The sequence below is a fragment of the Marasmius oreades genome, chromosome 6, assembly GCF_018924745.1.
Source record: "Marasmius oreades isolate 03SP1 chromosome 6, whole genome shotgun sequence".
NCBI classification, from domain to species: domain Eukaryota; kingdom Fungi; phylum Basidiomycota; class Agaricomycetes; order Agaricales; family Marasmiaceae; genus Marasmius; species Marasmius oreades.
The window spans coordinates 2,276,033-3,282,988 of record NC_057328.1 but is presented as its reverse complement, the minus strand read 5'-3'; the positions used below and the strand labels follow the sequence as shown (position 1 = coordinate 3,282,988).

At 47.4% G+C, this 1,006,956-nt stretch overlaps 349 protein-coding genes and 4 non-coding genes across 383 annotated transcripts in view; 178 read left to right on the top strand and 175 right to left on the bottom strand.

The window, feature by feature from the left end:
• Positions 1-454, top strand: part of E1B28_010534 (uncharacterized protein) — a 1,383-nt gene extending 929 nt beyond the window's left edge. For both annotated transcript variants that reach the window (XM_043155506.1, XM_043155507.1), the window contains one exon: positions 1-454. This exon is cut by the window's left edge. The gene's annotated coding sequence lies outside the window, so the exon portion shown is untranslated.
• A 222-nt stretch (positions 455-676) lies between these two features.
• E1B28_010533 (uncharacterized protein) lies at positions 677-2,115 on the bottom strand. The gene is made up of 4 exons (XM_043155505.1): positions 1,861-2,115; positions 1,598-1,790; positions 1,386-1,527; positions 677-1,325 (listed from the first exon to the last, which is right to left on the bottom strand). Exons 1-4 carry the CDS (start codon positions 1,967-1,969, stop codon positions 1,128-1,130), a joined length of 642 nt encoding a protein of 213 aa, XP_043007974.1. The 5' UTR covers positions 1,970-2,115; the 3' UTR covers positions 677-1,127.
• A 97-nt stretch (positions 2,116-2,212) lies between these two features.
• Positions 2,213-3,494, bottom strand: E1B28_010532 (uncharacterized protein; the record flags this gene model as incomplete). Of its 2 annotated transcripts, XM_043155503.1 has the most annotated exons (5): positions 2,213-2,637; positions 2,695-2,884; positions 2,947-3,088; positions 3,141-3,306; positions 3,389-3,494. In XM_043155503.1, the coding sequence occupies 4 exons, from the start codon at positions 3,492-3,494 to the stop codon at positions 2,714-2,716; spliced, it is 585 nt and encodes a 194-aa protein (XP_043007972.1). In that variant the 3' UTR covers positions 2,213-2,637; positions 2,695-2,713. The 2 variants fall into 2 exon arrangements, with proteins under 2 accessions (XP_043007972.1, XP_043007973.1); XM_043155504.1 differs by having other exon boundaries at positions 2,695-3,088.
• A 910-nt stretch (positions 3,495-4,404) lies between these two features.
• Positions 4,405-6,780, bottom strand: E1B28_010531 (uncharacterized protein; the record flags this gene model as incomplete). Its single annotated transcript, XM_043155502.1, has 11 exons — positions 4,405-4,520; positions 4,612-4,677; positions 4,735-5,100; positions 5,154-5,312; positions 5,359-5,731; positions 5,782-5,838; positions 5,889-5,965; positions 6,015-6,082; positions 6,134-6,171; positions 6,221-6,472; positions 6,526-6,780. The coding sequence occupies 11 exons, from the start codon at positions 6,778-6,780 to the stop codon at positions 4,405-4,407; spliced, it is 1,827 nt and encodes a 608-aa protein (XP_043007971.1).
• Positions 6,781-6,965: 185 nt separating this feature from the next.
• On the bottom strand, positions 6,966-7,656 carry E1B28_010530 (uncharacterized protein; the record flags this gene model as incomplete). The annotated part of the gene is made up of 4 exons (XM_043155501.1): positions 6,966-7,025; positions 7,085-7,365; positions 7,431-7,481; positions 7,545-7,656. The coding sequence occupies 4 exons, from the start codon at positions 7,654-7,656 to the stop codon at positions 6,966-6,968; spliced, it is 504 nt and encodes a 167-aa protein (XP_043007970.1).
• A 1,086-nt stretch (positions 7,657-8,742) lies between these two features.
• On the top strand, positions 8,743-11,084 carry E1B28_010529 (uncharacterized protein). Its single transcript, XM_043155500.1, has 14 exons — positions 8,743-8,862; positions 8,922-9,406; positions 9,455-9,502; positions 9,558-9,572; positions 9,622-9,762; positions 9,814-9,925; positions 9,981-10,003; positions 10,061-10,082; positions 10,135-10,311; positions 10,374-10,480; positions 10,540-10,589; positions 10,635-10,744; positions 10,803-10,824; positions 10,879-11,084. Exons 2-14 carry the CDS (start codon positions 9,385-9,387, stop codon positions 10,915-10,917), a joined length of 888 nt encoding a protein of 295 aa, XP_043007969.1. The 5' UTR covers positions 8,743-8,862; positions 8,922-9,384; the 3' UTR covers positions 10,918-11,084.
• An 882-nt stretch (positions 11,085-11,966) lies between these two features.
• Positions 11,967-12,550, bottom strand: E1B28_010528 (uncharacterized protein; the record flags this gene model as incomplete). The annotated part of the gene is made up of 3 exons (XM_043155499.1): positions 11,967-12,104; positions 12,171-12,312; positions 12,369-12,550. The coding sequence occupies 3 exons, from the start codon at positions 12,548-12,550 to the stop codon at positions 11,967-11,969; spliced, it is 462 nt and encodes a 153-aa protein (XP_043007968.1).
• A 2,451-nt stretch (positions 12,551-15,001) lies between these two features.
• Positions 15,002-16,543, top strand: E1B28_010527 (uncharacterized protein; the record flags this gene model as incomplete). The annotated part of the gene is made up of 13 exons (XM_043155498.1): positions 15,002-15,023; positions 15,073-15,120; positions 15,176-15,190; positions 15,249-15,389; positions 15,440-15,551; positions 15,607-15,629; positions 15,687-15,708; positions 15,763-15,939; positions 16,002-16,108; positions 16,167-16,216; positions 16,261-16,370; positions 16,429-16,450; positions 16,505-16,543. The coding sequence occupies 13 exons, from the start codon at positions 15,002-15,004 to the stop codon at positions 16,541-16,543; spliced, it is 888 nt and encodes a 295-aa protein (XP_043007967.1).
• A 1,625-nt stretch (positions 16,544-18,168) lies between these two features.
• Positions 18,169-18,634, top strand: E1B28_010526 (uncharacterized protein; the record flags this gene model as incomplete). Its single annotated transcript, XM_043155497.1, has 3 exons — positions 18,169-18,222; positions 18,302-18,562; positions 18,629-18,634. The coding sequence occupies 3 exons, from the start codon at positions 18,169-18,171 to the stop codon at positions 18,632-18,634; spliced, it is 321 nt and encodes a 106-aa protein (XP_043007966.1).
• Positions 18,635-19,259: 625 nt separating this feature from the next.
• Positions 19,260-19,913, top strand: E1B28_010525 (uncharacterized protein; the record flags this gene model as incomplete). The annotated part of the gene is made up of 4 exons (XM_043155496.1): positions 19,260-19,631; positions 19,687-19,710; positions 19,769-19,816; positions 19,878-19,913. The coding sequence occupies 4 exons, from the start codon at positions 19,260-19,262 to the stop codon at positions 19,911-19,913; spliced, it is 480 nt and encodes a 159-aa protein (XP_043007965.1).
• A 772-nt stretch (positions 19,914-20,685) lies between these two features.
• On the top strand, positions 20,686-23,271 carry E1B28_010524 (uncharacterized protein). 2 transcript variants are annotated; one of them, XM_043155494.1, is made up of 11 exons: positions 20,686-21,036; positions 21,095-21,346; positions 21,396-21,433; positions 21,482-21,549; positions 21,599-21,675; positions 21,731-21,787; positions 21,836-22,205; positions 22,254-22,409; positions 22,465-22,830; positions 22,888-22,962; positions 23,027-23,271. In XM_043155494.1, exons 1-11 carry the CDS (start codon positions 20,866-20,868, stop codon positions 23,068-23,070), a joined length of 1,674 nt encoding a protein of 557 aa, XP_043007963.1. In that variant the 5' UTR covers positions 20,686-20,865; the 3' UTR covers positions 23,071-23,271. The 2 variants fall into 2 exon arrangements, with proteins under 2 accessions (XP_043007963.1, XP_043007964.1); XM_043155495.1 differs by having other exon boundaries at positions 22,888-23,271.
• A 1,455-nt stretch (positions 23,272-24,726) lies between these two features.
• E1B28_010523 (uncharacterized protein) lies at positions 24,727-25,508 on the top strand (the record flags this gene model as incomplete). The annotated part of the gene is made up of 4 exons (XM_043155493.1): positions 24,727-24,808; positions 24,916-25,078; positions 25,135-25,276; positions 25,329-25,508. 4 exons carry the CDS (start codon positions 24,727-24,729, stop codon positions 25,506-25,508), a joined length of 567 nt encoding a protein of 188 aa, XP_043007962.1.
• Positions 25,509-28,048: 2,540 nt separating this feature from the next.
• E1B28_010522 (uncharacterized protein) lies at positions 28,049-29,080 on the top strand (the record flags this gene model as incomplete). Its single annotated transcript, XM_043155492.1, has 4 exons — positions 28,049-28,053; positions 28,185-28,501; positions 28,764-28,986; positions 29,041-29,080. 4 exons carry the CDS (start codon positions 28,049-28,051, stop codon positions 29,078-29,080), a joined length of 585 nt encoding a protein of 194 aa, XP_043007961.1.
• A 375-nt stretch (positions 29,081-29,455) lies between these two features.
• E1B28_010521 (uncharacterized protein) lies at positions 29,456-32,959 on the bottom strand. The gene is made up of 11 exons (XM_043155491.1): positions 32,675-32,959; positions 32,168-32,615; positions 31,984-32,106; positions 31,592-31,917; positions 31,412-31,528; positions 31,286-31,354; positions 30,937-31,225; positions 30,493-30,876; positions 30,235-30,432; positions 29,829-30,181; positions 29,456-29,762 (listed from the first exon to the last, which is right to left on the bottom strand). The coding sequence occupies exons 2-11, from the start codon at positions 32,338-32,340 to the stop codon at positions 29,524-29,526; spliced, it is 2,271 nt and encodes a 756-aa protein (XP_043007960.1). The 5' UTR covers positions 32,341-32,615; positions 32,675-32,959; the 3' UTR covers positions 29,456-29,523.
• A 346-nt stretch (positions 32,960-33,305) lies between these two features.
• On the bottom strand, positions 33,306-36,712 carry E1B28_010520 (uncharacterized protein). The gene is made up of 11 exons (XM_043155490.1): positions 36,473-36,712; positions 35,977-36,412; positions 35,801-35,923; positions 35,411-35,736; positions 35,240-35,356; positions 35,114-35,182; positions 34,755-35,043; positions 34,315-34,689; positions 34,063-34,260; positions 33,659-34,008; positions 33,306-33,604 (listed from the first exon to the last, which is right to left on the bottom strand). Exons 2-11 carry the CDS (start codon positions 36,150-36,152, stop codon positions 33,366-33,368), a joined length of 2,262 nt encoding a protein of 753 aa, XP_043007959.1. The 5' UTR covers positions 36,153-36,412; positions 36,473-36,712; the 3' UTR covers positions 33,306-33,365.
• A 59-nt stretch (positions 36,713-36,771) lies between these two features.
• Positions 36,772-40,200, top strand: E1B28_010519 (uncharacterized protein). The gene is made up of 10 exons (XM_043155489.1): positions 36,772-37,412; positions 37,465-37,587; positions 37,648-37,979; positions 38,034-38,150; positions 38,202-38,270; positions 38,332-38,620; positions 38,680-39,093; positions 39,156-39,353; positions 39,409-39,785; positions 39,856-40,200. Exons 1-10 carry the CDS (start codon positions 37,231-37,233, stop codon positions 40,092-40,094), a joined length of 2,340 nt encoding a protein of 779 aa, XP_043007958.1. The 5' UTR covers positions 36,772-37,230; the 3' UTR covers positions 40,095-40,200.
• A 561-nt stretch (positions 40,201-40,761) lies between these two features.
• On the bottom strand, positions 40,762-49,416 carry E1B28_010518 (uncharacterized protein). Its single transcript, XM_043155488.1, has 13 exons — positions 49,276-49,416; positions 49,137-49,220; positions 48,881-49,080; positions 48,447-48,825; positions 47,664-48,395; positions 47,316-47,608; positions 46,962-47,254; positions 46,609-46,913; positions 43,182-46,549; positions 41,564-43,127; positions 41,357-41,510; positions 41,058-41,292; positions 40,762-41,006 (listed from the first exon to the last, which is right to left on the bottom strand). Exons 1-13 carry the CDS (start codon positions 49,393-49,395, stop codon positions 40,967-40,969), a joined length of 7,767 nt encoding a protein of 2,588 aa, XP_043007957.1. The 5' UTR covers positions 49,396-49,416; the 3' UTR covers positions 40,762-40,966.
• Positions 49,417-50,878: 1,462 nt separating this feature from the next.
• E1B28_010517 (uncharacterized protein) lies at positions 50,879-52,148 on the top strand. Its single transcript, XM_043155487.1, has 5 exons — positions 50,879-51,413; positions 51,480-51,544; positions 51,608-51,736; positions 51,796-51,862; positions 51,928-52,148. Exons 1-5 carry the CDS (start codon positions 51,075-51,077, stop codon positions 51,988-51,990), a joined length of 663 nt encoding a protein of 220 aa, XP_043007956.1. The 5' UTR covers positions 50,879-51,074; the 3' UTR covers positions 51,991-52,148.
• A 925-nt stretch (positions 52,149-53,073) lies between these two features.
• Positions 53,074-54,551, bottom strand: E1B28_010516 (uncharacterized protein). Its single transcript, XM_043155486.1, has 5 exons — positions 54,306-54,551; positions 54,126-54,244; positions 53,788-54,068; positions 53,294-53,718; positions 53,074-53,212 (listed from the first exon to the last, which is right to left on the bottom strand). Exons 1-4 carry the CDS (start codon positions 54,443-54,445, stop codon positions 53,605-53,607), a joined length of 654 nt encoding a protein of 217 aa, XP_043007955.1. The 5' UTR covers positions 54,446-54,551; the 3' UTR covers positions 53,074-53,212; positions 53,294-53,604.
• Positions 54,552-55,139: 588 nt separating this feature from the next.
• Positions 55,140-57,489, bottom strand: E1B28_010515 (uncharacterized protein; the record flags this gene model as incomplete). The annotated part of the gene is made up of 11 exons (XM_043155485.1): positions 55,140-55,246; positions 55,320-55,409; positions 55,468-55,833; positions 55,891-56,061; positions 56,117-56,513; positions 56,570-56,626; positions 56,681-56,757; positions 56,807-56,874; positions 56,929-56,966; positions 57,019-57,285; positions 57,349-57,489. The coding sequence occupies 11 exons, from the start codon at positions 57,487-57,489 to the stop codon at positions 55,140-55,142; spliced, it is 1,779 nt and encodes a 592-aa protein (XP_043007954.1).
• Positions 57,490-58,090: 601 nt separating this feature from the next.
• Positions 58,091-58,660, bottom strand: E1B28_010514 (uncharacterized protein; the record flags this gene model as incomplete). Its single annotated transcript, XM_043155484.1, has 3 exons — positions 58,091-58,455; positions 58,523-58,549; positions 58,609-58,660. The coding sequence occupies 3 exons, from the start codon at positions 58,658-58,660 to the stop codon at positions 58,091-58,093; spliced, it is 444 nt and encodes a 147-aa protein (XP_043007953.1).
• Positions 58,661-58,925: 265 nt separating this feature from the next.
• E1B28_010513 (uncharacterized protein) lies at positions 58,926-60,246 on the bottom strand (the record flags this gene model as incomplete). Its single annotated transcript, XM_043155483.1, has 7 exons — positions 58,926-58,996; positions 59,052-59,197; positions 59,247-59,434; positions 59,487-59,687; positions 59,743-59,886; positions 59,947-60,172; positions 60,233-60,246. 7 exons carry the CDS (start codon positions 60,244-60,246, stop codon positions 58,926-58,928), a joined length of 990 nt encoding a protein of 329 aa, XP_043007952.1.
• A 112-nt stretch (positions 60,247-60,358) lies between these two features.
• On the top strand, positions 60,359-61,516 carry E1B28_010512 (uncharacterized protein; the record flags this gene model as incomplete). Its single annotated transcript, XM_043155482.1, has 4 exons — positions 60,359-60,554; positions 60,608-60,855; positions 60,922-60,990; positions 61,043-61,516. The coding sequence occupies 4 exons, from the start codon at positions 60,359-60,361 to the stop codon at positions 61,514-61,516; spliced, it is 987 nt and encodes a 328-aa protein (XP_043007951.1).
• Positions 61,517-62,420: 904 nt separating this feature from the next.
• Positions 62,421-64,295, top strand: E1B28_010511 (uncharacterized protein; the record flags this gene model as incomplete). Its single annotated transcript, XM_043155481.1, has 9 exons — positions 62,421-62,615; positions 62,669-62,989; positions 63,052-63,180; positions 63,242-63,247; positions 63,304-63,451; positions 63,504-63,668; positions 63,730-63,899; positions 63,957-64,172; positions 64,236-64,295. The coding sequence occupies 9 exons, from the start codon at positions 62,421-62,423 to the stop codon at positions 64,293-64,295; spliced, it is 1,410 nt and encodes a 469-aa protein (XP_043007950.1).
• Positions 64,296-65,308: 1,013 nt separating this feature from the next.
• On the top strand, positions 65,309-67,242 carry E1B28_010510 (uncharacterized protein). The gene is made up of 9 exons (XM_043155480.1): positions 65,309-65,458; positions 65,512-65,832; positions 65,903-66,031; positions 66,085-66,090; positions 66,152-66,299; positions 66,355-66,519; positions 66,580-66,749; positions 66,836-67,027; positions 67,093-67,242. Exons 1-9 carry the CDS (start codon positions 65,345-65,347, stop codon positions 67,102-67,104), a joined length of 1,257 nt encoding a protein of 418 aa, XP_043007949.1. The 5' UTR covers positions 65,309-65,344; the 3' UTR covers positions 67,105-67,242.
• A 63-nt stretch (positions 67,243-67,305) lies between these two features.
• Positions 67,306-69,620, bottom strand: E1B28_010509 (uncharacterized protein). Its single transcript, XM_043155479.1, has 13 exons — positions 69,529-69,620; positions 69,395-69,456; positions 69,225-69,336; positions 69,123-69,160; positions 68,965-69,069; positions 68,893-68,902; positions 68,645-68,829; positions 68,574-68,579; positions 68,372-68,519; positions 68,100-68,264; positions 67,861-68,027; positions 67,511-67,771; positions 67,306-67,451 (listed from the first exon to the last, which is right to left on the bottom strand). The coding sequence occupies exons 1-13, from the start codon at positions 69,584-69,586 to the stop codon at positions 67,440-67,442; spliced, it is 1,329 nt and encodes a 442-aa protein (XP_043007948.1). The 5' UTR covers positions 69,587-69,620; the 3' UTR covers positions 67,306-67,439.
• A 1,047-nt stretch (positions 69,621-70,667) lies between these two features.
• On the bottom strand, positions 70,668-71,041 carry E1B28_010508 (uncharacterized protein; the record flags this gene model as incomplete). The annotated part of the gene is made up of 2 exons (XM_043155478.1): positions 70,668-70,741; positions 70,795-71,041. 2 exons carry the CDS (start codon positions 71,039-71,041, stop codon positions 70,668-70,670), a joined length of 321 nt encoding a protein of 106 aa, XP_043007947.1.
• Positions 71,042-71,599: 558 nt separating this feature from the next.
• Positions 71,600-72,775, bottom strand: E1B28_010507 (uncharacterized protein; the record flags this gene model as incomplete). The annotated part of the gene is made up of 7 exons (XM_043155477.1): positions 71,600-71,797; positions 71,845-71,901; positions 71,954-72,030; positions 72,082-72,149; positions 72,205-72,242; positions 72,298-72,546; positions 72,605-72,775. The coding sequence occupies 7 exons, from the start codon at positions 72,773-72,775 to the stop codon at positions 71,600-71,602; spliced, it is 858 nt and encodes a 285-aa protein (XP_043007946.1).
• Positions 72,776-74,024: 1,249 nt separating this feature from the next.
• Positions 74,025-74,336, bottom strand: E1B28_010506 (uncharacterized protein; the record flags this gene model as incomplete). The annotated part of the gene is made up of 1 exon (XM_043155476.1): positions 74,025-74,336. One exon carries the CDS (start codon positions 74,334-74,336, stop codon positions 74,025-74,027), a length of 312 nt encoding a protein of 103 aa, XP_043007945.1.
• Positions 74,337-74,347: 11 nt separating this feature from the next.
• Positions 74,348-74,770, bottom strand: E1B28_010505 (uncharacterized protein; the record flags this gene model as incomplete). The annotated part of the gene is made up of 1 exon (XM_043155475.1): positions 74,348-74,770. One exon carries the CDS (start codon positions 74,768-74,770, stop codon positions 74,348-74,350), a length of 423 nt encoding a protein of 140 aa, XP_043007944.1.
• A 1,041-nt stretch (positions 74,771-75,811) lies between these two features.
• Positions 75,812-78,369, bottom strand: E1B28_010504 (uncharacterized protein). Its single transcript, XM_043155474.1, has 11 exons — positions 78,082-78,369; positions 77,775-78,023; positions 77,682-77,719; positions 77,559-77,626; positions 77,431-77,507; positions 77,319-77,375; positions 76,896-77,268; positions 76,688-76,846; positions 76,268-76,630; positions 76,139-76,214; positions 75,812-76,082 (listed from the first exon to the last, which is right to left on the bottom strand). The coding sequence occupies exons 1-10, from the start codon at positions 78,250-78,252 to the stop codon at positions 76,141-76,143; spliced, it is 1,629 nt and encodes a 542-aa protein (XP_043007943.1). The 5' UTR covers positions 78,253-78,369; the 3' UTR covers positions 75,812-76,082; positions 76,139-76,140.
• Positions 78,370-78,685: 316 nt separating this feature from the next.
• On the bottom strand, positions 78,686-82,061 carry E1B28_010503 (uncharacterized protein). Its single transcript, XM_043155473.1, has 15 exons — positions 81,859-82,061; positions 81,624-81,760; positions 81,493-81,575; positions 81,210-81,442; positions 81,068-81,155; positions 80,915-81,012; positions 80,720-80,866; positions 80,555-80,663; positions 80,391-80,504; positions 80,237-80,339; positions 79,952-80,182; positions 79,467-79,902; positions 79,388-79,411; positions 79,282-79,329; positions 78,686-79,230 (listed from the first exon to the last, which is right to left on the bottom strand). The coding sequence occupies exons 2-15, from the start codon at positions 81,713-81,715 to the stop codon at positions 79,195-79,197; spliced, it is 1,842 nt and encodes a 613-aa protein (XP_043007942.1). The 5' UTR covers positions 81,716-81,760; positions 81,859-82,061; the 3' UTR covers positions 78,686-79,194.
• Positions 82,062-82,395: 334 nt separating this feature from the next.
• E1B28_010502 (uncharacterized protein) lies at positions 82,396-84,581 on the bottom strand (the record flags this gene model as incomplete). Its single annotated transcript, XM_043155472.1, has 7 exons — positions 82,396-83,106; positions 83,163-83,399; positions 83,456-83,925; positions 83,977-84,036; positions 84,091-84,099; positions 84,150-84,333; positions 84,393-84,581. The coding sequence occupies 7 exons, from the start codon at positions 84,579-84,581 to the stop codon at positions 82,396-82,398; spliced, it is 1,860 nt and encodes a 619-aa protein (XP_043007941.1).
• Positions 84,582-85,329: 748 nt separating this feature from the next.
• E1B28_010501 (uncharacterized protein) lies at positions 85,330-89,841 on the bottom strand. Its single transcript, XM_043160779.1, has 5 exons — positions 88,200-89,841; positions 87,953-88,138; positions 86,150-87,903; positions 85,800-86,094; positions 85,330-85,739 (listed from the first exon to the last, which is right to left on the bottom strand). The coding sequence occupies exons 1-5, from the start codon at positions 89,738-89,740 to the stop codon at positions 85,358-85,360; spliced, it is 4,158 nt and encodes a 1,385-aa protein (XP_043007940.1). The 5' UTR covers positions 89,741-89,841; the 3' UTR covers positions 85,330-85,357.
• A 5,256-nt stretch (positions 89,842-95,097) lies between these two features.
• E1B28_010500 (uncharacterized protein) lies at positions 95,098-97,671 on the top strand. Its single transcript, XM_043155471.1, has 4 exons — positions 95,098-95,314; positions 95,364-95,640; positions 95,909-96,847; positions 96,907-97,671. The coding sequence occupies exons 2-4, from the start codon at positions 95,638-95,640 to the stop codon at positions 97,339-97,341; spliced, it is 1,377 nt and encodes a 458-aa protein (XP_043007939.1). The 5' UTR covers positions 95,098-95,314; positions 95,364-95,637; the 3' UTR covers positions 97,342-97,671.
• A 2,838-nt stretch (positions 97,672-100,509) lies between these two features.
• E1B28_010499 lies at positions 100,510-100,610 on the top strand. The gene has a single exon. It is a non-coding gene; the product is annotated as a tRNA-Pro (tRNA).
• Positions 100,611-102,753: 2,143 nt separating this feature from the next.
• On the bottom strand, positions 102,754-105,358 carry E1B28_010498 (uncharacterized protein). 2 transcript variants are annotated; one of them, XM_043155469.1, is made up of 13 exons: positions 105,210-105,358; positions 104,946-105,147; positions 104,808-104,892; positions 104,649-104,742; positions 104,521-104,597; positions 104,246-104,470; positions 104,083-104,193; positions 103,977-104,030; positions 103,664-103,911; positions 103,551-103,609; positions 103,343-103,489; positions 103,078-103,280; positions 102,754-103,022 (listed from the first exon to the last, which is right to left on the bottom strand). In XM_043155469.1, exons 2-13 carry the CDS (start codon positions 105,078-105,080, stop codon positions 102,907-102,909), a joined length of 1,554 nt encoding a protein of 517 aa, XP_043007937.1. In that variant the 5' UTR covers positions 105,081-105,147; positions 105,210-105,358; the 3' UTR covers positions 102,754-102,906. The 2 variants fall into 2 exon arrangements, with proteins under 2 accessions (XP_043007937.1, XP_043007938.1); XM_043155470.1 differs by having other exon boundaries at positions 103,343-103,609.
• Positions 105,359-105,427: 69 nt separating this feature from the next.
• Positions 105,428-107,882, top strand: E1B28_010497 (uncharacterized protein). Its single transcript, XM_043155468.1, has 12 exons — positions 105,428-105,900; positions 105,954-106,058; positions 106,115-106,181; positions 106,237-106,417; positions 106,465-106,482; positions 106,538-106,612; positions 106,667-106,850; positions 106,908-106,971; positions 107,028-107,092; positions 107,151-107,533; positions 107,596-107,762; positions 107,816-107,882. The coding sequence occupies exons 1-12, from the start codon at positions 105,629-105,631 to the stop codon at positions 107,846-107,848; spliced, it is 1,614 nt and encodes a 537-aa protein (XP_043007936.1). The 5' UTR covers positions 105,428-105,628; the 3' UTR covers positions 107,849-107,882.
• On the bottom strand, positions 107,883-111,183 carry E1B28_010496 (uncharacterized protein). The gene is made up of 4 exons (XM_043155467.1): positions 111,009-111,183; positions 110,775-110,938; positions 109,211-110,724; positions 107,883-109,156 (listed from the first exon to the last, which is right to left on the bottom strand). The coding sequence occupies exons 1-4, from the start codon at positions 111,083-111,085 to the stop codon at positions 108,164-108,166; spliced, it is 2,748 nt and encodes a 915-aa protein (XP_043007935.1). The 5' UTR covers positions 111,086-111,183; the 3' UTR covers positions 107,883-108,163.
• Positions 111,184-112,817: 1,634 nt separating this feature from the next.
• E1B28_010495 (uncharacterized protein) lies at positions 112,818-113,009 on the top strand (the record flags this gene model as incomplete). The annotated part of the gene is made up of 1 exon (XM_043155466.1): positions 112,818-113,009. The coding sequence occupies one exon, from the start codon at positions 112,818-112,820 to the stop codon at positions 113,007-113,009; it is 192 nt and encodes a 63-aa protein (XP_043007934.1).
• A 511-nt stretch (positions 113,010-113,520) lies between these two features.
• E1B28_010494 (uncharacterized protein) lies at positions 113,521-114,507 on the bottom strand. Its single transcript, XM_043155465.1, has 3 exons — positions 114,241-114,507; positions 114,104-114,179; positions 113,521-114,040 (listed from the first exon to the last, which is right to left on the bottom strand). Exons 1-3 carry the CDS (start codon positions 114,488-114,490, stop codon positions 113,719-113,721), a joined length of 648 nt encoding a protein of 215 aa, XP_043007933.1. The 5' UTR covers positions 114,491-114,507; the 3' UTR covers positions 113,521-113,718.
• A 50-nt stretch (positions 114,508-114,557) lies between these two features.
• E1B28_010493 (uncharacterized protein) lies at positions 114,558-117,223 on the top strand. Of its 2 annotated transcripts, XM_043155463.1 has the most exons (13): positions 114,558-115,183; positions 115,241-115,284; positions 115,346-115,385; positions 115,442-115,620; positions 115,673-115,789; positions 115,844-115,853; positions 115,911-115,933; positions 115,988-116,070; positions 116,129-116,301; positions 116,364-116,428; positions 116,481-116,489; positions 116,549-116,743; positions 116,820-117,223. In XM_043155463.1, exons 1-13 carry the CDS (start codon positions 114,710-114,712, stop codon positions 116,995-116,997), a joined length of 1,590 nt encoding a protein of 529 aa, XP_043007931.1. In that variant the 5' UTR covers positions 114,558-114,709; the 3' UTR covers positions 116,998-117,223. The 2 variants fall into 2 exon arrangements, with proteins under 2 accessions (XP_043007931.1, XP_043007932.1); XM_043155464.1 differs by having other exon boundaries at positions 116,549-117,223.
• A 530-nt stretch (positions 117,224-117,753) lies between these two features.
• Positions 117,754-120,397, top strand: E1B28_010492 (uncharacterized protein). Of its 3 annotated transcripts, XM_043155460.1 has the most exons (13): positions 117,754-118,084; positions 118,143-118,197; positions 118,265-118,394; positions 118,444-118,481; positions 118,529-118,596; positions 118,648-118,724; positions 118,781-118,837; positions 118,893-119,286; positions 119,336-119,494; positions 119,550-119,912; positions 119,965-120,036; positions 120,097-120,215; positions 120,267-120,397. In XM_043155460.1, the coding sequence occupies exons 1-12, from the start codon at positions 118,072-118,074 to the stop codon at positions 120,201-120,203; spliced, it is 1,533 nt and encodes a 510-aa protein (XP_043007928.1). In that variant the 5' UTR covers positions 117,754-118,071; the 3' UTR covers positions 120,204-120,215; positions 120,267-120,397. The 3 variants fall into 3 exon arrangements, with proteins under 3 accessions (XP_043007928.1, XP_043007930.1, XP_043007929.1); XM_043155462.1 differs by having other exon boundaries at positions 119,965-120,215; XM_043155461.1 differs by having other exon boundaries at positions 118,143-118,394.
• Positions 120,398-122,758: 2,361 nt separating this feature from the next.
• Positions 122,759-123,502, top strand: E1B28_010491 (uncharacterized protein; the record flags this gene model as incomplete). Its single annotated transcript, XM_043155459.1, has 5 exons — positions 122,759-122,773; positions 122,836-123,044; positions 123,095-123,122; positions 123,177-123,310; positions 123,370-123,502. The coding sequence occupies 5 exons, from the start codon at positions 122,759-122,761 to the stop codon at positions 123,500-123,502; spliced, it is 519 nt and encodes a 172-aa protein (XP_043007927.1).
• A 680-nt stretch (positions 123,503-124,182) lies between these two features.
• E1B28_010490 (uncharacterized protein) lies at positions 124,183-126,413 on the top strand (the record flags this gene model as incomplete). Its single annotated transcript, XM_043155458.1, has 11 exons — positions 124,183-124,314; positions 124,373-124,624; positions 124,674-124,711; positions 124,759-124,826; positions 124,878-124,954; positions 125,006-125,062; positions 125,111-125,483; positions 125,533-125,691; positions 125,749-126,114; positions 126,172-126,246; positions 126,310-126,413. The coding sequence occupies 11 exons, from the start codon at positions 124,183-124,185 to the stop codon at positions 126,411-126,413; spliced, it is 1,701 nt and encodes a 566-aa protein (XP_043007926.1).
• A 2,209-nt stretch (positions 126,414-128,622) lies between these two features.
• On the top strand, positions 128,623-129,393 carry E1B28_010489 (uncharacterized protein; the record flags this gene model as incomplete). The annotated part of the gene is made up of 4 exons (XM_043155457.1): positions 128,623-128,631; positions 128,686-128,963; positions 129,020-129,194; positions 129,256-129,393. 4 exons carry the CDS (start codon positions 128,623-128,625, stop codon positions 129,391-129,393), a joined length of 600 nt encoding a protein of 199 aa, XP_043007925.1.
• Positions 129,394-130,573: 1,180 nt separating this feature from the next.
• Positions 130,574-132,770, top strand: E1B28_010488 (uncharacterized protein; the record flags this gene model as incomplete). Its single annotated transcript, XM_043155456.1, has 11 exons — positions 130,574-130,705; positions 130,757-131,005; positions 131,055-131,092; positions 131,140-131,207; positions 131,259-131,335; positions 131,391-131,447; positions 131,496-131,865; positions 131,915-132,073; positions 132,129-132,491; positions 132,546-132,617; positions 132,682-132,770. 11 exons carry the CDS (start codon positions 130,574-130,576, stop codon positions 132,768-132,770), a joined length of 1,674 nt encoding a protein of 557 aa, XP_043007924.1.
• A 749-nt stretch (positions 132,771-133,519) lies between these two features.
• On the bottom strand, positions 133,520-134,056 carry E1B28_010487 (uncharacterized protein). The gene is made up of 3 exons (XM_043155455.1): positions 133,898-134,056; positions 133,733-133,840; positions 133,520-133,679 (listed from the first exon to the last, which is right to left on the bottom strand). The coding sequence occupies exons 1-3, from the start codon at positions 134,021-134,023 to the stop codon at positions 133,626-133,628; spliced, it is 288 nt and encodes a 95-aa protein (XP_043007923.1). The 5' UTR covers positions 134,024-134,056; the 3' UTR covers positions 133,520-133,625.
• Positions 134,057-134,095: 39 nt separating this feature from the next.
• E1B28_010486 (uncharacterized protein) lies at positions 134,096-134,692 on the top strand (the record flags this gene model as incomplete). The annotated part of the gene is made up of 5 exons (XM_043155454.1): positions 134,096-134,179; positions 134,233-134,348; positions 134,411-134,496; positions 134,555-134,572; positions 134,625-134,692. 5 exons carry the CDS (start codon positions 134,096-134,098, stop codon positions 134,690-134,692), a joined length of 372 nt encoding a protein of 123 aa, XP_043007922.1.
• Positions 134,693-135,561: 869 nt separating this feature from the next.
• Positions 135,562-137,109, top strand: E1B28_010485 (uncharacterized protein; the record flags this gene model as incomplete). Its single annotated transcript, XM_043155453.1, has 9 exons — positions 135,562-135,601; positions 135,660-135,755; positions 135,808-135,876; positions 135,936-135,984; positions 136,042-136,074; positions 136,132-136,349; positions 136,411-136,492; positions 136,558-136,672; positions 136,753-137,109. The coding sequence occupies 9 exons, from the start codon at positions 135,562-135,564 to the stop codon at positions 137,107-137,109; spliced, it is 1,059 nt and encodes a 352-aa protein (XP_043007921.1).
• A 42-nt stretch (positions 137,110-137,151) lies between these two features.
• On the bottom strand, positions 137,152-140,274 carry E1B28_010484 (uncharacterized protein). Its single transcript, XM_043155452.1, has 17 exons — positions 140,205-140,274; positions 139,642-140,134; positions 139,461-139,580; positions 139,275-139,409; positions 139,198-139,215; positions 139,078-139,143; positions 138,919-139,023; positions 138,807-138,860; positions 138,585-138,742; positions 138,424-138,532; positions 138,204-138,368; positions 137,932-138,144; positions 137,745-137,867; positions 137,647-137,680; positions 137,536-137,587; positions 137,432-137,466; positions 137,152-137,377 (listed from the first exon to the last, which is right to left on the bottom strand). The coding sequence occupies exons 2-17, from the start codon at positions 139,954-139,956 to the stop codon at positions 137,319-137,321; spliced, it is 1,761 nt and encodes a 586-aa protein (XP_043007920.1). The 5' UTR covers positions 139,957-140,134; positions 140,205-140,274; the 3' UTR covers positions 137,152-137,318.
• Positions 140,275-140,303: 29 nt separating this feature from the next.
• On the top strand, positions 140,304-141,436 carry E1B28_010483 (uncharacterized protein). The gene is made up of 3 exons (XM_043155451.1): positions 140,304-140,653; positions 140,706-141,233; positions 141,290-141,436. Exons 1-2 carry the CDS (start codon positions 140,560-140,562, stop codon positions 140,906-140,908), a joined length of 297 nt encoding a protein of 98 aa, XP_043007919.1. The 5' UTR covers positions 140,304-140,559; the 3' UTR covers positions 140,909-141,233; positions 141,290-141,436.
• Positions 141,437-147,041: 5,605 nt separating this feature from the next.
• On the bottom strand, positions 147,042-148,682 carry E1B28_010482 (uncharacterized protein; the record flags this gene model as incomplete). The annotated part of the gene is made up of 9 exons (XM_043155450.1): positions 148,544-148,682; positions 148,392-148,487; positions 148,274-148,342; positions 148,169-148,217; positions 148,078-148,110; positions 147,803-148,020; positions 147,668-147,749; positions 147,490-147,604; positions 147,042-147,422 (listed from the first exon to the last, which is right to left on the bottom strand). Exons 1-9 carry the CDS (start codon positions 148,581-148,583, stop codon positions 147,042-147,044), a joined length of 1,083 nt encoding a protein of 360 aa, XP_043007918.1. The 5' UTR covers positions 148,584-148,682.
• Positions 148,683-150,204: 1,522 nt separating this feature from the next.
• E1B28_010481 (uncharacterized protein) lies at positions 150,205-152,080 on the bottom strand. Of its 2 annotated transcripts, XM_043155449.1 has the most exons (10): positions 151,971-152,080; positions 151,810-151,923; positions 151,657-151,752; positions 151,535-151,603; positions 151,428-151,476; positions 151,342-151,374; positions 151,067-151,284; positions 150,930-151,011; positions 150,754-150,868; positions 150,205-150,669 (listed from the first exon to the last, which is right to left on the bottom strand). In XM_043155449.1, the coding sequence occupies exons 2-10, from the start codon at positions 151,847-151,849 to the stop codon at positions 150,298-150,300; spliced, it is 1,074 nt and encodes a 357-aa protein (XP_043007917.1). In that variant the 5' UTR covers positions 151,850-151,923; positions 151,971-152,080; the 3' UTR covers positions 150,205-150,297. The 2 variants fall into 2 exon arrangements, with proteins under 2 accessions (XP_043007917.1, XP_043007916.1); XM_043155448.1 differs by having other exon boundaries at positions 150,205-150,868; positions 151,810-152,080.
• A 443-nt stretch (positions 152,081-152,523) lies between these two features.
• E1B28_010480 (uncharacterized protein) lies at positions 152,524-155,682 on the bottom strand. Of its 2 annotated transcripts, XM_043155446.1 has the most exons (18): positions 155,597-155,682; positions 155,500-155,545; positions 154,963-155,428; positions 154,780-154,899; positions 154,595-154,729; positions 154,518-154,535; positions 154,398-154,463; positions 154,234-154,338; positions 154,123-154,176; positions 153,901-154,058; positions 153,740-153,848; positions 153,521-153,685; positions 153,245-153,457; positions 153,062-153,184; positions 152,963-152,996; positions 152,851-152,902; positions 152,750-152,784; positions 152,524-152,695 (listed from the first exon to the last, which is right to left on the bottom strand). In XM_043155446.1, the coding sequence occupies exons 3-18, from the start codon at positions 155,227-155,229 to the stop codon at positions 152,640-152,642; spliced, it is 1,710 nt and encodes a 569-aa protein (XP_043007914.1). In that variant the 5' UTR covers positions 155,230-155,428; positions 155,500-155,545; positions 155,597-155,682; the 3' UTR covers positions 152,524-152,639. The 2 variants fall into 2 exon arrangements, with proteins under 2 accessions (XP_043007914.1, XP_043007915.1); XM_043155447.1 differs by having other exon boundaries at positions 155,500-155,682.
• A 1,907-nt stretch (positions 155,683-157,589) lies between these two features.
• On the top strand, positions 157,590-158,054 carry E1B28_010479 (uncharacterized protein; the record flags this gene model as incomplete). The annotated part of the gene is made up of 3 exons (XM_043155445.1): positions 157,590-157,713; positions 157,800-157,876; positions 157,935-158,054. 3 exons carry the CDS (start codon positions 157,590-157,592, stop codon positions 158,052-158,054), a joined length of 321 nt encoding a protein of 106 aa, XP_043007913.1.
• Positions 158,055-158,105: 51 nt separating this feature from the next.
• E1B28_010478 (uncharacterized protein) lies at positions 158,106-158,392 on the top strand (the record flags this gene model as incomplete). The annotated part of the gene is made up of 2 exons (XM_043155444.1): positions 158,106-158,193; positions 158,253-158,392. The coding sequence occupies 2 exons, from the start codon at positions 158,106-158,108 to the stop codon at positions 158,390-158,392; spliced, it is 228 nt and encodes a 75-aa protein (XP_043007912.1).
• Positions 158,393-158,770: 378 nt separating this feature from the next.
• E1B28_010477 (uncharacterized protein) lies at positions 158,771-162,005 on the bottom strand. Its single transcript, XM_043155443.1, has 14 exons — positions 161,789-162,005; positions 161,176-161,732; positions 160,809-161,105; positions 160,720-160,753; positions 160,533-160,662; positions 160,330-160,475; positions 160,242-160,263; positions 160,156-160,188; positions 159,979-160,092; positions 159,876-159,921; positions 159,796-159,824; positions 159,587-159,737; positions 159,339-159,497; positions 158,771-159,275 (listed from the first exon to the last, which is right to left on the bottom strand). The coding sequence occupies exons 3-14, from the start codon at positions 160,950-160,952 to the stop codon at positions 159,018-159,020; spliced, it is 1,266 nt and encodes a 421-aa protein (XP_043007911.1). The 5' UTR covers positions 160,953-161,105; positions 161,176-161,732; positions 161,789-162,005; the 3' UTR covers positions 158,771-159,017.
• A 1,548-nt stretch (positions 162,006-163,553) lies between these two features.
• Positions 163,554-164,684, top strand: E1B28_010476 (uncharacterized protein; the record flags this gene model as incomplete). The annotated part of the gene is made up of 7 exons (XM_043155442.1): positions 163,554-163,635; positions 163,692-163,734; positions 163,797-163,822; positions 163,873-163,990; positions 164,076-164,450; positions 164,508-164,556; positions 164,670-164,684. The coding sequence occupies 7 exons, from the start codon at positions 163,554-163,556 to the stop codon at positions 164,682-164,684; spliced, it is 708 nt and encodes a 235-aa protein (XP_043007910.1).
• A 100-nt stretch (positions 164,685-164,784) lies between these two features.
• E1B28_010475 (uncharacterized protein) lies at positions 164,785-165,159 on the top strand (the record flags this gene model as incomplete). Its single annotated transcript, XM_043155441.1, has 2 exons — positions 164,785-165,028; positions 165,098-165,159. 2 exons carry the CDS (start codon positions 164,785-164,787, stop codon positions 165,157-165,159), a joined length of 306 nt encoding a protein of 101 aa, XP_043007909.1.
• Positions 165,160-165,675: 516 nt separating this feature from the next.
• On the top strand, positions 165,676-166,152 carry E1B28_010474 (uncharacterized protein; the record flags this gene model as incomplete). The annotated part of the gene is made up of 1 exon (XM_043155440.1): positions 165,676-166,152. The coding sequence occupies one exon, from the start codon at positions 165,676-165,678 to the stop codon at positions 166,150-166,152; it is 477 nt and encodes a 158-aa protein (XP_043007908.1).
• Positions 166,153-166,391: 239 nt separating this feature from the next.
• E1B28_010473 (uncharacterized protein) lies at positions 166,392-168,512 on the top strand. Its single transcript, XM_043155439.1, has 8 exons — positions 166,392-166,853; positions 166,912-166,977; positions 167,034-167,150; positions 167,207-167,311; positions 167,374-167,475; positions 167,525-167,681; positions 167,739-167,914; positions 167,965-168,512. Exons 1-8 carry the CDS (start codon positions 166,455-166,457, stop codon positions 168,250-168,252), a joined length of 1,410 nt encoding a protein of 469 aa, XP_043007907.1. The 5' UTR covers positions 166,392-166,454; the 3' UTR covers positions 168,253-168,512.
• Positions 168,513-168,605: 93 nt separating this feature from the next.
• Positions 168,606-170,912, top strand: E1B28_010472 (uncharacterized protein). Its single transcript, XM_043155438.1, has 6 exons — positions 168,606-169,057; positions 169,112-169,326; positions 169,387-169,541; positions 169,607-169,754; positions 169,823-169,919; positions 170,397-170,912. Exons 1-6 carry the CDS (start codon positions 168,778-168,780, stop codon positions 170,423-170,425), a joined length of 924 nt encoding a protein of 307 aa, XP_043007906.1. The 5' UTR covers positions 168,606-168,777; the 3' UTR covers positions 170,426-170,912.
• A 2,793-nt stretch (positions 170,913-173,705) lies between these two features.
• On the top strand, positions 173,706-176,019 carry E1B28_010471 (uncharacterized protein). The gene is made up of 3 exons (XM_043155437.1): positions 173,706-174,264; positions 174,325-175,447; positions 175,502-176,019. Exons 1-3 carry the CDS (start codon positions 173,999-174,001, stop codon positions 175,772-175,774), a joined length of 1,662 nt encoding a protein of 553 aa, XP_043007905.1. The 5' UTR covers positions 173,706-173,998; the 3' UTR covers positions 175,775-176,019.
• A 629-nt stretch (positions 176,020-176,648) lies between these two features.
• On the bottom strand, positions 176,649-177,363 carry E1B28_010470 (uncharacterized protein; the record flags this gene model as incomplete). Its single annotated transcript, XM_043155436.1, has 6 exons — positions 176,649-176,771; positions 176,858-176,896; positions 176,951-177,089; positions 177,144-177,200; positions 177,262-177,272; positions 177,328-177,363. 6 exons carry the CDS (start codon positions 177,361-177,363, stop codon positions 176,649-176,651), a joined length of 405 nt encoding a protein of 134 aa, XP_043007904.1.
• An 855-nt stretch (positions 177,364-178,218) lies between these two features.
• E1B28_010469 (uncharacterized protein) lies at positions 178,219-180,782 on the top strand (the record flags this gene model as incomplete). Its single annotated transcript, XM_043155435.1, has 5 exons — positions 178,219-178,876; positions 178,924-179,046; positions 179,097-179,849; positions 179,905-180,057; positions 180,118-180,782. 5 exons carry the CDS (start codon positions 178,219-178,221, stop codon positions 180,780-180,782), a joined length of 2,352 nt encoding a protein of 783 aa, XP_043007903.1.
• A 338-nt stretch (positions 180,783-181,120) lies between these two features.
• Positions 181,121-182,110, bottom strand: E1B28_010468 (uncharacterized protein; the record flags this gene model as incomplete). The annotated part of the gene is made up of 2 exons (XM_043155434.1): positions 181,121-182,002; positions 182,057-182,110. 2 exons carry the CDS (start codon positions 182,108-182,110, stop codon positions 181,121-181,123), a joined length of 936 nt encoding a protein of 311 aa, XP_043007902.1.
• Positions 182,111-182,839: 729 nt separating this feature from the next.
• Positions 182,840-183,244, top strand: E1B28_010467 (uncharacterized protein; the record flags this gene model as incomplete). The annotated part of the gene is made up of 1 exon (XM_043155433.1): positions 182,840-183,244. The coding sequence occupies one exon, from the start codon at positions 182,840-182,842 to the stop codon at positions 183,242-183,244; it is 405 nt and encodes a 134-aa protein (XP_043007901.1).
• A 2,793-nt stretch (positions 183,245-186,037) lies between these two features.
• On the top strand, positions 186,038-187,163 carry E1B28_010466 (uncharacterized protein; the record flags this gene model as incomplete). The annotated part of the gene is made up of 4 exons (XM_043155432.1): positions 186,038-186,223; positions 186,279-186,663; positions 186,721-187,046; positions 187,101-187,163. The coding sequence occupies 4 exons, from the start codon at positions 186,038-186,040 to the stop codon at positions 187,161-187,163; spliced, it is 960 nt and encodes a 319-aa protein (XP_043007900.1).
• A 2,324-nt stretch (positions 187,164-189,487) lies between these two features.
• Positions 189,488-192,899, top strand: E1B28_010465 (uncharacterized protein; the record flags this gene model as incomplete). The annotated part of the gene is made up of 4 exons (XM_043155431.1): positions 189,488-189,775; positions 189,827-190,347; positions 190,399-190,678; positions 190,746-192,899. 4 exons carry the CDS (start codon positions 189,488-189,490, stop codon positions 192,897-192,899), a joined length of 3,243 nt encoding a protein of 1,080 aa, XP_043007899.1.
• Positions 192,900-193,072: 173 nt separating this feature from the next.
• On the bottom strand, positions 193,073-194,518 carry E1B28_010464 (uncharacterized protein). The gene is made up of 3 exons (XM_043155430.1): positions 194,399-194,518; positions 193,453-194,316; positions 193,073-193,387 (listed from the first exon to the last, which is right to left on the bottom strand). The coding sequence occupies exons 2-3, from the start codon at positions 194,306-194,308 to the stop codon at positions 193,086-193,088; spliced, it is 1,158 nt and encodes a 385-aa protein (XP_043007898.1). The 5' UTR covers positions 194,309-194,316; positions 194,399-194,518; the 3' UTR covers positions 193,073-193,085.
• A 178-nt stretch (positions 194,519-194,696) lies between these two features.
• On the bottom strand, positions 194,697-195,460 carry E1B28_010463 (uncharacterized protein; the record flags this gene model as incomplete). Its single annotated transcript, XM_043155429.1, has 3 exons — positions 194,697-194,828; positions 194,883-195,095; positions 195,152-195,460. The coding sequence occupies 3 exons, from the start codon at positions 195,458-195,460 to the stop codon at positions 194,697-194,699; spliced, it is 654 nt and encodes a 217-aa protein (XP_043007897.1).
• Positions 195,461-196,246: 786 nt separating this feature from the next.
• E1B28_010462 (uncharacterized protein) lies at positions 196,247-197,819 on the bottom strand. 2 transcript variants are annotated; one of them, XM_043155428.1, is made up of 5 exons: positions 197,539-197,819; positions 197,325-197,473; positions 197,082-197,257; positions 196,732-197,011; positions 196,247-196,670 (listed from the first exon to the last, which is right to left on the bottom strand). In XM_043155428.1, exons 1-4 carry the CDS (start codon positions 197,610-197,612, stop codon positions 196,826-196,828), a joined length of 585 nt encoding a protein of 194 aa, XP_043007896.1. In that variant the 5' UTR covers positions 197,613-197,819; the 3' UTR covers positions 196,247-196,670; positions 196,732-196,825. The 2 variants fall into 2 exon arrangements, with proteins under 2 accessions (XP_043007896.1, XP_043007895.1); XM_043155427.1 differs by having other exon boundaries at positions 196,435-196,670; positions 197,325-197,819.
• A 7,055-nt stretch (positions 197,820-204,874) lies between these two features.
• E1B28_010461 (uncharacterized protein) lies at positions 204,875-206,509 on the bottom strand (the record flags this gene model as incomplete). Its single annotated transcript, XM_043155426.1, has 1 exon — positions 204,875-206,509. One exon carries the CDS (start codon positions 206,507-206,509, stop codon positions 204,875-204,877), a length of 1,635 nt encoding a protein of 544 aa, XP_043007894.1.
• An 8,139-nt stretch (positions 206,510-214,648) lies between these two features.
• Positions 214,649-216,179, top strand: E1B28_010460 (uncharacterized protein). Its single transcript, XM_043155425.1, has 4 exons — positions 214,649-215,368; positions 215,434-215,582; positions 215,644-215,819; positions 215,886-216,179. The coding sequence occupies exons 1-4, from the start codon at positions 215,169-215,171 to the stop codon at positions 216,075-216,077; spliced, it is 717 nt and encodes a 238-aa protein (XP_043007893.1). The 5' UTR covers positions 214,649-215,168; the 3' UTR covers positions 216,078-216,179.
• Positions 216,180-216,239: 60 nt separating this feature from the next.
• On the top strand, positions 216,240-216,332 carry E1B28_010459. Its single transcript has one exon. It is a non-coding gene; the product is annotated as a tRNA-Gln (tRNA).
• Positions 216,333-216,476: 144 nt separating this feature from the next.
• E1B28_010458 (uncharacterized protein) lies at positions 216,477-217,439 on the bottom strand (the record flags this gene model as incomplete). The annotated part of the gene is made up of 1 exon (XM_043155424.1): positions 216,477-217,439. The coding sequence occupies one exon, from the start codon at positions 217,437-217,439 to the stop codon at positions 216,477-216,479; it is 963 nt and encodes a 320-aa protein (XP_043007892.1).
• A 966-nt stretch (positions 217,440-218,405) lies between these two features.
• Positions 218,406-219,644, top strand: E1B28_010457 (uncharacterized protein; the record flags this gene model as incomplete). Its single annotated transcript, XM_043155423.1, has 1 exon — positions 218,406-219,644. One exon carries the CDS (start codon positions 218,406-218,408, stop codon positions 219,642-219,644), a length of 1,239 nt encoding a protein of 412 aa, XP_043007891.1.
• A 256-nt stretch (positions 219,645-219,900) lies between these two features.
• On the bottom strand, positions 219,901-220,685 carry ADI11 (1,2-dihydroxy-3-keto-5-methylthiopentene dioxygenase 1; the record flags this gene model as incomplete). Its single annotated transcript, XM_043155422.1, has 5 exons — positions 219,901-219,996; positions 220,060-220,187; positions 220,245-220,309; positions 220,368-220,402; positions 220,464-220,685. 5 exons carry the CDS (start codon positions 220,683-220,685, stop codon positions 219,901-219,903), a joined length of 546 nt encoding a protein of 181 aa, XP_043007890.1.
• Positions 220,686-222,474: 1,789 nt separating this feature from the next.
• E1B28_010455 (uncharacterized protein) lies at positions 222,475-222,876 on the bottom strand (the record flags this gene model as incomplete). The annotated part of the gene is made up of 1 exon (XM_043155421.1): positions 222,475-222,876. One exon carries the CDS (start codon positions 222,874-222,876, stop codon positions 222,475-222,477), a length of 402 nt encoding a protein of 133 aa, XP_043007889.1.
• Positions 222,877-225,845: 2,969 nt separating this feature from the next.
• E1B28_010454 (uncharacterized protein) lies at positions 225,846-226,660 on the top strand (the record flags this gene model as incomplete). Its single annotated transcript, XM_043155420.1, has 2 exons — positions 225,846-226,161; positions 226,242-226,660. 2 exons carry the CDS (start codon positions 225,846-225,848, stop codon positions 226,658-226,660), a joined length of 735 nt encoding a protein of 244 aa, XP_043007888.1.
• A 13,521-nt stretch (positions 226,661-240,181) lies between these two features.
• Positions 240,182-243,396, bottom strand: E1B28_010453 (uncharacterized protein; the record flags this gene model as incomplete). The annotated part of the gene is made up of 16 exons (XM_043155419.1): positions 240,182-240,499; positions 240,558-240,669; positions 240,724-240,919; positions 240,978-241,074; positions 241,132-241,312; positions 241,393-241,532; positions 241,583-241,693; positions 241,751-241,823; positions 241,882-241,913; positions 241,967-242,005; positions 242,051-242,080; positions 242,131-242,713; positions 242,764-242,818; positions 242,871-242,939; positions 242,998-243,121; positions 243,181-243,396. The coding sequence occupies 16 exons, from the start codon at positions 243,394-243,396 to the stop codon at positions 240,182-240,184; spliced, it is 2,376 nt and encodes a 791-aa protein (XP_043007887.1).
• Positions 243,397-243,612: 216 nt separating this feature from the next.
• On the bottom strand, positions 243,613-246,288 carry E1B28_010452 (uncharacterized protein). Its single transcript, XM_043155418.1, has 13 exons — positions 246,181-246,288; positions 246,063-246,123; positions 245,992-246,006; positions 245,799-245,936; positions 245,563-245,737; positions 245,340-245,510; positions 245,251-245,284; positions 245,036-245,193; positions 244,191-244,973; positions 244,071-244,139; positions 243,997-244,014; positions 243,900-243,941; positions 243,613-243,847 (listed from the first exon to the last, which is right to left on the bottom strand). The coding sequence occupies exons 2-13, from the start codon at positions 246,120-246,122 to the stop codon at positions 243,813-243,815; spliced, it is 1,698 nt and encodes a 565-aa protein (XP_043007886.1). The 5' UTR covers position 246,123; positions 246,181-246,288; the 3' UTR covers positions 243,613-243,812.
• A 207-nt stretch (positions 246,289-246,495) lies between these two features.
• E1B28_010451 (uncharacterized protein) lies at positions 246,496-248,110 on the bottom strand. 2 transcript variants are annotated; one of them, XM_043160777.1, is made up of 6 exons: positions 248,032-248,110; positions 247,740-247,978; positions 247,476-247,669; positions 247,332-247,420; positions 247,124-247,273; positions 246,496-247,062 (listed from the first exon to the last, which is right to left on the bottom strand). In XM_043160777.1, exons 1-6 carry the CDS (start codon positions 248,089-248,091, stop codon positions 246,631-246,633), a joined length of 1,164 nt encoding a protein of 387 aa, XP_043007884.1. In that variant the 5' UTR covers positions 248,092-248,110; the 3' UTR covers positions 246,496-246,630. The 2 variants fall into 2 exon arrangements, with proteins under 2 accessions (XP_043007884.1, XP_043007885.1); XM_043160778.1 differs by having other exon boundaries at positions 246,496-247,273; positions 248,032-248,100.
• A 181-nt stretch (positions 248,111-248,291) lies between these two features.
• On the bottom strand, positions 248,292-249,487 carry E1B28_010450 (uncharacterized protein; the record flags this gene model as incomplete). Its single annotated transcript, XM_043155417.1, has 3 exons — positions 248,292-248,755; positions 248,822-249,391; positions 249,451-249,487. The coding sequence occupies 3 exons, from the start codon at positions 249,485-249,487 to the stop codon at positions 248,292-248,294; spliced, it is 1,071 nt and encodes a 356-aa protein (XP_043007883.1).
• Positions 249,488-249,749: 262 nt separating this feature from the next.
• E1B28_010449 (uncharacterized protein) lies at positions 249,750-252,216 on the top strand (the record flags this gene model as incomplete). The annotated part of the gene is made up of 13 exons (XM_043155416.1): positions 249,750-249,853; positions 249,900-249,944; positions 249,996-250,148; positions 250,209-250,593; positions 250,646-250,769; positions 250,831-250,884; positions 250,947-251,121; positions 251,171-251,270; positions 251,322-251,434; positions 251,493-251,697; positions 251,767-251,914; positions 251,972-252,135; positions 252,199-252,216. 13 exons carry the CDS (start codon positions 249,750-249,752, stop codon positions 252,214-252,216), a joined length of 1,788 nt encoding a protein of 595 aa, XP_043007882.1.
• Positions 252,113-254,276, bottom strand: E1B28_010448 (uncharacterized protein; the record flags this gene model as incomplete). The annotated part of the gene is made up of 7 exons (XM_043155415.1): positions 252,113-252,417; positions 252,475-252,750; positions 252,806-252,898; positions 252,947-253,523; positions 253,576-253,773; positions 253,836-253,900; positions 253,958-254,276. 6 exons carry the CDS (start codon positions 254,274-254,276, stop codon positions 252,575-252,577), a joined length of 1,428 nt encoding a protein of 475 aa, XP_043007881.1. The 3' UTR covers positions 252,113-252,417; positions 252,475-252,574.
• Positions 254,277-254,574: 298 nt separating this feature from the next.
• On the bottom strand, positions 254,575-258,294 carry E1B28_010447 (uncharacterized protein; the record flags this gene model as incomplete). The annotated part of the gene is made up of 9 exons (XM_043155414.1): positions 254,575-255,326; positions 255,387-257,202; positions 257,259-257,409; positions 257,465-257,474; positions 257,533-257,555; positions 257,607-257,688; positions 257,745-257,825; positions 257,897-257,944; positions 258,024-258,294. 9 exons carry the CDS (start codon positions 258,292-258,294, stop codon positions 254,575-254,577), a joined length of 3,234 nt encoding a protein of 1,077 aa, XP_043007880.1.
• A 693-nt stretch (positions 258,295-258,987) lies between these two features.
• Positions 258,988-262,023, top strand: E1B28_010446 (uncharacterized protein; the record flags this gene model as incomplete). The annotated part of the gene is made up of 18 exons (XM_043155413.1): positions 258,988-259,234; positions 259,292-259,389; positions 259,476-259,547; positions 259,616-259,703; positions 259,761-259,807; positions 259,858-260,388; positions 260,446-260,455; positions 260,514-260,690; positions 260,749-260,805; positions 260,867-260,899; positions 260,951-261,082; positions 261,140-261,247; positions 261,303-261,341; positions 261,401-261,448; positions 261,511-261,537; positions 261,595-261,635; positions 261,702-261,727; positions 261,783-262,023. Exons 6-18 carry the CDS (start codon positions 260,326-260,328, stop codon positions 262,021-262,023), a joined length of 1,002 nt encoding a protein of 333 aa, XP_043007879.1. The 5' UTR covers positions 258,988-259,234; positions 259,292-259,389; positions 259,476-259,547; positions 259,616-259,703; positions 259,761-259,807; positions 259,858-260,325.
• Positions 262,024-262,908: 885 nt separating this feature from the next.
• E1B28_010445 (uncharacterized protein) lies at positions 262,909-263,466 on the top strand (the record flags this gene model as incomplete). Its single annotated transcript, XM_043155412.1, has 1 exon — positions 262,909-263,466. One exon carries the CDS (start codon positions 262,909-262,911, stop codon positions 263,464-263,466), a length of 558 nt encoding a protein of 185 aa, XP_043007878.1.
• Positions 263,467-265,993: 2,527 nt separating this feature from the next.
• On the bottom strand, positions 265,994-266,660 carry E1B28_010444 (uncharacterized protein; the record flags this gene model as incomplete). The annotated part of the gene is made up of 4 exons (XM_043155411.1): positions 265,994-266,044; positions 266,097-266,202; positions 266,256-266,474; positions 266,524-266,660. 4 exons carry the CDS (start codon positions 266,658-266,660, stop codon positions 265,994-265,996), a joined length of 513 nt encoding a protein of 170 aa, XP_043007877.1.
• Positions 266,661-284,758: 18,098 nt separating this feature from the next.
• E1B28_010443 (uncharacterized protein) lies at positions 284,759-285,565 on the bottom strand (the record flags this gene model as incomplete). The annotated part of the gene is made up of 3 exons (XM_043155410.1): positions 284,759-285,202; positions 285,257-285,334; positions 285,386-285,565. The coding sequence occupies 3 exons, from the start codon at positions 285,563-285,565 to the stop codon at positions 284,759-284,761; spliced, it is 702 nt and encodes a 233-aa protein (XP_043007876.1).
• A 732-nt stretch (positions 285,566-286,297) lies between these two features.
• E1B28_010442 (uncharacterized protein) lies at positions 286,298-286,759 on the top strand (the record flags this gene model as incomplete). Its single annotated transcript, XM_043155409.1, has 2 exons — positions 286,298-286,546; positions 286,595-286,759. 2 exons carry the CDS (start codon positions 286,298-286,300, stop codon positions 286,757-286,759), a joined length of 414 nt encoding a protein of 137 aa, XP_043007875.1.
• Positions 286,760-292,192: 5,433 nt separating this feature from the next.
• E1B28_010441 (uncharacterized protein) lies at positions 292,193-293,319 on the top strand (the record flags this gene model as incomplete). Its single annotated transcript, XM_043155408.1, has 1 exon — positions 292,193-293,319. The coding sequence occupies one exon, from the start codon at positions 292,193-292,195 to the stop codon at positions 293,216-293,218; it is 1,026 nt and encodes a 341-aa protein (XP_043007874.1). The 3' UTR covers positions 293,219-293,319.
• Positions 293,320-293,602: 283 nt separating this feature from the next.
• On the bottom strand, positions 293,603-297,997 carry E1B28_010440 (uncharacterized protein). Its single transcript, XM_043155407.1, has 11 exons — positions 297,935-297,997; positions 297,800-297,883; positions 297,660-297,743; positions 297,526-297,592; positions 297,346-297,476; positions 296,774-297,297; positions 295,612-296,717; positions 295,441-295,556; positions 295,169-295,386; positions 294,978-295,118; positions 293,603-294,922 (listed from the first exon to the last, which is right to left on the bottom strand). Exons 1-11 carry the CDS (start codon positions 297,938-297,940, stop codon positions 293,866-293,868), a joined length of 3,534 nt encoding a protein of 1,177 aa, XP_043007873.1. The 5' UTR covers positions 297,941-297,997; the 3' UTR covers positions 293,603-293,865.
• Positions 297,998-298,050: 53 nt separating this feature from the next.
• E1B28_010439 (uncharacterized protein) lies at positions 298,051-299,852 on the bottom strand. The gene is made up of 5 exons (XM_043155406.1): positions 299,761-299,852; positions 299,683-299,710; positions 299,397-299,627; positions 299,166-299,344; positions 298,051-299,107 (listed from the first exon to the last, which is right to left on the bottom strand). The coding sequence occupies exons 1-5, from the start codon at positions 299,782-299,784 to the stop codon at positions 298,559-298,561; spliced, it is 1,011 nt and encodes a 336-aa protein (XP_043007872.1). The 5' UTR covers positions 299,785-299,852; the 3' UTR covers positions 298,051-298,558.
• A 481-nt stretch (positions 299,853-300,333) lies between these two features.
• Positions 300,334-304,284, top strand: E1B28_010438 (uncharacterized protein). The gene is made up of 13 exons (XM_043155405.1): positions 300,334-301,328; positions 301,378-301,431; positions 301,489-301,561; positions 301,616-301,898; positions 301,950-301,974; positions 302,037-302,125; positions 302,178-302,261; positions 302,325-302,360; positions 302,423-302,443; positions 302,497-302,750; positions 302,805-302,999; positions 303,049-303,140; positions 303,199-304,284. The coding sequence occupies exons 1-13, from the start codon at positions 300,412-300,414 to the stop codon at positions 303,638-303,640; spliced, it is 2,565 nt and encodes an 854-aa protein (XP_043007871.1). The 5' UTR covers positions 300,334-300,411; the 3' UTR covers positions 303,641-304,284.
• Positions 304,285-304,864: 580 nt separating this feature from the next.
• Positions 304,865-308,462, bottom strand: E1B28_010437 (uncharacterized protein). Its single transcript, XM_043155404.1, has 13 exons — positions 308,396-308,462; positions 307,126-308,344; positions 307,021-307,074; positions 306,892-306,964; positions 306,555-306,837; positions 306,479-306,503; positions 306,328-306,416; positions 306,192-306,275; positions 306,109-306,138; positions 306,038-306,058; positions 305,727-305,980; positions 305,331-305,657; positions 304,865-305,276 (listed from the first exon to the last, which is right to left on the bottom strand). The coding sequence occupies exons 2-12, from the start codon at positions 307,941-307,943 to the stop codon at positions 305,415-305,417; spliced, it is 1,974 nt and encodes a 657-aa protein (XP_043007870.1). The 5' UTR covers positions 307,944-308,344; positions 308,396-308,462; the 3' UTR covers positions 304,865-305,276; positions 305,331-305,414.
• Positions 308,463-308,563: 101 nt separating this feature from the next.
• NOP1 (Small subunit processome complex component) lies at positions 308,564-310,012 on the top strand. Its single transcript, XM_043155403.1, has 7 exons — positions 308,564-308,676; positions 308,741-308,845; positions 308,900-309,318; positions 309,370-309,454; positions 309,511-309,807; positions 309,859-309,930; positions 309,988-310,012. Exons 1-6 carry the CDS (start codon positions 308,667-308,669, stop codon positions 309,891-309,893), a joined length of 951 nt encoding a protein of 316 aa, XP_043007869.1. The 5' UTR covers positions 308,564-308,666; the 3' UTR covers positions 309,894-309,930; positions 309,988-310,012.
• Positions 310,013-310,177: 165 nt separating this feature from the next.
• On the bottom strand, positions 310,178-311,404 carry E1B28_010435 (uncharacterized protein; the record flags this gene model as incomplete). Its single annotated transcript, XM_043155402.1, has 10 exons — positions 310,178-310,350; positions 310,414-310,460; positions 310,515-310,603; positions 310,670-310,696; positions 310,755-310,790; positions 310,851-310,891; positions 310,954-310,983; positions 311,048-311,112; positions 311,165-311,340; positions 311,393-311,404. The coding sequence occupies 10 exons, from the start codon at positions 311,402-311,404 to the stop codon at positions 310,178-310,180; spliced, it is 696 nt and encodes a 231-aa protein (XP_043007868.1).
• Positions 311,405-311,887: 483 nt separating this feature from the next.
• E1B28_010434 (uncharacterized protein) lies at positions 311,888-313,917 on the bottom strand (the record flags this gene model as incomplete). Its single annotated transcript, XM_043155401.1, has 5 exons — positions 311,888-312,409; positions 312,477-312,764; positions 312,818-313,134; positions 313,186-313,624; positions 313,684-313,917. The coding sequence occupies 5 exons, from the start codon at positions 313,915-313,917 to the stop codon at positions 311,888-311,890; spliced, it is 1,800 nt and encodes a 599-aa protein (XP_043007867.1).
• A 252-nt stretch (positions 313,918-314,169) lies between these two features.
• On the bottom strand, positions 314,170-316,229 carry E1B28_010433 (uncharacterized protein). Its single transcript, XM_043155400.1, has 9 exons — positions 316,114-316,229; positions 315,947-316,063; positions 315,466-315,855; positions 315,341-315,415; positions 314,975-315,276; positions 314,790-314,916; positions 314,714-314,716; positions 314,487-314,654; positions 314,170-314,426 (listed from the first exon to the last, which is right to left on the bottom strand). Exons 3-9 carry the CDS (start codon positions 315,682-315,684, stop codon positions 314,295-314,297), a joined length of 1,026 nt encoding a protein of 341 aa, XP_043007866.1. The 5' UTR covers positions 315,685-315,855; positions 315,947-316,063; positions 316,114-316,229; the 3' UTR covers positions 314,170-314,294.
• Positions 316,230-316,349: 120 nt separating this feature from the next.
• E1B28_010432 (uncharacterized protein) lies at positions 316,350-317,689 on the bottom strand. Of its 2 annotated transcripts, XM_043155398.1 has the most exons (4): positions 317,527-317,689; positions 316,766-317,477; positions 316,574-316,698; positions 316,350-316,512 (listed from the first exon to the last, which is right to left on the bottom strand). In XM_043155398.1, the coding sequence occupies exons 1-4, from the start codon at positions 317,686-317,688 to the stop codon at positions 316,501-316,503; spliced, it is 1,011 nt and encodes a 336-aa protein (XP_043007864.1). In that variant the 5' UTR covers position 317,689; the 3' UTR covers positions 316,350-316,500. The 2 variants fall into 2 exon arrangements, with proteins under 2 accessions (XP_043007864.1, XP_043007865.1); XM_043155399.1 differs by having other exon boundaries at positions 316,574-317,477.
• A 2,125-nt stretch (positions 317,690-319,814) lies between these two features.
• Positions 319,815-327,558, top strand: E1B28_010431 (uncharacterized protein). Its single transcript, XM_043155397.1, has 13 exons — positions 319,815-319,913; positions 319,970-320,382; positions 320,580-323,183; positions 323,242-324,055; positions 324,115-324,603; positions 324,660-325,318; positions 325,378-326,174; positions 326,223-326,357; positions 326,408-326,464; positions 326,531-326,656; positions 326,708-326,813; positions 326,863-327,016; positions 327,067-327,558. Exons 2-13 carry the CDS (start codon positions 320,078-320,080, stop codon positions 327,247-327,249), a joined length of 6,429 nt encoding a protein of 2,142 aa, XP_043007863.1. The 5' UTR covers positions 319,815-319,913; positions 319,970-320,077; the 3' UTR covers positions 327,250-327,558.
• Positions 327,559-327,816: 258 nt separating this feature from the next.
• E1B28_010430 (uncharacterized protein) lies at positions 327,817-332,146 on the bottom strand. The gene is made up of 15 exons (XM_043155396.1): positions 331,901-332,146; positions 331,389-331,836; positions 331,327-331,332; positions 331,254-331,267; positions 331,123-331,202; positions 330,870-331,071; positions 330,468-330,818; positions 330,102-330,239; positions 329,285-330,052; positions 329,177-329,226; positions 329,095-329,122; positions 328,988-329,046; positions 328,296-328,938; positions 328,163-328,241; positions 327,817-328,107 (listed from the first exon to the last, which is right to left on the bottom strand). The coding sequence occupies exons 1-15, from the start codon at positions 332,013-332,015 to the stop codon at positions 328,035-328,037; spliced, it is 3,054 nt and encodes a 1,017-aa protein (XP_043007862.1). The 5' UTR covers positions 332,016-332,146; the 3' UTR covers positions 327,817-328,034.
• Positions 332,147-332,546: 400 nt separating this feature from the next.
• Positions 332,547-333,930, bottom strand: E1B28_010429 (uncharacterized protein; the record flags this gene model as incomplete). The annotated part of the gene is made up of 2 exons (XM_043155395.1): positions 332,547-333,058; positions 333,105-333,930. The coding sequence occupies 2 exons, from the start codon at positions 333,928-333,930 to the stop codon at positions 332,547-332,549; spliced, it is 1,338 nt and encodes a 445-aa protein (XP_043007861.1).
• Positions 333,931-334,633: 703 nt separating this feature from the next.
• On the top strand, positions 334,634-337,099 carry E1B28_010428 (uncharacterized protein; the record flags this gene model as incomplete). Its single annotated transcript, XM_043155394.1, has 13 exons — positions 334,634-334,767; positions 334,822-334,974; positions 335,043-335,418; positions 335,474-335,582; positions 335,636-335,689; positions 335,752-335,932; positions 335,995-336,085; positions 336,142-336,248; positions 336,303-336,507; positions 336,562-336,706; positions 336,762-336,931; positions 336,989-337,002; positions 337,054-337,099. The coding sequence occupies 13 exons, from the start codon at positions 334,634-334,636 to the stop codon at positions 337,097-337,099; spliced, it is 1,785 nt and encodes a 594-aa protein (XP_043007860.1).
• A 294-nt stretch (positions 337,100-337,393) lies between these two features.
• E1B28_010427 (uncharacterized protein) lies at positions 337,394-340,478 on the top strand. Its single transcript, XM_043155393.1, has 5 exons — positions 337,394-337,528; positions 337,583-338,092; positions 338,155-339,104; positions 339,156-339,662; positions 339,707-340,478. The coding sequence occupies exons 2-3, from the start codon at positions 337,714-337,716 to the stop codon at positions 339,000-339,002; spliced, it is 1,227 nt and encodes a 408-aa protein (XP_043007859.1). The 5' UTR covers positions 337,394-337,528; positions 337,583-337,713; the 3' UTR covers positions 339,003-339,104; positions 339,156-339,662; positions 339,707-340,478.
• Positions 339,165-341,536, bottom strand: E1B28_010426 (uncharacterized protein; the record flags this gene model as incomplete). The annotated part of the gene is made up of 2 exons (XM_043155392.1): positions 339,684-341,536; positions 339,165-339,634 (listed from the first exon to the last, which is right to left on the bottom strand). The coding sequence occupies exons 1-2, from the start codon at positions 341,260-341,262 to the stop codon at positions 339,165-339,167; spliced, it is 2,049 nt and encodes a 682-aa protein (XP_043007858.1). The 5' UTR covers positions 341,263-341,536.
• A 596-nt stretch (positions 341,537-342,132) lies between these two features.
• Positions 342,133-342,534, bottom strand: E1B28_010425 (uncharacterized protein; the record flags this gene model as incomplete). Its single annotated transcript, XM_043155391.1, has 1 exon — positions 342,133-342,534. One exon carries the CDS (start codon positions 342,532-342,534, stop codon positions 342,133-342,135), a length of 402 nt encoding a protein of 133 aa, XP_043007857.1.
• Positions 342,535-343,221: 687 nt separating this feature from the next.
• On the top strand, positions 343,222-344,429 carry E1B28_010424 (uncharacterized protein; the record flags this gene model as incomplete). The annotated part of the gene is made up of 10 exons (XM_043155390.1): positions 343,222-343,230; positions 343,299-343,429; positions 343,488-343,552; positions 343,615-343,644; positions 343,701-343,741; positions 343,794-343,829; positions 343,888-343,914; positions 343,973-344,061; positions 344,129-344,175; positions 344,239-344,429. 10 exons carry the CDS (start codon positions 343,222-343,224, stop codon positions 344,427-344,429), a joined length of 666 nt encoding a protein of 221 aa, XP_043007856.1.
• A 666-nt stretch (positions 344,430-345,095) lies between these two features.
• E1B28_010423 (uncharacterized protein) lies at positions 345,096-346,073 on the top strand (the record flags this gene model as incomplete). The annotated part of the gene is made up of 4 exons (XM_043155389.1): positions 345,096-345,267; positions 345,324-345,454; positions 345,508-345,717; positions 345,780-346,073. The coding sequence occupies 4 exons, from the start codon at positions 345,096-345,098 to the stop codon at positions 346,071-346,073; spliced, it is 807 nt and encodes a 268-aa protein (XP_043007855.1).
• A 294-nt stretch (positions 346,074-346,367) lies between these two features.
• E1B28_010422 (uncharacterized protein) lies at positions 346,368-347,605 on the bottom strand (the record flags this gene model as incomplete). Its single annotated transcript, XM_043155388.1, has 10 exons — positions 346,368-346,572; positions 346,628-346,653; positions 346,719-346,759; positions 346,819-346,845; positions 346,894-346,941; positions 346,999-347,037; positions 347,088-347,195; positions 347,252-347,383; positions 347,435-347,467; positions 347,527-347,605. The coding sequence occupies 10 exons, from the start codon at positions 347,603-347,605 to the stop codon at positions 346,368-346,370; spliced, it is 738 nt and encodes a 245-aa protein (XP_043007854.1).
• Positions 347,606-348,645: 1,040 nt separating this feature from the next.
• Positions 348,646-349,920, top strand: E1B28_010421 (uncharacterized protein; the record flags this gene model as incomplete). Its single annotated transcript, XM_043155387.1, has 2 exons — positions 348,646-348,648; positions 348,718-349,920. 2 exons carry the CDS (start codon positions 348,646-348,648, stop codon positions 349,918-349,920), a joined length of 1,206 nt encoding a protein of 401 aa, XP_043007853.1.
• Positions 349,921-350,576: 656 nt separating this feature from the next.
• Positions 350,577-351,327, bottom strand: E1B28_010420 (uncharacterized protein; the record flags this gene model as incomplete). The annotated part of the gene is made up of 5 exons (XM_043155386.1): positions 350,577-350,755; positions 350,804-350,841; positions 350,891-351,072; positions 351,122-351,238; positions 351,289-351,327. 5 exons carry the CDS (start codon positions 351,325-351,327, stop codon positions 350,577-350,579), a joined length of 555 nt encoding a protein of 184 aa, XP_043007852.1.
• A 261-nt stretch (positions 351,328-351,588) lies between these two features.
• E1B28_010419 (uncharacterized protein) lies at positions 351,589-352,553 on the top strand (the record flags this gene model as incomplete). Its single annotated transcript, XM_043155385.1, has 6 exons — positions 351,589-351,612; positions 351,665-351,848; positions 351,911-351,997; positions 352,054-352,117; positions 352,177-352,402; positions 352,458-352,553. The coding sequence occupies 6 exons, from the start codon at positions 351,589-351,591 to the stop codon at positions 352,551-352,553; spliced, it is 681 nt and encodes a 226-aa protein (XP_043007851.1).
• Positions 352,554-355,646: 3,093 nt separating this feature from the next.
• On the top strand, positions 355,647-358,706 carry E1B28_010418 (uncharacterized protein). Of its 2 annotated transcripts, XM_043155383.1 has the most exons (14): positions 355,647-355,951; positions 356,008-356,108; positions 356,168-356,396; positions 356,450-356,547; positions 356,610-356,812; positions 356,869-357,016; positions 357,074-357,279; positions 357,338-357,402; positions 357,466-357,612; positions 357,669-357,707; positions 357,771-357,956; positions 358,021-358,090; positions 358,152-358,425; positions 358,481-358,706. In XM_043155383.1, the coding sequence occupies exons 1-14, from the start codon at positions 355,834-355,836 to the stop codon at positions 358,646-358,648; spliced, it is 2,052 nt and encodes a 683-aa protein (XP_043007849.1). In that variant the 5' UTR covers positions 355,647-355,833; the 3' UTR covers positions 358,649-358,706. The 2 variants fall into 2 exon arrangements, with proteins under 2 accessions (XP_043007849.1, XP_043007850.1); XM_043155384.1 differs by having other exon boundaries at positions 355,647-356,108.
• Positions 358,707-359,389: 683 nt separating this feature from the next.
• Positions 359,390-361,591, bottom strand: E1B28_010417 (uncharacterized protein). Of its 2 annotated transcripts, XM_043155381.1 has the most exons (5): positions 360,888-361,591; positions 360,627-360,831; positions 360,436-360,566; positions 360,164-360,370; positions 359,390-360,099 (listed from the first exon to the last, which is right to left on the bottom strand). In XM_043155381.1, the coding sequence occupies exons 1-5, from the start codon at positions 360,975-360,977 to the stop codon at positions 359,809-359,811; spliced, it is 924 nt and encodes a 307-aa protein (XP_043007847.1). In that variant the 5' UTR covers positions 360,978-361,591; the 3' UTR covers positions 359,390-359,808. The 2 variants fall into 2 exon arrangements, with proteins under 2 accessions (XP_043007847.1, XP_043007848.1); XM_043155382.1 differs by having other exon boundaries at positions 360,627-361,591.
• A 1,335-nt stretch (positions 361,592-362,926) lies between these two features.
• E1B28_010416 (uncharacterized protein) lies at positions 362,927-365,004 on the bottom strand. Its single transcript, XM_043155380.1, has 6 exons — positions 364,815-365,004; positions 364,225-364,761; positions 363,884-364,166; positions 363,690-363,820; positions 363,419-363,625; positions 362,927-363,354 (listed from the first exon to the last, which is right to left on the bottom strand). Exons 2-6 carry the CDS (start codon positions 364,309-364,311, stop codon positions 363,064-363,066), a joined length of 999 nt encoding a protein of 332 aa, XP_043007846.1. The 5' UTR covers positions 364,312-364,761; positions 364,815-365,004; the 3' UTR covers positions 362,927-363,063.
• A 42-nt stretch (positions 365,005-365,046) lies between these two features.
• Positions 365,047-366,485, top strand: E1B28_010415 (uncharacterized protein; the record flags this gene model as incomplete). Its single annotated transcript, XM_043155379.1, has 3 exons — positions 365,047-365,235; positions 365,294-365,911; positions 365,971-366,485. Exons 2-3 carry the CDS (start codon positions 365,332-365,334, stop codon positions 366,483-366,485), a joined length of 1,095 nt encoding a protein of 364 aa, XP_043007845.1. The 5' UTR covers positions 365,047-365,235; positions 365,294-365,331.
• A 99-nt stretch (positions 366,486-366,584) lies between these two features.
• Positions 366,585-368,030, bottom strand: E1B28_010414 (uncharacterized protein). The gene is made up of 6 exons (XM_043155378.1): positions 367,970-368,030; positions 367,455-367,614; positions 367,280-367,391; positions 367,069-367,218; positions 366,946-367,015; positions 366,585-366,891 (listed from the first exon to the last, which is right to left on the bottom strand). Exons 1-6 carry the CDS (start codon positions 367,977-367,979, stop codon positions 366,629-366,631), a joined length of 765 nt encoding a protein of 254 aa, XP_043007844.1. The 5' UTR covers positions 367,980-368,030; the 3' UTR covers positions 366,585-366,628.
• Positions 368,031-368,143: 113 nt separating this feature from the next.
• Positions 368,144-368,869, top strand: E1B28_010413 (uncharacterized protein; the record flags this gene model as incomplete). The annotated part of the gene is made up of 1 exon (XM_043155377.1): positions 368,144-368,869. One exon carries the CDS (start codon positions 368,144-368,146, stop codon positions 368,867-368,869), a length of 726 nt encoding a protein of 241 aa, XP_043007843.1.
• Positions 368,870-369,872: 1,003 nt separating this feature from the next.
• On the top strand, positions 369,873-372,156 carry E1B28_010412 (uncharacterized protein; the record flags this gene model as incomplete). The annotated part of the gene is made up of 10 exons (XM_043155376.1): positions 369,873-369,987; positions 370,045-370,126; positions 370,179-370,336; positions 370,393-370,499; positions 370,564-370,774; positions 370,839-371,027; positions 371,082-371,479; positions 371,538-371,613; positions 371,664-372,004; positions 372,070-372,156. 10 exons carry the CDS (start codon positions 369,873-369,875, stop codon positions 372,154-372,156), a joined length of 1,764 nt encoding a protein of 587 aa, XP_043007842.1.
• A 137-nt stretch (positions 372,157-372,293) lies between these two features.
• Positions 372,294-374,298, bottom strand: E1B28_010411 (uncharacterized protein). The gene is made up of 3 exons (XM_043155375.1): positions 373,793-374,298; positions 372,556-373,738; positions 372,294-372,495 (listed from the first exon to the last, which is right to left on the bottom strand). Exons 1-2 carry the CDS (start codon positions 373,895-373,897, stop codon positions 372,566-372,568), a joined length of 1,278 nt encoding a protein of 425 aa, XP_043007841.1. The 5' UTR covers positions 373,898-374,298; the 3' UTR covers positions 372,294-372,495; positions 372,556-372,565.
• Positions 374,299-374,366: 68 nt separating this feature from the next.
• E1B28_010410 (uncharacterized protein) lies at positions 374,367-376,276 on the bottom strand. The gene is made up of 7 exons (XM_043155374.1): positions 376,067-376,276; positions 375,965-376,018; positions 375,638-375,911; positions 375,416-375,588; positions 375,209-375,350; positions 374,654-375,155; positions 374,367-374,582 (listed from the first exon to the last, which is right to left on the bottom strand). Exons 1-6 carry the CDS (start codon positions 376,190-376,192, stop codon positions 374,659-374,661), a joined length of 1,266 nt encoding a protein of 421 aa, XP_043007840.1. The 5' UTR covers positions 376,193-376,276; the 3' UTR covers positions 374,367-374,582; positions 374,654-374,658.
• Positions 376,277-376,349: 73 nt separating this feature from the next.
• On the top strand, positions 376,350-380,583 carry E1B28_010409 (uncharacterized protein; the record flags this gene model as incomplete). The annotated part of the gene is made up of 16 exons (XM_043155373.1): positions 376,350-376,714; positions 376,790-377,178; positions 377,239-377,458; positions 377,539-378,014; positions 378,071-378,335; positions 378,388-378,555; positions 378,611-378,698; positions 378,765-379,012; positions 379,064-379,182; positions 379,243-379,545; positions 379,605-379,650; positions 379,709-379,860; positions 379,922-380,079; positions 380,134-380,144; positions 380,217-380,221; positions 380,280-380,583. The coding sequence occupies exons 5-16, from the start codon at positions 378,168-378,170 to the stop codon at positions 380,581-380,583; spliced, it is 1,770 nt and encodes a 589-aa protein (XP_043007839.1). The 5' UTR covers positions 376,350-376,714; positions 376,790-377,178; positions 377,239-377,458; positions 377,539-378,014; positions 378,071-378,167.
• Positions 380,584-381,349: 766 nt separating this feature from the next.
• Positions 381,350-381,662, top strand: E1B28_010408 (uncharacterized protein; the record flags this gene model as incomplete). The annotated part of the gene is made up of 2 exons (XM_043155372.1): positions 381,350-381,421; positions 381,477-381,662. The coding sequence occupies 2 exons, from the start codon at positions 381,350-381,352 to the stop codon at positions 381,660-381,662; spliced, it is 258 nt and encodes an 85-aa protein (XP_043007838.1).
• An 858-nt stretch (positions 381,663-382,520) lies between these two features.
• Positions 382,521-384,680, top strand: E1B28_010407 (uncharacterized protein; the record flags this gene model as incomplete). The annotated part of the gene is made up of 14 exons (XM_043155371.1): positions 382,521-382,754; positions 382,808-382,863; positions 382,925-382,971; positions 383,027-383,084; positions 383,142-383,161; positions 383,212-383,356; positions 383,412-383,549; positions 383,602-383,815; positions 383,876-384,076; positions 384,130-384,195; positions 384,250-384,269; positions 384,329-384,472; positions 384,526-384,553; positions 384,606-384,680. The coding sequence occupies 14 exons, from the start codon at positions 382,521-382,523 to the stop codon at positions 384,678-384,680; spliced, it is 1,446 nt and encodes a 481-aa protein (XP_043007837.1).
• Positions 384,681-385,202: 522 nt separating this feature from the next.
• Positions 385,203-386,645, top strand: E1B28_010406 (uncharacterized protein). Of its 2 annotated transcripts, none has more exons than XM_043155370.1 (5): positions 385,203-385,372; positions 385,486-385,632; positions 385,694-385,844; positions 385,909-386,026; positions 386,082-386,645. In XM_043155370.1, the coding sequence occupies exons 3-5, from the start codon at positions 385,761-385,763 to the stop codon at positions 386,492-386,494; spliced, it is 615 nt and encodes a 204-aa protein (XP_043007836.1). In that variant the 5' UTR covers positions 385,203-385,372; positions 385,486-385,632; positions 385,694-385,760; the 3' UTR covers positions 386,495-386,645. The 2 variants fall into 2 exon arrangements, with proteins under 2 accessions (XP_043007836.1, XP_043007835.1); XM_043155369.1 differs by having other exon boundaries at positions 385,422-385,632.
• Positions 386,646-386,680: 35 nt separating this feature from the next.
• Positions 386,681-389,004, bottom strand: E1B28_010405 (uncharacterized protein). The gene is made up of 4 exons (XM_043155368.1): positions 388,469-389,004; positions 387,954-388,411; positions 387,303-387,896; positions 386,681-387,244 (listed from the first exon to the last, which is right to left on the bottom strand). Exons 1-4 carry the CDS (start codon positions 388,836-388,838, stop codon positions 386,951-386,953), a joined length of 1,716 nt encoding a protein of 571 aa, XP_043007834.1. The 5' UTR covers positions 388,839-389,004; the 3' UTR covers positions 386,681-386,950.
• Positions 389,005-389,111: 107 nt separating this feature from the next.
• Positions 389,112-390,593, top strand: E1B28_010404 (uncharacterized protein). 2 transcript variants are annotated; one of them, XM_043155366.1, is made up of 3 exons: positions 389,112-389,244; positions 389,315-390,211; positions 390,270-390,593. In XM_043155366.1, exons 1-3 carry the CDS (start codon positions 389,155-389,157, stop codon positions 390,501-390,503), a joined length of 1,221 nt encoding a protein of 406 aa, XP_043007832.1. In that variant the 5' UTR covers positions 389,112-389,154; the 3' UTR covers positions 390,504-390,593. The 2 variants fall into 2 exon arrangements, with proteins under 2 accessions (XP_043007832.1, XP_043007833.1); XM_043155367.1 differs by having other exon boundaries at positions 389,296-390,211.
• Positions 390,594-390,860: 267 nt separating this feature from the next.
• On the bottom strand, positions 390,861-393,157 carry E1B28_010403 (uncharacterized protein). Its single transcript, XM_043155365.1, has 5 exons — positions 392,993-393,157; positions 392,472-392,941; positions 392,179-392,415; positions 391,362-392,122; positions 390,861-391,305 (listed from the first exon to the last, which is right to left on the bottom strand). The coding sequence occupies exons 2-4, from the start codon at positions 392,835-392,837 to the stop codon at positions 391,412-391,414; spliced, it is 1,314 nt and encodes a 437-aa protein (XP_043007831.1). The 5' UTR covers positions 392,838-392,941; positions 392,993-393,157; the 3' UTR covers positions 390,861-391,305; positions 391,362-391,411.
• A 15,330-nt stretch (positions 393,158-408,487) lies between these two features.
• Positions 408,488-409,093, top strand: E1B28_010402 (uncharacterized protein; the record flags this gene model as incomplete). Its single annotated transcript, XM_043155364.1, has 2 exons — positions 408,488-408,521; positions 408,587-409,093. 2 exons carry the CDS (start codon positions 408,488-408,490, stop codon positions 408,820-408,822), a joined length of 270 nt encoding a protein of 89 aa, XP_043007830.1. The 3' UTR covers positions 408,823-409,093.
• A 134-nt stretch (positions 409,094-409,227) lies between these two features.
• On the top strand, positions 409,228-409,448 carry E1B28_010401 (uncharacterized protein; the record flags this gene model as incomplete). Its single annotated transcript, XM_043155363.1, has 2 exons — positions 409,228-409,259; positions 409,316-409,448. The coding sequence occupies 2 exons, from the start codon at positions 409,228-409,230 to the stop codon at positions 409,446-409,448; spliced, it is 165 nt and encodes a 54-aa protein (XP_043007829.1).
• A 31-nt stretch (positions 409,449-409,479) lies between these two features.
• E1B28_010400 (uncharacterized protein) lies at positions 409,480-414,836 on the bottom strand. The gene is made up of 10 exons (XM_043155362.1): positions 414,539-414,836; positions 414,344-414,478; positions 414,079-414,292; positions 413,816-414,024; positions 413,605-413,738; positions 413,377-413,548; positions 413,288-413,323; positions 413,198-413,234; positions 411,600-413,128; positions 409,480-411,547 (listed from the first exon to the last, which is right to left on the bottom strand). The coding sequence occupies exons 3-10, from the start codon at positions 414,155-414,157 to the stop codon at positions 409,595-409,597; spliced, it is 4,149 nt and encodes a 1,382-aa protein (XP_043007828.1). The 5' UTR covers positions 414,158-414,292; positions 414,344-414,478; positions 414,539-414,836; the 3' UTR covers positions 409,480-409,594.
• A 70-nt stretch (positions 414,837-414,906) lies between these two features.
• Positions 414,907-416,600, top strand: E1B28_010399 (uncharacterized protein). Its single transcript, XM_043155361.1, has 2 exons — positions 414,907-415,091; positions 415,152-416,600. Exon 2 carries the CDS (start codon positions 415,295-415,297, stop codon positions 416,474-416,476), a length of 1,182 nt encoding a protein of 393 aa, XP_043007827.1. The 5' UTR covers positions 414,907-415,091; positions 415,152-415,294; the 3' UTR covers positions 416,477-416,600.
• Positions 416,601-416,727: 127 nt separating this feature from the next.
• On the top strand, positions 416,728-418,494 carry E1B28_010398 (uncharacterized protein; the record flags this gene model as incomplete). The annotated part of the gene is made up of 4 exons (XM_043155360.1): positions 416,728-417,441; positions 417,501-417,764; positions 417,823-418,283; positions 418,365-418,494. The coding sequence occupies exons 1-4, from the start codon at positions 416,773-416,775 to the stop codon at positions 418,492-418,494; spliced, it is 1,524 nt and encodes a 507-aa protein (XP_043007826.1). The 5' UTR covers positions 416,728-416,772.
• A 2,717-nt stretch (positions 418,495-421,211) lies between these two features.
• Positions 421,212-423,767, bottom strand: E1B28_010397 (uncharacterized protein; the record flags this gene model as incomplete). The annotated part of the gene is made up of 7 exons (XM_043155359.1): positions 421,212-421,244; positions 421,311-421,410; positions 421,462-422,442; positions 422,502-422,515; positions 422,584-422,954; positions 423,039-423,391; positions 423,439-423,767. 7 exons carry the CDS (start codon positions 423,765-423,767, stop codon positions 421,212-421,214), a joined length of 2,181 nt encoding a protein of 726 aa, XP_043007825.1.
• A 249-nt stretch (positions 423,768-424,016) lies between these two features.
• On the bottom strand, positions 424,017-428,865 carry E1B28_010396 (uncharacterized protein; the record flags this gene model as incomplete). The annotated part of the gene is made up of 14 exons (XM_043155358.1): positions 424,017-424,867; positions 424,920-425,825; positions 425,874-425,951; positions 426,004-426,077; positions 426,127-426,203; positions 426,259-426,725; positions 426,779-426,783; positions 426,849-427,074; positions 427,123-427,402; positions 427,465-427,844; positions 427,899-428,067; positions 428,114-428,389; positions 428,442-428,542; positions 428,598-428,865. The coding sequence occupies 14 exons, from the start codon at positions 428,863-428,865 to the stop codon at positions 424,017-424,019; spliced, it is 4,158 nt and encodes a 1,385-aa protein (XP_043007824.1).
• Positions 428,866-429,278: 413 nt separating this feature from the next.
• On the bottom strand, positions 429,279-430,154 carry E1B28_010395 (uncharacterized protein; the record flags this gene model as incomplete). Its single annotated transcript, XM_043155357.1, has 1 exon — positions 429,279-430,154. One exon carries the CDS (start codon positions 430,152-430,154, stop codon positions 429,279-429,281), a length of 876 nt encoding a protein of 291 aa, XP_043007823.1.
• Positions 430,155-430,579: 425 nt separating this feature from the next.
• On the bottom strand, positions 430,580-431,674 carry E1B28_010394 (uncharacterized protein; the record flags this gene model as incomplete). The annotated part of the gene is made up of 4 exons (XM_043155356.1): positions 430,580-430,647; positions 430,706-431,091; positions 431,140-431,360; positions 431,435-431,674. 4 exons carry the CDS (start codon positions 431,672-431,674, stop codon positions 430,580-430,582), a joined length of 915 nt encoding a protein of 304 aa, XP_043007822.1.
• Positions 431,675-431,713: 39 nt separating this feature from the next.
• E1B28_010393 (uncharacterized protein) lies at positions 431,714-432,124 on the bottom strand (the record flags this gene model as incomplete). The annotated part of the gene is made up of 1 exon (XM_043155355.1): positions 431,714-432,124. One exon carries the CDS (start codon positions 432,122-432,124, stop codon positions 431,714-431,716), a length of 411 nt encoding a protein of 136 aa, XP_043007821.1.
• A 133-nt stretch (positions 432,125-432,257) lies between these two features.
• E1B28_010392 (uncharacterized protein) lies at positions 432,258-433,556 on the bottom strand (the record flags this gene model as incomplete). The annotated part of the gene is made up of 2 exons (XM_043155354.1): positions 432,258-432,770; positions 433,356-433,556. 2 exons carry the CDS (start codon positions 433,554-433,556, stop codon positions 432,258-432,260), a joined length of 714 nt encoding a protein of 237 aa, XP_043007820.1.
• A 6,654-nt stretch (positions 433,557-440,210) lies between these two features.
• Positions 440,211-440,898, top strand: E1B28_010391 (uncharacterized protein; the record flags this gene model as incomplete). Its single annotated transcript, XM_043155353.1, has 4 exons — positions 440,211-440,259; positions 440,372-440,491; positions 440,552-440,757; positions 440,809-440,898. 4 exons carry the CDS (start codon positions 440,211-440,213, stop codon positions 440,896-440,898), a joined length of 465 nt encoding a protein of 154 aa, XP_043007819.1.
• A 761-nt stretch (positions 440,899-441,659) lies between these two features.
• Positions 441,660-443,532, top strand: E1B28_010390 (uncharacterized protein; the record flags this gene model as incomplete). The annotated part of the gene is made up of 6 exons (XM_043155352.1): positions 441,660-441,731; positions 441,784-441,920; positions 441,987-442,134; positions 442,199-442,360; positions 442,408-442,497; positions 442,558-443,532. The coding sequence occupies 6 exons, from the start codon at positions 441,660-441,662 to the stop codon at positions 443,530-443,532; spliced, it is 1,584 nt and encodes a 527-aa protein (XP_043007818.1).
• A 2,003-nt stretch (positions 443,533-445,535) lies between these two features.
• E1B28_010389 (uncharacterized protein) lies at positions 445,536-447,881 on the top strand (the record flags this gene model as incomplete). Its single annotated transcript, XM_043155351.1, has 1 exon — positions 445,536-447,881. One exon carries the CDS (start codon positions 445,536-445,538, stop codon positions 447,879-447,881), a length of 2,346 nt encoding a protein of 781 aa, XP_043007817.1.
• An 859-nt stretch (positions 447,882-448,740) lies between these two features.
• E1B28_010388 (uncharacterized protein) lies at positions 448,741-450,507 on the bottom strand (the record flags this gene model as incomplete). Its single annotated transcript, XM_043155350.1, has 5 exons — positions 448,741-448,775; positions 448,831-448,984; positions 449,045-449,518; positions 449,570-449,747; positions 449,804-450,507. The coding sequence occupies 5 exons, from the start codon at positions 450,505-450,507 to the stop codon at positions 448,741-448,743; spliced, it is 1,545 nt and encodes a 514-aa protein (XP_043007816.1).
• Positions 450,508-450,686: 179 nt separating this feature from the next.
• Positions 450,687-451,523, bottom strand: E1B28_010387 (uncharacterized protein; the record flags this gene model as incomplete). Its single annotated transcript, XM_043155349.1, has 2 exons — positions 450,687-451,351; positions 451,400-451,523. 2 exons carry the CDS (start codon positions 451,521-451,523, stop codon positions 450,687-450,689), a joined length of 789 nt encoding a protein of 262 aa, XP_043007815.1.
• A 111-nt stretch (positions 451,524-451,634) lies between these two features.
• Positions 451,635-455,012, top strand: E1B28_010386 (uncharacterized protein). 2 transcript variants are annotated; one of them, XM_043155348.1, is made up of 15 exons: positions 451,635-451,719; positions 451,773-452,039; positions 452,101-452,173; positions 452,220-452,315; positions 452,367-452,466; positions 452,522-452,652; positions 452,704-452,888; positions 452,940-453,117; positions 453,172-453,327; positions 453,377-453,444; positions 453,499-453,557; positions 453,606-453,742; positions 453,799-453,844; positions 453,896-454,046; positions 454,101-455,012. In XM_043155348.1, exons 1-15 carry the CDS (start codon positions 451,717-451,719, stop codon positions 454,161-454,163), a joined length of 1,713 nt encoding a protein of 570 aa, XP_043007814.1. In that variant the 5' UTR covers positions 451,635-451,716; the 3' UTR covers positions 454,164-455,012. The 2 variants fall into 2 exon arrangements, with proteins under 2 accessions (XP_043007814.1, XP_043007813.1); XM_043155347.1 differs by having other exon boundaries at positions 451,664-451,719; positions 452,092-452,173; positions 454,101-454,293.
• On the bottom strand, positions 455,013-456,913 carry E1B28_010385 (uncharacterized protein). Its single transcript, XM_043155346.1, has 5 exons — positions 456,680-456,913; positions 455,739-456,603; positions 455,480-455,681; positions 455,300-455,426; positions 455,013-455,241 (listed from the first exon to the last, which is right to left on the bottom strand). The coding sequence occupies exons 2-5, from the start codon at positions 456,485-456,487 to the stop codon at positions 455,198-455,200; spliced, it is 1,122 nt and encodes a 373-aa protein (XP_043007812.1). The 5' UTR covers positions 456,488-456,603; positions 456,680-456,913; the 3' UTR covers positions 455,013-455,197.
• Positions 456,914-458,043: 1,130 nt separating this feature from the next.
• On the top strand, positions 458,044-459,136 carry E1B28_010384 (uncharacterized protein; the record flags this gene model as incomplete). The annotated part of the gene is made up of 5 exons (XM_043155345.1): positions 458,044-458,161; positions 458,213-458,566; positions 458,629-458,722; positions 458,778-458,979; positions 459,038-459,136. The coding sequence occupies 5 exons, from the start codon at positions 458,044-458,046 to the stop codon at positions 459,134-459,136; spliced, it is 867 nt and encodes a 288-aa protein (XP_043007811.1).
• Positions 459,137-459,895: 759 nt separating this feature from the next.
• E1B28_010383 (uncharacterized protein) lies at positions 459,896-460,424 on the top strand (the record flags this gene model as incomplete). The annotated part of the gene is made up of 2 exons (XM_043155344.1): positions 459,896-459,907; positions 459,975-460,424. The coding sequence occupies 2 exons, from the start codon at positions 459,896-459,898 to the stop codon at positions 460,422-460,424; spliced, it is 462 nt and encodes a 153-aa protein (XP_043007810.1).
• Positions 460,425-461,997: 1,573 nt separating this feature from the next.
• Positions 461,998-462,641, bottom strand: E1B28_010382 (uncharacterized protein). Its single transcript, XM_043155343.1, has 3 exons — positions 462,406-462,641; positions 462,200-462,349; positions 461,998-462,147 (listed from the first exon to the last, which is right to left on the bottom strand). Exons 1-3 carry the CDS (start codon positions 462,457-462,459, stop codon positions 462,094-462,096), a joined length of 258 nt encoding a protein of 85 aa, XP_043007809.1. The 5' UTR covers positions 462,460-462,641; the 3' UTR covers positions 461,998-462,093.
• Positions 462,642-463,021: 380 nt separating this feature from the next.
• E1B28_010381 (uncharacterized protein) lies at positions 463,022-463,686 on the top strand (the record flags this gene model as incomplete). Its single annotated transcript, XM_043155342.1, has 4 exons — positions 463,022-463,034; positions 463,097-463,183; positions 463,256-463,433; positions 463,491-463,686. 4 exons carry the CDS (start codon positions 463,022-463,024, stop codon positions 463,684-463,686), a joined length of 474 nt encoding a protein of 157 aa, XP_043007808.1.
• A 1,054-nt stretch (positions 463,687-464,740) lies between these two features.
• E1B28_010380 (uncharacterized protein) lies at positions 464,741-468,356 on the top strand. Its single transcript, XM_043155341.1, has 7 exons — positions 464,741-465,151; positions 465,204-465,629; positions 465,688-466,320; positions 466,368-466,721; positions 466,774-466,948; positions 467,005-467,101; positions 467,165-468,356. The coding sequence occupies exons 1-7, from the start codon at positions 465,071-465,073 to the stop codon at positions 467,478-467,480; spliced, it is 2,082 nt and encodes a 693-aa protein (XP_043007807.1). The 5' UTR covers positions 464,741-465,070; the 3' UTR covers positions 467,481-468,356.
• Positions 468,357-468,426: 70 nt separating this feature from the next.
• Positions 468,427-472,026, bottom strand: E1B28_010379 (uncharacterized protein). The gene is made up of 21 exons (XM_043155340.1): positions 471,391-472,026; positions 471,287-471,335; positions 471,176-471,230; positions 471,077-471,125; positions 470,969-471,018; positions 470,858-470,907; positions 470,769-470,804; positions 470,608-470,711; positions 470,512-470,539; positions 470,357-470,456; positions 470,248-470,294; positions 470,164-470,189; positions 470,038-470,100; positions 469,957-469,980; positions 469,847-469,903; positions 469,784-469,792; positions 469,654-469,733; positions 469,458-469,594; positions 469,355-469,403; positions 468,881-469,291; positions 468,427-468,810 (listed from the first exon to the last, which is right to left on the bottom strand). Exons 1-21 carry the CDS (start codon positions 471,575-471,577, stop codon positions 468,544-468,546), a joined length of 1,878 nt encoding a protein of 625 aa, XP_043007806.1. The 5' UTR covers positions 471,578-472,026; the 3' UTR covers positions 468,427-468,543.
• A 40,009-nt stretch (positions 472,027-512,035) lies between these two features.
• On the bottom strand, positions 512,036-515,080 carry E1B28_010378 (uncharacterized protein). 2 transcript variants are annotated; one of them, XM_043155338.1, is made up of 5 exons: positions 514,763-515,080; positions 513,150-514,695; positions 512,885-513,098; positions 512,370-512,834; positions 512,036-512,304 (listed from the first exon to the last, which is right to left on the bottom strand). In XM_043155338.1, the coding sequence occupies exons 1-5, from the start codon at positions 514,878-514,880 to the stop codon at positions 512,128-512,130; spliced, it is 2,520 nt and encodes an 839-aa protein (XP_043007804.1). In that variant the 5' UTR covers positions 514,881-515,080; the 3' UTR covers positions 512,036-512,127. The 2 variants fall into 2 exon arrangements, with proteins under 2 accessions (XP_043007804.1, XP_043007805.1); XM_043155339.1 differs by having other exon boundaries at positions 512,063-512,304; positions 512,370-512,799; positions 513,150-514,716.
• A 320-nt stretch (positions 515,081-515,400) lies between these two features.
• On the bottom strand, positions 515,401-517,393 carry E1B28_010377 (uncharacterized protein). Its single transcript, XM_043155337.1, has 10 exons — positions 517,020-517,393; positions 516,933-516,960; positions 516,726-516,865; positions 516,613-516,668; positions 516,534-516,553; positions 516,435-516,467; positions 516,124-516,372; positions 515,880-516,049; positions 515,625-515,828; positions 515,401-515,559 (listed from the first exon to the last, which is right to left on the bottom strand). The coding sequence occupies exons 1-10, from the start codon at positions 517,246-517,248 to the stop codon at positions 515,471-515,473; spliced, it is 1,218 nt and encodes a 405-aa protein (XP_043007803.1). The 5' UTR covers positions 517,249-517,393; the 3' UTR covers positions 515,401-515,470.
• Positions 517,394-517,568: 175 nt separating this feature from the next.
• Positions 517,569-518,313, bottom strand: E1B28_010376 (uncharacterized protein; the record flags this gene model as incomplete). The annotated part of the gene is made up of 2 exons (XM_043155336.1): positions 517,569-517,730; positions 517,828-518,313. The coding sequence occupies 2 exons, from the start codon at positions 518,311-518,313 to the stop codon at positions 517,569-517,571; spliced, it is 648 nt and encodes a 215-aa protein (XP_043007802.1).
• A 358-nt stretch (positions 518,314-518,671) lies between these two features.
• On the bottom strand, positions 518,672-519,820 carry E1B28_010375 (uncharacterized protein; the record flags this gene model as incomplete). The annotated part of the gene is made up of 1 exon (XM_043155335.1): positions 518,672-519,820. The coding sequence occupies one exon, from the start codon at positions 519,818-519,820 to the stop codon at positions 518,672-518,674; it is 1,149 nt and encodes a 382-aa protein (XP_043007801.1).
• A 795-nt stretch (positions 519,821-520,615) lies between these two features.
• Positions 520,616-523,532, top strand: E1B28_010374 (uncharacterized protein; the record flags this gene model as incomplete). Its single annotated transcript, XM_043155334.1, has 20 exons — positions 520,616-520,775; positions 520,833-520,881; positions 520,933-520,987; positions 521,040-521,088; positions 521,136-521,185; positions 521,257-521,306; positions 521,368-521,403; positions 521,465-521,568; positions 521,625-521,652; positions 521,702-521,804; positions 521,861-521,907; positions 521,961-521,986; positions 522,040-522,102; positions 522,155-522,178; positions 522,236-522,292; positions 522,403-522,488; positions 522,541-522,677; positions 522,735-522,783; positions 522,838-523,206; positions 523,269-523,532. 20 exons carry the CDS (start codon positions 520,616-520,618, stop codon positions 523,530-523,532), a joined length of 1,806 nt encoding a protein of 601 aa, XP_043007800.1.
• A 1,016-nt stretch (positions 523,533-524,548) lies between these two features.
• E1B28_010373 (uncharacterized protein) lies at positions 524,549-525,688 on the top strand. Its single transcript, XM_043155333.1, has 4 exons — positions 524,549-524,785; positions 524,842-524,915; positions 524,966-525,065; positions 525,124-525,688. The coding sequence occupies exons 1-4, from the start codon at positions 524,610-524,612 to the stop codon at positions 525,620-525,622; spliced, it is 849 nt and encodes a 282-aa protein (XP_043007799.1). The 5' UTR covers positions 524,549-524,609; the 3' UTR covers positions 525,623-525,688.
• An 823-nt stretch (positions 525,689-526,511) lies between these two features.
• On the bottom strand, positions 526,512-528,848 carry E1B28_010372 (uncharacterized protein; the record flags this gene model as incomplete). Its single annotated transcript, XM_043155332.1, has 1 exon — positions 526,512-528,848. The coding sequence occupies one exon, from the start codon at positions 528,846-528,848 to the stop codon at positions 526,512-526,514; it is 2,337 nt and encodes a 778-aa protein (XP_043007798.1).
• Positions 528,849-531,575: 2,727 nt separating this feature from the next.
• Positions 531,576-534,115, bottom strand: E1B28_010371 (uncharacterized protein). Its single transcript, XM_043155331.1, has 2 exons — positions 531,661-534,115; positions 531,576-531,609 (listed from the first exon to the last, which is right to left on the bottom strand). The coding sequence occupies exon 1, from the start codon at positions 534,060-534,062 to the stop codon at positions 531,708-531,710; it is 2,355 nt and encodes a 784-aa protein (XP_043007797.1). The 5' UTR covers positions 534,063-534,115; the 3' UTR covers positions 531,576-531,609; positions 531,661-531,707.
• A 1,773-nt stretch (positions 534,116-535,888) lies between these two features.
• E1B28_010370 (uncharacterized protein) lies at positions 535,889-538,258 on the top strand. The gene is made up of 9 exons (XM_043155330.1): positions 535,889-536,063; positions 536,128-536,322; positions 536,385-536,759; positions 536,817-536,840; positions 536,901-537,109; positions 537,168-537,320; positions 537,372-537,434; positions 537,485-537,623; positions 537,679-538,258. Exons 2-9 carry the CDS (start codon positions 536,212-536,214, stop codon positions 537,835-537,837), a joined length of 1,233 nt encoding a protein of 410 aa, XP_043007796.1. The 5' UTR covers positions 535,889-536,063; positions 536,128-536,211; the 3' UTR covers positions 537,838-538,258.
• A 1,097-nt stretch (positions 538,259-539,355) lies between these two features.
• On the bottom strand, positions 539,356-540,255 carry E1B28_010369 (uncharacterized protein). Its single transcript, XM_043155329.1, has 2 exons — positions 539,928-540,255; positions 539,356-539,860 (listed from the first exon to the last, which is right to left on the bottom strand). Exons 1-2 carry the CDS (start codon positions 540,244-540,246, stop codon positions 539,565-539,567), a joined length of 615 nt encoding a protein of 204 aa, XP_043007795.1. The 5' UTR covers positions 540,247-540,255; the 3' UTR covers positions 539,356-539,564.
• A 2,558-nt stretch (positions 540,256-542,813) lies between these two features.
• On the bottom strand, positions 542,814-543,449 carry E1B28_010368 (uncharacterized protein; the record flags this gene model as incomplete). Its single annotated transcript, XM_043155328.1, has 3 exons — positions 542,814-542,846; positions 542,914-543,074; positions 543,125-543,449. The coding sequence occupies 3 exons, from the start codon at positions 543,447-543,449 to the stop codon at positions 542,814-542,816; spliced, it is 519 nt and encodes a 172-aa protein (XP_043007794.1).
• A 467-nt stretch (positions 543,450-543,916) lies between these two features.
• Positions 543,917-547,340, bottom strand: E1B28_010367 (uncharacterized protein; the record flags this gene model as incomplete). Its single annotated transcript, XM_043155327.1, has 6 exons — positions 543,917-543,940; positions 544,029-544,192; positions 544,254-546,336; positions 546,395-546,914; positions 547,038-547,112; positions 547,177-547,340. The coding sequence occupies 6 exons, from the start codon at positions 547,338-547,340 to the stop codon at positions 543,917-543,919; spliced, it is 3,030 nt and encodes a 1,009-aa protein (XP_043007793.1).
• Positions 547,341-547,504: 164 nt separating this feature from the next.
• Positions 547,505-548,272, top strand: E1B28_010366 (uncharacterized protein). The gene is made up of 3 exons (XM_043155326.1): positions 547,505-547,604; positions 547,730-548,050; positions 548,102-548,272. The coding sequence occupies exons 1-2, from the start codon at positions 547,566-547,568 to the stop codon at positions 547,958-547,960; spliced, it is 270 nt and encodes an 89-aa protein (XP_043007792.1). The 5' UTR covers positions 547,505-547,565; the 3' UTR covers positions 547,961-548,050; positions 548,102-548,272.
• A 292-nt stretch (positions 548,273-548,564) lies between these two features.
• Positions 548,565-549,301, top strand: E1B28_010365 (uncharacterized protein). Its single transcript, XM_043155325.1, has 2 exons — positions 548,565-548,898; positions 549,071-549,301. The coding sequence occupies exons 1-2, from the start codon at positions 548,717-548,719 to the stop codon at positions 549,090-549,092; spliced, it is 204 nt and encodes a 67-aa protein (XP_043007791.1). The 5' UTR covers positions 548,565-548,716; the 3' UTR covers positions 549,093-549,301.
• Positions 549,302-549,400: 99 nt separating this feature from the next.
• On the bottom strand, positions 549,401-550,832 carry E1B28_010364 (uncharacterized protein). Its single transcript, XM_043155324.1, has 5 exons — positions 550,657-550,832; positions 550,447-550,592; positions 550,134-550,392; positions 549,690-550,082; positions 549,401-549,631 (listed from the first exon to the last, which is right to left on the bottom strand). The coding sequence occupies exons 1-3, from the start codon at positions 550,799-550,801 to the stop codon at positions 550,339-550,341; spliced, it is 345 nt and encodes a 114-aa protein (XP_043007790.1). The 5' UTR covers positions 550,802-550,832; the 3' UTR covers positions 549,401-549,631; positions 549,690-550,082; positions 550,134-550,338.
• A 22-nt stretch (positions 550,833-550,854) lies between these two features.
• On the top strand, positions 550,855-551,813 carry E1B28_010363 (uncharacterized protein). Its single transcript, XM_043155323.1, has 4 exons — positions 550,855-550,882; positions 550,960-551,168; positions 551,224-551,449; positions 551,525-551,813. The coding sequence occupies exons 2-4, from the start codon at positions 550,988-550,990 to the stop codon at positions 551,673-551,675; spliced, it is 558 nt and encodes a 185-aa protein (XP_043007789.1). The 5' UTR covers positions 550,855-550,882; positions 550,960-550,987; the 3' UTR covers positions 551,676-551,813.
• A 440-nt stretch (positions 551,814-552,253) lies between these two features.
• On the bottom strand, positions 552,254-553,447 carry E1B28_010362 (uncharacterized protein; the record flags this gene model as incomplete). Its single annotated transcript, XM_043155322.1, has 2 exons — positions 553,121-553,447; positions 552,254-553,056 (listed from the first exon to the last, which is right to left on the bottom strand). The coding sequence occupies exons 1-2, from the start codon at positions 553,440-553,442 to the stop codon at positions 552,254-552,256; spliced, it is 1,125 nt and encodes a 374-aa protein (XP_043007788.1). The 5' UTR covers positions 553,443-553,447.
• A 111-nt stretch (positions 553,448-553,558) lies between these two features.
• Positions 553,559-555,955, bottom strand: E1B28_010361 (uncharacterized protein). The gene is made up of 14 exons (XM_043155321.1): positions 555,716-555,955; positions 555,604-555,659; positions 555,495-555,543; positions 555,335-555,434; positions 555,189-555,282; positions 555,114-555,130; positions 554,902-555,053; positions 554,772-554,842; positions 554,692-554,722; positions 554,568-554,627; positions 554,410-554,515; positions 554,293-554,351; positions 553,812-554,241; positions 553,559-553,745 (listed from the first exon to the last, which is right to left on the bottom strand). The coding sequence occupies exons 1-14, from the start codon at positions 555,767-555,769 to the stop codon at positions 553,681-553,683; spliced, it is 1,344 nt and encodes a 447-aa protein (XP_043007787.1). The 5' UTR covers positions 555,770-555,955; the 3' UTR covers positions 553,559-553,680.
• A 392-nt stretch (positions 555,956-556,347) lies between these two features.
• E1B28_010360 (uncharacterized protein) lies at positions 556,348-559,199 on the bottom strand. Of its 2 annotated transcripts, XM_043155319.1 has the most exons (12): positions 559,137-559,199; positions 558,859-559,034; positions 558,761-558,791; positions 558,634-558,693; positions 558,278-558,547; positions 558,002-558,203; positions 557,814-557,943; positions 557,543-557,744; positions 557,318-557,487; positions 557,129-557,262; positions 556,782-557,078; positions 556,348-556,714 (listed from the first exon to the last, which is right to left on the bottom strand). In XM_043155319.1, the coding sequence occupies exons 1-11, from the start codon at positions 559,137-559,139 to the stop codon at positions 556,807-556,809; spliced, it is 1,650 nt and encodes a 549-aa protein (XP_043007785.1). In that variant the 5' UTR covers positions 559,140-559,199; the 3' UTR covers positions 556,348-556,714; positions 556,782-556,806. The 2 variants fall into 2 exon arrangements, with proteins under 2 accessions (XP_043007785.1, XP_043007786.1); XM_043155320.1 differs by having other exon boundaries at positions 556,348-557,078; positions 558,859-559,043.
• Positions 559,200-560,385: 1,186 nt separating this feature from the next.
• E1B28_010359 (uncharacterized protein) lies at positions 560,386-561,789 on the top strand (the record flags this gene model as incomplete). The annotated part of the gene is made up of 1 exon (XM_043155318.1): positions 560,386-561,789. One exon carries the CDS (start codon positions 560,386-560,388, stop codon positions 561,787-561,789), a length of 1,404 nt encoding a protein of 467 aa, XP_043007784.1.
• A 350-nt stretch (positions 561,790-562,139) lies between these two features.
• E1B28_010358 (uncharacterized protein) lies at positions 562,140-563,941 on the top strand (the record flags this gene model as incomplete). Its single annotated transcript, XM_043155317.1, has 5 exons — positions 562,140-562,348; positions 562,453-562,527; positions 562,611-563,127; positions 563,183-563,702; positions 563,763-563,941. 5 exons carry the CDS (start codon positions 562,140-562,142, stop codon positions 563,939-563,941), a joined length of 1,500 nt encoding a protein of 499 aa, XP_043007783.1.
• Positions 563,942-564,252: 311 nt separating this feature from the next.
• Positions 564,253-566,366, top strand: E1B28_010357 (uncharacterized protein). Its single transcript, XM_043155316.1, has 4 exons — positions 564,253-565,524; positions 565,596-565,774; positions 565,830-565,956; positions 566,022-566,366. The coding sequence occupies exons 1-4, from the start codon at positions 564,580-564,582 to the stop codon at positions 566,157-566,159; spliced, it is 1,389 nt and encodes a 462-aa protein (XP_043007782.1). The 5' UTR covers positions 564,253-564,579; the 3' UTR covers positions 566,160-566,366.
• An 83-nt stretch (positions 566,367-566,449) lies between these two features.
• E1B28_010356 (uncharacterized protein) lies at positions 566,450-569,680 on the bottom strand. The gene is made up of 12 exons (XM_043155315.1): positions 569,123-569,680; positions 568,882-569,069; positions 568,650-568,829; positions 568,521-568,601; positions 568,236-568,466; positions 568,120-568,186; positions 567,586-568,049; positions 567,417-567,531; positions 567,148-567,363; positions 567,039-567,095; positions 566,853-566,971; positions 566,450-566,794 (listed from the first exon to the last, which is right to left on the bottom strand). The coding sequence occupies exons 1-12, from the start codon at positions 569,649-569,651 to the stop codon at positions 566,585-566,587; spliced, it is 2,457 nt and encodes an 818-aa protein (XP_043007781.1). The 5' UTR covers positions 569,652-569,680; the 3' UTR covers positions 566,450-566,584.
• A 969-nt stretch (positions 569,681-570,649) lies between these two features.
• On the bottom strand, positions 570,650-574,220 carry E1B28_010355 (uncharacterized protein; the record flags this gene model as incomplete). Its single annotated transcript, XM_043155314.1, has 9 exons — positions 574,172-574,220; positions 573,992-574,092; positions 573,633-573,933; positions 572,364-573,531; positions 572,112-572,292; positions 571,779-572,058; positions 571,349-571,729; positions 571,049-571,300; positions 570,650-570,988 (listed from the first exon to the last, which is right to left on the bottom strand). Exons 4-9 carry the CDS (start codon positions 572,686-572,688, stop codon positions 570,650-570,652), a joined length of 1,758 nt encoding a protein of 585 aa, XP_043007780.1. The 5' UTR covers positions 572,689-573,531; positions 573,633-573,933; positions 573,992-574,092; positions 574,172-574,220.
• Positions 574,221-574,271: 51 nt separating this feature from the next.
• On the top strand, positions 574,272-575,782 carry E1B28_010354 (uncharacterized protein). Of its 2 annotated transcripts, XM_043155312.1 has the most exons (7): positions 574,272-574,644; positions 574,697-574,727; positions 574,778-574,889; positions 574,957-575,000; positions 575,062-575,216; positions 575,288-575,509; positions 575,564-575,782. In XM_043155312.1, exons 1-6 carry the CDS (start codon positions 574,298-574,300, stop codon positions 575,424-575,426), a joined length of 828 nt encoding a protein of 275 aa, XP_043007778.1. In that variant the 5' UTR covers positions 574,272-574,297; the 3' UTR covers positions 575,427-575,509; positions 575,564-575,782. The 2 variants fall into 2 exon arrangements, with proteins under 2 accessions (XP_043007778.1, XP_043007779.1); XM_043155313.1 differs by having other exon boundaries at positions 574,778-575,000; positions 575,288-575,682.
• A 381-nt stretch (positions 575,783-576,163) lies between these two features.
• On the top strand, positions 576,164-577,947 carry E1B28_010353 (uncharacterized protein). Its single transcript, XM_043155311.1, has 4 exons — positions 576,164-576,437; positions 576,492-576,598; positions 576,646-577,249; positions 577,304-577,947. Exons 1-4 carry the CDS (start codon positions 576,204-576,206, stop codon positions 577,694-577,696), a joined length of 1,338 nt encoding a protein of 445 aa, XP_043007777.1. The 5' UTR covers positions 576,164-576,203; the 3' UTR covers positions 577,697-577,947.
• Positions 577,948-578,237: 290 nt separating this feature from the next.
• On the top strand, positions 578,238-580,962 carry E1B28_010352 (uncharacterized protein). The gene is made up of 12 exons (XM_043155310.1): positions 578,238-578,454; positions 578,521-578,761; positions 578,820-578,893; positions 578,944-579,189; positions 579,242-579,269; positions 579,323-579,653; positions 579,710-579,844; positions 579,896-580,116; positions 580,169-580,201; positions 580,259-580,349; positions 580,413-580,425; positions 580,483-580,962. The coding sequence occupies exons 1-12, from the start codon at positions 578,279-578,281 to the stop codon at positions 580,823-580,825; spliced, it is 1,932 nt and encodes a 643-aa protein (XP_043007776.1). The 5' UTR covers positions 578,238-578,278; the 3' UTR covers positions 580,826-580,962.
• A 645-nt stretch (positions 580,963-581,607) lies between these two features.
• E1B28_010351 (uncharacterized protein) lies at positions 581,608-583,398 on the top strand. Its single transcript, XM_043155309.1, has 6 exons — positions 581,608-582,048; positions 582,100-582,141; positions 582,203-582,435; positions 582,487-582,565; positions 582,635-582,936; positions 582,996-583,398. The coding sequence occupies exons 1-6, from the start codon at positions 581,967-581,969 to the stop codon at positions 583,281-583,283; spliced, it is 1,026 nt and encodes a 341-aa protein (XP_043007775.1). The 5' UTR covers positions 581,608-581,966; the 3' UTR covers positions 583,284-583,398.
• Positions 583,399-589,524: 6,126 nt separating this feature from the next.
• Positions 589,525-592,008, top strand: E1B28_010350 (uncharacterized protein; the record flags this gene model as incomplete). The annotated part of the gene is made up of 11 exons (XM_043155308.1): positions 589,525-589,871; positions 589,927-590,012; positions 590,069-590,174; positions 590,236-590,317; positions 590,374-590,515; positions 590,574-590,649; positions 590,704-590,767; positions 590,824-590,844; positions 590,903-590,982; positions 591,041-591,283; positions 591,343-592,008. Exons 1-11 carry the CDS (start codon positions 589,698-589,700, stop codon positions 592,006-592,008), a joined length of 1,740 nt encoding a protein of 579 aa, XP_043007774.1. The 5' UTR covers positions 589,525-589,697.
• On the bottom strand, positions 591,700-593,312 carry E1B28_010349 (uncharacterized protein). Its single transcript, XM_043155307.1, has 7 exons — positions 593,163-593,312; positions 592,819-593,112; positions 592,510-592,763; positions 592,365-592,452; positions 592,285-592,309; positions 592,073-592,232; positions 591,700-591,942 (listed from the first exon to the last, which is right to left on the bottom strand). The coding sequence occupies exons 1-6, from the start codon at positions 593,273-593,275 to the stop codon at positions 592,230-592,232; spliced, it is 777 nt and encodes a 258-aa protein (XP_043007773.1). The 5' UTR covers positions 593,276-593,312; the 3' UTR covers positions 591,700-591,942; positions 592,073-592,229.
• An 86-nt stretch (positions 593,313-593,398) lies between these two features.
• On the top strand, positions 593,399-595,308 carry E1B28_010348 (uncharacterized protein). The gene is made up of 4 exons (XM_043155306.1): positions 593,399-593,439; positions 593,491-594,358; positions 594,416-594,766; positions 594,829-595,308. Exons 2-4 carry the CDS (start codon positions 593,771-593,773, stop codon positions 594,904-594,906), a joined length of 1,017 nt encoding a protein of 338 aa, XP_043007772.1. The 5' UTR covers positions 593,399-593,439; positions 593,491-593,770; the 3' UTR covers positions 594,907-595,308.
• An 89-nt stretch (positions 595,309-595,397) lies between these two features.
• Positions 595,398-597,555, top strand: E1B28_010347 (uncharacterized protein). The gene is made up of 9 exons (XM_043155305.1): positions 595,398-595,496; positions 595,554-595,605; positions 595,660-595,699; positions 595,750-595,897; positions 595,953-596,033; positions 596,085-596,624; positions 596,680-596,960; positions 597,014-597,086; positions 597,145-597,555. The coding sequence occupies exons 1-9, from the start codon at positions 595,418-595,420 to the stop codon at positions 597,165-597,167; spliced, it is 1,317 nt and encodes a 438-aa protein (XP_043007771.1). The 5' UTR covers positions 595,398-595,417; the 3' UTR covers positions 597,168-597,555.
• A 33-nt stretch (positions 597,556-597,588) lies between these two features.
• E1B28_010346 (uncharacterized protein) lies at positions 597,589-600,463 on the bottom strand. Its single transcript, XM_043155304.1, has 5 exons — positions 600,245-600,463; positions 598,635-600,180; positions 598,361-598,586; positions 597,820-598,308; positions 597,589-597,749 (listed from the first exon to the last, which is right to left on the bottom strand). Exons 1-5 carry the CDS (start codon positions 600,417-600,419, stop codon positions 597,603-597,605), a joined length of 2,583 nt encoding a protein of 860 aa, XP_043007770.1. The 5' UTR covers positions 600,420-600,463; the 3' UTR covers positions 597,589-597,602.
• Positions 600,464-600,544: 81 nt separating this feature from the next.
• E1B28_010345 (uncharacterized protein) lies at positions 600,545-601,610 on the top strand. Its single transcript, XM_043155303.1, has 3 exons — positions 600,545-600,904; positions 600,968-601,155; positions 601,220-601,610. The coding sequence occupies exons 1-3, from the start codon at positions 600,827-600,829 to the stop codon at positions 601,581-601,583; spliced, it is 630 nt and encodes a 209-aa protein (XP_043007769.1). The 5' UTR covers positions 600,545-600,826; the 3' UTR covers positions 601,584-601,610.
• Positions 601,611-601,672: 62 nt separating this feature from the next.
• E1B28_010344 (uncharacterized protein) lies at positions 601,673-603,149 on the bottom strand. The gene is made up of 2 exons (XM_043155302.1): positions 602,585-603,149; positions 601,673-602,535 (listed from the first exon to the last, which is right to left on the bottom strand). The coding sequence occupies exons 1-2, from the start codon at positions 602,678-602,680 to the stop codon at positions 601,924-601,926; spliced, it is 708 nt and encodes a 235-aa protein (XP_043007768.1). The 5' UTR covers positions 602,681-603,149; the 3' UTR covers positions 601,673-601,923.
• Positions 603,150-604,108: 959 nt separating this feature from the next.
• E1B28_010343 (uncharacterized protein) lies at positions 604,109-605,514 on the top strand (the record flags this gene model as incomplete). The annotated part of the gene is made up of 5 exons (XM_043155301.1): positions 604,109-604,204; positions 604,262-604,372; positions 604,432-604,542; positions 604,601-604,738; positions 604,798-605,514. 5 exons carry the CDS (start codon positions 604,109-604,111, stop codon positions 605,512-605,514), a joined length of 1,173 nt encoding a protein of 390 aa, XP_043007767.1.
• Positions 605,515-605,690: 176 nt separating this feature from the next.
• On the bottom strand, positions 605,691-606,931 carry E1B28_010342 (uncharacterized protein). The gene is made up of 5 exons (XM_043155300.1): positions 606,751-606,931; positions 606,568-606,700; positions 606,383-606,507; positions 605,952-606,312; positions 605,691-605,899 (listed from the first exon to the last, which is right to left on the bottom strand). The coding sequence occupies exons 1-4, from the start codon at positions 606,904-606,906 to the stop codon at positions 605,977-605,979; spliced, it is 750 nt and encodes a 249-aa protein (XP_043007766.1). The 5' UTR covers positions 606,907-606,931; the 3' UTR covers positions 605,691-605,899; positions 605,952-605,976.
• Positions 606,932-606,990: 59 nt separating this feature from the next.
• Positions 606,991-612,628, top strand: E1B28_010341 (uncharacterized protein). Of its 2 annotated transcripts, XM_043155298.1 has the most exons (22): positions 606,991-607,214; positions 607,268-607,432; positions 607,486-607,567; positions 607,619-607,699; positions 607,760-608,305; positions 608,365-608,395; positions 608,450-608,553; positions 608,611-608,703; positions 608,756-609,253; positions 609,311-609,770; positions 609,820-609,978; positions 610,047-610,213; positions 610,277-610,410; positions 610,473-610,596; positions 610,649-610,743; positions 610,795-610,858; positions 610,909-611,046; positions 611,102-611,226; positions 611,318-611,480; positions 611,542-611,665; positions 611,724-611,851; positions 611,955-612,628. In XM_043155298.1, exons 1-22 carry the CDS (start codon positions 607,050-607,052, stop codon positions 612,284-612,286), a joined length of 3,978 nt encoding a protein of 1,325 aa, XP_043007764.1. In that variant the 5' UTR covers positions 606,991-607,049; the 3' UTR covers positions 612,287-612,628. The 2 variants fall into 2 exon arrangements, with proteins under 2 accessions (XP_043007764.1, XP_043007765.1); XM_043155299.1 differs by having other exon boundaries at positions 606,991-607,432.
• Positions 612,629-614,225: 1,597 nt separating this feature from the next.
• E1B28_010340 (uncharacterized protein) lies at positions 614,226-615,134 on the top strand (the record flags this gene model as incomplete). Its single annotated transcript, XM_043155297.1, has 3 exons — positions 614,226-614,273; positions 614,333-614,998; positions 615,057-615,134. The coding sequence occupies 3 exons, from the start codon at positions 614,226-614,228 to the stop codon at positions 615,132-615,134; spliced, it is 792 nt and encodes a 263-aa protein (XP_043007763.1).
• A 332-nt stretch (positions 615,135-615,466) lies between these two features.
• Positions 615,467-616,829, bottom strand: E1B28_010339 (uncharacterized protein). Its single transcript, XM_043155296.1, has 5 exons — positions 616,219-616,829; positions 616,101-616,162; positions 615,927-616,051; positions 615,647-615,870; positions 615,467-615,582 (listed from the first exon to the last, which is right to left on the bottom strand). Exons 1-5 carry the CDS (start codon positions 616,780-616,782, stop codon positions 615,502-615,504), a joined length of 1,056 nt encoding a protein of 351 aa, XP_043007762.1. The 5' UTR covers positions 616,783-616,829; the 3' UTR covers positions 615,467-615,501.
• Positions 616,830-618,332: 1,503 nt separating this feature from the next.
• E1B28_010338 (uncharacterized protein) lies at positions 618,333-621,578 on the top strand. The gene is made up of 13 exons (XM_043160776.1): positions 618,333-618,395; positions 618,462-618,787; positions 618,836-618,925; positions 618,980-619,370; positions 619,427-619,884; positions 619,937-620,088; positions 620,135-620,240; positions 620,302-620,585; positions 620,650-620,671; positions 620,734-620,813; positions 620,871-621,022; positions 621,105-621,155; positions 621,244-621,578. Exons 2-13 carry the CDS (start codon positions 618,606-618,608, stop codon positions 621,466-621,468), a joined length of 2,193 nt encoding a protein of 730 aa, XP_043007761.1. The 5' UTR covers positions 618,333-618,395; positions 618,462-618,605; the 3' UTR covers positions 621,469-621,578.
• Positions 621,579-625,653, bottom strand: E1B28_010337 (uncharacterized protein). Of its 2 annotated transcripts, XM_043155295.1 has the most exons (5): positions 625,553-625,653; positions 625,404-625,493; positions 624,642-625,343; positions 624,322-624,587; positions 621,579-624,251 (listed from the first exon to the last, which is right to left on the bottom strand). In XM_043155295.1, exons 3-5 carry the CDS (start codon positions 625,267-625,269, stop codon positions 621,930-621,932), a joined length of 3,216 nt encoding a protein of 1,071 aa, XP_043007760.1. In that variant the 5' UTR covers positions 625,270-625,343; positions 625,404-625,493; positions 625,553-625,653; the 3' UTR covers positions 621,579-621,929. The 2 variants fall into 2 exon arrangements, with proteins under 2 accessions (XP_043007760.1, XP_043007759.1); XM_043155294.1 differs by having other exon boundaries at positions 624,322-625,343; positions 625,404-625,653.
• Positions 625,654-628,268: 2,615 nt separating this feature from the next.
• E1B28_010336 (uncharacterized protein) lies at positions 628,269-629,346 on the bottom strand (the record flags this gene model as incomplete). Its single annotated transcript, XM_043155293.1, has 4 exons — positions 628,269-628,552; positions 628,619-629,017; positions 629,075-629,173; positions 629,235-629,346. 4 exons carry the CDS (start codon positions 629,344-629,346, stop codon positions 628,269-628,271), a joined length of 894 nt encoding a protein of 297 aa, XP_043007758.1.
• Positions 629,347-630,172: 826 nt separating this feature from the next.
• Positions 630,173-632,032, top strand: E1B28_010335 (uncharacterized protein). The gene is made up of 9 exons (XM_043155292.1): positions 630,173-630,242; positions 630,299-630,554; positions 630,610-630,684; positions 630,745-631,007; positions 631,071-631,363; positions 631,427-631,482; positions 631,546-631,676; positions 631,730-631,951; positions 632,008-632,032. The coding sequence occupies exons 1-8, from the start codon at positions 630,203-630,205 to the stop codon at positions 631,909-631,911; spliced, it is 1,296 nt and encodes a 431-aa protein (XP_043007757.1). The 5' UTR covers positions 630,173-630,202; the 3' UTR covers positions 631,912-631,951; positions 632,008-632,032.
• On the bottom strand, positions 632,007-633,507 carry E1B28_010334 (uncharacterized protein). Its single transcript, XM_043155291.1, has 7 exons — positions 633,368-633,507; positions 633,060-633,288; positions 632,861-633,000; positions 632,730-632,804; positions 632,567-632,675; positions 632,283-632,508; positions 632,007-632,228 (listed from the first exon to the last, which is right to left on the bottom strand). The coding sequence occupies exons 1-7, from the start codon at positions 633,464-633,466 to the stop codon at positions 632,129-632,131; spliced, it is 978 nt and encodes a 325-aa protein (XP_043007756.1). The 5' UTR covers positions 633,467-633,507; the 3' UTR covers positions 632,007-632,128.
• Positions 633,508-633,847: 340 nt separating this feature from the next.
• Positions 633,848-635,577, bottom strand: E1B28_010333 (uncharacterized protein; the record flags this gene model as incomplete). Its single annotated transcript, XM_043155290.1, has 3 exons — positions 633,848-634,217; positions 634,271-634,470; positions 634,525-635,577. The coding sequence occupies 3 exons, from the start codon at positions 635,575-635,577 to the stop codon at positions 633,848-633,850; spliced, it is 1,623 nt and encodes a 540-aa protein (XP_043007755.1).
• A 579-nt stretch (positions 635,578-636,156) lies between these two features.
• E1B28_010332 (uncharacterized protein) lies at positions 636,157-637,438 on the bottom strand (the record flags this gene model as incomplete). The annotated part of the gene is made up of 5 exons (XM_043155289.1): positions 636,157-636,258; positions 636,314-636,424; positions 636,478-636,986; positions 637,038-637,147; positions 637,200-637,438. 5 exons carry the CDS (start codon positions 637,436-637,438, stop codon positions 636,157-636,159), a joined length of 1,071 nt encoding a protein of 356 aa, XP_043007754.1.
• Positions 637,439-637,559: 121 nt separating this feature from the next.
• On the top strand, positions 637,560-639,332 carry E1B28_010331 (uncharacterized protein). The gene is made up of 9 exons (XM_043155288.1): positions 637,560-637,736; positions 637,789-638,017; positions 638,072-638,278; positions 638,333-638,370; positions 638,433-638,514; positions 638,567-638,611; positions 638,668-638,775; positions 638,833-638,995; positions 639,054-639,332. The coding sequence occupies exons 1-9, from the start codon at positions 637,575-637,577 to the stop codon at positions 639,268-639,270; spliced, it is 1,251 nt and encodes a 416-aa protein (XP_043007753.1). The 5' UTR covers positions 637,560-637,574; the 3' UTR covers positions 639,271-639,332.
• A 52-nt stretch (positions 639,333-639,384) lies between these two features.
• On the bottom strand, positions 639,385-641,382 carry E1B28_010330 (uncharacterized protein; the record flags this gene model as incomplete). Its single annotated transcript, XM_043155287.1, has 6 exons — positions 639,385-639,914; positions 639,969-640,072; positions 640,121-640,263; positions 640,320-640,860; positions 640,926-640,976; positions 641,033-641,382. 6 exons carry the CDS (start codon positions 641,380-641,382, stop codon positions 639,385-639,387), a joined length of 1,719 nt encoding a protein of 572 aa, XP_043007752.1.
• Positions 641,383-642,117: 735 nt separating this feature from the next.
• Positions 642,118-648,494, bottom strand: E1B28_010329 (uncharacterized protein). Of its 2 annotated transcripts, XM_043155285.1 has the most exons (36): positions 648,475-648,494; positions 648,327-648,403; positions 648,133-648,258; positions 648,004-648,080; positions 647,682-647,948; positions 647,442-647,615; positions 647,374-647,387; positions 647,292-647,313; positions 647,205-647,239; positions 647,018-647,151; positions 646,910-646,964; positions 646,717-646,854; positions 646,554-646,660; positions 646,438-646,504; positions 646,319-646,387; positions 645,809-646,264; positions 645,600-645,751; positions 645,444-645,544; positions 645,147-645,394; positions 644,814-645,093; positions 644,673-644,762; positions 644,570-644,615; positions 644,418-644,512; positions 644,298-644,368; positions 644,048-644,237; positions 643,956-643,999; positions 643,698-643,902; positions 643,623-643,637; positions 643,335-643,561; positions 643,255-643,282; positions 643,170-643,200; positions 642,970-643,107; positions 642,772-642,905; positions 642,637-642,716; positions 642,463-642,577; positions 642,118-642,414 (listed from the first exon to the last, which is right to left on the bottom strand). In XM_043155285.1, exons 3-36 carry the CDS (start codon positions 648,207-648,209, stop codon positions 642,233-642,235), a joined length of 4,164 nt encoding a protein of 1,387 aa, XP_043007750.1. In that variant the 5' UTR covers positions 648,210-648,258; positions 648,327-648,403; positions 648,475-648,494; the 3' UTR covers positions 642,118-642,232. The 2 variants fall into 2 exon arrangements, with proteins under 2 accessions (XP_043007750.1, XP_043007751.1); XM_043155286.1 differs by lacking the exons at positions 642,118-642,414; positions 642,463-642,577; positions 642,637-642,716; ... (1 more) ...; positions 642,970-643,107; positions 643,170-643,200 and having other exon boundaries at positions 643,254-643,282; positions 643,335-643,637.
• A 249-nt stretch (positions 648,495-648,743) lies between these two features.
• Positions 648,744-650,724, bottom strand: E1B28_010328 (uncharacterized protein; the record flags this gene model as incomplete). Its single annotated transcript, XM_043155284.1, has 9 exons — positions 648,744-648,969; positions 649,021-649,190; positions 649,249-649,370; positions 649,430-649,658; positions 649,715-649,808; positions 649,870-650,022; positions 650,092-650,217; positions 650,273-650,506; positions 650,564-650,724. 9 exons carry the CDS (start codon positions 650,722-650,724, stop codon positions 648,744-648,746), a joined length of 1,515 nt encoding a protein of 504 aa, XP_043007749.1.
• Positions 650,725-651,578: 854 nt separating this feature from the next.
• On the bottom strand, positions 651,579-654,515 carry E1B28_010327 (uncharacterized protein). The gene is made up of 11 exons (XM_043155283.1): positions 654,095-654,515; positions 653,772-654,039; positions 653,674-653,723; positions 653,603-653,615; positions 653,282-653,548; positions 653,199-653,227; positions 652,574-653,144; positions 652,368-652,518; positions 652,014-652,315; positions 651,815-651,956; positions 651,579-651,762 (listed from the first exon to the last, which is right to left on the bottom strand). Exons 3-11 carry the CDS (start codon positions 653,703-653,705, stop codon positions 651,713-651,715), a joined length of 1,557 nt encoding a protein of 518 aa, XP_043007748.1. The 5' UTR covers positions 653,706-653,723; positions 653,772-654,039; positions 654,095-654,515; the 3' UTR covers positions 651,579-651,712.
• A 1,099-nt stretch (positions 654,516-655,614) lies between these two features.
• Positions 655,615-659,176, top strand: E1B28_010326 (uncharacterized protein). Its single transcript, XM_043155282.1, has 11 exons — positions 655,615-655,867; positions 655,921-656,041; positions 656,101-656,800; positions 656,855-657,186; positions 657,241-657,332; positions 657,382-657,757; positions 657,810-657,891; positions 657,941-657,996; positions 658,046-658,132; positions 658,182-658,379; positions 658,437-659,176. Exons 1-11 carry the CDS (start codon positions 655,677-655,679, stop codon positions 659,115-659,117), a joined length of 2,916 nt encoding a protein of 971 aa, XP_043007747.1. The 5' UTR covers positions 655,615-655,676; the 3' UTR covers positions 659,118-659,176.
• Positions 659,177-659,665: 489 nt separating this feature from the next.
• On the top strand, positions 659,666-660,469 carry E1B28_010325 (uncharacterized protein; the record flags this gene model as incomplete). The annotated part of the gene is made up of 1 exon (XM_043155281.1): positions 659,666-660,469. One exon carries the CDS (start codon positions 659,666-659,668, stop codon positions 660,467-660,469), a length of 804 nt encoding a protein of 267 aa, XP_043007746.1.
• Positions 660,470-660,670: 201 nt separating this feature from the next.
• Positions 660,671-661,217, bottom strand: E1B28_010324 (uncharacterized protein; the record flags this gene model as incomplete). The annotated part of the gene is made up of 2 exons (XM_043155280.1): positions 660,671-661,014; positions 661,076-661,217. 2 exons carry the CDS (start codon positions 661,215-661,217, stop codon positions 660,671-660,673), a joined length of 486 nt encoding a protein of 161 aa, XP_043007745.1.
• Positions 661,218-661,624: 407 nt separating this feature from the next.
• On the top strand, positions 661,625-663,655 carry E1B28_010323 (uncharacterized protein; the record flags this gene model as incomplete). Of its 2 annotated transcripts, XM_043155278.1 has the most annotated exons (4): positions 661,625-661,955; positions 662,013-662,606; positions 662,692-663,100; positions 663,153-663,655. In XM_043155278.1, the coding sequence occupies exons 1-4, from the start codon at positions 661,797-661,799 to the stop codon at positions 663,653-663,655; spliced, it is 1,665 nt and encodes a 554-aa protein (XP_043007743.1). In that variant the 5' UTR covers positions 661,625-661,796. The 2 variants fall into 2 exon arrangements, with proteins under 2 accessions (XP_043007743.1, XP_043007744.1); XM_043155279.1 differs by having other exon boundaries at positions 661,625-662,606.
• A 134-nt stretch (positions 663,656-663,789) lies between these two features.
• Positions 663,790-665,771, top strand: E1B28_010322 (uncharacterized protein). The gene is made up of 4 exons (XM_043155277.1): positions 663,790-664,011; positions 664,062-664,664; positions 664,725-665,124; positions 665,181-665,771. Exons 1-4 carry the CDS (start codon positions 663,856-663,858, stop codon positions 665,660-665,662), a joined length of 1,641 nt encoding a protein of 546 aa, XP_043007742.1. The 5' UTR covers positions 663,790-663,855; the 3' UTR covers positions 665,663-665,771.
• A 766-nt stretch (positions 665,772-666,537) lies between these two features.
• Positions 666,538-669,864, bottom strand: E1B28_010321 (uncharacterized protein; the record flags this gene model as incomplete). The annotated part of the gene is made up of 8 exons (XM_043155276.1): positions 666,538-667,158; positions 667,211-667,352; positions 667,407-667,650; positions 667,708-667,906; positions 667,961-668,062; positions 668,112-668,375; positions 668,429-669,057; positions 669,114-669,864. The coding sequence occupies 8 exons, from the start codon at positions 669,862-669,864 to the stop codon at positions 666,538-666,540; spliced, it is 2,952 nt and encodes a 983-aa protein (XP_043007741.1).
• A 249-nt stretch (positions 669,865-670,113) lies between these two features.
• On the bottom strand, positions 670,114-670,942 carry E1B28_010320 (uncharacterized protein; the record flags this gene model as incomplete). Its single annotated transcript, XM_043155275.1, has 3 exons — positions 670,114-670,593; positions 670,646-670,879; positions 670,934-670,942. The coding sequence occupies 3 exons, from the start codon at positions 670,940-670,942 to the stop codon at positions 670,114-670,116; spliced, it is 723 nt and encodes a 240-aa protein (XP_043007740.1).
• A 2,413-nt stretch (positions 670,943-673,355) lies between these two features.
• On the bottom strand, positions 673,356-674,455 carry E1B28_010319 (uncharacterized protein; the record flags this gene model as incomplete). Its single annotated transcript, XM_043155274.1, has 4 exons — positions 674,165-674,455; positions 673,981-674,108; positions 673,714-673,932; positions 673,356-673,658 (listed from the first exon to the last, which is right to left on the bottom strand). The coding sequence occupies exons 1-4, from the start codon at positions 674,307-674,309 to the stop codon at positions 673,356-673,358; spliced, it is 795 nt and encodes a 264-aa protein (XP_043007739.1). The 5' UTR covers positions 674,310-674,455.
• Positions 674,456-678,736: 4,281 nt separating this feature from the next.
• E1B28_010318 (uncharacterized protein) lies at positions 678,737-679,631 on the bottom strand (the record flags this gene model as incomplete). The annotated part of the gene is made up of 4 exons (XM_043155273.1): positions 678,737-678,916; positions 678,977-679,079; positions 679,122-679,262; positions 679,324-679,631. 4 exons carry the CDS (start codon positions 679,629-679,631, stop codon positions 678,737-678,739), a joined length of 732 nt encoding a protein of 243 aa, XP_043007738.1.
• Positions 679,632-681,195: 1,564 nt separating this feature from the next.
• E1B28_010317 (uncharacterized protein) lies at positions 681,196-682,559 on the top strand (the record flags this gene model as incomplete). Its single annotated transcript, XM_043155272.1, has 5 exons — positions 681,196-681,283; positions 681,336-681,682; positions 681,733-681,750; positions 681,808-682,391; positions 682,454-682,559. 5 exons carry the CDS (start codon positions 681,196-681,198, stop codon positions 682,557-682,559), a joined length of 1,143 nt encoding a protein of 380 aa, XP_043007737.1.
• Positions 682,560-683,902: 1,343 nt separating this feature from the next.
• On the top strand, positions 683,903-684,850 carry E1B28_010316 (uncharacterized protein; the record flags this gene model as incomplete). The annotated part of the gene is made up of 5 exons (XM_043155271.1): positions 683,903-683,950; positions 684,029-684,058; positions 684,117-684,189; positions 684,248-684,666; positions 684,716-684,850. The coding sequence occupies 5 exons, from the start codon at positions 683,903-683,905 to the stop codon at positions 684,848-684,850; spliced, it is 705 nt and encodes a 234-aa protein (XP_043007736.1).
• Positions 684,851-687,902: 3,052 nt separating this feature from the next.
• E1B28_010315 (uncharacterized protein) lies at positions 687,903-689,804 on the top strand (the record flags this gene model as incomplete). The annotated part of the gene is made up of 9 exons (XM_043155270.1): positions 687,903-687,986; positions 688,042-688,117; positions 688,184-688,605; positions 688,667-689,065; positions 689,122-689,147; positions 689,205-689,345; positions 689,408-689,510; positions 689,563-689,612; positions 689,678-689,804. 9 exons carry the CDS (start codon positions 687,903-687,905, stop codon positions 689,802-689,804), a joined length of 1,428 nt encoding a protein of 475 aa, XP_043007735.1.
• A 1,476-nt stretch (positions 689,805-691,280) lies between these two features.
• On the top strand, positions 691,281-692,602 carry E1B28_010314 (uncharacterized protein). Its single transcript, XM_043155269.1, has 6 exons — positions 691,281-691,852; positions 691,904-691,988; positions 692,038-692,105; positions 692,166-692,186; positions 692,236-692,318; positions 692,374-692,602. The coding sequence occupies exons 1-6, from the start codon at positions 691,343-691,345 to the stop codon at positions 692,522-692,524; spliced, it is 918 nt and encodes a 305-aa protein (XP_043007734.1). The 5' UTR covers positions 691,281-691,342; the 3' UTR covers positions 692,525-692,602.
• Positions 692,603-693,719: 1,117 nt separating this feature from the next.
• On the bottom strand, positions 693,720-693,806 carry E1B28_010313. Its single transcript has one exon. It is a non-coding gene; the product is annotated as a tRNA-Tyr (tRNA).
• Positions 693,807-693,910: 104 nt separating this feature from the next.
• Positions 693,911-695,022, top strand: E1B28_010312 (uncharacterized protein). Its single transcript, XM_043155268.1, has 4 exons — positions 693,911-694,005; positions 694,148-694,334; positions 694,429-694,437; positions 694,493-695,022. Exons 1-4 carry the CDS (start codon positions 693,934-693,936, stop codon positions 694,516-694,518), a joined length of 294 nt encoding a protein of 97 aa, XP_043007733.1. The 5' UTR covers positions 693,911-693,933; the 3' UTR covers positions 694,519-695,022.
• A 610-nt stretch (positions 695,023-695,632) lies between these two features.
• E1B28_010311 (uncharacterized protein) lies at positions 695,633-698,335 on the top strand (the record flags this gene model as incomplete). The annotated part of the gene is made up of 17 exons (XM_043155267.1): positions 695,633-695,812; positions 695,868-695,936; positions 696,012-696,156; positions 696,215-696,301; positions 696,359-696,431; positions 696,486-696,587; positions 696,641-696,709; positions 696,762-696,829; positions 696,889-696,908; positions 696,967-696,997; positions 697,052-697,215; positions 697,270-697,347; positions 697,418-697,603; positions 697,668-697,688; positions 697,764-697,936; positions 697,999-698,060; positions 698,125-698,335. 17 exons carry the CDS (start codon positions 695,633-695,635, stop codon positions 698,187-698,189), a joined length of 1,593 nt encoding a protein of 530 aa, XP_043007732.1. The 3' UTR covers positions 698,190-698,335.
• A 606-nt stretch (positions 698,336-698,941) lies between these two features.
• Positions 698,942-701,185, bottom strand: E1B28_010310 (uncharacterized protein). The gene is made up of 3 exons (XM_043155266.1): positions 699,872-701,185; positions 699,532-699,812; positions 698,942-699,449 (listed from the first exon to the last, which is right to left on the bottom strand). The coding sequence occupies exons 1-3, from the start codon at positions 701,167-701,169 to the stop codon at positions 699,079-699,081; spliced, it is 1,950 nt and encodes a 649-aa protein (XP_043007731.1). The 5' UTR covers positions 701,170-701,185; the 3' UTR covers positions 698,942-699,078.
• A 239-nt stretch (positions 701,186-701,424) lies between these two features.
• E1B28_010309 (uncharacterized protein) lies at positions 701,425-703,815 on the bottom strand (the record flags this gene model as incomplete). The annotated part of the gene is made up of 5 exons (XM_043155265.1): positions 701,425-702,555; positions 702,612-703,204; positions 703,258-703,467; positions 703,523-703,731; positions 703,805-703,815. 5 exons carry the CDS (start codon positions 703,813-703,815, stop codon positions 701,425-701,427), a joined length of 2,154 nt encoding a protein of 717 aa, XP_043007730.1.
• A 693-nt stretch (positions 703,816-704,508) lies between these two features.
• E1B28_010308 (uncharacterized protein) lies at positions 704,509-704,808 on the bottom strand (the record flags this gene model as incomplete). The annotated part of the gene is made up of 1 exon (XM_043155264.1): positions 704,509-704,808. The coding sequence occupies one exon, from the start codon at positions 704,806-704,808 to the stop codon at positions 704,509-704,511; it is 300 nt and encodes a 99-aa protein (XP_043007729.1).
• Positions 704,809-705,258: 450 nt separating this feature from the next.
• On the top strand, positions 705,259-706,458 carry E1B28_010307 (uncharacterized protein; the record flags this gene model as incomplete). The annotated part of the gene is made up of 1 exon (XM_043155263.1): positions 705,259-706,458. The coding sequence occupies one exon, from the start codon at positions 705,259-705,261 to the stop codon at positions 706,456-706,458; it is 1,200 nt and encodes a 399-aa protein (XP_043007728.1).
• A 976-nt stretch (positions 706,459-707,434) lies between these two features.
• On the top strand, positions 707,435-708,710 carry E1B28_010306 (uncharacterized protein). The gene is made up of 2 exons (XM_043155262.1): positions 707,435-707,739; positions 707,826-708,710. Exons 1-2 carry the CDS (start codon positions 707,549-707,551, stop codon positions 708,559-708,561), a joined length of 927 nt encoding a protein of 308 aa, XP_043007727.1. The 5' UTR covers positions 707,435-707,548; the 3' UTR covers positions 708,562-708,710.
• Positions 708,711-710,095: 1,385 nt separating this feature from the next.
• On the top strand, positions 710,096-711,873 carry E1B28_010305 (uncharacterized protein). The gene is made up of 3 exons (XM_043155261.1): positions 710,096-710,207; positions 710,263-710,318; positions 710,370-711,873. Exon 3 carries the CDS (start codon positions 710,635-710,637, stop codon positions 711,643-711,645), a length of 1,011 nt encoding a protein of 336 aa, XP_043007726.1. The 5' UTR covers positions 710,096-710,207; positions 710,263-710,318; positions 710,370-710,634; the 3' UTR covers positions 711,646-711,873.
• Positions 711,874-714,435: 2,562 nt separating this feature from the next.
• On the top strand, positions 714,436-715,160 carry E1B28_010304 (uncharacterized protein). The gene is made up of 5 exons (XM_043155260.1): positions 714,436-714,604; positions 714,665-714,666; positions 714,718-714,756; positions 714,827-714,925; positions 714,979-715,160. The coding sequence occupies exons 1-4, from the start codon at positions 714,481-714,483 to the stop codon at positions 714,884-714,886; spliced, it is 225 nt and encodes a 74-aa protein (XP_043007725.1). The 5' UTR covers positions 714,436-714,480; the 3' UTR covers positions 714,887-714,925; positions 714,979-715,160.
• Positions 715,161-715,685: 525 nt separating this feature from the next.
• On the top strand, positions 715,686-717,386 carry TPK2 (cAMP-dependent protein kinase catalytic subunit). The gene is made up of 5 exons (XM_043155259.1): positions 715,686-716,107; positions 716,163-716,392; positions 716,450-716,665; positions 716,721-717,085; positions 717,141-717,386. Exons 1-5 carry the CDS (start codon positions 715,810-715,812, stop codon positions 717,238-717,240), a joined length of 1,209 nt encoding a protein of 402 aa, XP_043007724.1. The 5' UTR covers positions 715,686-715,809; the 3' UTR covers positions 717,241-717,386.
• A 99-nt stretch (positions 717,387-717,485) lies between these two features.
• E1B28_010302 (uncharacterized protein) lies at positions 717,486-718,916 on the bottom strand. The gene is made up of 5 exons (XM_043155258.1): positions 718,643-718,916; positions 718,276-718,586; positions 718,053-718,217; positions 717,788-718,001; positions 717,486-717,731 (listed from the first exon to the last, which is right to left on the bottom strand). The coding sequence occupies exons 1-5, from the start codon at positions 718,900-718,902 to the stop codon at positions 717,680-717,682; spliced, it is 1,002 nt and encodes a 333-aa protein (XP_043007723.1). The 5' UTR covers positions 718,903-718,916; the 3' UTR covers positions 717,486-717,679.
• Positions 718,917-719,700: 784 nt separating this feature from the next.
• Positions 719,701-725,264, bottom strand: E1B28_010301 (uncharacterized protein). Its single transcript, XM_043155257.1, has 10 exons — positions 724,799-725,264; positions 724,696-724,752; positions 724,596-724,631; positions 723,498-724,544; positions 722,371-723,440; positions 722,246-722,318; positions 721,781-722,192; positions 720,466-721,726; positions 720,342-720,416; positions 719,701-720,281 (listed from the first exon to the last, which is right to left on the bottom strand). Exons 1-10 carry the CDS (start codon positions 724,988-724,990, stop codon positions 719,801-719,803), a joined length of 4,704 nt encoding a protein of 1,567 aa, XP_043007722.1. The 5' UTR covers positions 724,991-725,264; the 3' UTR covers positions 719,701-719,800.
• Positions 725,265-725,478: 214 nt separating this feature from the next.
• On the bottom strand, positions 725,479-726,471 carry E1B28_010300 (uncharacterized protein). 2 transcript variants are annotated; one of them, XM_043155256.1, is made up of 2 exons: positions 725,693-726,471; positions 725,479-725,630 (listed from the first exon to the last, which is right to left on the bottom strand). In XM_043155256.1, the coding sequence occupies exons 1-2, from the start codon at positions 726,368-726,370 to the stop codon at positions 725,592-725,594; spliced, it is 717 nt and encodes a 238-aa protein (XP_043007721.1). In that variant the 5' UTR covers positions 726,371-726,471; the 3' UTR covers positions 725,479-725,591. The 2 variants fall into 2 exon arrangements, with proteins under 2 accessions (XP_043007721.1, XP_043007720.1); XM_043155255.1 differs by having other exon boundaries at positions 725,479-726,471.
• A 25-nt stretch (positions 726,472-726,496) lies between these two features.
• E1B28_010299 (uncharacterized protein) lies at positions 726,497-730,370 on the top strand. Its single transcript, XM_043155254.1, has 7 exons — positions 726,497-726,608; positions 726,670-726,773; positions 726,853-727,114; positions 727,162-728,488; positions 728,537-728,786; positions 728,844-729,392; positions 729,451-730,370. The coding sequence occupies exons 3-7, from the start codon at positions 726,985-726,987 to the stop codon at positions 729,553-729,555; spliced, it is 2,361 nt and encodes a 786-aa protein (XP_043007719.1). The 5' UTR covers positions 726,497-726,608; positions 726,670-726,773; positions 726,853-726,984; the 3' UTR covers positions 729,556-730,370.
• A 79-nt stretch (positions 730,371-730,449) lies between these two features.
• On the top strand, positions 730,450-734,247 carry E1B28_010297 (uncharacterized protein). 2 transcript variants are annotated; one of them, XM_043155252.1, is made up of 6 exons: positions 730,450-731,026; positions 731,083-731,593; positions 731,646-731,780; positions 731,837-732,555; positions 732,633-733,129; positions 733,184-733,894. In XM_043155252.1, exons 1-4 carry the CDS (start codon positions 730,583-730,585, stop codon positions 732,247-732,249), a joined length of 1,503 nt encoding a protein of 500 aa, XP_043007716.1. In that variant the 5' UTR covers positions 730,450-730,582; the 3' UTR covers positions 732,250-732,555; positions 732,633-733,129; positions 733,184-733,894. The 2 variants fall into 2 exon arrangements, with proteins under 2 accessions (XP_043007716.1, XP_043007717.1); XM_043155253.1 differs by adding an exon at positions 734,021-734,247 and having other exon boundaries at positions 730,569-731,026; positions 731,837-733,966.
• On the bottom strand, positions 732,561-733,727 carry E1B28_010298 (uncharacterized protein; the record flags this gene model as incomplete). Its single annotated transcript, XM_043155251.1, has 1 exon — positions 732,561-733,727. One exon carries the CDS (start codon positions 733,725-733,727, stop codon positions 732,561-732,563), a length of 1,167 nt encoding a protein of 388 aa, XP_043007718.1.
• Positions 734,248-734,569: 322 nt separating the features above from the next.
• On the bottom strand, positions 734,570-735,836 carry E1B28_010296 (uncharacterized protein; the record flags this gene model as incomplete). Its single annotated transcript, XM_043155250.1, has 5 exons — positions 734,570-734,740; positions 734,794-735,138; positions 735,200-735,288; positions 735,348-735,743; positions 735,791-735,836. 5 exons carry the CDS (start codon positions 735,834-735,836, stop codon positions 734,570-734,572), a joined length of 1,047 nt encoding a protein of 348 aa, XP_043007715.1.
• Positions 735,837-736,795: 959 nt separating this feature from the next.
• E1B28_010295 (uncharacterized protein) lies at positions 736,796-741,103 on the top strand (the record flags this gene model as incomplete). Its single annotated transcript, XM_043155249.1, has 16 exons — positions 736,796-736,942; positions 736,994-737,024; positions 737,094-737,448; positions 737,505-737,736; positions 737,787-738,245; positions 738,298-738,416; positions 738,482-738,712; positions 738,761-739,106; positions 739,163-739,578; positions 739,634-739,813; positions 739,865-740,098; positions 740,151-740,414; positions 740,465-740,692; positions 740,754-740,794; positions 740,863-740,937; positions 740,994-741,103. The coding sequence occupies 16 exons, from the start codon at positions 736,796-736,798 to the stop codon at positions 741,101-741,103; spliced, it is 3,468 nt and encodes a 1,155-aa protein (XP_043007714.1).
• Positions 741,104-741,219: 116 nt separating this feature from the next.
• E1B28_010294 (uncharacterized protein) lies at positions 741,220-741,450 on the top strand (the record flags this gene model as incomplete). Its single annotated transcript, XM_043155248.1, has 2 exons — positions 741,220-741,246; positions 741,307-741,450. 2 exons carry the CDS (start codon positions 741,220-741,222, stop codon positions 741,448-741,450), a joined length of 171 nt encoding a protein of 56 aa, XP_043007713.1.
• A 337-nt stretch (positions 741,451-741,787) lies between these two features.
• Positions 741,788-743,319, bottom strand: E1B28_010293 (uncharacterized protein). The gene is made up of 4 exons (XM_043155247.1): positions 743,070-743,319; positions 742,846-743,019; positions 742,565-742,785; positions 741,788-742,514 (listed from the first exon to the last, which is right to left on the bottom strand). The coding sequence occupies exons 1-4, from the start codon at positions 743,221-743,223 to the stop codon at positions 741,927-741,929; spliced, it is 1,137 nt and encodes a 378-aa protein (XP_043007712.1). The 5' UTR covers positions 743,224-743,319; the 3' UTR covers positions 741,788-741,926.
• A 216-nt stretch (positions 743,320-743,535) lies between these two features.
• On the top strand, positions 743,536-745,612 carry E1B28_010292 (uncharacterized protein). Its single transcript, XM_043155246.1, has 10 exons — positions 743,536-743,613; positions 743,669-743,713; positions 743,765-743,982; positions 744,040-744,207; positions 744,267-744,362; positions 744,419-744,481; positions 744,535-744,739; positions 744,804-744,980; positions 745,034-745,171; positions 745,239-745,612. Exons 3-8 carry the CDS (start codon positions 743,778-743,780, stop codon positions 744,958-744,960), a joined length of 894 nt encoding a protein of 297 aa, XP_043007711.1. The 5' UTR covers positions 743,536-743,613; positions 743,669-743,713; positions 743,765-743,777; the 3' UTR covers positions 744,961-744,980; positions 745,034-745,171; positions 745,239-745,612.
• Positions 745,600-747,481, top strand: E1B28_010291 (uncharacterized protein). The gene is made up of 12 exons (XM_043155245.1): positions 745,600-745,840; positions 745,905-745,966; positions 746,022-746,052; positions 746,118-746,165; positions 746,224-746,286; positions 746,345-746,435; positions 746,493-746,526; positions 746,582-746,699; positions 746,753-746,821; positions 746,885-746,906; positions 746,959-747,061; positions 747,127-747,481. The coding sequence occupies exons 1-12, from the start codon at positions 745,754-745,756 to the stop codon at positions 747,377-747,379; spliced, it is 981 nt and encodes a 326-aa protein (XP_043007710.1). The 5' UTR covers positions 745,600-745,753; the 3' UTR covers positions 747,380-747,481.
• Positions 747,482-747,633: 152 nt separating this feature from the next.
• On the bottom strand, positions 747,634-751,368 carry E1B28_010290 (uncharacterized protein). The gene is made up of 8 exons (XM_043155244.1): positions 751,127-751,368; positions 750,738-751,067; positions 749,778-750,681; positions 749,540-749,724; positions 749,173-749,484; positions 748,638-749,112; positions 748,311-748,585; positions 747,634-748,247 (listed from the first exon to the last, which is right to left on the bottom strand). The coding sequence occupies exons 1-8, from the start codon at positions 751,226-751,228 to the stop codon at positions 748,068-748,070; spliced, it is 2,763 nt and encodes a 920-aa protein (XP_043007709.1). The 5' UTR covers positions 751,229-751,368; the 3' UTR covers positions 747,634-748,067.
• Positions 751,369-751,928: 560 nt separating this feature from the next.
• E1B28_010289 (uncharacterized protein) lies at positions 751,929-753,387 on the bottom strand. The gene is made up of 7 exons (XM_043155243.1): positions 753,226-753,387; positions 753,106-753,174; positions 752,854-753,052; positions 752,579-752,800; positions 752,367-752,522; positions 752,024-752,309; positions 751,929-751,961 (listed from the first exon to the last, which is right to left on the bottom strand). The coding sequence occupies exons 1-6, from the start codon at positions 753,304-753,306 to the stop codon at positions 752,080-752,082; spliced, it is 957 nt and encodes a 318-aa protein (XP_043007708.1). The 5' UTR covers positions 753,307-753,387; the 3' UTR covers positions 751,929-751,961; positions 752,024-752,079.
• Positions 753,388-753,646: 259 nt separating this feature from the next.
• Positions 753,647-754,850, top strand: E1B28_010288 (uncharacterized protein; the record flags this gene model as incomplete). Its single annotated transcript, XM_043155242.1, has 4 exons — positions 753,647-753,794; positions 753,845-753,915; positions 753,968-754,067; positions 754,120-754,850. The coding sequence occupies 4 exons, from the start codon at positions 753,647-753,649 to the stop codon at positions 754,848-754,850; spliced, it is 1,050 nt and encodes a 349-aa protein (XP_043007707.1).
• A 171-nt stretch (positions 754,851-755,021) lies between these two features.
• Positions 755,022-757,752, bottom strand: E1B28_010287 (uncharacterized protein). Its single transcript, XM_043155241.1, has 18 exons — positions 757,570-757,752; positions 757,476-757,514; positions 757,372-757,407; positions 757,295-757,316; positions 757,180-757,237; positions 757,091-757,119; positions 756,927-757,039; positions 756,801-756,863; positions 756,689-756,746; positions 756,416-756,639; positions 756,219-756,363; positions 756,007-756,168; positions 755,876-755,951; positions 755,750-755,821; positions 755,614-755,690; positions 755,515-755,560; positions 755,381-755,454; positions 755,022-755,326 (listed from the first exon to the last, which is right to left on the bottom strand). The coding sequence occupies exons 1-18, from the start codon at positions 757,727-757,729 to the stop codon at positions 755,155-755,157; spliced, it is 1,626 nt and encodes a 541-aa protein (XP_043007706.1). The 5' UTR covers positions 757,730-757,752; the 3' UTR covers positions 755,022-755,154.
• Positions 757,753-759,515: 1,763 nt separating this feature from the next.
• On the top strand, positions 759,516-761,352 carry E1B28_010286 (uncharacterized protein; the record flags this gene model as incomplete). The annotated part of the gene is made up of 12 exons (XM_043155240.1): positions 759,516-759,624; positions 759,682-759,968; positions 760,021-760,068; positions 760,120-760,209; positions 760,265-760,335; positions 760,387-760,499; positions 760,557-760,620; positions 760,676-760,695; positions 760,753-760,899; positions 760,957-760,984; positions 761,035-761,183; positions 761,243-761,352. The coding sequence occupies 12 exons, from the start codon at positions 759,516-759,518 to the stop codon at positions 761,350-761,352; spliced, it is 1,236 nt and encodes a 411-aa protein (XP_043007705.1).
• A 161-nt stretch (positions 761,353-761,513) lies between these two features.
• Positions 761,514-762,917, top strand: E1B28_010285 (uncharacterized protein; the record flags this gene model as incomplete). The annotated part of the gene is made up of 3 exons (XM_043155239.1): positions 761,514-761,900; positions 761,975-762,079; positions 762,135-762,917. The coding sequence occupies 3 exons, from the start codon at positions 761,514-761,516 to the stop codon at positions 762,915-762,917; spliced, it is 1,275 nt and encodes a 424-aa protein (XP_043007704.1).
• A 177-nt stretch (positions 762,918-763,094) lies between these two features.
• On the bottom strand, positions 763,095-764,371 carry E1B28_010284 (uncharacterized protein; the record flags this gene model as incomplete). The annotated part of the gene is made up of 5 exons (XM_043155238.1): positions 763,095-763,114; positions 763,164-763,823; positions 763,888-764,035; positions 764,091-764,158; positions 764,218-764,371. The coding sequence occupies 5 exons, from the start codon at positions 764,369-764,371 to the stop codon at positions 763,095-763,097; spliced, it is 1,050 nt and encodes a 349-aa protein (XP_043007703.1).
• A 214-nt stretch (positions 764,372-764,585) lies between these two features.
• On the bottom strand, positions 764,586-766,945 carry E1B28_010283 (uncharacterized protein). The gene is made up of 5 exons (XM_043155237.1): positions 766,931-766,945; positions 765,510-766,354; positions 765,153-765,451; positions 764,968-765,093; positions 764,586-764,909 (listed from the first exon to the last, which is right to left on the bottom strand). The coding sequence occupies exons 2-5, from the start codon at positions 765,868-765,870 to the stop codon at positions 764,682-764,684; spliced, it is 1,014 nt and encodes a 337-aa protein (XP_043007702.1). The 5' UTR covers positions 765,871-766,354; positions 766,931-766,945; the 3' UTR covers positions 764,586-764,681.
• A 28-nt stretch (positions 766,946-766,973) lies between these two features.
• Positions 766,974-768,389, top strand: E1B28_010282 (uncharacterized protein). The gene is made up of 6 exons (XM_043155236.1): positions 766,974-767,047; positions 767,099-767,167; positions 767,274-767,430; positions 767,485-767,742; positions 767,805-767,900; positions 767,964-768,389. The coding sequence occupies exons 1-6, from the start codon at positions 767,026-767,028 to the stop codon at positions 767,998-768,000; spliced, it is 639 nt and encodes a 212-aa protein (XP_043007701.1). The 5' UTR covers positions 766,974-767,025; the 3' UTR covers positions 768,001-768,389.
• On the bottom strand, positions 768,369-769,760 carry E1B28_010281 (uncharacterized protein). Its single transcript, XM_043155235.1, has 5 exons — positions 769,607-769,760; positions 769,515-769,546; positions 769,299-769,443; positions 769,088-769,236; positions 768,369-769,029 (listed from the first exon to the last, which is right to left on the bottom strand). The coding sequence occupies exons 1-5, from the start codon at positions 769,699-769,701 to the stop codon at positions 768,626-768,628; spliced, it is 825 nt and encodes a 274-aa protein (XP_043007700.1). The 5' UTR covers positions 769,702-769,760; the 3' UTR covers positions 768,369-768,625.
• Positions 769,761-770,990: 1,230 nt separating this feature from the next.
• On the top strand, positions 770,991-772,502 carry E1B28_010280 (uncharacterized protein; the record flags this gene model as incomplete). The annotated part of the gene is made up of 5 exons (XM_043155234.1): positions 770,991-771,406; positions 771,465-771,612; positions 771,668-771,959; positions 772,029-772,414; positions 772,476-772,502. 5 exons carry the CDS (start codon positions 770,991-770,993, stop codon positions 772,500-772,502), a joined length of 1,269 nt encoding a protein of 422 aa, XP_043007699.1.
• Positions 772,503-772,732: 230 nt separating this feature from the next.
• E1B28_010279 (uncharacterized protein) lies at positions 772,733-773,998 on the top strand (the record flags this gene model as incomplete). The annotated part of the gene is made up of 5 exons (XM_043155233.1): positions 772,733-772,811; positions 772,866-773,041; positions 773,122-773,425; positions 773,500-773,852; positions 773,918-773,998. 5 exons carry the CDS (start codon positions 772,733-772,735, stop codon positions 773,996-773,998), a joined length of 993 nt encoding a protein of 330 aa, XP_043007698.1.
• Positions 773,999-774,151: 153 nt separating this feature from the next.
• E1B28_010278 (uncharacterized protein) lies at positions 774,152-775,302 on the bottom strand (the record flags this gene model as incomplete). Its single annotated transcript, XM_043155232.1, has 10 exons — positions 774,152-774,291; positions 774,345-774,353; positions 774,418-774,466; positions 774,525-774,587; positions 774,642-774,665; positions 774,729-774,822; positions 774,900-774,924; positions 774,988-775,014; positions 775,067-775,132; positions 775,200-775,302. 10 exons carry the CDS (start codon positions 775,300-775,302, stop codon positions 774,152-774,154), a joined length of 600 nt encoding a protein of 199 aa, XP_043007697.1.
• A 1,023-nt stretch (positions 775,303-776,325) lies between these two features.
• Positions 776,326-777,345, top strand: E1B28_010277 (uncharacterized protein; the record flags this gene model as incomplete). The annotated part of the gene is made up of 3 exons (XM_043155231.1): positions 776,326-776,391; positions 776,451-776,647; positions 776,708-777,345. 3 exons carry the CDS (start codon positions 776,326-776,328, stop codon positions 777,255-777,257), a joined length of 813 nt encoding a protein of 270 aa, XP_043007696.1. The 3' UTR covers positions 777,258-777,345.
• Positions 777,346-778,049: 704 nt separating this feature from the next.
• Positions 778,050-781,933, top strand: E1B28_010276 (uncharacterized protein; the record flags this gene model as incomplete). Its single annotated transcript, XM_043155230.1, has 12 exons — positions 778,050-778,892; positions 778,942-779,007; positions 779,063-779,485; positions 779,539-779,582; positions 779,634-779,733; positions 779,790-779,963; positions 780,019-780,270; positions 780,331-780,507; positions 780,568-780,636; positions 780,696-780,911; positions 780,965-781,174; positions 781,229-781,933. The coding sequence occupies 12 exons, from the start codon at positions 778,050-778,052 to the stop codon at positions 781,931-781,933; spliced, it is 3,279 nt and encodes a 1,092-aa protein (XP_043007695.1).
• A 763-nt stretch (positions 781,934-782,696) lies between these two features.
• E1B28_010275 (uncharacterized protein) lies at positions 782,697-783,199 on the top strand (the record flags this gene model as incomplete). Its single annotated transcript, XM_043155229.1, has 2 exons — positions 782,697-782,704; positions 782,767-783,199. The coding sequence occupies 2 exons, from the start codon at positions 782,697-782,699 to the stop codon at positions 783,197-783,199; spliced, it is 441 nt and encodes a 146-aa protein (XP_043007694.1).
• Positions 783,200-783,658: 459 nt separating this feature from the next.
• Positions 783,659-784,510, bottom strand: E1B28_010274 (uncharacterized protein; the record flags this gene model as incomplete). The annotated part of the gene is made up of 2 exons (XM_043155228.1): positions 783,659-784,246; positions 784,307-784,510. The coding sequence occupies 2 exons, from the start codon at positions 784,508-784,510 to the stop codon at positions 783,659-783,661; spliced, it is 792 nt and encodes a 263-aa protein (XP_043007693.1).
• A 919-nt stretch (positions 784,511-785,429) lies between these two features.
• Positions 785,430-788,909, bottom strand: E1B28_010273 (uncharacterized protein). Its single transcript, XM_043155227.1, has 7 exons — positions 788,107-788,909; positions 787,064-788,048; positions 786,533-787,006; positions 786,298-786,472; positions 786,092-786,242; positions 785,678-786,026; positions 785,430-785,617 (listed from the first exon to the last, which is right to left on the bottom strand). The coding sequence occupies exons 1-7, from the start codon at positions 788,829-788,831 to the stop codon at positions 785,486-785,488; spliced, it is 2,991 nt and encodes a 996-aa protein (XP_043007692.1). The 5' UTR covers positions 788,832-788,909; the 3' UTR covers positions 785,430-785,485.
• Positions 788,910-791,311: 2,402 nt separating this feature from the next.
• On the top strand, positions 791,312-793,153 carry E1B28_010272 (uncharacterized protein). The gene is made up of 10 exons (XM_043155226.1): positions 791,312-791,622; positions 791,676-791,703; positions 791,758-791,823; positions 791,876-792,020; positions 792,070-792,280; positions 792,334-792,428; positions 792,489-792,523; positions 792,579-792,644; positions 792,698-792,799; positions 792,851-793,153. The coding sequence occupies exons 1-10, from the start codon at positions 791,482-791,484 to the stop codon at positions 792,985-792,987; spliced, it is 1,026 nt and encodes a 341-aa protein (XP_043007691.1). The 5' UTR covers positions 791,312-791,481; the 3' UTR covers positions 792,988-793,153.
• Positions 793,154-793,229: 76 nt separating this feature from the next.
• Positions 793,230-796,943, top strand: E1B28_010271 (uncharacterized protein; the record flags this gene model as incomplete). The annotated part of the gene is made up of 23 exons (XM_043155225.1): positions 793,230-793,323; positions 793,378-793,681; positions 793,747-793,831; positions 793,881-794,073; positions 794,126-794,203; positions 794,251-794,254; positions 794,307-794,422; positions 794,478-794,515; positions 794,570-794,590; positions 794,642-794,683; positions 794,734-794,789; positions 794,835-794,930; positions 794,990-795,082; positions 795,134-795,233; positions 795,282-795,310; positions 795,367-795,551; positions 795,607-795,636; positions 795,686-795,865; positions 795,918-796,120; positions 796,179-796,255; positions 796,314-796,461; positions 796,519-796,611; positions 796,667-796,943. Exons 1-23 carry the CDS (start codon positions 793,291-793,293, stop codon positions 796,941-796,943), a joined length of 2,481 nt encoding a protein of 826 aa, XP_043007690.1. The 5' UTR covers positions 793,230-793,290.
• A 168-nt stretch (positions 796,944-797,111) lies between these two features.
• E1B28_010270 (uncharacterized protein) lies at positions 797,112-798,777 on the bottom strand (the record flags this gene model as incomplete). The annotated part of the gene is made up of 6 exons (XM_043155224.1): positions 797,112-797,690; positions 797,759-797,971; positions 798,030-798,258; positions 798,323-798,435; positions 798,484-798,524; positions 798,579-798,777. The coding sequence occupies 6 exons, from the start codon at positions 798,775-798,777 to the stop codon at positions 797,112-797,114; spliced, it is 1,374 nt and encodes a 457-aa protein (XP_043007689.1).
• Positions 798,778-798,943: 166 nt separating this feature from the next.
• Positions 798,944-800,216, bottom strand: E1B28_010269 (uncharacterized protein; the record flags this gene model as incomplete). The annotated part of the gene is made up of 4 exons (XM_043155223.1): positions 798,944-799,231; positions 799,294-799,779; positions 799,829-800,013; positions 800,072-800,216. 4 exons carry the CDS (start codon positions 800,214-800,216, stop codon positions 798,944-798,946), a joined length of 1,104 nt encoding a protein of 367 aa, XP_043007688.1.
• Positions 800,217-801,944: 1,728 nt separating this feature from the next.
• Positions 801,945-804,068, top strand: E1B28_010268 (uncharacterized protein). The gene is made up of 7 exons (XM_043155222.1): positions 801,945-802,427; positions 802,502-802,612; positions 802,670-802,733; positions 802,813-803,176; positions 803,231-803,626; positions 803,692-803,745; positions 803,799-804,068. The coding sequence occupies exons 1-7, from the start codon at positions 802,146-802,148 to the stop codon at positions 803,953-803,955; spliced, it is 1,428 nt and encodes a 475-aa protein (XP_043007687.1). The 5' UTR covers positions 801,945-802,145; the 3' UTR covers positions 803,956-804,068.
• A 97-nt stretch (positions 804,069-804,165) lies between these two features.
• On the top strand, positions 804,166-806,150 carry E1B28_010267 (uncharacterized protein). The gene is made up of 6 exons (XM_043155221.1): positions 804,166-804,592; positions 804,667-804,990; positions 805,049-805,264; positions 805,317-805,373; positions 805,440-805,612; positions 805,662-806,150. The coding sequence occupies exons 1-6, from the start codon at positions 804,248-804,250 to the stop codon at positions 806,071-806,073; spliced, it is 1,527 nt and encodes a 508-aa protein (XP_043007686.1). The 5' UTR covers positions 804,166-804,247; the 3' UTR covers positions 806,074-806,150.
• E1B28_010266 (uncharacterized protein) lies at positions 806,143-807,081 on the bottom strand (the record flags this gene model as incomplete). The annotated part of the gene is made up of 3 exons (XM_043155220.1): positions 806,143-806,707; positions 806,764-806,960; positions 807,016-807,081. The coding sequence occupies 3 exons, from the start codon at positions 807,079-807,081 to the stop codon at positions 806,143-806,145; spliced, it is 828 nt and encodes a 275-aa protein (XP_043007685.1).
• A 171-nt stretch (positions 807,082-807,252) lies between these two features.
• On the bottom strand, positions 807,253-808,482 carry E1B28_010265 (uncharacterized protein; the record flags this gene model as incomplete). The annotated part of the gene is made up of 3 exons (XM_043155219.1): positions 807,253-807,847; positions 807,908-808,110; positions 808,165-808,482. The coding sequence occupies 3 exons, from the start codon at positions 808,480-808,482 to the stop codon at positions 807,253-807,255; spliced, it is 1,116 nt and encodes a 371-aa protein (XP_043007684.1).
• A 112-nt stretch (positions 808,483-808,594) lies between these two features.
• On the top strand, positions 808,595-811,083 carry E1B28_010264 (uncharacterized protein). Of its 2 annotated transcripts, XM_043155217.1 has the most exons (15): positions 808,595-808,913; positions 808,972-809,115; positions 809,167-809,181; positions 809,240-809,292; positions 809,345-809,365; positions 809,422-809,548; positions 809,600-809,806; positions 809,867-809,925; positions 809,977-810,085; positions 810,142-810,162; positions 810,213-810,351; positions 810,403-810,514; positions 810,570-810,712; positions 810,765-810,779; positions 810,837-811,083. In XM_043155217.1, exons 1-15 carry the CDS (start codon positions 808,688-808,690, stop codon positions 810,988-810,990), a joined length of 1,545 nt encoding a protein of 514 aa, XP_043007682.1. In that variant the 5' UTR covers positions 808,595-808,687; the 3' UTR covers positions 810,991-811,083. The 2 variants fall into 2 exon arrangements, with proteins under 2 accessions (XP_043007682.1, XP_043007683.1); XM_043155218.1 differs by having other exon boundaries at positions 809,167-809,292; positions 810,837-811,040.
• A 48-nt stretch (positions 811,084-811,131) lies between these two features.
• E1B28_010263 (uncharacterized protein) lies at positions 811,132-811,871 on the bottom strand (the record flags this gene model as incomplete). The annotated part of the gene is made up of 2 exons (XM_043155216.1): positions 811,132-811,761; positions 811,812-811,871. 2 exons carry the CDS (start codon positions 811,869-811,871, stop codon positions 811,132-811,134), a joined length of 690 nt encoding a protein of 229 aa, XP_043007681.1.
• A 1,632-nt stretch (positions 811,872-813,503) lies between these two features.
• On the bottom strand, positions 813,504-814,483 carry E1B28_010262 (uncharacterized protein; the record flags this gene model as incomplete). Its single annotated transcript, XM_043155215.1, has 3 exons — positions 813,504-814,095; positions 814,160-814,350; positions 814,415-814,483. The coding sequence occupies 3 exons, from the start codon at positions 814,481-814,483 to the stop codon at positions 813,564-813,566; spliced, it is 792 nt and encodes a 263-aa protein (XP_043007680.1). The 3' UTR covers positions 813,504-813,563.
• Positions 814,484-814,972: 489 nt separating this feature from the next.
• On the bottom strand, positions 814,973-815,882 carry E1B28_010261 (uncharacterized protein; the record flags this gene model as incomplete). The annotated part of the gene is made up of 3 exons (XM_043155214.1): positions 814,973-815,516; positions 815,573-815,763; positions 815,826-815,882. The coding sequence occupies 3 exons, from the start codon at positions 815,880-815,882 to the stop codon at positions 814,973-814,975; spliced, it is 792 nt and encodes a 263-aa protein (XP_043007679.1).
• A 795-nt stretch (positions 815,883-816,677) lies between these two features.
• On the bottom strand, positions 816,678-817,737 carry E1B28_010260 (uncharacterized protein; the record flags this gene model as incomplete). The annotated part of the gene is made up of 3 exons (XM_043155213.1): positions 816,678-817,365; positions 817,422-817,624; positions 817,681-817,737. 3 exons carry the CDS (start codon positions 817,735-817,737, stop codon positions 816,678-816,680), a joined length of 948 nt encoding a protein of 315 aa, XP_043007678.1.
• A 340-nt stretch (positions 817,738-818,077) lies between these two features.
• On the bottom strand, positions 818,078-819,161 carry E1B28_010259 (uncharacterized protein; the record flags this gene model as incomplete). Its single annotated transcript, XM_043155212.1, has 3 exons — positions 818,078-818,780; positions 818,830-819,032; positions 819,087-819,161. The coding sequence occupies 3 exons, from the start codon at positions 819,159-819,161 to the stop codon at positions 818,078-818,080; spliced, it is 981 nt and encodes a 326-aa protein (XP_043007677.1).
• Positions 819,162-819,548: 387 nt separating this feature from the next.
• Positions 819,549-821,741, bottom strand: E1B28_010258 (uncharacterized protein). Its single transcript, XM_043155211.1, has 8 exons — positions 821,326-821,741; positions 821,249-821,275; positions 821,165-821,194; positions 821,054-821,104; positions 820,665-821,000; positions 820,422-820,607; positions 820,192-820,364; positions 819,549-820,134 (listed from the first exon to the last, which is right to left on the bottom strand). Exons 1-8 carry the CDS (start codon positions 821,662-821,664, stop codon positions 819,744-819,746), a joined length of 1,533 nt encoding a protein of 510 aa, XP_043007676.1. The 5' UTR covers positions 821,665-821,741; the 3' UTR covers positions 819,549-819,743.
• A 79-nt stretch (positions 821,742-821,820) lies between these two features.
• On the top strand, positions 821,821-824,609 carry E1B28_010257 (uncharacterized protein). The gene is made up of 8 exons (XM_043155210.1): positions 821,821-821,959; positions 822,017-822,205; positions 822,253-822,308; positions 822,360-822,781; positions 822,831-823,052; positions 823,114-823,340; positions 823,390-823,757; positions 823,808-824,609. Exons 1-8 carry the CDS (start codon positions 821,848-821,850, stop codon positions 824,306-824,308), a joined length of 2,097 nt encoding a protein of 698 aa, XP_043007675.1. The 5' UTR covers positions 821,821-821,847; the 3' UTR covers positions 824,309-824,609.
• Positions 824,610-826,932: 2,323 nt separating this feature from the next.
• On the top strand, positions 826,933-828,331 carry E1B28_010256 (uncharacterized protein). The gene is made up of 3 exons (XM_043155209.1): positions 826,933-827,223; positions 827,284-827,942; positions 828,006-828,331. The coding sequence occupies exons 1-3, from the start codon at positions 827,118-827,120 to the stop codon at positions 828,222-828,224; spliced, it is 984 nt and encodes a 327-aa protein (XP_043007674.1). The 5' UTR covers positions 826,933-827,117; the 3' UTR covers positions 828,225-828,331.
• A 2,179-nt stretch (positions 828,332-830,510) lies between these two features.
• On the top strand, positions 830,511-832,647 carry E1B28_010255 (uncharacterized protein). The gene is made up of 5 exons (XM_043155208.1): positions 830,511-830,807; positions 830,868-831,205; positions 831,285-831,869; positions 831,940-832,585; positions 832,635-832,647. Exons 1-4 carry the CDS (start codon positions 830,567-830,569, stop codon positions 832,207-832,209), a joined length of 1,434 nt encoding a protein of 477 aa, XP_043007673.1. The 5' UTR covers positions 830,511-830,566; the 3' UTR covers positions 832,210-832,585; positions 832,635-832,647.
• Positions 832,648-832,720: 73 nt separating this feature from the next.
• On the top strand, positions 832,721-833,807 carry E1B28_010254 (uncharacterized protein; the record flags this gene model as incomplete). The annotated part of the gene is made up of 6 exons (XM_043155207.1): positions 832,721-832,783; positions 832,840-832,911; positions 832,963-833,087; positions 833,142-833,411; positions 833,459-833,670; positions 833,722-833,807. The coding sequence occupies 6 exons, from the start codon at positions 832,721-832,723 to the stop codon at positions 833,805-833,807; spliced, it is 828 nt and encodes a 275-aa protein (XP_043007672.1).
• Positions 833,808-836,156: 2,349 nt separating this feature from the next.
• On the top strand, positions 836,157-836,243 carry E1B28_010253. Its single transcript has one exon. It is a non-coding gene; the product is annotated as a tRNA-Asp (tRNA).
• A 122-nt stretch (positions 836,244-836,365) lies between these two features.
• On the bottom strand, positions 836,366-837,147 carry LSM4 (RNA processing protein; the record flags this gene model as incomplete). Its single annotated transcript, XM_043155206.1, has 6 exons — positions 836,366-836,427; positions 836,481-836,501; positions 836,556-836,667; positions 836,729-836,878; positions 837,047-837,088; positions 837,145-837,147. 6 exons carry the CDS (start codon positions 837,145-837,147, stop codon positions 836,366-836,368), a joined length of 390 nt encoding a protein of 129 aa, XP_043007671.1.
• Positions 837,148-837,190: 43 nt separating this feature from the next.
• Positions 837,191-839,556, bottom strand: E1B28_010251 (uncharacterized protein). Its single transcript, XM_043155205.1, has 9 exons — positions 839,148-839,556; positions 838,948-839,094; positions 838,712-838,891; positions 838,353-838,663; positions 838,210-838,303; positions 837,746-838,150; positions 837,543-837,636; positions 837,428-837,486; positions 837,191-837,375 (listed from the first exon to the last, which is right to left on the bottom strand). Exons 1-9 carry the CDS (start codon positions 839,496-839,498, stop codon positions 837,346-837,348), a joined length of 1,671 nt encoding a protein of 556 aa, XP_043007670.1. The 5' UTR covers positions 839,499-839,556; the 3' UTR covers positions 837,191-837,345.
• A 90-nt stretch (positions 839,557-839,646) lies between these two features.
• Positions 839,647-840,679, top strand: E1B28_010250 (uncharacterized protein; the record flags this gene model as incomplete). Its single annotated transcript, XM_043155204.1, has 7 exons — positions 839,647-839,736; positions 839,794-840,002; positions 840,052-840,084; positions 840,145-840,172; positions 840,229-840,348; positions 840,404-840,432; positions 840,496-840,679. Exons 1-7 carry the CDS (start codon positions 839,689-839,691, stop codon positions 840,677-840,679), a joined length of 651 nt encoding a protein of 216 aa, XP_043007669.1. The 5' UTR covers positions 839,647-839,688.
• A 250-nt stretch (positions 840,680-840,929) lies between these two features.
• Positions 840,930-841,770, bottom strand: E1B28_010249 (uncharacterized protein; the record flags this gene model as incomplete). Its single annotated transcript, XM_043155203.1, has 3 exons — positions 841,633-841,770; positions 841,047-841,579; positions 840,930-840,992 (listed from the first exon to the last, which is right to left on the bottom strand). The coding sequence occupies exons 2-3, from the start codon at positions 841,512-841,514 to the stop codon at positions 840,930-840,932; spliced, it is 531 nt and encodes a 176-aa protein (XP_043007668.1). The 5' UTR covers positions 841,515-841,579; positions 841,633-841,770.
• Positions 841,771-841,821: 51 nt separating this feature from the next.
• Positions 841,822-843,118, top strand: E1B28_010248 (uncharacterized protein). The gene is made up of 5 exons (XM_043155202.1): positions 841,822-841,981; positions 842,041-842,103; positions 842,158-842,292; positions 842,351-842,962; positions 843,013-843,118. Exons 1-5 carry the CDS (start codon positions 841,922-841,924, stop codon positions 843,019-843,021), a joined length of 879 nt encoding a protein of 292 aa, XP_043007667.1. The 5' UTR covers positions 841,822-841,921; the 3' UTR covers positions 843,022-843,118.
• A 1,102-nt stretch (positions 843,119-844,220) lies between these two features.
• Positions 844,221-844,952, bottom strand: E1B28_010247 (uncharacterized protein; the record flags this gene model as incomplete). The annotated part of the gene is made up of 2 exons (XM_043155201.1): positions 844,221-844,430; positions 844,497-844,952. The coding sequence occupies 2 exons, from the start codon at positions 844,950-844,952 to the stop codon at positions 844,221-844,223; spliced, it is 666 nt and encodes a 221-aa protein (XP_043007666.1).
• Positions 844,953-845,459: 507 nt separating this feature from the next.
• On the bottom strand, positions 845,460-846,406 carry E1B28_010246 (uncharacterized protein; the record flags this gene model as incomplete). Its single annotated transcript, XM_043155200.1, has 4 exons — positions 845,460-845,912; positions 845,971-846,054; positions 846,108-846,299; positions 846,356-846,406. 4 exons carry the CDS (start codon positions 846,404-846,406, stop codon positions 845,460-845,462), a joined length of 780 nt encoding a protein of 259 aa, XP_043007665.1.
• Positions 846,407-847,011: 605 nt separating this feature from the next.
• On the bottom strand, positions 847,012-847,874 carry E1B28_010245 (uncharacterized protein). Its single transcript, XM_043155199.1, has 3 exons — positions 847,676-847,874; positions 847,446-847,619; positions 847,012-847,385 (listed from the first exon to the last, which is right to left on the bottom strand). Exons 1-3 carry the CDS (start codon positions 847,727-847,729, stop codon positions 847,299-847,301), a joined length of 315 nt encoding a protein of 104 aa, XP_043007664.1. The 5' UTR covers positions 847,730-847,874; the 3' UTR covers positions 847,012-847,298.
• Positions 847,875-848,741: 867 nt separating this feature from the next.
• E1B28_010244 (uncharacterized protein) lies at positions 848,742-849,967 on the top strand. The gene is made up of 3 exons (XM_043155198.1): positions 848,742-849,013; positions 849,066-849,253; positions 849,304-849,967. The coding sequence occupies exons 1-3, from the start codon at positions 848,936-848,938 to the stop codon at positions 849,779-849,781; spliced, it is 744 nt and encodes a 247-aa protein (XP_043007663.1). The 5' UTR covers positions 848,742-848,935; the 3' UTR covers positions 849,782-849,967.
• Positions 849,968-861,286: 11,319 nt separating this feature from the next.
• E1B28_010243 (uncharacterized protein) lies at positions 861,287-863,205 on the top strand. Its single transcript, XM_043155197.1, has 6 exons — positions 861,287-861,381; positions 861,457-861,685; positions 861,742-861,929; positions 861,994-862,932; positions 863,006-863,069; positions 863,128-863,205. The coding sequence occupies exons 2-4, from the start codon at positions 861,632-861,634 to the stop codon at positions 862,472-862,474; spliced, it is 723 nt and encodes a 240-aa protein (XP_043007662.1). The 5' UTR covers positions 861,287-861,381; positions 861,457-861,631; the 3' UTR covers positions 862,475-862,932; positions 863,006-863,069; positions 863,128-863,205.
• Positions 863,206-863,248: 43 nt separating this feature from the next.
• E1B28_010242 (uncharacterized protein) lies at positions 863,249-865,126 on the bottom strand (the record flags this gene model as incomplete). Its single annotated transcript, XM_043155196.1, has 1 exon — positions 863,249-865,126. The coding sequence occupies one exon, from the start codon at positions 865,124-865,126 to the stop codon at positions 863,249-863,251; it is 1,878 nt and encodes a 625-aa protein (XP_043007661.1).
• A 188-nt stretch (positions 865,127-865,314) lies between these two features.
• Positions 865,315-866,769, bottom strand: E1B28_010241 (uncharacterized protein; the record flags this gene model as incomplete). Its single annotated transcript, XM_043155195.1, has 4 exons — positions 865,315-865,652; positions 865,732-866,375; positions 866,442-866,629; positions 866,677-866,769. The coding sequence occupies 4 exons, from the start codon at positions 866,767-866,769 to the stop codon at positions 865,315-865,317; spliced, it is 1,263 nt and encodes a 420-aa protein (XP_043007660.1).
• A 406-nt stretch (positions 866,770-867,175) lies between these two features.
• On the bottom strand, positions 867,176-868,880 carry E1B28_010240 (uncharacterized protein). Its single transcript, XM_043155194.1, has 5 exons — positions 868,740-868,880; positions 868,515-868,690; positions 868,271-868,455; positions 867,538-868,214; positions 867,176-867,473 (listed from the first exon to the last, which is right to left on the bottom strand). The coding sequence occupies exons 2-5, from the start codon at positions 868,590-868,592 to the stop codon at positions 867,391-867,393; spliced, it is 1,023 nt and encodes a 340-aa protein (XP_043007659.1). The 5' UTR covers positions 868,593-868,690; positions 868,740-868,880; the 3' UTR covers positions 867,176-867,390.
• A 423-nt stretch (positions 868,881-869,303) lies between these two features.
• On the bottom strand, positions 869,304-870,204 carry E1B28_010239 (uncharacterized protein; the record flags this gene model as incomplete). Its single annotated transcript, XM_043155193.1, has 4 exons — positions 869,304-869,323; positions 869,384-869,823; positions 869,879-870,057; positions 870,106-870,204. 4 exons carry the CDS (start codon positions 870,202-870,204, stop codon positions 869,304-869,306), a joined length of 738 nt encoding a protein of 245 aa, XP_043007658.1.
• A 1,048-nt stretch (positions 870,205-871,252) lies between these two features.
• On the bottom strand, positions 871,253-872,191 carry E1B28_010238 (uncharacterized protein; the record flags this gene model as incomplete). The annotated part of the gene is made up of 1 exon (XM_043155192.1): positions 871,253-872,191. One exon carries the CDS (start codon positions 872,189-872,191, stop codon positions 871,253-871,255), a length of 939 nt encoding a protein of 312 aa, XP_043007657.1.
• A 186-nt stretch (positions 872,192-872,377) lies between these two features.
• E1B28_010237 (uncharacterized protein) lies at positions 872,378-878,471 on the top strand (the record flags this gene model as incomplete). Its single annotated transcript, XM_043155191.1, has 4 exons — positions 872,378-873,822; positions 873,875-874,434; positions 874,497-877,348; positions 877,404-878,471. The coding sequence occupies 4 exons, from the start codon at positions 872,378-872,380 to the stop codon at positions 878,469-878,471; spliced, it is 5,925 nt and encodes a 1,974-aa protein (XP_043007656.1).
• Positions 878,472-878,668: 197 nt separating this feature from the next.
• E1B28_010236 (uncharacterized protein) lies at positions 878,669-879,323 on the bottom strand (the record flags this gene model as incomplete). Its single annotated transcript, XM_043155190.1, has 2 exons — positions 878,669-879,263; positions 879,319-879,323. The coding sequence occupies 2 exons, from the start codon at positions 879,321-879,323 to the stop codon at positions 878,669-878,671; spliced, it is 600 nt and encodes a 199-aa protein (XP_043007655.1).
• A 245-nt stretch (positions 879,324-879,568) lies between these two features.
• Positions 879,569-880,543, top strand: E1B28_010235 (uncharacterized protein; the record flags this gene model as incomplete). The annotated part of the gene is made up of 5 exons (XM_043155189.1): positions 879,569-879,587; positions 879,640-879,872; positions 879,929-880,062; positions 880,117-880,269; positions 880,330-880,543. 5 exons carry the CDS (start codon positions 879,569-879,571, stop codon positions 880,541-880,543), a joined length of 753 nt encoding a protein of 250 aa, XP_043007654.1.
• A 16-nt stretch (positions 880,544-880,559) lies between these two features.
• E1B28_010234 (uncharacterized protein) lies at positions 880,560-881,939 on the bottom strand. 2 transcript variants are annotated; one of them, XM_043155187.1, is made up of 7 exons: positions 881,518-881,899; positions 881,272-881,463; positions 881,117-881,215; positions 881,012-881,065; positions 880,851-880,955; positions 880,633-880,797; positions 880,560-880,584 (listed from the first exon to the last, which is right to left on the bottom strand). In XM_043155187.1, the coding sequence occupies exons 1-6, from the start codon at positions 881,875-881,877 to the stop codon at positions 880,684-880,686; spliced, it is 924 nt and encodes a 307-aa protein (XP_043007652.1). In that variant the 5' UTR covers positions 881,878-881,899; the 3' UTR covers positions 880,560-880,584; positions 880,633-880,683. The 2 variants fall into 2 exon arrangements, with proteins under 2 accessions (XP_043007652.1, XP_043007653.1); XM_043155188.1 differs by lacking the exons at positions 880,560-880,584; positions 880,633-880,797 and having other exon boundaries at positions 880,933-881,065; positions 881,518-881,939.
• Positions 881,940-881,983: 44 nt separating this feature from the next.
• On the top strand, positions 881,984-883,436 carry E1B28_010233 (uncharacterized protein). The gene is made up of 9 exons (XM_043155186.1): positions 881,984-882,149; positions 882,205-882,366; positions 882,417-882,502; positions 882,559-882,615; positions 882,674-882,724; positions 882,774-882,799; positions 882,855-882,970; positions 883,028-883,202; positions 883,259-883,436. The coding sequence occupies exons 1-9, from the start codon at positions 882,012-882,014 to the stop codon at positions 883,387-883,389; spliced, it is 942 nt and encodes a 313-aa protein (XP_043007651.1). The 5' UTR covers positions 881,984-882,011; the 3' UTR covers positions 883,390-883,436.
• A 443-nt stretch (positions 883,437-883,879) lies between these two features.
• Positions 883,880-885,373, top strand: E1B28_010232 (uncharacterized protein; the record flags this gene model as incomplete). Its single annotated transcript, XM_043155185.1, has 3 exons — positions 883,880-884,320; positions 884,377-885,213; positions 885,272-885,373. 3 exons carry the CDS (start codon positions 883,880-883,882, stop codon positions 885,371-885,373), a joined length of 1,380 nt encoding a protein of 459 aa, XP_043007650.1.
• A 155-nt stretch (positions 885,374-885,528) lies between these two features.
• Positions 885,529-886,803, bottom strand: TMS1 (Membrane protein tms1). Its single transcript, XM_043160775.1, has 2 exons — positions 886,198-886,803; positions 885,529-886,134 (listed from the first exon to the last, which is right to left on the bottom strand). Exons 1-2 carry the CDS (start codon positions 886,715-886,717, stop codon positions 885,722-885,724), a joined length of 933 nt encoding a protein of 310 aa, XP_043007649.1. The 5' UTR covers positions 886,718-886,803; the 3' UTR covers positions 885,529-885,721.
• A 598-nt stretch (positions 886,804-887,401) lies between these two features.
• On the top strand, positions 887,402-887,854 carry E1B28_010230 (uncharacterized protein; the record flags this gene model as incomplete). Its single annotated transcript, XM_043155184.1, has 1 exon — positions 887,402-887,854. The coding sequence occupies one exon, from the start codon at positions 887,402-887,404 to the stop codon at positions 887,852-887,854; it is 453 nt and encodes a 150-aa protein (XP_043007648.1).
• Positions 887,855-888,062: 208 nt separating this feature from the next.
• Positions 888,063-888,788, top strand: E1B28_010229 (uncharacterized protein; the record flags this gene model as incomplete). Its single annotated transcript, XM_043155183.1, has 3 exons — positions 888,063-888,131; positions 888,181-888,262; positions 888,316-888,788. 3 exons carry the CDS (start codon positions 888,063-888,065, stop codon positions 888,786-888,788), a joined length of 624 nt encoding a protein of 207 aa, XP_043007647.1.
• A 738-nt stretch (positions 888,789-889,526) lies between these two features.
• On the bottom strand, positions 889,527-891,099 carry ACT2 (Actin-2; the record flags this gene model as incomplete). Its single annotated transcript, XM_043155182.1, has 9 exons — positions 889,527-889,537; positions 889,593-889,731; positions 889,790-889,934; positions 889,994-890,065; positions 890,122-890,718; positions 890,775-890,843; positions 890,896-890,929; positions 890,987-891,023; positions 891,076-891,099. 9 exons carry the CDS (start codon positions 891,097-891,099, stop codon positions 889,527-889,529), a joined length of 1,128 nt encoding a protein of 375 aa, XP_043007646.1.
• A 782-nt stretch (positions 891,100-891,881) lies between these two features.
• Positions 891,882-893,952, bottom strand: E1B28_010227 (uncharacterized protein; the record flags this gene model as incomplete). The annotated part of the gene is made up of 13 exons (XM_043155181.1): positions 891,882-892,104; positions 892,168-892,312; positions 892,378-892,479; positions 892,533-892,628; positions 892,682-892,769; positions 892,826-892,901; positions 892,956-893,024; positions 893,081-893,129; positions 893,191-893,446; positions 893,499-893,521; positions 893,571-893,624; positions 893,674-893,730; positions 893,781-893,952. The coding sequence occupies 13 exons, from the start codon at positions 893,950-893,952 to the stop codon at positions 891,882-891,884; spliced, it is 1,410 nt and encodes a 469-aa protein (XP_043007645.1).
• A 1,626-nt stretch (positions 893,953-895,578) lies between these two features.
• Positions 895,579-898,589, top strand: E1B28_010226 (uncharacterized protein). Its single transcript, XM_043155180.1, has 15 exons — positions 895,579-896,058; positions 896,109-896,217; positions 896,277-896,409; positions 896,465-896,520; positions 896,572-896,648; positions 896,708-896,969; positions 897,021-897,117; positions 897,171-897,180; positions 897,229-897,446; positions 897,508-897,599; positions 897,655-897,852; positions 897,913-898,040; positions 898,101-898,209; positions 898,262-898,299; positions 898,352-898,589. Exons 1-15 carry the CDS (start codon positions 895,642-895,644, stop codon positions 898,478-898,480), a joined length of 2,073 nt encoding a protein of 690 aa, XP_043007644.1. The 5' UTR covers positions 895,579-895,641; the 3' UTR covers positions 898,481-898,589.
• A 163-nt stretch (positions 898,590-898,752) lies between these two features.
• On the top strand, positions 898,753-900,288 carry E1B28_010225 (uncharacterized protein; the record flags this gene model as incomplete). Its single annotated transcript, XM_043155179.1, has 8 exons — positions 898,753-899,193; positions 899,243-899,322; positions 899,390-899,451; positions 899,508-899,561; positions 899,614-899,764; positions 899,820-899,956; positions 900,009-900,121; positions 900,166-900,288. 8 exons carry the CDS (start codon positions 898,753-898,755, stop codon positions 900,286-900,288), a joined length of 1,161 nt encoding a protein of 386 aa, XP_043007643.1.
• A 112-nt stretch (positions 900,289-900,400) lies between these two features.
• Positions 900,401-903,764, bottom strand: E1B28_010224 (uncharacterized protein; the record flags this gene model as incomplete). Its single annotated transcript, XM_043155178.1, has 11 exons — positions 900,401-901,081; positions 901,143-901,762; positions 901,817-901,941; positions 901,993-902,650; positions 902,710-902,775; positions 902,828-902,874; positions 902,935-902,968; positions 903,030-903,196; positions 903,247-903,444; positions 903,498-903,520; positions 903,582-903,764. The coding sequence occupies 11 exons, from the start codon at positions 903,762-903,764 to the stop codon at positions 900,401-900,403; spliced, it is 2,802 nt and encodes a 933-aa protein (XP_043007642.1).
• A 450-nt stretch (positions 903,765-904,214) lies between these two features.
• On the bottom strand, positions 904,215-906,086 carry E1B28_010223 (uncharacterized protein; the record flags this gene model as incomplete). The annotated part of the gene is made up of 18 exons (XM_043155177.1): positions 904,215-904,241; positions 904,305-904,388; positions 904,449-904,475; positions 904,528-904,579; positions 904,632-904,681; positions 904,731-904,770; positions 904,822-904,887; positions 904,949-905,074; positions 905,129-905,182; positions 905,235-905,258; positions 905,311-905,345; positions 905,403-905,432; positions 905,498-905,603; positions 905,661-905,701; positions 905,756-905,817; positions 905,867-905,881; positions 905,935-905,969; positions 906,022-906,086. 18 exons carry the CDS (start codon positions 906,084-906,086, stop codon positions 904,215-904,217), a joined length of 939 nt encoding a protein of 312 aa, XP_043007641.1.
• An 875-nt stretch (positions 906,087-906,961) lies between these two features.
• On the top strand, positions 906,962-909,262 carry E1B28_010222 (uncharacterized protein; the record flags this gene model as incomplete). The annotated part of the gene is made up of 16 exons (XM_043155176.1): positions 906,962-907,005; positions 907,067-907,121; positions 907,175-907,435; positions 907,493-907,562; positions 907,622-907,783; positions 907,848-908,245; positions 908,301-908,349; positions 908,406-908,422; positions 908,476-908,533; positions 908,588-908,603; positions 908,656-908,726; positions 908,782-908,793; positions 908,846-908,866; positions 908,925-908,995; positions 909,046-909,156; positions 909,218-909,262. 16 exons carry the CDS (start codon positions 906,962-906,964, stop codon positions 909,260-909,262), a joined length of 1,461 nt encoding a protein of 486 aa, XP_043007640.1.
• A 74-nt stretch (positions 909,263-909,336) lies between these two features.
• On the top strand, positions 909,337-910,327 carry E1B28_010221 (uncharacterized protein; the record flags this gene model as incomplete). Its single annotated transcript, XM_043155175.1, has 3 exons — positions 909,337-909,725; positions 909,782-910,252; positions 910,306-910,327. 3 exons carry the CDS (start codon positions 909,337-909,339, stop codon positions 910,325-910,327), a joined length of 882 nt encoding a protein of 293 aa, XP_043007639.1.
• Positions 910,328-910,587: 260 nt separating this feature from the next.
• E1B28_010220 (uncharacterized protein) lies at positions 910,588-912,395 on the top strand. Its single transcript, XM_043155174.1, has 7 exons — positions 910,588-910,791; positions 910,846-910,854; positions 910,913-910,944; positions 910,998-911,276; positions 911,336-911,690; positions 911,746-911,961; positions 912,024-912,395. The coding sequence occupies exons 1-7, from the start codon at positions 910,660-910,662 to the stop codon at positions 912,183-912,185; spliced, it is 1,185 nt and encodes a 394-aa protein (XP_043007638.1). The 5' UTR covers positions 910,588-910,659; the 3' UTR covers positions 912,186-912,395.
• Positions 912,396-912,480: 85 nt separating this feature from the next.
• On the top strand, positions 912,481-914,787 carry E1B28_010219 (uncharacterized protein). The gene is made up of 3 exons (XM_043155173.1): positions 912,481-913,455; positions 913,511-914,303; positions 914,355-914,787. The coding sequence occupies exons 1-2, from the start codon at positions 912,642-912,644 to the stop codon at positions 913,705-913,707; spliced, it is 1,011 nt and encodes a 336-aa protein (XP_043007637.1). The 5' UTR covers positions 912,481-912,641; the 3' UTR covers positions 913,708-914,303; positions 914,355-914,787.
• A 66-nt stretch (positions 914,788-914,853) lies between these two features.
• On the top strand, positions 914,854-915,787 carry E1B28_010218 (uncharacterized protein). 2 transcript variants are annotated; one of them, XM_043155172.1, is made up of 4 exons: positions 914,854-915,052; positions 915,247-915,303; positions 915,356-915,482; positions 915,547-915,787. In XM_043155172.1, the coding sequence occupies exons 3-4, from the start codon at positions 915,413-915,415 to the stop codon at positions 915,687-915,689; spliced, it is 213 nt and encodes a 70-aa protein (XP_043007636.1). In that variant the 5' UTR covers positions 914,854-915,052; positions 915,247-915,303; positions 915,356-915,412; the 3' UTR covers positions 915,690-915,787. The 2 variants fall into 2 exon arrangements, with proteins under 2 accessions (XP_043007636.1, XP_043007635.1); XM_043155171.1 differs by having other exon boundaries at positions 915,247-915,787.
• A 1,251-nt stretch (positions 915,788-917,038) lies between these two features.
• On the top strand, positions 917,039-919,782 carry E1B28_010217 (uncharacterized protein). Its single transcript, XM_043155170.1, has 3 exons — positions 917,039-917,323; positions 917,385-917,405; positions 917,461-919,782. The coding sequence occupies exons 1-3, from the start codon at positions 917,200-917,202 to the stop codon at positions 919,500-919,502; spliced, it is 2,187 nt and encodes a 728-aa protein (XP_043007634.1). The 5' UTR covers positions 917,039-917,199; the 3' UTR covers positions 919,503-919,782.
• Positions 919,783-919,848: 66 nt separating this feature from the next.
• Positions 919,849-921,773, bottom strand: E1B28_010216 (uncharacterized protein). Its single transcript, XM_043155169.1, has 7 exons — positions 921,659-921,773; positions 920,988-921,603; positions 920,814-920,932; positions 920,660-920,756; positions 920,453-920,596; positions 920,314-920,401; positions 919,849-920,245 (listed from the first exon to the last, which is right to left on the bottom strand). The coding sequence occupies exons 1-7, from the start codon at positions 921,667-921,669 to the stop codon at positions 919,875-919,877; spliced, it is 1,446 nt and encodes a 481-aa protein (XP_043007633.1). The 5' UTR covers positions 921,670-921,773; the 3' UTR covers positions 919,849-919,874.
• Positions 921,774-922,003: 230 nt separating this feature from the next.
• On the top strand, positions 922,004-924,373 carry E1B28_010215 (uncharacterized protein). The gene is made up of 6 exons (XM_043155168.1): positions 922,004-922,120; positions 922,174-922,233; positions 922,283-922,757; positions 922,821-923,905; positions 923,961-924,052; positions 924,110-924,373. The coding sequence occupies exons 3-6, from the start codon at positions 922,286-922,288 to the stop codon at positions 924,228-924,230; spliced, it is 1,770 nt and encodes a 589-aa protein (XP_043007632.1). The 5' UTR covers positions 922,004-922,120; positions 922,174-922,233; positions 922,283-922,285; the 3' UTR covers positions 924,231-924,373.
• A 129-nt stretch (positions 924,374-924,502) lies between these two features.
• E1B28_010214 (uncharacterized protein) lies at positions 924,503-925,423 on the top strand (the record flags this gene model as incomplete). Its single annotated transcript, XM_043155167.1, has 6 exons — positions 924,503-924,628; positions 924,689-924,724; positions 924,786-924,852; positions 924,908-925,125; positions 925,187-925,266; positions 925,318-925,423. The coding sequence occupies 6 exons, from the start codon at positions 924,503-924,505 to the stop codon at positions 925,421-925,423; spliced, it is 633 nt and encodes a 210-aa protein (XP_043007631.1).
• A 407-nt stretch (positions 925,424-925,830) lies between these two features.
• Positions 925,831-927,581, top strand: E1B28_010213 (uncharacterized protein; the record flags this gene model as incomplete). The annotated part of the gene is made up of 7 exons (XM_043155166.1): positions 925,831-925,850; positions 925,915-926,569; positions 926,630-926,742; positions 926,804-926,900; positions 926,957-927,100; positions 927,165-927,252; positions 927,304-927,581. 7 exons carry the CDS (start codon positions 925,831-925,833, stop codon positions 927,579-927,581), a joined length of 1,395 nt encoding a protein of 464 aa, XP_043007630.1.
• A 91-nt stretch (positions 927,582-927,672) lies between these two features.
• Positions 927,673-929,056, bottom strand: E1B28_010212 (uncharacterized protein). The gene is made up of 8 exons (XM_043155165.1): positions 928,676-929,056; positions 928,519-928,626; positions 928,431-928,468; positions 928,234-928,379; positions 928,151-928,177; positions 927,942-928,099; positions 927,850-927,887; positions 927,673-927,800 (listed from the first exon to the last, which is right to left on the bottom strand). Exons 1-8 carry the CDS (start codon positions 928,794-928,796, stop codon positions 927,708-927,710), a joined length of 729 nt encoding a protein of 242 aa, XP_043007629.1. The 5' UTR covers positions 928,797-929,056; the 3' UTR covers positions 927,673-927,707.
• A 360-nt stretch (positions 929,057-929,416) lies between these two features.
• Positions 929,417-932,759, top strand: E1B28_010211 (uncharacterized protein). Its single transcript, XM_043155164.1, has 5 exons — positions 929,417-929,718; positions 929,775-929,856; positions 929,922-930,302; positions 930,356-930,388; positions 930,438-932,759. Exons 1-5 carry the CDS (start codon positions 929,600-929,602, stop codon positions 932,667-932,669), a joined length of 2,847 nt encoding a protein of 948 aa, XP_043007628.1. The 5' UTR covers positions 929,417-929,599; the 3' UTR covers positions 932,670-932,759.
• A 709-nt stretch (positions 932,760-933,468) lies between these two features.
• On the bottom strand, positions 933,469-935,325 carry E1B28_010210 (uncharacterized protein; the record flags this gene model as incomplete). The annotated part of the gene is made up of 4 exons (XM_043155163.1): positions 933,469-934,008; positions 934,067-934,954; positions 935,008-935,170; positions 935,222-935,325. The coding sequence occupies 4 exons, from the start codon at positions 935,323-935,325 to the stop codon at positions 933,469-933,471; spliced, it is 1,695 nt and encodes a 564-aa protein (XP_043007627.1).
• A 9-nt stretch (positions 935,326-935,334) lies between these two features.
• E1B28_010209 (uncharacterized protein) lies at positions 935,335-936,561 on the top strand (the record flags this gene model as incomplete). The annotated part of the gene is made up of 1 exon (XM_043155162.1): positions 935,335-936,561. The coding sequence occupies one exon, from the start codon at positions 935,335-935,337 to the stop codon at positions 936,559-936,561; it is 1,227 nt and encodes a 408-aa protein (XP_043007626.1).
• Positions 936,562-936,767: 206 nt separating this feature from the next.
• E1B28_010208 (uncharacterized protein) lies at positions 936,768-937,104 on the bottom strand (the record flags this gene model as incomplete). The annotated part of the gene is made up of 2 exons (XM_043155161.1): positions 936,768-936,912; positions 936,977-937,104. 2 exons carry the CDS (start codon positions 937,102-937,104, stop codon positions 936,768-936,770), a joined length of 273 nt encoding a protein of 90 aa, XP_043007625.1.
• A 347-nt stretch (positions 937,105-937,451) lies between these two features.
• E1B28_010207 (uncharacterized protein) lies at positions 937,452-937,768 on the bottom strand (the record flags this gene model as incomplete). Its single annotated transcript, XM_043155160.1, has 2 exons — positions 937,452-937,588; positions 937,651-937,768. The coding sequence occupies 2 exons, from the start codon at positions 937,766-937,768 to the stop codon at positions 937,452-937,454; spliced, it is 255 nt and encodes an 84-aa protein (XP_043007624.1).
• Positions 937,769-938,080: 312 nt separating this feature from the next.
• E1B28_010206 (uncharacterized protein) lies at positions 938,081-938,972 on the top strand (the record flags this gene model as incomplete). The annotated part of the gene is made up of 2 exons (XM_043155159.1): positions 938,081-938,533; positions 938,592-938,972. The coding sequence occupies 2 exons, from the start codon at positions 938,081-938,083 to the stop codon at positions 938,970-938,972; spliced, it is 834 nt and encodes a 277-aa protein (XP_043007623.1).
• A 1,146-nt stretch (positions 938,973-940,118) lies between these two features.
• On the top strand, positions 940,119-941,202 carry E1B28_010205 (uncharacterized protein). Its single transcript, XM_043155158.1, has 2 exons — positions 940,119-940,634; positions 940,696-941,202. Exons 1-2 carry the CDS (start codon positions 940,367-940,369, stop codon positions 940,989-940,991), a joined length of 564 nt encoding a protein of 187 aa, XP_043007622.1. The 5' UTR covers positions 940,119-940,366; the 3' UTR covers positions 940,992-941,202.
• Positions 941,203-942,470: 1,268 nt separating this feature from the next.
• Positions 942,471-942,963, top strand: E1B28_010204 (uncharacterized protein; the record flags this gene model as incomplete). Its single annotated transcript, XM_043155157.1, has 4 exons — positions 942,471-942,535; positions 942,587-942,697; positions 942,751-942,853; positions 942,910-942,963. 4 exons carry the CDS (start codon positions 942,471-942,473, stop codon positions 942,961-942,963), a joined length of 333 nt encoding a protein of 110 aa, XP_043007621.1.
• A 377-nt stretch (positions 942,964-943,340) lies between these two features.
• E1B28_010203 (uncharacterized protein) lies at positions 943,341-948,505 on the top strand. 2 transcript variants are annotated; one of them, XM_043155156.1, is made up of 16 exons: positions 943,341-944,256; positions 944,377-944,610; positions 944,669-944,786; positions 944,868-945,010; positions 945,074-945,446; positions 945,530-945,684; positions 945,758-945,903; positions 945,990-946,054; positions 946,107-946,167; positions 946,230-946,570; positions 946,619-946,785; positions 946,834-946,997; positions 947,054-947,520; positions 947,574-947,640; positions 947,701-947,824; positions 947,879-948,505. In XM_043155156.1, the coding sequence occupies exons 2-16, from the start codon at positions 944,564-944,566 to the stop codon at positions 948,435-948,437; spliced, it is 2,997 nt and encodes a 998-aa protein (XP_043007620.1). In that variant the 5' UTR covers positions 943,341-944,256; positions 944,377-944,563; the 3' UTR covers positions 948,438-948,505. The 2 variants fall into 2 exon arrangements, with proteins under 2 accessions (XP_043007620.1, XP_043007619.1); XM_043155155.1 differs by having other exon boundaries at positions 943,341-944,317.
• Positions 948,506-948,681: 176 nt separating this feature from the next.
• E1B28_010202 (uncharacterized protein) lies at positions 948,682-951,596 on the top strand. The gene is made up of 10 exons (XM_043155154.1): positions 948,682-948,764; positions 948,821-948,869; positions 948,918-949,179; positions 949,234-949,309; positions 949,369-949,445; positions 949,503-950,278; positions 950,333-950,575; positions 950,631-950,834; positions 950,890-951,068; positions 951,127-951,596. Exons 1-10 carry the CDS (start codon positions 948,708-948,710, stop codon positions 951,202-951,204), a joined length of 2,001 nt encoding a protein of 666 aa, XP_043007618.1. The 5' UTR covers positions 948,682-948,707; the 3' UTR covers positions 951,205-951,596.
• E1B28_010201 (uncharacterized protein) lies at positions 951,584-952,628 on the bottom strand. Its single transcript, XM_043155153.1, has 6 exons — positions 952,566-952,628; positions 952,327-952,511; positions 952,127-952,265; positions 951,904-952,068; positions 951,775-951,852; positions 951,584-951,720 (listed from the first exon to the last, which is right to left on the bottom strand). Exons 1-5 carry the CDS (start codon positions 952,608-952,610, stop codon positions 951,808-951,810), a joined length of 579 nt encoding a protein of 192 aa, XP_043007617.1. The 5' UTR covers positions 952,611-952,628; the 3' UTR covers positions 951,584-951,720; positions 951,775-951,807.
• A 20-nt stretch (positions 952,629-952,648) lies between these two features.
• Positions 952,649-953,503, top strand: E1B28_010200 (uncharacterized protein; the record flags this gene model as incomplete). The annotated part of the gene is made up of 3 exons (XM_043155152.1): positions 952,649-953,137; positions 953,188-953,417; positions 953,470-953,503. 3 exons carry the CDS (start codon positions 952,649-952,651, stop codon positions 953,501-953,503), a joined length of 753 nt encoding a protein of 250 aa, XP_043007616.1.
• A 377-nt stretch (positions 953,504-953,880) lies between these two features.
• Positions 953,881-954,842, top strand: E1B28_010199 (uncharacterized protein; the record flags this gene model as incomplete). Its single annotated transcript, XM_043155151.1, has 2 exons — positions 953,881-954,315; positions 954,369-954,842. 2 exons carry the CDS (start codon positions 953,881-953,883, stop codon positions 954,840-954,842), a joined length of 909 nt encoding a protein of 302 aa, XP_043007615.1.
• An 8-nt stretch (positions 954,843-954,850) lies between these two features.
• E1B28_010198 (uncharacterized protein) lies at positions 954,851-957,452 on the bottom strand. The gene is made up of 17 exons (XM_043155150.1): positions 957,266-957,452; positions 957,177-957,209; positions 957,115-957,123; positions 957,018-957,060; positions 956,904-956,966; positions 956,723-956,852; positions 956,573-956,673; positions 956,424-956,517; positions 956,283-956,369; positions 956,156-956,232; positions 955,888-956,101; positions 955,778-955,838; positions 955,689-955,723; positions 955,409-955,640; positions 955,277-955,356; positions 955,081-955,213; positions 954,851-955,027 (listed from the first exon to the last, which is right to left on the bottom strand). Exons 1-17 carry the CDS (start codon positions 957,348-957,350, stop codon positions 954,978-954,980), a joined length of 1,527 nt encoding a protein of 508 aa, XP_043007614.1. The 5' UTR covers positions 957,351-957,452; the 3' UTR covers positions 954,851-954,977.
• A 730-nt stretch (positions 957,453-958,182) lies between these two features.
• E1B28_010197 (uncharacterized protein) lies at positions 958,183-959,485 on the top strand (the record flags this gene model as incomplete). The annotated part of the gene is made up of 5 exons (XM_043155149.1): positions 958,183-958,497; positions 958,559-958,688; positions 958,739-959,058; positions 959,118-959,266; positions 959,317-959,485. Exons 1-5 carry the CDS (start codon positions 958,192-958,194, stop codon positions 959,483-959,485), a joined length of 1,074 nt encoding a protein of 357 aa, XP_043007613.1. The 5' UTR covers positions 958,183-958,191.
• Positions 959,468-960,845, bottom strand: E1B28_010196 (uncharacterized protein). Its single transcript, XM_043155148.1, has 8 exons — positions 960,591-960,845; positions 960,350-960,539; positions 960,263-960,296; positions 960,127-960,202; positions 960,032-960,070; positions 959,691-959,960; positions 959,566-959,630; positions 959,468-959,509 (listed from the first exon to the last, which is right to left on the bottom strand). Exons 1-7 carry the CDS (start codon positions 960,654-960,656, stop codon positions 959,628-959,630), a joined length of 678 nt encoding a protein of 225 aa, XP_043007612.1. The 5' UTR covers positions 960,657-960,845; the 3' UTR covers positions 959,468-959,509; positions 959,566-959,627.
• Positions 960,846-963,394: 2,549 nt separating this feature from the next.
• On the bottom strand, positions 963,395-965,216 carry E1B28_010195 (uncharacterized protein; the record flags this gene model as incomplete). Its single annotated transcript, XM_043155147.1, has 10 exons — positions 963,395-963,424; positions 963,483-963,740; positions 963,796-963,912; positions 963,963-964,094; positions 964,151-964,247; positions 964,302-964,479; positions 964,537-964,849; positions 964,904-964,987; positions 965,044-965,125; positions 965,185-965,216. The coding sequence occupies 10 exons, from the start codon at positions 965,214-965,216 to the stop codon at positions 963,395-963,397; spliced, it is 1,323 nt and encodes a 440-aa protein (XP_043007611.1).
• A 201-nt stretch (positions 965,217-965,417) lies between these two features.
• E1B28_010194 (uncharacterized protein) lies at positions 965,418-970,106 on the bottom strand (the record flags this gene model as incomplete). Its single annotated transcript, XM_043155146.1, has 8 exons — positions 965,418-965,683; positions 965,747-966,357; positions 966,414-966,772; positions 966,826-967,115; positions 967,174-967,945; positions 967,993-968,925; positions 968,975-969,580; positions 969,642-970,106. 8 exons carry the CDS (start codon positions 970,104-970,106, stop codon positions 965,418-965,420), a joined length of 4,302 nt encoding a protein of 1,433 aa, XP_043007610.1.
• A 443-nt stretch (positions 970,107-970,549) lies between these two features.
• Positions 970,550-971,038, bottom strand: E1B28_010193 (uncharacterized protein; the record flags this gene model as incomplete). Its single annotated transcript, XM_043155145.1, has 2 exons — positions 970,550-970,929; positions 970,978-971,038. Coding segments are annotated over 2 exons (441 nt in total), but the record flags the coding sequence as incomplete, so codon positions are not given.
• Positions 971,039-972,881: 1,843 nt separating this feature from the next.
• On the top strand, positions 972,882-975,011 carry E1B28_010192 (uncharacterized protein). The gene is made up of 8 exons (XM_043155144.1): positions 972,882-973,269; positions 973,325-973,398; positions 973,452-973,524; positions 973,586-973,647; positions 973,702-973,903; positions 973,966-974,453; positions 974,507-974,689; positions 974,741-975,011. The coding sequence occupies exons 1-6, from the start codon at positions 973,156-973,158 to the stop codon at positions 974,167-974,169; spliced, it is 729 nt and encodes a 242-aa protein (XP_043007608.1). The 5' UTR covers positions 972,882-973,155; the 3' UTR covers positions 974,170-974,453; positions 974,507-974,689; positions 974,741-975,011.
• A 31-nt stretch (positions 975,012-975,042) lies between these two features.
• On the top strand, positions 975,043-976,811 carry E1B28_010191 (uncharacterized protein; the record flags this gene model as incomplete). The annotated part of the gene is made up of 10 exons (XM_043155143.1): positions 975,043-975,188; positions 975,265-975,271; positions 975,328-975,555; positions 975,611-975,684; positions 975,739-975,873; positions 975,929-976,130; positions 976,191-976,225; positions 976,289-976,497; positions 976,555-976,683; positions 976,750-976,811. The coding sequence occupies exons 3-10, from the start codon at positions 975,358-975,360 to the stop codon at positions 976,809-976,811; spliced, it is 1,044 nt and encodes a 347-aa protein (XP_043007607.1). The 5' UTR covers positions 975,043-975,188; positions 975,265-975,271; positions 975,328-975,357.
• Positions 976,812-979,450: 2,639 nt separating this feature from the next.
• E1B28_010190 (uncharacterized protein) lies at positions 979,451-981,873 on the bottom strand. The gene is made up of 3 exons (XM_043155142.1): positions 981,257-981,873; positions 980,883-981,201; positions 979,451-980,825 (listed from the first exon to the last, which is right to left on the bottom strand). Exons 1-3 carry the CDS (start codon positions 981,829-981,831, stop codon positions 980,058-980,060), a joined length of 1,662 nt encoding a protein of 553 aa, XP_043007606.1. The 5' UTR covers positions 981,832-981,873; the 3' UTR covers positions 979,451-980,057.
• A 3,028-nt stretch (positions 981,874-984,901) lies between these two features.
• Positions 984,902-987,370, top strand: E1B28_010189 (uncharacterized protein). The gene is made up of 10 exons (XM_043155141.1): positions 984,902-985,274; positions 985,333-985,400; positions 985,456-985,827; positions 985,882-985,998; positions 986,057-986,203; positions 986,250-986,447; positions 986,503-986,651; positions 986,705-986,879; positions 986,931-987,145; positions 987,202-987,370. Exons 1-10 carry the CDS (start codon positions 984,992-984,994, stop codon positions 987,239-987,241), a joined length of 1,764 nt encoding a protein of 587 aa, XP_043007605.1. The 5' UTR covers positions 984,902-984,991; the 3' UTR covers positions 987,242-987,370.
• A 189-nt stretch (positions 987,371-987,559) lies between these two features.
• E1B28_010188 (uncharacterized protein) lies at positions 987,560-989,752 on the bottom strand (the record flags this gene model as incomplete). The annotated part of the gene is made up of 14 exons (XM_043155140.1): positions 987,560-987,708; positions 987,771-987,900; positions 987,956-988,011; positions 988,067-988,205; positions 988,263-988,286; positions 988,346-988,449; positions 988,503-988,710; positions 988,760-988,874; positions 988,936-988,962; positions 989,025-989,065; positions 989,132-989,285; positions 989,347-989,411; positions 989,464-989,575; positions 989,628-989,752. The coding sequence occupies 14 exons, from the start codon at positions 989,750-989,752 to the stop codon at positions 987,560-987,562; spliced, it is 1,449 nt and encodes a 482-aa protein (XP_043007604.1).
• A 380-nt stretch (positions 989,753-990,132) lies between these two features.
• E1B28_010187 (uncharacterized protein) lies at positions 990,133-993,038 on the bottom strand. The gene is made up of 16 exons (XM_043155139.1): positions 992,608-993,038; positions 992,429-992,540; positions 992,307-992,371; positions 992,101-992,254; positions 991,992-992,032; positions 991,913-991,939; positions 991,739-991,853; positions 991,473-991,680; positions 991,368-991,410; positions 991,255-991,315; positions 991,174-991,197; positions 990,975-991,113; positions 990,856-990,911; positions 990,318-990,795; positions 990,205-990,258; positions 990,133-990,156 (listed from the first exon to the last, which is right to left on the bottom strand). The coding sequence occupies exons 1-14, from the start codon at positions 992,754-992,756 to the stop codon at positions 990,532-990,534; spliced, it is 1,458 nt and encodes a 485-aa protein (XP_043007603.1). The 5' UTR covers positions 992,757-993,038; the 3' UTR covers positions 990,133-990,156; positions 990,205-990,258; positions 990,318-990,531.
• A 144-nt stretch (positions 993,039-993,182) lies between these two features.
• Positions 993,183-993,910, top strand: E1B28_010186 (uncharacterized protein). The gene is made up of 4 exons (XM_043155138.1): positions 993,183-993,241; positions 993,292-993,390; positions 993,450-993,553; positions 993,608-993,910. The coding sequence occupies exons 1-4, from the start codon at positions 993,226-993,228 to the stop codon at positions 993,629-993,631; spliced, it is 243 nt and encodes an 80-aa protein (XP_043007602.1). The 5' UTR covers positions 993,183-993,225; the 3' UTR covers positions 993,632-993,910.
• A 107-nt stretch (positions 993,911-994,017) lies between these two features.
• Positions 994,018-994,765, top strand: E1B28_010185 (uncharacterized protein). Its single transcript, XM_043155137.1, has one exon. The coding sequence runs from the start codon at positions 994,038-994,040 to the stop codon at positions 994,635-994,637; it is 600 nt and encodes a 199-aa protein (XP_043007601.1). The 5' UTR covers positions 994,018-994,037; the 3' UTR covers positions 994,638-994,765.
• Positions 994,766-994,951: 186 nt separating this feature from the next.
• On the top strand, positions 994,952-996,709 carry E1B28_010184 (uncharacterized protein; the record flags this gene model as incomplete). Its single annotated transcript, XM_043155136.1, has 1 exon — positions 994,952-996,709. The coding sequence occupies one exon, from the start codon at positions 994,952-994,954 to the stop codon at positions 996,707-996,709; it is 1,758 nt and encodes a 585-aa protein (XP_043007600.1).
• A 373-nt stretch (positions 996,710-997,082) lies between these two features.
• Positions 997,083-999,163, bottom strand: E1B28_010183 (uncharacterized protein; the record flags this gene model as incomplete). Its single annotated transcript, XM_043155135.1, has 9 exons — positions 997,083-997,182; positions 997,257-997,512; positions 997,571-997,695; positions 997,747-998,104; positions 998,157-998,196; positions 998,249-998,328; positions 998,381-998,390; positions 998,446-998,820; positions 998,867-999,163. 9 exons carry the CDS (start codon positions 999,161-999,163, stop codon positions 997,083-997,085), a joined length of 1,641 nt encoding a protein of 546 aa, XP_043007599.1.
• A 450-nt stretch (positions 999,164-999,613) lies between these two features.
• E1B28_010182 (uncharacterized protein) lies at positions 999,614-1,001,127 on the top strand. Its single transcript, XM_043155134.1, has 5 exons — positions 999,614-999,978; positions 1,000,186-1,000,423; positions 1,000,491-1,000,637; positions 1,000,697-1,000,913; positions 1,000,975-1,001,127. Exons 1-4 carry the CDS (start codon positions 999,704-999,706, stop codon positions 1,000,865-1,000,867), a joined length of 831 nt encoding a protein of 276 aa, XP_043007598.1. The 5' UTR covers positions 999,614-999,703; the 3' UTR covers positions 1,000,868-1,000,913; positions 1,000,975-1,001,127.
• The last annotated feature ends 5,829 nt before the right edge of the window (positions 1,001,128-1,006,956 follow it).

Sequence of the window (1,006,956 nt, the reverse complement as noted above, 5' to 3'; positions counted from 1 at the left end):
CCGCGTTCTTACAGTGCACAAAGTTGGAGTTGAATCTCGTATCGATATCGATATCGAAACCGTTGGTACGTTGCTGTCATGACATGATTTTTTTTTCTCCTGCATAGCATCCTTGTCTCGTGAATGGTTGTAAAAAACACCCAGCCTATACCTCCCAATATCCCCCCTCAACATCGCTATCTGTTTGTATGTTTTTTGTTTAAAAATCTGTTTTCGGTGCTTCTTGCTACTCGTCACGCTTCGCTATCTGGAATTCGCACTCTATGTATCTATCTATCCTCGACGCCTCGTCTTCACGTCCCCTTGGCACTTTTTCGTGTTGTTGAACATAATCACTTACTTGCTACCGTTTCCTTCCCCCTCCTTGTGGCCTTATATTGTACGTAGGCAAACTTGCGCGATCGAAAAAAAAACATATTTAATATACTGATTGAAGTACTTAATACTTCCCGTCTCCCTCCTATCGTGGTTCTTCAGTTGTGTTCACTGTTGGTCCTTTTCGCGCAAATGAAGAAAGGTTAACAAGCCCGCTCTTGTCCTCTTCAATCCCAGTCTAGTCGTTGGAATAGAAGTATGCGGATAACTTGTGAAGGATCTTGACGCTGAGTATGGAACCCATAAGAAATAAAATCCCGGATGTTTGGGTATACGATACGTACTGGGCAACCCAGAGGGAACACTTTCAACGACATTTTTATTCCAAACGATACTTCAAAACCGGTTACAATACATATATAATACAACGCTGTGAAGAAAACCTTTTTTTTGTTTTGTTGCGGCTTGGGTTACTAAGTATACGTATAGCGATGTGTTAAAGAGGTAAAAGAGGGTGGGCAAAAGAGAAACTAGAGTCCAGCGGAGGAAGAATGCCATAGATGCCTGAAAGCCAGGATATGTATGCGAGTCATTTAAAACGACAAGATTTTTTTGTAAACCATCGAAGAAAGCAACGAACAGAAAAAAAAGTATATACGAACGATAGCGACATAACAGATAACAATGCTGTAGGGAAAGGGAGGATATAGACAGATAGACTTTGCTGCTGAGAAAGAAGAAAAACAAGAATATAATGAGCAACGGAACCAACAGACGATAACACTGGTCGGTATCAACCGACAAAGGATGGTTCATTCCTCAGGAGTTGCATTATAAGGACGTGGAGCGTAGTCCTCAGACTGAGAACGGAACGGGCTTTCATAAGCCGAGGTGAAGGTGGGAGTTTGGCCCCGAGATGATGATGACGACGACGACAATCTCGTCGTCAATTTTTGCCGTCGATACTGTTCTGCTCCGAGATGACTCTGTAAGTCTTTCTCGCGGGCGGTCTGAAAAAAGTAGAATTGAGTTACTTATACCGCCTGGCGGAGCGGAAGGGGGAAACGCACGAGAATCCGACACTTGAGTTCTTCATACTTTGAATAACAACTGGCGATATCCAACATTAATCGAGGATGAAACCCCAAGTATGTCTTCCATAACGATAGCTGAAGACTCTTTTCACGGATCTGGGAAGCCTCGATTTTCAGGCTATAAAATTCAAGAGAAAGACGGATTCGTCGATTTCAACCCTCATCGTGAATGGACAGTAGACACTCACCTGAGATAATCACTCGCAAACTTGTAATTCCAATCCGGTACATCAGCCTCCGCTGATCCAGCCAACACATTTCTTGCCGTTCGATAGACATCCTCGACAGTTGTTGAAGCTCGTTCCAACTCGAACGGAGTCAGGCAAGGGTAAATGAAAGCCCGAAGGTAGCGATAGACTCCGAAGAGTAGTCCTGCGAGCACTGTTTTATATAAAAACCCCAGTGTCAGCAGGGTAAGCGGAAGTCGGTTAGAGACAGTGTTCACACACACCTAGTGTTACTACGAATGCGGTCGTGTGATTGTTATCGTACGAAGCAATCCCGACCCAACGTCCAATGCCGTCCTCACCAACGATTACTTCTAGTTCTCTGGGCGCCATCAGAGGGGGTTCGAGGAGCAGACAGAGGAAGAGTTTGTTGGTGGGAAGGGGGCGCAGAAGATGGGATTATGTTGTTGCAAAGGACGTGTTGTTGGAGTGCAAAAGACATGGAGCTGGTACCAGTGAGGGTGGTGGTGAAAGAGCGTACTGGGGGGAAGAGTGTACATATAAGTATATTGCTCAACCCCGATTATTTAGTCAAACACGAACAAACCTGTCGAATTTTGGCTTCTGGAATCTGACGAGAACACAGATTGGGGACCGCCTCCTCACGCGCTTTTCCGGTAAAGTATAGATAAGCCCCAATCGTTTGTAATATACCGCATCGTACGTCCTGACATGATGCGAAATTCTGTTTGACCGCAGCCCGGCCAGAGTTCGGAGGGGAACGAGGTTCGACAGTCATGCTTGCCTCGCCCCGGTCACAGTAAAGGAAATCAAGAAAGAGTTAAGAATGATATCGGAAGACAGGAAGTCGTGTTCGACGGAGGTGATTATGAATTCTTCAAACAGGAAAGAAGATAACGGCGACGTAGTTGGTACAACAGATGGATGCTAGCCGATAGATATTCAAAGAACACAGCACAGCGAAGACAACATGAACATGAGAATCTTCCAAAACATAAACGAGGGAAAGCTGGGTATTACACGGTTCACAAGACTAAATGCTGTTGAATTGCTGTTAAGAAGATGATCTGATGATGAGCGACCAAGTCGGGACGTACCAATTGATTGATATCGATATCAAAGGGACGAGCCACAAGGGCGTGAAGAACAGTCTTCAGTGCGAAACGAGCTTCCAGATGCGCAGGCAAGGGTGATATTTTGGATATGCGCTGACGACGTTCTTGATGCGAGTCGGCGTCGGTATTGTTCTGCCCCAAAGTGACTTTGTAAGTCCCTCTCGCGAGCGGTCTGAAAAAGAATGCCATATTGAAGAAAAGCTCAAGCTCTAGCACAGGTAAACAAGAACGTACGAGGATCCTACGCCTCAGTTCCTCATATTTGGTATAACAACGGGCGATATCGAACATCAACTTGGGATGAAAGCCAACATATGTGTTCCACAGAGATAATTGGAGGCCCTTTTCGCGAATGCGGGACGCTTCGATATTCAGGCTTTGCAGATGGATTGATCAGCGTCGTTGAGGGTAGCGAAATTGAGACTCACCTCAGATAATCATTCGCGATTCCGTACCATTCCGGAGCATCAGGAATTGACGGATTTCTTGCAGTTCTGTAAGCGTTGTCGACGATTTTTGTAGCATTGTGCAACTCGAAGAGAGTGAGGCAAGGGTAGACGAAAGCCCTGAGGTAGCGGTAGAGTGCAAAGAGACCTGTAAACGCAATCAGCACTGCTCTGTGGAGCACTCTCGTGGCTTTGTGCCTGGGTGCCTGAACGTGCCTGAACGGTCTTACCCAGTACGATCACCATTATTCCGTTGCCATGGTCGGCTAGTCCCGTCCAACGACTGATATCCTCTCCATTGTCGAGAACTGCTGCCTCAACTTCTCTGCCTGACATTGAAAAAATTGTGTGAAGCGCCTGTCTGAAAGTGGGCGGAAAGGGAAGAATGACTTATTACGCCGGGGCCCCGGTTTACGGATCAAACCCATTCTCGCCGACTCCGTTGACTGCGGCGCCTTCGTCTTGCCTCCTATCACCGTCCCTCCCTCTGATTTATGGCGCCTATTGCAGGATCTACGCGTACATTATCTCGGTAATCATGAGAAGATTCAAATCTGGTCTCCGAACGCTTTTACAGTCACAGGCAATTCATTGGAACACGTACTATACAAGAGAGATGACGGTTAAAGAGGGCAACAGGATGGTACGAGTCATGGTCACCTTCTCAGTATATCATCCAAAAGGACTCAAATCTTCGATTCTATCGTAGGTACACGACTCGATGAAAACAAACAAACCTTCTTTCCTACTGCTATTCTTTCATCGAGACAGAACACCTCGCGGCCCCAACAGAAATCATCGCATTCTCTCGGTCTCTGATCGCTCATCGATCATCCTGCAGTGCTAGACACAGTTAGTAGGCTGTCTAGCGCGAAACGTCCGGAGTCACTGCACAAAGGTCGACATGTCTCGACCTCACCAGGTATCAGATGGGTTCTCCCTGTTTCACAAGTTGGTCCGGACTCTGAGCACTTGAGCAGTCGGAGATTGACTTGGCAGATATTTCAGAGTACGGAAAGATTTATGTATGTTCGTCGATTTCTACCCTAATAGTCACAGTCATTTAGTAAGAATCTCGAAGATCGGCGGTTGAGACCGCCACAGTACGCAACACCTTTGCCATATTCAAGTCGGAAGTCCAAACGACTTGACGGGATTATGATACTAATGTTTCCCTGTGGGTTGCGGCGACAGGGTGCCATCCATAGAATAAATAATTACGGGCTCCGATACAACATATGTAATATCAATCCGAAATCTCGACTATGGCCCGTACGCGTGCTTCTCCGATACGACCCACTTGCACATCGATCTGCGAGTTGGGTTCGTGGACATTTGATTGTTTGCCCTTCCCTTTCTTTCCTGTAGCGGTAAAGAAAAATTTGAGTGGTACCAAGAAGAACATAGTGGGAGAAGGTAATGCCTGGATAGCGAAGGCGGCTGCATCACTGACTTAAAATCGACTTGTACATGTTCTTTTCCGTATGCATGTTTGGCTTTGCCTGGATATGAGGATCACCTGGGATAAATATTGTGAGAGAATCTTGATCAATTATCAAGGATTCGAGTCTCTTACCTACGACTAGAGTTGGATACCCATGATCATTGGCAAACTGTCGGCCATGCAAGTCATACTTGTTAAGATAAAGATACTCCTGAGCTGCCTCATACTCCTCCTTAAACCATATTGACCCGAAATATGGCACCACTTTCAGCTTTGGAATCCCATACTTCTCCCAGTCCTCTTCTGCAATCTCCGTCCTGCCACTATGGTCAAAGGACCAGTAAAACAGTCGGGCATCTGGTGGCCAGTGAAGGCAGGGCATATCGTTGATCAATTCGGGGAAAAGAGGCGGGACATGTAGGTATTTTGGTGGATCGCAACTTGACGGATCAGACGTGCAAGCCCCCCGGAGTTCAAAGCCAAGGTCATCGATAAACACTAAAATACGATGCATGTTAATAGCGAAGACTGGATAGATATAAATCGTATACCCAAATCACTGGAAACGCCGGACGAGCTGTAAAAAGGGAATGACTGCACGAGGTAGGCAGTCCAAAGCTGCTCCTGTAATGGTAGTCGTAATGAGAACCGAACAACCATTTTACATTTGTCCTTATCCTTCACAAAAGTGAGATCCACTAGCGAAGGGACTATGAAATGGTTAGAATTAGGAAACGACTCTCAGCAGAAGGTTACCTGATTTAGAATACTTGGCAACAATCCCGGAAGTACCAACAGAAGGTTGACAGGACCACACAGGAGACGAGATGGAAGGAAAGTACGCGAGGATTCCGGGTCTTGTGAGATCAATAACCGTGCCAAATGTTAGGACGTCATGATGGACAAAAAATCCTCCAGGATGATCCCCTCCAAATGACGAAACCATCTCCAGGAAGTCTGGAAGAGCGCGGATGATCTCCTTGGAATCGAGCAGGGGATTGCAGTCGCGTAGAAGTGGGGGTGGTCGATCGAAGTAGTCCTCGTCTTTGCCTTCTTCGGAGGTTCCCGAGGTTAGGATATCATACTGGAATGATCGAGTCCTGAGATTGAACATCCACCCGGTTGAAATCTGAATGAAGCTCTTTCTAGACTGCATGGAATGTTACCGAGAGAGCCTACCAGAATCGACAACTTCTGTAAAGTTCCATCACCTTGCACGTCGAAAACTGAATTCCACTAACAAAAGATGAGCGGAGATAGACGATTATCGGGGTGGATATCCGCACATATCTGTAGTTCAGGTAGGTCAATACAATCGGTGTTTCCGAGTATCGCCTTATAACAGTCTCCGCATCGACAATCTCTAGATGCAAGTCAGTGTTTACCAATGCAGAGAAAGCAGCACAACACGCCATCATGGTATATCAGCGTTGTTATCGTTGACCGAGCCACTCCAAAGAGTTGTGTAAACCAAACTCGACTTGACAAATAGTAAGGAACGCGGCAACCGACGATAGAGACTAGAGCTCACTGTCGAGAAAGAGCAGTTTCATAAACTCGCTCCAACACCTGGCCCAATATCTCAATCTCATCATCTCAGTCAACCACCGAGTCTTACCCTCTGTATCTTCTCGACATCTCCATCGTCCTCGAATTCAAGTGACACGATTGAAAATCGTCGATGTCCAAACTCAACAATTTCCGCGCCTTGAACCCTTTTCTTAAATTTCACAACTCCAACTCCTCCCATCCTGTTTCGAAATGGATTCGTGGATTTCAATTCAAACGACACACGATGCATCTCTGAGGACAATTCGCGCAGAATGAGTATATCGCACATGTCTATCCGTCTGAGCCTTTGTCCGTCACGCTGGTATTACAGGTGAGCCACAAACGAGCTTTTAATGATACATGACTACGCACCAAAGTCAGCCATTTGTCGTCGTCCCTCCGAGAACTTGACGATTCAGATTCGAGTTCCGTGCATGCTGGATAGTTGTTATTGTTGATGATTTTATTTGCATTCGTAAATGACTGCCCGCCAAAGAATTGCATATGGGATGCACCCTCGAAAAAGCTCGAAGCTAAAGACATTGTTGGGCAGGGAAAGAGAAGAGTGGGAAGCCGACGAGAGCAGTGGTAGATTGTGATGGAAACATGATGATGTTGACGCATCATGCTGTAGTTACGGTTGAACGTTGACAGCGGAGAACGCGCCGACGCTAGTTATAGTTAGCACCATAATGGGCCCCTGGGATTCCAGAACACACTCGGGCCACTCTTCCTCCTTATAAAACAGTGGGCAACAGATATTTTTTGGACAACCAAACCCAAACTGCAACGTGGGTCCGCAGGAGGGCAAACTACTGTAACCAGTATGCAGAAAGCAATAGCCATGGAGCAAACCGACCAAATCCTGCTTGCTGTTCTTTCGTCTTTCCAGAACGCTCAAATATCAATTGAATAGTTGAATTCCACGTACATGTAACCCCTCATCTACTCTCATTGCCTCGAACAACAGCGTTTCCTGTGCTTCCCTCGTGCCTCTGTTCTCTGAAATCATCTGCATACTCGAAATGACAAACATCGGGCCTTCCATGGCCGCAAACCGTGTCGCCGCCACTTGGAAATCACTGGGCAAATCGCGTAGGTGCCCATTGACCGCAATGTCGGATTCGGGCTCAAGTTGAATGGCCAAGAAGCGACATGGACTCGGACGCCATGGGAGTAATGGTGGAAGCAGGTGGGGGCTGGAGGTGTTGCCTGAAAGTGCGCGTGAGGTTAGAGAAACGACAACGACAAGGAGAGAGTTTGGAGAAAGCACCAACAGTTCAGGCATCCGTTAATTGCGCCTTCGGGACCTGGTACTGTCGAATCATCTGTCAGATTGATCATCGTCAGTCATGAACTTGTAAAAAACGAATCAATTTCGAAGAACATACCTGGTCCGTCACCACCAGAACGTACGTTCATCACTTGTCGCCTTTGAGTTTCCTTCGGTGTAAAACAACCTTGCCTATCGGATCGATGATACACCGTATAGGCTCTCTCCATCTCGTTCGACGAAGCCTAACGCTACCATCAAATGATGACCAAAACCGCGGGAGTAAAGGAAGACAAACATACCGAATCAACAGCTCTCAAGATCTGATCCTCCTAACTCTTGACATCCAAACACGCCTTCAAAAAAAAACACTCCCAAAACAATCGCATTGAATCTGGAATGTAGGCTTCTTGGAACCCAATCAATTGAGCGCCGTTTAGATGGCTGCTAGTACTACTCTGAAAGAAGAGTGAGGTCTGGTGTAACGAAGGATTGAATTATAACGTACTTCATGGTGGTTGACTCTCAACAATCAGCGGGATGAGAGACTTTGCTATCCGTTAGATGTGGAGAGTGCTGAGTAGGCTGGAAGATCTCGTAAAGGGAGGGTAATAAAGAAACTTAGCGTAGGGCGGTTAAGTAAAGCGCGGCGCCTTCTTCTTGCCTCCTACTAGTACATTCATCTTCTCTCTCGTTGATACACATCGGTGGCTTATTGCAAGGAGGAACAAAGGATAAAAATAAACAATTCGACTCTCAAAACCTGACTCCGAACTAGCTTTCGTTACAGCCGAAGCACCGTTGGAATACGCGGAGACCGGAGAAGATTGGCATTGAGAATTGGGTGGTTTGCAAAATAGCAAGGATGAGGGTAAGAGGGCGACAGGATGGTACTATGCGAGTCCCACCTTCTCAGAATATCAAACATCTAAACCCACTCGAAGTCTCGATTCTATCGTATGCACACCATTCGAAAGCAATCAACGCCATTCTCATTGTTCAAGGCATTCTTTCCTGCTGCTATCCTTTTATCGAGGCGGAACTTCAAGACTCGATTCGAAAACCTCCCATCGACATCCCTCGCACAGAAAACGCCGAATTATTTCTGTCTCGGACCGCAGACGGCACACAATTTACCACTAGTGAAGTGCTAGACCATCCTTTATGCGGGCTGTTGTTATGCGGTCACTGCAGAAGACCGAGGGCGACGTGGTCGACTCGACATATGGCTGAGCGTTTAATTCGGTGCCCCGCTCTTGCCGAGGATGCAACAAACAATCGCCACACAAGTAAAACCCTAGTTCCGCCACCTCAGGTTGTCCTTCACATCCAAACGGGCGGCCATCCGAGGCTTCACTTCGTGAGGTATTTTCATTGTTCATCTCATATGACACGAGCATGCCGGGTCGCAAGATGTCTTTCGCTGTCCTCTCGATGTATGTCGTTCAGAGCTTCTCCCGCGTCAGGAGCTACGCTCCTCACGTTATACCTGAAGATCTCCGGCTTCGCGAGGTTTATCCAAGGTTCCCCAGCCATTGATTGCTCTCAGTGATCCCGAGGATTGTGTATCTTTTCAAGTTCCGGATGCGTTCAAACTTTTCAGTTGTTTGATGTCTATCTGTGGAAGCCCCTGGAAACCCTCGATAGTACAAGATCAGCAGTACATTGCATCTTTAATGGAACCCACAGCCTGAGGTCGTCTGGCAGCTGGCTTTGGTTTTTTTGGAAGACAAGGTCTGATATTTGCCAGCATGGCAACCACCACTTAAAATGAGCGACATCTGGAAGGGTTGGCACCACGAATCTCCAAAATTCCCTTCTGGTTCTAATCTGGCAAGCTTAACCAAACTATTTAGTTCCGTACCTATAAAGTTATTACTTTCTGCCCCAACGTCTCAAAGTCCCCGGGCCCTTAACAACTCTCAGCTCCAAGCCTCCACTACTTGCAATAACTGACAATGTCTCTGCAACGCGGAATTTGTTAGTGAATTCTCTCCTTTTCTTGTCACTGTTTCATCGTTGGCATAGACCGCATCGAGAATGCTAGGGCTCCCACTGCCATTGATCTCAAAGATGGTACATTTTCATTCTATTCGACCTGATAATATCCGACTGTATCTGCCATTTCTAGGCAGCTCCGATGACGGTCAGCACCTCCATCTCTTGTACCATCTTGTAGCTCATGTAGTCGGCAGGTACACCTATCAATGGGTGGTCTTTTTCACCAGACACGATCAACGGGCATCAGCTCTGGCTTGCTGAACCAATTCCCAAAATGGATGATACCTTTACCCTTTGTAACCTGTCCAGCGGTACCTACATGGATCTCTACAACGGCACGTAGCTTTTGTATCTTGCACATATAGTTCAGGCTCACGGTTGGCCAGGTTCTGCCGAAAGGGCCACCCCCGTCAATGGTTGGGGGGGAGCCGGCGCCATCACGACCAATCCCCACCAGCTCTGGATCATCAAAAAGGCGTGCGATGGTAAGAACTACAGGTAAGAAACACGCGTAGCTGTTCTGGCTTCCCTCCGGTATTCACTGCCCTCACAGGATCCAGAATTACGGAAGTAAAAGTAAAGCTTCATTGTAGACCTCCCGTTATTTATTGCGCTGACAACCTTTTACTACAGCCTTCGTCGATCTCTACAATGGGTGTGTAGCTTACCTTGATGCTCTTACACCCCTCATCACGTCCTTTTAACAGTGGCAGCTCGGATGGGACCAAAATCACTGGATGGCCCGGTAATTGGACCGAAAACAACACTCACCAGGAATGGCACTTCAATAGGATGAGCGTCTCCAGTGCGGAGGCCAAATCGGCTGTCGAGAGGAACCCTCACATTAAATGCGGGACTTACAGAGGATACAACCTCGATGGAGAGTATGTTACTCGTACTTCAATGCATTCTACGACCGACTGACCCGATACGGCAATACTCACAGATATCTTGTCCTCCCTAACTTTACTTTTACTCAGATTTGGAAAGCCTCCGGTCTTCCTGGTCGCAAGTGGCGTGAGGAAATCTATGATTCCGATGACTTCGCTATAGGTGAAAATGCTTCAAACGTACACACAAAGCACCGGCAGTCTTACCCTCCTGTTTTTTAGCCATGAAGGCCGCCGTTGGGAACTGGGGCCCCGACGCCACTAAGGCTAATGTAAGTCACTCCCAATCAGCATGGCTAGTATCTAAATGCGCGCAGGGCTTCGGAATCTTCTGTGGAGTTATGCTTGGTATCAACAAGGCTGGAGATAAGGCCCATGCTTACAACTTCACGCTCACCAAGGACCATTGCGACATTGTCTTCTTTGAGTAAGCTCCACCGGTTCGGTTTCGAGGTGCAGTTGCTGATCCATCACCTCTCCTACAGGCCTCAAGACGGTGAATACCTGGTAGGAGATTGAGTCGCGTATTTATCCCCCATTAACTAACTTGACGGTATTCAGAATGACATTGGCTATGACGGTTACATGGCGTTCTACTGAAGGGACGGGTGAAAAGACTTGTTATGGGTTCCGGGATACGAAATTTACAGTCCAAGAGAAAAGAGGCGGGAAAAGAGGCGATAAAAAAAACAATGATCCGTGTGTGCCAAATATCCGATGAACAGTCATACGTATAATCCAGACAGTTGAATTACTTCTCACTGCGCTATGCCTTATGTTCCTCCGAGCTCTTTGAGAGAGCACTGGCGAAGACCATCTTCTGTCGAGAGTCTGCAAAAGACCGACAGACGCTGGTGCCATGGCCAACTCAATCGTTTTTCCCTGAAATGACTCTGACTACCTGGGTTCATATCGACATACACAATCAACTTGGTGGGCTTCGTGGAAAGTACCAGTCGTTGACCGAACGGATTTGATCGATTTTGATCGTTGGCACCGCTGTAGCTTCCGAGAGCATCCAGTGGGACGTTTCTCTTAGGTTCCCCGACAGTTGCTATCCCATCAAATGCCTCCCGTACTCCGACAGACCTTCGGAGATGTGGATGTGCCAGGTTCTTGTATCGTCACTTTACATACAATCGCCAGTGATTAGCTTTCAGACCAAGCGAAGAAGGAAGAGTCACACCCACCGATACGTCAAGAAACATAAAACATATTCACTAGGTCTCAAAATCGCCATCATGAACGTTTAACGTTTAACCCCGACAGCCTCATGGAACTAGCCTCGACAACGTACAACCAGATTACAACCAAATGAGGGGAGACCCCGGATTATAGATATACCATATACAAACGAAACAACAAAGCATAGTCATAGCGAATAACATAGTAAAGTAGAAGATAAGTAGCAAGGAGAAGTGACGTACGAAACATAAACGAAAATAACAGATAGCAGTGTTGGAGACAGACAGCAGATAGATAGAGTTTAGGCCGGGCATTGCACGTTGCATCATGAATGCTGTCGAGGTGCTGTTAAGAAAAAGGGAATTTGGAGCGATCAAGTCGGGCAACGTACCGACCGACCCATGATTGATATCGATAAGAGATTGAATCTCTGCACTGTAAGGACGTGGAGAATAGTCCTCAGACTATACAAGTGAACGAAACGGGCTTTCATAAGCAGATGCGAAGAATGCAGTTTGAGGTGACAACCTCGTCGCGGTCGAGAACTGCCGTCGATATTGTTCTGCCCCAAGGTGACTTCGGAGGTTTCGTTCGTGGGCGGTCTTGGAGAAGTAGGTTACTTAGCAAAAAAAAACCAATAACAGTAGGACACCTGGAGGAGAACGTACGAGGATCCTACACTTCAGTTCCTCACATCTGGTATAACAACAAGTAATATCGAACATCAGTGCTGGGTGGAAACCGAGACATGTCTTCCAAGACGAGCCTTGGAGACTTTTCTCGCGGATCTGAGAGGCCTCGATTTTCAGACTGACAAGAATCGTCAGTTATCAAGCAGTCGTTGTGTACAGTGAATGGGGACCAACCTGAGATAGACACTCGCAATATCATCCCATTCTGGCACGTCGCGCTCTGCAGCTTGATCGGTATCATCGAGGATTCTCGAAGCCTGGTACAATTCAAATGGAGTGATGCAAGGGTAGATGACGGATCTGAGGTAGCGGTAGAGTCCAAAGAGTCGTGTACAGACTTTTTTCAATCTCAGCATGGGTCAAAGCGCTTAGCGTCGACCCACTCGCTTACCGAGCACGACCAGGCCATTGTTAGCGAGCCCCGCCCAATTTTTGATCTCGTCCTTGTCGTTGACGACCACCATTGGTTTCTCTTCTTCTTTCTTTCTTTTTTTGAAAGTGGTGCGCAAAGTGGAGGGAGGAGGAATGGGTAAGAAAGGACTCGGGCGCTTTTTCAGCGATACCTCTGACCCGCACGTTTTTTGGCCCCTGCATCAAGTGATCAATCGATCACCCGCAGGTGACGCTTGAAGCTTGAACTTCGGCGTAGAACTTAGACTTCAGAAGAAGCCCTCTCGCATCACTTCCCACCATTCCATGAATCACAAGCAACCACTTCAAATTATCTCTACCACCTCTCAGAACGAATCTCATAATGCGAATTGTGCAAGAGGCGCCAAGATGACTGGAGACGAAGGAAGCCAAACGCCAACTCAAAAGGAGGTCTGTTTGCTCGCTTTCGAGTCGTGTCATTGATGTTTATGCGTTTTATAGACGCTTTAATTCGATTCATGCTCGTACATGAAAATTTGAAGACCTACTGATCCTTACCCGGATAAGAAGTACAACCACAACCCTCCAATTCTCAGACTACGGCATCGGAAATACCGCGAAAAACATAGAACAAACATAGAAGTATATGGCCGTAGGACTGGAGATGGGTGGAGACGAAGGAAGTCAGAATAATGCTAACTTGAACTCGAAAGGAGGTTAACAGGGTATGTTTAAGTACTCATGTTCGAGTCGCGTCGTTGAGGTTTATTGTCATTTTCTAGATACTTCACTTTGATTCATGCTCAAGTATATGAAGACTTACCGATCCAGTATTACCCGGATAAGAAGTGCAACCATCAACCTCCAATCTTTGTCTACAGCATCAGAATGACCGCGAAAATCGAATCATATGGTCATAGAATCGGCAGAGCACCTGTCAACCAGAGAAAGCCTCTTTAATGGGTGAACTGTCAGGCGTAACCCTGAAGAGATTCAACGATAATGTATGGGCTGGGGCTACCAGGAGCAAAACCCGGCATTGACATACCGATCACGAAGGAGGATAACGTCGAGATGGGTGTCATATCCCAGCAGCTAAGGTGGATGGGCTTATCTAAGACGCGCCATTCCAGAAGTTGCGAAATGGTGTTCAGCAGTAGGAACGAATCGTTCTGTGATGACTATATTCTATCCAGTTTCCTTGTAGTGAGTTTCTCCTTGAATCGTCTGGATGGCTGCCGCTTTTTTACCGACCATATGCCTTTCATCTCCAGAACCCAAAAAGGCTGCAAAGTTGGAAAAAATAGTGGAAAGGGGGAAGAAGGTATGGATTACATGGCTCTTCTCTTGCCCAAAAACACTAAAATGTTTCTCGATCATAGTGCCAACCTTGTCGAGAATCGTCTCATATGCTTCCTTGCGGAACCTCTGTGCATGGTCGTCCCATCGTGCGATGATTTCAGAGACGAAAGATTCCTTCAACAACTTACGGATGGTTTCCGGGTAGTTCTCTCGTACGACCGGTGAAAGGAGAAATCAGCATTACGAAATCCAAAGTAACTGAGAGACAGAGCTTACTCGTTCGTCCTTGGCAGACTCTAGGCGGTTTCTGTTATCCGGTCACTGCAAAACAGATGCTGGGTGACGTGGCCGATTTCACTTCACTCGATTGCCGTGGCACGCTATCAGCATATGGCTGAGCGTTTAATTCAGCGGAGTATGCAACATAACAATCGCCGCGGCGTGTTCACGAGCAAAACCCTAGTTCCGCCACCTCAGGCTGTCCTTCACATCCAAACGGGGGCGGCCATCCGAGGCCTCACTTCGTGAGGTGTTTTCACTGTTCATCTCATAGATAAATGACGCGAGCATGAACGGTTATGGTAGTGCCGACACTAAGATGTCTTTCACTGTCCTCTCAATGCATGTCAGAGACGTCTTGTTTGACTTCTCCCGCGTATAACGTTGAGGAGCGTAACTCCTGATCTGAAGATCCCCGGCTTCACGAGGCTTATCCAAGGTCCCCCAGCCATCGATTGCTCTCAGTGATCCCGAGGATTGTGTATCTTTTCAAATTCCGGATACGTTCATTGAAGTTCCTTGAATTTTCCAGTTGTATGATGTCTATCTGCGGAAGCGGCCCTCGGTAAAAGGTTAGCAGTGCCTTGCATCTTTAATGGAACCCACGGCCTGAGGGAGTCGTCTGGCAGCTGGCTTTGGCTTTTTGGGAATACAAGGTCTAATATTGGCCAGCATGCCGACCACTACTCAACATGAGCGACATCTGGAAGAGTTGGCGCTCCAAAACTCCCTTTTGGTTTTAATCTGGCAAGCTTTACCAAACCATTTCGATACCTATAAAGCTGTTGCTTTTCGCCCCAACATCTCAAAGTCATATCTTAACAACTCTCAGCTCCAAGCCTCCAAAACTGACAATGACTCTGCAACGCGGAATTTGTTAGTGAATCCTCTCCTTCCCTTGTCACTGTTTCATCGTTGTCTATAGACCACATCGAGAACGCTGGGGCTCCCAGTGCCATCGATCTCTATAATGGTACATTTCCCTTCTATTCGACTTGACAATACTCGACTGTGTCTGTCATTTCTAGGCGGCTCCAGTGACGGTCAGCACCTCCATCCCTTGTACGGTGTACCGTCGTATATATCTCATGTGGTCTGCAGGTACACCTATCGCTGGCTGGTGTTTTACACCAGACACGATCGGCGGGCATCAGCTCTGGCTTGCGGAACCAATCCCCAACATGAACGATACGTTTACCCTTTGCAACCTAACCAGCGGTACCTACATGGATCTTTACAACGGCACGTAGCTTCATATCTTTCACATACTTATGGTTCTCACGATTGGCCAGGTGGTTCCGAAAGCGGCACCGCAATCAATGGTTGGGCGGGAGCCGGCGCCATCACGACCAATACCCACCAGCTCTGGATCATCAAAAAGGCGTGCGACGGTAAGAACTACAGGTAAGAAACACGCGTAGCTGTTCTGGTTTCCCTCTGGTATTCACTGCCCTCACAGGATCCAGAATTATGGAAGTAAAAGTAGAGCTTCATCGTAGACCTCCCGTTATTTATTGCGCTGACAACCTTTTACTATAGCCTTCGTTGATCTCTACAATGGGTGTGTAGCTTACCTTATTGCTCCTTACGCCCCCTCATCACGTCCTTTTAACAGTGGCAGCTCTAATGGGACCAAAATCACTGGATGGCCTGGAAATTGGACCGAACACAACACTCACCAGGAATGGCACTTCAATAGGATGAGCGTCTCCAGTGCGGAGGCCAAATCGGCTGTCGAGAGGAACCCTCACATTAAATGCGGGACTTACAGAGGATACAACCTCGATGGAGAGTATGTTACTCGTACTTCAATGCATTCTACGACCGACTGACCCGATACGGCAATACTCACAGATATCTTGTCCTCCCTAACTCTTTTTTCACTCAGATTTGGAAAGACTCCGGTCTTCCTAGTCGCAAATGGCGTAAGGAAATCTACGATTCCGATGACTTTGCTATAGGTGCAAATGCTTCAAACGTACATACAGAGCACCGGAAATCTGACCTCCTGTTTTTTAGCCATGAAGGCCGCCGTTGGGAAGTGGAACGCCGACAGCTGGAAGGCTAATGTAAGTCACTCCCAATCAGCATGTTAGTGGCTAAATGCGTGCAGGGCTTCGGTATCTTCTGTGGAGTTATGCTTGGTATCAACAAGGCTGGAGATAAGGCCCATGCTTACAACTTCACGCTCACCAAGGACCATTGCGACATTGTCTTCTTTGAGTAAGCTCCACCGGTTCGGCTTCGAGGTGCAGTTGCTGATCCATCACCTCCCTTACAGGCCTCAAGACGGTGAATACCTGGTAGGAGATTGAGTCGCGTATTTATCCCTCATTGACTAACTTGATTGTATTCAGAATGACATTGGCTATGACGGTTACATGGCGTTCTACTGAAGGGACGGGTGAAAAGACTTGTTATGGATTCCGGGATACGAAATTTACAGTCCAAGAGAAAAGAGGCGGGAAAAGAGGCGGTAAAAAAAACAATGATCCGTGTGTGCCAAATATCCGATGAACAGTCATACGTATAATCCAGACAATTGAATTACTTCTCACTGCGCTGTGCCTTATGTTCCTCCGAGCTCTTTGAGAGAGTATTGGCGAAGACCATCTTCTGTCGGGACACAATATCGTTGTCGTCATCCTCGGTCCCACTTCCCACTACGATTGGTAGCTTGACCTGGATCGTGGACTGAGTCCCGTCAACAACAACTCTGTTCAAATAGCGGTGCCAGAATAACCAGCAACTGATCCGCGAGTCAAAGAAGTCGATACTTACAGTAGCGAACTGGAAAGACGGCGAGGATGTAACCACAGAACGATCATAGCAAAAGACACAACACCTAGACGGATTCTCTGGCGACGACCATGCGAGAACATCGGTGGATATCCGTTGTGAGGAGGTTAGATTCGCGATTGGTTGCCATTGCTAGGATCTGGGGTCCTCCAAGTAGACGCCCTAAGTACATCTCGTCACGACAAATCCTCCAGAAGCAATTTTGTATCCGGCACTAAGAGTGGGCACGCCTTTGAGACTGGTTCAATGAGACTAGGCGAAGACGCGAGATGATACCCGTAACCCAACGGCGGGTGAAACGAAAACAACTTGGAATTATGCTCCAGTTATGAACTTCAGGAAAGACGAATGTTCTCCCGCCGGTGAAGAGGAACAAAGAAATATGTAAGGGAATCCAGCCGTGGTGGCGAAGGTATGATGGTAAGTTCAAGCGGACTCAGGCTCCTTCCTTTTTCGGAAGATTTTCGGTTGGCCCAAATTTGAGTAAATTCCACTGGCACGATTTTGTTTCAGGACAGCCAATCCCATTTCTACGAAGCTGTCGTCCACTGGCAGCAACTCAACCTTTCTCTGGCATGTTACATTACATTCGCGAGGGAAGCCACCCCCCGGCAGAATTATGGGGTAGATCTATGAGACATTGGGATCCTCAGACGATGAAGGGCTAAAAGCTCTTTTGGAGTGCGTTACATTGGGTTTTTAAAATTCTTCAACCATGCTAATTTCATAAATCATAGTCGGATTCAAAAGATCGTGCAGGATTTACGCTCCACAATTACACCGGTGTATCCTTCGATATCAAAGGTTTTGCTACGACATCCAATTCGAACGATACCGACCGCGGCGGTTCTCGGCTTCATGCAATCAAGCTATGCCGTTTGATCAATCGTGAAGAACCTGAACAGCATCGCAAACGACACGGATCCGTTGAAATTTGTCTATTACGCTACGGCATACAAGCCATTCCTATCTCTGTTCAACATGACGGGCGTGGCACAGATGAATCCAGACCTCGCGGGCATTGGTGAGTTTCGATATGTCGATCTTCTTAAATCCAGTTTATTGAACGTTCTCCCTGGGCTTTTTTCATTATTTTCTCTTTCTGAACAGTTAATTACGCTGGCACTGTTCTCTAGAGGTTCGGCAGCTTGCCGATAGTTCCAAAGTCGTTCGGTTCAACTTCAAGAACGGAACTGAGGATGCGTACAAGACGTATCCGTTCATGGGTAGCAGCTCAGGGGAAGTTCCACTCCAACAGTTCATTCAGCATCTTCAGGTCCGTACCGTGACCCTCGTCCTTTGCTTTCATGCCTTACCTTACATTACTTATTGACTCGATGATATCTCGTTTCTAGCCCGCTGCCATTAACAGTACAGCAGATTGGTGTACAGTCTGTGGCAACGACAAGGACAGAGGATGCGGCGCTTTGGCTCTGGCAGCATCTGAAGCCCAAGAATCTATCCACCAGAAGATCGGTCCAGTCGGGGCTGGAGTCCTTGGGGCCGGCTTGACACTGTTTGTCGCGATTGTTATGTTGTTAGTGTTATCCTTCCTGGGATTGGTCGCTTTTGGAAAGAAGGGCAAGCGTCGCAGTATTGGAAGTGTTACCTCTTATGTGAGTGGTGCTGGCTGATATCTAACATTCGAGTCCTTGTGCTAAAACAAAAGACACTCGGAAAAGGCCTGAATAACACTTGTCCAAGGATTGTCCGACTCTCAAAGCTCGTATAGGTCCTATCGCCGTCTTTTTCCTGCCATATGTGTCTCCAATTCCACACCCAGATCTTAGACAGTCTGGGGACGCTCGAACTGCCACGAAAAACGAGATTGTCAGCCTGCAAACGGTTTCTTATCCGGCGTCGCTCATCGTCATCCAGAATGCCGGTAGGAATGTCGGCTCGTTTCTTATCTCCTCCTTGGTGGATCCTGTCACGGCGACCCGATCATATCCTTCCGCCTACCGGGCCTAATACTGATATTTCCGTAGCAAGCAAAAGAAGGGCATAATGGCCGGGATGCTCTCTTCCTGTTTTGCATTCCTGCCCGGAAATCATATTGGTGACTTGGCGGCCGTGAAGAAATGGAAGGGCCTATCCAATGTAGATGGGTCTGCTCCTGAGGTGTTACGCATCCAGATGCACTTCGGGGCATCAAGAAACAGTCAAGATTCTCGAAACCTACATTGGCGACTCCAAACATCCCTTTGCACAGTAAGCCGTGTTTTGTGTCACTCTCTCGGTTGATCTTAATCATCTCCAGGTTACGGACACTTCCCGGTGGTTGGCTAGATTCCTGATAACTCGAAGTGGTACATGACTCTCATCGTTGCCTACACCCACCCCTTCTCCCGCGGCTCCATTCATATCACATCACCCGATCCCCGAGTTCCCCCAGCTATTCAGCCCGACTATCTGTCCAATTCTGCCGACTTGGATATACTCTCAAGGGCGGTTGATTTTACACTTCGGCTTTATGAAACTCCACCGCTCAAGGACATAATCATAGCGCCCGTGGCACCACCATTCTCGAAGTCGGACAGTGATTCTGAGAAACTGAACAAGTTTTCTTGCGAGGTGATATCAACAGTGCATCACCCCGTGGGGACGGCTTCTATGCTACCGAGGGAAGACGGCGGAGTAGTGGATCACGACCTCCTGGTCTATGGAACTGCTAACCTGCGTGTCGTGAGTGGGTCTCCGTGTTCGACTATGAGCATTGAAATCTGACTTTCAGGAATAGATCGATTGCTCCATCATGCCATTGGTAGGTCTTTGCGCCGTGAAATTAGCGGCATGTGGTATTGATGTTGCGAAAACTATAGCTCATCTCGTGCAATATTGTTACGCTCGCATATGCTATTGGAGAGAAGGTCAATTAACTTTTTCTTTTGCACAATTCATGGCATTCTCACCAAGGACGCCATTCAACAGGGCTCTGATATTATCAAGAAAGCTAACGGCGATTGAGTACATTGTATTTTATGTGTCAATAATGGAACATTTTACTGCGGTTTTCGCACCAAGGGTGTCGGTTCGACCAGAGATATACACAAGTCTGTACTTGCGAGAGTCGACTGTTGTTTTCAGAAACCATTTGGAGAAGGCCTGATTTATCGACTGTAACATTACTCCCGAGGTGCACTCCAGGATCCAGCGACGTTCTGATTTCGATGGAGCTGACCTAGATGGAAAATCAAGATGAGGACACGTCTGGATCTCAGGGCCGTTCCGCCGGTTGAACTTGAAGAGAAACTGATGCTGAACCACTCCAAAACCAAAAGGAACCAGGATTGAATGCACGATATTTATACCGTCGAAGCCTTTCGTTTGCCTTTCGTGGTAGCAATTCCTGACTCAAAGAGCGTAAGGAATGCAGATTTGGACTCCGTCGAGGCGGATGGTTCATTCAATAGAAGACGGAGACAGGCGACGCACTGTAGTTAATGCTGTAGTGGGTGGGCAGTCATGCTCGACTTATGTTGCACAGGCAGATCGAGGTGCGCGGAAATCTGTAACCATGAGAGCTTAAGAAAGGGGAAACAACAGATCTGGCTGTTACCTCTTGCTTTGGGCAGAGTCCCGGACTGTCAGTTAGGTTTGCCTTCTCAACTTGGTGTGCTGGCAATCTGGGTTTGGGTGTTTTCTGGGACTCAGGCGTCCTCTCAAATGCTGTCTCTCACTGGTTTTGACGGAGGATGAGTCGCGTTAATGTGGAGTTCAATAATTATCACAGGATTTTGCGAGTGGTGGTACGGGTGCTGACACAGGTGTTCATCTTGCCGCTCAAAGCCCCTGGAGTGCTAGCACTGTTCAAAATTCCCATGGTTGACAGCATGCATGCACGCCGAGCACAGGCAATCGATGAACATGCAGTTTCCTCATCCTTTCCCTCTCGCCATCACCTTGAACTGGCCCAACGATGTCTTCAGGTCACTTTTTTGAGGGTTCATCCAAGATACATTTCTCTGGCAATCCGTTATTTACGAATGCAAAGAAGGTCACAATCAACAACTATTCAGCGCCAGCACGCACGGCACCCGAACTTGGAATATTGAGCACTCGGAGGGACGACGACCAATGGTTGACTTTGGTGCGTAGACGTACAGTCATGGATCATGATTCTCGTTGTGGCTTACATGAAGCACTAGCGTGGCAGCGGACAAAGGCTCAGACGGATCGACATGTGCGATGTACTCATCCTGCGCGAGGTGTCCTCAGAGACGCATCGTCTATCGGTCAAATTGAAGCCCACGAACCCATTCCGAAACAGAGTGAAAAGTTTTGTGAAGATCCGGAAAAGGAGACAAAGTGCGGAAATTGTTCCTGGGTTTGGAGATCGACGGTTTACGGTCGTTTCACTTGAGCCCGAGGACAATGGAGATGTTGAGAGGATACAGAGGGTAAGCATTGTGGGTTCACAGAGACGCTGAGGTTGACATACTGGGCTAGGTATTGGAGCCACTTTATGAAATCGGTCTCTCTCAACGGTGAGTGCTGATATCTATCTTTGGCTACATTTCTTATTTTTATGCAAGTCGAGTTTGCCTTACACAACTGTTTGGAGTGGGTCGGTCAATGACACCAACACCAATATACCACGATGGTGTGTTTTGCGAATGTCCTTACATTAGTCAATACTGATTTGCGTCTAGAGGTCATCGATGGGTGGACTTTCATGGAACAATACTGGAAGACACCAATTGTGGGGACCTACCTGGTTTACAGATTTGTGCGGATGTCCACCTCAAAAATTGTTTATCTTTTGAAGCTCATCTCGTGTTTAGGTCAATTCATTTTTCGACGTACTAGATGACGGAATGTTACAGAAATTGTCAATTCCGGTAAGCGCTCTGTAACGTCTGCTGAAGTCTAAAAACAACTTCATTCAGGTTGAAACTGGGTGGACGTTCAATCTGAGGACTCGTTCATTCCAGTATGACGTCATAACAGCGGCACTCTCCGACGAAGACGAAGAGCCCTATATGCATCGACTGCCCCCACTTCCGCACAAGTGCAATCCACTGCTCGATTCCAACGAGATCGTCCGCGCTGTTCCGGATCTCTTACAGCTGGTTTCGTCATTTGCAGATCTTACGTCATGGAACCCCCGCCATCATAACATCCTAACATTTGGCACTGTTATTGATCGCAGAAAACCTGGAATCCTCGCGTACTTTCCGTCCATCCCATCTCCTGTGTGGTCCTGTCGGTTTCCTACTATTGGCACTCCCGACATCAGTGCCAAGTATTCGAAATCAGGTGATTCGACCTTTTCAGAGTCATTTCCCAATGCTAACCATTTTACAGTCCCTTCGCTAGTTGATCTCACTTTCGCGAAGAATCACAATAAATGGAATTTGCATGTTCATTTCTCATTACGACTACCAGAGGATTCCCGGCGATTCCGGACTGCCTTCCTTACGCACTCACTTACTCATCGTCCTCGTGTTCCCGGTGACTTGGGTATGAAATTGGCATAGCTTTATAGTCTTCACTACTAACACGCATTATATTTCAGTGTTCATTGATGAGCTTTGCTTTTTCCTCAACGGCACCTTCACATCTGATCCGTCAAGTTGCAATCCACCGAAATACCTACATGTCCCGCCTCTTTCCCCCAAATGGATCGACAACATGCCCTGCCTTCGCTGGCCACCAAACGCCCGAATCTTTTACTGGTCCTTTGACCGTCGTGGGAGGATGGAGATACCAGAAGAGGACTGGGAGAAGTATGAAATCCCAAACCTGGAAGTGCAGACATTTGTCGGGTCAACGTGGCATAATGACAAGTATCAGGCAGTTGCGGAGTATTTTCATCTTACCAAGTATGACCTTGGTGGTCAACAGTTTGCTGACGATCATGGGTATCCGATTCTCGTCCAAGGTAAGAGACTTGAATCCTCGATAATTGATCAAAATTACTCACAAGATTTATCCCCAGGTGACCCTCACGCTGCCGAAATCCAAGCTTCACGAAACACCATCACGTCCGGGAAATCGGAAATGGCAATTAAAGGTCAAGAAGTCATTCTAAGTACATGCTTCTCCATGACCACTCAGATTCTTCTCTACCACCACAGACTCACCGGCGGGTTCTCCTTTCTTCGCTTGGCCGGAGAGCTGAAGATCTTTCAGAGTCCGGAAGGTGGCATTTAATCGGATAGCTGAGAAAACATATTGGAGAAACGGCACATGTTATACTGGATGCTCTCGGAAGAGCGAGGCCAACACTGGCCAAATCCGCGCAGTCAACAACTTGGCATAGTTTGGCCTGGTAGTAATACGTTGTGATAATCATTTCCCAATAAAATAACAAATTACAGCGTTTTCGTGCCGGTGCCTCAGACGGGCTAGCTTCAGATGCTGTCGAGGCGTTGCTCTCTACGTTGACCTCGATCTTCAAGTATCGGGACACCATCTACGAGCCCGGATATCCTCGAATTGACATGCTTATCTCTTCGCGAAACTCTTCCCAAATGTTTACCAGAGATTCAACGGACCATGCATGGCAGAAGTTTGGGGTTCGGTTCTCAGGAAGGTGAAGGCGAGCTTGAGAGAGAAGGTCGTTCTGTTGATAGTAGAGGACTTGAGAGACATTGAGGATGCTGTTGGGCGGCGTTTCGTGTCTGCTTGAAAGGTTGGTCTGTTCTCCGCGTTGTGGTTTTTCTTTGATTAACATTCTCGCAGGCTGTATCTCAAACGCTTCATACAGTTACACCATCGTCAATGAGCCACTACCTCTCTTGTGGAGAAAACGTGGTTTCGCTTTACACCCTTCTTCATTCACCACGTAAAAGGAGCAGACTAATTCAGCGCGATAACTGACATTGTCCTAAAGGAATTTGCCAACGCCTCGTCCCACGACTCCGAACGTTTATGACGTGTAATGGAAGTCGCCGCAGCCTTCATCGCGTCGGTCCGTAATGGGTCTCGAGTCTCGACTTGCCAACCAAAATATTACACAGCTAGTATACGGCGTATTGCCAGCGTCCGTTCCAGCAGAGTTACAACCCTCTCTCCTGAAATCATCGTCAGCGCTGCTGACGGCAGGTGATAAGAGTTTCTTGGATGTCATCTGGTCGTGGTTATTTGGCTCGACTGTAGGAGGATGAAGAGATGGACAGCTTCACGCTCAAGCTTCACGGAGTTTTGAGTGAACTTGGATGGGGAGGATGGAAGATGATTGCTCAACCTGTGTTGGTCAAGAAGACGAATAGAGTGTTGGAGACGGAGACAGAGACTTCAACCAAGGGTAAAGAGTCGATTAGATTGCTTGCTACGCTTTGTCGCAGGTGAAGTCGATCTGGTGTGGAGGAGAAAGGTTGAGGAGTGGTCATATAGTAAGAGATTGAAGGAGTTTGCTGGTCGAGCTGGGTCTCTTGCACTAATTCCGCATTAATAGATTCATTCTGAGAGGTGGTAGAGATAGTTTGAAGTGGTTGCTTGGTCATGAATCAGGGAACGGTGGAAAGTGATGTCGAGAGTGAGTCGTCCAAGCTCTTTCCGAATCTTCCGACGAGTCGTTCATTGTCGTCTAATTATAGAGTCAAGTTCTACGACGAAGCGTCGACTACGGGGTCGAGAGCTAGCCGGGGGTCGACCAAGATCTAAATGCTGTACATACTTGATTGTGAATAAACAGGGTCAAAAAAAATTAGTTCAAAAATATACCGCCGCACTTACCATAAATTGAGGTAGCGCTGAAAAAGCGCCCGAGTCCTTCCCTTTCCTCCTTCCAGTGGTACCCTCTCAAAAAAAAGAAGGAGAAGAACGGAAAGCAATGGCAGTCATCAACGACAGAGACGAGATCCAAAATTGGGCGGGGCTCGCCAACAATGGCCAGTTGACTGTGGTCGTACTCGGTAAGCGCTCTCTCTTCCTCAGCGCCTCGGCTCAGCAAGCGCCCTGAGGGCGGCGCCTGGGTCGACGCTTATTAGCGCTTTGGCCCAAGTTGCTAACATTGAAAAAGTCTGTACAGGACTCTTTGGACTCTACCGCTACCTCAGATCCGTCATCTGCCCTTGCATCACCCCATTCGAATTAGACCTAGCTTCGAGGATCCTCGACGATACCTATCAAGCTGCAGAGCGCGACGTGCCAGATTGGGATGATATTGCGAATGACTATCTCAGGTTCCTCCCCATTCACTGTACACAACGACTGCTTGATAACTGACGATTTTTGTCAGTCTTAGAATTGAGGCTACCCATATCCGCGAGAAAAGTCTCCAAGGCTCGTCTTGGAAGACATGTCTCGGTTTCCACCCCGCATTGATGTTCGATATTGCCTATTATCATACCAAATGTGAGGAACTGAAGTGTAGGATCCTCGTACGTTCTCCTCCAGGTGATCTACTTTTTTCTGCTGATATACTTTTTCAAGACCGCCCACGAACGAAACCTCCGAAGTCACCTTGGGGCAGAACAATATCGACGGCAGTTCTCGACAACGACGAGGTTGCCACCTCAAACTGCATTCTTTGCATCTGCCTATGAAAGCCCGTTCCGTTCACTTGCACAGTATGAGGACTATTCTCCACGTCCTTACAACGCAGAGATTTAATCTCTTATCGATATCAATCATGGATCGGACGTTGCCCGGCTTGTTCGCTCCAACCCCATGATCGCTTTCTCAACAGCACCTAAACTGTAAACAGCATTCCTAACATGGTGCAGTGCCCGGACGTAAAGGAACCCGCACTGTCCCCAACACTTCTATCGCTATCTTCGGTTATGTTCCGCACTTGCTATCTTTTGCTATTCATTATCTGCTATGCTTTGTCGTTTTGAGTTCGTATATGGTACATATATAATATGGGTCTCCCCCATGCTGTCAGAGTTTATGATTACGATTCTGAGAATGCATTTCCTTGACCTCACCACGAATCGGATGGGTTCTCCTTTCTTCGCTTGGCCTGGGCATTTAATGGGATAGCTGAGAAAATAAGACAAACGGCACATCCCACTGGATGCTCTCAGAAGAGCGATACCAACGACCAAATCCGCATGGTAAACGACGGATACTTTCCAGCAAGTTGGTTGTTTATGACTGCAGACTTGAGATCGATATATGTATGTCGATTTGTAACCTGGTCAGCATAAGGGCCCGACACGGATCCGAGGGGCACCATTCCTCCAACCGGCGAGGATATCGAAAGGATCAATGAGTATTGACATATTGACGCGCGACGCGCGATCTGCCATTGTGCAGCCGGTGAAGGGAGGCAAGCATGGCCGAAGGAGTGTTATGCCAGAGGTTCGTGAGTAGTCGGAATGAAGGTTCAAGTTATAGAGCAACCTCTGTTAAGGCAAGTAGACGGTTGGCTGACTGGAATTGCTTAAAACAAGCTAATCGAGGGCGAGGTGTATGAGTTGCTGATAGTGATACCACGGCAGAATGAGGAATGAGAGGGAGGTTGATGAAAGTGAGGGGACAGAGAACACTTCGAGCAGCGAGGTCGATGTTGGCGATAGATAGCAGTTGCAGTAGCTTCAGCACCGGAGTACTGCATGGGGGTCTAGAGACTCGGGAGCGAGGTTTGATGGAAAGCCTTCGACTCTGACCACCGAATACGATTCGTTCAGCTACATGCATGCCCTTCCATCCCAACAAGACACGGGCCCCGCCGGTTCTGGGTCGACATGTGTCGGAAGGGATGGGGTGGATTTGTGGATTTGATCAGGGTAGCTGTTGTACAAGGGGGGGAGGTGGACAGGAGGTATGGGTATGAAGAGAACGGGCTGAGGGAAGGTAAATTAGGGAGGGATAACAAGTATGCATATGAGCTTGAGCTTGTGTGGAGGGGAGGCTGGGAAGCAGTGAGGACAAGGAAGAGGCGACACGCCATAACACCGAACTTATGGATCTAGGTTTGAGAACGTGGGCCAGATTTTGGAGACCTTGCCAGTGGGAGACAATGTAAAACCGTCCGAGACGTGTAAATGTCATTGACTGCGTTGTTCTGGTCGATTCCTAGCCATGCAGCCCACTTTCCCCCAATCCAATCCTCCTTTGATGTCTTGTTGCTTTTTCCCATTTCATTCGCATCCAGCTCTGCGCTGAGATCTTCGATCCGGTATTTGTATATCTAATTGGGTTTACAAATGCTTTCTATGCGGTAGAAGAGAAAAGAGGATGGCAACATCCGAACGTTGGGCCGGCCATGTTTGCTCCACCCACATCGAGGCTACTCAAAAGCTACCCCGCTCTTTTATTGTCTGGTCAGTCGGATATTGTCGTTGTTGCCTACGGAATGATGACTGAAATTAGGTTGTGGGAGAGATTTAGAGAGGAAGGTGGTTCACTAAGCGCCCACAACTTGAACTTGTCCTCCATCATCGCACCGAGGTTTGTCCGCTGAACAAAGAGGTCGCACAGAACACTTTCGAACCCTGTAACTACAGTGAGTAGGAGCTACAAGCTGGTCTGTTGTTCATATGGTGTCGGTCGCCAGCAGACTATGAGTGGTGGTTGGACGTGTTCCATGCAACTTGAAATATCCCTGTCATCTTGAGGAACCTCTGGTGAGTCGTGTCTTTGTAATCTAAGCTCTTTGAAGACTAATCATTCAACGTATTCCTAACAGATATCCATCCCGCCGGATGTACCTCGACGCCAGCCCTCCCACCGATTCCCTATTCTCAACACATCGTTTTCGACCTTCGTCACTCAAGCTGCCTTCACCTCGATGCCCAAGGCTCTCGGGTCCAGAAGCCTCTGTTTATTCACGGCTACCAGAGACCGCGAATACGAATTCTCATCACACATGAAACGGAATTCGCACTGCTTGATGTTGATGGGATAAGTTCGGCGTCCAGGACGAGAGAAGACCAAACGCCAACCAAATGCCGTTGCTGACCAGCTTGTTGAACCCACCAGTAACTGGATGTTGGGCAGAGGACACATCTAGTCACTGGTCAGCCGTATCGTCCCCGTCACGGAAATACACCACTTTTGTGTTACTTTGGCACTTCAAGTTCTCAAGTTCTCCCCCTTCCGAGCTACAACTTCTACTATCCTACTATATCATATTATACCGCAGCACATGACACCAAGCGCTCACTCATGCAGCGAATCCGCAGTATCATTCATCCCCCAACATAATGAAGTTCTCTATAACGCTAAACCAACCCGCAGAACCTCCACCATCGCCAAACATCGGTCCCTGATTAGATGCATATAGTTCTCGGGAAACTATATTCCCCACTCGTATCATGCCTTCTGAAAACGAAGGTTTAGATTGGAAAGTCGTCGTCAAACTTCTGCTTCAGACTCGATATTCTCGCCACTTCCATATGATGGCACGAAAACGGCTGCTCGCGGTCTCTCGTTGCAGTTGAAAAGTGAACATCTGGATGATGCACTTGATCTACAAGTAGTGAAGAATCTATTCTTCATCGGCAAATGTTTTGCCGCTATTCCCCTGGAAGCCAACGAGGCTGCAGAGACTGAAGAGGATGACGAGGCGACTTCCGATCAGCAATCGAATGGGAATCCATTACTATCGTACCAAATGCGATCTGCGATCATTGCGAGGGAACAAGGCATCGATGCCAGTAAGTCAACATCTCTAGTTTGGTATCAGACACGATTATCTGACGTCGTTCAGAGTAACTGGGTCAATCGACCCATGGCAGTGTTACGCTGGTTTGCAGTGATGGCATCGTATCTTGAAAGCGGCGTACTTTAACGATTCCTCGTTCATATTCTCTCTCCGGTGTACCGTATCACTGAAGACGACACGATACACGATCCGAAGATGTGTGAGTAGTTACGAATGGCATGAGCCTCGCCATTATCTAATGCAATCCCATGTAGCCGAGCCCAAGGATGTCTCTGTCGAATTGCGGGACCTTGTCCAATCCAAAGTTGGTGCTACCAAGTTCTCAGGCGTCTATAATCAGATAAGACAAGGAGTTCTGTATGTTCAAAAGGAAAGGAAAGAAGCCAAAATCCTTCCCCTGGCAAGCTGTGGCGAGTCGCAAAGTGCACCGGAACGCGGTGAAAAAGGATGGCCGCAAGAGAAAGTCCAGATGTTCAGGTGCGTCGTTCTTATTTTGCCTGTCGATGTCTTCCTTAACTTATACTACTCCAGCGACGGGAAAGGAAAGCTCAAAAGGAGAAGAGAAGCTTGAAGAGTTTGCGATATGGTTAGATCATCTATTTGCAGAGGGATTCTTTGTTGACATGTATCGAAAGCTGTTCTGTATGGTAGACGTTAGGAAGGATCGGAGCGCGTTGAATTAACGCTACAGAACAAAAAGGTCATGCAGCTAACTGAAGGAAAGGCTTGGGCTCCGATCGACGTAGATCTTTGCATTCGAGACCGGGTAGGGAAGGTAACTACAGCGAGGAAAGGGATAAGGGCGTCTGAAATTGAATGTACCTCTTCGTGTATAATTCGACTGTAGTCTGTCAAATGTGCATATATAGAGTTCGTTCATGATTTATTCAGTACTATTGGCAACGGTTGTTTTGGTGACATGCGACGATAGCCATTCGGAAACACATTTGGCAAGAATCATAGCACATACTGACAGTTCTACACACAGTAACAAGATGTCTCTAACAATGGTAACTAGAGTTTCGTCAACTCTTGGCTAGCAACTTGCAACCTCTCCAGCTTCTTTGACAACGCTTCTCGATTATCCGCAATCATGGAATTTTCCTCCGCAAACTCGCGACAAATCTCTGGACCATTGGCGCCGTGAATGCCCAACTTTGCAAACAAAGTCGGTAGCAAATCTCTTTCCAGACCTTGAATCAGTTCGTAGTCGATGACAAGGGGTACATTGTCCGCAAATCGCTTGTAAGCCACTGAAACAAAGTTTCGAGGGATTAAATTAGTATCTATCGTTAATCAGCTTGCACGAGGACGGTCACCTTGGAAATACGCCCTAACTTCCGCCATGATCTTGAGTGCGGGGTCCATCTCATCCCCAGGCAACAATTTTTGAAGATCAGATTGTTTGACTGAATCAAATCCCAAGGAAGTAAGAGATGCCAGTGCTTCTCGTAGATAAATCGACTGTTTTGGGTTCTTCAAGCAGTCCTTAAAGAGCTCGGGGTTCTTGTCTTGTTGACGCAGTCCCTTGTAAAACCCAAAGAACTTGTCCCGATAGTCAGCGAAGTAATGCATGTTCGAAGTACATGGTCGATTTTCAAGTTTGACCAACCACTCAAGACGATCTCTCGTCTGTTCGTACCGTTGGCGCAAATGATCCTGGACGATATTGCTGAGGAACACTCAGAATCGGTCCTCATGAAATGAATGGTAAATCATTCTTACCTCATCTGACGCTCGAGTTGACCTTGACCGAACTCGCTGAAATAGCTTTTGACGAGATCAACGACTTGTCGGAGAACCGCTTCGTATGTTTCCCTGCAGAAAGTTTGCGTAGGGGTGGCCCACTGCGCGGTGATTTCGGAAACAAAAGCCTCTTCAACGAGATAGGGATGGTTCCCTGGTAATTCCCGAGTGCGCGAGCTGTAAAACAAGGCCGGTTAGTTACTGAAACATAACGCAAGGGCACAAGTATTGACTTACTCATTCGCCCTGCGCAGTACCTCTTCGAGGTATATCGCTTCAAATTCACTCCCAACCAAGCTGTCCTCAATCTTCTCTTCCTCGTGTTTGATGAAAGGCGGTGGAGGCATGGCGCGTAGACCATCGCGACATTCGTATGGTTTGAAGTTGGGCGCCGTCATACGGATTTTCGACCTGAATGCCTCTTGAAACGGTCGGATAGTCTGATGCAGACCACCGCGATTCGGAACACCATCTACATGCCGGTTGACATCGGCCATGAAGGTGAATATCATGGAGGAAATTTCGTTGAGTGGATCGGCTGAAGGTGCTTTTGGAAGCTTTAGGACGGCATTCTTGGCATTCTGAATCGCGGTATCCAATTCGCGGCGTATCTCTGGGAGCCTATTGGTAAGAAGTGGAGTCAGATTCCCGAACAAACGTTATTCCAAGTGTTACCTTTACCTTTTCGCGATCAAATCAGAGAGTATCGTGCTCAGTCGTCCAACTAGATTGGGAGTTCGAAGGTGCTTTTGCAGCATCAATTCCAAGTCGCGCCAGGGAGCTGTCGTCGAGAAAAAATCGTTCTCCTTCACTCTCGCCTCTGTCCACGTTATGCCCTTCAGCAGGTCCGATGTGCTTGGTTGTTTGACGCAGAACCAGCCATTGAGCAACGGCTGAGTCTCTCCACGAATGAACCCAAGCCAGTCATTTTCGTCGCCAGTCTCAATCCTGTCTGGCTTTGTCAAGACCCCTTTTCAAGGCGAAAAAAATCAATAAGGAGCGATAGCACAAAGATCGGTGATCATCTCACCGACTGTGCGTTCTCCTTTCGGATCGAACTTCTTGGCAAGATGTAGAGCACCTTGATTCATGAAATCGGCTAGAGAGGATGAAGTCAGGACCAGTGTAGAAGTGAATGAAGTAGATGATCCCCTACTCTCGCACGAAACCGTCAACAAGATAATGCAGCTAGGCTTTTGGATGTAGGATTCCACCATTCCTTCAATCAACTCGATATCCCTAGAATTCCCATCATTCGTGGATCGTATGAGACCTGCGAGAGATCAACAGTTAACTCGAGACGAACAAATTGAAACAAATCAAAGTAAAACCTCACCTGGAAGATCACAGAAAGCCAAATCCGCAACGTTGGGACCACTGATCTCCAAAGCAACACAGTTGGCGGAGAAGGAACTGCCTTTCACGTTGTCCACGTATCCGTCTCCCTCCAAGATCTCCTGACGAGGAATGTTGGGGTTCAAGATCGCGAGTTGTGCCCTACGAACACGCTCCTCAACTTCGGCCTTGTTGTAAATCGGAGCTCCGAAGGGTTCGTTTCTCGCTTGTCCAAGAACTTGCCCGTTACTGTCGGTGAGTATCCGAAGTGACACGACGCATTTCCAAGGCTCGGAGGAGTACATTAAACGACATTCGGTTGGACATCTGAGAGAGAAGGGGTAATGATCAGTGGAGGGTGTTCGAAAGCGAGGTGCACGTCCGGATCCATACCTTGTACACGTTCCAGATGCTCGCGGAAGGGTGGTTCCAGAGATCGCTTCGATCAGGGAGGACTTTCCTGAGCTTTGATTACCTATAACGGCAATGCGAGGTATATCGATGTCAAGTTGAACACTGGTTCAGAGGATCAAATAAGTGAGGAGATGATACGGAGAAGCCCAAAGGCTAGCCTTACCCTGTATTGAGCAACCTATTGATCAAGTCAAGCATTTTTCGGCGGCCTTGCGAGAGCTGAGCGTTAGACAAGCCAACGGCAGCCTGCTCAGAGGCCACATTGTCTGAAGCAGTATTGGCGGACGCAGCGCCGGCAGAGTCAGAGTCAACGGTCGTGTTAGATGCAGTGGTCATGGATTGACAAGGACGAGTATGTGGGTGGTCGGGTGTATGATTTGAAGCGAACCAAGTTCGAGTTTTTAAGGCTACTTGTGGGCGTCTGGTGATTCGATATGCTTTCCTCCTCCCGCACTATGGGTGTATCCGCAGCGAGCGGCCAAAAAGCATATCCTTATCTTCCCAAGTTCATCACCACTCTCTTCGTCATGGTTGTTACTAGAATGCAACCAACGAGAAAAAGTATAAAGGTTATTGGATTCACTGTAAATAGAGTATTACGATGCGGATGCCTTTTTTAAGCACTAAGATATTTCGATTCTCGGATCTCCATAACGAAATGAACACCCACATGTCAGTCCCAGCCTCTGAACTTTCGTTTCAGTCCTAGGTGCGCAGCAGAGGTAAATTTCAATACGAATTATCGTTTTCCGTGTAGAAAAAGCGCCAACGCTTGGCCGTATCACTGAAATTGCGTGAAATTCGATTTCTGATTCGCAGGCCTTTGGTGAGAGTCACAAGCCGTATTGAGGCGGACAGAATGAATCTAGCCAGAGATGGAAAGAATAGTCTTGGAGGCTAAGAAGTATAGTCATAGACACCGAGATCAGAGTAGAAAGGAAAAGTTAAGGTAGGCTTCAAGCGGATCCGGGAACATCATGTGATGTGACTAGCCCTGATAAGGCGCGTCTACCAGACGTCGGATTGTAACGCGCGCGGTCAGACAGAATTGATATCAACTCAGTGAAAACTCAAAAATAGCAAAATCGGGCTCCGTCACGCCATCGGGAAACTATTTTCTGAGACCTTGACGGAGTCCAATTTGGAATATCTGTCTATCTACAGTAGTTGATATAGAAATACTATTTTTCACGCTTGTTTGTCACGCTTTGACACGTGATGTTCCCGGATCCGCTTGAAGCCTACCTTAAAGCTCGACAGTTGTTACACGACACAAGCCTTCGCAGTTCAAAAGATCAGTAGTTGAGAAGAGCAAGCCAAAAAGAGCTACATTGGTAGCGCCAGTATATAATCCTAAAAATTTACATCTTCGTCAATTCCTGACTAGCGATTCGCAACCGCTCCAGCTTCGTGGAAAGCTCTTCGCGACGATCCGCAATCACGGAACTTTCTTCAGCAAACTCCCGACATATCTCAGGTCCATCTGCTGTATGAATCTTCAGCTTCTCAAACAAAACTTCGAGAAGGTTCCTCTCCAAACCCCAAATCAACTCGTGATCAATCACGAGGGGAACGTTGTCCGCGAATCGTTTGTAGGCAACTGGGAACAGGGAAAGGAGAATCAGCGACATTGCAGAAATGGGAAAGGTTTTACCTTGGAAATAAGCCCTGATTTCGGCCATGATCTTGAGAGCCGGCTCCATCTCGTCCCGAGGCAACAAACGTTGAAGGTCTTTGGGTTTTAGCTCGGAGATCCCCAAGCCTGCAAGCTGAGAAAGCGCATTCCGAACCTCCAAGCTCTGTCCATTCCCCAAACACATCTCAATCAACTGAGGATTTCTGTCCCGTTGCCTCAATCCGTGGTAGAAATCAAGGAATTTGTCACGGTAATCCGTGAAATAGTGGGTGTTCGAGGTGGATGGCCGAGCCTCTAGTTTGACGAGCCATTGTAAACGGTCCTTCGTCTCTTCGTATCGCTTTCGCATGTGTTCTTGGACGATGTTACTTTGAACACAAAGACCATCAGTCAATAGAATCATGAACACCTCTCCGACCCACCTGATGCGCCTCTCAAGCTGTCCTTGCCCAAAATCACCAAAATGTTTCTCAATAACAACGACAACCTTGTCGAGAATCGTCTCATACGCTTCCTTGCAGAACCTCTGTGTAGGGTCGTCCCATCGTGCGGTAATTTCAGAGACGAAAGATTCCTCGACAACGTACGGATGGTTTCCGGGTAGTTCTCTGGTACGACCGCTGAAAGGAGAATTCAGCATTGCGAATCCAAAGTAGTTGAGAGACAGAGCTTACTCGTTCGCCCTTTGCAGAACCTCCTCGAGGTAGATCGATCCCTCCTCGTCCTCTCCTTCAGCCTCTTGCTCCTCATGCTCGATGAAAGAAGGCCGAGGGATAGAACGTCCACCACATCGTAGTTCGTACGGTATAAAATGAGGTCGGGTGTGTTGGATCGTAAGCCTGAAGTGCTCTTGGAATGGTCGAATAGTCTGATGTAGCCCCTTGGGATTCGGAACGCCCTCGACGAACTTGCGAATATCTGCACTGAATTCATACAGCATAGTAGAAATCTCATTGAGGGGATCGTTTGATGGAGCTTTCGGAAGCTTTCGGAGAGTATCCTTGGTCTCTTGTATTGCGTTTTCAAGTTCACGGCGAATTTCGGGTAGCCTACACTCGATACGTATCGTCAACTTTTGCCGAGTCGCTGAACAATGAAATTGAAGGCCACTCACCGTTTCGCAATGAGATCAGAAAGGATAATACTAAGACGATCCACAAGGTTAGACGTCCGGAGGTACTTCTGATACATCGCATCCAAGTCACACCAAGGTGCTGTCATCGAAAAGAAATCACTCTCCCGCTTCCTAGCTTCGGCCCAAGTTACGCCTTTGTTTAGTTCGGAGGTGCTAGGCTGCTTCACGCAGAACCAATGGTTATGCAAACACTGCTCTTCGCCACGAATGAAACCAAGCCACGCGTTCTCATCCCCTTGATCAATTCTATCGGGTTTGGTGAGGACACCTGAATGGAAAAAAACCCGTGCATCAATTGCATGGCATCCACGCAGTAAGGGTAGGAGGTACAATCTTACCGACAGTACGTTCACCGTTGGGGTCAAATTTCTTAGCAAGATGAAGCGCTCCTTGATTCATGTGGTCGGCTGAGGAAGAAAGGAAAAAATTTAACAAGATGAAGTAAAGTTACTATCGGTACTCACTCTCGCACGAAACAGTGAGCAAGATGATACAGCTGGGCTTTTTGATATAGGACTCCACCATTCGTTCGACCAACTCGATATCCCTCGAGTTGCCATCACGCGTCGATCGAATGAGACCTGCGAGGAGTGTTATCCTCAGTTGACACAAACATGGTATGCACAAAAACTTACCAGGAAGATCGCAAAAAGACAGATCAGCTACATCTGGTCCGCTGATCTCCAGAGCAACGCAATTAGCAGAGAATGTATTGCTGCCAACATAAGAATCGACATCTCCTTCCAAAATTTCTGCGTGGGAAATCTTGGGGTTGAGAATCGCAACTTGTGCCCTGCGGATACGGTCCTCAACCTCTGCCTTGTTATAAATTGGACTTCCGAAGGCCTCGTTCTTCGCTTGGCGTAGCAATTGACCAGACGCGTCGTACAGAGTGCGAAGGAAGACTACACACTTCCAAGGACCATTCTGAGAGTTCATTAAACGGCATTCGGTGGGGCACCTTGTAGTAACCACAAGTCAGCCGACTTGAATGATATGGAAAGAAGGAAATGTAAAATAGGTACCGAGTACAGGTCCCAGAGGCTCTTGGAAGAGTGATACCAGAAATAGCCTCAATCAAGGATGATTTTCCTGCACTTTGATTGCCTATGACTGCAATACGAGGAATGTCGATATCGAGTTGCACCCTGTCAACGGTCTCGGTGAGAATTCAAAGAGAGACATCCAGCAGGCGACGTACCCTGTATTCAAGAGCCTGTTTGTCAGCTCGAGCAATTTGCGTCGTCCTTGCGAAAGCGTAGCACTGGACAAGCCGACAGCGGGTGTTGATGCCGTCTTAGTAGGAGGTTCATTCGAGGATGAAGTCATTGCGGAGACTACGCTAGACGAGTCGTCGTCGGAGGGAGAGCTTGGCATTGTGAGTTTGGAGACGACAGCCAGACAAAGCGTGGGGGCTTTGACTTTGTTGGTGAAAAAGGAGTCAAAAGTCGACCTTTTGTAAGGTATTTTTGGGCGTCTCCTACAATGATTCTCGAACTGATTCTCCAAGCTGTCCTCCCTTCGATTTAGAAGAACTTCGATTGAACTACTGAGCGCCAGGGCATACGGTCGTCAGGCGTTTAATGGGACAGTGGTATTCTTCTCCCCAAAAAAAGGTTATAACACGAGGCTTGTCCCTGGGGATAAAGGTCAAACTTCTAGGCAATTTGGTTAAAGATGAAGAAAGAAGAGCTCACCTCGCTCTCGGTTTACAGTCAATTACAGATGTGCTTCGCCACCAGGTTCTCAAAACGCCGCCTTTATGCATGAGCGCTAGAGCTCCTGCTCTCCACAAGGCTTCTAAATTGCCATAGACCTGTAAGCTTTTGTTTACCCCAAAAGGGCCCGATGCGTAAACATGCAGGAGACCATTACACTTGTTCAAAGGAATACAAAGAGAACGGCAAAGTCGCTGAGGAGGATAAAAGGGAGTGAATGTTCTGCCACCCACGTGGCAAACAGGTGGCCTGAAAAGAATTGATCCCGCGGGTGGAGGTTTCCACTTCCCTCCGACGGTCACCTTCACTTCTCTTTACTGATATGTCGGTGGCTTCCACAACATGAAAGGAACCTAAGTCAGAAGAATGAAATTTCATACGTCTAGGCAATCACAATCACCACACGTTTCCATCCGAACAACCATCTTTACACGTTCAGGACAAAGGGAAGGGTGGAAAGATGCGGAATCACTGGGTAGCGACGGCATTCAGTCCAAGATAGCGGGACATTGACGGCTTGAAAGGCACGAGCTGCCCTCAGCAGAGTAGTTATTCAAAAGGACCCTACATTTACATTTTTGTGTTTCGACTCTCGGCATTTGACATCGACCCTACAGTTGCGACCTGACAATGCGTCCACTCATCAAAGCACCCAAAATCTCCATAAATACTCCACTCGAACCTTCCCGTTTTCAACACCACTCCCCCATTTTTCCACTCCATCTTTTGTGTTCTCCATGCCCAGCTCTAGTTCCAATTCGTCCACTGACAGCACAGCCTTTTCAAACACCACGTCTCCGGCAGACGTTGGTGCGGGCGCCACTGCCACTGCTGAAGCCTCCGTTGGGTTGGCTAACTCGAAACTTTCACAGCGACGTCGTCAAATGCTCGAATTAACCAACAGGCTCCTTAACACTGGGTACGCGTTCCATCACTCATCGTCAACTTGCTCACCAAAATGGCTATTATAGGGTACAAATCGACATTGATATACCTCGCATTGCCGTCATAGGCAACCAAAGCGCTGGGAAGTCTTCATTGATTGAAGCCATCTCTGGTATCACTCTTCCGAGAGCATCTGGGACCTGTACTCGGTATTGTTTTCCTTACATTATTTCTTTGTTAGCAGAACAACTTACGGATATTCTCCCTAGTTGCCCCATCGAATGCCGCCTCATGAACTCCAAAGCACGCTGGAAGTGTATAGTCTCACTTCGCACTCTCTACGACCCCCAGACTGGTCAACTCCTGGGTCAAGCAAAGAACGAAGTTTTCGGAGAGCCCATCTACAACAAATTCAAAGTCGAAGAGCGTATCCGCAAAGCTCAAATCGCCATCTTGAACCCAATGATCGACCGCGCGAAGATTCTAGTGGCGGAGGACGTTGGTGGTAATACTGTGAGCAGCAAGCCATTTTCGGCTAACTGTGTCGCTCTGGAGATTAGCGGCCCTGATGTGGCTGATTTATCGTTTTGTGATCTTCCTGGTAAGCTGTCCTTTGTTCGTCATTGTCTGCAATGATCGCCGAGGACCATTATAGGGCTCATTCGATCAACTCGCGATGGAAATTCAAGGGACATCGAATTAGTAGAACGAATGGTTGAATCCTATGTCAAGAAACCAAGTTGTATCATTCTACTCACTGTTTCATGCGAAAGTCAGTTATTATCTCTCTTATTCGTGCCACAATTAAAGTCTGTCCATCCAGCCGACCACATGAACCAAGGGGCTCTGCATCTCGCCAAGAAGTTTGACCCCACAGGCGAACGTACAGTGGGTAAGGCAATTACATCTTTCATTCCAAATCTGCAACTCATCAAGGCGGATCCATCAACTAGGTGTCCTCACCAAACCTGACAGAATCGACTTCGGAGACGAAGATTCATGGCTTGGTTTCATTCGCGGCGAAGAACAGCCTTTGCGTAATCACTGGTTCTGTGTGAAGCAGCCGAGCACCTCAGAGCTGCAGAAATGCGTAACGTGGTCTGAAGCCCGGCAACGTGAGGACGACTTTTTCTCGATGACACCACCCTGGAGCGACCTAGAGCCGATGTATCAAAAGTACCTCCGAACATCCAATCTCGTTGAGCGTCTAAGTGTTATCCTTTCCGATCTCATTTCTCAACGGTGAGTGTCTCTTTCTAACTGCACAAATAGCCAATGCTAATAAATCACTTACAATAAAGCCTTCCCGAAATTCGCCGAGAACTAAAAGTCGGGATTCAGAAGGCCACAGTTGCCCTCGGTCAACTTCCCAGACCCCCCTCAAATGATCCGCTTAACGAAATCTCTTCAATGTTGTTTTCATTCAAGTCGGATGTCGAGAAGTATGTGGAGGGAGTACCAGATAGGACTGGTTTACATCAAACAATTCGGCCATATCAAGAGGCGTTTAGGAAGAAGATTAGAAAAACTGCTCCCAACTTCAAACCATATGAGCGTCGCCAGGGTCCCCGTGTCGTGCCTCGAGCAACGTTTCTTGACCACGAGGAAGATGAGGAAAAGGTGTTTGATGATGAGAAGGAAGAGGAGGTTGCCATCAATGCTGAAGATGAGAATGAATCCATATACATTGAAGAGGTGTTACAGAGGGCGAACGAGTAAGTGGTTATCATTCTATCTTTATCTTTCCCCGGTTGAAAGCCTTTTCTTTCTTTCTTAGTTCCCGTACACGAGAACTCCCAGGAAACCACCCATACATTGTCGAAGAATCTTTTGTATCCGAAATCACCGAACGATGGACTGAACCTGCCCAGGAATTTTGCCAGGAGGTGTATGACACAATAATCGAACAGGTGGCCAATGTTGTCAAGAAGCATTTCAAGGATTTCGGCCAAGGACATCTGGAGCGTCAAGTCAGGTAGGTGTTTTCTCATCATTTAGCAATATTCCAGCCATAACATCACTTTCTCCAGCGACATCGTTCAAGACCACCTCCGCCAACAATACGAACAAACCCGTGATCGACTAGACTGGCTAGTCAAATTAGAACATCGTCCCTTGAGCTCCAATACGCAGTATTTCAACGACTACAGGGATAAGTTCTTCGCGTTTTACAAGCAACTCCGTCAAGAGGACAAGGACCCCGTCATGATGAAGCGGTGTTCTTCCAAGACCCCTCCCGCGTTCAGTTTTGCCAACAACGATTCGGCGTACATGCACAACGCGCTGGCAGCTCTTGCTCAGCTGGGGTTTAACTCCCTTACTCCTACCGACATACAGAAGCTGTTACCGGGGGACGAGATGGAGCCTGCCCTGAAGATTATGGCAGAGGTCCGGGCTTATTTCCAAGGTTAAACTTTTTCTTCCCCTTGAATCGAACGTTCGCGCTTAAGAATGTTTCCTTTTTACTCCGTTTTCAGTTGCTTACAAGCGGTTCGCTGACAACGTCCTACTCGTCGTTGACTATGAGCTCGTTTTGGGTCTGGAGAGGAATATTTTGCAGGTGTTGCTTGAGAAACTTCGGATCCACACTGCAGATGGGCCTGAGATTTGTCGAGAGTTCGCGCAGGAGAGTTTGGTGGTTGCTGATGCTCGTGAGGAGCTTTCTACGAGGCTCGAGAGGTTGAGAAGTGCTAGCCGGGAGTTGTCGAAGATGTAGTTTTTGTTTTGTACGTGACGTGACGTTGCTTTGCTTGCTCTCGATGTTTTTCAGACAAACTATGTATGACTGTTAGTTCAATAACGACGGTCGATCTGAGCTTCGTATGAAGATTGGAGAGTTGTGATTGTACACCTTATCCGGGTAATACTGGACCGGTAGTTCTTCAAACGTTTCATGCTCGAGTACTGATCAAAGTGAAGCGTCTACAGAACGCACATAAACCTTCACAACGCGACGCGAACACGGGTAAACAGACCTTGTTAATCTCCTTTCGAGTTAACATTCTTCTGGCTCCCTTTGTCTCCAGTCATCAAGTTGGCGTCTTTTGCACGAAATCCGCATTATGAGATTCGTTCTAAGAGGTGGTAGAGATAATTTGAAGTGGTTACTTAGTCGTGATTCAGGGAATGGTGGAAGTGATCTCGAGAGTGACTCGGAGTCGTCCAAGCTGAGTCTTTCTAAATCTTCCGAGTCGTTCATTGTCGTCTAAGTTCTACGCCGAAGTTGAAGCGTCAACTGCGCGGTAGAGATCTAGCTCGCAAGGTGTAACTGCTGTACATACTGGATTGCGAATAAACAGGTCGAAGGACGTGCATTAGTTCAAAAATATCATATACATAATAACACACGAAGACAGACGTCCTTGACCGTTTCCTCACTTTATCTTCCCCTAGCCAGTTTCAAATGTTAAGAACATCGATCGGAACCCAAGCCTTTCCTTCAGTGACTCGCTGCATGACCTTCTTGTTCTGTAGCGTTAATTCAACGCGCTGTGATCCTTGCTAACGTCTATTATACAGAATAGCTATCGATACATGTCAACAAAGAATTCCTCTGCAAATAGATGATTTAACCATATCACAAACTCTTCAAACTTCTCTTCTCCTTTTGAGCTTTCCTTTCCCGTCGCTGGAGTAGTATGAGTTAGGGAAGACATCGACAGGCAAAAGAACAACGTACCTGAACATCTGGTTCTTTCTCTTGCGGCCGTCCTTTTTCAAAGCGTTCCGGTGCACTCTGCGACTCGCTGCAGCTTGGGGGTTGATTGCTAGCTGAAGGATTTTGGCTTCTTTCCTTTCCTTTTGGACAGACAGAACTCCTTGTCTTATCTGATTATAGACGCCCGAGAACTTGGTAGCACCAACTTTAGATTGGACAAGGTCCCGTAATTCGACAGAGACATCCTTGAGCTCGGCTACATGGAATTGCGTTAATTGCGTTAGATTACAATGAGGCTCATGTCATTCGTAACTACTCACACATCTTCGGATCATGTATCGTGTCGTCTTCAGTGATACGGTATACCGGAGAGAGGATATGAACGAGGAATCGTTCAAGTACGTCGCTTTCAAGATACGACGTCATCACTGCAAACCAGCGTAACACTGACATGGGTCGATTGACCCAGTTACTCTGAATAACGTCAGATAATCGTGTCCGATACCAAATTGAAGATAACGACATACCGGCATCGATGCCTTGTTCCTCCTCGCAATGATTGCAGATCGTATTTGGTACGATAATGTAGAGAATAGCCACGGTAACGGGTTCCCACTCGCTTGCTGATCGGAAGACTCCTCGTCATCCTCTTCAGTCTCTGCAGCCTCGTTGGCTTCCAGGGGAATAGCGGCAAAACATTTGCCGATGAAGAATAGATTCTTCACTACCTGCAGACCAAGTGCATCATCCAGATGTTCGCTTTTCAGCTGCAACGAGAGACTCCGAGCAGTCATTTTCATGCCATCATATGAAAGTGGCGAGAATATCGTGTCTATACCAGGTGGCGTGATTGGTGAGAGACCGTAGAGAGATCCGAGCAAGCGACAAGCTGCTGTGCGGACCCATGCATGCGGGAAAAGCAGAAGGTTGATGACGACTTTCCAATCTACACCTTCGTTTTCAGAAGGCGTGATAAGAGTGGGGAATAGGCTTCCTAGTTTCCCGAGGACTATGAGAGAATAATAAGGCGTTTGCCATTCCAGATCAACATCCATCGGTTCCCCTTCGTTCGACTCCAGCGTAAGTAGCTGTTCAGCACTGTGCGTCAGTGACCGCTTTGCATCTTCCAGAATGGTAGCGGTATGTGCAGAGACATCTTTCCCTAGAGAATCAATGACGATACCGTAAACCTGTGAGGACACTCGAACAAGCTGGATCTGTGATTCCTTCGTCGCCCACACATGAAGGTAAGACATCATAATTTGCTTTCGTTCGTCGTCAAATCTCTCGACCAATGACTTGATGAGGTGAGCTGCCATTTCACGACATTTCGCAGAGTCGTCGTTCGCAATAACCATAACTAAGGAAACGAACAGGATGTCCGCGTATTCCCGTATAAGGTTGACTTGGAACTTCGTAACGATCGCGCTAAGGAGTTCCAAAACTGACTTCCGACCACTCTCATACACATACGAGAGGTTCTTTGCAAAGAACGTCATATGGTTGCGCAGCCTGCCTTTACCCTGCGGGTAGTCAAGGAGGAACTGGAGCAGGACACTTCTGCATAACTCCTGCACCTGGGGAGACTGGTTGGTGACCATGATCTCAGAAACCCGGTCCATGAGGTCGTATATTTCTGGAACAACGAATTTTCGAGCAATAATAGCCCTCAGCATCTGGAAGACCGACGCCTGCCGTGAAGGTTCCTCTAGGTCAGGACCTATCAGCTCCAGTAGAAAGGCGAGGTCCTTCTCTTTGACATTTACTGCGGGGCCATCTCGTAAGATAACAGCGAGAGTTTTAAGCGCATTTTGAGCGACATCAGACTCTGTATTCCCTAGACGCTTGATGATCTCCAGTATTTGCCGAATGAAGATAGGAAGAGAGCGTTCGAGTGAGTCCAGAGGGCATTTGATCAATCCAGCTACCGCCTTCAGGCTGGAGGTCAAGACAGACGAGTTCGTGGAGTATAGCGTGTTTCCCGCGGCGATCACCATAGATTGAAGACGGGAGATGATATTCGAATCGTGGAAATCAAATCGACTGCGGCGAAGTGCTGTTTGGAGTAGATCTAACCCAAAAGTAATAAACCTACGCGGACAAAGTCAGTGGTTGATCGCACAGTAATAAACAAGAATGACACACCGAAAAGAGTTGTTGGCATAATGGTCTGTCTCGACCGCCTCCTGGCGTTTAGTTTGAATGATAACGTGATTCTTTACCTGTTTCTGACGGCGAGGAGCGTCTGTCTTCAAAAAGCGGGAGTTCTGCGTGATCAATGAATGACAGAGGGAAAGTAGATCAGCAGGCTGGATACGGGTATTGGAGTTGAGGCCGTTCGTGATGTACTTCAGGACATCGTCTACACGTTGCATGACTTTTGACGTTTCGGTCTCCTGCATGATAGAACGGAGGGGTAACAAAAGGGAGCTGACGCTGCTCAGGGTTATATGTTTCGCCATGATAGCAAAAGAGTCGAAACCTTTAGAGCTGGAGGACTTGACTTCGCGTAACTTGGTTTTGAAGCCCTCGGTCAATACGTCTTGCCCTGAATCACCGAATATCACTTCGGCAGAGACATGTGCGACGTCGGATACGCAATCATCGAGAATATCAAATTGCGCTTCGTTATCGCCGGTCGTGATATGGACCAGGATGTGATGGACGGTGGTGGCCAGGATATGGAGGTGCGGCCCACGCAACAAGGCACCTCGGAGCTCTCGGAAGATGGTAGGAAGGTAAGAGGGGCCCAGGACGACAGCGATACGACAAAGAGTATCTCGAGTCAGATCCCTAGTATCCTGGGATTTACTTCGCATGATTTGACTGGTCGTAGTCAATAGCCGAGTTATTTGGAGTGTCGCCGAGGCTTGGGGTAGATGCTTAGCAACCTTAACCACTCCAACAGCGATGGGTATCCGTGTTGTATCTTCTGTAGTCGCATCTCTAGATTCGAGGTATTGCAGAAGACTGGGGATCAATTTGGCGTTGACCGCATCTGCTATCTTCGCCATGCTTTGACCTTTCGGCGAAGGAGGATTATCTGGGAAATCTCCTTCGTCTTCGTCACCACGAGGCTCATGTGCCTCTTCTACAACTTCTTCCTCCATCACAAAATGAAAGTTCTCCAAAACAGCCACCAAAGTCCGCACGTACACTCTTTCCGCCTCATCCTTCGCCTTCGATAGTCGCAAGTACTTCTGTATGAGAGCGTAATACGAGGTCCACGACAGGTGTTTCGCCAAACGCCCGGTGGTATTGATAGCATCCGTTACAAGGTGGTGATCCAAAGAAGATGCGGGAGCGATGTAATTGGCGATGAGCGGAAGGAAAATATCAGAAATAGTCCCGTTCTTCATTGGATTCTCATCACATTGGTCCGCGAGGCGCCTCAATGCCCTCGACCTCCTATGGATCTGTACGTGAACGATATTGTTGAAGAAATTTGCCTCCTCGTCCCCTCCAGCAAGTAGACGTCGCATCTCCTGTAGTGACGGTATGTGCTCACATTTCGCGACAGCATGGGATATTACTCCAAGGATCTCGGCTCGGACCATTTCGTTTTTCGAGCGTAAACCGTTTTTCAATCCCGGGAAGAGTACTCGGGAGAACTCTGTCTCATACTCTGGTGCGACTTGATTTGCTACTAATTCGATGAACTGGCGCATACAAGAAGACGCATTGTTTCGGATAGCCAGCTCGGCGGGGTCATGAACGAAATAGAGCATATTGTGAATGATCGGAAGCCAGTCGGAAGGAGAAAAGGACGTATGAAGAGTAACACTGATTTGATTAAAGGCATCTAAACGGCGTTCAAAGTCGGGTTCGTCAAGCCGCTTCGTGGAGTACGCGTTCAAGGACTCTAATACCTCTGCTAGACCTTGCAGGGAACCCTGTACTTTCGCAAGCTCGTTGAAAGTAGTCACAAGCCCAAGTCGAGCAGCTCGTGTCCGGAGTGATTGGAAAAGGGAAGATAACAACTGATACAGTGTGGTGCTGGTATCCGAATCTTTATCGCTGAGATCTGGTATTAACCGCATGAGGTGCCCAATGATATTGAGAAGATCAGTTTTAACTTTCTCCTGAACAACCTTCGACGGTTTCCGGAGCCAGGGGGAGAAAAGCTTCAGAAGTGTGGAGGCTTCTGCGGCACTGGAGGAGTACTGAGCAATTTCTGCTAGCGTTCCAATCTGTCGCTGACCCAAGGGCGTCGAAAGGAACGAAGAACCTTTCGAACGTTCGATTTGAATGGATAAGTTGGTAAGGAGGAGGGGCATGCATGGCTTCAGAATCTGCTCCAAGACAGCAGCATCTTCGGAAGAATAGACAAGTAACCGGTCAACGATATCCAATATCCGTGATAGGACTGTTGGTTTCACGTTCGGTGCGATGAGGCAGTCCAGAACCTTTGGAAGAACACGATCATCATAGTTGACGAGGTAGAAGACCGTATTCCTATCTGTGGCCCACACGAAGAACAGCTCTAACAGCGTAGATGGAGCTTGGGTATTTTCCTTGTCGAGAGAGGACACCCGAGGGGAAATAAAAACGGGGAATGAGGCTTCAATGTAAGGTGTAAAGTCGAACGAGACAGGGCAACGGAAGAAATCTGCGAGACGCTTCAGGCCGAGTTGGCGGATAGTTCGGGTAGACTTGAGAGAAGAAACGGTTTCCTCGACGTTTTCACCGCTTTCTTCTGTATCATCCTCCTTCTCCTGCTCAGTGTCGACCTCCATTGCAGCACCGATTTTCGCTTGCGCAGTAGCAATGCTATTGATTGTGGTACCAATAAGCTGAGGCCAATATGCAACAAGCTTCGGGCCGAGATTCTTGAGCACGTCACCGAGCAAGGTTAGATAACCGTTGACCTGTTTATCCGAGACTTCGTGGGATAATGGTTTTACTTCGAACTGTCCCTCTGCGCTCCCCCGACTGATTCCCTTCAACATGAGCTCGACCAGTAACCCTAGCTCCTCTTCGAAACATCCACCAAGTGCAGTGAGAACTGCTGAACGACGATCTGCACCTCGAGACCGACCTTTCCTCTCCAGCATAACGCCAAACAAGAGTCTAATAACCACATGCACCACTTCCGACCGATCATGTTCCTCTATACCGGCGATATCCAGCATGGTCAACTCATCTCTCCAGCGGGTATCATCCAGTAAAGCCCTGCATTTCTGCTCGTATAATAAAAGCGAGCGTTGCTTGTACGTCAATAGGCATGACAGTGCCGAAGATTGGACCGAACGATCAGGGTTGGATAGGAGTGAAGTGTATAGCGAACGAAGGGTGTCGGTAGAATGTAAGGCTTTCGGATTGTGAAACTTGGCGAAAACGGTGAGCCAGGCAATCAGTTTCGGTCGTGGAAGCTTATGTTCAGCGTTGATGGATAAGAAGAAAGGGATTAGGTCTCGATTGTGTTTTTCTGCGAGGGCCGAGCATTCGCCTAAAACCGAGAGGAGCTGGAGTTCGTATGAGCGTTGGTCGAAGCGTTCGAAGTTTGATGGGTCCTAGATGATAAGTGGTGAGATGTTAGGAAAGGTTTAAGGATAGTTAAGCCCTGACGCACTTTGGAGATACGAACGAGATGGGAACGATTATCGAGCCATTGGATGACAGATAATCGTAACTTGTGAGCACTAGGGTCTCTCCACGACCTTTCATCTTCCCAAGGATCAGCCTCTAACTTGCAACGGATATCTTCTTGTGAGTCCGAATCCGAACCTCCCACGCTTGGACGCGAGCTTTCTTCCGCGACTTTCCTCAATTCCGAAAATAGTAGAGCCCATACTACATCACCGAAACGCTGAGAAAGTGACTCCAGCGCCTTTGCGGCAGGAAGCCACAAGGGTCTCAGGTTTACTTTCAGTTGCGCTATAAACTGTCAGCAAAACATCCTGGCGCATATATGCGATAACATACCCATGAACCACCGAGCGCATAGGTCTGCACCAGTGTTACCACCGTCCTTCAGCATCGGCACAACCTTTCCTATCCTCAACACACGTTCACGTACTCCTTGAACGTCGATTGAAACTTTCTCTCCTTGTAGACATCGACTCAAGGCTTCCTGGGTGTTCTCAGGGACCTTGAAACGCCGCGAAGAAATCAGCTTGAGGGTACTGGAGCGTAATGACTGAGAGTGGGAGAGAATTGAGTCTTTGACGCAAGAATAGACCTCGTCAAAGGCGATTGCTTCGAGTTCTTGTTGATTGCTGCAAAGAAAGACAATGGTCATGGTCGATTTGAAGCAGGCGGAGATGAATGGTTACGAACCAGGCATTCGAGAGTTCGACAATCCCCGTCATGACGTCCTTAGACCATGCCCAGTTTCGTATGATTATTCGAGTCCAGCTCAAGAGATCCACTTTTTCAGTCCATTGTGATTCGTCTTGACCCGCAAGGCTTTTCATGCAACTGCCAAGTACCCACGCTGGAGAGGGAAAATCATCTGAATGATCGGTGTCGAATGCTATCTGGAGAGAGGCGTCAATTATTTCGACCAGAACATCTATTATCTTCGGTGTGAAGTACGCAGAGAGAGCTAAAATGTCGTCCAACTCGGATGCCTACAAATAACATTAAGCCTTTGATGATGGGAAAAACCAACAATCTGCAGCAGACCTCAGTGACACCCAATTCCCCAGCTCGACCAGCAAACTCCTTCAATCTCTTATATGACCACTCCTCAACCTTCCTCCTCCACACCAGATCGACTTCACCTAGTTTCCCTCTGCGACAAAGCGCAGCAAGCAATATAATCGTCTCTTTACCCTTGATTGCCATCTCCGTCTCTGTCTCCAACTTTCTACTCGTCTTCTTCACCAACACAGGTTGAGCAATCATCTTCCATCCTCCCCATCCAAGTTCACTCAAAACTCCGTGAAGTTTGAGCGTGAAGCTGTCCATCTCTTCGTCCTCCCACAGTCGAGCCAAATAACCACGACCAGATGACATCCAAGAACTCATATCACCTGCCGTCAGCAGCGCTGACGATAATTTCAGGAGAGAGGGTTGTGACTCTGCTGGAACGGACACCGGCAATACACCGTATAGCTGTGTAATGTTTTGGTTGGTAAGTCGAGACCCATTACGGACCGACGCGATGACTGCGGCGACTTCCATTACACGTCGTAAACGTTCCGAGTCGTGGGACGGGGCGTTGGCAAATTCTTTTAGGACGATGCCAGTTATCGCGGTGAATTGGTCTGCTCCTTTTACGTGGTGAGTGAGAGCAGTCAACACTCGGCGAAGAAGGGTGTAAAGTGAAACCACGTCTTCTCCGCAAGAGAGGTAGTAAGTGAGCAGTGGGCTCATTAACGATGGTGTAACCGTATGAAGCGTTTGAGATACAGACTGCGAAAAGTTTAATCAAAAGAAAAACCACAACGTGAAGAACAAACCAACCTTGCAAGCAGACACGAAACACCACGCAGCAGCATCCTCAATATCTCTCAAATCCTCTACTATCAACAGAACGACCTTCTCTCTCAAGCTCGCCTTCACCTTCCTGAGAACCGAACCCCAAACTTCTGCCATGGTCCGTTGAATCTCTGGTAAATATTTGGGAAGAGTTTCGCGAAGAGATAACCATGTCAATTCGAAGATATCTGGGCTCGTAGATGGCGTCACGATGTACTTGAAGATAGAGGACAGCGTAGAGAGTAACACCTCGAGGGCATCCGAAGCTATCGTTCGAACTGGAAGTCGTAGCAAAGCCTTCAATATCGAAGGATACGCTGGTGTAATCGTGGAGCGTAAATCCTGCACGATCTTTTGAATTAGACTATGATTTATGAAATTAACGTGGTTGAAGATTCAAAAAAACCAATGTAACGCACTCTAAAAGAGCTTTTAGCCCCTCATCATCTGAAGAACCCAACGCCTCTAACCATAGATCTACCACATCCGTCCAGTTGTGAAGCAAGAGAGGTAATGAAGCCGAAATCGGGGCAGCTTTCCTTGAGAATGTAATGTAACTTGGAGAAAGGTTGAGTTGCTGCCAGTGGACGAGAGCTTCGTAGAAATGGGATTGGTTATCCTAGAAACAAAATCGTTAGAGTGATTTTAAGCGGCTTCAATCAAAAACGGACGTACCTCGAGCTCTTGGTCTAGTTTGGATTGATTCTGGAGTGCAGAAGGGAGGTGGACATCTTTGAGCTCGTCCTGATACGACTTGTACTATAGATGCACGGTCAGAGAGTGTGAATCCTTCACGTTTGAGAGATTGCAATACCTTGAAGCGTTTCTGAATCACGTCTACCGCCCCCTCTTGCTCGACGTCCATAAGTTGCAAAAAAAATGGAGCGTGGGAGTTTATTTCGGCGGGATTTTGAATTCTCTCCATCTTGGACATGCTACATGATACTATAGTGCGCCAACCCACGGTCGCGGCACTTGGTTTGGCGCGCGCGACCCCCCAAAAAAACTTTTGTATCTCCTCCCACATAAAAAATAGTTAACTCTCAATAACATTATATTTTAATAGCTATCATATATAGGTATCCAGGGTGCACAGGAATAAGCCATAGGATGTGGTCTACTGTTGGCCACCCCGAAAAAGTGAAACACATGTTACATAACCATCCCAAAAAGGAAATATTCCCTAATTAGGAAGGAGCCCCTGTTCCACTCTGACTGCCAGTCTTGCAACTGATAACCCCTAACTGGGATCAGCATGTTCCTTGCATGTTCCTCTCGTGCAGTCTGGAGTGTGAGTTTGATGACTCTTTTTCTTTTGTCGTGTGCTTTCTTAGCGCTACCTGGTTTGGCACTTTTTTTTGACATGGGATTGACTGGGAGGACTCGAGTTGACCATGGGGAGGTGAAAAAAATACAATGGGTTCCATATAACTCGGGTCCTAGCCTCAAAAAGTGAAACACCGTGGGAAAAAAACTTTTGACACCGTAAATCGCATTTTTTTGGCCGGTTTCCTTCCAAAACTGCGAGAATTGTAAGAAAATCTGCTCTAGATCTCGTAAAAATCGACTATCGGTGAACTGGGTTGTTGCACCGTAGTAGTACATCGATGTGAGCCCCGATATTCAATGAAATTTTACCTGATGTGCAGCTCAACATCTGGCAGAGTCACATTCCGATCGTCCTTGACAGCACTGGTACTTGTCGTTTATGCGTGTTATTGATCGCACAGAACCAGGAATTCGCACTTGCCTTCCATTCTCGCGTTTTAGCGGCACTCTGTTACAATTACTCTATTTGCTTCTAAGCACTCGCAGGGTGTTCGTTTGTTCTCGTACGCTAGAGTCGATGGAACCCCTCGCAAAGCTCGGCATTGAAACTTTCGTTTTGGACGTTGAAAATTAAAGACTTGAAGACTACTGTCGCAGAAAAGACTGGAGGTTGGCTCGACACTGTTGTACAAGTACTCGCTCTACTTAATCCTACAACCACTTTTCCAGCACTTTCACCACCGACTCTAAGCAGTTCCCTTCCTGCCTTCGAGTGTATGCACGACAGCCGCCGTTCTAAAGAATCACTCAGTGATCACCAAAGGAGTACACGTACGCCTCCACAGGTTTCCTTCTACATTATGTGTTGCATTTGGGCTGGGGTCCCGTCACCATAGGCGGTAAAACGATTCCTACTTGTGTTGATCAGGAGAAGATCGTCGAGTTGGAAGCCGATAACGGCGTACCTACATATCACACCGACATTGAATTCACTCAGAGAGGTCGTGACAGTGTAGTACTGCCAAGGGGAGACTAGAATTAACCCCGTTCAAACGTTCAACGTTCAACGTTGACGCTCGGGGAATGAAGGGGTTACCCCGGAGGTCATTACATTGTTTGAGATTCGTCTGATAAATCCTTCGTCAGCAGCTCCGTCAGCAGCGAGCTGAGTAAGTTCGAGTTTCCTTTTACCCGGTTTTGGAAGCTAATGCTCCCTTTTCAGGTGTCTACATGAACTTCCGAGGATGCCGCCTTTCACCCTAGCCAAACTCCTTAAAAGGATCAGTTCAGACTAACTGTTCAATCGCTATAATCCGCTTCACGCCTATTCTCGCTACCATCACCATGTCTCCTCAACTAACTCTATACACCGCTGCTACACCCAACGGCAAGCCCATCTCAGTTTTCCTCGAAGAGCTTGGAATTCCCTACGAAGTCGTCAAAATGTCTCTTTCCGAGTCTGACATCGGCAAAGTTCACAACCAAGTCAAGTCTCCATGGTATTTGGAGATCAATCCCAACGGTCGTATTCCCGCAATTACCCATAATGGGTTCAACGTCTTTGAAACGAGCGCAATTCTGGCGTACCTGCAGGCGGAGTTTGATAAGGAGAACAGATTTGGGTTTAGTCCTGTCGAGAACCCGAAGGAATATAGTGAGGTGTTACAGTGGTTGTTCTTTGCGGTGTGTCGCCTTCAGCTTTTCACTTGGAGCTCATTCGAGGCCACTGACGTGTGCTTGGTTTCTTAGCACGGAGGTGTTGGCCCGATGCAAGGACAGCTCAGTCATTTCAAGTGGTCCGCACCGGAACAGATGTGCGCGCCGCTTTTTTTGATTCAGTGCCCTCGACTTGTTCTTGACCCCCCTTCCTTTAACAGCCCGTATGCGCAGAACCGTTATCTGAACGAATTGAAGAGGCTTTACTCAGTCCTCAATTTGCGATTGGCGAAACACAAGTATCTCGCTGGCGATAAGTACACGATCGCTGATATCAAAACACATTTATGGTCAGATCGTTTTCCTCTATCTGTGTTCGATTCGACCAAAATTTTTACTGTCCATATAGGGTCCGAGCTGGATTCTTGAACGCCGAAAAACTCGGTTTGGATACAACGGAGTGGCCAAACCTGAAGGTAAGTTCCTATAAATGATTACTTTCGATCTGAAGGCCTCCAAAACTGAGTTCATCTCCACATAGGATTGGGTGGATAGAATTGAAAGTAGAGCTGCTTTCCAGAAAGGTGTGAATGTACCTACCTAATCAGAGTTGTGAAGGATGGGTGCGAATCCGAGACACTACTTACATTATCCTCAATTAAATAAGATTCCCTCTGACATGGCAGACATCGAGATCTTGGAGCCTAATTATAACCAAGCTCTCGAGGAAGATTTGGGTGAAGTAATGTGATCAAGAAATAATGGGCCCACAAGCGTTCATTTCGGTTCAAGGATTTGCCGAAGTCACATCCCGTGATCTGTGACGTTCGTGTCAAGTCCGCTTTCGGATATTCTTTATAATCGATCCGCCCTTGCAGCCAGAACCATCCGTAAACGAATCCTGATTCTGGAATGCTGTCAAGTTTCAAGTTTACCGTATTGGACTCTCCTTCTGGCGCTGTCCCGATCTCAATCATTTGGCGTCTGCTATATGGTCATGCTGGCGAAAAACACAAACAGTGAACTTTGCAGGTCAATAATCCCCTCTTCAACTCTTTTTTGGGCGGCAAGGACTTTGGCGCTGCGTTTCGGATGACCAGAGGCGCATGCAGCCTCAAATCTACGTACCTCAGCCACTTCTGAAGCGGCTTGAGGCGATCTGTGGTAAACCACCGTCTGGCTTTCATTTTGTCTTTCTTATCCCGAGGGACAAGAAAATCCAGATCCGTATACCAGATACGGCTGTTACTCGGATGTTCAGGTACTATACACTGCCCCTGGACTCTAAGTCACCGGGACTTGAAAACCCCGATGAGTCGGTGTTGAAGGAGAATGGCATGGGTGGTATGATAGGTGAGGTGGAGCCTGAGGTTGATGAATATGTCGAGGATGGCGAAACAGTGGATGATGGGGACATAGTCATAGATTGGATATGACCTCGGGAGGATGAATGTCTTTCTTTTCTTTTCTCCCAGAGACTTCCATCCCCTGTATCTTAATTGACCCGTAGTAATCTGTAACTTTATTTGGGCGACACACGCGTCGTTGGATGCGAGAAGGAGGGAGGAAAAGACGTGGACCATCTCCAAAGCGCCGAAGAAGTTGACATCGTACAATTGGCGAACACGGGCCATATCCAGGTCGGAAACAGAATAAGGACAAGTGTAACGTGGGTGAGCGTAGCCCAGACCTACTGTGGTGCCTCTAATGAGTTTTCAGCCCTCCTCAGGCTCAAATTCCGGGGGAATTGCTTGCCCAGTAATGAGGATGGCTGCCGAGTCATCATGGCCTTCGAGAAGCGAGGATAGAGCGTGGCGAAAAGCTCACTGACAGCGGCGAAATTGCAATGGCGGCGTCTTATGGATGATTATTTTTAAGTAATTCCAAAAACGTATTAGCATACATACGTAGCTTCGGTGTGGCATGCAATTTATTGATGTACACTGAATTCATCCGTTATTGCCACATCTCCAGTCGAGTCAATCCAAGGAATCCCACTCTTTCTTCTTCCTACTATCCTCCTGCTCCCGCACGCGAGGGAAATTTAATCGAGTCGAGTCGATTAAACCGTGAGGTGTCCTGTACGAGTTGTCCGATACCGCATAAAATCCTGTTAAACCGAAGGCGAGCCCTGAACCGACGATTTAGCCCTGAGCGTCACGCAGTAGGCAGATTAATTAGCTCGGGTCAAAGAAAATGTGTTCGTCTCTGAGTGGTACTACGCGGTCTGTCCATGCACCATAAGAGGTCCATATGACCAAATCCCATCAGCAGGTGCATCTTTTGGTGCCTTGTAGTTGACCGTAATGTGACTGGTTTTCGAAAAGTCGAGCTGAAGGTAACGCGGGGAGGCATTTTCAGCTAAAACAGTTGAAATTAACTGTGAAAGGGTGCCGCTTACCCGCATGCAGTTGGTGATCCGGGCGTGTGAGATCATCGTGTTAGTCTCGAGGTTCTGTTCGAACCAGATCAAGAGCTTTCTAGCTGGTAGACAAACGATGTCTCCACGCAAAATCGCTTCCTCAGTGACGTAGATGGAGCTATATTCGCCACCGAAAAGTGCGTCAATACCGAGGTGGATGGGTTCGGTGTAATGATTATGAACGATGAATGGTTTTGCAGAATCCATCGTCCCAGATGCAGGACCGAGCACGCCCTCAGGGCTCAATGTGATCTCTTGGCCTGTATTATCGATTCAGGGAGCTGCGACTAGGAGATGAAAAAGCATGCAGTGCTTACCCAGCAAGATTGGGACCTTCCTCGTGGATGCCTCTACCAACGCGCCATCTTTGAACGTGTTCGTGCCAAAGACTCGGTAACGATCTTCGAACTCAAACTCGTTGTGGATCAGAAGTTTGCTAATGAGAGGGTGTCAGCTACATAGCGCAAATTTTCAAAAGTGAGTGAACGCGTTCTTACCTTACAGTTTGAAAAACAACAGTGGATTTGCCATTTACTTCCACTGCCATGCAAAGTTTGTATTTTTTTTCCTTGAGTGCAATCAGGGTTTCTGGGGAGACGTAGACCGTCAGTGTGAGTCTGTCCTTGTTTTCAGGCATGATCAGAGATGTTGTGAGAAGAGTTGATGCGGCTGAGTATGTCCTCCTCTAGAGCTTCAAGTTAGGGCTTATATACCTGGATGCATGTGAGTGAACGTCGAACGACGACAACCTCACGTGGCCTAATAAGTTCTAACAGCGGTACCGGCGTTGAAACAACGCCGGGTCTAATCAGTTCACTGAGCCGAAATTCTCAGTGGCCCGGTTTCCGGAAGGACATCTCGAATGCACGTCCTTGTCAGGATAGTATATCGCCGCCATACTGGCTTTGATTCGCATTCACGCTAATAATGATTGTATAATTCGGATCCATCGACTATTGACGTTTAATAGAATAAAAAACGCCCTCAGTATAAGATCTACGATTTACGTTCGTCCACAGATAGATAGATATTAGTTGTATCTCCTTCGGACCCAGTGGATACCGGGGACCTAATGTAACTTACACTTACGACGTACCTACATACGTACGCCAATATCACCGTGTCGCCTTTTCCGACGACTCCCCAAATTCCAGCGCAAGCGCGGGCCGCTATTAGTATCAGCCCATTAGCAGTCGAGGAAAATCAAAGTCCTTCCAGCCCGAATCTCAGAATCTATAATTCTTGGGGTCACTTATTCTCCATTTTTTTGGGGGGGCTAATATCGTCGTCGTCGGCCATCCCAACTCCCTGTCCAACATCTCCGGAAACACCTAGTCCGAAATCTCAACGATAGATGCTTGTCCAACAATATCGACCCGTGACTTTAGTACATGGGCCTGCTCTTTACGCTTTCCTTTATCTCCACAGGCAGATGAACCTGTAACGGTGGTGTGCAATGGCTTAAGGTGTGTCCGAAAATAAAAAAGATAGCCGTAAAATCGGATCCTGACCTTTCAGCTTAATCTTCTTCTCAATCCACGACAGCACTCTTTGGGATTTCGATTTCGACCGGTCTTCAACCTCAGGGAAATGAGGGTCACCTGTAAATGAACATTTATGTATTGTTTCTCAAACACGTACAGTCGCAAAGTCGCTCACCTCTAATCAGAATTGGATAACCCCATTCATTCGCCAACTCTTCACCACTCTGATGATAATTTTTGAACCGAAGGTAGTCCCACACCGTTCTATGTGCCGGCGACCACCAGTTTGACCCAATATATGTCTGTGATCTCAGCTCTGGGATTTCGTACAAAGGCCAATCTTCCTTTGAAATCCGATTCTTGCCTTCGCGGTCAAAGGACCAGTAGAAAAATAGGGAATCTGGTGGTGTACGAAGGCAGGGCGCGCCGTTGATCGTTTCAGAGGATAGAGGTGGGACATGTAGATATCTTGGTGGATGACAACTTGACGGATGGGATGTAAAGGTCCCTGCTAAGGAAAAGGCCAATTCATCAACAAAAACTGGAATATGATGCTCGTTAGCAAGGAAGACCAGGTAGTTAAATCGAAGTTCGATACCCAAATCTTTCCAGGTAGCAGCATCACGGTAAAAGGGTTGCGACTGAATAAGGTACGCAGACCGGAGTCGCTGGCGGTCCTCTGATGGTAGATGCAGTGAAAAGTGGGTATTCAATTTTAGGGTTTGCACGTTGGCAGTATTCAGGAAGATTAGTTTGACAAGTGAAGGAACTATGTCATGCGAGTTAGAGATGGGAAATAGTGCCGCTAAAAAGCCAAGAATTACCTGATTGTGATTCGAAACTGACATCAATATCAGAATCAACCGGATGGTAGTACCACTGTGGAGATTGTATGGAAGGCAAGTGCCAGAGAATTCCTGGTTTTGTGCGATCAATAACAGCCCCAAACGTGAGAACACCATGGCGGACAAAATCCTTCAAGTGTTCTACACGCATCAAAGAGCCGAGTGCTGAAAGTAACTCGACGAAATTGGGGACGATCCGGATGATCTCCACGCAGTCGAGCGGAGGATCGCAGTGATTAGGAAGTGGGAGCACATAATCGAAGACCAAGTCCACCTCAGAGTCATCCTCTGCATAGGATAGGGTAGTGTATGTAACATCATACTGCCATGTACGAGTTCTGCGGTTATACGTCCAGTCCTTAGGTTCCCCCAAAAGCTGTATCATGAAGCCATTTTTAGACGAGAAAACTCGCCACGAAAGAGCGTTCTCACCGGAAGCGATAACTTCTGCAGAGTCCTATCCCTTTGTAAAGCACATACTGTAGCGGCCTACATGAGGTGAGCTGCATTTATCATAAGAGCGTCGAGAACGGTACACCTCACATGTCTATGGAATAGATAAAAATATACAATGCGTGTCTTCCAGTACTGCCTGAGGATATCCTCTCCATTGACGAGCTCTAGATCCAAATCAGTATCTTGAAAAATGTGAGGCAGCAGTAATTGTACCATCCAGATATATCAGAGTTGGGGTTGTTAACCGACCCATTCCGAAAAGCTGCGGAAGCCACGCTAGGCTTTAATCAAATAAGGAGCATCCTAAAAGGTAGCAGATAGAGCCCAAGGTTCACCGTGGGGACAGCGCGATTTCCAAAAACGGTTGCAACACCTAGTCAATAAGTCAATCTGAAGCATTTTAAATACTAACTACGGAGACTTACCGTCCGTACCCTCTCAGCGTCTCCCTCACCCTCAGGCTCAAAAGAAACAACCGTGAACCGTTGATCTCCAAACTGAACTATCTCAGCGCTTTGAACTCTCCTCCGAATCTTCACGGTCGCTCGTCGACTCTCGAGCCGGCCTCGAAATGGATTTGTGGACTTCAGCATGCGAGATTTGACCGGCACATGGACTATCGCCGAGGAGATTTCTTGCAGCATGTTGATATCGCACATCTCTATTAATCTGAACCTTCCTCGTCCACCGGACTGTCGTGAAACAGGGTAAGTGAGCTATAGCGAGACTGACAGAGGAATGGAATGCGTACGCACTAAGATGAACCATTGGCCATCACCCCTCGAGCTCGAGACCCCCTCTGGATAATTGAAATTGTTGATGACCGTATTCGCACTCGTAAAGGACGTGTTACCAGAGAAATCCACGTTGCATGCGCCCTCGAAGAAGGAAGCCATCTTCGACTGAAAAGGGTGGGAAGGCCTGAGCAGTGTGGTTGTGCATGATTATTGAATGCTGTATTCTACCGTGTTATCGAGTGACATGGGAACAACATATAGGTTTTAAGGGGCGTTGACTGGGTGGTAAGTGGGAAAGTATCAAGGTTAGAGGTTACCGAAGGATGCCGGACTGAACGAACCTTGGAAATAATACAACTATGAAATCATCATGAATCTCCCCGTGAATAAAGCCACAATACCTGTGCCCTGAGTTACACGTTCGCGCTTGGGTTATTCTTCAATCCCAATGTAGCTCGGATCCAGCCCACTTCAAGTACCCGATACTCATAGCTTTCCTCCAAATATAACAGGGTATTCTTGAGCTCTTGAATGGACCTGTAGGCTGTAGGTTGATTAGAAGGATGGGTGTTCCAGTCACAGAATTCTTGTCACGCTCTCAATCCTTCCCTCCACAATTCCGCTCTCAGTTACGATGTAGTCTGGTATACTGTTCGATGCGACCAAGTGTAAAATATCTATCTATCTTTGCTCAACCTTCCCTTTAAGAATTCCCTGCCTACCAATGCAGAGATTGCGGCGGCAAGGCTGACACTCCCGTCTAGTACTGCGGCGGTGCCGATGCCGGCAGATTATGTTCCCGCCCCTGTACTGCATTGGCGGCGACGCCAGGCCGCAAAGCTGCTGGCAAGTCATTCTTTGTTTCGAGGGGTCTGCTCCTATAGTTCGAGTATCGGTCGCCACTCTGGGCATTTCTTGAGTTTTCCATAGAGTCCGAAGGTGTAAGATTCTTCTGCTCTCCTGTCGTCCCCTCTCGCGGTCTTTCTATTGACATGCGGTAGGTCCCCGGTGGTGGTGTGTCCACCGTCGATTGCACCGCGTGGGTGTCATGTTTGAATAAATCGGCTTCCCTCGTGGACATCATATCGTCATCGTCTTCCGTACGTTTTTTACACCGACAACAGACTACGCGGCGGACAGATTGCAAAATCGATGAGACTAGGTTTGATTGAACAGGAGCGGATATACACACATGGGAAGTAGCTGTTTCCACACCATACTGAACACGTTGTCATCAGTACATCATGGTGGTTGTAGGAAGGATGGTTGAAGACTTACAAAAACAAGAACAGCAGCAGAACAAGAGCTGACAACAGTCAGCATCACGCATGGCTCTCGGAGCGTATTATTCAAACGATCGACGTTTGGAATGAGTGGGATCACAGTCCAATGGAAGAGAGTGATGGGGGAGGTTGAATAACAGACGGCAAGTTGCAGCAAACACTTTATATTGAAGCTCGCCCAATTGGAAGAAAGCAGTGTAATTTATTTTGAATGCCGTATTCCAGAAGTGTATTGTTAGCACGTATTAGAAACTACTCAACACTAGAACAACAGATTGGAAAACTTGCAACCGCGATGGATGGTTTCCATGATCACGGATGGGAGAGGGAAGGACAAAAAGTCAAAAGCTCACAGAAAAACGAATGAACGTACGAAAGCAGTACTGCAGGCACGACGTCAGTAAGCTTGATAAAATCCAGAGAGAAAGTATCGCTCACTTGAACCAAAAGAAAGGAGAGAGCAGACAATACTAATACTCGACAGCATCATCATCATCCGCCTGCACTGCTGCAGAAGATGGGGGCGCAGACTCCTCCTTTGCCCTGTCTTTCGACCGCTCCGCCTCGGTGTCCTTTGCTGATGACTGCGGGCCATCATCAACATCCATAGATTCAGCATCGGCATGTGTTGACCTTTCGTTCGCAAGACCGTCTTTGCTGGCAGATTCTGATGTCTCCATCTGATGGTCCTCATTGCCCACAGCTTTCTTGCGTGCCTCGTCCTCGTCAGCAACGCGTTGACGTAGTTGTTGAATTTCCACGACACCAGTGGTACGTTCTTCACGGAATAATTTCCATTCTTTCTCTGACGCTTCGCTGACCTATCGTAACAGATCAGCACAAGATAGTGGAAAAGAAACGTTTCATGCAAACCTCTTCTCTTCTCTTCGCGATAAACGCTTCTTGCGAAGGGGTCAGGATGGCGGGTAAGTAGTACAGAGGAGGTGGATGTGAACGTGGTGGAGGAGCAAGAGGGTTATCCCCAGTCTTTTCGGTATCATCAATGTCGGGGATGACGTCGGAAGTAAGGAGAAAGTTCGCCAACTGAGGTAACCGTTTCCGTCGTAATTTGTACTGTGACCATGGTTAATAATTTTATCTATAGAAGAAAGATCGATGAAGTGCCTACGATGGAGTCTTTTAGCTGAAGGTCTTCCTCTTTCCGGTTCGCCAGAGTCTTGTCCTTTTTCGCTTCTTCTGCTCGTCGCACAGAGTCAGTTTCTTTCCGTAGCTTATTCTGTAACCGTTGTTCTATCAGCTGCCGTTTTTTCGCCTGTATACGGTCGGATCCTTTGTCAGTGTATAAACCCTTCATTTTGTACGCATCACCCACCGCTTCGCTTGCATTTCGCTCTTTATCTTCTATTTTGGCTTTGTTGAGTGTTCCTACCACCAACCCGAACATGGATTTTCCGCGTTTCCGTTCTCGTCCGCCACCTTCCGCTGTAAGGTTGAGACGAGGCCGCTTCCTAGTTGTGTCAGTGTTCATCGTCGTAGGTCCTGAAGTTGTTTCCTTCTCTTTTTCTCCAGAGTCCATCGGTGCTACATCTTGCGTAGTTCTAAATGGGAAGTCATGAATGCCAATTTGAAGGATGAATAGAAGGAGAGAAAAAACTTACTCGTCGGTCGCCATCTCGGTGCAACGGTGAATATGGTCCGGAAAAGAGCAGCAACCCGTGGGAATTTCACCAGTCCGTGCTTGCGTCGACACCCGCTTCAGCCCTAGCCCTAGCCCATCGTCTACCATGTCGACGAGGACCAAGAGCAAGCCCGCAGTATCAGGAAAATCACTGCAGAAGCCTGGAGATACCCATAAAGGTCGCAAATCCACTCCAAAGCAGCCCATACCAGTCCCCGATCGATTGAAGCGGTTATTCAACTCGCTGTGCGCTCAGATTGACGGTGGTCATTTCACGAATGCCATCAAAACATGCGACAAGAGTTCGTACTCATTAATTAATATTTGATAGGACAGTCCTTACAACGTGTTATAGTTCTCAGACTGTCTCCTGACGATCCCGACGCGTTGCGGACCAAGTTGTCCCTGTTTCTGCATACAGAACAGTATACGTCTGCTCTGGAGTTGATTGAGAAAGATGAAGATGATTCAAATCATGGATTCGAGAAAGCTTATGTTCATTATCGAATGCAAAATGAGGAGCAGGCGAGAAACATTTTAGATGCTCTGAAAGACGGTAGCGGTGATGATGACAGAAGCGCCATGCATCTAGAAGCTCAGTTGGTGAGTATCTTCTGCGTTCTGCGCATGATCCCTATTTTTATCTTTCGTTGCTGACAGCTTGAGTAGTGCTACCGAGAAGGCTCATACCGGAATGCTGTTGATTTGTATAACCAGCTGCTGGATACATGCGATCCTGTATGTGAATGTCCTTCGCCCCGATAACGGTTACTAATATTGACCGAACCAGCACTCAGAAGAGCATTCGGACATTCTAACGAACCTTCAAGCGGCTCAACAGCATCTCGATTTCATCGAGACTGGATTTCTGAGATCGCTCGACAGCTTGCCAGCTTCTTTACGGAACAGTATTGACACATTACCACCACCGCCCCAACAAAATACCTCCGCAGTGGCGGCTGCTCTCGCCGCTTCTTCTAATGATACTGGAGCAAGTAAAACTCAGGCTCCAGTTACCCAAAAGAAAGTACGAATGTCGAGGGTGCCGAAGGGGGTCGTGCCGGGTGTTACTCCACCGCCCGATCCCGAACGTTGGCTGAAGAAGAGCGAAAGATCGACGGTGCAGCAAGGAAGGAATAAGAAGAAGGGTGGTGGTGGTGGTGGAGCTACACAAGGGAGCACAGGAGTGGACTATAATGCGGGTGGCGGTGGAACAAGCACTCCGTCGGGGGGTAAAGGGGGTAAGGGCAAGAAGAAAAAGTAGATGAAGAGTGGTCTGTGAGATAGGTAAGAACTCGGTGTTCCATGTCCGCGAACTTCAAACGTCACTCATGTTTTACCAGCACGTGTATAGGTAATACTGTACGATGTTCGGAGCGTGTTTCGAGTGTTGATTAATTAATACCACGGAACCTCTCCAACCTTTCGGCCTGGATCACACCATGCTAAGTACTTGAAATCTCGGTCACCGAGGGAAGAAAGCCACTTTCCGTGAGGCTCGAATATCCGATTAGTGGATCGTTACGACCGAAGTTATGAGGGAACTTCTTGTCTCGTGCTTTCTTGTTTTGTGGATCTTTGACCATCTTTGACCTCGTGTGTTCCGCCTGGCACGTTCCCCTCAACTTCGGACATTGTTCGCCGGGACTTGCCAAACAGACATGGATGCATGACCGTTCATGCAAGTTCTATTGTGGTACCTGTAGGCATGTTAGAAGGATAAGATTATCGTTGCCATGAGGTCAGAAGGGTCAAATTTCACTATCAAGTAAGTTGTTATTCGTGCCCATCACCACCACCACCACTAACCAGTTAATATCAGGTGTCCTATATTTGACCTCCTTGTTAATGCTCGTCTATTCTTTTTACCTTTCTTCATGATCTTGGATGGTTCTTCTCGAATGTCACAGAAATTCCATTGGTTGATCAGTTGGCTTTCAGGGTCGTGGCTCTACCACTGCTTGTGACGCAGAATTCATATCATGATCTATGCGACCTCGCTCCATCCTGCCCACATTCTGACCCCCTTTCCGGTTTCCGGACGAATGTTGGCCTCGCGCATACCTCCCAACCACACTGAGCCCGTAGTTTGGCATATCCCTTAAGAACGTCTCTGTTCGCCAAACCTCGCTCCTCATTCACCTCCAGTTCTCTCTTTTCAACCTAAAATGTCCTGGGGAACCTCCTTACCCTCTCTATGCTTGATTTCTCACCTTCTCCTCCTGGTGTCGCTCTACCCTACACCCAATATGGCGAAGGTTATCGGCGCGGTCGTCATTGCACGCAATGGTGGTAGAAATCACTACTACCAAGATCCGAAGACCTACAAGGGTACTTTCACTGAAACTACTGCTCTCGGAGAGGTAAACGGATTACTTCACGTTCTCGTTACACAAGAAATGACACCCTCCACCAGGCGGAATCTTTCCAACTTGGTGACACAATTCGCCAATTGTACCTCAACCCTTCCTCCTCTTCTTACATTGAAGGCATGCGCCCCGATGTTGTGAACAACAAACAAATCAAGGTTCGCGTCAAGGCCGGTGGTGAAGGCACTGTCGTTTTCGATTCGGCCATCGCATTTTTGCAGGGAGTGTTCCCACCAAACCCCAATAACAAGATCGAGTTGGCCAATGATACCACCGTTACCGCACCCCTTAATGGATACCAATACGTCCCAGTCGAGACTGTTGAACCGGTGAACGACAGGTCGTTGGAGAGTTGGACTGATTGCCCGGTCAGAGAATTTTATTCATATTTTTTTTTGAGCCTCCTCTTGACGTTGGTTGTTTCTTCTAGAACTTCTCTAAACACGTCGCAGAATTCTACTCTTCAGAGGAGTTCAAGAAGAAGGACAGGGATGCACAACCATTTTTCGGTGCTATCAAAGACTTCGTCTTCGGACGCCCGACTACCCTCGAAAATGCTGTGAGTGATATTTCAACCAAACCTACATTGCATTCAACTGACGGATCCTTGCCTGTTCCAGTACAATGTGAGCTTTTTGCCCCCACCCCCCGTTTTCTGAGAGTTAACCGTAGAATCACGCAGATTTTCGATTACATGAACACTGAACTTACCTACAACAAGACATACGCCCACCGCCTTCCCCCAAGGATGACTGAGCAAGCTCGTGCCTATGCTGATTTCCACGAGAACGGTGTCTTCTCTGACAGCGAACCATCCGGTATTGGCAACAGTGAGTATCTCGTTCACTCTTACAATCTCATCCGGTACTGATTTCGACACAGTTGCTGGTCGTACCATGCTCCACACCATTCTCAGCTCTCTCGAGCGCATTTCCTTCAGCGATGATCCTCTGAAATTCACCCTCGTCGAGACCAGCTACCAACCTTTCATTTCCTTCTTCCACGAGGTCGAAGTCGTCAAGGAACACCCTGAACTCAAAGCCATTCGTAAGTTGTCATCTGGATCGTGATTTTAAACTTATCATCGTTAAACTCCGACTGCTTATAGCCGACTTTGGATCTGCTCTTGTCATCGAACTCCGCCGAGGCAATCCTCCCGATCTTCGGGACTTCTTGAGATTCAGGTTCAAGAATGGAACTCATTCGGAATTCCAGACTCTCCACGTCTATGGTTCTCGTTCGGACATTGCTCTTACTGAATTCATCTACAAGTCTAAGGTATCTATCAGTTGTTTTCGACAAGACTGAATTATACTCAACCGTCAAACAATTTAGAATGGCGCCATCACTAGCAACAGGCAGTGGTCTCAGGTTTGCGGCCGACGCCGCTTGCTTGGTATCGAGATGGTTGAAGGCTCTGCCGAATCGACCTCGGTCAACGTTGTTCTCGCTATTGTGGCTTTCCTCGGTCTCTTCGTGATTTCGAAGCTTGGCAGGAGGGCTTATCAGAAGTTCAAAGCCTCCCGTCGTGTGCGTCTTGAGGGACAAGAGGTAAGGCAACTTTGTTTCGATATTTTTTGCGATACGGTGATGCGAGCGTGCTCTCAATTTCAGAACGAAATCAATCCTCAAATGGTCAACCCTGTTGAGAAACAAGTTGTCGCTACAGTTTGAAGGGCGAGAAGGGCGACGTGAGGACAACGCTAAATCTTATTTTTGCTCTTTTACACGATGTAAGGCTTTCGATACACGCTTTCGGTACGCGCTTTCTATATTGCTTTCTGGATGTATTTATCGTGGATTCTTGCTAAGTACTTCGCAAGGACAACCGTAGTACGTAAAGTAATTGACATTGCCTGAATTGGATTTTTACACAATCAGCGTACCTTTCTCTCGATCCATATCCTTCCCCAAAGTGCGAAGGGTTCTAGCCTACATCTCTGACTCCCGAAATAACTTCATCTGCCTTTCAGAGCCGGTTGATCACTGACTGACCGATGCCAGTGACGGGACACCTGCAGCAAAACCTGGGCATTGCTAGAATCTAGTAATGTATGGCGCGGCAAGCTACATATGACAGCTGAATGCGAAATTGTAGCGCAATTATAAACCAATATTCGACCCCGCCTTTGTTTGTTTGTTGTTGTATTAATATCCAAATCTGGTAACGGTGAGGTAATTTCCCGACGCCAGTACTCCATCCCACTCCACCAATATTGAATCAAAAAGGACTTGTAGACAGCTTTCAGAGAGCTTTAAGTAGATACTCACAGTTTTTTAGCCTTAGAAGTGACAGCCTGCATCTGCACTGGACGTTGAGTGGAAAGAGACGGCGGGGTCAATGTTTCAACCTTCACGTGAGCGTCGGGCAATTACCTCAGTTACCAAATTTGGATTTTGTTTACAAAGAACAAATAAACAAAGGCGGGGTCGAATATTGGTTCATAATTGCGCTACAATTTCGCATTCAGCTGGAATGGAATGGAATGGGGTTTTTACCGCTAATCGGTATGCTCCTTGATCCACGTTTTCACATCGTGCATCCAACGTTTTGGCGCAGGCCTACACGATTTCCGACGGCAGGGTCAATCCCTTTCGTCCGAAATTACGGCCTCATGAAGCATGATTATCCTCCGTGTTGATCTAGCCCTTGAATTTGGTATATAATAACCTCCCAGTCGAAAATATCGCCCCCCCACCTCTCACACGGGTTCTTTCAAGATATGTCGACAGTCCTCGGTACGGTCGTCATTGCTCGTCATGGTGATAGGCTTCTCTTTCCTGAGGACCCATACACCTATAAGGGTCCGTCTACCGAAAGCACCCCTTTTGGACAGGTGGGTATGCCTCATGCCGACCTTCAAGCCCACAACTGACAGATCTCTCAAAGAGTGAATCGCATCAACTGGGCTCAACACTTCGTTCGCTCTACCTGAACCCAGCTTCCGCGTCTCACATTTCCGGAATTAGCCATGACCTGGTGAACACCAAACAGATACGAGTCTACGCCAAGAACGGTGGTGAAGGCAACGTTGTTTTCGACTCGGTGATAGCACTTCTTCAAGGCATGTTTCCGCCCACCGAAAGGAACGTATTGACACTTGCCGATGGAACTACCGTCATGGCACCTTTGGGCGGGTACCAGTACGTTCCAGTCGAGACGGTAGAACCAGAGAATGATAGGTCATTGGAGAGTTGGATTGATTGCCCCGTACGTCGTTTCTCATTACGTGTTACGAGTGACTGTCGTGCTTTGTCTGAACGGTTCATATGTCCCATAGGCGTTCAAGCAACATATACAGAAATTCTACAAATCTGACGAGTTCAAGCGCAAAGCGGAAGAATCGAAGCCTATCTTGGATACATTCAAAGATTACGTCTTTGGCCGTTCGTTAACGCTCGAGAATGCTGTGAGTAGCTTGTATACTTCCCAATTGGTTCATGCATTAATTTACTCTTTTAGTGGAATGTAAGAGTCGTTAAACCATGCACCCGTATCAAGGACATTATCTAACGCTCCTGAACACCAGCTCTACGATTACATCAACACTCAACTCACGTACAATCAGACGTACGCCTTTCGCTTACCTCCACACATAGTCGACAACGCTCGGAGTTTAGCCAACTATCATGAGAATGGCATTTTCTCAGATAAGGAATCTTCAGGCATTGGCAATAGTGCGTCTCTTGAATTCTCACCAGGGTTCGCAACGACTCATTTACTATTTCTCAGTCGCGGGTAGAACCATGCTACACCTCGTTCTCGATGCCCTCGAGCGTATGGGTTTCGAGGAGAATCCTCTAAAGTTCTCTCTCATCGAGACAACCTATCAGCCATTCATCTCGTTTTTCCACGAAGTCGAAGCGGTACAAGAAAATCCGGCTTTGAAGGCCATTCGTCAGTTTGCGTTCTTCAACCTCTTCATTTTTTCCCCCCCCTCATCTATTCATCCTACAGCCAACTTTGCATCTGCGATTGCAATTGAGCTTCGAAAGACAACACCTCCTGATATTCGCCCGATGATCAGATTACGGTTCAAGAACGGTACCCAAGCCGAATGGGAGACGTTACATGCCTATGGTCACCGTGGTGATATCCCGCTGACGGAGTTTATCTATCGGGCGAAGGTGAGGCAATTGGAAAAAAGTCGAAAAGCTCTTAGTTTGTACTTAACGTCCCTTTTCTTTTCTTTTCTTTTCTTTTAATTCACAAGGGAGGTGCTGTATTCAACAACAAACACTGGGCGCAAGTGTGTGGTGTGTCTGGCAACGGAAAGGGTGCACATACATATGTTGCCCATTGCGGATTCGGCACGCTGGCTGTCTTTCTGTTGTGTTGCATGGTTTGGTTTGTCAAGCGGAGGAGTTCTCGACAGAGGGCTGCAGCGGTTCAGGTTGATGAGAAGGTAAGGTTTTCCGTTATTTTCGGTCCTTCATTTTTCTAACCTGTCTTTCGTATTCTGTTGTACAGGCCTATTTCTAAGGGCGTTGCGCCACAGTGGAACGCAGAGCCGATGCAGTGGTTAATTTTTCATCGGCAATTTCTTCATGAATGTTAGGGTCGTTTGAACATTGTATTTAGTGCGATGAAAGAAAACATTTAACATTTCCATTCCCAATACACGATCTCGATTAGATTCAAGACGTACAACAGTATCAATAGGATCATAACATGCGCAGATACTGACCCTGAAGGCATCTCTGGCTCTGGCAATAGACATATATTGCCTGGAAGCTCGCGGCAGAAGTTACAAACAGCATTAGCATAAAAGTACATCAACACTTGCATAACTACAATCTTATGGTAGACCCAATTATTCAGGCTTTTTCCTAGTGTTTTGTTTTAGCACAAGGACTCGGATGTATATAAATCAGCCGGCACCACTCACATAAGAGGTAACACTTCCGATACTTCGACGCTTGCCCTTCTTTCCAAAAGCGACCAATCCCAGGAAAGATAACACTAACAACATAACAATCGCGACAAACAGTGTCAAGCCGGCCCCAAGGACTCCAGCCCCGACTGGGCTGATCTTCTGGTGGATAGATTCTTGAGCCTGAGATGCTGCCAGAGCCAAAGCGCCACATCCTCTGTCCTTGTCGTTGCCACAGACTGTACACCAATCTGCTGTACTGTTGATGGCAGCGGGCTAGAAACGAGAGATATCATCGAGGTCAGTAAGTAATGTAGGGTAGGGCATGAAAAAGCGAAAACGAAAACGAGGGTTATGGTACGAACCTGAAGATGCTGAATGAACTGTTCAAGTGGAACTTCCCCTGAGCTGCTACCCATGAACGGATACCTCTTGTACGTATCCTCAGTTCCGTTCTTAAAGTTGAACCGAACCACTTTGGAACTATCGGCAAGCTGCCGAACCTCTAGAGCAACAGTGCCAGCGTAATTAACTGTAGTAAAAAGAAGCCCAGGGAGAACGTTCAATAAACTGAATTACAGAAGATCGACATATCGAAACTCACCAATGCCCGCGAGGTCTGGATTCATCTGTGCCACGCCCGTCATGTTGAACAGAGATAGGAATGGCTTGTATGCCGTAGCGTAATAGACAAATTTCAACGGATCCGTGTCGTTTGCAATGCTGTTTAGGTTCTTGACGACTGAGGGAATCGTCGTGCGGAAGGCAACTGGATTGGTCCAAAGTTGATATTAGATCAAGGGCAGAAAGGAAGGTGGAAAAGCGATTAAATCAGTCAATGAAGAAAGAGAGAAGAAACGAGACGGGAAGACGAACTGTTTCCAATGCCGTTGAGCTCCTTATCAGAAAACACGCCATATTCATGGTAGTTTGCGAGATGCCTCGCCTGCTGCAGGAAGGTAGGAGGAAGATTGTTGTGGAATTCCTGGTCATGGATGTTTCGAACGTTCATGAAATCGAAGATCTGAAGAATCATCGGCGTTCTGATTCACCATCGACGTTCCGGAAAGCCACTCACATTCCACTGAATAACGAATTGAGGATGAGTTATTCTCTATCAACATGCAATTGTCCAACTTGGGTGCTTACCATGTTATCCAGCGTGACGGGCCTTCCATCAAGAAAACGAGCCAGTTGGCTCAAGAACGATTGGCTTTCAGTCGCCTTTTGCTTGAACTCGGGAGACTGGTAAAACTCTTGCGTTGATTTATCAAAAGCACTGCAGCTGGTCCAACCTTCCAGAGAGATATCGTTGTTGGGCTCGACGGATTCGACTGACGAGTGATTTACTTCTTGAGCACCATCTCAAAGAAAACGAAGAAGTCCAAAAAGCTCACTGGAGACATACTGCACAAGTCGCAATGTCGTGATGAGCACAGCTCAATTGGCATAATGGATGTTTTACCTACTTGATAACCATCGAGAGGGCCTTGAACGGTCGTGCCATTCGCCAACGTGGTGTTATAATCGGCGTCGGCTGGGAAGAGTCCTTGCGTGAGAGACATGGCCGATTGCTACATTTGGATTCAGAATGAAAAGCTGAAAGAAAACACGAGCTCGAACTCACCAAAATAACACCTCCTTCGCCACCAGCATCAGCGCGAACTGTAAAAAGTAAAGCAAAGCATCATGTAAGGAAGAGGTAGGAGACCTGGAAAAGGACGCGTACCGAGGACTTGATTCGGATCAACGATGGAGGCATTCACGTTAGAGATGAACGTTGGTGAAGAAGCGTTCAAGTAGCGCGCCCGGAGGTACTGTCCTAGCAAAAACTCTTCTCGCTAACGCGGCTGAAGTCAAATTCTGCCCTACTCAGCCTGATATGACAGCTTCACTAACATTTCCTAGAGGAGTGATCTTGGTTGCCGTGGGCGTGTAGCTCGTAGGACTCTGGTAGAAACCTAAGTATCAACGTTTCCCATTAGATCCGCTGCAAAAAAAAAAACAACCAAGTATGTGTTTCGCGAGCGCACCTTGTCGATCTCCATGCCTCGCGAGAATCAAGACCCCCAGTACTTTGCTGTCAGACATTCCAGAGGTAATTGGCGGGTACCCAGAAGAGAGGGGGGCATGTGAACTCGGATACGGTTCTCTTTATAATCCGGAGCTTCGCGCACATGGTCCCACATCAATAGGTACAAATTCTTGAGAGATGATCGACGATAGGCCTCGGACAGGGGTATGGGCCCGTCTAGATGAAAATAAAGCTGATGGTGTGCGTCGCGTTGAAGAGAAGTACAACACAACGGATACTAAATTTTATTTTGACAGCTGTTGATCATGCCATGTCAACGTCACGGCCTTTACGACTTAGTTTTAAGCTTTCACCGTGACGGAACGTGTCTTTCTGCTCGGTCAGAGCTATAATTCAAGTTCGCCGATGGACGATTGATCAAGCGGCATAGATGGAGCCGAGAACCGCCGCGGTAAATGGCGTCTTTCTGAGGCACCGGCACGAAAACGCTGTAATTTGTTATCTTAGTACTACTATGCCAAGTTGTTGACTGCGCGGATTTGGCTGTTGGCCTCGCTCTTCCGAGAGCAACATGTGCCATTTCTCCAATATGTTTTCTCCGCTATCCGATTAAATGTCACCCCTCCGTACTGAAAAATCTTCGCAGATGTGCCCTGTCAATCTCTGACCACTCAGCGCTAGCTCTCCGGCCAAGCGAAGAGAGGAGAACCCGCCGGTACATGGTAAGGTCGAGGAAATGCATCCACCGGGACTTAGAATCGCAATCGTGATTTGAAGGACGACATGCAATCTATCCATGCATCCTCCTTCCAGCGCTGTTACTGTCATCCTCCCAACCCTTGTCATATATTGAGTCCAAGCAATTGTCTCACTGGGTGGGGAGTTATGTAGATCAAACAATTACGAGCTCCAATTTTTCTTAGGAGCGTGTAAGATGCTGAAGGACCCGACGTACAGGTTCGACACCTGATCTTGTGTACTATCAATCTGGTACCTCGACTATGGATGCTTGTTCGATACGACCCGCTTGGAAATCAGGAGCTTTCGATTATTTGCCCTTTCCGGATGAGTTTGTGGTGGTAGAGAAGAATTTGAGTGGTCATGGAGAAGAATGGACTTATATTGACTTCTTAACCTTTAAATTGCCTTTTCCGATTTCCCGGATGTGATAGCGTTTCGCAGAGTTTGGATTTCGGCAGCATGAGGATCACCTGGGGATAAATCTTGTGAGTAATTTTGATTAATTATCGATCAAGTCTCTTACCTTTGACTAGAATCGGATACCCATGATCATTGGCAAATTGTTGACCACCGAGGTCATACTTGGTAAGCTGAAGATACTCCACAACTGTCTCATAATCCTCATTATCCCTCTTTGACCCGACAAATGTCGCTACTTTCAAGTTTGGGATTCCATACTTCTCCCAGTTTTCTTCTGGTATCTCCATCCTCCCACAACGGTCAAAGGACCAGTAAAAGATTCGGGGTGGTGGCCAGCGAAGGCAGGGCATGTTGTCGATCCATTCGGGGGAAAGAGGCGGGACATGTAGGTATTTCGGCGGATTGCAACTTGACAGATCAGATGTGAAGGTGCCCTTGAGTTCAAAGCCAGTTTCATTAACGAAGACTATAAATATGATGCGTGTTTAGTAGTGACGACTATATAGCTATGCTGATTTCATACCCAAGTCTTCGGGATCACCTGTACGATGAGTAAGTGACTGCGCAAGGAAGGCAGTCCGGAATCGCCGGGAATCCCCTGGTGATAGTCGTAATGAGAACTGAACATTCAATTTCCATTTATTGTTATTCTTCACGAAAGTGAGATCAACTAGCGAAGGGACTGTAAAATGGTTAGAACGGGGAAATGACTCTGAAAAAGGTGGGATCACCTGATTTCGAATACTTGGCAACAATATCGTGAGTACCAATAGGAAGCCGACAGGACCACACAGGGGATGGGATGTTAGGAAAGTATGCGAGGATTCCGGGTTTTGTGCAATCAATAACAGTGCCAAATGTTAGGATGTTATGATGGCGGAAGATCTGCGACGTATAACTTGCAAATGTCAGAAAGGCTGTAAGAAGTCCGGAACAGCGCGGACGATCTCGGTGGAATCGAGCGGTGGATTGCAATTGTGCGGAAGTGCGGGCGGTTGATGCAAGTAGTCTGGAGGGCCGTCGTCGTCGGAGAGTGCCAAGTTTATGACGTCATACTGGAATGAACGAGTCCTCAGATTGAACGTCCACCCAGATTCGGTCGGAAACTGAATAAAGTTGTTTTTAGACTTCAGTGGACTCAGAGAAAGCTTACCGGAATTGACAACTTCTGTAAAGTTGCGTCATATAGTACGTCGGTAAATGATTTGGCCTAAACACGAGATGGGCTTCAAAAGATAAACAATTGAGGTGGACATCCGCACAAATCTGTAGAGCAGGTAGGTCCCCACAATTAGTGTCTTCTCGTATTGGTCCAAGAGAGTCTCCCCATCGACGACCTCTAGATGACGCAAATCAGTATTTACAATGTAAAGACAGTAACAAAACACACCGTCGTGGTATATCAACGTTGGTGTCCTTGACCGACCCACTCCAAACAGTTGTGTAAGCCATACTCGCCTTGCATACAATCAGAAATGTAGCCCAATGTAGAGATCAGAGCTCAAGCGGTCACCGTTGAGAAAGAGCAGTTTCATAAAGTGGCTCCAATACCTGGCCCAACATGTCAATATCAGCACTGGCATCTCTGTCAACCACCGACTCTTACCCTCTGTATCCTCTCGACATCTCCATCATCCTCGGGCTCAAGTGAAACGACCGTAAACCGTCGATCTCCAAACCCAGGAACAATTTCCGCGCTTTGTGTCCTTTTCCGGATCTTCACAATACTTTTCACTCTGTTTCGGAATGGGTTCGTGGACTTCAATTTGACCGAAACATAAAGTGTCTCCGAGGACACCTCACCCAGAACGAATACATCGCACATGTCTATCCGTCTGAGCCTTTGTCCGCCACGCTAGTGCTACATGTAAGCCACAACGAGAATCATGATCCATGACTGTACGTCTACGCACCAAAGTCAACCATTGGTCGTCGTCCCTCCGAGAGCTCAATATTCCAGGTTCGGGTGCCGTGCGTGCTGGTGCCGAATAGTTGTTGATTGTGACCGTATTTGCATGCGTAAATAACGAGTTGCCAGAGAGATTGACATTAGATGAACGCTCAAAAAAGCTACTTGAAGACATCGTTGGGCGAGCTCAAGGTGATAGCGAGAGGGAAAGGATGAAGAAACAACGAGTCCTGTGCATGTTCATCGATTGCCTGTGCTCGGTGTGCATGCATGCTGTCAACCATGGGAATTTTGAACAGCACTCCAGGGGCTTCAGTGAGCGGCAAGTGTCAGTGTCAGATGCGCACAGAACTATCAAAATCCCCTGTGATAATTATTGAACTCCACGTTACATTGGGAGTAATCTTCCAAACATTTCAATCACTGACCAGGCCGCTCTGCAAATGGTTTCTGAACACAACAGTCGACTCTCGCAAGTACAGACTTGTGTGTATCTCTGGTCGAACCGACACCCTTGGTGCGAAAGCCGCAGTACCATCGTTTTCACTGCGCCGAAGGAGATACCATGTTGCATTGTTGACACAGAAAATACTATGTAGTACTCAATTGCCGTTAGCTTTCTTGATAATATCAGCGCCCTGTTGCTTGGTGAGAATGTCACGAATTGTGCAAAAGAAAAAGCTACTGACCTTCTCTCCAATAGCATATGCGAGCGTAACAATATTGCACGAGATGAGCTATAACATCAACATCAATACCACATGCCGCTAATTTCACGACGCAAAGACCTACCAATGGCATGATGGAGTAATCGATCTATTCCTGGAAGTCAGATTTCAATGCTCATAGTCGACCGATGGTCCAGAAAGACGTCGAAAGGAGAACGATGACGAGGGTCAGGATGTTCACAATAAACCGGTCCACTTACTCTCAGGCAAGTTGATGTCTCTATGCACGATGCCCTTCGAATGCAAGTAAGCTAGCCCCTCCAACATCTGCATGGTATACATCTGTATAATCCTCTCATCTCGATCCTTCCGTGCTCCAACAACGCAGCGAGACTTCCCCCTGGTAGTACTCCTCAAAGATATACTCGACGATTTGGGTGATCCAGAAGTTCCATAATCTCAAGTCCATCCCGAATCTGCTCAACCCGGTTGGGTAAAGTCGAAACTTCATGGAATAGATTGATCTCCTTCACAGCCATAACTTCATAAGTGTCCCCGAATCGAGATTCACCGCTTGGTAAACCGACCCAAACATTCCTACACCAATCAACCCGTCCTTGTTGCCAACGAATGGCAAGAGAAGACGTCGAAGGGACGCCAACGAGACGAGAGAACGATCAGCCTAGGGACGTTCAGTACCCAAAACACGACCCAGCGCACGAGATCCAGGCTGCCCGACAGCAGCTCTATGTTCATCTACTTCATTGGCCCACTCTCTCCACCGCAATGATCGTCATCGTCGTCGTCAGTTTCACCCGCTTCAACAATCGCAGGATGATTGTCCAAATCAAGCCCTTGCTGCTCTTCCTGCAACCGCTGTCTCTCCTTTTCCCTCATAGCTTCCAACGACGACCTCGCCCCAAGGATATCAAAATGTCCCATCAACAGTGCAACACATATCCCCACTTTATGCCTCAACATCTGGAACTGCTCATCCGGAAGATGCAATATATCCCTCTTTGTCCTCTGGAACGCAAACTCCAACGCATTAACCGCCCATTTAAACATCTTCTGTTCATTCAGCGGACAGTCGTCGCATATGAACGTAACCCATGATATAGCAAGTTTATTAACCGATTTGAATTCGGCTGGTTGTCCACAGAGGAGGTTGAAAGATTGAAAAACTTCTGCTGCGCGTGTTGTCCATGATCAGCCGCGAACTGGTACCAATTCTCCATCAGGTCTTGACATTTCATAGAAGTCGTCATGGACATGGACATTCGAACGTGGTGAACTGAATCCACTATGGATTCCGCTAACCGTGCTGTAGCTCGAGTGATCTTGCGTAACTCGCGGTTGGCGGATGGTAGATGGGCTTGTTGAGGGTGTAGACATGTTAAAGATCCTCTATTGTGATCCACTGTTCCAACGTTCTCGTCAATAGCTACGAAAATTGCGGAGAACACCTGTTTCGCGAAGGGCCAGTTGATTCTCTGGACCATCGGCGATCAGACGTACTCGATCATCTCTAGGCCCTAAGAACCCGTCGAATATCGTCTGGGCAATCGTAGAGGGAGCAGGGAACCAGAAGCAACGTTGTACACGCCCTCTTCTTCGAAGGTGTGGGTGTAGACGAGGAAGTGATTGGTGGCGACAAGACTTTCGATGAACTGTTCGAGGCTGATGCCTTCCAGGCTGTACTCTGCCGAGTACTGAATCGATGAGTGAGGACCCTGCCGAGGATATTAGTGGTATATATATGACCCTACAACACCGGACTCACCTAACGAAACGTTAAAGCTTACGATACCGCAGACGGACGCTATCGAGAATCTTCCCGTACCACGCTGCCTTTTGCTCATCCGTCATTTTAATCATTGCCCGAGAAGTGTTGTTGATTGAGAGTCTCCGGGTAGTGGTACTCGTACTTGAGTCTCAAAATAATTAATGACTCGAACCATTAAACGGTTGGTGAGCGAGCTATGTATGAAGATATTCGATCAGAGCATGTACAATAATGAAAAACGAAACACGCACTCACCACAACAGCTCAGCGCTCAGCAACCAAACGAGACCCTCCGGCCACAGTCAGACTGACATCGTTTAGAGTGGCCATCTGAGCTTCCAACACTTCAGTTTCTTTGAACTAACTCCCTTTCGCACCACCCTTCAATTTCCAGTGGCCTAATCGGAAGAAGGTCGCAACAGACGTCAAGATGGTTGAGTCGTAATTCTCGTTGATGCACCGAGGGAGGTTCCACTTGCTATTAGGATCCGGCGAAAGGAACGACTCATATTGGCGTTTGATAGTAAGTACCAGCAAGGCCAATATTGAGCTTGAGATCCTCTATCGTCTGATCTATGATCAAAAAATCAGGATCCTTCAACTTCTGGACACGGTAGTCGTGCGCGCCCAAGTTTTACAATCTGCTGTAAGCTTTGGTACGGTTGATCGAACGGCATCGCTTGATTGCATGAAAGCCGAGAACCGCCGCGGTAAACGGCGGTAGACCGTCTTTCGTGAGAGGTGTATCTGTGGAAATGAAGACCGTCACGAAAACGCTGTAATAATTTGTTATTTTATTGGGAAATGATATCGCAATATATGACTACCAGGCCAAATCCATCGACCTCAAATCTGCAATCATACACCACCAAGTCGTTGACCGCGCGCATTTGGTTGTTGGCCCACCTAATTTGTGTACGCCGGTATACTATCAATCTGAAATTTCGATTATGGATGCTTGTTCGATACGACCCGCTTGGAAATCAGGAGCTTTCGATTGTTTGCCCTTTCCGGATGAGTTTGTGGTGCTAGAGAAGAATTTGAGTGGTCATGGAGAAGAATGTACTTAGATTGACTTCTTGACCTTTAAATTGCCTTTTCCGATTTCCCGGACATGATAGCGTTTCGCAGAGTTTGGATTGCGGCAGCATGAGGGTCACCTGGGGATAAATCTTGTGAGTAATTTTGATTAATTATCGATCAAGTCTCTTACCTTTGACTAGAATCGGATACCCATGATCGTCAGCAAACTGTTGACCACCGAGGTCATACTTGGTAAGCTGAAGATACTCCACAACTGTCTCATAATCCTCATTATCCCACTTTGACCCGACAAATGTCGCTACTTTCAGGTTTGGGATTCCATACTTGTCCCAGTTTTCTTCTGGTATCTCCATCCTCCCACAACGGTCAAAGGACCGGTAAAAGATTCGGGGTGATGGCCAGCGAAGGCAGGGCATGTTGTCGATCCATTTGGGGGAAAGAGGCGGGACATGTAGGTATTTCGGCGGATTGCAACTTGACAGATCAGATGTGAAGGTGCCCTTGAGTTCAAAGCCAGTTTCATTAACGAAGACTATAAATATGATGCGTGTTTAGTAGTGACGACTATATAGCTATGCTGATTTCATACCCAAGTCTTCGGGATCACCTGTACGATGAGTAAACGACTGCGCAAGGAAGGCAGTCCGGAATCGCTGGGAATCCCCTGGTGATAGTCGTAATGAGAACTGAACATTCAATTTCCATTTATTGTTATTCTTCACGAAAGTGAGATCAACTAGCGAAGGGACTGTAAAATGGTTAGCATTGGGAAATGACTCTGAAAAAGGTGGGATCACCTGATTTCGAATACTTGGCAACAATATCGTGAGTACCAATAGGAAGCCGACAGAACCACACAGGAGATGGGATGGACGGAAAGTATGCGAGGATTCCAGGTTCCTCGAGGTCAACAACAGTGCCAAATGTGAGGACGTCATGGTGGCGGAAGATCTGCGACATATAACTTGCAAACGTCAAAAACAGCTGTAAGAAGTCCGGAACAGCGCGGATGATCTCGTTGGAATCGAGCAGTGGATTGCAATTGCGTGGAAGCGGGGGCGGTTGATGCAAGTAGTCTGGAGGGCCGTCGTCGGAGAGTGCCAAGTTTATGACGTCATACTGGAATGAACGAGTCCTCAGATTGAACGTCCACCCAGATTCGGTCGGAAACTGAATAAAGCTGTTTTTAGACTTCAGCGGACGTTACAGAGAAAGCTTACCGGAATCGACAATTTCTGTAAAGTTGCGTCATCTAGTACGTCGGTAAATGATTTGGCCTAAACACGAGATGAGCTTCAAAAGATAAACAATTTTTGAGGTGGACATCCGCACAAATCTGTAGAGCAGGTAGGTCCCCACAATTAGTGTCTTCTCGTATTGGTCCAAGAGAGTCTCCCCATCGACGACCTCTAGATGACGCAAATCAGTATTTACAATGGAAAGACAGTAACAAAACACACCGTCGTGGTATATCAATGTTGGTGTCCTTGACCGACCCACTCCAAACAGTTGTGTGAGCCATACTCGCCTTGCATACAATCAGAAATGTAGCCCAATGTAGAGATCAGAGCTCAAGCGGTCACCGTTGAGAAAGAGCAGTTTCATAAAGTGGCTCCAATACCTGGCCCAACATGTCAATATCAGCACTGGCATCTCTGTCAACCACCGACTCTTACCCTCTGTATCCTCTCGACATCTCCATCATCCTCGGGCTCAAGTGAAACGACCGTAAACCGTCGATCTCCAAACCCAGGAACAATTTCCGCGCTTTGTGTCCTTTTCCGGATCTTCACAATACTTTTCACTCTGTTTCGGAATGGGTTCGTGGACTTCAATTTGACCGAAACATAAAGTGTCTCTGAGGACACCTCACCCAGAACGAGTACATCGCACATGTCTATCCGTCTGAGCCTTTGTCCGCCACGCTAGTGCTACATGTAAGCCACAACGAGAATCATGATCCATGACTGTACGTCTACGCACCAAAGTAAGCCATTGGTCGTCGTCCCTCCGAGAGCTCGTAATTCCAAGTTCGGGTGCCGTGCGTGCTGGCGCTGAATAGTTGTTGATTGTGACCGTATTTGCATGCGTAAATAACGGATTGCCAGAGAAATGTATCTTAGATGAACCCTCAAAAAAGTGACTTGAAGACATCGTTTCCCAAGTTCAAGGTGATGGCGAGAGGGAAAGGACGAGAAACTGTATATGTTCATCGATTGCCTGTGCTCGGCGTATGCATGCTGTCAACCATGGGAATTTTGAACAGCACGCCAGGCGCTTTGAGCGGCGAGTCTCAGACGCGCACAGAACTATTGTCACTGTGTCAGCACCCTCAGTCTAATAAGTACCACCACTGGCACTCGCAAAATCGCGATAATTGAACTCCACGTTAACGCGACTCATCCTCCTTCAAATTAAAACCAGTGGACGCCTGAGTCCCAGAAAACACCCAAACCCAAGACTGCCAGTACACCAAAATTCAAATTGAGAAGGCAAAACCTAACTGACAGTCCGGGACTCTGCCAAAAGTAAGAGGTAACAGCCAGATCTGTTGTTTCCCCTTTCTTAATAAGCTCTCATGGTTACAGATTTTCGCACACCTCGATCTGCCTGTGCAACATAAGTCGAGCATGACTGCCCACCCACTACAGCATTAAGTACAGCATTTCGCCTGTCTCCGTCTTCTATTGAATGAACCATCCGCCTCGACGGAGTCCAAATCTGCGTTCCTGACGTTCTTTGAGTCGGGAACTGCTACCACGAAAGGTCTCGACGGTATACATGTCGTGCATTCAATCCTGGTTCCTTTGGTTTTGAAGTGGTTCCTTCAAGTTCAACCGGCGGAACGGCCCTGAGATCCAGACGTGTCCTCATCTTGATTTTCCATCTAGGTAAGCCCTCCATCAAAATCAGAACGTCGCTGGATCCTGGAGTGCACCTCGGGAGTAATGTTCCAGTCGCTCATCAGGCCGTTTTTCAAATGGATTCTGAAAACAACAGTCGACCTCAACTACAGACTTGCGTGTATCTGTGGTCGAACCGACACCGCAGAAGGAGATACCATGTTCCATTATTGACACATGAAATACAATGTACTCAATCGCCGTTAGCTTTCTTGATAATTTCAGCGCCCTGTTGCTTAGTGAGAATGTCACGAATTGTGCAAAAGAAAAAGCCACTGACCTTCTCTCCAATAGCATATGCGAGCGTGACAATATTGCACGAGATGAGCTATAGTTTTCGCAACATCAATACCACATGCCGCTAATTTCACGGTACAAAGACCTACCAATGGCATGATGGAGCAATCGATCTATTCCTGAAAGTCAGATTTCAATGCTCATAGTCGAACACGGAGACCCACTCACGACACGCAGGTTAGCAGTTCCATAGACCAGGAGGTCGTGATCCACTACTCCGCCGTCTTCCCTCGGTAGCATAGAAGCCGTCCCCACAGGGTGATGCACTGTTGATATAACCTCGCGAGAAAACTTGTTCAGTTTCTCAGAATCACTGTCCGACTTCGAGAATGGTGGTGCCACGGGCGCGATAATTATGTCCTTGAGCGGTGGAGTTTCATAAAGCCGAAGTGTAAAATCAACTGCCTTTGAGAGTATATCCAAGTCGGCCGGATTGGACAGGTAGTTGGGCTGAATAGCTGGGGGAACTCGGGGATCGGGTGATGTGATATGAATGGAGCCGCGGGAGAAGGGGTGGGTGTAGGCAACGATGAGAGTCATGTACCGCTTCGAGTTGTCAGGAATATAGCCAACCACCGGGAAGTGTCCGTTCACATTGAGTAACCTGGAGATGATTAAGATCAACCGAGAGAGTGCCACAAAACATGGCTTACTGTGCAAGGGGATGTTTAGAGTCGTCAATGTAGGTTTCGAGAATCTTGTATTGTTTCTTGATGCCCCGAAGTACATCTGGATGCGTATTTTGGAACACCTCAGGAGCAGACCCATCTACATTGGATAGGTCCTTCCATTTCTTCACGGCCTCCAAGTCACCAATAAGGTTTCCGGGCAGGAATGCAAAACAGGAAGAGAGCATCCCGGCCATTATGCCCTTCTTTTGCTTACTACAGAAATATCAGTATCAAACTCTCAACGCATACAAGCTGGGCGTCACTCACTAGAGCTCCTGCTGAAGCTTAAGTTCCTCGGGATCATGGAGAATCTCCAGGGTCTGGAGGTCTTGCTTGACTTGAACGACGGTCGGGGCTTTCATATGATCCTCTGTACACGCATGTCAGACCGTATTCAAGTAAACGAAAATCGGATACTCACGAAGATTCTCCCCGACACCAGGCAGATTCACAACACAAGGGATTCCAAGGGGCTCTAGCACGCGAGGGTCGCCGATACCAGAGGTTTCGAGGAGCTGGGGCGTCTGGAATGTTCCTAATCGAGAGAGGTCAGCGAGCAGAATGCATGGACAGAAGTATTCTTACCGGCAGACAGGATTACCTCTTTGGCTATTCTGATAGTGTGACTCTGGTCATTGTGAATGAAGTCTACTGCATTCGCTCGTGGAAGATCAGGGTTGCCTTCAAAGTGAATCTGGTAGGGAGTAGCTAAACGAATAGGTTCATTTGGGGGCACTGACTTGATCATACCTTGGTTGCAAATGCTTCGGTGACCACAAGTAGGTTCTTCCTGTCCAAGTGAGGTTGGAGATAGGCAGAGGCAGAATATGATCGGGTCGCCGTGACAGGATCCACCGAGGAGGAGATAAGAAACGAGCCGACATTCCTACCGGCATTCTGGACGACGATGAGCGATGCGAGATAAGAAACCGTTTGCAGTCTTACAATCTCGTTGTTTCGTGGCAGTCCGAGTGTCTCCAGACTGTCTAAGATCTGGGTGTGGATTGGAGACACATATGGCGGGAAAGAGACGGCGATAGGGCCTATATGAGCTTTGAGAGTCGGATAATCCTTGGACAAGTGAGTTAACCGGCGCACCATCGGTTCCGTGGAACGCTGGATCCGGATCGACTGCAAGGGCTTTCTTCTCCTCGGGCGACAATGAAGGCACACAAAGGTGCTCACTCTGGAGTGCTATGTTAGCAAGCAAGAACAACAGGGTGGACTAGCAGGTTATGACCTTCTTCATATAACCGAGTAGGTTGTCCCAATTCCAACCAGGATTTCCGAGTTTCTCAAATGCGTCAAGCTCCTCGCTGACAGGACGAACAAAGGCGAGATTGTTCAATCCGGAGGATCCACCTAGGCCTTTCCCGCGAGAGCTTTGAATTTTCCGGTCAAGAGCGTACTTTTGAGGTTCGGTGAAGAACGTCCAATCGTATCTTGGGTTAGTTGCGTTCCGAACCATGAAGCCTACTTTCCATTGTTACATTGCTCGTTGAACGTGTAGCGACGGCACGCACCTGGTGTATCAACACTTGGGTCTCCTGCATGACTAACTCCGGCTTCAAGAACGACCACGACCGCGTTAGGGTTCTCGCTCAACCTGCGGCACAACGTCAGTGACAGTCCCTATCGGCGCCTGAATACTTGCCTCGTAGCAACGACAAGTCCCGCTGTGCCACCTCCAACGACCAGGTAGTCAACTTGAACAGCTTCTAATTCGACGGGAGAAACGATAGGCATGATGATACCCTTGAGGGATCGTGTGAAGGTAATCTTGCTACTTATCTGTAGAGGCTCAACATCAGAGAATAACAGGGCGGTTCAATTCCTACCCTACCCTACACTAAAATTAAATCATCGCCCTTATTCGAAATGTAACTTACCCCGATTTGTCCGAGTTAACCTCCCGCAGTCGTTTTTTTCATATTTTTGCACATCGCCGCGTGTTCGTCACTTCCTATGCCCTCTAGGGCCTCTCTGACCATTGCTGAAATAGAAGCTATGGAGTTGTTCATTATTGCCGGTGCCATTGAGGAAGAAACTACCGAATTAGACCCAGAGGATGATGATGGATATGGAATGGATGTGGAAAATTTTCTCTAGACTCGTAAGCGAGTTTCGAGTGATGCGACCGGCTTCCGTTGTTCGGCCCGATCGGATCCTCACAAGCACTCCTGTTCCAAAACGGGTTTTCTTCCTCCCTCCCTCCCTCCCTCTCTCTAAAAGTGCTCTGAGATTGTGATCATCGAGACACTAAACTTGATACATCGATTATTGAGGTTTTTAAACAGGTAAGAGAGGATAAACGGACTGTTGCACGACATTGAAACGGAAGCCACAAAGAACCACAAAAAAAGTTGACCGGGCCCCGGACAACAGATTACAAGTATGTACAATAAAGAATTGGTGTAAATGAGAACCTAGGCTGCATCGAAAAGGTCTGTCAGACGCTCCAATAACTCTCTGTCATGGTACATGTGCATTTTCCCATATGCATGCATTCCAGTTTCCTCGTAGACCTTGAGGTTAGACATCGTTATTGGGTATCGGGCCTCTCCGTCGGCACCGCACCAATCAAAGTCAATGAGGTATCCTCGTACACGATCCACACGTTTCTTGTCCGCTGCCACCATGATATTTTGAACGCGAACATCACCGAATACGATGTTCTTCTCATGCAGCTTCTTGAGTGCGGTTTTGACGTCATCGTAAACTGAATGTGGAAGCGATAGTGTTGGGCTGTTGAGAAGATAGGTATATGCATTCTGGGCTTGATCCAAGTACTCCATCACGATCATCCACCGATCGTTAACGATCTTCGTGCAATGCAGAAGTTTCGGTGCGAGCCCCTCGGCCGCCAACAACTCATGAGCGTCCGGATTGTAGGTTGGCGTGAATTTAATGATGACGACAGTTTTATCGGGCATCATAGCACGGAAGAGGCGCATCGAGTACTTGAACTGATCAGCGGTGCTCTGCTTCTGTACGACGTCGGGGCGTATGGCATCAGGAACAGCGAAGATGTCCGACGGAGAGAGCCTCTCCAAGAATGTCAATGGCCCATAGGTTGGCGGTTTGAGGGTGTCTTGGCATATAGGAGAGGGGAAAAGGTAATCGGCACGCTTGTCACCCTGTGAAAAGCATGAATCGACAACGAAGATACTAGAGCAGGCGATGATAATCGTACCTGGATTTGAACATCGTTGTAATATTTCTCCAAGTCTTGAAGGCCATCAGCCAGAATTGTCAAAGCACGAGCGACCATGAGGATATCCTTGTCCAAGTGCGGACCACCGCGGATGTCCATTTTGAAGACATCGTCAACTAGAAGTGCATGGGTCATCACTGTGAGGCAAACCTCGAAAGATGTACTCGAGATGCTAATGTTGATACAGGGGAAATTGGAGGCGAGGTACATTCCTTCCTATATACACGGATTATGCGAGTAGTCATATAGTCGATGATGTCAATATCACTGACCCGTTTAGAGTCTTGAATAATGTGCAGACGGGAGACAAGTCCCTGCAGTTGCGCATTTCCTTTCAACCCCTTCTCATTCTTGCCCTCATAAACCATGGACAAGCCCCAAACGGCGCCAGGATATGCACGCTTTCCATTGACCCCCTTCTGCCACTCTGCGCGCCCAAAAATATCCTCCAAGGGTTCCTTCAGATCAATTTCTCGACCCTTTTCATCGTGATAGAGCTTGGTGCCAATGTAAACTAGTTCTTTAGCTTGCCGGACAATTTCTTCTGTCACTTCAATTCTCTCAATGTTCCTAAACTTCTCTGTGATTCTAGCGAGTTGTGGGCTATATAGCGTCGTAGGGAGACCGTAATGGTCCATTGGGCGACCCGCTATAATTCTGGAGTCATCGAAGTACTTCTGTGGATTGTCTGCTGCTTGAGACGGCGAGACACCGATAGGACCATCCAAGATCTTGGAGCGAGCTGGCATTATAATGAGTGAACGGTCACTGATGTGTAGCAATACAGACAGACCTTTTATCGCATTGCGGCGTGGATGAAGATCGTTAGGAAGATCGGCAATTGGCTTGATATCTAGTGCAGAAATAATGAGTTTGCTGTTTCAGACTTGCTCGTGAATGACAGCACCTTCGAGGTCTGTGGAATATTCAATGATTTGAACCAGTGCGGATATGATGAGAAATCACCTTGTATGCTGATCAATAAGATGTCGATATAGATCACCCCCGGTTCCTCCTCCGGTTGCAGCTTGGGACTCCAAATCGTTTCTACGCGAGTCGTTGTGCCTGTTAACTCCTGGACAGAACCACTGATGAATAAACTCTCGACCCGCTCGGAGACAGTGTCTGAAGGATCCGCATGAGTGGGTGCCTGCAACAGTGACGAGACTCAGGTCATAAATACATCCCAAAAAAAACTATTCTGCGCACCGTCGGCTTGTATAGAAAGAAGGACGTTTTAGGAAGTGGACGTCCAGTGTCGGCTGCGAGTTGAGTCCTGATGTGCCCCAAAGTGTTTTCTGGGTCATAGGGAATAAGATAGATACGGTCTTTGGGAGGAATCTTTTCGGAATCTGAGATAAAGTAGGCCCAGAGGGAGCTGCGTTGTGTCTTGGTCATGATGGTATATCTCGTCCTTCTCGTCCTTGTCTCGTGCCCGCCGGCGAGGCGTGCCGAATCCGGCATGTGAGCATTTTACGTTGGTTATGGAGTCACCGGACTCCACCGCTCGCCGCTCGGTCTGGACTCTTACCTGTTATATTATTTATTATGGACATACGGACAGCTTTTACTGTGTTGACTCCGATGGACTCGTTTTCCTATGTAGCTAAGTAATTGTCGCAAAGTTGCCGAAACTGGTTAAAAGCGCTTATAAGGGATTTTAAGGTAAAATCAGGCAATTGGGGTTTATAATAAAACGTTGTAGCAAGGTACCAATTAAGGGAGGTTTTAAGGGTAAAAAATTGAATTCATGTCGTAAAATGCCGCTTTTCGGGAGGGATAACTCGCCGGATGAGACGTAAAAAGCCTATAAAAGAAAGATATCAAAAACGTTCCGCTTACAAGGCCGCCGATAACTTTGCGACAATTATTTCTTCTCGTAAAGTAGGTCTCAGAACTCCAAGTGGGGAAGATTAGATACGAGTGAAGGAAGGGAAAGGAGTGTATGTCTGGGCTCAGTCTTCCACGTATTTTTTAGACAGTAAATACGACGAATACACTAGAATTCTCTTGCTCGATTTCCTATCTGACCGGCCTTCATAGGGCAATACCTCACTATCACTAAGCCACACGAAACTTCGGATATGTAGATCTCACACCTCTCGTACTAGAGACTCTAAATTCAAGATGAAGCATAAATCACATAGCGTAAGATATCTGTACATATCAAAAATCTATTGCAGTTCCATCGATGGAACTTCGGACTCCGAGTCTTCGAAGGGAGTTTCAGTCGAAGTGAGCGAAGGCGACGATTTCGTAACTTCCTCAACTTCCTTCTCCTTGATAAGAGCCGCTTGATATGCAACACTCGCATTCTCAAAATTCTCCTCTGGAGGTAGATGCACTACTTCGTGTCCCTCCTCTTCCTCATAACTCTGCAACGCCGCTCGAAGATCGTCCATCCATGGGTGTTCCTTAAGCTCTGCCGCGGTCGGTCGTCTGTTTGCATCTATCTGTAAACATTGCTTGATAAAGTCGCTTCCCATACTGCTCAATTGACCCGGTTCAGGTAGTGGTGGAGGTTGGGTAGCCACACCGATATGGAACATTATCGCCCTACACAGAGAATGTAACCCAGCGTCAGGAAACGAAAAAGAGTAGAGAGTTGATACGTACCACTCGTTGTCCAGGTGACTCCACGGCGTCTTCCCCGTGGCAAATTCTAGAGTGACGCATCCGACGGACCAAATATCCATAGCCCCGTGCTTCCCTCTCTTATCATTCTTTATCACCTCAGGAGACATATACATCGGGGTTCCAGTAAGACTGTTCATCCCCAATGGACCATCGCTGGGATTCGGCGATTCTCCACCCCGACGAGATTTCGCCATAGTTCGTTGGTTTTTGGCAAGGATCTTTGCAGCACCGAAATCAGCAAACTTTATCACTCCAAGATGGTCCAGAAGGATATCTAGGGGAGACCGTCAGCGAGGGTCGGGATGTTCACAATAAACCGGTCCACTTACTCTCAGGCTTGATGTCTCTATGGACAATGCCCTTCGAATGCAAGTAAGCTAGCCCCTCCAACATCTGCATCGTATACACCTGTATAATCCTCTCATCTTCGATCCTTCCGTGCTCCAACAACGCAGCGAGACTTCCCCCCTGGCAGTACTCCTCGAAGATATACACCTTATCTCGATGCACCTCAATCCCATAATACTCCACGATATTTGGGTGATCCAGAAGTTCCATAACCCTAAGCTCGTCCCGAATCTGTTCAACCAGATTGGGTAAAGTCGAAACTTCATGGAACAGATTGATCTCTTTCACGGCCATAAGCGTCCCCGAATCGAGATTCACCGCTTGATAAACCGACCCAAACGTTCCTACACCAATCAACCGTCCTTGTTGCCAGCGAATGGCAAGAGAAGACGTGGAGGACGCCAATGAGACGAGAGAACGATCCGCCTCCGAGCGTTCAGTATCCAAAACACGACCCAACGCACGAAATTCCTGTCCGATAGCAGCTCTATGTCCATCTACTTCTCCCAAAGACTTTGACACCCTCTCCCAAAACTTCTTACCTGCAACGTCCGGAAGAATATTAATACCTTCCATTGGCCCATTCTCCCCACCGCAATGATCGTCATCGTCATCATCAGCTTCATCCGCTTCAACAATCGCAGGATGATTGTCCAAATCAAGCCCTTGCTGCTCTTCCTGCAACCGCTGTCTCTCCTTTTCCCTCATAGCTTCCAACGACGACCTCGCACCCAGAATATCAAAATGTCCCATCAACAGTGCAACACAAATCCCCACTTTATGCCTCAACATCTGGAACTGCTCATCCGGAAGATGCAATATATCCCTCTTCGTCCTCTGGAACGCAAACTCCAACGCATTCACCGCCCATTTAAACGTCTTCTGTTCATTCGGCGGACAGTCATCGCATATGAACGTAACCCATGATATAGCAAGTTTATTGAGCATCCGATTAAACCGTATCGTCGAAGACCGATTTGAATTCAGCTGGTTGTCCACAGAGGAGGAGGAGGTTGAAAGATTGAAAAACTTCTGCTGCGCGTGTTGCCCATGATCAGCCGCGAACTGGTACCAATTCTCCATCAGGTCTTGACATTCCATAGAAGTCGTCATGGACATGGACGTTCGAACGTGGTGAACTGAATCCACTATGGATTCCGCTAACCGTGCTGTAGCTCGAGTGATCTTGCGCAACTCGCGGTTGACGGATGGTAGATGGGCTTGTTGGGGATGTAGACATGTTAAAGGTCCTCCATTGTGATCCACTGTTCCAACGTTCTCGTCAATAGCTACGAAAATTCCCGAGAACACCTGTTTTGCAAAGGCGAGTTGATTCTCTGGACCATCGGCGATCAGACGTACTCGATCGTCTTTAGGCTCCAAGTTGAGCTTGGGAAGATCGAGTAACATCATTCGACCGGTCTGGAGTGGCCAGAGGAAGTGAGTTCGAGGAGATAGGACGAGAAGGTATCTTGTCTCATCGTAATCTAAAAGGTATTCAGTTGGGAGCCTTGTATCGTCAGGGTTCACTTGGTAGACTTCCGTAAGAATTCGTCGAATATCGTCTGGACAATCGTAGAGGGAGCCCGAGGCAACGATGTACACACCCTCTTCTTCGTAGGTGTGGGTGTAGACGAGGAAATGATTGGTGGCAACAAGACATTCAATGAACTGTTCGAGACTGATGCCTTCCAAGCTGTACTCTGCCGAGTTACTGAATCGATGAGTGAGGACCCTGCCGAGGATATTAGTGGCATATAATGACCCTACAACTCCGGACTCACCTAGCGAAACGTTGAAGCTTACGATACCGCAGACGAACGCTATCGAGAATCTTCCCGTACCACGCTGCCTTTTGCTCATCTGTCATTGCCCGGGTGTTGTTGATTTGAGAGTCTCCGGGTAGTGGTACTCGTACTTGAGTCTCAAAATAATTAATGACTCGAACCATTAAACGGTTGGTGAGCGAGCTATGTATGAAGATATTCGATCAGTGCATGTACAATGATGGAAGATGAAATACGCACTCACCACAGCAGCTCAGCAACCAAACGAGACCCTCCAGCCACAGTCAAACTGACATCGTTTAGAGTGGCCATCTGAGCTTCCAAAACTTCAGTTTCTTTGAAATAACTCCCTTTCGCACCACCCTTCAATTTCCAATGGACTAATCGGAAGAAGGTCGCAACAGACGTCAAGATGGTCGAGTCGTAATCCTCGTTGATGCACCGAGGGAGGTTCCACTTGCTTTCGGGATCCGGCGAAAGAAACGACTCATATTGGCGTTTGATAGTACAAGCAAGGCCAATATTGAGCTTGAGATCCTCTATCGTCTGATCTATGATCAACAAATCAGGATCCTTCAACTTCTGGACGTAGTTCAGCCGTAGATGCAGGCATGCCTGAGCGAGGTTCGTTGGGAACGAAATGAGAGGAACGAGTTCGTTGTCGAAGGTGGGGAGGTTCATCTCTTCGAAAAGAGGTGCGAGATTGACTTGAGCGTCCCGGGCAGCTGCAACCAAGGCATGTGCAGTCAATAAAGAACCTTTCTCAAACATTCTCTGCATCGACTCCTCTTTTATTATCCTCTCCACGAAACTTGGTCCATCCGCATTTGAGCGTCCGGTAGAACCGGTCGCACTAACGAGTAAGTCTCCCGATGTATTTGGTTGTGTAACGTCCAGGGTTTCGCTACCAGTCCATCGTCGTAACACGTCAATCTGATGCCGTAGGGTCGTCAACACGTTTGACCACGTATTGAGAGTATCCACTCGGACTTGGAAACCGTTTTCGTTCAGAGCCGGTCTGTCCAGGTAAAACGCTCTGAGAGTCGGGTACAACAACAGAACGTTATCCAGACGACGCAGAACACCTGAAACACATTGAAATGCCTGTGTTGTATCCACTCCGTCTTCAACCCTAAACTGCAGGATCTCTTCCACAACTCGGTCGACATAACGTGCTCGTTTCTCCTCTGATATCCGTTTCTCCTCCTCAACGCCACACCCATGAATCCTAGCACGTATTCCAAGCCAGAAATTGAGACGATTGTTTGGGTCATCAGTTGATGACTCCATAGCATCAGCTATTCGGGTCTTCTCTGAACGTAGCACATCTCCACGTAGCACTGAAGCAAAATACATTTGCCAATTAAGCCTGTCTTTTTCCTCCTCTGACGCAGGTTCGATAGACTCTGAAACCAAAATGTGAGAGAAATCGAGGGCATCTGGAGCAGAATGAGGTTGTCTGGAATGATCTTCATCGTCGCTCTCGCCTCCATCAGCCAACTGCCCGAGACCTCGACGGAGATAGTGGGTATCTGGGTCACTTCGAGCGTCCTCCCATTCGCCACTACTTGACGATCTGTAACGTTTTATGAACTGAGAGTAGACATCAGGGTGTAACGGTACGGATGAAGGTGGTTGTTGTTGTTGGGAAAATGAGGACGAGCTACCGAATGGTGGCCCTGATGCGTGAGATTTGTGACGGGTGCGCCATTCCGAGCTCTCAGTGTCGTAGACCAAGACGTCCTGCTCAGGATGAGAATACAGAGTCGGCGTATGGCGAGGCATCAAATCGGGTAGCAAAGACGTCTCGTGGACATCAGCTAACGGTATAACCGCATTGCGACAAAAAAAGTTGAGAGTTCAATTGGCCGTCACGCGATGCTGTGAGATAGTTTGTGGAGGCACCAATCATTCCCTTGAGGCATTTTATGGAGGCACCAACCATTTCCATCCATCTCACATCAGCTGCCCTGGCTAGTCATTTTTTTTTGGATAAATCATCGATAAGCAAAACCATCATGAGGTGTGCTGCAAGGGAACAGTAACACAAATACGGAAAAAGCACGAGGTGCAACACAAACGGGCGAGAGATATAAAAGAGGCCAGGAAAGACAGGCGAGTCTCAGTAAAAAGAAAGCAATCCTAACAACTAAATCAGCAATCACCTCTACATCATGCTCACTGTACGTCCACTATTGCGTCCGCCCTACTTCTGGTGATCACTGATTGATTCCCTTGATCTACTACAGGCCACCCAAGTACCTGTTTCCCAAGCCGGCTGTAGCGCCCCAAGCTGCCAATGTGGTGCTTCGTGAGTGTCGACTATTGCCCTCGATACTGTTGACATTCGTACTGACATGTATAATCGTCTATAGCTGCCAATGCAAACCCGGTGAATGCAAATGCTGAGGGTTACGATTCCCCACAATCCTGATCACGGATGGAATGTCTTACTGTACTATTCCGTTGTATGTCGTAAATATCCTGGACAGTAGGCGGAAACAAGCACCTGCCTCTTTCGGATGACAGCTTCTTGACAGCTGTGCCTCAATAATTACATCACCAAACTATGGGATGAGCGAAAATTTCTAAGTCCATCAATACTGTACAAGAGTGTAGTATGCACTAATATATTCAATGCATTATACATACCAAGTACATATATGTTCTCTATGTTTTTTAGCAAAAAGAGTAGGAGAGCCATCTAGCATTTTGATAGGAGAGGTGACATGTGTTGTCCCGACTCCTCTCAGCATGTACACGGTAGGCAAATGGTAGGTCCCAGAAGACTGAAGTAGAAGGAGATTTATTGTGTCTCCTGCAGTGGGTGGGCCAACATTTTTGTCCATTAGTAAAAGAGTTCATGCCAAAGTTAAAAGAGCACAGCTAAAGAAAATCGACATAAGTGAATCAGAGTTGGACTTAGGCGAGACTTCTTTTTTTTTCCAGATGCCATGTTTTTTTTGTGCATGCATTATATGAGAAACTTGACATGGTTGAGGCTGGCCCAGGTGGAGAAGACAGAAAATCATAATAATTCACTATATCTAGAGTACCGTACATACACTCAGACTGAAGGATACAAGGATTTCGGCTGTTAAGCGTCGGCATAATCGTCGGAAGCTGAGGCAGGCACGCAGCTGTCAAGAAGCTGTCATCCGAAAGAGGCAGGTGCTTGTTTCCACCTACCGTCCAAATATCCTGCTATAAAGTCCATGTCAATAAAGGGAATGTCGTGAATTACCGGACAGCTGCAGGCAGTCGTTTCGAATGGCGGCCCTGCCGGTTCAGTAGTCTCGAGCCAGACCTTCTAGTAGAGTGGCAGTGTAGTTTCCTTTTATGGTGAATTAAGCTTGTTTATCTGTTGTTTGTATTATCTGTCAGGACGCACACTCTTCTAGAAGGTCTGGTGCAATTTAGGCGGGCGACCCTCCCTCGGTGACATTCGTCACAACCTCCCATCCGCCAATGCTCTTGGTTTGCACTTAGTCGTACCTTTCATCAGTTCTGAATGCCCGGGAATGCTGTCATAATGACCAACTACTCATAGATGTTTCAGCTGGACACAGTTTTTGCATGGAAGGCTGAGGACAATGTGACGAATGTCACCGAGGGAGGGTCGCCCGCCTAAATTGCACCAGACCTTCTAGAGTGTGCGTCCTGACAGATAATACAAACAACAGATAAACAAGCTTAATTCACCGTAAAAGGAAACTACACTGCCACTCTACTAGAAGGTCTGGCTCGAGACTACCAGTTCAGAGTGTATGATTCTATCTTCCGAGTGCTCTGAGCTTCTGGTATTCTTTACACCAGACGGAGACCGCAGACTGAAACCAAGGAGATCGAGAGATCGAGAGAGGGCTTTGCCACTTTGGCCGGGTCCAGGTTTAATATCCCGAGTAGCCCGAATACCTTCGCCGAGGGGCCCGATAAATTCATGATAATAATGGATGACTTCCCGTAAGGATTATTTGTAAATATCGTTGCAAATAACGCTGAAAATCATCGGAGATATGTTAAGCGAGTGATACCTGGCAACAAATACCAGAATCTGAACATCAGGGCATGTTCTAAATTCTTGAATTTAGAAAGGCCTACTATCACTGTGTAGGTGTTTTCAAATTTTTAGAGATACACTTCGGACTTGTATTTTCTATGGATATATCTTCTTCGGCTTAAGAATATCAGACTCTCAGTATCTCTACTAGCTAATTCTGAAATTTGGAGTGTTTTTATTGAGTGGACGTGGTAGAAGAGAGGTGCCGGAGAGGGAGCTCTGAAAAACGGGGTGTTTTCAAATATCAGTCACATAATGTCACATTGCCGAAGAGCAGCCGATAGCCATTCCTGCGTCCAGGTGTATACGACCAAATTGTAACTCCAACTGATTGATAGCAGATGTGTCACGCTTCACTCGATATCTTCTTTCGACATCTTCCTCCACCTGCGTACATGAGCGGTATCATCTTAAATCGAAGTTTTGATATCCTAGTATCACGCCAAGGTGAAATATCTGGTACCGAGAAGATATTCATGGTGTGCGCCTGGGAAATAACCTCATTTGTGAGGTTTTTACGTGATTCACCGAAAACATTGACCTTTTTAAAGATAAAAACACTGTATTGAAAAAATAGTAGCTATGTAGATCTATAGAAAAATACCATAGGAACTCATTCCGTCGAAGACCGAGACCATGCAAAGTGTGGAGGAAGGGAGGAAAGTGGATTTGAAAACACCTACCCACTTGAAAACACAGGGTCAACGATAGTAGCGACCCCTTTCTAAACTGTTTTTGCTGCAATATTTCGTTAAGCGAGGTGAGTCCACATGATTTCCAGCCCAGATATGGAAGTTTGTCCGCGCTTACGCCCTTGGCGAGCTACCACACGTGTGATAAATCCGAGCACTTCATGCAAATTTCCAGCATTGCGGGAGGCATCTGCAAATAATTCGACAATTTCCCAATTTCCAATTTACATCAAAACTTTTATTTGAAAGGAGATTATTTGCACATCCTTACGGGAAGTCATCCAATCAGTACTACTTTGCGACTGACAAAACCGTCTGAAATTTCGAGGTGGAGCGAATGGAGACTGGGGAGCAGCGGGGAGCACCACCCGAATAGTGATGTGCGGGCTCGGGCTTGGCCTGAAGCCCGGGCTTGGGCTCGGCTTGAGAGGGCTTGGGCCTGTAAATTCTCAAGCCCGAGCCCTGAGCCCAAGCTCCGGGCACTAAGCCCACGGCTTGGGCCTGGGCCCAGGCTTACTGTACAAAATTTTAAAAGAAGTATGGCTGTAAAAATATCAAATTTTTAGTACATTCTATGAACCCAGAGCCACCTTCCTTTGTGTCTGTTGAACTTAGTGCCAGAATTTGGCAAAGAAAGCTGTTTGGAAGTAATCGGCAACAGTGGGGGCCAGCAGCCGGCATATATTTACGGCAAATTTACGGTCATGTGAATTATTTATATTAAATTCAGAGCCGGCCATTAATACTTCGGTGTAATGGACCATTTTGGTAACCTGCCAGTCCCGAAAAAGATGTACATTGATTACATATTAGAAGCCCGGGCTCAGGCCCAAGGCTTGGGCTTTCCAAACTGCAAGCCCGAGCCTTGAGCCCTTCAAAGCCTTATCCCGGGCTTGGCTTGGCTTGCAAAGCCCAGGGCTCGGCTCGGGCCGGCCTAGGGCCTGAGCCCGAGCCCGCACAACACTACACCCGAAGCACCACCCGAGTCGAACGGAAACGGACTTACCTATTTTGGCTGTTTACAGAACTGGTCCCTGAAATAAGGGGGAGCACACAACTACAAATTGAGCTCATTTATGGAGGCACCAATCATCGATCGAACGGGATAGGGGCTTGTTCCGAGGCATTTTGTGGAGGACTCCAAATTATGAATCATCATTGGCCTCATAACCGAGTCGACTACTCATCGGATGATTAAAGGATGATTAAATGTTCACGAAAAGGGGATGAGGCTCAATACCAACAAACACGAGGGATGAGTATAAAAGAGGGTCCGAAATCTAGCCAGTATCAGTATCAAAAAATCCCCGCAAGCAATCTCAATAACTCTTAACACTCACCTCTACATCATGTTCACTGTATGTCCACTGTTGTGCCTGACTCGCCCTTATTTTACTCACTGGTCCTTGACTGTAGGCCACCCAAGTCCCTGTTTCCCAACACTGTGGTTCCAGCACCTGCAACTGCGGCGCTAAGTGAGTCGCCTATTACGCTCGACGCTGTCGCTATACCTTACTCACATGAATTGTGTACAGTTGCCAATGCAAACCCGGTGAATGCAAGTGCTAGATGCCTACCCATGATTATGGACTGTCCATGCTCACATGGATGGGATGCCTCGCTATAATATGCCGTTCTTACCTTGTAGTATCTCCCCTATGAAATCCGCATCAATAAAGTCCTTGAATTGAATCATACGCGTCTGGATATTAGACTGCAGTCAATCCGTTCCGGCCATCCTCAGCTCCAAATTTGAGGTAGTCAATCGAAAAATTAACACTGAGTACTAATTATCGCCAATAAGTACTGGCCCGTATTGATAAACGGATTTTAAGAACGTCACATAGAAAAATCGACGTGTCAACACTCACCTATGAACATTGTAATGGCGATTCATTGAACATTGAACGTAGACCCTCGTCTAGTCTTCTGCTTCAGGCACTTGATAGAATCTAATTTCCTACTTCTAGGCTGACTCGTGCCGAACGCGCCTCTACTACTCCGACGGGTGCCTCGTGGTTCCGAACAGTCTCTCTCTCCCTTGGTCGTTCTAATGGAAAAAGGAAGGACGAGATGGATTTAGAAAGAGAAAGTATATATGAGCCTCACCTGTAAACAACCCATTACTACCTCACGGTATGGTGGCGTTGAGGAATCTCGTGAATATCTTCTTCCAGATTCCTTAGTGATCGTTGGCAAGAGACGTGGCAGCAGAAAATGCTTGCTTTTTCCCTTCAGAAGAAATGGCCGTCGTGCTCGATTGCATGTAATATGCCTATGCCCAGTATACTGTGAAGATAGTGCTGTGAGCGCTTGACTGTTAACGTCTCTGTCACATGTGACTTCGTCGTAAGTCACGACTCACCAACCTCACGAGCCAAATGGGCATGATTTTCTGTCAAAAAATAACCAGAAAACTCCAGCCATTTTCAAGGGCCTTAGCCGTGGAGCATATGGATGTTTGGCAGTCTGACTCTGAGCCTGCCCAAGTCTGCTCCTTTCAATTGTCTATGGTCACCATTATCGGAATCCTCAATCACTGATAACAGCATCAAGATCGTTTTGGCATCTCCGAGAAACCTTTTTATCTCGGTGCTGAGGCATGAGGTGCGTCCAGTTGTCTCTGCGTTCAACTTATTAATTAAGCAATTGCAAGAGTCTACTGTTTTAGTCGCTGGTCATCATGCATCGTGACCGTTGGATTTTGAGCTTTGATTCAACCCGCCCGAATATTCGGGCAGCTCCTTCCATATTAATCGAACAATGGAAAATGATTACCGAGGTAAAGAGGAGGCACTTGCTCAAACGCGAACGCGAAACCCAATCGTTGTATATTCGTTCTTCTCTGGCTGCTCATGCCATGAAACACGTCCAAGACGTGTATTTCTCCCTGATACTTCTAAATCTTGAATGAAGAAGGCGGAGGTACTATGGTATGGTCTAATCATTCATACTCATCCCTGATATCCTTTCATATTATTCTTTCATGGTTTCATTTTCATTCCGACCGTCTTTCATGGTCGATCCACACAACGTGGATCAATACGCCACGTTAGCTCGCTCGGAAACAAAGAACTCCTTTTTATTCGCTTAACGGGCATGTTTGATTCTCATCCTGTTTATAAATCACTCCCGTTTCTTTCTTGTCTTCCACCTTCACCAACCTCTATCATCATGGACACTAAATCTCTCCCGCCACAGCCACCAGAAGTTGCTCAAGACCCATCCTTCTCCGTCTTCTGTGATTCGCCTTCAACGAATCTTCCTCTCGTAGAATCTCCATTCACCGGGAAAGGTGCCGTCCAATCGTCCCTCCCCTTCCCCGACCCAACGACTCTCAGCTCTTGCACCGTCTCAAAGTCTGAGTTTCCACCAAAAAAATCACACGCCCGTCGTCAACCCCCGGGTCACATTCCACGACCACGCAACGGTTTCATTCTTTTCCGTTGTGACTTTGTCAAGCAGAAAAAGATCCCAGAAAGTGTCGAAGGTAACCATAGGAATATATCCAGGATTGCCGGCATTCTTTGGAGACAGATGAGCAAGGACCAGAGGAGGCCCTGGATGGATATGGCGGAAGTTGAGAAGAAGATGCACGAAAAGAAGTTTCCCGGATATCGATATCAGCCTACGCTTAACAGGAATGCGGTTGAAAGCGATCGCAGAGGTAGAGAAAAAGGCAAAGAACCCTTTAAGGAACGTACTAAATTCCGGCGTGCCCGTAATCGCTCTTTCATCGCCACTGGTGAGGATCGCGAGTTTCACTCGCCAGTCGCCAATCCCGCGCCACTCCCCACCCATAACCCTCCTTCGGCGAGTGGATTCCCAAGACGCACATCTTCGTGTCCACCCTCCGGCGCTGTTCCGATCCAGAACTCAAATACGAATGTTCACGCCACTTCGGACGATACCCAAGTGTCACGTCGTCCCAGTAGGGTCACGTTCTATCAATCCGTCTCTTTGTCTCAGTTCCCATTTCCCTCTTCCAACGATGGTCCTCCGACGTATTGGAATCTACCGATGCACCACGTCATGCCTACTTGTCCTCCTGGATGGGTTACAAATCTATCCAGCAGCGAGAGATGGACCGAGTGGTCGGAAGATGTGGAGACCGAATTCAATAGACACGCTCTTCTGAGGGTATGCTTTTTCTTTTCCTTCTTTGATCGGTAGTTGTTTAACGACGTTTCACAATCCAGAACCTCGACTACGACAACTCATTCCGAAACGGCGTGCCTCAATGGACGAATGGGCTGTTTCAGTCTCATCCTCCCCGTCAGGACGAGTCGACGCCTGTGTTTACCAACCCATTCCATTTTTCAGAGTCATATCAGAATGCAAAACCCGAGGAGATATCTCCCCTTGAAACCGGATCCCCAGCTTCCGAAACACAAAACCAAAGTGGATGTCTTGTGTCTCAGCCTTCCGAATCGACTGCTCCTTTCTATGATCATGGATGCTTGTACTCGTACGCAGCTCAACGGTTGGAGCCACTGCAGTTGGAGGCCGAAGAACATTTGGGACGTCTATCGCTTGAAGACCAACCGCGAGTGTTTACCACTAGAACCAGCGAAGAGGAGTGGGATAGCCGTCCCATCCCGATGATATCGACCTCGAGACGGAAGTTGATCTGAATCCCGGAGGACGATTTCCCACCCATCCCCCTTCATGGCTTTTCATAGAACGAAATTTCTTTTTTCCTTCTGTACACTAGCGATTTCTTTTGGAATCTTCTTTTCGTTTTTCGTTTTTCTTTTTTTGTTCTATCCTTTTTTTTTCCATCCTTCACATCTCATGCATGTACCCTCAGATCTTCATTTCTCCAACTTGTACCGTACCTTGTCACATCCACACCACTCGCCCCCTATATCTTTCTACACTCATATACCTTCCATCCCGTTGGACATGACACTAGCAATGCGTTGTATCGTACATTTACCGTAATACAGATTATCTCACCTCCGTCGGGCAAGCTCATAATGGGTTGAAGCTGTTAAGAGGGCAGGCTCAAATTGAAATAGGGCCCCTATTTTGACTGTGGTCCCTCGATCAACGTCGATTCATATCCATTTCCAGTCCACCAGTAGTGGCCGAAGCGTCCTCTGAGGACGAACAGAAGATCTTCATCAACACCCCACGAAAAAGAGTCATCTCGCTGGTCTCTTTTGTGGCGATTCACCTTTTCATCCATTTCCATTACTACCAACCTATCTACTATGATCTATTAGAGAGGCGGGAGGGCTTTGAGTTGGCGATAGGACTCGTAGGACTCGGTTTGATGGAGTATGGCTACATCGGCTGGGGCTTCCTCGGTGCGCTCTTTAAGGATGATCTACAAGCTGCGTGGGGGGTCTTCATGACAACATTCATGATTTATAGTGCGTTTTTCTTTCCGTTGTTTTTTTTTTTTTTTGGCTGGCCGCGCTTGCTCATCATTATCTACTACATACTACGACAGTCTCATTGCCTTTCGACGAGGTTGCTCGACATCCGGTTCTAGAGCTCATTCTGGTTCCTTTCGCTGCATCGCTGGCCACGAATATTTTACCATTCCATTTTCTTATTGGAAGCTATAGATTGGAGAGACTTGCCCCTGTCTCTGTGTCTCGCCGTATGCGCAGGGCCGCCATTGTAGACAAAGGGAGAGAGTCGGTCACGGTTGTAGGATAAGTTGCAGGTGGTTTTTGGGACTGATAGTAATACCTCCCCCCTTTATATTTCTCTGTTTGTCTTCTCAAGTATCCCCTAATGGACCCTCCAGTCATTTCCTCTAGTTTTCATTGTCGATTTGAAAGTGTTTTCCCCCTCCAACATGCCTGTTCTGAGAGGAATGTGTCAGCGTTGTGGGGGTGAGCGATATGTCGGGGTCATCGTTTGAAGCCGAGGACACTAGAATGACCGTTGAGGGTCATATTCATCAAGCCGTCCTGTTATCTTCGCCGTTGTTCTAATATAAATACTCCATTATTCGCGTAGCACTGACCAGCGGGAAGAAGTGGATCTTTATCCCCCTGAAAGCGATACCTGATGTTGACGGGGCCGAATATTGGGACAAGCTATTCGGTAAGTAGTCAATTTGACGACTCTATTTCGTTTTCCCCAGTTCAATGAACACATTTCGCACCTTTTGACCGTCCGACACCTCAGAAGACCACTGGTCCACGCTCAATTCCACCAATACTCTAGCTAGTACTTGGGGCATCCCGATCCCTGATCTGTAATGTCGCCGTACTCCTTGACGAACATCGTCATCACTTTCAAGTAAATTATTGACTTGTTGATTTGAGCTTGAACGCCGATCCTTACCCTCCAGGGTGTCTGCTCCCAGGTCTTATATTTCGTTGACTTTTACTTGCTCAGGTCGTGAACGGGAGTCCGAACTTGAACATATTCCGCGGGGCAGTACTCGAAGCCTGAGCTTGGTAAAATGGGAAGATAATGGTGGCGGGTGGCCCTGAACTTGCTGAGCTTGGACTATCACCATTTGACATCGCTGTCGTGGTGTTTAAGTAGATACTTTGGGATTGATTATTCATCTTCATTCTCATCCGACCCATCTAATAGTAACGCATGATCCAACGAACTCCCTCGATAGCAACTCAAAAGTGGCACCTGGTGGTCCCCGTATCCTGAAAATGATGCTGAAACGGCCGAGGATCTAGTGCTGTGCGTTTCAAACTGAACCAAACGTTAGCCGTATGGGAAGGGAGTCGCCGGAATTTTGAAGAATATCTCACCGGGAAGAGTCCACCACATGAGGTGGAGAATCAGATTCTTCAACTGAAGAGGAGTAGAGGTCGAGGAAGGATTGTAGCAGTGGTACTGTCACCGGAAATGTATGGCAAGCCAGCATTGATTCTATGGTTTCGGAGACGGGGGAGGCAAGGAGGTAGTTTCGTGATCTTGGAATCGTATCTCAGGTCTAGAGGATTGTCGCCTATACCCCTTCCCATGCTGTCGTTGTGCAGATCGAGGGCCTCCAGGACACTGAATTTCCCGACGAGGTCCAGAATTGCTCCTGCTTGGATGCATACTTCTGGGCCCCGGCCGCCAAGGCTGTCGCTGAGCTGAGGGAGGAAGAGAGGCCCGTGAATCGGGAGAGAATCGTCGGACCCGGCCCAAAAGCTCTCAGAGACGTGAGGTTGGTGTATTTGTTGATGAGAGACTGTGAGGTCGTCAATCTGGGAAGTAGTACTAGGAACCAATGGGAAGCCTGTAGCGTGTGACGTCCAAATGAACTGTTGTGATGAAAAGCCCCAGTATGCATTTGAGTTCTTGAGAAGAGATAAAAGTTCTCAGCTTCCCAGGATGATTTTTGAATAGAAGTTGGCGTGATTTTGCCGTCCAAGTCTTTGCAAACCAGGCTGCAGACAGCAAGACAGAGCCGATCCGTCTCGCATTCTACGATAATAATAATTGTCGCTGAGATGACCGCAGTGGTTCTAGCGAAGCGTGCCTCGAATATGATGTGCCCGGATCCATAAAAAACAATCCGGATTCCGATGGGGAGGGGAGCCGCAGCTTTGACCGCTAAAAGACGTTGTGAGGTTGAGGGAGGAGAGGACGCGAGAAACGTACGTGGCTCGCAACCTGCACCACACCAAGTTGTGCCAGAAAACCTTGACCCAGAATGAGCGAAATGTCTCAGTAACCCGTCCCAATCACCAATCTAAACGAGAACTAGGGACCACACTGAATCATGCAACGAGTTGGCGGAGAATTTCCAAAAAAAGTTGGCGATCGCGAGGAACAATGGGTCGATGTTTTACTGGCCATGGGCTACCTTCTAGAAGCTCTAGAACGGCCTGATGGTCTAGTAGTATGATTCTCCCTTCGGGTTGTTGTAATCCCCACGAAAGTGGAAAAATGGGAGAGGTCCCGGGTTCAATTCCCGGTCAGGCCCATCGGCTGGATGGACATTATGAATTTTTTCTGACGACTTCTAGTTGAAGAGCCTGTTCGGGTGGAATATTATTATTGACCTCCCACAACGCGAAAATACTACGCGATCCCGAAAAAAGCTGATGCGCTGATAGGTTCACTGATCCATCGTTGAAGCTTTGAAGGTCGGGAGGCTGCCGGTAAAAACTTGAGTTTCCACGATCATACTACACAGGAAAAAGCAGGCTTTTGAAATCATCCCTCGCCAGCTACATCCCCCGAAGAAAAAACCATCAGTGGACCCAATCGCCAGGCTATGGCTAGCCATCGCCGCTGAAACCACGTGAAAAAACGATAAGCAACGCATGACCACGTGCTATAATCTTGACCAAGACGCTCGTCAAGAGTGTAGGTCTCTCGCTTGCTTCTGCCATCCAACCGTAAAACTGGATAAAATCCGACTCACTTCTGAAGAACCTGGTCCAAATTTCAATTCAAGGCCAAAGTTTCTCTTCCACATCGGACAACGATTATTCGCTAAGATCTTGGCTTGCCCCATCCGTCTCCCCAATCAAGCCAGGCCAATGAAACCTTTGCGTGATCCTCAGATAATCTCGAGGTGATGCGACAGAGAAGGTCGTTTATCTTCTCGGAACGGACAACCCCGCCGTCCTCACTGCGTCCGATCAGACTCAGAGTGCGACTCGGACGGATGTTACTTATTACAGATGACTTTTGCTCAGGAGAAAGGCACATAATATCTCGGACCTGGGTGCGAGGTATTAGTACCTTTGGCTACTCAGTCATTGTCGTAAAACGGAGAGACTTCCCTCAGAATTGTGTTTCCCACTCATGAAGTCTTCTCGCACTGTTTTGGTTCACTCAGGACCACACTGCTCATGATCAGGTTCTTTTCGGCTACGTCAAGTGTGACTTTCTTGCGTCGAGCCCTGCCATGATCTTCGTTGTACTATTTTCATCATGATAGTGACCGACCGCAAATGCAGTATTCTCGGGCGTTTTCCAGGCTTTCAATGGTACAATACCTCGGAAAGGAGCAAGGCATCGTTATCGGCATTGCGTTCTTGGGAGCGCTATTCGTGAGTCTAATGGGATAGAAAGATTCAACGGTAAATTGATATTTGATGCCCGTCCAGGTCAAGGCAAGACCGCGATGTTTAATTTTCTTCCAACGTCCCACATATCCTCCTCTGCACAAGTTGATATTCGAGCTGGTCCACGTCGCCTCGCGCTATAAGGAAGATACAATGTAGCTCTAGAAGCTAAGCCGTCTGAATCAACATACCGCTTAACGGTCTTGTGAAGTCCCTACGACGACGAATATACCATTCAAGCAGATCGAAGGACACTTCTTCGCAAGTCATTACCATCTTTGGGCAACCACACCTTGACGGGCAAACCTCACGTTCCCTTGTCGATCGATGGAAAACACCATCCTCGTGTTATCGGTCTTGATGGTGACCGTCATGCCATTGTCCCCCTACTTCGTTCCGCCTACGGACAGATCTCGGTCATCCAATGGAATCTCATCTCGGGACGTTCGCACTGTAAAGGATCTAAGCTAGTTAATACATCTCCGCGGGCCACCCTCCGATCAAGCTGCTAGCTATAAATCATGACGCCTATTTCTACTGGCCCTGGGTCAGCTAGGAGGGGTTGATACGGGTCATCAGTATTGTGTCTTTGTTCTTTCTTCTCCGGCGCAGCGCGCCCTTCCTTTTCTATTTCCTTGAGAATACTTTGATCCTAGTTGGTTTTTGTTACGCAGCCCAGTGCCATTCGAACGACGTTGTCGAGCCTGCACGACTATGACATGACAATTCCTTCGAATTACAGCTCGCGAAATTGACACGATCGGTAAGTGAACCCACTGTTCAATTTTGGAAACTAACATCTGATGTTATAGGAACCGATGGAATAATTAAAAAACTCCGGAACGCCACAAACAGGAGGCTGGACCACTCGTCTCTTCGAGGCCGCGATGGTCTTCATATCGTCTTCATATAGTCTCGGCTGGCATAGTAGAGGTAACACCTGCATACGATACGAACCCTGAATAAACCGCTGGCAGGCTCTTTCCAAGCCTTGACGGTCATGGCAAACGCCCCGCTAGGTAGTACGGTTCGAGACTGAAACTTCGAGTACAGATCATTTCTTCTATATATATTTTTCACCATCTACTCGGGTACATAACTCGTGATTGAGGGGGTACTACTTTTGAATGCCAAAAATTAATTCCGAATATCGGGGACGCGACGATTAATGATAAGGCTAATGCAGCCTGCTGCTCGTCCTTGTCAGATATCGATTTTTTGCACGGTTTTGACGGGTCCGTCGAACCACTTCCGTGCGGATAGCACCCACGAGGCACTCGCAAACACAACAACACCCCCAACAATAACTATCGCATAATCTGTTTCCGGACGCAGTTCAGAAAGGTTCCGAAGAAAGACAAGAAACACACTCACTCATATTATCGGCCACCGGATTCTGGCTTGACGGGAACAGCAACAGCACAACAATGAAAGAAACCCATGAGACCGCAATCGTTCCAATGGGCTTAGACCATTTGCCAAGGCTGAAAGGGCCTGAGACCAGGCGGTTTCGCCCTCCGATCACAGACAGAAATATGGGAACGGTATATGAGGTGTACAGTCCCATTATTGAAGCTCTAAATATTTTTTAATTCAGTGGTAGTCGTTATCTAGCAACATAAAAAAAGAATGGACTTACCCAGCAAGAGAAGTGAATGCAGCTTCTGAGAATCCGACTACCCCACAAATCCCCGAGGCGACCATGACAAACCACACAGCATTCACGGGAGTCAGTGAATCCTGGTCAATTTTCTTCCACCATCGTGAGCCAGGCAATGCATTGTCCCTGTAAAGTAGGTTAGATTGAGAGATAGCGCAAATCATAGAGAAAAATCGTGTGGGACAACCTTGAGAAGGCAAAAACAGTTCGAGATGCGTCCACGCCCTGTGCTGCACCCGATACGTACTATAAGTGATATCAGGAGTTGCATTTCGTGTCCAAAGAACTTTCTGAACGAGCCTGAACGATGATAATGAACGGCCAGATGGCCAACATCCCAGGTTTCCCAAGGACATCCAAAAGCACTTGTCCCATTGGTAAAGGCAGATCCGACGCTAGAACATCATTTATGGATGGGATGACGAAGGACACTGCAATCAAGAGCAGCCATCCAAGGCTTGCGGTAGCTGAAACACCAACTAATATGGCGATCGGTGCAACACGAGCGGCCCCAGCCACTTCTTCTGATATGTGTGCTGCAGAGTCATCTAAATGGGTATAGACTCGTATCAGAACTTTCCCAGTAATTGTTCAATGGTCGATTGTTGCGTACACCCCGTCAATGTCCACATTGGGGCCGTGAACGAGAGTAAGAACGCCCATCCGTCTAAGTAGCAACCTGAGGTTGGGCGATAATCGGAAGACAACGTAATGCCTACTGTTCATCCAACCAGAGCTATTCTGGTATCCCAGAAAAGCTTCTCTTGTAGACACTTTTTTATTCCCCGAAAGAACCAGAAGCGCGATAATGGCAGCAACCGTGGTACCGACTGCTAGAAATGTAAGTGCGAGTCTGCGTCGGCTAATTAACAACAGCCTTGCCATTAATTGTAGCATAAATGAGATTGAGACGAGCGAGTGTCTTGGTTGCTGCAGAGCAAACTATGCCATGCGTGAATAGGATGGCCAGGAGGATGCCGTAGGTTGCGCCTGAAGACAGTACGACAGTGCCATCTGAGCCAACGGAGATAGCAGTACTGATCATTTCAGCGCAGGTGAAGTCGATTGAACACACGAGGGCGATTTGCCCCGTAATATTTGCCCAACCTCAATGAATATTAAAAAGGACGTTATCCAATGGGATAGAGCGTACGCACCAGTAATCCAGCTGGCAAGTGGACCATATCCAGGAGGAGCAAGCTTTGCGGCAAAGTAATAGAGACCTGCGCTCGTTCTGCAATTTCGGGTAAGGACTGAATGAAGCCAATGAAAATGATAGTCGTACGGCATCGAAGAAGTCAGCTCGGCCATAGATAAGGCTATCGTAGAGACAAAAAGACATGGTATGAGCCACCCAAGCACCAGTCCAACATGACCTCCTGCGTCAAGAAATGGTCGTCGTCAGACAGAGCGGCAAAGAAGCACAATCGCAAGAAATATTCACCACCGACCAATCCGAAAGACAATGTCGAAGAAACCGCAGCAACAACGCCCATTATGGAGAATGCGAATGCTACAGTTTCAATAAGCTAACCATTGCTTAGCGTTTCATGGTCCGGATACTCTAAAACTAAGTACATACCGAAAATTCACGCTTGAATTGGCTCTTGTATCCCAATGTCGCTAGTAGTACGTCGTCGTCGGCACGTTTGAGATCATTCAAGTGCACGGGATCCTGCAAAGTTGTCTCTTCCGATTCTTTGTTTTTGTCCTCCATGTTCGTTGAATAAGAGCAAAGTAATGAGGAATAAAGAAGTGCGAAAAACTGAGACTGGACATCAAAACTAGTATGAGCATATATATATGTGTATGAATGATATAAGGAACCCATTGAATAAGCACTTACTTGAAGGATTAATGAATTTTCCGATATGGACCGTAGCCAAAAAGAAGTAAGGACCCCAAATCCTCATCTACAACCTCTCTTCCCGCCTCCGCATTGGGTTCGGGTGCAACGACATAGATATTGCCAACTGGTGAGGGTGCGCTAGTCAGTAACGCGTATATAAGCGTACACAACGCGGTCCGGTGCTTGGCCTTATTTGACATACCGGAAGCCTTCCACTGCCTTCCCACCATCTGAGACTGCGTCTACGGTAGAGGAAGAGTTAGCCCCGTCTCAATAAAAGCGCGAACGATACACCGTGAATATCAGGAAAGGACACAACACTATTTTTGAAGCTTGAACCCGAAATCATTCCGACTCAATTCCATCCATGAACCACGTTATCAGGCTACCCATTCTTGCCTCATTCCCTTTCCTTCATGGTTCTCAAATCGCTCATCTGTATTTATCTTGGACTCTGTGGTCTGGAACTTGCATTTGGTGGGCTCATCGTGTCTACGACTTCTGGGAAAATCGCAGGCTATGTGGACAGATCGGTTCCTGGAGTCAATGTCCCTTTGAAAAAGTGGTTGGGGATTCGATATGCAGCTGACACGTCGTTCGAGAATCGATGGAGGCCACCACAACCGGTCTTGGAAATTGACAAAGTTTATAATGCAACAGCATATGGGCCAGCATGTCTTCAGGGAAGGTGCGTACTGATCCTCGATTGGATACCGTCTAATCTTACGCTCAATATTATAGGATTGATGGTGGAAATGGAACATCAGTTCAGAGCGAGGACTGCTTGAGAATAAATATCATTGCACCGCCTGATGCTCATAAGTTGCCCGTTTACATCTATTCCCAGTAATTTCCTTTCCATACTGATGCGTGAACGCATCTACTTAATAATCTTCTCCAAGCGGCGGAGGATTTGACAGTGGTGCCTCATCGGACCCAAAGATTGACGGGTCGTATCAGGCTGCGAAGGTTGGTCATCTTGCTCAAAAAAAATCGTTGTCAAGCATCTTACACATAGCTTAAGGGTATCATCTTCGCAAGCTATAACTATCGACTTTCCCTGTTCGGATATCCTCATGCACTCGAGATAGCGGAAGCTGGGACGACACAGAACTTCGGTCTTCTGGACACTCGTGCAGCTGTGGAATGGGTGCGCGATAACATCGAAAAATTTGGCGGTGATCCTGCAAAGATAGTTTTGGGAGGTAAGGATGCTCTCAACTGGAAGCTCAAAACTCATTCAATCTCGCAGGGGAGTCTGTTGGGGCCGGTATGTCAATCGTCAAACTTTGCAATTCCAATCCTATACAAGCTTTTCTGTCAAGAAATGACCAACCAGTACCTATCTGCATTCCCAAACGATCCCATAATTCGGGGTGCCATTATGCAAAGTGCTGATAGTAAGTGTCTCTTCTACCCAAACGCGGTCTCGAATTGCATCTCAACCCGAATAGCTTCACAGCCTATGTGGGCTCCGAATAACCAGCTATCTACTATCGCGAGTAATTTGAGCTGTCCCATTGGCCAGGGGGAGCTAAGCTGCCTGCGTAAAATTTCTGGGGGGGAACTGCAGCGAGTTTTGTTGGCTACGGGAACGCAGTTCCAACCTGTTATAGACAACATCACGATCTTTAAAGAGTGAGATAGGTCATCTTCCGATATCTTACCGCTCACCGAAGGATACTCTTCGCTTAGCTATGTCAAACAAACCCGGGAACGACGAACTGCTCAAGTCCCTGTTCTGATTGGTACCAACAAGGTATGTACAGCTCCCTGCTACCTAAAGCCGAGTACTGCAGCAGAAATGTCCATCAGGATGAAGGAACCCTCATCGTAGAAGGAGAACCAACAGCGTATCTATCCGATATCACCCAATACAGGTACGTACCATTTCTACACCCTCTGAGTCCATGTTTACTGTACTTACTCTCGAATCAGCAAAAGCAACAATATCAATTTCCCATTTGCCAACCTTTCCGCCCTTCAATTCCTCTACCCCGTCCCCTCAACTGCATTCCCAACCGCCTACAACGCTTCAGCAGCCATGTGGCGGGATGCTCACATGCTCTGTCTCGCAAGCAATCTAGCCCATTGGAGGACGACAGCCTTACATCTCCCTGTCTGGCGATACCGATTCGATCTCGTTGCTAGCAACCTCAACTCTAGAGGAATTCGAATCGGGACATTTCATGGATCTGATATTCGTTTTGTGATGGGTACTTGGAGGACAATTGTCTTGTCGCCCCCATTTATGGAAGCTACTCCCGAGGAAATTGGAATATCTGATTTGATGATGGAGGCTTGGGTCAATTTTATCAAGGGTATGTTGGCTCCTGGTGTCTCCCACCACGAAAATGATGAAGGTTAATGCTTGGACGTATAGATCCTAACATTGGGCCTCGTATTCCGGGATGGCAAAAGTACGATCCTAACGATACCAAAACGCTGGCGATATTGGGCAAGTCGACTTCTATGGCAGAAGCAGGAGATCATTTTGTTATCGACGCACCTTGCGCGTACTGGAACACGATATTGCCTATATATCCTCAGGTGCGTGAGGCCCTCGGGAATGTTTAGCTCGAGGTCCACTCACCGTTTCCCAGACTTTCCCTAACTGCGGGTCCTGGACGTGTTGATCCACCTCAAGCATAGCTTTAGTTTAGTACAATATATACATATACAGCAGTACAAAAAGCAAGTTGAACAGTAAGACGAAATTAATCCTTTTCGATTATCATGGTCAATCTAGGAAATGGGTCACGGAAGCATTGGGACATCAGAACATGAGAAAAAGTCAACATTAATTCTTCTTTTTGCAAACACTTGTGAATTCTTGAAACCAAGGCGAACGAAAGCAGAACTTGAAGAAAGAAATTAGATTTCGCGTCGGTTCATGACCCATTCTCGTCTAATCATTAAATAACCGACCACATTGTTCAACCAAGACGTAGTCATCCTCGACCAGGGAGAGGCGTTATTGTTCTCTTGGTGAGCTCTACGGGCGGTGTAGCGATTCCACCGCCCTTGCTCGAAGCTGTACCTCTAGGGATCGCGTCGGCCGTAACACCAATGCCCGTTGCACCAACAACGCGTATAGTGTTGTCATCCTCACTCTCCTCCGCGCCTACTGACGTCGACGTGGTCGATCGCGGTGGTGGCGAGTCCCCACTTCCACTTTCCTCCTCTCTATCTTCAGACACTTTCAACCTTTTGCTGACATAATCGGCACCATCCATCTCTTGAGAACCTCTTTTTTTCATCTTTCCAGGTGAGAGGGTCGAGGGTCGAAGCTGGTGTGATATTTTTGGTACAGGCAACGACATAACAGGCCCGTCTCGTCTAGGACGTTTAGGGGGTGTCCCAGGTTCACCATGATGGTATTGACTAAGATCCAGAGGGAAAGAAGTATTCAAACCAGAATCCACATCGTCGCAAGATCGTTTTCTTGGTCGAGAGGGCGAAGCATCGAAATCATTTCTAATGGAGGGGCTCGGCGTCCGGTATGGTTGTTTCAAGGTGTGTGCTGTCAATTGAGCAGGAGGAACCTCCGGAGAGTGCGTACGAGATCTTGACACTCGTTTTCGGTTGAGAGCGTAATGGCGTTTTCGAGCGCTAGACAATGCATCATCGTCATCATCCAGGTCGGAAAGAACATCAGATAGGTCCGAGATGTCCTCTTCATCATCATATTCAGCTTCGTTGCTTCTCTCGTATGCTACTTCCTCTTCTTCCTCAGCATCGACGTCAATTACTTCGTGCAGCTGTATTTGAGTGGGCGGTGCAGTCCTCGTTTGGTTGTGGTCTTGAGCAGGTGGTGTGCGACCATTATTGGCGTTAGCTCGCTGATTGGCGCCGGCGCCAGCCTGCGCGGCTTGATTGGCCTGTGCACGTTCACAGAGCTTGCATCGACAGTGATAAAGGGGAGAGCAAGCTTCCCGCCAAATCTATATCATAGATGCTGTCAGCTAAAAGCAACAGACAAGGGTAAAGAAACTCACTTGTTTGAGAGTATCAGTACTATATACAGGAAGATGAGAAGCAGTAATGGGAACATATGGGATCGGGTGAATAAGCCGAGGAGGATCCAGCACTGGAGCAACTGCGATTGTGACCGGGCGCCTTACTCGCCGCGCCAACGACTCATCTCGTTTTGCGTGGTCTTTGCCTTCGGTAAGGGGTGGCGGCGATGGCGTTGTCTGGAATGTAGAGGTGGATAACACGGGACTCGTAATGTTGGATTCATCCGATGATGATTTGCCCGAGCTAGAATCTGTAGACGACGCATGATCATCACTTCCATCGTATCTGGTACGACTGGATTCGTCAGGACGAGTATTCCTCCTTCTTTCAAGCCAATCAACCCCGTCGAGCCACATAGATGCATCGCGGAGCTCCCGCATCACGTCTTCCATAGACATCCTCGATGCACGCATTACTGGATCACATCCGTCTTCAGCACACTCGATGACGATTTTGCGCACAAAGTTCTTCATTGCGGGCAGGAGCACAAGACGTAGTTGTTTTCGGTGTGCGTGATACGCGAGTTCACAGAGCGGGAATGTCGGGGGGATATCTTCACGAAGTATAGTACGGCTTGGGTGATCTTCCTCTTCTGTAACAACGTTCTCCGCGTTATGTTCGTGCCCCGTCTCGATTGCCCAGGGACAGGGATGTATCGCTCTGACTGAGTATGACTTGTTCCCATACCACTGATCAGCGGGACTGAGCCAGTGGCCATCGAGAATCCTGTGACGCGCCCAATCGCCCAATGCCAGGTCTTTTACACCGCCTTCTTCTGTCAATTGGAGCAACTCCATGTCGTCTTCGTCTTCCTCGTCAATTTCACTGTTAAGCTCCATCTCCATTTCTTCCTCGTTCTCAGCGTGAGCGAATCTAGTGGCAGCCAAGGCTTGTGACATCATGTCCGGCAGGCGGGTATGTGTCTGTAGCCAGAACTTTTCCAGACAAAGCGCGATCACTTCTTGGATAGTGCTCTCTCCGAGATCGAGGAAACACTCGACTGCTGTCCTCGCTTCCCAGTCTTGTATATGAAACCTTCTTCCACCCACTGCGTCTTTATGTTTTGCCTGCTGAGAGGCGGTTTTCCACAACCACTCTGATCGACATGCCCGACATGTAGCATCGACTCCGGGCCAAATTTCATCGTCTTCGTTCGCCATGCAAAACACGGCTAATGCGCGATCTATGCCAGCTTCCAATTCGTAGGGCTGCCCTTCTCGGAGACATAAACCACAAAATGCCGTGCGATGACTTCTGTGGTCGCGACAAATTCCACAATTCCCCAAATGAAAGGTGTTGATAAGGCGGTCCGCTAGTAACACTCCTTTTGAGTTTTGCGGAGAATTGATTCTGCATATGAGGCAAGAGTGATAGGCAATGTGGCGGTAGAGGTTGTATGGGTTCTGTTGTGTAGTCCCATGATGACGACGAACAAAGATATCCTGAGGATCCAGGATGTGCGTTACATGATTCCAAAATGTATGGGTCTCCACTGTGGTGAATAAGAACTTACTTTCTTGGATATAAAAATGTAATACTCACGGGCAACGGTCCACTGAGGGCAGATGTTCATCAACATATCCATCGTCTTTGCGTCGCGTATAGCGGTGTACACTACTCTGTTATACCAGAACAGACGTGCTTCCCATTGCTCTGGAATGTAGGTCGTACGGGACATCATGAATAGATAATCCGTTGCTATCATGCTGCAGAAAGTATACGTATTTGAGTCACCGCTACGCGTCTGCCTCCAAGAAGGAAAATTGAAAAACTCACCGAACGATCTCCTCCGGAAGCTCTGCCCATGATCTATTCGTCACTTTTCCTTTGTATATGGTTCCAATTTCGGCCATTGTGAGGAACAGTGCTTGGTCGCCGTCGCTGACGGTGATTGCGACGCCAAAGTGGTCAATGCGCAGGCGTTTGTCGAGGGCTGCGTGAGGTCACTCCCAAGACGATTTCCACAAATTCACACGCCTCTTCACAAACAAAGGCACGTGCGTGGCTTCCACAGCTTTGCTGTCACGCGACGGCCGCTCGAGACTCAGTGGAGGCAACACCGTCGTACTTGATCAGAGTCACTGGTCAAGACAACGAGCTGATGGGAATTTAAGTTCGCTATAGAAGCGCGTCTTCAACATTCGGAGGACAGTATGTCTTCTCAATACCACCTTTCACTTTACAATTGACTGTTGTATTCAAGGGACATATTTAACTTGAGAATTGACACCTCGATTCCCTGGGCTGGGTGGCTTTAGGCTTCAATTCAAGGCGGCAGGAAGATTTGACACTACTTAATCATTCACATGCAACTCCGATTACCCGTCATCATTCGCAAACCCACCTCTATAGAAGGCTTCTCGTTTAGGTTTTTCCCAGATATTTCTGCCTTCATGAACAAACGTTAGTGTAGGATGTACCATGAATGCATCCTCAACGTCTCATCTTCATGCTACTGCTGCTGGGCCAGTACGTTTCGCAGTATGCTCGTGGTGCAACCTGTCAAATAGCCGCAGGTCGGAGCGGAAAGGTCACTCGGTCACTCGCGCGATCCTTCTTCCCCAGAATCAGTACCTAGTAGTCGCAAGAGCTTGCTGATAAATCCATGGATGGATAACAGCAAACCCTTACATGCGGATTTCGGGATCAGATCCCACTGCCAGGCCTGGCCAGGGACCAAGGTTTCCCCATCCTTATTGTTGTCTCCTGCCCAGAACAACCCGCGATCGATCTAAATTTCATTCCCCTGCTGAACTTCGCTCTTCCTCCCAAAATCCGTGTAGGTTGGATATTGCGACCCCTACTTATGCTATCTATAGACTATCTCCTTCACTCCATGCGCTTCCTTTCCTTCTTCGCTACGATTCGCGCCACGACTAGGCCGTCAAAGATGACCTTGGTAGTGAACTCGGATATCAATTATCAAGCTGAAACACGCATTTAATTGTCTTGTTGTCTGGGAACCGGGGGGTGCCTGTTCGGGGAGTGCACAGCCACCTACTCCGACTTGTTGTGCTTTGTGCAGGTGCTAGTTCGCTGTTCATCTCCATTCCACCATCGACCATCACGAATCCATTCTCATATTGTACGCGTTGTGCAGGCTATAGACCAAGTAAATTGCACCTTGAAGGTGTAAACCCACGTGGATCCGCTTTCTGATCACTCTTATTGTCTTTCCACCCTCTGCGAAGCCTTTACAACCAAGTTCCTGCTTTCTGTCGCGCATCACAATAAGCAGTAACGTGTTACCAATTCGTTTGACATCGGAGATCCTACGTAGACGCGCTTTCGGATCACCCTTATTGTCTTTCAACCTTTCCGACAAACTGCCCTCGCTGCCACGCATTACAATAAGCGTTCACGGGTACAAATTCACATTCATTCCCTCTTTTTGTGTCTTGTACCGCTAGCACCGCCCGCCCATGCCGCAAAACTAAGACACTTATTGTCTTTCCACAGACCGGCCTAAGCCAGCTATAAAAGAACTCAAGTGTAAGGTTTGCTCCCCAGAAACTTTGTCTCTACCCACAGATCCTGCAAACAGAACCTCCATCTTACTCTTCCGATATCTACCTAGCGAGACAAATGGACGCTTTCTCCACCCTCAGCTTCTCTTCTCTCTTCTCGATCGGCTCCTCCGAGTACGATGTCACCTCTACTCTCCCCGACGCCCCCACCGTCGCAAAGTCACAATCCTCGTCACTGGAGGATCTTCCGCCTCTTGTAGACGAGGAGGACACCACCAGTGGTGGAAGTAATTACTGCGTCATCGCATGATAGCATCTGCAATGGTCTGTGAATGATTCTTTCTCTCTTTACCTTGGGAACAAGAAGTTAATGACGATCTTCAGCCTCGTCGCGCACACACACGTTTTGAAATTCATAAATCAATCAAATCTCATGCGAGATACCACATCTTCGCATAATCATCTGCCGACGGTTACCCTTTCCATAATTCCCGGTTGAGGTCTCAACTAATGTCCACCGGAGAAAATCATTTGAACTTCTTTTACTATTTACGTTTGGGCCATTCGTTGTATTCTGATTCATCATTCTCCTATAAGAACACGCTTTAAAGCTGGACTTCACCACCATGGACGCACACTATCCTTAATTTCTTTTTTTCTCTTCTTGCTTCCATCTATCGTCATTGTACAGTAATTGGCACATACAAATTTTTATTTCTTATTTTCCTCTTCGTTCTTCTTTGTTTTTGATTCGGGTTCTGGATTAATGTCACAGCCTGTTGTAGTCATAGACGACCGAAATGCACATTATCGTTAATGGAGTCGAACGAGACCGTTTTCAGTTGCAAACCGTGGTATTATCTGGCCAAAGTACATTGAGAAATGAGTTATAATTATATAAAGGAAAAGCCCATTATATAAGTATGCTGTAAGAAACTATGTGCTCCGGGAGTTAAAGCGCTTGTACCAAGTCCGTTAGAAGCGAACAGGCACATGTAGTTCGGGTGGAGAAAAGGAGTTCAAACGTAGAAGGAACCGAGCATCGCCGTGAAAACTGCGGTCACCAGTCCAAGGACGGCGTCAGGATTGAAAAGGGAGTGGACACCATTGTTTCCGGTAGTGGATGAAGATGTGGGGGGTGGTTGGGATGTAGGCTGATTGGAGGAAGGAGATGTAGGTTGGGTGGAGGAAGGAGATGTGCTTGTGGGAAGAGTAGAAATCGGGAATGAGAGAGATGTACTAGCGACGGCGCAGAATCTCTGAACTAATCCCTCGGCGGTAGCCAGTTCATTTGGACATCCTTCGGAGATGCGCTTAATGAGTGCATTCGGGAATGAAAGGCTACATTTTGAGAGGACCAAAATTCGTCAACGATTCAGAAAGGTAATGACCCTAATGACTCACTTTTGGCAATAACAGGTCGGTTGCGCTACGCTCGAGCAATTCAGGTCCGACACCGAGAGTTGGAAGGCATTCGACACTGGCGGTAAAAAGCACAAGAGTTGAAACTTGGCTCGCAGTTATTCATTGATAAAACGTACCACATGATGAGACTCCGCTCAAGCTGGGTAAATCGGCACTTCTGGTCGGGGTTGCGTTGGAGGACATGGAACTCGAGGAGAGGACACTGCTTGATCCTGAGATTGCGGTTCCAGTAACACTTCCAGTGATGCTATCGCTTCCAAAGGACGTAGGAGGAGCCTGCGAAGCCTGTCCCCATGCTAATGACGCTGTTTGCAAGAGGAATATGATGGAGAGAGGGATATTCTTGAGCCGAAGAAACCTGGACATGGGCGTTTGGTGTTTAGTGCAGGTGTATATATTACCTAAGTTTTGTGTCGCGGCGACATTACGCACCCAGGATTTTGCATCGCCCACGGCTCGAATTTCACAGGACAGCACCGACTGTGAGAAACGCGACTGTTCAACTCAATACACCGACAGGTCGACATGAACTGTTGATATGTATTCATTCATCTTGTCACTCACCCGTCATCACGCTCCAGTCCGATGAGTGTCCTGCCGTTGGTCTCGAAGAGACCAGTTAGGAGAGATTGGTACCGACGGATTATCGGTATTCTTATACTGGGAGTTGTCCTCGGCTTTGTTCTTTACCACGGCGGATCCGAGCTGCAACGATACCGCGTTGTCTCCTTTAATCCTCCTGAGACTGACACGAGCTACGTTGATCCTTCCTCATCACCTGCGCTGAACTTCTCCTTGGAAAGCTCGCATTCCGTATCAACAGCCGACCCGACTACTACTAGTTCTCCCCCGAAACCTACCACTGTCGACAATAACCACGTTACATATGCAATACTTCCCCCTCTAGACCAGGAGGAAATTGAAACCACGCGCGAAAGTCACCTCGGGAGAATCGATGAGGTGATTGCTGGGGAGATTGAGAACTTTCGCAATTGGAATGTGAAGCAGCTTGAGGCACTGAAGAAATACTGGCTGGAAGTCGAGAACGCGCAACCCAAGGTGTGTTATCACTACTCTTTGAAATTTAGTATCTTCAATCTTACGCAGTATCCGTAGGTCGTCCTATCCACGTACGGATACGTCCCATGTGCAATGACAGTGTGGGTTATCCTCTCAAACCCGTTGACTTGATCTGATTCCCACCATCCTGGTGATTTGCAGCTGTTCTACGACAGGCGAGGTCATTTGGCTAGAGTCTTTGGTGATTGTCATTGTTTCTTGCTTCAAATAAGCAAATTTCATTGAAACAGCATCCAGATCAATTCATTCCGAGAGAACAATCAGTTTTTGCTCTATACCGAATACGAAAACCTCGGCAAAATGTACAAGAAATACGGGGATGTCGTTACCCACGTATGGTCGACCGATAACCATGTCATTTGGTGTTTCAACGATACTATCTCATGCATACAAAGCACCGAGAATCCGGATGGGATGTAGGTTTCATGTTCTATGTTCCAATCATCCACACCCTCATGCCACAGATAGACCACCTTGGAAACTGTTCACTTTCACGTTTTGGGGAAGCCCTCGAGGATGGCAAAATTTCCTTGCACCTCCGGAACCTTGGTCGTTCAATCCCTTGGGGGGTGAATGGAATCTTGTGTGAGTACCGTGTAACATCATCCACACATTTCGAGAACTCTAAACTCCGGATAGTCCCTATAGGGTATGTTGTCTTGAAGTCTTTAACGTGTTACATAGAAATCAAATGATCTGCCCAAAGATGCCCGACCAGCATTTCTATCTGTACGTTCCTTCGGTTGATTAACGTTGGCACCGCTCACTCAGTGACCTCAAAAGAGGTTACCATTATACTGGGTGTCAAGACCTCCCTTTCATTCCCCATTCTGAACGAAAAGATCAAGTCCTGATACTGGCGAAACGTACGTTGTATAATCTCACTTTCCTAATCCCTCTCCGAAATTCAATCCCGTTCTGCAGGTTCAGAATATTTCCATCGCTGGACTTTTCTCGAACCCTCTGTCTGGCCTGTCATCAAGAATAAAACAGGATACAATCTGATATCCGTTTCCAATTCTGAGGAGGGATATCCTGTTCCCGAGGCCCTCACTCTGATTGGACCGATGGAAAGACATGCCTATGATGTGTTATTGGTATGGGCCCGCTTCTCAAAACTTAGATACGATTTCATGCCTATGGTGCGTAATGCAAACAGGGATCTGCGAAAGCACTTCTAGGTATCGGGCGGCCGAGAGTGTCTCCCAGCCCATTTGCAAGCCTGTGAGTACTGCATACTATCAAAGCTACACAGCCTGATCGCCTTCTTGAATAGCTGCCGCGGGTAAAGCCACTTTTTTTTTGATTCAACCTGCGATTCTGATTTACAAACGAGCTGTTCAGAGTCCCTGTTATACTCCCTTACAAAGGAACGAAATGCCCAGCCCAACCTGGAGACTCGACTTGGTGCGGTGATCATCAACATGGACCAGCGGCAGATATTGGTCCTCCGTATGTTTACACAGTTAACTCTGAAGGTCCGATAGACGATATTGTCGAAACCATCATGACGGCTGTGAATACTCCCATAGAACCTTAGTTCGTTTCAAACCTTTTTTTTCTGTCTCGGCGGGAACTACCATCGGATGTCTGACGTGCATATTTGACTTTACAGTACACCACCGGATATGACGAAGGAAGCACTCACGCAACGCATTCAGGATTATTTCTCGGTTGACTGGAAGGCCTACTCGGAGCAGAAGATGCGGTCGAGCGATTGGTCCGGATTCAAGACACAAACGTTCTTGTACCGGTGGTTGGAAAAGTATCCTGTGATGCCGCAGAAGCCATGAAGGGTGGAGCACTAGGCACGATTGGCTGGGGTATACACGATATGTACGACCACTTCTCGTTGAGATTTGGCTACTTTACTATGACGGATTGCGGGTCTATTACGGACATCTAGACAGGTGATTTTTTTGGAGTAGAAAAGATGACTATCCCCGACGAATACCCTGTAATATCGACATCGCTTCCCATACGAAATCCCTATGAACCTCCTCTTTGAATCAGCGTCATATTTACCATCCGGAGGAAGGGTTCCGAGAAGGACATGAGCAAGTTCATACATCGTAGGGGGCAATTTGGTTGTTTCTAAGCTTCGCTGAAGCCAATCTGGTCACTCGAGCTGGCCCCCAGATAAGTTTAGAAGCGCAAGACATGATAAAAAGAACTCTGTTGGTTCTGGACAATGCATATGATCATGAGAGCACAGGCAGATCGAAGTGTGTGGAAATTGGAAATCCGTAACCATGAGAGCTTAAGAAGGGGAGACAACAGAGTTAGACGAACTCTGAATACAGCCTCCTTTAAAACCAGTGAGACACAGTATTTGAGAGGACGGCAGAGTCCCAGAAGACACGCAAACCCAGACTGTCAGTGCAGTTGAGAAGGCAAACCTAAGTGACAGTCCGGGACAATCTGCCCAAAGCAAGAGGTACAGGGCTGCTCGACTGAATCGTCAGAGGTCTGAGGTGCCTTTGGATGATGAGTCGCGTTAATGTGGATTTCAATTATCACAGGGGATTTTGATAGTTCTGCGCGCGTCTGAGAGTTTGTTCATCTTGCCGCTCAAAGCCCCTGGAGTGCTAGCGCTGTTCAAAGTTCCCATGGTTGACAGCATGCATGCACGCCGAGCACAGGCAATCGATGAACATGCACAGTTTTCTCATCCTTTCCCTCTCGCCATCACCTTGAACTCGCCCAACGATGTCTTCAGGTCACTTTTTTGAGGGTTCATCCAAGATACATTTCTCTGGCAATCCGTTATTTGCGAATGCAAATATGGTCACAATCAACAACTATTCAGCGCCAGCACGCACGGTACCCGAACTTGGAATTTCGAGCTCTCGGAGGGAGGACGACCAATGGCTTACTTTGGTGCGTAGACGTACAGTCATGGATCATGATTCTCGTTGTGGCTTACATGTAGCACTAGCGTGGCAGCGGACAAAGGCTCAGACGGATAGACATGTGCGATGTACTCGTTCTGCGTGAGGTGTCCTCGGAGACAGTTTATGTTTCGGTCAAACTGAAGTCCACGAACCCATTTCGAAACAGAGTGAAAAGTTTTGTGAAGATCCGGAAAAGGACACAAAGTGCGGAAATTATTCCTGGCTTTGGAGATCGACGGTTTACGGTCGTTTCACTTGAGCCCGAGGACAATGGAGATGTTGAGAAGATACAGAGGGTAAGAATTGTTGGTTCATGGAGATGCTGAGGTTGACATATCGGGCTAGGTATTGGAGCCACTTTATGAAACTGCTCTTTCTCAACGGTGAGCTTTGGTATCTATCTTTGGCTACATTTCTTATTCGATTCAAGGCGAGTTTGCCTCACACAACTGTTTGGAGTGGGTCGGTCACCGATACCAACATTGATATACCACGACGGTGTGTTTTGTTACTGTCTTTACATTGTAAATACTGATTTGCATCATCTAGCGGTCGTCGATGGGTGGATTTTCATGGAACAATACAAGAAGACACCAATTGTATATTCCTACCTGTTCTGCAAATTTGTGCGGATGTCCACCCTCAATAATTGTTTATCTTTTGAAGCTCATCCCGTGTTTAGTGGAATTCAATTATCGACATACTAGAAGACGCAGCTTTCCAGAAATTGTCAATTCCGGTAAGCTCTCTGTAACGCCCCCTGCAGTCTAAAGTCTGGATATAGCTTCAATCAGGTCTCGGATGACGCTTCGTATTGGACATTCAATTCGAGGACTGGTTCATTCCAGTATGACGTCATAAGCTTGACACTCTCCGACGAAGACGAACCTGGACTCTACTTAGTTCAACCGCCCCCACTTTCACGCAATTGCAATCCACTGCTCGATTCCAACGGGATCGATTCCAACAAGGTCATCCGCGCTGTTCCAGACTTCTTACAGCTGCTTTCGTCATGTGCAAGTAATACACCACGGAAGCTCCGCCATCATAACATCCTAACATTTGGCACTGTTGTTGACCTCGAGGAACCTGGAATCCTCGCATACTTTCCGTCCATCCCATCTCCTGTGTGGTCCTGTGAAGCTCCTATCGGTACTCACGATGTCGTTGCCAAGTATTCGAAATCAGGTCATCCCACCTTTTTCAGAGTCATTTCCCCGTTCTAACCATTTTACAGTCCCTTCGCTAGTTGATCTCACTTTCGTGAAGAATAACAATAAATGGAAATTGAATGTTCATTTCTCATTACGACTATCAGAGGATTATTGCCAGCGACTCCAGACTGCCTTCCTTGCGCAGTCATTTAATCTTCATCCCGGTGATCCCGAAGACTTGTGTATGAAATTGGTATAGCTATATAGTCTTCACTACTAACACGCATTATATTTCAGTATTCATTGATGAGCTTGACTTTGTACTCGCCGGCACCTTCACATCTGATCTGTCAAGTTGCAATCCACCGAAATACCTACATGTCCCGCCTCTTTCCCCCGATTGGATCGACAACATGCCCTGCCTTTGCTGGCCACCAAACGCCCGATTGTTTTACTGGTCCTTTGACTGTCGTGGGAGGATGGAGATACCAGAAGAGGACTGGGAGAAGTATGGAATCCCAAACCTGGAAGTAAAGACATTTGTCGGGTCATATTGGACAAAGTTGGTGTATGAGGCAGCTGAGGAGTATCTTCATACCAAGTATGACCTTGGCGGTCAACAGTTTGCCAATGAGCATGGGTATCCGATTCTAGTCAAAGGTAAGAGATTTGAATTCTTGATATTGAAACTGCTCCTAACATCTACCCCCAGGTGACCCTCATGCTGCCAAAATCCAAACTTCGCTAAACACTATCATGTCTGGGAAAGAAAAGGCAATTAAAGGTCAAGAAGTCATTGTGCATCCTTCTCCATGACCACTCAGATTCTTCTCTACCACCACAGACTTGTCCGGAGAGGGCAAACAATCGAAAGCTCCTGAACCAAATTCACACATTGAATTCCAAGCGGGTCGTATCGAACAAGCATCCATAGTCGAAATTTCAGATTGACAGTATACCTACGTACGTGTATTGGAACTCGTAACTGTTTGATCTACATAACTCTCTACCCAGTGATGCAAATCATAATCCCGTTGAATGACGAATTGCTCGGACTCGGATACTTCAATTACATGTGAATATGAATATGTCCCCACTCCGAAGTAGTATGTAACCGTAGTTGAAACATGCATTTTTGCGGTAAATGTTCGGATTCCACCGTGATCCCCAGGCAAATCAAGGCAGATAATGGATTTGGTCTGGATAGTAGGTACTAGAGGGGAGTAGTGCCAGTGTAAGATGACCTGCTCTATGCTCGTACGTTGTCGCTATGTTCCATGGGACTGCCAAGATTCAAACGTTCACGATTGCGATTATTTCTGGAAGGCCAACTCGGAGCAAAAGACGCGGTTGAGCGGTTGGTCCAGTTTCAAGACACAAACGTTCTTGTACCGGTGGTTGGAAAACCATCCTGTGATACCGCAGAAGCCATGAAAGATGAGGCACAAAATCTAGGCTCGATCGCCTGGGCCCAGGGGACATACACGATATGTATGACCACTTCTCGTTGAGATTTGGCTACTTTATTATGTTGGAACGGACGGATTGCGGGCCTATTATGGACATCTGAACAGGAGATTGTTTGGAGTAGAAAAGGTTGACCATCCCCGACGAATACCCTGTACTCGTAGTATCGACATAACTTCCCATACAAAATCCCCGTGAACCTCCTCTTTGATTCAGCGTCATTTTTGCCATCCGGAGCCGGCGTTGGGTGTGGACCTATAACCAAAATGAGGGAAAGGTTCTGAGAAGGACATAAACAAGTTCATACATCGTGGGGGCAGTACGGTTGTTTCTTAAGCTTCGCTGAAGCCGATCTGGTGTCCGCTCTACATCAGAGGTATGTGAGTAAGACAGTGATTGTAGACAAAAGGCGGCCCCACATGCAGACAGCTGCAGTATTTCCTTCAGCGCGGTGAAACCGGTTACTACAGCATTCGCACCAAGGGCGTCGGTTCGGCCAGAGATTTCCACCGGTCTGTACGAGAGTCGACTGTTGTTTTGAGAATCCATTTGGAGAACAGCTTGATCAGTGATTGACGTGATTTTGACTTGAAAGTTTGCTCCAGGCTCCAGCCATTGATAGACGGTGCGCAGCGGTATGTCACAACTGTGATATTCTGATTTTGACGGAGAGCTGACCTAGAAAACCAATAGAAAACAGAGATGAGGACACGTCAAGGTGTCAAGAATGCCGAACGCTTGGCGTGTAATGTCTGGATCTCAGGAGTACTGAGTTCCACCATTTGAAGACAAACCGATTCTGAATCAACACCCTACGTGATAGCATTTTTGACTCGAAGACCTGGACAGTTGAGACGGGTGGGTTGTTCAAATAGAAAACGGGCGACGCACTGTTCTGAATACGGTAATGGGCAGTCGAATTCGACTCAAAGCAGGAAAAAAGGCCTTGAAAGAGTGTTTGTACAACGGTCCAAAGTGGTGTAATTGATTATTTTCTTCGTGTGTACACAAATAAAGAGAATCTGAGTCCTGGCGATCGATGGTTGATATAACGTACCATCCTGTTGCCCTCTGTACCTCATCCCTGCTACCTTGCATATTCCCAACCAATCTCAACGTCAACCTTCCCCAGCCTCTCCGCGCGTTCCATCGGTGCTTCGAAAGCGTTCGAAGGCGCGTTTATGAGAATCGGATTTTTCGGTTCCACTGAGGTCACCTACACAGAGCCACTTATTCCCCCCGTGTAAAGCATAATGAGCAACCGATGTGTATTGAAGAGAGAAGGTGAGTGTAGGAGGTGAACTGAGCCGGTGAGAAACATGCATTTGATCCGTAAACCGGGTCCGGGGGGCGCACTTACTGGTAGGGAAAGTGATTCTTCCCTTTCCCCCCACCTTCAGGCAGCAGTTCTCGACTCGGAAAATGGAGAGAGGATATCATTCGTTAGATGGGACTGGCTGGCAATGGCAACGTTAGCAGCGCCGACCCAAAAAAAAGTGTTTTACATTTACCGCTACCTCAGGGCTTCCGTCTACCCTTATAACCTCACTCGAGTTGGACAATGCTAAAATTGTCGACGACGCTTACAGGACCGCAAGAAATCCGTTAAGAATGGTACAGAATCGTTGCGATTGTTTTGGAACCTTGGAATCCTGCGTTTTTCAAAGATTTTTGAAGGCGTGTTTGGATGTCAAGAGTCAGGAGGGATCAGAGGATCTTGAGAGCTGTTAGGGATGCTGGGATTGGGTGAGTTCGTCCTCTATTCCCGCGGTTTTGGTCAGTTTTTGATGGTAGTGTTAGGCTTCGTCGAATGAGATGGAGAGAGCATGTGTAGTGTGGCGTATCATTGATCCAACACACAAGGTTGTGTTACACCGAAGGAAACTCAAAGGTGACAAGTCATGAACGTACGATCTGGGGCAATGGACCACGTACGTTCGTCAAAACTGATTCCTCTTTACTTCATGACTGATAACGATCAACCTAATAGCTGATTCGCTGAAAACGGCAGTACCAGGTCCAGAGGGTGTAATTATTAGATGATTGAGCTGCTGGTGCGCCATCCAAACCCTCTCCTTGCCGTTGTCGTTTCTTGTAACCTCACCCGTGCTTTCAGGGAACACCTCCAACACCTCCGCTTCCCAAATTCACCATAACCTCTTGGCCATTCGACTTTGTCGCCTTATCTATCGCGGTCAATGGGGCACCTACGCAATTTGCCACTGATTTCCAAGTGACGGTGACGAGGTTTGAGGTTATGAAAGGTCCGATGCTTGTCATTTCGAGTACGCGGATGATTAGGCCGGAGAATGCGGGTCTGTGTGGGTGAGGTTGCCTCTTTGTTCGAAGGCGAGAAGTACTGACAAAGGTTGTAGAATTCAAGGAACACCGTTCAACCCGATAGTCAGTCCACGGGGTTCCCATCCTACGTATCGTGCTCATTATTAGGCATCTTAGAAAGACGGCGGTTTCGCAGCGATATGTGGACCTGACGGGAGGCAGCTAACTCCCCAAATCGAACTGGGAGAGGAGAGGATTTTGTACCCTGATATCGACCTCGCCGATCTGGGTGTCGATCCTGTGGGGCATTAGTACGTCACCGCTCTTCCGTTCGTTTCCTTCGTTTCTTTCCATCTGACGAAAAAAACAGCTCCCGACCGGATTTACTAGCGCTTCATCTTCCCACCCCAGCTGCAAATCTGAATCCGTTGGCGAAAGAGGGTGAGAAGAAGAATGAAGAGTATGCGTTACCGGCGAAGATTCTACAGTTGGCGGAAGATTGAAGGTTCACCAGGAGATGTTCTCGGGCCTCGTTGCACTTTGACCTATTCACGATAATCACTCGCTGACAATACAACAAAGCCATACCCATATGTTGCTCCCGAACACATGTACAGGGACTCGAACAATACGAGAATGAGGTTTAGTCGAGATATGGATTTGGAAGTTTCACGGCCTACGGATGGAGACATGTGTCCGTTCCCCTTCAAATCCATTGCAATTGGCACTCATCTGATATTGAGGAAAACAGTAAACGTACATTTCAGGTTCACATATGCTGTGGAAGCGTATCCGGAACTTCCAAACAAAACTTTCACATGGATGCCCGCAACCATAGCAAGCTACATCATATACCAAGCCGGCGTAGCGTAGTAGGATGGTTGGTGTCTCTCATTGGTTTTGAAGGAGGATGAGTCGCGTTAATGTGGAGTTCAATTCTTATCTCAGGAGATTTGCGTCGAGCGCTTGAGTACTTGAGTAATAGACCAAGGATGCTGGCATATTAGTTCTGTGCCGCTCAAAGCCCCTGGAGTGCTGTTCAAAATTCCCATGGTTGACAGCATGCACAACCGAGCACAGGCAATCGATGAACATGCACAGGACTTATTTCCTTTCCCTCTCGCCATCACCTTGAACTTGGGAAACGATGTCTTCAGCTCGCTTTTTCGAGAGAGCGTCCCACATGCAATTCTACGGAGGCCAGTCATTTATGAACGCAAATAACATCATCAACAATAACAACTATTCAGCACGCACGGAACTCGAACCTGGATCGTCGAGTTCTCAGAGGGACGACGACGAATGGTTGACTTTGGTGCGTAGACGTACAGTCATGGATCATGATTCTCGTTGTGGCTTACATGAAGCACTAGCGTGGCAGTGGACAAAGGCTCAGACGGATAGACATGTGCGATGTACTCGTTCTGCGTGAGGTGTCCTCAGAGACGCATCGTGTGTCGGTCAAACTGAAGTCGACGAACCCATTCCGAAACAGAGTGAAAAGTATTGTGAAGATCCGGAAAAGGACACAAAGTGCGGAAATTGTTCCTGGGTTTGGAGATCGACGGTTTACGGTCGTTTCACTCGAGCCCGAGGATGATGGAGACGTCGAGAGGATACAGAGGGTAAGAGTCGGTGGTTGACAGGGATGCTGACATTGACGTATTGGGCCAGGTATTGGAGCCACTTTATGAAACTGCTCTTTCTCAACGGTGAGCTTTGATCTCTATCTTTGGCTACATTTCTTAGTTTATTCAAGTCGAGTTTGCCTTACACAACTGTTTGGAGTGGGTCGGTCAATGACACCAACATTGATATACCACGATGGTGTGTTTTGTTACTGTCTTTACATTGTAAATACTGATTTGCATTATCTAGAGGTCGTCGATGGATGGACTTTCATAGGCCAATACGAGAAGACACCGATTGTGGGGACCTACCTGCTCTACAGATTTGTGCGGATGTCCACCTCGATGATCGACTCTCTCAGCTCATCTCGTGTTTAGGTCAATTCATTTATCGACGTACTAGATGACGGAACGTTACAGAAATTGTCAACTCCGGTAAGCTCTCTGTAACGTCCGCTGAAGTCTAAAAACAACTTCATTCAGGTCTCGACCGAAACTGGGTGGACGTTCAATCTGAGGACTCGTTCATTCCAGTATGACATCATAAGCTCGGCACTCTCTGACGAAGACGAAGAGCTCTGCTTTGATCGACTGCTCCCACTTCCACGCAATTGCAATCCACTGCTCGATTCCAACGAGATCGTCCGCGCTCTTCCAGACTTTTTACAGCTGCTTTCGTCATGTGCAAGTAATACGTCACGGAACCCCCCCCATCATAACATCCTAACATTTGGCACTGTTGTTGATCACACAAACCCCGGAATCCTCGCATACTTTCCTTCCGTCCCATCTCCTGTGTGGTCCTGTGAAGCTCCTATTGGTACTCACAATGTCGTTGCCAAGTATTCGAAATCAGGTGATCTGACCTTTTTCCGAGTCATTTCCCCGTTCTAACCATTTTACAGTCCCTTCGCTAGTTGATCTCACTTTCGTGAAGAATGACAATAAATGGAATTTAAATGTTCAGTTCTCATTACGACTACCAGAGGATTATTGCCAGCGATTCCGGACTGCCTTCCTTGCGCAGTTGTTTACTCATCGTACAGGTGATCCCGAAGACTTGAGTATGAAATCAGCATAGCTATATACTCATCACTACTAAACACGCATTATATTTATAGTCTTCGTTAATGAAACTGCCTTTGAACTCCAGGGCACCTTCACATCTGATCTGTCAAGTTGCAATCCACCGAAATACCTACATGTCCCGTCTCTTTCCCCCGAATGGATCGACAACATGCCCTGCCTTCGCTGGCCACCAAATCCCCGAATCTTTTACTGGTCCTTTGACCGTCGTGGGAGGATGGTGATACCAGAAGAGGACTGGGAGAAGTATGGAATCCCAAACCTGGAAGTAGAGACATTTGTCGGGTCAATGTGGTATAATGACAAGTATCAGGCAGTTGCGGAGTATTTTCATCTTACCAAGTATGACCTTGGTGGTCAACAGTTTGCTGACGATCATGGGTATCCGATTCTAGTCAAAGGTAAGAGACTTGAATCCTTGATAATTAATCAAAATTACTCACAAGATTCATCCCCAGGTGACCCTCATGCTGCCGAGATCCAAACTCCGCGAAACACCATCACGTCCGGGAAATTGGAAAAGGCAATTAAAGGTCAGAAGTCATTCCAAGTGCATTCTTCTCCATGACCACTCAAATTCTTCTCTATCACCACAGAGTTCGGAAAGGGAAAACAATCGAAAGCTCCTGAACCGAATTCACACATTGAATTCCAAGCGGGTCGTATCGAACAAGCATCCATAATCGAAATTTCAGATTGATAGTACACCGGCGTACACAGATTAGGTGTCGAACCCGTACGTCGGGTCCTTCAGCATCCTACGCACGTGTATTGGAACTCGTAACTGTTTGATCTACATAACTCTCTACCCAGTGATGCAAATCATAATCCTGTTGAATGACGAATTGCTCGGACTCGGATACCTCAATTACATGTGAATGTGAATATGTCCCCACTCCGAAGTAGTATGTAGTTGAAACATGCTTTCATGCTGTAAATGCTCGGATTCCACGGTGATCCTCAGGCAAATCAAGGTAGATAATGGATTTGGTCTGGATAATAGGTACTAGAGGGGAGTCGTGTAAGACGACTCTATGCTCGTACGTTGTTGCTATGTTCCATGGGATGTCCAGGGTTCAAAGGTTCAGAATTACGATTATTTCTGGGAGGCCTACTCGGAGCAAAAGATGCGGTTGAGCGGTTGGTCCGGAATAAAGACACCAACGTTCTTGTACCGGTGGTTGGAAAACCATCCTGTGATACCGCAGAAGCCATGAAAGGTGAGGCATAAAATCTAGGCCCGATCGCCTGGGCCCTGGGGACATACACGATATGTACGACCACTTCTCGTTGAGATTTGCCTACTTTATTATGTTGGAACTGACGGATTGTGGGTCTATTGCGGACATCTAGACAGGAGATTGTTTGAAGTAGAAAAGGTTGACCATCCCCGACGAATACCCTGTACTCGTAGTATCGACATAACTTCCCATACAAAATCCCCGTGAACCTCCTCTTTGATTCAGCGTCATTTTTGCCATCCGGAGCCGGCGTTGGGTGTGGACCTATAACCAAAATGAGAAAGGTTCCGAGAAGGACATGAACAAGTTCATACATCGTAGGGGCCAGTTTCCTTCAGCGCGGTGAAAGCGGTAGTACTGAAGCATTCGCACCAAGGGCGTCGGTTCGGCCAGAGATTTCCACAGGTCTGTACGAGAGTCGACTGTTGTTTTGAGAATCCATTTGGAGAACAGCTTGATCAGTGATTGACGTGATTTTGACTTGAAAGTTTGCTCCAGGCTCCAGCCATTGATAGACATGCGCAGCGGTATGTCACAACTGTGATATTCTGATTTTGACGGAGAGCTGACCTAGAAAACCAATAGAAAACAGAGATGAGGACACGTCAAGGTGTCAAGAATGCCGAACGCTTGGCGTGTAATGTCTGGATCTCAGGAGTACTGAGTTCCACCATTTGAAGACAAACCGATTCTGAATCAACACCCTACGTGATAGCATTTTTGACTCGAAGACCTGGACAGTTGAGACGGGTGGGTTGTTCAAATAGAAAACGGGCGACGCACTGTTCTGAATACGGTAATGGGCAGTCGAATTCGACTCAAAGCAGGAAAAAAGGCCTTGAAAGAGTGTTTGTACAACGGTCCAAAGTGGTGTAATTGATTATTTTCTTCGTGTGTACACAAATAAAGAGAATCTGAGTCCTGGCGATCGATGGTTGATATAACGTACCATCCTGTTGCCCTCTGTACCTCATCCCTGCTACCTTGCATATTCCCAACCAATCTCAACGTCAACCTTCCCCAGCCTCTCCGCGCGTTCCATCGGTGCTTCGAAAGCGTTCGAAGGCGCGTTTATGAGAATCGGATTTTTCGGTTCCACTGAGGTCACCTACACAGAGCCACTTATTCCCCCCGTGTAAAGCATAATGAGCAACCGATGTGTATTGAAGAGAGAAGGTGAGTGTAGGACTCGGAGGTGAACTGAGCCGGTGAGAAACGTGCATGTGACCTATAAATCGGGCCGGGGCACACTTGGAAGAGTGATTCTTCCCTTTCCCCCACCTTCAGGCAGCAGTTCTCGACTCGGACACGGAGAGAGGATATCAGATGCTGGACGGGACTTGCCGGCAATGGCAACGGTAGCCGTGCTGATTCCAATAAAAAGTGTTTTACATCTACCGTTACCTCAGGGCTTTCGTCCACTCTCTTCGAGTTGGACAATGCTACAAATATCGTTGACAACGCTTACAGGACCGCAAGGAATCCATTAATTCCCGACGCCCCGGAATGATGCGGAATCGCGAATGATTGTCTGAGGTGAGTCTCAAGTTCGCTACCCTCAACGATGCTGATCAATCCATCTGCAAAGTCTCGTATTCGCGAGTATCTTCATAGATACATATTGGTTTTCATCCCCAGTATACCCGATATCGCCCGTTGTTATACAAAATGAGGCTCGTACGTTCTTATTTGCCTACGCCAGACCTTTTCTTTAACATGGCATACTTCCAGAGCGCTCGTGAGAGGGACTTACAAAGTCAGGACAATATCGACGTCGAATCGCCTCAAGCTCATCATCAGCTCATATCCAAACCATCACCCTCACCTCCGCAAACAAAAGCTCGCTTCGTACTGAAGACCCTTCTTCACGTCCTTGTGGCTTGTTTCTTTAGATTCAGCGCGATTGTTTTCGGAACCTTGGAATCCTGCGTTTTTGGAAGGCGTGTTTGGATGTCAAGAGTCAGGAGGGATCAGAGCATCTTGAGAGCCATTAGGGATGCTGGGATTGGGTGAGTTCGTCTTCCTCTACTCCCGCGGTTTTGGTCAGTTTTGATGGTAGTGTTAGGCTTCGTCGAATGAGATGGAGAGAAAGTGTGCGGTGTACGGTGTATCATCAATCCGATATGCAACGTTATTTTACACCAAAGGGAACTCAAAGGCGACAAGTCATAAACGTACGGTCTGTGGACCAGGTACGTTCGTCGAAACTGATTTCTCTTTACTTGATGACTGAATTGCTGGTGCGCCATCCAAACCTCTCCTTGTCGTTATCGTTTCTTCTAACCTCACCCGTGCTTTCAGGGAACACCTCCAACACCTCCGCTTCCCAAATTCACCATAACCTCTTGGCCATTCGACTTTGTCGCCTTATCTGTCGCGGTCGATGAGACACCTACGCAATCTGCCGCTGATTTCCAAGCGACGGTAACGAGGTTATGAAAGGTCCGATGTTTGTCATTTCGAGTACGCAGATAATTAGGCCGGAGAATGCGGGTCTGTGTGGGTGAGGTTGCCTCTTTGTTCGAAGGCGAGAAGTACTGACAGTTGTTATAGAATGGAGGGAACGCCGTTCAACCCGATAGTCAGTCCACGGGGTTCCCATCCTACGTATCGTGCTCATTATTAGGCATCTTAGAAGGACGGCGGTTTCGCAGCGATATGTGGACCTGACGGGAGGCAGCTAACTCCCCAAATCGAACCGGGAGAGGAGAGGATTTTGTACCCTGATATCGACCTCGCCGATCTGGGTGTCGATCCTGTGGGGCATTAGTACATCACCGCTCTTCCGTTCGTTTCCTTCGTTTCTTTCCATCTGACGAAAAAAACAGCTCCCGACCGGATTTACTAGCGCTTCATCTTCCCACCCCAGCTGCAAATCTGAATCCGTTGGTGAAAGAGGGTGAGAAGAAGAATGAAGAGTATGCGTTACCGGCGAAGATTCTACAGTTGGCGGAAGATTGAAGGTTCACCAGGAGATGTTCTCGGGCCTCGTTGCATTTTGACCTATTCACGATAATCACTTACTGACAATACAACAAAGCCATACCCATATCGAACACATGTACAGGGACTCGAACAATACGAGAATGAGCTGCAGTCGATATATGGATTTGGAAGTTTCACAGCCTACCGACGGAGACATGTGTCCGTTCCTTCAAATCCATTGCAATTGGCACTCGTCTGATATTGAGGAAAATGGTAAACGTGCATTTCAGGTTTGCATATGCTGTGGAAGCGTATCCGGAACTTCCAAATAAAACTTTCACATGGATGCCCGCAACCATAGCAAGCTACATCATATACCAAGCCAACGTAGCGTAGTAGGATGGTTGGTGTCTCTCATTGGTTTTGAAGGAGGATGAGTCGCGTTAATGTGGAGTTCAATTATTATCTCAGGGGATTTGCGAACGGTGGTACTTGAGTACTAGACCAAGACACAGGCATCGTTCTGTGCCGCTCAAAGCCCAAATTCCCATGGTTGACAGCATGCATGCACACCGAGCACAGGCAATCGATGAACATGCACAGGACTCGTTATTTCTTCATCCTTTCCCTCTCGCCATCACCTTGAACCTGGGAAACGATGTCTTCAGCTCGCTTTTTCGAGAGAGCGTCCCACATGCAATTCTACGGAGGCCAGTCATTTACGAACGCAAATAACATCATCAACAATAACAACTGTTCAGCACGCACGGAACTCGAACCTGGATCGTCGAGTTCTCAGAGGGACGACGACCAATGGTTGACTTTGGTGCGCAGACACACGGTCATGGTTCTCGTTGTGGCTTACATGTAGCACTAGCGTGGCGGACAAAGGCTCAGACGGATAGACATGTGCGATGTACTCGTTCTGCGTGAGGTGTCCTCGGAGACACTTTGTGTGTCAATGAAATTGAAGTCGACGAACCCATTCCGAAACAGAGTGAAAAGATTTGTGAAGATCCGGAAAAGGACACAAAGTGCGGAAATTGTTCCTGGGTTTGGAGATCGACGGTTTACGGTCGTTTCACTTGAGCCCGAGGATGATGGAGACGTCGAGAGGATACAGAGGGTAAGAATAATTGGTTCACGGAGACGCTGAGGTTGACATATTGGGCTAGGTATTGGAGCCACTTTATGAAACTGCTCTCTCTCAACGGTGAGCTTTGATCTCTATGTTTGGCTACATTTCTTATTTTATTCAAGTCGAGTTTGCCTTACACAGCTGTTTGGAGTGGGTCGGTCAATGACACCCACATTGATATACCACGATGGTGTGTTTTGTTACTGTCTTTACATTGTAAATACTGATTTGCATTATCTAGAGGTCGTCGATGGATGGACTTTCATAGACCAATACGAGAAGACAGTGATTGTAGCTAACTACCTGAACTACAGACTCGTGCGGATGTCCACCTCAAAAATTGTATATCTTTTGAAGCTCATCTCGTGTTTAGGTCAATTCAATTATCGACGTGGCAGATGACGCAACTTTACAGAAATTTTCAATTCTGGTAAGCTCTCTGTAACGTCCGCTGAAATCTAAAAACAACTTCATTCAGGTTGAAACTGGGTGGACGTTCAATCTGAGGACTCGTTCATTCCAGTATGACATCATAAGCTTGGCACTCTCCGACGAAGACGATTCTCAATTCTTCTTTGATCGACCGCCCCCACTTCCACGCAATTGCAATCCACTGCTCGATTCCAACGAGATTGTCCGCGCTGTTCCGGACTTCTTACAGCTGCTTTCGTCATTTGCAGATCAAACGTCATGGCACCCCTACCATCATAACATCCTAACATTTGGCACTGTTGTTGATCACACAAACCCCGGAATCCTCGCATACTTTCCTTCCGTCCCATCTCCTGTGTGGTCCTGTGAAGCTCCTATTGGTACTCACAATGTCGTTGCCAAGTATTCGAAATCAGGTGATCTGACCTTTTTCCGAGTCATTTCCCCGTTCTAACCATTTTACAGTCCCTTCGCTTGTTGATCTCACTTTCGTGAAGAATGACAATAAATGGAAATTCAATGTTCAGTTCTCATTACGACTACCAGAGGATTATTGCCAGCGATTCCGGACTGCCTTCCTTGCGCAGTCGTTTACTCATCGTACAGGTGATCCCGAAGACTTGAGTATGAAATCAGCATAGCTTTATAGTCTTCACTACTAACACGCATTATATTTCAGTGTTCATTGATGAGCTTGACTTTGCACTCAGCGGCACCTTCACATCTGATCTGTCAAGTTGCAATCCACCGAAATACCTACATGTCCCGCCTCTTTCCCCCGATTGGATCGACAACATGCCCTGCCTTTGCTGGCCACCAAACGCCCAATTGTTTTACTGGTCCTTTGACCGTCGTGGGAGGATGGAGATACCAGAAGAGGACTGGGAGAAGTATGGAATCCCAAACCTGAAAGTAGAGACATTTGTCGGGTCATATTGGACAGAGTCGGCGTATGAGGCAGTTGAGGAGTATCTTCATACCAAGTACAACCTTGGTGGTCAACAGTTTGCCAACGATCACGGGTACCCGATTCTAGTCAAAGGTAAGAGATTTGAATACTCGATATTGAAACTGCTCCTGACATTTACCCCCCCAGGTGATCCTCATGCTGCCGAAATCCAAACTCTGCAAAACACTATCACGTCTGGGAAAGAAAAGGAAATTAAAGGTCGAGAAGTCATTCTAAGTGCATTCTTCTCCATGACCACTCAAATTCTTCTCTACCACCACAGACTCATTCGGAATAGGCAAACAATCAAAAGCTCCTGATTTCCAAGCGGGTCGTATCGAACAAGCATCCATAGTCGAAATTTCAGATTGAGAGTACACCGGCGTACATAGATTAGGCACATTGAACTTGTATTACGTCGAGTCCTTCAGCTTCAGCATTCCTACGGGATCCTGAGAAGGATTAAAAACCAATAATAACAATAGGTGTATCGGAGCTCGTGATCGTTGAATGTACACGTCTCTCTCGCCACAACCCGGACTTGATATATGACAAGGGTGACTTGGAAGGATGGTAGTGGCAGCGCTGGAAGATGCGTGAATGTATCGAGTGCAGTGCCGATATGTTGGTCCATGTGAATGCGAACATGTCCACACTCCATGTACCTTACTTCAAAAACGTCCTTTTTTGCTGTAAATTTTCGGATTCCACCGTGATCGCCAGGCGAATCAAGGCAGATAATGGATTCGACCTGGATAGATCATAGTAGGCACTAGAGGAAGTCGACATTGGGCGAAGGAAGAAATGTATTGCGATGAATCATCACTGGGTGGACTGTAGATGTGTATCGCCATGTTCCATGGGACTTCCAGGGTTCAAACGTTCACGACTGCGATTCTGAGACCTGGTGGATACATTTCCTTGACCTTACCATGTACCGGTCTCCTTTCTTCGCGGTCAGAGATTGACATGGCACATCTGCGAAGATCTTTCAGAGTACGGAGGGTGGCATTTGATCGGATAGCTGAGAAAACATATCGGAGAAACAGCACAGGTTACACTGGATGCTCTAAGAAGAGCGAGGCGAACAACCAGATCCGCGCGGTCAACGACTTGGTGGTGTATGGTCGCGGGTTTGGGATCCGTGTATGTATGTCGATTTGGACCCTGGTATGCGATGATCATTTCCTAAGAAAATAACAAATTACAGCGTTTTCGTGATAGTCTTCAATCCACAGATACACCTTTCCCCCGAAGGTCGTTCTTAGCCTCAGAAATTTCCTGTAAGAAAGCATCTGGTTCAGTTCTCCCTGTGAAGATGTAAGGACACGTACACTCAAGAGTTCGTGATATGCTTCCGGGCAATCTCTGAAAGTAAATAACCCCCATCCTAACGACCACAGGGAATAAGAGCCAAATAATACTAATAGCCACCAAGGTATCTAAAAGTAGAGGTGTTCATCAGGAAAGCATCTCGGGCAATTATGCACGACACGTACGACTGGAAGAACTTCATCCACGGTGTTTCTTTCGATAAAGGGAACTTGAAGGGTTTGCAAGAAAACGAGAGTGTAAAGTGTTATAAATAATGCAGCGACTCCAGCAACACGATGAGCGCGAGCCATTCTGCAACCGTGGTGAACGTTCGTTGTTGATGTGCAAATTTACGTGACGCGTCGTCGGCGAACGGAGTCACCATGTCCCTGTTCAACCACATCTACCGTTTCTTTTCTAGTTCCTCATCATCGACATCACTTGCTGCAACTAAGGAAGTAGTGGAGGTAACAGTTTATCCCTTATTTCCCTCATTGCGCGTTGGCTGATGGTTCCTCAGACTATAATTCAAGACAACAGAGTCGCCGTGTTTTCCAAGAGCTGGTGCTCATTCTGCCATTCCACGAAGGATTTGTTCAATACCAACTTTCCTAATACTTCAATAAAGGTTGTCGAGTGCGTAGAGAGCTTGATATCTTTACGAGTGAATTAAAGAGCTGAAGTGGGTTGTAAACCAGATTAGACGAACACGAAGATGGATCAGCAATTCAAGCGTATTTGTTAGAGAAGACCGGTCAAAGAACAGTGCCCAACATTTTCGTTAGTGCGTGCGATTATTTTGTGTCCTCTTTCTGTGTCGCTTACATTTCTTGCTCGAGTAGACAGGCAACATGTCGGGGGTATATATGTTCATAAGATTGTTTTCGGAACGCTCACTGACGATTTGTTTAGGCAACGACGACGTTCATTCGATGTTCAGGAAGGGGCAACTTGCCAAACTAGTCAACTCGGAAGCATAGATTTTTCCGAGCCGTAGAACCCTTTGGAAGAAGACATAGAACCCAAGAACCTGCGGATACCTCAATGCGCATCATTATGATTAAGTGGTGATGTCTACGAATCTATCTGTCATCCAAATCTATTTGCTGTGGAGACAAATTAAACGTCAAGGTCTCCGGATATGTTGTAGGTTGAAATTCGCAATTGTTCAGTTTTCTTTGGATCTGCGCGTGTTTTTTTTAGAAATGAATGCCTACACCACACCAGTATGCGAGCTATATTCACGCTAAATAACTCGGAACTGCCCAAACCTTTTGGACACCTTTGAGATTCCGCATCATCACGCTCGGGGCTGCCCAAGTGCCACTTCCCGCCTTGTTGTGGTAACTTAATCTTAATCTTAATCTCTTTCGAGCGACAACCGGATCTTTTCATAGAGAATAACCGTGGTTTTCAAGCCCTCGGTTTCGTGCCATACTAGGACATCAACACCATGCATATGGCGCAAGCGAAGCGAGTACATATAGCTGCGGTATGCCCTTTCAAATTCTACCTACGAAGTCCGGGCACCGTTCAAGTGCGCCAACGCCTTTCCTGAAACCCAGGTCCATCTTCAAATAGCTGTTGAACATTGAAGGTTTGCAGGACTACCTCACTGATGAGATTATAATATGAATATGGCTCGTGTGGCGGGTGCGGGCATGGCTTCCATCGCGGGATCATCCGTGTAAGGCAAGTACTTGATGGCAATAATCCGTATCATTTTCTCCGGTTTGTTGACTTTATTTAAAACGAAACGAGCATTAACTTCTTCACCCTTTGAGTCTATTACCCCGCAACTCCAATTTGACCCCTCTAACGCTGATCCAGACACAAAATCTCAAAGGCTATGGTGCATTGGGTGCAACCAACCACCACCACGAATCGGGGTATGTGATGTGTTTAATAACTCTCGTTGCAAAAAACCATCTGCTGACAAGGATTTAGTGGTAAGCACCCTCCTGCTCGGAATAGGTCAGCTCTTGACTATTGCGCGTTTGGTGGTGAGGTACCGTTCGAGACGTATGTGGCTAGATGATGCATGTGAGCAAATTATTGGCTCTTAGCCGCAGTCGAGGACTGACCAGACTTGTAGGGGCGTTCGTCGCCTTAGTATGCGCTTTCATGCTTCTCATTGGAATGTGGATAAGAACCGACGTTCCGGGTGCGTGCCCATGTATCCGCGTCATCTCCGCATTGATTAACATTTCAAATATCTTGAAGGAACGGGGCCTTTGAATCAGCCCCGAGATGCTCGGGTAGTTGCTTATTGGTAGGTGAATTTGTCTATCACCAACTATCGAGCTCTTGATTTTAACTTCTCCCGCAGGATGGTGGCATTGAGTTTCACCAATACTCTTTGGTATGACAAAAATGCTTTCGAAGAATCAAGGGCCGTGGCTTAACAAGACTCTTAAAGGGCTTCACGCATGAGTATCATATTCGCCGTGATACGACTAATACCCCCGATGATGAGATTACGAAGGATATCCAACATTTCTGCTGTGCTTTTCATCCTCATGTGGATCGGTTTAATCATCCAGAAGTCCTACATCTGCGTCTCTGACAAGTCATGGTATCAACACGCTGTTCCCCAGTGTCGCCTGGGACATGGGGTGGCTATCAATGAACTTATCAGTGAGTACTAGTACCGGCTCTCGCCCAATCCGCATTCACACAGTCTGAACGGAATTCGCAGCCGATGCCATATCCGATCTCTTACTGGCAGCGATACCAATACGTCTGCTGCAAGGCGTTAGTCTACAAAGTGATCAAAGAAAGTCAGTCTTTCTTTGATATATTAATATTGTTGCACCTCTACCTGGATTGATCCTTCTCCTTCCAGAATGCTGTATGTCATATTCGGATCAAGTCTCCTCATCACCCTCGTCTCTATAGTCCACGCCGTATTCGTTCTTGGTCCCTCTGGACTCCTTGAAGCAGTGACAGCTCAGGCTCAGGTAAGTGTGGTAAATTCGCTACATACCAAGTTATTGTCGGCGCGGGTTTCCGACCGTTTATTTATTTATTTTCCGATTAGGCCGCCACTGCTCTCATAGTTGCCGATATTGGCGTCCTCGGCTCCCTTGCCTACCGTCGTGTTCGTCAAGGGTTCCGAGACTTCGACTCAAAACCATACACCTATGAGCTAAGCATTCACACCAATGCCTCGATCCATCTGCATCGGGTCCCTCGAGGGACCACCCATTCGACGCGGCTGCAATTCGCAGGGGACCCCGAGCTTTACAGCTGGAGCAATCAAGACGACCATGATACAATTACTGAACGTACACGGTTGCCGTCAGTTGGTCAGGTGAAGACGTTGGATTTGAAGGAAAGCAGTATAAGCTCTAAACCCGACTTGGACAATGTTACCGCGAAGAACCTCATGACCTGAACAAACCTCTTATAAAAAGATAGGACCACAGTATCTCCGACTATTTTGTTTTGTACGAATGTGTGTATTAATACCCATGTCCTTTTTACCGGGCGCAGTAGAATCGTCGAGCTAGGGTAAGTATACCGGTTACGCAAATATAATCTCCCAACACAACTCCAGCAATTAAGTATGTATTCAATACTGCCAGGCTTCTTCTTCCCCCCCCATCAATTATACGGTGGTATATAGCACGAAAAGCGCTTGTCGGCAGGGCCGTTCCACCCCACTGCATGATGCATCGTGAATTTATCAGGTTACAAGTTTGACAAGAAAGACTTACCGCACTGCCAGCAGTCCAATAGTCGGTCCGGGTCACTTGCGTAGAAGGTGAGGATTAGTATCGTTCATCAGGCGCAGCGCGCAACAAAGAAGAAATCGACTCACTACTTTTTCTTTATCTTCAACAACCTGGGATAGTTATCTCCCCAGAAGGCCACTAATGTGAATCACCAGCTATAGATCTGCAACGAGTGAAACGGTAAAGACCAAACTTACCCTCATGATTTGGTTCGTATGTATCGCCTTCGTTCTGTCCCGGAAAAACATTCATCAATTACACTTTTTTAAATAACCCCACAAGAAAAAAAACTCACAAAGTACGCGCCAGAGTTGGGCGTGATATTCCTTGCAAGCTGCGTCACCTCAGTAACTGTCCGATAGGTCCGTTCGATATCTCCAACAGTCGAGTTCCAGTTCCATTTGCGGTTGAATCCAATCTTGGAACAAAAAAGGAAACAGCTCATATAGATAACTCCCAGAGGATGCGAGCCGAAACATTACCTGCCAAAGCGAATTTCTCCATGCAGAAGTAACGCTCGTGGTGCCCTCGGTGTAGTTATACCGGAAAGGTGGACCGACAACGATATACGGGTTGATGCCGTACTTCGTGAGCATGGTATAAGTGACATTGTGAACCTGGTCTTTCCCGATATCGTTCGTGAACAACGCAGCAGGGATCAACCGGCTCCCGAGGATTGTGGGTTGACCAACAACCTATCTCGGTGTGGGCCTCCTCAGTTTTCGGAGGTAACAAAGAAGGGGTAATTACTTACCGCTTGAGCTGATAGAACATACTTTGTGAAGAACGCCTGCCATGACGGTAGTTCCTCGACAACGGACGTTCCATTATTGGCGAGTGCGAAGTCCGTAATGGGCTTCACCGACTTCTGGGCTTCTTCCAGAGTCAAAAGCGGGTTGACATTGATTATCGAGTTTCCCTGGGAGGAAAAAGAAAGTTCGTCAGATATGAACATGGTTGAGGTTGACACTTACAGTCATGTGTCCACCCCAGCCCTCTTCACCCCATTTGTATGTTTCGTTGATGATAAGACTCAGGAACTTGTGAGCATTTTCTGGGTTTAAAGGGACAGAAATCGATGCCCTGAAACAGTCGATTAGCCGGGAGCGTCGGACTAGAGGGGATAAGCACGAACACCCTAATGCTCATCGCCGGCTCCACGGACATTGTTGATTCAAGGACGACACCAAATGTACCACCTCCTCCACCACGCAATGCCCAGTACAGGTCTTGGTTCTGGAACTCATTGGCAGTTCGGTATTTGCCATCAGGAGTAACAACCTTGAATTCCAACTTGAGAAGACCCCAATTCAGTAAGTTGTAATCGACCAGGCAAAATCATGCAAAATCAACTCACAACACGGTCAACACCTAAGCCATAGACAGGAGAAAGAACGCTGTGGCCTCCACCCTAGGAGATAAACAATCATTACATGTCTTCAACCACAGAGCAGAACGCATGTTATTACCTGGCCCCAGCCGCCGGTGGCAGAAATAGTCTGAGCGTATCCTCCAATGAACGTGAACTTGTTCTCGTCCGCGAACTTGTAGATCTCCTCAAAGTTAGCACCAGCCTGTTTTTGGTGCCTCAGTAGACGTCATAACGTGGAGTTGATCGAAAAACACACCCCAAGTGTTACAGCTGCATGGGTCTTATTGCCGCCTTCGGGAGTGAATGTTTTCGAGTACGACATCTAGTTATTTGTCGTAAGCACAAGTTTATTCATGTTCAATGATTGGGTGCGTACGGATTTCAAATTTGCAGTCTTGAAGGAGATCAATGCGTGAGACGGGGAAGGTATAGACATGACATTTCAGAACTGACCCAGAGAGAGAGGGATCCTGGCAAACTGGAACGACCTTTATAATCATGACCAGAAGCTTTTATAGACAAGTACGTTCCAGTCTTTTTTGCGAAATCGAAGGCTTTCTGTACGTCTTCCGGACCAGTTACCTCAATCTGTAAGGATTGGCTCAGTATCATCATCAATAGTAATAGATGGATACGCACAAAGTACGGTGATACGCTTCCTTGTTTACAGTCCTTTCCCACCCATGCAGCTGAGTTGTCGGGGTTGAGCGAATCAAGTAAACACGTCTCCAAAGTTCTCTGACATGTTTCCGATTGTGGCTAAAACGATCCATCCAACGAGTCAGTTACATCTAGAGAATCCTCGGGAAGCCCCGCTCACAAACATCCAAGCGTTCGCTCTGGGAAAACGAAAATCAGGGTTCGTGTAACCTTGCTGAACCTCTCTGCACGCTGACTCGTTACGTCGAACCTGCTGCCCATTCACGACGGAGAAACAGGGTGCGGATATTGGCGTAGCAGGGTGTAACCGGCCTTGGAGCGATTCTCCGAGATGCTTCCATTGCTCCTGGGTAGCAACCCCGTAGACGGTTTGGAAAGAGGACCCAAGTGCCGCAGAAAACCCTAGCAATGTAGGAACGGTCTTCATGAGGAAGGCTTGGTAATGGGTTGAGAAGTCCCAGGAAGTTAAATTCATTTGGCGGCAGTCTCCAAATTTATAGTGTTCCTGACAGTGGCACACTGCAGGCACACTCCGGTTGTCCCAATGTCCGAACCGCCAAATGCCAATGGTTCAAATGGGTTTTCAAAATCTCGCGCTAACTGTCGATAACAAGTTGTCGACAGTCGACACCACGTACGATGCTGGCAAGCCGCTGTTCCCGTAAGAGTTCGTAATAAGAGTGTGAGAGCTAATTGTAAAATTGTAAAAGTGCAGCCACGAACCTGAAAGGTCATGGTGGAATCAGGTGGAGTGGAGTTTATATGAGGGAAAAAGAAAAACCGGGCTACCAACGTTACATAAGATAACTCGGTACACCTGGCTCATGAACAGTGCATCTTTTCAATTCACTCTATCGAACTCGTTGAACGGTGTAATGTAAACGACGGTCAAGGGCTCGACACTGCCTGCTCATTAAACCAAAGGCGACTCGCCACACTCTACCAGTAAGTGATGTCCTGTCTACCAGATGTAAATAATTTGTTATAGGACCTACCGAGTCGAAGGAACCGCGAACTCGACCACACTCTCAATCGAAACCTACTATTCTAAATCTCCAGCACTTCCTCTCGCCTTAAGATGCAATCCTTATTCAACACGATACGCTGTCGCTACTCTTGTATTGTCATGTCTCTGTCCGCAGCTGAATCAACCCTCTGGCAGAAACTTTTAGGTCCGTATATTAGCAGTTCATGATGTCTTACTTTCCTGACCTTACAATGCAGGGCTCAAGGATTTCAATGAGTTCACAGTTATTAATGCTGGGACTCAAATTGTTGAACGATCACTACGGCCCGGGTTAATTGAAGCCTTGAAAGGGCTTGGCCAACAACTGCGGGATCAGCAGCGGTACAGCACCACTTTCAATGGCATGAAGATGAAATACAGCCCTTCATATATCATACGCCGCGAAGAAGGAGGCTTCTAATACTACATCCACCGGCGGAGAATCAATTTAAGTCGAGCACGATCATATGTGTTTTTTGTTTTAGTTCCCAGTCTTATGTCTGAAGCATAGTGGACATACGACCTTCATACACCAAACGTTTCCAGTGCCCTGAAGAATCTGTCCGATAACTCAAGAAGGTCAAATCTTCTGCCAAGGCCAAGATGGGAAACTAGCCCTTCGTCGTGAAGTCGCAGTCCATGATCATTCCGCAAGGGCTACTCGGGAATATGTAGCATGGAAGAACAAGCGTTCATTCAATGCTACATTGTCATTGCTACTGTTCATGCGCATTCCATTCCTATGAGTAAGCCTTCTGCTGAATTCCATTTTGTCCGCGCTTTGATATGTACTTCATAACAGTTCTGATGTTTGCTGAAACAAAAACAATGGTTCTGGTGCGGCCCGCTACGAAACGTGGTACGGAAGAGTTTTGGAATGCCCATTCGACAAGTATACATATGACAGCAAGCCGTCTGTATTGATCCCACCTTCCCTCACTGTCGGTTGCGAAGATTATACCAAACGATTTCGAAGGTTTGGAACCATCTACCTTCGCGTTGAGCATATTCTGACCGCTCTCATATGTTGACTGGATATCGTTGACTTGCCTTCGGGAAAGCCAACGTGACCGGTGCCAATACGAAGGTACGTTTCTCTCTTCTTCATCGTCGAGTACAACACTACGAGAATTAATGGACCTGATTCTCGGTTCCACGACTTTGAAACCATCGCCGCTTAGGCTTGACACAACCTCTGTGGAGAGACAGCATAAGGGAGCTTGCAAAGACCGCAGCCCAGTCGAACGGCACGAGTAACTTTGCTAACGATTCTAATTGTTGGAATAAACGAACGTACAGTAGTGGAGTAACAGTCATTATGTAAAACATCGTAGCATATTACCTGACACGAGCGTCAAGACTTCTCCAGTCTTGACCCTCGTGTTCTAGGTGTGTTGGTATCACTCCAAATACTATCCAGTCTTGACCCTCGTGTTCTAGGCTCAATAGGTTATGGGCCCCGCAGCTTAAAACTACACTTCACACTCGCACTCGAATTTTTACCGCGCGTCGTCTCGACATTCTCCTACAGCTAGTACTCATTTTGTCACTCTTCGACATCTTGACATTTCTATTCAAATACCCTACACACATGTCTGAAGTTAAAACCACACCTACGGTTATTCTCACCGCAATAAATTTCCAAAAATGGTTACCCGCAACAGAAGACCTTCTGAAATTCCACGGTCTTTTTGGCTACGTTACAGGGGAAAAGAGGAAGCCACGCCCTCGTGATCCTGACAACCCAACTGCAGACGAAGAGGATAGGATAGATAGATATGACACCGGATTAAACAAGGCATCTGCTCTCATTTCTATGGCAGTCGACGAGTCTCAAAAACCCCATATTGCGGACCATCGTAACGACCCGAAGAAAATGATGGAGGCCCTAAAAGACGTCCACATGCAACAGAAGGCTGGAAACCGCTTTAATGCCCTCAACGATCTCCTCTCCATTCAAAAGGATGATGACGAGACGCTCTCCACACTAATTGGCCGTGTCAGCGCCGCCATCCGCCTCCTCCGCGACCTCACGCCTAATACTATCAAAACCGAATCATTGCTTGGCACGATGCCGTACACTCTCCAAAATCTCTACAACGATCTCGAATCTATGGCCCTTGTCCGTTCCCTCCCACCCGAATATGACACTCTCACCCGCCAACTCCTGATTAACGACCGTCTTTCTGTTGAAGAAATCAGAACAGCTTTTCATGCCGAAGAATCCCAAAACCGAGCAAGAGAATCTGCCGCTACCGCTATGGGAGTTAAGCCGAGACCACAGAAAGAATGTACCTGGTGCACTCGTCTGGGTCACAACGAAAAGGACTGTCGTCGGAAGAATGAAGATAGGAAGCGGACACAAGAGTACGTCAAATCGGTATTGTCTGGTCAGTTCAGGCAACAGAAGAAGCCAAGCTCATCTGACAAGACTACCGGAAATACGGCTCAGGCCGAGACTGCCACTAAAGCGAGTACCAACTCTCTCTCTCCATCACTTCACCACTGGAACCCTGATACAGGAGCAACTTCACACATGACCCCACACCGTCATTGGTTCTCAAGCTACACCCGTCATATTGTACCGATTCGACTAGCAGACGATCGGGTTATCTACTCCGAAGGAAAAGGGGTAGTCATATTTAGACCGAAAGGGAGCGACAAGAATATTCATTTTCATGACGTACTTCATGTACCGCAGCTACACAACAATTTACTTTCTCCATTTCATCTTACACGCCACAAGGGCTACTCTATTCGGATTGACGGAACCAACATGTACTTCTACCATGGCCGTGAACTACAATTTACGGCCACTGTCCTTTCCAATAATGCGGGACGTCTCAATGGTATCACCTTATCGCATCCCGAGTATGCTGCTACTACATCTACATCAACATGTCCCCTAGATACCACTCTTGTTCATCGTCGATCAGCACATGTCAATCATCGAGCCTGTGATCATATGATTCGTGAAGGAATAGTTGAAGGATTAATGAAATTCTCCATTGCACCTGTTGATCCCATTTGCGTACCATGCCTCCATGGTAAACAGCATCGCCACAACATTCCACGTATTGCAACGCCCCGCACCCGCCGAATCATTGCATACATCCACACCGACTTGAAGGGACCTCTACACACACAAAGCCTGGAAGGTTACCGTTATTGGATTCTCTTCATTGACGACGCCACTGACTGGTGGGAAATTGATTTCCTCAAACGCAAAAGTGATGCTTTCGGAGCGATCAAGACATTTGTAGCCAGAGTCGAAAATCAACACGGTGTAACCATACAGGCATTCCGAGATGATAGTGGAGGAGAGTATATGGGAAAAGATTTTGATTTGTTCTGCAAAGAAAAAGGCATAAAACGCGATCATACCGAACCTGGAGAACCTCACCAAAATGGACGGGCTGAGCGCGCTAACCGTACCGTGGCAGAAGGTGCCGCATCTATCCTTGCAGAATCAAAACTCCCTCCTAGCTTTTGGCCAAAAGCAGTAAATTTCTTCATACATGCACGAAATCGATGCCCCACCTCAAACTGTCCTGACTCCACGCCATTTACACTTTGGAACAACCGCAAACCTGACCACAGCTACTTCCGTGTATTCGGCTGCAGAGCCTGGGTATTGTGGAAGAAGAATAAGGGACGGCGAGGTCTTGACTCCCACACCATTCCATGCATTTTTGTCAGCTACCCTCCAGGTACAAAAGCATGGCTCTTCTGGAATCCTAAAACCCGCAAATTCCTCCAATCCAGCCATGCTACATTTGATGAACGAGAATTTCCTGGAAATCACATATCCTCTACCCTGTTCTATGGACCATCTGAACCAAATGAAGTGCCAGATCAAGGGGGAGAACCGTTAGTTAATCTGCCCCTCCCTTCCGATGATTTTCCAGACTATCAAACTCCACTACCACCTCTTCCTCCGGTCCCGGCTCCTGAACCTCAATCACCACCTCTTCCTGATGTACGAACGCCACCTGGCTCTCCCATTCCCGACAATCTAGCCGACTTGTCACCACTCACTACTCCACCCGATACACCTCCCCCATCACCACCACTACTTCCACAACGTGCTCGATTAGAGCCCGAATTTGATGCCCGTGGCAATATCATCCCAGAACCTAACACAGGTAGAGGATTCCGCCTTCACCAACCACGAGATCCATGGAATTATGGTGCAGGTAACATGGCCAATGTTGTATCGGATGCAAACATCCTTGCTGGTGCCACGTTCGCTGACGAAGATGTCGAGTCCATCGATTTTCCCACCGCATTCGAAATTGCGTTCAATTGCGCACTTCAAACCACTGCTCATGGCAACGAACCAAAATCATACCGCGAATCTCAACAACGGCCCACAGAAGAAGCTACCAAATGGCATTTAGCAGCTCTCGAGGAACTTGAGGCACTGCTAAATCATGGAGTTTTCGAGTTAGTTCGCAAACCTGATGGACGGAAACCTATCGGCAGTCGCTGGGTACTCAAAGTAAAGAGGAATGGAGATGGTTCTATTGAAAGGTATAAGGCCCGGCTAGTTGCGAAGGGATTTTCACAGCGACCAGGTTTTGACTTCACGGAAACTTTTTCACCAACACCAAAATGGGCAGCGCTACGTGCTATTCTTGCCCTTGGTGCATTGGAGGATCTCGAACTATGGGGTGTCGACATTTCTAGTGCTTTTCTGAATGGGGATTTAGAGGAGGAAGTTTTCATGGATCAACCCGAAGGATTTCAAGAAAAAGGACCGGGATGGGTTTGGAAATTGAAGAAGTCACTCTATGGTCTGAAGCAAGCTGGACGCCAATGGCACATAAAGCTCAACGAAGTGCTCACCACCAAGATGGGATTTACACGTGTACGCTGCGATCATAGTGTGTGGGTCTATCGCCGAAACGAAACACGCATCATCATTCCAGTTTTCGTAGACGATGTCACCATTGCAACAAAGTCCATAGCAGACGTCAAAAAGACCATCTCCGAATTGCGCACACACTTCAAGCTACGAGATCTAGGGCCACAGACATTCCTGCTAGGTGTCAACATCATCCGGGACCGAAAAAGGCGCACTCTAGCACTCTCACAACGCCAATATATCCTTGACCTCCTAGAAAAAGTTGGCATGTCCGACTGTAACACCGTTTCCACTCCTCTCGACTCACACATCCGACTCTCAGATGAACAATCTCCAAAAACCCCCGACGAGATCAATCAGATGGAAGGTGTTCCCTACCTAAATACTCTTGGTGCGCTGTCCTATCTCGCTATTGCCACTCGACCCGACATCGCCTATGCAATCAGTGTCCTTGCCCGCTTCCAAAGAAACCCGGGCCAAGCTCATTGGATAGCGCTAAAACGAGTTCTACGTTACCTCAAAGGCACCGTAGACCATTCCATTCAATACGGCTCTAACAAAAACTGGGAAAACGGAGAACTATTCACGTCATACAGCGACGCAGACCACGGAGGAAATCCGGACAACGGCAGGTCTACTAGCGGATTCATCATCAAGATGGGCACAGGCGCGATAAGTTGGGCAAGTCGCTTACAATCTTTCGTCACTCTCTCTACGACGGAAGCAGAATATGTCAGTGCGGTAACTGCTGGCCAGGAGATGCTTTGGTTGCGAAATCTACTCAACGAATTCGGCTATACATTTCCAAATCCCTCACCCCTCCATGTCGACAATCAATCTGCTATATCAGTAGCACGCAATCCTGATCATCACGGACGTGTCAAGCACCTCGACCTCCGATTCTATTGGCTTCGAGACGAAGTATCTACATTCAAAAACATTTCGATCTCTCACATCCCTTCTGCTGAAATGCCCGCCGATATTCTAACAAAACCGCTTCCTCGTGATAGATTCCATACTTTATTACCATTATTCGGACTTACAGACTTGTCCGTTCGGGGGGGAGTGTTGGAATAAACGAACGTACAGTAGTGGAGTAACAGTCATTATGTAAAACATCGTAGCATATTACCTGACACGAGCGTCAAGACTTCTCCAGTCTTGACCCTCGTGTTCTAGGTGTGTTGGTATCACTCCAAATACTATCCAGTCTTGACCCTCGTGTTCTAGGCTCAATACTAATTCTACGCAGGTCGATACTTGATGATTGTACGCGATGTCAATATTTAATGATGGGACTCCAACTACAGCATTTAAATACGCCTGCCTTCCCCTCAGTGCTACTAGTACACGTCGTACACAGCTTTCGAAAAGGGATGGCCTGTGAAGCCCAAATTCCTCGCCGACAAGATTTTCGTGATCCATTCCCTAGACTTACCACGTACCAAGAGCACGCTACGGGAACAGTGCGGATCAAGGTCGTACCTCCCCCCGTCGTCGACATTGGTTCGCTGACTATAATCACCAACAGTCGGCTGTCATTGGGACCAAATCCATAATATGGAGAATAATGCTTTCCTCGCGCATTTTTTGGAGAATACATTGGGGAGTTACTTACACCTTTCGTGAGACCCGCAGAAGGACCCCAACGTACATGACCAGATGTATCTATTGTAGGGGCCACCGACTATATAGTACCCGACGTTTGGTTTGTGGTGAGTTGCTTCGCCATGGCGATATCGTCCAAATCGGGTGTAGAGCTAATTTCCTTCAGATCCAACGTCTTCACTTGAGTTGACGGGAACCGTGTACGTTCAGCGCTCGAGTTGCAATCACCGCGGTCACCTTCATTAATGCAGCTATAAAGCTCGGGGTCGCGGGCGAATTGCGGTTGGGTCGAACGAGCGGTCCCTTGAAGGACTCGGTGCATATGGATCGATGTATTGGTGTGAAGGCTGAATTCGTAGCTGTACGGTTTTGAGTCGAAGTCTCGGAGCCCTTTACGAATACGACGATAGGCAAGGGATCCGAGAACGCCCACGTCGGCGACTATGATAGCAGTGGCAGCCTAATCAGGAAGAATAACCAAAAGTCGGAAACTTGTCGAACGTAGATTGAAGGTGGATTGATCGCACCTGAGCCTGGGCTGTAATTGCTTCAAGGCGTCCAGATGGCCCGAAAACGAATATGGCATGGACTGCAGAGACGAGGGTGATGAGGAGACTTGAACCAAATATGATATACAGCATTCTGCGCCAGTAAAATGATCAATTCAGATAGAAGTAGTAACAAAATCAAGGAGTAAATACCGACTTTCGTTGATCACTCTGTAAACTAACGCCATGCAGCAGACGTATTGGTATCACGGCCAGCAGAATATCGGATATGGAATCGGCTGCGAATCCCGTTCAGATTGCCGATTATAATTGGAGAGAGCATAGTACTCACTGATAATTTCATTGGTAGCCACCCCATGTCCCAAGCGACACATGGGATCAGCGCGCTGATACCAATACTTGTTAGAGGCGCAAATGTACGTCTTCTGGATGAGTAAACCGATCCACATGAGGATGAAAAGCACAGCAGAAATGTTGGATATCCTTCGTAATCTCATCATCGGGGGTATTAGTCGTATCACGGAGAATATGATGCTCATCCGTGAAGCCCTTCCAAGAGTCTTTGAGTCACGGCACTTGACTCTTCGAAAGCATTTTGTGACATACCAAAGAGTATTAGTGAAACTCAATGCCCCCATCCTGCGGGAGAAGGTTAAGTTCAATAACCTGATAGTTGGTGACAGACAGATTCACTTGCCAATAAGCAACTATCCTAACTTCCCGAGGCTGATTCAAAGGCCCGACTCCTTTAAGATGTTCGGGATATTAATCGATGCGATGACGAAGATACACGGGCACGCACCAGGCATGTCGGTTCTTATCCACATTGCAGTGAGAAGCATGAAGGAGCATACCAAGGCCAAGGCCGCCCCTACAAGGTCTGATCAGTCCTCGACTGTGGCTGAGGATATTCTGCTCACATGCATCATCCAGCCACATACGCTTCGAACGATACCTCACCACCAAACGCGTGATAGTCAAGAGCTGACCTATTCCGAGTATGGGGGTCATTACCGCTATCATTATCCTTGTCAGCAGATGATTGTTGGCAGCGACAATTATTAACACGTACCCCGATTCACGGTCGTGCTTGGTTGAACCCAATGCACCATAGCCTTTGAGATTTTGTGTCTGGGTCGGCGTTAGAGAGGTGAAACTGGAGTCGCGGGGTAACAGACTCAAAGAGCGAAGAAGTTGATGCTCGTTTAGTTACTTCACCGGATTTTAAATAATAAGGCAACAAACCAGAAACTACTAAAAATGTTACGGAGTGACTGTCCTGATAGTACCAGGTAAGTCTGATCGTGACCATGTAGGTCCCGGTGGGATTGAACCCCTGAAGATTACCAGAGGCACCAGATTTGACAGAAATGTTTGGACCATTGGGTCAGCACATTTCATCATTCGTGTGCGAGAATAGTTTGAGAATAGTTGTCGTCGTTAATGATGAGCAGGCTCGCTCGCGTATACCCACTACCACCAGCCTAAATACGACCAAACATGCCCTTAAAATTTCACGCCCGGCAACGGCTCCCGCCTCGCCTATCAACTTGCCTCTTGTACAGATCTGTTAAATCTGATTGAAATCTGGCCTTGCTCCTTTGCATGAATGACCCTGAAATCGCCTTGTCGATGGAACGAAGAAACCTCATGGATTTATTCACGACTCGCAGTCCTGCAAGCCTTCAACTTCTTGGACAGGTTTAGATCGATGTGAGCTTGGATTCAGGAAAGGCGACGCACTTGAAGGTGAATGGATTGGAAGGTTATCTCCGACATTGATCAAGAGATCAAGATTTGTGTTCGATCAACCAATACGGCTGTTCGGAGTCCCTACTCTCATTATAAAATTCAATAAAGAATAAGACTAATTATGAACTGTGGCTATCATAGCACAGAACCCAAGTTCACACCACCAGACCTTGAGAAACTAGGGTCGACTGAGCGAGGGGCTTTTGGGACTTCGACGTTTCACGCTGGCAGAGGGTGCGCGTGGCTACATGTAATAAGGTTTTGTTTGGCCCACTGACCACACCGTCCAATTCTACCTCAGGTCGATGCTTGATGATTGGACCAAGTAACGTTTTTGCCTATACTACCTTATTAGTACAGGTCGTACACAGCCTTCAAAAAAGGTCTGTGCTCTTCGGAAGACTCTGTCTCGCTAGATTTTCAAATCTACCAGGTACCTAACAGGAGCACGCTACGGGATCAAAGGGAACAGTGGGGTGACTACCCGTAAGGATTATTTGTCAAAATCCTTGCAATTAATGCTCTAAATCACCGGAGATATCTTAAGCGAGTGATACCTGTCAACAAAAAAGCAGAATCTGAACATCAGGACATGCTCTAGATTCTTGAGTTTAGAAAGGCCTGGCGACCCCTTTCTAAACCGTCGTTGCTGCAACATTTCGTTAAGCGAGATGAGTTCACATGGTTTCCAGCCCAAATATGGAAGTCTCGTCCGCGGTTACACCTTGGCGAGCTACCACGTGTTGTGATAAATCCGAGCACTTCATGGGTTGCGGGGAGGCATCTGCAAATAATTCGACAATTTCCCAATTTGCAATTTACATCAAAACTTTTATTTGAAAGGAAATTATTTGCAAATCCTTACGGGTAGTCACCCAGTGCTTTGTCGATGTCGTACCCGTCTTCGACGACAGTTTGCCGATTATAATGACCAACAGGAGTCGGTTCAAATCATACCAAGTGCCCTATTATAAGAGGTCGGGATGTTTTGTGTTATTTCAAGTCGTCTCGCGCAAAGGCAGAATTTTACACATTTTAGGGAGTATAAATGGTCAGATGTATTTTATGTAGGGGCTATATAGCAGTACCCAATGTTTGGCCCTTTGTCTTCGCCGTAGTAACAGGATCCGAATCGGGTATAGAGCTAATTTCCTTCAGGTCTAACGTTTTCACCTGATTTGACGGAAACCGTGTACGTTCAGCGCTCGAATCCCGATCAGCTTCATTGCCCCAGTTGTAAAGTTCGGGATCTTGTGCGAATCGGAGCTGCGTCGAACGAGTAGTCGTCCCTCGAAGAACCCGATGCATATGGATCGATGCATTGGTGTGAACGCTGAATTCGTAGGTGTACGGTTTTGAGTCGAAGTCTCGGAGCCCTTTACGAATACGACGGTAGACAATAGATCCGAGAACACCGAAGTCGGCGACCATGAGAGCGGTGGCAGCCTAATCAGGAAGAAAAACGAAAAAAGACAAAAAAGTCGGTCGGAATCTCGTGTCGAACGTAAATTGGTGGTATATTGACCGCACCTGAGCCTCAGCTGTTATTGCTTCAAGGCGTCCAGATGGCCCGAAAACGAATATGGCGTGGACTGCGGAGACGAGGGTGATGAGGAGACTTGAACCAAATATGATATACAGCATTCTGCGCCAGGAAAATGATCAATTCAGATAGACAATATCAAAGACAAGAAAGAATGACCGACTTTCGTTGATCACTTTGTAGACTAACGCCTCGCAGCAGATGTATGGGTATCACGGCCAGTAGGAGATCGGATATAGCATCGGCTGTTAATTACGTTCAGGCTGTTTTGTTATGATTTGGCGACAGGATAGTACTCACTGATAATTTCATTAGTAGCCACCCCATGTCCCAGACGACACATGGGATCAGCGTGTTGAAACCACGACGTGTTAGAGGCGCAGATGTACGTCTTCTGTATGAGTAAACCGATCCACATGAGCATGAACAGCACAGCAGAAATGTTGGATATCCTTCGTAATCTCATCATTGGGGGTATTAGTCGTATCACGGAGAATATGATGCTCATGCGTGAAGCCCTTTAAGAGTCTTGTTAAGCCACGGCCCTTAATTCTTCGAAAGCATTTTTGTCATACCAAAGAGTATTAGTGAAACTCAATGCCACCATCCTGCGGGGGAAGTTCAAGAACTTGATAGTTGGTGATAGACATATTCCACTTGCCAATAAGCAACTACCCGAACTTCCCGGGGCTGATTCAGAGGCCCAATTCCTTCAAGATATTTGGAATGTTAATCGTGTGGAGATGACGCGGGTACACGGGCACGCACCAGGTATGTCGGTCCTTATCCACATTCCAACGAGAAGCAGGAAGGCGCATACCATGGCGAAGGCCGCCCCTACAAGGTCTGGTCAGTCCTCGACTGCGGCTAAGAGCCGGTAATCTGCTCACATGCATCATCCAGCCACATACGCTTCGAACGATACCTCACCACTAAACGGGCTACAGTCAAGAGTATGGTTAGCCCGAGTATGGGGGTCATTACCGCTATCATTATCCTTGTCAGCAGATGATTTTTTGGGACTGAGAATGATTAACACGTACCCCGATTCACGGTCGTGGTTGGTTGCACCCAATGCACCATTATGTCCTTTGACTCGAGGATTTGTGTCTGGATCAGCCGTTAGGATGGGCAAACGGGAGCTTCCGGTTCATACACTAGGAACAGGTCAAAGGGCGAAGAATTGAAATGGTGGTTTCGTTACTTCACCGGATTTTAAATAATAAGCCAACAAAAAAAATGTTACGGAGTGACTTTCCTCGCAGCAAGCTGTTTTCTTCTGATCGTGATGATGTAGGTCGCGGTGGGATCGATTATTGAATACTGACCCTCGCCCAGGCCTTTGTACTTACCGTACTCGCCTTGATGAATGATTAACGCCGAAATCGCCTTTTCGATAGAAAGATTGAAAGAACCACATGGACACACCAAATGCTCTTTCTTGCATCCTGCTTCGAAAAAGATAGTGTCAAAGATCATGGATCCGCCTTAACTTTATCCGGATGGGCTCAGGCATAGGCGGGGCCCCATGTTTTTATCCGGAAAACTGGCTCAGGGATTGGCGAAATTTTGGCCTGATTTATCCGGATGGGGCTCAGGGATCCCAAAAATTTCCCCCATTCCTATCCGGATAGGGCTCAGGCATCTGGCCCTATTGCCAGGGGTCCTGTATCATATCGCTCAGGACCTTTGCAGGCCATAGCAACGACACCGATTCCTCCACTCTTCCCCACAAGTGAAAAATGTAAATATACTTTTTGGGTAATTGGAGGTGTGGGTTATCTCCGACTATCTGGATCGATCTCTTTTTGCATTCAGCATCTCACGTGAAGCCCATGTGATATCATGCATGAGTTACTACACTTATCGACTACTAAAGCAGTGGTAAATAGCACGAGAAGCGCGGGTCGGTCAAGCCCCTAGATCCCACTGCATGATGCATCGTGAGTTTATCAGGTTACAACTATGACAAGAGAGACTTACCGCACTGCCAGCAGTCCAATATTCCTTCCGGGTCACTTGCGTAGGTGAGGATAAGTATCGTTCATCAGGCGCAACGCACAACAAAGAAGAAATCGACTCACTACTTTTTCTTGATCTTCAACAACCTGGGATAGTTATCGCCCCAGAAGGCCACTAATATAAATCACCAGCTATAGATCTGCAACGAACGAAACGGTAAAAGACCAAACTTACCCTCATGATTTGGTTCGTATAAATCGCCTTCGTTCTGTCCCGGAAAAACATTAATCAATTACACTTTTTTAAACAACCCCACAAGACAAGAAAACTCACAAAGTAAGCCCCAGAATGGGGCGCGATAGCCCTCGCAAGCTGCGTCCGCTCAGTGACTTCCCGATAGATCTGTACAATATCGCTAACAGTCGAGTTCCAACTATACCTCACACTACCTCCGAGCTTGAGAAGAAAAATAAATTCGCATGGGTAACTCGGATTAATGGTGAGCTGAGCCAATACCTGAAAGGACGCCTTTCTCCATGCAGGAGTGATACTCGTGGACCCCTCGGTGTATTTATACACGGTAGGCATACCGAGAATGATATACGGGTCGGTCTTGTACTGCGTAAGCTCGGTAAACGTGATGTTGAGAAGTTGGGCTCTCCCTTGGTCGGTCTTGAACAACTCGGTAGGCATCAACCGCGAGCCCATAATCGTGGGTTGACCAATAACCTGTCGCGGGGTGGCACTCATCAGTTTTTTGAAGGTAACAGAGAAGAAGGGTTAATTACTTACCGCTTGAGCTGATAGAACATATTTTGTAAAAAACGCCTGCCATGATGGTAGTTCCTCGACCACCGACGTTCCATTATTGACGAGTGCGAAGTCCGTAATAGGCTTCATCGACTTCTGGGCTTCTTTCAGAGTTAAAAGCGGGTTGACATTGATGAGTGAGACGCTCTGCGAGGGGAAAAAAGGTCGTCAAATATGAATATAGCCGACGGCGACACTTACAGTCATGTGTCCACCCCAACCCTCTTGATTCCATTTGTATGTTTCGTTGATGATCAGACTAAGGAACTGGTGGGCATTGTCTGGGTTTTGAGGAACAGAAATCGATGCCCTAGAACAACTAATTAGCCAGGGGCGTCGGTCTAGAGGGGAAAGATACGAACACCCTAAGGCTCATCACCGGCTCCACCAACATTGTTGATTCAAGGACGACACCAAATGTACCACCTCCTCCCCCACGCAATGCCCAGAAGAGGTCTTGGTTCTGAAACTCATTGGCAGTTCGGTATTTGCCATCGGGAGTCACAACCTTGAATTCCAACTTGAGAAGACCCCAATTCAGTAAGTTGTAATCGACCAGGCAAAATCATGCAAAATCAACTCACAACACGGTCAACACCTAAGCCATAGACAGGAGAAAGAACGCTGTGGCCTCCACCCTAGGAGATAAACAATCATTAAACGTCTTCTACAGAAGGCAGAACGCATGTTATTACCGCAACCCAGCCGCCGCTGGCAGCAATAGTTTGAGCGTATCCTCCAACAAACGTGAACTTGTTCTCGTCCGCGAACTTGTAGATATCCTCAGTAGTCGCACCAGCCTGTTTGTTGGCGCCTCAGTATAACGTCAACACAACGTGGAGTTGATCGAAAAACACACCCCAAGTGTTACAGCTGCATGAGTCTTATTGCCGCCTTCAGGAGTGAATGTTTTCGAGTACGACATCTAGTTATATATCGTGGGCACAAGTTTGTTCATGTTCAATGATTGGGCACGTACGGATTTCAAATTTGCAGTCTTGAAAGGGATCAATGCGTGAGACGGGGAAGGTATAGACATGACATTTCAGAACTGACCCAGAGAGAGAGGGATCCTGGCAAACTGGAACGACCTTTATAATCATGACCAGAAGCTTTTATAGACAAGTACGTTCCAGTCTTTTTTGCGAAATCGAAGGCTTTCTGTACGTCTTCCGGACCAGCGACCTCAATCTGTAAGGATTGGCTCAGTATCATCCTCAATGGCGGTAACGGATACGCACAAAGTACGGTGGTATGCTTCCCTGTTTACAGTCCTTTCCCACCCATGCAGCTGAGTTGTCGGGGTTGAGCGAATCAAGTAAACAACCCTCCGAGGTTCTCATGCATGTTTCCCATTGTAGCTAAAATGTGATCCGTTCAACGACAGTTACCTTTAGTGAGAGCACTGCAAGAAAACCACTCACGATCATGCGAGCATTCGCTCTGGGAAAACGAAAATCAGGATTTGTGTAACCTTGCTGAACCTCTCTGCACGCCGACTCGTTACGCGGAACCTGCTTCCCATTCACGACGGAGAAACAGGGTGCGGATAGTGGCGTAGCAGGGTGTAACCGGCCTTGAAGCGATTCTCCGAGACGCTTCCATTGCTCCTGGGTAGCGGCCCCGTAGACGGTTTGGAAAGAGGACCCAAGTACCGCAGAAAACCCTAGCAATGTAGGCACAATCTTCATGAGGGAAGCTTGGGAACGGGTTGGAGAAGAAGTCCCAGGAGGTTGAATTCAGTTGGCGGGAGTCTCCAAATTTATAGTGTTTTCTAACAGTGGCAGGCACAATTCGGTTGTCCAAATGTTGTCCGAACCGCTAGATAAAATGGTTCAGATGGGGTTTCGAGTTTCGCACTGTCTATTAAGCGAACGACGGCAAGCCGCTCTTCTCGTAAGTGATTCGTATCAGGACATGAGGCTTCTGGCGATTTGTAAGTGTTAAGTGTAGCGACGAACCTGAATTGACGAAGGGTGTTGGGTGGAGTCCGGAAGAAGGTGTGACCTGTGACCGTTTGTTTATACCAATTTGTGCCTTCGGAAGGACGGCCATTACTTAGGGTATGTTCATTTGAAGTTTTTCGTAAGCGCGAGTGGAAAATAGGTCGAGCGAGAAGGTTGTCCACACCAACTTGCGGTGAACAGACCAGATAGTTAAACACAGCGCAGACCCTCATCGGGACGAGTGACCATCGGAAAATCTTCGGATAGGCGAAGCGCCGTGACCCGTGACTTTCCGAGTTCGACATAGTCGCTGTAGTCGATGATTAACCTAAGGATAAATTAAGGGCAAGCAGCAAGCTAGGGGCAAACAGGAAGTGCTTAATTACTGCACAAAAATAACAAGCGAAGGACCAAACGGAATTATACTTGAGAATATAGCCAAGCGACGCATGAGCGGTTCAGGACAGGCTGGGATGATACACCTACTTACAGCCTAGTATGATGCTTATTTATGAAGCCGCCAGCGGTATACGAACGTTTGTACTTGGAGATTCGAGAAACTGTGATGTATCTCATGTTTTGCTCGTCTTCTGCACTCAGCAAGGCAAATGATGGACTTTTTTTGAGAATGCCTCTAGATCTTCGGTCTCTATCTACTTCTCGATCATTCCGATTAAGTCAACGACTTCAGCCGAGTGTGAAGCACAGCTATTCAGGTAGAAGAAACAAAATTCAACCGCACCTCCATGTTCTACTTGATGAGATCACCTGGACAGATGGGACACGAGCTTCTCAAGCGGTTGTTCAAGTTGCTGTTCGTCTGCGACAGCACTACTTCGTGCATGATTTGAACGCTATCAACCGTGGCTCCGAGTCGGGGTATCGACGACACCTGATAGGCGTTTTGTAAGCCCAAAAAACTGGAACCTACACCCTTTTGAAAGACAGTCGGTAAGAAGTTGACAGACGTTTGGAGGTTTCCGTGAGAGGATGCAGCATACCGACTCCCGAGTATGATGTACAAATTTTCCAATTCCAGAATGTCGGTTACTAGCGTAGGTACTAACTCCAACCTTGCAACAACCCACAACCCAGGTTGTTGAAACATCCGTTGATACCGTTTTCTGGTGAATTACAAATCCATCCTGCTGCACGGTATTTTTTGCGGTCAAGGAAAATAGTAAGCTGGAGGGAGGACACCACCAATTATTCACAAGCGCGGCTGATCAGGCCCGTAAGACTGACGTCACATGTAGACCTATCGGGGCCGATAGTGATACGGTGGCTTATCGGATCTGAATTCAAACTATACAGTAGGCTGTTCGGGTACGCCGGCTTGCTATCTCTGTCGTGCTCTTCTCACGTATCACCTCGCGGACTGTCGCAGTTTGTGGTAAGTACAGTGGGACACCTCGGGACTTGTTGGCAAGAAAGCAAGGTTCAGGAACGAGCTCTCAGATGACCGTACAAATCCCCAGGTTCACGAAAAGGGTGTGAAATAAAAATACTCTCAGGAACAGACGAACGTGTACCAAAGCGACCAGAAGCTACGCTAACACACCCCTTTGTTCCAGGAAACTTCAGGCTGAATGCAGGTTCAAGATGATCACGAATACGTCTAAGGTTTGCCTGGTCCTGGTAAAACTGCCTGTATCATGGGCTGGTTTAGAAGAAGTTCCAGTGATACGTCTTCTTTCTTCTTTCAACATCTCCAATCTATCTCCCTCATCTCCCTTGTATACGGTCAGTAAATATGGATTTTCTTATGTTCTTTCTGCTTTCTTAGGCTCAAGAACTTTTGAACTTTAGGTGCCACATCCAAAACTGGGTTAGAGCCCCCCTTGTGCCCGGACTGCCCGAGTGATACCCTCGGTCTAATCTTGCAGTTGCAAGGTTCGCGGAAGGAACGGTCGAGGATCACCAGATGCCCAGATGATTTAACGCCGGTGCCTACGGATAATGATTGAAAGTTCAATACAGGATTCATGAATACGAACGGAACACCCACAAGTATAGAGTCAGCGACGAGACTTTGACGCGAAACCTGCAATCGAATATAGCTTACTTCGTTAGAATCAATAAGGACGAGAGACATCCACTAGCAGATGAGAAGTCAATACGAAGAACCCGCAAGCAGGAGGATTCAGGTTTTGCACATCCAACCGAGTACAGAACCCGATCGCTCCAATTTCTTCTGGGCCAGTCTCGACCGCCGTACCATTCTCTTCGGTGCGTTGAATCATTTTGTTTCACAACCAGACCTTCACCCACCTATTCGTTAATGAAACGCTGGGTCCTCGATACTTTGTTTACAGTACTCTGCAGTGTGCACTCCGTCTCCTTCTTGCGACGGGACCACAACTCCAAGGAACCGACTGTCACTTCTGCCATAGTGAATCGTCCGTGACCTACCCCTTTGATTCTCAGACTGACAGGCCCATTGAAATCAGCGGAAGCTTTGTCAAAATGTTGTAAACCTTCGTCTACGGCATATTCCGAGTCCAGATTTGTTCCCTGCTGCACCTTGGTTGTTCTACATTCCACCCCCGGTCAGGCTCAATCCAACCTGATGTCGTTCGCTCGTAGCGGTCGCCGGTAAAAGCTCACTCTCCAACTTTGGGATGTTGCTACGATTGCTCATCGACATCGCAGGCTCAGAAGTGCAGCTAGTAATGCATGCGCAATCCGAATTACAATGCAAATGGCCAGGTGCGTCTTTCATTTCCGTGACTGTTCTAGCCCGAGTCTCTCACTCTTGATGAGTATAGCTTACTACATCTGCAACTTCTTGGTCTTATTGTGGATCGGTTCAAGGACTCTCAGTGACCCGGATGCCAATCCGTTAGCGGAGGTATTGGTTTCTCCTTCAATGGGCAGTGGTATATGCGGTATTCCGGGCGTGATTTAGGCAGCGGCGGTGCCAGCATAACCGTGAATCTTGCTAGCTTTGAATGTCGAGGCAAGCCCCAACCTTTAGTAATACTAGCCTCCTCGTTTCGAATGTCTTTTGCCTGCTACAAATGGAGAGAACCAGCCCAAAATTTACCGGGATACAGGGCACGATTGGCCAGTGTGTTTTGTTCTGTTCCCACTTTTGTCGCTAGTCCCAAGGTACTACAATACGAGAACAGCTGTAAGGTGACTGGAACAACGAAAAGCTTTGGTATAGCTCGCATTATAACATTGGTCGTTAGCGTCCAACTTCTTCACCTAAAATCTCGCTGCGAATTAGGGTATAAAACACCGTCTTTGTCTTGATAGACATAAAGTTCTCTCACGAAAGTCTGAAGGTATCAATCCAAATCATCCATATGGATAACGAAAAGTCGATAGTAAATTACTTATGAACTCCCAGGAATAGTCGTGACAACTTCGTAACAGGAGAAAAGACCGTGTGTAGAGATGCTTGGTATAAAAGATAAAACAAAAAAGAGAACGCGAATATAAATGTTGGGTGTGAATACAGGGGCTCATGTCAAGCCCTTGCGAATGGTCCGTGGAAAAAAGGTACGGATCTCCACCCTTTCATTCGTTCAGCCACAAATGAAAGGGAATTGGCGTTCAGTAGGGTCCTGAGGAATCCATCCATTCCGCAGACCCGCTTGGTACGACCACTCATCGGCATTTTCAGCTTTCCAAGTCCACTGAATCCATCCCTCACCCATTTCGTAGGTCGTGACTTGGGCCTCCCAATGTTGACGAAGAAATGTCTTGAAGTCGTTGCTGAAGGAGGAGGCACGGCCGGTGAACCCGCTGCAGCTTCCTACCCGCGAAGAACCTGGGAAGGTACCCTAAAGCAACCGCAAATCAGTAAAAAAAGATAACCATTGCGCCTGTCGGCCAAAGTTGCGCACGTCAAAACGAGCGCCGACTCCACGACCGTTGAGGTATCTTGCACAATCATTTGCAGCGGGCGTCCATTCACCAACAATAAGCCATAAATCAAAGGTGGAAACATCATTAGCACGAGCACATGCCGCGTTGATGTGGTCTTGGAAGCTCCTCCGATTACCCTGCAAAAGGGAAAGAGTACGAACGCGTGGACGGGAGTAGAACGCTAAGTTTAGCAACAAAAATGTGGAGAATGAGATAAACCACGTACATCATCCGAGAACATCTCGTAAACGTGCGTGTCCATCGCCACACCTTGAAAGTCGGGAGGCGTCATGAAGCCTTGCCAGGTGCTCAAAGGTTGGAAAGCATCGTGAATCAGTTCAACGGTGTCACTTTGTTGAGCGCTGCCAAAGGGGAACCTGCCGAAGAGAGATATATCAGACTTGATGCCCCGAGACCGTTCTGAAGGTGACGTACCGAATGTTTCCAAAACTGTCCAACCAGTACTAAAGGAGATTTAGAAAATATCCGGGGACAAGAAAAAAAATAAGTTATACCTGTCGGGTGACGCTGATGACGTCTGGTGACACAAAGCCCGCCGGTCTTAACGGAAGTAGAAGTGGTCAGGAGACCCGATCGCCCAAAAAAGTAACTTCGTACTCATTCAAAGGGGCGATGATGGGAACGGTAGCTGGGTTGTCCTTGAACATGTCTGCGATGCGTTTGATGATGGCATTGGTGCGTGCTACATTGTCAGGATTGGAGTGCCATTCACTAGCGTCATGGGTGGGGTGTTAGATCATCGTGTGACCTGGTGGAGGAACTGAAATAACTTACGGAACAGGTTTCTTCTGTCCCGAATTATCAAAGCTTGTCATTGTCAACGTCAGCTTGAGGGGCAGAGAAGCGAGGAAAGTACAAACCCATTCTGGCTTCCCGGAGCTCCTGAGAAAACGAAAGCACAAGGGTTGAGGCACGGCACAACACTCGAAACAGTTGATGCAGACCCACCATGAAGATCAACGATGACTTTCAGGCCATGGTTTTGAGCCCAACCAACGGCTTTCTGGAGATAGGGAAGCTGTCCATCGATAAACGGTTCACCAGGAGCAGTTTCGAATGCCCAGTAACCGATAGGGATGCGAATATGATTCAGACTGTTCGACGCATGGTGTGAGCGACTGGGAATCAAAGAGTGGTCACAATGACATTACCCAGCGTCAGCGATGGCAGCGATGTCGGACTCAGTAATCCATGTATCCCAGTGTTGCGTGAGCACATTAAGGGCTTGGCCACGATCCTGGAACTGACCAAAGGTCCATTCATCGATGATTTGGTCGTTGCCTTCCGGTAAGACGTGTTAGAGGCGTGTGCGATTGAGCGAGCTGACTGTATGCATACCTGTGTTGTCGAACAGAGACGGCGTGATCCACGGCTAGAATACGATTCTCATTAACTTATTGGCTAGACAACAGAGCGCGTTTACGCACCTCGAGCACGAGCCACCCACCAAGATTCACGCCTCGGACCTTCTGGTCACCGTAAGGAAAGCCGGGGTTGATGGCGAGGGTTGACGAAGCGAGCGACAGGCTTAAGAGAGCGGCGGTGAGGGTACGAAAGAGAAAGCGAGTCATGGCGAGGGGTGGTGGTCGTATGGGGAAGAAAACCAGTCGAACGACTGGGCTTTAAATAAGTCCATCAATTTGGTGCCCTTCACGTGTCGTTAAGAGTGGTAGTTCGGAACCATCATTGCCCATGTCCGAATTTGCCTGATTTGTTATGTTATCCTGTTATGATCAAAGGAATATATTCCATTGTTTGTGAAAGCTCATCAGCAGCATGTAGCGCGGCACTCACTGTACCACGATTCTTGGATTCTTGGTTACAATCTCTACTCGTTCTGCGCCATCGCATCGAAAACAGCCTCATTGGTTTGAGCAAGGGAACCGGGCAGTGCTGACGACGTTGGTCAGTCCTAGAGGCGAATGATCGTTGAGAGTGTCACAGAAGGACTCGCCTTGGACCGGCAGGCTACCAACACCCCCGCCAGTAGCTCCGAGCTGTCCCATATAGTTTATGTAGATATCTAGCACATTGAAAATCCAAAAAAGTCTAACCCTTACACTGACCTCTTCCTTTGCTCTACCCTGTATCTATTGCCTCCAGGTCTACCACGACTTAAATCGGGTCTTGACCGGTGACCATGGCGAGGTCACCCCCGAACGAAGCTCAAGTGCATGTACCGTCTTCCGAGAGCTCTCGAATTGTGGCCTCAACTGCTGAGGTTGTGTGAGGTCGTGGTATACCAGCGGGGGCCGCTGGCGAGTCCGAGGGCATGAGGACTTGACAATGAAAGTTTATTCTTCATGAGGTATCGAGAACATTAGAGTCGATTTGAGCATCAATACAGCAAACTACAAAGGCGAGCTGTTAGTTTAGTAAATCATAGACGCGTTTGAGAAGAATGTACCTGGCATTTGGATTGTCAGGGTGTTGACCCCAATCCCCGCCGTTTCGAACCAAATATTGTTTGTTCATCTGCAAATGCCACCAGCATGCACCTCTCCTCAGAATTCCCTCAGCCCCGAACTTGAAGCGTTGAATTTGGGATCAGCTTGATGGATACGACCTTCAACTCCGACAACAGCTCTGGCACCAACCTGGCACTGACTTTGGGAGTAGGGAACATATATACCCAGTGGGGCTGCTCGTGCTCGTTCCCACGAGCTGCTATTGAAACTCCGTTTTACATGCCTCGCTCATGATCATGACAACGGAACTTGTGCAGTTCGCTAGCATCCAAATCGAACCTCGAACAAGAATTTACATGATGGTTCTATTACCCAACCGTCTCCATCGAAAAGTAGAAAACCAATTTGCAAGCTCTCCCGATTTGAAAGCGTCCCCGCGGGCACCAACTAGTCCATCCCCCTGACCTCCTGACCTCTTCAGGTCCAATCCGGTCTTCTTCAATCCAAACAACTCAGCCTCATGAATGAAAGGATCCCCACAACCTTCCGAGTTCTTTCCCATCTAAATCCAACTGTCAATCAAAAAAGACGTTCGCAACACTTCCGATAACTCGTCGTCCTGTTGTATCAGGTGTATTCGGGGCTTTGACAGCCAGAGAAGTTGTGATCTAAGTATTGGATGTGTTCGAAGAACAACAGATTCTGGATTCCTGTGCAGCAAGCGGATGATCAGTAACGATGCATGCTGGTGAAGGTTCGAAAGAGGAGATCACATACCCAGGCGTATCAGCGGTACTGGACCTTATAGGAACCGTTAATTCGATAGCAGAAGTTGGAACCGGCAAAGCGGTTACAGTAGCACTGGTCAATGCCAGTACTATCAAGAGCCGGTTAATAGAGCGCATCGTATTGTCGTGGGAGGGGTCGTAAAGGACCGTAAATGAGGGCTTAGGAGGCTGCTCAAATAAAGCCACCCAGAGTTTTAGACAGGGTTTGTCTCGAGTTGTCGACCTATATTTACGCTTGGCTGGCCAGTCCGAACAGGCGGCAAGACCCGGGGGGTCCCTGTTTGACTTTGAAACCTGGCGGAAAGCGATCAGTCGAAAAACAGTTATGTGGAAATCAGTCCGGACGTCATGATTGCTCGATTGTTGCGATTGTGGACGTAGATGCTTTTCATGGATGCAATCTTACTCTGCAAAGTACGCACTGCTATCGTTGACCGTCTTATGGTGTAGAGCTTTCGCGGGCTTAACATCGCCGGCACCGTCATCCCCGAATCAGGGGCTTGAATGTGATTTTACCAATGCCGCTGCTGTTACCGGTCCTTGACATCACATATCACTCAAAAGTTCTTTCAACATCAAGATGAAGAGCTCGAGAAGACTCTGACTTCTATCCTCGGGTGGTTACCAGGCTTCAAGGTAGAATTTCGGTTCTCACTCGGTCGGTAGGTCGTTTGGAAATAAACTGTCTGTTTTCTTATTGATTATCGCCTCCCTTCATCGAAACCTTCTAGGTCGATATCGTCCATGAAGATGAGGTGCATAGAAGAATCATCAAAATCCCGTCCCTTCAACGACGCATGATTGTAAACAGAAACAGGTAGAAAAAGGTTTCAACTTCTAAATCTCGGTCAAAAATCGGGGTTGAATACAAACCACCCGGACCGCTCCATACGTTGATTTACATTTTAAAGCTCGTGATACCTTTGGCGCCATGTATAAAGGACCAGTACTCATGGATGTGCGATGGTAGTTCGCCATGTTCAAGTCGGCAAGTTATCTCGTCGTTCTTACCAACTTGGTTATTCTGGTCTTCGCACAGGCGCCTCAGTGGGGTCAATGTATGACTTTCCTTACCAAGTCTTTTTGATCGTTCTCTAAAGACTCCGACCCTCAGGTGGTGGAAGTGGATGGACTGGGGCCACGACTTGTGTAGCCGGGTGAGCTCCAGACAGTGCACTATTTTATAGACTCAGGTCATACTGAATACGTTTTTTTCAAGTTCTATTTGCACAAAACAGAACGACTGTGAGGCTGGTCAACCCATCCTACATGGAATATCCGCTCACAATCTCCAGATTATTCCCAGTGCCTCCCCAGTTCTAACCAACCGACCTCGACGACCACAAGCAGCGGAGGAACCTCCACACCAAAACCTCCTGTCGTCACCGCGAACGCAAACTATTGGTTCAGCTTGTACGTTCCGAATATCCGAATTGTTCTGACACGCCCTCATCAGCTGATAATGTTCTTTCCAAACCCAACCCTCCCCCCTCTCCAGCGGCGATTCATACACACAAACAGGTTTCGATGTCACCGGTACCCCACCCGCTATCGGTAACCCACTCGGTAATCCCCCTTATCCTGGTTGGACTGCAACCGGAGGCGAAAACTGGATCGACTACGACACGAAGACTTATAACAGGTCTCTCATCCTTACTTACAACTTTGCTTACGGGGGCGCTACGATTGATGCCAAGCTCGTTCCTCCTTACACTCCCACTGTCCTATCGTTGACGGACCAGGTCAACCAGTTTTTGAGCTGGAACGGTGGGGTTGGAAAGGGAGTGTGGCAGTCGGGGAATACGCTGTTTTCTATCTGGATTGGGATCAACGATATTGGGAACAGCTATTACCAGAGTGGAGATAGGGCAGCGTATGAGTTTTCTCTTGACCTTGTTTTACTGTCTCGTGTTGCTGATGAGAGATATAGGTTCTCGGATACGTTGTTGAACGCAGAGTTTGCGCTCGTTCAGAAACTTGTGAGTCTCGGCTTCCTCTCAAGCGTCTCAGTATTCCGACCCTTATTTATTGAACTGTAGTAGTATGCCCGCTACATCACTCGCATTCAAAGTTGCTGACGTGCAATTTATAGCGATGCTGGGGCTAGGAACTTTTTGTTTGTCAACGTTCCACCCGTCCAACGTTCGCCCACGGTAAATCGACCGGGAACATCTTTACACAAACGTCTTTGCTCACTCCCTCCTCAGATGGTTGCCCAAGGTACATCCGCTACCACACTCGAAGGAAACGTTATCGCAGGTTTCAACAGCAAACTGAACGCAAAGAGAACGTCGTTCCAGACTTCTCATAGCGGTGTCGAGACCTATCTGTATGACAGTTATTCTGGGTTCTCAAAGATCCTGGATAACCCCACGGCTTATGGATTCCGAGACAACAGCACGTATGGTGACGGGGCGGATATATTCTGGGGAAATAATTATCACCCGTCAAGTGAGTTCTTTAATGATTGGTTTGAACTGCTTGTGCATGCATGGTTGACCTCGTCTCCTTTTTATGCAGGTTACGCACATAAGTACTTTGCGCAAGACGTTGCGAAGGTGTTGGCGAATACTGTGTGGTAAGGTGTTAAGCCGGGGACAATGTATTGAGAGGTTATATGCTGTGTTATTCCATCGAGCGGGTCCTGGTGAAGGCAATACCAATTTCAAGTCTTCAGACAGTGCCAATGTACTATTAAAGTCAATTATAACATGTCTACAACGACTTACATACTATCAGTGCTGTGTGGCGAGGCATCTCGGGAGTCACAAGTAAGCCTCCCGCTCAAATGGCTAGCTATGCCCGTTGTATAGAAGTAATGCTCCGAGTCAAAAAGATATCGCTTTGCTTCCCCGCAGTAGTGAAGTAAAGAGAACCCGGGAGCTTTGACACGCATCGCCCTTCAGGGTCTCCTGGGTACAAAAGGCAGGTATGTTTCTTAGAGTGACAGAACATCTCTTTGCGTATTCCACCCCCAAGAACCCATATCTTTCGCTCCGCCTCATTTATCCCCATCCCTTTTTGACAGGTAAGTGCAGTGCAGTCGTAACAAGGAAGCCTGTCGCTCCGACTCACGATTCCCATTCCCACCATCAGACATGTACCGTGCTTCAAGGAAAGTGGATGTCACTGTAGCGGACGTGGTCCTAGAAGTCGTAAAACAGGGTGTTCATAAGAAGGTGGCAGAAGACACAGAGGAGCCCAAAACAGACCTTATTCCAGTTGCAGCACCATCCGCAATCAGCTCTCCAGATATATCGATTGCAGACATTGTGCTGAATACGAAAACGTACACGGCACTTCATGAGGCCTCCCAGGGACATCCTGACATGCCTTCCTCTGACAATCGAAGTCATACCGTTGGCAGCAGAGCGGCCCACACACCAGTGAGAACTTCTCCACCGGGAAAGTCTCGATCCATTTCCCCGGATATCTCTGCCACCAAATCGAAACCTTCGAATAAGACGAAGAAGGGCGACCACATGTCTGGTTTCATGAATATGATTCGAACTTTAACCAAGGGTTTTGACTCCAAGCTTCGCAAAAGTCTGTTTCCTTGGAGAAAACAGTCTTGACGTTGCCTAGGTCATGTCAGCCCACTTTGGGTCGTCCACCGGGAAGGATCGGAGAAAACCTGAAGTTGTTATAACAGGCTGAGGACATGTAATTAGTGTATTCACCTTGATTCCCCATGTATTCTAGCACCTATACCATGCGATTTTGATCAAGACGCTAAAGCAGCTCGAGAGGGGAAAGAAAGTCTGAGTGAAGGCTTTGAGCGAGGCGGCAATACTTAATGACGTAAAGGCCTCTAGAATAAACGACTGCAAATTGTAGAACTTTTCAAGAACGCTCTACAATTGGGCACACCTTCGCTATGTTCTCCGTCATTACGAGGGCTGCTGTTGGCCGTGCGGTGACAGGCTCAACAAGATGCATGACCTCAATACCTCCACGTAACCCGACACCATCCTCCGCGTCGTCCTCAACACCTGCACCTGATGAACCGTCGGGGGCTTCGGAACAGCAAGTACCTGTACAAGAGCCAGTAACCAGGCAGTCGAGCGTTCCGAGTTTGGATTTCTCGCCAACAGATCCGAGCGAAGGACAAGGAAGAACTGGAGCGCGGTCCTCAAAAGATACGTTGTCCTCAGCGGACCAACAAAGACGGAATTTCGGACGTGTCACAGCAGTCTTGTTTTTGCTGGGACTGGGGCTCAATACGGTTTATATGGGCAGAGAATGGAGTGAGGAGGAACTCAAGGCAAAGAAACTCGTGCGTTCAGTATTTCAATTTCACGAAATAATTTCCATCATCTTAACGTTCGTTACAGACGATTAAAAACGCGCCCTCTACTCGCTGGGGACGTACCAGGCAACGTTTCTCTGATTTCTTCAGCGTACGTATCCTCGGAATCTCATGTAAATACGTCCGCGATGCTAATATCCTCATTAGTATTTCAGCGAACCTGCATGGGATGAGCTATTACCTCCACCTTACCCACCACCCCACGGAAAACCCTACACTCTTTTACTTTCAGTTGATGACCTTTTAGTAACGTCAACGTGGGATGTAAGTGACATCCGCCTTTCGAAAGTTGTGTAGCATCTCATAAACCCTTCTTTCAGCGCCAACACGGGTGGAGAACTGCAAAACGTCCAGGGGTGGATTATTTCTTGGCTTACTTGTCCCAATTTTATGAAGTTGTTATCTTCACGACGCAATACTTTTATGTGAGGACCTCTCACGCGGTACCGATCCTTTTCAAAGGTCGCTCACATGTTTTCTATGGCAGACAGCTCAACCGATCCTAGATCAACTTGATCGTTATAATTTCTATATTACTCACCGACTGTATCGAGAGGCAACGCGCTCCCAAAACGGTCAAATTGTCAAAGTACAGCAGTCTGCTACTTCTTTATTGGTTCTTTCTCAAGATTGAATAGGATCTATCGTTTCTCAATCGTGACCTATCAAAAGTGATTCTACTCGATACCGAGGCCTCTCATGTATCCACCCATCCTGAAAACGCTATTATCATTCCGAAGTGGAAGGGCGATCCCAAGGACCATGGTCTGGTCGATATGGTCCCTTTCTTGGAATGTGCGTTTCTTGCGGCCAGCCCTCGTCTTTCATTTCTCTGACAGTATTCGCCTACAGCTATTGCGATCTACAAACCTCAAGACGTACGACCTATATTAACGGCGTATCAAGGGAAGAATATTCCTGTCGAATACGCAAAGAAAGAAGCGGAAGGAAAAGCCAGACACATTGAGGAGTGGAAACAAAACAAGGGAACGAAGAGCAACTCAGTCGGTAGTTTCTTCGGACTTTCGGTGAGGCTTGATTCTCTTTTTAAGTTACCTTTTCTAACGTTCTAAACTAGAGTACTCGCTCGGATGCCAACGCTCCCCCTAGTTATCTCGAGCAAAAGAGGAAAGAATACCAGCTGACGTATAAGGAAGAGCAGGCCTATCTTGCCAAAAATAAGGACTACCTCGAGAAGCTGTTGAAACAAGAACAAGAGATGATGGCCGCTCAAGTTCCTAAAAACCTGTGGGAAGCGATTGATCAGATGAGAGGTAATGCGCCTCCAGGGGCGAATCCTCATTCTCCTGACGCGTTTCCTCCTCCACCACCTCCATCATCTTCCTCTGGTGCATCACGGACATGAGGCGAGTGTTCGGGATGGAGGTGATGTTGTAGATGTTGTAGATGACCTCGGGTTGCCACATATCTCCTTAGGATATAGTAATAAGGAACACATATTTACACGTGTGTTGCTGTTAATCTCTCACCCCACTCTTTTACTTAGAATGGCTGAGATTAACACGAGGATATGGCCTTATGGACACTGGACGCAGCAACCCACGGTCTGCTATCAGTATCACTTAAGTACTTACCACACAACGTATAGGAGCGTCCTGAAACAGCCCCCCGACGAACCTTTCAGTCAAAGCGCGTTCATGGTACATAATATGAAGAACGAGTCGGTCTCCTCCTTCAGGACTGTCATCGACGAGTTCTGGAAAACTGGATCATCTACCCATGCATTGTTGTAGTCTGTTTGTTCTGATACCCCTTGATTTGCTCGAGTGCACAACATCGGTCAGCCTCACGACTTTGCGGCTTTCATTTTTACCTCCTCGAACTCAATCGCGCTCCTTGTCGACGACCAGCAAGTTCAGAAGAGCTCGCCATGAGGTTCGGCGATTACCAAGAGCTCTGTTCACAAGTTCCTTCATACACATGGTGTAACCTTTTTTACCGTCAAATACAAGATTTCCAACCGTCTCTGCTCACTGGCACATCAGCGGATCCTGCCTCAGCACCGGTAGGAGTTAACCCTACCTGTGGAACTTTAAGAGTCGGGAACGACGGGAGTTTGGGAAACATCTCGAATGTGGTTGTCTGTGCGGTTAGCATGTTGGTGGTTCTTGGGCTGATTTATCTAGTTGGAAGGCGGAAAGCAGCAGTCGGTGTGTTTTTTTCGTTCTCTTTTTGGGGAAGGTTCACTCAAAAGCGTTTCACAGGCCGAGTAGAATTTCGTTTTCTACTCATCGTTTACTTTTTAACGCTACCGTTCCAACTTTTAACAAATGGATCCTTGCTCGAACAAGGAACTACAGCTCTAGTAGTTCTAACAGCGATTCATGCTGGTCTCGTTGTTACTCTTTTCTTGGGTCTTCTGGCCAATGCTATCGTCGCAACGCAAGTGGTCGAAGATGGTACCATGGCCTCAGTGATTGTACGTTCCGCCACGATTCCGTGGTGAACCCGATTAACTCTCTTCTTCTTTGTTCTATAGCCGTACCTATTATTCACGATCATCTTTTTCGGCGGAACAGTTTACGTATCACTCGACATTGCACTAGGCATCACCAAAACTCTAGGACCTACCGAGAACCCTAGCGAACTACGGAGCATCGCTCTCTTCGTTTTGACAAGTATTTGGCCCGCTGCGTATGTCCCTAGTCATACCTCAAATCCAGTTACGAGGCCCGCCACGCTAATTCATTGACTTTTAGATCCGCGCTGATCTATTTCGTACTTATGATATACATCATTCTTGGAGTGCTTAATGAAATCCGACCTGTATGGTTCTTCATTTTAGCTGCGGGTGTGTTTGTCTTGGCCCAGCTTGCATGGTTCTTGTTAGGGAAGGTCATTTGTCGGGTGCGGTTCTCTCTGTACTTTCTTTACTTCTGCCCCACCTGACTTGATCCGATTTTCGTTTTTCTCAGAGAACCAATGCAAAAATTGACGGCTCATTCATTGCCACCTTCCTTGAGACTGTTTGTGTTCTTTTGTTGTATCTCGGTTGGAGGAATATAACAGAAGGTGAGTGACGCGTCTTTTTCATGGATTCTTTATTCCACTTTTGCGTTGCTCGTGTGCTTCCTTTCCTCAATCAGCCCAGCTTGTTCCCGCCGACGCTTCTCGCTTTTTCGTCTCCTCCGTCGCCTTGGTCTAGTCTTCGCCTTTAGTGTGTATGCGACATGACGTGGCCGCCTGTCCGCGCAACGTTGTACCTTCTCGAGTCTTAGTCTGGGTCGTCTATTCGTCGACGCCGTGCACGTCGTTCGCTTTCTTTCTCGTTTTGGCGAGCATTACCAACGAAGATCTCGGTTATTTCTCTCGTACTCAAGCTTTCTCCCTATTTCATCTCCCTTTTTCACACTCGTAACACGTGTTTTCAATTCGGGCTCTTCTCGACTCCCGATCATTTCCTTCGATCCTCTTTGAAGCGGTTTTATTTTTATTCCCCTTTCTGAATCTTTCTAAGTTTACCGTCCCGCTAATGTCATTCTTCTACAGAATCCTGGGAAGACACTGCCTATAATTGAGCCCGAAATAACGAAAATACAAAAAATACAAAAATCACTAACCTATGACGATACCCTGCCTCATCGCGATTTTGGTTTGATGTACAACATAATGAAAAGACGGAAACCTTGCTGGTGGACGTTGTCATGATATGAAGGGGAGGAGGAATGGAGGTGCAGGACTGGACGACCTTGTACTGGTATTCTGCTTCTTGGTGGGAGGTTGGCGCCTATTCCATCTTTATTTTTCTTTGTGTGTTGCTCGATCTTTTTTACCTCGACAGTCTGTTTATCTGATGACTTACCTCGTTATACCCTTCTGTCGATTTCCTTTTTGTTTTGTTCGAGCCCGTGGACTCCCTACACCCACCTAGATTCTTCGTTCGTGTTTTTGCCCCCTCACAAATAGGTGTTGGTGTTAGTTTCGTATTATATACCGTGCATGTACCTACGTCCTGTTGAACCATTTTCCCTTCGCAGTTCAGCTTGTGTCACGACACGCCGTCGCTTCCCGATCCAACCAATGTCAATGTAGGCTGCACGTTGTATACATGTGTTCTTCAACGTTCTTGAAATGTCCACGACGGCGTTCAGCTTGTGCATGCTCGGTGGACTCTCCGTCACCGAACTCCCTCCACCACTTCGTAAGTCAATGCATCAGCTCTTGTTAATTTGAAGATAGCCTTTGGAATCGTGACCGGCCCATACTTACCTTTCTGTGTCCATTTCTGGGATCCACTTTGAAGGACTGCGGATCATGCGTGAGGCCATATGACTTTGCCTTCCACCTTTTGGTAGCTACCGTAGACCTCAGCGACCGACGTTACCGTTGAAAATCCTTGGACGACGCCTCCCCGTCCCCCCCCCCCCCCCCAAGTTCCAAGCTTCTCGATCCGCGATTCAGTAGAGCTGGCTGCTGCCTGCGTATATAGTATATACCCCACGATTGACGTAGAAGGATGCCAAACACCGATCGATATAGGTCTCGAACGATAAACAGCGTCTTGTCAGTGGGCTAACACTGAGGACATCAGATTCTTTCGCTCAAGAATGTCTACCGATTCAGACTCAGGAAACTCGAGAAGCTGTTCCGATAATGCTGCCCTTGATCTACTTTTGAGAACATTATCGCGCTCGACTTGGAAGACACGGGTCATGATGTCGATCTCGACACCCTTGCTTTCTCTGCGCCTACAGAACCGTAACTGTTTGGACGTTGAGTCGCTGCGTCGGAGGAATGGCAGGGGAGGGTTTTGAAGTGGGTCAAACTTGCGTTTTTGTACACCGACAGTTCTATTTCCTCCGAAATGCCATCGGGTTTTCAAGATGTCGATGAGCCCCGCCGATGAGCTGTTCAAAGCGCTTCAGCGCCCGTTGCCATACGAATTTACAACGAGATCAAGGACCCGTGCTCATTTCATCGCAGTCTCGGTACCATCAAGCAGATTGTATTGATTGGGGCAAAAAAATACCATACGAGCTCGGAGTCGATGCATACGCAGAACAAGAATAAACGTCGATGTCCTCAGCTCAAAGCCTGTGCGATTCAAACGTCAAGAAAAGACGTGAAGCGCCATCCGGAAGCTATCGTTAGTTGAGGTTATCCGCGCGCCAAATCCCAGTGTAACCCCGGTGGGAAGAACTTTTACAACTTTAAGTAACTCTTGAAGATGTTACGTTGTAAGTAAGGCATTGACTATGTTGTAGTCTACGAAGTTGACTTAAACCCGATAATAGGTCACCGTTGACTTGTCGGACATTGAAAGTAAATGCTACTCAGTGATATTGGGCGGTTTGCTCTCATTCAATACTAGATAAGGCTTCGATCGCGTTCTTGTATGGCGAATTCGCATCAAGCTCGCGCTCATGGAAGTTTAACGGGTAAGGTACCTTACTTGCAATGTCTTTATCAAGAGGTCGGGAGAAGGTGATGTTCCCCAGAGTAGCCTTAGAATCCTCATTCTAATGAGGACTTGAGTAGAGAGAAGATTGGTCGCGATTTGGTGAAGGCGTTATAATCAAAAGATCCTCGGAGTTAAACGTTGACTCGTGGCTGGAACACATGCTACGACGTTCACGTAGTTACAGTCAGCCGCAGGTCATGAAAGGGTTTACGCGCACACGTCGGTCAATCCCTAAAACTTGGGATTGAATGGTCCTCCATCGTCTATATCAATCCGTTTTTGCCCCGAATGATGTGATGAAATACTCGGGGTTCTAAATGACCCTAAGTGTTTAGTGATCTGGCGAGAAGATGAGGTGGACGAGTCTCACTTGGGAGAAGTCATGGTGTTATGAGACAGAACTGTTCAGAGGTCAGTAAAGCCTTCAAGGGGAGGTTTTATTGCGATCGATGTCTCAAGTGGAAGGTAGTGTTGAATGTTCCCATTCCATTCAGTCGTACCTTGGCCCGCGACTGGGTACTGAGTAATGTGTAGTACCGATCATCGAGTAAGTTTAGGTGGTACTCGAGGCCAGAGACTTCCTGAATGAGCTCCGCCTCCCCTGATGTCCTGACTCCCAGAGTAGTAAGATGATGAAGAATAAAGCTTTGAGGGATTGTAATGTCTGGATTCCAAACAAGTTCAAAGCAGGTATATTCCAGAGCGTATTCAACAGACTTCAGTTCGAAGCTCTTTTTGATCCTCAGGAGGTTGAGGTTTTCCCCGCCTTGATTTCGAATCGAGGGTATCAGAAGCCCATACCGAAAGTCAGATACCTGAGTACACCTTTATCCATCAGAATAGCAAACCCCATAAAAGAGTAAATGATTGACTGCTGCACGAGGTTATATGCATGATAGTCTCCGATAGCCTTCTTTTCGCCACCGTTAACAAATGTTGAGTAGCTGTAGAGAAAGCACGCCTTTCTCCGAGGAATAAGTACGAAGTGTACTCGTTTAGTCAGATTGATAGACGGAATAACGGCCTGGAAATTACACACGTTTGTTCGCCGTTGCATATAGTACCCCGTAACATGAAGGAAAGTTTGGGGGTAAACTTGATGATATTACCCATCTTGAGCTTTGGCCGGGCAACCCTAGATCAGTGAAAACCCTGACGAGAATAAGTCGAACTTGGGGCACCAATTTACGTCCATCTCGAACGATAGAGTCCATATGTAAAAAGAAAAGCAGCACGCAGCACGCAGTAACCGATATCATGAATTACGTTCTACGTTCGTTATTGGTGCCATCCTGACCTGCCCTAAAGTTGAATCGGGGGGTGGCACCGAGACCGCCGCTCGGCCCGCCGCGTAAATTTTGCAGCACCCCCAAAAAATTTTATCTTGAAACTCGTACCACTACCATCCCTGAAAAGGTATTTCCATCCTTCTGAGATATATAAACTCCCTCATCTTTCCTAGGTCTCTTAGCGGACACCCTTGTTCAGCTCCCTCTAGTTCATCGTATCTCGAAACCACCAACTTTTACTCTTCATAGGGGTCATCCTCCCCAACTGTTGTATGTTCTCAAACCAACTTTGCAGCTCACACAACTCGCATCGTGGTTCCAAGCACTCTTGTGCTGATTTTCTCCGAGTATATTAATCATCTACTCGCCGCACAACCTCTCAATCGCTTCTAATTCACATCATGGCTCCTAACACTTCCTATGACTCTTCTGGCTACAACACGCCTGACTCTCAGCTTGAAGGTGTTCTTCCGGTGCACCCCACAGCTGTCCGTCGACCCTACAATATCGTGGTGCAGTCCGAAAACACTCTCTACACTGACGAACATATCACTGCCAAGTTTGAAAACCGCGGGGCTAACGTTACTGTCACCGATGGAACGTTCATCGTCAACCCTACCTCTGAATCTTTCGAGTTCCAAACCAACAGAAACGTCTCGAAGACTGGGTGAGTGTTCTTATCTTTCCTGGCCTCATTATGTACCTGACGCATTCTGCTCGCTTTCAGATTGATGATGATTGGTATCGGAGGCAATAATGGTTCCACTTTGACCGCTACCATCCTTGCCAACCGCCATAACATTGTTTGGCACACCAAGGAAGGTGCTCAACAACCCAACTATATCGGCTCTCTTCTACGTGCTTCCACGGTTCGCATTGGTACTGACCCTTCAACTGGGAAAGAAGTACATGTTCCCGTCTCCGACGTTCTTCCCATGGTCCACCCCAATGATCTAGTTATCGGCGGATGGGACATTTCTGGGTTGGCGATGGATAAGGCCATGCAGCGCGCTCAAGTTCTCGACTACGATTTGCAACGCCAGGTTGCACCTCACATGGCTCTCATGGGCAAACCCCTCCCTTCCATTTACTACCCAGACTTCATCGCTGCCAACCAAGAGGCTCGTGCCGATAATCTCATTTCAGGGACAGATAAGCAGGAACACCTCGACCACATCAGGGCCGACATCCGCAAATTCAAAGAAGATAACGGTCTTGACCGTGTGGTCGTGTTCTGGACAGCCAACACTGAACGTTATAGTGACATCATCACCGGTGTCAATGATACTGCCGATAACCTCCTCGACTCTATCAAATCTTCGCATTCTGAGGTTTCCCCGTCTACCCTGTTCGCTGTCGCAGCTATTCTAGAGGGTGAGCCCTTTGTCAACGGCGCTCCTCAGAACACCTTTGTTCCAGGTGTCATCGCGCTCGCTCAACGTCACCAATCGTTTATCGGGGGTGACGATCTCAAGTCGGGCCAGACCAAGTTAAAATCTGTCCTTGCCGAGTTCCTCGTGAATGCGGGCATCAAGCCGCTTTCCATTGCTTCTTACAACCACTTGGGGAACAACGATGGTCACAATTTGTCTGCTGAAAAGCAGTTCAAGAGCAAGGAAATCAGCAAGAGCAGTGTCGTGGACGACATGGTAGATGCCAATCGGTTGTTGTACAAAGCACCTGAGGTTGGGCCTAAAGGAGTTCCTGTCGGAAAGGGCGAACATCCCGACCATATTGTCGTCATCAAGTATGTCCCAGCTGTTGGCGACTCTAAAAGAGCCATCGACGAGTACTATTCGGAGATCTTCTGCGGTGGGAGGTCGACCATCAACATCTTCAACGAGTGCGAGGTATGATTCGCGTTTCCTCAGGCGTTGGAATTTAGACTGACGTGCCTCCCTAAGGACTCCTTACTTGCAACGCCTCTAATACTCGATCTCACCATTCTCACTGAGCTTCTCACTCGTGTGAAGTACCGAAAGGGCGCTGGAGACTTTGCACCTCTCTACCCCGTGTTGTCGCTGTTGTCGTACATGTTGAAAGCACCTTTGGTGAAGCCAGGTCATGACGTCGTGAACAGCCTCAACCGTCAGCGAAATGCCCTCGAGACTTTCTTGAAGGCTTGCATTGGCTTGGAGGGAAACAGCGACTTGCTGCTTGAGAGCAGGATTTGGTAAAGAGGGTCCAACCCCTTCGTAGCCGATGATTCTGAGATGAGAAACGTTCAACCGTTTCGCCGTCGTTTGGACACCAATATACGTTGTTTCTTGTTTTTTCTATCTCTTTCTTTTCTGCTCCCTCCCTTCTCCCTCGGTAAAACTCTTTTCGGACCTTGATGAATTATTCACCTACGTAGTTTCTGTTTGCCGCAAAATACACGATATTATCTATCTATCTGCTCATCTCGGAGTTGGCGTGAGCCTGAGATTGATCATAAAGTGCGGACAGCTCTTTACCCTTGCTCACTCACCGGAGTGCGGGTCCCAAGACTACCTAAGACTACTTATTTCAAGACGAAAGTACAAGTTTGCGTGGTGACGGGAATAAAACGCGTGGAAGTGGAATTTGCTCGGGGAAGTGTTGAATCCGAATCATGATAGGGTGTGGACTGGGACATTACAGCTGCGAAGTTTGATTGAAATATCATATACCTAGCATGAATTATGGTGGATGAGTCGGTAGTTAACCAATCTGGTCGACGGGCCACTCTTCTTCAAACTCAAGGATGATAATAACGGAAGGTAAGTGATACCTAAACTCGCAGAGCTGGTAATGATTGTTTCGCATCACGAACGGCAACTCTGTGTTTCCCCGACTACAGCTATGTACGATCACAGTGTGGCCAGCAGCATGTCGAGCCTTCTCCGGAGTGTTCTTTTGGCTTGGTATAAATTTTATTTGAATTAACAAGGTATATACACGACAAAGCACATACGAATAGTTTACGCGTTTTCACGCCTTTGATACTGAAGTGGAGGCGAAAGTTGGCTATAATTATTGTCAGACTGTTTCAGTCCACCCGCCCCGGGTGGTACAAGATAACAGCCTGATTCATCCGGATGAATGACACTTAGAGCCGGCACAGGTGTCATCATCGATTCCCGTTTCAAAGTCGCCGAATGTTCTGGGAAGCGAGTAGTGACTACTGGTAAAAGGAGCTTTGTGTGAATGTATCTGCATTTGTAGCGAGCAAAAAAAAACAAAAAATCATCGTATCAACAACCCACAGATTGAACTTTAATTTTTTGATCTCGGCTTACCGCTGTCAGTGGAAGCCCAATAGATACAGGCACATCGTCCTAAGTAAGTTGGAGCTTGAATCAAATCACGTCGGGAGGGAAAATTTCACTAACCCAAGCTCGCGTCGACGGTTGACCCGCTCCTGTGCTAGTGTTCACTTTGCTGTTACTGGAGTTCCCGATCGTGGAATCATCAATGAAGAGAGCCGGTCGGGCTTGTTCCTCCCGGTTATGAACTGCACGCGCGTTTAGGCTAGAACAAAATGTACATCAGTGGTGAACTTCTCCATCCAGATGTAGCACTCACGAAGCGATCAAGGAATTCGTGTAGAGTTTCGAAAAAGAAAGGTCCCAGATAAGGAAGCTGTTTGAATTACTATTGGTTTCTTCTTGATTGTTTCCAGCATGTCTAACGGAAGGCGTACTAAGGACCCTTCTGTATAGGGAGCAAGGGTCAGTACGTAGTCAGTTTCCGAGAACGAATTGCTCACATTCACAGTAAGGAAAACAATCAGAGCCACGATCATCGAAAACGATGTCAATACGCCTGACTGAACAGCAACTAAAAAACAGAGATAGTATCAGCCCTTTGATGCTTTGCCCCCAAGAAATCCAGTTGTGAGGGTAGACGCGATTGTACCTGTTTCAACTGTCGGCGTGTTTTCAATATAACCCGAAGTGTAAAATGACCAGCCGTTCACGGTATCCTTTGGCCTCCAACTAGCAGCAGTCTAAATTACTCATAAGCCGTGACCTTTACCAGGCAGAGCGTCGATCACCTAGTGGTCATGACGAGAAAGGTCAGCCAGGGCTATAAATGTGAGATTCAATGACGCACAGGTGCGGTTTTCATATGCTTTCATTTCTGCCGCGTTCGACTGCGGAGGAGGAGCACGTAAAGCATGTTATTGAACGAGCCTAACCATAGAATCATGGATTTTGCTTGGTTGCTCTGATAAAAAGATTCAATGTCTCCTTTCCGACGCGAATTTGTGCAAGGGTCTGAGTTGGATGTCAAGCGTGGGAATCGTAACTCAACACTGAAGCCGACTCCTGCTAGTGACAGCCAGGTCTCCAAACAGCTCATTGCAGTTCAAGGTCTACTGAACATTGGTATTTGCAGAACGACTTATGCGAAAGATGGAACTTAACTAGGTAGCTGGCTTCTCTGTGGTCGGTGAGCACCTTTAACGCCTCGAGCTGTAACCTGAAATTACTTAGTATTCATAGTCTGGTTAAGCTGCCTTGGAGGAGCACGCAATGATCTACGTACCGAAATACTGAAAGGCTGAATTACGAGAACCGGAGACTGATTTGTTGTGATCGAAAATGCGCGTGGTTCACGCCCTAGTCTATAGACCAGATCCTTCCTCTCCACCAACATGCTATTCCCCCGCCGAGGCTCTAAAGCAGAGTCCGATCCCTACACACCACTACCCGTTGCAACTGCAAGAGCTAGACGAGCAAGCCTGGCTCAGGAAGGTCCACCGACAATGGCGTTCTTGAAACCTCACCAAGGACACGGACATGATACCCGAGCTCGCTCTGCATCGATGCCAGGACCACGCCCAATAATCACTGTAGCGACTCCGAACAATACCATATCAGCGCTATCTGTCACCAATAGCTCTGTTTCACCGTCGCGATTACCACGATACCAACAAACACCTCGCCGTTTTCACCAACAATCTATATCGCTCCAAATACCCAAATCGTCCGTCCATAGAGTATTACCGATTCCGAACTCTTCAACTATGGTCACATTATCTAATGCAAATAATGTAACAACTCATTCCGTCCGCAAGGGAATGTCGGCGCCGCTGACGCGCCGGTTTCGCAAGGACGATCCTCTCGGTGTTATCCAACACTTGAGGAATATACTTGTTCCACGCTGCTTGGAGCTCGGGGAGTACCTACTTACCGATGACCTGGTCGCCCTGCACGATCGGGAGATTATGGAACGTGCTCACAGGTTGAAGCAGATACAGAGTCGACGGGGACAACAGGGAAGGGGAGAGCCCACACTAGATGACACGCTCAGTACGTCTCGCTTCTAGAGATTCTCGCTCTAACCTAATGCGCGTTAGATGTCTTCGGCGTCACGCTTAGGCAAGCATCGCTTTATGCCTCAACAACCGCCATTTTTGGCGGATATGGCCACGATCTCCCTATTATCGTGTTTTCCTGTGTAGAAGAACTGCATCGCAAAGGTTAGCATTCCTCTCTTTCCACGATATGTTATCCTTAACCGGTCGATAAGGTCTATCGGTTATCCATCGAGTTCCCAATCTCATTGAACCCTCTCATCGCCTTCGGCAGCTCGTTCAGATATTCGACTCTCCCAATTCAAATTTCGGTCTTAGCACATCTCTCGCGGACGAGCATCTCAATGACATTTACGACCTTCTGGTTACATACCTTACCCGCCTACCTGAACCCGTCTTCGCTCCATCAGAAATCGTCCATGGACTCGAGAGTGCAGTTTTCGAGTGGTGCATTATGCCAGAACCAGACTCGCAAAGTCCGAGCCCGAGCCCGGATCAGATTAAGATATTGCAACTTTTACTCCGTCTTTTGCCCTCGCCGCATCTCTCGCTGTTCATTTATCTCATGGCATTCGTATGCCAGATAACGGCCAGAGGGAATCTCAACGAGATGGAAATTATAGGAACAACCTTTGGGAAGTGGATGTTTAATGGCGGTTTTTCTGGTTCTGGTGGCCAGAACAAAGCGGTTGCTATGATGATATGGTTCACTAGGAACTGGGGTACCATCATCAATGGCTTCTTTGATGACCTATCTCCGCTGTCGGCATCTGCTTGGAAGAGTAACATCAGAGTGGATACACAACCAAAGCCTAAAAAAACCTTGAATGGCGATGCATCATCTCCATCGGCTATATTCACTCTTCTCAACACTTTGCCAGATACTGGAAGGGAGGGCGAGAACGAGGTTACGCCATCTGGCAGTGCTATCAAGCTGGGATTGGTTCGAGAAAAGTCATACCAGTACCGTGAGTTTTGTTTTCATGAATCTAGTGGACCTCAGGACTGAATGTGTGATTGAAGTAACGGCCAACTCTCCTGGTTCTAGCTGTGCTGCGAGCCTCATCAATCATGAAATCCTCTCATCCACAGCGTCAAACTTGAAACAAAGCAATCAAGTGCTCCATCAACCAGATGAAGACGATGATATGAGCAGATGTAGTTCCGGCTCAGCACGTAAGCAAATGCTCTGTTTATACTCCACTATTGTCACGAATGCTAACAACGCATTGAAAGTAAACGAACGTCTCTTGGAACACGACGGTGGTGCACATCTTCCGTCCCTGGAGCTGCCAGATATCTCACCTCCGTCCACCCCGGTCGTTTTTCCAACTCCACGGCGCTTGCGCTTATTCCCTCCCGAGTCTGTAATACCAAAATCGGAACTTGATCAAACATCCCGATTCCGAACTCCGTCGTCCTGTTACTCTTACTCTTCTCGAGAGGCGTACAGCCCGGAATTGAAATTGGACGAAACCTACAAACGACCATTGACGGTCATTAATCGGGGTCCCTCCAACGACTCCCTGTTATCCACAGAAGGAGATGGAGGCGATGACGAACGTGTAATATGTAAGCCGGAGCGGTATGGAAATGGAAATCGATACGTGTTTTCCGGGTATGCTACTTCATCGTCATCGGATTCGACTTCCGATTGCGAGGTGGATGGTATGCCATATGATGGTTTATCTCCAGGTCGCGCTGCGAGTCAATTCAAAGAGCCTGTGAACCCGAAACATCGCCGAGCTCGTGATCACATTTTCGATACGGAACGCGACATATTCTGTCAGTGTGACGTTGATTGTAAAGCTCATGCGATGGTGAAGGATTTGCAGGAGAGGCTGGCCTTAGTGACGAGAGAGAGGGATGATGCAGTTAGGAGGGTTAATCTGATGGCCTGAAGGACCTGTACATAGCTACCTGCGCCCAAGCATCGACTTGTTTGCGCTAGGCGCGTTAACTCAACGCTCTTCCCATCAATTTACTCTATGTCCACCCTTCATGATTCTATTTCCCTCCTTGACATTCTTCTGAGCAGGGGATGAGATACAACAATGATGGTACAATTTATATTCGCGGATCGAAAACATGTATGGCAGAAGATATCACAATCGAAGAAAGAGGACTTGAAAGCCGATACATACAATTTCACGACGGTTCATAAAAGTACAGAAGTAAGGAGATGAAGTCACAGTAGGTAAGGATCAAATACAAATAACGAATCATAAATCAACAAAATTTATTTATCCAGAAGCAACCGCAGAAGCAGCCTCTGTTCATCAGGGTGGCGTTTCATCTGTCCTTTTTTGGGAAAAGAAAGTATGTCGGATGGATTAAAAGTGGTGGGCATGTATTGGGAATATCGCGACCGTGCTGACGGTGACTTGGTTGGTCTCCCCTCCATCATCGGTGCGTCTACTTCGTATTTTACCACCGAACGACGCTGCAACTGTTTTCGTTTTGTACGGTTCAGCTCAACCTGGGGAATTCGACGTCCTAAACGATCCAGATCCCTAAAGTTGCAGGAAGGCATAACCTCCGTGGAAGGTTGATCCTCGTTGTCCATAATCTTCAGAAGTTCGGCATGGGGCGCATCAGGTTCGCTATCGACGTCGAAGGCCGAGGGTAAATGAAAGATGGCTTCCTCGTCATCTTCTATGGGAATGGGAACGTTTACCGCATTACCCTGAACGTGTAGTTGATCCTCGAACGGGTCAAACGCACCGACAGCCATGGTTGACGCTGTCTTGAGCATGAACTCGACATAGTCTTGTTCGTCTGAGAAAGGGTTGAAGAGCGGTCTGTCGGTCATACGAGCAACGCGCATGACAGGACTTCTGCCCTCGGTGGGAGTCGAAGGCGGAGTGGAATCGTCTGAAGATGAAGATGAAGATGAAGGACGTGTAGGAAGTTCATTTAGAACGAGCTTTCTATAGGCTTCACGGAGATGTTGATCCATTCTTTGGAGGCACTCGATCGGTATACCCTTACAGCCTTCCATCGTCGAGTTCTCGTCGACCACCACACTGTTCTCAACTGCCCTCTGTATCGATGAGAGTGTCTGATTTGCGCTATAACATTTCCAAACTGTACGACCTTTGCATTTGAGGGCACCGTTTTCCTAAATGGAAAAGGTCAGTCGAAGCGATTCTTGTTCTTTGACGTTGGAGCTTACATTTTCCTTGAAGTAACGTTCCAAGTTGTCCATCACTATCTCGTTCATTGCCATTGTCATTGTCGCGTCTCTCTCTCTCAGGATGAATAAATCAGTGGCCAGCCGTTCAGAATTGGGATCTCGGCTTGTGATGTGACGGGCGTAGTAAAGAGAGGGAAGTAGAGGAAGAAGACTAAAGGAGGCCTGGAAGTGGGAAAGAGGTGGGCTCCGAATAAGTCTTTATCTTTATTTTATATCATTTCATTCCTTTCAAAAACTCGCGTGGGGGCGCGTCTTGACGCGTGACGTATTACACGTGATTCAGGGACATCCTCCTTTGTCCGATTGTCATGCTCAGGACAAAGGAAGTTGGCCTTTTATGGGTTATCGCTGCATGGTGCCCAGCACAACGTGCTGCCTCATGGAATAACTCGTGGGTCTTGAGGCTTTCGATATCTGATGTGATGCTCATCAATGTTCTGGCAGGACCTTCAAGGAATTCCCGTCGTCCGAATAACACTGTCACATGAGTCTTTAAAAGAATGTTCACCAGTGGTAGCCGTTATTCTCAACTTTTTCGACTGAACTTTCTCTTAAAGCTGAAGATAGTGAACATCACTTACATGGATGGCCCATTGTTAGCCCACGCGCTCTTAGTAACCTATTTCCGGCGCTCCATGCTTCATGTTCTTTTCAAGGCCGATTTTGGGTGACTGCTTTCTCCCATTGTTGTAAATTGGTATAAAGCCATGGCCAGGGACTCCTCATTTGGCAACTAAAGTCCTTGCTCGTGGATGTCCAACCATGGACTCGGACCCCTCCCCCGCCTACTCGAATGCTGCACTTCGCCATGTCGTTGACTTTGAGTCATCCCCCTCCGAGAGCAGCAGTTCTATCAAGTCTACTGATTCGACTCCATTGAACGCTTCCCTATCTCAGACTATAACCCAGGTTTATACCAGCCAACCCATTCCGCGAGGGTCAATTGTACCGAACCCTCCCGACGGTCGCGTTCCCCTCCGTCACAACTTTGGGTCATTCGGCGAGCGACGGGGATACGGACTCTCCATCTCGATCCCCCCTACACATGTCCTTGCCTTGTCCTCTTCCGAGTGGTTACCTCAGACCCTGGCAGTAAAGTTACCCCGAAGGAAGAAAAAGACGCGGAAATCGCAGGGGATTACGATTGTGATCGAACGAACGGAGTAGTTCCGATTGGATTCCGATTATAGTTTCAGGTTTTCAGGTTTCGGCGAAGCAAGCGGTCGTGGCTATGAAGGAGAAAAGTTTGAACGCCGGAGTGATAACGGATAACGTGCTTTCGGCTGTTGACGTAGCTTGCTGTTTATCCGTGTACTGTTGTTACTAATCCAAATCGACCTCAGCAACAACTCCTTCCAGTTCGGCATCTTCACCGATTCAATTGACAATATTGATCAGCCAGGGACAACCTCATCAACGCCGAAACGGTGATGGATCACACACGGCTCAGACGGTTGCGCCACGGTTTGGTGAGTTGCGGCTTTAACGACAATTCATGCCACATGCTGAGGATCGTCTTGCACATGCATAACGGGCTGAAAGAGCCCAAAACGCCGTCGGGGACGCACCGAATTTGTAAAAAGGGTCCAACTTCCGACGACGGAGGGCCGCCCCGCCGTTAACTGCGTTAGAGTTTTACCGTGACGGTCCGCTCCTGGAACATAGTTGTTGGATATCCTTTGCCATTGAGTTACTTAGCGTCGAGGCTGCATGTGCTTGAAAGCCAAATATTGGAATTGAGGCGCGGGAAATTTTGTACAGCCCAACTCGGAGTCCACTGGATCGGTGGTAGGCTGTGTTTGCCAGCGCGTTACAGAGTCTCAGAGTAGAACCCTTTAGTGGTGAAGGAAATGTCGAGTCAGAGACATATACGGGATTTCTCGGTACCTACAGTTAGGAAGAATTGGAGTCAGAGGCACTGGTAGTACACGGAGCCCCAGTGAAGTTGCGGGTAGAGTGCAGTGCTTAGTTGCCACTGAGACGCGTCCCGAGCTCGCCTCCCGTACACCAGAAAACAATGACCGGAACATTATCCTCAAAGATATCTGAATCACTCGAGAAAAATGCTGCAGATGCCAATCGTTCTGGTTAATTATAATCGGAACGGACAGCCATAGCATTTGGCAGTTGGACGTTCAATACGTCTACACTGTCTCTCAAACTGAAAGGTTGCTCCCAAAGAGAGTGAAGATCGTACTGTGTCAAAGTGATTTTAATTTCCTATAATTTTTGAACACTCCATAGCCAACTCTTAGCACTCCATAAGCGAGCGCTCGCTAAGTATAGCTCGTCCGCGGGTGTTGAAACACTGAAAGAAGTCGACCATCAATCCATAACATAATCATAAGTAAATACATACATTTTTTTGACCCGCTATATCCGCCATTATGCTATGCTGACATTTCCGTTGAGATGAAGGTCCATGTTTGCCCAGGTATTGTGAACAGGAACTAGAATCATGAATGATGAATGAGATCCTCAGTTCGAGTCAAGCAACTTACTTTCTAAGCATTCCCGTCAAAGAATGATGAGTAAGTTCCAGTGCTTATGCCGATTCTTGTTCTTCGTTCGTTGAAGGGACTGGGTTTGTCATCTCGGTATCTTTACTTTTCCTCAAACGAGGCCGGAAAAGTCGCAGGGTTTCAGTTCACGTTCACTCAGCACGCGCTACCCATTCCGTTCGTAAGATCATTTTGTAGATGGGATCCAGCCACCAACCGCAACAAACGTGAGCCTTCGGAGACCGGGCGAGAATGTAAACCCACCAGAAACGACAGACCTCTCGATTCGATCATTAGGAGGACCCGGACCCAGATCATAACTAACCCCATCATTCTGCGACTCAGACGCAGTCAAACTGTGCTCCGTAGCAGGCAGGTATACTGTGAGACTAATGGGTCGCAGTTACCCATCAGCGGATCTACAAATGGTTCAAAGACTTTGATATTCTCCGTTTCCCGTCTCTTGTCGATAAATGGAGCCTGTGAATAATCACGATATTACGCATCCATTCAATAGCGAACGTCTTTTCAGGTACGTTTCAAGATTATTATTACCCCATGTTGACGTTGCCTATTTATCATCTCAGGTGATGTTAATCCGAGTTCTGTGATAGACGGTAAGATCTCCCGAGTCGCCCTTTCGAGCGTTAGGAAATATAGCCGGGAGACGGAAGGGTGTGACCGACGCTGTTGTGGTTGTAATGGATCCAACGAGAGCATCCTGTTATTTAGTCGGAATTAGCGGAGTGCGACGGAACTTGTTAGAGCTGATGTCGGGGGTCGGTCAAGTCCGGAGTACTAGTCAATGGCATTATCCAACAAAATTCGGGACCGTTACAACTTGACTCGAGCCAGAAATAATTTCTGGGAAATCTGGCGTGAGTAGCTGTACAAGTACAAATTTAACAGCTTGAGCTGATGGGAATCACTGAGGCGCTTGTTTGAAACTGCGGTCTGAAGGAGAAATGCCGTTGTGTCAGAAGGGTCCAACTGCAGCGAAGGATGGTTCAGGTTCAGACAAATTCAAAAGTAACCGACCAGGCCTTGGTTAGGGTCACACATTTCAATTTGTTGGCCATATTCGGGGAGGGTACACGGCCACTCAAAACCAAAACCACTATCAAGACATTCGGTCGTTGGCACAGCCCGGCAGAGTCATCATGACCGACAGCGCGCGTTAAGTTTATGATTACTTGACGGCTATCTTACCGTCGGGGGCGGTATGGCTATTATCATCGCTGTGAACTATGCGGGGAACGACAGCTGTAGAGTGTAACAACCGATTGATCTAATGCAACAACCAAACATTATCCCTTTGAGAGAGCGTTGTTTCAACTACACTGCTTACCGATAGAGCTGACTCGGTACAGTACTTCTGAGATTGGGAGTATAAATGCTAGGATTGCGGACGCTATCAAAGTACTTACCTCTCACTTTCACATCTTTCCTTCCATCGAAGATGTCCTCCTTTAAATCGATACACGACAAGCAGTTGGCCCCTTCAAAGGTCGCAACTTCAGTCCTCAGGGCATGGAAACACCTCAAAGAAGTAACTGTAGTCCAACTTCAAAGAGATGCAGTTTATTTCCTCCACACATTATTCCTCTTTACGCGATCGGACTGGAAAACGATGATGTTCCCTGTGGTAAGTACTTCCGCGGATTTCGTTATTGAGGCGAGCGCTTACTTGGCTTTTACAGTCGACATTCGCGGTTGTCGCCGGACCTATATCGTCGTTTGAACGTTATCTGACGCTATTGCTTTGGATCTGGACAACACTCCTTCAGTTCAACTGTGCCAACCAGGCATACAGTGGACATGAGGATCGCATAAACAAACCTTGGAGACCAGTCCCTGCAGGACGCATAACTTCAGAGAACACAATGAGGCTACGTTGGATAATGTTCGCCATAAACGTCGCGTTTTCGTATTCCATGGGGCAGAGCGTACTCTACACCACACTATTCTTGACAATCGCCGAATATCTTTACAATGATATGAAATTCAGCGAAAATCCTTTCCTCAAGAACATGTGTAATGTGTTCGGCTATGGTGGATTCGAGCTTGGAGCGACACTCATTGCTTGTGAGTGTGACCTTCTAATTGAATGCGAGTGGAGTCCTGATATGGTTTTGTTATTAGCACCACACTTTGAATTGGATGATATTGCAATTCACGCACTCATCCTCAGCTGCGCACTTATATTCACCACCATCCATGCACAAGACTTCCCCGACTGCGAAGGAGACCGTCAAGCGGGAAGGAAGACTCTGCCAATCCTGTTCCCTGAAGGAGCTCGGGTTTACATCTCCGCAATTCTTGTTGCCTGGTCAATAGCACTAGCTTGGTACTGGAACATTGGATTGGTGTGTAGCGGAGCTTTCACTGCTGCGGGTACATTCATCGCATGGCGGTTCTTCGTGAAACGGGATTTGGCGTCCGACGAAAGCACATATTTGATCTATAATGTGGGTATTCTCCATCAACCTCAAACGTTACCGTGACTTACCAATTGGATTTAGGGATGGCTTTTGACCGCCGTAACGCTACCAATAAACCAACGTCTCAGCATTCTCTCCTTCTAATTTATCCGAAAATTCATCCAAAGCAAGCCACGATAACGCATGGCCCATATTTATCTGCACATGCACTTTACATTATTTCTGTATTAGTATTCGCAAACCACACAGCTGTAGCCATACCTTTCGACAAGTACAATATCTCCATATATTTAGTATCCATACATTGAAATGATTATTTGAACACTTCAACAGGAGAGCACTGTAAAACATCTTAGTGGGACCTCGGCTGGAAGATGAAGATGTACCTGATACGGCCGGAAAACAGCATCCGTGGGTACACCATACATCATTGCGGTCGACTTTGCAGCGAGATCACCTCAGATGCGGTATGTAGCGAATTGTCAAATCTGAACTTCCGAGTAACACCTCCGCATTATGTTGTTTAACCAGGATAGGTTGATTGCTCGAATATCCATGATAGAGCCATTGGAACTGCAAAATTGGTCCTTGTTGGCGTTGCTTGATAGTACCGCAAAGCTGTGTGAAATCATCGTCAAAATTTTTGATATGAGTGAGAGAGGGTTTCATGCTTGAACAAAATGTTAACACACCCGTTCTAGCCTAATAATGTTCCGTGTCATCATGCATCACCGTATCCGAGACTGCAGTATCCAGATTTCCTGCATTTTTCCCGGCAAGATGGGACCTCAGGTGTCAAGGGCATGTTGAGGCCATCAACCTGTGTCCCTTGTCGATGCCAGGTATTATAGCTGTTTGAGAGGGGTTGGCACACCAGGGTACATCTCTTGATTACAAAATCATTGCTCGACATGTAACCTTGTCGCAGCCGTGCAGGTCCTCGGAATCCGTCCCACAGCGTCGAACTGCATGACTATCAGAAAAAGTTCGTAGCTTTCCGTAGAGACGAAGGACGTACCGTAGACTGAGGGAAGATGATTTTGACGAGCAAATCAAGTTGGACACCCTTTATACCGGAGAAAAATTTGCTGCGCAGTCGATGGGACATGTTTCTGTCGACGGGGATTCGATTTCAACGAGGGGAGCACTGGTACTGACTGATAGTTCGTGGCACTGGTTTGAGCTGCCCTGCTTACCAATCGTTCCTCGCTTCGAGTTGCCGGTACTGGCCCGGTGAACATTCATTCCAGTTTAGCTTGTAGTAAGTAAGGGAAATGGAGACTTGAAAATGTGATACAGAGCTGGAATACAGAGCCCAGACCGTTAGGTAAACCTTTACTACAACGACGCCATCCAAGATTGAAAAGGTCGAAGTTCGGTTTTACCTAGAGGCCACTTGGTGGTAACAGGCCGCACTGGCACACCATCTCTCAGATACAGTAACAGTGGACTGAATTGAGCTCGGGGGCGAGTCAGGACACGGAGATGGTGTTACAGTTCGCGTCCCGCCCTAAATTTCAATGCCGTGAGCAGATTATAGTGAATGGGACTCCCATTCAGATATCTAGTTCCATAGATATATTTGCTGAATCACTCAAAGGTGAAGGAAAGTTCCAGGCCCTAACGTTACGCGACGAACAGTCGTACATCGAATTCCGAAAGAAAACTTACCTGGGAGCGGTGGTGAAATAATCCCCATTGAGATGCTTAGAAACCGTAGCTCTTACTGTTTCTACCTGAATTCTCACTGCAACGGACAGACTAAACCACTGAGGAAGCTCCCTGAATACGAAAGTCAACTGGCCTTTTGGGATACAGTTGGGTGTGCAAGCTGCTTAAGTGCTTGCCCGCTATTCCGATGGGCTATCTGCCTCAGTCCTTAGTGCGCATGGTCGCTGAATTTTTGCCGATTTGAACCGTCGTCAGAGTCCCAAGTAAAAGGGAAAACGTTATGAGCACCCCTGGGTAATATATGGATGGACTCGGAACGAATGTTGATTGATGACATCCGCGGCCGGCAGGATCTTTCAAGTTCGAGGTTCGTGCTGGGTTTTATGGTCAGGCTGCTGCCACATAACCTGAGAAGCCTTAGGAACACATGTTGATGGAGGAGGGTCATCTTAAAAGTCGGCCACGTACGTTGAGCAGGAATCAGAAGAGAGATCGAGCACAGTCGCAAACGAGAGCCTACAGAACTGAACGCCCAGAGTTGCTACGAAAACCGTCCCTTGCCGTACCGTAAACAGCTTACTTATGCTTGCCATCGGGACTCGGAAACCGAACTCCTGGAAACGAAAAATAAGCGAACAAAACGAGGCGCCGCCTCAGTAAGGCTGACGAATTGCCTAGAGGACGACGCTTACCTCCAGCATCGATCCCAATCCCGGACTCTGGAGTGAAGCTTAGACTTGTTCAGGGAAAGAAAACAACTCCGAGGGACAGAGGACAACAAAGCGCCTGACCTGCAAATGGCCCGAATGACCGTGGGTGAGAGGCCGGATTCACCACTTAACCTCCTACCACCATCTTCACTTGACCTGTCCTCACCATTTACTGGTAATCCTCGTGGACAACAAAATTTCTATTCACCTGGTGTTGGAATAATACAGGATCTTACTGCATCTACCGCAGAACAGCTTGCACTACAAGACGAGCAAGAAATGTGGACAGGACGAACTTTATACACACTTCCATACGATTTATTGCTGAATATAACCAGTTATCTCGACTTTGATGATATCCATGCTCTACATCTGGTGTGTTGATTGACTTTTCTACTCTGTCCTCGCCTAATGCTCTTCGAATAGACCTGCAAGTCACTCTACTATTCTACAACAACTCGACCTGTATACCGCAAGCTTGCTGCAGATCTGTTGCGAAGATGTAGACCGTTACCACTCAAGGGCTTCCAGCGTCTTATGGATCTCCCTTCGGCACAGCTTATAATGTCTGTCAACAAAGCCCACCATTATGAACGTGCTTGGCGCAACCGTGGTCCTCATCCGGCCACAGGAAGACGAAATACAGGGATTAGAAATAGCAACAATCATTATCTCGACAACATGGAAAAAGATGACTCGGCACGGCGACCCTCGTGGTACCGGATTCTTCAATCCCCACCGTATGAAGAGGTGGACTGGTTAAGTCCTATCACATCAAGCTACATCCTCTGCGCTACGAAAACGGGAAAGGTTGTGTGCTGGGACGTTCAGACAGACAGGTGTTTGGCAGAGTGGGTACCTGGCGAGAAATGGGAACTTTGGAAATGTCGAGTTGAGTTTGATGAGAAGGTGGTGTACTTTACCATGGCGAAGGTGTTGAATGGAAGGTGTGCGACCTGGTTGTTTTATTGGACTAGGTCTGACGCGTCATTTTTCAGTTACGACGATACCCGATTGATGCATTTTTCGTTAATGCGCCTCTCCTTCATTGATTCTGAACGAAGTAATGATCCTTCATCTTCGAATCCCCCACCGTCATTCTCGCATGTCACATCGTTCAGAACCACGGGCGTAGTCATGAACATCTTCCTATTGGATCCCAGTGCTCGCCTTCTGAGTGCGTTCATCTGGGTTTCTGAATCCAATACAATTGGACTCTACGTTCTCCTAGACTGGGAGAGGGAGGAATATGTCTTCGTTGATACCGGAATCGAGTGTGTAAGTGCACCAACTTGAAATCAGTATTTTTTCTGTCTGTTTACGCAGCATATGGTTTTCGAATCAGGTCATATCATCCAACTGGTCATGCATACTCTACGCCAACAACATTGTTATACATTGCGAAGATTCGGACTCCGCCTTCCAGCACTTCTACCCACTCTCTCATCTCGAGGGGCATGTTCAAAAGATTAAGCGCGGCCGCGGATCCATCCCATCGACGTCGGGAACCCCACACGACGTAGGCGACAGCATGCCGGTGATCAGTGGCCGTCTTCGTCCATGGGAGAGCATCGTGAAGCGTTTCAAATTCTCCCAACCTCCGAACTTGGACAAAACAGCTCTAGTTAGGTCGCACCACACGGCAGCACCTACCTCCGATTCCATGCAAGAAGTTATATTCGTCAATGAGAGTGAGGTGGTCGGGTCTGCCGTCGAACCCGGGGTCGACACCCAATCCGAGACAATTCCTCCAGACTCTGCGTCTTCATCGACATCGGTTGAAGCAGGACATCATTTTACAAATTCATCGCCTTCAGCGCTGTCGGCCCCCACAGTCCTCGAAAGTTTATCACACCTATTCTGGGGTTCAACTTACAACCAAACCACCACGCCTCCACCTCCTACTTCCTCGGTAGACACCTCAACCATCAACCCGTTCCCGTTCCCTCCGTGGTACCCTGAATCTGCGCACTTCGTTCGTCAATGGTGGCCATCACTTCCTGCGTTTGTCAACTCGCACGCCCATTACAAGCGTCGAGACCGAGACGACGACGGCAGCGATGACGACTCATATACACGATACTCTTCGCCACACTCTATCTCGCGATCCCATAGCTCCTTTGGTGTAAACGCCGGAAGCAGCAGTGGTGATATGTCAGGTTTATCCGGGGCGCTCTCTCCCACATTCGGTCCAGGTGGAGTGCCACGGGTGTCGTGTACGGTCGTTCTACTGGCTTCTCACGATCAGTTGACCCACCGAACGAAGTTTATCCTTATGCAACACTATTTCCGTGTTCCGATGCGTGGTGTAGATTGGGTCGAGCTTCGTCAACGCGGACGAAGATTACCGGGTTTGGCGGCGGCGGCGGCAGCGGCAGCAGCAACAGCAGCAATGGGAACGGGGGCACCGACGACGAGTGTTGATTTAGGTTTGGGAGATGGGATATTTAGTGTCAACAATAACAACAACACCAACACGGGCACCAACGGTGGGCCTGTCAATGGACATACGACTAACGGAGTCGCGGATGCGAATGATGATGGTTCGCCTAGTGCAAGTGGGGGTAACACCCCTGTTGTTCCTCCTCCCGTGCCAGCTACTACCACTACTACCGGTGGAGGCCTTGGGTTTGCCGGAAATGATGCAGATTTCAGAAATGTCCCACTGGAGCTGTATATGATCGACGAGCCTCCAGACGGGTCGGTGGTTATGGAGGCTTATAATCGTGATCGGTTATTGGCAGGGCTTGATACTCCGCCGAGTTCAGCAGTACCGACAGCTGAAGATGAGCCTGGGCACTCGAGTAGTAGGAGGCGGAAGCGGAGGGGATCGGCGAAAGGGAAGGAAAAAGAAGTGGAGGAGGAGGAAGATCCGATGAATATATGGTATGTCGCAGAACCTTTTGAAGTTGTGTGCGTTCTCGACTCTCCAACTTCCGACGATGAGGAAGATAACGATGTGCCCGATGGTGATGGTCCAGGTTCGGACGACGACGGCGACGACAATGGTGTAGGTCCTGGTGGTCCTGGTGGTTTTGGTGCCGGTGTCGGTGGTGCGTTGGGTGAAAATGAAGGTGGACATGAGCGACCAAGACCTCTTGTTGCCGTTGATTTCGGACACGCAGTATGGATCGAGTACGTCCCGGATGAAGAGCAGCCGCACCACGAAGGGAAGAGAGCAGGGCATGAACATGAAGTTGGAAATGAAGAAAATGAGCCCGTCTTCAATTGGACTACTGTTCGACATGAACGTGCGTCGAATGGAATCGGATCGGAATCGGACCCCAAACGCCTTCGATTTGTCACCTTCCCACCTTACGTCGATATCTACGACCATGACAGGGAAATAATCCAACAGACGATGGGAGAAGTGAGAACGCTAGAAGTCCCTCCGGAGCTCGACTTGAATAATGTTGAGACGATCAACATTGACCAGAGTCAGGGGGCAGTGATTCTGAGTGTGAAAAGCGGTCAAATCTTCATTCTTTGTTATGAATGAGCAACCGATGTTACCTTAATATCATGGTTATATAGAAATGAAAGGCAATTCAATTCATGGGACATTTCATGCACCAGGACTTGTGTATTGTTTTACATTACATGTAATCGCGCTTGGTTAAGTATGAATAATCATCCACCTATATCATTCCTCTGTATACATATATACATCGTCTCGACAATTTTTTCATACAGTCTGTAGTGAAACTGATGTATCACTGAATCTCCGATCGTTCAAACCTTCCCTCAATCCATCAAGATCCAGCCACTCTATATCTTGAGGCAAACCCTCAGGCGGCGCGAATGGAAATTGTGTTCCAAAAGATATCTGAGTCACACTCCGATCTACACCACGCAATCGTGATAGAATAACAGAGACACCATCCACGATGACCGCGTTCCTCAAATGCCGATTGTCCTGAAAAACAGTCACTTCTCCGATCTCGAACATAATAGATCGAAGATGTTTGAGCTTGACAAGATTGATAGCTGGGACAAACAGGCTGATGAGTATTATTATACTTTTGGGTGGGATGTAAACAAATGAAACGCACTAGGAAAGAATATTTCCAACGTTGTGAACCTGTATCTGATGGAAATCTCCAGTACTTGGACGGAAGGAGCGCATACAATGTCGAAGAAACTTTGGAGAAGCCTATCCTCGATAGACATTGGTAGTCGTAGGTGGATTTGTGTCAGAGAGGGAGCATCAATGAAACCGGGTTTGGAGAACAAGGGTAGAAAAACTTTGAACGCAGAGTCCAAAGCAATACGACGGACATTTGGTAAGCGTAATCTAGAGCCAATAATGTTTGGGGATGGAGGGAGGAAAGAAATGACGCGACCGGCTGAATAGTATTCCAGCGTGAGTTCCTCTAAGGCTTCAAAATTGTTCAAAAATTCGCACATGCGAAGAACGATGTTAGTAGATGATGTGCGGCCAATCCCATCACAGCAATGGAGAGAAAGGGATGTTAAGGAAGTTTTCGAGTTTATTGGGATGAGTTTAGGAAGTAAGTCGATAGAAACGTCCTCGAGGGAGAAAGACTGGAGCTTCAGACTAGGGAGGGAGTTGCAGGTCTTCCACAACTCCTCTATCCAGGTGGGGCAAGGTTCGGAGGTGGACTGGCCTCTGAGCTGTAGGGAGATTATGTGCGGGATGATGGTGCAATGAGGAGATCTGAGGATGTCCGTAAAGGTTGCTGCACCGTTCGCATCGATGAAACGATTCTGGATTTGTGACTTGTTGAAGAGCTGATGCCTGGATCGAAACAACCACGACCTGCAAACAAGACTACAGGTAATCAATGAAGGCGTATCATCACGACAATAGTCTATGATAATATCATTGAGCTCCCCTGGAATGACCGGTGCTGCGAAATTTGGCTGAGCTTCGGTCGAGTTATCCATGGTATCTACTAAGGGTTATTCAAGTCAGGGCTGCCATTGCATTGAATAACGGGAATCCATAATTCTACGGACCAGAACTGCCATACTTACCGATGTACTTATTTTACTGACTCAACAGACCTAGTGCCTCTTCAATAGCTTTCCATGACAACCTCTTGGTGTTGTTTAAATTGAGAAGTGAGTGACAGACAGTAAGCGGGAGTCATAAGCGGTGGGGAAGAGATGTATGTCGTGGGAATTGGTAGCGTCGAATACATTACAGCACCGAATGGGCCTAGTGCCAACGCACACCGTAAACGGTGCTGTTTCAAGAGAACCTTCTCTGGTGAATTTCAAGGTCTTTGAATGATCGACAAACGGCCTATCTAGGCCTGACAGCTACTACAACTCATCTCCCTTGAATAGACTCCTTTGTTGTTTCTAGGTGTCCAGCCTCCTTCAACCTCTCCCTGTACTCCTTCTCTTTGCGGAACTGCCTCGGTAGGAGAACCATTCCAATGAGATAAAGGGCCCAGAACGCCTGGGAAGCGCTGTGAAATTCAAATGTTCAACAGGTTGGCTCAGTATGACTTACTACAATGATCCCGAGCCAGGCCCTCTTGGCGGCCAACGGTACATCCTCGAACTCCGATTCTCCTTCATTCCCATCGTTCCCTGTTCCTGTTCCCTCGTTTTCTCCTGATCCATCTGGACCTTTCTTCAGCACTTGAAACGCAAACTCCTTGGTTTCACCCGTCGCCGCATCGTCAAACGCATACTCCCACTCAATGAAGAGGCCGTAGTACACCTAGATGACCAACCTTGTCAGCTCAAACCCGATTCTTAATATGAACAATGCTTTACCTGAGCAGCCGCCAGCACGAAGATAACCAGCCCCAAAAAGACATGGAAATAATTCTGTAATCTTCTCGTTCCCGGTCCGAACGGTCCTCCGCTTTTTGGTATCTTCACCCAGTGGATAAACATCCCCAGCAAGACCTGGAATATGTACAAAGTGAGCAACGTCAAGCCTAATCTTTGGTGCGGGTCGACGAAATGTCCTCGTCCGATCTCCTCTGAGGTGGCCCAGCCATAATACCAGCCGACGAAGATTATGGGTCCAGTTACAAGGGATTGCAAGATAGCGTGTGTGCGGAACCAACTGTAAAACATGTCTAGGTGAAAATACATCGCCTTGCAATAAGACAACGACCCACTGATGAGTGAAAGTTCTAGCGAAGCGTGCTATCAACGCTCCGACTGGAAGAAGAATTAGAAACCCCGTAGTACATAGTATAGCGTGACTTTTAGCTTGTTTTTCGAGCGCTGAAATGGAATCAACGTTTTGCGCCATTGAGCTTGAGGAAATGCGCAGTTCTGCCCATTACCTCTTATAACCTCACCTTCCTGAGAGAAAATGTTCCTCATCCGGAAGGTCTGGTGGATAGACGTTGTAACTTCCTGTCTTGGCTTCCCATGAGAGCTGCGTACTCCGACGTTGTTGGGTAGTGAATCCCACGGAACGATCGCCAAGACTTCCTTTCAACAATCTTGATGTCGAGGTTGACTGTTATCTGTGTCCCAAATTTCTCCTGGTTCAAGGATGATGAGAAGATTCGGACCCGGAGAAGATCACGATAACTCGATGGAGTTCTTCATAATGGTAAATCGTAACCTCCGAGATATCCGTGAAAGAGGTCGCGGGAGAGATTCCCATTGGCTCAAGATGTCCATGAAAAAAGTCCGCGGCGAGTTGCGAGCATCGTTGATTAAAGAGGTGCAGCTCGAGAGAGCCGCTCAGAATGCCATGCACCGTGCTCGTGGCTTCAAGATGGATCCTCGTTAAAGTGGAGAAACTGGGCCTCAGATCAAAGCCGTTGCAATTCCGTTGTCAAGTTTTGGATAATATCGTTCAAGGCGTCGGTGGTGTGAGTGCCATATATATATAGACAGGAAGTTCGAGGATAATGATGGCGGGGCGGGTGGCGGGTGGCGGGCCATCCACCAGCACAGAGAGCGGAAAGGGTTCTCCGATCTGCATTTGTGGAGGTAGCTCTCGAGGATATCATATTCTAGAGAGGTGCTTGATTTAACTGAATATCCTTCGCGCGACTTGGGATAGGTGGGAGATGAATATCTTGCTTTGGGGAACATGCTGGAAGAAGTGTGGAACAGGTGAGGGATCAGCGCTCAGCAACGCGACCTTAGGTACCTTCCGTATTAAAGATCAGGGCGAGGGGCACGGTGGTCGTCGTACGTTGGAAGGCCTGGTCATCCTCATCCGGAGGTGGCGGAACCTCGGATGACTTTGACTTGCCCTGCCAGCGGCAACATGCCAGTATGCACGATGATCGAGAAGAGAAAAGCAACGAAAACGAAACTGCTTAATATCGGGATCTTCGTATGAGCTGTTGAATGGGAAAGAAAACAGTCGAATTGCGCACAAGAACCTAATACCAAAAGATAGAGCAGGACAGTGATACACCAACAGATCCACAGGATAAAAAATCTTTGCAACCTACGCCGGCCCTCTCAACCCTAGAGCTCAGGATGTGCGTACTTGACATCGACAAACTTCCTCCCGGCAAGCGTCTCGGAAAGCTTATCATGAATTTTAGCGTGTACTCCAATAGCCTGCTGAACGATTCCACCTGTCTGAGGAACATCAGGATGAGCACGAGTAGGGACGAGCATTCGAGCTTTGAGGAATTCCCTTGCGATGGCCTAGTAGCGAGAGCGTGAATCGATATGTAGTTATAACTCGGACGAAGTTGTATAATAATTAATGACTCACATCGCTCTGTTCCCTAGTGATTTGAGCGGCCATCTGAGGCAACTGTTCGTTCTCCTCTTCTTCGGAGTGCTCAAGGAAAGTCGTCACGGCGATGGTCATTTTGTCGTCGAAGTTGGGATCGTCGATAGATGCATTATCGGCTTCATAGACGAGTTTCTTTACTTCAGAGTGTTCCTCTAAAAAATATCGCGTCAATTCAGTAGCTGCGTCTCGTCCAGAAGTGATGATAGATTCATGGCGAACCTTTATTATGTTCGGCAGTTTCAGCCAACCCGAGAACTGCGAATTCGTTGTAAAGGCTGACTTCCTCTGCATCACTGTGGACCGCCATCTCGCGAATGAGCGTGTTGACGATAGGGAGCTTTTCTTCCTTCGAAGTCGCTGATTTGAATCTCGGGGGCATCATAAACACTGTATCAGCATTCGGCTTGCAGCGAATTCGTGTCCGAAGGCTAACCTTTGAAATAGATCACGAACGTTTTCGTGGTCGAGTTTGATCATGGTAGTAATGTCGAGCAGTGTGGTGGCCATGGTAAATGCAAAGCTAACAGTTGAAACGAGAGGTGAGATGTTTCAAAAGCGCGTAAAGCTTTATAGAGCCCATGAACCGTTATTGGAAGGAACAAACGTAGTTGAGGGCGTCATGAATGTGGCAATAGGGTAATTGAAGATGATCATATCGTGGTCATAGCAGTAGGGGATGTTCATTTCTGAAATCCGTTAGATTGAGGAGAAAGAAACTCCGGCCGCCAGGCGAGGCATTTAAATTGAATTCTCTAATTGGTCCATGAATTTCTCGTAATTTGATTGGTGAATTTTGCCCATATAGTAAACGGTGAAGATAATTACACTTCCTTGCAAATCCTTGATACTATCCAAATACAAAAGTTGAAAAACTTGACAAGTGCGAGGAACAAAAGAAATTGAGTATATCGATTTATACGAGCCCTTCCCCCTGTCAGAACTCAGAACATATCCCGAAGACAACGAATACCACCTTCAGTATGTTGGTTGCGAGACTTAAGTTCAATGAGAATCTTCTGCCCAGCTTTGTTCATCGCCATCGGTAATTCCTTCGTAGATGCAGTCAGAAAGGGTGTGAGGTCCGCCGGTAGTACTAAGGTTGCAAAGGTGCAACAAGGAAATTCATCCCAAGTGCGCATATCCCGAAAGACAAAATCCGAACCAGTTGAATCCAATCCAATTCACCTATAGCGGCCATTGGCGTACGGTTGGAAGCGCGACCAGCTTAGATCGTGAAGGAGGTTTGCTGAGTATAAAGGGAGTTGGAAGAAAAACCGTTAGAAATATTGTAGTGCGAGGAGGATTTGCTAAAAGACAGACCAACACCGGTACCGATAGATATCGACAATTTGGAGAAACGTGGGTTTGCGCCGAATGGAATTCTGCATCCCGGGTTCGCACTTCTTTTTCGATACAGCCCAGCTTTGCGGTCGGGATCTGGCAATGGGCTTGCTAGAATGACTTCACGAATTGAATCACTGTTGATGCAGATGAGTGCTGTTGATGAGTGCATGCTAATGTGGCGTCGTGTGAGTAAAACATACGTCGGTTGGCCAATCAAATCATTAGAGTTTCACTGACCAATGACACTCCCAGCGTTTTTTTTTTTTTTTTTTTTTTTTTTTTTTTTTTTGTGGAGCGTTTCGGGGTGGATGTCGGTCGACACATTCACGAAGCTCTCCAGATTTCAGGGGAATCGGAGACCCCAGGCTCGTGAATATTTGTGTCAACTGGTTGAACAGAACCGACACAGCCGGGACCTTCATCTTACGCATGAGGGGCGAGGACAGAGACCTCACACATGTTATATGGGATATTGTAGCCACCTGGAGGAACGCGTTACGCGCATACACCTTTTCGGTGCTTTCGTGTGGGGCTCAGATAGATACCTCCGGGATCCGAAGAACCCTTCATCAGTACTACCTGTTACCCACTAAACCCCCAGTCTCCATAGCCCCTTCGGCGCGGAGATCATCCCAATTCTCCAAGCCTCTCCAAGTGCTTTGGACAGAGGCTGTAGATAGGGATTTCTTCCCATATCTCTTTCGGTTTGTAAGGAGAATGTCGGTCTTTTGCCTGGTTTTCATCATATATAACCATTTATTCACAATTTCTTGTTTTGAGAATGACCCTGATTCGTTTATCACTCTCTGGTTCCTTAATTTCCAGATGAGGTGCGCCGATTCTGAAATCAGTATTTGGAAGATTCTTGAGTCGCCTGAATTAAAAGTGGCCTCTTCCATCTCGTTACTCATTCCGTCGTTGAACATCGGTATTCCACACGCTAGGATTGTCCCCATACCGATTTTCGGCCATGTTCCCCCTCGTTTGGTCCACGCATTCTCTGCCAGTTCCCATATTTCTTTTTGGCCCTTTTCCTTACATTTGAGGAGGATATGTCGTATTGAGTCTATCTTTCCACATGTGTGACACATGGTACGGTGGTCATGGTTTGGTATGTGTTTCCAGTATTTCCCTGTCATATATCCGCCATGCATAGTCATGAAGAGGAAATGTCGGGCGTTTCGCGATAGGTTTTTGTTTGATTTTAGTGATTTCCATATTTGTTTCCTAGATGCTTTGGTGCCAGTCATGTGTTCGGTCGCTTTGAGTGCCTTCCTCATGTTCCTATTTGTTTTTCTCCTGTCCCGAGCTTTGATGTAGTTAAAGGACTCTCCTTTTATCTCCTTTATTTTTCTATAGGCTAGTGCCTGCGTCAGGGACTTAAGCTTCGCTCCCGATACTACAAGGTTGCGTGGGATTGTCATGTCTATTAGGTCCGGTTGGCTTTTTAGTCGTCCCTCATTTGCCAGTTCGTCGGCCATGTCGTTCCCGGCGATGCCTGAGTGACCCTTCACCCATTCGAAGTGTGTGGGTACTTTCCTGTTTCGTAGTCTGGCAGCCGTCACTTGGAATAAGTGTGAGTTCGCAACTCCAATGTAGCCTTTGTCCTCCCATTTTGGTAGGTATTTTGTCAGTCCATCCATTGCGTATTTGGAGTCAGTTTTGATGTGTAAATTTAGTGGTGGGAAACGTTCTGCAGTTTCCTTAATGGCAAGTACTTCTCCAACTTGGTTTGTTTGTCCCAATTCATTCGGGACGCGTATAGCCCGACGTTGAATGCGATGGTCTTCTTCCTCAACAAAGATTCCAGCTCCAGCTCTTGCTTTCGAGCTTCCATTCTTATCACACGATCCATCTGTGTACACTTGGGTATGGGTTGAGCCATTTTCTGGGTATAATTCCGTGTCTGGTAGCTCTTCGTTTCCTATCTCTTGTGCGAAGATCCGGAAGGCATCAGATAGAGTACCTTCAATCGTAACTCTGGGGTTAAATAGTACGCTCTTATTGTTTGGGGCTGTAGCCACCGTTAATTTCTCATAGTCTTCTGGAAGATACCTTGTCATTGGGTTCCATTTTTCGGGTAGCGCATCAAGAAGTTTCTTTGCCCTCCTGTAGCATAGGTAGGGGGATTTACATCGTGGTGTTCTTTGGCGGGTAGCCGTACATGCCGGGCATTTGCAGTCTTTTCGATCCTTATGGTGAGTCGATCTGGCATATCTTGCCAATTTTTCTGCTTCTCCTACTGTTTTGATTCGGTGGTTGTGCTTGAGACACTTTGTTTCTTTTCCTAGATTATAGAGGGACCGGGTTGCCTCCGACTTAGCATGATACCAGATTGGCATTTGCCGAAGAATATCCCTGGAGAACGCTGGACCACATATTTGCAGCTCGTATTTTTTGGCCGCATCGAACATTCGTTTAATATCCTTGGGTAGTTCCCTGTTGCTTACTTTCCATTCCTGCAGGAAGGGGTTTACCTTGGGGTCTACATTGTCTTCCGAGGTAGGCGTTGTTTCTGAGACTAAGTAGTCAACTGCATATGCCCAGAGTGGGCGCTCCTTGTCAAATTTGAGGTACTGTTGTAGCCATATTATATCGATGGCTTCATTGCGCGCTGAGAGGTCTAGTAAGTTTTTCCCTCCATCTTCGTGTGGTGCAAAGATTGTTTCTTTATTTATTGTCCGGGATGTCTTCCCGGACCACATGAATTGTTGTATACGCCGTTCCAGGCGCTTCTCAACTTCTTCTGGCATTCCTTGTACTTTTGCGAGGTATTGTGACATTCCTCCCACGACCATCTGTATTATTAGTCGTCGGCCTTCCATAGTTGGGTGTCCTTTCTCCCACTGGTCCAGGGATTTATCAATTTTTTCTAGGGTCCATGACCATATATTGGTTTGGTCGACATTATTTCCCATCCAGGCGCCTAAGATCCTCATTGGTTCACCGTCATCTTTCAATTTGGCGTGGTCTGGTAGTGGAGTTCCGGTGTTTTCCCCACTCGCTGTTCTGTTACGGAGGACATTCCTGCGGTACGCCTCTTCTCCGTATGGTAGTGCTTCTGTTTTATGGATGTTGAATAGAGCGCCTGAGGCTATGCACCATTCATTTAAGATTTCCTCTAGATCGTTCCAGTCATCATCACTTGATAAGTATACGGTAGTATCATCTGCAAATAATGTGGCAATTATTCTCTCCTTGAGGCCAGGTATTTTGAAACCAGAGAGGTCTGATTGTCTCAGTGCTTCTGCTAAAGGTTCAATGGCGAGGTCAAACAGGAGGCAGGATAGGGGGTCACCCTGCCACACTCCTCGTGTCACCTTGAAAGGTGTTGAGCTCTTCATGCCGTTGATCATGACGTAGGTGTATGCGTTCTCGTATAGGGACTTAATAGTGTTAATAAAGGATTTTGGGAGGTTGAATTTGTTCAGAGTTTCCCATAGGTAGTCATGTTCCATCCTATCATATGCTTTTTCTTGGTCAAGGGCCACTACCAGGCCATTTTGTTCAGTCACCTCTGCAATCTCCATTATTCGTTTAGTCAACCATATATGGTCATATATTTGTCGCCCTGGTACAAAGCCGGCCTGGTTAGGATGGATGAGTGACGGTGCAAACTTGGCCAGACGGATGGTGAGCGCTTTGGTCATAATCTTATAGTCCGTATTTAATAGCGATATTGGTCGGTAGTTAACAATGTCTGCTCGTTCTCCCTTTTTATATAGTGGGCACATCCAGCTCTCTGCAAAGGTGGATTCGGGTCCTATGCCATGTTGCATTATATCATTAAAGACGCATGTGAGTGTTCCGATGACATCGAAAGCGGGACGGTCTGCTTTGACATCAGTACGGTATCTGTCATGTAGGGTTTTCCATAGCTCATACGGAATACCATTCAGCCCTGTTGCTTTACGGTTCGCAGATAGCCGTAGGGCTTCTTCAATTTCGTCGTTTGAAAAGGGTTGTCCTAGTTCAGCGGCTTCCTCATCTGTCATTTTAATTTTAACTTTTGATAGAACGTTAAGAATTGTTTGTGTCCGCTCTGATACGGCAGGTTCGTCGTTGCTTCTACCTTTGGACTGTATTCCATCATGATAGTCTCGGGCCATATTGGCCATATTCTGCGAGTTTTTTTCATATCTGTTGTTGGTTCCATAGTCATCTGTATTCACCGTTTCTTTGATCAGGCGGTTGATTATTTCACGTGGGGCTTTAATCTTATTCAGGCCGCACCAGTAGCGGGATATCACCTCACCTTCAAGTTTATTTTTTGCAGTAGCGTGTTCACGACGCATTCTATGTCGTCGCAGTTCTAGTTCCGCTAGTTTTTCAGTAAGGATTGTCATGGCGAACAGACGTTCCTCCTCGGTCATCGACGGATCGTCTGCAGTGATAGATAGTCTATTCGATATTTTATTTATTTCTTGGTCGAGACGGGGGGTGACGATCTTGGAACGGTTCCGCGCCTCTGTCGATATTTTCCTCGTGAATTCTTCGAAAAGTGCAAGGGGGTTCTGGGCGGGCGTGCGTGTCACAGGGGTGTTATATTTAGTGATTTCTTCTTGAAGTTTCATGCCTTCCGTTTTTATATATTCCTTGAGCTTTTTGTCTTCAGTGATGTATTCCGGCCAGGTCCACCGTCCTCTGCCTATTTCCGGTGCGTTTTCATTTGACATCTTTACCGACACCAGACGATGGTCTGTCCTTATCCCGACAGATTTGATTTCCCATTCAAACGTTCGTTGGAATTGTCGGTCTTTGACATAAATTCGGTCAATACGGCTTTGGGAGCCGGTTGTCTTCTGCGCATAGGTGTATGCCAGTTTCGTCGGGTTTGTTGCCCTCCAGCCATCAATTAGTTTCAGTTGTGATTTCAGTCGATCTAGAGCATCAACGGGGTCAGTTTGGTCGCTCCGTGCTGGGAGGCGGTCAATCGAGTCTTCAACAACATTTGTATCACCCATAACAAAATCGGGTTTTCGGATTCGTGGGTTTTGTTCGAAAAAATCACCTATTTTCTCCCATAGTAGTTTATTTTCTTGGGGGTCGTTTGGTGCGTACACTCCCAGTACTGATAGTTTCTCCGTCTTGTGCCATTGATACTCCACCAATAAGGCATGTCCCTGAACTATTTCCCAGGTTCCTCTTTCCTGTAGGTTGTTTTCGGAGTGGTGTTTGACAATGGCGACTCCTTTCGCGTTTGGATTGTCTGGAAGTTGTGTAAATGAAACCGATAGTTTGTCGCCGAAAACGTTGTTCAGGTCTGTCAGACGGTCGTCGCTAAGGTGGGCCTCCCCTACTACGAGAATCTTGATCCTGTGGTCTTTCATCAGCTGGTTGATATGTAGCCACTTGTTTTCTGGATTATAGAAGTTTGTACTTCCTAGGCCCCGGATGTTGAGTGCTCCAATTTTCATGTGCGCTTTGTTAGTCCTTATTCTATTGGTTCTGGTTTGTTCCAGTGGGGGGTCTATCATTATTGGGTCTATGTCTTCTCCACTTGGAGGCTGTGTATCCTCATGTTCGAGGGGCGCGTCAATTTGGGCCTGGGTATCCACTATAGATACTTCAAAATCATTCCCATTTGGGGTTTCTTGTGCGGTTCGCACATCCTCAATAGGTGGATCGCCCAGTGGGAGGTTGGGCTCGTTTAGAGTCCATGGATCTTCTCCTAAGTCCCCAGCTGTTCCGTTTCGATGTGATTGTCTTGGGATTCGGATGGTCAGCCTGGGGAACCCCGATTCTGCTGGGGTTGGGGGGGTTGGCGTAATTCCCTGGATTCGTAGAGGGGGAATACGTATTGTAAAGGCACCCCCTGGGCCCTCGTCTCCTGTTTGTCTAACACCTTCATCAGTAAGACGGTTGCCGGTGACAGAGCCTCCGCCACTTCCGGTGTTGACATCTGAGAGTTGTCCGGCGTCCGATAAACCTGTATCCAATAAACCGTCAGTGTCGTCCGTGTGAAAAGTTGTTACCTGTGGTGAGAATTTAATGGGTGGACAGGTCCTATGGTGGTGCGGTCACCATAGGCTTACTGTCCGGGGTTGTGCTGTTCACTCCTTTCCTGCATGGGTCTGGGGTACCATACATCCGGAGATGGAACATTCCAGGACTGCTGGAAGGCGGGCACCACCTAAATAGGTCCACCTTAGAGGGAGGGCTCCACTCGCGTCCTGTCCTAGAGCGTCGCACGCCGCACTAGTCAGTAAATTAAGCGAATGAAGTTCGCGTATCCGTCTTAATACGACTTTACCTATTCCCAGTATAGGTATTGTAGTTCCCGTAGTGTTTAAAGAAAGTTGTTGTAGCGCTTTAAAGGATGTTTTTTGACATCAGTGCTAAGAGAACATACAGGACTACAGTTATGAGGTGATACGTCGTGCTAGACTGAAAATGTAGTGTATTAAGAGTGGGGGGTCACAAAGTTAGGTGCCACGGCCACCACGGCCGCGCCCTCGTCCTCGGCTGCGGGTGCCACGACGAAGGTCGCGTCCAGCTCCTCGAGTTGGCTTACGGCCAACCCTGCTTACCCCTCTGGCCTCTTTCGCTTTTTCCACGACTCCTTCCCAGGCTTTGTCCGTGGCAGCCTTCCCAATGACTTGTTCGAGGGTTGCGTATATGCCAGCTGTGGGGCCGTTCCAGTTGGGGATGCCGTTAAAGCGGCACTTGTGGCCTACATGGTCGTCGAGGGTACATCTTGTACAGTACAGTGGTCGCCTGTCAGGCAGGTAGTGATGACTGAGGGTGAAGGCCTCATGAGTGGAGTAGAAGGTGAGGCCGCGGATGTAGTGGGTGATGGCTATCCATTCTTCCTTCCCACCCATGGGTTTCATGGTCATAATGAGCTCGCGGTTGCTGGAGTCGTCGGCGTCTTCACGGGTTACCATTCGAATGGTGAGTACGTATTCGTCCACACGGACATCTAGTGGTCGGGGATCGCCTTGGGAGACATGGGATACAAAGGCTCTGAAACGGGCGTCAGCGCGGAGGAGGGTGCATGCTTGGAACCTAAAAGCCTTAGTTACCCGGTCATCACTACGGATGGACTGAGTTTCGTAGACCCCAACTGTCCAGGAGAGGTGGCCCGGGGAGTACTTCAGAACATGGAATGTGTTGAGTGGGGAGAAAGCAAAGGTCTGGTGTTCTATGAGGAAGGCTCGTTCCTGAAGGTGTCCTTCGAAGCGGATAACGATACCCTGATTCCCTGCATTTTTGGAACCATCGAGGATTGCAGTCGACTCGGGCTGGGGGGTGATGACGTCGATCCATTTCGGGTTGATTGCCAGTTCTTCAATGAGGCGATCACGGATAGAGATTGTTAACTCTCTCGCCTTGGTCACATTCATGAGGGTACCGCCATTGGCAAATAGAAAGAAAAGGCAGTTGTCTAGGGCTTCCATAATCATCGCTTTCTGATCTTCGCGCATGTTAGTTAGGAGGAAGTCGAGGTCATGAGCAATGAGCGGAACGGTGTTAGGTTGGTCAAGGCGGGTAGCTGCTCCCATAACTTTGACATATTTGGGGTCAGGAAGGTTGTTGTAATCGGTGGGAGGGATGCAGCGATAGGTGTTACCTCTTTGATGAGTAGGTTCAAGGATTGCGAGGGCGTCTTCGTTGCTCGGGAACAGCGTAGTGTTTCCTTCGTTCTCCGTGCGGCGGACAGTCGCCGGCGTCGACACTCTACTTGGCTGTTCAGTAGGTTCTTGTCGCCAGTGGTGGTTATCCTGTACGCCAGCCTGTTTTTGTTGGGTCTGTTGGGTGGCGTTAAAAATTGCGGCTTGGGATGGGTCCTCGAAGACGAAGTCATGAGGTTGGCCTGTAAAGTTTGCCGGTCCCGCGGCTTGACCTAGGCCAATGATACGAACTGTACGGTCGTCGTCTATTCCTTCCATCCCATCGTCCTCGCTGTCATCGAGTAGGTCTGCGTTTGGTGTGTCGGGCGGGGCCTGGCCTTCGTCATCAGTAGACGTAGGGATGAGGGTACGTCTCGTAGTTGGAGACTCAGGTTCCTTCGGGGGTTGAGAAGAGTGGCGACGGTTCTGCGGGGTGGCCGGATCCATATATAGTTTATTCCCAGCATTGTCACTGAGGCTGAGCCTTCGTTCATCAGAAAAAACCTACTTTACTAATTAGTATGAATTAGTACTAATTAGTAGTAATTCATACTAATGTAAAACTAATTGGAACTAATTGGAACTAATTGAATACTAATTGCTACTAATTACTACTAATCACTAATTGGCACTAATTGGCACTAATTGATGTTAATTGATGTTAATTCCTGCGAAACTTATCACACAGAAATGAAGGGGGAAAAACATAATCATATTAGAATATAGTGTAGTAACCATTTCTATCACTGAAAGCATTTACAAAGAAAGTAGAACACTGATCTAAAACAGTACTCGAGGTCCATTCCGGTGGTACAACTGGGCCAAATCTAGGATATAAGTGAACACTACGTCTAAATGACCAGACCGGAACAATGCTGGCATCACGATAACCACTGACACCGTCAACAGAAGGGGAGATTTTGTAAAGTCCATGAGATGGTTCAGGTCTGCGAGGGAAAGTAGTAAACCACTCAACGTATGCGAGATGGTCTGCTACATTTTCCTGCTCATCAGCCTGGAAGAGCAGGTTCTTATGGTTATCAGATAGAGTAAACAGGACGCGAACACGGCCAACACGATAACCTGTACAAAAAGTCAGTTCACGGCACTGGGCAGAAACAACGAAACAAACCTTTGATACCTAGTGCTTGTCCTTCTTTAACATTTACCAGAACCGTATCAAACTGTCCTGGTACATCCATTGTGCGATCAAGACAAGATCATGGCTTGTACAGACTTCGTAAGTATGAAAACACGCTACATAGCAACTGTAAAAGCTGATATGTACCCACCGTAGATTTCCACCCAGCCTAACATCACACTGCACGAGCCTTCTACGCGTGTGTACGGCAAGCACACTCACTTGGTCGCGAATGGACGCCTGTTCACCGTCATCAGCCGCTTTCGTAAAACATCCCCTTCTCATTTACCTTCGCACAATGCCCTCCATTTCTCCAACCCAACCCACCGCGCCCTTGTCCACCTCAAGGAGTTCAACTGGATTCACAAATCCCATCCCTTCCTGCCACTTGTACCTCAGTGGAATGTCTTCAAAGGCTCGCTTTTCAGCTGCCTTGACCACAAAGATGATAGTTTTCCTTATGTTCGCCAGGCTGCTGGTGGACGTAGGTTTTTTCTTGCTAGAGATGTCATGCATGCATGGGACCAGCTAGAGAAACATCTTCGAAAGCTGGTGCTCGCTTTGCTGGCAGAGGGAAAGCCGGATGCGTCCTTGATCGACCCGACTATCTCTCTATGGACATATCCAGCGTCATATGGATATCACCATGGTCATGAATCGCTCGTGTTACTTCAAAAAGCCGCACAGAATTCCAGGGATGCCTTCTTACCGTTAATTGCCGCAGGAACACTCGGTCTGCAGTGGATAAAGCGCAAAGAAAGGCTTCATCTAGATTACAGTTGGCGAGAACGTTTACAAACTAACAACGGCATACATCCTGAGTGGTTTGGGGCGTTTGAGAGATCGTACGCCAACGACAAGGACGTTCTGCGAACAGGTGGTATAATCGAGGCCACACATCCCACCACGCCTTTGTTGTTGTCCTTTTACCGGCAGCTGAACGTGCCACTGTGTGTTCACTGGGGTGAAATTTCGGACTTGAACGCAGTTAGCAAGGGTAAATACAACGAGACAGGAACGAGTATCTTGAAAGATGGTGTATGGTCTGTTTACCGCCACAAATTTGAGAGTCTGGTAGATGTTTTCCCTTCAAACGATGAGTTCTGGAGACTGTTCAAGGGCCAAAACGATGTCCCCTCGTCGGTACTTGAAGAAACACGTTCCGTCGAGCATACGGCGTTCACAGACCCTGCTGGACACGAATATGCACCTTATCAGAGCTACTTCAACGTACCCGATTTAGAGTCGCCTAATGTTGAGAAAAACTCCGGTCAGCGGCCTGGCGAGACTTGGCGTGCGTTCTTTGCGAGCCGAGAGGCGAGAAATCGGGAACGAATGGCGTTGGAAACGCCCAGTCAGCGACAGGCCCGCGAGAATCGTGAACGAGAGGCTGCCAAATTTCACGCACCTGGTCGCAAAGGTGCTGTATGTTGGTATTGGGATAATTGGAGCGGGTTCAGAGTGAGGACATGTCTCACTCGCGGGCAAGTAGAGAGCGAGTGGGATCGTCTTTCGAATGAGCAAAAGAGGTACGACGGGTTCTCGAACACCTGGGATCTCTGTAGCGATTTTGGGGATTTCGATCCCGACTCGGACGAAGATTGGGAGGTCGATGCAATGCAGAACGATGGGGAACTTCCTGTGGACTTAGCGCCGAGTGCGGGAGGTCAGGAGCAAGGAGATGATGAGGAAGGCGAAATCGCAGATGAGCCTCCAACCATTGAATTGCCAGAACTCAGTTCAGGCGAGGCGCTCGAAACCATTGGGGGTCATACAGGAACAGAAGAGGAGGTCCCGCCCTTCTTTGTTCCTATGACAATGGAAGAGATCGCCTACGAACAATATGGTTTCACTGGCGACGAATGGGACAGGGAAAACGTCGGGATGGAAGACATTGACACCACCCGACGTCTGTTGGGCAACGGTCGCTGGCAAAGCAACCCAGCAAACGCCTTATTCTCCGAACCTGACCCTAGAGCTGAAGTCATGGAGAAACTGCGTCAATTCTTCCACCTGATATCGCAGGAACAGACACCATCGTTCCATCTGCCGAGCCATGACCTCTCCGACCCTTCCTCATATATTTGGGATATGGAAAACTGGGAGTTCTCTGTCATCCCGATTACCGTCGATGGCGAGAACTGGTACGTTGTACGCAGGAATTCTGACGGTAGTGCCCCGGACAAGGTTTTGCTCCTCAAGTGTCCCGTATCCATTCTTCACATCGTTCGCTGTGCTTGGGGCCCACAACTTCACGTCATAGCATCTCAATTGCTAAAGTTCAGCATCAGATTCCACACCCTTGTTCGCGGGTTTCCACCACCTCTGCCCCGATCGACTCGCGAAGCTAGGGATGAGAAGGTACCGACCTGCCATCTCGGCTATCGTCATGCAGGCTATAAGCCGGATATCCACGATTGGCGAGGCTATGAAAGAGAACGAGATCTCTTCTTCCGTTCAGACAGAGGCCGCGCAGCGGTGTTAGCTGGTGGATTAATAGCGAGGATGGCGACAACAACGGTACCAGAGGAGAATGTCATATTTGGTGGGGACCCCGACCGGCTGTACAGGCAAGGTCGATGTTTTTGGGAGAGTAAGGGAGCGGGGTACTGGGACGACTTCCTGACACCTGTGGAGGTTGACATGATCTGCGGCGTATATATGGTGGAGAAAGGTAAGTCTCCAGCTTTTATGATTATTCTAACAGTATTTAATTGCGTACTACCAGATCAAGCCAATCCGAACCCGTCAGAAGCCTCTCATATGTCTTGGTGGCCACGCCCTTCTCCTTTCCAGGCCGGCGGACTCAACATTGACTTTTGGTCAAAAGATTGTGAAAAATGGTTCCTTAATCGCCTGCGAGAGTGTTCCTCCGGCCAGGGCTCTCTTATGAACGCGACTAGGTGGCGAAAAGCCGTTGCATTCACGTACACCATTCCAAAGATTGTAGAGAAGAACCGCCAGATGGCGCGCTTGTTTTTGGAGCGTATCATATAGATTGTGATACTCGAACGCTGTATTTCTTGTATATCTTGGACACGATCTATGTAGCCACTAGTGAAGCAAGTGTATTTTTTTATATCTGTCTAGAAATCTCAAATTTTGGCTACCTGTGTTACTGTGTTACTGTGTTACTGTGTTACTATGTGTGAGGGAACTCCGAGAAACCCGCGGACCTGCGCCCCATATGTGACGAGTGTTACATACCATGTGCAAACTCTTTCCCGTACCACGACAATCCCCACCATTCGCCAGCTGTCGGCGTTTGGGCATGGGATACAAGAGTTCTAGGATTTATTACTTACCAGATCGTTTCTGTTACACCCCTACTGAGACTGGAAGCATTCAAAACAATACTATTACAACCTTCATTCCCTGCTGTTGCGTGGAGTTGCTACGACAAAAAAAATTCGCTTATTTACAGGCATATCTGTTAACCCCCCCTACGTTCTCTACAGTACGGCAGTCTGTCCCCTTTCCTAGCTGTAGGAAGGAGATAACTACGCCTGGCTAACCCGACCCTGATTCGCCAGTTTGCAAATCGCGTAGTTCACCTGTCGGTGTTTTTCTCATTGGATTACTTCACTGTCAGGCTCGCGAAAAGTTTTATCGATGAGTAACGAAACAACTCACCAATTATGGTCTGGCCATGTAGGTGACCCGTGGAGCAGGCTTCGTTGGTTTCTGCCTTTGCACCATCATCATGCCCAAAACTACCAAGGGTGAGATCTATCTTCGTACTCCAGCCATGTCTGTCTTTTTGCTAATGACTTAGAAGGTAAGAAGCCTACCAATAAGCAAGAAAAGAATAAGAAGAAAATTACACCCATAAACGGTGGGTTGTATACTTATTACTCTAAGTCTCTGCACTAACTGCACCCTACAGATGATGCCGGGCTCAATAATATGGATGTTGACATAGATCCAAACGATGACAGCCGCGACGTTGAAGTGGCACCTCCTCGTGCTCGTAGAGGTCGCAAGAAGATGCTTCTTACCGAAACTGACGAGGTCGAAGGTGAAGACAACTCGGTGCCCAAGAACAAAAAGAACAAAAAACAGAAGAACAGCGAGACAGATCCCAATGAATCTGCTCCTACGCGCACTCTCCCTACTCATCAGAGTAAAAGCAAAGCTCAAGAGGAAGGCGGTTCGTCGTTCTCTTTGGTTCCTCCCTTCTTAGCCACCCTCATGTTTCATAGTTTGGATGACTGCCGTTCGTAACAAAGGATTGGGTGCGAGTGCAGCATTTGAGAATCGGAAACGCGAACGTGCCCTTTCAAGTGCTATTCAAGAAGCCGAGGCGAAACGTCTAAAAGCTTCAGGTCTGTTCGTGGGTTTTCATGTGATAAATCTCGCTCACTTTTCCTACAACGGCGTAGGCGATAGCATCGCCCGACCGCCTAGTTTCGATAAATCGGATACAGATATTCCGATGATAGAGGTGCTGGATACCTCAGGCCAGGCGGTTTCTATGCTTGTTGATATGACAATGTAACTGATGCACTTGCTATTCTCCAGCTGTGAAGAATAGCAAAGTTGCCTCTAAGTCACCCAAGCCTGCAGCAAGTAACATGCAGGCAAAGGTTACAAAGGTGGTGGCCCCCAACAATAAGCCAAAGAAGGTTCCGGAGAAGGTGTCCGGTACCACGAAAGTCACCGCAGTGCAACCGTCCAACAGTAGAAAGGGAGGAGAACCCCAGCCGCAAACACAAGGTACCTCTACGATACTTCGTCGTATTGCAGAGGTTCCTCTATCTCTTTCCACAGGGCATCCCCCAAGACTTGACGATAGTTCTTCATCTGAAGAGCTCGGACGTCAAACTGGCAAAGGAAAGGACGGCAGTTCGCAGTCGGAGGAAGAAGATGAGCTCAGTGATGATGAGGACGACACGCCTCTTAACGCCAAACAGTTCAGTTACGAGGTATGTCTTAATGGTTTGTTACCTTCACTGCTTCCCTATACTTTTTTTTTAGCAGGCGACAGTCATCAAGGCGTCCACAACAGTTCTCCCTACTTTAGATAATACTGATACCCTTTTCGACTCAGACGTCGATGATGTGGGTGCAGTGGTTGACCGCTCGTCCCCTCCACCGGCGTCCGATATCTCCTCAGAGGAAAGCGAGTCCCCCCCATCAGCTGAAAAGATTCAAAAAAAGGTAATAACTACAAGAAAAGCGGTTCAAAAGGTTACGGCGGAGTCTTCACGCAACACCCCAACGATCAATACTAATGTATGTATAACAACCTATATCATGTACAGCGGGCCTCACTACTGACTATCCCTGAGTCTAAGCAGCTATCAAAGCGCCATCAGGATCACGCCAAAGAAGTAAGTTTTAACTAATTCTGTGACATCCTGTCTAACTACGGAATCAGCGCCCGGTGATCCAGGGGATCTCTCGAGGAATTGCTGAACACAACAAAGTCGTTTGGAGTGAAGGGGCCACAGCTGTCATAGGCAATGGCAAGTGTGCTTTAAAGCATCAACCGCCAACCCTCAAGAAGATTATCAAACATACGATCAGGGATGTACTCGAATACGCCGTGTTCACAGACATGCTTCCAAAATATGCGGCTCCCGGCGCGTTCGTGAAGAACCTGTTCCTGAAGAACGCGCGCAAAGTTGGACAGCAGAAAGGGGTGGACCAGCAGACTACTGACGAAGCCCGTGAAATATTCGAACAGTTTGACAAGGACCCCACTTTCCTTCGTAATCTGGCTAGTTTGGTGACGTATCCGGCTTTGGATTTCCACAGTTCTACCATCTAACGACTGCGTTTACTCCAGCCGATGACACGCTTCTTTCAATTCCGTGCCCGCAGCAAGACCATCGCAACGTCCATTGTTACTTCACACTATAACGTGCATGGTACCAACTTTCGTGCCATCGCCGATGTCGAGAGCAGGAACGACCTATACATATACCCCTCCAAGACCGAGGGAAAAGCCAAATCCGGGAAAAAGGTGCGTCGTAAGTTGTGTTGGTTGGCGACGACGGAATCTGATTTGTTCATACTTTGTAGACCTCTTATAGCCGACGCCCACTCAAGAGCAAGCCTTTCCTCCACGAAGCGGTGATGAACCATTGTCATCAATGGCTCAACCACGGAGGATCGGGTTCTATCATGACATTGTTCGAGAAGCAATTTACTGAGCGGGGTGGTGAAGTTTCGATTCCTCTTCTAGCGGCTTCTGCTGCAGCGGTATGTTGTGGTACTCGTCGTTGGTGTTACTGGTACTTGAAAGGTTCTTTTTTTTAAGATACATAATGCACTCAAGGATACAAACATAACGGCTAAAGTCAAACCTCCTTTCAACGAGGAACTCATAAGGGAAGAATATGAAAGGAAGGTACAGTTGTTGACTCAGATGAAAGATGGGAAGGACGAAGAACATTTCCATAGCATCATGAAGCAAATATATGCATATGCTCAGTAACGTCTCCTGTTGTTGTTTTTCGACCGCCCGCTAACCATTCATTTATACAACTGCAGGGGTGGACCATTCATAGGCCACGTCGAAAAGACTTATAATTTCAGTGATGACTCCGACTCGGATGGAGAGGACGGAGACAACGATGACGTTGAAGAAGGGGCAGGGGCAGGGGAAGGTAGTAATCAGCATTCCCGCCGTGACGATGAACCTCTCCAGACCGTTTTTGCTAAGGGTGGTAGTGAGGAAGTGGAAGTTGATGTGGATGAGGTGGATGACGATTCTGGGTCTGATCAGCTAAGTGATGACTGAATGTGGGTTTGGCGTAGGACTTGGACTAGTATAGATTTATCGTTTGTCGTTAGTATACTTGACTGTCAATGACCATTGCCGTTTACTCGAATTGAAAGAACCCCAAGCCTGAACCTACTAATCAATACTAATTGGTATTATTTCTCTACTAATTGGTATTAATCTTGTGCTATTTCTCCACTAATCGGTACTAATTTGTATGTTAATCTGTGCTAATCGCTGTGTTAATTCATACTAATTACATGCTAATTAGTATGAATTAGTAGTAATTAGTACGAATTAATTTGATAACCTAGCGAATTCATAATAATTCATACTAATTCATACTAATTGAATTAGTGCCAATTAGTATCGATTATTATTAATTAGTACTAATTCATACTAATTCATACTAATTAATAAATCTGCATTTTCCTGATGTTGCTGGTTTCGACCATTACTGGGATCAAGTTGCCTTATCTGGCTTGACACCTGTCAGATTCATATCAGTGAACGTCAGTTGACACCGGGAGAGGATAATCGTGCCTCCTGGTTTCCGTGTAGATCTTCTGGAATGTCCATCCGGTTTGGGTAGTAGTTGTGTTTTGCGTTGGCAGTGGTTTATATTATTTGTGGGGTTTTCGTCTGATTGTGTTTATAAATTTGTGTGTGGCTTGGTACTGCGTAGTTTTCGGATGCTTCCGAAACTTTAATCCAGTTGGGCAGGGGGGTGTCAGTGGTGCACACATCTAGTTCTACTAGTGGGTCTGGGATGGAGGTATCCTTTTCTTATTTTAGGATTTAATAGACAGTGATTCGTATAGAGTCTTCCTCAAAGCTCCAGTTTCGTTCCACGTTCATTCTCTCTCTTTCGGGGTGCCAACCATTGGGCAATGATCTCCGTTATGGGTCGGAGACGTCTGACTCGACGGTTTGCCCTTCTAAGGGTACCCATGGTGACACTCGTTATCGGGTAGGCAGCGCGTATGGGCTACGTCTGTGGATATCGTTGACTGAGGCTATCAGGAGGGGGACACTAACACGACTGACATGCCCGGGGTGGACATGGGTGGTGGTTAGTGGTCACGTTCCCCCCCTTCCACTCCCAGCGTTTTTGATGTCAGGGCTTGACCGAAAGCATCATCCGTTCTCGCATTCATGACGCTCAGACTACGTTCTCATCCATTCTTCTGTTATAATGGAACTTTTAAAAAGGGACGAAAAGGCATATCAGACCCATGAGTCTTACAGCTACTCTTCTCACTCGAAGAACACCCATCGTTGCACGAGCTACTACTTCACATTTACGAGCACGTCTTTCATACCCTCCAACACCTACGTTTCCATTACGAACTATGGCCAGCCAAACCACCGGAATGCTGAACATCGCCAGCGAGATCAAACTCGACCACGATAACGTTCGTGACTTGTTCGAGAGGTCAGTTTTTCCTTTGAACTCACCCCTACCCCTGTTGTCCCTTTTATTGACACCCGGTGGTACAGATTCAAAGCTGCGACGACCAAGGACGAGAAGGGCATCATTGCCAATACCCTGATTCGCGAGATGGCAGTCCACAGCGATGCCGAGGAAGTCACCCTTTATAACCACTTTGAAAAGTTTGGGATGGGCGATACCGCCCATCATAACAAAGGTTAGTTTCGCAACCGTTTGATAAAACCAGGAGAATTGACTGGACGTTTCTTTTTGTCTAGAGGAACACGCAGAAGTGAAAAAACTCGTCTACGAAGCTGACAGCGCGTCCCTCGACGACCCTAATTACGACCAGACTATGTCTAAAGCCGTTTCCAATTTCCTCAAACATGCTGAAGAAGAAGAAACCAGCCAGCTTCCTTTGATGACGTCCAAACTTACCCCGGATCAGAGTAACGTGCGTTTTTCCTTTTCTTGACTCCTCACCGCTTCTACATTACTGACTTTGGTATACGTTTACTAGGACATCGCAAGAGAGTTTATTAAAGCCCGTGGAATGGTTCCCTCCCGTCCGCACCCTGCAGCGCCGCAGACAGGTGGCGTCGTTCAAAAGGCTGCCGGGATGCAGGGGAAGGTCCATGATAAGATCATTGAGACTATGGGGAGGAGGAAGTTTAAGTTTACGGATGTCAAGTATGCGCATCCTGCGCTTTAAGAGAGGTGTGGGACTTATTGCAGACCATCAAATGTACTACTACTGCTATCTGCGATTCTAATCTACAGTCTTAAGAATTTTTGACAAAAGCTCGAGGTTGACCTCAAAACTTCAAGTTGCTTTGGGAACACACGAAGGCGGGTTTTAGAACATGTATTAAGAGGTTCTGTAGTGTAGTGGTTATCACAGTGGATTCTGATCAATCACTTTACGGTTTGTGTTCCACTAACCCAGGTTCGAGTCCTGGCAGGACCTATGTTTTTCAGACAACCTCGTCGCAATATTTTGCTGCCCAGCTACCCGAGAGAAACAGGAACTGACAGCGAACATACAAGTTGATGATTTTCCAAAAGTGCCAATCATTCGAACTGCTTCATACTTTATATCATTATTATCATTTTAACAAACCTCTTGAATATACTCCACCCCCACTCGCGAAATACACCCCTGCCATACATTTTCAACCCCCTGCAACCGATCGATACTGTTTACCACATCCGCAAGGGGGCTTTTGTAAGTAGAAGCAAGGACACAGGCGACGATAGACATAACATCCGTCCTGAAGTCTCGAGGGCCTGTTACCAATACCCGCGACGTACTCGTACTTCTGCTTATAAACTCCCTTGCCGCTGCCATCTGTCTAGACCCCAACCTCGTAACCCCATTATCCGTCAACGTGAACCTCTTCTCGGGGTAGAAGTAACTCGAGTCGAGACACATCTCTGCCTGTTCAGCAGTCAACCCTGTAAGCTCGGGATCAAACTGCAGAATCCACATGTGATGCTCGTATTGGTCGTGCGGACGTGGAAGAATTGAGAGATGCAGGTGTTTTGTGGAGTGACGGTCGGTTGAATACGAGATAATAGGTGATGAGAATAAATTTATTGTACGACTGATCTGAATGATATGTGTGAATCTGCGGCCGTCCTCTGCTCTAAGTTCTTCCTCGACCGCTTTTCCTTCGAAGGAGCGAGCGTCGTCTTCGAAAGCGACGTATATGCCGCTGGAAATGTTTTGTAGGCATCGCGATTCGTGCTTCATGAGACGATAGTATGGAGCAGAGGGTGTTGAAATCCGTGTGGTAAGGGTTGGATGAGGTGCGGGTTTAGCGAAGGGAAGTCTTCGTAGGTGAGGCATCCTGATAGAGGCTCGACGAACATTGGCGGCAGGAAGGGGACTGATAGAAGAAGGGTGTAAACTGTTTGCATTGACTCTGAACAGCTGGTGCAAAGTCTTTGGAATGATAAGCTTTGATTTCGGGATAGAAGACTTCCCGAGAGTAGTTGGTGGAGTAATGGTCAACGATGAGTTGCGAAAGAATGACGAGGATCCGGAAGATGAGGATGGCTTTGAGAAAGGCATAATGGGGTCTGAACCACGAACTCCTGTCGAGATCGAGTATTTATTGATTATTCGCCGTCGACGGTTCTGATCGGTCGTAGACATCGACGAAAACGGTTTGTTCCCGCCTAATGAATTTACTATTCGTAGCCTAAGCGCTAGGACGATCTAAGACGTTGAGGTGCCCTGGATGATGATGCGATCCACTGCCCTCAGTAAGCACTCGCAAAATGTCTATTAAACACAGGCTCACCTTTACCGAGGATGGTCTTTGAGCCATCGTTTCACTACATTTGGCATTGGGCAAGCCGTGGACTCTCCCTTTCCATCACTTTCCTCATACATTTTTTGACAGCACAAGTAGAGTTCCCGCAGGTACCGGTCGCACCGTTCAGGTTGATATGTGTTTTTGTTCAGACAAGTCTGAAGACTGCATGCTAGGGATCTGGGATGAGTAGTTGGTTCTCAGCCATGGTTGGACTGACTGCACCTTGAGCTTGACACGGAGGTTCATTCTACTTACAATCCTCTCAGTCTCGAGCTAAGACCAAAAAGCTTTTTACGAGCTCACCTCTGCCATCTTGAACTTTCTGAGCGGAGTAAGTACGGAATGGATTTTGATGCAGATTAAGGTCACAGTCTGTAACAGCTGTCACACTACTGCGCAGTAGAACGCCTATCCTCCTGCATACTGTAATTGCTCCATAATTCAAACAGCGCAAAACGCCGAACACAGAACTCTAAGACATCAAGCTTCAAGGTTAACGAACGACGATCAGCATAAACTCAATCGAAAGCTCGTAGACACCCATGTTCCGGACTTTTACAAATTAAATTTTGCTACTGCACACCTTGGGCATATCGGGGAATGAACCCCTCACATAGCATCTGTAGGGTCGGCCAGAGAACACCGAGTTATGCATCCCTTATTTCATCGCCAAAAATTTAGAGTTATTTCGCCTAACTTTTCCACCCCACGTTCAGGAAATGGCACCTGTCGTCCATGCAGAAAGCTCAGCCTCAAGAAACGAACCAAACGTTGGCCTCATCATCGGTCTGGTAGTAGCTGGGATTGCCATTCTCGTGTGCGCCGTCGGTGTCATAATATTCATCCGACGACGACGAAAATCGAAAGCAACCCGCCAGCCTTCATTTGCCGATTATGTCGTGGATCAGGAAATCGAGAAGTTAATTGGTGCCCCAGCTTCGAAGAGACAAACTCCATCATTTTTGCCTTTGCCTGTCCCAATAATGGCATACCACGACATTCACTCACAGGACCCTTTCGACCCTTATGACACCCCGGCTCCAAGTCTCTATATTTCCATGACAGAATATCGTGGCATTTCTGATTCTGAAGGCACGGGAATACCTCATAAACAGTCGACAACCACTTTCACCCCATCTATTCCCGTCATTGCCTCTGCAAAGCTTTCTTCATTCTTTCAGCCATTGAAAGAAGAACGACGAGCACCTCGAGCATCATTGTCTCCCCGAGACCTTCCACCGTTGGTGATACCACTCTCACCCAAGCTCAGAAGGATCCCAACATCCCCAACACTATCGACATCAGCCGCGATTACTCAGAGGAGTTCCCCAGTTCAACCTCTCGTGCATTCGAAATCTCCAAGCAGCGACACAGGGTCTGCTTATTCACAAGCGTCTGCGTGTACCCAAATTTATCAAGGTTTTGACCACAAGGAGATTCTCCCCCCCGTCCCTCCTTTACCGGCCGGTATCAGTCAACGACCAATTCAAGGTGAGGAGAGGGCAGATGATGATAATGATGAAACGCTCCACCGCGACAGAGCGCCAACGCCGGTCATCGTCGGCTTACTCAAAACGCGGGCTAGAAATTCAGCGATGTTGCGCCAGCTGAGCCGAGTGTCACGTATAGAACGTTCGGGCTCCATAGTTTCTTACGATGGTCAAAGCGACGAGGCGATCGTTCTGCCTTCTCGTGGCCGAAGCACAAAGAGAAGGAGAAGGTTTGAACGGTCAGAGAAAGAATTCCAGGCGGAGGATAGTGTCCTTCCGATAGTTTTTATCCCCAATCCGTTCGAAAGCGCCGTTTCGCCACCGCCTGATTCACCGAGTAGTGCGGTGTCTTCGTTACCCTGCGAGCATTTTATTCCCTCTTACAGGATAGAAGTGACGAAATCGCAACCGTTTGTATTGCAGCAGGTCCAACCCTTGAAGTTTTCTCGTGGTACTCCGAGGAAATAGCATACCGCGCTTCACTCCAAGTTATACAAATACGTGTTTAACTGTTCTAGGGTCTAGGTTTCTCTGGGTTTTTATCGTCATTTTCAGCACTCCACTCTACATACCACATCCTTTTAGTCATCTACTCATGGACTCCTTCAGAGCATCTGTATCTCTGGTCATATAACTTATGTATATGTATGAATATCATGGAAACGACTGAAGACGGTAGCATATATACTGTCATCTCAACTGCATGTCACTTGAACGGCATTCTTCAAGCAACTTGAGCAATACTCTTCAGATACTCGACTCGGTGAACATTGTGATCTGTATCAGGGCTGCGGTTCAAAGCAGCCCACTTGGGTTCGTCCTGATTTTGCGTATCATCAGAGCGGAGGGATGTGACATCACCGCAATAAGTTTTCGAGCTCACCTTGAAAAGGCGCATCGCTTCTACCTTGTTACCCTCGTCCAACGTGAACCGGTGATAAATACCAGCTGGCAGGACAAGTAAATCACCCGAACACATCGCAATGCGGATCCAAGAGTCAGTGGGAGTTTCTGGAATATAGAGGATGTGAGGCTCTTCTTCGGGGTTTGATTTGAATCCACCTTCACCTCGAATGTCGAAATATCCACTGCCATCTACGAGGAATCGAATCTCTTCATCTTCATGGAGATGTCTGGGCGGCATCCGTTTCAGGATTGGTTTTTTTCTGTATCTTGAATGAAGACACTTGCTCATCGAAAAACATCTTGATCTTGTCTTCGTACGCCTGTAGCTCAAATCCATCAGATCGAAATAGAATCGAAACAAGTTATGTTTCGGTAATTCACATCACCCAACCCGTCCTTGGAAATGTTAATAACATCCCTATTCTTGTACCCCCTCTCCTTCGCTATAGCATCGATCTTGTCTTGATACCCGTCGGTCAGTGGGATATGGAACGTTTCGACTTTCAGTTTCTTCAGAAGTTCGGTCGTCACAGGTCGTGAGGGATTGGAGTCGTGTGGTAGACGTTGGTCGCCTGGAAGGTTATCGAAGTAGTATGCTCGCATACTTGATGGCTAGAACTGGATTCGAGGAGGGTGGGAGTCCGGCTTCCTTCGTCACGGACCAAGCATTTATTGAGACAGTCTGGGAGAAAAGATCGAGAAAGAACCCGGGCCGACTGGACCCGTAAACGCCAACGTTCGCCTCCTCGGCTTGAGATTTAGGGTCACCACCAAATGCAGCAATATTCTTCTTGATCCATTCCAGTGCAGTTATTTGATCCTTCAGTCCGAGATTCAGAGCGTTGTTCCGTTCAGCCTCAGCGCTCAGCCTCCGCAGGGAACCCAAGTGGACCAAGGCGATAATTTAGGCTTGCATAGATGACTGGGGTACCCTATAGGTAGTCCAATGCGAAAGCGGGTTTTAAATTCAACGAGTAAGTAGTATGCTCGCTAGAGCGAGGGTGGGAGTCCGGCTTCCTTCGTCACAGACCAAGCAGTCGTCGGCTCGATAGGAAGCGAATTGGCTGGAAAATGGCTGGAAAAGGAACAGCAGATGAATACATAGTGATAAGCACATTAATTGGGGAGTCATAGCAACTAGCAAGGAGTCGGAAAGGAATTACTTCTGGTATCGAAGTTAGAAATTGCAAAGACGTTTATATATATGTATGTTATAGCATGTATGTACCATGGGTGGAGTAATCAGTAACGATAAGAGCAAGGCCTGGGGAGTAAAAAAACGAGAACTCTGTGAAACGCACATGCAAAGTGAGTCGCGGCTTCACAATCAAACCACCACCGCCATTTCAGACAGTACAAGGGGGATTCCTCCGAACCCCCTCCAAAATACATTCCCAGTGGCTTCTCGCAAGTGTCTTGAAAGCGAGAAAGTGTTTCAGAGCAAGCTTTCTGTATCCAGTATCTGCCATCCCTATGTCGTTTGGTAAAGTGGCACACCGCAAAACCTGAGTTTGAGTAGCTGGATACAGGCCACTGGTGACAGCTTTACTCAGCTCTGTGGTGACAGGGACGAGATAGAAGGAAGGGCAAGTGCCGGTCATCGTTATGCAAGGGATCGTCATGGTATCCAAAGGCTGGAGGGTGTGGCCTCTGCAGTTTCGATTGTTGAACTGAAAGGCCGCTATGGCCGCCGCAATGACCTGGGCCTCTGAATCATCCCGGAGGGTGAGGAAGCTGTCCTCAACGAGCACCAAGAGAACAAAGTTTGAGTTATGGATAAGGCACACGTCCGCTGGAGCAAAAGATTTGCCATCGCCAGCAATGGTGAGTGGAATTTTGTAGTGTGTACTATTCTGGTTTCCGATGTGCAAATGACAAGGATATGCAAAATTGGATAAAACTTGGTCTTCCCGTTTATTTGTGGGCTCGGCAATTTTTTGTAGGATCCGTAGACTACACATGAGCTTGTATGTACAGTTGTAGCCACTGAAAGACAAAGGATATGAAATGAAATTTAAAATATAGCTCAGATCTGGTCGTGATTACAGCGTGACAGCCCAGGAACGGTAAATTCCGGAATATATCTCAAAATTTTAGATACGTAGTTAAGTGTAAACGAAAACACTAGCATTAAATACAAGGTTTCAGAGGCAGGGGAGTGAACGGTAGTGTGGAATAAGCCAAACGATACAGCAGAGGTCCTAAATCGACCTGTAAGCGAGACGGCAGTGAGCTGGCCTGGCGCGAGCTTTGCTACTTGCCGAAGTCTTGCCGGATGTGACGATACGTGACAAAACGCTTTGCACTTCTCGAATCACCCTCGGACACTCTCCGAGGCTTCTTACAGCTATCCTAAAATCCTCATAAATTCAGGTTAACATTTTGAGCACTATTAAAATACTCTAGTCAAATTTTTGATACGGTAAGTGGTGTGTGGAAGTGGTACTTGAAAATGTTGCATATCCCTAAACAGAATAGTAGATACTGTGGTACAACGCTCATTGTAACCTAGAAGCTTCAGTGTCTCGGCAGCGAAGTCAATGACGAAACTGTCTTGCATGCATCTGGTAAGACGAAGGTAGCTGAGGTATTCGGCTGCGACGTCGGAAAGGGCGGGATTGTTGATGTCATGAGAAGGAGAGGTGAGGATTGCCGGATCGACGAGGTCGAGGGACGGGTCTGGGGTAGGGAAGAACTTGTCCGGTGTACGAAATGCAACTGTTATGTTATACGCCTCAAGCTCGTAGCTGGACCAGTCCCTGACCGGCCTTGCAAATCGTTTATAATTAGCCATAGTGATTTGAACGCTGAGCACTGAAACCTGAAGATTAGAATATGTACATCGCCAAAGACGGGCCAAGGCACTTACAATCGAAATGGTGGTGATTAACATTAGCCTGGCAAGCGCGGCTCTATAAAAAGGTGTCAATACTAAATAGGGTGAGTGTGCGAAATACCCGAGAGCTGTCGTCGGCAACTGGTCGGACATCGAATATTGTTGATACTAATAGTGGGGCAGCCACCTCCACGTGATATCTTCACACCTCCCGCTTAATAGATGTAGGTCCGCGATCGCGATATAGGTTGCGATATACGGCAGGCCATACAGGAGTTGAGGGATGCTTAGGCCGAGTCGATGAATATCGTGTAAAACAACAAGAGAGCCAGCTTTGCAAGAAAGGGTATCGGTGAGGAACAAAAAGAATGATAGGTGTGACAGACCAATTAGCGCAACCCCCAAAAAATTGCGGATCTCCCCAACTTGTCCTCAACCACTCTTTATCAATAACCAACATCTCTACTAGCTAGGGTTCCGGGCTTACACACGAACGCTCGCTGCGCTCGGATGTGTTCCTGCCCTTCACCCAGCTAGGCGGGGCTTCGCCCCTGCACCCCATCCCCTTTTTTTTTCTTGAGAAATATGCACCGCATGCGGCCCGGTACATAGCTCGCTTTGAATCTCAGTAGCGATAGAAAGTAAAATTTCATTGTCGCCATGTTTTCTAAATCTTTTTCGTTCAAATACCACTGTGTTGACTGGGACGATTACAACTCCACGTTGTCATACAGTTTCTTGAAGGTGAGCGGGAATGAAATGTCGAAATTTCAGAATCTTATGACAGCGTGTACGTTTTTGCTTTTGCCGACATTTCTTACAGCGATCAGAAAAGGTGTGTTGAGTGCGTGGGGGTATGAGCGCTCTGATTTCAGCTCCTTACAGAGCGAGCTCCTCCAATTTGTCTTAGCACGATGACAAGTCTTGCATTGGTCGTGACTGTGTGTATTGCTGAATGCGTGAAGCAGTTGAACTACGTTGCAGGACGGGCATCTTTTCCGGGCTGGTAGGTGAACTGTGAGGGATTCTTCAGTATTGCTATCTCAAGGAACACTGGGGACAATGGGCATGATGGTTTATGAGATTGTACAGTCGTTCTCAAAAACCTTGCGCCGCGTCTTTCGCGCGTGCGAAAAATTAAAAAATTAAAAAAAATTAAAAAAATGCCTGTAAATTATTTTAATTCGCTCTATGTCTCAATTCACATCTTTTACTGCTGGAACTGCATCAGAATATCAAGTGCTACAACATACGTCCAGAAACAAGTCCGGAAATAAGTCAAAGAAATGAACAACGCTACTGAATCCGACCATGTCAGCGACGACGGTGTGCAGGCCCAACGACACTTCAGCTTGGTGAAAAGGTACTGAGATTCATATGATCAGTATAGACTGACATTCCTATATCATCCTGAGGATTTTATAGAGGATGGCGGCAAGGAAAAGCTATTTTTACAGGGCACTCTTCCGCTGAGGTACGACGTGGTAACCACAGCCCCTCGGAAACATCAATTCTGGGTTGGGATTCTGGAAAATAGGATTTAGGTCGATGGCAACAAGGGGTTCCAGAGTGATTGAGAAGATGTGTTTATTGAAAAAGAGGGAAATGGCATGAGTGAAGACTGAAGAGGAAAAACCTGTTTGACATTGAAATTTCTTAGCCCAGCTTGCAACCAGCTTGACAACAGCATAAACAGGCTACGGGTATGATATTAAGCAGCTGGAAGGGAAGTCTACGAAGCTACACAGCCGAAGCCTTAGAATAGGGAGTGATTGAGGACCTTCGCTCTCGTCTCGTCTCTGTTGAAATCTTCTGGAATTTCCCTATGTTGTGCTCATACTGCCCTGCAATTGGACGACCATACTTCGAAGATTCACTGTCAACAAATATAATCTGTTCAGCCATGTAGTTTTGAATGATGTGATCCAACCATGCACTGTCAGTGTGAAGAGCTTCATAATGCTGCAAGGCAATTTTTCCTAAGTACTTCTGATGGAGTCCAAGCTCAACAAGCTTTTGTTGGATTGTTGGTATCGATATTGACTGGCCGCCGTGCATGATTGCCAGGTAGTCCAGATTTCGTGAAGCGAAAACTGAGGGTGTCTTGCACACCAGCTGATTCAACTCGACGGATACAGCGGTTTCGAGAAATCTTGGATGTCCTTGGGGTAGTGTGAGTGCTCTGACAGCCCTATGTTTCTCTTTACTCCATCTCCACTGCTGTACACTGTCATCTGAAACACCCAGAGCATCCAACACGACATCGAGAGCCTTCTTCTAGGAGGTAGTACGATGCATGTTTCTTCATATCTGTGTTGATGTGACGGTAGACCATGACATTTCCGGGCGTTTGCGACTGAAAAAGGAATGCATATAGAGTGGAATAGAGCTACACTGAATTTACAGAGTTTTTTGAATTTCTGTGAATTTCTTTGAATTTTTTAATTTTTCGCACATGCAAAAGACGCGGCGCAAGGTTTTTGAGAACGACTGTAACACAATACAGAAGATTGAAGATACCTGGCGCGCGGCTATGTCCTCTACGACTGAACGCCCTGTATGTATTACCTTCCCTATCCGACATATCTTACTGGCGGTGAAAAAAAAACACGTCGTAAAAGTGGTGAAAAAGTATCGATTTCTGTCATTGAACTTGATAAATGGGTAATAATAGGTCTTCTCTTTTGATTTTCGAGGTTTTGGAACAGGTAGAATGGAGGATGAAAGGGCTGCTCGTCGCCCAAGGCGACGAGCAAACAGGTCGCGTAACGTTGAAACGGAAACGACAAACAATTACAAACAAAAGTGGACCGCCCCCCCACCCGACGATAATAATTGCGAGCGAAGCGAGCAATTACTCATGTAAGTGCCCTCGCCCATCTTCGGCGATGCAGTATTCTAATCATCCCCAGATCCTAAAGTAAACCATGGCGAGCATAATATGGTCTGCTAAGTCGGGTAGCGACTGGTCCGATAGCGACCTTGATGCATACAACATCACTGTTGTGCCTGTTCAGCCGAGCGAGTTCTTTCCTAACCCAGATCCGTCCCTCGACCATATCGATCCTGAAATCCTCAGCTCTCCTTTTGACGCCACACCCCTTTCGCTCGACGCTGCCCGATACCTCCGCCACCTTAGACTCGCTATCGACGCCCACCAGGAATCCTTCGTGGACGACTTTGCTGCCGGGACCCTGAGGCTTCTAGGTTTCGACCAGGATATTGATCCTCAGTCTCTACTCGGTACATTATCCCGCTGACTGTATGCGGCGACATACATCGTGCGGCAGAAACAGACGTCTGTTTACTACATGGCTTCTTAGACACAACCTTCGTTCTACTGGTCCTCGTTGAGGATAAAACCCTCGCTAACCAAACCCATGACGTGGAAGCGCAAGTCATCGCGGAAGCCATAGCTGCCTTCCAGTCTAACAATGATAAGCGAACCAGGCGATGGCTTGATCCACTACAGTCCATGACCATTCCATGCATAACTATGATCGGCACCCTCCCTACCTTCTATCTTGTCCCCGTCACCCGAGAACTGAGTGCGGCGGTCATCAGTGGAGAGTATCCCGCTACTCCGACTCAGGTGTTGCAATGTCGGACGGAGTTAGACTCCGACCTCGACTCGGAGGCTGGTATGGAAGATATTGAATATCGGCAACTTGCCTTTAAACGCTTCCTTGCTTTCAAGACACTTGCAAGAACCCACTGGGAGCCTGTATTGCAGGGGTTTTAGAATGACAACATGTGTAGCGTACATACTATACTATTCCCCAGTTTTGTAATATAAATTGTATGCGAACATTGAAAGTTGGGTCTCAAGTAACGAACAGGAACAATATAGACAGGGCAGCTCAAATTCCGCAAGCCAGGAAGTTAAGTGTGTGAAAATATAGTGAATGCATGTCGAGCAAACAATCACACTTCTCCCTGCAGCTTACGACGAGGAAAACCCTAGAAAAGATCGAGAAAGAACCCGGGCCAGCTGTGCCCGTTTCTCACAAAGTGGGAAAGCCCACCATCTCCTTTGTGAGCATCACAACCCACTGGCAACTTAGAAACCATATTTGGCACCGTCACTGAGAGAACCAAGAGAGAACGTTGGCCTCGGCTTGAGATTCCGAGCATCAGAAAAAACCTCCTTTGTTAATTAACAGTAATTAACAGTAATTAACAGTAATTGGATGTTAATTGATACTAATGAATTTTAATTGATGTTAATTGATAATTGGTGATAATTCGCACTAATTGGTAGTTGAGTTTCTGCATAAGTTATCACACAAATGAAGGGGAAAGGGTTTAATCATATTAGAACACAGTGTAGTAGGAATTTCTATCACTGAATGCATTTACAAAGAAACAAGAACACTGATCTAAAACAGTGCTAGAAGTCCATTCAGAAGGTACGACAGGACCGAACTTAGGATATAAGTGAACACTTCGTCTGAACGACCAGACCGGAACAATGCTAGCATCTCGGTAACCGCTGTCTGCATCAGCCGAAGGGGTTATTTTGTAGAGGCCATGAGCCATTTCAGGTCTGCGAGGGAACGTAGTAAACCATTCAACGTAAGCAAGGTGGTCTGCTACATATTCCTGCTCGTCCGCCTGGAAGAGCATGTCCTTCTGGCTCTCTGAAAGTGAAAACAGTACGCGAACGCGGCCCACCCGATACCCTGTATAATGAGTCAGTCCACGAAACTTGGATGAAGGTAGAACCAAGTGAACAAACCTTTAACTCCGAGCGCCTGCCCATCTTTGACATTAACCAAAACAGTATCGAAACGACCAGGAACGATGTGTCCACGCTTATTCTTACGGGAAGGGTTGACGTGGGCGCTGTCTACCACAACAGAACCGTGTGTCTTTGTATTGTATATGTCAGGGGTTGTCCACTTGACGCGGTGCCAAACAGGAACACGTGCAAAAGGGATGTATAGATTTTGAGACTCCCGAATGAGGACTCGTGTCGAGAGGGTGGGAGCACGAATGCTAGTAACATAACGTGCCAATGCCTCCTTGAAGTGGATGGCACCATAGGCAGTTGCAAGCACCTCGAAGCTAACAGCCTTTCTGGTAGGATGTCGCGTCATCTTCAGAGTGCGTTCGAAAGTCACTCCAGGTGTTATATCGTATAAAATAGGGGGTTTGTGGTGCCCAACAACTTGTGTTGGATGTACTTGATATGGCGGTGCAGTTTTTCGCGTCGGTCCAACCAAAGCACCATCTGAGGGAGTTCGTCACGATGGTTAGTTGCACGGTAGGCATTTTTGGCGAGGTCGATGTGTAGTCGCTCCGTATATTCGGTGTTGTAATTGTCTGCAGTACCGAAATTCTGGATATGGACGTCATAGTGCTGGCATCCATGCAGCTTGGGGATCTTGAAGCTGGTGGATACTCCGAGCTCAACGAAGATGTCCTTATTGATGTGGAAACGGGAAAGGGCCTGTTTGAGAAGTTTGAGCGAGTCGGTAGTATGAAGAGGGTACTGGGCAAGGTAGACGAAATCTAACATGCCCCGAACAGCCCCACATAGGCGAGACGAAGAAGAGGCACCAGGAAGTCGAACATCGATAATAAGGCCTAAAAGTAGTCGGCCGATCATCTGGTGCTCTGTTCCAGTGACGCGAGAAAGACCGGAGATCCCTCGCATGAAAAGCCGTATGTTGTGATTGGGGGGAAACCGTCGACATCGAGCATCTATCTCTGCAGCGCCGACAATCTTTATCAACCAAGCGACCAGATGCTTGATGAGTCCTTGATAGAGTTGGTGGAGGATATCTGGAGTGATTGACTGGAAGATGTTGGTATAGGGTAACTCTTTCCAGAACGGTTCCGCAATAGGCTTCATGCCATGTGCTTTACATTGTTTATGGAACTCGGTCGGGCCGTCAGCAATGGTTTCGAGGACATTGAGAGCATCTTGAAGTCCTAGGAAAGGCCCATCCATGCCGTCTTCACCCAGCTGTTCGGGTTCCGTTGGGCAGAGTGCAGGACAGCGGTTGCTTTTGGCTATCGTGGCCAGAGTTTGCTCTGGATAATCGGCGACGTAGACTGCTAGAATAGGGTGACCCCGCCGACATACACCCATCCCATCCGTTACTTCTATACCGTCGAGGCCAGCATCTTTTAAAGGGGATAGGATATGACCCATACAGGTATGGAAAAGATTAGCCAGAGCGCGACGACGAGCCGACTTGTTGCTGATATGGCTGAGCTTGGAGGTAGGGAGATAGGCAAGAAGAACATATGCCCCGCGAGAAGGTTTACGTCGGATTTCCTTTGGTATGTTTCCGATGCTCATGTAAACGGGATAGGCTGTCTTATTCCCAAAGACGGTGAGTTGGGTTTTGTCGGAGGATATGATGAGGGGAATAATCGTAGCGCCTGGATGGGTTTTCTCAACCTCCTTCTACACAGAACAAATGTAAGTCTTTATACTTGAGATACAGGTAGATATATTCAAGAACTCACCTGCGTAGCCCACCACCACCGACCTGTATGCATACTATGGTATAATCTTGTCTGGCATGTACTGTCTGTATAGTGACGTTCGGGGCATACAATAAGATACTGGCTCAGATCAGGGTCCCTCCACAGTGCTTGGATGCATTCTAAGATGTCGCGGTAATAAAATTCGTACGCCTCGCCAGCAACGACAACCTCTTCGCGTTTGAAGGGAGGGCGGCCAGGTAGGTGAGAATCAATGATTTTATTCAGTTCTTGGGTTGTCTTAAACGATAGTCCAAGAGCATCTACAACCTACACAGAAGTATCAATAAAACAGCATTATTAGTAGTAGATAAATGATCGTACCCCAGGGATTTTCAATAATTCGTTGAAAGCATTGGAACTAGGCCCACGTAGCTTCGCCCACCTCCCGACCTCCCAGTCAATTTGTGAGACGAACGGTTGCCAGAATGAGGATCCTGGACCCAGTTCGCGCCTATAACGAATGTCTGCGTTCTCACTGTTTCTATCGGCCAAAGGGCGTCCAGCAGGGCCCGGAAATTGAACTACGAATGGTGGATGGCGTAGTCGATCTTCAATCTTGAATCGTTGCGTTGTTTCAGGGATCGGTGTTCCTTCAAAGTGTGTGCCAGGAAGCCGTTCCTCGACATTCACAACCTCAACCTCTTCGTCGCTCTCTCCCTCTCGGTTTGGTTCCCAATCGTGCTCATACATTGCGTTAACTTCATCCTCATCAAAGTCTTCCAGACCATCTTCTCCTTCTCCATCTTCGATGTCACTGCTATTATCGTTGTCATAATTGTGTGCATGCCAATAAGTATTGTCTTCGTCGTGAGCGTCCTCGCCGGTCAAAGGTTCAGTTACTTGTCCTAAGTCATGCATAGTGTATTCGTTTCCGAAGAAGTCGCCATCAAATGTTGCTGGGTCACTGTCGAAGTCCAAATAACGAAAGTCTTCGAAGTCGTGTATTTCTATATCTGCGGGGGGTTCGATGTCGTCGGAAAAAGGTGGGGGGGCGGGAAATCCACTCAGAGAATTTGCATAGCGGATGCACTCGGAGTTCGTCGTTTGATTGAAGTGGTGGTGTAGCCCAGCAGAGGTGAATTCCCCTCCACAACCATCGCAAAAGTCGGGCATTTGGACAGGTCTTTATGTGAAGGCCAGTGTTTGGATATGAAGCCAGCTGACGTCTAGGCGCCTCCCTCCACAGACAGAGGAAGATACCCTAACAACCGACCTCCTAACAGCAGATGTAGGGAGGAAGGTGTTCAACATCGTGGTGGGAGTGAGTTAAGTCAAATAGTAGTAAGTCACGTTGTAACTCACTGTCACGTTGTAACTCACTGTCACTTAGTAACTCACAGTCACAATGTGTCGCAATCGTCACACCTGTTCTCCTCCCACCACCATCATCGATAACAAACCTCCAACCCTCCCTTCCTAGCTGTAGGATGGGGGGGTCATGGGAGCGTTCTAACTGCATTCCTAGCTGTAGGATGGAGTTTCATGGGAGCGTTCTATCTGCATACCTAGCTGTAGGATGGAGATAGACGACGATCGCAGTTGACTCTACGCCTTGCTGTCCCTGGATGGCCAGTTTCCAATCGCTTACTCCTCTGCGATTATTATTCTCCTTACGCTACTCGACTTTCAGGTTCGGCAAATCAGTGATTGTGAAGATCTTGAGTACCCGGGACAGTACCAGCCGCTACAACTACCTTTCAGATCCCAACACACTATCCAATCGCCCCAATATGCCCGTACCTGATAGTCCTCCTCTGTCCGACGAGGTCGACCAGCAGATAGCTTATTGGGATTCAAACGACGTAGTAAGTTCGATTGTGCGCAGTCCTAAGAACAAGTACTAATCATTACCATCGTGCCATAGCCCACATCGCCTGCAATCTTCATCTCCAGTGATGGGGTTCTATTCTCAGTACCTGTTCCGATCGTACACCGAGGCTTTCCACATAGCTACATGTGTAGCTCCAATCCGGAAGCAAGTCTTGTGCTCGCCGAAATGACAGCTCCGAACGATGATGAAAATCAGCGAGTAGGATACAACCTCTTTTTCTTCCGTCAAGAACCGAACAATCCCTTCCCGCCAAATCCTTACATCGAACGATTTCTGCGAGAATTTGCAGAGAGGGAAGCACCGTATCAGGTGTTAACGATACCGGCTTATGCATACGAGCGTCGTCCTTGGCGTGGACCCATTTTTGCGCGATGGGAGGATGCCAATGATGAAAATTGGGTGTGGGGGGGTTAGAGTGAGTGAATTGATAAGGTGTGTCTCCTTATTGACATCGTCAATATAACGTTATATTCATGGCTACGTATTAGTGACATTCACCAACACTATGAACTGCTGATCAACGTATAATCGCTCAGGAACGGGTTAGGGGACGTATTATTTCATGAAGTTTTGTCTAGGGTATATCACAACGAGAAAGGGACTCGCCAAGTAGCTGCCTATATATGAACTGTCGAATTGATCTACGGAACATACCAGTCTGTCTACACAATACACCTCCCTCCACTAGAACATCCCACCAGTACGATACATCGACATCGGGTCGCATTCGTAATCTTGTGGGTCATTCACACCTCCAAACTGCCGAGTGTCGTATGTTTTACGTTTTGTAGGCGTCCGTGGCTGTTGAGATCCAAACGAATGTCGCTTGTTCGGAGTTGAAGGTTCTGGAAACGTGTCAGTCAGGGTTACGCCAAGTTTGCATCATTCACGTACCGTTATGTGCCCCGTGCTGGCCTGAAGGAGTGTGCAGGAAATTCCAAGGGGTTGGAAATTCGTACGACTCATCTGGGACATCGAGGGCCGCAATTTGGCTTTCCGTAACTTGGGTGAGCGGGATGCCATCCTCAAGAGGCGAACACATAGGGGTTGGGAATTCGTACGACTCGTCTGGGACATCGAGGGCCGCAATTTGGCTTTCCGTAACTTGGGTGAGCGGGATGCCATCCTCAAGAGGCGAATACATAGGGGTTTCTTCCATGACATGTTCACCGACCGCGTCCATGTGTACCATCCAGTTGCCCTCATTGTCAGAGTCAACGATGGGATCACTGTCAGGCTCGATAACGCCCTCGAAACCAATGATGGGATCACTGTCAGGCTCAGTGATGCTCTCGAAGTCGGCAGGAGTGTTCTCTGTTAGGGGTGGGGTCTGCATCGACGGTAGCAACAGTCTGACGATCTAGATAGAAAGTAGTATCATGTACATCGTACGTCGCAATCGGTTATCACTTACGAAGGGCTGGTCGAAACGGGCTGCGTCTATCCCCATCGTTATGAGTGGCTGAGGGTCTCCGTCGCGAGTGGTGCAATTAGGGGGGGGCAGACTTTTATGTCGATATGTGTATCCGTCGCTCTGCGGAGTACGGTATACAGAGTTCCCTGGGTTGGAGGCATACTGTATAGAAAAGTGGCGAGGCCGGCACTGCCTTATATGGGCGACGCGTCAAAGGTCACATGTCTTATCGTTGGTCTGTCCTCTACCACCACTCCGTCTCTCAAAGTTCTAGTCTGCCATCTACCACCACCACTCTACGTCTCTCAAAATTCCAATTTTTTCCATTCTTCTTTTCAACCGTATTCTTCACCTAGCTGTGGGTGTGAGGATTAGCGTTACCTGATCAACTTGCGAACATCTGTCACTGCAGGCTATCTTGCGCACTCAAGATGATGAGATATACCAACTTCGTACGTATAAAATCACGCTAGCATCGTTTTGCATCGATATTTATGAATCTGACGCGTAATTTGCTTAGAATTCTACCCAATCCAATGTTTCTCTGCATGAGCCAACAGCACGCGTCTACGGCAAGCACACACACTTTGTCGCGAATGGAAGAATGTTCACTGTCATAAGCCGCTTTGCGAAAACCAACCCTTCTCACGTACCAACGTACAACGCCCTTCATTTCTCCGATACGGCGCATCGCTCCTTGGTACACCTCAAGGAGTTCAACTGGATACATCATGCCCATCCGTTCTTACCTCTTGTACCTCAGTGGAATGTGTTCAAAGGCTCGCTTTTTAGCTGCCTTGACCACAAAAACGAATGTTTCCCTTATGTTCGTCAGGCCGCTGGCGGACGTAAGTATTTTCTAGCTAGAGATGTTACGATTGCATGGGACCAGCTGGAGAAACACCTTCGAAAACTGGTCCTCGCTATGCTGGAGGAGGGAAAGCCCGATACGTCCTTGATGGACCCGACAATCTCTCTGTGGTCATACCCAGCATCGTATGGGTACCAGCATGGTTATGAATCGATTGCTGCACTCCAGCAGGCTGCCCAGTGTTCTAGGGATGCCTTCCTACCATTGATTGCAGCAGGAACACTCAGTCTGCTGTGGTTGAGGCGTAAAGAAAGGTTGCATCTCGACTACACTTGGCGAGAACGCTTACAAACCAAAAACGGTATACATCCTGAATGGTTTGGGGCATTTGAGAGATCGTACGCCAATGACAAGGACGTTCTGCGTACAGGTGGTATAATCGATGCTACTCACCGCACCACACCATTGTTGCTGTCGTTTTACCGCCAGCTGAACGTGCCGGTGTGTGTTCACTGGGGAGAGTTGAAGGACTTAGGCACCGTTACCAAGGGGCAGTACAATGAGACTGGAACGACTATTTTGAAAGATGGTGCATGGACGGTTTACCGCCACATATTTGAGAGTTTGGCAGATGTGTTCCCTACCAATGAAGAGTTCTGGAAACTGTTCGCGCGTCTACGATAACCCGCATCCCAACCCTGAAGATTCCCTCTCTGTAGTGCCTGTGGCCTCCTCATCTCATCCTCGACAACAGTATGCTCCTTATCAGAGTTACTTCAATGTTCCCAATTCCGATTCGCCCATTGTTGAGAAGAACTCTGGTCAGCGTCCTGGCCAGACTTGGCAGGAATTCTTTGCTCGCCGGGACGGGAGAAATCAGGAGCGACTGGCGTTAGAAACACCTGTACAGAGGCGGTCTCGTGAGAATCGAGAACGAGAGGCTAGCAAATACCACGCACCGGGTCGGAAAGGGGCAGTGTGTTGGTATTGGGATAATCGGAGCGGTTTCCGAGTCAGGACGTGTCTCACTCGAGGGCAAGTAGAGAGTGAGTGGGAACGTCTTCGGATGCGCAAAAGAGGTACGACGGTTTCTCCAACACCTGGGATCTCTGTAGTGAATTCGGTGAATTTGATCCCGACTCGGACGACGACTGGGAGGAAGATGCACCCCAGGATACGGACGTTGGAGTTGATCCAGAACAGGTGGAGGGAGGTAATGAGCAAGAAGAGGATGAGGATGGGGAGATCGCAGATGGCCCACCCATCATCACAGACACAGAGACCACTTCAGGGAAGCTCTCAAAGCAATTGGGGGCTATCCAGAAGCAGAAGATGAAGTCACGGCCGACTTCGTACCCATCAGGATGGAAGAGGTCGCTTTTGAGCGTTACGGATTCAGTGACTGTGAATGGGAGAGGGAAGGCGTCGACCTCATCGACCTTGACACCACCCGAAATCTGTTGGGGAATGGGCGCTGGCGGAACAACCCTAATAATGCCATGTTCTCTGAACCTGACCCACCTTCAGAAACCATGGACAAACTGCGTCAATTCTTCCACATCCTATCGCTAACCCACACATCCCCCCTCTCTCTTCCGAGCCACGATCTCTCCGACCCTTCATCGTACATATCAGATGCATTGAACTGGGAGATACTCGTCATCAAAGTTACTGTCGACAACGAGGTCTGGCACCTGGTCCGCAAGAAATCCGATCTTCTCGCCCCAAAAATGGTGCTACTTATAAAGTGCCCCGTATCGGTTCTGCACATTGTACGCTGTGCTTGGGGCCCTGATCTCCACATTGTTGCCTCTCAGCTAATAAGACACGGTATCCGGTTCCACATTCTCGTCCGTGGCGACCCACCCCTCAAGCGGCGGCTCTGTGGCGAGAAGCCGCTCATGCGTCAACTCTTTGTTTCCTTGGCTTCCGGCGTGCTGGTTACACACCGGATATTCATGACTGGAGGGCGTATGAAACAGAACGTGATCAGTTCTTACGATCAGCCAGGGGGCGCGCTGCGGTGCTAGCGGGTGGTTTGCTGTTGAGGATGGCGACGACGACAGTGTCAGAAGAGAACGTAATTTTTGGCGGTGACCCCGAACGGCTTCAAAGGCAAGGACGATGCTTCTGGGAGCATGAGGGAGCGGGATACTGGGACGATTTCCTCACGCCTGTGGAAGTAGACCTGCTCTGCGGAGTTTATATGGTGGAGAGAGGTAAGTGTGTAGCAGTTAAAAATTTACTGTTAGATTTTGACAGCCCTACTAGATCAGGTAAATACGAACGCAGCTGAAGCATCGCACATGTCTTGGTGGCCTCGCCCTGCTCCTTTCATGGCCGGCGGCCTCAACCTCGATTTTTGGTCGAAAGATTGCGAAAAGTGGTATCTGAATCGACTCCGCGAATGTTCAAGTGGCCGGGGGTACCTTATGAACGCGACTAGGTGGAGAAAAGCTGTATCTTTCACTTACTCTATTCCGAAGATCCAGGAAAAGAACCGGCAGCTGGCTAGCCATTTCTTACAGACATTTGCGGGTATTTGAGAATTTTGTAGTCAACAACTCAAATGTTGTATTTCTTGTTTAGTTTCTTGTATTTTTTGGACACTATGTAGCTAGTAGGAACCCCCCCATGTATTTTGGTAGTATCAGCTTGTTTGATATCATTTTTTAATACAACGAGTGACCCCCGCTATATGTGACGAGTGTGATAGTGTGACAATTTTTAACTCTCTTCTGTACCACGACATGTCCCACTTCCATATGCCAGCTGTCGGTGTATGGTTTGGGCAGCAACCATCTAGCGGTCATTACTTAGGAATCCTATTGTTTTTAACCCCCTACTGAGACTGCCAACATTTGAAAGTGTCCTTTATTGTACCTTCATTCCTAGCTGTAGGGTGAAGTTACCTCAGAAATCGCTTACTTCCCTGCGATCTGGGTAACCGTCGACGATATCTACAGTACTTTCTGCCGATACTTGTATATCTACATTCCTAGCTGTAGGATGCAGATATATACCCGTGTATGTCCTGACCCTGGATTGCCTGTGTGCAAATCGCCTACTTCCACCGATAGTCTTTTATCCTTGCATTACTTCACACTCAGGCTCGCCAAAACGACGTTTATCGACGAGGAATCAAACAAGTCAGCAATGTGGTCCTCCGTTGTAGGTACCCCGGACCACACATCGTTGCTTTCTCTTGCTTTTGCCCCAGCAACATGCCCAAGGGTAAGTTATGTCCTCCCTCACCGTGTCCCGCATTCTTACACCTCCTGATTTTGAAGGAAACTCCAAAAAAAGTAACAAGAAGAATGACAAGACTAAGAAAAAAAAAGCACCCGTTCCAGGTAGCTTTTTACCTCACTGATCATTTTACTGCTAACAGTTCTGGTTGCAGATGACGCCAGTCGTGAAGATATGGATGTCGACGTAGAACAAACCGAACAAAATGACGACAGCCGCGACGTAGAAGTTGCCCCCCCCCCGTGCTCGTAGAGGTCGCAAGAACATGGTTATTCCCAACACCGAAAGTGACGCTGAAACCTCTGCACCTACGCGAGCTCTGCCTGTTCGTCAGAGCAAAAGCAAGGCTCAAGAGGATGGTGGTACGTCGTTTGGTTTTCACCCATGTACTGAATGCTCATTAGTTCTACAGTGTGGATGACAGCAGTTCGTAATAAGGGTCCGGGTGCGACTGCTGCGTTTGAAAGTCGCAAACGTGAACGCGCCCTATCCAGTGCCATTCAAGAAGCGGAGGCGAAGCGACTCAAAGCAACAAAAGGTGTCGTTAACATTTTTCTTGTCTGTAAAGTAGCTCACATGTATATAGACGGCAATGTCCCACGACCGCCTGGTTTCGATGACTCAGATGAAGACATAACGATGGAGGTGTTGGAACAACTAGGCCAGACTGTTTCTGCGTAGCACCGGTGACTGTGTATCTGATGTTCTACTATTCTCCAGCTGTGAAGAATAGTAAAGCTAAACCCTCTAAGCCACCCAAGTCTGGTTCGAGTGTCACGCAGGCGAATGTTAAGACGGGCCGTCCCAACAACGCATCAAATATGGTACAGGAGAAGGTCCCCGACGCCATACGTTCCAGTGAGAAACCGTCCAACAGCAGAAAAGTGGGACGGGTAACTCAGTCGCATATACATGGTACGCATGTGGCTTATATTAGTTCAATGTACTCACCTTTGCACAGGGCGACCCCCGAAACTTGATAAAGAATCTTCATCTGAGGAGCTCGAACATGATATAGGCGTGGCAAAGGGTGACAGTTCGCTGTCGGAGGAAGAGGATGAGCTCAGCGATGATGAGGATGACACACCTCTTACAGCTAAACAGTACAGATATGAGGTGAGTCTTGTCTCGTGCATAACGTGCTGCCTGATACTCGTTTTAGCAGGCCAAGATTATCAAGCTGTCCACAACAGTTCTCCCGACCATCGATGATTTGTCTGGCAACCTTTTCGACTCGGACGTCGAACTCGGGTCGAGCGTGCAGCTGTCGTACACTCGTCCCCTCCACCGGCATCTGACATATCTTCAGCGGACAGCGAGAGTCAACCAGCACCTGAAAAAACCCACAAGAAGGCTATTTCTACTAGAACCCTTGTTCGTAAGGTCTCGGCATCCACCCCTCCCACAACGATTGACGCCAAAGTATGTTCCTACATGATATCCAACTCTCTTATCTTACTAACGGCCCTATGTCCGTGCAGTCGAAGCGCGTTCAAGAACACGTTAAAGAGGTAAGTTAACCCAAACTCTCAATGCGTTATAGCGGTCTAACCCCTCCAAGCGCCCGGAGATCAAGGGTATATCTCGGGGCGTCACTGAAAGCAAGCCAGTAGTATGGAGCGAAGCAGCGACAGCTGTCATCTCTGCCGGTGGCGTGTGCCTTTTGAAGAATCAGCCGCAAACACTCAGAAGGATTCTAAAACTAACCATTACCACTGTAATGGAGTATGCTGCATTCACCAATATGTTTCCGAAATATGCAACTCCCACCGAGTTCATGAAGAACATGATGCTTACCAGCGCGCGCAATTTCGGACGACGAAAATCCCTTGATGCACGGACTACCGAAGAAGCCCGTGAAATATTCAAACGATTCGACACTGATCCCGTTTTCCTTCGTCTTCTTTCCAAGCTGGTGAATTTTCCCTTCTTTACGCCTGTTTCAATAGTGTTAACTGGTTGGTCACTTTCCCGCAGCCAATGACGCGATTCTTTCAGTTCCGATCCAGCAGCAAGACAGTCGCGTCCGGCATTGTCGAAACAGACTACAAACTGCGTGGTTCGAATCGCCTTGATATTGCCTACGCGGAGACCAGAAATGACCTCTACATATATCCTTCCAAGACGGAAAACGCGGGTACATCTGGGAAAAAGGTGGGTCTTTTTCTGTGGTTGCACTGGTTGGAATCTGACTATTGTATATAATGCTCAAGTCTTACAGCCGTCGCCCACTCAAGAGCAAGCCGTTCCTTCATGATGCAGTGTTGAACCATTGCCGCCTATGGCTTTCTCGTGGAGGTTCCGGTTCTATCCTCCGGTTGTTCGAGAAGCAGTTCCAGGTGCTCGGTGGCGAAGTATCTATCCCTCTTCTAGCGACTTCGGCCGCAGCGGTACGTCGGGTCGTAACTCGACATTTTCTTTTGCTGAGTTTTCGTAGATCCATTGTGCACTCAAGGATACATTAACGTCGGGCAAAGTCAAGGCACCCTTTAGCGAGGAACTCGCCAGGGAGGAATACCAGAAGAAAGTAGTCATGTTGACAGATATGAAAGATGGGAAGGATGGCGAGTTTTTCCACAAGATCATGCGGGAACTATATGGTTTTGCTTGGTGACATCTCCTGCCGTCGTTCTCTACTTGTTACTGACTATGTCTGCTCAGTGGTATTCCTGACATCGGCGTTGTCGAAAAGACATACGATTTCAACGATCGTGACTCGGATGAAGAGGCTAATGAAGACAAAGACAATGTAGTACACAGCCAATGGATGCCGAACGCTACAGGAAACACGGAGCTGGATGAGCTGGATGAGCTGGATGAGGAGCTGGATGAGGAGCTGGATGAGGACCCGGGGGCTGATCAATTGGCTGATGTTTGAAGGATGCTCTGGCCTGTAAAAAACGGGGCTATATAGATTTTTCTTTTTTGTCATTAACGTACCCGCCTGCTAATCAAGCACCATATTGCTTTACATGAATCGAAAGAAACCTAAGCCTGAGCTAATCCATAGTAATTGGTATTAATTTATCTTATATTCATACTAATTGGTATTAATTTGTATTATATTCATACTAATTTCTACTAATTATCTTGCTAATGTGTACTATTATTCGTACTAATCCCTGGTAATTACTTACTGATTACTGTTAATTACTGTTAATTACTATTAATTAAATTTATAACCTAGCGAATTAACGTTAATTACCATTAATTCGATTAATTTTCAATTAACATTAAATACCCTTAATTCATGTTAATTAACGTTAATTAACGTTAATTAACAAATCTGCATTTTCCTGATGGAATTTAGATACAGATGCACTCCAAGTATCAAATGATGAGAAAGCGCACGGAGTGTTCGACCTCAGTCAACGCTCATGTATGCTTATACTCTTTTTTACTAGGGAGAACAAAACAAATAGTAAGGACCAAGACCACAGGAGAATCAACAAGTTTGTTATGCGTCAAGTTCAAAGTTCACTTGGAACGCCCATCCAAACTGCACTTGTCTTATCGCACTAGCACTCCCCGTCACATCGACAGTCACCTTACCCGTCGATGCATCCATCGTCCATGGTAAGGGATTCCCAGGCGTGGTACTGAGGAACCTGATCTCATCTCCAGGAAGAAGCGGAAGTCGTTTGTTAACAACAAGTTGGCCATCACTTGGTGGATCAAAGACGACGATGCAGAATGTGTCTGGAGTCGTAGTGAAACGAGCAGCATTAGCTCCTGGTACTACATCGGTATCTTGGGAGCCTTGGAACCAGTAGTGCTAGTGGGTAGAGGAAGATTATGATAATAATCCAAAGGATCTGTACTTTCAAGCTCACGGTATCGTATATGCATCCTCCAGAGTGTTGAAGCCAACCGCCTGTATCGAGTAAGTTATTGGCCATCGGGGCGATGATTTCTCCTTCCGCAGTGGGCCCTACATCGATGAGGCTAGAAGAAATCATCAGACGAATAATCTAAATCAGGAGGAGATTCTAGTCGTACAAGTTTCCACCCTTTGACACAATATCCACCAGCGTCCGTACTAGGGTGGTACCATTCTTGTACTGGCTTGCATTGGTAGCAGAGTTGAATCCGTAACTGAACGGATCCATTCCCGCATTAGATTCCCAACTGGTGGCTTGAATGGCATTGAATGATGTGTACTCTGGCGTAGAATAGTCGGGCACTGCTCCGCATCCTGAAGAAAACCAACACGTCAGTTGAGGACCGTAGAAAGTCTTACAAAGGTTCATTACGATTGTTTATGGTGACCTGTCGCCCCTTCGCAAACGCTTCAGTGTAGAATTGAGCCGCAAAATCGAGTGTCTTGTTGGGTCCTCCAATGTCACACCACTGAGGAGACCAGTAGTAAGCATGAATAGCACGGGATCATGTTCACGCAAGGCGTACCATGATCTCTGTCTCGTATTGATTCGCTAATTGAAGCATATGCGGCAGCTGAATATCGGTAAGATAATCGGAAATGTCCAGTTCTCCTGTGTAGGGTTCCAGCTCGGAAATGTTGAACACATTGTGAGCCAAGCCCCCAGGCCAACTGCTAAAGCCGTATTTGGCATAATCGGGGCTGAACCTAAGAATTGAAACCAATTAACTCTCGGGAGGAATACGTGCTGAAGGACAGATACTCGCCATTCTGGAAGTGAGTAGTACGTTCCTCTATGGATATGAGGTTTTTCTCTTGCAGCCGTTTCAAAAAGTTCAGCTACGAAATCGCGTTTCGGACCGGTATAGACACTGCTTCGGTGAGTGGAGTTGCCTGAGTCGAAGAGAGTATAGCCATCATGATGTTTCTGTTCTGAGGATAAGCATTATTATCCATGAAAGGGCAAGAAAGACGTACGGTGACTAGAACAAAATACTTCGCTCCGGCCCGATCGAACAGGTCGAGCCATTCGCTCGCATTCCATTTGGCCGCAGTGAAGTTGGCAATGAAATCGTCATAAACCACGTTCTGTGATTGTGGGAGGTCAAAACATTATCCTAGACCGCGAGAGATGACCGCTCATACCTCTCCATAAGTTTCCAAGTGATGTTTGAACGTTGGATTGTCCGTGTCATGAGGGTCCTCGTGTAACCACCAACTAAGACAGTAACCATGAGCAAAAGTTGTTCAGGGCGTGGAAGGGAGAACGGACTGACTTGTACCATTCCGCGTATGAGTTCGGAGGTGACTATCAACCCAAGAGTCAATGAGGATAGAAGCGCGTCGATGGAATAGCCTTACCCAGGCCGGAACACTATAAACACCCCAGTGAATACTGTCCTTGGAATGTAAATATCAGGACGTATTTCAAGGAGAAGAATCGACTTGCAAGATCCCGTATTTCGCGTTGTTCCACTATTGAAAATCCATAAGATACAGGTCGATAAAAATATATCAAAACTCACCCATGTCGGGGTTTCATGTTTCGTAAGAACATTGGTATCCGGCGTCCAATTCTGAATCAAAGCACTTGCTGCCCATCCGTCTGAAACCCCCAAACTTTGACCATTCTGGTCTTTCACCTCAACGGAAGCATTTGTTCCATCTTGAACGCCAGAGACCAGGACATCCACTCGAACTTGGTCACCGGGAACCAACCGATTGACTATTCCAGGCGTCAGAGTCTTGATACCAGATCCAGAGATCTCAATGGTATGCTTTGCATTGAGGGAGTTGTTGGCTGAGAGCGCATTACTCGGTAGCAAATTTGCGATAGTGACCTCCACCACCTGTGCACGCGTATCACCTACATTCTCCCATCGATTTGTGAATCTCGTTCTACGAATGGCAAGAGCAGGTCCCGAAGGGTTCGATGGGTTCGAGGCAGGAGAGTAAGCGATCCCGAAGAAGTGCAACCGCCGATCAGGATTTAGGTCAGGTAGAGTTAGGCTTTCGAGTTGCTTTTCGGATGTGACTGAAGTAGACCATTGGTAGATGTGAGTGCCGTTCCAATTCTTATCCGCTCCGTTATTGATGAAGTTGTAAGGTCTAGACGATGTTTGAAAGCTTGGTGGGATGAACCAAAGCCGCCAACTCACGTTTGAATAGCTCCAAGGTTGATGATTGGCCATGACCACCAATTTCTGGCTTGCACTGTAATACGTTTGGTCAATATGTCGTTTCTATGGATTTCAGGTTCACTCACGTTGGAGAACCTCAGAAGTGTTGTCTGGGAAATTAAGTGTCGAGTCGGAGGAAAAGACACCGTCTCCATCTGTAGGATATTCATGATCATGAGGACATTTTGATGCAAGGGGATCGTCAAGGCGTACTGGAATCGGTAACGAATAAGAAGTGAATCTCATGTATGAAGGTGGGTTTATCGAGGGGTATCACTTGGGTCATCGCAATAACGTTGTCGTTCTTGCCAGAACCCCAGCTTGAGGGCAAGTTGTACTACAAAAATATGGGTGTGAGCTATAGGGACGATGGATTGTAACCTAGGAGGTACTCACCGTGATGCCATCGTATGTGAAAGGCCCTGTCGGAAGGAACCGACTATCGTAACTGCCACCATGGTCGTCAAAATTGGCGGAGCCGTCGGGAGATGCAGCGTTGTTATTGAGGAACGGGTCAAGGACTATCCCGGTAAAGGGGAAAGGTTGTAGAGTTGCTGCTGCTGCAAAAGTGGCAGAAGCACCTGCGAGCACCCCGAGAAGTAGAGGTAACATGAGTGACGGCACATTTGGCTGTAAGGAAGAGGTAAGTATATAAGACACCAAGAAGGTGTGGGAGGATTTCGACTATTCCACCGTTCATCGAAGCCTAGAAGCCAGATAAATCAGTGTAGATGACGTATAGTAGTTCATTTTTGGGAAACATATGAGTTTGGGTACTGATATATCCTTGCGCGGGGTGACGTTCAGAATTCTTGTCCATCCATCTCAGCGCGATACCACGGGATACGCTGGCCTTGTGCAACTTCCGTAATATTCGACGCCCCGAGTCATGAGTGTCGGGATCATGACCTTCGGCATACATATCAGTGACGGTCCGAGGGCATCACCGGCAGCGTTGAGAGATAGAAATCAACTTCGAATTGCACACAAATACACGAGGTTCAAGTTGCGAACAATATTACGATTCTTTAGAATTCTCGCTTTCTTCTCTTCCCGGTTCCGTCTAGCCATTTCGTTAACTATAGAAATTCAAGGGGCAATCTTCGAACGCTCACCTTCCCTGTCCTTGTCAGACCACAGTTGTGTAGAATTACATCCTGAGATGTCTTCGTTGTCAGAGGGTAACTTGATGACGGGAGCAGTTATACTAACCTCGGTCGCGTGAATAGTCTATTGGTGGTGGAGTGAGAAAGGGGGAAAGGTGAGTGATAGAGAAAGCTGCTTACCGTCATACTCGCGCTTCATACAACGGGTAGAAGAAGTGGCATTGTCGGATTGAGCATAAGAGTTGGCAGCTACAATGTCTATTCAGCAAGACAGTTACGGGTAGATTGGAAGCCGCGTACGTTGGTGAGATTCCTCGATCAGAAGGCTTTCGGATGGTTCGGACACACTCCCAAATACTGCAACCACATTTCGTTCCCTTTTCATCCTCCATGAGGGTAGTGAGGTCTTCTCGAAAGGTCCATTTATGTCCGCCTTCCGCTCTTCTTCCTTAACCGTGATTGACAAGTCTCGTGGCGATGAAGGCTCGTGCTTTACATGAGATCCATGATGTTGAGGCTCGTTGGTCCACAGCCGATCATCGTGATTTTCCAACTTGACTTGCAGAGTGGAATCGCAAATTCTCGACCCTTCTTCTTCTTCTTTCTTTTCCACTTTGACTTTTCTAGGTCGAGAATGACTTGTGGAAGGCCGATCCCGTCGTTCCACCCTTTCCCGCGAGATATCGCCAACAAACTTCCGCTCCTCAGCATCTTCTTCCCCCTTGATTTCCGTCGCACCGGTCCCTGGAACAACGTCGTCACGCGGTTCAGGCTTGATGTGTCTGTCGACCTCGACACGTCGCGACTGTAGAATCTGTGAACGCCGTTCATCGTGCCCGGGTTCCATCTTGACTGACTGATGCTTCCCGTATGCCGAGCGTAACTCCATAGATATCATGCCACCTTCACTGGGTTTTTCTTTGACATGCAACGTAGACGCGTTCCTTCTACTCTCTCGAGCCCGCTGGAAATCATCTTCTGACTTGACATCGACATCCTTCACGAAGTATTTCTGCTCTACATCAGGTTCAGTCTTGACTTCAGCATCCAGTGTAGAGCGAAAAAGTGCATTAGCATTTTCCTCTGGAGCGCAGGATCGGGTTTAGGAGCTATATGTTGTTTTGATGATCGTGGAGCACACACACCTTCTTCATACGGGTCTAATTTCCCGACTTTCCAGATAGCTGGTTGAGTTGGAGCTTCGACCTTGATTTGAGTTTTTGTCTGTTCATGTGGCTTGTCGGCAGACCGCTTCGGAATAGGCTGTGGATTGCTTTGGAGGGAGGCATCTGAGGATCGAAAGCTGCACAAAACGTCACGTTACTCGGCTGGAAAACATTGAACTTCAAATTTCTCTCACTGTTGATCGTGAGGCGTCGCAGGAGGGTCCAAAGCTGTCCGCCGAAAGACATTAGAGAAAGATAGCGGCAATAACAGAAGGATTCTAACGAGGTTCGAGTGTCTTTAGAAGATCTCTTGGCAACGGCAAGGCGCAACACCCGCTGACAGCGGACAAGAAAGTATCTGGTAACCTTGGAGGTGGATAATCTGCACCCCACTTAAAGGGCGAAAGGGAGGAAAATGGGTCAGGCCAAGTATTTAGTTTGTTATCGAATTTGACTGCAAATATGGTTTCAATCTTGATAGTATGACGGATAAGAGAAACACTCACTCGATGGATCCTTGTGAACGGGGTAATTGTACTCATAGATTACAGAGGCGTGGGTCTTGACGGCTTTGTGAAACTCCAACCATGCGACATCCTTGATGAACTCGCATGGGTGGTGTGCGCCTAGTCTTGACCTAACGTCTACATTAGAAGAGAATTCAACAATGATATATTCCGCCTGCAGAGGAAGATTGTCAACATTTTAATTGCCAGAGATAGTACTCGATGTGAGGGCATGCCTGATTTCCATTGTGATATATAGCAAGCGGCGGTGAACCAAAAGCGCATTGAAGCCAACCTCCCATCATTGTAAAGAAGTTTGGAGAAGAAAGGTAAAGCCAAAGATTGGTAACCACGATGTACTTTTCCGGTGGTGGCTTGATTACTTAGAATTGAGCTTCATATGCGAAATTTTTCAAGAAAGGGATTGACCTTTGCGAGCTTGATCTGCATGTCGAGTACTCAGTCAATCATGCCAGTTATACCAAATGATTGAACTTCACCTTCAGTGGCTTTGGTAGTTTGATAGGTTTCGCAGAGGGTATTCTTGAGGGTTTCCACATCCTTGAATCTCAGGTATAAGAGAGCACAAACGGGGTAGCACGAAGGGAATATAACAACAGAAATGAAGCTTTAATACAGCGAAAATAGAGCCACAGAGTCTCCTCATTTCTAAAGACCGGAGAGGTATAGCCACAGTGCGTACCTGCACATATGGAGAAATGAAAGTTTGAAACGTGATTCGTGTTACTGAAAATGGTAAGTCTTACATACCTAACCACGTCGGCAAATCCCTAAAATGCATTTTACTTCCGTTTTACATTTACCACAGGCCTACATTCCATTGCCCTGTTCCACCGTGCTACTCGATACGTAACAGGCTACTGAGTAGGAAAAGAAATAACAGTCCGAGGACTTGAATCGGTCTCCGTTCAATATCGCCCCCATCTTTGAGTCATTGTCTAGATTTATTACTTATTGCTTGAACACAGAACGGTCAGATATTTGACATCCGGAGATCGTCGAAGGAACTCAAGAAGCACTAGGATATAGTAGGTACCACAGCGATGACTATAAGGCTTTCCACCATTGTTCTGAACTTTCCCCACTTCGAGTTCCACCCCGACCAGTACTACCCGGCTTCACCCGCCGTCCATTCCGCACAATCGTCGAAAGGCCAGAGCTGACGCCTTTTCTGCCTCCTCCTGAATACGCCTTCGTCGTTTTATGCAATCTCGCCGCTCTTTTCGACGTTGTGGTTTTTGGGGATTTGGCAGCCTCCTTGTTATGCGGGGATGAGTTAGGCTCATCATCCGAGTCGCCAAGTTCGGAAGAAGCCTCGCGATCTTCATCAACAGCCTTCCGTTTTCCCTGAGCCTTACCCTCGACAGTTTTCTTTAACTTGGTCTTCAAAAACATGGCGGTCGCAACGCCTATGACACCCGTTTCCCATTCTTTCCTGTGTAAGCGATACACGGCCATAGTTGCTCGTGCATCTGTCAACTAAATGGCACGCTATAAATCGAAGTTTGCTCGTGAAAGAGAAAGAATCCCCGAAACATACGCTGGAATGTTCCCCACTTTGTATCGTTACATCTAATTCCTGTTTAACCAAATTTCGTAAAGCGACATATCTGCTTCGCACAAGCTTATGTTTTCCGGAAAGATATTGAGTATCTCGCGTCAGAGGTCGTGGGTGAGAGAGCAACAACGCCTGAATGTAAGGGAACGATTAACATGTGGACAAAGCGATATGGCTTGAAAGGACGCGCCTTGAGGTCATTATGGATAGCGTGCCCAACTAAAATCTTGTCCTTCAATAATTCCGCAACTTTCTTTTGTATAAAATCGAATGGTTTTGCTGAAATCGTCTGTATCTCAATTTGCTCTCTGAACACAAAGCAAATGCGACACACCTTTGACCATATCCGACTCTCTTACTCCACTGTACTGCGTTCGATAATCCACCACTCTCTCCCTCTGCCTGACAAACTCGTCTAGCTGAATAGCTCCATAGTAGTTCACGATGGTCACCCTGGCAAGTGACGACTCAGTTCCGTCAAGACCGACCCCAACCATTTCACAATCGATTGCGAGGTACTTTCCTGGCCTGTAGTCAAATATTAGGTGTCAGATAAAGGAAATTTTAGATTGGGATAAAACAAGACATACACACTCACAATTTTTGGGCCTCGGTACAGGTGACTTCGCCTGCAATCATTCGCCGCAGAGCAGACAAACTCTCTCCATTTTTGATATCGTCTGCACCACCAGGATTCGCAACTTTCGAAGGGCCTGCTTCAGCTGTGGTAACGATGATAGACGCCTCCTGAGTAGCCGTCGCCGTAGTGCTCGTACTCAATGTTAACTTTCTCCTTTTCCGTGGGTGATCATCCTTCGTTTTAGACGGCGGGAGCGTCTGTGGCTACTATAAGCCTCGACAGCACCGAAATGAAGAAAAGAGTTACATACTTTCTGCAGATTCCGCCAATTGGCAGACGGACCAGCCTGAGTGGTGAAAGTCTTCAACATCGAGTGTGGGAACTTCAGTATACAACTCAGTTGATGTCTGTACTTAGACTACGACTGCTCCGACCGCCTTCAGTAATAATGAGCTTTCATGCATCAGCTCAATTGGAATTCGCCAGGAAACAATAGGACCTTCAAGGATCGTATGTTACGTGTGCGTACTCTCTTCACCTTCAAGCTTTGATTCACATGCGCCGGTCACATTATCCTCTGACCAAAGCCTTCGCCTTTAGGATGATTTGCCAATGAACCCGGGGATTCGTGCCTTCCATCTTTACTGAACCGGACGGGACAGAAGACACGTTAGTGAAATTTGCTCTACGCAGTCCTAGATCTGTTGGACAAAGAACGAGACCTTGACTGACAGACATCTCGCCGTCGGGTATCGGTTCGGTCGTTTCGGTGTCAAACTTGCTGTCCGGAAGAGCATAGAATACCTCCCAATCATCATCTGTAGGGTCTTCGCTCAAAACCACATCCAGTCTCATCGCGGCCTGGCAAACATCCCGAATACCCTGTTTGATTCTGGGCTGAAGTTGGTCACGCCACCTTCCAGGAATTGCGAGAATTTGTTTGACCACCCGTTCGAGGCATTTTGAAAGGTCGTTCTCGACATTCTCGTGCAACGACAACTTGACGGCCTTCTTCGTCATGGCTCTCCAGTAACCTGATAGCACTTTTTTTGGCTAAAATGTGAGAGAGACGAAACGCCGGTTACTTCTAAATCACTGACCATTTTGCTGAATTTTGTGTTTATAGAGGTTGTATAGTTTCTCCGACTCCGTTTTATCCTTGGACCACGCGGCCAACATCTCACAGCATGCGACCACCATTACCCCCTCGAGCCCTTTTTGCAGAAGCCCTTTCTGCAACCCTCCCTTCGCGTGGTATATACGATTAAACATGCTCGACTTGATAAATTGCTTCGCCGTGTTATTCGGACGCTTCCCTTCTTCCACCTCAGAGTATTCGAAACTCGCGTCCGTAACCGTTGCTGCGGTTTGTCTGATTACGTCGTTGAGTGCTCTGACCATTTCACAGAGTTCAGCTCCGGAATACAGGGGCGCGTTCATCATCACGCTGGGAATGTAGTTTGTTGGAATCGCGGGCCGACGCGCCAGCACAATCGAGGATGGCGTTGTTGTCTTTACTGCTTGGTTGGACGTTCTGGCTTCCTCCGAGAGATCGGGAATCGCGGCCTCATCCACTGGGCCAAAGAGACTCATATTCGCTGATTCGTCCCCATCGGACAGAACGAGATGGTCTCCTCTAGTGGCAGTTTTCTTTCTTGGGTTTTTTTGACCTACACCTCATGAGAAATGTCAGTCTGTAGTGTGTTCGACCTCAGTTGCGCGTATTTACCTTTGCCAGTGATTCTTTTCGCATTCTTGCCGGCCATCGCTACAAGGAGAGTGTCTTTGCGACAGAAAATTTGGAGAAGGAACAGGCCTATGGCGAAAGCCTTTGTATAACACTGCAACGTGTATCGACCCTGTACTTCTTAAGTCCCAGGCTGTTCGAAGTTGGTCCATCTTTTCTATATCTGGCCGTGTGTCTGATGGAGATGACTCGAATTTACAGGAATTTTCGGCCAATTCCTTAATGTTCTGTCGCAAATAAAGAGTCATAAAGGTCGGCCTGCGTTCCCAGTGAAAACCACCATGAAGACGAACATGCCCCTTAGTCGTATACCGTTTCAAGGCCCTTCCCGGAAGTTGATCCTTGGTTTTGACCTTGGGACGACTTTTAGCGGTGTTTCGTACAGGTATGGCATGTCTTTCTTACTGTTTGACGCCGCTCAGCGGTTTTAGCGTTTTGGAACCAGGCCTGACCCCCGAAGTGAGGGCTGTCACAAGGCAAGCTAGTTGAATACATCAACGCACACAAAGCTGAAGTCAGGATGATAGGTATCCCGATCAAGAACACACCGGGGGCGACGCGAAAGTGCCCACCCTCGTATATTATGATCAGATTGGTAAGACGAAGGCAATTGGGGCTACAGTCTTGGACCCAAACATCAGGGAGGAGGCCAAGAGGTGCGGTTGGATCCTTTGCGAAAGGTACATTTTATATATTTCGGCCTCCTCGACGGTTCACCATCAACCCGAGATTACCTTCAGATTTAAGTTGCATTTAATGCCGCAAGGTACTTTGACCCCGAACGAAAATGGCGATGATCTAGCGTGCCCCTTACCTACAGGCAAGGAGGTCGAAGATGTTGTTGCCGATTTTTATCGGTTCCTTTTCGAATGTTCCAAGCAGTATATCACGGAAACAGTCCCCGATCAGTCTTTTTGGTCCTCTGTGGAAAGCGACGTGATTTTTGTTCTCTCTCATCCCAACGGATGGGAGGGACGACAGCAGAACTGCTTACACACGGCGGCAGTCAAGGCTGGACTTATTCCCGACACACCCTCAGGAAATGACCGTCTACATCTCGTCACTGAAGGAGAGGCATGCTTCCATTTTTGTGTGAACGACGTCCTTTCGAAAATCGTTATTCCGGTCAGCAGTCTGTGATGAACGATCTGTGTTTCATCACTCATCGTTTTTGTAGAATGTCGATTGCGTAATCATCGTAGATGCTGGAGGAGGCACTGTTGACATTAGCACCTATGTCACCCCCGATGGAAGTACTGTATCCGAAACCAAGGATATAGAGGAAGTGACGACCCCTCAATGTGAGCTCCCCTCCACCTTCTCTTAAAGTAATCCTCCAATACGAGATCTGATTCTTTCTAGCCATATGTGCAGGATCAATCACTGTTACCGCCCGTGCCAAGTGTTTTTCACAAAGTACTGTGGACTTTCCTTCTTCTGATCCGGGCCCTTCTGACTAATCTGGATCCGATACACAGAACAATTTCAAGCTGAAACTCAATATCAAATCGACCGTATCGTCGACCAGTTTGACAAAAATACTAAACTACGGTTTACAGCTGCAGATCGTTCACTTTATCTACAGATAGCAAGTTTTTCAGGTGCTGATCATCCAGATCTAGGTATCAGAAATGGACAAATGAAACTGGAAGGGTGAGTAGCACCGGCATGGACTTCACTGTTACCTGACACTTAATGGCAGTTATGAGGTGGAAAAGTTTTTTATCCCCTCCTTGAAGGCCATCGAGGGGGCCTTGCGTAAACAAATGAAGGACGCCAAGATGCAAAAACATGTAGTGAAGGTCCGTGTCTCGTCCCAGTCTCTTTCCCAACCGACTCGAAGGCTTCTATAGGCTGTCTTTCTTGTGGGCGGTTTCGCTGCAAATGAGTGGCTTTACTCCAAACTCACCGAGTCGCTAAAGTCTCTCAATCCGGCTATTGCACTTTGTCGACCTCAGAGTAGCGCGTTGGTATCTGTTGGTGTCTTTTCTTTCTTCTCCTACTCACTCCCCTGAGTCATCCAGAAACAAGGCAACAGCGGATGGTGCAATCTCTTCCTATCTTGACGACCTCGTTTCTCTACGAGTGGCAAAATCTACATACGGGACCATTTGTGACATCGAATACGACAAAGGCAACCCTGAACACGTTGCTAGGGCTGATAGAGTTGTTCGACGTTACAATGGTAAAAATTATCTCTCCGATCGTTTCGATATTATCCTCCTCAAGGTGTGTCATAGGCTATTCACCTCGCTCTCCGTAGCCATGTTGACCTTTTTGATTTTTTGCGCTTAACAGGGCACAAAAGTCCACAAAACCGAGCCGTACAAAACAACCCTCCTCGACGACAGTCTGAAAAAAGATGAACTCAACTCCACAAATGCGAAGATTGTCGCGTACCGCGGAGACTTGGTACCCGTGCCTCGATTCATTGATGAAGACCCCGGTAGAATTTTTACGAGAAATCTCTTCTCTGCAACGCTGAAAAGGTCCCGTTTTCCAGATCACTTTGAGGACGTTTGCGAAGTTGAAGCAGATACCACTAAACTGGCCAAATCACTCAAGGCTCGTATAACCCGCGGACAGAAGCGCTTCGAGCTCACATACAATGTTGAACTATCCTTTGGATTAACTGAACTTGCAGCTCAGATATCGTGGGTAGAAAACGTGCGTACATATACCATTACCCTCGTGCCGCTCGATAAAGAAGTCCTAAATATCTTTCTCCAGCGGAAGAAAAAGCGGTAAATTCAGTACGCGACTTGATATATTGCAGCTAACGTTCCATATCCCTAGATGCCCTGCGAAGCTGATCTATACAGAGCCAGGGGTCGGGGAACATGGCTCCAAGCGCAGAAGGGTACACTGATAGGAAAGGGGTTTGATGTGGCGGAACAAAGTGGGACCACGGCCCTCGAGTCACTCCATTGAATGAACACTTCATATCCTCTCATATGTCACTAAGATTGGATATATATCTTGATTTAGTTGAACTTCTGTACTTACCAGGACCGATGTATGTAGGGCTCAGGAGCACGAAGTACGACAATGCGCGAGGAACATCACATAGGCCGATCATATCGTTACAACTTTTCCTTTTGATGGATTACAAGTGCGTGACACCCTTTGTATGGTGGCACCACACTTCCTCAACAGTCGTTTTGGATGCAGCCAATCTCTCTGGAGTGGGCTGGAAACATTCGGGAAGTTTTGTTGACTCCCAGCTCTCTCCACGAATCAATGCGGCAATTCCTCTCGAACAAGTGAATGCTCTAGCCATGCCTGGAATGAAATTCAACAATTCGGCTTCAAAGACCAGAACCCAAGGGAGTCGTACCGTGGCCGCAATGACCTGCTGTGATGAAAGCTCCAGGTTTTTCGTGGAGGGCGCCAACATATGGAACTTCCTCTGGGGTGAATCCCATTATGCCTGAAGGTAGAGTTCTTTAAACTGTATTTCGATCATACAATTACACACCTGTCCAATCATGTAGCAAACCTTCGCCTAGAGCTTCTTCCCTCCAGCCAGTCATGTAATTCTTCATCGCTCCGCCCAAGTACTCTGTAATGGCCTCCCACTTGCTGCTATCGTCCGTATTGCCAATCATCTGCTCAATCGGAACCTTGAATTTGTCACCTCCGATGATGACAATCCCATCCTTCGGCCTTTGGATCATGTAATCGAAACTATTCGTTCCGTAACGATGCGAATATGTATGGTCGAGCATATTTTCTCCAGAGTATGCATGTGTAGGGACGACAGCAGAACATTGGCCTTTGAAGGGCGCGATCTTACCGAGGAATTCGGGGAGGAGGGTAGCAGTGAATGCGTTAGTTGCGAAAACTACTTTACTGGCTTTGAGGGTGCCACGGTCGGTATTTAGCAACCACTCTCCCACCTCGTCAGTGCTGACAGATTTGACAGGGGTGGTGGTCTGCAGGTTAAGGCCATGACTGCTAATACAAAGTTTCAGGAGGTGCATGACGAGTTTGTAGGGCCAAAGAGAACTGGCAGGAAATTCTGCTGCTGCCAAGGCATGGGCTGTACGTGTGCGCTGGGACCGAAAGTGAGTACTTGTAGTGACCGAAACGACGGCTGCGATCGACCTTTTGAGCTTCATTAGGGTTCCCGATCCACTCGACGATACCCTCAGTGAGACCCCCGTCCGCCCTGAACTCATTATAGTTGGATTCGAAGAACACCGCAGCTTCTTCGTCCATGGCTATATCGAAAGTCAATCCTCTCCAGAAATCGCAATCAACTCCCTCCTTCTTAATTACCTCAGTGACGAGGTTCAGCGTGTCCTGTTCATGCACAGCGAGTCAGCAAGTCAGCAAGTCTCGCACGGTGCATCATGTTGACCGACCATTTCATTCTGGAGGACCTTGAACGCTTGCTCCTTTCCAAAATGTGCCTTGTATGCCTTGTATCCTATCGTTTAACTCTTTTCGACTGCAGTCAAATAAGAGATCGGATAAATCCACTGACCTCGATAACAATCGGGCCTACAGTGACCACCGTTTCTCCCGGTCGCACCATGGCACGCTTCTCTAGCCTCCAACATGACTACGTTCTTGGGTGGGTTGTGCCCAGTGAGGAGGAAGTATGCCACAGCAGCTCCGCTGATGCCTGAACCAATGATAGCGACATCTGTGGTCGATGGCAGGATGGATGTGGTTCGATGCCCGAGGAGAGAGGAACTTCGCGTTCCCTGCAGCCAGAATGAAAGACATGGGTTGGGAACTGGGTAGCCTGGGGCAGCAGGATAAGCAGGCCCATTAGCAATTGTGGAAAACGAAGAAGCCATGTGTGACAGAGGGTGAGAGTCGATCGGCGATATTTCACTTACTGGCGTCCGAGTCCCTTGAGTTTTCCGTTAAGAATGAATCCGGACTGTGGCAGTAAGGAGATACTATACAAAGTGGAATACTTCTACGTATAAGATTGTTAATTGAGATACTATGGTAAATCGCGGAAAAATGTAGGGTAAACTAAAAAATCATTACACATGTCGTATACTACCAAGATAATAGAACCAACTTAAAGAGCCAGCTCGCCCTCACTTCACCGAATAACCTGGCAGACAATACGCATCGTAGTCATACTCATCCTGAGCCTAGGGAAGGAACGCCAACAATCGTATGCGATCCCAACATTGGCACCTCATTGTCACGCTCCCGGTGGGGGGAGGAATTACTACCCCCACGTCGACAGATCTCGTCCACTTCTCCCGAGCCACAGATACCCCCACTTTGTCTTGGAGAGGCCTTATAATAGGGCCTGTAATCTCGTGGAAGGCGAGAGTGATGTCGTGGTGCTAGCGGGGGAGAGTAATGATCGTATTCTCGAGGAGGTCGCGGGTTATCCTGCCAAGGACGAGGAGCATCGTAGCCTCTTCTACCACCCCGTCGAGGAGGCGAATCAACACGCGCTCGAGAAGGTCTACCTCTTGGATGAGGAACATAATCATAATCTCGTTGCCGAGAGGAAGGCCCAGGCCTAGAGGGACGTTCAGCTTCCGCCATCGTACGATCCACAACTGGCGAATCATCACGCCTTTGAAAAGATCTAGTTCTTGGAAGGGGAACATAGCGTTCACGTTGCTGGAGGGAAGTCTCAGACCTAGGGACACGATCTTCCGACACCGTCCCCCTCTGACCTGGCGGTCGCACAGATAACTCTGTGTTGGACAGTCCAGGTGGTGATGTATTGTATGTCTTAGCTATAGCTGTAGTAGCCGTTGAAACCTCAGTAATCGTGGGATTTGCGGGAGAGGAAGAGGAAGGGACAGAAATAGGAATAGGGATAGGAAGAGGAGGCAGTGTTGGTGTGCTTAATGGGGATGGAAGACCTAGATCTGTGGACTCCGCAAGATAAGCACATAGTCTTTGACAAGATTGCAAGAATCAATTCTGACCTGGATGGACCGGTCTCTGCTCTCGTTGACTTGGGACTTGCGAAGGCTGGGTTATGCTCCCGTAGGAGCTCTGGTGGTTTGATCCTGGTAAGGTAGCAGCCGTGCCTGTTGGCAAGGGTACTGCAGGACAGGGAGAGGGCCCGGAAACACTCTTTCTTGGTCGAGAATCACGTGGAATAGTAGGAACAACCTGAGACCCAGAAGCACTCGGAGAAAAGCTAGATCGTCCACCATTTGCAACTGCATCTTTCTCAATCCACTGTTTAGCTTCACGTAGAGAACTTAAGCGTTCAACTGAAGTAGGCCGAGCAGTTGAATTCTGTAGCTGTGCACCAGCCACAGGAAGAAATGAGGGAGGCCCGACGGTCGACGTATTGTGCTGCGAAGGAACCTGTGAGGGCGGTTGGGACGGAGGACTGGTATTTGATGGGCTGGCTAACTCCGAAGACGGAAACGTTCCACCTTCTTTGCGAGACAATGCTGTGCTAGAGGGAAGGATGGAATGATTGGGATGGGTACGGGGAGTCATGGGGGAAATCCCTGTTTTCATAGCCAACTGAGATTGAGGACCCTTCCGGGTAGGTATGTCAAGACGCGGCTTTTTCTTAAGTAATATACTCGAAGAAGAGGCAGATGTACCGGACGTTACAGCAGATGACGACGGAGCTGCACAGGGCACCGCGCCTTTGACAACATTCTGGGGGGGATTTGTGGCGAAAACCGTAGCCGCCTTCATCTTCTTTGTTCCTGCTAAAATTGTGGACTTTGCAGCGGTTGACGGACCGGTTTCAGATACTGGGACTATTTTGCGCTTCTTAGGTGGTTTGTCGTCCACATAGTCAACGTAACCCGAATTCACGCGCTTCTTAGTCGCTTTCTCAGTCTTCACCGCTGCGGGAGACGAGGTAGAGGTAGATGAGACGGGTTCCAAGGTCGCCTTGTGCTTTGTCTTCGGGGGCTTTGAGTCGTGTGCTGCACCAACGGCCTGCTTGAGAAGCTTCTTCCGAGATGGCACATCACTATCCTCCACACCCATTTCTAGATCAGTCTCCTTATCCACCACCTTGGCCTTCCCTTTCCTCTTAGCCGAAGTCGACGTCGACGGAGGTAGCGTAGATGTACCTTCCGACTTGATCATGGTTTTCATCTTTTCAACCTCCTCCTGGAGCCTAGTCTTGTTGGCCTCTGACCATTTGAAAGCCGAAAATCCGTGGTCATCCACGGAAGCGTCTTTCGTGATCGCAACCTTCACCTCCTTCCGAACATATTTGACTAGGTCCTTGTACGTGGTCGAATTGAATCGAAGTTCCTCGTTCTGGGAGCGAGCGTAGTTGCGTAAGTGTCTCACACCAGCGCTTAGCTGCGAAATTGTGAGGTCGTTGCCATGAAGGAAGATCATATATGCCGACAAGACGAATTCGATAGGGCTGAATTTGTGTGGTCCTAATTTGAACGGCTCGTCCCAACCCATTCCGTCTATATCTAACACGAGCACGCAGAGCAATAAAAACACGGTACGGGCGGAGCGTTCGATCTTTTCAGGTATGGAAGTCTTGTTGACGTTCGAATTGAGCCAGGTCTCGACTTTGGCTGTCGACGGCTCAGGAGGGCATTTTGTGGAAGTGGATGAGTACTCGATGAGGTAAAGGATCTGGGCGATGGATTGGAAGTCTCTTCCGCGAAGCTTGCCCCAGTTCAACTGGTCACCGAAACACTTGGTGACTTCTTTGCCGACTTTGCGAACGAGTTCAGCATATGGACCATTGAACGCTTGCATACGCTCGGCAGGTGTGAGGGCAATACCATTCTGGACGCGCTGAGTATTCCGCAAGCTGAGCCGGTGTCGGAGAAAACGAGGGCAAAAGAACGAACCGAAAATAATTCTCGTTCCTCCTTGTCCTCAAGATCGTCGTACTCGACGCAAACCACCTGAAGGTTCTCGAAATAGCCTTTGCTCGCCTCTGTCATCTCCTTTCGTCCTCTGATGTTCTTTGTGTTGAACCAAGATTTCTTGCCGGTAACACTGAACAATACCATCATGACCAAATAGAAGCTTCGTGGGTAATGATAGGACTTACGCGTCTTTGTCTGAGTTGAAGTATTGGGGTAAGTGAATCTGCGTAGATCGACGAGAAGTCGGACTTACGACATAGGTCACCATCCATGAATCTCGAGAAAAAAAATTAGAGCCCAAGTCCATTCCGAATAGAACATTTGTACCTTTGTATCGAGGTGAGACGCTGCTTTCCATCGATGCATATCCGCTGCATTGGGATGCGAGTATGCGGATCATGTTTGACACCTGGACAGAAAAGCTTTATCAGAGAGCAGAAAACGGATATCGGAGAATAAACGAACAAAATATGATGGGTGGCATATAATAATTGTTCATGATGGAGTCAATAAGCATGGACATCTTTTGTTCTGACCAGACAACATCTATTGAGAGCGAAGTTGAGACGCTCAACGCGTTACACACCAACACGAAAAAGAATTTCTTAACAACACACCGCGTTGGTATTCAGCTTCCAAGTAGATCATACCATCGTGAATCCATTCTACAGTTTTTTTTTGTCCAAGAAAAGCGTCAGTACAAGGCGAAACGTTGTCACGATACAATAGACAAATTCGACTTACTCAGAAACGTTTGTGTGGGATAAGTAGTTGTTCTCCAATTGGGTAAAGCACGCCGTGCTTTGGACTGCGGCTGGGTTTCAACAGCTGTCCTCGTTCTTGGCGATCTTCTTGTCAGCGTTGTTGACAAAGGGGGTGGAAGGTGACTGTGAAGTGGCGGAACAGCCTGCTGCTCTTCTTCCTCGAGTTCATCGTCACCGTCAGAGAGGTCCGTAAGATCGGATTCAATGTCGCCTTCGTATACTGGGTGATGTTGTCCTGTTGCTGCCTTCATGGGAGGGAGTGAACGTGGAAGTTACAGCGAAAGCAAGGGGTCGAAAATCAAATGGATAAGCGGGTCACGGTCATCCCCATTATATATATACTCACGACCCCCCTCGCCATCGGGAATTGGCTTTAATAACCCCCTTTGTCAGAAATCCTCTTCTTTGTGTCGTAGAACTCCGAAAAGATCTGTTCATCAACGTACCAGGGAATGTAGTACGTGAAGCACGTCGTACTAGTGCATGTGGACTAATTTCCCGTCACCTGAAAATTTTCCCGCACCTTCAAAGAACTTGCAAAGAGAAACGTACCTCGGACTTGAGCGGTCGAAAAATGAAAACCCAGGTAGATATTCTGTTGAATGGAAGCAGTCATCTTCGTGTGATGGACGGTCCAGACTAAATCGATAAAGAACTTGAACATCGATGTCCAAGCGGACATGTGAACACCGTCACTATCGAGACTACACGTTCATAAAACAAGAATGGTAAATTCTACCCAGATCTCGGGCCCTCTTAAGCTTGCATCTCGAAAGAAGCACCAGTATGTACTATAGCAACTTTGCTTCTCCTAATACATAAGTATCACAAAGTTGAACATGACTACGACATCACTCATATCACCTTGTGATCGCCATCCTACTGTATGTACAATGATGCCAATTGGGCTGGGGAGGAGAAAAAGAAAAAGTTTATACTTCACGGCCCCGAACTTCACTGTCATGCGATGCCCCCTGTAGGGAGACTCTACATCTACATCCTCAAGCCATCTTACCAGGACTAATTGGACACCACTTCTCCGACGTCCAAGCGTTGACAGCGTTCCCACACGCTTCCACGCGCCTTGACACTTCAAAGCGTCAACATTCCAACCTCCTTGAGCTTCTCATTGGCTTCTTACCGTTCTCGCAGTTACGAGTGGCGAACGAGATAGGTCAAAAAGGACGAGAGGTAAGCGCGTTCTTTCTTCCCTTTCCCATGCACTACTAACGAGTTCGATTACACCAGTTCTTCACTCAGGGCACCGTGTCTGGTTTCCGTCGAACATCGAAACGAAGTTGCGTCGCGTCATGGAGGGAACGGCCCCAGAGCGGTTGGTTGGTGTGGTAAGTCAAACCTGGCTTTCTGTCTTTTCCCTCCTTTCATTCTGATTTAACTTTCTGCCTTTTTCTTCTCCCTCGCTACTCGTAAGGAACCCTGAAACGGATCATGGACAAATTCTCATCCAAATGACGGTTATCCTCTCATTCGACGGTGGAGGTCGGTGCGTTCGGTAGCGTCGGCCCGTATTCCTTATTTTCTTCTGTTACTAACCTGCCTGTCACATTGAAGTCACACCTTTCTTCCACACATTCAACTCGGAGTCAATGTACAGGGATATCGCGCCAGTATGAACTCAAGAGGGTCCGGGCGAACATCGGTCAGCACTCACTTCAAGTTCTCTGTTCTTTTGTTCTTCTAATAAAGAATGTTTCAGCTTTATTTATCCACCGCCGTTCAGTCGAATGATGATTTACAGTGCACGTCGGTTTGCGCACACGACTGAATAATTCCTTGACTAATTATACGACCAGCGCGCACATGCTCTCGCGGGTATCGGGTGTTTTTAATCGAGGGTGCATTGATCGCCGGTGTGTGTAAAAAGCTCGATTATTGGTATCGTATTCGTGTAATTTGCGTCTACTATCCTGACCCTAGTCCCATTATATTAGCGCTGTTTGGGCATGAAAACCCTCCAACATCGATATCAGTGATGTGATGCGGGTCGTCGTCCTTGAATCCTTTCGATGGTGTATCCATGCGATTCGTTGGAGGTCAGCCAAAGTAGCATGAGAACGGCCAGTCAGAATCAGCCAGACGGTCGAACAAGTTACTGACTGATTGATTGGTGGAACTGACAGCTGTGTGTAACCTGCCAGACAAATTAAGAGTCTAGCTCCCAATTGGCCTGGATATCAGCTCGCTCGCATAGTCTTGTTTCGACCTTCTACCTTCAAAGTCCCACTACCTTTTATCTTCCGTCATATAGTCGAAAAACCTCAATGGCTGAGATACCGCCAGGCGTGGACCTTTTGGAGACACTTGAGCACGAGACGCTTGTTTATGTAAGTACTGGATGATCCCAACGGTTTTTGCGGCTCTAACCTTTTGTTGATTGCCAGTACGTCGTTGGTACGGTACTCTCAGATTTCAACTCTGCGTCACGAACCCTCACGATTTATACGTTTAGTTGCTGGGGGAGTACTCTTTGTCTACGATATTCTTATCAATCTAGATATCGAGATCGAATGCATATGGGGAACCCTCGATCTTCGAAAACGCAAGAGAGGATTCGTGATATTCAACCTGTTGTATCTTGCACAACGGTATCTGCCATTATTGGATCAAGTTATTTTGGACCAGTATAGTCTGTCTATTACCTCTCCTACTTCCCTCGATCTAAATGCTTTCGCGGTGCAAAATAGTTTTGTTGGGCGCGACCAACTCGCGAAAGTGTGAGATTGGTTTTACGTTGAGTGCATGTAGGGATTCTCAGGGTTTTAATCTGTAGTAGAATTACTGACTTTTAATACATGTATCTAGGGTGTTCGGTTGTGGGGGTCCTGCTTTCTGAACGTACGTCTATTGGTCTCGGCACTCCCGTTGTCTTCTCACCTCCATAAACAGTCATACTTGTACTTCGAATATGGGGCGTTTGGGCAATGAAGCCCTCCATAGCTGTCATACTGGTGGCGTTAGCGTTGGGCTGCTCGGTTCCTACGGTGATCTTTTTCGAAAGATTCTTGAAAGGACTTCAATGTCAGTTTTCCACCGTACAAAAGACTTTCTGTGTACTCACACTGTAGATCTTGTCAGATCCTGAACTCGATATGCCTGGCCTGGTTCAACTTCGAAGATGTTTGATTTTGGTGAGGAACAAGGACGTCTATGTGTGCTGGATCTTGTTGATGATCATTGATGGCGGTTGGTGGCTACTTTTCCGAAGGATTTCAGGAGACTGAGTTCTTGTTCTTTCAAGCTGGTTTCATACTGATGGCGATCCCTGGGGTTAAGGCCTGTAAGGCGCTCGGGGGCTTTTAAGTTGCGCCTTCCTCTTAGCTAACCTTTCTCGAATAGATCGGTCAGGAGGAAACTCGAACCTCATAAGGGCTGTTTATCGGGATGGTGAGTGAAGACTCATATTCTGTTCGACCGAATGCCAAGGCGTCGGCGTATCTCATATTCAGGTGTCATCTACTATGCGTTGATCTTCAGTGAGAATCCACTCCTTCGATTAAGGGGGTACCTCGAACTCACTTTCCCTTGAACAGTGGTATCGTTGGTAAACGTTATCATCATTCTCCTTTTGCCGGCGAGCCTCCTTGCTATTGGAGTGTCATGCTGTATGCGCTGATTCTGTTCCCCCTCTATTCGTCAGCCTGAGCTCGTAATAATCATCTCGCCGTAAGTATCTCAATATCCGCTGAAATCTCATCTGAAGATTGCCTATACTTCGTAGGTTTGAACGCGTCCTTCACTCCATTCTCGCCAGCCGTGTAATTCTTCATATACGAAGAGTGGCTCTTCAAGATAATATCCAGAGGGATGACACGTTCGGCGGAATGATGACGACGATAGAGTTCATTTCTCAAGACACCGAGATGTCTATCACCTCGAACGTCCTTCAATCTACCGCTGAGCCCGAAGACCAGAACTACGGATCCTTAACGAAAGAGGATGGTTGGGTCACCCGCGCATAGACGAGGGGAAGTACTCGATCTGCTCCGTGGTGTTCAAGACTAGAACGTTCGAACGAGAGTCGGCATGCTCTTCGTAAACACGGCTTTTCTATCTGAACGAACAGCATGCTGGTTTGTACTTCGCAAAGTCACCATCCAAGGAATGGGATACTGGGATTTGGAAGACGCATGAAACGACTCGGACGGTCCTGAATCGTTGTTGAAATATTTAATTATTAAGATATCGCTCCCTGATAGCTGGACTACGTTCTCGTGTACTGAGTCTACTCTTTTTCTCTCGAACACGAGAATACAACTTGAACGCGGAATCCTGGACACCATTCTTTGCGACATTTTACTCAGTATTATCGACAGCTCCAGCATCATTGATTCCATTCTTCCATACTCACTTGCTTCCTGGTTTGTGTCTTTCGAGATTGTTATTTTTCCTTGCTTGACTATCTCTAGACGCTACTTTCAATGTTTGTACTTGTAGAAAGCGGACTCCATCGGAAAAGGGCCCGGGGAAGATACGCCATAAAAAAAAGAGCCCCTATTTTCGGGTTCCACCACATCAGCAAAATGACATAACGCTTTTCGCCTTTTTTAGGCTTTTTTCGGCTTTTTTGATGGAAGGCAAGTCACAAGACGCTTTTCGTTACGTTTTTATCTATATATAGATAAGAAAAGCCGTAATTACTCTTTCCAAGCCTCATGTAATTCTATTTACTTCTATTTACACGTGCACACTCGGAACCGACTTGTCCCAAAAGGGACATAGATTGCGGCTTGTCGGCTTTTCCGTATTTTTGGTGGGGAAAAAGCCGAATGAAGCCGGACAAGCCGGTACTGTATGTTTACTGATGCACCATTCTAATCTTCAGTTTCAGCGTTCAAAAAATCACCATGGCTAATTATAAACGACTTGCAAGGTCGGGCAGGGACTGGTCCAACTACGAGCTTAAAGCGTATAACATAACATTTGCATTTCATGCGCCGGACAAGTTCTTCCCTACCCCAGACCCGTCCCTCGACCTCGTTGATCCGGCCATCCTCATCTCTCCTTCTCATGTCATCAACAATCCCGCCCTTTCCGACGTCGCAGTCGAATACCTCAGCTACCTTCGTCGTACCAGACTCATGGAAGACAGTTTTGTTATTGACTTCACTGCCAAGACACTGAAGCTTCTAGGTTACAATGAGCGTTGTACCACGATAGCTACACACTACAACATTCCACTCACCATTGCTGGCGACGGCAAATGTGCTGCTCCAGCGGACGTGTGCCTTATCCATAACTCAAACTTTGTTCTCTTGGTGCTCATTGAGGACAGCTTCCTCACCCTCCGGAATGATTCAGCGGCCCAGGTCATTGCGGCGGCCATAGCGGCCTTCCAGCTCAACAGCGGAAAGCGTGAAGACCATACCCTCCAGCCTTTGGATACCATGACGATCCTTGCATAACGATGACCGGCACTTGCCCTTCCTTCTATCTCGTCCCTGTCACCACAGAGCTGAGTGAAGCTGTCATCACTGGCCAGTATCCAGCTACTCAAACTCAGGTTTTGCGGTGTGCCACTTTAGCAAACCACATAGGTGGGATGTCAAGCCCTGAATACAGAAAGCTTGCTCTGAAACACATTCTCGCTTTCAAGACACTTGCGAGAAGCCACTGGGAACGTATTTTGGAGGGGATGGTGGTGGTTTGATTGTGAAGCCGTGACTCAATGTGTGTTTCACAGAGTTGTCGTTTTTTTACCCCCATGCCTTGCTCTTATCGTTACAGATTACTCAACCCATATACTATAACGTACATATAAACGTTTCAATCTCTAACTTGAATATCATAAGTAATTTCTTTCCGACTCCTTGCTAGTTGCTATGACTCCCCAATTAATGTGCTCTTGGCCTGAAAAATCGCTGTCATTCTGTACCCATCTGTTCCTCTTCCAGCCATTTTTCTGCTAATTTGAACTATGTTTTGCGCTTCCTATCGAGCCGACGATCCATTATGGACATGAAATTGTTTGGGATAAGCGTCCGCTGTCGAGGTGACATTGACTTCAATCCCAACCCCTCACCCAAAAGGCTCTGACGTTGATATTTTGATCGTAAAGTGTAGCCTCGTCGCTCAGCGGATCGGCCCGGGCTCGACGTTGGGCACCCCACACGACATACAGTAATGGCATAAATTGATGCTACTTATTACCGAATTGGGCAATGGCTCTGACGGGGTGTGACTTCTTCATGTTGCTTCCTCACCTCTCACCTAAATGCCTTCACCAGGCCCAACAAGAGGATCGATGCTACAACAAATCCAACCCACGAACACAATTTTTTTTCGTTGGGGATGAAGGTTTTCGGAGCTATTACCCTAATTTGGTAGTAGCATCAATTTATGCCGTTACTGTAGGCGGCAGCATGCCGGTGATCAGTCCCAATGAGAAATGCGTTGATTCTATCCGATTACCCGATTTAGGTTGATTGAGGCTGACTGAGGCTGATTTAGTGAGAAGAAAATCAACAACTGTTGATTTCCTTCGACTTTCTTCAAAAACATCACCATATCCCGGGTGCCATGCATCCAACAGCAAATATATAGACATTGAATTGAATCTCTCTAAGAAAGCTTCTGCACTGCCATGCACGTCTTACCCCAACCCTTTGCCCTGATATCGATCTGATATCGATTCCCTCTCTTTCTCTTACCACCACCATCGCCCTTCCTCTTCCCACTTCCGCCTCTCCCACCTCTCCACCATCTCATTGCCTGCGATTCTTCTAAATATCCAAGAACAGATCCTCAAGTTGAGAAATATCGAAGGCTGACGGTCAGGCCATGGGGAGGATTTGAATTAGTAGGTCCTAGGTGAGGTCCCTTCTCTGTGACAATGGCAAGTATGTATTTGTGCAAATACGTGCTTGTCATTGTTACAGAGTGTGTGGTACACGTCTACTACTTTGACAGGTCGTGTTTGAGATGGCTGTCTGGGTGGTTTGTTTGATACAGGCAAGTTGTGTCGTTGTTGTTGTTATATCAATATTTCATGCAATTTGATTAGTGAGTTGACAGGTGTTTCCAGCAGTAAGACTATTTAGAACAGCTTAGGCAAGTTTAATTCAATTTCCTTGTCCCGCCGTATCAACGCTAATATCTATTTTTTCCTTTACCGAACCCTAGTACACAATGTTGAAGTACATGAACGATGGATGCGAATGGGAGGACGTAAAGATACAGGAGGGTTGGTAGAGATACACCAGTGCGCTGTAGAGCAATTGCGGCTCGGGTATGTACTTACTAGGTGCATTGTATGATGTATTCTCATTGTCGTAGCAAGAAATATTATTTATTTTGATTATTGACTACTTATTATCTGGAATTGGATGGAGCCAATATGAATCAGATATTCCGATGCATGTGTACACTACCAGCACTAATCGATTAAAGTTGTCTTAAGTCAGCGGATTCTCCAGACTTCCGCTTATAGTCGACTCCAGTTGATTGTTCACAAATCAGTCGGCAGGAATCGGGTTCAGTTGACCGGAATCAACGCATTTCTCATTGGGGATCAGTCCCAATGAGAAATGATCCGATTCCAACTGATTCACGCTGACGTCCATTGAGACAATCAGTGGCAGTTGACTGCAATCGCTAACTTGGAGGTTTTCCCGATGGAGGCTGACTATATCTGATTCATGGTAAACCTACAATAAATCTGTCGACGTCAGGATATCTGATTCTTACTGACTATAGAGCTGACAGTATTACTCAATAGAAATCAGATGTATTTACTATAACTGACGTTACATGTCAATACATCCGATTTCTCCCGATTTCTATCGACTTGCCCATATCCAATTTCCATTGATTCCCACTGATTTGCCTCACATCTGTGACCTTCACCGCTAAGTTCAAGTGCGTCGGCCTAGTGAGGTTTACTGTTAGTTAGATTCAATATAAAAAACACAACTTACCATGTACATAACAAGACTATTTCTTCTCGGTGGCTTCACGACGAACAGAGGCACGTTTCTGATACATCTAGAACAAGGTGTTAGCTACGCTGTCACAGGAGGGGAAATTTTTCACATACCGGTAATTGTACCTGGTCTTTCGAGATGACATTGCTCCACGCTGCCTCGTACTCCTTCAAAGTCCCAGTGGGGTTGACTAGCTTCCAATCTGCGGCAGCCTCCCATCTAGACAGAAGTTGAGTGGTATGGTAAGGGACTACGGGAAAATTGTAACTTGCTTTGGCAATATCATGCTGGGAATCTTCCATGATCCCCTGGCCTTAGAACCTCCCCTCATACCGCCTCTCTTTGGCTTGCTGGCAGCCAGCTCCAATCTACAAGTACTATTGTCAGTGCCGACAACAGTTTGAGAGGGAGGAGATGTTGACTGTGGTTCTTCCGGTGTGGGCGCCGACTCAGAGGCATTGTTGTCTTTATCGAGGAGATTGGTGCAGACCCTGTCAGGACTAATTTCAGTAACATTCTAAAAAACTGAAGATAACTTACTTGTTGATGGCTTGAAGAAGCCGTTTTACCTTCCCTTCCAGAAGGAATTCCCCAACTCCTCGATCCCGAACCAAATGCTCCAAAACTCGAACAATCCCAATGAGCCTGTATTCACCACGTACCACAAGCGGATACATGTCGGAGATGCTTTGTGGTAATGGGCGAAGTATACCACTCAAGAGTCAACCTGATATCAGAGCTACAGGAGTAGCACCAACACCAAATCAACCCAAAAACTAGTAAACCTCCGTGTAAAGTCTATCAATAACTCTACACACCAGGAAAGATTGCAAGGGTGGACTGCTTGGCAAAGGTTACGCACAAGATCACAGTCTCAATATCGTATGAAGGTTTTTATGAAATCAATGTGTAACTGCAAGTGTAAAAAACACCACAGCTACGGGATTCTAAGGTTTGTAGGGGCTCTGTTTATTGTCCAGTGGACTAAGTGGGACTATGAATTTCGTCTACGGTAAGACTAATTCGAACGATTGGAGACTATTGCCCTCGACGGACACGAAAACTAAGTCCTCGGCGGACACAAACGCTAAGACCCTCGACGGATCACGAAACAGTAATCAAGACCTCGGCGGCCTACAGACGGATAGTTCTCTAGTTTTGACCTCGACGGTCTCGTATAGTTCAAATCAAATCTTATCGTTTCACTGCACAAAGACAGGGCAAATCTCTCTATTGGTGTCAAGAGCAGTTACTCACGGGCAACCCACTCAGGACTTTTCTACGCACGGGTAGTACTCTTTTATCTACGGATACATGAGCTGCTTTTATACTACTTCTACGCTAGCTTTGTAATCCTATCTCTACTTGTTTCATCTCTAAAAATAATGCACCGTAGCTACGAATCCATGTGGAATCTTATCGCTAGGGACTGCTACATGTGCAGAATCTTGTCTACGGAGCTTTTCCGTATTCGAATCATATGTTTTGGACCAATCTGGACCGATCTTCATTTTTGTTTCAGCCTGTAGAATGGACCTACATAGGCGTACCATATGGTATTTCCTGCCTACGGACCTTATCCTGTATTTCGACGTTATCAAATCATATGGACTTTGTGTGTCCAAGTAGTTCCAGCTTATGGATCCAGAGTTCCGAATCGCCATAGCACATGAACAGCGCGGACTCCAAGATCCGTTGTTCATTCCTGCCTGGTTCCTGGGTACTCTATCTGTGATCTGGGATCTGTATCATGTCTCTTTGTCTTTTCTTCAGATCGGGACTCGATCTACGGTCATATCAAATTTCTCCTAGTCTATGTGGTCCAATGTCCGATTTCTTGTCAACTAAATCCCCCGTAGAAGTAGGTACTCCTAGTATGAAGGTCTTTTGACTTTGTTAAGTTCTGCTACGAACGGTTCTGTGAAGACTACAAGTCTTCTAATAGTACAATCCCTTGATATGCCAGTGCATAGTAGAATGTAGAGAGTAGAACTCGGTGAATTACCGCTTAAGTCCTCTGCTCATAGTGTTCTACAGGTTTCGAACGGTCATACAGTTTTCTGACACAATCTACGGCTCTCTCTAACTGGTCTAGCTGTGCCTACGGCACATTCTACTAGCGGCACTAGCTTTAACTAGCAATTCGGGCTCACTCTAGTTCTTAATACGATAAATATTGCTCCGTGGCACTGTTTTAAGGTGCAAAAAGAACCGTGTAGCATAGTCAACTAAGTCGCATTATCTCCCCCAAACAAAAGAGGACTGTCCCCAGTCCATCTACGGACTGAGCACAACATCATCTTCTATCGTTTGAATTGATCTACGGCTTTTTCATTTGGTAGTTCTACTAAAAGCCTTCAAAATGGCCCGTAGATCTACTTAATCTTATCTACAGTGTACACTCTAGTGTACAACCGTCAAGTCTCTGACTTAGAGAAATTTTGAGCTCAAGCTCTACGCTGACCAGCGCTAATGTTCCCAAAAAGGAAATGTTCCGACATCAAAATGATTTTCCCACGCCAGAACTCCTACGATGCAATGTTCCGTCGTTAATTACTTCCATCATTTCTTAATTATGGCCTCATCATTCCGTAGATGATTTCAACAGCCTCGAGGCTTTAATTTCCGTAGATCTGGAATATTCTACAACATTCTGCGATGTTCTATGGTCATGTGCTGGTTCATATATTGGATTTGGCTATAAAAAAAACCGCAGCAGTTGGACTTAGCAGAAAATTTCTTTCCTCCCTTCTCCCACCTGCTCTACGGTCGCTCTTCGCCGCCGCTCTTCAAATCGTCTTCACCACCGCTCTCAACGTCCTCGAGGTGAGTGGGGACAATCTACGGAGGCTTCGGAGTCTGCTCCGAGGCCCGTAGATTGTTTTCGCTTTTCTTATTGTTTTTGCGGTGTCGCATACTAATGCGACGCCGTAGATCACATCCAATGCCGTCGAAACAAGATAAAGGCAAAGGAAAGGCCCCAGCACCAGCACCATACGTTCCATCGCCGATAATTCTGGAAGCTCTGGAGGCTAACCTCCTTTATGTGCATACTTGGATCGGAAGTCTCAACAATCGCCTTATTGCTAAAGTAACAGAAGATCCCCAGATGTTTGAAGAATTTAGAAAGAATGCGTCCTTTTTGGTGCGTCCCCTTTCTTTTTCTCATAATTCTTCTCCTTATTTTGCCGTAGAACGACCTACACCGTCAAATCGTGCGCTTCCGCGACCAACTTTGGATTTCCCCAGCTCTGCAGATCATGGCTACTCTCTCCTTTCTAGCTGATGATTGGAAGGTGCCAGGAGAAGAGTGGATGTATGGGGATACTGAGTTCACCCATCTACTTGAGGTTCTTGGTGTAAGTCCCCATTCCCATAGCCTCTCTCTAGCTTATCTTTTTCATAGCGGTTCGATTTCGATTCCGAACCTCCTGAATTTTATCTTTCGGAGGCTCCGAGACCGGTTCTCCCATCTACGGTAAGATTCATGTTCATTTCATTTTATTTTGGACACTCAACTTTCGCCGTAGCTTCCTCGTTCCGCTCCTCCCGCTTCTCCTGTGGTAGCTTCAGGCTCCCAGGATGTTGTCATGGGTTCGCCCCAGACGGCAAATGTTCAACCTGCTTTCGGTTCGTCCGAAGCCGGTCCTTCCACACTTCCAGTTGCTGGTCCTTCAAAACCAGTTCAAAAACGAAAGGTGCGTTTCTGCTGAATTATCTCATTTACTTTTCTTATCACGTTCTAGGCTCCAAGTTCGCCTACGGCGGGCCCTTTGCAACCAACACGGCCTAAGAAAAGCCGAACTTTTGTCAAGAAAGTCGCCTTTGCTGAAACTTCCGACGATGCGGGGTCTCCCCCTCCTTCTGTAAGTGACTTCATTTCTTATCAAGTTTTTGAGTCCTCTAACCATCTTTCTTAGCGTTACAAGACTCGATCTCGGACCAAGAACCCATCTGCAGCAGCCGTAGCTTCCGAATCCGAGACTGTGGGGAAGATCCTTCTTCCAATCCATCGCCTTCAAAAGGCTCCAACTCAAAGGGGAAGAAGAAGGGTACCACTACTCGAACTGGAGTATCCGTAGACGAGCTGTGGACTTCTTCTGCTCCCTCCCATGTGTTCCCGGAGGAATGGATCGGAGCCGCACGAAGTAAGTTCCTTTTTTTTATTTAAGTTCCATGCTAACATTGTAGCATAGATATGGACCTCCAGTTTGAATTAGGCGAAGCTAAGCTAAGCCTTGAATCTATTTTGAAAGCGGTATCGTGGATATAATCTACTAGTACCTAAATAAACGCATTTTTAACATTTTTATATATAATATAATCAAAATGGGAACATAATATGAGGATTAGAGCAAGCCCAAGCTGCTAGTCAAAGCACGGGTCTATTTGCGGGTTATCCGAAGTACAGAAAGTACGAAACACCCTATAGATGAGAGTCTTCGACGTTCCGAAACCTGTAGGAACTGATGAAGCAGCCTTTAAAAACCTTCGTTCATTTGGATAGGCCTCGTCTCACTCGCAATTACCTGTAGCAAACATGGGGACACTTGATTTTACTATCAATTTATTGATTTCTTCGATATTGGTTGAAAAGACGGAAACAACTCTTAGAAGTACATCTGGAAGTAACAATCGGACGGATGTAACTATCTAAAGTCCACTTCGGACTTAAGGAACAGAAACAATGCCGGTGGCTGTAACTTACAGCTGGAAACAAGAAAAGGGGCGGATGTCGACGATGTCCGGTCAGAAAGGACATTCTACCAGGAAAGAACCATAGGAACGATCCCTGGAATGTAGATCGAGCAGTTTTGGACTATTCCAGATCGGATAGAACAAGAGAGAACAAGGGAGCACATGGGGACTCGCCTTGGAAACAAAAAGGGGTCAGGATGTATCCACATGCAAATGTCAAAGATATCCGACTCGGAACAGGAATAAAGAAAATATGAGGAAAAGGAATAAGGAATACTATATTCTGGACAGTTTTATATCTAATTGACATGTACTATACCTGATTAAGGGTACTTTGGTATCTCTGAAAGGGATTTCTCTATATTTTCGACTTTTTAACATATCTTCGACGTTTGATTATTATTTATTCGAAAAGGCGTATATAAGGGAGGATGGTAGCAGCAGTATTTTCCCCAGTAACCTACGACAGAAGCCTAAGTGCTTTCACTAGGGGACTCTGGCTCATACTTTGCCCCACTTCTTCGAAGTTGGTGTTTGTATTTGGAAAAGATTGGATTTGAACTTTGAATTTGATTTGAATTTGTTGCCACTTTGGTACTTGGAAACCTTGAACTTGTAGAGTCGCTTTGACTCGAATTTGAATTGAATTTGATAGTTCTATTTGAACTTAGAAAGAATTGAACACCTCCTCGAAGTAGTGAACTTCGTAGAAAGCCTTTGTCATTTTGACTTGTGAACACAGAATTTGAATTTGTTTTGAACCATATAAAGCCCCACCCTTGAAGTCTTATCTTAGAGTTCTCAGTGAACCTTGCTGAGAGCGTCCATTGATACCGACCTCCACAAATCAACTACGCTAATTGCTAGTGTTGGGTTTGGTTTTGCGCACTTCGTGCTTGGAGTGTGTTTTGCTGCACCTAGTAGTAGTTTTTAGTGCTGTTAGCGGGTCGATCCGTAGCTTTCGTAAGTCCTCTCATTCTCTATTCGTAGCCTTTCTCTGACCAAACTTATTCAGTTCAATCGTTTCTCTCCCTGTGGCCGCTGCACCTATTTCGGCTACGCAGATTGCAAGCCAATCTGGGCTGCTAGCGGAAAGGCTGGCCATCGACCAACTTGTGCGTGCTGTTTCGCCGGGAAACAGAAGTGCTCTTACTTCGACCCGGACAACTCGCAAGCTGGCCTCAAGAAACTCGAGGCTGCATCGAGCAACAACCTTCGTAAGTTCTTCTCGTTCACCTTCTTATCGTCCCATTCTCACTCTCTGCCTCAAGTTCTGGCTCAGATTGTCCTACGGCTCCATCGTGAGCTACAGGCATTCGAAGACCTCCAGATCACACAAATGGCCGCTTACAAGTCCGCTTTGTCCGTCTGGGACAATATTCAAGACAGTCAACGCATGCTACGGGCTGCAGGGAGAGACCCAATCGAGGTCTTCAAGGGTCTTCAAGAGGATGAAGCCTTCAAAGTGACACCTTCCCAGGTCAAGGCTCTCGGCCAATCGCTCGGATGGTCTTTTTCTGGCACAGCCGTAGATGGTGTTGAAGGGACCACACTTTCCCCAGACCCCTCGGTACGTTTTTCTTTCATCTACAAGGTCTTTCTCAATCATATCTGGATCCCATTTTCTAGCCCTCTACTTCCGTCGATCCACCCGCTCCCGTAGCTACAACTGGGGGCTCTGAACAGGCCAGTGAGGCTGTTGAGAAGGGAGAAGAATTAGTAGGATCTGATGATTCTTCGTCGGGTTCTTCTTCCTCCGCTTCAGCTTCTCCGTCCGCCGTAGCTGGGCCTATAGCCATCTTAGAAGAAGCAAAAAAGGTCGAGGGAGAAGAGGATTTGGGAGTCCCTTTCACTCCTAGACTCGTAAGTCTTTGTTATCTTTTCTTATTCTTTCATCTATTCATATTATCATTCTAGGAAGAGAAGATTACTGCTAAGGACCTAATCGACGATGAGGCCAAAGAAGCAGTGAGTCATTTCCCCATTTTTCCGTAGGTCTGTTTCAACCTTCAACTCTAGAGCACTGACGATTCAAGTACGGAAGAAGAGGAGGGGGACAGTGAGGACAAGGGAGAATCTTCGGATTCTTCCTCCCCTCCTGTCCGCCGCTCTCTCGATCCAGTTTCCAAGGCAGTCATTGCCAAGCTGGATCAAGACAGGCGAGCCGTCGAGAGGGCGTTTGGCCTTCAGCCGCGACACAAAAGGTAAGCTCGATATTTCTATCTTATAAATTCAAGGTTACTAACTCTTTGTTAGAGCTTAGTAGTCTTTCTTCCCTTGAACTTTTAATATCAAATCTGTAATCATCATTTTCATGTCTTCTTGGTTGTATCAATAGCCTACTTTTATTGTAGCTTCTTGATTCTTGTATTGGGCATCTGCCCTCATCTTTTGTATTCTTGGTATGCGCTACGGCGCCTAAGTTCTCTTTTTGTATTTTTAGTTTCATATCTTGTAGTAGAATCAAGACTTGTTTGATTCATATACTGTGTGAACTAAGTTCAAATGTGTCCAACTTAAAACTCTAATTGCTAAGTTAAAGCCTCATCGGCCGTAGCTCGCGTATCTCTATGCTCGGAGCTAGATGAATCTATCCGTAGCATATTGTTCAATCATTCTTATCACTATGCATCTCTCGCGTAGCTTCTCGCTTATACGTTTTTCTTAAGCGATGGTTATCTTTTCAGGATCCGTAGGTACACCCATATGTTCATGTAGGTGTCCAAATCACAAAACTTGAATCTACGGTCAAATTTTCAGGAACCTAAGGTACCTCTCCCCCAAACAAATGAGCAGTCAACTCCTGTTGACTAGATGTTGGATCCGGGAGTCCTTTAGGACCATAAGGTAGAGAAAGTTATCTACGGCTGGATAGTAGAGTGCAAAAGGTATAAAAGGTTGACCGTAGGTAGTCAATTCTTCACTACCCAGCTCTACCAGCATTCGTAGTAACCAATTCTCAACTCTTACATTCTCATATCAGTTTAAACATGTCCACTCGTAGCAAATTTGTTCCCACCAAAATCTGGGTCGAACGCGCTGCTCCAATCGTTGAACAAGTCAGCCAGTTGCGTCCCTACGCTAACAAGCTGTCTGCCGAGCTGTTCACCAAACAGCTTCTCGACGTTGTGGTACGTTCAGCACCACTCTTTCATCTCTGTTTCATTGTAATGCTTCTGCTGTAGGTTCAGACCAAGCTCCAAAGCTACCAGTCTGCCAAAGACGATGTCGCATTCGATCTTTATCGCAACGTCGTCGAGATGGTCACCGCCGACATTGAGCAGTTCTCTCTCGATAAGAGTGTTGACTTCGCAAAGGCCAAGTCCTTCTACGTCGAGATGTGCGCTGTGCGCAACAAGGCATCTGCTATCAAGCGCAAGAATGTAAGCTCTTATTCTATTAATCTTTCTAATTTTTTATATTGACTTCGCCGTAGGGAGCTAGCTCTTCTCGCAACGAAGCTACTATCGAAATCTCTGACACTGAGGAAGCAAACACTAAAGTAAGCCCTCCAGTTCGTTCTAAACCTATCTACGGCTCAATCCTTTTGCCAGAATGACGACTTCAAGATGAAGGACGCCACTAAAGGGAAGGATCCTATGAAAATTCGCATTTCCAAGAAGAAAGAGGTCCATAGATCGCATTATCCGTTTCACATAAATCATTTCTAATCTTTCCGTAGATCGAAGTAAAGCCTGCTAAGAAGGCTCGTATCGATAAGGCAGGCGTAGACCTTACGCCCGAATCTGAGGGTGAGTGTCCACCTTGGGACCGTCCTCTCTTTATTCGTGGCCGTAGCATCACTTATGACAACTTGTTGGACAGAGGAGAAGAAATGCAGAGAGTCTACACATCTGTCTGTACTCAAGGTCATAGCCAGCATGCTGGCCCATTTTGGTATGGACTCCCTTTCTGCGTCCGACCTCGCCGCCATTCAGACCCTCCTCTGTACGGAGGTCAATGCATCGGCCTTTTCGATCCTTCACCAAGGAGCAGCATACCGGGCAGCCTACGAAAAACTCGTCGAGGCAAATCAGCTAGTCCTTTCCCGCCTCGCCCTTTCCGTCGAACAGTCAGCTACGTCGACTTCAGCACAGGAGAGGTCTACAAACCAGCCTACTGAGGTGGATGCAGGTGCTCCTATGGAGTCTATTCAGTAGTGTATCTTTCCGTAGATCACTCTTTTAACAATGGCTGGCTGTAGTGATAAACGGTGTCCGCTCCTTTCATATTACTGTCATTTCGTATACTTGTGCACTAGTTAGATTTTATTAGAATCTAACTGGATTTTTCAGTTTCATATGTTCAGTCAGATCTGAGAGAATCTAACTTTCTTCTTAGCAGACCTAGTAACTCTTACTGGATCATCCATTGGATCCTCGGATTCGCTAGGTAGCTCAATTTCATTATCATTTTCTGCCGTAGCTGGGGCATTACCATTCAGCCTCAGGTTTTGAGCTTTGTCAAAGATGTAATCCACTCCAAGTTCGTACTCAGTTGGTTCATCTTCATTAGCCATGGCTTCTAACTCATCTTTAGATAGCTGAATTAAATCTTTTATTTCCGTAGGAAGGTCAATGTGGTATCGCACCGCGTGAGGTAGGATGCGAAAGGCTCCATATTTTCCCCGTAGCAACGTTCCATCCATTTCCGCTAAGATATAAGAGCCACCTTTAGTACGTCGAATGACTACACAAGGCCCAAAGTATCTAGGGAACATTTTCCTATCCAAGTTCTTTTCAATAGCGGTATTCCGTACTTGAACCAAGTCTCCGGGTTCAAAGTTTAAGGGTTTTATAGTATGTATATATTCCCGTTCGTACTTGATCAAGCGTCTATGCTTTTCTTCTGTAATTCTATCTCGCATAGCTGTTACATGCGTTCTGTGTTTAGCCAGAGCTTGCGCTCAAAAGCCAATTAACTCTCCTCGTGATAGAAACCTATTGGGTAGTTTCACTAGCCACGTAGATTCCACAATATCAAGCGGTAGTATAGGTTCTGCACCGGTAACAAAGAAGTAGGGGGAGCAACCTAGGTCTTTCCTAGTTGTTACTCTATCCGCCCACAAAATATGCTTCAAAAACCAGTACCATTTCGCAAGGTCTCCAGCTACGGCTTTCGAAAGCGCGCTCCGTAGATCGAAATGTGCTCTCTCAATCTTTCCGTTTGCTTGAGAATTGTACGGTGAAATCTTAATGCTACGGACACCATATTTGTCCGTAAGCCACCTTGCCATAGCAATCATTTGTGGTGCATTATCCGTAACAACCTCCTCAGGACAACCCCATCTACTAATGATATCGTCAAAGAACCACTCTGCGAGTATTCTGGCTGTATCACTTTGAATAGCCCTTGCTTCGGACCATCTCGATAGTGCGCATCGTCCGTGAACAATCAGTTTACAACTGTTGCTAGCGGGAGTCATACTTAAAACATCTACATGGATCACTTGGAACAGCGACGGTGTGTGAGTAACCACTGGTGGTATTCTCAAAAGATCAAGCCTTCGATCCTGGCATTCTTGACAGCTATGGACAAACCAATCTATGTCCTTGTCCATATGCGGCCACCAAAATCGTTTCTCCATGATCGACTTAGTCGCAAACATTCCTTTATGTCCTAGATGATCGTGACTTGCTACGAGCATCCACATTCTCTTATCAGGAACTACATACAACCTATGTTGTGTAGAACCATCCGTAGATCGTTTGTAAAGTCTCCCATCGGGGTCTAGAAAGAATTTCGATCCCAATGTAATGAAACTGTTCATTTCGTTTTTAGATAACTCGCTTACAAAATCTGCTTCGGGATCTAGAAGCCACTCTTCAATTTGTGGAACTTTCTCATCGAACCTTTTAATCTCATTCGTATATTCATGTATAGGCTTATATGGATGAGAATCATTCCAACTGTCATCTACGGCGGGCAGAACCACTGGTACTTGCTTCAAAAATGTTGAAACATAGTCTGGAGGTTTCCGTAGCGCCCAATTTCTTATCTTATCTACAAAGTTTGCTTCATCTACGGCAGACCGTAAGTCTTCTAAATAGCAAAAGACAGATGTAGCCAACTTTGGTTCTTTCTCAGCTAATGAAACCAAATAACCTGACCGCGGATCTATATCATCCTTGAACGTATCAATGTCAAAAGGTTCATCCTTGATTCCATCTCCCATTCGAAACTTTACTGGCTGACCATCGTTGTCAACCAGGAATTCTTCCCATCCTTCTGGTCTAGGTGTAGATATCCCACCAGGAGGAGGTCTCGAAAGTCCATCTGGACCATGTACAAGTCCTTTAATATGAACTAGTTCAAAATGATAGAGTCTGATCTCTTCAATCCATCGGTTAATGCTAGCATTCGGAGCACTATCCGGATTGTTCAACATTCCTTTGATATAGCTGGCGTCCGTTTCTACGGTCAACGGTCTACATCCAAAAGTTTGATACTTCGACACTCGTAGCGCCATAAGTAACCTGTAGAGCTCTCTTTTAGGTTGTGAGAAGCGAGCTTCTCTCTCATTGAACGTTATAGACCCAAAGTAATTGTAGAACTTCATTTTTGGATTTTCGGGGTCTACTTGGTACAAGTAATAGCCTACACCGTGCCAAGACGAATCTACGGCCAAAGTGATACCCGTCGGATTCTTATAGTCAATGGGCCGTAGCGCGGGTGCATCATGGATTCCATCTTGAACCTCTCGGACAGCTTCACAAGCTTCCTCGTTCATTTCAAACGGTACAAAAGCTCCAGTGAGCTTATTCAACGGCCTTGTCTTCTTAGCGTAGTCCTTAATGAACATGCGCATTTGTCCGGCAATCCCCAGAAATGATCGAATATCAGTTTTGTTTCTGAAGTTTTTCGGATCCCAAGAGAGAATGATCTCTGCAAACTTCTCTACAGGTTTTTCACCATCGTAGGACACTCTATGGCCTACTACCATTCCTTCAGTGCAACAAATGAAAGCCTTCGGACCTGAAAAGGTACCTCCCGCATACTTCATTTGCTGAACTATTCGATTCACGTTCTGTAAATGCTCCCAAACGAATCTACGGACGCCTGGATTCTCAGGAATCACCTCGTAGCCTCCGTCGGGCAACTCATATCTAGTACTGGGTCCTCGTATAGGTACGTCGTCAATGTATGGTCTAGTAACATGAGGAATTTCTTCCCGTAGGATGTACGTTACATCCTCATGAAACAAAGGGACTGAATTAGTCCATCCCATAGGTAGTTTTACTAATCTATAGGGGCCAAAGGGCATTTGGAACGTAGTAAAGTCTCTCGATTCCTCGTCGATAAGCCTTTCATCGTAGCCAACCCAAATGTCTAACATTCCTATACACGCCCTTCCGGAAAAGCTACTAGCAATCTCAGCTGTTCCAGGTGGAATTCCAGAATGCTGAATCGTGACTGCATTCAATGGTTCTAACGAATGAACCAGCCGTAGACTCTTTCCATCTTTCTTTAGTACCATGAACCACTTCGATCGATACGACGATGTAGTAGGTTCGTATACTCCTGCTGCGATTTTGTCCTTCAAAATCTGGCAGACTTCTTCGTAAATCCCAGGTGGAATAGGGATATTACGCTCAACCCAGGGCTTGTGAGGCAACACTGGAAACTTAATTGGCGGGAAGAAATCTGTACAAAATGTCCCACCTTCGTCTGCACTCCAAGCGAATCCTTTCTCTTGGATTTTCATCAGATGGTGTACCAACTTCATTTCTTCGGGCCATAGAAAGCCTTCATTATGATTCTTTTCTATGATTTCCTTACGTTCTGCTGTATACCGTTCTCCTGGACTGAATTCAGGAGGGTGCGGCGATAGTACTGGCATCCCTTCAAGCGGATCCCCAGTAATATTCCTAAGAACTCAGAATTCTTCTGGCATCTTAGCCAATTGTGGTCGGACTTTAAGTGCTACTGGCTTGTATTTTCCATAGACCGACTGAACTGTATGTTTTCCAAGCGCCGTAGCACCCTGGGAAACATAGTTCTCACGCTTTATAGACTGTGAGCTACTCAAGAATGTGCTATATGAATTCGTAGGAAGACTTTCTCTCGAAAGCTTTCCTTCTAAGTTGCGTAGAGCAAGCTCCATCTCTTGTACACACGCATCAAGTTCGATAACGTAGGCATTCAGAGAGTCCGTAGACGATAGAATCTCATCTATCGGGGTTTCGCCCATATAAAGGTCCTTAGGAAAGTTGTCTATAGTCCCGTAGACTTGCAACCATCTTTCCTTATGAAAAGCTAGTTCATTGAACAAAGTCTTTCCACGTTTCACAGGATCCTTAGCTAACCTATCCGAATCCAAAGCTATACATTCGTCGGTTTGGTAGTGATTTTCATACATCCTCTGATGATAGTCTACTAGCGTAGATGCTTCATTTAGCATTGCATCAAATGCATCTTGATTTTCAACTGCACCCCCTACAAAACTTCGTAGTCGGAGCAACGGGGGTATTAATCTATTTGGATTTTCTTCGATTTTCGACGCATCAGCGAGATCCTTGAAATTCGTACTAAGCGAATCAACAAGTTCACATAGACTATGGGTATCTTGAGCCTTCAAGAGTAAAGCTCTGCCGTCTACGGCGACCTCACTAAGCTCATCTATCTTATCTTGTTGAGAAGAGTCCGATTGATGTGCCAATTTTTGGCTGTTGAAGCCTTTGAGGGTTGAACCTCTTCTAGTAGTACAAAGCAACCGTTCTCGTTCCATAGATTCACCGTGTATAGAATCTAGGGAATTCGAAACTGGTGCTGATGAATAATAAGAAAGAAAACTGTCCGTAACACAAGGAGAAATAGAAGCACTGTTTTTGTGTTTTGTATCTTCTGTGTGTTTTTGGTCTTTTTCGTTTATATCAATGTTTTTCATCACTCTCGAATCAGACTGACTAGTAGTCCTTTCACTATTTGAAGCTTCTATGAAGGCTCCAGCCAGCTCCGTAGGAGAGAATTTTGTATTTATCAAATTTTTATATTTTTCAATTCGTGGAACACCGTGAGCATCTACGGATATTTGTAGAGCCACCTCTCCTTGATCCTCTATCAATTCATCAAGGTGGACTGAAAATTTGAAGATTCAGTCCCTCGTTGTTCTCTTTCTTTCTGCGCTTCCTCTGAACTCTGCGTCCGTAGGGTTGGTTCCTGCTTAGGTTCTATCTTAATGCCTTCCCCTCTCATGTATGTAGGGATGACACTTTGAATTCCTTTGTTTGGGCATGAAACCGTAACCCACTGGTCTCCATCCTTGAAGTTTTGCACTTTCGATTCTGTTAGGACATCGAAAGGTCTACCCAAGAGAATCTGAAAGGGGGCTTTCTCCACCACATGAAGTTGCAAGTATACCGTTACTTCACCAAACTTGAAAGGTACATTTCTGCATACTCCCAGTGTTGGTTTCAGTTGTCCATTGGCAGACTGCATGTGAATCACTGAATTCGGATCCCATTGCAAGCCTAATCCTTGAGCAACCCATGCGTCAATCGTGATTATTTGCGATCCACCATCGATCACCACTTCTACTCTTTCCGTAGAACCGTTAACCTCAGGAAATACACATCTGAGTCCCTCGGACAATCCAGCTACTATCACGACCTTCTGTTTTTCTTCAGAATCTAACTCAGTGCGATAAACTTCTACAACATCTCGGTGAACTACTGAACCCGCTTCCAATCTGTCTTCTTCCTCTTCTAAGGTTTTGAATGAATCTATGGTCTCAATATTATCTACTTTCACAAACTCCGCTTCTTCATCAAAAGGTTCCTCAGCCGCCGTAGAGTCTTTTATCGGATAGTCTAACGTTTGAAGGAACGCTTTATAGTTCTTCGTTCGAACGTGCTTATTCCTAACTCGCCGTAGCAATGCCTTTCGGAACTCTTCTGAAGCTGTGAGCTTGTTCAAGCAGACACTAGCCGGATTGGCCATCATTTGGTCAATTAGGTCTTGTATCACCCGTTGCTTATATCTTTTCGTTTCAACATTTTGAAGATTTTCCGTAGATGCTTTCTTCACGTTTTCGGAATGAACCTTCTTAGATTTTGAAGCACCCTTGTCTTCAGGAATTATGCTTCGGGGCAATACCAAATCCCTTGGTTGTGGGACACGTTCTACGGGCTGAATTTTATCAAATACCCTAGGTGGCGGAGTAGAAGGACGTCTATCGACCTGCGACAGAGGTTTTTCTTCATCCAATTCTGCTTCATCTTCTTCTTCAGAGACCTCTTCTTCAAAAGGCTTTCTCTGGGGTATCACATACGGTTGTTTTCTTAAGAATGACGGCGTAGATATCACTACTTGGGGTTTTGGTGGTAATTTTATTTTTTTGGGGTCCTCCGGTCTCCTCTGGGTATCTCTAGATCTATCTCTCTTATCTGAGGAGTCCATCATTGGACCTTTTAGTTTTTTGAGCTGTCGCCCGACTGGTGACGAGTCTCTACCTCCAAAGCAGCAATTCTCTGTAGCAAAACTTCTATCGTTGGGACAAATTGACGGTCTGGGAGATCATCATCAAGATCCAAGTCTCCTTGTAAGAAGAAACTGGTCTTTTCAGCACCTGGCCATCCCTTCTCTCTAGCAATAGCTCTAATTCTGTCTGCTCATGATTCTTTCTTCACTGGATCAGGCAGTGGGAGGTTATTCCCATCGTACATCTCCAATCTATTCGTATGTTCATTCTTAACTATCCACTTCTTCTGGGATAGCTCTTGTGCTTGCCTGCATTCTCTCCAGAAATGCCCGGGTTCATCACAAATAATGCAATTTTTGTCCGTAGGCGCCCTATACGGCTGCCCTGCGGCCGTAGAGTTGGATGTGATCTGGTTTGAAGGCCTAGATCCACCGCTACTCTGCCCTTGACTTCCATTATGATACGCCATAGCTTGCATGTTTTTGTAGAAGTTAGGCTAACTGAAGTCAGGCATCTTCTTCGAAAGCTCAGAAACTGCACGCGCGAAGTCGTTCATTCGAGTATTCTGTGCGTCTACGGAGGCCAAGAGTTTCATTGTCAACTCGTCAGAAGCTATTTCCTTCTTGTACGAAGACAATGGAGCTATCGTAGGCTCGATTTTTGCACGAGTGATCAAAGGGGTTCCTACAGGAGCCGCCGCTTTCACTCCTAGAGTATAGCTAACAGGATCTAAGCCCTGAGGTGCGTAGCAATCGCCTACTAACTCATTACTTATGGTCAAAGCCATATCCCTAACTTGGGAGAAAGCAAAAGGGTCTAGCTGGGAAGCCACCCACCCACTATCTACTTCTACGGGCTTTTCTGCCTGCAGGTTTCGAACGTAGTGAGGGTCCCGTAGCCTCTTTCTGATCTCTCGCCAGAATGTCAGGTCTAGACATTCCGCAAACTTCTGTACTTTCTCTCGATTTGACAAACTTCCTGCAAGTTTGTCTGCTTCAAACTCAAACTCCATATTAAACGAAGTAAGCTTTTGTAGCTGTTCTTCTCCTATACCAGAGAACCTAGCCTTCAACAGATCTAAATTCTCCAGTGCTCCTATTTCTAAATCCCTAATCGACGGGAACGAATCAAACATCTCTTTCTCAAAGGCAGCCCAACTATAGCCTCTCGTAGATGGCAAATGATGTGCCAGGAGTCGAGAGGTCTCGAACTCCATTTGAATCATTGCTAGAATGATAAAAGATTCATCTAACTTCCAGCCCTTGACTTTCCCATATTGTAGGATAGCCGCCATCCACTCCCGTAGATTTCCAGGATCTAGTTGGTTGAACGTGGGGAGCCTTCGTTTCGACATATCTTTGTCTAATTCTTTCAAAGCCCCTTTAGAGAACTCCGTCCAGGACTTCTTTATCGGTCTTTCTTCATCTGGCACACCTGCCGCTACTGGGTCATTCGATATATGGGACATACTTGTTAATGGTCTTTCAAGAAATAAACTCGGGTTTAGTTCAAAAGAATAAAACTCTTCTTCCTGTAGGTCGAAGTCTGAATTGTATTTGGAGGGTAGAGATGATAACGGTGAAGAAAACGGTTCAATGTCTTCAGTTAAAATCTCTGGGGTTTCATATGGGGTTTCTAACGCTTGGTTTCTAGGACCTTGCGTAGATCTTGTATCTCGGAATGCTTCCCTCGGACTTCTGTCAAAAGAGAAACCGGGGTTTCTTAAATCGTTTGTGATAACTTGGGTAGCTTCTCTTCCTTGCGTAGAATTGCGCATAGATCGAGAAGACTGACCAGCTCTCGGTACTTGAGCTGGGGTACTAGATGCTAAAGCCGTAAGACTATGTGTCTGTAAGACTTGTTTGCCAGCCGCTAGTGAAGTGTGAGTATTACGTCACTGTGAACTAATCTTTCTGAGAGAAGTTCTTTTGGTTTTTGTTGTTTTTGTAGTTCTCGCTGTAGGGCTAAAACTACCAGAATTTCACAATATTTCGTTTGATACTGAATGTAATCTTATTTCCACCCCCTGCGGTGGTCACCAGATAATGGGCGAAGAATACCACTCAAGAGTCAACCTAATATCAGAGCTACGGGAGTAGCACCAACACCAAATCAACCCAAAAACTAGTAAACCTCCGTGTAAAGTCTATCAATAACTCTCCACACCAGGAAAGATTGCAAGGGTGGACTGCTTGGCAAAGGTTATGCACAAGATCACAGTCTCAATATCGTATGAAGTTCTTGTGAAATCAATGTGTAACTGCAAGTGTAAAAACACCACAGCTACGGGGATTCTAAGGTCTGTAGGGGCTCTGTTTATTGTCCAGTGGACTAAGTGGGGCTATGAATTTCGTCTACGGTAAGACTAATTCGAACGATTGGAGACTATTGCCCTCGATGGACATGAAAACTAAGTCCTCGGCGGACACGAACGCTAAGACCCTCGACGGATCACGAAACAGTAATCAAGACCTCGGCGGCCTACAGACGGATAGTTCTCTAGTTTCGACCTCGATGGTCTCGTATGTTCAAATCAAATCTTATCGTATCACTGCACAAAGACAGGGCAAATCTCTCTATTGGTGTCAAGAGCAGTTACTCACAGGCAACCCACTCAGGACTTTCCTACGCACGGGTAGTACTTTTTATCTACGGATACATGAGCTGCTTTTATACTACTTCTACGCTAGCTTTGTAATCCTATCTCTACTTGTTTTATCTCTAAAATAATGCACCGTAGCTACGAATCCATGTGGAATCTTATCGCTAAGGACTGCTACATGTGCAGAATCTTGTCTACGGAGCTTTTCCATATTCGAATCATATGTTTTGGACCAATCTGGACCGTTCTTCATTCTTGTTTCAGCATGTAGAATGGACCTACATAGGCGTACCATATGGTATTTCCTGCCTACGGACCTTATCCTGTATTTCGACGTTATCAAATCATATGGACTTTGTGTGTCCAAGTAGTTCCAGCATATGGATCCAGAGTTCCGAATTGCCCTAGCACATGAACTGCGTGGACTCTGAGATCCGTTGTTCATTCCTGCCTGGTTCCTAGGTACTCTATCTGTGATCTGGGATCTGTATCATGTCTTTTTGTCTTTTCCTCAGATCGGGACTCAATCTACAGTCATATCAAATTTCTCCTAGTCTGTGTGGTCCAATGTCCGATTTCTTGTCAACTAAATCCCCCGTAGAAGTAGGTCCTCCTAGTATGAAGGTCTTTTGACTTTGTTAAGTTCTGCTACGAACGGTTCTGTGAAGACTACAAGTCTTCTAATAGTACAATCCCTTGATATGCCAGTGCATAGTAGAATGTAGAGAGTAGAACTCGGTGAATCACCGCTTAAGTCCTCCGCTCATAGTGTTCTACAGGTTTCGAACGGTCATACAGTTTTCTGACACAATCTACGGCTCTCTCTAACTGGTCTAGCTGTGCCTACAGCACATTCTACTAGCGGCACTAGCTTTAACTAGCAATTTGGGCTCACTCTAGTTCTTAATACGACAAATATCGCTCTGTAGCACTGTTTAAAGTGCAAAAAGAACCTTGTAGCATAGTCAACTAAGTCGCATTAGCGGGTTTACACCAGTAAACAATCTAAAATGGCTTCGAACCTGATCATACGACAGAATGGTGGAGTCAGGATGTCATATCTTCCAGATTTTGTAGGTATTTCGATATGTGGCTTCTGAGCAGGTGGAGGAAAGAGCAAGGTAAAGCCGGAAAGACATTGTGATATCGGGGTCGTCTAGATTGAAACCCTCGGTAGACGGATTTTGGAAAGCGAAGAATTCGTCTTCAGTCCATTGGAGTTTTTCTGCCTCGAAGCCATACATCCGAATTGCGTTGATTGTATCTTCAACTTGTTTGAGGTCGTCCAGATGAGCTATTGGCAAGAGATTTTCGGTGTATTCTACCCTTGCTCCCTCTTCTTCATTGTTGAGTGAGCGAGTGTCGTCGTCCAAAAGTATGTTGTCAAAAGGCATGATTTGATCGTCAGTGTTGTTGATCAAATTGCCGTCTTCCTGTCTTTGGGTGGGTTCGAGCTCGTCTGATTCATTATTGTTCGCCTCCACAGGAGAAAACCATAGCTATGTATAAAGTAAAGGGCCTCGTATCAAAATGCAATATAACTCGGTACTCACCTGTTTTCTAACATTGTTACTGCCCTCACCAACTCCATCCTCTTCTTCAAAAGACACCTCACTGCCATCAGAGCGTTTCTAGTGAGAGAGAGTATAAGTATTTGCGCAGCTTAAATCCCAGTAACATACCCGTTTGCGAACACGGCTCTTCTGCTTCTCTAGTTCTTCTGTAGACATCAGTTTCTCTGTGTCTTGAGTCTTCTTATGGCCGTAATATGTGGACGCCGCTACAGCTCGACATGGTCCATCAGCTGGAGCCTTGCAGTACTTCTGACATTTGCAGAAATATATCTTGTTTCTTGAGGGCATTGACAGTGGTCGGAATGAAGTCACAGTATGGAAATATCAAGTGATAAAGATGTTTCATTGTGGTGTTAACTACAACAGTGACCGAGAGCGACGGAAAGGATTTGAAAGTAGGAGTAAGACCGAGAGCGACGGGAAAGAACATGTTCGAGGGAGTAAGACGGATAAAATCGGTATGCGTCAGACGCCGTTCTCACGAATCAACCTGGGTCAGCCTAAATCGGACTAATCGGATGGAATCAGATCATTTCTCATTGGGGATCAGTGGTCGTCTTCGTCCATGGGAGAGCATCGTAAAGCGTTTCAAATTCTCCCAACCTCCGAACTTGGATAAAGTAGCACCACATGGCAGCACCTACCTCAGATCCCATGCAAGAAGTTATATTCGTCAATGAATTATGAGGGTGAGGAGGTCGGGTCTGGACACCAGACTCTGCGTCTTCGCCAACATCAGTTGAAGCAGGACATTTCACAAATTCATCGCCTTCAGCGCCAGTCCTCGAAAGTTTATCACACCTATTATGGGGCTCAACTTACAACCAAACCACCACGCCTCCACCTCCTACTTTCTCGATAGACACCTCAACCATCAACCCCTTCCCGTTCCCTCCGTGGTACCCTGAATCTGCGCACTCCATTCAGATGAGCCTGGGCACTCGAGTATTATAGTAGGAGGTGGAAGTGGAGGGATCGGCGAAAGGGAAGGAAAAAGAAGTGGAGGAGGAGGAAGATCCGATGAATATATGGTATGTCACAGAACCTTTCGAAGTTGCGTGCGTTCAAGTTCTTGATTCTCCAACTTCTGACGACGAGGAAGATAACGATGTACCCAATGGTGATGGTCCAGGTTCAGACGACGACGGCGACGACGGCGACGACAATGGTGTGGGTCCTGGTGGTCCTGGTGGTTTTGGTGCCGGTGCCGGTGGTGCCCACCTAAAGGGGCGGCCCTGTCTCTCTTTGTTAATCACCACCATTTCGATTGTAAGTGCCTTGGCCCATCTTTGGCGATGCACGTATTCTAATCTTCAGGTTTCAGCATTCAAAAAATCACTATGGCTAATTATAAACGACTTGCAAGGCCGGTCAGGGACTGGTCCAGCTAGTGATGCCGATGTTCGGTTCGGTCCAGTTCACCCACCACTTTTCCCGAACCCCGAACCCGAACCCCCTACCAAGTCCCCGAACCTGGATTAAACTCCGACTGCACCGTCCGAACAGGTTCGAGAACGGTTCGAACCTGTTCGAACCTCAGTATATATAAAGTGTTTTTCTGTCAATAATTTCAATGATTTTGGTCAAAAAATAATACTTCTCACCTTGTTCAAGCCTCTGTGAGCCTTATGATACAGCAATCACGGTGCAATAGCCGTTCTGGAGGTCGCACTTGGTGAAGGAGATGACTGTCACATTTAGTCACACCTTCCTAATCCTGCTGATGAACTGATCGGCAACTGATAAGAGCCGTCCGAGAGCCCGTTGATGCTCCCAAATAGGGTCATTGTATATTTACCTTCCCAGGAGAAGTTGTTCAGGCCCTACCAACCCCAAAGTCAACTTTTTTTCATCAAATTCTGACCCCTTGTACTTTCAAGGTTCGAACCAGGTTCGGACCACCTCCAGACACCTGAACCTCAAACCCGAACCTCCTCCAACTCGCCGAACCTGAACAAGAACCGGACCCGAACCTTATGTTCGGTTCGGCGGTTCGGTGTTCGCACCATGGTTCAGAACCGAACATCGGCATCACTAGGTCCAGCTACGAGCTTGAGGCGTATAACATAACAGTCGCATTTCGTATGCCGGACAAGTTTTTTTTTTTTTAATTTATTTTCAGCAGATTTACGTGTTACAAGCCGTCTAGTGCTAAGACACACGGGCGCGCTCGTTAGAGCGCTGCCAGTCCTTCTCCTTCTATTCTACTTTGCCCAAACTGTAGGTGGGCTCCTGGTCTCTTTGTTGTGTAGCTGTTGGTATTGATTTTGTGTGTAGGTGATGTGTCACTATAGGTGGCGTGCCTAACGCGGTCATTGATAAGGTATAAGGCATGAAATTAGAACATGAGAAAGTGGGGCATATGGTGAGGTTAGATCTGGGGATGCGGGTGCGTCGCTGTTGGTGACCGGTTCGAGGTTTTGGTGGTGGAGATCATGGCAATCAATGTGTCCGTGTCAGCCCTCTCCCCGTGGTTCGTCTGTGTGTGTGTCGATGAAGTTTTCCAGTTGGGGTGTGCCTGGTGTATGTCGTGGATGACCGGTTGGTGTGAATGCCCCGGATGCTTCCACAAACTTCCCAAGGGCTGCTATCCCTTTTGGCGTGCCTAAAATTTCCGGAAGTGATATGTCGCGGGATACGTCGCGTAGTAGGTCCCGGTGCGACTCGTATAGTGGGCATACTCGTAGTATGTGTTCACGGGTTTGCCTCGGTTCCTCTCCACATGGGCAATCAGTGTCCTTATTAGGGTGGAACTGTTCTCGGTACTCACCTGTGAATGCATGTCCTGATCTGCACTGCAGCACTCTCCCGAAGACCTCTCATCCCAATACCAGAAACCTCTTGGTTGGTTTGAGGCTTGGCTGGAATCAGTTCGCAATGGTGAATCGTCCTGTCTTCGCTTCGTTCTTCCATTCTCTGCCCCAGTCCTGCTGTGTCCGTGCTCTCGCCCTACGAAGAGCATTTGATCGTGTGACCCCAAATGGTGCTGTTCTCGCCAGTTCTGTTGCTTTCTTGGCCAGCTCGTCTGCCCTCTCGTTCCCTCTAATGCCTTTGTGTGCGGGGCACCAGGCTATTGTGACCTCATTTTCTTTTCTCCCATCCATGAATGTCGACATGTCTTTATAGAATTGGTTGGCGTAGTATTGACCCGGTTGTGGTCATTGGCTGAAAATTGAGCGCCCGGCAGCTACGTTATCTACGAAAAAGTGAATGTGAGTTATCTCAGGGAGATGTTGGCAGATGCTCCCTGCTATTTTTGCCCCAAGGCTCAAGGCCGCCATCTCCGCGTCGTAGACTTCGGCTCTTCTTCCCAGGCCCAGAAGTCTTGAGTCTATCTCATGTCCTTTGTGGTATATGACGACTGCGGCGCCAACTGCTGGGAAGCCGCCTTTTTTCATCAGTGATCCGTCTGTGTATACCATCAGCGAGCGGTGGTCTAATGTTAACCTTGTGGCCATAGTTCGGTGGGCGTTCACTAAGTGGTCCTTCTCATCTTCGTCCTTTGGTATTGTAAGTGCAAGGTGTAGTTTCCCAGCAAAGTCATGTGGCGTACGTCCCCAAGGTGCTGCCAGGAAGGGGTTGAGTCATTCGTGGTCTGCTGCTGTTCGGGTGGCGAGGATTGTCAGGGGGGTGGATTTCTTTTTGTGGGATTCTGTGCTGGATTTCCTTGCTTGCAGTGGTGGTGGCTCAAGTCTGGCCTCTGGCTGATTGCTGAAGCTCAACTCCCTCCAGTGTGGTGGTAAACGTTGTAGAAGTGGGTGTGACTGTGGTAGTTTGTTGAGTCGGATTGCGGATTTTTTCAGTCGTAGCTCAACTAGGTGCTTGATTGGGGGAATGGATGCCTCAATCTCGAGGGCGGATGTGGGGGTGGTCCTGAATGCAGCGCAGATTAAACGTAGGGCCCGCCGCTGTGCCTTTTCCAGTGGGTTTATCTGGTACTGGCACCCTTTCCACCATGCAGCAACTGCGTACAAACATTTTGGCTGTATGCATGCTATGTAGAGTTGTCACATTTTCGTCTGGTGGAGGCCTCGGATTGTGTTGGCTAGCATGGTTAGGCCTGATATTGCTGCATCACATGATGCAGCGATGAGTTTAACGTGTTTGTCAAATCTAAGTTTTCGGTCAAAGAATACCCCTAGCCATCGGACGTAGCCGGTTGCGGCTACCATGCGTGTTTCTCCATCTGCGTCTTGGTTGAATGTTATTGTTGGCGAGATGTTGTTGTCCTGCCTTCTGCGGGTATAATGCATTAGTTCCCGTTTTTCCACATCAGGTGCCAGACCTGATTCCGTGAGCCAGTTTTCCACTTTGTAGTATGTGGTCTTGAGGATTTGGCAGTTTAGCTCTAGCGATTCCGAGGCGATAAAGATTTTGCCATCATCTACGTACATGAAGAGGGTGAGGTCAGTGGGTTTGTGAGCGCTATTCAATGGAATGCTATCCGACTCCCTTGAGAGTAGGTCCAGAAGGTCTGCCGTGTAGAACGCTGCGAGGATGGGTGATGTCGGCGATCCTTGGGGGATCCCGTTTTCCACTGGTTTCATGAGCCCTCTCTTTCCATCAATGCACACTGCCGCTTCCCGATCAGATAGAAAGCTGGCAACCCATTGTACTTCTTCCAGTGGTATGTGTTGGCGGCGGAGCTCACAGAGTAGCCGGTTGTGGTTTACGAAGTCGAAGTATCCTTTGATATCAAATGTGAGTGCTGAAACAACTTTGTTGTGGTTCCAGGCAGCATGAACATCGTTTACGAAGGCGAGGACTGCATCCTCTGACGAGCTGTGGGATCTACCTCCGAACTGTCTGTCAGGTATCAGACCTAGTTGGCCTGCTCGAAATGTTAGTCGCCTTGCAACAATCTTCTCTAGAAGTTTCCCTAAGCATTCGAGGAGTGTGATGAGCCGGTATGAGCGGGGTTTGGAGAAGTCCTGTTTTCCCGGTTTCCGTAGCGCTACTGCTATTGCTTTCCTCCAGTTCCTGGGATGGTAGCCAGCCTGGAGACATTTCTTGATCAGTGCAGAGATGTACTTTTTGGCAAGGGGAATGCCCCATGCCCACTTTACCACTTGGTACGAGACTTGTGAGTATCCTGGAGATGAGGTGTTACTTGTTTCCCGTAGTGCGTTGTCAATCTCGTTGTCCGTAACTGGTATGAAGGCGAGGTCGAGCGGTTCTGCTGAGGTGAGATCTGCCACCTCTTGGTTTGGAAGGTCTTGTGGGGCTTGGTAAAGTTCGGCGCGTATCGCTTCGCATTTCTCGTGGTGTGTTGTTGCCTTGGGTGTGTCAGCGCCTCGGAAGATTGGTGGGGTTGGATAGTTGTGGTTGCCGGCTGACCATTCTGTGAATTCGAAGATCTGGTGCCCTTTGGCAGCGTTGAGCTTTTCTTCTGCCCAGGCTTTTACCTTATATTTGGCGAGTTTCTTCAGCCATCTTCGGAGTCGTTTGATCTTCGTTTGTACTTCCTCGACATCTGGGCTTTCTGTTTCCTCTGCTGCTGCCTGATCCATTCTTGCATCTGCAATCTTCTTCCTGACTTCTTCCAGGTCTTGGTCCCACCACGGTTTCGCTTGTGGGTTGTTGGACTTGGGTTTTGCGACTTGGTCCAGTGTTACCTGAAGGGCGTTCGTTAGCGCTTTTTCACTCTCGTCAAGTTCTAGTGGAGAAAGGTTATTGTTATTGAGGAGTGCTGCCAGCACTTCCTCGCGTTCTTCAAGTGCCTTTAAAAGCACGTTCGTAAATTCCTCCATGTCGATGTCCTTGAGGTTGTACTTGATTCCAGATATATTCTCTACTTCTGTTGCCCCCTGGTCCAATGTGAAGGAGATTCCGTAGTGGTCTGACGAGCCTGCTAGGCTGGGGTCCACGAACCAGTCGCGCAGGACCTCATGTCTTGTGGCAAGGCCATTTACAAATGTCACATCTATTACCGAGGGACGTTTGCCGCCGTGACGTGCAGGGTGGGTGATCTGTCCTTTGTTGTTCATCAGAGACCAGCTGTTCTCTTGGAACCACTCTCCCACCGATGTGGTGAGGGGGTCACCGTCTCCTAGGCCTTTCGCCCACAGTGGGTGGTGGAGGTTGTAGTCGCCGGTGATGATGGTCGGGTTTGTGAAGTTGCTTTCGAGGCGTTGGAGTCGGCGGATTATACACTGCTCTCCCTGCTCACGTATGTTGTATATGTTTATGATTGTAACGGTGTGGAGTCCTGGTTGGTGGACATCTAGCCATTGGATGTGGGGGTCTTCGATGATATCTGTGCGCAGCTCTACTGTGAAGTCGTTGCGTTGCCTGACATAAGCCATGGTAGGTGGGCGTGGGTCGTCAGGATTCCTTGATGGTACGGGAAGGATGGGGGTCCATCCGGCCATGCTCGGGGGACCATCTTTTCTGGTACCAGACTTTCTGTCAGTGCCGATGAAGCCCCATGGTGGTTCCTGTAAGATGATGATGTCAGCTGGGTTCTCGATCTGGTTCATCAGCATCTTGACAATTTACTGGTGAGAACTTTTTGACGACTTTTTGGACTTGCACAAGCCAACAAGTCAACCAGTCACCAGCTATGTCTGATTTCCGGCAAGCTCAGTTTTGCTCGGGTCCGCCTGCCAAAAATTTCCAGTCACCTCAACTTTTCACAAAAACCTCCACTGTTGGAGGCTGTCTGAGAGCAGCTATCATGTTATAGAACATATGCCAGCTATTTGGACCTCATTGGCTGGCGTGTGGTTGCGATATGTGAAGGAGCTGGTGAACTTGCGAGGGGGTGGACTGGTCGAACCGGCCGAAAAGCCCAGAAAAGCCGGGAAAGTTCACCGGCAAATTGTGTAAGTTGCTGATGTTGAAAATGAGAAGAAGATTGTGTTTGTTTTTCTGGGTGTTGAGCTGAGCCACTCGAATGGGCTTTGTGAGGACAATATGTGGTCCTCTATTCATTGGGAGGGTATCGGGGTGGTCGGGTGGTCGCTGTATGTTTCCATGTTGACGTCTCCCAGGGCGGCGAAACGGTTTGTGCCGCTAACGTTGATGGTGCTGGCAGCCTTGGCAGTGTCGGGTTTGTTGGTTTTTGTTCTTGGTTTGCGGCTCCTCTTCTGTGTTGCCACTTGGTACGGGGTTCCCCTTTTGATTGCTACTTTCTCGTTCGTTCGTGCTGTGCCGAATGCTTCTAGTCTGATTGGGCATCTTCTGCTGTTGGCGGCGTGGTCGGTGTCTACGCCGGACAAGTTCTTCCCTACCCCAGACCCGTCCCTCGACCTCGTAGATCCGGCAATCCTCACCGCTCCTTCGAGTCATGTCATCAATAATCCCGCCCTTTCCGACGTCGCAGCCGAATACCTCAGCTACCTTCGTCTTACCAGACGCATGCAAGACAGTTTCGTCATTGACTTCGCTGCCGAGACACTGAAGCTTCTAGGTTACAATGAGCGTTGTACCACGGTATCTACACACTACAACATTCCATTCACCATTGCTGGCGACGGCAAATCTGTTGCTCCAGCGGACGTGTGCCTTATCCATAATTCAAACTTTGTTCTCTTGGTGCTCGTTGAGGACAGCTTCCTCACCCTCCGGAATGATTCAGAGGCCCAGGTCATTGCGGCGGCTATAGCGGCCTTTCAGTTCAACAATCGAAACCGCAGAGGCCGCACCCTCCAGCCTTTGGATACCATGACGATCCCTTGCATAACCATGACCGGCACTTGCCCTTCCTTCTATCTCGTCCCTGTCACTACAGAGCTGAGTAAAGCTGTCACCAGTGGCCTGCATCCAGCTACTCAAACTCAGGTTTTGCGGTGTGCCACTTTAGCAAAAGACTTAGGGATGGCAGATACTGAATACAGAAAGCTTGCTCTGAAACACATTCTCGCTTTCAAGACACTTGCGAGAAGCCACTGGGAATGTATTTTGGAGGGGGTTCGGAGGAATCCCTCTTGTACTGTCTGAAATGGCGGTGGTGGTTTGATTGTGAAGCCGCGACTCACCTTGCATGTGCGTTTCACAGAGTTGTCGTTTTTACCCTCCAGGCCTTGCTCTTATCGTTACTCATTATTCCACCCATGGGACATACATGCTATAACGTACATATATATAAACGTCTTTGCCTTCGATATCATGAGTAATTCCTTTCCGACTCCTTGCTAGTTGCTACAACTCCCCAATTAGTTCCGGAAGGAGGTGAGGACGAGCCTAAGGGATTCGACCTGATAACGGAAGTCATCGCAGAGTCGGGTGTGGACGTTGGAGAGGAAAGACTTGTAGGTATGCGACGAAAGGCCGCAGACAGCACACGATTTCAAGGGACTCAGCGCCAATGGACCTACAACTATTCAAAATGGGAAATATGCATTTTCCAGTGATATATCAAAAAATAAACCAAAATGCATTAACCTCAAGTGAGCAACTTGCAATGGACGACACAGTGGGGGGATGGGATGGGATGGGAAGGGGTTGATGTTACATATCCAACGAATCATGATTGTGGGTACTTGAGGGGAGGGAGCAGACGAAAGATGATGATAATGCGAGTGTAGTGAGTCAAAAATAGTGTAATGATAAGTAACATTTAACGACACCAATATCCTTCTCAGAGCCTAGGCGCTAGCAGTCACAACCGGCGTATAAGTCGGAGGTGGTGGAGGCGGTCCCTGCCCCCCACCCGGACCTTGATTCTCTTGCGGCTGCGGTTGTCCTTGATGTACCTGTACTTGCATCTGCGCCTGTGATTGCGCAGCAGCAGCCCCCAGTATCTTCTTCTTTCTTCCGTTCCCAGTCCCAACGCCAGTAGCACCTTTCTTCTTCTTCGGCGTACCACCAGGATCACCAGGAACGGGCGAAGGGGTTGGATGAATGCCATTAGACAGTGGGGTGGTCGCAGTCAATGAGTTGCTCCCAGTACCAACCCCAGCTGATCCAGGATCAGCGACCGTGGTATTATTGACGACCTGATCGTGTATTGGCTCGTTCTTGACTTCAACCTTGTTAGCAGCTTTGGCAGCTTTCTTCTTCGCACCAGGATTGGCACTAGCACCCGTCTTCAAGATTTGACCTAACGGACCCATCTTGGCTTGCGCTGGCAGAGGTGAGTCGTCTGGCAATGTTAATGTAGGCGGTGGTGGGGGTGGTGGCTGTTGAGGTTGAGCCGTAGGCATTGCGAGAGCCATATACGACACTCCGTACGCCGGGTATGCTTGAGGATATGGATGTAAAGTTGGTCCAGGTAGGGGTTGTGTAGTTTGAGGGGTTTGCGCAGTAGTAGGTAGTTGTTGCGAGGAAGATGTCGGAGTGGATACCGCTGGCGGTTGTGGTGGAAGTGTGGTAGGCGTCGACGGATTGGAAGGTGAAGCAGCCAATAATGGCTGAGGTGTTGAGGGTTGCGCAGGAGATTGCGTCGAGGAAGTTGGTGCTTGCATGTAGATCTGAGGAAAATTGGGAGTGAGAGTTGGGCCTGCTAACATCGGGATTGAAGGATATGCAGATATCGGGGGCTGGGGTTGTGATGAAACCATAGGAGTAGGAGGTATGAGCGCCGTGATACGTTGGTTGTAGTATGGTTGTAAAAGCCCAATCTGTTTGGGTATTTGTGCAGCAGTAAGGGGGATGAGGGGACGTGGTAAGGGATATGGTAAGGGAGGCTCGGTAGGCTTGGAACTGGAGTAAAAGCCCATGAATTTCCGGAGATAACCGGAACAAACAATGAACGTACCTGGCGGAAGCCACATTCTGCTTCTTCTTTCCCTTGAGCAGCCTCTTGGGAATAGACAAACTTGACATGCCGAATTCTTCTGCAATGCCAAGTTCCTTCAGACCGAAGTAATCCATTCCCAGCGAATCCGCAAAGCCGCCGCTGTTAGATAAATCAGCCAAATATAGTGAAGGGAGTGAAGAATTACGCACAGAGCCAAGGTACTATCTTCATCCTCTGAATCCTCAGCGAAAATGCCATCCTCATCGATAACTGTGTCAACAGCAGTAGCTTCTCTATATGCACCGACGAGTTTCTTCTCGAGGTCTCCCAACCGTGAGCCATAACGTTCCACGTCGTCTGTGATGTACCTCTCAAGATCCTGGACCTTGGAGTTCCCGCTTTCAAATAGAGTGTGTAAGATTATTTCCTTGACGGGTTCATTTCAGCAATGCACCGAAGAATAACAAATAAATAGATCAACCTCCGCACTCATTGTGTTCCCGAATTTGTCACTCAAAAATTTGATCGTCCGTCCAACGTTCTGAAGATATTCAGAGGTAACACCCGCCATGACGTTTAGTGCCACCCTAGATGTCCCTGAAATAAGGAGGCATAATCAATTGCGAGATTCACGTAAAAAACGAAGATCTACCTTGAAAACCTGCGTGTTCCAACACCCTCTCTCCCATCCACTTCAAACACGCATCTGCATTCTCCGAGCCCATTTCAACCCCACCCACAACATGAGCCGGTTTAGCTCTCCGTCTTTTACCAGGTTTAGGTAAGGTTGCTGGTGATATCCCGGCAGAAGTCGGTACCGGACGAGTTTCACGGGCAGCATCAACGGCAGGTGCGGGTGGTATTGTACTGACCATTGGCAAATCAGTCTTTCCGACACCCTCACTATCGTCGAAATAAACTGCTGTCTCTTTCATCCTCACCATCCAAGGTCTGTCATCAATCTTGTCGCTCTCGTCGATTCCAACACCGCCAAGAACCACACCAGCATCGTCCACATCCATCATGGCACCCGATTCCCCAACACCGACACCAGCACCGTCACCTTCTTCACCCCCTACAGGATTACCATCTTTCCCTAGTCCGAGGGCCGCGAACTTTCCATGTGTCATTCGAATACGTTTCATCGTCCTGAGGTTATTATTCATCAACGATAAAAGAGACTTCGAGAGGGGCTCTTCGCCGTCAACCGCCTTCGTTTCTCCTTTTCCGTCCGTTTCCCCATTACCCACAGGACTTGGCTCCTTTTTGCGCCTTTTCTTACGCTTCGCCGTAGGCGTTGGTATTGACGGCGCAGGAGGCAATTTCAACACGGTCGTTGAAGAGGACAGTGTTCCCAGAAACAAAGGGATAGGGCCTAGGGTTTGATTTCGCCTTCGTTTCCGTTGATAGGGCAGAGGAGAAGATGAGCGACATGGGATCTCTGGCAATCCATTCGCAAGTAGGGTATCAGAGTGAGAAGCAGACCACCATAATGGTGTCGTGTCTTGCTCGATTAACGTAGAGACTGAAAGTGACGGGGTAGCGGAGATAGTGGCTGGTGATGTAGGGGCTGTGGAGGTGGTTGCAAGGGTAGTAGATGTAACAGATGAGGGGGTGGATATGTACGGAGATTGGCCATATGCCGTCGAAGATGATTGTTGAGATTGAGATGAGGGTTGTTGTGCGAGGGTTTGGGAAGAGGAGAAAGAGTCGATGCGCGGCCGTTTGAGCGGCCGTAAATCGTCTGTGATGCCATTCCTGTGAAGTGTGGGTGATCAGAGGAAATGAAGCGTAGAATGTTATAGAATACTCACAATTTACGTTTTTCACCAAGTACAGGGGAGACTTCGTCATTCTCCGATACCTCTCTGCCCTCTGTTGACGACACGACCAGCGCCGGTATAGAAAATTCGTAACCTGTCGTCGCCAACTGACGAAGACGGTCCGCAAGGTCTGTCTTAGTTGCATCATCCTTCTGAACTGCCTCTTCCAAACCACGATCTAATTCTCTAAATAACGCCATGCCTCTGCCTGTCCTTACCAATGCAGGCATATCAGCAAACGGTATATCTTTCCGAAAACCCTTGACCAAGGATGCCGTGCTTTTCAATGGCAGAACAAGCTTGTTCGGAGGTGTGGACTTCGATGAAGTTGGTGTATATGAAACGGCATGCCCAATTCCGTTGATGTGACCATTCAGTTTCGTATGGACACCCGATGAAGAGGCAAGTTCAAGTGGAATGTGGGGGTCTGTCCGCTCTTTTCGATCGGTGATGTTCTGAAGGAGCCGCTCTGCTTTCTGCTTGAGACGCATAGCACATTTCCGAAGCGGGTGGCTCTGCAAAGATGTCAATAACGGACCGGGTTGAGCTAAGTTGGGACGTACGGGGTTGGCATTGTACGTCAAGCAATTCGACCAAATGAGATCCAAATCATCCTTAAACTCTCTCTTTGACTTGTACTGCTTCTGTTTGACCTTCTTGAGCATAGTTTGAAAGTCCATCGGAGTATGGATGACTGCATAAAAATGAGTGCTGAAGTCACGGAAATCCCAAATGGAGCGAACCATCGTAGTAATCTGGTGCTTCCGCCTTCAGAACTGGCTTCAAGAACGCCTCTGCATCGTGGTTGTCCTGCAAGCAAACGCGGTCAGTAACCTACAGCTTGGATGCGTTACATCATCAACCGGGCGTGACTTACTATTGAAACCGTTCTCAAGTCTAGCAAGAGTCCTTCCAGGGAATCGTAGAAAGGATCTGTAAGCTTGCTATCATGGCCCTGTCGCTATGAGAAATGGGCTGAATTCCCTCGAATTTCAGCATGAAATAGTGCTGGCTTACTCGGGCCTCCTTGACGGTTGTTAAGAGTAGCTTGAGGTCTGAATTCGACTTGACCTGGTTCTGGGTCAAGGTCCGCAGAAGGTTCTGAGAGCAGAAATATGAGATAAAACAAAGAAGTAGGGAAGAAATACTCACATTCATGCTCGCCTCCCCGGCGATGCTGCCACTGTAAGAGTTGGTGCTATCCGCCTTTCAAGCTCCGCTTCAAATATGATATAAAGACAAACCCCAATAATTATTTCCCCGCGCCCCCGCGTCTGCCTGCCTTGTTCCCTTTCCTTTGTTTTTATTGCCGTTGACTTGGACAATGCCCATTTTTTACACTAGTAATCTTGAACCAGGTAACCGTACATTGGAACAGTCTGCGGATATAAAGAAGACCTCAAGACCAGACGAATAGCTTCCTCCCCGCGTGCAGTTGAAGCACCGCGACCTGCATAGATCCTTCAAAACACTCGAAGCCCTCGAACGCAAGTAACACTACTCGACAAGCATACCGTCAGAGTGACCTAATACGCAATATTAATATTTGACTGGACCATTCTCAGTTTTTACTCCGGACCCGACGCATATGCTCAGGATCTTTTTACTGCTTGTAAACTCTGTCATGAATACGCAATAAATCCATTGAACTCCAGCTAGCGAAAAGCTACTGACTGACTTAAACCTTCTGAGCGATGGGAGTACTCAACTGCACGCCAGTTGTCTGTCAACAAGTGTGGATGGCAAAATAAAGATCGCTACTCTACTACTATCGTGCTAGAGCCCCTTCGAATCATTCTCCTTTTTCTCCTTTTCTTCCTTGTCCTTTCCCTCTGACTTTGCGTCACCCTTCTTCGCCTCGGCCTTGGTTGACTTATCCTCCTTTTCCTTGTCATCCCCCCCTAATTCTGCTCTCCCGATAGATGCTTTGTTATCAACCAGTCCATGCAGCGCAATGACCGCCCTTAACAGACTACTCAAATAAACCACCAACAGCTCATCGTTCGTACTTGTCACGAACCCCTGCTTCGTCTCGTGGTCTGAAAGGTCGGGTAGAAGGTTTAATGCGTCTTGAAGGTGGTACACTATTTGATGGCTGACGAGCGTAGACCCAGCTGCGACTTCTGCAAGATATTTTTGTATATCACTCAATCGAGATTGTAGGCCGCGTAGTGAGGAGAGTTGTTCGGTGACACGGGTTGCGAGGGTGGTGGTAGTGGAGTCTTTTATATCTCGTAGAAGGTGCTCGACACCGATTTCTTCTGCTTCTTCCGCTTCGATAGCCGAGGGGCAGTGCAGGAAGGTTTTGCGAGTTTCTGTACCGTCCTGAAATGGGCTTGAGCTTTGAGGAAACTATGCTCTATCGAGGAAGAGAAAGACGCACGTCCTTGATCTCCTCAACAGCGAAGTAGGCGTCGGTTGGTATACCCACTGTTTCCGGCCGTACATCTACGATAACCATGACCGGTCGAGCAATATATCTCTTGAACAAATCGTTAATCTCCTGATCTGATGCTCGAAGTTTGGGCCCAGTATGATACCACCCAATCATCCTTTCCTTCGCTGAGAAAGCGATGAGTACTGCTATTAGTAGAGCTATCAAATGTAGATTCACCGTTGACCTTCTTGAACATTTCGTACATCCCTTCTATATAATTGTGATCGAGGAACCATGTCTTCGAATCTTTCTCGTCTTCCTCGAACGGTATTCCAAACGAATTGGCAACATTGATGGTCTTGCCATTATCCTGACCAAGAAGCACCCCGATTACTCTTTTGTTCGAGTTCCTCGACCCAGCACGAGCATGGTGGTCTGCAACCGAGAGCAAAACGAGGGGATGGACGACTGAAATGATATAGTTTTCATTCCTGGTCAAGACTTGAAGGGACGACAGACGTACTGACGGTTGTGCTGGCTAACGCTGTAAGCTGATCAATAAATTAGTGAGATATCAGACAATAGAGAGCAAAAAACTGACTTGTTCTGTTGTTGTGGCCACCATCGCGAGGGAAATTATTCTGAACGACGTCTGAACGCGTTCTCGTAGGACGCGCGTTTGTTTGAAACTATTTGTCTAGAACGTTTCGGCCCCACATAGGAGGGCATGTAGGACTGTCCTATCCGGGATGTACCAAAAAGGGGTCTCATTTTGGCCGACACTCCGATCCTAATGTATATAAAATCACCCAAATTGAGCACCAGCTACGATCCCTGGTGTGCGTAAGTGGCCTCGTCGGTAGCCAGGTCCGATCCGTATGTACATAATAATGGGTCGCTAGTGTTGTCCTGGCCGAGGGTAAGTACCGGACCGTTTTAATTTTTTCTACTATGTTGTATACCCAAAAATTTGTAAAATAATCAGTGGTGTAGATGTGAGGCTGTATCAGTAATGGTACATAAAAATGGTCCAAATTTCCCACCCCAATCCAAATGTACCAAAGATCTGCCCAAATTGACCCAAAACTATGTACCAAAAATGGCCCAAATTGGGGGTCAGCGGATCGGACATGCTACCCAATATGCCCCCCTCCTCCCCACATTCGGTCCACTAAACGCGCGCTCGCCGCTTGGGTCAGAATGCCTCATGTTTCCTGATCCTAAATGACATTCAGGTCTTCTCTGTTCCTCGATGAGCGTCCCGCTCCTTCAGCATTTCCTGGAAATCCTGCGAAGGATTTTCCCACATCGTTTACTTCGCATCACTCGTCGGTATCTTTGGTTCATCTGGTGTCTTTTAACGCGTCGAGATGCTTCAAAAGAATTGAAGCGGGCGGAATCGAAGGGGAACGGAATTGTAGAGCAGACTGGTTGTGGATGTGGTTCAAGCTCAGAGGAACTTTCGGTTCGCATTGGGAAGCAGGACGTGTTCTTCAAAAGCGAAGATCTTTTCAGCCGCAACTGTCAATGGGTACCGCCCAACAATTCTGCTATAGTCTGTGCGAGCGAAATCCCATCGAGTCTTCACCCTTACTCTTTCGATAATCCCAGAGCGACAATCTCATCTCAAGAATTGCAAAGAACGAATTTACAGGAGGACTTCGGCAAAAAGAACTTGTCATATCCTCGTATTTCACACCCTACGACATCCGGCCAACTACATGGCTCTGTAACCAAGTTGACTGCTAGTCCGGCTGCCTCAATTTCGCGCGTCTCAATGAACGGCCCTTGTGGAGAAACTGCGTCGCGTGTTTCCATCAACATACAACAGCCTGACGAAGAAGCTTTACGAGTGGCAGACAGCCCTTTACCCTCGACCTCGCGCGCTGATCAGCCTATCAATGTTCCGCAGCTCGACACAGACCCTGACCGGGTGTCAGTGCTAGCTCCGGAACTGACTACAGAGCCAGGTCCTATGGAGGGGGAAGAGGGAATTGTCGGAGGTTACAACCTCGCGCCTATAACTACGTCTCCGGTTGAGGAGTCAGGACATACAACTCTAGAGGCTGAAGTGGCCGGTTTCCGAAACAAGACTCTTAGCGAAATGTGCGACGATTTTCATCCTATGGCCCCAGAGATCTATTACAGATATTACAAGGAGGATTATATGTGTGTGCTCTATCTTTGTGACCTTCATTGGCTAACATCTATCTGGAAGTGAACCTTTGGTAACGACATACGAACTTGCACCCATGACAATGAGATTCCAGACGTAAGTGCAAGCTCGCATATCACTTATGAAAGTTCCTCACTGACTTATTTGTTGAAGGCGACGTTTACCGCACGGATGGAAAGAATTCCTTCACCACGAAGGTGCCCGGTACTTTCTCTACGAATCCAAGGTCCGTCATTGTAACTTCTGGGTGGTGACGGATGGATGACTGACCTTGGTGCAGAGAATTTACACCGACGCAGACATCTACAATCCCTCGGTACAACAACACGCCAGAAGATTGATCAATGAATTCGACGAGTACACACGTCTACGAAATATCGTTTTAACGCCGAACATGAATGTCGTGTTCGACATGTTCTACGATTCTGAAGATGACACCTGTCCATGCCGGTACTATATAGTTGACCATACTACGAGGTCTGTGTTCTGGCTAGACAAATTTGATGCAGATCAGTTACAAGTATGGGAAGAAGTCAAGGGGGTGACGGAGTTGACTCACATACGTAAGTTGTGCATCGTTGTAGCCGATTCGAGTCCTCTGATCTTGTTCATAGGTCATGCCATTGAATCGCAGTATTGGTGAAATTTCCTTTCCTTTTTTTGCACCGTTACGTATGAAGAGGCTTATCCTGTCTCCTAAGGTACCATTGTCATCTGTTCCCTGATTCATTTTGTATGGGTGAAGCGGAAGTGGACGAGTTGAAGGATATTATAACCTATTGGATTTGCGGTCCGTGTTTTCTACGATATTCCTATGGTTGACATCTGATTCACTCTCGCAGACGTTTTGACATCGCAAGGTAGCACGCTTCCTTATACGTTAGAGGAGCTGCAGCCTATGTTATCTCTCACCAATAATCTCCGAAGTTCGTTACGTCGACGACTCCCTCTAATTTCCTTTCATGAAATGACTTACCGTTCGGTTTTAGAGAACCTTAGGTCAAAGCGAGGAGTTTCTGCCTATGGTGAGTGGTGTTATCTTTATATGCCAAGGATGGGAAACGTTGAATTTTTACACTTCTGACAGCTAGACTAATGCATCTCTTCGGCAAGTCAAGACTATATTTTGATTGAGTTTACTTTTACTGATATTGACAACAGCTCGTCAACGCTTCTTGGATTTTCACGGACAACCGGCAGTCCGTCTCGATCGAAACAAATCCATCCATCAACCAGCCAATTACGTGCAACCTCATTCATGGCTGTTAGGCTGTCTATCTCCACTCATGTTCTCCGCGCCCGATACACATTGTCGAGAGATAAATAAGATATGGGTTGATCGATGCGTACACAAAGCCGCGTGGAACAAGTTCATCACCAACATGAATACCGAGTGGCAGGAGCTGATTTTGTTTGTGAGTCATCTCTCTTTTTCTGCCAGGTGCTCATTGCTGACGTCGTTTTGACAGGGTACTGTGCTTCTCAACGCAAACGTAGCATTTTTGGCCATCCAGTCTGTGGATGAAGCAACTGCAGTACCAAGTAGATCCCCCGGTCAGATTCTCAGTTTTCTTTCTGTAGTAGCGAGTATTGGGAGCGTCATTGTTGGTTTGATGCTTGCGAGAAAGAACAAGGTTAAACAAAAAGAGGCCGCTACTGAAGCTGTATGTCACTACTCATGAAGACCGGCAAGGGTTAACGTCAAATTTTCAGGCTATCTTCTTGAATTCATTCGAAGCGGAACGATTAGGATTGGAAACACTTGCAATACTGTATTCGGTCCCTTACGCGTTGCTGATGTGGGGGTATGTCGTTGTCGTTATCTCCCATGGCTCTCTCACATCCTGCTAAACTTGTTCGCAGTGTAATATTCTTTCTTGCCGCGTTCTCCTACTATTGCTTCAACGGTTCTATACTATACGTTCGGTTGATCGTGGCTGGTGCCTGGATTATCGTTTCGTTCCTCTCATTATGGTGTATCTTCACACTCGCATCATGGGATAGCCGTTTCAACGCCCAGAAGACCGCGTGGGACGAGGTCATAACCGCCATCAAAGATACCTTCTACAAAACCATGAAGATGACGAAACAAAAACTGATCGACTGGGGGCTCAGACAGCCTGAGCAAGAGACACCGGTGTTGAGGTTGAGGTCACCTGCGAGGAGGTTGAGTGAGATGTGGAGGAAGGCTTCGAGGAAGGCGACTATATTCAGTGCGCTTAGTGCATTTGGGAGTGGGAGCGGGAGTAGACGGATGACGGAGGAAACTGAGGCTCGGAATGAGGCACGGGCTACGTCGGTGTGATGGAAGGGAGGCAGGGAACCCGGAAGCGGTCAGGGTTCATGTAGCAGGATTCGGAGGAAGAAGAGACCCATACGGATTTCAAGCCGTTTGCAGCCCTTAGGTCTCTTCATTTCGATCAGGTGCGGTGGGTTCACCGGAGCACCCATGCAGAAGCACGCACGTCATCGGTTTGCTTCGAGCCTCAAGACCGTCTGAAGTTCCCTGCAGATATACCAACCTTTTCCCGCAACGTCGTAGCGTATTCAACGTAGCGTGGCCGTTACTATGGCAATCCGAGTCTTCGTTGCTCTTCAATACCGCCGGACCTTCCCAGTCTTTCATTTCGTCACTCCTCTCCTATACCGCCTGCTACCGTTACCTAGACGGTATACCTCGAAGAATTGTAAACAGCAATTACACAACCTTCCTTCTTTTCGAGGCATGCAGCAGACGTTGGCCGTCAATTGTTTACGTGGGACTCCGACTTGGGAGTGTATTGACGCATCTGAGAGTTTACAAAGTACGCTTTCTATGTATAACGAATAGCCAGGCCTCAATGAGCCTCCCGTTTATTCTGCAATTTCCTGCAATTCTAACGAAGGGTTTTTGTGCACAACATTCACTTTGCGTTCCTGGTCGATCACTGAGCCTTGTGGTGCTTTTTTACGCGTCGAAATGCTAGGGGAAATTTTGAGAAGATAGTGGCAGTGAGAGAAACGCGATCAAGGCGCAATCCGAGTAGGAGCGTCAGAATATATACCTCCAGGCTCCTAGTCACTGGCCAGGGCCGCTCACCTCACCGCTCACTCGCTGAAGATTCTGTTGCCCCTCCCTCCATCCTAAGACAGGTCCTGTCTTTGCCTTAGCCCACTTGGTCACGCCTCGAGTCCTCAGGCTGGCCTTGTTGCATTTATGGGCATTTCCGAACGTGCCCCTTTTTTGCGCGCCCAAGCTCAGCCTACAAAACTCATTTAGCACACCATACTGGCTAGTACATACCAACTCATTGATCAGTTCATCTATATATACGCGTCTCTTTCTCTTATATGCTAAGAAAGGATATCGCCTAAAGTGCCATGTCCGCTGTCCAATTGCTCAAAAGAGAATATAGTTGATGTTAGTAACAACAGAATCATTTGGTCATACCAACATCAATAATGTAGACGTCTTGTTCATCTGCAAATCTTGCTAAGAATGAACCTTGAACGTTTGAGCCTGAATTCCCTCCCTCACTCCCTTCCATCACACCGACGTAGCATGTGCCTCATTTCGAGCCTCGGCTTCCACCGTCACCCGTTTTCTCCCGCTCCCACTCCCAAGCGCACTGAATATAGCCGCCTTCTTCACAGCCTGCCTCCACATCCCGCCCAACCTCCTCAACCTCAACACCAGGGTCTCTTGCCCAGGCTGTCTGAGCCTCCAATCGTTCAATTTTCGTTTCATCGCCTCAGCGGTTTTGTTGAAGGTATGTTCGATAGCAATCACGATCCCAAGCCGTGTAGGAGTCTTGCCAGACTGATCGCATCGTGCCATGGTGAAGATACACCAGAGGGAGAGGGAGAAGACAATGATCCACGAGCACGCCACGATCAACCGGACATATAACGTGGAACCGTTGAAACAGTAGAAGGAAAAGGCAGCGGGGAATAAAATTACACTGGGTGGCTGAAATGAGGGAGGAAGATAAAAAACAAAGGCAGCAGTAACATACCTCCACATCAGCAACATATAAGGAATGGAATATATTAACGCTAAGGTCCCAACTCCGAACTCATGCGAGTTTAGATATATGGCCTCAAAGGAATGTTGAGCGTCTCGAGACGTTAAGCTTTTTCAATGAATAGGACAGTACCATTGACCCGGGATTGATTGATTTGTTCTTTCTAACGAGCAGCAAACCGGTGACAATGCAACCGATGCTTGCAGCTACGGAGACAAAACTCAAAATCTGAGCGGGGGATCTGTTTGGTGTGATCGCCGCTGAGTCAACAGATTGAATCGCAAGGAAGGCTACATTCGCGGTCAGGATTACAGAGCCCTACAAGAGATTGAGGGAAATGGGAATCAGAAACTCTCGAGCAAGGCAGGGCAGGGTGTTGTGACTCACCGTCAGGATCGACTCCCCCCACTCGTTGACCATACGGGAGATCATGCTTTGCCATTCGGAGAAGTGTACACATCTATCTATATACACTTCCTTAATCCTTCCATAATAGACATTTGGGGCAGAGAACATGAGTGGTGATATATAGCCTAATAGCCAGGGTTGAGATGAAGTTGAATCGCCTGGGAGGTGGATGGATCTCTGTCGATCGAGACGGACTGTCGGTTGACCATAAAAGTCGAGAAATCGTTGACGAGCTGTTGCAGCTATTAGTAAATAAAAAAACGAAACTCAGTCAAAAGAGTTCGACTTGCCAAAAAGGTGCATCAGTCTAGCTGTGCGTGAAACTTCAGTAACTCCTTTTCCATGAGATGACATCATTCACCATAGGCAGCAGCGCCTCCCTGAAGATTTTCTAGATAGAATATAACATTGAAGGAAAGTAGAGAGTATCATAACCGGACGAACTTGAGAGATTGTTGGTGAGAGATAGTATATTTTGTAGTTTCTCTGGTTCGTAAGGGCTGGTGCTACCTTGCGATGTCAAAACGTCTGCGAAAGTGAATCAGATGTCGACCATGGGAATATCGTAGAAAACACGGACCGCAAATCCAATAGGTTATGATATCCTTCAACTCGTCCACTTCCGCTTCACCCATACAAAATGAATCAGGGAACAGATGACAATGGTACCTTAGGAGACAGGATAAGCCTCTTCATACGTAACGGTGCAAAAAAAGGAAAGGAAATTTCACCAATACTGCGATTCAATGGCATGACCTATGAACAAGATCAGACGACTCGAATCGGCTACAACGATGCACAACGTACGTATGTGAGTCAACTCCGTCACCCCCTTGACTTCTTCCCATACTTGTAACTGATCTGCATCAAATTTGTCTAGCCAGAACACAGACCTCGTAGTATGGTCAACTATATAGTACCGGCATGGACAGGTGCCATCTTCAGAATCGTAGAACATGTCGAACACGACATTCATGTTCGGCGTTAAAACGATATTTCGTATACGTGTGTACTTGTCGAATTCATTGATCAATCTTCTGGCGTGTTGTTGTACCGAGGGATTGTAGATGTCTGCGTCGGTGTAAATTCTCTGCACCAAGGTCAGTCATCCATCCATCACCAAACATAAGTTACAATGACAGACCTTGGATTCGTAGAGAAAGTACCGGGCACCTTCGTGGTGAATGAATTCTTTCCACCCGGGCGGTAAACATCGTCTTCAACAAATAAGTCAGTGAGGAACTTTCATAGTGATATGTAAGCTAGCACTCACGTCTGGAATCTCATGGTCATGGGTGCAAGTTCGTATGTCGTTACCAAAGGTTCACTTCCAAATAGGTGTCACCCAATGAAGGTCACGAAGATGGAGAGCACACACATATAATCCTCCTTGTAATATCTGTAATAGATCTCTGGGGCCATAGGATGAAAATCGTCGCACATTTCGCTAAGAGTCTTGTTTCGGAAACCGGCCACTTCAGCCTCTAGAGTTGTATGTCCTGACTCCTCAACCGGAGACGTAGTTATAGGCGCAAGGTTGTAGCCTCCGACAATTCCCTCCTCCCCCTCCATAAGACCTGGCCCTGTAGTCAGTTCCTGAGCTGGCCCTGACACCCGGTCAGGGTCTGTGTCGAGCTGCGGAACATTGACAGGCTGATCAAGGCGCGAGGTCGAGGGTAAAGGGCTATCTGCCGCCCATTGAGTGTCTTCGTCCTTGAGAAGATATGTCATGCTTTCGAAGCTGAAATCCTCCCGTATATTCGTTGTTTGCAATTCGTAGGATGGGATTATTGCCCTACGGCTGTTACACGGGGATGAATGAAGGTTCGATGGAACTTCGCTGGCGCACGCAAACACAGAATCTTTGGGCGATATCGACTGTGATCCACAGTTGAAAGTAGTATCACTTTCAAGGTATCCATCCTCCTTCCCAAAGCGAACTGAACATGAATCCAATACACGGCAAGTCTCTTCTTCAGTACCACTCTTTTTATTCGATTTAGACCACGTAGAAATGTTCCTGGCATCTTGTCGCGCAAAAAAGCACCAGATAGCCCAGAGGTATCGGCCAGGAGCGCGATGTGCAACGAAAACCCTTCGTAAGCATTTCAGGAAGTGATGAATGAACGGGACTCTCATCGCGGGATGGAACAGACCTGAATATCCGTGAGCAATGGGGCATTGCTCGAACATCATTATGCTGTTGAAGTTATTTTTGATCGGACAACAGCTTCTGTCAAACGCTCCCACGAAGCTAATTAGAGGGGGAAATGACTGCAGCTCTTCAAGACAAACAGTGTGGAAACGAAAGTCTCGAATTACGCGTTAAACCTTTCTCTTGATACCGTCGATGGGTGGATTACGGACAGCTGTATTTCTTGGGCGGTGTGTGAGGTGACTCGGAGGATCTAGTTCATCACGTACACACGATCGCAACATCAATAAGTATACTGGATTATGGCGTAACGAATTCTGAGCCTTCCATTTTTTCTTGTTTGTTCAGCAATTCCTGCAATTCTTACGAAAAGTTTTCTCTGCACGATATTCACTTCGCGTTCAAGGTCGATATTTATCCGAATCCCTATTATCTATGGTACCTGCTTTTGTACGCGTTAGAATGCTAGGGAAGGATATTGAAGCGGGTGCACCTGAAGGTTATCGCTGAAGGTTATCGAAGGAGAGACTTGTGATCGATTGAATTAAGGGGTCTTCGATTCCAGTTGGCATGGGTTCTCGGAAAGGGCAATACACAGTATAATACAGTATGTAAGATTCAATTTGTTGTTATCTGTTTGATTCCGATATCCATCCTTTCCCACAAAAAAATTGTTTCGTCCTCAACGTCGACGCGAAAACCCCGTCCCGCACCTTCTATAGGTCTACCTTCTCTTTCCTTCATTACTTTACGGGCGTAATAACATGGCATTTGGTACGTTGTTGAACTTATTATATTCACTTGGAACTACGCCCGAACCGAACTTTCTGTCTTCAAGGTGCATCCGGCGGTCGCGGTGGATTTGGCGGAGGACGTGGTAGGGGTGGAGGTGGCGATAGAGGTGGCCGAGGCGGTGGAAGGGGTGGTGGACGTGGAGGTCGAGGTGCGCTTTTCTAGCTCCAGACATGGATAATTCAACTCTAAACTATTTTCTTAGGTGGAGGCGTCCGAGGCGGAGGCGTTCAAGGCCGTGGTCGAGGTGGTGGTGGTGGACGTGGTGCAGGCGGTCGTGGCGGGGGTCGTGGAGGAAGAGGTGGCGCAAAGGGCGGTTTTAATGTCGTTGTCGAACCTCATAGGCATCCAGGCATCTTCATTGCCAAAGGAAAGGAACAAATGCTTGTTACGAAGAACCTCGCCCCCGGAGATTCTGTTTACGGTGAAAAACGGATAAGTGTTGAGGGTGGTGTCGATGGAACGAAGGTCGAATACAGAGTGTGGAATCCTTTCCGGAGTAAGTTGGCTGCTGGGGTTCTTGGAGGACTGGACGACATTTTCATTGCGCCCGGAAAGAAGGTCCTGTATCTTGGTGCTGCTAGTGGTACTAGTGTCAGCCATGTTGCTGATATTGTTGGTCCGGTGCGTTGTATCTCTGATATCGCGACTTTTTGTAGTATTGACTCTTTGTAGGAAGGAATAGTTTACGCAGTCGAATTCTCTCTACGGTCAGGTCGTGACCTTATAAACATGGCCAAGAAACGGACGAATGTCATTCGTATGTTCGTTTTTCCTCGTTTTCGTAAAAATCGTCTCAACGATCTGCTTCTCTAGCTATCGTGGAAGACGCTCGTCTCCCTCAAAAGTACCGAATGCTCCTCTCACAAGTCGATGTTATTTTTGCAGACGTTGCACAACCCGACCAAGCACGTATCATCATTCTTAACGCCGAACACTTCCTCAAAGACGGTGGCCACATCGTTATATCAATAAAAGCTAGCTGTATCGACTCAACATCCGCACCCGAGGTTATCTTTGCCAGCGAGGTGCAGAAGTTATCGGATAACAGATTCAAGCCCCTCGAACAGGTTCCTCTGGAGCCTTATGAGAGAGATCACGCTATGGTTTCAGGTATGGTGCTTGAAATCATATCGAAGGCCGCCGACTAACAATTTTATACAGCGCAATACATAAGAAGTAAACCAAAGAAGGCATAGTGGGGTTGAGGGTGATTTCTCCTGTGATTTGCCTGTTGTATGTTTGTGCTTTCCTCCCTTTTCTTGTTATTCTAATCAACGTACATGTGAAAAGTAGCCCGTAGCCCGTCGATCTGTTCTACATACTGATCTAATCCATCTACCAGAACGGTGGTCATTGGTTCATACGAAAAGTACAGACCATACATAATTCATGGACTCCTCGCAGTTAAAGAAGTACATTGGATGAAGATGCTACAGAATGTACTGGCGTACAGGTAAACTGTTCATACAGAAAAGTGTGGTCAAGGAAGACTGAGTACAGCTTGCATGAAACCGTCATAGTTGATTTGAATCCATCCATCCCGGTCTGTGTCCAGTCTTCCGAAGGTTTCACCGATTTGCTTAATCCCAACACAAGCGCGAACGAATCGGTCGAAAGAGATTCCACCAGCATGATGATTGCCTGTGTTGCTGGCTGTACATGATTTGATTCTTTTTCAGGTCGTTGCAAGGAAAACAAGATTAGGGTGAATCGCACCATATTTCTTCACTACAAGGTCAAGCAATTGGGGACTTATATTGTAGCTGAAACCTAGTCAGATGGAACAGTATAAGATTGAGAAAATCAACGCCAGTTACCCGAACTGAGTGAGGGCCTGTTGCAATTCGTTACCCTCGATAGAGCCAGATCGATCCCGATCAAAGTGTCTGAAAACATTTTGCCAGTCCTATACAAAGATTCGACGGAGCGCAGAGTTAGTCGTGTTCGAATGTGTTATAGTAGCGGATGCAACCTTGATATATTTCCAGAGTCCTGAGAACTGGGAACAACAGGGCATTCAGAACAAAAGTGTCCATACCACAAAAGATAGGATATACCTCATTAAAACCTATCGTCCCACTGCGATCCACGTCCTAAAAAAAAGATATGTCAACGCTCAAAATACGGTCGCACGAGCTACCACGATGACTCACAAAGATCGCCATCAAGTACTTGACAGTATCGAGGTCGAATGCTACCGGAGGGGAAACAGTGTTAAACGCCTTCCAAAATGTTGCAATCCCGATAACGACATACGCGTCCAATCGCCATTAATGAGTGCTCTTTCTGTAAGTGAAGGTTCCCTTTCAGTTGCTACAAGCTTTCATTGAACGTAACTAAAAAAACGCACGTAATTCGTCTGCTGTAATAGCTCCTGAGTTGTCTACATCCACAGCTGTGAACCAACTCCATAACCTATGAACGGTTGAGATCTGGAAAGAGATGAAATGGTTTTGAGTAAACGCACTGAGGATCAGCACCTGCAGGAGGTCCTGGTGGTCCACGGGGAGCAGCGAATCCTCCTCCTCCTGGAGGCGGTCCTCCGTATCCTCCTGGCCCACCATACCCTCCTCCGCCATACCCCCCACTATATCCCCCACCATATTGACCTCCAGGAGGTGGTCCAGGTGGTCCTTGTTGGTACTGGTTTTGGTAGTTAATAGAATGAAGAACACGGATGTAAAGATTGGCGTACACCATAAGACATTGCAAAAGTTGAGGGAGAAGAGAAGAAAGGGAAAGCGAGTAGGATCTCGCAGTATAAATGGTGATAGACGACGCGTGACGCGCCGGCCAACACCGCCTTCTGGTCTCACCAGGTCTCACCGCCACAACAATTGCACTGCCGGTAGTTTGTATTCGAGGATTCCCTGACATTTAGTACAGCCTTATGTCACACACAAGACAACAAGATCTGAACGAATTGCTGATATTGATTTTTGCCTGAAAAGTGAGGCGTTGAGTTCATTGTCTTGCCTCAGCGGCACTGGACAACTCAAAAGGTCTTTTAGCTGGAGCACAGTGAGTGGTAAGTATATCCAAAGGAATTCGGTCTTGATGTTGCATCTTCCGAGCATTGAAAACAAAGAAACTTGAATTCTATGAAGTAAAGCACTCTGACAGGACTGGATCCAAACTTGTGAGCTGTCTTCACTACCTTTTGCAGAAAACAGGTCGCGTACCGTGGCTGTCACACAACCTCTTTCCCCTCACCCTCAATCAATCTAAACCTTCGTAAACCGTCCTCATCTCCCCAAGGCATCTCCCCGTCCCAGTGAGTAATGACCACGACAGCCTGATCGTCACCTACGCCGTCTCCCCGAAGATAACTCCTCGCAGCTTCAACCATCTCTTCGTCCATCCCGCTCCACACTTCATCCAACAACACCAACTTCGGCCGGGCCACCAACGCACGCATCAGCAAAACCATCCTTTGTTCGCCAACAGACAAATCGACGAAGGCCTTTTGGGAAAACCTCTCCTGCTCGCCCTCGCGTCCCCAAGAACGCGGTCCTAAAGCCTCTAATACCTCGGCCATACGTTGAAATCGCCACTTTTCTTCTTCTGATCCTCCCTCAACAAATTCTCGGATCTCAGCAGGGCCATATCTCTTGCTTTCACCTCTCACACCAAGGCCAACTCCCACAGTGCCTCGAGGAACGTAACCTCCATCGAACCCGGTACTGATGACGTTCCAAACCTTCATGTTTGCCTTTGGAGCAATCAGGGTTAATGATATTACTTTAGGAAATTTTTTAAAAAAGACAACGAATACCCACCCTCCGCGGAAAGGCGTCAAAGATTTCGGGGCTAAGAACTCCGATCAACGAACCACACTGCAGATGAGGCGTTGGGATGAGACGACGCGGTTGGGAGAATAGGTGTAGGTGACGTTCAGTGACGGAGGATGAAGAATCAGGTGCAACGTAGCAATTAGGTGTTTGAGTGTACGACTGTGGATGGTCGCCCATGAGCATGGAGAGCAATGTGGTTTTCCCAGAGCCGTTGGTGCCCTGGAGGTGCCATCGTTCACCTTGTCGGATTTTCCAGGTAATATCTTTGAGTACCTATTGGTTTTAGGTGCGATTTAGAAAGAAAAAATGAAGTGAAGGAAACTTACCTGCCTACCGGAGTATTCGACCCGCACATTTTTCATGTCTACAATGACCTCTCCCACTTTCTTCTCTTTCGTACGACGTACGTGGGTTTCTGGGTGGCCTGCCACGTAATTATGCGAGTCGATCGCCAGTGAACCCTTTAGATAACATTCCCGGGTTCCAACACGAACTCTTCGGTTTCCTACCACCGCGACGTTTGTTACCCACTCCGGAATCTGGTCGTGGGTACGAAGACCAAGTATGATGCGTGGCCTTCCAGACTGGTGGAGCTGATGTAAAAGGGATAAAAGTTTAGGTCGAGTTTGAATGTCCAAGCCAGCTGCACAAGCCTATTAGTAAGTGAAGGAAGGCAGCCAACATTCATGCTCACTCAACGGTTCATCCAATAATAGTAGCTCTACTCTCGGCTTCCTCAAAACTGCCTTCAGAATCCTAGCACGCCGGGTTTGACCATTACTCAACGCGATAATAGGTAGATCCATGAAGGGTGACAAGCCCATCTTGTCCGCGAGTTCATGAAAGATTGCTTCATCTTGCTCGGAAAGCGTCAAATGCTGCTCAGTTGATGCAAATGGATCCCCGACGACCCCTAGGCTGGCATAAAGGCTTTCTCTAAGCGTGACCTTGTCTTCTTCATGAACCGCTCCATATCGTGCAGAATAGTCATAGAATCCCGTGTTACCCCCAGATCGCGGTCGGTGGGTGAAAGAAACGATGGAGACGGCCGAAAGGGGATCTTGGTGAGACTGAAGAAACGGAAACAGTCCCTCCGACGGATATGGAGATATCCGTAAGTGTCCTAGAAGAGTCTGCGAGCAGACCTAGTCAGTCCATTGAAGAGAATTGTGAAGAAGGTAAGCATTCGCGCCTGGAACAGGAGATTCTTTTCTCCAGAATTACCACCTACAACTGCCCAGCTCTCGCCCTTTTTAACTTGCCATTCCACGTCGGTGAATATTGGGCTAGTTTTGCTTGTTGCTGCGCCGAAAGAATATATGTCGGCCTTTGGAATGTCGATTACGGTGGTAGAAAGGAATTTTATGCCCGTTATGAGTCTTTTCTGTATTCCATAGCCCTTCCTGAACGAGCTCAAAACCTGCATCAATGGTGGGTGCGCCAATGATGGACGAACAAGTCAGAGATTCAACGATGCCGTGAACTATGGATTCAGCGACGCGCCCGCCATAATTCCATAGTAAATGCTGCCATTTTTGGCGGCTTCAAAGTTGAGGACGTCTTCTTCAGTCTGAGAGGGCTAAATCATGAAACGACTCAGGAATTAACGTCCACTTGCAGACGCGACCGGTATTGACCGGGTATTTTCCCACCACGAACTTGATCTATAGTACGTATTCATGCTCATGTCGATGAATTGCTTGAACAGAGGGAAAATTGGTAGATAATTGACAAACTATGTATAATATTTTATTTGATTCGTATCTAAACGACGGGATCTCTACTTGGGAACATGTTTAACAATTAGACCTTGAGGGGTATCTGCACTTTGAGGAGCGGCACCTTGGGACCAGGAGTGGCCCCCCCAATGATAACCGAGTTGTCGCAAGTAACTTGAGAGAACTCTAAATCCACGAAAGACTGCTTGTTGGGGATCTGAGTAAATGAACAAGATTAATGAGCAACTATTTCGTGAATCGCGAACAAGCAACTCACGAATGTAAGAGCAGAGTTAGTCTGGTCACCACGCATAGCGAGACCACTTGCAGCTCCTGTCAAAGAGACAACGCATTTGCATGCCGAGCAAGAGGTCTGACCCTTGAATTGGCCAGCTGTAGCAACGGCGTTGACGGCAGAAATCAAAGCAGGGGCCGCAGCATTGTCCTGTGTTGAAGCATGCAGGTTAATCAAAAAGAAAAAAGAATGAACCAGGATTAACGCACAAGCTAGGTAATCATATATTTTTGGGTAGAGATGTGTGTCAATAACGCAGGAATTAGTAAATTGAAAGGTTCGTACCCAGGCCACCGCTGCTGTACCGTCGCCGGCAAGACCAATTTGGTCTTGAATATAGAAAGTATCGGTAGCTTGAACAGCTCCAGTACCACAGTCTGCAGTGGTTTTGCAGACCTTGAATGGAATGTTTCTGCATTGCGCCAACTCTTCAGTACAAGGTTATTATTGATAGTAATAAAACCACTGACTGAATGTGCCCTCCCATCTTGTACTGATTAACTGCAGCATCGGTGCCACGACCAAGCTGAGGACCTTGTTCTATAGGGAATGTTATTTGGTAGCAGCTACCGTATTGAAGTCCATTCGCAGCAGCAGTCCCACACGCTTTCTTTAATTTGCAGACATTATTGGGTTGAGATGGGCAGCCCTCTGGGGGCCCTTGTGGTATTGTGGGTGGGTCTGCACATTTTCCATCCTGTAAGATCTGACCGGGAGTGCAACATTGGCCGTTTGGAGCAGTACCGAGATAGACCAAGCCTGCGGCGCAACACTATAATAGAGACAATCTGAATCAGACGAGTGGCTTTCGTTAGATCCAAATGTTCCAAACGTACAACACCAACTCGAGAAGCTTGATCATAGATGACGAGCTGACGAGTGGTCGGACAACACCTGAATACTGTGTCAGTCTGGAAATGAATGTTAGGCTCGATCAATGAGTTACAGGGAAAGTACGTACCACGGAATTGTAGTAGTTACGCTTAGCATCGGCAGTGTCGCCGGGGCAGGCGAGACTCTTACACTCCCATTCCCATTCGCCCGAACCTACGGGATTTTCGACGAGATGCCAAGTTCCGTTGGGGCATTGATCGGCAGGAGGAGGATCACCAGCCGGGGGCTGAGCTTTGGCGAGAAGCACAGAGAGCAGTAAAGAGGCAGAAAGAAGAAGTCCCTTCATAATGGTGAGGATACGGTTCTGCTAAAAATCCCAATGAGGGAGAGCCATATATATAGGATTGAGACTCCACAACGAGAAAGCTATCTGCCATTGTCGTTGCAAGCGGTCTACCTCACTGTCATTTGGAATGTATCGCTTGATCTGGGAATGGCGCCTCACTCGTAGCGAAACCTGAACACGAATTACAGTGATAGCTCAGTTGATTTTTCGATTGAAGGAATTAACGGGCACGAGCGCACTATGACAGACAGCCGCGACTCACCTTGTTGTTTTACCGCTAGCTCAATAATGACCTATTTTACCCTTCACATGGTTTCGCGTTGGCACCAATTGAACGCCAAGTGAAGGAGAAATGCGAGGCGTTTTTTTGGGATCCTGACTATGACGGGAGATGTTGTTAGCGACCATCTGAAAAAAAAAAATACGTGCCTTGCATACAAGCTATCTGGTCGTTTCTTCATTTTCGACTTCATTTTCAACGAATTCTAAATTTCGCGATGAACGTGTGGTCTTGAAGGGTCGGACCAGTGCCGGACGCTCCGGGCTCGCGGGCCGGGTGGAGAAAGGGTGGAGAAACTACATAATAAAGGTCGACCACCTCTCCAAAAAAAAAACCAGCAGAAGAGAGAGAGGAGAAGCCCGAGAGCTCGCTCAACGCAAAAATGTTTGCAAATTATTATGATTGCTGTTTAGTGTGGTGAGTTTGTGTTTCATGTTCATTACCTACAGGATTGGAGATGGAGGATCGCGTCAAGGATTACATGACAGAATCGACAACGGTTACAAGCACAAGAATTAGAACGAGAGGAATCATAATCATATTGTGCGCTAAGGCGAAAAGGGTCTATTAGTTCCACTGCGAAACGGAAATCTTATGACTGCTACCCACGCTAGCCGCAGCCCAATAACGGAGTATCGAATCGAGACGTTCGTCCCGAACTTTCAGGCAATCCGGACATCCAAGGTCGGATGTGTGCGCGACTATGGTATCTCTGATGATTGCCGTCGTTGTATCTTCAGTGGGGGGAAAAAACGCTCTTGCATTAGAGAACAAGGGTTGATAGTCCTAGGTTAAGCCCACCGGGTTTGACTGCGTACAACAGCGCAGCCACAGCGAGGATCCACTTCTGCTTCAGTAGCCTTTGCCCGTCGAACCCACATCGGGCGGTTGGAGTGTGCAATCCAAGCTGAGTTGCCAACAGATTCTTCAGGGTTTGGGTTCGTGTCAGATGGAGCTGGAATAAACGCATCAAGTACCTCGAACCCATTCGGTTGGCGAGATCGTCAGTGATTTCTGAAAGGTCGCGAACGAGAGTATGACTTGAGACGGCTACTGCTAGATCATCCATGTCATGATGAGCCGCTAAAGCGTAGATGTGCAGGGGATATATTGGTGCGCAGGATAATAGGTACTGGAACAAGCGGGACTTGGACGTGATGCACTTCCTAGGCTGAATCCCAAATGAGGGGAATTTGTCGATGACGCCTGTAACGTTACGAACATCGGTATTGGCAGGGGGTGCAACGTCACTGGAGATATTGTAGATCGCTCGAAGAATGAGATCGAGTTCGGAGGAAGTAGTGTCCGAAAGGAAGAGTAGTCGCTCGAATTTTCCCTTTGTCTCGCGCGGAAGCATATTGTTGAAAGAGTTAGTAGAGGCTTTAAGAAGGGTGGACTCGTTCACGTAGAAAACAATCAAGTCGCTGGAAAGAAGGATCATGTTGATTGGAGAACGACTATCTTTCGGACCGAAAGTCGAGGATATGGACAGCGGTGAGTCGTTCATAAACAACTAGAATGAATCAAAATCTCGGTCGAGAGTCATAGAAGAGTTGGCTTACGCTCAATTCATCCATCGTGGGTAGCCCGCCATTCGTGTCCAACATTGTGGTTGGATATCTGCTCAATGGCAAATGAGCGAAGGAACATGAACATATATAGAGAAAGACACGAGCGTTTATGTGGTCTATGAAGTCGTGCGCAACGTCATAGCCTAATGTCATAAAACATGTCTGATCTGCTGACCCCGATTTGGGCCATACTTTTGGGTTAATTTGGGCAGGTTTTGGGGAAATATTATGTCACATCTATCAAGTTCGGACGTACAGCCAGGACAACCCTGGCAACTTGTATACAGTACAGTTGGCCGCTGACTAGGCCACTGCGTTACGCACACGCGGGATCGTAGGAAGGTGCTCAATATGGTGGTTCTACTTATGTACACTCTGTCGGCCAAAGTGCTGCGGTAATTTGGCGGTAAGTAATCCCCTTTTTCGCCAGCACACTACCGTTACGTTTACCCTCCTCAGGAGTCTTGGCTGGCCGCCCTCTCGACAACACTTCGCGCTTTTAAAACAATTTCTCCCCATTCTGGCTTTCGGACCAATAACTAGGAGCAACTAGAAGAGACGGCCCACCGTCATATGGTGAAGTTGAGAGGCGGGCTGGAGGTGCGATCTTTCGATCATCCTGCAAGTCAGTTGACGCGAAACTACTTGTGAGGTTTGAATTTGAGAGTTGGACACACAAAGGTCGGTATAGAGCCTTTAAAAGTAGCTTGTTCCAGATTCTCTACGCATAATATTATCTACTGGGGGTCGAGCCAGCCTTGCGAGAGAGCATCCAATTCGGTCTTCCAGGTATGAACCTGTCTAACCGTTCCGGTTCAAAACATCGATTATGTCCTTCGTCACAGCCGTTGTCGAGAGTGGAAGCTCGGTGGAGACTGTAAGATCTACATCTACAGATATTCTATATCGGTAAAATAGGTGACAAGCCGTACATGTCAAAGCATCAAAGCCCTTTCAGAAACTATATAGGCTGTTTTGGCGGGAATGTAACAGACCAAATACTTTCCCATTGCTGTATCTACGCGGGTCTGCCGTTTCTCATACGGACGGACGCGTATGCAAGTAATAAGATGCGAATTTCATTCGATTATGACCCAGACAGTAGTGCTGGCGACTTTTGATTTGAAACCAGATTGATATTGGTGTGGTAGGTTAAGAGCTCTGATGATGCAGTTCATGATCTGTTTCAACTGGTAAGATAGACAGACACACAGAGTGGGGGATATACCGGAATCACGGATACTACAGGCACGATGATGATCCCCATTCACGCGGAGACGTTCGCACACAGAGCCTCTCGTTATCTTCACCCTGTACATATCGCAAAGAATCTCCTGTCATCCACTTCGTACTCCATGATGAAAGCTTGATTGTGAGAGCTATATCCGATGCGTAATCCTGCGACCCGTCTGTCTTAGTCTCGAGAGTTGTGGTGCTGTGTTCATGTAAACCACCAACTCAACAAGGTCGTTAGCGTTGTCGACCGAGTGAGGCGAGGAGGTACCTTTTTCTACACTTCATTCTTCTCCACATCGCACAAAGACCATTTCGACTCGCCTGCGATCGACGTGTTGATGGATGGGTGTGCAAATCCATGCCGCAGGAGGCCTCAGGATGACTCCGAAATGCGACGAACGCAGACATCTGCAACTAGGTTATCTGATTAGTCGGGAACCTATTAGGATGGGAAGTTTCTTACCACGACGGCGATAGAGTCTTTCGAATCAGACGGGTAACGCCACACTGATATTTAACTCTTCCCTAGTTACTACTCGCTCGAGGTGGGCAACCATCATGAGATACATATGTACTTAGTGTCGTTTGAACGTATCGCGTTTCATCTTAGTATCGCGAAAAACCTGTACGTGCTGTTCCGCAATCCGTGAGCCAATTACTACGAAAAGACGAAATGGCATGCTCACGACAACATTGCGTGGACTCCGAGTAACTTGATCCCATCCCCAGGTGTAAGATTCCGCCTCAGCAACAATCTTTACAATGATCAACCTCGAGTAAATGTGATTGTTAGGCCGAAATGATCTACAACCTCTCGGTGACCATAATTGGGTTTCTGAGATACAGTGGTTGGGATTGCGGCTGCTTCGAAGTTCCATGTTCTCTGCCTTCATATCCTGCGCCAAAATTCCAGGTAGACTAAGCCTTTGGGGATCCAGTACGTGAGGAAATCAAGCTGAGAAACCACGTCGTCGTGGAAGAGTGATGAGAATAGAGAGACTGTTCGGGACAAACAATGGCCTCAGGTCATTTACTGCTGTTATACTGTATTGACGCGTTATACCGTCCTCCTTTCGACGTCCATGTTCCCCACTTTCCTATCTTTTATTCCTTAAATTAAATCCAACGAAATCATTTGACTGGTATGTATGAATTATTTTTTCCCCTTTTTCTTGCTTCCGTGACTAAAATCTTCAAGTTGGAAGCACGACTCGAAACGACCTGCATCGTCACGGACGGAAACAGCATTATTTCCTCACCAAAACTTCATCTTACACCGGAATAATCTCGAAAATAATTTCGAAACATGGCCTTGCGACGGGGTGGTCCGTCTTCCAGCTCACTGACCCCTCAGGATCAATCTTCACCATCGGGTGGCTCATCTGCCGCCAACTTTGGTCTCCCTCGATCCACCTCTCCCTCGGGAGGCTTCCTCACTTCATTAACAAGACCTTCCAAATGGTTCGGTCGAAGTGCCTCGAACCCAAAGATGACTGCCACTACATCTGTAGAGCCTAGGGCCAGTAGCTCATCTGGAAGGAAACACAAAATCTCGCGTCCAACAGACCCACGCCCGATTTTAGATTCATATGGGGGTTCGAATGGGGCCAGGTGAGTGTTTTAAGCTCTTGCGAGGGATGAGAAAGGGTATCGAGTATATGGTTGATGGACGATTACGAGGAGTTGATTATAGTCTTGCGTGGAATGACTAGCCCGGCAGAAATCCACAACTCGTGTTTCACCCAATCTCGTTCACGATTCTTCTTGCGATGCCGTCGATATGTTTGCTTATCATTGGTTGCTTCTAGGTCTGTGTTGGATTTGTCTGTTCGACCTCCAAATTCCCTAGACCTTTCCTCTTCCTTGAATGCTCCTCCTAGTCAAACTAATAGCCCATCGACATCTCAACCTTCTATGGGTGGCTTGGGCGATTTGAGAAACATTTCCAAACGTGCATGGTCGCGATCGGCCGACGACTTGGGCAAATTGGATTCGCCTACCTTGCAAGGGCATAGGTCATCTTTTGAAGAGAAGGTTGCCAAGTATCGCAGTAGAAGTAACAGCAACACTGGTGCACTGTCTCCTTCTGGTCCTCTAGTTTCTGCCGCTGCATTTTCCGGTGGCGCTCAACCATTTCCCACATTCAAATCAGCAACAACTCCTCCTTCAACGTCCCCACCAAAGGCGTCCCACATGCCTTCGGTCGTATCAATCTCAGTCTCAGCTCCTGCTGTGGATGAAGCAACAGCAATCGCCAGGAACTCACCTCCCGCAAATCATGTCCATACACGTTCGCACTCTTTCACTCCTAAGCTTGCCGCCAAATTGTCTGCCCCTCGTTTTCCTTCCAGCCCCAAACGAAAAGATTCCGCTGGTTCGGAAGTGGAACAACTGCCTACACCTACTCGTGCCAATTTCTTTGCCTCTGCTAGCAAGGCGATGGAGTTGAGTAAAGCTACTCCCCAACAAGTTCATCGTCAGACAACGTTGTTGTCTCCTCCTACGATCGTCGAACCAGAGGGTAGCGAAGACGCTACTGGCACGGTCGATACTAAGCGGTCATCACAGATTGTTTACAACAGTGGCTTCCTCAATCGTCTTGCCGATGTGCCCGCAAATCCTCACCACGCCAATCTCTCGAATACCAAGGGTTGGAAGCCTTTCAAGGTCGAACTAAAGGGATCCAAGTTGTTTTTCTACAAGCCGCCTAGCGATCGGAGTGCTGCTGCAAAGGATTTATTCCCTGTTGAATTGGTTCCTCCAAGCCCGGACGATGCTGATGAAGACACAGACAAGGAAAAGGATGAGCCTTTTGCAAACATAGGGGGTGGTGCACGGCTACGAGTTGGTGGCAGGAAAGATGACAGTTTAGCGATGCGCAAGAAGCGGGCATTTTGGGGAAGGCGAACTCACCCTGACCTGATGAGAAACCAAAGCGGAAGGATCGAAAAAGGGACTTTTGAAGCTATGACCCACGAGGCCGTCTTTGGGACGACTTTCCTGAATGAAGAGTCACAAGAAGAACAAAAGGAAGGGAAGAGCAGCGTTCAGTTGGAATCATGGAAAGACTTTGCTTCGTCTATTCTGCTTTCCATGCCATATCTCGTTGATCACACAAAATTCGAAACGGAATTCAAGAGATGTTGCGAATACCTGGTCAGCGGCGCCGACGGCGATGAGAAGAAGTCAGATCAAGCCAGGGTGGCTTGGTTGGCCGGAGAATACCTCAGGTTCCACGGTCGACCTATCGATTTTCCAGACTGGGAAGATTGGAAGGTTGAGACGACCCTAACATCCGTGTTTGCACCACCCACTCTGCCTAACTCAGCATCGGTACAAGGATTATTCAATCCCACTCCGAATGCATCGCCCGATCTCGGCGCTTTTTCACCCAGACCCGAGGATTCGAAGCTGGCGTCATTGATGGACACGCTTGGTGTTCATAATTCGCCTGGGTCACCGATACCGAGGAACTACTTCGATGTTAAGCAAGTGGATGCGTGCCATCGCGGTCAATCTCCTCTTCAATCCCCTTTCACATCCTCTCATATTCCACCATGGTTAAATGCCCTCGACCGCGAAGGTCTTTCCAGAAACCTGTTACTTTCTATTGATACCCAAGTCTTGGCACAAAGCCTTCGTTTTTTCCACTCTCATGTTTTCCACCAAATTCCGGACAATTTCACGGCCGATTTCTTGCTAAGTTCTCCCCTACCTTCAAACAACCCATCATCACAACCACAGCCATCTCCAGTATCCTCTGCCCTCTTCGGCTCTGCTGAACATCCTCACTGGTTGACCAAGCTTGTGTTAATGCAGATCTTGGTGACGGAGTCTCAGTACAATGCTTCTCCATCTAACAACACCATCCCAATGTCCTCACCTGGCCGCTCCGAAGATAGAGCTGCTCAGTCTTCCAGGACCCATTCACGATCCGAAGTCATATCGACCTGGGTCAGAGTCGGTGAATATTGTCGTGTCAGTGGAGATGAGTGCTCCTGGCGCGCCATCATGAGCGCGATCTGTTCACCCCCCGTTGCTCGATTAGAGAAAGCTTGGAAAAGAGTTGATCCAGATGCGACATCGACAGTGGAGTCTTGGACTCAGGTGACCAGTGATGGGGAGACTGTCGGCGTTATCGAACCCAAAGTTACTCCTTGGGGCGGTGACATCAAGAATGTGATACAGGAAGAGCTCACCAAAGCTTCTGGCAAGACTGGAGAAATATTCAGTGCGGATTCAATCTTCAAGATTCGAGCTCATTTCGAACAATATCGAACGTCATTTTCTCTGTGCCGCCGGAAGGTTTTACTTGACGAGGAAGTAGGAGAAGATATTCGGAATCTCGTGGCCTATTGGGGGGATATGTTCGGGGACGTGCGCACTACTGGCCTTGCAGTCAAATTCCACCGGTGTGTCAAATATCATCTGTAATGACCTAGTCTTCGTATCTAATCAATCCATCTCCAGTGTGGATCAGTTCATGTCGCTATCGCTCGCTGCTGAACCTCGTCGCAAAGGACTATATGAAGCCTTCTTTTGGTCGAGATCCTCTTCACACCCTCAATCCACCTCCTCTCTCCTTCCATTGCTATTTCCCGAACCATTACCCACCATCACTCTTATCGATAGGTCTCAACTATTGAGAGGTCGCGTTGACAGTGACGCTCCAGATATTCAGCACCTCCGTGCAGTCGATGGGCATCTCCGTCCAGAAGATCGCTCACTTTCCGACCGTAGCGATGCCTCCAGTCCATTCTCCATGCTCAGCAGAGGTGGAACTGTCATACCGGTATTCAATGGCGAACTCCTCTTGGTGGTTCATAATTCTGTTGTAGAGTCTACTTCAGATTCTCGTCCTTCATCTCTCGTGCGTTCGAGACCTCCATCGGGGGTTTTCGAGCAACCAGGTACTTCGGAAAGACCTTCCATCGGGCGTACACCATCCATTCGCGTGAAGCCAGGTTCCTCGCACGGTCTGGATCGAAAGGCGAGCCTTGCGCGTCGGAACTCTCTCCCCTCCCTATCTCAAAGACAACCTATGGTTGTCTCAGAAACATCGGCGGATCCACCTCTACGTGTACTCGTCCAGTCCGGAACGCTCGATCGATTGGTCGATATTCTTATTCACGGTCTTAATAACGTCTCGGTTTCTGTTGCAGATGATAATGGCGAGATGTCTCTTCGCGAGGGTAGCCGTGAGTTGATGCTTGACCACAAGGAGTTTTCTCGAATATGGTGGAATGTTTTCCGTAGCTTCGTGACCCCATTGATATTCTTTGAGGTGAGAGGTTATTCCTCAAGTAACATGATGCAAGTTTACTGACGCTTCTTTTTCTGCAGTTACTCAGGAAGGCTTACCTCAAAGCCCAATCCGTTGGCTCAGAACCGTCTGTTGAAGATTACTTGGAAGTGCTGAACGCAAGACTCAGAGTAATCGAGACCTTGAAAACATGGTTGAACAAGGGTAATGGCGCTCAAGACCTATTGGACGATGGTCAATTACTCTCAGCTTTGCGGTCGTTTATGCAAAGCCCTACAGATCACCTAATCTACTTTTCTTCCGTCTTCGAGGATCCTACTGTACAGCAAGCCCGAGACAGCCTGATCGAAAGTAGGATGGCTCTAAAACGCCTCATACATTCTCAAATCCTTCGGCCGCATTACCAGAGACCTCAGCATCTCATTAGGACAAGATTGACGGCCAACGATCCGCGGCTGCGAAATCTGAGTACTCGGGAGCCTCCCGATATCGATAAAATGAGTCCCGAAGAGCTTGTAGACAACCTGGATGGCATGGCGTTCGCCACCTTCAGCAATGTAACAGAAGAGGTAGGTTTTTTCCATCTTCTCGTCAGCCGAGCATGCCCTGATTTGGCTTGCAAAAGGACCTTTACATCACCGCGGATCTTCTTGAAACTCAGAGCGCTGATAGAACTGGCTGGTTCTTATCAAAAGAGGAAACGTCTACCGAGGATACGGTCGAGATACAAAACATTGGGATGTACCTCCAAGAGGTCGAAACATCTTCTTTGATCTCTGAAATATCCACAGATTACATATATCGCTTACTTCCTCCCGGAATACGGAACTGTATGCGGGCCTTCCACGTCATCAAAAAGTGGATCATATCCAAAATCGTTGCCCCCAAGATTGGCCTTCGGACAAGGCAAGCCCGTATGGAGACCCTACTTCGAGCTCTGGAGGTTACGAGGATTCGTAATTTGGACGGTCCTATCCCTCGGGTGTTTGAGCAGCCATGTGTGCGCTCATTCGTCGAGGCCGTCATAACAGCTGCCATCGTCACTCCTTATAGCCGTCTGCACCAAAAGGCTTGGCATAACGTAGCTTTGAACCGCAATTCTCAATGCGATTCACTCACCTCGCTTCTTTCGAAACCCAGAATAAGGTCGCTTTCGTCCATGGAACCTTTGACTGTCGATATGGGCTGGTTAATCGAGCGAATATTGGATGTTATTGCAATGCCAGATACGGTCGAGGCTGTGAGCTTGGAGGGTCAAAATCTTATCAATTTCGACAAGCGGCGGTATGTCCACTCTCCGGTGACACCTTAGTGGAAGTAACGACAGCTAACCAACTACCTAGGCATTTGTCCAACTTTGTTGCTAATGCACCCTCTCTGATGTCTAGGAGATTCACCCAACAAGGCGACATCAATAGGCGTGGCATCGATCGACTAATGAATATCGAACGAGAAGTTACACCTTTATCTTTCGATCTTCGCAACATCAAAGAGGAGGCATATAGAGAAGGCTTGACGTCTAGTACGAGCACAACTAGTTCAAGTAAGAAACCCACGCGTCCTTTCCAGAGATTAGTGTTACTGCAGTTGGAGAAGAGCCGGAGGGACAAAAATCTTCGAATACGCCTTCAGAAGGAGAAGATCCAAGAACAAAGTCGCCAGGAAAAGCGGGATGAGCTCATCAACAAGGCTATGCGCGGGCGAAGGGCATCCGCCGTGGCTCAAAAGCAGCATCGTAACAAAAAGAGCATGTCAGCCCTCTTCCACTTTATTCGCCCGATATCGAGTGCTTTCGGAGGCGCTGAAATCCCACACGTCCCCGCACTCAAGAGAACTGTATCGGAACTCGATTTTGTACCGGGTGGGAAACCATCTTTGGTGCTCAGTTTGATGGATTCTCGTGTCGCTCAGTTCATCAACAACGAACGGTCTTTCACTTTCCAACTCGACACGGAGGACGGCGGACATTACATACTCCAGGCCATCAACAGACGAGATATGACAAAATGGATCGATGTCATTACTCGCATATCTAACATTGCTGCCAAACGCCGGCTCACATACATAGGTTCTCCGAAGCCTCAAGTTGCGGACCATATCCAAACGCAATCTTCAACGTCAACGAGGGATCCTCTTGCCGGTAAGCCATTGCTATTGTTGTATGTATTCTTGTGTTGACGGTGACCAGTATTCGGGGTCGACCTGAATTTCTTGCTTGAGCGAGAGGCTAATGGAGGGTCAGTGGCTCCTGGGACCATACCTTCAGTCGTTCAGAGGTGTCTGGTGGAAGTAGAATCTCGAGGTTTGACGGAAGTCGGGATCTGTGGGTACCACTTGCACGATCAGCTTCGATTCGCTCTCATTGACATTTAGATCGTATGGCGGGTGCTACTTTGGAGATTGCGGCCTTGAAAGAGGCTCTCAATCGAGGTCAATATTGTTATCCTGAACTGAATAGCAGGAAATTTTTGGACTGACTGTGCTGTTCCTTACTAGGTGAATGTCCAATCCTACCAACAACAGATATTCACGCGATATGTGACCTTATCAAATCGTGGTTCCGTGTACTACCCGACCCCATATTCCCTGCCTCCTCATATCACGATGTTATCACTGCTATGCGTGCGTTTGTGTGTCTACACTTTGTTTACATGTTATTGATAAATGTCTAAGAACTGGAGAACTTGGATGACAGGCTGTCAAGAACGCGCGCTATTGTACAGACTCTGCCTCAAGCCAACTTTGACCTACTCAAACGAATATCGGAGCACCTAGATACGTGAGCAACTTGCCTCTTTCTTATTCGAACTTTTATTGACAAGATTCAGCGTGACCGACTTTGAGGAACATAATCAAATGACCGCCGAAGCACTGTCGATTGTTTTCAGCCCGAACCTCCTCAGGGCCCCTCTGAACGATTTTGTTATGGCATTGACGAATATGGCCCACACACATAAGTTTGTGAAAACATTGATAACTCACGTAGGTTTCCCTCCCACGACTAAAAGCATGGGATCTAACCTCTCTCTCAGTGTCATGTTATTTTTGATGATTCAGAAGGAGAGGGTGACGTTGATCAAGATGACGACCTGGAAACCCCAATTGCCGAGGAGGACGAAGGCGATGATGACACGTTCTCGATCCCCGTCACCGAAACTGAATCACCGCAATACCACTCAGATCTTGGGCGTAACAACCACGCCGTCGCTCAATGATACCTTCGCTTACCCGATCCTCCATTCAGAACACTCTTGCATTACATCTGTGGACTAGTGTCAAACTCGATGTCGCTCTCTTACGGGATTTTAGACTATGATACATTAATCTTCCCCTACTTTCATGATTTCATGCAATGTTTTATTAGTTCACCTTATGTCAAAACTATGCCATTTGCGGGGTCCATCAGATCCAATCACACTCTGCAGTCTTGTAAATTACGTTACCACACTACGCATAAATTATTCGAGTACACGGTTCAACTTGAAAGTGTATATAGAAGTCGGATGGATTTTCTGATACGGTGCTCGCCGACTTTGGCAAGGGGTAATTCGGTATTGGCGTGCATGGATTCAGCGGCTGGTTCTAGCTACGCAGTTCAAGGAGTCCTCCACTTGTCGCGAAAAAATCACGCAAGCACCGAATTGCGATAGAGTACAGTTGTAGTTTATGATTGGGCAATGTGGTTTATCAAATTACCCAGTGTATATACTAGTTTCGCCCCATCGACAATTGCTTTAAATTTGTCGCATTCAGTGGATTCCCTCAACAGTGCACCGTCGCAATTATGTACCAACAGCATGCGTGAATTTTGCTTGAAAGCACTATGGGTAGCCGTAGATATGGATATGTTACACGTGCGTAGATATATAGACCATGAAACCGAGTACAAACACAACTCCCGCGACCCGTGAATAAGCATATTAGGTAGAACCTCTAAAACGTGAAACGAGAACAATGCAAATCAAGAACGATGAACCAAAACAATTAGGAGCCAAGGCAATTAGTAGATATCAGAGTTTCCATTACGTTCCACTCGTCTTCTTCTTGCACTTTGTAATATCTGTTCCATCATCCTAATGGAGAGCATTAGCCACCAGTAATCCAACTGAGAAACTAGAGGCAACGCACTTGAAATCGATAGGTTTTGTCAAGACGCGGTTCGCACCAGCAGCCAAGTAGCTCTTTTGGTCATCGGTTAGAGCATTCCCTAGAGGACGAACATCAACATTCTGTAAGATCGAAGGCTCATAGTTCAACTCACCTGTGCAACCAACAACAAAGATGTCATCCCTCCCCGCGTTTCTAATCTCCTTGACAGCTTCCTCTCCTGTCATACCAGGCATGAAGTTGTCCAGGGAAACGAAGTCATAGTTTGGTGCTTCAGGTGACAGTAATATCTCGAGACACTCCATCCCATCTTTAGCCGTATGCACCACACACCCTCTCAGCGATAACCACCGGGACATCATTTTCCGGGTTATAGCATCGTCATCCACGACTAGAACTAAGAGTCTTTCGTTACTTTCGGTCCCGAGTGGGGAGTCATGGATATCAATCCCGTTTTGAGGCGTTATGGTAGCACTCGCAGTAAGCTGTTCGGGAGGACAGGATTTCACGGCGTCATATGGATTAACGACTGTCGTTTCAGAAATTTCGGTCAGTGGAGTGAATGCGGGCGGTGGTTGTAAAGGTATTTCTGTACCACCTGCAAGCATGGGATTCTTCAAATCTTCTGAGAATGTTCCCGTCGGCCAATGGTAGGTGTTATCGGCGGTAATGGCTCGGGGGAAGGAGGACGGAGAGGGGCAGGACTTCAGCCCCTCCTCGACATCTTGCATTCTCGCGATCGGGTAGGAGAGCTCAACCCAAAATGTAGCTCCCCTTCCTCTCTGAGATTGAACACCCTATGCGTACAATCAGCGAAAGGTATCAGACCCACGACAAGTAGCATACCAATTTGCCTCCACTTAGACTGACTATCTGACGAACTATCGCCAGACCAAGACCTGTACCTGCTACATGTGAATCTTCGGATAACAAGAAAAGTAGCAAGCACGTACTATTTTTACTCAGTTTCCCCACTCTAGTCTATCGCCGAGCATCATGAGTAGAAGATCTAACCACATTCTGAATACCACTTACCTGAGCGAAAGGCTGGAACAGCTGGTTGTCAACGAGCTCCGATGGTTTAACTACGGTTCTTAGCATTAACAAAGGGCGCAACAGACGGAATGATAACAGGGTGCTCACTCCCAGGCCCACTATCAACAATCTCCATCCGCAATACTAGGATGTCTTGCGAGAGCCCTGATTTCCCATCCTTCTCACGACCTTCCCTTGAAGCTCTTCCCTCTCTCGATACCGATATTTCCTTTTCCTCAGGCATGTCCAAGTTCCCGTCGTTTGCGTCGTTCGACATAGAAGCAGGAACAGACGCAACCAGCGAAGTACTGAACGTGATACCGTCCCCAGCACCGTCCGGCGTGAACTTGACTGCGTTCGACACCAGGTTCGTCAATACCTGTCGAAGGCGTACCTCATCCCCAACAACCCACAGTTCTCCCGCTCCCCGCGAATCCGAGCCTGCTAGAAAGTTCTGCCCTGAGGATATGTATGGTTCAGGTCGAGGATATTTGAAGTTCGCAGGTCGTGCTTTTGGTGAATGCATTGATGATGAAGAACGCGTCCTTTCCATCTTCTGGACCCCACCAGCATAATCTGTTGCTTCAAATGGCCTTGACCGATTTGAATTGGGCGAGGGCGGCGTGCTATAGCTCGGTAAGGGACTATCCAAAGAGCGAGATTGGCGATTGGAATCCTTTTCTCCATGCCAATCCTTGTGTCCATTTTCTTCGACGTTCATTCGATACGCAAGTTTATCAATTCGTTCGTCCAGACTAATCCTCAAGTCTAACTTCTTCGCTGCTGCAGAAACTATAAGGGGTGCAAGTGTCGAGCGAATAACGCTGTGGAGTGGGAAAGGATGTGGGTTGATATCAAAGTGGCCTGCATCCATTTCTAATGGCAAATAAGTACAACCATATTGGAGTTTTTGTGTTTGACGCACTTTCGAGGTCCAACGAGTCGTTCAAGACTTGTTGTACTGTGGCAAGGCTCACTTCGAGCGCGATAACATCCTCTGCATGGGGCTTGAAAACGCGATCAGAGAATGCATTGTTTGTCGTCAAGTTATGGAATGCGATGGCTTGAGTGAAGGACGTCAGTATAAGGAATTAGAATTGGTTAAAAAGAAGCCTGGAAGTGGAAGAAAGGTGGGACTACACGGTATTGTAAATGCAGAATATAGCTGGCGCACATGACGATCGGGAACAGCGGATTGTCAGCGGCCACGACTGAACGTCAAAACCTGGGGTTGGCAGAGAGTAGAATACCGAGACTCCGGAGAGGACGGTACATATAAACCCTAACTTACCAGCATTATTCAACGGAACCCGCACTTCGTGGAAAATGTAGCTCGCGAATCGACGTTTGGCCTGGCTTGCTCGCGATTGTGCCATCTGAGCTTTTTGCTGAGCCTTGTAAGCAACTTTGAGTTGGTTATTGAGAAGATAAAGCCTGCGTTCCGTAATATCTTTGTTGTAATGCAAGACTTGCAGAAAGGTCGAAAAGAGGATGTAGCTGATAAGATTCCGAGCGAAAAGTCCTTCTTCGGGCATGATGCAAGTTGATATAAGAATCAAGACTGCGACCATCATAATGAATGAGGGGAGTCGGTGCGGAATCACGAACATCATCATGGCCGGGACGGCTGTAATGTAGTACACTTTTGAGAAGATTAATGCTTTGCATTTCAATAAGAAGTTCTGCAACGTACTCATCGCCAAAAAATCCTTCCTAAAACAAGTATTGGGAGCTCCGCCAAAAAAATCACACAATTTCATCTGAATTAGTTCTGTGACTCCACACCACCAAACCGCGAAAGTGAACCAGACTTGGAATTGAACTGGGTATCTTAACGGCACGTCTGCAGCTATGAGGAACGGGAGAGGCACCGTGAGCAATGTTAGACCACCGTACTAGATAAAAAAGTGGTGAGTACATCATTAAAGGCTCTAAGCAATGCGTACATAAAAACATTGAGCATAGACTGTCCTTTCTGTGCTCTCCTTATTGAGTGCTAAATAGAGCACCCAGTTAAGGACCAGATCTGTACATTGTGTGAGCTTGAGCATCCACACACACCATCCGGTCAACTCACAAAGAGAAGCGTAGCTGCAGAATCAGATTCATAAATCAGAGCGCATATTCGGAATAATGTTTGTCGCACTTACAACGCGCTAATTAATGCTTTGCTTTCAGTGACAATTCAACTCGTTCAAGGGATAAAACCTACATTGCCTTTGTAGAATACCAGTTCTGCTTTTTGAAGTCTGCCTCGGCATGTTCGTCTTCGAATGTCGGGTTGAAAAAGTTCTCCACGAAAGACCAAATGTGCTTTGCCTTTGTCCTCAAGCTCGGAGGCTGGTAAACGTTTCCACCTTGACTCGAAGGGCTATTTCTGGTCCTATTATTTCGAATAGATCCGCTGTCAGATTGCCCAGGAGTGCCGCCTGTAGTTGTGTCCTTTTCACTGCCAAGCCGCTTCCACCGGTCAACATCTTCACCAGTTACGACGACCTCGTCGACTCTCCAATCCTCTCCGTCCTTTTCAGCCGATATCTGCTTCTGCGCAGCTATGAATGCAGAGGTTGAAGTAGTGCTTTCTGTTCCATCGCCACCCAATCCATCGGAGGGTGAACCAGTAGGAGCATGAATGGCGATATATGCAAGTTTTCCGATGGCTACATTCCGTAAAAAGACCGGAATCAGTGTCCTTGTCGTCACATTAGAGTCCACAACACGTACACTCCCGAATTTTCGTCCAGACTGAAGGATCCTCCTGTTCAAAACCGACCCTCCGGGATAAACTTGAATGTTCCCGGTCATGGTGGAGAGGTAATGATGCGGATGTGAACAACATGATAAGCTAGCCCTCCAGGCTGCTCGATGTTCCTGCACGCCGACGAAGAGCGCTAGCAGAACAGAGTAAAAAATTGTAGTGCAGCGCTGAACTGGTGGAATATTGTGGTCACAAATGACGGAGAGGCCTCCGACGCACGAGCACGATGTCCCGGGTCCCTGAGAAAAAGTGCCTGGAATCACCTCTTTCTTCCGCAACAACGGTCACCTCCCTCCAAATGAATGTAGCAGACTGGAAATCGAGAAAATCAAGCGGCCGTCGCATCGTCGATTCGTCGAATGCCGCGTGAAATGCTCTGACCATGCTGTGCGCAGGTTAACCGTCGTGGACATCGATGGATCGCGAATCATGAGCTTATACACATGTGTTCTCTGAAGAACCCTTGCTAGAGAAGTTCGAGTTCATGGAATTTCAAAGTGTTATCTACAAGACATATGTTACGACTATAAACAAGGTATGTGTAATAATTACAGGTGCAGAAAATAAACTAATGATGTTTATGGACAGGAATGAAGTGAACGGTGAGGAGTGTTAATGGTCGGATACTGGTGAGACAGTTCGGAAGGCGGATTGCAACACTACTTTTGGTTTGAGCAATATTAGGTGCGTCCACTCCCCTTCTTTTCCATGAACTTTTTCTGACCGTAACAATCCAAGCTCCGTCGTGCAAAGTATATTCTCTTCGGTGAAAGAGTTGCTCCAGGAGGGAGGGTCAAACGTATTCTCCATCGAGTCTTCGTCGAAAAGGATGCCAGTCTCGCAGTTGATAGGGACCAACTCGCAAGAAGTTATGTCGTCGCCAATCACGTTATTCAGCTTGATAGCACGGTTTATGATGTCGGCGATGTGGCTGGCAAAATGGGTCTTGAGCTGATCCGTCAACTCCCCCAACGTCCCACTGTTTTGCAGTCCAGCAGTGACCAATATATTTGCAAAGGCGTCGAAGAAATAATCAGATAGGTCGACTTGTGGGGTGTGTCTGAAAACCTGTCGGACATATTTCCGCGTAAGGACACGCCAACGCGAAGAAATTGGCTGTTCCTCTAGGTGTCCTGTCAGAGGGGAAGAATCAAGGATAACACAACGTACCTCTTTCCCTCAGTCGGTCATAAATCTCTTGGATCATTTGCTCGTCATCCCTATCACGATAGACCCAAGAGGTCGTGATCCACTCACTATAAGCGCATATCGAGGCTTGGAACGCAATCTGTAGTAGAACAACTTCTCGATGGTTGAACCCGCTCAACATATCCGTCATTCTATCCCCAAGAATCTCCTTTGTAAAGTCTATCGCTCCTTCCAGCAAGGCATCCTCGCCCAACCCCTGCATTCGGTCTCGCGATTCAGACTCAAAAAATTCCGTCAAAAGCTGAGCAGTCCTTAGGATATCTCCATTTAAACCGGCTACCATGAAGGTGACGTCCGTGTCACTGATGCGGTTTGTTCCTGCCGGGAACGTCTGCTCCCTCATTGCTGACGTGCTGGTCTCCAACTCTTCCTTCAACGACCTCAGCCTCGCTACTTCCTCCTTTGCCAGCTGTACCTCCTGTGTGTAGGCTTGGAGTGATTCTGCTAGCACCGTGTTTTGTTCGGACGCCTCTTGCCGCCGCCTCTCTAAATCCTTACACTCCTCCTCGATTTCTTTCCTATCTTTCTCCCAAGTCTTCTCCCTCTGTCTCATGGCCTCTGCTGCCGCTGCGAGATCTCCCCTCAGCTGATTCATTTCTGCCTCCCTCCGCTCCAGTGCCTGGTTGAGCGTGTCAATATGCCTCTGCATGCGGTCCACGCTGTTTTCTCTCCCATTTGCGAACCGTTCCCATAGTTTGGCTATGCTGAAATAAGATGCAATAGAGAAGATGCCTAGGAAACCGACGCCGTAATATGTGACGGAGCTAGAAGTAGTTGCTGAGGACATCCAGAGGGAAGTGATGATGGTGAAGTTGAAACCAAAAAGATCGTACGCGACTCGCGAGCCTTCGCAACTAGCAGTTTTACTTTGGAGACACGAGGTACAAACGTGTAGTAAAAAGTAAAAAGTTGACTCGGTACATATGTTTTTTCTCTCCCAAAGCCCTTCGTATGCTTTGCGGGAATAGGCTGTGAACACACACATGTCACCGGCACGATCAAGGCGTGTACGTAGCTGATGTCCTGCTCCTGGAGCCTCGAGCCTCAGGGCGCTGACACGCGGTTTGTGTATGATAATTTGACTTGCCTCGTTTTTTTCTTCAATGATTTTCGGGAGGAACCCTTCACCAGGTAGTCGATGTGGTAGTGACTCGTTGGAAAATGGAGGGTACGTCACCCTGAACACGCTTTGCATATTTCACTGTTATAGTGTGCGAATTTTAGCTTCATGAAAGAGTCGCAGTTGTAGGACCCACAGGTCGATCAAGATGAGACCATAATCCAAGACTCCCAGATTCTTTCACGTACCCGCACGATCGCCCGAACGGAACCACCCGTTGATACATGAAAGAAATGCCGAATTCTTTCAGTTCCGAAAGAACAGTGATGAAACCTTCTGGAAGACAATGACTGCGCTGCTGATGATGTATAAAAGGCCCAGCAGCTAGGACCACCACAGAATCACCGCACTCGCTACCGTGACTCGGACAATGTCTTCTCGTAAAAACTACCAAGGATTGTTCCGGAAAACGGTCATCGCGTTCGATGTTGGAACCACATACAGTGGTGCCTCGTATGCCGTTCTTGACCCCGGATCTCCACCGATCATCGAAGGTGTCACCAAGTAAGTTCGGCTTTTATCGACACCCTGACGAATTTAAATCCGACTGATGTACAGGTTCCCTGGCCAGGGAAGCGTTGGTGGCGATTCGAAAATTCCATCCATCATCTATTACGACTGGGAGGGCAATGTTCAGGCCGTAGGTACCGAGGCCACTGAAGCATCGTTTCTGGAACTAGCGGATGAGCAAGAATACCAAAAGGTCGAATGGTGAGCCATTCTTTGTTCCAGGGACTGTCCGGGGTCCAAGCGATGGAGTCTTACCAAATTTACGAAAGGTTCAAGCTCCATCTCCGCCCAAAGGGCCTTGAAACGTCCCAAGTTCACGATTCCGACTTGCCTCCTCTTCCTGGGAACAAAGCCCCAATCGATGTTTTCGCGGATTTCCTTCGCTATTTGTACCAGTGCACCATCGATTACATCAAGAAAAACCGTGGCGCAGATTTCTTCTCCTCCCTTGAACACAATATCGACTATGTTCTCACTCATCCTAATGGTTGGGAAGGTCCTCAACAGGCTCAGATGCGACAAGCAGCTGTCCGCGCGGGTCTCGTCTCAGCAGAGAATGCGGAATCCAGACTCCAATTTGTTACTGAGGGAGAAGCTAGTCTCCATTATTGTATCAACAAGGGTGTCATGCGGGATGAAGATATTGTATGTCAATCACCCTTCGTTTTCTTTTATATGATCTCAGGACAACATTTCACAGGAACCTGAGAAAGGCCTCATCATCGTCGACGCCGGAGGTGGTACCATCGATTTGAGCGCTTACAAGAAAACGGCATCCGGTTTGTTTGAAGAGACCGCCCGTACTCAATGTCAGCCACCTAGGTTGTCTACCTTCGAAGCAACTCACTCCTATTCGATCTAGGTAGACTCCAAGGTTCCGTTTATGTGACGCGTCGAGCGACCGCGTATCTCAAGGGTGAGCAACTAATACTCATTCCTGAGGTATTCTATCCTTGGCTCAGATTCGGCGCATTACAGATAAATTGAAGGCCTCAAAATATGGTACTCGTCAAGATATCGAACAAATAGCCGACGTTTTCGATAAGGTCACGAAACTTTCTTTCAGGAATGAGGCCGATACAGGATACATTCCCTTCGGCTCTCCCAGGGATAAAGATCTCAGTGTAGGAATCTCTCGAGGGCAGATGAAGATTCCGGGGTAACTATCGATTTCCCTCTCTACATTGAAACGACTGACTGACTTTTGGTCGACTCGGACAGGGAAATCATGAAGTTGTTCTTCGCCCCCTCCCTCGGGGAGATCATCAATGCGATTCAAGAGCAGATGAGGGAGGCACAAGTACCCATCACTGTCGGTATCTAGCTCCTCATCTTGCACAGTAGAATTACTGACATGAATTAATTCAGTCCGTGTTTTTAGTCGGGGGGTTCGCCGCAAGCGATTGGATGTTTGACAGGTTGAAGAACGTTCTGGAGCAGCTTAACCTGAGCCTTTCGAGACCGGATGGATTCGTGTAAGTAATATTGAACTTCGCATCCCTCAAGCTTTCGTCAACTTCTCCCCACAGAAATAAAGCTGTCGCGGATGGGGCTGTCTCATTCTTCCTTGACCATATGGTGTCTGCCAGAGTTTCCCGTTTCACATACGGTATAGAATGCAACGTGCCGTACCAACCCTCTAAGGCTGATCATAAAAAACGTTCTCACACCATTTTTGTCAAACCTTCGGGCAAAACTGCGCTGCCGGGCCACTTCTCCACGATACTCCCTAAGGTGAGCCATAATCCGCGTTCTGCCAGTGGTCGTAATCATTAACGAAAGAAACAGGGATCCCGGGTTCAAGAGGAAACTGAGTTTCGCAGGCCGTATTACCAAGAGTCCGCTTATTCGATGTCCTTGATGAATATTTCCGCCGAAATACTGTGCTACAAGGGCCACGATGATGCTCCAGAATGGCTGGATATCAATCCTAGTACGTCTGACTTTCCGGTCCGTTGTGACGTTCTGATACGAGTACCCAACGAAAGAGAGGTTCCCCATTCTTTGCAATATCGAGGCCACTGTCTCCGAAAAAGATGATTTGATCAAAGAGTGTCATGATGCCAGCAGTGGTAGGACCTGGTTCGAAGCCCACTACGAAGTAGTTCTCTTGTTCGGCCTGACAGAACTCAAGGCCCAAATCTGTTGGAAATCTGGTGTACGTTTCAGCTTGTCTTTAGTGTTCAATTTTCATAATCATCAATTTTGACTATAGGATGGGGAGAAAAGGTGAGATTCCTGTTCTTACTTGAGAGACTTTTGCCGATTTCCAGCTTCCAGGAGTCCAGCAAGTGTGGTGTACGACCAGAACAACGAAATGCGTTGATTCAATATTGATCATGACCCTGGAGAAAGGAGGAGATTTGCTTTTAGCGTAGTATAACGATTTGCGGAGGTCTCAACAGATGTCTTTGTTACTCCCTCTTACGATGCCCTGTACCTGAAAGTACGTGAGTTTTGAGGGTGGAACGATGATGGGAATACATGGGCCTGTGACTGACCTACCAATATATCCCTGACGAGTTTGCAAACTGAGTGGTAAAGTGAAAGTGCCCGTCGAAGTCGGAATTCGGAATTCCCATTTTGGGCAAGTCTTATCTGCTTAAAATTGAAACTCACACGATTACTACAATGTACTGTAAAGCGACGTGTGTGCTGGATTTTTCGAGAGGTGCAGAACGCTCTAAGCCAGTCTCGAAGTCAATCCGTTGGATACACTGAGTGGTGGATATAGCTTTGGAAGGGAAGGGTACCGGTGAGTGTCATTATTATTATTCTTCAATACAAGAAGGAATGAATAGAAGATAAGGATCAATGTTAATTCTAGGCGCAGGCGTTAAGCTTAATACTCTGTGGTTGACAGGCACTGCCTGGAAAGGCTACATGACTGCGTACGCGTAACCACGACTCTCCTCCAACCAGCACAGACGAACGCAGACCATGTCTTCCGGAACATTGGGGTGCCTCATCACACCTAATCCAGACATTGCCGGGATCGGCGTTCGCGTCTCGATCTACATTCAGGCCCTTTTGAGCTTGGTCCACCCAGCTATATCTGCCTGGAACGGTGAACTCGACTTGAAAGACATCGAATCTTTGCGAGCACTCTATCAAGGTACTCTAATCACTGCATGTGCACTCCTCTTCTCTGCATTCATTCAGGCCAAAAGCACTTTTGGTTTGTCCGTGTATCACGCCTTAATTGTTCTCAACCTGAGCTGGCTGAACAACGCCAACGCGATCATATACACGTTGTACATCCTCTTGTGGTGGATAGTGGAGTTTTTCAAACTTGAGGAGGCTACAGAATCAAGTACAGGTGAGTATCTTTATCTTACCACTCTGTTATCTCGTCGTACGAACGCACAACGTCCCTTTCAGGAGATGACGACAGCTATACAACCTCGGAACAAGACGGCGCAATATCCGAGTCGCAACGCGAAATCCTCACTTTCAGGCTCCATCCAACGCTATACCCAGAACTAGCCAACATCCGTCGCAGAGCCAAGCGAGGACTAATCGTCGTTGGTGGACTGACCAGTGTTCACCTCATTATTGCCGGCGTCTTAGGTCTGTGGGTCTGGTTCAATATTACCAGCTCGACTTTCAGAGGTTCGGAGTGTCTCTCCGAAGCGACCTTTCCTGTATTTAATTTTGACGTCCCCATCACCTCAACAACCCTTCGCCGCGTCTCTCTTGCAGTATACTTTATGATGATTGTCCCGATCATCAATGTTTACATTTTTCTTTCGATAATTGGTCTCGCTATTGGTATCATCCTCCTCATACCGATTTTCGCGATTCTCTGCTCCTTTACCCTCTGGTTGGACAAATTACCTGATGATCCCATTGCGTATGCTCGAGTAATGCATCGGTGTTCGGCCGTTCTCGTGCTCATAGCATCACTTGCGAGCCAGCTGTATTTCATCGTAAACACCGAACAATTCATCTCCAGGAACACGTCTTTAGTAGACTCTAGCGAGGGCACAGAGACGGACTGGACGTTTGGTCAGACTCTCGCGATTGGCATAATCGCGTTACCGATCGTCGAGGTGTATAAAGCGATCCGTGACCAGATTAAACGGGATATGCAGAATCGGAACCCCCAAGACCGGACCTTGAGCCGTGAGGGAACTGGAGGAGACTTTGAGATGCAGAGGTTGCTTCATTCGGATGTGAAGGAGCTGCCTACAAGTAGAAAAAGGGTCGCGAGGAGGAATTCGGTCTGAAGGTATATCACTCGGCTCATGCCTCTCCTTCTTGTGTCCTATGTGATTCAAGTAAACGAATTTATTTTATTTTAGTGACTGGAATCGGTCGCCTCGCCGCGGGTGAGATCCGTAGTCAAAGTCGAAGACGATTTAGCTAACAAAGATACATAGGTTTCTACATCATTTCTTAAACGCCGAATCGAGAAGGGTCTTCCCCTTCAGCATCACCTGCCATCCTTCGCTCTCGCCATTGGGCGTATCTTCCGTTCGTCGCAATCCAAGGCCGGTGGGGCATAGAACGAGGCCTTCTGTCTCTCCAGAGTCGTGAGGGTTACGAAAAACATCGTCCATGATCTCCTGCTCAAATGCCATTCCGGGCCTCGCATAGAATACCTCCCAGTCCTCCATTACCACGTCCACTCCAATTATTCTGTCAATCGCCATTGCCATGTTCAACACAGTACGGAGTTTCTGTTCAATTATCTTGATGAGATGCGCCTCATGCTCTTTATCTCGAATCCATTCCGCGATCATCAACCGGATGGAGTCGAACATAAACTCTCCCGTCCTGTTTTCTAGCATGTCGTATTGTGCATATTTGCTCTGCGCCTTGGTCATGAATCGCCACCTTCCGGCGACAGAAGGCCGTTCTAAATGGTTATTCAGTGCACAGTTCAAGTAAGTTGCATGATGATTTACCTTTACTTCTAATCCGCCCATAGATGTATGCTAGGTACTCGGACCCTTCAAGACTCCAAGAATTTATCAAGGTGTGGCAATGATGAACCATAAGGTATTGTAAACCGCTTTGGATAATGGTGTCCAAATCGTCCGCGCCTGGGTGATGTGCAAGTGCCGCCATTATTTCTTCTCCAATGAACAGCCTAAGCTCCTTGTCCACTATCCCATTCAATCCACCGTTTGTCGTCATCGACACTGCCTCGTCGAGAGAGAGAGCGTCTGTAATAGAAGCGGCGGCTTGGAGAATCTCCGCATTCAACGACTCGACCTTACGAATGATATCAGCCCCAGAGGCCGTACGAGTGGAAGTCAAGTATGTTTGCGCCTCCTGCAGCTCTTTCGTCCGTTGCAGAAGGAGAACTTGGTCCGCCTCGCGTTTCTCCTTGACCTGTTGAAGTTCCATATTCTGATTCTCATAATGAAGCTTCAAACGTTTCACTTCTGATTTCAAAGAGTCGTTGTCCTTCATCGCCCGATCGAGCTGTCCCACCTGATTTTGGAGTGTTTTTATGGTCGATTTCGACTCGCGTTGGTCCTTTTGGAGGGTGTCTATATCGAGAATCTTCTGCCTCAGCTCAGTTTGGAGTGCTGTTGTGGTTATTTTCGACTCGCGTTGTTCTTTTCGGAGGGCGTCGACCTCGTGGGACTTCTGCTCCAGCTGGCTTTGGAGTGATGTGATGGTCGATTTCGATTCGCATTGCTCCTTTCGGAGGGCGTCTAGATCGAGGCCCTTCTGCTCTATCTGGCCTTGGAGTGATGTAATGGTCGATTTCGATTCGTACTGCTCTTTTCGGAGGGCGTCTAGATCGAGGCTCTTCTGCTTCAGCTCGTTTTGGAGTGAACCGCCAGGCGTCGCCTGCTCTTCTTGCGCCTCGCTTAACTCGCTGTGCAGCTGCTCCGGTGGTCTCTGGGTGTCCTGAGGTCGCGGCAGGGACTGTTTGGAATCCTGGTCGGCCGCGCCGTTGCGGGTCAGGATGTCCTTCAAACTCGACTCTGCAACGCTCCGCTGCTTCTCCGGAGATCGGTTCTCCTGAGGTTCTTTGGTCATGACGCTTGCATCCCCGGCCGGGGGTGCACCATGTGGATACGACTCTCCTTTCTTCATCTCCATCGATGCCTGTGTTTTAACCTGATGTTCCCTGGGGATGGTACTTTCCTCAGGTATCTTCGTACCAGCGGTAGTGCTGCCCGACCCTCCTTTCCTCATTCCCATCATAGCCTTTGTTACGCCCCCCTCCGCTGCCACACCAGCGGTACCTTCCACCTCCACGGCAGTAGGTCTACGTCCGCTTCTCCTTCTACCGGTCTCACTCGACTCGAGAGAAACCTGCTCTCTCATTGTTCCCTGTGAGCCACCCCAGCTTGTCCTTTTATTAGTCCCTTTCCTATGTGCCATTTCGTCGAATAACTCTGTGAACTCGGAATTGGATTCGGGAGCAGCAGAAAAAGGGATTTCTCGATGTTCGAGGTGGTCGCTGTCGTGTGTTTTATGTTTGAATGGGTTGGGAAACCGGGATAAGACATTCAACCTGAGCATGGTCGTAGGTACAACCAGTACCAAGTTGGGTGGAAGACTCAACTGTGGTGGGATTATGAAGGGTGGCACAGTGGAATGTCAGTAAGGCTGCGACGTGACTACGCGCCGCAGCGAATCGAACGTGTCCTCCTCGTGTTTGCTTAATTGTTTCCATTCCACGGTTTTTGTTTAGCATTTATCATGGCTTCGTAGCTATATAATGGAAGTTCGAAGCACGTAACCCTTTGTGACATCGGTGTAGGAAATGCCTAATGCTTGATACTCGTGGGTGAGGTGACGACAGCATCTGCAGCAGACCTAAGTACCGATGTGCCTTTTTTCGACTCACAATCAAAAAATGCTGCTGCGACCAGTACTACGTACTGCGTGCAACTCCGAACTCGGGAAGTCCGTATTTCATTAATTTTGCCTTGGCGATCATCACACCTTTCCCCCATCAATAGCCCAGCTGCACGCGTGTCTAAGTGGGTATCCTCGCGTTTGCTTTGCGTGGTCTTTCAAAGATTTGCGAAACATTTATATTTCGGCTCCAAACGTGCGTACTTCATGTTAAATAAGCAGTCTGACCGAAAGAATCCATTGCTTACACCGCAACGGGTTGATTGAGTGAAAAAAAGTTTGGATGTTTATTGACGAAACCCTACATGCAGTAGTTATTGGCAGCAGAAAATATTCGCGTACGAAAACGAGCGCATACTGCTTCCAGGGACTTTCTAGCATGGGGATGGGCGTATGAGTGTTCACCCAAGTAAATGGAATGACTGTCGTCCGGGTGCTGGTACTGAGGAGTAGTTCGGTTGTGATGACGAAAGGCGTCGTGCACGATCATAGTGGTATCCTCTCATCCCATTCTCTCCCACCACTCAATGACTATTCCCCCGCATTGCTGTTGCTCTCAGCTTCGACGAACAAATCGAAAGATTTCGACTCCTGAATTTCGGCAGGGGCAAGCATAACCTGAGGCTGAGCTTTCCTTCGTGGTCTACGAGGCAATGTGCCTGCTCGTGGCTCCAAGTGGCCCTTTGCCACGGCGACCTCTCCGATAGGCTTCGAAGAGTCGATTTGGATGGAGAAATTATGACCGCGTTGCTCACTGAAGGAGCCTGAGCGAACTCGACGAGGGCCCGGTAATGGTAAAGCGGCCCCAGAGGGTGGTAATGAGAAGTCGCTCAATGGGTACATCGCAAGGATAGCCTCAGGGGTAGACGATGCGGATGATTCGAAGCTATCGAGCGAAGAGGTAGAAGAGGGTGTGAGGTTGTAGAACGACATTGTTTGAGTGAAGGTTTGGTTGGTTGTGTGATAGAACAAATTGGGTCTGAGCGACTGGTGTTCAAGAGATGGATGTAGTTCAGATGGAAGCACTGATGAGGAAACGCTGGAGGGAAAAGGTCGGTCTTTATAGATTTTTGAAGGCCCCTTTTTTTAGGGGGCGTTTTTTGGTTTGGCTGAGAGGGTAAACGCCCCAAAAACGTTGTAAAGGCTCTCGTTGAGATTAGCGTTCGAGATTGTCCGTCGGAGTGAAGACCATCTTCGTTTCAGGATGAAGCGACCAGAGTGTAGTTTTTTCTAGACTTGTACCTCGACCTGATCAAAGTCAATCATTTTCGCAATCAATACCCTTTTGTACCCCATTTCTTAGCTTCTAGTACTTAGCCGTAGCAGCGAATGCCCGAATTTTAGTTTGACTGACTTGAGGAGCAAATCCGTCGTACGAGGTTATGTGGAAATTGCAGGGGCGCTTTGTTCAGTTCGTTGTGTGCTAGAGACTGATGGAGAGTATCAAGTAGCGATGAAGCAAGGGTTGGTGTCCCTACGTACGTTGCCAGTGAGGGCGAGAGGGCATCAGTGTTGCATCACGAAGGCTGTGTAGCGACCACAACAAAGCAGGGCAATCTGGCTCGATTTTCAACCTTTCCCAACGACCATCAACATCATATACGAGTTCCGATAATTATAATGTCCCATGTCTGTATTCTCCTCAAATGTTTCCTTTGTGTTTGAAGTCATAGAGGCTCTGACCCTTTTTCTCGTAGTACGGCAGTGCTCCCGGCGGATATGCGCCACCTCCAGGCGGTGGTGGATATGGTGGGCCTCCTGGATATGGCGGTGGTCAAAGTCAAGGCTACGGTGCTCCTGCAGGACCACCACCTGGTGCTGACCCCCAGTTCGTTTTTCATACTAATAGTGATATTGAGATCGTGTGACTGATATCGGGCGATTAGATTATGGAACTGGTTCAGTGCCGTTGATGTTGACCGCTCTGGGCATATCACTGCTGATGAATTGCGTGAGTCTCCGAGGTTTACGACTGAGAGACAGCTCGCTCATTGACACTGCAACAACTTATAGAACGTGCTTTAATCAATGGCGATTGGACTCGTAAGTACGGATAGTCACTTCCATCACGAACGAGCTATTGACAGGAAGCACTTAAGCTTTCGATATTGACACTGTGAAGCTATTGATGACGATCTTTGTGCGTGTTCGTCCAAAGTTGTGCACCACCATAGTCACTTAAGAGAATTCAGGATGCGGATCGTAGTGGGACAATTGGCTTCAACGAAGTTCGCCCAATTTCTCTCAATACGAACTCTCAAGGTTGACCATGTTTTTGTTATGCAGTTTGTTGGTCTTTGGAAATACATCAAGGTACATCTTGTGCTCATACGAATTCTCTCTCTCATTCTGAAAACGCCTAACGGGACAGGACTGGCAAAACGTCTTCAGACACTTTGACCGTGACCGGTCTGGCTCAATCGACGGTGCAGAATTAACCAGTGCATTTCAACAATTCGGGTTTGTCTACGGTCCTGTCCTTATAGGAGCCTCTTTCTCAACCTTGTTTTGTTTTGACCTGTCTCAGCTACAACCTCTCTCCCCAACTTCTGGATCTCGTTCAACGGAAATACGGTAAGCCTGTGCACATTTGGGATTCTCCAACATTTAACCTCCGAGAATGTCAATGACACAAAGATCCCAAAGGAATGAGTGGACGCACAGCTATCGTGGCTCCCACAGCGGGGATCTCTTTCGACCGCTTTGTACGCGCTTGCGTCGTTATCAAACAGTTGAGTGAAGCGTTTGGGGGCCTAGATAATGATCGGGATGGATGGATTACGGTCAACTACGATCAATTCATGCGCACGGTATTGACCTTGCCTTGAGCATTGATTGGTGGTAGACGCTGTTATTCTGTATGAGCTTCAGAAGCAACTGGTGGAATCCTGTAATGTAAGTACTATGTATGGTATCAGTACGAATTCAGCAAGCGAGGCTCGTGTCTAATGGGCGCTTGTTATTCCGATGTATTAATCATCCCTTCTGGCCACGTACGTACCATCGTCTCCGTTTCCTTCACCACCTACTACGGACTCTACTGAAGCGGCGCCGACTACGGCAAGACCATGGCCAGGGCCTGTTCCATTCGAACTTCTCGTCCGAGGAAGGGTCAGTTTGAACTCGCAATGACCAAACCAGTGTATTATACCACGCCGCTCAGCGAAGCGTCCATACCTTCAAAGGCCGTTCAAGAATTGACATTGTCTCTCCGTCCTCGCAACTACTCTTGGAGACTTGGAATTTACTCATGTCTTGAAGATTGAATGCGCCCATCCTCCGCGCTATTCGCTACTTACCACTAAATCAATGGGATATCTCTGACACCAAGTTTATCTTCAAGGTCCAGTCGATGGAATATTCTTCCTGTCGCTGTCAACTCTGAAAAATGCTCCCTTATTGCTGTGACACTAGTGGCCCTGGTCTCAAAATAGTATAAAGGGATTGCCAACTCTGTCGTGCTGCCTGTGGAACTTTTCCTTCCCTCAACATCAATGTACTCTACGCGCTTCAAATTCATCGCATCCTCCCTCTTCGTCGTCTGTTTAATTTGGGGTATCCGACTTGCCAATAACAATAACTTCAGCTTGAGGTCCCAGACCTTAAAGTTTGCAGTTGATCCTGCCGAACAAGGTTGCGTCAAACAAAATACGTGCAACAAGTGCAGTGAGTATCCGATACTCAGAGTGGTCAAAAGTTGTGAAGTTCATTCTGTGGTTTAGTAACCGTCAAGGGTAACGGCGGCAAACCGGTTTGTGGGTTTAACAAATCCAGCCAGTGTGTCGGTCAATCTACTGCCTCTCCTGCCTCTTTGGCCAAGACACCCGCTGAATGCAAGATCTTTGAAGACGAAGTATGTTCTGTTCTTCCGTGTACTTCCTCTTAATCCTGACCGACTTCCAATAGCAAAAGCAGGAACACGAAAAAGACGCTGAATTTACCAAAAATGCCCAAAAGGAATGGGAAAAGATTAAACCCCATGTGTTTGGCACCGAGAAGGGGTTGAAGAACACGTCTGGCAGACATCTGGCATCCTCATTGCTTAGTGTTCCTGCCAACAAGAAGAACCTGAAAAGGACCGAGTACGAAAACGCCGGCCTTTCCATGTTCGTCAGTGTACGTGCTCTATAATTCAGGTTAGAAGGGCATCGCTTTCATGATACGTTAAACGTTTTCAGCCGAGCAAGAAAATCAAGACAACCTGGGACGACGATTTGGGAAGGTATACTCCCACCCAGGTAGAAGTCATGTGTGTGGCCGCAATTAAGGCAGTACTGAAGATGAATGATTCGAAAACGTTACCGAGCGGGATGAACGTTATTTCCATTTCCGTTCCCTCTCCTCGCGGCATGAACCTCTGCATCAGTGTGCAGGGAAATACAAGTGTGTTTCCTGGATCTACTGGTGCGACCAATGTTGCTATAGGTCAAGCTTGCGTACCCGATGCTGGCGCTGTCGACGACATCGAGTAAATATTGTAAAGAATGTTGCCCGGTTGTATTCTCGTACTCGATACATGCGAACGTAGTCCTTTCAATTAAATAATTCAGTGACTCAGGAAGGTCCGAGTTGTCTCGTGCTATCCTTATAAATCCCAGCATCTGTTCCCTGGATGGTGACTCTATGAAGTGCAAGCCAATTATGTTCGTCCAGGTGGAAGCCGAGTGGCCGAGTGACGAAGAGCTCGCCGACTCTCGCTCGAACCGGTCTAGTTAACCCAGAAAGTAGATCGAGTGGTTCCCCTCCTCTATGCGCGAAAGACATAATCATTTTTGGTTCTGGTCGTCGGGCTCAGCGGTAGATCGAAGGACGCTCGAGGCGATAGACATCTCGGCGTCTTGAGAAGTGAAATCTATCGTCGTCATCATTCCGCCGAACGTGACATCCGTCTGAATGTTATCTCGAAGAGCCACTTTTCGTATGTGAAGAATTGCACGGCTGGCAAGAACGGAGTGAAGGACACGTTCAAAACTACGAAATATAGGCAATATTCGTAAGCGAGTTCGACGGACGGGGAGGTGCTTACGGCGAGATGATTATTACGAGGTCAGCCTAACGAATAGAGGGGAACAGAATCAGCGCGTACAGCAGAACAATCTATCAGCAAAGAAGTTCACCGGTAAAAGGAGAATGATGATAACGTTTATCAACGATACCACTGTTCAAGGCAAGGGTGAGCTCGAGGTAACCCCCCCGACGGAAGGAGTGGAGTCTCACTGAATATCAATGCATAGTAAATGACGCCTATTATGCCTTGGCATTCTGTCAAACGATAGTTGAGTATTCACTCACCATCCCGATAAACAACCTTAACTAAGTTCGAGCTTCCCCCTGTCCGATCTACTCGAGAAGTTCAGGTTAGCTAAAGGGAAGACACAGACGCCTCGAGCGTCTCACAGGCCTGGAACCCAGGAATCGCCATCAGTATGAAGCTAGCTTGAGAGAACCTCAGTCTCCCGAAACCCTTCAAAAAGATGGCCACGAACTGCTGTCATAGATCATCAACAAGATCCAACACACATAGACCTCCTTGTTCCTCATCAAAGTTAAACATCTTCGAAGCTGATCCGGGCCAGCTATATTCAGCTCAGGATCTGACAAGAATTCTGGTGTGAGTACGCAGAAGATTTTTATGTGCGGTAGAACTGACATTGAATTCCTTTCAGGAATCTTTCGAAGAAGATGACTGCAGGAATTGAGCAGCCTAACGAGATAACCACCAGTATGGCCGCTATGGAGGGCTTTCTTCCCCAAACACCCCATATCCGAAGTCCAAGGATGACTGTTCGTGGGGGTGAGAAGGCAAATGAGAGTACTGAGACAACCGACATACGTTCAGAAAGCAGGATCCCCATAACCGAACTCCCTACGCGTATCCAAAGGGTCAGTGTTTCTACCATCGATTAAGAACTCGAAAAATCTCACATCCGCTCAACGAATAACCGATCGCACACTCTCGCGGGTTGTTAGCGCCCAACAGAACTAGTTCCCACCGCAAAAGCATTAAGATCGAGGGGAGCAGGGAAAGTTGATAGACAGACTGTACTCATCCAAAATGATCTGATCCAGCAACGGTAGATACCGTTGTGCAAGATACAACAAGTTGAATATCACCAATCCTCTCTTGACGGGCCGTTTTCGAAGATCGAGGGTTCCCCATATGCACCCGAACTCGATATCTAGATTGATAAGAACATCGTAGACAAAGAGTACTCCCCCAGCGGCTAGACGCGTAAATCGTGAGGGTTCGCTGCACGACGGTGGGATTTGAGAGTACCGTACCAACGAAGTACTGGTGATCAATGACAGGTCAGAGCTGGAGACACCGTTGAGATCAGGGCACTTACACGAACAAGCGTCTCGTGCTCAAGTGTCTCCAAAAGGTTCACGTCTGGGGGTATCTCAGCCATTGGGGTTTTCGAAGAAATACTGAACTTGGAGCTAGTAGAAGGGTCAAAACGGACTGTGCGAGCGAGCTGGTATCAAGCCCACCTGGGAGTTATATTTATGTTGATGGGGTGCCTGTGATCATGACAGATTCCAACAATCATTCAGTCTAGTACTTGAGTTCCCCGTCTGCAATTCAAATGATTCCGTCTCGCTGATTTCAACCAGCTGCTCTCATGCTATGGTGGCCCTTCGACGATTCGCACGAAATACACCATTGAAGGGACACAAACGCCAACTCTGAGAACACCCGTGCAACCCGCATGGTACCACTGATATCCATGTGAGAGGGTTTCCATGCCAAACAGCGCTACTACAATGGGATTAGGTCGGTATAGACGCAGATTGCAGGAGGTTTTACACGCACTATACGCAAATCGACATGTACTGTAAATCATCAGCTGACCCGATGGATAATTAAGTATAAAAAGTTGTTCATGAGAGGGGATTTGAGCGCTGACCGATGTCCTACTGGATACTGGTGGAAGAAAGATGTGAATTTCAATGTGACTTGGTGCGGCCGACGGGCCGAATATTTGTGCAGAAGAGTAATTACGTGAAATTTCCACACTCTTGAAGAACGCGCATCTGGGGGCGATGGTAATTGTTTTTGCTTTAGAAAATCTTTACAACTCTATTGACAAGATGTGAACGTTTGAACATTCGTAGCCGAGTCAAGATGTTCCTGATTTCGACAAGATACCAGATCTAGAGCCAACCATTGTCGATGGATGGGCTACGTGCACTGAGTGTGGTGGAAGAGTTCACGTTGGAACTGGTGGCCTCGCAAATTGGAGGCAGCATATAAAAGGAGAAAAGTGTAGGAGACAGAAGATGCAAGAAAAGTCTATAGTTGGAGAGCAGACAGATGGCGCAATTGATGCTATGTTGTTCGATGCTCTATTGTCCTTTGTCATACAAAAGGTCACAGCTGTACACGACGACTCATCCACATGTCCGGAACTTCATTCCAACGTGCAAGTGGTATCTCCCTTCCAAACCATCATTGACGCTCCATCACAACCCCCGATCAATGTCGACAGGCCTTCATCGCGATCTCCGAGGCCAGAAATTCATTCCTTGCCTTCACGTAGTACTTCTATCAATGTCGACTCTTTGCCAACATGCAGTATGACAACTGATAAACCTAAAGATGACATTAGTTCCATTACAAGTCTTTTCCGTTCGCATACTTACCAAAACCGCAAGGTCAACGGTCCTTGTCAAGGATTTCGACCAAAACTACCTTCCGGAAAGGCACCCGAGGACATCTATCCCTTTTTCCTTCACCGGACCACTTCACTTCCTTGGGATTACGCTGTCAAAAGGGGCGTACTCGTTCTACATCATCATCAGTGTGAAGTAACCTGGATAGAAACCTGCGACTCCGACGAATCCGATCCGGCTATCAGGCGTTCATGTCGATATTGCTCTAATCTCCCTGAAGACAACACTCTTGCGGGAATTCTTCGTCGTTTCGAGACTGGTGTCCCACTCTGTACAGAGTATAAGTACCATGGGTTCGAAGGCATTCTGGAAATCGCGCGGCGCTGGCACGAGAAAGCCCAAACAAAATGGCTAGGAGAGCTGAACATGGCCCGAAACATCATACCCCCGGTGGCGGCTGCAACAGATGACCCAATCTCGTCTACTACTTCAAATCTTGAACAACCATCACCACCAGCACTGAAGGAGCCTCCCAGACCTCTCGAACAAGAGCCAGATAGCCAGATAGCGCGTCGGAAAAGAAAGGTTACTGAAATTTGTGAGGGCTTGTGCGAGGGCTTATGTGGTAGCGTGGTCACGGAGGACAAGCAGAATGGAGGTGGAGAGCCAAGTATCAAACGTAAGCGTAACGGCGATACTGTATAGGTGAGTATATCACCGAAGGTCACAACGACTCATCTCGGAATACTAGTTGAGATGTGTCAATCTTGATTTTCAATGCAACACTCGTGTTGAGTCTCGTAGGATGATAAGGAGATATTTAATCCATTTCGTCAGAGGTGAACAATATCCAAAACGGCAATGTACGAGGGAAGTAATAAAGAGGTTTGGGACGAGAGTGTTTACTTACCGAGAAACTAAGGCGTTAGTTCCGATTAAGATTTGATTCGCAATCTCAATGCACATGTTCCGCGAAGAGGAACCATCGCTACCTATGACTGAGCTCTTGGTTCTATCCACCGATGCAGGAGGCTTTTCAGTGAAAGTTGAATATGGCTTGATATGGACGAAACCATGTTTTGGCCGAGCTAGTCCCTTGACATGAGAAGTACGCCAGGATCGAGATCGAGGTAATTCGATAATGCGGGTACGTATGCCAGAAATTGCCCTAAATGAACCAGGAACTCGATTTCTTCAGGAAAAGGGGCAGTCGACCTTGAATCACCTCTGTTGCGATACATTATTCGATACAAAATGTCTATGGCTGAGATAATGGCGATAAATCAAGGTCATTGGATACTATAGCAACCGATGGATATCCGTGAACGTACTTTAATTCCACGTTTATCCAACCCAAGCCTTTACCCAGCGTCAACACCACCAACAACGACACCGATTCGGATCGGAAAGGGTGATATCCCAGTCGCGTTTGTGATCAATGGAACAGCCTTCCTTCCTCGTTCTGAAGAGGTATGTGTGAGCATCGTTTGAACTGATTTCGTGAGGGTCGCCGCCAAGTTCGTGTCGAACTGTTGTCGATCTAGGTAGCGACATCAGCAAGACAGGAGCGCCAATCCAAGGTACAGACCTCTGTCTCTAGGTTGCCTGACTTCTGCATTTATCACCCTTGTGGACATTAGGTATTTGGTAGAAGGAGAAGGATCGAAGTGCACACCATTGTTCCCAAGGAACTTCTTCGTCTCCAGCGTAGACCTGAAACCAGCCTTTCTTCGGTTTCTTCTCTGCAAAGGTAACTGTTATCTGGCCTCGTTTTCCCATCCCACGTTCTACACCTTTCCAAAATGCGTCCACCTTCTCCGTGATGAGGTCTTCCATTTCGGTGTCCGACACTCCTGGCTTTGGCACCTGGTCAATCATCAGGATAAAGACAAAAGCCACTACCCACCATGGTAACATCGAGAACTTCTAAAGTTTTGGGTTTGACAGTTCCAAAGAGACGGTGGAAAAGGATAGAATGAAGAATTGCGGTCAAGACCTCTTTTGCCGTGAATCGGTCAAGAACCTAGTACAAAAGCAGTTAAAACACGCCTCCAATAATGAAAATTAACTTACCAAATCGATTGTTATCGTCGGATAGTTCTTCATAGACATTTGAAGCTCGAGTAAAGACGGACGGTTTCCCAATGGACTAGGTTTTCAAAATAACAAGGATGTCGTAGTAGGGTCGTAGTAGATCGTAATAGGGTCGGGAAACGGTGAACCTAAATTTGTGAATACCCAACTCTTCTAAGATGGGCAGATGCCGGAGATAATGTGAAGGAGGAGGATGATGAGCGTTTTTGTTAGAGCTATGTCATGAATCGTGACTCGTACCACAACCACCACCTCACCCGATGCTCTCGAGCTAAGAAAATGTTCAATTTAGCCATTCTGAAGGTACGCTCTATAGATTTTTTTCTCTGCGAATTGTCATGTGAATATTCTCTAGGATACCGTAGCGATACATCCGTCAGATTTTGGTTTACCACCTGAACAAGCTCTAATAGCAGAGTTGAACAAAAAATACGCGAACCGCGTTCTTCACGATGTAGGACTGTGCATCTGTACTTTCGATTTGACAGAAACTGGTGGGGGAAAAGTACGATATGGCGACGGGTGTTTATGGTATAAAGGTATGTAACGCAGCGCTAGCTTCCGCCCTCTGTTAAGACTGAATGTGCCAGCTTCCATCTAGTTGTATTCAGGATGGTGGTTTTCAGGCCGTTCACTTCTGAAGTTATTGTCGGGAAAGTCAAGTCTTCAGACCAGGATTCTATACGAGGTACATTTCCCTCACTTGCTCGAAATCGAGCTCTGATCGACTTTAATTCCTATCAGTCACTCTGGGATTTTTTGACGACATATATATCCCCGCAATATACCTTCCCCAACCATGCGCCTTGTCGGTCTCTTGTTGACGCGTCAGTCTAGACATTCCTGACCCTCCATTTTGTTTTGTAGTGATCCGAACGAGCGTTCATTTTTCTGGCTCCCGGACTCCGAATTAACAAAACCCCAAGAAATGCTGGACACACCTCTCGTTGAAAGGATGTACATCGACCAAGGGGAGATTATCCGAATTCGCGTCGAGTCTGACGAGTTTTATGATGACGAACCAGGTCCGCCGAAAGTTCTTGAAGGTGTTCCGGTAGACATCCAGAGGCGAAGGGCACCGTTCAGTATTGTGGTAAGTCTGAATTCATTGAGTCGTGGCAATGTCCTAACATGTCGACCTCACACAGTGCTCCATTGCCGAGCAAGGGCTTGGTCCCGTCTCATGGTGGGGTGGTCAAGGAGGACAAGATGGTGATGTTGTCGAAGTTGAGGGTGAGATGTAAGTTTTTTATGAACTTTGTCATGAATAACGGGGAGGTCACATACAAAAGATGTAACCTGCTAATCCAAACTAAACACGCAATAATGGTTGTTACAACTCACCTTATCCTAGATCTCTGGAATACCAGTCTCAACATGAAAAAGTTAAGAAGGCAGTTCTGAGACCGTATGATAAGTTTAGGTTTAGATCTGGGGCATGCGATCCAAAGCAATTTGTGCTACTCCTTGTCAGACTGGAGTAATCATCCATGACATGAACAACTTTCTTGTACTCTTTGAGAACAATAGCATAATAGAGTCCTCTAATTACTCTATGATCTTTTGTGTGCATGACAGCCAGGATATATAGTGAGGATGCAAAGAGGTTAAGAGGTGAGTCTATGTACAAAGTTTAATGTGCAAGGCTTAATAAGTATCACAAATTAGAGGGATACTATCTGAATTATGAATAGTGTCCAACAATGAATGGGGTATCAAGAAATCCATGACAGCTGCTTTGAACTTGAATGCAGCATGATATTGACATGTCGCCTGTAAACAGCAGAAGGCAAGATCAGCTTAATATCACTGTCAGGAACCAAGTCAACAAGCCTTATTTGAACACTCTATTGTCCTGTATGGAACATGATATATGTGTGCAACTGCTATATTCTTATAGGTATGAGGCTATTCAGAAACAGAGATGGATATAAGAAAGACAAACAATTGAAATTTCAAGCATTCAACTGTAGAAGAGCTTGAATAGTGTTGATGTGGAGCAACAACCGTAGAAGCAAATGCTAATTTCAAGGATTTGATTCATCATTCCAGAACACTTAATGAAAGTCTTTAGTCTGCTTACAACAATCAGAAGGCCAATCATCACATTAACATGGTTAGCATTATCATCTTCCAATTCATTATTATTGTCCAAAGCAGGTTCAGGTTGCAGGTGTGCAGCCTCATGCTGGTGAGCTTGATCAATCTAACAGATGGAGTTAAGCTTATATGATTGTTTATGAACAGCTACAGGCAACTCACTTCAGTCATTATACAAATCAAATATTCATTGTTGTGGCAGTGTGGATTGTACTGATTAACAACAGGAGTTATGAGAAGTGGGAAGAAAAACATTAAATGACAACCCTACCAGCTGATCCTCCTTTTCATCAAAAATTGGGGGTCTTGGATAGGGATGATGCCTAAAATGCTTGTAGAAGCGTGTTGTTGGGCATCGTAGTTGACTAGTGTTGAGGGAGTTCATAGTGTAAATGTAAATGTAGCAGTGATATGAAGCTGAAGAATAGAGCTTCTTGTTATTACCATTCTTGACAGGCGACAGATGCTGTTGAATAGCAGTGGTTATTGTTCTATCAAGCAATTTTAATTTTAAAATCCAGTATTGTTGTATGCCAATTCAAAGTCTGTAAAACAGTACCAAACAAGTGTCATCTGATTGTACAGTTTTATTCATACTAATTGAGTACTAAGATGTATAAACCCCTAATGCACTGACCCTGGCAGGTAAGAACAATTTTGCTAATGTTTTTTATCTTATTTTTGTTATCACTTTAGCAAACTCTTAACAACCTTTTATACTTAAATTATTGTAGTAGCCTCTATTGTTATTCAGCCCACCCTGGATATTTTAATACCCTGTTACCTGGTTATACAGTTTGTACATAGTTCCTATGGATTATCAAGTCTCTGACAATCCCTGAGGTTACTGTAATATACTATAACCCTTGTTTTCCGATGGTATGCAAGTCACGAGATGAGCAGCTTTTTGTGATTTATGACTAAATTTTAACAACATTAGCTAAAAAGCAGCCACTTTATGTCATCCCTAAAACTGGATAACCCTGAGCTAGTGTTCTCGACAGTTTGGTTTTACCATTCAGATTGCATTATATAGCATCAGCAACCCAAGTCTGTTTACACAATCAATTGAGGGACCTGTCTGACTACTCAAAAACCTTACTATTGACCCTCAAAAACTTTACCACTAACCATGACAGTATTCTAAAATTGCAACAACTCCTTGAATTCATGCTTTTGGCAGGCCTTGGACTGATGTATAGATTAAATTATTGATTAATATACAATTTATATATGTGGATTGTGAGGTTGTGTGGAATTGTTGGGTGTGGTTGTGTGACCATTGAAAACCCAACAAAACTGGTTTTTTTTGGGTTGCCACAACCAGGAAAACTCATGGCAATCAAAGTGACAAATGTTGATTTATAACAATACAAATAGAAAGAATACTTCAGAGAACATTCACTGAGATAGTCTAAAAAGCCAAATAGTCCTATGTCATTTTGCTGTAGCTAGCACTGCCCTGCCTTGGACTTACAGTTGTCAGATCTCATGGAAAATGCTACAGTAGTGGATAGTATCAACTGTACCAAAGTTGCAGCAATTGATTGTGAAGGGACCACGCCGTGTACTCTATCTATCTATCCCCCTGAATGGTGTGGTAATTTGTTTCGCTGATAACCCTTATAGTAGCAGTTTTCATCAATGGCCATAAAAGGCAATACATATATGGTTTCGCCAGTGCAAATCTTGAGCAAATCGCTTGCTTTAGCTCGTCATATACGGGCTGGTTACACCGGGACGGTCCAAATGCCAATTCGAGCTGCCAACCTTCTCTGAGCAACCCTAGTTTAAACGTTTAGGGTCAAGCTCCACATATCGATAAACAATAGAGAGATCCGGCAGTAGATCCCCTAGAATTGAAAAAAAGTTCCTTTATGTTTGTGTATTTTAACTATTTACAGGCCTGTCACTTTTCCCGTGTCGGCAAATGAGATATGTGTTCTCGATGGACGAGAGACGGAAGAGGGTGAGAAGTGTACGGGGAAAGGGTTTGCCGGAGGCTGGCCGGGAGGGCACGGGTGGGGCAGGAAAAATAATACAAATCCGTGGTTCCAGGCCAGACCTGAACGCCAAAGAATAGGTAGAACTTATCTGTAAGACTTTACGAACCTTTAGCGCCGTAGGGGTGTGGAGAGGGAAAAAAGAAGAGAATAATCGCGAGAGAAAGGCTTTGACGACGTTGAGCGAACAGGACGCGTGTGGAGAAGTGTGAGCGCGTCCATCACGTTGTCATCCTCTGATAGGCTCTCACATCTCGGAGCAATCCCTCCCACGATTGCCATTATACTACTTTCACGCATAAGAATACTCATCGTTTGATTGGTGAAATGAACTTTAGCATGGGAAGCATGACGACTACACGGATTGACGGAAACCGAATTCGCTTAGGACTTGCAGACCAGTCTTTACTTCCCTCTTTCAATGGCACCGACATCCTATTTCGAAAACTCGCGTCTACTATGGAAGCCAGAGCATACACAGTATACAAACGTAGAAAGATTCCGCAAGATGGTCAATCAGGACAGAGGTTTAAATCTCAGTGCGTTTCCTAGAAACTTCACATCCATATCCTTACTGGTGTTCGCTGCAATTCAGAGGACTGGCATGATCTTTACAACTATTCTATCGAGAACTACGATTTTTGGGTAGATCTATGGAAATTTTTGCGGATAATATACTCAGTGCCGCCTGAGAAGGTGTGTGTCAGGATTATCCCTTTCGCTGATACTTTCTAAACCATACTTGAACTTAACAGATCTTCACTCCTAATCCCCTCATCCCTGAAGTGCCAATATGGTTTCCCGGTGCACGGTTGAACTACGCTGAAAATATCCTGTGGAGGAATGACGATGGAGTGGCTCTGATAGCGAGCGGTGAACAAGGTCGGATAGAAAGGTGTTCTTTTCGCGAGCTGAGACGAAGAGTTCGTGGTATGGCAGCGGCAATGAGAGCTTGTGGGGTTAGAGTCGGCGACAGAGTTGCAGGTCAGTTTGAACTCTTGATACTTGCCAAGTGGTTGAATGTACTTCGCCAACAGCTATCATAACGAATTCAATCATCGCTGTCACCATAGCTCTAGCAACCGCCAGTATAGGTGGCATATTCTCGGGAACTGCAACCGATATGGGACAAGACGTACGTTCAATTCACTCTCAGCTCTGATCGCCTCTGTTGAACGGTTGTTTCAACCTCTATAGGGAATACTGGATCGGTATCGACAGATCCGACCCAAACTCATCTTCTCCGAAATAGAAGCTCAGTATGCTGGAAAGAAGATTGGCCTCATACCCAAAGCCACCGCAGTGATAAGAGCCTTGAGTGGAATCGGACTCAAATATGCTGTCCTTCTCCCCAGTTCAATCACCGGAGAGCATATCAGTTTGGGTCAGCCCGACGATTTGTATGCCCGTCTCTGCTGTACAGGCCCTATTCGAACTCACAAAGATTGACCTGTAGGCCTACGCTCACGCTACCCGAGTTCCTTGGTCTTGGCGATCGTAACTGGGAACTCAGATTCGAACAGCTTCCTTTCAATCATCCCGTTTACATTTTATACAGTTCCGGGACATCGGGTCCTCCGAAATGTATAGTTCATTCTGCTGGCGTTGGTACTTCACTTTTTCATTGACTGTCACCAGCTTAAAGCGTCATCACGATTTAGGGTGCTCTTTTGCAATCAAAGAAGGACACAATGCTCGCAAAAGACATTCGGGACGAAGATGTCCACTTCCAGTATACAACAACCGGATGGCTTCTCTGGATGTACATGCTCACGGCGCTGTCTGTAGGCGCGACGGTTGTTTTGTACGACGGGTCGCCATTCTATCCGGATATCAAGACGTACCTCAAGTTGGTCAGTGATCTGGAGTACGTACGCGCACCCCTCTATCAGGCACGTCTCTTTGGGTAACCTTCAATGCCTCAGCGTAAACATCTTTGGTACCAGTCCCCGGTTCATGTCGGAAATTCAAGGTCGAGGTGTCAATCCTTGTAAGTTGACTTACTCTCTTCAAAACCAAACGCCGTCTTATCCTTCTAAACCCACACCCACAGTAGAAGTCGGACCGTTCACATCGCTTCGAGTCGTGAGCGTTACTGGCGCAGTCCTGACAGCGCCCATGTTCGAGTTTACGTTCAACGCTTTTGGAGGCAGAGTATACTTGTTATCGACTTCTGGAGGGACAGATATTTTTTGCTCCCGTGTGTATCTCAGCCTACAAACAAAGACTATAATGCTAATAAAACTATCCTTATAGTGGTTTCAGGAGCTCCGACGTTGCCTATCTATGTAGGAGGTAAGATCGAACCATCAGCTCTATCTGCCTCAATCATCCCAATCATCCCTCTTTGCTTCTCAGAAACACAATACAAAGCTCTTGGTATGAAAGTCGAAGTTTTCGATGATGCCGGCAACAACGTGGAAGATAAGGGTGAACCTGGAGAGCTGGTGGTAACAAGGCCACACCCGTCGCTCCCAATCATGCTTTGGGGTGATACATCAGATGGGAAAAAATTGAGAGAGACGTATTTCAGCCATTACCCTGGTAAGATGTCTACTTCATATTAGACTGTCTCGTTGGAAGTCCTGATTTTCTGGTTTCCTTTTAGGGATATATAGGCACGGCGATTTTATGGTGGTCAATCGTGAGACTAAGGGCTTAATGATACTCGGGCGAAGGTAAGCACACCATTAGCATGCCTCTACGTCTATGATATCAGCTCATCTCTCACTTCAATAGCGACGGCGTTCTTAACCCAAGTGGTGTCCGTTTCGGATCCGGAGAGATATATTCTGTGCTTGAGAGGTTCACAGGAGCTGCGGGAATTGACGATACCTTGTGTATCGGTCAGAGACGAACTGAAGACAAGCATGAACGCGTTCTTCTTTTCGTGAAAATGCGGCCAGGATGTTCTCTGACCAAGAAGCTTGAAGGTGAAATTCGGAGCGCTATCAAGAATGTGTTGAGTACACGCCATGTACCTGAATACATATTTGAAGTGGAAGATATTCCGGTGAGCCTCTTCTGTATTCAAGTGCCAGTGATGCTCACTCATAAACACTTTCTAGTACACGGTGAATGGGAAGAAAATCGAGATTGCGGTCAAACAAATCGTGTCAGGTTCTACCATGAAGCCGAGCGGGACGGTTGCGAATCCTGAATCTCTGAAGCTATACTACAAATATAAGGATATCGAGAAGGTGGTAGGGTCGTCATCCCGAAATGCAAAACTGTAGTTTGCTTCCCTGTATGTCGTTCACTACCACAGTATGCATATTTTGAACGGATGTATTGATATTTTGGACCCTTCCCTAACGCGTTTACATGTTCCTGTACAGTTGTCCTTTTACGGGCTCATACCGCCAATTCGTTAGTCCTTGGGGCTTAGCAACCAGTTATCCAAGTTACGCAAACAGGGTTGCAAGATACACCAAGGAATTCAGTGGCCTCCCTCTGGTTGCCCAGAATCATGTCTCGATTGGCCGACTTGAGGTACTGGAAGGATGGACATGAGACTTTCCGGGCAATACAAACACTAACCCTGAATACGAACACCGGTTCCTCCGAGTTCATTCGCCCTTCAGGCCCAGTGAAAATCAACACTAAGTATTACTACTATTTTGGGTTTCGATGTGTAAAGCACCGGGATATGTAACATATCATAAAACAGAGTGTTCCCGTCGTTTTGTGGGCTCAAAGATTTTTTACAAGCTTCTTAGAGTACATACGAGCTTGTATGTACAATTGTGGCCACCGGAATACACAGGATCCAACAAGACAATTAAAATACAGTGAAGTGTCTGTGGTGATCATGGCGTGACAAGCCAGGAACAGTGTAATTCTCGTTGTAGAGTAGAAATATTAAGACATAGCAAGATGTAAACAACACTGATAAGGCTAAATACAAGTTTGTAGAGACGGGGGAGTGAAAGGTAGTGTAAAATAAGCAAAACGAGTCCCAAAAGTCCCCAATCGACCGGTAGGCGACGGCGAGGCTTGGCTGTGCAGAATGTCTTGCCGATGTCTTGCCGGACGTGACGATACGTGACAAAAAGTTTTGCACTTCTCGTTCCACCCTCGGACACTCTCCGAGACTTCGTACAAGTCTCCTAAAATTCAGCTAAATTCAGGTTAACAATTTGAGCACTAATAAACTGTTCTGGTCAAATTTTTAAGACGGTATGTGGTGTGTGTAAATGGATCTCAGACATGTTGCATATCCCTACCCAGAATAGTAGTAGGTGGCAATGGTCTGGCAATAGCAAAAATAGGTAGTACATTATGTACGTCGCTACAAACATTTCAAGGTGTACGTGAGCGATGTCGTAATGAATTCAAAAAATGAAAGCTCATCAAGTATTCGATAGTACGCTACTCGAATCTCTACCCTATTTGGTCAATTGTCTGAAACCCCAGCATCTGGTGTACAAGTGTCACCCGGAGCAATGGTGGTGGCACTCGTAGATCCAGGAAAAACACTTATGTTACCCTGCACACTAATACACAAGTTGCCACCAAGGGGAGACTTGACCGACACCGAGGTGATCGCCGTTCCTTTGGGCAATTTCTTCGCGTTCTTCAGCTTCAACACCGATTTGATAGCGTCCTCGCACATTGCTTGTACTTGAGCTTGAGTGAACTTTCCTTTATCATCATCCCAGGTTGTCTTGATCTTTCTTCGCGGAGGCTGGCGTGGGATTGAAACGGTATGGTTCAAGATAAAGGATGTCAGACGAAAGAGTGTAACTCACGTTGGTAAACTTCGAGAGACCGGTTGCAGCATTTTCAGCTCTCTTCAAGTTCTTGTTTACCGGAATGCTGAGCAATGCAGAGGCCAGATGTCTTCCGGAGGTATTCTTCAAATCCTTCTCCGTTCCGAAGACGTGGGGTTTCATTTTTGCAAACTCGCTTTTGGCGGCCTTGACAAGATCTGCCTCCGCAGCGGCAGCAGCAATAGTCTAATACGTCCAAATATGATCACACTCAGTTTGTTGACCGCCGGGTTACGACGGGAACTACGTACCTGAGCCTTCAAACTCCTGCAGTCAGCAGTTGTCCGGAACAATTTGCCATCTGGGGTAGTGGACAAACCAACACACTTGCTAGCTTCCGTGAAGACACACACCGGTTTTTCATCACCACCTTGGACAGCGACTAGAAAGAAAGAAACCGGGTCACAAAACAGCTGACACTTCCAAATCCGATAATGCTCACTGCAAGTGTCGCACGTGGTCTTTTTTTCACAACCACCCTCATCAGCAACTGGGCTTGCTGGTCTGCCACTCGGAGCTGGGCTGCCTGGTCTGCTACCCGGGGGTGGGTTTACTGGTTTGCTACCCGGAGGTGTCGTAGGTGCGGATGACTGTTTTGCCTCTGCAGGTGCCTTGTTCGCCGGCTTCTTCTTCACGGCAGTGGTTTTCTGCATCGAAATTTTATCGATGAATACGAACAGGTTGATTCTGTAAAGATAATCACCTTCCCCGTCGGGGCAGAGAATGTTGTTTCAGCCAGGCAGAGGACCAATAGCAACAGAGCAAAGAAGCGGAAGTAACGGGAGTGGTGCATGATGAAAAAGGAACCTGTTCTCAGAACAGAGAGCCTGGACGAACGAAGAAGTAGAAGAAGAGCGAAAATGGGAGTGAGACTCAGTCTGAGGAGCCATCGTGATTTGGGACCCTTCTTATAGGGAGAACGGGAGAAACTTCACGATGTCGAGACTGTCGGCGAATGTTTCAATCCGTGAACACCGCGTTCCACACTCAGTAGTCTGGTCGCGCTCAACAATATTGAAACTCCGCTGATAGCCACAAACTTGGTAGTTCGCTCAATACGCTTTACTTGGTCTCCTACTGGCATGGATGTGCTGTCTTTTCCAAATACTCGTTCATTCAGCTCAGGTTTAGCAGCGCATCCATCCTCATATTAATCTGTATCAACTTTAGGCTCGCCTACGAATAGGAGTCGGAGTTGAAATTGTCAATCATTTTCCATCTGTGCCATCCCCCAAGAGCGTTTGCTTAGCCGACCATCACCGCAGAGTTCGCATATTCATGGAATTAATCAAAGGGCAGTAAGCAAGGGGAAGCAAATGGCGCGGTGACAACGGGTGTCATTCGGGTGTCATGAGATTTTGTATTGTTATCTAGTAATTTCGGGAGATCTATCTATCTATCTATCTGGATCAACTGTTGGCGATGGTGACCCAGGCGGGCTTGAAACTTGCTTGAAACTTGACTCTCCCCTGAGGCAATAGGATGTAGTGCAACCTCGGATGTGGTGGGTTCTGTCATCTTGGAGAAGCTTGACCAGTCTGGATATATTATATAAAGAACATGGTTTCAGGCCTCAAATAAGAGACAGATTTAACACCTACTGCCGCCTGTGGGATCGTCCGAACGTCCGTGTTCCGGGGAGTCCGAACGGGAGGGTGTTCGGGTGTCCACGCGAGATATGTTGATGCCAAGTTGATGCTACTATCAGCGGAGTGTGAAATGAACATGATTCCCTACCGACTTGCTACCGACTGGTACTACTCGTATATTAGCCAAATTTCGTTGATTGATCATTGAGCAAAGAGGCTCGGTACGCACAATTCCCGAACTGCTCGAAAAGAACGGATGGTCACGAGCCTAGGGACACACGATAAGATTCTGAGGCTCGCTTAATCCGGTAACCTGAGAGTAACCGGCCAAAACCCACGCCAAATTCCGATCGTTCTGACTCTCTGGGAGGCCCACCCAGGTTCGCTTCGCTCGACATCCCACTGGAGTATATCAGCTTTGATTTTAATCTTTCTAAAATTTATGTAAGTGACTATTACATTCCATTTTACATCAAGTCAATTGTGGATACTTGAACTCGTTACTCGGTTGTATGTGCTCAGAAGAGTCCCGAGGGCTTCAGAATTCATCAAGTTGTATCAGAGTTGGCAAAAAAAGTGAGAAGATTAACAGCACTGAGCACAGAGAAGGTGCATGCCATTTTTTCCAAATTTGTCAGTCTGAGTGAACTTTGAAGGAGATTCAACAATCAACATGAGGTCGTTCTATTCGCAGTTTTGGCAGAAATATCATTATCAGACTAATTTAACAGTACTGTAGAGTTTTACATAGGAAGAAAGTTAGGAGGAGAAGCGCAAAATCCCCTCCAAATGCGGTATTTCTTCGAGGTGGAACTGAACTTGCGAACCGGATGTAAGTTGGTACGCGCAACTGTATAATTGCTCACTCCGCTCGCAACTACCATAAGTATACCATACACTACGGAACTAATGTACGATAGGGAGAGATTATATACAAACTAAATTGTACGACATACTGCCCTCTCACGAGCTCTGGCCATCACTACAGTATATGTACATGTTCCTGCCAGTGTATACTAGTACAGTTATCCATGGGCTCATACCGCTGGCAATTCGGTAGTTCTTGGGGCTTAGCAATCAGTTCTTCAAGTTGCGCAAACGGGGTGCTAAGATACACCAACTAATGTGGAACAAAGCGATCAAGATCGAAATTCGTCAGCTTACTATGGATTGAGAATGAATACCAACGGCGGGCCTTACGAGTACTACTCGCCTTCTCCGCGTCCGATAGATTATTTGCAACATAATAGTGTATTAGTGGACTCATATCAAGTACACCACTCGATCTGATCATACATCGTCTGAAACCCCACTATCTGTTGTACAAGGTTGACCCGGAGCAGTGGTGGTGGCACTCGTAGATCCAGGGAAAACACTTGTGTTACCCTGCACACTAATACACAAGTTACCGCCAAGGGGAGACTTGACCGACACCGAGGTGATCGCCGTTCCTTTGGGCAATGTTTTCGCGTTCTTCAGCTTCAACACCGATTTGATAGCGTCCTCGCACATTGCTTGTACTTGAGCTTGAGTGAACTTTCCTTTATCATCATCCCAGGTTGTCTTGATCTTTCCTTGTTTCTGGCGGGGCATTGAAACGGTATGGTTCAAGATACAGGATGCCAGACGAAAGAGTGTAACTCACGCTGGTAAACTTCGAGAGACCGGTTGCAGCATTTTCAGCTCTCTCCAAGTTCTTGTTTGCCGGAACGCTGAGCAATGCAGAGGCCAGATGTCTTCCGGAGGTATTCTTCAAACCCTTCTCCGTTCCGAAGACGTGGGGTTTGATCTTTGCAAACTCGCTTTTGGCGGCCTTGACAAGATCTGCATCCGCAGCGGCAGTATCGGCAGCCTAATACGTCCGAATATGAAACACACTCAGTTTACTGACGGCCGTTACGATGGGAACTATGTACCTGAGCGTTGAAACTCTTGCACTCAGCAGCGGTCCGGAACAATTTGCCAGCTGGGGTAGTGGACGAACCAACACACTTGCTAGCTTCCGTGAAGACACACACCGCTTTACCGCCAGCACCTTTGACAGCGACTAGAATGAAAGAAGCCGGGTCACAAAACAGCCGACACCTCCAAACCAACCGATGATACTCACCACACTTGTCGCACGTAGTCTGTTTGCTACAACCTCCCTCAGCAGGGTCAGCTTTTGTAACCGGAGCTGGGCTTCCTGGTCTGCTACCCGGAGGTGTCGTAGGTGCGGATGATGGTTTTGCGGGGGCTTTAGGGGGCGCTGCAGGAGGCTTTGCAGGCGTTTTCGGTGCTGGAGGGGGTTTTGCGGGAGCCTTTGGCACTGCTGGAGGCTTCACAGGAGCTTTGGGTGGTACCGGTGCCTTCGCAGGAGCCTTCGTCGCAGGCTTCTTCGCAGCAGTGGTTTTCTGTATCAAGAGTATCGATGAATACAAACAATGGGTTGCTTCTGGGTAAGATGATCACCTTCACCGGGGCAGAGAACGTCGTTTCAGCCAGGCAGAGGACAAATAGCAACAGAGCAAAGAAGCGGAAGTAACGAGAGTAGTGCATGATGAAAAAGGAACCTGTTCTCAGAACAGAGGGGATGAAACAAAGAAGTAGATGAAGGGTGAAAACGGGAGTGAGACTCGGTCTGAGGAGCCATTGTGATTGGGATCCCTTCTTATAGGTAGAACGGGAGAAACTTCACTGTAATCATGCATCATGATGTCGGGATGTCTGCAAATATGAGGACGATGTTTCAAGATTGAATCAAGCAAGGGGACGGCAACCCGCAAATAAACAAACGGCGACCGTAACCAACGGATGTCATGGTGTTTTGTATTTGTTGTCTAGTAATTTCGGGAGATCGCTGGACCCAACTGTTGACGATGGCAGTGACCCAGGCGGGCTTGAATTCTTTCGAGATCTCCAGAGAGACCATATTAGGCCATAGATGTACTAGTCGCAATCTTGGATGTGATGGGTTCTGTCATTAGAGAGAACCTTGACCAGCCTAGTCTGGATATGAAGAACATGTAAGATTTATAATGCATTATAATGGACAGATTTACCACCGAGCGTCCGTGTTGCACAGGAAAAGTTGGAGATCTTTGACAGTTGGTTGATGGTAACGTTTTCTTTCATGTTGGATCAGGACAGATTCCATCTTTTTCCCGTGTTTGGAGGCACCCTGAAGGCGAGGGAATATCAAAGAATAGGCTCGCCATGTAAAGTTCGATTGGCAGGGCCCTGGGAGGAAGCCAATCCCAGGCTGGTCCGGCCCGGAATTCAACCTACTTCCATCCATCACCTCGATGTGCTTGTTCCTTCTCTTTTCGTACATGCGGACCCATAAATCGATAACAAATCGCCGTTCTATTGACTCGTGGCCTGCCTGCTGGCAAGACGGTCTACGTCTCGTCTCTTCAGTCAACCAATAACGAGGACAATAGCGGGCAACTTGAAAAGGGCTTTTAGTACAAGGTTTCCAACGTGGGTGAAAATCAACTCAGATTCGAAAGGCTGACTTATATCCTTCTAATTTTTACAGTTTGCACCGTTAATCTTGTCCGCACGTTTATTTCATCCATGTACGGTCGAAATACGGGGCATGACAGATACCCGTATTCTCAGAACTCCGCAGCTTTCTATCATCGCTGGGACTATCCTTGGGGCTTTAATCCGGATCAGGTAGCCTACATAAATCGCCGCTGGGTGGATAGACAATGGAGAAACCAACGGGCTGCGTTTGATGCGAATAGGAATCAGAACGCGTATATTCCAGTAAATCAAGTCCGGGATACCTCAATCTTTGTCTATAGACCGCCAGGAGATGAACGGCCAGTGGTATTGAGCCACCCTACGTCAGCTTCACAAGCTCCCATTCTTTACCACTGTACCCCGTGCGGACGCGAATGCTGGCCTCCTGGACCTCCACCTCCACTCTTACCGCCACGACCACCTCCAGTCGATTTCAATGCTCCGATTGAGCCGCCTCCATACCCCTTTGCCTTCCAACCCAACTTTCTAAATACTTCACGACATCTCAAAAGACGACGATTTCCAACCCACGCTGTACAATTTCCGCCACCTCTACCTCCATCATTCAGAGGTAACTTCAAACAAACTCCCCGTTGGACACCATTTGAAAGGGTCAGATCATGGATTGGTGAGTCCATACGCCCAATTCACCCAAAGGATCACTCGACAAAACGGTTTACCTGCCAGACAAACGCCTCTCCCAGCCAAGACTTAACCCTTTGATCGCGTATACCTCTCAACGATCCTATCCAATAAGCTGCGACCTTCGCTGTAATCGCCCTTATATGGCAGCAAAAAGCCACCGACGGCACCGTGTCCTAACGTTTACCGAATCTTTCGAGCCCGCGACTGTTCCTCCTGTAAACATGATGCGACTCTATCACCCTCTCCTTCCTTGGTATATTGAGATCAAAGCAAGAGAAGTTACCGGGATTACGATCTATGAGTTGCTATCTGTGCTCATGCAGGAACTAAGCTGTAGAGTCACAGACCAAGAGTTTGACAGTCAGTGGGTTACTGGGGACGAAAGAGAAGCGATCTTGCACGCTGCTCTGGAAAGGGATGGGACCAGTGTAATTCGAAGAGTTGATTTTCTGATGAATCAAACAGTCTTCAATGGTTTGGAAAAGGGCGAGAGTGGGAAGTGGAAATTTCATACTTCGGGGAACTATACCGGAACGCACAATAACATAGATACCTAGCACTGAGTATTGTCTCACTTGAATTCCTCATAATAATATGGGATAGGTATGTGTAGCAATATGTAAAGGAAAAGGAGATGTACTTATAGCAAAGAAAACGGGGTTTTGACGAGTGGGATACCTTCAGTATGCACGTAGTTTAATCAGTACCTGCGGTCGCGGTCATCATAGCGCCTCTCCCTGTCGTCATGTCGCCTCTCTCTATCGTCGTAACGCTTCTCTCGGTCATCATACCGTCCCCTATCATCACGACGGTAATCCTTGTCCTTGTCATAATCTCTGTGGCGGTCACGGTCACGATCATCATATCCTCCTCTCCTCCCTTCATAACGACCTCCCCGGCGTTTCTCGTCGTAGTCTCGCGCGTAACGAGAGTCGTACGGCCGAGGGTCGTAAGGTCGGTCGACTGAAAAACACATTCAATACTTGGTCGCATTGAAAAGGAAGAAAAACGACGTACAGTTGGAGGCACGTTTGCTTGGTCCATGGTATCTTCCCGGTGTCGGGGTTCTTGCCCTGCCACGGCGAGCCTACAAATAAAGAAGGTTAAGTACTGAAACAGTGATCATGGAGTTGAACGTACCTTTTGCACGGTTATTACCTTACCCATGAACTCTGAAGCATTGAGAGCAGTAACGGCAGCCTCAGCTTCCTCAGCTGTCTCCATTGTCACGAAGCCAAAAAGACGAGATTCACGTGTGTGAGGGTCGTACACAACTGAAGCTTTCGAGACCTGCATGGAAATGAAGTAGAGTATGTGATACTTTATCAGTTTCTAAGGTGTTGGAACGCACCCGTCCAATTTTGGCGAATGCTGACTCAAGATCACGGGAGTCAACTTTATTGCTTAATCCCGAAACGTGAAGATTATTTCCGGGATTGTTTGCTTCTTCAGGCGAACCACGACTGAAACAAAGGGGGTAAAAGCATGTAGGACAAATGAACCAAGACAGAGGAAAGCTAGCTTACCCTCTGTCACCTGGACTTCTGCTCCTCGACCTTCTAGGTGCAGGGGCACCATTGGAAAAGGAAGACTCGTCCTGGCTTCCACCTCCATTAGAAATGTCCTGAGCAGGAATGCTAATGCTATTGCCGGAAGCAGATGGTGCAATGTCTTGAGATTGCCAGGCTGAGTAAAACAGAAGACGAGGGGTGTCAGGTTGGAGTTTTGTCGACAACATCAGGGCGAGGAGGTACAGCTTCTTTTTTTTTCGACATTTCCAGATGGTGAACCATTGCAAATATTTGGTTGCCCCATAGCGAAAAACCGAATAGTATGAAGAAGGCGAAAGGCGAAGAGCTTAAATGCAGGTCGACGGTGCGAATGAGAACGAGAACGGGGATGATGTGAATGTCGCGGCCGTGAGCCGACATTGACTATCGTTAAGAGGTTGATTCAGAAGAAACTGAGGCCGGAAATGTCGAAAAAGATGTCGAGCCTGTCGCCGTTGAGGTGGCCGATGTTCATCGTTGATAGCACGTACCGTTGTCCATCTTGCAGGTCGGCTTTTTGTTTTGGTTGGTGGTTGTTGTTGGAAGGAATGGGGGTAACCGGAATGCCAGCGCACCTAAGCTTTGACAATTTGTTCTTGTTTGGCTGCTTTGCCTGGGGTCACTGTTCAAACGTTCAGTGGCGAGCGTCACGCTGCACCACTACCATGTCTCAATCTCCTTGCTCCTCCTCCCCAAGTCGAGATGCAGAGACCCAATCATCGAAAAGGACTAACTCTCTTGCTATTACACCTCTGCCCAAAGAATTTTTTTACCCTCAGATTCTCGTTCACTTACATCATCACTTCGAAACCTTCGGGACGATCAATCAGTGGATACCATTACAAGGCTTCAGTCGTATTCTCATTGTTTACGAAGATGAAGATGCTGCAGAACGGGCAAAAACCGTGTCTGACCCGATTGTTGTCGAAATCGGGGATTCGGACAGGGAAAAGGATATCGTACTTAGGGTTTATCGTGCCGATCCAAATCCTCTCATATCGACCATCGAGTCCGAGAACTATCATCTACAGCCTCCTACAATTGATCGAAACTTTCTCATTTCTCCCCCTGGATCACCCCCCATTGGCTGGGAACCTATACAGGAAGACCCACCAAACTCAACGCCACTTGCGGATGACCTCATCACTGCACTGAAGAGCTTACAGCTTCACGACACTCGCGAGGCAAATACAGGTGTAGAGATTGTACTGGAAGCAACGGAATCTGGTGTTTCGGTCGTCGTGGAGGATTGTGATTTCAGGCCTGGCGAGACGATCAATGAGGAAGAGGAAAATTGGGTTTACGGTGTCACGATGCCTTCAAGAACGAAATGGCAACCTTCCCCTACTGCTATGCCTCCCTTGTCTTCGTCGTCTGCGCCTGCGTTCTGATGTCACCCGAGTCACGATGTCCAATAGCTGTACTTCTAGATCTTGCTTAAGTGAGTCGATCGGTCTTCTATTTGTTGCATATCATACCACAACGAAAATCATCAGACTGTTCTGAGCTCTGTAGAGTTTGGAGGACACCCACATTGCCTAATATCTCTGACCGCCTGTTTTTTTTCTCTTTACCATCTCCCAATCACGGTTTAGCTCTGACATGTTCTATTCCACAGATCTTTCTTGAGTTTTCATTCTTTCGGAGTCAATTGTCATGCCATCAGTTCTCCGCGCAGTATGTTCTCAACTTCTCTGTGGTCTTGTATTACCTGATCGAGATTCTGACAGACCGTCTTTCGTCGTCTGAAACTAGCGTGATTAATGTCCTCTTTCTAATTCAAGATTGTAGACCCTAGTGTTTATGATGTTTTAACCTACACATGGATTCGAAGGGACGGAATGGTGTTTTGGGTTTGTCGCTTCGGAGGCGGGAAAATTGGATAGGATGCAGTATATGAACGGCAAGTCTTTTCGGGAATCTTAAGAACGTTCATTCATCTGCTTCGTTTACCAGTGAAAAGATGTCTTATAGCGGACAGCGCGGGCATAGAAATGTATACTGCCATGATTCATCCTTCTAGCTTGGTGGGAATCGATCTGAATCACCGCGATTTCAGGGATACGACTGGAACTTATTTCCCATGTTCATGGGACCTGTGCAAACTGCGATGAACATTTATTACCTTTCACTGGGCTATACAAATCCGCTGTCAGGATATGTTATCCTGTAAGGAAAGATTGGGAGAGGCTCCGGCCTCGATGGCGTGCCTGGTGTGGTCTAACCCATTGCATCGGTCCTGGTGACTTAACATCTTCCGAACCGTTGAGTGATTACTTACGATGTCTGAACAAGAACATAAAGACAAATACATTCAGTGTAATGGACACACTCGGTTATATAACGGGGATGCCAAAATAAAAATCTCCTTAGTTTCCTGGCGACTACTCCAAGATGAAACACGTTACTTTAATCCTCCTACTTGGATTGGCTGGTGTATCCTTTGCCGCCATTTATGAGGGGCTCGCTGACCTGCCCACCAGGCAATTCGACTTTGTCGTAATCGGAGGTACGTTCTGGATTGTTCTTGATCCTGACTTTGTCTCACTACATCCCACGTCGAAAGGCGGGACAGCAGGAAATGTTGTAGCCAATCGTTTGACAGAGAACCCGAACTTCTCCGTTCTCGTTTTGGAGGCTGGTGATTCGTACGTCCTTCGACTTGGGTTTGTTCTTCATGAGCTAATGCCGCCCGGACAGGCATGAAGGACTTTTAATTCCTCAGATCCCTGCTCTCGCTCTTTCTCTAGCAGGTTCACCCTTGGACTGGAATTTTACCGCTAATGTGGGAGATAGAAGTGGAAACCGTACGACAATCTACAACCGCGGATTCGCGCTTGGAGGAAGCAGTACGATCAGTACGAGATTTCTCTTTGTTATCTTTGCCCTTGTACTTCTTAACCATCTGGAAAAGATTGGATGGCATATACCCGTGGAAGTGCGGATGATTGGGATCGTTATGCTGCTGTTACAGGAGACCTTGGATGGTCGTGGAACAGCATGCAGCCTTATATCCGCAAGGTACCTTTCGCACTCTACGCTGAAGAAGCACTTGAGTCACCCTGGTTCCGTTTTCAACGAACAGAATGAACACATCGCGCTACCAGCAGACCACCATGATACCGCTGGGCAATGGAATCCTGCTGCTCATGGGAAATCGGGGATCAATGCCGTCAGTCTATCGGGATTTACGCATGAAATGCAGAAACGAACGATTGAGGTCAGCAAGTCTCTCGGGCCTACTAGTGAATTCAAGTTCAACTTGGATATGAATGCTGGCGACCAACTGGGCGTCGGTGAGCACTTGCTTAGCCCTTCAATCATGTGATCGAAAATGATTTTTGTATCTCGTGCGTTTAGGCTGGGCGCAATCTACCATACTGCACGGCTCGAGGAGTAGCTCCGCGACATCGTATCTGGGACCAAAATATATCGGTCGGCCGAATCTACACGTTTTACTGCATGCGCACGTAACACGAATTCTTCCAACTGGTCCAAAGGATGGACAGCTGGCGTTTCACGATGTAGAGTTTACGCAAGACAATGGCGGTACGTATCTTTATTTGGGCAATGCCACCCAATCACATTGAACTTCCTAAACAGCCACGTTCCAAAGTGTAAAGGCCTCCAAAGAAGTCGTTCTCTCTGCTGGTACTGTGGGCACACCTCATATCTTGCTCAATTCCGGCATAGGAGATTCTGCCTCGCTCACCGGCGTTGGTATCAAATCTCTCCACCACCTTCCTTCAGTCGGGCGCAACCTAACAGAACAGCCTGCAGCAGCACTCGCGTATATCGTAAATACGACCGACACGAACGAGACAAATCTGGGAAATCCAGCTTTGTTGAAACAATGGAATGATACTCGAACAGGGCCTTTGGTTGATCCTATCATCCTCGCATTTGGATGGCTGCGTGTACCTGAAGACGCGCCAATTTTCAAGGAAGTAACTGACCCTGCTGCGGGCTCCAGAACAGCTCATTACGAGCTAGCCATGATTGTAGGTCGACGGTTGTCAGGCCAGGTTTGGTATCAAGTTGACTCACCCCTTCTCTTAGAATGGGAACCTTGGAGTTCCTGAGCCAGGAAATAATTACGTCACACCAGGAACTATCGTCGTATCTCCAGCCTCTCGTGAGTTCTGTACCCTATCTTTTGAGCCATCGATGACTGAAGCCTTGTAGGTGGATCCATATCACTCTCATCCTCCAATCCCCTCGTGAAACCTACGATCGACCTCAACCTTTTTGACTCCGAGTTTGATTTGTATGCGATGCGCGCTGCGGTTCGTAGTGCACAGAAATTCATGTCGCATGAACTATGGCATGGATTTGTCATTAAACCTGCGTTCGACCTTGACACCGATGATGAGGTGGACGCCTTCATTCTGAATACCTCGGTAGGTGCAGCACATCCGGTTGGAACTGCATCTATGTCTGCGAAAGGGGCGAAATGGGGGGTGGTTGATCCTGACCTGTTAGTTAAGGGTATCTCAGGTGTGAGGGTTGTCGACGCTTCTGTTTTGGTAAGTTCGAAACCGCCGTTCAGTCGTTTACAAAGCTTTCACATTGACCTGGTTTTGTACGATAGCCTTTCGTGCCGGCGGGTCACACGCAAGCGCCGGCATATATGGTTGGGGAAAGAGGCGCTGATTTGATCAAATGCAACTGGCAGTGAAAACTACAGAATATTGTGTGCTTCGAGTCGTGTTGTGCGCCTAGTATGAAGCGTCAGTTCGTAACGTCCTGGCAGCATTCGTGAAATTTTCAATCTTCAGGCTATCAGCGATTACCGGCGAACTTTTTGCTGCTTATGGATCGGTCTCGCGCCAACAAAGGCCATTTCTCATCGCATTTTGCTGAGGTCAAAATGCGAGATTCGAGAAAAAAAACACATTTTTAAAATGAGATGTGCGTTTTTGACTCAGACGTACAGTACTGTACAATACAAGACTTCTTTACAATACAGGTTACACTAATCCCCCAAATCTTCCGCTTGAAGGAAGTTATCCAGAAGCTGTTTAAGCTGATCGTAAGCCCGAAGACTGAAGATAACACTCAAGGAAACGTAGCATACCTGTGGGCATTTAATGTTGTGCCAGTGTACCGTTTGAGATACTGCTACTAGTGAGGACCGGGTTGTTCCATGGGTCCCATTGTCCTTTGGTGTAAGTGTAGCCGCCTGCCGTCTCCTGAATGTTAGTGTTCGTCGACTGACCAAGCAAGAATTTATTAATGAAAGCGCTAAGCTGGCTCTGCTGAGACGATGGGAATGAACAGTGGGTATGTGCAGCAGATTGCGAGAAACCAAATTGATCGGAGGCACCGAGCGAGTCCCAGATCCTGTGTGCAGCCTTCATTGCACCGAATGAACTGGGGGCGCCTAACCAATCAATTCCGACTTGGTCGATAACAAAGAGGCCTCGAGGTGCGACCAAGCCCATAAGCGAATGGTGGTCGAACGGCAAGACGTTTACGGTGCTTTGGGCGAAGGTGTTGAATGCCGTCGAGAACCAAACGTTCTCGCCTACGATTTCGCTGGCGGTTTGAGTTTGAATCCCCCTCTTCATCATATCGTCTGAGAGACGCCAGCTATCACTTCCTCCTGAACCGGACTCCTGAGGTATTGTGAGTGCGATACGGGGCTCGAAAGCTCCAGCGACGAGGGCACCCTTGCCGTCTCGAGAGCACCCGGTGACAGCGACTCTCTTGGGGTCGATATTCAAGCTTGGAGTGGTTTCAATAACATCCATGATATGACTAATAGCCCAAGCCCAAGCGATCATCGCACCGGCACTGTGATTAGCACCGTACAACTGGTAGAATTTGCCCTTTCCTCGACTGGTGGCACTGTTCTGCTCGGCTATATCGCCGGTGTTCAGTGAGATCAATGCAATATTGCTGGGACGGGGGATGCTACCGCCATCCAAACCGATAATAGCAGGGAAAGGACCAGTTCCGGATGGTAAAGTGACGGTAGGTGTGAATGAAATGGATGTGCCACCATTGGAAACGTTGATGGTCAATCTGCCTCCAGAGTATGTCGCTGTGACAGAGGTGGGCTTCGGTGGTTTAGTACCCAACTCGTAGGTCTGGAGCAGTTGGCTAACTTCGGCTTGGCGACAGGCCCAGTCATCGAGGGTCACAACAGGAGAGCCATTGGCGAAGGTGAACGGATCCGGAAGCGTTGCAACGTTCGTTCCGACTGGATTACTTGGAAGAGCGGGGCACGCATTCGCACCGGGAGTAATGTTGGAAGCCTGTTATGGATTGATTCAGGCCTAGCGGAAGTCGGTAATTCTTCCGAGACTCACCGGTGCAGCTCTGGCAACAACTGAAAGCAAGAGTAAGGCGAAGGAGCTCGAGAGTACTACCATAGCTGGGATACGCTTTGCACAGGATTGGAGAGCGTGGGGCATCCACAACACGGCTAGCTATATATACATGTCCAGGGATATTTCTTTGCGTTGTTAACATTATGCGTGAAAGGTGAATGGAGAAACATTGGATGCAGGGACTCGGAGGAAATACTTGGATGATGGTGTCCGTACGTTCACCTTCATTGAACGGAACTTGACCTCGGACGTCTATAAAATCTGTTGAAGGAGGTCGTCATTTCGCGGCGGCCTGCTATGCATTCCTATCCCCCAAAGCCTTGTGGATAACACCTGATTCGAGGAACGAACTTGCCTCATCGTCCCCATGTCGGTCCGGCGGACGGTCGTCAGCGCGCCGGCTGCTGCTTCAGGGCGGCCCTATTGCTTCCTACCGAGATAGTGCCCGTTAAAGCTTCGTTTGATCATATGAACGACGCCTGAGGAAAAACGGAGAAGAAAAGACTGCTCTAATCAGAGGTTCTTCCGTGAAAAGGTGCACGTCACCTCCCTGTTTCCCATGCATTGAAATCTCAAGGTCGGGACCTAGAACATCGAAATGACCGCTCGACAAAAATTCTCGACCGACGACTCAATGATCTATGCAATATCAGGTGTCGAAGATTTAGGTTCTCGTGTGAATCAGTCAATACATACTTATGTGATTATTCCGTCGATCAAACCTCAAGGTAAAGGAAAGTCGTACATTAGTAGCAACTAGTCTATCCACCTGTATTCCATCGAAAGAATAAGAATTTGTTGTAAGTGATTTTGCTAGGCAAATAAAATAGTGCACCCTACTCCATCTAGTACCAGATACTCCGCGTTCGATGGGCAGGAAGTAGATCAGATGTCTCTATTCCCTCTATCCTTTCCTCCCCCCGCTCCAACCTCTTCGCCATATCCCACAAGAAGAAATCGATAAGGACGCTGCTGACCTCCCCGGCAGTTTCCTTCTCGGCAGCTTCAACGCCGCTGTTGTTTGTGTCAACAATCCTGATAATCTCTTCCCTCACTTTCTCTACTGCAACGATGCTAGTCGCCCTGAGACTTACTTCTTCTCTAGAACCAGGCTCCAGCGTTGTACCTTTACGAAGAGCCTTCACCAATGATGGAGGATAGGAGAGTATCCGGAGATGATGAAGGATTTGCGGGACGCGGTAATCAGCGAACATCGTCAGGTCACAGATGGCGGGTCCTTGCTCGCCTGGGAAAAGGGGATGTTTCGATGTAATGGATGGATCGGGATAAAACGCGGCCCAGGTGTCCGCGACAAGGATTTGGGCACGCTTCCAGAGACATACTGTGGAATAGAGGTCAGATTCGCGTGAATTTTAAAATAATTTATTTTCTGACTTTTTCTACCCTCGAGGTAAACTTCATCTCTGAATGATGGAAAGGTGTCTATCACGAATTTCACAAGGTCGAGGGCCGTGCCCTGACCATGATGTTCACGCTGGAATTCATTCAAAAGACCTTGGTAGGATCCGCCGAAAGCCTAGTCAGGAAATAAGAACTAAATCTCTAGGTTCTCCATTCAGTCCGGGAAATAAAAGAACCTACGGTCGTTAATATATAGCCCACTTCTCTCATAATGGCGGTTCGTTGCTGGAGGAGTGGTATTGTCTCAGAACACTGCTCGGCCGATGCAAAGATTGATTCAATCAAGGAGTCGGGGCACAGCGTCTCCGAGGAATAAAAGGTTGGATCTGTGATTGGTATACCGTTCTGAAGCGCTATTGCAGAAGTGTTTAGCAAGTGCGAGGAGAAGCGACCTCAACTGACCTTTGTTCAGAGCTGCAACTAAACTCCAATAACCTGTCCACACTTTCTTCTCGTCGTTCTCCCAGGAGACCTGCCACTCGACACCGTATTGATCCGACCTTCCCTCCTTTTCTGACCAGAAACTGAAGTTCAAAGACGATATTAAAAATATCCAATCGAGTATGGTTTTGTTCCATGGATCAGAAGGAGAGTGAGGTTCGTGAGGCAGAATGTGAATGCCATGAGTTCGCCATATTCTGGGGGTATATGACTCTGATCGGAGTTTTTCAGATATCTTGACAAACAAATTCCTGAACATCTGAGTGCGATAATTCACAGACTGCTCACATATTTCGCAGCTACTGATACACCTTCCTGGTTTATTTCTACGACGTTCGTTTTCTATCACTGTGATGAATGCCTTGTAAACCATAGAATTTTAAACCATACCAAATACGCGAATTGCGCTGATTCCCTCACTGGATTTGTACTAGATAGCTGAACCTCTCCTATGAAAATCTCCAGAGTGTCCTTTTCATCGAGAATGGCTGAAGTTGTTCGACTCAATATCTTCATGCTTAAATAAAGTCAGAGGAAAAGAGGTGAAATGAGAGATCAGGACGACGAGAATAGGGAGTCTATGGACGAAAGACAGAAAATTTCTCTCTGCAGTGCAGTCCGGGCCGGCTGGGATCTTATTTTAGTTAATCTATGTAATAGAGTATATTTGCCTAAAGCTTGTCCTTCATCCCGACTACTGAGTTGCATCTACTGTATCTACGGGTTCTGAAAGTATTGATGTCTGGAAGATCCTGACCATTCATCTCTTCGTCCGACACCTCTCGCAAAACTCTCACGGTTCCTTTCGTCGGGAATTATACTTACTGGACAGTGGACACAGATCCTTTCAATGTAGGGGGATCTGACTCAAGATTTCATCTCGATCCGATCATTGGCGTCGGAAAGAAAATATCGGGGAGGAACCAGGCAGGTTTTCCTCCTTATAAGGATTATATATGTCTATGCGTTACATTTGGACCACAATTTAATGAAGTCTCTTCAATCAAGGAGCACGCGGGAGTTGGTAAATTTGGCCGGGTAAGTAGCACTCGGTTCTCGTAACTGTACAACGTCATCTAATTGTTCCCATTCGCACAAATGTTCTTCTGCAAGGCAGCTGCCTGTTCAAGCGTGCGTCATACTCGTTGGCTTGACTTTCAGAGCACAAGTACATGGGATGGGCCATTCAAATGATCGCAACCGCCGCAGTGTTACCACTATGCTCAGGAAATAGACACAGAACACATGGGCATGAGCTTCAAAGGATGCACGTTGTCGTTTCGATCAGGTGTTTTGCAAGTACTATGATCTGTCTCTCTTACCGCCCTTCTGTCTCTATAGGTTATGTGAAAATTCGTCGAAAAATGATGCGAATCACTTTCCATCTCATCGGTCCCAAGTAAACCCAATCTTGAACGAAAAAATAACTCAAAAGATCCCCTTATTTCGCCTAAATACCATGAAGACTCAAGGCACTGTACAGTATGGGCTCGACGAAGGAAGTAAGTCGTTTCAAGGATCGAGTCCTCGATTTCCAATAACAGTGTGCTCCTTGTTCATAGTATGCGACCAAAAACCTGTTTGGAGATGCCAGAGCTCGGCTGAATAAGACAACGAGCAATTTCATGCGCAAGTTCCAGCTGCAGACTCTAACCATCTGTCATCCCTCGATTTTTCCCCGTGATTGATGGGATTTTTGGTCAGACGGGTGCGGCGCACATGAAGTCGTCCTGTTGCGAGAAATGTGCATCCAAAGCAATGAGATCCTCCATGATTTGCTGTGTACGCGATTGTTCAAGGTTTTGAGGATAGTGCACTGATTTTATAGGGATTTCCGCCTTTTTCTTCTTATCTTCTCACAGCCGGGTGAGGACCAGATGTTTTCGGTATCACCAGCAAATCATATCAACGATATTCTTGGACGTGTGCAAAAACTGGCTTGTGGCCGCAAGGTCAGATTACCAGCTCGTATCATCACGACCCTCGCAGGATGGAAGGAACATCAAGCACGAAGTGATGCTACCCTGAGCTTCTAAATTTCAAATGCACCCTGGCCATAAATAATTTCGCAATCTCTACTCATTCTCACGTCGTACTGGCTATCGTCGGCCTTTCAACCTTCGCATGTGCGAGCGTGTGGTGAATGCTCGATCGTTCTTTGTAAGGCCTTGCAAGACAACTATGGGAACGTTTCTCACAGGATCATGCGTCCATTACAACTTCCTTCAGCACGAAAGGGCTGGGACGACCCGGTGCCAAAAAAAGGCTTTGTTGTTCATCTCGGAATCACATTGAAGTAACAGTCTTGAAGACCTCTACTTGTGGTGAATTGTATCAGGTGAGAAACGATACATGCGGCTCACGATACCGATTTTTAAATAGGTTCAATCAAAGATAAAAAGAGAATGGATGCTAGTTACAAATTTTCAGGATACTCAGCGTCCCTGCTTGTCCCCTTTGTAGTCGGATATCACCCCAGGCCTTGGACATCATGGTTTCCTTCAACAAGTTCTTCTCCACTGTCCTCCTCGCTGTCTTGTACGCGACGCACGCGACCGCCGCTCCCTGGCCCCTGTCCTCAAAACACAGCACGCATCGCATCAGACACATTGGCCGTGATTTAAAGGTCGAAGCCTTCCATCCCCAATCCGACTTCAAGGTATGATCACTGCCATTCGTCTATCGGAATGAGGTCTAACGAGCGTGTATAGACCTTCGGAGATGGGATTGACCTGCCCGCATCATTTGGGTCAGCCACCATTGGCGACAAAACTGTTTCGTTCGTCTCGTCGCAGTTGAACATTGACGCCTCGAAAGTATCCTTCAAATCCGGTTATGAAAATGGAGTCGGGGAAGTCGCATATGCTAGGCAAACCCATGTGATTTTTTTTCGTCGCATCGTCTGACGCCCATTGTCTGACAACGTTACCATAGGATGATATTCCCTTCGTCAACGCCGTCGCCAATGTGGCCTTCAAGGACAACAAGGCTGTTGCTTTCGGAAATTCTTTCGTTGACACTAGTAAGTTGACGCGCTCTGTCCTTAGTCTGTTGCTGGGCAATTTATTGATGAAACGCGTCATTCTAGGCAAGATTGCTAGTTCATCCCCGAGCATCGACGTTAACACCGTTATCCCCAAGGTCGAAGAGGCGCTTGAGGGCAAAATCAACGACATCAAGCCCACTGTAGAGTATCTTGCCCTTCAAGATGGAACGGTTGCTCTCGTTCACGTCTTCCAAGTCCAGAACGAGGAAGTCGGAACGTTCTACGAGGCCTACGTCGATGCTCACTCTGGCAATCTACTCTCTGTTACCGACTTTGTTGCTGAGGCCACGGTAAGCGTCTCCATTTTCAATCCCTGATTCACGTGATTGATGTAACTCCAGTACAAAGTCCTTCCCGTTTGGAAGGAGATCATCACTGAGGGCCTCGAAGTACTAGCAGACCCGCAGAACACTGCCTCTTCCCCACAGGGATGGCACAGTGGCAGCACCGTGGTGACTGCGTGCGTTTCTTATTCTTTAAATGCGAGTGCTGGTCCTCGCAACTGATTCTCAAAATTCAGAGGCAACAATGTGGTCGCTTTCAAAGGCACACAATCGGCGACTACTGCCCAGGCCAACTTCCAATCCACTTACAGTCCAACTGTCGGTCCTACAGCTGGCCAGAACCTGGATGCCGCCCGTACGAACGCATTCTACCTTATCAACTCGCACCACGATGTTCTTTACCAATACGGATTTACGGAAAGTGCATTCAACTTCCAAACCGACAACTTCGGAAAGGGAGGAGCTGGGAATGACCGAGTCCTCATGAGTGTGCAAGATAGCTCTGGAACCAACAACGCCAACTTTGCTACCCCACCTGAGTGAGTTACATTGAAAAAAATGGGGTGAATTTATCTTCTGAATTTGTCCCCCTTGACAGTGGTCAATCCGGAACTTGCAGGATGTTCATCTGGACTCTGACCAATGTGGGTTTCTACTAATTTCCTGTAAACTTGCGTTCTGACTGATTTTTACGGCCATTAGCCTAACCGTGATGGTGCCATGGAGAACGATATTCCTCTGCATGAAATGACACACGGTCTCAGCAACCGATTGACCGGCGGAGGTACTGCACGATGCTTGCAGACCTTGGAAGCCGGTGGTATGGGTGAAGGATGGTCCGACGCTCTTGCTGAGTACGTTCTAGTTCTTTTACCCTTGAATTTGCTCTAAACTCATAACCCAATTACATTCTAGTTGGTTTTCGCATTCCGATACTTCCGCTGTTAGCGACTTTACGATGGGTCAATGGGTCACGAATGACCCGGCTGGTATCCGATCACACCCTTATTCCACGTCTGCAACGACCAACCCTCTCAGGTACTCTTCGATTGCTCAACTCGACGAGGTCCATGGTAAGTACGTCATTTGGGCGCGTGTTCCAGAGCGCTAACATCTTTCGATTTCAGACATCGGAGAGGTAAGATTGCCACCGTACCACTAGAAGTTTCTAACATCCTTTCCCCTCCTATCCCTGTTGGAAATTCTATAGGTCTGGTGAGTAACGGAATTACCACTGGCAAAAAATTCAGCCCTTGACTTCGAATCTGATTAGGGCGAACATACTTCACAACGTCTACGCTGCCCTTGTCGGCGCACACGGATGGTCCGCTAACGCTCGCACCAACGCCAACACTGGCGAAGGCAACGTTGTTTTCCTTCGTTTGTTGGTTGATGCTCTCGCCATCCAACCATGCAACCCCACTCTCCCCACCGCTCGAGATGCCTGGATCCAGGCTGATGTGAACAGATTTGGTGGTGCGAACAAGTGCACTTTGTGGAGGGCCTTTGCCAGCCGTGGTCTTGGTGTTGGTGCTGCCAACCATGTTGATTCTACGGCTGTTCCTTCTGGATGCTGATGATAGGTCTTGGAAGTCGGGGAGTTTGGGTCATCTTTCTCTCTCAAAGAAAATCGTAATTTGAGCAGATGTATCATATAAGTTATAATCCGCAATAAACACCAGCGCGTACGATACTGATTTTCAGCATCTATGGTCTTCTCCGCCCGTTTGATAAGGGACCCTATGGCATTGAAGTTTGCGTTTTCTAGTACGATAGATCGATAGTAGGCCCGATATGGCTATGCGAAGGTCTATTCACCAGCCGTAGCTAAGCGAGGTCTGCTGCGATAGTGCAACGTATAAGTTCATGATCACCCGACCGTTACACCGTGACCTATTGCGTCTGATATCAGAGATAACGGTTTTCTTCTTCCACACAGCTTAATCCGTGCCCACGCACATAGTTCGAACGTTATCTGGGCTCTCGTTCGGTCGGAGGGTTCCTTGAAATCTTGTGTCGAGTACACTCAGGAAGGCAGAGGCCACATGTATACCAGCGGCTTTTGTTAACTCCAATGCCGAAGACACGGGACTTGACCTTCGTACTGGTGTACCTGGCTGCCGCGATCAAACACCTCTGCGTCCAAGATAGAAGGTCATTAGATAGGCCTACTTCAGCTCCCATAGTTAGCTTTGGACCTGGCTATCAATAACGAAGCGAGTGCACGCCGATACACTTTCCGTTCTTGGTGAACCCACGGAGTGACGCGTTCTTTGATTTGAAGGGAAACTTGGGCAAGCACAGTGAGTTTACAGGCCAGGAAAACTCGTTGAAACACTTACGATGTCTAGCGTAATACCTTTCTGTTGGAGCCCAATGGTGTTGGTGGCGCCGAGGTTGCTGGTTTCTGGGCAGGTGAGTTACTCGTTTTTGTTCCGGCGCCTTTGCTGATTTTCGTGTCCTGGAAAAGGACTCAATCTCGGATTTGTCTGCGTCTACCGAATTCGATGAAGTCCAAGGGTTATGCCCAGAGGAGATGGGGTTCCCATGCCAGAAGTTCTCTGAGTTCGTGACTGCATACCTATCTCCATCCTTTGCGGCAGAAATCGTATCCACTATGTTGCGATACAAGATCAAGTTGGGTGGAGGGGTATGAGGCAACCGACCGACGGGTGTCCGAGAGACAAGCTGTTCGCGGATATCCTGGTGTCTGAAACCTACTCGGAGGCAGCCCATCATCGTTGCTTCCTAAAAAACGCGGTTCATACGGTATACCACTCGCCGCTGAAGTTGAACGTTGACCTTATCACGCTTTCGTCCGTGGTCGTACCGTCGTGGTCAAGCAAAACGTCACGGACGACCGGGCCGGTTTATCAAACCGAGCTTGAGCGAACAACGATCAGCTCCATGGGCAGTTCATAATCATAATGCACACCACTATTGGCCATGGGTTCCAGTGTTCATCATTGTTGTACATTCAACTTCGAATTCCTGAATTGCTATCGCGCATGCTATCCGTATATATTCGAGGATGCGGCAGATGGACGCGGCGCGGGTACTCCTCACGTCCATCGCCGCTCTCAACAGCGACTAAACCCTTTTGTCTCTCAACTGTTCTTCATACTTATATACCTATCTCTCACCTTCAGGCCTCAGGTCTGGTCTGGAACAGCGCTTTTATTCACCCAGCCCCTGCTCTCCCGGCAACCCCAATCCACTCACTGGCATAATATGTCCTTTTCGTCTCTTTCCTTTTCTCTCTCGTCCATCGTGAGTACATCTCGTCATTGTTCGAGCTTCTCATCAAATCACTCTACATTCGATTCATCGACTTCTATCGCGCTATCCGTATGCCCTCGAGGTCCATTCTCGAGCCTCCACATGGTTGAAGAATACAAAAGTTCATTACGTTCTCATGGGTTTTCTGGCATGCGGTCCTTACGGTAACACGAGAGTATAAAAGATGACACCGAGAACCCACATATAACGCCGCATCTTTGGTTGGTTTCACAACATGAAGGCGACGGCTTTTTTCTCCGCCATTGGTTTGGCAATCCTTGGTTATGGGTTCAGTGGTGCGCACGGGAAACCCATTGTCGAGACTCGAGCCGTACAGAAGAAGTCCTTCATATCCCAGCTGATGCCCAACGTCGGCTTGCGGTTTATCAAGAACTCTGGTGTATGCGAGACGACTCCTGGGGTTGAACAGGTATCTGGATATATCGATATTGGGACGAATATGTCAACGGTGTTGTTCCATCCTTCATTTTCCGCTTCCTGTCACTGATTCCTTTTTTCCAGTGGTTTTGGTTTTTCGAGGCTCGACACGAACCTGAGACAGCGCCTTTCACTCTTTGGTGCGAAAAATTCCGTCTCTACACGGCACTTGATAAGCTGAACTGCGCACGCATATCAAAGGATTAATGGTGGACCAGGTTGCTCTTCTATGATCGGACTATTTCAAGGTGCGCTTTTTCTATTATTGTTGGCGGCACGAGAACTCATGAGACCAAAATATAGAACACGGGCCGTGCAATGTAAATCCAGACGGCAAGACTACAACCCTCAACCCCTTCAGGTATCGTCGTTCCTTTGCAATATTTTCTGCATGCACTCATTTCATTTTTATGTACAGTTGGAACAATCTCAGCAACGGTATGTCCACTTCAGCCATATTGACTTTCCGCTCATGCCCTGTGCATCAGTGATATACATCGACCAGCCGATTGGTACAGGCTTCTCTCACGGGACAACAACGGTGAACAGTACAGAAGCTGCCGCCCCGTTTTTCTGGCAAGCCTTCCAGATTCTATTTGAAAGTGGCGAATTCTCAAAGTTCCAAAAACGAGAGTACGTAGGTGGTCCATTGATCCGCCAGGCACCTCTCACATATTTGCGTTCTTAGATTTTTATTCACTACGGAGAGCTACGGAGGTCATTATGGACCTGCTTTTGTCACCTATTTCAATCAACAAAACGAGAAAATCCGAAGTGGTGAAATCCAAGGTGAAATCATTAATGTTAGTGCTCTGATGATCAACAAGTATGTGGACTCTTCTCGCTCTCATCTCCCTTTCATTTATACTTGTCACTAGTGGCTGGTACGATCCTCTCATCCAATACAGGGCTTACGTCGACTTTGCAACCGATGCCCCCGGCTATGGACAACTACAAAACGACTCAGTCATCAAGGAGTTGAACGATGCTTGGTTCACTTCCGGCGGATGCAGAGATCTATTACAAACATGCGCTGCCGCTGGTAATTCAACTAAGTCGAACAAACTCTGCAGGGATGCCGACAACTTCTGTGTGAGTCTGACATTCAAACCTGCTTCTCAGAAGTTCTTCATACTCATCGTGCTCTAACAGGGTCCAAACGTCGAGTCTCCTGCTATCGGTGACCGGGACGTCAATGATCTTCGGCAGAAAGCTGACAGCCCCAATCCTTTCCCGCCATCCTTCTATGTGAACTTCCTTCATAATGAGACTATCAAGCAGAGGATAGGTGCAGAGGGCAACTACGAAGAATGTTCGAATGCGGTCGGTAATAACTTTTTCAAAACAGGCGATGTAAGGTTCTATTCTGAGATTCACCATGGGTTCTCTCTTATCATATACTACAGGATGCAAGAAGCCTTCTTCCCGAGTTGGCTGCTCTCGTGGACGAAAAGATGAAAATACTTATCTGGGTACGCTGACGTTCATTCTCTTTGGTTTATCTTTTCTAACATCTCCACTTACAGGCCGGTGATGCTGACATCAAGTGAGTAGGCTTACTATTGCAATCGAAACAAAACAGGAAGTTGACTAACCTCGTACTAGCTGTAACTGGCTAGGAGGACATGCCTCAGTCTTGGCGATGGATTGGTATGGAAAACAGAGATTCGCGAAGATTCCTTTCACGAACATGACCATCGATGGAAAGCCTATTGCGGCCATTCAGAATCTCGATAACTTCTCTTTTGCGTGAGTCTTTCCTCCGTTGCTTGCGTAGACTTCGGGACTAAATACATGTCTAGGCGAGTCTATGAAGCCGGTCACGAGGTGGTGAGTTTATCTCTTTCTCTATTTGTTTCGAGGTTGTTGATCCTGTGAACAGCCTGCCTTCCAACCTGCAGCCTCATTCGAGATCTTCCGTCAAATAATCGCCGGAGAGCAGTTGCATTCGGTCTAAGCATATGTACTAGTTACGAGATGACAATGGGAGACAATTTTACAGAGTTTATCGACTCGCAAAGCCATCTATTGACCGTGATTCACTGTCGTGGGGAAACCACATCAGACATTGGAAGAAGTCTTTGGTCATCCCAGCCATAGCCTATGTACGGCAACTAGTAGGCTACAGAACGAACACACTAGGTCATCACAAGGGCTCATTCGTTTCCGCCAACTTGATCTTCACTATCGGGCGAAACATATTCTCGCTGGGCCTCATGATTAGTCTGTAGGAGCTTTACAAGGAACTATAGTCTCGCTTGCCAGCTGGCTACAAAACAATCTAGAAATCTCACCATCAAATATGTCGAACTACAAAAACTTTTGCTATCGTCGGCAACCATCGCAGTCGGCATACTTTCCGTCATCTTTGACGCGAAAGTCTTCCACTGACTATCAGCGTTTCTGCGTGCTACTAGTACCCGTCACCAGTGTAGGAACTTGAAGTACAATGGTGTCATTTCCCACGCCATGAACGCGCTTCTTCTTTATCAACTTTATACCAAAATAGGTTTCTCGCACCAGGATTGACCAACGTATCTTGCAACTTTATACTTCACCATACGACAAGAACCCTTGTATTTCCGTGAAATGTGTTACCAGGAAGAATGATATTTCTGCCCTCGTCCTACGGGAATTATAAAGATCATGGCAAGTCCAATACAATCACCATGGACCTTCGCTTGACCTCCTAGCCCAGTCAAACGTTTTTTCTCCGCAACTCTCCTTCATCCTGTTCAAAACTGACTTACGGATATGTACAGAGCTCGCGGCTTGAAGGACCCATTTCCCGTCCCGTTCAGCACACCCACACCAAAGGAACGAGCGGCCGAAGCAGAGAAGAAGAGGGATGCAAGTCCTTGGGATACACCTAGAGTCCCTTTATTTCCCTTACAGATCATCGCAAACGAGTAACTATTGGAATTCTGATGACCTGTTTCTTCGGTGACATTCTGACGGACGCCAAAACAGTAGGTCTACAGTGCAAGTCGAGTTTTACACCCACATCACAAAGATCCAACGACGAACACTTCCAGATATGCAGGGTTCGGTCACACTTGAGCCCGATGGATCTTTGGATACGGGGAAATTGATGTTACTTTGGGGGTTGGAACACTGTGTTGTGCGTTTCTTGAACCCCGATTGGACGAATAAGCCTGTTTACTGACTGTAGGATTCTATAAAAGCCGGTCAATCCAGGGACGTTAATCCCGATGCACACATACGAACTGAGGCGGACGGATATCATTCCAAAGCAAGCAGTAATGAAGTTGATTGGGAAGAGAAGAAGCATTGCGTTCCTCGGTACGTCAAATCCGTGATGCTCCCTGCAAACTTGCCAACCACTTTTGTTCTGTAGAGTGGGAAGACGTAACCCAATCCACTGCAAGTAAACGTGAAGTAAGGGAGATGCATTGGACCTTCACGACTTCTCTCTCCATCTTGTACAACGTTTTCGCCGGCTTCTTACATGACATATCCCCCCCTCTGTCTTCTATGTTCCCTTCTTTCGCCTCGCTCACTCAGGTGTTAGGAGAGTTGTACGGACGCTTGGCAAACGTCGCTCAGCTAATGTTAACGCGCGTGTATACGACTTCCTTGCTACATGTCGAACGATATCATCGCTTGCTGCGTTGCCTGTATCTCGAGACCGGAATAGCGGAGGCGGTCAGAGAAATCGCCCAGATAACGAACTCCGAGGGAACTTTAACCGTGATAGCGTTGGTCGGGGTGATATTATTTGGATTTTGGGCATCAGGGTACGGCTTTTGAGGTAGTAAGGGCGGCACAAGATATGCGTATGCGTTCTTTTTATTTGGTAATAAGCTCTATGAATTATGTGTTCTTTTTCTATGCTCTTACATACTTGATGTACTTATTCGGTCGGTTTGCCGTCGATATATCCACGAGATAGTGTTTCCCCTCCGAAAATATCCCAAAGGCCGCAAAGGTCATCAAAGAGAAATGAAATGAAATTGAAGCGACTGTAAAAATAGTATGGTTGTAAATAATGAGCACTATCTAGGTGAGGTTGTTATACCAGTACAGTTTTGTAAATTACTATGTACTTGGACAGGAGACGAGTTAGAGAGCAAAGGTACATAACATGGCATATGCAATTTAGGAGAGCTACAAAGATAAATCCGCATAACAGAAGACGATAAAAAGGAAAGAGTAGGGATGAAAGATCGAAGAGGACGAATGGTGGTAGTTCAAAGCCGAAGTCATTTATCGTATCAGCTTATCAAAGTTTAAAACACTATCTTCATCTTTACTAGGTGGCGTCCGTCCAGGAAATACGTGCCAGAACCGCAAGGTTTGATCACCGCCTCCCGTAACGATAGTGTCTCCCTCTTGGTTCAATGCGACGTATTGTACACACTGAGTATGTCCGACCAGCGACGATACCATCGTCATCGTTGGGTACTTCCAGACACATATTTGGTTGGGCACGGTAAAGGTAGAGTAACCGTGAGTTGAAACGAGCTCATTCGAGTTGATAGACCAGAGCAGGTTGCAAACCTGACAAGGAACGCGATACTGAGCGACTAAATATGGGAAATTCGTCTGAATGACAAACCTGACTGCCTGTGTCTACTTCATGAATCATAGTCCCGTTCGCCGTATTCCAGAACCTGATGCAGCGGTCTCTCTGCCCGCCTCCGGATGCCAGAACACCAGATAGATGTGGGTTCCACGCGAGGCCCTTCACGGCGGCCTTGTGTTGATGAAACTTGTACAATGGCAGATCTCCAGACATCTGTTTCACCGAACCAGCGATTGAAGGTGAGGAGCCAACAGATGTTTCGGGAGGTGTTTGAACTCCAAGTGTCTGCGCTCGTTTGGATCCTCTAAGGTCCCATACGCATATTTTGTTATCGTTCCCACCGCTGGCCAGCAGAGAGACGTTGGGTCCACCGTCCCCGCTCCACTTCAAACCACAAACCTCTTGCTTATGCCCAATAGATGTCTTGAACGGCGTAGAGGATGGATCTCGCATATCACGATGCTGGACAGCACGATCACGTGAGCCGGAAGAAAGAACGTTTGAAGTCCATGTGAGGGAACCGATACGTTTGCTGTGGGCGTTTCGAAAGACGCGTATTGGTTGACTGGTGGTGGCATCGTAGACGGTGAGATGGCCGTCGTACGTACCTACTGCAAGCGTGTTGTCCTGCAACAGAGAGATTGAGTAATGCGATCGCTGAGCCAGTGATGCTTTGATAGTTACCGTTTTCATCCATGCAATCGAGCTGTACTCGTCTTTGAATTCCGAAACCTCACAAAGTCGGGCAACAGTTAGATTGTCAGCTCTCCAGAGAAACACCGTTCTCCCCAAGCCAACTCCTAAAATGCCTGAAGTGGACCAGTCCACAAGGTTCGTGTAGAAATCGTCAGATAGATCAGGCGCATCTAGGCATCTGTACGGTACTCTATCCACTTTACGTATTTGCTGCCTCGGTTGATTCATGATGAAACGTGTCTCGTTCTGGATTGGGCTGGTCTGGTAAGTCATGTCGAAAGGGTTATCGAGACGTTCCGGTGAACGCTGGGGTTGAAGAGGGGAAGAAACAGCTGTTTTGTAGGCGAAAATTCGGCCTGGTGAGGGCGAGGGCGTCGGGGGGAAAGATGAAGAGCAAGTAGAGAGTTCTGCTCGTAGAATAGATCTGTAGAGATCGTTTGCTTGATCTACATTTACTTGAGCTTGAGAGCGTATGGCCGAAAAACAAACTGTATGAAACGCACTTTTTACTGGATCTGGGGGGAAGAGGTGGCTTGTCGTCGAATTTACGGCAATGGGTGATCCAGTCTCCTCGTGTAGACTGTACGACGCTCGAATGCAGGTGGTATTTCGCGACGGCACGAACCGGTCGCCACATTCACCAAGGCCACCATGGGGAATCTTCTGCCTACGCACTGGAGTATTCGTAATATCTGTGGCGGCCGTGATCAGAGCCGTGGTCGACGACGATGATGATGCCTTCTTCGAAGGGGATGGTGGTACACTCTGATTGAGGCCGATGCGCCGTCGTTTCCGTCTAGGAGATTTTTCGTGGCCGTATTCATGGGAAGCACGAAGACGCTTCCCGAAGCTTGAATTCTTCAAAGATGACATGAGTAGGAGTTACTGAGGAGCGATAGCATGCTGCGTGTAGGAGCGTCGAGCGATGGTGGTGGTTGGCAGACAACTTACTTGTGGCACTTTCGGCTATGCACAGTACATATACTACTCAGACTAAGTACTCGGGTTCAAGTTCCATTATCTGTCACTGCATTTCCACCTAGAATCATTACTATTCCACCCTTAGTATTATTGAATCATTGTACATGCATGCAAGAAGACTTTCAGGACTGTCGGAGGCGGCCTGCTTGACGTCACGTGTACCCATTAAGTACTTAGTGAGTGACAGCAAGCTCGCACGTCATGCATCATGGCTCCCCTCATCCCCAACAACACAGACAGAAAGCACGCTGGGAGCGAGCCTAATTGCATAATTAACGTCCTCGTTACCGGTTTTGGCGTACGTTACTAATTGTCGATATCTATTACTTTACCTTTCTCACCTCTTCAGGGAATCGACCCTTGTGTAGCCATTCAGAAATTTCACGGAAAACCCATCGTGGCTGGCTGTGAAGCCTTTGCATAACACGTTAATACCTCTGGACCCGTATGACCCGATAAAACTCCCTGATGGACAAGTCGTGATGACCCATGATGGGCATCTGGAGCCGAGAAGGTGTAGTGCTTATGTTAGTGGATCACAGTCAACCCACAAAAAGGAAGACTCTGATGACAGCATCGAGGTGGAGGCAGAGGGCAATAGCAGCGCCCCTGTCAATGAGGAGCACCAATATGCAAAGATAACAACCATCCAAGTACCCGTCGTTTACTCAGAGGTACTCGATATCGTCCCAGGTCTACATCGAAAACCACCTGTATTTCCTGACCTCACTTCTGACCTTTTACATTCAAACCCCCCATCACAAGGCTACGATTTGATTCTCCATGTTGGCGTAGCTGGCCGTGGTCCCATGCGTGTGGAGAAGATGGCACATAAATTTGGCTACTATATGAAGGACGCGACTGGAGAACTCGCTCCTATCGTTCTTCCTGGTAGCGACGGTATCATCACTCATGACGATAATTCGATGGAAAGCAAGCTAGGAAGCATCAGTGTTAGCTTAAGCACGGGCCTCGATATTTTCCCCCATCCACAAGGTCAGCAGTCCGGTCCACACCATCAGGATACTTCATTCCAAACACAAAGCCGCGGTCCCGGAGTAGTCAGTGCAGTTTCGGTTGCCGAGGCTGCTGAAAGAGAACGACTGGGTGCAAATATGGTTGAGGAGAGTGCGGGTGCAAATATGGGTTTTGGTGGAAGGCCTCAGAGAGGGTTTGGTAAAGGCTATAGGAGATTCCCTGACGAGCTCTATTCAGATATCGATGTCTTGGAGCTGGTAAGGACTTTGAAGCGCTCTGGGGTCGAGGTCAGCTTCCTATCCTCTTCTGATGTCTTTCGGTACTGGCTAACCTTTTTTCCTTTAGCCTGTCAACTCGTCGCTGGATGCCGGTCATTACCTTTGCGACTTCATCTACTATTGCTCACTTGCTGAAGCACAGAGGAACGGAAAGCCCTATGAGAAAGACAAGACTACCAAAGTCCTATTCTTACATTGTCCGCCAGTCGACCAGCCCTGTAGTACGGAGGAAGTCACTGAGGCGATAAAAAGGATCGTGGTATGGGTTTGCCGCGGCCCTACAGGTAATCCGATCGAATAGTGGTAATTGACGATAAGAGGAAATAGGTCAGAACATTTATAGGCCCTTGTAATATCTACTGATCAAATTGGATGTACTGATGTAACTTAATCGGGGAGCTCGTTCAGAGTCGCTGCTCAGGATACGTGGGCATCTGGAATTCGTTGTCTGGTCGGGGACTCATCCGTGTTCCAATTTTCGTGTTTTTCTGGTCTCTCTTAGATTACGGATCATCCAGACTTCCTTCATGTGGGCCCGACCAAGGCAATCCCGTTCTCGATGACACGACCGTCGAGCACCACAAAAGAACGACTCGGAGCACCAACCAACCCGTCATTTCAGAACATTGAACAGGATGATTCAAACTTCAATTACAAGGACCCAAACTCGCCTCGCTTCCACTATATTTAGCCCGCCCGCCCTCTTTCTCTCCAACTTAAGCGGACCCTAGTTAATTCAAGTGGCGTAAAATTCTGTAGCTAGTATTCGCTGTTACATAAATATATACACACTAGTAATTTACAAGACATCCGTTCCATGGGAATGTCGCAGAGTGGATTCGGTACAAGCCTCTGTCAGTAACTGCCGCATGATGCATGAGGTTTGAGTTTGCTTATCTGTTGTTGAGGGCAAGTCTTGTTCCAAAAACGGGACCATTACGAGTTTTTTCCTTCCTCCCTTCTCTCTGAAAGTGCTCCGAAGATTGTGCCGTTAAGCATGTCATCCTTGTGCAGGGGCCATGCTAATCTTGATAGATGGGTAGTGTAACATCTTTTCCGTCGATTTTAGAGGGTTTTAAACAGGTAAGATACAGGATAGACGGCTGTTGCGTGACATTGAAATGGAAACCACAAAAAAAAAGAAGTTGACCGTGCTCACCCACAACAGATTACAAGAAAGTACAATAAGGAATTGGTGCAAATGAGGGCCTAGGCTGCGTCGAAAAGGTGCGTCAAACCCTCCAATAACTCTGTGTCATGGTACATGAGCATTTTCCCATATGCGTGCATCCCAGTTTCCCGATAGACCTTGAGGTCAGACATCGTTATTGGGTATCGGGCCTCTCCTTCGACGCCGCACCAATCAAATTCAACGAGGTATCCTCGTACACGATCCGCACGTTTCTTGTCCGCTGCCACCATGATATTTTGAAGGCGAACATCACCGAATACAATGTCCTTCTCATGCAGCTTCCTGAGTGCGGTTTTGACGTCATCATAAACTGAATGTGGAAGCGATAGTGTTAGGCTGTTGAGAAGATAGGTATATGCATTCTGGGCTTGATCCAAATACTCCATCACGATCATCCACCAATCGCCAACGACCTTCGTGTAATACAGAAGTTTCGGTGCGAGGTCCTCGGCCGCCAACAACTCATGAGCGTCCGGATTGTAGGTCGGTGTGGATTTAACGATGACAACAGTTTTATCGGGCATCATAGCACGGAAGAGGCGCATCGAGTACTTGAACCGATCAGCGGTGCTCTGCTTCTGTACGACGTCGGGGCGTATAACATCAGGAACAGTGAAGATGTCCGACGGAGAGAGCCTTTCCAAGAATGACAATGGCCCATAGGTTGGCAGTTTGAGGGTGTCTTGACATATAGGAGAGGGGAAAGGGTAATCGGCACGCTTGTCACCCTGTGAAAAGCATGAATCGACAAAAAAGATACTAGAGCAGGCGATGATAATCGTACCTGGATTTGAACATCATTGTAATATTTCTTCAAGTCTTGAAGACCGTCGGCCAGAATTGTCAAAGCACGAGCGACCATGAGGATATCCTTGTCCAAGTGCAAACCACCTCGAATGTCCATTTTAAAGTCATTGTCCACTAGAAGTGCATGGGTCATCACCGTGAGGCAAACCTCGAAAGATGTGCTTGAGATGCTAATATTGATACAGGGAAGATTGGAGGCGAGGTACTTTCCTTCCTATATGCACGGATTATGAGAGTAGCCACACAGTCGATGATGTCAATATTACTGACCCGTTTAGAGTCTTGAATGATGTGCAGACGGGAGACAAGTCCCTGCAGTTGCGCATTTCCTTTCAACCCCTTCTCATTCTTGCCCTCATAAACCATGGACAAGTCCCAAACAGCGCCTGGATATGCACGCTTTCCATTGACCGCCTTCTGCCACTCTGCGTGCCCAAAAATCTCCTCCAAGGGTTCCTTCAGATCAATTTCTCGATCCCCTTCATTGCCATAGAGCTTGGTGCCAATGTAAACTAGCTTTTTAGCTTGCCGGACAATCTCTTCTGTTACTTCGACTGTCTCGATGTTCCTAAACTTCTCTGTCATTCTAGCGACTTGCGGACTATATATCGTCGTGGGGAGACCGTAATGGTCCATTGGGCGACCCGCTATAATTCTGGAGATAACGAAGTACTTCTGTGGATTGTCTGCTGCTTGAGACGGCGAGACACCGATATCATCATCCAAGATCTTGGAGCGAGCTGGCATTGTAATGAGTGAACGGTCGCTGACGTGTAGCAATCCAGACAGACCTTTTATCGCATCGTGGCGTGGACGAAGATCATTAGGAAGATCGGCAATGGCTTGATATCTAATGTGGAAACAATGAGTTTGCTGTTTCGACTTGCTCGTGAATGACAGCACTTTGGAGGTCTGGGGAGGTTATGATCGAGAAAACGCCTGGTCCGACTTTATCCGTTCCCAATAAGGTGACTGCCATATTGGGAGTGAGCGCTTGGAGAGGTTGGATCAGTTATCCATATGATTATTCTGTTTCTTTTGACCATTGTACCCTGTATATAGCTCTATTAATGTGATTAACATTCAAGTCAACTCAAACTCCCCCAGCCTACCCCTTGGTGAACTGATGGCTCCCATTCAACAGCCAAATCAGAAGTGTACTGGGAAAGAATGAACTAAATAGCAACTAAATAGTGTCAAAAAAAGAGCAGAGAAACCAAGATTACTTAGAAAACTGTATCGTGCGGTCGACTCCGTCTGTATTTCCAGGATACATCCAGGAAGTCGAAGCAAACGCGAGATGCGCTGCGTTGCGCGTTTGCGCTGTCTCCAAATATGGCAGTCGCCATATTGGGAAGGTATGACAGGAGGGGGCGTAGCATGTCCGATCCGTTGACCCCCAATTCGGGCCATTTTTGGTACATACTTTTGGGTCAATTTTGGCAGGTTTTTGGTATACATTTGGATCAGGTAAGGAAATTTGGACCATTTCTATGTACATTACCAATACAGCCTCACATCTATTCTGCCTGATTATTTTACTAATTTTTAGGGTATAACGACTTGTAAAAATTCGAAACAGTACGGTACCTGCCGCCAGTCAGGATAACCCTGGCGACCTAATTTTATGTACATAATGGATCGGACCTGGCTACTGACTAGGCCATTTCAGCACACTAAAGGATCGTACACCGCCAATAGCTGAATAGATAGCTGACATATGTGCTACTTTATATAATCACCATCTGTCTCCAGATATGTTCATGATATGTAGAGTCACATGACAATGCCCTAATTACTTAGCACAAATGTTTCCAGTGGTCCTCCTGCCCTACTCTTGTATACATTGACCTTTGGTAGGTAAAATATCTCATTTGGACCTATTTCCATTGTGGGAGGAACAAGGGATGCCAGAATTCCCTTTGCTGGATTGCGTTACGGCATCAAGAGGTGTGCAATAGGTCAGCCCAGGACACAACCTTGGGGGGGGTGGGGGGTTTTGGGCCCTTAAAGTTATAAAATGCAGCAGCATATACTGCCTCTAAAATGTCAGCAGTAAGCTTCAAACTAAGCTTTAGCTGTGTGCTTTGTGCTTTCAGACCAAAATTGATGGTTTTGGGTGTCTTAAGGGTGTAATTACTGAAGATGTCATACATACTTGCCATATATGGTTCATGGGGATGTCACATGGGCTGCCCTCGCTGCACAGAACTGTGTGCTGGTTTGTAATATAATTGTGATGCCTATATATATAACACTTACCAGTTATTGAAGGTATTGAATTGCAACTAAGCTATACTGGTACATGTAGAGCAATGATGAATGGCAGTGTTTGGTGGACTGGCACCATTGATGAGCTGGCAAAATATATGAAATACCAAGTGGGCCAGGTTGGGTTGAAGCATGTGATGGGAACAACCTTCCTTTTTTGGTAGGTGGAAGGGGGGGGGGGGGGGATTACTATTCTGGTTTCCGATGTGCAAATGACAAGGATATGCAAAATTGGATAAAACTTGGTCTTCCCATTTATTTGTGGGCTCGGCAATTTTTTGTAGGATCTGTAGACTACACATGAGCTTGTATGTACAGTTGTAGCCACTGAAAGACAAAGGATATGAAATGAAATTTAAAATATAGCTCAGATCTGGTTGTGATTACAGCGTGACAGCCCAGGAATGGTACATTCCGGAATATATCTCAAAATTTTAGATACGTAGTTAAGTGTAAATGAAAACACTAGCATTAAATACAAGGTTTCAGAGGCAGGGGAGTGAACGGTAGTGTGGAATAAGCCAAACGATACAGCAGAGGTCCCAAATCGACCTGTAAGCGAGACGGCAGTGAGCTGGCCTGGCGCGAGCTTTGCTACTTGCCGAAGTCTTGCCGGACGTGACGATATGTGACAAAACGCTTTGCACTTCTCGAATCACCCTCGGACACTCTCCGAGGCTTCTTACAGCTATCCTAAAATCCTTATAAATTCAGGTTAACGTTTTGAGCACTATTAAAATACTCTAGTCAAATTTTTGATACGGTAAGTGGTGTGTGGAAGTGGTACTCGAAAATGTTGCATATCCCTAAACAGAATAGTAGGAGACCTTACAGCTATAAAACAACGTCATGTACAGCTTTAGTGAACTGAACACCCCTTGTACGGCATGGTTACGGCATGGTCAATATATGTTCACGATATATTGAGTTTATGGGATATATATAAAGTAGCACATATCTGTACGACATGGGCCGGTTTTGGTGGTGTAGGTGGTGCTCAATTTGGGTGGTTTTATGTACACACCAGCGAACGTCGACGTACCTGGTAGGTAGCTGAGCTACCTGATAGCCGTAGTTATTCTAAACTTGTATGATATTCTGGTGATCATAGAGCTATAGTACTTACTTTGTCTGAGGGTTACTGGCCAAGGGTTGGCAAGTTGTCATCATAATGAGGATATCTGGGAGGGGACTAGGCATCTGCCATTGGTCTAATGAGGCCTTATGGATATCTGGTAGGCGACTGAACAGAGACCATCCTCCTGAGATGATCTGAGTGTGAGCTGAGCAATTGCCATTGGTCTAATGAGGCCTGATCGGTATCTGCTAAGCAACTTATCAGGTAGGTTAAGAATAATACATTAGGGTTAGTCATGTTCGCTATATTTTTCATACCTCATACCAACCTCATACATTGTCTGTCCCAGCATGGTTTCTGAGGTCTGTTCGTACTATCATAGACGCCATCATAATTTGATACAACTAGGACAACAAAGACTAGTAACTAATCGAGTCCTTTTCAAATTGAAGCGAGTAGCTATCATGTCCAACGCTAGATCCAAGCAGGCCTACGACGAAGTGCAATAGGAAGAGTAACGAAAATAGGAGAAGCGTAGGAGTTGGCGTGCTCTCCTTCGCCTTCTTAAAGTCCTCCAACGCATCCCGGCCACATCTCGCACCCATCTAAGCCAACAGAACCAGGTGCCCGTTCGCGAGCACGAAACCCGCGTTTCGTGCCTATCAAGGGCCCCAAATCGAGGTTTAGATTGATTGTGGGGCGTTTTTGACGTGCTGAGAGACGAGTCTTGGGGCCCATATCTGCTTGTCTTCTCGGGGCACAAGTGAATGTGATTGAACGGGATGGTGGAGATGAGGAAGCGACGACAGCGTCGGAGTCATGAATGGAGGCTCGCGAAGTCTAGATGGCCCTGCACCGTTGCCTTCGGTGTCTTCGTCCATAGCCATACTCGAAAGAGTAGGCATACCGAGCGGTGGGGGAAATATTGGGTATGGTGCCATCGTCATCCTCCGCTTCACCATTCTTTCCTTCTTTCTCCTTCTTCTTGTCTTTGCCTTCCTCTCCCTCTTTCGGCTTCCCGTTCTCGGCTTCCTTCCTCACCTAGAACCAAACAGCCCTACTATTGCGGTTCAACCGCTTAGCATCCCTTTTCATCCTCTGCATCTGATATCTTTTCGCCTTCGCGTTGTCCATATGGTCGTGGTCGTGGTCCGGATGGGGTTCGTGTCGATCCTATGTGGAGTTAGTTAAAGGTATTAGTATGAAAATCAATGATAAAGTAAATGTAATATACGTACCTGGCAACAGAGCACCGAACGCCATCGACGAACAACGACGCGCGTATGATGGTGGAGGTCAAGGAACGCTGCTTTGTGTGGCTGCGCTGGCCAAAGTCAGTTTTGCAGCAAAGCCAAACGCAGCAAAGCCAAACCACATACCTACACCATGAACAACGACAACGCCCTCCAAGCAGTATATGAGGCCAAGGTCGATAGACGAATCTTGGATAGCGATGGGGAAGGATGGTTATACGTTTTAGTAGGGAAGAGGGAATTTGTGAAGGCCGGAAGAACGAATAATCCGGAGCGAAGACTCGAAGAACATCGAAGGAAGTGCAAAATGGATGCGGGGAAGCTGGTGGAGGTGTACAAAACGAAAGTTCGTTGGTGCCATCGTACAGGTGAGTTTGCGTTTTCTCGACCATCGGCCCATCGTTTTATTCGCTGTTTAGAGTCTTTGCTACATACTAGACTCAAAATGGCTGGGTTTCGTGTGTCAACGGTTGATTGCGATTGTGAGTATTGTTCTATTCTTTGACCGGCTGTTGTTGCTGACATTCGAGGCGTCGCAGGCAGGGTAAAGCACAGGGAACGCTATGAATGTTCTCCGGATACCGTCGATCAAGCTGTGAGTGAAGTCAAAGCGTTGATCGAGGATGTTAGGGATATTTGAGACGATGAAATACTTGCTTGTAAACGGAAATCGATTGTAATTTCTTGTAAAACGATGTGCTGGTTTTTGGACGCCCTCCCGCATGAGTAGAATTAGCTGTAGTAGCTAATCGTCGTAATCGTCGTCGTCGTCGTCGTCATCGTCTTCATCCTCATCCTCATCGTCAAGCTCAAGCTCAAGTATCATCTCAAGCTTTTCCAACAGATAACGCTCTTCGTCCAGTTCGTCTATCTCGTCGCCATCTTCTTCGTCCTCTTCCTCGTCATCCTCTTCATCTTCTTTGCCATCTACTCCGGCTTCTTGATCGATACATTCTCCCCGTTCGTTATAGACTGGTAGAGGGCCGTCGTTACGGGTTGCTTCTTCCTCTGCCTTTCGAGTGAACACGTCCGTCTTCTGGTGGCCTATGCCTCCACCTCGATATCGCATGAACATGTCGCGATCCGGAAACCTACAGCATTCATATCAAGAGTGGATCGCGTAGTAAGAATGAAAACAACTTACATGTTGACGTAGTAGTACCTCCAATCCTCCTTCTCTTTCACATATTTCTGTCCGTTGAACTCCTCAAACACTCTGACAAGAGAACCTGAAGGAAGGTAATCTTTCGTTTTTCCGTCTTTGAAAGCTGGTATGAGATGTGATGCCCTGAGGATGACCGCTGGATCCACGAAGCCAAAAGCGTCAGGATCATCGGCCTTGTAAAAGTGGAGTCGAGGTAACCGTTTGGCCTTCCACCCGCTACGGTAAGTTGTATCAAACTGGAACCACCTCACAAAGAGGAATTCCATCTTTTGCGTTTTGTAGGGTGGCCGCCCGTTGATGTACATGAAGCGTACATGGTATATACCAAGTACACGCGCGTACTGGTAAGGATGCACGCCCCCAGGTTCATTAGCGAGTAGCATGATGTGCGGTCGACGCCGGGGAGTGATCGTTTCGTCCTCGCGGCGAAGGTCGTAAGTTGTATAGTGAATCTGAATTTGTCGATGCTTAAACATGCGCTGGCTTACGATTGAAATCTTGTGGAGATCTTCTTCGGTAAATTCGGTCCCTACATCTGCGTTCAGGATCCGGGAAAGTATGTGTTCGCGAAGCCGATTTTCCATATTCTTGAATGTCATATATTAAGTTCAAATCAACGGAAGTCTAAGCATTACTTACAGCAATTAAGGGATCGTCAGGATCATCCATCGCAAGGTCTTGAAAATATACCAAAGTCTTCTCAGAGCCAGATATCTGATGATGCAACGAGGGGTCGTCAGGAGGCAATTCCTCTCGATTAACCTCCTTGGGAATCCCCTTCGCCTGCGTTTTCTTTCCTTCCAACTTCCTCTGCCTGCTGACATGTTGCGCGATCTGCTGTTCATAGTTGGCGTTCTTGTTAGTTATCCCGTAAAGCTGCTTCACGCGACGATGTTCCCGCTCTCCCTAAGCTGCCTATCAGTGACATGTAACATATTCGAAGATGTAAAACTTACTGCTTGAGTGTTGAACCCGTCTGCGGTTCCCATGTAAGAAACGAGATCAGGATAGTGACGAAGGGCATGCGTTTTATAGTTGTACAGGGAGAATCCCTTGGGCCGAGGATCTCGGTCGCCATTGGCGTCGTTACGCAGCCGAGCCTCTAATTCTCCCTCTGTTTCTAATGTTTTGATACCTTTCGTAGCTTTGATGAACTTTCGAAATAGTCTTCCAAGTTCTTTCGTTTCGCTTTTGAAGGTTGCGACTGTGGAGTCCGTGTGCTGCCGAAGGTTGCAGTAACTGACCCATGTAGAGAACGTAAACAGCAGATCTTGGAGAAGGGTATCCAGGCCTTCGTCGTTTGGGAACAAACCCTCAAAGCACGGCATGGCGCACTTGGCTGTTCATCAGAGACGCAGCAAAGACAAGAGTATCGATCACCTCATACCTGGAGTGCATCCTCGTAGTCTCTTCCAGCGAACTTCTTAAACTTTGAAAAGCTTCCCCTAAAACGACGAATAGTTCCTTTGCCAAACGTAGGAACCATGCGGTATCTGTTGGAAACTCAATTGAGTGCATGCCTTCAAAGCCATGTCGTGCAGCCATACCTATCGTTCAACTCGTCTTTCTCGCTCTTTTTCCCAAGTGCGTTCAAGAGTCGGATATTCTGTTTCAGGAGATCCGATACTTGCCCTGTTATATCGTGAAAGCTGTCGGAACCGTGCATCGAGTAGTGGTTGAGGCCGTCTTGCTGGAATAGGTATGATAGACTCGGCTATTCCGATCTTCAGTAGGGCGTACAATAACGGTTGTAGCAGATAACTTACAAAAATCGGAAGCGCTGAATAGTCTCCGAGAAGGTTCTGTACACGCTCGCCAGCCACAGCTTTCCCCTCGTTGAAGATGAACTCGCGGGCGATCGCGATCTTGTTCCTCAGACGCTCTGTATCTTCTCGTACCAATGTCTTGTTCTTCTTCATATCCCACACCAACCCCAGCTTGTGAACGTCATCTTTCTCAGTCAGACATAAAGCACACGGGTGCTTGCTCAGGTACTTGATGCAGACTAGCATCACTCTGAGGACGTATGTCAGGCAAGGTACGTGTATGATAGATTGTAATGTGTAATGGCTTACCGTTCGACGTAATCTGCACTATAACAGAAGAACCGGTAGAATAGATGCCTTAAGATCCCATCCGCACACTCCTGAACGCAACCATTCCTGTAAGCTTCTATAAAATTCTCGTCCGAGAACAGTAGGAACAAGACGGCTTGAAGGAGTTCCACCTTGCAGAACCGTAGCTCTGGCTCGGTGGCCAGCTGGTCGTAAACTTCCTTGTAGCGTTTCTGGACGGTTTCTGGGAGCTAAAAGGCAATAATTAGTATCTTGTAGCCAACAAATTTCTGGCAATTTACCGAAGGGAAGTACGCTATATGATTCATGGCATGTGATGAAGGCTTCAACCGTGAGTACTTCGACCAGTTTTGAAAGGTCATGTACATTGGCCAGATCGAATCGCCACCGAAGTTCGCGAGCAACGTTGAGTCGGAATAGAGGTTGATCGAGACAATGCCAATTTCGTGGTCAATTTTCAGCTCTTTCTCTTTAATCGTCCGAAAAACTTCCTCCTCAAACTCCAACATCCGATCTGACGTATATCCTTCGCCGTATACCCTCAAGATTGGACGGGAAGGATCTGGTGGCTGGTAGAATAGCAGGAATGGCTTCCACCTGAAGTTGGCGGCGTGAGGTTGACGAATCTCATTGGTGATCACCTGGAAGGGCGGGCGATACTGAATATTGCCAACGGTGAGAGTGGGTGCATTTCCTTCGCTGATTTTCTGTCTCGCACGTGGTAACGGAATCTCCACCACACCCTTCATCCAATTGTCGCAGTTTTTGATGGGAAGACCGTCGGGATCTTTACTCTTCGACGTGTTATATCAGTCGAGTAACGCGCACTCGCGTCGAGCCCTAAAATCAAACAAGTCCTCGACCTTGAAACGAGGATCCAACAAGACTTCATGAACTAGTTTGTCCAAATTACTTCGCGATTTCGCTAAACCTCCTGTGGTGTAATGCCACTGCATCAGCAGGGCGATGGATATGTTGGCGTGAGGTGCAAAGTCATCATCCACTTCGGGAGATCGGTCTCTTTCCTTTGCACGCTGACCAAATACACTGTCAGGAGAGCGGGTAGTGACTTCGGATGAGTTTGCGACGTCTGAGCCATCGGTGACTTCTGGGTCGTTCATGGGTGCGAAATAACGATGGATGCGGAACAGACCTGCACTACCCGGTTTAGATATGAATAATGGTACGTTTGCGGCGGGTGATGGAGAGCGCGACACATGAGTAGATCCAAGAGGAGAGTTTGGACGAGATTGGGCAGGAGAGGTTGAATGAGATTGGGAAGCAGACTCAACCAGTATCCGTACTGAGCGTCGGACTGCAGATTGCGTTGATATTTGGAAATCATCGAACCTGGCAGGCAGCTTTCTTGTGCGCGTAGGACGACCCGATTGAGATAGCGGGACTTCTATAACTGGATGAGAGACCTGGGGAAGAATTAAAACGCGTAAAGAGTAAAAGAAGGCGACCATACCTCGACAATAGGTTCAACCTCGATGTCCATGTTATCGTCAAACACTTGCTGGTCTGTAGACATGAGATCAACTCTCGTATCCTCTAAATCCTTCGGTGTGGCCATCGCCCCGCTTTCCGTATTCCCCTCCACTCTCGTATCATTTGTCGACAAAGCTTTGGCAGCGAGCAAGGCTGACTTGCAATACTGTCGGTGCTTGTTGATCCTAGGATATAGTTTGCCATCGTTGCAAGCCAGACATGGAGTTCCTCCGCTTCCCTTCTTCTTCGTCGACTTCTTACTCGACCTATCAATAGTATTCAGGTGGTAAGTATCGATGACTGTAAAATATGAACATACTTTGGCATTATAAGTTAGAATAAATATTCAGGGAATGACAACTTAGAACTCAATTATGGTGTTCTGAACATTGATTGAAGTATACTATATACCTATCTACAGTTGTAATACGACTTACCATAAATTAAGCCTTGCGATGGTGTTGGTCTTGAGCAAGGCGTGAATTGGATTCAAACTCCGACCCCCGCGCGCCATAGTCTGTGTCAAGACGGGGGGGTTCTCTTCACGTGAAGGTTTCGGCCGCCTCGGAGAAGAGAGTCAAGCCCAAAACGCCCGAGAGGTCTCGGTTACCCCGGACTAGTCGGGAGTTTCGGGCTTGACTCTCTTCTCCGAGGCGGCCGAAACCTTCACGTGAAGAGAACCCCCCCGTCTTGACACAGACTATGGCGCGCGGGGGTCGGAGTTTGAATCCAATTCACGCCTTGCTCAAGACCAACACCATCCACGACGGTGGGCTTTGTTCCTCGTCATCCAAAGCGGTGAGACTAGTACAGTAGAATAGATTTAACAAATTAACAACTTTGAGTTCATTATGAGTGTCGAAAAGACAACCAACCGTCGCATTCAATACTTTTGTAACAAATAAAAGAGAAAAAAACCGTACCCAGCATGCTGAAACACGTTCCTTGCAGGCATCATGCAACCTCGGGATGCTATTCGACCTTACCTGGACCTGGAGGCAAGGGTGGACGATGAGGAACAGAGCTCGGACGATGAACAGGAAGGTATGTTACGATTTGTTACCTATCAAGAGTACCGTCTCTAACGATTCATCATTCAGATGCAGCAGAGTTTATTAACGACAACGAAGACGACGATGCGGGCAGGCCCATTAATTACAACACTATCAACGCTGCACTTGAAACTGAAGGCAGAGATGACGACCTACCGACGCTTGAGGAGGCTTTGGTGAGATATGGTCGCAACGAGGCTGGTCCATCTTCCAGGACACTGGATGACTTCCGGGAAGAAGATGGTGATGATGATGGCGATGTTTGGGTGGTCAAATGCAAGGTAAGGAAGTATATGATCGTTTAGGTGTATAGACTGACATGTTCTCTAGCGAAAACGCGAACGAAATGTCCTGCAACACATCGAGAAAGCCCCCATGTCCTTTCGAAATTTGATTAAAACAAGCTATACTCCTTTTTCCGGTTGCGGCTATCTCTATCTCAGAACCACTGACCATGGAACAACTTCCAAGATGCTCCGTGGGTGCTCAGTTGTCGTTCGGAAACCGTCTGGTCCGAACGGGATCGACATGGCGGTCGTCCTTGACCCAGTCGAAATTGCGTTTTGCCGTCAGCCGAATGTGGCCGCTGCAATTCACCGACGTGATGCAGCCAAGAGTGGCCCTTTCCCTGGTACTTGGGTACGACTAGGAAGGGCTGAAGCGAAACGGAAGAGAAGGAAACCTGTTCAGGATGATGGGAGGAAACGGAAGGCCACGGAGTCTTCTCAGGAGGATGCTGGGAAGATGAAGAAGAGGAAAGGGTCGGATGGGAAGGAGCGACAGCCAGACGGCCAGCAGGAAGATGCTGAGCGACAGCCAGACGGCGAGCAGGAAGATGAGGGAAAGTCGGATGAAGACGAGAACGGGCGTAGCCACAGCTTTGAGCCCGAGACACCAGAAGTCATCCCGCTCTATACGAACGATCCAACGTTTGTTGTCGAGCGTGAGGGTGACAACGTCGTCGTCGCTTTCCTCGCATGGGTCCCACAATCATCTCTTGACAACAATCTGGACAGCAGACAGCGTTATGTACAATCTTTGGTTGCCACCGACTTCACACCGCTCCCTGAATCTCAACTCCAGACGGTCTTCGGCAAATCGTATCCCAGCTTCAAGATCGATGATGGTCTGCTGGTCAAGACCATTCACGTCAAAGACGTCAGGCCACTTGGGAAATACCCCAACTCCACCGAAGGTCGTTTATTCCTTGCCAGTCGTAATCCAAACGTTCGCGCCAACTTCCCGCATATCGATGACTGGAGGTTCGACATAGGGGATATGGTGGTCAGCGTGCTCACGGGAGAGGAAGGGGTCGTATGCGAGCAAACATTAAATGGCCCAATCGTCCAGCAGCGCACTGAAACTGCTCGTGAAGGGCACCACTCACTTGGTTGGGCGATCAAGAAGAGGTGGTTCGTTGGGGACTACGTCCGCCACATCTCCGGCGTTTCTGGTATCGTCGTTGCTGTTAACGACCAGAAGGACGAAGTTACCATTCAGGACATGTCTGAGAACCTGGATTACGACTTCATCGGCCATCCGAATTGTTTCCGGTCCACGCAGCGCAACCCCAATGCCGTTGGATACGATATGGTGCGAAAAGATAGCAGTCGCATTCCATCCTGGATCGAAGCTGCCAAATTCGGCCCCAGCGCGATTCGAAACGACAAGGATTTCTTCCAGTTTCGCGAAGAGTGGAGCAATCGTCTTCGCCTGAACCGCGTTCGTCAGCAGGTTTTCCTGATGTCACATAAGGAGGCAACGCAGAAGATAAGGGAGATGAAGACAGGCCAGATTCCTTGGAAGGGACGGGAGGTTCTTGTAACCGGGGAAGGGATCCACCATGGGTTACAAGCCTGCGTCGTCGATGTTCACATTCGTCAGGACACCCAGAGTGGCTTGAAGCTCCTCATTGAGTCCGCTGTACAGGGTCAACATGGAGCTCGACACCTGGTAGACTACAGCAAGGTAGTTGACCGGTTTTGGGAGCTCCCGTTACATATTCTCGATCGCCCACTACATCCTATCTTCATCCCCCCCTTAACATACGTTCATCCCATGACTTTCCGTGTAAAATCCTTCACAACCACTCGACCAAAGTTCACTCGTTCGGGCACCCCTTTACCTACGGGCGAAATAGAGCAGGGAGATCCGGCATTCAGTGTTGACGATGCCGATTCAGAACCTGCTTTCAGCTGGCCAACGATTCTACGTCATCCTAGTCAGTCGTGGCTCTTCAACGCCAAAGGAATTGAAGCGCTCCGGTTCAAGGTGCTACTGACGGCGACCATTGGAACAAAAGTGTTCAAGGAACGGAAATCGCAGATTCGCATGGTTTACGAAGAGAACGCCGTCACAGCACTTGTTCAATACATGAGGCGTGAGCGAGCAATCCCTTCGAACGCCGAGATCCACCCCGTTCATCCTCTGTCCACCACCACCAAACCAATCTTCATCTTCGACGGCCCCTTTACCAACACTGTTGCGGTGAGGGCAAGTACGGTTAAATATGAGAACAACGTGAACAAACTGGTCGGCTTCACGGTGGACTTGAACAAATTGGAGGTCGATTTCGAATCGAAAGTCGAATTCCTAGCCACCGAGGCTTGTGTTCTAGCGGTAGACTATAAAGAGGTGACACAGGTTCTCCAGCGTGTAGTAAACAACTGGAGGAAATCTCAGGACAAGGCACTACAGACTCGACGAAAGTAATTGTATTTTAGTGCTTCTTGATACCCTTTTTGATGATACCTTTCGATATTTAGACAATTTACTTGACCTTCTTGTATTTTGTAGCACATATAATGTATACTACAGTCCTTCTTACATGCTCCCGACTACGCTACATGTTTTTTCTGACCGGTTTCAGAATATGTTTACAGCATATACCCCCGATCTTGTGCAGACACCGTTCTGGCGCGTCGGTCAAATACGACCAAACAAACACGCCCCATAAAGTCGCGTCTCCCCCAATCCCTACCTCTTGTCCTTGTACGTCCACCGCCGCCCGCTCTCGTTCTCTACTTACAATGGTTAACCCATCCTCAGCTCCTACTCGTCGCCCACCGGGTGCCAGTCATACAGCTGGCTCTGGTTCCGGCTCTCATCCCCAACGCCGCGGAAGTCACCGGCAGTCTCTATCACGCCGTAACAGCCGCCAAGGCTCCCTTTCCCGTCGTAACAGTCGAAACCAACGGTCGCCTGCCCCTCGTAGGTCGAGAATTTCTAATACGAAGAAGAGGGCTTTCGATGATGCTGTGGGTCGGTTGGAAGCCAAAGAGGCTAGGCTGCCTAAAAAGTGCGTCATATGCTTTTCTCCGGATTCTGACTTACTGAATCCCTTCAATAGATGCCGAAAAGAACCGATTGTCACCGAAAAACCCAAGGAAGAAACCCTCTTGACCGCTGCGAAGTACTTTAGACGCTGCATTAGTACCTTTTGCAGCCTTCAAGATGTTGTCGCTGTTGGGCTTCAAGGCGATGGCCATTACGAATTGATGTTCAAAGACACGAACCTTGCTATTCCTCCACCGCCACCTACTGCCCAAGAACTCTTGGAACAAGATGAAGATCTACTGTACGATAACGAGCAGGATACCGAGCGTAGGAAAGCCATAGAGAAAGCAAAGAAAGAAGCGGACCGCATGTCAAGAGAAGCGCAAGTAACCGTCATCTACTGGTATATATGCTACTGATTTGCTGTCGTTTTTGTTTCTAGCGCGTCTTATATGGCACAGTGCAAGACCTCCTGGGAGCTCCTTGATCAAAAGTTCCCGGATGTAAAGGAGTTTATCGACTACTGTGCAGAGCAAGGGCTTCATTCCCAGTTCTCGAAGACTCTCGATTTGGTAAGTGATGTCTCTCCTTGGTTCTCTGTACTGACGAATATCTTTCAAGATGGACAGTGTTGCCACCCAAATGCTATATGATGATAATGTCAAGCTCAAGGGCCTGATGGACAAGCTCGTTAGCCCGAATATCTACACTCAAGACATATGTGTACAGGTCTTCAGCAAGAAGTCGAAGGCTGATCGTGGTCTCATGAACCCGGTCATTGCGTCCTATTGGTTGCCCCGCAAACTGGCCGTGGACTTTTATCGAGCGTATGGCGACAGGGATAAAGAAAAGAAGTAAATATTTCGTAGTCTCGTTTGACTTTGCTCACAATGCCTCTCCATAGTATACTCGCTCAAGGCCGTCAAATTCTTCCAAAAGCCAATGCCTGCCCTGCCTACCTCTTTGACATCATCGATAACTCCCTCAGCATTTCGGAGGACAACGACGAGAACGAACGCAGTTTGCTGAAGTCCGAGTTCCTCGCAAGGGTATGTTCGTTCGTTTACTTATAACGTTAGCTTACATTCCTCATATAGTGTGCTCGAGTCATTTCGACATCCGAGTCTTCCATGTACGAAGTGAAGACTACTGTTAGCTCGACCGACAACGCTGCAAGAATGGATATGCGGTCCATCACGCCCGAATTCATCGCTCATGTCGCTACATTGGTATGGCTTTCCCTTCGTACGATAGACATACTGACAATTTATTCCCGAAATAGGCTCGCTTTGCCATGTCGACGGCCGAGACGTGGTCCCCCCGTGATAGCACGTTCCATTACCCGAGCTTCTGGTGCAACGTTCGTGATGTTATCGTCTCTGGAACCGAGTATTTCAAGGAAGACCTCCTAGAGTGGTGGAATATGTGTGTGTTCCATTTTCCCCCCTCTACTGTCATTGACAATGTTCTCTTTCATTTAGCAAGGTTTTCGGAGACCGTGAGGGTCGTGTTGTGGAAAAGATGGTTGTTTTCGAAGAGCCAGACGAAGAGTCGGATATGGACAGACTCAGATGGGAACGTGCGGAGCGGAAGGCGGCTGAACAAGAACAACTTCGCCTCCTCGCTGCTCAGAATGCCGCCGAGGAGCCGACTGGTCAGGAGAACGAAGATTAGGGTTGTTCTAGTCGTTGTCGTACATTCCTTCTAGTCCACTGCTGTCTTATTGTTATTGCTAATGCTCCTGTTGTACTATAATGAATTCCATTGTTGCTAATTGATCCGTTTTGCTATGATTAATTCTGATTGATCGCACAAGTTTGATAGGCCCTTATTTATACAATTAAATTAATATACCCTGACAGTGACGCTATAGATTATTTAGGTTGGTAGATGTACTTAGGCTAATGCATATTGAAAGGTGGGATTATATTGATACAGGATGGTCAAGGAACTTAGGCTAATGCTAAGTGATAGTCTTATTCAGGGTAAAATACATGGTATACAAAGGTAAGTCTTACGCTACATTACGGACTCGATCATCCTGACAGTGTCTGACCAGAAACATCAATCTGACGAGACTGATCAGACGCCACCAGATTAAGTACGCGTATCAGCTGTATCAGACTGGCGAGTCTGAGCAGCCTCGACAGCCTGAATATGTCTAAGTCTCGCCAAAGCATAAACGCTAACGGAATTCAGGCGACAATCAGGCATGCTCAGACTTACCGGGCTAATCGCAGCTAACGAGGGGTATCAACACCCGACCAGAGTGGTCGACGTTCGCTGGTGCACTAGGATCGGAGTGTCGGCCAAAATACGACCCTTTTTTGGTACATTCCGGATCGGAGAGTCCAGGGTATATGCCCCCTCCTCAGCCAAATTTAAACTCCGTTTTACAGGCCTATCAGTACATGCTCAGGCCTAGCCACAACGGCTCCAAACCGAAATCGGGCCGTTTCGGTAGGATCGCGTCCAGTCAAAGACACCGTCGATACATACTCCAGTCACCATTCCGATATCTTATGGTGACATGGCATAATCCTTCTACACCCAGTGGGGTGCTATAAATCGAGTGAAGACGTTCCCATTACCGAAAAACATCACCAGTTCCCATTCTCAAGTAACATGCCCGGCCTCGCAGCTGATAATGCCCCTCTAGGTAAGTTGTTCTATTATGCTCCCCCCAGTGATGAAAGCAAACCTCGCATCTATGCCTCTCCCCAGAGGGCGTTCCTCCTGTAAACTATGGGACTGACGAACGTGTCGCCCAGATCGAGAACGTTCGAGGGATCTTCACCCTACACAATGCCGGCTTCCTTTTTGGAAAGCACGCTCCCAACCATAAAGCATCATTCTCCAACGACGAGGAGATAGAGAAGGAATATTACCCGGAAAGTTTTGACTTGATCAAGCGTCTTACAGGGGCCAGCAAAGTCGTTCTATTCGATCATAGCAAGTAATGTCGTACGTTGCAGAACCTCCAACCTCTGGTCCCCGTTCGCAGGGGCCCTTAAGCCGTTCACCGTCGAGTCGCCGGTGAAACAGGAATCGACCCCAAAAAGCGTAGGCCCGTTCCAAGAACACATGTCGGCCAGACCCCCTCGGCCGCCCACAATCGTGTTCATCGACATCTCCCAGAAGCGGAAGCCAAGGAACGCCTGAAACACCGTTTCCAAATCATCAATCTTTGGCGTCCCATTTCTCACCCAGCAGACGACTGGCCATTGGCCCACTAGGCTCTAGTTGTATGTGATTTCCGCAGCGTCAACTGGGAGAAGGATCTCGTACCCGTAGAATTCGTATCGCCGGATAGGGTTGGGGAGACGTTTAGTGTCAACGAACACAAATGGAAGTATTTGCGAGGCATGACTCCGGAGGAGTTCGTTTTGTTCAAATGGTAAGAGTATTTGTTGACAAAATCCATTTTGAACCAGAAGCTCACAGAAGATTCAGCTATGACTCTGTTGAAGATGGGAGTGTTGCGGTTTCGACACCACACACCGCGTTTGAGGATCCAACTACCGTTGCGGGCACGCCTCCCTGGCAGTCGATCGAGCTGAGAGCTCTTGTTTTCTACGATGATTGAAAAGGGATTCTGGACCACCCTGCTTCAGAACTTGAACGACCACATCCCCACTCATGTATGTTTCTACATGTACGATACTTATATCGTCTTGCGAACGAGTATCAAAGATCGTGGATGGCGGACTTCGGTGCTGGCAAACTTTCCGATCAACTACGAACACGAACAAATACAATGCTACCTCCAGCGACACATAGCATAAGTTTTGAATGATGCGAATCCTGAAAATCGCACTTGTACGGTAAAAAGCAGCACTTCTTCCCAAAGCGGTCTACTATCCATCTGTCGTCACGTACGAAGCATCGACCCGAATCAACATTCTTAACTCTTACCCCTAATCGCACCTCAAAAACACCAGCGGTTGAAGTGATATACCGCTCGTCATCCAAAAACCGTAGAGAACGAGCATTGGGTCCATCGATGACAACAATTCGGTCTGGATGGACTCGTAAGACATCTCCCGTCCCTGTCGGTCGCCGGTCGTGGCAATATAGGAAGAGCGAGTCGGTGGAGGCAACAGCACATTTTGACCCGTCTTTGGACAGTGCTAGCGACTGAAATGGTGTTCCTGCATGACTTCTTACAAAGGAAAACTCGAAGGTGTGGGAGGTGGTGCCTGCTTCAATGACAAACATTTCAACGTAGAGATTTCCGTTGTCATTGTTCAGATAAGCTGTCGCGAGATATTGAGAATTGCCAGAGAATGCAGAGAAGGGTAGACGCTTGTGTTTCAGGGATCCGATCACTGGCAGAAGACCCGTCTTGGGAGTCACGATAGTTCGAAGTGTGGTCAACCCAATTGCAGACGTCGAAGCAAGGAAACGCCCATCGGGGCTGAAGCCGATATGGTCAACTTTCTGGAATCGAGGGTCTGACCATAAATGAACATGATCTTCCCAACGAAGAGGACGGTCTGAAATGGCATAGACCATAATTCTACCATCTCTGGAGCCGGTGGCGATTAAATTTCCATCGGACGAAAAGGCTGCAGCACTGATGATTTGAGAACTGACTGAAGTGCTGACATGGTAAGCGTCAACGACCATATTACCACGGTCCGAGAGAGAGGCGACCTTGAAAATACTGCCATCTGGAAGAAACTGAAAGCCAAAACGGGGGAACTTAAAATTTAATTTCGTGATACGCTCCTCAGGCTTCGCCATCTTCCATATTTTCACTTCCGACGAGCCCAGCACTGCAAGGTGAGTCCCGTCTCGAGACAGAGAGAGAGTTATCGAGAGAGCGGCGGTACCGTAAGAAAGCGAGGCGATTTGTTCGTGACGTAGCCCATCGTAACGATATAATAGTACTGTTCCTTTAGCTGTTCCGACGGCTAAGACCGACTCGTCTGAACTGAAGGCACCACTAGAAGCAGGTTGAAGAAATTTAAAAATGTCGTCCCCATCTGTGACCCGCCGAAGTGCACGGTCGGAGATGAACCAGCGCGAACTCAGGGCTAGGACCCTCGAGGTCGAGACTCCGTGACTGTGTCTGCTCGATAGCGTCTCGGTTTTCCAGAAATGCATGATCCCATGCAAGACAATGGCGGCGTATTTCTGATCTGGCGATGGGACCAACTTTAGAGAATTCTGGGTAATGTCATCCACTACTACCTCCAACAGGCGAATGGGTGCGATGAAAGGTCGAGAGCAGTCCCATGCATTGACTTCTACTAATTTCCGCTGCGTGTCATAAAGGATTGCGACAACTTTGTCGCAGGCGATGAACTGCAGGTCCTCCAGACTGGTCTCGGGTCTTCCGGAGTACAGTTCACCCAATAATCGGACGGCATTTATATTCCATAACTTGAGCGAGCCACTGGTATTTCCGATGGCCATCAACTGACCATTGGGAGAGAGAGAGACGAAGGCTACATCCCTTCCAGTTTTGATCATTCGTCGGTGTGGCCGAAAATGAGCATTAATGTTGACACTAGTTTTGACGTTGGAGTGATATGTGGCTAGCTGGGCAGTTTCAAACCTGAGCGGCGAGAGGAGAGTCTCATAGACTTGCAGAGGATCTTTCAAGACTGGTTTGCAGGCATTAACGGCAAGTCGCATCGAGGTCAACCATGCATGAATGTGGTTGCGCGAAGAAGACGACTGAAGAAAACATAATGAGATCGTCAACATCGATGTGGGTCGGTATACGTACGTCTGGATTGATCCACTTCATGGCTTTCTGTAAGGAGTCTACCGCAAGATCCACAAGCTGCAATACGCAAAGCACCTCCAACCAGTATAACAGCGAGTCTTGAACAAATTTCTGCAGCGCATCGAAGGTCATTGAATTGATTATTGATTCGGAAACGTTGTCGTTCTGAGAACTGCCACTCTCTAGATGATCTGCCCATCGCTTACAAGCGTATATCAGACTTTTGAGGTCTGGTCGGGCTTCGATATTGGCAAAATCGCGGTGACATGGCAAACCACATATGTTTCGACGAAGATTCAATCGCATGTACTGGAACAAATGAACCGCAACCTCATGGTGAGGTGTAGGAATAGTAACACCTGGGCTTGGCGGAGAGGCCGTTCGTTGGTGGAGGAAGTCCCGGAATGCAATATGAGCAAAGTGAGCAGGAGACTCCAAATTCTTGACTTCAAGCTGTGCTGTCGAAAATTCCTCCAGGAAAGTTAAGAGCCGTTGAGGTTCTATCTGAAACAGCTCAGCCGCGTTCTGGACTGAAACACGTTCGAAAAAGCAGGATGCTATAGCGATTAATGTACCGTAAAGGCGTCTCCGAAGGTTTCCATCCGGTTCCTTTTCAAGAGCCATCACCACAAGGCGCTCGTATCTAGCGTGCACAGCTTCTGCAACCTCCAACTTGTCGTCTGCCTTCACTTGTGCCAAAAAGTCCTTGCGGCCGCTTGATTTGAGGAGTGACAACATATACGTGGCGTAGAGAAATGATCCTTTGGCCTTTCGAGCGACACAGGCTAGTGCACGAGAAACTTCTTCGTCACCACGGTACTGATATGGCATCCGGTTATCGACAAATCGTTGAATGGCCTTATCGTTGTCCACAAGCTTATCACCATCGAGGGAGACCGTGCAAAAGATATCCTTATGGCGGTTCAAGACGTCCTCAAGCTGCGAGATAGGACCACAGCTGATGAGCACTTTCATCGACTGGATCGCCTGGACACATTGAATCAAGGCACCAAAGAAGATCCCGAGTTTATCCGTCCCGTTCTCCTCGCGACCACAGCACTCGTCCAAGCCGTCTATAATTAGAATGACTGGGGAAGCCTGATGGGAGAACTGGGCACGAAGTGGTTCCACCAGTAACTTCTCGAACTGCTCGGAGAGTTTTTTCTCTCCAATGTCGTTGTCTTTCTTGACATTAGATATCAATTGCGCCCTGAATCCTGGTACTCGTACGCCGATTTGATACGCAAGGGTTGACACTGTTTGTGTAATGGTGTGGTCTCGCGAGCCGAAGAAAGTGCCTAGATAGTTGTGTGAGGGATCCTCTCCGAGAGCATCAACAATAGTGAAAGCCGTGGTCGATTTTCCGGTTCCTTGAGACCCCCCCAACCAGAAGATCCTCAAGGGTGTGTTTGAATGAGCCCATTTATCGATTGCCTTCAGTAGGTGGGTCCTGGTATTGTCCGAACAGCGTGCACGGTCTCCGCTATCGTGAAGAGCACTTTTGGCGATATGAAGATGTTTAAGACACTCTGGAAAGTTCGATGTGCGTTGAGTCGTTTCGTATCATAACAGTTGAGAGCCACGAAGGTCTCACTGACCGCTATCCCACAACCTGTTCGTCTGTTTATCTATCCGCTGTGCGAACGGAGTTTGAGTGAACGCGTATACTGATTTCACAGAAGACTAACATTCGTCGCTTTGTTGGTATAGCAAGTGACATCGAGCTAAGTCATTGATTGAGTGGTCGTCTGATTTGGTAGTGATAAGATCTACTGACCAAGATACGATTCATTTCCTCGTTGATCTTCGTGGTCAGGCTGATCAAAAGCTTCTCATGTTCTCGACTGTATATTATCCGCTTGATCCTTGCACTGACGGATTTGAGGGTGAATTCCCATCGAGGCGGGATGAGGTTTTCGATTTGGGGTAGGTAAGTCTTTTCTAATTCCCTTCATGATGTACCACAATAAGTAAGATGTTAGCACTCCATTTCAGATCAACCTACTTTGAGAATAATGTTAGTTGCTGTTGGATGCTTGAATCCGTATATTCCTCGCTTTTTAATAGATTCAAACGCTGCCTGAGCCGGTCCATACTCTTCACAAACTCGGATATGATCTCGAGATTGTCCATAGCTTTCTAGAAACAATGTCAACAACGTCGTCAGTGCCTACTGGCGGGGAAACACGAAAACAGTAGTATTCCTCGCCACGCACCTGACGCATAGCCAATAGTACAAGTAAACTTCCAGTAACCACCTTCAAGCCTGGCAGGGGTATGGCATCCGCTGCAGCGTTGACGAGCTCCAGAATCAATCTTGCTGCTTCCAGGTTGGAGCATCGTGGGGTTTCCAGCACGGTTGTTGGCGCCGGGTCAGCGTCGTCCTGGGACGTTGGAGGTTCTGTAGGACCCTCAAAAGGTTTCTCTGATGCGTCGATACACCTTGAGAACTCGAAATTGACAAATATAGCGGACTTACTCTCAGAGATCGACGAGGGCGAGCGTCGTTTCGAACGTCGACTGTAGCTTCGAACAATAAGTAATACCGATCGCTTCATGACCGTGGAGCGAAAGGCAGGAAAGGTGGGGCGGTGACTTTATAGTCCGATTACTTGAGAATGCTGCGAACGTTTGCCTCGAGGATAGATGGAAGAAGTTGCGTTTCTGCATCTTGAGATATTACTTCGCGGATCCTGATAGATGCATAGGTAAATGTGAGCCTTAACCATCTTTAGAAGGTCAACCTCTCTTATAGAATGCCACCGTAGCGCCTTGACTCATAGATATTCCACACGCGGACGCGACTCCTGTTATTTGCTAGAGAAAGTAACTCTACAGCTCTTCTTCGTTCCCAGAACCCATTATTGGTGGAGGAACTACTTAGCGTGCTTTGTGTAAGTACTTCTCTCATAGACCTGGCAGAAATAAAGAAAGCTCACCAATTGGAACATTTCCGCAGCGCGCACGAAAGTCACCAGCATCATTCGCGTCTGATTGTCGATAAGCTTTCTTTTATTCTTCTAAGGCAAGCTGAAGAAGCTAGAGTACGTTCGATGACGACCATAGAGCCCAGGCGCTCACGAAAGTCGTGAATAGAGAAAAGGAAGGAGAATGACTGTCGTTCTCTGTCGTACTCCGGTAGCACACCCATGTGTCTTGGCACTATAGTAGATGGCTGTAACACGTTAAAAAAATAAAATAAAAAACTTCGACAAGGGCGCGATGAGGACAGTTGTCGGCGTCCCGGGCCGGACGGTGATTCTCTTCTACCGTCGGTTACTGCTGTTATTGTTCACCTAATCTATCTATCTATCTATCCAGCTTCATTTGTCATCGTGGACGGACTAGACCTACGACCACCACGGACGTTACTTATCCCAACCCCGAATGGTTAAAGAGCAAAGTAAAGGCAATTAGCAATAACACTTTCCAAGTCCTAACGCGAGGAAGCCTTCAAGCTTCAAGGCGCAAGGGAAATTTGGCGACATAAATGTGGGTGCACCACATCATTTTACTTACGAAAACATACTGATTTCAGATTTGCCTTAAAAGCTTCTGTAACCCATCATACGTACGGCAGGATTACTCGTGGCTGCACCGTGTTTCAAACCCTAACACATGCTAAAACAGCCAGTTCTTCACGCCAGAACCCACTTGGACTATCATTGCTGTCTCTTCCTCCTCTATCATCCCACATGAATACCGTGTCGAACACCCTTGATGGCAAGGGTCCTATTCAACCCCATGTCAGTAACCTTCCACGACGCAAGCCAAGGCGTCTGCTGACGAACGTCAGGGATGCGAATCGAGAAATTAGGCGGAAGCCTCTGTCCTCCTCGTCGAAGAACGCCTCCGGGAGGCAGACTTCTTCCTCATCTTCTTCCAACAAAACCAATTATCTCTCGAATTCGCAGCTACCCAATGCTTTCTCTGGTTCTGGCCTGAATGAAAACGTCATTACACGTGAAACGACGCCTTCTTTGCCCCATAGCTTGGTTCTTCCTTTGCCGAAACCTAAAGGTCATGTTCAACCGCACGCAGACCATTTGCCTAGGCGGAAAAGGGTCCAGTTGAATCCACAGCAGCTGAGGAGGAAATGGAGGCAGAAATGGGCTGCGAGCATGTATAAACAGGAAGTACTGAAAGGGTCTGGCGTGTGGGTAGCATTCGATTTGAATGATCTGGGAATTCGTGGAATTGAAGGGGAAGATGTAGTTGTGGATGAGGTCGGCGAAGCGACAAGACGAGAAGTCGATGAATACGCCAAAGAAATCGAAGAGAGTCATCTTCTGACCTTTCAGCACATCGTCAAAGTCGTTGTGTCCTCAACCGTCGCTGATGGAGCTGATATTGAAGAGTACGGCCAAACGGTCAAACTATTCATTTTCCAGGACTGTCAAAGTGACGATGGTGTACCTTGTGTATCCAATGAACAACTTCTGTTCATTTCACGCCTTGTTCAGGATCGACATGGTTCCGCGGTCGCCTCCGGCGTGGACGAACGGAAGGAACGAATCCTGATCACTGTTCCTTACACTCGATCAACCGACGCGATGGCTTTGGCGATTGTTGCTTGTCGAGCAGCCGGTATACGCTCTATTTCGCTGACGAACGCACCGACCGCCCCAACACGAGTTCATTCTAGAGCTCCTACCCGCACATCTTCCCCTGAACCTTCTTCGTCTCTCCGCACTGAGATCCCTTCATCCCCTCCCATTCTATCGACGGACCCTATGACACAGGCAGGCGCGATCCAGTCCCCTGCTTTAACATATCTAGCACGGATGTATGATTTAGAAGACCTAGACGAGGCTTGGAAGGGTGCCCTCTCGTTTTCCGGCCTCGAACGTGTTAACGTAGTACTAGAGACCATATAGCGATCGTATCTAATCTATTTAGAAGTTACCACATATATTATAGCATAATCGTAAACTACTAGATACATGGATAGATGTTGCGACTTGCGACTGGTGTGAATGGTAGAGTTGTGGGTAGCCCTTCCCTCCGACGTAAGCAGAAGTTTGTATATTGGCGGGTTTTCATATATTTTAGCCTACATAGCTTCTCGAACGAAGAGAATTAGCTGCCCAAGGGTCCAAATTTAAATTTAGGGTATTTCGATCCCCGACCCGGGCTGCCTTCACCTTTTACTTTCCTCACGACGCGCCATTTCATGCTATGCATAACTTCACAGCTGAGAACACCACGTCCTAATCAAAGATCTCACTTTCCATTCTTTCCGTCTCACCACAACTATCTCCATACGAGCTCTCGAAGAGAAAGATGGAAAACCGTGAATCCCGAAGAACCAAAATCTCAACCTCGGAAGAAACGCACTCCACACCTCGCCTCCTTATTTTCAGCCTCTGAATCACCGCGGACCGTTCGGGTGGAAAACATCTCTTCAACAGAGGTCTACGAAGAACTCTTTCAGAAAGCGCGTTCTCTTGGTCCGATTCAAAATGTATATCCGAACTCTAAAACCGGATCCTTGAACCTCGTTCTTTTCAATACCAAGAGTGCTGAACGTGTGGTGGATCATATCCAGAACACACGCATAGTCAACTCGAATGGACCTGGAGGCCGAGTAGGAGCAGAATACTCTGGTTCAGAGTCTTTGCCATCAGCAGAAGTAATATGTGGGATATGGAGGGGATACTCGAGGGCCTTTTATTTTGTGCCCGCCGCTGGGACACCGACACCGTCCATGAACGACCTCGAGTTGTTTTTTGGGCATTTTGGTAAAGTCATGAGTTTAAGACAGATAGAGCTCGAGTTTGGGAACGGGAGCGGGAGACGAGCATGGAGAGTGTCGTTTTGTAGTTTTCTTGATGGATTTAGGGTCCGTATCCATCATTTTTCTAAAAAAAAAAAAAACTCAAGATGTTGACCAGGAATTAGGCTGCAACAGGATCGACCAAGCTTGGATTGAAAGGGACGATACTTCCGATTCCTGTAACGGTCCCCAAGCCTGCGTTCGAGGACTTTCCCGCGTATATTCACTCCCTATCATCGAACGACTCGGATAACACTTCTTCTTCTCGAACGGTATCGATATCAGTACGCGGAGGAGGCTCGCTTTCGTTACCGTTACGAGAACTGCTGTATGAGCTAACGACAGAATCTACTGTAGAGTCGTGTTTTCCGGAGAGTGGCAACTCATTGGTTGGTCAATCTCACTTTTCTATTCTTTGTGATCGTGTTTACTTCTCGTTTTCTGCAGACAATCACTCTCGGCTCCCCACGAGAAAAGACGCAATTTGTCGCTAGACTCTACAAGTTTCTCCAAACATCTCCATTTCATCTACATCTGGATGTTAAAAGAGATCCTCGTCCTGATCCTCCTCTTTCACCTCATCGAAAGTTGGCAATGACATTGGGGGCTAGCAGACGCATCATTATCTTTGGGTTCCCCACTTCCGAAATCGAAAATATGGATAACTCTAGATGGGCGCTAAAAAACAAGATACAAAAAGACATATCACGATACGGGATCGTGAAAGAAGTTCAAATCATCCGGGACGACACCGTGTACGTCCGGCTTATCGACATCAACAGTGCAGTTTCAGCGTTGATTGCCTTGAATCACGCTCAACATAAACGTCCGTCGGAAGAGCTATCAGATTATAGAGATGTCAAGGTAGCCAAGTTCGCCTTGAATAACGAAAATAAAAGGATGAACAAGTGGGTCACTTATTCTATCCGCTTCGTCCCTCCCTTCTTCCCTCTTTCTGTTGAGCTGAACTCACGTTTGTCCCATTCCAGGTCTTTCAATGATGGTTACATACCACGGGCACAAAGTCTGTGGTCCGATCCAGAAGAACTTGACTCTGGATTGAATTCATTGGATGAGGAGGTTTTGGATCTTCGATACTGGTTGGGTGAGAAGGTGTAAGGAACACAGTCTTGAGGAAACGATGGAGTGCTTTCGGATGCTGTACCAACTCGTCGACTTGACGCACGACGTTTCGTATGCAGTCAACGTTTTCTACCTCTTCTGCGGAGGGAATGATCAATTACAATTATCGATGTCAAATCACCGTAGGGATCCCAATACAGTAAGATATGTTATTATGTACATTCCCAATCGCACATATACATCTTCCTCCCCCTCCAAAGCCTACAGCATCCGTTGTCTCTGTAAGTTGTTATCGTTAGTTGCTTCTGTCCCTCGCAAGATTACAAAAGTTTTGGATTGCCTGAAAGTTCTACCCATCTCCTGGCCAGGCGACTGCGCAGATGACGCGGTGTTGTCGCTGTTGACACTTCCATAGGATTATACTTGACACCAAACGTCTTCATGTCAGTTTTTTCGTTTGATGGATACTAGGCTAGAAGATTCTTTCCCAACTATCGTAGAATGTTATTGGGAGATGTCGATGGCTGACTGATACCCTGCTAAAGGACAACGTTGGCGCGTGGAAGGACCCCTGATAATCCCGGGAGAGCTCTCATCCAGGACTAGGCCAAATTCGGTGATTTTTATTACCCCATTTGGACATTTTTCGGTGATTTGGCATGAGACCTCCAGCCCAAGGTCATTTTTCGGTGGTAGTGGCATGAAACCTCATATAGGGCGGAAAATGAGGGAGAAAGCCAGTAAATGAGTATTACGAGTCTACAACACACCTACGATACTGAGTCACTGTCTACTTTTCTTTGTCTGTCTCTCACTAGTATTTGGTTCAATTTATATTTCCACCAACGCAGTCATCGTACAGCTGAACCGAAATGCAACGGAAGGAATCACGAGCGATGAAATCTGCTCGTCTATGTATGGTACTGTTCGGCTCATTCTTCGTGAACCAATCCACCGTTTCAAGGAAATACTTTCGACTGTTGGGACGTGTGGGTAAGTCTTTTCTCGGGATGTCAAGCAGAGTGGAAACAGAGGTGTTGGATGGAATCTTGAGAGATTCAAGGAGTAATCTTGGTAGTTCCGGGCCCGGAAGTTGCTTGTTATCGTCTTCGTTGTCATCAACGTCGACAATGGCATCTGGGGCCTCGAGCTTTGGCATGTCGCAGATGGTAGTTGGGAGAAAATTTTAACTTGAACATTTACGAAATTGCTGTTTCATCAATTGGAAATTACACTTGAGTTTTAAAAAAATAATCGAAATAACCGTTTTGCTGCGTATAAACTAGGACTATAGGTGAAGTTTAAATACAGCGGCCCAGCCTAAATTGCTGCCGTCGTATATTGCCCAACCTGGAAGGCCTTCTGCGTCAGATGCTGAGTTTTCGGTGATTTAGCATGACACCTTCGAGGGGGGGCGTTTTTCGGTGATCTGGGTGACGGTTCAGCATGATACATATGGGCCAATTCCGGTCAAAAATTCGGTGTTTTGGCATGAAAGATGGCCAAAATTTTCGTAAAATTCGGTGGTTTTGGATGAGGCCCAGTGAAAATCGACAATATTATCGGCCTTTGTCTACAATTGTCGGGTAAATTTTAGCGGCAATAGTTGGGATACCTCTGACAATGGTGGAAAACGGTAGTTCGACCTCGTCCTAGCTATTGCGACATCACACCGGGTAAAAAACACGTCATTAATGCAACTATTCTCTGCCTTTCCTTATCATTGCGCGCAAGTTTAGGTGAAAATATCCCGTCAATAGCTGGGATAGGTCTGACAATGGTGGAAAACGGTAGTTCGACCTCAATTCTAGCTATTGCTAGCTATTGCCTTGCCAAGCAATTAAAACCATGTCATTGAACGCCTATATTCTCTGCCCTTCCCCGCTATTGCTAGGTGACACCAAAAACAATATGAGAAATCCGCTGACAATAGCCAGTTTGGTCCCAGCCGTATTCTATTCCTAGCTATTATGCCGTATTCCATGTGATAACTATTTCCAGGTATTCACTGTTCAATGTGGATTACAATGGCATGGATAACGTTCGCTATTCTGGTATATTCTGAACTATTTACGCTATATGCTAAAACTAATATGACATACTAGGTAATAATATGCAGAACGATATTGTATGCGATAATCGGTAATAATAGGCGGAATAATACAATAGGCTATAATAGTTGCAACGACACAATAGGTCATAATAGGTGGAATAATACAATAGGTGATAATAGGGGAGAAACATGGGGAGAGATGTCACGTCACATACCCATTTTTCAAGAATGTGGGCAGAATCAAATAACAAAAGCGTTGCTGCCATGATGTTGACGGGCGGGGAATAGGGCAGTTGAAGAACATCAATGTTCTCAAGAAACAATCTAAAGCCCGTAATTAGCAAATGATAGATACAAAAAAGGATTAAAACTTACCAAAGATGATGCCAGATAGACCGGTATCGAATGCACAGTGGTGGTCGTAGACCATTGTGCCAACGTGTAGTTGACTAATCCAAGAAGTTGCCAAGAAATCGGGTGATAACAAAATCCATTGAAGATTGTTGTAGCTCTCAAGAAATAATATATAAAGCGTGCTGCCGAACCGCCATCAGCAAACGATAAACATCAGAAAAGATCGAACTTACTTTCCATCCTTTCGATTCTCGAACGCTTAATCGAGCATTAACTTTTCTGAATGGTAGAAAATTGCAATTGGTTTAGCACACGTTACTTGGCAAAGACTATCGGCTTTTACCTGCTAAGTTGCTTTCTTTGCCTTCTTAACAAACGACTGAGAGGGTGGAAATCTGAATCAGTTGGCCGTTGATAGTGGAAGATTGATGGAAGTGTGACATACTTCCCATAGATCTTGGTCGATGTTGGCCAGCCACTGGTAGAATGCTCCTTGTGTGGCGTCCTGACCGTGAATCTCAATATAATAAGCCTTACAAAGTTCGCTGAGGAAAAGTTGTTAGAAATCTGGCACTGACATGGGAATAGAGTCGTACGTAGGCGTTCCACTTGTGCCACATTTGAGAACCTTGTTGGGATTCTTTATTTCACGGAGGATTGGTCGGCGGATCTTATAAGGCTTTCCATTTGATTTTGCCATGCGGGAAGGCCCTGGTCTTGGGGGAGATGGTAGCGGAGCCATGTCCATGTCGTTTGGCTCGGCTGTAGAACTTGAAGGTTCCGAAACCGTAATAATGGCATTTACATCCGACTCCACGGGTTGGGTGGAAGAGGCGATAACCAATCCACCTGTTGGCCGCGGCGAAGATAAGTTTGGAGGAGAGGCAGTCTCTTGCGACGGTGGAGGTGAGTCCAGGAAGGAGGCCTGCTCCGGTTGTGGAGGTGAGTCCAGGAAGGAGGCCTGCTCCGGTTGTGGAGGTGAGTCCAGGAAGGTGGCTGACTCCGGTTGTGAAGGTGAGTTGGAGAAAGTATTGCACCCGGGCTCCGCTGGCTGAGATGGCTTGGATGCCGAGGTGGACTCGGGTTGCAGAGGTGAGTTGGGGAAAGGGACTGGTTCCACTGGAAGCGATGGTTGCAACGAGGAAGTGGACAATGGTTGTGGAGGTGAGTTGTGGAAAGAGGTGGGCGTGGCTGGTCGAGACCATTGTGTTGAAGAGGCGCCGGACCCCGGTTGAGAAGGTGCGTCCTGGAAAGGGATGGATGGTGATTGTGAAGGTGAGTCAGGGGACCCAGCGGCGGACCCCAGCTGTTGAGAAGACTCTGGGGAAGAAGGCTTAGGCTGTAGAACCGCATTGCCCAGCGGTACGGGACGTGGCCGTTGAGGTAAACTCGGAAGAGTAACCTGATTGGCAATGCTTATAGATGGTAGATATGCCACTCTTGCTCCTTCAACGCGTGGAACCGTCTCGATACTCGCCATAGCGGCATCCTTGCCAACTAGTTGCAAAGCGTTGTCCATGATACGGCTTGTAGACGTAGAAGCCTGCATATTTGACACAATAGTCTTGTTGGAAAATCTAGAAAATAAAATAACAAATCAGCGATGTCAAGATGCAAATAAATATATTACACATACAGATTGATGTTTGGCTGCGAGAAATAGTTCGACAGAACCATTAGTGTCAAGTAAAAGTTGAGAACTATAAATGTAACCTTACCAGACGTCTTTGAGAAGCGCGATGTATTGGTTTTTTCTTTGGTGGTGGCGCTACTCCCTCGCTAGAATTTCCACTCGATGATGCGGTCCCTTGACTTGATGTGGAGGCGGAACCATGGGAGGGAACTGAATCCGATCGTGCTCGTTTGGCGCCACAAACTTGGGACCCGGAAGTGGGGCGGGTTGGAATGGTGATGGAAGTAACAGCGGTTGTAAGTGTCAATAACTCGGCATCAACAGGATCATCTTCGGTCTTTGCAACCTTGGTACGAGGAACATCGACATAATCCTTCCCGTGAGCTTGCCACCATCCAGCAAATGTTGCCTTTGCATACCGTTCCGCCTTCCAATTACCAAAGCATAACCGTAGTTCTGGGAAAAGAATTCAAAAGAAATAATAAAACCGAATCTTTAGAAACATTGCAACCTTCTCCCATGAGCCACTGGATACGTAACCAGCAACTGCAAATTCGTGGAAGAGACATCGTCCATAATCGCCCATTGCAGAAATTCGGTCGCCTGAAACAGGATCGCCATTCTGGTCAGTTATATATCGAAATTGGACATTCAGGCCGAGGGCACGACGACCAGGACCCTTTTCGCCTCGGTCATCCCTTTCCTTATCTTTTTCCTCCTTTTCAGCGGTCTTCCATTGTGAATGGTGCCAGAATGTAACAAGTGGATACGAGGTTTCATCTAATTCCTTGAGTACATCGAGAAAAGTATCGGATGCACAATTGAGCGGAACGGCCGCCAAGGTTGTTAATAGTTTCGGAATGACGTTGCCAAGAAGATCATTAACTTGCGCCCTATACCCGAGGTTTCAGTAGGTTAAAGGCAATTACAACGCGCATACCTAAGCTGATCATTGGTTTGTATAATTTGTTCCAATTGGTGCGAAATACTGTTTGAGGCGGCCGCATTCTTATGCTGACCAAGCGAATCCTCTAATGTATTGGAACTGGTTGATGATGACCGAACAGAGATGGCGGGGCCAGGTGTTGGTAATCGTGGATTAGAGAAAATACGAGTATAAGGAGCGGAATGCACAATGGCATTGAGAGGAGACAGTGGAATTGGCTCTAATGAGGGACTTTTTGATAAACGATAGCAAGGATCCGAGAGGGAGTTGCGATGATTTTCGCCACAAGGACCGGCGAATGGGTAGTTGGAACCAGATGACATGGCGGTCGTTGTTGAAAAGTGAACTACACCTGATTATCATTGTTTGCAATCTTTATACCCTGTATTCATCTTCGAGATATTCTGGCCTATTTTACAAAGGAGGATTCGTTTAACGGTGGTAGCGGGCAAATAAATGATGCGCGGAAAACAATGCCGTGATCGGTGAACTTGAATTTGTAATGGGAAATTTTTCTTATGTAATCTAAACGGGTATTCAACTAAGTTGACTTTCGGAGAGTACAACTTATACTACAACCCCCATTTCATAAGTATGTCGAACAGCTTGGAGAATTTGCAAAGGGCATGTTCCATGATAAAAACGTTCCAGCCTATTTGCACTTTCTCTTCCTCGGATAACTTTTCAGAAACATAGCGATATGCGTCCCGAAAATGCGGCGTCATCTCCAATGCTGTCCCCGAAAAACCAAGCTTTTTGAGGGCATTGTAAGCGCCTTTTCCAGCTTCCACAACAAACTCTACTACGTCATCATCACTTGCGTCCAAGACTTGAGCATACACCAAGTCAACGGCGCAAAGGTATGCAGTAAGGATGCCCCAACTTGTGAGAGTACGTAGTTCTTGAACAACCTGAAAGAACGATGGTTTTGTCGATGAATGTAGAAGATTGTGAAGATGTTCACTAAATTTCCAGAGCTCGGTGACATTTTTGGTTGAACGACCTTTTGTTGGACCATATGCCATATTGCTGCAGAACCAGGATTCGGGTTTGTCTTGATATGCCACTCGGAACTCGTTCCAAGTTTCAATATCGTCAAACCGGCCGCTATGGTGCGTAACGGATGGGGTGTGAAAAGTAATACCGCGAAAGACTAACGCACTGAATAACCCAGATCGAGTATTGATGTAATCGTGATGAAATGGCCCGCTTTCGGCGACAATCCAGCTTCTAGATGGCGCTTGTTCTCTGAATGGATAAAAGCCATCCAAATCCTTCAACATGGTCTTCTGTGAAGTGGTGAGCTTGGATTGTTCCATGCTTATGGCCTCAAAGCACGATCGAAGAAACTTGATAAAGAAGTCCAATGGCTGTTCGCCAGCACCAAGAACATTTTGCCGTCGTATATTCAAAACGCTACCATCTGCCGAACAGCAAATCAACAATAAGTGTTCTTAGAGTAATCAAAAACTTACCACTCCTGCGAACATTGGATGACTGTCCGTGGTTCCAACGTCGCCTCCTTTCATTTTCATATGCTTTCCGAGAAACGGACAAGGCTTGTAGATGGCAACGATAATCATCAATAACCAATCGGGGCAAATGTTCCAGGGTGGATAGAAAATTATTCAAATCTGAGCTCGTCCAAGGCCTGCTTTTTCGCTTTCTGTCCCGTTTTTGAAGAAGAGAGAGGTCGCCCATGAAGACTTCGTAAACCGGCTTCAGGAGATGAATGGCTGGATGGGTAAAGGTCTCCCACAATGCGCCAAGAAACTGAAGTCGGGTCCAGAAGTTGTTGTCACAGCGAAACCCCAGCCAATGCAGGACAACTTGTGCTGTCAGGTCCTCGACACGTTCCTTGCGCTTAGAATCGGAGAGAGGTATGTTCCTTCGTATGTCAGCTGGCGAACGGTGGAAAGCAAAGACAACAGATGGCTGGAGGGATAGATAATCTGATGACGATATGTTTATTACTTGCGATCCAAAATCGGTTGCATTGTCCAAGATTCCACAGACACGGCTGTACAATCGACCAAACCACGATGATGACTGGGGATTTTGATGGAACTGTCGTATCCATGCGTACAAGTTGTGGTAGGAGTCAAGAACAACACTGCGGAGGAGATGTTCTTCTAAGGAATTTCTACAGATGCTGATTCCGAGAGCACGAAGTTGAACATGAAAGGATGCAATCTGACAAGGTGTCTGCTCGTCAAGGGGTTTATCAAGTAAGCATTGATTTGCTTCGTTGATTAAAACGAAGTCCAAAGCGGATGCCTCAACTTCACCCTTCCGCAGTTTCTCGATAATTTCATCGAACTCAAAACTGAGATCCACAATATAGTCTGGGTGCATGTGTATGAAAAACACAATAGAAGATTCTAAGATGGGTTGAGTTATGCAAATCATAAGAGAAGAGGTCTACCAACCGTTTTCGGTCCACGGGGTATTATACGTTTCATGACCGAGAATGCGGACGACATTTCCACCCATCTTTCCAAGTAATGCTGGATGAGCAAATTATTCCTGAGAATCAAGAATAGATAGGCAGATCCCCACCTCGGGTTTGTCTCAGGGACATTACCTCGTTGTGTGCACAATGATAGTTGCAGAGTAGTTGGGCGCAGTTTGCTCTAATTAATCGGTTAGTTTGAAGATTGTGAGAAGTTACAATCAACTAACAAGTTTTCTAATCTCTCCCATGTAGCACTGTCTTCATCGTCATAATCTTTCCACTTGATATAATAATGTGTTGGATACTTCAAAAGCAGACCGGTTATTTTCAACATGGAGCAATCTGAAACAGGCACGTACCAAGGGAGGCTTATGTCCAATTATTTGCTCAACCTCATACTCTCCCTCCACATTGCTCTCTTCTTCCTCACGCTCCGCTTCATGCTCATCAATTTCCATTGCCATTGAGTTATCAGTATCTTGACTGTCATCGCCCTGGTTGTGTTCTATTATACCGCCCGCACTTGACAAAGAGGATTGAGTAGCAACGCCAGTTGGTGGCGAGGTAACCATTGGTATTGCTGAAGACGAGTGCGTTGAGCTAGCAGCTAATGCGGATGACCTAGTTATGATGGTTGCCGGTTGCATTGATTGGATGGTCATTCCAGTAGTTGAGCGAGATGTGGAAGCACTGCCATTAGCTGACCTTAGGCTTTTCGCTTGTTTAGATTTTGAGAGAATCCGTTTCCGTATTGCAGAACGAAGAGGAGGGGGTTTTGCTAATTTTTGTGCTGTTTTTGTGTGAGCAATTGCCAGAGTCATATCCGCTACCCAATACGGTCAAGGGGTGCTGCAGTAAATCTGAGAAATATAAACATACTAAGTCTTGAATTCTTTTCTGATAGTTGTCATAATCAACACCGACACAAAAACAATGACAAGTCACTCACTCCTTTTCTTTGCAGGAAGACGCGGCGTTCGACGTCCTTGCCATTCTAAAAGTAACAGTGTTAGTGAGTTGACGGTTGTTAGCGCCAGCATGAGGAGAAATTGTACTCTTCTTCAACTGGACCAGATTTTCTGGAGCAATCAGCTCCTGGTCGACATTCCCGGTCACATATTGGCCCATTACACGGCAATGGTCCAACCATTCCCTTGTATAAATTGCTCGAAGATCTGAAAACCAATGAAGATATGTTGATATTGAAAAATAAGCATTCTTACCGTTGCCATCTGCGTTGAACGGTCTACCGTTGGGTCCCGTAGGCCATTCCTTCATTGACACGCCTTCTCCATCAACATCCATTTTGATTGATTCCAATAAGGCACTTGGATTAAAATGGACATTCCAGTCCGAAGGCAATTGGCTGATCAGATAGTGGAGAACTTGTACGCCAGAACGACACACAAAGTTTGCCAATGCTTCTTGGTCCATCAGATTGCCAGCATCTGCAGTAAACGTAGGCTGGCTGCATTCAGGTTTTTCTTTTTTGATGCTTTCGGTCTGATGCCTAGTCGATGATCCAACAGTCAGTTGTTATCAACATCTTTAATAGTGACTAATACTTGCTCTGGTCTTATCAGTTCAGACGGTAGTACCAACGGACCGCCATCAGGCCAGGGTGCCACCTGGAGACAAGAGGTTCCATTGAGCAACTCGGTAGGCGGGTAAAGAATGACGTTGAGACGCGTGGCCCAAGGTTCAACCGGTTGACCAAGAGGAGCTCTTGGAGGTGTGCCACCATGTTTTTGCAGGCCAGAGAAGTTTGCAAACTTGATCCCGTCCAACTCGTAATAAACCCCGTCTTCTAGCAGGTGGAATCGCCCAGCTTCATAACCTTCAGGAACATCGGGCATGGAACACGCGCCTGACAAGGCGCCCGAAGCGTCGTGTATATCTTTGTGGGAGTCGCCAAATATGTTCATTTCTTTGGAGAGCCCTTGGTCTGATTTTCAAATACTTTTAAACGCTTGAATGTAGAAATTCACGCAGAACTCACCAGAATTATACGTGACAGCACCAGCCGTGTTCAGTTGAGCAGCTGGATATGCGCTATTTTGTGGGTCACCGAGTCTAGGCAAGTTGGTCACCTCGGCATAATTATTGAGTATTCTGTAGATATGAGGCACCTGACTCTGTAGCGAATGAATGCCAATCTGCGAGCAGGTCTGCAAAGGATGAGCTAAGTATTACAATCAAAAGCGAAACTCGCACCTGGACAATGCTTCCTCGGAGCTCCCGACCGTTTGCGTCGTTCTGGTTCACTCTGTTATCGGCAACAGGTGCAGCGACATTTCTAGCACATTGACGAGTCAAACCAAGTGAGTAGCATCGGGAGCCGTTCATGCCTTCAATATAATCGTTCCTTTCAAAGGCAATTCCACCCGTCCACCTGCCGTTGGACTTCTTTGGCTTTCCTGGTAGTCGAAGCGCCTGTGGGCCTAAAATCCGATCTCTAATGTGGTTTAAATCGCTACGCCATCTATCGATCTCCATTCTGTAAACTTCAATTAGATCGACGATAAAAACAATTGACAAGTACGCGCTCGCTCAATAGTAAAGCTCTAATCACATCTTCAGCAGGATCTTCACACCCAAGTCTCCTCATGAACACGACATCACCGGGTTCAAGTTTAAGCAAGCCTAATGTGAAGCGCAATGGTCAGTATTGTTTGGGAGAGAAAACGAGTTTCTGCACCAAGTCTGCACATTTCCTCATTTGGACCGGAGGGAACTTGTAAAATCCCTTCGTCATTCGAAGACTTCTCCAGTGTCGTTGCCGCGTCCTCCGATAGATCTTTAAAGATCAGATATATATGTTGGATGAAGGGGGTTGTTTTGGCAGGTATTAGCGGGTGAGAAGATAATTGAAAGACAGTAGGAAGCAGCCGGTGACGACCTGGTAGATGAACAATAGTGGATTTTTCAGAGGGCCGAGCACCTGGTGGGGATATCGATGTCGACATGTTGGTGGTTTGGTATGACAAAGACATTTGACGTTGGTTTGTCTTATGACAAAGACGATTTGACTTTTGGGTGGGGATATCCCCCAGAAAATTAGTCAGCAATTGAGTTGCATTGTATTCAAGGGCAACAAGTTGGAACGAAACGCGGACCAGATATAGCAGCAACAAACCCTCCACGCATCAAACAAGTAGCGCGCCGGCAGCGATTTGACGATAGTTGCATAAGTCCTGAACATAGGTGAAGGAAGTAAACATAGATTGTTGCTTTCAAAACCGGAGTATGCCATTCGTTGTAGGTTAAAACAGCGGCGGACTTCCGGAAGTGTAAGGTCAGAGAAGGCGCGCGGTAGCACCAATGGACAACGCTCGCATCCACATCATCGGTATCCTCCCCTTTGTCCTTCTTCTTGCACTCATGCCTGCTCGTCCTGACGGAGTCTTCTGAAAGCGGCATGCCTGACTAGACGCCCTTTTTTCGTTCTTGCTTCGTAAAGCATCCTATCCGTGAAGTATAGAACAATGTGGTCAACGGAGTACAGCCAACGATGAAAATCAAGAAAGTGGCGGAAAAGCGGCACCAATCTGTCTGACACTTTTATTATGTGAACTAACGAATTCACGCGCCATTTTGACGCATCCTGAACCGACACCAGGTTCTTCACGGCAAGACCAAGAAAGATTTGCCGGATACTCCTTTTGTGCCATCGTTTCGCAAGCAATTGGACCTTGTACATCTTCGCCCCAATCAATGAACATTCCCTATTAGGTTCCGTATTTCCTGTGGATTCGTTATATCGTAACAACTCCAAATGGGGGAGGATTCGGGAGTATGTCGTACCTGGATGAAATGAACACGCGCCATTCTCAGGTTCAACGGCGGCACCGTAGTCTTGGTGGCACTTGGTACAACATTTAACTTGTTCTTGTTCGAATTCATCATCCTCTTCGCGGTGCCTTTCCAACGCTTTCACCCTGGAACTGACAAATTCCTTCGTCATAGCTCTTTCTATGGCGGGAATTTGTTCAATCAATGCCATCAGAATTTTCTGTAACCGCATTGTTGGAACGGTCTTTAAGGCAACGCGCCGTTGTGCTCTGGAATGTTCGTTAATGACAAGCTCTTCATAGCCCGAAGAGCCATTCTTCGAGCCACTGTCATCCGTTTCTTCCCCTTCATCCATAGAGCTGTCACGGAGAGCGGTCAAGTCGATGATCTCGGCGTCAGCTGGGATTTGGGGTCTTTCCTCAACATCTTGGCCTTCATTTTTGGTCATAAAACTCGAAGACATGCAAAGGAGGTGGAATGGCCCTGGATCGCCGGGTTCAGAATTGTGGTTTGCAGAAGACGTAGTCTGTATGTTTCCAGATATGGGAGAGGGCAATCAGTCATGTAATGAGAGCGTAGTAATCAGGGTAATCCTTGAAAAGGTAATGTAAGGGATTGGCGAAGGGTATACCAGGAATCTTGTGGGTTTACTTGGAAAACATAGGGTGAAGATTCCTAAATTTGCAGCTGCAGTTGCAATTCCTGGCAAGGAGGGCGGTTGGCAACCTGGAGGAACCGTCCGCGGCCACGGCCTTTCATGAAAGTCGCTCTGGAGGGGTTGCATTCTCGGAACTGTACTCGCATAGCTCGACCTTGATACACCCGGTTATGCTAGTAATATATGAGATAGATTTGAGGCAGGGGGCAAATCGGAAACCAAACCTCTTGTTATATTGCTTGAGCTGCTGACTCCGTATTGTTGAATTTCACGAATGCGAACGCAGCCTTGCCGCTTGCTAGACACACAAGATGGCTGTAGATGTCAATCTCAAATGCTCCATACAAAGCGCTTACCCGGGCGGACTATCTTCACGTTCTGCAACCCTCCGAACCTTTGAAAAGAGTTCTGGAGCTTGGCTTCGTCCCAGGCTCCTGGTCCGTGCATATCAAGTCCCCCTACAAAGAGCGTCGAAGTGTCCACGACTTTCTCCATGCTGGTATGTGGGTTATGCAAACAGAAGTTGTAATCGTCGTTGTCTACTTCCCTGATTGAACGGCCATCAGTGCTGGTTGGCATCAACAAGAAGGCGGAAGCGGGCGACTTAGGCATGGACATAGTAAGAGCCGTTGCAGCAGGTAAATCCAACTCGACCTCCTCAGAAAGCGGGCTTGGGCAAGATACTATGGCTGCAGAGGTGACCTCGAGCTCGTTGCACATCTCAGTCCCCGCCGTAACAGGACTTAGCGGACGTGAGTAAGAGGCATACGCTGCAACAATCAGTACTTACTCAAAATTCTGTACATTTTCCAACGTTTCGGAAGAGAACATAACCACAGAGTCTTCTTCAGCATCACGGAGAGGAAAATCGGACCCTGCCCACGTCGATACGTTTACTTGATCCGCTTCCTGTATGTCAGATTTCCAATCTGGTGGCTCGAGAGACTCGCCGGAATTGCCGTGGCGCAATTGCTGGGTTAGCGGATAGTCAGTATATTTGGTCAATTGCAACTGCGGGTTTACTTGGAAAACGTAGGGTGAAGATTCCTAAATTTGCGGAGGATGCATTTTTTGGCGGCTTCTACCGTTTTGAACAAGACAAAGGCGTAACCGCTTTCCTTCTCTCCAATGCGTCTTGTAAAACCCCTAACGCTTCTAATCTCGCCAAACAGCGCCGCAAGTTCGAAAAGTTGATCCTTGGGGGAATGAGGGGGCAGACCGTTAATGTACACATTCGGACTTTTGTGCTCTAAGTCCATAGATTCAGACTTGAGACCAGCATCAATGTTGGAAGTGGCTTGACATAGGAATATGTCCTGGGGCATTAGAGTTGAGAGCGGATAATGGGGGAGGATAAAAGCGTGCTATTTGGGCCACCATTTGGAGTGACTTCCATTGTAGGTGGTGGGAGATGTTCGCGATTCAGATATAATGATTTGACTTTGCGGAAGCACAGAAGACGACTGCTGCGGGTCACAAAGAGAGTGGTTTGTTCCAGGCGATCCGGAGGTGGAAACAGAAGTAGGAATTGAACCAGTAGATGATGAGGCTGTGCGAAACGAACTGAAGCTTGAAAGAGCGCTTGTGATACTCGGTAGACTAGAAATTGTGGATTTGGAGCTATTACTAGCAGCAATGGAAGCCGTAATGCTACCGGTGGTGTCAATGTCGTTTTGAACACCAGTACCGTTAGTAGGCCTCTGGATTCCTGAAATAGGAACGGGAGTTATACTGCCCTTTGGCGTGTTGCTCCGGCTGCTAACAGCCGAGTGCATAGAGCTAACTGTAATGTTGCCGTGACAATGACCTGGTGAGGCTTCCAAGTCCCTCTCGGGTACAGTTTCAGGAGAGGAGGGAATTGCGCTTCTGTGCTGACAGATCCCCTTGAACAGGATGTGTAGCGTTGTTTTATGATCGTAGGCTTCCCGCTTTCGCTTTGTATCGCATATCAAACTCCCATGAAACATGGAATATGCCGTGCCCTATGTCCTCCAGTTTCCTGGTCGCACTTGGCTGGTTGTTGACGTCAAACATCTTCCACCAAATGGCGTAAAGCCTTCTTACAGATTCATTCTTCAATTCTTGTTCTATGACCTGCTGTTGCGATGGTGGCGTTTCTGTGCTGTTATCGGCTGCCAGAATGAAGGTTTTGAACCCTTGGAGTCGATCGTTGCTCTTGATATTGCTATCTAATGCCCATAAGGCTTCACGGCAACTTGTTGAGGATATATTGGCATGGCAATCCGGAGGCGGAAGAAAATGAACTGGACTGGCGAGAGCGAACAATGGAGGCGACAGAAGAATCACACAAGACATTTTCTCAGGGAGAACGCCCTCAGATATTTCACCATCCTCGAGGTCAGCATCTTCCATAGCCTTGAGGCCCTGAGGCGGAGGTGGGGGGGGGAGGTGATTGGACTGCTAAAACCTGAAGAGTGCGCTAAGCCCTGTGCTTCTGCTACATGCCCAGAAGAAAACTCCGATCCGAGCTCAAAAGGGGCATCCCCAGTGTCCTGGTCATGACGAGTCACTCAATGTAGAGCCGCCACGGGGTTAGGTCTGACCGAAGCAGAATGATAGCAGGACGGCGGACGGGAAGGAGGTGATGAAGGTGTTGATATAGCTGTATCTAATCCAGAAGACAAGGAAGTAGCGAGGGTGTGCTGATGTAGGGAAGAAGATAACAGTACAGAGGCTATGTGCAAAGACCGGATTGAAGCTGAAGATGGAGGACGAGATACCCCGGTTCGAGAAGTACAAGAAGCTGGACTATTATTGATATCTGTGCGATATTTTGGTAAATTGGGTGGAGAAGGAGGTGCTCGAGCCGAAGAAGGGGTACTGTTGGTGTTGGAAGATGTTCTGCTGGACGAAAACGAGGATGTTTATACAAGGAATGATAGTGATGGAAGCCTTATGCAGGTCGATAGCGATACTGATTCTTCTCCGTTTCTGCAAAGCCAGTGTCAAATCCCGGGGGTCCATTACAAGGAAAAAACATCTCACCTGTTCCCTCCCACCATCGTCGTCACCGTCAGCAATGCTTGGCGTCACTGACATGGACTTCATCCTGTGCTTCCTCTTCCTGCCAACAATGGCAGGTAATTCTTCGATGGTATTCTTCCCTTTGCCCTTCTTGCGCCCACGCCCATTCGTTGGGACGGAGTCTTCAGAAACTGGCGTACCCCCGACCAGATGCCTCCACATCGTGAAGGAGTTTATTTGCTGCATGCCGGTTCTTTCTATCGTATTTCTGCTTGGACAGTTGGTCGTCACCACCCTCGAGGGCCTGTGCAGCATCATTTTAAACCACTTCTTCAAATGGAGGTTTCAACAGAAGCACATACCATGGCCCAAGTATCATTATCAAGCCCATCATTGTAGCTCACTACATTCCTCTTTCTCTGTCTACATCCCTCGATGACTTCCTCCCCTCTGTCCATTGCGCTGAATGGCTCGTCAATCCGGTGGTACTCTGGCAACTCTTCAAGTTGAATAAGTGATGGAGGTGGCTTCCCCCTGTTCCCAGCTGCCCGCCATCTCTCCAGCGCATCACATTCCCTCTACATCAATCTTCCTGAACACTTCAGACTCTTCGTGCGCAGCAGCATAGTAATCAATCTTTCTCTCCTTATCCTCATCAGCTATGACCTCCAGCTTTGGAAGTGGACCGTCCATCAATTGGTGGTGTATTTGTATTACACCTCCTTCATTCTATTGTGCAACGACAGCCTGGGCCCAAGAGGAGTCCAAGTACGTATCAGTTTGTCGGAGAAGATGTGCCATGCAAGCGTCCTTCACGGTGTTGACTTTGAACTTCATATAGAGTCTTCATGCCGGACATTCTGGAGGATACCTTTGACTCCTTCAAATGCTCCTTCAATATCCTTTCAATCCTCTTCTGCTCCTCCTTCACCGCATGGGCATGGGAATCTCCCGCAACAAACGGTGTTGAGATGTAGAACAAGTGTTCGAAGACGAGGAACAAGAATACTTTGGGTAGACGTCCGCGAAGGAATCTTGAGAGCACGTATAACCATGTCTGAGATATTGACAAGGTCGAGGGGAGTTGTCAGACCAAGTTCGAGTGTGTGGACATGATTGAAACAATCCGCGCTGAGAAGTCAGACTAACGCTCTGTTGTCCATAACTGATCTCTGTATAGCTAACTGCTCGATGGTACGCTGAGATCGCTGTATGAACAAGAGAAGAGAGGATGGGGGAATCTAATCCACAGGTAAGACGTAACGTCTGCAACAATGGAAGAGTAAGCCAATCCAGGAGTAGATCAATTCTATTTCAATATGACAGTGGCTCAAGACTAGAGTATGGAGATGTGAAAGTGCAGGGGATTTGCTGGAAACGAGGACCCCATCACTCGGAATACTCGTCTCCAGAGAACAATATTCGAGATTCTTCATCTGACTGAGAGCCACAAAGTGATCATCAAGACCAGCAAACCACTGAGTATCATTGTGAACGGCATAGTGAGTGATTTAGGCCCACGGGAACCGGACGGACAGGTCAGAAAGACCTTCAATGTACCCGGTGATTGTCAACCTACAAAGCTTCGGTGTGCCGAAGAAGGTATCGAATACAGATTTGTTAGATCTAGCGCGTGTCCAACCGACTCGGTCGGGGTAGAGGAAATGAACGTGAAGGTCGGTAAGATACGGAAACATCCCTTTGTAATGGGAAAGTTCCTGTAGGCTTTCTGCGTCCACTTGAATCGTGGCTTTACTCCATTGGAATGACCTCGAGCAAAGAGTGAGGAGCAGCCTCCCATTAGAGGAGCGTGGAGTGTTGGAACTCGAGGATCGTAGTCCACAATATGTGACGGTGAGCTGTTGGTCTCGAGATCATTGTAGCTGGATCAACAACAATACATCCAACGATTGATGATACTCCCACAACAGGTTGTCGTACCTCCAATCCGGGTCGACCACGGTCCAAAGCTGGGGTAATGACAAAGCCAAAAACCTCCATTTACAACAAATTTGCCCCAGTATCCACAGCACCTTTCAAGTGTCAAGGGAACCCGGATATCGTTGGCAGTCGGCACCGTCCTTCCTTTGAAGCTCTTCAACATCCATGTCGACGCAAATGCGGAATACATATACCAAAACTTCATCCGGAAGACGTCGGATAGGATGAATGAGTGGTTTGTATGCCTCCAGCCACTCTCTCAACTTCTCCTGCTCTTTCCTTGGATTCTCCATGCTAGCCTGCAAGCGCAAAATCTGACTTTTAATAGAAGAGATTCCTTGTGATAAGTTCTGGCATTCCTTGCTGACATTGTCAAATTCTATGGGTGGAAGTGATTGGTTGGTTTTGGAAAACGTCTCAAGCGTAGATGGTGATAGAACGTCAAGGAAGGCGGTTGTAGCCGCAACTGGAATACTGCAGTATAGGCATTCGTATACTTTTGACTCGTTCATTTCCGCTGAATGGAAAAAAGCTGATGAGGGTCTCAACGATGGTCAAAGAGTAATATGACTCACCTAGCCTGCAAATATATGTATTCCTCCACTTTCACTTCAATTGAAGCATCTTGAGGGCAGAATGTTGGATCGGAGGCATGAAGCAGAGGCAAAGTTATATGGACAAAATGCGGTATATCCGAGGGCGACAGTTATCGTGAGAAAGTCTGGCTATATTGATCTTTGCCAAACTCCTTTTCTGCCATCCCGATCTGTGTGTCCGACAATGTGTTCTCCACCCTCTCATCACTCATTCAACATCCAATGATTGTTCATTGATGTGTATTGCATCTCTGTACAAGCTACAATACGGCCAGTGAATGTTCTACTCATTACAGGACAAAATCAGAGCCATGCGTTATCGTTGTGCTAAAATAAGTAGAAGCCACCGTTAGAATATATCAGGAAGCAAATCAGAGTTCAGGTGAGTACGCACCTTTAATCAATCTCTTCCTGCTCTAATACCTCGTTCTCTATCTCATTGTATCCCTGGAGTGCCGCAATTTTGAGGCCTGGTTTTTCCGACATGAACCAGCGGTTGGTTTCGGTGCCATCTTGAAATGAGTGCTTGTAACGTGGATCAGGGGCCATGATAACAACAGAATGTATACTTTTAGCTTCAATAACATGAACATCAATGTCTCGAAAGTGTTCCATTGTGATGTAAGTTTGGTTTGATGCCGCAAGAAGACCAGAATGGGGTGCGCCAAACAAAGAGACAATTGCAAGATATCGAGAGTGGCCGGCAACACAATCTGCAAAATAAAAATGCACTTCTCCGATGTGTACCGCACCGTTAAGCAGGAACTCCAAATGATTTCAGCATGTCAGGAATGAGTTTATGGTAACTGTAACGTACTTTAACGTGCCGAGATGTTCGAATATGATTAAGATGCTTCTTTTCTTCTTTCCAACGTGAACAAGCGGTTTGACCATTTGGAAGTCGGAGTTTTGCCCAACGAACCACTTTACACCATGAAGTCAGATCTGTTTGCAATACGCCAGCTTGCTGACCCCAGTATGTCCTCCATGCACCGTATTCCTTCTCCGTAAGGACCCGGGCGGTACGGTCCTTGGCTCGCAGAAGTATAAAACCATCACCAATATCAATTGCACCACGAGGAAGCGTATTCTCTGGCGGTTCAAGATTAGGTATCAGTGCTTTCAGCACATTCACTTGGCATCGACGAACGCCACGCTGCTCAAGATTTGCATATGGACTGGAATGATTCTTTACTTCTTCCCCAAGGTTCCCTATCGTGCGTTCGATAACCCACTGAGAGAAAATAATGAAGGGGCCAAGGCGAGCAGTTTTGGAGGGAATATGAGAGATGCTGTGAATGGAGGGGCGGACAAAATGAATCCTATCAGGACAGCGTCGTACATAGAGATCTTCAAACTCGTTTGAGAATTCCATAAGTAGTTGCGATGCCTCCTTCAACTCCTGGATGGCAATTTCTTCCTGCATCATGAGACGGATACCTCTAACAAGCTTGCAGTAATGCCTCCACACATCATCTGGCAAAACTCCATAGAATAGGCAGGGTCCAAGACCAAAAAAGTATATGAGGAACTCCCAGGCTTTGTATCCACTGTTAATTTTCTCCGCAGGATTCCTTGGAGGGCGATCAAATGACCCAGGAATATATGGAGTGCATAATGCAACCGACCTGCCATGCTCTTTCCAAACCTGTCCTTTCAACGTCGCCCAATGCCACAACTTACGATCATCTCCGCCTTTGGTATCGCAATCCATGGTTCCCCGCCAGAGGGAAATCATCAAATCTGGAATGTTCAGGCATGGTAGATGCATGATATCGCCGGGAAAACATCTTGGGACAGGAATTGAATGCGCTTTATCGAGACCACTGAAGATAGATGGTTTTGAAATTCCAGTTTCCAGACGATTGCGTTCATATTCCGTTCTATTCCGAGATGCAGATACTAGCTTCAGATTGTCGTTGTACCGACGGACACATTCCTCCGGTGTGAAGCTTTTTAAAAGGGTGGACAAGTCGACATCAGGATGATCGCAGCCCTGAACGTTGTAATTGGATGGTTTAAATCGCACAGGATAGTACATCGGTGCTCCTGGCTTGTGTCTGCCTTTGAGTGGACAGTAGTAACGACAATGAACCTTTCCATGATGTCCAACGCATCCGCTGAGAGATGCCATACAAGGTCCATCAGCGCATGCTAGTGCAAAAAATGGGTTTATGACTGTGGCAACATTGAGGTATGCATCCCAAATTTTGAGACCCTCTTTCTGAAGCGCAGAAAGGTGATAAAGAGCACTGAAGATAAAACTGTCAACATGTTTAAGCTTGTTGGGACCCCCAATAAATCCACCAGGGAGAACATGTTTTTTCTTGTACCGCAACTCGGGGGCATAATCGTAGATTATCCAGATATAAATCCAGCAATCAGAGGCCTTGTTCCGATAAAGCTGGGCGCCATCAATTGACAGAACAACTACCATGTCCTCCTCTTTGATCTGCTCATTCAAACACGCTTCCAAATAGTTGTTACCATCGAAAAAGTCCCGAAAGGGAGCAGATCGTTCTGGCTCCGTTTCATCGGCCTCCACTTCAAGTTCATGTTCTAGTTCCCCGACGAGCTGCTCTGTATACTGACGACGGTAATGAAGCTTTTTTGCATTGTCTTTGTTACGCCATAGAGCCTGAAGCTGAGGTCCAAGTGGTATCCAAGTGAACTGTCTCCGGGGCTTGTTATCTGATCCATAGCGTAGCTGATGGCAGTATTCACAAGCTTGAAGGTTGTGAAATGGCCCTGTAAAGGCCATGCATGAATTAATGCACATATCTCGACAAACAGGTGAAACACCGCTCAGATCTGCGATGCGCTTTTTGACCTGATGATAAGATAACATGCCGCTATCCGGATAGCATTTGAGAATACTTTTCCGAACATCGTTATAGGTCTTCTCAGATGCATTTGACACAGCTAAAAACACCTCTATAGAAAGCCGCTCATCACTGTTGTCAATGAGAAGAGATGTGGCAGGAGGATTCCGCAGCCGATGAATGAAATCATCAGGGAGAGGTTCGATATCGGCTTCTGGGCCATTGAGAGATGCTTCAGATAGCATGGCAATGAATTGGTTGGCTGTCTGGATCTCTTTAACGTTGGATTCAACAGGTGGTGGTGGGGTGTAATCTGTTTCTATCTGGCAGGGCGCAGGCTGTCTAAGATCAAAGAGTGGATCATTTTCCTGTTCAATTTCATCCAGATTACCCCGATCGGGTGGATCGGCGTCTTCCTCAATAATGTGCTCAGTTGAAGGGGATTCAACATGGGTGGAATCAAGTACAGGATCGGGTGCCAGATTAGTGGTAGAATTCCCAACAGCATCATCAATCTGTATGTTCTAGATATTAACCACAAGTTTATAAGTTAGCACAGATAACAAACACACAGGTACATCAAACGAGGGTCTATCCTCCGGCATCGCAAATTGAGTTTCGGGCATGGAATTATCTTTGTCAAAGCACAAGTTGGAGCTACCACCCTCGGAACATAGGCCATCCACAACCGTGACGGCGGAATGGTGGATAATAGGAGACTTGGAGGAGGGAGCCTGTCCAGTAGAAACAGGGTTGAAAGAAGTAAAACCTGTAAAATTTGGATTGGATGGAATTCCTTTGAATGTCGTTGCAAGTGTACGTCTTTCCTCTTCCTTCTTTGCATGTCTACTCTTCTGGTTCCACGTAACCCATTGCCCTGTCCCATTTGGTCCACCACAGAATTCTGAACATTTGCAGAGTGTGGATTTGCCGGGAGGCGGAATTGAAATCTGACAGTGACTTGACATACCGACAATAGGTGAGACTAGCGTTGATTGAGTGGTTCAACTTGGCTACAACGTGCAGAAGTCATTTTGTATGTGAATGGGCGGCTATAGACAGTCATACTGTTACATATGCATCAAGGTCGCGATGCCGGGCGAATATGCTCACACGAAATCAACTCCGTGTCGATGTGATACGTACAGAAAGCACAGCATTTTGAGCGCAATTATCGAGCACTAGGTACAAATAGTTCATGTGCCATAATTATTAGTGCCGAATACGTGTTAATCCCGCAGAATATTGTCGATTTTCACTGGGGATGAGGGCTCTACCGGGATTATCAGGGGTCCTCGCGTGGACCGGTAACCGTTCTCTGTGACGATGACAAGCCATGTACTTGGAGACCGGTAAAACGGAGTTTAAATATGATCGAGAAACCGCCCGGTCCGACCTTATCCGTTCCCAATAAGGCGACTGCCATATTGGGAGAGAGCGCTTGGAGAGGTTGGATCAGTTATCCATACGATTATTCTGTTTCTTTTGACCATTGTACCCTGTATATAGCTCTATTAATGCAATTAACACTCCAACACACCTCAAACTCCCCCAGTCTACCCCTTGGTGAACTGATGACTCCCATTCAACAGCCAAATCAGGGGTATATTGGGAAAGGATAAACTGAATAGTGTCTAAAAAGAGCAGAGGGATTAGGTTTACTCATAAAACTGTATAGTGCTGTCTACTCCATCTGGATTTCCAGGATACATTCAGGAAGTCGAAGTAAACGCGAGTTGCGCTGCGTTGCCTGCGCGTTTGCGCTGTCTCCGAATATGGCAGTCACCATATTGGGAAGGTATGGCGCAGTTTCTCGATGATAAACCTCCCTCAGCCAAATTTAAACTCCGTTTTACAGGCCTATATGTACATGCGTGTCATCGTCACAGAGAGGTCGGTTACAGGCCTAGTTGGCGCGGGGTAGCCACGCACAAGCACGTATGGCAGTACCTCCATCCCAAATTCGACCTCAAGCTCCAACCCGAATATGGTGAGGCGGATATAGCCGTCGATAACGTTCAAGAAGGATTCATTGTGTCCGAGGTCAAGTGGAAGTCTCGTTTGGTGAGTCCTCTTTGGATGTATAATCTGCGCATTTGATAAGAGCTATCGAAGGCTATCACGATTCCTCGGGCAAAAATACGAAGCTACTGTTTCCCGTCCCACCCTATAAGGGCCCAGGTCAAGAACAAAAACGCGCCATGAAGACCGCAACGCTCTCCGGCTCGCTCCTATCGCCATGGAATAAGTGTTGCCGACCAACAGATGGCTTGACGATCGTGTAACATTAGTCCTCGATGTCTTCGCGATTACGGTTTGTTATCGTCACCTCTCGAGGGAGATGGCGCATTATCGTATGTCCTCGCCAAACGCCGCAATAATTCGGCTGAGCCTTATATGCTACCAGTCAATGATTCGCCGCCGGGGTTTGGAACTGACAGAACCGGAACAGTCATTGAAGCAACTCGAACGTTCGTGGGCTTCTGCACCCTTCTACATTCCATTCTTCCAAGACAGCGGGATCATGACCGATAGTCAAACTTCTTCCGCCGTGACATTTATGTGTTGGAGAGATGGATGGTGGTGAATGCGAGGATTCTAAACAAGAATTTACCTCTCGTCAATGCAAGATTTCGAGCAATACCAGAAACGATCTTCAAAGCGGCGACAAGGTAGCACGCGTTCTGTAATCCATACATCTTCGTTCCGAAATGATGTCTCATGCCACGCCACAGACCGTATACATATTTGTACTGTCGAGCCCTTGTTACTCTAGTCTTCTATTCCCTCGAGCTATTTGATTTCCAGCGCGCACGCTCTGCCGCAATGCTACCCCCGTCATGTGCCTGATGTCAAGTCGACAGCACCTTCCCCTTATCGTCTCATACATAAACTCGCGAGAAGCTTCTCACAACGATTCCCCCCCACACCCGAGCCTGCCACTTCCCCTGACCTTTCGATGAGAAATGTCCGATGGGCTTTCTCTCCTCACGACTCTCGTTTCACTTGGTTTAAAACTTCAGCAAGCAATTGAGAAGGTAACGCTACTCTGCTACGACACCGTGCATGAAACTCACGAGACTTCCCTAGGTCAAGGGAAATAAAGAGGCCCATCGTGTCCTAGTCCATCGCATCAATACCTCGCTACAACTACTAAATAGCGAGTATCCCAAAATCTCCAGCAAAACCAGTCCCTCGCTCTTACGTTCCATTAAGAAGTTGAAATCGTGAGCGTATCTCGATTAGTCGTCGAATTAATAGGCAAATTGATCGAATTACGCACTGCCGTCTAGTGATCTCGAGTATGGCTTGGAGAGCTGTTATAAGCCGGCAGTTCGACCAACGCTATCGAATATGAAGAGTTGGTTCAACAAGGATTCTATCGAAGCCGCTCTTATCGTGGTAGAGAAGCAGATAGCAGCATGTTTTCAGGAGTTCACGGTGAGCGACTCCTGTTGTTGGTCCACTACTACGGCTTTAATTGTACATAACTGAAACTCACCAGGCACTGAGTATCTTGCGTACTGAGCGTAAACTGGGCGACCACAACCTCGAGGTCAACTGCAAACTAGACGAGCTGTTGAGAAGGACGCCTAGACCTAAACCTACGACATCACCTCTGCCTACGGGAAGGCTGATTCCTAAGACCCATAAGCGGGTGCCGTCAGTATGTTAAGCTCATAGCTCACTAGTATACACCTTGACGCTCCTCAGGCTGCGCGCTCCGAGAGGTCGGATGCGTCGTTTGCAAGCTCTATTTCTATCCACAAGTCTCATTCGTCGGATCGTGTCTATGCAAGCCCAGTATGTACGCAAGCTGTGAACCTTGAAACGTTGGTTGTACTCACAGAATGGCCTGTTCAGCATGGTTCGCCTGTTAGGATCACCTTCCCTCCAAGAATATCCCCTTCATCCAGCACATCGAGTGCGACCTCGACAAACACTCATGTTGGTTCTACGCAAGCCCAGCCTTCCTTACTTTCTTTACAAAAACAAGCGGATCACCTGGACTCTGAATATAGAAGACTTCGATCCCTTAATTTCCCATCTGCAGCCGTGATCGCAGCCCGTAAAGCGGTAGCTATTCGACGTATCGTATGGTCGATGGAACGGAGTGCCGCGAATACTGCCGATCTTGCCAGATCACTGACTTATGTGGGACGGAGTCTTCGAAATCTCTACTGTCCGGACCCACACATAGGAACTTCACCACGACATCATGAAGAGATTTTGACGGTGTTGACGGAATGTGTGCGTCTGTACAAGGATGCCTTTAGGGCTGATAGCACGTTCAGGTTGGATTTGGCGATGGCGTTGTACAATCTATCTGTGCGCCACGCTGATACATGGACGAAAAAGGCGGCCACACGGTCTGTTGGGAGTAATCTCAACCTCAACAAGGGAGTTCTTGGTATCAAAGATATGACGGTCGGTACGAGCCTCGCGGCGGCGTTAGATGCTGCGAACGAAGCTGTCCATCATTTCGAGATTCTCGAGAACGAAGAGCCTGAACTCTATGGCACAGAGCTGGCAAATGCCCTCCTCAACCTATCTTTCATCTTGACAGACTTGGGGAGGAACGACAGAGCTCTGGGAACGGCGAGGAGAGCGGTTGCTCTTTGTTATCAGTATGTCGAGAGTCTAGAGCATTCTGCCACGTTGAGTTCCGTCTCGGGACAGAACGAGGAACGGATGAAACGCGACCAGATACTTCACAAGGCCTTGATGCGGGTATCCTGGTGTTTGGAATATTTAGGCAGGAGAGAGGAATCAGCAGAAGCGATTTTTGAAGCGAATTCTGTATTGAAGAATCAGAATGCCCTTATCGGTGCTTCATGACCCGAACGGACAGTTTTTTATTCTGTATTTACAGAACGCCTTTCACTGGCACGAACGGATTCATGAATATCTAATCAACTTGAACAAATTCAATGTACCGTTTCGTTACCTCTTGCTACATAGAGAGATAATCTGAGGTTTACTCAAGGGATATACCACTTCATATTACTAAGAACTGCCCGGATCTCTACCAAAGCTGTTGGACTAGGTGGGGGAAAGCGGGAGGCGGGGTTCAGTCGACTCAGGTATACGTCAGCTGCCGACATCCGCCTGGTTGTAAGGTCTTCAGAACATGACCTCGCTTCTCACCAAAAGGCGCCTGAAACGTTTACGATCGGCCTCCCACTAAACCCTACCAACCTCATCCACGGTTCATCGATTCTCTTTTCTAACATTGTCCCCACCTATCAATTTCTCAAACCCTATAAGTCTTTGATGAATACCGCCTCTCGCCAACGTGACATCACTGAGATGCACGGCGTGCTTTCAAGCTCAATTAATGTCGGATTGCTGTTCATTGTCGTCGATCAGGATGGGCTGCATGAATGGCGCCGCTGAGGTCGCGAGCTGCAAGTTTGTTTTATGTAAGTTGTAACTGCTTTCTGCTCAAGATTGTTGTAACCAACGAACATGCTTGAGCAAATATACCATCACATTCAACCTATCCACCAACTATATTCCTCCGACCCTTCTCAACTACCGACGCAGAAGAAGTGGCCTGGGATGCAATGATTTGAACGTTATCATCTGAGACATCAAACGGAGGTCGGGGCCCTGCGGTGGCTGGGGCGATTTGTCTTTTCGCGATGGTTGAGAAGGGAGATACATGATTTAGGGCAATGGGAGTGAGGATGTGGGAATGGTGCCGAGGGTTGTTGAGGTTGAAGAACGGCTTCACGGTGAGGATCCGAGTGGTTTGAAAGGACGGATCAGTGTCGTTCCATTGCAATGTTTGGGGTTCTTCAACAGTCAACCAAAAGGATATCGAAAAGGATGGCATTGACTGAGGCTTGGACGAGCTTCGAATGGGCGAGGTATGTGCCTCCCATAATACTTCCAAGCCACGTCTCACAATTTGAATTTACTGGACAAGACATCTCTGAGGCGAGTGCAGGCTCTTACACATGTATTTTTCTGTGACTACCATCGACTTCTATGCTAGCGATGGCTTAATATCAGATCCTTCCTGAAGTAGCTTGAGATTTGGTGTGCCTCATCACCGTCTCAGGTCTTTTCTCCTTCTCTCCGACGTGATGGCAAAGGATAAACCTAGACCAGCAGATGTTCTCCTGGTCCGGTTCGCCTTCAGAGTCAGAGAGAGCTACCCACAAGCTACCCGCCCCACCGTCATCGTCGAGGCCGATTTCACAAGTGGCTGGCTGTACAAGGGTTGATGGCTGGTGGCATTGTATTACTTGCCCCATTCAATATTCAAATATCCATCCTCCCAAATGTAGCCTTTCCGTTGCCTGATGGTGTTCGAACCTTAGCCTGAGCTGGTTTCTAAGGAGCTTCCAGTCGATTCGCTTCACAGCTGTGATACCTCGACACACCTCTTCAACCATTTGCTTCCATTTAATCGCTCCAAAACTACAGTTTTGTGCTTGGAGTAATCTTGACTGCTCTAACAGAAATTAGAAGGTCAAATAGAACACCTGGACCCATCCCCGAACAATTCGGAACATCTGGTTACTCGGAACAATGGAAGATGAAAGTTGACGTGAGTCCTTGAATCCTCCGCTTCGCTTTCAGTTCTAACTCGCTTCAAAGTATTAGATCAATAGACCTGGCGTCTGCCCAACTCTGGACAGTACTTAGAACTTGAGCATTTCAGACTTCTTTGGCCACTTTCGCGAATCCTTCCATTCCATCCTGACATTGTTGGAAGCTACACAGAGGCCTGAGAATCTCTCCGAAGGATTTTCGATATAAGAAGTGCATCCTGAACCTTCTACTGCTCATTGAACCCCGGTCTGTGACCTGTCTTTGAAAAGATCACAATAATGTCGACCCTTGCTCAGGCTGATTTGCGCATTGCATCCAAGAGGGCGGGCTACGACAACAACAAGCCGCTTGGCGAGTCGGAAACAATTGTCCTGTACATCTACAACGCTGGTCCTGCCTTAGCGTCAGCTCCTGAGGTCAAGGCCGGTTTCTCGTACTCGATGGACTACGAAGCCGTCACGAAAACGCTCCGTGCAGTGGGGGGACTGATTACGCCTCAGCCATCTTGGATTATCGAAGATGGTACTCTTGATTGGAAGGATCTACCCCCTCCGTTGAGCCAATTCAAAGACTGGGATATGGTGACCACCCTTCCCGACGTTCCAGCCGGGATGCTCATGGAACTCAGCCTTTCATTCCCTATGTTTCGCCAGAAAGCCTACGCTGACTACCCTCTGACCGCATCCGTTGAGTCTAAGACCCCGGATCCACGCAAGGAGAATAATACCACCACATACGTGATAACCCCCAACCATCACGACGATGGTTCAAACTATTGGAACACCCCAGGTGACCTCAAAAACCTCGACAGTCTAGCCGTCGAACCAATGTTCCAAGTCGATTTGAGGGTCGCTTCGGCCCGAGCTTGTTACAATAACAATCTCCCCTTCAAGGAAGTCGAGACGCTGACGTTTTTCGTTTTTAACGATGGACCGACAACAGCACACAAGCCTGTGCTGACCGCGGGCTACACGACTTCGATGGACTACTCCAATATTACATGTAGCCTCGAAGAAGCGTGGATACCTGACGGGACCGACCCCTCCGAATCTCTCTCTGACACCGACTCTCCCTTACAGTGGCAACCCCTCAATGGTATCCGCTACCATATTGATGGTTGGAACGTCATCTGCAATCTCCCGAGAATCCCACCTACCACTTTATACCGAGTCAAGATTTCTTTCCCGATGAATCGTACGTTCACGTACAACGACTATACTGCCACCGCATCGGTTTCATCTGAAGCTGAAGAACTCAATCCCCACAACAATTCAACGACCTATGTGATCACACCCACTGACCATAGCAAGGCTGGAGATGCTTACTGGCAAGCTAAAGGGAATATTAAACAGCTTGATGGACCCTCTGTCCCGTCAGGAAGTCGAGCGTGCTTGACAGGCTGGCTCCCAGAGACACCTGTCATTGTCAATAATGGTCGAAAGCGTAAGCAGGCCACTTTGGCACATTTGGCACATCTCGATAAGGACATTTGGCAGGTTTATGGCTATGACCTCCAGACCAAGTCCGTACTGCCGAAGAAAGTGGCTGGGACTGAAACCCGAACTTCTTCAGAGGCCATCACAGTGACATTCTCACCGGATGGCAAGAATGTACTGACCTACACTGCACATCCTGACACGCTGGTCTATCTCAGCCCTTTCAGCCACGGAATTGGGTGGAATAAAGTCAGTCTGGGATACTGGATTCCAGTGAGGATGCTTTGGGCGGGGGCAATGATCAGAGGCATGCGTTCCGACGGCAGAGTAACTCCATCCGCCTACGTGGTGAATGTAGAAGATGCTGTCGGGCAAAATTTCAAAAGCGTCGAGCCAAAAATGGTCAGTGCGAGTCATAGCTATGTTGTCGGTACGTTGGGTGAAGGAGGCATACTCACTCACAACCCGAAAGACGGCCAGCGTTGTGGACCAGCCAACGTCCCTGCCATCCTGGCAACTATCTCTCGTGCTGCGAACAACCTAGTTGCGACAACTACTCCTCCACCTGGTATTCCTCCTCCAAGACACGGTTATGACCTCCGTTATCGACGTCCGGCAGACCCCCCTACCCCTCCCCCGGCCAGAAGATCTGCCCCTCCCGTCCTGCCGATGGATGTTCCCCGCCGCGACGAAGATGGGAACTGGTTGATCTATCTCTACGAGGAAGACACGCCGGGTGCAGTCGAGAACGCCCGTCACGCGGTCGAGTCAGGGAGACCTGCGATTTTGACCTACGACCCGAATGGCACGCCGCAGCGACGACGGGAATCGACGGGACAGGTTCAGTCGCAGAGCGAACTCCTTGATCTCACGAGACGCGAGCGCTCGGGACGCACTGGCACTCTCGGCCAATTGGACCGTGATGAGTATCCACCAGCTATCGCAGCTGAGGGTGGTGCTGGTGCGATGGTCACCTATATCGAAGCAGGCGATAACCGTAGGGCAGGCTCCTTGATGGGACAACAGTTCATGGCCTATAGGCAGCAGCAGCCAGATGGTCAGCCTGGACTCCAGCGTGGAGATACTTTTCGATTTGTCATTATCAACGAGAACATGTCCGAGCTGGAGTATCTTGGAGATTCTGTCCCCCTCGAAGAGACACAAATCGAACGCCCCCCAACCGATTGAACGCCAGAATCCTGGAAAGGGAGCTTTCTGTGATACTGACTGATCAAGTAGTCACCAAGTTTCTCACAATGTTTGTAGTAGCACTACTCTTCCCTTTCACACTAGAAATATTCGAGATAAAAGTCTATAAAGTTTCTCTTCACTCTCTCCTCTGACATTTAAAATAACTGATAGATACATGATGAGTGAGTCTCATTATTTACGCAAATGGCTGTAAGAACTGCCCGGATCTCTACTAAAGCTGTTGGACTAGCTCAGGTATGCCAGCTGCCGACACCGCCCCGAGCCGTCCAATAAGCCTGCTGGGCATACAAAAAGGAGCATGCTACAATGTCCTATTCAATCCTATAAGGAAACTGAGGATGCCGTCCTGCCGGCTATGACAATCTATTAGCCTGCGACCATCCTATAAGGAAACTGGGGCCCCGTCCTATATGCCTTCTGGATATAAAAACGGGGGCCGCCTTATGGTTCTAAGGTTCTAAGGTCCTCAGAAAAGCTCTATAACTCAGACGAGAATATGCACCACAAAATATCGCAAAAGCTTACATTTTAATAACCTCCACAACATTGGGTGGGTTCGTCACCAGAGAAGTAATCTGCAGCTCTTCCCCCTACCTACGAAGTGGAAACTGCGGGTCCAGGGACGACACCACAACCTGGTACAATGGATTCGAAGTGGTCATGAATTCGAGGGGTGCCAGGGAGTTACCACTTCCCACTAGAAGGAGTAGGTTGAACGGAGATAGATGTTTGAAGACTCTGGTGGAGCTAGGAACGATGTACACGTCTATCGCTTTGGGGCCAAGAATGGCAAATGTCTCATCTTGGATATAAATGCAGACAGGTTGTTTGCATGCTAATGTTTTGGCCATAGAGGAAACACTGATTTACCTGCATGAGCAATCAGGTCAGAAAATGTACAGATGGAAGGAGAACCAGGACCTACCAATCCCAGGCATCCCAGTAACAACGACACCGCATCTTTGTGTATGGGTCGTTATCTCAAGGATACCCTGTCCATTCAGTTCGAAAACTTGTTTGCTGCCTTCTTTCGCTTGTGCTCTCTGAGCCAGCTTGCCAAACAAATAGGTTCTCCATGTCTAGCAAAACGATACTGTCAGATCAGACGGGTGTTGACATTAGATGACCGGATAACCTGCCTTTACCCAGTTCAACCTGGCGAGTTTATAATTCCAGTCCTCCATTTCTGATGAAGCAAAGACGTCGGGGATACCGGTGTTGATTTTTCCTTCCCGGTCCTCGTAGTCAGTGAGAAGTTCGAGAAGCTTCCGAAGAAGTCGCCCTTGAGTTGGGTCGATATATTTGACTTCCCATCTGGCTGGAAGTTGGACTGTTGAATGTCGCCCAGCGTCATTCTCCGAAGGCACAATTTTCAACGATATGTCGAAGTGGCCGTAAATTGGCTTCAAACCTATGACAGGCGACGCAACATATCTGTCGGAGTACTGGGAATATAGACCAGAAATGGATAACTGGCATGCAAGGAGGGTGTATCGTATCGAGTCTTCATCCTGATCTCTAGGAAATGACACATGAAAACCGTGGAAGAAGGAGCTACACCTCTCGAAGAATTTCTGGAGGCAACCTCGAGAGGATCTAGATCTATCCAACTCCTGAGGTTATCATCAGTCATTTGCCACCTTTGTAGATCACTGGGAGTATACCTTCAATGATTGAAAAGCACTATAGAGGATACTTATTTGATGGTGCACTGCTACCGTCTGGTATCTCCAGTCCCGAAACTTCCCGTCTTGAAGTGAAAATCGCGACACTCGGAAGACTGAAGGCTCATTTCTTTGCAACGGCGAACCGTGATCTAGAAACTGAATAGATTCATAATTCCTGATCGTGCGTAGATCTGCGTTAGAGTTTGACGGTCGAGATTTAGTGAAACATACCAGTGAAGTACCGTAGCAAGATATAGATGTGGATCAAATGCATTGAGAGCTACTGTGATGTCGTCGTTGATTATAGCCGTCGGGTACTCGTATAGATATTTCCAGACATCGAGTGCACCGATATCGACATCGTGGATTCCGTTGATAGGGTAATCCTGAGAGTGCATAGACCAACGTTCGGATTGACTCTCATTACAGAATTGGGAAAGCATTCGAATTTGACATGCGAGATGTAACTGACTCCACTCCCAGGAGGAAAGTACTGGGCCTACATAGTACTCGTCTGCAGGGTTCGGGTCCAGAAGAAAATCCGAAAAGGAGGCATGCAAAACGCGTACATTGTCTGTTGTGGAGGATGGGATGTCGAGGATCGAACGTAATCCTGACAAGAGAGCAGCGGCCCCACCTTCACTCAGATCCAGAAGTTGTTCAAGAGCCCATAAGCTTTGCATGCCAAATGAATGCGAGCCGCGTAGCTGAAAGGACGACTTCAAGGCTTTGAACTGACTGAAAGGGCTCACGATCAACAACAAAATCTTCCGAAGCTTTCCGCCTTCATTGATGCAAAACCGTAGGATCTGAGAATATAGTTGGTCCAGGTCAGGGTACGGAGATGAAGATTTCACCACTCTTTTGGCATGAAGTATAACCTCCAGCCGCAGCCCAGGAGTTACTGGCAGTTTTCCGATGTCGATAAACTTCATAACAGTGGTCGCATAAATGAACTGTCCTGTCGCCTTGCATAACAATTGGTATATTGCGGCGTCACCAGGCCACGAAGCTCGTGGACGGGGTAAGGTGTTCCAATGTTCTTCCCGAATGCGAGCAAATTCATGTCGGAGATATTTTTCGATATCATCCCGAACAGCGAAGTCACCCAACTTCAAGCTGAAAGAACACAAATTGGAGGATTGGCGACGGAAGATGTGAGAGATATGTGGTTCCGTCGGCTAAATATGAGAAAGTCGAGAGGAAGAGTGGGAGTGGCATGTTGGATTAACTGGAGTAGTCTCTTCTGAGACGTCACCTCGATGCATTCGTCGACACCATCGACGACCACGAGTCGTGGAAGTTGAGACCAGTGCCTTGGGTCCACCTGAGCACACGGCTCTTCTATCAATCTTCTAAACTGGGTTTCCCATTTTTTATACAGCAGCCCGGGTGTCGAGTGGATGGTGTGGTCGATAAGGGGTGCTATTAGGGATTTAAGGCCATCACAGGTTGCAAGCTGGTGGGCAATGGTAGCAACAAACGGTTCAAGTTTATCCCTAGTGACATCGTTCCTCGAAAAAAAGAATGCGGCCGCTAGTTGGCCAGCTTGGATGTACTTTTCGGACAGTGCTTGTGCAATCGCCGACTTCCCTACTCCAGCAGCTCCATTGATCCAGTATACTCTGTTCTGTTTGAAAGGATCCTCAATCCAATGACTGAGTCTCTGGAGGATCTCTTCCCGAGTACCAGCTAGAACATTGGGCTGAGGATAACGAGCCTCCGAATCATGGAGAGCGCTGAATGCGACCTGGTTCAATAATCTTGCAAGGCCCGGCTCTGGCAAAACATCATTAGCCCAGGAAAAACAGTGATGAGTAGACATACCAGTTCTGGCGGTATTTTGATAATAGTTGTCTCCAATATGCGTAGTAGTATTATTGTGGTCTCCTCGAACACTGGTGAGGCTACTGTCGACCACCTGAAGACCGCTGCTGTCTTTGATGCTCATGCCTCATCGATATCGAACCTCAGGCAACAGCATCACAAGATTGGACGGGAGTTTTAATTCTCCGTCGACTGAATATGACGGGCGTGGTGGACGGAGCTTGAGCGCTTGAGCGCCGAGCAGCTCATACCACGGACCATAACGATACATAACACTGACACTTCACTAGCTTCACTACTGGTACCTCGTCATTTACATGGTATGTACTCCTCTAGGGCTCTACAACACGATACTTAACCTCGCATCTCACAGACCACAGAGCCTCGGACAGCCAATGCAGTCGACTACAACCGAGTAAGCTTGGAACAGGAAAGGCACAGACTACTCGAATCCACCGATCCAGAAGAGCATGAGAATGCATGCTTGGGAAGGGGAAGGTTTACACTGCATAAAGATGGGACTTACTCATATTCTTATGGACCAACGGGCTTCCGTGGATTGAAGCACAATTCGTATGCCCTCTACTGCGCCCTGTTTGCGAGTATCGGTGGTTTGAGTTTTGGTTACGACCAGGGCGTGGTGAGTGGTGCACATTATATTGAACTATCCCCAATTCTGAATCGTTCTGGAGCGTTCATAGATTGCAAATGTCCTCGTTATGAAAGATTTCGTGGCTCGCTGGCCTATTACGGCGCTACAGAAAGGGGCTATGAGTGAGATAGTTTCCTTTTCTAAAAATGGTGACTGACAAACATTCAGCTGCTGTTCTGGAACTCGGTGCTCTAATGGGTGCCTTGATAGCTGGGGTTTTCACCGATAGATACTCTCGCGGAAGCTCGATGTTCGTTGCATGCCGTGAGTCTCAGTTCTGTCCTTACAATCACTTCCACTCTCAACTCTCTCCAGTCGTATTTTGTATAGGATCTGCATTTCAATGCGGCGCTACAAGACTCGGCCACCTCTTCTTAGGGCGTGCAATCGGCGGAGTAGGCGTAGGTGCACTCAGGTCAGTCCCCAACAAGGTACTTGTTCTCAAAAGCATGAACCTGACTTGAATATAGTATGCTATCGCCTCTCTATATGGCAGAAATTAGTCCACCAGAGGTTCGAGGGTCCCTCCTGGCTTTAGAACAGTTCTCCATAGTACTTGGTGTCGTACTGGGCTTTTGGTTAGGGTTTTTCACTCGAGAATGTGGGTGGCGGCTCAGAAAACAAATCGGATTGATTTTAATATCTGTACCAGTTGAAGGAACAGCTTCTTGGCGTATCCCTCTCGGTTTCCAAATTATACCTGGAATTATTCTACTCTTCGGATGTTTAATTCTTCCTCCATCTCCACGGTTGCTGGTTCTGCAAGGCCGAATTGGAAATGCCCGGTCCGTCCTTGCGAAGTTGCGATCACGGACTCAATCGGATCCCCTTATACATGTTCGTCACAATCCACCTTGCATACTTGATCCAACTCTGACCCTCCCGCAGCTAGAGTTATTGGAGATGCGCGTCGAGGCGGTCACTATTCAACGTACGTTTGGAGGCGAGATGACCTCAAGCGTCAAGGGCAGCAATATCTATCGGGAACTAAGGACTTGGGGTACGCTATTCGAAGACCGGTATCGTGATCGTACATGGATTGGTATCTTGATGATGGTATTCCAACGTGAGCCCGCCTGGCCTTGAACTCATATTCAAGCTGATATCTGCCCGATGTTAGAATGGAGCGGAATCAACGCCTTACTATACTATGGGCCGACACTGGTTGGAAGTATCGGATTTACGGGAGATACGACCACGCTCTTGGTTTCAGGAGGCATTGGAATCGTTCAATTCTTTGCCGTGTTCCCGACGATATCCTTTATTGATCAGTGGGGTACGCAGCTATTCCTAGTTCCTTCTCATCCTTTTCATTGTCTCGGCAGGAAGGAAACCTTTACTCAAAGGTGGTAGCATCATAATGGCTTGCTCTCACTCTTTAATTTCTGCCTTGGTATGTCCATTATGGCCCGTTTCAGAGTATCTGAATTTAACTCCCGTCATTCAGGTGCTCATGTTCCACGATTCATGGTCGCAGAATCCCATTCCTACATGGATGGCGGTCGGGTAAGCGTTTTGTCATTTACAAATGCGGTATTAAAGCCTTCCACCTAGATGCATATATGTGTTCACAGCTGCGTATGGATTGTCTTTCGGGCCGATTGGTTGGGTGCTGCCCAGTGAGGTGTTCCCCTTGTCAATGCGAAGCCGAGGCGTGGCACTCTCGACTGCATCCAACTGGTTAAATAATTGTGCGTGTTTCCACCCACTCTGTATACAATGGGATCCCACTGGAGATGATTATTAGTCCTCATAGGCCTGATCACGCCAGTTGCCTTCGAATATTCACCTGCGTGAGTCCAGTCATACAAAGTTCCTGGTTCTTTGACGAAAGAAATTCCCAGAGGAACTTTTTTGATTTTTGCTGCCGCTTGTTTCACGGCTTACTTGTGGGCAAGCTGGAGAGTCCCTGAAACCGCGAATGTATCTCTAGAAGAGGTCGATTCCATGTTCAAATCGTCTGCTGGAAGAGATGAATTGGCTCTGAGACGTCAGGTACATTGCTTTCATCTCTTGCATTTTATTCATGAGTTGAAGCGGATTCTTTAGATTGAGGAAGATCTTGGTCTGAATGATCTCGTACGGAGTCTGGGCTCTTCGACTTGGTCTTGAGCGCTGGAGACGTCTGTCATAGGTGTACTAATATTTCAAATGGAGGACGTAACTACGCGACCATTATCCCGTACATAACGCGTTGCGGGACAAACAACGACATCATGACCTATCTCATTCCTAACCTCTACCACAAGGAATCGACTATCTTTGAGAGTTGTTGGAAGTATACTCTTTCTTCTAGTCTTTTCTGACGAGAAGACTGGTCCACAAAGAGCCTGTCTGCATTACCATCCAAGGCTTCGGACGCTCAGATATGTACATCGTCAACGGCTTCCTCGCAGACTACCCCGCAGTACTCGACAACTCGTATTTGTCCAATCTACCCCTTCCCATAGACATGGAATAGTTGAAGTAACCGTCAAAGCCATCCGAAATCTTGCCTAGCGCGAATGAACCCTACTGGTCCTCCCCTACACCACGCGTTTGGTTTCATACTTGGAGAAAGGACCTTCTGCAGTGCTTGTTCTCATCTCCCCTTAACCTCAAGGAAAGCATACAACCCCATCGGAAGCTAGATGCCACGATTCATCAGTCCTTGATCCAAACAAATGCCAGTTTTTCCGTTGCGTCCACGACACATTCGGTCGTTCCTCACTTCCGGGCGAATAGCCTGAGATCGGCCGATTTCAATGACGCTGTCGAGACTTTTATGAAATATTATCGATGCTCGGGACGAGAAACCTACGTCGCAGATAGACGCTCGACCACTTGACCACTGCTGCTTCGTCTGATACTCGTATCTCATCGATATCTTTACGCAAATTACTACTCATATTAGCTGTACTGCGGGATTTCGATACCGTCGCGCCCGCCCAGCGTTAGACGCTGCAGAGTACACAAGCGACCACCAGGACCGATAGGAACGGTGAAGCGAAGATGGGCGTCGAATGTCATCCGAATTCATTTCGGAGGTATAGATACAGGATGAGTTAGATACAGCAGACGGGAATACTATAGGTGTGAGTGTAGATAGGTACATAATACCAGGTATTGGTGCACACTACTAAGGTAACAGGCACAGTCTACGGGCTTTATGATATTCGATACATTCGTAAGTATTCGATATGGAGACCGCCTTGTGAACATGATGTCAGTTAAGCCGATTATTGGCACGATCGAGAAACCCTGCGCACCTTGACATAGTCTATCGGCCTCGAACTCGACATACCGCCTCGCTAACCATAATCGACTTGGGGTTATCACGAAGGTAGGAATGTCCACTTCATCATTCCTTACGTGCTGCCATATCCCGTTATGCCACTGATATCCGTCAAAATAGGAGTCGTAGCCACTAAAAATTGAATATTACTTACGAATGAACGGAAACCATCGCGGTACCGAAATTCGACGAGATGGGATGGACTGGGATTCAGGTCGTGAAGAGCAATTGATCCACAGAGCGAATCTCCTTCCCGGGAGAACACGAGGTCATACATGACCGTCTCCTCCGTCTTGGCACGAGGTACCATGATCTTACGAGCGTGTACGGGTGTTGACGGGTCAATATGGATATCTCTAAGGGGACGGTATGAAATGGGAACTTGGGGTGGGAGACAAATGATGGGAACGCACAAGGCTGGAGTCTCGTTTCTCCTTTTGTTAGGAATGACATCGATCTCTTCCTCAGCTTGCCCTGTCGAGTTGATTCTTGGATTATGTGTTATTAGCCATTTGCTACTGTAATTTTTCTGGTCCACAATCGGTAGTATGAGGAGTAACCCAACGGCAATCAAGAATAGTGTCAAGAGTCCACCAACGTTTAGGATGCCACGCTTTGATAGTGATTCCCGGTTGGAGTCGAGAGGTTTGTTTTCCCAATCGTCATCGTCTACATCATCATCCAAAGCTGGATCATACGCGTACGCGATTAAACCTCGCTCCGACGCGCCCAAATTCCCTGAAGGGTATTTAGAATCAGAAGAGACGGAGACGACGGTGTCTCCGGACAGGGAGTTGATGGATTCGCGTTTACTGTGAATCCGTGGTGGAGAGGGTAATGAACCGTCGTCGACGAGATGGTAAAGGATCATGGAGTTTCGTGGTGAAGAGGATGAGTTTCCAAGTGCACGGGCATCTTCTGAGGGAAAACGGGTGACGATAGATTTTCGACCAAGGGAATTGAAGCAGGGCCTGTGGTCCGGTGAGGAGGGATTCAGTGGAGAAGAGATGAAGACTGAGTTGCGTATAACACTTGGTGAATAATCCGGGGAGTCTATTTGTAAATGGGAAGGGATTGAGTCGGACTGGCTTGATAAGGAGGAAGATGAGGGACTGCTGTCCCCAGTCGAGCGTACGGGGCGTAGTTCCAATTCGGGGGCCATGGGGGTCCAAGGGGGGAAATGCCTGATTCAACGGCTTTTTTGTCTGGCTTATATAGTCCAGTTCCGTCCTTAGACGCGTACATCCGGTGACTTGAAGATTTCGATTTCCGATTCGTCTGGGACCCAAGTTTGACACAAAAACTCAGGGCAAGTCTACCAGATGGTTCTTGGAACGATGGTTATTACACTTACAAACAAGAAATATGCTTGGTTGTGTGGCCTCAAGGCGTTTGAGATCACAAACGAGCATGCTGACGCTGTCTCATTTCTGGCCCGATATGTTATGACCCCCTTTCCGCCACCAGCGCTCCTTCCTTGTCTTTAGGAGCAGTCGTCGCGCCGCTGCGGTCAACGATGGCCGCAAAGCGATGCAGTGCCTGTGGGTTGTGGTGACTAGTGCGAAGACGTCAAGAGAAAAGGTAGGAGTACAGCTTTTCGGAACGTGACCGCCTATCTCAATCGCTCACCCTAGTCCCTTCTCGACCCATACAGTAGTATCTCACGTCCAACGCCCGGTTTCCTTTCTGCCTAGAGTTGACTACCAGGAAGAAGTGGTCATCACAGAAGGCTATCGCAAAAGTCCAACTTTTTTGCGTCCCAACCATGAAAACATCTACGTGGGATGGAAGCTCGAGAAATTACGCTCATAGATTTTGGACGGTTGTAGGCGGTTATGGGTGATAGTTTGGTGCGTAATCCTCTGCTTCAGTGTACACGATACAACCTAATCGCAATATCGACACTTACGGGACATTCGAGATTTCGCGGAGACACTTGTGCTCTATTCATCTACCATCACTGAGGTCTGAGCCAGGCAGGAACTTTATTCTGCACGACCGTTCGACTCGGAACAGTGCACAAAGTCAAGAGACCCGCCAGTACGCCCTCCTTAAATGAACATAGAGGACTCATCACGATGCCCACACGAACTCTTCATGACTTTGCAGGCTAGAAGAGGTAATCGACAGCCTCGACGGATCGTGAATCGTTATACGTTGCCGGTTAATGCCAATTGAGGAGGTTTTGACGCAGGACGGGATTGAAGTACTTAGGATTACTGGATCAAGTCATCAACGGTAAAGTGAGCTGATACCGATGGACTCTAATTATACATCAGCGGAACGTGTCTCTTCAACAAAACCCTTCTGGATTGGGGCTCTGTTCACATGAAGAACGTGCACTTGGTCGAATATCGAGCGGTTTTTGAGTAGAGCGGTTTTTGAGTAATAGTTGACAGGCATAACTGCAAACTTTACCTCTGGGCAGCATAAAGTGTAGAGGCAACCGTGCGATGAAGACGTGCTTCCGGTGAGATAGGCCGTAAGTTATTGTTATCGTTACTCCCATATATACAGGCCCAAAGTTGCCCTAGACCTTTCTCTCTGCGATGATGACAAGCATGTACATATACAGTCATCTCCACCCGATTGTAGAACGAATAAACAACGTTCTTTGACGAGGCGAAAACAGAGAGGCGTGAGAGATATTGACTATAAGAGGACAGTGACAAACTCTCGGTCCGTAACGAGCTGGGCTCACTAGGTCAACCACCAACCATGACTGCAATCGCTACTCCTTCATCTATCAGAGACGTGGTTAATCCTCAATTCCATCAGAATAATTTTGCTGCAGAGTCTTTTGTCAAAGGGGAACTTGGGCTGAAACTTGATAAAGGTATCTCTCTTGTTGAAACCATAATAAATGCGCTTACACATGGAATTGTAGATGACCAGATTTGCCGTTTGTCGCTTACCGCTGCAGGATGCCCTCTAGGACCCCTTCACTGTCCCCTACGACACACAGTCCCTTCTTCCCAGAACTTCCAGCCACCAAAACAACTTCCAACACATCCTCGAGAAAGAGAACGTCTGGCCACCGTGTGCAAGCACTGGCTCCGTGGTCTCTGCAAGAAAGGCGACGCTTGTGAATTTCTGCATGAGTATAATCTCAGGCGAATGCCAGAGTGCTGGTGGTTCGCAAAGTATGGTTACTGTTCTGCAGGAGACGAATGTTTATACGCGCACCCCAAGGAGCGTAAAATAGAATGCCCAGACTATAACCGAGGATTCTGCAAGCTCGGCAAGTCGTCTTGTCAATCATGTTCAGATGCTTTATTAACGACGCGGAAATTCAATTCACAGGCCCTTCATGCCCTCGAAAGCATATAAGACGTGTCGCATGTCAGTTGTATCTGACGGGATTCTGTCCATTAGGCCCTGAGTGCCCCAGAGGCCAGTAAGTACATATGTGATTCGCGTGCCCGTTGCCGTCACTTATATTTTATATGTAGCCCGAAACCTGGCATACCTCCAGCAAAAGCTTATGATCCTCCCTCTCCCCCGTCAAATCGTGACCTTGGGCCGCCACCGCCTGGGTATGGTCGATACGCTGATTTTGACCGTGGGGCGGGTAGTGGCCCGAATTACGCAGGTGGTACCAACCCTTCTGGAATGCAGCCTAGACGGAATTTGGATGAGGTGTTATGTTTCAAGGTGCGAATTTCTGTCGTGATTAACTCGTGGCTTAGGCATCGCTGATTCGTATTTGAAGTGTGGAGAAAAAGGGCATTACGCTAATCATTGTCGCAATCGCAATGTCCCAGGTAGTCGCGGCGGAGTCGAGAGGACAAAGAGGATCGGAGAAGAATGAATGTAGAGGGCATCGGGACACCATCGCGATGGCCAGGGAATTGGAATACGTTGCTGATTCTGAACCTTACCCTCGTATGTAAGGCATCAGGCTGTCGGAGGAAACATTGCGCAGTCGGGAATCTATCTTCGATGTGCCTGGATGACCTGAGCGTAAATCCAGGTTTCTCTCGAGATTTGTCATGATCCACCGGCGTCAAGTTGAAACCATCTTCCTGAGCGCAATAGTCGCTCGATAATTTCTTCAGGACCACCGTTCCGCCTCCCCGGCCTTTCTCAGCACTCACGGCTATCGCGGAAGGCATCTCTTGTTATGACTGATGATCGGAGATGAACTCAACGAGCCAATGCGGTTTCCAAGCAAAGTTTTAAATTCGTCAGGGTACTCACCTCTTCTAACAACCCCGATGTCAACATGTTCAATCCATCTATTTTCAATACCCCAGTTGAGACCTTTCCCAGCGATTTCTCTACAATGGCTCCAGACCGACCGAACACGATTTCATACATTTGATGACACCACGAACTGAACCAGCCACTGTTGGTATGCGAGTTGAAATAAAGATCAGGAGTGCAGCCGAGCTATACATATGTCGTCGGTGCACAAATTCCACCGATGTTGTTCGGTGTGCTAATTTTCCCTCCCCCATCTCCAAAAGAAGATCACTCTTAACCATACATAGATCATGCGTTTGGACTCGTGCATCGCCAGACCATGGGTTTGCCCTACAACCTGTTTCTTCTCTACTGCACTTCAACGATGCCTGCGTCTGTACGCCACTTTATTTTCCCCACTACCTACTTTTCACTGACAAGGTGGGGCTGTCTTTTTTTTCAAGTTTGTCAATGATCTCCTTTGTGGGGCTGCCTCTGATCCATATATCACTCCCCCCGCCGAATTTGCACTTGTGTTGAATCGGAATAAACAGCCTATCAACCTCACGAAGGCTCTACCCCACGACGGTCTCATCCAATCCGATTTCATTAACGAGAAGATGTCTTCAATAGTAGCACACACAACCTCGCTTTCTCTTCTTTCAGATTCGGATACAACTACAACTCCTGCTTGGTCGAGTTGCATCAGTGTTGTTCTGGATGAACGATCTATGAGGGATAAGACGTGTGTCGTTGTGAAAACGGTGAGAAGGGCTGGACGAGAGGATGGGGTAGTCTGTGTTAGGATACCTTTTACGCTGACGGGGTGTCTTTTTGGGATACATACGGGGTTGGGGTTAGCCTTGGATGCTATGGTTGCGGGAGCGGACGAGGGTGGAGTTTTTAGGTTGTAGAACTGACCCACAGTGGTGGGGTGCTTTAGGAAATGTCCAGAGCCTCTGCATGGGGTTTTTGCAGAACTGCGACACGCCCGGTTTCGCTCTCCGGGCTAATGAGACGACGAGAGGGTTTGAAAAATCAATTCATACTTTGGCTACGTACCGACTAGTAACTTACGATGTACACAAACTGGGATTAACGGACGATACATATCTTTGTACAACATCAGCCTTCACCATGTTTCCTCAATTGTCTGCTATTAACGTCTTCGAGGCTGGTATGGTTTACTGAGCTGAAACTTTCTGCCCAGAGGATACGTATCCTTTTGGTATATCTGCTTCCTGAAATGACGGGACTATACGGACATGGTTGGAAGACGATGATTGATGGAGTTGAGTTGGAAAACAAGCGCGGTGTAAAGTAAAAAGTTCTGCGACCCTGATTTGGGGCTATGTACGGATTCGTGAAGCTAATGTATAAAGTATTCAGCATGCACCACAGAAGATTGCGAAAAAGCTTACATTTTTTGACAACGTCCGCAACATCGGGCAGTGGGAGGAGTGATGTGAACAAACCTGGTGAAAGACAATTCGAGCTGGCCTATCAGAAAGAGTCGGTCGTACATATAGTTTGAAGAGTTGGGGACGATGTGGGACAAGAATGGTATTATGGGTTGTTCGCGCGCTGGATGTTTTGAGTTACCTGTATCACTGACTATCAGATCAGAAGAAGAAGAGAAACCTACTTGTCGTCCTGAAGCGACATCTGAGTCCATCGATCCACACTGCGACACCATCCTCAGGCTCCACCTCACCCACTGGCAGCAGCTTCTATGGTGTCAGGATCCTGGGATCACAGCGACCTGAAGGCAAAAAGGTAAGCGCATATAGTACCTGAACGCGACGTCCGAGTAACCAAGGCTTCTGAAGACCGCCTGTGTGCATGATCTGATCATTTGAGCCAGATGTACTCGCCGGCCTGAAAAAGAGTCGATTCATCGAAGAGGGGATTGTTGACCTAGCCATGTCTGCTCACGGGGTCCTTGAAGCATTGAAGGGTCGGAAACACAGTCATAAGAGCTTCGTTCACCGATGTCCATGGGCTGCATCATTTTTTTGTCCCATCCTGACATGAGTGTTATCCCTTCAGCTCCAAAGGCTGCTGACATCTTCATTGCGAGCAAGGGCCTCCAATAACCGTTCTGCAGCTTTAATCGGCCCTGGTTTGGGTCCAAATCCGGTTCTGGCTATCGAATATGGCGATGATAATGCTGAGCAACGAGTCGGCGACAAGCCTGGGATCGAATGAATTTCGGTAGATCGCGCCAAATCGGTCGTAGAGGTGGAGCCTGCCCAAAAGCGGCATCGAGAACTAGCGGAAACATGAGCAATATTTTCGCCATGGCATGCCGGTAAGAGCGATAGCAAAGTATCACGACGTGTTCAGCTTTCAGGGTTGAACGAACGAAGCGGCCAGCGTTCCACGAACCGACTGACCCCACTGCTCCCCACTGCGTTTTTATCATAGTAACACGTCGTGAGAAACTCGCAGGAGAATCTTCTCTGGAATGGCTTACGAACAAGTTTAGTCGATTATCGACGCGAGATTGGATTCAATGTAGGTATGATGATACAATAATGTGTTATGTTACTGCATTCTCGTGATATTCGTGGTCCTATTCGTCTACTTCCTCTCTCCAAGACCGACGGCATCCTTTGCCTTGTCAATCATGGATTTCTGTGGCAAGGTTGGTTAGACGCTGGGGGTGAAAAAGAAAGATCGAGCGTACGTCGTTGTTGTTGGAGTTGCCGCTGAGGGTGTCACCGACCTTCTGGCCGGTGGATTTCTCGCTCTGAGGCTGCATGGTAGAAGCAGCGCTGTCGCCGTGGCCCTTCAGCTTGTCACCCATGTGCTCGGTGGTCGATTTCTCAGAGTCGGGCTACAAAGAGGACGGTGAGGACGATATATATGCAGATTGGGAGACGTCGGGCATACCTTGAGTGCAGCCTCGGCCTTGTCGGTGAAAGATTGACGTCCAGTGTCAGCCATGATGATGATATTAAGAGTTGTTGTGAGGTGAAAGTGGTTAAAGGGAGTTTGGTAAGGATCGTTAGAGCTGCGAGAGCCTCCTTATATACCATTTTTGAGGTGAAATCGAGTGACGTAGAAATGACGGATAACTCAGGAGGAGGAGAAGTAATGACGCGGACAGGGCAGCCTCCAAAATCGCGACGCGGTACTGACGTCACGCGCCACCATTTCACATGTACAGCACGAGGCTCAGATCCTTCCACCTAGTCTCGATAACAGGATCGGCTACCTTCGAGGATACCTGGAAACAAAAGGATGTTCCATCATTGATCCCACTATCGCCGCTCACCAGGGCATAGCACACATGCTCTGTTGCTGGGGGCGTGGCGGCGAGCTCGAAACAAACTCTCTCCAGCGGGCACCGCGCCTTTTCCAACTGGCACCTCGCTCTCCTCAGCTGGTAGTGTCCTACGACGTGCACCCTTTCCTAGGAACGGAGTCATTACCGTTCAATCTGAATATCTCGAACTCGAAAGGCGCATAATGAACCAGTACGCTTCTGACTACGAAAATCCACGCAATGCCTGGGATTGGTGCGTCCAGTTCTCACTCCATCCCCACGTTCCTGATCTGATAGTTCAAACTGGAAAATCAGTGTTTCTTCTCTATCTTCTGGCCAAAACATTAGCTCGCAAACAACCGATATTCCTCCATATCCAAGCTAGTACATTTGTCTTCCTTGGTGTGTACGCCGTTCCCAACTCTTCCGACGTCTTGCGATCTGTATATGTGTCCGACATGCTTTTCCTGATAGACATGGATTGGACTAGTGCAGAAAACCCCGCGTTCATGGAAACGTCGAATATGCTTTACCCGGTTGGGACGTCTTCTTCCCCGAACCCACGATTACAACGACTTAAGACTTGGCGAAAGGAATTACGAATCACTTCTCTGGTGATGAACCCACCCGATGTTGCGGACGTTGTCAGAATGTAAGCTTTCGCATCAAAGTTCTGTGGTCATGTTCTAGTCTGAAACAAATACTTAAGCTTCACCCATGCGTACCCCAGGTCAGGGCTTACAGCCCCAAAAATGGAGAACTTTACCCGCCTCTTGATTCAAACCTTCAATGTGGACCTCTGTCGTTTCGACGAGATCTTCGGTTTCACTCAAACAGATCCGCTGTTTTGGCCAAAGCGATCCAGGAATTCGTGGATGATGTCCGGAGTGCTCTTGACGACCTGAAAGCTGAAGACGTTGCTACGCGGTAGTTCAGACTCTCCCCAGTACTCCCATCGACTTATTGCCTCATACCGAAGGCGACCGCTCTTACCGCCGACTCATTTAGACCTTGAGCCTAATCACACTCTGCGACATGAAGTCCGGTCTTCCTTGGTAGTGAACCTACTCTGCGAGGCCTGGACAAAGCAAGCCGACAAGATGCGGACGATTATGGACCTCACTTGGCTCCGAGAAAGTAGGTCCTGCCAGTGTATCGGATCAGCTCATGTGATTTGATACCCACTGTCACCTACATCTTCAAATCGAACCTCTCCATGTCATAGACTGGGCACTTCATGCACGAATTTCCAACTGCCACAAGCCGAACTTGGTTCCTTCAGTTCTGAGTTTGGGGGGAGGCAATTTAAAGACGTCGCCTGTTTCTTGTTTAATTAGGATCCACAGGTTCTCGGCGATCGTGGATGAGGAGTCAAGAGAAGGCATCTGTAAGTTTCTACAGCTCAATTGTCTGATCAATTCTTTCAATGTTCATGTTAGTCAAGTTCATCCAGGCAATCGCAGTAGTCTGGACGAACTTCCATAACGGAGACGCTTGCTGCCATCTCCAGTTCCCGCCAGGAGCATCAGATCTTCACACATTGACGACCCTATTACAGTAGAGGATCTTTTTCGCGGTACCGCCGGAATCACGGACGCACGGCACCCTACATCTGCATTCGTAGCTCGGACCCTCACCCAATGGTATCTCCCCTCTTCAAATCACCACACACTCCCTCCATACGAGCACTATATCGAATAAACCTTGCTGTACGCTGTACATCGCCAAACTCTTGTCATCCGGTGCAAGAGCAATCTCCTGTGATTTTCCGGGATCCGGTCACCGTATTTTTAGCAAACTTTTGGCACCATTCCCGCTCTCGATAATAAACGGGAACAGCTCACACTTGTAAATTACCTGAACGGCCTGTAACCTGTACATAAAGATCCTTAAAACCTTCCGAGTCGCCTGTCTTGTGCTTGATGCAAGACAACTTGCTTGCTTCCAATCTGTGCGTCGTGGGGACTGAGGTCGCGTGAGCTTACGTTATCTAGACCCTTTTGTATAGGGGTGTTTGGGCAAACTGATGGGACAGTCAGCGAGTTGTTTTCCTCCTTCTCATCCGACTTTTTTCGTTGGTGCGAGTTAGTTGGTTTTTTCTTCGATTTCCGAATATTTATCGCACTTGTTATTCGTTGTGCGTGTTGTTCTTTTCTCTCATCCACGCTCCTTCCAACTTTTCCCACCCAGTCGCTCCCTAAGAAAACCTTCTAACGTCCTTCATTTTTTTTTGCCTTCTTACCTTACAACTTTTTGTTACCCCCTCCTCACATTCATTCCTGTGATCCTATGGATGACCAGACAGCTTTCGCTCAGCAATATCCTTCTGCTGCTGCTGCTTATTCCACATTCGACATCGACATGATGAAAGTCAGTTACTCTCCATCTACATCTTACACCCCGCACTCATTCCTATCTCTAGCGGTCAATGGACACAACCGGCGGTCCTGAAGCCAAAAAAGCTCGTTGGTCTCCAACCTCTGCAACAGCCAATGCTGGTGCTTCCTCTCCTTCTGCGTCATCTGCTCGCGATGCCTTTGCCAACTATGGTTACGGGCCTCAAGCATCTATCAATCAACTCCAATACAATACCCCTACTTCCCCTCTCTACTCGACCCCCCAAACTCTTTCAGTAAACGTGGGAGGTGGCCAAGGCTCACCAGGCCAATTGAGTCCCGGCGGTGCCGCCACCCAGTCCGGTCAAGCGGGTGCAGGTGCCTCGAATGGATGGGGATATAATCAGGCAGCACTGATGGGAATGGGTATGCCCTCCGTGAATGGTATGAATGGTATGAACGGCATGAACCTTGGGATGTTGGGTGGATTTGGGTATGGAGGATTCAACCAGGTAAGAGAGTCGCAACGGACCTGTTACCCTCAGCGTTATCTAATCTTTTTCTCTTCAGCAACGACTTCCCACTCTCCAAATCCCCAATTCACCTTCTCATCCCAACGGCAATCAGGGTGCTTATTCCCCTGTAGCCTTTTCACCTGGACTTCAAACTCCACTTACATCCAACCCATTGGGTTTATCCCCTCTGAACCCTCTCAGCGCAACCCTAAATCCCCAGAACCGTACCATTTACATCGGTTCATTACCCTCCACAGCGTCCGTCGACGAGCTCCTCAACTTGGTCCACTTTGGTCCCATTGAGTCGATACGCGTCCTTCCAGAAAAATCTTGCGTATTCTTAAGCTTCTTGGACGCTCAAACTGCAGCAGCTTTCCATGCTGATTCTACCTTGCGAAAGCTCTCCCTTCACGGTCAAGAGTTGAAAGTGGGTTGGGGAAAACCCAGTGCGGTCCCTCAACAGGTCGTTGTGGCCGTTCAACAACAGGGTGCTAGCAGGAATGTTTATCTTGGTGGATTGAACACCAACCCTAATGTAGAGAATGGTGGCGCCAATGGAAGCTCCGAGTGGACTGAAGAAGGACTGAGAGATGAGCTTGGCAGGTTTGGGTTGATTGATCAGGTGAAGATCGTTCGGGACAAGGGTATTGGTTTCGTCCACTTTTTGAGTATTGGGACCGCTATCAAGGTAATTTCATCTTCTTTATGTCCCACTGGATCCTGATCATTTCGTAGGTCGTCAACACTCTTCCTTCTGAGCCTACATGGGCCGGGAAACGCGTATCGTTCGGTAAAGATCGATGTGCATATATCCCCAAATCTCAGCAAGCGGCTGCTCAACAAGCTCAAGCTGCAGCTGCCCAGTCGCTCGTTGCTCAATCCAATACCCCCTATAGTCCCTTTTCACCTGTTGACACGGCCATGCTTGGAATGGTTGGCGGGATGTCTGGCGTCCCTGGTATTCAGGGGATGAACAGGACGGTTTATTTGGGTAACATTCACCCTGAGACGACTACGGAGGAGTTGTGTAATGCCATTAGAGGTGGTGTCCTTCAGAGTATCAGATACATGGTTGATAAACATATTTGTGTGAGTGTTACGTTTGGGTTATCAGTTTTTTTTTTTGACTAGTCTTTTATAGTTCGTTACATTCATTGACCCTGCTGCGGCGTTTACGTTTTATCAAGTGTCGTCTTTCCAAGGACTTACACTGAATAACCGCAGGCTGAAGATTGGATGGGGAAAGAATTCTGGACCGTTGCCACCAGCTCTTGCCCTTGCAGTGCACGGTGGTGCAACTCGGAATGTTTATATCGGTGAGTCGTTATTTTCAGTGTCTGGAATGATTCTGACATTTGTTTCTTACGTGCAGGTAACATTGAAGATTTTGAAGCCTACAACGAGGAGCGTCTCAAGCGTGACTTTGTCGATTGGGGAGAGATTGAACTCGTCAATTTCTTGAGAGAGAAGTAAGTTACTATAATGTGTCGTTGCTACCTACATTTCCTGACTTTTTTTGTTTTGTTTTGGAGAAACTGCGCGTTTGTCAACTTTACGAACATTTCCAACGCCATCAAGGCTATTGAGGCTGTCAAGTCTAAGCCTGAATACGCAAACTTGCGTATTTCCTACGGCAAGGACCGATGCGCCAACCCGCCCAGGAGCGGACCTCAAGGTGGCGGCGGCGGCGGCGGTGGACGTCGCCAGAACAATTCAAACCACGCAGCGGTTGAAGAGGGAGTTGAAATCGATGGTGGTGTACAGGACGGAGTAGAGGGAGACATGCACGTTGATGGTTCTGGGGAAATCCCAGTGCCTACGGGTGCTGTCGCTGGAGCTGCGGCGTAAAGACATTAAATTGTTCTGGTTTCGCCCCCCTCCCTAGCTCCATGGTCTCCACTGTTTGTCAGTTTATCGGTGTTCTGTTGAAATTTCTTATATCCCCTTATGCGTGCTTTTTTCCCTTTTTCTTTCGTTCTTTTGGATACCCGAACCCGAAACTATTACGAGAATCTCTCTCGTTATGCATTATCGTTTTTTTTTTCTGCTCGTCTGCTCTCTTTTTCCTCTTTTTTTATTTGTCTCCAAGAACGCCCACGTTCGTTTATATCCCCCCTCCCTCACCCCCCTTCCGGAATACGAACACGAAATGAGAAAAAACCAAACCTACCAACTCGAAACCCCAAAAAGTCCTTTCTCCCCCTCAGTTCCCGATTGGGGGAGAAAAAGATGGCTTGCAACAAGGAAAAATCGGATTCTATCCTCCCCCCACTAGTTCGCCTTCACTGTTATCCCAACTGCCCGATTTTACGCTTTGCGATAACTGTATCGAAATCCGAATGGATCCCCTACCCCTACCCCCATACTTTTCTTTCCCACTCGTGTTTTACTAAACCGCCAGTCACCAGTCTATTTCGATATTCGATATTCGTCTCTCTCTCTATCCCTCTCTCTGCTCTGTTTTTTTTTTCTTTACTGGGGCCCCCATGTTTTATTAACATAATCTCCAAATCTCAAACGCCTTCTGTCCGTCTCCGTCTCGAAACTAGTTATTATATTCGGCAACCCTTGAGGCAACCCGCAACCCGAAACCAAACCAATGGTGTAAATAAACGAACAAGGAAACTTTTTTTCGTGTTTCTTTTTTTCTTTTTTTCTTCTTTGCTTCTTTCTGTTCGATTGATTGATTGATTGATTTGAATCTTCTTAGTTTGTTTCCCCCCTTTTTTCTTTTTGCGTGCTGACGATCATTCTGCGGATACCCTGTCTTTACGCCCTTGAACATGATACCCATCCATAACCATAACACAAACGAGAATTATGACAGTGGCACTGAGCAATAGGGGAAACGAATTGTTCTTAGATGGTACCATCCGTTATCTCCAGGGTACATAAGTAGAACCACCTTCCACTAATTCCAAACCTCCTGAGCAAAAAGCCCCAGAACATCCTTGAACAAGAACGGACTATAAGACTCAACATCCCCATTCGTAAATACTCTATCCTTCTGAACCGCGTTCAAAGCATCCAACACGTCCGGTTGAATGAAATCAGAAAACACGAAATCGATCAAGCTGTCGTTCGTAGCGACCTTTGGTGGCTGGGAGGAAATGACATCTGGGAGAGGGAAGACTTGGAGAGGGGTGTGGGGGATGTCATCTCCGATTCCGGGGCATGCCTGAAATGAAGGGTTTCAGTCAAAAACTGGGGGGGAGAGGAATCGAGGAGGAGGCCAGCCTTGAACTTACATCTTGTGTAACATACCCCAACGTCAAATTCTGATTCTGATTCTGATCCTCAGCTACCGATCTAGCTCTTAGCATTTCCTCAAGATGGTTCCGGTACATGTCCTCCAACCAAGCTCGGTACATAGATTCAACCTCTCCACGAGCATAAAGGTCATCATCATTTGCACGTCGTTTGTTCACCCCTGCTGGTGCGGGGGCGTCACCGTTGAGGATGGGTAAGACCTCCATAGCAACGCGTAATGGCACGCCTGCAATGAAAACGAACGCGTTGGTGAATGGAGATGCGGTAAGTTGGTCGTTCTTTGTAAATGGGCCTGCGAAGATGTCGTATCGTAAGGAGCCGCCTTGAATGATGAGATAGCTGGGGATGTCGGCGCGAGTGTTGTTGATCGCTAGCGCGACGGGGACGGCCTAAACAGATATCGAGGTGAAGTCGGTGAAAGCGAAAGAGGAGAGAGTGGATGAGCAGCTTACTTGTTCAGCAAATAGAGAGAGTATGGACCCGTTGGAGGGATAGGGTGCCCTGAACGAGTATTTCAGTACCCTCATTTTACGACCTTGAAATGAAACGCCTTACCCGGAAACTTTGTAGTCCTGAGGAGCTGTCCCGTAGAGAAAATCAAGGTTGAATTTCTTCACAAGGTCCTCCAAACCCTGCCTGATGGCGAGACCCCTTGGGGTATCAAACGTAGCGTTTTTCTTCTTTGTATGAAACTGTATTGTTCAAGGAGAATCAGCGAGAGTGTTAACGAGGCTCCAGCGCGAGATCTTACCTCGTATGTGACGCGATTTGCATCCAAGTACCGTCTGCTGAAGGTAATGTTCTTTGTCTTGTCCACGTTCAGCTTTGCGCCTACATTACGTTGAGAATGGTTTGGTCAGTTATGTTTACCCGCTACTCACTCATCCAACCTATCGAAGCTTCGTTCAATGCACAGTTCCTCGGGGACAAACTGATGGGCTCACCGATAGTTTCCATGTACCTTCCGCTCTGAAGGGATATGGATCGGCCGTCGAGTTGCACTGAATAAGGGGGTGAGGTTCTGCTTGGTAAATAGATACCGAAATGCACGTACAGCAGTCCCGGATGTGCGAATGGCCTGCGTGATCCGTGATTGTTTATTACAGCCGCGGGATGAGGAGATCGTGGCGCTTACCTCCTGCGATCAAGATTGGTGTCGTTGGGTGCACGGCCCGAATTGCGTCAAAGACTACAGGCCCTGAAGGTACGATTACACCGGTTAGCGAACAAGTAAAAGAGGGAAAGGGTATAAGTCCTTTACATTTATCCCGAGCCACAGGCATATGGCTATTAATCACGCTTGTTAGTTTCTTGGAAACCTATTCTGAAGGTGGCCTTGACGGACCCTGCGAGGAGGAAGATGTCCGGTTCGTCCCGGATTGCCTCTAAGAACTGATAAGTAGTATGTATAAGTATTATTGTCCTATCGAGCTCAACCTGGGGATCACACTCACCCATGGCTCCTCTACCATATCCGCCACCTTCTGCACTGTCGTGTCATGATCGTTCCCGGTAAACTCGAACATAACACCAAGCGCGGTCACAGATCGACCTCTGAGAAGCTATTTTAGATTTCGATTTGTAGCGACTGCAGTCAACTACACCTTACTTCCTTGTTTTGAATTTTGCGAATCGGCCTGAAAGGAAAGGGAAGCAAGGGACGTAAGTTCGTCAGGCCGAGTCAAAGTCCAGGAGATATACTTACTACCGACAGGGACATCACGAGTGTTGTTTCCCTCATCCGTGATTGTGATATTTACGTTCGATGAGAGGTATCGACCTTTGAGAGCAGGTGCGAAGTTTTCGTGCCTAACATCAAGAACCATCAATGGAAGCCCATCTAAGAAAAGAATGATAGCAACTCACATATCCCGTGTGATGTTGTAGATGTACAGCTCATGACTAAATTCGTTCAAATTGGTATCAAGGAGTTGTGATGGAAAGGTACCGCTTACTTTCCAATCGCCATCACGTCGTAAGGAAGTTGTTTCAGGAACTCATTTGACTGTTGCGGGTAAATTTTGATTACAGAGTCTCCGGTGTTCTAAGAAGAGAACTGTACTGACCTCCCGACCATCAACCCCACCCGGCGGAAAGCCATCCGAGAGGCCAGTTCCTGCGCATGAGACATAATGAGAAAAAGCTGGTCAAAGCAGTGGAAACTACGGTAGTACCATCATGCAAGTCTCCAGAGTCAACCAAAAGAATGTCTACATCTTTTTCCTGCAGCGAAGATTGAGTATCAGACGAGCCTGCACGAATGCAAGACGAACCAGTGCAATCTCCTTCATGTGAGTGACGAAGGAAGCGAAGTCGCCCAGATCCGCACTGATATGTTTTGAACTTCAGTTTCAAAGCAGGTCTCGATTGTGAGGGACGTTCACCTGTAGTTAGGCTCAGGAAACGAGGTCTTTTGATGTCCAAGCAACCAGCCTACGGGATTAACAATTTCAGATTACATTCCATGTCCAGAATGACCATAACATACCATGGGTATCCGTCGTTTGAATGATATTGATATCCCCCCATTCCAAAGGACGCGAGGGTGGAATAGTGGGTGGTGGTTGTCTCGCTCGAAGAGAATGGACGTGTCCCGGTGCATCCCCACATCCTACAACCGACTGAATCTGAGCGAAACCGAACAGTAAGAGGCCAGATACAATTTTTGACGACATTCGTGGAAAGAGTTTGTGAACAAGAGGCGAAACACGACCGCCTTTAAATCCGCGTGCCCAACGTAAAAATAGCGTGCCCGTCGATAGGTACCGTAGTGGAATGACGTATAATTGCACAGATTATAATTATCCTGGATCATTGAAGGGCCGTAACGACGGAATATATCATGAACCTTATCCGACAGACGATTGCAGTGGTGCAGATTTTTCATGCGGGCCTGCCCATGTGAGAGAATACGGTTATACGACCCCGATAGAAAATAATGTTATCGATGAGTTCCAAGGGAAAGCGTTGGTAATTGTGGGTAGGAGCGATTCGACTTGGAGGTACAGCGGAACGTAGGGGGCGGCGGGTATTTTTCTGTGTCGACCGCCGCTTCCGCTTCGTATTTGTTATTACCATAATCGGTCGATTTGGTTACACATTGGTGGCCCAAAGGAAACCGCCGTTCCGCAAAAGTGCTGTAGGCACGTCGTGCTGGCGACATGAGTGGGGAACTCACCTCGTTCCTACCATTACATAGGAATATCATTTATCACTACTTAAGTATCTATGTAATATCTATCACTATCTCCTGGATTAGCGACGTCTGCGTTAGAATATTTGGGTACAACCGTCCCCTGTTCATGCTGTTCGCGTTCGAAGACTACCGCCCTACTTGTCACTCGTTTCCCCTGTGTTGTCTGAGTAAGCTTGCCAATCAAATATGTTCTCCATGTCAGAGAAAAAAACGACACCATTAGACGTCGGTACGTTGGGGTGACCTGGAGAGTACCTTTTTCCAACTCAGCTTGTAGAACACGTAAGTACAGACGAAGATCCTCAGATGTGAATAAACGGCTGAATTAATATACCTGTAGAACACATAAGTACAGACAAAGATCTACAGGGTATCGTGAATGAGTAAACATAGATAGACAAGAAGTATGTACTTACCCTCAGACGTGAACAAGAGGTGTTCACCGGCAAATTCCGAGACATGGGGTAGGGGGAGGGGGAGGGGGGGTGCCTGGAGGACCTTATGTTTAAAAGGTGCATGCACCCCCAAAATGACGTGATACTGTCTCAAATCAGTGTGTGTGGATCCAAATTATTGGTTTTAAAAGGAAATGCACTTTTCCCCAGTTGTGGCAGTAAAAATTTCCTTATTTAGCTATCCAAATTTGCTCAAATTTCTGCATCAAGTCTTATTGATTGGACTGAAACAAACAATCTTTTTTCTTCTTCATGCATGCATATAGCAAAGGCAAAAAAAAAGGTACTATCTCCATCATATGTGGATTATTAATACTTTTGAAGGCTGTCTACCTTATCTGCTCTTTATAGTATCACCTGTGCTGCTGTGGCCTAGCTGGCAAGCCCATAGAAAAGTATTTTTGTGATGATGGATGTCATGAAGAGGCAGCAAAGCAGAGGGGAAAGTGAGAATGACACGTCAAATATCGGAATATAATGTGGGAAATTGGTCTTGCCAAGCATTTCGTAATCAAAAATTTCCATATTAGGAAGGTGCAGGGGGGGAGGGGGTCCAGGGATCCTTATGTCTATGTAGGAACCTCATATGTAAAATTTTCGGATTGAACACCTCTTGGATGTGAATAAATGGCTGAGGGTGCTAAATGTATACAGAAAGTATAAATGAGTAAATAGAATATGAAATAGAGATAAGGCATATGGAACATGGAATGATGAAGAAAAGAATAGCGATCAGTTGATGATCAAGGACATGTGGATGGCATGCGCCATATGTTCAAACCTGTACCTCAACACTCCCCCTGGCGCCACACCTTCTCCAGTCTAAGTTCATCAAGCCAACAATCTTCTGGTGTGTCGCCTTTGGTAGGGATTTTGTGAGGATATCTGCAATGTTTTCGTGGGTTGAGATAGGATTGACGACTATTTTGCCATCTTGAACTCGATCCCGCACATAGTGATAGCGAATTTGGAGATGTTTAGAAAGTCCATGCGCTTTTGTCGTCTCAGTGAGGCTGATTGAACCTAAGTTGTCACAGAACAATGACATGGGAAAACCCTGAGGTAGGAAGACTTCATCTAGCCAGTGTTTCATCCACATAGATTGTTAAGCGCCCCTCGCCAATGCAATATATTCGGCTTCAGTGGATGAAAGTGCAACAATGGGCTGGCATTTTGATGACCAAGAGACAGGAGCTCCGCCCATAAAGAACACGTACCCAGAAGTTGATCTCCGTGTATCGACACAACTTGCCCAATCAGCATCAACATAACCTTGTGGTTTTAATCCAGAACTGGGGGAACCATCTGCGTTCGCTTTGTAGAGTAAACCGACGTCTAGAGTTCCTCGAATGTAGCAGCAAACACCTATAAGTAATTCCCAGTGTTCCGGTGCCGGTTTCGACTGTACTTGTCCAAGTACGCTACATGCATATGCGATGTCCGGTCAAGTGCTGGAACTCCCCCACAATAGGACACCCAATAATGGACGGTAAGGCTTGTCCTTCATAAAAATAACTTCGTCATTTGACAGGTCTTCCTTGTGGACACGAATTTGAGCTTTGGGAGGTAGAGGCGTGTCGAGTGGATGAATGTCCCATAAGTTAAAATGTCTGAGCGCCTTCTCGAAGTAGACTGTCTGGCTGACTGCAATATCACCATTCAGTAGTCGTTCAACAGTAAGACCCAAAAGAAGGTTAAGGTGGTCAACTTCTTTAAGGTCCCATTTGGCGGTAATGCGACTTAGTTGACTATGCTACAAGGTTCTTTTTTTGCACTTTAAACAGTGCTACGGAGCGATATTTATCGTATTAAGAACTAGAGTGAGCCCGAATTGCTAGTTAAAGCTAGTGCCGCTAGTAGAATGTGCCGTAGGCGCAGCTAGACCAGTTAGAGAGAGCCGTAGATCGTGTCAGAAAACTGTATGACCGTTCGAAACCTGTAGAACACTATGAGCGGAGGACTTAAGCGGTATTTCACCGAGTTCTACTCTCTACATTCTACTATGCACTGGCATATCAAGGGGATTGTACTATTAGAAGACTTGTAGTCTTCACAGAACCGTTCGTAGCAGAACTTAACGTAGTCAAAAGACCTTCATACCAGGAGTACCTACTTCTATGGGGGATTTAGTTGACAAGAAATCGGACATAGGACCACACAGACTAGGAGAAATTTGATATGACCGTAGATCGAGTCCCGATCTGAGGAAAAGACAAAAAGACATGATACAGATCTCAGATCACAGATAGAGTACCCAGGAACCAGGCAGGAATAAACAACGGATCTTGGAGTCCGCGCTGTTCATGTGCTATGGCGATTCGGAACTCTGGATCCATATGCTGGAACCACTTGGACACACAAAGTCCATATGATTTGATAACATCGCAATGCAGGATAAGGTCCGTAGGCAGGAAATACCATATGGTATGCCTATGTAGGTCCATTCCACATGCTGAAACAAGAATGAAGAACGGTCCAGATTGGTCCAAAACATATGATTCAAATACGGAAAAGCTCCGTAGACAAGATTCTGCACATGTAGCAGTCCCTAGCGATAAGACTCCGCATGGATTCGTAGCTACGGTGCATTATTTTTAGAGATAAAACAAGTAGAGATAGGATTACAAAGCTAGCGTAGAAGTAGTATAAAAGCAGCTCATGTATCCGTAGATAACAAGTACTACCCGTGCGTAGGAAAGTCCTGAGTGGGTTGCCCGTGAGTAACTGCTCTTGACACCAATAGAGAGAGATTTGCCCTGTCATTGTGCAGTGATAAGATAAGATTTGATTCGAACTATACGAGACCGTCGAGGTCAAAACTAGAGAACTATCCGTCCGTAGGCCGCCGAGGTCTTGATTACTGTTTCGTGATCCGCCGAGGGTCTTAGCGTTCGTGTCTGTCGAGGGCAATAGTCTCCAATCGTTCGAATTAGTCTTACCGTAGACGAAATTCATAGTCCCACTTAGTCCACTGGACAATAAACAGAGCCCCTACAAACCCTAGAATCCCCGTAGCTGTGGTGTTTTACACTTGCAGTTACACATTGACTTCATAAGACCTTCATACGATATTGAGACTGTGATCTTGTGCGTAACCTTTGCCAAGCAGTCCACCCTTGCAATCTTTCCTGGTGTGTAGAGTTATTGATAGACTTTACACGGAGGTTTACTAGTTTTGGGTTGATTTGGTGTTGGTGCTACTCCCGTAGCTCTGATATTAGGTTGACTCTTGAGTGGTATACTTCGCCCATTATCTGGTGACCACCGCAGGGGGTGGAAATAAGATTACATTCAGTATCAAACGAAATATTGTGAAATTCCGGTAGTTTTAGCCCTACGGCGAGAACTACAAAAACAACAAAAACCAAAAGAACTTCTCTCAGAAAGATTAGTTCACAGCGACGTAACACTCGCACTTCACTAGCGGCTGGCAAACAAGTCTTACAGACACATAGTCTTACGGCTTTAGCATCTAGTACCCCAGCTCAAGTACCGAGAGCTGGTCAGTCTTCTCGATCTACGCGCAATTCTACGCAAGGAAGAGAGACTACTCAAGTTATCCCAAACGATTTAAGAAACCCCGGTTTCTCTTTTGACAGAAGTCCGAGAGAAGCTTTCCGAGATACAAGATCTACGCAAGGTCCTAGAAACCAAGCGTTAGAAACCCCATACGAAACCCCAGAGATTTTAACTGAAGACATTGAACCGTTTTCTTCACCGTTATCATCTCTACCCTCCGAATACAATTCAGACTTCGACCTACGGGAAGAAGAGTTTTATTCTTTTGAACTAAACCCGAGTTTATTTCTTGAGAGACCGTTAACAAGTATGTCCCATATATCGAATGACCCAGTAGCGGCAGGTGTGCCAGATGAAGAAAGACCGATAAAGAAGTCCTGGACGGAGTTCTCTAAAGGGGCTTTGAAAGAATTAGACAAGGATACGTCGAAACGAAGGCTCCCCACATTCAACCGTCTAGATCCTGGAAATCTACGGGAATGGATGGCGGCTATCCTACAATATGGGAAAGTCAAGGGCTGGAAGTTAGATGAATCTTTTATCATTCTAGCAATGATTCAAATGGAGTTCGAGACCTCTCGACTCCTGGCACATCATTTACCATCTACGAGAGGCTATAGTTGGGCCGCTTTTGAGAAAGAGATGTTTGATTCGTTCCCGTCGATTAGGGATTTAGAAATAGGAGCACTGGAGAATTTAGATCTGTTGAAGGCTAGGTTCTCTGGTATAGGAGAAGAGCAGCTACAAAAGCTTACTTCGTTTAATATGGAGTTTGAATTTGAAGCAGACAAACTTGCAGGAAGTTTGTCGAATCGAGAGAAAGTACAGAAGTTTGCGGAATGTCTAGACCCGACATTCTGGCGAGAGATCAGAAAGAGGCTACGGGACCCTCACTACGTTCGAAACCTGCAGGCAGAAAAGTCCGTAGAAGTAAATAGTGGGTGGGTGGCTTCCCAGCTAGACCCTTTTGCTTTCTCCCAAGTTAGGGATATGGCTTTGACCATAAGTAATGAGTTAGTAGGCGATTGCTACGCACCTCAGGGCTTAGATCCTGTTAGCTATACTCTAGGAGTGAAAGCGGCGGCTCCTGTAGGAACCCCCTTGATCACTCGTGCAAAAATCGAGCCTACGATAGCTCCATTGTCTTCGTACAAGAAGGAAATAGCTTCTGATGAGTTGACAATGAAACTTTTGGCCTCCGTAGACACACAGAATACTCGAATGAACGACTTCGCGCGTGCAGTTTCTGAGCTTTCGAAGAAGATGCCTGACTTCAGTCAGCCTAACTTCTACAAAAACATGCAAGCTATGGCGTATCATAATGGAAGCCAAGGGCAGAGTAGCGGTGGATCTAGGCCTTCGAACCAGATCGCATCCAACTCTACAGCCGCAGGGCAGCCGTATAGGGCGCCTACGGACAAAAATTGCATTATTTGTGATGAACCTGGGCATTTCTGGAGAGAATGCAGGCAAGCACAAGAGCTATCCCAGAAGAAGTGGATAGTTAAGAATGAACATACGAATAGATTGGAGATGTACGATGGGAATAACCTCCCACCGCCTGATCCAGTGAAGAAAGAATCACGAGCAGACAGAATTAGAGCTATCGCTAGAGAGAAGGGATGGCCAGGTGCTGAAAAGACCAGTTTCTTCTTACAAGGAGACTTGGATCTTGATGATGATCTCCCAGACCGTCAATCTGTGCCTACGATAGAAGTTTTGCTACAGAGAATTGCTGCTTTAGAGGTAGAGACTCGTCGCCAGTCGGGCGACAGCTCAAAAAACTGAAAGGTCCAATGATGGACTCCTCAGATAAGAGAGATAGATCTCGAGATACACAGAGGAGACCGGAGGACCCCAAAAAAATAAAATTACCACCAAAACCCCAAGTAGTAATATCTACGCCGTCATTCTTAAGGAAACAACCGTATGTGATACCCCAGAGAAAGCCTTTCGAGGAAGAGGTCTCTGAAGAAGAAGATGAAGCAGAATCAGATGAAGAAGAACCTCCGTCGCAGGTCGATAGACGTCCTTCTACTCCGCCACCTAGGGTATTCGATAAAATTCAGCCCGTAGAACGTGTCCCACAACCAAGGGATTCTGTATTGCCCCGAAGCGTAATTCCTGAAGACAAGGGTGCTTCAAAATCTAAGAAGGTTCATTCCGAAAACGTGAAGAAAGCGTCTACGGAAAATCTTCAAAATGTTGAAACGAAAAGATATAAGCAACGGGTGATACAAGACCTAATTGACCAAATGATGGCCAATCCGGCTAGTGTCTGCTTGAACAAGCTCACGGCTTCAGAAGAGTTCCGAAAGGCATTGCTATGGCGAGTTAGGAATAAGCACGTTCGAACGAAGAATTATAAAGCGTTCCTTCAAACGTTAGACTATCCGATAAAAGACTCTACGGCGGCTGAGGAATCTTTTGATGAAGAAGCAGAGTTCGTGAAAGTAGATAATATTGAGACCGTAGATTCGTTCGAAACCTTGGAAGAGGAAGAAGACGGATTGGAAGCGGGATCAGTAGTTCACCGAGATGTTGTGGAAGTTTATCGCACCGAGTTAGATTCTGAAGAAAAACAGAAGGTCGTGATAGTAGCTGGATTGTCTGAGGGACTCAGATGTGTATTTCCTGAGGTTAACGGTTCTACAGAAAAAGTAGAAGCGGTGATCGATGGTGGATCGCAAATAATCGCGATTGACACATGGGTTGCTCAAGGATTAGGCTTGCAATGGGATCCGAATTCAGTGATTCACATGCAGTCTGCCAATGGACAGCTGAAACCAACACTGGGAGTGTGCAGAAATATACCTTTCAAGTTTGGTGAAGTAACAGTATACTTGCAACTTCATGTGGTGGAGAAAGCTCCCTTTCAGATTCTCTTGGGTAGACCTTTCGATGTCCTAACGGAATCGAAAGTGCAAAACTTCAAGGATGGAGATCAGTGGGTTACGGTTTCATGCCCAAACAAAGGAATTCAAAGTGTCATCCCTACATACATGAGAGGGGAAGGCATTAAGATAAAACCTAAGCGGGAACCAACCCTACGGACGCAGAGTTCAGAGGAAGCGCAGGAAAGAAAGAGAACAACGAGGGACTGAATCTTCAAATTTTCAGTCCACCTTGATGAATTGATAGAGGATCAAGGAGAGGTGGCTCTACAAATATTTCTTCTGAAGAAGGCACTTTATGGACTCAAACAATCGGCCTATGAATGGTATAGAGAAATATCGTCATTCTTCATTTCTCTGGGAATGGTTCCATGTCCAGCAGATCCCTGCGTCTTTACTGGTCAATGGTCTGCAGATGAATTTCCTGTCTTTCTCTCGAACACCCTCATACCAAACACCGCCTAAAATGTCTGTTGCATGTTGATGATGGTCTCAATTCACATAACACACAATCCATTTATGATTGGTTGATCAAGAACATTGGAAAGAAGTACCGAGTCGTGGATCATGGTCCGGCCTCCATGTTTGTCAGCCTATGCATTACCATAGATCATTCAGCAAGACTGTTATGGCTGTCACAGGCGGTCTATCTTGCAGAACTGCTTGACTCTTTTGGTTTACTGGATGTGACTCCGATCGTTGTTCCTCTACACCACAAGCCTCATGCTCTTCCTACTGCACTGTTGAATGCAGAAGTTCTGAAGGACGCTAATGGGCGAAGTATACCACTCAAGAGTCAACCTAATATCAGAGCTACAGGAGTAGCACCAACACCAAATCAACTCAAAAACTAGTAAACCTCCATGTAAAGTCTATCAATAACTCTACACACCAGGAAAGATTGCAAGGGTGGACTGCTTGGCAAAGGTTACACACAAGATCACAGTCTCAATATCATATGAAGGTCTTATGAAATCAATGTGTAACTGTAAGTGTAAAACACCACAGCTACAGGGTTCTAGGGTTTGTAGGGGCTCTGTTTATTGTCCAGTGGACTAAGTGGGACTGTGAATTTTGTCTATGGAAAACTAATTCAAACGATTGGAGACTATTGCCCTCAACGGACACAAAAACTGAGTCCTCGGCGGACACGAATGCTAAGACCCTCGACAGATCACGAGACAGTAATCAAGACCTCGGTGGCCTACGGACGGATAGTTCTCAAGTTTTGACCTCAACAGTCTCGTATAGTTCAAATCAAATCTTATCGTATTACTGTACAATGACAGGGCAAATCTCTCTATTGGGTGTCAAGAGCAGTTACTCATGGGCAACCCACTCAGGACTTTCCTATGCACGGGTAGTACTTTTTTATCTACGGATACATGAGCTGCTTTTATACTACTTCTACGCTAGCTTTGTAATCCTATCTCTACTTGTTCCATCTCTAAAAATAATGCACCATAGAGCTACGATTCCATGTGAAATCTTATTGCTAGGGGCCACTACATGTGCAGAATCTCATCTATGGAGCTTTTCCGTATTCGAATCATATGTTTTGGACCAATCTGGACCGTTCTTCATTCTTGTTCCAGCATGTAGAATGGACCTACATAGGTGTATCATATGGTATTTCCTGCCTACGGACCTTATCCTGCATTTCAACGTTATCAAATCATATGGACTTTGTGAGTCCAAGTAGTTCCAGCATATGGATCCAGAGTTCCGAATCGCCATAGCACATGAACAGCGCGGACTCCGAGATCCATTGTTCATTCCTGCCTGGTTCCTAGGTACTCTATCTGTGATCTGGGATCTGTATCATGTCTTTTTGTCTTTTCCTCAGATCAGGACTCGATCTACAGTCATATCAAATTTCTCCTAGTCTGTGTGGTCTTATGTCCGATTTCTTGCCAACTAAATCCCCCATAGAAGTAGGTACTCCTAGTATGAAGGTCTTTTGACTCCATTAAGTTCTGCTACAAACGGTTCTGCAAAGACTACAAGTCTCCTAATAGTAGAATCCCTTGATATGCCAGTGCATAGTAGAATGTAGAGAGTAGAACTTGGTGAATTACTGCTCAAGTCCTCTGCTCATAGTGTTCTACAGGTTTCGAATGGTCATACAGTTTTCTGACATGATCTACGGCTCTCTCTAACTGGTCTAGCTGCACCTATGGCACATTCTACTAGCGGCACTAGCTTTAACTAGCAATTCGGGCTCATTCTAGTTCTTAATACGATAAATATCGCTCCATAGCACCGATTAAAGTGCAAAAAGAACCTTGTAGCATAGTCAACTAAGTTGCATTAATGCAGTTTCCCGTCTTTCTTTTTTACAAAGAAAAAGGGCAAGGATATGGGGGACTTGAATGGGCGAATACATCCAGTCTTCAGGTGTTCTTCTATAAACATGTCTAGTTCTTTCTGTTCTTCTGCTGATGGTGGATACAGTTTACTCTTGAAGGTTCCGAGCCTTCCTTGAGTTCAATGGCATGGTCCCACTTCCTTTGCTCGGGTAAGGAGTCGAAATCTCCCTTTTCAAATACCGAGCAGTACTTTTCAAGGTACTCCAGGGGTACCATTTCTTCTATCATCTTTTTTCCTTGTTCCTGCATATACTGGGCAGCTAGTTCCGCCGCTATGCTTCTTGCTGCGTGAATCTGTTCTGCTTTCTCGTCTTTGAAGCGAATTTGTGTCATGAAGATTTGATCCTCTTTCTCAATATCTTCAGTATCTTCTTCCTTCCATATTTGCCACATTCGGCGACGTTTACACTCTGGCAGGCATCGATTAAATTGAAGGGTCCCCTTTTTCCAGTCCACCGTTGGGTTATGATGCCAAAGCCAGTTATACCCTATGATCACATCGCTCTTTCCGTATCAGTTACAGCGAACGTAGTGACTTCAGTGTGGTCCTGGATTGTAATTTGAAGTTTGGCTGTGTGGGGAATCCCGCCTGCACGATTAGGAGTACCATTGGCATTATAGACAGGAATTGGCCAAGCTAACTCATTCAATTCAAGTCCTTTGTCCATTGCAAACACCTTATTAGAACACGTACCCAGAAGTTGATCTCCGTGTATCGACACAACTTGCCCAATCAGCATCAACATAACCTTGTGGTTTTAATCCAGAACTGGGGGAACCATCTGCGTTCGCTTTGTAGAGTAAACCGACGTCTAGAGTTCCTCGAATGTAGCAGCAAACACCTATAAGTAATTCCCAGTGTTCCGGTGCCGGTTTCGACTGTACTTGTCCAAGTACGCTACATGCATATGCGATGTCCGGTCAAGTGCTGGAACTCCCCCACAATAGGACACCCAATAATGGACGGTAAGGCTTGTCCTTCATAAAAATAACTTCGTCATTTGACAGGTCTTCCTTGTGGACACGAATTTGAGCTTTGGGAGGTAGAGGCGTGTCGAGTGGATGAATGTCCCATAAGTTAAAATGTCTGAGCGCCTTCTCGAAGTAGACTGTCTGGCTGACTGCAATATCACCATTCAGTAGTCGTTCAACAGTAAGACCCAAAAGAAGGTTAAGGTGGTCAACTTCTTTAAGGTCCCATTTGGCGGTAATGCGACTTAGTTGACTATGCTACAAGGTTCTTTTTGCACTTTAAACAGTGCTACGGAGCGATATTTATCGTATTAAGAACTAGAGTGAGCCCGAATTGCTAGTTAAAGCTAGTGCCGCTAGTAGAATGTGCCGTAGGCGCAGCTAGACCAGTTAGAGAGAGCCGTAGATCGTGTCAGAAAACTGTATGACCGTTCGAAACCTGTAGAACACTATGAGCAGAGGACTTAAGCGGTAATTCACCAAGTTCTACTCTCTACATTCTACTATGCACTGGCATATCAAGGGATTGTACTATTAGAAGACTTGTAGTCTTCACAGAACCGTTCGTAGCAGAACTTAACAAAGTCAAAAGACCTTCATACCAGGAGTACCTACTTCTATGGGGGATTTAGTTGACAAGAAATCGGACATAGGACCACACAGACTAGGAGAAATTTGATATGACCGTAGATCGAGTCCCGATCTGAGGAAAAGACAAAAAGACATGATACAGATCTCAGATCACAGATAGAGTACCCAGGAACCAGGCAGGAATAAACAACGGATCTTGGAGTCCGCGCTGTTCATGTGCTATGGCGATTCGGAACTCTGGATCCATATGCTGGAACCACTTGGACACACAAAGTCCATATGATTTGATAACATCGCAATGCAGGATAAGGTCCGTAGGCAGGAAATACCATATGGTATGCCTATGTAGGTCCATTCCACATGCTGAAACAAGAATGAAGAACGGTCCAGATTGGTCCAAAACATATGATTCAAATACGGAAAAGCTCCGTAGACAAGATTCTGCACATGTAGCAGTCCCTAGCGATAAGACTCCGCATGGATTCGTAGCTACGGTGCATTATTTTTAGAGATAAAAACAAGTAGAGATAGGATTACAAAGCTAGCGTAGAAGTAGTATAAAAGCAGCTCATGTATCCGTAGATAACAAGTACTACCCGTGCGTAGGAAAGTCCTGAGTGGGTTGCCCGTGAGTAACTGCTCTTGACACCAATAGAGAGAGATTTGCCCTGTCATTGTGCAGTGATAAGATAAGATTTGATTCGAACTATACGAGACCGTCGAGGTCAAAACTAGAGAACTATCCGTCCGTAGGCCGCCGAGGTCTTGATTACTGTTTCGTGATCCGTCGAGGGCAATAGTCTCCAATCGTTCGAATTAGTCTTACCGTAGACGAAATTCATAGTCCCACTTAGTCCACTGGACAATAAACAGAGCCCCTACAAACCCTAGAATCCCCGTAGCTGTGGTGTTTTACACTTGCAGTTACACATTGACTTCATAAGACCTTCATACGATATTGAGACTGTGATCTTGTGCGTAACCTTTGCCAAGCAGTCCACCCTTGCAATCTTTCCTGGTGTGTAGAGTTATTGATAGACTTTACACGGAGGTTTACTAGTTTTGGGTTGATTTGGTGTTGGTGCTACTCCCGTAGCTCTGATATTAGGTTGACTCTTGAGTGGTATACTTCGCCCATTATCTGGTGACCACCGCAGGGGGTGGAAATAAGATTACATTCAGTATCAAACGAAATATTGTGAAATTCCGGTAGTTTTAGCCCTACGGCGAGAACTACAAAAACAACAAAAACCAAAAGAACTTCTCTCAGAAAGATTAGTTCACAGCGACGTAATACTCGCACTTCACTAGCGGCTGGCAAACAAGTCTTACAGACACATAGTCTTACGGCTTTAGCATCTAGTACCCCAGCTCAAGTACCGAGAGCTGGTCAGTCTTCTCGATCTACGCGCAATTCTACGCAAGGAAGAGAAGCTACCCAAGTTATCCCAAACGATTTAAGAAACCCCGGTTTCTCTTTTGACAGAAGTCCGAGAGAAGCTTTCCGAGATACAAGATCTACGCAAGGTCCTAGAAACCAAGCGTTAGAAACCCCATACGAAACCCCAGAGATTTTAACTGAAGACATTGAACCGTTTTCTTCACCGTTATCATCTCTACCCTCCGAATACAATTCAGACTTCGACCTACGGAAGAAGAGTTTTATTCTTTTGAACTAAACCCGAGTTTATTTCTTGAGAGACCGTTAACAAGTATGTCCCATATATCGAATGACCCAGTAGCGGCAGGTGTGCCAGATGAAGAAAGACCGATAAAGAAGTCCTGGACGGAGTTCTCTAAAGGGGCTTTGAAAGAATTAGACAAGGATACGTCGAAACGAAGGCTCCCCACATTCAACCGTCTAGATCCTGGAAATCTACGGGAATGGATGGCGGCTATCCTACAATATGGGAAAGTCAAGGGCTGGAAGTTAGATGAATCTTTTATCATTCTAGCAATGATTCAAATGGAGTTCGAGACCTCTCGACTCCTGGCACATCATTTGCCATCTACGAGAGGCTATAGTTGGGCCGCTTTTGAGAAAGAGATGTTTGATTCGTTCCCGTCGATTAGGGATTTAGAAATAGGAGCACTGGAGAATTTAGATCTGTTGAAGGCTAGGTTCTCTGGTATAGGAGAAGAGCAGCTACAAAAGCTTACTTCGTTTAATATGGAGTTTGAATTTGAAGCAGACAAACTTGCAGGAAGTTTGTCGAATCGAGAGAAAGTACAGAAGTTTGCGGAATGTCTAGACCCGACATTCTGGCGAGAGATCAGAAAGAGGCTACGGGACCCTCACTACGTTCGAAACCTGCAGGCAGAAAAGCCCGTAGAAGTAGATAGTGGGTGGGTGGCTTCCCAGCTAGACCCTTTTGCTTTCTCCCAAGTTAGGGATATGGCTTTGACCATAAGTAATGAGTTAGTAGGCGATTGCTACGCACCTCAGGGCTTAGATCCTGTTAGCTATACTCTAGGAGTGAAAGCGGCGGCTCCTGTAGGAACCCCCTTGATCACTCGTGCAAAAATCGAGCCTACGATAGCTCCATTGTCTTCGTACAAGAAGGAAATAGCTTCTGATGAGTTGACAATGAAACTTTTGGCCTCCGTAGACACAGAATACTCGAATGAACGACTTCGCGCGTGCAGTTTCTGAGCTTTCGAAGAAGATGCCTGACTTCAGTCAGCCTAACTTCTACAAAAACATGCAAGCTATGGCGTATCATAATGGAAGCCAAGGGCAGAGTAGCGGTGGATCTAGGCCTTCGAACCAGATCGCATCCAACTCTACAGCCGCAGGGCAGCCGTATAGGGCGCCTACGGACAAAAATTGCATTATTTGTGATGAACCTGGGCATTTCTGGAGAGAATGCAGGCAAGCACAAGAGCTATCCCAGAAGAAGTGGATAGTTAAGAATGAACATACGAATAGATTGGAGATGTACGATGGGAATAACCTCCCACCGCCTGATCCAGTGAAGAAAGAATCACGAGCAGACAGAATTAGAGCTATCGCTAGAGAGAAGGGATGGCCAGGTGCTGAAAAGACCAGTTTCTTCTTACAAGGAGACTTGGATCTTGATGATGATCTCCCAGACCGTCAATCTGTGCCTACGATAGAAGTTTTGCTACAGAGAATTGCTGCTTTAGAGGTAGAGACTCGTCGCCAGTCGGGCGACAGCTCAAAAAACTGAAAGGTCCAATGATGGACTCCTCAGATAAGAGAGATAGATCTCGAGATACACAGAGGAGACCGGAGGACCCCAAAAAAATAAAATTACCACCAAAACCCCAAGTAGTAATATCTACGCCGTCATTCTTAAGGAAACAACCGTATGTGATACCCCAGAGAAAGCCTTTCGAGGAAGAGGTCTCTGAAGAAGAAGATGAAGCAGAATCAGATGAAGAAGAACCTCCGTCGCAGGTCGATAGATGTCCTTCTACTCCGCCACCAAGGGTATTCGATAAAATTCAGCCCGTAGAACGTGTCCCACAACCAAGGGATTCTGTATTGCCCCGAAGCGTAATTCCTGAAGACAAGGGTGCTTCAAAATCTAAGAAGGTTCATTCCGAAAACGTGAAGAAAGCGTCTACGGAAAATCTTCAAAATGTTGAAACGAAAAGATATAAGCAACGGGTGATACAAGACCTAATTGACCAAATGATGGCCAATCCGGCTAGTGTCTGCTTGAACAAGCTCACGGCTTCAGAAGAGTTCCGAAAGGCATTGCTACGGCGAGTTAGGAATAAGCACGTTCGAACGAAGAATTATAAAGCGTTCCTTCAAACGTTAGACTATCCGATAAAAGACTCTACGGCGGCTGAGGAATCTTTTGATGAAGAAGCAGAGTTTGTGAAAGTAGATAATATTGAGACCGTAGATTCGTTCGAAACCTTAGAAGAGGAAGAAGACGGATTGGAAGCGGGATCAGTAGTTCACCGAGATGTTGTGGAAGTTTATCGCACCGAGTTAGATTCTGAAGAAAAACAGAAGGTCGTGATAGTAGCTGGATTGTCCGAGGGACTCAGATGTGTTTTTCCTGAGGTTAACGGTTCTACGGAAAGAGTAGAAGCGGTGATCGATGGTGGATCGCAAATAATCGCGATTGACGCATGGGTTGCTCAAGGATTAGGCTTGCAATGGGATCCGAATTCAGTGATTCACATGCAGTCTGCCAATGGACAGCTGAAACCAACACTGGGAGTGTGCAGAAATATACCTTTCAAGTTTGGTGAAGTAACAGTATACTTGCAACTTCATGTGGTGGAGAAAGCTCCCTTTCAGATTCTCTTGGGTAGACCTTTCGATGTCCTAACGGAATCGAAAGTGCAAAACTTCAAGGATGGAGATCAGTGGGTTACGGTTTCATGCCCAAACAAAGGAATTCAAAGTGTCATCCCTACATACATGAGAGGGGAAGGCATTAAGATAAAACCTAAGCGGGAACCAACCCTACGGACGCAGAGTTCAGAGGAAGCGCAGAAAGAAAGAGAACAACGAGGGACTGAATCTTCAAATTTTCAGTCCACCTTGATGAATTGATAGAGGATCAAGGAGAGGTGGCTCTACAAATATCCGTAGATGCTCACGGTGTTCCACGAATTGAAAAATATAAAAATTTGATAAATACAAAATTCTCTCCTACGGAGCTGGCTGGAGCCTTCATAGAAGCTTCAAGTAGTGAAAGGACTACTAGTCAGTCTGATTCGAGAGTGATGAAAAACATTGATATAAACGAAAAAGACCAAAAACACACAGAAGATACAAAACACAAAAACAGTGCTTCTATTTCTCCTTGTGTTACGGACAGTTTTCTTTCTTTATATTCATCAGCACTAGTTTCGAATTCCCTAGGTTCCATACACGGTGAATCTACGGAACGAGAACGGTTGCTTTGTACTACTAGAAGAGGTTCAACCCTCGAAGGCTTCAACAGCCAAAAATTGGCACATCGATCAGACTCTTCTCAACAAGATAAGATAGATGAGCTTAGTGAGGTCGCCGTAGACGGCAGAGCTTTACTTTTGAAGGCTCAAGATACCCATAGTCTATGTGAACTTGTTGATTCGCTTAGTACGAATTTCAAGGATCTCGCTGATGTGTCGAAAATCGAAGAAAATCCAAATAGATTGATACCCCCGTTGCTCCGACTACGAAGTTTTGTAGGGGGTGCGGTTGAAAATGAAAATGCATTTGATACAATGCTAAATGAAGCATCTGCGCTAGTAGATTATTATCAAAGGATGTACGAAAATCACTACCAAACCGACGAATGTATAGCTTTGGATTTGGATAGGTTAGCTAAGGATCCTGAGAAACGTGGAAAGACTTTGTTCAATGAACTAGCTTTTCATAAGGAAAGATGGTTGCAAGTCTACGGGACTATAGACAACTTTCCTAAGGACCTTTATACGGGCGAAACCCCGATAGATGAGATTCTATCGTCTACGGACTCTCTGAATGCCTACGTTATCGAACTTGATGCGTGTGTACAAGAGATGGGGCTTGCTCTACGCAACTTAGAAGGAAAGCTTTTGAGAGAAAGTCTTCCTACGAATTCATATAGCACATTCTTGAGTAGCTCGCAGTCTATGGAGCGTGAGAACTATGTTTCCCAGGGTGCTACGGCGCTTGGAAAACATACAGTTCAGTCGGTCTACGGAAAATATAAGCCAGTAGCGCTTAAAGTCCGACCACAATTGGCTAAGATGCCAGAAGAATTCCGAGTTCTTAGGAATATTACTGGGGATCCGCTTGAAGGGATGCCAGTACTATCACCGCACCCTCCTGAGTTCAGTCCAGGAGAACGGTATACAGAAGAACGTAAGGAAATCATAGAAAAGAATCATAATGAAGGCTTTCTATGGCCCGAAGAAATGAAGTTGGTACACCACCTGATGAAAATCCAAGAGAAAGGATTCGCTTGGAGTGCAGATGAAGGTGGAACATTTCGTACAGATTTCTTCCCGCCGATTAAGTTTCCCGTGTTGCCTCACAAGCCATGGGTTGAGCGTAATATCCCTATTCCACCTGGGATTTATGAAGAAGTCTGCCAGATTTTGAAGGACAAGATTGCAGCAGGAGTGTACAAACCTACCACGTCGTCGTATCGATCAAAGTGGTTCATGGTACTAAAGAAAGATGGAAAGAGTCTACGGCTGGTTCATTCATTAGAACCATTGAATGCAGTCACGATTCAGCATTCTGGGATTCCACCTGGAACAGCGGAGATCGCTAGTAGCTTTTCCGGAAGAGCATGCATAGGAATGCTAGACATTTGGGTTGGATACGATGAAAGGCTTATCGACGAGGAATCGAGAGACTTTACTATGTTCCAAACGCCCTTTGGTCCCTATAGATTAGTGAAACTACCTATGGGATGGACTAATTCAGTCCCTTTGTTTCATGAGGATGTAACGTACATTCTACGGGAAGAAATTCCTCATGTTACTAGACCATACATTGACGACGTACCTATACGAGGACCTAGTACTAGATATGAGTTGCCCGACGGAGGCTACGAGGTGATTCCTGAGAATCCAGGCATCCGTAGATTTGTTTGGGAGCATTTACAGAACGTGAATCGAATAGTTCAGCGGATGAAGTATGCAGGAGGTACCTTTTCAGGTCCAAAGGCTTTCATTTGTTGCGCTGAAGGAATGGTAGTAGGTCATAGAGTGTCCTACGACGGTGAAAAACCTGTAGAGAAGTTTGCAGAGATCATTCTCTCTTGGGATCCGAAAAACTTCAGAAGCAAAACTGATATTCGATCATTTCTGGGGATTGCAGGACAGATGCGCATGTTCATTAAGGACTACGCTAAGAAGACAAGACCATTGAATAAGCTCACTGGAGCTTTTGTACCATTTGAAATGAACGAGGAAGCTTGTGAAGCTGTCCGAGAGGTTCAAGATGGAATCCGTTAATGGGCGAAGAATACCACTCAAGAGTTAACCTAATATCAGAGCTACGGGAGTAGCACCAACACCAAATCAACCCAAAAACTAGTAAACCTCCGTGTAAAGTCTATCAATAACTCTACACACCAGGAAAGATTGCAAGGGTGGACTGCTTGGCAAAGGTTACGCACAAGATCACAGTCTCAATATCGTAGGAACGTTTTATGAAATCAATGTGTAACTGCAAGTGTAAAACACCACAGCTACGGGGACTCTAGGGTTGTAGGGGCTCTGTTTATTGTCCAGTGGACTAAGTGGGACTATGAATTTTGTCTACAGTAAGACTAATTCGAACGATTGGAGACTATTGCCCTCGACGGACACGAAAACTAAGTCCTCGGTGGACACGAACGCTAAGACCCTCGACGGATCACAAAACAGTAATCAAGACCTCGGCGGCCTACGGACGGATAGTTCTCTAGTTTTTGACCTCGACGGTCTCGTATAGTTCAAATCAAATCTTATCGTTTCACTGCACAAAGACAGGGCAAATCTCTCTATTGGTGTCAAGAGCAGTTACTCACGGGCAACCCACTCAGGACTTTCCTACGCACGGGTAGTACTTTTTTATCTACGGATACATGAGCTGCTTTTATACTACTTCTACGCTAGCTTTGTAATCCTATCTCTACTTGTTTTATCTCTAAAAATAATGCACCGTAGCTACGATTCCATGCGAAATCTTATCGCTAGGGGCCGCTACATGTGCAGAATCTTGTCTACGGAGCTTTTCCATATTTGAATCATATGTTTTGGACCAATCTGGACCGTTCTTCATTCTTGTTTCAGCATGCGGAATGGACCTACATAGGCATACCATATGGTGTTTCCTTCCTACGGACCTTATCCTGCATTTCGACGTTATCAAATCATATGGACTTTGTGTGTCCAAGTAGTTCCAGCATATGGATCCAGAGTTCCGAATCGCCATAGCACATGAACAGCGCGGACTCCAAGATCCGTTGTTCACTCCTGCCTGGTTCCTGGGTACTCTATCTGTGATCTGGGATCTGTATCATGTCTTTTTGTCTTTTCCTCAGATCGGGACTCGATCTACGGTCATATCAAATTTCTCCTAGTCTGTGTGGTCCTATGTCCGATTTCTTGTCAACTAAATCCCCCGTAGAAGTAGGTACTCCTGGTATGAAGGTCTTTTGACTTTGTTAAGTTCTGCTACGAACGGTTCTGTGAAGACTACAAGTCTTCTAATAGTACAATCCCTTGATATGCCAGTGCCTAGTAGAATGTAGAGAGTAGAACTCGGTGAATTACCGCTTAAGTCCTCTGCTCATAGTGTTCTACAGGTTTCGAACGGTCATACAGTTTTCTGACACGATCTACGGCTCTCTCTAACTGGTCTAGCTGCGCCTACGGCACATTCTACTAGCGGCACTAGCTTTAACTAGCAATTCGGGCTCACTCTAGTTCTTAATACGATAAATATCGCTCCGTAGCACTGTTTAAAGTGCAAAAAGAACCTTGTAGCATAGTCAACTAAGTCGCATTACCGTGATGCACCCGCGCTACGGCCCATTGACTATAAGAACCTGACGGGTATCACTTTGGCCGTAGATTCGTCTTGGCACGGTGTAGGCTATTACTTGTACCAAGTAGACCCCGAAAATCCAAAAATGAAGTTCTACAATTACTTTGGGTCTATAACGTTCAATGAGAGAGAAGCTCGCTTCTCACAACCTAAAAGAGAGCTCTACGGGTTACTTATGGCGCTACGAGCGTCGAAGTATCAAACTTTTGGATGTAGACCGTTGACCATAGAAACGGACGCCAGCTATATCAAAGGAATGTTGAACAATCCGGATAGTGCTCCGAATGCTAGCATTAACCGGTGGATTGAAGAGATCAGACTCTATCATTTTGAACTAGTTCATATTAAAGGACTTGTACATGGTCCAGATGGACTTTCGAGACCTCCTCCTGGTGGGATATCTACGCCTAGACCAGAAGGATGGGAAGAATTCCTGGTCAACGACGATGGTCAGCCAGTAAAGTTTCGAATGGGAGATGGAATCGAGGATGAACCTTTTGACATTGATACGTTCAAGGATGATATAGATCCGCGGTCAGGTTATTTGGTTTCATTAGCTGAGAAAGAACCAAAGTTGGCTACATCTGTCTTTTGCTATTTAGAAGACTTACGGTCTGCCGTAGATGAAGCAAACTTTGTAGATAAGATAAGAAATTGGGCGCTACGGAAACCTCCAGACTATGTTTCAACATTTTCGAAGCAAGTACCAGTGGTTCCGCCCGCCGTAGATGACAGTTGGAATGATTCTCATCCATATAAGCCTATACATGAATATACGAATGAGATTAAAAGGTTCGATGAGAAAGTTCCACAAATTGAAGAGTGGCTTCTAGATCCCGAAGCGGATTTTGTACGCGAGCTGCCTAAAAACGAAATGAACAGTTTCATTACATTGGGATCAAAATTCTTTCTAGACCCCGATGGGAGACTGTACAAACGATCTACGGATGGTTCTACGCAACATAGGTTGTATGTAGTTCCTGATAAGAGGATGTGGATGCTCGTAGCAAGTCATGATCATCTAGGACATAAAGGAATGTTTGCGACTAAGTCGATCATGGAGAAACGATTTTGGTGGCCGCATATGGACAAGGACATAGATTGGTTTGTCCGTAGCTGTCAAGAATGCCAGGATCGAAGGCTTGATCTTTTGAGAATACCACCAGTGGTTACTCACACACCGTCGCTGTTCCAAGTGATCCATGTAGATGTTTTAAGTATGACTCCCGCTAGCAACAGTTGTAAACTGATTGTTCACGGACGATGCGCACTATCGAGATGGTCCGAAGCAAGGGCTATTCAAAGTGATACAGCCAGAATACTCGCAGAGTGGTTCTTTGACGATATCATTAGTAGATGGGGTTGTCCCGAGGAGGTTGTTACAGATAATGCACCACAAATGATTGCTATGGCAAGGTGGCTTACGGACAAATATGGTGTCCGTAGCATTAAGATTTCACCGTACAATTCTCAAGCAAACGGAAAGATTGAGAGAGCACATTTCGATCTACGGAGCGCGCTTTCGAAAGCCGTAGCTGGAGACCTTGCGAAATGGTACTGGTTTTTGAAGCATATTTTGTGGGCGGATAGGGTTACAACTAGGAAAGACCTAGGTTGCTCCCCCTACTTCTTTGTTACCGGTGCAGAACCTATACTACCACTTGATATTGTGGAATCTACGTGGCTAGTGAAACTACCCAATAGGTTTCTATCACGAGAAGAGTTAATTGGCTTTCGAGCGCAAGCTCTGGCTAAACACAGAACGCATGTAACGGCTATGCGAGATAGAATTACAGAAGAAAAGCGTAGACGCTTGATCAAGTACGAACGGGAATATATACACACTATAAAACCCTTAAACTTTGAACCCGGAGACTTGGTTCAAGTACGGAATACCGCAATTGAAAAGAACTTGGATAGGAAAATGTTCCCTAGATACTTTGGGCCTTGCGTAGTCATTCGACGAACTAAAGGTGGCTCTTATATCTTAGCGGAAATGGATGGAACATTGCTACGGGGAAAATACGGAGCCTTTCGCATCCTACCTCACGCGGCGCGATACCACATTGACCTTCCTACGGAAATAAAAGATTTAATTCAGCTATCTAAAGATGAGTTAGAAGCGATGGCTAACGAAGATGAACCAACTGAGTACGAACTTGGAGTGGACTACATCTTTGACAGGGCTCAAAACTTGAGGCTGAATGGTAATGCCTCAGCTACGGCAAAAAATGATAATGAAATTGAGCTACCTAGTGAATCTGAGGATCCAATGGACGATCCAGTAATAGTTACTAGGTCTGCTAAGAAGAAAGTTAGATTCTCTCAGATCTGACTGAACATATGAAACCGAAAGATCCAGTTAGATTTTATTAAAATCTAACTAGTGCACAAGTATACAAAATGACAGTAATATGAAAGGAGCGGACACCGTTTATCGCTACAGCCAGCCATTGTTATAGAGTGATCTACGCAAAGATACACTACTGAATAGACTCCATAGGAGCACCTGCATCCGCCTCAGTAGGCTGGTTTGTAGACCTCTCCTGTACTGAAGTCGACGTAGCTGACTGTTCGACGGAAAGGGCGAGGCGGGAAAGGACTAGCTGATTTGCCTCGACGAGTTTTTCGTAGGCTGCCCGGTACGCTGCTCCTTGGTGAAGGATCGAAAAGGCCGATGCATTGACCTCCGTACGGAGGAGGGTCTGAATGGCGGCGAGGTCGGACGCAGAAAGGGAGTCCATACCAAAATGGGCCGGCATGCTGGCTATGACCTTGAGTACAGAGAGATGCGTAGACTCTCTGCATTTCTTCTCCTCTGTCCAACAAGTTGTCATAAGTGATGCTACGGCCACGAATGAAGAGAGGACGGTCCCAAGGTGGACACTCACCCTCGGATTTGGGCGTAAGGTCTACGCCTGCCTTATCGATACGAGCCTTCTTAGCAGGCTTTGCTTCGATCTACGGAAACATTAGAAATGATTATACGAAACGAATAACGCGATCTATGGACCTCTTTCTTCTTGGAAATGCGAATTTTCATAGGATCCTTCCCTTTAGTGGCGTCCTTCATCTTGAAGTCGTCATTCTGATAAACGGATTGAGCCGTAGATAGGTTTAGATCGAACTGAAGGGCTTACTTTAGTGTTTGCTTCTTCAGTATCAGAGATTTCGATAGTAGCTTCGTTGCGAGAAGAGCTAGCTCCCTACGGCGAAGTCAATATCGAAAATTAGAAAGATTAATAAAATAAGAGCTTACATTCTTGCGCTTGATAGCAGATGCCTTGTTGCGCACAGCGCACATTTCGACGTAGAAGGATTTGGCCTTCGCGAAGTCGACGCTCTTATCGAGGGAGAACTGTTCGATGTCGGCGGTGACCATCTCGACGATGTTGCGATAAAGATCGAACGCAACATCGTCTTTGGCAGACTGGTAGCTTTGGAGCTTGGTCTGAACCTATGGCAGAAGCATTACAATGAAACAGAGATGAAAGAGCGGTGCTGAACGTACCACAACGTCGAGAAGCTGTTTGGTGAACAGCTCGGCGGACAGCTTGTTAGCGTAGGGACGCAACTGGCTGACTTGTTCAACGATCGGAGCAGCGCGCTCAACCCAGATTTTGGTGGGGACGAATTCGCTACGAGTGGACATGTTTAAATTGATATGAGAATGTAAGAGTTGAGAATTGGTTACTACGAATGCTGGTAGAGCTGGGTAGTGAAGAATTGACTATCTGCGGTCAACCTTTTATACCTTTTACGCTCTACTATCCAGCCGTAGATGACTTTCTCTACCTTATGGTCCTAAAGGACTCCCGGATCCAACATCTAGTCAACAGGAGTTGACTGCACATTTGTTTGGGGGAGAGGTACCTTAGGTTCCTGAAAATTTGACCGTAGATTCAAGTTTTGCGATTTGAACACCTACATGAACATACGGGTGTACCTACGGATCCTGAAAAGATAATCATCGCTTAGAAAAAACTTATAAGCGAGAACCTACACGAGAGATGCATAGCGATAAGAATGATTGAATAATGTGCTACGGATAGATTCATCTAACTCCGAGCATAGAGATATGTGAGCTACGGCTGATGAGACTTTAGCTTAGCAATTAGAGTTTTAAGTTAGACTCATTGGAACTTAGCCACGCCGTATACCACTCAAACAAGTTTTGATTTACTACAAGATTTGATATTACAAAAGGAGAGTTTAAGCGCCGTAGCGCATACCAAAAATACAAGAAATGAGGGCTATAAGCCCAGTACAAGAAATCAAGAAATCTACAGTAAATGTGGGCTATTGATACATTCAAGAAGACCGAATATGACTACAAAAGATAGAGTTCGAGATTGCTGATATTTACTAAGTCCAAAAATGAACGACTACGCTCGACTAGTGAAGAATTGGTATCAACCTCTGAGATATAGAAATATTGGACTTACCGTTTGCGATACATTGGATGACCGAATGCCTTTTCATAGGCTAGTCGTTCCCGTGCAAGCTTTTCCATGACGGCCCGCGCTACGGGAGAAAGACCTTCGAGGTCAGAAGTGGAAAGTTTCCAATCTGCTGTTTCTTCCTCGTCAGTCTCTTCCCCATCGCTTGAATCTTCGGAACTCTAGAAAGAAATGATTTGAACCAGTCTACGGAAAGATAGCGAGAGACTTACCGCTTCCTCGGCCTCATCGTCGATCAAGTTGTGAGCTGTAATTGCTACTTCCTAGAAATAATATGAATAAAAGATAGAACATGATTAAAAGATTGACTCACGGGTTCTTGTACTGAAGGATCTTCAGTGTCCTCAGCGTCCTGAACCGTAGTGGACTTGGCTATGGCGGAAGAAGCCTCCGCAGAAGCGGAGTCCGATGAACCACCATCAGAGTCACCCTCCTCTTCTTCCTCTTCCTCTGCACTAACCTTCTCAGAAACTCCAGAAGTAGCTACGGAAGCTGGCAGATTGATAGTAGAGCTGGACGGCTAGAATAAGGGAATCGAGGGTGAATCCTAGGGATCCCATAGATATGAAAAGGAAAAGAGACTCACCAATGGAATGGAAGGAGGAGCGTTCTCCTCGACTTCCTCCACAGCGGTACCAGAAAGAGACCACCCAAGAGCGTCGCCAAGGGCTTTGACCTCGGAAGAGGTCATTTTGAAGTCTTCGTCGGTCTGGAGACCTTTGAAAACTTCAACAGGGTCCCGCCCTGCTGCCCGTAGCAAGCGTTGGCTTTCTTGAATGTTCTTCCAGACAGAGCGAGCGGACTTGTAGGCCGCCATTTGCGCAATTCGGAGATCGTCATAAGCCTGCAGCTCACGATGGAGCTGTAGGGCGATTTTGGCCAGAACTTGAAACTAGGATTTAGAAACGAATAATATAATAGATGAAGATGAAACTTACGGAGGTTGTTACTGGAAGCAGCCTCAAGTTTCTTAAGGCCAGACTGCGAGTCGTCGGGATTGAAGTAAGAACACTTCTGTTTCCCAGCGAAGCAGCACGCGCAAGTAGGCCTATGGCTGGATTTCCCGCTAGCAGCCCAGAGTGGCTTGCAGTCTGCGTAGCCAAAGTAGATACACCGACCACAAGGAGTGAAACGATCGAACTGAATAAGTTCGGTCAGAACAATAGGATAAGAAAGGAAGGGGTGACTTACGAAAGTCACCGAGCGACCTGCTTTCAAAATTGATTCCAGGCTGAGTTTAGCCTCACCTAGATTCAACTGAAGATCCATGTCTATGCTACGATGTTAGCATTGAAAATAAAAATGAAAAGGAAGAGGAACTTACTGCGTGCTTCCCCGATCCAAGATTCAGGAAAGACATGCGATGGGGCAGAAGAAGCCCACAGTTCCTCTACGGAGGCCGAAGGAAGGATGGGAGCTGTCCTCTTCTTCCTTTTGGCGTTGGAATCTTTCGAAGACAATGGCTTGGAGGGAGGATCTGCGACCATTGTTTCGGATTCGGAAGCTGCGGCCATAGGTGTCTTCTTCGACCGAGATCGAGTCTTGTACCGCTAATTAGAACGGTTAGGAGACTAAAAATTTGAAAAGAAAGAGAGGACACTTACAATCGGAGGAGGAGACCCCGCATCATCGGAAGTCTCAACGAAGGCCACCTTTTTAATGGAAGATTGGGCCACCTTAGGCCTTTTTGTCCGTGAGGAGCCGGCCGTAGGCGAATTTGGAGCCTAGATGCGATAAGAAAAACAAATGAAATGACACAAAAGGGAACATACCTTTCGTTTCTGAACTGGTTTTGAGGGACCAGCGACCGGAAGCGTAGACGGACCAGCTACGGGTGAACCGATAGCCGGTAAATGATCCTCTGCCAGGGGTGAACCCATGACAAAGTCCTGGGAGCCTGAAGCTACCACAGGAGAAGCGGGAGGAGTGGAACGAGGAAGCTACGGCGAAAATTGAGCGTCCAAAATAAAATGAAATGAACATGAAACTTACCGTAGACGGGAGAACCGATCTTGGAGCCTCTGAAAGATAAAATTCAGGAGGCTCGGAATCGAAATCGAACCGCTATGAAAAACATAAGCTAGAGAAAGGCTATGGGGATGGGGACTTACACCGAGAACCTCAAGTAGATGGGTGAACTCAGTATCCCCATACATCCACTCTTCTCCTGGCACCTTCCAATCGTCAGCTAGAAAGGAGAGAGTAGCCATGATCTGCAGAGCTGGGGAGATCCAAATTTCGTCGCGGAAGCGCACAATTTGACGGTGTAGGTCGTTCTACGGTAAAATGAGAAGAAGAATAATGAGAAAAGAAAGGGGACGCACCAAAAAGGACGCATTCTTTCTAAATTCTTCAAACATCTGGGGATCTTCGGTTACTTTAGCAATAAGGCGATTGTTGAGACTTCCGATCCAAGTATGAACATAAAGGAGGTTAGCCTCCAGAGCTTCCAGAATTATCGGTGATGGAACGTATGGTGCTGGTGCTGGGGCCTTTCCTTTGCCTTTATCTTGTTTAGACGGCATTGGGATATGATCTACGGCGTTGTGTTAGTACCCAACATCGTGAAAACATACAAGAAAGGAAAAACAATCTACGGGCCTCGGAGCAGACTCCAAAGCCTCTGTAGATTGTTTCCACTCACCTCAAAAACGTTGAGGACAGTGGTGAAGAAGATATGAAGAACGGCGGCGAAGAGCAACCGTAGAGTGGTGGGAGAAGGGAGGAATGAAAATTTCTGCTAAGTCCAACTGCTGCGGTTTTTATAGCCAAATCCAACATATGAACCAGCACATGACCATAGAACATCGCAGAATGTTGTAGAATATTCCAGATCTACGGAAATTAAAGCCTCGAGGCTGTTGAAATCATCTACGGAATGATGAGGCCATAATTAAGAAATGATGGAAGTAATTAACGACGGAACATTGCATCGTAGGAGTTCTGGCGTGGGAAAATCATTTTGATGTCAGAACATTTCCTTTTTGGGAACATTAGCGCTGGTCAGCGTAGAGCTCGAGCTCAAAATTTCTCTAAGTCAGAGACTTGACGGTTGTATACTAGAGTGTACACCGTAGACAAGATTAAGTAGACCTACGGGCCATTTTGAAGGCTTTTAGTAGAACTACCAAATGAAAGAGCCGTAGATCAATTCAAATGATAGAAGATGATGTTGTACTCAGTCCGAAGATGGACTGGGGACAGTCCTCTTTTGTTTGGGGGAGATAATGCGACTTAGTTGACTATGCTACAAGGTTCTTTTTTTGCACTTTAAACAGTGCTACGGAGCGATATTTATCGTATTAAGAACTAGAGTGAGCCCGAATTGCTAGTTAAAGCTAGTGCCGCTAGTAGAATGTGCCGTAGGCGCAGCTAGACCAGTTAGAGAGAGCCGTAGATCGTGTCAGAAAACTGTATGACCGTTCGAAACCTGTAGAACACTATGAGCGGAGGACTTAAGCGGTATTTCACCGAGTTCTACTCTCTACATTCTACTATGCACTGGCATATCAAGGGGATTGTACTATTAGAAGACTTGTAGTCTTCACAGAACCGTTCGTAGCAGAACTTAACGTAGTCAAAAGACCTTCATACCAGGAGTACCTACTTCTATGGGGGATTTAGTTGACAAGAAATCGGACATAGGACCACACAGACTAGGAGAAATTTGATATGACCGTAGATCGAGTCCCGATCTGAGGAAAAGACAAAAAGACATGATACAGATCTCAGATCACAGATAGAGTACCCAGGAACCAGGCAGGAATAAACAACGGATCTTGGAGTCCGCGCTGTTCATGTGCTATGGCGATTCGGAACTCTGGATCCATATGCTGGAACCACTTGGACACACAAAGTCCATATGATTTGATAACATCGCAATGCAGGATAAGGTCCGTAGGCAGGAAATACCATATGGTATGCCTATGTAGGTCCATTCCACATGCTGAAACAAGAATGAAGAACGGTCCAGATTGGTCCAAAACATATGATTCAAATACGGAAAAGCTCCGTAGACAAGATTCTGCACATGTAGCAGTCCCTAGCGATAAGACTCCGCATGGATTCGTAGCTACGGTGCATTATTTTTAGAGATAAAACAAGTAGAGATAGGATTACAAAGCTAGCGTAGAAGTAGTATAAAAGCAGCTCATGTATCCGTAGATAACAAGTACTACCCGTGCATAGGAAAGTCCTGAGTGGGTTGCCCATGAGTAACTGCTCTTGACACCAATAGAGAGAGATTTGCCCTGTCATTGTGCAGTGATAAGATAAGATTTGATTCGAACTATACGAGACCGTCAAGGTCAAAACTAGAGAACTATCCGTCCGTAGGCCGCCGAGGTCTTGATTACTGTTTCGTGATCCGCCGAGGGTCTTAGCGTTCGTGTCCGTCGAGGACTTAGTTTTCGTGTCCGTCGAGGGCAATAGTCTCCAATCGTTCGAATTAGTCTTACCGTAGACGAAATTCATAGTCCCACTTAGTCCACTGGACAATAAACAGAGCCCCTACAAACCCTAGAATCCCCGTAGCTGTGGTGTTTTACACTTGCAGTTACACATTGACTTCATAAGACCTTCATACGATATTGAGACTGTGATCTTGTGCGTAACCTTTGCCAAGCAGTCCACCCTTGCAATCTTTCCTGGTGTGTAGAGTTATTGATAGACTTTACACGGAGGTTTACTAGTTTTGGGTTGATTTGGTGTTGGTGCTACTCCCGTAGCTCTGATATTAGGTTGACTCTTGAGTGGTATACTTCGCCCATTAGTGGCAAATTCCTTTACGATGTTGTCAGCTTCAGGGGTAGACGATGACGAGCTAAAAACGTCGTCAGTATGCGTTGAAGTGAGAGTGTATGACGAAGTGGTCTTTCTCGAGCAAACACATGGATCAGCCTTGGATGAATAGTAACCTAATTCCTGGTATCCGCTTTCTGCTTTCAAGCATTTTGTACCAGATGTGACCGGACTGCACAAAGCCGTAAAGGGGGCATTTCATCAAGCATACCTTGCTCTCCTCCCCCTGCTTGGTGAACCCCTTCGGTTGTTTCATGTATACCGGACGGTCCATCCACCCATTCAGGTAGGCTGCCGAAAAATCGAACTGGCGAGGAACGAGCTTTTCCACTGCTGTAATGGCCATCATCATCTGGACAGACTCCATTCGAGCAACCATAGCCCAACCCTTATCATAATCCACACCTGGCACTTGTGTATCCCCCCTGCCAACCAACCTTGCCTTGCACTTCAAGAAATTTCCATCACCATCAACCTTAACATCATACACCCACATGCAATCCACCGCATGTTGACCAGCTGGTAAGTCAACCAAGTCCCACATATTTCTTGAGACCAACATGTTGTATTCAATCTTCATTGGGGGGGACCATCGTTTGGGGTCTTGCATTGCCTGCTCAAAGTTGTGCGGAACAATGATCTGGCCTGCTTTGACATCACTGGCAAGGATTAACACGGAAGTCATCAAAGTCACCGGGTTAAAGCCCGGATTTCGCACATTGATAATGTTGGCAGTTGGACAAGGGTTGTCATTTGCCCAGTCTTGCTCAGCTACTCGCCCTTCCTCCTCCCAATCCACATACTCCTCCAGCCACAACTGCACTTCTGAAGGTTTGGGGATCCTGGTGGAGTGACGAGAAGGTGGTGGAGGCGGCGGCTTTGGTGCACAAACCTTTGGTGGTTTCACTGGCGTAGGAGGTGGAACAAGTGCAGCCTTGGGTGGCTGAGATGGAGTCGAAGGAATAGGAACATTGGGTGCAGGAGGAGTAACTGTTCTCGGCTCAATTGGTGCGTCTGCAGGTTTGATGACAGGCTGCTTATTTGACGCGGTGTTGAGAACAGGACCCGAGTCAAATTCAAAGTCATCGTCAAATTTTGACGGATGTGTCCGGTGGACTGACCCCTCCTCGAAAATCACATCCTGCACTTCAAATATCCTACTACGCACTGGGTCAAACACTCAGTACCCTCTTCTGTCCATATAACCCACCATAACACCCTTCCATCCTTGACGGCCCAATTTTCCTTCAACACGGTCAAGATCCTTCACCCAAACGTCTGAACCCCATCACTGAAGATGAGAGATATTTGGTTTGGTCTTCAAATTGAACCATTTCACCCAAGGAACAACATTAGGGTGCTGGGAAGATGGTATAAACCCCCGTACATAACAATGAGCTGCAGCTGATTCAGCCCACCAGAATCTTGGCAATTTTGCGTCTTCAAGCTGAGTCCTCGCGCCTTCAATAACTGTCTGATTTTCCCTCTTGACAACTCCATTTGCAGATGACGATGCCTTGGGTACTCACTCCATGAGTATACCATTATCTGGGCAATACCTGATGAATAAGGCATTGTCAAATTCACAACCCAAGTCAAAATGGACACATTTCAAGACAAAACCAGTCTGCTTTTCTGCCATCGTTCTGAACTTTTTGAAGGTGTCAAGCAAAGTAACGGCGTCCTTTGAGAGCAGAAAGTACAGTATCTTAACTGAAGTCCCACCATCAGCACAAAGAAGCATATACCATGTGCCTCCTCGACTCATGACTCTCGACCTCCCCCATAAATCCAAACTAACATGTTCCAACGGATCCACTTCGGGTACAACGACATCATTGAATGGGCGTCTGGTAAGTTTCCCATATATGCAGTCTTCGCACATACTGCTAATAATCCGGTTTGTAATTTCAAGGCCATTCACAAGCGAACGATCAGCCATCCGAATGATGGTTTTCACGTCTCCATGGCCCAGTTGTATGTGCCACAATTCAAGACCAACAGGCTTGTTGTCAGGAGGGTGAACTGCCTATGCATATGCCAGGCCTCATGAAACGAACAATTTACCCTTGAACCACTGCACTCAACAAGGTGAGGTTTTAAGGCTTACATGGCGAGCACAACGAACTGACACAATTCAAAGGGGAGATTGAAGAGCAAAAGGTTTGCTACAGAACTTACCAGTAGATTAGAGTTATTAGTACTTAGCAGTACCAATAGAATGACTTCGAGAGCACGAAATTTATAGGGAACTTAAGTACAAGAGTATATAGTACACTCAAGGACTTAAAGGCAATGGCGAGGGCTTGTGGACACTTAATGGCACACAAAAAATAGCAGACAGTAAAGTATAGTTACTATTGCAGAGAGAGAGAAATAGTACAAAGTACAAAAGGGACAAAATAATAAGGCTATCTAGTCAGGACAACTCAAGCTGCCTTTTATACAGAAATGGTGTATTCCTATGGAATGTTCTATGTAATATACTATTAACACGAGGCCGCGGGATAGTCCAGAGACTGTACAACATTGGTATACTCTTTGAGAGAATTGTTGGAATGGTTACGAATTAAATAAGGATTTCTCGGGCATTTTTCGGGAACTAGTGGAGCTTTAAAATTAATCAGAAGTTCCATACAGAAAAATATAGGGATTTTATCGGTCTATATCATGGTCAGGTGGTATGAGTTATTGGAGCAATAAAGATTCTAGAAGTATCCTGAAAAGTAGTAGAGTGTCCAAAGGAAAAGTTGGGTGGGTACTGTAATGTCAAGATCCCGTGAGGGAACATATGGACTGTTCACATTGAAACACGGGCACGTGAGTAATAATGCATTTTGACGTGTATTGGGTCGCGACTGATTCGATTCGTGACACCTCAAGCCCTGATGCTGAGGATAGCATATGCCTAAAACAACCCAACACCCACGTAGGGCGTACTCCGAGGGTTACTAAACCCCGGTACTCTGACCTACTATGAGATCATACTCCAGACCAATGCTGGCGGACCATCCTATGGGCCTATCGGCAATAGAGGATGACAAGAGCTGGCGACCAAGGAGAATGAATAATGATGATGTCCAGTATTGTGAATATCCGTGAATCGTGTGGTAAGCCATACAATGAACTGTACTCCTATAATGAGAGTGGTCCTTCAGCAATGAGAGTGTCCTATGATGAGGACCGTACCCTCACAAGTCGGTACTCCAATGACAACAAGAACATATGATAGACGATACCCCACATACACCAGTGTAGTGTACCACATACCTGTAACCTAATCCATGTGTACCCCATCCTGCACTCTATCACCGGAGGAGGGACTCTAGGACGAGTCCAGACCGCGATTAGATGGCGAGTCCCCTAATAAAGGCGACCTGGGCGACGTCGAGCGACAGAGTGAATGGGGTAGAGGCAAAGGATAAAGGATAGGCAAAGGATAAAGGATGAGGGACAAAGAAGATCAAATTCTAGGGAAATACTACCACTAAGTACTCCTTATATATCTATCTAGTAGAAAGGGTTGTACTCCTATACTGATGACCCCTTCTCTAAGCTTAGGAGTACTCTCCTATGAATCGACCTCTTTCACATGAAATCTCCCTTGATCGTACGCCGAGTCCAACCACAGTTGACCGTATAGGAGGAAAAAGTCGGCGGCAGGTACTACTCTGGTTCAGTTCATGACAGGGGACTCAGCTACTATTGCTAACATCGAGCTCTCTGAGAGTTCCGAAAGTGAATAACAAACAAATAGTTGTGGTGACGAGGACACAATGCCACCTGATGAGTCTTTTGACGAAACATTTGGCCTTCCATGTCACAGTCCTTGCATTTCACTCTCTAGTAGCTCAGTCGGGTTGTATCCCCCCTAGTGTTGTTGAAGGTCGGGCTCAAGCCCTCAGACCCAACCTGACCCGACCAGGGTTTCATAAGCCCAGCCCGACCCCATTACAAGGGTTCACTGGGGCCAGGGCCAGGGCTTGGAGTTCTGAAAGCCCTGACCCTGGCCCAAGGCCGTGGGCTTAGGGCAACTTACCATAAAAGGATGCTAACCATTCCAAATGCCTCCGACCACTGCTTGATGATCTTCTTCATCAACACATGTATACCATAGCAACTAGTTGACAAAGGTATGTAGTCTTATGATCCTGGTTATTCTCTGGACTGACTGTCGAGTACTTTATCCAACAACAGATAATTGAAGTAATGGCTTGATTTATGAGTAAGAGTACAGAGGTATGTGACTAAGGTTTTCCACTCTTGTTTGAGCTCATCTCTCTACAACTTATATATAGTTTTTCAAGGAGGATCTGTTTAAGAGTTCGAAGCCTTGCCAATCAGCACTTCTCTAACCTGTTTTTACCTTGAAAAATGTAATGCAATTTTTATTACCCAACTGTGCACCCATCCCACAATGCCTGAGCACGATGTACCGGTAATGGGTGAAGTATACCACTCAAGAGTCAACCTAATATCAAAGCTATGGAAGTAGCACCAACACCAAATCAACCCAAAAAAACTAGTAAACCTCCATGTAAAGTCTATCAATAACTCTACACACCAGGAAAGATTGCAAGGGTGGACTGCTTGGCAAAGGTTACGCATAAGATCACAGGCTCAATATCATATGAAGGTCTTATAAAATCAATGTGTAACTGCAAGTGTAAAACACCACAGCTACAGGGATTCTAGGGTTTGTAGGGGCTCTGTTTATTGTCCAGTGGACTAAGTGGGACTATGAATTTTGTCTACAGTAAGACTAATTCAAACGATTGGAGTCTATTGCCCTCGACGGACACGAAAACTAAGTCCTCGGCAGACACAAATGCTAAGACCCTCGACGGATCACGAAACAGTAATCAAGACCTCGGCGGCCTACGGATGGATAGTTCTCAAGTTTGACCTCGACGGTCTCGTATGTTCAAATCAAATCTTATTGTATCACTGCACAATGACAGGGCAAATCTCTCTATTGGGTGTCAAGAGCAGTTACTCACAGGCAACCCACTCAGGACTTTCCTACGCACGGGTAGTACTTTTTTATCTACGGATACATGAGCTGCTTTTATACTACTTCTATGCTAGCTTTGTAATCCTATCTCTACTTGTTTCATCTCTAAAAATAATGCACTGTAGCTATGAATCCATGCAGAATCTTATCGCTAGGGACCGCTACATGTGCATAATCTCATCTACAGAGCTTTTCCGTATTCGAATCATATGTTTTGGACCAATCTGGACCGTTCTTCATTCTTGTTTCAGCATGTAGAATGGACCTACATAGGCATACCATATGGTATTTCCTGCGTATGGACCTTATCCTGCATTTTGACATTATCAAATCATATGGACTTTGTGTGTCCAAGTAGTTCCTGCATATGGATCCAGAGTTCCAAATCGCCGTAGCACAGGAACAGTGCGGACTCCAAGATCTGTTGTTCATTCCTGCCTGGTTCCTAGGTACTCTATCTGTGATCTGTGATCTGTATCATGTCTTTTTGTCTTTTCCTCAGATCGGGACTCAATCTACGGTCATATCAAATTTCTCCTAGTCTGTGTGGTCCTATGTCCGATTTCTTGTCAACTAAATCCCCCATAGAAGTAGGTACTCCTAGTATGAAGGTCTTTTGACTCTGTTAAGTTCTGCTATGAACGGTTCTGTGAAGACTACAAGTCTTCTAATAGTACAATCCCTTGATATGCCAGTGCATAGTAGAATGTAGAGAGTAGAACTTGGTGAATTACCGCTTAAGTCCTCTGCTCATAGTGTTCTACAGGTTTCGAATGGTCATACAGTTTTCTGACACAATCTACGGCTCTCTCTAACTGGTCTAGCTGCGCCTACGGCACATTCTACTAGAGGCACTAGCTTTAACTAGCAATTCGGGCTCACTCTAGTTCTTAATACAATAAATATCGCTCCATAGCACTGTTTAAAGTGCAAAAAGAACCGTGTAGCATAGTCAACTAAGTCACATTACTAGATCCATTGAACAGATTCTTTTAGCTGTTTAATGGTCGAAAGTGCATCTTGGATTGTCATCTGGAGAATATCGTGTATTAAGTCGTTGTCGACTTCGGACGTCCTGCTTTCATGCAACCATTTCTTTAGGAGATGTCGTCCCTTTTCCTCATTGTGACACAAATTCCAATAGATCCAATAGGCATCCTTCTTTGATGTGGGGTAAGGGAGTTCAGGATTACTAGTTTTAGGGGGTACTCGAGCAGGTACTCGCCGAGGTACTCCGTCCCTTTTTGCTTTTGGCAATGAGTTGGGTATGGGTTTTTCTGATACGTCTTCGTCTTTCACCAAGTCACTCTCGTTCATTAAAACACTGAACCGATTGTTATTGGATTTACAGACAAAGGATCCCTTAGGTGGCGTATCTTTCTTCCTAAGGGGTTTTAAAAACCCGCCTCTTCTCCAATTTTCCTGAACTCCGCTTTCTCTGCAGTACTAAACAACTGGATTTTGTTAAGAAGTCGAGACATGCAATTAACCCTGGGATGAGGACAGTCCCGTGCAAGGTGGCCGACTTCTTGGCAGTTGTAACACTGACGGTTTGCATTCCAAGTGTTAGGATGAGCACGGGCTCGATCAATTTCCATAGGTCGTCCTTGACCTCCGAAGGTTATACCGGTTCCTGTTTTAGCTTCTGCAGGTCCCGAGGTTGCGGTCGACACAGTGGGTACCGTTGATACCTGATTCCAGAAAGGATTGTTGGTACTCCGGGGTACTGCTGCTGTAGGTTTCGCTGCCGGAGTATGCATATTATGCTCCGCTCTCAGAGTCCGTGCACCGTGCTCCTGAAGGTTGAACTGAATTGCTGCTTCCTTCCATTTGTCGTAGGTCTGCGGCATAGAATCCATGGCGTAGATACGGCTAATGAGGAACAGTTTGAGATTCGTTTTTAAAAGCATAAGGAGTCCCTCTTCTTCGAGCCCAGACTCGGCTCGGTACTCCTTGAACTTGAGGAAGAATTGACTAGCCAACTCGTTAGGTTTCTGGACCAGGCTGTGGAGCTTCCTCTGTGCTATATCCTTCTGGTCACCACCAGCAAAATCTCGACGGTAATGCGACTTAGTTGACTATGCTACATGGTTCTTTTTGCACTTTAAACAGTGCTACGGAGTGATATTTATCGTATTAAGAACTAGAGTGAGCCTGAATTGCTAGTTAAAGCTAGTGCCTCTAGTAGAATGTGCCGTAGGCGCAGCTAGACCAGTTAGAGAGAGCCGTAGATTGTGTCAGAAAACTGTATGACCATTCGAAACCTGTAGAACACTATGAGCAGAGGACTTAAGTGGTAATTCACCAAGTTCTACTCTCTACATTTTACTATGCACTGGCATATCAAGGGATTGTACTATTAGAAGACTTGTAGTCTTCACAGAACCGTTCGTAGCAGAACTTAACAGAGTCAAAAGACCTTCATACTAGGAGTACCTACTTCTATGGGGGATTTAGTTGACAAGAAATCAGACATAGGACCACACAGACTAGGAGAAATTTGATATGACCGTAGATTGAGTCCCGATCTGAGGAAAAGACAAAAAAGACATGATACAGATCCCAGATCACAGATAGAGTACCTAAGAACCAGGCAGGAATGAACAACGGATCTCGGAGTCCACGCTGTTCATATGCTATGGTGATTCGGAACTCTGGATCCATATGCAGGAACTACTTGGACACACAAAGTCCATATGATTTGATAACATCGCAATGCAGGATAAGGTCCGTAGGCAGGAAATACCATATGGTATGCCTATGTAGGTCCATTCTACATGCTGAAACAAGAATGAAGAACGGTCCAGATTGGTCCAAAACATATGATTCGAATACGGAAAAGCTCCGTAGACAAGATTCTGCACATGTAGCGGCCCCTAGCGATAAGATTCCACATGGATTCATAGCTACGGTGCATTATTTTTGGAGATGAAACAAGTAGAGATAGGATTACAAAGCTAGCATAGAAGTAGTATAAAAGCAGCTCATGTATCCATAGATAGAGTAAGTACTACCCGTGCGTAGGAAAGTCCTGAGTGGGTTGCCTGTGAGTAACTGCTCTTGACACCCAATAGAGAGATTTGCCCTGTCTTTGTGCAGTGATACAATAAGATTTGATTTGAACTATACAAGACTGTCGAGGTCAAACTAGAGAACTATCCGTCCGTAGGCCGCCAAGGTCTTGATTACTGTTTCATGATCCGTCGAGGGTCTTAGCGTTCGTGTCCGCCGAGGACTTAGTTTTCGTGTCCGTCGAGGGCAATAGTCTCCAATCGTTCGAATTAGTCTTACCGTAGACAAAATTCATAGTCCCACTTAGTCCACTGGACAATAAACAGAGCCCCTACAAACCCTAGAATCCCCGTAGCTGTGGTGTTTTACACTTGCAGTTACACATTGACTTCATAAGACCTTCATACGATACTGAGACTGTGATCTTGTGCGTAACCTTTGCCAAGCAGTCCACCCTTGCAATCTTTCCTGGTGTGTAGAGTTATTGATAGACTTTACACGGAGGTTTACTAGTTTTTGGGTTGATTTGGTGTTGGTGCTACTTCCATAGCTCTGATATTAGGTTGACTCTTGAGTGGTATACTTCGCCCATTAACGGATTTCTGCCTTTAGGTCATTGAATGATGCTGGCCACTGTCTGTTCTCAATTTCTCGGATTTTATTAGCTGCCCATTTAGGAGGCAGTACTCTGTCAGTCATATGGGCAAGGGTTTCGAGGACCTTTGCATGGTCAACAGCGTACTTCTCTGGATTTCTCTGGAAATAAATGTAGAGCTGGGTGAAGAAGGGATCAATGCCTTCCGGGGTTCCGTTGAACGCTTTGGGCTTTGTAGCAGACGATTTCTCATTACTCCGGCTATGACTCTTCTTGAGTAACCTAGCAATGACTTGGTTTTGGGAATTCAACTGACTAAGTTGTCGCCAGATGTTGACATTGAGTTCCCTATCCTGCTGTTGTGCGTTAAAACCCTGGAACCATTCTTCGGTTCCTTGAGCAAGGACTTCTGGATCAGGGAGAGCCGGTCCAGCGTGTTGGGAGACGTTGGGATTCATGTGGGTGTCCTGATCTAAGGTGGCAGACATATGCACAGCAATCAGGGTGGGAGGTTTCCAAACTAAAGGTTGGTAAGAGTAGAAAAGGTCAGGTCGCCCCTGGGGTACTCTTGTCTATTGTCAGGAGTCGATCCTTGGGTGAGGCGAGCTGACAATTGAAGGGGAAAAAGGAATGACTCCTAGGTAGGATTGACCAGACAAGAGTGAAGTTCTACTGTACACTTGGAGTACTTATATACTACACTACTTAAGGGGTAAGGAGTCGAGGGGCAGGGGCCTCCCTATCTACGATGGTCTACGGCGATCGCGAGTCAGACAGAGTGGTCGACGGTAAGGGGCCGAAGGGGTGGAAGAGAGGACGATCGCAAGGATCGAAATGATCAAGCACGAAGGCAGGAGGGGTTGTGATAACATGTGAAGCACTATGGAGGAGTACTCAGAGTACGACGAGTTCGTGACACGGGACTAACAGTGATGTCGGAGCGACCACAGCCAACAATGATCGGGCCAATCCTCAACAAACTCATACTTTTGTATACAAAGTTAGCTGTGGAATCAGTTTAGTTATTTCATGGACAAGAAACAGTATGTTAAGTTTTTTCTGCATTCAAGAAGCCATGCCAAAAATCACAGCAAAAAATCAAAATCACCACAGCAAAAGACTACTGTCAAGAGGAAGACAGGACTGAAGCATATAACTGAGGACCTTTCAGGGGCAATAGGCTTCAAAATTGCACTATCTTTCAAAGGTAGTAGCCTTGAGGCACTCACAGACCCAGAATTACTCAACACTGGCAATGAACTGGAACACAGTTTTTTTTTATTGTGTTCCAGTTCATTGCCAGTGTTGAGTAATTCTGGGTCTGTGAGTGCCTCAAGGCTACTACCTTTGAAAGATAGTGCAATTTTGAAGCCTATTGCCCCTGAAAGGTCCTCAGTTATATGCTTCAGTCCTGTCTTCCTCTTGACAGTAGTCTTTCTTGATGTGTTGTAGTGGAGTGGTAGAAGGAGATTAACAGTGAAGCTTAGATGGAGAGCACAGAGATGTTGTATGAAGACAAAAGATGTTGTTAAGTCTGAGGCTCTAAGGCTCAGACTGTCTAGCTTATATACATGAATTCTATCTAGGACCCCAGATACTATACTAAGACCTCTAATACTCTATTTGAATAGTAGCACATGGTGTGCTTGGTAATTGTCTGATTGGAAGACCCCAGGTACATTCCAGAGAACAATAGTACTCTGGATAACACTGGGTAACTATATGGCACACTGGGTAACACTGAGTAAATATATAGTACTCTGGATAGCTCAAGCATACTTGGCAACAAGGATCAACATCTAGACATCTAGCCTGCCAAGGCTGTTGCTAGTGTGATCTAGATCTGACATAATTCCCCTAGATCTGATCTACAATCTGGAAGTGTCTAGAATGGTCTAGAACAAGTCCAATGGTCCACTCCATATTTGGGATATCTAGCAATAAGATAAAATAAACACATGGCACAGATAAGATAAATGTTAGATAGGGATAAGACAGTGAAATCTGTGACAGTTTGTGAACAAGAGGCAAAACATGACTGCCTTTAAATCTGCATGCCCAACGTAAAAATAGCGTGCCCATCAATAGGTACACTACCAAAACTGGCCTATGTCGTACAGATATGTGCTACTTTATATATGTCCCATAAACTCAATATATAATGAACATATGTTGACCATGCCATAACCATGCCATAACACAGTCCAGCAAAGGGAATTTCTGGTGTCCCTTCTTCCTCCCGCTATGGAAATGGGTCCAAATGGCATATTTTACCTACCAAAGGTCAATGTATGCAACAGTAGGGTAGGAGGACCACCGGAAACATTTGTGCTGAGTTTTTATGGCATTGTCATGTGACTCTACATAAACATATGTGGAGACAGATGGTGATTATATAAAGTAGCACATATGTCAGCTATCTATTCAACTATTGGCAGTGTACCATAGTGGAATGACGTATAATTGCACAAATTATAATCATCTGGATCATTGAGAGGCCATAACGACAGAATATATCATGAACCTTATCCGACAGACGATTGCAGTGGTGCAGATTTTTCATGCGGGCCTACCCATGTGAGAGAATACGGTTATATGACCCCGATAGAAAATAACGTTGTCGATGAGTTCCAAGGGAAAGCATTGGTAATTGCAGGTAGGAACGATTCGACTTGGAGGTACAGCGGAACGTAGGGGGCGGCGGGTATTTTTCTGTGTCTATTACCATAATCGGTCGATTTGGTCACACAGTGGCCCAACGCCGTTCCGCAAAAGTGCTGTAGCTGCGTGAGTGGGGAACTCACCTCGTTCCCCACCTACCATTACATAGGAATATCATTTATCACTAAGTATCTATGTAATATCTATCACTATCTCCTGGATTAGTGACGTCTGCGTTAGAGTATTTCGGTACAACCGTCCCCTGTCCATGCTGTTCGCGTTCGAAGACCACCGCCCTACTTTTCACCCGTTTCCCCTGTGCTGTCTGAGCAAGCTTGCCGATCAAATACGTTCTCCATGTCTGAGGGTGGAAACGATTCCATTAGACCAGACAAGTCGGCACGTTGGAATGTCCTAGAGACATACCTTTTTCCAACTCAGCTGAGCAAGCTTACGGCTCCAGTCTTCAATCTCAAATGTAGCAAAAACGTCCATGACACCAAAGTTTATTTCTGATTCTTTCCAGACCTGGTCATCGATGAGGAGTTCAAGGAGCTTGCGAAAAAGTCGTCCTTCCGATGGATCAATATATTTGACTTCCCATTTGGCTGGAACCGTCGGTGGTCGTCCATCATCATTATCCAGAGACACCACCCTCAATGACACGTCTAAGTGACCTAGAATCGGCTTCAAATATGCGATATGGGACACAGCACCAGAGTCAGGAAGTTGATGATAGAGTTTGGGGAAGGACAGTTGGCATGCAAGGAGGGTGTATTGTATGGACTCATGGTCCTGATCTCCAGGGAATGAGACGTAGAAACCGCGAAATAAAGATTTGCATCTTTTGAAAAATCTTTGGAGGGAACGACGAGATGGTTTATTCAATTTCTGAGGTTATATTCCATCATTTATCACCGCGAAACATGATCAGAACATACCTTCAACATTCGAAAAACACTGTAGAGCATGCTTATCTGAGCATGCACTGATAACGTTTGATGTCTCCAGTCCCGGGACTTTCCACCCTGTCGCGACACCGTGGCGTTTCGGGGGGGGAGACTTATTGATCCTAGCTTTGGAGCTCGGATGGGAGCTCGGATGGTCGAAGAAGGCGGTTGAGTTCTTTGCACTAGTGGATCAAGTTCATAAGTCCTATTCAAACTCTATGTTGAGTTTGTCTGTTGAGGATAAACCGAGACATACCAGTGAAGTAACGTAGCGAGATAAAGGTGTGGATCGAATGCATTAAGAGCCGCTGCAATCTCATCGTTGATAGCGATGGTCGTCCGATTGTCGTACAGATATTTCCAAACATTGAGTGAACCATTATCAACATCGTGAATGCCGTTGATGGGATGGTCCTGAGAATGCACAGGCCAACTTTCGGATTCAATGCAAAATCGGGAAAGCGTTCGAACTTGCCACGGGACGAGTAACTGGTTCCACTCCTGGGAGGAAAGTTGTTCGCCTACATAGTACACACCTGCACGGTGTCGGTCGAGGAGAAATTCTGAAAAGGACGCATGCAAAACGGCTACGTTGTCTGTTCGAACTGAGGGGACGTCGAGGATCGAATGTAATCCAGACAAGAAGGCAGCGGCCTCGCCTTCACTTAAGCCCAGAAGTTGTTCGAGGGCCCATAAGCTTTGCAAGCCAACGGCAGGCGAGTCCCGTAGCCGAAACGGTGACTTCAAGACGTTAAGCCCCTCAAAAGGGCTCACTATCAACCGTAAAATCTTCTGGAGCTTCCCACCTTCATTGATACATAGTTTTAGGATTTGTGAATATAACTGGTCCAGGTCGGGATATGGAGACGAAGAATCCACTATTCGCCCAGCACGAAGTATGATCTCTAACCGCAACCCAGGTGTCACTGGTAATTTTCCGGTATCGATAAACTTCATCACCGTGGTTGCATATATGAACTGCCCTGTAGCCTTGCATAGCAACTGATGTATCACGAATTCACCAGGCCACGAAGCCTGTGAACTTGGTAGTTTGTGCCAGTGCTCCTCCCGGATACGAGCAAATTCATGTCGGAAATATCTTTCGATATCATTCCAGACGGCAAAATCACCCAGGGCCAAGCGAGATGGACTGGGAATGAAAGACTCGTGATGAAATATTTGCGAAATATGTGGTTCTGGCCGGCTGAATATCAGGAAGTCGAGGGGAAGAGTAGAAGTCGAGTTTCCAATCATCCGGAGAAGTCTCTTCTGTGACTTTACTTCGATGCACTCGTCGACGCCATCGATGATGACGAGTCGTGGAAGTCGTAACCATTGCCTTGGGTCCACCTGAGCACACGGTTCCTCTATCAATGTTGTAAACTGAGTTTCCCACTGTTTATGTAAACTCCCTGGTGACGAGTGGATGGTATGATCGATAAGGGGTGCTAGAAGAGATTTAAGATTGTTGGAGGTCGCAAGCTGGTGGGCAATGGTAGCAACGAACGGATCGAGTTTGTCCCTAGTGGCATCGTTCCTCGAGAAGAAGAATGAGGCTGCTAGTTGTCCGGTTTGAATGTACTTTTCAGAAAGTGCCTGTGCAATCGCCGACTTCCCGACTCCAGCAGCACCACTGATCCAATACACTCTATTCCTCTTGAAAGGATCCTCGCACCAACGACTCAGTGTCTCGATGATTCCTCCCCGAGTGCCAGGAAGAACATTAGGCTGAGGATAGCGAGCCTCCGAATCATGGAGCGCGCTGAATGCGACTTGGCTTGACAACGTGGCAAGGCCCGAATCTGTCAACAGAGAACACCATCCTTAATCCTGGATATGAGTCCCCGGTATAATGATAGGTCGACGCACTATTTCTCGAGGAATCCTGATAGTATTTATCACCGATATGTGTGACATTCTTGTCTCCCCGAATATAGCTGATGGCACTATCCACGACTCGAAGGTTGCTGCTTTTTGTGAAGCTCATGCCTCATGGATGTCGCCTGAACATAGATGGGGTGCGGAAGAAGAAGTAATAAGAAGAGGTCACAGCGCTGGACACGGAGTTCAGGGACACGCTGTTCCATTCAAGTTGTTTTATAGTGTCTTGAGCAGGTACAATATGAGATAGAACGTTGGGCGCGGACACGTGCAGTGTGTGGTCGCGCGTGGTGGCGTCACTCAACATTCAACTTTGCCTCTTGAAAAGGGTACAGAAACTGTCTTTGTGCACCACTCTTCTCATACGAGCAATCATGATGGGAGTTCCAGCCTCTGAAGGGCTTACAACCAGTTTTGGAGCGCCAGCCTTCAGGTACTATTCCCCCCACTTGCACAGATTGAACGGACCCCGAGACACTCACTGATCAACGTCAACTCTGAGTGCAGACACCAATGGAGCTCCTGGTCATCCAGTTTCTCAAGGCTGGTGCGGGGGCAATGTCGCCTTGAACAGTCCGTACGGGGTCGGGTTTTCTCTTTTGTGAATCAATCCGACAGGGTATAAAGGTCCCTTAAACGATATTCCATACAGATAGGCGAGACGTGTCCTACTATATCTAGAGCCAATTATAGGTTTCAGATAAGCGCGATGCCCCACAAGAAAATGACAGATGCGAATGCCGAAGTCAAAGTGGCACGGTGAAGAACCTGGGCATCATTTTTACCTGTGTCGGAGCACAAACATTCAATAAAAAACTGAACTAAAAATAGGAAGTGACCAAGGACTAACCTCCTTGATCACCAGTGGTGCTATTGGTATTTCCACCGTTTCCACTTGCACCCCCTCCCTGACTTGGGTTCGAGCTATAAACTCTCAAATACGCGATATCGAAGTACGCATTGTCATAGCCCGACGGAGGCCCAAGTACGGCGTTCTTATAACAAGAGCCCGGACACCCGCTGTCGGGTTGCTCGTATAGTGGTCTCGCAAAGTCTAACACGTCTCAGAACGAAGACCAAGGTGAAAGAACAAAAAGAGGCCTACCTCCACAAAGAGTAATATCAAAAATCAACGCCTGTGGCCCGAAAAACGTGTCCATCGGACATCCAGTGGCAGGGTAATTAGCAACCGGTTTCCCGAGAGTCGAAGTATCGATCGTGCTCGAATTCGAGGTTATCGAGCTAGGGACTGCGCTTCGCGTGAAGAACCAGATCCTGTTCACATAGAGTGAGGGCAGAAAAACATTTAATTCACCATTTCCCAATGTCAAAGTAGAGAGAACTCTCACGAAATACCGCTGGTTGCCATCTCCGTCACGAACACCCCTCCTCCAGCATCCGCAAACGGCTGGCCATACGAGTTCGTGTTCGGGTCCTTAACTATGCATCCCTGGTTGTTGTTCGTCGTGTTACTGCAATCCGCGTTGGGTATCAGAGTCGAGGTTTGGACGGGATTGACTTGTTTGCATCCTGGGAGGGTGTGAAGCGACATCTGGTTTTGGGTGAAAAGGTTCACGCCTTCGAACGTGTCTATTTCACTGCAAGAAAGGTCGATCAAAGGGGGTCAAGGTCAACAAAACAGGAACTGGGGAGATCTCACCCTCCCATAGGCCATCCCGGAGCTTGAGACCACCTGTTTTCGTAAAGGTCGTATCAGTAACAACGCCTTGTTCTTTTTGGCGCTCTTAATGAAATTCACCATGCGGGCCAAACGGAGCACTGGAGAAAATATTAATTAGATCAAATCCATTAGTACATTCTAACGATGGGAGTCTCACACCAAACGGGACGTGATGAAGATCAGTTATCCAAACGCTTCCCACAGGATACAAATCTATTTTTGAAGACTGGTCAAAGGTGTCTCAAGGCGGTAGGGAAGAAAGTACGGTACCTTGTGTAGTGATTTTCACAGTGTTTCTCTTCTGCTGGTCCGCAACTACAGAGACATTGTCTACTTTGATGATCGCGCGGTTGGTATTGGGATCGACGTAAGCCAAATGCTGCTGCAAGCCAACTTCTTCAGTAACGAAGCTGTTGGAAATGGATAATTCAGTCTTCCGAGTACTAGCGAGGAAAGACCATCATGCTGGTTGCTTACAACGCGTCTCCGTTTGTGGTACGGTCAGCTTTCGAGAATTCAGTGTCGGTCAAGAACTCACTGAGGGGAAAAGATGAGCAAACATACCATCACCAGTGAACCTCCATCCATTGAAGAACGTGGAACCTGAATAGTCACGTATCAAGTTGTAATTTGTTGCAAAAACGAGTGGAAAATAGAGAAAAAGACTGATGGATATGCGGGCCATCCGAGACGAAGGACGATGATGAGACAAAACAAAGAGTGACCTTCGAACTATTAATAAAGAGGGTATCCGGGACATAACGGACACAAAGGGGAACGCAGCTCCATGCATATGCTTCGTGTTGTCCTGGCGCTACATAAGTATCACTAGAGTCTAGATGGGGACCTGATGGGATTCACAGGCGGAAGCGCTCGTCGCCAGTCATCACAATGTCTGCTCCTCGGAAAGTTCAAGTGCGATATGAAAGCGGGAACCGACCTATGTAACATGAATTCAGCCTGAAGCGCCAACGACGTGATAGATATCGTCATGATAGATATCGTAAATCCGAATGGAAGTACATTATTATGAGATTATTGTTACACTTCTCTCTTATCTGATAGAAGAAAGATAACCAATGCTCGAGTATGAGTATTCATAAAGAAGCGATCTCATGAAGCGTCGCTCATGACCTCGTCCGACTCCAAATCCATCTCCTGGCGCGGATTGGGGGACAAGAAAGGCATGAAGGAGGGTGGAATGAGACGTATCCCGTTTTGAGAACCCGCAGGCTGAGCACAAGGACGGGGCGGGTTTCCAGTAGCGATGATTGACTGAGAGTAGCAGTCAGCTCGAAGTTCCCAAAAGATTCAAGAAAATCATGTCAAAAACAGAGTCACAAGATGGGAGAAACAAGCCACAATCCCTCACCTCAAAACTTGATTCCCTCAAACCATTCATCGCTGATATACTTTGAAACACCTGCGCCTGTGATGGGTGCAAACAACCAGGCGCAAGATTCCTCTGATCAGGATGAATACCCATCTTCTGCCTCATTATCTGTACCCTCATCACCCTCTTTGATCCCGCAACTTTTCGCGGCGTGCCTAATGCGATGCTCTCCAAGAAGCTGTCGACCTGCTCATCATTTTCGTCATATTCTTCCAGCTCGTAGGGATCGCCCAGTAATAATTCATGGTTCAGGTTGCGTTGGCATAGCGGTGGGATCCGGATCTTTCCCAGGCTGGAAGCTGAAGGATTCGAGGTGGTGTGAGGGACTTCCTTGGAAATAACAGCGTCCCGTGTGGAGATAGTAGAGCGCGACAAAGGGGAAGAAGATGCCGGAGTTGTGGACATAGGGAAATGGTGGTTAAGCTCGTCTCGTTGAGTGTAATAGTGGTCGATTTCCATTGCCATGGAGAAAAAAGGATTATAAAGTCGATAATAGTAGAGTAAGAGGATGTTTTAGGCGATCAACGCGAGTTTGAGCGGGAATGAAGGACAAAGAATTTTGTGCGGGAGTTGATTGCGGGGTAAATTGGAGGGCGGCAAGAGAAAAAAGGGCCTTTTATATGCAACCGTTCTAGGCCTGATGTGGTCGGTGGCTGTACAGTATTGCCATACTGGGAAGGAGCAGGATGTGGCCGAGCCTAAGAGACAAAGACAACGAACAAAAAGTACATGAAAAAAACAAAAAAGGGTGTCAAATTATGAGCAAGAAGAGAAGGAGAAAGTGCACCGTACCCACAGCCACTCACAACATCCTTATCTCTTGTTATTTCCTGGCAACCCAGAACTCGGCTTGGTAGATCCACCTCATCATGGCTTTCGCGTCATGAGTATACTCGCACGGCACCGTTCTCGGCGTCATGCACTCCGTATCCTTGACAAATTTGAAGCCTATCGCCCGGGCAGCAGCGAATACCTCATCCAAGCTGAACTCGAGTCTTGCTTGACTACCTGAACACCAAAGGAGTGGCCCCAGATTGATCCATAGTCCACCGGGGCAGAGAAGAGAGTGAATGTGTTCCAGAGTTGCCAGAATGTTGGTTGACGTGTCGATGAAGAATAGAGTGACGACATAATCGTAACTCTGGGCCGGCGAAATGGCAAGGAAGTCGCACTCCAAAAGTTGAAGACCGCGCGTAAGTCGAGGAACGACATCCGGAAAACGAATAGCACGGAAGAGCGCGTCGTTGGATTTCTGGTGTGAGAACCAGTAAGCGTAAGGATGCAAGGTGTGTTGGTCGACGGAGGTGGTGGTTTTCGAGGAGAGGAGGAAACGAAACGCCAAGTTCATGAAGAACGAAAGTTCATTCGCGGTAGTTTCGAATCCGAGCTGTGAAATCTCCCAAGCCAAACGGCCCAGACCGGACCCTGGAACGAGAACCTTCTTCCCCGGCCTTTCCTCGACGTTCACGAGCTCGAGGACTTGAAGGATGGGTAAGAAAATTCTATCGCGTTCCGTTTTGCCATCGAAACTCCAATCGCGTATAAAGTGCTTCAACGACTCTCTTACACGGGAAAGGTTTCCAGAGTTCATTGTCGGAAGCCATCGCTCGTCCTTGACCTCGAATTCTTCCTCGGCCAAACGTGCTATTCCATCCGTCACGAGCGCGTTTACTTTCGTCGTTTCCTGTAGCTTCCTGAGTTTCGCAGGATAACCTAAGTCGTATCCAAGTCTCTTGTGTCTACGGCTAACTGTGCCATAGGCGTGCTGCATTCGCGAAAGGTGGTCGCCTGATAGTTGTCGATATCGACGGTATGAGTGGTAGGCATTTTCCGGTGAGAATGGTGGGTTTGAGAGTGGATTCAAAGAGAGTAAAGAACGTATATCTTCCCACGTCAATGAAGGAGAAAGCTTGTAGGTGAGAAATGCGATGAGGAGAGGAAGAAAACATGCGAGAACGATGTCCAAAGCCATGCCTTAGTCCGACTCTCACGGCCCGGCGAGCAGACCTTTCTTTCAAGCGAACTGCAACAACAAGACGATAATATGCTCTACGATAGGGTGCCACAATCCAGGAAAAGCCAAGTTTCAGTGGAGGGAAGGAACATGGTTGCAGGATGGTACGGACAGATGGCCAAACGTTGCTATCGGGTTCGAAAGGCTCTTGAGTAATAAGGTCTAACCACTACCACTTGCGGCGTCATTCCCTCAAACAGTGAATACCTTTCAGTCTCATTCCCTTTGCGTCCTTCTTGTAAACACTCAAGACTTGGCAATTTGAACGATTTTCATAGACGGTACGTAAACGGTAACGCATGGGTACGAACGTGCTTCGCCTACAAAACTTTTCACAACGTACGTATACCATGCGACGACGACAGAGCACTGAGGTTACTGAGATTGTGGGAAGCATATCGATTACCGCCAAGTTTCTCTCGGAGGTGCGCTGATGATTCGGAATCGGGAAAATGAGGCGTGTGCAACAACCGGCGCAGGTACCCGCGCCGGTGTACCGGACTGCAACCAACTTGTTACGTCGACAATATATACGGACTTTCTTCACATCTCTCCTATACAGTTCTGAACACGAACTCTTCTGACCTCTGGCAACTATACTTAAGAACTATGGATAGCGATGGGAAAGGGTAATTGATAAACCAACAAACGTCAGTGATCAACTCTACACCTACAGTGTTAAAAATAATTCAGTTTTTCCCTATATGTATGTGCCCAGGGTGCCAACATCTCTGCACCCCTCTTCTGGCTATTATGCGGCTAACAGTCATTCTGTCATTGCTATTCGCGTCAGTGAAGGCCTGTGGTGACGGTAATGGGCACAGGCATGGTGACAAAGGGCCTGTGGTAACACCACCTTCACGGCCCCTTGAATGGGGAGATATCAACGTTCTACACACTACAGATAGCCATGGTGAGTTGCGTTTCGGTTTGTATATAACAGCAGTACTCATACGGTAAACATTTTTAGGCTGGCTGTTGGGACACCAGAAGGCATCGTTCCCAGAACCGAATTACAGGTCCATCCATTATGAGTACGCGTTGAGGTTTTAGGCTGATGGTTCACGTAGTGGTGACCTGGGAGACTTCGCCTCGTTCGTGACTCACATGAAGGAAATCGCGAAAGTCAGACCCTTCATGTTTTGCATCGCACTCGCGACACTGAGACCTTCAATAGGAAAAAGACGTAGATCTCCTCTTGGTCGACTCCGGTGACCTGCACGACGGTGAGCCCTACGTCTACATGGTTGCCCGGAACTCAACTTCGTTGCAGGAACGGGACTGTCCGATGGTTTCCCTACTGGTGGAGTAGACGGTCACGATGTAAGTTGCAGTTTCTGTGGCATTCTTAATAACCTTACGTGGCTTCAATCGGACTTATCGTTCGATTTCAGTCCAACGAGTTCTTGAAACAGCTTCCATACGATGTGATGGCCATTGGAAAGTGCGTCTCCCGTTCATATCTGACCCAATCATGATTTCTGACCCCTACCGCATCTCTACAGCCATGAGCTGTACATCTACGCTAACGCTCTGGATATGTCTGTGCCACCATCATTATGATTCGTACCATCTTTCCATGGGCTCACATTACGTTTCCAGGCATCAAAACTTTGCACCTGCGCTCAAAGGCCGTTACCTATCATCCAACGTAAACATCACATTGAAGGACCAAGGGAGTACCACAATCAATGTGCCTGTAGGAGGTACGCATTTGACTTACTTGCCCCTGAGGGAAAACTCTAAGGCTGTAGCCTTCTAGAACGTTTTGCAAAGTTCAAAACCCGAAAGTCAGTTGTACACAATATTACGCATCAGTTGATCATCCTTATACATAAGTGGGGGTCGACGTGTAACGGCTCTGGGCGTCTTATTCGATTTCACGGGCAACGACAAAAACACTACTGTACAGAAGGTAGAAGAAATGGTGAAAGAATCTTGGGTGCGAGACTTGACGTAACTTCATGATTCTATGCGACTGAACCTGTTCAACGCCAGTTCTCGGAAGCGATCAAAGATGAACCTGATCTTTTCCTTCTTGCAGGGTATGTACTTTACGTCCTTCCAGTGATCCATTCGATCCTCATCGACGTCGTAGCCATATGCCTATTGCTCGTGACAACTGTCTGTTGGGTCCCTCTGGTGCGAACGGTTTCATTACTCACTTAAACCCAAAGGGCCACTTGTTTTCAATGCTGTCCGTGCTGTACATCCATCAACACCTATTCTTATCCTTGGAGGTCAGTGGACTTCTTAAACTTCTTTTTCCTGATGTCAACTCAACTACCGCAGGTCATACCCATATTCGAGACTGTTGTAGGTTGATTTCGTCAAATTGAGCGCCAATCTATAACAATACATGAACCCATGCAGTGCAAATGGACGGACGATCAATGTCCCTGGAAAGTGGGAGATATCTGGAGACTATCGGTACGCCTTTCTGCCCCTCTTGTTTTGTCTCTGATTCGAAAGGCAACTGTAGGTTGGATGAGTTGGTCTCGTTCTATCGTTATCTATTATCACGTTCTGACCTACGGCAGGCGCTAAACTTGACAACTCGAAGGATGCAAGCAAGAACATCAGCTTCAGCAGAAGATACCTGGATCCTAATCGTGTCACATATGAGGTAATCTTCCTGCCTGATTTCCTGAACATTCTCTAATACTATAAATGTCTAGTTCCACACGCAACGCAACAATAAAACCTTTGATACTGACCATGGCCTTAACATCACCAAAGGATTACAAGATCTGGCTAAGAAATTTGATCTCAACTTCACGTACGGTAGCGCTCCCCATGACTTCACCCTCACCCGGTAGGCGCCATGAATCGAACTACCTTGAACCATTGGTTTTTCACACTAGTTTGACAGGGCTCAATATCCGTCCAACGACTCTCTCCTCTCACTATTTATTGAAGAGGTAATTTCCCTCCTTTCTTTGACCCTATCTCCGCTTTCTCACACGAGACTCCAGGCTGCCCCGGTCGCTCTGACGATCAACAATACCCGAGCTTCCATCCCAAACATCATGATCACCAACTCTGGCTCTCAACGTTTCGATCTTTACGCTGGAAGTTTTACCAAGAACGATCAGCTCACTTCGTCTCCTTTCGCTGATACGTTCCAGTACATCCCTGGGGTTCCGCTTTCCGTTGCAACCCTGGTTTTACCAACACTCAACAAGGCAGGTGCAAATGAAAGGCGTGAATTGGACGAGCAGCTGTTTGGGCGTGGGTATGTTGGTAAGCGGTATATGAAATGGCTCGAGGATATGGATAGAAGGGGTGATGGAGCTGTCAAGCGTGCCGCTCAGAATCTCACGATTGGCTATGTCACTCATGATGTACGTCTCCCACTCGTACTTCGCCGTCTTATATTGACCACTACCAACCCACTGACGGACAGTCTTGCCCCGGAATCGGAGACGACACCCTCCATGCCCCACTAGCTTTTTTCTCTACTCCTGATTTCATCGCATCCAAGACACCTGATGTGGCTCCGGACACACCTATCGATCTGGTCTTCGTTGACTTTATCGAAAACCAGCTCTTGGGGATCCTTAACCAACTACAGTCTAACAAGTCGTTCACTACGGCGGATGTCCAGCCTTATTCGAAGGTTTTGGCTTCTGAAGTTTTGGGTCTCTACGCTCAAGCTGCGTGGAACTAGTATACTATCAACTCAATCCACTGGTGGGCGTAGTAGTACAAATTAATGCAACTTTGAATGTGCTAGTGATCCCCGTCAGTCAGGATTCAGAAGCTGCGGAATATTTCTTCAGACTGTCGCTGCCTGCACATAGGAACGCGTGAACTCCAACCAGGAATTCCTGTTTCAATGTAATCCACTCACTTCCTTCTGAAATATGACTTAGAACGTTGTTCCACCAAGCGGAACCGATATATACCTACCGCTGGAGGCCAGGGACATCCGATGCCACTCGGAGACCAATTTACAGTTATCGTAGCATGGGCAAACGCCGAAAAGAATACAGGTGGCGATCTGGAATACATGGCTGCGCAATAAGCAAGTATTTCCCAAGGTTGCCGAGGACGGAACGGGTTTGGTTTATCCTCGAGTGCTGTTCAGACAGGTACCAGATTCTGGATGAACGGTTAATCATCATTTGAAAATAACTCTACCCACGTAGCATGCGCAGTGCGTTGATTGAACGACGGTGGATGTCAATTGCCCTGACGCGGGAGACTAGCACACCAATCTATGTTAATTAGTTGGAGGCCCGAGCCCAAGTTAAATGTGGGTCGCCACCCAATAATCAAGAAATCCATCAGCTTTTAGGTGCGTCGTAGCAACTGTGCCATCGTACATCACATCCTCGCCGGAATCATCCATGTGGTGGCTTTGCTGCCGATGGGAGTATCAAATGAGAGTTCCGTCGGGAGGAATATGCATGCATATAGTGCTGCGTAGGGTTTCAAGATTTACATAAAGTCCGCAGCAGATGTGTCGAATTTATCAACCGTCAAGAAGCAAGGAACACGAGCAAAGGATGAGCTGGTAATAACCTGAAACGGGCAGAAACTACTCAGCCATTAGTTCTTCAGTGAATTATTTGACTGTCAGGTCCGACGATTCAATGGTGATGAGTTCTTTTGTCCACCCTTAATATATTGGAACGAACATACCGCGTGAGTGCGGATTAAGACAAAATCCTTATTAGGAGACCCGGCAGCGTATATAAGTCCAGTTGGGGGGCAAGGGAACAGACTAAAGCGTTCCTCGACCATGAAGATCCAACTTCCAGTTGCATCCTTGTCCCTCGCGTATTCTCTCGTCGCGGCCAGCACCGCCAGCCAACAGTTCAAAGCACGGGACGCTCACGACGAGATAGACTGGAGTCAGCATCAGTTTCAAGCCCCAACGACTACGGATTCACGAGGTCCGTGTCCTGGGCTCAATACGTCAGTGAAAAGGATACCTAGATAAAGTGCAACGGCGTGGCTGACAACCTCTATAGGCTAGCAAACCATGGATTCCTCCCTCGCAACGGGAAAAATCTCACCATTCCTATTGTCTTCCAGGGCGCGTTAGGTGGGTCCACACTCAGTCGAGAGTTTCGAGGTGCTCACCCTCGGATTCAGATGGGTTCAACGTCCATAAGGAACTCTTGATCACAGCGGCCAAGGCAGCGCTGTTCACCTCTGATCTCGACGATCAATTCGAGCTGGAGAACCTCTCCCTGTATGTATGAATACTTGTTTTTTTAGTGAGCTGTCATTAATTAACTGTCGGCCATCAGACATGGCAACATCGAGCATGACGCGTCATTATCGCGGGAGGACCACGCATTAGGCAACAACAACGTCTTCAACGAGACCATATTTACCACCTTGGCAAATTCCAACCCAGGATCAGACTTTTTCAACACGACGTCTGCAGGGCAAGTTCAAAAAGCTCGGCTTGACCAGTCACAAGCCAGTAATCCTGCTTTTCGCAACACCATTAAGGAATTCGAGGTCAGAACGCGAGAATCTTCGCTATATTTGCAAGTTATGGGAGACCCTCTCACTGGCATTGCGCCAAAGCAATTCGTGAATATCTTCTTTAGGGAAGAGAGGATGCCGTTGGAGGAAGGATGGAGGAAGTCGAATACACCAGTGACTGGACAGACAGATGGACCGTTGTTTTCAGCAATTGCAAGAGGCTCTCAGTGGCAGCCGATTGCAGGCCAATGTCCTTGGGTGACCCTAGCACAAGGTGCCCCAGACGATCCAGTCAACGATGGTAGTATCTTGTAGTCCAAGTTTAAGTCTTCGAGTACTCTTCCAGGTAATCCCAAAAATCGAGTAGTATAAAAATGCGGGGACTTTCTTGAAGCTTGAGGCCCAGTGCGAAGACGTTGAGATCAAGAATCATCGTCGGAAGCTCGGAATTGCCGCGTGATTGAAATATTGACTTGTGACACTCTTTTCCCGGTTCTCCCACAGTATTGAACAACTTTCGAGGCGACAATGTTCAGAGATAGAAATGCTGCCGTGTAGATTGGAGACAATAGAACCTTGCGATACCAAAGTTGCTTCGAGTTACCGGGAGCTTGGAGTTGATACCTGAGCCCAACAGGATGACTGGATTTTACACGATCAAGGGCTGGGGGCACATTTTATCATACAAATGACATACTTACTTTGATACCGCAAAACACGAAAACTTTCGCAAACTTGAGAGTAATAAATTATAATGGCAGCGATAAGAAGCGTGGGGATTTCGGACGTCCAGCCATGGCAATTGGAGTTGGTGCATTTTGTGCTATTTTAATAAACTTGAACGAGAGCACAGCACACGAAGCTTTGAAGATTCGTACGATGTGAAAGGCAAATCAAGGAAAAGAGTATGGATCAAAGAGAAATCTATCATTTATTTAAAATGTCAGAGGAAAGAGAGCGAAAAAAGTGAAGAGAGTGAAGAGAAAATTTAGACTTTTATTTCGTATATTTCATGGTGAAAGGGAAAAGTAGCCCAAGAATCATATGGAACAAACATAGTCTAATGTAAGTCGAAGTAGTAGAGTTGGGTTTTAATAGAAACAGAGCTACTATGAACATTGTGACGGTTTACGAGTTCAGGTGACATACTTGATCAGTCAGTTATCAGAGGAACTCCCTTTCCAGAATTCTGGCGTTCAATCGGTTAGGGGCGTTCGATTTGTGTCTCTTCGGGGGCGTCGGAATCTCCAAGATATTCTAGCTCGGACATGTTCTCGTTAATAACGACGAATCGAAAAGGATCTCCAGGCCGGAGTGGATGGTGACCATCTGGCTGCGGCTGCCTATAGGCCATGAACTGTTGTCCCATCAAGGAGCCTGCCCTGCGGTTATCGCCTGCTTCGATATAGGTGACCATTGCACCAGCACCACCCTCAGCTGCGATAGCTGGTGGATACTCGTCACGGTCCAATTGGCCGAGAGTGCCAGTGCCACCCGAGCGCTCGCGTCTCGTGAGACTAAGAAGTTCGCTCTGCGGCTGAAACTGTCCTGTCGATTCTCGTCGTCGCTGCGGCGCGCCACGCGGGTCGTAGGTCAAAATCGCAGGTCCCCCACGTTCGACCGCGTGACGGGCGTTCTCGACTGCACCCGGCGCATCTTCCTCGTAGAGGTAGATCAACCAGTTCCCATCTGCGTCGCGGCGGGGGACATCCATTGGCAGGATGGGAGGGCCAGATCTTCTGGCCGGGAGAGGGGTAGGTCGGTCTGCCGGACGTCGATGACGAAGGTTATGAACGTGTCTTGGAGGAGTGGTAGCACCAGGTGGAGGAGTAGTTGTCGCAACTAGGTTGTTCGCAACGCGAGAGATAGTTGCCAGGATGGCAGGGACGTTGGCTGGTCCACAACGCTGGCCGTCTTTCGGGTTGTGAGTGAGTATGCCTCCTTTACCCAATGTACCGACAACATAACTATGACTCGCACTGACCATTTTTGGCTCGACGCTTTTGAAATTTTGCCCAACAGCATCTTCTACATTCATCACGTAGGCGGATGGAGTTACTCTGCCGTCGGAACGCATGCCTCTGATCGTTGCCCCCGCCCAAAGCATCCTCACTGGAATCCAGTATCCCAGACTGACTTTATTCCGCCCAATTCCGTGGCTGAAAGGGCTGAGATAGACCAGCGTGTCAGGATGTGCAGTGTAGGTCAGTACATTCTTGCCATCCGGTGAGAATGTCACTGTGATGGCCTCTGAAGAAGTTCGAGTTTCAGTCCCAGCCACTTTCTTCGGCAGCACGGACTTGTTCTGGAGGTCATAGCCGGAAACCTGAATGTCGGGGAGCAGCTTATTGAGTTGTTCCAAAGGGACGTCCTTACGCGTTCGACCATCAGTGACAATGACAGGAGTCTGTGGGAGCCAGCCTGTCAAGCACGCTCGACTTCCTGACGGGACAGAGGGTCCATCAAGCTGTTTAATATTCCCTTTAGCTTGCCAGTAAGCATCTCCGTCGTTGTTATGGTTGGGTGTGATCACATAGGTCGTGGAATTGTTGTGGGGATTGAGTTCTTTGGCTTCAGATGAAACCGATGCAGTGGCAGTATAGTCTTTGTACGTGGCCGTTTTATTCATCGGGAAAGAAATCTTGACTCGGTATAAAGTGGTAGGTGGGATTCTCGGGAGATTGCAGATGACGTTCCAACCATCAATATGGTAGCGGATATCATTGAGGGGTTGCCACTGTAAGGGAGAGTCGGTGTCAGAGAGAGATTCGGAGGGGTCGGTCCCGTCAGGTATCCACGCTTCTTCGAGGCTACATGTAATATTGGAGTAGTCCATCGAAGTCGTGTAGCCCGCGGTCAGCACAGGCTTGTGTGCTGTTGTCGGTCCATCGTTAAAAACGAAAAACGTCAGCGTCTCGATTTTCTTGAAGGAAAGATTGTTATTGTAACAAGCTCGGGCCGATGCAACCCTCAAATCGACTTGGAAAATTGGTTCGACGGCTAGACTGTCGAGGTTTTTGAGGTCACCTGGGGTGTTCCAATAGTCCGGACCATCGTCGTGATGGTTGGGGGTTATCACGTATGTGGTGGTATTATTCTCCTTGCGTGGATCCGGGGTCTTAGACTCAACGGATGCGGTCAGAGTGTAGTCAGCGTAGGCTTTCTCGTGAAACATAGGGAATGAAAGGCTGAGTTCCATGAGCATCCCGGCTGGAACGTCGGGAAGGGTGGTCACCATATCCCAGCTTACGCAGCTGCTCTGCGGACTGGGTAGATCCCTCCAACTTTTAAGAGTACCATCTTGGATAGTCCCGGATAGCTGAGGCGTAATCAGTCCTTCCACTGCACGGAGCGTTGTCGTGACGGCATTGTAGTTCATCGAGTACGTGAAACCGGCCTTGACGACAGGAGCTGATGCTAAGCTAGGACCAGCGTTGTAGATGTACAGGACAATTGTTTCCGAGTCGCCATACGGTTTGTAGTTGTCGTAGACCGCCCTCTTGGATGCAATGCGCAAATCAGCCTGAGGAAGGGTCGACATTATTGTGATCTTTTCAAAGACAGGTCACAGAGCGGGGTTCAATGAGCAGTAGAAGGTTCAGGATGCACTTCTTATATCGAAAATCCTTCGGAGAGATTCTCAGGCCTCTGTGTAGCTTCCAACAATGTCAGGATGGAATGGAAGGATTCGCGAAAGTGGCCAAAGAAGTCTGAAATGCTCAAGTTCTACTGTCCAGAGTTGGGCAGACGCCAGGTCTATTGATCTAATACTTTGAAGCGAGTTAGAACTGAAAGCGAAGCGGAGGATTCAAGGACTCACGTCAACTTTCATCTTCCATTGTTCCGAGTAACCAGATGTTCCGAATTGTTCGGGGATGGGTCGAGGTGTTTTATTTGACCTTCTAATTTCTGTTAGAGCAGTCAAGATTACTCCAAGTACAGAGCTGTAGTTTTGGAGCGTTTAAATGGAAGCAAATGGTTGAATAGGTGTATCGAAGTATCGCAGCTGTGAAGCGAGTCAACTATGTCAGGATGGAATGGAAGGATTCGAGAAAGTGGCCAAAGAAGTGTGGTATGCTCAAGTTCTACTGTGATGCCAGGTCTGTTGATTTAATACTTTGAAGCGAGTTAGAACTGAAAGCGAAGTGAAGGATTCAAGGACTCACGTCGACTTTCATCTTCCATTGTTCCGAGTAACCAGATGTTCCGAATCGTTCGGGGATGGGTCCAGGTGTTCTATTTGACCTTCTAATTTCTGTTAGAGCAGTCAAGATTACTCCAAGCACAAAGCTGTAGTTTTGGAGCGATTAAATGGAAGCAAATGGTTGAAGAGGTGTATCGAAGTATCACGGCTGTGAAGCGAATCGACTGGAAGCTCCTTGATCATCGCCAGGAACCAGCTCAGGGTAAGGTTCGAACACCATCAGGCAAAGGAAAGCCTACCTTTGGGAGGATGGATATTTGAATATTGAATGGGGGGAGTGACGTAATACCACCAGACATAAGCCCTCGTACAACCAGCCACTTGTAAAATCGGCCTCAAGACGACTAGACGATGAGGGTGGGAACGGTAGCTCTCTCTGACTCTGAAGGCGAACCAGACCAGGAGAACTATCCTTTGTCGTCACGTCTGAGAGAAGGAGAAAAGACCTGAGGCGGTGATGAGGCACACCAAATCTCAAGCTACTCCAGGAGGATCTGATATGCCTGGTAAGCCGGTCGCTAGTATAGAAGTCGAAATACACGTGTAAGAGCCTGCACTCGCCTCACAGATGTCTTGTCCAGTAAATTTGAATTGTAAGGCATGGCTTGGAAGTATTATGGAGGCACATACCCCGCCCATTCGAAGCTCGTCCACGCTTCAGTCAATGCCATCCTTTTCGATATCCTTTTGGTTGACTGCTGAAGAACCCCAAACATGGCAACGAAACGACACTGATCCATCCTTTCAAACCACTCGAACCCTCGCCGTGAAGCCGTTCTTCAACCTCAACAACCATCGGCACCGTTCCCACATCCTCACTCCCAACGCCCCAAATTATGTACCTCCCTTTCCAACCGTTGCGAAAAGACAAACCGCTCTAGCTATTGTAGGGCCCCGACTTCTGTTTGATGTCTCAGATAATAACATTATTGCATCCTGGGCCACTTCTTCTGTGTCAGTGGGTCTCGGAAGACGGCAGTTGAGAAGGGTTGGGGGAATATAGTTGACGGATAGGTGATGGTTTATTCGCTCATGTACGTTGTTACAACGTTCTATGACTGGAGAGCACTTGTCGAGATCTTACAGGAGAGGGGATGGTGCCATAAATTGAAGCTTGAGCGGGAAGCGGTTAAAACTTGCAGCTCGCGACTCACCATTCAGGCAGCCCATCCTGATCGACGACCACGAACAGCAATCCGATACTAATTGAGCTTGAAAGTACGCCGTCCATCTCGGTGATATCACGTTGGCGAGAGGCGGTCAAACACTTGGGTTTGAGAGTCGATAAGTGGGAATGTTAGAGGAGAGAAAGTTGAGGCGTGTGAAATCAGGAGGGACAGGGATGCATGGCGTCGGTAGCTATGTCTGAGCTGCTTGACACATAGGTAGGCCGGAATAGTAGATTTGTATGCCTATGTCCTATCAAAAATGTAGACAGAAATGGGCGATCCCGACGCAGACAGTAACTATTACCTCAAAATAGCCCAGAACTATTTTTGGTCGCCGGATCCTAGGTCACGCCCAAGCAGTCGACTACTTCTTGGGCGGCCGGGAGTAGTTCATGCACTATATCTTCTCAGTATCTTTGGGCACCGAGCCGGTCGACGTACTTCAAGCCTTCATCGTCAACAGCAACCGCTGACGCTGGGCAGTCGCGACTCGGAGGCCATTGAAGTTGCTTCAAGCTGCCGGGGCGAACCTCGTCTTGTGCTTGGTCCGGCGACAACTTGAAGTTGAACAGGATGACCGGATTTTATGCGATCAACTGCTGGCTTGCTGGAGAGACCCCTCGGCTCCCATTTCTTGTTATCACTGGTCATTATTGCCCTCAAGTTTGTTTTCGTGTTTTGCGGTATCGAAGTATGTATGTCAGTTGTATGCCCCAAATTGGAGTGGGGACATCTTGTGCTACTTTAAACTCAAACGAGAGGACAGTACATGAAGCTTTGAAGCTTTGAAGATTCGTACGATGTAAAAGGCAAATCTAGGAAAAGAGTATAGATCAAAGAGAAAGTTATTTAAATGCCAGGAAAGAGAGTGGGGGGAAACTTTATAGACTTTTGGCTCGAACATTTCAAGGTGAAAGGGAAAAGTAGCGCTACGAACATTGTGAGGAACTTGGTGACGGTTACGAGTTCAGATGGCATACCGGATCAGTCAGTATCAGAGAAAGCTCCCTTTCCAGAATCCTGGCGTTCAATCGGTTTCCGAGGGGCGTTCGATTTGTGTCTCTGCAGGGAACTCGGAATGATCTACAAGATACTCTACATCGGACAAGTTCCTGTGGATAATGGCTAATCGGAAACGATCTCCAGGCTGGAGTGGAGGGTGACCATCTGGCTGCTGCCGCCTATGGTCACTGAACTGTTGTCCCATTGTAGAGCCCGCCCTGCGGTTATCGCCTGCTTCGATGTAGGTGACCACTGCACGAGCACCACCCTCAGCCGCGACAGCTGGTGGATACTCATCGCGGTCCAATTGACCAGTACCGCTTCTCCCCGAGCGCTCCTCTCCTGTGAGTTGAAGGAGTTCGCTCTGCGACTGAAACCGTCCCGTCGATTCCCGCCGTCGCTGCGGCGCGCCATTCGGGTCGTAGGTCAAGATCGCAGGTGCCCCATTGTTGACCGCGTAGCGGGCGTTTTCGACTGCACTTGGCGTGTCTTCCTCGTAGAGGTAGATCAACCAGTTCCCATTGGCGTCGCGACTGGGAACACCCGCTGGCAGGATGCGACGGCCACGACTTCTGGGTAAGGGAGGGGGGTCTCTCGGACCTCGGTAACGGAGGCTATAACCGTGTCTTGGAGGAGTGGCAGTACCAGGTGGAGGAGTAGTTGTCGTAACTAGGTTGTTCGCAATGCGAGAGATAGCTGCCATCATGGCAGGGACGTTGGCTGGTCCACAACGCTGGCCATCTTTTGGGTTGTGGGTGAGTATGCCTCCTTCATCCAACGTACCGACAACATAGCTATGACTCGCACTGACCATTTCCGGCTCGATGCTTTTGAAATCTTGCCCGACAGCAGGTTCTACATTCACCACGTAGGCGGATGGAGTTACTCTGCCGTCGGAATGCATGCCTCTGATCGCTGCCCCCACCCAAAGCATCCGCACTGGAATCCAGTACCCCAGGTTGACTGAATCTGAGGTCTGCCCAATTCTATGTCTGAAAGGGCTGAGATAGACCAGCGTGTCAGGATGTGCAGTGTAGGTCAGTACATTCTTGCCATCCGTTGAGAATGTCACTGTGATGGCCTCTGAAGAAGTTCGCGTTTCAGTCCCGGCCACCTTCTTCGGCAGCACGGACTTGGTCTCGATGTCATAGCCAGAAACCTGAAACTCGGGGAGCAGTGCATTGAGCTGTGCCAAAGGGACCTCCATACGCGTTCGACCGGTAGTGACAATGATAGGAGTCTGTGGGAGCCAACCTGTCGAGCATGCTTGATTTCCTGACGGGACAGAGGGTCCATCAAGCTGTTCAATACTCCCTTTAGCTTGCCAGTAAGCGTCTCCGTCATTGCTATGGTTGGGTGTGATCACATAGGTTGTGGAGTTGTTGTTGAGATCGAGTTCTTTGACCTCAGATGAAACCGATGCGGTGGCAGTATAGTCTTTGTACGTGGTCGTTGTATTCATCGGGAAAGAAATCTTGACTCGGTATAAAGTGGTAGGCGGGATTCTCGGGAGATTGCAGATGACGTTCCAATCATCAATATGGCAGCTCATACCATCGAGAGGTTGCCATTGTAAAGGAGAGTCGGTGTCAGAGAGATATTCGGAGGGGTTGGTCCCGTCAGGAATCCCCGCTTCTTCGAGGCTACATGTAATATTGGAGTAGTCCATCGAAGTCGTGTAGCCCGCAGTCAGCACGGGCTTGTTGGCTGTTGTCGGTCCATCATTGAAAACAAAGAACGTCAGCGTCTCCGCTTGCCCGTACGGGAGGTTGTTATTGTAACGAACTCGGGCGGATGCAACCCTCAAATCGACTTCGAACTTTGGTTCGACAGTGGTTAAACCGACGAAGTCAAGGTTTTCGAGGTCACCTGGGGTGCTCCAATAGTTTGAACCATCGTAGTGATGGTTGGGGGTTATCACGTACGTGGTGGCATTGTTCTTCTTGCGTGGATCTGGGGTCTTAGACTCAACGGATGCGGTCAGAGTGTAGTCAGCGTAGGCTACCTCGCGGGTCATGGGGAACGAAAGGCTGAGTTCCATGAGCATCCCAACTGGAATGTCGGGAAGGGAGGTCACCATATCCCACCCTACGTAGCGGCTCGGCGGACGGGGTAGACCCTTCCAGTCAAGAGTACCACCTTGGATAATCCCAGATAGCTGAGGTGTAATCAGTCCTTCGACTGCACGGAGCGTTGTCGTGACGGCAGTGTAGTCCATCGAGAACGTGTAACCGGCCTTGACCACAGGAGCTGATGCTAAGGTAGGACCAGCGTTGTAGATGTACAGGACAATTGTTTCCGAGTCGCCATACGACTTGTTGTTGTCGTAGACCGCCCTTTTGGATGCAATGCGCAAATCAGCCTGAGCAAGGGTAGACATTATTGTGATCTTTTCAAAGACAGGTCACAGAGCAGGGTTCAATGAGCAGTAGGAGGTTCAGGATGCTCTTCTTATATCGAAAGTCCTTCAGAGAATCTCAGCCCTTTGCATAGCGTCTAACAAAAAAAGTCGGGATGGAATGGAAGAATTCGCGAAAGTGACCAGAGAAGTGTGGAATGCTCAAGTCATACTGTCCACAGTTGGGCAGACGCCAGGTTTGATCTGATACTTTGAAGCGAGTTAGAACTGAAGCGAAGTGGAGGATTCAAGGACTCACGTCGACTCATCGTCCATTGCTCCGAATTGTTCGGGAAAGGATCCAGAGCCGGGCAAGCACAAGTTCCGATTCTCAGGCCTAGAATTCACGAAAGTGGCCAGAGAAGTGTGGAATGGTCAAGTTATACTGTCCAGAGTTGGGCAGATGCCAGGTATGTTGATCCATACTTGAAGTGAGGTAAAACTGAAGCGAAGTGGTGGATTAATCAAGGAGTCATGTCGACTCGTCATCTTCCATTGTTCCGATTGACCAGATGCTCCAAATTGTTCGGGGATGGGTCTAGGCGTTCTGTTAAGCAGCTTCTGATTTCTGGTAGAGCAGACAAGATCACTCCGAGCACAAGACTGTAGTTTTTGAGCAATTTACACGGAAGCAAATGGTTGAAGAGGTGTATCGAAGTATCACAGCTATGAAGCGAATCGACTGGAAGCTCCTTAATCATCGCCAGGAAAAGGTTCGAACACCATCAGGCAAAGGAAAGCCTACCTTTGGGAGGATGGATATTTGAATATTGAATGGGGGAGGTGACGTAATACCACCAGACATAAGCCCTCGTACAACCAGCCACTTGTAAAATCGGTCTCAAGACGACTAGACGATGACAGTGGGAACGGTAGCTCTCTCTGACTCTGAAGGCGAACCAGACCAGGAGAACGTCTGCTGGTCTAGGTTTATCCTTTGTCGTCACGTCTGAGAGAAGGAGAAAAGGCCCGAGTGATGAGGCACACCAAATCTCAAGCTACTCCAGGAGGATCTGATATGCCTGGTAAGCCGGTCGCTAGTATAGAAGTCAATGGTAATTACAGGGAAATACATGTGTAAAAGCCTGCACTCGCCTCACAGATGTCTTGTCCAATAAATTCAAAATGTAAGACGTGGCTTGGAAGTATTATGGAGGCACATATCTCGCCCATTCGAAGCTCGTCCACGCCTCAGTCAATGCCATCCTTTTCGATATCCTTTTTGGTTGACTGTTGAAGAACCCAAACATGAGACGACACTGATCCATCCTTTCAAACCACTCGAACCCTCGCCGTGAAGCCGTTCTTCAACCTCAACAACCATCGGGTTCCCACATCCTTACTCCCATCGCCCCAATTTATATACCTCCCTTTTCAACCGTAGCGAAAAGTCAAATCGTTCTAGCTACTGTAGGGCCCCGACTTCCGTTTGATGTCTCAGTTGATAACGTTCAAATCATTATCCCGGGCCACCTCTGCGTCAGTGGGTCCCGGAAGACGGTAGTTGAGAAGGGTCGGAGGAATATAGGTGAGGGATAGGTTGAATGTGATGGTCTATTTGCTCAAGTATGTACCTTGAAGCTTTAGCTTGAGCGGGAAGCGGTTAAAACTTGCAGCTCGCGACTCACCATTCATGCAGCTAATCGACGAGTTTGAAAGCACGCCGTCCATCTCAGTGACGTCACGGTTGACGAGAGGCGGTACCTATCAAGGACGTCTGGTTTGAGAAATTGATAAGTGGGGATGATGAGGCTGGTAGGAGGTCGATCGTAAACGTCCCGTGCTTCGAAGCTGAGGCGTGTGAAATCTTAAACCTTACCGTCACGCCCAAGCAGTGAACTGCTTCTTGGGCCACCGGGATGAAGACTAGAAGCACTGTATCTTCTCAGTATCTTTGGGCACCGAGCTGGGCGACGTACTTCACGCCTAGTTCATCGTCAACAGCAGCCGCTGGCGCTGGGTAGTCGCGACTCGGAGTCATCTGTGCGTCTATTCATTAGATGGACGTAAAGTAACCTGCTGACAGCCCTTCTCCACATCCTCACAGTGGGAATTCCGTGGCTCACTGCCTCATAAATGGACGGCCGTTCTGTTGAAAAAAGACCCTTAGAAATCCGCGGAATCTATCAACATGTTGAACCTACGATTGCTTACCGTTGCAGGCGTTATAGCGTACTTTCGCGTTCCATACGTTCAAGGTCAAGACCTTGCACAGAGTTTACAGATGATTCCCCAGGCTGTGGTGAGTCGCCAATACCATGACAAGAAGAAACTCTTTCTCAATGCCGTACAACGGAGCTCTAGTTCGTCGACCCTCGTTCCTTTGCTGTGATGGGAGAAAATGCCACCTTCCGAATGGATGCTTTCAATAACAATACCCTCCTCAACCCGACTTCCACACCGTCACCGTTCTTCCAAGTTTTGGATCGATCTTTTCTCCCCATTTTGGGAGAAAATGCCACCATACATGAAATTACTAGGAACGACACGTTCGCCTTTGCCCATGAAGCCCCGATTTACAACGCTGCAACGGATGAGGTTTTCTTTGCTAGCAATGACGGCGGTGCATTGGGAATGAGTGATCTCAATCATAGCAATGTAGTCAGCAAAATCAGCATGGCCGCGGTGGAAAAAGCATTGGCAGAGAATGCATCTGATGTCAATATCCCTATCACTACTGTGCGTACTTCACGGCAAAGCTGAGGATTCAAGTGATTAACATTACCTGTTTATCAGCTCGATCTGCCTGAGTCAATTCAAGTACGTGTCTGTCTTGCCCAGCCAGACTATAGACGTAAAGCTCATCATAGTGCCTGCCAGATGACGAACGGTGGTACGGGACCATTCAAATCCTCTTTAATTCTTATCACTTCCGGAAGAGGTCCCAGACCTCCGTCGATTGCTTTGGTCAACCCGCTCCCACCGAACAACGTCACCGTTCTCCTGGACAATTACTACGGACGCCAATTCAATTCACTCAATGACATCAAAGTACATCCCAATGGAAAACTATTTTTCACAGACGTGACGTCCGTGTCATATTCGAATTGGGAATGTGAATCTACTCATCCATGAGGCCATATTTAGATACGGATTCCTCAATGAGTTTCGCCCTGCACCCCTGATGCCGAACCAGGTGTATCGGTTTGACCCCGATACCGGTGCGGTGCGTATGGTTGCCGATGGATTTGACAAATGCAATGGCATCGCTTTCACCGCAGACGGAAATACTGTCTACATGTGAGTGATCTATTCTTGTAGTAGCTGCCTCACTCACTGGCCCTGACGTAGAGCGGACACCGGATCGAATTCTGGCAACTTGCTTGGAAATAACCAAACCGCGCCCTCCACAATGTATGTCGTTATACATATTCTTCTTTGATTTTTACTTATCATGATTATAGTTACGCGTTTGACGTCGACCCCAAAACCAACGCTTTCAAAAATCGCCGTGTCCTCGCTTACGTCGACGCTGGTGTTCCTGATGGTCTTCAAGTTGACACTGAGGGAAATATCTACAGCGGAACCGGTGACGGGGTACAAGTAAGCCATGAGGTAACTTAGGCTAAGATCACTAATTTATGGACAATACTCACAGGTGTGGAATCCCTCGGGTGACTTGTTAGGAAAGTTTTTCATTGGCACAACATCTGCTAACATGGTATTCGCTGGAGATGGTCGACTCGTCATACTCGCCGACACAAAGATTTTCTTGGCCAAGATTGCCGCAAAGGGCTTTCCTTTAGGAGGACAATGATACGACGAGAGTTCCGCAGTCCCCCTTGTAGCTTCCCACCAATTTTTCACCTGTCGCTTTGTCGTCGGATACAGTCAGCTCACTATCCAACATTACTGTGGGACTGATGTGCTCGTTGTACTCCCCGTCAAACACGTATACAAATAATGACATCTCTTGGAAAAGCCATTTCAGGGACTCACAATGGAAATGCTTGTCGGTCATCTGAATACTCGCAGAGACTGCACCTTAGAAACCGTTTCACTCCGATTCACGATGCCCCCAAACAGTTCTAAATCTATCTGTGGCATGACCATGTACAGGCCTCGCACTTCTAGCTGTACACCTCTAGGCTCTCGATTCGCGGAAGACGTCCACTGGCAAGTAAATCAACATTGACCACCGACACTCATTGGACATTCGCTATCGCGTTAAGACCATCATTTAAGGATAAGAAACCAAAGTCGCCTTCGACGAAACCTACAACTACTTACACAGCACTACTCCGTCAAACCTGAGGAGCTCAGAGGTCTTAGGCTCCCCGTGGGAGGCACGAGACAACCTGACAGTTTGAATGGAACGGAGTTTGCCGTATTGACACACCGTCCAGCCTGTCATGTTCTTCAATCGCTCCCTGAGGCTCGATACTAACGAGGCATGAGCGTCGAAGGAAGCAGTGGAGTTCAAGTCGTCGACAGTACCTTCGCCAGTGTTCGAGGGAATAACAATACCACACACATCGGAGACAACTACTATCAGGAATCATCCAGTAATGGTGCGCCAACCATCGTCATTTCTCCCCAGGATAATCAACAAGAACGTGTTTCTCTCTTAGACACTAAAGCGATTGAAAAACCGTACACTTGATACTCAATTTGACGACTATTTCATAACGCCCATTGGAGATAACCAGACCGCTACTCAGTTGTTGGGTATAGCCCAATTCATATTTGCCCGCTTCAATTTCATTACTGAAAAACCACCTAGGGTTTAATTGTTAATTACCAGCCGGTTGCAAAGGGTCGGTGCCAAACACAAGTTTCGAAGGCGATGAAGTCCTCTGGGCATTCGATGCCTTCAACGTGAATATAAATTCACTTCCTCAAGCTGGAAGCCCCCTCTATTGTGAAAGCCAGGACGACTGTTTCACTGGTATAACTGACAGAAAGAAGGGGGTTCTTATGCAGGGTGCCACTGTAACGACTCGAGGAGCGATGGTTCATCTGACACGGTAGTCGGGCACCAGCAATGAGAACGGTACCGTTCCCTTTCACTTACCGAATTTTCTCGTTCAAAGCTAGTAAAGACGAACCAATTCGTTCAAATAGTGCTGCCATCTTCATTATCCCTTTTATCGCTGATGCTTAATGTTCCCGCTCGGCTTTCACGATACCTAAAAATGTCCTTTATTGCTTTGGTGTACGTACGGGAGTATCCAATAAAATCAAAATCCCGTATTATAATTGCATATATGGTTCATCAGGGCAGCCGGGAAGACACAATAAGAAAGACATTCCATAGGATTCGAATTAATAGGTAGGCGCTCGAGCGTGGATTATGAACCTTTCCTCTCATCCTCATAGGACTAACACATCTACGAGTCTGAGTTGGAATCCTAGCTATTCACGAACAGGTTGCTACTATCAAGATCTGTACACGACGCTGGTCGTTAAACCCCCCGATATCGAAACCACACAAACGACTGCTTATAAACCTCAGCCCGACCGGTGATGAGCCCCTTATAAGTACTAAGTCGCCTTGCGCTTGTCTTCAGCCAACGAGACAATGGCAGCCTCGATATCGCGATCATCAGGTTCGGACGTCAGCTTCCCAGCCTTTCTTTTCGAGCTGAAGAAAGAACAAACTTCTAACCAATGCACAACCTGTAGGTCCGAGTCGAACGGTAGGAGATAGGTTTCAAGAGTCCCGTGTACGAGGTAGAGTGCAGATGACAGGGTGATGACCGATGTGATGGGAGGTAGCAGGAGAATGCAAGCGAGACTCAGGTCTTTCTCCTCATCGAGTCGTAGGATAATCATTAATACTGTCGTCGAAATTCTTCAGTGTTGTTCCCACTAAACTTGAAAAGGTTCAAAATACGATTCACTCACAGTAAAGCGCTATCGTTTGGGAGTAGAGTGCAATGTAGGGCTGGTTTCTTTTTTCCCAGCCGATGCCATAGACGTTGATTAGGAGAAAGACGATTTCGCAGACATAGCATTGTAGTCCATTAATCCCTGTTGGTTCGACACAGTAGACATGAATAAGGATGATTGGTGCGAGGAAGGTGATGAGGGAAATGGCTCTACAAAAGCCCTCCCAATACGAGTTTACGTCGAGCGTGGGGATAATAGTCTTTGGCACACTAATGGGAGCCATCGATGGAGATATATAGGAGGCAAGGAGCCAAGGGGCCACCGTCCGAGACATCCGGTGATATCAACCCTCGAGAGAGCGCCCTCGGGCTAACTAAATTCCATAACATACTACTTACACACGACACCTATACCAACAGCTACACAACAAAGGGATCAGGAGCTCACCAGAGACATGGGCAGAGGGGAAGGAAAGGAGAAGGACTGGTGTCGCTCAAGGAGCACACCCGTGTGTCTTAGCACTAGACGGCTTGTAACACGTTAATCTGCAGAAAACAAAAAAAAAAAAAAAAAAACCCTCGAGAGAGGTCGTGGGAAGAGATGCCTGGCCGAGCGGCGGCGAGGCGCGGGGAATGAAATTCACGACGGCATGGTAGACGAAGCCATCTAACGGTCGACGATGCTGTCGATCTCTCCTTCTCTCAGCCCAACTCTGTTGTTCTTCTTACTCTGAATATATTTACAATCATCGTGCTGTCTTTTCCAGCCTTTCGACTACGGTCTGAGTGAGGGTCAAAGACCTCTTCCTACCCGTGTTCCCTTCGTCTATCCTCCTCAATATCAGAACTGTTATTAACCGCGAAGTTGGAACAAAAATTTAAGTTTTCGATAAGTTCTAGTGCAAGCTTGAGTCGGTTGAAAACCACACCGTCGCGTCGCGTTCTTGGTACCGTCATCTGACCTTGCCGTCCCTGTGCCGCCAGCAACAAGCTGACCTGCCATAAAGGATTCCCACGACCTCTCGAGGGGTTGATATCACCGGATGTCTCGGACGGTGGCCCCTTGCAAGGAGCCCAAGCCAAATGATTACCAATCAGGTGCATACAATACAAAATAAGGTTGGCAAGCCGACAAGCGGCAATAAACGAACGTTACAGTAACGCTACATTATTGTCACGATACGTTGATTCTCACGCACACCTACATCTTCCAGGACCAGATAGTCTCAAAAAGTGTCAAGATTCATGACTCGACCGCTTCGATACAGAGCTGATCAGTAAAGCAGGTCGCGGAAGGATCAGTCGATAAATAGAGATGTTGACTTCACCTCACATTGTAGATTCATTGCACTGACTTCGTGCCTTGGAAAGACTTCAAGATTTCATATCGGTCTTTTTCAATCGTGCCGAAACCAATTCTCATTCAACCGTCTTGGTTTCCGGCGTCGCAGACGCGTACTCGATGCCCGGGAACGGCACGATCGTTTCAATGTGAGACAGGAGCTGCATAACGACACGATAGTCCCCGCTTTAAAAACTCTACAAATTCAAACATAGCTCGGTTAGCAACGGATCTCCTGTCTAATATCTCTAGTCATACTAACGATAACGATAGACAATCGCGCCGAATCCGCATTGTGATATTCACAGTAGACGGTTGCAGGTGCAATTTTTCGCCGTGTATTTCGGCTTATGAGTCTTCACCTCGAAAGCAATCACTCCGTGAAAGAAGGGATAATGCATGCGTTGGGAGTTGGAAGCGGGTTGAAACGCAGTATCAGCGATGGGTAATTACAGAGATCAACGACACCAAAAAACGAACCCTCCACCCTCATCTCCAATACGACCCAAATGCAACGCTGCCGTCCATCTCTCTAGACCTCCAACTAAACCCATCGATACCGCGTTTTGTGGTACCAGTCCTAAACCTCTTTTCCTTGCCTCAAAGCCCACACGGAGTATCCACTGTCGACCTTGTGCAATTCGCAACTCATCTGCCTTCATCCACCATGTGTCTCTTCCACAAACGACTCCCTTGGTACACCGACATCGACGTATCTTCGAGACGCGACAACAACTATATCACCATCCAAGATATCATCTATGCCCTGTTCACGGCTCTCACAGGTCAGGGTTCCGGTGATGAAAGTCAAGTCACCGCGAACTGGTGCGTAGTGGGAACACGCCGCTGTTGCGATCGATTACGCCGTTGCCGCTTCGGGGACAAAAGAGGTCGAAACACACTGCTAGAGAGCAAGTGAGCATGTCGTGGAGGATACGAGGGCGACTGGCTCATCATATCGCATGGGCAGCCTGGCGAGGTAAGGGAGATAGTGAGGAGGCTGCTCTGGCGGAAGGTGCGAAGGCTGAACAGGACGAGTCACGATACATCGGCGACATATGTATTAATGTCTCGTATTAAGTGCGGGTGGGACGAGCAACCGAAAATGAATATTTTGGGCAACATAGATCCTCGGAAATATCGGTTCACGCATCAGCAGCACAATGAGAAGAGGAGCTATAAATGACGAGGTACCAGTAGTGAAGCTAGTGAAGTGTCAGTGTTATGTATCGTTATGGTCCGTGGTATGAGCTGCTCGGCGCTCAAGCGCTCATACCGCGGAGAGTGTCCACGCCCGTCATATTCAGTCGTAGAAGACGGAAAATTAAAACTCCCCGTCCAATCTTGTGATGCTGTGGTTACTCAGGTTCAATATCGATGAGGCATGAGCATCAAAGACAGCAGCGGTTTCAGGTGGTCGACAGTAGCCTCACCAGTGTTCGAGGAGACAACAGTACTACTATTACACATATTGGAGACAAACTATTATCAAAATACCGCCAGAACTGGAGAGTTACAACCAAATGAACATCACAGTGTGGTATACCGTATCACTATTGCTCAGAGTTGGCCTTGTCGGGCCTGGCCAGTGATCTGTAATTGCCACACCGTAAGGAGACAGAAGGGGAAATGATAAGATGTTGATTCATCGGAACCTTACAGTCCTAACCCAGTCTTGAACATCATTGATGTTGACATGGACTTCGAACCTCTTCCAGTGACCTCGAACAATCCAATGGGTCAATAGATGGGGAGTGGCCGATACGATAAGTGTTGAGGACATGGATGGGAGCGTATAGGGTGGTGTCACCAGACACAATACTGAGGGATCAGTTAGGTGTCAATCAGTGAAGAGAAAATACGAGGCTCACAGAGTAGCATTGTAGCAGATACGAAAACGCAAACCAGGCTATAACAACTGTAGCCCTCGGCAGTGGCAACCCCCGCGACGACAGAGTACGCGAAACCAGACGTGTAAAGAACCGCCCAATCAGGGTCAAGCCGTGAGTGTGTCTCTTGAGGAGGGTCTGAGAGTAGGAGTGTATGGAGCCTTTTCGGGTTGAAGCACGTAGAGAGTAACATAAGGGTCATCAGGGCCAACATTGAGCGGGACAAGATCATTTCAACGGTGGGGACGAAACGAGTGCAGACACTTTTGAGGGCTGCAGTCCAATTGTTTTCTCCAGCGAGTGCCATGGTTGAGAGTATTGAGGTTTGAGGTAAGTTGATGGTGGTTGAGATAAAACAAGTGTTGACCTGCGCTGACCTGATATATGCGCACAGTCACTTCCTCCCGCAATGTACGATTTCCAAGTTGATTTTCGACACTTCCAATGCGGCGAACAACCTAATAGTACTAAACAGACAGTTGTACTGGTACACTATAATGCAAAGTAATGAACTGTTATATATTAGGAAAATCATTAATACCACGATCCTCGTCTGGTCGCGAGCTGGCATCAGTGCTAATAGAATTTACAGTCTTGTTATCCGCGCAGTTCGTGTCCAGCATCGTCTTGCGAGCACTCAGCACATACATGTCGGGTAGAGGCGAGCATAATAATGTTATGTAACGAAAGGAGTGGAAAAGCAAAAGCGATCAAGAGGGAAGCACTCGTCGGTGTCGAGGGGAGAATAGGAGTTGAAGATGACAAAAGAATCATTCATGTGTGTGGATAGATCCGCGTCTATAAGATACGAGAAGAAAAGAGAAGGGAAAAACAAACAAAAAATGTTTAAAACGGAAAATCCTTCTCAGATTCAGAAAAGCCGTACAAAGTTGCTCGGGAAAACGTGTCTTCCAGGTTGCCGCCTAGCTTCATCCAAAAGCTCACCACTCCACCAGCCATCTTCAGGTGTAGCAGTGACAGCGATAACGTCTCCGGCTTGGAAGCTAAACTCTTCGTCGATGGTAGCTTCGTACTCGTACAATGCTTGCACTAGAAGAAAGGAGAAATTAGAGGGAATGTTCATATCTTCGAACGTGACCCGCACACGTACCATAGAACAGAATTGGATTTCCATCCTCCGTCTGTTGCCCAACTGCAGGTGACGCCGATCTATTATACCCAGCGAAACCGGATTGCTGTTGAGGATGCAACGATCGTTGCTGGTGATGCGGTTGGCCATATCCAGTATAGTGTTGCTGTTGCGGCTGCTGTTGTTGTTGCCCGTAATAGCCCGGCCCTACCGACTGCCCACGCGGCACGCCATAACCAGTAGCCTGCTGGAAAACTTGTTGTTGTGGTTGCTGTGGTTGCTGTTGTGGCGGCTGCTGTTGTACAGGTGGCGGATGTTGAGGACCTCCGTATCCGGATTGCGAGTACGTAGACTGTTGTTGCTGTTGATGGTACGGAACAGGAGATGCACCGCCATATCCGGCCTGCGAAAAACCATAGCTGGGTTGACGTTGCTGTTGTGTTGGGTGATAATTCTGTGGAGGCGGGGCGGAAAGGGGTGGAGGAGGAGGCACGTTGAATGGTTGCTGCTGTTGTACCACGGGAGGTGGCCCTGGTCGATATTGCTGTTGCTGTGGTTGCTGCTGCTGCTGCTGCTGTTGATACCTCTGAGCCATATCATCGTGCAAAACTCGACCACTAGGATCAAGCGCAATCCCAACATTAGGGCTCGGGCTCCTCTGGACATTGGGCTGTTGTGTCTGTAACCCGTGCGGTTGAGAGATGGATTGCGGTCTCGAAAGATTAGACCCTATACTACCAGAACTTTGGTGGTGCTGATGCCCCGTCTGGGAGTGCATAATTTGTCCAGGTTGAGGGCTCGGGCTTCGTCTATATGGTTGAGGACTAGGACTCCTCGAACCATGAGCACCGACTCCCGCATGCCCAGCCTGACTCTGCGGGCGACTCAAGGATGCACTACTTCTGTGAGTGAGTGCTTCGCTCGTTTCAGGGGCTGGGCCGACATAGCTTCCTCTCCTCGACATAGATATTGACTTCCTCTCGCCAGGTAACGCCTGTTGATAGTCCGCCAAGACACCTTCAATGTCGGCACCAGACGAAGGCGAAACAGATTTTTTGGGTACCATAAAAGCGGCTGTGGGAGCCTGATTGGACAAACTGGGGTTGGGAGAAGTAGATCTAGAAGTAGTAGGAGGTCCGCCAATAATCATTTCAGCCGAGTTACGATAATCTCTGGATGGCGACGGAGATGTCCTCGGAAATGTCGCTCCTACGGCAGATCCGGGAGCAACAAGGTTGGTATTGACGGGATCCATCGTTCCTCGACGCGAAGGAGTCGCACCAATCGATCTTCGGGTGCTCTGTCTCCTAACGCTGCCAGTGTTAGACACGGCACTCTTCAACTCTTCCAACTGCTTCGCCAGAGGATCGTCTATAGCACCGACACTATTCGCCTTCGATGGTAACGAAGAAGAAGAAAAAGTCGATGTAGAAGCACCGGGCCGCGGCACTTGCTGCTGGGGATCCCTGGATGGATCGACTTTGTAAGCATTTCCTCCAACTTTGATATAGGTCTCCGCAGTTGGGTCTATTGGCTCCGCGTCAGGATCGGCAGGAGGGACTGATACTCGATGGGTTGGTTTGCGATTCAGGTTATTCTGTCGCTGAGGCTGGGGCTGAGTTTGAGGCTGAGTATGAGGAGGTTGAGTATGAGGGGAAACGCCTCCGCGTAGCGATGAGTTGGAGGCTCTGGAGCTGGCACGTGAGTGTCTACCGTTAATACCATTCGCCTGTTGCTGTTGTCCACCTCCACGGCTGGGTTGACGACTGAGGACTGTATCCATCGCGGACTGCGAGTTACGGTTGCCAGCACCTCTACCTGCATTATTGACGAAGGCTTCCTCTTCAGACTCAGAGGAAAGCGCTTGACCTGATGCCATGGGACTGGGGCTATTGTGGAGAGATGAAGATGTCCTGTGAGAGGAGCGAACGAAGTTCGCCGGTCGTAGAGTCGAGTGCATTGAAGTTTGGGCATTAGCTCGGTTAAAATTAACGAACTGGGGTGGTGCTTGGATCTGGTTTCCTGTTCCAAAGTCTCTGACAAAGTTTTCCATTTCCTTCTCATAGTCGACTTGTTCGAGCGACACGCGTATTCTCTCGCATGACTGGGGTCAATATAGCGAAAGTCAGACTTCAAGTCGAGCCACAATATTTTTGGCTTACCTCGTCGTCGGCAACACAAACGGTAGAGATAGAATTGGCATAAGCCCACATATTATCCCTCATGAACTCCATTCTGTCCTCCTCTAGGTCTTGACACGTATCACAGAAGGTCTTCCAATCTGTTTCCCATTTGGCAGCCGTGTCTTGGAATGCCCTCGCAAAGTTAGCAAAATCTCGTTCATTCTGCTGTACTGTTTGTTGAGCCTTCTCCAACTTCAATGTGATCTTCTCCAAGTCTTTCCCCTGAACTAACGACGACTGTGCGGTGTATGAATTGATCTTCATGCAATCCTGTTCATATTTCTCTCGCGCTTTGGTAACGTATCCCTCCTGCATCTGTTTCTGCTTGAACTGTTTCTCAACCACAGATTGGTAGACTTTTTTGTGATGATTCTGCTTGGTACAGAAGACATTGACTTGGTTTTCAATGTCGGATTTGATTTGTTGATACATCGTAAGATGATGGCCAGATTGCTTTTCGGTCTCTTGTAGAATGGCATCTAAACATGCGCGTAGTTCACTATATGTAACACGAAGTCAGCATGAGGCGAGACCTTCCCCACATGGTATGTACCGAGCCAACAGGTACCTTCAGCTACTCGGCATGTGGGGATGTAAAGTAACAAAGAAAGACAGAACACACCCTAATTCATCCTTCCCCAATGACATTTTAGACAGTTTCGCCAGTCTCTTTGCATAGTCCTCTTCAATAGCTGCTCTGTCAAGCGAAAAAGGAATCAAGCATCAGATCAAGAGATGAACATGGACACAACACAACACACCGTTCTTTCCAAAAGCTTCCCAGCTCATTCATCGTCCTCATCGCACCCCGCATCCGGGCGAATAGAATATCAACACCAGCATCTGCTGGACCCCAGAAGTTGTTGCAAAAGTCAGTGGATTTATTGTCATGATCGTTCTCGTCTTGTTGCATGACTGACGGCATTGAGGAAAGGGGGAGAAGGTGGGCAGCGTTTTATAAACGCAAGCTGAAAGCTGAGGTAGGCTGCGGTGAAGGACAATGGTTCGATTCGAGAGTTCGAGAATGATGACCCTATGTCACTCTGCACTGCCACTCGCTCACACTTTTCATTCATTGTTCCTGTTCCTCCAGGTTCCAGCTGGCTCCCTCATCAATAATCGATTGACGTCGCGCTCGACGGTCTCAACGATGGCAAGAACGGTTGTCAATCGAGGAGATGCGATGATGGTGATCATGATTATTTTATTTCCCTTGTCATCCCTGTGTCGATGCCTCGCCTTGATCACACATGTGCCACAGGGTATTCTCCATCATGATTCACAGACGCTCAAGGGAATTCTCTTATCCGACAGAACCTTCGCCAACATGGTGGCCCTTATTCGATGTGTCAAGCTTTTCTCAGCAGCGAGGAACTTGACATGCAGTTCATGTTTTCACTTGGTGAATACACGAAGGGCTTCGTATCTGTCGTTCTTGGGCGCGGCATTCCTCTCTGTGCAGTCAATTCGGAAAGGATATCAATGCCAACTCTTTACCGCTCGGCTATACGACCCCAGCTCAACATACAAGCTGTAGAAGGCTAAAAAAAGCCTAACGATCACGAACTCCCTAATTCGCTGGTTACACTCTGCTGGGAAAGTTGAAGCGAGTCGTGGGTGATACTACTACCTCCGGTACGCCTCGCCTCGCTGATAATACATCTTTTCGGAGCTGAAATACCGTAGCCGATTAACGTTTAAGTGCATCTTCCCTGGGCATGGAAAAACCCGATGCACGAGCTCTCTACGATTCTCCTCTGATATCAATCAGACTACTTCGATGGACGATAGATAGATTTCTCAGCATTTGGAAATGGAACGGCATCTTAATCTTCAAATGATAGACTTGGCCCCGCCTTGTGTCATTTGTGTCATGAGACTCATTCATACGTTGTCTACCTCCATGTCGCCTGCTCCAGAAGCGACCTTATTCAGTCTTGTGGACCGCCTACTTATGTAGTGTATTAGAGCGCTGAGTTTCAACCGAAAAAGCCCGAAGACGTTACCGTGGATGCAAGCTTGCTCAATTGTTGTTGAATCGGACAAGGTCATGTCGTTTTTGTCGGAACAAGAATCAAATGACAGTGTGTACAGGTAACAGCAGGCTAAGAAGCGCCCCGTGGGCTGTGGTGTTATTTGTGTGCCCCGCTAAGATCGTTCCTCCACGTCCGCGTATATTTAAGGGCCTTTGCTCTTTTCATTCTTGCACACCCCTCACTCTCCTCCTACATCACTCAAGTAGGATCAACCAGAAACTCATCCATCCAAATCAACCAAACCCAATCGCCCATCCTGGCTGCTATGCGTGCAACGATCAAACTCTATGAAGACCCAGCCACGTTTTCGTCAGACGATATTTGGGAATCTCGGGCAGATAAGGCTAGATTTAGGGTATACGCAGTTGCGGGCACGTTGTCGTTGCTAGCAGCTTCCACTTTTGTTGCTTGCAAGTATACATCGTTAGGAAAGACTATGTCAGAGAGGTGGGTCTTCAAAGTTTCATCGTCGGTTCACTTCGCGTTCATCTATATGGACCTGCACTTGCATGTTGTGGTGGAAAAAAAAACGTTCTGTCAATTTGCTCACCCCGACTCGGGGTTTCCTGATCTTCGCCTTTTTCAATTCGATTGTCGCCGCGAACTAATGTCTTTTTAGTACTTTCCGTTGGTCCTCGTGAGGTCTAGCGACACGAGGCGGATCATGATCGCCTAGACTATGCCATTTTTCGAATGAAGGAACCACCCCCTGAAGTTGTAATGATTTATCCCCAACGATCTTGTATCTTTTCTGGAAACTACCCTCTTAATCGCTTGTTGTACTGGCGCTCTTCACCTTCGTCTTCTTGGTCCTTACCTACATCTCCATCGTCCATTTTTCATTCTCGCGGTTCGTTTCGCTTCCCTGCATACTGTCATGTACTATACCTGTGTATCTACTACCATTGTTCATCTATTCACATCGGGGAACCTTGTCCCGAGATAGGTACATTGCCATAGTTGACATTGAAAGGGCGTATGTACTGGCATATGGCATCAGGCCTACGCGGGTTCAGGCTGTGAACGTCAACTCCGTTATGAGTACCAGTATATCACACCATGACCAAGGAGGAGACTCTGTCGAACGTCCTTCAATTTTGTTCCGAGATCAAAGGCAACTGCCTTCTCGGTTTCTCCGTCAACGCCACATACGCCACGTAGATACTCTGTCGATATGATTCTGAAAGAAATATTGACATCGTCAACCACAGCTACACCTCATCGAACAAACTACTCACGGTAAGTCTGTCAGCTGTGACCCATTGCCCCTACACAGCTTGGCGGTCTGGCACAATCCTCATCTCATTGAAGCGTAGTGTTCATGCGACAGAGAAGTAGGACAGAGAAGTAGGACCACACTTGGGCTCAAAGAGGTCATGAACGGAGCGCCAGCGTGAACAAGAACAGCACCGCATTCAAAGATGTCGATGAGGCCTTGAGGTGCCAAGGATCCGGTGATAAAGGAAGCGGGAGGCTCATCGTCTTCGTCGGAAAGGATGAAACGCAAGCTTCACGTAAGAAGTAGACTTCCGGTTTGGGCGACGTGTCAAGGAGAAATAGAAAGAAAAGGAACGGGAGCCAGTCATGGATGGGTTCCAGAAATCGACCGTAGGGGTCAGGACGATAGGTGGCTTGAAGGGGATTTCAACACTAGTATCGAAGTACAAATTTTCTGGACGCACCTGATATGCGAGGATTAACATTCCTTTCAAACTGGCTTGTTCAAGCACAGCTCAACCCGGTGAATACGGTACCGTTCGTAACTTGATCGGATTTCATGCCACTTCGCCACGCCACGAAAACCCTGTCTAGTGAATAGACCTTCACAATGTGGTCAACCAGACGGTGACGCTTCGGTGAAATATCGACTCTGCCGGTATGTTGTTTTCAGATGTCCTCCAACTTGTGGATGTAAACTACAGCTTCTTCGTATGGGTGGAACTGACTTGCAAATAAGTCGGGCAAGCTCAGAAGGTAGGCATAAAGGCAACACACCTTTTTGAGTTCTTGTACCGCTTTCCTAAGCTCCTCTTTATTCCCTTTGTCATTAATGACCAGTTCTACTCTGTCTTCTTCCACAAATTCTAAGGCGCCAGTAGATCCAATAGTGGGGTTCGCTTCAGCCATTGGCTTAAATTGACCTATTGACATTCGTGTCATTGGAATTTCGCGGATGCGGCTCAGCGCTCAGCGCTCAGTACTAACCAGTTCCACGAGACACGAATGCGCATTGTTCGTAATTACCGATCTTTCCCATTTCTTGAGGATATAGTTTGAATAGATGATCAAGAATACTTCGAGTACTGTAACGTGGAGAGAAAAAGACCATCGAGAAACGTTGAGCGAACATCGCCGGTGGTGGTACGAGACTGAGATTTTTAATTTTCCCAATTCGGTAACTGCCATTTTCTCCCAGTTCATCCTTCGACCTGTAAGCGTGTTTTGGGTCAAATTTCTTGTCGATGTTGAAATATCAGCTTATATTACGATTTTTGTTTGATGACCCAGATTATAGCCCCAGACACCGTCATACCAGATGAACCTCTCTCTATACAGCTTGAACGCATTCATAATAACCGATAGCGAGGGACACCGCGTCTTGGCCAAGTACTACCGACCTAAAAGCCATCCCAATGGCGAATCGAAGGAATTCTTGACATTGAAGGAGCAGAAAGCATTTGAAAAGGGACTTTGGCAAAAGACGAAAAAGCCCGGAGGTGAGTCTGAATCGTATCGCTCAACGTGTCAATTCGGAACTTGTGGGTTTTCTAGGTGACATTATCTTGTACGACGGACACCTGGCGGTGTACAAGCATTCCCTCGACCTTATTATCTATTTCATCGCCGGCCCATCAGAGAACGAGCTCATGATCATGTTAGCTTTGAATTCGCTCACGGACGCGCTGTCTCTGCTGTTACGGGGTCAGTTGGAAAAGAGAGGTGTTTTGGAGAACTTGGACCTAGTCCTACTTTGTTTAGACGAAACAGTTGACGATGGGTACGTCTCGTGTTCTTCCGGGGCTGCGGGTACATGCTCTCTCCTTTGACCGAATTGTTGACGCTTCTCTATCAGAATCATTGTCGACACAGACGCTGCGGCAATAGCATCGCGCGTCAGCCGCTCACGACTGGATACCACTGAGATCACTATCAACGAGCAGACAATAATGAATGCTTACCAAACAGTGAGGGACAGGGTTGCCCAGAGAATCGGACAGTTGTAGACAGTAGATGAAAATGCGTTGTCGAAGACTAGGATTCTAGGTGTTTAAACCCGCACGGGACTGTATAAGGTGGCTTCTGTGTATTATGCTTAACGGTGAAGTACTTTTCAGTTATAAAATGCCTCGGGCATCCGGATCATCTGAAAACCCTAGAAGCTCTTCTATCCGTTGCGTACCGCCTTACCATTATTTCCAGATGCAGACCGTCCTTCCGAAAACCGCTGCCATCGCTGAGGTCAAGTACATGAATCCAGGCATTTGCATGGGACACTTGTTGCATCAGTATGTCTACTGGGCGGCGCGAACACGAAGAAAAATTCTGCCTCCGAAAATGCTGCTCCAGATGACGATGGGGAAGTTGATTGTTTGAGGCTCCCGGTTTCGGATTCCGAGCTTTGGGAGGATAACTTCACGAACTCGCTGAATGCATTAGCAATCCACCAGGGATCCCTTTCATTTGACCCCCTCGATGTTCTCAGTGGGGCTCTGGTCTCCAGGCTCCCAAATATCTTGAGGCCTTCTTCAGGTCACTTATCGCTGTCAGACTATTGGATCGATCTATGAAAGTAATGTATCTATCATTCGTCTGGACCAAAAAGCTTTGAAACTGCTTCAACTGTCGTGTTTCCTCCGCTCAGCACGACACCTAACCTTCTCACATTCAATCTGACACATTCCTTCCTAAAGTCTTCATCGAATAAAACCACAGCTAGCGGAACGCAGGAGCTAGGTTCAACCCACACCTTTAATCGTTCCAGAAGCAGCTTCATCGCTTTCTTGATCTGTTCTTCGCCAACTGAATACACACCTTCGACTTTTGATTTGTCGGATATCACTGTCCAGTTGATCTCTCCCAGAGGCGTACGCAACCCGTCGGCGATAGTGAGAGTTGAAACACTGGTTATTCGCTTTCCTTCCGCCAAACCACGACGCCCATCGTCTCCCCCTTGGAACGAAGGTTCAGAACCAAAAACACGGGTACCAGTACCGGACAGAGCTGTCGCTATCCCTGACAACATTCCACCTCCACCAAGTGGTGAAATGACAGCGTCTAGAAGACCTCGTCCCCGTCCCCCAGAGTCATCCTTGAAAGACTCGGTATCGAGTTCCTTCACCTGTTCTTCAAGTTCCAATGCCATAGTACCTTGACCCAGGATAATATCAGGATGATCATACGGAGGAATGAACCGGGCCCCAGTTCTCTCGATGACTTCTTTCGCGACGACTTCCCGTTCTGCAGCTGTTGATCCTGAGAAGACGACATTGGCACCGTATCCTCGAGTTGCTGCAATCTTGGATGGTGTCGATATTGATGGCATGACGATGTAAGCTGTAATTCCCCTCGTTCGTGCAGCATATGCGAGGGCCTGTGCGTGGTTGCCTATGCATGACAAGAAAGAGCCTCGTTCAAGTTTCAGTTCAAATGAAATCTAGTTACGACGAACCAGAGCTATGCGTAACGACGCCATTTTTTACTTCCTCTTCACTCAATCTACTCAACGCATGGAAAGCGCCTCTTGCTTTGAAGGCGCCGACTTTCTGAAAGTTTTCACATTTGAAGAAGAGTTTTAGCTGAGGGGAAGCTGGGGTTTGGCCTTCCCATGGTGTTCCGATGAGTGATTCTGAGGACTGAGGCGTCGATGCGATCGTGTCGATCGATGAGGAAGTCAGGACAGGTGTGCGGTGGATGTCGGGCGCAACCACTCGATGTGCAGCCTCAACTGAAGAACGTGTCAGAGGAGCCGTCATTGCGTAGCTTTGGCTCATGATCAAGAAGACTTTTCGATAACTTCATATTCTACATGATCATGAGAAGAGAATCCAATGCGGACCGACTCACTGACTCGGCGCGAGTAAGTGCCCGTACCCTCATATGAAACTCGGAATCAAGGTAAATCACTCTCGAATTCGGTGAATAGTAATAAAAAATAATGAATGGGAAGACCTGTATACACAGGGATAATATGATACAGATGAATCGTACAAATTCATCCACAAGTCCATATCATGGACGAGCGAACGTTAGCCGCGACGTGCTCTGATTTATGGGGTTCCGGTAAGAGGCAACATCTATGACAAGTCAGATTGATGGTCGTCAGACATGGAAAATTGACACGGGGAACTAGTCCAACAAACCTATCGGAGACCTAAACTGATATACTGCGGGATTGATCGTGGTGAAAGTAGCTCTTGAGCTCGTCTTCTGTATTGCGAAGGGGAGGCTGCCAACACCTATTCCACCGAGCTCCACATCTTCACCTATACGTCGATTAGGGCGTATCGGTTGCTGGTGATTCCTAACTTTGGAACTGTAGGAATCTTCTGTCATCTCCATCATCGGCGGGAAGGATTGACTAGGAGAAACTTCTGGGATTGATATTGATGGCTCATAATGGTCCGCATGGTACTTGTGCCATGACCGGTGTCTGTCGACAAGATACTGATCACTGTGGTTGTTTTCAGGAGGGATACTATCTGTATCTGACCACGTGTGCGAATGAGTTGATCTTGATTTTCGTGCTTCTTTCGAAGCAATTTCTCCCTCCACCGAGCGGGGGAAGAAGATCTGCCAAAGGGGTCACTAACGCTACCGCAGTGAATTTGAGAATTTACTCACAGTCAATGTTATTCCAGAAGAGACTATACAGCCAAGTGCACCAATCATGGTCAGTAAGTCTGATACGCCACAAATACATCAGTCACTCGAAGTGGTGGCAGTCAGAGGGGGAATCACCTGTCCAGAGCATACTCTCGTTAATGTGTTGATGTGGTCGGGAACCGTCAATTCCAAGAATGACGAAGGGTACCGTGAACAAGAAACGGAAGACAACACGTATGGTCTGAGCAGGAACATCAGACGGCCGTATGATAACCAAACTCAAGAGCACCCACATTCAATTCGTGGAATTTGGTTAGTCGAACTATCGTGGTAACATCAACCCCTTCCGATTTCTAGTAGGGCCGGGTGTGGATCAGCATATGGAAAAGTAACGTGAAGGGAAAGGGGGTTATTTACTAGGCTGAGGAGGAAGCGAGGGAATATAGACCTAAGACCATTTCGTCAGCGGTGCAAACGAAGCAAAAGCAAAGACGCACAATACGGGTAGGAAAGCGATGGTGAGTGATAAACTCCCTAAACTCCCTGCCAAGAACGTATACGCTTCACTCTGAATTGGATAAGATAAATCGGTATGCACTAAAAGATCAAGGGACGATGGAGACAAACCCTTAAAGGGACGTGACGCGTAAAAATGGTCAGCAAAGGCATGTAAAGCAAAGCAATACATGATCCGACGACCCAAACACGGAAGTACAAGGATTTGAACCATTCTTGTGAGTTGGATCCAGCGTTCACGAGGAAATACCAAAAACACAGTTCTTTCAGCCAACCTCTACATCAGCTGAGTATATTGACGTGAATATGAGAGAGAGACACACCCTCGAGATGCGTTACCCTGTTACATGGAAGATAGATCAGCCTATAGATTGGCGATGGACGGTAATGTAACTTACAGTTCCAGCGCCCATGACAGAGAGAATAGTAGCGTGAACGGGAAAATAGCATCTTGAGATGACTGTTTCCACAACGGGTATGGTTTGGGTATGACTTGAAGCATCGCTTCAGGACGGGAATTGCCCTCAGTGAAGGGATCACGTACTTCCGAAGAAGGGTATGTCGATAAACCCCTCTTGATACTTGATCACCGCAAAGCCGACCGCGTAAGTCGTTATCAAGGGCACACTGAGAAGATACGAATACTGAGCAGCCGAAATACATGATGAGTTCTCTGAGTTTCAAGACCACAAGTTGCGACTCACGGTCATGATCCGCTTGAATGCTCCGGAATGAGCCCCATTATTACTCCATCTATCGAACAGATGTACTCAGTACCGAATGAGCATGGAAACAGGCTGATTGAAGGAGTACTTTAAACACTGGAACCTGTCGAAGGACCATAGGTGATACACCAGGAAGGTGAGCAACTGCGGAACGCAGGAAATGAGCGCCTTTGCTGCAGAAATAAGGATACAGGACGTACCAAGCACGAAAGGATCGCCCATACCAATAGGCTTGCGGGAGAGGTGTGAGACATCGATTATGACAGTGAGTGGAGTTTGGGAAGCTCGAAACCGGTCGAGAAGTGTGAGGAGCGACCTATATATTATAAAAGTGGAAATCCGGCGACTCAGAGGGCCGGATGGGATTATCATATATATATATTTGGACTGTATGTTGCTATCAGGGCCGGGTGGTGTGTCGTGTGGTCTTGAATCAAAACGTTTGAATCACTCGGAATAATTATGTCAAAGAACGTTTCCTTGATATTCCCTAGCAGCTGGCAGCTGGCTGGCCCTGCTAAGTAATGTCAGAGCGACCTGGGCTATGCAGGAAAATCGTTACCGGCAAAATTTGGACTGAGGCTGAATGAAGATCAATTTGATGCCGCTCATGGGATCTCAGGGAGTTCGCTACCTGTGCAGGCACTGGTAAGCTAGTGTGGGTGGCGCAATGATTGCAGCTCATGTGGACCACACAAGTACAGTAACTTACATACGTATCAAAATTCTGATAGTCCAGCAGATTTGGATGATGACCAGCAAATCCCACGAAGTCCGGGCCACCGGCTACGGCCTGCCCAAAAAATTGGCCGAGGGCTGTTCCCTGAGCTTTCTTTTGGCGGTTGCTGAAGCCGAAGCCGAGGCCGTAGCCGCCACTCCCGAACCGGCTCGCGTCGTGGTTCTCAGTGGTGACACTACGTCAACTCCAAACTGTATATAGAACGTGGGCTGGGGCTCCAAAACCCCACGGTTGCAAATCGTTGCGGTTTGGCCGTGGTATGATGATTACTGTTAGCGAGGCATCACCAACATTGTAGGGGCTGGATTGTTTTGATGGATGATGGACCAACAAGTCACATTGGCAATCGTGCTGGCAACGAGCCGTAGCCTTCAAGCTAGCAGACCGTCGGCTGTCGAGCAACGAAAGGACGGCAACGCATAAATGCAACCATTTGACATTCATGACAACTTGAGCTTGTCTAGAAACCAAGGAGCAAGAAAGCGTCGGAGAGAGTAGGAGACAGGTAATGACATCTAGGATCATACCACTCTGAGATGTAGATTTTAAATTTCACGTTGTAGAAGCTGGGCCATTATTTATGGTCTTGTCAAAAACCATGCAAGAGTCCTCGGTGATCTCGCCTTCAGCAAGAAGCCTTTTATACTTCTCCTCCCATCCCAGAACACCAACGAAATCATATTCCCGCTGTTGGGCCGATAACATTTTGCCCCATATCTGGCCCATCCTCTCGATGGACAGCCTGAGCTTTTCCATGCACTTCAGCTGAACACCAACGGGTGCTCCTGCTTTGATCATATGCTCAATCGCAGCTTTCAAATATACTGTTTCCCCAATCAACGTTGCGTAAATTCGAGGAATAGAACAAACGCACAAGCATGCTGTTCATCGTCTTCAGGAATATCCTTTGTTGCTCGCACGTAGTTAAAGAATGCTTGCGCGTGTAATTTTCGTGCTTGCTCCGTATCAGTGAGCTCCGCTTTCCTACCGTAGTAAAATGCTTTTGCCCTTTTCAAGAAAAGTCGTCAGAAGAAAATGTCGGGTAGACTAGGGAACAGTGTACCCAAGGGCATATCCTCGAGGATAATAATAGAAAGCCGCTGCAGACGACGGGCCATCTTGACGAGCCGGAGCTTGACTACCATCAATGCCTTTGATCATCTCTTCCGCCGCCTTCAACAAGTCTTCTAAACGCTGCAGTTTTATAGGGATATCTTTTTCGGTGGCACAGACCTGAGGGAGGCGTCAATACAAGCAGTAACTCGGTTTAGATTTCAATATTGTTAACCTTGACCAACGCCTCGATGTGTAGCTTTTGGACGCCTCGAAGGAAAGAGTCGAGAAAGATGACGCCACGATCCTCCGAGGGTACGTTCTTCCAGGTTTCACGTCCCCATTTAATGACATCGATGGCTCGGATCATGTGCTCAGCTTCAGAAGTATAATTCCTTCTCGTTATTCCCTCTAAGAAACCAAACATTATCCAAGACCTGTGGACACGGCGATGCTTTTGTTAAACATTACGGTCCATGATCATGGCCGGAAAAATAGCCACCCACCGCACAGTAGTACTTAGCGCCGGTCGTACAGATTCCCATCCTTCCCTGGCTAATCTATCTTCCACCTCTCGGAAGAGCTTCTCGGGTCCAAATGGTGCCCATGACTTATGGTGGCTATTCTCGATTCTCACTAGAGATCGTGTGTGTGTCAAAAACCTCGAGTCAAGATTTATATGGCGAACACTCACTTTGCAAGTTGAACTTTTTGCCCCAGTCCGGATCACCAACATGGAAAGCCCGAGAGTCCAACATGATAGCATTTGAAAAGAATTCTATGACCTTCAGTCTGACCCTGGTCGATTCATCCCCACCTCTTGCCTGTGTTTTCATTTCATTCATCCATTCGTTACCTTGCTCGAGGGATAAGTACGCCTGGGAGATTGTCCACGCCTGTCAGAACCCCATGAGTTAATTCCAGTTTCGGAAAAAAATAGACAACACTTGAAAAGATCAACAGGACTTACACTGCTCTCAAATTTCCGCTCACGTTCTAACTGAGGTATCATGGCCAATGCGCACATCCAGGGTAAGAGACTCCTCTCATCGTTTTTGAATAAAAATCGACCGGATTGGTCTGCACCCAAGTTCAATGCTTCGAGTGCCTTGGATGCAGCAGCCAGACCGGTTTCGTATTCCGATTTCTGCTTCCGCTCGGATTCAGTAAGATTCTCTTTTGGCAACGTATCAATCGCCTCCTGCCACGCTAACGTACTGGCTTCGGGTTGTCCTAGAGCCTACCATCGAAATCGTCAGTTATTTTATTTTATTGAGAAAGTGAGAAGCCAGGCCGGGTTCAAGTTTTCGGACAGTTACAACTTACATCTTTTGCGGTCGCTAATCTCGCCCAGGCTTTCCCATAATACGGGTTGAGTTTTGTGGCCTATTTCAAATGTAATGACATTGAGCAGGGTTAATAAAGCCTTCCTTTCGTGAACAAAACTGCTCACCATAAGCGCGTCAGTGGCTGCATCGAGAAACCTGTAAGATTGTAAGGACCGCGCGTGAATATGGCCAGGTAAGATCGAAAATTAGGAGGGCAACTGACTGTTTCAAATGGAGTCGACAAGCAGATCGGTTGGCGTAAAGAATAGGATTCTTTTCATCGAGGGCTATAGCCTCTGTGTACTTGACGCTCGCAGATGCATAGTCTTTCCGAGCAAACATGGTGTTTCCTTCATCTTTGAGCTTCTGGGCACGTTCCAATGTTGATTGGTCGTCTGCCTACTTGTACTGAGAAAGCGCAAAATAGAACGAGTAAAAGTTTATAATAGAAAACCAAATGGTGTGAAGAGTCACAAAATCAGAACTTGTCACCCGACTCACCATCCTTATGGTATCAGTTTTTATCGAGGTGTGGCAAGAGGATGACGGCGAGTTACAAAGTTGTGATTCGATTACGTAAATCGTGATCTAGCACTCATGTTTTGTAGGTTCCTGTTCAAACCGTATACCAAAACTACTCATCTGTTCAACCTGTTCTCCAGATCAATGCCCTATCAGCCAACTTGATTGCCACTGCCAAATTGTCGGCGCTTCAGCTCGGGCGTGATCCTGAAGTTGACCCGGCCCAGATTGGCTTCGCCCTTGAAACGCTCTTCTTGTACCTGTTCTCAACTGAGCCTGTACAGGAGCTGACCCCGCCTATGATTGAAGTTACTACGCACATGCAGAGTTGAGGTTATCCTGAGGGACGCACAGCGTGGTGTCGGCGATCGTTGGAAGTGTAGTGCCATCGTGAGAAGTTCAACTCAGTGGCTCTTTGCATGAAGGATTCCTTTTGCCTTGTATGAAGTGAGTGTCCGAAGTATTTGGCTGACAAGGACTCCACCTGTGCGTAGTTGACTTTTGAATGGGAAACTTGTGCCTCCATTCTCGGGAATATTTGCCGGACTTAGCGTCGACGGCCATGAACTCTCCCTTCTGTTTCACTTGAGCCTCCGTAACATTCTCGCTGGAAACGGTTAATTGCGTTATCTCCAGCGAGCTTACTGTGCCATGGTTGATGAAGAGATTGTTGGTCGACAGACAATGTGAATAGCAAAATCGTGGACGCAACGTACATCTCTTGAGTGAGTCTCTTGTACCAAGGCGTATAATCCAGCTCTTTCACTCCAACAGTTCCGGGTCTCAATAACGCGCGTCTTGTTCACAGTATTCGCGTCCAAAACTGCGAGGATATATCTAAAAGAAAGTCACTCGGAGGCCAAAGCCAAGAAACGAGGGTTTTCGGTATTCAGCCAGCGAAGCTTCTCGTTTTGCGAGTCATATCATTTCCGTATACTTCTCACCAACTTTCGAACCCTCTTCGCAGCTGAGGTTTGGGAAATGATGGCATTGTGTATAGAAAAGAAGTCGGGCCGCCTCGGCACAGTGCCGAAGCGGCAGTTGAAAAATGCGGTTTGGCCCGGGGCGTTACTGCATTCGTTGTTCCTTCTTGACTTCATCCTACTCACAACGCGCTTTGATAGCGGCTGTTGGGACCACTATTCCACATTACTACACTCTTCCTTTGTTCTTCTTTGTCTCGCTTCGAATCACTTCGCTCGCCTTTACTAGCTGGTCTTCAATCACCATGCGTCTCAGTGACACCTTGCCCGATTTCACTGGTTCCCTTCTCGATGATGAACGCTTAGAAATCCTCGAATGTTTGGGCTCTGGAGCGTACGGAAAGGTCTACAAAGCGGTTGATCGCACCTCGTCCCCGGAATCGCCATCGTACTTCGCTGTCAAATGCCTTCTAAAGCCCAAGGCGGGAAGCAGAGAGGAGGAGTTCCAGTTACGCGAGATCGCTCTCCATAAGAAAGTATCTGGTCATCCCAATATTCTGGCGATCCATGAAGTTCTCTACGACGATTTCTTTGTATATGTCATTCTGGACTTTTGCGATGGAGGAGATCTTTTTGCCGCTATTACCGAGACCGTGACGTTCAACCGTGCGGATGAAAGCGTTCGGGACGTGTTCGTACAACTCTTGGACGCTGTTCGGCATTGTCACGACCTGGGGGTTTTTCATCGTGACCTCAAGCCAGAGAATGTGCTTTGTTCGAAAGACACTTCCTATGTGCGTATCGGCGATTTTGGTCTTAGCACAGACAAGCGCATATGCCAAGATTTTGGGTGCGGTAGTTCTTACTATATGAGTCCAGGTCAGTTATTCGTTATCGTTCGTTATATGCGTATGGATGACTGCATGCAATGTACGCTAGAATGTCTCGGTAAAGAAGGTCAACGCTCCTCCTATTCCCCTCGTCAAAATGACGTTTGGTCTCTTGGTATTATTCTTATCAACCTTATCACGTCTCGTAACCCCTGGAACTTGGCCGTTTCTAAAGATCAACATTTCGCAAGCTTCCTGGAGAATGGCAATTATCTTAGAGATCTTCTTCCTATATCCGACGAAGTCCATCACATTCTTACCCGCATATTTGAACTCAATCCGTTGCGTCGGATATCCATTCCCGCCCTTCGGAGGGCAATGCTAGATGTCAAATCTTTTCATCGAGCTGTGCTTCCAAAGTCCATTGATACTCGGAATTCAGAAAGAGAGGTCGTTACTCATTACACCGACGAGATCTCAAGCACAAGCAAGTTTATTTCGGAGTTATCTTTGAGCTCTGTGCAAGTGTCCGTCAAACCAGTCGGACCTACTCCTCTCGACGAACTCCTCAGCGGTATACTACGGATCTCGCACCATGTGCCAAAGGATACTATGCCCAAGTCCTACTCGCGATGGTGCGGAACTTCTGTTTCAGATTCAGATAAAAGCGATGTCGGTCCGGAAACTCCAGCCTCAAAGGCAGTCGAGCCCGAGGTTGAGGTCGAAATACCTGAGATGCAATTGGATGGAGCTGTCGCAAGAGAAAAGGATTTTCCTACCCCAAAGATCCGACAGCAACCGTTCATAGTCAGAGCAAAAGCGGCGGCAGTTTCACCCCCAAGATATCTAGCCAAGCAATTGGCGATGTTGATTCGGTAGTGAGATGTTTTTTTTTCTCGGTTTCAATGGTGATTGGACAGTTCCTGTATCAGTATTGTATGTACATACATTTGCGCTGGCCGTTGTACCTGTAATGATTGTATATTCCTAGTATATACTTACGTTCCGTTGCATACACGAGTCATATACGCCCCATCTCACGGTCTCCTTCAAACATTCAGCTGCTCACCAAGGTGACATGGGAAAGTATCGGTTGTGATTCTGAACACCGGCAACACAGCCATCAAATGAAAGAAGTACAGAACCGTCCACCTCACCTCATCTTTACCCTACTCCTTTTCAACGTTCTACTGTACCTCTAAAACCCTTCGAAACGCATCTACGTGCAAATGGCCGTAAGATTGCAATCTTCGACTTCCTCGTTGGCCAAGTATGCATCTGCGAAATCCCCCGGCGTCGACCTGTATAATGGAAGTAAATCGAGAGATTTCTGTAATTCATTTTGGGGAACTGGCGACTACGGGGCGAATATCTTATTCGCTAGGATGAGAGGTGCTGCACGGACTACCGATGGAATGAGAAATTTCTGGAAAGAGAGGTATGGTACTGCCGTTGTGTTTTTTTCTCTCTTTTCTCTACCAATGTTAAATTCGAGGCGAAGGCACTGATATCTCTCTTTCCTTTCTTTCTCTTATTGTTTAGAGCTCAAATTGAGGAAGAATATGCGAAGAAACTCTTAGATCTTTCTCGTATGGTGTTTGGAAAGGACGAGGTTGGGTGAGGGCAACCTGTACTTTTTACATCCATCCGATACGGACTTAACGGGACTCAAATCTTTCTCTTCCGAAAACATGTTTCAGGGAACTGAGGAATGCTCTCGATACACTACACTCCGAGACGGAGAAGATGGCCAAGGCTCACATGGATCTCTCGGAGCAGCTTCGGACCGATTTGGAAGAGCCAACGGTTGCATTGCTGAACAAACAACTCGAACATCGCAAAGTGGTACAATCCCCGGTCGAAAGGAGGTTCAAGGCAAAGCAGTCGCAGGAATCGTACGTCGTGAAGGCACGGGAGAAATACGAGGGTGATAGGCTGCGAATTGCTTCTTACACAAAACTCATCGAGCAGCAAGGGCCAGAGCTTGAACGCATCAGACAGAAGCTGAGGAGGGCCGAGCAAACTGTTGGGGCGAATGAGAAAGATTATGAAAATTTTTGTAAAGCGTTGGGGGATATGCTACCTGCCTGGGAAAGCGACTGGAAAGATTTCTGTGATTCCTGCCAGGATATGGAGGAAGAGAGATTAGATTTCATGAAGGATAATCTATGGGCATATGCGAATGCCGTGTCTGTGGTGTGTGTAGCGGATGATGTGGTGAGCGCTATCCGCTCCTCCGCGATGACAATTTTATGCTCAATTCCTCCCACAGTCATGCGAAGCGATTCGGACAGTACTTGATCAGCTTGAAACGGAACGGGATATCGAGTCCTTCGTCCAGGAATACGGTACCGGGAACTCTTTACCCAATGCACCTGAAGCTAGGCCGATTGAACATAATCCTTCGTCCTCGTCTACTTCACTCCATCTTCCGCCACTTGTCACTTCTTCTCGTCAAGCCAAATTCGCTCGCAAATCCCGTCGGCCTCCGCCAACAGTGTCTCAGCCCCCGGAAGAGGACCAACCCGTCAATAAGAATGGTACCTCTCCTCCAGTCATTGACAATCCCACGAAACCGCCGCTGCCCACACAATCACCGCCACCTGTATCACCTAAAGTGCCGGTTCCTCCACTCGTAGAGACAACGCCACCTCCTCCTGTATTTGTTGACCGCAACTCCAAGCCGATGCCTCCCCATCCGAACCAAGCCCCGCATCCTGGCACAGCAGGGCCCCCCCATCCACCCCCGGAGCAGCAACCCGAGGACCCAGGAAGACCCATTTTGTTCTATGGTGAGGTTATTCTCTATTTTCTATCCATTGGTAACTTGGCATTAACTTTACTTTATTCAGTTGAAGCCCTTTACGACTACACTGCTACTATAGATGAGGAATTCAGTTTCCAAGCTGGAGATATCATCGCGGTGACTGCTACTCCTGATGATGGCTGGTGGAGTGGTGAACTTTTGGATGAAAACCGAAGAGTGGAAGGAAGACATGTCTTCCCTAGCAATTTCGTTCGACTCTTTTAGGAGCCACCACGATTTCAGATTCGTGCTTATACCGTTGTAAAAGCAATATGGGATCAGGGATCTCTGAGATGGACCTTTTAAAATATCTTGCTTTAAATTATTCCAAATGAAGATATATATCTTGTTTCTAGTGCTTACATGCCTGTTGTAACAACCGTGCTTACTTTGTTCTTCCTCCTGCAATTGAAGCGTTATTGTTCTCTTCAGAACAACAAGTCAATACGCTCGCTTACGGTTCGGTTATGTACTCCGAACCCGTCTAAGCGTATGCATTTAATTTAATAATTAATTGCGCTTGCTACTAGGCTGTCGTTGACAGCAGCTTCCCATTTTCCGGAATCCACTTTTAGCTCGGTCGGTCTAGCAAGTATTGGCCACCACAAGGACCTACTTATATCACGAAGGACAATAAGGAATCGATTTTGGGTTTGGTCCAGTCGCGAGGCACTCAGGTCATGATCGTTGGGGCAGAACAATAGCAGAGGGAATACAAAAGCAGGACAAGGGGTCCCGTTCGTATTCCTTTATTACTCTCTCTCGAAATAAAAGGCCATTGACTCGGACACCAGGCTCGCCACAAAATTTCTTGAAAGCCCTGTATTGCCCGCAACTGTACACGCCACTATCGTTTCTTTCGAATGGGCTTTCCTACGACTATGTCTCAAATTGCAGCATCTTATTTCGGTGCGAAGCATAGTAAAAGTGGCGGAAAGCTAGCCAGTGACTCAAGTTTTACCTCCGGCCGTGTCACCCGTTCGCGATTTACTGCAACCTCGCACCTCGCACATTTAGTGTCCTTCCCTGCAGCTCTTACCGTCTCGGGAGAGGACTCTCCTCGTCATTCATGCTCGCCACACCCCGTGGCATCTTCTAGTCGTGAAATTACGCGTCAGGACCCCGTAGATGTCACTAGCACGACTTCTTCTCGGCCACCCCTCCACCGCGAGCACGTCACCTACCACACCAATAATCTAGATCTATTCGACGGCAGGACTAACCATCCTCTATTCGCAGAAACGGCACCTACCTTATCCAACGTCTTCCCTCAAATGAATGACCCCCAATCCCAGCGGAAAATAGAGGGCTATCAATACACAGGCGGGTGGACATTGCGGGCAGACGGAACACATACATACATTCCGACTGGGAACATACGCGAAATTCCTGATGAGGAAGATGAAGACGGATTCCAACCGGTCGAAGTGCTAGATGACTCCCTCCTGGCTTCTCCTCGGATGTTACCTCCCGATACAACCCCTCCTCCGAGACCCCAGGGTGGGATATGTCTGCTTCCTCCCAGTAACATTTTCACTCCTTACCAGTCTGCTCCTCCGAGTTCACATGGTGTATTCCAACCTCCTCGGCCATCATTACCATTCTCCGATGCTTCCAACTCTGTCTGGCGGTCGTTGCCACAATTTTCGCCAGCACAATCTGCAGCTAAATTAGAGGAAGGGCCTCCGCCTGCATCGCCTTTTGACATCCCGGACGTGCCAAGCAGCAACCCCTACGGCTTCGCAGAGTTTCTTGAAAAGGAGCCTATTGTGAGGCAAAACCTTGGGTCAATTAAGCGTCTTTGCGATGTAGGTTTTACTATCGTCACTCTCCATGAAAGCCTAAACAGTTGACCGATACCCTCCCCTCTTTGTCCTAGAATTTTACGTTTTTGGCTCCCTCGCGGGATGACCAGGGTGTATGCACACTTTTAGTCGACACTTTAAAGCGAGTCAAAGAATCACTCTATCGTGGGCTTCTCGTTCCAAATGATCTCTGGAAGTTCCTTAGCGATCCCAAACGAATCAGGTTTAGGAATAGAATGCTTTCCTTGCGCAGGTAAGGGCTGATCGAGTGGACGTTTTATGATGCAGGTTAACACTATTCGTTTTAGGACGCTGATACGTCTAGAAAGAGTTTCCACTCAACTGACATTCCTTCGGTCCGAACAACTAGTCGACATTCTTTCCAAGCTCGGTGACCACCATAAAAAGTTGTCTGATATTGCGTCAAAGCTGAATGTAAGCCTTCCTCAACACCAGCCCAATTGACTGTTTTATGCATCATTTAACCTTCTTTCCTTTAGACTACTTTTGAACTGCTCGATCTATACGGTCTTCACGAGACAGCCTTGGCTTCGAAACGAAAAAGCTCCGCTGATCTTTATCTGAAAGCTAGAGGATCATACCTCTGCAAGAAACCCTCAAGACCGTATCGCTCTTGACATGGATACCTACTAACCTGCTACTCCACCACCTTTCTTGATTTCGATACCGGATGGATTTTGGATGTTTTCTGTTTCAAACTTCGAACTAGACTGTCTTGCCCACTCGCTCTCGCTACCTGCTTTCTGGCATTCTTTTCCCTCATCACTCTGACATGATTCCATTTCTTGTGCGTTCTGTTCTCGCAACGCTTTCTTGATGATATGTTTATTAGATTTTTATGTATATTTTCGTGACAAGTTACGAGCATTATGCAAGCTGAAGACGATTCCTTCCATGTTCGATGACGATAATGGTTCCCCCCCTTTGCATTCTCCATGGAACTTTCTACGACTAGATATTAACACCAATAACCAGGATGTCTACTGAACAATAAATACAACAGCTGTCCCAGACTCTTCGAATCGATGACATATTTGCCACATTACTCGTCGTCGTCCCCGTCCTCGCCTTCGTCTTCGGAAACGTCTAATCCGGCTTCCCTCATTCTAGCTTTATCCTGAGCGTGCTTGCCCGAGAGCTCGTCGACCAATACAAGTAAGTCTTCGTGCTCTCTATCTGTCTCTTTACGCTTTTCTTCAGATTCTTGAAGCTCTATAGTCAACTTGGCGATATCTTTTTGAAGTGTTGCGAGCTACGAAAACGTCGAATAAAGCGAACAGTCACCTAAGTCAAGGAGGGACATTCTTTACCTGATCATTCGAGGAGAGTGTCTGTTTCAGTTGCGCGTTCAAAGACTCGATCTCTCCCGACTGGGTACGGATTACTTCTCGGAGTGACGAAACCAACATCGTCAATTCCGTCGTTTGACCTGTAACAGCATGTACGATGATGAGTTGACAACCATCATGAGTCCATCAGCTCAAAGAACACCTTACCGCTTGACGCAGAAGCCAATTGGTCAGGTTCAGTTGACAGACCTCTCTGAACCGTGTCTATGAACATACTGTCAGACTTCAAGCCATATTTGAGCTGTCTATTCCTTACAATAAGTCGACTTCCAAAAATCGACAAACGCCCAGTCAAACCATATTTCTCCTTCCTGTTCTTCGGGCTTTTGAAGATGAGAGACGGGGGTGGTGTTGAATGGTAAGACCGAAATCTCAGGGCTGACAGCTTTAAATCGTTCATCCTCCCGCAAGCGAGACATTCGCCCGATCAGTGTGTCCACACCAAGGCGATTGAGGATAGGATATGTGGTGTGTCTGTATCAACACCGTCAGTTGTCGACTAATAAAAAACATGATCAAAAACATTCCTGGTAATTTCGCCCGGTTCACGGTTGAATTCGTAACATATACCAAGCAAGAAAAGACAAAGACCGGGTACAACCAAATCGCCTTCTGAGGCATAGTTGACAGGTTCGACGAGCTAGGGAAAGATTGAGTTAGAACCATAATTCTCAGAGCAACAGAAGAGAAGTACGATTCCCAAACCACCAGCATCCAAGAAATCCCTCACAGCCCCTGGCTCTTCCCAGAGCCATTGTGATAGCAGACAAAGGTATGCCACGATCAGCCTATCCCATTCTCTCGCTTCTCGGTCCGAATTATTCGCTCTTGATCGTGCCAATAACGACAAGGACAGATTCTCCGTCATAATTTGACACAGTGTCTGCGGGGGCTCATCATCTTCTGCCAAGGTTTCGGCTGGAATGGGAGCCTGAGGGGCTGTTGTATCGGCCGGTACAAAGAAGTTACCAGTGTCTGAGCCTGTGGCGGGTTGAGGTTTGATCGAACGCGCAAGGGACTTGCAACGAGGAGAGTTGCGGAGAAGGTGGGAGAAAAGTAAAGAGGCGAAATGAGTTGAGGCGACCATAACAGGATCCAACGGTGTGTCAGAATTCGGGATCATCACCAGAGACTGAATCAGCGGATTCGGTAGTAATTCTTGGAAACAGGTCGTTAAAAAAAGCGCGAATGTTGACGTCGACTCAACCAAAACTAGAGAAAGGCTTACCGGAGCCAACGTGAGGTACCAGTCTTTGGATAAACGCTTGTTTTCTTTCCTCCTTGCGGACAAAGTTCTGTGTTTTGATGAGCTTGGTTCTTAAGTTTGCGAGGAGCTGTTTTTACCTCAAAGACACTAACTGCAGCAGCTCTCATCATCAGGCCACCAGACAACCTCTTATGAGCGTCCATGCCGTTGTATTCACCATGTAATGCGAGCTCAACGAGGGCATCTAAGGCAGTTGCAGCTTCTAATCTATCCCATTCTTCACCGTTGGTTTCTGGTACCGGCATGTAAGGTGTCAGAATGAAGTCGGACATTGGAAAGTTGAGGTTTGAAGGTAATGAGGTAAGAGCCTGTATTCCAGACACTGAGTTGAATGACAGAGGGGAAGGCACCATAAGGCACACCTTGGTTTTGAGTACTGTTGGTGCATTTGAGGCCAAAGCCATTTCGATGAGACAACGAATGTATGCTGGTTGTTCTTGTGCCTAAGGCCGATTTAGCTGGCAGAGACGTGCTCTGATGAGATGACATACGCCTTTAGAACCAACGAGCAAGCCTATGATTCCGACCACAGCAGACGCGTTGGCAAGCTTCTGATCATCCCAAAACTGTAGTGCGAACTCTTGAGGACCAAGTTCTTGCATCGACATATTAGGAGGAAAGAGGAGCAGAGATAAGAGTGATGATGGTAGCCCCGTTTCGCGGAAATAGGTCTGGTCCTTAATCAGTGGACGTATAAATGCAGTTAAGTAGTCTAGGACGAACTTGATTTGATGAATTAAAACGGAGGAAGCTGTCTAGACATATGAGTGCCTCCTCAGTGACCGCTCCACCATCAACACCTCCTTCTTGAGTGACCATGTTGAATAACTTTTCGAAAGCGCCCTCGAACGCGAGAACCTTTTGAATGTCAGCGCTTTGTGTGATCAACGACTTGACAACAGCGATAGCCTCTAGGACAGCGTTCATCAGCTCTTCGCAAATATACGACGGTAGCAGGACTTACCGTTCCTAATGATCTCCCGTTTATCCTCCAAAACCGCGATGATACTCCTAGAACCGGATGGAGCGGTGAGGAAGTAGGATTGGACACGCTGTCGTCGATTTTGCAGCAAAATAGATAGGAATTGCAACGTCGCAAAACGTGTATAGAAGTTATTATCAGCCAAAAGAGCCATAAGCGCATGTAAAGCTTGCTCATTCTCCAAGATCGCATCCGTGTTTTTGAATCCCAAGTCCCTCTCCTCCTCCACATCACAAAGCATAGTCAGGGTTTCTAATGTAGCTTTACCTATGTCTGGATCGACCTCGGCATCGTTGTAAAGAACTTGTAAAAGGCCTGGCAGAGCGCGTTCGCCGACATCTTGCTTGTGATCTCTGGAAAGTCCCTTCAAAGCGAGCACTGCTGCGCGGCGATCTGCGAGTAACGTCGCAGGAGAAAGCCTATCAATGAGCTTCCCAACGATTTCTGCGGCTGTCTGGGGGGCGCCAGTTGGGCCACGAAGAGCGACATAGGTTTGCGATAGAAATTCCATGCAAAAAGACCAGACTAGGACGATGTGTGACCAAATTACACAGCCACACGATTTTCCGTAGGCAATTTTGTACGCGGTTGGACGTTCTTCGCTGGATTTTGATTTTTTGTTGGCAAATTCGGAATCTCTCGAGTAAACTTTCTGAGTTCGTTGTAGGTACTTCCTCGTCAGTCGTGTTCAGCTCGAACTGTTGCGGTATGAGCTCTACCCCATGGTCATCCGCCGCGGGGGTATTCCACTTGTTTTCCGTGTCACCCGTCCCGCAAGAAATTCGCCCCGCCCGCCAACAAAGGAGACGGAAGTCTACTGGGTCTGAATGGGGTTAAGGAGATAGCCGTTCTTCCTTGTACACGTTAAAGTATAATACAAGGCATAACCATAACTCGGGAAGTAGCATTAGTGGCCCACACGAACGGCTGACGAGACCTTGAACATTTGAATGTACTCAGGGCACGCATTTGCTTGTTACTACCACCGATAGTCCTTCTTGGCAGTGATATCAGAAGAACTCATGAGTCTCCAGAAAGGATGCTCATGTAAAATTAAAATTCGAATGATGGTGTTAGAACTATCATCGCCTCATACGTATTCCGGAGCTACAATATTAACCCCCTAAATCACTACTGTTCCATAATATCAAAGTTCCAAGAACCACCTTCGGGCTCCCCGGAACAGTTTGGAAATGAAATGAAAGATGGATGTGTATCGTGAAATAAGTACCGTGCAAGATTTGGGTTTGATTGGAGTGTATGTATTAGTACGTACATCGATTAATGAGACAAGTAACTGTGAGCAATGCAAGCTAATGACGAAGAAGGAACGTACAATAGTGAAATACATGTGATGCGATACATCATACATTTTAGACCAAGAAAAAATCCAAAGATCTGAACTAAAGAAATGATAGGACGTCAGGTATCCGAATTGTTCCATCCGCGAGTAGTCTGGATCTGAGTCAGAAGAAGGGAGAAAGAAAGCAAAAGAAATAGAAATTTCAATCAAATCGCATGGCCAATTCCACAGGCATCCAACCAGCTATCCCAAAGCTGGTTCCGGGATCGTTCGTTGCCCATTATTGACGCGAACTCGACCACATTCCACACATCCTGGAAATTACTTCCCAGTCCTAAACTAATTCGAACAACTCCTAGTTCTCTTCCGACCACCTGTTCAAAATCTTTGAGGGTAGCCCCTGGACAAAGCTGTTGCATATGATCCTCGATACCGAGTATCGCAGCGGCACCACCAGGATTACACATGCAACCCGTCCGAAGAGAGATGTTCATCTTTGATGCTGAGAACTCCACGAACGAGTTGGGTATCATCTCACCGGTTGGCTGCGGACAGATAGAGACAAATCAGGTATCCGTTCGAGACAGGTCGAATGGATGACTTACGAAGGAGAAAATCAGTGAGATAATGGAACCTGTCTCGGACTGTTCCCCGATGGACTTAATCCGGTTTGTGGGTCGCCGAGATAGAATACGAACAATGGGGATCCCGGTAGGACCATGTCGAAGTCGAGAGAGTGCTTTTACCGTGTAATCGGTGAGGCATGAAAGCCTAAGCGGTAAGAAAGGGAGATACGCCGACAGAAAACGTAAGCCATCTGATACTGCTGAGAGGGTGAGGTAGTTAATGGTGCCATCCTGCCCTGAAGGTTAGACAGGACCATTGATTCAGCACGTAGAACTGACCTCGAATTGTTCGTGTAAATGACGGGACCGAGTGATAATATTGCCCGGAACTTGCACCACGTCAACGGTCCCTCCCGCAAACCAAGGTCTTTTAAGTTGCCTCAGGAAAGACTTCTTAACAACTAGTGCGCCCACACCAGTCGGAAATCCGAACATTTTGTAAAAGGAGATGGCCATCGCGTCAACAGGAGTATCGGACAGTGAGATAGGCGATGTGGGCGCAAGGGCGGCGGCATCTAAGAGGGTGTGGTAACCAAGAGATGAAGCATACTCGATAATCGATAATGGTATTTTTGAGTTAGAGATATTGGACAGTCCTGTAATTGCGAAGAGACTGGGTGCAGGGGACTTCGCTCGGGGGCGATTCTGTAGAAGTAGGGTCTGAAGGTGCTGTTAGGCGTTGAAGTAAGCGCATATATGAGATGATTACCTTTGCAATTCTTGCATCGAAGCCGCCATGGTTGGTAGTCGGTATGTATACTACGTCCGCTTCAGCGCGGGTGGCAAATTCCCGTATTCCGTGAACACTGTTATGAGAGTCGGCGCACAAGACATATTTACTTCCTTGAGTGAACGGGTACGATTCACCAATGAGTTTTAGTGCGCCAGAAGCATTGGGAGTGAAGACGACCGTGTATTCTGAGGGTGCCTTGAAGAACGAGAGTATCGCTTCACGAGCTTCGTCGGCGCATTTGAGAGATAGCTTTGAGCTAAAAAGTACATGATATAAGGCCAATCAGTGCGTAAATGAAGGAAGACATACCTGTTGCTGGTTGAGTGTGTGTTTCCCATGATATGATCGCTCAAAAAGTCCGCGTGAACACGAATCAGACTCTCTGGATATAACGACCCTCCCATGTAGTCCACATACGTCTCCCCGAGTCGAGCGAGCCGCCGATAGTCGCTACGACGAAGCGAATCGAGTATCCACGTTTGGCGATATTCTGTTGGAAACGATTGAATTACAGACAAGGACGCGATGACGTTAATGCTCGATTGAGCGACGAGGACTCACCAGGGTATTCTTGGAGAAACTGGTCATATGCCACGTAACTTGCACCTGCAGCCGGAAAGTCAGCCGTAGGTGCATACGCAACGTGACTGGTCGGAATAATTTGAGAAGCAGGGGGGTCTTCGCTATGTTGATCACTGTATTTGTGCTTTTCGTGCTTTTCGTTTAGCCCGAGGCTGAAATGCGATACTTCCTGAGAGCTGTCAGAACCAAAAACAGAGTGGGCGGATGTACACCCTAAGCCTAGTCCAGATAGAATTGGTAAAGAACGCTGCCGCCGAATTGTACGGGTGTTGGGGGTGACATCGCTTGACTGCAAGTTGCCCATTTCGGCCTTTGATGTCTGAAGACTCGAAAAGGTGACTTGAAGGTGACTGTGGCAGATACGAAACGTTTCGGAGAGGGCGCGCTAAACAAGGTGGTCCATGACAGGCGAAGGTAAGAAATACTGGCAGCTGTGGCTCAAGGTAAAAGCTGACACCGCTTACAAATAAGAAGAAACAGATTTGACTTGACCTTGTTCCTGCAAGGATCCAGCTTTCCGAGCTTTGGCCAGTTGTTCGCAATTTGATTCAATAAGCCTGAGTGCACGAAGCTCAGATCACGATCGGAGGCTGTCCTCCCCGAGAAGAATGGGTTTCAGAATGAATAGGTGCCCTGAATCGCAGAATTGAATTCTGGTCCGTAGTGGTATGTTTCGCAAACATAACTGGGGATGCAGGTTTCACTACAGCGCTAAAACCATTTGTTCTTTTATTATGATTTCCCCGGAAGAGTAGAGTTTATAAGCCCCGAAGGAAAAGCACAGTGGAGATGTTCTCAGAGCGCCCAAGTCTTGATTATTCCTCCAGCATTGAATATATAGTGACGAAACCGCACCATAAGCGTAAAGAGGTTGGTCAATTCAGCATATCTAGACTCAGCAGACCTCGGAGACCCGTAATCAATCAGCTTCGAGAGTACGGCAGGGCAAACTCCACATGGGTTGCGCCGACGCAAATCAAGATGTCAGGGTTCCCCGCAGCGAACAAGCATCCAATCGGGCGATGAAGGCCGGTTCCGAAAGGGCTTGAAACCCGTCCTCTCCGAGCCTGTCTACACTCTAGGTTCATGCTTGATTCACGTCCTCCATCTCGAAATACACCTCGATAAGACCATAACAGTTCCGAAACTGGGTAGCAGAAAAACGTCAGATAGAATTCAAAAAGGTCCCGCCCCACACGAAAACATTCTCGAAACCACCATGTCCGAGGAGCGATCAGGCCAACTTACGATCGTCGGCGTTCTGGGTCAGGTCAAGGTCGGGTGCTAGGAAAGTGCTTATGAGCGAACGGAAGGATCGCCCATCCGTGCTTGACACCCAAACGAATATTGGCGAATTGGTGGCGGCAGTGGATTCCAGGGACAGGTCCGGAGTAGAAGGTCAAGCTTCAAGGGCGATGCTCTTCCTTTTGCCTTCACGAAGAGCCGAACGGAGAAATTTTTGAACGGAAGCTGTGTAGAAGTATTGCAATGACTAGCGACTGGCAACGTCACTGACAGTAAAAGAATGGCGACATTCCTCGGTTAGAAACTTCAAAGGACTCTTGAGTATGAGCTATCTCCAACTGTAGGCCAGGAAATTGGCGTACGTGCAGTTCCGGTCTTGAAAGAACATCGAACATGGGCTTCCGAGTATGACGGTTTTGTAAGGATCCAAAGCTTCGAATTCGAATCCTTACTACATAACATCCTGTTGAATCAAGATCAGAGCGTAAGCCTGTCACAGAGCAGGTCATGATTACAAAAGGGAGTAAGCAACCAGGACTTACCACTTCAATAAAACTTTCAACTTTCCAAGCCTGAGTGCGGAAGGCTGACCGTGTGTCGCGTAATGTGCCCCCGAATGGATCAGAAGTCCCACGGGTCCAACTCGGATTTCGGCTTCCACCTCTATCATGTCTTCCGACCAGAACCGACTTTCTGAGCCCCCTTTCGTCACCGTAGAAGGTCTGTTCAATACACGGGCTGTCGGTGGTTATTCGGTACCATCAGATCCTCAGTCGGTCGTCCGCGTCAAACCCGCCATACTGTATCGGTCTGGCGATCCCTCTCGAATCACTGAGAAAGGCAAAGAGCAGCTTCTTTCACTCGGGATACGTCGCGCCTTTGATTTTAGAAACGACTCCGAAATAGCTGGCTATGGCTCCAAAGTCCTCGAAATTCCGAATGTAGAAGTTACCAAAGCTCCTGTTTCCCGGGACCACGATAAATCTCTCGACCCGGCCACCCTTATTAAGCAGCTGTAGGTGCGACTCCCTTGCAAACTCCAACACTAACCTCTTGCATTGTGAAAGTATGAGTCAATTTGAAACCAATGAAATCCAAGTAAGATGCGAGCATTGGCCCGCCCGCTCTCGTCTTTGATGAATTTACAGGCGTTTATGAGGATTTACACTGAGATTCTGGAGCTCGGGGGACCAGCATTTGAGAAGATCCTCAGACACATGATCGAGAAACCAGACGAACCCCGCCTTGTTCATTGCACAGGTAAAAGCACTTGGTTTCAACCTCTCTACCCTACACGTCAATTTATGCTCGTCAATGCTACACTCAGCTGGGAAAGACAGGACCGGTGTCTTTGTTGCGTTGGTTCTCATGGTGAGGTGCTTGTTTGCCTTAGTCTCTAGCTTTTTTATGGGTGTTTCGTCTTCCTTGACAGATTCTTGGTGTCAATGACCAGGATATTATTGATGACTACTCGTTAACGACAATCGGGCTAGAGCCAGTGATTCCTCTAATAAAGGAAAGGGCTGGCAAGCTAAACAAAGCCTACCAAGAGAACCCGATAGCTGCGCAGAAAATGGGTAGCTCAAGGTATACAGCGGCGTCCACTTCTACAGCCACATCCATCATTCTTATATCTACATTCAATCGTACGTCTACAGACCGGAGACAATGGCCGCAACTCTACATATGATTCGCCAAAAATACGGCGGCGCTGAAGAGTATTTGAAGTCGCACACGAGTTTGAACGACAGCGATATTCGGCAGCTCAGAGAAAATTTCGTCCTGAGGACGGCGTAAATGGACTTTGTTTTATTCTTTTTGGATGTGGGTTACTTCCGACTCAAGTGGGATCGTACGGGTTCGCAGGGAGAGACAGGAAGGTGAGTGTCAAGAAATGAGTTATTCACGACTGCAACTCCCAGTGGACCGCTTAGAAAGAGCAACACTATTGAATATTGATCACCCACCGGGCCCAGCTACTGCTGTAACCATCCATCAGTGTCGCAAAAATTCAGAATTGACAGGTCATCAGGCTGTTACTCACGTTTCTTCGTGTTTGTTTGTAAATCAGAAAGATGCCCAGAATGTTCTGCTCTTTTTTCTAGTCAGAAGATTTCTTCGAGGAGTCGAGAAATGTCATACTCTCGTGATGATTTGTCCCTTGTAAGGCAGACTCTGGTATCGGGGAATCATGATCATCTAGACTACATGGCGAATGTTCAGAAATGGGCTGCGATAGGAATTATCAGCTAATACAGGACTTCAACATGTTATGATGGCCAGATGGAAAACTACTAGTTACGCCACTGTCGAGTTCGATGCTACTGTGACCGGGAGTCCATACCTCTTATGGGTAAGTGCCAAGGTGGTGCCAGTTCCAAGCCAGTTCCGAAAAAGCCAATGGTTTCACCGTTGCCTCGAGGCGGTACAATCAGAATCAAGCGGGAGGACTTTGAGCAGTTTTTTGAGAGTTAGCTTCAATTGGCCCCTATTTCCATCGTAACATTTGTGACCCTGCCAGAATGAACGTGACAATTTTTTCGCGTCTTGACTCTCCTTTCCTTCCTCATAAGAATGGCTTCCACTTCGACTGGACCATCATGTCCTATCATATTTACAACGCAGACTGCGTATCCGCTCCCTACCCAGAAGTACTTGATTCCAACGAATTGGAAACGTTTTCAACTTTCGCAACTCGTGAACAAAGCACTCTCGCTTTCCAAACCTGTGCCCTTCGATTTTCTTATTCGAGGAGAAGTTTTGAGGACGAGCTTAGCGGAATGGTGCGCTGAGAATGGCGTTGGTGAGGTACGTCAACTTCGGGTTCTTCTATGTTTTTGGTCCCGACTGTCCAAGGGATAGGAAGAAACGCTCGAAGTGGAATACATAGAATCCGCCCTGCCGCCACAAAAAATGACAGATATCCCTCATGAAGACTGGGTCTCGTCTGTCAGCTGCTCTATTCAAGGGTATGTTACAAGCCAAGGACGTGTTGTGGTGCTCATGTTATCTAAAGCTACTTCCTCACCGGATCGTATGACGGGATTTTGCGTGTGTTCGATTACTCTAAAAATGTGGTGCTTAGTACGCTGGCACATTCAGCGCCCATCACTTCTGTGTGTACTGTATCAAGTCCCGATGATGCGGTCAACGAAGGGAAACCATACCTAGTTGCGACGGCATCGCAAGATTTATCGGCACAGTTGGTTGAAGTTTCCCTACCAATTGATCTGTCTAAACAAGGCGAATCCCGAACGTTGGCCAAGCTCCACCTACATACTGCTCCGGTCACCTCTGTCGCTTCCGATCACTCTGGTTCTCACATTCTCACCTCCTCGTGGGACATGCTAATAGGATTATGGGACACTTCGATACCAACATCTGACGAGGTACCAGAGCCCCTGGTCGCTGAGAGAGATAGGAAGAGAAGACGGAAGTTGGATGCCTCTGAGAATAAATCAAAAAAAAAAGCCCCCAAGGCAGTGCTCAAGTCGCATACTGCTCGGGTGTCCCGTGTTACATTCGGACGAGAGGCTCGCCCTAATACAGTGTATAGCTGTGGTTTTGACTCGACCGTTCGGCTGTGGGATGTTGAGAATGGGGTCTGTACTCAGACAATAGTGAGTTAATCGTCTTTAGCTGATACGGCTGGTTATTCTCACTTACTCCGAAAGTCAGCCTCTGAGAAACCATTTCTTGATCTCTCCCTGACCGCCGACGGAAACATCGTGGCGGCATCGTCAACGGATCGCACCATTACGCTGTACGATGTGCGGACAAACAATTCATCGAATATCTCGTCGTCGCTTGGCTCCCTTCCTCATCCCGCAACACCTTCATCTTTGGCCTTAGGGTCGACTCCACATCACCTAATTAGTGGTGGTTATGATGGTGTCGTTCGAATGTGGGATCTTCGAAGCACAAAGAGCGCTATGACTAGCTTCAAAACTTGGGATGGCCATAAGAAAGTGTTGAGTGTGGACTGGAAGAGAGGTCTCGTTGGAGTAGGTGGCGAAGGGGGCTTAGAAGTCTGGAAAGCTACAGAGGATACCCGTGGTTCCCAATAGTTCAGTTCTCGGAGATATTTCCACGAAAAAAAAACCTCGGCGGTTTTAGGAGCTCAATAGTAGTTTTTTCCCATCTTCTGCCTTGCATGGTAGCTTACCAATATCTTACTGTTACTGTTGGACGATACAGTAGTCATCGTGCACAGTACGTGGCGGACATTGAAGCCGAAGTTCAGCCGTCCGACTCGACCGATGCTGTTGTAAAAAAAGCCTGACGTGGATCAACTCGATATCATCATCATCTTCATTCCAAAAATAAGTGAAAACGTCGAATGAAAAGCGTCGAGGTCATGGCAAGTTCAAGTCACATTTGAGGAACATCTTAAGTGAATCTGCGCCCCTCCGGAAGTTCCACTTCTCAATGACGCGCTCATACAAGTCCTCGCTGGAAGCCTGGAACCTCTCCAGAGTCTCTTTCAGCGTTTAACGTTTAATCTTCAGCGCGCTCAGACCGCTCAAGCTGTCAAACCCATGTTCTCCGTGACAAGGCGTCTAAGTATATATTGATGAACACGATGCAGTGATTTAAATTACCTGGTATGTCTTCTATCATTATCCTGTCACCCACCCCACTCAGTCGCAATGGCCTGGAAGCATAGAAGGAGATCTCACAAGAACGGTGAAAAGGCAGCTTTCACCCAGAAGAAGAAGGATCTTGGTCTTCTTGTCACCGACGAGCTTGAGAGTGCCCTCAACTCGTGCAAAGAAAGAGTCGAACGAATCGCCAGAGATTGCAGAGCCAAAAACAGAAAGTTCAGGTGAGAGGCTTCTTCTGACTAAACAAGACTCCCCCTTTCATTTAAAGATTGGTTTGCTGTTTCCAGAGATCAAGAATTTGATACCGAGGTCGATCGCGAAAGATGCTTGCATGGTATTGGCAGCGAAGAGAAATTTAATCCTTCCGACGTGCAGAGAGTCACTGATATCTTTCCTAATCCACAATTTTTCATCGATGGTGCCAATTCCAACGATCTGGTCCAAGGAGCTATAGGCAATTGTTGGTTTGTCTCTGCCCTGGCGACGATGTCTACCGCCGAGGGTCTCATCGAACGATTTTGTGTTGCAGTACGCTCCTTGTACTCTTGAGTATTTGAACGGTGTTTGATATTGATGTCGTTTGCAGAGAGACGAGCAAGTCGGTGTATATGGTTTCATCTTCTTCAGAGACAGCTCTTGGGAGACCGTGATTATTGACGAGTGCGTTTCATATCATAATCAAACCAGCTTCTTCAATCTAATCCGGTCAGTTTGTTGTTCACTTCAATCCCGAAATTTGAGGAGCTGTCAACAGCAGAAAGGCAGCTCTACCACAACGACAAAGATCTGTACAATGCATCTGCGCGAAAGAACGGAAAGAGTTTGTACTTCGCAAGGTCTGGTACTCAGGGAGAGACATGGGTTCCTCTACTAGAAAAAGCGTACGCGAAGCTACACGGAAACTACGGCACCCTGTGCGGCGGACAGGTCGCTGAGGCAATCGAAGACCTCACTGGGTAAATGACCACACCCTACTATTCACTGTTACCATCGCTAAAATCTTTACAGTGGTGTTTCAACTTACATCCCTAGTAAAGTATGTTTGCGGAAGGCACCCATATAATACCGGCACTCATTTCCTTTACCCAGGACATCCTCGACATTGACAAATTCTGGAAGGAAGAATTACTGAAAGCCAATGCCGACCGCTTGTTTGGTTGCTCCTACCGGTCACTAGACAGCACTCGAAGCGGTCAAGCAGAAATCAAGATCAACGGTCTAATCGGTAGCCACGCTTACTCGGTCTTGCGCGCCGTTGAGGTTAGAGGAAAGCGGTTCGTGATCGTTCGCAATCCCTGGGGGAGGGGCGAATGGACTGGTCCTTGGTCTGATGGTTCCAGAGAATGGACTCCTGAGTGGTTAGCGGCTCTGTCTGAGATCGGCCATACCTTTGGGGATGATGGACAATTTATAATGGAATGTAAGCTTCTCTTACTTTTGTTATTTGTCATATCACTGGAAAATCGCCGGTCGTAGACAAGGACTTCCTGGAATGTTGGGATAGCATCGACCGTACCCTTCTGTTCGACCCGTCATGGGTCATGTCCTGTCAGTGGGTGCAGGTCAAGACCAGGCCGTTATTTACGGCTTGGTCCTATGGCGATGTGTCCTGTAAGCACCCAACTCTCCTCCTCTTCGGGCTTTTCCACTTACGGGTCCTAGTTACGTTCTCCCTCCCAGAGTCCTCCTTGGCTATCATCGTTCTGTCTCAACTTGACGAACGTTTCTTTGAAAGGATCAATGGTCGATGTGCTTGGAGGTTTGACTTCGTCTTATTCAAGGAGGGAGAGGAGGAAGCGGTCGGCGAATCTTCCCATGCGAGATTCACCTCACGGAGTGTTAACCTCGAAATCGATCTAGCGGCAGGGAATTATGTTGTTCATGTGAGATTCATGCGGGTTCAGATGCTCTTCTGATACAACGTCGTTCAAATAGGTGCGCTTGGATCGCCTGATTATTCGTGACTCGGTTAGAGAACGGCCTTGATCAAGAACATCTTCATTTGACTGAAGTTTCACGTTCAAGGATTATCTGCAAGAATTGATGAGCGAGTGTAGTCCTCGAAATATGACTCGGGTCTTGACTGAGAAGGCAAAGTCCTGCTCAGCGGCAGTTAGTGAGTCCCTATTCTTGCAAAACGATTCGAACATATTGTAACGGATTCGTCCTTCCGTTTAAGACTTTAACTGGAAGTAAGGAACTCTTTCCTACAATCAGGAAGATCACGTTGACGATTTTTTTCGCTCCAGGGAAGAGGGAATGCACCTACCAATCCCTCTCAGTTTTCTTGCTGGTCGTAGCATTTCTGCTATCAAACAGGGATTCGAAGAAGCCGCGATTCAGGGAACTGAGGAGGAAGAAGGCGAAGAAGTGGTTGACGGAGGTAATGCAGGGAGCGAGGGTGACGGAGATGAGGACGAAGCCGAGAATGAGGGGGAGGAAGAAATTGAAGGCAGGGGCGCTGTAAATCCGGTGACTGAGGAAGATAAGATGGCTGACCCTTCGGAACTCAACACCGTGTTCTTGGGCTTGAAGGTTTACACCAAGAAGAACGCTCCAGTATCCATTGCAGCCCAACTCATGGCCGCCTAGATTTGTAACCATTCGGACGAGTGCGATGACGATCGTACCTTTTTGAATATTTCTTCTATGTATGTAATTGCAATGCTCCTTTAATTAGAGTCTTAGTTCACGTTCGTGCATTGTTCACGATGGACAGTGTGAGCTCTTATAGACCTGACGATGGCAAGCATGTAGTTAGGGACCTGTAAAATGGAAAATGCTGAGTGCATAAAGTTCTTATGATCGGGCGGAGGTTGCGGACCGCTCATCCGTTCCCCTTGCGGAGCGCGTACGATATCCATCGACGATTCGGCGACCCCTGCTCTCCCTCCCACTGGTAGTCGTTGTAGCAAGAATGGACCTATAGCCACACCTGTCAAAATTCTTGGACTCACCACATGCACCGATACAAGTTTATTCACTCCGATTACAACAAAGATAGTATAAAGTAGCCAATAAATAAATATCATTCTCATCTCCATTGTTTGTTCAGAGATCTCGCAATGCAAACAAGAGTACAAGTACAAGATTACAACTAGGAAGTAGGCCTGAGGAATCAGGATGAAGAGGGCTCGACGGCTCCCCTCAACAAACCCGGTGGCCCTCGAGGCCAATGGATGGGATAATCATACAGCACTCTTACTCGAACTGCCTTCCACTGAAATAGTAGTAGCTATAAAACAGCGCGAGCGCATCCGGCTTGGTGGGTTTGTTTTAGGCAGTCGCCAAAAGGGAAACGGATGGACGGTCCGCAGCCCCCGCCCGATCATAAGAACTTTTAGCGCCTGGTACATCGTCAGTCACTGTGACGCCGTCATTGAAATACCTCTTGAATGTGGACCTTTGAGGCTCAAGAACTTTATGTGGTAGAGGGGTAAAGGGGTTCTACTTTGCGCAAGACATCATATCGAAATCGTCGACTCATTACCCGACCATCTATCTATCTATCGCCTCATTACCCGATCTGACACCACACACGGAATTAATCAAAACAGCGCGCTGCAAAAGCTACCTATCGATCTATGTACTGAATACTGTAAGTTCGGGCGCTGAGAACTTCCTTGGCGGCATACAAGTACCGACTTTTATATCACAACCCTGACCAACACCTGGCATCCTTCCCTTCCTCCCATCTTTCCCCTTCACTGCTCGACTCCGCCCTGAAAGTATCATGTCCGGTACGGAGGAGGTCTTCGTCAAGGAAATTCGGGAGGCCTACTTCAATGCATGCAACTTTGAGTCGTTGATGCGAGGTGGGTTGTGAAATATATCCTCGGGATCCCATCACTAATCACTGTGGTCAGGTATCCATATCGCGGTTGTCATTTCAGCGATTTCCAAGATATGTATGTTCAATGAACCCTCTTCTCCGTCATGCATGTTGAAACACTCTTGTGGTCCTAATAGATGCAGGAAATAAAAGCGGCCCACGAAGGCACATAACTGCCCTCCTCATTATAATCCTCTTCGTGCTTTCTACGATCCATAATGCTGCGTATTGGGCATATGTCCGCCGCGCTTTCATTGCCCACGGGGAAACTGCTCAATCAACCGCGAGTGCACTCAACGATTATCCAACGTGGTTCACGGGCATAACGTCAGTCTCGGATGCGAACGCAGTCCTAGCGGATTGCATTATAGTCAGTCTATTTTGACTGATACTCATAAATGGTTCTGACGGTATTACCTAGATTTGGAGGACGTGGGTAGTTTGGGGACAGAGTTGGCGGGTGATTGTCCTTCCTATCATCTCCACGATGCTGATGACCGGTAAACATTCAAACAACCCCATTTCAAGGGTTTTAAGCATATACTGATGGTGATTTTCTCGAACGCCAGCCTTTTCAATCATTGCGATTTATCAGACCGTCACATCCACAAGTTTCGGCGCTGTGGGTGTCGACTACGCCACAGCTCTCTACGCCTCAACCCTCGCCACAACGATTTTCTGCACGAGCGCCATCGTTTACAAGGTCCTGAAGATTGGAGGTTCGAGTAGTTTCCGCACCTACCGAGGTGTAGTGGAGGTTCTGGTCGAGTCGTCGATGTTGTATTGTATAGCGACTCTTTTCGCGTTGATCGCCTATGTGAAAAGTGGTCCAGCATCGGAGTTTGCGTCGGCCTTCTGGACCAGCGTCACGGTGAGTTGACTACTAACTTGCCTCCCTCTCAGCACACGAGAATAACATCGAATGGCTAGGGAATTGTACCGACTTTACTTGTCGCGCGTGTGGCCTCTGGCGAGGCTCGTCCCAACGATACTTGGAATCGGACCACGAAGAATACCCACGTTGGCCAGATATCGTTTATGAGAGAATCACAGAATTCAAGACCGACCACCGAAGGGTACGAGCTTCATCAGCATACAAGGCCTGATCCTTTTGCGATTGGATATGCGGATTTTGAAGAGGGCGAGCGTTCTGCCATTTCTGGAGGTGGTTCGGATGGGAAGCTACCCATCCATCCAAAATACGAAACCCCCGTCTAGGACTTGCTATGCTGCAACTATACCGTACGGGGTACCCATATCTGCTGCCTTAAATGTATCAATAATATTATTAAGTTAGTACAAATGCTTTAGCCCCATCCATTCTCGGTTACAGCCTACTCTATATATGTCGAGACAAGTTGTGCGGGGGTCACGGTGATCTCAGGTCCTTTCCGAGCTCCAACGTTATAGAGATCCACTCGAACTATATACATACCTTACCAATTCCGACTTGGTTGGATTTTTACGGATTTTGACTTGAGCGCCGGATGAGATGTGTGCTCCCGATGGACGGGAGGAAGAGGGAAAGGGTGGAAAGAGATGAAAGGGAGATACGAGAAGAGTGGGGTTGCCGGAGGCTGGCCGGGAGGGCACGGGCTGGGTGAGGCGGGAACAAAAACAGCGTGAATCCGTGGATCCAGACCAGACCTGAACGCCAAAGAAAGGGTAGATGAACTCGTAAGAATACAAGTCAATTACCTCAGACCTTCAGCGTTGTAGGGATGTGGAGGGAGGGAAAAACGAGAAGAAGAGCGAGAGAGAGATGTTTGATGATGCTGCAAGCGGCGAGATGGACGCGTGAGGAGAAGTGAGTGCGAGCGCGTCCATCTGCCGCGTCATCTCATCCTCTGATAATCTCTCACGAGCTCGAGCTTATCGCGGAATGAGATGTGTGCTCCCGATGGACGGGAGGAAGAGGGAAAGGGTGGAAAGAGATGAAAGGGAGATACGAGAAGAGTGGGGTTGCCGGAGGCTGGCCACCCACCCGGTGTGGAGACATTCTGAGCAGGTACCTGAACGCCCCAAACGGAGCACCCGCTCGACGTGCAGGGACCAAAGGCGAAGAAGGGCACTGTACACCCACCGGATAGCGGGTGGGAGGGCCCTCAATCTGAGAGTTGAACATTGAACATTAGCAGTGATGATATAAAGGATAATACCTAATCTAATGTATCAAGTAATGAGTCCCTATCAGCTACGAAATCCAGTACAGAGTTTGGTATTCTATGCGATACACGGTAGGTTTCAATTGAGTCAGACATACGCTTATGATTAGCCTTGTAGGCGTGATAAGTAGAATTTGTAACAATTTCTTCGACGCGGCGCCAGTAAAGAAGGAACGCGAGTGACGTCCAACCACCAGTTTGGGCAACGATCTCGGGAGGAACTCCTGCTAGAAGGAGCTCAACAGCACCACCGATGCGGAAGCTATGTCCCATGATGTCGTAGAGCTCAGCCAAGGTCCAAATGGAACGGCAAGTGTCTAGAAAAGCTTTTTTGGTGAGATGACAGGGAGAGCTGTCTTCATCTGTGAAGGCGAATAACGAAAAGAAAGGAGGAACATTGTTGTTGACTTTGAGATGATTGCGAAAGGCCTCGACTGGGCAGATGCCATAGGTGTCAAGAGGTCGTGGTGTGAGTGAAATGGTGCCGCCTTTTTCTCGGGTAGACTTGGTCCAGGGAATACTGATGGAGCATGAGAGGTTACCGTCACTGAGAGAGCTGAAAACAATGCGAGAGGAGCGAGTAGCATGGTAACGGGGATTGAAGTCCTTAGATGAGGTGACAGTGGTTTCTCCTAATCGCCTACAGCCATATAGTGAACATGTTGCACATGCCCAGATTGCCGCATCCTTAGGTTTGTTGAGGTCCAGAGCGTTCTTGAGTACTTTGAGGTGAGAGTATGAGACAGGTGGTCGAGGGTCACGACGTAAGTGTGTGCCCTCTCGATTGGCAGTGACACGTGCCCAAGCAAGACGTGGATCGTCGCCACACCATGGGGCTTGGTGTTGGATGTGCCACGCTCGGAGACCAGATAGCCAAGAACGACAACAAGAGCCAGATTTTTTTCCAATACCGTATTTGCCAATGAAAGCAAGAATGAGGGTAGGATCAGCCGGCATGCGCTGCTCCTCTGGGATCTTGAGATCGTCGCAAAATTGATGAAAGCGAAGGATGCCAGCACCATAAGTACCTTTAGTTTTATCGACAATACCCCCAGCGATGGCTTTTGAAGCAAAAGAGAGCACCTCGGGAGAGTACTTTGCACCATCTTCGATTTGTTTGACCAATGAGTAAGGAGAAAACCACCGGTGGATGCGATCTTTAGCAGGTACAAGTGGACGAAAAAGACTGGATGAGATCTCGTTACCATGCCTTGGTGGGCGTGGCATTTGTGGCTGTGGTGGGGTATCGTTTGAAACGATGTGAGAGGACGTAGATGTAGTGGGAGCTGAAAAAGAGCCTAAGAAATATAAGGAGATGAAAAATTAAAGGTAGAAGCAATGTCGTACAAGGCAAGACATGGTGACCACTTTGATTAGTTAATGGCCCTGAGGATAAGAAAGAAGTTGACGAAACTATGCTAGAGTCAGACTAAGGGTGGACAGGAAAGGCAGAAAACCTACAAGATGGCGGAGTAATGCCCGTGAGAATAGAGCTATGAGAGACAGAACGAGGTGGTTTGAGCGAAACCGGGATGCGCGGTTTCCCGGGACTCTTGTCAGCACATGCTGACAGATGGCTAAAGAAGAGGCTATCCATCATAATAGATGACAGTTAGAAGCTCCTCTGGTATGTCAAAGAGGAGAGGTAGTTTGGAAGCCGGGTCACCAAACTCTCCGCGCGAGAGGGGATCAGCCGGGTTCTTTGCCGATTCAACATAAGTCATCTGTAGTGAGATGAAGAGAGGGTTGAGGACGGAGTAAATACATCGTAGAGAATGATTAATGAAGATGTTTGGGCTACGAGCCTTTGCCATAGCCCCAATCGTCCCTTGATTGTCGGAGTGAACAAGAATATTTGCAAATTTTAACCCCATCTTGTCGAGAAAGTAGACCAAAAGCTCAATGGCCAAGGTTTCCAACCAACAGATGTCACGACCCGGTTCTTTCCAAGTCGGGAGGAGATGGAAGGCTGCCCATTGAGTTCCGATGAGAATACCGATACCCCATTCAGTGGAGGCATCCACGTAGATACCTAGATCACGTGCTGGTCCTTTAGGATGGAGTTGGCGAAAAAATGTGGTGTCTGAGAGAGATGTCTTCCAAAAGAGGAGATCTCGGATGACACTACGTGTGGGGTATAAACAGAGGAAGGTATTTCCCTTGAACTTTGACATGAAATTTGAGAGCGAGGCGAGATATGAGTGGCCCTCAACAAAAACAAAAGCACAATGGCAGAGGGTACTGTGGAGCTTCTGTACAGTGAGAAGATCACAACGATGACCTTTGTTTTCCAGAAAGGAAGTGATGCGACTGAGGTACTTCAACCTCTTCTTCTCGGGAAGAGCAACCCGATGAAGTGGTAGGTCCCAGAGCAAGCCAACGAAGGTGACAATGAAGATAAAATCTTCGTCACCCTTGTCTTTTGGATCATGCCAAGGAACACAGAGAGATTCGACGTGGCGGAGGAGTTCCGTACGATTGTAGGGATAGGAATATTGGTCATCTGACCAGAGAGCGGTATGGAGAATCGGCGAAGGAAGGAGAAAAGCATTGAGGTCGTCCTCATACTTGAGGACAGGTCCAAGACCTTGTGCATGCCAAATGTCAACAACGGCATTTGATATCATGCCGGAGTTGCTACTGGCACTGACTGCACCAAATGGATGGCAGTGGTCAATGTAAAATTCACCTGGTCTCCCCTGCACCACAAGGAAAGGCTTGTGATCGGGAAGAACCGGGCATGTACGATGAAATTTGGCGATATCGAGAGTGCATGCTCTCGTGCCTGGAGGAGCAGAAGCGACCTGAGGTAGGTGTAGTATGAGTAGGAGTCCAAGTAGTCTGAGTAGTAAGATTGAGAGTATGAGAAGCCAAGTAAGGCCAGGTTCGATGGGTCAAGAGCAACCACGCTCAAAAGGTCAGATTGACCAGGCTCAATAGGTCAGGAGTGACCGGGGTCAAGAAAGACCAGGTTCGATGGGTCAGGAATGACCGCGTTCAATAGGTCAAGTAAGACCACAAAGGAAAGAAGGGATAGGCAGTAACGAGAAAGTATTTGAAAAAGACAGCTCACCAATTCGGCCATCTTCGAAGCAGTATCAAAACGAGTGGGGAAGAGCTCCTTCTCAATGAATGAGTTGACAGAGACTTGGTCCCTGGTGGACTTTGAGAGGTTACGACAAACCCGATACTTGGGAGGGAGGTTTGGTCCTTGGTCTTGCATTGCCACGATAAAAGGCGATGAGATGAAGTGACCCTGGACTATAGTCCTCATAAGGTCCTCTGAGAAAGGGCCACTGAAGCGACCGGAGGCGAGTTCTTGAGTTATGTAATCGTCGATAACTTGGGGGTACTGAGCAACTGTGGAATGGTTGGCCATGACAATGGTCTGTTCTATACATGGCATATTGCCAAGTGGGAACCCATGGCGAAGATTGTGAACGAGGATTGGGTACGACGATTGTAAATTGAACTTGGTAAGAAGAGTGGCGAAAGCGGAAGCATCATATGGGGTGATGACGGACTCGAAGATCTCATTGTGAATGGAAAGAGAATTGGGAAAACGAGGACGGTATTGGATGGCGGACGAAAAATCAGTGTAGGGAAGGGGCGAAGAACGAGCAAGTATATGGAAAGCCTCAGGCGACAGTCTTTCTGTCACGACATTTCCAACTGAAGGCACGGTGATCTGACTGGCCACAAAAGGAGCAGACGTGCAGTTTAGAGCAGGTCTTTCCCCCATTACAACCAGAGGCGTAGATGTTGTGGGAGATACAGATGGGTTTGTTCGTGGTCGGATGTATGATTTCCCCACCACGGAAACCTGCCCATGGTTTTTCGCCACTACCGTCGACGTGGTCCCCAAGTTTATGTGGCTCGGCACATAAGAGGCAGCTAGGGGCCGAGCTCTTTCTGTTTTCCCTACTGCCCTTCTGAAAGGGAGTGAAAGAACGGTCTGGGCGAGAGAGCTCTGACCGCTTTTTCCCTCCAGATGGAGAGGACGCTGCCTTGAGCTCTTCTCTGAGCTTCGTAATCTGCTCGCGAGTGGAGTCCTCCGACTTTTTGATCTTTTCGTTCACGAAGTCTTCGGATTTCTTCGCCTGTTGACAGCCCTCATAACGCTTCGCATATCGGTCCCAGTCGAAGGCTTTCTTGTGTGCGAAAAATTCGTCACGGAGTTTATGTTCAACTGGTTTCCACCACCTGTAGAGAGCGTTCTGATCGAGCTGGGAGAGAAAAAACTCGAAGTGAGCATGGAAGTGACTGCTGAAGAAGAGTACTTCTTCCTCGTCAGCTGAAGAAGGATTGTCCTTCTTGTATTTCTCGTCGACGTCCTGAAGAAATAGCGTGAAATTCAACGCGCATTCTCTGAACATCTCGAGGTCTTCCATGCCGTCCATACCAGACGGGTCGTCGAGTATGACGTGCAGATCCGTGCAGATCTTCGAGATGTTGAGGACAGTGACCTTTGCAGGTTTGGAAACTGAGTTGGTAGAGATGGTAGTGGGAACGACAGTCTTCGTGTCAAGAGCGAGAAGATTCTTGTGTATATATCTGATGTGTTTTGTTTGAAAAAGGCCTAGAGGGAGTGGAGCGTGAGCGAAAGCTGCATGAAGAGCTTCGGGAAATACGAGGGGAGGTTCCTTTCCAGGAACATGAGAAATGAGCGCAAACGGCTGTGCATATATCTGCCTAGCGGGTGTTGCACTACCAGACGCACTGCCCGCAGCAGGCTGAGGTTCTTGATTCGACCTTATAATCCAATCCAACACGTTTTGCGGAAGATAATTTTTGACCTGATCGAAAAAAGGTTTGTTCCTCTTCAGAGTAATGTACTCCTCGTTGTCCAGGGTGATGAAAGAGGCCGTCTCGCAGTCGGGAGCGGGATTTTTTTCTGGATCTTGTAAGTGTTGGATCCTTTTTTGCCTGATGTCCGCATTTTTCTTGGAAATGGACGCGTTGAAAATGATACGTTCGGTGAGAGAGAGCTTCTTGAGTTCTTGAACAACGACGTCGTTTGTGTGAGTAACCGGCTTTCTACCGGGAAAATTCTGGGAGTCTGAACGCGTAAGGAAATGCATGGTTTGCAAAAGAAAACGAGAAGAAGAGCGAGAGAGAGATGTTTGATGATGCTGCAAGCGGCGAGATGGACGCGTGAGGAGAAGTGAGTGCGAGCGCGTCCATCTGCCGCGTCATCTCATCCTCTGATAATCTCTCACGAGCTCGAGCTTATCGCGGATTTAGATCGTCGACGTGGACCGAGCGGCAAAACCTCATTTTTCCGAAAAAGGAAATACAGTTCTCCCTGTGCCCTCTCGATTCACTTTTGGTTCACTTTCAAACCTCCCCGTTACCAACCCTGGCCAGCCCGGGCTTTAACCATCTCCTTGCTCGTGTTAGAGTTGTCCGAGCGCCTTCAGCCGTCCCTGTAGTCGACCAGTTCAAGCATATCATCGCCTGTCTAATCATGACTTCCATCGGAGGCGCACCACCACTTTCGATAATTAAAACTGGCCCGGGATTGAAAAAGATACCCCCATATTGGTACCCGTATACTACGTACGCTAAGGAGAGATGGCTTGGGCGGGAGATCTTGGAGGTCGTTTCTACAGAATTTAGGGATCGGTCGATGGAGTATTATGTGTGTATATTTTCCGCTTGTTTTCCGTCCTGATGATACTGATGGTATTTACAAGAGATATGCATTAGAATCGGGCGTGACTACGATTAATGGAGAGGTTGCGAAGCCTGATACTGTAATACAAAACGGAGACCGTATTGAGTGCGTTCTTTCCACTATCCGTTTTTTCCTTCTATGTTCAAAGACACGTCCTCTAGAAACGTGGTCCACCGACATGAGCCTCCCGTGACATCCACTCCCGTAAAAGTATTACTAGAAGACAAAGAACGCGAATTTCTGATTGTAGACAAACCCGGAAGCATCGTTCGTTCGTCCCATGTTTTAGTTCAACTCTTTGATAGTCTGTGCTGATGGAGACCGATAGCCTGTCCACGCGTCTGGAAGGTATTACCGTAACACGCTGGTCGCAATTCTCATGCATGATTTCGGTTATGAAAAAGTTTACAGTGCGTCTGCTTGTTTTCTCCAATTACAAGAAAACCCTCATAATCATGTATGACAGCCGTGAACAGGCTTGACAGATTAACTTCTGGCTTGATGATAATACCTACTTCTGCTTCGTGCGCACGTAAAGTGACAAACGAGTTTGTGGCGGGGACCGTTCGGAAAGAATATGTTGCTAGGTGTATAGGTCGTTTTCCTGAGTATGTGTGTGTGTCGCAATAGCTGCAAAACCCTTCTTACTGACACCCTGCTCAACAGGGAAGTTCTTTGTGAAGAACCGTTGTTGACGGTTGATCGTCAGATGGGTTTGAATATTGTGCATCCCGCGGGCAAGGTAATAACTCTTACCGGCTTGCAACAGCCATCTACTCAAGTCAATTCCATCTAGCCAGCACAAACCATTTTCACACTCATCCGTTATGATGCCAACACCGACACGAGTGTCGTTCTTTGTACGCCTGTTCGCTCACTGGTTTTTGCGCTATCTCCTCATTTCTGGCTATTCCAGGCAAACCGCTGACCGGAAGATGTATGTCTCCATGTTCGTGTTACTACAGTATGAGTTCGTAACTTGACGTCACTGACAGCACACCAAATTCGTGTTCATCTCCAATTCCTCGGCCATCCGATTGCAAATGATCCAGTCTATTCAGAATCTCGGATATGGGTATGTAATTCATCGCTGTCTGTATTCACCCTGTAATAATCAATAGATGCATCCCTAGGGCGAGAAATTGGGTAAAGGGGGCGTCGACATAACACCTAGCAACGAACGTACTGCACCTGCACCTCCAGCCCATCTTGCGGAACACGGGAACTCTGAATCTCTTTCTCGAACCGGAGAAGATGGTGATGGAACTCCAAAGAAACTACTGCCGCGGGAAACTGGAGATGATATCGGAATGGGATCTCCTGTTCCGTTGTCTAACGAAGCCGTGAATGTCATCACTCGCCTGCGAAATATGAAAGTGGGTCTTATTGGTGCTTGGGACTTCCACCCTTAATGGTGTTAACGGCCGATTAAAAGGATGAAGCCGAAGACTGGAGTCGTTGGAGGGATGTGATCTTCCGCGCGAAAGGTACTCTACGTGCACCACGAGAGTTGGCGTTAAAGAAGCCACCTCCCAGAAACAAAAAACGACGAGCAAAGGGCGAGTTTATCGATGAACAACTTAACCAGGCGATTGGAAAGGTCGCGATTTCCAATCCAGCTGAAGTCGACGGAACAACGACCGGTTCAAGTGCAAGTGAACCTCCGACACAACCACCATCCGGGTTGACTAGCGAAATCTCTACGCCGTTGGCGTATGAAGTCGAAACCATACCAATACCAAGGACAAATTCACTGGGTGTGCCAACTGACGTTCCTCAGCTTACGTCTGAAGTTGCAGTTGACGTCGCTCGATCCATGATTGCCGCCTCAATAGACCCCAATGCGACTGCACCATCCACTTCTGATGCACAGCAAGCTACAGGACACGATGTCGTAAAATTACAAGAATCCGAAACTGTGGAAGAAGGTAGACAGAGTCAGCTCTATTGTCCAGAATGTTACCTTCCACTACACCCTGATCCTATACCGGAGAAGTTGTACATCTTTTTGCATGCGTTGAGATACACGACAAGTCTGGGGACGTTTGAGACGGAAATGCCGGAGTGGAGTGCAGAGGGATGGGAATGGGACAGAAGTTGAAAAGATGTTTTGGTGGGGAACATCGTTACTTGAACATACGTATAGCCAATAGTAATGAGCTTACTCAAGGTCGCTCCATCGACAAAGGGTCCCTGATATTCCACGGTCCGTCTTCACTCTTCTCTTTAGTTTGATGCAGGGCGTTTTGCGCCTCGTAAAAGGCATACGTATAGAACGACAGTATGATACATCTGGTATGTATAGCGAATAGAAACAAGGGATTACTGCAGTCTGGGATAAGTAGATGTTGGAGGTATTAATTATACCGTAACACACCTTGATGAACTTTGACATGAACTTCCTATGGAGAGAAACATGTCAGCCTGTACGATCCTTGGTCATTCAAAAGTACGCACTTATGGAATTCCGTTCTGAGCAGGTCGTTGACAAACTGTCCCTGAGGCTTATTCCTCGTGTCCATTGCTTGATTTTTGAATATGAGGTCTATACAGGACTAGTAAGTCGAATGTCTCCAATGCAAAAGAAAGGCGCGTGGCGAACCGTCGTCCCACCGCCTCTTGACGGAGAAAGTGCCTGGCACAGTAGTATTGATACCGGTAGGGTTTTGCCCCAAAACAGCTGCAAGATTGAGAAGAGGGTTCGCAGTGGCAATTTCGGCTTCTCGCGTTGCTGCGTCTGACTCGGATTGTTCTCGTTCTTGTCGAGCTTTGTCTTCAGCACGTTCTCGTTTTATTTTCTCCAGTTCTCTTAGGAGCTCGGCAGTATCGTCATCATCGTCGTCCGAGTCTTCGTCACTGTTCGATGATTGATGGATGGAACAAAGGCGAGAAAGTGCACCGAGCAACGTACTCTTCATCCTCATCTTTGTGCCCATTTGCTTTCTTCTCTCCTTCCTCCTCATCCTCTTCGTCATCGTCATCGTCATCGTCTTTGTCCATCTCTAACGCATCCTGAAGCAATTTTCTCCGTTTATTGGTCTCCTCGTCCACAGTTGTCGCACCACTGCTACTGCCTCCTTCAACAGGTAACGGTGGTTTACCTTCCGCCTTCCGTTTCTTGTTTTTGGCCTCCTGCTCAGCAGCTAGCAGGTCAGCGCGTAAATCTCGTTTCTTGACTTCGCCTTCAGACGTTTGGCCGACTTGTCTACGATGAATAAGAAAGGACTTGATGACTTAAAGACCCGTTGTACAAACCGAAATTTGAGCTTGGTATGGGAAGCCATATCCCGGACGGAGAATTGCCTTGATCCTCCTTTGACATCCTTTGCCTGTGCTGGATCCCATGTTGGTCTGTGAGCTGTAGACATTGCGAAGGAGGGGAAGGAGAGGAAGTCGGAATGAAAGGTGCGACTGAGTTACGTAAGGGCCGCCGCTCCTTAGTTGTGGGCCTTGTGGCAGCACTTCCAACGTAACTTACTTCACTCACTGCTGGTACAGAGGAAAATCAAATGTATGGTGGAGCTTACAGTATGTAAGTAGAACGAGCAACAGTATGCAGTAAACTAAGGAATGGACCCTCAAGCTCAAGCTTCACATAAAGCCTTCCACCTCTTCCGCCTCCTCAAATTTCAAATTTCAAAGCTCACACTCTTCTCCTCGAGTCCACGCACCAACAACAACGATCGAGTGAACCTTCACAGCCACGTTCTGAATAAGACGAAGACGAAGCCCGAGATGATGTACTAGCAGCAATTCTATCGAGCCAATCTCAGGCGCGTGATCTTTGGTGCTTAGTATAAGATTTTCTCAGGCAGGCTAGAGACCATGCAAGCAAGATAGGTATCCATTGACTCTTCATCGCAATGTCGAAACTCGCTGTCATCGTTGGCGTCACCGGGAATCAAGGCGGAGCTGTTAGTTCTCGTTTTCTCGCCGATCCTACCTACCGTGTACGCGGCCTAACTCGCAACTCGAACTCCCCAGCTACGCAGTCCCTTATCGCGCAAGGCGTCGAAATTGTTCAGGCAGATCTCGACAATGTCGAAAGTCTGATCCCTGCGTTCGCTGGTGCCAACCTTATCTTCAGCGTCACCAACTACTGGGAACCCTTCTTCCGTCAGGACTGTCGAGACCAAGCGCAGAAACTTGGAATCTCATGCCGCGAGTATGCGGGGAAAATCGAGTTTGAACAGGGAAAGAACATCGCAGACGCAGCAGCCAAGACGGCGGGAACGCTGGATGAAAATGGATTCATCGTGTCGACATTGAGTCATGCAGGTCGTTGCAGTGGGGGAAGGTTCAAGGAGCTGTATCATTTCAATGCGAAGGCGGACGTATTCCCTTGGTATGTAGCAGAAAGGTATCCCGAGTTGGCGGCAAAGATGTCGTGTGTACAGACGGGGTTCTTCTTTTCGAGTTATAAGTTTCTCCCACAAGCGTATTTTGCTAAGGTGAGTAACGGCTTGCGGCCTTATCATGTGTATGCATCGCTGATACCAGCGGAATAGACAATGGATGGAACTTTTGAGATGAGATTTCCGACAGCTCCAAATGTCCTGGTACCTCATCTTGACGTCAATCAAGATACAGGGAATTTTGTATATGCAGTTTCAAAGCTGCCTCCAGGGAAAAGTTTTATGGCGGAAGGGACAACTTGTAGTTGGAGTGAGTACATGCGAATCTGGAGCACGGTCACCGGAAAGCCTGCGCGATACCAGCAGATTTCACTTGAACAAATGATTGAAGAATCGACGGACAAGGAACTTGGGAGGGAGGTCGGGGATATGTTTCTGTATTCGTCCTCTCCAGGTTACGATGGCGGCGACCAGACGCTACTGAAAGCTGCAGAAATCAGAAAAGTAAGTTCTCTGTTGTTTGAGGTTGAATTGCGTTGTAGGTATGACTGATATCTCGCCTGAAGCTCGGAATAGACTGCCAAATGACTCAGCTGGAGGATTGGATGAGGAGACAAGATTGGTCCTCCGTCCTCTCGAATTGATTTTCTAAGGGCCGGCTATCTCGCCTCTTAGTGGCTGGCTCTGGAACTCTACCTCAATCGATAAATGTCGACGCGTTCTACGTTCCTCCGAGTCGTCAAGCTTTCAAGGATGCCCCGCTTCCGGAAATACCACCAGAAATCGCCTGCGGGGTCACACCCTGTAACACCTCCCCACTATCATTTTCGCCGTGTATTTTGGAATGAATGTTACGTAGGGCGGGACGTTGGATTTTGAAGTCTCCTCGGAGGATGCGCTCATCCAATGCGGAAGTCCCGTGTGGAAGAAGGAATTACTAACAAAGACTTGTGGGAGATAAAGACTTTTACTTGATCCTAGGTGTATCGGAGATAGATAGATAGTGAGGAGTTATATACGTACTTAACTTATAATTCATTCGTACGGTGAAAGCTTGTTTCTAATTTGGTGGCATAGCGTCATGTCGGCTCAGCCGGGCAGTGGCGGTCCAGAGCAATTTACTAATCCTTTCTTTCTTTCTTTCCTTTCTCCACCATGGGTCTATCTCGCGCAGCACGCATCAAAACACTTCTATTCATCGATACTGTCTTCTTCTTCGTTGAGCTTGTAACTGGTAAGAATTCTTCTTTGCTAAGTGTAATTCGCATAACTGAACCGTTGTTGGGAACAGGCTATGCCATAGGCTCACTTGCTCTGGTCGCCGATAGCTTTCATATGCTAAAGTGAAACGGATAAAGCCTGATCTATACGCTGTCTTCTTATATATGGTTTTCTAGCGATGTGATGAGTCTTGTTGTTGCATTGTATGCGATCAAGGTGTGTCTCGTGCCACTCTCAAGATCCATCTTGTTCTAAAAGTTCGATAGTTGACTACAGAGAATGCTGTCGACTCTCGGTATACATATGGCTGGCATCGTGCTGAAATTCTTGCTGCACTTGTCAATGGCGTATTTTTGCTTGCGCTATGCTTCAGTATTTTTCTTGAAGCAATAGAGCGATTCTTCAGTGTACCGGGTTCGTAAGCCTTTCATAGGACAACTTTACGACTTTGTGACAAATCATCTTGCAGAAATCTCTAATCCTCGCCTTGTGATTATTGTCGGTTCTCTTGGATTGGCCTCTAACGTCGTTGGACTGTTCCTTTTCCATGGTGCTCTATCTCTTCCGTTGTTGTCACAGATGCTAATTATACAAAGCACAGAACATTCACACTCACATTCGCATTCGCATTCCCGTTCTCCCTCTCCTCCACCTGAAGCTATAGAATCTACAACCACTCCTCCCCCCAAGTCCCCTGTAAAGCCAATCGACATTCGCCATTCCCGATCACGTTCATCTTCATCAAATGTCGCATTTTCTCCTCTTTATGGTCACCCCGCGGCTACGCGTGCCTCACTCGTCCAAGCAGCTGAAGAAATGGCAGCTGAATCAGAAACTCCAGCCGCAACACCTCCCAGTGCCGATGAGAACATGCCTCTCTTGAATTCTATTCCTGAGTCCAATGGACCCGACTATTCTCGGTCGTATTCTCACTCTCATGAAGGCCACGGTCATTCTCATTCGGGCTCCATGAACATGCGAGGAATTCTTCTCCATGTATTGGGCGACGCTTTGGGTAATGTCGGAGTCATCGCGACAGGTTTAATCATGATGTTCTCTTCCTGGGAGTTTAAGTTCTACTTCGACCCCGCAATTAGTCTGGTCATAACCGTTATCATATCTTCCTCAGCTCTACCTTTAGGTAAGTAAGGTCTTCTTCCAGTCCTTTCCAAATGCTAAAAATCCTTCTGTCGTAGTACGCAGCGCTTCGTTCATTCTTTTACAAGCTGTTCCTCCCCACGTCTCTTTGGACGATGTTCACAAAGATATCTTATCTGTTAACGGAGTACTCTCCGTACATGAGCTTCATATCTGGCAATTGTCCGAAACCAAGACTGTTGCCTCGGTTCATGTTCGAGTCGCTCAAAGTTGCGATTTCATGCCCGTAGCGCAGCAGATTCGCAGGCTTCTTCATAACCAAGGTGTACATTCAAGTACTATTCAGCCTGAATATGCGGGTAATGGGGAAGCACCTAAGGTGGGAACGATCCCTCTAGTTTACTTACTTTCCATATGCTCACTTTGGGAAAGAACACGCAGTCGAATTGTCTCATCGAATGCCCGCGAGACCACCAATGTGATCCACAGGAAAATGCTTGTTGTCGTTAGTATTTCTCATCGTGTTCGGTATGCCCATTGGCTGATCTATTGGTTTATTACAGCACCCCCACCTCCACAAGTGTGAAAGGGCTCTTAGGACGCGGACTTGTCCGCTTTTTTGCTGGCTCCTATCTGTCTCCTCTATGCCCAAGATTCGAAACAATCACAATCCGGAACTTCCTACGTAGTGGATATACCTTACGCATCTCTTTGTTGTATTTAATGCGATCGTTGCTCTGGGCTACCTTGTATCCTATAGGTTCACGAACAAACTATATATCCTTAGTAGATTGATTAGTATTTGGTAGAAAGTAAATGCAATCGTGTCCGTCAAATGATTACTTACAGATCGAAGAGAAGTCAAGTGTTCTCAGGGATCAGAAAGAGCGAACAGCCAGTAGGCTAGAACGACCATGTACATAATACTATGACTCTCAATCTCGCGTAGACTCGGTCGTTTGGACGCTCAGTAATGTCCGTCGCAACCAGATTCTCCGCTCCATAGTCACGATACGAGTTATTATTCACTATCTCTTGGATTCATGCTGCCTGCATATACGGGTACAACTGTCCAGTCAGAATGTCCATGTTCGAAGGTTACCTTACTTGTCGTCCGCTTCCCCTGCGTTATTTGAGCCAGCTTGCCGAACAAATATGCTCTCCACGTCTAACAGAAGGAGAGACGATAGCGCCTGTTAGACAATTCAATCGGGAAATTAGAGGATCCAACGGCTTACCTTCCCCCAGTCCAACTTAGCTAGCTTGTAGGTCCAGTTTTCGAATTCAGATGAAGGGAAAACGTCCATGATACGGGAGGCGATTTCTGATTGGGACTCGTCACTCCTCCTGAGCGGGCTGTAAACGAGGAGTTCAATAAGCCTGCGAAGAAGCCGCCCTTCGGCTGGATCGATGTACTTGACTTCCCATCCCGCTGGGATTGTCGTATGTCGCCCGTCCTCGTTGTCGGAAGGTAAGATCCTCAGTGACACGTCGAATTGGCCGACAGTCGCTTTCAAACACATGATGTGATAGATAGCCTTGAAATTCGGAAACTTGTGATGGATGCGACGGGAGATGGATAATTGGCATGCAAAAAGGGTATATTGTATAGATCTCTTGTCCTGGTCTCTAGGGAATGTCACGTAGAAACCGCGGAATAAAGAGCTGCATCTTTTGAAGAATTTATCGAGGCAAGGAGAAGAGGATTTATCCGATTTATCAAGCTCCTGATATTTTCATCAGTCATTGTCATCCCCATAGATGACCGGGAATATATACCTTCAACAACTGAAAAGCACTGTAAAGCATGGTCACTTGATAATGCACTGCTGCTGTATGGCATCGCCACTCTCGGGGAGTCCCGTAGAACCGCGAAACCTGAAAGTCCAATGCCTCAAAGGTTTCCGCAGGATTATACCAACTGACAAGTGGTTTGTGTCCATTCTTCCTGTCTGTTTGTAGGCTGGGATGGTGTGTGTAGCCATCAAGCTTGAGTTGATAATTCCTAGTTATTTGGTTAGTCTAGTGTTTGAATAATAATAGTGAGACATACCAACGAAGTAGCGTAGCGAGGTACAGATGAGGATCAAACGCATTGAGGGCTGCAGCGATCTCGCTGTTGATAGCGATGGTCCTCCGATTGTCGTATAGATACTTCCAAACATTGAGTGCGCCAATATCCGCATCGTGGATCCCGTTGAGAGGATGGTCGCGAGAGTGCATAGGCGAAGGTTCGGATTCGATACAAAATCGGGAAAGCATTCGAAGTTGAGAGACGACGAGTAATTGTCTCCACTCCTGGGGAGAAAGTTTTGCACCCACATGATATACGCCAGCGCGGTGCGAGTCGAGGAGATAATCTGAAAAGGACGCGTGTAATACTTCGACGTCTTCTGTTCTGGACGCGGGGATGCCGAGAATCGAATGTAATCCAGACAGCAGAGCAGCGGCCTCGCCCTCGCTTAAATCCAGAAGTTGTTCGAGGGCACATAAACTTCGTAAGCCAATTGAAGACGAGCCACGTAGCCGAAAGGGCGATTTCAAAACGTGATGTGCACCGAAAGGGCTCACTATTAACTGCAAGATCTTCCGAAGGTTCCCATCTTCATCGACACAACACTGTAAGATTTGGGAGTACAGCAGGTCCAGGTCGGGGTAGGGAGATGTCGACTGCACCACTCTTTTGGCACGAAGTATAATTTCCAGTCGCTGCCCAGGTGCTACTGGTATTTTGCCGGTATCGATATACTTCATTACGGTGGTCACGTAAATGAACTGTCCTGTTGCCTTGCATAGCAACTGGTGTATCACGTTGTCACCAGGCCATCTAGCCTGTGGACTGGGTAAGGTATCCCAGTGTTCCTCCCGAATGCGAGCAAACTCATGGCGAAGATATGTTTCAATATCATCCCACACAGCAAAATCACCCAAGGCCATGCGGAATGGACTCGGAATGAAAGATTCATGACGGAAGGTGTGAGAGATGTGCGGTTCCGGTCGGCTGAAAATGAGGAAATCGAGGGGAAGAGTAGGTGTGGCATTTCGGATTATCTGGAGCAGTCTCTTCTGAGATTTCACTTCGATGCATTCGTCAACACCGTCAATAATGACAAGTCGGGGAAGTTGAAGCCATTGTCTGGGGTCTACCTGAGTACACGGTTCTTCTATTAACGTTCTGAATTGATGTTCCCAGTTTTTATCCAGAATCTCGGGCATTGAACGGATGATGTGGTTAATGAGGGGTGCTATAAAGGGCCCAACAGCTTTTGATGTCGCAAGCTGGTAGGCAATGGTAGCAACGAATGGATCAAGCCTGTCTCGAGTATAATCGTTCCTTGAAAAAAAGAATGCTGCTGCGTGATGCCCGGATCGGATGTACTTTTCAGACAGCGCTTGTGCAATCGCTGACTTGCCTACCCCAGCAGCGCCATTGACCCAATATACTCTGTTCTCCTTGTAAGGATCCTCGCTCCAACGACCTAAGTTTTGGATAATTTCTTCCCGAGTGCCAGGCAAAACATTTGGCTGAGGATAACGAGCCTCCGAATCATGAAGAGCACTGAACGCGACGCGACTCCTCAACACTGAAAGACCTGACTCTGTCGAAAGAACATGCATGCTCTTGGACATTCTGCCGATGAAGAAGAAGAAAGATTAACGCACCAGCTCTGGAGAAATTTTGATAGTAGTTGTGTGTTGTATTATGGTCTCCTTGGATGCTGGTGAGGTTGCTATCAACTACTCGAAACTTACTGCTTCTTGTGAAGCTCATGCCTCCTTGGCATTGAGTAGTGGACAAACAGTTGGACCTGGAGCGGCGAGGGAACGTGGGTGCCATTCTGCCAAGCTAGCCCTGCAGACTCCGTTCCCTCGTGTACAGACATTCAAATATTCAAGCGTGGCGTCCACGGCACCCCGTGTACATCATGAAAATTGGTACCGCTGGTTACGACCAACTTGACCTTGAGCTCGACCGAACCCCGTCCATTTTCAGGAGTGCGATGAATAACCTCCCATTCATACTTTCAGCTCTTTTCGAGTCTACCTGGTGTTGGCGATTTAAATCCAAATCGTACTGTTCTCCACAAATAAGCATTTGTAGTCTTGCTCAGGTACTCGGCCAAGTATCAAGCGTTAAACCATTCGATGCTCCCCGTTCATCCGCGATCCGGGTGGACTTGTCTTTCTTCTAAAATGATCGGTTTCTGCTCGGATTAAAGGGGCCTCCATCCACCCTTTCTCAGCATGACACTCTCGCCCATCGCCCCACCCCACATTCATAATACGCGATTCTTCTTTCCAGATGGAACAGTGATATTTCTTGTGCGCAAATTGGTTCTCATCTGTTCCTTAGAGAAATAGCTCCTAATCAGGGCGACTTGCTAGGTTGGGAGCATGCTCTACAAAGTGCACCGTTATTTCTTTCAAAGGGACTCCTCAATCTTTGATGCCATGTTCTCCTTACCCCCTCCTGAAGGCAAACGCCCTGAGGGCGAAGACGAGAATAATCCCATAGTTTTGGTAGGCGTCGAGCCTCAAGACTTTGACCGGTTGTTGGCAATCTTTTACCCTTGGTACGTACGCCCTACATAGTATAGATGAAAGATGCGGCTACCCACTCACATTCTTTAATGACAGCGACTTTGTGGAGCCGGAGCTCCGAACCATCGAAGAATGGATATCAATCCTCAACCTCTCAACTCGCTGGGACTTTACCTCTCTTAGAGAACTCTCCATCACTCGAATTTCCCAAGTCCTCGATGACCCTTCAGACCTGATCGTACTTGGTATTCAATACAACGTCACCAGCTGGCTTGTGTCGGCGTATACCGAGATTTGCGAACGAAAAGAACCGTTGACGTTGGAAGAGGGGAGGAAGGTCGGGGTAGACCTTTGTGTGATGATAGCGCAGGCCAGGCATAAGATACGATACAACTCGAATCTGAATAGGGATCATGATACGATTGTCCAGGTCATACGACACATCTTTAACCTGAAGTGAAAGAGTGACGTACTTGTTAGTTTCGCCTTAATGATCTTGGTGCACACTGGCATGTTTTGTATCGCGGTATCATATCTTTAGGGAATCGACTCGACGAGGTGGATGGCATTCAAGAAGTAAGGTATCAATTGGTAATATACTGATAAAATGTCCATCATAGATAGTCGCGTCCGCGAAAATAGTATCCAGTCATAATATTCGTCTCTACTGTCGCTTTTTAGGTGAGTGGACAAGAGTTCGGGGTCAACTTCATCTTGCCCATCCTCGTTGTCAGGTCATCCTGGTTGAAGGGGCAACTACTTTTTCATCGAGACAGAGCTGTTAGACCCCCTGGGTCGGATTAGAAAGGGGTAATAGAAGGGGCGTTCGTGGTCATCTTCAGTATCTCCAAAGCAAGGCTGTCTTTTTCGTCGTGACTGTCAGGCTCCCCAGAAGTGGGATAGTTCTCAGGCGCCAGAACTGGCGGAAGTGCTGAATTGTCCCTCTTCCGCAAGGTCTGGAAGAACGTATCTTCGAATAACCGAAGGGGGGAAGTGATGAGTTCCGATCCCAACTCCTTTAAACAGTCCTGATCAAACTTAGTTTCGCCAAGTCCAGGGGCGAATCTGGTAAGCTCATCGTGAAACATCTGAGCAGCCCTGTCAATGTCTTCCTCCTCGTCGCTCATCGCATCACAGGCGAAAGAGACGAAGTTGCCTTCACTGGAGCCTGGTACGGGTGAGGAAAGTAACCAGGCTGTAGGATGGTGGTAAAACAGGGAGTCTGGAGGAATAGTGAGATACTGAGCTTCGTCTTCGGTGTCCCATTCATCGTCGGTTCCATCAGAGTCAGAGTCGAAGAATTGCGAGCCAACAGGGGGGGACATTATCCGCCTATGCGATGAGCGAGTGTATGAGCGCCGAAGAAGGTCAGCTCCACGGAAAGAGGGACCAAGGTCGACATATAGGCGATCCTGTAAGGTTGTGAGGGACATTGTGAACGTACACGAATCAAATACATACCTGCACCGGAACTGTGATAGTGAGGGGACGAGTCGGTTGCAAACGGCGTTGACAAGCGATCGGGAAAAGAGTGTCGTTAGAGGAAGAGTGGCACATTTCTGGAAGTGAAGGAGTGAATGAGAGGATCGGGAGTCGATAGAAAATGAATACGGCCAAAACGGTGAGCAGAGCTCTCCATTATATATGTGGAGTGACGTGTGGCCGCAGAGAACCAGATAGCCCCTCTTTCTGCATTGCGATCGCTCCAGCTCATCAAAGGGAGTCGAATGCACGGCGCCGCAATGAGTATCTGGCGACACAAATCACAATCCACATGTACATGGGTCGTATGGGTCGTTACAGTACTACATAAGATATCTCAATCTGCACTCACCTGAGCCATTGAAGATCCACCAAGATTCCCCTAATACCGTCTCTAGGGCAAGTTACTGATCAACACATCTACATCGCGCGACGCATCGTCCACTCCAGGACACGCGGTGCGCCACGGTGTCAGGAGTAGATAGGATGCAGCCATCGTTGTCGGTGACATTGATATTGCAGTCGAAAGAAGTTTGAGTGCGACGTCGATGACAAATTCCGGTTCTGAACTCCTTCCATTACCACATTCTCAGGAGATCATAGACAATTTGTTCCTTTCAAGATCGGATACAATTTCAAGGAGGAATCTTCCGAATTACATGGCTTTCTATGTCTGAATTACCGTCTTTGGTTTACAACAACACTCTCCCGGTGTATCATGATTTTCCTACCTGAAAATCATGATCAGCGAACGGGAGTCTGTGACTCTGTGGCTAGACTGAAGACTTCATACTTACATGGTATGGTTTGAAGCTTTACTCTAATAACTCTCGGGTTCGCAACTGAAATCTGGATTCTCCTCGCCTTGCAGACCTCTGTATAATCTTCTGCGTCGTCTATATCGGCATTCAAACCCACTTCGACCTTCTCGTATCCCAAGTCGTTTGACGGAGAACTCTTTGGTCAAATATTAGCAAAAAAGCTGCTCCGTTTTGGATGCAAGTCAACCCACCTTTGGCACGGTCTCTCTTACTGTGTTCGAGTAGAGAGACATTCTGTTTGTCGGGAATTGAAGGGGCTGCGACAGCATTTACGATCCTCTTATACGTCTGAAGGTGGACCTCATATGTGGTCGTGTGAATGGAAGATAATTGGAAGATAATAATATGTCGTTGGTGGCATTCTGACATTCCAGCGGTCCAGGCTAGGAGAACGAGGCGAACGCTCCACTTTCGGCGAACAAAACCATTCAACAGCCATAGGTGTTTCCTAAAATGGTATTCCAAGAACGGAACCTTGCGCTGGGCGCCACAACAATGGGAGGAGGTGGCCTCGGAGCCACGACCAGACGAGGAAGAGATTATGTCCAAGCATAGATCATTCATCTTCTGCCACAGTCCATTGTAGGCTCTCTATAAGTACGGGATTTCTCATCATCTTCACTTTCTTGTCGTATCTCACCTCCACCAGCTTCGATCTGTAACTCATCACTGCGGTCGCACCATGTCTTCCTTAGGGTATCCAATCTCCTTCGAGATTTCGTATCTCGATATCATGGATTCTCAGAGGTTTGACCCTTCTCAGAAGAAGAGAACTTCCGTAAGTATTTTATGCTAGCTATTTATCGTCATATTGATGCTGATATCGTTCTTCAAGTCCACACCTCTTGCCCTAGTCAAGAATGATGCGATTCCCAGTGCAAGGGAAAGCGGCCTCGAGGAAATGTACGCCCAGAGGTTCGACGCTTCTTTCAAAAAGAAAACTGTGGTAAGCATTTCCAGCGGAGCGGTTTCGCCTTGACTTCATAATTGATCCACTTCTCTCAGCCCCCACCTCTTGCCCTGGTCAAGAATGATGCAATTCCCAGTGCAAGGGAAGGCGGCCTCGAAGAAATGGACGCCCAGAGGTTCGACGCTTCTCTCAGAAAGAGAAATGTGGTAAGCTTTCCAGCGGAGCGGTTTCGCCTGCACCTCGTGATTGACCCACTTCTCTCAGTCCCCACCTCTTGTCCCAGTCAAGAATGACGCGAACGCGCACTGGAGTGACGCGATTATGATCCCCAGTGCGAGAGAAGTTTACATGGATCCGTTTGATGCCCAAAGATTTCATATCTCAAAAAAAGAGCGAACTTCGGTAAGCAAAAGTGAAATGGCACCCTTGAAGGCTCTTCTAACGACTCGCGTTTCACCTAGTCTTCCAGCACAGGTCAAGTTGCTCCTGAGAACAGCACCGGGAATATGGTTAACGTTGATAACCAGCGTTCCCAAATATCTGTCGAAGTGTGCCAGGGGAAGGTTCTTGACTCACGGGACTCACCTAGTTCCACCTCCAGCAAGAATTTGTATCCGGACCAAGATGAAACACCCTCGGGAACGCTTTCAGGGTCTAGCGGTGTCGTCACTCCTGGTGATTCCAGCGACGTTTCTAAAGAAACCACTACTCCGACTACACCCGCTACTAGCGATAGCGGGCATAGCTATGTCAAGGACGATATCGACTCCGAAAGCGTCGTTCAAGAACTACCGTCTTCTTCCACGACTCTCAGCGATGATAATACTGAAGTGAGGATCACTGACCACATGCTTCAATTTGGGGGTACGACCACTCGGACTATTGTGCGTCCGATCCCCAGCTCTCCGGTTGGGTCCTACCTATCTCTACCTAGTACAGCCAGCAAAGGATCTTTTTCCCGGCCCACTTCTCCTATCCTTTCTTCCTTGAACTGCTTTTCCTCGGATGCTTTTGAAGCTGAAGTCGACCGAGTCTGTGAAGCAAGGGAAAAGAGGATGGCTGGCGAAGGCGAGATCAAGGTCTTTGTGCGAGAGGAGATCAACCGCACCCGAGAGGATAGGCTTCAGGCTCCGTTGAACGAGCTCACTCTCAATGAGCAGCCTGTCGCACAGTGTTGATTACTCCAGCCGAAAACTCAACTTACCATCTTGTTCGCATTCTCAAGCCGCGCATTTTCGGTCATTTTGCTGTAGCGGTTGCTATCAGCCCACCCTTTCCTTTCACATATTTCCCGTTGGTTTTTGTATTATCAGAATGGTCATTGATATTCATACAAGGACACTGTATTCGTATGGTCCCATTCAATACTACAAACAGAAAGCGTACTAGTATAGTGGCTACCTCTTCAGTTAACAAGCTTGCACCTGAAGACTTCCTGCATGATGTAGGTTATATCCGTGCAGAACATCGTCCAATGTTATGATATAGATGACCATGGATGAACGCAATGCTTGTAGTGGGTCAACTGAGTGTTATCGATGTGCATTATCGCACGGAGTCGTACTAGAATAATATTTAAGCTTAGTGACCACTGGCAAGACGTGAAGATACATACCATATCCAAGAAAAGGGGACGAGAATTATGAGTCCTCGTCTTCGTCATCGTCATCGCCAAAGAAATCGTCCTTCTCTTCCCCTCTTGCATAGCTGTCACTTTCGTCCGCTTGCTCGACCTCGTGCTTGTCCCATTTAACATGTGGTTTCAGGGCGACTCTCTTCTTCGTGATACCGTTCTCTTGTTGCAGAGTTGATTCCGGCTCGCCTGGTAGAGCGCCCTTCTCCATTTGCTCACGTATCCAATTTCGAACTTCACCCCGTTCTGCGTTGGTAGCTGCGGAATCATCGGCTGGTTTTTCTTGCCCTTTACGGACTTCAGGTGGAAAGAGGGAAATATACTTTTTGGTTTTGGGATAATGCTGGAGAATCAATCCATTCATTTCGTTGTTTTGGTACTGCAAACACTAGATAGATGAATCGCGTACTTACCAGTATATAGTTCAGGTCGACACGAAGGTCAAATAATTCGGACTGAAGTCGCTGTTTCGAAGAATCTTCATCTTCAGCAAGTTTTCGTTTTGCCTGTTTGATTTTTCGGGAGACTTTCTGTCGTTCTGATGAAGCGCATGAGGGAAGACCTCAAAGCAGTAAGCTCGTGAAGTGCTGCAACGCACCGAAAAACTTGATTTTGTGATACTTGGTCGCAAAAGTTCTCTCCCTCCGACTTTCCTCAGCTTTAGCCAAGTCCAATTCCAGTGACTTCAACTTTCGTTCTGTGTGTACCCGAACATCGGCATCTAATTTATCCTTCGGAAGGTCAATTACTTGTTGTGATACTCTCTAGAACCGATTTCTACTTTAGCCAGTAACCTGCGCGCTTGCCGCATTGCCGCCTTGATCTTCTGAACGCCTGGCAAGACATTGGGATCTGAGTTCGTTCGATTTGAATTCGTTTTTCCTTTTGTAGAGCTTGAAGGGTGTTGAGAGTGCTTTTCAGTCCGAACGGGACCCATGAAGGTAATGTAGATGGAAATCTGCGAGCGCCTATTAGCGCTCATCCAATTTGGGATTTGTTTGAAACAGTAGCAAACAACCGCCGGAAAAATTCAATTTTTCGATGATCTCGACTACATGAATCTAGTCTTATCCACTTATAATGCGAAACCTGGTGCTCTCCTCTACCCAGACTGTGTCACTACAAAATTCTCAGATATGTGGAATTTCTCTGGACCTTGACCAAAACTGCTATTATGCCGCGTCGGAACGAGTCTCACCAGCCGGCGAAGTGGAGGTAGATATTTGGAAGGTTGATCGAGATGGCGTACGTCGTTAGTCTACTGGCGAAGCAACTGATTGACTACTCATCTCAAACAGGATTCAGATCCTACACCATATTGCAAGTTTTCGACGATAGCATCTGAATCTTCGACCTCTGCTCAATTAGTTTCCCTTCGCGTCGTTCCTGAACATCAGCGCCTCATCGCGATCACAAGAGGTGGGGATATTACTACTATTCCATTGGAAGAGGAAAATACTGTGGTGATTAAGCATTTCGATGTTTCTCGGTCGCGATTGTTCATATTTCGAGGTAGCCAGAAGTCGAAGGGTCTGTGGACGAAGGAATCTTGGCAGCCTGCTGGAGTCCGGACGAATCTGTGCTTGTTCTAGTAACAGGTTAGTTTTTTTTTTGCCAGAGAAGCTGAGTTTGTTCTTATTGCAATATAGGCGACTTAAAATTGATCCTCATGACATCAACGTTTGATGTTTTATCGGAAGGTCCGATAGAGACAAGCGATTTCGGCGAAGGTATGGTATGCGAAACAACTCTAATGGGTAGCTTAATTTTGATCGGGTCCGATTTTTCAGATGCACCGGTCAACGTGGGGTGGGGTTCAAAGAAAACGCAATTTCATGGATCTCTCGGCAAAGTCGCTGCCCAGGCACCAATAAATGTTGCGGTTGGTTCAAGTCCAGATGATGACAATTTCCCAAGAATAAGCTGGCGTGGAGATGGAACTTACTTCGTCGTATCCTCTACGACATCCCAACACTCGTCTCTCCCTCACCGTATTCTCCGTGTTTACGACCGGCAAGGAGCTCTCCAATCCAGTTCTGAAAACGTGCCTGGTTTAGAACATTCACTTGCTTGGAGACCATCTGGAAATCTCATTGCGAGTACCCAGAGATTCGGTTTCGAAGGCGGTGGGGCTGGAAGGGCTGGCCGTCATGACGTTGTCTTTTTCGAACGAAATGGTCTAAGGCATGGAGAATTTGAGCTGAGGCCTGCGCATATTGGAACCACGACAAATGACAAGAGTTCCCTCAGGTGGGGTTACAGAGTGCGAGAGATGATCTGGAACGCAGATTCAAACATACTCGGTGTTTGGATCGAACGTCAGGGAGGAGACCTTGGTAAGTTGGCCTTTGTGCCAGGATATTGGATATCTGGCGAAAGCTGATTGCCGGTCTAGTTCAGTTATGGACCACCGGCAATTATCACTGGTACGGAATCCTCTGATACAGACCCATCCTTCAGATAACGACAGACCTTTAAAGGTATCTAAAGCAAGAAATAGCAACCACATCTCTGTCTTCATCACATTTCACGTCTGTTACATGGCATCCCGAAAACGCGATGGAATTGATCCTTACTACATCTTGTAAGATATTCTTCTCTTCTTTGATAACAGTGCGTTTCTCACTACACTCTTCTCCAGCCGATATCATCCGCCGCAGTTATGGCTGGGAGACAAGTGCATCCACTAGTGCTCCCCCAAACGACTCGGCTTTAGTGGGCGTGGTCGACGGAAGTATGTATCATTACTCCAAATTGAGATTACGGTAACTCATGTCTGTCTACAGCAACTCTTCTCCTCACGCCTTTCCGCACTCAAAATGTTCCTCCTCCCATGGCCTCCCACCAGCTCTCCCTATCTAGTCCTGCATCGTCACTCCCATTTTCTTCTTCGCGCATACCGGTTCACACTACCTTCTCTCCTACATCAGATATTCTTGCAGTCCTGTGGGAGACAGGCTACTTCGAGCTTTGGCTAATGCGTACGCGCCTCGGAGCAGGTAGAGGAAAAGTAATGGATCCAGACCGAATTCATTCTTCGCAGAACAAGATCGAAAACGGCCTTCAATATAACCAGATCATACTACTGGATACTTCCGAATCCTCCACGAAGTCATTATCTGTGGGTTTGCTCGCATCAGGAACATCTGTAAATGATACTGTTGTGGTCCATACTAGTAGTGATGGAGAGGTCGCGTCGGTGACAATGACCGGTCGCAATGGGAGACTGATTAGTGCTGGGGACGCGGTAATATGGCAGGACAGTGATGGGTCCTTGTTGGAAGGTGAGTTGAATAGATAATATGCCTTGTTTCGTCGATCCTTGAATGATCGTGTGTTAGTCGATATCAAGGATGAAACTTCTACACCTGTCGCACAATTTTCCGAGTATTGTCCGACTGCCAGGCGCGTCCTTGTTCCGACGCACGAATCTCCCCTATACATTGGACTCGCCAACTCCGGAAAACTGCTTGTCACCGCCGAAGACCTCACTTCTATAGTGATCGCGCCAAATGCTACTTCCATCAGTGTTGCCTCTGGCTACCTCATTTATACCTCTAGTGCACATGAAGCTGTGTTTGTTCCGCTATCTACCCTTCACGATCTGTTAACACCAGATGAAGAGGGTAAACTGAAGGCTATCCCATCAGGATGGGAGAAACGTCGAGTGGAGAGAGGATCGAGAATTGTCGTTCCTGTTCCGAGTGCGATGAGTCTCGTGCTGCAGATGCCCAGAGGGAACCTGGAGACTATCAACCCGCGTCCACTAGTCTTGGAAGTTGTGAAGCAGGATTTAGATTCGTGCGTCCTGCCATAGTTATCTGCTCAATAGGCACTGATATTGTTCTAGTGGGCAATATCGCAAGGCATTTCTATCTTGTCGGAAGCATCGGATCGACCTCAACTTTTTAGTCGAACACGATCAAGGGGTATTCTTGGAGGGCCTGTCATCATTCGTTGATGAAGTACACGAAGCTGACTACATCAATCTGTTCTTGACCAGCATTGGGTATGTCGATTGTTCTGGTATACATTGTATCGCAACCGCCGTTGAAGGTTGACATCCAACGCATCCAGCCAAGGTTCTCAGTCGCCTGAGAAAATAGGACAGCTCTGTGACCCCATCAGGGCAGAACTCGAGAAGAGAGACCTCAAGAAATATGTGAACTCCATCCTTACTGCACATGCTGTCAAGGCTCCTCCGGATCTTGAAGCTGGGCTCTCATTACTGCTTCGTTTGCGAGGTAAGCTCTCGCCATGGCTCTGATGGCCTCTCCTTTTCACCTAACTTTTGCCTTCCTGTCTAGACACCGACCCATCTTTGGTTGAAGATGCTGTTAAATACATCATTTTCCTTGCCGATGCCAATAAACTTTTCGACACTGCACTTGGAATGTATGACTTTTCACTTGTTCTCATGATCGCTCAGCACTCTCAGAAAGTTAGTGAAGTGTACCTAACCTTTCGACGATCGTTTTCTGATGTTGTTTCGCCGTGATCCAGGACCCCCGTGAATATTTGCCATATTTGCGGGAATTGCGTGCATTGGACCCTTACTACCAACGGTTCCGAATCGATGATCATTTACGACGGTACGCCAGCGCACTTCGGAATCTTAGCCTTGCAGGTTGGTTGTCTCGTTGCTTTCTTTTCTGATTCAGGCTGCATCTTGAATATAGGTCATTCCCGTTTTGACGAAGCCATCGAGTATGCCGAGCGCCATCAATTATACGAAGAAGCATTAAAGATTTGGAAGGGAACCGAATACTATTCGGTCAGTGATTTTTTCCCACAAGTGTGGAAACGTTCTGATTTATCCATGCAGAAAGTTCTGGAGGTGTACGGAGATTGGCTTTACGAGCGTAGGGAGTTCAAAGATGCTGCCTCTGGTAAGTGTTTCCCTCCCTTCTTGGTGAGAAGATATGTAGAAGGTCTACAGCGTTCGTGGAGTCTGGCAACCTTCGAAAGGCTATGGTGGCGCATGAGAAGGCACTAGAGTGGCAAGAACTGTTTGATCTGGCTGTACGTACCCAAGCCTCGGATGAAGACCTACAGGATATGGGCTATCGTGTATCCGGTGTGCTAAGCTCCTCTCCCCCTGATTATATTGTCTCATCCAATTCGGATTCTAGAGGATCTGATTTCCAAAAAAAGATTCACTGAAGCTGCTCGGGTTCTTTTGGACTATGTTGATGATGTTAGGATGGTGATCATGACCTTTGTCCAGGGTAATGAATTTTCTGAAGCACGTCGAATTGTACGTTTTTTGTCCCCCCATTCTAGCTTTATTTCTCACTGGGGTGTTTGATCAACGTCACTGAATATTTTTTATTTTTTTGTGTTCCTAGACGTCATTGAAACGCAAGCCTGAATTGTTGAAGGAGATCATCTATCCTGGGGCGCATGAAAGTTGTTCTCAGATTGCTGAGGACGTATCAGAGATGCGGGAGCAACTTAGGAAACAACTAAACCGCATACGGGAGTTACGAATCAAGAAAGTTGAAGAGCCAGGTATGCCATGATTTTCTACTCTCGGCATATCTAAATAGGCATTGACCTTTACGTTTTGTAGATGAGTTCTATGGCGTTGAAGACACAGCTCTGCATAACGTTGATGTAATGACCGACGTTTCAATGGCGCCCACAGCCTTTACTAGATATACCATGGCACCCTCGACAGCCTCGCGCGCTTCAAAGTAAGTTTACCTCCGACAATCGTGCTCTCCGGATGTTATGCTGATCCTCAAACTCAAGGCGTAGCTCCCGCTCCAAGAGGAAGATGGAGCGTAAGGTAGGCTCAGGACGTAAAGGCACCGTGGATGAAGAAGAATATTTATTGAAATCAGTGACGAAGTTGATGGGCAGATTCAGCGCCACTCGAGGTATGTAAATGTGAAAAGCTTTCCTTTTTCTTCTCTATGGCCAGACTTTCTGGTTTTCTAGAAAGGCGAAACAGAAACTCATGTCGAAATAATATTAATTTAGATGAAGTTGGAAAACTTCTCCCACACCTTCTGCAGTTCAGTGCCGAACATCGGTTGGAAGGTCTGGAGATGCAGAAAGATGTTGATGGTTTCGAGCGGGAATTGAAAGAAGGTGTTGATGAAGTATGGACGAAGGCGGCTGAAGGCGATACTGATGATGGTATCGGGCAGAATCAGGAAGGTCAAGAAACCATCGCTCTGCGGGATTCGTGGGCGGCAAGGATGGAGGAGGCTGAACGGAATCGGAGGATCAATCCCATCGACCGAGTCTCCAAACCTGAAATCACGCTGAACCAGGATTGGAAGATGAAGTTACTGGAGTTGGAACGGTAGTCCTTTACTAGGTCTCGTAGGGCGCGTGTCCTGTCTCAGGAATGAAGAAGTCTACGACATCTTTCTCCCTCCCCGGACCCAAAACGGACTGAGTTGGATGGAATGGCAACTTGAGGTCAACGGGATGCTTACCAATGCTATACGCGGGCAACGGGGCGTATCAACCTCGGCCGGGCCTCAAGAGAAAGCCGAAAGAGGGAAGTAATAATTATGGGCATTTGGGTGAAATTGCATATGTGCGGTTGGGCTCGTCGTATGGCAACAGTGTGTGCTGGGGGTCTATAGGCGGGGATGTCACCGTCTCCCATGAAAATAGTGACCAGCACCGAGTTCTCGTCAGTGAAGTGGAACGTATTGTGTATTGTGACTGTATTGAAGGCTCGTGAGGCAAGAACGCTAAGATGATCTGAGGCTGATCGGCTAAGGGGGGATGCGCTTGCCGCGCGCAATCATCCAAGAGCTTAAACTTGTCCTCCTTCATCACACACTTCTCATCCTCAAAGCTGGCTTCCCTTTTTAATCCCTTCTAATTTTACCGGTTTCATGAGTGCATTTTCACCATCTTCCTTACTTCTCTGGTCTATCTTGGCGTGTCTTGTAAGTCTCCGCTTTGTCTGTTTTGCCACCATCTTTCTCAGAACTTGGCTTTTCTTTCAGTTTCAGGCTTTCCTGGTGGTTCATTTGTGGTGTTATGATAGATTTCAGTGCATAAAATGGAGTTCCGGACGTCAGCCAGGTGCTTTCAAAAGGGTCATGACGTGCGTAAACTGGACGAAATCATCGACAGAATGTATGGCTGACTTAGACGCCTTTAAGCTACTCATATCTAGCCACGGTGCCCATGTTGATGATTTTCTCGGTCGTTATGGCTGTTCTATCATATCAAGAGGGTGTGCAACTACCTTCTATGTGCTTCTTACCGGAGTTGATACCTTACTTACAGGATGGGAATTTGTTCATTCACTTGGTGCCCGTCAGTACAACTCGACGGCCAACCTCAACCCTCAATTTGACTCTCATAAACACTTTCAGTGATCCCCAAATCCTTCAGCTCGTATACGCACTTCCACAAAAAGTTTCTTCTACCCATGTGTTTCGTTATTGCATTCGCCTGGGCCCTGGAGTTGTCAGTTCTTTCAAAGTTCCGTTCCTTTCCGCTGCTCACGAGGTATTCTTACAGAGTTACCCACCTGGAAGGTCCGAATCATTTTGGAAACCTGATTAACTTTCTGTTCACCTTGCCAGACAGAATTGACATTTTGGCTATTCCTTCTTCATCAAGGGCCAAGCAAACGTGATTGGTTCCATAGTTGGGAGTTCAGGGCATGGTCACTCGGTGAAATCTTCCCAGAATCTCTTGTCTTGACGTTTATGAAACCAACTCTTGAATATCAGGGAGTATAGTCGCAATTCTCGGCATGCCTATCGCAGTCATTGTCAGAAGGCATAATTATGATTTGGTTAGTCACTCCTTCCCTTTTACGTTTCTCTACTGAACGCACAAACTCAGTGCATGGCCTGGATATTTTTTTCGGGCTCTTCAGCTGGCACAATAACGACAATAGCATTCATATATGTACTTATTCGGTTCCCTGACTTCATGCGGAGGGTCAAGGCCGAAGGGGCAGAGCCTGACGTGGTGGTGCGACTGGCGACATTCTATCAGCTCAATGTATGTTCAGTTATTCGGGCTCGTCCTCTTACCGACTCTTTTAGGTCATACGAATTGTTTTCCGCTTTCTGTTCAACTTCTCATTGTTGGCCCTCGGGTTGGATGGGATTCAAGGGCCTCATAAACTTGTCCGATTTAGGTGAGTATCGCGACCTGTTTGCACATCCCGCACTCACTGCATCTCTCCACCAGTGCTGCATCAGGTATCACCCTCCACTCTATCGCGGTCCTTGAAAGTGACAAACATTTTTACCAGACCTTCTCAGCATGTTAGGCGGGATCGGTTGTTTCGTCTCGTCCGCCATTACCCTCTTGGTAAATCCCTTTCTTGTCTCGTAACATCGACGGGCATCTCAATATATTGTATCCCCTAGATATTTTTCCCCCGGTCCATCACTCGTGAATCGGGGTACAAAGCAAAATTGTCATCAACACCTACCGTCGAGGATGTTGATGGTGCCACATCACCTCTTCCTGATTATTCTCGCCACGCTCGAAACATGTCTTCCCCGAAGTCCCCCCGTGCCACAAGTGACGGTCATTGGACCCAGAGCTCTCCAATGAATGCCTTTCGATTTCCTAACGAATCAGATCATTCTTTGACTTCGCGACATCGAACGGCACGAGCAGTTTCATATCCTTCACACCGAAGATATTCCTCGGAGGGTGAAGCAATCCCAACTTACTCGGAGTCCGATCCCGAAACTACAATTACATCAACTCAGAGGCGACGGTATTCCCCCAGACGACGGAGAGGTGGTGATGGTGGTGGTGGTGGTGAGATGATATGGGAGATGCAACGCCCCATCGAAATGGTCACCGCGTACCGACAACGGCAACGTTCTCGACCCCAGTCAGAAGAAGATCATGGTCCCCAGATGTGGGATGAAGACGAGTTGTACAAACCGGATCAGGGTAGAGATGGCAAGAGAAATACGAGTAACTCGGCAGTGGTGGTACTACCCAGCGACGGTCCGCCGATAACATTAGAGGAGGGTATCTATTTCCCATCTCCGCGTTCTTCATTTGTGCACCCATACGTATGTTTTTTCCTTCGATCTTTCTCTGCCCTATGTTTACATCTCCAATTCCTTATAGGTCATGACATTCACGTCTCCAATCGATCTTTTGGACTCAACGCTTTCCGAAAGCGATAACACGCCTCGAGCGTATTAATGGCATCACGTATCTTGTATTCCCAAGTTGCATTGCTCCCATTTTTGGTATTTTACGTTTCACAGTCGACCTACTATTTGTATCTACTTGCTGTCTTTTTCTTGTGTTCACGTTGATATCCTCTTTTCCTGCTTCTATTCATCTCCTGCTGTGGCATCTATTCCCTTTTTTCAACATACCATTTTTCTATTCCCCTTGACCACATCGGATTTATCGACGTGTTTTTTTTACTTACAAGGAGTTTGCTGTACTTTAGTCCACCATAAACAAAATGTACCAGAAGAATCTTATCATACAAAACCTAGCCAATTATGTAACGGTACGCCAATTTTCGAAAGCGCAATGATGCCATGCGAAAACTGATTATTCAGTCGTCGAACGAAGACCCATCCATACGGACGCCCATATTCTGCTTGATGTCCATTCCCAAGAGTTTCATCTTGCCCGCCTAAGAAATTGGTAGTCATTACCAACATTAACAGGGGTAAAGCGAAAAAGTCAAAACTCTCTACCTGAATACGTTCGTTCTGAACCTGTCTAAGCTCCGAGAGTTGTTCCCTGCTGAGATAGCTGTCGTTATCGACAACCTTGCGTTTATGAGCACTCTTGAGAGCCTTCATATCCGCATCTGGGTCATAACCGTCATCTACTGGAGGAACAAATTCTCCTGAACGCAAGGCGGACATTCGTTTTTCGTACGCGTCCATGTTGTAATACTTTTCATGGGGAAGCGTAGCTGTAAGCCATGAAGTTAGTAGCCAATAAGTAATGAAATGACGGTTCAACCCGCACCCGTGTTGTAGTCTTCAACGAAACGAGCGAATTCCTTCTTGTTCTGGTCTTTGGAGATGGTTTCTGGGTTAATCTTCCGCTCTTCGACCAACCACGTATGGAATTCGGGGCCTTTCGTAAATATACTGCGCAATTTAACGAACTAGGGTAGAAAAGTAAGGAAACCCGACGTACTCAATTTCAGAAATAATGCCATATTTTCCCCATTGCGCCGTTAAAACGCTGGATTTCTTCCTCTGCGATTCCGAGCAAGTTATAGCGGGTGCTTGTGTAGGACTCGAGAATGACATACCTTTTCTTTCTTCTCCTTCTTTTCACGTTTTCTCTCCTTCCTCTCCTTCCGCTCTCTTTTGCTGCTCTTGTCCTTTTTCCGAGGTCGCCTCCGTTCGGATTCCGAGGATGAAGCACTCGAAACAGATTCCGACCGTCCTCTTCTCCTTTTGCTATCTTTATCCCGGCCATGTCCTCGACTGCGTGACCCCGACCTTGACCTAGATTCAGAGTAATATCGTCTTTTGCTGCTGTGTCCGGTTATACTCCTACTCCTGCTCCGACTTCTATCCCCCTTCCTATCCCTCTCTCTTGACCGCGATCGTGAAGGTCTTCGCCTATGACTTGTGGGACTCTTAGGAGGTGATATTAACCGTATTCTCTCTTTGCTTCTACTCCTGCTCCTACTTCTGCGGGCAGGAGGACCAGGTGAGCGCGAGCGACGTGTATGGTAGCGATCTCGTTCGTCGTAATCGTAATCTCGTTCATGACGATATTTTCCTTTCCCTTTCGCCCTTTCTTTGTCTCTATCTCTCCCAGATTCGGAAGGTGGAAATCGTCTGGGACTTGGGGAACGAGACCGCATGGTGAGAGACTTCAATGGACGATTTGTGGTCTGTCATCGGTGGTTACGGTAGGCATCACGTGGCTTTCACGACCTGTCACATCGCTATCATCACGGTTTAGATCGAAAATCTTGACCTTGAACAGCTTGAAGACAATATCGCATTCGAAGCGGAGCTTCACAGCATCATCCGACATTTGCTTTATATTCAGACAAAAGCAACTGGATCTTTGTATTGAAGAACCCACTGGCAATGTCGCCTCCTCGGATGGCTTGGCCGAGCTTTTATTTTCTGATTTGTTTCTAATCGGCTTGTCCTACCTGCATCAACTTATCCGGATCCTGGTGGGATTCCGAGTTGGAGAACTACATATGTTGGAAATTGTCTTCCGAAACGTGCAAGCGAAAATCTATACGATTGAATCTCGTTAGGGGTCGATATGACAGTTTGGCTTCTTCAACTTGCCCGCCAATTTCCCGCATTCCATTGCTTTTGATACTCTCACTTTCCCGAACGTCGGATCCTTCGATATGGTGTCCTTGTCAAGAAATCACCTTCAAGATTCAAGTGACTCATTTGTGCAACCGAGGACGTGTGGCAAACGTGCGGCCTATCAATTCTACGTAGCGGCAGGAACATGGTTAGTGTCGGATGGCTCGGCTCGAAGCGTAGAAAGCGGAACCAACAGCAAGGGCTCGCTAGTATGTATTGCTCGGGTCTTTGCAGCATTCTCGCCTATGCCACCTCACGTCGACCGCCCCGCTTCTTACCTGCAACAAAGCAATTTACTTTAGCTCCAAGAGTCCAAATGATCATGATATAGGCACGTTTCATTCACCTGAGGTCCCTTTCTCTCAGTTAACGTTCATGCATCATGACCTGTTATGACTTAGCCATCAATGTGAAGAACTGTCCGACCTTTCGCTGTTTCATGATCACACCATCTGCAAAACCATCAACAGGGACGTTTTTCTGGTCTCCGGACCTCAACACTTCTGGTCTACTCTGGTTTGTTCTTGGCTTCCGTACCAGCGCAACTATTCAGGTCAAAGCAGAGGTGTTCATGAAATGGTGGCACTCAGCGAATGCTGTACCCAATTCTTTCTTGACAAAGTGGTGTACATTGTACACGGTCGCCGATTGATCAACCTTGCCTTGAGAAGACGGGTAATGGCTTCGTACGGATCATGTTCACGTTCCTTTAACTATCGACTCCGCAAGACATTCAAAAAGACACTCCCGATTATGAATAGGTCTGAATATTCGTGTACATTCGGTTACCTTTCAAGAATCATTCCTTTCCCTCTTTGGAAACATTTAGGGCTATCTTTCTCGGTTTAGCAAAATATTTCTGTATCAATCTGAACCCGGCTGATCTAAGCACAATCGTCGATCCTTGGTTCGTGTTTGCGCTCCGTATCAAGCTCAGTGCGGGGAGCCCTGTGAGAACCCCAATCTTCGCATAATATTATCTCTATTTCTTACCTTTCCCCCCTACCGACCGCGGCGACAAGCCATATGGCTGCTCATATAGACAATTGAAGTCGTATCTCTGCTTGCAACATGCTCTGATACTCATGAAAGCTTACATAGTCTATTTGGCACGACTTCTGGAATCCCCGGTGAACTTGAGGTATTTCGATATATCCTGGCTATCGTTGCACGAAAGCAGTAGATTCTCACTCTATTTCTTGGAGAGATTCCTTCGGAAACTTCATTACTTCGTTTGCGGGGGACAGAGTTAATCATTTGAGTGGTTCACCGGCCAGAGTTCTAACTTCACCAGGTTGCCGTCCAGGGTTTGGTCATTGCTTATGTCAGGCCAAATTTATTTGCATGGAATATGCTATTGGGCATCTGCAAAGACCGGTATATAAGGCCTTTCAACGAACACTCATATGGCACGCCACTCATTTTACGTCCTCCCATGTCTCCAGTATCTTCACGAGAAGCTTTACCTGCTCCCTTGATACAAGAGCTTGCGGATTCGATTCGGGGAAACCTTTACTCCCGAGACGACTCCAAGTGAGTACCCCTGTTCTTCGGGCTTCACCTTGCTGATAAGTATATTAGCTTCAAAGAGTACACTGCAATGTTCAACGGAAACGTAAAGACTCGTGCAAAGGCTGTAGCTTGTCCTCTAGACGCTGAGGACGTTAGCAAGTCTGCCATTGCCCTTTCTTTCGGTTTCTTCGCGAGTTTATTTCTTACTTCTAGGATCGTGCTCTTCTGCGTCAAGCACTCTCTTTCTCCTTCCGTCAAAGCAGGTGGTTTTGGGACTGCAGGATGGGCTGTCAACGGTGACATGGTAATCGACTTGAGTCAAATGTTGGAGACCGACATCGAAGTAGCAAAAGAAGATGGATCCTACACCTGCTTGCGAGACATGCCTACTGCACACAGCAAGGGCAAACGCACCGTTCCTGCCGGTCCAACCACCGTCAATCCTGGCAAGAGAAGAAGAGAAGCGGATGGGGACCTGCGGGTCTACGATTCAGATTCACCTTCAGCTACGGCATTCCTCAACGGCGAAAACATTCCCCATGTCGTTAGAAGGCGTACCTCTGAGGCAACCTATACACTTGGTATTTCGTCGTATAATGTGGGGGTGAGTAGGACTTTTATCACAGTGGGAGGTGGCGTTCATGTTAGCCATGCTTGCAGGGCGAGTCTCATGATCGTCACTCGGCCCCATCTGTCCAGCCCAGTCGGGCCGGTAGCCACTTGGCAAGTGGACGCGAAAACTCATCAACTTCGTCAAGTCCTCAAACTTTGCGAGAGTCCTACAATGCCGCCAGCTCAGGAGCACCTCCAAATGCAGATCCGTTTGGATATCTCAACAGGTCGACGAACATGGACATCTCTAACATTCAGACGACTTTTGCAAGGACCGAAGCCTATAACCCGATTGGCACAGGGCCTAGCACAATAGTTGCTAACCCTAGCCTTCCTTCCACCAGTCGTAGCATGCCGTCGCAATCTCGAGCGATTCATCCGTTTGCTTATGTTACCTTTGGTGCGGGAAAGAGACAGAAGGAAATCGATATCTTTACTTCTCGCAATCCATTACCTGGTCGATCAGTCCTAGGCGAAGATGAGGCCATTCCTTACCACGTCCCATCGTAAGTTTCTGATTTCCTAACAGGTTAATGGTTGCTGAACAGCCTATCTTAGCTGTGCACATCCAACAGGATCATCCATGATGATACTCGGGGGATTTGGATTTTTGAGCCGTTTGCGTGGCCTGAGTATTGATAACGTTGTGGAGTTAGAAATGGTCTTAGCAGATGGACAGATTGCCATAGTAAACGAGAACAACCATCCAGGTCAGTTTCGTTCTTCTCGTAATAGTTCACTCTGACCTCTGTTCAGATCTATTCTGGGCCGTGCGCGGTGCAGGTTCTGCATTCGGTGTTGTGACTAGGTACAAGGTCAAAGCGTTCCCGATTCCTGTCGTCTTTGCCGGGAACCTTATCTAGTATGGTTTAGAAGCTTCTTTCCCCCCCTTTTCAGACTGCTGATCAACTCTTTTTCTAAAGCCGATTCCATAAATCCACCGCCCCTTCCTTGATCAAACACTTCCGTGATTGTGTGAAGGGCGCGCCACGAGAACTTTATGCCAACGTGTTCTTAACAGCCGGCCCACCTGGAAAGGACTCGCTCGTGGTCATCCAAATGTGTTATGTCGGGCCAAAAGAACGAGGACAAGAATATGCTTTGGCCATGGCCTCATGGGAAGGAGACAAATGTTTACTAAACGAGATTCACGAAAAGAGTTTCCTCCACCAGCAAGACAGTGTTGCGCAAGTATTGCGGGGGAAAGGTCTGTTCTAAACACCCCCGAAGTAGTTTTATTCGATGCTGACCATTCGTTGTTTTTTCCCCAGCTGGTAGGCAGTGGTTCATCAGGTGAACAGTGCCCCATTTCATTCTCCTATCATTCTATCTTACTTTCTCCCTATTTCGTATAGATCTGCACTCATTACTTCCCTTTCCGACGAAATAATCGACAAGACCGTGATGAAATTCTCCGATACTCCCGAAGGATGCAGTGAGTCACTTGAGTCAGAGTATTTATATCTCTGCCTGCTAACCCCGCATATTTTAGCCTGGCTCTTCGAACTAGCGGGTGGAGCTATCGCTGACTTCGAAAATACCTGCCTTCCCAAATCACAACGTGAAGCGACGTTCACGGTCGCAGCACTTCATCAATGGGACATGGGTATCAACGATCCTCGATGTATCACGACTGCAGAATCCGTACGTTTTTTCACAGATCTCCGCCGTATTCCACCATGGCTTAATTTCCGTTCCCAAACTCTACCGTCTCCGAAATTTCTAGTGGATCAAAGATACGTTGAAGCCAGTCCAGACCGGAGGTCCGTTCCCAAGCGTAAGTAAACCGACCCTCTTCCCTTCTCCCGGCTCTAGTTGTTTTCTTCCGAAGAAGCTAATGCTTTGTTGTATCCTTGTTTTAATAGTTCCTCGGACGCCATGAATCACCCGATCGCACGATTGCTTGTTATGGAGAGAATTGGGATCGACTTACGGAAATCAAGGAAAAGTATGACCCCACAAACCTCTTTCGCAACTCGCTTTGGCCTCTCGACCGAGTAGGAAAGACTGTCGAGGTTGGTGATCACGAACCACCCACTGGTTCTGAGGCTGGAACCTCCTTCGATTGTCTCGAAAGGAAGAAGGATTAAACGGACACGAATTGTTATTTGGGTAAAGTGGCCATTTTTCACTGGGTTGTGATCGAGTACATATTGTAACTGGTAGCGTTGACAATAATCATATATACACGGATTGATAGGCTTTCTTTTTTTCCTCTGCTGAATAGGGATAAGATAATAAGAGATTGTGGTTGAACTGATTAATGATGCGATTGAGTGAGGAGATGATGTACAGTCCCTTTCCCGAGTTATGCCAATGAATGTGAGAGAGATAGAGAGCAGAAGTGTACACAGGGACAAAAGAAAGTAAAAAAAAACCAGTAGATGAAAGAATGCTAATGGTGGCAGATACAAACAAGACGATCTAGAAAGTAGATAGATGGAAGATAGTAAAACAAACAACAAAAATACACCGTAAAACATTGAAGCACATGCATAATAGAATGGAGGTAGATGCAGAGAAGATTAGGTCGAGAGGGTTTGACCGCGGCCTACGGTTCTGTCAACGGCTCTAAGAAGCTTGCTAGTGCCCATCCTACAACACCGGTCTGGTCTTGCCTGCACAGTAACAAACAATCCTCCCCATCATCAACATATAGCGGCAACTTCTTGTGCAGGCTTGGATGTCCCGCTTCATGGAGAACATGATACACATCCCCTTCCACCAATGTGAAGAAGGGAAAACCGTGATATGCAACAGGAGCTGGCGGCCGACAAGGATGTATGACGATGCAGGTATATCTCCCCGGTGCATGGGACCAACTGTTGCGTTTCGCATCTTCTGACGTCAAGGACAACGCGTTCGCAGGTAGGGACACTCGACCTTGGGTAGGCCGCGGTGAAGCGGCAGTGGAGGTGGGTGTGGGTGTAAACACTTGACCTTTGGTAGAGCCTGGTCGAGAATTTGACCGGATGGTCTCCCCAAGCTTCTTCTTGAAACCCGACTTTCGCCCCCTGACGTCGTTCTCATCGTCCCTCCTCTGCTCTCCGTTCCTCTTCTTCTCCTCTCGGAAAAAGAAGTCTTCCACGACGGGCGACGTATCAACCTGAGGTAGTCTGAACATGTCACCTTCACCTACGCCAGTATGTTTTGGAAGCGGCATACTCCTCGTCCTTGGCAGGGAAAACGAATTTCCAAGAATGGCAGGGGCAGGTGGGAAGAACTCATCCCAATCATCAGCACGAGGGCGAGGATGGAAAAGTGTTTTACTGGTCCCAAAGCCGTTCTTGCCATTGAAACTTTCATTTGATTCCTGTTTCCGAAGACTGCGCTTCGATGAAGCGGTTGTTCCCATAGATGCATCGCTATGGCCCCGACCTCTAGTACGCGTTGACGAAGGGGTCGGCGAAAGAGGGTAGGGTAAGGAGACTTGGAAATGCGTTTGATGCTGTTGATTCTGTTGTTGTGGATGCACAGGATCCAGAGAAGAGAGGACGTTGGATACTACCGTGGAGGTTGTCCTCTTCAATGATGGAACTCTCTGAAGTGTTTGATGCGGCTGCACCTGCTGGGAATGTGGATGCATGAACTGCTCCGCAATGGGTGCTGCCATCTGTACTGAATAATTCTTCGGCGACGATGGGTGCTCGACAGTAACTTTGTGGACACTCGTGATCTTGAGTACTCTGATTGTGTCGTCGACATCTGTCCACCTTGAGCGCCAAACCCCAATCGTTTCCTCTGCACCAGCATTCATCTCACCCTCAACTCTCAACATCTCCCAAAGTTCACTCCATCTATCCCTCACTTCCATCCAGTAATGCGATTGAATCTCCGTCAACCTCTTCACAGCAATCGCAAGCCCTCGATGCATCAATTCGATATACTTTGGTAGCTCGCTGGCCAGTTGACCTCTGAGCGCTAAATAGTTCGTCGACGCTTCGAGCAAAGCGGCTGGGGGCCGATTCTTCGGGGTCACATTCATGTTCAGCAAGTGATAATGATAGGGTTCCTGTTCCTCCATAGTCGCAAGTAACTTCCACGGATGTCGTAAGGTCGAAAGTAACCTCGCGATCTCCTTAAGTAACTTCTCGTTGATCGCCGCCTCCAGCTGCACACTGAGTGGCGCCAATTGCTCATCCAAAACCAACAGGAATGCATCAAACGCCTCACTTCCTTGCTCATCCGACAATCCAATGACCCTTCCAAACCCAAGTGCCCATGTCCGGAGATTATGCACCACAACGTTGGCACTCTTGCTCCAATCAAGGACGTTCTTTGCCAACTGCTGTGCGTACACCTCTATCTTCTTCAACTCTGTAGTCATTCTCTCCACTCTGATAGCCTCCGCATTGCCCCCAGATATACCATCGCCGTCTGTACCGCCAAGCAACGGAGCTGACGCCGACGTAGACAAACCACCCTGACCTTGCGCACCCCTCTTCAAACTCTTCATCTTACTCAAATTGACAGACGCCGCAACACCAATGGTGGCAGCGGTCGGTAACGACTTCTTCTTATGATCTCCCATCAAAATCCCTTTCACAACCTCAGCTCGCCTCCGCTCCTCATTAACATTTCTCGCCACCACTTCAATCTTTGCCTTTGCTAGACGAAGGTTTTCTTTGTCCGGATGGGTATCGGCCGTTGCTTCCAAGATCGTTCCAAGTAACAACGGGTACTTGAGTAAACGTTGAACGGGTTTGATAAGAAGGGAATGAAGGTCCCATGCGTGTGAGACCGAGGTCGAGTAATTCCGTGTTTGTGTAAAATAGGCTTCCAATGCAGGAGTTTTGGGCAGGTTTTGAAGGTGCTCGTCCGCGGTACCTTGCCGAGTGATGTATTGTTTGTATGGACGTTCCATGTGAGGTATCTGCGCAACAAGAAATGTCAAGAGAGCTAGAGCAAGATAGTTCATGAAAAAAAATAAAACAGAAACGTACAATTCGCAAGAATAATTCGCCGACACGATCTTCGCCAATACCGCCTTCGAGGATAGAGCCTAACGCGTCCTCTAGTTGTTCGCAAAACCTATCCGAAAATTGTGCAAGCTCAGCGATATTATTGAAGATGACCTTTGCGTCCTCTGTAGCCATCGGTGGGCCGAGAGAACTTGAGGAAGAGTCTGATGCGATTGACATCGTTCGGGAAGAAGATCCAGAGGAATTAGGCGGTGTTGCAGGAGGTATAGCCGCTAAAATTGGTTGACCTACAAAATGAGTTATTGTATAAAAGCGCTCACGCAGAAATTAAAACAAGTTACCAAGCGCCAGAGGAATATAAATTTCTCTGACCAGTGCCAGATCGGACGCATATGCTCTTTCTGATGCTAACAGTTCGTGAAGAGCATGCTGACGTTTAGAAAGGGTGTTTGTTTGACTTGATTGGCCAGCAAGGGAGGAGGAGGAGGACGAGGCAACCTCCTCGTCCATGGCAGAGGGTTCCAGTGGCGAATCTGGTCGAAGAGGCATAGGCTTTGTTGTATTGACAATGACGGATTCCTCAACGGCCAGAGCTCCACCGAGTAGCTCGTGTAAAGAAGGGAGATTTGGGTCATCTAGTGCATTGTGCAGTTGTAACGCCGAGGCTAATGCCATTGTTGTGTCTTCGTCGTCTTCAGATGATGGTGGAGTGGGTAGTTTGACGCTAAAAGAAGAGCCTGAGCTAAGCCTCTGATCGGTTAACGCGGGTTCAGTCGATAGGGAGATAGGGGAACCAGAGTACCGAACTGAGGGACGGAGTGGAGAACGAGGAGGTAGCGATGGCGGTGGTGGAGATGAAGTTACAGGAGAGGAAGGAGGGGAATGAGAAGACGGATCGTATATGAGTTTCAGGTCTGCCGGAGGTCGTGTAATCCCCACGCGGCGAGAACGAGGCGAAAGAGCAGACATTTTGAGGAAAGTCAAACGGAGCGTAGAATGTACAGAATTGCTAACTGATGGGCTGTTATGCTGTTAGGGACTCCCTTCAAGCCGAATAGATGAGTACTTGGAAATATTCTCCCTGGTAAGAAAAAAAAACTCACTCAAGTCTACGCGGACCCTGTACAACCCTCCCTTGCTGCTTGCCTCTCTACTTCCGCGTTTTCGTTGGGCGGCCCCTTTAAACGAGTTTCCTACACGTGCGAACGGAGATTTGGATTCTTGATGCGACTGATGCAAAAAGAAAATTAACCTTGTCCGCTGTAGAAGACGGTGGGGGGGACGTCGCAGCAACGTCGGGGAAGACGTTGAGGGCGTTTAGCAAGAAAACTGGGGACAAGGTTGTCGTGGGCCTGGAGGTTATCAGGCGCTAGCATGAGACGTCATGTGCTCCTTTCCCCAAAGGAATACATCCGCATTCGGTCCGGCATGTCTCCGAAAATCCGAAACCGTCAACTTTGACGGCCTGGGTCGAGTTCAACTTTATTAATGATCATGAGCTCTAAAGTAAAATCGTTAATCGTTCTCAAACTCACCACCCAGCAACTCCCTTCAGTATCTTTCCCCAATGTCTCCCGTAGCAAAACGGTCCCAAGTAAAACGCGGAATTACCAAAAGGGTCATCAGCGTCGAATACATACAATCGAATGAACAGGAGAAACGTTAGCTGCACCTCTCCTGACTCTTCGGAACGGAGGATTGGTCGCTTCTGTCGTCAAACCTCAAGTTTCTCATAAAACAAGCTATAAACTCAACCTGTGTACAGGAGGACATCGAAGACAGTGAGAACCACGTATCACAGGCCCAATTAACGGACCTGGACCCTGCGTAAACCATTGATTAAGACAATTTAACGCCAACATTACGAGTTGCCGGGTAAAATCTTCAAAAACACCCGGTAGATGACAGTCTGCTGTAGCTTGAAATCCAATGCACCTTTATACGCGTCTTGTTCTTTTTCATATCCAAGACCAGATATAGGGTTGAAAGCAGTATGCTGCAAACGGTGATATTCATCAGTATTGGCTCGACTTTAGGGACGCGTACGTGTTATTTACGAGTATTTGCGTCCGCTGTACCTTCACGTGACCAAGCTCCCCGGTTACGGCGTGGCCGCCGAGTGTCCACCTTCACACAGCTCTCCACCTCACCCACACGCTTTTAGATTGGTACACCAATCCAACTCATTCATTTTCTTGAGGGCAGTCCCAACACCACGCGGTCGACCGCACACGCACACTTGTCGAACAAAATTGGCTAGTATGAGAAGATTGACCAACTCGGGCAGGATCGTATTGCTGGTCCCGTTCTCATCCATCGACATGTCAATATTCAATGCCGATAGTAATAGTAATCCTTCTCATCTTGAATCCATTTAGATTCTGGGCTTACAGCTGAATGCGAAATTGTAGCGCAATTATGAACCAATATTCGACCCCGCCTTTGTTTGTTTGTTGTTGTATTAATATCCAAATCTGGTAACGGTGAGGTAATTTCCCGACGCCAGTACTCCATCCCACTCCACCAATATTGAATCAAAAAGGACTTGTAGACAGCTTTCAGAGATCTTTAGGTAGATACTCACAGTTTTTTAGCCTTAGAAGTGACAGCCTGCATCTGCACTGGACATTGAGTGGAAAGAGACGGCGGTGGGTCAATGTTTCAACCTTCACGTGAGCGTCGGGCAATTACCTCAGTTACCAAATTTGGATTTTGTTTACAAAGAACAAATAAACAAAGGCGGGGTCGAATATTGGTTCATAATTGCGCTACAATTTCGCATTCAGCTGTAATACAACTGAACGACCCATGTGCAAATCACCACTCACCACCAGAACCTCGAATACCAGCTGACTCGTTGACTTAACCTTTCCTCACGGCAACCTACAGCATAGGTTCTAGGTCCACGCTTCTCAATAGGGCCTCTGGGATTGCAAGAATAGTGTTCCAGAGTCTAAGATTGGAATCCATCATGCATCATGATTCACCGCAGCCCCCAAGACTATAGATATCTGAAAGAACTGGCGATTCGGAGTTGTCTTCAAGCATTCAGCTTTTCTCGACCTCAACTATACTGGCTTGACGGACGGCACAGTCACTCTGACTTCAATGTAACTCGAGTCCACGGCACAGTGTCATTGTCAACAACAATGACTCTTTTTTTCTTTTGCGGTGTGCCTCGGCACCTCTGATCCCGCCCGACCTTATTACCCAGCATTGCCCGAACATGTTGGCACCGGTGGCAACTCGCCACTTCCCGATGGCGCCGCCACTCTTCACGTCACTATCTCGGGTCTTCATCGGATCCTTTTCTTCTCAATGGACTTCTTCGGGGTGTTACTCACTTGGTGACACGCATGGCTTAATAAACATATCTCTCGACCAGTGAGGAGCCTGAATAATACTCCAGCTTGACGACTAGCTTATTTTACCCCCCTTTCCTTTACCCGTTCTCGTTCTCAGGCTGTCATCAAAGCTTTTGAATATTCTGTGGCGCACTGCCATTGCCTAAACGATCGACAAATACAGAAACTACGAGGAAAGTGTGTCACGGGCGAATTTTACCGGACCGTCTTAAAGAATTCCTGCTCGGAAAGAGTTCCTTCCAAATATCGGTGTCTCTAGCCTCTCTTCTAGCTAGTATGTGACTTCTTTCTCTCGGTAAGCTCGTCAATGACATCGGTCCTCAAGACCTGCCGGTACCAGAGCTTCAGTCAATGGGTATAAAGCGCGTGAATCGAAGCTTCAGATGTATTTACAAGTATTCGTCCAGAGTTCATTGTCCATCAGTCTAAGCTACAAACTACAGCTGGGTATGTTTGATACAGAAATTGGGTATATAGAGTCCTGATTCAGGCCCGTGAAATTGGAATTTAGACATGTCGACCTTTTTTGTTCGTGATTTCAAGTGGTCATTAGATCTTGTCTCAATGTACGGAGAATGTTCTTAGCTGATTGAATGAAAGATATTAGGCAAGGACTTTATTGACAGGTGGCGAAATCCTACCAGTTTCAAGACACCTGAGCTCATCCCAGAGTTCCACATTGGCAATACCTTCGGGCGTAACAATCCCTCTAGAGCTGAGGGTGATGGCAAAATCTTTTAAACTGGACCTGAAGTCGCTCAATAGGTCGGCCTTCGTTATGTGCCGGTCGCTTGGTTGTAATTCAGGCTCACAATCTAGCATTGCGAGATCCGGGAGCGACCCTCTCAGCACAAGTGCCATGTCGTAGCATTGCAAGAGGTTTCGCACTATTAAAACGGTTGAGTTCTACATAGCCTCATTTCGATCGCACGGGAGGAAGAAATATCACTTACAGCCTTCTAGCATTCCGCAGTGATCAATAACAGGACCTTCGAAAGACATATGGTGACCCCGTCGAAAAGTAAGAGAACCTCCATCCCTCCGGCGTTGCTTGTATAAGCACCGGTAGGCAACTCCCATATCATCAAGACCGTATAGGTCTCGATACGTAGCGTGCAGTTTGATTTGGTACGTTGAGTCCGGAGCGGGGTTGGTGCTGAGACCCAATCGCCCAACTACATTTGTTTCAATATATGCAGCAGCAGCGTTCAGTTCAGAATCGGAAATTGAGGCGTATTGCAGCTCTTCTTCTTGCCCCATGTTGGCAGGATGGCGACGCGGCATTTGACAGATAATCGTGGTCAAGTTGGGGCACAAGCTCTCTCTCTTGTACATCTCGAGAAAATGACCCGCTAGAACAAGTTATTGGTACGAGTTTGATGTGAGCATGGCTGTCAGTGGACACCTACCTCTTTCAATGAGCCATTCCTCGTCATTCACGTCGCTGTAATCAACGCTGATTCTCGTAATTGCTTGAAATAAGACCTTCCTGAGGATATTCAGAAGTTCTAGAAAACACAGTGACGGTTAAGGAATTAGCTAGATATCTTCAGAACCATGGCGTCTTACCCTCACGTCGCCGCCAAGTGTTGGTAGGGAGGCTGTCTATGCGATCTTCTGACTCTGGTTTGGTAGAACGCGCGGCTGAACCATTCGTTGCTTTGAGGATGGGATTGCCCATGACTTATAATAGTGGGGAGTAAAAAAAGCTTTAGCGAAGCAATTCGGAATCTTCGAGTCTTATAAGCCCCGCTCGAATCCTTGTGTTTTATTATTGACCGTGAATGCAGTGCCGAAGTGGCATCGTTCAAACATTGTCAATGTCATCAACTTTCAGACATAACCAAGACCCGTCCTGGGTCGTGGCGTGTTGTCTAGAGCGCCGGCCACCTGGATTGTTCGTATCCAGCCTAATAATACCACAATGTAGTGACGATCTTCAGTCAACCGAGACCACCCAATATCCATGAAAGACATAACGCTGTGAGAGACTGCGAGGTGTCGTACAGCCCTGGAACACTGACACAGTTCCGCGCAGTAACTGGCCCATTAATTCCTCCCGGCGTTGATATACGTATCATACTCCGTAACCTGAGCTCGAATGTGTCAGACTGTCATTGGTACACTGTCAACGATAGAGCATTCGTGAGAGAGAGAGACAGACTGGAATGCAAGGCGTCTTACTTCCTCATCTCGTTGTGTGCCCGCTGCCAGCCCAATACTTCCCCTCTTGTATGAACTCCACGTAGTAGTATGTAGCTGGTAGCTTGAGGCGTCTTGGGTGTTGAATTAATACAATGGACGTATTAGAAAGGGTCGTGCCTCACCTCCAGAAACGCGATATACCGTACGCTAAGATTTTCGGTTGATTTCGAGTGAATATGCCTCCAGATATTCAAATGTTAGATTATTACCGAAGGGCCTCGTGGACGAGGGATAAAAGGGAATAAAGCGTGCCGGCAAGTTTTGCGGCGTTACGCGTCGATGACGAGGAAGGTGAACGTTAACGCGCCCCCACCATCGACCCTTTTACATCCATGACCAAAACTTCAGATATCCTCATTCTTGGTGCAACCGGTTCGTTTTCTCTGGCCATACAGCTCCAGTTTACTTTCTGAAATTCTTTTTTTCAGGCCTTACGGGACGACAAGTAACCAAATTTCTTGCTGCCCACGTTGACCGAACCTCGAGAAATTTCACACTCGCTATAGCAGCTCGTTCAAAACAGAAATTACAAGCTCTCGTTTCCGACTTGTCCTTGTCTCAAGATATCAATCTCGTTTCTTTGGATGTTACGAATGAAGTAGCGGTTAACGGAGCTATGCAGCAGACAAGAATAGTAATCAACACTGTTGGGCCATACAGCAAGTATGGCGAGCCAGTCGTCAAGTACGCATATTCATACTATCGTCTTTGAAAGCATTCGATGAACCACACATTTTAGAGCATGCGCACAAAATGGCGTTCATTACGTGGATCTTACTGGAGAAACACTCTGGATAGCTCATATAATTCGCAAGTACGTGCCGTTCAAAATGTTGAAACAGCTATCGAAATCTCAAAAAAAAAAAACGTTTAGTTATGACTATCTGGCAACTAAAACGCACTCTATAATTGTTCCCTCTTGTGGATTCGATTCTATTCCATCGGACCTTTCCGTGTACATTGCCAATAAGGCTTTGAAAGAGGTCGATCCATCCCTGGACATCGCGTCTTCTACGACCGTTTTCGACAAAATTGAAGGCATCATCTCTGCCGGAACCCTCGACAGTGCCATGGCCATGCGCACGCTACCAGCGCATGAACGAAATGCCTCCTTGCGTGACTATCTTCTCAGTCCCGGTAAGCGGTAATACAAAAGTTAACAAATCAGTTTTTCTCAATGGTTTTTACTGCCTCAATTAGTACAAGGACCTCCATCTCCACAAGCACACTTACTGTATAATATCCAGGTTCCTGGCACATCGAGATACATTAAAGGAAGTTTCTGGTTCATGTCGGGGTCCAATAGATCCATCGTTCAACGGTCTTGGGGTCTTCTCGAACAAGAACTCCTGCAGAAAAACACCTCGACGACAACACATCGGTATGGACCTTCAATGGTCTATGAGGAGTTTTTGAAAGCACGTGGCGCAATAAGTGCTAGTATCATCTCTACTACTATAGCTCTCGTCTGGGGGTTACTAGGTTTTTCTCCTGTAAGCTTCTCGTACTTCAATGCAGTCAACCGTTTCTCATCTCTCTATTCTCTTCCCCCTTAGTTCCGTTGGCTTATTAGGAAACTTCTTGCAAGTAACGTGAGCACTGCTTCTGATGAGTTGAGTTGCCTGGTTTCCGTCGTCAACTTGATACATTAACTCGATTCTATTGCTCTGTTCAGACGATTAGAAAAGGGCTCGTTCAGGACCATCAATATCACAACCTCAACTACCTCTGTTAACCATCCGAACCCTGTAAAAGTTACGACGACGCTTATCGGAAAAGGGGATCCTGGATATCTTCTTTCACCTAGTAGGTCCTTCTATTTCTACGTTCTGGTTCGTCTGCCATTAATCGGTCTGCAGTCTGGATGGCAGAATGTGCTCTTGCTCTCCTCGATCCCGAATCTCTCCCCGAGCGTGCAAGACGGGGTGGTATCTTGACTCCGGCAACAGCCTTCGGAGATGTTCTCGTGAAGCGAATAGAGGACAACGGCAGATTCATCGTGAAACGGGAGGTACATGATGAGTCGAAGAAGACTGTTTGAGTTGTTTGTTTTTTTTGCGATCCCATCTTGGACTGTAACAGTATGTGCCTCGTAGTTCTTGAATTATTGTCTCACACCGGACTACCTACTGGGCAGACCTGATTGTCTTCAGTCAATCGTGAATAACTGAGGTATAAACTTTACAGCCGACAAAGATCTACTTCATTAGGTGATTTCCTTTTTTCCCTGGCGGTGATGCCTCGATAACAGCCACTTTCTAAATGCCAAGGACAGGCCTGGTAGTGGCTGGCTTCTCTTCCGGTTCGTCGAAGATGTTGACGTCCCACTTAGGAGTGTAGCCGAAAGGAATGTTGAACCTGTAATGAACTGACTGAGCAACAAAGTTTTGGAAAACGAATCACACGAAGTACCTGGTGTGGTTGTTTTTGCCAATAGCAGAGATAACTTCGAAGTCCTCCTGGCTGAGCTCGACCTGCTGGAAGTTGGACTTGATACGGTTTTCCTGCACACTCTTGGGGATAACAGAAAAACCACGGCGTGTTCCCCAAGCGACGAGGACCTGTGCCGGGGTTGCATCGAGTTTCTTAGCGACCTCAATGACCTTGGGGTGCTCAGTGAGTTTGGGCTTGTCTTTTACTGTAAAGAAACCGGCTATCAGTTAGCGAGTACCACCTTACGCAAGCAGTAAACGTACAGTTGTTGCCTAGTGGACTGTATGCAGTAAGATGAATGCCCTTTTCCTTGGCGAACGCAACAAGATCGTCTTGGGGAAGAAGTGGGTGTGATTCGATTTGGTTGACAGTCTACAGAAGTCATCAATATGATCATCATAAATTGCATGGCTGGTTGATACTCACGGGGACAACACCGGTAGCCTTGATGATAGCCTCTATGTGCTCGATGGTAAAGTTAGATACACCGATGGCTCTGACCTTCATTTTGACTTTATATCAGAACGTGTAAAAGAGGGTATATGCGTAATACTTACCTTCGACTTTGGCAGAGCTATCATGGCCTTCCATGTGTCTACAAGGGAAGTGACAGTGTCGAGTTCGACACATCCAGGGTTCTTGGGATCGGCTGGGAAGTAGTCGTCGCCATGTTTGAAAGAAACTGGCCAGTGGATGACTGGATAATGCGAACCTTAGCATATTACATACACGAACTGGAAGGAACAACAAACGTACGATAGAGGTCAAGATAATCAACACCGAGTTGAGAGAGGGTTTTGTCGAGCTCCTTCTCGACGAGTTCAGATTTGTGGGAGGTGTTCCAGACTTTGGAGGTTAAGAAAAGATCCTCTCGCTTGACGACAGAAGGGATGACCTTCTTGAGAGCAGCGCCGACTTCATCCTGGTTTTGGTAGATGGCGGCAAGATCGAGGTGGCGATAACCGTGGCGAACGGCAATCTCGACCTGGAAACATAATTAAGCACGATGCACAATACGATCGACACGTTATAGACGCGTAGGACGACGCTACTTGAAAACTCACAGCATTTTCAACCTCCTTGGGCTGCGAAAGCCAGGTTCCAAGACCAATCTGTCGAATCGAGGCACCTGTAGAAAGAGTAATGGTCTTTGCAAAGGACATGGTGGTTGATGTGACGATAGAAGTGGAGATATCGATCTCCAGGCTTTCCTCTTTTTATACCCCACCCGATTCTCTTATTTCATCGGCCCGAGTTCACGGTCCGGCTAAAAGTTGCTTCTCGTGGAGCATACACGCGCTTTACGCTCCGATTTCAATAATACATACATAATTGACGCGTGTAAGGATATTGTGCACCTAGTGTGAAGCATGAAATCCCAAGAAACACGTTTTCTGTCTTGTTTTATGTCAATAGTAACTTCGAGATGTCCTGGACCGGGAGCCGTATCACGGACTCGGACACGCGTTCCCCAATGATAATGCTTGAATTCGGTAAATCTCCACGTCGTGCCAGAGACAAAGGATATTCTACACCCGGTAAGATCACAAATAAGCTTCCACCATTGCCCTTACTCTATCCGCATCCAAATACCTCCTCAGGTCCTTCATCAAAGCAGCCTTCATCGCCTGAATCCTTATCACATCCCTCATCCCTATCTTCTCCCCCTCCTGGAGTGTAAGAGGTTCAGCTCTTGTCACCAACTCTGCATACGCATCGAACACCCATTCATCCTCAATTTCAACATCATCAAAGTGAAACTCATTGTTCAATGCAATTTTGTCGACAGCGTTGGCGGTCATATAGAGGTTATCCAACGCTAGCGAGCGTATTTTCGTCATCCCGAATCGCGAGGAAACACGCAGGATAGACGTCCAGTCTTCGACTGTTTGCGCATCGTGTTGAGAGTAGTCTCTAATGTAGCAACATTCAAAGTGGTCAACTCTCGCATCTGAGATCGCACTCACTTCGGATAAAATATGGATAATAGACGCTCGAAATCCACGGGGTCCGTGTCAGGGAGCATCACGGGGAAATTCGCAACATTTACGTGCGACCCTCTACTCACCAGAGCTGCTCTCTCGAGAACATGAGAGATCATGACCGTCATCGTCAACGAGTTCTGTTCGAAAAAGTACCGGTGTACTTTGTACAACTTGTTGCGAACCTAACGGGTAAATGAATAAAGCAAACGAGAGGAAAGGATGAGAACGTTCCATACCTGAAAAATTACGTTACCATCGTTGAAGTAGTAACTCGAACTAGCAAATAATTCTGTTGTTTGGGGCGATTCCGGAAAGCGAAGTATCCCGTTACTCCCTTGGTGAGAATGTAATGGGTTACTCCTTGGTAGAGCTTTAGGTGGAGAAGGAAGAGTATTATTGTAACCAAGCCCGTTGAAAATGGTTCTGGGGGAAAGAGTTGGAATGACGCTCGTCGTGCCGATAGGTGGGACAGATGGTAACGCCGTACAGGGCAGTGGTTCAAATATAAGAGGCGGAGGACTCCGAGATTTTGAAAGCTCAGGTAGAGGTAATGAACACAGAGAGGATGAAAGGGTTGGTGACGATGGTAACGATGGTGTAGAGTCAAGTGGCTCGGGAGCCATGAGAAGCGAACAGCTAGCAGGTATGGGAGATACTGAACGGCACGATGATTCATGGAGGGCTGCACTGAACATGTGCTTAGGCGAGTTTTCACGGCTGGAAGAGCCAGTAGGAGATACCCACTTGATTGAGCGTTTGATAGACCGGCCTCGGCTTACGGATCTGGTTACTGACCCAGACGGAGATCCAGAACAGGGTGTGTCAAATAGTTCAGTTGACTTTCGTTTCAAGGAGGACGATTTTGAAGTTGGGTCACAAGGGCCATCGTCATCCTTTATAGGGAATTCAAAAAGGGAAGGTGCGACAATTGGCTGGCTCTTCAGAACCGTTACAGGTGCGGTGTTCGATAGCGAGGGAATGGAAGACACCGAGTTCGTAAACCCTTGCAAGGAAAAGGACTCTTCGTTGGATAGCGGGAATGAATGGCGAAAACGTTCAACAGAAGGATGACTGCGTTCAGTCGACAAAGAAATCGTTCGAAGCCCACGATGAGGGGAAACGGGAAGTAGAGAATCCGCATTGATAGCGGACGGAGTGGGTGACGTTCCAGGCGTTAGAATTACACCGGAGTCATTCGTGGACGTGCTCGAACTACGTGACTGGAGTGGTCGTGGAGGGTATGTCGGCAGTTCATAATGATGGTTTGGGTCGAGCAGAAGAGCAGGCATGATGGAAGGGGATGGTGAGCATATTTTGCGTGCCACATTTATAGAGTTGAGCGTCCCGCCTATATCGCTCTTTCGCGTTATGTACCGAGGTGCTCGTGGTATCCTCGAGGTCGGTAAGAGCTTATGATCGTCCGACAACACGGTAACATGAGCCGACCCTAAATCGTGACTTGTGACAAACGCGTTTTTCAGGCGTAACACTGATAGTAAAAGCTTCCTAAGACGCAGACGAGACGTCGAACTGTATTCGTCACACGAGGTTCCAGGTTGGTTCCCGAGTAACACGAAAGGTTACTCGGAATGTTAAGGGAGGGGGCGAGGGTGAGTTTCGTGGTCCTCGGACCAGTAGGTCATCATGAAACGCAGGGAGCAGTTTCGCTTGTTCCACTTGACTCTTGGAAAGGGTTGCGAAAACAAGTGAGGAAACTCGGCTATCCGTTATGAATGATCGGCACGCTTTCAATCAGCCTTGCGTACCTAAATGGAGAATGAATAATTTTGTCCGAAAACGCAAGTTTGGTATTCGATTTACCTCCGAAAAGTTGTTGAAAATGAGGCACCATTCCCTTCCAAGCCCCCTCACTTGTCTCCTGCACGAACGTCAACATACATCCCGATATGCGTCGCTACTAAACGATCAATGGTTTGTTCTTCGACGAGATGAAGCTTTATATCCGATCGCTGAATAGTCAACGTGAAATCAGACGATTTGACTCAGTACACGAAATGGCCATACCAGGGCAAATCCAACGCCTCTATACACGTAGTTGAACAACTCTTTCCATTCCGGATGTGCCTTTGTGATGGAAAGGACTGAAAGTCGATGTACAGTGACCTTCTTGATGAGCTAGATATCCAAACTAGTCGAAATAGCAAAACCAACAACTTCATAACACTCACGTTCTTATTCTCTCTCTCCAATGGAGTTTCATTCTCGACTGCATTTTCTCCATCTTCCCCTTTCTTCCGTTTCGCACCCTTATTCGTGCTTGCAGCTAATCCAACGGCAAATACATCATCAACATCCGCAATTTCGAATGCCTTACCCTTGCCTTTATCCTTAAGCTTTGTTATCTTTGCCTTGTTCACCTTCGCCGGCAACTGAGGGACTTTAAATTCGGACTGGACTTTCCCCAACCGCACATCGCCACCCAAATTCGCTGCTAGTGAAGGGGGTAGCACGCTCTGTTTCCTTGTAGTTGGAATATTAGCGTTCGGAAGTCTTCGAACCTCGCGAGGACGACTGATAGGAAGCGTGGGCGGCTTTCGTGGAGTGGGGTCATCTGGGCGAGGTAAACGAACAGGGGGTCCTGGGGTTATCCGAGCTACTGCGAGCTCTGCTATTGGACAATTGTCATCAGAAAAGATATGGCGAACATAAATAATGATCTGGGTGGTCTCGGGTCCGTCTAAGGGCGTTTTTAATCGATGTGGTTACGATGTAAATGGTGGGGACGCACTGGAGTCACCAAGTGAAACCCTGACCCCAAGCGTATCAGAAGAGGTTGTTGGGAGACAGAACATGTTCTCAAAATATATCCTTGACAGCGTGGCTTGAGGATGAATGTCCCTAACGGAACGTGAGTATTCACGATCACAAGTTGAAATTGAAAGTTACTCACATTAAGATATCACCACTAGTATCCATATAGACATCGTGCAAACTTGCGGTACCCAAGAATCGAAGAGTCTGTATTCCACGCATACTTTCCAGAGCTAATGCCAGAGGATTATCGAGTAACTTGTGTTCGGCATCCAGACGTGCAGAGAATGTAATCCCATCGAGGAGAAGATGAGAATCTGGAAGAAGGAGTGCACCGCGATAGAGGAGTCTGTGAAAACCTTTGGAAGGTGAGCTCATGGCGTAGATCGAGATGTTGGCTGATGTTGGTGACAGTGTGTTGAAGGGGCAGTCCCGTGACCGTGTAGCCGGGTGTCGTTATGATTTAAATGCCGAGCGGTAAGACACGTAACTCCGGCAGTTCCCTTGTTGATCGATGCGACGTTTCAAGTTTGTGGAATGTGCTCAAGACACATGTTTCCGACATTCTTTCCGCTGTGGACATAGAGAACAACATGACGACGGCCGGGAGTTGCAAAGTCAAGCCTTGATACAACGACGATCTCATCGGAGTACTTTATCATTTGTGGACCAATATGTAGGTGGGGCTCACACGTACATACATACATATTCTGAGGAACTTACGACAGTGTGCCAACTTCCTCAGAGACTTCCACCAACATCACCAAACCGCGATGAAATTTCTCGTTTCTTCCTCTCTCTCCCTCTTATTGGCCTCCCATACCTACGCTGCCTGTCAGAAATATATTGACGCTGCAAAAACCGCTGCAAAGAACTTGCAATCAACGTATTTCAAGAACGGAACGTACGATCAAGCTGTTTGGATATCTGCTGTTGATAACTTCTATCTCCTGCAACGTATGCTCTTTCAAGTTTGTTCGTTTCACACCGTGACGCAACCAATTCATCTAGTTGATGCTGTGTCTGGCTCAAACATCTCCTCCGGAGTAATTGACACCGTGTTTCTCGGCCAGGAGGATCATCTCGAGCACGGGGAGTCGTACGATGACGTACAATGGGTATCCACCACCTACCTGACCGCTGGAAACCTAGAGCGCGCAAAGCACTTTTATGACATTGCCAGCACGGCGTTGGACACGAGCACTTGTGGTGGTGGATGTAAGAGACCACGGTCTTTTGAGATATATGTTCATCTGTACTAACGGTGAACAGTGTTTTGGAGTGGCGCCAGAGACTACAAGAACGCTATAGTGGGTATCAGATTTCAATATATCTAGCGACGCTATTCAATTGACGTTAATTGTTTTTGTAGACCAATGAACTGTATTTGGCTACCTCCGGTCAGTTATATGAGGCGACCAAGGAACAGAAATACCTAGACAATCTCAAGAATGGTGCGTCCCTTCCTCTATTCAAGTACCATTCACTCACCGATGAACGTTCTAGTCTGGAAATGGCTGAAAGAATCCGGAATGCGCGGTGCAAACGGATGTTCGTAAATCGTTTATGACTTTATCTGCCTCGCCCTTAATTCTTCTGCCGTACAGTATTCAATGACGGGCTCACGAAGGACGGAACATGCGTGAATAACGGCCAAACCACCTGGACTTACAATCAGGGTGTCGTCCTCGTAGGCTTGGGTTTCCTTAGCAAATGTCCGTGGATGTCTTTTCAGCATTATCCGCATGTCTAACCTTCATTCCCGCATTCAGATGCTCAAGATGAATCTGCCGTAACGGATGCGTTCTCGATCATGGACGCTATCATGGCACAGCTGACCATTGACGGTGCTCTCAGAGAGCTTTGCGAAACTGCGGATGAGAACAAATGTAACGCCGACCAAGCATCGTTCAAGGGCATTGCTATCTATTATATGTATGTTGATGCATTTCGTGCCTCCCACGACTCGAGTTCATGCTGTATTATTATACAGGTCATGGTTCCTACGCATCTCCGGCAAGGATAATAACGGAAAATACGCCAACTTTGTCAAGAGTCAGGCAGACAAGGTGTTGGCCAATGCTCAAGATACTGAAGGGGTCTTTAACAACTACTGGCCAGCGAAAGGGGCTAAGGCGGCCGTTGAGAATGCTTCAACGCAAGCAGCTGCGCTGGGTGCGCTCGTTGGTGCCAGTCAATTGGACTGCTAAAGTTCCTGAGTATCTCAGTAATGCTCTCCTGTGTATGGTATTGAACATGACATATCCATTCTTTATTTACTGGACGTTGTCAGACTGGGCCAAATGTGATATGAAGAATAAGTACTACAGTCTTACGATAACTTGTACATATTCAGCATCTTTCGCGTTACCTGCACCTTGAAACTGCTCAACATCCGCCCAACCCTCACTCGAATTGTATCTCGCCCTTTGGTATCTGAATGTCACACCAGTATCATTGACGCCAAGCTTCGCTCTTGCGTCCATCAAATTCACATTCACAAGTCCTTCCGCTTGCATCTGCGCCTCGACTTGCAACCCGCTAACCAAAACCCTCACTCGATTCCCAGGGTGGTCCAGATTGAACGACGTGCCATCTGCACTCTTCACTTCAACCTGATACCCCGACGAACTGGGGTTGACCTCCATTTTCAACGGCGCAACTCCGCTGGGAATACGCATGTCACCCCAGTTTGAGCCAAATCCGACGTAAAGCTCGTCTGGGTCGATGAACAAGCGGGCATTATAGAGGGATCGCGGAGCGACTGGGGACGAACGCGCGTGGTAAGTATAGTAAAACTCATTGGATTGCTTGACGGAAACTATCGAACCATGACCAGTTGAGTAGATCGAGCCTGTCGGAATCACGTTACATTCCCGGGATCGATCGACAAAAAACGAAAACATACGACTAGCGTCCTGCGAAAGGATCGGATTGGAATCGCTTTTGGTGTATGGTCCAGTAACGGAAGTAGAGAAAGCATATCCCACTCCGTAATCCACGGACTCGAAACTGTTGGATGCGTCAGATCAATGACGTAAGGAAAGGAATCGCCCTCACTTGTTTGAGCTATACGTTAGGAAATAGACGGGCCGTCCGGATGAATCCAGGTGTTTGACTGTCGTTGACCCCTCGGACCAACGACGATCTTTCTTGGTCCCGTTGCTCGAAGCGTAGTCAAAAACATGAGCATCCTCCCAAATCTAGAAGGGGCATTCAAATATTCAGAGGTAGCACTGCTTGTAAAAACAAACGTTACCTGTGCTTGCAGGGATCGAGAAATGATCGAAATCCATCCATCCATCCGGTCCGGTCCCGGGAAGGACTCGTTGACACGGCTCTGCCAATTTTGGACCTTTCCTTGGTTCACATTTCTGAACTCCGAGTGAACGCCTGGCATCGTCTTTGCCTCACCGTCCCACCACCAAGCTTCATCCAGTCTGACAACATAGATGTTGCTTTCCTCCACATACTTCCCGTATTTGTCATCCCAAATCCAATTTCTATAGCAGTTCCTGGAAAAGAACAAGTAAATCCCGTCGAGTTGGCCACCTTCACCGTAGTCAAAGAACACGTTGGGGTCGATAAACGGAATGTAAGTCCCCTTAGGAGCTTTCTGGCCTTCTGCAAAGGACTTGGGTGGTACGAGATACGGTGGTGACATGATGAGATTAACGTCATTGTAGTCGGGGTCAAAGGGATAGTAATCAATCGGACGACTATCGATGTTGACGAAAGGGCCTTCTGGCGAGCGAGAAACAGCTACGCCTACTTTACTCGCTTCTTCAAAGTCAGGAAATCTGTTCAAACAACGGGAAGGTGTTAATCGCTGTAGGAGGCGCAATTACCGGACAGCACGACGCACTTGAAATTTTTTGCAACGTTAGTTCCGTTAAGCATCTTTCCAGCGTAGAATCTGGATCGGAGGATACGAATAAGGAAACAAGTTTAATCCTTCGAGTGGTGACTCACAAGAAATACCACCCCGTCTGCTCATTGTAATAACACTCTGGAGCCCAGAACCAATCGTCTGCCCATAGCCTACTAGTACTCGCATCAGCCTTGATCGCACCTCCGGGCAATTTCCTCCAGATCCCCAAGTCCGGCGAGGTATAAATCCCAAAATGCCAACCTTCGTCGGCGCCGTCGGTACTGTAAGCCCAGTATTGTTTCGTTCTTGCGTCCCAATGGACGTGAGGATCAGCCGCGATTGACGCGTTTACGTTCTTGTAAGTTGCAGTGGTAAACCATCTCTCTTGCCCGAGGACGAAAGACGTGAAGGGAAGGGATACCAGGAGAATTTGGATGAGGCGACAAAGCATGATGTGCTTCCTTCACGGGCTCGGAGTCGGGGTCGATTTTATAGCAATGACGGCTCGGGATTCAATTCAAAACCTTGAAAGGTCCTGCATGGCAATACAGATTGAGACTGCAGCCAAACAGTCATGTGGTGGGTACAGTGATCCACGAGGTTACACATAGGCATGTGCTCGAGCTTCGTTAATCTCTACACCGAACAACAGTACTTGTCAGAAAAATCGTGCAAAGGACAATAGCAGGAGTAAGAAGACTTTGTGCTACAATACCAAGCAACATACACCTTGTATTACCGGTCGTCGTGGTCAACTTGAAGTTTGTATGTAGCGGTTGGTTCAGAGTGAAGGAGTAACGGCGCTCGAATACTGATGACCTCCACTTTTATAATCTCCTATCCCTCCATGACCTGCAGGAAATTCGAAATACCAACTCCTCCAGGATTCGAGGAAGTTGTCGGGCACCGTCTTTAATGGGAGGATGGTGATGGTAAAAGGGTAAGTGCGCGCGATGAACGTTTGAACCTCACTGATACTGTGATACTCTCAGCCTCCAACCGAGCACCATGATTTCTTCAGAGTGCTCTCGACGGTCCGCGAGGGTAACCATGTAGTTTGTAAGAGGACCCAGTATTTCCAGATGCAAGTCGTATGGCTTCCAGTCTCTTACAGCCGGCGTGTGGTTTTCGTCGCACCATCCGCCAACTGTTTCGGAAACGGTGATACATCACAGTACATCACCCGTTGTCGGTGAAGCGTACGTGAATGGGGATTTATCGATTATCCATTACATAACTTAGAATAATTAATGTTACCTCGTTATCTTGTGAGTGGTTAAATTTTAAGGCTGAATCGGGTCTTAGCTAGTATGTGAGTGATGTTGGGAATGAGCTTCACGAATCCTAACTATATCCTCCCTTCCAAGGTTTGCTTCATCGCATAGAGAGCGGAATATCGAGCCTTCGTTATCGAACAGGGTGAGCACTTTGTCAAATTCTGCTACCTTCCCGTCGTCCACGACCAATACTCGATCGTAATGTGCTGTTCCAGGATCAGTATGTTATCATCCTCAAGTATGAGATTTTTCACCTATCGTGTTCAGCCGATGAGCTACACATAGAATTGTAGAGCTCGCAAATTCGTTCTGGATGGTCTGTTGCAACTTTGTGTCCGTCTCTACGTCGACACTGCTGGTTGCTTCGTCCTTGAGAGAGAGTCACCGTTGACTATCAGATGTACATGCGAGGTTTAAGGGAAGCTTACCAGAACAAGGATGTTACTTTGGCGAACAAGGGCTCGACAGAGTGCAATTAGCTGCTTTTCTCCGGCGCTGAAATTAGTTCCTAGTCGACGGTTGTTAGATGATAAGCGAGAGATCATCAACCTTCGTTACCATACCTTCATCACCGACAGTCGAGTCCAAAGTAAATCTTGTATCTCCAGCTTGATCACCACTTCTATCCGAGGGCAATAACCATGACCTTCTCATGGCGGAGATAAGTTCGGCATCTGTTCGTGTATGCAGCGGATCCCTGTGTTCGAAACAAGATGATGAGTCTTTTGGGCACACAACTAAGACAACGCATCAGGCCGTACAGGTTTTCTCGCAAGCTACCCAGAAACAATGTTGTGTCCTGAGGAACCAAAGCCATCCCCGTCCGAAGTCGTTGTAGGCTGACAGAGTTAATATTTACACCGTCCACTTCGATAGATCCTCCTTTAACCTCAGATATCCTGATTGAGAGGATTGAAACAATGAGACACTCTCGACAAGCTTGGGGTGTCAAGACACGAACCTGAATAGTGCTTGTATGATGGAGCTTTTCCCTGAAATGACTCAGCTGGATCAGAACTGAAGACTGTACTTGTGGCAATGCATACCGGCTCCTGTTCGTCCGACAACTCCAATCTAGTCAACATTCAATATTCAGATCTACTATAAACGAAAAGATGTGACCCACCTTCTCGCCGCTTCTGATGTGGAAGCTAACGTTCTTCAATACCAAAGGCAGGCCATCCCGGTACATAAAGTCCACATTCACGAAGGTAATACTGCCTTTGGATGGCCAAGAAGCCGGAGGCTCGATCTCCTTCTCGTCCTTTTCCGATGGCAACGTTGTGTAGACAAGTAACCGTTCCGCAGCGTTCATGTTTTGTTCATTGGAAGCAAAAGTCGTTATCATGTGGGCTTCAACGTAGTATCATACTTATGAGGGGAACCGCGATTCCAGGGCACAGCTTCGACTCACAAAAAATTTCGGTAACTAGAGATATTGCTGTCAGCAAACCAATTTGAACTCCAAACACAAAACCGAACCACTTACTGCTCAAGGCATACGTGAGTACAACTCCGACTTTTGCAGGGTTCAAGGTTGTCCTATTATCGGATGCTCCTAGTGCGATTCCCAAAAGTAAAATATTGCTGAAAACATCAAGCCGGACTGCCAGCCATCTCTGCATGGTGACAGTCAGGTAGTACGCCCGGTTTTCCCGATCAAGTTTTTGCTCCGCATCTTTGAGAGCTTTAGCCTGGACATGTGGACCGTTCAGCTCGGAAAATAACGGGAGGGTATATAAGATACCTGATGTTTGTAGGCTCGGACAGTAGCAAGGCCGGTCAGAGTTTCTTGAATGAAATCAATAGCTGTTAAATACTTCATGAAAAGGTACTTACCAGAGTAGGAACTGTAAAACGCCGAACGAGCGAGCGAATCCAAGCGTTTGATTTCCACCGAGGTACGACGATAGAAGACGGACATGACATAATAAACGACAATGGTGGGTGCAAACATAATCCCTAGCAGCGGAATGGTGTAAAATACCAGTCCCACAGTGCCGAAGACGGCGGCCACGATGAAGAGAAACTGGACGCGGAGTCACCTGGTCAGCGATATCGTATGGGTTGCTGGAAGGAGGTGAATTACCGTCATCAGATTCATCGGAAGTGCCGTGTCCAAGGTATCTTGATCCTTGGAAAGTCGACTTAATATTCGTCCTTGGGTCCTACATCAGAATGACAAAAACAGAAGGGTGTGTTAGCTCACCCATCGGTGTGGTATCAAAGAACGAGACCGGTGATCTGAGTACATTTCTGAGAGCTTTGGTAAACATACTGTAGCTTGCGTTGACCCCCTGGATACTGAGTTGGATGATGAGAACAAAGAGAAAGGATATCTATGCGAGAGGATTCACTTACGCTACGATATAGCTGACGATGAAAGTGAACACAGCTTGACCGGCGCCTACAAAGATACCAGCCTAAGGTGCGCATGCAACCGAGGCAAAGCTTCAAGACGTACCGAAACCGGAGTAAAGTCCCATATATTGTCCGTTGTCGAAGCCCTTGATACTCATCGACGTCCAGAAGCCCAGAGTCAAATTGTTTCCCACTAAAACATCAGATTAAACAAAATCCTGTTTGAGACTTGCTCCACTCTTACCTTCCGAAGCCTGGGACAGAGCCAACAAGGCGAGAATGATTGGTGCCCAGAGGATACTACCGGCGTGTCGTATGTATCGAGTATAAGTAGCCCAAGTTACACTCCCCGTCATTCGCTCTTCTTCTTGCATTAACGCTTCCGCAAGCTTATTGTCCTTAGGGTCCTTTAGAATTGTATCAAGCGTCGTTTGTTTCACCCTCCCAGTCTTTGTACCAGCGCTGTCTTGTTGGCCGTACTCGTTTATCAAGCGAGAAAATATGGGACCGTTATCGAGCAAGTGCTGAACATTGACTTGGTCAAGTAAACGACTTTTTAGGCTGGCGGAACATTTACCTGGTAGGAACCCTCTTCTACGAGAATGCCTTCTTCCACGACGTAAATGTAATCGGTCTTGTCCAGTACGTGGAGGGCATGCGTAACGAGAACCCTGGTACGATTTGCTAATGGCCCGTTGAGGAGACAGTTTTCGAGTAATTCTTTGCCAACATATGAATCGACTGCAGATAATGGATCGTCGAGCAGGACGATGTCTGACTGAGCATACGCAGTACGAGCCAAGGACACTCGAGCCTTCTGGCCACCTAGAGACGTTTCAGAGGGAAACGAGTCGCAGTTGGTTGATTCACCCACCGCTCAAGTTGATCCCCTTCTCGCCGATATCTGTATCCAAGCCCCGAGGTAAAGAGTCGATGTCACGTTCCAAACTACACGCCTTGATGATATGATTCAATCTATATCAAGACATCGTTCACCAAGCTATGGTGGCCAAAACATTGATAAACCGACCTGGTCTCATCGACGGTCCCGTCAGTAATGTTTTCTCGGACAGTCGCGTTCTTGATCCAAGGTGTTTGAGAAACGTATGCGACTGTTCCTCCAAATGTAACTTGCCCCTTTGTTTTCTTCATCTCTCCTATCAATGCATTGAGTATAGAACTCTACATCAACTGATTCAGTCACCTTTTCTTTACGATAAAGAGATCGGAATCCCCCACCTTTCCGGATCCAATTTGACCAACGATGGCAACAAAACTACCCTTGGGAACGGACATGTTGATATTCTTAAGCTGGAATGGCTCCTGTGCGTGTGCATCACCTTGAAGGGCATCCGAAGCCGTAATATTGTCTGTCGTTGTAGGTAGTCCGGAAGACTCCTCCGCATCATTTCCCTTCGCTTTCCGACTTTTCTTCGCTTTCTTTTTGTCTGTTTTGGCCGATTTTGACTCTTTTTCCTTATCTTTTTTGTCGAGTTTTTCTTCCAGCCCCACGACCGCATCCCACGTAAAGTTGGCGTTCTCGACTCGGATAGCGTCTTTAGACTCATAATCAACGGTAGGTGGTTCTGCTAGTTCTTCTGCAGTCAGGAATGCGCTTATGCGTTGTACAGCGACTATGAATTCAGCAAGGCCAGAAAGAATGAGAGGAAGCATGATCAAAGGTGTTCGAATGATCTAATTAACTTTGGTTAGTATGATAGCATGAATTCTTGTCGATTGCACACCCACATTGAAGAATTGTAAGGCCGTGAAAATAGTCGCTACGTTAAGGTCGTGTCCAGACAGTGAATATGTGATCTGAAGCAGCCTCCTCAGCAAAGTGTGTGACAACAGAGCGGGGAACATACAAATGAGAGTATCGAAGCGACTAGAGGGATAAAAGAAATGCAAGCCACTAGACCTGACTGTGCTATGCTAATTACACAGTCACCAAAGGGCCTGGTTAAAATCCGAAACTACGCACGCCGACTTCCGGATAGTGTCTAGTTCGCCTTTCCGCAACTTAGATATTTGATTGACATAGAAGTCTTCCCAACCGTAGAACTTGAGTAGACGAATGCCCTGGAGGACCTATCACACTATCTATAAGACCTTGTGTGATGTGCATTGAACAAAGATGAACCCACCTCTGTCGTTAGTCTCACTCGTGCGTCCGTAATTTTGACACCTTTCTGCCGTTGTTGCATCATGATATAGGCGAAGATACCTTGAATCGGCATTCCGAATATGAGTACACCGAGGCCCACAAGTGCGGAATATCCCAGCTAATATGAACCTGTGAGTTCGCATTCGACAACCCAACCTCTAGATAGTGCTTACGTTCGCTATGAGCAAGGCTATCCCAATTATAATTTGTATCGGAGCTATCCATAACCTGAGAAGCGATGAGACTCGCCTTTAACAAGGGTGGAAAACGTGAGAACTCACGAATGTCCATAAATTGCGAAATGATCAAGGCGAGTCGCGTCCGTAGAAATCATAGTCATAATTTTACCAGTGGTGTGTTCCGCTCTGGATTTTCCGGAAAGTCTAAGCGACTTGCGGAACATCGTTCCTATCATCTAAAGAGGGAATTAAATTTTTGAATAGGGATGACGATGCGGCTTCCACCCACACTTGCTCGCGTGTACAGTCCTATGCTCATCGCAACTGTGCAAACTGTCAAAAAAATCGAAGGTCGTTGCTTTCTTTAAAAACCCACTTTGTTGCTGGTGATTCGTGAACTATGAAGAGAACAATGAGCTGTCGATCAAACTCAAATTCACAGTCGATGAATTTCTCACCAGACTAGCGACCTCTGTACAAGCGAACAGAATAAATAGATATGAACGACGATAAAGCAGGGACTCACCTTGCATGGCAAAAATGGCGAAGGCTAAACCGACACCGAACCCGACGCCTCGAGGTTGTGCGCTGATCCCAAAGGCAGTACGTTCCTCCTCCGTCGTTCTATAAAAGACGTACGACTCGGTCAACCAAGTCAACAGGACTTTGTTGACCAGCGGTGTCGTTGTCTTCAGGGTATCTGAGTAGTTTTTCCCGGTTAACTACATCACAGTGACCGACAAAAGAAGAAAAAAAGAAGCCATACCTCCACAAAGCTGCAATAATCCAGCAAACCACCACCTCCCGAAGAAGACGCTGTAAAGAGCCTTGGTAACAGAAGCATCATATTTACCGTCGTGAGTCGATTCCTCGGTTATCTCCTCCTCCTTAACACCCTTATCGCTATCAGAATCTAGCGTTTTGCCCCGGAAAGCGAGGGGACGTTGTTCAGGAGGACATCGAGCATAAAAAGCTGCCTCGACTTGGTCAGTCAAAGCTGTAGTCAGTCGGTCGGGCGGGAGCTCCCATAAATCTTAGGGACTATTCATCAGAAACCACAACTCATTTGCTCAAGATGTAGAACTTGCCTTCCTGTTCAAGAGGCCTAGAAAACCCTACTTTGAGAAGAGGATCTAACCAGATAAAGAAAATCTGGGAGAGAAAGCTGGGACGGTATTGAATAGGTCAGTTGTCGCCTCAGAAGGAACTGGACGTACAAGGCTTTTCTCTCTGGGATCTGCTTTCCACTACCAAAACCAGGCGGGGCTGGTTTGGGGCGGAAGGGGTTCCACATAACGATACAATGACTCCAATCTGCGAATCGTTCTTATACCTCTTCCAATCTGCGGAGCGGTCCCGAGGGACGAATCAACACCAATTCAGATGCCGTTGACTTGTGGAATCAAGTTACGCGTGGTGTCGGCTTCAGAGCCCGTGTGTAGCGACCATGGGCCGCCGTTGCAATTGACGTAATCTAGCTGACGGTCGCTACGGCGCGGTCAAGAATTAAGTTCTAACATGAGGATATCGATGAAGATGGAATTCGAATCAGGTCTTACTTGAAGCTTGAAGGTTGGAGGTTGAACAAGTCCGACTCCTACTGTTGCGTGAAACGTTTGTGGCTGTTTGGACGCCTAGGCGCGCTCGGCCACCGGGAGCCCCGGGACGTCCTTCGCTTAGCAGAAGTGAATTTGTGTTTGTCTGGATACTAGATACAGAGCTTGTGTTTAGTTCCTACTAATGGTACAAAAGAAACGGAGCGCAGAAAGTTTAACCAAGTCCACGTATGTAACAATGTATCCGCTAGCAACGCCTTTCGCCAGCTCGACTACATTCCATAACTCTCGAAAGCGTCTCGTACAGCGTCCCATCCTCCATCACCTAGCCTGGGCGTGAAAATGACCTTGAAAGGCATTGGGTGAGCATTTGCCGACTCGGTAAAGGCCAATGTATCAATCTTGTCCTTGGGATCTTCTGCAATGTCGAAAGCCCACAGTTGCAGGGCGGTGTTGATGAAGGCAGACGCAGTCGCCATGTGTTGACCGGGGCAGACTCTGATTCAGGCTAATTAGTATGTGGACATCAGAAAACAACCTTAAACCCACCTCCGTCCAAACCCAAACGGATAGCTTTTAATGTCCTCCCTAATCTTTCCTTCAGGCGTCAACCACCTCTGGGGATTGAATGTTTCGGGATCAGGGAAATATTGTGGGTCACGTCCGACTGACCACACGTTGCCAATGACGGCGGAACCTTTGGGAATACAATATTGACCCTGAACAAGACATACAGTGAGGTGAGGATAGAAGAGTGTATGAAAAATCTCGACATACCCAGATTATGTCCTTTGTAGCTTTGTGAGGGAATCCACCGGATGTAACGGGCCTCCATCGAAAACTCTCGTGAACAAAGGCCATCGTTTGAGGAAGGCTCTCCTGGTCCATGAACATTGGGGCTGAGAGTAGCACATGTGAATTTTCAGTCGAAGAGGGGAGAATTTTGCCTCAAACTAACGTCTATCCTTTCCGATAACTTGATCCAGCTCTTCCTGAACCTTCCTTTTTGCCTCCGGATAACAAGCTGCCGCCATGACAGCTACACTGATCGCGCTCGCTGTCGTATCACTTCCAGCACCAAACATACTTCCGGCAAGATAGGCTGTCTCGTTATCATCTAGACCCAGTTCGGATTGTTTTTCAATGAGGTACTTTCCGAACGAAGATGGGATGGCTTCATTGCGAGCCTAAAACATGGTTGAGTGATTGGGGGGAAGGGAAATTTGGCAATGGTAGAGCGTACCATTTGATCACGAACACCTTGAAGTTGGTCCTTGAACAACCCAAGTTCTTCCGCATGGCCGTCTTGAAGTTCTTTTAGGTACCCGGGAATAAATCTGTACGAGTGAAGAAGTTTTAGAGGTCAGCGTAAGAACATTCCAAAGCAGGCCAGCATACCTCAAGAATGGGAAGGTATCAACTTTCCATGCTCCGGGTCGCATAGCATATCCTAATCTTGTGAGGCAACGATTAACAGCTTGAACGTCCGGGTCTTCGTACGACGTGGGTATCTTTCCATAAGCAAGGGCCATGACAACTGCTGCTGCATATCTAGAGAGGGCGGGCGATGGATGTCAATTTTTCGAGAGCTGGAAGGGCAACGCTGGACAACCTGCTCACCGCTTGGCATGATCTTGGTGTCGTACAGGGTTATCACATATATCGAGCATGTGCTGTCTCGCTGTCCTCATCAAAACTGGGGAATACGAAGCAACACTTTTCGGTTGAAGGTGTGCATGAAGTGCCCTGAACGAAATCCGTCAATGAGAATGGAATTATGCTCATTCTTCGGCCGGCTCACCTCCTCAGCTTCTTAAATCTTTCCCCGGCAGGTGTCAACAATACTCGCATACCTCCCGAAAGCGTCTGTCCCGCTGCTATCGAGAGCGGCCGGTCTACCAGAAAGGCACCCTCTTTCTCCATAATGTCCATGGCTGCTTGAAGTCGTCCGATCACGATGATATAGTTCAGACCTTGGCGTAATGTGAACACAGGACCGTATTGCTGCGTCCATAGTTCGAATCTTCTATACGCACTTGAAACGGAGCAACGTTAAACGTCGCGAACCATTGCGAACCACGGCTTTACTCACAAGGCAGCTTCGAAGGTGTTTCCGAAAAGTGAATCACTGGGAGGGCCAGGCGGAAGTGGTAGTCTTGGTCTTGACATCCATATTCGAAGGAATAGAAAGAAAACACTGCAAACGACGACCAATGCAAGGTTTCTGGGGTCGGAGAGGAGTTCGATGATCATGGTGGTCTGTGGGTAAGATCCGTCCTAGGGGATGATGCTATGTCAGGGTTTTATCTTTCACGGTTCTACGCGGGAAACGATCGACATGTGGTTCCTTAAATGGGAAGGTAGAACCTGGTACTAGTATGACCATTCGTCCTGCTTCGTCGCAGCCTCGTTCTCCTTTTTCCTTCCAATTCCTCCTTCCCTGGAGACAAGCCTCTAGCCTTCAAGCTTCCTTCGTGGCCTAGCCGTTTCCATCTTGCTTTGCTTTTAGAGATAGATAGATAGATCTACACGAGTGATGCAAATTCCAGTGCGCGGTCATCCCGGTTTGAAAACATGGCCCGTCCGTTGGACGCAGATAATTACATACGTGGGAAGATATTCTACGGGTTCAATTTTGGGCCGTCCACCGACTACTTAGCGGGAACTTGGAACTAGCTGTGGGATCAGTAGGGAAAGTTTGGTTCATCATACACTTGGGCTCGCTCAAATTGACTCCAACAGCGGCAAAAGGATATGACAGCTCAACGTCAACGTCGGTACTAGCAGTCAAAGACAAAATGTATGATACAGGCTCACTATAACCGGAAAACTCCTTTTGAGAAACTTAGATAGCTGACCACTTGGTTGTGTGATGTAATTCCTATCTATCTATTTCAACCCGGGTCGTATGCTCCTAACGAGGGAGTGTCGACCCGACTGAGCTCTTGGAGAGCGAAATGCGAGCCTCAGCTTCCTCAACAAAACAATACCTATACGCGGCAACCAGCTTTAATTCCGAGGGTGATAAAGGCTTCAGGCTGCCAAGGAGATCATCGCGAGCCAAATGGGGGCATTAAACTTCAAGGAAAGAGAATAAAATTGCTCCTGAGGGTAGTAAAATAAAGATAAAAATTACGACAGGAATTAATTACCAACAAGTTCGAATATAAAGTAGCATAATTTAACAATACATAATAACATTGAACAGCCAAAGAAAAAAGCCGATCGCGGAAAGGTGTCATCATCTCTTAATGCCTGTATACTTGCCTTGAAGGACCGTAGCCTGGGAGCCTGAAAAACCTGAGTTTCCTGATGTAGTCAACGAGACAGCATGAGGACTTACTCATAAACGAACCAGGTCCCCCCAAGATGGACATCGCCTTCATCACAAGTTCAACAGAAGAGGCTAGGAGCCTCGGGTCAACCGATGGAGCCGAGGACGCAAGTTCTGCTATGAATACTTTCCCGACAATCTTCAGAAGTACCTACAGTCATCAAAGTGTATCAGAACCACGCTGTTCCCTCAACTCGGCGACACTCACCGCAAAGACGGGATCAATTACCCCGTTAAAATGCTGCAAACCGATGCTTTTCAGGCACTTGACGATGGAATTCGCAGTCGACAAGACTTGACGTCGAGAATCCGCATTTTGCCCGACGAACGCGTAATGGAGTTGAATCACCGCGACGTGCGAGAGAGTATAGATGACAAGTAGACGCCGCTGAGCCGGAACGGTGGTAGCGGTACTTGGAGAGGGGAGCTCCGCGTTGAATCTCTTGAGCACTGCACTTAGTTGATCACAAGACCGCGAAAATTGACGCCCTTCTTCCCTAGTAGGCATGTCTGAAAAGAGCACGTCAGTTCACTGTACTAAACAAAAGACCATGAATTTTACTTGGACTGTACTGATAGTTCAGAATTGATGCTTGCTCAAACAACAAACAAGCCTTGGAGTATAACGCCGGGAGGGAATATGCACCATCCGGAACATTGGACAAGAAGTTTAGGATGGTATGACTACTCCTCAGGTTATGTGGCAAAGGTTCCTATCAATCGGTCAATACAAAGGCGTCAAAAGTCGTGGCGAAATGATCCACGAACAGAAATATATCCGGGCGTTTCGAGAGGCCAGGGTGCATCAACTCTGCTGGCAGGCAATTGATGGTCGATGTTAGACGGGTAACGTCCCGCCGCGGACCAGAAGCTATTCAACGCGACCACTGCCCAAACCGCGTTAATCCTTTCGCCTTCTTCTAGAGCATCCTTAGGCCTAGGCAAATGGGAGCCAGACATCGATCCTGGATCCGAAGAGCGAATCCGATGAAGTCCAGTCCCCAAAATGAGAGAAACCGCGGTGCTCGTATAATACTGACCCTCTACGGACTTCCCTTTTAATTGAAAGTAGTGGGCCAGGAGAATGTTCGCTTGGATTGTATGCAAGATCATTTTCGGGTGACTATCGGTCAATCCTCGAGACGTGGATTGGACAGCGAGTGCTAGAAAGTCGGCCTCGTTCGCGCCCCCTCCATGTGATACATAGTCAGCTAACAGTAAAACCGCGCTTAGGAGCGAAGGCGAAGGATAACAGGACCCTGTCTCCACACCCGACGAGAAAAGGGAGATATCTAGAAAGAATCCGAGTTCGGATGCATGGGAGAGAAAAGGCATGATACTATGATATTTTACTGTGAGCGGGGACTTGTTTACATTCAAAGATACGACTCACATCATGCGACGTCGATCGGGTGAAGCGGCCTGGCGAAAAGTCAATTCAATCTAGTCATATTTAGTAGCACGGCGGGAAGATACCTGAAACTCTCGAAGAAAGCTCGAGTTGACCTCTGGTCCCCGTGAGCTAGATTGCTCGAATTGATTTGAATAAGGGTGATGCAACTGGACAGTCGAAGAGGAAGCTCCGTGTCCAGACGTCTGGAGCTCTTGTATTCGGTTCTCAAGAATGGATATCTTCTCTTGGAGGAGCTGGGATTCGGGAAGGCCGGCTTCGAGATATTCACAATCGTTTAATGTCGATGATTTACTGCACGGTCCACAGGTGGGGCGGAGTCCGTCACATTTCTGTGGAATGGCGAGGGTGAGAAGCAGCCTGAGGCTCGCAAGATCGATACATACCACTTTCCGCCGCCTATGGACGCGTAATTCAGTTACCACAACTTCGCAATGAAGGAGGAAGCGAGGCTTACCAACAATTCAAACAAGCGGTTCCTCTGGTCATTCGAGAGGAAGTTCTTGGCTTTGAAGACATGAGATTCTCAATTGATAGTACTCCTGGAAAACATACCTGGATTTCTTATACCTAGTGGTGGTATAGCCCTCAGCAACTAAGTAACAAAGACTTCCATTCTGGAGGAAGAACGAGTGGAATGTTTCATAAATGAAAGTATTGCCCGACTTGGACCATTGGTGTAAAGGGTCGAGTTCATCCGGTAATACTCAAGATCCTGATTTTTTCTGTGTTTGCTAGGAAACTCGACAAATGAGCGTCAAACATGATCGAGGACTGCAATCGTGATTCCGATAATGAAAATTACAACGTACTTTGTTCCATTCTGCGTTAGGCACGTGAGTAAGCAATTCCTCGACCCGAATCGTTCCCGCTCATACCGACGATACTGCCAACTGGGACCAACAACAGCTACTGGGCGCGACCTGATTGATCTACCCTCGCGTTGCGGAAAAGAATCTGGTTTCCAAGTGGTTCGCAGACTGAGGTAAGCATTGTGGAATGGTATCGATGCAAATGGGACGGTGACTCCAGAGTACGTCTACATCGACCTACAAGTCGCCCTTCGATACGATTACGCGATTTGTCGACCGTTCTAATTAACCGTACGAAGCATCGGGATACCCGTAGAGGGCTGTACTATCATTCCCAGTCGTAGCCAATAAGATATAGAGATGGTAAGGAAACAGTTGGGTTGAACGAGTCGCAGCTGGGCGTATACTAGAAATAAATCGCGACACGGGTAATGTTCTGCCTCATAGTTTGGCTATGTGCACAAAGCTGGTAGTTTGGAAGAGAAATTCGAACCCCATCACGTGGTGTTGAGCGGCTTGGTACGTTACGTTTGGCTTACAAAACCAAGCCCACGGGCAGACGCGGGCATGGACGCGTCGAACACGGACACCGTGACGGACCTGATTTTCCGGCGATGTGTTCCCCACGATGTTTTCATGCTCTGAGTCGGACTTTGGGTTGATAACTTTTTCGGTTGGATGCAGTGCTTGCTGTATCTCGGGGGGGACGCTGTGTATGACCGTCCTATATCGTGCCTGCAACATCATGATTCCGGCAGACCCTGAGGAGGATCCGCGCTGTGTATCTATCTCTCAGAAGTTAGCCAATCGATTGCGTTCAATATTGAAAAATAATGAATTACCAATATTGGCTCATCTATCAAAAAGCGAGGTTGAAGAGCGATTACTGCTCTGTAGGGACGACAAATGGAGGTGACTTTGGATTTTCCGCAAATGGTGGCTCGCTTAGCTGAGAAGCTCTTGAAACACTTTTGTTGAGACCGCACCTTCCGCACTTACATACATACAAGTGAGTATCTTATTCCAGTGCTTTGGATACAAGGCTTTTATTTCTAATAAACAAAACCGAAGGCAAATTCTGAGGGGATCCTATTGAGGGTGGGCCGAGATGGATTTTTTTGAAACACTTACTCGAGGATACCCGTGGGCACGGGGTGGCGTACTGTACGGCACAGGTGGCGAAAACAAACCGCAGCAGCACCCGTACGTTTCACCAAGTCGGTAGTGCTAGTATAGATATGAGGAGGTAGCATTTGGGCCTTTTTGGGTTAATTTGGGCAGGTTTTTTGATACATTTGGGAATTTGGTTCATTACATTTTACCGATACAGCCTGATACAGTATCTAGGGTATAAGTACGGCATAGTCCGGCCTGTCACAGCCCTTGAGTTGAGGGAGAGCTGAAGAAGGTACTGGGAGCGAATCCCCATGGAATAAATGATGTTCCATTCCTTGCCTTCAGTATACATTGTACCTTAACCAAGAATGAATGCACTTCTGAGCAAAGATATAGACTGCAACTTCTAGATCTGGCGCTCCGAAATTGCCACGCGGTACCGTGCAATTACGTGAGGCATCAATGACAGAGTTCTGACTCCGATTCGCGTTGACCGCGACAACCATTTCTTTCGTCATTATTTATTGATTTCATGGTTTCTTCAGTGGATGATACTCCGTTGGACTTTTTACCCGACGACAGTGAAGATGACTTCGACTGGGAAGAAGTCGAAGTACCCCAAGCAGCACCACTAGGCGAACTTGAGCTCGACCTACAAGCAAAGCAACCCACGAAAGACCTCGAAATTGTTCTTCAAAGTGCTCAAAAAAGGGATTCAATCAAGTATGCTACTTCACTTACTCCCTGTGCAGTAAACCACTGAGCGGCGGGAGCAGGAAGAAGGGTATCTCCCACTCAGAACGAATATTGAGGATTGGCTGTCACAAAGTGCACACTGTCAGTCTGCTTGTGAATGCGTCAATCAGGAATAGGTGGTTGAACGATGACCTACTCCATGTGCGTGTCATACTTCTCGATATCTCGAATTTCGCAGTAACGCCTTTTTTACTGAACAGGCTCGACTTCTCTCTCTTACCCCTTTACCTCTTCAGAACTCTTTTGCAATGATACATCCCTCTCGTGTCCCAGAGCAAGCCATGCGCGGTCGAATGTTTGAAGCCGCTGTCGGTCGACTTGTCGAATGGTGGAGGTCAGATTTCTTTGAGGTCCTGCCCCACGGACATATGCGCAATCGTACCTTTGACAGTGTACAACAGAAGCTACTGGCTTATGGATACGGTGTCGGCTCGGAAATAGAGGATGAACAAGATGGTGTTATTGACAGAGAATTGTTTGAAGATATACTAGACGACGAGATTGAGGTCATCAGAAGCGAAAAGAGTTTTATGAAGCACGCCCTCATGCAAGCTGGTTCTCGAGACACAAGCGCTCAACTGTTTACGGCCTTATGTAGAGGCCTAGGTATACCTTCACGGCTGGTAGTCAGCTTGCAGAGCGTGCCCTGGCAAGCTGGTGTAGGAAAGCCGAAACCCAAGTACCAAAAAAAGGAGAAAGGCAAGGCAAAGGCAACCGAGTCAGACACCACAACTTGCGCTACGAGTTCGAGAGTCGGAACCCCCTTGTCTGGTATTGAAGGTACTCCAGTCGAGAAAAGCGAGAAAGCCAAAGGGAAGGAGAAGGCAAAACCTCAAATCAAGCTGCGTAAAACCAAAAACAAAGTAAACGTGGCAATCAAAACGAAGTCGAAGCGCATTGGTGCGTTTCACTGATCATCTACTGGAGCCTAGTTTGAGCTTCGCCAATTCTAAGACCCGCTTACGAGTCCTCCCGTTTTCTGGACTGAAGTATTCTCCAAACCTGATTCTCGTTGGATTCCCGTCGATCCTTTACGAGGTACTGTCAACAAACGCAACGTCTTTGACCCCTCCGCAGAAGGTCCTAATCCTGAAAATCGATTGGTTTACGTTATGGGTTTGGAGGAAGACGGATATGCACGAGATTTAACGAGGCGATATGCTAAGAATTTCGGTGCAAAAGTTGCCAAAGAGCAAGGTGGCAGCAGCGCCACCGGCGGTGGTGGAAGGGGAAGACAGCAGTGGTGGGCTTGTGTGGTGCAGAATTACACTCGACCGTTCAGATTAGTTGAGTAACATCGCCTCGCACCCTGTCATGGACTCAACATTGTCTCGATATAGCATAGAGACGATCTTGAGGATGAAGAACTGGACAATGCACAGCTTATCGAAGGAATGCCGACCACCATCGGCGGGTTCAAAGATCATCCATTGTGTGTTACTTCTCCTCCATATCTTGATGTTACCGACTGCCGTTCTTAGATACGTTCTACCTCGGCATCTCAAACAAAACGAGACAATTTACCCTCCGCCTCCAGAAACCATAGAATTGGGACGTTTTCGAGGAGAGCCTGTATATTCTCGATCATCAGTCGTCTCCCTCAAAACTGCCGAGAATTGGTTAAGAAGCGAGGGACGTTCAATTAAGGAAGGCGAGCAACCTACCAAACTTATCAAGATTAGAGCAAGTACTATTAACCGACAACGGGAGATAGAGCTGATGAAAGAAGGTCTTCCTGAAGCTGGAATGTCAACGTCCGTTGGTACAGACGTGAACGGCAAAGATTCTGGAGAGGTCATGCAGGGACTTTATGCTCGAAGACAAACGGAACAATTTGTACCGGATCCAGTGGTCGACGTTGGTTCATTTTTACAGTTCTGTACAGAGCGCGTAACTAACTTCCTCTCAGGGTAAAGTTCCGAAGAATAGTTTTGGGAACATAGATCTCTATGTTCCCTCTCTGCTACCGAAAGGTGCAGTCCATATACCTTGTGATTGTGTCGTTCTTTCGCATCGTTTCAAATACTTACCATGGCATAGTCAAGGGAGTGGCCAAAATAGCGCGAAAGTTAGGGCTGGATTACGCAGAAGCAGTAGTATGTGCTATCCTTGCTCCTTCATACACACTCTGATGTCGTCTCTCAGACTGGCTTTGAGTTCCGAAAACGGAGAGCCACTCCGATTGTCGAGGGAGTGGTGGTTGCTGCTGAGAACGAATCTGTTCTCCTTGAAGTACGTCTGAGTTGATTTGCGTGTTCTCCGGTCAGCTTACTCTGGACAGGCCTTTTGGGAAGCGGAACAAGATGCTGAGGAAAAGGCCAGATTTAAGCGGGAAGAACGTGTCATCAAACTGTGGACTAAGCTTGTGCACGGTCTGCGGATACGTCAGAGACTTTTAGAGCAGTACGCGAATATGAATGAAGGACAGCCTACATCATCCTCTACTCCCGCTGCCAATGAAGGGGATGATGACAAAAAAGTACGTGTTCGTTCTTCGGATGGGTCGGAAGGTCGATTGATCTTGGGACTTTTCCAGCAGGAAGTCGTGGTTTCAACGGAAGGCGGAGGTTTTCTTGTTGAAGCAGGCGATGTGATTGAAGAATTCCATCTGCCAAAGTACCAACGGATCGATGAAGACGGCCAAGCTATCCAGGTCCCTTCTGCCAGCAATCACATCGATGATAACGACGATATGAACATCGAGAGATCGAGACTGGATCTCATACTGGAAACGATGGATATAGACAAAGGTGACGAAACCAATGCTTCGTCATTGGCGACGACGTCCAATTCCGGGTCCATACAAGTCATTAAAACGATGCAAGAGCTAGCTGAAGATGCTGCACGCGTAGTACCAAGCTCAAGCACGGATATAGTGGAGGAAATCGAGTTGAAGTTACCGGGTCCTGTTGCAGTCTCATATACACCTCCGACAGACTCTAATGAGAGGCCCAAACGGACAACCAGTGGTAGAAATACCCCTTCCCGTAACAAGAAGACTGCCAATGCTGGTCGAAGAACTTCAACGCGGAGTACGCGAATATCTTCCGGGAAGCGGAAGCGGAGCCCAGAAGAGGCCAGTAGTGAAGAGGACGACACACACTCAAAGCGTCCGAAACCAGCTACGGTTGTTCCTCTGAGCACGAGGGTTCTTCGTCCTCGTGCGAACAAACTTCAGATTCAACCCGAGGAAGAGATCTCGGAAAACGAGCTGTAACGTGGTCATACTAAAGCGTAGTGTAGTATATTCATATGTATCCGGACCTAATATCCCATGTTGATATCCTATACTTATAAGTACCTTTAATCATGTTTAAAGTATTGTGTAAGTTTCGGCCATTCAAAAGGCACTTGAGGGCAGGTCAATTCGCGACTCATCTCACCACAGCCACAGCGTTGAGGAATTGTCTCTCTCCAATTTGTGAACAGCGGAGATCTGCACCCATGTCCCGGGATACATGCATGATGCATCCGACTGGCAATCATGCATCATGCAGAACTGGATCCGAGAGCATAATACAGTAGGTTCGCAACGATTATCCTTTTCCAATCCTTTTCACTCATCGATATTATATAAACCCGACAATCATCTCCGTATTTACTATCATGGCCCACATAGTATTATGCAGATTAGCGATCTTCTAATCCCCAGTCTATCGTTGTACTTAAGTAAGTGAACGTTTGAATTTCCGTGTGCCGTGTGCCGTTCCTGTGACATTGTCACTTTACCGTCTCACTTTGGTTTGTTGACATCGTTCCAAAACCATGATCACCGAACTTCTTTTCACTTGTCTGCGATTTTTGCCGTCTACCCTTCGTCTAAGGATCTACGACTATTGTTGGTGGTTGGGAATACGACTGTATGGACCAACAGACTTCTTCGTACAACGACTTCCCGGTAACATCTACATGAAGCGAGGAACCAAAGCCTTGCAGGAAGCAGAAGCCATACGTATTGTCAAAGCGCGCACCTCGATTCCAGTTCCAACCGTATTAGATGCACTGGATGGCTGTTTTATCATGACCCGCCTGCCAGGTGAACCTCTTGGCAACCTCTTTAGCGAAATGGAAGGAGAACAGCTTAGCGCTATTCAGAATTCACTGTCTAGCATCATACAGCAGCTGCGTGATATTACGAGCGACGAAAAAGGCGTCGTTTCTGGCCCTTTGCATTCCCTGCCATGCTGCGACATTAACAGGGTTGACGAACTGGCGTTTGGTCCCTTCCACGATGTTGCGGAATTTCATGAATACCTCTTGTCTCGCACCCCTCCTCAGTACCAGATCTCTGCACGTGCCAAGGCAGCCAAAGCATATGCCAGACCATTTCAAGTCGTCTTCACGCACGGTGATCTTAACTTAAGGAACATCCTCGTCAAAGACAGGCAGATCACTGGAATCGTTGACTGGACTTGCGCTGGGTGGTATCCCGAATACTGGGAACACGGAAAGGCCATATATGTCCATCGCCGTTTCAAAAAGTGGCTGGATGTCTGGTCAAACATTCTGCCCAATTACGAGGACGTGCTTGATGTCGAGAAAGAGATGTGGAAGACATGTTCTTTTTAAGAAAGTAACTTGTAAGTCTGTAGTCTGGCCATTTTGGTTTTGACTGAGTCGTTTCTATCCAGTTTCCAGTGATGTATTGAATACATTCCCTGCTACGATTTATCTCCCCAGATCTCATCCCCAAGGGTCTCCATCCATTTTTATCTGTAATATGGGTAGAAGTGAGCTTCTCTAACTGCCCATTAATTGGCATACTGCGGATTACCTGGAAACCTTAGAAACATGGAAAGTTGCTTTGCCTTTACCCTGCTCAACATTCTCCCTATTTTCTTGAGCATATTGTAGCAACTCTGCTTGTAGCGCATCGACACTGTCACACTTGAGTACACCATTTCTCTCGAGTACTCGCACAGCCTCGCGGACCCAGATACGACAATTGAACACTGCACCACGATCTTCATCTGGACTTGCCATGGGGATGGCTTTGAGCAACGCAGTAAGCGTTTCGATGGTATGTTTATTCAAAGTTCCGATTTGAACAAGAGCCGAAAGACTTTGAGATGTAGCTGCGTTCCATGGTTTGGCTTCGAATTTGAAGGCACCGGCTAAAGGTTGGTCAACGGAGTTGAGCGATTCGTCCTTGCGCATCTGCAATTGAAAACGTACAGTTATTATTTGCATGCACACATATGCCGTTCTTTGTGTCGGCTGCGACCAGCCACATTAGCCAGTGAAAGTTCTCTGGGTCTCCTGGTGGTGGATAACGAATGGTAAGACCGATAGAAATGCTGTTTCCAGGAAGTGACATGTTAGCTGACGATGGTGGGTGACCTTTGCTTGAGACGGCTCAGTATTATAATATCTAACTATCTGGATGGATGGATTGCAAATCGAAACTGCTGGAACTACGAAGACACCCTTATAGAGTATCCAGGCTCCCAGGCTCCTTGCTTCCCACCTGCCGAATGAAGCACATTTCGAACGAGTTGTTGTGGGATGTGGCTCTTCGTTCGACAGGTGCCCTCTATATCGGAGCCGGTAGACTAGGGCGATTAGTAGCCTTGTAATAATACACGAAATGGGTGTACATATTAGTATGAATACATACACGTATATCACAATGCTCATTTACCAGTGCCAGACCTCGGAGTTCGAGCATCAGGCCATCAATTCGACGTCAATCGACATTTGACGCTAGACCTGAATCCGTTCGAACCTTACCTGACGATGGCAAACATGTACAGGCCTGCTTTGACGCTACCATGTTCACTCTACAAAATCACTCAACCCACAATTTGACGGTGATGCTCTACGTCACTGGCGCGCCATTCGTGTACCAATCCTGCCAACAAAGAAATGTCTCAAACGACCTCTCATTCCTTCACTCATGGCGAAGATAGCTGTCGTCAACGATTTCGTATTCTGTCTTACTCACGGTAGTGAGGTCTGCAATAAATGCTACTTTGATCATAGAACGACCAACAATCAGCGGATGAAGAAGCAACTCTCCAAGGCATTCCCGAAGCTATCCGAACAGGACCTCTTGGTGCGTTTACTGGTATGAATTTCTTGTCTTGGCATGTTACTCGAGCTTTCAATCCAGGATCGTCCACCTCTAAGTAATGCACTCGTCCTTGCACTCGATTCCGGAAAAAAGGATCCCAGCGGTCTGATTTTGTATCAGTGCAGATTGCATAACACGACGAATTGTAAGACATGCTTTGACTGGATCAATCTCGCAATAGCAAATCTCAAGAAAGCCTCAACACGCGGCAATGTCATCGCTATCGAAGCTACACGAGAGGAGAAATTGGGCTTTCTTTCATCCATGGGGGTCGAACTTTCACCAAACACACGCCTACCGGAAGAAGCTGTTGACAAACGGCTGAGAGGGGCGATAGATGGGGCTCAATACTTTTACAGTGTCATCGATGAGGTTCCTGTAAACCCCGCTTCCTTTCCTATGTGGTCAAAAACGGATCCTGAAAACAAACCTCTCGTACTGGCCGTGCGCCGTGGCAATTTCGCCGAGGTCACAGCGATGTTGAAGGCACGCGGTGAAAACCCCTTTCCGCTGTACCAGAATGCATTTATGGACGTTCGGCAGACTTTGATGACTCTGGGGAAACATTTTGACGACGGTCACCCCGAGGCGGTCCTTCAGGACAAAGGCCATGATTATGCCATCTGTATGCGAGTAAGCAAGCCTCTCGACTTCCTGATTTTCGGATCTCTCCAATAAGGTTTCTTCTCTGGTAACTGACGCCATCTTTGTGTCGTAGGTGTTGGAAGTACGAAAAGTCGCTCTAGATGTGCCTATGTTTGTGGTAACATACGGTCGTGGAGCCCACAATCAGCCTCTAAGCCCCACCTTTGGATGGATATCAGATGTTATTGCCCGTAGTCAGAGCAACAGTACCAAAATTGGATTCCCGCAAATCATTTCTACTCCAGAGGAGCAAAACCTTCTACTTAGCATCCTTCAAGTCAATTCAAAGCGTCTCTCTGCTGACTATGTCCCCGACCTTCGCAAAACTGAAAAGCGCTTTATGGTTTCCTTCTTCCTCCCTATCGGTCCCCTTTCTCAGCTGGATATCGGAAAGTTGGCGAACTGTTCGGGCTGCATCGTTTGCGGAAACAAGACTATAAGCAAGTGTTCGGGCTGTCTTTCTGTTGAATATTGCGGACGTGGTAAGCTTCAACTCGCACATGAGGTTAACACGGCCACTAAGACACCCTTCAGATTGTCAAAAGTTGCACTGGAAAGAGCACAAACCTATGTGCGTGTCCTTGAAAGGGGGAACGTGGCATACAGTTACCGTGTCTACCGAGGCTCCGGAGATCCGCATAGCTTCTTTGCTCGAGGGCAAACCTCTGGTAGCGAACTATCTCAACAACCAGAACCCTTTCCATCCCAGCGCCTACAAATCTAAAACAGAAGTTCAGTCGGCAGATCCTACATCCCTCCCTCCGAATATCCATGGAGACCGCCCTTTCCTTGTCAAGATACAGTGTCCTTTTAATCCTGTATTGCGGTCACTTGGGGGATCTATGTTGATTTATGATAGGCAGCGGAGCTTCCACGCACATTTCAGTGCGGCTGACGACCAGGCCACGTATGATGAAGCTATGAAGCAGCCCGGGATGGCGACGCAGCTCAAGATCTACCGGTGGGCGAAGCGTGTCGGGGATTGTCAGTTGAGTATATGCTTTGATCGGCCCCCGTCGAAGGATCCGCTGTGGTGAAGTAGACGTTGGAATGTTTCCTCGATGTCTTTGTTTCGTATAATTTTCAATCTGTTTCGAAGATTTACGTATTATAAGAGGAATTGACTCGTAGGATCGTGAGAATCTGCTTCCTTAGGGGACTTACCTCGTGGGTTGGTTCGTCCTGTTTACCTCCTTTTCTCTGTCTGTATCCTGTCTGCGTTAACGCTCTTATCCCTATGGACGACGACATCATCAACGGCTTCATGTTCTGCGAGCCTCATGGCAGCGAATACTGTAATGTATGCTGTCGTGACCACCGGATGTGCAACAACATCCGCATCGAAAGCGAGCTGGCCAAAGCTTTTCCAGGTATCTCGGAAGAACAACTTATGGTAGGTTCCGACCACATGCTTTCACGAAACCTCTCAAAAAATTTCTCCAGGACCGCCCTCCCCTTTCCAACGTTATCAAGGGTAAAGCGATTTCTAAACAATGCGACGCTGAACGCGAACCGCTTTATCAATGCACAACACACAACAAGGTCGATTGCGACGCATGTTTTGACTGGGGAAAGCTCGTTGTAGCTGAATTTAGACGCGTTGCTTCGACATTTGGGAAGGAAATTCCGGTCGATCTGACGAGGGATGAGAAAATGGGTTTATTGGCTTCTATGGGTATCGAATTGCCACAAACAACACGCCTTCCGGACGATGCGCTCGAGAAGAAGCTTCGAAACACCATCGATGCTGCTCAGTACTTCAAGGACGTCATTGCCAAAGCACCCATCGACCCGGCGACTCTACCCCTTTGGCCACTGCGTTCTTCATCGAAATCGCTCTCTCAAGCCACTGCACGAGGAAATCTTGGTGAAGGATTAGGACGTGATGGAATTCTCAAATCAAGGGGCGACGTCCCATCCTCGTCGTATGAAAAAACGTTCTTGGCTTTGAGAGTAATTGTTGGAGAGTTAGCGAAAGGAATGGATGACGGCGTTCAATCTCTGGTTCTGCAGGACGAAGAACAATCCAATGCTATCTTGATTCGAGTTGGTCGTTTCTTGCTCAGTCACTCCTCGTGATTCACGCTTACTTGAGCACTCTCCTAGGTGGTTGAGGTGCGAAAAGCTAATTCAACTGTTGATGAGGTCCCCGTTCTTTTCGTCCTCTACACACACAACACACAACACACACCTATTCTACAGGCGGCGGACTGGTTTGCAGACCTCGTTGCCAAGGGAGGCCAGTCCATCCAAATTACCGCACCAGTGGAAGTACAGAAGCTCTTTCTCGCGTTTTTGCACTTGAACAGCAAACGTATCTCCCCCAGTTACCGTCCTACACGTCGGGCATATGAGAGTCATTTCGTCCCGTCCTTCATTATTCCAATCGGTCCGATCAGCTCGATGGAAATAGGGAGTCTCACGAAATCTGCGGGTTGTGTTTTATGTGGAAAGAAAACCTTCAAGAAATGCTCTGGTTGTCTCGCAGCTGACTACTGTGGTCCCGGTCAGTCCCTTCTCTATACGTCGCCATTTGTCTATCTTCTCACGGCAGTTAATTAGAATGTCAGAAAGCTCACTGGAAAGAGCATAAAGTGACCTGTAAATCCCTGAAGGGAGGCACATGGCGTACTGTAGAGCTCGGAACTGCGAACGATTTGTTCAGCGAGCTTACGGGCTCCGGACAGGGACAGGACATGTTCTTTAGTACCCTCAATTTCCAGGATCCATTACGTGGACGAAATTCCGCTAGCATTAAATCCTCCTCCTCGACTCCTCCCAATATACATGGGAATACCCCTTTCCTCGTCAAGATACAGCGATCCATGGGCAGTGACAATGACCCGATGTTGGTATATGACAGACAGAAAAGCTTTCAAATGCAGTTGATTCGTTCAAAGGACGTGGGTTCACATACAGAGGCCCTCAGACAGATGAACGACAGCGCGACTGGACTCAAGATATACAGATGGGCAAAGCGTATTGGAGATTTGCAATTCAGCATATGTTTTGATCGACCGCCACCTTCCGACCCCCTGTGGTAAAAGAAGTTTATGTTTGGGATTACGTTGTACAATACTGTATTTTAGTTTGTATTTGTATCCAGCGTGCGCTATCCGATGCAAAATGAAATGGTATCGCTCAGTGTGACGTTCCATTCTGGGGTTGCACTGAAAATGTCCAATCGGTACGGGGATCTTGGAGTCCTTGGATGGTGAGCGCTTGAGCGCTTGAGCACTCTGCGGCTGTACGTTCATACTCACGTCCTCGCACCGTTGTTTGATTCTGGCGGTGAAGCCTCAAGAAGTACGAGTAGTCGCTGTGCACAACTCTGGAATAGAGGTCTCCCGGGGCTTCAAAGCCAATGAAGCGAATACGAATTCTTCTATAGGGAGCCTGAACGACTTCAGTTCAATTCGGAGACATGAATATACTGAAGACTCCAGTTGGAGGTTATCTTGAATACTTGCTTGGATCTCCAGTCTATCGTAATCTCCAGGATTCGTAAAGAGTTGATGCAGTCAAACATCAAGCTAAGATACCACTACTCAACATCCATGCGAGTCGTAGGGTGGACGTTGGTTCCGTAAACACTGTTCAGTGCAGGCAGCTCCCTCACGCCACACACTTCCTAAAGATGCCCAGCAGTTGGATCCATACCTCGGAGTCGATTCCTAAGGAAAGGTATCAAAGCCTCGAGAGTTGTGTACTTAGTACGGCGCGGAGGACGGGAAAATCGCTCGCACGGGCCGTGTACAATGTCCTGTGCGCTCAAGAATTGACAGTCAGGCAATACGCACAAGGGACCGACCAGTTTTCATTTCCTGACCCTCGGATGTTAATAAAATTGCCCTGTAACAATACTTTGTGCAGTTTATATCCAACCCGCGATACATGACTCTGTTGTCGTTGTTTCATTCTAAAGTTGTATCGAAAGTGCCCAATCCTCGGTAACGAGCACCTTGGGATCTTTAATGGTAAGCACACTAGCGGTTCCTTCCTTCTTCTCTCCAGCGGCTACTCCAAGGGTATATTCCCACGCCAACTGCTTACCACTTCCTTCCACTTTGACACTAGATGGCTTTCCACTCAGCCCGACCACCACGACTTTCTCAACCCGAACATCCTTGACCGTTTTTGCGAAAGCATTGGTCGGATCGAATTTCGTCAAGGCTGCGCTATCCACAGCTTTCTCAGGTTGCGCCTTTCCGAGGTCCTTGTTTGAGATACGCAAAGTTCGCTTCTGAGGTTGTTCTGCGACAAATTCGCGCCAAATGAAATTACCGTCACGGTATGAGTAGGAGACGCCGTCGTCAAGGTACAGCTCTCCTCGTGCCGATCCGGTCTTGCTGAGGGCTACACGAAGAGTGAAAGGATCGAATTTCATGAGGGGTGCAGACCTTCTTGGACGTTCTCGAGTGGCTAGGATTGAGCCGCCACGGAGGAGAAGGGGGAGTTGATGGAGAGCAGCGGGAACGGTGACGTTTTTCCCCTTCGAGCTTCCGCGGTAAGCGTGGTTGCTGAAGTAGTCGTAGTAAACCTATGGCAACGACTGAGATATGTGATACGTTCGAGACAGGAATGACGGTTACCTGGTCTTCGGGAATATAAACCGAAGCTTCAGTAGCACCCTTCTCAGTCACTGGTTTTACCAACAAACCAGAAGAACCGAGCCAGAACTGATCATCCAATTCAAATCCAGCCTTATCCTTGGGGAAGACAACGTAATGAGGGCTAAACATGACGATCAACCAGGGGAAACAAATGAAGCTTAGGTCAGATTCTTACCGAACCACCGGCAAACCAGTGACAGAAGTCTCACGGAATGCAGTGTACCATATCGGCAACATGCTATACCTCAGACGGAGGAGATCCCGTACAATACTCTTGTGCGGTTCATCGAGAAGGAAAGGCTCACGCCTCTTGGTGTCGATGTGCGCGTGGGCACGGAAGAACGGAGAGAACACGCCAACTTGGTACCAACGAACAAGCATCTCCGGTTCGGGATTCCCAAAGAAACCTCCGACATCAGCTGCACACTTTGCGTTAGTCGTCATCATTTTTTAGGCATTCAAACGAATCCCCTTACATCCAGCGAAAGCAAATCCACCAACGCCGTTTGCTAGGACCATCTTGATACCGACAGCCATGTGTTCCCAGGTTCCAAGGTTATCACCGGTCCACATTGCACCAAATCTATGAGAACCGGCGTAAAATGAACGAGTGAGCACGAAAGGACGTTGGGGAGGGTCGGTACGAGACATCACGGCCTGCGAAGTTAGATTGCTCTGCAGAAGAAAGTTAATTTGCAGGTTGATATCATTAGTGATCAACAAACTCACGAAAAGCATTCCATTGATATTGTGGATGTCACGGTGTTCCCAACCGCCATGGTGAATATTATCCTTGGGCATAGTAATTTCAGGACCGTTGAAGACGGAAGGCTGGTATCATCGTTCAGCGTGGACAGTCAAAAAGGGAGTAGTTAGTCACCTCGTTCATATCATTCCATATGTGAATATCCGTGGTACTTTCCGTCCACGACCACGTATCCCGTTTGTCCGTCTTGTAAAGATCAATGTACCATTGCCAGGTCGCAGGGTTAAACATATCGAGCCATGCACTGCTACCGGACCAGCACCATCCTTCGTACTCATCCTCGGATTTCGTTTTCACCAAAAGTTTGCGTTCCGTAGCCTCTTGGTAAGCAGGATAATTTGATGTACGTTTCAGGTGAGGATCAATGATCACTACCATCTATACAAGCCGTTAGCTGCCTCCTTCGGAAAGAGACTACAGAACCCGTATACCTTTCGCCCAACAGCCGCAACGTCGTTCGTCATTTTGACAGGGTCGGGGAAGTTCTTCTTGTCCCACATGAAGTATTTGTGTTCCTCTGCATATTCGATATCCAGCCAGAGTACGTCCACGGGCATGTCGTCCTCATCGAATCGTTTCTGGACCGTCCTTATATCATCTGAACTGACATAGTTCCATCGGCATTGGTGGTAACCCAAGCTCCATTGTGCGGGTAGAGGTGTAGGACCAACTAACCGGGCCCATTGAGCGAATATCGCTTCGGGCGTAGGTCCTGGCATCAGGAAGATATCCATAATACCAGACTCGGATATCCAATGGGTCTCAGTAGATTTTTCCGAGCTATGGCCAATGTCAATCCAGGTTTCAGATCCAACTGCGTGGAAAATGCCCACAGTCGAGTCGGCTGAATGGGCATGGAGGACAGGGATGGAGCCGTACAAGGACATGGGGGAAGATGCAAGGTATTCAAACACATCAGCGTTGTAAAGACGATATGGGTCACTGAACGTGGGTGAGTCGCCTGTTGTGGTTGGTAGAGCAAGGTTCGTGGCATGTTGGGGGATACCATACACAGTGGCATGGTTGGGGAACGTGATATCGATGGAGAGAGACTCGGGACCTATTAAAGAAAGCCAATGAGTGTTGTTCTGAATTGCGTTTCTATAATAAACGTGCCTTTCGGTTTAGAATCTGTCCATGACGAGAAGCTTTCCTCCCAGTATGCATCCTCCGAGTCGCCCTCAAACCAAGCTCGAGGATTCTCTACTTTAGCTTCGGGCTCAACCTGCATAACAACTTGCTCTGCCCCTGCATCCGGGGCAACTTCTCCTTCAGGTTTAGTTTCTTCTTCTTTTTTCTCCTCCTTTGGTGGCTCCTTGTTGCGGAAGTGTTCCATATGAAGTAATCCTTGACCGTTGAGTACGACCTGTTCCTTGCCATTTCGTAGTAAAGAAACCTTCAAGGGTTCGTACTGCACGATTAGTTCGACCTCCTTCTTCACACCATAGACCGCTCGTAGATCCTTCTTGCCTGCAGTCCATGAAACCGTGTTGCTAATTGTAGGTTCATCAACCAGAGCCCAAGACGCTGCCTCATCATAACGTTTCTTCAAACCGTCCACTTCGTCCATGCGAACTCTGACCACGCCGTCATCATGAACACGTACTTCCAAGCTGAATTTGATGTCGGGGTATAAGGATGATTTTACTGCAGCCTTTGCAATAGCTTCTTTGGGAGAAACTGTCACCAAAGAGGGATCTACAGAGTAGGGAGATTTCCAGGAAGACGATGCTTCCTTTGCGCGCGTGGATAGAGCACGGCCACGACGACAAAACCCGGATTGGGAACAAGTTTTGAAGTCCTGGGATTTTACGGCGAGAACGTCTGGCAAGAGAAAGAGGCCACCGAAAAGCGCGACCCAACGCATTTTCGGTTCTTGTTTAGGGATGTAAAGAGGCCACTTGCAATTGATCGAGGTGGCGGGGAAAGTTGCGCACGATTTTCAGGACACGTCGATGTCGACCTGCCATTTTCGGGCATACCCCCTGTCCGAAAACGCTCACGATATAATTAACCACCTCACTACCAGGACGTTCTGCAACCTAGAGTCCATAAGAAAGAAATTAAATGAGTTGACTACTGTACAATGTGTTAAAGCAGAATCCATAAACCAAGCCTAAACCATTGGCAAATTAGCCTGGAAGCCTGGTTTTAGTCGGTAATGCATTCCTTCTAAGATAACATCAGGGTCCATCAAGTCCCACCTGGGGAGAGGTGACCTGCGTGGCAGTGGTCCAACGCGCCAAGGTTTCGATGGTTTGTTATTTGACTGAGGCGAGGTCGGTGTTGTTGGCGTTCCATTGGGTTTCGAGCCTTGGCGCGGACGGGTCGCGACCTGCTCGACTCTGAGAGGGGATGAGACACGTCTAGAGGTTCCTGAATTCTTTTCTGGGAAACTGCGCGCATCGTTCGTGTCTTCCTGCCTCACTCTCTGTGATTTACCTTCAATGGACTTTAGGTAGGGCATTGCAGGTCTGTCTTCGTAGATCCTCGAGCGCGTTGCGCGAAGAGTTGAGAAAAGGGTGTCAAAGTCGACTTCAGGCTTCGATATGACGGCCTTTTGGGCCTCGTCTGCAATGCTACCGTCTCCAGACATCTGGTAAGTCGTGTCAAAGTACATGCAAGAATAGATAGCCACTTGGAAATACCTGCTCCTGACGCAAGAACGCATTCTTCTTAAGAGGTGGAGGTAGTTGTCTCTTTGCATTACGACGATAACTCGGACTTCTCTTCTCGGGCGACACTTCGGAGGATGCACTTGGTAGGAAGGTGATCTCAGAATGTGAAATGTCGCCGTATCCAGTGAAGGTATTCTCAGCGTCAAACGAGGCATCGGCGGATTTGGGACAATTGTCACCATAGAAGGCACCATGAATGTTGTTCTTACAATCGTTCAGCAAGTTCTAAACTGTGAAGATACGAAAAAGCTAACTCACATCTGGCATTTTCGGGTTCAAAGGAGTATTGGGTAGAGAGAATGACTCGAGCCACTGCTATATATACCCACAAGAAACAGCGGCCCATTGTTTACAGTAACAATGAGGCATTCCGCCGAAAACGTCCAAGAATGGTCGATAATGGGTCCATGGCATGAAAGGACAAAGGAAGAATCGAGCCGGCTTGCCGGACAGAGTGCCGCTGAGCTTATTAGTCAGGCGGTCATAGCTTGTTCTTCTGAGTCTTCTCTAGTCCATGCTATGTGTGCTATATGATATTCCGCTGTTCTCGCCCGGCTGCGATTCGCAATAGTGGCCTTTCTCGAGAAAAAATCCTCGCGTATGAACCTCAATCCTTTCAAGTTGCGACCATTATCATTAGTACCATCTACATTCATGGGAGATACGAATTTGGGGTTGGGTCTTGAGGAACAATGGGTTGGCTTTGGTGGTGGGTACACATTCGGACTCTGTGTTTCTGATGATGACTGGTATGCAATTTTTGGGCGGACAGCAAAGAGTCGTGGGCTTGGTAGACACGTTATTAACGTCTTGCACTGTGCAAGGGTAATTTGCATCTATATGGACCCTAAATTGGCGCTGTTTGGGCATGAAGTGATATTGGGTGTTCTCAGAGTTTTGGAGGTTCATCCGAAATAGCATGAGAGCAGCTGGCGAAAATCAGCGAGACGGTTGAATCATTTGAATATTTGGTAGACGGGGACCCTTCTAGTTTCAAGTTCACTATTTCCGTCCCATTCTTGGAAACCCAAGGACCGAGATACCTCCAGACGTGAACCGTCTGGAGACACTTGAGAGATGCTTGTCAGTGTGAGTATCCTGTATGATCTCAACGGTGTCCAGCTCTGACTTATTTATTTTCAGTACTTCGTTGGTACGATACTCTCAAATTTCATCTTCGCGCTGCTCCCTCACGCCGATTCACCCGCCCAGTCACTGGGGGAGTGTTCTTTGCCTGCGATGTTCTAGATATCGAGCTCGGGTGCATATGATGGGGAATCCTCGATCTTCGAAAACGGCCCGTCAAGAGAGGATTGGTGATACTTAAATGCAGCACAACGGTATCTGCCATTGTTGGATCAGATCACTTTGGAAGAGTACAGTCTGTCTATCAACTCTCCCTGACCCCCTCGATCTTAATGCTTTTGCAGTGGGAAACAGTTCTGTGGGGCGTTGCCAACGCGCGAGAGTGTACGGTCGGTTATTCGTCGAGCGGACGTCGGATTGTTTGAGTTCTGAAGCTCCTACTAGTGGTATTCTCGTTGAACTGCTTAGTTCCCGTAATCTTCTTCTTCGAAAAATTCCTGAAAGGAATTCAATGTCAGTTTTTACCGCACAGAAAAAAACTTTCAGTATACTCACACCGCAATTCTTGTCAGCCTCTGAGTTTGATATGGCTGGTTCGGAACAGCTTCGAAGATGTTTAACCTGGATGAGGAACGAGGACGTCTATGTGTGTTGGATCCTGTTGATGATCTATGGCAGTAGTTCGTGGATATCCTTTCCGAAGGGTTTACAGGAGACTGAGGTTCTTTCAAGCTAGTTTCATACTGATGGTGATTCCTTAGTCTCAGGCCTGTAAGGTGCTGGGTGTACCTCTTAGCTAACCTGAACTTCTCGAGTAGATCGGACGGGGGGACGCTCGAACCTAATGAAGGCTGTTTATCGGGATGGTGAGTCGATATTCAACTATCATTCGATCGAGTACCAAGGCCCAGACGGATAGGCGTCATTTACTATGCGTTGATATTCAGTGAGACTCAACTCCTTCCGTCGAGGGGGTTAACTCGAACTCACCTTGCCTTGAACAGCGGTATCGGTTGATGAACGTCATCATCATTCTCTTTTTGCCGGTGAGCTTCTTTGCTGATAGATTGTTCTGCTGTACGCACTGATTCTGTTCCTCTGTTCGTCAGCCTGACCTCGTAATAATCATATCTCCATATCCGCTGAACTCTCATCGAATATTGCCTATATTTTGTAGTTTCAACACGTCCTTCACTCCGTTCTCGCCAGCCGTGCAATTTTTCACATACGAAAAGTGGCTCTTCAATAATCAACCAAGGATGATTGTGTCCTCTGCGCGTAGAGGGGGGAGGGGATGCTCCCTGGGTTGACTGAACCGTTACGAGTGAGATTCGGCGTGATCTTCGTCACTCAGTCGACGCAGGGCTTCCACCTGAACGAACAATATGTTGGTTTGCCCTTCGTAGAGTCACCATTCAAGGAACAGGATGCTGGGTTTAGAAGGATAGCACGAGACGACTCGGACCGTCCTGATTCGCTGAACTATTTATGTAATTGAGATATCTTACTGTGGAATAGGAATACGTTTGCATGTACCGAGTCCGCTCGTTTAGAGTACGAGAATACAACCGCGGGCAAACATTGTTTACAACTTTTACTCAGTATCATCGACAGCTCCTGCATCGGCTATGCAAGGTTGACCAATAGCAACATCGGTCGCACGAATAGATCCAGGAAACACGCTTGTGTTTCCCTGCACACTGATGCAGAGGTTCATGCCGCGGGGAGATGGAACGGAAATGGAGATAACCTTAGTGTGGCTTTTGGGTAACTCGCTCGACTTTTCCATCTTCAATACTGCCTTGATTGCGTCCACACACATGTCATCTACCTGGTCGTGAGTATACTTTGGGTCTTCGACATCGTCATCCCAGGTTGTCTTGATTTTTTGGTTGGGCTGAAAACGTACCATCAAAGCGATGTCCTTCCAGACTGAATTATAGAACACGTACCCTACCGACTCTAAACGTGAAAATGGAAATGCCGGTTTCTTCGTTCTTGTTCCTTTCTGCCTTCCGGTTGGCGGGAACTTTGAGCAACGCAGTTGCCAGATGTCTGCCAGAGGTGTTGCTCTGCCCCTTCTCGGTGCCAAATACATGGGGTTTGATCTTTTCCCATTCCTTTTTGGCATTTTTGGTAAATTCAGCGTCTTTTTCGTGTTCCTGCCTTTGCTATTGGAAGTCGGTCAGGATTAAGAAGAGGAAGTACACGGAACATACTTTTTCTTCAAAGGCCTTGCATTCAGCGGGTGTCTTGGCCAGAGAGTCAGGAGAGGCAGTAGATCGACCGACACACTGGCCGGATATGTTGAACCCACAAACCAAGCCCTTGCTACTTCTGACTCCTACTAAACCATAGAATGAGCTTCACAGATTTTGACCAGTCTGAGTATCCGATACTCACTGCAACCGTTGCATGTAGTTTGTTTGGCGCAATCTTGTTCGGCAGGATCAGGTGCAAACAAGGCTTGGGGCCTCAAGCTGAAGTTGCTGTTACACCACGAAATTGGGACCAAAATGTCCATGGACTGATCAATACCGTCAGCCATCGTTAGTGCCTCTCAAATTGACGTTACCTGGTATAGACCTGAAATTCAAGTTCAAATCTAATTTGGCCTTTCATTCTGAGAGTGCATGGTCAGTTTGACAGAACTGAGCAGAGGAGTCCAGTGTGTTGATGTCAGACCAGCCATCGCCAGATGGGCTGAGATGATGAGATGTCGTATTATCATCAGATACCCGCCGGCCGCCAGTCTGGGTTAGCTTGGACTACTTGTTTTGGAAATTAATATAATATTTGATATAATCATTGCAGTTCTTGCTCGTGTCTGATTCCAATAAAAGATTTATTATATTATTATATTATATTAAGAGCAGTACAAATATATACACATAAGGAATAATGAACAATCGAGAAATATGATCAGAGCTGGCATGCAACTATAGTTGTCACTACTACAGCTGAGATCTTCACCCTACAGTAAGTGTCAGTCTGTCAGTCAGTCAGTTAAGAAAAAAGAGTTAAGTCCTACTAACATAAGAGGAAGAGCAGTGTGGCAGGATGCGTGCGGCGGGCATATTTATACGTTGCGCCTTCTTTGGTCATATTTGTTGGCATAACACACTTCTGTGGAGAGGACCCATGTGGGATCCAGAAATACCCACTCCGTCTGTGGGGCATTGGTGGAGCAAAATCAATGGGGAACTCGGGGGCGCACATTGGGCGCACATGTAGTTACCCTGCGCAGGACAGAACCCTGAACACGCCGAAAAAAAATTTACGGTAATTATTTCAAGCCTTATTTTTTAGCGTAACAAATTAAATGTGCATTTTTTTTTTTTTTTCGGCTATGTTGCTAACATAGATAAGTACTAATCTGACTATCTCAAAAAATTTGGACAGTGTACGGACCAAATGTGGTCTGACCGTGACAAATAGCCAAAAGTCTGAATTAAGGTGACTCCGTAACGGTATCCTGACCCTATCCGGCCATAATCTGGGCTGATGTTGACCATACACTGTCAGACATCATCAGACTGGGACTTGAATTTCAGACACTCATCAGAAACTGATTGCATCTTGCCCATCTATGCACAGGCTGTTGATAAGTGCCCACTCAAACTCAGGTTGGGATTCAATGATAAATACATGGTTGTGTACTGATTATGTCTCCCAGACTAATGTTACTTTGTCATCTATATCAGGAGTCGAACAGAATCACCCTGGTTTCGTGGTGTATTGGCAAGTCGGATACCCCAAATTAAACAGACGACAAAGAGGGAGGATGCAATGAATTTGAAGCGCGTAGAGTACATGATGCTGAGGGAAGTAAAAAATAGCACCAGGGAGGTTGGCAATCCTTTATACCATCTTGAGGCCGAGACCAGCCAGTGTCACAGTGATACAGAACCGTGCTTATGACAGTGACAGGAAGAATACGACTTTGAATTTGAGAGCTCCAAGGTTTGCTGTCGACGTGGACCATCAAAGAAGTTGGAATAGATACTTGTGAGTCATGGAATCTAATTTGAACAACTCAGGCAGGAGTTTCCAAAACAGCCTGAGAAACGGGTGTTGCGTGCTATGGCTCTACTAGTAAGCTGCTTTATATATGCCGGTCCGGGAATTCCAGCATGTCGATCAAGCGTTATCTCCACAAAGGACTGCTACTAACCACGAGCTAGTGTTTCAAAATTTCACGTGATGCACCTCGGACATCAAGTTCCCGTCTAAATTTTGTCTTTGGCTTCAATTGACTGTTAGAACAGCATCTCAACTATTTGCATCCAGTGAATTGAAATAAAATACTCACTTTTAAGTGCGGGAGAAGTGTGCCGGCGACAGGCTCAGCAAAAGTTGGGTATTTCAAAAAAATTTCCCACCTAAGCGAGTCGCCGCCCTTGGCCATCATGAGAAATTCAAAGTCCGACCGGTGCAAGCGCATGACCGTGTTGCGTCCATACTGTACAGTATTGGATTTGTTGCAGTGTTAAAACTCCGCTCGGCCGATGGTCACAAGACGGATGGTCACAAGACGTCAACTCGGTCAAAAACTTTTGTTCATACTGCGCAGCGATCCGTCCTCCTCACCTTGCTTTTTGACGGTTGAGACGAAATAACATGGAAAATGATTCTTCCAATTTTTGAAGCCAGTCAGTTGGCTGTCTGTTCTTCAAATAGCTTAACATTGACTCCTAACACCGAGTGTGATGGAAAACTACAAGGTTATTACCACGAAAACCACTAATTTTGTAAGGGAATCTTGACATCCAAGGTATTAACACTGTCCACTATCTATTCCGTCAAAGTCCGAACCAAAATCAACCCTAGAAGAAGTAGTAAAGGGCAAATTTGAAACACCTACCCCGTTTGAAACACAGAGCCAAAAATAGTAAGGCCTAATAACCAATGGGTCGCATTTTTGATACTGCGGCGTACATAATGAAGGCACATCTGCACTGTACGTCGGTATCCTACGGTGTCCACAGAAGGATTTAAACCCTGGTGAACATAGGCCGTAAAATACGCATGATTCGACAATGGACGTTGGTTGTTCAAACAGGTTTGGGCGTATTTCCGAGTCCGAGGAACGAGGACGAGGCTGTTGCTATTTTTTTCGTGCTTCTTAAGGGTGAGAAGAAATTTCCTTTTATATCCACATTTCACCTGCCTTTCACTGCAACCGCCATGTTCAGCTATGCATAAATCCTTTCCACAATTTTTGTAGATAATATACCTAGTAATATAGTCTCTTATAAAATCTCGCTGGCTGTGATAGATTTATATGCATCTACATCTTGACATGGTTGAATAATGATTGATGAAACGACAATATTGAGACAAGTCAATAGATAGAGAGATAGATTACACGGCGTGGTCCCAGAATTTGTAACTGCCAGAACTACCAATGACCAGTATTGTTACTCTTGATGTACTATGTCCTCACAATCTTATGCTACACTGAATCTGTGTCAATCTGGAATTGGTCCTTGTTATTTCTCCAACCTGCGCAGCGGCTCGAGAAAAAATTTCTTATCGATCAAGTTGATCAGATATCGAGCTGGGAGAAATCTGGCCCGATCTGCTGACGTACTTGAAATACGAAGTAAATCCTCAGCCAGACAATTTAGGGATTTGCCAAAACCATATAAGGAGGTTTTGCCTACCATATTGAGTAAAATCAATCGGGAACAAGATCTGTGACACGCACGACTGATAAGATAGAGCACAACTGATAAGATAATGGGACACGCGTCTCTGACGCGACTTGGTCCTTGACCTCTTCCTCGACTGCCAGCTAGACCGGGCAGCTGTCACTTCTAAGCCCTAAAATCTGGTGAGTGGATTTGTTCTCATATCTGAAATATACTCTTAAATTGTCTACGATTCAATCTTTGTTGAGCCTTGTCAAAAGCAGATTCATCACTGGGCCTTCAAACCATTCTCGACATCCACCGTCTTCACTAAGCAATGATGACTCTTTCCTTACTCGGGATCAAGACTGTACTGCTGCGAACACGCGCTGAAGATGGCTTCATACCGTCAGTCGAGGCATATAAAGCCTTGATCACACCAAAGACATGAGCCGTCACCCTAGTTTCGCCCAACAACCCTGTAAGTCTCTTTGTGGTTAGTTTTTTATGAACATAAGCTCACGTGATGGCCGACTCACAGACTGACGCAACCTATCCACCCTCACTCGTAACGTCTTTCGCCTCACTAGCCTCCTCAAACAACATTGCACTGATCCTTGACGAAACCTACCATGACTTTATTATCCCAAAATCACCGCCCCAGTTCCTATTCTCTTCCCCAACATCGGGATCAACCTTTATCCACCTCTACTCCTTCTCTAAATCATATCGCATCCCAGGGCATTGCGTTGGCTGTATCGCTGGAGTAACGGAGCCTGCGTGTGAAGCTCTGCCACTTATTATGGGCATGGCAGTCTGAACTCAGGTGATTTGGTGAATAAAGGGTTGAATGATCTGAAATTTAAGAAAGTCGTTGGTGGACCTCTCAGTGAAGTCATAAAACTTGTTGACAATGGTCTTATCACGGTGAGTCGTGGTTCAGATCGCAACAGATATTGTGGGCTTATTGGCATGACCATCACAGGGGCACCTGGAAGAGAAGAACTGGGCCATTGCCCATGAGTCTTTGCTACTTGACGTTTTTCCATTCAAATCAAATCCCTGACTATACTCACGCTCTTACTAAGACTCGAGTAGCTTTGGATACCATTGCCCTCTGTTCCACGTGGTATTGGTATGTCGCATTCTGTCAGTTACATATGCATACTGAAATGAGTCTATAAACTACGCAAGATTGACCTTGTTACCTCGGATTTGGCACTGTCAGCGGTCCCCCGCTGGCCCACATACCACAATGTCTTATTCCAGAGTTACATTCATTTTGAAGAAACACTAACCAGTACTTCACACACAATCCATATTATAACCAGATTCCGGAAACCTAAGCGGCTGCCTGATGCAGATATTGCCCAAGAATTTCATCCCAAGCACATATTCCACTGTTCAGACTAGCGCGGCGACGCTTGGCTTTGAAATTTTCTGGAGTAGCAGTAACATGAGCGCAGTAGAACCATTCTGTGTTGTAAACATTATCAGTGATCCCCTCATTCTTGTATTTTTCCTATTTTTTGGGTTTAGTCAAGATGAGAAAAGACGCTAGAAAGATGAGAAAATAGCGTACTAGTTCCATATTGATGAAAGCTTTTCCCTCGCCAGGTGCTGGGCCATTCGAACTGTGAGAGATGTAAAAGTCAATGGGATAGCCGTCGTTGACAACTTCGAACCTGGTAGATGTCAGAAAGGCAGTAGATACCCAACTGACTTACTTAACAGTCATCCTATGGTAGTCATGGCTTCGCTCCTTACCCCAGATCAACTTCATCTGATCCAATTGTGTCAACTTGGGAAGAGGTTCGCCATCAGGCCAGCAGATGGCAGCACTCGGTGTCAAAAGACCAAACTCGGCCCTGGTGAAATTTGAGATGAGTGGTGGGTTTCAAGGGTTTCAGAGAGATCACGAAGACATACCAGTCCGACTTGATGGAGAGCATGACCTTGGTTTTATAGATCTTTGGGTTATCTACGATCCAGTTAAACACCTTCTCAATGGTGGGTGCAAAATCAGCAATTTCCTCCTTGGCTGAATTTTTCATCAGAGACCAGAGCTCATCCATGACGAAGCTCAGAAGAGAAGGATTCTGTTGAGTCATTTTCACCCAATTCTCAAAATTTGCGTAGGTTGGCTTGATAACAAGGGGCTGGGCGGCATTGCTGTCCCCGCCAAACACAGACTTGAGCTTTTGCTTGTGGAGGAGATAGTCCTTGTACTGCGACATTAAAGGGCGAAGTATACCACTCAAGAGTCAACCTAATATCAGAGCTACGGGAGTAGCACCAACACCAAATCAATCCAAAAACTAGTAAACCTCCGTGTAAAGTCTATCAATAACTCTACACACCAGGAAAGATTGCAAGGGTGGACTGCTTGGCAAAGGTTACGCACAAGATCACAGTCTCAGTATCGTATGAAGTTCTTATGAAATCAATGTGTAACTGCAAGTGTAAAAACACCACAGCTATGGGATTCTAAGGTTTGTAGGGGCTCTGTTTATTGTCCAGTGGACTAAGTGGGACTATGAATTTCGTCTATGGTAAGACTAATTCGAACGATTGGAGACTATTGCCCTCGACGGACACGAAAACTAAGTCCTCGGCGGACACGAACGCTAAGACCCTCGACGGATCACAAAACAGTAATCAAGACCTCGGCGGCCTACGGACGGATAGTTCTCTAGTTTTGACCTTGACGGTCTCGTATGGTTCAAATCAAATCTTATCGTTTCACTGCACAAAGACAGGGCAAATCTCTCTATTGGGTGTCAAGAGCAGTTACTCACGGGCAACCCACTCAGGACTTTCCTACGCACGGGTAGTACTTTTTTATCTATGGATACATGAGCTGCTTTTATACTACTTCTACGCTAGCTTTGTAATCCTATCTCTACTTGTTTTATCTCTAAAAATAATGCACCGTAGCTACGAATCCATGTGGAATCTTATCGCTAGGGACTGCTACATGTGCAGAATCTTGTCTACGGAGCTTTTCCGTATTCGAATCATATGACTTTGTGTGTCCAAGTAGTTCCAGCATATGGATCCAGAGTTCCGAGTCGCCATAGCACATGAACAGCATGGACTCCGAGATCCGTTGTTCATTCCTGCCTGGTTCCTAGGTACTCTATCTGTGATCTGGGATCTGTATCATGTCTTTTTGTCTTTTCCTTAGATCGGGACTCAATCTACAGTCATATCAAATTTCTCCTAGTCTGCGTGGTCCTATGTCCGATTTCTTGTCAACTAAATCCCCCGTAGAAGTAGGTACTCCTAGTATGAAAGTCTTTTGACTTTGTTAAGTTCTGCTACAAACGGTTCCGTGAAGACTACAAGTCTTCTAATAGTACAATCCCTTGATATGCCAGTGCATAGTAGAATGTAGAGAGTAGAACTCGGTGAATTACCGCTTAAGTCCTCTGCTCATAGTGTTCTACAGGTTTCGAACGGTCATACAGTTTTCTGACACGATCTACGGCTCTCTCTAACTGGTCTAGCTGCGCCTACGGCACATTCTACTAGCGGCACTAGCTTTAACTAGCAATTCGGGCTCACTCTAGTTCTTAATACGATAAATATTGCTCCGTAGCACTGTTTAAAGTGCAAAAAGAACCTTGTAGCATAGTCAACTAAGTCACATTAGCGCACTTCGTGCTTGAGGTGTGTTTGCTAGCCATATTTAGTGGTGTTACACAGAGTTATTAGCGGCATCGACATGACTTCCCTTACGCCTTTCAGTGTAGAAGCTGTGAGTTGGTTTGGTGGCAGGGTTAGCTGCTATGGACTTACATGCAAGGAATCCAGGTCAAGAAATGGGTGAAATCTCCCTATATCATTGTTACCAGGAATGACCCGGAAGCACGTCAGATCAAGATAGGTATGTTAGCGGTTACCAGTATCTATTGCTCCTAATTTACTGTTGGAAATAGGTGGGGTTGAATATACCGTTCCATCCATCATCATGGCTAGTGAAGGACCTGCAAACCAAACCGACGACGTTACCTACTACTCTGGCAGTGAAGCCTTGCGAGGCTTCCAAAGTGATCCTGGTGCAACTGACCGGCTGGCAGTGGTCGCAGATATCTCCACATTCCCACTGAATAAGTCGCTTCCTAATGACTATCAGTTTTCATTCTTCACGTTAGGCACCGATGCCTATAATGTCTCCTTGGATGGCGGATACTTCATGTTCATCAACAGCAATCTGTTCTGTGAGAAGATGTCCCACCTTCCCCGACCATTCTCAGCTGATAACCCGATCACTGTTGCTGCCTATGTGCGTTTTTTGGCGAGATAGGAACTCATGTCATCACGGGCGCTACCTAGGGTGCTCGTTGCAATATTGTAGGTCTACTGTTTGGTAGGACTTATTCTCCCCCATTCTGATATTCCCTCCCCAAGTCGACTTGGGGTTCTAGGAACTATCCTGAAGTCAACGACAACTGGAAGTGGGATATTACTGCCTACCTCCGGGGTATGAATGCTGGCGGGTCATTCGATGAAAGCACCTTCAGGGAACCTCAGTATCAGATTTTCCGGACAATCTCCCACACGTTGTGTACCTTGGTTGGCGGGGATCCATTGCTTGCTCAACCTATCAACGAGGGAAACTATAGTTACAAAGGTTTGGAGAACTGGTTCACTAGCGCTGCCTCAAGGCCCACCTTGACATCCCTAGGCATGACCGAGCTTTGGGCAGTCCTTCAGGAATTGAATGACAGCGAAATTCAGGAATTCGCTGACTCTGTTGAGGCCGCTTTCAAATCTATCGTAGAACAGCTGGAGGAGAACCGTGTGACTAGCCTTGTGATCCTTGAGTGTGATTCTGGAGTTGCAGAATTCGGACTATCGACTCCTGGTGCCATCATTGGTGTCGGGGGTCCTCTGCCTCGTTTTGATCCCACAACGCAGAATGTCATTGGTCTCAGCGAGACCAAAGTCCGAGTCGGTGAAGCTGGACAGAAGAACAGAGATCACAGTGCTGCGTGGGTGTACTTCTACTTATCTCTATTGTGGTCCACTTCTTCACCTGGCTGCAATCACCTAGATTCTACATTGTCAATGATGGCACACCCATTGATATCTCAGTCAGCCGTGATGTGGGTATAGCTCGTGTTACGATTAACGGGGTAGGATTCTTCAAGTTGTCTTAATCTGTTTTGAAGAACTCAAAGTCTGTCGAACTAGATTTCCTACTCAAATCGGAACCACTTGGTCGCTCATTTTAACAAGGTCCCTGTGTTGATAGAGGGCGAGCTGCATTAATGAATAGGTATTGAAATCGAAGCTTGACTTTTGACGGGGAAGGCATGTATTAGATTGTACACTCATTGAAACTCTTGGGTTGCATTGACGGACGCTGTATCGATAAAGCCGTAGTTGTTGAGGATTGGCCCGATCATTGTTGGCTGCGGTCGCTCCGACATCACCGTCCATCCCGAGATAGATGTATTTCATATTCTGTATTTCCTTATATAGTACTAGTTATGTATGAATACGAGGAGCCTTTCTGTCTTTCCCCCCGTCATCTCCCTTTGTCGACGCCGTCCCTTCTACAGTAGTATTGACAGGAAGAGAGCTTATATTAGGAAGCCTACCTGTCCTCGGTGATAGCAGGAACCACTTTTTTATTCGGCCAGGCTTCGTCTGAAATAAGCGGCAGCATTTCCGGATCTGGTAACTTCTCACTTGGATGGACCACAACGCCTGCCACTACCACCTCGATGTCAAGACTACGCTTCGTGGCCAGTACAGACCATTAGATTAGATCTCTAGTTTGTAAGCTGGAACTCATTTTCTACTTATGCCACCTAGTGATGTTATACGGTTCCGGTTCAAGCCAGTTCTGTATGGTCGAACCGCTTTCGACATCGGTTCTGAACCGTGAAGAACTGGAACCGGAACCGGAGTCTTGAGGATTTTGGAACCGCGGCTCGACCAGTTCGAACCAGTTCCAGACCGGTTCCAGTTGCCGTGGGTTTGAAAGGCCGGCGGCATGATGCCGAGCTGTACAATTCATTGGATACTCCCCAAATACTCCCGATATCAACTTAATTTATTACCCTACAACATGCCATCACTGGAATTCACCATATAATTGGATCAACAAGGACTGATAAGCGTGTTATGGGCTTGTTTGGCGGTGTGTGTAGTTGATTTACTGCCAATCCGAGTGCAATTTGTTTCGAAATTCCAGTACACAACATTATAAAAATGGTTAGATTTAACTTGTACTACTTGTATATTATTTTTTGGTATATAATTTGTGTCCAAAACCTTCAAATTGTTTATATATATGGAACCGATAGAACCTTCGGTTCGGTTCCAGTTCGAACCAGCTCGAACCTAGAACCACAGAGAACCGGAACCGGAACTGCCTTTCCCTCAAAAGTGGAACTCGGTCAGAGCCGGCTCGGACCGGAACCGAACTGTATAACATCACTAATGCCACCCACCTGAGGGTGGCAGATCCCATCTCAGAAATTGTCTCTCAACCATGGCGGATTTTCCTGCATTGAACTGGCTGGGATATAGCATGAACATGGTGTGTCGCTGTTTCACTCGATGTCAAGAACACTCCCAATATCGGCATCAGTGCTCATGAGCCTTTTTTCATCCTCAGCTTGGAACTACTCCTCTTGACACGACCTCAGTACGATTGCCAATAATCTTTGCTTGAGTGCTCTTTGAATCTGACCGAGATGCTTCAGGCTATGAAGGCTGTTTTGACAACGCGCCGTATCATCGAAATTGACGAATCCAATTCAAGAACCGTCACAATTGGTATCTATCACTTGGATCTCAACACCACGTTCATGTTGCTTACCCACCCTGAATACAGACGGAAAGGATTACGAAGTCCCCAGGTCCATCGGTGTTCAGACGGATGCAAATGTCATAGATGGCTTTGTCCACTATCCAAGTGGTAATGAAGCAGTCGTCGCATTCCACAACGATTCAAGCCTCGCTGCGCAGTTCATGTCCATTACAGGAGACCCTTCTGTAGGGCGCGCCACGGAGAAGCATCATCGCACCGATATACAGTATGCTTACTATACCTTTGGACAAGCCAAATACCTTGCATTGATGAGGAACTACGCTGATTCACTCAACGAGGACGCTCTCCTAAAAGCTTTCGAAACATTGTCTAAACCTTTTAACGGAAAGGATGAGAACAACGTCAAGAAATACTCAAGTTTCTTTCAGTGCTACGGTACCCACGTCATCACCAAAGTACAATACGGTGCTCACTATCAACTTGTAGGTCCGCTGACCTTCTCTTCGAGCCTCTCCCTAATGCTCCTCCTAGCACATATGGGCCTCTAACACCAACACAAGCTTCAATGATTCCTGGTCGGCTAATGTCAAAGTTGATTATGATGGCATTCCCAGCAGCAGACAGTTCGATCCTTCTGTCAAGGACACGTTAATGCAACTTAGTTGACTATGCTACAAGGTTCTTTTTGCACTTTAAACAGTGCTACGGAGCAATATTTATCGTATTAAGAACTAGAGTGAGCCCGAATTGCTAGTTAAAGCTAGTGCCGCTAGTAGAATGTGCCGTAGGCGCAGCTAGACCAGTTAGAGAGAGCCGTAGATCGTGTCAGAAAACTGTATGACCGTTCGAAACCTGTAGAACACTATGAGCAGAGGACTTAAGCGGTAATTCACCGAGTTCTACTCTCTACATTCTACTATGCACTGGCATATCAAGGGATTGTACTATTAGAAGACTTGTAGTCTTCACGGAACCGTTTGTAGCAGAACTTAACAAAGTCAAAAGACTTTCATACTAGGAGTACCTACTTCTACGGGGGATTTAGTTGACAAGAAATCGGACATAGGACCACGCAGACTAGGAGAAATTTGATATGACTGTAGATTGAGTCCCGATCTAAGGAAAAGACAAAAAGACATGATACAGATCCCAGATCACAGATAGAGTACCTAGGAACCAGGCAGGAATGAACAACGGATCTCGGAGTCCATGCTGTTCATGTGCTATGGCGACTCGGAACTCTGGATCCATATGCTGGAACTACTTGGACACACAAAGTCATATGATTCGAATACGGAAAAGCTCCGTAGACAAGATTCTGCACATGTAGCAGTCCCTAGCGATAAGATTCCACATGGATTCGTAGCTACGGTGCATTATTTTTAGAGATAAAACAAGTAGAGATAGGATTACAAAGCTAGCGTAGAAGTAGTATAAAAGCAGCTCATGTATCCATAGATAAAAAAGTACTACCCGTGCGTAGGAAAGTCCTGAGTGGGTTGCCCGTGAGTAACTGCTCTTGACACCCAATAGAGAGATTTGCCCTGTCTTTGTGCAGTGAAACGATAAGATTTGATTTGAACCATACGAGACCGTCAAGGTCAAAACTAGAGAACTATCCGTCCGTAGGCCGCCGAGGTCTTGATTACTGTTTTGTGATCCGTCGAGGGTCTTAGCGTTCGTGTCCGCCGAGGACTTAGTTTTCGTGTCCGTCGAGGGCAATAGTCTCCAATCGTTCGAATTAGTCTTACCATAGACGAAATTCATAGTCCCACTTAGTCCACTGGACAATAAACAGAGCCCCTACAAACCTTAGAATCCCATAGCTGTGGTGTTTTTACACTTGCAGTTACACATTGATTTCATAAGAACTTCATACGATACTGAGACTGTGATCTTGTGCGTAACCTTTGCCAAGCAGTCCACCCTTGCAATCTTTCCTGGTGTGTAGAGTTATTGATAGACTTTACACGGAGGTTTACTAGTTTTTGGATTGATTTGGTGTTGGTGCTACTCCCGTAGCTCTGATATTAGGTTGACTCTTGAGTGGTATACTTCGCCCTTTAGCGCAAACCAAAACCACACCAAGAAGAGTATACACAAGTGTAAGGGGTGGAGGTCGGTATTCTTAAGGCTTTAGTTTGCACTAAGAGGCACTAAGAAAGAGAGAATATAGGGATATTCGGTTTTTAAGATTCAATCAAGTTTCTATTCCTTCTTATCAAATGACAAGACAAAACACTAATTCAATATTTCAACAATAAGGATTCAACAAAGCTTTTCTCAAGACTTCGTGAAGTTCAAGTTCAAGTTCAAATTTCCGATCAAGTCCAAATGCAATTCCAATTCAATATAAGTCCAAATTGACTTCAAAATCCAAGTTCAATGCCAATAACAATCCAATCAAATCCCAATTGCAATAGGTCCAAATCAATCCAAACACAAACACCAAACTTCGACGAAGTGAGGGGCAAAGGTAATATCCTTGAGCTAGTCCTAGTAGGTGAACTGCGTCTCCACTCGTAGGCTGCTGGGGGAAAATTCCTGCTACCCTCCCTCCTTATATACACTTTTCGAAATAAAAATAATAAAAGTCCAAGATATGTAGTAAACTTGAGAATAATAATAAAATCCTTTTCAGTCGAACAGAAACTCGCCTAATCAGGCATAATACAAGAGGTTGTGCCAGAAACCATGAATAAAATAATAAGCCAAGAATCCCCTGTCTGTATCCACATTACGATGACAGAGCCTAGACTTCCCGAGGTCTCCGAGTTGCCCACATATCCTTGGAAACATATCTCCTATGTCACCCTTGTCCTGTTGTCCTCTAAATAAGGAAAAGAACCAGTCGCCGCTCATGACATATTTCCTGTGTTCCTGTCTTCGGTAACAACTGTCATGTCAACCTCACGAGGTCTAGATTTCCTTTGTTTTCAGAACATTGTAATCCTTTCCTTTTTCCTATGACTTCATGGGAGCCGGATATTTCTATCCTAGATCCGCATGTAGGGCCTTTGTCCGATATATCCTTCATTAATTCCTTTAAGTCCGAGTTGTCCAACAATACTTCGTGAAGTCAAAGTAAAGTGTTCAATAAATTCCCTATGTTCGCCCCAAGCATTCCGCAAGTAAGACGAGGCCTTCTATTCAAAATACGAAGGTTTTTAAGAGGCTGCTTCTTGAGTTTTCTACCGTTTTCGAAACCTCACGAAGTCTCTCATCTTTCTAATTCCGTACTTTTTGTACTGCTAAAGTCTCACGTATAGGCTTGTGCTTTGACTAGTAATTCGGGCTCACCCTAGTCCTACATTCCCTTATTTTATAACTCAAATGTTATTAAAATGATTAAAAACATGCATTTTTAGGGTCAAATCCGATTTTCAGCGCGATACCGCGTCCGAGCCAATCAAGGGCTGGGAAATGAGCCTGTGAGCTGGGCATACTAGTGGTTGGAGACGCGTTGGTGAGGGGGGAAATGACTGAGAGAAGGTCGGAGGAAATGACTTCTTATTGAGCAAATTCTGATGTTTCTGATCTTCTTCCAACGCGACGATGAAGTCAAGGTGGACAAGAATTCTTAGACTACACTAGTCAGAACCGAACGGTAGAACATCGAGTAATCCGGTGGACCAAGTGCTGTATCCGTTTTGTGTGAGATTTAAAAAACGACCAGACAGACAACTGGACTCCCATCCACCCCTCCACTGCTAGTACAATGTCGGGTCACGAATTTCCCCCAATCAACCGACTGGGATACAGTCTCGACTTGTTGACAGTAACACCCTTGGACATCAAGGCGGTGGGTGGTCAATTAAAGAAAAGTTCATGATCTGACCGAACGTAAAATGATTCAGGTCGACCAATCCATCAAGAAAGCGTTCAAGATCTTCGACTACGACCCCGACGAGCATACACGCGAGGTGAAGACAGGTGGGTTCTCGATTCGATAATCATCCCTGGTTTATCAAATGCATCAGTCGCTGAACTCATGGAAAGGTGATGAAACATTCCAGGTACCCAAAACTATCGGTGTCTCCACCGACATCAGCAACTTCCAAGGCAGCTTCGTCACATACCACAGCGGCTCCGAAGCTTCCTCCAAATTCGAAACCGATGCCAGCCTCAGCATCAGGTACCTTGCCGTGTCTGGTGGCGCATCCGCCTCCTATGCGACCGAAAAGTCTTTCCGTCAACAGAACCAATATGCTTTCTACGCCATGAATGCTGATCTGTACTCAGCCAGTCTTCGTGACTACATCAACTATATCAACGAAGAAGTTCTGCTCAAAAGGATAGCCAAACTTCCACGACCGTTCGACGGTAATCACCCAGAACACGAGAAAAAGTATTGCGACTTCTTTGCTTCGGTCAGAACGCACGTCATCAACTATTGCACGTACGGTGCTAGATGTCAAATGGTAAACATTTCGCAGTTCGCTTCGAGTTCAAAAAACTCCCTACTCAAAAGCACGGTCTCAGAGTGTCTGGGCCTCTAACACTGAGAGTGAGGTTAACAATCACTTTGCTGCAAGCGTCACAGCATCCTACAATGGTGTCTTCGCCAGAGGTTCCTTCGATGCCTCCGTCAAAAAGGAGAGCCATTACAAGAATTTCACGGAGCTGAAACAGGCACAAGTCACCGCTCAAGGCGGCGACCTCAATTTGGGCACGTACTTCATCATGCATCCCGATAGTATGGACGCCTATGATGCCTGGGGGAAGACCACGGCGACATACCCCAACGTAACCAGCTTCTCCACGGTGGAGATTTGGTCTCTTCTTCGAGACAGTGCGAGCGACGATTTGAGTGATGCTGCGGATGATCTCGAGAAAGCCTTTGACCACTTGAAGGACCACAAGGAAATCCATGATACCCCTGTAAGTCGTGGCCAGCGTGAGTAATTTCCCTTTAGCTGATTGCTCGGAACATGAAGGTTACTCTAAGCATCGAATCTGACTGGTACATGTCTTTATCGGAGTCGGGGTGATGTGCCGATAAATGAGTCGATTTATCTAGGGCCGAGTTTGGTTTGTTGACTCCCAGTGCCGTCATCAATAAACCCCAACCCTCGAAAATCCCAGACAACACTGTCTGGTCAGAGACCAAAATACAATGGGGTCGAGAACACAGTCATGCTTATGAACGAAAGGACATTCGGTGAGCCACTTGCAAGATAAAATGAACTGATACTCACATATGCATCTACATACTCTAAATAGATTCGTGGTCAGCAACGACGGTTCGCCAATCGATTTTTACATCGCTCACGGTAGTCAAGCTGGTCCAAATGGCAGGGGAAAGGTGACCATCATCACTAACCAGGTACGTCTCGTGCTTCCCTAAAGATCAAGATGAATGACTGCAGTCATCATAGGGATGGTACGAGAACAAAGAAATCACCGATAATAACTGGAACACAGTCTGGTAAGCACCCCTACAGGGTCGCTCGTGTCCAGCACCATTGATTTACTCCCCACTTCTCGTTGTAGGTTTTATCAGAAGCCTGTCAATCCCAAAGTCACGCAGACGCGTTTGTCTCGCAATTGTAAACCTTGTACTTGGAACAAGACTTTGTCCGAGTATTTATACGAGATTGGCCATTACAAGAAGGAATAGGAGTGTTGAAGTCGTGTTGGCTGGCGTCGTGTTGGAATGCGTGGTGTCTCTTGTCGAAAAGGGTATGAAAGTGAACAGAAAAAGATATCTTCCAGGAAACAAAAATCGAGCTGTACTTGTAAATGTTAGTGATTTGAGCGATGGACGAATAGTCGCATTGACCTTTGTGGATCAGAAAAGATCGTTTGAACTTCGGATCCTCTCTCCGTAAACCAGAAACTCAAACACTACATCCAAATTTCATTGGCACACCATTTCCCGCCTCATCCAAGGCGTATACTTGGGCTTCTGCACTGGGAAAGTGATGTGCTTCTTCACACTAGGATATCCACAGTGAAACTTTTCTAGCATTAGCGAAGCAGAATACCAGTGCTAGCGGTTCCATTGTACACCTGTACATGTGGGGGATATGAATAATAGAAGTAGGGTGATTGAAGCTCTTTGCACCTCTCTTGACTTGTTGAACGTCCATATCAACAAGAGACATTCCATGCATTTGTGCAGGTGACAAAACGAAAGCAACAGGGAAAGAGTTGTGGTCATCGAGTGTTACCGACTTGAGGGGCAATGTGGTGTAGTGGTAACCCTTGCCCTGACCTGCAGGTAAAGCTGAAAGGTCGCGGGTTCGATCCTGCTAAAAAACTGGGACAGCGGTGGCAGGTGGCTCTGCCGTCAATTTCTTCAGTCTATGTCACTGACAACCGCAGCTGGCATAGCCTGTGACTGTCCCGGGCCATCGTGCCCGAACCAGCCGAAGGGGGTTTTAGTGAGTATGTCATGTTGGAGTAAATGCCGGAGATATCACCTGCCTGAAATATGGCGTCCCGATATCGATGAAGGCATCCCGGCATGAAGAGTCTCACATCACTCGGATCATGCATTGCGTGTGAAGAGTATCCGTAATTTGGATTTCCTCCTGTGGTTGGCGTTGTATACTCCATTTAGCGAGGTTTCAATTCCTTGCATCCTAGCGGGGGGAGAGGGCACCGATGTTAACTCTCGGCCCGGCCGGCTGCTGGACAGTCCTAAGCCCGGGGACAGCCTAAGCGTTTGCCCACCTCTGTCTCTGACAACGCTCCACAAAAAAAAAAAAAAAAAAAAAAAAAAGCGTTACCGACTTGCAGATGTTTCTCACGCTGAGCACTTCATCCTCGACGACCACGAACATAATTCGAACCAAACTGACTCCTCCTTTGAAGCATTTATATCTGTATCTATTCAATTCGGGTTGGTCGCATTCTTTGGGTCTCCGAAACCTATATCTCCGATCCTGGACCCTGAGCTGCAGATCTGGGAATCTCCGGAGCCCTCAGATAGACGTCTCAGTAGTTTCAACCGTCAGACCCTAGCCTAGCAGATGTATTGAAAGCATTCATTCCTCGGTGTATTCGCAAGAAATTTAGCATTTTTGATGGTACTTACCACTAACATGAGAGCAAAATGGCCGGAGTGGTGTAGTGCACCCGATTTCACGTGCGTTCATCCCTGTCTTTCTTCTTCCACCATCGCCTGTCCCCGCGAACCGAGCTGAATACAAAATGTCGCTACCCCACCATGCCATCCGCACCCTCGCCGTCCTTGGAGCCGGTCAAATGGGTACAGGTATTGCCCTCGTGTCTTCCCTGCGCGCAAAAGTTCCAGTCCTGCTTCACGACAAATCCCCCCAACAAACCAAGAAAGGTCTTACTTTTTTAGAGAAGTTACTTGAAAAAGACGTGAATAAAGGTCGTATAACAAGTTCAGAAGCAAAGGAAGCACGGGATAGAATAACTGTTGTTGGTGAGGAAGCGGGGCTGAAAGGACTCCGAGATGCAGATATGGTGGTAGAAGCTGTTTCGGAGAATTTGGAACTCAAGCAAATGTTGTTTTCGAACCTCGCAAGGGAAGTCAATCCCAACGCAATTCTGGCGAGTAACACGAGCTCGATAAGTATTACGAAGATTGCCAGTGCAGCTATTCCGAAGGATGTCAGTGCAGCTAGTGAAGAAGGGAAGAAAATATCTGGACGGGTGGTGGGGTTGCATTTCTTCAATCCGGTTCCGGTTATGGTGTGTGATTCGCTTCGTGTCGTATTTTTGACGTAGCTGACTTCCTGTTAGAAACTGGTAGAACTGATCTCGGCACTCCAAACGAGCCAGGATACACTCGATCGTGCGAGGAGCTTTGCAGTGGCATGTGGAAAAGGTTTAAGCCACCCTGTGATCAATCCTACTACGGACTTACGCGCTTGAAGAGGTCACCGTATCGAAAGACGTGCCCGGATTCGTATCGAATGCCCTGTTGATGCCGTTTATTAACGAGGTTCACGGTTACCACTGTCTCTCCGAAAGGACGAAAAGACTGACCTTCCCTTGCATATAGGCCATCATGCATCTCGAGAAGGTCTTTCTCTCTCCCTCCCTTTCATGGCGGGAATCTAATTTCAACATAGGGAATCGCAACACGCGACGACATCGATACTACTCTCAAGCTTGGAATGAATCATCCTATGGGACCTTTACAATTGGCTGATTTGTGCGTCGGTTCCTGTACCCTCTTACGACTGAGCAACATAACTAACCCCGCGTAGTATTGGCCTAGATACATGTCTCGCTATCCAAGAAACACTGTATAACGGTACCCGTGACTCCAAGTATCGCCCTTCTGTCCTTCTGGAGCGAATGGTAGACGCGGGGTGGTATGGAAAGAAAAGCGGAAAAGGATTCTATGAGTATTCGTAATTGAACACAATCATGCCTGTAGATTTAATGCATAACAAAAACAGTACATCGGACGCCTATATAACGTTCTTTTCCGATTCCAGTTTCAGACTCATGTCGTGAAAAGACACCCCCGAAATACTGATCATGAGCCCTAGTTTACATCCACTTCCAATATTATTATAACTATGCGCTGCATAACCACCAGGGATGGAGCATCCAAGGTCGTCTTCCGTGTTCTGGGCTGCCTACGGGATCTTCCGACGTTTATTGGGGTGAGCTTGCGAACCCCAATTATCGAACAAGGGCTGAAAATTTACATTCACAGCCACAATGAGCATAAGCGACGCGCGCCTGCTTCCACCGCCACTGCATACGTGCAAGCGCCCGCGCCTCGCTAGTGGCGTGGCGCTTTAAATGTTGCGAATCAGTACTTCGTGGTATTTTACACCTAGCATGCCCCAAAAAATTAATTTGAGCCACTAACTGCCATGAGAAAGGCCTTGAGATTTTAGAAATGTCAGTCTCAGATTATTACAGATTATTGACCAGTAGAAGTTCCAAAATACAGCTTTAGCTCAATCAGTTTTGAGCCTGGATTTCATTACTGCACATCCTGAAGATAATGAATGAACTACACAGTAAAAGAAAACAAGTAGTACTCACTCTCAGACATACAGGAACATATAGCTGAAGGTATTGAATATACAGTAAGGAAATAGGATCTGGAACTGGAAAGCAGGCTGATGTCCAGAGGTAAATTTAATAAGGAGAGAACAAAGTGAAATGTTCATTTATACAACATGTGCCATATCACGCATGCACCTCAAAAAATTGGAATATAGCCTGAATTATGTACTGAGATATAGCAAGTTCAACCGTCTCTCTCCAGGGGTCATCCACCCCGGGAAACCATATTTTACTCTCGCAATAGCTATTTCTTAAGCTCGTGAAGATATTGAAAACAAGAAATAATTTGATTGACACTATACAGGGTATTGGTAATTTCTGTGCATCCAAGAAGAAAACAGGACGTGACTAAAAGTTTAGCAACTTATGTGAGGGTGGGTTGAGCGCTGAGCGAGGCTCTCGCTCCGTTGGAACCTGACTCGTGTTTCGTGGCTGCAAAAGGGAACAGTCGCCATTTCCAGAGGTTGTTAAATGTGGATTTCACCAGAATCTGAAAAGATTGTCTTTATTCCTTTACAACAATAATTCCGACCTGCCTGGTTCGAACAGGCGACCCCAAGATTTCCATAGTAACCGTTACAGTCTTATGCTCTTCCAACTGAGCTAAGGTCGGTATTATTTCCTTGGTTTGCACTTGATTAATATAACTCAGCAAGGGCAACGGTCGACCAAACACATCAAAATAATGTTGAGTACGCGCCTTCCGACACCGTCCGACTGTTCTCCAAGTTATTGTCACCATGCACGCCTCTCTCATCCGCCGCCAGCTCGGTGGGATCGTTCCACCTAAAATTGCCAGCAAGAATCTCGTCGTACGTGCTCAGCGTTGTCGTTGTCGTGTTCCAGTAAGGAATTGACGGAATTTCTGTTGCGCCGCCCATCTGCCCTCTCGTCAACCCGCACCACTCCACAACAACTAACCAAATTGTCACGGAAATTCTATGAACGCTATAGTCTGGGGGATCTGGTGAAGGCCTCGGCCCTCTCGTCAACTTCTACTCCAAACTCCCCAAAGGTTCTGCCCAAGCACGCGTAGGAGGAATTAAGAACCGATACTTTAACGGAAACAATGCGAGCGGGGCGCCTTTAGCCTGGCTCATAGTTGGTTTGTTTGCGATTGGGTATACAATCGACTACAACAGTACGTTTTTCCGTTTGAGTTTTATTGGTGGTTTAGCTGACTGGAGTCGTGCCCTATTTGTTGCTGTGTTGTTGTTGGTCCTTGTATCAAATAGTGCACTTGAGTGAGTGACACCTAATATCCGGTGTTTATTCGTTACTGAATGGCTTTCTCTGTAGAGCATCACAAGAACCACGCTCATTAAGCGTAGATTGGTGGCGGTGGACGCATGTATTCTTACTAGAGGCAAACAACTATCATCCTTTCTTCTCCTTGTCATTCGTGAACTTTGAAGCAACAAGGAACTTGGACTCGGAACACAGAGTCGAGGATGGTGCCAAAATCGAAGTTGAATCCGTGTACCAATTAGTTCGGGACGGAATCGTTGAAGAGTGGCTGCCTTCTCTTAAACCGCATAAATTCTATTGATATTCTATCCATATACTAGGTCTCTCTGTGCTAGTGATGCAAGGAAAATCTAGATCATAATCCAGTTCTGCGGTCGGGGCTGTGTCCACCCTGACTCCCTTTGGCAAGCTCACGCCACAGAATCGAACATATTACAATAGTATGGGTTTTTGGAGCGGACTTTTGCAACGAATGGTATTCAACTGGGGTGGTGTGAAGAATTACGAAAGTTTCAAAGTTTTCAACGTTCCGGCCATCGACCAATACGATCCTTCCGTACAGCGTTGACCTCATGATAAGCTTATGGGATTGACATTGAAAACAAAGTAAGTGGTCAGTACTATGGTTTACGCGTAAGTCACCTCATCAGCACGGCCTTCATGTTACGAAGGGTAATAAGCACTAATGCCTCAACTTGGCAAGTTGCTTGGCAGGACCGCCAAACATAGTCATTGGACATTATAGAATCAACACGTTTTTTGGCTCTTGAGAACTTGCTGCGTGAGTTCCCTCTCCTGTGCCAGTTTGTGACTGCGAGCGTTTACTCCGGCCGTGTGGGGTCAATAAATATATCGTCTCAATTTATTTTTTAATCTTTTTCATCACGGCTTTCAGTCGGTGGCAAACTTGGCATCAACCCAGTTGCGAAACCGTAATTTTATGGGTCCCTGCGTGTGCTGCAGTCACTCGCCCGAGGTTCATTCCTTCAAATCTTTCCCGAGTTTCCGTGATTCACTTCTAGACAGGCTCCAAATGTCGTGACAGATCCCGGAATTACTTGGAGTATTTTATTGTCGTGTCGTCTAGGGCTGGAGAGGAGGGTAAAGGCCAAGCTCTTCCAGTTCGTATAAAACACGTCTAGTTCTGTTGCGTTGTAATCCCAGAGTCCTTGCAGCGGGTCTTCTACGACAATGGTTGGCCGTCTGAATATTCTACTCGCATTCAACCTCGCCGTGGTCACAGTGGTGCGAGCGGCGGGCCCAGTAACCTCGTTGGTCGTCTCTAATGGGCCAGTGAACCCCGATGGCTTCCAGCGAAACGCTGTTGTCGTCAACTCGAGCTTCATCGGTCCCGTGATTACTGGACGAAAGGTTTGTTCGATTTTTGTTTGCCTTCTCCTTCGACTGATTTCGGTTTGTCGATTAGGGAGACACATTCAAGATCAACGTGATTAACCAGTTGACTGATCCCGAAATGGAAAGGACAACGACCATCGTGAGTTCCTCAGTCTCATCGTCTTGCACTGTCCAAGTAGATATGGCTTAAACATCTTCTGTCCATTCTATGTAGCATTGGCACGGACTCACTCAAGATTATACCAACTGGGCAGACGGCACGGCTTCTGTCACGCAATGCCCCATCGCCCCGAACGCTGAATACCTATATGAATTCCAAGCGCACCACGCCGGGACGTTTTGGTATCATTCGCATCTGTGTGAGTTTCTTTATGAGACTTACCCCGCTTTTTTGGTTTGTTAAACGTGTATTTACAGCTTCACAGTACTGCGACGGCTTGCGGGGCGCTTTCGTTGTGTACGACCCGCAAGATCCCCATCGTGACCTCTATGATGTGGACGATGGTAAGTCCCCTTCGTCTCGGTGTGCATCCATAGTGATAATGTCCTTTATGGACACAGAATCGACTATTATATCTCTGGCTGATTGGTACCACACCGCTGCGAAGAAGATCTCGGCCACTACGCATTTCGGGTGGGTTCCCACTGTCCCTATGTGACTGCAAGGCTGAACGTTCCCCCCCCCTAGTATTCCTGACGCTGGTCTCATCAACGGCGTTGGCAGACATTATCGTGGATTAGACACGGACAAGACTAAATTGACGGTTATTAAAGTCAAGAAAGGAAAGCGGTGAGTTCTTTCGTCCATCTTTTACTCGTCCGTTCTGATTTGTCTGTTCACAGTTACCGAATGCGTCTTATCAACATGGCATGTGACCCCATGTTCAAGTTCTATATTGAGGGACACGACGTGTACGTTAGGCGCAGACTCATTCATGTCTCACTCTCTCACTTCGCTTTGTAGAGACATTATCGAAGTAGACGGGATCAGTCATAAGAAATTGACCGTCGACTCGTTGAAGATCTACGCCGGTGAGCCGTCTTGAGCCGTCTTCTCCGAGTTAGAACGGTTCCACTGACCTTGTGCATAGGCCAAAGATACTCCTTTATCGTGAGTCCATCAATTGATACCTCGGATATTTGCCCCCTGCTAAACGAGAGATGACAAGCTCGACGCTAATAAACGAGTTGACAATTACTGTGAGAATATCTCCATTCAATATTGAATGTTTCCTATCTGATCCTAACGTGTAGGGATCCGTTCCAAACCCAACGCTGGACTTGAGCAGAGCTTTATCAATGGATTGAATTCCGCTGTGTTGAGATACGAAGGCGCACCCGACGTGGAACCGGATCCTACGGATGAGGACGATGTTATTCAGAAGTTGAACAAGCCTCTGAAAGAGTCCAAGCTTGCCGTGCGTGTTTCTTCATGTTTGTATTCACTTCTCCTGCTCCAGCTCTCCTTACAGCCACTAGAAAGGCTCAATGTTCCCGGCCAACCTCGACCCGGAGGCGTCGATTATGCTCTCCACCTGCAATGGGGATTTGTGAGCAGTAGCACATATCTTCACCTATAGATACTGACGGTGACTGTCTCAACTTTTTGAAACAACGCAGAATAAAACAACACCAAACTTCATGGTCAACAAAAAAGAAATGGTCGCCCCCAGCGCTCCAGTTCTATTACAGATCCTGAGTGGTACCACGGATCCAAGCAAGTTGCTCCCGAAGGGAATGGTTTATCCTCTGCCCATGAACTCGTCAGTGGAAATCTCGATGTCGGGAGGAATTCTTGGGATTGAGGTATGTTTATCTTCCGAGCGTTCTAGGTATACGCGTAGCTGATAAGTTGTTCGTGAATTCGTAGCATCCCCTCCATTTGCACGGTGTATGTATCATGTTTTTCATTTAATACTTCGGTGGATGGTTGACCTCGCTCGGCTCTCGTTTCGTTCGTTTATAGCACTCTTTTGATGTTGTCCGAGTCGCAGGAAGCAACGAATACAACTACGTCAACCCCGTACATCGGGACGTCGCCAACACCGGAGGATTGCGAGATAACGTTACCATTCGTTTCCGGACCGACAACCCTGGACCATGGTTCCTCCATTGTCATATTGATTGGCATTTGGTCACGTATGTTCTCGTTCTCTTCTGAGTCTTCAGTCTGAGGATCTCATGGAATTCGGTTATCGTAGTGGTATGGGTATCATCTTTGCGGAGGGTATCAATCAGACGAGGACAGATATCAAACCTCCAGGTTCGTTTCGGACTCCTTTTCTTATGATAATGTGTGGCGTTGAATGTTCACTCTCTACCGACAGCCGCATGGAACGAGCTCTGCGCTAAGTATGATGCTCTTCCTCCTGATGTCAAGGGTGGCGAGTAAGTTAAAAAAACCAAAAGTATTAATTCATTAAGCACTTTCACCCCGCTTGGATCGTGTCGTTCTTGCAACAGCTAGAACTACAACACCACCATTTTCTTGCCTGTATACCCTAGTAATAACAATGAACAAAATGACTGATCAGCACCAGCATCCGGTGGATCCAGTGCGTGATCTTGTTGCGAGAGTTTTTTTTTCAGAAGATCAATAACAACCGCAATACCAGTCTACCAGTAGTACCGACAATTAGACACTTGTATTTGGTTTTCAAGATTAATTTACAAAACTTAATTTACAGAACATATTACCATTTAAGAAGACGTACCGTCGAGTGGACTTCAGGAGCGCTTAGACCTTTAGGAGCAGTACCCGCCGCGTCGTATTTGCTTGAGGAAACTTTGGAGAAGAAACCAAGATCCCAATGAGCTTACACACCGAAAATACTTACGGAAGTGGGATCAACTCGAGGTCACCGTCGAGGATTTTGACTTCATAGGGCACTCACAACCATTTGAGACGACCATCTTCCGTCCCAGAGACGACCATCTTTCAATCAAAAACCCGATATCGGCGCCGTCGGAAGTAAATGCTTCCAGTGACACATCCGAGTGTTTTCTTGAGGAGGGGACGAATTGAGAGGTTTGCTTCGAAACACAGAAAGAACAGAAGCTTTGTAAGGTAAGAAACGACTCTGACCAGCGCCATTTCTGACCTCAACCTCCGAGGTTGAGGTTGATTGTATCTTACGTTACTAGTAACATCTAAAAACTATTAGGACCTTAATTAAAGCTGAAAATAATAACAGTCTAAGTACTACCTATCGTCTATATCTCCACTTCATCCTTGCCTTTCGTAGAGATCGTCATCTCGCGAAAAAAATATATAATCAGGACTAGACACTCCTCTCACTCTCAGCTCTACTCGCCATCCTATCCTGACCAACCGCCTCCATAGCCTCCGCAACGTCTCTCTTAAACCCTTCTTCCCTTCCAAGCATCTGGACAATCCCAGTCCTCTCGAAAGTTTCCAACACTTCAGACTTCACATGCGTAAACACCAACCTCACACCCCTCGCGGAATACCCGCTCAGAATTTCCAACCAAATTTGCGCAGCGGTAGCATCGACATATTCCACGTCAGCCATATGGAATATAATGGTTGTGGGCTCTTTTCTTTGTGGTTCATCGGAAGGATGAGGTCTTGGTCCTCTTCTTGCACCGGAGGAAACAGAGGGACCAAAGAGTTCCATCCGGCGGAGGCGGTCTAATAAGCATCAGCATAGGAACAAGCAGAAAGTTTAGAGATTCCGCGCCGATAAAAGAGGCGCGGCGCACAAAACACATACCCTTCATCTTCCCCGTATTCGCAAAGTCTAAAGTAGCCTCTTTAACCCTAACAATCAATACACCGTCTTCCTCATCTTCTACCGCGGAGTTCTCGTCAATAGGTTTCCATTGGTTGGTTCCCGGAATGCGGCCCAAAATGACCATGCTAACTCTCCCACTCCTATGAACAACCAAAAGCAACGAGACTATAAGTGAAACTACAATGCCTACTTCGACATTCCATATGATGGACGTGAAGAAGGTGAGTAGGCATAGGGAGAGGTCGGCGTAACTTTTCATCCTACAGTAATGAAAGGTCAGCCTTTCGCTCGAGCGATAAAATTCCGCAGTCCATCGCACCTATAGTAATACCCCACTTCTTCCGGAACTTCTAACATCAAACCCCACACCACCAAAAGAATAACACTCGCCAATACACATTTTGGCAAAAACCATAATAATGGCAAAAGGAAGAACGTTACCAACAGGATGACTCCTGCACACACCATCGATGAGAGCTGCGTCCTTGCCCCTGCATTTCCATTGATCCTTGTCCTCGTGATGGACCCAAACGCCGGCAGCGTCCCCGGAACAAACGACGCCAGGAGATTCCCTGCTCCTAACGCAACCAGCTCCCGGTTCGGTGAGACGGAATACCCAAACCGCAAAGCAGCTTGCTTAGCTGCGACGATAGAGTCTAGGAAGCCAATAACAGAGATCACGACGGCTGTTGAAGTGGTGCGTTTGAGGTGTTTTAGAGTGTGGTGGTGGAAAGGGGATTCGAAAAAGGTTCCCTGGTGGATGGGGACGTCACCGAGGATAGCTACGCCGTCTTGATCCCAACGAAATGCAGACGAAAGAGCGGTGGAGAGGACGACTACAACGAGGACTTCTGGGAGCCGTTCGATCCACCCGAGATAACGGTAAGTTTTCAAATGATTTTTGGCCGAACGGGCGAATATAAGGATGAACAGTGTAGAGAAGGATATGATCGTTGTGGGGGCATGATAATTCTCGGGTGTGTGTTTCAAGAGAAAAAGAAGTTTGTCGATAGTTGAACTGGGATGGAGGGTATGCTCGAGATCTACCAGACCAAACATAGGAATGAGTTGTTCAATCATAATGACGACTGCGATGGCGGCTATGAAACCGCGGAGGAGAGCTCTGCTAAGGACGATGTCGATGAAGCCCAATCTGAAAAAGCCTAGCAGAAAGGAGAAGATGCCGACTTGAAGGGTAATGACTGTAGCAACTGGAAGGACAGATGCTGGGTGGGCTTTATGGACATCACTAACAGCCTGACCAACTAGCAGACTCAAGGCAGCTTCTGGAGCTACGTTGAGTTGCTTGGAAGTGCCTAAGAGGGCGTAAACGATGGGCGGGATAGATGCTGAGAACAATCCTGCTGTTGGCGTGAGGTGTGCAAGAGAGGTGGCATAGGAGACAGACTGGGGAATGAGCATGGATGCAACTGTAATGCCTGAGATGATGTCGCCAGCGAGTAGACCTAGGGAGTAGTTGGGTATCCAGTCCGTCGAGGGTATGTAATATTTGACCCGCCGTTTGATGCGTGAGGTGGTGGAATGGATTCCATAGGGCTGTTGGCGTTGTTGACCGTTCTCCGCTTCGAGTAAACTGTCCTGCTCGTCGGACTCCATGACTGGACGCTCCAGACAAAGGTCCGGTCCGAAAAGAGAACACACCTCCGACTTTCCCACGCTCACCAACTTCCGTGGAGTCGCAATTTCTTCCTAGTCAGTCATCTTCACTACCGTCCCGGAGATAATAGATCCAATAAGAGACGCCTTGCGAGTTAGTCCCCAGTCTATCTCAGGCCGCAGATTCGTGAGTAGCGTATACGCAGTTGCTTTCGTGTATGTGCATACTTGCGTTAAAGTACAAATAAGAAGTAGTTAATTGGACTCTGAAGGCTCTGGATCATCCATGGGGAATCGCTTCGCGTACTTGAACTTCTTCAACCCTCCCTCAAACTTATCCAATAAGGCTTTCTCAACCTTGTCTGCATAGAACACACCATCTTGATCGTTGGGCGTCATCCGACCGGGGAGCCGTGTGTATGAATATGCAACCTTGCCTTCCCCAATCGCCCCAACAGGCTTCCCATAGAAGTACGCATCCTCAAGGATCTTTAGAGGACGCTGAGGTGGATAAAGTGGACTACGTTTAGATGGGTCAAAAATCTTCCCAGCCCCATCCACGACGATAATTCCGTCAAAAAGCACTGCGTCGGAGGCCCCGTATGTAGCGTCAACTCCGTCCCTGACGTTCTCATCTCTGTCCTTGACGCTCTCAGCGACGACCAATCCTACGGCGCGTCTGTTAGCGAGCTCTGTCACAAGAATGTTTGCCTGTTCGATGGAAGACGAATTGGTCACGCTAGCCAAAATGCCTACACGTAATCCAGCGATGCTTTTGAGAGGTTCCTTTAGAATCGACAAACCGAGAGCGGTTTTATCGTGGTAGTACTCTGGATCCTCTTTGGGTGCGGGGACGTTAATGGCTTTAGCTACTAGCTTCGCTAGGCGGTTGTCAACTTTGTTGAGCTGGACGATGAAGCTCTTGCGGACATCCAAGGATTCGACCTTAGAGAGTTCGAACCGAAAGGCGTCGAGTACCATCTGTTTTTCGGCAGGGCAGAGGGAGTTGTAGAATAGTCGAGGCTGGGTCCAGTAATCCAGGAATGTACAGGATATCTCCCTTGTATAGTGTGCACACCGGATCTTCCGGTCTGGGGCGGTGAAGAAACCGTTGCCTTTCGGTGAATCGTCGGCGGGTTTGGGGCGGCCGTGGTTGAGAGAGTTCACCGTGTAAGCATAGTTGTTAGTATGGATTAATTGCTGCATGGCACCGTCGCGATTGTTGTTGTGTACTGGACTGCACCGGGGACGGTTGATGGGGATCTGCTCAAAATTAGGGCTGCCCATGTTTCGGTTGAGCTGTGTGTCGACATAGGAAAACAGACGGCCTTGGAGAAGTGGATCCTCCGTGAAATCTATGCCACGGACAACATGGCCAACGCAGAACTGAAATGATAATAATTTGGAATCAAGTTGAAGTGGCGAGGAACTAGTCTACTCACCATGACCTGCTCTGTTTCGGCGAAGAAGTTTTTCGGGTTCCTGTTCAATACCAGTTTTCCTAGACGTTTCAACTCGACTTTGTCCTCCGGAACAAGCTTCGTTGGGTCCAACAAGTCAACCCCATACTTCTTCATGCCCTCCTCCATGTCCTCCTCCTCCATAATCTGTACACAGAGTTCATATTCGGGATAAAATTTTTTTTCGATCGACTCCCACAGGTCTTGACGATGGAAATCGATGTTTTGACCAGACAGCACTTGGGCTTCAGGCCAAACAAAGCTTGCGCGACCCTGGCACGATTTCCAATGGAATTTGACGAGCTTGCTTTTACCATTGGCGTTCACCATTCGGAAGGTATGGACACCGAATCCATCTATGTGACGATAGGACCGAGGAATACCATGTCCGGACATGGCCCAGAACAGGGTATGAAGGGAAGAGGGGTTCTGAGCGAAGAAGTCGTATGCGGTGTCGTGAGCTGTAGCGCCCTGAGGAATTTCACGGTCAGGCTCAGCTTTAACCGCATGTATGAGATCTGGGAACTGCATAGCATCCTGGATGAAGAAAACTGGAATATTATTGCCGACAATGTCTGGCAGTGGGGAATCGTTAGCTCAGAGGGATGGATACAAAGGTCTCTCTCACCCAAGTTTCCTTCATCTGTATAGAATCGAAGAGCAAATCCATGTACATCACGGACAGTATCAGGTGAGCCACGCGATCCTCCGACGGTCGAAAACCTCACGAAAATCGGTGTCTCCTTATCTTTTTCGCTCAAGAAAGAAGCCGCCGTGAGCTCAGACCAGTTGTCATACGATGTGAAGCATCCATGAGCAGCGGCTCCACGAGCGTGAACTAATCGCAAGCAGTCAGTGCCAAGTAACATAGAAAGGCAGACAAGAGGACTAACCCACTCTCTCCGGAATACGTTCATGGTCGAAGCGAGTAATTTTCGTACGGAGGACAAAATCTTCGAGCAAGGTCGGCCCCCTCTTGCCAGCTTTCAACGACCGAAGGTCATTGACTCGGGTGCCAAAGTCTGTCGTTGTGATAGCATTGCGATCGTCACCGACGGTAAATGTATCCAGAAAACCGTCATCTCCAGGTAACTTCTCTGTGCTGATCATGATCATGGAGAATGGGAAAGTCAGTCAGAAAAGCGAAGAAAGCCAGGTGTGTTGGGTGTACTCACGCAGTAGCCATGGCTTTGTTGTAGGAAAGTAGTCAAATCTGTACGGCTTTTATATCTTTACGCCAGGTCGCGATCTGGAAGAGTCCGTGCAGCGAAACGTATTGATCCCATGCCGAAGTGGGGCTGAGTGGAGTCCTTGCAACAAACGTTCACCCTATATTCCTGCTGTCCTGCTCCAAATAGCAAGCCAACAATAGCTCCCCGGAGTCCAGGTAACTTTTCTGCGCTGACCATGTTCTTGGAGAACGGGAATATCAGTCCGAAAAGCGAAGAAAAACAGGTTGTGTTGGGTGAACTTACGCAGTGTTCATGGTTAAAGTAGTCAAATCTGTACGATATATCTTTATGCCAGTTCGAAAACTGGAAGAGTCCGGTGGCTTCAAGGAATCGAAAATAGAAACAGAAAGTAAGAAAATGTGAGCTTTGAACCCTGGATCTGGACAAGAGGCATGTTCTTTTTGAATCAAGAAGCAGAGCAAGTTATCCACCGCATGAGAATCCTAGATACAGATGTTCGTACAGCAAAATGTATTGATTCCATGTCGAAGTGGGGCTGAGGTTGAGCGGAGTCCTTGGGAGTATCACCGCGTAGACATACACCCTACATTCTTGCTGTCCTGCTCCAAATAGCAAGGCAACGAATACTCATTCATCTTTACAGGGTGTTCACTGTCAGGCCAAGCTCTGAGACCGGAGAAGTCAGATTACTGATCTGAATTCTGGTAGAAATTCGAGGTAAAAAAGCCTTGAGCCAGAAATGTGAGTAGGACGAGTGTCGTTGTGGGGACTTGGAGAGTGAAAACTACCGTCAGAGTCTTGAAGTGAAGCATGGTCATTGGAGAATCTGTCAAGTTTCTCATCACAAAAACAGGGGACCCAGATATAGGAGTATCTTGATGTACCGGTGATATCTTGTCGGCCCACTGGATGATGAACTTTATCTGGGCTTTACGACCAGGGGAGTAAATCGTACAGGTAGTAATCACCGGCGTTGTAAATGACATAGTAGGTTCCACTGCAAGAACGTGTTCCAGTTTTCAGAGGTGAAGGTTACGCAAAGCACTGGCGAGAGACATCTAGCGTCAATATTTGCATTGACGCCTGTACTCCCCAAGTCGAAAAACCCACCTGACCAAAATTTGATATTGAACAGCGTTTGGGCTATTTTTGGGAGCAGGTTTCCCGACACAATATTGGGAATTTTGGCGGATATCGAAGTTCATGCTTACTTGACAATGTGAGATTCTTGAAAGGTTACCCTCAGTGGTTTGCTGTGGAGAGGGAATGCCACACCGACGAGGAAAGACAATGTAGCGGACGTGCCGGTGAGCACTCCTACTCGTTATTGCATCAATTCAACAATTATTGATTCCTACGGTTAGACCGTTTCAGGTTAGTATATCAAAAACGTAGACGAATTGATCACCACCTGGGCCCACTTGGTTGAAACGACCATGCATCTCCTCTTTCTAACCTTCTGGGCGACTCTCGCCCCCATTTCGCAAAGCATCTCCCTTTGGGACCCGACCGGCCCATACCATGTTGGCTATACTCAACATGTCTTTAACCATACCACCCCAAAAGATCCCACAAAACCCGGTAACATCATGCTCTTGACCATCTATTATCCTACCCGCCAGATACCGAACATCACAGTCCCATATCTCGACCCAATCAGCGCCAGCATCTTCGAAAAAGGCGGCTTCCCTAATGGATCCCTGTCCACCCTCACTACAAAACTCCAATTTCAAGCTGCCACACTCCTCGATACCAACCCTGAATTCGGAAATGGCACATCTCCATACCCAACAATCATCTTCCTCCCAGGCACTGGACTACCAGCGAGAGCTTATACCGCATACCAATCGGAACTCGCCTCCTACGGCTACACTGTCATATCTATCGACCACCCAGGAGAAGCACCCTTCATCCAGCTTCCATACGGCGGTGAAGGCATTTACACAACCCTCGACCTTCTAACACAAACTCCTCCACCTGAAATAGCGAGAGCTGTGTACGATTACCGCGTTTCAGACGTCCTGGCGATGATAAACGACCCATTCCTTCCTTCTCTAATTCACACCTACGGTGCACCTATCAACACGACGCATTTCGGGATTTTCGGACATAGCATTGGAGGTGCTGCCGCTGCTGGGGTTATGGCAGCCAGCGACACGAAAACCGCGTCTTTGTTTAAAGTCGGAGGGAATTTGGATGGAAGGTTTACCCAGTTATTGAATCAATCCCTCACCGGAGTGAACACTAGCATCCCTGTTTCTAATCTCAAGCGGCCATTCCTCGAGCTAGCTACTGAGACGACCTTAAACGGCAGAAAGGACGGGGATATAACGTGGGAGTATTTCAATGCTGGGCAAAGTGAATGGTGGCGAGCTTTACAGATCGTTGGCACAGAACATCTGGACTTCAGCGATATTCCGCTGTGGGTGGAACGATTGGGCGGGCGAGATGAAGCTCTTGGAGGTTCGTTGGGAGGTGCGGATGGGGTCAGAACAACACATATTGTGGCCTCCATCATGAGGAAAGTTATAGGGTATATGGAGGGGAAGGGTTTGAAGCGGGTGGACGAATATACCGACAAGGTTCCAGAAGCGTTCAGGTTGGGTGGAAATGACGGCGGCCGAAAGATCGGATGACGGTGGACTATAAGGTGAGACGAGGGTATCCGCTCTGAGGACTTGTGTACGATGGGAAGCTAGTATAGATTGGGGGGATCAAGTGCATGCGATGCTTAACCAGACCCGCTTAGGTGAGAAACCGAAAATTCTGGAAAGGCATTCAAGACGTCAACCTTTTCTATCTGATGCCTCGAAAGTTCACCGTGAGATAGCTTTTGGCATACATCCTTGCTTTCTTCGAGCTCGCGAAGCAAACCCGACAGCGCTCTCGAAGCCACGGAATTTAGGTCACATAGTTTGGCCATTGCAGAATCATGTCCGAAGATTCTGAGCTTGCTTTCATTAATTAGAGAACCCGTACAGAAACGAACACGCACCGCAAATTGAGAGTCAAGACATGGCCCTGAAAAAGTTATTCGAACTGAAGATGAGTTCTGTTGGACAAATCAATCAGGTTTATTCGGAAGCCTGATCAACGACCATACGTATTTGATGACTACTGATAGTAAAACATATTAGTTCACTTCCCTCGAAACTGAACAATTTCTCCGGGTTCATTTGAATTGTTACCCTGAGTGGATCCGTTCTCGGATTTGGGACGGTGGACGACGGCACCTCGCAGTGTACACATCCTGTCAGAACGACATGTCTTTGTGCTCTTCAGACTGTCTTGATATATCTTAGGTTAATCATACCCTAACAGCCTGAACGTCAGACTTTTTTGCCAGTGAAAATGAAAAAGCGACGCACGGAATTCTGTTCAACCAAAGCACCCCCGTGTAATTGATCGTTCGATAAAATCCTTCTGGAGGTGAAAGAGCCCGCGTCGTCGATGTATGTCGATAGCGTCAGAATCGCCGAGCCGAAAGCGTAGTGAGCGCACATGCGCAGGCACACGACAAGAACCACGACCACGTGATAGCAACGCGGTCCGATACGCGTCGACACGTGCACGTCCGTTTGAGCTAGCCGGACTGAGGTTATATAAAGGCCAGTTCGGAAAGCCTATACGCTTCCTGTTGCCCTCTTGCAGGGTTTTTCCTCAACCAGCATTGCAATTCTTGATTTCTCTATTTCTCTATTCGTTTATCCGGTCTTACTATCACTGATGCCCACTATTCCCGTTTCTCGTTCCTCATCTCTCACCAGTGTCGCTAGTGACGACGCTCAGGCTGACGCTGCTCGTTCACGAAGAAAACGCTTCTCCAATGTCCAGACTATGATACTAGAGAACATGTATAGACATAATTCTCGTCCTTCTCGGCAAGAACGCGAAACGCTGTCCAAAGCAGGTCAAATGTACGCGTCACTGTGTCATTTACATCTCGCTTCCATTTTTCACTGACGCGACGCGTCTCTTCCTCTTTTGTCCTTCTTTTCTACAGAGACGTCAAATCAGTAACGATATGGTTCCAAAACAAACGACAGTTGGAACGAAAAAGTGCTTCTCATCGTGTGGAGGGGAAGCTTCACCACCACAGCAAGAGACACAGTGACAATAGTCGACATTCGCACTCGCGTCCACGGTCCCCAGTTTCACGTTCACCCTCATTACCAGTGCCTCTGTCCTCATCGTTCCCTCCCACAGTCCGTCCATCACTCGAGCGAGTTGCATCACGCTCAGAGCTTGCCTTACCTCCCGAACCGCAAACACCTAAACGCAGTCCTTGTACTGTTACTGGTCGGGGTAACCTGCCCATATGGGAGTGCATGCCCTCCTCACCACCTGGCCCCCTCGAAAGCCCTCCAGCTCGTGATTTCGTCGAATTTGGAAAACTGAAGAGGTCTATCACCCTGGAATGGGCTTGTGCGAGGAGGAGGATGGCCGAGAAGGAGGGTGGGGCAAGGGCTGTGGGTGAGGAGGAGGAAGAGGGCGATGAAGTGGATAGAATCATGTCGGAAAAGGCTAGAGCAAAGATGTTCAATCTGCCGTCAAAGAGGAGATTGGAGAGGTCGGTCACCTGGACTATGGGCGATGTTCGGAAAGTGTCTGCGATTAGAGAGCCCTCCAGTTTGAGGAGATCGGAATCATACAACCAGCAACAGGACGATGACGATGTCATGCGAGCTGCATTGGTTCTATGCGGGTTGGGTCGTGGACACGGTGACGGTAAATCATGACTTCCGTCGGGTCACATACCTATCAGTGTATACCACCTCTGTATAATATGTACATGGTCTGCAGCTCGTTCGGGACTGTATATACGGGTGTTTTTGGATATGTATGTACCAAGGAGAGGTTGAATGCAAACGACACATTCTTTTAGTGAGGGATGTCAAGAATTGATTGTCACGTTTAGTTGAACGTACTTCAGATCCAGGATTAGATATAATTGTAACTGATATTGAATATAATTAGAATGAGTACGCAGCGCATCTATATAAGCCCACACAGGCATCCTTAAGATAATTTTCGCCTTCAGCTGGTAGACATGACTTGAAAGGAACTAATCCGAACTTATGGTAAGAGCGGACCAACCCACCTAAATCCTACTTCGGTCACAGTCTTCTCCCCATTTTACGGAACACTGATTGACAGTACGCATTGTTTGGTATCGAAATTGGCGAGATAACAGGTTGTCTAATTATTGTAACCAGGAAGGGCATGTAATTTGACGTCCGCAACCAGATGTGCGGGGGCCCAGGGACTCGGATACCGGTCAAGGGAAATCCGGAAGTCTTTGGGGGTAAATGCGACTCGGAACAGGTTGACATAGGTTACCCAGAGATGAAAGAAGTCTAAGTCTTAGCTCACCCGTAATGTTCTGAGAAGGTAGGGCCGAGACAGAGTTATGTGAAGTCCACGTCGGTATGAAGCACGACTTGAGCTCCGCCAGTCTTCCACCCCCAGAAAGTAGCTAAGCGCTCGGAGTTGCAACTTCCTCGAGGGTCTGGCGCTAATTTGTTGGGGGTGTTGTCCAGTAGAGAGAATGTTTGGAAGATGTTCCGGTCGAGAATACAGAATGCTATAATACCACCGGTTCATGCTGTTGAAGAGGTGACTCGATCGTGAACTCTGAGCGCTTGAGCGGTAACCGGTAACAGCCCGCAGGCGCCCACCTGGCGCCTCCTAATGGTGTCAAATGCCAAGTCAGAATAGCGCTTCCGATCGACGAAGAATGAGAAAGCACCCTACAGCTTTGGTTTTCGAAGGTCCGGTCTATGGGGCTAAAGTCGTTCCGATGCAGCCTCGAAAGATTGTATAACGGGTTCCGAGACTACCCGAGTCGATGAAACGAGTTACGAAGCTCTCATATGCATCCGTAGTCCGTAGTCAAGACACTAGCTAGCTAGAACGGAGCCTTGTTCTCTTTCGAAAAGCTGCGATTAATGCTGCGAGTCCCAGCCGCTTGTTCGAGATGGATCAATTTCAATCAATGCCGCCCCATCACGGTGAGCAGGGCAAGATATAGCCAATCAAGTTATTTTGATTGGAAAATCAAACATCGAGTCACTGGCTATTCGGTGTTGATTCGAAACACGATCGAGCATCACGATGGACCCACAGAACGCCAGCACGGGCTTTGCGGGTACATTTTCCGAGATGAACCAGAACGGAGAGACTTTCGTGGAGAAGGGTGCGGCTCGGCTAACCGGCTAACCGGCCAATCTGAAACCGCGGCTCTGCAATTGCATCTTGTTTCTGTCCTCATGTCCGCGATGACCAGAAGAGGACCAAAACTCTACCGAAATCAACGATGATTTGTGGCATAATAGTAATAATAATCGACGTCCGGATAGAACTCAAGGTCGACTCATCTTGACTCGTGAGTCATTTTTTTCCCTACTGCATTGCCATCCTCCGTTTACAGAGCTCAGCAGGTCGGGTCCGAGTCATGCTTTGTTTTTCGAGTCCTGTTTCCGTATCTGCTGTAGAGGTTAGGCCATCAAAATCAACAAGTAACAAGCTCTCTGAAACCCCAATTTAGCCTCAATTGATAATATGACTCTGATTGTTGATATGGATGCAATGTTTTGAGCATTTTCTCGTCTGCAATGCATTGACGTCGCACTTAGGTCCGGATAGCCCGTCGAGTCAACTAACAATTGCCCCGCGGATGCAACAGCAAAATACAGCTGCATACGGGTGCACACCAATTATAACAGCTCTTCAAAGTGCTTTATAAAGTGTCATGTTTTGAGTCAATTCCTCTCACTTCCAGTCGAACCAAGTCAGAGGATCTCACACACGACATGCCTGCACTTACCACCGCTATCAACTCATCTTTCGGGCTCAACGCCTACACCAAGGCTTCGAAGGTTCCCAGGAATGTCCGGGACGCGCTTTCGAGACATCCCATTGACTCCAACTGTATCCTCCCGGCGCTCCTCAAAGCATTGGACGTTGAGCGCCTCTCTCGTTCCCCACCATCCGGCCAGCTATGGATTGTATGTCAGTCCGCCTTCGGCATAGAGCTCGTGGTTTCCTGCACGAACAATCCACTTGGAGAATACCCTATCTTCATCACCAGCCTCTACCAGTTGCCTAATGCTGCTCTCCGATCTCGCATCCAAGAGATTGCAAAGCTGCTGTTGAGAATCACTGGCTCGAGACGCGTTTACAGCGTGTTTGCCCCAGACAGCATTGCTGACATGTTCTCTGAAGCGTGGTCAGGCCTTACACGAATCCAAGCATATCCTAAGCCTTACTACGCAGCGAAATTGTCTTACTGCACTCGGGATACCCTCAATGACTACGATAATGCTCCCAACTACTACCTTCGCCCTGCCCAGGATAGCGACCTGAACGATGTTGCTCGCCTATGTCATGGGTTCGCAGACGACTCCGCTCCTTTCTTCCTCAGCGAGGAGGGGGCTTATTTAGAAGCCGAGCACCTTATCCAAACCAAGCAGGTATGGGTCCACGCCGCTTCCAATGGTCGTCAAACCGCCATTGCTTCCATCGTCGCGTTCACTAGGAATAGTGAAACCAACGCCACCATCACTAAAGTTTTTACCAACCCTGATTTTCGTGGGCAGGGTTGTGCCAAGCGACTAGTTCGTCGCGTTTGCGAGCATTTGCTATTCAAGACTGGCAAAAGCTCTGTCGCGCTCTTCGTCGCCCATGATAATGCACCTGCCTCGAGGGTCTATCACAACGTTGGGTTCGTTGGACTCGACGGGACGGAGCGTGACAGTCGTCAGGCTCCTTCGTGGAAGGAGATTGGTTTTGACCGCAAGAAAGTCGAACTCGGTCACTGGTAATTGGACGGACAAGTGTTGGCAGTGGAACATCATCTCGGACATAATTTTTCCCCAGGCTTTTCTCTTCGTTTACTTCTTTGCCTCCACCAAATCCGTACACCACATATGACTGAACATGATGTACTTATTAGAATCGCCCACCTCAGCTGTATTGTTAGCTAGATGCTAGTAGATAGACATGTATTCTACATCCAATACTAATAGATAATAATTTACCGCAAATTTACCGACCACAGCAGTGTGATCTTGTTTGTGATCGGAGTTGTTGTTTCCTTCCCACGCGTCTTCCTCTCTGAGTATCGTCTCTACACCGTCAGCAAGAGAGGTCTAGTTTTGATGATCATTAACTTTCTACCCAGGGTCTCATCTGCGTTCACAGCATACTGTGTCCCATATACATGATCTACCTCAGCTATGAGTAAGAAATTCGATCAGGAACGAGTACTACGGTCTACCTGTCGGAGAGTATCATTTCTCTGATATCACTATGCGAAGCACTTACTGTGTTCATTCATGACGGTAGAAGCTGTGGACGAGCTGTAATAGGCAAACAGCTCAAGAGTGGTTGCGGGTTACGGGTTTTGTGTATCCACGAGCTGTACGATATGCGTAACGACCAGCTGAGTTCTTCGTTGTTAATCAATAGTACCGCCATGAAAGAACTAAATATAAACATCAATCCCCTACAATTGTCTCGCTTTGACGTCGAATTTTCCGTCCAACGGATCAACGGCTTTGATATGGGTGCCCTGATGTACGAATACAACAAGGCTGAGTTCTTTGATTCATGGCTGGGCTTGTAATTTTACGCTGCAAAGGAACGAGTTCTCACCGCCGTTGCCGCCATTCCGCTCCAAGAGATCATTCTGAAAAGTGAAAAGTGATCCGTCAGTCGTCTTTGTTCCCCGCTTTGCTTTGTTGGAGTATCTCGGATGGGAAGCCCGGAATTGCGCTCCAATTTGAACTGAAACGGATAACTGCCACTAAAAAGGATTCTCCAATCTTGTCCTCCTTGCAGAGCTGGTGAGTCTCATCTATACATCGTTTGATGAAAAGTCATACCTTCCCCCTTCCTTTATATTTGACAGCAACAGTCTCGCCGTACTCGCAAGATTGAATCTCGAGAAAATAGCGGTTTCGAGTCTCTTGGAGGTATAATCGGTCGTGGTGTAGCAGACTCTTTTCGGCATGAACCTCACATCCTCACAAAGCGCAGAGCGTCATCCACGATAAAAGTTTCCCACCCAAAGCGTGTTCCAACAGCTTATGGTAGAACTAAAAATATGGAAGACGGGCTGGAGGCGCTTGAGCGCGGCAAGACAAAGGCGATGTGGTGATAGGAACGGCGGCAATGCCGAATTAATGAAACTTCATTAACAAAGAATGCAGGTAAATCATGTTGAAGGCGCGGCACAGTAACCAAGACAATGACGGACAGATGAGTTGACCGCATGCCTAGACGTCGTCCGTGCAGATTCGTGCGATTGCCTCAAGACAAGTCAGAAGATTGGGCTGAGGTGGTGTAACTTAGACTTACGACTTCCGAAGAACCTAATTGTCAAGCCTGCTGGTTGTATTCGAAGGACATTCCTCCAAAAGTTCTATCCTGGCCGCCCGAACACCCGGGAACCCCTCTCCCGAGACGTTTCCAACGACATTGTGGTGGCCCCATCGCCACAATGACCTCCCAACCCCGCAATTTGCACAGTGATTCGGGCTCGCATTCTGCTCGACTCGCAGGAAAGAGTGGGACGCGTTAGTATCAGTGTTCTGCCCAATCCGGTCTATCCGAATCTCCACTTTTCCCGGCAACCCCGTGTTCCGACATAGCGATGCTTTCTCCCCCTCCCTCTCCCTCAGCTTAGTTTCCATTTCATTCGATGATGCAGTGTCTGTCTCGAACCCCCCCCAGAGATTCCATCGCATATGAGTACGATCCCCAATGAAGAAGGAATAACAGTACATGACCCACAATAGGAAGGAAGAAACGAAAGGGATACTGCGAAAGGTTATAGAGGGATTGGGCAATCATCCTGCAGCAAAATTCTTTCAGAGTTCTTTCAGGTCTAACATCGACAGCAAGTCAGAACTCGTATCATAGGCTTCGACAGTTAGCCTTACCAACTCATATTCTCCGACGAATTCAACGAGCCACGCCGACCTTTTTGTCATCTTTACCTTGATGCTATGGATTTCTGGTAAAGGAGTCACCCAAGATATGGAATGCCGATCCAAGTCAAGTCATTACTGGGGATAGTGGACTGCTATTGCGTTGGACGCGATTACGACTTTTCGGGCGGGATTAACACCTGGATCTACTGCTCCCTTTCAAGAGCGAAGACAAACACACCCTTCCATACCGAAGCGGTATGTTGCAGAGTTGGAATAAGCTTTGTCTTACCCGTTCATGTCCCCACGGAACCAGTGAAGAAGGCGGATATTGGCCCGGTGTTGGGTGATCTGGAACGACCTGGATATCAACAGCCCGAGACGCTATGTGGCCTTGTTTTACCTGGAACAATCCTCAATAAACTTGATTGTTGTTCTGGCTTCCTTTTCCTAAGATAGTAGATACTCTTCGCCATCCGTAAACCGTGCATCCAACGCTTCTTGAGTCCCCCGAAGTTGGACCCACAACTACAGCTGCTACCTGAAGCATCCTCGTATTTGCCTTTTAGGGCTTGGCTGGACCTTGTAAAGGTTGATACAAGTACATAAGTAGCTTACTGTATGTATGTTCACTTTCTGGAGGTTAATTTCGGAGGAGTCCTATTTAATAATAACGTGCCTTTCCGGGTTGAACGCGTTTTTTTACTTCCATCACCCAAATTTTCTATGCCACGGATCCCTTTACTCGACGTTCTGCATAGAGGAGTGGTCTACTCTCTTGCTGGCCTTTCCGTTTGGGCCATTGTCTCCAGTGTTGCTGTCCACCGAAATACAATACGAAGTGGGAGAGGTGCGGTTCTTTATTCAAATCTTCATTCGAATTTCTATTTATCAAGTCACCCATTCCTAGAGGTAATCTGTATTTGATTGATCCATCTTGGCTGTTATAATCATTCAATCTAGTATATGGAGCGAAAAGAGGCAGAACAACGGCAACAGCGCGTGCGTGGCTATCGCACATTCTGACGTTTCTCATGCAAGTACTTACTGTGTCTGTTCCCGTTCTCAACAGGAAGAAGCTATGGGCCCCGTATCCGAAGCTATAGAACACCATACAGTCAAAAGACCGTGAAGCTGCAGTGTGATGCGCATAGCTGCCAGGCAGCGAGCAGTTGAGTCCTCTATAGCTGACAACGGCGTCAGGGAGATTGATTGTTACTCTAGTTTCCAACAGTTTCGCCCTGTTACACAAACGATGATCAATATCAAACGCTAGTCTGTGTTGCGGAGAGGGCTATCTCGTCAGGCTTGATTTGCGAAGATAGGAGAAAGCAGATCCCATCGCATGTTACGTCGTATACTACACTGAACAACGAGCTTCCACCGCCGTCGATACGGAGGACCGTTAACTGCAACGATGCTTCCAGCTTCTAGCGTTCATCCTGAAGATTGCTCCTCCCACTTCCTTCATTCCAGATTCTGGGGGCACTCGTTTAAAGACTCTCAGTATCACCCTTTCACTATTTTCGAACGACGTTCCGAGAGAAGCATGTTTTCGGCATTACTGTCAGTAACTGCTCAATACATGGTTACGGAGAGTAGACAACAAAATTGAACGTGGATAATGTCCTGTCGTCGCTCTCCGACTGGCTGGTTCACCTCGCAATCCCACTTATCTCAGCATGACGGACTCAGTCCGCTCGATCGAGGGGTACACTGTCGCCAACTGAACGTATAAACTGCCTGAAATTAGGCCCTTTGTTCTTTCATTTTTAATAAGTTATTTGTACACCGAGTTTGGCAGATCTTGCGCTGTGGGAAACGTAGTATTTCCAGCTTTTGAGTCCACAAGGCTCCGGAGAACAACAATTTCCCCTCTCAGCGTTCACGTGATCAATCAAAAGTGCCTCGAGGGGATTTGTTCCGTTTTTGGAAATGCGAATGCGACCATTTGAAGAACAATGAGGCTGGCTTGACCCCTTCTTCCTTTCAACGCCTTTCATTCCCCCTTCACGTCTCTGTTTCCTGTTCCCTTTCATCAAAAGCTTTCCATTCATGCTTAAGCGAATGACAAGCAAATTCCATCTACATCACGGTCATAACAAGGATCCAGTTGATATTAGTTCCTCAGAATCCAGTACGGGGTCGTCTCTACTGGGCCAATACGACCATCGCGGATCGATATCGACGCAGAGAACATCTCTCAGTGTCAGTGACTGGAGCAAACGGGGGGACAGTCTGGATTATGACCCGGCTGAACAAGTGGCGAGGAGAGCTAAGGGTACATATCGTCTGTCAGATTTCATTATACAACGTACGCTTGGAACAGGTAGCTTTGGCCGAGTGCATCTAGGCGAGTCCAATTCTTACTTTACATGGAGTGATTGTAACTGAAAGGTCTCCCTCAGTGCGGAGCAAGCACAATCTCCGGTTCTACGCCGTCAAGGTCCTTAATAAGCAGAGAGTGGTCAAGATGAAGCAGGTCGAGCATACGAATAACGAACAGCAGATGCTTGGATTTGTCCAACATCCTTTCATCATCAATCTCTGGGGAACGTTCCAAGATACATCTAACCTGTACATGGTCATGGATTTTGTTCCCGGTGGCGAGCTTTTCACGTTATTGAGGAGGTCAAATGTGGGTCTATCGTTCCCTTTTTCTTGCGACAGACTCAAACGATCTACCTCCAATCAGAGATTCCCGGACCCCGTCGCCAAGTTTTATGCCGCGGAAGTCGCACTAGCACTCAATCACCTGCATAAACTCGATATCATCTATCGCGATCTCAAGCCTGAAAACATCCTACTAAACTCGGATGGCCATATCAAAATCGCTGACTTTGGTTTCGCGAAGATCTGCTCGACGACGACGTGGACTTTGTGCGGAACGCCCGATTACCTTGCCCCAGAGGTAAGCTATTCATAAATTCCAACCTGTTCTTTGTCCAATAATTTCGTGGAAAAAGATCATTGGTCAACATCGTTACAACAAAAGTGTCGACTGGTACGCTTTGGGTGTTCTCATTTTTGAAATGTTGTCGGGCCTTCCTCCATATCATCAACCTGAAGCAAACCAACTCAAACTCTACGAGAAGATTCACCAAGGACCCACACACATACGATGGCCAGCAGCTTTTAGCCCTCTCGCTACGGATTTGATTCTCAAACTCATGGAGGGTAATCCTTCGAAACGTTACGGCAACTTGCGACATGGTGCTGGAGACGTATTTGCGCATGGGTGGTTTAGGGAAGTAGATTGGGACAAGCTTGGGGCTCGTGAAATACAAGCTCCGTATATACCAAAGATCCAAGGTGATGGCGATGCAAGCGCGTATGTTATTCCCCCCCGTCCTTGCAAACTTTTACTGATTCATCAACGACTGTAGCTTCGATAAATATCCGGAGGACAACGCCTCTGCAGCATACGGAGTGCTTACTCCCGATCCCTATGGACTTGAATTCCCGGATTTCGATTATGCTTTATGAGAAGAGGAGTTTTCACATCTGTTCTGTTACATTTTCATTGGATTATGCAGGTTGTAACGAAATGGGCGCCTTTTCTCCTCTTTGTATACCGTTTGGTTACTTTCATTCCGATTGTTTGCGTGGTTGTGACGATCCGACAACTATCAGGACAATCTTTGTATGTTTCTATTCACTAATTATGCATTTAACGGAACTTGTCCACACCTAAAGTTTGGAGAGGAAGGCGGGCTGTATCCGTATTCGTGTTGTGTTGTGTGCGTGCGTGTGCGTCGCCGATTTCACCTTCCTGGTGGAAACGATGTAAAACAATCATCCGAGGATAAAAACACGACTGCGCTAGATGCACGTAAACAACGCTCGCGATCGAGTAGCATATATAAAACAAGAATGTCATGTAGTACATAACTCATACAACAGTGATGAATGATAAAGATTCCGGTTACTTCCCTAATCTCCTTCTCAAATATTCATCGACGATGAGTTGCTCGATCCTAAGGAATGGATCAGACGTGTATAGATCATCGCTTTTTGCACCCAAGTTGCTCACCTTCCTTTGATCAAGAAGGTTACACCCTGACTGATGAACCCCTTGACTATTTGCATCTCTAAGCCCTGGTAAAGCTCGTTCCTCACATATGCATCTTGAAGCACAGACACTAGCGACGGAGGTGACGCCGATATCGACCGATCGTTCCTGCGGCTCTTTTTGCGAGCTTGAAGGCGAGTCTTCGCTAGGATTAGTGGATAAAGGATTGTTACAGCTACACAAAGCAAGTTAATTAGAATCCGCCGTGAGGCGATAGGGTACCTACCTAGCGAGGACGAGACGGCACCTCCTACGAAGGCTTGTCGGGGTGTGGGGTCGATTGCCATACCTTTTGGCGTTCTTTTGGATAACGCGAGAGCGCGTCGGAAGACTTGAAAGAACGAAAGGGTAAGCGACGGGTTCAAGCATAACAGGGTCGTGGTCTTGAAGCCTGAGAGGAACATTTGAATATAAGGGGTACGATTTGTCCTTGTGAGAGTAGAAACTACCTTTCCAAAAGCCTGCTAAACCGTCTTCCTCGAATATCTTCCCCACAACCGAACCAACACCAGATTCAGAATGACTGTCACCGTCTTCGTCTTCGTCTGAGTCATTGCTTCTTTCGGTTTGTAATCGGAGAGTGATCAGACTCAGCGGCGTCGAGATAGCTCGGGATGCTACCCCCGCCAGGAAACCGAGGAAGAGTTCTTCAAGGATGGAGAGTTTTGGTAGGAGTTTCTTCAAGCTATCTCCGTCGTTTTTGTGATTGCGCTTTTGCCAGATGCCACGGAGAGAGGAATAGAAATAGAAATAGAAAAAACTGGCAGTGCCATGAGCCTTCCTCAAATGTGATGGCTTCCTCGAGGAATTACATACTTGGACAACAGCGTAGCTCCCGTATCCGTCAGAAGTCCGTCATACAACGCAGATAGGCCGTACTTTCTAGCAGCAGCATAGAGAATGTAGAAGCCTCCCTGGATTCCTGCAGGTCTTCGTTTGTTGTCAAGTCCGAGGGATTGCGATTGTAGCTGGAGTCTTGATGTTGCAAGATCGACAGGATAAATGATAGCGTTAGCAGATGCACTTCCTATCGAGCCTGCGACCGCTTGGACTAGAGGTGGGAGGGTACTTGTCATCGTGGACGTTGAGGTTGAAGCGGAGCATGACGTCAAGCCAATATTTTCGCCCTCGGAATCACATGTAAATCCGGATTTTGGCGCCCATCCACCTGGATAATTCTTGTTGTCCATCGGTCATACTCCGTCGGTAGGCAGCTGCTAAACTACACAAAGGGTGCTCATACTTAGATGCATTTGCAACCCAGAACTTGGTCCATCTACAGTCTACTACACAAGCACTTGTAGTCTGACGGGGATTGACGGATGATGTATTTGTGCATGGCGAATGTATTGAGGTCCGTGGAGAGCACAACCACGGAACAAGTACGGCATAGCTGATGAGTTGGGCTGGATGTCGTCCCACGCTATTGGATCTACTTAGGCTCCGATTCTTTCAGCATGTTCAATAGAATGGGATGGTGCAGCGGTTTGATTGGGCGATTTGACGACCTTGAGCTCTTGTATGCAAAGTTCATGGCGTACCGAGTGGTGCCGGGAGTGCCGGATGGGCGCTTCTATTCCGAGAAAGAGAGGACTCTTCTCACGCGTCGTCAATACCCTTTCTCGATTTTTCCCTCTACATTCCTAAAACGCTGGAGTTTGAGGTGATTTATTCGAAATTATACTGGATTCTTAGATCTACCTATCTCTGGCGTTCAGGTCTGGTTTGTGGTGTTTTTGTTCCCCCCCACAGTGAACGGTAAGCTTCAATTGGAGGTGGCAACCTTTCTCCACAATGAGCAGATATCTCATCCGTGCTAAAGTCAAACCTGTGACGCCAGGGCGTTCATTTTCCATTTTCAAGAAACATCGTTCCGTACAGCGGTCAACACAGGGATACATGACTAGATTACGAAGAAACAATGGCACTTTTTGCCTACAGGAATCCGAAGAAGAGAAATCAATAAAAATACGACTACACACGCCAGTCCTGGAAAAACTCATAGTCACGCTTAACAGAGGCAAGCATGTATTCTACCACCGTCCCGCCATCGTCTTCTCCCTCGGGTTCATCCTCAACGTCAGCCTCTGCATCCTGCTTTCCCGACGACCCCAAATGTTCCGGGACCTGAGTACGATGTTCTCCCGGATACGCCTCCCCTAGACCTTCCCCGTCTACTCCGAAATCAACTTTGTCCGCACCTTCCAGTGACACCGCCTCTTGAGCCGCCAGCTCTGCTGCGCGAGCATCCTCAGTGTCATCAAACTCGCCAAGTGCCCTAGTAATTGCAGTCTCATTGTCGAAGAGAGATCGCCAGTCAAATTCTCCCCTCTGGATAACAAGATCGTCCAACGAACGTTTCTGGTTCGCCTTTCGTAGCATGGCCTCTTCAACTGAATGTTGCGATACAAAACGGTAGATATGGACATCACGGATTTGTCCGATTCGGTGTGCTCTGTGTTTTTACCGTGTCAGGTTCTTTTGCGTGTGTCATGCAATCAGGAAGAGTGTTTACCTGTCTTCACATTGACGATCCATCTGCGGGTTAAAGTCACTGTCATAGAAAACAACAGTATCCGCACCAGTAAGACTACAGACTTTAGTAAAGAATCTTCCACTGAGAATTTTCATAGACGTACTTGATACCGACACCACCGGATCGTGAAGACGAAATGAAGCAGAACACTCGAGCATCCGCGTTGAATCGTTCCGTAATATACTGTCTGTCCTCGATTTTTGTCGCGCCGTCTAGTCGTAGATAGAGATAGCCGTGGAAATTTAGAAAAGTTTCAAGAATATCCAAAATGCGCGTCATCTGAGTGAATATCAACACTCGGTGACCGCCGGCCTTTTTCTCCCGTAATAGTTCTGCAAGGGTTTGAAGCTTTCCACAGTCAAACTGTAACAGCAAAGGGTCTGGAAAGGCGATCTGCAACTTGACAGCTGCCCGATGCAAGACATCATCGAATCCGATAGGCTGTTCCTGTACCACGTCCTCGTGCCCAGATAACGCAATCCGAGGAAGGTCTCGGGCAACAACTGTGGGTGTGATAAACGCGAAACGGTCCACAACACTAGCCATCTGCTCAGCTCGTTCGACATACGACCGAACTGCCCCGTTGATATTTTGAACGGTATTCATGTAACACAGGCGAAGATCCAGAGCAGTCAACGGGACGAGAGGTTTCGACAATCGACGAACAACGGTGACCATCTCAGAGCTGTATATCGGTGTTCGGGAGCAGCGCTTTTCGTTAACGTAGGAAAGGTGCTCCCAGTAGGACAGTTCGCGAACACGACGCTGCCATCGATCATAGGCGCGGAAGCCAACGATGGTCCGGGTATCTTTGGGAGGAGGAGGAATTGACATGAATTCGGGATCAGAGGGGAATAGGGAAGATGCGTCTAATCGTCGTGTCTCGATGGCAGACATCAACGACGTTTCCTGCTGGCCAACGAACTGAAGTCCGAGGAAATCCATGTTCAAGCCTGGTTCTTCCTCAAGTAGTCGACGTCGTACTAGTAGCTCTTTGATCTCAAAATCCGTGATTGCGGAACGTTCCATCGTGAAAGAAGTCACGATAGGTCGGACTTCGAAAAGATCTGGGTGGTTGCACACCTTGCGCAGCTGCATGAGAATGTTAGCGATTTTTTGATAGACACCAGATTGCAATGCATCTTGTGTCTGCGCACGAGACATGAACTCGTCGTAGAGATACCGCTGGCGTTTCGACAAGGGACACAGCATAAGATGCTCATACTTGCTCGGGAGCTCCTTCTCGACATCGCGTTTGAGCCGTCGCAAGAGATATGGTCGAAGCACTGTATGCAACTTGCTAACCCGTTGCAAAGTTTCATCATCCAATACGTTTCCCATCTCGATGGCCTTCTCCAGAGGATCTACCACGCGGTCAGCTCAACATGAACGGTAAAAGGTATAGTCAAAGAACGTACTAGAGAACCACTCCCCAAACTCCTTCAGATTAGCAAAGTTCGCTCCCGACATCAAGAATTGCAAGAGGGCCCATAGCTCCGTAAGGTTGTTTTGCAGAGGAGTTCCGGTCAAAAGAAGGCGCCGAAAAGAGCGAAACATCAGGAGGATATTCCATCTTTGCGACTTAAAATTCTTTATCATATGTGCTTCATCCAAAATCATGTAGTACCACGGTTTCCGTTTGAAAATATGCGCATCCCGACTCGCCAAAGTGTACGATGTAATACACACATTAAAATGATGTTTCTCGCTCCAGCCTTGTCTGAGCTCCTTTCGACGCTTGGTGGTCCCATGGTAACTCAAGACTTTGAAACCGGGAAGAAATTTCTTGAACTCCATCTCCCAATTGAGAATGACACTGGTCGGGACGATCTGGACAACGCTCTGGTTGAGTACGAGTAAAGGATATCACGACAGAAACATACAATGAGATGAGGACCCCAGATTCCCCCATTACAGGCGAGGTGAGCCAATAAAGCGATAGTTTGGATAGTTTTCCTGGATTCAAGAATCAGAAGGAACATGATCTTCCAAATAAAATGCGCCTCACCCCAAACCCATTTCATCCGCCAATATCCCGTTAAGATTGTTCGTGTGAAGAGACGCGAGCCACTCCAAGCCCGAAAACTGGTAGGGACGTAGGACACCCCGCAGAAGTAGTGGCTGAGTAATTTTACTGGAAGGATCCCACCTGACAGGGGCGACCGAGTAAGGTTTTAGATATTCTGGTATCTCGTCTTCTGCCTCCTCTTCACTTTCGTTGTGTTGTGCGGTTTCATCCCGGACGTTAGAAACAGTGGGATCCTTGGGTCCAGATTCTTCTTCTGCTCTAGATTGCTGACCTTTGAGGGGAACATCCACAATCGGGACGTCATCATTCGGCGGTTTTCTGGAGGTATCATTCATAGATGGTTTATCAGGAATGACAAAGGGTTCGATTGTCACAGATTCGTCGCTTGTTGAGGAATACAGTGCTGAAGACTCCTTGGCATATTGTATAACGGGAACATCATTAGGTGGTGTGACTACAGCATCGGAGGGGGGGCTGGGACTATGAGACAGAGGTGTGCGAGTATCGTGTTTTAGGTCGGCGGTATTCAAATTCGCATTCATTGGACCAGGTATCGGGGAGCTGGCGAGCAAAATCGTGTCTTCTTGCGCAGACAACTCATGTGGCTGTGAACGTAGGGAAGTCGTGGACATTGAACGTGAGCGGATTGGACTTGTATGACGCGAAGGTCCTGACGCAGACATTGCTGGCGAGCGACTGGATCTGCCTTGATCGTCGTTGAAACCTTCGTACAAGGCCGAGAGATCAATATCAACATTATCACCTTGTTCTTGCAATCCATCACCTCCGCCTGCACTACCATCTTCCTCGCTATCGTTACTGTCATGTTCTTCCTCATCACTATCTTCATCCTCGGACTCCATAGGGTATAAAAGTGAGGCGGAAGCACTCCGGGAATGGCTCGAGGAGCGTGACAAATCATGTCTAGACAACTCGACCTGTTGTGTTTCAAGAATTTGACCTGACTGGTTAAGGATAGCGTCTAGATGTTCATGGCCTCTTCTCACTTCCTCAGCTTCTAATTTCAACCTTTCTTGTTCGCGTATATGCTTGGTGAGGCAGACTTGTCAGGCCGAAGACACAGGCGAAGTACGGATAGTACTCACAAAGACCGCCTTCCGCCATTCCGAAGTGACCATCTTGATAGTTGCTTTGGCCAGTGATCTCAACCGTTTCTCTTCCTGAGCTTTTGCCTTATCCTGTTTGGTAGCTTGCAATTCCCAGTAACTGCGGATCTTGGACGCTACTTGGTTGGCAATGGCTTGGCCTGACGGTCGTTTCCTCCTGATGCGGTTGTATCGGGCGACATCCTCAAGGAGGTATTCCCAAACGTCCTTCGATTGCCTCCCTTGATATCCAGTTCTATGAGGATCACAATTGATATCCGGCCCAAGTTCAGCGATATCCAGCTGGAATCGCCCCATTCGACGAAGTCTGGCAGCTCGCTCTAGTAGCGTGGCCTCTTCACGAGCTCGACGATCCAAGCTTTCAGCATCTATTCCTACTTCTTCCCAATAAGAGAACGATGATACGACTCTGGCAAGAGAATTGTTGAACTTCGGGGGAGGAGGTCGTTGACGTGGATTTGAAAGCAGTGGCGGCGGTTTTCGCACAATGAGTTTGATTCTTTTGATATTAGAAGGTGATGTCGTCAATGTTTGACTAGGGGGCGGAATGTGATTCCTGGGAAAAGTAGATGGTGGATTGAGGATAGGTGCGAGGCCACCAGGATCATGCGTATTATTTTCCATCGTAGGACCCACTTCACCCTTCCGGCGCTTTCGTGTCGCACCAGTATTTCCATCAGAAGGGATGGCAACACCGGAGCCTGTCGTCCTTATGGAATCCACCGCGGTGCTGCTCTTCCTCTTCCCTCGCGAAAACTTCTTGCTAACGGAGATTGACTCTGAAGCCTCAACTGGTTCGGTGACGGCATCTTCATTTGCTTTTTCCTTCCCTTTGATCTTAGCAGACGTGATGATATTCCATATCCCTGCAGTATCCGCCGCTACAATTTTTCTACGTTTTGGAAGGGGGGCTGAGATGGAAGGACCAAAAAAAGAGGATCTGTCGCTCTGCGTGCTTCGAGTTCTTCTCTGCAGGCCAGATGAAGTGTTAGGAATCTTTTCGAGGAGGTCGTAACGGGACTTAAACTAATAAGAAAGTAAACTCCTGAACTCCCAGCTTATTCACTAACCACGCACCTCTCGGAAAATGGACGAGTCATCCCGTTTTGCTTCCTGTAACAAGTAATGTCAAGTCAAGGTAAATAAGTAACAAAGCTCAATGGTAGATTGTACTAACCGCTGGGTCATATGTCGTCATCACACGAAAGTTTTCCATATGAAATAATTCTCTGACCTGTTGGAGTTGAGTCAACGATACACTTCAAGAGGACCAAACTGACCATAGTATCATGTCTGTCGTACACGCGCTCTAGCTGGGCTCGTTTTTCCGCTATCAAAGCCTCGGGCGTCGATTCCTGAGCTATTGTTTTCTCCCCAATCTCGCTGCTCCTTGTCCTTCCGTTCCGCAGACGACGACTGCCACTCGCCTTTGTCTCCGCCTCTCCATCCATTCTGAGAATATTTCTACTCATGCTGAATACCGAGGAATTCCTCCTGATTCTTCAAAGCGAAATTTGAGACAACGGTATGCAACAGGGCGATCACTGCCTCGCGTTGTTGTGAGGGTGGCAAGCGGTTGGTCTGATCTCGACAGATTCTGGACGGTTTTGAGGGGTTTTTGAACTATTTGTATGCGTTTCGTGCAGAGTGGGAATTAATGAACAGAGAGCATGGTGTTGAGCCACTTGTACCTGTTGAGAGCAAGACGCAGAATTCGAACGGCATTTTTTGGGTGTAAGTTATGACTGTTTGGTTGCCAAATAATGATTTCGTTTCTTGACCTGCACGCGTCGCTACTCTCAGTCGAGCCCAGTTTACCATTGAAACATGCTTTGGAAGGTCCCTGCACGCTACACGAATTCTCTCGAAAACTAGTCTCGTACTATCCATATTCATGCGCTCACCATTGAAGGAGTACTGAGCTGTGGCCGAGACGCAAACGCTACTCTCATCTTCGTCACTCGGTCAAATAAACACTCATGAAGTTTGGTCAAGCTACAGATGAAGCTCTTATGGCTCTCCTCATGTGGACTCTCGATGGCGATTCAGTTCCGAACTCCTCTTTCTGCCTCATCAGGATTCCTCCAATGCCTCAGTTGCTCCTGTATTGCTCTGTGTAACGATATTCAACTCAATCAGGTTCACATCTATAGTCCGTTTTCGCCTCTACTCACTTCTCTCTCTTTCCACGCAAGAGCCCTTATAGGAGACCCATCGCATCCAGCAAGTTTGAGTGGGAGGAAGCTGACCATGACCTCATCCCCGGGCTGCAACCCTGTCAGATTTAAATTCTCGACGAGAACCTTGTCCGCTCCTAGGAACACTTCATGAACACCGTAACCATCTGGACCATCGATAGCATCCGGACTGAGAGTATCGACGCCGAGAACTGCGACTTCTCTTGCTATCAGCTCTTCAGCTGCTCGCTTCTCCAAAATGGGATATGAAAGGTATTCATCTGTCCCCCAGTACTTTGCCCATCCAGTGTACAATATGACAATACGCCACGGACTCGATGAATGAGGAAAATGACTTTGTATGTCCTTCCAGGTAATCTTGGAAGACGCACTCTTCCCAGTGACGTCGATAATCCTCGCTCTTCCGATGAGCATGTTGAGCGGAATTTCATCAACGGTCTTTCCGTTTCGTTTGAGGTGGGAAGGCGCATCGAGGTGTGTGCCAGAGTGAGAGCCGATGGAAATAGAGTGCACACTCCATCCGTCCTTTTCAACGGTGGAGAACGGTATGCACGCGAAGGAGGGATCGCCCGGATAGGTCGAAATCCTTGAGTCCAGTTTATGAGAAATATCAATCAACTGCGGTTGCAACACTCCCTGAGACGTTGAAAACATCAGTTGATGCCAATTCCGAGGGAGAAGTTCTCTGCCTTTCAGAAACCCTGTCCTTGAGTTGAAAGTCGAAAGAAGGAATGATTAATGATAACTCGAACTCGACACCCGGCGGGCCGCCAGCCACGAGTTTCAACGATAACGCCTGCCAGTTCTACAGGCATCCTCTTCTGAACAACGCCGCTCAACTCACTAGAGGAGTTACGGAGGCTCCTGACAAATTCCATGCTTCATGATTCGTGTTTGCCTCGTTTCACTCTTCCTTTGTGCTCGTCGTACGCTAAGGAAATTCTCTTATACAGCCAAGTTGGAAGCGGATGTGCTCTTTCCGCAATGAAGTCGATACATGATTTTGAAGCTTGCTTCCCCGTCCAGGAATGATTGGAAAACGAGCATCAAGACCCAGGTTAGTATTTCAAAGCTCGTAGATGATCTTTTACGCAATTACAGCTCCTCGTGTTGAACATAATCTTCATCGATGTCAGCAATCAACGTTTCAACTCACCGGAACATGGGTCATTCTCAATGGCAGACAACAACGTGTTCAGAGCATTGTCGCCTTTCCCCACACATTATAATTGCATTCGTTGGTCTAGATCGCTTTACTCGAGACCTCAATGTCGCCTAAACGTCGGTCAACCACCAACCAGATGTTCAATAACACGATGGAGCCTACGATAACTGGCGGGGAGTTCTATAACATTGGCGGAGACCTTGCTCAAAATTCATACACTACGGTGGCCAGTCGTGAGTCAAGATCATGTCCGCGAGATGCCTAACTCAAGTTGTTACAGCTCATAAAACTCTATGGGATACAATCGCCGGTGTTGGTGCTTCCCACAATTCGGATTTACAGTTTGCTCGCGGCAGCTGTCTCCATGGAACCCGTGAAACGGTGTTACAAGATATCTATGAATGGAGTACTTCTGGAAGTCACTCCTCCCCCGTGTGCTGGCTTTCAGGAGCTGCAGGAGTAGGCAAGTCAGCCATCGCGCTGACGGTTGCCAAATCGTGCGCCAAAAACGAAGGACTGGCAGCATCTTTCTTTTTCTTCAGATCGGATCCCAAACGCAACAACCCTTCCTTCCTCATGTTGACAATTGCGCATGGTCTCTCTACCGCAATACCACCGCTACGCCACATCATCGACCAAAAGCTCGCCAACGATCCCAGCATTTTGGAAGCCACTTGGGAACAGCAATTCGCAGAACTTGTCATCACTCCGTTACTGAAAAGGAGATGGTGGAGACGTGTACAGGAACGAGTACTGCCTCGGTCGATTCCTAAATACCCTAATCTCGTCATTATCGACGGCTTGGATGAGTGCAGTGACAATAAGACCCAGCGGCGAGTTCTATCCATATTAATATCTGCCTATCAGCACTCCGATTTCCCTCTGCGATTTCTAATATGCAGCCGCCCTGAATCTTGGATTCGAGACGTTTTCGACGATCCACACACCAGCGCTCTTACCAAACGCATAATGCTAAATACTTATCCGTCGAGTGAAGATATCGAACAGTACTTTCTTCAGGAATTTGCCAGCGTTCGCAAAGATCCCAGGTATTCCCAGGTCAAGTTTCCGAGCCCATGGCCTTCTCATGCGGACATCCAGCGTTTGGTTTATAATGCTTCTGGCCAATTCATCTATGCAACGACTATGATGAGATTCGTGAAGGAAGATTATTCACATCCTATAACGCGACTTCGTATAATCCTTGGTGATTTATCCACCCAAATCCCTCCGAAATCCCCTTTGGTTGAGCTCGACACCCTCTACCACAAAATTGTGTCGGCGAACTCTGAACAAGACAAGGTCCTCTCCATTCTTGGCGCGATCCTTCTACTGCCAGACCATGCTCCATCATCACCGGAGTTTATTGAGTTGTTGCTTGAACTCTCACCAGGAGAAGTAGATATTTCATTGCAAGGGATGCACTCAGTACTAGATGTTCGTGGCCCCAGCGACGAGATTCAGGTTTATCACACCTCCTTCACCGATTATCTCTACGACGAACCTCGATCTGGCATTTTTTATATAAATGGAGCTGCACAACGTGACTTCCTCGCTTCTCAATGGCTCAAGGTCCTTTCGGAACATTGCAAACCTCCAGTGAAGAGGTATGGAAAATGCAAGTGCTTAATAAATTTCTCACAAATCTCTTTTAGCTTTGACTTATCCACTGGAATCATATTCGCGAAATGGGCCGACTTTTGTTCCTCCGTAGAGCAGCCTAGCAAAAAGTTACTCCATGATCTGAAATCTCTCGACCTTCTCAACCTCTTTACGGCTGCTAGTGTTAACCTTCCTTCCCGAAAGGAGAAACCAGTTCCTACCGTGAAATTGAGGGCCCACTGGCCATACTTGGCCCTATTGTTCCATTCCTTTCAAACTGTCTCTTCCTGGTTAAAGCAAGCGGTAAGTATGTTTGTTTTCTAATCTCGAAGGTGCTCACTGATAATGATCCCCCATTAGGGCAATAGTGTGGACCCGGAAATTATTGAACGTTTCGACAATGTCCCGGATCATCTTCGCGTGCAGGACCTATCAGATGAAGAAACTCGGAGCGACCTCGAAACTTGGAGGACCTTGAACGTCACGGGCTGCGAATGGGAGTCTTCATTGACACAACGGGTGGACGCCTCAGTTGCCAAGATACTTAATAGGGTACACAGCAGCCCTTCTATGTGCCCTCTTTCGATAGCCCGTTCTACTTCAGGGATCGGCACCAACATTCAAGTCAATTCCTTTCAGATTGTAAAGCGTTTGAGTGATGATCTTCAAACCTCAGCAGAGTTTTTCCGACGCTCAAAGAAAGCCGGCATTCGTGAAGATAGGTCGGAGATAGGAGCCATAATTTTGAATCTGCTGAATTCGAGGTTACTGGAATGTTGTGGTCCTAAACCGGAGGTTTTCTCCATGTTCTGCACAATCTACGAGATTGCAGTGGAATTCAAGAAGGATCTGAATCGGTCATACTACCGACTGGAAAGTTTCCAGCAAAAACTACTTTCATGGTGCGATGTACGTAGCGCTTATCTCTACTTTTCACTGCCAGCCTCATACTCATAAATATATCTAGTCCTTTCCGCATGATGCCGATCGTAAGGAACTCCTCAGAGCACAAATCCTGGCTTTCTTTCAGGAACGTAACGAGTCCTCGAAACCCTTCTGCCCCTGCCAGTAATCTTCACCGCTTCACCATCAGTCGATCCAATGCTACTTGGCACTATGTGGAGGTCATTACGAGATGAGCGCACATTGCGACCATCGTGCCTCGCATGGTCTAATATTTCCCCAACCGAACATGAAGTCTCTTGCCAACCTTGGCGTAAATTTCTGAAGATTCTAGCAGCTCCCAGCGGTATCTACACTCCAGCGCATACTGTATTGTATGACCCGACCACTGGCCATTATTCTATTCCATTACCCGTGACTCGGAACGCAATCCGGCCGTAATAGACAGAACGGGAGAGTAATGACTAACTCCAGAATCTGGATAGTGTATTGGCGTTGGAAGAGCCGAACCTTTTCGAGCGATTGCTTGCTTCACGAGACGCGACTCCCTTGCTTCTCAATCGCTTCAGGTTTTTGCCGAGCACGATACGCCTCTTCAACGGGTCAAAAGTTATGACAAACTTGAACCGTACTATAAAGCTGAATTGGCATGGCACGCTTAATAACTTAGAGCTGAGATACGGACACTTCCAATGAAAAAGGAGCTGAAAGATTTACACCTACTCGGGGAGGGTTCAAACGTTCAAGCTTCAAGCTTCAAGTTTGCCAAATCCTGTTCTTGGATAGTACTAGCTGCAAGTCACGTCATTTGACTAGGCAGATGCGGGTTTCGATACGTAAATGGACAAGATAAGATAGGAACCGTTCGGTTCGGGAGTTGTGTAATCACGGAGCACCACAGAGCAGAAAACGAAAAAGCTACTGGTGACTGCAACTCGTTGTACTCATAATTTTGACGGTTACACACCGCATCTATAACGGAAAGGTTTCCTTGATTGTGTGGCTGAGAATAAAAGAGGGCTGTAGCGTGTTTTTACTGCGCCAGAACCCCAGAGTAACATATGGGGAAGGCTGCCAGCGGGGAACACGCGGGCATCGCATGTACCGAAAGAGGAAAGCGAACAAACAAACACCAACATAAACCCCCTTATCACCCCGCGTGAATTTCCCCAACGACCAGTCTCTTACCTTCAACCATGACTAGGGCTTATCTCATAACCTCCTCCCTGTTAGCCCTATCGCTCTCTTCAACTATCTACGCTACCCCACTCTCTACATATCCCAACTCCAACAGTAACCCTCCTTACCGTAACTTCCTTGAGAAGGCACCCCTCCTTCAAGCTGAGCACTACCATGGCAGAATTAACAACTCATACATGGTCGTCCTCAAACACGAATCTTCTCGGAGTGTGGTGGATAACCACATGAACTTTTTGCAGAGTGATCACTTTACCAGCTCATTCCAACGAGAGCACGCTGGTGTTCGCCAAATTTATGATGGTGGACATATCAAGGGGTACGCGGGGGAGTTCTCGGAGGACGCCATTGAACAGTTAAGGTCCAGGCCAGAGGTCGAATACGTCGAAGTAGACCAGGTTGTTAAGGTCAGCGAGACCAAAACCCAGTCTGGTGCACCTTGGGTGAGTTACGAGTCATAGCTGTTGAAATGTATACGTGTGCTGACGTATACCCGCAGGGCCTTGCTCGTATCAGTCACCGTAAACGACTGTCCTTTGGTACATTCACCAAATATCTCTATGAACCGAATGGTGGTGAAGGTGTTGACGTCTATGTCATTGATACCGGTATCCACATAGGACACCCCGAATTCGAGGGTCGTGCCAAATGGGGCAAGACGATTCCTCAGAACGATGTCGATGAGGATGGGAATGGCCATGGTACCCACTGTGCTGGTACCATTGCATCGAAAGCATATGGTGTTGCCAAAGGTGCGAACGTCATTGCGGTGAAGGTCTTGGGCTCCAACGGAAGTGGCTCAATGTCGGATGTCGTTGCTGGGGTGGAATGGGCTGCCAAGTCAGCTCAGGCTAAGTTGCTCAAGTCACAGGAAGAGTACAGGCAGACAGGCAAAACCAACCACAAGGGGTCTGTTTCAAACATGAGTCTTGGTGGTGGAAAGTCCCAGACTTTGGATGCCGTTGTCGACGCGGCTGTTGCAGGTGGCATGCACTTTGCTGTCGCCGCAGGTTCGTGCATTCCTAGGTTCTTGGTTGAATCTGTGTTGACAACTTTCAATAGGCAACGAGAACCGTGACGCTTGCAACTCGTCCCCTGCGGCGTCGAAGAATGCCGTCACTGTCGGCGCCTCTACCCTCGACGATTCGAGAGCAGACTTCTCTAACCATGGTCCTTGTGTTGACATCTTTGCTCCTGGTATGTCCATTTCTGGCTCCAATTTCATTCCTAACCTACCGATTCTTCCCTTCTAGGTCAAGCAATCAAATCCACCTGGAACGATGGTTCGACCAACACCATCTCCGGAACTTCTATGGCTTCCCCGCACACGGCTGGCGCCTTGGCTTACCTCCTCTCCCTTTATCCCTCTAAGACTTTTAACCCTCTGTTTTCTGAAGAGCTCGACCTCAGTGAAGGAGCACAGAAGACCTTCTCGACCGGTTCCCTCTACGCTCTCGCCCGTTCTGCATTACCTTCCTTCATCTCAAATTATCTTCCGGATCCTTCCCTCTTTGCTGGTGAAAGTGATGTCGCCCCGGTTCCAAAGACGATTACTCCATTGCAGATGAAGAAGGCATTGATTGCTCTTTCCACGAAGGATGTTTTGAGTGGACTACCAGGCAATACAGTCAACCTATTGTTGTTCAACAACGCCACTTCTTACTAAGTGATGGACGGATGGTATGGGTTGTGTCCCTTGTAACTATTTTCGTGTCACTCTTCTATTTAGTCGGCGGAGTTTCATTGCATTTACATTGTCCGTATTTCCCTGTGTATTAATGGATACATTCATGATCATGGCGAGGTCGGAGGATGGAAGTGCTTTTTGTCGGAAATTCAACTTGTCTATTTGCTAAACAAACAAACAAACAATCGTCAGCCTCGCCCACCAGGATCGATCTTAATTGTCGCTGGCCATTCAAATATTCAACATTCAATGTTGTTCAACATGCTCATTGCTTTAGCCAATTCGGTGCGTTAAATACGTCGATTCTCGCTCAACACGAACAGTTCTGGAACTTTCTCTGCGTACCTGTCCACTCTGTCCAGTCTTCTGCCCTCGACAAACCCAAAAAGCTTCCTCAGGATAGAAGCCACGATATACGTCGTCCTAACTCCATCAGCCTTTCCCAACTGAGCCCCAAGTGTTCCCTCTTGCCCCAACCGTTCCACCCACAACGGAATATCACTAAAGTCAAGATGCATCGTCCCATTCACCTGGAAACTCCTCCTCCATCCACTCTGCCCATTATTGAAATACTTCCACGTTGGATCGCTGTCAGACGATGACTCTGAACCATAAAAGTGCTGTTCACCCGCCAATTCCATGAACGGGCGGTCGAGATCAGTAACCGGTGTGCTATCATTCAAGTACTGGATGAATGTCCCGTCCATGTTTCCTCCTACTTTGAACAGAGATGCAATCTTTGTATCGTTCGCTGCCATGACTCCAGCTGCACCTGCACCTCCAATGCTATGTCCAAAGATTCCAAAGTGGGTCGTGTTGATCGGGATGCCGTAGGTGCGAATAAGAGAAGGAAGGAAGGGTTCGCTCATCACTGCAAGGACGTCTGAAACGCGATAATCATAAACAGCTCTAGGTACTTCAGGCGCCGACTCATTGAGGCTTCCTGGAATGCCCCTTCCGCCGTATGGAAGTTGGATAAAGGGAGCTTCTCCTGGGTGATCGATGGAAACGACATTGTAGCCGTAAGAGGCGAGTTCGGACTGGATTGCGGTGTAACCGACACATGGGAGTCCAAGGCCGGGAAGGAAGATGATGGTTGGATATGGAGACGTGCCGTTTCCGAATTCGGGACGGGTACCGAGGAGAGTGGGAGCTTCGAATTGGAGTCTTGTGGTGAGGGTGGACATCGAGCCTTTGGACAATCCGAAGGTTTCTTCGGCTAGTTTGGCGGTTATGGGGTCAACATACGGGACCGTCGTGTTAGGAATTTGGGGGGTGGGGTAGTAAATGGTCAGCAGCAAGATGTCGCCAGGCGTTGTGGGATCGTTGGGGGTGGTATGGTTCAGGACTTGTTGGATATAGCCAACGTGGTATGGCCCGGTTGAATCCCAGAGGGAGATGGCTTCTGAAAAGTCGGCGAGTATGGTCCAGATGGCTAGAAGGAGGAAACGCTTCATGCTGGGTCGTATTTCTCGTTGCCCAAGTTCGTTTTTTATTCACAGCTCTGTCGAATTCTAGGATAATCGAAGCGACTGCTGCGGGGTATTAGTCAATGTTGAAGTAAAGGTGTGCCAGGCTGTCCCTCATCATTTCTTTACCTTGTGCTCCGGATAAAGTATTTCAATACTTTTATATTGAACTGGCTTATTGTTCTGAGCTCTTTAATTCTCTTTTTGAGAACAGGACTGACAGTATGGTGAGGGATAAAATAAATCAACATCCCGTCTACATTTACTCCCACCTTGAATAGAGACGTATTGTTGGTGACATGAATCGAGCCAGAGCCTCGCCAGTGTTACTTATGTCCAAAGATCCCAAAATGTGTCGTGTTGATGGGGACACCGTAGGAGCGAATCATGGAAAGGAAGGGAAGGGCCGCTCATCATCGCAAGGACATCGCGGACATCGTACACGGCGAGGGATTCTTCAGCTGTGGGAGGATGTCTGAGATCGGGTACGCCCATAAATGGTCAGCGCCGTACAAAACTTGAATGAACGGTGCTTCTCCCCGGTAGGAAGCAGACGGGAGTCCAGCGCCAGCGCCGGGAAGAAAGACGATTTGAGCACTTCCAAATTTGGGGTAGCAAGAAGAGTGGGAGCTTGGTTCGGAATCTGGCAGGGCGGTCAAGAGCATGATGTTACCGGGTTTCACTTTGAGCGCATTAATTGGGGGATGGGTTGGTTTGCAATAAAGTCCTTCTGACTTCCTCGTCGACGCGCATCAAACAGTCTTGAGAGACCGGCCAATGAAAAGCCAAACTGGTGTCCAGTTTGCTTGTTGATTCTTGTACTACATGAGCTATGATGCTACAACCTTCCAAACCTTGACGAGCCCATCATCACCCGTGGATGCCAATAGATGGTTCAGTCCCGATCTTGGGCACCACACCACGGTGTTGATATCATGTACGCCATGAGCATTTGGTAAGGATGCTATCATCCTCGTGTTTTCGCCTTCGTCGCGATCCTGCTATATCGCTGAGAACGGATGGTGTGCTACCTAAATTCGACAGAACGACTTACTATGATTTCCCAAATACGCAATACTCCATCTCCCCCTCCTGTAGCTATCCATCCCTGAAATCCATCCTTCACTTCGCAGTTTCCAGTTCCCCAACTGATGGAATAGATACTCCTCTCGTGTCCCTCTATAATTGAAACACATTGGAATTCCCATTCACCCATGCGCTTCCATATCCGAATAGTCTTGTCGTCAGAGGCGGAAGCTAGGTATCTACCATTTGGAGACCAAGCGAGAGACCACACGGTGGATGTATGTCCCGTAAGAGTCGTGCAACAATACCAGTCATCTTGCGGATCGTCGACGTAGAGTTTAATGGTATCATCGTATGATCCTGATGCTAGTAGCTACACTAGCGAATGAAGGTGAGCCGCAAGGGTGCCTTTGAGGATAAGCATGAAGACGGACCTCCTCGTGAGGATGCCAACACACGCACTTCACATCCTGCGAGTGCTCCATTAAGACTCCCATACACTCGAAATCGGAATCAGGCTGCACTAGAAACGACACGATGAATTCAACTGGTCCACAGAGAAATGAAAATAGTAAAACCGACCTTCCCAAACCCAAACAGTCTTATCCCTGCTACAGCTAGCCAACAGATTCCCGTTACACGAGTACGCAACACTCTTGCACTCCGTTTCGTGTCCTTCTAATAAGCTCGAACACTCCCATTCACCGCTTCCAAGATTCCCATCTTCATCTGGCTCTTGTTCCCATATTCCGATATTAGCATCGAAAGAAGCGGTTGCGAGAACTGTGCCGGAAGGTGACCATGCAACAGCGCGTACGGTTTTGGTGTGTCCGGTCGAGATGGTGGTTAGGTAAGAGAATTTTGTTTCTGTGTCTTGATGAGAGTAGGAGTACAGTTTGACGGATTTGTCGGCAGAACAAGACGCGAGGAGCGGTTTGGAAGGGTTCCAGGCAACATGCCAGGCGCGATCTTCGTGCCCTGAAGATTTTGAGATGGGAAAACACAGAAGAAGGTGTAAGTTATACCTGCCAGTTCAGCAACATTCTCGATGGCGCAAGAGGGGATGGCCATTTCTTGAGCCTGGGAGTTCTGGTAAGAGGCTCGCTGTTTACGTAATGTCGGTCTCGGTGGGTCCACGCTCTTTAGTCACTACGTACAGGAAAGGAATTGCAATTCATATGGTGGTGGGCATACGCGCGTTATCTCTGTTCTGCTTAGTAATGGTCAGACGTTGCCCATCTAAGCGAAACGCACTACCAAAAAGTGCGCACTGATCAAAAGCTTCAGCAGTTCGTACGCCTTAGCGATAACGGTTTTGAGGCTTGATCTGAGGAATACAAATTTTTTTTAAATAGTTACAGTCGAGTTTTTGTGAAATTAAGTATTTATTTTCTAACATGCAGTACTGATAAAAGAATTGAAAAAGATTATTCAAATAATCAGTAAATCGGGCTCTGTAACTTTCTCGGTATGTACATTTAGAGTGTGTAATCAAAATATGGGGTGGTAGCTTGCTGCGTGTCAATTGGTGAAGCTCCTGGAAGATCAAAGTATGTGAATGAGCGCTTGTCCGGCGCTTGTTGGTGGAGTGGTCACAAGAATTCAACAAGAATTCCACTCTCAGTTAATGCCCTGTAAGTCTCGATATAGGCTCAATGCGACCTACACTAGAGACATGATACTAAATACATATTCTGTAAATACTAACAACTCTTTAGCACATACTCTGTAACGCAGATTTTTGGTAGTGTGGATCAGCCGGTTACTTTTTAGTCACCGGTGTAAGCGAGCTTATCAGCAGAACCGCGGATGCCCACCACCAATTCATATTCTCTTACGCTTCACATTACACAGACCATAAGATATTGACAAGTTCAAAGAATATAAGCAATCGACCGCGAGTCGCCACGAGACGGTTGCACTGATATCAAGTAAATACAAAGTAAATAATTCAATATAAGGAAGCCACTAGGGCTACGTAATAGTACGCGACGCGGCGCTGCTTCCCACCTTCCTTGATCACAACGAGAATGCCACCCTCAAGAGTCAATCGACCTTCCGCGTTGGAACTTTCAGGTTGGGGCTCACAGGAAAGTAATCCCCTACCAGAACATCCAGCAGCCATCCCTCAGAAGAGAAAAGCGCCTGAAGGGCAACAATCTGAAGGTCCTCGTCCGGTATGTCAATATTCCCTTTGTATAAAATTTGGCGAAATTCATGAGAGACAGCCAACCCTCAAACAACGAATACTTCCAAACGGTATATTAGTTCCTAGCGATCCGAGTGATTCGATATCCTGAACGACCATTCCAATTTCATCATTCGCAGTCGACTACTACAAAGATCCTCCCGGTATCGTTGTTCACAATGAATCAAACTTGGACGGAATCGACGGGGAAGAACCTGGAGCGGCTGGAGAGGACGAATTAAGGACTAAACCTGTCCGATTCGCGATGGACTTCGCTCTGTACGACAGAAATCATCAAAACGAGTTCATGCTTATCTCCGCGTTGGAGGAGGACTACGTTGGACGGAGCTTTGCTATGGCTGCCTACGTTACGCCGTGCTTCGAAGAGGAGGATATAGCTCACGATGAGGTGCTTGAAGTTGATCCAGATGAAGTGCAGTATGTTGTCTTGGAGGGCATACTTGGGTTTAACATGGACTTCACTTCTAAAGCAAGGTACGTATTCTCCTGTCAGTATGAGTTATACATGTCTTCATATCGTGATTATGAAGCGCACCATATATTGAGACCGAGAACGCGTGGTATATCTTGAAGAAGCCATCCACAGGATACAAGCCATACTGGCAAAACCATTTTATTCCCCGTCGAATCGCTCAGCTATGCATCTGTAAAGCAATAGACCGTCCTATGTGCTCTTATCGGGGTTTCCTTACGGGTTTTCTGGAGCTAGCAGACCCTTTCGGTCGAAGCTATGAAGAGGCCGATCTCCAGTATTCGGATGTGGTAGGTACCAGAAGCGAGCCACGACACCGTCGTCATCAAATTTTCTTTAGATACTCGAACTTTACCGCGCTATTCAAGATCTTCCAAATTCTAGGACTCTCCGGTCAACTCCATTCATCCATGAGCTTCTCTCAAGAATGGCAGCACCCCGATCGCAAAGTCGAAGAAGACGAGCTGCACCCCTTCCCATCGACTTTGTCTCCTCGTTTAGGAACCCGGACATTGCCCTTCTGCGTCCTGAAAATCAAAACCCGACCCAGGTTACCCCAAGGATAGCAAAGCTGGCGGTAGGGTTCTTTCAGGAGACACTTCAGGTTCTTGGACCACAGCCAAGAAAACAGCAAGGGCCAACACAGAAGCAACTCAAAGACGCATGGCGACGACTCAGAGAGCTCGTTATAAGAGCTAGGAAGAAAGGGCCTAAAGTTGTTGATTATAAGAAGGTAGATCTCACGAAGCGGAACTCAGACTATGTGAAGGTTATAACAGTCGGCAACACAGAATATAGGGTGAGCTTGTTAATGACTACTTGACAACCTAATACCATTCTTATTTGTTCAGGTTGGGGAAACGGTCATCATGCCAATTGGGTCAGATGCTGCAGATGGAAAAGAAGTACCAGATCTCCCAGATCCTGATGACGATGGGTTACGCGACAAAGGTATTTGGGATTACTTTTGGTGAGTACATTGGTCTCGGGTTTATTGTCAACTTGCTGTGAACGTGAGCGTGGTTCTGAATTTAGGTTCGCGAGAATCGTTTGGCTAAACTACGCCTCCAAAAGGGCACACATACAATGGTACAACCACAGTTCTGCGACCGCCATGCAGGGATTCGGTGACAACCAGGAATTATTCCTGCAAGACCACTGTGACACGGTCTATCTAGATATAATCACGGCAAAGGTTGTCGTTCATTATTTCCATAAGACGGTTGAAGGAGACCATCAAACTCCATTTGGGGAGTTCTTTTGCAAGTGAGTAATCCCTCGGAGCTTTATCCATTTATGAACATTACCGCTCAGGATGATGTACGATCCCGCAACGGCCCAGTACACCGCGTTCACCAGCTATCCAGGAACCACCTCTCAACCTCCCAACAACTGTCCAGTTTGCGCCTTAGCAGCACAAGAGCAGGATCGTCGAGAAGGGAAGCCGATCCAGAACGGGAACGGTGTCATGATTGGTATATCCATCAATGACCAAAAGGTTCACCTCAACGATTTCATTCTGTACCACGGCGACAAAGTCGACGGACCGGCTCGAATAGGGCAGGTATACGAGCTCAAAATGGGAGCTATTCTGATGGTGAGGAGATTTGGAAGGATCAGTCAAGTGCAGGGCTTTCCTGATAATGAACTTCGAGATGAGGTGGGTCTTGTGATTGTGCCTACTCTTTTTTTTTTGCCATTTATAATGCTTCAAAGCGACATCTCTTTGCGACAACTGAGATCGATGAAGTATCTGTGCGGAATGTCGTCCGGATTATTTATGTCGTTCATTCCCACTCACTGCAAACCAGTAACATGAACATCGACGAATGGACACTACTTTCACCGGACCACTTCTACGTCACGTATATGTTCCGCAGACAACAAGGCTCTTCCTGGGCAGCGAGGCGGCAGTTGCGACCGCAAGAGGTTTCCGTATGCACACTTTGCACTGAGGAGAAAATGGAGTGGTTGGAACGTTTCGCCAATTACCAAGCTAAACGACGTCCGCTCTTTACTCTTGACCTCTTTGGTGGTGCCGGTGCACTGGGGGTTGGAATGTCGGCTGTAAACAAGTGTCTTAAAGTCAAATATGCCATTGAACTTACTCCGAGTGCTGCTCAAACGTATCGGTATGTTCGACCTATGGAATTCATCATGATGATTTGTTCAATCTGGCCCTCGTAGCAAAAACTCACCCGAGACCGCGGTGTGCAATCAGTGCACTAATATTGCGTTACAATACATTATCAAGAAGAATGAAAGTCACGACGTTGATGTTCCACTCCAACTCTTTGACAGTAAAACACCGATACCGCAACCTCCAGGACCAAAAGAGGTGGACGTAATATTAGCTGGCTTGCCCTGGTATGTTGCCACTTAGAGCTATTAGATATTGTTCTCATTACTGGAATTTAGCCAACCTCATTCAAATCTAAATATGTTCAAGAGAGCAGATGATCGGAAGAGTAACCTCTTATTGAGCATGTTGTCCTACGTCGACTTCTACAGCCCGTCTTATCTCTTCGTTGAGAATGTTCCTGGGTTCCTTCGGTATAGCCTCAATGCAACTCAGAAGAACAAGTTCACCACGGAAGGTGGAATAGCTCAAGGTGGACTGCAGCTTATGCTGCGAGCACTAACAGATATGAAGTAATCAGTTATCCTTTTTTTCTCATTTCAAGTTATGTTTACCGCAATTAAGTTATCAACTACGCTTCGCACTGCTACAAGCTGGGCATTATGGCTCCCCTCAGAACCGAATTCGATTCATCCTCATCGCATCAAAAATTGGACGACCACTCCCACAACTTCCTCAACCGACTCATGACTTTGTTAATGTCAATAGTCTCCCAGTGCGGCTCGCAAATGACCACATCGCAAGACCGATTATGACCACACGAGGAAGGGCACTTCATCCGGCAGTCACCATTGCTGATGCTATTAGTGACATGCCTCGCTGGGATTGGTGAGGCTTCCTAAATCTTGTCCACAGATTCAGTCTTAATCCTTTTCCAGGCAACATCCAAAACGCGAACGACGAGGAGCCTATCAAAGCCGCCGAGATCAGGGCATTCCTGCCGTACCATGCAAGATATCAGAGGCGAATTGCGGTGGAAGTCTCCATCAGGGTGTGATACACTATCACCATGCACCACGTTCTAGGTATCAAAAGGAAGCAAGGATGCGAGAGACGGCCAACCTCCAGCACTTCACGAAGTGTTTGATTGCCGAGAAAGTTCAACGGTGAGGAAACGATCCAGTCGGCTATGTGGATGCTCTGACGGCTGGTCATCGTCGCATGTAGTACCGTGGAAGTACCTCTTATTCCGAAAGCGGATTTCAAACGTACGTTTCTGTGACTTACGCTCAACTTTAAACCGGTATCTTAATCGTTGTCTGCTTTTCACCTACAGTCCTGTCTTCGAGCCGTCAACAATACCAGACCGACAATCCCGAGTCATGGGTAGCCCGGAGGGGTTACCGGCCAGGTGCGGTTTTGGTTTCCTCGCAGTGGTAATTAAGTTTACGGAGTCTTCTTCGTTAGGTCAGTATGGTCGATTGGACCCAGATGGATTCTTTCCGACAACCGTTACGAATGTTGACCCCACTGCAAAGCAGAGCTGGGTTCTGAATCCGTGGGTGAGTAACGGCTGAGTATCTTGGTATGTCGAGACTACAGAGTTGATCGTAACCGGTGCATGAAGTGTCACCGAATGATATCAGTTAGAGAATTGGCTAGAACACAAGGTTTCCCAGACTGGTTCATATTCATGGCTATCAAGGATGACGTCCGGACTGTACGTTTATGCCTTCACTCTTTAACGATTGACCCTTATTGATTTCTTTCGGTCTTACAGATGGTACCGTTCTTCTTTTTTCGAGGAGGCTATTCTAACATTCACGTTAAAGCATCGTATGATCGGGAACGCAGTCCCTTTCCCTCTCTCAGCCGCGCTGGGTCGCGAGCTTTTCCTCGTGGATTTCAAGTTATGGATGGATAACGAAGCGAACGCCATTGTAATCGAATGAGTTCTCAGAGTAATGTATCGTTAGAACACAGCCATGTATCATCACCTTGTATTCGCCACACAGGCAAAGATGTCATTGGTAGAGAAACAAAAGCAACTTGCAAGGAACCTACTGTTTCATGTGCACAAGACCCAACTGTTCCTCGCTGCACCCCTTGCAGCCTCTCTTCGTTGATGGTCTCAAAGCGCTAAGGAGTAGGGCCTTTGTGTAGTTGTCGAGAACATGATTATTTTTTCTCGAAAACGCTTTGACGTATGCCCTGTTCCGGTAGAGAGGCTGGTAATGGTCTTCAATTACTCAGGAAACACGTTTACATCTGACTTGTAAATCAAGATTGGCTATTAACTGATCGTAAACTGTGAAGGAATGTAAGAGCCCGTATCCTGGCCTCGACAGAGAATTCTAATTCTATTTAATATATATATCCAATAGATGCCCCACTACATCTCTACCGCATATCCCTCATACCTTCCATAGCCTTCCTTAACCTCCCCAAAACCTCCAACCTCTCCAACCTCTTCTCCTCAGCAATGCTCCCCATCGCCTGTTCCCACCATCTCTCTTCAGGCGGAGTAGACTTCCACCCGCCCTTGAACAACTCGTTCATTTGCTTAACCGACTTCTCTCTTACGTATCTCCAATGCGGTGGTGGATTCGTATGTGAGTACCTCTCAGATGCCTGTTGCTGCAGTTCTGACGTTGGAGGCGGTGGCCCAGACATCCCATTTGAAGCAAACACCATGACCGGCGGAACAGTGATCCTACCGACTTTGTAACACATCTGAGAGATGGATACAGTGTGGAGAGTTGACCCGTCTGGTTCTTCGGTGACGAGTTTCGCAGTAAGGGCTTTGACGATGTTATCGGAGTTATCGGACATTTGGGAAGGAAGAGGCGTAGCGGAAGAGGATGAACCACTGTTGGTGTCGTCTATGGGAGCATGTATGAGGGAATGCGTTCCTTCGGAGGTTTTCTGGGGGGTAGCGTTCTTCCGAGGTCGTTTGCGGTTTGTAACAAAGCGACAAATGACGTAGACCTGCGAGATGGTCAAGCCGACACAGGAAGCAAAAGTCCAGATTCACGCACCCATTTCTCATCCCATGCACCAATCGTCATTCTCACTTCATACTTTGCCAGAATCGGGATCTCGCGTATGAAATAGAAGTGGGTTGCTGCTAATGCCATCCTTCCACCAGCGCGGAAGAACTGAGGGAACAACTGTATTGCGATCTTGAAACGTGCACCATCGAGGACTTTCGCGTAGCTGGAATTGCTGAGATGGAAGTTGTAATCGCTTTCGTCAATACCTATGTAAGTAGAATTCTCTGAACGAGCTGCAATGACAAGAGGAAAATGGAAAAACGTACTAGCCCAAGACCTAAACGTCCCTCTGAACTCGAACGGGCTCATTCCAATAGGTGACCTCTGCTCCATCCACTTGTCAATAGCCAGCCTCTTTTGCGAGGGCGATTTGAAGACTGTTTTCAATCGTATGAGATATAGTTCGGCCCAGACGTAGTAGACTGGTCGGAAAACTCTGACTGAAAGATTTCATGAGATTTCATCGAGTGTCCAAGGTTGAGAGACGTACAGTGCCATACGAAAGGAAAAGCGCGGATATTGAGGACCAAGAGTGTCGTTAGAATGATTTTTGCAATAGCACCGAGCTTCAAGTGGGGTGTATAACTTGGAAGTAGTTCCAGAAGCGCTAGTAAATGCTTGAGCTTGACGAGAGTGGGAGACATCTTCTAAGCAAACGCTTTAGTGACAGGAAAACGACTTGCATGAATCGGTTCCCTTCAACCCGAGCAATACAAAAAGATTTACTCCATCCGTCGGCCCATGAACGGCCCAACGGAAGAAAAAAAAACATGTGACACCGGTACAAATGATAGTTAGTAACCGAACGACGGTCCGACTGACATGCAAGCGATAATGAATTTGAACATAGTGAGGATCTACTAGGATCTATAATGGGATAAGTCGACGTTGAGCTCGAGAGGAGGGCGAGAGGAGTGGTGGTAAGAGACAAGAAAAGTCGGCACTTGGAGGTGCTACTTTCTTCTCACCCGCCATGCCGCGCATACTGCCCATGCCTCTGTGGCCGTCGACATAACGGTCCGAGCCGCTCTGCGGTACGATTTCTCGTGTCACCAATGCTGATAATTGTTCAGAGGTACATGTATACAGATGAGACACATGAAAGGGCGAAACTGCAGTGCTCATTCAAAAACCGTTGGTTCGCAGTTGAACTTTACATACTGTTGACAAAGCTGGATAGATTAGGGGTAGGAAAATCATGTCTCTAGAGAAGACCTTGCAAGATGGACACCACGGTCACGGTTTGATTACGGTTGTGCGACCGTGTCAAAAAGAAAAGGCGCCACTTCTATTGATGCCCACTCATCCACGTCTCGTTACATTCGATATCCTCCATACCCTCGTAACGCCCCGCTTGCCTATTCACGTTCAATACGCGCAGGTGTTCCAGGGATTTCTTGGAGGTATAATCCCCCCTTCTGGTCTTGAAATGAGGACTAAACTTTAGTCACGATGCCTAGGCCCAAATTTTACAGTTGATCCTCTCGCTGTAAAATCAGCTTTCAAGATATCACTTCGTCAGCTTCAAGCAGAGCGACCAGCGTACATCGGAGAAGGTGGTAGTGAAGGATGGTGGCAAGAGGTTGTCAGAAGGACAATTCTTCGGAGCTGCAAAGTGGATAAGAACCGTTGAGTCGTTATATGCTAGCGAGCCTCACGTCTTCAATCAAGTCTAACGTCCTCCAAGAGCTCGAATACAATCTGCCCCAAATCACCAGGAACCTCATTCATCGATTTAGTAGCAAGGAAGGTTATAGGGAATTTGAGGACGCCTTGCCTACGCGTTGGTTTCTCATTCGTCTTCACTGCTCATCAACGCATTACTCATCTATCATACAGTCTACAAACTTCAAGCAAGGAACATATTCACAGCTGCCATTAGTAATTCCGATTCAATAATGAGTGAGTGGATTAGCTTTATTCTGTTTATGGGCAGGTAATCGATAGTGTTTTAGAGTCGGTTCTCCGATCACTGAACTTCCCTTCTTTTCTCTCCCCGATCCTCCTTAGCGAAGAAGAAGGTATCGAAAAGCCTAAGAAAGATATATTTCTACGAATTCTGGCCCATGTGAATGATGAACAGCGGACGAAACACCAGCTCGATGGATGGAAAGATATCACCCCTCGTGAATGTTTGCATGTTGGTGATGAGGTTGTCGCGTTAGTTGCTGAATCACCCCTCTCCTCTCCTTGAGTGCTTGATCCTGATGGGCTTACCTTCTAGAGACTATAATGGAGCGCGTAATGCCGGATTCCAAGCGTTACTCTTGGTACGCGAACGTGACGAAGGACAAACACATCCTCCCGACGAAAAGGATCTCGTTGGAGTAAGGAAGATTAGTGGACTCGAGGAAGTCCTAGAGGTTATCTCTTCGAGATGATGCACGGTTTCTACGGGAAGGTCGGCCTTTCTCGTTTCACGTTATAAGCCCGGACTCTTAAAGACCCGATCAGTATCATTCATTGTACCTTGCCGGGAAATGATTGGAAGACGATAGCCATTCTTCATGACAAGGAAAGGGGAGAACAAGCCAAGGGCCGTATAAGAGGAGTTCAAGCACCTGAAGGTTCCAAGATAACTTCCTCGACGCAGTAAGCCATTATCTAGGGAGCAACTTTCAATGCTCCTCTGCGGCAGTGAATTAAACATTTTCGCAAGGCTAAGAGTTCTGCATAACGACGTGCCGGAGGGAATGCTGCGCCCCCCGCCGAGTCATGAAAACTTCTACGAGAGCTAGCAATCAGACCGGACCACTCTCTATTTATGGCTGGCGAAAGGAAAAGTGCGTCATTCAGAGTCCTTCCCTAAAATGACCATGCATCTACGATAAAAGCGAATCTTCGACCGCAACACTGAGTGCCGATAGACTAAACACGCAGCTGATCCTTCTTCAAGGCGAAGTTCGAGCATAGTACATCATGCAGGGCAGGTGACGGGGAAGAAAGACTAGCGGTTATTGGCGTGTTTTAGTTATATAAGAAACGGCCCTACATTGTCATATCTCTTCTGCAATATTATTCCTCTATATAAACTCGTTGACGAAAGTCGGACTCGAGGGGCTGTCGAGTAATACAAAAGTTGTTGGAAGCGCCTGGAAGCGCCCACCAAGAACCGCCACGTGAAGGTCTCGGACGGCAACACCTCCCTTCTTCCTGCTACGTTCTCGACCTCCAATGAGGCCCATTTGTCTCAGCGCATTATGTTTTCTGGTCCTAGCACAGGCTGCAGAGACTCAAATTGGGGACCAGAAAATAGATAGGGTACGTTTCCCAAGTTCACATCCTACCCTCCCAAAACAGTTAAATGTGATTCTGGAATATGCAGACTGTTCAACTTCGAACGCACTCTATATTCGCGCCATACATAGACCAAGACCTTCAAAATCGGTGGGCTATTCTTCATAATGGGGAGCACATCGTTGAGCTTATAGTTACCTCAAAGGTGGTGGGACTTTGGAGCAGATGCATACATAGTGCGTATTTTCAGGGTTTGTTTCGTGTTTCAAACTCGAATGTTGAGGAATTCCCATGGGATCAGAACACCAATAAACATATCCGACTTACTCGAGCAGACTCGTCACAAATGGTCCGTTGGGTTCTTTGAACTCGATTCCATTGCTCCTTAATTCAATGTTTTTCCAAAGGGATGGCTCTGGTCGCGGCTACCGCTAACAGCAACAAACTATGTCGTAGAAGTCGAATTCAAGGTCCTTTACTCGCAGTGCACATCGAGAAGAGCTGGGCTGATCTCTGATTTCGATACAGATTTCTGGAGACAACTCATTATACGGAGATGGTATGGCCTTATGGTTGACCCAAGAGCGAACGGAACCTGGTCCGGTCTTTGGAAACCGAAGTGAGTGTCGATAAAGATTAAAAGAGGACTTTATTTGCTCAGTTCACTTTTTTATAGACCAATTCCATGGCTTGGGGATTTTCCTAGACACGTACGCAAATTCGAATATCATCTAGCTGTTCTTGATCCTTACCCTCGAATCCCAGGTATGCGAATGCACGGCACACCTTTTCTTTGCCTCGCGTAATTGGCTACGTTGGCGACGGCGAACACGAATATAACTACAACAATGATGGTGACGGGCAGGAAATCGGAGCATGCTCGGTATGTCCCGTACGATCCTTCTCTTGTCACACCTTCTAACTATCTGTGATCAGGCCAACTTCAGACGCACAAATGTTGCTACGAAACTCAAAGTAACCTACGTCAAAGGAAAGTTCCTTGATGTACGTTACTCGTTAACAAGCCGCCTTCTCAATCACTAAAATTTCTCTTTTGTATACTGACAGGTCAAAATCCAGTACAAAGCATGTAAGCAACTATCGTTTAAACTTGTTTCATTCGATTTATCTTTAATGTACAGGGGATGACTGGTCTGACTGTTTCCGTGTTGAGAATATAACTCTCCCTAGCCTTCCTTACTTGGGTTTCTCTGCCATGACAGGAGACGTGTTTGATGCTCATGAGTGAGTTAAAGCACCATTCTACTTCACATCTCATACTGAACCACTCAATCTCTTTTCTTTACAAGCATCATCGCTGTCACAACATACTCTGCACTCACTTCAGGTCCCGACGCACACAAACTCAGTTCGAGTTACAACAATTCCTCCTCAGGCTCTTGGTCAGGCTTTTTCTTCAAGCTTTTCTTATTCGGTGGTGTCTGTGCTGGTGGGTATTATGGATGGAAGGAATACCAGAGGCGACAGGGGTATGGTAGAATGCCTAAATTTGGGGGTGGGGGGTTCGGTAGTGGCCTGTATCAGGATAGCAAGAGGTTCTGAGCTTACCCCGGGGGTTCTTATCGGATTTATTGTTTGCTGTATCGCTAATGTCACTCGAAACTAATCTTGCACAAAGGACCCGTTGTGCGTTGAACTTGGGACTATGATCAATGCGCTACCATCATCAAATTGGCGGTCACCGTCGCATCACACCGTCAACTTCAACTTAACGCCCTCTAGTTGACAGTTTCCACCGGGATTCTTACATATAATTTTCTACAGGTTTCTAGGCTATGTATGATACATGGGGTAAGGATTCGCGGGGGAACGAAACGATTCTTGTCTCTTGTTATTTTTATGGTACAATTGGAGATCTACGTGAAAGGTAAAAAACTACACTACTGAAATACTATTGCTACGTAAAAGAAAATGGATAGATATGCAAAAGCGGATGGAGGGGGGGGACCGAGAGCAGAGCATCCTGAAGGGCATTGGTGGGAGTTAGGAATCTGCCTGTGTGTGTGATGTGAGAAGAACGTTGTACCTACAAAAAAGAAATTGACTACTGCTACGAGATAAGACGGTTACTGACTACAGCTACTGGGAAACACAAGATCCAATGCAAGAAACACATGTAAAGTACTACCTAAAATGAACGAGTGGACGTGCCCCAAAATAGAAGGGAACGATGGTTTGTGGGAGAAACGAAACAACAAAAGTGGAGGGTGGCCTAAAACATGGCGTCCGATCAAACTCCGTAACGTGTGGCAAGGCGTTCTTGAATGATAGGCGGGAAGGCGGAAACTTGTGCAGCCCATCCGGCCTCGTCATGTTGTTTGAAGCCATGCAACAATGTCGAAAACATGTTGTTCAACTCTGGTGACGGAGAATTCCATCGAACAATTGAATTGCAAAACCAGAGGAGACTCTGTTGGGACACAGGCGAAGGAACTACTCAGAAACCTTCGACGAAAAGGCTAGTTGACCGTACCTTTGCAATTCCTGCCGGGTTGACCTGGATCATTGTACATAATCCTCTGAAAGCCGAATCCTTTTCCTCGTTGTCACGAATCTCATAGAGTGCCTGGCACCAAGCCTGCGCAAATTCAGGAAGATGGGGCGCCACGATGTTAGGGTGCATGAGCCCGATACGACCGATGGATACAGCGGCATTTTCGTGTAAGCTGCGAGGCGCTTTTGGGTGGAGAAGAATCGGAATGAGCCGAGAAATCAATGGATTAACCCATTGTTGGAATTCGGGATCATCTGTGAGAAATCCAATCAACAACCAGGTCTCAGGGGAGAAGTGATGACTGACCTCGACCATACCTTAATGCCACCTCACCGACAGACCACGCAGCGTTATTCGATGCACTGATAAAATCTACTTTCGGTTCGGGGTCAAGCTGAAGGGTCAATTCGGCCATGATGCCCGGCATGTATGATCGAAGAATTGTGAAGCATCCCATGGCCATATCACCGACTAATGCATAAGCTGACTGACGAACTGATGCTTGGGGATGCTTGAGACAGACAGTGAGGAGGGACAAGATGTTGGGATTGCTCTGATTGATGAACGGTGTTAGCTGCATGCCAAGTCCCTGCGTAAGGCCGGATAGTAAGTCGAGTGCAACCACAAGGAAAGATTTATCCGGTTCATCGAGGTCGGGATTTTGCTGGAATGCCTGATACTGCAATAAAGAGTTGTGGACTATAGCTGTACAACGCTCGAACACTGGGGCAGCGTAAGGAAGAAAAGACGCCCCCATAGCAATCGTGACGGAAGCAAGACACTGATAGAAACAGAAGTTTGTTACTCGTAAGGAAATTGTCGTTGTTGTGTGCAGGCTTACCTCTAAAAGCGGAATCAGGTCAACGTCGTCGTCTTTCAGCTTCGCCCAACGCGCCGTTAACGGTGGCATAAGAATCTCCACATAGGTGGGATTCGATAACTCACGACCTACAGCGTCTGCTAGAGTGCCGACAGCATCGTAAAGAATCAACATGTTCTTATGTTGATATTTTTCGAAGGCGAAAACGAGGTTACGAAGAACAGGCTCGAGGTATGGTGCAAGTTCGGTTCCTGCATCCTCTTCCAAGGTGGCAAATGCGCTGCAACCAGCTTCCTGTACACGCTTGTTGTTATCGAGAACCATTCTCAGTAACTAATGGATGTTTCGTCAAATATCCGGTACGCTGGATGAGAAGCGGTAAACATACCCCTTCCATAGTCGGAATAAAGTACTTGGTCTTGTGTTCTTCAGATATCGGCTGAGTCGTCCAACTGGCGTAACGGCCGAGAGTCCAGCAAGTTATCGAACGTACAAGCGGCTTTGCATCATTCAAGGTATTAATCAAATATGGGATCAATGTTGGAAGATGTGGCTCAATTGCCTCGATGCATCCTAGAATCGTATTTAGCGGAGCCAAACATCGTAAAAGAGGCTTGAGATATGACCTTCAGCCATGGCACCGAGTGCCAAGATTCCACTCTCTCTCTGTAACCAATCACTACTCCAAAGCTTTTCCTTTAGAGGCCCGAGCAAAACAGTCAGCAGCTCGCCACTGAATCGGACGGCCAGAACATCCAACGCAGCGGCGGCACATTTCCTAAGGTTCCACTCTGTTGACATTTCATCGGCAAATTCGTCGTCATCGAGATAATCGTCATCTTCTTCGTATTCGAGTGTTTCTTCCCCGTATGCTCCGGTGCGAGTCTTTGGTGGTTCGTTGGTTTCAGGAGCGCTAGGATCTCGATCCAGGCCGTGGGTTTTACCACCGTAGAAACGTGGTTTGATGTCCTCCTCTCGGTCAGGTACAGCAGTGTCCTCAGCATCACCTTCCAACCACAACAAGTCGTCTTCTCCGTATATCATGCAATCCAATAAAACAGGGGCCACCTTCCCTAGTAGCGGTTGCAGATAAGGTGATAAGTCTGCATCCTCGGCAAATGTAAGCCAGAACTCGCAGGCTTCAAGCGCGACGTTCTCGTTCTTGTCTTTGGTGGAATATAGCATGTACTCGGCGACATTTGCCATTTCAGGCATAAGCTTCTCGGGGCGCGCGGCGAGGAGGAGAACGAGGGCTTGACAAACGTGTCGCCGGACTGAGGGGTCATCATCGGATGCCCTTTTGAAAAGACATGCGATAAATGTATCGATGTGGACGAAGAGGGATGGAGTGCCGATGGGAACGAAGTACGAGAGGCACGCAACTGCATGCGATCGCATTTTAGAAGACGGATGGTCTGCTAAAGACAGGAACTTGGGAATCATGAAATCCAGGGGACGAGTGCCACTGATTTCAACGTCAAGTTTGCGGGGATAATCTTCGCAAGCCTTCTCAAGTACATTGAATGCAGTCTGAGATCGCGATTTAGTGAGAAGTAAAACACAGAAGGTTTTGTACGTTGACTTACCTCCTGTCTATCCAGATCAGGATGGTCCAGCATATTCACCAACTGCGAGAGACACTCTGGCCAATTTCGAGGTTCTAATACTCCCAAGAAAGCAACGATATCTTGCCCTGCGGCGTTTCGTATCATCACCGATTGGTCCTCAAACGCGCGCAGGACAGCCGCTTTAACATAGTGGGCCACTTCAGGTGACGAACTGAGGATGAGACGAGCATTATTCTTGAGGAGGTAACCTGCGATCGTTCGTATGCGGTCCTCCTGGTCCGCAAGAGCACAAAGAATATGTGCTAAGTAGGCGATGTAGTCCGGAACGCGAGTAAAACTATTTAGTTTCTGGAGAACATTCATCATGAAGCAGAAAAAATGGAAGGGTAAATGTCGATTCTACTTACTTGGGTAATGTTTCGTTGAACTGTTACCGACATATCGGTGGATTCTTGAATCGTGTTCAAAATTTCTTGCAAACCACCGGGTTGAGGTGCCCACGAAGCCATCGTGAAACAAAGCGCGTTTCGAAGGAGGAAAGGAACAGATTTAAGAAAAAAAAAAGTGAGGGAGGAGGGGATTTACTGAAAGAGGGTTTGCCAATTTCTCTTTGGCCCTGTTGATTCAGATGTCACATATTTAGTGAGTGTCACGCTATGTCACACTGATGGGCAAACATCTTCGGCCAGGTATCATACCGTTAAATACCCCCTGTCCCAACCTCAAAAGTACTAGTACTGTACATTCCATCTGACTCGTATTGTCCCCTTCGCGATACAGCTCTTGAAGTGACTGCTCTGAAAACCAAATTTGAACCTTCAGGTCAGCACATGCCGTTACTTACCGGTAAGTATATGATTGGATCAAGTGTCCGGGGTAGAGAAGTGACCGCCACGGGTCCGGGGTTCTCCTCAGCTTGCATGCTGGGCCCACCACTAAGCATTTATCTCAAGTTATTGGACGATATCAATCAAAGTAAGCCATCTCAAAACTAGGTCGGTGTTTCTAATTTTTCATCTTCTCAATGGGCATGGGAGGATTATACACTTAAGCCGGGCGTTGTTGACTTTGACTACCTACTGTGAGAAGTAACGGCGACGGCTCGTCATGAGCAGAATGTAAGTATTCGATATTCAATATTCAGCTCCTGCTTGACGCACGACGATCACCCCTAGGCATTTAAAGATTTGCAGCGATTGATTGCAACATGACACGATTCCACGACAATTTACGTGCTCTAATCTGCGGCAACCGGTATGATGTCAATTGAAAGAGGGAATAAAGATATAGGAGCCTGGACTGACGGATCATTATTCAACAACATCCAGCTCTCACCAACACCACGAATCCTAAACCATGATTACTCTGAATATCCATGCGGGTCTGTACTCGGCCTCATCCCCTCAATGACCTTGCTGACCCTCTCATATACAGCAAAGACTATTGCTTGGCCGGGAGCGACACGTAAAATACGCGGCGTTAGGCCCTTGTAAAAGGATTTGACACCCTCCTGCCTCCACATTTCTTCTCCGATAGTAACTATGCGGCGCAAAGCAGAAACACCGGGTTGTGCAGTGGCTTTTTGTAAACCTGTAGTGATCAATTAAGTTCTGGTCTGTCACCTTCAAGTCCAGTAGAAATGCTCACGAGTCTTTATGGTATCGATTGGAGCGTTCGATAGCGGACCAGCTGCTCCAGATAGTAGGCCGATCAACATGTATTGGTAGGACGGTAGTTCTTGGAATTCGGGTTGGACGCGGAGGGCAAATTTCTTCACTTCCTGGTATACCGTGAAATTTGCGCCTTCAAGATCGACCCGAGGTCAGCGGAAACTTGGACACCGTGACAGTTGGGCTTACCCTGATTTGTTGCTTGTCTGAGAGCGGTTAAAGAAACACCCCGATACAAGGCTGCCGCTCCCTCCTCTCGGACGATGGTAAAGGCAGCGTGAGCAGCGTTACGATAACGTGGGATTTCTAAAGGATCGGTCAACGAATGTTGTTGGGCTTGTAGCCGGATTTTGACCACTTCCATAGGTGTTACGACGGCGACGGCTTCAGTTGTTCCTGCAGCGAGCCCAGCTGTAGAGATGGAGTAAGAGATGGCGAGTGTACAAACAAGGATTGTCGTTCACCAAGGAAGATGTTTCCGAGGCTAGTCTGCCCAGTCTCCTTGTCAGCCAACCACCCTTTGTACGCTTCGAAACTGGCAAAACGAATGGCCATCTTGGGTACGATTCCAGAGAGAACAGCACCGAGACCCTTATACAACGCCAGGGGGGTTTCTCTTCGAACGATGTACGCGCCAGTAGCGAAGAACCCTCTAGGTTTTGTCTGAACGAGCGGTCAGTGACAGAAATCGGCATTCAGGATATCGACAAACTCACCCCGGGGACACGACCTGATCTCGAGAGCTGCATACGAACTTTGATTGTGTCTAGCGGTTGACATGCTAACTGCGCAGAACGATGAAGAACGGCGAAGGAGGAGAAGAGATATCTGCGTACCGCTTCACAGGCACCGGCGATGCCTCCTGCAGATATGTGTACTGCGAATCCAACAGGTTTCTTGTGGTTCGCTGGAGGCATTGTACGGGGTAGGGGTTAAGGAGAAAAGAGAATGGAGCCTATTAAGGAGTCCGTCTCATGAGCGCCAGCACGAACTGAGGGCCGTGCGGGGAAAGCCATTGTTGACATGTGAATGTACCCAGAGCTATCGGGAGTAAAAAGCGGGAAGTCGGGTACATAGCATTTTCTATGGGAAACGGCTGAGAGCATCCGAGTGCCTCTCGCCCGGAAGGCGTACCAGTAACGAAGATCCGACTACTACTGTAGGAGAGCCAAGCTTGCTTTTATCGCCGCAAGGTCGTCTTGATGTTCAGCTTCGACTTTCGCACGCGCTCAACCGTCAACGCCGCTACCAGCGACAATGGAACCATATAATATTCAGAACCATGTCGTGATGGAAAGCACCCTTCCAGGATCTCAAGAAATAGCCCGCGAGGCTCCCGATTTGTCGAAACTGTCGAAAGTCAAGCCAAAACGAATCACTAACGAAGCGAGGAACCTCTTACTCGGTGAGTACGCGTTCTCTCGATTCAGTTGGGCTCATCGACGATCTGTATAGACATATTTTATACCAAAAATGTAACTAACCCTACACGACTGCAGAGGGAAGAGTTGATCCAACAAGTACAAGTATGTTCATGCCCCCTGCACGTCAAAGGCGACTGGACCATCTTCAACACAGGCTCTGCCCAAATGCGAACACTTTTGCATGAAAAATCTGGACAAGTGGTTTCAGTATCAACGACAGAAACAAAAGAAGAGAAAGAACACGGATGATCCTGGTACGCGTTCTTCCAACCGTATCATTCCTTTATTTGATCTCAGAAGAAAAAGCCGCGACAAGTTCTTTATCCGCCGAAGCCATCGCATCTTTGAAGACTTTACACCAAGGAACACCACAACCTTCGCTGGAAATCATTAATTTATGGGTAGATTTCATTCACACAAAATATCAAGCGCGTCCTGAAGATGTCCGAACGTGGTTGGATAATCAGAGGCGCCAAATGGACGAATTGAGCCTGTTAACTCCGGCCTTCTCCCACTCACCTTCACCTACGGCTACCTTTCATGCCCAGTTGCCTTCTCCAATTGATACGAATGACCTGCGGTCCTGGGACGCTACCCAAACTCCCGACTCCTCGCATGCGGCCCCAATAATGTCGAACCCATACTTATACTCATTGCATCTGAACCGTGAACCATCCACTACGCGGAATACAGTACACTTTAGCTCCGAGGAACGAACCTTCCTACCAACACCGACACCAGTGCCTGAGATGAGCCAAGAGGTTGACCCTAGTCACTTTATGTCCACGACGCCCACATGCGTTCCCGCCTTGAAATTGCAGCCGCTTCCAGACCCCATCAGAACGGAATTACTCCTCGCAATCCACGAAGGCTTCACCTCGTTCAAATCCCCTCCGCGTCCGAAGACTCGGGAAGGTCTGGCAACCGAGCTCGCGCCATACCAAAAGTTGATGAACGACTTTCTGTCCCAGGTCAACGACGGATTGTTCACCAAGTGGGGCTTTCAGCCGGAGGGGGTGGTCGGGAGGCAGAGATGACATTGGTCGGCAGCGGGTGTTGATCGGCTCAGTATATGGTCATTTAAACTCGGCTCTCGTGGACTCTTATACAACGACAGAACACTGATGGCACCTTCTGCTTGCTTGACTAAGTCTAGCGGCTCTGACTCGCAACACAGAACGACCTCGAGTACTCTTCCTAATTTTTTAAACGCCAGCACCTGGGGGTTGCACTCGTGTATATCATTATACCTACTTACACGATGTTTCCCGTATCTTAATTGAGAACTCGGCCATGGAACTTCGTACGCTCAAGGAAGTTTAAGCTTTCATCAGTGTGATGTTAGGGCCCGCCGGACTCATATGCATGAGGCGACTTGATGTCGGAATCATTGTCGTTAATTTCCTCTTCATCCACCTCCCCAAGTCCAGGCGGCGACCAGACTGTATTCAAAACGAGCCACATTGAGCCACTGATGAAAAACCCAAGTAACCACGACATATAGTAGACGTGTCTACGTGACTAGTCAGAGTTCAGATGACAAAGAAATCAAAATTTAGACACTTACACCCAGGTTGTGCTCACCTGGATACGATCTGGAGTGACTGAGGCGCAAAAACCAGGTAGGCTGGGCCAGACACCCTACGGGGAGATGAACAGCGCTAAGCAAGCCGTGTACAAGTAAACCTGCCAGATACTTACCAACAACCAAGCGACGGGAGCCTTCCAATTAAGTCCGTGGCAGAACCTTCGAGATAGAGGTCATAAAAACCTTCCCAAAGAATGAGATAACGGACTTACCAGTAATCACTTGAGGAGCTTGGCTCAAAAAGGTGAGAAAGCTTGATGCGTCTCTTTCGCACTATATGGTATTCAGTCTAAATCGCCTCAATCAGTCTTTTAACGCATACTCCAAATGTGTGGCGCATAGACTCACAATCATTATCCCGGTTAGCGGTCCTAAAAACACAGCAAAACCAGATATCGCCGCAATGAAGGAATTGGCCGTCTGACGGAGACACATATTCAACAACTGCCAATCACTTTGGGGAGCGACACTTACATTCAAGATCTTCCACGGATTGATAGCAATGCCTATGATCGCAATGACGAAAGATCCACGTCGAATGTTTATATACCTGAAATCCTATTCGTCAAATAAGGACTGGTCCAGCCACGTCAGTCACCACTCACCGAGGTAACAATGCAGCCAAATCCATCCCTCCAACGACACCACAAGCCACCACATTCACGCATATCTGGGACAAAAAGAAAGCAAACGACGCGAAAAACACAGCAGCTCGAGCACCGGGTCCGCTATGTTTTTGAATGGCTTCCAAGAGGTCGTACAAACGCCTATAAAAGTGTGTCAATTGTTGGCGTTCCGCAGTAAAGGTTTTAGTTACCAGAGTAAGGGTTCATCCGGATAAAATCCTCGAGCGCAGGATGTAGTGATGATTCCCAAGATATTCGACCCAAAAAGGCATACCGGAATGATGAATATTTGACCCCACATCTGGTCCCCGGGTTGAACAGCATAACGAGAAAAATCTAGATCGTGGACAAGAAAATGAGGACATACATTGAACGGAATTTAACATACCACTCTGATAGAGAATTCCTCCAGCCCATCCGCCTATTCCGCTCGAGATCATCCTCATCATCGTCCAACTCAATTGTGAGCCTCTAAGCCTTCCAATCCCATACACCTCCTCCGGGTTCCTCCACAGTGGCCCTACGTTTCCCTCCTTTGCGAGGGCCCAGATAAAAATTGCAAATGCCGCAATAGTTACTATGACCGAGGAGAAGATGGCAGGTATGCGGTATCTACGGCGAGTTGATGGCCATCATATGATTTCTCATTTGTGACACTCACTGTTCAGGACGCAACAGAAATATGGGGAGAGAAACCGTCCAAAAGATGATGAAAGATACTATTCAGAATGCAGGTCAATGAAGAGCCAATGTTCAAAGGGTATATAGATTACCGAATTCATTAGTCTTCATCCCCGCACCAGGCCCGAACGTGTTCTTCATGTTATAGAAGCTTGCTTTTACGGTTGTACAACCATTAGAAAGGGGTTGAAAAAATAATAATCGGGAGGTAAACGCACGCCAGATAGACCCGATCATGATTTTCACCATCTGACCACCGTACCAACCTTGGACACCATACCAGCAACAAGACAAAATTATACGACTGCATAAAGCAAACCACGACCCACGGCTGTCGAAAAGGGTTAGAACATCATTCAACAAGGGAGGGAAGTCCACTTACATGCCCCAACCTGTACGATTGATGACGGCCTAGTTCGAAAATACTTTGTTCAACTGTAAGAAACCTCGGACTATGGGAAACCGACATACGAAGGGGATGTTCCATTTCCCTCCCCCATGACCATTGATAACCAGAGCGAGGCATATTCTGTGATAGATACAAAGTTGTCATACTGGCCACCTCTCGCAACAATGAAGCCCTCACATTATTGTACTTATCGCATTGACTTGAATCAGAAGCTGAGTTATTTGTTGTAAGACGCAAGCATTATTCGGACCCACCTGCGATCGCTTGTCCAACAGTTAGTCCGACGGCCACTGTTCAAAATTCAGTCAGATATCCAGATCGATAGAAATGACCTCAAGTTGACCGATTAAGGACGTACATGCCGTGGATGCCCCAGACCATTCTGCAATGTTGATAGCTTCAACACACTCCCGATCAGCGAACGTCGTTGTGATTGAATGCAAGAAACGCACCAGTCGAGAGCCAGAAAAAGAGAAAGATCTTCTTGGACCAAGTTCGACGAGAGGGAGGAAGAGGGAGAATATCAGCATTCTTGTAAGGATCAGCGTCTTTCGACGCTTGAAAAATGTCACTGAAACCACCCATTGAAAACCCCTTGAAGACGGAGGTCATGGCAGACCAGGGGAAGGGCTAAGACTTCAAGCAGCTCCATCTTTAGACTTCAATTTATTTATAACTAGCGCTGATAGAGTGCGCATTGACTTTGGAGACCGAGTCACCGTGAGAGTGGTGTTCCAAGTTTACTTGAACGACGAGTAACGACGGTCACGGTACATCCTATATATAATCCTATATATATAATCCTATATATAATGGGACAAAGAGACCTGATTATCAGCGATTATCAGCGATTATCTCCAAAAAATGATCTATGCGACAGGACCAGGGTAAATTAAAGCGGAGATTGAAATTTGCCATGTGCACGCTATCGATGTACATGTCCCCTCCCTCTGAGTCTGAGGTAGACGACCAACCACACGTGGCATCCGTCACGCGTTACCGTTTCACCAAATCGGGTAGTGCCCACCCAATGCCCTTTCATCTTTCTACTTCGCTACACATTGTTTTTCACTAAAGTTCTTCTGGAGAATCATGCTAAATAGTACTATATAGTTGCTTCTGAAGTGGTATGACATTGCAAATTAATCTCAAGTCTCTGATATACTTTTAATGAATTTAGCCATGGTTTCTAAGGCTTATGAAAGTTTACCAGTGCCCCAATTCCTCGAAATCCTCCAGATAGTCATTGGAGATCTCCAAGACACATTCATCTCTTCTCTGAACCACGTTTCCAGGTCCTCCAAGGTTGGCATGATGTGTAAGGTGTGCTTTTGTTGTGGCTGGCATCAGAAATCACTGTGCTGGGCTAAAAACTGTATCGGGAGGCCAAGATCAGAACCTTTAATTGATTTTTTTGACACAACTTACTGTTCTGACTCAACTCTATAGATCTCCGGAAGCAAATTTAACATTTTGTATCTGGTCGACGAACGATAGTGGTGGAAGAGGTAAAAGTATGGGACTTGGATATAAAAGGGTCGTCACACTCGATCACATGGGTTGGTGGATTATGAATGTCATCTACCTTACCATAGTACTTTTTATGTTTCTGTTGATTCCTACTGTGACTGACATCTATATTCAGCTGTTATTAGGTAATTTCTATGTTCCCACACTCCTTTTTTATAATAATTGTCATCTCTCACTGTTCAGTTCAGTTTCTGTGGCCCTTCCCCTTCCCTTCTTTAACTGTACCAACTTGGTGGGTTTTCCCACAGGTTGCAGGTTTTTCTGTGCATGGGACAGGGGTGGAATGGGGTCAGCCACCTGTACAAAGTCCTGTACCAGTTCTACCTGCTATTCATGCCATCCAACATGTACTGATTTGGTACAGAATACATTTATACTTTTTCAGGTCAAAACCTGTAACTCACACCTGTGACATAGAATAGAGCAGGGCCACACCCACGGATAGGAAAGTTAGGTTGGTGGGACAGAGCTGGAATGGGGTCAGCCACCCTGTACAAGTCCATCCCTACTATACTTTTTCCCATGGGTAATAACGGGCTTGCAGAATGGGTTATACCTCTGACACAAGATAGAGTGGTTTTTCCACAGTTTCACAGAACAGGTGACACCTGTGACATGGATAGGGACACAAACTTTCCCCCCCATGGGTGATTCTTGCTGTTCCCTACCTGCAGACCCCCTATAAGCTGAAGGCTGAGTGCAAGTCAAGCAGGTGTATAAACATGCAAAAACTCGGCACAAAGGGCCGGGTCATAAGCTTGTATCGACAATTTCGTCCCTTGCCGCGCATTCCCATCAATGAGCACATATATCAAGCTAGATCCTGTCATTCTCATGGTATCTAGAGCTTATCGTCGCCCTCGAAACCATGACAGCAACAAATATGCTCAACAACGGCAGTGATCCTGTTGACAGTACTAATCGCCGCAAGTTGACCCCTTGGACCTTTCCTGCAGAAACTAAATGTATTCCAGAAGGCGAGTTTTACATTATATGTCTTGGAGATTGAGGCTTATGCTATGGGTAACATGCAGACCAATACACAGACCTCGAGGTTATCGATCTGGCTGACTTTCGTGAATATGAACAAGAAATACCCTTAACTCCGGAACAAACTGAGGCGCAGAATGACCTGATCAGGCGCGTTCGGACTGCCCTACACACAGTCGGCTTCATTGCAGTGAAGGGACACGGATTGACGAGCGAAGACATTCAGCACCAAGCTGACATTGGAAGACTCTTGAATTACGATGTTGCAGAAGAGGAAAAGCACCGTCTTCATGCACGAATTGCCCAGGAGGGAAGTTGGGCAGGGTACAAGGTCTGTCTCATTCTATCTCAATTACGATGTGTCGCTTTCTCATCTCCAACAGCCACGAGGATACTATCGCCGCCCAGATGGCGCGTACGACAATATTCAGGTAGACATAGTCTTAACTCCCAATAACGAACTCGAAGTCAAATTCTTGCAGCATTACGACGTCTATCCGTTCACAGCTTTGAAGTCACGACTCCCGGAAGTTGCACAACCATACGTCACTGATATTCGTAAGTTTATGGAGGTCAGTTTGGATTATGTGCACCATCATGCAATTTCTTGCTACCTTCCTTGTCTAGTACAATCACTACACCATCCTCCGAAAGCTCCTCGCGATCATTTCTCTTGGCTTAGGTTTGGAAAGGGAAACGTGAGTGTCTCCCAGGCAGCTTGTGGTTTCATCTCCCTATCTCGAAATTAGGCTATGGCGCCTTCACCACCGGGAAGAGGGGAACGATTCTGGCTTCGTGGAATCTTCAGAAGGAGAGATTGAGTGGCGGCACAGTAAAGATCATTTGAGAAACGCGGTGTACCGTATGTCGGTTCATTTCCTCTACACCAGACACCGGCTCATTTCATCGGTCACAATAGACCCCCTGTCCGTTGAAGATCGCGAGAAGAGGAAAGGCATATCAATTTATGGTCATACAGACATGTAAGGCCAGCCATTCCTGTCGTTCTGCAAGGTATTGAAACAAGTGCTTTTACAGTGGTTCAGTCTCCTTTCTCTGTAATGCCCATTTCAATCCGACATGCACCGCCCATGCTAATAAAGTCATCCTTTCAGATTCGCAACCAATCGCTGGTTTACAACTCCTGACACCGAACGGAGAATGGCGTTACATCCGGCACTATCCTAACCACATCATAGTGGACCTCGGAGATTCGATGGAGTTTCTGACAGGCGGCGTTCTGAAGGCATCCCCTCATCGTGGTGTGTTTTCACTCTTCCTACGTCACTGTAGACACCTGAAACGTTCCATTGCGATAGTAACTGTACCTCCGGCGGATCAAGAACAGTGCGTACAACCGTGTCTCTCCGTGTGAGCACTATCGATCCTTCGTACAGCCTGGATCGATTAGGCATCTTCTACTTTGTCCCTTTTCTACCTGAAGTCGAACTTTCTCTGCTCGACCATCCCTCTCTGCACCAACTGGGGGGCAAGGACGTTTTTGAAGAATATTATCAACTTGGTGGGAAACCGATTACTTCCAACGGTAAGACTTCTTTGGACCTTGTTTCTATCTGGATTGACCCACTGTATCCTGTTCCGCAGAGTGGCTTGTAATGAAGTCGAAGCTTGTGGGTACGAAACGTGTGAAGAGAGAGAAGCGTGAAGCCATCGACGTATTGGAGGATATACACTTCAGGTACAACCCCGCCTGAAACTTGGCTTTGTTTCCGACATGCCCTACCATTTGCTCGAACAGTGCAATCGTTTTATAGCTGCAGTATGTCTTCGTAATAATATCTTGTAGCTTTCGGAATAAATAGCACGGGCGACCTATACCGGAAATCTGGCTCCGTGACGCCGTATTGAACCGGTGATGACTGCGGTGACATCGCCTTTTGCCACATTCAAATTCATGGCGACACCCAAACCCTACACTCTCGACGTTCCCTCCGATTTCCTAGACTGGATAAACAACCGTGTCAAAACCGCCCATCTCGTATCCGATCTCGAACATGCGCCTGGCGACGAATGGCGAGACGGAACACCTACCGCTGTCATGGAGGACCTGGTAGAGTATTGGAAGACATCATACGACTGGAGAAGTGTCGAGAAAAACATCAACGACAAGTTTCCAATGTTCACGTTGGACGTCGAGGAGGGAGATGAAACGATCAAGTTGCATTTCGTGCATAAACGCAGTGAACGGCCTGATGCTGTTCCTTTACTTTTTGCCCATGGGTGGCCAGGGAACTTCTTGGAGGTGAGTAAGGGCCCCCTACAGCCTTTCCCTCGAGATGTATTCACCAACGATTTCTTTTCATTGGTTGCGGATAGGTTGAGAACCTCCTCCAGTTGACGAACCCTGCTGACCCGAAAGCACAAGCTTACCATATCGTCGCGCCCAGCCTTCCGGGGTTTACCCTGTCGTCATCTCCAAAGGTTAGCCCCATCCTCTAGCTTTCTTTTCCAAGGCTCAACCCTTCCCTCCAACGAGAAACCAGGCTTCATTCTCCCCAACATCGCACGCATCTACCACAAACTGATGCTCACCCTCGGCTACCACCACTACCTCGGCCAAGGCGGAGACTGGGGCTCTTTCGTCCTCCGCAGCATGGCCCTCCAATTTCCCGACGCCTGTATTGGTATCCACCTCAACTTCATCCTCTGTCTCCCCCCTTCCCCTCTTCGAAACCCTCTCACCCTTCTTTACCTCATCCTCCGTTGGTTCACACCTGACCAAAAGGAACGTCTTAAGAGGATGCAATGGTGGTTCAAGCACGAATCAGGGTATACCGGAATCCAAGGAACAAAACCCCAAAGCGTGTCCTACGGCCTCCTCGATTCTCCTGTTGGAATGTTAGCCTGGATACGTGAGAAACTACAAGGGCTCGTCGAACCGGATTACGTTTGGGACAAAGAGAGGTGTATCACTTTTACGATGCTCTACTTGATTTCGGGTAGCGCTGGTCATGCTCGGATTTACAAGGAGAATGTTGCCACTGTGGGAGAGACCGTCATGAGTCAGAAAATCTCTTCCTCTGTCGCGGTAGGAGTCAGTTGTTTCCCAAAGGATGTGGCATACGTTCCTAGATGGTGGGCTGAAGCGAATTCAATATCCAACATCGTATTTTGGAAGGAACATGCGAAAGGAGGACATTTCCCCTCGGTGGAGGTTCCTGATATGCTGATTGCTGATATACAAGAGTGGGTCGAAGTCATGCGTTCAAAGGGTGATCCCACTCGATGGGAATGTCTACTCAATGCGGGGCGTGCGTAGAATTCCAATCTCATTTATAGATAGATGATTACAGTGTCGATGGTAATCGACAATAAATTTTTCTATCGTTATTAAGATTAGGCTGATGAAGTCCACCTGCCGAAAGAATTTGCGGATAAGTATACGTGCGCACTGAGGAAAAGTATTGTCCTCGAGCCATAGAATAGTCTGCCCACATCACCGGGTCTGAGCCCACTCTGAAAAGTAGTTTGTTAAGCCATCGAGGTCCCACAGAAAGGGACTCACCTCTCTTGAACCCAAACCTCTCCAACGACCCATTTTTAACCCTTCCCAAAAACTCCTCCATCGGACTCGTACATGAACTAAACAATACATTCAACTCTTTTCCCGTCTTTGGGCGCTGATAGGGATACGGAGCTGTCATGCTTCGTTGACGTTGTGGATCTGAAAACTCGTGGTGAAGAGCAAGTAAAAGGTCGCTCCTGATGGGATCTGTTGTAGGTGGCACCGCCGTCGGAATTATAAGAGGCTTGCTCTCCTCTTTAACCACAACAAACGGCGAAGGACTTCTGGGAGCGGCGGGAGCAATAACAGCTTGTGAATGGCCGTGTTCCTGGTGCTGGTGCTGTTGGGGTCGTAACACGTGCGAGGAAGATATTGGTGGTGGTGGTAGTGGTGGCGGTTCGGGAGACGATTTAGGTGTCAAAATCTTCCTCTGAGGGTCCAGCGATATCGATCTGGTAGAAGGAGATTTCGGGTGTTGTGGTGGGTATCCATGAAACGAAGCGAGGCTGAGTTTTTTCTCGGCCGCAACCCACGCAGATACAGCAGTAGAGTCAGCATCGAGAAGGACAGCCCAAGTATCGATTAATTCCTGAGGCGGATCGGTGTTGCTCTTGTAGAATAACGTATGTAGTAGCGGGATTTTCTCCGGTTTGAGATGTCCTGTTTCCCAGAGAGTAACAACATGGCTAAGTGAGATGAAAGAGCGATAAGAAAGGTAACGTACTAGGAGAGGGCCGTATAATAGTTGTACTTGAGCTACTCGAAGTGGTCGCTTGTTGAGTTTGAGTAGATTTCAGTTTCCACTGTGACCGTTTATTTTGGAACCAGAAACCCAGGGATTTCATCTGGTAATCTTCAGTGCCCGGTAAAGCCTTGGAAAGGGAAAAATTGAACTCGACTCGAAGAGAGCAGAGATAGAGCCGTTACCTGAATTCTCTCCAACAGTTCCTGCTTTTCTCTCATCCCAGGATTCCTTAACCCACTCTCGAATACATCTATATATATTGAAACCAACTATTTCCAATGAATAGTCTGAAAGCATAGACTGTCATACCGTTTAAGATCTTGGCCGCCTCCTTCGTCAAACGAGTTCGCGGTTTGCTTTTGGCAGCTACAGATCCGCTAGGACTGATTATTGCTAAATCGCCACCAACCAAAGTATGGGATCCGTGGTCTGTCGCATGAAGTAGATTCGAATTCGAGGTCATAGCGACATGAGTGGAAGGTGGGTATGGCCATATGCAATTTCTTATGTATAGTCTCACATATGGCAGACCAAGTGAAAAACGCGATATTACACCGCCTCCTATTTGTTGTCTAAAATAGACACCCTTCACTTGCCTCTTAGACACTTGGAATGCACATCTGAGAGAGCGGGTCGATAGTTTATAGCTCACCAACACAGGTCCTTTCATTGCTAGGTGGACGAAAATGCTAGAAAGGCGGTCGAATAGCTTCTCCAACACTGGTAGAGTAAAAACAGGAAGGGATACAAAACCCTGCAAGTACAATCAAAAATTATAAACTAAACCGGTTAGCCGACTTTAATTTTGCCCCTTCAGGCGCCGCCCTGAGATCCGTCGGATAATTCTCTGACAACAGTTCATCGGAAGGCTCTTCTTTCCTATTGAACGGTGTACGGAATATACGGTGTTGGGTATAAGCAAGGATAGGTGTAAAGCCAAGAGAGGCCAGTATCAGGATTCGAGTGGATAAAGTGGGATGGTAGCCGTTTGTCGCTATGTCCTATAAGTATAGCAAAATTAAATTGAGGACCCGGGGAGGGGCTGAAATAAAAACGCACTGCAAGATGATTGCTATTTCGGTCAAACAAATACCGAAGGCCTCTACTCATCCCAGCTTGTCTGTTGACCACCAAGTCCACGGCAAGGAACACTAAAAATGTCCCAACCGAAGTACATCCAAACAACTAGGAACACGGGGAAAAAATCAGTATGGTCAAGTGAAAAACAAACCGTCTTCACTTACCAAAGCAATCCTCTGCCACCGGATCAACGCCAACCCCGCAACCACGCTACAAAGAACTGGTATGATCCAATTCAAAGCATAAAGGTTGTCCGCCGAAATCAAGAGATTCGGTTGAATGAGGATAATTCGAATTCCAAATGCTATTCCTCCGGCGAGAGTCATCCCAACAATCCCACCTCTATAGGCAAAGCGGAATACACCGAGAATAAATCCAAGGAACGAAAACGCAATCACGACCAATGTCAGAATGAGATCGGGTATTCCAATCTCATTCACAGAGTTGATAAGTGCTGCCCATGCTGCCCAAGGAGGAAAACCATGTCAGCGTAAGAGTCAAAGATCAAACGTAGAACGAACCTGCTACAGCAAAACACACCCCAATGCCAGCTCCAGTAGTCAACCTCCATCCTCGAATACCAGCTAGAGCCAAAGGCAGTCCCAAAAGGATACAATAAGCCAACCATATCAACGCCGGCGGTGAAAAGTTGCTCCCACTTCCATCCGTTGCGGGACCTTGAGGGACTTGTTGATTCGTGCTTAGATCAATGATGACAGTCGAACCGTTTGACGCTTTTGTCACAACAACATTGCGAGGGGAGAGATTGTGTTGATGGGAGTAAGGAACTGGAGATATATAGAGTGCGTGGGTGGCTGTGATAGAATGGTAGAGAATGAAGGCGAGGTAGCATGATAGCCGTGGAAGGCACGGCGAGAGCATGAACGGAAGGGAGATGGTCGGAAGAAAATGTCGGGGGCCGAGGAACGAAAAAGAAACAAAAGAACGTGATCAAGACCAGCCTCTCAACCAAAGAGTTGAACTTGGAGGGCTGAAATTGGTGTCGACCGCCTCGAGAAAGGGATTTACAGATGCAGGGGGGAAGGAGAAAAGAGTGATACTTGACCGTGCCTGAGTCGCTTTCTTTGTGAACGTGAGTACTGTCGTGAAGGGAACTGTGTGGGTTCGTGACGACGACGTCAAACGGCATTTAGGGCACAAAACTCTCGGTAAATCAGTGCGTCCTCAAGATTACGATGAAACAGCATATCAATGCTCGTTTCGCCTCAAGGTCAAGACCGAGGAAGAGAGCCAACTCATCAAGCGCAAACGAGGCCGGTAAACTTCAGGGCTAAATTGGGCGGTTTATGACGTGGCCGGGTGTAGAAACTGCATCAAATGTTGGTAGCGACTAGGATCCATAGTTCTATATAAGAGAGAAGAGATCAGTTTTAGTTGGCAACGAAGAATGAAAGATAAAATCAGGGCTTGCAAAGCAAACCAAGCTTGATCTCATATCTTCAAAATCCCAACGACCGCACAGACGAGAGACCCAGCGTACACATCTGAACCCAACGAACACAATGTGCGCCCGTAACCACACGCCAAACGAGTAGAGATATCGAACTCGGACGCTATTTTGAACCGGGCACTCGATGTTCCGCTGATGAAAGAGAACCACATCTGGAGACCACTCGTCCTGGATTGCTTCCAGGCGAGCTCGGCTACCTTCAGGGACTGGGAATATGAGACTCTGCCTTTGCTGTTAGGTCGTAGTGCTCGAGACCCATAACAGCCAACAACGAAAAGAGTTTCCAGGGATGTCGGTCAAGCCTTACAACGTGCTCTGTTGAGCTTGTTAGAACACGCTGAGGATTAAAGACCCGGGGGTTCAGAGGATGTATACGCGGTTTTCTCTTCTGCTGGTCATTGTAGAAAAATGAAGTCGACCCTTTTACTAGAGCATCATAAAGAAGGAGTGTAGTCCGGAATGTACACTCACCGTCGTCGGCGAAGCAGATCGCGGCTTAGTCAGCAGCATTGAACACGTCAATTGGGCGATGTAGACTCGCTTCGAGCTCACCTTTTACTTCCATTATGAATATTTTCCGTTTGTTGGGTATGTTTCCTTTTTTCCCGCTGGCGTCCCTTTCACTCAGGTATACTACAGGTGATTTGGCCCATCTCGCGTCTATCGCTATTCTTGTACAGAGAATACACAAGTCGCGTTCCTGTCGAGGTCTGTTGCTTTCCGTCCTTCCATCTTCTCAACAAGCGTCCTTGCCTCGCTAATCTCCCTGTCTCTCGCCGTGAACAACTAAATCGCTCAACTCTCACTTTTCCAGGCATATCATTCAAAACTCAAGTTCTATATGTCGTCGTCTTCGTATTTCGTTATCTGGACTTGTTCTTTCGATATGTCTCACTCTACAACTCGGTTATGAAACTGTTCTTCATCGGTAGCAGTTGCTATGTTCTATGGCTCATGAAGGGTCGGTTCAAGTGCGTGCCTTTGCCTATCGTACTATGAACTATTCACACACCTCGATGGACCAGACCAACCAACGACCCCTCCATTGACACCTTCCGCATTGAATATCTCATTGGACCCAGCATCGTCCTCGCCTTGATTTTCAACTACAAATTCTCTGTCACCGAGGTCTTCTGGTCTTTTTCCATCTTTTTAGAATCCGTCGCTATTATGCCCCAACTCTTCATGCTACAACGTACGGGCGAGGCAGATGCAATTACCACGCATTACATTGCTGCTTTGGGTGTCTATAGAGCATTGTATATACCGAATTGGATATACCGGTGCGTGCACGCTTTTCTTTTACTTTGTACAATGGGGAGGATGGGTCCTTATCCTTTTCCAGGTACTTCTCGGAAGGAGTTGTGGACCCTATAGCGGTTACTGCAGGCATAGTTCAGACTGGGCTATACCTCGACTTTTTCTATGTCTACTTTACAAAGTACGTCGTAGGCTGTCCTCTTGCAGTATCAGGACTTGGGCTTTTTCTGACCCTCCTGTGCAGAGTACTTCAAGGGCAGAAATTTGAACTTCCCGCATGAGTGCACATCAAGTAACTCGATTTTGCGCGCTGCCTTTCTTTGTGCGATGCATCATGATAATGATGGTTGAGATGAGATGGGTAGGATGGGATGATAAATGATGAGAGTTTTTGTAGATGGAGGGCTCTTTTTTTTTCTACCATCAACCACTACTATTGTTGTCATTGTTGTGGCTATTTTTAGTTTTTTTCGACACAAGTGGAACGCCTGTTCATGGTTTCTTGCATGTCAGTGGACTGGGATGAATGGTCGATGGTCGACGAGAACGCTCGAAACCCACCTGTCGTGCATACAGCAGTTTTTAAAATCCGATACAACTCAAGTAAGTACAGTACGATACATGGTTGAATTACTTATGAGACTTAACGAGAGCGTGGACTCAGACCGAGAAAGAATTACTTGATCAAAAATGATACCTGTACTTAGATAGATACTAGGATACATTTTTAAATAGAAATGTCGTATGTTCTATGTAAATGCGAATGCAAACTGTTATGTGTAAAGGCTCAAAATAGAGATGAAATTGACAGCATAGACAAAATAAAAAGCATGTTAGATAAAAGGTGTGTGCTTCGTAATTACCAGCGAAAAAACCCCTCTTGAGTGTAAAATAAGGCAACACCCTTCAATTAACCGTTATCCTCGGGATGATCTCAATCGTTTTATAAACCACCGCCTCCGAACCTGACGACTCACCCAACGCAGCTTTCCTATCGATCTCCAGCCGCAAATCTTCCTCACTGTCAATGTCATCAGGTTTCAACAAAAGTCCGTGTCGTTGCGTCTGCTGCGACTGTTGTTGTTGTTGTTGTTGTTCGAGTCGTTGTTGCAGTTGCTGCTGCTCAAGGCGAACACTATTACTCCTCACACGGGCCCTAGCCACTTCTTCAGTGGCAGTCTCGGCTGAGGAAGGTAATCGGAGATTAATGATCAGAGCACTGGTGTTCGATCCTTGTGTATTCTTCGTGTTTCGTGGTGATGAAGGCGGTGAATTGGACGTGGAAGGAGGTTCAAGTGGGAGTTTGATAGCTGCCAAAATGAATAAAGCTTTTACAATTTGTCGTGGTCGGTTGAAATGAACACGCACTGCAATTACGATCGTATAGATCTTTCTGTAACTCTATGAGTTCGTGTACTTTGTACGTCTTCGTCGTGGCGATGGTTTGTGCAGGGACGAGCGGTAATGAACGACTTCTGAGTTTGAATGTTATTTTCGTATCGTCTTTGAGCCACATTCTTAGAGTATTGAATAGGAGACTGAGTAAGGACGCCCCAAGTAGTATGCGCCAGAAACTCACGGTCCCAAATTGTCATGCCAGACTGGATCTGAATCTCTACCATTCACGGTAGACGTCGTGTAGTTGTGTTTCCCAACAGCCATTCCGATAAACGACGACGCGGGTCTCTTTCCCGAAGCCTTCTCCGAGAGAGTCGCTGTTATGACTAAAAGACGCGTAAAAAAGCGGTTCAAGTCAGTCGCGAATGACAACACTTGAGGTGATCAAGAAGCGCACCATGGAACTGGAGAAATTTCTTTGTCCCATCACTATTAGAAACGAATTGTGAGTTTGGTTTGTTAGTTGGTTAAATAAGACGGCCGACATACGGTAAAGCTGAATCGAATTGGACTTTAGCACTCGGCGATGTGGGGGAGACTTCACGAGAGTTGGATCCTTCGGTTGACGATGATGTTCGCGACATAGTTTTTGTTTGTTTGGAGGGGGATTGTGCTACGAGGGCTTGGAGTGGCTGGTGGCGGGGGAAAAGGTCAAGTCGAACATGAACCGGACATGGTACTTTTATAGACAACTCAACAGCATTGCCATAACGGAAATAGTTTCAACAGCTTTCTTTTAAGGGACTTGGTGCCTTGGCATGAAAACACTTGGAAACTGTATTGATGACTTTTGATTATTCAGGTCATAGCCGACGTAAAGCCTATATGTAGGTGACAAAGGCCACATTTTTCACACATGGAGCCCACCAAAGGCGTTGAGTAGCCTTTCCGCACAAGGTGCAGCATGGTGGGCACCGTGTAGAAAAAAAGCAAGAGCAGTGAGCTTGGCGGCGAGATCTCCATATTGATCATCCGCAACGGGCAAGTTTGACAGCTATTATTGCTTATCAGATAGCTACCGAACTGGGAATCTGGAGCTGTAAAGATACGAAGTTACAGTGGGCGTGAGGAAGATGATGCAGAATGACCACCATGAGCACCGTAAGTACGTCCAGAAATGACAGAGGATATCAAAGCTGTGAGCAATCCGTGTCGTTCAGCTTCGCAAAATCTCAAGTTCCGCCCCATAACGTTTGTTCGCGCAGTTGGACATCGCCACCTTTGATATTCCAATTGCATGTTGCTGACTGTCGGTTGCGGCAACGCATGACGGTCCTGAAATTACCGGCCTTTCTCAGAGTCGGAAAGTGCGATACCGTGCGGACTTTTCACCTCAGAACCAGAATCCAGCTTGATCCCATGACTCAATGGCAAGAGCATCCGATTGGTTGCAGTCGGTGATCACCAAAGGAGGACTGGTTGTAAAGGGGAAGAGAAGGTTCGGTTCATCACCGGCCGCGACAGAGACTGCTTTACTTACCTAGCCTCAGATTTTCCTTTTAGTTTCGTTCGAGTTGCTCAAACGGCTTCCAGATCATTCCAATGCTCACATGGACATCACTTGTGTTCTATCCTTTATTGTAAATTGTATCCAGGTTCCGAATTGAGAAAGCATCTTCATCTGCTAGCAGAAGTGATCCTTGCTGTGAATAGGGTCGATGTCGATGAGCGCGTGTACCTGTGAGACTCAGAGAGGGCATAAAGGTTGCCATCCATCGGCCGAAGCGAGGACACGCGGATCAAAAGTGCCGATCACCTGATCGTGTTCAACGTCACGACGTGGAGCTGAGGTCGAGTGACGGTCACCCCACCTCCATTTCCACCAATAATCTCTATGCTCTGAATTTGTTCCTATTCACTATCGGCCTCTAGAATGTCAGCAATACTCAAGAGCTTTGTCGGCTGGACTGTTGTCCCCGATTTTGCCACTAAAAACGGTCTTTTCATGATACACACCTACTTATTCCCCCTTCTCAAACTCAAAGCTCCCGCACCCAAGTCTCCCACTTATTACCTTCACTACCGATGGACGTTTGCTGTTGTCGTTCTCGGCTATCTCTTTTACACGATATTTGAAGGCTCAAGGACGATGCAGCCAAACTTTTACGAGATCTTGGGTGTTCTACCGGATGTGGATGAGAATGGGTTGAGGATGGCGTTCAAGAGATTCGCAAAGAGGTATCATCCGGATAGACCTGGCGTGGGGAGACAGGGAGAAGAGCTTTTTATGGCGACTAGAGATGCTTTTGAGGCGCTGAAGAATCCGACCGTGAGATTTGCATATGACAGGTAAACGTTCTTTGGGGGTGGTTCTTCAACATCGTACTGAATTCACGTCATATCCCAGATTCGGACCGGATGTTCTCCAATGGAAATTATCGACGCCAAGGGAGTATATGCGTCAAGGATTAATGCAATCGTCCGGATACCACATATTCTCAGGAATCGCGTTAGCTGTAGTTTCATCGATAGGTCGACCGAGCCCAGTCAGATTCGTGAGCTTTGTGATACTTTTGGCCGCGTATCTTGCCTTATCAAAACTATTTACAGTGGCGTTACCTTCTTTATTGGAGCTTCTTTGCCCTCGAACTTTCCTTCATACTCTATCCACCTCCTTCGTCTTCAGCTCCGATAACGGATATTTCAATCAAGAACACATTTCATATGATCTTTCCATATCGCGTTCCTTACCAGCATATACTATTTCTGCATCAAGTGTTCATGTTCTTCAGCATCGCAGTCAGTCGTGTCGCACCACGACTTTTCCCGGACGACTCGAGAAGCGAATACGAGATTGTTGTTCAGCATATAGCTGCGTTGGCTGGGTTTGGTGATCGCGAAGGTATGTTCGCTGTCGGAGGTCCCTTTTCTTTTCCGAGGATGACCCCCTGATGTTCGCATCCATATCCAGCTTCAATCATGCTTCACACTGAACTCCACGCTGCACATCCTCTTAAGGAATCAAATACATCATCATTGAGCCAAATACAGCCATGCACACCTTCTCCTGACGTTATGGACAGTCTCGCGAAGGAGATGGAGAACATGATAATAGAAACGAACCTTCAAGCGAATATCCCTCCACTTCGTGCCGCACGAGAAGCTGCCATCGAACGTGGGAGAGCGGAACGGGAGTTGAAAGAAAAAGAAGAGAAGGAGAGACACGCGTTATCGAGAACACCTGGTGGGAAGGTTAGTGCAGAAATAAGTGGAAATCTGCCTTCACCTAGACCCTCGCCGCCACCACCACCAACGGGAATGGGAAGAAGGAATTCGAGTTATGTGAGGGCAAGGAGCGTGAGTTGTTGACGAAGTAATTTGTGTAACTGTTTCGCAATATAAATTACGAGTTTGCCAGGCACGTGTTCGCTGCGCCACTGTATGACAGGCACTAGATTACTGAACCATCTGAGGTCAGAGCTCGACACCAGCTGACACCCCCGGTACTCTCGGTCAACAACGAATGGAGAACAGCGTGCTTCCCGTCCCAACATTTGACTTGTTTCATACTTCCCAAGGCCCGTTGCTTCGCGAGGCTATATAAATCTGCCAACCCGAGATCAATTCAAGTTTCTTCCCTTCGATTTCGCTACCAGTCCACTCTCTGTTTTCACGATGCGCTCGACTCTACTCGTTCTTTCTTCCATTGCAGTCGTAACCAGCGCATATCAACTTCAAAGCAATCTTGGAAAATGTAAAATAAGCCACCTCTTACTTCCACTTTCACAAATAATCACCTCTTTTTTAGTTTACGCCGCCGGAAAACAAGGCTGCATTTGCGCTTCTGATAATGCAGATGGTGCTCCCGTCGTGGCCCATGACTGCAATACTGAAGATGTCTCAAAACACTCTTGGGAGCTCACTCTCACCGCCAGCGAAAACGAGGAGCGGGGACCTCAACAGCTTAAAGTCTTTGGAAACAAGGTGAGAGGATTTTTTCTCTTCTGGCAAAAAAGCCTACGGGTGGTTCCTGTGAACTAAAAACAAACTATTTTCAACAAAAGTGTCTCGATGTCAAAGACGGTGTAAACCAAGACGGTACCAAGCTTCAGATCTGGACTTGTTCAGACAAGAACCCCAACCAACAGTGGATCCCAGTCGACGGAGTCCTGTTTAACGATTTCACTTTCCAGTGGGCCGGTACAAACAAATGTATTGACCTGACGGATGGAAATATCAACGATGGGAATCAAATCCAGATATGGACTTGCGATATCAATCAGGAAAACGAGAATCAAAAGTTCGGTGGTCACAAGGTTCCCAATACAGAAAGCTACGATTCTATCCTTCTCGGTGGTCCTCGGGATAGTACGTTTCTTTCCCTGTTATTCTTTTTTTGTTCCTTGAAAACCGAAAACTGAAAAAAAAAACGTTACTTCCAGTTAAAGGAAACCCCAGTATCTGTTTGGTGGCACCCAACAACACCGACGGCGCACCGGTGTCTATCGTCGCGTGCGATAAACTCGCCGAAACTTTCCCCAACGGTAACCAAACCTGGGTTGTTCCTGTTAGACCAATGTCCGGTACTATCAAAACCTTCGGAGGAACCAAGTGTCTTGACGTCCGAGATGGAAACGATGCTAACGGGAATCCACTCCAGATTTGGACTTGTGTTGAGGGAAGCACGAATCAACAGTGGATGTTTGACTCTGCTGCTGATACGTGTACGATTTCATGGCTTGGGAAGAGCAAGTGTATTTCGATTCCCAACGGCAATATGACGGCTGGAAATTCGGTGAGTATTTTTTTGACTATAAATGGGTCGGTGAAGCGGTCTGTTGACCCGGTCTTTTTTTGTAGCTTCAAATCTCCGACTGCGATTCCACGAATGTCTATCAACAATGGTTCCTCCATCAGGATCGTACTGATTTGGATGAGTAGATGCGAGGTGCCTTTCATGGTTAGAAGAAGATTCAGACTTGGTTTTTGTTTTCAACGTATTGACCGGACGCTCCATTTCTTTCTGCTTGCTTCTCAAAAGACAATCTATCCGATATCTCTACTAATATACGTGTTTGTCATCCTATAGACATTTCAACAGTTTGCCAGATAATTTTGAAGAGCCGTCTTCTCCACAGAATCGACTGAAAGCTTGTAAAAATGCTTCACGGTCACCCATGCCCGTACGTAGGTGCAGACGTAGCTCGCGAGTGGAGGAACCCAATTAGCGACATCTGATTAGTTATTCAATCTCCATTCTCACAGTACCGGCAGCCCGAGAACGCACCTTGGTCACCTGAACAGCAAACGAACACTTGTACTTGAGAAACACAAAAAGGCTAAAATGATAAACACCATACCCTTAGATTCGTTCAGATTATCCGTGACTGCGACAAGTTGCGGACGTGTCTGTTCATCCGGATCGTTGAGGAGACATTCCTATCTGAAAGAGTGATGAAATCCATACCAAGTCATTTGCAAATGCCTCCCTCTGAGCATCAGTCCACAATCTAGCCCCCGAGACCCATGCCTAAAACGCATCCTTAATATTGGAATTGACGAGGAGATTCATTGAAAGACGTACTTCCTTCAAAGGAACGAGGTGATCCTAAAAACGGCGAGGTTTCAACATGCCATCGTAGGCATAGCTGCAATAGAAAAAAAGACGGACAATATCTAAATCACTAGCCAAAGTCGTGGCTACAGCGTCATAGGGTGAAACCCAGTGACCGGCGGTAGCTTTGCACGAGCTGTCAGTCACAACACTGTTTTTCACGATGAGAGAATTGAAAATTGGGATTCAACGACACATTGAATCGAACGAGGAAAAGAGAAGACGTACTTCGTCCCATCACGTTTTAGGACAGCTAGAAAATCAGTCGATGAGTGATCGTTGACGGGTAGGAATATTTCAAGCGGGAAACACTTACTTTCGCGAGTATCACAAGTCCCAGAGACTATAACATATCTCAACGAGTGACTATGTGGGCGCTAGGAAGCGCGACGCACTAATATCCCAAGTCTTGAACAGATCCCTCGAATAAGCGGGAACGTTGGATTCGGCCGCGACAGTCACTAAAGAGACATCCACAACAGAGATGAGAAGGGATCGCTGGGGAAATGGAAACAAGAAACGACTGACGCTCAGACAAGTACGTCCGAGCGGTGGCAGCTGTAACAGGAGTAGGGAGAGCGGCAAGAGCAGTCCCAAGGGCACCAAAGACAACAACGGCTTGCAGTAACATGGTGATGATAGGGTGCACCAGTCGAGTTGTTCAAAAGGGTTGATGGGCTGACAACTGAATCGAACAAGTAAAAGTAAACTGGAGAAACCTCTGAAGATATTTATACGAGTTACTTGACGACCAAGTGGGACGGCAACGTTCGGCACCACCGCTTTGAGAGGAGTCTGCATGGGACAGTCGTTGACATGAAAGATACGGATGAGAATGACAGATAGTCCATATGATGTTCTCCTTCTTTTATTCAGTTCGTGCGTGCGTATAGGGATTGGTCAAAGGCAGGTGCTTTGGAACGTTGATCCAGAAGGACAATATTTCGGTGGCGCAAGGAGATTAGGAAGTAATACACGTTGAGTCTGATTCGATGCACATGGTAAAATATGATTGATACGACGAATGACCTGAGCGACACTTGAGCTATTCAACCAAAAACATACAAGTTGAGATTAATCGGACCTGTTTGACCTCGACCCATGGGCGACAATCTTTTGATTCCGACCTCTCTCTACGACTACATAGGTTTAGCTTTGCACAGGTCCTTCTTCGACTGATCGGATCGTTCAAGAAACCCGTCTCCAACTCTTCAAGCGTATACTTTTCCTTCTTGAAGTAGTCCGAAATTGTTGTTCGAGTGAGCAATTGTCGATATAAACATGCTCTCGGGGGCTGGGGGTATGGCGGTCGATTGAAGTAATTGTTTTGGCTAAGTTATCGTTAAATCATGCATTCTGAAGCTGGATGTCGTTTGCTGGATGCACATCCAGATTACAAGTTATTGGGGGAATGGAATAAAGGGAGAGCTCGCCACTTCTCACGGTCCATGGTATTTCGCGAGACCGTGTGGAATCGTTCTCGAAGGCTGGCTCCTAGTTGCACGCTAGCCTCGAGCATCAAGTACTCAGATGACTTCCAATAACCCCCAAGAACCGATTTCGGCAACCACAAAGTGTCTTGACACTTGTACCACCTGCCTAATCACGCCTCTTCTATCGATTGTCATATCAAACTTTGGTCTTTGCTGTTCCAATGGACACCAAGAGCGCGATAGCTGCACGGCACAGTAAACTCTACATCGACACCATGATTTTTCAGGTACGTCCATACTTCTGCCTTTTCTACCCGTCCGTTGACGTTTTGAGGTTATCAACCAGGTAGATAACGCCATCTTCAAAGTACCATCACGCTATTTCCACGAGAAATCAGAAGCCTTTGGAATAGCATCGAAAATATCTGCTGAAAATTTGAATGGGGAAGGATCGTCGGATGAGAATCCTATCAAGCTCTCTCCGTTACCTCATGATGCAAACGCAGAGGATTTCGAACTTCTTGTGAACGTTATCATGTCGTTGTGAGTTTTCCTTACCTTCCTCAAGGTTCGGCGACGTATGGTTCATTTTTTCATTTACAGCACATTCAACTTACCTCCTCCAACGGGTTACACTCTCTGCCAGTGGTTTGCAGTCCTTAAGCTGGCAACTGCTTGGGAATTTTCCGATATACGAACTCTGGCGATGAAGTCGATCACAGATGACAAGACGAGGATATATGACCAATGGTTCGGAATTTTCGTATCTTGCTGGAACCTCGAGGGTTTCACCGAACTACGCGAACTAGCCATCACCCGTGTTTCCGGGTTACAGAAATGGAGCGCGATGCAGAAGATCAATAACGGACGTTGGTATTGTGTTCGACGGTGGGCTACGGAGGGACTGAAGGACTTGGCTGAAGCTCCTAGCCTTCCATCTTTTCAGGAAATCGAAAGTTTGGGTTTGCACACCGTGGTGAATTTCATGTTGCTGCGAGAGGCGGTTTTGAAGCGATGCACGCATTGTGCCAGCGGGTATTCCCGTGTTTTGAGGTGTTCTAATTGTGATTCTACGGTATCAACCCAGGCCAGGTGCAACCTCGTTCTAGTCGAGAAGTATTGTGCCCAAGAGCTCTCACAAATCGAACTGTAAATACCTAAGTACATTATGACCTCCGCCTGTAAATCTTGTTCGTTCGCCAGATTACAAATATTTACAAACACCCACGACAGGAATGGGCCTCAACACGAACCTAGATTGTTCACTCTGTTCGCAACCAACCTAATCGTGCCTCACGATACTCGACCACTTAGGCACTAGATCATGCAGAAGCTTGACGCCAAATTGTTAGTGCAATCTGATATTGAAACCTCAAGCTACTCGTCGCCGCTCAGACTCACGGATTTGCAAATTACACTCAATTCCTTGAGCTGGTCGATGCAAGGATGTTGTAACATAGACCAGGTCGGCTACATGACAACTCTACTTTCCAAGAGTCGAGTGACCGAACTTCTCGTGTTACGATTCGTCGACGACGATGGTTTAATGAGGAAGCACGCGGTGCGGTGGTAGCACAGGCTCCAGGCGGTTTTGGACAAATTCTCGTGTACAGGCCAGTGGTTGGGAGCTGATTTTCTTGGATTGTTATTGGTAAGTCACAGCTTGGAGTCTGGCGTTTTGATCAAGCCATACTTAGACCTCTTCACTACTTGACAACCAGGACCATCAAGCCAGGGTTATACCCGCAGTGGCGCCATTTTCCAGCCGTTCCACAAAAGTGATAGTATCAAATCACAGCTTCAATTTCAACAGCTTTCATCAGAGAAACTCAACTATTCCGCATCGCCTCCCCGAGTTCCAGAAACTCAAATTATTTTATTAAATTGCTTGTCAGCACTTGATGTCTATATCATTCCTCCTTCTATTCCCTCTTCACTGGTACCTATGGCCAGCACTGTCGCGGCCCAACCTCGCTGCGTCATCCAGCCCAAGTATGAGTTTGATCCTAATGCTGCGTACGCAGATCCTGAAGTCCAAGCTTGGGCTGCCTATTATGCTCATGGGGGTACCGATCCTGCCGGTACCATTCACTTTATCTCTGTTCCCGGTTTGAAAACGACAGATGGAGGCCAAAAGAACCACAAAGACCACATTTCGAGCGTGATGCAATCTCGTCCTTCCCTAACGATCGACACGGATTTTCCAGGCCCCAGCACACCCATTCCGCGGTCTGTTCGAGCAGACTCAGACGACCTACAGCACCTGCGGACTACATACGGAATCGTGGAGTGTCATCCGGTCAATGATGTGACCGTCAAATGCAACTTCAACCCCACCGGCGTGGACGAGCTCGCTGTCAATGGTGGAGCGGTGGTTTGTGTTATTCACCAGTTTCACGACCAATGGTCCTTTGTTAAGGATCGGGAAGGAAAGCGGGGAATGGTGCCGTCTGAATACCTACAGTTGGAAGAGTCGTCAGAAATATTGCGGTTGCCGTGGCCCAGAACTCCGAGCTCTATGTCAAGGCTTAATCCTGTTCGGTCGCCAGATTCTGCAGAGCCTCCCCAGCAGTTACCCGTTTTTACCCTCCGCTCGAAGCGGAAGTCAAAAAGGAGCATCTTAGGCCTGCTAGAACTCTTACATTTCAGCAAACGGAAACAAGGAGACTCAAGCAATTCGAAAACTTCTCTGCCTCCGATAACCACACCATTCAACCTTGACCTCGACCGGCGGCCTCGATCCGCATTGAAGAAATCTTTGTCTTTGAAGGGCAAACAAAAGGAAACGGTCAGATTTTTGTGCATCATAATTGTAAAATTCTTAACATTCTTTACAGCCTGAGTTGCAGAGAAGAGTGAGATTTGACTCCGCACTCAACGAAAGGTTCCTCTACGAAAGCACTGTGAGCGAGGCCTGTCTCTCTAAAGTCCGTTAGTGCTGAGCCCTAGCTTCTCCAGAGCGATATTGCCTCTATCATATCGCCCTCCGTGAGCCAATTCTCAGATGATTCGGTGGTCGAAACCCCCCTTTCTATGCAGTTATCAGACTCAGAATCAGGATCAAACAATCCTTCGTTCACAGGCTCACTACCGCCGTCGTACGATGAACTGTTTTCTCTTTTTCGTCGACCCCTTCCCGATATCCCGACGGAGATTTCCCACTTTCCTCCCTTATCTTTCGGAGATATTAAGGAGCAGCAAACCAGCCTCACTTTGGATTCAAAATCTCACGGAGAAGGAAACGTACCCGTGGAAGTGCACGTCAAGCCTGTTTCACCTTCTATGGACTCTCTGGACCCGTCGATCGTGAGACCTGAAGCGGTTGTTTGTATTCCCGTATTCCTTCCAGAGGATATTGCCTCTGAAACTATTATCTATCGAGTGAGGCTCTACTAAGAATGTTATGTGAACCACTGACGGTGTGTCCTGTGCAGAACATTCTATCGCTCCTAGTCAAAGAGGTCTCGTCCACCGATACGTGAGTCTCTAGCTTGATAGCTTTTTCGCTCGGTGAGATTGGCTTTTGCAGACTACGGACAACGCTTCATGAATACATTGTAACACTACGACCTCTGGATCGTGTGTCGAGTCTTCTTCAGAGTCGTGATTACCGCGCAAATCTTTTGCAGGTTCGTTTTTCAACTTAATATGACAAAATATATTTCCGATTTGCATTGACCCGTAGGTCGCGTCAGCTTTGGACATTTCCGAAGATGCAAGGATACGGGAAGCTCTACAAAAGGACGAACATGAAATTGCTGGATTGCTGGATGCTATTTCACATTCCGAAGTATCTAAAGCGGCTGTGTTGCGGTTGGAAGGAGAAGATGCTCAGAAGTTCTTGGATGTCGTTCAGGATGTATGTACTTATATTTCCTTTTTGTGCATATGAATTGAACCCCGACTCCATACAGGTTCTCGACAAGGCATACTTGCTCAATCAGGATGACAACGCTAGGGCGAGGCGCCTTCTTGTAAAATTATCCGAGACTTGCGACAAACTTCCGCTTTCGTTGTTCATCAAAGGCGTTGAACGAGCAGATGAACAAGCCACCTTTGGAGGGGGATTTGGGGATGTCTACCGGGCTTCGTATAACGGTCAGTACGTCGCCCTCAAAAGAATGAGAATCTTCTCGAGGGATCCTGGGCTTCCTAATATACGCAGGGTGAGTCTCCGCCTGCTTTTAGCTACGTACCTCTAATTATATTTGTTGTTTACGACTCAGCGATTCTGCAAGGAAGCACTCATCTGGCAGCAGTTGAAAAGTTCGTTCGTTGTACCATTTTTGGGGATAGATGCAGAGACGTTCCCGTCCTTCTTATGTATGGTTTCACCATGGATGAGACATGGCACTGTATTGAAGCATCTTGCCGACCATGGTAGGAATGGAGTTGATAAGCGGGTGAGGATTCAACTCCTTTCCTACTGAAGAGATGCCTCTGACGGTGTAACGCTCGGTCAGTTGTACGAAGTTGCTCAAGGATTATCCTATCTTCACTCTCAAAAGATCGCTCATGGCGACCTGCGTGGTGTAAGCTTGCCTTTCGGGTTCGTTTTCTGGCTTTACGATTCTCATGAACCCCTATCCAGTCTAATATCCTTATCAACGACGAGTGGCAAGCATGCCTTACCGATTTTGGACTGACAGTTTTCGACGATGCTACTGCACTGACATTCACCTCTCGACGGGAAGGTTCTGTGAGATGGATGGCTCCAGAGCTGCACGACCCCGAATCTTTCGGTCTGGATAGATTCCGGCTTACACCTGAGACTGATATTTATGCTTTCGGGTGTGTCTGTTTGGAGGTAAGCACTCATTATATGTCATGTTCATCAGTTCTGATCGACCTTTTCGGTAGTTGTACACCGGCCGCCCACCGTTTGTGGACATACTGCGAGATCCCGCTGTGATCTTCAAGGTTATTCAAGGAGGGCGTCCTAGCCGACCGATGGGTGAGGGAGGAATGTCAGATCAGCTTTGGAAGGTGGTGGAGATGTGTTGGAGTCAACACTTTGCAGACAGGTTGAAGACGGAAGAGGTTGTCGAGTTCACCAAGAGGTTGAGTGATGTAAGCCCTGGTATTCATTCTTCGAGATGATGACCCGAACTAATACATTGGTAGCCGGATACTAAGTTCCTGGACCTTCCAGTGTTTTCTGAAGTTCCTCAGAGCCTTTTGTTGTCAAATGAGGACGAGGACGACGACGGCTCTCTCGACATGAATGCAGAAGAGGATACCCTTGTCAAAAAATCGCTCGCGAATGCTCTATATCTCCAAGGCGAACTCTCCATTTCCAATGATTCCCTGTTTACCCAATCGCTGCATCTATTCCCAAACATTCCAGGGGGACCTTTCCCTACTGATTCGCCAATTGTTTATACTCTCGACGAAGAAGACGAAGAAGACGAAGAAGACGACGTGGATGGTCCTTCAATATCAGTGGTCGATATGGAAGTAACTCGTTTCCCCCCCGTACTACCCCTCCGCAAGTCCAGCCTATCCATGCTCTCCATTACACCGGCATCGCGGTCAGTGACGCCCGACTTACCTGAGGTCTTGAATGACTACTGGAGTATCGTGGATCAGCTAGACAGCGCGCTGGATAATGATTTCTCCTTGACCCTTGATTTTGAACCAGCGGAAGCTGGCAAGGCAGGAGATCCTTCCCCGACCCCTCGTTCTGCTACTGCCGAGAACATCGATCTTAAAGCCGAAACTTGCAATGAAGTCACTCAACGTCCCTTTTCTCGCTCTACCATTCTTGACCTTCTTTTATTAGCTGTTTTAGCATCGGCGTTCGTCGTTTCCATGTCCTCCCTTACCTGATACCAAAACTTGGGTCGCTTGTATCTTCTAATATCTATATAATAAGTATTTTGGAGGTACCGTGTAATCCGATAATCCCTTTCCACCAGATCCGTTGTCCCTTATAAGCGGTTCAAAGTTGTTTTAATATGGCTGACGCGCGGTTGATAATTTTCTTACAAACCTGCCCTATGCCGCCACCCTCAATATGTTCAGCGTTGTCCAATATTGTGGCTAATGCTCTGTTGGATGCGCAGAACGATAGGTCGAGAAGGTCAAAGTGGACTGACGATGAGTCATTCAGTTGTCAAAATTGTAAGTACGTGCCATGTACATGTCGCGCCTGGATATACACCATCATCGTCCGTAGTGAATACTCTGATGCTTACCAGGTGATATATCACCCATAATGTCGACCTGCAACGGCATAGGGTTTTTGGGGGCCCGTACCAAGTACATATATGTAGTGGGCCAAGTCATCGTGCATCCATGGTGCGAACCGATTAGTAACCCAGAACAAGCCAATACGACACAGTAGACTCTATATCGACACCGTCGTTTTTCAGGTGAGTTCTCACTGTGTTGCTGCTCCTATACATACTGAGCCCCACTCAGGCCGACCACACCATCTTCAAAGTAAGCGATCAGAAGCTTTTGGAAAGCGCCAAACATATCTGCTGGCCATCAAACGGGGGAAGGATCATCAGACAAGTATCCTATCATCCTCTCTCCGCTGCCTCATGATGCAAACGCAGAGGATTTCGAACTTCTTGTGAACGTTATCATGTCGTTGTGAGTTTCCTTACCTTCCTCAATCTTCAGCGACGTATGGTTGATTTTGATTTCATTTTCAGCACATTCAGCTTGCCTCCTCCGACGGGTTACACTCTCCACCAGTGGTTTGCAGTTCTTAAGCTGGCAACTGCTTGGGAATTTTCCGATATACGGACCTTGGCGATGAAGTCGATGATATTGGACAAGACGAGGGTGTATGGCATTGGCCAATGGTTCGGGATCTTCGAATCTTGCTGGAACCTCGACGATTACACCGAACCACGCGAGCTAGCCATCACCCGTGTTTCTAGCTTACAGAAATGGAGTGCGATGCAGAAGATCAATAACGGACGCTGGTATTGCGTTCGACAGTGGGCTAGTACGGAGGGACTGAAGGACTTGGCTGAAGCTGAATGCTCAGGATTTCAGACGATGGACCTCTTATCTTTGCGAGAGGTGATCTCGAAGCCATGCCCGCATTGCGAAAGTGGGGATTTTTGGTGTTCTTACTGAAAATCCCGGATACTGAGAAAGAACCGGTGTGACTCCGCTCTAGTTGACAAGTATTTCGCTCAAGAGCTCGCAGAGATCGAGCCGTCATGTCCTTCACACAAATAGCTCTGGAAGTTGTTTCCAACAAGCTTCAGAATGGATACCGCGCACTTACCCTCTGACGGAACGAAGTGTTCGGGTATCTGAAGAACTGGTTTAAACCCACGTACTGGACTTATCATAACCACCGTCAAGAGCATGTGGAGCACTCGGGTACAGCGGGTGGATACGGATACGTCGCGGGTGCGTCCTTCAGCTTGCCACGAAGTTCCGTCTGATTTTCATACAGAATGTTTCCAGTACAAGAGGTAATGCCAGAAATACAAATCGAGCTTTGAAATCAAACATGCGATACTTTCGTTTCAACTTCAATGCACAGTACTAGTCAATCATGAATTCATCGTGGCAGATCATTGTCTGTCAATCGTTCCAGTCATCATAGTACCCAAGCTCCTTGTCACTGCTCGTATACGGCGCCGAAGTTCCGCAGACATCGTCGTAAGATGGCCCGCCATTCGCAACGTTAATCAGATCGGAAGGACTGTCGGATCGGTCGCTATCGTAGTGTCTGCAATCGTAAACATCCTGCCGAAAGTCTTCGGCCGCTTCAAGTAACCTCGTGAACCGTGCGGTCCCCAAGACCATCGACAAGAAACTCTTGTTCTGATACATCCATTTGTCGTCGGGAAGAACTCGATAAACTATAGCCTCTCCATCACCACCTTTATCTTTCCGGTCGACGACTACCAAGAGGCCCGGCACAAGGATCTGGATAAAGTGGAAGATGTCGGACAGAGATGCTGGGCGGTCCTTGAAGCAGCAGGAGGTTCCGGGATGGAAGATGTTCGTATCCGAGAACATCTTCCCCCACTTATCTACTTCCCATGTGTCTAGCATATCTGCTATTCTGACCGGAAGTTCCAGCCGCAAGGCGTCACGAATCGTCGGGAACCCGAAACCAACGTCGTACGAGGAGCAAACGTCTTTTTCTAGTACGAACAACATGTTCTAGAGAGCCCCGGCAGTCAGCAGATATATCCCAATGCTTCATTCCACAACGCTACTCACCCCGTCATTGCGGCCTTCGCTAGAAGATACCCAACCATGGTGGGAAATTAAATCATCCCTCTTGTCGATCAGGAATCTTCTCGCTCTTGCATACATTCTCTGTAACTCGTGTTCGTCGGGCTTTTCTAGCCTGATGCGTTTCGCCCATGCGTTGAGGTCGTTTGGACTTGGATTGAATCGGACCTCAAGGTCGTCGATGTCCATGATGTGGGTGCGTGAAACGAGGGTCTGTGGTGTGTACTGCGACGATGATTTCCCGTCATCTTTTTATACGACCTGAAGCACATTCTTATCGATGTGGTTGAGGGAAGTCCGAAGTGGAGTAGGCAGTGGATTGATCGCCCAAGAAGTTGTTGTGTTGTATGACCTATTCCTAATACTAATAATAATATGACGCTACTGAAAGCTGTTTTATTAGTTCATACCTGGTCAAAACCTACATCATGAGGAGCTACGCAGCATCGGAACCTCCTTACTGAGAAGCTGAGCTTGAGCGCTTGAGCTATCGTCACCAGCTGGAACTAGAATTTAGAAACAGTAGCTCCTCGATCAACGTTGGCTAAGCTTGTGCAAAAGAGTCCGTGCCGTGCGTGTCGTTCCCTCCAAAGTCTTATAATTAAGTCCTTCCATTGATCATTTTCATTTTCACATTTTATTTGGAGTGAGTGATAATGTAGCTTGATAATGAAACATAGACAAACAGGGTAGACGGGTGGAATGGAAGAGCCAGGCGACGAGGTGTGCACTATAGAGAGGAGAAACCAGTAGTAGAGGGTGAGATTATGCGAGGTTTGTAGAAACGAGAGAAGGTGCCAGATATGGGGGGAAAAGGACACGAAAAGCCACATGGGCTCAAATCATGATCGCCCAAAGCGACGGATGAAACGAAAGAAAGAAAGAGTTAGAGAGATGCCTCTGACTAAATGACCCTCTCCCTCCTGACAAGTAGAAAAAAATTACAGGTGGAACCAATAAATGGCATAAAACAGATTCACCACCACCTTCCATCCCTATTCATATCCACACGAGAACCAGTGAGAAGAAAATCAATGTTACATTTTCCCTCGAAAAAAGAGGGTATCCGGGAGGAAAGAAGATCCAGAACCAAGATAGATGTTGTTTCCCGGTAGTCTAAAAAGCTTTTTTTTCCCCATCTTCACGTCATCCTTTATTTTTTTGTCATCTTGGTGAGCCATTCCATGGAAGTCCGCCTTCTGGTATCTGCTTGAATGCCAGACGTTTGTAGTCTGCTGTTTCCAGGAACACCCGGTTCCCCCACCAGTTGACATCTATTGTACCGTTCTTTGGGAACTGGGGGAAAACAATTGGTAAACGATACTGTGGTATAGGAAACGACCGCCGACGACATACCTGCAGTGTGAGGAAAATGAAGATTAAACTCAACACACTCCCACAGTCCAGCGCAGCACTCGTCACGTAGTTAAATTTGGCCCACCACGCAAAGCTTCTCTTCCGCACTAAGTACTGGAAGACGAATCCAATAGCGAACCACGACGAGTAATTGATACCCGCAGCAGGCGGGATTGCTGAAACGCCGTTGAGAATGACCGGGGTGGAGATGTATTTGACCCAGGAGTTGGGGTATCGGCGTTGCCAGAAGTAGAACGGCACAGGGAGGAAGGCTCCTATGACGATGGCGTACAGATGCGGGTGGTAAGGAGATCCCGTTCCAAACTGACGCGTGGGACCGATAAGACCCCTGCGTGGTAGGAAGAAGGGTTAAGTATTGCATTCGAGGTCAAGTGAAGAGAAAGAAATACCCACCAAACGGCAGAAGCAGTAAAGAATACCTGGTTATGTGGGCATGTTAGCGAGGACTTTTGGTCTGGGTGACAGATATCGGGGACGTTGTTGAATATCCAAGTCTTGATTCCGACTTGGACAAAGGCTGCCAGGATTGTTGATACCAATTGAACTTTAGTAACAAGCGTCGTTAGTTCACGACGAGGTGGAAAAAAGAGGAGAAATACCTATGAATGTTGCTCTTGGGGGAACTTTAACGTAATGACCCAATTTGAGATCCTGAACAAAGCTCGTAGCCTCTGTCAATGTCTGCACTGAATAACTTTTGAACACCATGTTCGCCAAGGGATTCCCTGGTAAAAGTGAACCCGGTATGATCTGCGCCAGTATGTTCAAAGTAATCTGTAAAGCAATAACCATGAGTATCACGATGCATTCATGAAGTAGTGGATAGCGACCCACCGCTTGTCCCGTCATCGCATAGATAAATCCACTTGGTAACACATACAGTGTGGGTAAAAGAACTGCCAATACTAACATCCAGACCGGTATATCAGTGTGCCACACTTCTACAGCGACAATTGCCAGCGAGAAGAACGCTGCAAAAGACACGAGGTACCACCAATCAGGCACTTCTGGATATTGCCTCATTAACTTCGCGTGGATGTCATCGCTTTCCACCCTGATCTTCTTCACGCCGTTGAGTAATGAGCGACCGTGGTAGAGGATAGTATGTGTAATGACGCATGTGGAGAGAGCGAAGGCAATGAGATAGCAGACAGCGTATGTGGCAGGAAGGTATAAAGGCGAGTAGTTGTGGTACGCCTCGGGATCGAAGGTGTCATCAGGTTTGAGGACTTGGGAGACATTATAGACCTGTCCGAAACGATCATAAGGTTGATTATCCGATATCGGGAAATAAGCAAGGTCCCAAGACTGGTGGAAACGAGATATCAGTACATGAGCATGAATGGAGAGGCGAAATCGACTGACGTTCGTGTAGTACAAGATTGGTGTCAGGATCCAATAGAACAAGACAAATCCCAAGAATACATGAATTTGGGCCCACCAGGGTACCATTAGAGGACTGCCTATCCAAATGATTTGCGTCCAATCGAATGTGATGAAACTCATACCGAGTCCACTTGCAACACCGAAAAGTTGATTCACGGGAACGTTGTCGGGCGCAGCCCAGCAGATGAAAGAGAATATGCTGAGCGCACGGAACAAGAAGCCGGGAAGGAAGAACCAGAGGAATGCGCCGCATAGGACCCACATGAAGAACTTGTACCTGGTGATACTCCTTGTAGCACGACCTCCTATGCGCTGGGCATCGACAACGCCGGCGGGGACAATGGCACTTTGCATACCAACTGCGGGGTTTCCCTCCTCTTCTTCTTCTGCATGCAAGGTATTGAGGAGTGTGCAAGCGACCAAGTTCTGGGGCCACACCATACTGGCCGGCCATACCAAGAACCTTCTGCAAAGCCCTGCAAGACCGAAGCCGGTTAGCTGAGTAGCCATTACGAGGACCAGGGAGAACCAGTATCCCCATTCCTTCCTGTAGAAGACCTCGGAGACGACGATAGCGTTGATGGCATAGGGAGGACCGACCGCCACATTGGCCATGATGAAGACAAGAACATGCTCCTTGATGTTCCATGGACCGGGATTCAGCGAAAATTCGATGGAGCGAGGTTGCGCAAGGGAAGTAAGAGTATTGACCCATATTGAGCGGAGTCTTTGAGTAATTGTGAGGATAGGAGGGGATGGTGTAGAAGTACTAGCGGAGGATTTCGATGGGGGCGTCGAGGGCCGAAGAACTAGGAAGGAAGGCAGATGAGGTAATGGGATTCGGTACGTTGCTATGGGTAGTGTAAATGCGAGGAATTTTCCGAGAGGATACGAGACGAGAAGTAGCGCAAGTGGAACGATGGCAGGCGCAGGGTTTCGGAAATTGAAGAATACGTTTAGTGCGCTGGGTAAAAAAGGAAGCTAAGCTTGGTGTTGCTAAGTTATTTGAAGCTAGTACGTACCCACTAATCAGACAGAGAAATAGACCAACAAACCACATTCGCAGAGTGAGCGCAGGCATGTCTGGATCATCAATGTTGGATACTGAGGCTCTGACTTCTGGGAACGGGGAGTCCTCTTCCTCAATGGCATCAAAGTCAAAGTCCATCTTAATACTTCCTTCCCTGCTCTCTGCTATGTCATAGTCATAATCCTCAGCCATGCTTTCGCGAAGACTGTCGGCATCGGCACTTTTGAGGCGAGATATTCCAGCACCAGTCCCAGAAGACTCGATATCTCGATGGCGGCCCTTCCCAGCCGAATTGTTAGGCGACCCAGGTATGGATACTCGGATCTGCCTCGACGAAGTAGTCGTTGGGCGTGATTGAATTCTGTTGAGGCGTAGGTCGTTGGGAGAAGTATGGAGTTCATAAGAACCTGTCGAAGGGGGAGATGGGGGCTGAGGTAAAGAATGGCTAAGAGGATAGTCTGCGGGAAATCTGGCTTGGGGGTCGAATGTGGGAGATGGGTAGGACAATGCTGCTTGGTGAAGCTGATGTTGTTGCTGCTCGGCCGTCGTTGGAGGCTGAAAGGCAAAGACGTCGTCGTCGTCGCTCTCGTCATCCTCATACTCCTCGTCGTCGTCGTAAGCATCGTAGGAGAATTGGTGATTTAGTTGTTGGTGATGATGAGGAAGACCGCCGGCCGACGTTGTTGGCCGTGCTGAAGAGGTAATTGGACGAGGCATAGCTGGACTGCTGCTGCTGCTGCAGTGAGAGCAGACGGAGAGAGGTCAAGAGCAGATAGTGAGAGAGGTGAGAGAATCTAATTCCCTCCCACCAATTTACAGGCACAATCACTATTTGCACGTTGTTTGCACCTCTGTTTATTGTACATTAAAAGTAATTACTTCCCTGTCTGCTCTACAACATTCAGTCTGCTATCGTGTCACCGTGTCCTCCCGCTTCCTCTGAGTGCTTGTACGGTATGTAAGTACTGAAATCGGAACTTCACTTCCTCCTCGCTCAGGCACTCTGTGTCTCCATGGCCATGATGTTGTACCTGATATTCCTAAAGCGGATCGCCCGCTGGCATCAGCACAACGCCCATTACCCCGGTTTTGACCGCTGAATCTTCCAAGGAATTCGTACCCTACTTATCAGATCCCGAATAGCACTTTGGATCATTCACGAATATAGGCACCCCGCATCCCACGTCAACCTCGGCGGACGACTGCGATGGACATACATAATAAAAGGACTCCTCCTCCTAAATGTTAACTTAACTTCTTATACTGGATCCGAAAAGCCCGTGTAGCCATTGAACCCTGACACTTGCGGTCGGTCTTGTTCGGAGGTCGAAGAAGACCGCCCTGGAACCCTAGACATTTCAGATGTAGAACGTTGCGTGACCTCAACCGAACATTCGGCTCGGTGCTGAGGACTTTCGACTCATAGACATCTATCGACGCCACAACTGGGTTGTGCCATCTGGGAGGTGGTACTTCGGCCATTCCCATTCCATCAAGGTTGCAATCGAACAATGACCCAGATTTTGAATATCGCTATCAAATATTGAGGTCCGGCAGAGTGGGACCTAGCCAGCCACGAGGCAAATATATCACAGTGAAAGACCGATCGAAGTAGCCAAATCCAGGGGAGTAGGACGAGCGAAAAGTCGGAGGTTAATTTCACTTCAACGCGGTACTCAGATGTGAAGGTCTTTCATCTCAGTCTGAGTCGTGAACGAAGAGGAAAGGAGACGCCACAGCGGCGGTACATTATTGTGGCTTGCAGGTTTGGAAAGGTCGTTCAATCCAAGACGAAGGAAAATCTCCCAAAAGCGACGGCCCAGTCTCCTGTAGTCCTGAACCTCTGTTGAATGAAGTGGCTGGAGGAGTATTGATGAAGTTGGATACGGCGGTAGGTAGCCTGATGTTCCAGGACAAAGGGACAGGTCGTTTCGAGCTCGTTACGATATGTGCCTTCTAGCGAGTAGGATATCAGTAAGTAGAGTAGTCGTCAGCCACCATCTTCATTAAATGTACGTCAACTTCGTGTTTGATCCTTCAACGTCTCCAGGCACTCCAGCAAAGACTGTGCGTCAAAGGCCGTCCACCTCTGTACCTTTTTGAAAATTTCACTTGTGCTGTCATACGTAGCTGAACTGGAAGAGGATCAGACAAGACCGGTAAGTCGATTCGCGTTTTCATTTGGAAGGGTCTAGCCAAACAGATTGAGGGTTCTGCTGTGGCACCCCTGGAGAGGAAGGCCGCGATCAAGATATGCTTGGCAGAAGGGCTGCGAGTTGTCCTAGTAGGCGGTGTATGTATGTACATGACCAACTGCAGTCAAGGCAGTAGCACAATCACACGCAGTCTTGACTGAACAAAGACATTCCACCTACAGCGATTCTAGTAATCGATCTATCCAATCATAGGAGAGCGTGAGCGCTCCATGGGAAAAAGGCAGGTCATCGCGACTAATCGGGTCCCATGAACACCAGGAAGTCAATGTGTCGAAGCGTCGAGATAGACCAGATAGAAGCGTGACTGCTCTAGGATGCTTCGAGGCAACTTCGAGGTACCGACGTTCGGATGGCGCTAGTGTTGAAGGTGTGTTGTGTTCCTGAACTCGGCGATCATTGCAATCGAGGTTGCTCAGAGTGAGAGTCTCCTCGAGGCAGGTTGAACTCGTGCAGCGATTAAGGCAAGAACGGCTAGAAACGGAGACACAAGTCCCCTAACACGTTGCAAGTGACAGCGGTCGTCCAATAAGAGTTTGAGGAGGACGGTGAGATATTCCTGATATTTGCCTGAGGTTTACACGGCTCGGAGTGGTATACAAATTGCGTTGCTGCATGATAGGAAAGCGTTCACATACTTTTGAATCTCTGTAGGTGTTCCAGAATTGCCTATCCCACTTGGTCTATCGAGTTTTGGCTCGGACTCTGACAGAATATACAGTTGATATCTCTATGTTGGATGTCAACATTCGCTTCCTGATATGCTTGTTTCTGTTGTATTAACCTTGTCGTTTTCCATTAGGAAACACTGTTGAGTTTTCTTGAATATCCGGCCAACGATGGATTGAGAGAATTGCGATGTTATTGGCTCACCTATCAAAAAGGGAGACCATGTTTTGAACCAAGTTCAAGTTCTTGGTTGACCCATTTGGTCGCGGCGGTTCTCGGCTAATAAGCGGAGTTTCAACACACTCGCGTCCTCAGCCACCGTTCACTTTGGTACGGTGGTTATAATTATAATACCCATGCCAACACTACTACTTTGTGTGGCATACCGACAATCCCGAGAGGTCGGGAATCATGGGGACAACGGAGTCCCGGTTCTGGTCGATATCAAGGTCCCAGAAACATTCTAAACCTCTCGAGGTTCATTCATGTCAAACCAACAACAAGGATTAACTATACCCCGTATCATTCGTCTAGGTGACCTGGAGCCTCGTTCTCCATTTTTGACTGCCTGGGAGCGACACAGGCATAAGAAAGCGCACTGGGTGGTGGAATCCTTTGCGGAATTTGTACGTCTCATACAGCAGTCCCTCTCGGACATATCTAATCTTTTATTGTTCAGCTTGCTGTGTTCATGTACACCTACGCAGGTGCATATGCCCAATACAACAGCTGTACAGACACAGGCTGATCAAACGGGATAGGCGTCGGTTCACAGGTGCTCTATATCGCGCAAGGAATCCTTCCTGCCCTCGGAACTGGCCTCAGTTGTACGCTTCTTTTTTTTTGTTGATAAAGATCACTCCTACAAGACCATCTAAGCTATTCAACAAATCGGGTGGGCATACGCGTTTGGTGTCGTTTTCGCCCTCGCCGTGTGCGCCCCTACCTCAGGTGGACACTTCAGTCCCTCCATCACAATTGTCTTTGTGCTCTTTAAAGGTTTCCCTGTACTGAAAGGCGCCAGGTAAGATTGAAGTGCGACACGATTCGTGATTTTTCTCAAAAGCCATTAGATACATCGCTTCGCAGGTCCTCGGATGTTACGTCGCCTGCTTGCTGATATACGTCCAATACAAAGACCTACTTGACGAGTGCGAGGCAGCCCTCGTTCAGGCAGGCAAAGTCGACCTTCTCTTCACCCCGCTAGGACCTGCTGGTGCTTTTGGAATATATCTCATACCGGGATCTTCGTTGGGGAGAGCGTTTTTAAACGAATTTATTACGGTCTGTAACTCCGCTTTCCCGGCGGGTACACCCTAAAACAAAACTCTTCCTAGGATTTAATGATGGGAATGGTTATTTTCGGCTGTGTCGACCCCACCAGTGTCTTTGTTCCTCCTGTTCTACTCCCGTTCGTCGTGGCGATGGCTTAGTATGTTTTGTGTCCTTTCCACTCTCTGGCAAGTGACCTGACCTTGGGAGTTACCTCTAGCGCTACTGCTATTTGGGGATACTCAGTGCCCGGTCGTAAGGCTTGATGTCTTTCAAACTTTGCTTTACAAGCCTAACCGTATTTGACTAGTGGCTGCCAACACCGCTCGCGACGTGGGAGGAAGGCTCGCGGCAATGACGATCTGGGGTTTTCAAGGTATTTACGCGATGTTATCTTGACCCACGGGGACCCCTTCTCATCGTTTCTAGCTCACGGAGGCGCGTACGGTGCAATAACAGCTCTCACAAACATTCCGGCAACGCTGCTCGCGGCCTTACTATATCAGATTTTTATGGTTGATTCCGCTCGAGGTACTAGGGGTATTCTGTCTTGGAATAACACTGACCTGCGTACTCCAACAGTGGTCCCTCAAGCTCACCTGGAAAATATCGATATTCATCGATATCACGGGAACAACCCTGGGAACGAACTTGATGACCGTAATTCAGCAATTTCCAACAGTGTAGAAAAAGTTGACGTGGACACGTCTCTGCAGTAAAACAGATAGTTCTCGCTGACCCCGTTCCATCATGCCATACTTTTTTTTCTCACCTAACAGAAGTTCCAGATACTCAAGTATTTAGTGAGCACAATGCTGTAGGATCTACTCTCTGTCCTGAATAGTAGAACCACATAATTTGTCAATTCTTGGTTTTTTTCGCATGAACATGTAAATTGAGAAAAGTTCATTCTCGGCAACAGGCGGTCCGAGGAGCCCGGAGAGACGGATCAATGTAGCTCGTTCTCCTCGTGCGGTCATGCTCTTGAGGCGGTTGTTCCTTCACCTCCACCATAACTCATAATGCAGAGAATACCTTCACCGAGGGACGCAGAGGTCAGCTCTCTTAAACTCTCCATTTCTTCGTCCCCTACCTCATCCTCATCCAAGTCGGCGTACTCGAAGGCCACGAGAGCCGAAATAACACAAGATTACGACTCCGCTTTTCAAAATTATGTCAAGGCCGCCGATCTGTTCTTATACTTCAGCAAAACAAACACGACCGATGAGAAGAAGAAGGAGAAATGGAGGAACGACGCCAATAAGGCCCTGCAACGAGCCGAGAAGATCAAGCAATTCATAGTCAGATCGAACGAAAGTCGAGTGGCTTCCTCTTCGGCGAGCTCAGGGACAGAGCTAGAGAACCAGAAACAAAACCACCTGACCCCTGTTCCTGTTGATCCATTCTCTCCGCGTGCGTACTCGCATCCCTGAATCTCTGATATCATGTTAGTTAAGTCAACGTTGATGCCCAAAAAGAGCAGCAGTCGTCCTGGTTAAGGAAAGGAAGTACCGTGAATGGGCTATCACTTCCCTTATGGGACGAAAATGCCAGTACAACCACGTACGCATCGGGCTCGGTGGATTGGTGTGGTTCTCACACCATTACACAGATGTAATCCCCCGCTATCTGCAGCTCAAGAAGAAATGTCGGCCGTGTGGCGCGTACCGAGTAGCGAAGAATATTCACTTTCAATGTCTCCAAACGTACTGCCGCAAGATATATCTCAAAATGTCATCGCAGACTGTTCAGTCTGTGCGTCGATATCTGTTTGCCTCGAACATGCACGAAGATTTGGAACGAACGTACGTGGTTTGACCTTCCGAGGTTGACGATATACTAAGAGTGTAAAAATAGCCGTTTGAGAAACTTTTACATGCACGATCCAATAGTGTCTACGACCTGAAGTTTCTTTATAACGGTGCTTGGAGAAAGGTATCTCGTTCGTGCTTCCAGTATACATCGTTATTAAACCTCTTCAGATTTGTAGGCCATCTCGTACGATCTGGATCACATCTTGCTAACGAGCCCACTGAAGCAATCGACAATCAATTGCCCTATCACCCCGAGCTTGCCGTACCTTTGTGTCTGACCTGTTCACCTGAAGATAAAAGCCGTAAGCCGGCATTTTGGCCATCTCTTGTCGAGAAAGCAGTACGGTCTAGTCCATCTTCTTCTCGAACGACGAGGAACCTCACAACGACAACAGTATATGAAGTTGATGGGAGGATACGATTTTCTCGGATCGTCAGTTATCGGCGTTTATCGAACTTTCTTGATCATTGACACCTAAGCTTCAAGAAACTCAAGTATTGATTTACAGTTCGTCATTCTTACTTAATCGACTCCCCATGTCGCTCATACATTCCCAAGTACTTTGATTGGATGGATTCCAGAGCACCTGAATATCAAGAGGTACTCAGTCATCCGGCGCTTCGTCAAGTTGATCTAAAATACTTTCACAGCTCTACTTTTGAACGCGAGCGAACTTGGACAAGACTGATTGATGGTTTTACTCGTGGTAAGTGGCCCAAAGGATGGTGGGAACCTCTCTGACAACTCCCAGTAGGCGGCTGCATGGTAACTGTTGGAACGGGCAAGGACCAGCAGTCTAGTCAGATCCCCTTCAAACTCCTTGCCTCCCATAGTTATGCTGTAATAGGTAAGCTGAAGTTGCTTTGACGTGCAACGGAATGCCAAACTTCTCCAACCCTACAACAGATATCCGAGCTGACGGAAATGAAAGAATCGTCACAATCCTAGATCCTTGGGTACGACCATCAGATACAAGTGCTATTTCGGAACGGCCGTCCAGTAAGTGGCCCGTATTTCCAGGAGACAGGAATTCAGGATTCATATCATTAGGGATAATGAAGCTTACCTGGTCGCAAGTCCTGAATGTATTCGAAGGTATATACATCAGCTGGGATCCCAAGATATGGCCTGAATCTCTGATTCATCACGGGTGTGCATACATTCCTTCAGGCTAGATCTTCTCGCTTATACCTCATAGGTCGTGGAGGCCTCAAGATACAACTATTTGTAAGCTTCCCCTAGAACATTCATAGATACCTTATCAACCAAGGATACGCTTTCAGCATCAGTTCGAGTTGCAATGCAATCTAGTACGGACGAAGATGATGAAATCTTGGTTTTGTTATCTCGGCATATCGAGGACACTCGTAAGACTTCGGAATTCATTGCGCTGAAGGTACAGTTGGAGGACGAGGAAGTTGAAATTCTTGCTGCCAATCATGACAGTGACCACGCAATATCTACAAAGGTGGGTCCTTCAAATCATCTACAATTGCTCGCAGAATCCACTGATATCCGATCAGGGTAGTTACACCAACAGTCCGCATATCTTGGTACTGTTTCTTGTCACTCGGTTTTCATTTAGCCTTACCTTTTGCCCAGGCAAGACTTCCGATCTCGAGATCCTATCTTTCCGAACAATCCTCTGCCATCCTCTCTATATCTGTATTATATGACGGCCAATTGACCACTGAGGTTGGCTACACGATATCGGTGTACGCCAAGTCTCACTTGAAGCTCACATGGGGAAAGAGACCCGAAACTACTATGTTTGTTGAAACGGTCTGTCAGTTTTGAAAATGATGTTCTTTCCTGTCTGATGGTACCCCTTCAGATCCCAGGTTCGTTCAACAATAGGACTGCGGGGGGGAATCCGACATACCCAAGCTTCATGTTCAACCCACAATATCATCTTCGCCTGTCCCCCGAGCGTGCTTCGGTTAGGACGAAAGGTCGTGTGATGTTGACTGTTGAAGGAAGCAAAGACCTTCCAATGCAAATTATGGTCGTCTGGTCTCAAGGTCAACGAATTATCGAGTGCGATTTTCAGCTTGGCGAATCCTGGGCGCGTTCTCACCTCGATTTCTATTACTAGGCCTTCCGAAAAGGATATCGTGACTACTTCAGGTCCCTACAGCTACGGCGTGGCCAGACTTTCAACGCAACTTCTTCGTTAGTCATGGGGTTCACAGACCTCTTTGAACCGAATTGCTGATGACTACCTATACAGCCGGAGATTATAATGTTATTGTTTCCGCATTCGAACCAGGATATACTGGGGACTTTAAAGTAACTGTTGCAAGTTCCCTCAGATTCAACCTCGCAAATGTCCCGCAGGAGAGTGCTGGTATGTTCACCAAGATACGTCGAGATGCTTGGTGAGCTAGCGTGGGGTTCAATCTGATCTGCGACTTATACCGGGCTCGGGGAGATAGGTCGGGAGCCTCGGCTGCTGGTGCGCCCAGCTTTGATCGCTATTTTGAGAATCCCGTCTTCGAATTTAGTTTATCTGCAGCAGCAAAAGTGCAGTGCGTGGTTCTCCGTGACGGTACAACAAATTCCGCCTAACATTTGCCATTGTAGAGTTCGCTTACAGCTCGACCAGTCATATATGTCTTCTTCCCTCAACGTGGCAATTTATTCCGCATCTCAGAAAACTAGTCCAGACAATCCAGACAACTACCTTGCCACTTCGAGGGGATACAGCGACGCGCTGACGGGGGTCATCACTCCCTTAGTGCATTTGCCGAAAGGGAAATATTGGATCGTCCCCTCGACATATAATCCGGGTATGAAGGCGCCCTTCAAGCTAATTGTGTACAGTACCGTCGTCGTAGAACCGGAAAGGGTAAAGACGTAAAGGGGTAATCATAGACATCATCTAATTTCGACTGACGAGGTCCGAAAGGCAACTGAAGAGAGCAGGAATTCATTTACCCGCTTCAAAGTATTCCGAGAAGGGTTAGCTGTTGGGCGATCTGATATAATCCACTCTAATCGCGTATGGATGGTAGATTTATCTTGCAATCTAAAGTTTAATCAACTTCGGGGAGACACTTGACAGTTGGAACGCACCAGCAACTCCTTGCATACTACCACCGTCCAGAACAAGTTCCCCATTAGCATCGAAACTTTTTTGGAGGGCTGCTACTGCGACTCCTACGCTGACATCGTTCCCGGTAGGACATGAGATGCAAACAGAGACTCCTCGAGAAAGCTGCGAATGGATAAATTGAAGGGAGAGAGGGAGTACCACTTGAAGGAAGTGTTTTTGCCCTTTCTTGCCCTCGGGAGAGACTATACGCAGTATCAACCCTTTTTCGTCGACATCTTGGCCGTTTTGCATGTCCGACCACTCGTTTGCGTTGTTAGAAATTAACACGTAAGCTATGAAGTCTTCTCCTGTGTTGTGCATCTGCGGTAGAATGTCATGCAAGGCAGCTAGCTGAATTTTGGCTCCGATTTTGTTGATTTTGCTGGGCGGATTTCTGTCGCGCAGGCCGTCCTCGTGCATTTTTGTCACAGATTCAACTATTTTTTCAATGTCGAACCGGTGCGCTGAGAGAAGGAGGTTATGATGGGCCCAGTATTTCTGCGAAGTAAGGCCCTATTGGAACAAATGACCAGAATGAGCACAATTTAGGTAGAACAGCGGGAACGAAACCCTTGCAGTACCTTCCCCCACAACTCATGATCGTCCCCGGACCCTTGCACGTACACAAAACCTCCAGTCCGTCGATCTAATCCCTCTTCGATGTATCGAGACGCGGATACACATATCACTGGTAAAAAATCAACGCCATTGAGCTGTGGAAAACTAGATGAAGCCGGTGTTATCCAGATTGGGCGGACTGGTTTGCTTAGTTCTGGGAGGGTATAGCTGGATTCCTAGCACATATCGTGAGTAAACTCGATATTGAAAGAGAAGGAGAATACAGTCACTCACGACGAGTGCCCCTGCCCAACCATCCAGCAAGCCTTCAATCTGCATGTGTTCCTGCTTACTGACGGACAGAGGGGGTGTATGAAGGGCTGTATCCCAACTATTCTCCGCACGTAGTTTTGGGTATCGTAAAACCATCGCTCGATTGACCACTGCACACCAGATTGGTACTGTCTTTGAGAGCGCATCTGGAATACGTTTGCCTGCCCGCGTGGAATCCACTAATACAATCCTAGAAAGAAGAAGAGAGGTAAAGAAAGGTGGAGATGACACCGATGGACTAACGACGAACGCACCCTCTCGCCTCTGATATGACTGGTAAAATATGTAAATTGGGCCTCCGCAGGTTGAAGTCCCAGTTTGACGTATGCCCATCGGTCGACTTGAAATAGGCAGGATACGGAGCTGACTACCCAAACTTGAGACACAGGCAGCCTATCTTTAAATTTATCCTCACGATAGCAGGATCACAATACCAAGCTCCGCAGCGTAAGTTTGCTATCGAGCAGATAAATCAATACAATGGTCTACTGACAACATAAAAGCACCTACGAATAAGAGGAATCGTTGGATACGCTGCGTGTACTTGTTTTACGAACTGGACATCTTCCTGAATCGAATGCAGCCGATTGTACAAGTCAAAGGATTCTTTTCTCAGGTGAGAAAAGGCATCTATCTGAAGATTGAGATTGGTAAGATTAAAATCGTCCTGAGCAGTCGATGACTGTTTATGGTGAACGTGTGAGCTCATGAAGTCGCCAATTGCATCTATGGGCGTCGCAACAACAATAATATAGGAAAAGAATGGCGAGAAACATGACCAGGAGAAAAGAAAATATAACGAATCCTCGAGAGTATGGTAATAATCACGGAAACAAAGCTGTCCATCATGTTCTAACACGACCAAAAACGAACGCTTAATATCCTCCCGCAGGCGGGTATCCTCCTCTTCCTCCAGAAGCCTTACGGTCGTACAGCTGAGTCCCACTAATTCCCCCAACTAGGGATGCTGTCTTTCCTCCTCCACCATATTGGAACTGGGCATTAGGAGGTGCGTAATGATATGAACTTCCGACATCCTCCTCCGAATAGTCACCAGCGGCCGCGGAAGCGGCAGAAGAGCCCTGATATCCACCAGCGAGCAGTGGGTCCTTGACTTCCCAAACGGTAGCTTTTGAACCGACAGAGAACTCAAGGTCTTCCCGCTGTGGGAACGTCATGTCAGTAATTGAACGAGTGATGAACAAATATGAACATTGTTACGCACCGTGATACTGTCCCAGTATTTGTAAACCATCATGACACTCAGGAGTATGCACAGTTCGGAGAAGAACAAGCCATCGATATAGTGTTGGATGGCATCGCATATGGTCGTGCTGAAAGCAAATAGAAGGATCATTGCCACGACCCAGAACGCTGTCCCGAATATAATATCACCAATTGGCCACCTATCTTCCAACGTCCGGAAAACGAGAATGAGCTGCGAAACGATATAGATCGCAACACAAACGATCGGCCAAAGAAGGTATATGATCCACAGAACTATCGGCTTTTTGTAGGAGAAACCGGCGATACCCTTGAAGACAGCAATGGCGAAAAAGAAACCAACGCCGAATAAGACAAGGCAGGAGATACGGAGGAACCATAGCGAGAGTGGGGTTCCATCCTCTGCAAACTGGAATCCCACAAAAGCATTGACCAGTATACACGCATACGCCGAAGCGAGTAGGCCTGTGTAAATCGCCGCGAACCACTGAAATACTTGATTAGATCACCTAGCCATCCACACTTGGCGTACGCACCGGATAGCTTTCGTGCGCAGTGGGTATAATTCCAGAGTCCAAAAAGATGGCCAGCAGTTGAATAACCGCGTATATCCAAAAGAACAAAACAATCTCTTTTCGTCCAACGGCGGTGTATTTGCTTCGTATATGATAGATCATAATAGCAGTCATTATAATCGCAACGATATGAATAAAGCAGGTGGCTAGGTTTCGGCGTCAGCTACGATTGAAATGAAAAGAAGGTCCTCAGAAAAGGCGTACAGGGTTGGAAGATCAAAGTCCCGCCAACATCGACATTTCTGCTGTAGCAAGAAGGCTCAATGCCCTGCTCAGTGCCCACAAGCGGACATATGACAAGCGCTGCTGTTTCGCAAATCGAGTCGAACGATCCAAACTGGATTCCCATGTCCCCTCCTACGGTTTATTTGCGATTAATGATGATTGAATTTATGGAGAGAGAGACAGGAAAAAGAGGGTACGGCAACCGTCGACGTCGTCGGAGTGGAGAGAAACACTATTTGGCCGTATTGTGCTGTATGACACACTGTTACGGTCACGGACTACACACAAAATCTTGAATTAATACCTACCACTTCGCCAGTAGTCCTCTATAACGAGCTTAACGATGTAACTTACAACAGAGCTTACGAAAATCATCCACTCGCATCCCCCTATTCGCAGTGTTTTCGCAATGCTTTATAGACCATACTCGTTTCACGAGTCCCTATTTTCAACACTACCTTCCCAACAGAGGAATGACGCCAACCCATTGGCGTTTCTGCGTGCGTTTCTATGGCATAGTCTTGATCGAGGAACAGGCGATTTTCAGGTGAGCTCTGATATGTATCATTACAGTTAAAATATTTCAAGTTTCTCATTTCAGAAACCTATTCGCGTACCCACGAATGAGTGTAGTATTATCCTACGAGCATCGAGCATTCGATATTCATTCCGTGGCCATCTTCTTCGCGGCAGTCCACAACGTTGAAGACGGGCCTCTGCGCTTCGTCTGCGATTCAGATTCACTGGGGTTTGTCACGTCTATGAACCCACCGGCGTTGTTCAGTTCTTGAACGATGAACCATCCCTTACGAATACCAACCTCCGTCACCCGAGGCGCCGGATAAGAACGCCGGCATTCGGATTACTTCAAGAACGCGTGAAGAACGCAAATAGGATTGTTGTCATTCGTATGTAACCTTTGCTCTCTTCCAAGTGATCGCTCTGGTTTACCTAGTCGATGACAGGATTTTACTGACAAAAGAGCTACCCACCGGCGAAAGGCAAACATGTTACTCTTGACCACCCTGTGAACACTTACTCAACCGATTCAATGCGGCGCTTCACAGTGCCGTAACGGAAACGTGTAAAGAGTTGGGAATCGACGGGATTCTGAATAATAGGATCTTTGCCCCTCCGGGAGGTTTTTACGACGTCAAAGCAGAGTTCGAGATTCATCTTACTGGTGGTGGTTCCACCAAGACGGACTTTGTGATAGGGAATCGAAGCATACCACATACTTCTTGTTTGCTAATCCTATGTCGCCAGTTCAAACTGACATATGATATGATAGCTTGCTTGCGGTCGGCGACGTTGCTGATATCCCGTGGACAGAAGACAGCGCGACCGGGTTATGTTCAAGGTGGGGTCGCGGCAAAAATCTCGATAGGTCAACTAAATAAAGCACCTCGAGGTGGCGACAAACGGAACTGCAAAGACGCAAGAAGGTGGAGGACGAAATTTACGAACCTGGTGTACGCGGGATAAAATATGTCCTTGAGCCTTGTCAGTCTCGCTAGTACTCTAATTCCTGAAGAATTGCTCTTAGAAGGGAAGGAATTCCCAAGGTTTTACTACATAGATGACTTATGCGAGGCAGTGGAAGACGCATGCCGATATCATCCTGTAACTAGACACGGTGTCTAACACGATGGCAGGCATGTGCAGATAATGCTTGCCATCGTCAGGTTGGGAACTGATTCAGGTCTAGGTGCATGCACCGTTTCGGACGCTGACGAGTGCTCTTCCCTCTTCTGTACACTCTGGACTGGCTACTCTCGTTACCGCGCTGCTGTGAATTGTATTTATGCTGAGCGCTCGGTGGAAATTCGGTGAAACTAACATCCACCTTAGTCACCTGGACAAAACCCATGACTTCTCTCCGACCACGAACGATTGGTATATCTGTATTGCTTCTTCTGTGTTATGAAAAGATCAAGTGAGCAGTTTATGGCAGAATAATCATCAATTGAATGCCATGTGCTGCTCAGTTCTGGTATAAAGGGCTTTGCATCTACCATGAAATCAACGTATCAAATACCCGAAGTGAACCATCATGCTGAACATCGCTCGGGGTCGCGGAAGTCTCTGTTACCTTCGGACTGGCAGATTACTACAGCAACGTTTCGCGACGATGGAAAGCATCAATATGGCACAGAAGAAAGAAGGGGATATATCCTCCGTCTTTTCGTCGCTAGGAAGGACTGAAGAGGTGTTTCCTGAACGATTTGCTCAGCTCAAGAAGGATCTTTGGAACGACAAACTTGCTCAGTCGTGGACAGAGATCGTAACAGAACTCGAAGTCAAGGCTGAAGAGATCGCTTCTCAGGGATCCGAGGTCAGTAGCGACGTTCTGCTCTTAGGTATATTGGATCGAATCTAATACCAGACCTGGGATATTTTGGACGTTAGTCTATTCCTCGTGTTAGTTATAAAGATCTCCGCAAAGGTCTTACCAAAGAGCAGGTCACTCGAATCAAGGAGGCAGGTATTGTTATTGTCACTGGTGCCGTGCCGAAGGAAGTGCGTGAACAAGTCAAGAAATGGATATTGAATTCTTACGCCAGGTTGTCCATCTAGGAAGCCTTGTCATGGAAGAAATCCATACAAGAGTATGCTCAAGCCAACAAGCCTCTTGTTCGGGGTGCGTTATTTATCTCCATTATCCCAATAACCCGACGTTCGACTCACAAGTCTGCTCCTTTCTGAAATTGTTGCTCAAGGCTTCCCGGCGAACAATGTCCAAGTCTTTGAATTTTACAATACTGTAGCCCAAACGGAGGCACGCACGCATCCTGCTGTCCTTGACACCCAACGTTGCCTTCTTTCCCTCTGGCATAGTTCTTCACCCTCAGCAGAAGTCAACTTGGACATCCCCATCTCCTACTTTGACCGTCTGCGAATCCGACAACCCGGTGATAAGATGTTCACACTGGGCCCACACGTCGACGCAGGGTCAATTGAACGCTGGGAGGATACCACTTACCGGTTAACTTTCAGAAAGATTCTCCAGGGGAAGTGGAGAAAGCATGATCCCTATGATGTGTGGCCAAGGCTGAATGCTAAACAGGATCTGTATCATGCACCGTAAGTTCTTTTTTAAGAGCGTTTAGATTCTATTTTAATTCACCGGTTTTTCAGGAGCCAATGTTCAATTTTTCGTCCCTGGCAAGGCTGGCTTTCCCTCTCTAGCACTGGTCCCACCCAAGGTACTCTCCAATTCTTCCCGGCCCTCAAACTCTCTACGGCGTACATGATCTTGCGGCCCTTCTTCAAACCTACACCTGGGGGAGTCTGGGAAGTCAACCTCGATCAAACAAATTTCCCTGGTAGTGGTTTGGGAACAGCTCAAGAATTTAATACCAAGACACATCCCCACATGAAACTGGATAAAACGGTGGTTTCGCTGCCGAAGGTTGAACCTGGGGATCTAGTCTATTGGCACTGTGATGGTGTTCATGCGGTTGAGGCTGAGAATACTGGAGCGGGTGATTCGAGTGTGATGTATATCCCCGCTGCACCGTTGACGACGTACAAGTGAGTGTGTTGAGTGCTTCGCATGTCCGAACATCTTAGACCCAATACTTTCCTCTCACCTTTAGCGCTCATTATCTCCGGAACCAGAGAAATAACTTTATTTCTGGGATACCTCCTCCGTACGTCTTTTTACTGTCTCATATGTGGTCAACGTGTAGATGTCCCAATGCAGAGACTTCCCTGGAGGCGAAGGTGAATCGAAGTTCGTCGGTCGGGGGACCGTAAACGATATTAAGACGAAACTAGGCCGCCAGGCTTATGGGCTCGAGCCTTTTGCGGTTACGTCTCCGTTTATGGAGAAGGCAAATACTATTCTGATGGCGGCTTGAAGACGATGGGACCGGAGAGTCGATCTGTAATCCCTTGTTGTGTCTCTTCTTTTTGCTGTCCACAGTCTGTCTACTTTTTTGTATTGCATCACTGTATCAACCACGAGATTGAGCACGTTAAGGCTCGAGGCAGCCTTGAACTTGACCGACGGGTAAAAACCGTTCAGACCATGCGATGCGGATCCCGCAGTGCGCAGTTGATTCCCGAGTCAGCGGTCTCACATGTGTCATAACCTTCAAACAGAAAATAAAAACAAGGTCCTGGTCTAACGCTGGTTGACCTGCTCCATTTATGATTCTTTCAGACGATACTCCAACTTCCCCTCTGAAGAGTCCGGGACAAGCTCTCGATGCCAGCGACGGTCAGCAACCTCCTTCCTACGGCGCAGCTGTCAACCAACCAGGACGATCGACACCTTATCCTGCTTCTGCGCAGCCTTATGATTCTGCAGGATACTCATATCAGCATGTTGTCCAACCTCCGCTCCATTACCCTGAACTAGTCCCTCCCCAACGAGAAAGCGCAGCAAAGCGGTTTTGGAAAGCTTTTCTTGTAGCAATACTCATATGGGCCCTAGTGACGATGCTATTTGGAAGCATATTCGATATCTCGGTGCGGAAACACGGGCATGAATGGGTGAGTCATCGTCTAGGGTGTGCATTCGAAACGCTCTGATGGTGAATGCAATACTTACCCAGATGGCTTTACAGCTCGACGATGCTCAAGATGACCTCCCTGCAGGTGTTTCTGTAGATCGTTGTGTCGGAGTACAGGTGCAGAAAAACTCTATCTATCCGTCTCCAGATACTGCGTATGCTGCCTTCGAGTTTCCCGTTTCGTCCGAAGCATTGTTGGTGGTGGCAAGAGGTTCATTATCGAATGGACGCTTTCGCGTTACTGGTGGTGCTGGTTCCAGATCTAGTACCCTGGCAAAACTCGAGGTCTCCGTCAGGTTCTACCGTATGGACGTTTTGTCAAAAGCAAAGATATGTACGATTCAACGAAAGGACGGTGAGGTCGGCGTAGCTATCTTGGTGCGTTTCATTTCACACGTCCTAGCTCGAGAAACTAATCTTACGCTTTTTCATCTAGACACCCAGGTGGTCGCCTGATTGGGGTCACGAATCAAAGCTTTACTTTGATATCAAATTATCGTTCCCCGGATCTTCCGGTTCTGCTCGTGGTTTGAATGTCAAGAGGCTTGAAACCGATTTGCCCAATTTCAGTCATGACATCGACCATTCACTCGAAAATGTGTACTTTGAAGATATTGTCCTGAAAGGAAACAATGGATACATTCTTGCGGAGGTGTGTTCCTTACTTTCTCATCCCCGAGTAAAGTTTTACCCGTTAACTACAGTCACTTGCTGCCCGAAACGCGAAGATAATTACCGGCAACGCCCCAATAACCTTAATGGTAGTCTCCCTGTGCAAAACGTCCCATGGCGCTCTCACGAATTTTGTCTTTTTCTTCTTCTTTCAGACCATCGCTGCCGAGAACATTGACGTTGAAACTTCGAACGGTGCTATTAACGGCCACTACATTGCAAACGGTTCTCTGAAGCTCGAAACGAGCAACTCTCCAATCAAGGTTGATGTCGACCTGAGTGCTCCCATACGCAAGATCGGTGAACTATATCTAAGAACGTCCAACAGGTAAGTAAACTCACCAGCTCGCGAACCTTCGATTCTTACCTCCCATTAGTCACATCACGGCAGATGTCAACTTCCATTCGTTTGACAAGGATACAGGTAAAGATAGCGATTTCACGCTCGATGCTAAAAGCTCGAACGGCGGAATGAGTCTCAACGTCAAAGACATGCCTCTGGACTCGAGACTCAGTATGAACGCCAAAACTTCAAATGGCGTAGTGAACGTCTGGCTTCCCCCGATGTATGAGGGCTCATTCGATCTCCGGACATCTTTCCCGATGTCACCGACCGTGTATGTGGAGGAAAAGGATGATCCTTGGCGTAAGGGAAGGTCAAGGAAGATGGAACGGTGGTCTAATACAAATAGAGAATCGACGGGTGATGTGTACTGGGGAGAAAAAAAGGATGGAAAGTCGAGTTTGACAGTTAGGACGTCGAATGCCCCTGTGACATTATACTTGTAGTATAATGGGAGGGATCTATGGTTATGCTATCGGTATCCTTGCTTGTAATAATGTACACTTGTATAAATATCACGGCGTCTTCTTTACATGGATCGGGGGCTCGATCTTTGAGAGCTCCTGTCCAAAATACTGCTCGACAAGAGAAAGATCGCAACGCTCTTTCGTACCATAGCGATGAGTACTGGGACATTCCAGGATCCTCGCACACCGCGAACATCGTTTCAAGACCTCTTCCCGAAGAAAAAAGAAATTCATCGCAATCTGGAATCCCAGACTTTCAATCTCCTTAGCAGTTGGAAGACTGGGTGCATCAGCCAACTCTCTCAGCCCCTCTAACACCCATTGTCTAACGCGATATCTACGTCCGTTATCAATCTTCTGCATCGGAGTCCATTTCTGCAAGCCGGACACACGACCGATGGCCAGCTCTCGTAGTTCCGCGAAACCAGGGAGGTTCCAGCAAAACTCGAGGATTCCGATCCATTCATCATAACTTGAAGTATCTCTTCGGCCCGCTGTGATCGAATTGATCGCTACAGTTCGTATATCTTCGAACTCCCAGGCAGTAGCAAGCTTGAGAGTTGACACCCAGTCTCGTAGGGTATAGTTTGTCGGAACCGGGAGGTTGAACGTACTGGAATCAGAAGTATGCATCAATAGTCCAAAGACTTGAAAATACACTTTACGCACAATGACATGACGATCTGCACAAGGAGTGCGAAATCCTCTGCCTTTGTACCATGAGGTAACGGGGAAAGCTTGATAGGATTCGCGTCTGATGATCCTTCTCCGATCGCATTTCCTGCAGATATCTTGGATGCTGCTCCAAAAGCTTCTGAATTTTCGTGGAAATAGCGTGATGGTACTTTAAAGATGGTGTTGTCAACCTGATTGGGATCCCTTATCGAGCTCGAAGCAAAAAGAAGACGGTGGGTTGCCAACCTGGAAAACGGCATTGTCAACATAGAAACTAACATGCGGTACTGGATTTTTCTGGACGTTCAACATCGATGAAAGAAGTCGAGTTTGATGAGGGTCGACACTGTCACAAAGTCACAAACCTCGAGCCCTGAGATTATGTACATGGTGAAATTCAGGTCAAGAAATAACTGAAACGCGCCGCATCGCGTCAGACGTTCCAGATACACATATAAATGCAAGAAACTAACAGACCTAATGCTACCGTTTCAGCGATACACCTGTACTGATACCACCAGCTATTTTGTTGACGAGCTCCATCTTCGAAAACTCTTCTTTGAAATGCTTCTCGACGAGTCGACCAATGTCTACCCGATCGGTTTCTTTCACATCGGAAACTTCGAGTGCTGTGACTGGCCCCTTAACCAATTTCGACGTTGATTTCAATACCTCGTCTCGCAAGTAGAGGAATCGCATCAGGGTATCTTGGTCCAGAACCCGAAGGTCTTGCTGAGGAGGCAGACTTGGTTCGGTTGCTAGGCCGCGTAGCCCTTCAAGCATCCAATGCTTGATGTGGTGCTTGCGTCCGAGCGTGATTTTATCTATCGGGGTTGGAATATATAGCTCCTCTATCCGGGCAATAGCCAGGCTACGAAGATCTGCAAATAAAGGATTGTTGCAGCAGAAATCGAGTGCGGAGGACCATTGCGGTAATTTCACTAGCGGGAGCGGGAGGTCCTTTATATGTTTCATTGCAAGTGTTGCGATCTCAGATAATTCCCAAGCCCTCGACAATTTGAGGACGTGGAACCACTGTTCAAAAGAGTAGTCCTTCGGCGTTGGAAAGCCCAATGACCTTGAGAACGAGTCAGAAATCAGAGGGGGGGAGAGAGGTCACAAACGATGATACACGCACAGAGCCAAGATAACTCTAACTAGATATTCAAACTTGTCTGCCTTCAATAAATAAGGTAATGGCCAAAGCCTTAGCGGGTTGTCATCTGAGGACCCTTCTCCACGATTAAGTCCAGCGAATAGTTTCGACTCCGAGAGTAAGGGGGCTTTAGGTTTGTGCTCAAGAAGATAACGGGAAGGAATTTTATATAGTGTGCTATCAACCTGAATAAATTACTTTTAGCGGAGGCATGATACAGAGATTTATCCCTTTCTCACCAAGAGAACGACGAAGTCGAGATAATATTTACTATGGCGAGTCGCCTTGACAGGAAAGTTGAAATGGCCTGCAGACTTTGGGGCGAAGTCAAAAGTCAAACTCGAGGACAAACTATCTTTTGGAGTGGTACTAGTGGCAGCAGACGGGGCCATTGGTGGAGGTGGAGCGAAGTCAAAACAGCCAGAGGAGAAATTTTTTTTTGGAGTGGCACTAGTGACAGCAGAAGGTGACATTGGTGGAGGTGGAGCGAAGCGAAAACTGCCAGTGGAGGAGGACATTTCTTTTGGAGTGGCACTAGTGGCAGCAGGAGGGGACATTGGTAAAATGAGAGCGCGAATGAATCGCGTCGCGACACCTGTGTTGGAAAACACGTGATCAAACGCCGGTGCTTTGTAGTCGGAGCCGACGGCGGGCAGCGTGCCCGAGACTGTTGGTCAATACAGCAGCGATGAACTGACTTTTATTTACGCTACATCTACTTCAAAACTGAAGCAACACAAAACACTGTCTATCACGGACTCCATGCTAGGGACTTACAAACTGGGGCGTGTCCCCATTATACCCCGGCATTCCTCCGGATTGATCCCAAGATTACTAAACTCGAATCGACATCCATCGTCACGGTGTCGGCGACTACTAGGACGTTTCCCAAACCGATTTCTGACATTTCAAGACGCGTATCCTCCAACCGTTACCCTGCAGCGGAACTCGTTCTCAATGGCTCAACCAGAGATATACTACAACAAAGGTACAAGGCCTCGTAGTCTTGAAAACTGAAATTCTCACAGGGCTTGACACGGTGATAGAGGGAATAAAGGTAGTCGAAAGGTTCTTCGAAGTGCCCTTGGACCATAGCAATCCATCCGGAGACAAGATACGCGTCTTTGCGAGGAATCTGATACCACGGTCGAAAGCAAAGACGAAGGAGGATGAAGATAAGTTGCCGTACGGTATCGAAAACTCCACTTCCAAAACGAAGTAAATTATTGACGCAATCTTAGTTGTCTACCTACAGGGTATGACACACCTTTCCCGATGAAATCATGAGAAGTTGGACTGAGCATGCACTCGAAGGCGGACCGGGTTTTGAAGTACCGCTCATGAGTAGCTCTGGGTTTTCTGGAGAGGTGGGTTTCTCTCAGGCTCAAGATCCGACCTATTTACCCCTGCATTTTGAAGATTCATGATCGTGGCTATCAAGTTCGTTTCGCAACGTCATTTACTTAGTCCACGCCCTTCTGATTTCACTCAACAAGACCCTTTGGCTGGATCAACGAGGGACCGGACTGAGCACGCCTTTCTCTATCGAAACCCTTCCGTCGCACATCAAAACCGATCAGCAGATAGCGGACTACCTGAAGTTCTTCCGAGCGGATAGTATAGGTTTGCTTACATTTCATTGAATGATCGTAACCTCGCTCACCAGTCTGTTAGTCAAAGACTGCGAAGTAATTAGGAAGTCCCTCTTAGGTCATCGACCGAAGGAAGAACAGAAATGGTCGTTGTTCGGACAAAGCTTTGGCGGGTTCTGCGCTATAACATATTTGTCTTTCTCCCCGGAAGGCTTGAAAGAGGTTTTCCTGACTGGTGGACTGGCTCCCTTGATCGATCACCCCGATCCTAATTACGAGGCTACAGTTCGTAAGTGCCTTCGACTAACCTTGACCACTGTAACTTCCGGCTAATATACAAGGGACCCAGAGAAAGTAATAGTTCGGAACAATAGATATTTTGAGAAGTATCCCCGGGATATTCAGCGCGTCGGTCTTCATCGTTTCCCTGCAGCTCCCTTTAACTAAACTTGGACCAAGATCCGCGATATCGTTTCCTATTTGTCATCTAACAATGTAGAGTTACCCGATGGTGGTCGTCTAACCGTCAGACGATGGCAGCAATTGGGGATTGACTTTGGCATGGCAGGTAAGTAGCGGGCATACATGCCTTGCTTGCGACTCCGCCGACCCGTTATCTCTTAGGTGGTATTGATCGAGTGCATCGTAAGTGTCACCTCGTTATATGAGGATGGATTAGATGATATTGTGTGCAGAGATTGTCCTACGTAGCGCCAACGACCTCGATCTATTCAACAGATTCTCGTACAAACTTCTTCAGACTATCCAGAACAGTTCATCTTTCGATGGAAACCCAATCTACGCTATCCTGCATGAGCCAATTTATTGTCAAGGGTGAGCAAAGCTCCTCTACGAATCGTATATGGTGTACTTACCCTCTTTTAGGAAAGCCCCGAATTGGTCAGCCAACCGTGTCGTTGGGAAGCATTCACAGTTTTCCTGGAACCTTGTGAAATCTCTTGGGAGTGATATCCCGCTGTGGTTTACGGGCGAAATGGTGAGCTCCTTTTGAACATCACTTGATAGACCAAGGTGTTTACATTCTCGTTCAGGTTTTCCCGGAAGTCTTTGACGACTTCACCAATCTTCGACCTCTCAAGGGCGCTGCTGAAATCTTAGCTAAAGACAGCTCGTGGGGGCCACTATACGACCTGAACCAATTGGCGAAGAATACGGTTCCAGTTACTAGTGCGACGTGAGTATCCAAGTCTTCACTTTATGATGATTTTCTGAAGGAAAGATTGCAGGTACTATGATGATATGTGGGTTCTCATTTGGTTTTGTTCGTGTGCTTTGTTGTCTCATGGTTTCCTCTGTAGGTATGTTCCGTTCGAACTTGCACAGAAAACTGCGGCCATTATCAAGAATACGGAACAGTATATCACGAACCAGCTCCAACACGGTGGCCTTCGCGAGGACCCCAAGGATCTAATGAGAAGGTTGTTCCAGATATCTAAGCGGGAATTCGATTAGTGTTGTACGAATACGTGGGTAATCCCAGGTGATTTAAAACAAGTTCAAAGCAACTCAACTACGGATGCGAAAGAAGATGATCACTGATAAAACTCAGAATGTGACTACGTTACACTGGCGAGAAGAAGGATGTATAGGACGTCAACCCACCACGGCTACAATCTCGTCGTGAAAATTCTCCTCGACTTCTCGATCGTCGTAAAGTGGGCGGTGGCATCCTCTCCCTTCGTCACGCACTCTAGTGAACGCCATATAGAGCAACGTATTCAGGGTGTCTTTTCCTAGTGGTCTGAGCTCCTTTAATGAGGGAAGGTCATTCGCATTGGCCAGTTCCCTTAGGCCCTCGATCATCCATGGCTTGTGGAAATACTTGCGACCCAGGAGGACTTGGTCCACCCTAGAACTGACATAGAATCCAGATATGCGTTTAATGGCAAGGTCACGAAGATCAGTGAACAGGTCAGAGGTATAGGCAAAGTCTAGCACTGTAATCCACTGATCCCTGGTATAGTTGGTTTGCAATCTCGATATTTGCTCCATAGCCAACATGCGTATATCAGAGAAACACCAGGCAGTCGAGAACTTGAGTACTGAGAACCACTGGTTCAGTGTATATCTCGTGGTACAACCATGGGGCAAAGGTGAAAGGTTCACGGGATTTGCATCGGACGATCCTTCACCGCTTTCGGCAGATATCTGTGCCCCAGCACTGAATACCTCTGACTCTTCGTGCATGTACTGGGGAGGTATTTTGAAAATAGTGTCATCGACCTGAATATAAACAGGTAAGATGGAGCGACATGGTGAAAGAGCTTTATAACCTTAAATGTGATCAGTGTGTCAAGGTAGAGTTCGGTGTCTCGTTGGGGATCATCCGGCATGATGTGACCTTGGTAAAAAAAGCCAGGTCAGAGACGAGGAGAGGGACGAAGACACGGAAGAGGGGTCCTTCAACCTTTTGTGAGACTTAACGCGGTGATAATCGGACATTTGGCGTGCGCTTGAAGAACTTCAAGAAGGCTTCGTAACGGACGAGGTGTCTAGATAGAAGCCTTCAAATAACCCCATGACAGTAAAACGAACCTTGGGAATTACTAGCTTGAATCACGCGTGGTGTATTGGACTCGCGAGTCGACTGATATTGAGTGTTGCACTGACCATAATGGGCAATGTAATATAAATCTGACGCCGGTTGCCGTTCAATAAAGCATCGCGTACGAAGCGCCGTCGAGATTAGGATGAGAGTGGAAAAAGCAAACGCGAATGTGTTTTTCAACCCTCTAGAGAAGTACCGCGCTGATGCAACGTGAATGGGTTGAAGATATCTCACCGCTCAGTAGATTGCGACGCTGCATGAAGGTTGGTGAATGTCTGTTCAAATGCTGGGCGAATGGGCTGTGTAAAACCCGAAGCTGGCTCACCGACGTGTCGTAATTTCTTCGTCCGACGAAGAGCATTTTGAGTTGAGCATTGAACGTTGAATCTTCAAGCATTACAAACAAAGAGTTTCTGTTTATATAAATCTTTGCTGTTCTGGCGACGTGTCTATGATTACTTCGCGTGCTTGAATGTTTTTTTGTCGTGGTCGTCCAGTCGCCTTCAGTTTTGGAGCAGATCCAACGAAAGGGAGGAGGGTTGATATCATTTCCAGTACCCCACAGATGTAAGCAATTTTCTTGTCCTTTGGCTTGATGTAAAGCCACGTCTTTGAACCAGAGCGAAGAGACTGATGCGCGATAGAAAGCAAGCTGCCCGGTGCCGGGACTTGTACGGAACCGACGGGCCTTCTTAGATTAGATTAGATTTACATCTTGAGTCACTTGCTTTCTCGGCGCGAAAGGGAAGAGAATTCAAAACTCCTGCGGAATGGAACTACTATTATGTATGAGTCCTAGTGATGTGCGGGCTCGGGCTTGGCCTGAAGCCCGGGCTTGGGCTCGGCTTGAGAGGGCTTGGGCCTGTAAATTCTCAAGCCCGAGCCCTGAGCCCAAGCTCCGGGCACTAAGCCCACGGCTTGGGCCTGGGCCCAGGCTTACTGTACAAAATTTTAAAAGAAGTATGGCTGTAAAAATATCAAATTTTAGTACATTCTATGAACCCAGAGCCACCTTCCTTTGTGTCTGTTGAACTTGGTGCCAGAATTTGGCAAAGAAAGCCGTTTGGAAGTAATCGGCAACAGTGGGGGCCAGCAGCCGGCATATATTTACGGCAAATTTACGGTCATGTGAATTATTTATATTAAATTCAGAGCCGGCCATTAATACTTCGGTGTAATGGACCATTTTGGTAACCTGCCAGTCCCGAAAAAGATGTACATTGATTACATATTAGAAGCCCGGGCTCAGGCCCAAGGCTTGGGCTTTCCAAACTGCAAGCCCGAGCCTTGAGCCCTTCAAAGCCTTATCCCGGGCTCGGCTCGGCTTGCAAAGCCCAGGGCTCGGCTCGGGCCGGCCTAGGGCCTGAGCCCGAGCCCGCACAACACTATGTATGACAGACATTATACGCAATTGAGGTTCAAAATGCAGCTATATTAACATTTACAGTACTCGGGAGAGGGATTACCATGTAGGCTGTCAAACCACCGGAGCTGGAAAAAGTGCCGCGATCTCGTCGTGGAAGTGCTCCTCGACTTCGTGATCACTATATGGCCCCCGGTAGTCGTAGTTGTAACTGTACCCTCTCCCCTCGTTCCGCGCTCTATTGAAAGCCATGTAGAGGAGTGTATTTAGGGTATCTTTCCCTAACGTTCTGAGCTCCGCCAATGAGGGTAGCTCATACACATTGGCCAGCTCTCTGAACCCCTCTATTATCCATGGTTTGTGGAGATACTTGCGACCTAGGAGGACTTGATCCACCTTAGAATCAAAACGGAATCCAGATACACGTGTAATAGCAAGATCGCGAAGATCGGTGAATTGGACAGAATTATTATGGGCAAAGTCCAGTACTGTGATCCACTGATCTTTGGTATAGTTGGTTTTCGATCGCGATACTTGCTCCATAGCCAGCGTGCGTACATCAGAGAAGTACCAGGCAGTGGAGAGCTTGAGTACCGAAAGCCACTTATCCAACCCATAGTTCGTGGGTATGGGTAAGCCCACGGTCCTGCCAGTGGGTATAGCTCATTGTGAGTATCAAGTGCTAAGGTGGAGTGAAGTTCGATGCTTACAACGCCATGATAATTTTGAGCAGACATCTGAAGTCGTCTGCAGTACAATCGTGAGGCAAAGGTGAAAGCTTCACGGGATGCGCATCCGACGATCCTTCACCGCTTTCAGCAGATATTTGTGACCCGGCACCAAACACTTCAGAATTCTCGTGAATGTACTTGGGGGGAACTTTGAAAATAGTATCATTGACCTGCACAGATGTATACATGTAAGACGGTGTGACCCTGGCCATTGGCGGCAGGGGAGAGCTTTACCTGGAATGTAATCAGTGTGTCAAGGTAGAGTTCAGTGTCTCGCTGCAGAGACGTCGGAGTTATATCCATAACAAAAGGAAGGATGCGAATTCTGGACAGCTGGTAGATCGTCAGATTAGAGACAAAGACGAGGGGGGAGGGGGGGCTGTCTTTTGAGGCATTCAAAAATATTGCGTTTGAAAGGCTACCGGGCCTCGTGAATGCTGCGTTGATACTGTGCGAGAGAGTGGCCACAATCGTGGCTGAATTTAAGCCTTTCACACTTCTTGCATTGAAATACAGGACCGCAGCTGGTGGTATGACCGCAGGGTAAAGGATGTTCTGCGCCGCTTCATGATCATGGATAGGGCATGACTCGGTGACCATTGATTATCGATCTTGTAGAACGTTGGCACGTTCCTCCCTTTTGCTGTGGGTTGCAAATCTACCAAATTGATTTTTATGGCAATGGAGAAAGTGAAATTCGACGTGTACAAATCCGTCCCCAATGGCTGCAGACACCTGCTAGTGGTCTGAGTCAGCCAACACATACCCATATACCAGTACCGCACCGTCGACTCAGCTAGGGCGAGAGACTGGGAAAAGCGAAATAATCTCATCAACAAAATACTCCTCAACCTCTACATCGTTATAAGGGCCACGGTATGAGTAACTATGATGATATCCCCTGTTCGTGCCCATGCTCTGCGCTCTCTGAAATGCCATGTAGAGTAAGGTAAGGACGGTATTTTGTCCTAGCCGGGTGAGCTCCTTTAAAGAGGGCAGGGCAGATGCATTGACGAGATCTCTTAACCCCTGTATTATCCACGGTTTGTGGAGATACTTCCGGCCCATGAGGACCTGGTCCACCTTGGAACTGAAATTGAATCCAGATATGCGGGTAATAGCAAGATCACGAAGGTCAGAGAACCGGTCAGAACCCTGGCTATGAGCAAAGTCCAGTACTGTGATCCACTGATCGTTAGTATAGTGAGATGTTGACGCTGTTACTTCCCCCATAGCCAGCGTGCGTATGTCGGAGAAAAACCAGGCAGTCGAGAGCTTGAGTACGGAGAGCCACTGCTCCAATGAATAGCTCTTGGGTGTAGGTAGCTTCACAGTCCTGATGATTGGTAGCGTGAAGTGACCAGAAACGTGGGGGCATAGTTCGATACTTACAAAGCAACGATAATCCTAAGGAGATGTCTGAAATCTTCGGCACTACATCCGTGGGGCAAGGGTGAAAGTTTCACGGGATTCGCGTCCGACGATCCTTCATCACTTTGAGCGGATATTTGTGCCCCAGCACCGAACACTTCCGACTCCTCGTGAATGTACTGAGAAGGGACTTTGAAAATGATATTATCGACCTGTATAGATGAGAACAGTCAGACGGTGTGACAATCGAAGCAAAAAGAGGAGATATGTTTACAAGAAACGTGATTGTGTCAAAGTAGAATTCAGTGTCTCGCTGAGGGGTTGCATCCATAGTGTTTGATAGGTGTATGGCGAGGAGGCAGAAAAAGGTTTACAACGATTTTTTATAAGGCCACAAACGGTGATTATGGGGTGTTTGGCGCTTGGAAAGGACCAAATTTTGGAAGTGCTGCGGTGATACTATCGAAAGTGGTCACATTCCTCGCTGAATGTGCGGAAGCTTCTGTGCCGTTTGCTTCGAAACAGAGCATGTGCACCGGGTATGATCGATATTATCGCTTTGACCATAAGGAATCTAGAGTTATCCAATCGCTTCGGACGTGTAGACTCGCACGGATTCATGTCACCACGAGTAGCCAGCACGACTTGGAAATCGAGAGGTAAGACGGGATGAATATCGGTTCCCACTCTCCCAAGTCCTGCTGAAGGCTATGTACCGCAATATCTGAACGGGTGTTCGTTCCAAAGTACTAAACCATAGAAGTACAGGTCCTCTCGAGGTGCATGGGAGAGGAGCGGCAACGTCTGGCGAACTTTCCCGTCGAAACGCTCTAAACTGCTAAGTACATTCTGGACCAGCCCTTCGTTTATTTGAGTATAATACGTTCTAGGTTGCAGCGATCCCAATACTGTTATTAATTTTGGCCCATTCAACAACAGTGAACCAAAGTGGATGATTAACAATCACGTTTCATACAAAGCGACGGAGCACTGAAGTACGAGTCATGGGTGAGGGAATGATATTGGCGTGTCGAGAGAGAAGATGGAGGAGAGTTCCCGAACCGGATGATGTAAAGTGACTCGTGGTGACACGCAGAGGTCGGAATGGGAACGTCGATATGGGAAGTCAGACACTGAAATCCTGGAGAATCAGATCGTCTGGGAAATGCTCTGCAATCAAAGAATCCAGATCCGAAGAATTGGATTGCTCATCTACCCAGGACCCGTCTTGGCAATTTCTGCAGCGTACTGGTACGCCAACGGCTCTGCATTGACCACAGCCTGACCGCGACCCCAGTGTAAGATCCCGTATATGCAACAAACGTAGAGCGGTTTGAAGACCGAGACTTCCTAGCGCGGATAGCGATGGTGGGGATTGTTGTTTCGCCAGGCCGTGCAGACCTTCACAAACCCATTCTCGCACGTTGTACTTTCGACCAAGCTTCACCTTGTCGATTGACGACAATTGAGATCTGAGTGAGGATATGTGGGATATCGCGATATTGCTCACATCCGAAAACTCGGTTCGACCGAAAGTAAGATCGAGAGCTGAGGTCCATTGGTCAAGAGTAAAATGTGGATTGTCGATCGAAAGATGGGAAACGGATATGGAACGTATATCAGAAAACTGCTCTCGATTGGTGCAAAATTCGAGTAAATGTAGCCACTGATCCAATGATGTCATTAAAGCCCAATTTGATAGATGCTGAACACCAATGGCGCGTATGTTGGTCAATCCCCAGAACGTCGATAGTTTAATGACAGACAACCACTGTTTCAGAGTATAGTTTGTAGGCATCGGTAAATCGGCAGTTCTGGCCATCCATCATGAGATGGTGCGCAATATCAACTTGAAGACGGATGGGCTTACAGAGCAATAATGACCTTTGCCAGGTTCGCGAAATCATGGGCATTTCCATCGTACGGTAACGGGGACAAGCACACGGGAACCCCGCCCGAGGACCCTTCGCTATTGCCAGCGCCTTCGAGCCTAGCAAAGCTCGAAGCTACTCCTGCGCCCGCGACTTTCACTTGAAGGTGACGGGAGGGCAGCTTGAAAAGGGTGTCATCTACCTGCGGTGAAAATCCGGTATTATTAATCATTGAACAGGAAAAGAGGGAGAACACACCCTATATACGAGGGTGTCAAAGTACAGTAGTCCGTGTCGGGGACGGTTCATCGACATCGTCAAGAAAGTATGTCGTTTGATCGGGTATCGCACCGGTCGAAGTAGTGACCTTAAGTATTTGAACCTTATCGATGAGATATGGCGAAGATGAGTGTGATACGGGCCGAATGACTGCGGACTTTTGATTTAGAGAATTCGAACAATCGAATGCGCACATACCGATTTATAGGTAGTCTCCCGCAGCAGGTTCTAATATCTCCCCTTTACTGCCGAGATAGTCTGCAGTTTCATTCATAGCAATTTGTAATGGTCCTTTCCGAGATAGATGATGTGAAATATTAATTGTTGACAATGCCAAAGATCAAATAAAGAAAGACGTGAGCGACTACCATGAAATTCAGTTCGACAGAAACTCTTCCCGAAATTGACCTTCAATCTGAGACTGGCGTATGGATATTCTTCCTTTCACGCCGGTGCGGGAAGAATCTCTCAACCACAGCAGGCGCAAAGCAATTTTTGAACCGAGACCTTCTACTTCTTCCAAGGATGATAAGCGTTTTTGATTGGCTAAAACCGTGAGCCCCCCAAAAAACCATTTTTCAACGTGGTACTTCTGACCAAGCTTGACTTTCGTCATATCATGTCCTTCCATCAGGCCCGATAAGTGCGAGATGGCGATCTCTTTGAGGCTAGAGAAACCGGGCTCTTTCATAGTGAATTCCAAGACTGGAATCCATTGTTCGATTGTGTATGGGGGCGGGACTTCTGATATCCTCGATATGACTGTGGTTCGAATGTTTGAATTCTCGTGTTCATCCAAAGTAAACTCGAGGAGAGGCATCCATTCGGCGACCGTAAATGGGTAGCGATCTATGTGGCGAATGAGGTCATCCCGGAAATCGGAGAAGTCGTCATTGTTTCTACAGAATTCAAGAAAGCGTATCCATTGCGGTAGCGCTGTCGGTAGATCATAATTGGCCTGAGATATACGTTGGATAGCCAAGGCACGAATATCGGAAAGCATCCAAAAGGTGGAAAGTTTGCAAACGGTGAGCCATTGGTCAACGGTATAAGTCATGGGCGGTGGTAGATCAATGTCACTGGTAAGTTAGAATCAGCCTCTAGCATATATGAATGGAAAGAACCTACAGGGCAATGACGACTTTGAGTACAAGCGTAAAATCATCGGCCGTCGCGTAGTCAGGTAATGGGAGTGATATGGGATTCTCATCCGATGATCCTTCACCTCCTTCACGACCGATAGATATCTGTGCTGCTGCTCTCAATGGGCTCAATGGGGCCGACTTTTCGTCGAAGTACCGCGGAGGCACACGAAAGAGAGTATCATTCACCTATTAGCAAGCGTTTTCAATGTGTTCAGAACCTTGCATATCGAAAGCCCATACCTCGTAAACGACTGTATCAAGATAGAGTCGTGGGTGAGGCTGGCCGGTGTTCGTGGCGCCCGCATCATTATTCATCTCAGTAGACTACGACTTTGAGGAAAGGATAGATGATTGAGATGTGTAGGAGCAACTCGGTGAGGGTTGAGACGACTCCGTTCGGATGCGAGAAGGAATGGACTGCGGAAACAGCTGGTTGGTCACTGGTGGCGATTTACACATTCCGTGGCATCCACGTGTGGTCACAATCTAAGGCTTTCATTCGAGCATCTGTGCCGAGGGTATAGAAGAGATCAACAGATTTGAGGTCATGAAGGTGACTTGGAAGCGTGCGAACTTGTCCGTGAGGCATATTGTTAGGCGGCCCGATCCGCGATGGACACACTAGAGGCAACTCTTCCACCCGGGTGATATATGACTACTAACTCCAAGATATATATCAGTGAGCCTTAATAGGCCGCCAAATTCAGGATCGTGCCAGTCTTTAGGTCGAGAAAGCGATGGACGATGTATTGGGTAACAGAGCAAAGAATAGCTAGGTCAAAACAAGGGTTTCAATACTTCGGATACTTGAAGCGGAATATAGGAGAGTTGAAAGGTGAGGGAAAGCGTACATGTTGAGTTCTACATAGCACAGAGAATAGATATCCTGATTAAAACTCAAACCACCAAAGTATTACCCACCCTAGAGGTCGTGACACTAACCGACCCCTCCAAGTCTTCGTTCCCGGTCGGTGAAATGCGCCCACGAACTATTACACTCTGAGATTGGCTTGTAACACTTTTCACAAGCCGCTCAGCGGAGCCCTTCCGCGGCGAGACAATAGGAGGATCTCCACCCAATGACATCAAAGTAAAATCTCCTTCATACTGAGGAGGAAGCACGATGTAGCTTGGCTGTTCCGAGGTGATAGATTCCAGATTGAGCACTGAACTTGCAGGTGCAGAAGGGAAGTTCATATCTAACGTTGTGTTCGGTCCTTTTACTTTGACCTCGTATCTACCGCCTATGAGGGAGGTAGTTGTGAGTGCGACGTTCGCATTGATTGTGCTACGGATGTCGAAGTCAAGAACGTCCATTGACTACAAAGGTCAATAGTCTACTCACGAGTCTGTATTTGATATGTCGAGTGACGAGAAATATGAGCGATGGCTTTCCAAAGTGATGTTCACGTCGATAGGAGAGTGCGTTGTACTAATCGATACGAGTCCTGACGCCTTGATGTCACCGTGGACAGAGGCATGAGACGTGTGTATGGTAACATCGCGCGCTTGAATGTCCTTGAGATAATATTGAGGATGTGTATGGTTCAACGAGTCGCAACAGGATTAACTTACGCCAGATATTGGCATGCCTTTGGACTTCAAGTGTACTGACCCCCAGGGTATATTGGCATCGAGCTTGTGGGAGAATTTAGGTAGATCTGTTTCTAGATTGTATGGGGAGTTTGCCGACAGGGAATTTGGTAGCAAAAGAGTGATATCAAAGTCCAATGACTCGTCATGTTTGGGGTGTTCATCTGTCTGTATTGTTTGTTAAGAACTTGAGAGAACTATAAGGCTGTGAAAGTGTTAACTCACAAAAATCCCGACGCCAACCACACCGGGTAATTTCTCCATAAGGCAAACAGATAGAGGTTCTAACGCTTTCTGGCCGATATGTCGTGCCATCAAGAACACTCTAGGATTTTCATTCGGTGCGGAAGTCTGAAGGATCTGAAGCTTTCCTGAAGCATGGGGTACTCGAGAGAGAAGAAAGAACGAGGAGGCATCCAAGGGTAGATGTAGTGAGGTGCTAGAGGAATGGAAAGGAACGGCGTCTTTTGGATGTCGGGTAGTTGGAGACCAAGATGCTCTTGCAACACAGAAACTTCGTAGCGTAGACAGCTCCTTTTCAGTTTCAGAAGCGTCACCAGGCTGTATAGACTCCTCCTCAGACAGTAAAGCAGAAATCATAGAATTTTGCTTACAAATCCGATTGGATAATGAGGCTTTGTGGGTGGAAGTGAACCATTGTGATGCTACACACAGAATGAATATTAATGCGTATGTGTACCGTCGCGTAGATGACATAAACATACCTTGTGTTCTTTGAAGGGATTCCGTGTGGACTGTAATAAGAATATGGTTTGTATTTTGTTGACGATGCAGGAATGCCAACTCACGGATGACCAGAATTCCCCTACGTGATGCTGCGTTCAGTCAGTACGAAATTACCGAACAAGACCTCTTAGGTATTTACCTCCCACTGCTCCAGAATGACGAATCGCCAAGCAGTAACGATGATAAGAGAGACCAAAGTGATGGTCGAAACTTTCTTTGCCCATTTACCGCGGCGTTTTCTAAGGCGACCATGGTTTCCGTCGGAGAGATTCGCTTCAATATCCCGATGCGCCTGACTACGCGAAGCCGAGGACGTGTGCTGCTGCCCCGGCGTTACAGGCCTGGAATAGGGAGGTGGTGAATCCGAAGAGCTCGTTCGTGTTGTCACTGTAGATGGCTGTGGACTGGATTCCTCAGAATCAGACTCGGACTGCGAAGGAATGGCCTTGAGGTGCTCGAATGCATCGAGAAGGATCATGGTGAAGAACAAGTGCTGTGCATTCCCGGCGCTCTCCTGAGAATTGACATTAGTCTACCCCAGATTTTGAAGAGGAACTGAATGAGTTGACTGCGGATCGGTTGTCAGGTCCATGGTCTGTACCGATTCCCGGCGCGGCAGCACGTGGTGGGGTCACGACTTTCGCGCTCTTCCATTTCACCAATGTTTTCCGATTCGGATTCAGACGCAGGAGAAGAGGATCTCCAGCTCACCATCAATGAGCATTATGCCAAAGCATTTGAATATAAAAAAGAACGAGAGGAACTCGAAAAATGTGAGTATTTCGTCCGCTATACAAGTGAAAAACACAACCCATAACGAATGTTCGCAGTAAAAGAAAAATATGGGTCGGATGCTGAAGAAGATGATGATGAAGAGACTGACTCCGAGTCGGACGAAGATGAGGATGAAGACGGCGAAGAGCTAACGCCTGCCATAGATGCAGCCATTCTGCGGACTCTTGCACGAATCAAAAGAAAAGATCCGGAAATATATAATGCAGGGACGGGAATTTTTGAAGGTATGTACACCCGAAAGTCTTCATTACTATTACTAATTTTCAGCTAGAGGAGCAGAAAAAAGTCAATCCATTCCAAACCCGAACGAAGACTGTCAAGGATAGGGTATTTGTCCCAAGTTTTTCCAAATAAACTAAAGTTTTAATCCTCTGTTAGTCCAAACCTATAACCGTGCGCCAAGTCGCGCTCGAAGCAGCGCTAAATACAGAATCTCGAACCCCTTCACCCGAACCACAATCGCTCACTCACGTTGAAGAACAACGCCGCCTTCGAGATGAGGCTATCGTCGCTTTTCACGGTAACATTGACGAAGAAGAGGGCGATGACTTTCTAGTACCGAGAGATAAAACAAAAGATGAGCTGGAAAGGGAAGAAGAGGACTATCGTGCTTTTCTGGAGCGAAATGTCGGGACGGACTTGAAGGAACTGGTTACAGTCGATCCAGACGCGATTTCTTGGGAGGCGGAGGCAAGTACGTCCAAACCGGTAAAAGTTGATGGCAAGAAGAAGAAATCTAAAGAAGGCAAGAAGGATAAGAAGCAATCGAGAGAGGAGGCGGATCAGGAATTCCTCCTGAAGTGAGCTACTAGAACGTATTCAAAGATCATCTTGCTGACCAGATTGTAGTTATATCATGAACCGCGGCTGGATCGACCGAACTTCGAAACGCGTACCGACATATAAGGAGATCACGTCGTCCAAGGGAAAAGAAAAGGCTGAGGAGGAGGATGAAGATCACCAAGGCGAAGGCGACATGCTTCCAACTGTAGATCCCGATTTGGACAATGACGACTTCGACGAAATCGTGGAGCGTTTCGAGAGCTCCTATAATTTCCGTTTTGAGGAACCGTAAGCACCTCGTCATATTCCGTCTACCCATCAATGTTACTTACACGAACACGATACTCAGGGACGCAGCTGTGATAAAGCAGTATCCGCGTAATCTGGAATCTACCGTTCGGCGGGAGGAAACCACTCGAAAGGACGCCCGCCAAAGGAAGAAGGAGAGAAAAGAGGAGGAGATGGAGAAACGTCGAGAAGAAGTAAGGCGAATGAAAGCTCTGAAGATGAAGGAAATCCGAGCGAAGCTCGACAAAATTGGGAAAGAAGGTGGTCGCAATTTCCAGGACGACCCAGGTACGCGTCTGATCATTTATTTTACACAAGGTAATCGAACACGGTTCAGCTTTACAAGGACTCGATTTAGAGGGCGATTGGGATCCCGGGGCGCATGACCAGCAGATGGCTAGCCTTTATGGTGATGATGCCGATTACGATGAGGAAAAACCAACCTGGGAGGACGACATTGATATCGGCGACATATACGTGTCGGACGATAATCAGCCCACGAATCCGTCAAAGATAGACAAGAAGAAGAAGAAAAAGAAGAAGAAAAAGGGAGAGGAAACTACAGAGGTAGACGGCGTGGACATGAATGAAATGGATGCTGATGTGGAAAAAGATGATGAAGAGTGGGACGGAACTGAGGAGATGCGAAAGAGAAAATTAGATGAATACATGGACGATATCTATGGTTTGGAATTCAACGACATGGTATGTATACTTTTCGGATCTTTTTCGGTCTGCGAGCTTACGTTTTACAGGTCGGAGGTATGCCAACAAGGTTCAAATACACTAAGGTCAAACCAGAGGCGTTCGCTCTGACCCCGGTTGAACTTCTCCTTGCAAACGATAAAGAGCTCAATGAGTATATGTCCATTAAAAAATATGCTCCTTATCGAAACGACGGCAAATGGGACGCTCAACGAAACCAGAGACTGCAGGAATTAAAAGTGAAGATTGCTCAGAGACATGGTGATAATCCCGGACTTGGTGACAGTGGTTTTGCCACCATCAATGAGAATCGTCCCGCAAAAAAGAGAAAGGGGAAGAAGGAGCGAATGAAGATGAAGCTACTTGCTGAACCGCAGGACTCAACTCTTGATCCAAAGATCGAGAAGGACTCTGGGACATCTGTGAAGAGAAAACGAAATTTGGTGGAAGAAGTGAATGAAGACGAGGGCGGAAGGGATCGGGAGAAGAAGAAGAGGAGTCGGCACAAAAAGAAGGAAGGAGCTGCGAAGGTAGAGATGACGGTTTCTTAAATTACAGATGATTGCAACTCAAGTTCCAATTCGTGAAACTGCAATCGACCTCGACCTTGATGAAGTTGCTAGTGCCGACAGAGATTACACTACATAGATTATTACTAGTCTCGCGTGAGCCAGACGGCTGTGAACCCGTCCACAGCCGTCTGGGAGGAACCTCCTTGAACGAGGGGCAACCGTGTTCGGGCATCGCGGCGTCACATCCAGGCTCACTTCCCTTCGCCGTGGAGTCGTCGTCGAACATTCCTCTCTCCCCTCTATATCTCCTCTATATCATTCCTTTTATACATCTTTTTCCCACACCTTTTTGCGCGTATTCAAGAAAACACTACCAGCGACACTAACAACAACACTTTCATGGCCCCAAGGCAAATCATACACCAAACCCTTCCGACTCCGAACACTATGAAGTCCGGTTGGGGCGAGGCGCGCGTACAAATTACAGGAAATCATTCTAAGGGGAATTTGGGGGGAATGACTCACATCATAACAGGAAGTAATTCAGATAATAAATTCTATCTACCATATTCTGGTGATGCGAAGTGAGCGTGGCTGTGACGCCGCGATGCCCGGGCTCAAGCGCTCATAGACGGCTGTGGTCCCGAGACTAATTTACAGCATTGGATGACTTCCCGTAAGGATTACAAGCTTATGACCCGGCCCTTTGTGCCGAGTTTTTTTGCATGTTTATACACCTGCTTACTTGCGCTCTGTAGGAGTTCTGCAGGTAGTGAACAGCATGAATCACCCATGGGGGGAAAGTTTGTGTCCCTTGGCCCACTGTATTCATGTCACATGACCCATTCTGTGAACATCCTGTGTCAGAGGCGTAATTACACCTGGTCTACCCGTTACCCATGGAAAAAAGTATGGTGGGTATGGGACTTGTACAGGGTGACTAATCCATTCCAGCCCCCCCATCCCATGCACAGGAAAACCCACCAACCCGTGCTGTTCCGACTTCACTATCTGCAGGTATGGCCATGCTCTATCCCATTTTACAGGTGCAAACCCATGAGATGACAAATTATTACCAAAAAAGAGTATGGGAATATAAAAGTTACATCTAATAACAGTTGAAGTATAGATGTATGTCAGGTAACAGTAGGAATAAACAGGAACATGAAAAATACTGAGGGGACATGGATATTGTCGTGCACGCAGGAAATTTCGATCTCCGCTTTAATTTACCCTGGTCCTGTCGCATAGATCATTTTTTGGAGATAATCGCTGATAATCGCTGATAATCAGGTCTCTTTGTCCCATTATATATAGGATTTGTAAATATCGTTGCAAATAACGCTGAAAATCATCGGCGATATGTTAAGCGAGTGATACCTGGCAACAAATACCAGAATCTGAACATCAGGGCATGTTCTAAATTCTTGAATTTAGAAAGGCCTAGCGACCCCTTTCTAAACTGTTTTTGCTGCAATATTTCGTTAAGCGAGGTGAGTCCACATGATTTCCAGTCCAGATATGGAAGTTTGTCCGCGCTTACGCCCTTGGCGAGCTACCACACGTGTGATAAATCCGAGCACTTCATGCAAATTTCCAGCATTGCGGGAGGCATCTGCAAATAATTCGACAATTTCCCAATTTCCAATTTACATCAAAATTTTTATTTGAAAGGAGATTATTTGCACATCCTTACGGGAAGTCATCCATTTACGTTTTCCCAGGACTGGCACACCTCCATGACATGACCCTACACCACCAATTGTTGAACAGATAGCTGACATATCTGCTACTTTATATAATCACCATCTATCTCCACATATGTTCACGATATGTAGAGTCACATGACAATGCCATAAATACTCAGCACAAATGTTTCCAGTGGTCCTCCTGCCCTACTCCTACATACATTGACCTTTGGTAGGTAAAATATGCCATTTGGACCCATTTCCATCACGGGAGGAACAAGGGACGCCAGAATTTCCTTTGCTGGACTGTGTTATGGCATTATTACGGCATGGTCAACATATGTTCACGATATATTGAGTTTATGGGATATATATAAAGTAGCACATATCTGTACGACATGGGCCGGTTTTGGTGGTGTAGTCTAATCTAGTCTGCTTCAATTCGATACCCTTTAGCCGTACCTTGAATTTATCTCACATGACTTTCACATGGATGTGGTAATGACGCGTCCAAATCCTACATGTTAGCCGTCGGCCACTCCAAAGATCTCATACAATTCAACTGAGGGACGACATATTCTCCTTCAAGCTACCCAAGGCTTCCTTCCTTGTACACCCCACGACTTCAGCGTTGGCCTTAAGGATGCCGAGGCCACAAAGCATTGGTAGGATTGACAGTGTTGTCTGCAGTCTTTATGGGACTTCGGTCAGATAAAGGAATGCATATTGAGGTTTCTCTGGTGGGTCAGAGTTGCAGGACTGTGGGTTGAGAATATAACATTCATTATTGGAGCATAGTGTACTGTTGTGGGGAATAAACGAGCATTAGAAGGCGACACGACGCTTGTTTATCGTCACGGGATAGAAGAAAGAACTCAACAAGGTTTCTGTCGTAGAAGCAGATGTCTACATCACATGATTTATCTTATTTCTATATACGGAGGTACGGCGAAAGGGTCGCGTTTTCAAGCAGACTCCCAATCAAGCAACGCGCGTGGGAGTCTGCCTAGGGGAGACTAAGTCTAATCTTGTTCGAGTCTTGTCTCCATCATCGGCACTCGTCGTCCAACTTTTATAACGGATACAATGGCCTGATGTGGATTTTTACCTCCGCTTGTATAAGTACCTTAGCTCTCTGGTAGACTTTATCTGATTCCACCATGTGCTACTCCAGACTTTCTCTTTTTCGAGGTGCTCAACGGGCACACGACTGGCGTCGCTGGATGAGTGTGCGGCCTGCAATTGTTGGTAGTGGCAACCTTCAGGGTCTGTCGTCTTTGGTCTTTCGCTCCGCGATGTCTCACAATGGAAACCTTTTGTCTCTAGGGATGGCGAGCACGACTCGTAAAAAAGTAACGCTTGAGACCCTCAATTCCCTCAAAAACAACAAGGCGCACATCACTATGATAACTGCATATGACTTTCCTTCGGCCACCGCGTGTTCGTCCAATCCTCTCGTGGACATCGTTCTAGTCGGAGATTCCTTGGCGCAGGTCTGTCTTGGGTACCCCTCGACTACACAACTGACACTATCGGAAATGATCCATCATTGTCGCGCGGTTGCACGCGGAACAACCCATCCATTACTCGTTGCCGATATGCCTTTTGGAACTTACATGACCTCTGGTCCTGACACCATACAAAACGCGGTCCGTCTGATACAGGAAGGTCGCGTCGAAGGGATCAAGATGGAAGGCGGCCTTGAGATTGTGGAGACTGTGCGGAAATTGACTGATTTTGGAATACCCGTAATGGGACATGTTGGTTTGAAGCCTCAGCGACACGTTGCTTCGTCTGGGTTCCGTATTCAAGGGAAAAACACAAATAGTGCGAAGCAGGTCATCAAGGAAGCTGAGGCTTTGCAGGATGCGGGAGCGTTCTCGATCATCTTGGAAGGCATTCCGAAGGAACTCGGTCGATGCATTACTGAACGGTTAAAGATTCCGACTATCGGCATAGGCGCAGGCCCTGCAACTGATGGCCAAGTAAGTCGTTCTTCGGTCCATTGACCACACCCACTCAGATGCAATATCTGACCCATATGATAGGTTCTGGTGTGGGACGACATCATGGGAACGTGGTCTGGTCATAAAGCAAAGTTCGTCCGGCATTTTGGGGACGTTAAAAGCGAACGCGATGCTGCAATTCAGAAGTATGTTGAAGCCGTACGAAATGGGTCGTTCCCAGCCGAGTCCGAGAGCTACACGAGTGGCGGGGTGGATTGGAGTTCTCTCTCTGTGTCTGAGAGTTCCGACCCTCATCCATAATAATGTGATAACTTGGTACTATCCAGTTGAATCAAATTAAGCATCTTATCGAGGTTCCACTGGTCACCACAACTCGCCATCCACTCTAAGGATTATCATCATCCGAGGCAGCATTTCACTTGGACGAAATGACTCGAAAGATTGTGAACTTCAAGGTCCTGTATCTCAGTTGATGGTTGCTAGTGACTCTTCTCACATATTGGCATTCCAAGAGACCCAGACGAGTTTAGCATGAAGTATAACGGGCGGGAATGACCGTCAAATAACACGCCCCAGGAAGGTCTAAGTAATGTCAAACGTCTCAACGAATACCGACCCAGCTTCCACAATCAAAGAATGACCAGTAATATGTCGCACAGACACAGTCCCTGCATCTGTTCACGGCCTTCAGGTATCCATGCTCTCGAGGTATCGGAGTCAACTGCACGAATCCCAAGATCTTTTCAACAGGCACCCTCACCTATTGCTAATACCCGTCCGGAATTCTAAGTCAATAGTCTCGCACGGACCTTCGGGCTTCAACGATCTTACCTGGTCGAGAGACAATATGCAGGACATTCTGGACCTTGGTCTTCCAGAAATCACTGAACACGGTTTCCAGCCGAAGTATCTAGGTAAAGTTTGTCACAAGCAATATTTCTGAATGTTGTTACTGCCTTTTTTCCCCAAGTATTACAAGTATCCGCTGATACTTGACCTCAATACTCGTACGAGAGATGGTGTGATAGGTGGAGAATGACCAGCTCTATACGATAGACAAAAATCACTGGTCTCTGTGTTCGGAAGAGGCTATTGAACGAGCGCGACCGCAATCTTGGCAAACTCGTCGGATATGTTAGCGACAAGGGTTCTTTGCGAAGACGCCAACTTTAGTATGCCAACAGCGCATATGCGAAGGATGGAGCTTTCCCCGGTGGCGAGCAACTTCAGTGGTAAATCGGAATTCAAATCGACATCCGTAAAAGCAAGAAATGAGATCATCATCAGTATTGGTGCGTTTCAAAACCCATAACTTGTATGTCCTATATTTGTTGACCTCCAAGATCGGATTCACTAATGTCCAATTGGGTTCAGCTCAGACAGTATCATGACGCTCATGTATACCCACGTAGCTGTGAAAAATCAGGAACAGCACCCACTACTACTCGCTGGGGAACGGCGACGGCATCATACCCGTTGTTAACTTGCTGGAGTGGGTAATAATCTTTAAGGTCAGACTCTTCTCCTCGACCTTAGCCCTGCTCAACTCCACGACCACGATGATTGAATAGCAGTCATATGGCGAATGAAACGAAATTCTCTCTCTATGACCCGGGATGCACCTTTAACTGTGGCCATCAACGGGAGAATGAACGTGTACTCTTTCGAACCCGTTCTCCAAGTCTCTACCCGGCCCCAGCGAAAGTACACTTATACGGACATCCCAACTTACTACACCGTGCCCTGTTACTTTGGAAGCTTCGTCAGAGATTTTCTCGGTGCATATACAGTTATTTCTCGATGTAGGACTCCCGGAAAAGGGTACGAACACTCGTATTGGCGCGACGTACAACCGTCCTTCGAGGGCGGCCCGAGGCTCATAGGGTCGCCTTGCAATCAACAATGACCGAGAAGGATTTTATATGGTTCTCGTCGTCGAACAGGCGATTTCCCCCGCTAGACAGGCACAGTGATGAGGAGATCGAGAGAAATGTATATTCGCCCAAAGGTTCAAGTTACTCGCAGGACATCACCTCTGTTGTACGAATGCTACGGAAAGGTGACTCAGCCATGCTTCGTAGCTTGGGAGTTGACGCAGCGAATAGGATAGATGGGCGTACAAGCACGCAGACATTGTGCGTTGCAAGACGGCGGATATCGACCTCATTTATGGTACCGTCGGAGCTACTTACTCCCTGGGCGAAGCGGGTATGTTTCTCTCGCTTCATCTAGTAATGGCATGTCCTAAGTGCGGATCGGTATTTGGTGGAAAGCAATCAAGTATTGGACCTCTATCTATCTCTAAGCAGTAATGAATCCGTGCGGTTGACACACCGGTCGCTTGTGCTATCTGTCCAGTGAGTTGAAACCTAGGAGGGAAATAATGTCGACGGTGTCTACGGAGTCATTTATACTGTATCATGCAAAGAAAGTAAAGGCTTCTGTATATAGAACGTTTGACCCTAACTTGGGGAACTGACTCGGGTCTAGGCTCTGTCCTACAGGAGAATGTTTGATTTGTCCGAGTCTTTGTCCCATAAGTATAGTATACAGTAATTACTTACCGAGAACTGGTGATGACGCTCAAGGACCTTATAAATAATCTCATGCGATGAGTTCTCGGCCGTTACCTGCCTTCCTCCATGTGTAATGCGCAAGAGCTACCGTTTGATCTGTTACCCCCAATACTGGTGCAGTTGAGCGATCGTCGGGACTTGCATGCTTGTGCTCTTGTCAGCAAGGCCTTCAACCGTGTAACCACACCTTTACTCTACCATACACTCGACTCCAGAGTCATCTCGAAGCATTTGATACATCATCCGTCGGCGACACTGAAAGAGAAACCGCATCTGGCGCAGTATGTTAGGCATGTCACGGAAACTGGTGAGTTGGAAGCGAGGAATCATCGACTTTGTCTAACCCACGGAATCATTATCTTCCTAGGTTCTGTTCACAGAGGACTTATGCCAAGATATCCCAACATTACTCAGGACACCTTGGCTGCGCTTTCTTCGTGTTCGAACTTGCATTCGATGACCTGGATTGACGATACATCAACTACCGGCCCAATACTGCTTGTCTTCCTGGCGGTGTTGCGAAAATTACCTCTTCGATCTCTCACCATTCGTACACACAGCGATATCGGAGAGAAAGTCTGGCAGGAGCTCATCACATTTACCGGCCTTGAGAAGGTGTCAATATGGTGTATGGAAGGGCCTCCTCGAGTTCTACAGGGTTGGTCAACTGCCCTTGGGAAGACGCTCACACATCTTGAACTGGGAGTCAGTGCCTCTACTTCACATATTCTTCAACGTGCGTAATTGACCTTGAGGTTTATTTCTATATGATACAATCCGACAGCGATGCGCCGGCGTTCCACCTACAATTCTCATTACAGTCATCTCCCATCTCCCTCTCCTGCGTGACCTTCGACTCAAGGGTGCACCAGCCAGTTCCATTTGGCACATCCTGTCTTATCTACCTCAACTGAGATCGCTCGACACTGAATACCTTGGAGGAGGAGGAACATCTGGTAACTTTCGCCGCACACAATCGCTCCCCGTACCTGGACAATCCGCTCACCTACAAAAGCAACCGCCGCTACCCACATTGCGCAACCTGATTGTTCGTGCGACAACTGTTGACCAGAAAATATGGTCATGGATACGTGAACTAGTTCCAAATCCTGGCCTAGAGTCTCTTAAAATTCATGCTTTCACTCTTTTCGACAATAGTATGATGTCCTACGTAGAGTCGATCACTGGTAGTGGGCATGCGACGATTCCTCGCATGTTCATATTGGACATGGCATTGGTCCATAGGGATACGCTGAAAAGATTTGAAGTAGCTGGAGCTGGGTTAATGACTTTGGGAGATCTCGATTGTTTGACTGGTGTGTTCCCCAAATTAGAGGTTCTTGGGTGTAACGTAGCCAGTCGAGATGCGGTTTGTTGCTCTTCATTTGATCTTTTCGTTTCGCATTTGGCTCGTTTTTAACCCGTTTTGCCCTTTCAAGAATTCCATCAAGCAATCTATACGAAGTGCGCGCAACCTTATGACGTTGATGGCGCAGATACGGTGGATACCAGACCATACTGGTGCGGTGAGCCAGCACCAGTGGACCTGTTTCACTATCGACGATGCAAGAGACTTGATGCTGAGGACAGAGGACAGTCGCCTTAGAACTATTGGAGTGGGATCATTATTGTATGTGGGCAGATGGATTCACCCAGGGCCAATCTTCGAAGTTGTTGAGAGCGTTGCGGGGGATAAGTGGTCGACGTGAATTTGATCATCTAAAGGATTGGAAAAGGACTGTACAAAACAAGGAGGGTATGTATGTATTCCTGGTCCTGCAATTAAATAATCTTCTAGAGACACCGAAACTCATCGTCGTCAACGTCGATTGTTCTTCAAGATTTACAAATGGACTCACGTAGGACGTGCTCGGATGGAGAGTGAGATGAGAAGTTAGTGTTTTTCGCCCATGGAACTTGGAGATTTCCACGTAAATGGATCGCTCAGACAAAATACATCACGGAGGAGTGCACACTCATGGTAGGGCCGAGCGCTTGCTGGAGGTAGCACATATAAATAATACGAGGAGAAACGGCAAATGAAGAAGTGTGAAACGGTGTGGTGGACTACTAACATTGAATAATGTGAGAGTCGCATGTTCTCAGCTCAGTTCGGCTGCAAATGGGTTCCAAGAAAAGCGTAGCAGCTTGATCCCGTGCGAACACCGGCCGGGTTTACTTTTTTTTGAATATTCCATCTCGACTCGATCAGCGTCAAAGATGCTCTACATAATTGGCCTTGGTCTCTGCGATGAGCGTGACATAACAATAAGAGGACTTCAGGTGAGTATACAATTCAATTATCTTGATACCAGCTCAAACCGATCTAAAACAATCAGGCTGTAAAGAATTCAACGAGAGTCTATCTGGAAGCCTATACCAGCATCTTGATGGTACAAAAAGAACGATTGGTAGGCTTGATGTTGGGACATAGTATCAAGTCTAATGTATTCGTAAGAAAGGAAGCGTTCTACGAAAAATCTCTCATTCTCGCCGATCGTGACTTGGTCGAATCACAAAGTGATGAGATTTTACACAACGCTGACAAGGAGGATGTGTCTCTGCTCGTGGTCGGCGATCCTTTTGGGTGCGTCTTACCCTCTCCGCCGCTCTAGAGACCAGAGCTGACATACATACACAGGGCCACAACTCATACGGATATTCTTCTCCGTGCTCGTGCCCTTAATGTTCCAACCCGCGTAATCCACAATGCATCAATCATGAATGCCGTCGGGGCCTGTGGCCTACAGCTATACAACTTCGGACAAACTGTCTCCCTCGTCTTTTTCACTGAGACGTGGAAACCAGACTCCTTCTATGACCGTATCAAAGAGAATGCTGATCTCGACCTTCATACGCTCGTTCTGCTTGACATCAAAGTCAAAGAACAAAGCGAGGAAAATCTTGCTAGGTACGTAGAATCTGAAGGCTTTGGATTCTTTTTCTGATCATCTGCAGGGGCCGAAAAATCTATGAACCTCCCCGATACATGACAATACCTCTTGCTGTTACCCAGCTTCTGGAGATCGAATCGATGCGCCAGACGGGAGCCTTGTCTCCAGATACGACGCTTGCCATAGCTCTTTCCCGGGTAGGAGGAGGGGATGAACATCAGCGTATTGTCGCAGGGACGCTATCGGAATTAGTAAATCATCCCTCGGATGCATTCGGTGAGCCACTGCATAGTTTGGTTATTGTAGGAAAACGACTGCATCATTTAGAAGTGGAATATGCCGAGACTTTTGCGGTAGACAAGGAGCGATGGAGAGAGGTGGCCAGGACTAGTTATGGTTGTGCATTAGAATAGAGAAAATGAAATTGCGAATCCATACTGAGACTGCTCGCAGCTGGTATAGGCCCAAGTGTCTCCTGGTAGTAGGGCTGTTCAATTCTAAATTTTCAAACGTTGCAAACCATGTAATTCAAACTCCGCCCCATCGTCGGTTCGATCGGGCACCCCAGCCTGTAAGCGCCCAGTCTTTTTCTGCCCGCATCGTCCCCGCCGTCTCGTTCGACGTCCAGCCTCACGGTGCAGCTGTCACTCGTAAGGACCAAAATTCGGTATGCCTATTTTATCATATGTTCTCTATGATTTCTGAACTTTTCCCCCATTCAATTTCCCTCTAGCTTCATCAACACCTGTTCCTTTATATCCAACTTCTTTTTCTGCTATCTCATGCCGACTGTGACCATAACTCAACGCGTGAATGCTCTTCTCACGGATGCACAACATCTTCTTGTGGCGGCCGGTATCCTTGGGGGGGAGTCTGACGAAGATGTGGAGGACTTGGAGGGCGGCGAAGAAGTGGCAGTTTTGTTACGGGCACTTGGTGCAAGATGGTTGGAGATGGCATGTAGACTTCGTGGTGATGGTAGAAGGGGTCCATATTTCCAGTTTCCGAAGTAAAAAGACTTTTTTGAGTGCTTGCTGCAACTTCCTGACCGCCAGTTCCGCTCTGTTTTCCGGTATCGTACTAGTTATACTTTTTTCTTACCTCACTTTGATTTTTGATTACAGAGCCAGCCGTGATATGTTCGACACTCTTGTCAAGCTTCTCGCTCCGAACCCATTGTTCCAGTCGAAGGGCCGAAAACCTCAGCGCCATCTCAAGCACCAACTTGGCACATTCCTAATACGTTACAGTCAACTGGCTTCACCAATACAAGGTACGGCACTGAAGGTCGGAATCGGTACAGGCACCGTTGTTTTATACTGCAGGCGCGTAACACGAGCAATCAGAGAGTTACGTTCGAAGTTCGGTGGCTGGGTTGAGTGCATCACAAAAAATCGCGAATTGTGATATACTGTTACACAGTTTGTCACCACATGTCAGGACGTTGAAACCAGATACTCCAATATCATCCATTATCTTTTGCCGGGCAGATTACCAAGTCAATATATTTTTCCATCATCTATCCGGTATGAATATTTTAAGTTGTCAAACCCTGAATGATCTCCAAAAGGAAATAATGTGGAGTTCATTCACTCCCGAATTTCTGACTTCGTCATCATAGCGTACAACTCCCCAATAATTTTTTTGTTTGCTTATCTCATAATGACTATAGCTTGCCTGATGTAATAAATAAAATAAGCTGGTTGTGACAGGGAGTCCTTCATGCCACAAAATTTAATGGGGTATCATTTAATGTAGGGCTTCTACATTAGGACAAGGGGGTGCCTTTGTTGGCCTTGTTAGATGTATCAGCAGTGACCATCTTAGAACTGTATAATATTCAGGATCATCACCTGTAGAGCAGGTAGAGTAGTAGATGAGTGCATATTACATGTCCTAAACTCAGATTTTGAATGTGGGGATGAACCTGTACGTCGTAGGTATGACCGGCGCGCGCGCGTAACGCAATCAAAATCGCTAGCACCAGGCCTAAATTTGACCTTCAACAAAATAGTACTTGTAAGTACGAACTAACTTACTCGGTACTGCATGCATGTGACTGTTAACTTCTAAAAACCGTAAAATATACTAAACCAAAATATAATAATTATAATATGTTACTCTATATATAGCTTGCAGTCACGTCAATTGGTATCAGAAACAGAAATTAAGAAATCCTTGATATAGCAACATCAAGTGCACCATATATGAAATAATTACGCCGAAATGAGCATTACAGATTTTTTTTTGCCCCGGTGTAGGGCAAACATGATAATGTCATATCATGTCATATCTACATTATATTTGATGGTAGGTCGTCAGATAAGTGATAACAGCAGATGAGGAGCCATCGTAATTAGCGTTTACCCCCGTGGTTTTAATCCGGTATAATCCAAAATAAGGTATCCCATCATCTGGCAGGGAAATGATACTGATTCTGGGATAAGATATCACAGGCACGTCATGATAATCCATTATCCCAATCCCCGGATTTTTGTGATGTGAGGAGGAGGTTTATTACCTGCTGCTGCGAGTAGATCAAGTGGATTCTTCTAGGTGTCAATTAGTCTTATTTATATCACATTATAAACGGGGGAATACTATAGTGATATAGAGACTTAAAGACTTATAGATTATGTTTTCTAAGGAGCGCAATTGGGGACCAGCCGGAACGATGAAAATGGGCTTGTATGAGGCACCTGATTGGACGGGCGGAGTTTGAATTGCAGGATTTGCAACATTTGAAAATTTAGAATTGAACAGCCCTACTAGTATATCGGTTAGTACACGCGCCTGTCATCGTTGTTTCAAACGCGCGAAAGCTGGGTTCGACTCCCAGCCAGGGAGCGATAACTTAGTCTTTTTTACCACCTTGAAGCAGGCATTAAGAGGAAAATGAGTCCTGAATTATAGTATGAATATGGCTATGAACCAGCGAAATAGAATAACGTATGGTTGATACAGGGATGTATTATGCCCCTCGTCCTCTCCCTCTACCGCCGCGCATTGGAGCTCCACGTCCACCACGTCCTCCTGTGATCAATATCAGTCAAGGCAAGACGACGCACACTTTGTAGCAGACTTACCGCGTGCTGGCATTCCTCGTCCTGGGTACGGTCGGTAAGCGGAGAAGCAGATCAGTAACCATGATGTAAACGTACCGCCTCTGTTTTGTGGACCACCCCCTCGTGCATTACGACCAGCTTCCCTCGCTCTGCTTTGTTCTTCTTTCACTGCGTCCAAGAGTGTATCCGGTATCCGAAGATACTTTATCTAATGAAGGAGGTAAAGAGTCAGAGGAAGAACCCGTAATCAGAATGACCATATAACACACCGTACTCCCTCTTATATAGCATTCCTTCAATTTCCAGAACCTATCTCCGTCAGGATTTGTTTGGTAGACTTCTCGTAAAGTGATGTTCATAAAGTTATCGCAATTGACTAAATGCCCGTTGAAAGTTTCTCCATTCTTGAGCTCGACCAACTGGGAGAGTAAGTTATCGCAAATTTGTAGTCGGATTGATCCCGATATCAGAGAAGGCCCGAATATAGGTGGAAGGATTTGCGAGTCAGATAAGAGTTACGAAGTGAGTGGAAACTGGGAATGAGCGTGCTTTCGTTTGCAAGGCGAGAGAAAAGAGCCACGGCTAACCATTGGTTTGTTTTGGGCAGCATTAAGGAGAGAAAGAGGCAACTGTCGTATGTCGATGCTATGAGTCTCAGTACATCGCGAAGTAATCGAGCACTTGCCATGATGCAGTTGTGAGGAAAAACGCGTCGGTGGCTGTGAAGAGTATGTAAGGGTCAGGTCAAGATTCGAGGATGCGTTTAGTTACAAGTGATGATTTACATAAAGTGATATATAATCTCTCAGACTCTGGACCAGCGTGGCTCAGTCGAACCTTCTCCATTGCTTGAATTCCCTTGTACACACTGAAATCAACGTAGGTGCTACTTCAGGGGGTTGCACGACCGGGCCATCTATAGGGTCTCGTTTAGTCCGTATCCTCCGGTGGAAAGTAATCGGACAAACCGAGGATATAGCACACATTCTCTTACAGTGTACCGGTTGGCAAGCCAGGCGAGGAATCGCTGACATCCATGCGTTACCTTAGCGTCCATACCGACCGATTTTAACAAGGGCTCACCTCGACACCTAACCCGTAACCTCCATGTTGGCATGTACCGTACTTTCGCTGGTCTGTGTACCAGTAATAGGCAGTAGGGTCTATCCCTTCCCGTCTATAAGCTGCCATCAGTTCATCATAGTCGTCTATCCTCATAGATCCACCTGAGAAAATGTTAACAATCAAACGAAACAACCCACGAGAGTCAGAGACGACTCACCAACGATTTCTCCCACATTAGGCATCAACAAATCACAGCTCTCCGTGAACATTAAGTTCCCCTCCTGGTGAGGTATCTTTTTCATGTAGAATGCCTTGAGCTCTGCAGGGAATCCATGGAGGAAAACGGGTTTTCCAATAATGTCTGTCATCTGCCTCTCTGCTGCTTCCGCGATGTCATCGCCGACGGCGTGTTCCACCATCTTGACCTGGCCGTTCTCATCCGATATAGGGTTCCCTTTATCATCTTCAGCCGGACGCTTGATACCATGTTTATTGAGCCATGCAATGGCATCTACGTAGGACAAACGAAGGAATGGCCGTGCTGGGGCAGAGAAGGAGGGATTCAATTGTTTAATGAGGGCTGCAGAGGCTGGATTGCCAAGTAAAATGTCGACAGCATCACAGATCTACAATAAAGTGCCAACCCGGTAAGAAGCAAAGCGAAACATGAGTAATGATTACTTACGACCGTCTCGATATGATCCATCAACTGGTCAAAGGTGACGAATGCGACTTCAGCCTCCATGTGAGTGTATTCAGCTAGATGACGACGGGTATGGCTATAAAAAGGGTCGGCGAATTACAAAACAACAAAAAACAAATCCGAACCTGTTTTCGGCCCTGAAACTCTCCTGGAAACAGTAGACGTCTCCCAAACTAGGTAGGCAAGTTTCCAAGTACAGTTGAGAACTCTGCGTCAAAAACGCGGGCTGCCCGTAATAATCGAGTTGGAAGAGGGTGGCGCCGCCTTCAACCATGGTCTGGACAAGGCAGGGCGTTGTGACTTCCAAGCAGTTGAGTTTCGCGTATGCCTGTCGGAATGCGGCCATAAGTGCAGCTCGAAGGCGAAAAACGCTGGAACTTGTCTCTCCACGCAGAACCAGATGTCGAAGGTCGGCTTGAATTGAAGGATCAGATTTCTGGTTATACGTGAGCAAGTCGTTTCCATGATAATATCACGTCCGTACTTCGTTCAACCGGTTGGTAAAAGCATCCTCTTGTCCAGGAGCCGCGCCCAACAATCCCCAGTAGTCGACGATCAGTTCATGTCCTCCCGGAGCGGTTTTGCCTTCAGGGACAACTTGCAGTAATCCAACAAGCTCCACGGTCGATTCCAGCGTGAGAGTAAGTGCTTGGTATGTTTGATTCTGGGTAAAATAAGGTCAGGAAACATGATCGACGCGATCTATGATACCACACGTACAACAGTTCCAGAGAGGACAGCCTGGAGGTAGCCGGTACCGTCTCGAAGTGTTATAAACGTGATATCTTTTTGTTGCCTCAAACGATGGACCCATCCGGAAACTGCCACTCGTTGCTTCCTCAAACTTTCCAGGTGAACAATCTTTGACTGTACCAAATAATCAGCGAGGAGCGTATAAGGAGCAGTGAGTAAAACTCAACCCTTTTTGCTTGAGGTAAGCTAGAGTCCTCGACTAGGACGATCTTCTTGCTTTCTTCGAGTAAATTTTCCCGTTTCTCCTTTTCTGCACCCTTTTCCTTCGCTTCACGTTCTGCTAGCTCCTCCTGCTTCTGTTTCTTTTTCTTCAAGCCATCAGCAGTTTTGCGGGCTTTCTTTAGCGACGATTGTGTCGGTTCATCGAAAGGAGAACCAGCATCTTTGCGAATTGAATAAGTTGCTTCTGCAGACTCCGTAACGAACAAGGCATAGGCAAGGGTTTGATATGGTTGAGCTTCAGAGCCATTTCCAGTAGTATCTGAGCCAGCAGTCTCGTCTATGTATACGGGAGCCATGGAAGATGAGAGTAGAGATAATGAACGAGTCAGTAACCATAAATAAAGCAAAACCTTATCGCCGGAAATTCAGCGATGGCACAGCCACTCGTTGCTTTACCACGGTTCCCGGATCTGAATTCAGGTCCAGGCTCAACCATACGAGCTCGTTGATGAGCGCATCCACCACCTTCACTTGTCCCTGATCATCATGATATCTCGCTTTGCAAAGTCTTTTCTGCTACTAGTAGTCGCCCTTGTGCGTTCTCTATCCATTTCCGGATGAACTTCTCTCAACCTCATGGTCGTCTGACAGCTCGTCCTTACCATGGTGGGATTCATACATCCCCCATCCCGGTCATATCTTGACCCATGGACAGGGCAACTATTTGGTGAAGGAGGCGTCGAAAATACGCTTAACCTTAACGAGCCACCGCAACCTCCCGCAGATTCCTCTCCCGACCTCAGTGCCGCCACTGTCAAAGGCGGAGTGATAATGGAGAAACTCGGAAATGCTACGGCGAAGTATGGATTCCTTTTTTACCTTCTCGGTGTTTATTTACGCGATGGCCAGGGCAGAACTTGGGAGAGCGACATGGAAACTCTTGTGCGTTGTTTGTTCTCCAGCAGAGCTCCATTTCTCATTCGTGATTTTGACATGCATCAGGCACACAATGACTTTGCGGTATCCTGAGGTAACGCAAATGACCCCTTCAGCCATTATCGACCCAACAAATAACTTCTTGCCTAGCACCCTACCGAAGACGAACGGCATGCACTAGCTTCATATTTCCATCTTTTCTCGCGACTGTACCCATGCGGCGAATGTGCTGCCGAATTTCAAGCCTTATTGAAGAAGTATCCGCCACAGGTATGCAAGAAATGGCTCCTACTCTTCAATGTTCTTGCCTCTGAACGAAACACAGACCTCGAACAGGCTCAATGCGGCCCTCTGGTAAACAGCGACGACTGCTCGTCATCCAATTGATCTGTTTCTGACTGTAGTATCTACATCTAGGTTATGCTCTGTGCATAATGAAGTCAACAAACGACTCAAGAAACCTGATTTCGACTGTGCACATCTGGATGATACCTACGATTGCGGCTGTGGAGATACGCCAATCAATGATCTCAAAAAAACGCCCGAGGATACGACCAAGGATGACTTAACTGGTGTGGGTTTGATACGCGGAGGAAGATGATATGTATAAACTTTCTGGAAATAAATTATTATCGGAATGTAGCGTAATATATGGTTTTTAACGCGAATCGGTCTTGAAGCACGAGTATTCCCCCTTTTCGACTCGTTTCATTATATCTGTGTGTACTTATACAACAAATCAAAATACTACATACTCTACAAAACAAAACACTACACATTCTACAGTTCAACCGATGATGATAATAACTACAAGAAAGTTGTGTGGATATTCAGTGGGGTACAGAAAGCGTTCATAGCACCGCATTGAATAAATTCCTCAGTGTCCGAAAGCCGCACCATTCGCTTTCGTAGCACTAAAACAAGGACGACATGAGTTGGAGTAAAAAGAGTTCAACGGAAACACGCACCGGGGGACATAGATATGCTGGAAAGGGCTCCTTCCTTGAAATGATATACCTCGCCTCTATTGGGTCGTCGATGCTCTCCCAAGAATGACATCGTTCGCACCAACGAGCAAGCCTATGTTCCGGTATGAGCACAACGACTTCACTGGGTTCGCTTTTGGTACCCTTGCTCGATACGATGCTGAGAATATCAGGCTGTTTCGCGCCAAGTGACGAGAGATATTCGAGTAGGTTTTTGTCGGACGGTTCCCATCCAGTGGTTGCTTTGTGGTCAAACCAAAACCGGTGTCCGTGAACAGGAAGCTCTGCTGCATTCAGACGAGCGACTTCGCGACAGTCTGCAGTAGGATATGACTTGGCGAAGATGAGATACCACTTGTTCCGTTTCCGGCCAATAGCGAGAGAAAGTCTTAGTTTCGGTGGAGAGAAGTGGTAGAGGGAGCTGGCTTCAGGATCCAAAATGGCTACCATAATTTCAAAAGACCCAATGGCTTATATTTTGAGTTACTTTTGACTTCGCATCGAGAACGTCAGGCCTGTAAGGTAGAAAAATGAGACTCGCAGATGCTTGGCATGGAATGAGGCTCACAGCTTGTACGACGGGAAAGGGGAAATGAATGTATTGGGTGGAAGAAAGAGTGGATCCAACCTAAATCGTGCATATTATATAGGGCTAGATGCAGCTGTACATAGGATGCTGTCACTGTGGACGCCGAGTGGGAGCGGGTTTCAAAAAAATCTTCGAGGCGGTTCCGTTGCCGATTATGAATTTAGAGTTGGCACGTGGTAATTCTTATTGTCCGACCACCATCACCCGCCTCAACCGTCGTTGTCGTTGCTCTTCATTCGTTGTCTCCTAGATTCAATTCAAGAATAACATGGGTAATGATGGAGGAAGTATCCCTGATCGTCGCGACCTGGTCAAGACAAAGGCAAAGGTGCCGAAATTCAACATTCTCTCTACTATTGACTGACTAATCTTAGCGGTGTTTTGTAGGCTGAACAGGCTGACAAGGCCAATCAGACCAGAGCTCGATGGTTCTTCTGCGCTTTGTCCAAGGTGAGTCTCCGTCAGAAAGCAATTTTAATGGAGAGTGACCGAAATTCTCTTTAGCGACCTCTCCAAGAGCCCATAGTCTCTTGCGCTTTGGGAAAGCTGTATAACAAAGATGCAATATTAGAGTATTTGCTTGACAAATCTACATATGGGGATGGCGAGAGGATATGTGGTCATATCAGGTCTCTGAAGGTATGTTCCTCGTCATTCCAACCTATACCTAAACTCGAAGCTCAATCGTCGCTATCAGGACGTCAAAACCCTGAACTTGACTCCGAACCCTGCACCTGCTTCTGGGTCAACGACAGCTGAGCGCAATGATAAAGCAAGATTCATATGTCCATTGTCATTAAAGGAGATGAGCGGTTCTCAGCCGTTTGTCTACATTTGGACTTGCGGATGCGTCTTTTCTCAGGCCGGTTTGAAGACCATGGGCAAGTCCAAGGAGAAGGAAGAACAAGACGGGGAAACTTCCGAGCTAGATGTCTGCCCTCAGTGCGCTGCCAAATACACTCTCAAAGATGACGTTCTGTTCTTGAATCCCTCTCCGGTGGAAGAAGAGAAGATGCAAGAAGCAATGGAGCGTCGGAGGCAGCTTGAACCTGTTAAAACCAAGAAAACGAAAAAACGGAAGAACTCTGAAGATGACGGAGAAGTTGCGAAGAAGAAGAAGACGACAGCACCACCGCCTGCATCCAGCACCAATCCCTCCATTGCCGCTGCCAGTCGTGCAGTCATCAGTAGCCTTGCGATGGAAGAGGTGAAGAGGAAAGCCAACATGAGCGATGCTGTCAAGTCGCTCTATGGTGATGGGACGCAAAAGAGGACAGAGACCTTCATGACTAGAGGAACTTTTACACGAGTACGTTTACACGATTTTCACCGTAATAACGTTGCTGATGCAGGCTCTAGTATGCTTAATGTACCTTTTCTCTCCGGATGTGTATCATATTCTGTGCTGTAATACCACCTTCGAAACCGTCCGCTATAATCGCTCAGCATACCTACCAATTGACCCATTTGCCTCTTCTCATTCTTTGCGCCACCTTCAAAGGAGCCGGTGGTCGAGGTCATTTCAATTGTCAAGTGTCATGGGTTTGTCTACTAGCGCGAAGGTGGGTGATATGAGGTGAATGTTTGGACAATATTCAGAGCTTTGGGCAACTTTTGCACACGAATCTGTCGACGTCACGGATTTACTGGCGTGTGCAGGGACTCGACACTGTAAGTGACATTTGGTATAAGGTCACCTTTTGAACATCGTCATCATCCATCGGTCCGTTGTTTCGAGACTGTTCACAGCCATTTCTTGATTCTCGAATTCCCGGCCGCCGATCAAGTAAGTATTTCACCCTCGAGGACGGCTCCCCATCTGCTTCGTTGATCGCGCTTGGGGTCGGTCGGTCTTTCGATCCTAGTGGACATATTGGGCATGTTGCCACCGTCAAGGGATGAGGTGAGCTGCCAATTACGATTACGATAATATGATTTGCCGAGATGTCGACTGGTGTTCCCGGGAGTTCCCCAGGTATCTGCAAAACACAGCTTCAATCCAAGTTACAACCTATCGCGGTGATGTGTATTTCCGTCCAGTATTGTTCAAAGTCCGCTTCACTTGTCGATTGACAGGATAGCGTCCCCACGTAGACGGTCTTTACATCGCATCCTAGTATACCCTGGACGGTGTTAGGGCGGCCCGCGTGTTGTCAAGCAGTCCATACGTCAAATTGCGGTTTGGAAATGGGTTTCAAACGTGGAGTCTGAACGGCATTTTTTACCAACCTAAAGTTTGTAAATGAAACAGGGTCCCCCGATGTATCCCATCCCGAGTGGAAATCGATCCGAAATTCAGACAGTTTGACGCCCTGCGATTACAACATCCTAGACTTCTAGTCGTAAGAAACAGCATTCCCAGGAAGTCCATTCATAGCTAGAAGGACAACTCCCATCCAGATGATGATCCAATGTAATGTAGTAAGATGACAGCGTACAAGTGTGATACAGACGAGTAATAATGTAGATGAGAATAAATATCTGGTATGGTAATCAAGACTGAGTATAACTTTACACAATTTGCGAGGATCGGAAGGAACAGTGGTTTACGTCGTACTCTTCAGTGATCAGAACGGTTGTCTGGACGGCCTGAAGGTTGTCTGAATATGGACCCCAAAGGTCCTTTTCCTCTTTTCCGTCGTCGGGAATGAGTTAACAGGCTCCTCTTCTGAAATGAGCCCGTTCATCTTTAAACAGTTTTCCCGAAACGCGAGAAATGATTCGCCGTCGTCGTTGATATGTATCAGATGGTGAAGTTGAACCAAGCTCAACTTTTGCTGCCGGAAATGACAAGTTAGGAACGTGTAGGGCACACAAAAGAACTAAACTGTTTCTCTGCTCACCGGAGGGCGTTGCAGCTTGACCACCTCAAAGTCCACTTTACTACGGGAATCAAAGGTGTATACATCCGAACCCTGCGTGTTCAACGAAGCGCCATCCGAGTCTGTTTCTGGAGATGCGGGATCGCTGTCCAGTAGAGCTCCATCAGCTTCTGGCGAGCCAACTTGACAGTCGTCTGCGTGATGAAGGGGCGCAAAAGTTTCTTCGTCTAAAAAGAGATCGTAGACCGCGCATTCGTAACAGATGTCCGCGAAAGCTTCAAAGGGGCGAAGCACGAGCTGATCGTCTAGACCCTCTAGACAGGAATAGTCAAAGTCGACATTCAGTGCTGTGAGGTCGATAACAAGGTCCATGCAAAGTTTTATATTTTCCGCCGTCCCAATGGGGGAGGGGGGCTGGAGTCGGTTGGAGTGCAAGTGGATGCTATCACGAGAGTATCTTCCATAGACTGTGGCCATTATGGTTCAGCTGTGGAAAGCAAGGTTAGTAAAGAGACTTATAGTGAATGATTGGCTCACATTGCGAGGAAGGGTGGAGGGGTAAGACAAGGTTCAAGGGAAGGAACGTGAGGGAGGGAGACCGGTGATAAAGAATGTGAGGGTCGCGCCTATTTGAACCTAGTGCGATATACTCCAGAGAGCGATACTAAACCGAGGACTACAAGTCCTGTAGACGGGTGGGGAGGAGATGGAACGTAAAGGATGGACGGGAATGCGATCTTCTTATACCGGCTCATGGGGTACACAAGAGGTCAATACGGCTCCTTTTGTGTAACCTTAATTAATTATATGATCAAAATCGGGAGGACATGGTTGAGAAAAGGGTTTTGATCAACGGGCGCGACAGGGAAAGTGTATGTGTGGGAACGGATAGCATTTTATTCACAAGCCCAAATAAAACAACTAAAAAAAATGGGACCCCTAGTAGAAAAGAGGAGCGGAAATAGAGAGAGAGACAAACTCAGACTATCTCATGTCACTCTCGGTCAGTTGAGGTTTGCTCCTCCGTCTAAGCTTATTTGTAAAACTTTTCGCTCTCGCGATCCATCCTCGTCCATTCCCCGAACCTCCAACACTGTTTAAGGTCGACTTGGATTTTTGATTTTTCAACAAACCAGCGGCATGTACGACTGCTCCTGTCGAAGGCTGTTCTTCATCGGGCGCTTCATCCACTTCTACTGTTGCCGCCTGAACTGAGACGCCGATGACCATGTTACTCGACATATCTCCTTCCGTCATTATTGGTCGTGACCGTGCTTTGCTCAAACGCCGAGGAATCGCGTTTCCTATCGACCGTACTATGCTTTGTCGCGGTGCAATCCTCTGGACTTGGGTAACATGGTCATCGTCTTCCACATGTGCATCCTCATTGTCTTCGTCCGAAAGTTGGCCCGATGATAAAGTGTCACTGCTGCCGGTCTAGACGGTAATGAAATGTCAAAAGATATTAGGGCAGTATCCAGGGGAAATGACGCGCCTGCAGATGTGTTTGGTAAATGGGTGATGCAAGACCTGGCAGCGGTGATGTTGGCTGGATAGTGGATGATGAGTTGCTATTCATCTGGAGGAGGTTATTAGCAATGGGTGCAGACAATGAAAGAGCGGGCAAAGAACCTGGCCAAATCGTGTTATAGATATACTTGCACGCCGCCGTGATTTACCACTTCGGTGTGTTTGTCCGTCAGGAGTACCTGCTGGCCGTTGCGTAGTAGCATTCGAGCTCGAAGAACTGTCTTCGGTGATGGGCACTGACAGAAAAGATTCCTGCGCTCGTTGTGCACTTTCCTCCTCAATTCTCTGGAAAATCTACGCGTCGTACACGTTTCAATACATGTAAGTATGTTTGAAAAAATATGGCTTACTTTTTCAAGTGATTCCGGACAGGGAATAGTCGCCTGTGACTCTGGCTCCATAACGTAGTTGCTGAATATAGAACAAAAGCAGATAGTTGTGGAAAGACCAAACGAAAACAAGACAAGAGAGGAAGTCGAGAAGAGAAAGGTATGATGTAGAGTAGAACTGGAAGGAATAGAATTCAACGAAACCGCATGTATGTTGTAGGTACGAAACCTTCTGATGAGCACTCACCATGCTGGGCAAATAATTACGGAACACTGCGGCGGAAAACATTTTGCAATTGGGTTTATGTAACATCTGAACAAATGCGCCACCGACTCCCCGTCCGCTAACCTTGAAACTTGAAGCTTTCCCAATCTCTGGTTCATCTACTTATCTGATCAAAGAGCGAGTTTTCCACGGGGGTTTTCGTATCCATGATTGGTTGGAGACGCATAATTATCCCAGACAGCTCGGTTGGTGCGCGTTAAATGGGGTATGAAGGGATCCATGGAACTTCATATTTGTAGGGCAACTTCGAGGTTCCAGTAATGGTGCCACAACCAATGGGTCCTTCAACGCAAAGTCAGTCAATAATGCTCGGGAGGAATTGAAGAGGTCATCACCGCAATCGTAGCGAAGCTGTCTTGGTCGTGCATTTTTGGACATATTGGCATACTTTCGCGTAAGTAGTTGGTGGACTAACTGGTATGTACACATATAAAGTCCATAAGGTGAAAAATTAGTCGTCGAAGAGATATTCTGAGAGTCATCAATGGATTGGGAGCTCGGGGGTTGGACGGAAAGGGAAGAACATATGATTAATAGTCCATGAACGCGTGATGATATCGTACAACAGCCCTTGAAAAGAGATAGCCCAAAAATGTTGTACAGTGATGACGGCAAATGTGATCGAGTCGCATCGAGCCCTTTTAGATGCTCAAATAGCACAGAAGAGCGGCCAAAAGTTCAAGAGATGGCATGAAGGAACTTTGCATCTGGTAATAGTTGGCGTACACGGATGCTCCACGGAGTTGTAAGGCTGCTGGTCGACGTCTGAGTGACGGGCATGTCAATAAAAGCTGATAACAGTCAGTCTCATAAATAGGTACTCACGCGCCTGGCCTTCGGAGGTCGTGTGATAGAAGTTTTTTTCGGAGATTGCTGGAGAACCCCATACCCTGAGAGGGTATGCGACTCTTGTTCGATATACTGATGGTCATCCGTTGACTTCACAGCGAATGGGAGTGACTCGAGGTGGGTCAATACCATTAGAGTGCTGTCCAGAGTCTTGATTAACAAATGGAATAAGTATATATCAATTTCTCTAGGAATTCTGAGCATACCGAGGGTCCGACAGAAGTAACGATATAAGGAACAGGGTGGATGAAGGAGGGCATGGCTCGGCAAGTCGTTCAGAGTAGCTTTTGAGTCGAAAGGTGACGGTAAGAGGTCGGTTCAAGAGGATATACCCCTTTTATACACAATCCATGGGCCATTGCGTTGTGGCCGAAAGCCATTGTGTTGAGAGGAACTGAGAACACGATAACGTGACTGTCTCTTATAGCCCTTTATAGCCGCGCTCACGAGGTTAGATGCTGATTAGGGCCGGCTGCCTCGATGTAACATCGTGTAGTGACGTAAGTTCCCGTTAAGGTGACTTGCAGCTTAATTGCGCCCTCATGGTACTATTCTGTGTAGGGATAAGCAAGATTTTCGAGAACCACTTCCACACACCACTTACCATATCAGAAATTTGAATAGAGTATTCTAATGGTGCTCAGGATGTTAACCTGATTTTATCAGGATTTTAGGATAGCTGCAAGAAGCCTCGGAGACTGTCCGAGGGTGCAACAAGAAGTGCAAAACGGTTCGTCACGTATCGTCACGTCCGGCAACACATCGGCCAGGAGCAAAGCTCGCGCCATGACCAAAGTTGGCTTGCGTCAGTTTTCTTTGGCATGGTTGCTGGTTTGATGGGGTGACGGCATATTCCTCGCCGCTCGCAACCATCATCGCATTGATGGTCAGCCCCACCGCCGTCTCGCTTACTGGTCGATTGGGGACCTTTGGGGACTCGTTTGGCTTATTTTACACCACATTTCGCTCCGCTGCCTCTAGAATCTTGTATTTATTGTCTACGTACCTGTTTACACTTCACTACATATCCAAAATTTTGATTTACGTTCAGGAACGTACTGTTCCTGGGCTGTCACACTCATATCACACCACAATCTGTACCGTATTTTGCCTCTCATTTCATATCCTCTGTCTGGTGGTGGCTACAGTTATACATACAAGCTCATGTGTATTCTAAGAAGCCTAAAAAAAATTGCTGAGCCCACAAAAAAACGGGAAGACCATGTTTTGACCCATTTTGCATATCCCCGTGCTTTGCACATCGAAACCCAGAATAGTATTAAGTAGCCCATCCAAGCTTTGCGCTCGTTTTCTTGTTTCCTTGGACTTCCTTTCCTTTCTCTGCCAACAAGTCCATATTATTACTCGTCCTGTCTGATTGATCACCTTACGTAACGACCAACCACGAGAGCTTCGAGAGACCACAATAGCGACACCGAACTTCTGAAGCGATACTACTTTTCGGCATGGATCCAGCGACAGACCGAGTCAGTAAAGCGTACGAACGGCACGAACTGTTCTACATTGATACTGTGGTATTCCAGGTATGATTCTGTTTGTCTCGTCTACATAAATTTCTAATCGCCCAGGCAATAGGTTAATGACACACTCTTCAAGGTTCCCTCTCGTTATTTACACGAGCAATCAGAGGTGTTTGCTTGTGCTTCGCGCCTGTCGGATCCTAACGGCGAAGGATTATCGGATGACCATCCCGTAGTCTTACCCTTACCGGATGATGCGACTACGGAGGATTTCGTTCAGTTGATTAAAGTGCTTTATCCCTTGTAGGTGATCTGTATCGTGTTGCCCTGTTTGGTCATCGATCTCTACAAAGGACGGTTAAACTTCCTCCTCCCACCGGCCTGATGCGTGATCAATGGATTTCGGTCCTGAAGCTATCTACATTTTGGGAGCTTTCCGAGATCAGGACACTTGCCGTTTCAGAAATATCCAAGACAAGCCTCTCGTACATGGATAAAATCGCATTGGGCAGGAAATATCGTGTCAAGCCATGGCTTTCGGGTGGCTTAAAGGACTTGGTGGACCCCGTCTGTTCCCTGCCCGCTCTGGACGATATGAAGGAAAAACTAGGGACCGAAACTGCGATGCAGCTGTTGTACGTCCGGAACTTCCAAATGCTACAGCTTTTTAGCTGCGGCAGCTTACAAGAGGATATCATCGCTCAAACTCAACATCACGGGCGTATTGGTGGTAATTGTTGGCGATGTGGAAAGTCTCCCCTTCTGCACCCTAGCAAGAGCATGCCCACAGTCGAAAGTCTCTTTGCTGATGAACTTAATGAAATTGAGTAGATGCAACCGCAGAAACATCTACCATAACGACATGCTATTTATTCTCCTGCAGGTGTAACATCTGGCCCATTATATGTACTTCCTTCTACTGGTTCTTTCTTGGTACAGCAGTGTACTTATATCTAAACACGATCGGACTGTCCTGATCCTATGTTGTAAAGCATCATAATCAGAACGATATTCTACACTCTTCCCTTTGTTCCCTCGAAACCTGCACCATTGGCATGGGTGACCCCCAAGTTGGACACTACGCCGGTTCTTGAAATTGACGACTTGACGTCGAGACGAGTCGTATTCGCCTCATCTGACTTCTCTTTCAGCTCATTATCGAGCAAGCTCCTCAGGGTACTGTTGTGTGCATCCCACGTCGCAAGAAAGTCCTTCAATCTGGCACAACTCTGGCTTCGGTTAAGACACGTCCGCACCTGATAATCCCGTAACACGTATCGTGTAGGATAGAGCCGAGCCCCGGGTGGACATAATGTGTAGGATACCTGAATGCTAAAGACTGTGCAACGCAATAATTCCGCAATATTTTGTATGGACTTTGCAGTTTCCCTTCGGGTATTTATCCCGCCCGCTCTCAGCCGCTCTCCCATCAATCCGTCGGTACATCCCGAACATGTCATAAGATGTCATAAGAGGCCTCGGAGAGTCTGGACCTTCCCAGGCACGTCATTCTCGGTTCGGACATATCGGATGGATGTGATAAGATTCGTAGGCAGATAATCAGTACCGGAATTATCGGCTATCCTCTCGGCATAGTATAGAAAGCTGCGTCTATATTAGAGGCTCCATTTGAGCCCTCAGAAGTATATTACAAGACATGTGGAGGGGTTGAAAGGTTAATAACAATGCATAGTAATATTAGTACTAGTTGTCGCCGTCATCGCTGTTGCTGTCTTGCTCGTTGTTGTCCGAATCGTCGTCAACGAGCTCCGAGCTCTTGTAGACGGTGGCCGTACCAGATGCCCTGTCCTTCCCCTTTCTCCTGGCCCTCTTCCCTGCTCTTCGGCCTTCCTCCCCTTCCTCTGTGGTATTGCGAGCACGCTTGCGTTTTCCTGTGGTTCCGGCATCGCTTCGTTTCTTTCACTGAGCATAGGATACCTCTCCTGCAGCTACGCGGCGATCGAAGACAGCCTTTTCTTGCGTAACCTGCTGTTCAGTTAGGGCGACCCAGCGGCAAGTGTCGAGTCTGAGGGCTTTGTGAAGGTCGGGAAGTTGAGTGGCTGATAGTTTTGAAGGTTTGATTACCACGCCTTCATTCACTGATGAAGGCCATCCAGAGAGCTTGACGCCATGTTTCTGGACGATGGCTTCCTTGTAGTTTTCGTAGTTCATGTTGATGTTTGGCTTCCGTGTAATGAATCCTAAGGAGTTGAGCTGACAAGGCGTGAATTACTTTTAATCGAAGGGTACGCACGTAGTTTGCTGGAGATCAACGTGGTACACTCTCTGCATAGTTCCTTCGCACCTGTAACTTGCTTCTCTACAAGAGGAGCGTTAGGACACGTACATGGATGAGGGGGAACATAGAACTTACTGCCGTCCCTGGAAACAGCCCACATCTCTAGCAGCCCAAGAATGTCCCACGGTTCCTTGTCGAGGAGGTGTCGCATGAACTTGTCAGTGTCGTTGCCAGCCATGCCCCACCCAGGAATACCAATGCAGTCTTTATGGCCTCGGGATATGAAGAAGAACCCCATTGCACCAGTGCGTAGATGAAGGTTATTGAACTATGAGCGTGATAAAGAGATTTGAAGTTAGATTTGCATCTTGACAAGAACCTGACGGTACGTACCTCTTGGACAAGTTTTTCATGGGTTGCCTTGATGTCTTGTGCAGCAGATAAGTTGGAAACTCGGGCACCACAGGCCTTGACTGCTCGATACTCCATGAGCTCTTGCCTGAGTTGCTCCATTTTCTCCTCGTTGTCCACAATAGCCAGTAGCTTTGTGTCGGCTGCAAGAAGAGCATGCAGCTCCTTTGGTCGTGCCTTCTTGCCAGACTCAAGGTCTACATATTCAATGCATAAGCCGATTTCGACAAGAAAAGTAAAGGAGGGACTCACCGCCATTGATTTCTTTACTTTTATGGTGGAGTAGTACGTTGTAATCCGACGGTGCCTTCTTTGTTTTCATGCGCGACGAGGAGTCAATGATCCGCACCAGCCGCTTGCTGTTGAGGCGGTAATTGTTCGCAATGGCCACCACCTTTGCGTCAAACTCCTTCCGAGCCTCAAGGACCTCTGCTATGGCTTTCCTCTTAGATTCTTGAGCCACCTGCGCCGCCAATGCTCGCGACGCCTTCTCCGCCTCTGTTAGTTGGCGTCTTTGTTGCTCCCGAGGCTGCTGGGATGGAATGTGGGGGTTTCGCTGCGCATGTGAAAGGACATGAAGTGGGGCAGAGACGGGGGCTTCGACCACGGCAGCAAGCCTGTCAATTTCGCAGACAAGCCCACTATCTCCCACCGCACCCGCCAACTCCATATTCCCTGAAGAACTTAGGGTGTTTGAGAGTGGCTGCGCGTAAGAGCTGTTGAAGTCATGGGGTGAGGAGGATCTTGGAGTAGCATTGGAATGGGAATGCGGGGTCTTGGGAATGAGAGAATCGGGTGGTGTTGACGTTGAGGGAACTTGGTCGTTGTGTATGGGGGGACTGGTCTGCTCGCAGTCTTCGGGCATGTTGCAGATGAAGTAATCTAACTCGTTCAGCTGTTGAGCTGAGAGTTCCACCGAGTCGAGTAGAGTACAATCAAAGTCAAAGGGTTCCTTATTGTACGCATTCGAGTCAGGTAGAAGAATGGGATCGAAGTTTGAATTCTCCTTGTTGGACGTGGAGAGAGTCTGTGCGAAAGAGATTGGGTCGAATTCGAGATGCTCGGGCAAAGAAGAATCGCCGAAGTTGCAGCCATCCTCTGCGTGCAGGAGAGCTGTGAGACTCATCGTAAGAGTAAGGTGAAGGTGACCGAACTGTGGGTACTCACTTTTTGTCCATTCAACAAACTGGTGTCGTTCAGCGTGAATATGTGCGTTGTTGACGCGTCTGGAAGAGCAAACAAACCGGAGAACACGCTGAAAGGAGTCTCGCTAGCGACTTGTGGGTGAACGCAAGAAAATGACCTGTCAAGCGCTGGTAGAGATGATGAGAGACCACTAAGCGCCCTGTCCACAACTCTTTCCATGAGCAACCAACAACTTATCATCGACACCAAATCGACACAACCACCTCGTTCCGCCATATGATTTTGCCCAAAAATTTGCCATGGCATCAAATCGTCCAAGCGAACACCTACAGCACGTGAGTTATAGTATGTTGAAAACAACGAACTTACGAAGGTCAACAGCTTGCTTTCATCCCTTCTCTCACCAAGTAACAAGCTGCTATCGAAATGAAGGGTGTGTATTTTCTTTTTCAGTTTGCAGGCAGTTCTCTGATTTGCCTTAAGATGGAGGTGTAAAGAAACGCAACGGCAAAGGGAAGGGTGAAGAGCATGAAAACAGGAAGCTGATGGGAGTGGATGTAGACGGTGCTCAACGTACGTACGTACAAATGTTCTTCCTTGGAGAAGACAGCCAATTCCTCCTACCACAGCTTCGCAGCTCCTCAAGCACAAGAAGGTAACCAATATCATTGCTAGTGAGTACTTTGTCCTGCATATGAAGTATCTCGACTTATTGTATACCCATCAGAGCTCCGAGAAACTATGGCCAACAGGTGCCGCAAATTTAAAACAGGCCTTGAAAGTCAACACACTCGATCAGATGGATGGCACTGGTGAGTCCCCTGTGCTTCATTTTCGCTTGCATTCCCTTGTAATCAAGTCACCTGGTACTTAGAAGTCAACAAGAAGATTTTCCAAAGTTTTCTCCGTGAGTACTCTCTGTCTTAATATAATCGCAGCGAACTGAGCTTCTGGCAATAGAACAGGCAGCTGGTAGCGATTCAGGTAACCATCTTGGCCCGGAGAGCCGTGACAAACAGCCTCCGACCCTCGCTTTCTACATCTCCGATTCCGAAGAGGAGAACTTAGAGGCAGCTTCAGAGGAACTTGAAAATGGACCGCGTGTAAACACCCCCAGCGTCGACCGCGAGGATGTGGGTGTCTCCTCCTCAAGTAACCAGGTAAGTCACTTCCGTTATCAAACCTAACCCGGCGCACTTACTTGTGGGCAGATAACTCAGTCCCCTGCCCCAAAATCACTCACTGCCCAACGCCACCTGGCTACTCCAACGCCTTCAAGTGCGAACTTCCCCCCTCCATACCTCCTTCCAACTCCGTCCTCTATAGCTTCTACTGGAACTCCTCGTCAGGCAGCGCACAGGTGGAGTGTGTACGTAGTTTTCAAAGGATCTCAGCCTGGCGTCTTCACTGAATGGTAAGTACTTAGCCAAACAATCGTAAATTTTTCAGTCTAAACGCATCGTCTCAACAGGTCTGTTGTTTCTCGAATCGTCAGTGCAAGTACGTCCCCCATTTACAAAGGTTTTGCCAACATATCTACCGCACACAAAGTCTATCGAGGACTTCTCCAGACAGGCGTCATAGGTGCCCTTAATTCACTGGTCCGTGAAGGAGGCGAGCAGTATTTTTTGATTACATTTGGGTGTGCCCCTGGGGTTTATACGTCCGCGTGAGTACCGTGTTGGATATCTCTTATAACCGATGCTGATATGAATGCAGATTGACTGCTGTAGCCACCGGTCTTGCCTGGGGCTTAGGAACTCTCTTCGTGCTGGACAGCGAAAGCGTCGCAAACGCCATGTTTGTTTCCGAGTATATGGCAGGTCGAGTGGGGCCGGGGAAGCCCACAGTTGATTCATTTGAAGAGTAGATTTGGAATCAGGATGGATGTTTTTTCCCTCATTTATTTTGAAAACCTCAGTTTGTACAATGATCAGCCTAATGATATCTCTGCTTGGCCTAAATTGCGTGCTCAAACTACTTAAGTTGAACTAGAAAGCATTCGAAAGGGCTTACCGGCGGACCTCCAGGCAGTTACTACCCATGATAAGCTGCCAAATCAGGTTATTGTAGTCCCTAATTTGGCTAACCATCGTAAGTATTCAGCTCTTCGGGAGGATTGGTTCCAAAAAGTACTACTCCGTACCTTGGAACAAAGTTGAATAGCACCTTAGCGCTCCACACAGTCGATTGACCTTTTGCACGCTTGTCGAAAGGACGCTCGTAGAGTCGTACGGCGTTCTTCAGTTGGACGCCACTGCTATGAATTTGATGAACGAACGTCCAGATTTTGTGCAGTTGGAGGTGTATTGATATTACTTTACAGCATGTTCAATATCTGTAACATTTATGTTTTTAGTGCTGGACTGTGTTAGGGTTGCAACGTGAGTTTATTATGTACCTCAGCATTGTGTTCTGGTGTGAATAGACAGAATTGTTAAATGGTTGGTTATTATTTCTAAGACAAGTGCCCGGAATCCAGGTTATATCGAAACTGCCATGGTGTACACTGGGCTCATAATTTGATGTTCAGACTGCACACCATGTATCATCGGATGTCGTCTTTCATGAAGGTACAAGAATTACATGCGGGTGTTGCATTTACATACACGGTACAAATCCCTTCCCTAATTCTTCCAAGGTAGAGAACATATTGACCGCCCACTGCCAGCGGTTCACCTTACGAGCCTTAATCTCTGCCATCTCCTCTGGGGATTTGGCCATAATCTCCACTTCCGTTCGACCGCCGCCATCCAACCATCGCCAAATTCCTCCTGCGGTGTATTGTGTGATGGAGTAACGGGTTTCGCCCGCTTGGATGGGTGTATTGGAGTGTCGAAGAAGCGCCGATGCTAAGAGAATGGTGCAACCCGATGGGAATTCGAGGACAATTTTGAGGTCCCAAAGGACAAGGTGACCACCGCGCTCGTGGTCGTAAGAACCGGCCGAAGTCACTGCACACATTGAGTGCGCAGTGTTTTTGGAGTCGGTGTGGTCGGTTGTTCGCATCTGTGGTCCGAAGTTAATGGTGATGCAAGCAAAGACGCTGCGTGGAAAGTTGAGGCGAAGGGTGGGTTCAAGTTTGAGTAGCCGTTTGTTTCCTTCCAAGTAATAGTGGTAGTTTTTGGGAGACCAGGCGGCGAAGGCAGCTGGAGAAGTGGTCAGGTGATACTGCAAGCAAAGGAATAGCTCTCACCACTCTGAGCCGTGGCAATCGTTTCGAAGCAATCGTTTGAGATTAGTTCTTCCATCATGTCTCGTCGGGCCGCCAGACGCATCGGACGCGGCTGACCCTTTCCAAACGATACGCTGTATGCAGCAGCTGGCCATCCGATTCCACGAGCGTGGTTGTTTTCCTCGCGACTAAACTTCGTTTCCCGTCGTGCCTTCTCGATGAGCTTGGCCGCATGTTCAATCTGCGCCTGGTAATGCGGGTTGTCTATTTTCTTGACGCAGGCAGCAAGCACCCTTCCCCTCTTGTCAACGATAGGCCTTGCAACGCTGGCGACAACTGAGTTTCTGTTGGAGCTTGAACAAAAGGTACCTACTTTCCTTCCCATTTCACCACCTCAAAACCTTGGCTGATGAACCATTCCAAGGTGCGCACTGCAGTTCGTCCGCTTGGCTTCTGGTCAAGGCCAACGTATGCGCCGCGAGCAGCAGGCAGGCTTTCTGCATCGAGGGCCTTCATCTCCTTCGGAATGGCTGAGTCGAGGCCGTTGCACATGTTGTAGTCGGTAAGGTGCCCGGTCTTCTCGTATTCACTGGCTCTTTTCTTCTTGCGTTTTCGATTCGCGTAGGATTGGCGCGGTTCCTGTTCCTCGGAAGGGCGCTTCTTCCCGCTGCTACACCCATTGCTTCTTTCCCCCCCCTTATTCTCTAGCGCCTCACCCGTCTCATACTTCTCACAGCCCTGCTCCTCATCCCGACCCTCTTCTTGAATTGCTATCGCCTTCGCCATAAGGTCACCGACGTTCAAGTCCACGGCTATCTCCACAGGTGCCACGTCGAGGATCGAGGGTGTTTGAAACTCCTTGAATGCTTTGCCATTTCGGAGCTGTAGGAGTATCCGCTGGTGAGTATTTGGTTGACAAGAAAGGCAAGGGATCACCTTTCCTAAGCCCATGCTTCAACTTCCTTTTCGTCTAATTAAATGGTTAGTCCTAGGTTGTGAAAAGGGCACAAAGCTGTATGTATAAAGGGCTGCTAAGTTTCTCTAGATCCATAATTTGAATCATGTAGAAACAAGCAAGCAAGAGAAAGGTATAAAGAAATCGAAGAAACTAGGTGAAGACTCACTCGGGGTGGTGGTGGTTTGGTACTGAACAGTGAAGTCGATTGTCACGTTGAGTCACACAGACGCGTGACGTTGATTTCACGTGAAGGGCATAACACTAACATTTACGCTCAAACACGATGAAGAGAAGGCACGTCTTGAGTGGCACCAACGCTTCCAAGAGATTCCACCATGGTGGTGGCAGGTCTTCGGTAACAGACGAAATTGGATCCTCCAGACTTTACAAGCGACCCGAAATTCAACAACTGAAGACCGCTGCCGCCGCTGAACAAGCCTTGGATCAACGCCAGTCGTCTTTCGATTTTGCCTCACAGGGTGATATCGACGATTACGACGCAGCAGACTGCGGAGAATATGCGGACGATGTGCTAACAGGTAGAACTACCCTGCCTGTTAGCCACGAAGGGGGAGAAGTCGCTGAGTTATTTCTAGGAGTACGAGGGAAACGGTGCGATGTAGTTTTCAAAGGTCTATCACCTACTGACAAAGATGAGGCTACAGGACCTATAAAGACTATCGAAAGCGACGGGATAGAACAGAGAGAAGGACACAAGCTTTCTTACCTCAGATGGAAGCCATGACGGACCAATACATGGCCTACATCGAGGAGAACGGGCTTCAGTGGATGGGATCAGATATTGGGACTTCAGAACTGGGGGACGATCGTATCTCTGTGAGGGCAGTGGATCTCTTTAGTGAGCCATCACGTTTTCTTCTACCATCCTGTACTAATCCTCAACCCAGCTACCCATCGTTGTTTCATCAAGGTCGAAGGTCATCGTTTCGTCTCGGGTGCCATGGTCCGGCATGGCCTATTCCCCTGTTCCCCGTCGTCAGCCACTGTAGGCATCTCTACTCGCACACTTGAACTCTTCCGCATCGAGTTTCTTAGGTGCCCCCGAATGTCCACCCAACCGTTCATCAAGTCTCTGTGCGACTTGCATGGAGTACCCTACTGACCCTACCTGTCTCAGCAATTCACCATATCCTTTGACCTCTACCTTGACGTACTTTCCCGTGTACGAAAGCGTGTTTTAGCGGCACTTGGACGCGACTTACCTCACTGGCGACTGGCCAACGCCTGTCCCTGCTGTCGCTATCGTTTGGAAGGGGAGGAGAAGATGAAGTTTAGCATGATAGCATGCATGGACGGCAATGACTCACTCAAACGAGTGGCTCGGCGAGAGAACGTCATAGACGACAATGGAAATCTAGTTAGAGGAGGTGGAGATTCAAATGAGCGGGATGATAGTCGGATTGGGGGAGGTGACTACTTCTTGAGCCAGGAAGAGGTCAACAAATGGGAAAAAGGGGCATTGAAAAACATGCCAGCTGGTGGTGATGGGGCTATTGCAGGGACCACGAGCCCATGTGCCGAACGTTGGAAGAACCTGAAAGAAGATGTGACCTCGAAGATGTGGTCAATATACGACGAGACGGGGATCTTTGCGTGCATCTGTCGGCACGGTTTCCTCCTGATAATTGTAGATATGGTCAAGAGTGGGGAACAGTAAGTCTTTCCTTCCTCATTCCTTCTTTTGACTCAAGTTTGCGTGTTAGGGCCAAGTACGCCCTCTCAGTGGTCGAAAGGCTGATTGAATCTCTCGGGGAGGACCTAGCCGTGGGGTACGACATTGGATGTGGCTTCGAAATCACCCTCGGTAACAGCCCTCTTGGTCTGAAAGCAAAAGAGAAGAACTTTTCGTGCCTCGTTGGTATTTTCCATGGACACGGACATGGACGCCTATGTCAAACAAAGAAACTCGGAACCTACGTTGAAGGGACAGGGAACACTGACTGTGAGGGATGCGAGAGGTTATTTTCTAGATCAAATGCCCTCGCATCGTCTGTACGCCATGCTAGTCCCTTCCACCGACGCCAGGCGATAGCAGCGTGGTGCGAGCATCAAGATGACTTTGACACGTATGCTGGGCTAGCGAAGAATCTCCTTTCAAAGTATCGCGATGCAACTGAGACGCTTGCAGCTGCGCCAACACTTGCTCAGGCAATGAAGGACCTTGAAGTCAAATCGGCCTCGGAGTTTCCACAGTGGCTTGAAGAGGAGCGGTCCTACCTTTCATCCCTCAAGAAGGAACCACTGGAGGAAACACTTCAGATGGAGTACTATCGAAAACTCGTGAATTTGAAAGCCGCTGAGTACGGATCCCTTCTCATATCTTAGACCCCTCTAACCTGTCCGTCACCCAGAGAAAAGCTAGCCGCAGCAACTCGCTCCTGGATGATCTCAACACCAGCTACCATCGAAAGTGGTGTGTGTGACAACACTCGCAAATTTGAGACCCAACGACGACACGCCTTGGAATTGCGAGATGACCTCAAGAGTCAGATTCAAGGCATCGAACTTAAACTCGGCATCAGGGCCCGTTGGAAACCGGAGTGCGAGGAATGGAAGAGGGCGAAGCAGATGGTCTTTATGTCGAGATTTCAGAGGGCTCTGGATCGGTTGGAGGGACTTGTGGTTGCCAGGCTTTTTGAGCTCACTAGAATGAACATGTCTCAAACAGGTGCGTGTTCCTTTACCTTGTCTACAGTGTTAGATTCTAATTCTGCTTAAGGGTACAAACTACAGAAGCATATCAGTCAAGCTCTCAAGTCTCGTTCACAGGCTATACGCACAGCACTTGACGAATACAACGCCGCCGCCCAAGAACTAGTACCGCCTCGCCCTGCACTCGACTGGGACGAGGTTGTTGAATACACCTTCCTTGCTGATTTCGACCTACTCCGTGATACTCGACAAGACGTTCGAGAAAAGCCTTGGGCAAAACCAGCTGCGCGAGCTGCGATGGATCAGTACTTCAAGATCTGCCAAGCACAGGAAGAGATCGTACGGCTCAACATCGAAATTCGTCGACTTGTAACTTATTTGGGGGACGAAGACCTATATCTCACTCGCAAATCCGAGGAACACCGCCCAACAAACCCTGCGCTCGCCCTTCAAATCGCCATTTACAGAGACCGCCGTGGAAGGTGTAATTCGCAGCACTGGAAGGACCTCTACAAGATCCAGAAGCTCCCTGGCTTCACTGGAACTAGTGATGTGCGGGCTCGGGCTTGGGCTCGGCTTGAGAGGGCTTGGGCCTGTAAATTCTCAAGCCCGAGCCCTGAGCCCAAGCTCCGGGCACTAAGCCCACGGCTTGGGCCTGGGCCCAGGCTTACTGTACAAATTTTTAAAAGAAGTATGGCTGTAAAAATATCAAATTTTTAGTACATTCTATGAACCCAGAGCCACCTTCCATTGTGTCTGTTGAACTTAGTGCCAGAATTTGGCAAAGAAAGCCGTTTGGAAGTAATCGGCAACAGTGGGGCCAGCAGCCGGCATATATTTATGGCAAATTTACGGTCATGTGAATTATTTATATTAAATTCAGAGCCGGCCATTAATACTTCGGTGTAATGGACCATTTTGGTAACCTGCCAGTCCCGAAAAAGATGTACATTGATTACATATTAGAAGCCCGGGCTCAGGCCTAAGGCTTGGGCTTTCCAAACTGCAAGCCCGAGCCTTGAGCCCTTCAAAGCCTTATCCCGGGCTCGGCTCAGCTTGCAAAGCCCAGGGCTCGGCTCGGGCCGGCCTAGGGCCTGAGCCCGAGCCCGCACAACACTAACTGGAACGTTACTACCTGGCTATGGTGCCCTCTCACATGTCCACGACACGCCTAGCAGTATGAAAACCGATGGGAATGACGAAGACGACCTAAGCGATGGGGAGCGTGAGATGGAGAAGGAGCTTGAGGAAGAGGGTGGAGAGGAAGAAGGAGAGGACGAAGAGGAGCTGGAACGACGCTTTGAGGGGGTGGTTAGACTGATGCAGGAGTAAAGCTTTACATTGTTTTCTGTATATTACACCCACATACATACACAATGGTGGTTATCATCCGATACGTCCGAACCGAGAATGACGTGCCTGGGAAGGTCCAGACTCTCCGAGGCCTCTTATGACATCTTATGACATGTTCGGGATGTACCGACGGATTGATGGGAGAGCGGCTGAGAGCGGGCGGGATAAATACCCGAAGGGAAACTGCAAAGTCCATACAAAATATTGCGGAATTATTGCGTTGCACAGTCTTTAGCATTCAGGTATCCTACACATTATGTCCACCCGGGGCTCGGCTCTATCCTACACGATACGTGTTACGGGATTATCAGGTGCACGTCCGGCACAGTATACAAGTTCAGAAGGTGCAAGCGTCCCATGTTAACCCTCGCACTGTGGGATCGAAGGAGATATTCCGATGATGACTTATTACTTAGCGCAAAATTACTGCAAAGTGCCAAACAGCTCCTGGAACGTTTCTGCATTCACAGGCCGCAGTCAGCTTCAACGACCCATGATTATCGATGGATCTGATTCTTTATCGCACCTTCACGTCTGGTGCTTGTTATTAGGAACATGTTCAGACGTCCGATGGAGCGTTCACTGGTTCCCTCCGCAGCGCCGCATGTTCGGCACCTGTGGATAAGGGATCGAATGTTGTGCCAGTGGGCATAAATAAGTGAATGTCAACCCCCCTCAGCTGATAAGTCCTGACTTGGACCTCGCTGATTTACTGAGAAGACTGGCATGGGTACACCAAGGCGACATCCTCGATTCTACATCGAAACTATTGTTTTCCAGGTGAGTCACTGTTGCGTCGTTTGTTGACTGATTCTGATCATCTTCCTCCCCTTCAGGTCGTTGATACGTTATTCAGAGTACCATCCCGCTACCTTCGCGAACATTCTGAAATATTAGGTGCCGCCTCCGAAATATCGGCCGCTACTACTGAGGGCACGTCGGACGAGACGCCTGTGAAGCTTCCTTTGCCAGATGACGCGACTATCGAGGACTTCGAGAACTTCATGGAGATCGTCGTACCAACGTGAGTGCTGGATATTGGATATTACATGGGAGGCCTTCAAAATTGAAAGTGTGTTCTTATACAGCGCCCTTAATTTACCTTGCCCCTCCTTTTCCAAACCGAAATGGATTTCGATCTTGAAACTATCCACTTGTTGGATGTTTGATGAACTCCGTAGCCGTGCCATCAATACAGTGCCAGGTTTGTCCTTCCTGGAGCAGGTTCAATGGGGGAGAAGATATAAAGTCAAGGCATGGCTTTTGAAGGGTCTATCCGGCCTTGCCAATTCGACGAACGCCCTTACCCCGTTGGAGGTGTTGGAAGATAATTTGGATGTCCGAACTATCGCACGGGTGTTATATATCCGAACTTTCCTTCAGTCTGATTCCAGATGCAAGCAGTTGCAAGCAGATATTCGCACAACGAAATACGTCAATTACCAAACGGTTCATACATCAGCTTGCGAGCAGTGCGGAAAACACAAAGATACCCACTCGCAGAGACCACACGTGGAGGTTGAAGTGGAGAAGTGGTTTGGGAGTGAGCTTTCACTGTTAGTTATTTAGCTACTCTGCAGCTCAATGATTGTGCGACCTCTCAATGGTAATCATATCTATCGTAGAGCTTCTGCATGATGTACATCGACTCGGTTTCGAGATTTTACTTCAGAGCACCGTCATTTTCTCACACTCAATGTTCTCTGGTTACCTTCCCCACCTGTTATATTCCGTGGCCATCACCTCTATATCTCTCCATCTCGTATATCAAAGACGTTTTTTCAGTGAACAAAAGGCAGAAATCAACGCCAGGGAATCCGTACTTCAATCAATCGTGGATGAGCTGCGCACAGGAAAGCATCTGGATCCAGAGGAACTTCAGCGACTGAGAAGACTAGCGAGGCCGTCGAAAGGAGTCACATATAATGAAAGATTTAGTTGGAAGGAAGTTTTATTGGGCAGGATAGGTTCGAGCTCGAGTGAAAGAAGGGAATGAGGAAACAAGCGGCGTCTTGAATGTTGGGGAGGTGAGGGTTCTTCCACCAGTCTTGAGTTACCTTCTAGGACACGATTTGAGTCCTCTCAAAACTGTCACATTAGTGGACCAAAAATATAGCGTTAAAGAGGAATATTTAAAAACTTTCCTTCAATATTAATACTCCAGGTAAGTACAGTTACGACTAGTGAATCCAAAAACCGTTCAACTAATAATAGCTCTCTAGGCAGCCTACGTCCTAATAACACAAGACGTGTATAATACCTCTTTCCTATGTGATGAGATTGGTTCGTTGCTTCGACAAAATTTCGAGGGAAACCGTAATAAATATCGGTACATCAAGAATGTCAATCAAGAGCATCCAATGGCCGCGTAGCAGTAGTAGACACCGAAGCGCCATTGAGGGTACATACATCAGAGTTGTCGAGCGCCGGCGATCTGGACGAAGGCAAGAAGCCGTCCTTGCCATCGTTGAGCCCTGAACCTTCAAGATACTGGACGGGTGTTGGGGGAACGACGACGTCGACTACTTCGACGTTTGGGGTGACGGATCCACCGGCCAATGGATCTGAAGATGCGAAAAGGCTTCCGGCGTCTCCGACTTCGACTGATTGACTGCGATTCACTGTGTCCTGATGAGTGGGTCGAGCGACATCGTCAGCCTTAGACGAGCGGGAAGAAACATCCGCTTCACCGTGCGCATCTCCGTGATTTAGAATTTCAAACCCTTCACCTTGGTCTGTGCTGGTGGAAGTTTCTGAGGAAACCGTTACGGGCGACCTCCCTTGAGAAGAAGTAGCAAGCGCCCCCTTGTTGTCGGTGGTAGCTTTGATCACATTAAACCCTTCATCGTAATGTTTGGATGGAGGAATGTCGGTAGTGAGATTGGCGTTGTTGGATTTATCGTCACCTGTAAGTACTACTCCTGCACGTTCCTCGTTGGCGGCTATCGTTGTAATGGACGTTGAGCCTGGAGCTTTGGACTCTACGTTCTCCATCCCGGCTCTGTCGACGTCCACTTGAGGTGACTGCGAATCGTGTACAACGGAGGAAGGCATGGTAGAAGAATTCTTGTCGTCCTGCGTGGGGTTCGGCAGTATGGTGTCAACATTGGCCGAGGGTTGTTCTGCGCTGAGCGACAAGGGTCCGACTTTCGACGAACTGGGAGCAACATCGACCGGTTGTGCCTTCTCTCGTTCGGTTTGTTTGGCGGCATTCTCATTCCGTTCAGCAGAGGCCATAACAGGACCACCCTCTACAATCACTCCAGACCTAGTCGAACTTGAGTGGTTGGATAGGGCAGCCAAAACATTCCCAGAACCACCGGCGTTGTCTTTTTGAGGTCCGGGTTGTGAATGAGAACCCTTGGACACGAGGTGTACAAGAATAGCATTCTGAATCCGATCTACGACGGTATCGTTCTTCGAGGTGGGTTCGACAGCGTTGGCGGCAACTGATGTATCGATGGTCAGTTTAGGCGGGTCTTGAGGTCGCTCCGTCACTTGATGGGTTGCTTGTGGATCAGCAACAGACAAGGAAGATGCAACTTGACCGATCTGGTCCTCGCTTGAAGGAGTTTGTCCTCCCGTACTACTCCCAGATGCTTTCTTGCAAACTTGAACGTCCGCCTCAGCGAGACTCTCTGAGGTTTGCTGTCTACTAGTCCCTTCTGTAACCACCGATGGACCTCGGCCCTCGTCAAGGACATTGTCTCCTCCATCTCCCGCTGTACGCGAACCCTCTACGTGCTCAGCGGACGAGCCTTGGCCACTTGCATCTACTCCTGTAGAGGATGCCTTGTGCGGCTCTTCGTGCGCTGTATCGAAGGACACATCATGGGATGCGTCGTAAGATGATTGATCGTCAAATGCGAGGCTCAGTGACGCCTCGAAGTCCATGGTGAGGTTCTGCTCCTGTATACCAAAGGGTGTCAGAGTAGTCACCCGAACTGTCTCGTCATCCATTGTCTTCTGAGTAAGAACATGTCCACCACCTCCAGGTGTAATATCCCCCAATTTTGCACCTGAATCTACCTCATCGTCAAAGTCATCCATAGAGAGGAAACCAGCGTCATCCTGATCATGCCTGCCTAAGATATCTGCACTCTCGGTAACAGATGCCGAAGAAAAGAAGGTAGAGGTAGACAAAGTCGAAGCAGAATCGTCCATCACATCTGCCCAATTATCGTGAACGGAGACCTGCGTAGTATCTGAACCATCGAACATTACCAAACTCGCTCTGACGTACATCAAAAGAAAGAATCGTACGGTTAAAGGTTTCACTCGAATTCGTGTCTGCGTCGTAAAAATTATCGTGTTTCTGGTCTTCTAAGCTTGGCACCGTATCAACATCCTTCGTATCATTAAGCTCGTTGGATACCAAACGTCTGTCACCATCAACCTCTTTACTATCATCACCATGCATTCTTGCCTCGCCTGTTGTTGTTGTTGTTGTTGGTGGTTTTCTTGGCGGTAGTCGGAGAGGGGGCACGAGGGCTGGAAGGAGTTTCAAAAGGTTTGAGGGGTTCGGTGGTACCATTTCCTCCCCCAAGTCCATCTCCTTCAGTGGATTTACCTTCGGTTCCGGGAGTAAACAGGTTTGTGAGTCGACTAGTGAATTTTGAATGGGCTGCGGGGGAGTCGGCAGAGTTGGTGAAGGGGTCGCCACTTGTGTTACCGGTTCCAGTGGAAGAGGTTGTGGTGGCAGAACCGAGCTTATCAGCATTGGTCTGGAGCGACGGTTCCACTTGCGCTACAGGCAAACGAAGAAAAGAAAAGGAATTAGTGTCATTAAAAGAATTCAAATATTCAAGGCTAGATCACCAATCCACCTGAAGTGCCACTCTTTGTTCCCACTGCCGTGCTGGCGTCTCCATTGACTGCAGTAGCAGCTACATCCTTATTCTTCTGAGTATCCTGATTCTTTGGCTTCTCCTTTTCTTTCTCTTTCTCTTTCTCTTTCTCCTTCGCCTTGTCCTTCTCCTTGTCCATTCCCTTTTCCTTCTCTTTATCTTTGAGAGTACTCTTGGACGGTGGTTGCGGTGGTTCAGGGATGGACTCTTCCTGGAGAAGCGGTGAGAAGGGTTCAGAAATCTCGAAATGTTCCTTGATGAACTCGGGCAGCTCAGCATCAGAAATCGCAAGGGGTATCGGGCCAACACCACCAGTAGCAGTTCGGGGTGCCCGTATACGCTCTCGAGCCGTGAATATTCTCCACGCCGTTTCGAGGCCCAAAGCAGTACTTTCTTCTAACGTTAAAGCCTCTTCACGCGTTACGAGAACGGTATAGCGCGGGGTAAGGAGGATTCGGTCAACCTCGTACTTGTGGTAGACGACGATACGGTCAATGACAAGCATCTCGAGCTTTTCCAGCTCCCGGACGACGAGGCCTTTCACTTCGTGGAAACCCCACCGGCAAGCCAAGTCAAGAATCTTTACCCAGTCGTCGACCGGAGCCTTGTAAAGGGAGTACTTCCTAATTTAAGGAGTGGTGTGAACGGTAAGAAAACGAAAATGATAACGATTCGTATAATGAACGTACGGATTATAAAATACCCATAGGAACTTGGCGAAGTCAGCGGCCTTGACGTTCTCCAACACAATTGCAGAGGACTCTGAGGTACCCTGGCGAGGTGCACCAGGCGACGCTGGGGTTGCCAACTGAGCCTTGAAGTAGTTGGATTCCCGTTCGAAGAAGTATCGATGAACACGGAAATGAAATTGCTCAATCTAACGACATTAAGCTATCGTGTCATTTGAACGATTAACGGACTCACTAAGAAGAAGAGGTCTCCGCCTGAGAGGTAGTAGTCGTCATGGTGCCGTAGGGCAGTGAAAGCTTCGTTGTCCCTGGAATATTGAGGGGCCATGGTATCGCCTGCGAATGAAGGAAAAAAGTCACGAAACTGGGGGGAATGAGGGAAGGGTGATAGTGTGAGCCGTTGAGGTTGTGAGCCTTTTGAAGGGTCCTGGGTTGTCGGTTAACTACACGTGTAGAACACATGTATGATGTTAATTTTTCATTGTTCTCATTGACGCGGCGTTCTTCCGTGATCGCTCGTCGACACGGTGTTCTCTCTGGTCAGATTATCACGTCTTCCTGGAGGCTTGAGGACGAGAGATCGGACTGCGGAGGATCTCGATGCTGAGCAGATCATCCTATCCGGAACCAAGTTGTAAACTTCGTAATCGAGACGCATGGTCTCCAACCGTGGGACGGAAACGTTTCCGGGAACGTTTACATATACTGTGACATTGATGAGCTACATATGATGGATGGGAGTAGGAGAGAAAGTCGTGTTTCGCATTATTTGGTCAGCTACACAATACCCACTAACTACTTGAACTAGGCCAAGCACCTGGCAGAGGCGGGGTCGAGCATAGAGATGAGTTGCAGTCTGTTCTGCTCGCTCGACTGATACGGGATTCTGTTCTGGCTGCTACTGCGATTGTGCCTTGATTTTTCAGGAAACTTTCAACGCTACGAGTCTCTACTTCTTCGATATCCGTAGGCTCTTCAGCAGGCTCTTCCGAAAAGACCGTCTTCTGCCCTGTGTACCAGGAGAGGGTTTTGCTTTCAGCATCAAACATGGCTTGAGAATCCGCGAAAAGGTTCAGCTTTGAAGGAACGTCCGTACCTTCACTATCATCCACTGAATTTTCAGATCCTGGTTCAGGCGGTTCAGTAATCTTTGGGGTCGTCGGTGGTTCCGTTTCCTTCTCTGTTATGGTTTCCATTCCCGGATCGGACGGAAACTCTTCTCTTGTTATCCGGCGTGCTCTTCGAGTCCGTCCGTGCACGTCCCTCGATGCCAGCGCTTCCTCGTACGCTGCTGCCTGCCCGCGAAAAATCCCATTAATAGTCGGTTCATGCTGGTAGAGAAAAATTTCAACCCAACCACTAAGTGAAATACTCTTACGATTGCTGTGTGGAACGCCTTTCAGTATATCGCGGATGGTGTCGACGATCTCGTCATCCTCAACTTCCTCGGGAAGTGGGCTCTTCCCTCTCTCGGATGAATGTGCTCGAAGCGCCTCCCTAGCCTGGAAAACGATTACAGCTGTTTGCACACCCAGCTTTTCGGACTCGGCGATGCTCAGCGGTGCATCCCTTGCACAGAGCGCACCGTAGAGAGGTACAAGGTATTCTTCATCTAGCGAGCACTTTTGAAATAGAGCGATTTTGTCGATCAACGGCATCGTCATCTGTTCCAACTCCCGGAGAGCGTGAGCCTTGACATGAGGGAACCGCCATAGACTGGCCAGGTACAAAATAGATGCCCAATCTTCAACCGGGGCATCCCATGAAAACGTCCTATCCAATTCGTCAGAAACTCACGATGCACACTCTGTCAATTGGCGAATTCTTACGGATTGTAGAAAACCCATAAGAATTTGTCAAGTTCTTCACTGGTTACCTCTAGAAGAATTGCAGAGGTTGGTGTACTGCCGGGTTTTGGCTGTCCTGGGGAAGTCGGTTTTCCAAGAATCTCTTTGAATTTGGGGGACTCCCTTTCAAAAAAGTATCGATGTACTCTGTATAAAGTGTTTCCCGCCTGCGGTGAAAAAGTAAAAGGTTCAATCAACTTCTTCGGTAGGTCGACCAACAACGTACGGTAAGATGAAGGTCCCCTCCGGTTATCATGTACTTCTCACTTTTCTCGAGTCGCAACCTGGATCCGTAATCTGACATCTTGATCGTACAAGTCGCGGGGGCTGCGTGTAACTTGAGCTACGCGACCACAGCAAAGGCGGCAGTGTTGGAAAGAGGCCAGAACCTAACCGAAGAAGCTGGGACTGATCTGTATCCTACTCGTGGCTTTAGAACCCCAGAACTTACACGTGTACTAATAAAATTGTATTCAACACCTGTCTTGATCTTGAGAGAGTTCGAAGGCGATGATTGGCACCGGAACCGACCATAATTGCCAGCAGGGCATGCTCGTTTCATCCGCAGTTTACACGACCCAGAAAGAAGAAATGGTTCCAGTCACTTGAGAGCTGTGGGCCGTACACGTTATGAAGCTCGGCATCTCTGACGTACATCCCAGGGACCGTAGTACCATAGTACTGTGCTGCTTAGCTCTCACAGTAGATTTTATATTTGACATACATATAGTACATACAGGTCGTAAGAAGATACAGTACATTATACAGACATGCAAGAAACAACAGAGGAGGTAATATAACTTAGACCCACGCCCCGGGAAAATCGGAAGTCGAATGTGCTCGAGATTGTCTGTCGCTGGAATGTACAGGTAGCCCTGGGCCACCAGCCACCTCATCATCTTCCTCTCCAAAATCCCACATCAAATCGTCTTGAACGTTCCCACCATGCTGAACACCCGACGGATCATCAACGAGGCCATCAGGTCCAACAACGATGGCACCCAGTTCAAACTCATCAGAGGATTCCAGGTGAACCTGCAAAAGAAACAGACAAGTCAGAACAGAGGACTACGGATGAGATATCGATTCGTCAACCTGGTCTAGAAGTGTCACTCCAGTTAGCTCCATTTGCCTGGCGCGCTACAGCTGGAGATCGCTTCAGAAGAACATTGATCATCTGTTGAGCTTCCTGCTCGTCAATGCCGGTGGGTAAAGGGCTTCTACCGCCTGAACCAGGTGCAGAACGAAGTAACTCTCGACCTTGGTAGACCAAAACTGCTGTCGACATCCCAAGCTTCTCGGCCTCGGCGTAATCCAGGTTATAATCTCTCTGGCACAGCCGGAGGATTATTGGGGAAATGAGTTCTGCTTCAACAGCATAGTCCTGATACATTGTTATTCGGTCGACATCTGGCATGTCGAGCTTTTGCAGTTCACGGATGGCAAGGGCCTTGACCTCCGGGAAACTCCACAGGTGCGCCAGTTTGAGTATGCTCTCCCAATCCTCAACAGGAGCGTCGTATACTCCGTGAATACTGGAGACAATATCAGACACCGGTGATATGAAACGAATGGGAATGAGATACATACGGATTGTAGAATACCCACAAGAATCTCTCGAATTCTTGTGCTGTTACCTGATTCAGCTGTATGGCACTATGAATGTCATTTCCGCCCCCCTTATGGAGGTTGCTCGAGAGGAATTGTTCGAATTTGTGCGATTCCCTTAGGAAAAAGTAACTATGAACACGGAAATAACTGCCTCCAACCTAGTATCTAATCAGAACAAGAAATATGGCAGTGTCGATCTGGCTCACCAAGAAGAACACATCAGCTCCGTTCAGGAAATACTTTTCGGATTTGCCTGTCCGTTTCAGGTCGCCGTTGGCTTGACCGTTGGAATTGGAGTCACTCATAGCGAGAGAGAAAGATTATCGAAGGAAATAGGGGATGCGGGCGTAGTGCGATGTCCATTCGTTCGGGAAGAGGTTTTAAGACCTAGGAACACGTGTTAAACGCGCTGCTCAATCGCGCTTAAGGTGACATCCTGAACCTTTACACGTTAAATGAAAGGAATACAAGGAGATTCTTAGTAAGGTGATTCCAGAATAAGCTTAGCTTGATACGCACAGCTGTACAAGCTGGTATCGATGGATTAAGGTTCGAAGTTGGAGCTATTTTCTGAGCAACTGAAAAAGAACTTCGCCTCGTAACCGCCGCGGCCCTGCAGCACGTGTTGACAACATGCAACCATTGTGACGCTGGGATTCGCAGTTTTTGAAAAGAATACCGCTGTAAGCAGTGAGCACCAGATCTGACATCAACCAAGGCAAGGCAAACCCTCGACCCAAAACGATTCAAGATCTTTCCGTATCATGCGTGAATGTCTCAGTGATCGATAGAAGAACTCACGAACGCAGTCTTGATTACACTGCCCAATCGTTTTCTTTTAGAGCTGGGGAAATATCAATTAAATATTCCGGAGATACAGAAGGGTCGGAGAAAAGGTAAAATGAACTCACCGCAGCGCCCATCTGATAAACTCTTCTATTGGATTGGATAGTCTTCGGTGTGCAAATTACTTCCACCGTGAGGATTTCAACATGATCGAATTTGCGAATCACGAAGAAACGGAATATCACAATTGTATTGGCTTTGACCGCCTGAATTATCGGCGCAGCAGCACAGAGGAGACTACGGGAAGGAGCCTGTTCAATAAGTGGTGCACACGTATAAGACTGTCACCCCACAACGAAACGGTAACATGCGGACCTGCGGCGCAGCGTTGGGTTCCAATGAGAATGTACCGCGATCCGCGCGTTCCCAGGTAACAGGTTTAATTTCTGGTTAACGATGGTTCGAAGAACAAGAACGTAATATTCCTCGAAAATAGACTGGATATACTATTGAGTATTATTCAGTGAGGAGAGGCTCGAGTGAGCGATGGCTTACCAGAGAGTAATGCTAAGACTGCACTGGGTCCCCTCCGCTATCGCGATAAGCATCAAACACCTCATTGAATTTTCGGAGGGTCCCAGCTCCGACGATAGCAAACACAACACGATCAAATGAATTTCGGAAGCGGGCACCGGGGACGAGGAGAAGCTCAGTCCACAGACGGGCGACCATATCAACGTTGTTTTGGAATACCCCAGTTCCGTAACTCCCCAAAACCAGATTCCTCGCTTCTCTCGTCTCGAAGAGAAACAATATCCTGGTCATCCTCTCTTTCATCTCTTTTTCAATCTTTTCCTCATTCTCTGCCTCTGATTCTAGATCTTCCCTTTTCTTGCGAATTTCTCCAGCATTGACAGCAGGGCTAGTGAGTACGTCGACTTCAAGTGGTTCTAACCATGTGCCATCGTCATCTCTGAACAATACAACACCCGGAGAGTAAATCATGGCATGACTGTAATAGAAATTGTACGAGCGTCGCTTGTGATACGAATAGAACATCTGAGCGGTGTCGGTCATCAAGGACGGGTATAACGAGGAGGACCGCGCAATGCTCTCCTCTTGTGCTTGCGCACCGGTGAGGAATCCACCTCCGGGCTTTTTGGCGGAGGCAAAATTGAGGACACCTATGGCACCCTTTGATTGCGGCGGGAGCTTTGCTGCCAAATATCGTGCACCTTGGAGAGTTGTAATTTCGAGGAGTGAGATTTGTGTTATCCTGGAGACATCGCACACAGAACTTGTAGAGCCTGGATTCCTCCAATTGGACAACAAAGAGTCAGGCGCATAGTATCTGGTAGCCCGCTTCAGTCTCTCGATATCAAGGGGATATGTAGTGTCGTTAACTTTATATGATCCTGCTTCGAGGGCATCCAAAGTCTGGTTGGCAATCTTCATACGGGGTGTGCGAGATTCATTCTTTGGTTTGAAGAACTTTGATACCGACATGGTAGTGAGAAAGAAGGATTTGTGACTCACTTTGACAGTCGCACGGATACTTGACACCCGCGGTGATACCCTGATCTACAGCTTCTCCGTATTACTCAGTCTACAAACCATTGTGCTCCTGGGTACTTAGGAATCTTATTCCTTGGGCTCGGCCAGCTGTCCTACATCTGTCGGCTGGAGCTGTAAATGTCGACTGCACTGTCTGTGGACGCTCTTCTTGATTCAGTTCTTCCACCAACCGTCCCCAGTCTTACAAATGTCCGGGCTCTCGTACAGCAACTATCTTCATATTCACCATTACCACCAATTACGCGATTCTATCCCGCTCTAGCGGTTCTTTGTGAGCACGATGGACCTACTACATTGCAAATGGCTGGATTCGACATCCTCGCGGCGTATTTCGAGCATACCGAAGCAAACATACTCCCGATTGGAACGAGTGACAGGGTGGTCTGCATGAACTTCTTTTTGGGAGATGGAAAGTGGAATCGGGAGCTGTGGGAGCCTAAGTTCAAGGCCCTCCGAGCATTCACTCGATGGGGAAGTGAAATGGTCGGGATTGAAGAGGATGTTGTGAAACTATTGAAGGATTGGATTTCAGATGCATTCTCCGGATTCGATCACGATGATCATCACGATAATAACGCGGAACGAGAGCGCAGTATCAAGATTCTGGCTGAATTCCTCAATGCCGTGGTTACTAACCCCTCAGTTCTTGCCCGTTCGGCACAGCTGGAAGAGACAGGAGGTGCTCTGGACTTGTATGGAGGACTAATAGACTCTAGGTCGAGCACAGGAAATCCAGTTCTGGCGTTTGAACTGTATCTATCGCATCTACACTCTCAACTCACCACTTTGCGGCCGCAACATCTACAGACAATTCTTCCTCTCCTCTTCCGTGCGTTAGCACGATGTGCTACCCCCCTTCCACGACTCACTGTTACCACTGCCAACTCTAGCAGCGGCAGTGGAATCAATCACGAACGACGAATCACGGATATGTTACAGAGTCTATTCACAGGTCCCTACCCGTCAACATGCACACAAATTCTTGTGAAATGTCTTTCCCCTTCACTCGCTTCTTCCGAAACACCCGTAGGGGCACTCCGTGCACTTCGAAGCCTTATCAGGCGCTCTTTGTCTACCCGTCTTGCCCGGGTCTACATTTCCAGCCAAAGTACTGCATCATACACTTATACTGGTGCACCCAGCCACATGGCCGACATACATAGAGATATTATGGAACGAGCGTGGTCAACATCTGCTTCTATATCCTCTATATCACCGTCGACTATTTCCTTATCGACATCCACTGGCGGGGCAGGGTGGGATCCTGCGAGGTGGGCCAGGCCTCTGAAGGAGTGCGCAAAGAGTTGGGTGGAACTTGGCTCCCAGCATCTTGGTGTAAGTGATGCATCGGAAGCACAGACAGAGTCGCGGGAACGAGTTCTGGAAGAGCTGGCTGGAATTGTAAAGGATGTCTTACAAGAGCTGGACCTGAGGGAGGAGTATGAAGAGACCCCTGCATCCTCCACTTCGTCGCCTTACTTTAAAAAGGACCTCCTGGATCAGGATGAAGCGTTGGCCGTAGGTGGACTATTATTCGAGCTATCCCGCTATCTTGATACTATGTCAGTGACTTTACACTTAGCTCTTCTTTTTATTTTGCTGACTTCTATGCAGTGAATCCCCAACGCCCTTAGTGCTTCCTTTAACCTCCCCTTCATCTGCACCCACATCATTCCTGAAAAATCTGTCCGCTTTGCTCGCGAGAGATTTCCCCTTATCTTATTCCCCACCGACCTCTTCGAGCCCAAGTCGACGTCCTTCTTCCTCCCATCCGTCTACGCCAGTAATTCATACCCATTCTCACAACATGGCGGCAAACCCATCGACAACGACCCCTTTAAACCCCCCTTTGACTACTATATTATTGAATTTGGCTGCCTCTCAGCATCTATCTGACAACGACATTGCTCGACTTGTCACACTCATGAAAGCCCAAGGGGAGTTGGACGGCATAGAACGCTGGCCCTCGGTACTCTCTTTATTCTCCACGGCTTCTATATCAAGAAATCTCCCTCGCACAAAACGAACAGCAATGCAAGCGCTAAAAGAGGGCTATGACAGCGTAAAGGATATGCCATTGTACAGGCGCCGATTTGGCAGTCTAGTCCTGAAATTTTTGTCAGGAGATACTCTCCTACCCTCCTCCGAACACGACACAAAAGGGTTTAACCAAGGTATGAGTAAGAATGCCATGGATACGATATCGACCCTCACCGTATCTCTTGTTGTTTTCTAGGAAGAGCCGGCAAAGGCCTCGAAACCGAAACAACACTCTGGAAAATTATTGGTGAAGAAGTGGTATTAAGATGTGCTGAAACAGAAGGACGCGATGTTCCCGGTTTAGATATCGATGAAGGAGAAATTATTGAGGAAGATACGAAACTTGAATCTTTCTTGGACGTTCTGATTGATGCTGCATCCAAACCAACCATTGGAGGTGAAGAGGATCCAGTGATCGAGAAAGACGACGAGGAGCAGCTCAAGAACGTAGATAGCAATGTGGTCACCCCTACGCCTGCCACAGTCTCTCTGAGCCGTGTACAGAGTCGTCAACACGGACATCAGGAAAACCCCGAGCCGCTACCGCCGCCGCCACTTACAGCACCTTCACAGTTACCGAGCGTCATCTCTCTTTTATCGTCACTTTCCGGTACTGGGGAATCGACTCTCAGCGGAGGCCTGAGAAGAAATCGATCAGCGTCGACTAGTATGTCAGCTGTGTCAATAAGAGGTGTAGCGGTCGACCCGCCCGGTGAACATAGCCCCCTACCAAAACTCCCGTCGAATCCAATCGATCAAGAGCGCAAACAAGAGCCGTCAGAATTCACCTCCCCAACGAACTTGGCAGCGGTAAAAACTCTTATCGGGATTTTCATCAAAGTCGGATTCACGCCCGGCTACGGATATTACGACTCAAGGATCGCAGAAGATGCTCGCCGATCGTCCATTCTTATCACGATTAAAACGTTATATGCGATTCATTCTGGCCTCCTCTCTATGCTCAATCCCTCTTCGAGTCAGACCAGCACCCGAGTGCGATTGGCGATTCTGCAATTCTATGTCCGCCTTCGTGCAGATCGGGACCACCGTTTGTACTTATCTTCCGATCCAGATAAAGATGGGAATGGACAAATCCGGGTATTGTCTAACCTGATTGGGAGGGTCGGTATTGATCTGAACGCTTCCGGTCATTCAATACCTCCAGATCCCAATCGACCTAGGGAGGATACTACAAGCGGGGCTACTGAAGACGATCGGGAGGTTGACGCTTCCTGGAACTACTCTGGTGTCGAGAATGCGAACTCAGGACAAGGAGAGGCAGACGCAGTATCAGAACTGAGGAGGGCCAGAGCACGAGATGCCGTAAGGGAGAGACGTGGGAGCAGATGGGGAAGTTCTGCTAGTGGTAGCGGCAGTGGTGGACGCCGGATAAGTGATTCCACGAGCAGAAGTCCTAGTCGAAGTCGACTCCGGCGTGCGACTACAGCAACGGCCAACCTTGGGATCGGTCGGGAGTCGCGCGAGACGACGAGAGAGTGGAAGGAACGTCCCTCTTCTCAAACAAATAGAAAACATGGGAAGGGAAAGGGAAAAGAGGAGGAATCGCATATCCTGCTATGGAGCTATCCAGAGAAGTTGGATTTCCTCGAGGGTGCGAGGGGGTTGAGTGGATTGTTGAGGACATATGACTTTATTTTCACTCCTTCCGAACAAACCGTCCCAGTGTTTCCCATTTCGAGTTATCTGGCCACGGTCCTCGAGATGCTATCAATTTACACCCCGACCAATCCCTCGGAGCATTCTGCAACTGATGCTCCACAACGGTCCAACTGGGAACTACTTTCCTACCTTCTAGTTCATCTACCCTCGCAGCTATCGAACAAACACTTGTTCTGCGGCCCTCTATCTCGCCAAATACTCTCCAAGGTACTGACCTGTCTATGCACAGGTATCTCGAGTGGGCAGCTTGGTATGGCTGAATTGCAACCTTCATCCCCCGAACCATCTTTCTTTCCCACCACGCTCAAAGTTCGCGATGCTCACAGCTTGGCATATAGTACCCTATCTGTGTTAATATCGTACCGCTCGTGTTTTGAGCTCAAACATCGACATTTACTAGTTGAAACCCTCTTGGGAGGCTTGTCGAGTACAAAACCACACACCATCACATCTTGCCTCCACGCCTTGAGCCTCTGTGCATACGAGCTCCAGTCCTCGTTGACCAAGTTTCTCAAAGACATATTGGAAAAACTCAGCCAGATCATGTCCACCGGCGAACTTGGTGGTGCGGGAATAGCAGTACATGTCTTAGCGTTTCTGAGTATCGTCGGCGGTAACGGAGAGAAACTCACAGGGAATTTTACGGAAAGCGAGTTTAAGTTAGTTTTTGGAGTTGCGTTGAAATACCTACAAGGACATAATCGCATGTTGCGGTCCCGAAGATCTGATGAGAATTCGGGAATTAACGATTCCGATTCAAAAACCAGATCTCAAGTCAGCGTTTCATGGGCTCTCTCGCAACACGTACGAATTCTATCTTATCACCTTGTCTACACATGGTTTCTCGCACTACGGCTCCCCGATCGTCCAAAACACGTTCGATACATCACGCACCAATTACTGCTAGCCAATGAGGGGAACAACGAAGTGGATGATCCTACAGAAGTAGCATTTGACTGGCTGGCTAGGTATTCGTTCGCCAGCGCAGATCCTCGGCCTGCTGGCAGCTCTGTACTTGGACAAGTGATTATGGGGAGTACTAACGTACGGAATGAAAATGCGGTTGGAACTGGAAATCCGAGCGGGAATCACTCTGATACGCCATCTTCCTCATCAAAAACCTGGTTACAAGGAAGCTCCGTCATTACCATCCGCACATTACCCAAAAGTGGTTGGGTGGAGGTCCTTTGCCGACGACCATCCGGATACACAAAATTCCTGGCGAGAGTTGAAAACGTCCCGATGGTTGGGATTGGTGAAGTCAATCCAAGTTGGGTTGACGTACCAGCTGCAGTGTTGATGGACAAGGATATAGGAGAACGGAAGGCTGGTAGGCCAGATGTGGGTTATGAGGAGGACGGAAGATCGGTTTGTTGTCACATTATCCCTTTCTGTTCTGTCGTTCATTTCCTGTTCTTTCAAGCATGAAGATATTGCTTCTGTCATGCCAAAGCCATCTCGAGAGGAAGAGGACTTGTTGCGCCCCGATCCCATTACAGGCTACATTTGGAGTAAAACAGCGCCTTCTCAACGCCGTAAAGACGTCTCCGTCGATCCGGCGTTCCTTGCTCTCCAGCTTTCTCCTTATCCTGTTCAACTCGCTTCAGGCAACATACGAATGCTTGTAGAACCTTCCCTCGCCTCACGTTTCTGCAATGGCATTGACCGCATTCCTGTCATTGACACACACAAAGTGGGGATCTTGTACGTCGCGCCAGGTCAAACAACGGAAGTGGAAATCCTCCGAAATTCTCATGGCTCCCCGGCCTATACGAGATTCCTGGAAGGCATTGGCAGGCTCATAAATCTGAGAGGTCAGATTGACGTATATGCCGGTGGATTGAACCCAGACGAAGATGGGGAACACGCCTATGCATGGTGGGACGACATCTACCAAATCTTATACCACACCGCCACCCTCATGCCTACCCATGCACACGATGAACAGTGCGTATTCAAAAAACGGCATATCGGCAACGATTTTGTTCGGATCGTCTGGAACGATTCAGGACTTTCATATCGTTTTGATACCCTGCAAACACAATTCCAGTTTGTGAACATCGTCATCGAACCGCATTCTTTAGGAGCCATAGCGGCGTTTTCTAATAATCTACACGAGAACGAATACTTCAAAGTTACTGTGCAACGGGCGGAAGGAATGATGGAGTTTACACCAGTTGGGGAGTTTAAGTTGATCAGCGCGGAGAACTTGGCGGGATTGGTTCGTCAGTTGAGTTTGTTGAGTGACTGGTTTGCGTTTGTATTCTCGAAGACGGAGAGGGATACTGTTCAAGAGGAAGTTCGAACAAATTGGGCCGAAAGACTTGGGGCAATACAGAGGTTGCGTAAACAGATGGAGAATAAGGCGGCAGAAGGAAATGATGTTGCAACTGCTCCTGATGCTGGCAACGATCCCAGAACAAGCAACGGAGATCTCCAGCATCACATTTTAGCACAGGAGAGTTTCAGGGATTTTACGACCGCGTTTTGAAACAGAAATGACAATATATCTCTCCGATCTTATATTCATTTGTTACTCACTTATTTTTCGTGTTTCCGCCTCAGTTCAAGTTTGTTCTGTTGGAATACAATTTACTATTGATGTATCCATTAGCATCTATCTCCAGGATATACTGTTTTTTACGTCTCAATTTCAGGTCCACAAAAGAAAAATATTGTCTGTCTCTACTATGCTACAATGGGGCCTTTCTTCCACCGCCCGTCGACAATAAGGGGGTTGGCGAGTTCTTTAGACAGTGTACCGCCCTCCCATTGCTGGATTATAGCGTCCCTTGCTTCTAACGGGGAGCTTTTCCTGCCGTTGATAAGAGCACCATGTAGACCGATGTACCAATGTCCCCGTTCCCCCGCTATCTCCAGGAACAACTCCGTATCATCCCTGCCTTCGTGTAACACGCATCGTGATAGTGGGAAAGAAACGCCTCGACCTCTCGTATAAGAAGAGGATTGTATGAAAATGTGTCTTTTGGGAATTTGGGAAAGCATTGATGGCCTTGACTTTTTTGTGGTTGAAGTGAGCTGCTCAAGCGGCGGAAACACGTCCAGAATCCGTAGAAACCGAACGCGAGCAATAAGGATCGCTGAAGCAGCCACAACTCCCCCAGCGAAAAAAGCAGAGCAAAGGCCGGCCCGTTGCCATACTGGACGTAGCTCATACTGTTCTGCGAAATTTTCGTCAGTTTTCTGGCTGTCTTTCGTGTCGTTGAGGTCGTCTTCCACGATAGAGGACCAATGTCGCCAAGTGATTTCCATAGCTGAGCCACTGCATAGAGGGTAAGGGCCAGGTCAAGTTTGGAGAGTTTTGGAGGAGACTTCACGTCATGAAAAGATCGCAGGCAATTAACGCGTATGTCCATCTTGCCCACCATGGGGAAATTTTCTGGAACAGAGGTGGTCTGTTTTCAGAGAATATATGTGGCGCCCCACTCGGTCTAAAAAGTTGTTTGACCGTTCTTAGAAACGAGAGCATAGCGGAAGAGCGAGGAGAAAACCTTCGAGTGCTAGTGAGCGCTTGAGGCTGCGAATCGCCACGTGGGTTGGCGAACCTCCACCCTTACAACTACCATCATGGCCGACTTATTCAATAGTACGTCCTCTAGCATCGACTTATTGTCACGTACTGACGTTCTGTATTTCAGCATCAGGAACTGACATTGACCTAGACCGCGCCGCGTCAGCGTTCCCTGACATCTCTTTCGACGGCGAAGGAGATATTCCAAATGTTAATGTTTCTTCTCCTCCAGTAGCTACTCAGACCAGCTCCGGATTCTCATTTGATGACTTTGACGATATTCCACAAGAGCCCGTTACTGTGACGGGAAATGATGAAATTGAGAAGTTTGAGAGTGAATTTCCTGACATTCAAGTTCCTGTGAGTCGGCGTGTCCTTTCCTTTTGTGGTGATGGATCGCTCAAGCACTCCATAAGCAATCTCCCCCCGTTCCTCAACAACCCCAGCAGACGTCTTTTGGCCAGGCGTTTGCACCACGTCCCCAACAATCATTTGCATCGACACCTATCCTGACGCAACAGTTAGAGGAAGACGAGCCTGAAGTTATCAAGTGCGTGTTGGCCTCGACCCTGTTTTTGTCATGTCTGATGTCTGTTTGCTCTAGGAAATGGCGCCAAAAACAAGCTGAGGAGATCGCTGCTCGAGACGAAGCGTCTAAAGAACGTCGTCAAGCGACTATTTCCAAAGCCGAACAATCAATTGATGAGTTTTATGACGCTTACTCAAGCAAGAAGGAAAAAAACATTCAGGAGAATAAGTGAGCATCGCCATGATTATGCAGTCAAGTACCTTCTTACTATCTTAACACTCTGCCCAGAGACTCCGAGGCAGCTTTCCTTCAAGGTCTCACCGATTCCTTGTCCTCTGGCACGACTTGGGATCGTATCTGCAAGCTCATTGAGCTGGAAAATTCCCAGAGCAAAACGGTTGCCAGAACCGGTACTGGTACAACCGACCTCATAAGATTTAAGGAAGTCCTGCTGAGGTTGAAGAGAGAGGGAGACCGCGCACCGGGTGCTGGAGGATATTAATCGGCCATTCGTTACTGTCGGAAGTTCTAATTTCTGACCTTCTTTACTATACATGAATGCAATTCTCGTATTACGGTATTACGGCCTACCAAGAATCCGAAGTCTCCGAAGTCCCAGAAAGTATAATGAAATGGACGGAATCACAATTTAACTGCTTCGAGCGCCGGTAGGTGTGACAGGATGAAAGTGACTACTTCATTCACCACCTGGTCTGGAATTTCTCCAGGCTCATTCACAAGTTCATGGTAACCTGCCTGGTGATCCCAAAAGAGGTTAGCCAAGGTTATGAGACCTTCGTTGCACTCACATCGACAAGTAAAATTTTCTTATCTGTAGGCGGGAGTACCTCGATAAAAGTTTGAGAAGCACGAGGGGATGTAATTTGGTCGGATGTCCCATGCACGACGAGGATCTGTTTCATCGCTCAACAGATACGCTCTTCGGCAAAGATATGGAGGAGAAGCTTACAGGAAGGTTCGAGGGCCAATGCCTGTAACGCTTCGGTTCGAGCAACTCGTCTCCCTACATGAAATTAGATATGGCTATTTCACAAATCGCTAGGATACGATATACCTTATTGAGCATGTCGCCGATTCCTCGTAGGGATCCGCATTGCTTGATGAGTGGATCCTTTATGTATGCTTCGTTCGCGGCTTTGTTTTGAGAGAGATCCTGAGAGGGAAAATATACTGAGATTACCGGACCTGCAAGACGATCGAATCACTCACGTCAGGGTTCAGGCCCGCAGGGATTAGGGTGTATGGACTCAATGTGCTGACCTTACCCCCTAGCCAACGAAGAAATTTTGAAGCAGGTTTTGTTTGCTGAATGAGTGGGCTTGAAGCAATGACACCAGCCAGGGACGCGATGAGGGTCTTCGAGCCGTAACCAGCGGTCCATCCCAAGATTTCGCCTCCTCCCTAGTAGTTATGCAAGGTCAAGGAGAAATAACCAATGTGTAGAACGCATCCTACCATGGAGTGGCCCATAAGAAACAAAGGAACCCTGGGAAATTCCTCCCGGGCGTGTTTCAAAGCCCAATTGATATCCTCCATTTGTTGGTCCCAAGAAGTCTTGCCCCAGGAACTCCCCTTGCTGCGTTCCTTCTCGTCAAGTGCAGTTCTACCAAATCCTCTTTGGTCAAACGTAAAGAGTGCTATGTCGTGTTTTGAGAACTGGGGGTGAATATGGTCGTATCTTCCTACATGTTCAGCGAAGCCGTGAATGAAAACAAGAGCAGCTTTGGGTTGAGAACAGTGGTAAGTTCGAGTGTAGAAGCGAGTACAGAAAGGTCCTTCAAGCCAGGCTTCAGCATAGGGAGTCGTGGTAGACATAGCTGGCAACAAGCAGACCGAGGGGAACGTGAATCAGGCCCTTTTCGGAACGGGCGCTAAGAGTACAAGACGCGTCTGATTTCCCTCGGCTCTTTTCATTTACCACGTCGACGTTCACGCACAAAATACAAGTAATGGGCTCAATTACAATTTCTGCAGTAGGAAACAGGGCTCCGTCTTTTGCACGCTCCAAGCTTCCGCTTCAAGTCCAAGTTTCCGCTGAAGACACGGTCGAGGACGTCAAAAAGAAAATTGCCGCGAAAATTTCCGGAGTATGTTGACCTGTTCTGACTCCCAGCCGCTCAGATTTTTCTCTCCGTGATTCAGTTCTACGCCGCGCGACAGAGACTCGTTCTGAAATCCGATACCACAAAGGCACTCGCGGACGAAACGAAACTGAAAGACGTAGGCCTTGTGGACGGTGGAGAGTTGGAAGTAAAGGATCTAGGACCACAGATTGGATGGAGGACTGTATTTGTCGTCGAATATGTGTGTTTCTACTGGGTCTATCATGCTTCTTACTAATGACAGTCGTCCAGATGGGACCACTCTTAATCCATCCCATCATGTTCAGCTTCCCTCAACTGTTCTTCGGAAGACCGGTCGTACATAGCAACTTGCAGAAGTGTGTTCGTCCCTTGACACTCTCACGAGGTGCCTCACGCTTCGTTTCTTCGCTAGATTCTCTGTCGCTATGGTCACTCTCCATTTTGCGAAACGCGTATTGGAGTCTATCTTGTAAGGATCCTATCTGTTCTTGGCGTCCCGAAAGTCCTTGATGTAACAGCAACCTCAGCGTTCACCGTTTCTCTCACGGAACTATGCCTCTGAGTAATATCTTCAAAAAGTAGGTGTCTGGTTTGTGCCAACGAAACACCAGGACTAAACCACGTCAGCTCTGCCCATTATCATATACTTTCAGGTGCGTTATACATCATGCTTTATGGGCTTGCATTGCTAAAATTGCCACCGTCCAGGTGTCTTTCTTGCCTGCGACCTATATCGTCCTGGCTATTCGGCTACAAGTCCTTACATTAAGGGTACTCAAAAGAATGACGAGACATACTTGTGGACCTTTGCCTCGGTTTGGGCTGTTAGTATCCATTGCATCCCGAGGTAGATTCTCCCTTTGACTCTCTGGGGTTTCTAGCTGTTTGAACTCCTCAACCTCTCCGCTCATCTCACATTGCGCAATCTACGGCCTGCTGGCACAAAGAAGCGTGCTATTCCATACGGAATCGGTTTCTCGCTCGTTTCTTGCCCAAATTATTTCTTTGAATCGATGGCTTGGTTGACGCTCTCTGTTATGACCGGAAGCTACGCTGGTGCGTGATTCACCACCCCATGACGCTAGGTCTGCGTTCACTCATAAATCGAATAGCATACTTTTTCACGGTCGTTGGTACCGCTCAGATGCTTTCTTGGGCGTTGAAGAAGCACAGGAATTATAAGGAAGAGTTTGGGAAGGAGTATCCTCGAAATCGAAAGGCCATGTTCCCATTCATCATTTGATAATTAAAGACTCTGGCGATCGCTCGGAAAATACAATCTTTGACCTATGTCTGACGTTCTGATGTCACCGAATGGTAGTCTTTGGAGGGTCAACCGGTCAAAGCTGGTGTCTCACTTGCAATCTCCATTTGGCCCACAAAGCAATTGGCCGGTGTCCCCGCGTACCCGCCTTGTCCTCCACCTCAACTCGAGAAACACAATAGGTACAATAAGCATGCCCCGTGGATTCTTGCGACCTTGACAAGGCCAGTATTCCTTTTTGTGGAAACCGATCCTCAGCTTGTCGTGGACTCTAACAATGCCCAGAAGAATGCAGCCACATACAACTGCTTTGCCCAGCCACGTTCATATTCTTCTCTTTGGCCATCGACATTTATAAAGGTCGAAAGTGCTGGCGCTTTTTTCTCTAGTATTTCCCGCATCTCGTAGTCTCCTCTCGATCAATACCCTAGGTTCCTCCACGACCTCACTTCTACAGGATCATCCGATCATGCAGTCTTCCTTCTCGTCCAATATCGAACCCGCCGGACGGTTCCACGAGGACACTCTCGAAGACTGTATATCTCAGATCTACGCAGACCTCGAGCAGACGGACACAACTTTTGCGGGGTACCTTAATACCCTCTGGCAGTCTCACCAGTCGAATGCCCAACTTCATACCCAGCCTACCACATACCCTTCGATTGCTACCCAAGATACGAACCTCGTGGAGCTGGACTTCTCGAACGTACCACCGGACTACAATTTTGACTTTGCCCCCGAGCTCGCCTTCCAGCCTATTGAGCCGCAGTCGGCCCCGATAGTTCCTCACGTTCCTTTGTTAACGCCTTCTATCGAGTCTATATTCTCCTGGGCACCAGAGAATGCAACTTACTGCCGTTATGTTGATGGGCCCTCCACGTACGTTTCCCCGGCCCTACCCATGAACGAGGTATATTTCTTCTGATTACTGCGGTCGACAATCATTGATTTGTTTCTTTTGATTAGCTCGATTTTGGTGTCGACCCGATGGCCGTCGTCTCAAACGACTTGGCGAACTATTACTCTGAGACTTCGGCGACTACCAATGGCTACTCTAGCATCGATGACTACGTCCTACCACCACCGCCTGACTTTTCCGACTCTGAACCCGAGGCACACCAGTCACCCGCGGTTGAACTTCGCGAAGTACGTCCTAGTAGGAAGAGGAGAGTGAATCCTAGGTGGTCTCCTTCCAGCGACGAGACTGTGTCCGATGATGAATACCAGCCTGCTTCAAGGAAGCGCCGGGTCGCCATATCTCTCCCGCAAGACACCAAGCGTGTCAAGGTCGAGGAAGGAGAAACTATACTCCAAACGGCCCGACGAGTCGAAGCTGCCGCACGACGCGGTGAAGTTCGGGAAAATATCACGGAAAAGGTCAGGACCAACAACAGAGCGTCGGACGACACAGGAATCTCCCTCACTGTCTATGACCAACCCCTGCTTGTTCGATGCCCCGCTTTATCGGGATGCGATATGCGGTTTGGTTGCGTCAAGGAAGCTTTGGCACACTGTAGACAGTCTCATCCTGGAGGATCCGTTCGCCACTTCCGTTGCATCTTCCGTGATTGTGATCAGGGTTTCACTGCTCTTGGTGATGTTGCACGCCATGCAGAGTCGTTACTTCACAACCCAAGAAAGGGACAACGTTGTCTAGCATGCCTTCGTAGCTTCACTCGGGTCGATGCTTTGAAGAGACACTGCAACCTCGCTGGTGCTGCCCATGTTGCGCTACACGAGTCGCGAGTCAAGGGTGGCGTTCAGGCCGTTTGTGCCAATGATGAAGGGCTTTGGACACTGAAGGTGCGATTTTCAGTTGCACCCATTCATTTGTATTTTCGTTAATGTCATTGTTGTCTAGGCTCCTGAAGGATACAAAGATTCCTGCCGAATTTCCATGCTTGCGATCGATTCCGTATCTTGGACAGATCCGGAAACTTCACTCCGAAAGTCCAAGCAGTGATTATTTTCCCCAATCGCTGGTTTACGACTGTGATGACATGTTCGATTCACGCTGTATATAATACGGACTTGCATTGTCATGCAATTATGATTGTCCCTCTCTAAGTAGTATGCCTTGGACTTGTATGCTATCCTACCCATGTCGTTCCTTTGACTCCTAACAGTAAATTGTATCACTCTTATAATTGCCATAATCCATTAGATACTCCAGCCACATACCATCTCTGTAGCTTCATTCATTTGTATATAGCTATCACCGTTCCTTATTGTAACATACACACTCTTTTGGAATGAAATAGTCTGAGACTGCAAAGAATACATGGAAAGAAACAAATATCGGTCCACTAGATCATACACTCATCTTCATTGGAATACTTGGGTGTGGATCATATCCTTCTATGACTATATCTTCTGCAACGAAATCCTCGATATCAGAGATGCCTTCTCTTGCCCACTTCAATTTTGGGAAGGGTCTTGGTTCGCGTAGAAGCTGAACTGCCAGGGCGTCAACATGATCCCGATACACATGCGCATCACCAAGTTGTATTATCAACTCGTGTGCTTCTGTGCCAGTTACGTGGGCAATCATATGAGTTAAAAGGGCATAGGATGCAATGTTGAATGGAATTCCGAGCCCAAGGTCTGCAGAGCGTTGGAACATCAAACAGGAAAGCTTCGGTTTCTGTTCAGATCCCTCAGGAGGTATGTGAACGTAGAACTGGCAGAGAAGATGACACGGCGGCAGTGCCATGAGAGGGATATCTAGAACGGAATAACAAACGAACTTATCGCAACGATTGTAGTATGAAAGGCATAAAGACTTACCTTTGGGATTCCATGCACTCAGAATTATTCGCCTATCAGTGGGGTTTTCCTTGATCTTTCGTATACACTCTCGCAGTTGATCAACACCTTCCCCATTGTAATTCTTCTCGCAATCGACGTACTCTGCTCCAAAGTGCCTCCATTGAAAGCCGTAAACTGGACCCAGGTCTCCTTCACGTCTGTGATGAAGGCCTCTGCTTTCGAGGAATGCCTTGGAGCCATTGCCATCCCATATCTTGACGCTTTTTTTCGATAAGACCGTGGAATCTGTGCATCCATGGATAAACCATAGCAGCTCTTCCACTATTCCTTTCAGAAACGTGCGTTTTGTGGTGAGGAGAGGTAGCGTGGAATTGGAGAGAGAGAAGCGCAAATTTTGTGGGGCGAAAACTGAAATCGTGCCAGTGCCAGTCCGATCTGACCTTACTTCCCCGGTTTCAAGGACATGTCGGATGAGAGTCAGATACTGATGCTCATCGTGTGTAGTCCCTCCGTTGGCGTTGGTTGTGCCGTTCTGCATTACGCGTCGTGGTGAGAAGGTAGTGATCAACAACCGTGAAGGAACAGGAAGGAACGCGTCGCGTCACTACACTCAGTCACGTCGCTCTAATGGTACAGTCTGAGTAAGTAACGGCAATCCTTGTCTGCCGACTTCACGGTTGTATGCCTCTGAATGTGCCCGGTCTTCTGGTCCCTTTCCACCTCCTGTTGAATCCTCGAATAATTGTTCCGAGCATTACTGTGAAAGGAAAGCCAATTTTAGTCTTTGACTTTGTAAAAAACTAATGGAAGAAAAGATATACGCCAGGTTAATTTCCATGCGTTGAAGAAGGCAGGTTACAGAGGGGCAGTCTTTGACAAAGACAACTGCCTTGTATGTAACTTTGAATTTTTTCGGATAACTTCTTGAACTAATCTCCGCTCCAGACGTTGCCGCATAAAGATACTCTCGTACCCGAGCTAGAGGTTGTGATTTTTCTCCCTTTCCAAGGCGACACGCATTGAAGATTTTACAGGCTTCATGGAAAACATGTCGTGATATCTTTGGCAAAGGAAACGTTATCATCGTCAGTAATTCAGCTGGAACTCGGTTCGATTCAGGAGGCATCCAGGTGCGTTGATTAAGCAAACATTACTATTACATGGTCAGTTTACATATCTTCAGGCAGAATCCGTTTCATATCATCTGGGGGTTCCTGTGCTCATGCATGCCTCTTTGAAGCCTAGTTACTCCTGCATCAAGTCGATTCGTTCATATTTTCAATCCTTGGAAACTCCCATCGACGATGGTGAACTCGTCATAGTTGGTGACCGCATATTCACGGACGTCGTGTTGGCAAATCGTATGGGAAACGTCGGGAGAAGGTCGTGGCCATGGGCTCGATTTACTTCCACAGTGGAATCCAAGACGCCTGCCCTCTCGTTCACGAAAGCGCCATTGTCAATATGGACGACAGGGGTGTGGAAAAGAGAAGCCATGGGTATGCGGTACTTGGAAAAGACTTTACTCGATCTCGTAATGAAGCATCACGGACCGCAAGCGGACGCTCAGCAGGATCATAGCTCTTTCGTACATGAACCCGAGCAGCCTACTGTCGCCCCGAGAAGGAGTGGGGTCCTCGAGAGGTTGCTTCGATGCTTTCAGACAGGATCGTGATCAGTTGGTTTGGCATTTGTTCTGTCGATTTGTCCGTACCTACATGAACAAGGCTTAGTTCACCATGACCCCTTCCCCTGGATTAGTTGTGGATGTACAGTAACACAGGGGTGGCGCGGTTTGTCTTAGTGATTCGGTTATAAAGCCGATCGCAGTTCAAGAACACCCCAAGTCATTCATTACCCCCATACCCATTTCAGTCTTCACAATGTCATATGCAGGCCATAACTTTGATACTTTCTCGCAGCCTATGTCGTCTGTTGGCAAATATAAACAAGTACGTCGCTTCCGATGGCCTTGTTCATCACAAATAACCTTGTCCTCAGAGATTGTCTTATCCCATCTCCTCCCTTCAAAGTGTTACAGACACTCCTTGTATTCGCTTCTCACCGGAGGGTGCTGTCTCTTGTAAAGTATTCCTTGTCTGCCCCGTTTCCATTCAACTCAAACAATCTGCACAGATACAATTGTTGATAATGACCAGACTGGTTCCGATAGCTGCCCTCCACTTCTAGCGTTAGGAAAGCGGGCTTTCCACAAGGCGAAGAAATGGTTGCAAAGACCGAATACCTTACAATTTCCACCCGTCGAGTCAACCATTTCTCAGAAAAGACAGACTACAACGCGCCGTAAATTCAGATGGAGTCTACAAACCTCCTCGAATCTACCACGCACCTCAGCCCGTCCGTCTTTACGCGTATTTAGGTCTCGGTGCGATTCTAGTGCCTCAGAATCTTCAGTAGCTTCGTCGTCCTCGGAGGCTTCGACCAGTTCCCAGTCTAACACGAGTGTTGAAGATTCAGAGGATATGCCTATTGCCAACGGCCGCCTTTCTCACACTCCTCCCGCATTCATGAACACACTTTCGTTTCACCCGACCACCCATCACCAAACGATCGACCATACATTTGGCCCATTCTTCAAATTACTGTAACCTCGATAGCGTTTTTAATCCCCCTGATTCGGCTCCTCCGTTTGCTGATACCTTTAGGTTTTTGCTCTGACGATGAAAAGGATTGAGATGGGAAATGGAACCACGGGGATATGAAGGATGTGCAGGCAAAGTTGAGGAAATTTGTATGATGTAAATCTTGTGAGCAAAATATTATACACACTCGTTCAAAAAATTTGCGTTCGTCGTTTTCGATCTGCGAAACTTGAGCCACATGCACTTTCTCGCCTCCGTTTGAATACACCCGAACCTCCGAGGCGGAAATGGCGACGGCTGTCATTTAGAAAATCCACATTTTTCGTCAAAAATCCACCACAAGTTTCCTGCACCTGGGGGGTGGTGGTATCAGACTTCTATTCGTCACGACGACCGTGAGTGGATCGGCGATTGGGGCGATGTCACTTCTTTTCTCTGAAAGTTTGAGCTGTTGAGGCTGGAGAAGTTGATCCAACCAGGGGTCGTAAAAGGTTGTAAGGTACACCCAAACCAAGGAGTCAGTTTCGGTAAGTAACGATAGTTTTCTGGCACCACTGGCTAGGACTGCCCGACAGGGCGGGTGCAGCTTGCAGGAACTTGGAAACGAGACGATGAATTCCAAACGTTGATTATGGCTTCCCAATAGTTGTTGAGGTGGCGGAGCGAGCTAGCACCATTACATGAAAGGTATACTAAGTTTTAGTTCTACTCATACTCGTCATAGTCCTACACCCAATTTCGACTCTAAAAACATTCTGTGCGTATTCTGGTGAGCATCATTTGTTATAAAGCGAGCAAGAACTAACTCACTGCGATGAACAATACCAGGACCGGACTCGTCATATTCTTGTTTGCTCACCCACATATTCTGGAAAGTCGACAGCGACGCCAAAATCGAGCCTCCAATCCAGACCGAATATTTTCTTTCGGGCGGAGCAACAACTTTGACCTGATGACAAGTTCAAGGCGCGGAATGAGAGGGAGAAAAAAGAACTAGATCGTCGTACCTTGACGCCACCGGGAGCTAAAGAACCCAATTCTTTCTGCATACGATCTGATAGACCAGGATACATAGTACTTCCACCCGATAAGACGATGTTCGAGTAGAGATCACGACGGATATCGAGATCACACTTTGTGATCGAGTTGTATCTAAGGGTGCCAGGTTGTCAGTGCCAGGAAATAAGCGCAAGAGGGGGGGAAGTACTGACAGAAGCTCGTGAACACCAGCATCTTCCAAACCCATCAGGTGAGGTTTAAACAAAGCCTCGGGTGCACGGAATCTAAGAAGATCGTGCGATGAGCATGTTGCAGTAAAGCCAGAAGTAAAGAAACGAACCGTTCATTTCCTATCGTTATGACCTGGCCATCAGGTAACTCATAATTTTTCTCAATAGAAGACGACTGTGTAGCCGTCACCATCTCTTGCTCAAAGTCTACCGCAACATAACACAACTTCTCCTTGATATCCCGCACAACCTCACGTTCAGCCGAGGTGGTGAACTGGTACCCTCTCTCCGTCAGGTTCTTCACCAGCGCGTGGGTAAGGTCGCGTCCGGCAAGGTCCAGACGAAGGATGGCGTGGGGGAGCGCAAAACCTTCGTAGATGGGTACAACATGAGATACACCATCACCCGAGTCCAAGACAATACCGGTTGTTCGACCAGAAGCGTACAACGAGAGGACAGCCTGAATTTGCACGTAGAAGGCCGGAGTATTGAACGTTTCAAACATGATCTGGGTCATCTTCTCTCGGTTGGCTTTGGGGTTGAGAGGTGCCTCGGTGAGAAGAACGGGATGTTCCTCGGGAGCGACTCGCAGCTCGTTGTAGAAAGTATGATGCCAGATCTTCTCCATGTCGTCCCAGTTCGTCACAATACCGTGTTCGATTGGATATTTGAGGTTGAGTACACCTCGCTTAGATTGCGCTTCATCGCTAGAACAGAGAAGAGACTAAACGGAGGATTGAGGTCAGCGAATGGAAATGCGTACCCAACATATGAATCTTTATTTCCCATCCCAACCATGATGTTCGCATGACGAGGTCGTCCAACAAGAGATCTGCAGGCATTCGTTACTCGGAGCGCTCAATGCAAAAAAAATAAAGTCATACGGGAACACGGCTCTCGGAGCGTCGTCTCCTGCGACTACGAGGAATGAGTGTGAGTTCCGGAATTTTTTTTCAAGAGATATGTGATACTGACAGCCTGCTTTACACATTCCAGAGCCATTGTCAATGACCTAAAACCAAGTGGCGTTAGTGCAAACAATTTGCTGCGAAACATTGACTTACGATAGCGGAGATTTCGTCTTCCATCGTAGTTGATTTAGTGAATTGTTATCGAAAAGTGTCGGGCGTGCGTCTGTTGGTGTTCTCTTGGTCCAGAATTTTCTTCCTCTTATACGCCCATGATTACCGTTTGGATCGTGAATTAGAACGCTGCGCAGAATGGAGACCCGCGGAAGCGAGCGCAAACCTCAGTTCGCCATGTTGTCCATCGTTCAACTCGAGCGGCACGTAGTCCGCGCAGCGCTATGGACAAGGACGTGAAATGATGTTGATATCGAACTGCGTACACGTTAAGCAGTCCTGCGGAGTATTGGATGACGCAGAAATGGCTCTGAACAAGACAGCACAGTGAGCTCGGGTCATCGACCGACACGGAAAACGCCCACCAGAAATGACAAAGCCCGATGGTATCGTCATATCCAATGGCCGCGATTCCCGAATAGAATAAACTCTACGTGGCTGCGTGGCTGCGTTGGCAACCTTGCACAGCTCAAAGCGACAAAGCATGGATCTAATAGACCTCGAAAGTTTGAACACGCCCATCCGCGTCATCGGGGTAGATCTCAAGATGAATCAGAGGATACCTTCTGCTTAGAGAAGCAACAACTAGCACCATGGATGCGGATATAGTCTCGAGCATGAGTCGTACTCTTTCTCCTTTTATACCGTAAGTTTAAGAGGTGTAGAATGGTGTGCACGCTCTGTATTCCCAAGGTTCCACAAGCATCAGGCTAATGTACATGTACATCCTACGGATGTTGACCTATTCAGTTAAATATGAGATTGGATAGCATAACACCAAACAGAGCCTAATAGTCAAACTCGAACGCCCAGGTGGTCGTCGTACTAGTCTGGAAAATTGGGAAGGAGAGTGTGTTTCCCGAGTACGTATGGGCCACTGTTCCCAGGTCCGTAGGTGCATCGACTCTGCCAGTCACGCCGGTGTAAGGGAATTCAAAGGTGTGAACTGTAATGGTACCAGACGTCGGAAGACCGAGGACAGAGAGATTTTGGATCGTAAGTTGGTAAGTGCTGTTCAGGAAGAGTAAGTTCGTTAGCAAAGAGGGTTAAATTAACACAGACAAGAAAGCTCACCCAGTAACCTGCCTGCCACCGACAAGGATACGGACACGGTGAGTGTCAACGACGGCGTACGAATCCATCTTCTTGTCAGTGCTCCTTGTGGTCTTCACCCGGTGGCCAATCATCGTATTCACGTAGTACTTGTACACCTGGTATTCTGGATAATACCCGTCGAGAACGTCATGTGGTACTGTTCAAGATAAAAACCTGTTTGTTTCTCACCTCCGTTAGAGTAATACCCAGTACCAAACCTGTCATTATTGTTCGTCTTTCCGAGAAGGCCAGCAAAGAAGTCCTGGAGTTTCCATGTGCTAACCCAGTTACCTGGGGGAAGACAAATGAACGACGTCCTTTCGTGTAGTAAAAAGCATACATACCTCTTAATCCATACATGTTCCACCTCTCAAAGCTACCGATCCACCATGCAGCTCCTCCTGGCACCTGCTCGGCGAGAATTCCGTACTCGTCAATGACTGCATATCGGACAATGATCAGCACATGGACACGAACGAGACGACCGACTGACTGAATTCGCCCATAGGTAGCCCGAAAGAGTTAATGAGATTGACCATATTGGGCTGCGCCACGGAAAGATCATTCAAATTATCGTTTGTCTGCGTGTAGATGATTCAAATCGTAGCAGACGAAGAAGCAAACAAATATAAATCACGCTAAACTCGTGATGCCAGGTGTAAACGTTGGGGGCAGTACCGGAGTTCTTGCACTCCGTAAGCCAACGCTGCCACCTATCGGAAGTCAGTCAATAACTGTCGTACACTCAATTTTTCAATGACACAAACCAAGTGTTTCCAGAGTTAGGTGGAGAGGAGAAGGATGGGCCTGCTATGCGAACACCCGGTAGGTTGGACCTGCCAGAGAACATATTTGAGCGAGAAGGAGGTGAAAGTTTATGGTTTCCGCTTACTTGAGGAAATTGGCTGTATGAGTCCATGTTTGGAGGTAGCGGTCAATGCCTAGCATAGCATTAGCATTAGCCATAGATGAATGCGTCGAATATATCAAAATCAAACCCACCAACAGCCCAGAAGATACTAAGGTCAGGCTCATTCCAGATCAAAAACATGATGTCAGTCATCCCGTTGGCCTTCAGGTCGCTGACGAGTTGGGTAAGGAATCGATCATATTCCGCATAACTTCCACCATCGCCAGGCCAAATGGCATTACTTGGCTGAGTGGCATCGGCTCCCCAGAGGTCACTAGTCTTGAGCATGAATTGAGCACCGAACGATTTCGCTGTCTTGTAGTTCGCAAGGACATCTTGGAAACGTCCCTAACAACAATGTTAGGCCACTATTTATACTCTCAGGACACAAAAAACGTACGGTATATCCTCCACCGATCCACCCTATTCTGTTTTAACGCCAATGCTCGTAAATTTGACTCTTGGGACGTACCGGATGCATCCGGGAATTGAGCCCCACCGGCACTTAGATGGTTGAAACCCATGCCTAAGTAAGCAGATGTGAGTCGTTTCGGGCACGAAGCCTCACAACTAACCTGTATAGAAACTGGATGGAATTTGACTGCCGGGATCAGGCACACCATAGAGTAAACCTGGAACAAAGTAAGTGGTCGGTTTGAAACGGTGGAAACGTCAGTGTTACCCGATGCGCGATGAACAGAGTTTCCTGTGTTAGTTGCAAGATCAACGAAGGTGATCATTGACGAAGACTGTCTCTTCTCCAGAGTCGTTTCCCGAGGGGTCTGCAAAGGCGAAGCCAGACATGATGATAATAGCAATGGAACCAAAACGGATAGCGCGATATAGGACAACATGACTAGTTTGGATGGTCTGCCAGAACTCGAATTTTAAAGGGCATCCGAAGCTCGCACGGATACGGAGGTCATTCGGTAATTCCCCAGAATTCCAGGACCAGGTGCCCATTGTGTTGCAGTGAACTTGAGAACGATGAGGTTGAGATTGGAAATTGCAGCCGCATGGAAATCAGGTACTGTGGGGTACCCTTTACGATGACATTGAAAAGGATCGGGAAGGAAAAAACACGGCTGATTCTGGTCGGGTTCTTTAAAGTTTGTGCGAGGTTTTTGACGATAGACATCACGCGATGTACAGCTGGTCAACGAACGTTCAACGTTTCAACCATCACCATTAGGCTATATGTTGAACACCGAGTAAGAGTCAACAACTTGTCGTGTTTTGTGATAGCATTTGCCGGGAAGGAGAGGCTCCTGAGGGACTATAATATATATCGCACCACTAAGATTTCAACTAAAGCTCGCCATGCCCATGCAATAGAAAGGAAATCCATTCGATCAAAGTCTCCGGGGTTCCACAGTCTCGTTTGTGACGATGATCGTCACTGGATTGTTAGTAATTGTAGACACAACGTCGCAAAGGTATTTATCCTGGGGAATAAAGATGTCCATAAGCAGGTCGAGAAACGGCTGTAGGAGTGCGATTTCGGGCCTAGGTTAGAGGCGAGATTTAATCGAAGTTGCCTCAAACTTGGAACTACAAGGACTCTAGGACCATGAAGCGTTTTTGTTCCATACAACGTCCAAGTCCAGACGAAACGCGATAATGCTGATTTCGGAATGTCCTCTCTCTTCAATCTGGCGGAAATGCATGTAAAGAATATAGAACACAGAACTTTCTTTATATCGGATTGTTAGAGTTTCAAGCCAATGCTTGCCCGTTTCGTTTCATACGAAAGTTAACCCTCAAGGTAGAGTTTGGTAAGAGATGAAGCAAAGATAGTAAAAAGTAAGCAAAGACGCCGAGGAAGCACAGGACAACCCGAAGGACATCATCACGATACATTCACAACTGAAGGTCGTTGGATATTTTTCGGGAGAGAAATATAGGATGGAGAGTGTCGTGATAAAAGGTTTCATAGTATACTTGCGGTCGCGTAATAGTTGTGGCGTGTCGGCGTTGTCTTTTGCAATGGCGGCGAGACTTTTGGATCCATGTTTGCATATATACTGGGTGAAAGCAGAGAGTGGGGAGGTATCTTTTCAATGGGGGCATGGTCTTTGAACAGAGCTGGATCGTCTGCACCGTTCTCAGAACTTCAAAAACGCTGCAATACCTTCCAGAGAAGATAGGCAAGATGAGAGAGAGACAAAGTAGGGGACCACGAAACGTACAGCTCCTTGGTTGAAACATATATGATATCCGATTATAGGCGGGCCGCCCGTTAACGTTGAGGCCTTCCGGCGCGAATAACGAGGCGATATGTAGGAGTGCAACGATGGTTGTTCGGTTGGAGTCAAGCTATGCGTGGTGGATGTGTGGTCCCATATAAGTTAAATAATGAAGCTAATGAAGCTTTGAAGGTCGCTGTACATAGGGCGAAAGGGATATCGTAGTCGTGGGAGTATAGAGAGAGCGATGCGCGAGCCATCACCCGGTTATCGGTGACCAAATGCAAGGATTTCCCACTTTCCACTTTCCGCTCATCCTTGCAAACATTCCGGCCAACGACCTTGGTCCTTCCTATCATGCAGGGTGCGTTTGCCCGGCTATGTAGCTCGAGATTGATATTAGTTCCGTTTCATTTTCGACAACAAGTTGCTATACGCCCACTGGTACTTCAAAGACAGCATCATCTTCCTTCGCTGTCTACAAGAGGGCATGGAATTCGGTACCATGTACGCTCATTCGCCAGCCAAACACAGCCCACAGAAGATTCCTCGAGCCAGAACAAGATATCTTCCACCTTGAAGTCATCTATATCCAGACTTAGAGCATCATCGACTGGAACAGCCTCGTCTTTTCAGAAAATAGTTGCGTTGGCAAAGCCGGAACGCAAACCATTGGCGACAGCTGTTGGGCTACTGTTGGTTTCCTCATCGGTCTCAATGTCTATACCGCTCCTCATCGGAAAGTTGATCGACTTCTTTTCCTCGACAAGCCCGGTATGTTCCCTTTCAATCTATCACGAAACCTCATGTTCTTAATTCAACAGCAAATCCCTCTCGGTCTTGGTATATGGCAAGCTTCTGGAGTGTTGCTAGCTCTTTTTACGGTTGCTGCTGCTGCGAATGCTGGACGTTCGTTCCTCATGAGGATGGCCGGTGCGTCCGTGTGAATTTATTTTCTTCAACTACCCTTCTAACCATCTAACCTGAGTCAGGTCAGCGAATTGTTGCACGGTTGAGGGAGAGAACGTATGCCGCGTCGCTCGTTCAAGAGGTCGAGTTCGTTGAGAAGAGTGAAGGAGATGTCATAAGCCGGTTGAGTGTTGACACTAGCATTGTTGGAGAAAGGTGTGTCGGCGTCGTTCGTCCCTTCCCTGATTCTTTGCTCAAAAACGTCATCCAGTGTCACTCAGAATCTGTCGGATGGGCTGCGAGCCATAGTCATGTCGTTTGTCGGACGTCAGTACTCAAGATCTTTGTCATTTAACCGAGCCTGATCGGAAAACACAGTCGGCGCGATGTTTTACATTTCAACCACTTTGACGACCTTGATGCTTTGTCTGGTTCCACCTGTTTCTCTTGGTGCAGTCCGTAACAGTGTTCAACTCGTCATCTGGCCATACACATCTAACTACTGTAACGATAGGTCTTTTATGGCCGATACCTCAAGAAGTTGTCCAACAAGACCCAAGAAGCAATGGGTGAAATGACCAAAGTAGCTTCGGAATCGTTAGCTGCGCTACGAACGGTTCAGGCCTTCAATGCTCAACCCCAGGAGGAGGCCAAGTTTCACGACCGCGTGAACGCCGTTCTAACACTTGTGAGGCAAGAGGCTGTAGCTACTGGGATCTTTTTCGGGAGTACAGGGTGGAGCGGCAATGTCACTCTCCTAGCATTGCTAGGTTACGGCAAGTACCGTAAATCCACCATTTCGATTATTATTGAATCTCTACGTGTAGGTGGATCCCTAGTTTCGCAGGGCCATATATCCGTCGGTGATTTGACGAGTCTACTATTGTATACAGTATATGTTGGTAGTGGTTTACAAATGTTAACGTACGTGGTTTTTTCTTGGAAAATTTCCGGTTCTCTGAGTCATTTTCACTCAGGTCATTCTTTGTACGATATTTCTGACCACGGTTTTGCTGTCATTAATGTTCGTGCTAGGCTTCGATAATGCGAGGGATAGGCGCAGGGACACGAATCTTCGACCTTTTGGACAGGCAACCGGCCATTCCTCCACACGTTGGCGTCCCTGTTGCTCCCGATCGACGAGGACCAGTACGATTCGAACGTGTTCAGTTCGAATATCCAAGTCGGAAAGGAGTCGAGATCCTGAAGGAGTTTGATTTGGAGATTGGAGTCGGCGAGAGTGTTGCAATCGTGTCCGTTTGTACTTTATTCGTCGAATGCAGGTTGCCAGCACTGATGCTCTCCAAAACATAGTGGTAAAAGCGGTAGCGGAAAATCATCGGTCCAGTCACTACTTCTCCGCTATTATGACCCTGTGAAGGGAAAGGTCACTTTCGATGGACAAGGTAATAATATCGGGCCTAAACTTCCGAGAGTTCTTCTCAATGCCTGTATCTCCAGATATACGTGAATTCTCTCTGAAATCATGGCGCAGCATTATAGGTATCGTACCTCAAGATCCTGTCTTATTTACCGGCACGATTGCGTCGAACATCGCGTACGGCAACTCGAACGCTACAATTGAACAAATTGAACAAGCGGCAAGGGAAGCGAATTGCGAATTTGTCTGGGGGATGCCAAAGGGATTTGACACTGAGAGTCAGTTGACTTTATTTCCACCTCTCTATATCATGGAGTTCTGAAATAACCCTCTATTAGTCGGACGAATGAGCCTCAGTGGTGGTCAACGTCAGCGGTTGGCTATTGCCCGGGCGTTACTCAAGAAGCCCGCAATATTAGCACTTGACGAAGCCACGAGTTCACTAGACGCAGCTTCGGAACATCGTGTATGATTTTGTATCCCTTCGCGTCTCACCTTTAGAACACGTATAACTAAAATTCTTCAGGTAAACGATGCTGTGGACAAGATACTTCGCAAAAGGCAAACTACATGTCTATTTGTTGCACATAGGTTGTCTACTATAGCACGAGCTGAAAGGATCGTGGTACTTGAGGGTAAGTATTCGTTACTCCCGCATTATCGACCGGTCTCACCAAGATATCACAGACGGTCATATCACAGAATCGGGAACCTATCGGCAACTGGTACGTAGTACGAAGACCCGTTTCGATTGGCAGTTTTTCAGAGTCTTCACAGGTCAACAAACCCGATTCCCGCTTTCGTGAACTCATGGCTGCGCAGTTAAATGCAACGTCTTCTAGTCCGCAGTCAACCCCACAACTAGAAGAATCTGATAACAACCACCCTGACGAGACTTCTCACTAACCGTACGTCCTAATTAGATATAGTTATATGTATACCATCACATTCATAATGTACCTCACTCGTGGATCTTACATCACCCTTTCATATCTGTTTCCCGCGAGTGCCACGATTTCATCCACTTGAACCTTTGAATCATGCACGTTGCAACCTCATGTTCCCCTCCAACAGAAGCTAAAACCAGAACGCGCAGCTTATAGACTAAATCAAGTCGAACTCACTTAAACCCCCGCAGCGACCCCCCTCCGCGAGAATCTGTTTCTGCGCATCTTGAGATGAAGGTCATCCGTCCAGCAACCGTGAAGGAGACGGACTCTTCTAGTTTGGCACCGAGTCGAACTCCGAGCTCAGAGCCCCGCAGCGACCCTCCTCCGCAAGGATCTGTTTCTGCGCATCCTGAGATGAAGATCGTTCGTCCGGCAACCATGAAGGAGACGGACTCTCCTATTTTGGCTTCGAGTCGAACCTCAGAGCCCCGCAGCGACCCCCTTCCGCAAGAATCTGTTTCTGCGCATCCTGAGATGAAGATCGTTCATCCGGCAACCATAGAAGAGACGGACTCTTCTATTTTGACTTCTACACCAGGCTCCACGCATTTACATTTAAGCAGACGCTCTTCAATGTCCTCAGTTTTCACAACAACCGCGACGCCCCCCGAAATTTCAGGCATCCACTTTTCTCTTACAAGAATGGAAGGAGGTATAAGATCGCTATCTGTAAGTTGCAGGGCTCTACGTGAGGTCAAAGCTGAATGACATGCACTAGGATTTTCTCGAAGAGCTTGAGAGGACGACTCTTCTTGTTGGAATTCCTGGAGATGGGCGGGTTGAGGCAGACCTGGACAGGTATGATTAGGCTGCGACGATGGATTGCCAACGGAGTGTGCTGATTAGCGACATTTCGCATTGACAGAATCCGGAAGGAGTCGATAAGTCTGAATAAATACCACGAGGACGGTATGAAGGAGGTACAGTGTGCGTATCCTCTAGCCAAGGACACTCCGACTGCATGTACTCACTCGGAATACAAGTGGTTTACAACGACATGATGAACAACGGCCTGGTCAGCGAAATTCAGAGGCAAGGTCAGACAGGCTTGCTCTGCGTTCGATGATGATTTGTTCTCATCCGGCTCAGTGGATGCACAGGTTGAGGCAGAGGTGAACCGCGTCGTCGAAGAGCAATTCACCCAATACTTGAAGAAGGAATACATTCCCGATGCGCTGACCAAGGAGTTGACCGACACCAGAGCGAAGCTGAATGCATCTCGGCTCGAACTACACAATTCGTGAGTGGATCAGATCCCTCCTTCCGAGTGCGAGATCCTATTCTGACAAAAACAGCGAGAGCATGAGGGCGAATGCTCTACTTCGGAAGGATCGCGATCCGAGTCGTCAACTTGTCAATAAGTTGTATCGATCCGATGGCACCGTCAGTCGCCTTTTCCCAAAGACATTACAAGATGTCTTCGACCTAGATGGTGAGCGTCCTCGGGTGTCTTGAGGTTAATTTCATGATCTGACTCGTGATAGGGGAAATTTGCAAAACATTACTGCAAGAATACGAAGTAGTCATCCCGCACAAAGCGAGTAAGGACGGCCTCTTGAACAGGTTCCTTCAACTATGTGGGATACAGTACCAAATGGCAAGTTTAAAGTTTAAGAGCAGAACCCATTTGACGGTTCATAGGTTCGTGATGTCATTCAGGTAGTAGAGGAAACGAAGGCTCGACAAGTTCAGACCCCGGATGCATCCCAAATGGGGTCTGCGTCCCAAACAAGTAAGAAAGTGCCGAACGTGAAGAAGCCATAGACGTGTATTTTTTTGTAACACGTACAATACATATCTGTAACTATATAAACGAAGATTAATAGCCCAAGAGTTTCAACTTGAGAGAGGCTTTTGTGGGCTGATACTCGTTGCGTCAGCTCTTGGGGCTCCGGGGGAGGAATTTGCTTGAAAGTGACAACAATGACTTCTTTCTGGAAGGTTGTTTCCCGCCCACATGATTCTCTTCCTCATGCCCAGTGGCCACCTCTCCTCGTCTAGGATGCTTTTCCGGCAAATTAGTCAACATGTTGGAGACGAATCCCCATAGACTGTTGCCACTCAAAGCAACACCTTCTTCTTGCAGTACGGCATGGTCTGCTATACGCGCCAGCTCGAGAGCTTCTGAGGTATCCCTCCTGGAAACGATACTACTCGGAGGAGGATGTTCATCTGAATCCAATGCCCAAGCCCAAGTCCATCCCGAAGATGCCAATAAACCCTCCTTAATACCAGAATTGCTCCCCTCTCCTTTCTTCATCTGTTCCTCTCTCTCTAACGAGTTTTGTATCACGTTCATATTTCTAATGGTATCCTTCTTCGCACGTTCCAGGTGTTTACGACGGTGTTTCTCAATGGCTCGGATGGTTGAAGCAAACTTGGTGTCGAACTTTTTGCGACCGTCAAAGTATCGTCGAATGGCCAACTCGGACAAGGCTCCAATCATTTCATGCGGCACGCAGCAAGCGTCCAGTTCAGACTCGGGCTCTAGAGGTCGGATAACCCCTCTAGTCGACACACGCTCCCGAATCATAGCGGTTCTGATTGAAGGAAAGTCCTAGCATAAGTTCAACTCAACAAGATTCGAGCGGTAGTCACGCTGAACGATAACGACATACCACGCTCTCGCTATAGACGATTGGATCACCAGCATAGCGTTCCTCATGGAGGGTACTCGGCGCTGAGGAAATCATATCTGCGAATTTCGGTTCTACGATATAGCTGGGCTCGGAAGAGTTAGACGGGGGACCATCCGAAACAAAAAACGACCATGATGGAGCAGAAAGGGGAGGATTGGGCCCTTGTCCCATGGAGTGCGAACTGCACTTCTCTTCTAATGGAGGAGGTGGCGGTACAGAAGTGGATTTCCTTCTCATCAACGAAAAGCCTCGTTTGCCGCCCTGGGACGCAGTTCTTTGAGAAGTACTAACATCCTGCCCGGCGGAGTCTTCGGTGTGATGAGAGTCGAGGGATGACTTTTTTGAAGGAACTCGAGAGGAGCCGGAAGGCTTCCGAGCCACCGAAGAAATGGTGCCGAGCAGAGCGCTCTTGGATGTCCGTAGCTTGAGACTCTGCATCCGAGAAGGTGAGGTATCCGATGTTGAAGCAAAAGAATCGGTGACAGGAGTGGAGGGGACCGTCATCTTCGTAACATATCGACAGAACGAGGCAATCGCTCTATGGCAGAATTTTCCAGGGGTGGTAAAAGGAAATAGCGCAGGGAGAACGTGCGCGGTATCTTTATTGAGAAGTCGTGAGCAGAATGCATCGTTGGATAGCAACTGTGGATTACCATCATATATTTGTACATGCACGGGGGTCCCGTCAAATCTATCCTCGATACCATGTAGGCTAGGATATATAGTACGAACCTCGTCCTTAACGGGATATTTGTCTGGATACGCTGCTTTATGAGCACTGTTGTGGTGCAATTTAGCTTACAAGGAGTTCAGCCAGGGTAAAACTCACGTGTACACAATCTCATCTCTTAGAACCTCTTTGTCGCTTACAATGAACAGTAGGGCGGGAAGACCGCCGAGGTAAGACAATGCTGGACTGACGAGGGGATGAAACAGAAGGCTATTGACTGTATACAATTGAAGTTGCGAGTCGATTGTCAAGACTTCACCATCCTTTGTCGTCAATGAAAAGGACTGCTTGTCGAAAGACGAATCGGGCTGCGGGAACGGAGTGGTCGCACCGACATCAACTGGCATCTTAGATGAAGTATCAGTTAAGTTCTGATTGAAGGTCAACACAGTGGAAGTAGCATTTCTATCCTCTAGCTTGAAGGTCTGGCGTATCCGGGATCGAAGCCCATTGTGAACTCCTCTGGTCATTTCGGGCGGTGGTGGAGGCCAAAGAGTGCTGGGTTTGTGCATTGATAATCCATGCGGGGGTATAACGTCTGTATCTGTGTTCGTGTGGATGCTTGGGAATGAATGCGTCAAATCACACCAAGGTGATATGAGAACACCGCCAGCGGGTATTGGAAGTCCTGTATCGCGGATAACTTGGAGAAGAGCAAGAGATAGTCCACCACCGGCAGAATCTCCTGCTATGACAATGTGTCCTGGATGGATAGGCCTATGTTTGGCGTCAGGAGGAGGTCGTATAAGGTATAAATCTGCTTCCATGTCAACTAATGATATCTTCGAGTGTCAGGGTTCGAGTATTGCAACGCACATGCTGCGACCAAATCTTGCAGAGCACAAGGGAAGGGGTATTGAGGAGCGAGACGATAATTTATGGCTGAGAAGTCAATGAGCAAGATGGATCTGTGAGGGAGGACCTACGAACACACCAAATACGCGCCCATTGATCTTTCGCGCGTAGCGTTGGATAGCATACCTTGTAGATGACCATAAGTATAAACCACAGGAAAGATAGACGCAGGAAATGTCCACACACCTTCCTTGATCAACGCTACCGAAGTAGTATCCACCTATGAGCACAATATTCACTGACTTGTTCCCACCTCCATGAAGACGAAAGGGGATACTGACCTCCATGAGAATACAATATGCATCGCATTTCGTCCATATCCTTCTCATATGTTCCAGAATCGACAGCAGAGTAGGCCTCGTTCTCTCTGGCTGCTCTGTCTTGCATTTTGTAACGCCGTTTATGTTCCTGCCAATCCTTCTTCGCTGTGATCCACTGGGCATCGACACTGGGTATTAGATGAGAAGAGTAAGAATAATGCACTAGATCAACACCGACCCATTGATACTTCGAACTTGCCACCACTTTACGCCTCCCACGACGCGCCGTGTCACGTTTTCTCCTCCGAGTGCAGTTATCAAGTACCCAGCGGCCTCGTCACAACAGGACATGGGTACGATAACTCGAACTACGTGAACCCAAGGCGGTGAGATTGTACGGTAATTCGAGAATTCTTGCATTTCTTCTACGGTGTGACTGAATATATGCCAATGAGCGACGAAGGTATATGAAGCTGGGACATCGCTCACTATGTTGAAGCATCGAGGAAAGCCTGGAAAATGTAAATTAACTTGCCAGCCAAAAGCAAAGCAAACTGTGGCCATTGTATTCACCTTGATGATATGGAACGCCTCATCATAAAGTAGCTCGTCCTGTCTCAACTGCACGTCCTTGGTTTTGTCGACCCCCTGCTGAAGGTCGTTCTTCAAGCGATCGAAATAGTGTTTGATCAACCTTTCGAGAATTATTGGACCAACGCGCAACCCGACGTTTCTAGTGAGTGCATTAACAGGCATGGGGAAGGAAAGAATGGGAGTTGTCGAAAAACTGGTCGTGACTCGGTGATGAAAACTGGAGGCCGACTTGAAGCCGTGAATCAGACGAGCGCCAGAGAGTGATGGTCATGAGGGAATTGGCTGTGGCAGGAGACATGTATGAATTGCTACATGATTGCATGCAACGACATTGCTGTTCACAAGTGACAGCTGGCTCAGAGACAAATAGGGCATTACTTAGAAGCACCTACGTACGATTAACTTTCAGCGAGCAGATAACGTTGTGTTGGCATCTCAAATCTTAGCTTATCATCGGGAACGGATGTGATGAAGCTTTCGGAGCGGTGAGCAGTTCAATCAATCGAGAGAGCACTGAAATGCAGTAAAACATTCGAAAACGTTGACAGTAAAATAGAACTCCGCAGGAAGCTATGAGAAGACAAGTTTAACCCTCGGAAAACTTGCTTCGTGTCAGAGCTTCGCAAATTCATCTGTAGCCTGTAAGTAAAAGCGGTTAGAGGTGCTTCAGAACTTTCGAGATATCATAGGTGCTAAACCGACCTCTATCAAAAGTTTCTGAATACCAGGTTCACCAGACGAATGACCTGCATCTGGCACAAAGTGTAAAGTTACTTCCGGCCAAACCTGTCAATAAGAACAGAAGGTGGATCAGAGACAGTTGTTCGGTAAACATTGTCGTTTGACCTTTTTCAACTCCCATGCCGTTATGGGCTACAAATAAAGGCGTTAGCCAGTAACATGAAGACCGTGCACATGATCCTACCGGGCAGACTATGTCGTATCGGCCTTGCACCACAATAGTCGGTATGTGACGGCTGAGTAGATACGTGAGAGGCGTAGCGCAGGTATGGACACACAATCACCTACATCTTATCGATTTCCTGCCTGTCAAGAAGCTGACCGTCTCTCAACCAACCCTGAGTTCTAGATGAGAATAGGATTTTCAATTAGTTATTCGAAACCCACGTCATTCAACAAGTAGTGGCATTCAATGACAGCATAAGCGCTGTAATCTCGTGAATCAGTTACGGGTCAAACGAGAACGGATAAGACGGACTAGACATCCTCGTCTGGGTCGAGTTCGAAGGCAGTGGGATCCTGGCGAAATTTGGAGAGAGTGGTTCTGATCACGAGAATGACATCCATCAGTCGGCGATTTAAATCTCCTAGAGGATAGAACGCACTCCCATTTCGTCCATGCCCTGGCAGCTTTCAATCGCATTTCTTTATCGGGTGAGTGCAACAAATGATAGTATGCACGAGTTGTATCATCACGTTCGGACGACGGTATTAGAGAAATGTAGTCATCCCTGTGGTAAAAGAGCATTCAGAGGTAAACCTAACCTCGAAAAGAGGCGACAGACCAGGCTTCTGGAAAGATATGATTCGCGCCAGACTGTGACACGAACCGGTTTTCGCTGCAACTTTCGTGAGTTGTTTGGACGAATGGATAACAAAAAAGGATGGGACCTCTTGCTGCAAGTAAAAATGCCACTACAATAGAGCATTTGAGTTACTCTAGACAAAGACGCGACGTTATCCCTACCGTAAAATGAGCGATTTAACTCGTTCCGGATGAGACTGCGAGAGTGTTCAAATTCCAGGCGAAAAATTGAATCGGATCTTGTAAGTCGTTACCTGTGCATAAGCCAACGAGAGTGTAGAACCCTATAGTTCATCGCGAAAGTTAAAAGTGCGCAAAGCCGAATCCGAATCGTGTACACAACGCTCACCCAAGATCCACCAAAAACATGCCACTTCTCAACCTTGAGCTCTTCCCGAAGTCGCTCCAGGTCTTTGACCAGGTCCCACGTAGTATTCTCCTCTGTGCTTCCTTTCCTAGAATGGAGGATGAATATTTGATCAATATCCCGATGCCAAAAAGTTTACGCCCACGGAGTCGAGTTTCCGCTTCCCCGTTGATCAAACAGGATGATCTGAGCGCATGGATGTAAGTTGTTATTATCGATGGACGAGAGGGGTACTCAGACCTTGTATTTCTCTGGGTTGAAAAAGGTTCGATCTCTGGGAAAGTAATGACCACCGGGACCACCTGTATTGATTTGTAAACTCCAGCTTGCGAGCTTCTGCGATCAACACACCGTGAACAAAAATAACTGGTCATAAACGAAGTGTCAGAACAACACCGATACAAATATTTCTGGCTCACCAGGTGCTCCCTTCTCATTCCCACATATTTCGTAACTTGGGACGAGAGATTTTGATTCAATACCGTGATTCAATCGAAGGGACGTACTGGAGTGTGTGGATGGGGGAAACTTTCAATTTGCCGTTATGATATGGTTCGATATCTGGATACATCGTGAAATTTGCCTTCGTAGTGGTATAGCTAGAGGAGATCTAGTCAGATGTTAAGTAGTCGTCGGAGTTTGAAAGGCGACATTGTAATGCGATAAGTTGTCGTTTATGTACATTAGGTTCTTGGCATCCACTGGGTCCGAAGGGGATGTAATTCATACCTATACCTATCCAACCTCGTCTCTGCTGCAAGGACTCGAGAAAATCGGACGAGGTGAGGAAACTCACCATCCTCCTGTCCTATTGAATTCCGTCGTCGGGCTGAAGGCTGAGACGAAGCTCCATCCCACGGAATTTCAGTATCTCCCAACCGTACACCACCCGCCGGGAGGTCACAAGGGTAGGCACATGTCGATGGCCACAGGCTGGATGGCGTGTGAACCAAAGGTCCAGCCTCATGGTGCTACCTTTTCGGTTATACAGGCTTACTAGTGGTAGCGTACCTAAACAGCACAGGAAGTGCAGGCGGTAGCGGTAGCCCCCTGATGAGAGCTTTCGCCAGTTCGAAACCGCTGTAGCCCAACTCCGCCTCACCACCCAACCTCTCCCCCAGCTAACAGGACCCTATTATCCTCGGAGACGGTCGACTGCAGCGGTACGGACGTTGGTGTTGTCTGCCCTGCGACGCTCGGTTAGACATGGGTGCCGGCTTGCTGTGCTTTCCACCTGCTTTGCCCGGAGCACGCTCCTCCCGGTCCGAGTTCCCGAACCAGTTCTTGTTTTTTGGCATCAGAAATTTTCACATCGGCTCTTCTATTCCTGCATGTGACCCTCGCACTTCGTATTTAAAACGACGACATGAGCTCAGGATCAACGACAACACGAAACAGCTTCGAACAGGCCCCCGAAAACTTATTTGTCCCAAGGCTCCTTTAGCAATGCCTTTTTCCCTCGAAGATGTTGCTGTGCATAACAACCGTGAGTGAGTAGCCTCATTTTTTCGCCTATTAAAAGAAAGAATCGAGTCACTAGCCTGCCTATAGTTCTTGTTGGGTTATAATAAACCAGCAAGTTTATGATGTTACGGAGTTTCTTCCGGTAATCCTCTTCCGATACCATCACGTCGCCTTGAAAACTTAAATTTAATCCAGGAGCATCCCGGAGGCTTCAGCATAATCCTCAAGTACGCTGGACGCGACGCGACGCGAGCTTATGTACCAATTCACCCTAAAGATGCCTTGGAGAAACACTTACCCAAATCAAAACACCTCGGTCCTATTGCTGATGCAGCAGCGCAGAAGTTGGAGGAAGCAGAGGTCAAGAGGGAAAAGAGTCAAGATGAGTTGAGGGTTGAGAAGTCCAGGAGGGAGAGACCACTACTGAGTAGGATCCTGAATCTGTATGATATGGATGTATGTGCTACCTCTGTCGATGCCGAAGTGTCACTGCTGACCATACTGAACTTACAGGAGGTCGCGAAGAAAGTACTCCCATTCAAGGTGTATTCTTTCTACTCCTGTGGGGCAGATGATGGGATTAGTGAGCATATTTCCCGATCCATGCGATGATAGACCGTTTCTAAACGTTAATTTCAATAGCATTGGAACAGAACACACGCGCCTTTAGTCGATTCTTCTTCAACCCGCGAGTTATGAGACCAGTCTCAAAATGTGATCCGTCCACAAAAATCCTCGGTTTTAACTCCTCATTACCAATCTTCGTGTCCGGCGCAGCACAAGCCAAGCTTGGCCATCCTCTTGGTGCGCGTTATTCGATTACTGGTTGAGAATCACGACCGAGTGATGAGCGATCCATTCTTTGCAGGCGAACTTAACATAACTCGTGCGTGCGGTAAAGCTAAACTAGCTCAAATGATCTCCACACACTCTTCTTGCTCTTATTCCGAGATCGCCAACGCTGCTTTACCTGGCCAGCCCCTTTTCTTCCAGCTATATAAATCCAGTATTGATGAGAAGGCGGCGAGTCTTGTCAAAGAAGTCGAGAGTTTGGGGTACAAGTCGATATGGCTCACGGTCGATGTGGCGACACTTGGAAACAGAGAAAAGGACGTAAAGAGCGGATGGGTATTGGAAGATCAAGAAAAGGGTGTCCCTTCGTACTATATCGAGGAGGCAGAGAAAGGCGGGGAGGAGAGCGTGAATTTCTTTGGGACATCTAGTCCAAGAGTTGCTCTTGACGACCATGATATGACTTGGCAAAAGGTAAGATCCAGAACTGATTTCCGTCATGCAAATATTGAGGTCGCTTTGGCGTTAGACAGTCCCTTGGCTCCGAAGCGTAACTAAGCTTCCCATCGCACTAAAAGGTTTACAATCATGACCGGATTAAAAGGCAACCGTATCTGACAGTCTCGCACTTTAGGAATCCAATGCGTCGAGGTAGCACAATTTACTAACGAAATGCCTGGCGCGCTCAAGTTCATTCACTACAGGACGCCGTTTTGGCGGCTGAAGCAGGCGTAGACGGCATTCTTCTTTCAAATCACGGTGGTACGTTGTTTTCATCCATTCTTATCGGTCGCCATTTCATTAGGATCTCGTAAGGGCGACAGCTGGAATAGTGAATAGCTCGTTGCAGTCTTTCCAACCATAGAGTCTGATATTATTTATAGCTCACTGCCACCGCTTGAAGTCCTCTATCGGATACGAAAACAGCGACCGGATGTGTTTGACAAGACGGAGGGTATTCCCAGCTGTTTCCGCTCGTGCTACCTCCTACTGACGATTTTCGCCTCTAGTGTACATTGATGGTGAGTAACCCACGAGCCGTAGCAACTCATTTAGCGATTGACCATTACCAAGGTGGCGTTCATCGTGGAACAGGTAGGCAGCTTTTCACCAAGGACCCCAGGATTCATCCCCAATGACCGATCACCCTCAGACGTCTTGAAAGCTGTTTGCCTTGGCGCCAAAGCAGTTGGATTTGGGAGAGCATTTCTTTTCGCGCAAAGTGTTCGTCCAAAATCTCTTTCCATTACATTGGTACTGAAATTAAAATGTAGGCATACGGTGAAGCTGGGTGTGACAAGATAATCCAGATACTACGAAGAGAGATCGTCACTGGTATGCGATTATTGGGAGCCTCGAGTATCAAGGAGTTAAGGCCTGAGATGGTAAGGGTCTTCAAGTGATTGCTATAGTGATACCTGCTTACAGTAATCTTCGCTCATGCAGGTCGAGCGAGTGGATTGGGAGCCCATTATCAGGAGCCGTTTATAGGAGCGGGCACACATCTAAAATTAAGACTTTACTCGCTTCTTCATTTATGTAGTTCACACCGTCTATGTATATCAATGATCATGAAGCTGAGAGGTTCCACGACCCCTGGCTTCTGCATCTCACGATGGCACTGGGAATTCGGACCATTCGGAAATGCCCCTTTAAACTGTCATTATTCTCTTCCCCTCGTAATATCCTTCATTCGGGCCGCCATTCAACCTCCATCCCCCCCAAAGGCTATCATGAAGCGCCAGCACAAGCCTCTAGTTGAGCACAAGATCACATCGCTCTTCTGTGTCCTTTTCCTCACGGCTACATTTGTCCTCCTTCTACTCGTCGGTCTCTCTTTGACCATCATCAAACCTATCTACATTATCCGCGTGTTTTCGATAAGGACGGGGCAGCCAGCTACTAGTCTCGCAACGGAGTTGAGGTTTGGCGTTTGGGGTGTTTGTGCTTCCAGGTGCATTCTGAAAAACAATCATCGTGTCACGCCATCTTGACTATTGTTTGATCCAGTGCGCTTGATGCACCCACCGCATTCGAAAACGATGGCCCGTGTTTCGGACCCCAGCTCGGATATGCCTCTTTCACCGATCTCATTCCCGAGGATTTCCTCCAACATTTTGGGTTGACGGACGGCATCGTGAATACTGTCCTCAAGGGGCTCTTGACCATCCTCGTTCTACACTTGGTAGCCGCAGGGTTCTCTCTATTCGGCCTCGTCACTGCATTATTCCTCGCCTCTCATACCCTCACGATTTTATCTCTCGTCTTGACTATCATCACGTCCTTGCTCACCACCATCGTGTTCGCGATAGACTTGGTCATTATTGTTGCCACGAAATCACAGCTCCCCAAGCTGACGAATAATGGTGTCGCTGTTGGGACTGGAAATGCGGTTTGGATGGTGCTTGGGGCATTAATTGCAACGTGGCTTGCGGTGATATTCTTGTCGGCGAGGGCTTGCTATTGTTGTGGAGTAAGGAGGTGTGTCTTTAAAGTCAGCCTTTTAGAGGGTAGACTACTGAATATCACTTCAGGAAAGGCCTGGACACGTACTGATGCACGATGAATCGCGGGGTGAGGTGCTGTCCATCGAGTCTACCCCACTCCTTCGCTTTTGCCATCCCAATACTATTACGACTTTACGACTGTAACGTTACAATTTGTTATACCCTTGTGAATCTCAGAATGAAAGAAAGCTTGAGAGAAGACTGCCTGTAGCTTTCAGAGTACAGGATCAGAGAAATGGTTAATTATTGACCATGACACAAAGTGCTAGGTGCTACCGGCATCTCGGGTGTATAGCTTGACCGGAAACCCACACATAAAACAATGTTCGTCACTGTCTTTCATAAGTGTTCTCTAGTTCGCCCTTCAAATCACTGTCGCCCATGAACTCGACGAAGAAAGTTGGAGGAGAATATGGCGATATTCGTGCCAACATCGACATCCCTAACCTCTTGAAATATCTGAAGAAGCACCTCCCTGAAATGAAGATGCCGTTAGAAGTCAAACAATTCAAAGTGAGCTTTTACTTTTGACACATTTCGCGAAACGGCTCAAGATTATATGGAAAGTTTGGACAGGTATGAGACGTTTGAATACGACTGGTTGCTCAATTCCCAACGCCTAGAAAATCCCTAGTCCAATCCGACATATTTCCTCACTGACGCCAAGTAAGTAGCTCGAAATAGTTGAACGATAACATGCTGAACCATTCTTCGCATAGCAAGAAACGTTACGTGCTAAGAAAAAAACCTGCCGGACAACTTCTCACTCAAACAGCACATCAAGTTGATCGGGAATACACCGTCCTTCGTGCCCTTCATAACTACAATACCCGACCCTCGACGCCATTAGAGAAGCGTGTTCCCGTTCCGCAACCATATCTGCTTTGTGAAGATGAAAGCGTGATCGGGACCAAATTCTACGTGATGGAGTTCCTGGATGGAAGGATATTCACGGACGTGAGACTGTTGGACTTGAAAGACGAGGATAGGAAAGAGATGTACGTGAATACGCCCTTTTCCCGACCAATTGAGGTGTATTTAAAGTTCTGTTAACTAGATTCCTAGGAGCCGTACACGCTCTCACAAAGCTCAGTTCTGTCGACCCGCACGAAATTGGTCTATCAAACTTTGGACCTTCATCTGACTATTTCCCTCGACAGATACGAGCCTTTACGCGTATATCTGAAGCACAGGCTAAAGCCGTCGATGTTGATACTGGGGAGGCAGTTGGCCCAATTCCGTACTACAACGAGATGGTCAAGTGGTATGTGCAACATGTACCCGACGAGAAGAAGTTTGGTAAACAGAGGATCGTGCACGGAGATTATAAATTGGACAATATGGTGTTCCATCCGACGGAGAATAGGGTTATTGGAATATTGGATTGGGAACTCTGTACTTTGGGAAGCCCCGTATGATTCTGTTTGATTTCAAAAATCGCTTTTTGGCTTATTCTTTTCGTCAAAGCTGGTCGACTTTGCCAACCTCACCCAACCTTGGTCAATCGACATCAAGCACCTCGAGAACTACGTGGATTATCAAAGGAGAGCAGCATTCAAGAACAACAGCTCTCGCGACGTGCCAATAACTCTCGAAGAGATGGAAAGGCCGTACTGTCAACTCATGGGCTTTGCGTATCCCATCAAGGAGCTCATATTTGTCAAGAGCTGGAATATGTTCCGGGTACGTTGTAACCTCTCGTTAAGGAATTGTCTATGTTGAACTCTCTGGACGTTGTCTCACAGGGCGCAGTCATCTCACAAGGAATAGCAGCGCGTGCGGCACGACGTCAAGCATCTTCTGAAAACCCGGAAGTGTATGGGCAGGCTGTCATGCTATACTGTGATCTTGCACGAGCCATACTCGAAGATTACGGTTATAGAATCGATTTACGAGGAAAGCTGTGACTGTACTCCCAACTTTAAAAGTTGTGTACACTTGAGTATGCACCATTATCAATGACAATAGCGCGCTGGACGTACGAAGCTGAGCTTGTCATTCGGCGGGCGTCCTGAAGTCCTACCTGGGCGTTGCCGATTATGGATACTGTAGTCATTCCTTTCCTTATCATGAGTACCGACCAGTACCCTTTGTGTAGAAATAATCTACAAGGCCACTTGAGCTCGATGTGCTTGACGCATCGGGTGGGTCGCAAGCACGTTGTCTGCCGCCGGGAATGATTAATGAAAGGCGCTATGGAAGCTTGCCTGCAACGTGCACGACGCCTGAACCGATTTCCGTCAGAAAAACCCCCGTCGGCCTCGGATGGCCAGCTAATTGCTCGCTAATAAAATGGTTAGCCGTTACTCAGGCCCAACCTCGAGTACCCCCAAACCTCCAGGCTTGGGGACACCCCTTTCGCAATGACACTCCCTTTTTTCCCTCTAGAGCTCTGCGAAGCAGTCATCGACCACTGCCATGATATCCGCCCTTCGTTGTCTGCGTGTAGTCTTGTTTCCAGGTCCTGGCTACCGCGATCTCGCTCTCACCTTTTCGCCTCTGGTATCACCCTCACTGCGAATAATATCCGGACATTTTGTTCTCTAATGGATTCCCAATATTGCACCATGGCGCCCTTTATTCGCTCTTCCGTCATTTTTCTAATACGCGTCTCATCGTTTCTACAACTCGAATCACTTTTAAAGACTGTTGAACAGGCCTTCATCTCGAACCGCCTACGGATATCGTCCATAACCTTGGTCTGCATTCCCCATCAGCTGCTACACACAAGCCAACTCGTGGCACTAGCGTCAACCCTCACGTCGTTGTCTCTCATTGGAACGTTGTGGTACGATGAGAAGGAATCGTTTTCCTTAAAGGCTAGACGAATATTGGATTTCGTTATATCGTTTCCTTCCTTAGAAACTCTGGAAATTGGCTACGAAACACCAGGCCGGATCGTCCCATATACCCCGCTGGTTTCTGTTTCCGACTGCCCAAGGCTCTCGCTACCGCGTCTCAAACGCCTTCAACTGGGTGACATACCTTACAATGCCTTCCTACCTTGGTTTTTGGTGCCAGGCGCTGTTGATTTCCCGAACCTACGTTTCCTTTCCTTCTTTATGGGCCATACCACCCTCAATGTAGAGCCGCATCTCATACAGGAGCTGCTAGACAGAATATGTGCTCCAACCGTTGAAACACTATCATTCTGGTATCTATGGGAGAGTCTTCCAGGTAATCCAGCTTCCTCTGCTTACAGCTCATACATTCATTGACGTTCTTTTTTCAGACTTAGATCTGGGTGCTTTCAAAGAGCTCCGTTCTCTCGAGCTTTACGCCTGCTCGGGAGATAAAAGCTACTACACCAAACTTCCGGAATTAATCTCGACTGTTCCTACATTGGGACGGGTTCCGCTCACAGTGTCGGTATCTGAGGACTCAGCCTTCGAGCCACCTGCGATTGATGGAGTGCAGTGGAACCCTTAATAGTCATTTCTACGGGATGGATGGGATGGGAGGCGTGCTGCTGTGAAAACGTTGCAAAGTCGCTACGAGACCAAGGTTCCGATTCGTGTCTCTCAATCATTTTGCAGTGGACGTTGCCAGCTTTAGAGTTCAAAGCAGCCCTGGAATAGACATATGAAGTTTTCTATCAACACTCAGCTCTAGATGTTGCTGCCAATTACACTGATGATTGACAGGCTACTATATAGTAGCACCCACGCACGATCACGGACTAACCATTTTCTGGCAAACGCGGTGTTTGTGCACACATCCCAATTCTTGTTGGGTCTTTTGCGAAGCTCGTTTTTGACTTCCGCCCGTTCAAGTTACGTCGTCGCCTGGCGGCGTGTTCTACACGCCACTGAGAATTCACCAGCGACATCTACCCAGACACCTACCGATATCACAGCCCGAAGCCGCTAAAAAACTCGCTAAAACTGGCCGCATGGTGATATATACCGAACCTTGCTTTTTTGGTATAAAAGAAGTCCTTTCATTGTCTGTTTATTCCAACGGTCGACCCGTCATTACTTCGCTTAAGCCTCTTTTTTCAATCGATAGACTCCGGAGTCATGAAGGTAGGGAATTGCTGTTCGCACTGACAGGTCCCGACCTGATCAAATCCCTAGTTCCTCGTTGTTTTCATCACCGTTTACGCGATTCTCGCCTCTGCTGCAGTTATCGAGGAGGCAGGCCCCAGTCTCGGCCTTGGCCTTACCAAGGCGTGTAACAACCTCTCCGAGGCCCCTCATTCGGATGTTCACTTTTTTTAAACAGAGGGCCTGTGCACCATCCGCCTGCAGATGCACCAAGATTCAAGGCCAGTTTTGTGGCAACTCGAATGTCAATCCGGCTTGTACCACTGGCCACGTCTTTGAATGCAACCGTAACACTGGGATAGCTTGCGACTTTGGGGTTAGAAGGAGCTGTCAGAATTGTGGCAAGCTCACGTGCTGAGCACTTGAGCGTGGTTCGAGGTCGATACAATATACTAACGTTGGTGTTTGTAGTATTGTACGCGTACGTAGGACCATCTGAATGTGAGGCTTAAAATTATACGAGATGGGATTTTCCTTGCGGCAAATGCCGGCCGGCCGCTCCCGTGCAATTAGCCGACAAGCTTATCTTCTCGTCTGTTTCCACTTCCTCTCCATATTTCCTCTTCCACATCAACACGAAGAATTTATTTAACAGCCAGCATTGAAGTAAGAGCCTCACAGTCTGTCTCCTGGTACGCGTTAGCGCGTGGATGCGCCAAGGCCAATAAGCACCCCTGCACACGACGGGCGAGAGAGAATTGCAGGTTAACACACTTCCGAATCAAACGGTGAGTCGTTGTCTTCGACTTTTCATTTCTGCTTCGTATGATGTTCATACTATCAATTGTTCCTACCGAGGAGGGCTGCTATGTACTTGAACGCAACCCTTTGCTGCGATGGAAAAAAGATTCTACCTGACCTTCTTCCCCTTTTTTGTCCCTTGGTTTCTACATTTATCTGACCTGTTTTTCCCCCGTTGCAGTTGCGAGATTGTGCCCTTTGTCGCGTCAAGTGACCGTAATCTGCAACCTGTTGTTTAGTAGGCTCATCTATCGTGCAATCAGAGGAGCGACCATGACCACGAAAAATAGGCGCTCGGTTTGGCAAAAAGTTGCCAGCGTCGCGTTACCTCAGGTCTGCAAGCATAGATGATAGACTCTAGGGCCAATGGGCCTAAAGAGAAGCAGAAAGGGGGATTTGAGATCGTTGTTACTGTGAGTAAGTTAAACTACAAGAAAAATGTCATCCTAGACACATTGAATGGGTGAAACCTTGGCAATAGAATCTCGTCTACAAACATTCCTGTTTCGGAAATCCACATCAGAGTCGTGGTTCTCGCTCACGCTTCTCGAAATACTCAAAGAAGAAGCGCCAGATCTCGTCTCTCATCTATCAAAGCCAAAATTTCCGTACATGTCACTGTAAATGGGTAACGCGAGTTCAGCCCAAGCATTGCGAACAATAAACGTCTGAGTGGTCCGGTTCCTCGTTCTTAGCAGTCATAAATCCACTTCATAGTGTCCCTAAAATCAGGGATTCGATTCATTCCGTTATATTTGATTCTACTCGTTAAAATCACCCTCGGGGTGGTGGCCAAATGGCGAGATTGAACGATGGTACCAATGCATACCCCTCGATATTTTTGAACTTCAGTCCACAAGGAATTACACACAAAGTTCAAGAATACACTCCTCTGGAAGCTGTTCAGTGAGGAGTCGCCCTCAAGACTTGATCCACACATGTGTAAAGGCGGCACGAAAAGATTGCGGCCGAAAATCGTGTTAAAGGTGACCGGCTTTAATCTCATGGAGCTTTTGACTTTGGGAGATTGGTCTATATCATGCCTTCCCTGGGGGCAAGTTTCAAGTGCTGAACACATTTGTTAGGTACGTCTTCCTAACCGTCAAGTCATTCATTTCATTTTTCATAACTGTTCTACATGATGAAGCTTTGTCTAGGGGCTAATGGTTTGTCCCGACGGCTTGAAGGTGGCTGGCCAACTTCGATTCGAGCCATCGATTCGTGAGTTCGGAATTACAACGTCTAATGCAACTCACTTGACCTCCTGACCTCCTTCGTATCGGACTTGAATGTACCAGGAACCTGTACCGCCGCGATCACCCTCTGTATCTATGGCTTTCAGGTTGTTCTAAGCCAACCTGAACGGCAATCTTCGGTTTCTGGAGAGAAGATGGCGCGCATGTGTCTTGGCCCTAAAGTGCGCTCGATCTATACGTGATTTATCTATTCTCAGAGTGACGTTCAGTGCCCAAGTACACAGCCATACGACCATTTCTCAACACTCTTTGCCTTGGGTCCAGTACCCCAAGGTCTCCAATCCAGAGATCAAAGCGGTTGCAGTCCGCACGTTTATGTAAGTCTTGGTCGATATCTTGAATCTTGCGTGCTTGTACTGACTCACCAATTCTCAAGATCTGTTGCCGCATTGGTACCTCCTCGACCCAACAAACCTGACAGCAACGTACCGATCATGCCTGGCGTAACGGCCAGCGCCAAAATATGGTCAACAGAATTCGACGGAGATGTTGGATTCTACAAGTGGGGATTTTTACGATGATATCTAACGAAATATGCGGGTTGTGGCCATGAAGCGCGACGATGGAAAGAAGTCGGGCCTGATTTTTTTTGAGCGGGTACACATTCGTGTAGCATTGTATCGATAACTTAGTAATGAGGAACTCCAGATTCTCTCATGATCACACTTACGACATTGGCACGAGGCAGTCCAGATGTGCCTTCTCGGGCATCTTGAACCGGGGTTGGTCCGAAGTTGGATCTCACACCACCACCATCTCCCACACATAATTGGAGTGGGCTGGGTCATACCGTTACCTAGTTCTCCCATCTTTCGTCCCCTTCCCCAAGACAAGACCTGTAACGTCCGCTGGCTGCAAGAGCAGCCAGATCATTTGGAATGCTTCCAGCAATCATGAAGGCACTGGGCTTCGCCCTTATCGTGTTTGCATTTCCTTCGACGTTGGCGGATCCTGCCGTGGTCCTGGATCGCAGTGCCCGTGGCGAGCATCTGGTTCGTCAAGGTGCGTATGCTTTGTCTTTTTTAAATAATGTTCTAGTTGCTGATGAAAAGCATTTCACAAGACACCGATTTGTTCCCTCCTAGTGAGTAGCGGCAAAGTGTTTGAATGACCGAATGTTTGTACTCATAGTTCCTCAGGCCCGACAGACACGACTACGCAACCCACTCCAACACCAACCATAATATTCTCTACGATGGCGGACTTCACGACATGTACGTCCGCCTCCATTACATGGTCCGCTGGTGGTCCCAAACTCCCCATCACCATCACCATCACCAACGCTGGAGTTATTCAGAGCGAAGCGCCATCAGGTTCTAGTACTCCCGGTAAGGGTGGGTCCAAGACTTTCTCAGATTTCGGAACAGTCCTTGGCGGGCGGGCTGCTCCAGACGATCATGACTATACGTTTGTGACCATCGCTCAATCAGTGAATCCATCGTTGGAAAACTATACCTGGAGCACAGTAAATGTGCGCCAAGGCTGGTATCAATTCATCGCTCAAATAGATACCAAATCTCCAGTTGGCAAGTCAGCACCTATCTTCGTCAGGAACGGCACAGACACATCATGTCTCGGCGGTGGATCGTCACCTTCCAACACGCAGTCCAGTCCAACTTCAACTGGTACCTCTCCGCCCACCAACACTAACACCGGCTCTCCTTCTACTGGCGCTCTTCAATCGAAACAGTTGAATGTAGGTGCCATCGTGGGTGGTGTCGTGGGTGGTGTCGTGGGTGGTGTTGTTTTACTCGCACTCGTTACCCTTGCTTGCTTGTGCGTGCGTCGCAAACGCCATGCACCAGTGGCCGCGGGTATTCCTGGTGACAAACCCGGTGCTAGCGGCGAAGCTTCGAGGCCGGGAGTGCTGCCTTTCGGAAAATGGGGTAAACTAGGTTCGGGTTCCTTCAATGACAAAGACAGAGCCCCTACTGTCGGACTTGAGGGCAACACAGCGGGTGGAACCATGGCATCTGCTGCAAGCAGTGGGAGACCACGGTCTCGTTCTGGCAAGGGGGGAGGTTTCTTGGCCGGTGTTCTGAAACCATCGACTTCACAGTCGCCGAGAAAAACTACCGTCCCTCCTTCATATAAGAAAAAACAGTACCGGCATAATTCTCATACAGAGTCTATCGGTGGGATGATGAGCAGCAGTGCGACAACTTCGATGACGGGTGGCTCAGCGTTCCATGGAACCGATGATGGCCATCTCCATTCGTACGAACGACCTGTCCCCATGGCTCCAATCTCTGCTGGAGGCAGTTCTACTGTATCATCTATGCGTAACACCGGTAATACGCCAGGTATTCGGTCCCCCTTCTCTGATCCCTCCGACAATGATTCGGACAGCGTTGTTTACGGACTGTACGGAACGACTCGCAACACCGGTGTGATTCCGATTGCCTATGATGGTCCCCCTATCTCGTCAACTGCACCTACCCCTTCTCCAGTCCCATCATCATACCTGTATGATCATGAATCGTCGACCGGTGCAGTCGCTGGACATTCATCCGACTCGGATCCTCCCTCTCGTGGCCATCCCGACCGGGTATATCCTTACACCTTCTTCCGAGACGGCCGTGATCAACAGGATAGAGTGAGAGCGCAGACCTTACTAGGTGGAATGTACACCCTCCCGAACTCGCAGCAACAATCACTGCCGGAAACACCACGAAATGATTCATTTCTCACCTTCTCATCCTCATCGTCTAATGGAGGTTCAAAGAAGACCCGATCAAAATCGTTACACGAATCTACACTGTCGTCATCTGAGCTATACGACATGAGCACACCGAGTTCACCCCAGACTCCTACTTTGTCTACTCCAACCGCGGTTCAACCATCTCCCAGTACTCAGAGTGCTAGCCTGTCTTCCGGAAACCCTGCCAGTGGAACCTTTGGAGCCAGTACCACAAAACGAGCGGCTCGTAAACCTGTCCCTTCCTATTCACCTGACGATTTCGTAGGTGCACCGGTCCCAAGCGGGTCATCTTCGGCATTCAGTTCGCCTGCATCTTCGCCGACCACATCTTCACCTTTGGCTGAAGGTGTAGTAAGTGAAGGTCAACGAGAAGTTTTCAGACAGCATGAGTTGTTGCAAAAGGATAGCATGGGAAGTATGAAAGGCATGTCAAAGATGCATGTTCTGATACCTGATATGCCCTCTCCTCAAGGCCATTGATGAATTGTGTTTTTATGTTTTGTTATTGATTCTTTTTCGCACTCCTAGCTGTCACCTGCAAGTGACTTTTTTGAATTCTATTGATACAGGGATCTAAGCATCTTTTTCTTTTCCTTTCTTTCTTGCTTATATCTATCCATTCGGCACGCAAACATCATTTGCATACTGGTTTACTCTTGTTTCCGTTGGTCTGTATGAGTAAACTGAAGCCATAATGTATGTCTATCGTTAGAGGTGTATTGAAGTCCAAATGAAGTCCAAATGGGACGCGTGAAGCTTGCGATGTTTATGTCTATTACTCGCGTTCTGATACCGTGATGGTACATAAGTACTGGCGAGTCTCTCATTGAAACGACACATTTATCATTCAGATTATAGATTTGCAACTTGTACAGGAGGGAATGTAATATTCTGTATTGCCCAATCTCTGATAAGCACTCCAGCGATAGCTGTAGCAGGGGGAACCCTAAAGTCTGGTTCGCCCCCAAGAACTGCCTCGGGTACATTGTTGTTCTCTGCTTGCTCCTTTGCAACAATATGAGGATGTGAATGAGCTAGTGCCCCAGCCCCTCCAGGTTGTTGTTGTTGTTGCAACCGCCACTGCTGTTGCTGTTTCTGGATTGCCAGAATCTGTTCCTGATCCTGTTGTGATTCGTGTTGAGAAAATTTCTTGTAATCTAATCTGGTCCCTGTTTGGTGATTGAGCACGGCGAAGATTTCTTCTCGTGTGTACCATCGAGCGTCTATTTGAGGAAGATAGAGTCATCAAACCAGAACGAGGGGAGGGGGGGGGGGGGGAAAGCCAGCTTACCCACAAGTTCGTTGTCCAGATCTGTCCGAACGGGTTTCGTTGAATCTGCTCTCGCGTAGTAACCAACCATGAGGTTCGCAGGGTAGGGCTGGTTGATGAATGAGCGCGTGTGGGCTGAGCGAGAGAAAAGATCGTATACCCAAGGCTGAGCAGAGTGATAAGTAACATCCCAGACCCTCACACCAGCCTCTTCCCACATTTCCCGCATCACAGCATCCTCAAAGGACTCGCCTGGCTCTACGAATCCCGCAAGTGCAGAGTAGTACTTCATAGGGAACTTTCTCTGTATGTCGGTAGTGAGCAATCACCGAAGGTAAGTCATATAGTCGGCAAGAAATACACGTGCACTTCTTCCGAGGAGGATCTTGTCGCCTGTTTGGTCTGTAGCGATCATGATAACGACGGCGTCTGTGCGTGGATGGGTGTAATTGTTGAGACCTTTTCTAAGAAAATTTCACTCTAGGTGCTCGGAGCGAGAAGAACAGTGGAGATAAGCTTACCCAGACGGACAAGGTTTCTTCCCCTCCACGTCGTTATCACCCCAAGGAAGGAGTCTGGTGCAAGAAAGTTTCCAACCACCCCACATTGAATATTGTGGCGATCCACAGCCTGCACAGAACTATTTTGATTCGAATGAGTGAAAGGAAGGTAAAAAGGACTAAGAAATTGCTTACCTTATGTCTAAAGTTCCAGTCAACCATACTTCTCGCCTCGGCAAACACTGCTGCTTCGAACGAGTCCATCAAACCCATCGCCGATCGAGGTTCGTTCCATTCAAACTTGACATTGAGCTCTTTCTCCAAGTCTTTCAATACACCATCAATCTGTGATTCCTCCAGATCATCGACATCGACGGCAAAATAAGGAGTTCCCTCTAGCTTATTCACGACGCCTTCAACGTCTTCTTTGAAGTCCGCTTCCGGCAACGCCGAGCTTGATGTTCCGTGTTCGTGTAACCCGAGAAAAACTAGGGGTATTCCGAGATGCCTAGCGGCTTCTGTACTGTGAGAGATGTCTGAATCTGACATTAACGCGCCTGCAGTCTGCGATTGTCCAAAGAAGGGAGAGGGTCCTAGGAGAGGAAGTAGAGGTCGGGTAGGTAGATACACGATCTTCTTCTTTGGTTTCTCTTCAGATTCAGGTGTTGGTCGATACGAAATTAGAGGTTGACCGGCTTTGAAGAGAAGCCATCGAGTATTTGGTGATAGTATTATGGCGTTCAAGAATTTGTGAGATGGACGTAGCCAAGAAAGCCTGTTCAACGGGGAGCCGCTGAAGAAATTCGTGGGCCTGTGCGTCACTAGATGAAGAACCAAGCCGTAAAGGTGGATTATTGGGGACGTACTTGTAGTTCATGGTGGTTGCAGAAATCGCTCTTTTGATGAATCAGCGAATACGGGGACCGGTTATGCTTTTTCTCCGCAAAGAACCTTATACTTTCCCTCGTCGTGAAAGAGAACGGTCACGTGGCACTTAAGGAACAACTTCTTGGCTTTTGCTCTCTTCTCAGCCGTTCTGTTCTGGAAGCCATGTTCAGGTCATTGAATCGAGTTCTGCTGCGTGTTCGCACTGACTGCAGTTTATTTACTGCCGGATTCTCAGTATCACCCGGCTTGGACGGCATTGTGCCTGATGCCTGACACAAATGTCACGTCCTCGGGTTTTCGCATTCTGCTGTGCTGCCCGTGTTACACGTTGATTGACGACTTATCTCACCACAAACGTTCGTCTGAACGAAGGCAGGTGGTAGAAGGAATTCCCTCTTTTCTGAAGCTACGAGCTTCCTTTCTTTTCTTAGTTAACTCATGTAAGTGGGAATTTCCAGGGTTTCTTCGTCACAAAAAAAATGCTGAATCTCAGATTGCAGCATAGGCACTTCGGACTCAGTTAACGTTCTTCTGCCTCCTTATATAACGTTCAGTGCGTGTTCATAAAGTTTGATCCCAGCGAAGCAACTCACGGAGCCCAGACCATGCACATGCACCGACGCAACCAACGTTCAGAAGCTCACATAACACCTCCCCCCTCTGCAAAATTCCATGGCCCAATGTCATCCGACTCAGACAGACATCTTGGTTTTCGCAACAGGACACCAAGAAGGATTTGGCTTCTCATTATAGCCCTTCTTGCAGTACTCGGAATAACGCATTACATTCTTCCCTACCTCTTTTCCGCTCGAAATGGGAATGATGATGCGACGAGGCCGTATAGCAATAGTCATTTAACACCCAAAAACTACCTCAACTTGAGCTCGACTGGGGAGCATCCGCGGGCATTCGACTTTTGCTTGGCGCATGGGAAGGGAGATAAAATAGGACAAAAGTATGGCCCTGTTGCTTTATCGCAAACAAGGCTGCATTTGGGGAGTAGTGCGAGGATTCAAAGAGTGATATCAAAGGCATTAGCTGGGCAACCGGTGACAATCAGTGTTCTTGGTGGAAGTGGTGCGTAGCTTGCTCTTAACCTCGACTTTTCTGAGCTGATGCATGATTTCTCGCTGCTCATAGTTTCTGCCTGTCATGGCGCTGGTGATGATCACATCTCACCCAAGTGCTACCCTAGCCGCTTTTTCCAATGGTGGAACACCATCTTCCCCCATCCAGCCTCGGAACTAACTAACGGTGCTATGCGTCTATCTACCTCTGAATACTTTGGCTACTGCTCTACCCACCATATTCCCGACGTTACCGACCTCATCATTGTTGAACTTGACGCCTCGGATAACCCTAACGATGCAAAAGCGATGACAGAGCATTTCGAAATCCTTATCCGCTCCTTGCTCATTCGACCGGATTCTCCAGCCGTCTTACTCTTAGGACACTTCTCACCTCAGCTTTGGATAGCTCATGGAGCCTTTGGGGCAGACCATTTTCACAGCGTTGCCGCGCAATTTTACGACGTCCCTCATTTATCGACAAAGTCCCTTCTTTTCAGCGATTTCATGCGAGAACCTAGATCGATTAATCGATTCTATGTTGATCCGATTCTGGCTAGCGCAGATGGGCATGAGCTCATCACAGATGTGCTTATCGGGTACTTCCAAACCCAGATATGTCAAGTTTGGGATGATGTCGTGGGAGGCGACTCATTAGGACACATTGGTAGTGGCGGTCAAGTTCAGGGTGGTGGTGGCGGCGGCGGAGGTCTGTTCGGTGGAGTCGGTCAGCGGAAAGGTGTCCCAGAACCTCACCCTAATCACCTTGACGGGCACGAGGAAGTCGAAGTGGACGCCGAGGGGAACCGTATCAAGCTTGGACTGCCGAATCGAATCTCCGACTTTGAACAACGTTCGGCGTTATTGGGTGTGCCTCCAGCTCGAATGTCAACCAAGCCTAACCAGGGGAAGCCGTTCGAAGAGATTGCGCCGTTTTGTGTTAGTGCGAATGACCTGGTCAATCCTTTACCGCCTAGTTTGTTCGAAGGCAGTGGGTGGACGGCGTTCCATCCGGGTGGCGTTGGAGGCCAGGGGAATGTGCTGAATACCAAAGCACATTATTGGTATTCGACGTTGGTGGGGAGTAGACTGAGGATACCGATAATTGTCGGGGCTGGGGATGTGGGCGTGTACTATCTGGTGAACGGCAGTGGAGAGGTGAGTCGGGATTCTTTTGCCTTGGAGTTATTCTCAGTATTCTGGCCGCTTCTAGGGAAGCGAAGTCAATTGCCAGGTAGACGATAATTATGGCGGTGCGATGACGTTGAGCAATGTCGTCCCGGGATTCGAAGACAATACCCCGCGGTATGAGTGTATCATTCAACTTGTGTCGCTCGTTTCTGATTCTTCCCCTTCTTCCAGGCTTACGATGATTGACCATTTCGTTTCACGCGGGAACCACTTTATCGAGTGTCAGCTCGTTGGAGACGAAGAGCAAAAGGGTGTTCCAGCTTTCAAAATTTTAGGTTTTTTTGCGACGTGATGATGAACGGATTCTTGGGACTTATGTTTGGACTCATTGTAAAGCTATTGTTATTGTAAGGATTCTTTTTAGTTCACGTTCACTGCTTCCGACCCATGTTGCTGTCAATGTCTTTATCATCGCAAATCCATTCCATTCACATATACTGTCGCGATCACCGCCTGTATAGCCATGCTTCTGATCAAGCTGCCGTTGGGCCGTGTTCGTTGCTGTGTGACCACAGTGTAATCTATATAAAGACAGGAGCTTTAGCTCAGACCAGATCATCGAAAATGGGCCTTTTTAGTTCTTCAAACGACCAACCACCACCGCCGCTTCAACGACCTTCGCAGTCCTTGATTGGTATCAACCCAACATACGCCAACCACGACCAGCAAATTGTCCTCAAACTCCAGGAGGTGTGTCACTATCCACAGCACGATTCCGTTTGACTCCCTGACGATTAATCATTTCTGTAGAGGAAGCTCTCATTTACTGGAGATGATTTTCATATCGTGAGTCGCATCAAATTTAGCTGACCTGTCATTCAATATTCAACGTTCAACGCTCGTACAGAAAGATGCAGCGGGGCGTGACTTTTTGATTTGCAAGGCCAAAGTGCTTTCACTTCATGCACGCAAAGGTACAACGGATGAACTTGTTCCCAACATTTGTGTGTACTGAGCGAACTTGTTTAGAGTTTTATGATGTCAATGGAACGATGCTCTTCGTCATCAAGAAAAAAATCTTTTCCATCCACACTACTTTTGAGGGCTATACACCTGATGAACAGACGTTACTGTTTACTGTGAAGAGTAGCTTCAGCATTGGGTCAGCCAAGTTGAACACCACCTTCAGAGACGTAGACGGCAAGGAGCGCCAACTGGTTTTGCGAGGAGATTTTTTCGACCGAAAGGTCAGCCTTCCTTATTTCGCTCATTTCGGGAACGTCTCTAATTGGACCGACCTTTCCATAGGCATCGATCAACCTCGATACCCCAGATGGCCCACCAGTGGGACATATTTCCCGAAGCTTCTTCAACGGGCGTGAAATTCTGTGAGCTACCCTTGTTCTTGCTCTGTTATAATAGGCTTATTCTGTCGATAGGTTTGACCAGCAGTCGTACTGTCTTACCGTTGCTCCTGGAGTCGATGCGTCGCTCTTGGCAGCGATTTGTGTCTGCCTGGACGAGAAGGAGAACGAAAATAAATAAACAGTAACATAGCTCACCAACTTTGTCAAGTCTTATGCCTTCTCATTTTAATTGTACAATGTCGTTTCGATGCTTTCCGCGAACTTTCCTATTGTGTTTGTTCGTTTACATGAAGGTTCTACGATCGATCACAAAGAACTTCCCACTCAGTAACTCGCGTCTTTGTTCCTTTAGCGCCGTCATCTGCTCGGCTTTTTTATCAAGCACAGGAACCAGGGACAGTCGCGTGTTCGAATCGGATGGACTAAGTATTGGACAGTTCTCAGCTGGCCTGGAACTACCTTGACCCATAGCCTTGATATTTTCTCAAGGTTCAATCACGCTGGTCCTTAAAAGACGGTCATGGACATGGCCAGATTCTTTGGAAGCCAACCGTCCTATCAGTACTTCGTATAGGGTCAACAGAAATGTCAAAGGTCGGAGACGCGTACGCAGAACTTCTTTCTGAAAGCCATACTAAGTAAACGAAACTCACAAACTTCCCTCTTCAGACATGTAAACGTGTATGCTGGATCCCCCTTGAACCGGCTTGCATGGTTACGAACCTCCCAAGGGTTCCTCAATTCCATGCTTTCATCACCCCGAACTCGTTGGATCTTGTTCAACGCCGGTAAACCGCTCGTCGTTTCCGGCACTCCAACGTCACTCGCATACCTTTCCACGCGCTCTGTGCTTTCTCTCCTTGGGAGTCAACCTTTCTTTGGCCAAGGGGAAACGGAACTTACTCCAATCACTGCGGAACAGTTGAATCAGAACAGTCATGTTCTCCAGGCGGCGAGACATCGTGGACCGCCAGTGGTGTTTCTGGGCATACACGAGAAAGAAGGGGAACGCGTTTTGCCAGAGAAGGAAGTGGGTGTCGCGTTGAAAGAAGGAGGGGAAGCTGCCGTCGAAGAGTTTTTGAAGAACGATGAGGGAACACCGTATTTTGCGGTGGATGTAGCAGATCGAGATGTTCTTGCGAATGAGGATATTGCAAGGAAGGAAGCGGTCATTCAAGAGGTCCTGGATGATGCTGCAAAACAGCTCGATGTTAAGAAGTTGGAGTGGGTGGATCCGAGAAGTGCAGTTGGGAATATGGGGTTGTTCGAGGCGGGGATCTTTGCCGAAGCGAGGACTATGGTTGACTGGAACCTCAGAAGCAAGGTACGGTCGCTTGTGCGTAAAATGGTTTGTTTAGCATCTCACGATACAGGACAATTATAGTTCTGTCCAGGTTGTGGTTCGCGTAACTATTCGATGTGGGGAGGATGGAAACTGGCATGTTCGTCTGGTCTGCCGTGGAACGCGAGTTCTCATGGATCAGCTTGTCCCTCACGGTACGACATTGCGTTCTCTGATGTGTATACCTATCTCGATAATGCCTTTCTCCATCGACAGCATCGGTCTTCACAACTACGCTCACCCTCGTACGGATCCGGTCGCTATCATCCTCACAGTCGATCAGACGGGCGACAAGGTCCTCCTTGGGAGAAGCGTGCGTTCGCATTTCACTTGTCACTGTACAGTATGTACTCACGAATCGACACACAGAGAAAATTCCCACCCAAATTGTATTCGGCGCTTGCTGGATTCCTTGAACCCGCGGAGACGTTTGAAGACTGTGTGGTGAGAGAAATGTTGGAAGAGGTGGGAGTGAAAGTTTGGGGGATTCAATATCATTCTGGACAGCCTTGGGTGAGCTGGGGTGTTAATTTTATCTTATCAGGCAGTTGTTCATAGAACTGATTGGTTTCTTAAGCCTTACCCAGCGAATCTGATGCTTGGTTGGTACTGCCGAGGCGACTCGACCAAGGAGATCAGGGTGGATTTGGATAATGAATTGGAAGGTAAGAAACGACTCCACTGGCATTAGTACTTGCATCTCACCATTGTGATAGATGCCAAGTGGTATACCCGTTCCGAAATTTTAACTATCTTGGGACACGCAGTCGGTACAAAGCTAGATTCCAAGACGTTCTCGGAGAAGATGGAAGAGGAGGAGCAGGAAAGGGTCTTGAGGGAGCTGAGAGAGGGCAAGGCTACAGCCATGAAAGCCGTTGCCAGTGACTTGGGTGAAGGACCCGCGTTTACAATCCCACCAGATAGCGCGATGGCGGGTGTGTTGATCAGGGACTGGGCCGAAGGGAGGGTCACTTTCAATGTCGAAAAGGTGTAAGAATTCACAAGTGGGAGCTTTTTGTTGAAAGCACACTTTGTCATGATAGCAAACGATAATTGTACATTATGCTGGCAACAAAGCAAATGAGGGCAAATCGGCTTCTTCAGAACCATCGTCGACAACCTATTTGTGGTTGATGGCGACGCTGTAGTTCGAGGTAACCAAGACGGCGGATCCAGTGAATGGCTCAGTTCCGGCTTGAATGGATTGGATGTACTAAAGCTGATGAGTATCGGGATGGAAGCGTGTGCATGGTCAGAAATACCTGAGTGGGAGCAACACCTTGGTTGGCAATGATGTATTCTAAGGGCAGCTGAATCAGAAAATGACAAAATACTGTGGTGCAGCAACACCTACTGAAGAACTCGTTCAAGTCGACGTTGAAGTTCGTGGCTTCACCGTCCTGAATCACAAACGACAGAACTTGCCAGTTCTGATTGGGACCCCGCCAGAGATCCCATGTATGTCCGGCAAGAGAGATGCCTCTAGTGACGGCAGAACCGACCGGTTGGATTCTATCGAGAGGTTGGTGATCACTTTTTTTGCTGACCGATTGAGAACCTCACCCTCCGAGACCAGAAAGCCAGATCATACTAAGAGAACCTAGTTGTCAGGTATTCCCCTATGGAAGTCGAAACCAAGGACGCACATTTCATACGAGGAGTTTTTTGACGCTGGTGTTCCCACTTGCGGAACTCCAGTCCAGATGTCGTAGGCCACATCGGCTCTGATGCCGTCTGACCTGGTGGAATATGACCATGTCCAGGTAGTGGGAGCGGAGACAACATTTTGGAGCTGAATGCGTGGTGTCAACACCACTGGAAAGTGGAATTAAGAGTAACAAACCTGAACTCCCTTCGCAACGGTGGACTCGACATTCGCATCTGATGTTACCTTAGTGAATACTTGTCGGGGAGCATCACCTTCAACTCACAGCTTTTCACAGCATTGGGTCCATTGGACCAATTCCAAGTGGTCGACCAACCGACGCTGTTGCTTGCCTTGGAGACAAGAGTAGAGGATTGACTACCAACGCCAGAAGCTTCTCCGGTTATTAGCCCAAGTAAAGCGAAAGCCGCGAACAGGCTTACTGCGTCCCCAAAGGTTTTGACAGAGTTGGTAATTTCCTGCCGGTAAACAGTCCAATGGACCAGAGATAGTCTGGGCAGCGGATAGAGCTGCAAGGAGAAGGAGAGAAAGAGAGAACAGCATTGTTGTTTGGGGAATGGACGAATGTGCTGCTTTGACAATTTATATCTGTTTGAAGCAGTCTCCTCGCAATAACCTTGTGCTTCGAGTGGAGACTTTCTCCGCGATTCTTGACGATGGAGACCACTTGTGGATGGCGGCGGCCATGTTGTTGTATTCTGAGCGACAGATGAGTTCCGAAGATCTGCAGACATTTTGACGAGAGAGTGAATTGAAGAATTTGTGTCCCATCATACCCGGAAGCGAGTCAAATAAAAACGAAGGTGACGGTCCTGATCTGTTCTGTACTACTCCCATCTCAGAGTACCGGGCGATTGATCCGGCCTCGCACCTACACTGGGAAAATGAATTATTGTTACCGATATCATGTACTTCAACAGATCTGTCCAATCCCCGTCTCCGATCGTTCAGAGGTGCTAGGACCTCGGGGTCCATCAGCTCGTCATAGTGATAGGTACTATCTGTTGTTGCCTTGCCTTCTTGATCATGAAGCAGAACAATGTATTCTACCGTGAATCGGTGTCATAGTCATATGCAACGGGCAGTAGTAGAATGAACCAGAAATCGGCAACCTAAAGAGCATATAGATGCCAGAACTCTCTTGCAAGAAACTGAGGCATGGGAGTTGCTGATCAAGCTCACCCGCTCAAAGCACTGCCGCATCCGTAATCATTTGACCTGCTTCCACTGTCTCACTCTACGGAGAGCCGTCTACTACCCCTTGAAACTCGTCCAGCTTCGCTGCGTTCAGATTTATATTGGTATTACACTAGGACGGAAGAAATCATACGACCACAACGACCATAATGTTCAAGAGTGCAGCCACGAAGATTGCTCATAATTCCACCCTGCCTTCACTAGCTGGTAACTATGACCTCAAACCCCTGCAAGACCTCATCAATGCAGAAAAAGTTGTTCTAATATCGTACGTTCTGATTAATTCATTATTTAGGGGCTAATTCGACGGGTATACCTTAACAGATTGCAGAAAATGAGCGTCGATTTCGCCAGAGCAGCAGATGCGCTACGTGCATGGGGAATGGGAGAGGGGGAAGATTTTGGGGTACGTTCTCCATCCAAATGGACAGTTGCTCAATGCCATAACCATTTCCCGGGACCTCACAATAGGACACCCTCAGCGCTTCCACAAACCTTCTCAACTATTTTTCCAATGCACTCTCGCAATTTGCCACGCATGAACATACTATTCGGGAACACATGAAAGCAATACGTACCCGCGAGGAGAATCTCGATGAACTCAAACGACGGAGAAGAGCTTTAGTCAGCAAAGCCGATACTGCGGAGAAGAAATTGAGCAAGATGAGTCCGGAACATAAGAATCTGCATGCGCAGATGGATACGTTAAACCGGCTAAGGGATGAGATTCGGACAATGGACTCTGAGATCATGTCAGAAGAAGCGGCATTGGGCGATTTCAAGAGATCCGAGATGAGGACGTTACTAGGTCTCAAATTTGGTGGTCTGTTGGAGTGCTGCGAAAAGGGGACCGTAAGCAGATCTCATTCTATATCGTCTTTTCACTTATCTGATACGTCCATAAGATCGCTGGGGAGTTTGGGAAGCTCGTCGTAATGGTGCGTTGTCAGTATGGGTCGCCACTCTGTACCTAAACTGCTCTCACAGGAAATTCCGAATGAGGTTACACAACCGGGCATGGCTCGCTCTATGTATGTTGGTCATCAGAAAGTGTACAGCCTCCTACAGGATGCTCAGCAATGTGTATCCGAAATTGCGTTCTCCACCGTACCGTCGTCAGAGCCTCGTCTTCCTCGACCTCCCAACCCTGAATACGAAAGCCACCAGCAAAGTGACAGCTTTGATAATGATCCACCCTATCCACCTCATTTGCAGGGAAGCGATAGTTTCAGTGGAGGACCCGAAACCTATTTCTCCGCTCCACAAGACACGGGGACGGGTCATTTCATGGATCCATCGGACATGTCCTCCATGACCGGTCGCTCTTCAGTACCGAATAGTCCCGTTATGCCTCCGAATCTTTCATATCCTCCCGCGCCTCCTCAAAACCAGCTTGTGACGGAACAGGTCTCTAGCAGTGCCGACGATTTCGGCGTTGGTCACTCAACTATCTCTTCTCCGCCTACTGGCGGTCGCTTTGCTACTTTCCCAGTCAAAGCCAACGCACCTCCTGTTGGGTATCAGTTACGTGATGCCCCACCCAAGTTACGGACTTCACCGTCCCGTGAGGATGATTCGTTCTCATCTTCAATCGAAGCTGCTCTCAACAATACTAGTGGAAATGGGCGGTCTAGCATTGATGGTCCACCTCCTTCCTATACTACTCACCAATCGCATCCAAGTAATGCTCCGTCAAACGGACCTTCTTCGGGGGTGATGTCACCGGCGCAACTGGAGAGCCATTGGCAAGACGCACGGTCACCGATGGTTATAGGTGCTGGCGGACACGAGAGAGGTGGAGCGATACAGGAAGAGGAATCGGACGAAGGCGGCCTAGCTTATGACCGACTTGACGACGAACCAATACCTGCACCACATGGGAGAAATGAAAACGATACACATAAACACGTAAGATTTGGAGATATCAGTGATGTCGAGGAAGAAATTCAGAAACGCCAGGAACAAGAAAGAAGCCCGTCGTCGGGAACTGGTAGTTTAGGGGAGAGAGGGACCAAACCCTCTTCGAGGAGGGTTCCACCTCCAACTTTTTCAACAGAAGGTGACGAGAAAGAGTTGAATGCCGCTGCTGCCAGAGAGATTAGTCGAGAGTTGGACGCGCTGAAATTTAGCGTTGATAGTGGTACGCCGTATGGAGGAGACAGCTCGCCTACTACACCTCGTGCGAGGAACGACTCCTTCCCCGCGAACGCTACAGATGGAGAGGTTATTTCCCCTCTTGTTCCACCTGTAGCACCGTTTGCGCAACGTGGGCCATCGCCAAGGCCTGAAACAGTGCCATCTTCCTCTCCTACTGCTCCCCCACCGACCGCGATAGCTCACCAATCGCCTCTGGGTAACGTGCAGCCCGTTACAAACCAAGACTATGAATTTGATCATCCGACATCATCTGTTTCGGACACCCGCGAACCATCTTCCCCCAGTAGCCCTATCTCTCCCAAATCACCAATATCCTCAATGTCCAAGCCAACTATGAACGTTCCTACTTTTGAACACCGGTCGAATTCGTCCGTGTCTTCTCTGAGAGGTGGTGGTGGCAGTTCACCGTATCAGACACCGCCCGAATACCCGATCCCAAGATCCCCACTCGGAACTCGATCGACCTCCTCGTTGGTAGGTGAAAAACCCGATCGAAGTCCCGGTGGAACCCCAGCCCCTCCACCTCCGGGTGTACGCACGATATCGGCAGCTGCATTTAGAAGGCAACCTGTGCGAGGTGGGACAGGGAGTGGTGGTGACGCGGGGCCCGGCGCTATCGGAGGTGGGGGATCGGGAATACCAGAGACGACTCCGTTACATTTGAAGAAACGATTACCACTACCTTCTTCTCCCTATCCTTCTCAACGTGCACAGGTAGGGGGAGGCAGAGACCGGGCCGATTCTGAACCGTTCAATGATCGTGGGCCTAACAGCGGAACTCAAGCCCAAAGTCGAGGTCGAGGTCAGAGTTTTACCGGTGCTGGTAATCCCGATGAGGAGGACCAATATGATTACGATTATCTTTCGGCGTATACAGGTGCAGAAACACCTTCTTCTACTCAGGCCCCTGGAAGTCCTTTGAAGGGTGACTTTGGGAGTTTGGGGCACGTGAGGGTGGTCAATGACGGCAGCTCATTACCTCCGGGTGCAGGACCCCCGGTGCCTGGGGGGTACGGAGATGGGAGGTTTGCGACGAATTTGGAGAATGAGTCGTTGAGATGAGGTGAAAAGTAACAGGACTCGATTTGATGAACTAACATATATGTTGATTTACTCTTCCTTTGAACGTATTTGTGTCAGTCGATAGCGTGAATTATGGATTTTCGATTGTTTTGAAGCTGGGAAGATCATGAGTAGCCGAGCGGCGCAGAGCACACACAGCCACACTCGGGTATCCTTTCGACACTTCCACCGACTATGGGTCTCATCGAAGTGGGTTTAACTTTTGTACTCACCTTGGTTCTGGTATTCTGATCGGAGACTGCTAGGTAATTGCTAACGATCGTCTTGGGCGGAAAGGTGAGAGGATACGCAAGGCGTTGCCAGGAAAGAGTGCATGACTGATCACTATCCGTCTACCCCAATCACTCCATTCGATGAATAATATCAACCCTGCGCCACGAATTGAACGCAACTCGATGATAACTCAACCCACCATCGCCTAGTCCGAGTCAAATGTAGCTCAGAAGACACAGTAGGAGACCTCAAAAAACTCATCGCAGCACAGACAGGTACAGATCATTCAAAGATTCAGCTGAAGAAGTGGTGCGTTTCACAGTCCTTCAACGAATTCCAAATACCCATTTACATGAGGCGGCATCCAGGTATACAATCTACAAAGACCACATCACATTGGCAGATTATGAGATAAACGATGGTATGAGTTTGGAGATGTATTGAACGCAGAATAGCGCGAATTCTTTACAACAAGAACAACATTGTATGTTTTAAAGGAGTTTGAAAGGATTCCTTCAATTGTATCGATTTACATCCACCCCTCAATCTGGTAAACAACCTCTTCTCAAAACCCAACAACGGCATCATCATTATTGGGATTATCCCCAAAATAATCTCCTTTCAACAAAGAGTGAGACGGCCCATATCCCTCCAGCTCACTGGACAACCCATACTTACCCATCAAATTCACAATTTTCTCTTCATCTCTATGAGCCGGAGCTCCCATCGCCAACGAATTTGGGACAGGAGGTATAGTTTTAAAAACCTTCCTCCCCGCGTCTACTTCTTCCAAATACTCCAGATGTGCGTCCTTATTTTCCAATACAGCGATTGGATGCTTCTCCTTAAATTTCTCCATCTCTTCCGACTCCAAAACCTTCTCAATAGACTGATACGTCCGAATCAACTTGAGCGCACGACTAGGACCTACATTTTTGATCCTCCTCGTGAAATCCGTACCGAGTAGGAGCGCAAAATCGATCAACATGTCTCTAGAAGATAAGCCGAGGAGATGTTGGATCTCTGTACCGGGGGCAAAGGAAAGGAGAGGTTCCCGGCGATTGGAGATGTTTCGAAGGAGCGGAGCTCCGTAGATGAGGACGTCCTGCGCGGAGAATAATTATGACGGGAGATTACAGCACTAACATGACCCGTCAACTCACCGTATCCTCACTAGCAACATAGTCCGCAAACCCGTTCAACACAATAGACGAAGCTAAAGCTTCAGCTTCGAAGGGACCTTTTGAATCGATACACGGTACACCCATGGCTCTAATCAACTCTTTCACTTGAGTGTAATGTTTAGGAGTGGGTGGGTGCGCTCTACGTTTGTAAGATTCGGATAGGAGGTCACTTTTTTTTGTCAGAGTAGTGAGGAGGATATCTGGAGTGGGCGTGGCAGTAGGCGTAGGAAGAAGTGTTAGAGGAGGGGAGAATGCGACCGCGTCCCAAAAATCCCCTTCTTCTCGGGTAAGCTGGTGTTGAGTTTTGGACATTTCATATTCTTCCGATTTGTCTGATTCAGTATCATCGATGGGAGAAGCACGAGAGACGGAGGTGAGTTTTGAGATGCTATTACGGTATTCGGTGTATAATGAGACTAGTATGCTGGAATAGGTGTCGGGTGGCGGGGTTGGTTGGGGTGTGGTTACTCGTGAGCTTGGAGGGACCTCGGAAGTGTTGGTTATGTCTTGCAGTATTGAATTCAACTCTTGCTCGTCAATGTCGATATAGGTATGGTCGGTGACCCAGAAACTGGTTAAAACGTCCTCATCAGATGGTAGACTGACGTCGGTGAAACTGCTTTGGACAACGGGATCAGAGTGATCCAACCACAGGGAATCATCATCAATGGGATCCTCAAAAGGTCTCATACTGGGCTTTTCTAAAGTGATTATTTTGAGGGTCTCTGCTAGTCGTGTGCGCTGGGCGGAGTCGTTCCAGTCCACTTTGCTGAGAACAGATCTGACTTGAACGAGACGCTTCAATCGTTCTCTTTCAATTATCTGACGGGCATTTGCCAGACGTCGAGCTTGCTTCCTGCGTAGAGCCTGAAGTGTGTGTAAAGATACTTGCTGCGAGACGTGAATTGTATGAAGCGCACCTCTCTAGCTTTGGCTCTGATACGGTCCTTTCCATCAAAAACACAGATAGCATGTACATTATGATGATCGAGCTCTTTAATGATTCTATACCAGCCCAGTACGTGTCGATACGGGTGAGGAAGTTGAGCGAAGTGAAGACGTTGAGTGATTAGCGTTCCATCGCTGTGATGAAAGATTAGTGTGAACCAGTACACTAGAAAGTAAATACCTTACAAAACTATTGTTTTTCCAGCCAAATTTTTGAGTCTTTTTGGAAGAAGATTGATTGCTTTTGGGATTGTTTTTTGAAGGAAAGGCGTAAGTCCCAAAACGCCCATGCGTACGTAATGTTACTACCAACCGCTCATCTTCCTCCCATCAAACAACTACAGAGTCTAGTACTCATCGATGAACCTCTCCTCCATACTCACCTCGATTACCTTCGATCCATCTATAATCCTCCTGTGAGGGGCTCTCATAGACGAGGGAAGCGTATTCTTTTCTCAGTCGATACCCAAAATGATGCACCGCGAGATGGACCACAGTCGACTCTGGAACAGACAGAACTGGAAAATCTTCGTTCAGACGCGTTCGAACAGTCTTACGCTCTCAAATGGCTTTCTGCCCTCGTGAGAGCTGCTCAAAACAACAACAGCAACAGCAACAACAGCAACAGCAACAACAGCAACAGCAACGGATGTTCCCTCATCGACTCTGCCGCTGCTCTCTTAGCCTCTTGCTCAGGTACATCCGGTGCAGGCGTTATAACACGCGAATTCAGCTTCTCCTCATCCAACCTTCCTACCAATGACATCTCCGTCTCACTCATAGATCGTCCATTGGATAACTCTGACTTCAGATCTGTTGGTGCTCAAACATGGGGCGGTGCTTGTGTTCTCGCAGAGGAAATCGTGCAGAAGTGCACGGTTCTCTTCAGCAGTTCTGGTATTCCTTTGAGGATACTTGAACTGGGTGCCGGAACCGGACTTGTCAGTTTAGTCGCTGCCAAAGTCTGTTCAGCGTTGTCACTGTCGGTCGATATTGTGGCGACAGACTACTATCCTTCAGTCTTGCAAAATTTAGCCATAAACGTAGAGGCCAACTTTCCATCCCCTTCCAAAGTCAGAATATCGACCCATCCTCTCGATTGGGAAGCTTTCGCTGCTGCCGATCGTAACAGTCAACCTCCTCCCCCTTTTTCCCAGCCTTTCGACCTCGTACTCGGAGCAGATATTGTATATGAGGCTCCCCACGCGCAGTGGATTCATCAATGTCTCCACAGACTTCTCCGCATGCCCCCTTGTGGCGGCGTAGCACCCCGTTTTCACCTCATCGTACCACTCCGACCCACCTTTGCTAAAGAGTCAGAGACTATGGATGTTGTTTTTCCTTTCGCTAATGGCGACGGGAAGGCTGCTGATGGTAGGAAGGACAAACTTGAACTCGTTACATTTTCGAAAGAGGTCATTTTTTGTGATGCGGCTGAATCACCCGGTTTAACTGAAAAGGACGTAGATGACGATGATTTAGTAAAATATGCGTACTACGTTATTGGCTGGGGTTTGAGAAGGTGACTGTGGAGTGAAAAAAATTGTGGTTCTGAGTAGTTTTTACAAGTTCCAGTAAAACAGTCGTCCCGGCTTTCACAATAGAGGTAGCTTCCAGCTTGAGGAAGTGCATTATATTCACGGTTGAAGGCATTGAAGGCCCAGAGGACTTCGTCGCCTTTCGAAACTTGTGTTTGGCACGGACCCTTTGCAGCCAACTGGTAATTAACAATTTAAACCCTACTAGGTGGGTTTTCAGTAATGAAATTGTTGAAGCGGGCAAATATGAATTGGGCTATACCCAACAACTGAGTAGCGGTCTGGTTATCTCCTCCAATGGGCGTTATGAAATAGTCATCAAATTGGGTAACAAGTGTACTGTTTTTCAATCGCTTTAGTGTCGAAACGGAACAGGAGCGATATAATTTAAGTCAGAACGCACCCGTCAAAATCGAATCTGTGGATCTTGCCTGTGTCGTCTCGCTCTTCGCTGTCCTCCAGCTCCTCCATACCCTTCTCTGAGTCAAAATCCTGGCCAGAAAAGAAGTTGTGTGTCTGTGATAAGGGCATCCACGCGTTGAGCTTATGGTTTCAGTCAGCATGAGTTTTAAGTCCAAGATAAAGCATTAGCTGTTAGAGGGGGATTGAATCGGAGGGAATTCAGAGATTATAGAGGCCATACTTACCTTTGGAGTGACAGCTGAATGGTGTCCATTGAGAGGTGCTATAAAGGGTTCAAGGGCGTCGGAGGTCGCAAGCTGATGGGCAATGGTAGCAACGAGCGGATCTAACTTGTCCCGAGTGGAATCATTCCTTGAAAAAAGAACACCGCTGCTAGATGTCCAGTTTGGATGTACTTCTCAGAAAGCGCTTGTGCTATCGCTGACTTGCCTACTCCGACGGCTCACTATTTTCCTTCAAGCGATCCTCGATCCAATCACTGATTCTCTGGAGAATGCCTTCCCGTGTACCAGCCAGAACATTGGGTTGAGGAAAACGAGCTTCCAAATCATGGAGAGCACTAAATGCAACTGGCTCGACAACGTTGCAAGGCCTAAGAGAGAAACACATTCTTGTTGATTATCCTGGGGAGAAAAATGACGATTGTTGACGCACCATTGCTGGATGATTCCTGATAGTAGTTGTCTCCGATGTGTGTGGTGTTGTTATTCCCTCGAACACTGGCGAGGGTACTGTCGACGACTTGAACTCCACTTCTTCCTTCGACGCTCATGCCTCGTTAGTATCGAGCCTCAGGGAGCGATTGAAGAACATGACAGGGCTGGACACTGGACGGTGTGTCAATACGGCAAACTCCGTATGCAGCATTAAAGACGTCTGAGCTCCTCAGGTTTGACGGAGTAGTGCTGTGTAAGTAGTTTTACATCCCCACATGCCGAGTAGCTGAAGGTACCTGTTGGCTCGGTACATACCATGTGGGGAAGGTCTCGCCTCATGCTGACTTCGTGTTACATATAGTGAACTACGCGCATGTTTAGATGCCATTCTACAAGAGACCGAAAAGCAATCTGGCCATCATCTTACGATGTATCAACAAATCAAATCCGACATTGAAAACCAAGTCAATGTCTTCTGTACCAAGCAGAATCATCACAAAAAAGTCTACCAATCTGTGGTTGAGAAGCAGTTCAAGCAGAAACAGATGCAGGAGGGATACGTTACCAAAGCGCGAGAGAAATATGAACAGGATTGCATGAAGATCAATTCATACACCGCACAGTCGTCGTTAGTTCAGGGGAAAGACTTGGAGAAGATCACATTGAAGTCGGAGAAGGCTCAACAAACAGTACAGCAGAATGAACGAGATTTTGCTAACTTTGCGAGGGCATTCCAAGACACGGCTGCCAAATGGGAAACAGATTGGAAGACCTTCTGTGATACGTGTCAAGACCTAGAGGAGGACAGAATGGAGTTCATGAGGGATAATATGTGGGCTTATGCCAATTCTATCTCTACCGTTTGTGTTGCCGACGACGAGGTAAGCCAAAAATATTGTGGCTCGACTTGAAGTCTGACTTTCGCTATATTGACCCCAGTCATGCGAGAGAATACGCGTGTCGCTCGAACAAGTCGACTACGAGAAGGAAATGGAAAACTTTGTCAGAGACTTTGGAACAGGAAACCAGATCCAAGCACCACCCCAGTTCGTTGATTTTAACCGAGCTAATGCCCAAACTTCAATGCACTCGACTCTACGACCGGCGAACTTCGTTCGCTCCTCTCACAGGACATCTTCATCTCTCCACAATAGCCCCAGTCCCATGGCATCAGGTCAAGCGCTTTCCTCTGAGTCTGAAGAGGAAGCCTTCGTCAATAATGCAGGTAGAGGTGCTGGCAACCGTAACTCGCAGTCCGCGATGGATACAGTCCTCGGTCGTCAACCCAGCCGTGGAGGTGGACAACAGCAACGGTATTAACGGTAGACACTCACGTGCCAGCTCCAGAGCCTCCAACTCATCGCTACGCGGAGGCATTTCCCCTCATATTCAACCTCCTCATACTCAGCCTCGACTGGGCTACGTCTCCCTAGCCCCCCGGACAATTACATCACTTGAACGTGCGACTTTACGGTAGTCCCGGTGGCCTTCCTCTTGCCTTCCCCGTTCCATTGTGGTTTGTACTACGACTCATCCATTATTCTATGTACCTATTGTAGTCGTTATCAATGCCACTACCTGTATCCTATCTTCAACTACCACCCCGATGTCGGATCCAACAACTATGGCCCCCAAATCGCGGCCTGTGCTCAACGAAGAGGTGCAAGGCAGAAGTACGTGATGACAGCTTCAAGACTTGTGCCAGCGACCTTGACAGACAGAGAAAACGTAAACAAGATCGAGAGCATGCCGGGCGCACCACATCTTCTCACCAAGCTCCCCATCCTCCAACTGAACCTGAAAATCCTCCCATTTCCAACGGCCAACGATCAGAGCAGGACGCCTGAGTTCTTTCTTGAAATGACACGTAACCGGATGTCACCCATATGGTCCCATCCTTCCTTGATCCCATTGGACTGAGTCTCCATGTGAATGAGTCAAGGATGAGCGAATTGCTGGTGAAGTGGATGAAGCCGATGAAGGAAATGCAACGGAAGATGAGGAGGAATATCTATTGGAGGCCGAACAACGCTCAGTCAGTAAAGTAACTAAAGTAACCTATAACGTGCGTATGACGCACCTGTTAAAGAATTTGCGCAAATTTATAGCTGGCTACGAATTCCAAATGAAATACCAAGGCGAGCGGTTCCTTACAAAGCTGGAAACTCAAGGGAAAGGTTTTTTGAATATGATGGAGGTCTGCCTGGAGAAGGAGAGACGAGAAGCTAGTTCTCGACTGAGTAATCCGGATACATGGGATCCACAGTTTGCATTGGCGATGTACTACCGGTCACGGTTGGAAGGAAGTTAGTTCTGGTGTAATGTACTGGCAGTTTTGAGAGGTTTTCTTCAATACGTAACTTGTACTTGAGAAATCGAAGCTTGCGTTGTCGAACATGGTGAACAATGGGTGACAACGGGACATGAGGCAGGAAAAAAATTACGTAATTTCTTATTGTGAGGTAAGGATTTTGTCTGGGGGCTGGGGAGACGAAGGGGTTTCCTCAGCCTCAGATCCAGCCACAAACTCAGCCCCAGCCTCAGCGACAGAATAACCTGAATCGCAAACCAACCCATCGAGTATCAGTCCCTCCTGCCGATCCTTACGCGGAGCCAATAGACCCAACTGCGGAGACCTATATCAAAGTTGGAGGAAATGCTTACAAAGTCGATCCAGCCAGGGATCCCCAGCCCCATCAGGCTATATACCATCGATGGCTCCCATTAGTGTGCCAAAGACTATTATCCCCACGTTCGACGTTAATTCGTATTGGGAGGGCTTTTGTAGAGCCGTTTCCCTCGTCACCTTCCTCGCACCAATCATCCTTATTCATGTCTACTGTGTCGAACCAACAGGGTTTAATGGACCACAATGCTATGTCTGCGAAATCGTCTTTCTCCTAATCAACGTCTATGGCATCGGCTGGGGAAAAAGAAACCAGCCCTACATTGCACTCTACTCCCAAACGATAGCGCTTTACTGTGAGTGAATCGTATTTTGAACCTTTTTAGTAGGAACAACACTGAAGAATTTCGACGACAGTATTAATGATTATCCTACGACTCGAGGAGGAGAAAGACCTGAGTCTCGCTTTCATTCTCCTGCTACCTCCCATCACATCGGTCATCACCCTGTCATCTGCACTCTACCTCGTACACGGGACTCTTGAAACCTATCTCCTACCGTTCGACTCGGACCTACAGGTTGTGCATTGGTTAGAAGTTCGTTCTTTCTTCGGGTCAAAAAGAAAGGCTGGGGAGCTGACGTCCGAACCTAATGATCGCGATATCGAGGCTGCTATTGTCTCGTTGGCTGAAGACAAGCGCAAGGCGACTTAGTACTTAGGGGGTTCCATCACCGGTCGGGCTGAGGTTTATAAGCAGTCGTTTGTGTGGTTTCGATTTCGGGGGGTTTAACGAACATCTTGATAGTCGTAGATGTGTTAGTCCTATGAGGATGAGAGGAAATGTTCATAATCCACGCTCGAGCGCCCACCTACGGAATGTCTTTCTTATCGTGTCCTGCCATATATGAAATTATAATACGGGATTTTGATTTTATTGGATAGTTTCGTACTAACGTACACCAAAGCAATAAAGGCGTGAAAGCTGAGCGGGAACATTAAGCATCAGCGATGAAAGGGATAATGAAGATGGCAGCACTATTGAACGAATTGGTTCGTCTTTACTAGCTTTGAACGAGAAAATTCGGGAAGTGAAAGGGAACGGTACCGTTCTCATTGCTGGTGCCGACTACTGTGCCAGATGAACCCCAACGAGAAATGAGCTGATTATAGCCGATATATGGTGGTACATTGTGATTCATCTGATATAATCCAATACTAACTGATATACAGTGGTTTGAAGGCCTTGGTCTGTCCTAATTTTAGCGGACCTCTTGTTTAAATCATGTAACTTAGTCGAATTACATAACTGCGCAATTTTTTTTGAAACTCAAAGTTTGTTTAGCCCTTATTTGTGCTTCCAGCACGTCATATAAGCGCACTGATCTCAACGTCGTCTCTTTGCTTCCCAACCACCACCATTAGCTCCTTCCCTTCGAAACTTGATCCCAACATCTCACTTTGTCTCCACTACCGCCGTTTCAATATCGATGGCTCGACCGTCGTGAATAGGTAATCACCAGGTCACGCCGAACCGTTGGAGGGCCGTGTTCTCATTCAGCTGGCTGCAGGCATCGGGGGTTCTTGATAAAGCAAAACCATCCATGACGGTAAGTCAAATTTCACTTAGCTCAGTGATGTTGCTGACTTCTCCTTTTTCGTTCCCGCTGTTTGTCAAGAACAAAACTCGTTCCACCGCTGAACCTACAGGTCTCCCAGAAGCCGCGTTCCCCGCTACCCTGTCCAACATAACTCAGCTCCACCAATTCAGGTCTCCCAGAAGCCACGATGCCCGCAACTGCTGCTAGCAAGCACCTCCAGCAACTCAAGTTGTTACCCCCCCCCCAAAGTTGACGATCCCACCCCCAACGCCAGGAAAGGAAAAGCGGTACGTCGTCAACGCACTAAATTCACTGAACTGACACTTTTTCTTCTGGTATCAGCGCGTACTACCTCAAGTTAAAAATGCTCAATTGAACTTGTCGAATCAATGCGACCCCCCTTGTGCGCAATATTTAGGTGTTATCCTGAGTGGGGTCAAGATCCTCATTCCGAATTTCCAGCTTGGCAGCAATCCACATTGTCGTTCAGTCGTTGGAGGACAAGATAACCGGTCACTCGAGTACGTTGATATCCCTTTTTGATGTCTTCAAATCTTCGGACTGAACCGAGACTGAACACATTACAGAGCCAGATGAAAATGCCGCAGGAATTGTTACTGGAACAGAAGGTGAAGCGCCTTCTCGCTGCAATTGAGCAGTACGTCCGATTTTTTTTGCCTCTATACATATGCTGATATGAGTACACTAGGGTAATGGAGCGACAGGCTATCTCAAGGTCAACCGCAGTCGTAACAACGAAGGCAGCACCAAAAAAGCGAAACCAAGGTTCTTGGGCGATCCCGAAGCATGTTTGTCCCAAGTATGTATTCGATTTACCTCTTGATCCATTTTGTGTGCTAAAGGGGTTAATAGGTGGGAGTACGCCGTCGATTGGAATATTCAAAATCCACATGGCACGATGATGGAGTTCGAAAAAGAGTGGAAGACAATGTCACAAGATAAAGAGAAGGTGATGGTACGTTTTCAGTTTTTTTTTCTCCCTCAACTCGCCTTTTCTAACATAGTTCTTAGGTATACCAAGCTCGCATGGATGACAAGCTCGGAAAGAACCGCCAGGCAACTTGATTTGGGTAGCAAGGAATTTGGGACTGAGCAACGCGTTTGAGGTGACGAAGTGTGGGCTACAGCAATACGGGGGTGAAAGGCGGGAGTATAGGGAGTAGTAACGGTATTGACTGGTATGTGAATAGTATCGACTAGTATCGGGTTTGTAGTGATTAGTATCAAATATAATTGTATTCCATTGATATCCAATGATACTAAATGGTTCTCAGTGATATTAATTGATGCAAGGTCTCGGCAGGTTCTCGTATCATCTAATATCAGTAGATATCACTATATTCTCATCTAATGATACATGTTGATATATAATGATATTTTTTGAGTATATCAGTAGGTATCGGTAGGTATCACAGGGTGTCAGCTCATTTCTCGTTGGGGATGAACCACCGCTCCTCCGAGTCGTTACAGTGGCACCCTCACCGACACTCAGAGAGGTCGTGACAGTACTAGTGTGGTACTGGACTAGTGGCACCCTGCATAAGAACCCCCTTCTTTCCATCAGTTACACCTCATGACAAGACGCGCGCTTCAGTCAGTAGTGACCGCCACGACCTGAGGCTCTCATCCCAAATCGTCGTCGACCTTTCTGAGGTCATTTCCTCGCGATGAATTCTTACCCAATCGAGTTATTAACCCAGCTAGCTCCAGTCATGTTTGTGGCCGGTTTGGACCTCTCCACATCTCCTGCAGTTGATTCATCCGATACCCCAATTTCACCTCAGCCATCACCATCGCATTCCCAAGATCCCTTCCTTCAACTTGTTCAACGCCTTCGAGATGCCCTAGTTTCTCAAAGAAAACCGGCGATATGGCAGCCCGAAAAATCAAAGACGTTCCAAGCCATCCTGGTCGATAAAGATGTCCGTTTCCCTCCGCGAAAATTATTGAGTCCAGAAGATCCAGGATATGCGTCCTCTCATTCACCATTGTCACCTCTCACACCATCTTCGCCCTTATACCCAGATGGACTTATCGCACCGATTTGGGTACGAAAGCATACGACTCTCATTCCTTCGGTGTTTGTTTTGTTTAAGAGGTTGTATGAGTTTCAAGCTTCTCCACAACATCCGCGATCTCCTTTGGACTTGGTGTTTTCTGAAAAAGAGAGGGAGAGAGAACAGGAAGAAAGGAGATGGGATTCTGAGCTTGCTGCTGAGATTGCGTTGAGAAAGAGGTTTACTCATGAGAGAGGGATGAAGCTTACGGTCGTTTTGTTGGCAACTCGGAAGATTCTAGATGAACCCTCTCTCGATACACGCCTGACCTTCATCCGACGACAAAGTGGATTAGATTCTCGTGCGGCATTGTTCGTTCTCAGTCCTGTTTCTCAAGCTGAGCTGGGTGAATTCATTTCTAGGTGCGTACAGAATTCTTTTCCCGACTATCATTACCCATTCACGTTCGTTTGAATCTTAGCCTTCAACAAGCTCTCTATGATCCAGCAGTAGAGTATTACACCTCTCATTCCAAACGTGTTCGAAGGAAACGGAACCGACATTCTCAATCCGCCTCAGCTTATCCTAACCCACCTGCGCTTGCGAGTGGAGGTGGACCTTTGAGACCTTTGAGACCAGAAGGATGGACTGTACGGTACGAGTATAAGATGGCATGTTTTGCGGAATTTCGTGGAGAGGATGAAGTCGCTTTAAAGTACGTCATGATTGTTTCTGTGTTGTATTCGATGAAAACTCGTTTAACAAATTTGCAGGCATTATCAGGACGCGTACGAAGCGTTAATAATCATGTTTGGTTCCATCATCATCTTATCCCCGCGAACGAAGAGATGGGCAGAGGCAAAAGTTCTAGCTGATTGTATCAATATCAAGGTATGTTGATCTTCTTGTTTTTTTTTACTATCTGGACATGTAACGAACCTGATTCGACCCTCCAATCTCTTCCCCGTTCAGATTACAAAACTGTACCTTTACAATAATGAACATGCCCTTGCGGTCTCTCATCATACCACTCACATGCGACGGTTTGGGGACTTTTCGAGGGGGTGGGGGATAGGTGAGGAGACGTATGAATATTGGAGTTGGATGGCTCGACAGTACGTTTACTTTTGGCTTTTCTCTTGAAACCTCTCATCCAAGCCTTTGTCTCTGTCTCCCAGACACCGTGTTTTAGCCGAATTAATCGAACTAGGGACCAACTCACATCTAAATTCGACACTAGTTATTCCCATACACAAACCTATCATCTCTCCCTCGTCAACGATCGGTATCCAACGTGTTGGGAGTCCAGGCATAGAAATGGAGTTGAATGCAATCAGGTCATTGATTATTAATCCAAACCACCTTCTTCAACATCCGGGGTTTTATTATTATATGGCTGCCAGGTGTACGGAGATGAGGAGGGAGCGATTCAATGCTGCGCTTCTTGCGCTTGAGGATAACCAGTACCACCCTGGCACTCTTAATCCGGCATCCAATTCTCCTGGGTTTGCGAATGAGAAAAAGGTTGACCATTTTGTACTGATTCTTGAGGTGAGCTCCGGATCTAGGAACGGCTTCAGTGATTCAAATAAGGAGTATACTGATGGCTTAGATGTTGTTCGCTTTATGTTTAGCTCTACACGAAAGCGTATGAACATTTCAAAAGACACGCGGAAGTCCACGCCCAAACAACGCAAACGCAAACTCATCAAGGCCGATTACCACTATATATTGCGTATAGAATTGCACAGACATATCAAGATTCTGGGAAATATGATATGGCGATAAGGTGAGTTGCCTTTTCCTTCCCTATTCTCTTCGGGAGGGCTTCAAGCTTTATGGATGTACGATGAATCCCATAGGTTCTTTGAACGAATGGCCAAGACTTACCGGAAGGAACAGTGGCGGTCTCTTCTTGTACCTCTGTTGTCGACGTGGTATGCCTGTGCGGAGCGCCTTGGTGATGTGGACTTGTGTGTGCGGTTGTTAGTTGAGATGCTTGGTTATGGTACGTGTCATGTCTTTAGAAATTGGAAGCGACTTCCTATGGAAGAGATAAAACTGTGCTGAAATATGGTTATCGGGTGTGTGTAGGGATTGATGGTTCTGAGTTCGAGGATTTGGAGGATGTTGAGAGTCGATTGATGAGGACGTTGAAGGTGAGTATTTCTACTTCTCTTAAAAGTGCTATACTCAAGCTAATGCTTATAGGACAATAAACCTTCATCTGAGGACCCCATCGTCCTCGACCACCTCGAGTCTCAACCTCTATGTACAGCATTCCTTACCTCATCCGTTTGACATTTTTATGCTCATTCAACTTCATTTCAAAAGTTGACACCAGTTTGGTGTTCTGGAAACCGGAAGCGGAAGTTCACGAACTTGTTGCGTTTCAACTATCCTTGGCTGCGCCTAGGGATCGGTCGATCCAGTCCCTTCCGTTTTCGAAACTGGAGATATACACGAAGGAAGACGACGACGCGCCGTTCATTATCGAACACGTCGAACAATCGGATGCTGAGGGTGAAGGAGATTTGGTTCGAAGGGTTGAGCTGGGGCAGGTAGGTAAAGAAAGGACGGAGGACCCTATTATTAAAGCCTCGTTGAGATGGAGGAAAGGCGGGATTCTCATTCTAACTGGGACGATGTCTTCTCGCATCCCCACTTATTTAACGGTAAGTAGTCTAGCTTCTCCAGGACGGTTCTGATGGTTACCCCACCAGCTATCGCTCCTCAAATTGTATCTGAGTTACGATGCATGGAAGATTGAATTACCTCTCAAACCATGTAAATCTCGTCAACCGTCGAATGCTTTGGAATCTCTATGGTTATCTTGCCTTTATCCTGTACGGTTCATTCCAATTACCAGGGAGGATTATTCTTCTGTCAAGTATGTCTTCTTGTCGAAAATCTTATGGATTCTAACCCTTCTCCTTAGTGTCAAACATCGCCCACATAAAGTGACGGTCTCTGTGAATCACCGGCAGCCTGCGTATCTGAACGAGAATTATCCGATAACAATTCAAGTTACCAATGTGGACGATGCAGAACTCGATGTAGTCGTTGAAGTTTTGTTGTTGCCATCTGATTTGGATTATGCTGGTTAGTAACCCCCGCGTTGTTCAACTTTGACTCTGATTACACTGGGATTTCTACAGTCAACACGATAGCGGTGGACGAAGAACAGTCTTCGGGTCTTCTCAAGGGGATATCCCTCGGTGTTCTTGCTCCTGGCGTCAGCGCAATCAAGACGTTATACCTCCGCAGTACGGAGGCGGCGGGGGACAGAACACTTGATATATCTGTTCAGTCGAGGTCAACAACTAGTGCCACTGGGACATCCGATAGTAGTGTTGCCTATCCAGTAGACACACCCCAACCCGAGTTGCTTGATATCACGGAAACGCTACGAACGGTCGTCGTACCGACTGTGGAACCCCTCAAGATGACGTGTGATGTAACTTATCGACGCGCGATTGGAGCACAGATAGGTTTAGCAGATCTCAACGCGTTCGAAGAGGACTTTTGGGATGACGGTGATGGTGGTGAAGCCACCGTTGTGTCGACTTTTCAGTGTAGTGGTCCTTGGGGTTTGGCAATTGAGAGCTTGGTTTTGAAGAGACAGGTGAGAGAGAGCGGACGAGAGGAGCTTCACCGTTCTCACTTTTTCGAATTTAGGATGTACTTCAAGCAAAGATTATGACATCGTCTATTAATGAGATAGGAAAGGATGTTTTCCCATCTGGTGAGGGTTAAATCAACATTCCAACATACTGTCGAATGGATGCTGATTAAGGAGGCACAGAATATCTTCCGGGTGATAATTTTGGGGACATTTGCTGCATCAGCATTTCAAGTCAAGGTAAAAATGGTCAGCATATTTTTCAACCGGTACCCGTGCCAGGGGAATATGAGGTTGCTTGGAAAAGGTAACGTGATCTGAATGTCTATAGACTACCTTGTTTAGTTGACGAAATGGGTAGGATACTCTCTGATAGTGAATATGGGGAACCTACGATCACTACCTTTGTCCTCCCGCCATTACAACCACCAATAGATGGACTTGTCGCTCTACTCAATCCACCGACTATTGCGAATTTGCATCAACCGATAGCCATGTCACTGACCATCCGGAATCGTCATCCGACACGTTCCGCGAATATAACTGTACATCTTGATTCCGACCCGTCTGATGGATTTGTCGTGGCTGGATTAAGAAATGGTCGTGTACCCGTGTTGTTACCTGGTGGGGAGGAAAAGTTGACTTGGAAGTTGATCCCGGTAGAGTGTGGATACGTTCAGCTCCCGAAGCTACGGGTTGTGGATAGACGGAAGGCTATTGCTAGTGCGCAAGGTCTTGGTGGTCCTGGTACGGACGTCGAGATTGAAGGTGTCCCGGTCAAGATAGTTGACGTTAGGACGGAACAGAAGGTTGTCTCTATTCTAAGCACGACCGGATCCGGAGGCGAAGTGAAAAAGGACGCTGAGGATGCTGCAGCTGTGGATCCTAATAGGATAGCAGATGTTTTAGTTTTGCCCTAAGGTATTACATGATCCTAGAAGCAAAAAAATTAAATAATTGAAGAAGGAAATACATTATTTGGTCTCCGATGAGAAGCCAGCGTTGTTACTGTATCGAGAACTCATCGCAGCCCTGCGGTACGTTATCTCGTATTACCTAACGTTGACTCACACCGTAGCACGTCATGCACGCGTTCTCGAAATTTCGGGTGTTCCCGTTAAGCGGCAGGCTTACATAGCCGGGAAAATTTTTTCGAGTTGCTTTACCTCTTTCCTTTCCTCTTCACCACTATGTTCTCTGCTGCCCGCTCTTTACGCACTGCCGTGTCACGGTCAGGAAACTATGCTGTATGTTCTCTTATACTTTGTCTGCTACATTCAACCAATCAATGCGTGTTTAACAGGGACTCACACGCGCAACAATTGCGCGCAACATGAACTCGAAAGCCACAGGTGAGTCGAATATTCTACAATTCTTAACCTGAACTAAGCAGTCACCAGGTCCTGTCATTGGCATTGATCTCGGAACAACAAATTCTTGCGTGTCTATCATGCAGGGCAAAGAGTCCGTTGTCATTGAAAACTCGGAAGGCGCACGAACAACGCCTTCGGTAGTTGCATTCACAAAGCACGGCGAACGTCTCGTCGGTCTTCCCGCTAAACGTCAGGCAGTCGTTAACTCCGCAAACACCGTTTCCGCCTTCAAGCGGTTGATTGGACGGCAGTTCAAAGATAAGGAAGTGCAGGAAGACTTAAAACATTGGTATGATTGTGTTACTGGTTTATTGATTCATCGGAAGTTCTGACATGAGCGAAGGCCGTTCAAACTCGTTGCTAAATCTGATGGACGGCCGGCTGTAGAGGTGGAAGTCGGTGACAAAAAGCAGCAACTTGTGCGTTCGGTTTCAGTCCCAATTGTTAGAAGATTTAGAGCTGACACGGTACTTGGCAGTCGGCAGAAGAGTTGTCGTCAATGGTGTTGACCAAGATGAAGGAGACTGCTCAACAGTACTTGAGCAAGAACGTCAAGTAAGTAATGTGCTTTATCTTGTGACTCATTTGACTGATCCACTTCTACTTGTACAGTCATGCTGTGATTACCGTTCCTGCATACTTCAACGATGCTCAGAGACAAGCAACGAAGGACGCTGGACAAATTGCCGGTCTTGAAGTCTTACGGGTCATCAACGAGCCTACCGCTGCTGCCCTTGCCTACGGTCTTGATAAACAAGACTCAGCTATCATTGCTGTCTATGACCTTGGAGGAGGAACCTTCGATATCTCCATATTGGAGATGCAAAAGGGTGTGTTCGAGGTGAAATCCACCAATGGTGATACCCACCTCGGTGGTGAAGATTTTGATATCTTTCTCATGAACCACATCCTCGAGGAATTCAAGAAGGAGACCGGCATCGTCCTCACCGGTGATCGTATGGCCATTCAGCGTATTCGTGAGGCAGCTGAGAAGGCTAAAATTGAGCTTTCTTCCACTGCTCAAACCGAAATCAACCTCCCCTTCATCACTGCAGATGCGTCTGGACCCAAGCATGTCAACATGAAGCTTCTCCGATCGCAGTTGGAGTCGTTGGTCGCTCCCTTAATTCAAAGGACCATTGACCCATGCAAGAAAGCTCTCGCTGATGCTGGTGTTAAGGCCAGCGATATCAACGAAGTCATTCTTGTCGGTGGTATGACTCGTATGCCCCGTGTTGGAGAGACCGTCAAGTCGGTTTTCGGTCGCGAACCCTCGAAGGGAGTCAACCCTGACGAAGCCGTCGCCAAAGGTGCAGCTATCCAAGGTGGTGTCCTTGCAGGCAATGTCACGGATATTCTCCTCCTTGATGTTACCCCTCTTTCCCTCGGTATGACCTTTTTATCTATTCATGACCTTCAATTAATTGACATTTTTATTGAAGGTATTGAAACTCTCGGTGGTATCATGACGAAACTTATCAACCGGAACACGACCATTCCTACCAAGAAGTCGCAGGTGTTCTCCACTGCTGCCGATGGACAGAGCGCGATTGAGGTTAAAATCTACCAAGGTGAACGTGAGCTTGTTCGTGACAACAAGCTTCTTGGTCAGTTCAACTTGGTTGGCATCCCCCCCGCGCCGAAAGGTGTCCCTCAAATCGAGATCACCTTCGACATCGATGCTGGTATGTTACCAGTTCCCTCTCGCTGAAGATATAGTTTTGATAAGTAGGAACCTAGACGGTATCGTGCACGTCAATGCCAAGGACAAGGCCACTAACAAGGATCAGTCCATGACCATCGCTTCGTCCTCTGGCTTGAGTGACAAGGACATCGAGCAGATGGTCTCTGACGCAGAGCAATTTGCCGAAACCGACAAGGCTCGCCGAAATCTCATCGAGGAGGCTAACAAGGCTGATTCAGTGTGCAGTGATACTGAGAAAGGTAAATATTTCCCCCTTATAACACGGTCGGTAATTACTCATGTTTTTCTTTCCAGCAATGAACGAATTCAAGGACCAGATCGATGCTACTGAGAAGGAGAAGGTTACTAAGCTCATCACTGAGCTCAGGGACCTCGCTGTCAAAGGACAAGCTGGTGATGCTTCCGTCACCGCTGAATCCATCCGCGAGAAGATCAACGAGACGCAACAAGCTTCACTAGGCCTTTTCCAGAAGGTAAGAAGTCTTTTCACCCTCTTTACTGTCATGACTTTCTCAACCTGATTTTATTTAGGTGTATGAAAAGCGTAATGCTGAGTCATCAGAAGAAAAGCCCTCGGAGTCTGAGCCCGAGAAGGAGAAGAAGGACTAAAGAGGTCACCAGTCACCATCCGCATCTCCCCTCCCTTCAATTCCCGTGACGACCCTCCTCATGCTCATCCTGTGTCCATCTCACAGCGATGCAAATTGGCACGACGCTCCTTACGCCCCTGGTATGCTATCTTCCATGCAGTGCTCACTAGATGTCGCTTCAGTCAAAAGTACATTTTGCCTGCTTTTTACTTTATATTATTCATCAAGCATGTAGCTCTTAGTAAATAAGTCGACCTCAACCCCTACTCAATGTTTTCGGTGCATAAACTGTTCGTCTTTGACTAAAGAGTATCAATTATGGATTTAGTTTTGTCGATCAAGATGGGTTCATGCCACCATGGGCATATCCGTCTCGCAATCCGTACTCAAAAGTTAGCCCCCGAAGGTGCAAGCTCGGTATTACTACTGTACAGTGGTAGTATATAGATCTTTTCATGCTCTATGTAGGAGCTCACTCCATGTCATGAGACGATGGTAGAGTACATCTAGCTCAGCGAAAGCTAGAGTCGATTAGCTATTTTCTTCGCTTTAGAGAGGAAATGAATGTGAAGTAGTGTAAATAACTTACAGTAAGTGCAAAGTAGGTGAACACGCGAGTTTGTCAACGTTCCCTATCTTTATCCAGTGGTTGGAAACGCATGTAGTACTATCATGGACCCTCAGTGAGTTTGTCCGCGAGGCTTGAAACCATAAATACCTGTTTTGTGTAGGCTTCGACAATCTCTTGTGTAGACTCTGGTAAGTCTTCAACAAACCGTGCCGGTGATCCACCGAACAAGGAGAGAGCAGGAATTACGGTGTTCGCAGGTACAATTGTATTATCTACAACTTTTGCGCAATCTTTGATGATAGTGAACTTTCCCTGACAGAAATGAGTAAGAATGAGCAGTCTCGTTAAGAAGGAAAACAAGGGGGCTAACGATGACACAGTTTTTTCCGATTTCGACGTGGTTTCCAATCGTCGCGGCTTCTACCACAGAGTTGGCTCCGATGTGTACGTGATCTCCAACTTTCATGGGGTAGTAGTTGAAAGTCCCTCTATAGGTCTTGTATGGCGGCCTGGTTTGACTAGTAAGCCTTTCGGGGCGCTCAGCCTAAGAATAGGACGGTAAAAACACACCTCATTACACAACCCTCGCCGACTAAACAGTACCGACCGAGGGATATGACAACAGCAGGACCAGAACCTGACCGCCTCAGGTCGCCACGTATTATGGCACCACTCGAAATGATAGTCTTGCCACCGAGGATAATGTTCTGAGGACCTGCGATTGCAGCCTTTCTTGACACTTTGTTTCCTGTGTCCTAGTGTGTGTGGGTCGGTGGCTATAGCATCGAGTGAGAAGGCTTTTACCGTACGGTCTCTATGTATTCGGATTTTGAGTAGTAAATTGGGAGTTCCATGGTGGAGGGAAGTAAAGGCGCAGGATTATTACGTACTCATGCTACGCTCTGCTCTCTACTACTCACGTCCCCGAGCTCGTTTCATCCATAACACGCTCGACTATAGAGCTCTACGTGCCTTAGTACAGCATGGACCCGTGAAACATTTCTCGTCCAGTTCGTTCAACTCAGTCGAGCCAGCTATCCGATCTATACCCTCAACCAGCAATACAGCTGATGAAAACGTATACCAAGGACCATTAACCGCGACCTTTAGGCGGCTCAAGATATTCTCTTTGGGTTCTTTCACGCTATCCTTTACTTTAGCCCCCTTCATATTTGTCATCGATTCAAGTTTACCGGCATTCGCTCGACTGGCGTTGGCCTTTACAGCCATCTCGACTTCGGGAGTTAGTACAGCCCTCGTAGCATGGGTTGCGAGACCATATGTCTCTACACTGCGGCGACTCGGAGCCGAACGCGACAAAGGAGTGCAAGGGATAGAAATGACCACATCTACGCTGTTGTTGAATCCCCGCATAACTCGTGTAATTGAGCTCGATTCTTGTATGTGCTTCGTTTCTGATATTCATAATAGGTTTACGACTATGATTTTTTGGTTGATACTCAACGACCCTTCGCCAAATGGGAGCTAGCTAGGGAAGTTGCTTTACCCGTGCCTCAGGACGGATCATCTCTCCCGCCAGCGGGTAAGGAGGAAACTATCGCCGAAACTTTCAACAAGGATGGTAATTTAGTCGGTACTTGGGTAGTCAGATGGGGAGAGAAAGGTGAAGGTGATTGCAGGGCAGTCGGGAGGGTAGATCGGTCAGTTGTGCTCCAAATTTGCGGTCATTCGTCATATCTAACGGCAGCATAGACATTTCAATGTTCATCTGGAACTACTACGTTAATCTACATCATCAGAGGGATCCCCCTGTGGTTTCGCTGTTCAACACAATCTATGTTCACAACCCACACTAATTTCGAACCTCAATTGCCCATACTGAAGTTCAATTCTAATATGCCATTCTGGGTCACCAAGAATGCGAGGCTTCTTCGTTCAGAGCACTCACTCCGGCCGGTAACATCGCAACTGTTGTTTGATCAACACTGGTTGGCGTACTTTGTACTTTCCAGTTCTTGCCGGTCTCAATTCGGAGTTCTCTGTGGCTTGTTCGGTAAAATCTTATACCTATAACTTGTTAGTCTTTTCCTGTGCCCAATTCCCAAGAACTTTCAATTACCTCCGTCTACACAGTCCTTCCCACTCTAAACCGCCCGGTCAGTCATGGTACCTTGTACCACCACCACATCGCTGGTTTCGAACTACGCATTTGATTCACCCGACGCCGATGTTGTTATCATTCCTTCTGATGCTTCCAGTACAGCGCCAAGAAAGTTGCGTTTACATAGCACCATCTTATCTCTCGCGTCGCCCTTCTTTCAAGATATGTTCTCGTTACCCCAATCTTTGTTAAGTAAACAGGGTATCACCGAAATACCTGTCTCTGAACCTTTCGCCACATTAGAGACACTGTTTCGTTTCGTGTATCCAGTCGTTGATCCTGTGATCGAGACATTGGATGAACTGGGCGAGATAATTGAAACAGCCATCAAGTATGACTTTCTGGCGACCATAGAACATTTACGAAGGATTCTCGTTGAGCCGCGGTTTCTGCAAGCTTACCCGTTGAGGGTTTTTGCTATAGCTTGGCGGTATGAGGTGAGCGTTAAATTCCCTCTTTTTGGGCGCATGCTCAGTTTCATTTTCTATAGTTCACCGAGGAAATCGAGCTGGCCGCACAAAATACGCTCAACACTGATATCGTAAGGGATTTTCCGGATCATTTGGAACTCTCATCAAGTTTCGCTCTCCAGCTCAGTGTCCCATTAACAGATGATCTTAAGTACATCACAGCACATACATATCGGCGACTGATAGATTTACACCGTCGTCGTGCCCATGCTGCTCAGGAACTACTGAAGATACCCTACGATGTCAAGTGTCCTCACTGCAACGGCTGTGGGCATGCCATCTACAGTGCACCGAAATGGTGGTATGAGTGGCAGAAGAGAGCAAAAGAAGAGTTGGCTTTAAGGCCATCCACTCGTGTAATTTTCCAGCCAGAATTTATGTCCCAAGCCGCGGCCGCAGTTGGATGCCCTCAATGTATAACCAGTATGTTGGGATCCTTTACTCATTTGGAGAAGATCAAACGTTGCATCGATGACCTTCCGTGTTCACTTTAAACCAATATCGTTCTCCTTTTATTTTTATATCTATAAATATATCTGTAAAGGGAAATTTACCATCAATTCGCTTTAGGACCAAGCACAGATAGATAGATAGATAGATAGATAGATGAGAATACAATTATTAGTGTTTCATAGCTTGGACTTGATCTCTTTCAACGTCGCATGGTGCATGACCTCATCTGTGAATGAAAAGTGTGAGGTGCTGGAGGTTGTGTTTCGGGAATAGACATACAGCTTGTGTGATAGAGATTGTCTTCGGGGACTGAGACAATATGTGACGAAAGGTTTGAAGCATCAACCATCTCGGGAACAATATCCTTGATTGTCGGAGCCCCGATTAGACGCATATTCATCTCAAACTCATCCTGTAGGTACAAATCAATGATACTTGTATTTCGGAGTTGTAATGTGTGGAATGACGAACTTACACGAAGGATTTCCAACGCTTTGTTTACTCCTTCAACACCGTACGCCGAGAAAGCATATAGGAACGGACGACCGATGCCAACTAACATACACAGGTTAGAGAAGCTGAGAAGCCGGAGAACCGTAATATATACCTGCGGTGGCTCCCAATGCTACTGCTTTAATCACATCAGTAGCTCTTCTCACACCACCATCCACAAGCAACGCGAATTTGTCATTGGGGAACGTAAGCCCTCGTTTCTCTTTGAGCTTTGTGACACATTCAACAAGAACTTCAATCCCTGAACGAGCAAAGTCGAGTTGGCGACCACCGTGGTTTGATAGAACAACACCTGCTAGCCCTTGGTCGTAGGCTTCCAAGGCGTCCTGTTCCTTGTGAGTCATGGTCTGCATATTGTGATAGTTCCGACGTACCTCCCAGCACTGGACACCTTTGAGGATCAGAGGCACTGGATGTAATGATTGGTAAATCGCGCTAGACTCGTGATCGAGTATTGACATACTCTTTGTGATGCTTTTGAACCAAGAGAGGTCGCTCCAATTGAGACCAGGATCGATGAATGACTAGGACTGGATCAATCTTCAGCGTCAAAGGTCAGAATCAGAATCATACGCTGATAGCCCTTGCTGCTCCCTGCGACCGATCTACACCCTTCCCTCCAGCTTTAGCCACTTCCGAGGGATCATCTGCTTCGAACTTCATTCGCATGTCTTTCTCCCGTCGTCCGAGCTGTGGTGCATCCACAGTTATGAAAAGACCCTTTATCCCCCTCTTCTCTGCATGCTGAACGATTCGTTTGGTGATCTCCCTGTCTTTATTGACATATCTGGCATTCAAATTTTCAAGAGCTGGAATCGAGCAGACTGAAAACTTCACTTACAATTGGAGGAATTGCACTTGGTCAGGTTTGGCATTGTCAACGATTTCGTCAAAGGAGCAGGAGGCCAGCGTCGGAATCTACGGCGGATCAGGCTGTTTGTGAAGCTGATGGAAACAGAATTCCATACCATCTGGATCACGTTATAGTTTGCAGCAGCTCGGGTCAGATTCAATTCGCCATCTGGATGGCCTAGTTTCCCGAGAGCAGTGGCAGTCTCCAGGGATCCTCAGGATTCAAGAAAGTAATAACACGAGTGGTTGTTACGCACGATATAGATGGGCATCGATGTCTTATGTCCTAGTATTGTCGAAGAAAGGTCGACACGTGTTACATCTCTCAGAACTCGTGGGCGAAACCATATTCTGTGGTAGCCTTTCAGGAAAACCGAAGCGAGGTGTAATTCGGTTGAAAGCCTACCTATGGTATGCTGCATGATTCTCTCGCAATGTGATTTCATCGTCAGCTGCTGAGGAGTAGTACGCCCATGCTTTCTCAGGCATTACTTGTTTCGCAATGAACTAACGTAGGATTAGCAGGAGCGTAATTGGAGTGCTGTGGATATGATACCTCAAAATCATGAAGATTAAGAATCTCGTCCAATGTGGGCTTATGCTCTGCGCGCTCTAACCTGGCTTTCTCCTCATCGGTAATCACAACTTCCACTTTCTCAACGGTGTCTGGCTCCACAGGCCCCAAGCTAATGGATCACAAATGAAAGTTAAGCCACTGAAGGCGTAATGCGACTTACTGTTTCTCGGGCGAAAGATTAGTGGTTATTGCATCTGGAGGGTGTATTGGATCGTATTCTTGCCTGAATGTTTAAGAGTGAGTGTCTCTCCAAAGAAGATTAACTGCAACATACGTAGCATCCTTTCCTGCGTACTTTAATATGATCTTACTTCCTCCTTCTCGACAACTTCAGTTAAAGGTATGTCAGACCAATGTCAGGAGGCACTGACCCGGATGGTCTGGTTATTAGAGTGAGCCCCACTGAAGAAAGTAGAATTTTAGATTTTCTCACCGTCTAGGAACTCTGTGACATCGTAAACCTTTCCTAAGACGAAAATGTTAGAAATTTTTGGGACCGATAGCTGCGTGCTATGAACTTGCCGTGCACGATGATCCAACAGCTTTCCCTTGTGTTATGCTGAGCGACTTCCTTCCCTGATAATTTTCGGTCTTCTGTTGCGGACATGTCGAGAGTAGCGATGTTGGAAACTGAGGAAGGTGATATAATATTACTCCCTCCCACTCCTTGAACGCCCCACGACGGAGTCGTCGGTTAACGTTAACCCGCGTTTTCGGACCGGCTAGGTTATCCAATACTATTCTGTTTAGGGATATGCAACATTTTCGAGTACCACTTCCACACACCACTTACCGTATCAAAAATTTGACTAGAGTATTTTAATAGTGCTCAAAACGTTAACCTGAATTTATGAGGATTTTAGGATAGCTGTAAGAAGCCTCGGAGAGTGTCCGAGGGTGATTCGAGAAGTGCAAAGCGTTTTGTCACGTATCGTCACGTCTGGCAAGACTTCGGCAAGTAGCAAAGCTCGCGCCAAGCCAGCTTCGCTTACAGGTCGATTTGGGACCTCTGCTGTATCGTTTGGCTTATTCCACACTACCGTTCACTCCCCTGCCTCTGAAACCTTGTATTTAATGCTAGTGTTTTCGTTTACACTTAACTACGTATCTAAAATTTTGAGATATATTCCGGAATGTACCGTTCCTGGGCTGTCACGCTGTAATCACGACCAGATCTGAGCTATATTTTGAATTTCATTTCATATCCTTTGTCTTTCAGTGGCTACAACTGTACATACAAGCTCATGTGTAGTCTACGGATCCTACAAAAAATTGCCGAGCCCACAAATAAACGGGAAGACCAAGTTTTATCCAATTTTGCATATCCTTGTCATTTGCACAATCGGAAACCAGAATAGTAGCCAATCAAAGTCGAGGACTGAGTCAACTGAGCCTTTTGCACGTGATTGTGACCTGACGCGCGTCGCGCACTAACTGGTCTATACGTTATGCTTCCACCACCTCGACCTGCAGATCCAGACAACTCTATCCGACTCACAGACAACGATGCAGCGATCGCCAGACTATCTGCCGTCAACAAACAGTATATCTCTGATCCCTTTATCAAATCTCTCGTTCCGCGAGCTCACTTACAACCTTCCCGGCCACCATTAATTAACATCGGAACCCATGTCAGGACCACCGCTATCGACGACCTGGTTCAACAGTGGGTACAGATATCCTCTCAGACAGGACAAACATGTCAGATAGTAAGCTTGGGTGCGGGAAGTGATACAAGATACTGGCGGTTGGCCGTTGGTGTTTCTTTGTCTTCAAGTTTATTATTCACGGGGTTGATCAATCTTATGATAGTAGACAGGGCCTCACAAAAACATGATATCCGCATACATCGAGATTGATTTTATGGAAAATACCACCAAGAAGATCATGGCCATTAGGAAGAGTAAGGAGCTTAGCGCGGTGGTTGGCCCGGAAGCGAGACTCGGTATGTTACCCAATAACGTTTCAGTCCTCGTCTTACCTCATACACCATAGCCCTAGGTGGCACTGCTCTTCATTCATCTGTCTACCATCTTTTGCCGGCTGACCTTCGAGAAACTCCGGCGACTGCGCTCGCTCCATTGATCACCATCGCGGATGATTCATCAAAACTTTGTTTGGATCCATCCATCCCGACACTCCTACTCTTCGAATGTGTTCTCGTCTATATGTCCCCAGAGTCCTCGTCGACCCTTATTCAATGGTTTTCAGATTACTTCTCCAAACTGCCTCAGCATGCACCTCTTGGGGCAATTGTCTACGAAATGTTTGGTCTCGAAGACTCTTTTGGGCGCGTGATGATCAACAATCTCAAGGTGAATTTCGAAAGTACAACCTTAAATTTTGGTTCATTTTGACCATCTGGCTTCTCAAGGCCCGCAACGTTACACTCCCGGGAGCAGCACCGTATCCTACCGTTGAAAGTCTCCCAAGCCGTTTCCTAAACCTCAAGTTCACAGCGGCCAATGCTCTCACGCTGCGGGTCATTCGCAATCGTTACATCGCACCACAGGAGCTTGACAGGTTAGGATTACTTGTCGTCCGTGACCTCTCTTGGTCTGACTTTCTTAAAGAATAGCAAAATTAGAGTTTCTGGATGAAGTCGAAGAACTAGATCTTGTACTCGAGCATTATGCCATCACTTGGTCCATTATGCTACCTGTCAACGCCAAAGCAGACCCAGCATGGGGTCGTTGGAGTTTGACTGAGAAGCCGCGACCGGAAGAAGATGGTAATTTTTGACGAACTACACGATCACTGATCGGCCTCGAGTTTATGTAAATTACTCATTATCATGGTGTATGTAAATGGAAATAGCATACGTTATGCATAATGGCGACCAAAAAAATCGTCGAATAAATAAGGTGAATCATGATAGACGGTATCACTATCAGAAATATGGTGAGAAGGAGCGTGGAGCAGATAGTTTGTGATAAAAACACTATACCATCCCTGGGCACCCATGCGTGAGGAGGTAATTCTTGACGATCGGAAAGTCGGCCATTGAGGCGTCTATCATTGAAGTGAAAGGATTGTCGCGGTATTTTGCTACGACAATGTTGCCACGCCAAGTGACCTCTTCGACGAAATTTTCTCCCTGTATATCGCGGATGACCTTATTGACAGGGAAAGGCATCCCATCACGAGAAATAACGGGGTAGAAGATAACATATGGGTTGGCGAACTTGCGGTTCATCCCGTCTAGAGCTTCCACAAGCTTTGCAAGAACCCGGGGTGAGTCTTCAATCTTCGGGGGGGCGAAGGTAAGGAAGATATTTGTATACATACCTGGTATTTCCAAGCCCGATGGCCTAGGCCTTCGGCTATCTGAACATTGATTATGATTATATGTAAAGAGACAACACACTGCAAAAGCGACTGACATAGTCCATGTGTACCTCTGGATGCGGCATTCGAGTCGGACTGATGTGCGCGGCATGGTGTCCGACGGCCATAGGACTGGGATCACTCAAAGTCAAATCTCAGATAACTGGAGAGGTAGGGTGCAAAAGGACTTACCTAGTCATCAATTGAATGAGTGAAGGTGAGCGGCCTTTGTTGAAAGACGTTAGACAGCACCAAGAAAGAGGATGCTAGGAAACCAACCGTCCGATGGGAACAAGATAGCGTCGAAATAGACTATCTGTTCCATTACGAGGACGGATGACTTGAAGTTAGTTACGACAACTAGATTAAAGGTGGAAGGGTGGGGTACAGATCCACCGGCTTTCATTGTCCTTTTATCCTTAACAACAACGAGGACGGCGTCCACGGTGCCACAGGTATGAACCACAACCTGGGGAAGATGATTCGACATGAGGACGGATGAACTTATGGGGATACTCACTAGATCGAGGTCTACATTATTTCGGTCGATATTGGATATCTGTGAACGGAGGAGTGTAGAAGACATGAGGCAGACATGACTTGGTTGTAACTAGAAGCAACTTCTCGTTTCGAGCGCGGTCGATCGTGATCTCGCGAAGAGCAATCTACAATAGTTCCTTGAATGGTACCCGAGTTGGGCTGGCAGCCTTCAAGCCATTTCCTTTCAGCTAGCCATTGACCGTGAAATTACAGTTGAGGGAACTTGAGTCGATATCTGGGTTACATAAGGTCAGCAGTGCGCGTTTGTTGTGCGCGTAACGTGACAACGACTTTGCTTCCCTTTCACTCATGATCATCGTTAGACCGAAGTCTCCAAACTGGAACTTGACTATGTCCTGCCTATGAAAGACGGAAGGAAGAAAGCAGATGGAAGGCACGAGCTCAGATAGGAGGACTTCTATCAAGACGTCCATAGGAGAAACGGTAGAGCCACGCGTCGATGTCCTGCCAGAAATTTTGGTGTCCGAGTGACAGTGCATTTTGGGGTATGTCTGTTTCGCTCAACGATCAGAATCCTTCAATACGCCCGCAGGAATGATCTTGAACAGACGGCGTTTCAACAAAGAACGGTCCTGGCTTTGATACTTGGTCGTCCATTCTTATTAGTCGAGAATCATCGACTCAACGCTCGTAGTGTCAGGGATGTGCATGAAAGACTTTCGTGCCATTGAAAACCGTCCGTGTACCGTGCTTAGTCGGGCGCGTGATCCTCCGAACTTGAGCTCCGCGAAAGCGTCGTCCGACACGATGTATGATGCAGGAAATTGTTTAAGGAAATCATGCCAGAATGGCGTGTTGGGTACTTGGATGAGACGGATGCTCAATGGGGGATTATCTGAGGACCTCTGGGACTCGTGTCGCACCAGACTTTCACTCCAGAAGAAGTCTCCGACGATGAAACCTCTTCAGGTCGCTAGTATCTCATTATCCTCTTTAGGAAGAAAGAGAGGGCTGCTCAGGTTCTCCCGGGCGGAAGCACCCCACGCACTAGTTTTGAGTTTCCAGACATAAATACTAATACTTTGCGACTAGTCTATCACAATGTTCCAGAAGTGTGTGCGTCCCAGGTCATCTCCGTCTCCACTCGTACCTACTCACACCTTTACAAAATCCTAAAACTTCACTTCAAGGCACTGTCACTTGTTACGAGGCTTGGCCCATTACCTGCCCGAGTTTCATGTCCTTCAAGTCACTTAAACTCTCCCTTTCACAGCCCTTGCCCCACGTCCGCGGACTCTGTTCACTGCAGACGGGTCTTCTCATAGCTACGGTCATCGTATAACTTCGAATCATTCACCCGGAGACGCCGTCTTCTTTATTCAACAGTATCTGTGGTTCTCTGATGGGCGAATGTATCCTGAGCGTGTTGGACAAACCTTAAGCGCCTTGAGATTGATACTGCTGGATAGACAATAATTACTGACCGACTGGTTGTGAGTTCGGATACCCGCAACTGTGGAATCGCGCATGATTTGAGAATTTCCTTATTACCTCATTCTTAGATTATGTAGCTTGACCATTTAGGGCACTGTGGGTCTATCGGGCTTCAATACATGAATAACTTCCCTTGGTACCAACTGGGTTGTCGCAAGTGAACCTGGGACAGCCTTGTACCCCAAGTCCTTGCTTCACAGATCTCGGTCCAGGACGTTTGTTCGTCGATTGACTCCGGGGCTCGGAGACTACGCTAGTACTGGCATGTTTTTGTACGCCACATCCCGTCGATAAATTTAAATTTTGAACGTCCGACGAGTGCGAAAGTTAATTTATCATCTATTGAATAACTTACGTGTTGCTCATTGATTGCGATTGGAGGGAGGTGATTGCACGACCTCCGGGCTTCAAGGCTCCACGAATTTAATTCTAGATCGTTGGTATATCGCCATATACTGACGCTTGTACAGTGACTGTCAGGCCGAATAGAAGACTTCGTACATTTTTATTGTGGACGGAGAGATTGTCGAAGCCCCCGGTGGAAGGTTCCCAGGAACCAGGCAACTAAACGTGTTCAGGTCGTGAACAACTGAATCTCATCACGTGACGGCGACTGGAGGTTCGATTAATACCCGAGCTGTGAGGTGAATTATCGAGACCGTAAATAGGATTCGAGTTCCGTCTCATTCATAGGATTGATGAAATTGCTTCATGATCTTCTTTGACCCAGGGACGCACTTGATACGAACCTCTCCGAGCCGCCGCCGTGTAGTGTTGCTTGAGCTGCCATTTCTAATCAATTCCTATTTCACTGTTCCAGACAAAAGTTTTTTTCCTTTTCTGTGCGGGGGTGAGCATGCAGGTAACATCCCTCGGAGGTTCTTCGTGTCGACAGAGGGGGAAGTGTCGATCAGCCTGCTGTCGCAACAACACTGACTATGCACGGGAATCGATGCTTCGTAACTGAGCAGTGAGTGGAACGTTGGTGTGGGCAGACTAGACATGCGAGGCTGACGGTCAATTCATTCCAAGCGCACCCTTTCCTCGCAGTATGCTCCACCTTCAATGCGAAGCACGTACACAGGGAGCGGTATTATACCAATTCAGACGCTTTACCTCTAGATCAAATGCTAACAGCGAAAGAGTCGGGACTGTTTGTCTAGAAACGTTAGACGAGATGGTGACCTCATTCGCGGGGAACTGTCCCTTTAAAAAACGTGGTATCATCATTTAGCAGAGAATGTACTAGGTGATTAAAAATTCCATAACAATAATACATCACATACGTGCAATATCGCTCGAGAGAGAAAAAGGTCTCGATCCATAATATCATCTCGTAGGTACCCATATCTTTATCGCCTGTCAAAACATGACATTGTTTAATACGTTGCCCGCACACGAGGGATCGGAACTCTACCTGGTCGTTGCCTGAGGTTGCAATAACATTCACAAGGCGTGCCGGAGTGGTCTCCGAGCCGTCTGAGACTTGTTGAGTTCCAACCCTCTGTCTCCCCCATGACATTGAGTTGACAAATTGGTCGTGTGCCTCTATTTTGCGTATACACCGACCAGTCTTCAGGTCCCAGACTCGGAAAGTATGGTCATCTGAAGCCGACAAAAGGTATTGTCCATTCGGGTGAAAGACAAGAGCACGAATCCAGCTGTCGTGCCCAACCTGAAAATATCATACATTAGGACCGTTGGGATCGAGGATATGACGGGATTCATACGAGGGTATGTAACAATTGACCCCGGATTGCATCCCATATCTTGATGGTCATATCACGAGATCCAGTGAAAGCAAAGACTATAGAAGCATTCGTGACGGCGGGGGCATTTTCTGGAGACTGAGAAAGATGTCAGAAAACTGAATGGTAGAGGTGAACTAGAATAGAACCTTTAAAGCAACGAGCTCTCGAACGTTTGCAACGGTATGAGGTGGGCAGATTTCGGCCACTTCGACGACATTTTCATGCCCACGAAATTCGGCCTTCACTTCCCCGGAGTTGATGTCAACAATCTTGGCAGTCTATGAATCGAACTACGTGAGTAACAAAGCAGTCCGGCAGAACAAATTGACCATACGTGATCTGAGGCGCAAGTTATCGCGTAACGACCGTCAGCACTGGGAACGGCACAACGAATCCATGATTCATGAGGTGAAAGGACTTTGATACAGTGTCTAAACCCATAATGCTTGAACATTTCTACGACAGACAAACAAGGAAGGGCATACGTAGTGGCCAGATCCCATATCCGAAGGGTTTGATCGCGGCTTGAGCTGAGAATTTTGTCGTCTCCTGGTAGAAATCGTGCGGAGGAAATGGAATGTTCATGACCACGCAACGTTGCAGAATTCTGGTATTCATTTTCGACATTCCAAAGCTTTATGAAAAGATCATAACCACATGTCACTGTGAAGGAAGTTAGCCTTCACTTCCGATCTTCAGAGAGCAGTTTGGAAAGCGTGCCTAGTAGAGTACCCTTTGAGTTGAACTGACAGTCAGACACACGCTTAGTATGTGCCTTTAATGTGCGTTCTAGTTCGCCTGACTCCCAATCCCATATCTTGACTGTGCAATCATCGCTTGCCGACGCCAGGACAGAGTACAATGGATGAAAGGCTACAGTGTTGACTGCTTCTCGATGACTAGTCAGGATATGTTTCGGACCGCCCGTCGGTATCCAGTCATCATTCCCCTTCGAGCCCGATCCATTGGGGAGGTGCGATACGTGCGAGTTTTCCTCCAAGGCTTGGGCTAATCTAGTCTCTAGATCCATGATCTGTCAATGAATCAGGTCTTTTAGTGTCGTCCGTTAATCCAGAAACAAACACGCCTTCTTCTGCATGCGTATAACACTTGTCCACTTCTTCACCAATAACCCGCTCGCCTTCTGATTTGCTTCTGGTGAAAAGTCGGCCTAAAGGATAAGGATAATTGTTGATAGTAGACCACAATAGGAGATGATAAACATACATGGCGAGGAATTTCCTCTTTGAACTGCTCAAACGTCTTCTTGTATCCACCTGAATGAAGATAGTCCAGGATAGCTTTGTGTCTGATGGTTCAGGTAAGGATGAAGGAGTGAGTAGGGTAGAGCGCCGAATGTTTACGCACAAATCGTCTTGCTGTCTTTCAGAGAGAGACATGACAAATTACTGGAGAATAAAGATGTCAATAGCAGTCAGATAGTGAACAATATGATATTTGAGAGATGATTACAAGCCGAATTCTATGGCGATGGGTCAGGTAGGTTACAATAGAATTCAAGTTGAGTTTGTGGGTTCAAGTGAGGTCGCGTTCATGAACAAACAAACAATTCAGCAAATATATCAATGCTGGCTATAATTTTACATTCTATCTATATCGACCTTGATCGTCGAAGACCATGCTCGTTCTTCATATGCTTTCAAGAACGCATAGCCCTTCGCACTTTCATTGTCTGCTAAGATCTCGACAGGGGGCCTTAGAACTTGAGAAGACGAAATAAGGATGCATAGCGTTTTTGCTCGACTAATCGCCACATTTAGTCGTCTTCGTTCCAAAAGAAATTTTAGATCTGCGACTTCGGAAGATGGAAGAGAGAATAGACAAATGACAAAGGGTGCTTCCGAGCCTGAAAAGGAGGAGGGAGGTCAGCCGCAGCATTTTTCATGCACTTGCAGACCAATTTGTTCACCTTGTAAACGTTCGACAGTGTCTACCGTCACCTTACCAGCAAATTCCTGCACTTGCTTCGGTTGTAAACTCAACCTTTCGAAAGTTTCGTCGAGACGATCTAATCGCTTGGCCGATTCCAAGGCGGACCTGACTGCTTGACGTTGTACCCGATGAGGAGTGGCAACAAAAATATCCTCTGTGGGGGAGCAGCGTTGGAGCTGAAGGACAAGCGCAGCGACCAACATTGCCTCCGCCTTGATGTGTACCTCGTAGCTTACTTCCTGTGGTTGCCCATCTAGTTCTAGACGCAGCAGAGTGAATGATATTGGATTGAAAGCGGGATCCATGTCGAATTGGTCAGTGCCCCCAGTTTTATGTGCCGTTTTTGACCTGGGATCCGAAACAACGGGGCGTGAAAGGAAGTTTTGGGGCTGTCGAACCATGGCATTCGATAGCGCGAGGAAAAAGAACTGCACGTTCTCCACGATGAGATCGTTCAGCCCAAAATTTCTTCCCATATCACGAGCAACTTTATTCAGAGCGGCTGCTAATTGCCGGGCTTGTACTTTCTGAGGCACAAATGGCCTTGAATAAATGGTTGATATGAATTCCCCAAGGTCCGGATTCAGACTACGGATAATCGAATTAACGACTGGGACGAGAAATAAGAGCAACGCCACCGTTACCGGAAGTTCTCTGAGAGCTGTACCACAGATCCCTGAGAGAAGAACGTGTCGTCAACGTCAAGTGATTCCGTTGTCCCACCCTCCTGTCCCGAGAAAGCTTGTTCTTGAGCTTTCCTGATACGCCTTGAAAAATGGACAAGACAGTCTAATATAGAGCTAAAGAGAGGACCAGTCTTCAAAAGAGGATACTTTGCGGCCAGAATAGGGGAAAGTTGCTCTTGATCTCCCGCGATAATCACTTTCCCCGTCGAATGGAGAGACCGAAGTACCAACGAAGCAGCACTAAGAGCCAGTTGCCCTGCTTCGTCAATCAATAGGACGTCTGCTTGAAGAGCTTGTTTCTTGCATAGATTGTATAACTGCGATATCCGGCAATTAGATCCAGCCACTCAAGATGGTTTTTGGATCGAACCTGATAGACAGTACCCGCATACACGACAGACCCCGAGGACTCTGCTTTCCACGGGTGATCATTCCCTTTCAGAACATGCTCGACCTTAATTCCATCTAGCCATTCCGTTGGCAACGAATCAATAGAACGATAGCATTTGGTTAGATACGATAGTTTATTGAGTATCGCTTCGATGGCCGCGTGAGTCATGGCGGTAATGAAAACGATGTTGCGTCTTCGTTCACCCAAGTTATGCTGGACATTGAGCAACCTCAAAAGGGACAGTGCAACTGTGTGCGTTTTCCCCGTTCCTGTCGACTCTTTGGTTAGCGGAGAAAAATGAGGACATACATAAGAGTAATGACTGACCTGGCGGGCCCCAGATGACAGATAAACGGTTTGACAACACATGTTGGGCAGCTCGGTGCTGCGAGGTCTTCAAAACCAGAGGCCCAGCCCCTTCAAGACCCAATCCCTCTAGTTCACGGAACATTGACTGTAGCTTGGTCCCGGCCTTCCTGGAGTCTTCGACAAATTTGTAAGACTCTGAATCAATCTCGCGTCGGAATGAGTTGGGATCGAGGACGAGCTTCAAGAAAGGCACTTGTTCTCCTGCTTCGCTTCGTAGATCAAGTTCAAAGAGGGTAGTCAGAATTTTCGAGGTATTGAAATCCACTAAACGTGGGGAAAGTCGATAGAGATGACCGGCGACGAACTTCATTGTCAGAATATCGCTACTCCATGTCTGGAGTATCACTTGCGTGTGTTGACCGTCCAATGACATGTCGCGAATGTCCGCAATAAGGAGTCGATCCTTCACTACGGGATGTTGAAGCTCCCATCTGGATTTCGTGTATTTGTTGAGGGGGAACATTAGACCCGAAACTCCGAGATCATCGAATAGTGCCTCGATGGGTAGCTCGCCAAACTCGCCAAACTCGCGGTCTTCCGTCAAGATGTAGTCGAAGAAAGATCGATCCTTGTCGATATTGGGCATGTCCAGAATGCCTGATTTGAGGCGAAAAACATGTTCTAATCCCTTACCGCCCTGGCGGGTTGAGCGGTACTCAAGGATTGGAGCGTCAGGACAGCCTTCGACGCGGCTTTTCCACAGCTCCGAGAGTCTAGAGAGCACCTCAAACTGAAAAGAGTTAGCAGTAAATCTATGATATCGTGCTTTGAGCGAACCTGTTGCATGTAGAAGAGCTTTCTTAGCTTCTCTTCGCGACATAAGTCCATGAATTTGACAGAGAGCGGTTTAGCGATGTTGATCAAAATATCCGTTCCAGAGCCCAGAAGCCGCTTTCTAAAAGAACAAAGAACCGTAAAGATTGACATATTTCGGTCTTGTAACAGAGGTTCCAATGGAGCTCTGCGTTTGTAAGCTGCGTAAAGTTCCTCGTCGGTAGGACACTTCATCTGCGTACGAGGGCCGACAAGTGCAACGGCGCATTCGGCCAAATCCCAAAAGCCAGGAACGGGTAATGCTAAACATCGTTCAATCTCTGTTTTCAGAACAACCACACGGGATAGTTGCCCAAACTCCTTTCGCCGCTCCTCTCCTACCCCTTGATTCTGATGCTTTCGCAGGTGATCTTGGATCCTCTGCCGTAGGACCTCTACAGTCCCATCAGTAGATAGGTCCATCCGTTCCAGGCAAGCTTGCAGTTCACTCTTTCGTTTCTGCTTGTTGGCGAGAAAGTCTAGCAGAACGCCAGACAAAACGAGGGGTTGGAAAGTCGTCTGCAAAAGGGAGGCACCTTGGGCGAGAGTACCTATGCACACGCGAATATCATCGCTACTCTCATTTGAATCAAGAGCAGCATTTACTAGGTATGTCTGCAATGCAGAGTTTTCAGAGGCGGAGAAAACATAGAACTGAGCAGAAGGCGGGGTAAGAGCTGAGGATATGATGGATCTGATTGTTCTTGCCAAGGAAGGAATCAGGTTCTCTCCATCTCCATAAACATGTTCCGGCACTTGTATTGACGACAATGTGGTAAAGACGGAGATACAGAACGATATAATGCGTATGGTCGGTGACGCTGGATCGGGAATCAAAGATAAAATGATCGCGACTTCCTCGCTCCTGGGGCAGATGTAATTGCGCCTAGGAATCAACTGGAAGTACATTTAGAGTTGAACCAAGACAAAGTGAATAAAGTCTGACCTGAACGCTGTTCGTCCTGGCTGCTTCCACGACTGCGCTCTTCAGAGGGTGAGACCCTTCTCTTACTCGCGTCGGAAGCGCCAATACTCGCTTTGCTTTGCGCATCGTGATAGGGTTAGAATTGGATATGCTTTGAATGGCCTTACCATCCTCAAAGAGAGAAGTAAGATCTTCGATGTCAGTTACATCCTCTCCCGTTTTACGGTATTCCTCTCCGTTACGCCACATAGACAATAAGTTTCGCAAGACTTTGGCTTGGCCGAAAGAAATGTTGCTCATGCTCCCCAATTCTCCGCCTTCAACGGATCGACGGCTGCAACTCGATGTGTAAGGACATCCGTTGCAGTTAGGGTTGAAATGCCAGGAGACGCTTTCTCGTGGAAGATTCAAGATCTGTGACAAACGTCGAAACAAAAATCCATCAAGAGGTGGCGATAACAGCGATAATTTGACGGCTGTCAAATCTTGAAGGGACGGAGGAGTTGAGTTGAACCCTTCTTTGGGTGGAAGCCACACGGCTGCTGTGGTTGACGCCTTGAAAAATGGTTTGGGGAGAAGGTATTGGAGGCAGAGAGTGTAGAAATAGATTTGGACGTGGTGCGAAGTCTACAACAAGAATTTCGAGTTAACAAAGGATAGCGCTTGGAAAGGTGTGTAAGTAAAATACCTTTACGGATGCCGACGCTTTAGCATCCACTACCCGCCACGATACACTATTTCCGACACGAGTTATTTCCAGAAGATCCGGTTTTGCCAATCCAAATGCTACGGGGTTTTCGCCACAATCTCGATACAAGTCATTGAGCCGTTCCTGAGGTGGCCAGAAAGAGATTCCAGCAACGAACACATGTTCGCGATCGTCAAGTAATAGGTTTTCCATTAAATCTTCTCCAGTCATAGGGAATGCGGGGACCGTCAAAAGCATGTTCTCCTCATCTAGCCATGACATTAGCTGCGCTTCCCAATCAACTCCGCGTCGTAATCGAGCTTTGGATAATTCCTTGGATTGTACTTGTCCTATACCGGTAACATTTTCCGATTTATGGTAGACATTATGCAAGTAAAGATTGCAGTTGAAGTGGTGGTATGCCGCTAAATTGGTCGCCGAAAGACTTTGCCCGCTGCCACTCATGGTGTTGAATGAGGGAGAGACGGTCGGTGGATCCAGGTGGTATACATGTGTAATTCAGGAAACAATAAAGAGTAAGGAGGTACCGACAACGTGCAAGGACAAAAGAGTTCTGACTATCTCACGCTATGAATTCGACTCAGTAGGTGGCATCATAATACAGAATATCTACACAAAAGTAAAACTACAAAACATATGTATACGACCCACAAAATCAGAGCTTGAAGTCAGCGAGGCTCAGAGGTTGGTCTAATCAAAGGTCAGTTGGCTCACAATCTAGGAAGTCGAAGCCTTACAGTTCTTGTTGAACAGGTTGTCTGGTGGTACGTTGCCTACATGAGATTTGAGTGCACTAGCATCGACCATATCGGGTGTTAATTCGGACAAATTTCGAGCTCCAAGCAAACGCATGTTCATTTCGAATTCATCCTAGTGGAAACTTCTGGTCAGTGTGAAGCGAACGATAACGTATACAGAGAACTCGCCTTCAGAATCTGGAAAGCTTTTTCGACACCCTCTTCCCCGTAGCTACAGAAGGCGTATAAGAATCCTCGGCCGATACCGACAGCAGATGCACCCAAGGCGAGCGCCTTCAGGGCATCAGAAGCGCGACGAACACCGCCATCAACCAAGACAGAGAACCTCGGGTTGGGCCAAGGTCCTCTAGTTTTGAGAGCGTCAATGATTTCTGGTAAATTCTCTAGGCCTGATCGACAAGTATCGAGTTGACGACCACCGTGATTACTGAGGACGATACCCTGGCAACCAATATCGTAGGCCATCAGGGCATCCTCTGGCGTTGCGACACCCTTCAAGATGATCGCCACTGCAGAAACATTAGAGGACAGTATCCTTGGCCACACAGATTACCTACTGTTGGTGATACTCCTGAACCATGGGATATCTTTCCATGAGAGGCTGGGGTCAATGAAAGCCTTGGATATGTCAGTAATGCATGGATTTCATGAGGATGAGCAGGGACATACACTTATCGCTCTTGCAACACCTTGATCCTTTTTTATGCCAGCTTGACCGTCTTGAACCTTGGCGGTTCCGTCCTCATCGACAAACTTCATTCTCATATCTTTCTCCCTACGGCCCAGTTGAGGTGCATCCACAGTGATGAAGAGTGCTTTGACTCCCCGTCTCTCAGCGTGCTGAACGTATTTTTTGGTAATCTCGCGGTCGCGGTTCACGTATCTATTGATCGAAACATGAGAACCAGCGACCAATAACAATTTGGTGGGACATACAGCTGCAAGAACAGGGTCTGTTCAGGTATGGCAGCATCCATAATTTCGTCGAAGGAGCAAGATGCTAATGTGGGGATCTGCAGCCACACATGAGTGAGCCTAGGGTTCTAGAAAAGTAGATAAACTTACCATTTGTATAACTCCATGTTTTCCAGCCGCTCTTGTCAGATTCAACTCGCCATCCGGATGTCCTAGTTTGCCCAGTGCAGTGGCAGACTAGTTCAATGAGTCAGATCAGCTTTGATTGAGGTGAGCATGATCACATACAATATAGACGGGAAGCGAGGATTTGTGGCCAAGGATGGTGGTAGACCAGTCCACGACGGTAACATCTCGAAGAATGCGCGGCCGGAACCACACCCTACGTAGGGTTGAGATCTGTGAGTTGACTTATTAACGTTGAGAAATCCACACCTTTGGTAAGCCGCCCGGTTTTCGCGAATTGTTATCTCGTCATCCGAAGCAGAGGAGTAATATGCCCAGGCTTTGTCTGGTAGTACTGCCTTGGCGACGGCCTGTGAGTAATGATCAGCTTTCCAATTAAGTACTAGCTTCGGAGAGAACTCGCTTCAAAGTCGTGAAGATTGAGGACCTCATCGAGAGGAGGTCGAGCAGCAAGTAATTCAGCTCGTTTCTTCTCCGCCTCTGTGATTTGTTTAAACTTGACGACGACAGTTTCGGGATCGACAGTCCCAACACTAAGGTTACAGCAACGCTGTCAGTGGGTGGTTTGAGGTTTGCGTGAACGGACACTGACTGTTTGTCAAGTGGTAAATTATCAATGATAGCGTTCGGAGGATGGATGGGTTCATAGGCTTGCCTGGATGCGGGGTTAGACTGGATCAAGATTCAGAAAGTAGGGGACTTACGTCGCGTCCTGGCCTGCGTACTTGAGAATAATTTTACTGCCACCCGGATGTTCTAGAAGTCACATGAGTGAAATACAGAAGAGAAGCTCAAAGATGACTACCGTCTAGAAAATCGGTGACGTCGTAAACTTTGCCTGTGAGCCCACAACAATGAGACGAAATTGAGAGAGATTAAGACAATAAACGACAGACCGTGGACAATGATCCAGCAGTCACTCCGAGAACTGTGGTTGGAGACCGTCTGTGAGGGGATGAGGGACATGACTCAATCAGATGGTGGCTAAGTAGCTGGAAGACAGGAGAATAGCTCACTGATATATACTAGAACGGACGGAATGCGGTAGAGCACTTTCTTGAGATTTCATGGCTGATTCGGGATGGCGAATACTCGACGGACAGAAATGCGGGCGTCGGTATTAACGCGGAGATGAGCAACCCTGAGCGAAAAAAGCAAGGATCATACACTCCTCAAATGGGTCTTAAATCCGCGATAAGGTCGAATTCAGATACGGGAGCTCCCCACCCGTGTACTTTCATGAGGCAGCAACATCCAGAATTTTTTGCAAAGTTGGGTGGGTCAAGAAGAGATGTCGATAACCGGCCCGGTGATTAGCCGGTTTTCTGAGTGTCCATTGGTCAACAACAACAAGCAATAACGCGTTGGGTGTCGCCTTTGTGTCGCCTGTCGCCTCCGCAAACTGAGATAGGTTTCGATTCTCTAGTTGCTCATGAGTCTACGTGTTCTTGAAGCTTTCAAACCATACATCCACTCAGCTACTGCCCACCAGCTCCAGACGAATGAGCTCTCGCGTATTTCAAAAAAAAATAATCTCATGATCATTTCACCGGCTCTCTCTCTACCGTCGTCCTCAATCATCATCCGATAGTTGATTTACCGAAGAAGCCTAGAAACCGCATCGTTTTTATCCTATGGCGCAACCATATTTCAATCCATGCCTCGACCCAGCTAAGTTCCAAGAGGGTGAGCTGTCCCAGAATCCTGCAACTCGCCTGCGACAACTATTGTGTCGGCCCGGTACTATTGTGAGTTGAACAATTCAGCTCCGTTTCCATTTTCTACGGTTCAAGCTCTCTTCAGATTGCGCCCGGTGTATTTGACGGAATTAGTGCACGATGTGCGCTGGAAGCGGGGTTTGATTGTCTGTACCAGAGGTGTGTGCTCGTCTCGACCTTTGCGGATATAAATCTGGAAATTTCTTTTGCAGCGGTGCTGCCACAACTGCTTCAAGACTCGGACAACCCGATCTCGCTATCGCGACATTGAATGACTTTGTAGATGTAATACCCTTTTACCTTCTCTGAATTCACCAGGTATTCACCGATGAAACCGTACATACAGGTAGCGGCAACGATTTGTAGTCTTGATCCTACAAAGCCTGTCATAGCAGATGCTGATACTGGGTAAGTGTTCTGGAACATTCAAGAACAAGAATGATCTAATTCCGACTTTAATAGCTTTGGCGGACCAAATATGATTGCTCGCACCGTTACTCAATATGCGAGAATAGGCTTAGCGGGCCTACATCTGGAAGATCAAGTCCAGACCAAGCGATGTGGTCATTTGTTCGGAAAGCAGCTAGTTTCTAGAGAAGAGTTCGCAACGCGCATACGTGCAGCAGTGTTGGCCCGTGATGCTATTCCTGGAGGCTCTGACCTTGTACGACACTTTTCCCTCTCTAGCCCTACTGCCTATAACATCTGAGTGGCCATTGATCGTAGGTGATCATTGCTCGTACCGATGCCGCTCAAGGGGCAGGGGGAATGGATGAAGCTCTCACACGATTGAAGCTCGCCTCGGATGCCGGAGCAGATGTATTATTCTTGGAAGGCATTTCTTCCAAGGAGGATCTGGCGCGCACAGTCTCCACATTTTCTCCTAAACCCGTTGGTTGTTTGAAAAGTCTCCTTTGCTACCAAATCTAATCTCAGCTCAGGTCCTACTGAACAACGTGACTGGAGGCTTCACGCCACACTTCACAGCCGATGAAGCCAAGGAACTTGGCGTGAAACTGATTAGTGCGAGAAATACTTTCATTCCTCGGTACACGTTGCCGGAGACTAACGATACCTTCTTACAGTATATCCCTTGATCAGCGCAGTGCCTATGGTCCATGCGGTACGGGCAGCTCTAAAATCGTTGAAAGAGACTGGTTCCGATGTACCTTCCGCACAGGGCATGGGCCCGAGGCAATTTTTTGAAGTTATGGGTATGTAGACGGTGCGCTACATCTTCTGCTCAGCTCAAGTTTGAGTTTTATAGGATTGGAATCTGCTGTCAGACTGGACAAGCAAGCTGGTGCGACGTCGTACGACACTGTGTAATCTTTTCTTGTTGACAAGCACCACCTGCTCGATGCCTGTATATCTACCCCCTTACGGTGCCATGATCGGTTGAATATACACTGCCTACGGGGCTTCTGGAACCACGATGGCAAAACCGAGGGTAGCTCTGAACTTCTTTTTCGCCAAGAATACACTATTAATGTTAAGGAAGGATCTTCGTCGACGTCGTCCGATATGTACGACATTCAATCGATTTAGCGATGAGATTTTGTCGAGTTCAGTGACCGCGGATCGTTTTGTCCGAACCCGCAACGACAAGATGCATGCTTCATCTCAAAACCTCCCTGGGTTTAACACCGTATTAGGTCCGCAAGCCAAGGATTGCGAATGCCACAGGGAAGTCATCCCGTTGCATACCCCTGCACTCAACCGGAACGGAAGGAAGAGGCCCGAAATGTCAATCCCATGCATCTAATCGAGGACGCTAGGTATCAACGTAGCCGTTTGTAAAAAGTCTTTGTGGCTTTACTTTGTTTTCTGGACGACACCAGGGAGCCGGGAGTTTGCTGCTATTGCGTTCAGGGTCCCAAATATTGTCTTGGCCAGCGGATAGAGTTATTTCCTAGCCGAAGACAGCATTCTCGTTACGGCTTCCTGGGGTCAGTTTTTTTTTCTCTCACTCTAGCAGCTCCGCACAATTTCTAAATTAACCATAATACCTGTCTGGGTATAAAGGTGCTCTGTGAGTTCAAAATTTTTGTCAGTCCCCATCCTCCCGCCTCTCACATCCCTCTTTAGTCCACCTTCACAAGTGATCTCCTATACCAAATGTCACCCGCTCAGGATTACCACACTGCCGTCGAGAACGCTGCTGCTGGCATAGTCGTTCAGCCTACTGTCGACGTTTCACCTGCACCTGGCGTGTACTACAACCCCCGCTTGGACCCCAAGAACTTCTTGGAAGGTCCCCTCTCACCTAATCCCGCTACGAGGCTTCGTCAAATGCTTGCACGACCGGGTATCGTCGTATGTATATTCCCTTACTTCCCTGCCGGACTGCTGAAAATTTTTGACGACCTAGGTCGCTCCCGGTATCTGTGATGGCATTAGTGCCCGATGTGCACTCGAAGCCGGTTTCGATTGCTTGTATCAAAGGTGAACACTCAACATGATAGGTAAAAGTTTTCGTCACTAATAATCCTTTCTCAGCGGTGCTGCAACTACAGCGTCTCGTCTAGGCCAGCCGGACCTTGCTATCGCGACTTTAAATGACTTCGCGGAGGCTGGTCAAATGGTCGCTGGCCTTGATCCAACCGTCCCAGTTATTGCTGATGCCGATACTGGGTAGGCATACTCTCTATAATCTATGTCAATTTTCTCATTGTCGTCTGCGTTTCAGGTTTGGTGGACCTGCCAACGTCGCTCGTACCGTCAAAGCATACGCCAGAGCTGGCATCGCCGCCCTTCACATAGAGGATCAAGTCCAGACCAAACGTTGCGGTCACTTGATGGGGAAGCAAGTCGTTTCGCGAGAAGAGTTCTTGACCCGTATCAGGGCTGCTGTCCTCGCTCGGGATTCTATTCCTGGAGGCTCTGATTTCGTATGTTGCTCCATGCTGCTTTTTTTTTTCGAGTTCCGTTTCTGACTGCGGACTTTGTAGGTGATTATCGGAAGAACTGATTCTGCACAAGTCCTGTGAGCCTCTCGAACTTCTTTCGTAATATCCGGGCAACCTTTCTGACACATTGTCTTCTCTAGCGGAATGGAAGAAGCTATCACTCGACTGAAATTGGCTGCTGCCGCTGGTGCAGATGTCTGTTTCATCGAGGGTGTGAAGACCAAAGACCTCTTGGAGAGCACTGTAGAAGCTCTTGCGCCTACACCAGTCCTCGTCAATGTTATCTCCGGTGGACTTACGCCCTCCTTCACCTACCCCGAAGCGGAACAGATGGGTGCTAAAATCATTAGTCAGTTTGCACGTCTCCGTTCCGCACTTTGTTTCTAACTCCGCTGCCTCGTTCTAGTTTTCTCTTTGGTATCTTGTGTTGCAATGGTTCATGCAGTCCGAGCTGCCATGCGCTCGTTGAAGAAGACGGGGACCGATTTTACCTCGGCCCAAGGGATGGACCCGAAGAAGTTCTTTGAAGTGATGGGTAAGTCAATCAGTCTTTGCATGACATCAGGGTGATAGAATATAATGGTCTGACGGTGTTATATAGGGTTAAATGAAGTTGTAGATTTCGACGCCAAGGCTGGCGGTACCGCGTTCCAGGTCGTGTAAAATGTCAATGGACAAAGAGATGTCCTAGTTTTTTTTTTCTTTCTCTCCCTCACGATGATATCCTTCTACATCTGCATTAGCTTTCCTTGTGGTTCCGTACAGTATGTGTACTACATTCTTAGTCTGGGTCTCATGTATTTTAGAATGTTACCTTTTGTTACCTTTTGTCGCCTTAGAATCTCATTTTGCTCAACAATGAACGTGCACGGATTTGCCTGTTTATGACGGTATAGCTCCCGCTTTGGTTGGATCCGCTGTGGTAGGAGTGTAGCGAAGAAACATTTAGTGTACTGACCAATTCAGTGGGAAACTCGGATGCACCACATGTGCGGCGTTTGCGGGTTTGTCGTACTCCACAAACTCCCCATGTTTCGGGAAAAAGGGAGCCTAGCGTGAAGGGTGTGTCGCGCGCTATATCTCTTGAAACAGAGGACCGATGGCTTTATACTCGTTTCTTATCGCCTTTCATTGAGACACTGTACCGAACTTCTCGAGAGCATGGTTCAACTTTGAGTTGGCTCGATAATTACTCACAAGACTCGAATTACTGGCACCTCGAAGAGCTCAGTATTAGAGCACATCTGCGCCCATTTCGTTTCAAGTGAACTACGGGACTTCTCAGGCCAATCGCCTGAAAACCCTCAACTTGGCGGGTTTACAAATATACTCTATTGCTCCTGGTCTTCAATAGTTTTTAGGCTGGAACCTCTGGACTTCTAGAAGCATTTGAAACTCTGAACCCCGGCTTAAAGGCTATCGGTCGTTCAGCTTATTACCGGATTGGTTCATCCATCGTATAATCAGAAGCTACAAGTGAAAGCTATACATATTGTGAGAGAAACGAAGTGGGCGCGAGTTGGAATGCCTGCGAACTGGTTCACTATCGAACAACGCAGGTCTTCTCTTTGTATCGCGACTCCAGAGAAGACATCTTAATTAGTGATTGAATTGATGGCACAGCTATGGCGATGCCCTAGTTCCCTGGACCAAATTCAATAATTTCCACCGAGATCGAATTTTTGGCTTCTCGGTCGCTGCTCTGCCCGAGCAAGCCGAGACACAATTGCAAGTTTTCACGCTGGGATGCGCTCTGAGCATACTCGTCTGCACAGTCGCTCAAGGAGTTCTCCGCTTAATTCCCCCTTACATCGGCAACTAAACAATCTTTCTCTCCGTCGTCGTCGCTATTCTGGGCGTCGTGAATACCCCCATGCTTCCGTTGAGCCCGTACGCTCTCTAGTGTGGGCGCGATCGATATTAACTCGGAGATTCCATGATAGCAAAGCCGAGACGCTAAGTGGGTTCTTTCTAGGAACTCTGTGGTGGTTACCAAGCTCCAAAACACCTTCGAACGCTCTCGTAGTGCAGAATTCACAATCGATCTCATGATAACTGTGGCGGCGCCGTCTCATGCTTTGAAGCAAGATCAGTTTCCCTCGCTAGTCTTCTATTGATGTAACAGGTACCTCCATCAGCTTGTTGATCGGTTACGACAGTTTGGGTATAACTCACTGATGTTCAATCCACATGAAGTGTGTGGGTGAACTTTAGTGGTGTATTGCCGAAGTGCAAGTTGAGATGATACCAATCAGTGGTAAACGAACGTTCATCCCTGTCTCGCGACGATGTTGTTTCAAGGTCGTTTCAAGGAGCCACACGCTGGGCGACCGTGCTCAACCGAAGAGGCCCCATCGGTTCTGGGATCATGCTGGGTTAACTGGTAGATTGCCGAATGATCAAATGATAATGATTTCTCAAGCGGCTCTTTTCCCATCTGCCGCTACAATGATGCACTGAGCCCACATCGTTGAACGTTTGAACTTCACTTACCGCCATTGCCTACAGGTTCGGCGGGAAGCATTACTTATTATTATTCATGGTTATTAAGGTAACAGTTCCTTCTCTACTTACGACTTGCAAGTGTCCGGGGCCGCGCGCAGTCGGACGTTCCCGCACCCTTTAACCTTTTCTCGATCGTCTGGTAGCATTATTGTTACGAGATGGAGTACGGGCAGATTTCTTACCCCATCTCCATCGTCCATATGATTTACCTGCCGACTCCACACCAAGCGGTTGTGCGATGGGGTATGTTGTCCTTCCATATCATATTGATAAGTGGTTCCCGCCTCAACGAAAGTTCCATGTGACGGCTGCGACCCTCCGAACCCGCTAAGAAAAATCCGCGCGGTTCATTATCGAATCAAACTCGAAAAGAGAGGACTTAGACGAAGCATTAACCATCATCCCTTCGAAACCGTCGAAGCCTCAATCAAACCACGGATGATACCATAGTACTTGAGTGCGCATGCCAAATATCCGGGAGCACGGATGTTTCCGTTGGGCCTTCTCCTACGGATAACCATCTCTCCTCTTGACGTTTTAGGCTGTCTGCGGCTTCGACCTCTCCAGAACCCTCTTGTAGGTCGGACCACTCATATAACGGCTCGGGTACCTGATACAAAGCTGGAAGTTCGATGGACGTTTGTTGAATAACCGGTCTGAACCTAGCAAGTATCACTGGCATGATGGGTAATGTACTGCGCTTTGTACAAGGAATACTGAATATGGAATACCTAAAGTTGACATGAACGGCCGTATGTATGGCGCAGGTTGTCGTGTTCTACAACGGAAGATCTACAGGCGGGAAACGGATCATCGTGCAAGTTCAATGTTTTAAATTCGACGTTGTGGTATACAGCTTTTCTCTAGGGTAACTGGATAAGAATATAATTATAAATATAATCCCGTGGAATGTCAACTAGATTGATACTGTGCGATATTTTTAGCTGTTCCTCAAACAGGCCTGATCGCAACACATATGAGGGGAAAAAATGTGATGGAAAATGGAAAAGATAAATATACCGATAAAAAACGAAAAAAAGAGAAACCAGAGCACGAAAGGAAAGTCGAAGTTCCATGATACACGAAGAATAACAAAGTAGAGTACTTTTTGCGAGGAAAGCGAACCAATATGCGTGGGTATGATAGTTGGATGTGGAATATAGACCTAAGGGATCAGTGGCGGTGTGGTCGTTTGATGGGGGGGGCGTAGGTGGTTTAATATACAGCGGTTAAAAGAGCAGCAGGCGGTAGAAAGCAATTGAGACTGGATAGAAGGCCTTCCGTGTGGTTTCATGGGCATGGGGCATGAGGTAGGAGTAGAGAAACAGGAAACGTGCGATAGATAGAGATGCATGGGCAAAATATATCTTCAAGGGGCATTCAGGGCGTCGATCGGTTAATCCATCAACACACCGAAACAACTTCCCATTCACTGCCGTGTGCGGGAGTTTCAGGCATACTCTTCAGAGCAATACGCACACGACGTTTGCTATGAGGGAGATAGTCGAAGGGGATTCCAAAATCAGGTGAAGACATGGTGTGGTAAGAGTTCAGCTCTCCACCCCCAAAAAGCGTTGATGATGGAGAAGCAGAACCAGATGGAGAAGGTTGATGGACATGGAGATGATTGGACTGATGGAAGTTTTGTGATGGTAATGACGAAAATGAGGAAGAGAAGTCACTATTTGTAGGTCCGGCGATGCCCAGGAAGGGATCGGCATTGGCAGAAGGATATGATGAGAAACTCGAAGCAGATGGTGACGGGAAGCTGGGATCAAAAGAGGAAGCCTCTGATGCGCCTTGTCCCCAGAGATCAAGCCCTAGCGAGGATGAGGCAGTAGGGTGATTGGGGCTACTAGAATAAAACGATGTACCAGGAGAGGTGGACCTCGAGCGCGTTGATGAAGTCGGGTGGATGCGGACTCGTATTTTACCGTTCTCTGAAGGTACGGTGTCAAATGAGACATCAAGACTGTTCAAGTCATCGATGATACCGGAGTCTCCGACAAACTCGAGCTTGTTGGACTTGAGAGGTCTCTCCGAGTCCACTGACCAAGAACTGAAGTCGAAACTGGTTGGGGTTGCGATGGGAGATGACGGGAGAGAGAATTTCGCCGGCAACGAACTTGCAGCAGGTATTGACAGTAAAGAAGGCAGCGTGCATAGAAGTACCTGCTTAGTATGAGTTTAGCTGATGGCAGGAATGACCGTTGACAATCAAGAACATACCATGAGACCTAGACTGGCAGCTGATGAGGTTCCTTTCACGGGTTGAACCCGAGGAGAGGATGCTAGCGACGAGTTGAATTCGTCTGAGGATTCAACCTTCACAGTAGAGTTTGAATGATGCGAAGATTTCGAACTGAGTTCAACCATGAGCTGCCGCTCGCGGTCTCGTGCAGCAGCTAGTTCTGCTTTGAGGTTCTCAATCTCACAGAGAAGTTGAGGGTCTGAGGAGGTGGTGGACGTGTTCGGAAGCGAATGGAGGTTGTCACTTTGGGTTAAAGCCAATAACCGAGCGTTTTCTTGCTCGAGCTCGAGAACGCGGCTGAAGAGAAAAGCATGAGATTAAAAACAAGCTTGGACACAACAAGTTGACGTACCCTTCCATGGTCTCAAACTCCTCGCGTTTACGCTGACGACTTAGGAAAGCCGCGGCCCGATTCTTGACCAGACGGGCCTCTCGTTTTGAGAGTCCCGAAACGTCTGGTGGAATGAAGTCCTTGGTGCTAATGCGCTCACCAATGGTGCGTCTCTTGGGTGCTGGTGCTGAGGATAGATTAGCTGGACTTTCGGAGCGCTTCATGGACGTCGGTATTGTCGGAGGCTTAATGGAAGCTCGGTTGAAGTCTTTGGCGTCTGATAAGGCAGGTGACGGTGGCGCCTGGTAGGCATGGGGTAACTCTCCGAGGTCGAAAAGCTGGTGTGTTGGAAGACACATTTGAACTGCATCAGGACTCATACGAGTCTTGAGCATACGAGGAGAATCTGTCGATAGAGAGCCGGCTACTGAGACGGGAGGAGAGGGAGGTAACTGGTGGTAGTGGGCATATTGGGAATAGAAATGGGAAGTATCCTGAGGATGGCGGTCTGCCCATTCTGAGCCAGGAGAAAGAAGAGGTGCGTCTGCAGCAATGATTTGGGACATTTGAAGCGGGGGCGGATTTTGCTTGCACATGGAAGTAGAAAAAAGTTGTCCTTTTGAAGGGCAGAAGTAAAGTTGAATTGGTGCCTATTTTGGCCGGTTAGAAATCCCGTTGATGAGAACTTGGATTTTTCCACGGCCTCATTATCCCCGTAAAGAACTGACTTCAAACCGAATCAGTCCAAACCAGTTCACGTTCCAGCGGCAACAACTTGAGCAATCGTACAAGATTTATCTCCAGCATTCTCTTCATTCCCCAGTCCCTCCAGATTTTTTTCCTGGCCTTCCTGAGGTCTCTCCTGGTCTCTAGTATCTTCTGCTTTGTCCCCCGACGTCTATCCGAACACCGACATTTTTCACTTTCTCCTCTCCTTATACGGGTTCTCGTTCTACACGCTTCGGGTCCCTCTCTACCATCGGATCATCGACATGCTCTTCAAGGCCCTCCAGTACTACGGGCCTCTGGCCAATCTTCGGAGGTCACCCCTCAGCCCCATCCTCTTCGAGGCATCACAAGACTCAGAATCCGAGTCTTTGGTCATTTCTCCTACCTCGGCGACAACCTTAGACCCCTTTGGTGGTATCCGTTTTAATTCCAACTGCCTCCTGTAGTTGTCCTTGTGCATAGTCTCTATCACGAGAACACCCGCCCGATATGTAGCTTTTTAAAGAGCATTGACAAACCACTTAGTCTTTCTTTGAGCGTCATTCACGTGTCCGCGTCTCCTCACGGGCCCCATGTTCCTCAGAGTGGAAGGACTGAATAGTCTAGACTCTAGAATTAAGTATTAGACTCGAGTTAGTGCTGCTTTTTAACATTCTGCGCACCGTTACATTGAAGTCCACCCCGTCAAGGTCTCGAAGCTTTGTACTATCAGCTATCAGAAATTCGGATCATTTTTTGTGATAAACCTTTTACAGACTTTGAAACCGCCATATCGTCACCCCGCCCGAATCGACCAGAGGCCAGATCAGAGGCTAAAAACTTCTTGAGTGTTTGGCGCTGTTCCGGAAACCCCGTGTGTAGCACATAATAATCGGTCTGCCTCCTTCCTCAGGCCTCAGTGTTCGAACAGCGCTGCCTCCAGAGATGCTTGATGTCGATCGAATCCTCGATTATGGATTACGGCAGTCTGATTTTCGGACATACCAAGTGGCTAAAAATATATAACACGAAGCGTCGAGACAGTAGACTAGTACGAATCCTGAGGTTCGCGGAAGAGGACTTTCCTGAATGGTTCATTCTCGATGATCTACTCGGCAACCCGAGTTCCAATACTCGATGAATTGGGATGATTAACCCCTTCCCGCACAGGACTTACTTAAGTGATCCGCTCGAACCCGAGGCTACGATCAACTTCGTCCCACGAATATAGACGAGGAAGCGTCGGGGCCCGCCCTGCCTTTACATACAACCCGCCCACATCACAAACCCTCCCCGTCCCTAATAACAAGAAAATCAAAAAAGAAGATCTGTAGCCAACAGCTATGCGCTCCGACATGCAAACGGGATAATCCCGAGCAATCTGGCTTCTCCCTTCTCCTTGCCCACTGACAGGGCGGCACACCAGGGCACGACCTGACACTATCACCAATTATCCATTCTAGGTAGCGCGCGGAGAGCGTCGAAATATATTTAGTGATATTCCCCCTTCCCCGAGGGGCGGCGGTCGAACAGCGCTTTTTGGCATCATGTTTCAAGGGAAGGCACCCACCAACCGTGGGTTCGTCCTCGAGAAATTAGTATTGCACACACAATAACGAAGTTCCGATGACGATGGGACTCACTTCAACTACAGTTAACTAGCTGCCAACGAGGAAGCGGTCGCACAACCATGGAAAACGACAGCGAGAGGCGAAGAAAGGTACGAGTTGCCGACGTAAAATTGCGTTCAATGAGTATCAAGTTAGGTTTCCGTTTTCACCGAAAGAAGGGATCGGTAGACATAGCAACCTTAAGGCTATGTCAGAGAGTGGTCGAATGCGGAATACTCCTCCAAGGGCACTGTATTGAGCCCTGTTTTACCGTTTAGTTCGACGCAGTTGAAACCGACCGAAGTCATAAGCTACCCCTAGCAGAGTTGGTGATTTCGGGTCGGCTAAAGGATGGGTGGAGAACAATAGAGTTGCGGCGTAACACGGGCTGTCCGATACACAACGCACATAAAAACTGTCAGCAACGAATGCTAATCATCAATGTAGTGACAATCTCTGGAAGGGGCAGTATCCAGAAAAGAACGGCGCATCCCCGCAGCACAGATAGTTGTCAAGCCAGTTCAGATTCACGTCCTCTTGATGGCGTTGATGCATCAGTGTTGGATTGATTCCACAACCGAAGGTCCGAAGATTGGAGGTCCAAAATATGGATTAACGTACGTCATAAATCAGGGTTGACCTCTATGGAAAACCCTCGATGCCCCCAGTCGTACCAAAGTAACGAGTGAGAAAGGCCAGTGAAGGAGGTGGCGGAATCGGTAGCGAAGACAGAATTGCCTTTGGAGTCGATCGACCAAGGAATAGCACGCGGAAGTAGGTTTACAGAAACGATGTTGATGACAGATTCGTTCAATTTTGCATGAAGGCCATGTGGGGGCCATCTTACAGTATCATGTTGTAGAAAGATTCCTAGATGATAACGGAAGGGACGAGCCATCCTCCGATTTTCGACAGGATGGAGAAGAATCTTGATCAATGCTGTTCAATCGGCATCTCCTGTTATCGTCTGATTCCGACCGTGAAATCAAACGTGCGCCACTGTCAAAAAGAGTGTAACGAGAGGGGATCAAAGGAAAAATCTTGGAAGAACCAAAAGCAAGGTAAAGGTCAATATTACACGGGATTACCTTGAGGCTCACTGATTGTATGGGAGCCGCAACAGAATCAGATGTGAATTGGACGGCAAGTGGCTTGCTTGCTGTTTGCAGAGACGAATTCCCAACCCTCCCGTCCGAGGCCATTGGGTCAATTAGAATTATCGATGACGATATCGAGGTTGAAGTAACTTTTCTAGCACTTGAATGGCGAAATGAGAGCAGGTATGCTGAACAAACGATATGCTGTCGTCGCTTGAGGCAGGTTGACTTTACATTACATAAGCCTCACTGCTTGACCCAGCTCCTTCATCCTTTTCTTCGTTAACATTATCATATTCGTTTCGGCGCTCCTTTCTAGTCCGCGGACACTCTTTCACGGAATGAGCAAAAACATTGCCCTTCTCCCGATTACCTCACCAACTGCACACACCTACCAATTCGAATCTCAACAACCGCTTTCAGCGTCAGATATCATTACCAAAAGGCGTATGCGGCTGGTGGATTTGACTGTCGACATTCCTTCTTCATCTCGCACAACATCCATTCCCAATGAAGGGGCCAAGAATCCTAGCCGGTGGCAAACGTTGGAATTCAAGTTTTACTACTTGGTGGTCTGTTTGGTGATCCCGATCATGTTCTGGATACCAATGAATCTGAGCAGTCGTGCGTTTGACAAAAAATTCACTTCACCGTGCTTCCACTCATTGTAACCACCGCGCAGCTTCACATCCAGCTTACCCTTTCTATAGCGCAAGGCTTTCTGACGGCTGGCTATTCCACCGAAAACTCGTGAGTTAACTCGGGTTGAAACCCCCGGCGCCCTCATTCAACTGATACTCGAAAGGATAATAGCGACGCTCAATACCGATCTTTTCGAAATAACATCCCCGTCCTGACTATCGTTGCCTCCATTTTGTTCCTTGCGAAGTACCTTTGGAAACGTGCGTTTTGGACTTCTGCACACATGTCGCGAGACAATCTCCATCTTCTACCGTTCAATCTCGTTTTCTCTCTCCTTTTTTTGGCTGGGTTACATGGAACAAGCATCATCAAAATCTTGCTCATATTAACGGTCAACTACTCACTTGCCAAAGCGTGCAAATCTTCTAAGGCTGGTCCAGTGCTGACCTGGGCGTTCAATGGATTTGTGCTGTTCATGAACGATAGATACCACGGCTACCGTTTTGGTGACATCCTGCCTTCTCTTGAAATTTTGGTACGTGTGTTCACACGTATCATGTCGAGTTGTACCAGAAATGTCTTCATTCAGGATGCGTTCGTAGGCTTCTATCCGAGGTGGCACATAAGCTTCAATGTTACCATGCTACGACTCATCTCCTTCAACATGGATTACTATTGGAGTTATAAAGCAACTGGGGGGAATGAGGTGAGTTCTCGATCACTTAGCACAGTCTCAATATCATCTTACCTTAAATGCAAGGAAGACAGGCAAAGTCCTTGACGAACGACAGAGACAGTCGGTATCTCATCCGGGCGAGATGTACACTTACTCGTACTTCATTACTTACGCACTCTACTGTCCACTTTACATTGCTGGACCTATCATGACGTTCAATGACTTTCTATGGCAGGTATGTCTCCCTGATTCCAGTCACCGATTGAAACCGACTTCCGCAGTTTCGTCAACCACCGCAAATCTCCCGCTCCACGATTATTCGGTACTCGATGCGCTTCCTCGCGTGTCTTATGACCATGGAATTCATTCTCCACTATATGTATGTGGTCGCGATAAAGGATAAGAAGGCGTGGGTCGAGTTCAGCCCTGTAGAGATCAGTATGGTTGGGTTTTGGAACTTGATCATAGTTTGGTTGAAGGTGCGGCGACAAGTGTATCCCTCCAGAAGCTTCGTGATAAAATTTTCTTTTCTAGTTGCTTATTCCGTGGCGATTCTTCAGGCTGTGGGCACTGGCAGACGGCGTAGACGCACCAGAGAACATGGTCCGTTGTATGGCCAATAATTACTCATGTTTCGGATTTTGGAGAAGTTGGCATCGTAGCTATAACCTTTGGATCATACGGTAAGATATCTTTCTCACACTTGCAATCTTCTCATTGTTCACAAATACTGTAGGTATATCTATATACCGTTGGGAGGGACCAAGAACGTGTTTGTGAACAGTGTTCTGGTCTTCACATTCGTCGCCCTATGGCACGATTTAACCTTCAAACTATTGGCATGGGGTTGGCTCGTCAGCCTGTTCATCCTCCCGGAGATGCTGGCCCGATTTCTCTTGCCCGCCTCTCGGGTTCGTGTTCAACAATGGCCGCCTTAGCATCTATACTCATCTTTCCTCTAGTATGGTACTCAAACATGGTACCGTCATGCATGTGCCCTTGGCGCTGTTATGAACATACTCCTTATGATGACTGCAAATTTGGTTGGTTTCGTGATAGGCACTGACGGGATGCGGTTCTTTATCAATCAGCTTTTCGAAACTCTTGCGGGTTACAAATTCCTCGCCGGCGCGCTTTGTTGTTTAATCGTGGGAGCGCAACTCATGTTTGAGTACAGGTGAGTTGTTTCGCCCCTTGTTCTCGAAAGGTCTAATTGGTTCTCTCTATTCATAGGGAGGAAGAAAAACGGGCAGGAATTCATCGGAGGTGCTGAGGGGCTTTTAGAACATTCGCATGTTCTGGATTATTTATTGACATAGGATGAATATTAATGAATGGGACGTTCTTGGTTAAGGAACGATCATCAGCATCAGAGTGTAGGCATGACTGCCTCACAGCCTAACCGAAATAGAATACTGTGGACCGCGAATGGCATAGTAGCGGTGGAAATAAGAGTAAGTCAGTGTTTCAGGTTGCCAGTTTGTTGTCTGTTGGTATTACCAGATAGATATAACAGTAGTATATGTTTATAAATTACACAGGATCCAAATTATGCCCACTAACTAGATACCCAGAATATAATGATAGATAATCACGTTGTATAGAAAAATCCATCTTTCCCTTCGAGTGGTGCGGACAAACGACCCTCTCGCGAAAGCCTGTTCATACGTCGGAAGTGTAAACATGTGATACCCGCGAGGCATATCATAAGTATCTGGGCACCGATCGTGACCCACAAACCTAGTGAAAGGATGAATGTTGCCTCAGCCCCAAGTCGCCAAGAAAGGTGGAGAGATCCGTACCTGGAACGTAGTTCGGCGAGTCTTTTTCACGGAATACTGTGCTTGCCAAAATTCCGCCTATGCCACCCCATGCAATAGTAATGGCTGTTTGAACGGAACGTTTACTGTGAGAAACGACATTGTTGGCACCCTGAAGAGCGTGCTTGAGTTAGTTTAGGTCTTCCGCTAAGGGACCAAGGACGTACCAGGGCTAAGACACCTGGAATGCACCCGGCACTGCCTGCATTGATGAGGAATGTTCCTTAGATGGTGGGGTGAGTTTCAATCGAAACAGGAGTGGAGGTAAGGAGGCCCACCTGCATAGCGAGTCGGGCCTGCCTTGGCGAAAGCCGTCATGCAACATCCCACTAATGTAATACAAGCTTGGATCGCGATGAAACCAGAACGGTGTTTCGTCTTGTCGGATAACCACGCGAAGATCATGGCGGACAAGAACTGGATTTTATCGGGTCAGGAAACACGTTCCGCGTTTAGGAGATAGAAACGACTGACAGCAGGTCCGTAAGGAGGTGCGCTCTTAACACAGCGTACCAAAGGTTAACCATTGACGGAATTATCGTTAGAGCCAAACTCACCAGGAGGAGGGAGGCAGTGGTACTATAGTTCATGCCTTTGAGGATAATCGGAATGAAAAAGGCCAACATGTATGCCGGGAGAGTAGAACAGGCAAACATGACCCCTGCCGAAATGCTCGAACCTCGAATGTCTTTTGCGAGGCGAGTAATTACTCACCATATACCCAGAGCGTCCAGTCACCAAGGTGGTGGAATATCTTGCGGACTGTGATATCATCCGGTCTAGAATCTCCACGGTCCTCTTCGACTCTTTTTAGAACAAAAGCAGTTTGGGCTTTGGAAAGGAAAGTATTTCTATCGGGAAAGTCGGGAATGAGAAAGAAGCCGAGGACTCCAAGAAACATCGTGAAAGCGCCCTCGATGATCTTAGGAGAGGTTAGGCCGCTTCAAGTGCTCGAACTCTCAAGCACTCACAAAGATCCAAGACCATCCAGCAATATTTCTTCTGCCGTTCAACAAGCTCAACGCATATGCAAGTATCGGGCTGAATCCACTGATAGTGATTGACATAAGGTAAAAAGCAGCAAGCCTAAAGGGGCACCGGGACGATGTCAGAGCCGTCGAACGACCGCATAGTGTGATATTAGTACCGTTTCTGCACTTCATGGCGTTTGTACCTGGACCAAGGTTTCATCATTCAATGAGTCGCCCGTGAAAGAAAATGCTGTGCGATGCGTACCATGTCGATATAATGAAAACCATGGCCGGGAAGAATCCAGCCTGTCGGATTTGATATCGCGGTTGTCAGATACGAACTCATCGCTGATGGAGGGCGCGCATAGATACCTCAAATACACCCAACAATACTCTGCATAGAGTTAAAAGTCCCCAGTGTTTTACGAAACCCATTCCCAGTTGAACAGCGCCCCAGCCGATGACAATGAATGTTATCCAATTACGAACGCCGGTCATCCGTAACAGGGCATTTCCTGGTATTTGCCTGGCAAGAATCTCGAGTGAGTTCCCGGAAAGAAGGGGCTGTTGCAGTGATCGCAACTCACAATAGAATATAGGGGATAAAATACAGGCATGTTGCGATACTGTATCGTTCTCCAATTTGTAGTTGCTTCGTCCATAAGTTTCGACTGAGAAGGAACACAGACAACCTGTACACTTACGAGAGCCGGGCCCATTCCAGCAACTCGAGCTGAGCCCAGATTGATTCGATCGATCAGCGAAAAGGCATAGATGAGAGCTAGTAAGGGGAGCATCCGAAAGTCGATGTATAATCTAGATTCATAGGTAATTGCTAGTCAGAAGAAGTGTTAGTAGGAAAGCTTACAGAGTCTTCTGTTCATTCACTGCCTCAACCTCCTGCAAAGAGGTATTCTCGGATTCGACTTCAGCCCCTGTCTCCACCTTCTCAATCTCAGAAGTCCACGAATTGGATTTGGAGAACTTCATCATCTTATCTTGCGCAGAGGTTTCCGACGAGGCAAGACGGCTGCAGAGGATAAGGGTGGAGAGGCAATGGAGAGGGGAAGAAACACAGCGTGAACAGGGTAATTGTGGATACCCCTTTTATATAGACCAGTCAGGTTCACCATCAATCCTTTACGCGGGTTTTGAATGACAAGTTATTGAACGTAGATTTCAACGGCATGGGAATTCCGAATGAGAAGTTGCCGTCGGGCGAACTACATACACTTCAAACGTGCATTTGTGGCTGCTAGAAGTGCAACGTTGTGCTATTCTGAGTCGTCGGGACTCGCAAATGGTGTAACGGACAATCGCCGCCTAGAAGGATTTACGTAGATTAGCACGCGTGCGCGCTTTCTTCGATGGGCGAAGCAGTAGCGGTGACCCTGAGTCTGCCCCACAGAGTTAGTCGACATCCGGTAAGTAATTTAAAGACGGACGCAAATGCTTAGGTCTGTCATGATGATTGGATCTCCATCTCAAGGTCTCTTGTACTACAATACATTAAGTAGGCGTTGAACCCAGGTGCCAGATCAGAATGATTAGTGCCCACCTATTCAGTCTCGGAAAGTCCAAGATAGGAAAAAGAAGCACGAAGTGTGTACTCCTGAACTCCTGCGGACTGGAGTTTCCTGCCGTCACAGATACACTTTGTTCATTGCTAAGTACGCCGAGTGCAGCGAAGCTTTTTCTGAAACATTGGTATCAAAAGTATGCTCAACCCTACAGTGGAATATAGGATTAGAAATAGAGAACAACATCAACATTCAAAGGGTGTACAAGAACCGACCCGAGATACCACCGTTTGCCAGACTAGCCTTATTTTGCCTCCTGAAGTACACTGTGGTCATACCCAAGAGCCCGAGAAGTAGCACTTGAAAAGAAATTGCGATAACGACACCAGGAATGTACCTCGGGAAGTCTTTTTGGCGAAAAATAGTTGTCGCGATTACGCCGCCAGCGCCACCAAAACTGATAATGATCGCAGTTGAAACAGCTCTCTTTGAATGCGACACGACGTTATTGGCAGCCTAGGTTCAAAGGACAGTCAAAGACAAGAACTGTCAGGAATTCTTTTTGTGGTGACGCACATAGGCCAGAATTCCAGGGATGCACCCTGCAGACCCGGCGTTCGCGAGAAAAAGACCTATACAGTTTCAGGACTCTGAGTTTAACTTTTGAGGCCAACCAGGTCCAGGGATACACTTACCGAAATACCGTGGTCCGGGCCGACCGGCAAATCCCGTGATGACAAGGCCGGCGATAGTCATCACTGTCTGAACAGCCATATAGAGAGCTCGGAGACGGTGCCTGTCAGACAACCAAGCGAAGGCGAAGACGGTCGCTGCCTGATATTCGCATTAGAGAGTATCCGATGGCACAGGACTCAAGACCGCTGGAGCACTCACCGCAAATCCATAAGGAGGAGCGCTCTACAATCGAACGGGAGTCAATCATAGGACTTAGCTAATATCGTAGCAGAAACTCACTAGAAGCAGAGAATCTCTTAAACCCCACCCCATTCCACTGAGGATAACTGTGACAAACAGCCTATAAAAGACAACGCTCAGCAACCCATCGTCCCTTAGCTTGCGAGCCATACCCAATTGCATACGCCGGAATAGTGGCGCACAAAAACATAAGGCCTGCATGTGCTCATTAGCGCGCCACCCGTCAATATATGAGACAAGTACTATGGAAGACAAACCAAAGATCCAGACTTTCCAGTCTGACAAGTGTTCAAACACCTTTGCAGTCGTCACTGAATCGGAGACAGAGTCTCCACGATCCTCCTCAATCCGACTGAGCACCATCTCGGTTTCTTCGCGTGTGAGGAAAGAATTGCTTTCCGGAAAATCCGGTAAGAAGAACCACGCAACGACTCCGAAGACAATAGTGATACCACCTTCAATGACCTAGATTGGATCTTGTCGTTAGAATGCATTGGATTACAATGGCTCATCGATAACATACAAAGATCCAGGACCACCCTGCTAAACCCGCGATTCCAGATAACAGACTGAGAGCGTAAGCAAATATCGCGCTAAAACCACCAGCGAGTATTGAGACTAAGTAGAAAGCGGCAAGCCTATTGAAGTCATGTCAGAACGGCGACCCTCATTTGACAGTGAATGGAACGCGAGTTACCGCTTTTGCACCTCGTGCCGTTTATACCTGGGGAAGTCGCTCGAGGAGTGATCAGCCTGAAATTGACGTTCCCGCTTACCAGGTACTAATAATGAACACAAGAGCAGGGAAAAAGCCTGCCTGTAAACAATCATATAATCAGACAAGATATGAATAAGACGAAGGCGGTGAAAGGCATTGATCCGTACTTCAAAGACTCCAAGCAAGACCCGGCAAGCGGCGAGGTACTTCCAGTTGGGTACAAATGCCATGGCCAATTGAACTGCTCCCCAGCTCACGACACACGCTGTAAGTAAGTTCCGAGAGCCGATGGAACGCAGAGCAATGTTGCTAGGGAGTTCTCTAACGGAAATGAATGAGAGGCACGATATTTTAAGAAACAAATCATGCTCACAAAAGCGTATACGGCACAAAGTAGAGGCATGACACAATACTGTAACGATTGCCTATGGTCAGACCCTACCGACCAGTGCATAGAAATCAGTTGAATGACCTTGGTTTTCAGAAATCACTTACAAGGTCTTCTCCCATGCCTGCAATTCGGGCGACTCCCAGATTAGTTCTGTCGATCAATGCAAGCGAGTAGAGTATTCCAAGTAGAGGGAGTATGCGTATGTCGATTCGACGCCTGAACCATGAGTTGCAACTTGAGTTATGAAAAAGGGCCGGAGAATGATTGGGTTGAGAATGCTCACAGTAAACGCTTCTCCAGGTCCTGGTCCAGGCCCTCACGATCGTCATACGAAGAAATACCCTCCTCAGAGGACGACACAGCGGGAAGCGTAGGTGATTTGGACACGTCAACGTCGCCTAACACACTAGAATTTACGCGGTCCAAGGCCATTATGATGGCTGAAATGAAGGCAAATCGAAAGGCTGAGCTTGCTGTTCGAGCACGATGACTTCTAAACCTTGACGACTTTATCCTTATACGAATGGGTGAGCTCCTCGGGCCTGGCTCTCCGTGAAAGCTGATAGGTATTTGAAAGTCCGTAGAAGCATCACGACGGCAGTTAGAAACACGTCTTCGTCGTTGTCCAAGATGAGAAAAGAAGATACCAGAAAGTCATGCAAGAGAACCTCGCTGTCACGGCGATTTTAGTTGCGGTTATTAGTCGAAATGCGGTCAAAACGACGGTTTGTTTAAATTCATTGCTTCAGCGCAAGTAAACTTAGTAAAGCCTTATTGGCACTTGTAACGCACAGCGCTCGTTATTCCGTGGAGTCCGAAAGAAGTCTACCCAAATCAATATTTATTCAAGAATAATGAGTTGGAGTTGCTCTCCAATATTTTGACTTTCTTTCCATCCACTATGCGACGTCTCTCCCGTGCGTACCTCTGTTTTCAAAAGAGCTCAACTAATCCTCAGGCGCAATAGATTCCCATACACTCGACATTCCGTTGGCAAACAACTGGAAATTTCAAAAGTCAAAGACAGAACCAGAATTTCCCCAGCCTTCACAGCCGGTAAGAAAACGTGTGTTCGTCTCCTCCAGTATCGCCGGAGTACATCTGAGTCTATTTACCCGGATGTAGGAACACAAGCAGAGCAGGATCAAGTAGACGAAGATGCGCGACGGAAGGCCATGAAAGATTTAGTGGGCAGTTGGAATGATCGATTGCAATTGATCAGTTTGATTGTGAGTTTTTACCCTGTCAGAAAGGATGTAGCGCTGATGGTTGGGACCTCCAAGACGACTAGTCGCGTTCAAAGTTGAAACAGCTACTTTGTAAGTCTGTAAGTCGGCCCAGTTGTAAGTGCCAAACAACTGAAAAGGGAAGGTGATTAGTAAGACTGCCGCGCGACACATTTGAGCTTTGCGTGAGCTCCCCCCACCCTCCACTGCTTGCTGGGACTAAAGGAACACTAAGTTTTGGGCTTAATGAGGACAAATCTCGGACTAGCTTGAACTATTATGAGAAAATATAGAGAGTTTAAACTCAAAAACGGTAGAATGAACGCCTGACGTATTGAACTGGGGTGGGCATTATTTTTTTCGAGCGAGCTGGGCTGGCGCGGCAGTCTTACTAATCACATTCCTTTTTTGGTTGTTTAGTACTTACAGCTGGGCCGATTTACAGACTTACAAAGTAGCTGTTTCAACTTTGAACGCGACTACTTTCATGGCTTCAGTTGAAGCTGGACTGTTGCAAGTTTCAGCACCAGATCCTGCCGACCACCGCCGCACTTTAGTCGCGGTGGCGAATGCATGTTTAATGAGTGCCCTGATCATCCATCTCCACGCCTCATTTATTTCCTTTGTCGGTGCCTTTTTCCTCGTCCGATTCAAGGTGCAGGAAGCCAGGCGCGAAGAAAACAAGATCGAGGGTCTACATCCCGATGCTACACAACCTAGCAAAGGCTCTATTGTTCTTGATATGGCAGCAAAGCATATCACAAACTCACCAGAAACAGGTTCCCAGACATCGAACCCTCACGCCGATATCCAACCACCTGTATGGTCTGCAAACCCTCAGTTGGTACAAGTTGGGCCTTTCTTCAGGCAACCTCCCATGCATTTGCTCAGTCGCTGCCATTTTCTGTGTATCCTTGCCGTCGTGTTCGGGTTTGCATTGGCGATCAGCGGAATCTTATGTTTGGCCTGGGCTCGTCAACCTCTTGGTGTAAAGACTGCAGTGGCCTCGGTTCTGGCTCTGTGTCTTACATCTGGATTTGTTGTTGTATTCTCCAACTACGACGGATCACCTTTCGTCTACGATTAAAGGAGAGTAAGGAGCCACTAGTAAAGCAATGCCGAAGTTATACTACTATCTTGATTAATCACTGTACTTACAACTTGTATTTATTAACAAACAGCCTAGCGGGCAATCAGATATGTACATAGTCTCCCTATGCATAGGCAGATTCACAGCATCCTCCACCAAAGGACACATCTTCGTTGTAAGTATCATCATGACTCGATTTCGCGCCTTTCTCAAGACTTCAAATGAAAATGCATTACAACCGCCATGTTAGCATGACCGCTACAACGGTAGCATCGATGTCAGCGCCTTCGCCACAAATCGCATCAGACACCATGACGGATGATTTGCTCGTCTCGACGTGGTTAGACCAGATCCGCCAGAGCCTCAAGCTCATGAAAAATGCAGACCGCGCTCGAGAGAATGTGTTCGCCGCTCCCCGACGAAAACACGCCGATCCAACGAGCGCGTCTTTAGCAAAGGCAATTGCCCAAAGACTCTATCCCGCCGCGTCAGATTCACTAGCTTCCATCGTCCAGTATGAGAAAGATATCGTGGAGCTGAGGAGGTATATCCAGAACCAACGAAAAGCTGATATGGAGGCGGTCATCGCACGTAAGGCATCGAAAGGTTGGAGAAGAAGGATCGAACAACTTGGACCATGGGATGAAATCAACGACCCTCTCTCGCTTGAGGGCCCGTCCAGCTTGTCCATGCCAGTCCAAGTTGGTGACCAGGAGGAATTTGCGCCGTTCTTTACTCATCTGAAGATCGGTGGAGACGACAACGTCATTACGGGAGAAGAGGCAGAGATGAAGGAGGAACCGTACTATCGCACTCATATGATTGAGTTCAACCGGGGAGTCTTATATGCAGACCATCGGATGGATCTGTGCAAGATGGTCGTTGGACCAACTCACATCGAAGAACTCATGGATAGTTTGGAAACGAACCTATTCACTCAACATTTCCTGTTAGGAAATAACGTCATTGGCCCTGTAGGTGCTAGACGAATCGCACGTTTTATCGACAAATATCCCGATAGAATTTTGACCTGGTACTTGGCTGGAAATTGCATCGACGGAGAGAGCTTCAGGATCTTTGTTGATAGCCTCGTAAAATCGTCATCCGTCACGAACGTCTGGCTAAAGCGCAATCCACTTGGTCCATCGTCAGCCAGTGACGTTTTTCGTCTCATCGCGCAAGCTCCCAACCTTCGTACGCTTGACCTCGACCAAACTTCCCTTGGTGACATAGGAGTGGCCCACCTCTTTTCTCTCTTGGCCGATCACAAACCATCTTCACCTCTCGCCCTTCGACATATTTATCTAAACGCCACTGGTGCTGGAGCCAAATCTGGGGAACAGATCGCAAGATATCTGGCCAGCGAGTCATGCACCATCGTGTCGTTATATCTATCCAACAACCCTCTTGGGAACGACGGTGCAAAAGCGTTATCTATCGGGTTAAAAGCAAACAAGAACCTGGAACGCTTGTCCGTTTCGTCTTGTGGCTTGAAGGACGAAGGTACCATACAGTTGCTCAGTGCCTTATCATTCCACCCGTCACTTCGCTTGCTGGAAATCGGCCAGAGTTATGCTACTGAAGACCTCGGAACGAGGTTTAACTGGCTCACAGAGGCCATCGTACCTGCACTTGCTTCATTTATTGAAAACGTACGCACTTTGCGATACCTGGCGTTGGATTACACTCCCATGTCTCGGCAAGGACTGAATGCCATCCTCTGCCTTGTCGCCGAGTCAGAACTGCACTACTATTTCGCTAAGCCTATTCATCCTCAGGGAAGGGATTACGACTCTGTCAAGGCAGCGCAGGAGGCAGCGAGAATTTCATTACTGGTGAAGGCCCAGCTGGAAAAGAATGTTGCGAAGGAGTATAATGGCAAGTCGTATGATGACTTTTTGGCTGAAGACAAGCGACGGTTGGTGAGCCCTGAGGATGTTAGGAATATTGACTCGGTGTACCGAAATCGGGATGCTGGTCTGGCTCGTCGTGGATTGAAGAGATTGAACAAGCTATGGGATGACGATGATGACACCCTGGAGCAGGTGAAAAATGCTCGGACACTCTAGTTGAACGTGTAGGTAGAGTTCTTTACTTTGTACAAATACAACATTCCGTGTTTCATTACTTACATCGCCCCCAAGATTAAAGGTAGCATGACCCCACAACAATGAAGCCTCTGCAATGATGATACCGACAGCAACCGGCGTCACCAGTGACAACCAACCAAGTCAAGCATCAGCGTTCCGCAGGGTTGGATCGACCCAATCCAGTCCGAGGAGTTTAAAGACTTCTAGTTCACTTTTCGGGAAGTAAAGCTTTGAATCATGTCGTCGGGAACTATAGAGAGAACATGATGATCGTCATGTAAAATAACAACGGGGGGCTTACATTCCTGAACTATCAAACTTCATTCCCCTGTTGCCGTGTAGAGATATTGAGTTAGTCCAGATCCCGCTGTGGAGTTGTAGAAGTCGTGTAATCATACTTTTCCTGTTTAGCCCATAATCTCAAATCTCGTTCAAACATCTTTGAACCAGTCCTTCCGGGAATGAAATCAAGAACGGATGAGTATATGACAAGAGGGGCTTCAGGAACGAGCCACCACAAACTCACCAGCCTACGACTGCCGTCCAATACACTTCTGGAGCAGCAAAGATCAAGTCAAGGCGGCGATGTATGCGACGAGTGCCCTTTCCGTCGTTTGGGAGTAAGAAGACAGTTAAAGCCTTTTCCAACGAGTCCCAATGGGATGTGCGGAGAGTGTTGTGTTCACGAAAACTTGACAAGTCTACAAGAAAGGTCAAATTTAACAACGCCGCCTTCAAAACGTGCAGACGAACGAGCTCACGCATAACGTGGGTTACAAGGCCTAGAAACCGTTGTATTGTTACCATAGTACATATCAAATAGATGAAGGATAGATATACCTTTGCGATACAGTGCTCGAACAAGTTGAGAACACAAGCCGACGACATATCCCCGACCTATTTTCAAATCGCTATGACTGATCACAATGTCAACGTCGTTACTTTCGAGCTTTCCTCGACGATAGCTGCCAATTTATGGTAAGTTTGCGGACCTCTCATCGAGACAGCGAACTGACCCTCCGGTAATAGTGCTAACACAACCCGTTCTTATCTTGTCTAATTCTGCCATCACAGCATCACGCATTTCTTCTACCTCATGCCGAGGAATCGTTTCCGCCAAATCGTGTCGTAACGCCAGTCCGACTGGAATCGTCAACTGTGGTATATTCGACTTGGAGCCGTGGGATTGAGGTAGGGTGGCTAGTTTCTCTGCTGCCGGGACGTCGGGATCGGGATCGACGCCGTAGTAGCGCTCAAGGTCACTGAGCGTTCTGAGATTCATCGAGTACAGGTTTCGGGCTGTACTAGGTCCAATTCCATGGATAGAAATGAATGACGAAAGGGCTTGATACCTCTCGTTGGCGAGAAGTGTCGCTGAGTAAACGTCGGTCCCGATGGTCTAACTCTGGTGGTAAAAATTGCTTACTGCACTCTGAAATCTTGCCTTGACGAAGATATTCTTTGACCTGACGTAGATGGCGTCAGCGTGGAGGCGTTGACGACATCTAAAATGCTTACCTTTGTCATAGACTTCTCTCCGAGAAAAGGTATTCTAGCTATCTCAGTCAACTTGTCCTCGGTTATGAGGTGAGGATAGGCTGTGAGATAGAATGAGGAACTCGATAAGTTGAGATGATCCTCAGCCGTTACCTTTCAAAGACTATAGTAGGAGGTGAGTCTTTAGTGCCTTAGAGACATCCCGTACGAAAACATACAGCTATAGTACGCTCATAGCTTAGCGCTCTGAGCTGCCAGCCCTCCAACTCCCTGTGGCGTTTCAATACGAGGAACTGATTTACCATGTCTTGATTCACACATACGAGGGGAGAATGTCGGATGCAGGCGTAGCGTTGGAAAAGTCCAGGATGAATGTCCTTATTGGCGTTGTCAACAGCGTTCGGTGCGTCAGGAAACGGATCGGATGAGGTTCTGTGAGTACATTCCTCATGGGTTAAACAAGTCTTCTCTGGGCAGTGTGAAGCAGTTGTTTCGACGAGTTCTTCGAGGGCGGCGTAGTCAGCGCAGGGAAGGAGCCTGCATTGCTCAATCGAGCCTCTCAGCCAATCTGGTGTAACTATGGGTTTTTGTCTCTGCATTGGAAGTCAATACCGACGCCAGCGGAATCAAAGGACTTGCTGCAAGCTGCCAATCAAGATGCCTCTCTAACCGCTTTCTCATCCGGACAGCAGTCACGATGATGTCTGATTCTTGAACACTTGAACAGAGCTGAAGCTCGGATAAGTCGTTATCTTCCACCATTGAAGCCAGCTCCGCGATTGCCTCCGGTTCTAGTTTGGCGTCCAAAATGAAAACATTGACAGGCGAATTGTCACGTTCAGCACTAGGAGAGAGTGACCGTCGTCGTCTCCGTTTCCTACGTCGTTTGACGGACGACGAGGACGAGCTCGAGCTAGAGGTGGAACGTTTGGGCATGGTCGTCAACTCTTGAGGGATACGATCTCCATTTTCGTCATCATAGCGTCAAGTTCAAGGTCCGCCACTGACAACTGTACCCAAGTAGCTTGTACCGTTGGATATAAACGGTTAACTCGGAAACCTTGTGGTTCCAGACAACCGGTGATCATGAAAACCCGAGCCATGAGTTGAGTTTCGCAGACAGACAGGTGGCTCAGAACATGGGCGGTGTCGGCATGGGGTCCCGGCCGGGAAAACGGGGAGTCCGAAGAAGAGTTCTGGGACGTCCGGACAAGTTTACCAGTTCAGGATTGTCGGAAATTGGTCTTTGGGTAATGTTTTGGAAAAATATTCGACTCTCAGCGAATCCGAGCAAACTTTAGCACGCCTGCGGAAATTTCATCGCCTGCCGGCCGAATGTTACATAATTCGGATATAAACTACAGCAGCGGAGAACATTTTCAAACCCACCACCTACCCAGAAATCATCACTCCATCTTCGACGGTTGTTTAGGCTCGTTCTTTCTTTTCCCCTCCTAGTCTTCCCCCTCTTCCACTATGGACTCTCAGGAATTCCAACACCTGTTCAATAATCCTCCCGATTATACCTTCCCCGATGAACGTCTTAACTGGGTCATGCGAGACTCATCCAAGACTCCAATGGTGCTCGTTGCTTGCGGTTCCTTCAGTCCAGTCACCTATCTTCACCTCCGAATGTTCGAAATGGCCAAGGATTATGCCAGGCAAAACACTGACTTTGAGATTGTTGGAGGATATCTCAGTGCAGTCAGTGACATGTACAAGAAACCTGGATTGCTGAGTGCCGAGCATCGGTGAGTGTCACTCTTGTACGTGCAGCTGTTCATCGTCTTTCCTGGTTCGATACCACTTTCCTACGATGATAACGAAAGAACAGCCACCGATTTCATCATCCACTTCTCGTGCTTCGGCTAGATAGCCGGTGTTAGAGCGTCTGTGCTAATTCTTGCTTGATCACCCTACCTTTTGGGACAGAGTGACATACTGAAATGGCTTTCAAGGGTCGCAATGTGCAGGCTCGCGGCAGAAGATACCTGGCTCATGGTCGATCCTTGGGAAGCATTCCAGTCCTATCAGCGCACTGCCGTTGTGCTCGATCATTTCGATTACGAACTCAACACGGTACGAGGTGGTGTCAAGACAGCAGAGGGCGAGCAGCGGAATGTTCGTATCATTCTTCTCGCTGGATCTGACCTTATCAGCACGATGAGTGAACCGGGTGTGTGGTTGTACAAAGATGTGAGTAACAGTCCCTCGGCCGTCATCGGCGACGCTTCTTCGTAACTTATGTCCGTCTTCACGCGAGTTGGACCACATACTTGGACGCTATGGGTGCTTCATCATTGAGCGGGCTGGGACTGACGTCGAACAAGCCACGGATAGCCTTGCTCGTTGGAGGAATAATATCTACATCATATCTCAGCTTATCCAAAACGATGTTTCAAGCACCAAAGTGCGCATTGTCACCACCATTGATTTCTCCCAGTCATCTGACATACCTACCCTTTTCAGGTGCGATTATTCTTGCGGCGAGGCCTCTCTGTGCGATATCTTCTTCCCACACCGGTCGTCAATTACATTGAGCGAAATGGCCTGTATCTCGATGAAGCCACCGCTGCCGAAAAGGAGAAAGAGCGCGAACAAATAGCCGCCAACAATTCGAAGAAAGCGATCCGTACATAACTATCGACACACTACATCACATAGAGAGCACGATCGTTTTACTATAGTAAGCGCTCTTCATTGTTTTATAGGGACTCGAACACTTGACAAAAACTGCTATCGTATAGCAGACTATGACTTATTTATCGCCGACATTGATATGTATGTAAAGGGATTCGTATTAGACAATGTAAGTAATTGCGGCGCGTCGGTAGCTGAATGATCTATGTATCCATAGTTCCGAGTTCGCACTTGAAGATTATCTTTTTCGTACCGGACCGATTGTTTGACCGGAGTGAGGTTCCCACTCCGAAGGAGCTGTGGGCTGTCCATGCCAACAGCTACATATCAGCAATAGAAACTAGGGCAATACTTACTTCAAGGACACCGGACTAGATCTAGAGGTGGGGGTAGGCAATTCACGCTTCTGGCTTGTTGTGGGAAAACACGATTACTAATCACATCTGTCTCTGAAGTGCGGCCCTCTATTTTCCACTTGCTTCAGACAGCTTCACGTCAAATTAGATGAACAAATCACCTTTAGAATGGTTTATCTAGAAAATGGTCGGGGGGATTTTTGAAATTCCAACTATATCAAGAGTTACACTCCTGAAGTCACCCTTAATGCTGGTCAAACAAATTTTCCCCCGGCCAAATACATCATTTTTCATGTTAGAGATCAGTAGGAGCAAAAGAAACCTGGAAAAAAGAACAAGCAGAACAGAAAGTGTACCTCAATGATTTACCCCTAAGTCCTCAGCCGACGCGACAGTAACGCGTTGACTAGATAGATCGTCGAGACGCGGACATCTGACACGTTTCAACAGTAGTTTTATTCAATATAGTTTTATAGTATATACTACGATTTATTATACATGGCGTGTTTTATGGCTAAAAGGCTGTAAGTCCTCCAAATACCACAAAACTCTAGGTGCCATGTTTTTGGTGGCTGTGAGTCGTGGGTTGCTTATTAAGCAAGACATTTTTTTTGGCGTAGTTGCCGACCCCCACTAGAGGCACTGAGAGAGACGCGATGTGAACTTGAACGTGACCTCTTACCATCACCATCAAATTCAAAGAATTTTGTCGGTATGGAAGTGCCCCCACTGCAAACACTGCAGCACGGGCGCAAAAAGCGCTAAGGTGTTCAAAAAACGCCTCGCCATCCAATATAGTCACTAATGGCGCCCCAAAAAGAGGGAAACGACGACAGTCGAAGACGAAGCAAACCGAACACGACATTAGTCGATTCTTCCGCTGCAAACCGCAGAACGGGCGCAAATTGTTGAGTCCATAACACGCCCTGCCTCTCAATAAGTACTAATGGCACCCCAAAGAAGGGTTTAGACGACAGCTGAAGTCGAGACCGCCCAAGCGCGAAAAGACAAAATATAGAAAACTCGAGGCCAATTATAATGACGGAAGGAACGGGACAGGATTCGAAAATGTAAAGAGCTCAGAAAGAAAGTGCAGGGAGCACTACCAAGTACGCACCACCCTATACCACTTTCACTACCACACTTGCACGCTCTGACTAAAACAAGCACCCAGTGAACAACCCAACCATGTACCGCTACTGTCAAACCACCGGAACAAATGTACCCGCCACCAACTAGAGATCAGAAGCTATGACCATATCTCTACATACACAACCTGTACACTACATACGAAGAATACACAAACACTAAACTGCTCAACCACTGCTAGACGTTCGAACACGTCACATTCCTGGCTTCCTGGGGCTGGAAGAAGACGCGAGCGGAATCGTTCGTGCACCTTAGCTTCGAGAGATTACTGACTGAGGCCCGCGAATCCTCAGGACAGCCTCGGACGCTAAGCACTCTTTGGGTAGTCCTATTTAGGAGGAGCCTGCCCGCCAGCAGTCCTGGCAAGCAAAATGGAAACCTGCTCGACCCAGGATCGTCGGGACCTTTCATTTTCGCAGCTCATATTAACCGGACCCATACACTTCTCGGCCTCGCAAGCTGGGAAGTGGGTCCACCCAATTTCAACCCTCTCAACATCAAACTCCAACTTAAAGGTGCGCATTCCTGGTCTATCGGCTTATCGTAACGGCAGAGTCGGAGACAGTGGCGGTAGCCCCGCCCCCGACTACCCCACTGTCGAGGAAGACTCGACTTCTCTAGGTGGGGGCACACAAACGAACGGATTCATCAGAACCCAATATCACGGGTCGTCCGTCGTTCAGGCTCTCAATGAGCGAAACACTCAAATGAGTGTAGAAGCTGCAAAAAGCAGCGGGCCGAGCAACAGCTCTCTACCCAACTCTCAAAACCGAGAGACTCCCCAACAGGGAATATCCCACTCGGCCAACGAGGCTTACCCAAATATTATGAGTGGACTGGAAAACCCAGACGTCGACGTCGAACTACAGGACATCGAGCTAGACTCAACGCAGTCTATCGAAGACATACTACAAAGTGTAGAACAGCGTGCGGCGATGCACGAACTCATGAACGAAATCGACAACATCATCAATGAACAAATCGAAAGCGGCGCCGACCCAGATGGAGGGTACAGACGATTATTCCTCAGTTGATGTGACATTGATGTGACATTGACGTAGGTGCCTTGATCGGAGCCACAGGTTAAGTCAAGGATAAGCCTGATCACGAGGGTAGGTAGTAGCCAATAATGGACATAGCATTGCTAAGTACTTATGAGCAAGACCACGAGGGTAATAACTAACTGTTCTGTCTTTAAAATTGAACCTGGTAAACACGCTGCATATCTGGAGAAAGGAAAGAAGATATTGAAGAAGTTTACCCTGATTTGTCGTCAATTTGTCGTACATGGTGGTGGTTGTTCAAGTTACAATAGTGGCTGTGCGAACTGTACTGGTATAATTCATGCCGTAATACCTGCGTGGGAAAGGTTAAAAAAATTGGAATCATAAGGCTACCATGATAAGTCTCTGTGCAGATAGTGGTAGGGTTAGAACCCAGACATATTATTGAGTAAATTATTACATCCTAATGCCACATGAAGTACCCAAAACACAAGGAATAGACTTGAGAGTGGCTGTATGATTCATGCTGATTTCCACATGTGACTTGAGGGTGGCTGTGCGAACCATACTGGTACGATTCGTGCCGTAATGTATTGATTACCTGCAACTTCCCTCTTTGTGAAGCATCAATACAGTTCCATAGATAATCCAGAAAACATTGACTTGGATATACAACAAGATGAGTTTCGCTGCTACCTTTTCTCTATTAACGGTGGCAGAGAAAAACCCTTGTTGACGATTAATTATTAATTATTTAAAAGTAATTAAGCGATATTAATCATTTATCTGATTAATGGTAAATTAATTGTGCTTCAAAAGGGTTTATCGATTTATTTTCAGCCTCTGTAAATAAATATGAAATAAATCACCACATTTGGGTCATTTTTGACTTGTTTCGAAGATGTCATACTGTCAACGTCACGTCAACTGAGGAATAATCGTCAGTGGACTCACCCAGATGTAAACGCAACGAACGAAAACGACATCGATGAAGCTCAGTCCGAACAGGGCAGACCGACTATAACGATACCGAATGCAGACAGAAGAAGATATGATGACATGTATGGATTAAACATAGATGAAGAACCACAAGTCGAAACGGAACCGACAGAAAGCCCAAGCCAGACATGAGGAAAACGGAAACGAAAGAAGGGATCAATCACAATAGGTGCCCTCAACATCGGCGGTCTGGGAAATACGGTGAACTTCAACGACCCGAGAAACAGCAAATGGCTACACTTGAACCAGGTAATCAGAGAGCACAAGCTGGGCATCCTCATTATTGGGGAAGCACACCTGACACACGACAGACAGCAAAGATTAACGAATCTCTTCGGGAAAAGACTGGACATACACTTTTCCGAGTACCCGGAGAACGAAAATGCGAAAGGAGTAGCAATTGTAATAAACAAAGATCTTATAAAAATAACGAAAACTAAAACCCACGAAATTATTCCAGGACATGCCCTACTCCTAGAACTAATATGGAACGAATCCGAAAAGCTATCGATCCTAGGCATATATGCACCAAATAACCACGCACAAAACAAGAACATGTGGGAAAGAATATCACTGTTCTTCCGCAGACATCCTAATGTAAGGAAACCTGACATCGTCGGAGGCGACACAAATCTAGTAGAAGATGCAATTGACAGATTCCCGATGCGAAGAGATCCTCCCGGCCCAGTGGACGCCCTTGACACACTTAGATCTGAACTACGACTAATTGACGGGTGGAGAGAAACATACCCGAAGACGCTCGCATATACATATCACCAAAAACAAACAGGGTCAATGTCCAGAATTGACAGGATCTATATCAAACAAGGACTACTCAACTCGTCCTTCGAGTGGCAAATAAAGAACTCAGTTGGAATTCGCACAGACCACAGCATGGTCACGGTCAAAATCACAAATGAGAACCTTCCCGAAACAGGAAATGGTCGATGGGTATGGCCCACACGGATAAACCAGGACCCAAAATTAGTAGACTTTATCAAGAATGAAGGCATGAGACTAACTGAAGAAATGACGCGGAGTACACACCCGGAAATACGCTCTGAGCTATATAACCCACAAATTCTCTGGGAGGACTTCAAAAACAAAATGAGGGACAAAGCAAGAGAAAGAGCCAAAGTACTCATCCCCATCCAAAAGAAAGAGATTGCAGACCTGGAGTCAAAACTCGACCTCATCACGAATGATGAGACATTATCTGAAGAAGAGCGTGCTTTAGCCTCAATACCGATAATTGAAAAGATAAAAAACCTAGAACTAAAAAGACACCATAAAACAAGAGAAAGCACAGCCATCAGAAACCGACTCAAGGGAGAGGTAATTAGCAAATACTGGTCGCAACTCAACAAAGAAAAATCCCCGTGGGAAATAGTGGCAAGACTCAAACAAAATCCAAATAGTTCCGGAAGCAGAGGCATAGATGATCCAGAGAACCCTGGATATACAACAGATTCCCAACAAATGGCCGACTTGGCATGCTCCTACCACAATGGCATTCAATATAAAGACAAACCAGTATCTGACGAGGAAATAACAGCACGGGATCTCACTCTAGAAAATGTCTTAAACTCTGTAACAGCTGAATTATCCGATAATGAAGTCGAAGATTTCCTTAAAAATCTAGATAGAGATGACATTGAGGAAGCCCTCCATGCATCAGCCAATGGGAAAGCCCCTGGCCTAGATGGAATTACTTACGAGGTATTCAAAACTTTACAGTCCCGTTACCAAGCAGCTAAGAAAAATGATAAACCAGCCTTCGATATTATAGGCACCCTCCAAATCCTGTTTAACGATATTGAACGACATGGGAAAATAAAAGGTACAAACTTTGCCGAAAGTTGGATGTGCCCGCTATATAAGAAAGGGGACCTATCAGAGATTGTAAACTACAGACCAATATCACTTCTGAACACGGACTACAAGATATTCACCAAAGCCTTGACAATCAAGCTCTCAAAATCAGCACCAAATATAATTCACCCAAACCAAGCCGGTTTTGTCCCTGGATGGCAAATATATGACCACATATGGCTAGCAAAACGGGTTCTAGAATATGCAGAAGCCACCGAAGAAAACGGTGTAATAATAGCCTTAGACCAAGAGAAGGCCTACGATAGAATTGACCACGACTACTTATGGAAAACTCTAAAAAGATTCAACTTTCCCCCAAATTTCATCTCAACAATCCGCTCACTATATGAAGATGTGAACACATATGTTATAATCAATGGCGTGAAAAGCAAAAAACCCTTCAAGGTTGTAAGAGGCATACGACAAGGAGACCCATTATCCTGCCTACTCTTTGACATTGCGATTGAACCACTCGCAGAAATGTTAAGGTCATCAGACCTAAAAGGTTTCAAAATTCCGGGCCAAAGAGAAAGACTAATTGCAACTCTTTTCGCAGATGATACAACAGTATATTTGTCTAAACATGATGACTGGGGAGATCTAAAGCTAATACTAGAAGAATGGTGTCAGGCCTCCAGTGCAAAATTCAATATTAACAAGACAGAAATAATTCCAATCGGGACGCCCACTTTCAGAGACTCTGTAATCC

What these genes read in the sequence shown, in the direction of transcription:
- E1B28_010201 (XM_043155153.1), bottom strand. Translation starts at nt 952,610, where the DNA reads ATGGAACTCCCAATTTACTACTCAAAATCCGAATACATAGAGACC. An exon ending in GGCGAGGGTTGTGTAATGAG is followed by an intron (nt 952,266 to 952,326) that starts GTGTGTTTTTAC and finishes TAGTCAAACCAG; the next exon opens with GCCGCCATACAAGACCTATA. An exon ending in TCGGAAAAAACTGTGTCATC is followed by an intron (nt 952,069 to 952,126) that starts GTTAGCCCCCTT and finishes CATTTCTGTCAG; the next exon opens with GGAAAGTTCACTATCATCAA.
- E1B28_010386 (XM_043155348.1), top strand. An exon ending in CTCGATGTTCGTTGCATGCC is followed by an intron (nt 452,316 to 452,366) that starts GTGAGTCTCAGT and finishes AACTCTCTCCAG; the next exon opens with TCGTATTTTGTATAGGATCT. An exon ending in GCCTTCGAATATTCACCTGC is followed by an intron (nt 453,845 to 453,895) that starts GTGAGTCCAGTC and finishes AGAAATTCCCAG; the next exon opens with AGGAACTTTTTTGATTTTTG.
- E1B28_010516 (XM_043155486.1), bottom strand. Translation starts at nt 54,445, where the DNA reads ATGCCTGAAAACAAGGACAGACTCACACTGACGGTCTACGTCTCCCCA. An exon ending in GTTGTTTTTCAAACTGTAAG is followed by an intron (nt 54,245 to 54,305) that starts GTAAGAACGCGT and finishes CCCTCTCATTAG; the next exon opens with CAAACTTCTGATCCACAACG. An exon ending in GGATCACCAACTGCATGCGG is followed by an intron (nt 53,719 to 53,787) that starts GTAAGCGGCACC and finishes CGTTACCTTCAG; the next exon opens with CTCGACTTTTCGAAAACCAG.
- E1B28_010248 (XM_043155202.1), top strand. Translation starts at nt 841,922, where the DNA reads ATGGGTAATGATGGAGGAAGTATCCCTGATCGTCGCGACCTGGTCAAG. An exon ending in TGGTCAAGACAAAGGCAAAG is followed by an intron (nt 841,982 to 842,040) that starts GTGCCGAAATTC and finishes GGTGTTTTGTAG; the next exon opens with GCTGAACAGGCTGACAAGGC. An exon ending in TCTTCTGCGCTTTGTCCAAG is followed by an intron (nt 842,104 to 842,157) that starts GTGAGTCTCCGT and finishes AATTCTCTTTAG; the next exon opens with CGACCTCTCCAAGAGCCCAT.
- E1B28_010215 (XM_043155168.1), top strand. Translation starts at nt 922,286, where the DNA reads ATGCACATGCACCGACGCAACCAACGTTCAGAAGCTCACATAACACCT. An exon ending in CAGTGTTCTTGGTGGAAGTG is followed by an intron (nt 922,758 to 922,820) that starts GTGCGTAGCTTG and finishes CGCTGCTCATAG; the next exon opens with TTTCTGCCTGTCATGGCGCT. An exon ending in TTCGAAGACAATACCCCGCG is followed by an intron (nt 924,053 to 924,109) that starts GTATGAGTGTAT and finishes CCCTTCTTCCAG; the next exon opens with GCTTACGATGATTGACCATT.
- E1B28_010360 (XM_043155319.1), bottom strand. An exon ending in GATTAGCGACCGCAAAAGAT is followed by an intron (nt 558,548 to 558,633) that starts GTAAGTTGTAAC and finishes TTTCGATGGTAG; the next exon opens with GCTCTAGGACAACCCGAAGC. An exon ending in AGACGATGAACAGCATGCTT is followed by an intron (nt 557,079 to 557,128) that starts GTGCGTTTGTTC and finishes TTGGGGAAACAG; the next exon opens with TATATTTGAAAGCTGCGATT.
- E1B28_010300 (XM_043155256.1), bottom strand. Translation starts at nt 726,370, where the DNA reads ATGTTTTCAACGTCTCAGGGAGTGTTGCAACCGCAGTTGATTGATATT. An exon ending in TTGCGTGGAAAGAGAGAGAA is followed by an intron (nt 725,631 to 725,692) that starts GTGAGTAGAGGC and finishes ATCGTTACACAG; the next exon opens with AGCAATACAGGAGCAACTGA.
- E1B28_010212 (XM_043155165.1), bottom strand. Translation starts at nt 928,796, where the DNA reads ATGCTGTTCTCTCTTTCTCTCCTTCTCCTTGCAGCTCTATCCGCTGCC. An exon ending in AAAAACTCCTCGTATGAAAT is followed by an intron (nt 928,178 to 928,233) that starts GTGCGTCCTTGG and finishes AGGTTCTCTTAG; the next exon opens with TATGATCTGGCTTTCTGGTC. An exon ending in CGACTTGAACGAGTTCTTCA is followed by an intron (nt 927,888 to 927,941) that starts GTAGGTGTTGCT and finishes AGCTGCCCTTAG; the next exon opens with AATACATCATTGCCAACCAA.
- E1B28_010382 (XM_043155343.1), bottom strand. Translation starts at nt 462,459, where the DNA reads ATGGCTGACACTGGACGTCAATCTTTCACCGACAAGGCCGAGGCTGCA. An exon ending in AGGCCGAGGCTGCACTCAAG is followed by an intron (nt 462,350 to 462,405) that starts GTATGCCCGACG and finishes TCCTCTTTGTAG; the next exon opens with CCCGACTCTGAGAAATCGAC. An exon ending in GCAACTCCAACAACAACGAC is followed by an intron (nt 462,148 to 462,199) that starts GTACGCTCGATC and finishes ACCTTGCCACAG; the next exon opens with AAATCCATGATTGACAAGGC.
- E1B28_010369 (XM_043155329.1), bottom strand. Translation starts at nt 540,246, where the DNA reads ATGTCTCGGACGGTGGCCCCTTGGCTCCTTGCCTCCTATATATCTCCA. An exon ending in CCAAACGATAGCGCTTTACT is followed by an intron (nt 539,861 to 539,927) that starts GTGAGTGAATCG and finishes TTTCGACGACAG; the next exon opens with TATTAATGATTATCCTACGA.
- E1B28_010290 (XM_043155244.1), bottom strand. Translation starts at nt 751,228, where the DNA reads ATGGCTTCGTGGGCACCTCAACCCGGTGGTTTGCAAGAAATTTTGAAC. An exon ending in TTATTCCGACTATGGAAGGG is followed by an intron (nt 749,485 to 749,539) that starts GTATGTTTACCG and finishes AACATCCATTAG; the next exon opens with TTACTGAGAATGGTTCTCGA. An exon ending in ACCTGATTCCGCTTTTAGAG is followed by an intron (nt 749,113 to 749,172) that starts GTAAGCCTGCAC and finishes TGTTTCTATCAG; the next exon opens with TGTCTTGCTTCCGTCACGAT.
- E1B28_010205 (XM_043155158.1), top strand. Translation starts at nt 940,367, where the DNA reads ATGGCTCCCATTAGTGTGCCAAAGACTATTATCCCCACGTTCGACGTT. An exon ending in CCAAACGATAGCGCTTTACT is followed by an intron (nt 940,635 to 940,695) that starts GTGAGTGAATCG and finishes TTTCGACGACAG; the next exon opens with TATTAATGATTATCCTACGA.
- E1B28_010473 (XM_043155439.1), top strand. Translation starts at nt 166,455, where the DNA reads ATGTTCTCCGTCATTACGAGGGCTGCTGTTGGCCGTGCGGTGACAGGC. An exon ending in TAGTAACGTCAACGTGGGAT is followed by an intron (nt 167,151 to 167,206) that starts GTAAGTGACATC and finishes CCCTTCTTTCAG; the next exon opens with CGCCAACACGGGTGGAGAAC. An exon ending in TATGGTCCCTTTCTTGGAAT is followed by an intron (nt 167,682 to 167,738) that starts GTGCGTTTCTTG and finishes ATTCGCCTACAG; the next exon opens with CTATTGCGATCTACAAACCT.
- E1B28_010233 (XM_043155186.1), top strand. Translation starts at nt 882,012, where the DNA reads ATGGGCTCAATTACAATTTCTGCAGTAGGAAACAGGGCTCCGTCTTTT. An exon ending in CCATTATCATATACTTTCAG is followed by an intron (nt 882,800 to 882,854) that starts GTGCGTTATACA and finishes GCCACCGTCCAG; the next exon opens with GTGTCTTTCTTGCCTGCGAC. An exon ending in TATGACCGGAAGCTACGCTG is followed by an intron (nt 883,203 to 883,258) that starts GTGCGTGATTCA and finishes TAAATCGAATAG; the next exon opens with CATACTTTTTCACGGTCGTT.
- E1B28_010216 (XM_043155169.1), bottom strand. An exon ending in ACTGGAACTTTAGACATAAG is followed by an intron (nt 920,933 to 920,987) that starts GTAAGCAATTTC and finishes GAATCAAAATAG; the next exon opens with TTCTGTGCAGGCTGTGGATC. An exon ending in AGATCCTCCTCGGAAGAAGT is followed by an intron (nt 920,597 to 920,659) that starts GCACGTGTATTT and finishes ACCGACATACAG; the next exon opens with AGAAAGTTCCCTATGAAGTA.
- E1B28_010289 (XM_043155243.1), bottom strand. Translation starts at nt 753,306, where the DNA reads ATGCCTCCAGCGAACCACAAGAAACCTGTTGGATTCGCAGTACACATA. An exon ending in CAGACAAGCAACAAATCAGG is followed by an intron (nt 752,523 to 752,578) that starts GTAAGCCCAACT and finishes TCGATCTTGAAG; the next exon opens with GCGCAAATTTCACGGTATAC. An exon ending in AATCGATACCATAAAGACTC is followed by an intron (nt 752,310 to 752,366) that starts GTGAGCATTTCT and finishes TGATCACTACAG; the next exon opens with GTTTACAAAAAGCCACTGCA.
- E1B28_010190 (XM_043155142.1), bottom strand. Translation starts at nt 981,831, where the DNA reads ATGTGCAAGCAAAATCCGCCCCCGCTTCAAATGTCCCAAATCATTGCT. An exon ending in GAGTTTGAGACCATGGAAGG is followed by an intron (nt 981,202 to 981,256) that starts GTACGTCAACTT and finishes TTTTCTCTTCAG; the next exon opens with CCGCGTTCTCGAGCTCGAGC. An exon ending in CTGCCAGTCTAGGTCTCATG is followed by an intron (nt 980,826 to 980,882) that starts GTATGTTCTTGA and finishes CATACTAAGCAG; the next exon opens with GTACTTCTATGCACGCTGCC.
- E1B28_010347 (XM_043155305.1), top strand. Translation starts at nt 595,418, where the DNA reads ATGGGTCTATCTCGCGCAGCACGCATCAAAACACTTCTATTCATCGAT. An exon ending in CTTCGTTGAGCTTGTAACTG is followed by an intron (nt 595,497 to 595,553) that starts GTAAGAATTCTT and finishes TGTTGGGAACAG; the next exon opens with GCTATGCCATAGGCTCACTT. An exon ending in TTGCATTGTATGCGATCAAG is followed by an intron (nt 595,700 to 595,749) that starts GTGTGTCTCGTG and finishes AAAGTTCGATAG; the next exon opens with TTGACTACAGAGAATGCTGT.
- E1B28_010363 (XM_043155323.1), top strand. Translation starts at nt 550,988, where the DNA reads ATGAACCTCTCTCTATACAGCTTGAACGCATTCATAATAACCGATAGC. An exon ending in AAAGACGAAAAAGCCCGGAG is followed by an intron (nt 551,169 to 551,223) that starts GTGAGTCTGAAT and finishes TGGGTTTTCTAG; the next exon opens with GTGACATTATCTTGTACGAC. An exon ending in GACGAAACAGTTGACGATGG is followed by an intron (nt 551,450 to 551,524) that starts GTACGTCTCGTG and finishes CTTCTCTATCAG; the next exon opens with AATCATTGTCGACACAGACG.
- E1B28_010291 (XM_043155245.1), top strand. Translation starts at nt 745,754, where the DNA reads ATGAGGCCCATTTGTCTCAGCGCATTATGTTTTCTGGTCCTAGCACAG. An exon ending in GACCAAGACCTTCAAAATCG is followed by an intron (nt 745,967 to 746,021) that starts GTGGGCTATTCT and finishes GTTACCTCAAAG; the next exon opens with GTGGTGGGACTTTGGAGCAG. An exon ending in AGGAAATCGGAGCATGCTCG is followed by an intron (nt 746,700 to 746,752) that starts GTATGTCCCGTA and finishes ATCTGTGATCAG; the next exon opens with GCCAACTTCAGACGCACAAA.
- E1B28_010346 (XM_043155304.1), bottom strand. Translation starts at nt 600,419, where the DNA reads ATGGCACCCACGTTCCCTCGCCGCTCCAGGTCCAACTGTTTGTCCACT. An exon ending in TCAAAATTTCTCCAGAGCTG is followed by an intron (nt 600,181 to 600,244) that starts GTGCGTTAATCT and finishes TTCTTTCGACAG; the next exon opens with AGTCAGGTCTTTCAGTGTTG. An exon ending in GTGCTTTTCAGTTGTTGAAG is followed by an intron (nt 598,309 to 598,360) that starts GTATATATTCCC and finishes TGAAAATATCAG; the next exon opens with GAGCTTGATAAATCGGATAA.
- E1B28_010273 (XM_043155227.1), bottom strand. Translation starts at nt 788,831, where the DNA reads ATGCCTCGTCCAATTACCTCTTCAGCACGGCCAACAACGTCGGCCGGC. An exon ending in CCCAAGAGCAACATTCATAG is followed by an intron (nt 786,243 to 786,297) that starts GTATTTCTCCTC and finishes TTGTTACTAAAG; the next exon opens with TTCAATTGGTATCAACAATC. An exon ending in TCATTTTCCTCACACTGCAG is followed by an intron (nt 785,618 to 785,677) that starts GTATGTCGTCGG and finishes GTTTTCCCCCAG; the next exon opens with TTCCCAAAGAACGGTACAAT.
- E1B28_010314 (XM_043155269.1), top strand. Translation starts at nt 691,343, where the DNA reads ATGTCGCTACCCCACCATGCCATCCGCACCCTCGCCGTCCTTGGAGCC. An exon ending in TGCAGTGGCATGTGGAAAAG is followed by an intron (nt 691,989 to 692,037) that starts GTTTAAGCCACC and finishes ACGCGCTTGAAG; the next exon opens with AGGTCACCGTATCGAAAGAC. An exon ending in TGATGCCGTTTATTAACGAG is followed by an intron (nt 692,106 to 692,165) that starts GTTCACGGTTAC and finishes CCTTGCATATAG; the next exon opens with GCCATCATGCATCTCGAGAA.
- E1B28_010481 (XM_043155449.1), bottom strand. Translation starts at nt 151,849, where the DNA reads ATGGTGCATTGGGTGCAACCAACCACGACCGTGAATCGGG. An exon ending in AGTTTCACTAATACTCTTTG is followed by an intron (nt 151,285 to 151,341) that starts GTATGACAAAAA and finishes AGACTCTTAAAG; the next exon opens with GGCTTCACGCATGAGCATCA. An exon ending in GGCTACTAATGAAATTATCA is followed by an intron (nt 151,012 to 151,066) that starts GTGAGTACTATC and finishes CGTAATTAACAG; the next exon opens with CCGATGCTATATCCGATCTC.
- TPK2 (XM_043155259.1), top strand. Translation starts at nt 715,810, where the DNA reads ATGCTTAAGCGAATGACAAGCAAATTCCATCTACATCACGGTCATAAC. An exon ending in CGTTATTGAGGAGGTCAAAT is followed by an intron (nt 716,393 to 716,449) that starts GTGGGTCTATCG and finishes ACCTCCAATCAG; the next exon opens with AGATTCCCGGACCCCGTCGC. An exon ending in CCGATTACCTTGCCCCAGAG is followed by an intron (nt 716,666 to 716,720) that starts GTAAGCTATTCA and finishes TCGTGGAAAAAG; the next exon opens with ATCATTGGTCAACATCGTTA.
- E1B28_010345 (XM_043155303.1), top strand. Translation starts at nt 600,827, where the DNA reads ATGACACTCTCGCCCATCGCCCCACCCCACATTCATAATACGCGATTC. An exon ending in ATGGAACAGTGATATTTCTT is followed by an intron (nt 600,905 to 600,967) that starts GTGCGCAAATTG and finishes GCGACTTGCTAG; the next exon opens with GTTGGGAGCATGCTCTACAA. An exon ending in TTGGCAATCTTTTACCCTTG is followed by an intron (nt 601,156 to 601,219) that starts GTACGTACGCCC and finishes CTTTAATGACAG; the next exon opens with CGACTTTGTGGAGCCGGAGC.
- E1B28_010219 (XM_043155173.1), top strand. Translation starts at nt 912,642, where the DNA reads ATGACACTCCCTTTTTTCCCTCTAGAGCTCTGCGAAGCAGTCATCGAC. An exon ending in TCTATGGGAGAGTCTTCCAG is followed by an intron (nt 913,456 to 913,510) that starts GTAATCCAGCTT and finishes TTCTTTTTTCAG; the next exon opens with ACTTAGATCTGGGTGCTTTC.
- E1B28_010272 (XM_043155226.1), top strand. Translation starts at nt 791,482, where the DNA reads ATGTCAAACCAACAACAAGGATTAACTATACCCCGTATCATTCGTCTA. An exon ending in TTTTAAACGAATTTATTACG is followed by an intron (nt 792,281 to 792,333) that starts GTCTGTAACTCC and finishes AACTCTTCCTAG; the next exon opens with GATTTAATGATGGGAATGGT. An exon ending in GACGATCTGGGGTTTTCAAG is followed by an intron (nt 792,645 to 792,697) that starts GTATTTACGCGA and finishes CATCGTTTCTAG; the next exon opens with CTCACGGAGGCGCGTACGGT.
- E1B28_010243 (XM_043155197.1), top strand. Translation starts at nt 861,632, where the DNA reads ATGGGTACACCAAGGCGACATCCTCGATTCTACATCGAAACTATTGTT. An exon ending in TCGAAACTATTGTTTTCCAG is followed by an intron (nt 861,686 to 861,741) that starts GTGAGTCACTGT and finishes CCTCCCCTTCAG; the next exon opens with GTCGTTGATACGTTATTCAG. An exon ending in ATGGAGATCGTCGTACCAAC is followed by an intron (nt 861,930 to 861,993) that starts GTGAGTGCTGGA and finishes GTTCTTATACAG; the next exon opens with CGCCCTTAATTTACCTTGCC.
- E1B28_010439 (XM_043155406.1), bottom strand. Translation starts at nt 299,784, where the DNA reads ATGGTGGCCACAACAACAGAACAA. An exon ending in AATGTTCAAGAAGGTCAACG is followed by an intron (nt 299,345 to 299,396) that starts GTGAATCTACAT and finishes TCGCTTTCTCAG; the next exon opens with CGAAGGAAAGGATGATTGGG. An exon ending in CTGTTGAGGAGATCAAGGAC is followed by an intron (nt 299,108 to 299,165) that starts GTGCGTCTTTCT and finishes AGCCCATTTCAG; the next exon opens with GACGGTACAGAAACTCGCAA.
- E1B28_010335 (XM_043155292.1), top strand. Translation starts at nt 630,203, where the DNA reads ATGACCAAAACTTCAGATATCCTCATTCTTGGTGCAACCG. An exon ending in TATGGCGAGCCAGTCGTCAA is followed by an intron (nt 630,555 to 630,609) that starts GTACGCATATTC and finishes CACACATTTTAG; the next exon opens with AGCATGCGCACAAAATGGCG. An exon ending in TGACTATCTTCTCAGTCCCG is followed by an intron (nt 631,008 to 631,070) that starts GTAAGCGGTAAT and finishes TGCCTCAATTAG; the next exon opens with TACAAGGACCTCCATCTCCA.
- E1B28_010297 (XM_043155253.1), top strand. Translation starts at nt 730,583, where the DNA reads ATGACTAGGGCTTATCTCATAACCTCCTCCCTGTTAGCCCTATCGCTC. An exon ending in CCCAGTCTGGTGCACCTTGG is followed by an intron (nt 731,027 to 731,082) that starts GTGAGTTACGAG and finishes GTATACCCGCAG; the next exon opens with GGCCTTGCTCGTATCAGTCA. An exon ending in TGTTGACATCTTTGCTCCTG is followed by an intron (nt 731,781 to 731,836) that starts GTATGTCCATTT and finishes CTTCCCTTCTAG; the next exon opens with GTCAAGCAATCAAATCCACC.
- E1B28_010520 (XM_043155490.1), bottom strand. Translation starts at nt 36,152, where the DNA reads ATGCCAAGCTCTCCCTCCGACGACGACTCGTCTAGCGTAGTCTCCGCA. An exon ending in GCCTCTGGGACCTGTACTCG is followed by an intron (nt 35,737 to 35,800) that starts GTACCTATTTTA and finishes GGTTACTACAAG; the next exon opens with GTGCCCCACCGAATGCCGTT. An exon ending in TCTGATCTCATTGCGAAACG is followed by an intron (nt 34,690 to 34,754) that starts GTGAGTGGCCTT and finishes TATCGAGTGTAG; the next exon opens with GCTACCCGAAATTCGCCGTG.
- E1B28_010326 (XM_043155282.1), top strand. Translation starts at nt 655,677, where the DNA reads ATGGTTTCTTCAGTGGATGATACTCCGTTGGACTTTTTACCCGACGAC. An exon ending in GGGTTCAAAGATCATCCATT is followed by an intron (nt 657,333 to 657,381) that starts GTGTGTTACTTC and finishes TGCCGTTCTTAG; the next exon opens with ATACGTTCTACCTCGGCATC. An exon ending in ACGAATCTGTTCTCCTTGAA is followed by an intron (nt 658,133 to 658,181) that starts GTACGTCTGAGT and finishes TACTCTGGACAG; the next exon opens with GCCTTTTGGGAAGCGGAACA.
- E1B28_010452 (XM_043155418.1), bottom strand. Translation starts at nt 246,122, where the DNA reads ATGTGGAAACCCTCAAGAATACCCTCTGCGAAACCTATCAAACTACCA. An exon ending in GCGACGCCTCACGATCAACA is followed by an intron (nt 245,194 to 245,250) that starts GTGAGAGAAATT and finishes CGTTTTGTGCAG; the next exon opens with CTTTCGATCCTCAGATGCCT. An exon ending in ATTAGACCCGTATGAAGAAG is followed by an intron (nt 244,974 to 245,035) that starts GTGTGTGTGCTC and finishes CCTGCGCTCCAG; the next exon opens with AGGAAAATGCTAATGCACTT.
- E1B28_010371 (XM_043155331.1), bottom strand. Translation starts at nt 534,062, where the DNA reads ATGTCTACCCTTGCTCAGGCTGATTTGCGCATTGCATCCAAAAGGGCG.
- E1B28_010353 (XM_043155311.1), top strand. Translation starts at nt 576,204, where the DNA reads ATGGCTTCCACTTCGACTGGACCATCATGTCCTATCATATTTACAACG. An exon ending in GTCAGCTGCTCTATTCAAGG is followed by an intron (nt 576,599 to 576,645) that starts GTATGTTACAAG and finishes TGTTATCTAAAG; the next exon opens with CTACTTCCTCACCGGATCGT. An exon ending in GGGTCTGTACTCAGACAATA is followed by an intron (nt 577,250 to 577,303) that starts GTGAGTTAATCG and finishes TTACTCCGAAAG; the next exon opens with TCAGCCTCTGAGAAACCATT.
- E1B28_010366 (XM_043155326.1), top strand. Translation starts at nt 547,566, where the DNA reads ATGGCAAGAACGGTTGTCAATCGAGGAGATGCGATGATG. An exon ending in ATCGAGGAGATGCGATGATG is followed by an intron (nt 547,605 to 547,729) that starts GTGATCATGATT and finishes CTTATCCGACAG; the next exon opens with AACCTTCGCCAACATGGTGG.
- E1B28_010411 (XM_043155375.1), bottom strand. Translation starts at nt 373,897, where the DNA reads ATGCCCCACGCTCTCCAATCCTGTGCAAAGCGTATCCCAGCTATGGTA. An exon ending in TTGTTGCCAGAGCTGCACCG is followed by an intron (nt 373,739 to 373,792) that starts GTGAGTCTCGGA and finishes AATCCATAACAG; the next exon opens with GCTTCCAACATTACTCCCGG.
- E1B28_010404 (XM_043155366.1), top strand. Translation starts at nt 389,155, where the DNA reads ATGGCTCCCCTCATCCCCAACAACACAGACAGAAAGCACGCTGGGAGC. An exon ending in TCCTCGTTACCGGTTTTGGC is followed by an intron (nt 389,245 to 389,314) that starts GTACGTTACTAA and finishes ACCCTTGTGTAG; the next exon opens with CCATTCAGAAATTTCACGGA. An exon ending in TGAAGCGCTCTGGGGTCGAG is followed by an intron (nt 390,212 to 390,269) that starts GTCAGCTTCCTA and finishes TTTTTCCTTTAG; the next exon opens with CCTGTCAACTCGTCGCTGGA.
- E1B28_010405 (XM_043155368.1), bottom strand. Translation starts at nt 388,838, where the DNA reads ATGTCATCTTTGAAGAATTCAAGCTTCGGGAAGCGTCTTCGTGCTTCC. An exon ending in CCCCCCAGATCCAGTAAAAA is followed by an intron (nt 388,412 to 388,468) that starts GTGCGTTTCATA and finishes AAGTAAATGTAG; the next exon opens with ATCAAGCAAACGATCTCTAC. An exon ending in CGATTGCATGGATGAAAACG is followed by an intron (nt 387,897 to 387,953) that starts GTAACTATCAAA and finishes TCTCTGTTGCAG; the next exon opens with GACAACACGCTTGCAGTAGG.
- E1B28_010504 (XM_043155474.1), bottom strand. Translation starts at nt 78,252, where the DNA reads ATGTCTTCAAGTCACTTTTTTGAGGGTTCATCTAAGATACATTTCTCT. An exon ending in TGCCAAGTATTCGAAATCAG is followed by an intron (nt 76,847 to 76,895) that starts GTGATCCCACCT and finishes ACCATTTTACAG; the next exon opens with TCCCTTCGCTAGTTGATCTC. An exon ending in GTATCCGATTCTAGTCAAAG is followed by an intron (nt 76,215 to 76,267) that starts GTAAGAGACTTG and finishes ATTTATCCCCAG; the next exon opens with GTGACCCTCATGCTGCCGCA.
- E1B28_010322 (XM_043155277.1), top strand. Translation starts at nt 663,856, where the DNA reads ATGGACGACGACATCATCAACGGCTTCATGTTCTGCGAGCCTCATGGC. An exon ending in CCAATGCTATCTTGATTCGA is followed by an intron (nt 664,665 to 664,724) that starts GTTGGTCGTTTC and finishes GCACTCTCCTAG; the next exon opens with GTGGTTGAGGTGCGAAAAGC. An exon ending in AGCTGACTACTGTGGTCCCG is followed by an intron (nt 665,125 to 665,180) that starts GTCAGTCCCTTC and finishes GCAGTTAATTAG; the next exon opens with AATGTCAGAAAGCTCACTGG.
- E1B28_010339 (XM_043155296.1), bottom strand. Translation starts at nt 616,782, where the DNA reads ATGCGGTCTCGTTCCCCAAGTCCCAGACGATTTCCACCTTCCGAATCT. An exon ending in CGTTGAAGACTACAACACGG is followed by an intron (nt 615,871 to 615,926) that starts GTGCGGGTTGAA and finishes CATGGCTTACAG; the next exon opens with CTACGCTTCCCCATGAAAAG. An exon ending in TTCAGAACGAACGTATTCAG is followed by an intron (nt 615,583 to 615,646) that starts GTAGAGAGTTTT and finishes CCAATTTCTTAG; the next exon opens with GCGGGCAAGATGAAACTCTT.
- E1B28_010509 (XM_043155479.1), bottom strand. Translation starts at nt 69,586, where the DNA reads ATGTCTGACAGCAAAGTACTGGGGGTCTTGATTCTCGCGAGGCATGGA. An exon ending in GAGGCATGGAGATCGACAAG is followed by an intron (nt 69,457 to 69,528) that starts GTGCGCTCGCGA and finishes GTTGATACTTAG; the next exon opens with GTTTCTACCAGAGTCCTACG. An exon ending in GCGAAGGAGGTGTTATTTTG is followed by an intron (nt 69,070 to 69,122) that starts GTGAGTTCGAGC and finishes ATCCAAATGTAG; the next exon opens with CAATCGGCCATGTCTCTCAC.
- E1B28_010282 (XM_043155236.1), top strand. Translation starts at nt 767,026, where the DNA reads ATGAATATTTTCCGTTTGTTGG. An exon ending in CAAGTCGCGTTCCTGTCGAG is followed by an intron (nt 767,168 to 767,273) that starts GTCTGTTGCTTT and finishes TCACTTTTCCAG; the next exon opens with GCATATCATTCAAAACTCAA. An exon ending in CTCATGAAGGGTCGGTTCAA is followed by an intron (nt 767,431 to 767,484) that starts GTGCGTGCCTTT and finishes TCGATGGACCAG; the next exon opens with ACCAACCAACGACCCCTCCA.
- E1B28_010440 (XM_043155407.1), bottom strand. An exon ending in GGAACACGCAGGTTTTCAAG is followed by an intron (nt 295,557 to 295,611) that starts GTAGATCTTCGT and finishes TCCTTATTTCAG; the next exon opens with GGACATCTAGGGTGGCACTA. An exon ending in GAAGATAGTACCTTGGCTCT is followed by an intron (nt 295,119 to 295,168) that starts GTGCGTAATTCT and finishes TTTATCTAACAG; the next exon opens with CGGCGGCTTTGCGGATTCGC.
- E1B28_010433 (XM_043155400.1), bottom strand. Translation starts at nt 315,684, where the DNA reads ATGAAGGGACTTCTTCTTTCTGCCTCTTTACTGCTCTCTGTGCTTCTC. An exon ending in AAGCTTCTCGAGTTGGTGTT is followed by an intron (nt 315,277 to 315,340) that starts GTACGTTTGGAA and finishes TCTCTATTATAG; the next exon opens with TGTTGCGCCGCAGGCTTGGT. An exon ending in CTAACTCTGCTCTTACATTC is followed by an intron (nt 314,427 to 314,486) that starts GTGAGTTGCTTG and finishes TCATTTACTCAG; the next exon opens with ATCCCCAACAAGCAGTCTTT.
- E1B28_010341 (XM_043155298.1), top strand. Translation starts at nt 607,050, where the DNA reads ATGCGAAACCTGGTGCTCTCCTCTACCCAGACTGTGTCACTACAAAAT. An exon ending in ACCACCGGCAATTATCACTG is followed by an intron (nt 608,396 to 608,449) that starts GTACGGAATCCT and finishes AGACCTTTAAAG; the next exon opens with GTATCTAAAGCAAGAAATAG. An exon ending in TATGGGCTATCGTGTATCCG is followed by an intron (nt 611,047 to 611,101) that starts GTGTGCTAAGCT and finishes TTCGGATTCTAG; the next exon opens with AGGATCTGATTTCCAAAAAA.
- E1B28_010351 (XM_043155309.1), top strand. Translation starts at nt 581,967, where the DNA reads ATGTCCGGTACGGAGGAGGTCTTCGTCAAGGAAATTCGGGAGGCCTAC. An exon ending in TCCTAGCGGATTGCATTATA is followed by an intron (nt 582,436 to 582,486) that starts GTCAGTCTATTT and finishes GGTATTACCTAG; the next exon opens with ATTTGGAGGACGTGGGTAGT. An exon ending in CCTTCTGGACCAGCGTCACG is followed by an intron (nt 582,937 to 582,995) that starts GTGAGTTGACTA and finishes TCGAATGGCTAG; the next exon opens with GGAATTGTACCGACTTTACT.
- E1B28_010480 (XM_043155447.1), bottom strand. Translation starts at nt 155,229, where the DNA reads ATGAAGATTGTGCCTACATTGCTAGGGTTTTCTGCGGTACTTGGGTCC. An exon ending in CCAGCGGCGGCTGGGTTGCG is followed by an intron (nt 154,177 to 154,233) that starts GTAATAACATGC and finishes TTTATCTCCTAG; the next exon opens with GGTGGAGGCCACAGCGTTCT. An exon ending in ATACGAACCAAATCATGAGG is followed by an intron (nt 152,903 to 152,962) that starts GTAAGTTTGGTC and finishes GATTTATATTAG; the next exon opens with TGGCCTTCTGGGGCGATAAC.
- E1B28_010251 (XM_043155205.1), bottom strand. Translation starts at nt 839,498, where the DNA reads ATGGCTCCCGTATACATAGACGAGACTGCTGGCTCAGATACTACTGGA. An exon ending in CTGTCCTCTCTGGAACTGTT is followed by an intron (nt 838,892 to 838,947) that starts GTACGTGTGGTA and finishes TATTTTACCCAG; the next exon opens with AATCAAACATACCAAGCACT. An exon ending in TGGATCATATCGAGACGGTC is followed by an intron (nt 838,151 to 838,209) that starts GTAAGTAATCAT and finishes ACTTTATTGTAG; the next exon opens with ATCTGTGATGCTGTCGACAT.
- E1B28_010370 (XM_043155330.1), top strand. Translation starts at nt 536,212, where the DNA reads ATGTTGAACCTACGATTGCTTACCGTTGCAGGCGTTATAGCGTACTTT. An exon ending in ATCTGCCTGAGTCAATTCAA is followed by an intron (nt 536,841 to 536,900) that starts GTACGTGTCTGT and finishes AGTGCCTGCCAG; the next exon opens with ATGACGAACGGTGGTACGGG. An exon ending in GAACCGGTGACGGGGTACAA is followed by an intron (nt 537,624 to 537,678) that starts GTAAGCCATGAG and finishes CAATACTCACAG; the next exon opens with GTGTGGAATCCCTCGGGTGA.
- E1B28_010510 (XM_043155480.1), top strand. Translation starts at nt 65,345, where the DNA reads ATGTCGACAGTCCTCGGTACGGTCGTCATTGCTCGTCATGGTGATAGG. An exon ending in AAAGCACCCCTTTTGGACAG is followed by an intron (nt 65,459 to 65,511) that starts GTGGGTATGCCT and finishes GATCTCTCAAAG; the next exon opens with AGTGAATCGCATCAACTGGG. An exon ending in AGTTTATCTATCGGGCGAAG is followed by an intron (nt 66,750 to 66,835) that starts GTGAGGCAATTG and finishes TTAATTCACAAG; the next exon opens with GGAGGTGCTGTATTCAACAA.
- E1B28_010258 (XM_043155211.1), bottom strand. Translation starts at nt 821,664, where the DNA reads ATGATCCTTCTCGATGCATTCGAGCACCTCAAGGCCATTCCTTCGCAG. An exon ending in TCATTCTGGAGCAGTGGGAG is followed by an intron (nt 821,276 to 821,325) that starts GTAAATACCTAA and finishes GACTGAACGCAG; the next exon opens with CATCACGTAGGGGAATTCTG. An exon ending in TAGGGGAATTCTGGTCATCC is followed by an intron (nt 821,195 to 821,248) that starts GTGAGTTGGCAT and finishes TTCTTATTACAG; the next exon opens with TCCACACGGAATCCCTTCAA.
- E1B28_010501 (XM_043160779.1), bottom strand. Translation starts at nt 89,740, where the DNA reads ATGCCTCGCCATACGCCGACTCTGTATTCTCATCCTGAGCAGGACGTC. An exon ending in AAGCTTCAACGTTTCGCTAG is followed by an intron (nt 87,904 to 87,952) that starts GTGAGTCCGGAG and finishes TATCCTCGGCAG; the next exon opens with GGTCCTCACTCATCGATTCA. An exon ending in AGTCACCTGGACAACGAGTG is followed by an intron (nt 85,740 to 85,799) that starts GTACGTATCAAC and finishes TTCTCTGTGTAG; the next exon opens with GGCGATAATGTTCCATATCG.
- E1B28_010377 (XM_043155337.1), bottom strand. Translation starts at nt 517,248, where the DNA reads ATGCATGGAGCTGCGTTCCCCTTTGTGTCCGTTATGTCCCGGATACCC. An exon ending in ACCACAAACGGAGACGCGTT is followed by an intron (nt 516,866 to 516,932) that starts GTAAGCAACCAG and finishes CATTTCCAACAG; the next exon opens with CTTCGTTACTGAAGAAGTTG. An exon ending in TGTGAAAATCACTACACAAG is followed by an intron (nt 516,669 to 516,725) that starts GTACCGTACTTT and finishes CTTCAAAAATAG; the next exon opens with ATTTGTATCCTGTGGGAAGC.
- E1B28_010517 (XM_043155487.1), top strand. Translation starts at nt 51,075, where the DNA reads ATGTCTCCTCAACTAACTCTATACACCGCTGCTACACCCAACGGCAAG. An exon ending in TACAGTGGTTGTTCTTTGCG is followed by an intron (nt 51,414 to 51,479) that starts GTGTGTCGCCTT and finishes TTGGTTTCTTAG; the next exon opens with CACGGAGGTGTTGGCCCGAT. An exon ending in TGGTCCGCACCGGAACAGAT is followed by an intron (nt 51,545 to 51,607) that starts GTGCGCGCCGCT and finishes TTCCTTTAACAG; the next exon opens with CCCGTATGCGCAGAACCGTT.
- E1B28_010255 (XM_043155208.1), top strand. Translation starts at nt 830,567, where the DNA reads ATGTGTAATGCGCAAGAGCTACCGTTTGATCTGTTACCCCCAATACTG. An exon ending in TCACACATCTTGAACTGGGA is followed by an intron (nt 831,206 to 831,284) that starts GTCAGTGCCTCT and finishes ACAATCCGACAG; the next exon opens with CGATGCGCCGGCGTTCCACC. An exon ending in ACGTAGCCAGTCGAGATGCG is followed by an intron (nt 831,870 to 831,939) that starts GTTTGTTGCTCT and finishes TGCCCTTTCAAG; the next exon opens with AATTCCATCAAGCAATCTAT.
- E1B28_010500 (XM_043155471.1), top strand. An exon ending in ATAGACACGCTCTTCTGAGG is followed by an intron (nt 96,848 to 96,906) that starts GTATGCTTTTTC and finishes TTCACAATCCAG; the next exon opens with AACCTCGACTACGACAACTC.
- E1B28_010471 (XM_043155437.1), top strand. Translation starts at nt 173,999, where the DNA reads ATGGCTCCTAACACTTCCTATGACTCTTCTGGCTACAACACGCCTGAC. An exon ending in AGAAACGTCTCGAAGACTGG is followed by an intron (nt 174,265 to 174,324) that starts GTGAGTGTTCTT and finishes GCTCGCTTTCAG; the next exon opens with ATTGATGATGATTGGTATCG. An exon ending in ACATCTTCAACGAGTGCGAG is followed by an intron (nt 175,448 to 175,501) that starts GTATGATTCGCG and finishes TGCCTCCCTAAG; the next exon opens with GACTCCTTACTTGCAACGCC.
- E1B28_010379 (XM_043155340.1), bottom strand. Translation starts at nt 471,577, where the DNA reads ATGTCGTCAAAAATTGTATCTGGCCTCTTACTGTTCGGTTTCGCTCAG. An exon ending in TCAAACGACGGATACCCATG is followed by an intron (nt 471,336 to 471,390) that starts GTATGTTATGGT and finishes TTAATCCCGTAG; the next exon opens with GCTGGTTGCTTGGACATCAA. An exon ending in TGGGGTATGTTACACAAGAT is followed by an intron (nt 468,811 to 468,880) that starts GTAAGTTCAAGG and finishes CCTTCATTTCAG; the next exon opens with GCATGCCCCGGAATCGGAGA.
- E1B28_010352 (XM_043155310.1), top strand. Translation starts at nt 578,279, where the DNA reads ATGGCCTGGAAGCATAGAAGGAGATCTCACAAGAACGGTGAAAAGGCA. An exon ending in GCCAAAAACAGAAAGTTCAG is followed by an intron (nt 578,455 to 578,520) that starts GTGAGAGGCTTC and finishes TGCTGTTTCCAG; the next exon opens with AGATCAAGAATTTGATACCG. An exon ending in GCCTGATTATTCGTGACTCG is followed by an intron (nt 580,202 to 580,258) that starts GTTAGAGAACGG and finishes TTCACGTTCAAG; the next exon opens with GATTATCTGCAAGAATTGAT.
- E1B28_010217 (XM_043155170.1), top strand. Translation starts at nt 917,200, where the DNA reads ATGCTTCCAGCAATCATGAAGGCACTGGGCTTCGCCCTTATCGTGTTT. An exon ending in CGAGCATCTGGTTCGTCAAG is followed by an intron (nt 917,324 to 917,384) that starts GTGCGTATGCTT and finishes GCATTTCACAAG; the next exon opens with ACACCGATTTGTTCCCTCCT. An exon ending in CACCGATTTGTTCCCTCCTA is followed by an intron (nt 917,406 to 917,460) that starts GTGAGTAGCGGC and finishes ATAGTTCCTCAG; the next exon opens with GCCCGACAGACACGACTACG.
- E1B28_010304 (XM_043155260.1), top strand. Translation starts at nt 714,481, where the DNA reads ATGCCACGGATCCCTTTACTCGACGTTCTGCATAGAGGAGTGGTCTAC. An exon ending in CAGAACAACGGCAACAGCGC is followed by an intron (nt 714,757 to 714,826) that starts GTGCGTGGCTAT and finishes CGTTCTCAACAG; the next exon opens with GAAGAAGCTATGGGCCCCGT.
- E1B28_010464 (XM_043155430.1), bottom strand. Translation starts at nt 194,308, where the DNA reads ATGGATAACTCGACCGAAGCTCAGCCAAATTTCGCAGCACCGGTCATT. An exon ending in GTTGGAAATATTCTTTCCTA is followed by an intron (nt 193,388 to 193,452) that starts GTGCGTTTCATT and finishes TGTTTGTCCCAG; the next exon opens with CTATCAATCTTGTCAAGCTC.
- E1B28_010399 (XM_043155361.1), top strand. Translation starts at nt 415,295, where the DNA reads ATGAATACCGTGTCGAACACCCTTGATGGCAAGGGTCCTATTCAACCC.
- E1B28_010268 (XM_043155222.1), top strand. Translation starts at nt 802,146, where the DNA reads ATGCTGAACATCGCTCGGGGTCGCGGAAGTCTCTGTTACCTTCGGACT. An exon ending in CTGGTGCCGTGCCGAAGGAA is followed by an intron (nt 802,613 to 802,669) that starts GTGCGTGAACAA and finishes TTGTCCATCTAG; the next exon opens with GAAGCCTTGTCATGGAAGAA. An exon ending in CAGGATCTGTATCATGCACC is followed by an intron (nt 803,177 to 803,230) that starts GTAAGTTCTTTT and finishes CCGGTTTTTCAG; the next exon opens with GAGCCAATGTTCAATTTTTC.
- E1B28_010417 (XM_043155381.1), bottom strand. Translation starts at nt 360,977, where the DNA reads ATGCACCACTCCCGTTACTTCCGCTTCTTTGCTCTGTTGCTATTGGTC. An exon ending in TCTCTGCCCCGACGGGGAAG is followed by an intron (nt 360,832 to 360,887) that starts GTGATTATCTTT and finishes ATTTCGATGCAG; the next exon opens with AAAACCACTGCCGTGAAGAA. An exon ending in GACCACGTGCGACACTTGCA is followed by an intron (nt 360,567 to 360,626) that starts GTGAGCATTATC and finishes CTTTCTTTCTAG; the next exon opens with TCGCTGTCCAAGGTGGTGAT.
- E1B28_010220 (XM_043155174.1), top strand. Translation starts at nt 910,660, where the DNA reads ATGAACTCGACGAAGAAAGTTGGAGGAGAATATGGCGATATTCGTGCC. An exon ending in GACGAGGATAGGAAAGAGAT is followed by an intron (nt 911,277 to 911,335) that starts GTACGTGAATAC and finishes TCTGTTAACTAG; the next exon opens with ATTCCTAGGAGCCGTACACG. An exon ending in TCTGTACTTTGGGAAGCCCC is followed by an intron (nt 911,691 to 911,745) that starts GTATGATTCTGT and finishes TTTTCGTCAAAG; the next exon opens with CTGGTCGACTTTGCCAACCT.
- E1B28_010494 (XM_043155465.1), bottom strand. Translation starts at nt 114,490, where the DNA reads ATGTCCAGGTTTCTTCGGCTCAAGAATATCCCTCTCTCCATCATATTC. An exon ending in GAGCGGAGTCTCATCATGTG is followed by an intron (nt 114,180 to 114,240) that starts GTACGTTTTATC and finishes TTTTACCGCCAG; the next exon opens with TGTCGAATGCCTTCCAACTC. An exon ending in CCGACCTGTTATTGCCAAAA is followed by an intron (nt 114,041 to 114,103) that starts GTGAGTCATTAG and finishes CTCAAAATGTAG; the next exon opens with CCTTTCATTCCCGAATGCAC.
- E1B28_010245 (XM_043155199.1), bottom strand. Translation starts at nt 847,729, where the DNA reads ATGCCCTCCTTCATCCACCCTGTTCCTTATATCGTTACTTCTGTCGGA. An exon ending in TTACTTCTGTCGGACCCTCG is followed by an intron (nt 847,620 to 847,675) that starts GTATGCTCAGAA and finishes TTGTTAATCAAG; the next exon opens with ACTCTGGACAGCACTCTAAT. An exon ending in GACCTCCGAAGGCCAGGCGC is followed by an intron (nt 847,386 to 847,445) that starts GTGAGTACCTAT and finishes CCCGTCACTCAG; the next exon opens with ACGTCGACCAGCAGCCTTAC.
- E1B28_010373 (XM_043155333.1), top strand. Translation starts at nt 524,610, where the DNA reads ATGAAGATCCAACTTCCAGTTGCATCCTTGTCCCTCGCGTATTCTCTC. An exon ending in CCGTGTCCTGGGCTCAATAC is followed by an intron (nt 524,786 to 524,841) that starts GTCAGTGAAAAG and finishes CAACCTCTATAG; the next exon opens with GCTAGCAAACCATGGATTCC. An exon ending in TGTCTTCCAGGGCGCGTTAG is followed by an intron (nt 524,916 to 524,965) that starts GTGGGTCCACAC and finishes CCTCGGATTCAG; the next exon opens with ATGGGTTCAACGTCCATAAG.
- E1B28_010331 (XM_043155288.1), top strand. Translation starts at nt 637,575, where the DNA reads ATGCGACGTTTCAAGTTTGTGGAATGTGCTCAAGACACATGTTTCCGA. An exon ending in CCTAGACAATCTCAAGAATG is followed by an intron (nt 638,515 to 638,566) that starts GTGCGTCCCTTC and finishes TGAACGTTCTAG; the next exon opens with TCTGGAAATGGCTGAAAGAA. An exon ending in AATGCGCGGTGCAAACGGAT is followed by an intron (nt 638,612 to 638,667) that starts GTTCGTAAATCG and finishes TCTGCCGTACAG; the next exon opens with TATTCAATGACGGGCTCACG.
- E1B28_010344 (XM_043155302.1), bottom strand. Translation starts at nt 602,680, where the DNA reads ATGTGCCACTCTTCCTCTAACGACACTCTTTTCCCGATCGCTTGTCAA. An exon ending in CTATCACAGTTCCGGTGCAG is followed by an intron (nt 602,536 to 602,584) that starts GTATGTATTTGA and finishes ACAACCTTACAG; the next exon opens with GATCGCCTATATGTCGACCT.
- E1B28_010218 (XM_043155172.1), top strand. Translation starts at nt 915,413, where the DNA reads ATGATAGACTCTAGGGCCAATGGGCCTAAAGAGAAGCAGAAAGGGGGA. An exon ending in TGAGATCGTTGTTACTGTGA is followed by an intron (nt 915,483 to 915,546) that starts GTAAGTTAAACT and finishes CCTTGGCAATAG; the next exon opens with AATCTCGTCTACAAACATTC.
- E1B28_010334 (XM_043155291.1), bottom strand. Translation starts at nt 633,466, where the DNA reads ATGTCCTTTGCAAAGACCATTACTCTTTCTACAGGTGCCTCGATTCGA. An exon ending in CCAAGGAGGTTGAAAATGCT is followed by an intron (nt 633,289 to 633,367) that starts GTGAGTTTTCAA and finishes TTATGTTTCCAG; the next exon opens with GTCGAGATTGCCGTTCGCCA. An exon ending in TAGCTCTGCCAAAGTCGAAG is followed by an intron (nt 632,805 to 632,860) that starts GTAAGTATTACG and finishes GTCAAAATGAAG; the next exon opens with GTCAGAGCCATCGGTGTATC.
- E1B28_010416 (XM_043155380.1), bottom strand. Translation starts at nt 364,311, where the DNA reads ATGCACTACTCTCGTTACTTCCGCTTCTTTGCTCTGTTGCTATTTGTC. An exon ending in CGTTCTCTGCCCCGGTGAAG is followed by an intron (nt 364,167 to 364,224) that starts GTGATCATCTTA and finishes CTCTTGATACAG; the next exon opens with AAAACCACTGCTGCGAAGAA. An exon ending in GTCTCTCGAAGTTTACCAGC is followed by an intron (nt 363,355 to 363,418) that starts GTGAGTTACACT and finishes ATGCCCCGCCAG; the next exon opens with AAACAAGGAAAGATCAAGAC.
- E1B28_010338 (XM_043160776.1), top strand. Translation starts at nt 618,606, where the DNA reads ATGCTATTGGGCATCTGCAAAGACCGGTATATAAGGCCTTTCAACGAA. An exon ending in TACTCCCGAGACGACTCCAA is followed by an intron (nt 618,788 to 618,835) that starts GTGAGTACCCCT and finishes TAAGTATATTAG; the next exon opens with CTTCAAAGAGTACACTGCAA. An exon ending in GACGCTGAGGACGTTAGCAA is followed by an intron (nt 618,926 to 618,979) that starts GTCTGCCATTGC and finishes TCTTACTTCTAG; the next exon opens with GATCGTGCTCTTCTGCGTCA.
- E1B28_010302 (XM_043155258.1), bottom strand. Translation starts at nt 718,902, where the DNA reads ATGACAAGTACCCTCCCACCTCTAGTCCAAGCGGTCGCAGGCTCGATA. An exon ending in GGAGCTACGCTGTTGTCCAA is followed by an intron (nt 718,587 to 718,642) that starts GTATGTAATTCC and finishes TGGCACTGCCAG; the next exon opens with TTTTTTCTATTTCTATTTCT. An exon ending in TGCCGTCTCGTCCTCGCTAG is followed by an intron (nt 718,002 to 718,052) that starts GTAGGTACCCTA and finishes TGCTTTGTGTAG; the next exon opens with CTGTAACAATCCTTTATCCA.
- E1B28_010257 (XM_043155210.1), top strand. Translation starts at nt 821,848, where the DNA reads ATGTTTTCCGATTCGGATTCAGACGCAGGAGAAGAGGATCTCCAGCTC. An exon ending in CGAAGACTGTCAAGGATAGG is followed by an intron (nt 822,309 to 822,359) that starts GTATTTGTCCCA and finishes ATCCTCTGTTAG; the next exon opens with TCCAAACCTATAACCGTGCG. An exon ending in AATTTCCGTTTTGAGGAACC is followed by an intron (nt 823,053 to 823,113) that starts GTAAGCACCTCG and finishes CACGATACTCAG; the next exon opens with GGACGCAGCTGTGATAAAGC.
- E1B28_010357 (XM_043155316.1), top strand. Translation starts at nt 564,580, where the DNA reads ATGGGCTTTCCTACGACTATGTCTCAAATTGCAGCATCTTATTTCGGT. An exon ending in CAATTAAGCGTCTTTGCGAT is followed by an intron (nt 565,525 to 565,595) that starts GTAGGTTTTACT and finishes TCTTTGTCCTAG; the next exon opens with AATTTTACGTTTTTGGCTCC. An exon ending in AGAATGCTTTCCTTGCGCAG is followed by an intron (nt 565,775 to 565,829) that starts GTAAGGGCTGAT and finishes TATTCGTTTTAG; the next exon opens with GACGCTGATACGTCTAGAAA.
- E1B28_010301 (XM_043155257.1), bottom strand. Translation starts at nt 724,990, where the DNA reads ATGAGTAGAAATATTCTCAGAATGGATGGAGAGGCGGAGACAAAGGCG. An exon ending in ACGACAGACATGATACTATG is followed by an intron (nt 724,753 to 724,798) that starts GTCAGTTTGGTC and finishes CAACTCCAACAG; the next exon opens with GTCAGAGAATTATTTCATAT. An exon ending in AATGGCGGAAGGCGGTCTTT is followed by an intron (nt 723,441 to 723,497) that starts GTGAGTACTATC and finishes TGCCTCACCAAG; the next exon opens with CATATACGCGAACAAGAAAG.
- E1B28_010202 (XM_043155154.1), top strand. Translation starts at nt 948,708, where the DNA reads ATGTTCTCTGCTGCCCGCTCTTTACGCACTGCCGTGTCACGGTCAGGA. An exon ending in CAGGAAGACTTAAAACATTG is followed by an intron (nt 949,180 to 949,233) that starts GTATGATTGTGT and finishes ACATGAGCGAAG; the next exon opens with GCCGTTCAAACTCGTTGCTA. An exon ending in CACTAGGCCTTTTCCAGAAG is followed by an intron (nt 951,069 to 951,126) that starts GTAAGAAGTCTT and finishes GATTTTATTTAG; the next exon opens with GTGTATGAAAAGCGTAATGC.
- E1B28_010198 (XM_043155150.1), bottom strand. Translation starts at nt 957,350, where the DNA reads ATGTCCGCAACAGAAGACCGAAAATTATCAGGGAAGGAAGTCGCTCAG. An exon ending in AATCTTTCGCCCGAGAAACA is followed by an intron (nt 956,853 to 956,903) that starts GTAAGTCGCATT and finishes GTGATCCATTAG; the next exon opens with CTTGGGGCCTGTGGAGCCAG. An exon ending in CATCGATGCCCATCTATATC is followed by an intron (nt 956,370 to 956,423) that starts GTGCGTAACAAC and finishes GGATCCCTGGAG; the next exon opens with ACTGCCACTGCTCTCGGGAA.
- E1B28_010186 (XM_043155138.1), top strand. An exon ending in TTCACAGCCGGTAAGAAAAC is followed by an intron (nt 993,391 to 993,449) that starts GTGTGTTCGTCT and finishes ACCCGGATGTAG; the next exon opens with GAACACAAGCAGAGCAGGAT. An exon ending in TGCAATTGATCAGTTTGATT is followed by an intron (nt 993,554 to 993,607) that starts GTGAGTTTTTAC and finishes GGGACCTCCAAG; the next exon opens with ACGACTAGTCGCGTTCAAAG.
- E1B28_010472 (XM_043155438.1), top strand. Translation starts at nt 168,778, where the DNA reads ATGAGGTTCGGCGATTACCAAGAGCTCTGTTCACAAGTTCCTTCATAC. An exon ending in ACAAGTATTTGGCCCGCTGC is followed by an intron (nt 169,542 to 169,606) that starts GTATGTCCCTAG and finishes ATTGACTTTTAG; the next exon opens with ATCCGCGCTGATCTATTTCG. An exon ending in TTGGAGGAATATAACAGAAG is followed by an intron (nt 169,920 to 170,396) that starts GTGAGTGACGCG and finishes ATTCTTCTACAG; the next exon opens with AATCCTGGGAAGACACTGCC.
- E1B28_010356 (XM_043155315.1), bottom strand. Translation starts at nt 569,651, where the DNA reads ATGGAATTTCTATCGCAAACCTATGTCGCTCTTCGTGGCCCAACTGGC. An exon ending in TGCTCGTTGGTTCTAAAGGC is followed by an intron (nt 568,602 to 568,649) that starts GTATGTCATCTC and finishes AATCGGCCTTAG; the next exon opens with GCACAAGAACAACCAGCATA. An exon ending in ATGCTGGTGGTTTGGGAATC is followed by an intron (nt 567,532 to 567,585) that starts GTACTTCTCTTC and finishes ATCTTTCCCTAG; the next exon opens with CTCGTCGAACCTGTCAACTA.
- E1B28_010349 (XM_043155307.1), bottom strand. Translation starts at nt 593,275, where the DNA reads ATGTCTACAGCTCACAGACCAACATGGGATCCAGCACAGGCAAAGGAT. An exon ending in CATACCAAGCTCAAATTTCG is followed by an intron (nt 593,113 to 593,162) that starts GTTTGTACAACG and finishes TATTCATCGTAG; the next exon opens with ACAAGTCGGCCAAACGTCTG. An exon ending in CTCAGAACGGAATTCCATAA is followed by an intron (nt 592,310 to 592,364) that starts GTGCGTACTTTT and finishes TTCTCTCCATAG; the next exon opens with GAAGTTCATGTCAAAGTTCA.
- E1B28_010431 (XM_043155397.1), top strand. Translation starts at nt 320,078, where the DNA reads ATGGCCTTGCGACGGGGTGGTCCGTCTTCCAGCTCACTGACCCCTCAG. An exon ending in AACGAGGGATCCTCTTGCCG is followed by an intron (nt 326,175 to 326,222) that starts GTAAGCCATTGC and finishes GACGGTGACCAG; the next exon opens with TATTCGGGGTCGACCTGAAT. An exon ending in TTTGACGGAAGTCGGGATCT is followed by an intron (nt 326,358 to 326,407) that starts GTGGGTACCACT and finishes ATTGACATTTAG; the next exon opens with ATCGTATGGCGGGTGCTACT.
- E1B28_010519 (XM_043155489.1), top strand. Translation starts at nt 37,231, where the DNA reads ATGCCCAGCTCTAGTTCCAATTCGTCCACTGACAGCACAGCCTTTTCA. An exon ending in GCATCTGGGACCTGTACTCG is followed by an intron (nt 37,588 to 37,647) that starts GTATTGTTTTCC and finishes TATTCTCCCTAG; the next exon opens with TTGCCCCATCGAATGCCGCC. An exon ending in TCCGATCTCATTTCTCAACG is followed by an intron (nt 38,621 to 38,679) that starts GTGAGTGTCTCT and finishes CTTACAATAAAG; the next exon opens with CCTTCCCGAAATTCGCCGAG.
- E1B28_010437 (XM_043155404.1), bottom strand. Translation starts at nt 307,943, where the DNA reads ATGATGTTCGAGCAATGCCCCATTGCTCACGGATATTCAGGTCTGTTC. An exon ending in TCTCACCAACAATCTCTCAA is followed by an intron (nt 306,139 to 306,191) that starts GTTCGTCCGGTT and finishes TATTCTATCTAG; the next exon opens with AAAATCTTCAGGGAGGCGCT. An exon ending in TAGACTGATGCACCTTTTTG is followed by an intron (nt 305,981 to 306,037) that starts GCAAGTCGAACT and finishes TAGCTGCAACAG; the next exon opens with CTCGTCAACGATTTCTCGAC.
- E1B28_010226 (XM_043155180.1), top strand. Translation starts at nt 895,642, where the DNA reads ATGCAGGGTGCGTTTGCCCGGCTATGTAGCTCGAGATTGATATTAGTT. An exon ending in GTTCCTCATGAGGATGGCCG is followed by an intron (nt 896,218 to 896,276) that starts GTGCGTCCGTGT and finishes AACCTGAGTCAG; the next exon opens with GTCAGCGAATTGTTGCACGG. An exon ending in ACTAGCATTGTTGGAGAAAG is followed by an intron (nt 896,410 to 896,464) that starts GTGTGTCGGCGT and finishes AACGTCATCCAG; the next exon opens with TGTCACTCAGAATCTGTCGG.
- E1B28_010380 (XM_043155341.1), top strand. Translation starts at nt 465,071, where the DNA reads ATGGATGACCAGACAGCTTTCGCTCAGCAATATCCTTCTGCTGCTGCT. An exon ending in TCGACATCGACATGATGAAA is followed by an intron (nt 465,152 to 465,203) that starts GTCAGTTACTCT and finishes TCCTATCTCTAG; the next exon opens with CGGTCAATGGACACAACCGG. An exon ending in GGTATGGAGGATTCAACCAG is followed by an intron (nt 465,630 to 465,687) that starts GTAAGAGAGTCG and finishes TTTTCTCTTCAG; the next exon opens with CAACGACTTCCCACTCTCCA.
- E1B28_010414 (XM_043155378.1), bottom strand. An exon ending in CATTCGCCAAAATTGGACGG is followed by an intron (nt 367,219 to 367,279) that starts GTGCGTTCCAAC and finishes ATTTCCATGCAG; the next exon opens with GTCTCGAAAGCTTCAGTTGT. An exon ending in AGGTAATAACCGTGCAAAAG is followed by an intron (nt 367,016 to 367,068) that starts GTACGTTCAACT and finishes CTTTATTTGTAG; the next exon opens with GCTCGCCGTGGCAGGGCAAG.
- E1B28_010524 (XM_043155495.1), top strand. Translation starts at nt 20,866, where the DNA reads ATGTCTTCAGGTCACTTTTTTGAGGGTTCATCCAAGATACATTTCTCT. An exon ending in ATGTTGAGAGGATACAGAGG is followed by an intron (nt 21,347 to 21,395) that starts GTAAGCATTGTG and finishes ATACTGGGCTAG; the next exon opens with GTATTGGAGCCACTTTATGA. An exon ending in GAAATCGGTCTCTCTCAACG is followed by an intron (nt 21,434 to 21,481) that starts GTGAGTGCTGAT and finishes TTTTTATGCAAG; the next exon opens with TCGAGTTTGCCTTACACAAC.
- E1B28_010410 (XM_043155374.1), bottom strand. Translation starts at nt 376,192, where the DNA reads ATGAAGATATTGAGTCGAACAACTTCAGCCATTCTCGATGAAAAGGAC. An exon ending in TATCAGTAGCTGCGAAATAT is followed by an intron (nt 375,912 to 375,964) that starts GTGAGCAGTCTG and finishes TTGTTTGTCAAG; the next exon opens with ATATCTGAAAAACTCCGATC. An exon ending in TTACCTCGAGGGTAGAAAAA is followed by an intron (nt 375,156 to 375,208) that starts GTCAGAAAATAA and finishes TCTATTCCACAG; the next exon opens with TATGTCTCTGGAAGCGTGCC.
- E1B28_010337 (XM_043155295.1), bottom strand. Translation starts at nt 625,269, where the DNA reads ATGTCTGCTCTTTCGCCTCGTTCTCGCCGCGTGGGGATTACACGACCT. An exon ending in TTATATTCCTCTGGCGCTTG is followed by an intron (nt 624,588 to 624,641) that starts GTAACTTGTTTT and finishes CTCATTTTGTAG; the next exon opens with GTCAACCAATTTTAGCGGCT. An exon ending in GCGAATTATTCTTGCGAATT is followed by an intron (nt 624,252 to 624,321) that starts GTACGTTTCTGT and finishes CTTGTTGCGCAG; the next exon opens with ATACCTCACATGGAACGTCC.
- E1B28_010310 (XM_043155266.1), bottom strand. Translation starts at nt 701,169, where the DNA reads ATGGAGTCCGACGAGCAGGACAGTTTACTCGAAGCGGAGAACGGTCAA. An exon ending in GAAGTGGGGTATTACTATAG is followed by an intron (nt 699,813 to 699,871) that starts GTGCGATGGACT and finishes TCATTACTGTAG; the next exon opens with GATGAAAAGTTACGCCGACC. An exon ending in GAATACGGGGAAGATGAAGG is followed by an intron (nt 699,450 to 699,531) that starts GTATGTGTTTTG and finishes GATGCTTATTAG; the next exon opens with ACCGCCTCCGCCGGATGGAA.
- E1B28_010312 (XM_043155268.1), top strand. Translation starts at nt 693,934, where the DNA reads ATGCACGCCTCTCTCATCCGCCGCCAGCTCGGTGGGATCGTTCCACCT. An exon ending in TTGCCAGCAAGAATCTCGTC is followed by an intron (nt 694,006 to 694,147) that starts GTACGTGCTCAG and finishes TGAACGCTATAG; the next exon opens with TCTGGGGGATCTGGTGAAGG.
- E1B28_010187 (XM_043155139.1), bottom strand. Translation starts at nt 992,756, where the DNA reads ATGGCCTTGGACCGCGTAAATTCTAGTGTGTTAGGCGACGTTGACGTG. An exon ending in GTGTTCATTATTAGTACCTG is followed by an intron (nt 991,940 to 991,991) that starts GTAAGCGGGAAC and finishes CGACTTCCCCAG; the next exon opens with GTATAAACGGCACGAGGTGC. An exon ending in CTCCTCCTTATGGATTTGCG is followed by an intron (nt 991,114 to 991,173) that starts GTGAGTGCTCCA and finishes TGCGAATATCAG; the next exon opens with GCAGCGACCGTCTTCGCCTT.
- TMS1 (XM_043160775.1), bottom strand. Translation starts at nt 886,717, where the DNA reads ATGCAGAACGGCACAACCAACGCCAACGGAGGGACTACACACGATGAG. An exon ending in GAGTGCATGGAATCCCAAAG is followed by an intron (nt 886,135 to 886,197) that starts GTAAGTCTTTAT and finishes ATTCCGTTCTAG; the next exon opens with ATATCCCTCTCATGGCACTG.
- E1B28_010240 (XM_043155194.1), bottom strand. Translation starts at nt 868,592, where the DNA reads ATGTCAGATTACGGATCCAGGTTGCGACTCGAGAAAAGTGAGAAGTAC. An exon ending in GAGGGGACCTTCATCTTACC is followed by an intron (nt 868,456 to 868,514) that starts GTACGTTGTTGG and finishes TTTTCACCGCAG; the next exon opens with GCGGGAAACACTTTATACAG. An exon ending in TTCAGTGGATGATAGTGAAG is followed by an intron (nt 867,474 to 867,537) that starts GTACGGACGTTC and finishes TGATGCTGAAAG; the next exon opens with CAAAACCCTCTCCTGGTACA.
- E1B28_010484 (XM_043155452.1), bottom strand. Translation starts at nt 139,956, where the DNA reads ATGAATTTAACTTCCTGGGACTTCTCAACCCATTACCAAGCCTTCCTC. An exon ending in ATGCAGCTGTAACACTTGGG is followed by an intron (nt 139,024 to 139,077) that starts GTGTGTTTTTCG and finishes CACCAAAAACAG; the next exon opens with GCTGGTGCTAACTTTGAGGA. An exon ending in GCTGGGGTGGACACATGACT is followed by an intron (nt 138,369 to 138,423) that starts GTAAGTGTCAAC and finishes TTTTCCTCCCAG; the next exon opens with GGAAACTCGATAATCAATGT.
- E1B28_010329 (XM_043155285.1), bottom strand. Translation starts at nt 648,209, where the DNA reads ATGTGGAACCCCTTCCGCCCCAAACCAGCCCCGCCTGGTTTTGGTAGT. An exon ending in CACGAATCACCAGCAACAAA is followed by an intron (nt 647,240 to 647,291) that starts GTGGGTTTTTAA and finishes CAGTTTGCACAG; the next exon opens with TTGCGATGAGCATAGGACTG. An exon ending in TTCCGATGAATCTGATGACG is followed by an intron (nt 644,238 to 644,297) that starts GTAATTCACCTC and finishes CTCCGCGTCCAG; the next exon opens with TTTCTCTTCATCGTGGCCGC.
- E1B28_010196 (XM_043155148.1), bottom strand. Translation starts at nt 960,656, where the DNA reads ATGTCTTCTACACTCCTCCGTTCACAGATATCCAATATCGACCGAAAT. An exon ending in ATAATGTAGACCTCGATCTA is followed by an intron (nt 960,540 to 960,590) that starts GTGAGTATCCCC and finishes CATCTTCCCCAG; the next exon opens with GTTGTGGTTCATACCTGTGG. An exon ending in CAGAGGTACACATGGACTAT is followed by an intron (nt 960,071 to 960,126) that starts GTCAGTCGCTTT and finishes ATCAATGTTCAG; the next exon opens with ATAGCCGAAGGCCTAGGCCA.
- E1B28_010487 (XM_043155455.1), bottom strand. Translation starts at nt 134,023, where the DNA reads ATGGCTCGCGCTCATCGTGTTGCTGGAGTCGCTGCATTATTTATAACA. An exon ending in TGGATGAAGTTCTTCCAGTC is followed by an intron (nt 133,841 to 133,897) that starts GTACGTGTCGTG and finishes CTCTACTTTTAG; the next exon opens with ATACCTTGGTGGCTATTAGT. An exon ending in CATATCACGAACTCTTGAGT is followed by an intron (nt 133,680 to 133,732) that starts GTACGTGTCCTT and finishes GCTTTCTTACAG; the next exon opens with GAAATTTCTGAGGCTAAGAA.
- E1B28_010182 (XM_043155134.1), top strand. Translation starts at nt 999,704, where the DNA reads ATGGACTCTCAGGAATTCCAACACCTGTTCAATAATCCTCCCGATTAT. An exon ending in TTGCTGAGTGCCGAGCATCG is followed by an intron (nt 999,979 to 1,000,185) that starts GTGAGTGTCACT and finishes ATGGCTTTCAAG; the next exon opens with GGTCGCAATGTGCAGGCTCG. An exon ending in GTGTGTGGTTGTACAAAGAT is followed by an intron (nt 1,000,424 to 1,000,490) that starts GTGAGTAACAGT and finishes TCTTCACGCGAG; the next exon opens with TTGGACCACATACTTGGACG.
- E1B28_010256 (XM_043155209.1), top strand. Translation starts at nt 827,118, where the DNA reads ATGTGCTACTCCAGACTTTCTCTTTTTCGAGGTGCTCAACGGGCACAC. An exon ending in TGGTAGTGGCAACCTTCAGG is followed by an intron (nt 827,224 to 827,283) that starts GTCTGTCGTCTT and finishes TTTTGTCTCTAG; the next exon opens with GGATGGCGAGCACGACTCGT. An exon ending in GCCCTGCAACTGATGGCCAA is followed by an intron (nt 827,943 to 828,005) that starts GTAAGTCGTTCT and finishes CCCATATGATAG; the next exon opens with GTTCTGGTGTGGGACGACAT.
- E1B28_010293 (XM_043155247.1), bottom strand. Translation starts at nt 743,223, where the DNA reads ATGTCTCCCACTCTCGTCAAGCTCAAGCATTTACTAGCGCTTCTGGAA. An exon ending in TTTTCCTTTCGTATGGCACT is followed by an intron (nt 743,020 to 743,069) that starts GTACGTCTCTCA and finishes GAAATCTTTCAG; the next exon opens with TCAGAGTTTTCCGACCAGTC. An exon ending in GACGTTTAGGTCTTGGGCTA is followed by an intron (nt 742,786 to 742,845) that starts GTACGTTTTTCC and finishes CTACTTACATAG; the next exon opens with GTATTGACGAAAGCGATTAC.
- E1B28_010306 (XM_043155262.1), top strand. Translation starts at nt 707,549, where the DNA reads ATGCCCACTATTCCCGTTTCTCGTTCCTCATCTCTCACCAGTGTCGCT. An exon ending in CTGTCCAAAGCAGGTCAAAT is followed by an intron (nt 707,740 to 707,825) that starts GTACGCGTCACT and finishes TCTTTTCTACAG; the next exon opens with AGACGTCAAATCAGTAACGA.
- E1B28_010430 (XM_043155396.1), bottom strand. Translation starts at nt 332,015, where the DNA reads ATGTTGTTCACATCCGCATCATTACCTCTCCACCATGACCGGGAACAT. An exon ending in CTGGACGAAAATTCGGGAGT is followed by an intron (nt 331,837 to 331,900) that starts GTACGTGTTGTG and finishes TACGGAATGTAG; the next exon opens with CCATCGGAAAACTTGCATAT. An exon ending in GTCTAAGTGGAGGCAAATTG is followed by an intron (nt 328,939 to 328,987) that starts GTATGCTACTTG and finishes TTGTACGCATAG; the next exon opens with GGTGTTCAATCTCAGAGAGG.
- E1B28_010432 (XM_043155398.1), bottom strand. Translation starts at nt 317,688, where the DNA reads ATGACATTAGGCTATGACGTTGCGCACGACTTCATAGACCACATAAAC. An exon ending in CCACGATGGATGAATTGAGC is followed by an intron (nt 317,478 to 317,526) that starts GTAAGCCAACTC and finishes GATTCATTCTAG; the next exon opens with TTGTTTATGAACGACTCACC. An exon ending in GTTGTACGCAGTCAAACCCG is followed by an intron (nt 316,699 to 316,765) that starts GTGGGCTTAACC and finishes CCCCCACTGAAG; the next exon opens with ATACAACGACGGCAATCATC.
- E1B28_010342 (XM_043155300.1), bottom strand. Translation starts at nt 606,906, where the DNA reads ATGGGTCCCGTTCGGACTGAAAAGCACTCTCAACACCCTTCAAGCTCT. An exon ending in CGCGCAGGTTACTGGCTAAA is followed by an intron (nt 606,701 to 606,750) that starts GTAGAAATCGGT and finishes GACCTTCCGAAG; the next exon opens with GATAAATTAGATGCCGATGT. An exon ending in TCGACCTGAACTATATACTG is followed by an intron (nt 606,313 to 606,382) that starts GTAAGTACGCGA and finishes TTGATTCTCCAG; the next exon opens with CATTATCCCAAAACCAAAAA.
- E1B28_010281 (XM_043155235.1), bottom strand. Translation starts at nt 769,701, where the DNA reads ATGTCGCGAACATCATCGTCAACCGAAGGATCCAACTCTCGTGAAGTC. An exon ending in TGGCATGACAATTTGGGACC is followed by an intron (nt 769,237 to 769,298) that starts GTGAGTTTCTGG and finishes CAATACTCTAAG; the next exon opens with AATGTGGCTCAAAGACGATA. An exon ending in TCTATACGATCGTAATTGCA is followed by an intron (nt 769,030 to 769,087) that starts GTGCGTGTTCAT and finishes TCATTTTGGCAG; the next exon opens with CTATCAAACTCCCACTTGAA.
- E1B28_010264 (XM_043155217.1), top strand. Translation starts at nt 808,688, where the DNA reads ATGCTAGGGACTTACAAACTGGGGCGTGTCCCCATTATACCCCGGCAT. An exon ending in AGAGATATACTACAACAAAG is followed by an intron (nt 808,914 to 808,971) that starts GTACAAGGCCTC and finishes ACACGGTGATAG; the next exon opens with AGGGAATAAAGGTAGTCGAA. An exon ending in TGGTATTGATCGAGTGCATC is followed by an intron (nt 810,163 to 810,212) that starts GTAAGTGTCACC and finishes TATTGTGTGCAG; the next exon opens with AGATTGTCCTACGTAGCGCC.
- E1B28_010327 (XM_043155283.1), bottom strand. Translation starts at nt 653,705, where the DNA reads ATGACCAGAGGAACCGCTTGTTTGAATTGTTG. An exon ending in CCCGATCGACGTCGCATGAT is followed by an intron (nt 653,145 to 653,198) that starts GTGAGTCGTATC and finishes AAAATATCATAG; the next exon opens with TATCATGCCTTTTCTCTCCC. An exon ending in TAATTGATCCCGTCTTTGCG is followed by an intron (nt 651,957 to 652,013) that starts GTGAGTGTCGCC and finishes TGATGACTGTAG; the next exon opens with GTACTTCTGAAGATTGTCGG.
- E1B28_010267 (XM_043155221.1), top strand. Translation starts at nt 804,248, where the DNA reads ATGATTCTTTCAGACGATACTCCAACTTCCCCTCTGAAGAGTCCGGGA. An exon ending in GGAAACACGGGCATGAATGG is followed by an intron (nt 804,593 to 804,666) that starts GTGAGTCATCGT and finishes ATGGCTTTACAG; the next exon opens with CTCGACGATGCTCAAGATGA. An exon ending in TATCTAAGAACGTCCAACAG is followed by an intron (nt 805,613 to 805,661) that starts GTAAGTAAACTC and finishes ACCTCCCATTAG; the next exon opens with TCACATCACGGCAGATGTCA.
- E1B28_010299 (XM_043155254.1), top strand. Translation starts at nt 726,985, where the DNA reads ATGTCGCCTAAACGTCGGTCAACCACCAACCAGATGTTCAATAACACG. An exon ending in TGCAAACCTCCAGTGAAGAG is followed by an intron (nt 728,489 to 728,536) that starts GTATGGAAAATG and finishes AATCTCTTTTAG; the next exon opens with CTTTGACTTATCCACTGGAA. An exon ending in CTTCCTGGTTAAAGCAAGCG is followed by an intron (nt 728,787 to 728,843) that starts GTAAGTATGTTT and finishes ATCCCCCATTAG; the next exon opens with GGCAATAGTGTGGACCCGGA.
- E1B28_010185 (XM_043155137.1), top strand. Translation starts at nt 994,038, where the DNA reads ATGGCTTCAGTTGAAGCTGGACTGTTGCAAGTTTCAGCACCAGATCCT.
- E1B28_010533 (XM_043155505.1), bottom strand. Translation starts at nt 1,969, where the DNA reads ATGGCGCCCAGAGAACTAGAAGTAATCGTTGGTGAGGACGGCATTGGA. An exon ending in CGCATTCGTAGTAACACTAG is followed by an intron (nt 1,791 to 1,860) that starts GTGTGTGTGAAC and finishes TATATAAAACAG; the next exon opens with TGCTCGCAGGACTACTCTTC. An exon ending in AACTCAAGTGTCGGATTCTC is followed by an intron (nt 1,326 to 1,385) that starts GTGCGTTTCCCC and finishes TACTTTTTTCAG; the next exon opens with ACCGCCCGCGAGAAAGACTT.
- E1B28_010348 (XM_043155306.1), top strand. Translation starts at nt 593,771, where the DNA reads ATGTCGAAACTCGCTGTCATCGTTGGCGTCACCGGGAATCAAGGCGGA. An exon ending in CACAAGCGTATTTTGCTAAG is followed by an intron (nt 594,359 to 594,415) that starts GTGAGTAACGGC and finishes CCAGCGGAATAG; the next exon opens with ACAATGGATGGAACTTTTGA. An exon ending in AAGCTGCAGAAATCAGAAAA is followed by an intron (nt 594,767 to 594,828) that starts GTAAGTTCTCTG and finishes TCTCGCCTGAAG; the next exon opens with CTCGGAATAGACTGCCAAAT.
- E1B28_010462 (XM_043155428.1), bottom strand. Translation starts at nt 197,612, where the DNA reads ATGGCCACCACACTGCTCGACATTACTACCATGATCAAACTCGACCAC. An exon ending in GTTCGTGATCTATTTCAAAG is followed by an intron (nt 197,474 to 197,538) that starts GTTAGCCTTCGG and finishes GATGCCCCCGAG; the next exon opens with ATTCAAATCAGCGACTTCGA. An exon ending in AACTGCCGAACATAATAAAG is followed by an intron (nt 197,258 to 197,324) that starts GTTCGCCATGAA and finishes GATATTTTTTAG; the next exon opens with AGGAACACTCTGAAGTAAAG.
- NOP1 (XM_043155403.1), top strand. An exon ending in TGGTGGACGTGGAGGTCGAG is followed by an intron (nt 308,846 to 308,899) that starts GTGCGCTTTTCT and finishes CTATTTTCTTAG; the next exon opens with GTGGAGGCGTCCGAGGCGGA. An exon ending in AGATCACGCTATGGTTTCAG is followed by an intron (nt 309,808 to 309,858) that starts GTATGGTGCTTG and finishes AATTTTATACAG; the next exon opens with CGCAATACATAAGAAGTAAA.
- E1B28_010244 (XM_043155198.1), top strand. Translation starts at nt 848,936, where the DNA reads ATGGATCCAGCGACAGACCGAGTCAGTAAAGCGTACGAACGGCACGAA. An exon ending in TTGATACTGTGGTATTCCAG is followed by an intron (nt 849,014 to 849,065) that starts GTATGATTCTGT and finishes CCCAGGCAATAG; the next exon opens with GTTAATGACACACTCTTCAA. An exon ending in ATTAAAGTGCTTTATCCCTT is followed by an intron (nt 849,254 to 849,303) that starts GTAGGTGATCTG and finishes ATCTCTACAAAG; the next exon opens with GACGGTTAAACTTCCTCCTC.
- E1B28_010354 (XM_043155312.1), top strand. Translation starts at nt 574,298, where the DNA reads ATGTCTTCCGACCAGAACCGACTTTCTGAGCCCCCTTTCGTCACCGTA. An exon ending in GCCACCCTTATTAAGCAGCT is followed by an intron (nt 574,645 to 574,696) that starts GTAGGTGCGACT and finishes GCATTGTGAAAG; the next exon opens with TATGAGTCAATTTGAAACCA. An exon ending in CAGAAAATGGGTAGCTCAAG is followed by an intron (nt 575,217 to 575,287) that starts GTATACAGCGGC and finishes GTACGTCTACAG; the next exon opens with ACCGGAGACAATGGCCGCAA.
- E1B28_010477 (XM_043155443.1), bottom strand. Translation starts at nt 160,952, where the DNA reads ATGACTCGCTTTCTCTTTCGTACCCTCACCGCCGCTCTCTTAAGCCTG. An exon ending in ATCATCGCCCCTTTGAATGA is followed by an intron (nt 159,922 to 159,978) that starts GTACGAAGTTAC and finishes ACTTCCGTTAAG; the next exon opens with ACCGGCGGGCTTTGTGTCAC. An exon ending in ACGAGATGTTCTCGGATGAT is followed by an intron (nt 159,498 to 159,586) that starts GTACGTGGTTTA and finishes TCCCTTTTGCAG; the next exon opens with GGTAATCGGAGGAGCTTCCA.
- E1B28_010521 (XM_043155491.1), bottom strand. Translation starts at nt 32,340, where the DNA reads ATGACCACTGCATCTAACACGACCGTTGACTCTGACTCTGCCGGCGCT. An exon ending in GCATCTGGAACGTGTACAAG is followed by an intron (nt 31,918 to 31,983) that starts GTATGGATCCGG and finishes CTTCTCTCTCAG; the next exon opens with ATGTCCAACCGAATGTCGTT. An exon ending in TCTGATTTGATCGCGAAAAG is followed by an intron (nt 30,877 to 30,936) that starts GTAAAGGTAACA and finishes TCTTACCAATAG; the next exon opens with GCTCCCAGAGATACGCCGCG.
- E1B28_010364 (XM_043155324.1), bottom strand. Translation starts at nt 550,801, where the DNA reads ATGTTCGCTCAACGTTTCTCGATGGTCTTTTTCTCTCCACGTTACAGT. An exon ending in ATTCGTGTCTCGTGGAACTG is followed by an intron (nt 550,593 to 550,656) that starts GTTAGTACTGAG and finishes GAATGTCAATAG; the next exon opens with GTCAATTTAAGCCAATGGCT. An exon ending in CGGTACAAGAACTCAAAAAG is followed by an intron (nt 550,393 to 550,446) that starts GTGTGTTGCCTT and finishes TTTGCAAGTCAG; the next exon opens with TTCCACCCATACGAAGAAGC.
- E1B28_010438 (XM_043155405.1), top strand. Translation starts at nt 300,412, where the DNA reads ATGAGCGTCCCGCTCCTTCAGCATTTCCTGGAAATCCTGCGAAGGATT. An exon ending in TATAACCTATTGGATTTGCG is followed by an intron (nt 302,126 to 302,177) that starts GTCCGTGTTTTC and finishes TCACTCTCGCAG; the next exon opens with ACGTTTTGACATCGCAAGGT. An exon ending in TCTCACCAATAATCTCCGAA is followed by an intron (nt 302,262 to 302,324) that starts GTTCGTTACGTC and finishes GTTCGGTTTTAG; the next exon opens with AGAACCTTAGGTCAAAGCGA.
- E1B28_010451 (XM_043160777.1), bottom strand. Translation starts at nt 248,091, where the DNA reads ATGTTGAAGACTTTCACCACTCAGGCTGGTCCGTCTGCCAATTGGCGG. An exon ending in ATTGGCGGAATCTGCAGAAA is followed by an intron (nt 247,979 to 248,031) that starts GTATGTAACTCT and finishes TAGTAGCCACAG; the next exon opens with ACGCTCCCGCCGTCTAAAAC. An exon ending in AAAGTGGGGAACATTCCAGC is followed by an intron (nt 247,063 to 247,123) that starts GTATGTTTCGGG and finishes CGTGCCATTTAG; the next exon opens with TTGACAGATGCACGAGCAAC.
- E1B28_010460 (XM_043155425.1), top strand. Translation starts at nt 215,169, where the DNA reads ATGAGTCTTACAGCTACTCTTCTCACTCGAAGAACACCCATCGTTGCA. An exon ending in TACCGCCCATCATAACAAAG is followed by an intron (nt 215,583 to 215,643) that starts GTTAGTTTCGCA and finishes CTTTTTGTCTAG; the next exon opens with AGGAACACGCAGAAGTGAAA. An exon ending in TTACCCCGGATCAGAGTAAC is followed by an intron (nt 215,820 to 215,885) that starts GTGCGTTTTTCC and finishes TACGTTTACTAG; the next exon opens with GACATCGCAAGAGAGTTTAT.
- E1B28_010192 (XM_043155144.1), top strand. Translation starts at nt 973,156, where the DNA reads ATGGCGCAACCATATTTCAATCCATGCCTCGACCCAGCTAAGTTCCAA. An exon ending in CATTGAATGACTTTGTAGAT is followed by an intron (nt 973,525 to 973,585) that starts GTAATACCCTTT and finishes CCGTACATACAG; the next exon opens with GTAGCGGCAACGATTTGTAG. An exon ending in TTCCTGGAGGCTCTGACCTT is followed by an intron (nt 973,904 to 973,965) that starts GTACGACACTTT and finishes CATTGATCGTAG; the next exon opens with GTGATCATTGCTCGTACCGA.
- E1B28_010497 (XM_043155468.1), top strand. Translation starts at nt 105,629, where the DNA reads ATGGTTCTCAAATCGCTCATCTGTATTTATCTTGGACTCTGTGGTCTG. An exon ending in GGTCGTATCAGGCTGCGAAG is followed by an intron (nt 106,182 to 106,236) that starts GTTGGTCATCTT and finishes ACATAGCTTAAG; the next exon opens with GGTATCATCTTCGCAAGCTA. An exon ending in TTCTGATTGGTACCAACAAG is followed by an intron (nt 106,972 to 107,027) that starts GTATGTACAGCT and finishes AATGTCCATCAG; the next exon opens with GATGAAGGAACCCTCATCGT.
- E1B28_010518 (XM_043155488.1), bottom strand. Translation starts at nt 49,395, where the DNA reads ATGTCCAAGATGGAGAGAATTCAAAATCCCGCCGAAATAAACTCCCAC. An exon ending in TGATTCAGAAACGCTTCAAG is followed by an intron (nt 49,221 to 49,275) that starts GTATTGCAATCT and finishes GTGCATCTATAG; the next exon opens with TACAAGTCGTATCAGGACGA. An exon ending in ATCTCGTTCGTATCTCCAAA is followed by an intron (nt 46,550 to 46,608) that starts GTGCGTCAGGGC and finishes CTTATCATCTAG; the next exon opens with GACCCATCAAACTTCGAACG.
- E1B28_010385 (XM_043155346.1), bottom strand. Translation starts at nt 456,487, where the DNA reads ATGGCCCCCGAATTGGAACTACGCCCCGTACGCTCGACTGGGGACAGC. An exon ending in GCGATGGTTTCCGTTCATTC is followed by an intron (nt 455,427 to 455,479) that starts GTAAGTAATATT and finishes GACGGATATCAG; the next exon opens with TGGCATAACGGGATATGGCA. An exon ending in GGCCGATAGACTATGTCAAG is followed by an intron (nt 455,242 to 455,299) that starts GTGCGCAGGGTT and finishes CATGTTCACAAG; the next exon opens with GCGGTCTCCATATCGAATAC.
- E1B28_010378 (XM_043155338.1), bottom strand. Translation starts at nt 514,880, where the DNA reads ATGAGCTTCACAAAAAGCAGCAACCTTCGAGTCGTGGATAGTGCCATC. An exon ending in CTCGCTACGTTACTTCACTG is followed by an intron (nt 513,099 to 513,149) that starts GTATGTCTCGGT and finishes GAGTTTGAATAG; the next exon opens with GACTTATGAACTTGATCCAC. An exon ending in CTCAGCTGAGTTGGAAAAAG is followed by an intron (nt 512,305 to 512,369) that starts GTATGTCTCTAG and finishes TTCCACCCTCAG; the next exon opens with ACATGGAGAACGTATTTGAT.
- E1B28_010498 (XM_043155469.1), bottom strand. Translation starts at nt 105,080, where the DNA reads ATGGAGGACAAAAACAAAGAATCGGAAGAGACAACTTTGCAGGATCCC. An exon ending in GAGCTGACTTCTTCGATGCC is followed by an intron (nt 104,598 to 104,648) that starts GTACGACTATCA and finishes CCGAAATTGCAG; the next exon opens with AACGAGCGCAGGTCTCTATT. An exon ending in TAGCTCTGGTTGGATGAACA is followed by an intron (nt 104,031 to 104,082) that starts GTAGGCATTACG and finishes GTTGCTACTTAG; the next exon opens with ACGGATGGGCGTTCTTACTC.
- E1B28_010418 (XM_043155383.1), top strand. Translation starts at nt 355,834, where the DNA reads ATGGCACCGACATCCTATTTCGAAAACTCGCGTCTACTATGGAAGCCA. An exon ending in ACTCAGTGCCGCCTGAGAAG is followed by an intron (nt 356,109 to 356,167) that starts GTGTGTGTCAGG and finishes TGAACTTAACAG; the next exon opens with ATCTTCACTCCTAATCCCCT. An exon ending in AGTCGGCGACAGAGTTGCAG is followed by an intron (nt 356,397 to 356,449) that starts GTCAGTTTGAAC and finishes CTTCGCCAACAG; the next exon opens with CTATCATAACGAATTCAATC.
- E1B28_010189 (XM_043155141.1), top strand. Translation starts at nt 984,992, where the DNA reads ATGAGCAAAAACATTGCCCTTCTCCCGATTACCTCACCAACTGCACAC. An exon ending in TGCCTTCTCTTGAAATTTTG is followed by an intron (nt 985,828 to 985,881) that starts GTACGTGTGTTC and finishes GTCTTCATTCAG; the next exon opens with GATGCGTTCGTAGGCTTCTA. An exon ending in TGATCATAGTTTGGTTGAAG is followed by an intron (nt 986,448 to 986,502) that starts GTGCGGCGACAA and finishes TTTCTTTTCTAG; the next exon opens with TTGCTTATTCCGTGGCGATT.
- E1B28_010365 (XM_043155325.1), top strand. Translation starts at nt 548,717, where the DNA reads ATGCGTGCAACGATCAAACTCTATGAAGACCCAGCCACGTTTTCGTCA. An exon ending in GGAAAGACTATGTCAGAGAG is followed by an intron (nt 548,899 to 549,070) that starts GTGGGTCTTCAA and finishes ATGTCTTTTTAG; the next exon opens with TACTTTCCGTTGGTCCTCGT.
- E1B28_010403 (XM_043155365.1), bottom strand. Translation starts at nt 392,837, where the DNA reads ATGGACCATTACGGTCTCCCCACGACGATATATAGTCCGCAAGTCGCT. An exon ending in TCATTCAAGACTCTAAACGG is followed by an intron (nt 392,416 to 392,471) that starts GTCAGTAATATT and finishes CCGTGCATATAG; the next exon opens with GAAGGAAAGTACCTCGCCTC. An exon ending in ACAATGATGTTCAAATCCAG is followed by an intron (nt 392,123 to 392,178) that starts GTACGATTATCA and finishes TGCTTTTCACAG; the next exon opens with GGTGACAAGCGTGCCGATTA.
- E1B28_010211 (XM_043155164.1), top strand. Translation starts at nt 929,600, where the DNA reads ATGTTCAAGAGTGCAGCCACGAAGATTGCTCATAATTCCACCCTGCCT. An exon ending in GAAAAAGTTGTTCTAATATC is followed by an intron (nt 929,719 to 929,774) that starts GTACGTTCTGAT and finishes ATACCTTAACAG; the next exon opens with ATTGCAGAAAATGAGCGTCG. An exon ending in GAGAGGGGGAAGATTTTGGG is followed by an intron (nt 929,857 to 929,921) that starts GTACGTTCTCCA and finishes ACCTCACAATAG; the next exon opens with GACACCCTCAGCGCTTCCAC.
- E1B28_010361 (XM_043155321.1), bottom strand. Translation starts at nt 555,769, where the DNA reads ATGTCTCACACCTCTCCCGCAAGCCTATTGGTATGGGCGATCCTTTCG. An exon ending in GGGCGATCCTTTCGTGCTTG is followed by an intron (nt 555,660 to 555,715) that starts GTACGTCCTGTA and finishes TGCGTTCCGCAG; the next exon opens with TTGCTCACCTTCCTGGTGTA. An exon ending in CTCGCTTCCTCCTCAGCCTA is followed by an intron (nt 554,628 to 554,691) that starts GTAAATAACCCC and finishes CGGCCCTACTAG; the next exon opens with AAATCGGAAGGGGTTGATGT.
- E1B28_010292 (XM_043155246.1), top strand. Translation starts at nt 743,778, where the DNA reads ATGTCTCTAGAGAAGACCTTGCAAGATGGACACCACGGTCACGGTTTG. An exon ending in CTGCAAAGTGGATAAGAACC is followed by an intron (nt 744,208 to 744,266) that starts GTTGAGTCGTTA and finishes ACGTCCTCCAAG; the next exon opens with AGCTCGAATACAATCTGCCC. An exon ending in GTTGGTGATGAGGTTGTCGC is followed by an intron (nt 744,740 to 744,803) that starts GTTAGTTGCTGA and finishes CTTACCTTCTAG; the next exon opens with AGACTATAATGGAGCGCGTA.
- E1B28_010283 (XM_043155237.1), bottom strand. Translation starts at nt 765,870, where the DNA reads ATGCTCTCGCCGTGCCTTCCACGGCTATCATGCTACCTCGCCTTCATT. An exon ending in GGTGGCAGAGGATTGCTTTG is followed by an intron (nt 765,094 to 765,152) that starts GTAAGTGAAGAC and finishes CCGTGTTCCTAG; the next exon opens with TTGTTTGGATGTACTTCGGT. An exon ending in GAAATAGCAATCATCTTGCA is followed by an intron (nt 764,910 to 764,967) that starts GTGCGTTTTTAT and finishes CTATACTTATAG; the next exon opens with GACATAGCGACAAACGGCTA.
- E1B28_010400 (XM_043155362.1), bottom strand. Translation starts at nt 414,157, where the DNA reads ATGAAGCGATCGGTATTACTTATTGTTCGAAGCTACAGTCGACGTTCG. An exon ending in CAACTAACATTATTCTCAAA is followed by an intron (nt 413,549 to 413,604) that starts GTAGGTTGATCT and finishes TACATCATGAAG; the next exon opens with GGAATTAGAAAAGACTTACC. An exon ending in ATACCAACAAAGCGACGAAT is followed by an intron (nt 413,235 to 413,287) that starts GTTAGTCTTCTG and finishes CCGTTCGCACAG; the next exon opens with CGGATAGATAAACAGACGAA.
- E1B28_010287 (XM_043155241.1), bottom strand. Translation starts at nt 757,729, where the DNA reads ATGACCTCCGTCTTCAAGGGGTTTTCAATGGGTGGTTTCAGTGACATT. An exon ending in GGAAATGGAACATCCCCTTC is followed by an intron (nt 757,120 to 757,179) that starts GTATGTCGGTTT and finishes TTTTCGAACTAG; the next exon opens with GCCGTCATCAATCGTACAGG. An exon ending in TTGGCTGCATTGTTACCTCG is followed by an intron (nt 755,952 to 756,006) that starts GTGAGTGGTGAC and finishes ATAGGATTTCAG; the next exon opens with GTATATAAACATTCGACGTG.
- E1B28_010234 (XM_043155187.1), bottom strand. Translation starts at nt 881,877, where the DNA reads ATGTCTACCACGACTCCCTATGCTGAAGCCTGGCTTGAAGGACCTTTC. An exon ending in CTGCGGGCCTGAACCCTGAC is followed by an intron (nt 881,216 to 881,271) that starts GTGAGTGATTCG and finishes TTTCCCTCTCAG; the next exon opens with GATCTCTCTCAAAACAAAGC. An exon ending in ATTGGCCCTCGAACCTTCCT is followed by an intron (nt 880,956 to 881,011) that starts GTAAGCTTCTCC and finishes GCGATGAAACAG; the next exon opens with ATCCTCGTCGTGCATGGGAC.
- E1B28_010305 (XM_043155261.1), top strand. Translation starts at nt 710,635, where the DNA reads ATGCCTGCACTTACCACCGCTATCAACTCATCTTTCGGGCTCAACGCC.
- E1B28_010406 (XM_043155369.1), top strand. Translation starts at nt 385,478, where the DNA reads ATGTACAGAGCTCGCGGCTTGAAGGACCCATTTCCCGTCCCGTTCAGC. An exon ending in TTACAGATCATCGCAAACGA is followed by an intron (nt 385,633 to 385,693) that starts GTAACTATTGGA and finishes ACGCCAAAACAG; the next exon opens with TAGGTCTACAGTGCAAGTCG. An exon ending in AAGAAGCATTGCGTTCCTCG is followed by an intron (nt 386,027 to 386,081) that starts GTACGTCAAATC and finishes TTTGTTCTGTAG; the next exon opens with AGTGGGAAGACGTAACCCAA.
- E1B28_010203 (XM_043155155.1), top strand. Translation starts at nt 943,566, where the DNA reads ATGAATTCTTACCCAATCGAGTTATTAACCCAGCTAGCTCCAGTCATG. An exon ending in GATTGATGAGGACGTTGAAG is followed by an intron (nt 946,055 to 946,106) that starts GTGAGTATTTCT and finishes TAATGCTTATAG; the next exon opens with GACAATAAACCTTCATCTGA. An exon ending in CCTCGAGTCTCAACCTCTAT is followed by an intron (nt 946,168 to 946,229) that starts GTACAGCATTCC and finishes TCATTTCAAAAG; the next exon opens with TTGACACCAGTTTGGTGTTC.
- E1B28_010483 (XM_043155451.1), top strand. Translation starts at nt 140,560, where the DNA reads ATGCAATCCTTATTCAACACGATACGCTGTCGCTACTCTTGTATTGTC. An exon ending in CCTCTGGCAGAAACTTTTAG is followed by an intron (nt 140,654 to 140,705) that starts GTCCGTATATTA and finishes CTTACAATGCAG; the next exon opens with GGCTCAAGGATTTCAATGAG.
- E1B28_010492 (XM_043155461.1), top strand. Translation starts at nt 117,914, where the DNA reads ATGTCTTCAGGTCACTTTTTTGAGGGTTCATCCAAGATACATTTCTCT. An exon ending in AACATTGATATACCACGACG is followed by an intron (nt 118,597 to 118,647) that starts GTGTGTTTTGTT and finishes TGCATCATCTAG; the next exon opens with CGGTCGTCGATGGGTGGATT. An exon ending in TGCCAAGTATTCGAAATCAG is followed by an intron (nt 119,287 to 119,335) that starts GTCATCCCACCT and finishes ACCATTTTACAG; the next exon opens with TCCCTTCGCTAGTTGATCTC.
- E1B28_010529 (XM_043155500.1), top strand. Translation starts at nt 9,385, where the DNA reads ATGTCTCTGCAACGCGGAATTT. An exon ending in GGATACAACCTCGATGGAGA is followed by an intron (nt 10,312 to 10,373) that starts GTATGTTACTCG and finishes CAATACTCACAG; the next exon opens with ATATCTTGTCCTCCCTAACT. An exon ending in CCGACGCCACTAAGGCTAAT is followed by an intron (nt 10,590 to 10,634) that starts GTAAGTCACTCC and finishes AAATGCGCGCAG; the next exon opens with GGCTTCGGAATCTTCTGTGG.
- E1B28_010493 (XM_043155463.1), top strand. Translation starts at nt 114,710, where the DNA reads ATGAGTGTCCTGCCGTTGGTCTCGAAGAGACCAGTTAGGAGAGATTGG. An exon ending in GTCCCATGTGCAATGACAGT is followed by an intron (nt 115,285 to 115,345) that starts GTGGGTTATCCT and finishes GGTGATTTGCAG; the next exon opens with CTGTTCTACGACAGGCGAGG. An exon ending in AGTCCTGATACTGGCGAAAC is followed by an intron (nt 116,071 to 116,128) that starts GTACGTTGTATA and finishes CCCGTTCTGCAG; the next exon opens with GTTCAGAATATTTCCATCGC.
- E1B28_010496 (XM_043155467.1), bottom strand. Translation starts at nt 111,085, where the DNA reads ATGGCCGAAATTGGAACCATATACAAAGGAAAAGTGACGAATAGATCA. An exon ending in CTTCCGGAGGAGATCGTTCG is followed by an intron (nt 110,939 to 111,008) that starts GTGAGTTTTTCA and finishes TACTTTCTGCAG; the next exon opens with CATGATAGCAACGGATTATC. An exon ending in CCCTCAGTGGACCGTTGCCC is followed by an intron (nt 110,725 to 110,774) that starts GTGAGTATTACA and finishes TATTCACCACAG; the next exon opens with TGGAGACCCATACATTTTGG.
- E1B28_010427 (XM_043155393.1), top strand. Translation starts at nt 337,714, where the DNA reads ATGTCTTCCGGAACATTGGGGTGCCTCATCACACCTAATCCAGACATT. An exon ending in GGCTACAGAATCAAGTACAG is followed by an intron (nt 338,093 to 338,154) that starts GTGAGTATCTTT and finishes CGTCCCTTTCAG; the next exon opens with GAGATGACGACAGCTATACA.
- E1B28_010503 (XM_043155473.1), bottom strand. Translation starts at nt 81,715, where the DNA reads ATGCCTATCGTTTCTCCCGTCGAATTAGAAGCTGTTCAAGTTGACTAC. An exon ending in TACTCGGTTATATGAAGAAG is followed by an intron (nt 81,156 to 81,209) that starts GTCATAACCTGC and finishes ATAGCACTCCAG; the next exon opens with AGTGAGCACCTTTGTGTGCC. An exon ending in AGCGTTCCACGGAACCGATG is followed by an intron (nt 81,013 to 81,067) that starts GTGCGCCGGTTA and finishes AAGCTCATATAG; the next exon opens with GCCCTATCGCCGTCTCTTTC.